The sequence below is a fragment of the Boeremia exigua genome, assembly GCF_020726555.1.
Source record: "Boeremia exigua strain MPI-SDFR-AT-0100 chromosome Unknown C7974scaffold_9, whole genome shotgun sequence".
In the NCBI taxonomy this organism is placed as follows: domain Eukaryota; kingdom Fungi; phylum Ascomycota; class Dothideomycetes; order Pleosporales; family Didymellaceae; genus Boeremia; species Boeremia exigua.
Window position 1 is genome coordinate 885166 of NW_025763526.1, and position 977478 is coordinate 1862643.

Genomic DNA, 977478 nt, shown 5'->3' on the forward strand with positions numbered 1-977478 from the left:
CGTTGAAAGTGCAGTGGGGATCCTTCCTCTTTCGTCACGATCTCCGAGAGGCTGAAGGCGCGGACGCACCCGAATCTCTGGTTGATCAAATTCACCACATAACTCTACTCGTTGTATTTGTCTCTCTTCGCGTCCTCTCTCATCGCGCGGTGGTCACGATGTAAACGACGCCGCGGTCGGTCGGAGATGACAAGGTAACAAACGCGATAGGCTGCCGGGCCAGTCTTCGGCCCCTCAATTGACGATCCTTAGCAGCGCCAATCTCGAACAGAACAACAGGCATAGATACAGCGCACAGACGTGATCATCCCGTCAGGGTTGCGTCGCCGACCAACAGGCCAATAACCTCAGTTCTGAGATGCAATAACACGGGACAGCATGCATTGCATCTCACTTCAGTGTTTTCACCCCTCACTGGGCATCAAAGCACTTGACTGTCTACACGCAAACGGGCAAGTCATGTCGTCTTTTGGCTCGACCAGGCCCACGGGACTGGGGTTGGCGAAGAGTGGTCTCGATCCAGTAGAACGCCCGCCCCCTCACGCACAGCACATGCCAAGCAATCCAACATGGCAGCCAAACTTGTCCAGTAATGACATCTCGCGTGAAGCTTGAATCGCCTGGCTGTCACAGGGCTTACAAGATCTTTCGGCACGGTCCCGATTGCTAGTTGCTTTTCCTGACAGGGTTTTTGCGAACACAAAACTGTCGGTCCTTATGGACCACCGGAAGTTACCGCTGCATTCTTTTGCACATGTTCCATGGCCCTGACACAAGGAAACCGAAAGACCAAGATTGCGCTCATGATTCGCTTTGTGTGCAGTCGGCGCGATTGGCGGTCCGCTTGCGTGTGAGGCACCTCTACGGCTCGGGAGAGGTCAAGTCTACCAGTAAGTACCCATGTTCTCCCTACGGACTTCACAACAACTGGAATGATTGGCAGAACACTGACACCACATGCAAGCATTCGAACAAACTTTGATTGCTTATTCTACGAGTTCAACCCAACGGAAACAGATCAGGTACGCCAGCCATGCTGGCCCTACCGATGGCGCTTGACCGCTCGAGTGCAGGAGGCATGAGGCTCTGCTTGCGGAGATCAGTCCATTCGTCGTCTGAGGTATGCATTGGACGAACGGCATCCTGGTCAACAAGTCAGGACTTATTGCGTTCTTTGGCGGCACACTCAAGATTCGGCCCGCTAATTCCCGTCCGAACACGGGAAAGTGTTGTTTGGGAATTCGCGGGAAGGATTTCTCTGGGAACGCTAAATCCACTGGGTCGGTGTACGCACGACCCATGGCGCCGGCTTGTGGGGGGGCCTTTGCACAGGCGAGGCCGAGGCGTCGACGCCATAGTGCAGACTAGCACACCATCTCGTATTCCCACGCGGTTAACCCGAAATCAACGGTAAGATAGTCTTCTTCAGGGCGCACGTTGACTCAAAACGGCCACGGAGCTAGATTTGAGCAGTCCTGTCGTGAGTCCGTAGGATTGGGCAGGAAGCCCAGCACTGCGACCTTCGGAGGCTCAAAATGCTCGCACAAGATAGGTAGGCCGTGCACCGGGAGCACAGCACTATTGGTTTCGTTACGAACAGCGAACAGCGAACAGCGACAGGTAATACAGCTCTACCGACTCACTGGCATAAGCGACAGATACTTGCGTTCCGTGATTACCTAGGTGCTGCAACATGAGAGATGGGGGTTCCAGAGCATCGGGGCATCATAGGGAAGCCTTATGTGCTGATCACCCGTCAACGTGGCTTTCATCGTCCCTGCACTCTGCACCCGACGTGACGTTGCGCTCTGATTCGTGCAGCCTTCCAGAAGTGAAAACAACTCCGTGATCATACACTGTTGTCAATTGCCCCACGCGTAAGCGCACTGTAGCCAACCTCATTCAAGGTCTAGCGAACTGATCCAATATAGATGCCAGCAAAACACTTGAGCTTGGGCCTGTGAAATGCAGGAGATGTGCGTAGTCGAAATGACACCATGTGATGACTGACCGTGGACATGTCTCAGATGCGGCATCAATTACACATTCGAACATCGCAAGTCAGAGGCTCCGTGTCGCTTAATCTGTCGTCAGGATACTGCACCAACGGTCAGACCACTTTGATGTTCGCATCTCATACGATGTCAGATAGGTACCCAAAGTCAATAATCCTCCTCACCCCGTGCGCGGAGAACCAACATCTCTTTTCGCGTCCCTCAACACCCACTCCCGGGTTGGTTCAGATACTGTTACACATTGATTTGATGGCCCCCATTACACAGTGCAGCAAACATGGATGTTCGCGAAACATGGGCGTTTTGGGCTAGCGCGCTCATGCCGGCCCCCTACGTGATGGTTTCCCGCGAGCGACAGGGTCATGCCAGTGACCAAGACGTCCAGACTCACCCTCATTGACCATGACGCATTGTCGAGCGATCTAACTCCATACGTCGACTACAAAGACAAGCACGTTCATGAGTAAGCCTCTATGGCTCCACGATTCGTTGAGATACAATACGTACCCAGGCATGCATGGCGCTTGGACAACACAACACATGTGGCGGTGCTACGCTGTGGGAGATGTATTATGAGGTCTTCCTGTTGTAAATGCTATTTTGGAGTTTCGGTTCCTGTATGTCAAGGAAAGTGGGCACGCTGTAGCTGTCCATCCATTGTGTGTCGATAAAGTTCTCGCGTCAAGGACTTTAGATGACTACAAGACACCGGACGGGTTTACATTGTCACATTTCTACCATCAGTTAGAATAGCAACAAAGAGATGTGCTAGATCAAAACCGGCCAAGGTTTCGATTTTGGCATGAGGATGGCAAGGCTCGCATTCGCGACCGTCCGAAGTATGGGACCGAGAACAGCGTTGTCGACCTCTGCACCTAATATAGTTCACCTGAGGAGATAGACGAACCAGCTGTTGGAGGGAAGCCCCCGCAAGTGCCAAAGCGATGAACCCTTCACCACGTGAACGGATGACCGTTACGTTTATGGGTCGCACACGGCGGCAGACCAAGGAACCTGATCAGACGGCGTCAATCCATCCCGAACCACGATTAGGAGACTGTTACATTCCTTCAGAGAATTGTGACACAGTCAATATCGATGCGGGCGGCCACTGATGCTGCACTGCAGGTCTATCTGCTCAATGGGGATTAGGGATGGGACCACGAGACCCAGCACAGCGACTTCCATCTGCAGTTCACGCCAGTCCCACAACTTTATCCATATTATCGGGCCACACAGATCCAGGGACCATAGGGAGTGCACAGAGCTTTCTGGGGATGACAGCAACACGGACACGGGGTGCCAATTCCGGATCTCCATCGACGAGCCATCGATCACACATCTCAAAGACGGCAAGTACATGCAGTGCCTCTCCTATTCATGGCTTCCGAGGAGGACGGTTGTACAGTAGGCAATCGTTTCGATAGTAGAGGGTCGAAAGCTTGCGGGTGCAGCCAAAGGGTGCGGCTTGAAGCGATTGGCACGATGAAGCGATACGCTTAAAGGATGGCGCAGCCATTTCCACAATCGTAGTGCATGCAGTAGGCATATGCTTCATCTAGCAGCCTTGGAGCTTTGCGGTACACCCAGAGGCCGGCGATGGTCGAGAGAATATGACCTCATTTACCTACGAAGAATGTTCTGCGATATGACGCTGCATAGTAAAACCGATGATGAGATTCACGGCGGTGAGGCTCCTCGCTGAGCAGCAGTGACTGCGCCTTGATGACCCAAAGCCTAAGAGGGGCTTTCGCTTAGCAGCTGCACCAAGCTGTATCCGGGAAATGGTCTTAATTTTAGACCCGTCTAATGTCCAATAAGACGTCATTTTGTGCTGCACAGCCGCTCACCAGCCACGAGGTCCCGCAGGGCGGTCCGGCCAAAGCGAACCCTCGCGAATCAAATGGCTGGCGGACCCATGTCCATGGTGCGAGCATGGGTATGTTGATGACTTCCCGACAAAAGCGGTGGTCTAGCGTGCATATCGTCTGAAAGCACTCCCTAAACCGCTTACCCTCGCCAGAACGAGCATGGGCACTTCGTACTGCTGCGCCCTCACTCGTTGGCGTGCGCTTGTGGTGCTCGCATTGGGCATAGAGTGGCCCTTGGTGGGCTGCAGGGGTGTCTTTGACCACCCGGCTTCACCGCAATCCACGCAGGCTTGTCGTCCCACGAAGCGGTCGGGGCGCGCGATCGAGGGCGGGGACGTGGACGATGGCGGACGGTATGCTTCGACCTTTTCTTATTTCTCCTAGCGTGACTTACCGTTCCCAATCTGCCACCTCATGCCATGGGCCCGCTTCTGTAGGGCAGAGGGCAGGGGTTCACGGTGGCTTTGTGCACTGTCCGCCAGCAGTGATTGTGTCTGCGGCCTTATGTATAAACCTCACTTCGCCCCCCAGGCACCGTCTTCAGTTCCAGGCCTCCCGATCAGCACAAAGACCACCGCTTCTGGCCTCTCTTACATCCTGGCTTTACCATCCAGCATCTCGCTCTTCTCGCTTGTGGCTTGTCTTCCACACTCTAGACGCTCAAGAGGACTGAATCTCGGAACCGCAACGCGCCGTCGCCCATCACCCCGATCTAGCAACTGATCTACAGTAACTGGCGGAATTCGATTGTCGTCCACCCGAAGTAGGTTTTCGTGGCTGCCTGCGGTCCCTCATCTCAGAGCTGGTAAGCTTCCCCTGCCACGCTTGCCTCAAGACACGCTAGTGGGCCAAACACTGCTTATCCATCGATCGGCCCCGGCCCGCTCACGTCTGCTTAACATATACTGACTCGAAGCCTAGAAAAGCATATGAGCAGCGTGTGCAACTTTGTCTTCTCTCTCTGTAGCTATCTCACCAATATCAGCCATCATGGTTGATTACGCATATCCCCCAACAATGCATCACGACTTTGAGCTCTACTCTCAGGAACAAGAGCAGCAATTACAGTACCTTCCAACCACACAGCCTTTCCTCTCCTCGTCAACATACGGTATGGAGCCATCGTTTAGTGCACCATACGAGCACATGCTGCCCTTGGTCGAAGCACCACGACCACAATATTCCTATGACCAAATGGCGCAGGAACACAAGTTTGCCCAACAGTACAACTATCACACTCCCTCTGCCTCACCGCACTCAACCTTCAACTCGTTCCAAGATCACCCTCCGGTCCTCTCAGCCTCCTCCGAATCCGGAGCCTCGGCATCATCCTCTGCTCTAGGCTCTCCTTCGGTCACTCCTCAGTTTGAGATGGATTCTTGGAATCCCATGGCTATGATGACCTCTACTTTCGAGTACCCAACCATTGTTGCAAATGAGAAGACCTTCGTTGGTGAGTCAATGGTTTCTTCTGCAGCAACTACATCTATCACATCCTCTTCTTCCAATGTCTCGTGCATCACTTTCAAGACGCCGACCACTCCTGCCTCAGCAAGTTTGTCTTCTTCCAAACTTGGCATGCGCAAATGTTCCACTTTCTCCAATGGAGGTTATCTTCGCGATGTTCCCGCCATGTCCCCTACTTCTCCAGCTGCTTCCTCTCCACTTTTCTCAAAGGCTTTCAGTCGTCTACCATTTTCAGAGTTTTCTAGTTCGTTTCCCAGTAGTTCTCTCCATAAGTGCAAAAGCTAACACGGTATTCACAGACCCAAACGTAATCCAGCCTTTTGCATTCGCTCCCCATAGCCCATACCCTGAGATTCGAACATCACACTCAGAGTACTTCCCCATCGTTGAGCAGCCTGCTTCGCCAGCATTGTCGCAACATTCAGTACAAGGCCCTCGCCCACGTATCAAACAAGGCAGCGCGTCACCCTTCCTCCAAACACATTTCCACCCTTACCAAAGGCGCGGCTCTGTCGCATCGCACCACTCTCACCATTCAAACACAAGCCGGCGCAGTGGCAGTGGAAGCAGCTTTGAGCTTGACGACGAGACAAGGGAGAAGGGCATGTGTCCACTACCGGAGTGCGGACGCGTCTTCAAAGACCTGAAGGCCCATATGCTCACACATCAGAATGAGCGCCCTGAGAAGTGCCCTATCACCACTTGCGAGTACCACGTCAAGGGCTTTGCAAGGAAGTACGACAAGAACAGGCACACACTCACCCACTATAAAGGCACCATGGTGTGCGGCTTCTGTCCTGGCAGTGGATCAGCAGCGGAGAAAAGCTTTAACCGCGCTGATGTCTTCAAGAGGCATCTAACTTCAGTTCATGGTGTCGAGCAAAACCCTCCCAACAGCCGAAAGAAGAGCCCCAGCGGTGCACGCAAGGCTTACTGCCCACAAGTCGCTGGTACCTGCTCAACCTGCTCGGTCACTTTTGCCAACGCGCAAGAATTCTACGAGCACTTGGACGACTGCGTGCTGCGCGTTGTACAACAGGCTGACCCCTGCGAAGCCATCAACCAGCGCCTCCTGACTTCTGTTGCCGAGGACAAGGATGTCACCGACACTTTGGATCGCAACGGACTCTCGAAGAGCATCGAGTACACAGTCCCCAACTACAACGATGACGACGACGATGATGAGCTAGAGGATGAGTTTGACAACGATGACCAGGACGATGCTACATACGGCAGCCGCAAGTCGCGCTCCGGTAAGGGCAGCATCAAGAAGTCCAACTCAAATTGACAATCAACACATCCCCGAGGTGTCGGCGCGTCGCAGCACGTCGGGGGTGGCAACCCCTCCAAAGTCACGAAGCTTGCCCGTGGTCCGCGAGCAGGTCTTACCTTCTCCAAGGGCGGTGTCGCAGTCACCTCCTCTGGCCGCAAGAAGCGCAAGAACTACCCTCTTGCATGGGGCTGCCCCACGGAGAAGATGAAGATGAAGAAGCGTGTCATGTGTGTTTACGACGGCCCAAGGCGGCTGTGGAAGGACGACATGATGCTCGACTCAGAGTTCGAGGTCCGTATGAAGCTGCCTAACGGCAAAGACTACGTGACCGACCTCGATGTGCAAACCATGAAGCGCGCTGATGCGCTGCACGGCGCAACACAAGAAGAGAGGGGACCTTGGGTGCCCGACAACATGAGGAACTTGGGCGAGTACGTCTTCTGATCTTATCCATCAGTTTTACGAATTTCCTTTGTTAATCATGGACATGATAGCGGGAGGACACAAAAATCGTGGTCGCTGGCCGGCGGCCGTATATTGACACGACGATGACATTGTACAAGTTGTACTACTACTTCTTGTTGGAAATATGGGCTCTTCTTCTTCTGCGCTTGCTTGTTGGATCGATACCACTACCTATGGTCCGGGTTTGATGGCGCTTGAGCGTGCTCGCACTTGGTTTCAATGTCGATGGATTGGTAATAGTGCTGTGCACCTACATACAACAATCTGAGCTGAATTATATAACCTCATTACAATTCTTTGGCTTGTCCATAATTATGTTACACAATGTGTCAATCACTCCATGTTTGACTCGTAAGATGCAGCGCAGGCAATTTGTATTCCGCCTGTGTTGTACCTGCGCAGTGGGTCTCCCGGCGCCACGGCAATGGCTTTGCAACCCGCTCTCCGGCTGACGCTGGCCTGCAAGGCACGCGCTTTCGTGATGTCTGACTGTGTGTGATGGCGAAGGCAAGCCAAGTCGTGAAGTCGCCGAGGATCATCTTTGCACCCCGGAGAAGTGACATCAGAGTCGCTGATCGCCTCCACAATACGTGGAACTTCAATACGACAGGGGACCCTATAGCCTGGAAATAGACAGCCAGCATTCCGTGTGCGATCATCAACTCATTTGCGCAGGGTTGCCTAGTACGACATGAAAATCCTAGTGCTGATCCGAGAAAACACACGGAAGAGCTAATATTAGCTGTCAATCCGTACGCAGGATTCATTGTATTGGAAACCAGGATATGTATGGTACATGCAGTCCCTGCAGCGCACTGTGGCAGTTTAGCCTTGCATCTCCTGCGAGCCGTACTCGTTAGAGGTAGCTCTGATGCGTGACTGCCTTCTCTGATGGGTGCTTGCCTGCAGTCCTCACTGCTCTGGCCACAAACGAAGCAATTGGAGGTCAAAGGCGCCCGACGTCAGAGGGCTGTGTACTGGGGACATGCACGACGATAACAGCAATTGCTCAGCGCGTGCGAGCGCCGCCATGCGCACGCATCAGCCAGCCGTGAGAGTCCGCTTTGGTTCTCGTCTGTCGTGTTTGACCCGCAACGCTGGTGGTGACAGGCGGGGGACTGTGGGGCTTCGGAGCATTACATAATGCTTAACTCCAAGTTCAAGGCCGCAAAACCCAGGTATCATTACAGCTACTACCTCATCCTCTCTAATACAGCTGGGATCGTGGTCCGTCCCCACTTGCGATGGACTCCAGTGACGCTCACGCGCAGACCACAAGTGTGAGCGCCTACGGACCCAGCAGCGACCCCGGGCAGGCCTTCAGCAATGCGGCCAGCGACGACAGTGCTGCCCTCTGGCCGGCCACGCCTGTGCAGCTCGCCCGCGGGCGCCAACCACGCGACGCGCAGGCCAAGGTTATCACGCACCATGTCTCGTCCATGGACGAGTTCAAGACGGCCCTGCGCGAGTACCTGAGTACCCCGCCCGAGCAACCCGAGCACACCGAAGCGCAGCTGTCGTTCTGGATTGGCACCAGCTTCATGGTGTTGGCGCAGTCGCCGCTCCCGCCGCCGCCGCCGCAGCAGCAGCAACCACACCTCGCCGCGCACGCGCACGCGCCCCCGCCCCCAGGCTACCAGCCTGCGAATGGCTTCCAAGCCCAGTATGGCGGGACTTCGCACTCGTACCAGGCGGTGGCAGGCCCCGCGGTTGCTATGCCACTTCCTGAGTTCCAGCAGCCAGCCGTCCCCACGGACAATGGCGCTGCCACCAAGAGGCCTGAGCACAAGGTCAGTCTGAGCATTATGGAGGCGCTGCAGCCGACCGGAGACCCGAAGGACAAGATGCGCAAGCAGCGCGCCATCGCCAAGTGCTGCGTCGACGCCGTGCAGCGGATAGACGGCTATCGGTATAGCTTCCACAATTGCTGGAACAGCAGAGAGGACGACAGCTTCCGCTTCTCGTACTACTGCAACGACTCGCTGCTCAACAAGGACCGCGCTGCGAATGGCAAGGGCGCGAAGTTGGGCAAGCGTGCAACGAAGCCCGTCTACGACTGCAAGGGTGTCTTGTCCATCAAGTTCTCGGCGACAAAGGAGACGCTGGACGTCTTCTACAAGCACTTGCCTGTGCACAAGACCTACGAAGAGCGCGCGCCCCCGCCGCGCAAGGACTCGAAGCGGCGGAAGTTTCTGGAGGAGCACGATCCTGACGCCCTGGCGAGGTTGGTCAATCGACCGAAGGAGGAAAGCGTTGAGCCCATGCCTAGACCGAAGAAGAAGAAAGCGATGAAGTCAGACCCCCCCAGGGCGTCGAACACGTCGCTTGAAAGCGATTTGAGGGCACAAAGTCTGCAGTCGCTGTTGCTGCTGATCCGAGACGACCCTTCTCTGCCACCGAAACCACCCGCCCTTGAGTCTGAGCCGGCTCAGCAACCCATTCCCGTGCTACAATCGCCCAGCCAGCCGCCTCGGAGCCAGCCGACTCCGCAGCAACAGCAGCGCAAACGGCCCAGAGTCAGTTGTGACGTCTGCAAGACCAAGAAGACAAAGGTATGCATACTGTTGACGTCTTCCAAGACTGTTCTGGCAACTGACAAGCCACCAGTGCGATGGCGTCCGCCCGATTTGCCAGACTTGTTTCGACAAGAAGCGAGAGTGTTTCTACTCAGACCCTCTTTCCAGCGAGGGTCGACCATACTCAATGGCCGCGAGTGAACCCGTGCACCAGGCACCCGCCCCTAGTAATGAGCTGTCCGAATTGGAGAAGATGAAGAGGGAACTTGAAGACGCAAAAGCACGTATACAGCAGTTAGAACATGAAAAACGAGCATCTACGACGCCTGTACCAACTCCGCAAACAGCCATACGTCCACAATCACAACAGCAATCGCAGCAGCAACCGCAACCTCAACCACACACTCAAGTTCAGCAGCGCCCCTCAATAACCCAAGCACATTTACAAACGTTTGTACAGCAATCGCAGCAGCAGCAGCAGCAGCAGCAACAACAACAGCAAAAACAAAGCAAACAGCACCAACATCAGCACCAACATCAGCAGCGTCAGCAGGTGGCCCAAAACCATCGTCAACAGCTCCAACAGCTTAATCAAAACCCTCAGCGTCGCAACAGCCCCCAACAGATAGCTTACAATTTGGATGGCCAGCCAGTACAGCAGCAGCAGCAGCAGCAGCGACTGCAAAGCCCACAGCAACTCTCGCAGACAGCACAACAGCAGCTCCAAGCTGCACAGCTGCCTATCCACGCCCAACAGAGCTTCTTCACAGCTGCAAACCATCAACCCTACAGCGCGCTGAATCGCTCCATGACACAGGGCCCCATGACCTCACAGTCTGCACAGAATGCGTTATCTAATCAAAATGCATTATCGTCGTCTACTGGACTTGGGCAAACACAACAGCAAGGTCAAATGCACAGCGGCGCAAACCTTGCCAGCGGCGGGTCTGTTGATACTAGCGGGTTGTATGGGAGCGTCGGTCGAAACGATCTCAATTGGCCGCCAACGTATTATGGATACCAGAGCGCGCAACAACAACAACAACAACAACAACAACAACAACAACAACAACAACAACAACAACAACAACAACAACAACAACAACAACAACAACAACAACAACAACAACAACAGCAGCAGCAGCAGCAAGATCAATGGGGTGCGGCGCGCGGATCTAATGTTTTCCGATAAGACTAACCAAGGTCATGTTCGGCGTTAAACAGCATCGCATTATACCCATCAGTTTGCTTTCTTGTATAACCTGTATAGCTAGGCCTGTATTGCGCCCTTGGGAGGATGGGGGCCGAGTAACTCTAAGGAAGGAGAGATTTTATGGAGTGATGCACTGCATAGAGTCCATCCGATGAGATTTTGGAGACCTTCCAGTAGCTGATGACTGCGTTCGTTCACTGCACGGTCGTCTCTTCTGCTAAAATGCAGTTTGTTGTTACCAGGTATGGCGAGCGTAGCACCAAATGTCTTACTGATCGGAGGAGCCACAAGTCCTTAAACGTACGTTAGCCAGTGATGTGTTCGTTCAGTCGTTACGCGGAAGCTTGGAGGTGGGTGTGACTTGTGTGTAAGAAAGCCGAACCAGCAGGCATGACGTGCGCGCCACATTAATCCTTCACTTCTGCTCCTTCCCTTGGTTGTCACCGCTGCCCCAAGGCAACATTACGCACCGACTCTTGACTCGATCCTCCACCACCGCAAAGTCGCTCGGAGAGTTGCCTACTGAACTCAACTATTGCATCCTCACGTTTTACAATCACGACGTGCTGAACGCGATGTCTGAGATCCCAAAGAGGTATCGCATAGTTACTGAACGTATCTTCGCTACATCGAATTCGCTACCAGTCACGCTGCATATGACACGTGCATCAGAATAACCACATTTCTCGAGATAAACTAGTCAAATCAGAATCATATTTCCAAATACCTGGAGACTGAATCTTCCTCTGTACTCCTTTACTTAGTGGTTAGCAACCTTCTTATACAGATGTTAGACACGGTTTAGTACGGTCCGGCCGTAGCAGAACCTCATACCACCTTCTCCTGTACGGGAGCGATCTTGGGAGATGTTCTTGGAGAAAGGCGCCCTGCTCTTTTCAGCAAATTGACAGCACCATTGTCGACGATTAAGTATGTCCAGGATCTGCCACCTTTCACTACGGAAGGCTTCTGAGTTCGATCTTATGCGATGCCCTCAGCCACACTCATTCAGGGCCAGGTGGTTGCCTCAGCGTCTTCACATACTGGGAATCATTGAGAACTTGAATTTGTTAACATGATACCCAAGATACTTCGCAGAGGAGGCATTGTCCTCCGAAAATCCGGCGCCAATCTCGATAGTTCCCACTGAACCTGTTGTATATATATTGTTCGGGGAATGTCGCCAAATTGAGCATTGTGAGCTTGGTCTGCTTGAGATTGCCGGACTGGAAGAGTCACTGGGAAGATTGGCTAGGTCACGCCTCGAAACGCTGAGGATCGTCGTGGATCATCTTGATAGTCGTGGCACTTTGACACTCGTTCCTTCTTGTGACCGGAAAAGCTACTGCCTACAATACTTAGACGTAAGCTAAGTATCTGTCAGCTTGCAATTCCCAACTAGTTCAGAGGGATTGTTGTTACGTCATGTTTCAGTAGGTATGTGGGATGGTTGCAGTTTTATGATATCCATTCTTTATAGTCTTCTCAGTCGATAGAAATAAAGAGGCTCTGCTCCGAACACGTCGACTAGCGCAAGAGATTAGAACAGGACCTATTCAACCTATCGACCGTGAGGCCCTCACGTATCACATCCATAGGAGGTGATTTGATGGTAATAGTGTGACCCTGTCGTGCTGACCCTCTTCGCACTTCAATGCGCCGAATTTAAAAGCCCATATAGTCACGTTGTGGAAGCGGACACCGAAAGTATCATCAGACATGCAGACATATCCATCTTGTCCTCTTCCAAGCGTCTACTCATAATCATTCCATACCTCACAGCCTTATTGCAGCGCAGCAGAGAGCAAGACATACATGCGACCCAGGCAGTATCACTCTTGTACCTAAGGACCAGCTCTCACTTGATGAGGGCATCGGGGTGGATTCTTTGAGCCTATGTTGCTTACTGCGATTCTGAATCAACGATACAGTACTGCTAGGACCTTAGTTGGACTCGCGCGTTGCGTCCGAGTACTTGGCCACGGGTAGGCCTATCCTCTGGAAAGATAGAAAAGGGGGCGGAGAAACTGCATTCCTATGAATCTAGGAGTCATCACTTGGTGTATTCTCAGCAGCGCGGTAGACATAGTACTACCTCGACATGGCTCTGTGCTACCGTAATCACCAAATGCGGACCAGATGCTGATTAAGGTAAACTGGATAGCGAGCTTGTTGGTAATGCGTCTCGGATATGGGCAATTGTAACATGTTCAAGTCATCGCCCCGGTCGTACCTCGTCTCTCGTTGTCATGTAATCATTCCTCATGCTCGCAATTTCCGTTGCTAATCTTCGCCTTCTACACCTTACCATGGAACGCCTAACGCCTGGAATGCTCGTTGATCATCGAGATGCTCAATGGATGAAATGGAGGTTATTTTCCGTCGATCATGGCCTTCAACTGATGCGACATCCGAATTCGCCAGATGCTTTCTTAGGCTCCGAAGGTGGGCCTTCCTCCTATGAATAGCCCAACTTTGAGCCCAAGCCCCTTAAACCTTCATTCATACGTTCGCCCATACCAGCATTCATCTTTTCGTTCGCGCCTTTATCTGCCTTGATCTCCATGCCCGCAGCTTGCATGTTCAAGCGTGTCAGGCGCAGCCTGAGTGTGAGGTCGTACATCTCTGCCATCTTCAGAGCATCGGCGTGGACATCGTGGCGAGGGTTTGTCGGTGGTGAGATCAGGAGCCGGTCGACGAGGTCTATTCGTGCCTCGAGTGTCTTATCATTGATCATTCGCTCTAATTCTTCTTCGATCGTAACGCTCTCTGCAACAGGGAACTTTGAAGACATCTCGTCAAGGGTGACGCAACTGAAGGGTATGAAGTACTGGACGATGCTCTTGGTTCGGATACGGCTGTAGATGGTATTGAGCACCTTAGACAGGTACAGATCGAGATAGTAGTCGCTGCGATAGCCTTCGAGGACGTCGAGACACGCGCTGTACTTGGAATTGCAGAAGAGGTTGATGGCTTGGCGGATGTGAGGTTCGAGCTCGAGGAAATTCCTGAACTCGCTGTTGCCGAGCACCTTCGCCTGCAACTCGCTACGATCCATTGATGCGAGCGCGCAAAGACCACCATAGACTGCCACATCGTTGCCCGAGAGTACCTCCTTCTGCCATGTGATACCAGCAGCAGGGTCGGTCGTCAGGAAAGCAGGTGATGTCCCCAGAAAGTTTGTTGCAGCTTCCTTGAAATTGCCAGTGCACATATGTGCTAGGCCTGTGCAAGCTGACACAATAGGTTCAAGCTTGGTCTTATCCTCGCCCTTCAGTTGTGCTGCATCCACCTTTGCAAGGTTGGACTGTACTGTCAACCAAGATTTTTGGGCAACGCTGACGTATACGAGACGAAGCGTCATATCGGCGAGGTGCTTGTTCGAGGTGCAGCTTTCGCGCATCTTCATGTAAGACTTGTGCGAATTGCTGTTGTCACCGACAGCGTAGAAGAAGTGGCCGAGGTCTTCGTTGCCCATCTGTAGCCTTGTTAGTGTGCAAGCCACATACGAGCGATCATCGCGTGTTCATACCCTAATAGACTCCTTGATTAGGTTGTTCTTGTACGATTTTAGCTCGTGTTCCAATCTGTCCTGCTCCCGCTGGTTCTCTTGTGTCTTCTTCTCTGCCCATGATGTGTCCGTCAAAGCCGCGGGGTCTTGAGGCGCAATCCCGCTAACGTCCCCTACCAGCTGTAGGTAAAGATTGACGTTCTTGCCCTGCTTTGCCTCTGTGATCGCTAGGCGATACGCATCGAGAGCGAGGTAGGGCGAATGAGAGCCGATGTGATGGAGTCGGTCGATTCGCGTGTGACCTGAGTCAACGTTAGAGAATTGTTGTAGAGAAACTTAGAAGAGCAATAGTTCGTACCAGCATAATTGGCAATGTATGATTCAAGATCGAACTTGGGAGGATCTACCGAAATCAGCAAACGCGATCACTAGGGTGTACAATACAGACCCTTCACTATCAGTTCTTCCTTAGCTCTCCGTTGCTGGAAGAATTGTGACTGCTCAATATTCGACGCCATGGTTGTGGTGGTGAGTTGTCGGCGTTGCGGAGTTGATTGGAGCTGGAGCTCTAGGCAGCGGGGGGTGGGGCGGCGTCATGCCAAGCCAAGCGGCTTCGTTGCGACTCCTCAACCTCACCATTGAGCATGTGTTGATGATTCGAAAAGCACACGCCACCGTTAAGCCAACTAAATCCTACGAGGAACAAAGTATTCTCTGTTGCCCAATAATAGCGGATGACTCGCTCTCTGGGATCTGTACTGAAATACTCGCCAACGGCGGATAAAGTTGACGATATGTAGGTCCCCAGGCAGGATTCACCCACCAACTTGGTTTTAAAGACCTGCATATGCATGATGATATGTGCATGCTCATATGAGAATATGTACAGGTATGCGAAAAAGCCCCAATTAAAGTCAAGGACGAGTTCGTTTGTGGTGCGCGTTAGCAGCTCTTTCTTTCCAACCTGCACCAGACAGCAAGAGCGGCAGGGCTGACAGAGTTACTGCATATGTATGGAAAGCTTGCGCTTCTATATCTACTAAGGGCACAATCAGCACCTGAGCTGATACCCCTAACCAATAAGTCAACTTTAGCTACGTCAGCTTCTATACTCATACGCTCAGAGTCGAACCTGCCCTTGGTTGCCCAGCAACTCATTGAGCTCCAAGCTCGCAGCCAAACCTGAGCTCCATAAATCTCCTACAGAACGTTGCTAGGTTGTAAGCAAGTAGAGTATGTTAGATGTTGCGAAAGGTTCTTAGAGGCTAAAGGAACAGAGTGCCCAGTGTGTTTGAGCTGGCTTCTGATTCAACATCCAGTCGCGCGTACCTGGAGCTTACTGTCGCCTATCAGGTCTATAAACCAGTGAAGATCCTTATTAGTAACAACTAGAGCGCCACAGATTGTGACAATCTCAAGATTATCTCCTCCGACGATGGACTAGCATGAATATAGATCATAGCTGTATGGACTTCATGCAAGAATGTGCGCAACACTCACAACTGTGAAGATGATTATCGTATAGCAGCCGCCTAGAGAATCGAACATAGATCTACTAATGGTAAAGAGAGAGTTTTAGGCAGAAGGCGTAGAGTATTGAGTCGTCGCCTGGTTTAGCGTGCATCTCTGGTGGAAGACTCATTATCGCTCGCCACACATGTTAACAGTGATTTAGTGTTACTCAAACAGCACGTCAGGTCGATGATGCTCAGTCTGTTTCTCATGGGGAAGTGTGCGTGCCATCTAAGTACGCCCTTTGCTTGATCGCATCAACTAATAGAATTGTATAGAGCGCTTTACAGTGCATGCTCCAATGTATGTCCTGACGTGGAAAATCTGCCTATGTGTGCTCTTTGACGTGCAACAACCGTGTATGTGGATATATGGTGCACGAAGGTTGCGCGGTTGTTGTGCAGAGTCGCTGTTTGGTGTAAAAGAGTATGGGGAATGCGCATGTGCGATACTTAAGCGCGCGCGGGTATGGCGGTAAAATTGACCACGGTAATTTGTCGAAGATTCTGATGCCTTGCCGGTCTCTCTCGATATAGAGTAAGAGCACTGAAAGTACGAAAGGTCTACGCATGACATGTTAAGCGCTTGAGAACCTCACATAATCTCATCATGGTGTGCGCGTGTTTGACGTGTGGTCGCCTGTCAAATTGCACAAACGCACGTCTGCTCCTCCTGTCAACCATGCCCGTGCGCGATGAACGAGGGGTAGATCCAAAGTCGCCCCATTGTCGGTGTTATTGGTAGCGTTCACGGGTGGAAAGAACAGGTGTCTTGGGGGTGAAGCCCTAAGGTCCGACTCTGTGCCGGAGTGACTTCACACCGAAACGCAAATCTTTGATGCCCAACGGAGGTATGGCACCGATCCCGCCCCAGGCTGGCGGTCAATGGCGATGCCAGTATCGGCATATATGTGCAGAGTCGGTTGGTGTCGAGTCAACCGTGCGGCATAGCAATCGGTCCAACTCCCATTCCTGAAGATCCGAGTGGTGAGCGGCGATCCATCGGCGCAATATGATTGGTGTCTTGCAGGGCTTAACATGTCGGTAAGATGGACCACAAAGGCTTTTGTAAAATTGCGCAACCGAAGAGGTCGAGATCTAAACTAGGGCTTCAGATGGATCGTCAGCCCAGTTTCAAGTCAAGACCCATCATTGCGGTTGCCTCTATACTGAGGTTATTATACAAAGGGAGCTGACAATGCATTGTGTCTGTGTCTTGCTGCAGAACGAGGTCGGGGCCGCGCCGGTGCTATTGAGACTGTGCTTGCCATAAGCACCTTGAACAGGGTGCTCTCGAAACTCAATTCTCAGATGACCTAACCCACCGCGGTTCCCTCAGACCGATACTGTTATATGTTTGAGTGCCCTTAGGCAGTGCCAAAAGGTTCAATCGCGGTGATTACTGAGTTGCAGTGTGCTGGCATGGCTTTGATTACTCTTATCCAGGCTTGGGCATTGGCTCGATGTTCTTTTCGTCCGGCTTGAGTATGGCACGGAGCAAATCAGCCTGACCCGAGAATTTGTGTCTGCCAGTGTGATCAGTTCACTCCACTAAAACTTACGACAATGGCAAGTGACTCTGCTTATTGAGGGCTCATCGTACGGCTCGGCTAGAAGCATCCTATCGGTCCTGGGTGTGGCCTGACATGCGTGGGTTGCTATTGGATCTCTTACCACGAGGGTACGCGACGATTGCTGTTCGAGAGCGCTGGTGACAAGAATGCCAAGCGTATAACGTTCACCACACGACCTTCGCGATCAGGATCAGGCTCGACGTTTCCCACCAAGAAGCTAGATGATCAGGCTGACCGCAAAAGGAGATCGGATCTTCAATAGACCGCGATGAGCAGCTAGGTGTTACCTAGGTATACCGTTGCATGCACGTGATATGTACACACGTACCCGACCCGACCTCGGGAGTTGTAACTCGATAGAACATTGAAGAGGAAGCATGTTTTGGTGATACCTACCTACCCAGGTAGCCGTACCTACCTAGGTAGGTAACGGCCGAATTATTGCATTTGCACCCATTGCAATGGCAGGTTCTGTTGTGCTCCGTCGCTTCATTTTTTGCACAGCGCAATGCCGACAACTTCACACGAGTCTGGCCGACATGGAGGTGGGGCGAGTAGCAGGGGGCCCTGTTGCAGTTGGACCGTTGTCACGCTCTGGCAACAATGCCAATACTCACCAGCTGTCACACACTTCTGCAATGTCCCGTTACCGCCATGCGAGACCCAAATAGGACAAAAAAGAAATAAAGCACCGACCAAGAATCCAACCTGAATTGTGTAGTCGGACGAGGCGAGTCAGGCCGCGATGAATTCTTTGAAACCGCTTGCTGTTTTGAGATTAGATGCCATCCCGGGCCATCGGGACAGGGTCGTGCCTCTTTAGGTGACCAGCGTCATCATCCTAGTCCACGTGAAGTGACCTCACGTCCGACAGCGTGGAGACGGGAAGTGTTGGTCCACTGTTGAAGGATGCCAACCACTGATCAGCTCAGATCAATCCAACCGCGGCGTTGGACGCACATTATGACGCCCCGGGATCCTGCCCCTGGCGACCTCAGACGGCGATGCTCTGCTTCGACTAAATAATTGCTTGGCACGAAGTGACGTCTGTTCCAAGGAGGTAAGGTTGCCCGATTGCTGCTTTCAGAAAACAACTCGGAACGCAGAAAAGCAAACTTACCAGACGGGAAGACGTGGATGGCTCTGCAGCGCCTCCTCTGCCGAGATCCATCCTCGACAAATATGTCGATGCGCTACATAGGTACCAAGGGGTATCGCGCACGTGCTACTGTGTTTGTAGGCACGAGGTCCGGATCAGTCATTCATAATGCTTGACAGGAGCTCATCGTTCTTCCTACATGCATCACAGTGGTTACTACGATATGCTCCATTCCTATATAGAGAATACGACGAAGATAAGTCTTGTCCCTTACTTTGTTTTAGGTTGCAATGGAAGTTACCTAGCTACTATTAATAGAGCCTATTTTCTCATCTACTCAAAGACAAAGATAATTGGTTGCTGTTGGGTTATAAAGTGATAAAGTTTCTACGACTTTCATTGACAATCGGAAGCTCTTCTGTGCCTGCGCCGTCCTGAGAGTATACGTGCAACGAGTATACCTATGACAGCCGCTAAGGTAAACTGCACTATACGTTAGACTGAAGCATTTGTTGCAGATGCATGCAATTTTGAATTCAGCCAAGACTCTGCGTTAAGGCCCAAGGCGCCCAATTGCAGTACGTAGATTGGACGGGTTGTGATGGGTCGGCTCTCGCCATCCTGCAGATCTACGGGAGGTGTCAGAAGGTTAAGACCTCGTACCTTCGGCCCGTACTCGACCGTGACTTGCAGCCGAAAAACCGACTCTGCGACCGGCATTACCGTGCTCATGCGTGGTGCGCGAGACATCACATACATCGCCAGAACAAGCTTTCTCGATAAAAATGGCGGTCACCCAGCAAACCCAACTTCTCCTTGTTACAGAGCAATAAGTTCCGTCACAGCAAGGGTGTTGCAGAATCACGGCGGCGCTTACTGCTTCTCGGCAACACGCTGGTACCAAGCACAACACTACTTTACTGGTATTAACAAAATGGGCTACCTACCGGAACGCACATTCGTGACCATGTGCATTCCCTGCCTTCTTGACTACACTCTGATACACATGCTTTGCGGTCGATGCTGTAAGTAATCAAGAAGCCCCGGAGAGCGCATCCGGCCAATGGCGCTGCTTAACGCAACAATCGGCAGCGAGTCCCATTCTCTACCACCAGTAGGCGAAACTGTACTCTCTCACACAAGACATTCTCATGCACATCACACACAGGCCCCGTCGACCGCCAGGGCTGACGGGCTCGGTACGATACAGTACATGAGCAGCAGACTCGTGGAGCGAACCGCGGCGCGGCAAGATGCAGAAATGACAGCCTGACTTCCGCTGGTCTGTGCAGCAGCCGCAGGGGTTATCAGCCACGGTCGATGCGCCTGCGTCGGTTTGGGCGGGCTTGTCGTGTCTTAGCCGGCGCGCTGCTTCGGTGGGCACTTGGATTCCGGTTCCGCGCGTGGTCAGAGCCCAGCGTGCAGTAGCGCCCTTAATCCGCGTACTGCATGCCAGCGTATCCTTGCGAGCACAGAAACACCGCCTAGCGCTGTCGTCAAAGGCGCCGGACATCGACAGGGCCCTGTGCACTTGTCCTACATTGAGCTAGAAGGACAGGGGTGGCTGTTGCTTTAATGATTTCGTGCCCAGCCAGCGATCCTCCATCGTGGAGACTACACCGCACATTCTTACTCTTATACCATACTACCTGGCGCCTTCTGCTGGTGACGTCCTGGCGTACACCTCGACGACTTTCCTCCACCACCCGCATTCCGCAGCCTCGCCTTGCGACATCACCCTGTTGCATGTTTATCCTTCTACCACCCGCACACCACATCAAAGCATTTTGACCCAAGACGTCTTCGACCCAGGCCTGGAATCCCGCAGTCACACTGCAGATGTTCATTCTAGCTTCCTAGTGCCTATTGCTTTACATCCTGTAATACACCTTTGAAACAGTTAGGGTTGTCTTTCAGACGGCCCATTTAACACCTTCATCCTGGCTACCCAAGCGCTTCCGGCGATTCAAGCCACCCATACTCAGTACTCCAATCGCCTAACTCCGCCTTACTACAACGATTCTAAACCTGATCGCTCATGGATGGCTGCTCGCTCCCAGCGGGGTCTTGACGACTCCTTCCTGATCTCACATCGGACCATAGGCGAAACGCGTCCAGAGCATCCAACCCCTCAATTGTCACCCACCCAACCCCAGTCAGCTATGCATCCGCCTCTTCGCAGTAGTCCTGGGCGGACTTCAGGTCATCTGACACTGTCACTTCCGCCTCTTCGCCAGCTTTCCAGTACACCGCCAACCCCATCAAGCCGAAGACATGACAACCCACTGGGTGTTCAGTCCATATTGAACCCTCAAGCTGAACTGTTCGAACAGCAGCGAAACTTGCGACGCGACGGACTTCAGATGGAAACCCCGTCTCCTGTGGATACACAGCACTCACATAGCCTTCCCCCAATAAGCCGACCAGCCAGTGTCGATTCCTCGCAGGGTGACCAAAAGTCTCGACGTCTTTTCCAACCTCCAGATCGGCCCTCTGCAAGGAACGTACTGACGCCAAAATCGCCCAGTCTGCACAGACCACAGAGACTCGGTGGTCTCAATCGTCCCACAGGTACAATTGACGCTCATCAATCACCTTTCCTAACTGCAAGCGTACGTCCCTTCGAATCAGCAGGATCTCAACCAGCCCTACCCACTCCTCCTGCCGGCAGCAGAACAGGTTACTTCCCGCCACTGTCTACGACGGCTCCAATGCCAAACACATTGCGTAGTGAGGTACGCCGATCTAGTGCACAGTTCTTGCCGTCTGGTAGTGCGAGTCCGATGACACAATACTCTCCCTACAGTCAATCTGCGTCAATTGCCTCAGGATACGAGAGTCACGGCTCACAAGCGCACTTTACCTTCGCTTCACATGACGCCCGCCACCCTGGTCCACCACTAGAAATGGAGCGCAATATGATCCCTGTCGCACCAAGCGGTCAAAGTAGCATACAGATCATGACCATCAAGAGCCAACAAGGACACAATGTGCAGATTCCAGTGGACGTTCAAGCTGCCTCAAAAGTTGCCGACGAGAAAAGGAAACGGAACGCAGGTGCCTCTGCTCGATTCCGTGCTCGCCGCAAGGAGAAGGAGCGCGAGGCTTCCATGTGTATATCAAGACTGGAGCAGCAGGTGCGCGAGGCCATGGACAGGGCTGAGTTTTACCGCAGCGAAAGGGACTTTTTCAGGTCTATCGTGTACCGACAATCAGGCGCCGACCGACACTATCCGCGACCGCAGTCTCCAATTGTACGACGTATATCGCCCGCGCCATCACGAGCGCCTTCGATGCACGATGGCGCATCTGATGGGTCGTACGGAGACTACGAGGAGGACGGCCGTGAGATGGATCGCAACGTACGACGGCGTACTGGTAGCTACCAGCCAAGTCCACTGCCACTCACAGACGCCAATGTGTCGTCCTTCGCTTCTCACGGATACACACCGTCACCTGGCCCCTCTTCCCACGGCCACCAATATGCCTCTAGTAACCAAGGACATCTGCCGGGTATGCAGCATACACTGGAGCGGCCACTATGCCGTGAATCCTTCGCTTAAAAATTTACCACATGCGAGCCCGAAATTTGCACCATAACTGGTGTTGCGTCACACAACTTTCCTGTGTCGTTTTGACATTACTGGCGCGTAATTACGCATACTCTATGGGGCCATGACACTGTCATCCTGTCTCTTAAGAGAATCTTGCCAGCATTCAAGAAATATTCTGTTATATACCCTTGTTAAGCGCTCGTCGCTCCTTTCTTGCGGGTCGCTCTTATAGCAAACATAGACATCGCATTCTAGAAATTCATGTCCTTACCGACGCAATAATTATTAATTGATCGACCTGTACATCACGACGTCTGTCTCCTTGCCATTTCATTTCCGACATCTACAGTTCATACGGCTGAGAAGATGTATCAGCTTCGGTCTTATTACCAAGACCTGAAAAGCGCCGACCAGGCCTTGATCACAACTCGCCCATGGCTGACTGCGTCAAATTTGCATGGTTACATCTGCCGTTCGCGGTGAGCTTACCGTTTACTGTAGCTGTGGGGTGGAAGCTAACACAGTGGCTATCTAAGGATCGCTGTAGGATGGACGGGAAGGATCTGCTCGTGCTCACGGCAAGCATGTTCACACGCAATGCGATCTTGAGGGCTACGGGTCACACTGTCACATTGCCTGAGAACGATAAATATTGTGAGCCGAGAAATGACTAGGCTGGTCAGTCGATCTATGGTTCCATTCTGGATCCAGGCCACACAGCACGGACATCTCGCGGTCAAGACTGTACGTGAGTACCTGATCATCCATGTCTGTCTGTAAAGGGGATCCTGCGCGACTTGCCGCAGACTCTGACGGTTGCTTCTGATTTACAGCCCAATCAGGGCTTTTCTTATTCTCCGTTGGCGAATCACGGCCTCGGTGCTGCGCGGAAGTGGAAAGCGAGTCTAAGGGGAGCTATTTGGGCCTGCGAACTTTAAAAGTTAGAACACTCCACAATTGAATTGGGGGCTAACTCCTGACCAGGGATTAGCTGTCATGTGCATCCTTGTGTGCATGTTCGCGGACAATGCCTTCAACATGTGCACGTCTTTTAGCCTGTCAACGTTGACCACGGCACACCCCGAATGTTCGCTATCAGCTCCGGCCCCGGGACGGACAACGGCGTCAAGGTTGTTGTGCTGACCTCATGTCTTCAACAACCCCTCAGTTTCGAAATGGCCTGATTACTTACCTTGAACCTAGATGTTCAAACTCAGGTACCAACAGGCGCCGGACCTTGCGTTGCTCCAAGTACGTTGCGATCCTTCATAAGTCTGCATCTGATTTATTCTACGTGCGATGTGGACCGCACCGTAACCGTCTGCTGCGTGCACTGGCACTACACAGATGGCATTGCGTCTGAGATGCGTCCACGCAGGCAGTCTAACGCACACGCTCGACCTCGTGGACACGCCCATAACGCTTAGCATGACGCACACCTCAACCGAGACCCGTTCCCAACAGCAGGGTCACTAGTGGTGGATCGGGGCTGTCTGAATCACCGAGCCCCTGTACTGGGACACTTAGAAGCGTGTTGTGCATCTTATGAATCCGGAGCTATCTCCGGTGCGGACCGCTGGCATGAGATACCATGAGCTGGCCGAACCTAAAATGTCATTTTTCAAGCTTAAACTATAAACTCCGTAGGCCAGCCCCCATCTCGATGACCGCTTCAGCATGTTCTCCACCAGTAAAGTATTGTTGTCGCAACTGGCTTTCCACATATCCAGCGGTCACAAACTCAAACTGGCTGTTCTTCGTATGCATGGCTCGACTTGATAACATCCAAACTAGAAGTGTACATCGCTATCACATACGGGCCAGAGGCGGTCCGAATATTAACGCCGTACGAGTCTGCGTCAGCTAGACCCCTGCTGATATGGCCCAACTTACTATGATTGTAGTTCGAGTTCGGCGCGCGCTTCCCCGTGCCGTCGTCTGTCTTGCTTCCAAAATTTACCGCGATACCCCAGACAGGGCGTGGTCGTTGTTTCACCAGAATTGTCAGGAAGCTTTGCTCAAGATGCCTAATTCTGCCAGCGACTTGCGCAATTCCGGCCTCTCCTGTTTCTCAGTGAAGCGACCGATTTTTCTAGTAGATTCTAAGGTTTGTCAACGCAAGTTACAAGTCCCGTGACCGATACCTGTGTCGCAATTCAGAGACATCATATTACACCGTGCGCCACTGGCCCTAGGTACCAACAAGAAACATCACACCAGAATCGCGCGTCGCGAAGTCGATTCCATACCTAGTGCAAACCAATCTCGTGGCTGTCTCGAATTCAGACAAGCCGTGTCGCATCGTAGCGAAGACCGAACAGCAGCCCTTAGAGGAAGTTTATGATGCGTGACTTCCAGTTCAATGTGGGTACGAGAGCAGCCCTTGTCCGATCGTAAATACTGCCGCAGCCCCGAAGTAGGCCTTCACCGCTCTTTGCGGACCTACTCTTGCACCGCACTCACTTGTCGTAAAAGCCATACCCGACCTGGTCTCTCCTCGTATTCAGCAAACTGGCAAGGTCTGTCTTTGCTTCATGGTGGGCTACCTGATTCTCATGTCAAGATGCCTTGAACACACAGGTCTATGGACTTGGATGATGAGGGCTTCGAATAGGACTCCTGCTGCACTGTAGGCGGCGTAGGATCTCACCATTTTCCACACGGTCGGGATTTGGCATATAGGTACTGCGTCCTGCGTCCGATGGACTCACATATGGGAGGCCTAACTCAGCCCTGTGGGTCAATGCAGCAACATCTCAACAACCACCTGACTGTGGATCGTTCTTTCAAGGCGCACGAGGTCAGATTGCCGCTTCCTCGGATTCTGTTCGTCTTGGTTTGGTCAGCAGGGCAGCGCTGCTCAGGGAAACTCCATTCAGAATTGCCCAAACATTGGCCTCTTGATAGCTGCGCCTAGGGTACTCTTTCCGCCCTTGCGCGTCAGATGTCGACCAGAATGATTCTCGCATCATACCCGTGTCGCCTCGACGTGTCCACAGGTGCTCTCAGCTCACCGCATATTCGTTTTAATCACTAGATGTAAGTCCATGTCCATAACTGGCTTAACGTTCTCTGCAGACCATGCAACGTCATGCACCCGCGCCTTCCTCCGCCTGCACGAAATGGTTCGTTGGCGCCCTGACATCCACACACAACCCTCCCTAATCCGTGGATGCGATCTAGCCTGGCACACTGTTAGCCTCAACGACCTGCCCCGGTGCCACGGCCCTAATTCAGCACGAACGCCGCTCTGCAAGTTGCCTGGACCCTGCCGCGAAACCCCCACCTGATGCGAGCATCAAAATAGGAATCCTGCATACTACGGAGCAAAATTCGAGTCCTTAGGTAACAGATCCCGATGCAGCAGTCAAGGATCCAAGATGGATCTGAATACCCGACTGGGCAACTATCCCGGACAGCGCTTATGCGCGTGATGATGGGGTACGGGCTTGCGCCATATGAGCCTACCGAGCCCCACGCATCCGTCATGCGGGAGAACCGAACAGCCTCACAGCCGAGTGTTACACGGCAGTTCGGGGGCTGAGGCATGTCATGAGCGTTCTGTGTACCTGACGCAAGCACATCTGCAGCCCGCGGTACATCACAGGTGTTGAAAACGGCACATGCGTAGCTTGCTCGAGCGATTGTACACAAGCATTATCTGGGCTGTTATCGACAAAGATCAAGGTTCTTCAGATCGTCTGCCTCCGCCCCCGGTAGATCTGAACTCATCCCCAGCCAAAGCACCTAGACTCTAAAACTGTACTCGCTTGACTGGAGAGAGTTTCCAAGCACACCAGACAAGTAGCTTTGCCGATGAGACTCTGCTATGATTAGCCCTACGATACAGGTCAAAACTTGGATATACGTGGCCAATATCTGCAAGGTGACGCAGAGCAAGACCGGCAGTTGCACGGTTGATCTGAACATGAAATTAGCTCCCCAAGGTCAACAGATCGCAAGTGAACGCAATCAAAATTCCTTGTCGCCCCAAGCACATCCTTCTCCATTCTTGGTCGCCGAAAGTATTTCTCCGCTGACGCTGCTCTATGCAGAAGTGGTACTTGGATTCGTCGTAGCGCCATGCTGCCTACTGTTACAGGTGCTTCCACGGACGGGACCCACCCATCCCATTCAGCCCACCCAGTCCACCGGTCCCGTAGTCCCGCAGATAACAGCATAGGCGACACATGACATTGCTTATGCATGTCAGCAGAAGTAGGTAGCAATTTTCGGTTGCCAAAGCAAAGGAGCAATATGCATCGAGACCGCAGGTGGAGTAAAGTCATGTGAGTGGCCACAAGGTAACGTGGAACAGTAGGTAGTGCATGCTACTGGAAAGTACGTCACAGATCAGAACGGACATGAGCCGCCCATAAATTACAGATTCAGTGACAGACCCTCTAGTGCGAGAAGAACCAGGCTCGAGCTGGGTAAGGCTTCCAACAATTCAGCCGTTAAACTCTTCTCTAGTTCTTTCTAGGCAACTGACGAAAACACAATTATAAAGCCTCGAGTCGTGCAACGGGGAAGAAGAAGAAGAAGCATTGGCATCGACGCAACACGTGCGACGCGCGGACGTCACTTGTCAACATCAGGTCATCTTGCATGCAACGACTCTGCCAGAATGTGCTTGATCGGGCAGTGTCACGGAAGTTTGTTCGAAGCAGGCGGTTGCCATTCGTAGCAGGAGGCGCTACGGATGCAATACGATCCTTCCCAATCCCTCTGGTCGTAAAAAACAGGAGGAATCGTACCACGACGGGCGAATCGGAGGGATAACTTTCGATGTGATATCGCGTGCATGTCCACTCATGACGACCATTCGCTCGATGAATGCCATTCCAACTTGTTTCATAGTATTAGGCGGCCACTGACACCGACAAACTGGCTCAGCCGCATATGTCAATTGGACAGCCGTCGCAGAGTCAACGCCTTACTTGACGCCCTGTAACGTGCCAAGGCTGTTGCAGCAAAGGTAACAAACAGGGCAGCACAGTGAAATATGACCAACGGAAGATTTTGCGCCCTTCTCCGTCCTTTGTTGCCTTCATTCAACAGCGGCTAGTGACACGCAGCTGTGGAAATTGTCAGCGTACACGACATCGTTGTGCTGCACACCTGTGGCAGTATATAACGCCACTTAATGTGCACCTCAGTCTGTTTGCGGACATACATTTATGTACCTTCGGTGCGGATTCTCCACTTGGTAATATCCTACTCCACGTTGGCATCATCTCAACGGAATGGCACATGCTGGTAAGCAGGCAGTGCAACATGTGCATCCCGATTCCCGACACCCACCCGGATACGAGAGGAGCGGGCGCATCGCATTCCTTCACAATCCTTCTCGTCTTATTGTACTACAAGGCCGTGTGTAATGCGCCTCACCCCTTTGTAGCAGACGCCTCGTGCAGATGTGGCGACATCCCGTATGTCGCCTATGCACGCGTTGCAGAATAGGAACAAGTGCATCGGTGGCAGCAAGGGAGTGCCCTATCACACCTGATCCAGGCTATCGAAGCGGCATCTCAAGATTAGATCTATGCTGCCACAAACGGTCACCCACGGGCTGGAAGCAAGGAGGCTTGACACAGGTATCTACGTACTAGACGACTCAGGCTGTTATCCGCGCCAGCCGTCTGTGGAAGATTAGATATGAGATAGGCCTGGGGTAGACACACAATCGCCTTTCTCTGTAACGCGGGTGCATTTCCGCGGGCATCTGACCAACGAGCGTGATTCGTGATTGGTGGTATGCACACACGGCAATAGTGTGCAGCCACCGGGTCGTGGAGCGGTAGCGAGCGGACCGTGGCGGTCTAAGGCCAAATCGCTCGAGCCGTCTGTCGGTATCGCGGTACCGACCGGCACACACAGCCACCCTCTCACCTTCAGCAACTGTCGCCAGGTCCGCATGCAAGGTGTCGACAAGCATGAGCGACGCAGACCAGGGCCCTTGCTATGCAGCAGAGTTGATGTGGACACTGTGGACATGGGTGTGGGATGTGCGTTGTGAATGCGGGAAGACGTAAGGATGGTTTCCTTGTTCTCATGAAGGGGGTTGACGACATCCTCGCAGGCACGGGAAGGGACGGCATGCCGTTGTGCAAGTTTACGTCGGTGCGGACGGTGCGTCCCAGCCCGCCTGCGCCGTCATCATCGGTGTGACTTGCTCATGCCTCGTCATGTCAGCCCGATCAACTCAATCTGCTGGCGTTGCTCGACTTGGTTGTAATACGGTTTTAGGTGCACACGAATCATCTGATCAATGCCCCCTTGCGGGATCGGTTCCGGGCAAGCTGCCGGTACCGTCAATCCCACGCGATCGCACGTGGCCAATCTTCCACTCGATGTGGGGGTGATCAGCCTGCCTGCCGGCCGGACCTATCTCGGCAGTTTCATAGGCAAAGGGGCTTTGGACCCTGAAGGGCGTCACAGCGCGATCACATGTATCGTGTGCTTGCAGGAGTGGAGACGATCAGATTAATCTCAAGGATCGACTGGCTCTTCCTTATCCCCCACCAACTCCAAAGCGAGCGCGCAGAGTATTTAAGCGGCGTAGTGTCTCTGGCATGTCACCGCTGAGGCTACCCTCGGTGCGCGTATGGCGGAACACTCGGTAATTCTCGTTTTCGCGCAACATTGTACCAACAACGCCAGCAGACAAGATGACGCACTGTCCCGATGTAAGAACGTCCAGCGCATCAACGTGACCGGTCTCCTGCGTGGACCGCAGCAGTGGATCCTCCTCTTCGGGATCGGCGCCCAGGTCTGACAAGGAGTCGGTCCGGCGTAGGACACCGCGCTCCTCATCGTCGGCGTCCTGCCTTCGGGCCGCGTTTTCACTTGTTGTTGCTGGTGTTGTACTGTCGCTTACAGCGTCTGACGTGGCTGCGTCGACGCTGCTGCCTGACGGGGCCTCGCCAGCGGTTATTTGCACCAGCTGTTTCTTCAGATCGCGGCGCTTAACGTGCGCCGACACCATGATCATCTGTAGGAGCAAAATGCACACATCCAGCCCTCCGAGCTTCCATTTGCTGGTTGGTCCCTGCTGCCCAATGAAATCTATCATCAAGCCGCCGTGCAGGTAGCCTCTTGTATCTTCGCCGGCCATCGGCGCAGGATATAGCATGTGTAGCAGGAAGCTCACGGTGAACAGTCCTGCTACTACCGGCAGGAACGGTCGGGGCTCGTCAGGTGGGCGTTGCATCGTTGGGTCCGAGACAGGCGTGAGCAAGCTGCCATGCGCCAGCGCGCGTACTGCGAACCAGAAGAAGGAGCAGCTGTACAAATTAGCCCCGAAGTCACATGAGAGCGTGAGGGTAAGGCGTACTCGAGGTTGTAGAGAGCGAGCAACTCCATGTACACAATCAGATCCAACTCGCGCAGAAGGTCGCCCAACATGCGGATGCGCTTCCTTTTGGCATCTAATCGTCGTTCTCTGGCGTCTTTCGCGCGCTCACGCTCAACCTCTTCCGGGTCGACATATGCTATGTCGTCGATGTGATCAGGGGAGCCATCATCACGTCGCAATGCAGCTCGAGACGACTCGGCCTCATCGTTCATGGCGCCGCAGGAATTTGTCAACTGTCGATGTATCACTCATGGAGGCGATGCTGGGGTGCGGCAGCGCTTTCTTCGTTGCTGCGCCTTCAGGCTGCTGTCCGTTGTAGGTCAGATCTTGGTGGCATAGCTTTGAGGGACGAGGTACGTGACGCCAAGGCTGCTGGAGCTGAAACGGGCCGATGATGGAAGTGGTGAGATAATCGATGAGCTCCGCAGTGCAGCTCGTAGCAACACCTTGTGACAGCTCTACAACGGATATTCAAGGTTCCGAATAGCTTCAAATCAGAGTCCGGTAATAACACGCCCTCAATTGCGCACTCGTACGAACACACGATCTCGATTGACTGCACGCGACACCTCCGCCACCTCCGCATACAGCCGTCATCATGGCGGGCCCACGCAACACCGCACCGCTACCTTCCTCTTTCGATGAGAATGCGTATGTCCTCCCTGATTGAAATCATGTTGCGAACAGCAACATGTGCATATCATGGTGCATTGTGACTAAAAGCGGCCAGCGACTTTTACAATGAGAATACTCTCGACAAGATGTGGCGCCGCCTCCGCGAAGAGCCCCTCATTCCCCTCGGCTGTGGCCTCACAGTCTGGGCTATTGTCGGTGCGACACGGTCGATGCGCAAAGGCGACCACAAGATGACCAACCTGTACTTCCGCCGCCGTTTATACGCCCAAGGTTTCACCATTGCAGTGCTCGTCGCGGGTAACATGTACTGGCAAAAGGACCGCCTGAAGAGGAAGGACTACGAGAAGCAGGTAGCTGAGAAGGAGAGGATGGATAAGAGGGAGCGATGGCTGAGGGAGCTGGAGGCGCGTGATGAGGAGGAGAAAGACTGGAAGGACAGGATGGCAAAGAGGGCGAGAGGAGCGCAGGAGGAGGTCAAGGGTGTCACACAACAGGTCGCGGATAAAACAAAGGAGCTGAAAGATCAGGTTGTTGGAAAGTGAACCTCTATTGTAGGAGACCAAGCAGACTCCGAGGAAGAAAATGTGCTAGAGAGACTGAGCACGCCTATGACGCGGACTGAAATCTATGCCGGCGTTCTGAGGATATCACGCATGTTTGTTGTACGTATTTGACACTGTAAGAGTACCATTGGATATTGGGCTTAGGCCACCGTAGGGGGATTTCACCACTTTCCGTACAGATCTGGCCCACAATAGCTTGACTGTAGCATATGCTGCAACGTCTATACCATGAAACACTGATCTTGAAGTGCATGCAGCATCCTGGCGAGACCGCCGACTTTCAAGTCAGGATCCTGACATTTTCGCTCAATATCGTACAAATCGAAAGTTGACAGCAAGCACGTAGCGGTCGATCCTACTGACGGGGAGCTTGATTATCTCCCAATGAAGCCTATCGTTGTCGAGGCAATTTCACAACCGGCGCGGTGGCCAGTCCCACCTTCCTGGCTTACACGCAATTGCACGCTGGCAGTCAGTTGCGCGACTGAGCCTGAGTTGAGAAGCGACGAAGAGCCGCAACACCAGCACGAGTCTACTGGATTGGGGTGTTTGAAGAGACCTTCAGCAGGCAATCTGGTCGCATTGGAAAGTCGCAGCTCAATAGCGCTGATTGAGACGCCCATTCTTGACGATGATAGTTGAGCAAGGGCGACGACTCCCTCAGTGATATGTGCCATCCTAGAAGGTGTTCATGGCCTCATGTGTGTCAGGCTTGATCCAACGTTGGGCGCCTTTCTGATTTGGCTCCCAAAGCCTACCTTCCACCTAATCACCGCGATTGTTCTTGTCCTGAAAAGTCACAAAGTCACGATCGTGGAAGCCACACTACTGCGCTAGCACAGCCATTTATAGGCCGCTCAAATACTGGTCTCGAGCCTGCGACTACATGTTCAGCCCAGTGTTGAACCAGTCATGCATTACGCGCAATACACGCATGCGTGCGTTTCAACAGCCACTCACACGTCTGCTATGTAGCCCAGTCTGGGGCAATTGGAAGTACCCACAGGCTGCTGTAGACCAGAGACGGATTTCTAGTACTACTGAGTCGAGTTCTGATGTAGGAGTGAGGGTGCTGGCATCTCCTGCTGTCTTTGTGCTTCGGTGAGTATCAATTCATGCTTGTAGCTTTTTGCCATACATGAAGCGTTGCAAGACGGAATGTGCCTGCCTTGGTCAGAGCAGCTGCGGTGCAATTCTGCTGAGATAACACAAATGGAACAGATACATTCACAGCTCTATGACTACATTACAAAGCGCTCACCACAAGACACGCCTAATCGACCAGCAAGCTCTGCAGTCTCGCTTCTGTAGCAATGACATCCAGTGCTTGCCTGACCTCCAACACTCTCCTGCATTCGCCCAACCAGTCCTTGCTCAGCACCTTGGCCCACCCTTGCAGGCCGTTCATCTCGCGTGCTGCGCCGTCCAGGTCGCCCTCCTCGAGTAGAACCTCGGTGCGCGCAAGCACAGCCTCGACGTCGCCGCCGACTGCTAGCCCGGACTTCTTGAACAAGACCTTGGACATGGCGAGGGAGGCGAGGTGGGATGCGACACCAGCGTCCTCGGGGAGAAGCGCGGCTTTCCTGACCTCGGATGCAACACGGCGGAAGCGATCGATCAGAAGAGCGGAACTGGGGATACCGCGCTGGTAGGCGGTGGGGTTGATGCTGGAGATGGCAGCGCTGACCACTGGGTCGTCAGCAGCAATCTCCTTAAGGGCAGCCAGCTCGGTGACGAAAGGCTTGGGGACGATTTGTGTCTCGAGAGCAGACTTGACGGCCTCGACGGCAACAACGAGGTGCTGAGTCTTCAGGTTGGCGTCGACAACGGAGTTCCACTCAGCTGTGAGCTTCTCAAGCTCGTGAACAGAGTTGGAAAGGTCGTTCAGCTTGCCGAGACGGCCATCGCGCTCAGCCTCGACACGGTCGCGGACGTTCTTGGTGAAGCTCTTCTGGAGGTTGATGCTCTGCTCAAGAAGCTCATTCTTGAGCTTTGCCTCGTAGACCTTGTGGGCGGCCTCGAGCTCAGACTTGACCTTGCTCCTGTAGGTCTGCTGAAGGCGCTCGCGCTCGTTCTCGTACTCCTCTTTCCAGTGGGCCTCCTGCTCTTGCATCTGGTGGTCGAGGCGCCTGACAAGCTCCTTGGCGGCCTCTTCGAACTCAGCGTGGGCAGCCTTGACCTTGTCCTCAGACTCCTTCTGCAGGTTGGCCTTCAGTAGGGAGATGTCGGAGACGACCTTGGAGAGCTCTGACTTGGCCTTATCCAGAGCAGAGTTGTACTTTCCATCGTGTGTCTTGTCGGCGTTGACTACTGTGATGAGGTCGTTGACGATCTTGACGACGTCCTGGACGACAGGCTCGCTCGCAGAGGCTACGTTGAGGTGGTCGATCTGAGAAATGGGGGTCGAGGGGGCGTCGAGGATGACGGTCTTGGGCTCAGCCTTGGAGGTCGCCGCGGCAGGCTTCTCCCTCTGCTCCTGCACCTTCTTCGACTCCTGAACGTTCGAGCCAACGCGGGGCTGCTCGGCCGTCTTGGGCTTGGGGTTGTTCTCGCTGACGGCGCTTATGTGGGGGTCTTCAGCGACACGGGCGGTCAGGCCGCTCTTGCCGGGGATGGTGACCTTGTTCTCGCCCGAGATCTGCTGGTGGAGGCGCGGCTGGTCGGGGCGGGCTGGGAAGCGGCGCTTGAACTCGCGCTCCTCGAAGTAGGCGACGGCATCCTCGCCGAAGGGGACGAACTCGGTGAAGAAGTCGTGGAAGTTGTCCGAGACCAGCGAGTAGTAGACGCCGCCGGCGTAGCTGAGGCCGGACAGGATGGTCAGCCACAGCAAGAAGCGGCGGAACCTGCGCTTCTTGGGCTTCGGGGTGATTGGGTCGGGGGCGACGCTCGCAGTGCCAGGGCCGGTCGGCGGCGTGGTCGCGGGCTGGATGACGGGGGCGGAGCGCGAGGCAGCGAGGGCGGCGTCGTTCACAATGCTCGTCGCGGGCGCGGGCGGGGCGCGAGGGACCTCAGACGGCGGGATGGTCGCCTGCGCGATGGTCGGCGGGCTCGCAGGGTCGGTGGGCTCGACGAGCGGCGCCGGGTTGGGGACGGCCGTCTGGTCCAGCTTTTTGTCGTCGGCGTACCAGCGCTGGGCAGCGCGCCATTGCGGGCGGGCGGCGCGTGCCAATGGCCGGGCTGCAGGGCGGGCCGCAAGAATCGAGGCGCGCAGCATGCTGGTCGGCCTCCGGATGGCGGGATGGAGGGCGATGGGGGCGGCGGAGGTGTTGGGAGCTCGTCACGCATCAGAGCTTGAACTCGAACGTCAACGGGGGCCCGTGCGGGCGTGCTCGCTGGCGGAGTCGGGGGCTGCTCTCCCGCAGCAACACCACGCGAGCGCCGTCGCAGCTTCACATGCTGCGCCTGACACGGCTGCATCCAGCCACGCCCAGCTTCTGCAGTGTGTGCCATTCTGGCCATCTGACTAACACCTGTGCTACGCCTGCCCGCCCTCCATACGCTCCACGTCGTCTCAGGTCTCGGAATGCCGTCCGGATGCGGAGTCAGCAGCTTCGCCCGCCGTGAGCATCGCGGCCCCTACATTCCCAGCTCGAGCCGTTGTCTTCTTATAGTCACCCCATAACCAGTTTCCCTCTTCTCTGCCACCTCTGTCATTCGTCTGACGTCTCGCCACTCGCCTTCAGTGCGACGTCATAACGTGACTCTGTTACTACCCGAATAGGCAGCCACGTTTGTACCCTGGCCACACCTTCCTTCACCCTCACAGTTTGCTGGCTCCAGATGCGCGAACAGCTCGCACCTGCTTCTCCTTTCATGACTTCTTTCTGCAGACACATTTTCTTCGCTGCACAACTCTACCCGTCACCCACGTTTTCCCAAAGTCTTGCTTCCACAATCTTGAACTGGACTTCAAGCATTCCACGCTCGCACATCCAACCTTCTCCAACTTTGTCACCATGGACGACAGTCACCACACCGACGGCCCCGCCTATAAGAAGCTGCGCCGCGACAGTTTCGGTTCCAAGCACGCAAAGTTCTCGACGTCGATGATGCAGTCTCAAATACTCACACCACCAATCACTCCACCTCGTTCACCCCATCCGCCCCGCTCATCCATGCCAACCACGCCGAGCCACAAAACAGCACGTAACGAACGATTGACCTCTAGGGTGCACTTCGACCTGCACATGTCCATCCACCGCAGTACCAGCACCACCATGAACTCCTCCATGAGCGAGTCTGCCCTTTGGACTCTCCCCGGCTTCGACGACGCCGACGACGCGCCACAGACCACTCGTCCCCAAGACGTCACCAAGACGGAGAATCGCTGGTCGCGCCTCCTCCAAAGCGCCGCTTCATCGAACCGCGACCGCCACCGCGCCCGCCTCGAGGGCGATGGCTGGGCCTTCATCGGCGGCCGATATAGTGATGAACTACAGGAGCTGAGTAGCGAGAGCGCAGAGAGCGTCGACGAGGAGTTCGACGTCGTTGTTCTGGCGAGAGAGAGCGTAGGGTGTTGATGCCTCGCCTCCATAATATCTATACGCTTCATATGTGTATATCACTTCGAAGGTTATTCCAGTGCGCTTGCAGAAGACATGATACCCCGCGCAAAAGGAGGGAAGGACTTACGATATAATGAATAGTACAAGTAATCTTGAGTATGTAACAACGAGTGTTCTGTGTTCTTGGATGAGCTGTAGGAACCATGCATTGGTGCATCTATCCATGTTACCCTACACTGCGAAGCCGTATTCCAGGTGAACTGATATATGTGCACTAAATGCCGTCTCTGTGAAGTCTTTCGCTGTAGACAGACGACATTGTGCGCTGGTCGTAGACTTGTGTTGACACGCTCCTCTCCCAAGCAAACCTCAGATCAGATTGAACATCCGTTCCTCCACCCCTCCTTCGCCTAACATCTTGTAGGCCCCCTCGTCCTCCAGTTTCTCCATGTAGCATTCTCCCATGAGATAGTAACAATGTGGTCTATCTTCGACCGGCCGAAGCACGAACGGCGAGGTCCCTCCATGGAAGACCACAACGACATCGCCGGGCCGCATGCACGCGGGACCAAGACCAAACCACGCTTTGCTTGTATGAAATAACTTTCTCTTTATTACACTCAGCAGGACTTTCCCCTTGTAAGCAGCTGCATCACCGTTAGGTTGGTTACTTCTGAAGGCTGCTTGCACCTGTGCAGGGAGGAGAGAGCCTAAGAGCGCTACGATTTGGGAGATGGTCCATTCTTCTTGTTCTGTTTCCGAAAGAGCGTTAAATTTCATCGGGTATAAGCAGGACCCGTGATTCAAGGTCCTTGCGAATGAGAGAAGAGTTGGTAAGATTGGAGCATCCAGCCAAAGCTTCAGTAGTATATCCTGAAGGCGAGAGATTGTCGATTTTCCATGAGGGTCGTCTAGGTGCAGAGCTTCAGTAGTAGTGGTGATTATGTCACACAGTATACCTTTCAGCTGCAGAATCCCTGCGTTGGCTAAGACCAGGTCACACTCAGGTACTGGTCGTTGACTGGCCCACTCACTCTTATATTGGAGGCCGTACATGGGTCTTGGTCCTTGAAATGCCTCCCAATCCGGAGTCCATGATGGAACGTCTTCCATACGAGAATATACGGGCCCGTGATATACATACGATAGCACATGGAGTTTATCGGTGACTGTCTGAACCACACTGTCCCTGTAAACTTCGAACACCGACTTGTTATAATCAACCTCGACTAGGACTTCTCCAAAGAGTCCTAGAAGGCCATAGAATCTGTCTCTCGGGTCTTTGCACGCGAGTGCCGGAGAACTGTACAAGAATGTTGCTGGGCTGATATTGTTTGGCATCCGAAGTCTGAAACTTCCGAACGTGGTGAGCGCATTCACCGCCACCCGCTCAGACTTGGCTGAGTCACTCTCTAAGAATTCGTAAAATCGATATGCTATTCACGTGCAGAATTTTGTCATTTCTTCGCCCTCTAACTCTGCGTTTCTGTATAGCAGGGTCGACTCACAAGGCAGAAGAGCTTCTTGGGTACACCACACACGAGTGTACCACTGACTCGAGAACGCTGCAGACACTATGAGCCACATGAATGACCAGCTCAGGTTGCCCAGAATAGTCTTAACATCTGAGATTGACAATGAATCAGATATACTCCTGTCAAACTCTGGCGTAGAGAACCTTGAAGCAACCAGTCTGACGGAGGCAGCAAGCCCCGACATCACTCTGATATTAGACTTCGTATCCCCCAGCCAGATAATAACTCTTTTGGTTCTGGAGTATATCTCACGCATGAGCTGAACTTGATGGTTTCTTTCCGCTTCATTTGCCTGGTCGATGCATATCGCATCTATCCACAACAGCCTGGGGCGGTAGCGCTCTGACTTGGAGCCAACGACTGGAGAGCTTCCATCATTACTCTTAGACCACGGCTGGTTTTCGGACGTATGGCATTCGGCGTCATGGCCTGCGTTCTCGCTCTTGCATTTAGGTGGGGAGATGCCCAGTCGTATCCTCCGCATCGCCCTTGCTGCATTGATCGTGACATGGTGTATCTGATCATCGCAAAAAATCTCTTCTGTCTGTGTCGTGTCGCCCCACACATAAGACAGTGCTTCGTAATCGGGTAGGTCGTCCAGCGAAGCTTCGACGAGGTGGCATCGAATGGGTGCCCGGTATGTATCCAGCTCGAGACGTACAAGGCGAATAGTGCGGCCTTGGAGCTGGCTAGAATATTGCATTGCGTACGTGATACTGCCAGCGTTGTTTCCTGTGTGCAGCAAATTGATCTTAGGTAGGCAATCGCGCAAGGCTGGACTACTCTAGGTAGAGTTAACTCCGAACGAAGACAAATATAGGGCAGATGCAGTGAAGACGTTGAAGTCAGAGTTTTATGCGGTTCTACAAAGCAACATGTGCAGCTGTGCTGGGTTATCAGATGGAAGGTGTTGATGGCACATGCAAGTACGCCTCCGCACTAGCTGCTTCTGTCATGGGGCACTCCAGGTACGCCTGAAGCACCACGAGGAAAGGACGAGCTCGACGCTCTAAGGCTCTAACAACCCCTTCCTGATCACGGAACTTTCATCCACGAGTACTGGCTCAACATACGCAATCCGATCCCTTGTCTGCTCAAAATGCACACTTCCGTACCGCAACAACTCGCCAAAGGTACCTGGCTCCTGATCTCTACCCTCGTTCTCAGGCCGGTCAAGCAGGATACCGCAAGCATCCGAACTCGTCAGTCCCTTTCCATGCGTAATCTTTTGCATCGTGCTTTGCGTCAGCAACCTCCACACGACCTGGTCTGCCACCTTGTACTCCTCAGACTGCGGGTCTGCGTCGAGTTTCGTGGTAAATACTTTGAACAGATCCTCACCCTTGAACCCTACAATCTGCTCTGCAGCCCAGTCCTCGGGCAAAACATCGAAGAGCAGGACCTTGTTCTTGAAGTACTGGCGCCCGTTGAAACCGTTGGGTTCTTCGAGCCAGGTGAGCCGGATCCAGGCCACACACTGCCCAATGTAACCTAACACGGTCTGCTCGTCGACCTTGAAATCCCAGTTGAAACCGCGCGCGTCGCCTTCCGAGAACTTGAAGTCCTTCATGAATGTGATGAGGGGATTTTGGATCACGCCTGTAAAGTCGGTGCGGTCCTTCCAGAGGTGGACGAAGAGGTCGTGCCTGCCAGTGTTACCCTGTGAGTGAGTCTGATAGGAGGTGAGAAACGTACCAGCGCTTGATAAACGGATCGCCTTTGCGACCTGCCACAAAGTGATTCGCAATGTTCTGCTCGATCATCCATGGCACACAGATGGTGTACGGCGAAGCCTCGTCCGCGAGTTGATTCCAGCACACGCGGTCTAGGTCGCGGAACATCATGTTTCCAACGTCCATCCACACACCGCCGTACGCATGCAGTGCCGCACCACGAAGAAAGTCGGCGCTGTGCGGTCCGACGTATGGACCTACCATTGTGCCTTCCACAAACGCTTTGGGCAAGACGGCACGGTTGATCCAAGTCAAAGCGTGGTTTGGCGAGTCGGGAACGGTGTCGAGAACGCGGATGGTCCAGGACGAGTCGTGCAGACGGACCCAGTTGATGATGTTACGTTGGCACCATGAGGGCATAGCTAAGATGCCAGAGTGCCAGTAGGTCCATATGTTCTTTTCTGAAGTGACGGGTTGGTGGGAGGTCAGAGCATTGAGGATCTCGGCGTCAGTCCTTAGGTCCTTGGACTCCACATAGCGAAGCTGAGACGTATACTTGGATGGAATCTGGAATTTTGTCGAGCTCATGGTGGTATATGGTTTTCAAGGTCGTTCTGAGGATGTTGGATCTAGTGTACGGACGATGCAAGGTCTGGAAGACACATATTGAGCTCTTTGCTGGTATATCACGACATACACAAGACGTATAGCCGATACGATATCTGACGTTGGACTAGCCTTAAGTGAACGTGATATGCTAACGGACGGTCTTAGTGGATGATATGTAAGACCTAGTGCGTGTCGGCGCCTTGGTGTCAGGCCGCCTGTCAGACCCAAGGTTTCCCATCTTGAGCAGTTTGCTGCGAGAAGGCTCGAATAACAACGTGAATCAAACAGTATAACCATAAAAGAGAGAGAGGAGAGGTAGTTCGAGTCTTGGAAGGGTGGTACTGCAGGTTGCAAGTTCCACCTACAAATGGGCATGAGGGTGGTAAGGATGTTGTGACGCAAAATGAGACATGGACCAACGCCGCTTGAACCGTTACTTTGCTAACGTCCTGCCTGGACTCATGGTAAACCGGACCGTAGATACCCCGGTACGCCTGCCCCTCGGTGCCCACCCAGCGGATATAATCCCTTTGCTGAAATTTCGTAAAGTGTCGTAAAAAATTCAAAACAAATGGCGAGGAAAACAAGTTCGTAACATTCTTGTGCAAGATCGCTAAGAGCGATCCATCGCTGCGACTCGATGATGCTCAATGATCATTAGCAGGCGGAGATCTGGGGGCGTTAGATATGATCGTGGTGGAAGTCGATAAGAAACTTACTCGTCTTCTCCGCCCGCGACTGCCGCCTTCTGGACGCTGTGCAAGCACGTCGCGCAACTGCGGGTCGTCCTTGTCCTTATCGACATGATGCACACGGACGTGTCTAAAAATCACCAATCAGCAAATGTTGATTTCCAGCGGCCTTGAACAGCATACCTTTGCAGATTATCAGGTCTCGGGTACTTGTGCTCTCGATCGGGACAAAATGGACACACATAGCCCGGCGACTGATGTACAAGACCATGTCTGATCATCTCGTTTTTGCGCTTGAAGCCCTTTCCACCCTCGCTTCGAGGGCACCCTTTGACTGGACAGAAATGTGGTCGTGTCTGGGAGTGGACATTGGCGTGCGAGCTGGTCAATGAATCAGCGAAATGTTCTAGTGATCTCGTGGGCGATGACCTACTTGAGAAGATACTGTGTCTGGAAAGCAGCAGCTGTGCACCCTGGTTCTTCACATTTGTAGATGCCCGAAATATTTTGTGGCACGTTTGTAAGGCCAGATCCAATAGGAGGCGGCAAAAGTCGCGATGTCAACGCGCCATCTATGCTGAGCACGCGTTGCCGACCGCCCTCAATTGGCGTATGCAGCATTTCCGCAGCATGCCCGACCGGGCCGTTATAACTCTCGACTGAGATGGAGGCTGAACGAGGGAATACTCCGTCGGCTATTTGTGATGGTCTTCTTGCCCCTCCAGGCCCAAAAAGGGTGAGATGCTCTTTTGACCGGAGGAAGACATCTCCCGCACGATCACTCCCAGCACTGACTGGCGACGAAGCGTTGAACGGCGGAAGTGGTGAGGCTGGTGAGTGGTGTGAGCTGATGGATAGTGAGCGGATGATGGCGGATGGCGATTGCCCTGAAGAGGATATTGATTGTCGATGCGCGAATATGCTGGACGCGTCCGAGTCGTTGGTCGCAGAGCGGACAAGGTCGTCAAATTGTGCGATCGATGGTAGGTTCTGGTTTGGCGAGGCTGCTGACTCCGGTGACCCTGCTGATGGCGGCGGCTGGAGGGTTTGAATGGATGGCAGCTTTTCACCAGGCAGTGCCCTCGACGGAGACAGCCTGAGACCACGGAGATGTGGCGATATTGCTGATGAGTCTGCAAGTCGATCGCCATTTGTGAAAGTGTGGGGTGAGGTATGAGCCTGCGCTGAGCCGTTCACGGACCCGTTGGTACTTGTGTTGGATGTCACGCTTTGCAAGACTGATCCAGTCGATGATACGTGCGATGCATGCGATTCTCGTCTTTCTGCGGACATTGCGTCAGGGTCAAAGTTTACATTCGCATCCGCCAACGAATCGGACCGAACATTGATAGCGGGTGCGCCCATTTCTTTCGTTGTTGTGACGGCCATCCGGTCACTCGGGGGGTCTGGCATCTCTTCGTCGGATGACTCGGTCTCAGAGCCGGAGTTGAGGGCTTCCTGTCCAACTGCGTGTGCAATATCAGGTCGGTTTGGGTCCATCTCCCGAATAAGCACCCAATCACCTTGCGTAGGCCGATGCTTTCGAAGTTTAGATTTTTTGCGATTTCGGGAGGTAGGGGAACTGACGAAAATCTGGGTGACAATAGGCGGTGGCTCTTCTTCCGGTTTGGGGTTGACAATGATTGCTTCGAGTCCGGGCGACCGTGAACCTAGGGCGTCTTCCTCCGTGTAGTAGTCTTCAGGCATTGGCAGGTGCGGGCGAACTTGGGGTTGGCAGGGTCTAGGCGCAATTACAGGAAACCAAGGGCTATGTGCTGTTTGGGAGAAGGCGGTGTCTACCCCAAGCAGACCTCCTCGAAGGCCCCTAGGAACAAACCGGGGCCGCGGCGGAGCGACGAAACGTGAGGGAGAGAGCAGTGATTGATGTGGTTCTGAACGTCGGTCAGCATGACCGAGAGTCGCATCCTCTGGTGAACAAAGGCCACAGTCTCAGACGGCGAAAAGCGCAAAGGGGTTCGGAGAAACCCCGCGGTGGTTAAGAGAAGAAAATGACGGATGGAGGCTCAAAATGCCGACAGAAGCGTGCAGGGCTGCCGCTCGTGACGGTCGCGGGTCATGCAACCTGGGCGACAAGGATGTGGGCAGACGAAGGGTTGCAACGCCGCGTGTGTTGAGGCGGCTCCAAAAAAGAGCGGAGAAAATGACAACATAAGATTTGGGCTGTGGAGAAAGTGCGTGGAGAAACTTGGAAGTGGGCTCAGAGCCGCGGACAAGAGGCGGCTCTGCGCGGTGGAAACGTACCCGAGTGCCAGTGCGACGACTACTTTTCAGCCTCAAGGCGGTGGAGAAAACGCGCCGATCAACCCTCATTCACGCGCGGGCATGCAGCGACGTTGGTGTTTCGTTTGATCGTGGGTCGCGAGGCTGTGTGCTACTTGAAGAGTGGGCGCTGTTTACCCTCTGAGCGTTTGAGACGAAAGGAGCTTCCCGGACTGGCGCGGTGAGAGGCTGATGCGGGGATCTGGTCGCGCGTGGTCTTCGCCCAAGGTTGTTCCGGAGGCGGCAAGCCAGTACGTAAAATTGCGAGGTTGCGGAGGCACTCAGTGGGGAGAGTAAGAGTGAGAGTAACGTGCCGTCGCCATTTTCGACGACTGGAAGAACGGAATTCCTCTACACGAGCTCCGCGTCCGCTTCCTGGGGGCGCAGCCTGACAGGCTGCGGCTGACAATCCAATTATGAGGCTCAGTTTCCCCTCTCCAAAGACCAGACCTGGAGCGCAGGGTGCGTCCCAAGGCTAGACCACGTTGGTCCACCCCCGCCCAAGTCCCCAGAAGAGCCTAACAACCGTCCATGTGGGGAATCGTGGGAAAATAATCGGGGCCACGAGCTTTTCTCGGTACCCTCGTGAACACAGCGGAGATGACCTCGGCCTGCAACGTGCATCATGTTGGGTAACATTCTAGAGGATGAATTTTCAGCCACTGACCGACTGTTCGAGCGTTTGCAGTAATTTATCCGCCGGTGACTGGCGGTGATCATGCTGTAGTTTAATGCTGTCGCCCCGGGACATGTTTGTACCGGACGGCCGGGGCGCACGGCAGGCACATCCCTTGAAAAACGATGTGGAATCCTCATGCAATATCTCATAAAACATGTCAGTGTCGCCTTCTGAATATGCTTGATATTGTTACTGTCGACTCTCGCCAGTACGGAACAGTAATACCTTCGCACGCATATCGTCCCGTCCCCTTGTCCACGCCAGCTACGATCTGTTAAAAGGCCTCCACTGTGTATGCTTACGTCTATCGCTACTCAGAAGATGCTTCAAACTGCGATGCACAAGACCTCCACGCTCGCTAGCGCGCGCCATCTGTATGCCACCACTGAAAGGACGACGAAACCGTCGTTTTGGACAAACCAACGCCAATAAGCAGGAAACATGGAGCTAGAGCAATGTTGCATCAGGACAGGTATTCCACATTACGGATCGGCCAATGTCATCCCATAACTCGCGTCGTTATCAGCCACATACTCATTATGTTCACGCCTGCTTGCTACCGAAGCCAGGGATGCCACGGAACGCTTGCCCTGCTGGTAGTCTCGGACGACCAAAGTTCTCGTCGAGGTCAAGGATAACCTTTAGCGCGTTACGACTTCGTAGGTAGGGAAGGGGAGCTGTGGCCTCCTCAAGACCGACCGAGGGCTCGAGACTAGCGTCTGCTCCAGATCCAGGCATGGGCAGAGCTGTAGACATGTCAGTGACAAGACAAACGATAACAAACACGCAAACACATACATCGTTGCAAGACCTCGTAACCAGCCAGAGTGAAACCGAACTGAGGCGATGATCGCATGATACGTGCCGGTCCACCCTTGAAGAAGGCCTTGAAGCCTTCCTGCTGCCAGATCATCTTTGCGCAATGACGGAGGCCATTGTATGTAGCCTCGCCCTTTCGTGCTTCGACTTGCAGACGGGTCTTGATAACATCGCATGGTGTGGTGAGGTATGCCGCAGGCATACCGGCGATGGCACCGGCAGTCAACATCTGGAGCACACCCAGTCTCTTCTGTGGGCTCTCACCGAAGAAGTCCTTCTTCAGATGGCTGTATGATGGGAAATAGATGGCAGAGAAGGGGACTTCTTCATGTCAGTAATGCGTGTGTGTGGGGACGCGCCTACTAACCGTCACGGAGAAGACAAGCAGTTGCTCCCTTGTATAGACCAACGAGACCCAAGTTCTTGATGATCCACATGGCTGATCGCCTGGGTACACCATCAACGTTCTTTGCAAGTTCACCCTGAATTTGCAGGCGGATCTTGACAATCTCTAAAGGGTTGGTAAAGACCTAGCCATCTCGTTAGCGCAAGATCTCTAATGCTTCGTTCTGCATTAGACATACCACTTGACATCCACCAGCCATACCACCAGCCAAAATCTCGGCAGGCAACTTGATGTTGCCAGTGTCTTTGTCTGTAAGCTTTCCTCGCACCAGGTCGTTGACAGTCAGCTTGATAGCCTTCTCGGGAGCTACACCAACAAGCTGTGGCAATACACCAGAGTACAGGCCCCTGAAACCCTCATTCTTGATGACTTTCTGGGCGCAGTCAAGCGAGTTCTTGTATAGGACATTTCCGACGCCTGTGCTTCTCTGATTCTGCATTCGTGTCTTGACCAGATCGATGGGGTAAACCATGAAGGCTCCGAATGCACCAGCCAATGATCCAAGCGCAAAATGGTGGACGGACTCGAGAACGTCGTGCCAGATAGATTTGGTGGTGGCAAAGACCTTCTGGCCGGCATCGCCGATTGCAGTAGCTCCAAGGTCGGTGATGGTGTGCCACGAGGGATCAAGTACGCGGGAAAAGTCCTTCAGACTGAGCCTTCCCGATGGGTCATCGAGTCCAGCGAAGTGGAAAAGAATGTCTGCCTCCATGGGGGTGTATAGGTTAAACCTGCTTATCCGCGCGGCCTCGTTCAAGAAGTCTGTGCGAGTGATTTTGCCGTCGCTGCTCTTCTGAGTAGCGTTGCGAACGATCAACTCGACCATGTCCATTTGCTGGATCATGTTCTGGAAAGCGCGGACGTTTGCATAGGAGATCTTGCTTCCTACAGAAATGTTGCAGAGGGTTGTAAGATTCTCGAGGAGGTAGTCGGAGAGCTTGTGACTAGCAGTCTCCCGAATAATGCGCTGGAAGTGCGAGGGCTCGATATACCCGTCCTTGTTGGCATCGAAGTGCAAAAAGGCTTGTCTGACACGCTCGCCCTGCAGTCCCCGCAGCATCTGCGCAAACTGGGGGTATGTCATGGCATGCCTGTGCTTCTTGGAGCCAATGTACAGAGTTGCCCATTCCGCCTCCCAGTTGAAGGGCAGGCTGTCCTCTGTCTTGTGTGCCTTCCATGTGTCGTAAAATTCGTCGAAATTGATGTAGCCAGTACCCTTCTTGTCGAAGAAGCGGAAGATGACTTCGTACTCGGCGTCTGGTTTCGCAAGCAAGTTTTGGAAAACACCCCAATCGTGGATGCTGACCTTGCCCTTTCTTTCGCGGTCAGCAACCTGGAACAGGATGCCGTACTGGTAGCGCTTGATCTTGTGCTGGTGGCAGACGCGCCGTTAGCTTCGCCCTGTCTTCGACCGTGACGCATTGCAGGCGCAATTGCTTACGTAGTCCTCGCTCTCAGGCGCAACAGCTTCGATGAAAGATTCCTCGTTGAGAAAGAATTCACCGGTTGCTTCGTCCTTTTGGGCGTGCTTCATGAACGCAGCGCGTGTGAGCTGGGACAGCTGTGGCTCCTCGCTCGTGCCCAGCAACGCCTCGCGCACTTCCTCTTTGAGGGCGGCCATGGCGAGTGACGGGAGAGCTGCACCGCGTTAAGAGCGTGCAATTGGCTTCGATGGGAGTCGTCGACAAAGGTGTAGGAATAACAGGTAGAAAGAGGGCGGAGGAAGTGAATCGGCTAACACGCCGTCTTGGATGGAGCTCTCAGCGAGCTAGGGATTTTATTTGAGCTCGGCCGATGGCGGAAACGTGGGGAAAGCGCGGCGGAAGAAGAGCGACACCGGGCGATTTGCTGTCAATTTGACACCACTTGACGAGAGCTGTTTTGAAGTCTCCGTACTCATGAAATTGCTTTTGCAATGCAGCTGCTAGCAAAAGAGTCACACAGAGTCTGTTGTCGTCCAGCGCCAACACGGCGACACACGGTGACTTGACCGCCTCGACTCTGACCACTATCGAATGATCGGAAAGGGACCCGGTCGCAGCATATTGCCTGCTATAACGACTGTGCGTGTTCAACTTTAGAACCTGGAGTATAAACTCGGTCCGATGCTTCTACTGCTTATGTCCATGAGGCTCTGTGAAGAACGGACCAAAGAAGGTTTCCAGTAGCGCCATCTGCCCGGGAACAGGGACTGTTTTACTGGTACCTGATGTGCACCCGACACCTGTCACTGTCGCATGACGATCTCAACATTCTGACAGTACGCGACGAAAATCACGGCAAAACGGAAGTCGTCATGTGGGTTCATGACACACCGACTGTGGGGCTTGCATTGCGAACTCGCGGGCGCGATCGGAGCAGGACGGCTAGCGCAATGGTAATAATTACCCGAAGGGGACGCGCAATGCAGTTGCTAAGAAAGGATACATGAATACATTTCAAGGCGTGTCTATGTCGACTCTTGCCAGTCTAAATGGTAGTGAGATGCAGTATGATACAACGCGGTGTATTCGAGTGTAAAATCAGACAACCAGCCTGCCAGGTTCAGCCTCCAAAACAGCCTTCACACGCTCCAAAAAAACGCGCCCTCGCTTCTCGTCGCCCTTGGGCACGCTGACGCTGAACACATTCAGGGGTCCAATGGTATTCTCCGCCCCAACGACTGGCTTCACACGACGAGTTGTTGGCTGCTTGCTTGTGAGGAAGTCGAAGACATCGGGCTTCTTGACGCTTGACGGTCGCGTGCTTACGGCTGTGGGAGGCAGCGAAACCATCTGAGGAACAAAATTACCACGCGAGAAAGCCCTTCCTGAGACCTTGTCAAGACCAAGGACAGCGTTGAACAGCTCGTCCGCGGTAGGCTTGGCGGTCTTTGACCTGGGCAGGTCCTCGTTTGCAAGCTCCGCGGCGCGGGCGATGAAAGTAGTCAGAGGCAGGAACACGCCAATAGAGTCCTTGACGCGCTTCTGGCACTGAGTGACAGCTGTGAGGGAGATGGGAAGGGCGATCTCAACAGGAAGGTCTTGCACGACCTTGGGTGTTTCAGTCGCTGCTGCGGGCTTCTTTGCGGGCGCCTCCTTCTTGGGCATGACCTTGATGTTTGACAGGTCAAGATGAGAGCGCTGTTTAAAGATCTCTGCCAGCTCTGAGGGATACGATTCCTGAATCTTGCCAACGTACGCCAACACGTCACCCTTCAGCAGCCTTCCACCAGGTCCAGTTGCTGGGATCTTGTCCGCATCTGCCTTAGATAGCCCATTTATCTTCAACTGATGCTCAACTGAAGGGTAGAGAGGGTACGTTTGCTTGGTGGCCTTGCCGCTGGAGACCTTGCCAGACTTCTGAGGCGGTGTTGACGTTCGCTCTTCTTTGGGAACTGGCTTAGACTCTTCTTTAGGCTGCTTCGGGGCAGTCTCTGCCTTCTTGGGGGCGGCGTTCTCTTGAGGGATCTCGAGCGAACTGAGGTCGTCACCAGGCTCCGCGGTCACAGCAATCCTACGGCCAACCTGAACCGCCTTGGAGTTGTCGCCCAAGATGATCTTCGCGAGAATACCGTCGTCCTGTGCTTCAACGTCCATTTGAGCCTTATCCGTTTCGATTTCGAGTAGGACATCGCCGGCGGAGAACGAGTCACCTGGGTTTATCAGCACTCGTGTCGCTACAGTCATGTGTGCTCGAAATCTTCTAGGTCGTGTCTCCGTTATATTGCAGTCCGTTCTATGCTGCCGTGCCCGTCTCTTGAGATGTGGTCTGGGTCGGTCCTACCTTCCTTGATCTTCCAGTTCGCGATGTTGCCCTCGGTCATCGTCGGAGAAAGCGCGGGCATGTTGAAGTTCTGAGCAGCCAGCGAGGGCTGACCAGCGTGCAGTGCTTTGCCAGAGTTGTCAGCGCCATTTCATGTCCGGTCGGCGAAATGCTCACCTCGCCTCGCGCCATGGTTGCGCAGCTGCTGCGACGCAGCGCGTGCCGACACCCTACATGCCGCGGCAAGAGAAGCCATGGGAGACCAATTGGCAAGGGGGGGCGGAATCGGCGGCTGAGGTTGGCGGGGTGTGAGGGAGTGGGCCGTCGAGATGTTGAATGTTGGGAGCTCGCAAGCTTCGGTGGTGAGCACGGACGTTGACATTTCTGGGATCGGACTATCGACGAGCAAGCCTCCACCGATCGTCCGCAGCACCATTGCCCTGCATGTGAGCTGCTTCAAGCCTCACAAGTCTTGTTTGCTAATTAGCTGCGCAGCATGGCCGCTTCTTCATGGGGCTTCGCTGCCTTCAAGCAGCAATCGTCGTTCCGCCTGTCCTCGTCCCTCCGCGCCGCTCTCTTTGGCCCTCGAGAGCAACTTCTCCGGCCAAATGCCACCCACAATTCGCGAGGCTTTTCCTCATCGACACTGCGCGGTTACCAGTATCCAAAGTCGCCGCTGAGTAGACCATCTACATTCGTCAGCAACGACCCGGTCTTGCGACAGGTAGTGCAGACACGGCAACCTGTTGTTTTATATGAAGCGCCAAAGAGCAAGTGGTACTACTGGAAAGTTTATGGGCTCGCGGCGATGTGGATGGGCACAGGAGCATACTCCATCAAGTTTCAGGAAGACGTGAAGGATATACCAGATCTGCCCTTCTTCGTCCGGCCGACGTACGTGGTGGTTGGATTGAGTTTCATCGCCATCGGCTGCTACGTTTGCAGTGCACCCACAAACCGTATGCGCTCGCTGGAAGTAGTACCTAGCATGCTGGGTGGCCCGTTGCAGTTGCGCATGGCAGTCAGACCATCGCCATGGGCAAAAGAGCGCATTATCTACTCAAGTCTAGGAAACGTAACAATAAGTGAAAAGTGCCAGCCTATGGTTTTGGAACTGCAGGAGGCTGAGCGGGCAAGGCGACAGAGTGTGTGGCAGGATCTAGGCCACATGAACATAGTCTCAAGAGCATGGGAAGGTTCTGCACGTTGGGTACACCAAAAGTGGACAAACTTCTTTCTGAAATTCAAGTTTGCCGTGCTGCGATTTGGTATTGCGAAAGTTGAGGTGCAGGGAGAGAAGTGGAAGATCGACTGCTCAGGATACCTGCTAGAGGACGGGAAAGGTATGTCATTTCGCATCGTACGAGGAGTGAAGACTGAGACTGACCTGACTTAGCTGTCGACCGTATCCTACCCGAAGAATAGGGTTTTAACGAAACACGTTGACGCTTCCTTCATGGACTTTGCTACCGCAGCAGGCTGCAGTGCCATATACTGTATAATCAAAATGTACAAAGCAACTGTAGAATATACTGAGAGATAGACACTCAGAGTAAGGCTTCTATTAGCTCGGCCGTGTCGCGTATGAATTGATGACGACCCTTGCGATCTCTCTGTGAGATGCCAAGATATCCTAATCGTTCTGTAATACTTGTATCTCGCCAGACCACAAACAGATTGAGGTGTCCAACAAATACAGCGTTATGTAAATACTACTACATATCAAGTGCGATGTCAAAGTCGTGGTCATAATTCGTCGCCACAGTGCGTTGTTGGTGTGGGCTGGGCACCCGCCTCAAGGACGCATTCAACACCAAAGCCCCGCTTAGTCAGATACACAAAAAGGTCCACACCACATACAAAATCCATGAGATGCAAATTCACCAGACCAAAGGATTTTGACGTTTTGGGATATGTTTTCAAGAATGGTGTTTGCCGTCGCCCATTGGCCACCGCGGCGTTTGCGGGTTACGACAAAGTTGAAAGCGGCCACATAGCATGGACACCGTCTAGATGGTATTCACTGTGAACGACAGATCCGAGGCAGACGGTGTCAGTAGGATTGTTCCCAAGCTTCGCCCTTGTGTGCGCTGTTCATCTGATGGGAACCCACGTGGCGCACGTGCATCGCTCGACCTGGCTTCCCCACAATCAACCATGACATGAACTTGTCAAACGCAGTTAAGCTTTTTGAGCCGCACCTGTTCCTGCAGCTGATCGCCGGCAGCGATGAGAAGTACGACAAGAAAGAGAGCTCCAACAAGTGCCTTCGGAGTGCCAGGAGACTCCCGAAAATTTCAGGAAAGTTGTCGCCGACTATGTATACAGCTGTCTGTAATTTTCAAATGCTTCTGAGGGTGCAGACAACTCGAGTTCTTGAGCATGTCGCTGTGGTCGTGTATTGAAGTTGTGATGGCTTTCCCTGGCTCTGAACGTGTCAGGTTGCATATCATTCGCCGAGCTTTTGGCGCTTGGACAAGATTCGCTCAGACAAGAACAACAACAGGACCTTCCCCTCACCCAGAGTCATCTGTAATCTTTCCTGCTCAGTCGCTCGCTGCATTTATCAGGCATCCAGTGCATCTCGCAGTCGCTTTTCGCCCTCTGCTAGCGCGTTCCCAGGCGTGCATCGTCATCGCAGGACACGATTTCTGAGCTGCATCGACGCGACATCACGACAAGCACGGACGAACAGTGCGCGCACGCCTCTTTTTGCCATCGCGAATGCAGGAGCATTTGTTTGCGCTTCTGATGTCAATCTGAGGTTGGACGCATCGTCGCAGCGGTGTCAGCGCATTCACCGTGACCGCATCGCGCGCTCGTTCACCCACGCAGCTGCCTAGGAACGCCTCACCGCACCCACTCCATGTCTAACCGTACGAAGCGCAAGTTCGACATTGACCCTACAGCTTCCGACCCGGAGGACGACGACTACGACGACGTCGACCGCGCGCCACCACAACGTCGCCGCGCAAATCGAACACCGGGCACGAAGAAGCAGGGCAACAAGCGCCAGCGTCGTATTTACAACGGCTCTGACATCGACGACGACGACGACGACGTCATCGAAGACGACTCCTTCACCGAACGGTCTGAGTCCGTCGAGCCTGAGGTCAACCCTGCAACAGGCCGCAGCGTGCGCCACGCGACGAAGAAGAAAGTCACGTACGAAGAGAGCGACGAAGACGAGATAGAAAATACGCCTTCTGATAGCGAAGACGACAAGCCTCGAGGTACTGGACGAGGAAGGGCTAAACCATCAATTGAGGAGGTTGAGAAGCCGTCACTTATTGTTAAACTGAAGATGCCCGAGCATGCCTTTGGCCGTGCGCTACGCACCCGTACAGGCAGCAAGTCTGCTGCTCCTCCGCGAGGGAGAACACCGGAAGTCGGTATTACGCGGCGTAGTAGCCGCCTCTCACACGACGTTGAGGCGCCCATGGTGGCGCTTTCAGACTCTGGTAAACATGCAAATGTTGTTCGAGAAGGCACGCGAACACCTGAGCCGTCGACCGCTCGAGCTACTAGAGGTGGCAAGGGTCCTAGAGTGCAGGCTCCAAGCACTATCGAAGAAGCCTCCCAGGAAGTCTCAATGATCCGCGAAGAGGACAGTCCTGGTCCAATCGACATGTTGCTTGCAGGCGCTCAAATGCAAGTTGAATCTAGCGCACGAGAGTCACCTGAGCAGGAGGCTCATGGAACTAAGGAAGAAGACCATGACGAAGCGGGTATGGAGGGCGTCATACAAGAGTCGCAGCAGGACCGCGTTGCAGATGATTCTGACGACGACGAGGAAGGCCCTGTTACCCGCGGCGGCCGTAACCTACGGTCTCGAGCGACATCACAGAAGCGCAAACGTGGTGCCGACGAAAGCAGTGATTTCGAGCCAGTTGATGTCGATGCTGAAGGCGAGGAAGAGGAAATGTCAGACTCGGACACTGGCAAGGGTAAGGCCACGGCTTCCGACAGCGGCTCAGGCTCCGCACGCAAGACTAGAGGTCGGACTCGACAGTCGCAAAGAAGCCGACGCAATTCTTCTGACGAGGAGTCCGCGCTAGACCCCGACGAGTTGCAAGACGAACTGCAGGAGCTGAGTTCGAACAAAAGGCGCCGCCTGGGTAGACGTGTACCTGACAAGGACGTATCGTATGAAACAGGACCGAGGCGACGAGAGCGTAGAACGGTTGACTACAGGGTGGTTCGCCCTGAGCTCAACGCGGTCTTCGACAACGATGACGATGATGGCCCAGCACCTTTGGCGAGCAAGTCTCGTTCTAAGGCAGGTGGTGGAGCGTTTGGTACACTATTCAGTAATCAGGGACCCTTCGGTGGAGGCCAGGTTGGCTTCGGACAAAATGACGATTCTGATAGCAGTGATGAGGAAGTTCAGAAGATGCCCCGGCACTTTGGCAGTATTGTCGGCATGACGCCCACAGCAGCAACAGCACCTGGCTTTGGCGCATTTCCACAGTCGCACAACAACGCAGCACAAGAAAAGGGTTCTGGTGGCGGGCCAGCCAACTTCGGCAGGATCAAGGATAAGAAAGCTTTGGCTGACGCTGATCCACTTGGCGTCGACCCTAACGTCAATTTCGACGGTGTCGGTGGCTTGGACGACCATATCAACAAACTCAAGGAGATGATCATGCTGCCGTTACTGTACCCAGAGGTGTTCCAACGCTTCAAGATTACTCCGCCTCGAGGTGTGCTCTTCCATGGACCTCCGGGAACCGGTAAGACATTGCTGGCTCGTGCTTTGGCCTCCAGCGTCAGTACCCATGGCCAGAAGGTCACGTTCTATATGCGCAAAGGTGCCGACGCACTCAGCAAATGGGTCGGTGAAGCAGAGAAGCAGCTGAGAACTCTCTTCGAGGAGGCACGGAAGACACAGCCTAGTATCATCTTCTTCGACGAGATTGACGGTCTGGCACCCGTGCGATCCAGTAAGCAGGAGCAGATCCATGCTTCCATTGTCGCAACCTTACTTGCGCTCATGGACGGCATGGATGGCCGTGGACAGGTTGTCGTCATTGGCGCGACAAACAGACCTGACTCTGTTGACAACGCGCTACGACGTCCTGGTCGATTCGACCGCGAGTTTTACTTCCCTCTACCCAATGTAATTGGACGTCGCGCTATTCTTGACATCCACACTAAGAACTGGGACCCACCTCTTGATCCCAAGATGAAGGATCAGCTTGCGGAACTGACAAAGGGGTATGGAGGTGCAGATCTTCGTGCTTTGTGTACAGAAGCTGCTTTGAACGCCGTTCAAGGCACTTACCCGCAGATCTACCAGTCCGAGAAGAAACTACTCATTGATCCTAGTGAGATCAAGGTCCTTGCCAAGGATTTCATGGTGTCAGTAAACAAGATGGTACCTTCGTCACAAAGAACCGCCACCGCTGCTGCCAATCCGCTACCTAAGAGTATTGAGCCTCTCCTGCGGAGACCACTCGCGGATATAATCAAGCGCATAAATGAGCTTATTCCCCGGAGGAAGCCACTCACTGCACTCGAGGAAGCAGAGTACGACGATCGTGAGGACGAGAAGGGCTTCGAGCGTGAAACGACTATGCGCACTTTTGAAAGCAGTCGAATTTTTAGACCTCGCCTCCTCATCACCGGATTGCAGGGAATGGGTCAACAGTATTTGGGAGCAGCCCTGCTCAGCAAAATTGAAGGTCTCCACGTGCAATCATTTGACCTGCCAACCATTCTGGAAGACTCCACACGATCTCCCGAGGCTGCTATCACACAACTATTCACCGAAGTCCGACGTCACAAGCCTAGTGTGATTTACATACCGGCTGTGGACGTGTGGTACAATACGCTACCTCCAGCAGCTACGAAAACTTTCAAGCTACTGTTGCGCAGTATTGGTGCCAACGAAGCAATCATGCTGCTGGGTGTCATGGAGCTCGAAGACCTTGAAACCAGACCTGACCGGCAATTGCTGGTTGACCTCTTCGGTTTTTCCCTCAACAACCAATTTGAGCTGAATCGCCCAGATCACGAGGGACGCGCCGAGTTCTTCACTTCCATCAGCCATTACATCCGCATGTCTCCCGCCGACTTTCCGGACCTTGATAACCGGAAGAAGCGAGTCCTTCCTGTTCTTGAGCCAGCACCGATTATTGAGCCGGTTTTGGATCCCAAGGAAATCGCTGCTCGAGAAAAGGCACAGAGAAAACAAGACCAATTGACACTCAACAAGCTGAAGGGTGTGATTCAACCGATCATGGACAACCTCAAGAAAAAGCACAGAAGGTTCTTTAAGCCGGTCTTAGATCCTGCTTGGTACGCATACCTTATCGATGAGCAGAATCCGAATCGTGTCACCAGTGATCTCGATCGTGAACAGCAGGAGGCAGAAGGCATGACTCGGCCTTGGGAGACATCAAAGGACAACAAAGGCGTGGATGTCCTGCTACACGTCGAGAGCGGGAACAAATACTACAACCTTGATCTATCGCAGATCGAGCAGCGCCTTTCGAACGGATACTACAAACGCCCAAAAGACTTCCTGTTCGATGTTAAGACCCTAGCAAAGGACTCCAGAACGTTCCAGGATGTGGAGCGAACGCTAAAGGCCAACGAGATGGTCGCGAACGTTGAGGTCGACATAGATTCTTGGTTCACCGGCAGCGACGCTCAATATCCGTGGTTAACGAAAGAGTGCGATGCTTTGTACGAGCGTGAGCTCCAGCGTTCGAAAAAGGCACAAGAGAAGCGAAGGAAGGCAATCGCAGAAGGCGAGGAAGTGCCACCTGATGTCGCACCGGTGCCGCCTGAGCAGTCGCATACAACAGCTGAGACTTCTGGGCCTATCGTACTGGGTGAGCCCATCCCTCGTTACCCTCCGCTCACACCTTTGCGGGCACATCATAACGGATCACTATCCAACGGCACGAGCGCAGGGTATAGTGGGGAGCACCAAAACGGATCAACAGTGCCATCGCGTGTGGCAGATGACGACTCCGTTATGCCCGATAGTCAGCTTGACGTCACTGCTAGTACGCAGGCCGACTTACAGTATCAAACGCCTAGTAGGCCCAACACGCAGCTGACGCAGAGGTCGCAATTATCAGCACGGACATTCGTCAACCCAAACATGCTTCCTCACGACTACCACAACAGCGCCAGTACTACAACATCCGGCAACCAAACCTCCAAGCGCTCTTCAGACAACAAGTTCCCCACTCAAAGCAGTAATGGTGTAAGCCATGTTGGGCTACCCGAATTCATTGCTCCTGCTGGCGGATCGCAGCTGCCAGACACACAAGGTATGGCAGACTCCTTCTACCGTCGATTCGAGCTCGATCCACCCTTCTTCCCCGGGTACTCAGCTAACTCGAGTTTCGACACAGAACAGCAATTCCATAGTCAACACTCCGGATCGCCACCATCTCAAGCCTCTCAACCTTCTCAACCGTCTCAAATGCCTGCGCCTGCACCGCCAGCCCACAAATCGAACATCGTCGACATCCTTGCCGAGCCACAACCAGAGCCCCAGCTTATCTTGGATGATTCATCTCTGATCCAGCTTCATAGCAAACTGGTTACCTCTTCGTCGGGCTGCTCGCTCGAACAACTCGAGCAGATCAACGCCGCGCTCATGGACACCATCTGGCAGAATCGCAGAGAGTACAACCGTAACAAGGTTATTACCGCTGTAGCTGACGCATTCAATGTCATCATTGAAGATATCGAAGCTATCCAAAAAATCCTCAAGCAAAGCCAGGACGAGGAAGGCGATCAGCATCAGATGCAGTATGGCTTTGACCCTAGCCAAGCAGCTCCTTATACGCAGGCGGCCAGGAGCGATTACTACACGCAGCCTTGAGTGGATGTAGGATGTTGGAGCTATTAGAGCTTGCAGACGGCATAGACTGTACTCAGGGTGTTGAGCTTGAAGACCACGTTGTATGGTTATTTTTCTTTTCAGCATGCTTGCACGGTTGGCGTTTGGTTACGCTTGCAACTTGGTTGACACATACCCCCGCCTTGTTCCCACTGGAGTGGTGTTCTGTCTTATACATAGATAGCGAATACAATCGACGCTGACCCAGCCCTTTGGTCTCTCCACACTTCGGGTACCACCCAGAAAAGATCCTTGACCTTACATTCTGCAACTCCGGTTACACTCCCGGCCACAGGAACGGTCCGCTCCTGTGTATACCTATATCCTGCTCAGTTAAGGTTCATGGCGCTCAACCCCTGTCATTGGAGCGCAATGAGGTACCTGTAAGGGATGTTCTTTCGCGTGCCAGAAATACCGTTGTTAAGCAAGGGATATCCATTCGTGGGGTGTGCAGTATCCAGATATGGCATCAAAGTACGAGTGAACACATGCCCTGGTGTTACAAGCGAGCATTTCGTAGAATTTGTCACGTAATCTCACGATGGCGTGCGTTGAATGAAAGGCGGTGTTTATTCGGCACGTTCTCACCAGTTTCGGTCGTGTGGCTTGCAGCAAATCACACTGAAGGGCCGTCGGTCGGTGCGACCGAAAATATTCATACCGATCGTCGAGGCTTCAGCACGGTTCTTCCGTCTCCTCAAAATTGCAACAAGGCTCCTTCCTGATTGCGCATCCCCCAGGAAAAGGGGGTCCCGTTAGCGCTAGCGCCGGCCCCTCCACCGGGGTTTATCGATCCTATCACGAGCCAACGTCCTTGGACGCCCTGTTCGCAGCCTCTTGAAATGAGCAGTGAGAGCTTATTCGAGTGAGCACTAGCATGGCCTCTGGGGAAGTCAAAGGTGATACCCGCAATGTCGCCTTTCTTTGTGATGTCAAAGGACTGAACAACACCCAGCGGCGTGCTAACAATGGACGACGTGCAGCTGGCAAAAGTGGCGGAAGAAGACGTTTGAGAACGTTCCATTCGAACGGCCGGCTAAAGCCCGACCCCTGCTGCATGAGCGACTCGAGGCACAATGACCATGACGAAGCCCGACGCCCAGTTCAGCTTAGATGCGCTGGGAAGTCTAGGAATACTTGCGGAATTCCATCTGGTGCAGCTGTAGCATGTCGCCCAAATCCCTAGCCATGTGTCCCATCTCGCGTGTCTGTTCCCTAGTGATCGCTGAAGCATCCAGCCATGCGATCCTCGCAAGGAGGTCTAAAAACGCCACGAACCCTCCTCCACGGTGCATCCACGCTGTCTAATAACGGGGTGTAGGTGTTATATGGTCTGTAAGCGCGTGCTAACAAGGGCACGTCAGATGACGCTCTGTGCCACCCAATCATGAGAAGTATGACACGCAGGATGCATGCAAACGCGATGTAGCCAAGTCAAACACCTTGGGTTCCGTTTTTTCCGTCGGCCTTGTGCGGATCCTTTGAGACGCCGGATGGCGGGACAGCTGCTTGCTTTGTGCTAGGCGCTGCTTTGTTCGGGCAAGGCCACACGTTGCCTGTCGTCGATGCCACGCGAGCAAGAGTCCAACGACCGGGGTTCCCGTCTAGTCCGGGGCTACACGCCGGTTTATGGAACTCCCGTGGCCTACAGATTACAGTTTGCATGGTGTTGTCAGCCGCTCGGACCCTGCTGCGGCCGCTGACATTCACCTGTATATTATCACTCTGAGCCCAGCGTTTCCTCTGCTCCGATCTTTGTGCTCTCGGTGCCCATTGCTGTGTGTTTTCCCCGACATTTGGCCTTCGATTCGATATGCTATCACTGCCCATACTGTCGACAGCGTGATCAAGATTCAAGCTTGGTGGCAACCTACCTCCAGTGTGAGAGGGCTCAAGAGATGGTCAACTTTGAAACCCTGGATGAAGTTTCGCGCAGCTTCGAGCTCCCAGCACATATCCACCCGTGGTTACGCGCAGTCGTAGCACTAGGCTTTATCTCCTTCGCCGCTTCAGTAGCGCTCCTTTTCATTCTTTCCTACAAGCTCGTTTCCTGGCACTTGAAATCGAAACGCAGCAGTCAATTCGTCATCCTCATCTTCAACCTCCTCTGGGCAGATATACAGCAAGCGCTAGCGTTTTTGCTGAACGTCGAATGGCTACGCCTGGGTTCCGTGCAGGTCGAGAATCCGATATGCTTTGCTCAAGGATGGCTGGTCTCAACCGGTGACCTGGGCAGCGGAGTCTGGTGCTTTGCAATTGGACTGCATACTTTCGCATCCGTCATCATCGACTTCCGGCTGGGGCCGAAAGCCTTCTACGCGACAATCGCCGCCGCTTGGATCTTCATCATTGGGGTCTCGTCAATTGGCGTCGGGATGCACGGGACGGACCTGTACGTGCGATCCGGCGTCTGGTGCTGGATTCACCATGACCTAAAGGGCCTCCGATTGTGGACCCACTACATTTGGATTTTCATTTTGTAAGTCCACGGTCACATGTATGGCTCACACGTGCCGCGTCTGACAACAGCAGCGAGTTCGGCAACGTCCTCATCTACGCCATCATCTACACGATCCTGCTCCACCGGATCCGCACCGGCTACTACACCCCCGAGGAATCGAAACGCGTGCGATCGGTAGCGAACCTGATGGTCGCCTACCCAGCCGTCTACGTAGTATGCACGCTGCCCCTCGCCTCGGCCCGCATGGCCGCCATGACCGGCGAGCCGCCATCGCTCGCGCGCCTCTGCCTGTCGGGTGCAATGATCACGTCGAACGGCTGGCTGGACGTGCTGTTGTACACGTGCACGCGGCGCATCATGATCTTCAGCGACGAGCCGCCGTCCGACGCCAGCGGCTTCGACACCTTTGCGTTCTTCTGGCAGGACCAAAGTACGCGGTTCGGAGGCGAGACCACCATCGAGGCCCTGCATTCGAAGAGGAGCAGACGCAATGCCAGCGGGAGCGCGATAGCCTCCGGACGAGGGAGTTTGGACGACTTGTTTCCGGTGGGCAGCAAGGATATCAAGATGGTTATGACAACGCAGGTAGTCAGTGAACCTGCGAATCACGAGGACGTGGAGGAGATGGAGGCAGGTGCTCGACGAGCACGACCGAGGTCTCCGCTCAGCCAGTGGAGTGAGGAGACAAAAAGCTTGAAGAATGTATCTCCCATTTGAGAGAAGCCTGCATATTGTAGCGCATTATAGATACCCAGCCGTAAGGCAATACCATCATGAATTAGCTCACAAAGTCTTTGTCTGACGTTCAGCTTGTCCAATGATACGATCATATAGTCCCAAGTTTGGTTCTCCAACAATCCACACACGCATTCAGTCTCTTCTTGGGCCAAAGTCAAATGGTATTCTGCGCAGTAGAACCAGCACTGTGCTTATCGCAGACATGTTAAACCGTAGTAGCCTGGGAAGTTCCACCGCGAAGTACCTCACCATACACTTCAACAGCAATAGGAATCTTCTTGTAGATCGGCAGATCATCTGGCTCTTATACAGAGTTCAGATAGAATAGGGTATAGAGTATAATGGAAACAGTTGATCAGCATTGACGAGGAAAAGAATGAAATAAGTACAGAGATCTAAAAGGCCTCTCTTATGAGGGAGAAATAAAGTGCCAGCAGAGACATAGAGATAGTAAACATGAGGCTCTTGCAGCGAAACAATAAACACTCAAGATAAACAGCCACGGACGCCTAGCAAGTCTAGAATGGAGCTCCTGCTCGTGCCATTCTGGGCTTGAGACCTGGCGTCCGCGCAGACTTTCGTCAATATACACACACCATGTGAGCGCCTGACAGAGAAGTGAAGACGGGATAAATATATCCAGAAAGAGAAAAGGAGTGAGAGAGAAGGAAAGAAAAGCGAGATGAAAGCTAAGATCGGCGAAATGCCGAGCGGGGAAAACGCCGAATTGAGTCGTGCAATGCGATGCTGAGTAGTCGTAACGATCGTGGGGTGCCGTGGTCCGAAACGGGTAATTCGTGAGGAGCGGAAGCGGATGCTCACTGCTGTTGTACATGCGTGTGGGGGTGGGGGTGCTGCACTAGCTGGTGAGGAGCGTACTGCATTGGGTGCTGGTGCAGCATGGACTGTATGCTTGGTACGCGTTGCTGCTGAGACGGATAAGCACCCGGGTACTGGAGTTGTGCGGTTTGGTAGTGAGATGTCGTGGCAACTGGCATTGCCATCTCTGCGTGATGGTCGTCTGATTCTTCATCGAAGTCAGAAACGCCTATTGCGCTGTCCTCGTGGTCGGCGTAAGTACCGGAGTGATAGCCCTGCTTCTTCATTGCTGACCTAGCAGCCTGTGACAGGTTCTTGAAGCCCTTTTCCATGCACTGTGAAGACAAATTAGCGGCTTAAACCCGTTATTCGGAGACGGTCATACCTTGGTCTCGACTAGCTGCCACTTCTCACCAACTTGAGCAGCGAGTAGACTCCACATCTCTCGTCGAACCTCCATGTATGCTTGCGCCAGAACGTCCAGCTTGACACCGTCCCACTGCTCGGCATTCACCCTCTCCATCAACCGCTCGTGCCGTTTCCGGCAGGCATTCGGCGACTTGGTGGGAAAGTGCTTTGGAGCGATCTGGTTCCAGTTGAGGCCCTGCGTTCTTGCCTGGATCAGGGTCTCATCGTCTGAGGCCGACCATGATGAGCTTCGTGTGCCGCCACCTGCTGCGGATGCTACGGAGATGGAGCTGCGGTGCGTGATCGGAGCCTTCTCGTTCTTAGGCATGTTGATTAAGAGTATGAGATAGTAAGAGAGATAACAGCTGGTACGTTGACCGAGAGGATACAAGAACTGGTAGACAGAAGCGACCGAGAGATGTATTATGATTACGGTAGAGCAGGGATCGGCCAACGAGAGTGATGGATTGGAACGACAGGTAGGAAATATCCTGACAATATGAAAAGCGAAGGAACTTGTATTCGTACCTTGACTTGGGGATTCTGGGGTCCGACCAAGGTCAAGGTCATGCATGTCCTTTATACATAGCCTGACTTTGAGCCGCAAAGGGTACCTACATTGACCTGCAGACCAATGGGCCGGTCGGAGAATTGTTTGAAACCAGGTTGTGTTTCTGTAATCGCCGGATCAATCCCCTCTTTACTCGAAAAGGTGTGTACAGCTAAGCGTTGACCACTGGGCCGCATCTCCAAGCGCTGTCAGAAAGGGCAAGGAGGTCACCAAGCAGGCCGGTCAACGTTGTGACAAGGATGTGCTGCTTGTAACGGAAGCGCCTGTTCGAGAGTCGTTCCTGAGGCTCTTGATGCGGTTGTGCCTAAGAATAACCGTCCACCGACAAGAAGGGTGTGGTGTGTGGGTAGGGCGGCGGCTCCCTTGTGAGTAAGCGCGCAGCTCTCGACGCTGATACGACAGACACAGGGGGCCAAAATAGAGAGCTTGGCGAACCACACCAAATGCCATCACTACTACAGCGTGCAGGTGATGTAGTAATCAATATTTCGCAGGGCTGAGCCTCGCCGGACCTGCATCTGCGTAGCGGGCCGCGAAAGTGGGAACACCACGAGGACGATGCTGGGCAACTCCAAACAAGTCAGACGTGCACGACAGTCTGGGAAGAAGCAAAGGCAGGCGCACCCCGAGCAACTGTGACGGCGACGGCACGACGCGCTGCTAAGCGCTCGACATGATGCTGGGCAGCGATTCGAGTGTTTGTTTCGAAACAAGCGGCAGCGGCTGTCAATCAGACAGTTCGGCCGCAAGCGCCAGGCCCATCGTTGCACGTGCGTATCCCCACCACACGCACAAAACTGCGGTTCGGCCTCTTTCTGTCAAACCGTAACTGTGCCTCCAACATACAGTACAGAACGCAGCTACTACCTCACCAGTACTTCGCGAGGCGCTGCCGTGGACAGAGACAGCAATGATACACGCCGTGTAACCGCCAGCGATCGAGACCCGCACTTGCTTCACCACTCCAGCCTTGCCCCAAACTCAGAGCCACACCTGACGAGACACTGTCATGTCGAATGCAGAACAGGTCCACGTCGTCGGTGTTGCACGGGGCTGTAATTGAGCGTTTCTGCGGCTATTCTTTCTTGCACAGCCGCAACAACGGCTACCGAGCATCTCTACGAGGAAGGAGGTCAGACCATGCATGCTAATTGCGCTCTGCACGAGGGGAGGCTTACACGTGCATGCGAGCTAACCGCAGCAAGGTCGAACTGGAGTCCACATTATATTGAAGTGTTCAAACATATCTTTAGTCATGTTGCAGCAGCCTTGCTCTCCGCTACCCCGCGATCCGGCCTGCGGATGCTAAATTTGAACTTTTTCAGAAACAACACTGTACAAACAAGACGTGGATAACTTTGCCTCAGTCAGCGGTAAGCAGTGGTCCTCTCTTCCGGTATGTTTGCCAATTTGTCGAGGTCTCAATAGCCGCAGCGGCCGCGGAGGAGCTCCGCAGCGATCAAAGGCCGAACGTTGAAGACGCCCACTTCGGCCAGTCACGCTGTAGGTAAACAGATTAGTCGGGGACCACCCCGACGCCCGCATCGAGGTCGGTCATCTCGCCGTTTGAGACAGCATACGCCGAAGATGACGCTAGTCGGGGCCTCGGAATTCGGGTCATGAGGGGGCATTGGAGGGTGGGTTACATCACACTTCAACAGCCGCTGCAAGCTTGCATTCACGAATTTACCCGTCCTCTTTGCATTTCCTGCTCTCCAACCCACCGCTTCTCTCGCACAATTCATCTGTAGCCATGCCTTCCAACGGTGTCCCTGATCTTTCACAAAACAAGGCCGTCAAGCTGGTCAAACATGCCGCCGACAACAACTACGCCATCTGCGCAACCTGCTGCTACAATGTCGAGGGAATCTTGGCCTCGGTACGCGCCGCAGAGGCAAAGCGCTCGCCGCTGATCATACAACTCTTCCCCTGGGCGGTGCAATACGCCGACGGCATCCTCGTCCACGCCGCGCGCGAAGCCGCCGACAGTGCCACGGTCCCCGTCGCGCTGCACATGGACCACGCGCAGACACCCGAGATGGTGAAGCGCGCGGCGGATCTCGAGCGGGGCTTCGACGGCATCATGGTCGACATGTCGCACTACGACGACAACCTCGAGAAGACGGCCGAGCTCGTCAAGTACTGCAACGACCGCGGCATCATCACCGAGGCGGAGCCCGGGCGCATCGACGGCGGCGAGGACGGCGTGGGCGACCTGTCCGATCTCGGGCTCGAGGCGATCCTGACCACACCGGAGCAGGCCGAGGAGTTTGTCGCGACGGGGATAAACTGGCTCGCGCCTGCGTTTGGCAACGTGCACGGAAACTACGGCCCGAAGGGCCCGCAGCTGGACTACGAGCGGCTGAAGCGCGTGCACAAGCAGGTCGGCGACCGCGTGAGTCTGGTGCTGCACGGGGCCGGGGCCGAGTGGTTCCAGGAGAAGCTGCTGCGCGAGTGCATTGACTGCGGCGTGGCCAAGATGAACATCAACGACGCGTTCAACAACGACTTCACGCGCATCATGCAGGAGCAGGCCGGCAAGACGCCCATCACGGGGCTGATTGAGCAGGCGACGGACGCCATGCAGAAGAGTATCGAGCAGTACATGGAGTGGATGGGTTCAGCAGGCATGGCGGACAAGATCCAATAGAGGAAGAAATAGAAGGATTCGTTTCGTATATACATCATTTACATTTCCGTCCAGCGAAGGGTATTAGAAGTTCTCTGTCGGCCAGAAGTCGAGATCTGTCGAGGCCACTTGGCCCAGGAAAGCCTCGTCCATCCCAAATCCATACGACCCAATCAAATCATACATGTTATATGTGTTTGCCATGTCTCCATGGCCAAAGTCTACTGCTGCAACACCGTGCTGCCGATTGGGATCGAAGTGCCCGTTGATGTGTTGACTCTGCGGCACGTTGTACGCAGGGAATGCATGGTCGATTGTGCTCGAAGGCGTGCCCATCATATCCAGCTGCTTGAGGAGGAGGTTGATGCCATGCACAATGTGCCTGGTCAAGTGCTTCTCGCTCAAGTTCTCAGCGACCTTGGCGAGGAAGGTCGCCGACCGCCTGGCCAGGGACACAACCTGAGCTGTGTTGAAGTTGAGGCCGAGCCCGATCGGTTCGCCCGCCGATTCTGGTGACCGTACCTGGGCAGCGGTTCCCCAGGTCTTTGCCATCTTGAGCAAGAACGTGGCGCAGAACGCAACCATGGTGTGGGTGAAAATGGGGACCGCAGACATGGCTCTCCGCAGGTCCGGTTCCTCGAAAATGAGTGTGAGTGTGCTGGTTGCCGCTGTGATGGCTATATTTGCGGCTTCGCGGCGGTCGTAAGAGAGTGTTTCCGAGGTGACGGCGCTCGGTGGCGGCAATCCACGTAACGCCAGGGAATTCAACTGGAAACGGGCAAAATGGTAGTAAAGAACAACGCCCTTGGACGGGTACGATCCAATGGTAGGACTGTCGCACGACCTCGCCTGCCACGCAAGCCTCCACTGCTCAATAGCGAAATTGAACATGCGCAGTCTCTGGAAGTCCGGTTCTGTCAAAGGCTGTTCCGGATCGCTTCCATACGCAATGTATGCTTCTGTGAGAATCTTGAACAGAGTGACTTGTGCACTGAGTCTGATATCGCCCGGCTTGGTCTCCGGACTATCCAGGAACTGCTCAATATTCTTGATCGCGATGTCTTCCTGGATGATGGGCGGTCGTCCGTACGCAATGCTCAGCTGATGCTCGCAGACGTACAGCACATACCACAGCCGAACCTTGTCTCTGTGGTCTTCTTGGCCTCTCATTAGCTTGTTGAACGATTGGTGCAGATTCATCTCGGTCGCGTTTCGCACGGCCGCACCCGAGAGCTTCCAGCTCAGATTCGAGAGATAAAACGATGCAAGCAGCAAGGCGCGGATGTCGTCGACGCTCTGAACTCTCGAAAGGCAAGCACTGTACGCGCCAGAAACGAAGACGCCGTAGCATTTCTCCAGTGCATCGTCGCGACCCCGGGTGTGCAACGCGGCTATTGTAAGCACAACAGCCGTGAGCAATGAGGAGCGTCGGCGGACAGCATCCAGCGAGTCGTAAGGACACAGTACACCGCCCCACAGATAGAGTCGGAGGCCCTGGAAATAGTGCCTAAAGAGGTCCTCGGCTTCGGGTAACGAGACAACGCCCTGGGCGATAAAGTCTTCGAGTTCCGGATTCTGGCCAGGCCTGAGTTTGACGTTGCTTCGAAGGTTGCGAATCCGTGTTAGGTCGTACAGACTGCGCATTGGCGCTGTCACGAGGTCGGCTTCCTCAACCGAGTCGCGTTCTACGGAATTCTCTCTTGTCATGTCCATGGCAATCGGCGGCACAACCATAGCAGTGCCATTCTCGTTACCGGAATGTCCGGGACTGAATTTGACGGTGATATCCGACTGCCTTCGAGAGTCTGGTGAATCTGCTGGGAGCTCCTTGATGGCCTCGAGATCTGGAAGTCCATTTTGTCGTAGAAGAGTCTTGACTGCAGTGCGCAGTTGTGCTATCTCGGCAGCGGCGTTGGATTTCCATCTGTGATGATCAGAAAGTCTGCAGTGAGATTTCACAGCACGTGGGACTCACGCGGCATCCTCGTCGAGAAGACGCTGGTTCATATTGTATGGCACGCATTCCGTGCCACTGCGCAGACATTTGGCGCATTTGGCCTCCCCGTCTACCGGATCGCATTTGATCTTGTGTCTCTTGCATTCAGCGCCTGTTGAGCGGTCAGCGTGATGCCGGCAGTCGTGCCAGACAACCCTTACAGGCTCGGATCCGCGGCGTGCGCTGCTGGGGGTTGGGACGCTTCCCGTCCTCATGATCGACATCCTCGTTCGGTCTCTTCTGTTGCGACATCTCTAAGCCATCAGGCATTGATAAATGCAGACGGTATTGATCGCCAGGGGACTGGAAGACACCGCAGGTACAGGTGGAGTCGTGAGCAAGGTGCCATGTGACTGTCAAAGAGAGCGCCACCAATCGGAGATTGCAGCAGCAGGGGCTTCTCCGCAGTTGCAAAGGACCTGATTTCGGATGCGGGGCCTTGTTAAAGTTGGGGTGCGGACTAGCCCGTAATTGCGTGAGAGCCGCGCCATCCAACTGTCCCGACACTCTTCGCCTGGCCACGACCAACAATCCAAATCATCACATTTGCCTTGCAAATTCCGGTCGACGGTCTCATGTCTTGTCGGCAGTTAGATGTGTTCCAAAAATATAAACGAGCGATGCAACAGTCCCGCACGCACAACCCACTCTGCGACCGCACTGGAGCCCTGGATCGACCTTGGAGGACAGCTAACTTAAGCCTTGAATACGAAGCCTGACGATTGGTGACGCGCTCTTTATATATTGATTCTTGGGCAGCCCTCGGCCGTCCAGCCCATCCCTCCCGCCGTCAGGCGACCATGCCGCGTTCCTTTCTTTTGCCCGGCAGTAGTCCTACTGCACCCTCACGATTCCCTCGCACAGGGGGCGGCCAAGAAACTAAACGGCGCAGATGCATAGCCTAAGCGGGTAGGCCATCAAGCTTTCCACCAACCTCACGCGAGCCAGCGTGGAGCCTACCAATCCTCGTGGCCTCGCTCTCCGCACACGCCAATGCCGCCTTCGCAAATTAATCCAAGGCATCCAGCGGACGCTGCGCATCCTTGCCGCTGCCGGCAGCTGCATGTAACCCCCCGCATTTCGTCTGCCACCGGAGCGTTGGTGCAGCCCTGCTAAAAGCCAAAAAGCTTAATTTAGTTGGGCCGTCGCAGGCGGGTGCGCTGCATTTCCTCCACTCAACGGCGCGCGTGCATATTATGGGTCTGGGGCGTACCTGCGTGCGACCGGCATGATATACACTCTAATTTACTGTCAATCTAGGGCTGGGTGGTTGCTAGATCTGCCTTGCTTGTATACTGCTTGGCTATTGACATGCTTGGTTAGGATTCGAGGTATAGATGGAGGAGTGCATAATAGCACCATGATTTGTGGAGCCGTCATCATGTATCCAATCACAAATACATACCAATCCATAGACGAGTCAATCACTAACCAAACTGTGATATCGCTTGGTTCTGTGCTCTATTATCACTATGTTGACATACGCATTAGTTATGCGGCTGGTCAAAAGCAGTCTGGCATCAACAAGCTCAACTTCTCAAGCGTGTTCGTGGCACTGGTTACATGGACCAAGATTTGTGCTCCGAGTTCTTCGTAACCAAACCACATGAACGTCTTCGGAAGAGGACTGCTGCAAATCTGCTGGTATATCAAGGATTTCACAGTCTAGCGGTACATCCAGTAAACCAGCTTTCCAGAGATTCGACGAGCATAATTACGAGGTCAGGGATGAAACAACCCATCAAGTCTCAGCAGCATCCTCCGCCGATCCAAGCAGCTCCTTGCCCTTGCTCAGAATCTCTTCAGTGGTGGCAGTCTCGTCAACACCCGCGACCATTGCCGCCTTGCGATACGCGAGGTCCTGCACATCGTTCTTTTTGAACAGTTTCGTGGTATTGCCGTACTTTGGATTCGGCTTGGGGAAGTGCGGGAGGCAGGCCAGATCCGCAGGCAGGAGCTGGAACTGAGTCTTGCTGTCTGTCTGGTTGATGCTGTCCTCTGGTTCTTCGGAGAGCTTCTCGTCGCCGATACTGTGTTCTTCGACATACGCTGCCCACTTCTGCTTGGGCGTTTTGGGCTTAGGTGCTGCCTCCTTTGGCTCCTTAGGTGGAGATTTAGCGCCGTTGCTATGCCTGCGCTCGTGTCAGTCTGCAGCCTACGAGCCACCGTGGGATTAGACATACTCGTTTTTCCACAGCTCTTCACCTTTCTCCAATACCGACGGCTCGTCACCGAAGCCTGCCAAGATGCCAGTCTTCCGGAATGCCACCTTTGCCACGTCCGCGAGTAGAAACAGCTTGGTCTGACCGCCATACTGATTCGGCTTCTCAAAGTGCTCGACGGTGACCAGCTCGGTTGCTTTCAGGCCATACTGTTTCTGGGCGTCGGTCTGCGTGATACAGTCCTCGCGCTCTGGTTCAGTCTCGAGCAGCTTGCCAGACACATCGTTCTTCGAAAGCCAGTCCTCCCATTTCTGCTTTGCTTTTTGTTTCGCGGCTTTCTCTTCTTGCTGCTTGCTTTTTTCTGCGTGTTCAGCTGCGAGAGTCTCTGGGGACTTCCTACGGCGCTTGGGTGTTTGTTCAGTCTCGCCGTTGGCCGGCTGGGACCGTTTTGTGCCTTTCTTAGGAGTGGACTGGGCGGCCTTCTTGTTTGATTTCTTGGTCCTCTTCTCGCCGAAATCTGATCCGTCTGAGTCTGACGTGTACTTGACAGGTGCCTTTGTCGCGGCGCGGGCGGAACGTCGTCCGGTCATTATGAAGCTCGGCGTATTCGATAAATTGTGAGGTGGCAGAACAGAAGTAACTACCGTGCAAGATGATACGCTTTTCTATATCGTGTTTGCTCTTCCAGTAACAAAGACGGTTTCAAGCGTCAGACGGTTGTGGAGAGGTCAAAGAGGGTCCAGTGAGGTCTAAGCGCACAGCAACTCCTTGCAACCCTGCAACGCTCGCAAAGCAGGAACAATGGAATGGCGACGTCATTTTGCGGATCAGGATCAGGGGAAAGACTCCAGAGCGACCCGTACCTTCGGCGGCTGTTCCATCTTCAGGCAGGAGCCATGCTCTGAAGACATGTCTTTTTCCAGCTCTGTCAGCTGCTTTGACAGCCAGTCACTGGGTGAGGCTAGGCCAGCCATTGAGGCGCCAGTCGCGTAGTAGCATCACGCAGCCGCTTGCATTTTCGTGGACAGGCGACAAGACGCATCAGTGAGAAAAGCGGTTGGATTTGCTGCAGCACTGGACCCAGATGTTGATTCCAGTGCAACGTCGAAGTGGGTGTTCTTGTACACGAGCAAAAGGCGGTATTGCGCTGCGGGCCGAGCGCTAAAGACACGATCGTCATCACTTGCGGGGATATGCCAGCTCAACACCTCAGATCCATCGCGACTGACGAGGCAGTAGCAGAGCCAATTGCAAATCCGGTTTTATTCTCCGCTCAGACTGCGTTGTCGATGGCCATGTCTCACCAATATGTGCCCGCTGTGACGAACACCCCTGCCAGCCACCTGTGGGCTCCCAGCCACCCACGAGCGCAGGCTGGCCATGTGTATTAACCCACGCGATTGCCCTCCCGTGCCTCCCACGATAATGCCAACATTCCTCTCGACTCCACTTGTTTTAGCGTTCCAAAGATCATGAGTGTGGATCCCGAATACCATCTCAAGCATACAAACGGTACGGCACGCGCCCCACGGCACCGGCGGCGACTAACGCAATGAGCAGTGTCACTCCCCCAGCTCTCGCATTCGAGCTCGCAGAAAAGCATTGCCGCATCAGAAGGCTACTACAGCGCGTCCGAGCACAACTCGAGCGACAGCGACGACCGCAAGCGCTTCTACCAGACACCGACGACCCGCACGCCCACACGGAGCCATGAGCAGTTGCACACACAGAACCCAGCTCCGGTAACATCGCTACGAGGCGTAGGCATCCCGCGCGGACAGCTTCAGCAGCCGCACCCCGCACATCTACAGAACCGGCCCATCTCGACCATCGCTGAAGAGCGGAGATCGATGGACACCCGGCGGCGGTCCAATGTGGACTCGGATTCACAGCCAACGACACCCGGCCAGGACACAACGCCGTACATCCGGTTTGCAATTGACCAGCTCACGCGCGATGAGGAAGTCCGCGGGTCACGGGTGTACCCCGAGGTGCGGCAGTACGATGAAGACTACCCCGTGGAGCGGATAGTGCCCGACAGCGGTCTGGGCTACATGGCGCAGGAGCAGCAGACACAGCAGCGGATGGCCGAGCACATGTCGCCAAACTCGAACAGGCACTCGCGGCGGCATTCGATCCCCCGCAAGCCGCTTTCGCCCCAGAGCGTGCAGTTCTTGTCGCCGGCCCCGGCATACGAGTCGCCTGCGCGCACGAGACAGCCCCAGTACTACAACCACCTCACACCCGCCCAGGCGCAGTCAGAGCCGCTGCTGCACGATGACCCGCGCCTGCAGTACCCACAAGCCTCGGCCTTCAGCGTAGACAAGGACGTCTTCGTTGCACACGACCTCGAGCACCTGCCGCTGCGCTTCGTCCCGGCCATTCTTCGCCCCGTCTGGCTGGGCCTCTACGTCTTCCTCTGCCTGCTTATGCTGGCTGCGCTCATCGCCTCTGCAGTGCTGTCGCTTCGAAGCGGAGGCAGCGGACTGTGGGACTACACAAGATTCGGCGACGGACGCTACTTCGTCTTCGAGTACCTCCCGACGCTGCTCGGCATGATCCTCTTCCTCTGGCTCATCCAGATCCAGGTTGCTCTGCAGCGCATTATTCCGTTCCTGGCAATGGCATCAGATTCGTTCCACCGTCGCTCCGAGGCTGTCTTCCTCGAGCTCCATCCGATGCAGTTCCTGCTGCCCAGGCTCGAACACTTCCGCGCGGGCCACCCAGCTGTGGGCACTTGCTACGTCATCTTTTGGCTGTTCGCATGGACAATTCCGCTTCTTGCGGCGTCCTTCAACGTTCGCTACGATCCGACCAGCTCCGCTTGGCGATGGGTTGCCGTGCAGGGCGTCATTTGGACCGTCGTCGCGCTGTACATACTTCTGGTCATTGCCCTGGTCGTCGTGCTCGTCGTTCTGCGCCAAAGCACCGGTCTCCGGTGGGACCCGAGATCTATCGCCGACGTAGTTGCGCTTCTTGAGCGTTCCAACGTCATGGCTGAGTACGAAGGCTCTGAGATCTTTACCAAGGGCGAATGGGACCAGCTGCGCAACCGCGCCGACCGCATCGGATACTGGAGCACCTCGAACCGCACCAACGACATATTCTACGGCATCGGCGAGGAGAACGGCGAGACGCGCCGCTTTTCCGTTGAAGAAGGGCGCATTCGAGAGAAGTTTTCGGATCGAACACAGCCCGAGCACGCCCACAACGACCGCACAGGCGACTTCCACATCCGAACCGATCTCCGCAGTCCTGCAATCCGCCTGCGCTTCCTGCCCTGGTACTTGAAGGACGGCGCGGTCATTGGCTACATCGTGGTCGGCATTGTTCTACTCATTGCTTTCTACGCCGTCTCGTTCGTGAACTCTAATGTGCGCCTGGGGTTTCTTCCGTCCGTCACAGCACGCACGAACGACGCAGGATTCTCGACCTCGAACTTCGTCTACTCGTTTGTTCCTGCCCTCATAGGACACTTCCTCTTCCTCACGATCCTCTCCCTGGACTACTCGCGTCGCATCCTCCAGCCCTACATGGCTCTGGCTTCCAAGGGCGGCGCCACAGCGGAGACATCCCTCCTGCTGGACTACCCGTGCCGCCTCCCCATCTCCGCCACGCTTTCTGCGCTCATGAACCGACACTTCGCCACTGCGCTGCTCTCCTTCGTCTCGCTCGCCAGCATCAGCATCCCCGTTCTCGCCGGCGGCTGTTTCTGGACACAATACTACACCACCGACGACGCCGTCCGCGTCTCCGCCGACCTCCCCGGCTACTACGCGCTCTGCTTCTTCCTGGCCCTCTACACCATCGGTTTGCTCGCCCTGCTCCCGGGCCGCAAGCGCGCCGCGCTGCCCCACCGCTCCAACACGCTCGCCGAGACCATCAGCTGGGTCTACGCATCCCCGCTGCTCGGCGACCGGGCCTTCAACCGCCCACAGACAAAACCCGAGCTCGTGACCCGCCTCATGGGCACCGCCTACGCAGACCGCAGCTTCGCGCAGTCAGTGCTCTCGCTCGTGCGCAGCGACGCCGCCAACCCCGCGCTGCTCGAGAAAGAGTCGCGCCGCGTCGGCGTCCCGCACCGCGACAGCATCGGCGAACCCGGCGCAATACGATACGGGTTCGGCATCTTCGTGGGCCGCGACGGGCTGGAGCACCTCGGCATCGACCGCATTCACCGCCGCGAGCGGCCCACGGGGCTGGTCATCTGGGAGGAGCAGCAGGCGCGGTCGAAGAAGCGCGGGCGGAAGAGCAAGAGCAAAGGCAGGAGCAAAAGTAACAAGGGGAGTAAGCACGACAGAAAACACGGCGATGAAACGGAGCACATGGTGTGAGCGAGGAGCGAGGAGCGAATGAGACGAGTATTTAAACTTTCCACGCATATAACGCATTTACGGCATTTACAACGGCGCGGCCACGTAGTCTGTCTGCATTCCCGGACCGTGGCCGCACCGACGACTGGCACGATTTAGACAACGGCATGGTGCGATACCAGATTTTTGAAAAAGCTTGATAGTAACGACGTAATAACACTTACTTGCCTATTCTGTTTACTGGGAGCTTACGATACACCAACCAACTTCCATAGAACATAAAAATTAGTATAATAGAGGATAGCAGAGTTGTTTATAGTATTCTACTCAGAAGTGCAATTAATTGTCAGGCCTCGGCTCCCGCTGATGGAGTTTGTGCACACTTTCCCAGAGTGGAGTGATTTGGTGACGACGAGACGCGGAAGCGTTGGCAGGCATTCAGAGATCCGACCCGGGGTCGCGAGCTCATCATCGACCAAAACGTGATCATGGACAAAATGATACCCCACGGCGCGAAACGTGGTCTTTCGGAAGCAGAGCTGGTCCACTATCGTCAGCCTTTCCTGGATGCTTGTGCGCGCGAACCGATATGGATGTGGACAACGCAGATACCAATCGCTGGACAACCGTCCGACGTCTTTGATATTGCTACGCGGTATGAGGCATGGCTCGTTGCGACTAAGTTACCGAAACGCTTCTTCTGGTACGAGGACGGACCCCTGGTAAGTGGCGACAAGATGCGCTGGTATCTCCAGCGCATGACAAACGTGGCCAGTGTGGACTTGGGAGAGGCGGGCCACTTTGTGCAAGAGGATCATCCAAGACGCATATCTGAGGAGATCAGTATTTGGTTGGAAAGATACTTCGGACAGTCATCCTAGGTAATACGAACAATTCACCAGGTAGCAGAGTTACTGACCGCATCTCGAGCTGTATTTGCTTCGTGTTTGATCGGAGGCGACATACCGCCACATCTGTGAATACAAATTTGCCGCCAAGTATGTCATAGCGGACGATACAGACCTCAATACTCTCTGCGTGGAGCCGCTGAACATTAACAGCTTGCTACAGCAATGGAGTTGCGAAAGATGCTGATTGAATCACTTCCTACAGCCGTTTAGGCTTTGACAAGGTGAAGGCGAAATGCTGTAGCAATTGCGGGTACAGACAACGAAGAACCTTGCCTAAGCTAAGTCTCTCTAATTACAAACGTACTTACAATAGCGTCTGTAAGATCGCTCCTTAATATTACGCCACCGAACCTATTGTCATCGTCAATGATTCGTTCACACCTGCGAGCTCGGAAACGTACCCGTGGCACTTGACTCTATGCAGCAGTCTCGTTTTTAGATCCTCTAGGTGTTCGATTGACAGTGTGCAGAATAAATCGTGATCTCGAACGATTGCCCATGCCTGAACAGGCGTGACTTCATCATTGTCAAGGGCGATTTGTCGAGACAGATCCAATAATCGCTCTAGACCTAACTTGGGAATCCGCCACGCTTCGACTGGCTCGATTTGCGAGCTTGATACAGGCGGGCAAAAACTCAACAAGCCTGACGTCAACGTAAGTGCATGGCCATTTGAGCTCTGATCTGAGAAGCTAGGCGTGACACCACTGTGTGGTAAGCAAGGTCTTTCCAGACTGCCAACTCATTAGTTAACGTCTAGTTCCAAAATGTTCAGCAGAGACTTGCAACAAGACAAACTCAGATCCAAGAATTGTTGGGTCAAGATCACAAAGGCGTTTTGTTGATCTTGAAGAATTTGAGATGGGTGGTCCATCCGCCCTAGAGACTTCTGTAAATTAGCAAGTGTGATATTTGAGAGTTCTGCATACGTGCGAGGCCGTTCTTCCTATCGAACACAAGTTGTACTGACCAGCTAAGCGCGATGATTGATCGAGAACGTCTTGAATGACGACCTGTCCCTCTCCCACCCTGACCTCCATCTCTTGGATGCTATAGTCTGGGCTTCCCGTCTTCGCAAGGGGGTTGAATTGTGCCAAAAGCGGATCAGATGAGCTTGCCTGCACATCATCGTATCGAGAAGATATCAAGTTACGATCGGTACAGACTGATATTTTCAGCGCATCGAGTTCCGCGCGCAGTTCCTTCACCTTTTCGAGTGCTTTCGCCTCATTCACGCGTAAATGGGCGACTTCAGCTTCAAGAGACTTGACGTATGCTTCTTTGCGTTCACGATGGGTTCTGGGTCTGTCAACTAAAGAACACTTCTCACTTGGGAACTTGCACTAGAGTCACTTTACTTTTGTGCTCTGCGGATCTGTTCTCTACGTTTTTGGCCTGGTTTCAGTGTTTCGGAAGGTAAGTCATCTGGATGCAGTCAGCCGCCTGTGATTTCGTGTTGGACGATCGACTCCACCTGTAGCAGTGTGTTGGCCGCCCTTGTATGCCCTAAAAGGAAACTTCGTCGCAAGACGACCAAGCATATTACCTGAGCGCAGGGTTCCTCTAGCTCCTGTGATGTGGAAATAACCACTACTTCGGTGACCGAAACAACTATAGCGATGTAGAGCAAATCAAAGCGCTGGCAGCTGTGTTGATCGGTACATGACTGAAAGATTCGAAGAGGGGTTGGCGCGGCTGCCGAGCCTAAGCTTCGTGCGGTGTCAGCAGTGATAGCGATCAGTTGAGGAGTTGTTCGCGTAATCCAGATTCCCTCTTTAGTGATAGCGGCGAAGTAGCGACGTGCTACATTAGAACGAAGCACGGACACCCGGTCTCAAGCCATGCCTCTTAGGGAAGTATTGATCGAGTAATCCACAGCATGTCACGTCCTGCAAGTCTACAGGTATACGTATAAAGAATGGTACTTCAGCGCCATCGAAGAAAAGACGCACACCCATCTGATCCTTTAACTCTCCAGTTACACTTAGCATTGACAAGATCTTCCTGCAAACGCAGCAAGCTTGTTCCAGCAGTTCGCCATGCGCACCAAGATCCAACTTCTGACCTTGCTCTTTTCTACGGTCCTGGCGAGACCGCAGCAGCTCGATGGTCGACAGTTGAAGGACCCTGTAGCTACAAACTACCATGATCAACCTTCTAGCGCGTCTGGAAGAGCTGTATATTTCATGACCAACGATGCTGAAAATGCGGTAGTCGCCTTACCCATTGGCCGGGATGGACTGCTTTCGAGAGGAACTGTCACGAAGACAGACGGTGCAGGCTCAAACTTCATCAACAGCGCCACGGGTCTCAGAGCTGCACCGGATGCATTATCTGCGCAATCCTCCTTAGTTGTTGCTGGGGATTACGTCTTCGCCGTCAATGCTGGCTCAAACACTGTCACGATGATGGCTATTTCGAGAAGGAATCCTACAAACCTTGTCACAGTTGGGCAAGCAACTTTGCCCGGCGAGTTCCCCACCACGATTGCTGCTTCGGTGAAGAACCAGCTTGTCTGCGTTGGAACGACGGGCGCCTTGGCAGGCATCTCGTGCGCCACTTTTAATAGCAGTGGCATGAGCAAGATGGACGCTCTCCGACCATTCCGATTGAATCAGACAACTCCTCCACATGGGCCATTGAACAGCGTTGCTGAGACGTTCTTCTCCCTGGACGAATCTACACTGTTTACGACAGTCAAAGGCGACCCGACCAAAAACGATACAGGGTTTTTGTCTGCGTTTGCAGTGCGGCCTCAAGAAAATGGCAAGGCCGGTCTTGCGTCCGAGGATACGCGCAGCTCACCTACAGGAACTGCGGTATTGTTCGGCTCGGCTCTTGTCCCCAATCGCCCGCAGTCTTTGTTCGTCACAGACGCGTCCTTCGGCGCTGTCGTCTTGGCTCTGGATGCGAAGAATGTAGCAACAATCGCAGGCAAGCAGTCTATTCCTGGTCAGAAAGCAACATGCTGGGCCACCATCTCCACAACAACCGATAGTGCGTTCGTTGCGGATGCCGGTTTTGCTCGAATTGTAGAGATGAGCACTAGCGATGCAACCATCATTAGTGAGCTTGACTTGTCCGCAGATGGCGACCCTGGTTTTACAGACCTAAAGGCGTCGGGAAATTTCGTGTATGTCTTATCGCCAGGCAATGGCACGACCGTCGCATCTGTGAAGGTGCTAGATATCTCAGGGGGCCAAGGATCGATGAAGTTAGTGCAGTGCTTCAGCCTCGATGGCGTCGCCGGTCAAAATTCTCAGGGAATGGCGGTACTCGACTAAAAGCTCGGCCGATACAGTGCTGATCAGGGGGTTCTTTCAGCGCCAGCACGAATGGCAGACTTACATACTGTAGCAAAGTACAATTCAACCGAGTTTCTAGCCTATCTCATACCTCGAGCTGACGCCTCCTACTCATAACAGCTCCTCACGCTCTTTTCTCTCATACTGACAATGCATCTTCGCGGCTGCTTCAGCAGAGGATTCCGTAAACCATTACCCTACTTTTCGACCTGAAATTTTCACCCCTCTATTTTCTATCAACGCCTTCTTTGCTGTTGCCACCGGCCACGCCAACTGCCGCATGCCCATATTCGACCATGGCGTGAGGTTCTTGCGACGAGACGATGGCTTCACGATGGGCGATGCATTGTTCCTCGCTATCATGATTGTGAGCGTGACGTTTGCGCACGAGCTTGCATATCGCGAGGACAGCAGTCTGTTATTGGTGCACATCAGTGTTCATCAGGCTGCTGCAACGTAGTTCAGGAATACTGTCGATGGAGAAAAGCCCGGTGCCCGCTTCGTCACCTCTGCTCTTCACAGTCTCATCGCAATCGAGGTTGTGGAGCCACAGTGCCACAGCCAAAGAACCCTGATTACCATTGTGAGGGCTAACTGGAGGCTCGGCTTCGTCTTCCGAATCAGATTCAGACATGTCGAGCCATGGGTGTTGAAATATCGCTTTCTCGTCGCAAGTTCGTCCGTCAGGGCGTAGCCAGCCGAAAATACTGCGTGTCGTGTTTTCAGAAATAACCTCTTTCCCCCGGTCAAGTATCTCACAGCAATTGATGAATTCTGCGTTCCTGGCGCGCAATATGGATAGGTGTGCCGACGGCTTTACGGCATCCGTAGTTGACATGATGACAGTATCTTCGCCAGACCAACGGAGCCCATGGTATTGGAGCTTATGTGCTTGACATTCGGTGTGGACTCTCACTTCTGCATCAAGATCCTCCACAGAAGTTGCGCCAAACGGTCTCCACTGACAGATCGGGGCTCGAGCGTGACAGTCGGATCTTGCCAGGAAGAGCAGGCGACACTCATCCGCCCGTTTGACCCGCCCGTTTGAAACCAGTGGGCACGATGTAGGCTGTTGTATGAACGACTGCAACGTTCCTGACCGAGCTGCGCTATGCAGGTCAAATGGGATCTGCCCACGGCCTACATCCTGTAGGTATCGCTGCTGCAGCCCAAGAATTGCGACACCCAGCCAAAGGTAGGCGACCTGAGACGATCTTTCCATGCAAGCACGCGCCACAATGCGCGGCTTGTTTCCGGCGAGGCAATCTATAGCAGCCAGCGTCCCCTGAAGCCAAGGGGCAAAGACATTGCACTCGATGTGCGACTCGTAGAAAACACTCAGTAGCATAGGCCGAATCCCCCGTACGTTGCAACTCAAGGCGATAAATCTGTCTGGGCAGCTTGTCAGATGCGCAGGAACACAGGGCGCCCTCTCTTCTCGATCGCTCTGCGAAGTCCCTGACCTACCGAGCTTGGGGGCGGGAAGCTGTAGCGTGCGGCCGTCGTTCAGAGACGGGAGGAGGAGAGCAGCCGCCAATGCAGCGTGGCTCTGATCCACTACGTTGTGACGTATGCAGAATCTGCTGAGATACTCGCATGCCTTCGAGGAGGTCGGCGGCGGAGCCGGGGTCTCCACTTCACTCTGAGGTAGAGGTGAAAGCAGTTGGAGAGTCGACTGTAGGTACACTGACCAAGGAGATATGAAAGTAGCGTCCGTCAAACGCATCGTAGCCTGCCACCCTTGACCCGGCGACAAGACAGCAGCCCACCACTGCGCTTCTTCTGGGCCCGCATACTCGATGTCAACATGGACTGCTCCTTGATCCTTAGGCACTGATCTTGTACCCTCCGTTGCGCTGCTGTCTGTGCCATGAGCTTGATTGTACTCGAGGGAGCAAGTCGTTGGCATGAGCTCAGCCCAGCGAGCTGATAGAATATATGTCCAGGCTAAAACGAGGATGGGAGTGTAGTCATCGCTACAGACGAACCACCATGAATGATCAACATCGTCTCGGCCATCTTCTAAGATCGACAATGGTATTGGTTTCTGAGCTGTCACGCCAATGCGTACCTGCTGCTCGAACGAGGGCAACCCACAACCAGTGGAAGCACACGAACCCCAGAGTGATGATGCAGTGATCGAGGCCTGGTGCTCGTCGTGTTCCAGGAGCTCGGTTCGCGGGAACACTGGATACGCGGGAAAAACTCCCTCCGGAGAGAGGCAATGAGCAGGAAGCGTGCGCTTCTTGTCTGCAAAGGCGCATAGGGTCGCCCAAGTCCTGAACCCCGATCCGTAGACAGAGCGAAACCGTTCCTCGCTTGGTTGTATCTGGTTGTCCGGATCTGGATATATCGGGCTGTCAGACCGCAACGACCCAACCATTGAAACCTTCTTGGCCCAACAGCAATGTCGTTGAGAGGAGAGGGCGCTGAGTGGAGACGCGCGAGCGGAAGGCGGGTGAAGTGGGGCGCCTAGCCACGCTAATACCTACCTTGACACGGTTCATGGAATGTGTTGTTTCCTTGCTAGCAATACAGCAATGCTCATTCTCTAGCAATACATCAATAGTCACTCTCTAACAATACAGCAATAATTACTCTCCAGGAATACAAACTGGCTTCCGCACCACCAATGCCAGGCCCCAGCTCTGGCCACTGCGGTAAGCAAACCAATTAGTCTCACGACTCAGGTTGATATGATAGTGAGTCCTTGGCCGGAACTGCAAGGTCCTAGTTATATTACAGACAATAGCACTTGCTTCACACTAGATATGATAGCGGAAAGATGGCAGGGCGTATATTGATGATTGAACATGAGTGGCGTTGTGAGCGTACAGGCAGGCTTTCCCTGGTGGCGAGGTGCGTGAGCTGCGTGCATGACAAGCTGGTTCGGGGGCGCGCTTCTGGGCGTCTGGTTTCCGTGGGCCGCTTGGTCTGTTTGGAGAGAGTGTTCGCGGCACGGCGCTGGGAGTGCGGCAGCCGTGGTTGCGGCCTGGACGTGTCGTGACGGTGGGCGTTCCCACACAGCCCCCCCCCTCCCCCCCCTATCTCTTTGCCGGACTCTGCGCTGAACCCGTCCTCCGCTCCAACGGCTACCACACAGCCGTCTGACGTGCCAGTCACGGCTACGGCTACAGTCGCCCGCCGCTGCAAAGGCCGGGGCTGCTTTTCCGGCAGCCACTGTGGCGCTGCGATGTGCGTGGGCCGCGTGAGAGGGCGGGAGATGTCGGCGGTGTTTTGGGCCTTGTGGACGTCTCGATCCTTTTGGACCTCTAGGTCTTTTTGGACCTCCTGATGCTCTCGCTGCTTCTGGAGGCTCGGTTCTTGGAGCGGCACGGCCATGTTCGCTGCCCGGGCTTGTCTGCGCGGCCGATAGCGGAGAGTGCTTCGACGCCGTGTTGGATCCAGCGCGGGTATAAGACTGCGGGGTGCGCTTGCGGGGAAGCGTGACATCATTGCGACCAGCGGGACATCATCGCTAGCCACCGGACGCGAAACCCAATGTCTGGCGCCGCCGTCGTCACGCTGCGATGTGATGCGATGTAGCCACCGTGCTGTACGCACCCCTCAGCCAAACAACCGCGGATCATCCGCGCCCCTGCACGCCACCAGCAGCAGCTTGTGGAACGGATCCAGCACGCCGACCTCACACACCGAGCTCCACTCGTCCGCGAAATCCTCGTACGCCGTCAGCCCATCCGCGGCCAGCAGCTCCGGCAGCACCCTGGCGTCCCACTCGGCAGGCGCGTCGCGCCACGCGCGCAGGTCGCGCGTGAACGTGATGCGCGACATGACGGGGACCTGGTCGGCGAGCCCGTCGCGCGTGTAGATGCTCCACGCGCAGCGCACAAACACGCTCATCATGACGGTGCGCCGGAGGGACTCGGCCAGCACCCAGGTGTCGTGGCAGGAGCCCAGCAGCGGGGGGTCGGTGAACGAGCGCTTCCACAGCAGCGCGGCCCAGGTTTCGAGCAGGATCGAGTGTTTCTGCGCGGATACTTGGTCCTGTAGTGATGCGTCGAAGAGCCGCATGATCTGGTAGATGATCAGGGTCTGCACGGCGGCGAGGTGCTCCAGCAGGTCCCAGGAGCCGGCGCGGGCCTTCATGCAGGCGATCTTGCGGTTGATGCTGGCGGTGATGAGGGATGTGTTGGCGCTGGTTTTGCACAGGTAGAGGGCCGAGATGGCGACGCAGTCCTGGTACGACGCGGGCTGGTACTGCTTCCAGAGGGCCTGGTGCAGGAACGGCGTGGACCCGGTGTATGCCATGGACGGGATGAAGGAGCGCATCGTGCGCAGGATGTACGCGGTTTGGTCGCTGGTCATGTAGCATGGCGCCTTGATCTCCGGCCACAGCATGCGGCCCAGCTGGGGCTGCGCATATTCCTCCAAGGGCACGTCGTCTATCAGCGTTGCGGCCGACGCGAGCTCATCCTGCCAGCTGACCGGGCTGTCGCTGCTCGAGCTGCCCGACGAGTATGAAAACGGTAGCGCGTCCTGCGCAAGCGGATCGGTGGTTGCGCCGTTGAAGGACAGGAACTCGGCTGAGCTATCGACAACGGCTACCGGGACGCTAGCCCCTCGCGGCGACAAGTCCGGCGAGAGGTGAACTGTCTCGCGGACACTCGCCAACCTCCTGCTACGGGACGGAGAAGTCGTTGGATAGGCGCATTCGAGGCCTTTGGCGCTGCAGCGCTTGCAGACCGGGTACTCGAGATCGCAGCGGCGCTTGCTCTTGACGCAGGCGGTGCAGCTCTTTCGGCGTGTGGGGGAGATGTAGTGCATGGTGGTCATTGGAGAATTCTCCGTAGAAATTCATCGCACATCGCGCGCCAGGAAAGCGAGCATCTTAAGCTGTTGTTGTTTGCTGATCGCTGTCGTCTTACTCAGCCCAAGTGCGGAACTCCGCAAGCTGGCCATGGCATTCATGGCGCTGCTAAGCGACGTCGCTGCTGACATGCGAATGGAATCTCTATTCTGATGCAAATCTCGCGTTATTACTGATGCAGATCGTCGTTATTACTGATGCGGTCGGACCAGTTCCGCGATGGCCATCAACAGTCACGACAGCCACAGCAAGGGACAAGAGGCGGTGCCAGAGGCTGGTGAAGATGTTATGCAGGTGTGGATCACGCACCTTGCATCACGAACTCAATCTAGAAACGGGACTGATCTCACACTGATCTCACACTGACCCTCTGTACGCGTCCGCCGTGCATGCCACGGTCCACAGGCCCGCCGCCCCTCTCCTGACACAAGCAACCGCTGCGGCGCCGACCACAACAAGCACCCACGTGCCCGCTCAAGCAATACGGTCCGCACCTTGGATCACGAAACCAGAGCCAGCGTGCACCATGTTTGCGGTGCGCCAAACCAGGCCCAAACCGACGCGCCGAATGTCTGGTTTGGGGCGCTGCGCCGCCCGATTGGCCGAGCGGTAACGTCATGGCGGGCGGTCCGTGACTTTCACATGCTTGGATGGCGTCGTGTCTGAGAACGGACGACGGCCCCACAGCCGCCTCACCTGCTCATCTCAGCGTGGATCGAAAGACTTCTCCCTTCCAGCGCCGACGGACTCGCAAACCACCAACCCACGGGCTTTCAGAAACAGAAGAATTGGACGCGAATTGCTGCGGCGCTTTGTTGGGGTTGCTAGCTGTTTTTCCGGCGACTAAGACTATCTCACCTGACGACTCCGCATTGTCTCACGGTCACCAACTTCGGCCAGACACTATCACCACCGCACATCGACATGGCTGCCCAGGACTCGGCGGGCGCGAAGCGCGCCATGTATTTGCTCATGGGCATCCCGGACCGGTTCAACGAGTTCTGCCACATGGACCAAATCAGCTTCGTGCAGCTCTCCGATTGGATCCTGAAGAACGTCGAGTCGCAGCTCTCGGTCAACATCAGCATTGAAGAGAGCCTGTTTGTGTTCCTCGACATTGTCGCGCAGGGGAACAGCTTCAGCGGCGCGGCGTACGGCTGGGACCACGACGTCGAGCTGACACAAGGGTATGCCAAGCCAGCCTCGTATGCTAGTCCAGTGCTGACTGACGCAGTATATTCATGAATGTGCTCAACGCGCTCACAGTCCTCCGCGAGAGCAAGGAGCTCTCGCCGTCGTGTCCGAGCATCAACTCGACCAAGAGCCGCTGGCGCATCGCAAAGGCGTGGCGCCCGGGAAGGTCGCGCATGGACGGCCTGGTCAAGGTCGGCACGGACAGCATGTCCGGCAACGGGATCGAGGTGAACCAGGAGGCGCTGAAGGAGGCGTTGCTGGCGGTCAACAACTTCATGCACGAGCGTGAAGAGTACGAGGACTTTGAGTGAGCAAAGCATTTGCATTTTCGGCGTTTGGTCTGGCGCAATGGTAACGACAGGTAACGACGGACAGGCATTGCGACGGACTGGGTTTGATTTGGATGTCGGCAAGACCGATTGGGTATTCGCTTCGTTTCGTTGTTGTATGTATGTCGCTCGTGTTCGCTGCGACGGTGTTTCAATGGACACCCCTTCTTCATTCTCCCTTCTGGCCCAGTCTTGATAGACACCCTCTTCATGATCCTCCCTTCTTGATCCCAGTCCAATCTTGAGACACCCTTCTCCATGCGTCGTCCGATGGAATTTCCTCAGCTGCCCATCGCCACCGCGCCCACCTTCCCTGCGCCGAGCACACTCAACCTCCCCTTCTTGATCCCCAGCGCATTCTCAATGCGCTCCGCCGGCTCGCCCCGCGCCTGCCGCATCAAAGCCAACTGAATAACGCCAGCGTCCACATACTTCCGCCCCTCGAACCCCCTCCGGCCGACGTTGCTGATCTCATCCTCGGCCTCGTCGGCAATCGTCCGCCGGGCTTCCAGCACGCGCAGCACGGGGTTGTTGCGCGGGTCCGGGAACGCCGACTGCGGCGGCGCCTGCATCATGTCGCCCAGGACGTCGCCCCGCTGCGACCGCGGCTGCGGGTCGAACTGCGACCGCGACGTCGGCGAGTAGTGCGGGTTGGGCTGCACGGCGCCGAGGCTGCTGAGGCGCGATGCGAAGGCCGGGTCGCGCGCGTCCATGTCGACCACGCCGCCTGTGGGTGTCAGTCGTGTCCGAATCTCGCGGGGTGGTGTGCATACCCTCTGGCTTGCTCTCGCTGAACTGCGGTGGCGGCTTCACCGCGGGCCCGGGCGTTGGTGCCTGCGGTGCGGGAGCGCGGGCGGTGACATTGCTGGGGGGCGCGCGGGTGGGATACTTGCGGGCGGCGGCACCGGCGGCGCCTGCGGCTTTTGAGGAGGACGAGCCCATGATGTGGGGTTTGGGTCGTTGGGCTGTTGAGACGCAGAGCATCGATAACGTCAGATAGCGATGCACGCTTTGGGATTTTGGACCCTGGTCATGTGTATGTCATCATCGCTTGGGAGTGCACATAACCACAACGAACTCGACAGCACAACACAACAAACACATCACAACATAACACCAGTCGCAGACCTGGACATAGCTAGTCATCAGCATGAATCAAGTCTATGAAATACGCGCGTGCACCATCCCACCTGATCGCCTTACCAACCCCTCCCTCCACCCCCTCACGCGGCCCTCCTCTGCTGCCCCGACGCCAAATACACATTCGCCCTAACCTCCAGCAGCGGATCATCACTAACCTCGACACCCTCGACCCTCGGAATCGGATCGAAAATGACCTGCTTCTGCGCGGCCCTGCTCTCCGCATCGCCCAGCACACCTTCCACCCGCAGCGTGCCCAGCTGCACGACCGCCCGGTCCTCGGGCCACAGCACCGTCGCGTCGTCCGTTGTGTCCCCGTCCGCCGCTATCTGAGCCAAGAGGCGGAACTCGACGGGCCCGGCGGCTACCCGCGCGTTCAGCTCGTCGAATAGCCAGTCTGGAGCCCGGCCCGCCAGCGCGGAGGCGTCGAGGTGCGCGGCCCCTGCTACGGGCTCGATGCGGTACCGTAGTGTTGTCGTCGTGCCGTCGCGGAGGAACCGGAATGCGTTGACGCCGAAGAAGCGCTCCGTGGCGACTGCGCTTGTTAGCACCTCACGCCCTGGCTAACCCGTCCAGCCAGTAAGAAAGAAAGACAGAAAGCAAGAAAGAAGGAAAGAAGAAGACTCACAAGACACCGGACTCGGCTTCCCCGCCTCCAAAAACCGCCTCGTCTCCGGATGCCTCCCCAAAAACTCAGGCACGGCAGTACTTGCATCAGCCCCGCCCGCCGCCCTCAGAAACTCCAGAAACTCCCCGCCCGTGCGCACGGGAAACAACGGCGTCGAGTGCGCAATCATATCCGTGTGCCGCCGCCGCCCGCCCGCCTCGGGCAGGTGGAACCGGATCGCGATGCCGTGCGGGTTGCCGGCGGGGTCGGTGTCGGGGAGCTGCGGCAGCCCCGTGGACGAGGAGAAGCGGATTGTGGTGGGCACGGAGGGGAGGTTGAAGTGTGGCGCGGTGGTGAGGGAGGAGGCGGCGGGGGTGGGGGTGAAGGTGCCGGTGAGTAGGTGGCCTTTTGCGTGGGCTGGGGGGGTTAGAAGTTAGAAGAGGGGGGGGGGGGGGGGGGGGGTTGCTCTGGGGGACGGCGTACCGGGTCGGAATTCTTGGGTTGGCTGGGCGGCGGCGGCGCGCAGGGTGCTGACGAGGCCGGTGCTGGTCTCGCGGATCTGGGGGTCGGCGGAGAAGGGCATCTTGGGGGTGGGTGCTTGGGGTGAATGTCTGGACAGCTTTCAAGATCAACAGGCTGTTGAGAGCGTCGATTGCGCTTCTATACCACCAACGCCATTCCAAATCACACAATACCCGCTGCTCATGGCGTTGCCGTATCGTACCTCCCGCTATCAGGCCCTCGCCTGCTAGACTAATCTCTCTGCGGTGATTCGCCCGCCCGTCTTTGTCGCGAATGACAGCAGCTTACTCACGGCGCGCACGCACGCGCTCCCCCAGCGCGCTCGATTACGAAGCGGCGCCTGCGCCTCGAAACCGCTGAATAACCCTCCCTGCTTACTCCCGCCCGCAGCTGACTCGCCCACCCCTCACGACTTGCAAAACGCCTCGACGCCGCCCGCGCCGCGCCCGACAAGCCCGTCCACGTACCCCAGAAACACCTGCACGTCGACCATATCCAGCACCCCCAGCACGGGGCTCGAACTGCGCAGCACCTGCCCGCCCCACAGCACCCGCAGCACGTGGCCCCCGCCCGCCGTGCGCTCGTACACCTCGAACACGACCTCTGCGCCCATGCCGACCCACACCATCGTCTCGACCTGCAGGATGCTGAGGAGCCGCGCCACGGACCCGTCGTGCGCGACGTTGTGGCGGTACAGCGCGGGACTCGCTCCGGCGACGGCGGCGCGGATATGTGCGGCCAGTTCGGCGAGGAACACACCGTAGGCGCCTGCCGCGGCGCGGAGGGACTGCGGCGCGTCGCGGTGCAGGAAGGAGTACTCGTACTGGCCGAGGCGGTAGACGGCGTCGGCCTGCGCTTGAGTCACGCAGAGCGATGCGTTGCCGGGGCTGCACGGCAGCGGCTTGGCGTGGCACTGGCGCGCGGACAGGTTGTCGTAGTAGTGGTCGAGCGACTTGTGCCAGTCGGGCGCGGACGGGGGGACGCCGGACACGGCGTCGAGGGCGGCGAGGAGCGGGGCGGCGCGGGAGAGGTGCGCGGTCCAGTTTGCGGCGGAGCTGCCGACGCCGTAGGAGCCCGCGAGGCGCGCGGCCGCGGGGCACGGGTACTGGGGTTCCAGGGAATCGATGCCGGGGGGTTGGACGAGCAGCGGGACGGGCGCGGGCGCGGCGTACATGCCGCTGACGAGCATGCCGGCGACCTGGGACGTGATCTGGTTGTTTGTGACGCGGAAGGATATTCTATCGGTGAGGTCGTCCGGCAGGAAGCCGAGGAGGTCGTGGTACACGCCCCACAGGTCGCGGCCGTGCTGCCACGAGTCGTCGAGCCCGCCGCGCGTGATCTGCGGGAACTGGCAGCTGCCCTTGAAGCCGGTCTGCGCGAAGGGGTTCGCGGCGTCCGTGTACACGCTCCAGTACGTTTGGCTTGATGCGTTCCCCGCCGGATCCAGAGGCTGGCCATAGTAAAACAAGCCCTGGTCGTCACACTCCCACCCGTACGCCTCCTCGGGGAACGTATTCGACGCATACGGCGTCCTCTTGTGATGGCGGTGAATTCTATTCCATCAGCCGTAGCCAAAAACCCTACTTGCAACGCACTCACACCTCGACGTATTTCAACTCAAACCCCTCCCCCACCCGCGGATACTCCTGCACTCTAACATGCGGCATATTGCACCAATTGTACGCGCCATACGCCGTCCCATCAGGCAGTTGCGAGCTGTTAAACACAAGCCCATGCGTCCCGGTTCCATTCAACACTTGGTCGAGGTCATTGATCCAGCTCTTCCGCGGCGCATGCCAGCCCACGTCCACACTCGCGTTCTGCGCCGCGGCCGCGCCAAAGAGGAGTGAGGTCACGGTTTTCGGGGAGGGCATGGTGGGCCAGGCGTGGAAGAGAACTATGGCGGTGCAGGTGAGGGTGATGGCGCACAGGGCGGCGAGGCGCGCGGAAGGCATGTTTATGTATGCGGCCCCGGGAGGTGCGGTGGGTCGGCCATTGCGGATGGAGAAGGTCGTTGTGGTGAGAGACGGGGGAGATGGGAGAGCGCGGGTGCGAGGTGCGAACGAAGGCACGGGATGGGGTCCGTGGTCGTGGTTGGCTGCGCGGGGGTCCACTTTGCGATTCACGGTGTTCCTGCGACGGCGGCGGCACGCATCCGGGATGTGCTGCGAGTGTTGGAGATGGAAGTGCACGGAAAGTTCAGCCGAGCAGCGCCCCACTGCGCCGTGCAGTTCACTACGCACCCGAGGTTCAGTCTGCAGTGCGTGGTTGTGGTGGGTGAGTATGGGCAACTGTCGGCGACTCGGGCGCTGGAATTCGTGAGAGTATTTGGGCAGCGATTGGGAAGTGAGAGTGGGTTGGGTGGGAGTAGATGTATGTTGTATGCTTTTGTGAGCTACAGTGCCGTTCAGGCCAACCTATCAATCATCTCCAAGGCAATTGATAAAGTCAGTGTATAGCAACTTCTCTTACGCTTTCGATCGTTGACGCAACCGTAGATTCATGCAGATTAATCACGTAGTAATTTAAGTACTTGATGTAGACAACTTGCTGGACTACTGTGTATGTACCAACACGTGCGTGCAGGGATTATTCGGCGCTAGCACGACTGTTTGTTTACCTTACCGGCTCCGTCGCGCGGAGCACCAGACACCCCACACCTCGCCTTCACGACCATGGCGCAAGACAACGCGCGGGACAACATCGCCGACGGGCTCGTCGCGAGCGCGTCGTTCACGGCGCCGTCGCTGTCGCCGAAGAAGGCCGCGCCCAAGAAGAAGCGCGCGAAGAGCATCGGCCCCGGCGGCCTCGAGAAGGGAGAGGAGGCGCCGCTGAAGGCGAGCAGCGGGAACAGGCGCAAGGTGTGTGGAACAATTGCAGCGTCGAGGCGAGGCTAACCGGCAGTCTGCGTTTGTGCCCGCCGTCAAGTCGATCCTGTCGTCCAACGCCGAAGACGAGAAGAAGCGCAAGGAGGCGCGCCGCAAATCGCTGGCTAAGAGACGCGTGTCGTTCGCGCCCGAAGCCACCCTGCACACATGGGACGTCGTCGAGTACATGCGCGACGCCACCTCGTCGTCGGCCGCCTCGGACGCGACCCGCCGCGCCTCGCTGGCCTCGCAGGCCCAGCCCGAATCCGACCCCGCTGAGCCGCCGTCCACGCCGCCCGAGCAGCTCGCAGAGGCCGCCCCCGACGCCGACTCGTCGCCCGCGAACCAGCGCGAGAGCCACCAGAAGAAGAACCGCCGCAGCTCCGGCATCCCGCCCATGAACTTCAACAACCCCGACGATGTCTACTCGTCGAGCCCCCTCAGCGCCGACAACGCCGCCGAGAGCGAGTCCGAAGACGACGACGCCACGACAGACCTGCGGCCCATGCCCGACATCGAGGACAGCTCGCAGAGCAGCGCGCGCCTGGATGCGGCCCTGCGACAGGCGTTCGAGCAGGCCGGCACCCAGAAGCTGGACCTCGACGAGTACGGCGAGATGACCATGGAGATGGCCGACGACGAGATCACAGCCTCCTTCAAGCCGTGGGCGCGCAAAGCCGCCGAAGCGCAGGACTCCTCCTCGCCCGCACCGTCAGACGCCGACGACGACATGAGCATGGACGTGACGCGCGCGATTGGGCGCATCGTGAACCAGCCAGACGCGAGCTCGGACATGGAGGACGACACCGGCATGAGCATGGAGCTGACGATGCCGCTCGGCAGCATCCAGGCCATGGCCAAGGGGCCTGCGAACAGGAGGAAGAGCCTCAAGCGAAGCGTGTCCGCCGTCGAGCCGTCACAGGGCAGTCCGGCGAAGAAGCCTGCCAGCCGACGCACCAGCCTCCGCAACCGCCGCAAGTCGGAAGAGCCCGCCGACGACGCGACCATGGACCTCACAATGGCTATTGGGGGTATTAAGAAAAACACGCCCGTTCAGGACGACGACGACAGGCGGAGCAGCATGGGTAGCGTCGCCATGGACGAGACTATGGATCTCACCATGGCAGTCGGAAGCATCAAGACGGCCCCAGCGGCCGAGGATGAGAGCGATGGAGACGACGGCTTCACTATGGAATTCACCAAGGTCGTCGGACCGGGCATTAAGCGTGTTGAGAAGCCGACAGAAGCCCCTGCGACAGTCGACTATCCTGTTCTGCCCGAGCTCGCAAAGTCACCCACACCAGAGGTTGCACCTCCTGTGGTAAAAGCACAAACACCGCAGAAGTCTCCCAAGGAGTCTCGCAGTGTCGCGGAGACTGCCCCTGAAACACAGCTGGACCCACTGCCAGTGCCAGTCGAGCGCACACCCACCAAGGCCAAGCTAAATCTCGACCCTGGCACTCCAGAGTTTGTACGACAGCTGCCAGCGGGCGATGTCGAGCCCTCGCCGTTCGTGAGGCGGACCCCGTTGAGCTCTCTCATGAAGGAAGTCATCACAACTCCTGTCAGCTCTGCGAAGGCTATCACAACTCCCAGCTCTGCGAAGGCGGCTATCACTACCCCTGCGAGCCACAGGAAGAGAGAGTCGTTCATCATCCCGGCTGATCCCGTCGACGCTCCCATCCTAAACAGACGCCGTTCGTCGCTGTCTGGCGTGCAGTTCAGCCCCATTAGCGCACCACGCGACGAGCCGACACTGCGAAGCACAGCACTGCTGTCGAACAGCATCAAGCTGCTGTCGACACCCCGCAAAGCGTCCTTGGCTTCTCCCGCGAAGCGCAGCATGACGCCGAAGAAGTCGCAGACGCCTCAAAAGCAGGCCACTCCCAAGCAGAAGACCCCGACGCCCAAGAAGACTCCGAGGAGGTCGTTGAGCCCTAAGAAGCGTGTCGTATTTGGTGCTGAGCCTGAGGAGGAGGCTGAGGATATTGATGAGGCATCAGACGTTGAGCGCATCTCGCTGTCGGAATTCTTGAGCCTGACAAAAATCACCTTCATGGACGTGAGTGCGAGCAAGCGACGCGCCACTGTGGCTCCAGCCGCCTTCCTCGACATGGACGTCGACGAGACTCCGGAGACGCTGGACCGCTATGTTGTTGCTGGTGCTTGCACGGTGCCTCAGTACGAGCTGTACTCGCACGCATGCCACGAGATGAAGCGATACATCTCATCCGGCCGCGAGGCTGTCCGCCAGATCGAGGCGGATGTCGGAGAAGACAACCCGCTGCTGTTCAGCGAGTACCTGACCGCGCCGCCCGACCAGCGTGTGGTCATGGACACGCAGTTCAAGAACATGAAGGTGGGTGCGCGTCTTGAGGCTCGGGGCGAGTGGTACTCGTGGCGGAGCACGTTACTGGGGACACTCAAAGCCGGCCTGTTGTCTACTGTAGAAGCCTTCAAGCATGATGAGACGTCGCTGTCCAACCAGGAGCGTCTTCTTGATGTTGTTCTGCCGCCGCTGGTTGAGAGGCAGCAGCAGCTGGCCCAACAGCAGAAGCAGCTGCAACAGCGCCACGACGAGCTCAACAGCTGCGACCGCGAGGAGCTTGAGCAGGCGCGCGAGAACCTCATCGCGGCGGATGCCGATCTGCAAGCGAAGCGCGAGCTCCTCGTGCAGCTCCAGCAGGAATACGCCGAGAAGGAGGCAAGCATCGAGGCCGTCAAGGAGCGCAAGGTTGAGTGTCTCGCCGAGATCAAGGCAGCCGAGCGCGTCCGTGAAGAGTGTCGCGGCTGGTCCACGACGGAAGTGAGGGATCTGAAGGGTACGTTTCGTTCTCGCAGTATCATGATTTCAACTAACACTCTCAGCCAAGGTCTCCGCCCTCGAGCTCGCCCACGGCTGGAGCATCACCTCCGCCTCCGCCACGACCATCACCATGACGCTCCTCTCCGACCTCGAGCTCTACTTCCACCCGCACTGCTTCGCCACCACCTCGCCCACCCCGACCCCCAACGGCCCCATCTCGCTCGCCTACATCGGCGACACCGCCCGCCCGCACCCCCGCCCGCTCACCACCAGCAAGCGCTTCTTCCTGCAGCTGCTGCGCGCCCACCTGCACGCCCTCCCGCAAGCCACAACCCCCGTCGCCGCCCTCCTCGCCCTCGTCCGCGCCACCTGGGACGCCGCGCTCTCCGTCGCCGCCGGCGTCGCGGCCCTCGAGTCCTCGTTCGTGACTGAAGAGTGCATACTCGGCGACGAGCGCATGGGCGTGCGCGCCGCACTCCTCCTCCCCCAACTGCAGACCAAGGTCCGCGTCGACTTCGGGGTCGCCGTGGTGCTTGGCAGCGAGGTCGAGACGCAGGTTGGCGTGCGTGCCGAGGTGGTGTATGGCGAGAAGTATGGCGAGGAGAAGATGGGCGCTTTTTTGCGCGAGTTTGTGGGGCCTGTGGTGAGGGAGGGGGGGATGGGGGTTTGGGCTGAGGGGGTGAGGGATTTGGGGGAAAGGTTGAGAAGGACGGGGCGGAAGGGGGAGAGGAAGTAGATGGTTTTGGCGTTGCTGATGGGTTATGTGGCGTTTGGGTGGTCCTGGTTTGGAGTCGTTTATACCTCGGTGCGCGTGATGCCATACATTTCACGCTATGTTTACTCGTCTGTACGTTGCGCATGCCGTGACCGCCGTCCCGTGCAGAGCGCCCTAGATACGCACCCTCTCCCCCCTGTCCGCAAAACCCACCGCTCTCTAATCGACTGACTGGTGTTAACACGTCTCCATGGATCCGTGGCCCCGCGTCTCCCTAGCAGCGTCGCGAGACAGACGAAGCAGCGAACGTGAAGCTCCAGGCACGCTCCCGCCATTTAATCTCAAACACCGAACACCGTCTCAGTATCTCGCTGGGATGTACACCGCGTCGCGTAGATCTCGTGAAGCATCCTCCGCTAGTCGAGGACTGCCTCGTGTTTCGCTGTTTTGCGGTGTGGTGGTGCTCGAGAGAGAGAGAGGGTTTAGGGTGGGGCTGGGAGGCACGAATGCCGCTCTCTGGGCAGAGGGGGAGGGGATGTGTTTGGTGTTGCCGAGGGCTTTGTGGGGGTTGGGTTTTGCATGGCGTCGGTTGCTCGTACTCGACCTTACCGTAGCAGATATATACACTCTCGTCTCCCTCACCGTATCTACACTCTCACCTTCCATCTCTATACCGCAGCCACCACAGCCGCCCGTGCCTTACAAGTCGCCTTGAATAGGCACGCTCTTTCTTACATCTGCCTAGAACCTGCATTGCTCCCTAAGCATAGGAGAAGTAGACATCTTTAGTATTAATAGTGGCTTATGTGGTATTTGCGTGCTATAGTTTAGATGTATTCACATTCTCCTCGTTCGGTATATACACTCTCGTCTTCCCCACCGCATTCACGTTCTCACCCCCCTTCTCCACTCCACATCTGCCATAACTACTAACACCCTGCAAACCACCTAGATAGGCACCCTCTTCCCCACCTCCAACCAAAACCCACACCGCTCCCTCAACATGCTTATCCCGCCCTGCCTTACCCCGGTACTGCTCACCACGAACTGGCCCTCCCCAACTCCCGGCACGCCCGCCACATCGCTGCCCGTCACTTTGTGCGCGTTCGGGTCGCCTGTTTGGATGAAGCTCGCCATGGCGCCGGCGTAGGCGGTGTAGGTTAGTGGGTCGGAGGTCTGGACGGGGTTGAGCTGGTTCCACTGGTTTCGTTAGCACGATGCACACATGCACACGACGTCCGGGGCGTTTGCGGGTCGAGGGCGGGTAGGGGATAGAGGGATAGAGGGATCAAGGGGGGCAAGCAAAGGGGAGGTAAACAACGTACGTAGATAGTATCACTAGCATGCTTGGCCGGCGAAATCGTATACTCCACCACCCACCCCCGGTCCGCCGCGTCCGCGAGCCACAGCGCCGGACACGCGAGCACCAGATCGCGATACACCAGCCCCGCGCGCACGTACGTCGTGTTGTACACCAACTCCTCGACCGCGCCCGCGGGCGGATACAGGGTCTTCAGCTGCCTGACATCCGAGGGCCGCAGATCCGGTAAGAAGCCAGCCAACCAGCCGTCGAACGACGCAGTAGATGAGTTGAAGCCGTCGGACGCGGTGTTCGCGCCGTTGAACCCAGGCGGGATGAAGTTCTCGCCCTCGTGCAGGTTGTAGCTGGTCAGCACCGCGGGCGCGTTGAGCTTGCGGTCGCGGATGACGGCGGACAGCGGGCGGCTGAGGAAGGACGTGTCGAGCACGGGGCCGAAGGTGAAGGACGAGGTCGTGTACTGGCGGGAGGTGCTGAGGCGCAGGGCGGACGCGCGCAGCGTCTGCAGGTCCGCGGACTGGAGACACGCGATCTCGTCTGTAGCGCCAGCGCACCCGGCGTCGCTCACGACTTCCTGGTACAGCGCCTCGGAGTCGGCGCTGTCGTAGCGCGGGGTCTTGGGCCAGAAGGGCGAGGACGCGAGCGCGCGCGTGAACAGCTTCTTGCCCCTGTTGCCCGTGGCGATGGCCTGCGCGACGACGCTGCCGCCGCCCGCGCTCTGGCCCCAGATGGTCACGTCGGCGCTGTCGCCGCCGAACGCGGCGATGTAGCGCTGGATCCAGCGCAGCGCGGCCTGCTGGTCCAGCAGCCCCGGGTTGAGATCCACGGCCTTGCTGTGCGCGACCTTGGCGCCCGGCAGGAACCCGAACACGTTGGTGCGGTAGTTGGCGTACACCACCACGTAGTCGTTGGCGGCGCTGGCGTTGAGCACGGGGTACCCCGACGGCGGGATGCTGAACTCGGCGCTGCCGCGGATGAAGCCGCCGCCGTAGAAGGTCAGCAGGACGGGCCGCAGTTTTTGCTTCGGTGCCCACGGCCGCGAGTACACGCCCAGGAACAGGCAGTCCTCGGAGCCGTTGACGGTGCGCTGCGGACACATGTCGAAGCCGCGGTCGGTGTCGTAGGTGCCATTTGTGATGGGCACGGGGGGCTGGGGCGCGCGGAAGCGGTTCTTGCCTGCGGTCGATGCGCCGAACGGGATGCGGCGGTAGTACGTGAGGTTGTACTGCGCCGACGACGCGCCCTGGAGCGTGACGTAGTCGAGCTTGACGACGGGCTTCGTCGAGTTGCCCGCGAGTGGAGAAGCGACGGCGCCCACCGCGGCGAGCACAGCCAGCAGAGTCGTAGGGAACAGCATCGCAACTACAGTGCCCCCTTTCGCCCTGGGGCCGCGCGCAATATATCCTACCTCCACGCGCTAAACCCGCGCACCGCCGCTTTCTCCATGTGTCCGGGGCCCCGGATTGCGGAGGCACGTTGACCAGGATGCACGGAAATTCTGGAGATGAGCGGCCATCTCGGTAGAACACGCGCCGAGCCCAGTCAGGAACGGGCGAGGAAAAAGCGGGGCGGCGCGGCTCAAAGCTCGCAGCCGCATCCATGCTCTTCATTCGTCGACGCACGTGAGCAACGCCATCTCTACATCTACATCTACAATTACCGCCCCAGCAATGCTCGCCCGCTTGCGCACCACGCCGGCGCGCGCGGTGCCTCGCAACGCTCTGCAGTCTTTGCGTGCCGTGCCCACGCGCCCTTGCCGTACCGCCGCTGCGCGAGCTTTCCACCCTGCGACCGCCGAGTCTTCCACGCGACGCGGCACTTTGCGCTTGGTAATTGCGAGCAGAGGGACGTGTCTGGTTACTCACTACTGACATCCGAGCGCTAGACGCGGCGCCGGAGTGTCCGCGCCTCGTCGTCCCGCAGCAGCTTCCCCGGCAGTCGGACGCGGAGACCAGACCAGCGACGTTGTACCTCTATGGCTTGATGCATACGATCGCCCTGGACGGAACTCCAGACGGTGCTTCTCCTGTTTACGATCCTACACTGTTGATTCACGCGTGCTAACCGACGACAGCTGAGTTCGCGGAGCTCGCCAGTGACCAAGTAACGCGACTCGGAAGAGCTCTTGACAGGTTGAAGGACATGTGATGATGGCGAGATGGCCCACTATCAAAAGTTTCGGGTTTAGATGTGTTTGAGACCTTGACTCCTGAGATCCGGGCTTGCAGAAACGAAGTTACGGAGCATTGAGGTGTGAAGGTGAGAGGCAGTCTTTCAAATTATCACAACGTCCTTTCGGAAACACCAATCATTATAGCCATCTGCTTACCTTAGCCGTCCGATCACCGTAGCCGTCCACTCACCGTAGCCGTCCGCTCATAGAATCGCCCCAATTCTTCAGCTGTCCACGCGTTCGTGCAAACTGCGACATGCGCATTCTCCAGCTCCTGGCCCCCACCCTCGGGCTGCAGGGACGACCCTTTCAATTCGTAGCCATTCATCTTCAGAAACATGTCTGCCGCCAGCAGTGCAGTGCGCTTGTTCCCGTCCTGGAACGCATGGTTCTTCATAATCTTCTCCGCGAGCGCCGCTGCAAGCTGGAACAGGTTTTGCTGGCTGGTGTAGTACTTGATGTTCATGGGCGACTGGACTGCGGACTCTAGCAAGGCCGGCTGCGTGGGCTGCGCGGGCGCGATCGTCAACCTGTGAAGACGCATGACCTGGGCTGCGGTGAGGAAGCGCATCTTGGAGACGGTGGACGCCATGGGAGCGAGAAGCGGGGCAGGCTGCAGTTGCAGAGTGGCCCTACACGCCCGTCGGCACGTTCGTGGAGGCGCTGCTGTTCAAGTACTTACTAGCAAATAAGCAATAGGGTTAAAATGCTTAGTATTAATTAGCGTGCTTTGAGCAGTTCTTACACGCAGTGCTTATGCCTAATACTGTACAGGGGAGTTATTCCTCTAGTTAATAGTTACGGGTAACTACTAAGAGTTTAGCTAATCCAGAACAGCTTTGAACTTGCTACTGCATATAAGAACCGCCAACGGTACTGCTGCTATCGGCTTACCGTCGGCGGTTCTCACACACAGTAGATGCATGCCGCGCCGGCACACTGTACCAGCCCGAGGTGTCCCCCCCTGTAGTAAGAAAAGATTAATAATCAAACACGTACAAGTTCCGGGTTCCGGACAATAAGAAGAATCTCCATTTGGCTGAGCCGGATGTGCAGATTCGGGAGCGGTGTTAGCGTAAATCCGAACCCAAAACATATTGCATCTGACGTGGAAGGCAAATACTGTAAACTCAGACTTGGTACACCGTACACTCCCTTTTCTACTACACGCCCCCGCGTAGTACACTCCCCCCCTAACTAAGTTTTAAAGTTACTTCTTTAATTCTTGTTTATTACACCCTCTTATAACTTATTATATACTAGATTATACATCTGCGAGCAAGTTACCTAAAGAAGTATACTAGAAGAGAGAATCTATAAGTAAGAAGACACAGTTACCTCTAAAATAGTAGAAGAGAGAGAAAGAAGACATAGAAGAATAAAAAGAGTAGGTAATAGATATAGAACTACTTCTTAGATAATAATATAGTTAAACTTCTTCTCTCTCTTACCCTTATTTCTTCTCTCTTACGTGCTCTTGTGTAGTCTCTTTTTCAATCTTACACTCTTATTCAGTACACCCCCCTAGACTAAGCCTCGAGCAGGTTTTGACTTAGTACACCCAGGTTTACTAAGTCCGAGTTTACGTTACAAACAATCATCCTGTGCAAATATTGGGAGAGAAGGAGGGTCGGATGGTGCAGTCTTAATCCCGAAGAGGGTCTGCCAACATGTGCTGCATTACTAGCTACCAAGCATTGGCAGAAAGGCATGTAGGGCCGAACAGAGAGTGTTATAATGTTCAGATTGTCCTTCTGCAGCCATTTGTGACCAAGAACCTTTTATCGATTGAGTATCATTATCTCAATCCCTAGCTTTTGTTCCCATACTCGTCGCTGTGAAGTTCCAAGATGACTACCAAGTTCGAGACGCGACTTTTCATCAATGGCAAGGTCAGCTAAGATGGCTTCACTTCGCCTTGAGACGTTGTACGTACTAATCAATATGAATGCTACAGTTCGTGGATGCTAGCACGCCTGAGCGTTTCTCGTGCTGGAATCCGAAGGATAACTCACTCATCTCTGACCAACTCCACGTGGCAACTGTAGACGATGTGAATGCTGCTGTCGCTGCAGCGCGAGCAGCCTTTCCCCTCTGGGCGGCCACTCCGCCTAGTCGACGCCGTGACATACTTCTGAAGTTCGCAGACCTCATCGACGCTCATAGGGAGGAGATTTCCGGGCTGGAGGTAGCCACGGGTAAGCCTGTGACCATGGCACGCGGTTTTGAGATAGATTTTGGTCTACGGATCCTCAGATGTGGGTTTGCTTGTTCTAAAGTGGCTTCCCCGCATCACTATTGACGAGCACAGATAGCGCCGGCTGGGCCGACAAGCTTCTTGGAGAGACAGCACCGGCCGACAGCGACGATGGAATGCTTCGCATCATTACCAACGAACCACTTGGTGTGTGTGCTGGCATCTGTCCGTTCAACGTTCCAATTGCCATGGCACTCGCAAAAATCGCTCCTGCACTCACTGCTGGAAACTCCATCATCATCAAGCCTTCCGAAAAAACACCCCTGGGTACGCTTGTCCTTGGCCGCCTTGCTAATGAGGCCGGAATTCCTCCCGGTGTGCTGAACATCGTGCTGGGCGGCGGACAGACCGGTGCCCTCCTTGCGTCGCACATGGGCGTTGACAAAGTATCCTTTACGGGCAGCAATGCCACTGGCAAGAAGATAGCTGTGGCCGCAGTGAACAGCAATCTGAAACGCGTCTCGCTGGAACTTGGTGGCAAGTCCGCTGCCATCATTTTCCCAGACGCAGACCTTGACAAGGCTGTCCGTTGGTGTACTATTGGTATCACGACCAATTCAGGCCAAGGCTGCATCTGCACGTCTCGAATCTATGTCCACAAGTCCATCAGGGAGCGCTTCCTTTCGCTGTTCAAGCAAGCCTTTATAGCCGTTGAAGCGTCCGCCGGTGACCCAACGTCGCCAGCTACGGGACTTGGACCAGTAGTTGACAGACTCCAGTTCGAGCGGATAATGGGCTATGTCGCTTCTGGGAAAGAACAAGCAACTCTGTTCCAGGGTGGAGAACGAATTGGTGATCAGGTATGCCATCTATTCACCAGCCACGTCTCTTTGAGACTAGTGATAGGTACTCTGTCCAACGACTGTGAGCTGACGCCTGCCAGGGTTGCTTTATCCAACCCACCATCTTTGTCGACCCGTCTCCAGACGCGAAGATACTCCACGAAGAGATCTTTGGCCCCGTGGTTGTCGTCAGCGACTTCGAAGACGAGGCGGATGTTATTGCACGAGTAAACGACACGCCGTACGGTCTTAGCGGAGCCGTATACTCTCAAGACATCAACCGAGCACTGCGTGTATCGTCCCGAATTCACAGCGGCACAGTGTGCATCAACTCTAGTCTGCAGGTTAATGCAGAAGTCCCATTTGGAGGCGTGAAGCAGAGTGGATGGGAAAGAGAATACGGCAAGGCAAGTACATGGAGGCTAAAGCGACTTTGTGCAGTTGTACAAGTCACATGCTAACTTTGGTAGGACGGTGTGCTCGCTTATACAGAGAAGAAAACAACCTTTATCAAGTAAGTTCTATGCTTAGACTCTTCTGTAGAATTAACCAGCTGATGATGGATTAGTTTAAATTAGGGGTTACATGTTTTCTGCATCTTATATGTTACAAGCTTTCCCTTATTGCAGTCAAGTCCAGCTTAACATCAGTTCCATCTGTTGATAGGGCCCGCTCTCATGCTGCAGTGGAAGTGGGCTACAAGCCCAGGCCACTGACGCTATTAACATGCGCGGCATAGAACAACCAGTTAATATATACAAGACTGACGACGAGAAGCCCTCTTTGTGCAATCAGAGTCTTTGACAGGGCCCGAACAGCTCGTCCACGCAGACGCACCACCACCACCTCTTGAGCACGCGGGTACATGGTCGTTCTTCCCATCTCTACTTTGGCTTGTCGGGTCTCTTGAAACCATGGGGCCATTTTTACGAATGCACAGACACTGTCTAGGACGTTGGAAACGGGCAGGTCGCCGTGGCGGCGAGGTTTTTGTCAGACTCACGGTGTTACTGGGGAGGCAGCCACCGCGGTGGGGGGGGGGCTATTAGGATTTATTATATAGGACGCTGAAATGAGCCCGCTGATGAGGGGTATCCGTGCTAAACGCCGCCGAAATGCTGGGAACGCTGGATGGAGTATGTACAATACAAAGCAAAGACGGAGAAATCCATAGAGTTTGGCATAACGCCGACCAAACACCACCAAACACCCAGTTCACTGATCAGGAAAAGTCCACAATCAAACCCCGACCCAGCCATTCTACAGCCACAGCAGCCACCTTACAACCGCCCACACAACACCCACCCCGCTCTTCAGCAGCCCATACACGGCAAACACGACCGACGCGACCCTGAGCGCGACCACAATCGCCCACTCGACCAGCGACCACGCCCAGCTCATGACCCAGCGCGAGTGGCGCCGCCGCTGGCGCAGCATGCGCTCGACCTCGTCCGCGAGCTGCTTGACGAGCAGCGCGCCGGGCCCGGACGCCTGCGTGGTGGTGCGCACGGCGGCGTCGCCGGCCTCGAAGATGCGCGGGAGCACGTCTGTGTCGAGATCGTCGCGCAGCGCTTCGATGCGGGCGCGCGTGTCGGCGGCGGCGCCGGCGCGGAACGCGGCGCACGCGGTGTGCAGTGCGGTCGCGGAGTGCTCGAGGTCGTGGACTAGGATGCGGGCGGCGAGGACGTGTTCCTCCTTGCGGGGCACGGGGAAGAGGGACTGTTTTGCGGTGTGGGCGGCGCGGACGAGGAAGGCGGGGGTGTGGGGGTTGGGGGCGTGGGCGCGGCGGGCGATTTCCTTGGCCTTGACGCCGGAGCACAGGAAGAGGGCGCGCACGCGGGCGATGTCGGCGGCGGTCACGGTGCTGTGGGGGCGGCGCGGGAGGGCGTGTTCGTCGTCCGAGTCGGCGATGCTCCAGTGGCGTTTGCCTTCGAGCGTGGGGCGGGAGGCGCTGCGGTCTTTGAGGCCCGTTGGCGGGAGCGCGCTGGCGAAGACGCCGCCGGAGCGCGCGAGCTGCTGGCTGATGCGGTCTTCGTTTGTTTGCGCCGGGGCCAGCGTGGCTGTTGACGAGGCCGACGAGACGCGCTGCAGGTCCATACGCGGCGGCAGCAGTCGGTCGATGCGCGCTGATCGATCGTCGCGTCGTTCGCGAGCCTGGCGCGAGATGTGGTGTTCGGAGTCTGACACATCGTCGTCGTCGTTCAGTGTTTCGTGAATAGGACGGAAGGATGGAAGCTTGAACTGATTTCGCCCGTCATCCTCTGAAGTAACACTGCCCGCGGTGGTCGACGTGACTGTTCTCGAAAGCGTAGGCTTGTTGCGTGAATCGTCGTCCAGCTCCAACGAGTTGCGGTCGGATATGGTACTCGCATCTGTGTCGTCTGCCCTGTCCCTCCTGAAGATGATGTCGCCCACCTTGGTACCCTCGTGCTTGACGCCCTTGAAGAACCTCGTGACCGCCGAATGGCCGTCCTTCGGGTCCTGCGTCTCTTTGCGACGCGACTTCTCGGGGCTCGGCAAGCTACTGACGCTATCGTTCTTGCGGTGGCCGAGCAGATTCTTGACGGCGCCTGGTGCAGCAAAGATGGCGTTCCCGATCCCGCTCGGCTCGTCCTCGCTGGGCTGGCGCGAGTGCTGCTTCTTGTCCAGGCTCGACCGTGCTTCTTGCTTCAGATCATGGTCCAAGTCGTGGGTGGAGTGGAAGGGATTCAGCTTGCTCCGCTTGGACTTGCCAAAGTCAGAGCCTGCTCTGCTGGGCGGCGGCGACAGATCGCTCCAAGTATGCAACAACTGCCGTACGTGCGGCGGTGTGCTGGGCGCAGTACTGTCATCTTCATAAGAGGAGCGCGGCTCGGCCGACTTGATCGGAGACAGGGGGTTGGTGCGGGTGCGTGGCGGCATCTTGAGCGTGGCATTCTCGTCCGGTCGTGCAACACCATTCGCGAAACGCGGCACCTCCAAAGAGTTGCGCGAGATCTTCCCGTCGGGGATATCGTCCATTAATCTGCCCCACTTATCAGGCGTATCCGGGGTGAAGGCCGGGGACGCGTTATTAATCCCCCTTGTCTGCAGCTCCAGCTGCCGCTTCATCTGCAGTGCGAGCGGGCCGGTATTCTCGACATCGAAAGACTTGCGGACCTTGCGCGCGTCGTCGTCGGTGTCGGACGAGTCGCTGTGGCCGATCGAGTGCTTGCGCGGACTGCCCCTCCCTTTGCGCAGCCGCGACTCGGCGCGGATGTGTGGGAGCAGCCTCCTCTTGCGACCGCGCTCACTGCCTTGCTCGCTCTCGTCGCCCGTGGTAGGGTCGGTGCCGGGCGTGCCGTCGACCCAGCTCCGCCTCCGCTTGTCAGAGTACTCCTTGCTGGACCGCGGCTGGAGGAAGTCGCTCTTCTGCTTCGGGGGCTCGCGCGGCGGGAAGATCTTGCGGCCGTTGCGGTCCTCAATCACGGCCTTGTTGTCCCCCTGCTCGAGCCAGTAGGCGTCGGCAAGCAGCTCCTCGGGGGTGAAGCTCCAGCCCTGCTGCGTCTTGGTTGGCTTGGTCTGCACATCTTGCATGTCGAGGTCGTGGTGCAGTCTGGGCAGCGAGACGCGGTCCTCCAGACGGTAGCCGGGCGTGCGGGCCTGCTCCTCGATCTGCTCGACCCATTCAAGAACCTGCTCGCACTGCGAAAACTCGACGGGCTCCTGCGGCAGGGCGAGGCGCTCACGGGCGCGGCTGCGGCGGTTGCGCAGGGCCTGGAGCGGGTTGTACGGGCGGCCGAGCTCGTTCTTCTTGTTGGCGTACGACGGCGTGCGGGTGAGGTGGGCGTGCGGGCTGCCGGGCACGGCCGAGTACGAGTAGATGAAGTTGCCCGGGGCGTTCGCGTCGGCCTTCAGCGGCGGCAGAATGTCCAGCAGGCGCATGTATGCCGCGCGCAGCTCAATGTACGCGCGCGCCTTGTCGCGGCGCAGCAGCGTCGCCGGCGAGGGGCTCCAGGGCATGGCGGCCATGGAGCCGCCCGACTGCATGCTGGCGGACATGTGGCGGCGCGGCGAGGCGCTGGTGCCCAGGGGCGACATGTTGCGCGACACTCTGCGCTGCTCGTTGAGGTACTGGCGCAGGCTGCTGCCCACGCCGGCGTTGGAGAAGCTGCCGTCGCGCTGGGCGGCCGAGGCCACGCGCGACGGCGAGCGCAGCAGCTGCGAGGCGCTGATGTTGCGGCGGCGGCTCTCGCTGAGGTTCAGGGCCATGTGCACGAGCTGGTTGGGGTCGACGGCGGGCGGGGCGGGCGCCTCTCTGGGCTTGGGCACGCGCAGACGCGCCCTCTCCTGGGTGTCGTGGCCCGGCGAGGCTCTCCGTCTGCGGGCGGGCTGCTCGTCGGCGTCGCTGGGCCGCGCGCGGCTCTTCCCCTTCGCATCAGAGGCACGGCGGCGCGGGGCGCGGGGCAAGGCCGACTCCAGCAGAAACCCACCCCCCGCGCGGGCGCGGTGGCGGCGGTGGGCAAAGTCGTGCTCGTCAATGGCCTCGGGGCCCAGGGGGCTGCTGCCCGCGCCCTGCGAGGCGCTGTGGGGACTGCGGTCGGCGATGCGCGGGCCCGGCGGCGTCGAGTGCAGCGTGTGCGACGAGCCCGACGGCCCCGACGAGAGCGAGCGGCGGCCGTCGCTGGAGGGCGTCGACATGACGGTGCGGTGCGATGGCGTGGTTAGCTGGTCCGCCGGGGGGCGCGCATGGCGAGCTGCTCTGCGCGGCGCAGACGGGGCGGCAGGGACGGGGTCGCAGAAGAGCCAGGGCACGGGACGTGCGGGCGAAGCAGTGCAGTTGCCGTCTAGTTATATGTACAGTAGTGCGAATAGCCACCCGTCACCCGTGCTGCACCCCAGACCTCCACCACCGCACGTCTCCGCCCGCGCACCCGCCGCGCTCCACCGGCCCGCGTCTGCTCTGCCACCACCTCACGCTCTGCAGCTCTGCAGCCTCGAGCAGCCGCCGAGACGTCCCAGCGCTGTGGCTCGCCCGTCATGTACCTAGGTACTTCCCGCACGCTACTCTAGCTCATGCATGTCGAGCTCGCGGATTGAGTTAATTTCAACTTGCATTGTGACTACGGAAATCAGAATATATCAAATGGTATAGAGCGCCATAATGCACCATCCAGTTCTTCACCACCCTGCGCCCGGACTGTCGACACCCATTCTCGGTACCGCCCCGGCAGCGTGACCCCGACCATCCTACGCCTTGCCGAATAAGTCCCCGAAGGACTTGAACGTATCGCGCATCGTGTCGAAGAACCTGTCCTTCCAGTCTCCGAGCGTGGCGCCCAAACTGTCCTTGACGACTCGCGCCTTGTCCTCGACCTCGCTGACGCCCTCCTCCCAGCCCCTGGCCTTGACCTGCGTCTCGCTGAGCCCGCCGAACCCGTCCTTCCAGACCCTGGCCTCGTCCTGCATCTCGCTGACGCCGTCCGCCTCGCCCCGGGCCTTGACCTGCGTCTCGCTGAGCCCGCCAAAGCTATCCTTCCACGCGTTGGCCTCCTTCCACGCATCCACCTCCTTCCACTCATTACTCGCGCCGACGCCGCCAAACCCCTCCTTCCACGCACCCCGCACCGCCTTGACAATGCGCTCCTGCTGCTTCGCCGGCAGCACCCGCGTCAGGTCCTTGAGCTCGCGGTCCGTGATCTTGTTGGCCACCATCTCGAAGCGGTACGCCCACACGCGGCCCGGCGCCAGGTCGCACGCCGCCGCGCGGCCGTACAGCTCGCTGAACCACGGCGCCAGGTCGCCGCCCGCCGCCAGCTGCTCCTCGAATGCGCGCACCCAGTTCACGAGGTACATGTCCAGCGTGGTGCCGACGGGCGGCAGCGCCGCCACGTGCACGTCCGCCATGTTGACGATGCCGTCCAGGTGCTGGTACACCTGCCCGTAGGCCGCGACGCGGTCGACCATGGCCGCCGCCTGGGCGTCTGCGAGCGACGATGCGCTGGCCGGCACCGTCGCGTTGCGCTTGCACCACCCCAGGCACGGGATGTCGTGGCGCTCGTCGCCCGACGAGTCCGAGTGGTCGCGGATCGGGTCGACGTACTGCCACTCGGAGAGCTCCGAGTGGATGACCAGGAGATCGGTCGACGAGGGTGAGTCCGAGTCGGACTCGTGCAGCGTGTAGCACTTGCTGATGCACGCGAGCCGGCAGTCCCGCGGTGCGCCGCCGCTGATGCACATCTGGTCGTAGTTGCGGTACTTCTCGCAGAGCGGCTCGCAGTCGCCTTTCCAGCGCGCGGCGAGCGGGGCGACGAAGGCGAGCGAGGTCGTGTTGCCCTCGAGGTGGGACGGGAGCTCGAAGCCCGCGGCCAACGAAGCCGCAACGGCGACGGCGGTGAAGACGGTCGACTTCATCTTGCTTGTGAGTTGGGGGAGGTCGTGTAAGTGTGTGGGTTGGAAAGAGTTGTAAAGTTTGTGAAGACTTGTGATGAAATATTTCAAGACTTGTGGTGAAATATTCAAAGACTCGAAATACTTAGCTGTGGAACTGAAGGAGAAGCTCCTGCCTGAGCAGAATAGTCTCCAATATATACTCTTCCAGCGCACTACCAGCAGCCCTGAACCCAACCAGAACACTTTTCACACCCAATACCCACGGTTCCGCTAGCTGTGCGCGAACCAGCTCTGGCTCTCAACCCCCCTCCACCGCCACCCTACCACGTCTCTCGTAAAGCCAGTGCTCCACCTCTCCGTCTGCAACCCTAACCCTAACCCTAACCAGCCAGTCTCGGACCCTGGAGCCAGCGAAGCTTCGGCCCGGGTTTCGCTACCAGACAGCGCTGTTCTGTACCAGACAACGCGCTTCTGGGCGAGAGCCGGTGGGTGGCTCGAGTAGTGGAGATGGGTGGAGATGGGTGCTGGCGCTGCGTCATGCGTGGTCGGTGGTAAGGCGCTGGACCGTTGAGCGCAGGACCCTTGGGGGGCGGTGCCGTTGCGCAGTAGGACTGTTGAGTGGGAGCAGGCAGCAGCCGTGTTTGATGGTGAGGGGTGCAAGATGGGCTCCGTGAGGGCCTCTGCAGAGCTTGTACCGGCCCGTTCGAACAGAAATATTCATGTGTTGCCGCTCGGGCAGTACCCTTGGTAGCAGTACTGCTGAGATGGGAGCAGGCAGCAGCCACGTTCGATAACGAGCGGTGCAAGATGGGCCCCGTGAGGGCCTCCAGAGGCCTTGTACCGGCCTGTTCGTTTTGGAGTATTTATGTGTAGCCGCTCTGGAACGTGGGAGCAGTACTCTTAGTAGTAACACTGTCAAGATTAGAGTAGACAACAACTATGTTCAACAACAAGCAGTCCAAGCCGGGCTCCGCGAGAGCCTCTGCAGACCTCGTACCGCTTGAAATATTCATGTGTAGCCACTTTAGACGTGAGAGCAGTACCTTCGGTAGCAGTACCGTCGAACCGTGTTCCATCAGCAAGAACTACCTGAGCACGAGGTACCCACCAGAGCAGACGAGCCCACAGTACAGACACCCACCCCAGCGCACAGCGTGCGGGGAAAAGGTGCGTGCCGATGCCGGACGTACCTACTCTGGCCGCTCCAACCACGCGACACGGCGGCGAGGCACATGCGCCTGGGACCCAATGTCCGCAGACGGTTAGATTCGCAACCCGATGCACACCGTATCCACGGCCCATCTCGCTTTCCTGGGAGACGTGCCTGGGTCGCGCTCGACGCATAATCGCGGCGTGCGAGGCGAGCGCGTGGCCTGGGTGGGCGGTGTGCTGAGGTCACCGGTCAGCCCCAGGTAGGGCTGGGGACGGCTGGCTGGCTGGCTGGCGGTCTATCTGCCCATTAGCCCAGAACGTTGTGCGGCACGACGCTGACGGGCAGGGAAGAGCTGATGCCGCGCTGAGACAGCGTTGTTAGGGCTGTATGTGGGTTGGTATGGTGGTGGGGACCGTGCTGTGCTACCAAATAGCTTCTCAGCGTGCATCATGAACATGAGCCTCGGGGTGCTTGACGACTGCTTGACGACTGCTCGAGGACTACTCCCATGACAGCCTCGATGGAGGAGGCCAGAGGCAACGGCTATCATGACGCTGACCGTGTATGGGTCTGTGGGCCTGCTCTGCTCGCGGTAAGCTGACGTTTCAACTGTGCATCTTGACGGCAAGGCCCACTTCACTACAGCCAGTGTGAGGTTGGAGGTCCATTTGACTCGACGCGTGTATGAGACTTAGCCAGCGACTGCTTTTCTCACATGCTGTCCATACCAATCACCCAAGCACGCTGATGGGGAGAGTCAGGGCGACAGTTGCCTGTGTGCAGTCTGATGCTAGTAGAATGTTGTCGCTATTCTGAGGATGCTCAGTCTTGTCGACATGGCTTTGGGTTGCTGATATCTCTGCAGGCCTCCCAAAGCCGCTACTATACCTAATTATAGGGCCGTATTGCGAACCCGATAGCTGCTGTTTGGCATCAGCCTTGGTCAACAATGCTTCCAAAAATGAAAATCCCTCAAGCTCGCCAAAGGCACTAGGTATTCAGTCAAGATAATCAGTATCAGGATTCTCGTCAGAATGACATTTCGCGGGCATGCATCGAGTAGGCCTATGTGTTTCGGCACACTGCGGAGAGTCCGAACTCCTGCACGTGCTCACCAGGAGGTACCCGAACAGTCCACACTCGATCAGCATATTACCCGATTCTGTACAGAGCTGCTGTGCACTATCATCGCACTGCACTAAAGTTGTAGCGTAGTTGACCGGAAAGTCAGTGTAACCTATCGTGGGGTCCGTGTCACGCGCTGCCTCGTAGTGTTGCTTTCTCATGCTATGCTCAAAACCTCAGCTGTATCTGGTGGCTACAGGTGTGCTCACAGTATTCGTGGGCTTGTTTGGACGCAGTGATGCTCCGCAACACTGTCAACACGTGAGCAATAGCAAGGCTCAACGTCAGGGAGATATTGGTGCCCACCCATCCCAACTTGGTGTGTGGTAGCGAGGTTAGTGATGCAGAGTGAGAAAACCTGAAACGCTGAGTCTTCCCTTGCCAGGCTAGGGGCTTACGAATCAGCAAGCGTGTCTTCGCATGCTGCCGTCTGCCTCCGACGTCAGAATGGTCTTTGCGATCTTACGGCAAGCCCATGACCACTTATCACAGGTTACGAGGCCGCAGCGAGAGGCGTCATCTGGCATGTTGCGCACATTAGTCGACAAGTCTGGCGTCCGACGGAACGACGTAGGCGGACCTGGATCCGGTCAAGAGCTCTGAAGGTCGCATGAAGCCCAAGAGTCTCGAAGGGGTCGATGAAGATGGTCCCACGACAATGGCGGACAAAGTTTCTGTGGCAGCTGCTGGTCCTCAGCCTCGGGACTGTGGAAACCGGTCTTTACGCCCTATGCCCCATGCCCATATACCGTATATCGGAATCGGCAGGCCAAGAGTCGATACCGGAGGGCATACGTGTCTGTTAGTAGCTCAACAGTGCTCGTGTAATCGTGTTGTGCCCCGCCACGCGTGAGCGTTCGTAATTTGGTAGTTTGGTAGCGACGCCAACGGCTGCCAGCAAGGCTGCGATCGAGGACTCCTGAGAAACTCAAGATCCAGACACAAGCCATCGGCTCGAACTTATCTTGCCAGCACCGGAGGCACCAATTGGCCTGTGGTCGGCGACTCTTCGTGAAATAAACAAGCCTTCCGGCCGCTGATTCGCGGCTGACTCGGCTCCGCTTGCAACGAGGCGGACGATCCGGTAATCTGGCCGCGAGGCTGGACAGGGAAGAGGTGTCGAGAGACATTCCAAGCCAAGCCTGCTCCGCTGATCTTGAAGAGCGTGAATGGAGCGCATGCGTGCGATGTTATGATGCTGCACCGGAATGCATTGTGATTTCCGGACCCTGGCTGCAGACCTCGTTAGCGACGCACCTCGAAATAGGATAGCCTGACCAAGCAGTCATCACCACCGCTCGCTATCCCCAGCCAGCCATGAAGCCTTGCGCTTTGGGTTTCGCAATGCTGCGAGGCGGCGTGATCCGACGCAAGGTTCTGACGGGTCCTATGTTTCTTTTTGATTAGCTGGTCAAATCGGCAACGCAGCCTTCTCCCAGCTGTACGCGTCTTCTTGCTTGATTCGTGGTAGGCTCGATGAGCATCGTTCAGGCTGGAGCTGAGCACCCAATAGGCGTTCAGCTCGCCTCTTCAGGTGGTGGCTGCAGCAAAGCCGCCCACTCATATGGCGAGTGCGAGGCTGACGCCGGCTGAAAAACACAGCCTTGTCGCACTCCACCTCCCCCCGAAAATCGTTCTGTCAGGCAACTGCATAAGTGTACTTGGGATGCCCAGCCCCCGCTCATAGATCGACACAGAAACACATCCGAAGTTTCTGACACTTCGACATCCCACTCTCTACCCCCATCAGCCTTAGTCGCCGTTTGAAGGACCGGCCCCACCCACGGCCCTCGACTACTACCGTCCACCACTCTGTGCCCAGGCTCGAACTTCTTGCAGCTTTCTTGACACTGAGTGCTTCGTCAGGCGTACATGCCTGCGACAAGAACAAGAGCCAGGATGAAAGAGGTACCCACTTCCAATACCATTTCAACAGCGACCCAGACTAGTGATCCGGTCGAACCGCAACCGGCTTCGAGGGAAACTGTCGTCACGGCTCCCATAAAAAATGATACGCCAAACACGTCTCCCACCTTTTCAAATTCAGCCAAGACGCCGACGCGTCGAGTGCTGCGATTGAGGTGTCCGACGTGCAATGACTATCCCGATGGCTTCCGGAGTGAACATGAGTTGCGACGTCATACCAATCGCGTCCACAAGAAGGCGCGCAAGGTCTGGGTAACCATCGACACGTCCCCGGACAAGTCGTTTCTCGCAAACTGCAAAGCCTGCCAGACCGGTAAGAGGTATAACGAATGCTACAATGCTGCTTCACACCTGCGCAGGATGCACTTCCACCCTCACAAGCGCGGCGAGAGAAAGATGACGGCCGCCGAGGCGCGCAAGGGCGGGAAAGCCACAGATCTGGATCCTCCCATGGACATCTTGAAGACGAATTGGTTGCGAGAGGTGGATGAGATGGGCGATGAGGACGATTTACGTATGGACGATGGGAGGAACGACTCCCTGACCCAACCGCCAACACTGCCTCGACAACAGCCCCAGCAGCAGTCTACTAGTGTGAAAGCTGACGCGAAAGCGCCGCCGACACCGACGACGCCATCGACTCGCTCCATGGCCATCGACAGCATCGTGGACAAGGTCGATGCCGCTTGAGCCAGCTTGCATGGCGGGTATGTGGGCACAGGACGAAGGACTCGACAAGCATTCGAGCTCTTGAAGCATTTCTCCAGCACCCAGACTTGACAAGTGAGGATCAAGACGCCGGATATGTGCCAGAATGACCTTGCAACGTCGAAGAAGCGATGACATCCGACGCGTGATGCAGGATCACAGGGCTGCAGACGTACCGAACGCCTCAACAAGAGGTTCGCCGGGCTCCTCAGCCTGCGCCTTCCCCGCATAGCCACTTCAGGAGTCGCACAACTAAGCACGCAGCCTTCAAATCGACGCTTTTTGCATCTGACACGGTGGGCTACTTGCTCCACCGCACTCGAGCAACATCCATTGCAAAAGCAGTTTGGCGTTTGGGCCTTGAGGAAGGCTGAGTTCGGGGGACGTTGCCACCGGTGAGCAGTCAGCCTTGTCGTGTTGGGAAACAGCGCATAAAATGTAGTCAGCAACTGCAGGATTCGATGGTGGCAAGGCGTCTCGTGAAAGATCCACTTCTTCCGTGCTCTTTCTTCGATAGTATTCCGACTCAATCCAGATATAGGTCATTGTGCGGCTTATATAACGCTGGACACGACGCGTCGTCGCGGGCCTGAGCAATGCCCCTGAATCATGCATGCGATATGTGCTTGTGACTTCCAGTTCTTGGCTTCCAAATATCGAGCTGAAATGAAAGCAAACGAGATGTTAGAAGATTGTAGATAGCATGCGCGCAAAGGAATGAAGTGGTTTTAAGAGCACTGCAAATGTAGATCTTCCTGGTCCCTGTCGGCTGTGTGGATCCGTATTGGTGACGTGTGACGTCCGCGCGCGCGAAGATTTTGGGCAGTTGCGTCGCAAATCCTTCCACCAACGCAAACACACAGCAAGGTACACCCGTGCTCGCGCATCGCCAGGAAATTGGCCTATCGTGATTTTAGGGCAGAAGTCTTCGCGCGTCAATCCTGCCACCCCGATCGACCATGATGCCGTCCTAATCGCCAGTTCAACGATGGCTGCAGCATTACTGTTGTCTACTTAGGTCTGGAGCTCAGGCTTGCGACAACGAGACACAACACATACACCACTCACGCCCATCGCGGACTGCAACGATGGATTGGAGTAGATTTAGAAACCCGGTGTACAACTTTGTCAACCTGGGCTCGCTTTATAGTCAGACACAACAGATCTGGAGTCGACCTGGGGAGCTCAGACCACCCCCAGTGGGCAGGCTCTACGCCGGTCTGAACTTGGGCAATCTGTACAGACCAACTAACCCTAATGAATACGATGAGCCTCTCGGCTGGGCATACTTTGAAGATGGCTCTGTGTTCTTCCAGCATCATCCCTATAATCACCACGACCTCCAGCAAGTTATGAGGATAGCCTCATGTTTTGTGCGGAACCCTTCGGATGGAAAGCTTGCTCTTAAGAGAAAAGATGGCCAGACACAGATGACACTTGTGGAGTAAGAGTTTTACAGGCATGATCGAGCTATTGAATAACCCCTGTGTTAGGAGATCGATGTTGAGCCCTGTGTGGAGTCCTCACCATCTTCACCTGTACGCACGGTACTCTAACACCGGAGATAACATAGTGGCTCCCCCAACAAGGTACAAAAAAGTAACCCTGGGATTAGATCCTACCTGTACCTCACCCATCTCCACCCTTTTTTTCGACCGCCGCCTCGATAAGAAGCGCTCTGCAGAACGCTTCTTCTTGGGTCTTAGAACCGGGTTGAACGAGTCGTTACCATTCCGCGGCACACTTATCAATGGAGTTTTACAGCCCAACGTTCGTCTGGGCAATGGGTTAAAATTCTCGGTCGACTACTCGGGTCACGAGACTGAGCCACAGCAAAAACAGCAGCCGAGAGAATCTTCAACAATTGCTAAGGGAATTCCAAGACGGACCAAGGGCGAACACTCAAGCGTTATTAGATCTACACCGGCAGCCGAACTGACGAGTGCGAAGATACCACATGAGTCAAAGCAGCGGCACGAGACACCGAGCTTTCACCGCCATGCTACCATACACCCTGAGAGTGAAGCTCTACAGCTGGAAGGGCAAGAGAAGCAGCAGAGTGAGCACTTTAGGGAGCAGCAGACTATCAACCTTCCGCCAGATCTAGCTCAAGCCTTGAGCCGCTTCGTGCAGCAACAGGGTGAAAGCTTTCAGGAACGAAAGGCTGATCAACTTCAGAAACAGTTGAATAAAACCGCACTCCACCTGGAAGAGAAGGTTTGGAAGCTTGAGCAGAAGCTGGCGGAAGCAAGCCGCTCCGTGCAGCAACAGGGTGAAAGCTTTTGGGAGCGAAAGGCTGGTCAACTTCAGAAACAGTTGAATGAAACCACACGCCATCTCGAGGAGAAGGTTCGGAAGCTTGAGCAGAAGCTGGCGGAAGTAAGGGAAAGAGATGTGAAGGAAAGAAAGGACAAAGAGAGAGATGCCCAAGCACAGGATGATGAAATCCACGATTTCCTTAAGGAGAACGACACCATGCCTACCACTGCCCTCAAGTTGCTCCGGGCGGCAAATCAAAAGCGCTAGATCCTGGGCAGCAAACATCGCAGCCAACACAGAAGAATGAGGTATCTTGTCTACGGCTTTATCATACAAAGACAAGCCGACTTACTCCTCTTCACGGATCCTTTGCGTCTATAGGGAGAAGACGAACGGAGGTCGCCTACATTCTGATGCCCCTGCCAGAATGCAATGATAGATTTTTCAAGGACATATCCAAGGAAAGCGAAGAACTTATGCATTAATTAATGCGAGCGCCTGGGCCCCCATGCTATATTCCTTGGGGCTTCGGTCGTCGTTCCGTCCTAGACGCGCAAGATGCCGACTGCATAGGCTGTAAAGTACAACTCAACTCAATAGACAAGATCGAAACAAACTATCATACAGCCACACGCTTCGAGCATGTGGACGCTGTCCTGGAGTCGCCAGTTCTTTGCGATCGACTTGTGAGTCTACGCAGCTGATCAACGGACATCATCTCAGAATCGGCGTTGCGTGTGGAAGCCAAGTGCTGACACTGACTTCAAGAACAAAGCCATGGTCGATCGGTATACCGCCAGCGTCCGGCCCCTCCAACAACACAACGATCACATGGCACACGTGCGCGTAGACTCACGCAGGGCTCAGAGTGTAACAGTGTAATTGAATTTAGGGTATCAGGTACAAAACGTCCTCCCGCATCAGCCGTGAACACATAAAATGAGACGCCCACTCTCAACGACAAAGGACCAATGCCTCGGGCTCCATGCAACGCCGCGCTTGTTATACAATAGAGAAACATGCCGCATCGACTCGCCACTCCGGGAGTAGCGCTCCCGTCGATTACGCCCCGTGGAGAAGGGATGTCCACGTCGGGCAGGCGTCAAGGGCTCGGCAGCGCCTCCCCGCGACCATCCGCGGGAGCCGCTCCTTTGTCCCCACAATCGATGCTCTGCCCGCGTCCACGATCTACCGACTCAGCCCCACCCCCGCCCCGGCTCACCGTGCATGCGGCTGCAGAGCACTGTGGCTTTGCTCGCGCATCGGCGATACCGCGTCGTCGTCTGCGCTCGAAACGTGGATGTTGGTTTCGACTTGCACGGTGATGCCGTCGCCCAGCGGGCTCCCTTTGATGATCGAGTCCTGGCTGCCTGTCGGGCTGTCCTCGCGTACCGAATCCATGTGGGATTTGCGGGTCTGGGTGCGGCCGAGGCGGCCGTCCACCATGCGCGACAGCCTATTGCTGCCGCCGACGATGGTGACGGAGCGCGCGGGTATGTCCTTATCCATAGACGTGAGTCCGTAGTGTTCGAGATCGCCGGGTCGGGCGCCAGTGTTATTGGTGTTGATCATTGTGACGACGGTGCGGTTGTACTGGGCGGTGGAGATTTCGTTGGTGACGAGAATGCGCCGGGTCAGTGTGTACAGGAGCGCGTCGATCCAGCCACAGGATGTGAGTAGCGAGCCGGCGATGCAGAAGAAGACATCGGGCATGGCAGTTCCGGTCATGGCGACCATGCGGCCGACTGCGATAGGGAGCGTGAGGATAACATAGACGGCTGGGTACATGACCATGAACTTCGTTGCGCGGGTCAGCTTCGTGGTGTTGTTGTTCATAATGGTTTGGATGCGGCCACGGAGGTGGATGAAGATGTGGCCGTAGATGCCTATCGTGCCGAATTCGACAATGAAGATCCAGAGGTAGTGAAGCCACAGGCGTTCGCTCTGGTAGTCAGTGGATACCCAGCACTAGTATGCGGTCAGCAGTCGTCAAGAGCAACAGTTATATTCGCAACTCACCCATCCACCCGCTCGTCCAAAGTATCGATCCCGGTACATGAGCGGGCCCAGAACAGTTAACAGCAAGGCGAACCCCCACAGGCACAGGATCGAAACGACGAACCACTTGTATGGCATCTTGTAGCCTTTGACGACACCCAGCCACGTGTGAACCGCAATAGCGAGGACGAAGAAGCCGCTCGATACATCCCCAATCTGCAAGAACCATGCTTGGATAAAACAAGGCGCAGTTGGAGCCAATATCTTGTTGATGCGAAGCCAGTGGAACGACATGACGAATGCGATCGCCTGCTGGAGATCCGCCAGCAGGAGATTGTAGATAAGAATGACATATTGGTTGTACCCGACATACTCTCTGTAGTGCTTTCGCCAGCTCACCAATCGATGTGTGATGAAGACTAGAAGAGTCGTGACACTGAGCAGCGACATGGTGGCGAAGAGGGTGACAGGAATGAGACCAGTACGATAGAGTGGCGTGAGCGGATCCAGGCTGTTTGGGTACGGGTAGTATCGCTTCTCCAGGCTATGCCCGGACGCCTGATCGAAGTTCTCCATGTCGAAAGTTGGCTGCGCTTGGATCGTTCGAGGAAACCACTGTAGAGATTGGACGGGGCGTGGCCTGACTCGTTGTTTTCAAGACATTGTGCAGAACAAAGCAGTACGTTCGATTCCAAGACGTTTTGTCTCGTGCCCTCTTAAGAAAACGTGGGGTAAGGTTGGCGTGGCTGATGGACACCGAATGAGAGGAAGGGATGACTGAGCCTTTGTCGCGGGGACGGCGTGGCTTGCAGCTGTATACAAAGGGACGCAGGCTTTAGCTTGACGTTCGCAACGGTGGACCCTTGGACGTTGGGCAATATTGAGAGTAGAAAAGAAAACAAGAGAGTGCTAAGGCGAACCAGAGGAGACTACTTCGGTGGAGAACAATGTAATGATAAAGGGACGGATCTTCAGTGTGCCCGCTGGCTCGGGGAGAATCGATACTGACGAGCATGCAGGCGCGGCCTGGTTGACGGCTGCTAGCTCGAGCTGGGCAGGGTTCAAGGTAAGGTTTGACTGGGGAACTTCCGCTCCCTGTCACCCGGTAAATAGCCAGCCAAGAGGATGCCTCACTGCGACACGACGAGGCGCGGGACGACTCGAGGGCAGTCGATCAACGGGAACGTCGAAGACGCTGGTGCCCATCCTAACGGTTCGCGCTGTTCCAACATCCGAGATCCAGGCAAACGAAGCGAATGCTCAAATGAGATTGGAGAGGCTTTCTACTAATGTCGTGTGATGAATCTCAAGGGCTGAAAGCATTGGACGGCGCGCATGGTAGGGAGTAAGTCCGCAGCCACAACACGTGTAGAAGCCCCCTAGCTTGGGCGAGCACGTCTGTGCAATTCCCAAAGTGACAATGAGCAGCGCTGCCAGCGGTGCCATCCGCGCGATCATTTTACTTTTTGCGCACGTTCGGCAGATTGCGCGACATGCCGTAGATGTCTGCTGCGCTACACGCACCACAACAGAACACCAAAGTTGCGATGGGAAGACGGTGATTTCAGGATGCTCCTTGTGCAGCATTGTGATGCGGGGGAGCGCGTCCGAGCTGCTTGGCTCTGGGGTTGCTGTCGCTAGCTGATCCTGGGGGATTGCCCGCCAGTACCCTTGGCCTGGGGCATTTCAGCATGACTGGGCAGAGAGCTAGGATAAGTAGACTGCCTGCACGACTCAAGTCAATACCGCCACATGACCTAACCTCTAATACGCACAACATAGCTGTCAGAGTTAGGCAAGCATGGTTGCCGCTTCCGTGCGTGCTGTGCGATTGCCGCCCCTGCACATCTGCAGGGGAGCAGATCAAGGCGTCCACGGTCGAAGGGGACTACCCTGATTTACCACGGACGACGCACAACACGCTCAGGAGGGATCAAAACGAGGTCGATGCTCTACTATTACGAAAACTTCGTATTGTGAAGGATACGGATTTTCGAGTCTCCACATTGGCTCATCAGGCGTCCAACGCAGCTGGTAAGCCAGCCGTTTGGATAAAGGCTGACACATTACTGGCAGGCTTGACGTTCCAGAAGTGCCAGATTAAAAGTTGGCACTTTCGTTGGTACTGCGCCGTGTAGAACCAAAAATCCAGGGTTCTACGCGTGGAACGGAGCACAGTCGCGGCAGAAAACGCCACAGCGGCGGCATGTGGACGCACAAACATCGTGGATAGCAGGCCTCTTCGTCGTTTCGACGGCCTGATGTCGGCCACAACCGCTGCGCCTCTTACAGAGCCCAGAAGCCCATCCTTCTATCCATTGCCGTCTCGAGTGCCGTCTTGTCGTACCACTTTCAGAGCATCACCTCGTAAGAAATCTGGTTCACTCAACCCCAAGGGGTCTTGATATTACCGGCCGCGTGCTGGCCTCAAATATGACGCTCAGAAGATGCTTCTGTTTTTCCATTTTGAACCACCTGTATATGGACAGGATACTCCTGTTAACCACGCCGCGGACTTGCGTGCTGGTAATCTATCGTTCCGCTCGAGACTCACGCCCCTAACACAAACAAAACACCAGCACCCAAACCAAGACATCCGCGGTGCATGGATACCTTTCCCGTTCTCCGGTATCGATTCTACCCCGCCAAATTCCAGCGTTCGGGCCTCGTTCACGAGCTGCCGATTGGAGCACATGCGCCTCGGCGCGTTAATCCAGTTCCTGGGGTAAATTGCACTTACCGGGCACGCTGGCTCTTAACACTGGGTCTGCTTCATACGTCGGCCACGCCGAGAAGTGCCAGAGTCGCTACCACATTCGCGGAGAATCTCAGGTACGACCTGTCAGCCTTAACTTATCCTAGCGAGACGCCTCAGGGGCGAAAGCAGGTACAATGGCTGGCTGGATACACAAGATCTGTCCAGTCCAGATCTCGTATATGCATATGCAGCGATTCCGTACAATTACACCGATTTGTGGGCTTGGGGTGAGACGGGTACAACTCGAAACCCCATTCTGTACGCTGTACGCGGTGCGCGGGACCACGGCCTGGGTAAAGTAGTCACCAACTCGCGCAATTGTACCACCGGCCGCCGAGACCGACTATTACCGCCGTTAATATGACGTTTGGTGGCCTCACGTAGAGTGAATCCACTGTTATGGTAGCGACGACAGCCCGCCTCGAGTTTTTTCTGACTTCACCCGTTGAACAAGGGATGTTTTGCGCCCAATCGGGCGACGCACTGCTTGTGATGCACTCCTGGTTTGACGGCCAGTGGCTTCCCGGCAATTTTACACATCATTCAGGACTGTGATTCCTGCGACACTTCCACTTCGGGCTGTGTTGAGATGACGGTTCAATGCGACATTCCACGAGCAAATCATGGGTAGGGCGAGTGCTGCTGATTATTTGTGAATGCTTGTGCACAACAGAAATGAGAAGGATTTCCGTTGGAGAAGGTTCAAACTGCCTAGCGATACGTGAGCGTTCTTCTGAATCCCATAGAGAGTTATGATGTCTAATCGTGAACAAGTCTCGCTCGTCTGTGAAGATTTTGCTCATAAGTCGATGTGCTGATCATATCACACTACTGTGGACGACTGCACATCAGACGTAGCTGCTGGACACGAGCTGATGACTAGCCGTGGTAGCCACATACGAAACAATTGAAGTCTAAGACATACCAGAGGGTATAGCATGAGATTGATATACCCGGGCGTGCGTCGGCCGTTCTCTACAAGCAAAGGGCAGGACTCTCCAAATCAGTGCAATTAATGATCAGATCTAAGCTGTCTATGTCGAAATAGTCTCCTGCCACTCACACCACCTCGCTCACGCTTCGAATCAGTAGCCAGTAGCGACCGAATCATCAGTGTACAGCCTCGTCGCCCCCGGCCTGTCCTCGCTCTTTCCACCGTTTGCCTGCTCGATCTTCTCCCGCGCCTGCTGCATAATCCACAGCCCACTGCTCGTCCCCAGTCTCGTCGCACCCGACTCCAGCATCTTGACCGCGTCGTCGAGACTGCGGACTCCGCCCGACGCCTTGACCTCCATCTGGCGCTTGCTGACGCCCGTCTTGTGCAGGTACTCGGCCGCGCCGACCATGAGCTGCACGTTGGGCAGCGAGGCGCCGGGGCCGTTGAAGCCGGTGGAGGTCTTGATGAAGTCGAGGTTGGCAGCACCGGCGAGGTGCGAGGCCGCGAGGATCTGCTCCGGGTTGAGTTGCGAGGTTTCGAGGATGAGTTTGATGACAACAGGGGAGGGGCAGAGGGAGCGGATGGACGCGAGTTCGCGGTAGATGGTGCTGTAGTCTGGGATCTCGTCTTCGTCGTTGCTGGTGGTGGAGCCGGAGTTGGCGGCTGTGTTGGCGGCGGTGACGCTGTCGATTGCTGAGTCGTGGCTGCGGATGGCGCGGGCAGAGGCTGGCTTGTTGTGCTTGGTGAGGAGAGAGTGGTTGAGGACGAGGTCCAGTTCTGAGGCGCCGGCGGCAACGCAGGCGCGTGCTTCGCGCAGCTTGGAGTAGGTGTCCTGAGTGCCCTCGTGGAATCCGACGACGGCTGCTACGACAACAGAAGAGCCTTTGAGGTTGGTGGCACAGCGTTGTACCCAGTTCAACCGAACGCAGACAGACTAATCGATGTTAGTTTTTGGCGACAGGTGAATCTCTAAGGCCTGTTCCTCCGCTCGTCAAGGCATCTTACCTTGAAGTCCTCTGTTCGGGCCTCACTGCACAAGGTATCGATCTGGGCACTTGTCGCATCCAATTTCAGAACTGTGTGGTCAACTGTCTTAGCCAGCTCTTTCAGCGCCTCATTCCCATTTCTCATCTTCGGCCCCTCGTATACTTTTTGAGCCCTCTCGCCACTCTCCACCTCTTTCAAGACCACCTTCCTCGTTTCCGCAATTTGCGCCGCCCACTCTTCATTCGTGTAGCGGTCCGTCATGACTTCGATCGGACCCAGTTCAGCGTCAAGCGCGGGGTTCGCAGCCAGGAATCCACGGATCAAGACCTCCGATTCAGTCAGAGGTATGGGATGGGGGTTCTCGGCAGGTGCAGACATGGTGGATATTGTCAATGCTTAGCAGAGTGAGCCTAAATGGGAATTTTTCGATAGAAAGGCAGGCCGCGGAGAGCAGACGGACAAGACGGGCGCAAATCCTGGTGATTGGTGGTATGACGTTATGGGGACGGCTGGTACGACTCAAGTCCTTCCTCACGAGACTCTGTAAGCGTCACGTTCGATTTCAGTAATGGCGTTATGGGAAATGTGTTTGTTTATATTCAAGATTTGGGGCTGTCGGAGTTCGGCGAAACCTCGTCTTTTGCTCATCATGTGTGCCATTGAATGAACGTGGGGTCTGGGCCACGCTGCTCCACTCAAGGGCAGGAAGGCGCGGCCAAGACCAACGTCCTTCTTCTATGGGAATGGTCAGGCAAATTCGTCCCAGTGTTCCTTTCACAGGTTGAGGTTAGGGCGGTGAGATTGTTTCGAGAAGGGTAATAATAGCCCCGGGCTTTGGAGTGTGGGGCAATTGCAATGGGGTCTGTATAGGGATGATCTCTACGTGATCTGGTGGAATTGGTGCAGGAAAGGGCCAAATCACTTCAGCAGGGAGCGAGTGTTGAAATTGACTTTCGATTTACAAAGGACCGCGTGCTGCGGAGGTATCCTCGATTGCAAACCGGTCCTTGCCCTCAGATCACGTATCCAGAGCTCAGATATGCCATCTCCCCTTCCACATGCATGTACATAAAAAGCTGTGAAAGAGATGCCAAACAGAAGGGAATAGATCGAAGGAGAAAGGGTCGTCCTGTGATCAACGCTGAATATCCGGAACTCCCATTTTGACTTTTGCATTGACTCGAGTCGAAAGATCCCTCTTCTATCCCGCAGTCGGATCGATCGGTACCAATGAGATCTACACCCTTATTCCATGATAGTCGTCATCGTAACCCGTCAAATCCCACCGTAATCGCTCCGGGAGAGTCGCTTACTTCCTGCGGAAAGAGCAGCCCTCAGTCAGGCGAGCCTTACCACCGGTAGGCTGGCACCTGTTCCATCATTAGTCCATGTTCCATCCGTATCCTAAAGACCCTTGACTTACAGGACCTGCGAGCAGCCCTGGCAGACGACGACTGTGTTGGCGTGCGAGAAGACGGTGGTGATGGTGAAGCATCCCGGGCACTTGACGTCCATGAAGAACGAGCGGGGGGCGGGGACAAGGGTCTTAAGCTTGTGCTTGCGGGCCTCACTGGGAGCTTGTTAGTCGGCGGTCGGAGGGGCAAATCGAGAGGTGGAAGCGTACGCGGCGGGCGTGGGGTTGAGAAGGTCAACAGCGAGAACCTGGGCTTGCGTTAGCATGCGAAGTCCATTGAGTTCGTGTTTGCGCGCAGGGCGGCCGCAGAGGGTTGCGATGTGAAGATTCTGTGGCAAACTCCGAGGCAGTCGTGTGCAGGCCACGCAGAATCTCCCTGTACGCTCTCTGCGGCGTCGCGGCGGTGGTCACTCACCATATTGTCGGTTTATGGAGAGTTTTCGGTTTGAAAAATTGTCGGCAACGGGTTGAGTTGATGGTTGGCGCGAGGACGGAGACGCTGGCTTCGAGGCGGCGGAGGGTGAAATTGCTGTGGGCAATTGACGGTTTCCTTCTTGGCGTCTCACAACGCTAATTCGCCAACGAGTCTAGCGCCTTCGCTAACACATCAAGCCTGCAACTTCAAACTCCATTTCACTGCTGTGTGACTGGGTGAGTCTTCAAGATTGCTCCAGGCTGCAAAGGGGTGCCTTGATTGCATTGTTACGCTTGCTGGAGTGCGATTGCGGCTGCTGATTGTGCTGTTGCGGTTTGTTGCGCAAAATCAATGACGGCAAGTGCTGCCCACGCGGAAGTTTGCCTTCGCCCCCTCACGGCCCACCTGCACCTTACTGCGCCATTGTCGAAGCTAGGCAACTCTTCTTAACACCCCTCATCCTTCAGTCCATTTTGGCGACTGCGTAGATCTTCCACATGACTCCGTAAACTTCTGCTAGAACCCAGTCCTCTTGCCTGGAAAGGATGAGCAGAACGGCATCACGTGCTCACAGCAGTGGAAGTACCACATAGGTGTCGCGGTTATAGGCAGGTCGCGTGACCAGCGATCATCACATCATTGGGTCTGACTCGGATGACTCTCTCTCTTTTGCTTTGTATCTTCTGCATCATAAAGTATGGCACGTGTTGATCGAAGGCACTGTCGCCAACCTCACCGATGAAAGAAATCTTGGTGCATTGCACAGCTTCGAAGTCGAATGTGTGCAGTCGGTCTGACCAACCTCAGGCACGGAATTGAGAGTTTGTTGAGCTGGATTTGCTTTCGAGCATTGCAACGCAGCCTCAGGGTCGTTTGCAATGGCGTGTAAGTATTTCCCTGGGTGAGTCGTACGGGGTAACCCAAATAGACTCGCAGGTAGCCATATCGGTTGCTCTTTACTCAGCCAACTGAAAATCGGTGCCAGTCTGCCTGTCGGGGTGCTCTGTCACATCTCGCTTCAATGCAACTGAACTCCTGCACAGGCTGCAGCAAAGAAACTTGTTGTGTCACGCAAGTTATTCCATGGTAACTGTGGTCCAGAGCGACATTCAAACATGATGGTCGTACATAAAGCGCTGTTGCAGCCAATGACAGGTTAAGGTACGGTTGGGCACCGACAATCGAAAAGCTGACCATATATTTGATAGAAAAGAGTGATTCGTAGCTGTATCGATAAGTTCTTATTCATATAGCTCCTCAGAGGTAATTATGGGACGAGCGCAATCGATTTGGTGCAATGAAGTTGAGCAAATCTCTGCAACAACCAGCTCAAGGTCTCGTTGCTTATCCAAGAAGAAACAACGGCGTAGCTATCAGCGAGCTCCAACCTCCAGAAATCTGCATGTATCGCCTCAGATTCCACCCATAATCCTCCCCTGGTGCAGATGCTTAGCTGTAGAGCTTTGAGATACGTGCAGGAGACTAGCAGTCTTGATCCACAAGCCTCAATGCGTTGTGCTTAGAGGTCATCGCGCTATGCCAAATCCCAGACAACCGTCATTCTTCACACACATTCACGTCCTTTACTGCGATCCCTCAATGTTGTGGGTCGTGTTGATGGGTGTGAGCTAGGATAACTTTGCGCATTTGGCGCTAACCCCGACGCGGAACACTAGTGAAGCGAAGCGCACCTTTCGAATTTGGCTGAGCCTTTGCGACACTTCAACCCCAAAACTAACCTCAACAGCGTCACGAGGTAGGTCGCCGCCCAATCTGCAAGCACTGCGCAAACATACTGACAATCACTGTGACAGCCCCCATCCAAAATGAGTACGCCATATATCCGCCTCGAGGGCACCGCCGAGACCGAACTTCGAGACTGACAATAGTGCAGCCAAGGGTACCTCCAGTTTCGGAAAGCGTCACAACAAGACGCACACGCTTTGCAGGCGTTGCGGTATGTCCTACCCGTGGTACCTTGACTGAGATACAGTGGAAGGGTTCTGCAAACGAGCAAAAGACGGACAGAGAACTCGGCTAATGGAACTGCAGGTCGTCGCTCCCTCCACATCCAGAAGCACACCTGCTCCTCATGCGGCTACCCTGCTGCTAAGACCAGGAAGTGTATGTGATTCCGCGCTGCTCGAACAGCACACGAAGGACCCGCGACTAACGCAGCACAGTCAACTGGGGCGAGAAGGCCAAGCGCAGGAAGACCACCGGTTCCGGCCGCATGCGCTACCTCAAGACCGTCAACCGCAAGTTCTCCAACGGTTTCCGCGTCGGCACCCCTGCCGGAGCCAAGGGCCCCAAGTCCTCGTAAATTTTCGCACGGCGACGGAGGGAATGAGGCATTGACGGCGTGATGAAGTCCATCCGGACAGGCGCACGATAAAGTAGGGGTTCAGCAAAATGGTATTGCACGGCATGGGGCGTTCTGTCATCCCTCCCGGCTGCCTGATACCCGAATGAAATGAATGAGGGTTATACCAGGCATTACGGAAAATTTCATCATGTTCAGTCACGAATGGAAACATCGACCAAGCAGCCACTGTGCCATGGTTCTCTCAAGAATCTTCTCACCACGTTGAATTGATGGAGGCCCTATTGATGTACGGAGATTCACACTACTCACCCTGACAAACGCCGCTGCTATGTACTCATGGTACTCAAATGCAATCACAATAATACTCAACCGAGCGTAGCCCTACGATGAACGAAACGCTCCAATCCCCGGCCTTAACTTTTCCTCCACGCTCAGATCTACCGTTGCGCTGAGCCACACCATCGACCGTCCCGGAGCCCGCCTGCATGGGAATAGCCATCGTGTGAACTTGTTCAATTCTGCTAGGTTTGTTCTTCAATAACTAGAGACACTGTTTCTCGCCAACACCAACCTCTCCTGCATTCTCCGACCGTGTCGCCCAAACTTCACGCCTACAGTCCCTTCACACATGTCTCCGCCTTGCCCACTGACTCAAAAACTCCCTGCCCTCCAACCTCCACGTATCTTCCTCCACAAAACTTCCATTCTGCCCCCTTCCAGTGGCCTGTATAACCAGATTCGCTCCTCGGTCACTCTCACTATACTTGGGCCACCTGGGCAAGCCCTCGCCGTTAGGGTCACCACATGCAATGAAGTTGACCCACTGCGCACTCATCACATCGCTCAGGGCCTTGTACTCAGGCCACGGACCGTAGAATGCCGGGTTGGCGAACAGGAACTGTGTCTCGCTGAAATGCTGCACGCCCTTGTACGGCGGCGCCAATCCGCCTTCGGACGTGTTGGTTGCAGCCACCCATGGGCGGGTATTGAAGCGGTAGATGTATGTCGGGGCATGCTTGGAGTACTGCCTCGCATCGTCGAGTCGTGGTGCGTGGTAGAATACGTCGCCCATGATCGCTGCTATGCGCTTGTACTGAAACCCTTGCTCTGCGAATCGTTCGTCTCCGGTGTTGAGCGGGATGCCTTGAGCCGGGTCATCCGGATACAGGTTAAGCAACTCGGTAACAACGGCGTCGGGAAAGCCGAAGCCCGTGCTGCCTTTGACGAAGTCGTAGAGCTGCTGTGTGGTGTTTATCACGCCGCCAGCGGGTGCGTTGTCTGTTCCTTCATCTGTGTTGGAGCCATAGAGATGTGGGATGTGTGCGAACTGTCCGGAATGAAGAAGCTCCGTTGGAAACTTAGGCATGATGTCGCCGTCGACTGTTGGATACCAGCCTGGTCCTTGGATAGGCTCTGCCATCAAAGGCAGGATTGTCTCATAAGGTACTGTGCGGAGGCATGCGAGTGTGTCCGGGAGGTCAGAACAGTTTGTCTTATCGACAATATTATCGTAGATGGGCTGATACCAGTCTGAGCCGTTGTACCATGCTGTTGCAGCAGAGCCAGACTCTTGAATGCTACGATGGAAGAGCCCGTCGGTCTGACCGCCGTAGCTCATGAGTAGTTGACCAACAGCAAAGGAGCCGGCTGATTCACCCCAGATCGTCACGCTATCCTTGTCTCCGCCAAACGCACCGATGTTCTCTGAGATCCAAGCAAGACCTTTGCGCATGTCCCGCAGTGCGAGATTTGTGTTGCCTGTTCCTTGGATCTCACGAGAGTACATCATGCCCCAACCTCCTTTCCGGTAGTTGATGCTTGTAGCAATGATCGGATTGCCGATCTCCACGCTCCTCTGGACAATGTATGTAAGGTTGTAGTTAGGGAGTCCGCTTGTGCCTACTTGGTATGAGCCGCCATGAATCCAGACAGCCACCGGCAGTTTGTCAGACTCGTTTTCCGATAGTCCAGCTGGGCGCACAACGTTGATGCTGAGACAGTCTTCGCTCATACCAAACTCCGCATCTCTTTCGGGTTGCGGATCGGGACAGGCATGTCCGTACTGCTTAGCCGTACGAGTGCCATTCCAGGTCGAGTTTAGCGATTGTGGAATGAGAAAGCGATTCTGACCTCCGGTGTCTTGTGCGTAAGGAACACCCAGGAAGAGCTCTTGATCAAAGCCAGGCAGGTAGAGGCCTTCGTATGTGCCGTTGAGCACCTTTACGGTTGGTTCGGTAGCCGAGGCAATCGTCGTGAGCAAGCATGACAACGTACTCCACTTCCAGGATCTTACAAAGGCTCCCATAATGATAGATTGGTCGACTCCGAATAGATTCAGCGATGAGGAAGTAGTGTTGGGCCCGAGATATGCCATTTACTCTGCATGCATGTTGGTCTTGGCTAGCGGCGATGACATCCATGAATTTCGGGACCGAAATGCTCCTACGCAATTGCAATTCGTGCTTACCGGCCGTGCTACGGAGTTTTCACTTATTTCCTTGTCGATCGTTGCAGTTCCAGGGAACTAGACGAATAAGAGGCTGTCTATTGGAACGGGAAGGTGGCTGGTAGGCAAGCGGCATCGGCTTTTAGTCCCAACATGGTCAATATCAGAACACCAACAGCTTATCATTGTCAAAAGTGGGATGATGCAACATCAATATCGCATAGAACAACAAAATACATCGTTTTGTTCTTGGCGATCAAAAACTATAGAACAAATGGCGTCTCCCGCGTCTTGAAACATCTTTCCCGGGCTTTTCGATGCACATAGAGAACTGCAAGTTAAGTTCTTGGACGCTTAAAGCGCAAAATAGCAAATGGGTATCGTCACTAAAGCAACTAGAACGGCGGACCTTCCCCACAGCTTAAAACAGCCTGGACAGGAACCTTTTCTTCTTCTATGTCACATTAGCCTACAGCGCGAACGTCAGTGGTGCCAGCCGACTTACTTCTGTAGAGATAGAGCGAGTGGGCACAGGCGCTGGTGCAGCCAGACAGGCGTTGTCTGGTAGTTCGACAGCTCCCTGCGGCGGTAGGTGGTACAGATAAGGAATATTTGGCGCAGTTTGTGGTAGTGCTGGACTTGGGTAACCGGATAGCGGTGTATTTGGCGTTAACGGCGGTGATGCAAGGGAAATCTGGGCTGGGACAGATGGCAGATCTGCAACAAAGTTGTTGTAAACATACGCAGACTGTTGCAAAGGCCGATGCAGATGCGCCTGGGGTGCATTCGGAGACGGCAGTTGTTGCTGTGGCTTCTGCAAGCGATCAGCTATCCAGGAATCGAAAACCTCTGTCATAAGTTTCATCCACTCGGGTGGAGCACCTGTGAAATCGTATTTGATGGATTGATCCTTGAATGCAACGAAGTAATGGTGCTTGCTGTACGGTGAAATGGCGACATACTACGATCATCATCAGTATCGTGTTTTCTGGATTTATGACTGTTACTGACTGAAATTGATTGAGGTGTAGCTTCGGTCAGGATCTTGTCCAACGCGTTATAGTTACCGTAGAAGTTCCACGAACAATTGCCATCAGGCCAAGAAACAAACCACGCGCTGTGCACGCCTAAGGAGACGCAGCACGGAGTATCAAATGATTTGCGCACTTTGTCTTCGAGTTCTGAAGGTATTCCTGCCCATATCGAACCACTTCCGGGGGCACAGGCGAAATAGCTTAGATTCAACCCAAAGGTAACAAAACAATTCCTGGACGCGTTGGGCAACGTTTTCGTCCAGTGGCACAAATCCGTATAGTTGGTTTCGAAGTACGTTTGTGAATAGACTTTGATCAGTCAGCCTGGCCTTTCCTATGCTTGTATACTATCTCTCGTGTGCGTTTCACCTATCCTTCCACAATGTTAAGACCGAACCGGGCAACTCACAAAGCTTATCCTCTCCAGTCATCACTTTACATCCGATATACCATAGCGGCTCAGGAGAATTGAACGGAGGCGCAAGCGCAACGCAATATGGCTGTGCTATCCTCCATGCTGGGGACATGGACGAGTTGAAGAGCTGACGCAGGGTTCCCGGGATTCGATCGCTACGCGCATATCAGCCTCGTTCAGCGGTTAAGTCGGTCTGCTTACAATTTCCATGCCTTTGGACAGTCAAAGAAAAAACTGCCGTTTGGCCCGAAGACGAATGTTATCTCAGGCATCGCATGGTCTTCCAAATAGTGGTTGAGCTGCAAAAGAGACGACAGAGATCGAGGGTCGCACCTGACTGTCAGCACGGTCTAACAGCGTGATGGGCGGGGGCTGTGAACACGCGACGAATGAGCGACGCGGCGAAGTGCAGGCGCAAGCGAGCTAGGAAGCCTCACCGGAGTGAGGCTCTCCTGCCATCGTCCTGCAGCTACACAAGAGCTTCGACAACAGCCAAGTGCAATTCATGTAAACATACTTCACTAAGCGATCAAGTCCAAATGGTTTTCGAGGGACGTCTTAACGTCTTCGTTGGTTATGTGTCAGCAGCGACGGCACATGGCGTGACACATTCTCGTCCTCATCAACCTTGAGAACCAAGCTATTATCTACCGCGATGTATTATATCGTACCATTTGACCTGTTTGTCTTGCAGGCATCGACACACCCGACGGTTCCAATTTTGAAGACTCTCGGATCAGACTCGTCGAAGTGCGGCACAGTTCCGCGTCTCACTTTTACACTTTAGTCAGGTATGCTTGCAAAGCACCTTCTATACAAATATGCAATTGTGAATATAACTGCACCACAACCTACTTCAAGATACTATCATTGATGTAAACCATTGTTCGGTGCCGCCATGTCTCTGCTCCAGCGTACTGTTCTCATCCTCATCCGCGAATCTGGAATCAAGCAAGCTCGTCAAATTGAACAACACTTAACTCACTACGAGTCCTGGGAACAATTACATCTTCTAAAGCAGCTCTTATGTATTCGTTCGCCACAGCCGCCGCTACTACCGGCCTTACTCGAGGATGTCGACAACGTTTTGCTACAATCTCGAAAACAACGAATCTTGACTAGAGGAGCATCGATACCCACCAACGCAACGTTGGCGAGACCTGGAAAGCCCGACGTACGATTGAAGCTTTGGCAAGGAGACATCACAACATTAGCCGATGATGTGACCGCAATAACAAACGCAGCCAACTCCCGAATGTTAGGTTGCTTTCAGCCTACGCACAAGTGTATCGACAATGTCATACACTCGTTCGCAGGTCCTCGGCTAAGACAAGAGTGTTTCAGCATAATTGAGACCATGGGTACTGATCTACCCGTGGGAGATGCTATTTCGACAAAGGGATATTGTTTGCCCTCGCCATACATAATACATACTGTGGGACCGCAACTTGATCGAGGCGCACACCCGACGGACGAGGAAATCCAGCAACTCCGACAAAGTTATGTTTCTGTGTTGGAGCAAGCAGATGGTTTACCGACGAACGCAGATGGTTCAAAACGAATCGCACTATGTGGGGTATCCACTGGCCTTTTTGCTTTCCCTACGAGTCTTGCAGCACAAATCGCCGTAGGTACCGTGGTCGCTTGGTTCGCGCACAATGAGGATACTTCTATTACAGATGTAATTTTTGTTACCTTCGCTGAGGGTGACTTCGAGATTTACACCGAAAAGCTCTTAGAAGTGCAGGAGCCTTGGCGGTTATCAACTCCGCAGTCGCCAGCAGCAGAGACCCTAAAAGTAGAAGGTAGTACTCTAGCAATCGCGCAGAAATGGCTCGAATCATCAGATGCTATCGTCATCTCAGCAGGGGCCGGATTCTCAGCCGCTGACGGCCTGGACTATACATCTAAATCACTCTTCAAGAAGCATTTTCCTTCTTTCGCTGGCATGGGTTTAGATACCCTGTACAGCGCTATCGGGTTCAGGTTCCCATCTGAAGAAGAAAAGTGGGCGTACTTCTTCACAAACATACAAATGGTACGCTCGTGGGGGCCCTGGGACCTGTACCAGTGCCTAATTCCATGGTTGAAGGCATCAGGCAAGGACGTTCATATACGGACAAGTAACGCCGATGGACTATTTCTTGCCAATGGTTGGAAAGAGGAACAACAATCGACGCCGCAGGGCAGGTATTCTGTACTGCAATGTTTGGCCAAGTGTCGTCCCGACTCGACGTTTGACACCTTGCCATTCTACGAAGCAGCAGAGCCGTTCCTAGATCCAAAAACGCAAAGACTTTCAGATCCCTCGATGGTGCCACGGTGCAAGAACTGTGGAGGTGAGATGATGCTCTGTGTGAGAGGTGGAAATTGGTTTAATGATCGTCCATTCCAAAATGGCGAGGCGAGGTGGCGAAAGTTCCAACAAGACATACTTCAGCACGAGAAAGAGACCGTCATACTCGAATTAGGTGTAGGTATGAACACACCCAGCGTTTTGAGATGGCCCAACGAAGAGCTTGTTAGGGAAGGCGGTGGCAGAGTGAAACTGATTCGAGTCGGGTTGGGGCCGTCTGCGGCAGTACCTACTGACTTAGAGGATGATGACCTTGCCATTAGTGTGGAAGGCGACATCAAGCTGATCGTACCTTGTATGTTAAAACCTGCTCAAGAATGAATAGTAGTTTTTTGCAGCCACCCTTATGTATTCAGATGATGTAGACGCGCAGGCTTAAGAATGTATGTAGATCACCATATCCATTGCTTCAATCCAACACGTGCCATACCGAGACCTCCACGATTAGCCCTGTAGTAATAAGGCACGTAATTGAGCTTCTCGACCTTTGTTGCCGCCTTGATTGTTCTGTTCAGCTCTTCTTTGTCAATAAAGGGATCTGCATCTAGCTCATCGAAATCTACCACATAGGCAGCGTTGTGAACAGTAATACCCACATATCTCTCGTCGGGCATACTGGGATCGGTCATGTCTTGTTCGGTCACAACATTGTTGGAAAGGCACCGAGGGTCGAGATATGTGGAGCGGAAGTGATCAGTGACCCAATTGTTGTCGACATCTTCGACACAGTATATTATAGGGCCACGAGCGACGGTGATGACGTTTTGGTTCGTAAGAGGGTGGGCGGTTATCAAGCGTGGCTTGAGATCGAAGGTAAGGATAAATTCCGGGTTAGTCGCCAAGTACTCGGGTGGGACAAGAAGGTACCCATTCTCGACATTGAGATCAGATAGGCTTGGAGAGATCTGGTATTCATTAACATCCAGAATCAGGAATGGGGGCCGTCAATACTCACCTCCCATGTTGTGGCCCAACGAGGAATTCGTAACCTCAGCTGTATTTTCTTGCCTGTGCCAGTTAATGAAAACATGACTTTTCCGTCCCTAGGCCAATCACACTGTTGCTTCAGAGTTGCAGAACCAGCATCTATTTCGAATGCAAGGGTTGCTGCGGTGTAGAGGTGGACGTCGATCTGAGTAATATCGCCTCGCACCGTCTCGGAGACGTTCCAAACGTATCCTGCAATCGACCCCAACAGTCTTAGAATATTGGGTGGACAGCAGAAACAAGTGAATTGCGCAGACCTCTCAGAAAGGTTCTTGTCGCTTGAAGCAAGTTGATTTACGTATGTGAACTGTTTGCAGTCCACTGACATCGCAGTGAATACCGCGTTGTATAGGCACAGCTCCATGACGTCCCCGTATCCGTTGTTCAGGTCGTACTACAATCGTTAGTCATTGATATGACAGTTTCTCCAAATATTTGTTTTACCTGGAGTATTCGCTGTGCTAACATCATGACGCCGATGGCAGCACATGTTTCCGCGTAACACCCACCTTCGTCGGTGCCTTGAGGAAGAAAATAGTTCTGGCCAAATCCTTCCCATTGTTTCACTGCACCTATACCGCCAGTCACGTACATCTTCTTCTGTACCATATTGTTCCACAATCTGTAAACTGCCTCTTTCAATTCGGCTGAGGCCGAGTTGACTCGAACTAGATCGGCCACCGCAGTGAGCAGATACATTGCTCGCACGCTGTGGCCTTCAATGGTCTCTTGTTTGACAATGGGGGCGTGCGCTTGGTGGTACCAGTGAGATCTTGGAGCGGGATACCACATCGGTTGCCAGTCTTTTCTCTCGTTCCGCTTCTCAGCCTCAACCGTGTAGAAGTCTCTTCCGTCGACTCCACTGGGGTTCCCTCTCTCGTTGATAAAATACTCGGCTAGCTCAAAGCTCTTTCGGTCTTGTGTGCGATGGAATAGGCGCATTAATGCCAGCTCGAGCTCAGGGTGTCCAGGGTAGCCATGTAATTGCCCCTCGCTTGGCCCGATAACACTATGGACCAGTGCAACATACTTCAACATGGGTTCAAGAAGGAGGCCGTTGTGGTAATATTGGTTGTGCGCCAATGCACCCTCAATGAGATGGCCCAAGTTGTAGAGCTCATGCATGTCTCGCAAGTTCGTAAAACGCCGCCCCGGCTCAACAACCTGGTAATGTATGTTGATGTAACCATCTGGTTGTTGCGCACTTCTGATCAACTCGACAAGGTCCTTGACAGCATCATCAATGACTGAGTCTGGGTCTATCTGTCCTTCGAGGAAGTAGCATGCGCCTTCAATCCATTTACCAATATCGGAATCCCAGAAGAGATGATCTGTGATAGGCCAATACTCCGAAACTTTATCGTATATCGGCTGCCGTTTCAGGTTGAAAGCATCGAAGCGACCAGTACTTCTGAGCGTGTGGAGTTGATGCATGATCATGTTCATAGAGGCCGCCTTGCGACGCCGGCCAAGCAGCGACGTAGCCTCGACTTTGGTCGACCTGAAAACTTCCTGAGGATACGCCATGATGGGAAGTTGGCGAACAAAGGATCGATGGAGAGGATGGTGGTTGCACAAATTATGATATCAGTAATGCTTGTGCGGGGGATTGTCCACAATGCGCCCCAGGATACGATATTGGTTGTCACTGATGTTCGAACACATCCGCTGTTCTAGTTCCCGCTTTCCTTGAGGGGTATATCCACGCATTTATAGCTCTGCACACCACTCAAATTCGTTGTGAAAGTTCTGGGCGAATGATGGATGCGTTGCGGATAGATAGCCAATGAAATGTGATGGTGACCTCAATGGCGACCGCCCTTATTGTAGGTCCAAAGGTAAGGATAGTGCTGCCACAATGATGACTGCGTTCGCATCCGAATGTCGAGTTATGCGGCTGCAAGGTAATCGAGTAAAGCGCACAGTGATGAGCTGAATGTCTCGGATCTGAGAACTTGCAGGCCGTTTTCGGCATCGTGCCCCCTTCATTGGTGGCGCATCTAGCGTGCCCTTAGTCATGATCCGTGCCCACAAAAGCCCCAGTCGTTCCCGCACCCATCAGCTCTGGACTCCAAGCATACTCCTTCGCTCTCCCCACAAGACCAAGCCAGTTTAATCTCTTACAGGTAGTCTGACAAGATACTGTCCCTCCGGCAAATGTTGTTCACACGCCGTCATTAATGCTGGTATTAGGCTTGCTCCTCCACGTAGCCTTCGTTTTGCTTAGAGAAGCAAGGACCGAAGACCGCCTGTGAAGGAATCAAACCCTGTAATCTTAAGGTTTCGAAATTGCTGACCAGCGCGTGGGCCTCACTATCCAATCCAGCATCTTGATCGACATCGTATTCCTAGTTATTCTCACTCACAGTTGTTCTGTTCCGTTCCCATCACCATATATGACGAAAGCCTTCAAACAGCTGTACTACGATGTCGGAAGTCGAACAAGCCCCCATGGACGTCGATAAGGATGCCGCGACACTCAAAGCGCTTGCTCAAGCGAACACGGAAGCCGAGCATTCGATGAGCCTTCGAGATGCACTTCGATTATACCCCAAGTCTGTTCTGTATTGTGTGGTCCTGAGTATGGCTATTATCATGGAAGGCTATCAAATCGGACTGGTACCATCCCTCTTCGCCCAGCCAGCATTCCAACGGAAATACGGGCGCCCTCGCTCCGACGGCTCATACCAACTCGACAACAGGTATCAATCAGCCCTAACTGCTGCTCTTCAAGCAGGTTCAATCTGTGGCTATTGGCTCAGCGGTCTGCTCATTGAAAAGATTGGTTACAAGAGAACGATGCAAGGCGCCCTACTGTCAATCACCTGCTTCATCTTCATCGTCTTCTTCGCGCCATCGATCGTTCTCCTTGTCGTTGGCGAAGGTCTTCTCGGCATCCCATGGGGCATCATCCAAACACTGACAACTACCTATGCCGCTGAAGTGAGCCCAGTTGCTCTCAGGGCGTATCTGACTTCGTATGTAAATCTATGCTGGGTAATTGGAGGATTCATCTCTACAGGCGTCTTGCGTGGAACTGTCAACATGGCAGATCAATGGGCGTACCGCATTCCGTTCGCTTTACAGTGGATTTGGCCTGTTCCCATCATTATTGGCGTCAATTTTGCACCCGAAAGGTATGGTATCACGATCCACACGAGAACAGCATGCACTGATGAAATGACAGTCCGTGGTGGCTCGTTCGCAAGAATAGAATCAAGGACGCGCGAAAGGCTCTCGTTGATCTCTCCTCGGCAAGGAATCTGGAACACGATGTCGACAGTGTTCTAGCTATGATCCGTCATACCGTCAGCCAGGAAGAGCATGTTGAGCAGGGGGCTAGATACCGCGACTGTCTGCGAGGATCTGCTCTGCGTCGAACAGAGATCACCTGTGTCGCCGGCGCTGTTCCGTTCCTTGCAGGCACTGGTTTCACAGGTCAGGCAGTTTATTTTCTATCTGTCGCAGGCTTGAGCTCTGATAATGCCTACAACCTTGGTCTAGGCCAGAATGCACTTGCGTTCATTGGTGTCCTCACATCATGGGCGCTGATGCATCGCTTTGGGCGTCGCACTCTCTATCTTTGGGGTCTCACATTTACCTGCATCATCCTGCTACTTGTAGGCATTCTTGGCAGCGTTCCGAGCGGCAGCAACAAGGGCCCGGTCTGGGCAACAGGGGCACTGATGATGGTATACATGTTCGTGTACACTGCATGTCTAGGTCCGGTCGCGTACACTATCGTGGGTGAGACACCATCCTCGCAACACCGCAACAAGACGGTTGCAATCGCTCGAATCTTCTTAAACCTCTTAAATTTTGGCGGCTCCTGGTTGAATCCGGCCATTATCAATCCCACTGCATGGAGTCTTGGGGGAAAAGGTGGATTCATCTGGTTCGGAATTGCTCTTGCCACACTTGTCTGGACGTTCTTCAGATTCCCTGAGATGAGGGGTCGCACCTACGGCGAAATAGTAGGTTGGCTGCTGCATCGCGTTCTCATTCGCTAACATCATCCCGTAGGACAACCTCTTCCAACGCGAGATTCCGGCGAGACAATTCGCAGACACGTCTGCACATGTAGCAGCTGTAGACTAGTGGAGGCATAGCGCTACGCACCACTATGTGCAATCGGGCCGGGCATGTATATTCGATATATTCAAGACGAATGAATGGGCAACAGGTACTCATGCTTGATGGATCCTGCAAGAATGGCGTGATTGAGTCGCGATGTCCTGTCGTGCAATGTTTCATTGAATTCATCGTTTGCAAAGTGCCGACTCCTATGCTCCTAAGTGAATGCCCTCGTTCTGTCCGTATTTCGTCTTTGTTGTCTACCTTGCCGGAAAGCACTCGTCATTTCGTGGTTCAAAACGACGCTACGCCAGTCGAGGCTTTGATACGGGCGCGACCCCGCACGGTCAGCGCAGGGGGGCTGGTTCGAGGCTGATTCGAACTGTAATGACACCAAGGCCATCTCACCTCCCCTATTTTGTCCCCCATCCTAAATGTTAAGCGCGCGGATGACGGCTCTTGACTAGCAGACAGCCTACTGGGCACTTCACCACTGTTTGAGATTCAGTTTGAGCAGGATGCGGATTGTCACCTCGTGTGCTTTCTGCCGGTATGTAACCCTGCGGCATTCCTCACATACCGCTTACTAAGTCGCGCTAGTTCTCGCAAAAGACGATGCACGTATATTCCGGCACTCAAGTCTTGTAAAGAATGCCTATCCAAGGATGCCAGATGTAGCTTGAGCAGGCTGAGTAGCAACACGACGGAGACGCAGAGCGGTGGTCGTCGACTTTTGCTGCCTCTGCAACAAAATTCGCGTAGTCTGCCTGACAGATCCGCAAGTTCGCCGATTTCAATTTATGATACACCAAACTACGAAGTCTGTACTGAGCTTGTTACGCTGTACTTTGACATTATACATGACAAGCAGCATATCCTATTCCATCCTCCAACTTTCCTAACCAGGTACCATGCTGGACAGGTTCCAGATTTCCTTGTATGGGGAATGGCCGCTCTAAGCTCTCGGTGAGTGTGATCCAATGTGATGTCATGTTATTGAAACACACTGACTCATAGATGATATCAGCTTCTCTGATCATGTATGCTTTGCGTCAGTTCCACGAAAAGAGCGAAGTCGTCGTTGGCTAGACAAGGCTTTGCACGCTTTCTACAGCCGAACTGATGACATATGCATTTCAGCCTTGCAAGGAACCGTTCTACTGGGAATGGCATGCTTTGTCGAGGCCGAATATGAAAAAGAGGACTTGCTTTCTGCACAGGCAATCCGAATGGTACAAGTGATGCACTTGCCAGATAAGACTTGTACAGATGCTATCTTGTTTGAGATCCAAGTTCGTTGTAGGTGGTGCATAAATCTTCACACTCCTTTGACTAATCAGAAGCAGTATACTGGCAGGTCTACTTGATGGATGCCTGGCAGGCCTCGCGAGCACAGTATCCCCGCCAAATTCGCAGTGACCCTGGAATTCCGAGAATCATGGAAGAGAAAGCGTTCTATCAGCTCCAAGACTATGTGGCTACCAGCGATGCTCAGCTCGATACCGCACACAATAAGGACGCAAATCGCAGAGGTCTTTGGAGTACAATGCTACCACTCTCGGAGATCCACAGTCGAATCCAGCATCTGAACTACGTTTTATGCGGTTCGAATGAAGAACCCTACGAAGAACCTGTTCGAGTAGAAGAAATCGCAGAAGAACTCCAAAAATGGCACCACGCCCTGCCAACAGAACTGGAGTATCGATCCATGAACATCATACGCGTCAAGGAAGACGGTTTGTTTCGTGAGTTTAATGTGTTACACATCCTGTATCACTATCAGTTCCAGCTGCTCTACTACCAGTATTTGCAAAAAGACCCTAACGTGGACCCAAAGTCTGCGATAGCCATCGAGCGTGAAACTTACGCAGCAGACTGCAAGTATCATGCTAAAAGGATGAGCGAAATCTTCTGGGCAGCAAACAACCAGAAGGGTACAGAATGCTTCTGGTCGCCAGTGAACGCCCACCTGCTCGTTGTGGCTTCTACAGTCCACCTCCACACGCTACTTTTCGACACGAGTGAAGAACATATGGCACAAACAAAGAAACTCCTCGAACAGAACTTCAGTATGCTCTTACAGCTGCAAGAATACTGGCCTAGCGTGGAGTTGGCCATGATGCGACTCAGAGCCTTCCACAGGACATGTTTGCTTAACACGGAGCCGTCTGAGTCTTTCAACATGGACGATTGGAAGGCACAGTTCTTAAATCGATACCACATGCCAGTCGACGATAGAGAGAGCACGACGACACCTGAAGAGGAGTTTAGTGGATGGAACAGAAATACACTACAATCCCTGGGCTAGTAGTGAAGTCGCATGTTGACATCAGATGTTGGTAAAGTCATTGGCAGCCTGTGGTCTCAAGATTGACACGCAGGTCACTGATCAGCTTGGACTTCGAGCACATCAATTGCGGCGTCTACCGCAGGTCATTCTGTACGGCGTTACCGTCCCCAAGAACGATGAGGAAATAATGGTAGCATACCTGGGTAGAAACCGAGTCGCCCGCACTGCAGAGAGCGCCGGCATATTGGACGAACATCTCGGTATTGAGAGTTTGATCCTGATGGCAGTAAGATACTCAAAGCTTACCTACCTGGGTAGCCATGACGATCCTCAAATCACCCAACAAACTGGCGCTGCAATCCCGACCAATTCGCTCTGTCCCTTTCTCGTCGATCTCATTCAATGCTTTCAACTTCTTTCGAACGCCTTGCCTCTTAAGGCATAGACCAATGGTCTTGGTGGCTTGAGCAAAAGCTACAAGAGCGCTGCGAACGACATGGATTTGCACAAAGCAGGCTCCAGATCATACAAAGAACATGCAAGGTAGCAGCAGCTTAGATATGTTCCATCACGTGTCCAATGACGGGCGCAGGTGATACAAATGGAGGAGAGCCGCAACCACTGAGATGGCTGGAGGGTGCCCGTACTTAAAGATATTGAACATGATAGGATAGAAGAGAAGCATTTCTGGATCTATGCGCATACAGTATCAACTTGTTTCACAAAACGATCGCACAGTTGCGTACTTCCTCCTGCGTCTACGTGTCGAGAACACGTCTCGCGGCTATGAACTCGGGACTGTTTGCGCGCTCAACACGGCCATTCGTGCTGGCGCTCTCACCCACTAGCACACCTGTGCGAGCGTTAGTCGATTCGCATCGCTCCTGGACTCGAGAACGCATCGGAAAACACCGAGTAAATCCTACAGCACTTGTTCTGGCCTCTCTGTACCACGCAGTTCACCTCCACGCAGTTCACCTTGCTGACGTCAGGCTTTGCCAGCAGCTTTGCTACGCAGAGTCATGGTGCGTCCTCATGCTCCACGAGAAACTTGGCAACGAAGAAAGTTTACGCGCTGCTCGACATTACGGTGGGTCTTGCTGGAAGGTCACGATTGCGACGGTTCCCATAGATATCGAAAGCGTGCCACGCACACGACGAAGTCACCTCAAATCCACCATACCTGGAGTCTGGCTGTCGCTTTCTGGGTTGTTCGCTCATGAAAAGGCCTGAGTCACGAGGAACATTCAAGCATTTGCTGCCGGGAGAAGTAATAGACAATATCAAATTCAATTTACCCCATCGCCCGTAATAGCTATGAGTGTGCACGGCATTTGCTCTTGGCTGAATTGCCTGTCAGTGACGATCCTGCGCAGACTTGCATGTTGTTATAGCTGCAACCTCACTTGCCATGTCGAGCCTCACTCCTCCCGTCGACCGACACAAACGTCAGCAATCCTCGCGTCGTCACTGATGCTTCCTGAATTGACTGGCTCTCCCATACATTGCAGGATCATACATTCGCTACCCGAAAATCTTGTCTCGATTTTGGTGAGGCCGCTCGGGCCACTTTGCTTGCGCTCTATGCTCGTGGTGTTGCGCTCACCTTCACTTCACCGCTGCCCACGCCCGCCACCTGCAAACGCATACCCGCCATCACCGCGCCCAACCACCTTCACATGACCTCACTGCCACCGGAAGAACCTCGCATCGGAGCTCCACGGCCCGAGACTGCGCATGGACCAACAGTTCCCCAATACTTAAGGGTCGCCGCCCCCCGTCTCCAGGACTTTTCTCCATCGCTCCTCCACTCCACTTTCCAACTCCGAGTGCTTTGGTCATCTGACCTTGGACATACTTTCGTTCATGCCTACCATGACTCTTCATCACTTCAAGTCTTCATGACATCCTTCCTCAACATGAGCACAGCCTTACACAACCAACACTCCTTCACCATGGCTGCTCAACACCTTTGGCCTTCAACATGGTCGACCACACTTGATCACCTTGATCACACATCCGAACATGTCGTTCAATGAGCTGGTCAGTACACCCTTGTTGCTCATCATGTCTGCTAACCCTGTCAGCTCTGCCCGTCTCTTCTCCAATAGAGCAGCACCCTCATTCGCGTTTCAAACACGACCTTCACTTCACCATCAATGCCTCTTCAGGCCATCACCTCACTCAATCCCAAACACCTCCACCTCTTCTTCAACTGTCGCTCGCGCAAACACACACACACAAGGTATGCTGGCTGGATGTCACATGGTTCAGAAAGATGAGGAACGCTTGGGGACTTGAGGGTCACAACCCAACAGAGTCTGGCATCAAGGTCTGGTAAACAACATCGTGTGGTGCTGGAGGACAGAAGCTCTTCGTAGCTGGCCTACCACTCGATGTTCAGAGCGTCTGTGTTGCTGATGGATGGATCCTCGCACCGGCTCTGACCAGATCGCCTGCAGTCATTGACTGTAGCAGCATTGGGTGGGAGAGACTTGTTCGGGCAGGATGGGAGGAGTAATAGTGACATCCAGCCAGGTGGTGGGAGTCAGCATAGGTGCGGCTTCTGTGGTGGATCATGGTTTGAACTTGGGCAATCTGGGTCGGATATGGACTTCAATGGTTTCAATCAAACAATAATCAAATCACTTCATCATCACTACATTTCTTCTCTGCTCTTACAAGCTGTGATCGTCATTGCTTCCTTTCTTATCCGCAGCCTGTGCTTGATCGTGATATCATCTGTACATTCCCGCGTGCTCTCGAGACTTGACACCGCCCTTGCCTGCAATCGTAAGCACTGCTTGCTGATGTGCTGTTGCCTGGAGTCGGTGTACGCTACGCTTGCAGCTGGACTATAGTGCGTGCGCCTGAACTGCTGCCTTGTCGCAACGTCCCTCTTGCACGCTGCCGCTGCTGGGGACTCGGTGCCTTGTACGTGACGCTCGCGCTTGCCAAAGAACCCAACTGCTGTCGCGCAGTTGAGGAAAGGGCGTTGTGACCTGCAAGCTCACCTAGTGTCACCCATAGCAATTGCGTAGAGCTTGAACGCTCGAACGCTCGAAGATTTGAATTTTGCTGCCGTTGTCACTCACATGCCTGGACCACGGTTGAAGAGGATGAATCTGTCCATTGAAGGGAGTACGCCTACGCCAAAAGAATGCAGAGAGGGAGCGCAAGCACTCGACCAGCACTGTGAAGTGCACACGCATCTACTGTCCCAAACGCCAGTCCCCAACCCCCCAATTCCCAATGTTCCAAGAAACGCCGGACCGCAACGAAACAGTTTTGCCAAAAGCCAAATACAAGTGAACTAGCTACTGCCGTGACTTCGCAGCTTCCTCCCTGCAGTCTGCCCTGGCCCAATCGAGCTCGCGAAATTAGTAATACTCAGGTTTTCTCTCTCCTCCTTCCCGATACCACCGCCAACAGTCTTCCGCATCATCTTTTTCATCGGCAGCTTACTCCCCTCGTCGCTACCCTTGAGCTTCTTGTTTGGTGGTCCGGCCAGGATGGCTGAATCGCTGGATCTCGAGCCAAGCGGTAGAGGTTGTGTGTGCGCAGACTCCTGCGCGACGATGTTAACGTCCAATTCGCGGAGGGAGATAGGAGCTGTGTGGTTCTGGGCGTTCGCACTGACAGAGCGCGTGAAGTCAGGTTTTGTGGGTAGGAACAGCTCGGCAGTGGACTCGGCGGAAGCGGTGGCATCAATGAATACGGGCTGCTTAGTTGGGCTGCGGGTGACGTCGTCTGAGGAGGTCGGTCGGTCGCGAAGACGCGAGAGGATCGACTCGTGATCTTCGGTTCGAGGGAGCGTGGAGGGGATGTGGTAGTTGACGCGCTGAGGTGTTTGACCAGTGGGGTCGTACTCGACGAGGTTCTGTGCACCGACGACCTCGCGAAGCTCGTGGAGAGGTGCGCGGATCGTGGCATCAGCAGACAAGGATGACAGAGTCTCCCTAAGGGTGCTCTGTTGCGCAGACACGTCGGCTTCGAGAGATTGAACGCGCTCAAAGGAAGTCGAAAGGTGTTCGCCAATACTGGAGTACGAAGACTGTACAGTAGACGACAGTGTAGCGAGCGAAGCAGTATGCGCGGTGTGATGAACGTTGTTTTGCTCGCGAACTCGTAAGACGATGTCGTCGAGTGAGTGGAGTTGTGTGTCGAGATGTGACATCTGGGCTTCTACCGTCTTTACTGTACTTGCGTGCACAGAAGTGGTAGTATCCTTCAGCAGATCTGAATGCTGTGTCGCCATCTCGTAATCGCTCCGAAGCCTTGACTTCATGGCATCTCTTGATGATGCGACGCCGGCCACGATGCTCCTGGACTGGTCGTTCCAAGCTTCCACACCTGAAGTATATGCGGCCTGCTGTGTCTCGTAGGCAGTGTTCGCGGCTCCTAACTCGGCGCCGACGCTGGCAAGTTTCTCGTTCATGCGCTGGTCCTGAGCATCGGCATTAGCTCCAATGAGAGCGGTGATTTGCTGTAGCAGTTGCTGGCGCTCCTCAGCAGACTTCTGCTTCTCCTCATCAACCACGTGCGCCAGTCGGGTTTGAGTGTGGGTATTCGCTGTGAGTAGAGCGGAGTTTGCCTCGAGGACCTGCGCATGCAAGACTTCGTTCTCTGCCTGTTGTGCGTTGAGGCTCTTGACAAGGCTGTCGAATGTGGCCTTGAACTCACGCCCCAAGTTTGCATATGATTGATGCAGCTCATCTCTGAAGCCATCAAGCTCGGTGATGATGTTAGCTGAGATCTGCTCCGCTGCAGATGAGAGCTCGTCAAGTCCAGAGCCGATCTTGGTCTTTACGTTCTCCCGCAGGGTCTTGATCTCCTCGAGCACGTCGTTCATGTCATCGCGAGTCTTCGCGGTCTGCTGGTTTACTTCCTGCTCTGAGGCCTGGTATGTTTGCATCTTCTCCTGCAGAAACGACTGCGATGCACCAAGCTTTTCAAGCTCATCACGAACGAAGTCCTGCATACGCGCCGATAGGAGTTCCATGATTTGTCCCTGCTGTTGCTGAAATTCCTCGATCCGGTCTTCAACAAGGCGAGTAGTGTCACGAACGTTGTTCTGTGATGTCGCCCAGTTGCGACGGTTCTGCGATTGCAGTTCTGACTTTCGACGAATCTTCGATCGTAGTCCATCCAGATCTGAGGTGGTTTTGCCAAGCGTTGAAATCATACCGTACCCAATCTCCGCAAGCTCGCCCTCGGTTTTGGCGTGTGCTTTTCGCAGCTCCTCTTCTTCGGCCAGGTTCTGCCGTGTGTGGTCCAAAACGATCTCGGTCTTCTCCAATATGCCTTTTGTGCCTTCCAAAGCCAACTGAGTCTGCTCGTTGTCCTTCTTAAGTGTTTGAAAGCTCGTTGTGATCTTGAACAACTCCTCTACCCTATTGCGGAGGTTTACTTCCATGGTTTCGAGCCGCTCGCGTTGTTCCTCGCTGAGAATGCGTCGCGACTCGCTGATAGTTGTCATCTCTTCGTAGCTGTCTTGGGTCAGGTAGACACCATTGCGCTGCCGTGTGGCGATGAGTTCGCCCTTCAACTTTTCAATCTCAGCTGTGAATTCCCTAAGGAGAGTCTTCTTATTGATAGCCTGGTTGACTTGAGGCTTGTTTCGAATGTTCTTCGCGCGGAAAGCATAGTCGAGTGTGGAAATTGTCTCCTCGAGATTACTCTTTGCTGGCGAAAGAGTTGCGATAATGCATGTTTTTGTTCGTCCACCGAGCGAGTCTTGTAGGAGTCGCGTGAGTTTCGATTCGCGGTAAGGAATGTGAGAGCTGCGTTCGACAAGCGCGTTAATAACGCGGCCTAGAGTAAGCAGACTCTTGTTGATCAGACCAGCTTCAGCGGCGCGCTTGTTCTCTGCACCACTGCGCTGAATGTTCTCACTACCAGCAAGGTCAACAAGGTTGAGCTTTCCCGCGCTCAGGTACTCTTGTCCATCTTCTGCTGTGCGCTTGATGTACACTGTGATGGTGAAGACTGTGTGCGATCGAGAACTGAGGTCGTTGCACTTCGTGGATGCCACCTGGCGCTTGTGGGAGCCGGCGCGCAGGAGTTGAATTCCCTCTCGGGCTGTCTTCAGATGGCATTCTTCCATACCCTGGACCATTGTTGTTGTTTGCCCCTTCTTGCTGTTGTCATCAAAGATCTTCAGCTTCACAGCGTCGTCTCCAGCGCAAAGATCACGCAGCTCTTCGTTGTACAGTTCGATGAATGAGCACTTCACCGAGTTTTCTGTCTCCTCTTGGCTGAGTTTGTCGAACAGCGCGTAGAGTACACGAGGAACGATACCGGCGGCGTCGGGAGGGGGGAGAACGTCGGAGATGTCACCAGTCATTGTGTATGTCTTTCCAGTACCGGTCTGACCGTATGCGAAGATTGTGCAATTAAATCCATCGAGAACCTAGAATGTGTCAAAAGGGTTCTAGTTTGTTATCGGTATGGGGCGTACCTCGTCGATGATGGGTGCGACGACGTCGTCGAAAATCATACCCTGGTCCGCAGCAGGCGAGAAGACCTTGTCGAATTGGTACGTCTTATTGCTTAGAGCACTCGGACCCATGGAGAGATCGATTGTGTTGCCTTTGATGCCGTTGGTTGTGACAACAACGCCGCTATTCTCGCGCACCTCGCGATCGTTGCGCCCGCGACACCGAACGACAACATTGATGTTTGTCTCATAACCAGCATCTTCGAAATCGACTGCTTTCCTCTTGAGTGGCGACGAGCGTGGTGTGCCTCTTGTCCTAGTCGACGCGACTGATTCTGCTCGAGAAGTGCGTCCGTCCAGCATGGGGGTGGCAGATCGGCCGCGCATGAGGGGGTTTGCGGCTGCCTGGCGCGATGCTGGCGGGCGCATAGAGGAGGTCGTCCGCTTCACCGCCGCCGGTGCGCCTGGTCTTGGAAGGCCAGACATGTCGAATTACGCTGTTGTGGTGAATAGCGAGGTGATGTTGGGTGATGTTGATGCACGTAAACATCAAAACACAAAGCGCTGCAGGGGTCCGGGTGGGGCCCCGACCGCGCCATCCGTCATGCCTAACAGGTGCACAGCTGCACCAGCGCTCTGCAGCTACCTGAGCTACCTGAGCTTTCTGATCTGACTATAATCTTGATCAGCTTCGCGTAGATGATCAGGTCTCTTCGCGCATGTCGAGCGATGTCTCAGCATGTCTCAGAGGCTATGGGGAACACAGGAAGCTCAACACCGCCGTGCACCCCACCTCTCCGCTCAACATAGCATCTTGCCACTGTTGCGCCTCACTTCCTTTGCATGAGCACCTTATAATATCTGCACACTCGAGGCCAGCGTTCAGCCCGTCATCTCAAGTATCAGGATCGGCGTTATATCAGCGACTCCGCCGCGTCCACGTGAAAGGGCATAAGATCACCTGCACCTTCAGCGCGCACGCATGCACATAGGCTAGTGGCTTCGACTGCAGCGCGCAGTATCTCCTTACACGCTCGCTTGAAGATGGAAGACGGCAGTATGCAGCTGCAGCCAGGGCGCAGTGTGGGCTTTATGAGTGAGTCTCTATCAGCACCGTCTTCGACCTGACTGACCATGCCGCAGCGCTTGGCTGCTCTTTGCATGACATCCTCACCACGATCAAAGCTGAAGTCAAGGCCTTCCCGCGATTTCAGCTCTACCACGATGACCTTCGTCCCATCTCGTCGCCCGTCCAACTCGCGCTACCTGATAACGGCCTGCGACTACAATTCGACGGCCCTGACCAGCGGTTACGGTTGATTGAGGTACTGGACTTCACCAAAGCAAGACTCGTCTACAAGGATATCGAGGTGTTCAAACCCACAGACATGTATGGCGGCGTGAGGGGACCTAGGTTTAGGCACATCTACGATAAGCTGTTGGGGCCTACATACGGCGGAGAATACCTTCCACCAAAGTCTGAAGATCCAGACGCGAGAGGAACATACAACCTATCGTATCCTGGCATCGCGTTCAATTTTCCGGTACAACACTCTGCGTACTCGCCGAAGAAAGATTTTATTTCTCTGTTATCATCCTCTGCTACAGGTCCTGCGACCTCTATGGCTGTCTTCAGCGGCGAGTCCTGGCAGAAGGCTCGAACGACCTTATTTACGGCCACGCCTTCGAATCCTAGATCTTCGGCACTCGTAGGTATCAAAGGTACAGGGGGTGGCCCTGATGAGATCGAGCTTGTCAAGGTGCATGGTGAGGGAAGAATTGAACTTGTCAGAAGATCTAGTCCTCCACTCTGGATTGTTCTCAGCGAAACAACGCCTCAGGATCTCATCATGGAGCTTGGTGCACCCGATTCTATTTACCGCAAGAATGACCATCGGCTATCAATACACAAGGATCGAACGACGAGCGATGCCAGTGATCACTCGCCGGGTGGGCTGACACCTGAGGACATACTCGACTCAGACCGAGGCTCAGCGATTGGCACGGACAATGAAGAAGATTGGGAAGAAGACGACGATGCGGCGCTCGAAGCTCAAGAGCGCGAGATAGCTGCAGCGGAACACTTCTACAATTACTACCACCACGGCTTTGACATGCTGATATCACAACCGTCCCCGATATCTCCTCCGTCACCTACAGCAGAACGCAAAGAGTCAGAACTTCACGAAGAAGGTGAAATGAGCGCGCAGCCACTCAATCACCTGACTGTGACCAAGATGATCTTTCACGGCAACATACCAGGATCATATCAATTCAACAGACATAGGAGAAGCAGATGGACCCTCGAGCATGTCCCATCAGCGCAGTATCGAGAACCTCTAAGCTCTGAGATGCGATTCAGTGACATTTCCGGGCGATTGAAGGATGTGTTCAAGACATACTATGAGAACGATGAACAAGAGCGGTTGCAACAGCGCGGTATGGCATTGAACAGAGGCTGGGGCGACAGTCCAGGGAGCAGTGTTGAGCTTCTAGGAGGTTGGGAGGATGCGTCTACTAGGCGAAGCCAGTTTGCAAATGCTGGGAGCATTACCGTGGACGGCACCACCGATGTTGGGAACGTGGAGCTCTTTGGATTTCCGGGTATGGTGTTCGAGGTGCTGAAGAATGGCGCAGTGAGCTCTCTGACTGTATATTGAGCTACATGTGTATGTCAAAGGATGTACAGTGCTAAAACTCAGGACACTCTCGCGTTGTCTTTGCAAGTGAGAGTTTACTCATGACTGCTGCATTTGCTATGGCCGATCAATCTCCATCTTTAGCCGAGGTATCACCGAATGCGGACCTCCGAAGCTCGAATGTCCAAAAAACGCCCCAAGCTTCAACAGTTCCTCACGATGCCATGCTAACCCCGACGCGCATTCTCCGCGCATCCTACTCCTCGACTCTCCGCCTCCCCAAATCGCCGTTCCCACCCCGTCCGCTTCCCGAGAAGACATCTCTCTACCTGCAACGATGCGCCGATGATCTTTACGCCTGGCAGCGCACGCGCGACGGCAAGCCGTTTACGCTCCACGATGGCCCACCATACGCCAATGGGCCCCTTCATATCGGCCATGCTTTGAATAAGATCACGAAAGACATAATATGTCGATTCCATGTCACGCAAGGCAACAAAGTCTCATATATTCCCGGATGGGACTGCCACGGCCTTCCGATTGAGATCAAAGCGCTCCAAGCAGCGAAAAAGTCTCTTGGTGATACCGATGCAGTCTCAATTCGTGCTGCTGCGCGTGACCTAGCCACCACCACAGTCGAGACTCAGAAACGCGGGTTCAAGGAATGGGGTGTCATGGGCGAGTGGGACAATGCATACCAGACTATGGAGAAAGGATTCGAGTTGAGGCAACTCGACATCTTCAAGGAAATGTGGGAGAAGGGCCTGGTGTATAGGCAGTTCAAACCTGTGTATTGGAGCCCGAGCTCTAGGACGGCGCTCGCAGAGGCCGAGCTAGAGTACGATGAAGGGCATAAGAGTCTTGCGGCGTTTGTGAGATTCCCGGCACAAGTCACAGAGGAATTGAGGAGTAAGCTGGCGGGAAAGAATGTGCGAGGAGAGGTCAATGTGGTGATCTGGACAACAACACCCTGGACGCTCCCCGCGAACAAGGCCATCGCAGTGCACAGGGACATGGAATACTGCGTTGTGAAGGACGCAGAGAAAGATGGCGAGCTGACATTAGTCGCTGCGACAAGGGTGTCCGAGTACGAGAAGGTGCTCGAGCGCAAGCTTGAGGTCGTTGCGTCTGGAATAAGGGGATCTGATCTCGCTGGGAACCTCCGGTATGAGAACCCGTTCCAAAGAGCGAACGGATTGCAACCTATCATGCACGCGGATTTCGTAACCGACTCGTCTGGTACTGGGCTGGTCCATTTTGCACCTGGTCATGGTATGGATGATTATAACGTCTGTCAGGCAGTGGGCATCCCAGCGTTTGCACCGGTCGACGATGCAGGTGCTTTTACCGAAGACGCCTTTCCCGAGCAGCCGGAGCTTCTCGAAGGGCTTCCTGTGGCTGACGAGAAAAGGACTGGCGCACGAGCTGTCTGCGACTACCTCGAAAAGCAAGGTTTGTTACGCGCAAAGCAGAACTACCGACATAAGTACCCCATCGATTGGAGGACGAAACAACCGGTCATTGTAAGAGCGACCGAGCAGTGGTTCGCCGACGTTGGTGATCTAAAAAATGCGTCCATGAGAGCCATCGCTGATGTCAAATTCCTTCCTGAGACCGGACGTCCACGCCTGGAAAGCTTTATCCAAGGTCGAAGCCAATGGTGCATCTCTCGTCAGCGTGCATGGGGCGTGCCTATTCCTGCTTTGTACAAGGTCCAGGGTGATACGCTTGAGGCCACCATAGACTCCAAGACTATCGACCATCTGATCAAAACAATAAAAGAGCGTGGCATCGATGCATGGTGGACAGATGCACCATCTGACCCAGCCTGGACACCGCCTCACCTTGTTGGCACAGGGACTTACGTCCGTGGACGTGACACAATGGACGTTTGGTTTGATAGCGGCACATCCTGGACGCTTTTGCCACCATCTAAGGACGCTCCCATCGCGGACGTCTACCTCGAAGGCACCGATCAGCATCGTGGGTGGTTCCAGTCTTCGCTCCTCACTCACGTCGCCTCACAAAACTACTCTTCTGGCACTGCACGCGCGCCGTACAAGACGCTCATCACTCACGGATTCACACTCGACTCTGACGGACGCAAGATGAGTAAGTCTCTCGGCAACGTAATCTCTCCCTATCAAATTATGAGCGGAGAACTGCTCCCACCCATCAAACGCAAGAAACAAAAGGGGCAACCGGCACCACTACCCGGCGCCAGTCCGACGTACGATGGGATGGGTGCCGATGCACTTCGTCTATGGGCTGCTAGTAGCGACTATATGCGCGACGTGACCATCGGCCAGCCCGTCCTGCAATCCGTAAACCAGTCTCTTCACAAATACCGCGTGACATTCAAATGGCTCCTCGGCGTGCTTTCTTTGCCGTCTTGCCCGCCAACGTTCTCGTCTTTCAACGCTCTGCGCGATGAAGTCCCAACTTCGCCCCTCCTCACCGATACACTGGCATTGCACAGACTGAGTCAAGTGTCGACGGACGCACACACTTACTACGCACGCTATGAGTTCTTCAAGTCTTTGAACACGCTGAACCGATACATCGCGACCGATCTCAGCGCATTCTACTTCGAGACGCTCAAGGACCGCATCTACACTGGCCACACATCTGACTGCACCACTCTCCAGTCACACTTGGGTCTAATCTTCTACGAGCTTCTGCAGATCCTCGCGCCTGTCACGCCACTGCTTGTCGAAGAAGTGTGGGACCACGTCCCTGCGTCTCTGCGCGAGAATAGCGTGCACCCAAGTCAGGCGATATGGAGTGCTCTCCCTGCAGCAAGCGCGGCAAAAGGAAAAGCGCTGGACACCGCTCTCGAGCGTCTGACCGAGATCGGCAATGCAGTCAAGGTCGCGCAGGAGCGACTGCGCGCTGGAAAGAAGATTGGCTCGGGCCTCGAGACGGCGGTCACACTCGTCCTTTCCCCCGACGCAATCTACGAACTCAATGCGCTGCTGCAGAGCTGTGTACCGCACGCGGACCTCGACGTGCAGAGCCAGCTAGCAGGCTTGCTAGTCATCAGCGACTTCCAGATGAGCGCAGGCGCGCCCGACTCAGCGGAGGCATGGGCGTGGTCTGAATCTGAGGCCATTGCGCCGACGAATGAGAACAGCTTCTTGAAGGATGCGACGGTCCTTGTGCATCCTCCTTCGCTGCAGAAGTGTCCGAGATGCTGGCGCTTTGCGAAGGCGGTGGAAGAGGAGTTGTGTCATAGGTGCGACGAGGTCGTTAGGGAGGTTGTGTAAACTTCTGTATTGTTCCTATGTGCCATATTGTATCGTAGTGGAGAAAAGGTTGCCGGCGCACGCTTGACTTGACAGGCTTCCATGTACATTACTCGATGTAAGATAAGAGCAGGTGCGTTTCCAAGGTTGAGCCCAGACGTATGCCATGTCATACATCGCAGCTACCTATCGCGTGTTTCTCACTCGATCCATCCTTGTTCCCGCAGGGTTACCGATATCGCATCTCCGCAGAGTCATTATATTCAATTGACGCAGACTGTGCGCGAAAGTCATGTTTCTATTCGTGCCATTCTCTTGTCTAGGTAGCATTGTAACGTTGACTTTGCTCCACGGGTGGTGCACGTCCGCGTCACTGGACCCACCGGCCAGGATACGGGGCTGGTCTTTTTAACGGTCGCCCTGTGGAGATGATGCTCGTACTACAATGTGGAGTCCGGTCATGTTCCGAACAGGTATGTTTACTTGAGCATCATGACCTTCATCACGATTGCCGCGGTGATTCTCATTTTCAAAATGCAGGGCATTACTCATGCTGGAGAGATGATCATAGAAAGTCAGATCGAGAGTGAATCTCAACGCTATTGGGACTAGGGCAAGGTCGTGTATGTTGGTGTGTCGTGCGTTGGATCGACCACAGAACGGCAGCCTTGCTTAGTTGAGTTGCTGGCCTTGAGCTTGGGTTCCTAGGATCAATGCCAACGTGGACGAATATTGACGATCGTTGCATAGCGCGGGTTACTGCATTCAACGGTCCACGGTGGCTTCGCAGGATTCTGCATTGTCAGTACAGCGGTCTGTCCTCGCTTATTGAAAGGCCGCTCTTCGGACTTATCGTGAGGCAGACGATGCAGAAATGCCACATAGTCCGACAACGTGCAACACCGTGTATGGTCTATTGAGCGTGCGCGTGTAAGCGAGCATGCATGCACGCTGTATAGGATGTATGTCGGATGTGTGGCTTGAGCGGACGCTATGGGGCTTCACCGCCTCTGAATCTCTGACAAGCAGCCGCAGCAACGTTGCACATGATCTCAGGCATGCACGAGCCCAAATGCTCGCGTCGAGGTTCTGCATTCAATATGGATCGCTGTTTTACTTGTATGCAGCCCTTAGCGCCGTCTCAGCCTCGAATCCAGCCACAAGAAGTCACAGCACACCGGAATCAAGTGCTGCCGCTACAGGCGCTTAGCTCAGGCTGTGGCACCGTCGCGCTGAGCATGCTAATGCACGTTCGGTCGGTTTGGGGACTCTTATACTGCATTGGCTTGGTGGGCGTCATGAGTTGGCTTTAGGCACTCCACTTCGCTCGTGTTTCGGATCGTGCTCACTGGTGTAGGGCGTAGCGCGGTTACGGATGAGGTCCGGAACCTCCAAGGGAATCGAAGTTTGGTTGCCCTTAGTGTCCGCCTTTCACTAATGAGGCGTCAAACGCCGATAAGAAAGAAGGCTTGCAGAACAAGATTTACGTCAAATAGGTAGAATAAACGATGAATGTAGCTTTGACGGTTGTTGCCGTCAACTTCGAATGGCTGGACCATGTAAGTCTTTGGGGAACTCGGAACAACAAGACTGGAGTAATGGCTGGACCATGCAAGTCTTTGGGGAAGTCGGAAAGACAAGTAATTCGGCATTACAAGAACATTCGGCACGAAATGTGCATCTGGCATCTCCCAGGGTTTGACCTCAGGTGGAACGCTTTGGACACGTTGGATCTTGTTCCAGTCGTAAAATGAGGCAGTAACGTAGTGCTTGGTGGTTACAGCCTCGAGGATAGTTCAGGGGCCGCTTGGATCGATGACAGATCCAACAACATGCGGGTTCAATAGTTGATTCTGCGCCTGAAGATTGCCCGGCGGTACTCCGTAGTCAAGGCTTGTCCTTCGGACAGCAGACTTGGACCCCCATCTTTGGCAGCGTTCAGATCTCCCAGCGGCCCTGACCAGTATTCCGACGTCGATGGGACTTCCTGTACAAGCTCGTATTGATGATTTTGAGGAATTCTTTTCCGCCCAGTCAAGGGGAAACCAGCGGGAGCAGCCAGAAATCGGACCGTGAAAAGGGCCGGTGGTTGTCACATGGGTAGTACGTGTCCCTTCGTGTTAACAGTAAGCGCTCATCGGCTGAGACCATTGCAGTGACTACTGCACGCGGAGCCGCTTCTTATTCGGACCCAACGTCGGACGGATTAATGAACCAGAGGGGCTCCCCGATGTGCGGTAGCTCAATTAAGTAATTCGAAACCCATCGATCATTTTACCGCACAAGGAAAGCCCTCGGTTTCGGCTGTTATCATAAAGACAGGGAAAGTCCTCGGTTCCTTCGGCTTTCATTAAACAGGTCTGTGTCCTGCTCTATAGTGGGCGGTATTTGTACGCAAGACGATCTCGACGGCAGAACCAATTTGGAAAAGCGAACAATTCTTATGACATACCATGCTGGGTCCGTGTGGAGCAGAGCGTACGCACACCGTCCGGGGCATTGTATCCACATCTGTAGTCTAGGAGTGCTCCACAGCCGGCCGTACACCTACCGTAGGTAAGTCGATTCTGTATGTCCAGGTATACAAGATATGTTGGCAAGTGCAGAATGATCGGGAAACCACTTTTTCGTTCCATAGAGATCATCGTTCTCCATCAAGCGTTGACAGAAGAATGATACAAGCACCGGGGAGTGACGGGTCACTCTTGAGAACATTTCATCAGATGCATTGACCGCTAATAAAAGGTCAAGGGTCAAGGGTCTGGGGAAACGTCGCTTGCGCTGTTTGGGGTCCAATCGGAGCGGGAGTGTTGCAAACAATGACTTCAATTTTATCAAAATATGGTACACAGTGCGTCGGCAAGGTCGGTAGGGATGATCGGCGATGTCATTTGCATGCACAGTGTCGTCGTTCAAGCCCAGGAAGTGGAGGGGCTCTGCTTCACATCCCGGTGCCTCCGAGTCAGTCGGCAGGATTACGGTATGCTCGGCCTTATTCACAGTCCCATTCACGTAGCCTGGTCAGTTTTGAACAATGGTTTGGCAATTTGATAACGATTGCAGATCAACCCAGGGCGACAGGGGATGTGCAAGCACTTCAAAGAAGCTATCGGACGTAGCATCATCGTCTACTTTGATCAGCCCATGTGCCATGAGCAATCACTCACCGAGACAAACTTCCCTATCTTATGCCTATGACGTTTTTTGTAGATGTCAGAACGCATAAGACTTTGCCAAGTTTAATACGTCGAATGCCAATGCAATAGGCTCCAAACAGGTACCAGGCGACGTATTATGATGCTTCACTATAATTACTGAGAAGGAGAATGCAATCGACGAACTAAGCATATTCCGATTGAGATTTGTTGACGGAGACGTCGATAGAAGAGCTCAACTGTATATATCTCTTTCTGTCGACTAGTTCATGAATATCATGAGTGAAGGTAATTGCAGCAGTGGTGGGGTACGCGACGCGCTAAAACGCGTGTCGCTGCTTAGTCAGGATTTCGTTTCGCGCTTAGACGAGCTTCAATAGCAACGACGACGGTTGTTGCGCCTTACAGCCACCATCGTCGTCAACCCTCCACTGCCATTAACGATCCTTGGGGGACGTCGCAAACATGTAAGGAGCGCATTAACATCGTCATAGGACATCCTCTTGGTCTCAGAGGCTGACACTGCGCAGGGAGGCCTTCAACGACATCTACCTCAATCTTTCCCGCAAGCCAGGCGCCACTCGATTTTCCGATTCTGGTTTTGGTTGGAAACCCGTAAACGGCGAGACGTACACCTGCGACCAGTCACAAATTATCCAGGCACAATGGAGTCGAGCGGCACGCGGCTACGAAATCAAGATTCTTTCGCGCAATGACGGCGTGATACAACTTGATGGTTTCAAGCAAGAGGTAAGAGAGAGCACTGGCAGTCCATTCAGGTGATTTAATGGAGACCCTAGGATTTCGATCGCGCAGCAAAGCTCTTCAAGGTCTGGTACGGTATCAATCTGGACAACCGAGAGCATGCGCTGCGTGGCTGGAACTGGGGCAAAGCCGAGTTCGGCAAGGCGGAGCTTACCTTTAATGTCGCGAACCGCCCCGCTTTCGAAGTTCCCTATACCGAGGTATCGAATACCAATCTGGCTGGCAAGAACGAGGTTGCAGTCGACTTCTCATTGCCCGCCGACGGCGATGCTGGCGCGAATGGGAGCCTTGGGGGCGCTCGGTTCAGAGGCAAGAAGTCGGCTGGTGCTCGTGACCAACTCGTGGAGATGCGCTTCTACATCCCAGGCGTTGCGTCAAAGAAGGAGAAGAACGAGGATGGTGAAGACATTTCCGGAGCAGAAGACGGCGAGGAACAAAACGCCGCAAATCTGTTCTACGAGACCCTCATGGACAAGGCTGAGATTGGTGAAGTCGCTGGAGACACGTTCGCGACCTTCCTCGATATTCTCCATTTGACACCCAGAGGTCGTTTCGACATCGACATGTATGAGACCTCGTTCAGATTGCGCGGAAAGACGTACGACTACAAGATCCAGTTCGACTCCGTCAAGAAGTTCATGGTGCTACCAAAGCCCGACGACATGCACACGTTGATCACAATAGGATTGGATCCACCTCTGAGGCAAGGTCAGACACGCTACCCATTCCTAGTCATGCAATTCAAGCGTGATGAAGAAGTCAATCTTGACCTCAACATGAAGGAAGATTTGCTAGAAGCAAAGTACAAAGACAAGCTGCAATCACATTACGAGGCACCTATTGCTGTCGTCGTCTCGGATATTTTCCGAGGTCTCAGTGGAAAACGTATTACCAGGCCGTCTCGCGATTTCATCAGTCATCATGAGCAGTCTGGCGTCAAGTGCTCGATCAAAGCCAACGAGGGTCACCTTTACTGCCTGGATAAGGCTTTCATGTTCATTCCCAAGCCAGCCACCTACATCGCCATGGACAACATCGCATCAGTCACCATGTCGCGTGTCGGTGGTGCCATGGCAGCGAGCCGGACATTCGATATTACCTTTACAATGAAAGGTGGCATGGCAGAGCACCAGTTCTCGAACATCAACCGGTAAGTACTAGTTACAGTATATTTCCTGAGAAGGCGCAACTAAGACTTGTATACAGTGAGGAGCAACAGCCACTCGAGAACTTTTTCCGGGCTAAAGGCATCAAGACGAAGAACGAGATGGCAGATGACGTAAGAACTTCACATCAATATCAATTTCATGACGCTAATGCATTCAATAGTCAGGAGCAATTCTTGCAGCCGCACTGCAAGATGACGACCTTGCCTCTAGTGACGATGGAGGTGTCGCGAATCGCGGTAGTGCCGACGAGGACGACGAGAGCGTCGATGAGGACTTCCACACTGAATCTGAATCCGAAGTTGGAGAGGAATTCGATTCAGATCATGACAGTGGCTCCGGAGACAGCGATGCTGAGATGGAGGATGCAGATAGCGAGGCAGGGCCAGATGAGCAGCGGCCAAAGAAGAAACTGAAAACGTCGGACTGAGCGACATCGCCAGCCACCACTAAAAAAGTGGCTAGGGCTTCCCGTAGGGCTCGAAGGCGGTGAGAGAGCCGAACATTCTCCGGTGCTTCTACACTTGTTCTTGTTCCGTCTTTCCGTCTTTGGAGGCGCTGCATGCACGTTTATTTCTTCCCGCTGATAACGCCATCAGTGCTTCGGTGGTGAACTGCTGAAGGGACATGGAGTTACGTCCGACGGCCACGAAAGGCCCTTTAGTATTGACTGAAACATGGCGGGATGGACCGGAGGTCAGCATGTATCGTTCCGGATCTGAGCTAGGATAAGGGAGGGGCCCTAAATGCAGTAGTGTCTTGCCAAGACGGTCCGATGGCGGTATCACGCGAAAGTCTAGCAGCCAGGAGAAAACTTTAAAAAAGTGGCGACGTGCGGCCACATTCCGACTAGGTCGAATGTGTGGTATCTTGAAGTGATGTACGTTCTGCGGCTCGGTCAGGGCTCGGCGAGAAGCACATCATTATGGCGCTTGACGCGACTCGCCGAACGGGACCATCGTGGCTACTCTTCCATGCTCAACTTTAGCTCAATGCTCAGACTACCCCAGATCGAGCGACGCGAGAGCGATTCATGCTGACGCACCTAGAGCAAGGAAAAGCCTTTCGCCATTTCCTACAGGCCCTGTTTAGATTGTGAAGGTGGACTGGCGCTGGCGCGAACCATGCTAGACCCCGCATCTAACCTTCAGCAAGTCCGCTGTATCGCCCTCGAGCGTGTTGTTATATCTATACCCAGCGCTCGCCGACTCATGCAGACCTTCCTTCATACCCACTACGCTCGACTCGAGTACCCGTGACCACTTCATTCTCACCGAACCCCCACGGACCACTACTGAGATGCGTTCACGAACCGGATGGTAAGTGGTACGATGCTACTTCTCTTCTACCCTAACACTTACGCAGCCTCACTTGCCGGCAACGAAAGCTCAAGTGTGATGAGAAGAAGCCCGTGTGTGGACAGTGCATTAAGGCGTCGAGAGAATGTATCCCCAGTTCTGGGATAGTGTTCCGTCACCAACACAATGCCTCCATGAACGGCGACGACTCTGGTGATGAGAACTCCCTAAAAGGATTCTACTCATACAAGAACACATTTGAAGATGATGCCATCTGGTTGGATATTCCCAAGAATGGTAGGTAGCTTCGGTCATCATCAGATGATGCTTGCACCCTAACACCCTTGACAGTCACCTTCATCAACACAACAAATCCCTATCTCGATCCCGCAACACCAGATTTTGAGACCATGTCTGTTGGCTCAATGGACTCACCCGCACCCTTTCAACCTCGATCAATCAGCTCATGGCCAACATCCGGGAGCCTTCATTCTGTGACTAGCACACCCAGCATGGGCCCTGACATGGGACCCACCAGCATTCCTATGTGCTATACTCCAGAGCTTGATGCGTTACCGCCTTTGATGCAGTCGCCTGCAACATCAACAGTCAACACTCCCATCTCACCACCAGCGTCGTTATGTAATCGTCGCATCCACCCAATCATGGACTGGTCTGGTGCCATGACACCCCCACCCATTGATCCTCGCCTTACATCATCATTCGATTCCATGACAGAGTATATGCCGCGATCTTGTTCAATGTCAAGCTCGCGTCAGTCACCTCCACGGTCTAACAGTGAAACAATGATGTCGAAAGATCACGAGGTCTCCTTTTTGTTGCGGTACTTTTCCGAGGGTCCGGGACGCTGGATGGACCTTTACGACAGAGATACCTACTTCACCTCCTATGTACCAATACTGGCGCGGGAGAACGCTTTGCTCAAGAATGCCGCTGTCGCATGCGCCGCAAAAGCCCTTGCCCAGGTACAAGGTTGTAAGTACGGCGGATCCAGGTGCCAAGGCAAAGTAGAGGTCTACCCTGGGTCCTCATTGGTAGACTGGAAGCACAAGGCAGTGGTCCACTACGACAACGCCGTCTCACTTCTACTCCGAGCTCTGAAATCCGATACGACCATCACACCTGACGACTCAGACTGCGAGTTCCGCCATAAGCGACGCCGGACATCAAGCAGTGCTTCTTGCGCGTCTAGCACCGATGAAATCTTGGCGGCAGCGGCTATCCTCTGTGTCTATGAGTTCCTAGACACATCAACGGTAGAATGGGCCAAACACTTAAGCGGAGCCAAGTCTCTTCTTGTTCACTCACAGGAGCGCATGATGCCAATGCAGATGCAGTCACCAGGCTCGCCACTCTCAACATCCAGCCTTAACTTCACTTCCAAGGCTCGACGATCTATTTTCTGGAACATTGCCCGACAAGACATGTATGCTGCTTGTAAGTGACTATCATTGTTGCATGAGGACTTCACTGATTTGTTTGTAGTCATCAATAAGAGCCACACACACCTCGATACTGAAGACTTCACTCTCTGGAGGGAAGCTGGCTTACTCATCGATGATCAGGGATTATTAGTGCCCAACAACTTCATCGAGAACGACTACTTCGATGATGCCGCCATCTGTAACGCCTTGATTTGGCTGATGTCGAAACTAATCAACTTCATGGCAGCTGGAGACGAGGTTCCGACAGAAGTGGGAATGGGCTGGACCGGTATTCCCCAATCGACACTACTGGACTACTGGTACCACCTACGCAAGCAGTTTCAGGCATGGTACGACAGCCTCCCAGTAACTTTCAAACCTTCCAGCCGCATGGAACCCACCCTTGCACCTGGTCGACTTCTACGAGGAGAGAACGAGGCTTTGTTCCCCGAAGTTTGGTACAACATCCCAATGTGCGCCTCGACGATGCAGGTCTACCACATGAGCCAAATTTTGTTGTTCATGAACAAGCCGCATGAGTCTACCCAAGGTCGTAGCACTGTATGTGCTCGACTTAATTCCTACCAGGAGGTCCTTGCAGCTTGCCAGAAGCACAGCCGCGAGATTGTCGGTATCTCCCTTGCACAGTCGGACGATGTCGTACGTGTCTATTCCGTGCAAGCTTTGTTCACCGCCGGACAATGTCTTGGGGACGCTCGAGAACGCCAAGTCGTCCTTGATCTCATCCGCGATGTCGAGACCGATACTGGTTACGCAACTGAGTACCGAACTCGTCAGCTTACAGAACAATGGCAATGGGAAGCCCAGCAAACCGCATTTGCCTCTTGAACCATGTCATACATGGGCCTCTCCGAGAGAACTTCAGATTATTCAGCAATCATTTCAGCCACATGATACCCATTGCGTTCAGAGACGCACTATTACACCGTAGCCTTTTGGCGCGGCATTCCATATCAGCATATACCAGGGGATGTAACATAGGACAGGGGGAGGATACACATGTCAGTCAGTTAGCGTGAGCGAGCTAGGGACAGACAGAGACTGCAACGATATTGTTAGCTTAGATGCTTTCAGGCTCACGTACAATGCAGCAGACACTCAATAACGATACCACGAATCAAGAACATTAGACATTTAGACACGTAAAAACATAATAGACACCATCATCGAACAAGACTCTTCTGCTCGCCACCCCTCTTCTCAGGCCCGAGACTTTGGCTCAACCTACGTTTCCATTGCACCATGTGAACATATGACGTTTCTGTCCTCAGAAGATCAACAATGCGCGACGCGCAGCTACTGTAATTTCTCACGTGTAGCATCACCGATCAGAATGCGGATCCGGCATGCAGCACGTGGTTATGCTGATCATTTTCCCTGCGAATACGTGGTTCCGGGAAGCTGCATCAGAAGCTGCTGCTGTATCGCTTACAAGGATGCGAAGCTCAAGCCACAAGATCCCTTGATAAGGTTTAGTGCTGTTCGCTGTCCATTAGTGGTCAGGCGAGTATTACCGTGGCAAACCCTGCATCTCTCGCGTGCGGTATCGACGCCTATGCAGCCGGTTATAGGGTATCATGCAACGCAGTGATGAATATTGGTGTAAGTGGATTTTCCTGCGTCATGGGTGGAGCTGGCAGCTTGTCTTGGCTGTTGGCCTCGCGAGCAGGGTTGTGAGACAGTGCACGTGAGATTATGTCTAAATGGACAGCTAGTGCCTCGATGCGAGTTCGTAGCAGCCTCAGCCGAAAAACTTACATCACTGATGTCCCGCGTTTCGGCAAAGGTGGGGGTAGGTTCACCAATAGCAATTGCATCTTGTAGTGTGGCCGATTCACGCAGCTACGGGACGGCGCCTACTATGGCGGTGTAGCGTTGTCAGATAACCACCATCTTATGTCGAGCAATGCAGCGAGTAGTCTGCCTAACGGCACACTGTCTTAGCGGCAGTGTGTGGACCAGGTAATTTGTAGACCCAAGTCCTGCCTACGCCTAGCTTAGAGAACTCAGTAATCTTTGGGCGTTCGAAGGCCTTAGCGGAAACCATATCCTCAAATCATGAGGCTATGACCATCGTTATCTCCCCTCGGGCTTGATGCTTTAGCATGCTACCTGTCAGAGCTGACATGGTATTATCTTGTATTTAGCCCTGCACCGCAAGTCTGTGAGTTGGGGCTTGCTGCACGTCCACCCCAAGAGCTTCACGGTTGCCGGGGCTTTATGCACACTAATATGACCAGTTTACGCTAACGGCATACCAAATGCGGGAGAGCCTGCGCGGGGCCCTTCAGCGGTCTGCGCTGTCATGGCGTGCCGTCTCGTGTGGTAACCTAGTCGTGCGCGTCTGGGGCGTATACTTGCATGTAGTTTCTGTGGTTGTTTGGCCAATTTGCGCTGGTCTGGCCTCAACAATTGGTTAGGTACACACCTTCTACATATTCAATAACATGCCGAATCTTCGAGAAGGAAGTGGGCCCGAGTACGTCCGGTGAGGTATGCAAGTGGTCCTCGCTAACGCATCCGCCAGCCGCAATTGTGTTAATGACGATCTGAAAGTGAGGATGAAGATCTGTAATATGCCCATTGGCTCCAAGTAGCGAGATTCTGGCGAATGAATCCCCGCATCGGCAAACCAGAGTAAGCTAAGCGAAACTGCAGTCCTTCAGTTCCGCCCTCTGTTGGTGATGTTTGCCTGGTCCTGTATTAGACTTTGCCACCAGAGCGTCAACCATTTAGGATCTTTGGGCCTTATGGCAGCGTGTGCGATAGCTCAGAAGCGCTGCAGCTCCCCCACCAATACCCTGGCCCTCTAAGCGCCAACCATCCCGCATTCAAAGCTTCCACGTTTGTTCCATGCAGGGAGATGCACAATCTAAAACACGCCTCTTACAAGGCACAGATCACCTCAGGCTGCTTTCGACCTCCCGTACTGCCTCACTAATGCGGCTCCAAAACAGTTCCAACGTGCATGCCTCGTGGCTAATTATCAGCTTGGCGGCAGAATAAGCAGCGATGATGCCCGCCGACATGCAACCGGCGCCAGACCAACTAGAGGCTTATGGGTACCCACTTATAGACACCGACACAGTCGTATCTCAATTTGAGAGGCTTTGCAGTGGTGTACTATATGCAGATCATATGCAGATGTCACGAGATTGTAGCGCCGATGCTACACGTGTTGAAAGATTGTTTGGGGTTTCAGGGTTGGGGAACGATTCCCTGACTCATAGCAAAAAGATACATTCCCGCCAACGGGTCTGTCCTCCCGCCAGACTCTCCAGGTCAAACGAGTCCCCACCTCTCGCCCGACCGTTGCGTCTACCTGAGGGGCCCTCAAAGGCGCATTCGAGATCCGGACGCCATTCCAGCCACTTATAAGCCACCCCTGCCACTACAGCAGCCTCACGATTCAGGGATGTGTCAGGCGTTGCCGAACTTCCGTTGGGAGTACCTGAGAGCCAGACACACGACGGCATCAATATGCACCAAGTCCAGTCTCTTCACATCTGGAACACTAGGTTGCTATGCACGGTTAGTATCGGCGACGCACGATTTCCATCTGCAAATGCGGAAATATTCGAGAATTCAACATCTCGATGCATTCACGAATGAGAGTCTGTTGTGGAGGCTGAGTGGACGGGAAGGATTCCGCGGCGGCGATCCCTGGATCAGGAACGACAGGAACGATAGAACCAGTGGTCCGTCCGTGCGGCCATGTGCGCAGCGTAGTTACATCGGTGTATGCGCATTATCGGAGCCCACGAAGTCTCGATGTTATAGCCTCATCTTAATCTGCATGTTGCCTCCAAGGCCTCGTGTCGTCAGGGTTCTCCACCTGGTCCATGAATGTTGTTGGGGAGCCACGTGCGCACAGGGTGGCGCGCTGGTGTGCTACACGATCTTGCCGCTCTTGCATCAGGCTGTAAGTGTACGGTAGCCAGACGACAGCCCAAATGCAAGAATGTGTCAACTCTAACACAGACCCTGCATCTGTTACATTTGGACGTGAACCCCCCCGGTATGTATCTTGCCCGAGTGTTTTGCGAAATAATTTGCGCCAGGCTGGCAGACGTAAATTTGCAGCGAAGTTTTGCCTCCTGATGGTTCTGTAGCAGGCTCCGCTCGCCGCTGCATTAGCAGAATTCGTATTTCGAGAAACAGTCATTTTTCTTTGCTTGGCCTGTCAGCAATCTACATACGCGTCGCCCGATGAGCCCCAGGAGGGAATAGAACCCTGCACAGCATGAAGGCTCGTCCGCACCCCTGCCATATTGTGGGTACGCATGAGGTCAGTGTCTTTGTGATCGTGACACTCTGATTTAGCGAAACGATTATGAGCTGGCGAAAAATCATACCACTCTAAGAGCTATGGGGTGAGTTTACTTGCGAGACTGTATCAGGATGCACAAGGTATCTGACTCTTCACCCTGAAGCCATGTTGTAATGACGAGAATATTACAACGAACAGGCTGCACACACAAACTCGGTTCAGCAACCACTGCGTCATGTCTAGCAGCTCCTTCCACTTCTGCTTTCCTCCGGTAAGAAGCAATCATGCCATCTCGTATGACCTTGAAGTCATCGCCATCAGCTTCATGCAGGTTCAAGACGCACGATGCTCGAAACCCGCGGTCTTGTATTCGCACAGTCCTCAGTGTAAACCCTCTCACCTACCGTCGTGCTGCACAACATCAACGCTTGATCCTTCCACACGTGGGTGCTGCATGTTGACTGACCTGACACGGCAAGCCACCCAGGACCCGATCCTTTGGCGGAACGATCAATCCACTGCAATCGACCGTAATAATGCGCTCCTACTGTAACGGGCAACATTGCACATCACTCGCCGCGCAGATCTGTGTCCCGTCACCATACACTTACACTACCAGACTGCAGTGCCGATACCCGGGCTGGCACCGACACCTCCGAAGAAAATCGGACAAAGGGCAGCCTGCGGAAGGACCCTGAAATCATGGGAGTTATGTGAGTGGCGGCTAGAAATGTTGGCATTTGCTTGTTAGCGACCGGATGCTTGATTGGTCTTGATGTGTTTCAGGCCTGCGGTTGCGTTAGCACAAGTCTGTTCATCGGTGAAACACGACTCGATAGTATCGCCAGAATCGCCTCATTTGTAGTCGCAAGTTACGAGTGAACGAAGGGGTAAAGTTTCGGTCACATAACGCCTACATGAGCAAAGTCTGCACAGTGCCCAATTGTTTTAGACCCTTAATCTGAACACCTCTATTCACCGGGGTCGACCTCCGGCGTGCATCGAAGCGTACGAAGCAGGCTCCACAGCGAACAGTGGTGAGTGGGTCCAAACTATCCCAGCCTTTCAAGCGGATGATTGGGGTCACATGAGCGTTGTCATGACTCAACGCTACCCCAGCTTTGATGATCCACAACCTGTGCGTGTCGACGGCAGGTTGACGGCAGGTGGCATTCCAGGGTCCTGCAGCTACAGGCCGGCTGATCATGCGTCGTTGGTGGCTTTCCGCCAGAATTATGTGGTGCATGTGGCGGCTACTGGTCTAAGTAGCTCTGACTGCAGCTGTCGGCTTTTGTGACACCTATACGCTCTCTGCCAAAGTATTATCGGGTTCTGTAGGCAACGCTGATCCTTGTTCTGGTCTGGAGCATAGAGCCCCACGTGGAATACTTTATTTGCAACGGGGTACCTTACTATTCTGTTTGCGTAATTTATCTCGTTGCTAGCAACACTGACCCCATCTAAGGGACAATTCTGGCCCCCATGGGTTGTAAATATGCACTAGTCTTGAGGAGCCTCGATAGTCACTGCGTTGATCTGTGTCTCATTGCTACCTGCGAATAGTCCTGATCGGTGTACACAAAACCACGCAACGGCAGGGTCAAGGTCTTCCTCGAGCGGTTCCACAATGGTTCCGTCTCTGCGGTCCGCAGGAAGGTCTCGAATTCCACGTATACCCGCCTGAGCCGAACCATAAGTGGTGTCAGGATCTACTTGAGCCTCCTTTCCAGCCCCACCGCCGATCCGTGTCCGCCAGACGCATCTCGAACTGTTTATTGGCGGCCTCGCCCGACCCTACATGTGGAACACTGAGACTCTAATTGGTACTGCCATTTTGTGGATCATTGAATGAAGAGTCGTTTGTGCGTTGTACATGGGAGGCCTGTTGTTCGTCTCGGCCGTTAAAAAACTCAGCCACCTTCTGGCACCAGCTGGCGATGGAAGGCACCTGAATAGGTGAGGCCGGAGGCCTCACCTTGACATGGTCAACTTGCCCTAAATCATTGTCGTATAAGCATGGGGCATAAAACCAGGCGCATCTGGAGCACTGTGTGTAGGTGGTGTCTCACAAGATGTCGGAAGAGTAGTTGCGGTTTTAGCCAGAAGGTCCTGGGTGGAATTGAAGTTGTTGTGCCCTGATTCCCAGACATCTTTGAATGTCCGCCCAGTATTGTCTTGTAGATGAATATGCTTTCCCTCTGTCTGCCCAAAGGTTGAAACCGGAGGCAACGTAGCTATAGGTGATAGAAGTGCTCTGTCGACGATCGGAGTTGTTGTTGAGCTCGTCCTTTCTGGACATCCTTTTGACTCAAACGCGACCTCAGACACGCGTGGTCGGTCTGAGGAACGTCTATAGACATCGATGTTGTCTCTACTAAGCACACCCTTAAAGATATTGACGTCTAGCGTGGGGCCAATATCGGCCTTGTACATTCCCCCCCTGCCGATGGTTGCTTGAGCCTGCTCGATCACAATATTGCCTCGTTGTGCAGTTTCAGCCATTTGCGGCAAATTGGGTGAGATACTGTGGTCAATCGCGTCAAGAGCTTTGGACTCGAGAGTTTCCTCTTCTTGAGTCCCCTCGGCGTCTTTAGCACAATCTGTTCTGGTATCGTTTAATGCGATCAAAGGGGTCGATATGTCGGTAAAGCCGCGCACAGCTGCCGTGACTGAGTCTCTATGTCTTGGAGAGGAAGCAACCTTCTGTAGATCGTCCGGCTCACGTTGTATGTTTATTAGGACCTCCTTGATGTTTGTTGCTTCTGCTGCTTCGTTCCCTGCTTCGTTCCCTGCTTCATTCGTTGCTTCGTTCGCTACTTCACTGGAGTCTTTTGAAAAAGGTGACCAACAATGGTCGTTCATGGGGTTTGACGTTCGAATGGATCCTTCCTCGTTTGTAGACGCACCACTTCTGATAAGCGAAGGGATTTTCAAAAAAACAACCAAAGAGGGTTTGCTCAACGAGTGTTTCGAAAAGTTACGATGGTCCCCATCATGCCGTTTGATGTTTCGTCGTAGCCTTGTTATCTCTGATGGAGTCGAAGGCCAGGACCGTTGTAAAGCCCGGAGCTCTCGGCTGATCGTCTGGTTCCCGCCGTGCTCTGGCTCATGTTGAGGCTCTTCAGGTCCGCACAGTATCTCCTTGCCTTCGCGCTCTTCCTTCTTCGGCGCTACGAGAGACTCGCTTCTGTCTCTTTCCACACTGGATCGTGGTTCGACATCAACGAAGATTGAGCCCATCTTCTTCTGACCTGTGAATTTGGTAAAGGATACGGTGGACCCACTGGTATCCAAGAACTCGGATCCTTCAGTTGCGCCATATCGGCCAGGACGGTATTCCTTTGCACCACGGTAGAACTCAAGAGTGCATCTGTACTGCGAGCGCTCTTCGGCAGATTCGGTGAACTTGATCCGTTTGCGCTCTAGATTCGAGGTAATAGGGTTGCGTGTGACTTTGCGCTTCGTCGTAGGCGAGACTTCCGTAGGTGAGTCGTGTCCGGTTGGCGCGGGATCTCCGTTGAAAGCATGATGCCTATCGCCATGCTCATGCGCTACACCCGCGTCATCTGTGCACTGGATTTGTGCAGGACCTCCTCGATTCGCCAAATCAGCCTGAGCCACCTCAGAACTCGTTTCCTTGGACGCTTCGGTAGCGATCACGAAATTCTCGAGTTTGACCCTTGCATTACGGTACTTATCGTGCGCCAACGCGCGACCGTGGTGCTTTGGTCCTCTGTCAAGCAACGCTGTATATTCTGATGCTCTGGACTCCAAAGTTTCGTATAAACCACGGAACGGCTCGCATGATGTGCAGACCGGCTCCTGGTGAGGAAGTGGAACACATCTACCGTCTATAGAGATAGTCGCGAAGCCATGATTGCAATCTTTACATCTGATCGGGTTCGTTGCGCCCGAAATCTTCGCGTCTGGTGCTGTGACTCTTTGTGCGGCTCTTGCTGTAGCTCTTGTTCTGGGCTGTGCGACGTGATCTTCCCTCTCGGAACTCATCGTCTAGACCTCTCGTTTAGCTCCAGCGCATAGGTCTCGACAGGATCCAGTCAAGCCCTGTATGTATGCGGTTGGTGGCTTTATGTGTGCGCTGGTGTCAGGTACATCGGCATTAATGGAGTGAAAGAAGGTCATCCTCGTGGAAAAACAAACGCGTGGCGTTCTGCGAGCGCCTTGACAGGGCGCGTTCGAACGGCAATAACGGGTCTTGTACTAGCCCATTTTATCATGGGTAACAGCAGGGCAACGAAAATGCAATCAGTCGTGCATGGTTGTGGTCTTATTGAGACGCGTTGTGTGGAGGAATACGCGCCGGAGAGCGCCGAGGCACGTACGACCCCAGTATTCTGGTTTTCGATCTTATACATGTCTCTGCATATGGCAAACCGCGACCTGGCGCTTTTTTTGATACGAGGAGAGCGAGAGGAATACAGAGACGATGTGAATGCAATTGCACGTGCTCAGGCCAACTCTAAATCGACTAATCACAGTTGCCCTCCGGATAATCTTTGTCCAGACACCCCATATCAAACAACTTCCAAATCATACGCACAATGGGTCATCTTACTCCTCCATCCTGTCCCCGGGCCCCCCGTTGACTATCCCAGCATTCCCTTCACCCAAATGCTTCAGCAACCAACTTCTCTTGAAGTACGTGTTAGGATGAACAATAGTGTCCAAATCTGTTGCACTCCAGCTCCCATCGTCCTTCACCTTCTTGATCTCCCTCTTATGGCTCCACTCAAACACCCTATTGCACGCAACATGATACCTCTGCTTGCCAACATCCTCCCTGACCGTTTTAAGTAGATCCCTCTCGTTCACACCAACCCGCTGTAAGATTGAGACGAGGTTGTCAGGTGTGAATGTACGATATGGACAACCATGTGTCTGGCCTGGGCCAGGAAGCGGTTCCGTCAAGAGCTTTTGGCAAGAGTAGGGTGTATATCCCCTGCCTCTTCGATTGCTGTCTCCACCTACGTCACCGTATGCGTGCCGGATGTTGTAGCGATATTCTTTTGTGAACTTGTCGTCGGTCATGAGCTTGAAGCTCCTTCGCCAGAATATGATACACTCGTCGAGACTCAAGCCGATACCCTTCAAGAACAGTGTGTACTGTAATCGCCCAAAATGCTTCAAGTGTGAGTTCTCACGCAATGTATTATGGAGATTGCGCATGCAGAGAGGGAAGTTCTGTGAGAGGGCGTCGATCGAATTGGCGTTTATCGTGGAGAGACCGTCAATATTCGCATCGGAACTGGAATAGGCAGCATCGGGTGCTGTGAACGACTGTGATAGATGGGCGAGGATGGGTGCGAGGCGGTCGTCTTCGTCAAGACGGGGGAGGGCGCGAGATGTGAGCTGACGTTTTTATTAGTTTTAGACTCGTGCATTGTAGGAGGTCGCTGCATACCTCTAGTGCTTCGTCTAGCTTCTTTGTGAATTCGGCGACTACCAAGCTCATCTGCTCTCGCTGCGGAACGTACGCTTTGCCCCGCTTGACGAATAACCTGCGCTGCTCCACCAGCACTGGAACTCTCTCCCAGTCGACCTTGAACCACTCTTGTTCTTCGCGACTCTTCATGCCACCGCCAGCGGCAGCCAGCAACTGTTCCTTCAGCTCCCTCTTCTCAGTCTCTTGCACCTCCTCCCACTCCAGGTTCAGGATCCGAACAAACTTTTGTCTCTCGATATGGTCGTCGTCCTTGAAGCGCAACTGAAATAGCATTGTCTCGAGCCTCGAAAATCGCCGTCGCAGATCTTCTGTTGCAGAGAAGGCAAGTCGCAGAATGAAATGCGAATAGTGGTCCTTCTTCCTTTCCTCTTGTAAGTGCTGGCTTTTCGACGTGCCAGCTCGCATAGGCATGTACTTGTCGAGTATGCTCTTCATGTATTCGGCGGTCTCTTCTGGACCTTTGTTGCGAAAAGTGCATGCTTCGAGTTCGGACAGCACTGTTGGTGGTAGATCAGCATAGAAACTCGCTGGGCACTGAACATGTTCACGTACCTTTCAAACGATCGATAGCCCATTGCTCGAACTCCTCAAGCGTGATCTCAGCCGTCGGTGGTAGTACATAGAAGTTGAGACGGTGCTCGTATGTCTGGTCGTGAAATTCTGCTTTGGCAAATTGCTTCTTTTTGTGACTGAGGTTGGCACGTCGCTTGGGGTCGACTCGAGAGTAATCGTGGCGGATCATCGTCCTATGTGTGTGTGGGTGTGTGTTGCTGGGTGCTAGGTGCTATGCGATGATGGAGTGGGTCGAAGCAGCGCGTCAGCGCGTCCAGTCACGCCCGTGAACGCGTTGGCGCTTACCAAAGTCGGCACACGCGTAAAGATGTCAACCCTCATCTCTGTTGTGAGCCGTGTCTGCGCCCTGGCAAAGACGCATGAGTATTTAACCAAACACAGCATTACGGATGCTTATACCAGATTCAGCTATGCTAGATGCACATACCTGGCTGGTGCTACGACATTGCCATGCAGTCAGGTCTTCAAGGACGGACTATACGATGACGTCGCTATGCGACCTGTGTGCAATTGCCTACTGCGTATCTCTACTATGATCTATACGTGTATATCTATACGTGTTTATCTAACCCATCAAGTCGCCGAGAGCGTTGACATAGGCGGTAGGCACGGTGGATGCACCTTCCGCCAGAAAGTCTTCTTTCTTACTCACACCGGTCAGAACAGCGAGCGTGCCACCCAGCTTGCCATCAATGCCGAACTGAATGTCGGTATTCAGTCTGTCACCAATCATACATGTTCTGCTACGATCGAACTGAAACTTGCCTTCGACAGCATCCATCATAGCTTGACTCGGCTTGCCCAGAGATAATGGCTCACGCCCAATGGCCTTCGCCAGACCAGCGCCCGATGATCCGGCTCCAGGGAACAGCGTGTGCGCCATAGGTAATGAGCTATCAATGTTCGTAGCAAGATACTTTGCGCCGCGCTGCAAGTACTGGAATGCAATTGCGGTCTTAAGGTAGTTCGAGTGGAAGTCGAGACCGCTCAGCACAATGCCGACATCTGGATCAAGCATACTGCCATTGGCGATGTTTGTGAAGTCTTCCGGCTCGATGTCTCGGCGGAATGCTGGGTCTGTCCCGCCAATGTAGGGAACGCCCTCAGCTTCCAATTCCTGCTCAACACCAGATTCGCCGAGAACGAATACCTTATTCTTCGGGCCTGGTAGTTTGAGAATGCGGTTGATGTAGACGGCGGCGCTGTAGGAGGATCCAAAGACTTCGTTCTAGTATATAGTTAGCTAGCAAGTTGGTATACCGAGGGTACGGCACATTACCACTTCGGCGGGGATACCCAGCTTATCGAATTTCTTCTTGTAGTCTGCGCGCGATTTTGTGCTGTTGTTAGTCACGAACACTAGTTGTTTGCCTATAACCCAATCAGTAGATGTGGCTGAACGGAACATGCGTGCACCATGCCTTTGCTTCGCAGCATCTGAATCGTCTCGGGGACCTTTTCGAAGAGGTGATCGCCAGACCAAAGGACGCCTATCCTTCTTCACAATCAGTCTCCGTTGCAGTATCGCTGAAAGAACGTCTAGATGAGTCGCCAGGTATGCGTACCGTCACAATCAAACAAGAACACCTGCACAGTCATTGTCAGCGAAGCTCAGGCGGGCCAGGATAATACCGTACATCGAACCTGGATAAGAACTCCTCAATTGCGGCACTATCGCCAGAAAGATACTGGGGCGCCATATCACTCGGCACTAACTGCGTGTGTAGGGTAACAGTGTGATGTTGTTGACCTGAAAGACGGGTAGCTGAACGATGACACTTATGGTGTGGTGGTTGGTGGGGCCCTGAATCAACGGTTGACGTGTCACGGTGTTCCGAGGCGTTCCGAATCTCATCAATCATGGTGCTCAAGCGCTTCGTATTTGTTTATGTGCTACATAGGTCTCCTTCACAACTTGGCATCTAGTCAGTCGACAACGATGTTCTTCTCCAATTCCTCGAAATTCTCAAAGAAACTGTCAAAAAGGTTGATGGCGTGCTCGACGTCGTGTGCGCCGCCAGTTTCTCGAATGCTATGCATGCTGAGCTGAGGGTTGCCTAGGTCAAGAGTGCGCGCACCCATGGCCGCCGACAGCATAGGTCCGATAGTACTACCGCAAGACGAGTCGTTACGGACAACAAAGAGCTGGAGCGGCACACCTTCCTTGCTCAGGCCTGATGATGCTGGCTTTGCGCGGCGAGCGGCCTCTTGCAGTAGGACGATGCCTGGCGAGTTTGTGGCATAACGAGCATTCGCGTTAACCTTGATGACGGTACCCTTGTTCATCTCGGGCCTATGCTGTGACTCGTATTTGGATGGATAATTCGGATGTACAGAGTGAGCCATGTCCGCAGAAATTAGGAAAGAGGTGGACAGCGTCTGCTCGTAAGCAGTGGCTGTGTCAGCCTCAATCTTGTCGTAGGACTTGTCTGAATTGCTCGACTCAGATCCAGGCAAGACTGAAAGACGACGGATGACCGCAGGCAGCAGATTCGAGTCCGCACCCTGCGCCGTTTGCGAGCCAATCTCCTCGTGATCGAAAAGTGCAATGAGGCGGATGGTTGAAGCCTTTTCAAGCTGCGAGGAAGCGGACAGACTCTTAATCAATCCCTCAACACTACAGTATGACATCATGAGATTGTCCAGTCGTGGCGAGAAGATGAGTTCGTTGTTGAGACCACCGATCGCCGACTTCTGGGTATCGTAGAGCACAATCTCGAAATCCAGAACGTCGTTTGGGGCGGCTCCAGCCTCCTCAGCAATGATCTCGACGATGTATGGATGGTGTCTTTGGTATGGTGTCGCAAGCGGCTCAAACGGCTTTTCCTTCTTCTCATCGTCCTTGCTCTCCTCTGTCTTTCCTTGTCTGTTGAGTTCAGCCTGCACTAGTCCAGCAATGGGGAACAACTGCGTCTCTTTGTTAAACTGGAATGTTTCCTGACGATCGAGATGGATAGCGAGAGTAGGAATTCGGAGGATCGGACGGTCGACCTTCACAAGACGCTGCTCGATCTTGCCTTCCTTGGTTCGGACCATGACCCTTCCAGCGATACTGAGATCACGGTCGAACCAAGTGTGCCACAGACCACCACCGTATGTTTCGCACGCGACTTGGAGGAACCCGTCGCTCTGTCGCTTCGACACCGGCTTAATGCGTAGACATGGTGAGTCTGTGTGCGCACCGATCATGCTTATCGGGTTACCGGCCTTCCATAGCTTGCCCACTGCAAAGGCGACGATAGATGAACCGTTTCGTGTGAGGTAGTATTTGCCGCCAGGCTGGATGGTCGGTGCCCAAGAGTCTCGTTCCTGATAGTTGTCAGTTCCAAGGCTCGACAAAGATAGTGCAAAATGGAGCATGAAGGAAGCTGTCTACACAATATGCGCCCTGATAGAAGCATGCATGCACAAGAAGTATTGACCTCTTCGGTTCCGAGCAAGATAGATGAGCAGCAGACGTACCTTGATCTGCTTGAAACCAGCCTTCTCCAAGCGTTCTTTAGCTGACTTCACAGCATGGAATGCTAACATAAACGTCAATGGAGTGTGACATCAGCCATGCGAGCGACGACATACGAGTGGGAGAGGCGTTCACGAATGAGAGGAAGTCCTCGGCAGCTTGAAGAGAGGGTCTGGCAGCCATGGTTTGGAGAGCGATATAACGCAACAGGGGGGCAGAAGCAAGGGCGCAGGTGCGTATGGGCGTCAGATGTAGTAGAGTGGCTCGCAGCGGCTGAAGCTTGGTGAACATAGGATTGGCTCGGGAGGTTCTGTCAAACGGCCCCCGCGGTGTGGGGGACACGATTGATGCGACGAGCGCGCTAGAAGCGTCATTGGTTGGCTGCGAGGACGGCAACGCGTGGGAAGGAGCGACCAAAACAGCGACAAGCCAAACAAAGCACCCCCCCTCGAATAGGTACCCTCGCAACAACAACAAGGCGCGCTGCATCTGGACACATGCAGCAGCCATATCGTGAGCCTTCGCCGCATCGCCTAGCTCGAGCTTGCCCTGCGTTGGACGGTCGTGATCAGCGTCTCCTTGCCTGCGCGCTCACTGTTGACGTTCGAGCGCTCGTTGTGTTGCTCCCCTGGTCCCTGGGCGCTGCGGCCATCCTGAATCAAAGCTCCGGCCTCACAACAAGTCATCCCGGCCACCCCGCCCATCGCGATCTCCCACCAAACAGTCCACTGTTCACGACCCTGCGATGCGCCACATCTCTCGCTGAGGATTGAAACCACTGTTTGGCCCGTTGCGCATCGACGCCTGCCGCCGCGCAGCCAGAGTTGGACCAGTACCCTGACCAACCGCCCGTTACAATTACACTCTCATTCGAATTCACCGTCGCATTCACCTCACACACTGCCGCTTCTGCGCTTTCACCGGGCCTGGACCTACTATCCTTATCGCGTGATTTCAGGCACCTAGCACCCGACCTCGACGCCTTCTCGACCTTGAGCGCGCTCTCCACTTCCACCAACCGGCGCATCAGGAACAACTACGATCCGGCGCATTCAGCACATCCAGCACAATGGCGCGACGCGGAGCAGTAGAAAAGCCAACTGAGGCAGCGCACGAAGACGGGGATGCGACACCAACACTCATTTCACCACCTGAATCGAAGACGCCACCGACTGCCTCACACAAGCGCAATCAGAGCCTCAACCGCAGTTCAGAGCCTGTAGACCCATCAGCATTGTCAAAAGCCCTAAAGGACTTCGAGCAGGCCGGCAAAGCACGAGAGCGGACACCAATAGCTAGCCCCAGCCGCAAGAGACCGCGGATACAAGGCGATAGGTGAGTGCCTAATGATGCGGATGAGCTGCGGCAGCGAGCTAATGTATAGCTCAGATTCATTCCTAATCGCGCAGGCCAGGACTTGCAGGCTAGTTTCAATCTGCTGCATGACGATGCTTCCCCAGCGACTCCTTCCAAGCCTAGACGCACGCCTCACAATGAGCTGCACTTTCAGAAGAGTAAGCATTGGCGCCAACGTACCCTGAAGACAGTGAGACTGACCTTTTGTTTCTAGCCGAAGAAGCAAACCGGACTTACTCAGCAGTACTGCGCCAGGAGATGTTTGAGGACTCTGTACCCCAGGCTCTATCACAGCGCTTGTCTCCCACAGATAGCGGCAATATGCGGTCTGGAGGACGGTCGCATACTCCGCCGACAAGGACTACGAGCTCTTTACCACCGCCAAGCGGGACTCCGTCTACTCCTCACAAGAACCTCTTTTCCTATTCAGGCCAGCCAACACCGTCGAGAACACCATCGAGCCGGCATGGCGTACTTAATCTCAACGCGCGTGCAGACATCTACAGTTTATCACCCATCAAATACAGCAGTCAACGTATGCTACTCAGCCCCCAAAGAGCTCCACGGGCTGTCTCCAAGGTTCCATACAAGGTTCTTGATGCGCCAGATCTAGCAGACGACTTCTATCTCAATCTCGTCGATTGGGGTAGTCAAAACACTCTCGGTGTCGGATTGGGGTCATGTGTTTACATGTGGAACTCAAGTAGTGGCCGCGTTACTAAGCTTTGTGAACTGCAGGACGATTCCGTAACGAGCGTCAACTGGATACAACGGGGCTCGCATATTGCCATTGGCACAAATAAAGGTCAAGTGCAAATTTGGGATGCGCATACTCAGCGCCGCCTACGAACGATGATGGGTCATACCGCTCGAGTCGGTGCCCTTGCCTGGAATGAACACATCCTTACGTCTGGCTCGAGAGATCGTATCATCTACCATCGCGACGTACGACAACCTGATCAGTGGCTTAGGAAGCTGGTAGGTCACAAGCAGGAGATCTGTGGCCTAAAGTGGAACCATGAAGACCAACAGCTTGCCTCCGGGGGCAATGACAACAAGTTGATGGTTTGGGACAAACTGAACGCCGAGCCTACATTTAAGTTCAGCGAACACCAAGCCGCTGTTAAAGCCATCGCCTGGAGTCCTCATCAACGTGGCCTCTTGGCTAGTGGCGGTGGTACTGCGGATCGAACCATCAAATTCTGGAACACTCTGATCTCGACAAGTGGCCCCTCTGCTTCATCCCTTGCTGCGGCTTCGGCAGCCGCATCAGCTTCCAGTGCTGCCAATATTCCTACCTCACCTACAGCGCCAGCGAATCTACTTCAGAGCCTCGATACGGGCAGTCAGGTCTGTAATCTTGCGTGGTCAAAAAATAGCAACGAAATTGTCTCGACCCATGGCTACAGTCAGAACCAGATTATTGTTTGGAAATATCCTAGTATGCAACAGGTGGTCTCGTTAACAGGGCACACATATCGTGTGCTCTACCTTGCAATGAGTCCAGATGGCCAAGTCATAGTCACGGGTGCCGGCGACGAGACGCTTCGATTCTGGAATGCTTTCAAAAAGAAGGAGCGTACTGGAGGACTCAGCAGCATGGACAATTGGGGGGTCATTCGATGAGGATCTGCTCACCATCGTCGAAGCCGATACATTTATTCTCTTACAAGCATTTGGGAGGCGTTTTGGTGCTGAAGGACGCCGATACCATCACATCTTCTTTCTCTTGCATTTGCAATTGAGATCATCTGGGTCTCGTCAAAATATGGGCGTTACGGGTTGCACTCCACACTGAGCATTTACACGTTTGACGAATCTTTGCGCTATCTAGGAACGTCGAGGAGTTCTATCATGATGGGCGTTTTTGCTGTTCATTTCCACATTTTCGGTGGCACTGCGCTGGACATCAGCTTTCTGGGTCGCTTAGTGTCGACGAGCATGTCTGTAACATATTAACGAGAACAAGAGATTTCGTATCAAACTGACCACTCCTCCCCATAATTTCACCACCACGATCTAGTCTCTAGCTGGCCCTTTACTGCAGAGGTTAATGTACGCTACACCGGGTCGTGCGTAACGATCTGTCTCGATGCAACACCAATGAGACTATACCTTGATTGAATCTGGGCACAACTTTCAGTACGTTACATGTAGGACTGGCAATACTGTCGCAGCTATCCCTTCTCTTCTCGACACCAGGGTGCCACTGAGGTACAATGACATATTTATCAGCCACCATTTCTCCGGTTCCTTCATATACGTACCACTGTCTCAAGCTTTGGCACCTCAATACGAAGGTCAGATCTTGTGGTCACGCTTGCCGACCTTGAAGGTTCACTTCTGGGATTCGCCAAACTTGCATCTCACCTTTCGTACACCTCCTTAAAGCTCCGAAGCAGAAAAGTTCCTAAGATAAAGACTCCAAATCACGAGCGAAACGTCCAGTCATGGCTCACACGATCAAAGCTACAAACGGTATCGCCACACAAGCGAAAGGAGCCTTGATCACTTGCGACTCAGGAAGCGACGGTTTTGAACTCTCATACAGCTGTCAAGGTCCAGCTTGTTCGAGTCTAAATGGCAATTTCCTTGACATTACATGTCACGCGGATGGAAGCAGCCGTCTCATATGCTCGAACGACTTTAAATGTCAATCTGGAACACCTTCGTACCAGTCAAACTTCACATTCAATCAAATCGAAGTGGACCCCTGGAGCCCAGCGATGAAGAACGAGCCAGATACTTGGGTCATTCAAGACCAAGATGTTCTAGTTGGAGGTTGCGCTAAGTTCTCTTTGACAAGTGACGGCACCAAGCACGGAACACTAGTGGATGACGATAGCCAAACAAACCTATGTCCGAACGTCAAGGGTCTGTCCAGAGTGAGCACACACAATGAACCCAAATCGACATCATTCCATCGTCCTCATGCAAGCGCGACACAAAGGCCTCTCGTCTTTGGAGGCACAGGCGCACGATGTGCCATATCGAAGATGTCTCTACTCCTCATGTTCACCCTCGTCTTCCTCACCCTTACTTCCGGAGTATATACCTCAGCTACCCATTCTCGACATGAACGTCTTATACGAGCGACGTCAGACAAAGCCAGAGCTTTCGCTGAAGGGTTTGGGGCCGAACTTGCGCAGAAGGCAAGCGATCAGGGGATAAATGGAGAAGCATTTGCGAGCAAAATTGTGGCTGATGTTATCTCATCAATTTGCCAAAGCTACTTCGAAGGTTCTGTCCCCGGTCAATTTACGCCTGAGGTGCTCAAGAACTGCGTATCATCGATATATAGCAATCATCCGTTACCTCGCCCTGGAGTTCAATTTTTTGCTATCTTCGGAGCGAGTTTGTTATGCGATTATATCGTCAGTGAGGCGTATCCAGGAGGCCAGAATTTCTTGCCAGACGGATGTAAAGGGCTGCAAGATTTAACAACCGAGGTTGCCATAACTGGGCCAGTGTCGACACAGTCTGCATCAGCTACACCTTTTTTACTCAATACCCATGTTGAGGTCCTTCATACCATACCCTTTGTTCCATCATTCTCAACCACTCGAGCCTCGGAACGAGCGTTCTCTACAAAGCCACAAGCAGATACTTCGTCCTCGCAACAAGCATCGGTTTCATACACGTCGACTATTAGTCTACCGCTTTTACAAGCAACTTCGTTACGCCAAGATTCTCCAGACCCCGAGGCAAAGATTTCATCGATACATGATATGACCGAGAGCACTTTCAATCAAAGTACGATGCTGCCAGTGGATAAATCTTCAGCAACATTGTTAACCTTCACGGAATCTGCTTCAGCTATTTCGCTACTGGAATTGCCGCTCAACCCAATTCTTCCCAAAGTCTCGTCACCAACTCTTACATACGTAGACACCCGTATAGAAAGAACGGGAACTCTCAAACCTACTATGGTGCGAAGCATAAGCATGGTATCTACCGTGAGCGTTATGCCTTCGCCAACTCCTTCACCCGCTCAATCCAAGTTGACGCAATCAACGTTAGGCCTGTCCGAGTCTTTGGTCACCACCAAAAAGGAGACATCGAGCTTAACAGACACCTCACGCGGGGGATATCCTGTGACGCTCTTGTCAAACATCGTTGTACTTACAACGTCTTCGAAAGTTTCAAGTGCTAAAATTGCTGCTGCGACTACAGAGATTGACCAAGTGCCTGCTACTACTGTTCAAACAAATCTCAGATTGGAAACCTCACGACCGCCGAACTACATCAGCCCGGATGGTTTCGCAGCCAACGAGGTACTCTCGAAGACCCAAATGATGGATGCTCTAAGTTCGACATTCTCGTCTGTGATTGGTCGACCTTGGAGCGCAAACTCAGCAAGCCCGTCAGGGTTGACAGCGAATTTATGGTCGTTGCCCAGCTCAGCTGCTCTTTCTACCGCTGTACTCCACACCATGATGCAGGGTGATTCAGAATCCAGGGCTAAGAATGCGCTAGGGATCATGCTCGAGTCAGTCAATCCTTCGCGCGACTCATTGTCGTTCGATTCTGCTGAGACTCCCATCAACATGCAAATAGTGACTGACTCGAGCTCTGCTTGGAAGCCGGAGACGTCAGCTTCAGCCGCAATGATCCATTTGGATCTCTCCACAGCACCATTGCAAACTTCGGCTCAGTCCTCTTTGGTCACGCAGGATTTGAGCTTTGTGGATCTCGTCAATACAAGTACGAGTCGATATGCAGATTTGCGTACTAGCCTTTTACAGTCCACTTTGTTATCAGGGACTTCGCAATCAGACTCAGCATCACCCAAACTTGGAGCCTCGCAATACAAGTTGGGTGGCAATAGTGACTTACAAATGTCATATGTCTCAGATGACCGATTGACTTTCTTCCCTTCTCCCAACCTTGCGGAAACGAGCTTCCTTGGCAGCTTCATTACGCATCTGGATGGACCAGTAACAAGTTCCTCCACACCACCCTTGTTCAACCTGACATCTGCTCCAACAGGAACCACTACCGGACCCTTTCTGGTGACGTCAAACCTGACATCTCCCTCGTCGCATAAAAGAAAGCATTCCATGAGCTTCATGACTGGCAACTCTGTCTCAAACTCAATACCGCCGATGACGCCTCTCACTTTATATGCCGCATCAGTACTAGGCTCGATGTCTCCACCAACGTCGCGTAAGACCATCGAGCCAATGATCACCCCGTTTCCAACTGCTGAGGGAAGTGCGCTAATCAAAATCCCCGCAAGCACCATTTATCTAGTCTCGATTCTGACTTATCCCTTCGCACATTCTGGTGACAAGACGTCGTTCTTTTCATGCTCTCGCTACCCGGAGATGCTCGCCTTCTGCCCAGGCAGCGGGTGTGTTAGTCTCACAACAGACAAGGCACACTGTGGCGCATGCAATGAGATCTGTGAACATGAATGTCACAACGGTGTCTGTATTTGTCCCGATTTGACAAAGCTCCATGGTAATAACGAATGTGCGAACGAGCCGGGTTCCGTGGTTTGCTCAACCGGTTACACGCGGAACATGTTCAAAGTTTGTATCCCATTTAGGGCGACGATATCCCCAAGACTCTCCTCGCCAAAATGGACCCACCCTGCAACTATCACGGAAACGGTGGCACCATTTGCAACGCTGGTGTCCACGAAACCGATACCGGTATTAGTGATGACTGTCTCGACTGAATACCCGGTTCTTGGGTCCATACATTGCCCGCCTGGCCGACCAGACATATGCATTGGTGGCTGCTTCAACACCAAAACCGAGCACAATCATTGTGGAGGCTGCGGCAACTTTTGCAGTGGAACATGTGTCGACGAACGGTGTCTAGCCTCGCCTACGCGACCACGTCCACAACTAGCCTCTCCCGAGCGGATGGGGTCCACCACTGATATTCTGACAGAAACGCCAATGGGTCCACTGCCAACGTCGACAGGCCAGCCAGTCGCATCGTACATTTGGAAAGGCCTGGCTGGATCTCAATAGACCTCCTTCTACATGAACATGCAGTGGATTTCGCGCTATTCGTTGTTCGCCACGCAAATGTTACCCTCGAGCATGCTCGCTGTCGGAACCTAGCGTGAAAGCTGCAAACTTACGGACAACACATGGTATATTACATCGTAGCGACTGTCTATGGGTATTGCGTAAGGGCGCAATTGTCTAGTGTCTTGAGTGGTCGACATGGTGATTGGGGTATTGGGGTACACGTGAAACAAGACATATTTATAAAGAAACGAACTTATACACTGGGTAACATAATCAACTACAAGTTTCGGAAGACTGTAGCCGACTTCAAACAGATACTGCTGCTCAACTTCAATTCCCAACCCGGCACTTGATGGACGAAGTGTTGCACCAAATTGCGCATAGCCAAGATGATGATCGACTTAGATCAGCCCGATCACGACTAGTAACAGCAAGTTATTGGACCTCGCCTCAATACGTATCCATGGGAAGTTGAATCATACTCGAGCGACATAATTCGTCGATGCGGTGAATACGGATGGCCTTTCAACGCATGCGTCCCGAAGTCAGCTTGCGCGCGGTTCTGGACGCCGCTTTGGCGCAGGCCGTGCCATTAAATACCCCCCCAACCCCCCTCAGGTTGCATATCTTGCACGCAATAGTATTACATGCCGCAAACATAAGAGGGGACTTGCAGGTAAACGCGCAGATCTACAGCTGCAGGCGCTCTTGTGTGGTTGTGAACTTCCGAGGTTTGCAACTGCTTTTCATCACAGTTAGAACTATGTGGTGCTTTGAGGCTTTGCCTGGGCTTCACTCAGCTTTCGAAGGTGGTTAAATCCGAGACGTTAGTTGTCCCCCGTTCAGGGCATCACCGACCGGGCCGGGTGGCCCGCAGAAAGGCAGGGTCTGTGTTTCAAGGACGATATCATGAGAGGCTGTGTAGAGTTTAAGCTCAGGTGCATTGCATTATCGGGACCATTAGTCTACCGTCGGTAGGTGTAGAACCGAAATGCCCCGTCCATTTGGAATCGAAGGAACCCGCCATTAGACTTCCCTAGTGCGAACTACCGTTACCCTAGCGATAATGGGAGCCAAATGAAGACGTTTGAGAGTTTGACAGCTGCCACGATCTTCATCAGCAGTGGAGGAAATATCGCATTCGGATTCTAGCACATGCAAGCAAGTTGCTCACAGGCTGTGCTCGCTTCTGCGACTGACATGGCATTGATCCACACGGCGCCCAAACTCACCCTGGCCCCAATCACGGAGGACAGTCCGATAGGTACTTGAGCACCATGACGCTGTGGAGTCTCCCGCTCACAGGACAATTCGGCTTCACAGCTCCGAAGCCTAATTTTGAAAGATGAGGACTGGAACGATGAGCTGTCTCTGACAACAACCGGAAGTATTCATCCCTATTTACAAATGCCCATGAGTCGTGAAACAACATGTCCGAACGAAGCCGCGACAAGGCCGATCCAGCACCACGAAAGCGAGCGCTCGTCAGTTGCGACCGATGCAAAGTCCGGAGAGCACGATGTATTCGAGACAACCCAGACGAACCATGTGCGGACTGCAAGATGAGTGGGGTGTTGTGCGAGTCCAAGCTTCCCCGGAAGCAACGTGTTTATGGGAGCGTGGAGACTCTGAGCCTTCGATACCGAGCATTGGAGTCCCTAGTTAAAGGACTTTTCCCTCACGACAATGTCCAGGACGTCAACGTATTGTTCAAGCTGGCGGCAGAGCGGAACATTCCAATGCCAGCAAGCGACGATTACAGACCGGCAAATATCTTTAGCAGTCCTACTCAACCAGGACCTTCGCAGGAGACACAGCGACCCCTTTCGACACCACACTCCGGGCAGTCGATAATCTCGCCACATGCTACGGAGTCCACTTCCACAACCTCTCCTATCTCTACAACAAGAGAGATACGCCACAATCCCTTTTCAGAAGTACAGCAAGCAGGGCGCATCCATGAAGAACTGATCCCAACGCGGCATGGAGTGCCGCACTACTTCGGCCCGTCCAGCAGCTTCCGTCTTGCCACGACCATTCGAGTGTTGGTAGCACGGTGGAGGGCTGCCGGCGGGAACGTACCAACACTCCGGGGATCTGCGTCTGATGCCACCAGCAGAGAATCAGACCCTTCTTTACAGCGAGCCAGCACATACCCCTCGGACGAAGAGTACACGATTGGCGGGTCTGGAGGCACGGAATCGCCGCTCCTTAGTCGTAAAAGTCGCAAGCGATCGAGAACGCAGATGGAAATGACAGATGACGTACAGAAAACACTCAGCGAACCTACTGTAGACACCATTGGGGACTTACTGCCATCCAGGTCACTTGCAGACGCGCTCGTGTCGGCCTACTTCGACCACGTTCACATCTATCTCCCGTTGTTTCACAGGAGCATGTTCCAATTCCATTTAGAAGCCACGTACTCAAAGAGATCAGAGCTGATCAAAGACTCTACAGAAATATGTTGGCTCGTATGTCTGTGCCTGGTCTTTTCGTTTGGCTGTCAGCAACTGCAGGAGCACGACCCGGAGCGGTCACAGGAACTACGCGTGAAATACCTCAACTTTGTCAAGTCCTACTTTCGACACCTGCTCATAACAACTTCGATCGTCAACGTCCAGGCTTTAGTACTGCTCAATGTTCATCACCACACTATTGGCCAAGTTAGCAGCTCTTGGCTACTAATCGGGCTGGCTACACGCATGGTAAGTTTCTTGTTCCTCCATGGTAATCCAATGCTTACGAATCTGAACAGGCGATAACAATGGGTCTGCATCGTGATGCTACAAACGTGGGATTTGATCCGATCGAGCGAAACACGCGCAGGCAGGTGTGGTGGTCCATCTACGCCTTTGAGCGAATACTCTGCAGCATCCTCGGTCGACCCACCGCCATTGATGACCGAGAGATGGCAATGAGGATACCAGACGCTCCTATGATCGAGCAAAAGAGCATGTCTGCAAACTTTCTGGACTATTCTTACAAATTAATACGAATGTCGTATACGATTCGTCAACGAGCATATTTTGACTCCAGTACTTCCGAAGAAAGATCCCCTTCACTGGCCCTGGCCGAGTCCTTGATGCGGGAATGCAACACCATTATACAAGCAATCCCGCCGGAGCTATCGTTGAGCTACGTGCCGACGTTGCCACCAGAACAGAAGGCCAGAGTCCTTCTTTGCCACGTGTATTATTACTACACCCGGTGCATAGTATCGCGAGACTTCTTAGTCAAAAAAGCCGAGAGAAACATAGCCTATCTTCAAGATAAGCAGATACACTACTCGGAAGAGTATTCAAGAACACTCGCGTTGAGCGAAGACTGTGTGGAGTCAGCTCATCAAAGCCTAAGGTGCATCATGGAAGGCGCTGGCTTGAAAATGATCGGCTACTCCTGGCTTGATCTGTTCTTCGTCTTTCACTCGGTCCTAATCGTATGCGCCGACTTCGTCGCTCGTCCAAAGAATCAACAGGATACCGCGAAGGACATTGAGCGGAAGGAAATGGTGCGTGCCATGCTGAGATATATCCGCGGAATGAAGCTTGCTGCCACATACAAGATTCTTGGCAGGATCGCGACACAGTTTGCGACTTTAACAGGCATAGCCGAGGAACACGATTCATCGGTGGACGCATTCTCAGCGGGATTTGAAGTCGTTGAAGACCAGACAATGCTTGGTTCCGTTGAGACAGCGCCTGAAATATCGGATGTGCAGGAAGACTGGTTCTCAAATGCGGCATCTAATCTAGGCCTAGATTTTTTCGACTTGCAGGAGACGCAACCGCTGCAAGCAGAACACTCAGCATACCCTGAGATGTACGGAGCACAGCCAAGCACCAGCGAAGTGGATGATTGGACAGCTCGAACACTGAGAGGGATGCATGCGCTCTAAACGAGTGATATGCGTCAAACGAAACGAACAACTCACATTATGTGGCTACACGTTGTGCTCCTTGTTGTGACGCTGTGATGGTGGTAATTGAGCTTGAGATGACGTCATACAAACTGTATAGTTTAGTGCTGTTAAAGTCGCACTTACTGTCTGTTAGGATTAGCGCGATCGTGGCTCCAAGATCGCCGCTTGCCATATACAGACGCTCATGACGCCAGGATTGATTCGACGTGTGTGTCGGTGCTGCAAAGAGAACAAATACAGGACATGTGCGACCCAGGCCTTGTCTTCGAAAGCGACTGATTCCAATGCCACCACCACGCGACACAGACCCAATACTGCCAGTTGCAAACATGGCGGCCAGACCTGGAGATAAGAAAAGAGTGCTGGTTGTGGGAGCCGGTGCTGCTGGTAAGTTTGGGATCACACTACTGGAAGATGCAGGGTCTAATTCGTCCTTCAGGCATGTCATGTGCCCATCACCTTGCTGAGCACCCAGACAAGTTTGATGTTACTCTCATCGATGCAGTGGATTACTGTGGAGGACAGGCCTTCTCGATTCCGCTCGACAAAGAACGCCATGGAGCCAGCTGGTTGAACCAGGGTGTCCAAGGAGGAAGTTACATCTTCCACCACACCATGACTATGTTCGCACGACAAGGGCATCGCGCTGATCCAGTCAACCTCCACGTTTCGTTCGGCAAAGATGACATTTTTTGGACCAATGTGTTCCCTACCGACTTACTTGCACGACACCAAGCAGAGATCAAGAGGTTCAAGCGTATGTTGACCTTTTCGCGCTGGTTCGAAGTCATTTTTGCCCTGATACCCATCAAGTATATGTTTAAGCTGTGGATGTTTTCTGAGGAGTTCACCAACACTGTTGCCATGCCTATGATCGCCTTGTTTCTTGGAACTGGAAACGAGACACCAAATGTCCCGTTCATCGTTCTTGAGCGTCTTGTCACAAGTCCAACGTACGGCCTCTGGTATCCTCCGGACAAACTTAGCATCGCAAGCAATCTGCCGCCTATGGTCGTATTTCCCAAGTTCACAGAATTCTACGGGAAGTGGAAAGACGACCTCATTTCGAAGGGGGTAAACATCAGGCTCTCAACGGAAGTTACAAGAGTAGTCAAACGAGATAAGGATGGCGTGATCGTCAAGATAATCAAACGCACACCAGTCCCGGACCAGCACAACCCTAATAGCGCTTGGGTTCCTAACGACCCTGTCAACGCCGACCAGGACGCGCGCGAAGAGACTGAACACTACGACGAGATTGTTCTCTGCGTTCTGTATGTACCACACCCCCCTTCCAAAGCCAATGCTAACACATGTAGCGCCGATACTGCTAAGCGCATTCTCACGCCATGTGCGTCTCTCCGCGAGAAAAAGGTACTTGGATCCGCGAAATTCTCTGACGACATCACGATCACCCACTGGGACAGCGACTACATGAAGAAGCATTATGAGAACTTTTATGACGACAAGAAGGCTGCTTCGAGTCTTTCTGGCGTCGACCAATCTCACAGACTCAAATACGCAAAGGAGTCATTCAAACCCATGTATTACATCAAGATGTATGACCAAGATCGCACGAAACTGGAGATGTGCTTCGACTGCACCAACTACCAGAGTCAGTTCCCACCAGACATGCCTTTTGACAGACACGTTTTCCAAACCATATATCTAAACAAGCACCGCGATGGCCACCTCTGGAGCAGCGAGGAGATCAACAAGGACAAGATCATCCGACAGGACTGGTGGCACCAGCTTTGCCACTCGTGGACTCACTACCTGTTTGTCGTTCCCTGGATGTGGTTGCTGCAAGGCCGCAAGCATACTCGTTTCGCCGCTGCCTGGACACTCATCAACGCCCACGAAGTCGCTGTCATGTCTGGTATCGCTGCTGCTGTGGATCTTGGAGCTCAGTATCCCGAGGACCTCGAGCGCGACAAGTTCGCTCTGCTGAGCTTCCGTCTCTACTACCTACTCACCTACGGCAAGTGGTATAAGAGGCACGCGACTAAGCAGACTAAAGAGGGTCCTGGCAAGGACTGGGCCAGCGGCTGGTACGGCAGCGTCTACAGAGGGCCTGGTGTGGGTACTACAGATAGGAAGCAGTGGAGAGAAGAGAACAACATTGAAGGCGATGGTCCTGCATATGACTGGCCAGTTGATGCAGGCGCGCGTCACAGATCAGGGGGAAAGCCTGGTACTGGTGAGGGCGGCAAGGCGACCCAGGAGGGGCTGACTGCTTAAGCGATTGAACACTTGACAAGACCAATGTTGTACAACATGCATCGAGATGGAGTTGCATATGAGGCTCGATAGTATAATTTTAATTCAGGTCGCACGCGACTGCTCAGTAATGTTTCCGGCATCATCGCAACGTGCCGCCGGTACTTGTCAATGACCTTTTGGGAAACGTCAAGGTCAAATGTTTCAATATCCGGTCTTGTTCTCCAATGAGCACCTGCATCTGGACTCGTCTCCATATAATTCGTGCACGGTATCGGCGGATTGATTGCGTGTTTCATCCTAAAGGCTCGGCAGAACCTGGCGTTTTCATCTATGCTCAGTTTTACCGCCGGTTGAGCGGGTCCGGTCGCGAACGCCATAGTGTTTACTCTTGGGGTGTTGCATCAGGTGAAGCACCTGGAAATCATGAAGGGCGCACTGGGGATCTAGTGGCGTATAAGTACAGCCTCGAAAGGCCTCAAACCTTCTCAGCAGCAAGATACATCTTCGCCTCGTCTTCACCATGAAGTCTGTCCTTCTTTCTCTTCTTGCCCTGACTGGCACCTCCGTCGCTCACTACACCTTCCCCGAGCTCGTCGTCAACGGCAAAGGCACCGGCAACTGGCAGTATGTCCGCCAGACCGCCAACTACCAGTCCAATGGCACGTAGTCCCTATACATTCCCCAATCAAGATGATTCTCCATCTAATACCCTTCAGGTCCCGTGACCGATGTCACCTCCAACGCCATCCGTTGCTACCCCCTCGCGCCCGGCACATCCGCCAAGACGCAGACAGTCAACGCCGGCGACACCGTCGCCTTCAACGCCGGTTCCTCCGTCAGTCACCCAGGCCCCATGCAGTTCTACATGGCCAAGGTGCCCACGGGCCAGACAGCCGAGGCGTGGGACGGCAGCGGCAACGTGTGGTTCAAGATCTACCAGGAAGAAGCGATAGTCAAGAGCGACTCGATTTCGTGGGCCAGCATGAACAAGAACCAGATCCCCGTGACGCTGCCCAAGGCGCTGCCGTCGGGCGAGTACCTACTGCGCGCCGAGCACATTGCGCTGCACAGCGCCGGCACCTCCGGCGGCGCCCAGTTCTACATCTCCTGCGCGCAGATCAAGGTCCAGAACGGCGGCAGCGGCAACCCTAGCCCGCTCGTTAGCTTCCCGGGTGCTTACAAGGCCTCGGACGCTGGTATTCTGGTTGGCATCTACTACCCGATTCCCACTAACTACAAGCCCCCGGGTCCGGCTGTGTGGAGTGGTTAAATTGGGAGGAGCGATGGTGGTCGGTTCTGCGACGGTGCGGGGAGCGGTGGCTTTGATAGGACTATCTTCTTGTATATTGATACTGGTGATCAGCTGGCTTTGAATAGAGCTTGGATTCTTTAATTTGGTGCCGTGCGTGCAAATGATGCGTGAGTTGAACCGACTGTCCACACCCCACGGTAAGGGACCAATGACAAGCTGTCAAATCAATCTCGACAAAAGGAATAAGAGAGGACCCCTGCTCATATTAGTGTTGGCGATGCGTGACCTAAGCAGATGGAGTTGCTCATGAAGACACCACTAACTTACAGAACACCCAGGAACGGAGAAGCGACGTCTCGAGGGTATCAAGAATATACATTCATTACGAAATAGCTCATTAGTCGCAGAGGAATCCAGGTATGATCTTAGGAAAGTCTGCTGCGTCTCGCTCTGTCCAACGTGCCAACACTGTGCGATGCCTGGGCGCCATTTCTAGTAGGTCCCTGCCCACGCGGCCCTTCAACAACAAATAAAACCAAGCTGCAAGTTCACCTTCCAGCCTGCAGCTCCTTAAACATGGAACGACTCTTGCGTCGCGCGCTGACAACAACCAAAATGCATTATGCAAATGCTAAGCTTCGCAGCTTTCGAAGAGAACTAGCCCCATTAGAAGACCCAAGAACGCCCGTCTTTGGAGGGTGGGGGGACGCTTTATCCGCGCCTAGATGATCTGTTAAGATACCCGAAGGTCAACAATGATTGCGTAAAACAAAGTAAAAAGTACAGTAAGCGGAGCTTTTCGTACGCCCGTCATGTCATGCGTCGGAGGTATCGTGACTCAAGAAAAGCAGTAACGAGAGGAGCCTTGTTGCTCAGGGGAATTGTAGTTACGGACTCTGGTGGTCGCCTTTCAGTGAAGCATGATCTCTGTTGACCGATGCGTTGCCGAATATCTGGATCTGACTGGCTGTATCAATGGCCTCAGTCGTCACTATTGAGAGATCGGCCTTGGTCGCTAGTAGGCGGTGTTGTTCGAAGTTGTGAGGAGCTGCCGAAGCTCGAAAGCTGTTTTCCTTGTTCCTCATGCCCTCTGGGCTTCCTTTTGAAGAAGTTCTTGAAGCGTCCAGATGTGTTCTTCCTGCCAGGGCTCAATCCGGTCGACGTGTGCGCATGCGGTTCGGGATGCGACGTAGGAGGGCTCAACATCGACTCTCTAGGGGCATATGGCGTGTCATGATCACCGTTCCTGGCGTCTCGTGGGCCGCGTCGTTTCGAGCTCATTTGTCGCCACCAGCTGGAATCGCGTGATAGATCGGATCGTGTCGCGCCACTCTCACCACTCATTTTGTTGCTGTCCCATTGCTGCAGTTTGGAGTCTTCAAGATTGCCGTTAGCGCCCTGCGAGAGATCTATCTCTGAGTGGCTCTGGGGCGACGACTGTTGTTCGGGAAAGAGTTCGATCACTGCGTAGATCAGTATTGGAACTGTCAGCTGAATGCATGTACTGCGAGGCTTACCTTGACTGCGCCTGGCTGGAGCTGGAGCCGTCACTGGCCTGCCATTGTCTCGATCCTTTTTCTTGGAGGATGATTGTGTCAACGTGTCCTTGCGATCTGATTTGGTACGATCGTCCATGCCAGTATCCGAGCCCCTGGGCGTTCCATCACCCGCATTGGGAGTATGTGTAACGAGTATCGCTGTAAGATTGGCATCGCCGCTACCTCGCCGGGAAGAGCTCTGGTTTTCACGCGACGCAAGGGCTAGCGCAGCAGAAGACCTGTGAGAATATTGAGTGCCACCATGAACCGATCCACTTGAGCCACGGCGATGAACCTCTTCTTGAGTTTGCGGCGGTGCTGAAGTGAGAGCGTTGTGGTGTCCAGGGCCAGGGCCGTCAGAGAATGGACTTGGAGTGGGGTCTGATGCATATGATGCTTGCATCAGGCTAAAGTGCAGAGGGCCCTTTGTCTTCCTCCTCTGCTTCTCTTGCTCAATCTTAGTTTCCCACGTCGATTTGTTGGTCAATATCTCGTCGACAGCGAAACGCATTGCGGGAAGGATGTCGGTCACAGCTTCGAAGAGAGGCCTTACGAAAATATTGATGAAGCCAATCTGTGACTCGCCAAGCTTGATCAGATCATCCTGCACAGGTGGTCCTCCAAATAGACAGGATGGCATCTGCAGCTCTTCTTCCATGAATCCTTGGTTGCTGAACTCGTCGGTGAGAATATTGGCCCATTTGATAGCTGTCTCGAACTTGCGCGCCTGGTGCTTGAATCAGTACGTGATGCAATATTCATATCTTGCAGGATTAGACTTACAACGTTGCAAATATCGGCGCACTTGATAAGAAGCCCACAAGTCAAGTCTTTGTGTTCCTCGCGAACCTTGACACTCCAGCTATCAGTCACTCCTTTGTCGTGTGCTATCTTCTCCTGCAAACCACCTAGATCACTCATGTATTTGAAGTGCAGACCCATGTCCGTAGCAAGAATGTTGTTGATCATGAGTTTGCGCATAGCAATGTCAGAGAAGACTTTCGGCCAATAGCGCCGGAGAATCTGGGAATATGCAGCGCAGTGGAAGGATTCGAGTACGGATCGGTCGTTGTAGAGTTGTGCCAGGGGTGCATTAAGCGCGACCAAGAACGCGTTGTTGACTCCGGGGTGACCGACATCATGGCCAATCGCAGAAATCAACAGAGTGAGCGCATCGAAAGGCTTCAGGAGATGTGCAATGGGCGATTTCTCGTTGGCCGGGTCTTTGTCGGTCGGAGGGTATGCAGGCAAGGTGCCTATTCGCACCATGAAGTGGAATAGCGCTTGAAGAACATCAACAACGTGACGCCAATTATGATACTTGACGAATTCGTTGTACGCTGTACGGCTGGCCAAAAGAAACAGGATGAGTTCATCCTCAGTCATTTGCCACTGAGCAAGCTCTGGTGACGAAAGCGCATGTTGCAGCATGACTAGCGCGGCGTATATGAGTTCATCATCAGTGAAATCGTGCGCTGAAAATGCCCAGGTGGAGACTTTGTCCTCGACAATTTTCCGTCTTTCTGGCTCAAGTTCAAAATCCCTATGCGTATAAGTCTCGGGCTAGACGAAGATCAGTTGCACAACTTACGAGGCTTCCATCGAATCACCCACTGTCTCTGGATTGCAGATACCAGTCATGAGATTGGAGACCATAGCCTCGCGCAAGTATGCATATGGCTTGGCGTCGTCCACGCCGACCCATGAGAGCTTTCTGTTCCTCTTAGTCGTCAGAAAGCTGGCTTCTTCGCGTGCCGCCTCTTTTTGTAACCGGTAGGCATGGACAGCCAGCCCCTGCATGCGATCTATTGACAGTGGGCTCGAAAGCACGTCCACTGCGCCGGAATCGAAATACTTGGACAAACGGACGGAATCGGTAAGGACGTGGGTTTTATTGAGGCTTGATGGAGGGGCGGCGGCAGAGGCGGATTCACTCGACAGGCCAGTCAACATGACAACAGGAACCACCAGCTTGGAAAAGTTCCGAGAGGATATCTCGGAAGACACGTGTGTGAGCAGATGCGAACCGTACGTGTCATCCGGCTCGCTGGTGTCTGCTCGCATCACGCGCGTGGAGGTAGGGGACGGCGTGCGTGGTTCGCGCGAGAGGCGTTTCAGACGCAGCTCTTCGTCGTAGGGCACATCAAGGATAACGAAGGTCGGGATGTTGGAGCCATGGGCGAGTTGGGCGACCTTGGCCAGGCACGATCGGCCGGAACCGCAAATGTGGACTGGGTGCGTGTGAGCAATGGCAGCAGACGGCGCTGCACGGGCTGCTTACCTTCATTGAAGACGGAGAGAATGGCCTCCACGTTGGCGTGGACCTCGACGGGCGGCGACTTGCCCAGCGCAAAGTAGCTCTGGCCCACGTTGCCGGTGCTGGTGCGTGCGATGAGCGAGCTGGACAGCGTCTCCCGCCGGACGTGCTCGTCGTTGGCGCGACGGTCGACGTAGATGACATTGCACGCGCCATGCTCCATGATGTCCGCTTGTGCAGCGGCGGCCAGCCTGCACGGAGTCCGGGTCCGGGTGCCTGCCGCGCAAAGGGACGGTCGTGGACGGGGTCGGGGGTCGAGATGGGTGCAGGAGGGTGTTGCAGGTCAGTGTCGCAATGGGCCGGCGAGGTCGCGGGTCGGTGCACAGGCGCGCGGGAAGGGCGGCTTAATCGAGACGGGGCGCGGCGCAAGTGTGTCGGTTGATCTGAGATGCAATCTGAAACGACGACGTCGAGCGCGGCACCGGGGAGCCCAGTGGCACGGGGCGGCGAGGGCTCGCTCGCGTGCAGCAGGTGCAGCAGCGGCGCACGGCAGCACTGGCGCAGCGAGGCTGAGGAAGGTGCGAAGCGCGGAGGCAACGCTGGGGGCAGGCGCGGTCGCTGGCCGTCGCAATGCGGCAGGGACGTTCGGCGGGCGTGTGCGCGGCGCGGCGCAGGAGCAGGAGGACTGCGCGGGCAGCGGCGTCGGGGCAGCGTGTGGGTGCAGCGTCAGTGTCGCAAGCAGCGCCCTCGCAAGTGGCCTCTGAGCAGCATCGGGCGCACGACAGGACCGCAGAGCGTGCAGAAGGAGAGCGCAGCAGCGGGCGGGGCTCACGGCGTTGCGATGTGGAGGGAGGCCAGCGGTCGCGGTGTGGGTACAGCGAACGACTCGCCGCACCAATGCAGTTTGGGGCGCTCCTTGCTCCCCGCCCGCCGCTCAGCACGTCGAAGCTGCATCGAAGCGCCAACGACTTCCAGAACGTTGGAAGCTTTTCTCCGGCGCCCTGCGCCGCACCGCCATGTCGCGCACGCCAGCGCCGCCCTTTGTGCCTGGCGCTGCTGCTGCTGCTGCTGCCCGGCGCGCAGACGTCGCTGCCCGTGAGCCTGCCTGCCGTGGGTGCCTGCTGCCGTGGTGCCTGCCCTGCCCGCTGCCCGCTGCGCTCGAAGAGCCGCCTGGGCCGGCCTGAAACAGCGAAACGACGGTACCATGCTGACAGACGTTAGAATACGCGGCGACTGCCCTGTTCGGCGCGCCTGCGCAGTGCGCACCACCTCAGCTGGCAGCACGCACCCGCGTGCACGTCGTGCATCTCACTGCGTGCAGCTGACACCGCACACAGATCTCAGCAACACGCAACAGCAGCAGCCATCCGGCCCCGCCCGTCGTCGCCACTGCATCGTCATCCTGCGACTCCACCGCAGAAGCATTCTGGAAGTGGCAAACGGGCGCCCTGAGACAGCGACATGCCCGTTCACCACCTCACTGGCTCGCGCTGCAGATCGCGCCTGCTCCAACGCTGCAGGCAGACGTCGGCCCGCTTGCGGATTTGCACAGCGTGTAGATCGCGGGCGTGGATCTCGCGTCGCGTGTCATTGCAGGATGCGCTCCTTGCTTGCACGCCGCCTCGCCCTTGCCTCAGGCATGCGTCTCCTTATCACCGTGTCACCACGTCGAGCTTGCAGAACCGTGCGAGCTGATGACATGATTGTGTTCTGAAAGCCGCCGTGCTTTTTCTTACGTGTGCGTTAATGCTAGAAGGGCAGGTGCAGGCCGCCCATCCACGTCTTCGGGTCGCGCTATACGTAAGCAGACGTGCCCGCGACCACTCACCTGCTGCTGCCCGGCTTCCTCTCCGCACCAGCTGCACCGACCGCCAAGATCAGCATGTGTCTCGAGACGGAGAGCTCAACATGTCTCAGCCTTGCTCTCTGCTTTCGTGTGTCTTCACCTCAACACCACGTTCTCACCAGCTGTCACCGGCGGCCATGTCGGCTTCTAGAGCTAGCGTATGCCACCATTCGCAAGGCTGCCGATCAACGCCCGAACATCAGCTGAACTCCGGCGCTTCGCTGCCTGTTCGGAAATGATGCGCCCTCACTTCCACAACATGGACACAAACACGATCGCGATGTCGGCCATACCGCGTAACTGCCGGCACGCTTTCGGCTAGAGGCCTCGGCAGACAACTTCGGCCGCCATGTAGCGTTCGCAATTGGAAGTTGGCTTCGCTGTTCGTTGAAACAAGCATGCTTGCCCCGCTGCTGGCTGCAATAGGGACCCATGATAAGACCGGATGACGACATGTGAACTATAATCCACGCGCCTGAATGGTCGAGTACCACTCCCTACAGTCGCGTGGCGGAGGCTCTGGAGTGCATTGCGATGCACTGGCATGTCGCAACTCCGTATAAGTATCGACAGGGGCGACAAGATCGTGACGACGGCCTTATCGCCCTGATCGCGTGCTTCTACTCCTACCAGACATTGTGTTGTCTGCGGCGCCCAACCCGTGCCTTGGTCTCTGACTCAATTTGTTTGAACCCAGCCTGGGGTTGCATGCCATCTGGGATCTCAACAACCTTAGTGTAGGCCAACGGGTTTACCAGCTTGCCCCACATCTGCGCAACAGCGGGCGAAATCGTCCTCCCCGCGTACTCTGCTCGATTGTTGTGTAGTCTCCTGCCAAGGCACCAATGTGTCCTTGTCGAGAACCATCTTAGGGATAGGAACTGGCCACTCCACTTTCGCAATGACTCGCAAGTCTTGTCGGCGACAAATCTCTACGTTGGCGCCAACGTCGCATCGTGCCATGTTGTGAAGACTCCCGCTGGCTTGCACGCGTGAGAACTCGATGTACTGGTCGTTGCAGATATGCTTCGTGGTGTCAACAAGCTTCTTCGGCATAGCGCTGCCAAGCTGTCAACAATGATATTCTGCTAGGCGTAAGGCTACTTTCCCATCAAACTGACTACAACACGTAAGATGCATAAACTGCTCTTGTGAGCTTGATATTGTTGAGGACCTCTGCCTTTCTCACATTGAAGTTAGTTTCTGTTGGGCAGCGGCTCGAGGAAGTTGCGACTCCACGTGCCAGCAACTGTGACGGTGGTGCTGTGCCCGTCACCAGTCATATTCGGAGAGATGAATTCCACTGGAGGATTCAATTGTTCTTGATAATCCAACAACAGTAGGTGCCATGCTTGCTCTCTTGACATTTCGCTCGAGGACACCTTCGCCCCGGCCGGCCAACCACGATTGAGACATTAGAAGAACCATTTATCATGATATCGTAATTGAGTGTAAGTATACGTCAGAAACCGCCGTATATTCCAGCAAAAGGGGATTCATCGTAGCGAGCACGTTAGTCAGACTGGTTCTTTTTTCCGCCAGCGCAGCCTGAATGGGGTCGCCAATGTCGAGATCATAGTCACTGTCCTTGAACTATATGATTACGATGCGATCATCAGCCCTACCTGACTGCATCCTTCTCTACAACCCCTGCGTAGTGAGCAGCTACGGTGTGAAGAATACCTTCGGATCACTTGGTACTGTAGAATCATTGCACTGAGTGGCGTTTCATTCCTACAGATACTATGCAACGACAAAAATACTCAGCAACAACAGCGGTAGCAGTCACAGGCAAGCCAACCCCACAACACACAACCCCAGTGCACAAACACAAGTCTCCGCGGTATTACTAAAAACGTACTCACCCATGCGATAATCCCCACACCACTGCACAACACTACCCTACCCCACACCTCCCCTCACGCCCATCCATACAAAACCACCATGAAATGCCATACCACCCACCACCGACCAGTGTCAAGCGGCTCTGCAACAAACGTACGACTTAAGCTTTTGCGACGCTAGTTAAGCTTTGGTGACAGCTTGATTGGCGCTTGGTTCGGGGCCTTGCGGTGCGGGGCACCGGCGCCGCGGTGCTATCGGACGGCACGGGTGGGTGCGTGCAGATGTGCAGCGGTTCGCCGGGCTTTGGGGGGAGGGGAGTGTGGTGAGTGTCTCAGCTATTCGGGTGTTTGTTGGGACTCGGCGACTACGCGGGTGTTTGCATTGACAGGGTATGAGGGGCTATTCAGTTGTTGCTTTGAGAAGTGCAACAGAGGGCTGGTTAACTGGAAGAGGCTTCTGGGTCTGCAGAAGTGTGAGGAGATGATCGATAGGTTGGGTTGCATGGAGAAGGTGATAAAGACCTCGAGCAGAGTATCGACTCAAAGACATTCGACTCGACCTGGTAGTAACACATCAAACTCACGAACTCCGCTGGTCGGAAGATTGCACTGTTCTACTCCTGTCAACCTGCATGCGGACCAGTGCTTGGGACTACGAAGACGAACGGCCCCTTTCCCGTCACAGACACGGCTACCACCCAAGACGACTACGGCATGAATCTGAGGGTATTCCTACGCTATAAGTACGACGTGACTACGACAGTTGAATGCATCCCGGAGTGCTAAACGCTTGCGCAACGTCCACGTTGTGCGTTCGCAACGTTTTTATTGCAAATCGGTGGGCTTGAGGTCAGTGTCGCGAAGTAGACTGCACATTGCTTCCACAAGCTCTACACAGACTCGACATTAGTATCGTAAATCAGCACAGCATCATTCTTTCTCTGCGAGGAGCACTGAGGAAGGAGCGGTGCATAGTGAGCGCGAGGATGGCAATGCACTATTTTATGAAGATCCGCGCATCCCCCTGAAGTTACAGAAGTACCACTAACCCAACATTGTCGAAATTGTGTCGAGGGCATGTAGGAGTGCTGTCGAAAACCGGGGTGCACAATGCAGGTCATACAATGAGATACGGTTTCGAGCGTCCTGTCGACGGTCGTTCGAGGGTTCTCTTTGTCCCGGACCGGTTCCTGCGTTTGCCGCGAGTCCTTGCTGCACTGTGGGAAGTCTGGTCTTCGTTGTATCGTTCAGCAGCGTTTTCTCGCATCGTCTTGATGAACGTGCTTGCTTTAGCTGCTTCGCTCAGTGTGCTCGGCCCGGCCAAATGACAAGCACGTTGTTTCCGGATTCATCAAACTGTGCCTTCCCCCTTCCTGCACGCTATATTTCGTGATCGCCCTGGCTGTCCACTCCAACATTCACTCTCACACAGCGCCGTATCGACAGCCTCATGAATGCACTAATGCAATGCTCGACCGTACTCGCAGAAAGCCGTTGGTTCACTGGCGGTGCAATGGCTGTCCTAGAATATGCGTTCAACCTCACAAACAGACCGTTCACAGTTACAGATGAGCTTCACCGCGACATCCATTTGGCAGATTCACACGCCCTCCTTCACAGCCAACTCCGAGCCAGCAATGAAAAGGACTTCCCAGTCATGTCCCCAGGACCAGGTACTCGCGAGGACAGCACAGCACCACGAACAGTGCTGGCCAGCGCAGCAACAGTGAAGGACACCCTTCCCTTTTGTGAGCTTTCACTGCGAGTACCCTCTGCTGATATCTACCCTGCTGGGTAAAATCCCAAGGCTCACAACTACACACTCCGGCCCACTACTCTTGCATGTCATCGAGCATGGATCAAGCTCCGCTTCCGCCGTCGTCGCTCAAGCCCCTGGGTAGACTGACGTCCGCCTTCTCCAGGATCAAATGGTTCGTACCGCTGGCCACGGCCTACGCGTGCCTTGCCCTCTTCTGCACCACCGCGATTCTTCACCCCACAGAGGCCGCGGTCTCCATCGTCGCGATGATGCTGTGCTGGACGGGCTTCCTCGTCTTTGATTATCGTCGCAAGGTCAAGTACCCTACCCTACTGACATCTCTGGGCATGCTCTGCCATGTCATCCCCGCACTGACTCTCTACACCACCTGCCGTCTCGCCGAGCAGGCCCCCAACGGCGCTGACGTCTGGTTCGTATTCCTCCTCGTCTTCCGCTACTGGCGCACCGCCGTCCAGATCTTCTTCTGGTTCCATTACGCGCCCGTCCGCCCCTCGCGCGCCGACGCCATGAAGCCGCGAGACTGCACCGTCGTGCTGCCCACCGTTGGCCCGGCCGGCAACCCCGTCTTCGAGGACCTGGTTGCGTCGATCCTGGCCAACGCGCCCGCCCGCGTCGTCTTCTCGACGAACACCCGCGCCGCGGCCACGGGCGTCGAGCGCTTCCTGCGCGCCTTCCGCCCGCGCTACGAGGCGGGCCTGACGGCGTACCAGCGCCGCAACGGCCTCCCAGCAACGCCCGTCTCCTCTGCAATTGAAGTCATCGACGTGGGCCGGTCCAGCAAGCGCCGCCAGGTGGTCGCGGGCCTCACGCACGCGCACACGGCTATCGTGGTCTCCGCCGACGACACCGCCGAGTGGACGCCGGCCTGGCTCGTCGAGGCGCTCGCCGCCTTCAACGACCCCGCTGTCGGCCTCGTCGGGACCCGCAAGTGGGTGAAGGACCTGGCGGCGCCCGCTGTCGACCCCGTGGACGGCGTGCTCTACAACGCCTGGCTGCGCTGGTACGCGCGCTTCTGGAACGTGATGGGCGGCGTGTACCTGATCCGGCACAACTTCGAGATCCGTTCGTGCAACGCGGCCGACGGCGGCGTGTTCTGCGTGTCGGGCCGCTCGAGCCTGATCCGCCGGGCGATTCTGACTCCAGAGTTCCAGCACGCGTTTACGCACGAGTACGTGCTCGGGTGCGGCCCCGTGCAGGCCGACGACGACAACTTCATCACGCGCTGGGTGCTGCGGCACGGCTGGGCGGTGAAGATGCAGTGCCAGCGCGAGGCGACCATGAGCACCGCGCTGGGCGCGTACCCGCGCGAGTTCAAGTTCCCGGCGCAGTGCCGGCGCTGGTCGCGCTCGACGTTCCGGCAGAACCCCATTGCGCTGCTCGTCGACCGCGATATCTGGTGGGTGTGGCCGCTGAGCGTGTGGACGACGTACATTCCGTGGCTGTACAACACGGCGCTGGTGTGGGACGCACTGGCTCTGTTCACGTTCACGCGCAGCACCTGGTTTGCCGAGGCCGCGCACCCGTGGATGGTGCTGCTGGCGCTCGCGTACGCCATCCAGCTCACCAAGCTAGTCAAGACGGCTCCGTGGTGGTGGGCGCACCCGTGGGATTTCCTGCTGTTCTTCGTGGTGCCTGCGTATCCGCTGTTCGCGTACTGGCATTCGCTGCTGAAGATCTACACGGCATTTACGTGCCTGGACATGGAGTGGTCGGGCCGTACGCTGCCGCAGACGGAGGAGAAGAAGGCAAAGGCTGAGTAGGTGGATTTCCTTTTCTCTGGCTGCTGCATTGAGACTTGTCTCTGCATAGCATGCACTGTCTTTTCCACTGTCTCTTTCCTACCTCAGCGCGCTTGCACTCAGCATTCGCCCCCTCAGTCTGATTTCATCTTGTTTCTACCACGCACAGATACCCTTCCTCAGCGTTTGCATGGTCCGGCGTTCCGACTCGGCTGCTAGATGGATTGGGCAGTATTACATAGCGGTAAAGAACGGCTTGGTCAATACACATGTGCTTACACACTAGAGATGTCATTAATGTGATATCGTGCCTGCAACCTATGCAATGCTGACATACCTGACACGCTTTAAGAACACCCACAGATTCCTTAGCCAGTACACCCAGACGCCTCGAACCTGTAACCAGACGCCTCAAAATCTGTAAAGAGACGCCTCAAAACCACTGCCGCCCCTCCATCTTGGCCCACCACCGCCCCTTCTCACCCTCCTCCCGCGGCCCCACAAACTCCAACACCTGATCATCGGCGCCAACCCTAATATCCAAATCAAAAATATCGTTTGCAACCCTCCGCTCCTCCCTGGCGCCGAGACAGAAACTCGCGCGGATCCGCACACCCCCCTCCCTCGCCTTAGCCGTAGGACTCAGAAACGGCGCAATGTCGCTCGCAACGCGGTACGCGAGCGCCGAGGGCGTGAACTTAGTCTTGAGCGCGACGGCCCAGCGATTGAACTCCGGGCGCGGGGCTGTGGGGACAGGGGCCGGCATCACAGTGCCCTCGACCTGGGCGTCGCGGTCGGGGCTGCGGGGCGGAGTGACGACGACGAGCGCTGTGGACGACGGCGAGCGCGTGTCCATCCAGCTCTGCACTATCTCCAGGTCGCGATAGGCGTCCTCGAAGAAGGTCAGCAGCCAGAAACTCACAACCAGGTGGCGCAGGTTGGTGTACTGCATCAGGGGCGCCAGCAGCGGGGTAGTTGCGGGGGTGAGGTGCGAGAGGACGGGGCAGCCGTTGTAGCCGCAGATCTTGAGCTCCTGTACGGTCGACGCATGGTGCAGAGCCAGAGTGCGGAGGAGCGGGGCTTCTGCAGTCCAGCCGAATTCGGGGACGAAGGTGAAGGGTTCTGCCACGGCGGTGCGGCGTCTGTACGCGCCGAAGAGGCCGGCGGGGCTCTCTTCTTCCAGGTCCCAGGCAAAGTCGGAGGCGTGGCCGGCGTCGAGGGCCTTGAGGAGGGCGCCGCCGGTGCCCCAGGTGTTGCCGACGGGAAACGAGACGCCGATGAAGACGATTTTCTGAAGCGGACAGTAGTGCAGAGCGCGCAGGATTTCGCGCTTCTCGTCGCGGGGGATGCCGCCTTCGAGCTTGATCTGCTTGATTTTACGCATGTGAGGGGCGAACTCGGTGATGAATCTTCTCCGGCGGATGCGCTGACAGGTGGATTCAACGGAGGTGCTTTCGTCAGTCATGGGCTCTCCGTTGCCGGCGTAGTAGGTGTCGAGGCGCAGATCGGTCAGGACCATAGCCATATGTCCGATCAGGATTCGACACCTGCTTTGCAGCTCTACTGACGGCCTGGTATGGTTGTAGAACTTGTCGAGCGGCCAGGCAAGACACTTAATCCTGGGATGCGCCTCCAAGAACGATAAGAATGTGTCTTCGAGGAGGAATACCTCGTCGGGAAGCTTGGTCAGCGGCAGCACCGCGTTGCGCATCTGGAAGGCAACCAGGTACGGGAACCGCATAGCAGCGAGATCTTTCAAGAATACAGCAGATCCGTCGTGGATGTCGTCGAGCTCTCGCTGACGCCACAAAATCCAGTCGAGGTCGAGTCGCGTGAGCGTGGACTGCGAGGCCTCGAACAGCCACTGCATCGGTCCCCGTGGTAGCGTAGGCGTCCAAGGGACTTCGACCGGCAGACTGTCGACAAATTCGTCTATTTCCGGGAGGTCGGCCCAGAGCAGGTTGTCGAAGGCTCGTGCCGTGGCGGTCATGGCGTCCGGCGTGGGCGCCAGCAGCTGGACGGGCAGGTCCTTCTGGGCGAACTCGACCGTGGTGCCGACCCAGGCGCCCGCGCCGTTGTGCATCTGGTAGTAGTGGCCGCCGCGGGCCAGCTTCATGTCCAGCCAGGCCATGTCGTACTTGCTAGGCACGCTCGCTGTCTCGGCGCGCAGACGGCGCAGGCGGATCGACTCGAGCCCCGTGTGACTGAGCAGCCCAAGGAAGCCAGCGTCCCGGATATCAAAGGCGCAGCTCTCCAGCCACAGCTTGCGCAGCGGGACCTCGCGCGGGCGAGCATGGTGCAGGAAGCCGGCGACCAGGGCGGTGGTCAGGCGCCAGTGGCCGTAGACGATACGCAGGGTGTGCACGTTGACCAGGTTGCGGATGGCGGCGCGCAGCAGGGCGTGCAGGCGGGCGTCGGCGGACAGGTTGGCGGCGTCGAAGTACAGGCGCGGCAGCTCGGTGAAGATGTTGGGGGTGGGCAGGTGGCAGCGGTGGGTGAGCGTCTGCACCTTGGCGGCAATGGCGGGGTTCGTGGCGAGGATGTGCAGCTTCTCGATCAGCGGCGTGTCGTCGTGCTCGTCCATCTGCTCGCCGTCGCTGAGCAGTTCGTCGGCAGCGCCCGCGCGCAGCGTCCGCGTGTCGGCCAGGCAGACCGTCTGCCACAGGAGGTCCGTCGCATGGCGGTGGAAGGTGCGCGAGACGAGGGCGGCGGCGCGGCGGTCGGCGGTCGTGAGGTGGGCGACAATCAGCTGCAGCAGCTCGTCGGGGAGGTTTTCGAGCTGGCACGTTAGCGCTGCGTGTTGACGCCGCCCAAGGGAGACGCGGGCGGGTGACGCGCCGGGCACATACCAAGCTCCCTGCCCACAGCGGGCCAGTGCCGCCCGGAGCTGGTGCGGTCATGGCGTGCGGGCTGCGCGAGTCGAGGGGGGCATCCTGCGGCCGCGCTGGCAGTGGGTGTGGTCCTTGCATGGCCGGCTATCAGCTGCTTGGAGGTGAGTGCAGGGCTGACTGATGTCATGGCCGCGACTTCCCCGCGTCTTCAGCCCTACCGAAGAACACCTTCACGCCCGCCACCAGACATGCCAACCACTTTTCATAAGTACACGCATTTGATTGTTCGCTACACTGCGCTACACGTGGTATCCCTGGCTGCCGACATATCACGTCCTGGCAGCATGGCCTTCGCGGCTCTCCGTCGTTGGCCGAGTCCATGTCTGATCTCTGTCTGATACGCCTGCCTGATGTGCCTGTCTGTCATACCCGTTTGACATACCAGCAACATCTCACATGCATTGACGTGCATTGACGCCCATCTACAATGTGTTTGCCTTCGAGCTTCCACCTCCTCCTCCCAACCCTCCGTCCCGCCCACCATCCCCCTTGTCGTCACTGCCTTCACGCTCTTTTCCTTTACCCTTCTGAGACTTCTTACTTGTAGCAAACGGATTGGTCACCTTGGGTTTATTGTTCTCCAGCCAGTCGAACAGCCCATGACCCATTCCGCGTCCGCGCCCCCGTCCTCCACCACCCGACGGAGCTGGTGGACCACCACTTGGCCCTGCACCGACCGACTGTCCTCGACCAAGATAGCTGTAAAAGCTCTGTTCTCCGTCACCTGGTGTTCCCATCGGAGCCATGAGACGTTCGACCTCGGCCCTGTCGACCACTCCATCAATGCCCTCAATCTCATCGACGCCATTATCGAAGCTCGGTCCTATGTACGATGGAGGTAACCCTGGCTCGGACGGCGGACCATGTGCGGCCTCTAGAAACTCCTCAAAGTCCTTGGTCAGTAGGCGCTGTATGCGAGCTACCTTAGATTCCGCCTCGACCTCTTCAGGGAACTCCGGCAGCCCGACAGTCGCACCGTAGCCCTGCAGGTACTTGTGAAGCTTGGGTAGTACCATACGATAGCCCATCTCTTTATCAGGATGGTACAGATGAAAGAGCTCCGGCATTCCCGCACCCTTGAAAGGCCTAGACTGTCCGCTCCACTCGGTAACAGTGCGCAGAATCTTGTCCGCGTTTGAACGAAAGTGTCTCTTGACAACATCTTCCCAGATCGCAGGAATCTTCTCAAGCCAGTTGATCATCGCAATTTCAACAGTCAGCTCGCGTATCCTGCGGTTGTACGCTTCCGACGCAACTTCGGCCTCTTCGTATCCAAACGCGTGCTCCCTGCCCGGTTCGTTGTACCATGGCTGCTCGCACAACACCATTGCCTGGATAGAGACTAGAACTTGGAGAAGAGTTGATTGTACCGGGTCCCACGGCTGTCCAGGCCAGGTGCCTAGCAAAGAAAGGCATACCTTGCCGTCAGGGTAGAGGTTGGGATTGATTCCGTGCTTGCCCCCATCAGTTCCCTTGAAAGACACTTGCGGAGGATTCTTTGGGTACTCCGCCGGGCAGTACATGTCGAATTCGAAGATTCCGTTCTCGTACGGAGTATCTTCTGCGCCAATGATTACGCACTTCATGACATCCAAGCGCGATTCCCCATGCCGAACAAAGATTGTCCGAGGGAGACTGCTCTTCAGTATGTTGATCTCGGAGACCAAGCGTTTGAACCGGCCAGGGGCTGAGCGGTTCTGTTCCCGTGCTTCTCCCGCAAACGCATGTGAGGCACAGATCTGATCGTCATCGACATCACTGATGTTCACGAATGGCTCAGCAGTGTTCGAGCCTTCCGCTTCTGCCGTTGATTCGCGCACGTGGAGGCCAAGGGACTTCCAAGTCTCAGAGATCTTGCGACAGTGCGAGAGGATCTCTTGGTCGCTTTCCGTATCGTAAAACGCCTTGTATTGTTCGGCATTCTTCAGCTGCAGATCACCGAGTATCATTCGTTCGCGCAGACAGTCGGCAATCGATGGGACCACTTCCTGCGTTGGAACTTCAGTGCGGCGGTATGTTCGTGTGAGCAAGTTGCAAAGCTCAGGTCGCTGTTGTCTTCTAGAGAACACTGTCGAGTTGGCTGTGATTTCGTGCCTGCTGAGGACTTTCACAAAGTCTAGAACAGCACTATACGTTGCACTCCGTGAAGAAACTTCGTCAAGAGAGTCGTGGAGCAACAAGTCTACGAAATAATCCAGGACTCTACTCTTCAAGAGCATGTCTGTGATCATCGCTGGTGGACCCATATCGAAAGCATGACCGCGGTCCAAGGACGGTAGCAGGTTCTCAAGAAGGCTGAGGACTGTCGTTGCTAGCCTGTCAATGGCTTGTTGGACTTCAAGCATTTGTGCCTTCTTTTCCGACGTGGGGTCCGATTGAGTCTTGTTCTTCTTCTTTCTGAGTAGATGTGAGAGAGATCTTTGTTAACGGCTTCGTCAAAGCCATCCGACGATACGTACTGGGAATAGACACTGCTGCCACCGTAACCAACGCCACTTCGACCCGGCCGGCTACTCTCAGCTTTTCCTTTTCCCTTGGATCTCTCACTCCCTTCGTCTTGCTCTGTTGGCTGAGATTGGAGCTCTGCTTTGATTTCCGCATTCTTCACCTTCATCTCGCAGTAGGGAACGTCGAAGCCACAAAGCAAGATCCAGATCACAAGGAGACGGCCATCGGTGCAACACCACGACACGGACCTGTTATCGAAGATGACCAACGATCGCTTAGAGAAAGGCGTAGCTGAACACGTGATGCAGGAAAACACTCCGCATGTCTCGCATCTGAGCAGCGAAGACAACGCAGCCTTGTATTCGTACCATTCTTGAAAGATATGAGTCGCGTCTGATTCGTGTTTGAGGAAACGACCGCCGCAGTCAGCGCACTGACTTGCCTTAAGATATTCTAGAAAGTCAGAAAGCGGCCTGGTGGCCTGCTCAACAGTGGTTTCGGTATCGTTGATCGAGGCTACAGTGTTGGCTTTAGCTTTATGTGGCGCTGCGGGAGAAGCGCTGCTCGCGCTTGAGGAAGCTCCGCTGCTCTTAGAGCCGATCTTGTCATTGCAAAGCTTCTGCACGGCAGAGTCAACGTCGTTATCACATTCACCGTGCCGCTTCGCCGCCGCGGCAGCTGCTTCGGCGTGTCCGCCGAGATCCCCGTTGAGCTCGGCGGACAGCTTCAGCGCGTACTGAAAGTCCAAGTCTTCATTCTCCGTCGAACTGAGAGAGTTCGATCGGCGGCGATCCCCCGGCGATCCGGCGCTCATGATGTGGTGTCGAGGTGCGGTTCCGCAAGGCCGTGCTGGCTGTGTGTAGAACAGGGTGTGGAGGGTTGTTTTCGCCGTTTGCCAGGTGCAGACGCGTTTGACGGTAAGCGAAGGTTGGCGACGCTGCTTTCACTTCACCGTGCGCTCGGTTGTGGTGTGTCAAGCGTGCGAGGCTGGGTTCCACGGCACATGCTATAGCTAGCGATAAGGCTCCACATAAGTGCTAAGAGAGTGAAAAGAAATAAGGTCTGTTAAGTGGAAGCGAACAACGGAGACGGAGATTGTAGGTATTTCTTATTGGAAGGCAGCAGCCAAGATTGAGGCTGAACGTGGAGGCAGGTGCATCGCAGCGCACGTGTTCAACGTAGTGATTGGCTGGCAGGTTACACTGTGCTACCGACATAAACATTTACATGTACAAGGGTATTGTTAGTCGCACAAGCGATCTGACGGCTTTGGGAGGCATACACGCTTTCTACAGGTTAGACTAGTGTCACTTGCAAATCTCATCATGACTAAACCACTTGATTAAGAGCAATGGAGGTACTGGGAAAAAATAGGATTGCAAGCTTAAAAAACCTAAAGATCGAATAACGTAAGCCACGCTTAACATTCCACCGCTAAAACAAATCAGCATCAGATTGAAAACCCGCACCCCGAACCCAGCAACGCCAGCCAAACCGCTCTCCCCACTCCCCCTTCACTGCGGATCCGGAACCCCATACAACACCTTCTGCAGCACCCCCACGGACCCCTGTCCCTCTCCCCCATCCCCATGCACCTGCGCATACGTAGTCCCCTTCCTAGGCCTGAGCCACTTGGGCAGCGAATACGGCCAGGGCCGGACCCTCTCCATCTCCTTCTCCTTCTCCTTCTCTTGCTTCTCCACGGGTGCACGCAGCGCGGCGGATACACCGCTTTGCAGCAGAGCGCGGCTGGTGGTGCGTGGCGTGGTGTTGGCTTCGCTGTTGTGGGGGCTGCAGGAGGTGGGGTTGCTGAGGGCGAGCGCAGGCTCCCAGGTGGTGGTGCGGTGCTTGAGGGTGGTGATGTGGGGTGCGCTGGTGGCTGCGATGTGGCGCCGGGGTGGGAGGGGGAGGGCTTTGGTGTGGGCCCGGAGGCACTTGTGGAGGGTGGTGATGGTGGTGTGCATTGTGAGTTGGTTGTTGGAGGTTGTTGGAGGTGTTGGGAGGTGTGTGTGTGGTAAGATGGTTTTGTGATGGGATTTGTGTTTGAGGGGAATGGGAATGGAGAGGGTGGGTTTTATAGTGCTCGGGCAGACGGTGTGTGATTTCACTGGAACTGTGCCTGCTCTCGACCATGGATCGATACAGGCAATCGTGATCCAAAACCCAGCGCGGTTGTACCCATTCTATCTCTTGAATTATACTGTGTAACATGAGTCACTCCCGGAACTCTTTATAAACTGCGGTTGGCAGCCTGACGCGAACCACGGTTGAGCATAACAAGGGAAGACGTCGGTGTTACGAACCAAATATCAACAAAACAACGACCGAGGAAACCAAACAAGTCAGAACTATTCCATTAATGATGAGCCTCGACTCAAGGCAGCATCGTTTGAACAGCGCTCTATGTACATAATAATGAATACTAATATGCTGCACAGGTGTATGCGGAAAGGAGGGGTATCCAATCAAATGCCAAAACGCACGAAGCGTCGCTCAGACCTCGAAGAAAAAGAACATGGTATGCATCGTTCTGTACAAATTTTGCGAAAAGGGTGAGTGGACCACACGGACCCAAGCAACGGCCAAAGTCGCTTAGTCGTCGACATACATGGGCGGCACCCACTCCTGCCCCGGAAACGACGTCGCGCGCATGACCGGCTCCTCGTCCTCGAGCGCTGGCAGCTCGAACACGGGGCGGTTCGTGCTTCCCTGTAGTCCACGGCGCTCCCAGCCGCCTGCGCCGCCGTTGTGGCTGCCGCTGACACTGCGCAGACTGCCGACGCGCCCGCCGCCTGAGACGCTGCGCTCGAGCTCGAGGGCGCGCGCGCGGGCCGCGTCGCGTTCCTGCTGTTCGCGCTGGCGCTGGGCGGCTTGAAGTTGCGAGCGCTGGATGCGCTCCATGCGGGCGTGCTCTTCTTGTTGGAGAAGTTGGCGGCGAAGAGACTCGGCGCCCATGTGGGGGGCTGTGCGTTGGGGGGAGGCGGCCATGGAGGCGGGTTGAGGGTGTTGCATGAGGCCGAGGGAGGCCTGACGAGGTCGTCCTTCGTGTTGGCGACCGTCATTGGGGGGCGCTGTTATGATGTTCGGCGGACGAGGGCGGTCGGGGTTGCTCTTCTCCATGCCAACAGTAGGTGCGGCGGGACCATCGTATGACGGAGGTGCATCATCAATTTCATCATCGTCGTGTCCGGGCTGTTGGAGAGGTAGTACTCTCTGCATGTCTGCTGGTGGCGTCGGTTCGTATCGTTGATCGCCATAGGCAGCATGTTGTGGCTCGTGGACGTGTGACGGGTGACGTTCAACCTCACCAGTGTATACTGGTGTACGCAGTCCCTGCGAAGCTAGTGGCGGACCTGCCACCGTCTGTGCAGATTCGATCTGATTAGGTGTTGCGTGGAGGGGCCACCCCCCACCCCCTTGTGAATGAGATGGGGTATGCTGTGGACTACGGCGATCAAGGGGTGCAGAATGAGGTGCAGCGAATGGTTGCGGGGACATCCTCGGCAACACTTCTCTGAAGCCTCCACCGTGTGCTTGAGGTTGCTCGAGAGGCGCAGAATATGGGGGTGTCTGCTTGTCGGGCGAGCTACGCGGAGAAGGCGAAGCTGCATGTCTTTCTGCTTGCGCCTGCTTCTGTGAGGCAAATTGCTGCTTCATGAACTGCTTCTGGCGGGCCCGAACAATGTCTTGTTCTGTGGTGCCAGCTGGGAAGTTCATGTGCCACGGTCGTTCTTGGGGTGGTGCCCGTTCTTGAGGTGGTGCTCGTTCCTGCAGTGGCGCTCGCTCTTGGACTGGCGCTCGCTCTTGAAGTGGGCGCTCTTGAAATGGGCGCTCTTGAAGTGGTCGCTCTTGAAGTGGTCGCTCTTGAAATGGTGCACGCTCTTGAACTGGTGCACGCTCTTGAACTGGTACACGCTCTTGAACTGGTGCACGCTCTTGAGCTAGTGCACGCTCTTGAGGTGGTGCACGTTCCTGAGGTGGCGCTCGCTCCTGAGGTGGCACCTGCTGATGCACCTCCGAGATACTAGGCATCCTAGACTTCTGCTGGAGCAGAGCCACTGCCGGCCCAGCCGCAGCAGGCTCGGGACTAGGCCCGGATATCGGCGACACCACGGAAACGCTGCTGGCATCGGAGTGATGGCGGGCATTGGGTGGCATCTGGGACTGCCCTGACACTTGGGGCGAGATGGGTGTCATTTGAGCATCTGAGACCTGTCGGTCGTGCTGGGTGGGCGGGCTTGAATACGCATGGGGTTGGTCGAAGGGCGAGACGAAGACACCCTGTACATGGCCGTATGCCCCGGGGATTGGAGGCGTCTCGTATTGGGGTTCAGGTGAGCTCACATGCCGTTGCGCGACTGGCGACGCGGGCGGCGAAGCCTGGCTCAGGAGAGGACCGGAAACAGCTCGGCTGGCAGCTCGTTGTTGCGCAAGCTGAGTCTGTTGCTGCTCGTGGAACTGTCGGAGCTGCATTTGTTGCTGCTGCCAGCGGTGCCGTGCCAGGTCTTGTTCAGCATGCCTCATCTGTTCCTCTCTTGTCATGTCTGGCTGGTGCTGGTTCTGTGCCGGTTGCTGGCGGTCCTGTGGTGGCGAGACAACTGTACGCTGCGGCGGTGTGTGATGCTGTATTTGATCGTAATGGATCTGGGAGCGTCCAAGGGCCTCTGGTCGGGGAAGAGGGAATTGCTCGTGTTGCAACCGCTGTCTCTCTTCTGGACTGGGTCCATAAGGTTCTTGTTGGAAGACAGGAGCCCGTTGTTGCTCCTGTTGCTGCTGTTGTAATGCCTGCTGATGAGCGATAGAAGCAGCACCGTATGCACCGTGTTCCTGAGAATACAATCGTTGAGGTTGCTGCATCTGCTGACGAGAGCTGGTAGTTGCGTTGTACGCTCCTTGCTCGCCTGGTGAGCGCGGCAACCCTGCATTGTGTCGCCGCTCAGCCTCCAGCTGTTGCTGCTGTCTCAACTGCAAAGCGCGTTTTTGCTCCTCCTGAGACGACGTGTAAGCGCCTTGCTCTGGGGGAGGTTTGTCGGGGTAATAGTATCCGTTGGACGGCGGCTGCTTCGGGAAAGGCTGCTGAGATTGTTCCATTGATTGCCGGGGCGCAGAGCCTACCGAGGCAGGATCTTCGTATACGGGTCGTGGTGGCTGGCCAGTGCCTTGTCTTGCTCGGTATTCGTCAGCCATTTGCTTCGTTCTCAGGTACGCAGAGCCTTCTTCCGACGGCCTCTGTTGTGGTGGAAAGCCTTGTTGTGGATGTGGCTGCACCTGGGACTGTGGATACGGTTGGTGTACGCCTTGCGCAGATTGCATGACCTGAGCGCCATGTGCATGCGTCTGTGGTGCTCCCTGATAGGACATGAAGCGCGGATCAGCAGGGTGTTCAGGGAACTGTCCTTGCCCGTGCACGTTCGGCTGCGGATGAGTGACAAATTGTGTGTTCGGTGGAGGCCACTGCTGATTTGCCGGAGGCTGTACAGCTGGTTGACTGTTGTGTCTCTGAGCCTTCTGAGCCTTCTTCTCTTCTCTTGACAGTTTGAACTTTCCCTGCAATTCTGCAGCTGGGTTGCTTTTGCCAAATAGACCAGTGATCGCTGAAAACCTCTTTTTCTTGCCCACGTCAGGTATAGCACTAGTAGAAGCGCGATAGCCATGTGACGGTCCGTTCTGCTGCGGTGGCGCTAGTTGCGATTGCTGTGGCGGCCGTTGGTGTGGATGTTGGTTATGATATTGAGTAGCAATTGGGGCCGTTGTAAGATCCTGTCTAGACTGCGCTGGCTGCGCTTGCATGGAGCCATGACTGACGTGGCTGTATTGCGAATCTGCACCAAAACTGGGTGGTCGTTGTGGGCCTATAGCGACACCAGGTTGTGCTCCCGGGGTTGATGTGTTGCGCTCACGTGACAAGTTGCTGACCACCGAGACAAATGATTCAGCTTTGTTGGTGTCGGGGGGCGGGATGTTGAGACCTTGGCTTGGCGGAGGTGGCGGCGCGTTAGATGTAAGGGGTACATTTGGCGACGTTCTGCCAACGATGCCTTTGATCGCTGCTGCTAATCTTGGCTTCGATGACGGCTTCTCGTGAGCCTGGGGAGCTGGTTGGGCAGGGCCTGGTTGTTGAGCGAAAGCCTGACTCTCCGATCCACGGAAACGCGGGTACTTGGCCTGAAGCTGCATCATTTGCTGCTGGTATTCAAATTCGTTCCTCGGTCCTGATGCAGGTCCTGATGCGGGTCCTGTAGGAGGCGGAGCAAGCGGTTGACTGACGACGCGATGATCGTGAGTAGGCATTAGCATCTGCTGCAAAGGAGCAGACACACTCCGAGGCTGAACCTGGGCATTCTGCATTACGCGGAGTTCAGATGAGTGATCTCCATCACGACCATTGGGTGAAGGCTGCCCGTTAGTAATGGGTCTCTCCGGGGGAATTGACGGCGGTGTCCGCTGTGGGGGAAGGCTTGGAGCTTGCCGCGTCGGTGGCTCATTGTCATCATCGTCGACCTCCTGAGAGTGAGGCACAAAACGTGTTGGTTGACGGACAACCTTTGCAGGTACGTGTTCATGTACCGGTGGCTGTACGGGCTGGACTGGCGGTTGTGAAGTCATTTCACCAGGGGGCCAATGCATGTCTTGTACTGGTTCGAAATTTGAGTAAATAGCGCCGGATGGCGCCCGAGGATACTGCTGTGACCTCCGCTTCGGACGAGGGGGGGCTGCACTCATCGAGCCTGTCAAGGGCTGGTTGATCTGATCTTGAGGCCTCCCATCGTCATCCTGGGGCCCAGAGATGAAGCTCATTGGGCGCTCGAAGCTGTATCTTCGACCCGGTGAGTCTTGAATATCCGGAACAGTTCCAATGGAAGATGCACCAGTTGTTGTGCGTGCCAACTGTGCTGGAGCAACGCTCGGGGTACTAACAATGCGTAGTGGTTGGCCTTTGTCATCGCGTACGTCTTTTACTACCCCATTGTGATCGGCATACAGATCATAGTCCTCGTTTTTGGCTGTTGGCGTTTGATCGTCTTTGGCTGACGTGGGCTCCTCTGGAATCTGCATGTCCGTGAGATTGGTCTTCCTAGCATCAGAGAAGTCGCGCTGCATCCTATGAATTGTCGAAGGAGTTGATCTGCCAGCATTGCTTGATGCAGGCGATATCGGTTGACTTGAAACAGCTGATGATATGATTGATAACAGCGATTTTGAGCGCTCAGGCACCGTCATGTTAGACACAGAGGTCGGGTTCTGCTGTGTTTGAGCGGACCCGTCCGTCGACTGTGTGTTGAAATATCCATTGGATCCTGCGGAAGATGAAATGTTGTCGGAGTTCCCAGCCTGGCCAGCGTGCTCGTAAGCAGTTTTCCTTGGCGCCTGCGCCACAGGAGTGATGAGGTCGCTCTCGTCTTTCATCTCGACGGCTGCGCCCGGCTCGGAAATCGCATCAGCGGCGTTACTGTCCTGGTCCCATGATGAAAGAGACGAATTGGATGCGGCATACTCTTCGACGGCGTGGACGACTTGCAGCTGCGAAGCGGAGACTCGACGCGTCGCGGTTGGCATGCCGTCAGCCCGTCCAGGTGCAAGCTCAGCTCGCTGCGGGGTCAGAGCGCCGCTCGATGCCTGAGGTTTCATCACCTCGAGCAAATTCTCGTTCGAACTTGATGAGCTTCCGGTGTATTCATGGTACGACACAACAGGCTCTGCAGCCATAACAGTCGCATACCGACTTGCTGGTTGCCTAATCGCTGGGATTGTCAGCTCGCTTGGCCCCTGCACGCCTTCATGCGCTGTCTCGAATCTCTCAATACGAGGCCGTTGGTCCAAGGCTGAGCCTTCTTCTGGCTGCAGCATCTCGTCTTTTGCAGGCTCGACATCAAAACCTATTCCAGCTGTATAGAACCTTTCGACGCCAGGTCTCGCGAGTTCTTTGGCAGATTTGTCATCACTAACAGCGTGCTGGCCCCCTTTTGATCGCGATGCAATGGATAAGGACGATCGTGTTGACACCGGAGACACATCGCCAGCTCCGACTACTTTGCTTTCAAGTGCAGACTGTATGTCAAGTGCGTGGGTGGGGATAGATGCATGGTTACTGGTTGGGGAGACGTCGCCAATGCCGATAGTTCGAGTTTCGTAGCTCGCTTGTTCTCCTGGCAGAGTTGGCGACACACAAATATCTGATGGCGAGCGGACCAGGCTGAGCTCCGTGACAGCCTCCACGGGCCTTTGGCCGGTCCGTTCACTATCGCCTGGTTCTTCGTGGTTAATTCTACTCTCAGATTCAGCCTCACGAGACGATTGCTCAGTCTTCTTCTCTGTAACATGCGAGTGCAAATCACGAGAGTCCGATGAACGTCCCACGTCCTCTTCGTCAGACACGTCGCCCGCACCAACGATTTCCGTCTCCCATTTGAGTCGTTGCTGTTGTTCGTCTTCAGCAACGCCTGCTCCAACAGGACTCAGCATGCCGTCTTCGTCATCAGAGACTTCTTGTAACGAGGCTTTCGATGAGTGGAGCAGAGGGCTGATCTCGCCTGAAAGCTGCATCACAAAGTGGTGTGGTAGTGGCGCTTCGTCTTTTTCTTCCCATCGATCTTCAAGAGCTTCGTTGCTCATTGTGAGGCTAAGCAGCGTGCCTGGCCATGGATCCTGTGACTCCGTTGTCGAACGGCTTGGTGACGTTGTATGCGATTCACTCGCCACGTTGGATGAATCTTTGACATGCAGCTTTGTGTCTGGGTTTTCTGTATGATCAGTCACAGAGGTGTCATGAGGCTTGGAGAGCTGGACTAAGTCTGCTGGTGCTAGTGTTCCGTCAGTGTCCTTAGGCAGCACAAGCTGTTGATTCTCATCATCTTCAGTCTCGTGAGCTTGCGTTGGCGTCCGCTTCGAAAGAACTGGGGAAGTATCACCCATCCATAAACCTCTTGTGAGTGGTGAGCTATGTCTAGTTCGTGGTGAATCGTTCATGCCCGGCTCGTCGTCATTCCAGGGAACTCGTGGGTACAGCTCAACGGCGTCTGCGTTTGGCACAAAGTCTCTTGGCTTACCACGGTCGTCGAACTGAGTGATGATTGGACTGGCCCCAACACTTCTCGAGCTTTTGGCTGGTGTCGTTATGTGCTGTTTTGCAGACTTCAGCATCAGACTTGCGTTCCCCCAACTCCGACTGCGCCGACCTCGCCTCTCATCATGTATGCCAGCTGGAATAGGGGGGACTGGTGGCACAGTGTCGTCTTGCACCTCTGTCTCCGTTACAAAGTTCGACCTCATTGGCGCATGCTGTGTCCACATGCGACTCTGCTCGTACGACGGAGGAGTGCGACTCAATTGGTCGGCCGAACCTCGGTATGCAGGGTGCATACCTAAATCAGGCGCATGGTACGAGTGAGGGCGACCTTGAAAGGCTTTTGGTATCTCAGGTATATCTGCTGAGGTTGCAGTCAACGATAAACTGGAAGGTAGTGACGTGGTACTAGGGAAAGCAGCACCAGCTGATCTTGCTCGAGATCTTGGGCGACGGAATGGCGATGAAAAGCGGCGCCGTCTTTTCGGCTCCTCGGGGCTGTCGGCGGTGGTACAAGAACGTGTCAAAGGGGCGGCGTTCGCGTTCGCGGTGGGGATCGACACCAACGGAAGCTCTGTGGAAGCTTCGCGAGAGTGCGCCGAGTCCTACATCACATAGCAATCAGTACTTGGACTGTGGGTGTAAGAGCACTGACGGTTAACATTTCGATCATTATGACTACCCGAGAAAGGAAGTGGCACACCATACAAACAGGACCGGACCGGACATGTACGCTTAAACAAGATCATGATATCGAAAACGCCCACTGAGATCGCATCAATCAAAATCGAAGACTCTCCATCGAACCTCATCCAGCTACATGCTGCGATCCTTTTGGCGGGCGACAAAGAGAGTTCATCTATGCAGGATCGATTCGTCGCCTCTGAAGAGAAGGTGACAAGAAGGAGATTATTTTTCTACCTTATCGCGGTTGAAACGACTCTTGCCCTTGGCAAACAAGCCTTTAGCGCTCGTCATGCCCTTTCCACTGAGAACACCAGCAGTGTGCAATAGGTCTTTGCCCTTAGCTTGCATCTGTTGGGTCTGGATTGAATGGCTTCCAGTCCGACTCAAGAAGCTTGTAGAAGGCTTGGACGGCCCTGCACCTGGAGAGTTCGATGAGGCGGGAACTGGAGCGCCTGCCGAGCCGTGTTGATCGTGGAACGCGCCACCTGAAGGCTGATTGTTACTTGATCCTGTGAACTTCCCGAGCATGGCGAGGGATCCTGTGTGCTTGTGACGGAAGACCCCTGATTGAGGCCTGGGTTGAGGAAGAGGCTGAGTGTTCTGCGTTGCGAGACCTGGGTCCGCCTCAAAAGTGGCTGCTATCCAGCTACTAAGTCCATGATCAGTATTAGCCCATTGCTCGCGAGTCTTGTTATAAGTAGCAATGCGATCTGCAGTGGAGCCCATTGTCGCGATCTCACGAGCCCCCAAAGGCTTGTCCATTGTTGGAGAGCTGGGCGAGGTGGGTGACCTGGCTTCAGCATCGTGAATTGCGGACGATACTGGTGCTTCGATAGAGCCAGTCAAAGCTATATCAGCAGATACTGCCGGGTTCGTCTCTTGATGTTCTTCAAGCTGCCGTAGCGGGGGAGACTGCGTTGCCGCCGCTTGCGGTGGCTGGGGAGAGTGTTCTGCGCTCCAGCGAGGAGGCAGATCGACAGCTTCAGGATTGAGTGCAGAGTTGACAATGTGAAGTCCGGGTGATCTGGTTTGCTCACGTGTGGGGGGACTGGACAGTGTTGACCCAGGGTCTGATGGCGGTGTAGTCTCCCGCGTTGCAAGTTCCGCCTCCGTAATGGGCTCTGGCTTCGTCACTGTAAAAGTATGACTGGGTCCAAAGTAAGGATTGTCAGAGATACCAGTGTTCCAATTTTGCTTTTCCTCTCCCTCATCTCGTTGATACAGTGGGGATGAGGTTGCTTCTGTCCCCACGCTCTTTGCGAGCACTGGGACTCCGGCAGGCTGAGGCTCTTTCTCGGCTGTCGTGAGATGGGAGTTATCAGCCTCCCAACTGTAACGTTTGGCCACGGGAGACTTCTGGGGTGTTGCAGTGTGTGCTGATGATGTCGCTTTCAATGGCGCCAGCTCAGGAATGTCTCCGTTGAGATCATCTGAAGTCCTGGGCGAATCCTTTCCCAGCTCTGCATAGTAGCTGTCGAGAATCGAGCTGGCATCAGCACCTTTGCTATCTGGGCGAAGTGAAGTGCGATCCGGTTCAGCCGCTGGGACAATAGACATCCGTAGCGGACTCAGGCTAGCGACAATCTCTTTACGGAGTCGATCACTCTCTTGGTCATCAGCCGAGGGATCGGTACTGAGCTTTGTAGTCATAGGTGGCCGCTCAGGTGGAGAGAGAGCCCCAGAGGAATACTGCTTTAGAGGCGGTGTCGGGGGGAACTCAGATTCAGGCGTATCTTTAGCCGGTGGTGTTGGTGGGCCGCTCGACATTCCAGATTCCGTACGATCCATGAGCAACGGTCGAGGGTTATACACATCACCGTAAGACCGGCGACCCGGCTCCGGATCAGCCACAGTCGGTTCGCCCGGTCCGATAGTTGTGCGGAGCGACTCAGACATAGCAGCCCCAGCATCTTTCAGCGCTGAGATCGGGTCATCAGCGGGCTGTTTGACCTCCGTGTCCAGTTGTTTCTTTGCTGTAGGTGTAAGATCAACCTGTAACGGATCGTCTTCTCTCTCGCGGCTTGTCAGCAGCCTCCCAGGTTCCGCAAAGCGAACCTGGGGAGCTGCTGACAAGCCTTGAGCTTCTCCGATAGCCAGCCCCTTCTCTGATTCTCTGCGATCGAGGGGTGCTGGTGTCGTGATGGCATATGACTCCCATCCACCAGGCAAGTGTGGCCTAAATTCCTTCGTTGGGCTTCCTTTCGAAGGCGAGGGCGCACGTGAATTCTCACGGCTTTGCTCCCAAGACTGCACACTATTTCGCGACCCGTTGGACTGAGTCGAACCGCGCCTCGAGTTCGAGACGTCCCCAAACTTGCCAGCTAACGCCTGGACGCGGCCTTTGCTGGGCGACTCGGAGCGATCTCGTGGCAGTGCGTCACTGATGGGTGACTGTGCCTTGTGCGACTCAAGGAAATCGTCTTGCGACTGCTTCTCTGCGGCACCGAGCTCGGGAGCTGTGCGCAATGGATTGCTCGACATAGCGTTTGCGATATCTGCTTCACGTGTAGCGTAAGCAGACTGCGGGCCGTCGAGACCACCCTTCATAGCATCTGGCGAGTTGGGACTGTCCGTAGCAATTTGTGCCGTCTCTGGCTCGGGATAAGTCTTCTGTGGGCCAAAGGTGGGTGAGCGTGCAGGACTTTCGCCTCGAGTCGGTGTTGCCAAACCACTGCGCGGGAGGGAGTTGCTAGAGACGTTGCGGGTATGTCCTTGGAGAGGACGCGGCGTCTGGGCAGAGTCACCAGAGGTTGGCCCGGGGACTGGAGACCCTGCGTCGTGTGGCTCCTCCACAATGACAGGTGTGCTACCATCGCCAAGACCGCGACTTTTCAAGGCTGCAGTCGCAGAACTGGGTACACGACTCATGATGGGGCTAATTCCAGATGTACTGCCTGTGTTGGACCGGTCCAGATCGGAGTCGGAGTCTTTTGATATCGGTGTTGGCGGTACTGAGCGCTGATCGTCACTGCGGGTGAAAGCCTGGTCGACTACCGAACGCAGACCCTGGTCCTGGGTAGGTGACACGACAGGCGCGTGGCTGGCAGGTGACTGCAGGTCCGGGCCACTGGACCAAAACGAATTGTCAAAGGCTGGGATGCCCTCGAGCACACGGTCGTTTTGTGCTGTGACGTCCAGGTCGGGCAGATGTTCACTTTTGCGCTCAGCAACCGTCGCGAGGGGCTGCAAGTTCCTCCGTTCGGCGGTCGGCGATGTTGGCTCGTCTTTCGGGCGAGACGAGAGCGAGTCTAAGCTGGGACGCGACTGCGAGTCCATTGACTCTCGTCTGCGCTCCTCTTCCACTCGCTTGTAGATGTCTGCAGGCCGGATGAAGGGCAAGGGCTTGTCCTGGCTACCGGTGCGCTCTCGCGGCGACGTAGGGATCGGCGTGAAGTCGATCGTCCCTGGTGGCGCGCTGCCTTGCCCTATGCTGCTCTTGCGCGGAGGGAACTGAGACTGGGTGGTGTTCACCGGGGAGCTATAGACATCGGCGGGCGCAGTCGAGATGCGTGTCTGTAGCGGCGGCGGCACGGTCGACGGGCTAAAGTCGCGGTCCTGGGGCGAGGTCTCGGTGACGTCGCGCCCCAAGCTGCTTGTCTGGAGCGGCGACGGCTGCGTGTGGTGTGGCTGCGGTGCATAGCCGGGCTGCTGTGGGTGCGGCACCGAGGCCGAAAACGACCGCTGCTCTTCGCCCGTGTCGAACGAGTTCCTCCGTGCGCGGGAGGGCGGGGGTTGCTGCGCGGGGTCTGTGAAGCTGCGCGACGGCGTGTCCAACGGCGGGCGCTGGCCGTAGTATCGCTGGCTGGGGGCTGGTGCAGGCTCTGGCGACGGGGTCCTGTCTACCCCATATTCGTCGTACTCGTCGTAGTCGCCCCAGTCATCGCCGTCGTAGGCGTTCTTCTTTGCCTCGACCCACTTCTTCGTTTTGGAGCGATTGACGTTGGTCTTGTACGAGACGGGCTGCGCGCCGGCGGAGAAGGGCGAGGCGACTCGCTCCCTGCGTCACTGTCAGCGGTGGGCGCGAAGCATGCGGGCCGGCGACGTACAGCGGCGACTGGGCCGGCGGCTGGTTGAAACGGAATGGGCCGGACATGGCGGCGTGCAGCAGCCGGAGTGTGCTGTCGGTGTCGGGCGGGGGCCCTATTGCTGCTGGATGGTGCAGCGCATGCGAATGGCCGTACGCCGTCGAGTCACGGCCGCCAGGGAGCTTGCAGTGCCCGCGTCGTGCACGGAGGGGCGTGGAGACGGGTGGGCGTGGGTGCAGCGGAGGTGGATCAGGTCAGGCTTCGCGATGCAGGGCGGGTAGCTCCACGGTACTTCGTACGTCAGCACGCACGTCAGGCTCAAACAGGAATTGCGGCGCATACAAACAGGACGTTGGAGTTGAGGGGAGGAATCAATTAACAGTGACCGCCTGACCAGTCCAGCGCCGTCGAGTGCATGTCATGGCGTCTCTGGCTGCCCTGTTCACTGTTCGCCGCGTGGGCCCAGCCACACGCGTTGACCATGATGGATCTGCACCATCTCTCCACTGGAGGTGGCGGGCACCGCGCCAGCGGCCATGTTGCCGGCGACGTCTGAGCAGGCTGCGAAGCTGGAATTGGCCGTCGCGCTGCAACAGGCGACGCTGCCCTGAACGCGCTGACACTGCAGCTGTCCGGGCGACGTTGCCATGCTTGGCCGTTGAAAGGGCGAGTTTGGTTTGGTAGGTAATCTGCGCCACCCCGGCATGGCCCACGGTGAACACGACGGCCTCAGCCCTTAATCGAAGGCTCCACCAGCCGTCACAGCCTCCCCACGCCACGACCTTCCTCCACGTCAACCGCTCCGCAGTGTTGCCAACCAGTGCCGAAAGCCCCGAAGCGCTGCCCACCACTGCCCCTTTACGTGTCCGGAACCGGCATCCTCCCCACCCGTTCCAGCGCAATCTACGTATCCTCCAGGACAGCGCTTCACGTCCACTCACCACACCGCAGCCATGGCCGTGTCGATCCAGGACCGCACCGATGAGTTCCGCTCGATCCTCGCCCAGGCCCAGCGGCGACAGGCGCAGTCCAAGACCGGAGCGCAGCGCCAGTCGCTCCTCACAGCCCAGGAAAAGGCCCAGGCCAACCCCTCGCCGCAACGGCAGCGCTCAGAGTTCGCGCGCAATGCCGCCGAAGTCGCGCGAGGAGTCGCGAGCACCATGCAGAAGCTGGAGCGCCTGTCGCAGCTCGCCCGGCGCAAGACACTGTTCGACGACCGGCCCGTAGAGTTCGACGAGCTGACCTTCGTCATCAAGCAAGACATGACGGCGCTCTCTGGGCAGGTCCAGAAGCTGCAACAGATGAACGCGAAACTGCACCCCAAGGTCAAGCCAGGCGCGGACCAGGAGGGGGAGCACAACAGCAACGTGGTTCTGCTGCTGAAGGACAAGCTGCAGAACGTGGGCACAAACTTCAAGGACGTGCTGGAGGTGCGGACAAAGAACATGCAGGCATCGCGCTCGCGAACAGAGCAATTCCTCTCGACTGCGCAGTCTTCGTCCTCTCTCGACCCGAGCCGGACCGACTCGCCATTGTACCAGACTCCACAACGAGGCCGCTCCCCAGGCGGCTTCAAGAACACAAATGCCGCACAACAGGATCTGCTCTCTCTGGAGCCATCAGGATCATCAGCTCTCACGCGTGGTGGATCTCAGTCAGATGCACAGCTCATGCTCATGGAGGAAGCACAGCCCCAGAACGCTTACATCCAAGAGCGAGGACGAGCGATAGAGTCGATCGAGTCCACAATTCAAGAACTCGGCGGAATCTTCAGCCAGCTGGCACAGATGGTATCTGAGCAGGGCGAGCAGATCCAGCGTATCGATGCGAACACCGAGGATGTGGTCGACAACGTCGAGGGTGCCCAGCGCGAGCTGATGAAGTACTGGAGTCGCGTCCAGGGCAACAGGTGGTTGGTTGCAAAGATGTTCGGTGTCCTCATGATATGTGAGTTTTCTTTGATCGTCCAGCTCGATCCCTTGACTAATCCGTCGCAGTCTTCCTTCTGTGGGTACTTATCTCGGGATAGACATTTTTCACGTTGTTTGATGTACTCTTTGCATATCTCCGGCGTTCAGGAAGACAGGCACTACCCACACCAGCATCGCCCTGGCTGGCCTTTGTGTGCTGCAATGACTCGCGCACGTTGCATACGGCCTTGCATCTTGCACATACATGTTACGTTGTATTTCTATGTCCCTTCACCGTTTAGGATCTGCACAAACTTTTCGTCAAGACCGGAACGACATATCCCAGCTATTAGTCTTTGTAATACATCTTCATTGCCATCTCATCGCATGTTTTGCACATCTGAATGTCGAGGTGAAGTCACCGCACATATGTAAGCTCTCGTATCACCACAGCTGGCCGCCCGGTGGACCAGCGACGCAACCCTGCAGACGGACTTCGAGTCTTGGCTGCATAATGTACAACATCCGGAGCACTAGGACGGTACCGACGCGATACGATATGGGTGAGACGTCGTACAAAAAGCTTGTAAGTAGGCTTGCCTGAGAGGAGCAGTGGGTGTATGTAACTCACGGGCTCCAAGATTCCGCACCTAAAACATGGTCCAAATCTCAACGTTTACGCCTTCAATCTTTCTAGCTCACCGTCTACTCAACATACCTTACTGTAGCGTATTGTTGTCTCGAAGCACAGGTCGCCGAAGTTCCATAGGAACGGGTAGCTCGCTACACAAACAGCGGTTCCTGTACCATCTGATAACCGGTACCGTACCACACTTCACCCCCTTGCACCGCGGATTCAATGAACACAAACGGTTCGTTGCAGCGGCGATGCTCGATCTAGACATTCCCCAAGGCCAGCGACAGCCCAAGACACTGCAATACGAGCGTCGTCACCTGGAGACAGACGAGCAGACCAAGGGCGGCGTTCCTCCGTTCTCGTTCAGCCAGCAACTATGCCCTTGGCAGCCAACTTTTCACAATCGGCCAACATTGTTGCTTCCCTGCGCGCCCATTGGCTGTGAGCATTGCGATTCAATGGGCGAACAGGAGGTCCGTTCCTTGGATGGATCGTCACGCGTTGCCGCATGACGGACATGACAGGACTCCGGCGTGGATCCAACGACGTAGCGTCGTGGAGCTCTGATTACACTAGCAGGCGGTGAAGCCTAAACATGCCCAGCGATTGGCGACTAGCGAAACGTCAAATATATCGAAACCGTGGTTGGCCGGCGTACATGTCACGAGACGAGCACCGGTGTGTTTGCTGGCAACGTCGTGATCTGGGTTTTCAGGAAGATGCTCCGCAGAGTCTGCATATGCAGGGTTGTGAGGTGGGGGCAAGGGTGGGAGGAAGGAGCCAGCTGCAGCGGTAAGGCTGGAGTTTCTCAGTGAGGCAGGTCCGGTCTCCGGATGAAGATCGCCGTTGTGCGTCGCAATGATGAAGGGCCACAGGTCTTTATCAACCGAGGCGTAATCTCGGCAGAGGTATGCCGCTATGTGCAGCCACAGCACCAAGTGCGTAGAGAGCTGACGGAAGGGTGGCGTGGACAAGCTTCGGTTTCAATTCCGTTGGCGCTTCAAATGCTCGTTTCCGGGCCAGAAGGGCGGCCTTTGCCGCAACGTGAGGAATGCAACAGGTCGGCGCACACGTCCGTATCCTACATGGGCCCAATGCATAGTCCACTACACGTACATGTACGTGTGCGTCTGCCGAAGCGCGCTTAGCAGGCCTCCGTTCACACCGCCGCTTGCCCTCTTCCCACTCGCGCCTGCCGCCCACATCCTGACTGCCTGCTGCCGATCTTTCTCACTCTCTTTTATGCGCGGCGTCCCGAACCTTACAGCTGGAAACTAAGCTCACCTCCAAACCTTAACGACGCCCGCCTTTCCGCATGTTCCTCGAGTCCATCCTGACATCATTCCCATAACTACATGCGCGCTCCGGCGCAATGCCTCCACTGCGCAGGGACGGTTCCCTCCCCCCCACGCAGATACTGGACGACGCTGTGTACCTGAGAGACGTGCTTGGCCTGCCCGCCGACACCAGCGAAGACGACGTCGACGCGCAACTTGCACTTCTGGCGCGCAAGTCCGGCATCGAGGATCCCTACCGCTTCCTGTGCCCTGTGCAAGCCATGTCGAGTGCCCTGTCCACCACGACGATAGGCAGCGCCCGCAGTAGCTCACTTTCGGTGCACTCGCACCACACTCAGTCCACCGGCTTCACAGACCCTTCAAGGACCTCCAGGGAGCAGCCTTATGTCAAGCGCCTGCCGCCACAGCAGCCTACGCCACCTGCGACCCTCCCCAGAGCCTCCGTTGCCCTCGACACCGCCGCGGAGTACTTCCCAACCGACTTCAAGCATCGCCACTCAACCACGTCGACCTTCTCGGCTGCACCCTCCATGGCTTCCAGCGCGTCTTCGTTGCAAAGTACCGGCATCAGAAGAAAGCGCACCTCATTTCTTTCCATGTTTAGAAGAGACTCGAGGTAGGATGAATCAACGCACACGCAAGACACCTTGCTGACTAAACATACAGCTCATGCACTTCTCCCTCTCATCACCGCCACCATGGGAAAGCTCGAGGGCCAAAACTTGAATGCGGGCATTCGCTCTCCACCTCCGCCATCCGAGCTCACATCAAAGAGGCGCTGCTGACGAAAGCGACACCAAGCTGCTGCGGAATTCCACTAACACGAGCTACCCTGGAAATTGTTCTGACAAGACAAGAGGCGGATCGTGTTCTGGAAGGCGCGGTGCAGTCTCCGGAGCTGAGCTCGTTACGAGATTCTGGCTACAGCGAGAACGGCATGTCGTCCATGGATCTACCACGACCAGCCCGCAAGGCATCCATTCCACCGGTTTCGAAATCGCTACCGAGTACACCACCTCGTCGATTGTCGCTACAGCTACCAGCAGGCAGCCCTTCCCTTGCGAACGAAGCACTGAAGAGCCTTAAAATGCAGCAGAAAGAGCAGCTCGAACAGGTTGCAGCATTTGAAGCCAATCAGCGCAAATCACTTCAAGTGCACCATCAATGCTCGCTAAACCAACTTGCAGCTCAACATAAAAACAACCAAGAGGAGCGAAAGGAGCATGTAAGCGAGGTCACACCACCTAATCTGGTTCATTCTGCTTACGCTGCACAGCATATTCTTGAGGTCGACGATCTCGAAGACGCACAAATCACGGCAGAGGACAATCTGCGCAACGCTCAAAACATCGAAACCCAGAATGTGGCAACCGCGCTGAAACACATGGAAGCGTATTGCCTTTCCTCGAACTTAGAGTTTGGCCTTGCGCATCTGGTCACCCAAGAAGACTTTAAGAAACTTGATCGTCAGCGCTTGATCAAGCAAAGCTTGCCACGAAAACATGAGAGTGCCATCAACGTCCTACGGTCACGACAAGAGCGCGCGATGAAGCTAAAGATGCAAAAGCAAGAAGCAGAACTCGCAGAGATGGATCTCCAATATGAGAAAGAGAAGGCGGCTGAAGAGTGGCAGTACGCGCAAGAGTTGGAGCGCCTGAATGCAGTAATAGAAGCGCGGCGAAAGAGGCTCCAGCAGAGATGGGATCTCAAATACGAGATGTTGCGGAAGGACTGGGAGAACCAACACACCGCGCAATTCGAGAACCTCGACTGGCCGCTCAAGACACAGTACGGCAGTCCGATCTGTGGAATACCCGAATCGAGCGAGACAACAGCGCCCATCCACGCTGCGGCGTAGTCCGGACCGGTCCCCGGATCCCTCACTGATACCCCTCAATTGACGACCTGATAACGACATCCCTGCCGACGTACCACATCATCGAATTCGTGGCTCACGTCGGTTTTACGCACCGTTACGAATACATTTGTCTTACTCCGAATAAGACCTTCATGGGGCGGCTTCATTCGTGCATAGCGCCGCGTCTCGCACCCTGCGTTACTTTTCCGCATTTCCTTAAGTTTAAGATGATTTTCTGCTGCATGCTCGAACTGCTTGCAAAGCATAGCGCGCATTTGTTTCTTTACATGGCCTGCTACGGCAGGTTTCCCTTTTCGTATAATATACCCCTTTGCGTTATATCGCGCGCATTTCGAGTACATATAGCAAGAGCATGAGTGGCTATCTGAGTTAAATCACCCACGGAGGCATGTTGGGTTGATTTGGAGCGTAGATTCGTGCGTGCAAGCGAACGAGCAATGAGTAACTATGTATGATCTCGAATGAACTACAATCAACGACAGTTGTGTGGCACATCCATGGATGCAACCTGTGATGCTCACACGCTGACACGACTAGTGCGCTGTGGATATGTAGTCATTCATCGAATGCTGCTCTAGGTAGTATGCTCCGACAAGCATGCTGCGTGCGTTAAGGGCCTAGTGTATAGCATGCATGTTGCATGCGTTGCAACGCCAAGTAAAGACATTGACACGAACTCTACTGCATCGAGTGTGAAGACATTACTAAACAGGGAGGCATAAGCTACTTGGCACACATTAAGCCGAATGTATTCTTTTCGAGGTCTCGTGAATAGAGCGAGTGCCTCTTGGCCTTCATACTCGGTCCGAGGTTTCAATGAACAACCCTAGGATCGTAGATCCCTCTGATACTTTACTGTAAGAAGGTTGTTCTCTATATGAGTGAAAGTTACTATACGTTGCACTGCCAGCCTTACAATGATGAACGGACACCCTTGCTAACATCGTAGGGAGGCTGATGTCGGTGAAATCGGCGTCTAAGCTCCGGGTGGTCCAAGCCGCGCGACCGCCGCCATGAACATCATCGAGCCGCAACTCCAGTGTCCCAAACATTGTCGCCGCATCACCATCACCACTACCCCTCAACAGTACCTTCCACTTTACCTGCCGCCAACCTCGAGACCTCTAGCAGGACCAATAACACCACCCGCAGCTACCACACGCCGACCCCGCCACTATGTCTAGCGGAGAGGTGCTCAAGGCGGAGAAGGACTTCACGAAGGAGGCCGACACTCAGATTCCGGAGGCGGAGAAGCTCGGAAAGGTACATATGGAGTGAGGCAAAGCTGTGACCAAGCTGACGTGGTAATACAGAGCAACCCACAAGCTGCTATCGACCAGCTGCTTCCGCTCGAGAAGAAGACACGCCAGGTATGGACCATCAGGACACAGGCATGCGAGCACGTACTCACAAATCCTAGGCTTCAGATCTTCAATCCACCTCGCGAATCATCATCGCCATCGTCACAATAGCCAAGAATGCAAATGACTGGAACCTCATGAACGAGCAGGTGCTCCTGCTCTCGAAGAAGCATGGTCAGCTCAAGCAGGCCACCACCAAGATGGTGCAGAGCGTCATGGGCTTCTTGGACGAAACGCCCAACCTCGAGACAAAGCTCTCCGTCATCGAGACACTGCGGACAGTGACTGAGGGCAAGGTGAGCGACTAGCAAATGCGGCATCGCGAGTGCGAACTAACACCGGCGGCAGATCTTCGTCGAAGTCGAGCGCGCCCGCGTAACCAGGATATTGTCCGACATCAAGAAGGAGCAGGGCGACATCAACGCGGCTACAGACATCCTCTGCGAGCTCCAGGTGGAGACATTCGGCTCCATGACCCGACGAGAGAAGACCGAGTTCATCCTGCAACAAGTCGCGCTCTGCATACAGAAGGGCGACTGGACACAAGCTGGCATTCTGAGCAGGAAGATGAGCACAAAGTACTTCCAGCGCAGGCCCAAGAAGTCGGCAGAGCAGCTGGAGAAGGAGCAGAAGGAGCGCGAGGAGAAGGAGAAGACCCGTAGCGCAGACGACCCACCGATCGAGCCTGAGGATGATGTCACAGACCTCAAGTTGAGGTACTACGAGCAACAGATCACCCTGGCGAAGCACGACGACAAGTACCTCGAGGTCTGCAAGCATTACCGACAGGTACTGGATACAGAGGCCGTCGAGGAGGACCCCAAGAAGCTGCGAGCGGTATGTTCTCATCGTTTACGAGCGTTTGGCTGTTCTAACGACTATGTAGATCCTCCAGCGCGTCATTTACTTCATCATTCTCGCACCCTACGATAATGAGCAGTCCGATCTCATCCACCGCATCCAGCGCGACACACGCAACTCGCAGATCGCACAAGACGCGCAACTCGTCAAGCTCTTTACCATCCCCGAGCTGATGAGGTGGCCCATGGTCTCGAAGCAGTTCGGGCCCCACCTGACCGATAGCGACGTTTTCGATGCAGAGAAGGACGACTCGGACGATGAGAAGGCACACAAGAGGTGGCAGGATCTGCGAAAGCGCGTCATTGAGCACAATGTCCGCGTTGTTGCCAAGTACTACACTCGCATCCAGATCCCCCGTCTGACCGAGCTGCTGGATCTGACAGAGGACGAGACGGAGAAGTACATCAGCGAGCTGGTGACCGCGAAGACCATCTACGCCAAGATCGATCGACCGGCGCGCATTGTCACCTTCTCCAAGCCGCGCGGCTCAGATGATATCCTGAACGAGTGGAGCGGTAACATGAAGAGCTTGCTCGGTCTTTTGGAGCGTGTTGACCACCTCATCACCAAGGAGGAGATGATGGCGCGTATTCAGCCGACGAAGATCGACAAGAAGGCGGCTAAGGGCAAGGCGAAATGAGTCGGGAGATGATGTGACGAAGAATCATGATTAGTCTAGAATTGGAAGGCCGTCTCTAGTAGCCTCCGCGCATGCATTGCGCATGTAATATAGACATCCAAAAGATGACAGTCTAGTCTTGCCGATCTACAGGTGAACTCCATGAGGTGCAATGCTGGACGCTTCAGATGCCAGGCTCAGAACGGCATATCCATGTCCTCTACACTTTCCTCCTCCTTCTTCGGCCCCTCAGCCTTGTGCAATACGTCCTTGATGAACCCGATCAACGCGTTGACGCTGGCCTTCTGCGTGCTCGGCAAGAAGTGACCACCAGGATGATACACGACCCGACCCTCACTCTCCTCGCACGCTTCCACCAACGCCAGACTCCTGCTCTCCTCAACCACCGTATCCAACGAGCCCAAAAAGTGCAACATGGGCGTCTTAATCTTCGGCTCGTAAAATGCATGATATGGATTCAGCCCCCTGGCCGCAAACCCGCTGTAGCTCACCGCAAACTTCAGCGGCGGATGCACACACCCCTCCTCCCCGCTCACAAACGACGCCGGATACCGCATCCCGCCCTCACCCTCCAGCTTCTCAAACGACTGCCGCCGCCCGGGCTCCAGCAGCGCCGCCACCATCGCCGCGGCCGCCCCGCCCTGCGAAAACCCCACCACCCCGTCAAACGGACCCTTGGCCTGCAGCACCTCCGCCACGCGCGCCAGCCCCTCCTCCAGCCCCGCGTACACGTACGGCTCCGCGTCGCCCTTGCGCCGCCACCACGCCCACGCATCGATCTCCTCGTCGTCGGCCTCTTTCGCCTCCCCGCTGTGCAGGAACGACACGTCTGTGGGCGCGAGGCGCAGCGGCGCCGTCGGGAACGAGACCGTGATGCCGGCTGGGAACGCTTTTTGGAGCGTTTTGCGCAGGGCGCCGCATTTGGCGCTGAAGAGCGGGCCGGATTGCGTGAAGCCGTGCAGGAAGAGGATTTTGATGGGGCGCGAGGGCGGCGGGGCGGCCATGGTGCGGAGGCGGTGGAGGGCGAGGAGGTTGCTGGGCGTGGTGTGGAGTGGGATGAGTGGGAGGCGGAAGCGCATGTAGTGTGGGAGGTAGGTGGGTGGTGGTGGTGTCTGCGTCTGGAGTCAGCGTGGTGGTGGTGGTGTTCGGAATGGAAAGGAACGGGTCGGAATGAGGTCATCTTGATATCGGAGCTGATACAGCCAACAGAGCACAACATCGTTGTCTCTTCCTCCACAGCTTCTATACATACTTCCCGTGTGATAAGAGAAACGCCCATATACTGCTTTTTGCCAATACGAGTTCGACTAGCTGATCGAATGAGCTTCGTGACCCAGATACGCCACGGACATCTTCCACCACACTCGTCGCCCCTCTAAGCGCGCTGACATGCATTCATCAAGCCCACGTTCAGCCACAGACTAACCACACATCTCTCACACACGGTACAAATCCCTCACAATGCCCACCCTCACCACTCAGCTCACCATCCCAATCCACACCCCATAACCCAACCGCCCCACCACCACCATGTGCACCCCCACCCCCACCCCCTCCCCCGCGCGCCAAACCGCCAACAAACTCGCCGCCGCCTACAACACAATGGACATCCCCACCATAATGTCCCTACGCACACCAACATGCCTCCGCACCATCCTCCCCGCGAGCCTGAACATGCCCCCACAAACCCCCGCCGCCTTCGCCGCCAGCCTCACCGCGCTCGCCACGGTCTTCACGTCCTTCCGGCTCGACGTCGACGACGTGGTCGAGGGCGTGGGCGCCGACGGCGCGGTGAGGATCGTCATGTATGTGTCTGCGGCGGGCGAGACGCGGGTGGGGCCGTACCGGAATCAGTATGTGTGGAGCATGGGGTTTGAGGAGGGCGGGGAGCGGGTGAGCGAGTGGAGTGAGTTTGTGGATGTGGGGGTTGCGAGGGACTTTGGGCCGGTTTTGAGGGGGGAGCTGGAGAGGTTGGCGCGGGAAGGGGCGAAGGGGAAGGAGGAGGGTGTGTAGGCGGTGTGGATGGGCAGGTGGAGAGCGTGAAGGAGAGTAATATCGTGGAATCAATGGATTGTGGTACCCAGGCTTGGAAGTGTTGTAGCTGCCAGCTCAACCAACCAGCTCAATCCACAAGCTCAATCCACCAGCTCAATCAATCAGCTCAAATTCACCAGCTCAGATCCACCAACTCAAATCCGTTGCCCTGCTCCGCACCAACTCAGTCTGTCCTCCAAGCACCGCCGCTCGTCCCTCTTCACTTGTCACTCGGACCATCCTTCTTGCTCCTGTCCGTCTGTTTAACAGAACTCAACAAGCCAACACTCATCCGCTTGGCCGACTTTACCTTCTCCCTCAGCGCTTGCAGCAGCGTGATCTTCTCCTCCTTGGGCTCATCGTTGCCGTCGGTGGAGGACGCGTCGGAGGAGTCGTCGGGCGTCTCGTTCTTGAACACATCTTCGCGGATTGTGGACGCGCCTGCTGTTCGGGCAACTGGCTTCTTGATCTTCTTGGGCGTCTTAGAGGGCTCTGGAGTGGTGGGGACATCGTTCTTAGGAAGGTCTGACATGTTGGAAGTGGGTGGAGGAAAGTTGTGGGAGAGTTGCAGGTTCAGGGTTCTGCAGAGAGGTTGGTTTTGCAGTCGGCGTTTGCACAAGGCAACTGGCTAGTGAATACAAACGGCACGCGTGACAGCGGCTTTACAGCTTACTATTACTCGGTGAAGGCGAGCAGGCCCTCTGCGTTTTCCTTCCCAACAATCCCTTCCTCTATCATCTGCCCAAGCACAGCCGCCACGTCTGCACTCCGCCCTCTCCAATGCATTGGCCTTTCGTCGAACGTACTCGGCATCCCCTTCATAATCTCCGCTACAATCGCCTTAGCGTCTGCTACAGCGCGTGTCTGCGCGTTACCCGCATTCTGCGCATAACTTCTAGCTCCGCGGTAATAAACGCCTGCGTTGGCAACAACAACGCCCTGACTGTTTGTCCACGCCGGCTTTACGTCTGGTGTGACTGCAATACGAAAACGGAACAGGTCGATGTCGCCGCGGGCTAGGAAGATGTCTGCCAGACGAGACGCAGAAAGCATGGAAACCAGCGGTGGTGATGTAAGCTCAGTGAGCGTCTTCTGAGCTTGCGAGAGCGCGGTCCACTGGATCTCGAGATCTGGCATAGTAGAAGACGATGCGATGGTGTGCTGCAGCCTGTCTGCTATCGAGGATGCAAGGTCGATGAGCGCGTCTGCGTACGATGACGCGACGTTGACGTACGCAACGCCTAGGTTTGGTAGGGCTTTTGCGATCAAGATCGAGAATGTCTGCTCAATCCTCTGTGCATACTGCATTGGTGTGCTCTTACCGCTTCGATACATAGCCTCAGCGATACTGGCTTGGAAGTTCGCTGCAGCAAGCAAAGCATCTTCCTTGGGTGATGTCGAGGCTTCGTCTGTCGCTGTGGACTGGCCAATAGATAATGTGGGACCCGCTTCTTGCTCGTCTTCGGATTCTGGGTCTGGTGATGCATCGATGATACTGATGAGAGCTGGAATGATCTCTGTGGCGGTCAAGAGGCCGTCCTGGGCTTTCTTCTCGATACTCGGTAGATCTTCCGGCGTGTACAATCCGAGCAACGTTATCAGAGCACCTAGTTGAGCCGTACAGGTTTCAAGGATCGTTGTGGGTGTGACAGGCTCCTCGACCGTGGCCCAATCTCCGGGTCCTTCTGATGCCGAGTCAGACTCCGTTTCCTCTCGTTCTTTCGCCTCAGTGGGCTGGGCTCGATCACCCTCCCATGCTTCCTGATACTCTCCTGAAGCCTGGGCCTTTGCTATTTCGGCTTGCATTTGATCATACTCTTGCTGCTGCTTTTGTAAACACCCAGTGAAGATATCAACAGCTTCTTCGAGCAACGACATGGCAGGAAGATTTGCAACCTCTTGCGTTCCGTCCTCTAGCCCGACCTCTGCTAGGGATGTCAAGACTTGCGCTGTGTTGAATAAAATGTCGGTGTTAGTAGAGTTAAGGGAGATGGCATGCCGATGCGAGTTGAGTGTCTCTTCTAGCAATGCTACCTTGCTGCCCAGATGTGGTAAAATCCTATCATCTTCTGTGAGGCTGTACTCCAGGTTTGCTCTGGGACAGGTTAGTACAACGATAATAGATTGTAGTCGCGGTCACTGACTTGTTGTACGCAAGGTCGAAAGACTGTGGATGCTTCTTCAGGCCCTCATTGTACGTATCGATGGCGCGGTTGAAGAACCGCGTTGCTTTTGCTGCATCACCAGCTCTCCACTTGCCCGCAGCCTGTTCATGTTCATCTGCAGCTTCGAGGAAATCATTTTCGGTCTGAGGCTCCGGCGCCTTGAGTTTCCCTTTTGGCTTGCCTGGCTTCAGCAATTCTTTCCTCTTTGGACCCATGATGAATGTGAAACTAGTTGTAACAAGGCACTGCAGAGGTTATGCAAGTCCTCGAAAAGAGAAATATCGATTTAGGAATATGTCTCAGAACCTTTGCTGTGGAATGTTACATGCCTGCCGCGGTCTGTCTAGAACTTTTTGACGTAGCGCCACTTCCTTGCCCCACCCTGCCTTCCCCTCGCACGCTTACCTCACCTTCTCCACATCGAACTCATCCCAAAGCACCTTCTTGTCAATCAAGAATCCATTCGCGTCAAACAACACACCCTCGTCCTCCAGCAACTTCCGTTTCGACACCTGATTCTGCCCGCTGGGCACCTTCTCCCAGTCGCCCTTGAAGCCACCAATGAACTACTCACGAAGCGTCAGCAAACCATTCACGCGTCACAGCAGTAGGGGTCTGAACGAGTCGCAACTCACACCTGTACTTGCAATGCATCTGTGACACGGTATCTCAGGCGCGAATGGATTGTTTCTCAGCGCGCCGCCGACTGCACGTGGCGAGCTGTTTAGCGCCTTCGACATGGCTGCATATGTCGTGATGCGACCCTGGGGAATCTGTTGCAGGAGCGCATAAACGCGCTCTTGGTATTCTGTGACTTTTTGTGCCTTCGACATTGTTTAGTAGGTATGCTGTGGGGAAGCTGAGAGGGAGAGACGCGCTTTAATGTGGAGTTGACGCGCAATCACGGGGTATGCTTTCAAAGTGACCTGTCCGGGACAAGTCTAACGACAACAATGAGTCACGGGCGTGGACGGGCTGAAAAAGCTCCGAGCTCACAAGGCAAAATCACTCGATGCTGGATATACACCGAGCTTTTCGCAATACGAGCAAACATTCGATTTGAAGACATTGCGGATTCCTCGAAAGTAGGACAGAGCGCGAACCCCGTATGCTCTCATACCATCTAAAAGATCGTCCTCAGATCCAGAGGCCAAACACACACGCCACCACAATCTGCACCCCCTCTCTTAGGATCACAACTATCAGGAATGTCCACACATTGCTGCCTGCTGTCTGGACACTTGAATCCAGCAAAGCCTCCACACAGTTGGTCCTTCACACAGATCCCTAATCCATCGCATTCAGGTCCGCATCCTGTTTTAAACGGGTCGTTCATACAAATCTCACCGGCAGGGCATGCGAGTGTGTTTGGGCGACCACCGCCGCAGATCTGGTGTTTGCGGGATTCAGGGACGGGTACGTACGGGATTGGAATAGGCTTTGTCGGGAGTTGAAAAGGCTTCCATGGGAAAAGAAGAGACAGAAGAGGATTTACTGGGATGGGGACTGGCTTGACAGGAGCTGGCTTTGCGATGACGGGAACTGGCTTTACGAAGGGAGCTGGCTTGACGGGAGCTGGCTCTACGACGGGAGCTGGCTTGATGGGAGCTGGCTTGATGGGAACTGGCTTGACGGGAGCTGGCTTGACGGGAGCTGGCTTGATGGGAACTGGCTTGACGGGAGCTGGCTTGATGGGAACTGGCTTGACGGGAGCTGGCTTTACTGGAGGTGGTTTCACTTGGACTGGAGCTGGCTCCGCAGGAATGGCGGAACGCCTTTGTGCTCGTGAAGCAGCAGCACGTTTCACAGGGCCGTCCGAAAAGCTGATGCCAAGTGGACTGACGGGCGGACATGTGTTGAGCCCCGGAGACTCGCCACCACATTTGGTGTAGCAGCTCACCTTGATGCCGTACTGGCAGTGGCACGATTGAGGATAGCTTTGGATGCACATCATCTCCTCGCACTCACAGCCGGGGGTAAGAGGTAGGTCAGGAAGCGCCACTTCAGGTGCGGCTGGCTCGGGCTCGAATGTATCAGGTGCGGGTGGCTCCGGTGCATCGAGAGCTGGACATGTGTTGAGTCCTGGCCACTCGCCGCCACATTTCTGGTAGCACTTCTGCGCATTGTTGTGCTGACAGTGGCATGATTGGGGGAAACTTTGGATGCAAAACGTGTCGTCGCACTCGCAATCTGGATCCAGAGGTAGATCAGGCTGCGGTAGGTCTGGCTCAGGTACATCGAGCTCAGGTTCGGTTGGCTCGGCCACGACTGGCACAGTCAGGATTGGATCCGGAATCCCCAGAATAGGTAGAGTCGGCAAAGGCAGTATCGAAGTGGGAGTAGCTTCAAGTGCAGTCGAGGTCTGTCTCGGCCGACGGCACACCTGCAATGTTGTCAGTATTTGTTGCCGTGCGTTGAGTTTAAACCCCTACCCTTGCCCTCGTCGGTTCGTAGAGTGGACATTTTTGCTTGCACCTCAGCTCCGCAAGGTTGATACACCTGCAGCCAGCCTTCGACTCATGTCAGTCAACATCATCTCAGAGATACATAGGGTACTTGCGAGAGTATCGGTGGCAGGGCACTTGACCTGAGGGCATTCACAGTCATTCACGAGAGACTGCGCCACCGCCAGCGAGCCCAACAAGGAAAGTGCGAGGAAAGATAGCTTCATAGTGTAAACTTGAAAAGTAAAGTCGTCAGGAAGCGGTTGTTATGCCGCACGAAGACTGTTAGACTTGGTCCACGCAGTCCACCTATGTCACAGTGCTGCAAAGCGCTCTCTTTATGCTCAGCTCTGCACAAGCCACGCGTTGCCTTGACATCACACAAAGTTCTCCACACGTTCTTGTGCACCGCCAAGATGCTCGATCGTGGCTTGTACCAAGTCCTGCAAGCCATGAATCGGGTCTGCAGACCAGTTTACAACCAACAGCAGCGCGCATGAAAGTTCGACTTTCCGCAACCAGGAGCTCGCATTCCGCCATTCACGAGAACATGAGTGGCAGATGACTTGGACGTGGTACAGAAAGGGGAAGAAATGCTTAGTATGGGTTGTCAAGGGAGCCGATGCCTGTTGGTAAGCTAAGAATAGCTGAAGACAAGCTTTCTCCAGGCCCACAGCTACAACTCTTTAGTGGGGTATAGACGTCCAAGTTTGTTCCTCGTTACTGAGACTAAATCGCGAGTCTGCAACTTAATGCATTTGAACACAAGAAGCAGAACTGCTAAAGAGGAGTGAGGACGTCATTCCTGCCCATCCACCTTACTGCTGGACTGATGCACCGGTCAATGGGCACAAAGGACCGATTGAGCAAGAAGAGAGCATTCGTAAATGCGCTGACATGTCCTTGCAGCGATGAACAGGCGTGGTGATTAGTCGCAGGGTCAAGGGAGGGCGTGCTGAAGTCTCACCCGAGGCGACCTTGCCGAGGAATGCCAATCGTGAGTATAATCCGACCTCTATTGGTTAGCAAGTTCCATATATGGCTGTCAGTCTCGCAATACAAAGATACATGACTAAAGTAGAGTCTTGCAGGTAAAGATTGAGTTGATTTGGGTCATAAAACGCCGTATGTATGCCGCTTAACAGATGCGACGCCGTATATTCCTAGCCGGGGGTATGTCCCATTCCAATGCGATTCAAGTGTCATCCAAACGTAAGCAACGTAGTATCGATTACCGATCTCGGTCGACGTCTTCTGGCGGAGGACGTCGCTGAAGACCAGCAGTAGTCCTGACTGCATCAAAGCCTCGCCAAATGACAGTGGAAACGGTAGAACTCAAGTCGCGTACTGAAGTACTCAGCTCCGTTGCTCGACTCCCGGGAATGTCTCGAGCGTTTGGCTGAGGCTCCTCACCAGACCAATTAGCTTCCACATCGTCGTCCGACTCTGTGCGATGGCTACCGGGCGCAGACATAGTCTCCGACAAAGGCTGTGAAGCCGAAGGGGAGTCATTCCGAGTCTCAGCAGCTTGGATCTGTAATGCGTCCACAACATGGCCATCATCGGCTAGCAAAGGCGTATGAGACGAGGGGCTTGCATTGTCAAGGTACGCCTGTGATAGTGTTCGCACGACATCGCCTTTGCAGATGGGGCACGTTCGTCTGCGTGTGACTAGCCAAGGTGTTCTGCAAGTTGTCAGCATCAAGTCAGACTGATAGGGGATATCACTTACATGCAGTCAACGTGGAATTCGTGGCCGCACGGAAGGCTCATCACTTGGCTCACACCGTCCACATACTCCTCAAGACAGACGACGCATTCTTTCTGTCGACCACCATAGCGACGTCTCCATTCAGCGAGCCCAGTTTCGCGTTTTTCCTCCTCTCGATCACGAGTTGTACGTTGAACAGAAGAAGATGTAGCTGGTGTCTCGGGCTCGTCTCGTGAAGTCGAATGGGATGGCGAAGACGCAGGACGGGAGGGAGCACGTTGAAGTAGCGGGGTGGTAGGAGTTGCTGCTTCGGATGCAGCCGAGGGCGTCGACGACGAGTCGCTGATAGTGTGATAGGTTCGAACAGGAAGACGTTCGACAACCGACTTTGGAGCTCTCCATCGCCGGCGTCTTATGCGGGACCGAAGGAGCAATAGAGCGTAGACGACGGAAAGTGTTACAAGCGGACTGACAACGAGGACAAGAAGTGTGTCAAAAAATGGACTGGACGACACATTCGTCGGTGTGAGCGTCACCCAGAGACCTTCGTGCGGTTGCGTGTCACCAGAAAGAGTATCAATCTCGTGACTGTCAGCGCTAGTAATGGACGTGACGCTTCTTCGACTTGAGCTCAGCCACGAGCGCCAGTGCGCTTTCTTTTGGCTGTTGGGCGCTGCATACTTCGTCCCCACCTTGTGACCATTATTGCTTGCCGCGAAAGAGGACGGCGTTGGAAGAGATGTAGAAGGAGCGGGTAGAGTCGTCGTAGGCAGATTGCGGAATTTGGGGTCCCGCCAATCGTCTTTGCCTATTTCAAAGTTGTCTGTTGGCTGCTCTTTGGCACTGGCTAAGCCCAGAGCGGTCAGCAGCGAGTGTAACCAATCATCCTCATGAGGGGTTGCCTCGACAGACGTAAGAGCGCCTGGAGATGGTGTGGTGGTTGGCTGCGTGGTTCCTGTCGGTCCAAGCTTGTTCTTCTGCTGAGAGGGTAGAATGCCTGGAAAGGTCTTTCCGGACGGCAGGAGCGACGAGAGTAGGTGTGCAGTCGTATGCGAAGTGAATAAGGATGGGATGGTAACGTTGGAAGTATCGCCCCTAGCGTACATCCGAATCAGACCTCCTCCACGTACGTCGTCGCCCACGATGACAGCGACACCGCCGCGTCTCTGAGCCCACTCTACTTTGGCTAAGAAGCCACAACCTCCCCGTTTCAGTAGTACCACTTTGCCTGCGATCTCGGCGCTTTCTTGGAGCGACTGGATATCGGCGTGGTCTGAGGAGCGTGGGGTGTCCTGTCCAAGAGGCTGATGGAGGTGGTCGTCGGTGCCATCGTCTATAGGATGTCGCACGACGTCTTCGTCCAGGGCAGCTCGCCTTGGCTTGTCCTTCTTCTCGGCCAGAGGACCAGTCCGCCGGCTCTTCGTAGCAGAGGCTGGCTTCAGAGCATATCCAAGTGCCTCGCTCCCATCCCAGCCAGGTATGTCGCTGCAGCCAAGCTCGCCTCTGCTCAAGGCGTCGTCGCCGAAGCCACTGCCAATCCACAGCGGGCCGCTCAGCCCATCGCTTGGAAGGTCGGGCCCAAACGCTGCAGGTCGGGCGAGGAAGAAGGTTGAGTTGTCGTCGGTGAGGCTGATGATGGCGGACGGAGGGAAGAGCGAGCCGGGCGAGGTGAAGGAGAAGAGGGCGTTGACGCTGGACTGCTTCTGCGCATGTGACGCTCCCTGGAGCTCTTGGTCGTGTTGCGCGCCCAGGGTGACATACAGGAGCAGCGCAACGGCGAACAGGCTCGTGGTCAGCGAGACGAGGAGCCGCAGAGGGCGGGGCATGTTGGCGGGCGGCGTGTGGCAAGATACGGTGATAGGAGGGTCGGGTGAGGCGAAGAGCAGCAAGGTATGCTGGACTCTGTGCGAGTTCACGGCATCCGGTGGTGTTGCTGAGGCGCCGTGGGTGGTTCCAGCGGCTCGTGACAGCGGTCGATGACGATGACGAGCTTGCGGCGCGGGGGCAGGCGCGGATTTGCAGGTGCAGATGGGATGAGGTGACAACAACGCGACAGGAAACACGAGAATGCGCACAGGTCCCCGGGCGGCGAGCAGGAGAGTGTCGCTATGTATGCAAGGACGTGCGTGAAGGGACTAATAGCAGCCAAGCAAACAACGGCCTGTCGTGCACTCGTTCCTAGCCGCGGGCTCTCGTGATGTTCCGCGTTATCCAGCGCACTGGCGGGCAACGGGCGACGGGCCGCCACTAGAACCAAAGCACGCTGCCCACTTCAGCCCTGCGTGCATACATGCATGTTTCGGCTCACTCTCAGCCATCTTGGCGGGGCGCACCAATACACGCGTGAATCATGGTTCCTGTTCGAGTTAACGTCGATGCTGAAAGCGGTCTTCTAGCACAAAGCCATCGATGTCTACAGATCAATACGCTGTCCGTGCTGTACAACTTCGCGGGCGAGGCCAGCACGAGCCCTATGATGACGTCGCCAGGCTCAGTCGAAGGACGGTAGGAGTCTAGAAGACCTACTACACCAGGCTCGAGAACAGAGATGCATACTTCCTAGAAGCGTCAGTGTAGGTAGGGCGATCCTGCCGTTGCACAGTTCTCTACTGAGCGACCCGCCATTACAGCTTCCCGATCGACTCGAGCTTGAGGGCAGCGCAGCTTATCTTCGCGACTTCCACACACATCAACGCACTTGCATCAGTGATGTCCACGGCCTAACTCATGTTTCTTTCCGTCTCTCCCCATCACTCTTCACATCACACCCTATCTTCTGCAATTCCTCAGTACCCTGATATTTCTACTACTTCCTAATTTTGTCCTATTTTGAACCTCGCATTGTTCCCCGGCCTGCTGCGCGTCACCTGTCTGACCTCCAGAGCGGTTGCTGTTCCATACGTTTTCGGCGACATACTCCCATCATCTATTAGGATCCTCCTAGAAAGCGGCAGTTATGAACGGCACACGATCACACCCTCCGGCCAGCAGACAGCACCACAATCTTGCTCGGAATGAAGCCAACATATACCGCAAACCCAGACCGTCCTGGTGAGGTGCGGGCACTGGCATGGCTTCCAAACAGAACACGCCATCTACTCATTGCCTTTCTAGGCGAATTGATCGGTACTTTCCTGTTCCTCTTCTTCGCCTTTGCAGCGACGCAAACTGCCAACAATCTTCTCGGCACCCGAGTCATGGACATTCAGTCTCTCATGTACATCTCGCTGGCCTTCGGTTCTTCTCTGGCAGTCAATGTCTGGGTGTTCTTCCGTGTCAGTGGAGGACTTTTCAACCCTGCGGTACGTTAGATTTCTGGACAGTCGTTCATACAAATGCCGTTACCCCTCTTCATAAGACTAACGTGTGCAAAGGTTACCGTCGCGATGGCTCTCATTGGTGCTGTGCCCTGTGTCAAGGCCGTGCTCCTCATACTCGCACAGCTCGTAGGCGCCATCGCCGCTGCTGGCGCTGTTTCGGCAACTTTCCCAGGTCCACTCGCTGTTCGCACACGACTTGGGGCTGGTACCTCTGTCACTCGTGGAGTCTTCATTGAGATGTTTTTGACTGCCTTGCTCATTTTCTGTATCTTCATGCTGGCCGCGGAAAAGCATCGCTCAACCTTCATTGCCCCAATCGGTATCGGGATTGCTCTTTTTGTCGCTGAGTTGGCTGGTGAGTGACTTACCATCTACAATCCGTGCCCACGCTAACTAAGTAAGGTGTCCTCTACACTGGCGGGTCTCTCAATCCAGCGCGTTCATTCGGTCCTGATGTCGCCACCAGGCTCTTCGACGACTACCATTGGATCTACTGGGTGGGGCCACTTCTTGGTGCTCTGCTCGCCGTACTGCTCTACCGTCTCCTCAAACTACTGGAGTACGAAACTGCCAACCCTGATGCCGATGGCGATGGTCGTCAAGAGGTCTACTACAGGAATGGGGGCTCTGGAGCGAGCACGACTGAAACCAGTAAGTTGGACTGCCACAGCTCTTATATATCAGCACACTGACAGCGTAGCTCGTGTTCATGGCGCAACCGACGGAGCCTCCGATGATGCGGACTTCGCATCTCGCATCCGCACCGCGAAACACGGACCGCAGCACAATGCGGCTCTCACGAACGATCAGGCCAACTGTGCTTCCATGTCACAACCCATGCCTATCTTCAATCCCGGCCATGACGGCCATCGTTCTCAAGCCGCGTCCAATTGCAGCTATCGTAGTGGCCCCAGCGTTGAATCTGGCTCATCGTAGTCTGGCAGTACCAACTCTTTTCGTTCCTCAGTCACATCCAGCTCGACTGCATCGTCGAGTACACAGGCCGAAGATTACTATAGGCACGAGAAGCCAAGGAAGCGAGGCACTTTCGATGGCCATATGTATTACCCGTGCTGCTGGCTCCCTGGGTTTGTGTTGAGCGCAATTTTTTGTCCAGGTTAAAGGTGTTGTTAGAACGGACAGGTTTGCGGAAGATGCATAGCGAATGTATGGAGCTGGTCGTGTATTTAGTGCTTTCAGATCGTACTGTCTGTACTATGATGAACGTATATCAAGAATTATTCTTCCCATCTCACCTGCGCCTCCTTTCCATGGTGTCTCGTTTCAATGGCGGGTTAATCCAAGTCACACAGCCTTTGCCCTTCCTTAGATTTATGCCAATCGAAGATCAGCTTCGCTCGGTACATAAGTGCGATCTCCATCGTACTCTGAGCCCAATCGCAACCGCGTCCATAAGCCGTTAGCCCGCGACCTGCGGAAGGAGTTCTGACGGCTAGGGCGGGGTGTCGGATCAATAGAGATGCTGTAGTCAGAACTCGCGGCTGTTTGAAAGGCATCAGCGGCTGGAGCAGTGCCCGCGACATCGATGACGCTGCGATTCGACCCCGCCACGTTCTCGTAGTATGACGGAACCTTGTAGCTGTTCTGCGAAGCCGATCGCGAAGCAGCAGCGCTTCTAAGCGATTCTTCATGAACGCTGTCTCTAAGATAAGAGTGATATTCCTGCACGGGCGTGTCCTGCGAAGGCGGGTCGCTGCTAGAAGTGTTGCTTGCAGTTGTGGCTTCGGACTTGGTAGGCTTGTTGACAGAATTAGCGACAATATGTGGAAGCGGGTGAACCGACGGAATGTATGGTTTCGTGCGAGATGCGTGCGTAGGTTTGGGGTATTGGACGTGGGTGTTGTGCCGTGGTGTGGCAGGCGAGACGTTCAAGCGTAGTGGTTTGGGCGTCTTTGGCTTCTTGTTGTACAATACGATGAGAGTGACGATTATGAGGGTTGCGAGGGTTGCGCTTATGGCTATGGGGAGGGGTTGGGTTGCGATGGGGTGAGCTGAGGGGGAGAGGGCGGCTGGGGGAGCGAGCCATATCACTGGCAGCTCTTTGTTGTTGTGTGGTGGTGATGACATGGTCGCTCATGGTACTGATTGGGAGGCATGATTCTCACAACTTAGAAGGCTTGTTATATGGTAGTTGTCTGTTTTCTCGCAGTTGATGTGAATCCAGTGCGTTTGTTTACTTCACGGATCAACACCCTTGCGTCCTCGCCTTCGGGCCTCCGCAGGATCAAACGTTCTGCTCGATGACTCGCCACTACTGCCGTTCGCCCCCGCGTCTTTCTCGACATGCTTGAGTTCGTCCATCGATATCGGCGGTGGGGCTTTCCTCTTCTTGGGATCCGGGGAGCTCATTTTTCGCATCTCCATCTCGAGTCTAGCGGAGAGCCTTCGCAACAGCCACTGTGCCTCGCTCGAATTGCCCATGAGCGGACTACGAATGCCCAACCAACTCCATGTTTGATCGTCACCGTCGTCTGCTGTTCCAAGGTCGGGTGACGAGTGGTTGCCGTGCTTGTGGTGAACGCGAGCTCGGCGATGGCCTGAGGCGTCGCGCTCGTCTTGACCAAGCAAGCGAAGGTAGTATGACCACTCAGAGTAACTGTACTGCCTTGGAGGAGACGCATCGACATCCTTCATCAGCTGTCGAAGTTCTTTCGAGAGAACGTAATGGTAGAAGTGAATGTCCCGCGTCAGCTTGTCGCCTCGTTCACCTGCCTCTTCCGCCATTCCAAGCTCCTCCTCCTCCATGTGACCCTTCAGCCTATCCATCATGTGCCTTAACGAGGCGCCTGGATCAGCCTCTTGAGACTCCTCCTTGTAAATCTTTCTCATCCTCTTTGCGCCGATCTTGAGTGTGGACGCGAGACCTTCTTCATCTGGCAGGAGCGTCAGAGACCCAAGCCATATGGTGAAGTCTTTGAACTCCTTGATAATGGTATCACCCATGTTGCTGATGAGGATGGTCAGTGTTGGTACGGCCAAGAGACTCCAGAAAACGAAAAACGCTTTCCCTGCGTTTGACTGTGGAACAAGATCGCCATAGCCGATTGTCAGCAGCGAAGTGTAGGCAAAGTACATGGCCGAGAAGTAGGTCCAGCCTTGTGGCTTCTCGGCGAACATAAAGACCAAAGCACCAAGGAACCACAAAAGGAGGGCTGCTGTGGTTGAGATAGCAAGCGAAGTGTATCGTCGATTTCGTTCGGAGATCTCCTGGATTCTTCGCATGACACGGAACTCCTGTTCCCTCTTTTGAGATTCAGGCAGCTCCTTCTTGAAGTACTCCATCTTCGAGAACCAGCCCAATTTGATCGTTCCCGTCTTTTCGTTGTATGAAGCTAGGACCTTCTCCCTCTTGATCTCAGTGAAACGAGCTGCCATCTTCTGCTTTCCATGCTCAAGGATCAACGATCGTATAGATCCGATAACCAGACCGACAGTGACGAGTCCACCGATGGCGTAAGGGAACAGTAACGAGCGGGCCGTGTGGGTCGTAGGGACAAACTCACCGCCGATGCCGACGGTCAATAGCGTAAAGTCTGCGTAGAAGACTCCATCTAAGAAGTTCCATCCTTCAACTTCTGCAAACATCAAAGCTCCAAGGAGCAGGTAGAACATAAATCCTATGGTCTGCAACATCAATGTCCTCTGACTTGGAGACAGTCTGAAGTCCTTTGGATAGCGGCCTTTGTATGCACCACATATCGTAAGCAGCATCAGCGAGGCGATGATGAAGTACAGCCCAGATGCTATCATTCCGTAGTAGTAGGCCTGGCTCAGAGCATGCTCTTCTCTAGGCTCAACACGAAAAACCGAGGAAGATGCCACCCCAACGAGGGCCATTAGAAGGAAAGATGCCGTGTAGAACCCGACCAGGGTGATCGGCTGTGCAATGGCAAACGACACCCTTCTTGCCATATTGAGCAGCAAAAACATGTTCGCGATAAGGGCGAAGACCAGTGAGACGGAGTTGATGGCGATCAACCATTTCGGATCTTCGACTGTGAAACCGTGCCCTTCGTCGCTTCCTGGTGGAATGTAGACTCTCCACTTTTCAGGAAGTGCGCAGATGCTAAACGCATTTGCCATAGGCCCAAAGGTACCGGCTATGAGTGGACATGCTGTAGATGCGAACCACCAGCGACTGCAAAGATCAGTAAAGTTTCAAGACACAAGGCTTGATGGGTTGCATACCCTGGTTTCAGAAACTCTTGTTCCTCTTCCTCAGCCTGCTCCCTGTCCTGGTCATATTGCGTGTTGTTTGCTTCAACATCTTCCGCCGCTTGAGACGCAGATTTGTCGAGGCCTGGGTCGTTCATGCTGTCACAATATAATCAAAGCGAAGAGCGGTGGAAGCATGTCTTATGGGAAAGCATGTAACACAGCAGTACCCGAGAAGATCGCCATGGTCAAGTGCAAACATCCAAGTTGTGGTGTGCCGCGTTGACAACATGACCAATGACGTAGATGCGCCAACGGCGGCAGTCTGAATCCTCCGCGGCCATCTCAAAGGACTCGATCTCCGCAGGGTCCGTTGCTGCTGGCCTGCACGTCGCTCAGTCCTTGTTTTTCTGTATTCTGGGTCCGGGGATAAGAATAGTGGAGCCAAAGCTTGTCAAGGCAACGATCTGGCACGTGCTTTCGCGTTTTAGTGAATACCCCACATCAAACTTTCGCGTCAACTTGACCCTCACTAAACCATGGACGAGCGAAATCACACGACAACCACGAGACGAGCTTCAACTGTGTTTGACATCTACAGCAACCTAGATGTCGTTGTTTGGTGGTGACAGCAGCGCGCCGCCGACCGAATCTGAGTATGAATCTGGAAGCGACAACTCGGCGTCTCCTATCGCGCGGTCGCCGCCCAGCACAGGCCTGGGAAGTCCCCCAAGCGCACAACAATCACAAAGTCTGCCTGGTATCCCCGAAGTTGGAGCTGAAGGTGCAGCTGAAGACTTAGCCGGCAACGACGCAGACAGCGAAGAGTCTGACGACGAAGAGCCAGAACGACCCAACAAATTCAAAGGGCCGTCGCGTACATGGAACGGATACACTGCAGCAGATCGACAAATCGTAGAATCGCTCCAGCAGATTGAAGACAACGATCTGGCTGCCCATCTATACAATGCACATGCTCTGAAGCGTCGCGCGCGGAGACCTACGACGGACTTGTCGACGACACACGGCTGGCAGAATAAGGATGTTTGGCTGAAAGAAGTGAAGGACCTGCAATACGAAGATGCTGCAGGGCAGTTGCAGACGGAGCTGGTCCCTGCAAAAGACTGGACGGCGTGGCCGCTGCCTCCTCCTTCGCTCCACAGCCTCAGAAACGGATTCAGATGGACCACAGCGGCCGCCGAAGAGGATGAGTGGGCCATTGGTGGTAGCGGCGTACATAATCCAGGAGAGGAGCTGAAAGACGAGATGCTGGGTCTATTTCTACGGCTGGCGAAAGACAACTGGACTGCGAAAGAATGGCAAGACGATGGTCAGCGAAGCTCGAAGAACAGCGCTCGACTGGTAAAAAATCTACAACCGCAAATTGTGCATTCGGACGTTGAAATGAAGGATGACATGGCGTTCGAGTCTCCCAATGATGAAGGAGAAGAAGCTCAGAAAGACGGAGTGAAGCGTGGCAGAAAATCTCAAGTGGAGCTGGACATCAAGCCAGCCATTCTTGCAGATGACGATAAAGCACAAAAATTGCTACGGCCGACAATTGCTTCGATACTCAACCAAATCGACGATGTTGCGCTAGCACTGCAGCGAACGCGACACAATCACTTTGGTCATGGAGGTTTTGATGACTGGTCCTCGCAAAGTGAGTTTACAACAGATGCAGAAACAACAGAACGAGAGTCAATATCCAGGTCGCAGTCTCGAGCGACGCATGCACCCCGGAGCAAGCCAATGACATTACAGGCATTACGTCTATCTTCTAGTCGTGCCAGCCGTGCTCCGAAGTCTCCCAAGAAGCCTCTGAAACCCACAGCGGATCTTGAAGACAGTGACTCAACCTCGGATTACGGCGCACAATTTGCAAAGGACGACGCGCTCGACTCTGCAGCGTCTCGTAGCCCGACAGTACATCGAAAGCGGTCCAGATCAGAAAGCACGGCGGACGAAAATGACATGTCGAATACACGCGACTGGACACGGGCAGGTCTCATGGATTGGAGCGAAGTTCTCGGGGTTGCAGCAGTAAAAGGCTGGGACCAAAAGGTCCTTGCGCGGACTGCAGAGCGTTGTGCAGCACTCTTCGGAGAGAGCATGTCATTCATGCCCTTTCACGAAGATCTTGCAACCGAGTCTAAGACAGAACTTGTACAATACACCCCAGCTACTCATCCAGCACCAGACACGTCAATCGCCGGTGCGACCCGTCCCACGAAGAGACCATACTGGCAAGCAGGTACATTGCGCTGTCCCCATGCCGATTGCGATGGGTATCACAAGGATTTCCGGTGGTCGCATCGTGTCATCGAGCACTGTTTGAGAGTCCATGGTTATGATCCTCGGACTAACAACTCTGACAATGAAGAGCGGGAATATGGAGGTGTTCACATAGATGGTTTTTTGCAGCCTATCGCAGCAAAGCAAGGATGGCTGGGACGTGGAAGGTCAAAGGCGGGAGGCAAGAAGAGAAAGACAGGGAAGTCCGATGCTGCAGATGCCATGAAGGTTGAAGGATTCGAGGAAGAAGCGATTTGATTATATACCCAGTGTAGCACAGGAATCTGCCAATGATCATACTAGCATGGTCTGTCACTGGAGCCCGCCGTTAATCCCTGGCCCCACAGCAGAGCTGCGGGAGCTAAAATAGCGTGCCTCCCACGCGTCCGACGCGACGGGGCATTCCTCCGTTCCAGGCGCACATGCTCCTCTTGCGGTAGCCATCTGCCGTCATTGTTGGTTAAAATATATTTTTTACAGCACCCATATTTCACATCTATAGCTGCACATCGTTGTTCTGTGCAAAGCTATATACGCCTTGGCAGCTAGCTGCTATGTCCTCATACAGTAACGAGTATCGTCAGATGCATTGTAGGCTTTCCGCACCACAACTGCAAAGACATATTCACTCATACTAAAACAGATGCTCGGGAAGACACAAACCAGTTATATCCATCGCTTCCGTCCAGCTCTCCTCCTCCATACCATTCGCAACCCTCGGCCGCCGTGCGCTACCGTCAGGACCTGAATACATCCCCGAGTCGCGACTCTCCTACGATTAGGCATCAAGCCAATTCCTTTGAACCCCAAGCATATATTGCAGAACGTCACGAGCCTCCAGCTCCTCGAATACAAACGGTTCACGACGACCCGGCACCGGCAGCAGATCGGACACTATGGAATCCTTATGAGCCAGTGAAGCGCAGGCACGACGAACTGCATCATAGCGGGGATACATACACCAGTCATGGTCTGACACATACTGCCGGGCGAGAACAAGGACCGGCAGGTCATTATTACCCTAGGTACCATACGATACAATCTGAATATGAACCTTCTGGGCTTCCTCGTCTTCCGGGCGTGGAACAGTATCTACAGCGTCGCAACAACCAAGACGGACGAGTTCCGGACACAAATCGAGTCCACTCAGATGATCGAAACAATACCATGTATGATCAAGCATTTGGATCCGGCTATCATTCCCTAAGTCGATCGCAGCAAGCTTCTGGACCTCCATACGGCTCGCAACATGCGCCGCTTGAGGTTTTGTCCAGCCCTGAGCCCGAGACCAAACGCAGGAGGACGGCAAACCATTCACAGACTGCGCAGCCATACCCACACGAAGCTTCCAGACCAACTGAACACACGACCTACGACGGCTCCTCGAGACAGGAACGCACAAAGGCGCTCGCCGAGTCCACCAATGTCAAACCGAGCAAGATGCGATACTATGCTGTGGCTATCGGGCGCGAACCAGGAGTGTATTTCGACTGGCCCTCTGCTGAGAAACAGGTACATGGCTACTTCGGCGCAAAACACAAAAAATTCAAGGACCAAGAGGATGCTATCATTTATGTTGAAAGACACAGGCTGATAGAACATGATTATGGCGCGTCATCTATCCAAGTATCTCGATCGAAGGGAGAGGAATCCTTCGACTCTGCGTATTACTCCAACAGCACTAGTCATAAGCCGATTCAACCTTCCTGGCAGCACACGAAATCGCTGAATCCTGGACAAGATTTTGTCCATCTGGACGAGGAGCCCATGCTGGCTCCGGATGATGGGCCCAAGCTTGTTCCTGAGCAACAGCACGTAGTTGATCTCATCATGCAGGGTCGCAACGTTTTCTACACCGGTTCTGCAGGGTGCGGAAAGAGTACAATCCTGAAGGTTTTTGTTAAGCAGTTACAAGCACAAGGGAAGAAGGTGAAGATCGTTGCCCCGACGAACCTGGCTGCGCTCAATGTTGGTGGTCAGACAACCTGGAACTTCGCGGGGTGGACACCAGACAGTATGAAGATCCACATTGATAAATTGATGAGCAACTCGCTGGGTAAAGAGAGCTGGAAAAAATTTGATGAGACGGATGTCCTGGTCATCGATGAGATCAGTATGATCGAAAATCTACAGTTCGAGCGGCTCAACATGATTCTAAAGGCTTCAAGGGGAAAGAAGTACGGTGGAGGCGCTTTTGGCGGTATACAATTGATTGTCACAGGAGATGTAAGTTCTGGAAACGCACATTCGTTTCTTATAGCTGACTAGTGTAGTTCTACCAACTTGCTCCCGTCAAGCCGTTCGGTCGCTGCATGTGCGGCTGGGAATTGGAAAGAGATAATCAGCAAAACCCCAAAGAATACAAATGCACGAACAAGGGTTGTCGCGAACACACTTTTTACGACATCGATAAATGGGCTTTTCGAAGTCGAGCTTGGGAGGTATGTAGCTGGATACACTCACATTTTAGGCCCATGCTGATCACATCAGGAATGCAACTTCAAGCACGTCAACTTGACGCAAATTCACAGACAATCCGACATGATGTTCAAGAGCATTCTTAACAAAATAAGAACAGCCGGTACTATCTTGAAACCGCACGCTAAGGTGCTTTTGAATCACACCTCTGAAACTGAAGGTGCAATCGAACTTTACGCTCGTCGCGTTGATGTTGATCGAGTAAACAATGAGAACATAAACCGAATACAGTCGGCAGCCATTGCATACAAATGTCTCGACCATTTCGACTGGCCAGAGGAGCACAGAGAAGATACAAGCCTGGAGAGAAATACGTATCGAATGCCCGGTGGTAGCTTGTCATCACTTGTAGGCTATTTTTGTAGCAAGTATATAGATCACGAAGCTAACAGTCTATGCAGAAAGAGCACCGCTTCGAGACCCAAGTCCAACTCAAACTTAGTCAGCGCGTTGTGCTACAAGCTAACCTTGAACCTAGCGCTGGCCTCGTGAATGGGGCTCAGGGTACAGTTATCGAATTCAAAGAGTTTGACGAAAACGCCCTACCGAAAGCACCAACGAAGAAGGGTGAGGATGGAGAATTGCGTGGCGATCACGCAGTTTATCGCCAGCACCAGATCGGGCAATTTGCAGACGTGAATGGGCGCCAGCCCTGGCCTGTGGTCCGCTTCACCAACGGTGTCACTAGAACCATTTTTGCGGATTGCACAGTGAACTTGCTTGGCAACGATGAGCCGTACTGTAGACTCTCAAGGACGCAGATACCACTTGCTGCTGGCTACGCCATTACCGTGCACAAATCTCAGGTAAGCATTTAGGCTTGGTCACTGCTACAGACATGCTGACACCCGTAGGGCATGACGCTCGATCGCGTTATCGTCGATCTTGCACGCGCATTTGAAACAAGTCAGATATATGTTGCTCGTAAGTCGCTTCCCTAGGGCTTTTACGAATCATGCTGATCGTCACCACAACAGTAAGCAGAGCACGGTCTTTGAAGGGTCTCACCGTCAGTGCTCTCCCACGCAACGACTTAGGCGGCGCAAACGCACAGGTTACAGAGTTCATGGAGAACATTGCGATGAGACAACGGGCCGAAGCAGAGAGAGCTCCCTGAGTGACGCTCAGCGCGTCGCAGACCGTTTTGGGTATGCTTGAGCTCCACTTGGTCCAACTCAAGCTGTTGTGTATACCGCCTTATGATACCCGGGTAACCTACTGTATCCATTCGCCTTGGCCAGGCAAGACCGCATCTCATCTCAGGTGATGCCGGAACTCTAAACACATTCTGTTTGGTAGTGCATCGCTTAAATCATCTACCTAGGTAGGTAATCCGTAGGAGCACGTTGTTCGAAGTAAAGTCTACCGTCTCCAGAACAGTCCGGACTCGGTCACTCGGCTTCTCGGTGCATTAAGTAGCCGGTGAGGCTGCAGGTGGAAACCTATCTTTTAACGGGGACGCAGAACATGGGTTGCGGCAGTGGTCGCGAGCGCGGGCCAGCGCCCTGCATCCTCCACGTCGACCGTGCCACGGTGCTGGCATGCAGCGCCATGCACCTCCCCCGGTCACTCCGCTAGTCCATTCCGAAATATCTACCGCCATTCTGCAAAGGTCCACACACACTCGCCGTTTGTAGCCATCCATCGGTACAAGCTTCGGCCATATAGCATGCCCATCACCGGACTGAAAACAGGCCTTGAACTTGATATGACCCCTGAGAACTGCACGCCGGCCCACGTACGGTGGTGTGTAGATTGATAGGCTGCGTACAGCCCATAACGTAGACGTCGTCATCTGGTGCACTTAGACGCCGAAATACCGCGGATTTATCGGGTTGCTGGTTGTAACTTTCGGTGTGGATCATTGCCCAAGAACACTATCTGTGAGTGGGTCTGTGGACACACGACGGCAGTGGCATGCCGAGCGCGTTCGGTCATTACGTTCAATAGCAGAAGTCCTCCGCAATACGAACGGACATGGTGGAATGCTTTCAGCCCTGTTCCTTGTTGTGGGTGACGGACCATTTTGTGGAGGAATCCATCGGGCCCAAAGTCACAGCTTGAAAGCGTAGGAGCGAGCTAGCTTGAGATACGCGCTAAAGCTCGATCAGCAATTGAGACTGTTGATCTGGCCGCCTGCATCCGTTCACCAGAAGGCTTCCGTCGGCAGGGTACCTATAGTTCATCGTAGAACCTGCACGATAGCCTCTACAGATTTGAGTTGAATACGTGTGCGAATACGAACTCGCTCTTTTCCAGCGTAATCACATCTTCATTTGTAAAGTAGCAACTCGGTCGACCACCAAACTCTTAATTAGCAACCGAAAAACAGGACCTGTCTTAGCCTGCCGAGTGCTGATTTCGTAAAAGCGAAAACTTCGTGTATATCGTAGGGTACTCGATAGATATTTGCTCGCGCACCATAATGCTTAGGTTTTGTCTTGTTGCAATTCGATATGCACAAAGAGCCCTCCTCTTTCTCTTTACAGTTAGACTCTGCTGACACAGTAAGCGCTGCTTACCACGACAGTGCGTTACTCGTCGTTCACAGATGATAATTAACAAATGGACCGCTGAAGGCAAGTTCGACTCTGCTAACCTTTGCCTATCTCTTCTAGGAAATGACGTCTCGAGATCGCGCTGTCGAGCTGACGAAACTCAATATCCACACAATATTCGGCGAAAGAGATGTCACAAAGCGACTGCAGGCAATGTCAGATACTTGGGCTGCAAGCGGCGAAATATCCTTCGTAGACACGATGGGGGTGTTCAAGACGCATGAATCGATCAGTGAGATGGTAGAGAAGATACAGGGCTTTGGTGGTCCGGAGGACGTATTCGTGGAGCTAGGTAGGCTTGAAACGACGGAATTCACCTTGAAAAGAGGGCTAACTCGAGCAATGCAGGCGATGTCGAGTGCCTAAAGTATGGCGAGGAGGAAGACATGTGGGTAACCAGAGTCAAATGGGGCGTTGGACCAAAGGACGCAAAACCAGGCATGACTGGATGGGATGTGTTGACGATCACTGGGGGAAGGATCAAGGCTTGCTACACATTTATTGACGCCTGATAGCTATACCATCGTCTGCTTGTCGACTTGCAGCACTCAGTACGCACCTTGCGCTTTCTCTGGATCTTCGCTCTTTCCCCAGCCCTCAATGTTGTGGACGATAGGGCTCCTTCCGCCGCGTGTGATGATCCATTTAAGTGGTTCGTCGCCGTCGTTGACCTCTTGATGCTCAGCCTGTTCTCGTGAGTGTGCACCTAGTCCAAGTTCATTCGATTGAGGCATACATATGCTGGAATTAGTGCAAAGTCGCCAGGGGCCAACTCTTGTCTCTTCTTGCCGTTCTCGCTGACAATAGCCCCTCGACCGCTGACAGCGTAGACGATCGTGTCTGTGGCGTATCAGATCATCATTGCTCAACATACCCAAGTTATATTACAGGTGATGATTGAACGCAGCTATACCTTCTTCACCGTGGTGGTGAATAGCACTCGCACTATGTGGCTTTGCAAGCATTACTTGGTATGTTAACAAATGTCGGTCTTTGCAAAACTCACGTGTCAAATACGTACCCGTACCACAGATCTGGTCGGACATGTCGACGATGGCGGGGATGCGCTCCATGCTATCGCTCTGAGGACCGCTCGGGGACGTAATTTCCGAAGACTTCTTAACTTGCACCTGTCCCGTCATATTGGGCTGATGTCCAAGGTCTGATGTGTCGTGTTTAGGGTTGGCAGACCGAGCTGCTCTCAGCCGCTGGCCGCTGGAGATCACGGCGCGCCGGACAATGTTCGCGTCACCAGCGCAATTATCTCTGATGACCCCAAGCCTCACGAACCATGGAATCTGCATAGAAGGACGACATCAACATCGGCCCCGTGAATCCGACGCTTCTCACAGCACCTGATTGTCAGCATTTGGCTCGTGAACGCCGCGGTGATGGCCCGTGTGTGACTTGATCACAGAGCCTCGGCATGTCTTTGGCCTTGACGTCAACCACGTCTCACCTGGAAACAGTAGGTCAGCCGCTCACCCCGTACCGCAACCAATAGCAGCGCTCCCATTGCACTCACAAGATCACGGGTCTACCCCGGAAAGCTCCAGATGCGGCTACTATCATGTGCGTCCCCGGACTTCTTGGCGTGGAGCTGGCGTTGCATGTGAAAGACGCTGAACGCTGGTCGTTTATAGATCCACTCTTTCGTGCGGCTTTCTTTGTCTTGTGACTGTCTCCTTCTTGTACCATAGCATTACAATCTGAGCGTTCAGATCTCATCTCTCCGTCAAGATGTCAAAGTCATTTTCTACCGCCGACGTTGCGGCACACAAAACAGCAGACGATCTCTACATCATCGTCGACGAAGATGTATACGATCTCACCAAGTTTGCGGATGAGCATCCTGGAGGCAAGAAGAGTATGTACACCCGACAAGTACCGCTGAGAGTGCGTCAATTAACAATAACTAGTTCTCACACGCGTCGCTGGCAAGGATGCATCGAAGCAGTTTTGGAAGTACCACAACGACAGCATTCTCAAGAAGTACCAGAAACAACTGCAAGTTGGTTCTCTGAACACAAAGGCTGCGCCTCCCACACCACCGGCAACACCACCGCCGCAGAAGAAGGAGATTGTCAAGCCTGAGGCTGTTTCAGGTGCCGTTGCGCCACAGCCAACCGAGGCCGCCGCCGAAGAGATCGAGCCTTTCGACTCTTACGGTGATCTCATCCCATACGCCGACCCTAGTTGGTACCAGACATACCACTCGCCATACTATAATGAGACTCACGTAGCTCTTCGTGAGGAAGTGCGAGCATGGGTCGAGGAGAAGATCATGCCCAACGTGACCGAGTGGGATGAGGCAAAGAAGGTACCCGATGAGATATTCAGGGAGATGGGTGAACGTGGATACCTCGCTGGTCTGCTGGGAATTCACTACCCAACACAATATACCGACAAGCGAGTCGCAAGCGTGCCACCGGAGAAGTGGGACCACTTCCACGAGATGATTCTCACAGATGAGCTGTCTCGAACTGGCAGTGGAGGTCTAGTCTGGAACCTCATCGGTGGCTACGGCATCGGAGGGCCTCCAGTCTTCAAGTTCGCAAAGCCGGAGTTGATCAAGCGCATCGGCCCGGGGCTCCTCAGTGGTGAGAAGCGTATCTGCCTTGCCATCACCGAGCCCGATGCCGGCTCCGATGTTGCAGGTCTGACCTGTGAAGCCAAGCTCTCTGAAGACGGAAAGCACTACATTGTCAACGGTGAGAAGAAGTGGATCACCAACGGTATCTGGTCGGACTACTTCACGACCGCCGTCCGTACCTCCGATAAGGGCATGAACGGTGTCTCAGTCCTCCTCATCGAGCGCGCCGCAGGTGGCGTCTCAACCCGCAGGATGGACTGCCAGGGTGTGTGGTCGTCAGGAACAACGTACATCACGTTCGAAGATGTCAAGGTTCCCGTCGAGAACCTTATCGGCAAGGAGAACCAGGGCTTCAAGGTCGTCATGACAAACTTCAACCACGAGCGCATTGGCATTGTCATCCAGTCCATCCGCTTCGCGCGCGTTTGCTACGAGGAGAGCGTCAAGTTCGCCCACAAGCGCAAGACTTTCGGCAAGAAGCTCATCGACCACCCGGTCATCCGTCTCAAGCTCGCTCACATGGCGCGCCAGATCGAGGCCAGCTACAACTGGCTTGAGAACTTGGTGTACCAGTGCCAGCTTATGGGCGAGACAGAGGCCATGCTGAAGCTTGGTGGAGCTATCGCAAGTTTGAAGGCACAAAGTACTACCACCTTCGAGTTCTGTGCCAGGGAAGCCAGTCAGATCTTTGGTGGGTTAAGTTACAGCCGTGGCGGTCAGGGTGCAAAGGTCGAGAGACTGTACAGAGACGTCAGGGCATACGCTATCCCGGGTGGTAGCGAGGAGATCATGCTGGACCTGAGTATTCGACAAGCGCTGAGGGTGCATAAGGTCTTGGGCATGAAGTTGTAGATATGCAATCTGTTACAATATACATCGCCATGGCGAGTTCTTACTTCAATCTTCCCCACTCAGCTCTGAGCTCTACGTCGCCGTCTTCATCGACGACTTTGCCTCTATCCCACTCCCTATCCTGCCCGCGTTTGGTCCAAACAACGTCTTCTTCCATCGGATCGCCACCTTTCTCCCATTTCTTCACTTGTTCATCCTTGAAACCTGCTGCACGCAGTCTGTCCGCGCCCTGTTGCTTCCACCGTTCTCGATCTCGCATTGCGTCGAGTGCTTCATCCCAGTCATCCCCAGCATCGGAGCCCGGCCTCATGTCCATGGTAGGATCATAACTTGCAGAGAAGCGAGACTCAATGCCGAGGGCGTTGGCTTTGAGAGCGCCTCGCCCGCGCGAGCGGACAGCGGGTTCAGACGGAGGCGGTAGTGGGCCGACTAGGGCCTCGAGAGGGTCCGAGTCAGACGCTGGAGTATTTGACCGTCGCGTGCGCTTTCGAGACTTGATTGGGCTGCGCGATGAGCGTCGGGGCGAGCGTGGCCGATGTCGCTCCCTGTTGCTTTCACGACGAGGTGATCTTGACCGTGATCGAGACAGCGATCTGGAGTAAGACCTGCGCTCTCTGCGGCTTCGATGCCGAGTCTTTTCTCCGAGTTTCTCTTCCCTATCGTGGCGATCTCGGCGGCCGCTCTCTCTCGTTCGCCTTGATCTGTGCGATGCGCGGTCTTCGTCACTGTCCCCATATCGTCTTTTATGGCTATGTCTCGCTCTACTATCTTCTCCATGGTTCCTGGAATGACTACCCGATTTGTGTTCTCCGTGTCGTCTTTTGCGATCTCCTTTGTGGCCGTCTTGGTCCTCGTCCACCCCTCTTCGCCGTGAGCGTCGCTGTCGTGGATCTTCGTCATGGTGCGGAGGACTCAAGCGCCCTTCTATCCTCCTCTTTGCCCTGTCTACTGCTTCTGTGCGACCTCTGTCTCTCTCGCGATTCATCTGCCTGAGCCGCAAGCTCGAGTCCTCGGCTTCCTTTGCTAGCAGTGCAGCATTGTGACTGTCGGTCTGGCGGATAATGTGCCGCAAGAAGTTTGTATTAGGCTTGGGAGCGCCAGGTCCTGATCTGATGGTGGGTAAGTCATAGTCCGGTGACACAGAGTGAGAGAATCTCATGTACATTGCTCGCCGCTTGAAAAAATAGCATACATCAGAGGCTTCCTACGCACCTCTTGGGATTGAAAGCGTCGAGACCAACCAGATCGTACGTCTTGCTCGCCTTCTTAGCATCTTGCGTGAGAAGTTTCGCGACATACTGGTCGTCGTCGATATCAAACGGCATGATTGGGGTGTAAGAGAGGGGAATGACGAAGGATGACTTGATGGGAGAGGGTTTGATCTAGGCCCAAACAGGTAATAGCCGCGGTGTTCAGCCCTACGAATTGTGCATCCAGCCAAAACAAACACCCCTCCCTCTACGTAGGTTGTTGCTTGCAACGGTCCCGACACGCCATATCACGACACGAGGCATTCAACATGGTTGCTACGCGCAAGTCTACAACTGCCGCGCCTACGGTAGCCTCTGCTCTTGCTCAATTACAGCAAGAACACGAGCTGAAGATCATCGCTATCACTGAACCTCTCAAGCCCAGGGATCTTCCTCAATCCTCGAAAAAGCGCAACTCAGCTGCGTCTGTCGACAGTGATCAGAATGTCGACACGCACCCTGCAGCACTGGAGGCGGACTTAAAACACTACAAAGTTTGTATCAACTACGCCGAGAAGATGCGCGGCTAATCCATAACACAGGAGCTCTTCAGTAAGCTGCGCTTCTCCTACGTAGAGCAAGTCACAAAAGAGAAATTTCTGCGCAACCTGACCGACGATCCGCCGCGACTCGTCGAAGCCGCAGAGAACGTCGAAAAGGAAACCGAAATCCTTGCAGTGAAAGCAAGCCTGAAGGAGCACAAAGCCGAAGTCGCTGAGATACTGAAGCAGCTGGAGACGAAGGGAGAAGAGCTCGCTTTGCGCTACGACGCTGTGCAGCTGAGGCGGCAACAGTTGGAGACACTACCAACCGAGATCGAGGGCCTAGAAGCCAGCATTGCGCAGTTGAAGAAAGACCAGATACCCACATCAAGCAATCCAGAACTCGATCTGCCATTGCCAGAAACTTTGCGGCTACTCAACGAACGAGAAGCGGAGCTGGCTGCATTGAATGCACAAATCGCGCAGTTGCAGTCTTCCTTGCCGAACCGAGCAAAAGAGCTGGAGAAGGTAGAACGAGAGCTCAAGCCATTGGAGATACAGAAGCAAGGCACAGTCGCTGCAGCCAAGGAAGCCAGACGGAGGAAAGAAGAGGGCGGCGGCATCGGAGACGAACTTGAGGCGAGGGGACGATGGCTCACAGCGTCAGAAAAGGCGCTGAGGGACATGTTAGAAGTAGAGGATTGATCGTGGGTCTGCCGATCATTGATGGTCGTTAGGAGTTGGTCTTTGTATGGCGTTCTAGGCGCTTGAAGCTTTTCTCGCGAGATACCAGTGGGTTTCCCAACAGCCGTTAATTGTACAACTCATTCAGACCCACGGTCGGTCTCATCCGAGCCAGCAAACCATCTCATGTTCTGGAATCTGAAGGTGGTGATAATTGGGGTTGTGACGACGAAAGCGGTCTGACGTAGATCTGGAGTCGCCAGCGCAGCACTGTCTAAAACTCGAAACCTGGAAGACGCGCTGCAGGGACCAGCGTAGCTGAATGTATAGATGGATGGGTTGTGATTGGGTGAGACCAGCCACCCCTCGGGCGGTGCGTTGTCCAAAGCGAATCAATCGACGGGTTGCTGGGCCAAGTGGGCTGTTTACCGGTGGATCCTGCCTCACCAAGCTAGTAAGGTAGTGCAGCTACCCGCTGTCCAGCCTCTCCAATTCTGAGGTAACACGACCACGATTGCACGCGCAGGAGAACACCGCAGAACCTTCATCCGTTCACGAGCACCAAGAGGAAAGCCGAACTACTGACGTTCTCTACAGAGCTGTCCGCAACGCCGGACGAGCTCGTTCACGCACGTTAGCGCCCAACATCGGCATCAAGCCAAGGGCGACAAACACCGCCTTCTTACCTTCACGGCTTTTACGACATTACGAAAATCTGGTTCACTGGTTATTGTTAGCCTCGGCGCGCTTTGTTTGGTCTCGGTCCCTGCATCAAACACCACTTGGACTTTCGTAGTCTGGTACATCTATAACTGCGTCATCACTTCTAAAAACTTCGAGAAGAACTCATCACCATGTCGGACCAGGGGCTGTCGGCTCCTGGGAGCAGCGCCTATTCATCCGATTCTTTGTACGTCGGTGATGGAACATGGGATTCACAGCGCAACACCTTCCTGTTGCCCAACCTGATGGGTATCAACTTCGACACAATGCGCTACAATGGTGAGTGGTGCCAGCTTGAAGTCAGAGTGTTTGGCTAACTCCTTAGGCATGGGTAATCGCTTTCGCAACATGGTAGGCTACAAGCCACTCATTCTTGCTCACGGTATCCTCGCCGCTATCACCTTCCTCTTCGTCGTGCCAGGTGCCATCTTCATGGCCCGGTTCTACCACCGCAATCCACGACTGGCGCTGCGCGTTCACATCTGGCTTCAGGTCATGACATTACTCCTCGCAACTGCCCTTATTGTGTTGGGCTTTCAGGCTGTCGGGCCGGAGAGGTCACTGACGAACCCGCACCACGGCATCGGCGTAGCGCTGTACGCTCTGGTTGTTCTCCAGGTCTTGGGAGGGTCTATCATACATCGCCTGGAGAAAGGCAAGGAGCGCTTCAAGGTGCCGCTTAAGCTCATTGTACGTCTGCCAGATCTTGCCACTTTACACCGACTAATTGATTTAGCTACATCAATGGGTCGGCCGTGTTGTCTTGCTTTTGGGGATAGCACAAATCCCGCTCGGATTGACGCTTTGGGGCTCACCATTGGTATTGTTCATTCTGTTTGCAGTATGGGCATTCCTTCTTTTGATTGTTTACTTTGTGCTTTCATACAGGAACCAACCGGAGATGGGTTTCGATGACAACACTACCTACATCACTGATCGTTCTGCGAGTACCAGAAGCCGGAGAAGTCGTGGCGGTGGACGTGGAATTGGAGCTTTAGCAACAGCCGGTGCAGCTGGTGCTGGGCTTGCTGCATTAGCATCCAGGAACAGCTACAGTCGCAGTCGCAGCAGACGCCGTGGGGATGAAACGACTGTCTTGAGCTCGCGTCCTGATTCTCGCTCTCGGGTCACGGATTCACGATTTAACGAGTCTTATATGAGCGACGAAAAGTACAACGACACACGCAAAGGCTCTACGTGGAAGGATCGTCTGATGGGTGCCGGTGCGGCAGCAGGAGGAATTTTCGCCATCAAATCTTTGTTTGGAAAAAAGAAAGACAGGCGCGCTTACACTGAAACATCGACTGGTAGCGATATCAGCTATGGCCGCCCTCTGGGTCAGTCTGAGGTCACTCAAACAGATATCAGCCGCCTTGAGGAAGGTATGGCTCCTGACTCACCTAAGAGGAACCAGGACTGGCGTCGCGTTGAAGAGAGAGAAGCTGCGCAAGCGGCTGCCATGGGTGCAAGCCCAGTGCGACCTGGCCATCGATCAACAAGAAGCGGTGGGTCCATAGACTCTTTCGACAGCCGAACAAGCTTCAACACTCACCACGATTCTCGCCCGCTGAGAGAGGAGTCTGGTTATGGAGTCAAAGATGGGATTATGACACTTGGAGTTCTTGGATTCATCAAGCACACCTTCAACAAGCGCAAGAACGCGAAAGAAGACGCACGAATTGAGGAGATGAGACAGCATGACATGGAAGAAGAGAAAATGGCCCGAGCGAACAGCAACCGCCGAAGATTCACTGGTGACGGTGCCGCACCGCGCAGACATGGGCCACCGTCAACTATCTATTCCGAAACCGAAATTTCGGGCATGACACCTTCGGTGGCAAGGCCAAACGCTCCTCCAGTTATGACCTCGTCTGCTGGTCCCTCCGTCCTACGCCCAACCGACAACACTGTCCTCTCTGATTCTGGATCTGAGGCCTATGTGTCTCCTGGTGGGCGCTCTCACCGTCGCCATCGCAATTCCGCAGGCGCCGCAGCTCTGGCTGGTGGGGCAGCAGCAGGAGCTCCATCTGGATCTCCCTCGAGACGGAGGAACAGTCGAGATGAGAGTATCGTATCTCCTCCAGTGTCTGTAAAAGTCAAGATGCACAACGATGGCCGACACGTCACGCTTCGACGTCTGAATGAGGAGGAGGCGGCAGCAGAACGAGATGCTAGGAGACGAGAGCGACAACGCAGAACCCGCACTGGCAGCATGTCTTCATTGAGCCAGCTTGATGGAGACCGTTGGCGGAGAACAGAGGCCCTTGAGGCACAGCAGGCGCAAGAGATGGCGCAAGCAGGCCTGTCACCTGCATCGCCAGCTGGAGCGCCATTACAGATGCCAGAACCATACGTCCCTCCTCCTCCTCCAGGGCCACCTTCAAATTTCGCTTCTCCAGTACAGAGGCCGTCACCGCAGACAGGCTTCCTCCCTCCTCCGCCAGATCCTGCTGGTGACCCCAGTATCCTAAGCAGCCCTCAAGGAACTCAGGTATATGGCACAGAGACCGACGTCAGCAACTACGACACGAATCGTAGAAGGAGAAGGGCCGAGAGAGCGCAAGCGAAACAAGCTAGATCGGGTGGTAGTCGAGTGGAGTTCTCGTGAAGATAGTGTCAGTGCTAATGGTTGAGCGCAAGTGCTGCACGATGGTTGCAACTGCATTTTCAGGCGTCATTTATTTTTTGTGTAGTTCACAAACGAGTGGGCAAATACCGTTGTAGAGCCTTGCCGCATGGTATATAAATACATCCCGTGTTCACCGATGACAAGTCCGCGGAGCAGATCCCTGTGATGTGCGATTTCCAGTTAGACGAAAGGATGTGGCACGCACTATGAGCAGATCATACATTAAGACCAATACCCATAGGAGATGTTTCTCCCAGTCGCAACACCAAAAGTGCATTGCCGTCTGCAGGCGGCGTGCATTACCGCCCGCCCGTACATCACTGGCGAAAGAAGCTGTGTATGCTTCCCGCTGTGTAACGTGTGGCGCTCAAGGCCCACACATCGTGTGGCACTTCACTCTGGAATACTGTCCGGGCCACGCTCATTCGACTGCTCCATACCACGTCGCCATCATGTTCATCGTCAGTCGGCAGCATCTCGGGGCCCTTGGTTGCTCCCAGTCCGCACATGAGTCCGCAGAAGGGCCTTTAAGTAGACGTCGAAACGATATAAGCAGTCTGTCGCTGCGCTGATGGCGTGGAGCCGCGCCTCTGAGATCGAAAAATCCCAAAAACCTCCAGCAAAGCAGCAGCAACGACAGGTCGACACCCCGTGACAGCTAACGCAACCGATGATGCAACCTTCACCTCGCACCGGCGCTCCAGGTCACATCCCGACCCCTCGTGTGTAGCCATTGGCCGGCTGCGCCATGCTACTTTGCCGTCCTGGTGAAGGATAGATGCGAATTCTCGCAGCGCGCTGCGTCCTGCTCGAGTGCACCGCATAGAAGTCAGGGAACACGCGCAGTCGTATGACGACATGCGAGCCACCAGGCCCCCGGGTCTTACCGCGAGGAGGGCGTTGCTTCCCAGTTTGGGGTAGTGATGACAATGGGCGAAAAAGGGAAGCGAGAGGTGCGCGGGCGGCAGGCTTGTTTGGAGTACCCGCAAGGTGGAGCGTTCAGCGCTGAATGAGAGCGCGAGTCGCTGTAACACCACACGGAGCCAAAAAAAAATCTGCTGCCCGGGCAGTTGAGCCGGTGCGAGAGGGTGGACGAAAATCGCGAGGGGCGGTCAGTCAGGCTTCGCCAGTTCATAGCGGTCTACCTGCCGAAAAGCGAGCGCGTCCCCTGCTGCTGCGGGAGATTGTCGGCCATTGGCACCACCTGAACACGCCGTATACTCGCCCTAGCAAAAAGCTCCCGCCGCACTGGAAGGACCCGTGCCATCCCCGACGATTACTCACGCCAAGTGGGCAACCTGGAAGTCGTCGTCAGGCCTGTTCCAGCCCAGCAGACCGCCCAAGCTTGCTGGCTGGCATCCGGATGGTAAGCGTTTGACCTTCCCTGCAGTGGAATCCTTTCCCCAGTGCTGGTACCAGGGGTGTCGGACAAGCCCCCATGCCCTGTGATTGGATCCGCGTTTACAGGCCCTGTCCCTGCAACGCAGCGGCAGTCACTAGTCCAAGGTCTAATATGCGGCTTTGACGCTTGGTCGTTCTGTCGTCCTGGTTCAATCAGGTGCGAATGGCGTTCTCTGCATCTCCAGCATAATGACACAAGGACCATGCGAGAGCTTCTCTCGGACCTCAGAGTAACATACTGACATACATAGTCGTTTGGGTCCGCTCGGCTTGAAATCCACACGCACGCGGAGGACGCCTCTCACGTCCACTAGCTTGCCTGCCTTTACACCATGTCCTCCACCACTACCATTGCTCCCGTCAAGCGCGCCTGCGACAGGTGAGTACGTCGTCGCCGCCCAACAACCGGCCGCTGACCCTGCTGTAGCTGCCACCGAAGGAAAGTCAAGTGCATAGGTGAAGGCACCAACCCATGCAAGAACTGTGTCTCTGCTGGCCTGGCATGCACATACAACGCCATCCCCCAGAAGAAAGGCCCCAAGGGCAGTCGCGCCAAAGTCCTGTCTGAGCTTCGTGAGAACCAACGAAATGCACAATTGGCCTCTGGTTTCCCCCAAGAGCTGGGCCACGATGGCCGGCCATTGTCTTCGCAGAATGTCCGGACTCCAGGCCTGGTCCCACGGCCCCTCGTTGAGAGTTGCATGGAGTTCTTCTTCTCCTACATCTACCCTTCACAGCCGGTACTTCATCGACAACGGGCGCAAGAAGCCATCGTCAACATGGACCGCTCCATCGAAGCCTACTGCATGATCGTGTCCTTGTGTGCGTACGTCATGATCCAGGCCAATATGAAGCCCCGATCCGACCTTCTGGAGCGACATGAGATGGCTCAGATGTCGAACGCTCAATTCGGCCACATCCTCCTGGAGGAATCCATCCGTGTACGGAGAGGATATGACTACCGCGAGAACCCCACAGCTTCCACGGTCCTGACATCGTATCTGTATAGCGGGTGCTACTTTGGATTGGCGAAAGAGAACACAGCGTGGACCTACCTCCGAGAGGCCACTACCCAAGCACAGCTTCTGGGAATGCACGATGAAGAGACATATAAGCACGACCCACTCGACACATCACGCAAACGCGTGCTTTACTGGCTGCTATTCATGGCCGAAAGGTACCATAGTTCCAGTTTCACATCCGCGCCATAGCTGACCCTGAATCCAGAACATATGCCCTTCATCACCATCGGCCAATCTCACTCTACCCGACCATACATCCACCTTCTCTGGACGAAGTACCTGCTGACCGCCCAGTCGCCATCGGCCTGGAGCTTATGATTAATCTGTACAAAACCATTGACGACACATTTGTCAACCTCTGGAACCGCGTACACAGCCACATTAACCCCACCTGGATTGCACAATTGCAAACGCAGCTCTCCGAAGCAGTCCCGGCATATCTTGAGTGCACCGAGGCACAAGCCGTCGAGATCCGCGTAACTCAGCAATGGCTGCGAGCAATGGTCTGGCAACTGTGCGTCTGCCAAGGTCTTGTGAGCAGTGTTAGCCAGGATACGTCCATGACTTTCAAATTCCCGATCCATATCTCAAGAGACCTCTTGACGATGACACACCAATTTTCACAGCAGGCCATGGAGGTACACGGCGTTGGTCTGGTGAGTGCTACTGCGGATTCCATCTCCACCCTTTGCTCCATTCCATTCCTTCTGCACATTCAGACCCCTGTCCGTTCCGATCGTGCAATCCCTGTCGCATGCTGCAGTGGCACGGGCCAACCGCTAGCTACGTCAATCTCTGACGTCCGCTCCTTGATCCACTAGTCTACGCCTTCCTGGAGCGTCCATGCACACACACTTGGCCGCTCTTTACCCTTTCGAGTTCGACAACGCTTTAGATACGAGTCTTGGGCTAACATTGTTGCAGATCGAGAAGCTGTTCGATATCGCCTGCTGCCTGACTGACGTGGTCGCTTGCACGTCTTTCTCGCCAGATGCTTTTGCTTTGGGTCCTCGAGACTATGTGTCTCGTTTCCTTACCCTCATTCAAACGCTGCGCGGCGGGCAAACCCGCTTCCTGCCGATGCTTCTCGCCAAGCTGCAGGAGGTCCTGCCCAACCTCCCCTTGCCACGTTCCCTGAACCTGACACAACCGCTCCCTGGCTCGTCGATCGGCCTTGGTGGCGCTGGCGGCATGGTTCCTTCAAACGCAGGCGACGAGTTTTCAGCGCTTCCCTCTGTCATTTCACCATCGTACCCATCAACCGATTTGATTCGAAGGCTTGCGGCACAGACTGGTGCTCAGTTACCGTTCAGCACGACCCAACAACCCATGATACCGGCACCGACATCTCACATCGATGACATGACAATCTATGATTCTACTCACACTAACTCACATTCCTCGGGGTCAGCTCCTCGAAGCAACTCCGCAACTCCGGGTCCCTACGAACCTCCCATGTCACAATCGCGCGCACAGCTTGTTGGCCATCCCTCTGCTCAACTTTCTTCGACCGTTGCTCAGCAAGCCCACCTACAGTCGCACAATCTCGGTGTCAATTCCACCACTTACGATCCACGATTCAATGTACAGGGGTTTCCGGTGGATCCTGCGATGATGTTCAAGCAATAGAAGGTTGCTCTTAACATCCGGGCGTCGTTCGCGTCGTTGCACAAAGAGAATGTCGTGATACAACCTCCGGGGACTTCTTCCACCCCATCACAGCCAATCAAAGCCGAACATCAGAACGTTCGAAGGAGCCAGAACACGAAAGACCGCACCTCGCATTCGCCATATGCCATAGTGACCATTTTGGGTCAATTAGGCGGGTAGTCATCAGGATTTTCCATGATCTCATCTGTAGCTCCTCGAGGATAGGTGAAACCATGCGGGTGTACGGCATGCAGTGTGGACTGCCTCAAAGTTCGCATTCGTAGCATTTCAGCACGCACAGCGTTATCAGACGCGGATATGCGGCAAGGTTCGTTTCTGCCAATGCAGTTACACAATTAGCGCGTTTTTCAGGTCAGGACGAATCTGCAATTAGCAGTTCGTAGGTTTTTACAGCATCACTATAGTCATCCCGCGCAAAGCGCGCACACGCTTAGACAAATTCACATCATTGTTCAAATGTAACACATTCAAATCTCAACATGGGTCCGGTTCTAATTTGGCACATTGGCAACGCTCAAAACAACGGTCGCACGGTGCAAGTTCTGCCCATGAGTCAATAGGGCGACGGCACTTTCCAGTTCACGTGGGGTAGGAACCAGCAGTCGAACCACTTGGTGATGAGATCGCCAGAGGGGCTCTGCCTGCCCACGGACCTGCATGTCGCAAGGCTGGTGCTCATTCCGGGTTACCAGTCCAAGCAAACCCCCCCAGGGGGGTCCATGTTTGGGATTCTGCTGCAGCGATCGCACAGACTAGGTAGTGACTTTACAGCTTAGAACCATGTCTGTGGTGAGCGTAGTGTAACCGTTGGGCTACTAACGCTCGCAAATACGAGAGCGCCTCGAGTGAGGCTGCAGCTCTCCCCTCTTGGGCCTCTACTCCAGCCAAGGCCCACGATGCACTTTCTACATCGATCACATACCCTGGTCTTCCGCGCGCCCCGGTCTCGACATCGAGCGGCTGACGGTCATCGTACCGTAGTTCAACGCCATGTTCAACGTTTAGAGTGAGGCGCACAGGCACTTGCTGTGTGATGATTACTTTGTGGAGAACGCTGCGCCTTGCAAAGGATGAAGCTTGCTCATTGAGCTGTAGTTGGCATCCATGGCTTGGCATTTGCATTACGCGTTGCTCTGGGCATCTTCATTTGCGAAGTCTATCACGCTTAGCCACGAGCGCCTCAACACGCTGCCATCATCGATGAAACATGGATGCGCCATTCTCAGTATCACACAGATCTTTTGAGAGGAGCTACCTTAGCTTGCTGGAAATGTCCTGACATCTGTCACGCAACCGTTTACAAACCTGCTCACTCGCCCAGAGTTTATTTCTCCGTCCCAGATTCAGCACTATAAGCGTCCTGTAAGGGTCCTAACACCAAACACCCCAATGAACGTTTGATCATTTAGGCTTTGTCTGGAATGGTTGCTGGACGCTTCGTCTTTTCAGAAGTTGGGTCGGCCCGCTATTGCTAAGACGTCAGAGCATTTTAAGGTTCTCAGCGGTGCGGCGGCGCCGTTCGTTCGCGTTACTTGCCACCAGGCTTGGAAGGAGGCAGGAGCGAAGGACCACTGCAAACGGGGATCATCAAGGACATTCGTGTCGCATTCGGGTTCGTTCCGGGTAGGGTATGGCATGCAAGAAATGCTGGGGCTGGACCCAGCCTTGTTGTACTATGTAGTGGAATAAAGTGGGTTTGATTGGCTTTTAGTGCGCTGACGTCCAGTGGCGGAAGCTTTCCCACGTCTCACAGGATCAACCTCAGAAGCGAAGCTTCGCAGTGGGAGAGCAAACCTACCGTTCACTCGGGCCCTGCACCATCATCTTCGCGACCATACTCTGTCCCTTGCCGTCGCTACACTTCACACACTCGCTTCATCGACCAGCCCTAACGCAGATTCATGCACTTGCGTGAAATTCAAGGAACTTACCCGTTGCAAGCACGATCCCCACCCTTTACCTCTTTTGGAGGTCCAACATCTCGTAAAGGGCTGCAAAGGCTGGGCTAGCGCTGGCTCTATCACGTGCGACGCTCGTCGATCCTCAGCGGTGTGGCGACTATCGCGCCGCTGATAATGGAGTGTGTTTCCCGCAAGCGTACCCCTCCTGGTGTGTTTCCCGCAAAGCTTAAGCCTGTGAAAAGGTGCGCACACCGGACCGACTCTAAGTGCCATCAAACAGTCTTGCCCCAGAGTTCCGACGCCGTCGCTTTTGGTCTCCGACTCTCGCGGCTGCTAGAGCCCCCAAGGAATTTCGTGGCGTTGAATGGCGCATCAAGTGGTACCATTCGGCTGGGATCGCACTCCTTTGCTCAGAACTAATGATTACCTTTTCAGCAACTCTAGCAAGTACTACTTGGCATTGTGGATTGAAGAGCATGGACGACGTCGCAAGAGCCAAGCGCAGGGTTTCAAGCCCTGCGCGGGAGCAGCGTCAGGGCTGTCACTACCGGATCAAGTGAGTGAAGAATAGGCCACGGGTCATTCCGAATCATGTACCCCTTGTCCCGTCGTACCTATTGTTACGGTGGCTGAGCAGCACGCACGGATATGTTTTCAGGTTGAGAACGCTGATGACGATAGTTCGAGGGCTTAGACCAGATCCAACTCCGATCCAAACGGCCTGGGTGACTACGGTACCGACTACCGGCGGCATCTGCTTTCGCGTGACGTTTGCGGAGACGCCATGTGGAATCCTTTTGGATTAGCAGGACCAGTCTACCCACCAGACCCTGAACACTTGCGATTCTGACAGCTCACCACGTGCAAATGCCTACCGTCGTGCATGTGCCGGCCGCGTAGGCTTGCAGCCTTTTCTTGGATCCTCCTTCGTCGCAGAATTTCTTGTCGACAATCCAATCAAAACTTGGTAGGGTTGCCGATGCAAACCAATGTTCCATGCACCTACACACGATTCAGCTTGCCATGCCACGAAGAGACGATCATGCAATAAGTCATGCAATAGATCATGCAACAAATCGTGCAATGTCGAGCATATGGCCCGCTTTCAGCGGCAGGAGGCTCGTGGCGCTTCGGGCATGCCGCGTGTGCCCTTTGGAACAGTGCCGCTATGTTTTTGCACTCAATTTGTCTCGGGGCACGTTCTCGTTGGCTTCACGTGTTTGACTTGTTCGCGGGTGGAAAGGCTCCGAGTTGAGGATGTCATCCAATCAGGAGTGAGCGCAAGTTTTCTCCGGTATCGCAAAACACACCTTAGTGGCGTGAAGCCATAGGTTGCAAGGGCACGCTTCGCGTCGAGGACGTTGGGCACCTCTGCCACTACGATCCTTTCCTCTTTGCGCGCGGTTGCTCGTGCGGTTCCCGTTTGATAGATTAGACCGGCCCTCCTTCGGAAGACTAAGCTTTTGGGCTCTGCCGCTCCTGAAGATCTGTGCGAACGTAACGGTCTTGCGCGAATAGTTTTTGTGATTGGCTGCTGCCCGCCTTTCCATGGGTAGAGGGGTTGACATCCGCAACATGATGAGCCCAAGCTGGCAGTGAGGCAGTGCTAAACTATCGTTGCAATAGATGGAAACTCCGCATGGCAAGGCTTGTCATAGACAGAGGTAGATCACCCGATCCTGGTCCATTGAACATGCAAGACACTGAATCGCTAACGTTGTTCGTGGAGGCGTTGCTGGAGCTTGAGTCAGTCCATTGCGACTGAGCATCGCTGTCCGCATGCTACCATAGCTGATGGTCTCCAGCCTAGTTCCAATAAAACCCCGCGGAAATATGCTCGGCAGGATTTTGTGCACGTATCGGTTTGATTGCACGAAGAGGGAGGAACTGAGACATTGCCAACTTTGTCAGTGGTGGAGACTCGAGTCTTGACTGCCGGTGTGTGCCAGCCTTGTCGGGTCTGCGGGTTCCCTGTTGCTGCCACTAGAACTTCCGCTCCTCCCCGCCGCCGCAAGTATCACCGCCGGCTGACTTCGCATTCCATCCCACAAGGAGTTGTGTCTTGGCCAGCGCCCGCTGCGCTTAATCTTGCCGGGCACGGGTCCTTTTCGGCTCCGCCCAGGTGTGCTCAGGTAGCGCGGCCTCCTGGCGGCCCCAGGTTTTGGCAGCCGCAGGGTCTTGGACCTGAGCATAACCTTAGGATTACCAATCGCGCGGGCTTTCCGCCTCGCCCTCGGCGTTCAATGTTGGTGTGCTCGCCGACAAGGCATCGTCTGTGCTTGGATTCCTTGTCGTTGCACGTACAGCATCTACACCCTGTTCTGGCAGTACGGCAGTTGAGACTCCCCGGGGAGCGACGCGGCACGCATCGAGGATCATCAGCCCGCAGCCTGTCGATGCGATGATCCTGTCACCAGCAGATGAAGAATACGAACACGTTGAGTCTATCGCAGTCTTCGTAAGCGACTACCTCAAAACCTGGGCATGTTCGATCTGGACCTGAGGTAATGTCATCACAACATGCTCATGGATCGCTTGCGTCGCTCGCCGCCTTGGTGGTTTCCTTCGACTTGAATTTGGGTTCGCTGGATCCAGATGCCAATGGTCCACAGGTCCGTTCACACATTGTCCCCAGGCATGCTCTCTTGGCCCACTGTCTGGAATGCCGAACGCTCACGCCATGGATGGGTCATGGCTGATAACCACCATTTTCAGGTTGAAACTGTGATGCACAGCCGCCAAGCATGTGCAAGCAGAATCGGGCGTACACAATCTGCGGTGTTCATCTAGGCTTGCTGGGTTGGACCGCGGTTTGGACGCAGAGGCAGAGTACCTAGATGATCTGCCATGTGAGAATCGCCCATGTTCTGGTGTTGGTTGGCAGATTTCTCTCCCCTCGCAACTCACAGCGATGCTCCAGTTCTGTCCATTCTCTCGAACGGCAACGTCATCAGCCATGCGCGCGAGCCTGAGATTGCCATAACATCTGTGTCGCGCTCTGAGGCTAGGATACCAATGGTACGATCATCTCCTGTGTCTCAATCCAGTACAGCCGTGCTTGCGCAAAAATAATGAGAGAGGCGACGATACATGTTGTGGTGTTGCAAGAGTTGGAAAAGTAAATCGAGTGACGACCCACTGTTGCCAGGGCGCGTGCGCACCTGCTTACCTACAGTCATCTGTACCACGACGACGACTCCTCCATGTCTCGAGTTCCCACGCGTCTTGTGCATGTTCGCGCATCTCGTTTCTTTTCATGACATCGCTCTGTCTCAGCCATCTTTCAAATATACGCTGGCTGCTAGGACGAGCCTGCAGACAGATCGCTATCGTGGCGTGTTTCGAGGGACCAAGACTGCGGTGTTTCGCCCATCGATCCAAACTGGCAAGGGCGATTTGAAAAGACATACGCCAGGCGTCGGCCACGAGATGAGTGCGCATGCTGAGGTTGCGATGGTGTTAGCACACGACATTGTGATACACCTGTCAGCCGTCGTGCAGACGCCAATCAACGCTACGGTCGACAACAGGGTGTTCACGCCGGTCCACACCCATAGACAGCCCAAACAAAACATGTTTTGGCCTCGAAAAGATGTTATCAGAAAATGAAGGGAACTCGAGAGGATCTTCGTCCAGTGTTGGCAGCGATGCCTACTTCTGTACGCCCCTTGCGTAAGATTATGTCGCTTACCTGCACGCCCTTCCGCCATAATGTATGCGACTCCATCGTGCAACTTCTGGTAGAAAAGCATTGCGCTATCTATCGAGCCCCGGCGCCATGTATACCTTTTCCTGGGGCTGTCTCATGTCTTAGAGCCTTGGGCGACAGCGGGTATGTCCGGCACGTCACACGCATTGGTGGCAGTCCTGGACAAGCAGAGCCACGCCGCTGAAGGATCACTGTGCATCACCCTCCACTAGGACAAGTACATATGAGAGGCTATATCTTTGAAAGCTCTGTGAGCCCCTCCTTACGTTCTACTCACTATATGTGATCAACAAGCAGGCTGCACCAACACGCATTATCTCCACAAGTCTTTCTTCACATCCTCAGCCTCGACTCAATCATCAAGATGGCGCTTCCCCTTCTCAAACTCCCGCCTGAGATTCTTCTCCAAATACTCTCTAACCTATCCATCAAGCCCCTCCTACGATTCGCGCAGACCTCACATTACGCCCGCATTCTAGCTCACACAAACTTCCGAGCACTCTCTCTCACAGTGTGCCCGTCCCACCGGACCTCGTGGCACTCCAAACTCTTCTTCGCCCCGCACAAGCCAGCGCACAGTCTGCACGCGGCGATACAAATTCCACACGCCTGGGACTTCGACTACCCCACGCTCCTCACCTTCCACAACAAGATCACCGCCAGCATTGTGAGCCGCTACGCCTCCACACTGCGTACCCTCGAGCTCACGCTATGGACCCTCTCTCCAACCATCGCCCAAGCCCTCACCACGCTCCCCGCCCTCAGAGACCTGAGCATCCGCCTAGAGACCACGCACGCCATGTCCCGAATCTATACCAGCCTGCAGCGCAGAGACGAGTGTGCGGCGTGGACACTCCTCGCGTCTAACCCCTCTTGGACGCACGTACTGCGCACTTTGCGGATCGAGGGCGCTGAAATCGGCGCGGCGCAGCTGGGAGGGCTTATTGAGGGCGCCATGCGGCTGCGCGACTTGAGTCTGAGCAGCTGCGGGATGCTGACTGGATCGATCTGGGGCTGCGCGGGGCTGCGACGGCTACAGCAGCTGCGTGTAACGGATTGTGCGAATGTCCATGTCGATGCGACGGCGGTGGGGGGTAATAAGCAAATTACACAGACTGCAGGTACGTCGACTTATCACTCCATGCTGGTGCGAGCTGCCGAGAGCGATCTTCGGTGCAGCGTTGCACAGCGATGTGTGGACTGCGCTAATCTGGGTTGTGCTACGCAGGCGCTGGATCTGCACGGGTGTAATGGCTTGGATGGCGAGGTTTTGGAACAGTGGAACAGGGATGTGTGGCGTGTGCCAGTGTTTGTGGCACCGCGGCCGCGTGGCTTGATGAAGGAGAACTTGCTTATTGAAGTCGATCCCGACTACATGAACGAGACTGTTTGATCTACCTAACTACTAATCATTTTTTTGTATGTCGTATTTGAAAGTCGTTCACATGCCCTTGGTACAGCCAAGGTACCTCACATAATGCTGACGCGCCCAAAGGTCGTGTATTTCGTGTTCGCAAGTTGTCCATCCATCCTTCGTACGGAGAAGGTTTCACAAGTCCCTCACAAGTAACCGCCCATCATCTCCACATCCTCGTTACCCATGTGCTGGACTGGGCCACCAAAACCGTTCATGCGCATAGCCTGGTTGTTGACGGTGCTCTCCACGATGTGTCGGACGTCGCGACTAGCAATGCTCCTCAGGTAGCGAGTGTACTCGGAGACACGCTGAGCTTTGACCTGCCACTCACGAGCGTACTGCATCTGTTGCTGCTGCTGAATCTGCTCCCTCCTCAACTGCTCCTGTGATCGCTGGTAGACCGTCTCGGCCATCATGACCCTGCCGCCGGCCATGTGTGTGTCTTCGATGGTCTTCTTGACTTCCTTCTTGGGCTTCATCTCATACTTGGGCTCGGGGATCATCTTCTCTGTCTTCGCAAGCTCGCTATCCTCCCGGTTCTTCTCTGCGTCTTCCTTCTCGACCTTCAACATGATGCGATACTTCTCCTCCAGCCATGCAGCGACCATGCATGGCGCCCATCCGCTGACCCAGGCCAAGCCCTGGATGTTATCGTACTCAGCCGGGTCGTGAAGATCGTTGAGAAGCTCCTCGGCGTCAGTGCGTGTGATCTCGTCTTTGCGAACTTGGGTAATGATCTCCTGGTGCAGATATCCGACGCGCAGGCGACGGACAGCACAGTCGATGGCCTTGACGAATGCAGCCTCGTTGAGTGCGTCCCAGTACTGCGCAAGGCTGACGTACAGGTCGGCGATGCTTGGGCCATCCAGGTGGATGTGGTCAGTGAAGGTGCTGAAGGCGCTGCCGAGACGGGCGTTCAAGATCTGGTGGATATCTTGCATGCGTGCGAGGACGGCATAGTACAGATCTTCGAAATCTTCCAGTGGGCGGTGGGTGGCATCGACGGTGGTGCGTTGGCCGAGAGTAGCCTTGATGCGTGCATCTTCGTTGGCGTGGGACTGCATGGGGCTTGGGGTAAGGTGGCCGTCATGAAGGCGAGAGTAAAGCGTGTCCAGACTGGGACTGTAGGGGTCATTGTTGGCACGACCGAAGAGAGTGGTCTGCTCATCGAGGGACACCAAGTATCCGCTGATCTCGAGAAGAACGTTGATGATGTAGTCAGATGGGTAGAGGTTGGTTGAAGCTTCAACGGCAGCCTGGGTGGCAGCTGCACTGAACGGAGGCAGCAGAGCCAGCTTCTCGGAGCTGGGCATCTTGCAGAATGTAGGAGTTTGGGTGCTTGATGGTAAAGATTGCTCAAAGCGAAGCTGCAATTGTGCTCGGGTTAAGCCAAACGAGAAGGTGGGAGGAAGGTAGAGAGCAAGCTGGTGTAACGAGGCGGGGCGAGCGAGGCTTTATCTTCAGGCAGTCGCAATCGAGGAGGCTGGAAGACAGTGAGTGTTCAAGTGAAGAGAAGTAGGTGAAAGCGATATCAGGCAAACGATAGGCTGGAGGCTGGTTCTTTGATCCCAAAAGGGTCCGAGCAACATGGGTGCGTCACACCTGAGGATGATGATGTGTTCGTACTATTGTCTTAGCCAATGCGTATTGTCCATTGCTAGCGTACGCTTGGAGTGATGTTGGTGGTGATGTAAAAGGTGGTTGTGACATCTGACCTCAACAAATGCCCAGCCTCCACGCTTCACCTCACCACATTCTGGCCGCTCAAGGCAGCTGTTGAAAACTTTTATGAACGATGAATTGAGAGATTATTATCTGCCCCTCTATTACAGCATGTGGTTGCGTCTATGGCCCTCAAGCACGACCGGCCGTCAAGCTTCTAATCGCTGCCTTTCCGTCGAATTCCCTCAACCGGCGCGGCAGCTCATCACGCAGCCAGTCCTTTCCCACGAAGACGCCCACGAACGCACCGGCTGTCAGTAATCTGAGCAACCATTTCCTCGTCCTCCCGGGCTCCACGACCTTCGACGCCCCATCTCTGAACACAAAGTCTTGCTTTCTCCAGAACACACTGCGGAACCAGTACATGAACTGCCAATCAGGGTACATCATGTTGTTGAGTCCAGTTTTGGGATCGATAGCCCAATTTGTGCATCCGCTCGACCATACGAGCTTCTTGGCTTCGCGCTGCGTCCACTCAAAGTCTTGCATCGCGGCCTCGGGGCGGACTTCGATAGTGGCAGGAGCTGGTCCGGGGAGGATGGAGGGGATGAGAGACTGGGATTGATATGAGGGTAGCGACTTCAGGATAGGCTCTAGTAGGCGCAGAGTGAAGTTGATCTGGCACTCGACGGTGTAGATGACGCTGAGGTGGCCAGTGACAGTGTTAGGCCCCATGAGGACGAAGAAGTTGGGGAAGTTGGGGACCACAGTGCCGAAGTAGGCTTGCGCAACACCTTGGGTTTTAGATTCCCACTGTGTATGCGGTTAGGATGTTTGCTAGCTACCAATGGAACTTGCTCACTCACATAGTCGTTTAGCTGCAGTCCGTCTCTTCCAGCGATCTCCATCGGGCAAAGCATTTGCTGTGTCGCAAACCCAGTCGCCAGTACAATCGCATCAGCATGAATCTCGCGCCCCGATTTAGTGAGAACTCCATCTTCTGTAATTCTTTGGACTGGGTCATCTGGGATCAGGTCGATGTTGTCCCTCCACAAACACTTCAGGTACTCTGTGTCCAGTACCTTCCTCTTGCATCCAATTTCGCTCTTGGGGATGAGCGCATCCCAATACTTCTTTGGCGCAGTGCGCTTCACATACGCTTCGTTCTCCTTCGCCAATCCTGAGCGAATTGCAGCTCCGCTATCGATCGGAAAACCAGACCAATCGGCTTCCATGTCGTAGTAGTGCTTAGCACGGTACAGGCGCATCGCCAACGGGACGTAGCGCATGACAGCTCTGAAAGTGGGTGAGTAGTAGGGGTTCTCACGTTCGGAGAGGTACTGTGCTTGTCGGGCGAATTGTGTAAGCTTGCGGACAGGAGACTTGTCACCAACTTCGCCGGCCATAATGGGGACGAATTGAGTAGCTGAGCAGCCATTACCTAGATGTGTCAGTTCGCTAAGTCCTCCAACGAATCCTGTCTCGCCGCAAGGGAAGACATAGAGGACATACCCAAGACAACAACATCTTTTCCACTCCAATCGAAGCTGTGATCCCACTTGGCTGAGTGGAACATCTTCCCTTTGAATGTCTCTTTACCCTCAAGATCACACTCCTTCGGTACGCTCAAGCTCCCCACGCCACTGACTAAGACCTTTGCCCGCCTGACACTTCTCTCCTTAGTCTTAAGATCCAGCACATTGACCACCCAAACCTTCTCCTGCTCATCCCACGCCGCCTTCTCCACAATCGAATGGAACCTCACTCTTTCCGTGACACGATACTGATCGCTTACGTCTCTGAAGTACCGCTGAATCTCCTCGCGCATCGAATACTTGCGGCTCCAGTCCGGGTTCAGCGCGAAACTATACGAGTAGAAGTGGCTCGCAACGTCGCAGCCACAGCCAGGGTACGTGTTCTGCAACCACGTGCCGCCCACATCGTCACTCTTCTCGATGAGTTCGAAGTCGCGGACGCCGTATTGCCGGATCATTTGCACGGCGAGCCCGAGCCCGGACATGCCGGCGCCGATGATGAGGACTTCGGTGTCGAACGACATGTTGATTTCTGTTTGTTTGGGATATGCGAGATGTGCAGCAGATCCTCGGGCAGAAATCAGAAGCGATGGCGAGTAACCGTGGGGGAAGATGGGGCAGGCGCGAAGTCGAGATGCAAGGGAGTCTCGATACTTGTACTCTACCTGGTTCTGGAGCTATGCACAAGCAGTGGATCCCCGTTCGATGCGACCAAGACCCGTCTAGTCACGCAGGAGACGTGTTGGTGCGGGCAAGCTCAATTGATGTCGTAGAGCTATGGGAAAGGACCAATGAACGACTCACGGACGTCTGTCACCCGGGAGCTCATGTGGGGTCCCCACACAATTACACGCGTGTAGCTCGTCTCGATCCGGGTCTGCATTGGGTAACCCGATGCATTGACAAGGTCGTGGTCGTCAAACCCCATTCCCAGAAGGCAGGTTGCCAAACTTTGTACCTAAGCCCGGAGCAAAGGAAATATGTAGACAAGGAGCTTGATCGAGGTTCGGCTTCCAGCACTGTGAACACGTGACTCAAGGATTGGGTATATTGCAGATTTAACCAAGCACACCCTATGTACAGTACAAAATAGTGCAGACATTACCTTCGTGATATCCATTCGCGTTCCATATGTACGTCCAGATCTACTGCCCGAGACCTTGCTTAATGGCTACAAATACACCCACGGTGAGCAGCATTGCATTGAATGCCGCCATCATGTAGAACGGGCTTCCTGGCCCCGCACTGTCAAATAATGCACCTCCCGCTTTTGTGAGCAGCAAAATACCAAATCCGCCAAGCAAGCTGTATGTGCCAGCTATCGTGCCCTTCATGTCGTTGTATGACGTGGACTCTGGGGGCGAGACGGGCCTGCGGATACTGTAGCTCTGCTCCTGTGGCAGCAAAGGCTCTTCTTCGTGGACGGGTGTAATGGGCTCGCTCGTAGGCGGTGTCGCGCCTGCGGAAGGATGATAGCTTGCATTGGAGTCCAATTCTGACTCATTCATGCTGGGCTCGTCATTGTTGATACCACGACCGAGCAGGGCCAGAGAACAAACGATAGCACCAATCTGACTAATGCCGAGAAGTGCGACAATAATGAAGACAGCGCCTGTTCCATCCTCGCTCTTGTAGTCGGGACTGACGAGAGATCCAAACATGACGTAGCCTGCAATGCCCGATGCAGCTGCGAGAAGCAGAGGGATGTTGTATTTTGGGTATTTACCTGAAAGATAGCCGAAGACCGGGGCGCACATGAGAGCGATAAGTTGGCTTATGCCGGTCAACATAGCGGCCAGCTTGTAGGCCTGTGGGCAGGCATGCTTGATGTCGGAAGGATTCGAGGGGTCGACTACGCATTCGCCGGTCTGGAGGAAGTAGTGGTTTGTGAAGAGTGGAATGAAGAGCGAGATGGCGACCGACGACGCACGTGCAACAAAACCGCCCACGTAGCCCAGGCCTATCAGAGGGGACTTGTATCCCAGGCGAATGCTCTCGAGGAAGGTGAACGGGTACGAAAGGATCAGGTTGCGCGCACGCTCCGTGCTCTTCTGCCCATCATTGGTAGTGAGTCGTCGCCACCCCTTCTCGTCCTCACCAGGCAATTGACGCAGGCCGAAGAAGCAGCCAATGGCTACAAGGATTGCAATTGTGCCCACAATGTAAAAGGCGGCCGCGACGGCAGCAGCGGGGCTCTCTCCAGCCTGCTGGAAGCGCGTAGGCAGGGGCAGGAAGACGAGCAGAGCTACCAGCGCGCCACAGCCTGTGAACATGCCGACCAATCCTGCGAGCTGAGACGTAGTCGCGCCTGTACCCTTTGTCGCGGCACCACCGCCTGGTTCTTGTGAGCTCGAGCGGAAGCGGTCGGGTGTGATAGTAAGTTCGGAGGAAATGGATGCGGCGACAGCATGGCGGCTGCCGTTGACGACGCGCCTCAGCGTTGGGCTCCTCGGGTCCGGCTTGACCTCTTTGACAACCGTCATGGTCGGCAGTATCGCAGTGACCATAGTCGCACTGACATTGTCAGCTCATGCTCCCGCCGTGCGCCGCAGGAAGACTCACGTCGCGCTGCCTCCCAGACTAAACAGCACCCGCGCCAAAAGCAATTCTGGATAGACGTTCCTGGCCTGGACCAGCACCCACAGGCTCACGCCCACAACCACGTATCCCGTAACAGCAACAGCTCGCACGCCAATTCTGTCGCTCAGCAGGCCCCAAACTGGACACGCGACCAGCGCGACCAGCTCATCCACGAATCCCAGCGTGCCGACCGCGCCGCCGACATTCTTGCTCTGCCCGATGCGCTGCGTGATAACGAAGCTGATGCTGCTGTTCAGGAACACGAGAAAGGCGATGCTAAAGAGCGCGACGCCGAAGAGGTACGACGCAATTTGCGTGCGCGTGGCCGTGAAGGCTAGGCCGAGCATGGTTGCGAAAAGCTCGGTGGAGCTGGACCGTTATCGAGGGAGCATTGAGCTGTGCAGTGAAACAGCGCGCTGGCGTGAGATGGGTTGGATCGGGCTGCCCTTGATCACCATGGACGTCATTTAGGCACGCGCTAGCCACATTGCAACCACGCCCTAAACGAGCATGCAGGAAATTAATTCGCCCGTGGCAGATTCTGTGCTACCTTTGCTTGCTTGTTTATGTCGATCACCAGGTTTGCAAGTTCACAAATGGAGTGGAGTTCATGTTGACGATAATTTCATTGATAAAGTCCATACATTCAAGTGCTGCCAGCAGCCCATAACAATCAAAATCAAGGGCGGTTCGACTTTCGCGAAAAGGAACCCGGCCATGAGCCACCCTTGCCAATGCTGATCAAACGCCTGGTAATATCCTAGAGCCGGGCACTACAGCCCATGATTTCCTCCCAAGTAGGCTGTGAAGCCTGTGTGCGTTTCAATCTAATAAAGACAACCATAACACCATCCTACGCTATGCTAAAGTAAACGACGAGTCGACGGAGCCAACGTCTAGTTGTATCCGTCTCTCCCTGCTAAGACCATGGTCGTCGTTACAGGGAGTCTTGACAGGCCGCTAAGGGTAGTAGCCAGCGTTTGTAGCCGAGGACGACGTGTTTGTGTCGTACGTCTGGCCCGTGGGCTTGTGGACGATGACAACCGTCTGGGGTCGACCTCCGTAGCTACGGGAAGTGTGGGCAGACTGCGCGTAGTTGCTAGGCGCCATTGCTGCTCTATGTTAGACTCACATCATGGCGCGGGAAGGTAGACTGGTGACATACTGATGGACTGTCTTGGGGCTGCCTTGGCCTGGGATCCGCGAGAAGACATGGTTGATTGGTATTGAGAGGTTCGAAGGCGCTCAGAAACAGGGTTGGTTTGTTGGGCTGGTGTCGGTTGAGACAGAATCGTAGACTTATTAAGGTCTGTGATGGTGATGAGTGGTCTTGGAGTAGTGATAAGATGCTGTTGGTGAATAGTAGCTACGAGTAACGGTCCATAAGAATTTATAACTACAGGCAGACACCTGACTAGTGAGGCCGTTCGTTGCTGGGAACGTATGTGATCGTTCGTCACCGGCTCTGCCCGAGTCCTCCATGTCTGCCTGAATGCGCAGTCAAATCAACAATTGCTTTCGAAGCTTGCGAACCACGTCGCGTGGCAGTGTATGGCTGCCAAGTGGGTATTCCTCAGGGGAAAAAAGGGCGGAGCGAGCGCTAGGCACATTCGCAAGCCTGTAGCAGGTGAATATCCGGAGAATTGTGGGAAGACTCATCGCTATCGTTCGATGCACTCGAAGCGTCTACAGCGAAGGTGTGAATCAGTCAGAGCAGACGCTATCATGACTGAATTGCTGCAAGGTACGCAGGCTAGAAGTGACTCATCCTGGCTTGTGCAACCAGTGGCAAAGAGTGTCCCATTGAGTGGTGCCGAGGCCAGGCTGAAGCGTGCAAGCCCAGCAGTTGATAATGAAGGTGTCGAATCTAGTGACCGGCTAGCGTGGCGGTGCCTAATTTCAGGTGAACATTGAGGATCATTTCTCGCCGAATCGCACAAACAAGGAGACCGCGTGAAAAAGCAGGAGGACGGAAGGAGGACTGGGGCGAATTCAGAAATCGGCGGATGGAGAGGCGGTGTTGTAGACGGCAGACGGTGAAGAGAGGATGGCAGTGCGGGGTCAGGGATTAGCTGCGCCTTGTTAGGCGCTCTCGAGGCATTCCTTCGACTTGTACACACATGCTGGCGCCGTAATAGCACTCGTAATCTGTGTCAATGAGATTGAATTGCGCAAATCCTGAGTTTGTTGATGCATACGTGATTGTGGCTCAAAGCTCCGCACCTGCCCAGCTGTCAAACGTGCCCCCGCGTTTTCCCTGCCCAAGCTTCCCCGCTTGTCGACACCTTCGCAGATAGGATCTCTACACAACAGACAACCTCGCTTTGACAGCGTTGCAAAGACACGCACACAGTAGCTTCAGACTACCCCGTTGGATAGTGATCCTCCGTTGACGGCTTCTCCCTCAATCTTTCGTTCTCTCCGCATCCTGTACATTCCAATGCTGGGGTCCACGCCCTTGAATCCGTACTGAGGGTACAGCTTCTGCGCTGCTGGCTCTGCCACCAAGCTCACGTATGCTTGAGGGGCATGCGCATCTACATAGTCGACCAGTGCTTGCATGATGCGTTTCCCCAGTCCGCGCCGTTGGTGGTCTGGATGCACCGCAACATCGCAAAGTATGAGGAAGAGCGACTTGTCTCCCACCAAGCGACCCATGGCGACAGGAACCTGACTGGGACTGGGTGTTGATTCGTCTAGCAAGTCCTTGGTCTCATATGCCAGGATGCAAACGAAGGAATTCTCCAGCGCTTTTGGTACAGCTTCCAGGGGCGGAGGTGTCATGCCGGCCAGTTTCCGCAGGTCGTGATATACTTGAGGCGTCGGCAGCCCTTCGATCACGGTATATTCGTTGCTTGGCACCATTCTGAGAGCCTGCTTGATAATGTGAAATGTTTTTAGGACCGTTGGTGATTGATGTGGTGTTGTACGACCTCAATGCTCACGATACAGTGTCAGCAGCCTCGGACTGCACGCGGAATCATCGCATGTACTCGGAATACTCCACGAGCCGCGCTTGACACAGGACATTGCCGCATAACCAGATTGACATCGACAGAATATTTCGAATTCCGCAGCCAGAGCATAGTGCGATATAAGGGATGCTGTAAGATACCATCCATCTTGTCCTTCTAAATGCCTTTGTTGATGTTGTCGTCGCTACTCTGCCTCTTTTGTGCAGTCCCGCTACGAACCTGCACATGACTTGTGTGTCACAAACTGCCTGGCTTGCAACTGACCTATGTTTCAGTAGCCTGACCGCAACAGCCTGACCGGAAACATTGTCACTAACAAACTACACGGGAGCAGGTCCAGCATTGTACGCCATCATGCCAGCCACCGCCTACCCTTTCCGCCTTCAGCCCCCAATACACATCGACCGCCGCTGCCCAGAGTTGCCAACTTACCACATCTGGCTTCTTTACGAAGTCGCAAGCAAAAGCCATGGAATCACGTGGCAGAGCAAGAGGCTGTGCCCAAGTGGACGAGAGTCTCGAGGACGCCAGAAACACCAAAAGCCGCTGTCTATGCAGACTGTGTCTTGTTGTGATCCTGGCAATAGTCACTGCGCCCTACCGCCGAACCTTCAAACTATACACATGGAGACCACTGCAGGAGATGCGTGCAGCACGAGGCGATCGCAGCGTTCTTGTCCCTTTGATACGACAATGGAAAGTAGAGAAGTATGAGGAGCTGCGATCAGTACAGGTATCTGTAAGTCAGTCCATCGTAAGTCTAGAAACTTGCTGATTATCGAAGGCCAGTTTCTGCGCAGGAGCTGCCTTGGCCGGCATGCCATGGTCCAAAACCTCAGACGCTCTCTGGATCGCGAACTCCCTTTTCGTCAGCTGTCTTCTCTGCTCTATCTGGGCCATCATCTCTTCGATCCAGACAAAGTCTATCCTGGACGACTTGCCCGCCAAAGAGGATCTGGATTCTAACCTCGCAGATCCTGAAGTGGTTCGCATGCAACACACCATCTTACGGTACAGACGCACTCCTGCTTTCCAGCACTGGGTGATGTTGTTCATCTGGCAATTCCCATCGATGACCATGGCTTACTCATGGGTCACTTTTCTCTCAGCTCTAACTGTCCACGTGTGCGATCCTTTCATCAGGCGCTCACCTTGGTCGGGTAAAAACAAGGTACGTAGAGAATCAATTACATTTGGATTCAACAATAACAAGATGTAGACAGCTATAGTATATTTGGTAGTTGGTCTTCTCGGCCTGGCCACGTACGTCTTTACGGCCATCTTCGTGTACATCAGCGAGAAGGACCTTGAGCATTACGTTTCAGACACTAAAAAGAAAGATACGGGCGCCATATCACTTCCGGATTCTTCTTGCATCGTTAGAACGCCTGGTAGCAGAGAAGATGGCGTTTCGTTCGAGACGTTTCGCAAGGATGGCTTCAACGAAGTCGATCTCGAACGCCAGGCCACAACAGGGAATACAACGATACCGGAAAGGCTCGACCACAAAGACAGAAAGAAACCTAGGTTAACCCTATTTAACTGAGACATCTCAGGTGAGGATGTTCATCATCTGTCTCGCACTGCAGGGCTAGGAATCTTCAAGCTGCACTCTCATCCCGTTTAGTGCGGCCAGTCTTGGAGATGCATGTAATCCTAGCAAATATCCCCCGTCAGCACAACTGACCAGTCCACTAAGGACGACACTACTAAAATATTCAGTTCCTACCAAGAGTAATGATACATCGATTTATTGTCAGTACGGACGCTGCCGAGCGACGTACTGTACCCCTTATCCTGGTGTCGACCCTCGGTGATTCCGAAGCGCACGTATGAACAACCCTGTATAAAACGAATATCAACCTGATGTCTGAACACCAACCAAGAATTTGCTGTGGCTGCGATCTACGGTGCATCACTAGCGTTCACCTATCATGTTCGCAATGGATCCCTGTCACACACCCGCCAAGACCCACGAGCTCCAAACACGAATAAGCATTGGTGCCACCCCCTCTGTGGAACACCTGCTCGACCAATATGCTACCTGTCACTTATGCGGGACGAACCTGGACTGCATGTGAGCTCGCGCTTCCATATCACAAGCCAGTGCAGAGCTTGACAGCACACGGACTTCAGACCTCACAGGATCTTGTAAGGAGGAAGGGGCAATCTACCATGTCCGATAGACCACACACTAATTTCCACGTACAAGCAAATAAGACTGCACACTGGTTGATCAGTAGGGATGCCAACGTGCTTTCCTGTCAGACATGGTGTGGATGCGAAAGGGAAGGAGCGTAATGACTGAACTAGCACGCTGTCTATAAAACCGCATGGGTTCTGCGAAACGCCCGCTGCTGGGTAAACTAGGTCTTCGGTATCAAGCACAATGGAATTATTTCACCTTTGCTCGGCCTTGTTCTGCCTCGTGACTGTGTCTGTCGCGGCTCCAGCCCAACCGCGGCTACGACAGACTTCAGATGTCCCCGAGTTCGTGCTGAAATATGGTATGTGATCAACCATCATAAATATGTTGACAGTCGCTCACTTTCACAGCGCCCGTGCTCTACATGCATAGCGAGGAATCGCATTTCCCCACCGATCTCAACACATTCCTTGGCCACACCACCCCACGAATCAACTACAACCCCGTGCCCAACACCCCAAACCCACTCACACTCACCACCCTCCCCCAGCTCGGCGCAGACGTGTACCTGACCTCCAACGACGACGTCACCAGCACCCCCGACTGGCTCCGCGGCACACCGCCAGCCAGCGACAGCACCACAACGGGCACCAACAGCGCCATCGTCATCAACACGAAGAGCGACAACAGCGTCGACGTGTTCTACTTCTACTTCTACGCCTTCAACCCGGGCACCGCCGTGCTGTCCGTCCCGTTCCTGACCTTCGGCGCGCACGTCGGCGACTGGGAGCACACGATGTTGCGGTTCCCGTCGCCTGCGGGGCCGCCCGACGCCGTTTGGTTCTCGCAGCACGCAAACGGGCAGGCGTTTCGGTACGCGGCGGTCGAGAAGGATGCTGATGGTATTAGACCTGTGGTGTATGTCGCCAAGGGGAGTCATGCGAATTATGCGATTCCGGGGATCCACTCGCATGTCATTCCGAATCTGAATTTGCCGTTTGGCGCGCTGCAGGACTATACGAACAAGGGGAAGAGATGGGACTCGCTGGGGAGTAGTCATGTGTATAGGTATGATGCGAGCAATGGTGCGTTCACTGCGTATGATGATGCGCCGGTGGAGTGGCTGGGGTGGAAGGGGAGGTGGGGAGATGAAGCGTATCCGGACAGTGACAAGAGGCAGGTGACCATTTTTGGGCAGAAGAAGTACGTGGGTGGACCGACAGGGCCGGTGGACAAACAGCTGGACAGGAAGGAGGTTTGTCCAGATAACGGGATTCGCTGCATACTCAGGAGTGTGCTGGTTCCAAGAGATCTTGGAGATGGAGAGGCTTTTGATTGATGGTGAGTTCTGAGGTGAGATGGTCATACAAAGAAGCAGAAATGAAGATGCTTTTGCGATCCCGGTCTGGGTACTAGAGTACCTCCCTGCTGATGATGTTCCAAAAGTCGCCTGCGAGTTCTCCTTCACCATCCATCAAACTCCTGAGCTCGGTGTCTGCACTCATTGATTTCATGTGACAGACGATGTATTCTAGGACCATTTCTCGCATCGCGTCGATCTTACCGTCTTCAGACCTGTCTTCGCCATGCTCATAGGCATACCTGGCTAGCTCCACGACATCTCCAAGACGGTCAACATGCGGCTCAAACCCGACCAAAGCCTTGTGCAGCTTGTGCAATGCAAGCTTCTTTAGCGGATAGACCATGCGCATATCAGCGAATGTGTAAAGCCGGGCGTGTGCGAGAAACGCCGGGGCGAAGCCCAGCGAGGGCGACATCGGATCGTCATCAACCGTTGTGGAAGGGGAGGCTGAGACATCGTAAATCGGACATGGGTAGTCGCGCTTGCTAAACGAAGAACGCGTGTGCGCTCGGGCTTTGCTGTGCTTAATGGGCGTCTTCGTGGAAGGGACCGCTCCGTAATCAGAGGGAGCTGATCTCGAATTGCCCCAGCCAGAGTCCAATCCGGATGACCCGAACCCGAACGAAGGTCGCGTTGGATGTTGGGCTGGGTTGAAATCAGAAGCCCCAAACCCCGATGTCTGGGAAGGTGACACAAAGGCGGCTGAGCTTTTCGCTCCGTTTTCATGAGGAGATGTTGCTTCTGGGCACGATGGGCTTGCGTAGTCGTGGCGATATGCATACTCCAGGAAGCGGGTGAAGGTTTCTGGGTCTACGTCTTTGAGTTCAGCAGAACGGGTTTGGGCTTCGCTCATGCCACCATTCACGAGCGTATCGAAGACTTGTGAAGTAGCCGCGACGGCTTCTGAGTGTGCAACGAACGGTTTCCTTTCTTCACCGACGTAGAAAGTAAACATATCGGATTGGACAATGCTACGCTACGTTAGTCTCTATACTTCTGAGGAGGGTGATGTGTATACTCCTCGAACGGGGTTTTCGTAAGCAACTCGGTCATGTTGGAATGTCTGTAGTAGTGTGAGTGAGCAAACTGAGCCTCCGCTCAAGTGCTCATATGCTTCAGCCTGGCGGCTGTGCTGTGCCGACCAAGAGGCGGGGTGCAGTAGATGCATAAACCCAATCAGGCCACCTGCCGAATGCGACGACAGTCGTCCATACATTGCCTGGGAAGTAGTGACATCTGCACGCTGCCGCACCCCACAGCGTGGCGGGGACAGTGGAGCGAGCACATGTGGTTCGCGCGCAACAAGACTGTGTTGACAGCGGCGCTTTGACATGTGAACCCCGACGAATAACAAGATACACACTACCATCAATACAGGTACAACATGGCCATCGAGAGTGGAGGTAGCGTCGAGATCGACGAGCGGGTGCCGTTGATGGCCTTGCGCCAATGACAACAGGCGGCAGCTGCAACCGGACGCGATCGAAAACCAGGTTTCCCCCCTCACGCGTCATGACAGCCGCCACAGTTCCGTCCAAGATCCCAGCAGCGATGATGATCCTACGGGAGAAAATGCAAGGGCTCCCATGCACACTGGCAGTTCGTTGGCCCACGAACCTGCTGGATGGTCTGGAACCGCGAACGACAGAGCCCTGTACGTCACTCTTGAGCAAGCCGTAATGTAGCTTGCGTTCCCTCTCTGAGGCCTCGTCAAATCTATATCTTTGTCCGCAAGCTGTCCTATAAAGAATCTGTCAAAACGGCGCCTCAAATTCCATCTCGTCGTGCTCTTGCAGGTCTCGCTGTCGTGACTGTGCTGTCGACAATCGAAAAGCGGCGCAAGGAAAAAGAGCTACGCAAAGAACAAGAGCAGCCACCGATCGAAGTTGAAGACATGTCGGGCGAACTGCAGACCATTCCTGCGCGCCATGGCGTTGCGACATTCGTGCCGCGCGGCCGCACGATCAAGGTTATCAATACCTACGGCAAGCAGGTTGTCAGCATGTGGGCGTTCACGCTAGGCGCACCGCCTGAGGATGGTGATGAGGATGTTCCAGATGATGAGGAGATTGAGGAGGAGGCGAAGAAGCTACAAGAAGCTGCTGAGCAAGAAGAAAGCCAGGGTAAGGAGCAGGAGTCCAAGCCAGCTGGTGAGAAGGAGGTCTCAGAAAAAGAGTCAGGCAAAGAGCCAAGCGAAGAGAAAGAGCCGGCTGCTGAAAGTAATAGCGAAGAAACGAAGGAAGATAAAGATTCGCCTGAGACGCCTGACAATGAGAAACCGACTGAGGCACCTGAGAATGAGAAACCGACTGAGACGCCTGACAATGAGAAAACGACGGAGAAGACAGACGAGATTCGTGACAAGACCGCGAAGCAGCCCTCCAAACGCACATGGGCGTCTTACCTACCCTCGATTCCCTACCGCTCCAAGGGCAAGGACGGCAAGGCAGACAAGAGCGAGGCTGAACAAGAGCCCAGTCCCGAGGAGCAAAAAGCGCAGAACGAAGCCAACACGAAGAAGTGGTCTTCGTACATACCGACTGGCAAGGGCTTCTCGAACTACATCCCGAACGTAGAGGTGCCCAGCAAGGAAGGCGTCGTCAGCGCCTTCAAGTCGAGCCACTTGCGCGACCCCAACAAGAGCTACGCTGAGCAGCTTTACGACTTTTCCAAGACGCCTGTAGGCGCTGGAACCATTGCCGGTAGGCCACATACACTCTCTCTGATTACACATCACTGATCCACCACAGCGGCCACAGGCTCCGGTTACGCCTCCTCCGTCTACGCCGCGTACAGCGCCTACGCGCAAGCCAACCCGTCCAAAGACTCGCGCCCGCCGATGGAATACCTCTCGCTCCCGCACACCCGCGCAGCCTCCTCCAAGCTCGTCCCCGAGGTCGACGACACGCTGCTCACCAACCTGCGCAACCCCATCATCACCTTTATCGAGGACACGACGCCCGGCGCGCACGACACGCTGACCGCAGCCTGCGACGCGAACCTGTACGCGGCGCTCGGCGTCGACCGGCCCGCCGAGCACGGCTCCTGCGCCGAGAACCTCGTGCTCGCGCTCAAGGAACTCAACGACGGCGCGGGGCTCAAGGGCGCAAAGTCCGTGGGCGCGGATATCAGCGTCAACATTGCGCCGACGCCGCTGCACCTGTTCATGGCGGCGCCGATCGCGCTGCCGGGCGACGACTCGGTCGCTGGAGCAGGCGCCAAGGGCGCACGCCTCGCGGTCGAGGAGCCGAAGGGGAAGAAGCGCGGGTTCGTCCGGTTCCGGGCCGAGCGCGACGTCGTGCTGGTGTTCAGCGCGTGTCCGATGGACGTCGGGCCGCAGAACGGCGGGCGCTGCATGGCGGCGAACTTCATGGTCGAGGAGGCCGAGGCCGACGACGCGGCGGGGAAGAGCGCGAAGCCGAAGAAGCTCGCTGCGGCGGGTGGGAAGGAGGAGAAGAGTGGGGAGAAGGCGGAGGAGAAGCAGCAGCAGCCCACCGATCAGAAAGAAGACGCGCAGCCAGAGTCGGAGCAGGGAGACGCGCAGCCAGAGCCGGAGCAGGGAGACGCGCAGCCAGAGTCCGAGCAGGAAGTCTCAAAGCCAGAGCCGACGGAGACGGAGACGGAGACGGAGAAGTCCCCGCCCGCGGCAGAGAAGGATAATGAGCCTGAGCCGCCCAAGACGGAGGACAAGACGGAGGACAAGACGGAGGACAAGGCGGAGGACAAGACGGAGGACAAGGCGGAGGACAAGGCGGAGGACAAGACGGAGGACAAGGCGGAGGACAAGAGTGATGACAAGGGCAGCGAGAAGAGCAGCGAGAAGAGCAGCGACGCAGCCTCAACGGCGGCGCCGAAGAAGAAGCCCAAGAAGCTGGAGGTGCGCAGCAAGCAGTAATGTTAGTTATGGAATAGCAAGATGTACATGGTATGAACGATGGATATGAGATGAACGAGCGATGAATTAGAATTAATGGAATGGATATATACAATACGCAATGCACTCGCACGACTATGCAACCGACGCCTCTCTGCGCCCAACACGCGCCCATGCAAACAACCCCCTTCTGGAGTCTACAATGCTCCCCAACCACACCCACCACCCTACGTCTCGACTGCCTCATCCCCGCTCTCAACATCCCCCCAATCCCCCTCCCCCAACGCGCCGCCAAACACCGCCTCCCCACCATCTCTCCGCCTCCCCGCCTCCCGCCTCAACTGCTCAATATCGCCGTCCCCGAAATCCCCCTCACTATCTTCACTAGCGCTAGCACCAACCCCCCCAGCACCAAGCTCGAACATCGACCGCGGCCGGCCCAGCTCATCGACGCCCGCTGCAGCTCTCACACGCGGCCCGCGACGCAGCCGCGCTCCGCGCTCGGGCGACCGCGCGGGCGGGCTCATCGTGGACCACCAGCCAGACAGGCGCTGGGACAAGGAGGGCGAGTCTGGCGCGTGCGGGGCGGGGGAGAGGCGCGGATCTGTGTCCAGCGGGCGCGGGCGCGGGCGGGCGAACGGGAAGGGCAGGGCGGAGCGATCCGGGTCGGAGTCAGAGTCGGAGTCGGAGGGGTCGGGGTCGGGGTACGTTGCGTGTGGGTCCGGGTTATCCGCGGACGTGGCGGCGGCCAGGAGGCCGGTGAGGTCGTCGTCGGAGAGCGAGGGGCGCAGGTCCGCGCCGGGGCCCGGGCGCGGGCGGTACATGCGGCGGCCGTTGTGGATGTGGGCCTCGAGCTTGGCGCGGTTGGCGATGAACTGCAGCTTGGGGAAGCAGGACTGCTGGCCGACGTGGATCATGCGGGCGAGGCGCTGCGGGGTCGGGTCGGAGAGGATGTAGATGAAGTCGCTGGGGATGGATTTCGGCCAGATGGTGATGGTGCCGCTGAAGCGCTGCAGCCAGATTTCGCTCCAGTCCTGGCCGAGTGGGCGCGGGAGGAGCTCGAGATGGCGCAGGACTTTGAGCCATTTGTTGAGGTCGAGCTTGAGGTACTGCTCGATTGCGGAGCCGATGAAGCCGCCGCGCCAGCCGCGGCCGCGGCGGTGCGTTACGGGGGTGCCGACGGAGCCGCGGGACGAGAAGAAGAAGATGTTGATGTGCGGGTTGACCTGCGAGACGATGGAGTAGCGGACGTTGAAGTGGAGGTTCAGTGCCTTGAGGGGGATGTCGGTTCTCAGCGACCCGTCCTTCCATTTGTGGCCGAACGAATAAGGGGAGAGGCTGCCGTCCTTGTCTTTCTTCATGAGCACGACTGGATTGAGAATGCCGGGCACGGCGGCAGATGCTAAGACTGCCGACCAGATGACGCAGTCGGGCGCGGTGATGTAGTTGGCGAGAATGGTGGGCGAGTGTGGATCGGACGGCACGCAGGACACGTTCAGGATGCGACCAGTCCGCAGGTAGGCTTCTTTGAAAGTCATGCTGCCTCTGGTCATCCAGCAGCACCCCTTGCCCCACTGAACGGCATCAAAACGGGCGCCGGTCTTGTACCACCGCTTCATCCAGGTCAGCATACTGTCCTGAGATGCTTTGATGCGGTGGGCGAGTGCTGGAACGAGGAGTTTCTTGAGCTCTTCATCCGTGCGTGTGCCCAGCAGCGCTGCAACCAAAGCTCCTCCAGATGTACCGGTGATGACCTCCGGGAGCAGGTTGGCGTCCAGCAGTGCCTTTGCGACACCGTAATGGTAGTAGGCGAAGGTGGCGCCTCCACTCAAGCACAGCGCGGTCCGGCCGAAGTTGCTGCCCAGGTGCTTGAACAGCGCGCGCTTGTTCTCGGCGTCGAGCTGCTTGGTCTGCAGGAGGAACTCCATGGAAGTGGCAGCCTCGTCGACAAAGGCCTGCACGAGGTTCTTGGTGCCGTAGTAGGTCTCGCTGTACAGGCGCGGGTTCTCAAAGCCGACAAAGTTGTTCTTCATGCAGGCCTCGACCAGAGCCCGCAGGTCTTCAACGGCGCGGCTCTTGCCCTCGATGGTCTTCGCGTCTGTGTTGCCGTTCTCGTCGGACTCGGCGCGCTGGCGCAGCTTCGCCATCTGGTCGTGCACGCGCTTGACCGTCTTGCTGTCGTAGTAGGCATATTCGGGCGTCTCCTTCCACAGGTCGCTGCCCAGGTAGGCGTCGAGCTCCTTGGCGCTGCGCACCCAGGCCTCGTAGGTGGTGGCGGTCTGCAGCTGCTGGCGCAGGCGGTTGCGGGTGCCGCGCCAGGTGACCCAGTGCTCGTACAGGTAGATGTACAGGCGGGTCAGCACGTAGGCGACGCTCAGGAACAGCAGCCAGCCCAGCACGAAGACCAGCAGCGGCCACTTGAGCAGCACGTAGACGAAGCCCTCGCGGGTCTCGTCCTTGCCGCGGCGCGGGGCGGCCTTGCTCTTCTTGCGCCGGCGCACGCGCTGGTGGACGGGCCGCCAGTCATTCTGGGCGGTGAAGTGGTGCGGGGTGTCGGGCGGGGCGGTCAGGTCCTCGGTGGAGGGCGACGTCTCGGGGGCGGCGAGGGCGCGGGCGAACTGTATAAAGTCGTCCTCGTTGACGAAGTCGTTGTCGTGGTCGGGCAGCTGGGCCAGGTCGAACGCCGACGGCGAGAACGGGTCCGGCCCGTCGGTATCTTTCTTCACGTCGGCCATGGTGCGCTTCACTGCATCGTCTGCAATTGCCTGCGGGGCCGGCGATTGGGGTGCGGTGCATGTGAAGGCGACGCTCAGGGGATGATGTCATGGCACGAGCCACCACCACGCAGGGTCTCGTCTCGTGTTGGAGGGCGACGCGCCGACCACGACAACCGCGAGCGATGCTTCGCAGTGCGCGCCACACTGCGCTCCGCCCACGGCCGCGTCGGGGCGCGCGCCGCCTGATGACGCTGGCGGTCGAGACGTCCTGCGACGACACGTCGGTCGCGGTGGTGGAGAAGGGCGTGCGCGGCGGCAGCACCGTTGCGCGGCTGCATTTCCACAAGAAGGTCACGTCCAACAACACCGAGTTCCGCGGCGTGCACCCGCTGCTGACGCTCAAGTCGCACCAGGAGAACCTGGCGACCCTGGTGGGCGAGGCCATTGCGCATCTGCCGGCGCATGGCGGCGCCCGTCGCCTGCCCGACTTCGTGTCGGTGACGCGGGGCCCTGGCATGCGCGCGAACCTCATGTGCGGCCTGGACACGGCCAAAGGCCTGGCCGCAGCCTGGCAGGTACGGCTGCCATCGTGTAGCGAGACGGCGTGCTGACTGTGCAGATCCCGCTCGTCGGCGTCCACCACATGCAGGCCCACGCCCTGACTCCCCGTCTCGTTGCCGCCCTCGACGCCTACGATACCGCCCCCGACCCAGCACACCCCGCGCAGCCTCTCGCCGACGGCCATGGCGACTTGACACCGACCTTCCCGCTCCTCTCCGTCCTGGCCTCGGGCGGCCACACCATTCTCATCAGCTCGACCGCCCTCACCGAGCATGCCATCCTCGGCAGCACCGACGACATCGCCGTGGGAGAGTGCCTGGACAAGGTCGCTCGTGTTGTGCTCCCCGCCGACGAGCTCCAGCACGCGACAAGCACCATGTACGGCGCCATCCTCGAGACCTTTGCCTTCGGCCCCACGCACGACTCGACCCCGACCCGCGACCTGTCAGGCTTCACTGCGCAGACCTACCTCGCCCACCACACCGCCCATGCCTGGTACACGCCGCCCGCCACCAACGAGATCGCCCTCGCGCGCAGCAAGTCCAGCTGGGGCTGGACCATCGCCCCGCCCCTGACCACCACCGGCGGCGGCTCCAAGATCCACACCCTGGACATGAGCTTTTCGGGCCTGATGACCGCCGTGCAGCGCCTGGTGCGCTTCGCCACCGACCCGGCCACGGGCAAGCTGTCCACGCAGCCGCGCGACCCCGAGGACGTCACTCGCGACGAGCGCCGCGATCTGGCACGTGGCGTCATGCGCGCCGCCTTCGAGCACATATCCTCGCGCGTCGTGCGTGCGCTGCAGACCACCTCCCGCGATGCAGAGACCCCCGCCGTCGTCGTCGCCGGCGGCGTCGCTTCGAACGCGTTCCTGCGCCACGTGCTAGCAAGCACGCTGTGTCTGCACGGCTTCGCCGACGTGCGGCTGTTCTTCCCGCCGCCCGCGTACTGCACCGACAACGCCGCCATGATTGGCTGGACGGGCATCGAGATGTTCGAGGCCGGGCATGTGGATTCGCTGGCTGTGCGCGCGATACGCAAGTGGCCGCTCGACGAGCTGATGGCGCCCGTGGTCGACGGGAAGATGTGAAGCTGCGGAGATGTTAGTGTTGGGAAGAGCTGGAAGAGTGTCTTGCTGTCATGTGTGCCATTTGTAAGAGTATCTACGTGCGCTTTGTGTAAGTCTGTCTGCAGCTGGCTTCCCAATTTCCTTCTGACAGACCCAGAGCCCAATCGTAAGCTATAAGTATCCCCGGGGCCTCCGTTGTTGAGTTCCAGGCCAGTAGAAACGAATCGTCGACGAGACCCAACCATGTGCCATAACCCGGATCCTTTGTCGTGGCCAGCGAAGTCAATCAAGAGAAGAATCGTCGAAAAGAACCTAGCCGTGTGCCTCGAGTATCATCCGGGACTGTTGTCGTAGACAGCGAAGCAAAGCAAGAAAAGAACGCCGTCGACAAGAACCAAAAATGTGTCATGACCCGCGCCTTTCGTCGTGGCCAGCGAAGCAAAGCAAGGAAGAAATGCCGTGGATAAAAACCCAATCGCGTGCTGTAATCAGGACCCTTTGTCGTGGCCAGCGAGGTTAATTAAGAGAAGAATCATCGACGAGACCCAACCATGTGTGATAATCTGGATCCTATGTTGTAGCCAGCGAAGCAAGAAAGAAAAGTCGTGGACAGAGGCCTAATCGTGTGGTTCAAGTAAAATCCGAAACTGTCGTCGTAGACATCGAAGCAAAGCAAGAAAGAAAGGTCGTGGACAGAGGCCTAGTCGTGTGCTTCAAGTAAAATCCGGAACTGTCGTCATGGCCAGCAAAGCAAAGCAAAAACCGTGTCGTCGTGGACAGCGAAGCAAAGCAAGGAAGAAGTGTCGTCGACAAGAAACCAAAGGTGTGCCATAAGAATCATCCGGGATCTTCGCCGTGGACAGCCCGGCAAAGTAATACATGAATGTTGTAGAGAAGATGTTTGTTGAGGTCGAGTGTGATGCGTCGAGGCCGAGAGTGATCCAGTGAGGTCGAGAACAATCGGCCGAGGTCAAGAGTGATATGTTGAGGTCAGAAGTAATCCGTTAAGCTTATGGACAATCCATTGAGGTCAAGAATGATCCGTCGAGGTCGAGAATGATGTGTTGAGGTCGAGAGTAAGCCTTAGTGGTCAAGAGTAATCGGTGGAGGTCAAGAGTAATCCGTCGAGAGAGGTCAGTAACGTGTCGAGGTACACAACCGATGGCCAGGCGTGCATGCTCACACACTCAGCACAGAGTCAACACTAGCGCGCTCTTGCCTGAAAAACTCCGCGAGCTCAATGGCCTCGCTACCACCACTCTCACTCTCCCTCTCCCTCTCCTCCCTCTTACGCGCCTGCCTAGCCACCGGCCGAATCGGCTGCGCCGCCCACACGGGGCGCTCAGGCTGCACCACCGGCGTCCTGAACACCACGCGGCCGACCCACAGCATCGCGCGGGCGTACACCTTCTTGACCTCGCCCCACGTCGCCTGCGCGTAGATCAGCGCGTTCCACAGGCCCTGCATCGGCAGCACGAGCGCGGAAGCTAGGTTGAGCCCGTACACGGTGCGGTGCGGCGGGATGATCGAGACGAGGCGGTTGATGCTCGAGGGGCCCCAGACGACGATGAGCGCGATGAAGAGGAGGAAGGAGACCTTGAAGTACGCGTATGTGTCTGCGGTGTCGCTGCGGTGCTGGGAGAAGGCCGCGTGCTCGCCGGGGCTGAGGATAGCCTGCGAGGGGGGTGAAGAGAAGGTGCTGGGGACCAGGGGCGTGGCGTAGGCGGTGGCGCGGCAGCGGGTGGTGGGAAGGCGGGTTGCATGGCGGCGCGCGCTGCGTGGGTGCAGGGCAGCCAGTGGGCGGAGGCGGCTGGGCGGCCGGGAAGCTGGGGTGGGGGCATCAGAGGTCTGCGTGCTGGGGAACAAGGGGGTTAGCGAGTTCGTGCTCGTGGACGGGGTGGCCGCGGTGGGAGCGTACGCGATGTCGCTGGTGGCTGTGATGTGCCGTCCGGAGGGGCGCACGTCGGGCCACACTGATCCCGGGGTGGCCTCGAGGTTGGCCCGCGACTTCTGCAGCACCTGGCGCAGCTCCATCTTGACCTTGTAGATCTTGATGCCGACGCGGACGTGGATCGTCGTCGTCGCCACCGCCAGGATCCTACCACCGTCAGCAGGGTCAGTCAAGACGAGGAGACTATACATACCACATCGGCGCGTAGAAGAACGCGATGCGCATCCAGTCGTACTCTGGACGCACCCAGCACCAGATCTAGCCGCGTTAGCACTGACTCTTCACCCACAGCTCGAGCAGACTTACGATGGCGTCGCCGATGATGTCCTCCCCAGCACGGCACGTGTCGTGCACCAAGTACGCCACCGCCGGCAGCGCAGGCAGCCCGTACGAGCCCAGCGCATACCACTTGTCGAGGCGGCGCAGGTCGCGCCCGCTGTCCCGCCTGCGCATGAAGATGAACCAGACGTTCAGCGCCATGCAGAACACCTGGCGTATGATTAGCCTAGACTCCGAAGTCGACGCACTGGAAGCACTGGAAGCACTGGAAGCACTGGAAGCACTGGAAGCACTGGAAGCACTTGAAGCACTTGAAGCACTCGAAGCACTCCACACGACACCAGAACGAACAAGAAAAGACGACTCACCCAGCAAAAGTCCGCACACAGCCCCCACTGCACCACCGCCGCCTGCGCGCGACACCACCCGCCTGCCTCCCTCCCCTGCTCCGGCAGCGCCGCCACGCTCACGATCGTCGCGGCGTTGGTCAGCACGTTGCCCGCCGTCGCGTAGAAAATGAGCCGCGTCTTGGGCGTGCGGAACGCCGCGCTGCACATGTACGTGGCGGCGATGAAGACGCTGCCGAGCAGGGAGAGGAGCGAGGTGAGGCGGGAGGCCACGGTGAGGCCGAGGAGTTGGGCGGGCGTGAGGGGTGCCATGGTGGAGTGGGCGGGTGTGGGGGGTGTTGTGGGTGGGTGTGGAGGGAGGCGAGGTGCTGCGGTGGTGAGGGTGGTGGAGGGCGAGGAGAGCGTGGGGGGAGCAGGTTGGCGGGTTTTGAGGACTCTGGCGCTGCGGACTCGGGGTGAAGCAGACTCGCAGACGGCGGGACGCGAGGTAACGCGCGGTGAAGCGCGGAAGGCATACGCGTGCTGTGTTGTTGTGCTGGGAAAAGTGAAGGCAAGGTCAAACGGCACGCGCTGGACTCCAGCGCCAGCACAGGGACGTGTATCAACGGCCTGAGAACGAACTGGAGGTCGAATCGGTGGGCGACGAACGGGAAAACGAGCTGGGAGACAACCGTGAAGACAACCAGGAAGACGTGCATAAAACCCCCAAAACACTCACAGAACTTTTGTATCTACCCACCCCCTCCACCCCCCACCCCCTCCCTCTCCACTACAACCCGCCATCCTCCCGATAATGCCCCGCAACCAAGAACGCCAGCTCCAGCGCCTGCTTCTCATTCAGCCTGGGATCGCAAAACGTCGTGTAGTTCAGACTCAGATCGCCATCGTCTAGGCCCTGGCTGCCGCCCGTGCACTCCGTGACCGCGTCGCCCGTGAGCTCGAGATGCATGCCGCCCAGGCGCGAGCCGAGGGCCTTGTGGATGCGCAGCGCCGCGGAGAGCTCGGCGAAGATGTTGCTGAAGGAGCGTGTTTTGATGCCCGAGGTGGTGCTGCGGGTGTTGCTGGGGGTGTGTTAGCTGGGGGAATATTCATAGATACGGATATAGATATGAATGTGACTGCGGTCATAGGAGAGAGGGAATACGCACCCGTGCATGGGATCGCACTGCCACACGACCGTGTGCCCGCTGCGCTTGACAGCCTCGATGTGGCCGCCGAGCATGGCGTCGACCTTGTCCGCGCCGTAGCGGGTAATCAGCGTGATCTTGCCGACGTGTTTGTCCGGGTTGACAATATCCAGAAGTTCAATCAACTCGTCGTTCTGCATCGACGGCCCGACCTTGATGCCGATGGGGTTCTCAATGCCGCGGAAGTACTCGACGTGGCCGCCGTCGATCTGGCGCGTGCGGTCGCCGATCCAGAGGAAGTGCGCGGACGTGTTGTACCAGCCCTTGCCGTCGGGGGAGGTCTGCGCGCCGGGGTGGGTGGCCGGGTGCTTGAGGCGGCGCGTCAGGCTCTGCTCGTACTCGAGGACCAGGCCCTCGTGGCTGCTGTACAGGTCGACGGTCTGCAGCTGTCCGGAGGTGTCGGCGCCGATTGTGCGCATGAAGCGGAGCGAGTCGGAGATGCTGTTGACGATGGCGGTGTACTTGGTCTGCAGCTCCTTGTCGCCCACGTGTCCGAGGCCCCAGTCCATGGGGTTGTGCAGGTCGGCGATGCCGCTTGCTAGCTGGGCACGGATGTAGTTCATGGTCGTGGCCGAGTGGAAGTACGCGCTGACAAGCCTCTCCGGGTCTACCTTGCGGTGCTCCGGTTCGTAGCCGTTCAGGATGTCGCCGCGGAAGCTGGGCATCTCCTTGCCGTCCACAATCTCAGTGGGACTCGATCTCGGCTTTGCGTACTGGCCAGCAATTCTACCAATGCGGATCACGGGCTTGTTCGAGCCCCAAATCAGCACAAGAGACATCTGCAAGAGGAGTTTGAGCTTGGCATCAATCGGGTCCTCCGCGCAGTAGGAGAAGAGCTCGGCGCAGTCGCCTCCCTGCAGTAGGAACGATTTCCCCAGAGCGGCATCGCGGAGGCTTTCTCTCAACCTCCAGATCTCTGTTGGTGTGACGATTGGCGGAAGTTTGCTGAGTTGGTTCACCGCCGCATCGGCGGCTGCTTGGTCCTCGTACTTGACCACCTGCTTGATGGGCTTTGCTTGCCAAGCTTGGAAGGTCAGAGAGGAAGCGGAAATGCTGAAGAAACTAACATGTCGGTGACCAGGTGTCGGACTGGCCGTTGGTGGGTTGCTGTGTTGCCTCCGTCATATCTGTTTGGTGTAGTTGTTGTCACTAATTGCGATGGCAACTGCTCAGAGACCTTCTAAGATGTTAGTCAATGCAAAGAAAGAATTGTTGTGAGATTGTAAAGACAGAGGACAGATTGAGTCACGTTTCAATTTCGTCTATCTGACAGCTTCGGCAGGGCGTTGCTGCAAAGTGACCTCAATAAAGCCAATGCGCGCATGACTCAATTTAAACAATGCGACGGGTAGCACAGCGGCGCTCCGGAGAGGTGCCCCGGAGGTGGGGCATGGAAGTGAGACACGACAAAATACTAACCTGGGCTTTACGATTCCAAGGTGTTGACAGCGAGGAAAGCACGTGGTGCGCGCGACGTAGTTGTGTAGGATTCTCGTTCTCCAGCGTGCGGAACTTCGACCCTTCCAATTGCGAAAAGCCGCATCAAAGCGCACCACTCCCGCAGCGAATAGCGGCCTCTGATTTATCTCATTGGCTCACAGCAAGACATTACCGAGCGCTTAGCTTACCCCAGCGCTCCCCACTCCTACATCATAGCTAAGCCGCGCTCTGCCTCCCACTCCCCAATTATCCAACTCTGGCAAGGTAAAACACAATGGCCGAACCGCAGCCTTCCGCCGTCCAGGAAGGCGCCGCCGACCCTCACGCCCCGACCGGCACGGCCGATGACCGCAAAGCCGCTGCCGCGCTGTCGACGCTCGACGCGCAGGACGACAGCGGCGTGAAGAAGGAAGTAGACGGCAAGGCGCTGGATAAGGCTATGAAGGCGCTGAGCGTCAAGGATACTAAGAGCGAGGAGAAGAAGAATGTCAAAGTCGAGATTGCTGATGTTAATTTGCTGGTCCGCCTCCCGTGGTGAGAGAGCGATGGTGATATGGCTAATGACGGGCAGATCAAGGAGCTCGATCTGAGCAAGCAAAGGGCTACGGATCTGTTGAAGACGTATGATGGCAGCGCCGTGAAGGCCATGTCTGCTTTCGTCTTGGGGAAGGCCTAGCTTGTGACGGTCTTCAAATAGTGAGCCCAGCCCACTACGCAAGTCCACTAGAATCATCAATTGCAACACATGAGAGGGAAGCGATACTCTGACATGATTACAATACTTCGTTGATCTCGTATATACGTGTATCTACCCACTCAGCTCTTTCGGTCCGGGATTCCTCCTTGCCCTCTCCTCGAACTTGGTGTTGATCTGGGTCTTCCATCTTCCGTACAGCTCGTAGCCCACCACGAGGATGATGGGTATCCCCACGATGATGCTTGTCACTTGCCTTGCTGCCTTCTTGTACTTTGGTGGCAGCTTCGTGTCTGGCGTGGGCTCTATGAGTCGGATCGGATATTTCGGCGTTCGCGGCGCTCTAGGTGCGGGTTCTGCGAATGCGATGCGCGGCCTGGGCGGTTCTGAGATTGGCGAGGGTGCTGTGAGCGGGCTACGTGGGAGTGGGATGGTAGTGGCGCGCGGTTTTGGCGGGATGATGTTTGCGCGCTCGCTCGGGGCTGACGTCGTAGGAGGAATGACAGGTCTGGAGTGGGCTTCGTCGACAGGCTGTTGAATTGGTGAAGACGATGGACCAGATGGTGCTGCCGATGACGAAGTCGCAGCGTCTACGTTCGCCACAGGAGCTTCCGTGGCAGCAGGTAGGATGGGAGCAACTGGCGCAGGGCCAGGCACAGGTGGGATGGAAGGCTGCTCGGGCTCTATCGACGATGATGCAGGCTTTGGGCTGGCATATGTTGCTGTCGACAACGAGGCAACAGGAGCTTCTGTGGCAGCAGGTAGGATGGGAGCAACTGGCGCAGGGCCAGGCACAGGCGGAATGAACGGCTGCTCGGGCTCTGTCGGTGATGGTCCTGACGACTTGCTGAACGCTCCTGCCGCCTTGACCTCGTCTAGAATCTTGCTGCTTGTCGGCGTGACAGGTGTGGCCTGCGCTGCGCTGTTTGCCTGGGCTGGCGCAGCCTTTGGCGCAGACGGTGCTTTCTTCGTTTGGTAGTCGGACACGCGTGTCAAAGTCTTCTTCTTCTCCTTCATGGCATTTATTGTCTTGGTCTTCGGGGCAGCCTTTGCCTTCGTCGATGCTTGTCGAGCTGCAGTCGTCTCCGAAGCTGCAGCACCCTCGTCGACGACCTTCCTGGGTCTCCCACGCTTTTTCACTGCTGGCGGATCGACCGTCACCGTTGCAGACGTTGCGGCAGCCATTGCGATTCAAGTGTGGTAGAGGTTGCGATTGAGGTTACGATTGAGTGTATAGCGATAGGGGGTGTTGATGTTGCGTCGCGTCAGGGATGTGGACGCGTCGAAGGCTGCCGGTTAATGTGCTCTGCAAGATTCAGTTGAGCAGGGATCTCGCGATAAAAATGAGGTCATCCGAGGCATCTTCATCTCTCCAGAACGCGCAACCTTGCACACAACAAACAACCTGTCCATTTTCATAAACAGAGCATTATCGTTGAATCCTGACAGCAAACACATCATGAAAGTTGCTACTGATGTATTGAATTGATCAAACTTGATATTTATGGTTGATATCGAACTGGTGCACTATTCTGACTGCCAGTTCATACCGAATATTGATAGGGTAATTCGTCTGCCGTCTCATCTGCTAAAGATACTCTAAACTCCAGTGTATGCAGTGCTGATCTAAAACCGTTGACTCCACGCTAAACCTGCCATCTTGAACTAGGCTTCTATACGACAAGGGATGGTGACAGTCGATTCTCACTTCAAGTCACTCTTTTGGATACTTTCATGGAAGCTCACCACGCTCTTCTTGCGCCTGAGCATTCCTCTTGCACCAGAAACGTCGAGTATGAGCCCCACGGCACTCCCACGCCTGCTGTGTGCAGGGCTTGCACTCGGCGTTGATGGCGTAACAGAGCAAAGGGACTCGACGTGATTTGGTGAAGGAAGTGTGACACTCACTTCCGGTACTACCGGTCCAGGGGGGTGAAACATGCGCTTATAACGAAGCTCTGGTGAGCTGGGGCCCGGTATGGCAGTTGTAGCTGGAGTCATGGCAAGGTTGAGTAATGTGCCAATGTGTCGATCAGACGATGTCGATATCGCAGGGGTCGTAGGTGCAGATACGGACAGTAGGGACGTGTGCCGCGTAGGCGGCCACGATGTAGGGCCATGAGAGGATGGTGATGTGACGGGCGATGGAGATGATAGTACTTCAGAGGTGTCTGAGTCTATCTCGGCGTAGTACTCCCTATCTGACGAATCCTCGGGATTGGTAGAAGAGGAGATGTTGTCTGCGGTACGGGAGCCTGATTTTTTCGGGTTCTGATTATCGTATGCAGGCAGCCGGGGTGTCGAGCGTGAGAGAAGTGGGCTGATCAGTGCTGATCTGGATAGTACTGGGCTGGAAGGTTGTGTTCTTGTCTCAAATCGCAATGTCTTACTGTTCGGTCGCGTCCGAGACACCGTCGAAGACTCATAGCCCTGCGAGCTCGGTCGGGATAATGTGCATGATTGTGTCAGAGCCGAGCTGAAGACGGTGCTCGCTTTGACCTTTTGAATCAGATGGTCCAAGGCAAGCTCGATGGCAACGTGGTTTTGTATCCGAGAGAGTTTCGGCCAGGTGGCTCTCTGCCCTGTGAGTAGACACCCGAGCATGTATTCCGTTGTTGGATTACTGAGAACCCGAGGGAAGTCGGCATACGATATGGCTGGAAAGATGTTGATGTCGCCCGAGTAGCGCTGGCTTAGCAACCCCTTCAACTTCGTTACGTAGGTGGGAAAGACGCCTATGTCTGCAAGTACTTGAAGGCGGTGCAGTACTTCGCCCTTGGCAAGACTCGCCATACTACTCATCCAATAGGAGCCAGCTGAAAATGCAGTCTCCTGCGCTTCGGCGGCGAGCATCTCCTCTTCTTTCTCCAGGAATGGAACCACATGCGGATTGACTTGGCACACGATGAAGTGGTTTACGTTGAACATCTCCGCAAGACGCGTCATAGGAAGGTCGTTGTCCACAGAACCGTCGATCCATTTTGCGTCAGGATCAGCATCCCATGGCACTTCCTTGCCTGTCTTCAGATCCTTCGCAATCAGCTCGGATTGTGCGTACACAAGAGGTACGGAACATGAGGTGCATCTAGAGTAGTCAGTAAAATGACGTTACATAGCCTAGCTTGTGGTCACCTACACTGCGGACCAGATCATCACGTTTGGCGCCGTGACATAGTTCAAAAGCCGAGGCAGCTCATAGATCGACGAGGTTGATACGGGGATGTTGAGAATGCGCCTTGTACGGTTGTACGATTCCTGAAAGGTCATGTCGCCGAGCATCTGCCGCATGACCCTTTTCAGGTGTGTCATGTCGAAGAGGGTGCCCGTCTGGCAGAGGCGCACGACCTTTTGCAGAATACTCTCCGGCTCGCCAGCCTTCTCAAACACATCCAGATCTCCATAGCAGAACTCATGCAGAACTTGCGGGATTTCGGCGTCAGTTCTGCTGCACAGCACGGCGCAGACAATGCTTCCAGCAGATGCTCCGGATATGATGCGTGGAAGGAGACCGTTATCCCAAAGACTTTTAACCACTCCAATGTGATTCATGCCGAAGGTCCCGCCTCCAGACAAAAGCAGTGCACTGCGACCAAATGATTGGCGTGCTTGGAGAAGTTGTTGCACGATCATCTGTGGTTCGACAGGGCACTGGTCGCCCTGCTTGGCTGAGACATCGAGCAGAGCCGCCATGGTCTGCTGTGCCGAGTCGATGTATCGCTCAATCAACCTCTTCGTACCGATATGTGAGTGTTTGTACAGTCGCAAACTGCCCATGTCGCCGAGATCTCGTGTGAGTTTTGTCCGCATCAGGAACAGCATCTTCTCCACGTCGCAGCTGAGCCGAGCCTCGTCCAGCTCTCGCAGTCGTGCCTCGATCAGCGCTGCATTGTACTCTGGCGACTCATCCTTATCTTTCCAGGCGTTGTTTCCTTCTAGAATGTCGAGGTCCGTCGCCGCGGCTTTCCACTCGTGGTATGTTTCGGCCTGGAACGCGCTATTAGCATGTGATAGGCAGAACACCGAGCGCGGATACCCACGTTTTTCATGCGCAGGTACAATATCTGCTTGCGACCTGCATCTTCGTCGGATGTGTCCCGGATAGGCGCGGAGTAGTGACTAGCAACGGCACCGCCTATTGTCTGCACTGGATTGCGCACAAGCTTCGTGAGAGGAGACAGGAATCCGCCATGGCTTTTGCTCTTTCGGATGACCCTGTCGCCGGTCTTCTGGTTCCCTGCTACGTGCAGCCGCGTGCTGCCTCCCGATAGTACTGTGTCGGACAGGAAGGACATCGAAATGTGTACGCCATACGCAAGTGCTGTGAAGTTGGGTGTAGCGACAGTGCCGGTAGGTGGGATTGCGCGGAGAGGGTTGACGATATAGCCTAAGAGGTTGATTTCCGCGGGTGCTCAATGGCTTGGGACCGTTGCTCAGTATAGTATAGTGTGTAGGTATTGCGGTGAGAGTCCGTCATCCGTCAACTGGTCACGCGTCGTTGCGACGGTCCGGCGCGAGTCGCGGCAGGCGCACAACGGGTCAGGTTCCGGTGGAGGTAAGGGCGGAAATGAACTACACGGAAGTCCGAGCGAGCTAGGAAAACATGTGCAAAGGGAGCGAGGCATCGAGATCTGGATTACCTGGCCATTGCCAGCAGTTACGCTTGGATGGCTGTAGACTTTGGGCACATGAACGTGGTTCGCCGTCATCCCCATCCGTGGTATGCAGCTAGACGAAGGCGGCGAGACGTCATATCGATAACCCTCCTCTCCTCCCAATTCGCGCGTCCACGCGACCTGCGTCTCTGCTTTGCATGCGAAACCGGATGTTCGACGTGTTCCTGCAGCTGACCCGGTAGCTCTCTGCAATTCCCGACAAGTCCTAGCCGGGACGTACCAAGCGTCGCTGGACAGATTGCTGTCGAGATTCGCGAATTTCCTGTTCGCTGTCACAGCGATCTTCCCTGTTTAAAACAACGCGTCAAATCCAACCCTCGAGGTTGACGCGCATCCTGCCTATTCTGCTCGGAGCTGAAACAGGTGCTGCGCCGTGGAGTCATATTTCCTGATGTGGCAGCCATGTTCAGCTTTCCTCAGTCCACGAGGCCCTCTGCAGGCATCACCAGGCCGAGCTGTGCACTTAGTTGTCACCCGGACGCATCTCTGACATGACTGTCTTCACATGTCAGATTCATGATTTATGCACAGCACTGCGACGAAAGTCTGCATTCCCCTTTCCTTTTGTCAGACTTCATGTGATGCCAGAACAGGATTTGTTTGCGATGCATCCAATAAGACAGCCGAATGTATGTTCTTCTTCACGCGGTATTGCATAGCACAGCATAACAGCAGTTCTCGTTGAGCTCTTGGCACAAGTCAAATATGCCTCTTTGAGCCCAGCATCGATGTGAATATCCTTTGATGATTACTCCTGGCAGCGATCTCCGTGAACATGTGCAACCCCGTCTCTACTTGCCGATCTAGACCTAACATACTTCAGTGCCGTTGTTGTTGTCGAACCGAGTGAGCTTGCAGCTCCAACTTCTTTTTTTCATGTCTGTCTCGGGCTTCGTTTTCAATCTCGACACGATGATTGATGTTCACACAAGGCCACGAATATTGAGCGAAGCAACATCATTGACGTTTAGACAATGAGTCATATCAACATTCTGAAAGCGTGTAGTCTTTTGGCAAGACGCGACCTGCAATGCCATCTGAACATTGGACGCTGTAAGATCGGAGGTGAGCGAGTGCACAGGGTGACTGTGAAGTTGCACGCAGATTCAGGCGTTCAGACGGACCTGATGTCCGAACAATGAATAAACGCAACCGCTAGACGAAACAGTGGCCGTTGGAGGCCTCAGGGTCAACTTCCGCGGGGTGCACGGCCACATCGACGTCACTGCACAACGCGTAGGCAGCTGCGAACCAGAAAGTCATCCTGTTCATCACACTAAGCTCCTATTATCCCTACGCACATCATCAGATTACATTCCGAGTGAATCTGTGACACGGTTCAATCTTTACGTCCTGTCGCATCTGCACCGTTCTCTCTTTGCTCGTATGGGTATGACGTAACTTGGTATCCCATCAATCTCTGGTCGTTCAAGTGCCTGCATCGGGATGGATTTCCAAACCATCATAACCGCCAGTAATGGCACAGACGACGGTGGAAAATCGGTACGTACAGCTCTTGCTTTCACATTTTGTTGTTGAACATTAGTGAACAGCCCGCGTTCTATGTCGCTCCAAATTGTCCTAACCCTCGACCATAGCCTAGCGGTCCATCCTCATTCAAAGCAGTGGCTGCTGCCTTCATACCAACTTTCGTTCTCGCCAGTCTGTTTGTCTCAGCATTTGTGATAGTCAGGCCCAAATTTCCAAAAATCTACTTCCCCAGGACGTACCTGGGCACAATACCGAGAAAGGACCACACGCCATGTCAGAGTCGCTCGTATTGGGATTGGGTACATACCATGAGAGTGGTGCCTGACAAATTCACCCTTTACCACCAGTCCATCGACTCATACCTCTTCTTGCGATTCCTCCGAACCATGATCTTCATCTGCGTTGTGGGCTGTGTCTTGACATGGCCAATCCTGATGCCAATCAATTCCGCTGGTGGAGGTACAGGCAGCGAACTAGATCGTGTCACGATCGGCAATGTTGCAGAGACGAAGTACCTGTACGCTCATGCTGTCATTGCTTGGGTTTTCTTTAGCTTTGTCATGTTCACGGTGGCCAGAGAGCGACTGTGGCTCATCGGACTGCGTCAAGCGTGGAACTTGTCAAAGCCCAACGCCAATAGACTATCATCACGCACAGTATTGTTCTTATCGGCACCGACAGCTGCTTTGGATGAAAGCAACATGACACGATTCTTTGGACATGATGCTGTCAAGGTCTGGCCAGTGACCAAAGCGCAAAAACTGCAGAGCCTCGTCTCATCCAGGGATACAAAAGTCGATGAACTTGAGACTGCAGAGATTTCGTTGATTCAAAAAGCAAATGAAGAAGGGAGAAGAAGCCAGGCTAGGCATAATGGACAGAGGATCACTTATGGCAGCCTCTCCGACAGCGTCAAACAGTCGCTTAGACCGACCCAAAGGCTGAAAACTACAAAGCCTGTGGGCAAGCAGGTGGATAGCATTGACTACTCCCGCAACCAGCTTTTGGAAACAGAAGAGGAGATTAACAAGGCGCGAGAATCTAACGCGAGTGCACAGAACCATCATGGCGCAGCTGCAGTCTTTGTACAGTTTCGCACGCAGTCTGCGGCGCAGAAGGCGTACCAACAGGTCGCATCGTCGGATATATTGTCTCTCACTCCACGCTTTACTGGTGTTCAACCGAGCGAGATCACCTGGGAAAACCTCACGATCGAGCCCTCTAGGCGCATATCGCAAAGCATACTGGCACATGGCCTGGTCATCGCTTTGATCATCTTCTGGTCCATTCCCGTTGCATTCGTTGGTGCGGTGTCGAACGTCTCGTACCTGGCGGAGAATTTCAAGTTCCTCAGCTTCCTCAATCGACTACCGGACAGTATTATCAACCTCCTGACTGGATTGCTTCCGCCTCTACTTTTGAGCGCGCTCAGCAAATATGTGCCGAAGATTTTCAGATGTACGTCTATAGACGAGCTGTCCAACGGCGACCTTACTGACTGATCCAGATATCTTCACCACGTTTGGAGAACCTACCAAGACATCTACTGAGTTGAAGGTACTGAAGTGGTATTACGTATTCCAGGTCTTACAGGTCTTCCTGGTAACCTCGCTCTCTTCCGGCGCTGCGACCGTAGTCTCCCAGATCGCGAAGAATCCCAACAAGGTACCTGAGCTGCTCGCCGAGCGCCTGCCTCGTGCATCAAACTCCTATCTTACGTATTTCGTCGTTCAAGGTTTAACCAGCGCCTCCGACAACCTCCTCAACTACTCAGATGTTCTGTCGTATTTGTTCTATGACAGGTTCTTCGATAAGACACCACGCCAGAAGTACAACAGCTACATTACGCTGAAAGGCATGCAATGGGGCAAATTGTTCCCCAAGTATGTCAACTTCGTCATCATCGGTTAGTTCTTGTTCTGCTATTGTATTCGACTCTGCTGATTTTGCCTAGCGATTGTATACTCTTGCATCGCACCCTTGGTTCTGGGCTTTGCTGCCGCAGGTCTAGTCCTCTTCTATCTCAGCTACCGTTACATGCTTCTCTTCACCGCACAGCCAAAGGTCGACACAAAGGGACACTGCTACACACTTGCGCTGCAGCAAATGCTCACCGGCGTGTACATCGCCGAGCTCTGCCTAATCGGACTGTTCAGCCTTAGAGGTGCTTTCGGGCCAACAGTGATGCTCGGCATCTTGCTTCTCGTCACAATCGTCTTCAATATCCTTACCAACCGCCACTTCACCCCTCTCGAGCAGTACCTGCCCGCAGACCTAGCCCTCGACGGCAGCAGCGACGAAGACGACGAAGAAGCGCCCCTCCTCTCGTCCGTAGAAGAAGGCCAGTCCGACGCAATCAGCCGCGAGAACGCCCGCATCAACCGAATTAGCAGCGCGATCCGAATCTCGCCCCGAGTCACAGGCCCGCTGGCCCGGTTCTTCGAGCCGCATATCTTTGCGAGCCACAAGGCAATGCAGCAATGGCTTCGCGACGGCGACTTCGACGAGGACCATATCCCCGAGTACAGTGATGATGATGTGCGCAAGGCGTATCTTCATCCGGCGTACTCGAGCCAGACGCCGGTTATTTGGCTGGCGAAGGACGATATGGGTGTTAGCAAGAAGGAGATGCAGGAGAACGAGAAGAAGGAGCTTAAGACCAGTGATGAAGGTGCGTGGATAGATAAGGAAGGTAAGTTGAGGTGGAGTGTGGATGACTTTGATAAGATTCCGATCTTCAAGAAGAGTAGGCAGTGGTAAACGTGGATGTATGGCATGGCTATACGACAACCATGCGGTGAGAAAAGAGCAAGTATATAGACAGCATCATGTGCAGTTGTCGTATGTTCGACAAATTAATAATTAGCACCTACGTCCTTCTATAAGCATCGAAAAACAGTATTTCAAGGTCTTCTATGATTCAACCATGCCTCGGCGGCAAAGCGTTGGAAATGTAGAGTATCGAGTATGTGAATTCGATTGTACGTGGTTTATGAACAAGCAATGTATAAACACCAGCCCCGCTCCCATATACAACGCCGGGCCCCTTAGTCCATAGGACAAGTGAGTGTGGGACAGAAATGTATGAACAAAACACAGTGCGAGTCGAAGCCTTGGGACACGACGATGTTGACGCCCTCTCCGCTCTCTCCACCCGGCTGTCTTGAGTCGTCCACGGGAGCACCGTAAGATGCTACAACGCAATGAGCGACTCTCAAGCCCTGATGAAAATCACGAAGAGGGACGACAATGCTGCCCTGCTCAAGCCGTCGCTGCAGAAACGCCAGTCCGACGCCATCCATGCTTTCCCTATGCAAACGCCATAATCAAAATATCTACATGCCGCTCAGAGCAGCCTCAGCTTCTTGGGGGGCGCCATCGAGATGCCCGAGAAGGCCTCAGCGCTCCTCTTCTTGGTGGTCGAGAACGGCCTCATGGGTGTCGCCGTCATCATCCTCTGCTTGCTTGGTGTCTTGATGGGGCTACGGCTCAGGAGGAAGTTGGACTTCTTCTGGGGTAGGGTGCGGACCGCCATCTTGCCGTCGGGCTCGAAGTAGATGCCGAGCTCGCTATTCTCCTTATCATCGAGGTTGATGGAGCGGTCGAATTCGGATGAGGTGGGAGTCGCGGGCTGGCTGCGCTCGCCCGACGATGGTGGAAGTGCGTATCTGGAGGGAGTTTTCGCAGGCGTGCATGGAACTGCGGAAGCCTTCGGGCTTGATGGGAGGGCAGAAGAGAGGTTGACGAGGTACTTGGTTTCGTCGACGCGCTTCTTATTCGCCTCGCACTCAAGGGCCCAGCTAACGTTCACAGCTTTGATAGACCCCTTGCTCTCGACAACCTTCTTGAGCGTGTCAGCCTTGCCATCCTTGTACAGCACGTGCGTGATGTCGGTGTTGCTCCATTGCTTGGAAACCTTCGCGCCGAGATCTGTGAGAAGAGTCTCGAAGAGGAAGGATTGGTCCTTGCCGCTGTCGGAGACAACATCGACGTAGAACATCAGGCCCTGCAGGGGACCGTCGAAGAGAATAGACGGCTCCTCGAAGTCACCCCAAGTGACAGCCTTCTTTGGACTGTCGTTACTCCTCCTCTTCTCAGGTGATCGCAAGGACGACTTGACGGGAGAGCGAAGGGATGACTTCATGGGCGACGCAAAGGTGGAAGCTGAGAAGTTCGTGCCTGGTGCGAATGTAGCAGCCTTCGCCGGCGACTTTTGCGCAGGAGCCGAGAACAGTGAGCCAGTCGCTCGGGGCGTAAAGACCGATGGTGTGAACGTTGGTGGTGCAAAGAAGGGTATCTTGCTCGTCGGAGGTGCCAACGTCAAGGGCTTCAACTGCAGTGGTGCAAACTGAGCTTGCGGCTTCTCGGCGGGAGTGTTCTCGTTCTCGAGGTCCGAGATACTGAGGTCGGTGACTTCACTGGCTTCGTCGAACGACATATCGTTGGTCGAGAAGTGAGATGGCGAAGGAGTCTGCTTCTTGGCAGATGCTCTGATCTCCTCCTGGATCGCTGCCTCCATGGCCAGGGCTGGTGTTGTGGGATAGTCAGGAAGTTCACCTAAAGCCTTTCTGTTCGCGCTCGTGGCACGAACAGGAGTCACCGGAGCTGCCGAGTGAGGCGTGAAGTTTTCCTTGTTCGCAATGTGCTCAGGCGAGGTTTGCGCTGGAGGTGTGCAAGGCGCCTTGAGCTCGACCGCTGGGAGCGCAAATGCGGGTGTGAAGGTCTCCTTGGGAGCAATGTGTTCTGGTGAGCACTGTGCAGGTGGGGTAGAGGGAGCCATGAATCGAACGGCTGGTGTTCTTTGCACAATCTCAGGTGTGTTGCTTCGGACAGGTGTGACTACCTGGACTGGGGTGGTAGCTGCCGCAACCTCCTCAACTTGGGCGTCCTCAGTCGCTGAGACGGCGGGAGTGAAGACCTCCTTGACTGCGACGTGCTCCGGGGAGGATTGCGCTCGCGGCGTGCATGGCGCGTGGAACACAACCGCAGAGGTTGCACCTTGGGGAGTGAATATCTCCTTCTTAGCAATATGTACTGGTGAACATTGCGCCGCTGGTGTGCGAGGCACAGCGAACAAGCCAACAGGGGGCAGGATAAGCGATTCGGAAGTGGCAGATGTCTCCATGGACACTTCCTCAATGACACTCAAGCGTGATTGAACGACGATATGCGCAGGGGTCTTGGGATAGTCAGGCAGCTCAGCGAGTGTTTGTCTCGTGCTCAAAGGTGCCTTGATATGTGCAGGAGTCTTCGGGTATCCAGGCAGCTCATTCAGAGCTTCCTTAGCAGACAATGGCGCCTTGATGTGGGCAGGTGTTTTCGGGTAGTCTGGAAGCTCCTTCATTGCATCCTTGTGGCTGATCGGTGCTTTGATGTGGACGGGTGTCTTGGGGTACTCTTCAGGCATCTCGGTCATCAAAACGTCGGTGTCCGGAGATGCGGCAACCGGCGCCTGAATGTGTGCTGGAGTATTGGGGTAACCAGGCATCTCGGCCAGCGCAGCCTTGTTGGAGATGGGAGCTTTGATATGCGCGGGCGTCTTGGGGTACTGAGGCAGCTCAAACAAGGCTCGCTTATTGGTCAGAGGCTGGATGCTATGTGCAGGTGTGGAGGGAACCGCAGGGTATTCTGTGAAGGGCTCTTCGTTCGACTCAGGTGCAGGCGCAGCGTCCTCACTCACAACGATCTCAGCTGTAGGCTCCTCGACGACAGCCTTTGCAGCCTTGGCTGGAGTGGCCTTCTTTGTTGGCTTGCGCGCAGGTGCTTTTAGCGGCGAAGCTGGAGGAAGTTCGACATTGCGAGTTGTGCGTCCTGCTCTGCTGGGAGGTGCAAGGACGGGCGCAGTGTCGAGAGGCGTGGCTGCTTTGCGCGCGCGAGATGATGGCTTGATGGGCTCAGCGCTGATTGTGTTGTCAACTACAGGGGTCTCCTCGGCCTTTGCAGCTGGTGCCTTCCTGATGGGTGCCTTTCGTGCGCGCGACGCAGGCTTGGGCGCCTCTTCTGCAACGGGCTCCTCGATCGTGACGGTCTTGCGAGTCCGTGTCGCCGTTCTTGGGACCTCTTCTTCCTCTGCTGCAGGCTCCTCTTGAATGACAGGCTCAGCCTTCTTAGCCGGTGTCTTCTTCACGGGTGCTTTGCGCGCGCGTGTTGCGACCTGAATTTTTACATGTTGTTGTGGCATGGTGGCCTCCTCCTCTTCGGTTGGCTCTTCAACGACAGGCTCTTCGACGATCGGTGTTGAGGCTTTACGACCGCGCGTGGCTCTCTTCGGCGCTACAGGTGCATGTTCTCCTGATGTCTCGACCTTGGCTGCACGTGTTGCGCGTGTCCTCTTCTGTGTAGGCACTTCTTCGACTGTGGGCTCAGGCTCAGGCGTTGGTTCTGTCTTGGCCTTGCGCTTTGTGGTTGTTGTTTTGGCGGCTCTTGTCGCAGTGGGCGCGGGTTCTGTGGCTTCTTCGACGACGGCCTTCTTCCTGCCGCGCTTGGGCGGCGCGGAGAGTGTCGACGCGGCAGGCGCCGCCTCCGGGGCCTTTGCTCCGCGGCGTGTTGCGACCATGATATTGCTGGACAATGGTTGCGGGTTAGTAGTGCGAGATGTGTCGCTCTCGTGGGTTGGGATGGTTCGAGGTAATAGCGGTGGAGCGTGCTTTGTTGACCGTGTGTTGCTGACAACACATGTTGCTGTGCCAACAGTCCCAGACGGGCTTAGATCGGCACTGCATGCGGGTCTACCCGGTCCTGTAGCATCACCACCACGGCTCTGATCAGAACGACGTCATGCTTGTTCTCCTTGATTGATTGAGGACGAGGGCAGGCACTTTGCTGTTTCCGGTGTTGGTATTAAGAAGCCTTCAATGCTACACGCGTGGATCATGCCGCAGAGAATCATTGCTTCGAGCATGGTGAATACTAAAATCTGTCTCTGCACTCATCTTCGTTCTATCGCTCCAGACGAATGATCTCCATGCCGACACCACAGATCAGCACTCTCGATGCATCGCCATGATCGTCCACAACCGCCATACTGGAGACATCGGCAACACTAGTCTTGACCTTTGAGATCCTCTTCACGATCAATCCGTCAGGGCTGCCCTTGCTTGCATCACCATCCTCAGCGTCACCAATGACTATTTCCCAAAGGCGGATCCATTCGTCGTTGCCTGATGTGAGAACATACACCTGCAACCCGATGTTGACAATCGCAACCGCAGTCACGGCAGAGCTATGTGCGGACTTGACAAGCACTGGGGGGATTGTGTAGCATGCTTGTGCTGCTCGGGAGTGGTCCAGCTTCGTAGGGTGGACGAGCAGAAAGGCCAGGGCACCGTCGTCGCCACCAGATACAATCAGCATCGTACCGACGCTGTTCGTGTGCGATGCCATTGCTTTGGATGCATTTTGGTGGATTCGTGCGGGACCCTGCCACGTCAAAGCTTGGCCCGATGCATTGACAGGCAGCGGCCAAAAGACTGCGTGGCCATCTGTGCCAGCTGTCAGCAGGGTGGTGGGCGAGATGAAGATACACTGCGTGAGGCAAGAGGTGAAGTAGATGCCCTTGGACAAAGACTGCCACTTTGTAGCAAGCGTTGGGTTGTAGATATATGTCTTTGTACTGTTAGCAACGCTCACATGATCTAGGGACTACACTGACCTTGATGCTTGAGTCCGAGAATACCATCGCAATCGTGAAAGCATTGCCACTCCGAGCTACGTCGAAAGACATGATACGTAGGTCCGAGAACTCGCTCTCTGGCGTATAGACGTATTCGCAGACAACTCCTATATCAACAACAGTCTCCAGAGCTCGCACTCGCCAAATGTAGAATTCTTCAGATCCAGCACTGCTGAAAAGATATTCACCGTCATCAGACCACTGCAGATGCTGAATACCTGTGGTGTGCTTGCGCAACGTTATCCGGCATACCAACTCCCCTCCGATATACTGGAATATTCTGATATCTGTGTCTTCTGCGCCAGTGGCGACTAAACGTTTCTCAGGGCCTTGCAAACATCGTATTGGCAAGGACACTGCTACAGCCTTGAGCTCACGCCCATGGCCGCCAGAGCGCAGCACGTCATGATTCGGTCTTTGCTGACTACAAATATGCAGACTCGATGTTCTTGTCCATACCAGCACTCCACCTTGCAGACAGGATGGATCCGAGTTTGGTTGAAATGCCCAGCTGCGGTGCGCACCGCCAGTCTCAATACCCATTATCTCTTCCTCGGTAGACACATCGTATAGGATCCACTTTTTGCTTGAGAACCCGTGCACTAATAGATGGTTTTGATGAAAGTAAAGGTCTTCAATATTCGGTCCAATGGGCAGGACCAGCTTGTGGACAAGTTCGGTGATATTCCCAGTGAGATCGATCCAGTGCACGGCAAGACAACCGTCTCGCCCCACCGAGTATAGATAGCCGGCCGATGACCTCTCAGGTGATACTTGGAACATCATTGCAGTAACAGTGTCATCGCCATGAACTTTTTCCAGGATCCTGAGGAGGGTAGCTTCCGGACTCGTGGTATCATGCGACAAGGTATTTAAACTTATTGATCCACGGCGGAATCCCAGGAACAAGAAGTCCTGCTCCGAACTCGTTCTGACTACGAGCATGCTTGTAATTGTTGGGCCAGTCGAGATATCCGAGATGGGTGTGGATAGAACTCTCAATTTCAGAGGCGATGAGCTTGTTGCAAGGTCGATATAGAGCAGCTGGGCTTGTCTCTGTCCCATTAGTGTAATCAGGAGCACGAGTTGATTTCGGCCATCGATCGAGGTTTCACCTGTTACGAACAGAGCGCCGACCTTACCGGCGATTGTGTGAATGATTTGCAGAGTCTTGTCGACCGCAGAGTACATATATATGCTGCCTCGGGTGCCTGCGAGAAAAGCCACCCCGTGGGTAGGCGCGCCGATGCAGGTTGAGTAGCCAGATAGTTCTTCCAGCTGATCTACCATTACCGACGTTGCCAAGTTACTCGGTAGAGTAGGGCTTTTTTCTGTGCCAAACGACTTGACTAAAATCTTACCGGAGTTGGTGATGAGGAGAAAGGTGCTGTTGAGGACAAAGCAATAACTCCTGATCGAATCTTCCTTCTTTGACACTTTCTTAAGCTGGTGAGTTTCCTCGACGATACCTGAAGGCTGTGCCATGTGTAGCAATTCTTGTACACTATACTCGGAGGATGTGATGTGCTGGCCTTGCGTGTGTCGATCTGCACCGATTAACGGGTGAGTAGTAAGTTTGCTGTCAGCAGTTCCGCATGCAACGCGTACTGAACCAGCAGCTTCACGATATGTGGTTATTGACCACATATTTCTACCGTTATGGTAAGCGGCACAGTCAGTCTGCTCTAGTGTACACGGTAAGGCATCCGCTTTTCCCGTACTGGCTGCAAGCTTCCATGTGCGTGAAGTAGCGTCTTCGCCGGCTGATAGAAGACCCAACGATCCGTCCCCGGATGGAGAGTCCAGAAATCTCACTTTCCAGACTCTTGAGGTGTGCCCCCATCCAATCGCAAGGCAATGCGAATTGTCAGACTGCGTGCCAGTGGCTGCGACGCTAAATCCTGTGTGGCGTGTCCGTTGGACCTCTGTAGTCTCGCTCACAGCATCCGTTTCGGCGATATTGACGTTCACATCTGAGACGTCCCAGAGACGAATGGTGCGGTCGTCACTGCAAGAAGCAATGACTCGCGTCAGGTTACCGCAGCAACCGGGTCGGAGCTCTTTTGAGATGCGAACGTCGAAGATTGAGCCTTCGTGGCCAAGGAAGACTTGATGAATGGAGGAATCGGCTTTGGCAGGGGCCACTTTGGTCCATGACCAATACATGATCTCGCCGAATGCTGTACCAGCAGCGACAAGTATGCGGTCAGGCGATTCCCAGAGGAGATGCGCAGAGTACAAAATAGATCGCGAGCTTGTTGTAAGTTCGCAGATCTCAAGGCTTAAGGAGCTGTTACTAATCATCAGTAAGCCAGAGACGTCCAATTTTAACCTTGGTTGATAATTTGGAGAAGTTGTGGCCTACCTTGGGGAGTTTGCCGTTTCATTTGGACAATGCATAGTCAGCTTGAGAAGCGCGTTGTGTGCAGTTACTGCAGCACAGATGCCCTGGCTGGACACATTGTCGTCATGTAGGCTACTCATCCGAGGCGCAAGGTCGAGAATCCAGTCAGGAGCTCTCACAACATTTGAAAGACTCAGAGACAGCGGCTCAGGTTTTGAGGCGTCTGGTACGGCGTTGATCTGGAGGGCACGAACAAGACGTCCGCCCCAAACCACAAGATTTGTCACATTTCCGACTCGTTCGGCAGTCACACATATACCATGAACAGCTTGAGCTTTGAAGACGCGTTTCGATGTGATATATCGTGAAGTCTTGGCGTGATAGAATCGAAGGAATGGTCCTTCAGCAGCGATCAACAGCGCGCCGCTCGATGCCAACGCGGTCACTGGTACACGAGTGCTTTCATGCTGGGCGAATCAGCGCCGATTTGCAGGCAATCTCACGTATACTCACGTGAAGTGTGGGTGACATTGGCAGGCAATGCTACTGCTATCAGATCGAAAGCCACAGCTTGTCGTGGAAGTTTTGGTGTTCAGTCATGCCCCTCACCAGCCCTGTGTGGGCTGTGGCGGCGGGGTCTCAATGACGAAGCCGTCACTTTTGGAACAAAATTAAGACCGCTTTGCGCCCGACCGTTTCAATACACCACACGACATCATACGACTCAAAGCTCTGCTTGAATATCTCCATATCTCGCATATCAACAGCAAATAGCCTGCATACTCCAATATGTCTCTCGGCGCACCCGGCGTTCCGCTCGATGCAGAGCATGCCGACAACTTCGAGGATATCGAGAAGCAGTTCGCAGTGAAGGGTGCGCAAACATGCAATGTCATGATGTGACTCCGCTGACAGTTTGCGCAGTCGTCCAGCACATGGAGACGTACTGGAACATCCTCGAAAAGGTCAAGGGCTCGACTCTACGCCTCACCAAGCTCGACGACGAGATCTATGAGCACTTCCAGAAGGAGTTCCCCGACTTCGATGCAGCAGCCACAATAGACGAGGACGAGATGAAGAGCAAGGCTGGAAAGGAGCGATGGCGCAACTTCATTAACGTGTACGAGACAAAGGTGGACGACTACAACTTCGGTGCCATGCTGCGTGCTAGCCACAAGACAGACTACACACAGGAGGGGACGATCTTTGCCGTGCGCATGCAGTTTTACGCTGTCGAGATCGCTCGGTAAGTGTGATCTCTGACCGCGTACTTGCAGAGCTGACGAGTGCAGTAACCGCAAGGGCCTGAACGACTGGGTCTACGAGCAGGCTCACCAGGGCAAATAGACAGGTTCAAAGCAGCATGACCTGACTCTTAGCCATACGAAGGGTGGAAAGCGTCCTGCATTGTCGTTTTACGGGTCGGGACTTGTCCGTGATGACCTACCGGTCCCGTGCGCTTCGAGTCGCCGCCATGTACGAACGATTGTACTACAATCTCTCTCGCCGTCTTGCTCGGAACTATTTGCCTTTGTCCGGCCCGTTAAATCTATGAGCTACAATAGATAATTGGTTCGGAGGGGTAGGAGGCGGAACCCTCCCACAAGCATGGGAGTGGGTCTTCTGCAGGTCGCCATGCTTGCGCTGCATACATCTAACAAATCAACGCAAACTTTGGTATATTTTCTCGACTCCCTGATCATCTTCTGTCTCGGTTCAGTTCCCGATAATCTCTTGCAGTGTGGCGTTGCCAAAAAAACGGGTGCGGCTGCTGGACGACCCTACGTCGGAAGTCCTGGAGCAAGAACAATAGCAAGACCAGACAAAGTGACCTATGCACCCAGTCCCTCCAGAACAGCTGCGCGCCGCTTGGAGAGCACCCACTAAGCCAGAAATGGAAATTCCTTGTCTTTCACTTACTATCGTATTTGCATCGCTCCGCCCTCGTCGTCCACCCTAGAATTGATCATTTACATTCCATTCGCTTCGAGTCCACCAACCCACATGGCGGCCAATTCAGACTCGCGACAATCCGAGGAGGTCGAGAAAATTGCTACGCAAGCCGACGAGGAACAGCGATATGCTGAGCAAATTGGATGGAAAGCGCTCTTCGCCTTCACCACCAATAGTCACCTTGTGGTCCTGATTAGCGCGCTCGCAAGTGCAGCTGTCGCCGCCACCACACTGCCTATATTTTCCGTTCTCTACGGTCTCGTTTTTGGTGCATATTCGGACTATGGCGCTGGCAAATTCGACGGCGACAAGCTGCTGAGTGAGGTATCGAGGCTGTGCCTGATCCTGACTGGCATTGCTGCAGCCAACTGGGTACTGAACAGCATCTTCTTCTTCCTCTTCCTATTTTTTGGAGAGCTGCAGGCGAAAAGCGCAAGGACTAGGATCTTCAAGGTGCTTCTCCAGAAGGATATGTCATGGTTTGACATGAGAGACAGCGGGATTGCTGCATTCTTGCCCACCATCCAAATGTGAGCAGTTGCTTTATCAGCCCTGGTCATGTGTACTAAGCATCATTAGGCACATCCGCGATCTCCAGCTGTCAGTCTCTGCACCACTTGGAGAAGGACTGCAGTGCGTGACCGCTGCAATCGCCGCTATGGGAGTGGCGTTCTACTACTCTTGGAACCTAACTCTTGTTATCATTTCCACGGTACCTTTGATCTACCTCGTGGAAGCATACCTATCAAAGAGACTGAATGCACGAACGCACGAGCAAGCCAACCAACTCCAAATGGCGCTGAAGTACATCACCAACGCAATTCAAAGCATCGAAACGGTAAAGTGTTACAATGGCGAGAGCTACGAGTTACAATCGTTTACAACAACTACCTCTCTTGCGGCGAAATTGTACAAGCGCGTAGCTAACCTTCGATCTATGCAAATTGGCCTGATAAAGTTCTTCACTTTTACGGTCTTTGTCCAAGGATTCGCTTATGGCTCCTATCTGATCAGATCTGGAAGCATCGATGTCAAAAGCGTCATCACTACCTTTTGGGCAGCGTTGCTGGCAATTGGGGGCATCACTGGGTTCTTGCCACAATTCATTGTTATGCAGAAAGGTAAGGTGTCTGGTGCTAGACTTCGGTCGGTGATAGAGCAGATGTCTAGGGAAGATGAACCCTACGAGATGCAAGGAGAGTTCAAGCCCTCGGCATGTCCAGGTGACATTGAATTCAGCAAAGTCAGTAAACCTACACTGATCATTCAGTTCTTGTGCTTTGCTGATCAGTTAGGTTACTTTCTCCTATCCCACGAGAGCGGACCAGATCGCTCTCCAAGATGCGACTCTCTTCTTCCCAGCAGGAGAAACGACCTTTGTCGTAGGCAAAAGTGGGTCTGGCAAGAGTACACTAGGCCAACTACTTGTCCGATTCTACCAGCCACATTCCGGTCAAGTGTTGCTCGATCATGTGCCAATCAATAAACTTGATGTTCAATGGTTACGACAAAATGTTACGCTGGTGGAGCAGCACAGTGTGTTGTTCAACGACAACATCCATAACAACATCCTCTTGGGCGATCGCAGTGGTTCTATAACCATGGATGATATCAAGAATGCTGTTAGCTTTGCGATGTTAGATCCGGTTGTGGAAGCTCTTCCAGCAGGCCTCGAGACTGATCTTGGTGCAAAGGGTAGCTCTCTCAGTGGTGGGCAGAAGCAACGGATGGCGTTGGCGCGTGCTCGGATTCGCGACTCGCCCGTCTTGATTCTGGACGAATCTACCAGCGCTCTCGACTATGTCACACGGGCTATGATCCTCGACGCCATCCGTAAATGGCGTGACGGCAAAACAACCATCGTCATAACGCATGACATCTCTCAAATCCAGCCTGATGATTTCCTCTACCTTCTCGATAAAGCTCACGTGCTCCAAGAAGGCTACCGCAAGGATCTGGAGGCGCAGCCTGGAGCGTTTCAACTTTTCCTCGACTCGCATGAAGAGAAGGAAGATCCGCAAAGCGACTTGTCAGAAGGCGAGGATGACGACGCTCAATCAGATGAGATTGTGTCGCTGTATCGTGAGTTTTGGACCATGCCTACTCCAACACGACGTCCACTTTCCGCTGTGTTGTTTGGGCAATCTGTGTTGTCATCTTTCCAGGCGGAAGGTGCACTGGGTCGGTCCGATACTGTGAGCAGCAGAGCAGACATCGTGCTGTCAAGGATCGGCGACGAAGAGAACAACACCCAGAAAGAAAGAAACTACTTTCATCAAGCCAGTTCCGTGCCACGGAAAATTCAACCAGAGCCATTGTCGGCCATATCAGACATTTCTGGGCTAGATCAGTTCGACACCGCACGCACTTCCAGAACCCTTCTGGATGAGCGCATGTCCAGACGGTACTTGTTTCAGGAAAGGGACTCCGGATCAAGGCCAGTCTCACAAGTACTCCCACGACCGATCTCAAGCCACTCTACATACCCGAGGCGATTGTCTGTCGCTGCCCCGCGCACATCGCATCTCCCCCAGCCCGGCCAGTACTCAGTTCCGAGAGAATTTCGATCTAAGCCGAGCACCGAAAACATTCCTGATGAGTCAAAGGTACCTTCTGATTCGTTGCCTATTACGCAAATCTTGAGGTCGGTGTGGCCGAACATCAATTGGCGATCCCGAATCGCTCTCTTTGCTGCCATCTTAGCAACAATTGTGCACGCAGTCGCAACCCCTGTCTTTGCCTGGGTGTTCTCACAGTTGCTGGCCACATTCTACGCTCTCGACGACACTAAAGCCGAGGCAATCCGTTATATCATGATCATATTGAGCATTGCTATCATAGATGGCTTTGCTGAATATTTCATGTTCTTTCTCTATGACAGCGTGGCACAAGCATGGGTACAGAGACTAAAAACTGAGGCTATGCGGCGTGTACTTTCACAGCCCCGCGAGTTCTTTGACAAAGATGAAAACAGCATGGTGCGCTTGGCCGAAACTCTAGATCATTTTGCTGAAGAAGCTCGAAATCTGCCTGGACGTTTTGCCGGCATCTTCTTTTCCATGTTTCTTGTACTGGTAGTTTCGGTCATTTGGAGCCTGGCCATCTCCTGGAAAGTGACCCTGGTAGCTCTTGCGTCAGGGCCCGTCCTGTTTGTCATTACCCAGGCATACAACATGATTAGCAGTCACTGGGAAAACCTCGCGAACGAGGCTGCTGACAACGTGAGTCAAGTGCTCCACGAAACATTTGTCAACATTCGTACCGTGCGTTGCCTCACTCTGGAAGACCACTTCCGCAAGAAGTACGAACAAGCGACCAATAATGCCATCCATGTTGGTGTCAAACGCGCTATCTACTCTGGATCGATCTTTGGTCTACTCAATACCTCTGCTCAATTCGTAATCATCACCCTGTTCTGGTTCGGCGCGTGGCTCATCTCTCGTAACGTACACAGTGTTCTCAGTATTACAGAGACATTCATGATCCTTATGTTGTCTATCAACGATATCAGTCAGATGTCACAGTACATGACACAAGTCAACATCTCCCGAGAAGCCGGTGCCCGCCTTCTTCATCTTGCTCGCCTCCCAGAAAACTCCCACGAAGGCCGTGGAACCCAAAAGATCGAAATCGCTGGTGACATATCGTTCAACAACGTTTCTTTTACCTATCCTACCCGACGAGATCATCAAGTTCTGCATAACATCTCCTTCTCGATCCCACGCGGCTCTTGTACAGCTATCGTCGGTTCGTCTGGGAGTGGAAAGTCTACCGTCGCTGCTCTGCTGCTAAAACTGTATCCCACAAACCAGAACATAGGCACTTTCCTCGCCTCCGAAGGAAAAGATCTCACCGTCTCCGGCCAAAACATCAAAACACTCCACACCAGCTCACTCCGCTCCCACATGGCCATCGTCAGCCAAACCCCCGTTATCTTTCCCGGCACCATCGCCCAGAACATCGCCTACGCCGTATCCCCCTCAAGCCCAGAGTCAAGCCTGGAGAGCATCCGCGCAGCAGCCGACGCAGCCGGCGTGAGCGAATTCATCGACAGCCTGCCCAACGGCTACCAAACCCTGATCGGCGACGGCGGAACCGTTCTATCGGGCGGCCAGAGCCAGAGAATCGCCATCGCGCGCGCGCTGGTCCGCAACCCAGATATCCTCATTCTGGACGAGGCGACGAGCGCACTTGACGCCATCGCCGCGGCCACGATTCGCGAGACAATTTTAAGGCTTGTTGCCTCGCCTACTGAGCACGACGACACGGTGGATCGGCCGCTGAGCCCGAGGAGTAGAGCCGGTGGATTCTGGGATGGGAAAGATTGGGAGCCGAGCGATGGGGTTGTTGGCTCGCCTGGGTGGCTTCGGGCGAGGGGTAAGAGGGCTAAGGGGAAGGGGAAGAAGAAGCAGATGACGGTCATTATCATCACGCATGCGAGGGAGATGATGAGTATCGCTGAGCATATCATTATGCTGGACAAGGGGAGGGTGATCGAAGAGGGTGGCTATGCGGAACTGAAGAGGAAGAGAAGTGGAGCTTTTGCGAAGCTGTTGAGAGGAGAAGCCGAGTAAGGTCGGTCCGGCTATTTTGCTAACCGCAGTTTTGTATTCATCTGTAAATGAGTTTATGGGTGCTGTCTTTCTAGATCTACACTTCCGTCGTGAGTCTGGGTATACTGTATAAGATGTTGCTAGGAAATTGTAAAACCGTACGCTGCATCGACCATTGGTCATACATCGTGCGTATTGAGCAGTCGGGTATACCCCTCATCATCAGCCTTGAATCACCCGCTGTGCGCCTTGGGCAGCCAGACATATGCCTCGCAACAGTCCCATCTTTGCCTTTTGCAATCCTCCGCTACCGGCAAACAAGAGAGTGGACCCAAATACTGTGGCTAGTCCAAGCCCGACAGCGACGTTCAGTATCCTTGCTTGCTTCTGCGATGCCTCGTAGACCTCCGAGTATCTCATATTGCTGAACGTGACTCGCGAATACTGGGTGGCCCAGCCCAAGGCAGGTAGATGGACATATAGCGTCTCTTCAACCCACTTGCGGAGTAGGTACAGAGGTTTTGTGACATCTGATGCCATCTCGCGGTAGTTGCCAAGCGCAAGATCATTGATGGTTTGCGCATCTGGTGTGCGCTCTTTTGTGTACTCCTCTAGCGCTTTTGTGCGGTCGTTGGGGTGTTTATCGAGGATTTCGAAGAGTACACGGACGTCTTCGAGGCCAGCATTCATTCCTTGTCCGTAGAAGGGTACCATGGCATGTGCAGCGTCCCCGACAATGACACCGGAGTCCTGATAGTGGTATGGAGTACATTTGATGGAGATCAAAGGCAGGTGCTCATTGTCTTTGAATTGCTTTTTCAAATCATCCTCTGTGATGAGGTCGGGTACCACGGCGGGGAAATTTTTGCTGAAGTACTCAATGACCTTTCCTGATTCTCCCAAATCATCGAAGCGTTCTTTGGTCATGAAAAGTGTTGAGGTAAAGGTCTTGTCGGTGTTTGGAATGGCAATGAACATGGACTCGTCCGCAGGCCAAATGTGGAGGTAGTTTGGCGGTATACGGAAGTCTCCATCGGATGTTGCTGGGACACCGAATTGACACCAAAGCTTGTCGATGTACTCTTGCTGGTAGGCCATGGGAACAAACTTCATAAGATGGTTCCGTACCGCAGAATGAGCACCATCAGCACCGATAAGGAGGTCAAAGGTCAGCTTGAATTCCGGTCCTTGTGTGAGTAGGTCCTTCTTCTCCGAGCGGTTCTCGAACCAAGCTGACTTCTTTTTGAAGTCCACGCCAATCAGCTTGTGCTTGAAGAAGAACTTGACATTAGGCATTGCGTCCAAGTGAGCGATCAGAGCTCTGTTCAACTCTGTCCGATCCATAGCTAAAAGGTCCTGCTTATTCTTAGCTAGACACACGATCGGCTACATCGTAAAACTCACACGACCATGCGCATCATACTGCTGTGCCTCACGCACGTACTTTCCATGTTTCTTAACATGAATCATACGACCGTGCATGGGCACCGTGTTTGCGAGCACAGCATCTGCAAGATCTGACAGACCAGTCTGCCGCAGTGAGTTGATGCCACGCTCAGACAGAGCCAGATTGATAGATTTGGTGTTCAGTGGAGTTGTTGAGGCGTCTCGAATGTCTTTACAGTCAAGTCAGCCTCGCTAGTTCTCAACGAGAGCTTTGTGACAACCACAACTGACCTGGTCGCAGTTCGTAAATTTCCACGTCATGTCCTCGAACGGCAGCGTAAACGGCAGCGAGGGCCCCGACTGGGCCAGCCCCGACAACTACAGTCTTCATGGTCATTGTGGGTGTTGGTGCAAAGGAAATTGAAGAGATCGTGTGAGTCTTATTGACCGGATGGACGGGAGTGCGAATAGTGTATCGGCGTAATGGAATTTGTAAGAGATCTAGATCTCACACGCAGACATTTCGTGTGTACGCTACCAGAAGCCCTTAATGGCGCAATTATGTACAGCGAAAGTCAAGGAAACAAATGAGAAATCCTGGCGGAGCCTGCCGCATGGTAAAAGAGATGATACAACACGTGCCGCAAGAGGTAAGAGCATTTCTCAACGTCCGTGTTAGTCAGCATCGAACGATCGCCGCCGTCGGCGTTCTCTGACGCGGCTGGACCCTTCCCGCCGTGGATTCCGATCAAAAGTTCGGCGTTCAAGTCGCGGTGCCTATCAAAACACCCAAACCCTCTTTTTTGCGCGGAGTAGCGGCATTCATTATATACGCATTTGGAAGTGTGATATAAGTATCCTCCATCTGTAGCTACCGCCACAAATTCGCGAACTCATTCAAATCTTTCTACAATCCAAATCCTTGCACAAAATGGCCGGAGACGCCCCGCGCAAGTGCAGCGGCAACGACTGCGAGAACGACGCAGGCTCGCTGCAGTGCCCGAACTGCCAAAAGTTGGGCAAGGAAAGCTTCTTCTGCTCGCAAGACTGCTTCAAGCGCAACTGGGTATGTAGTCACGTCCTCTGGGGACTGCGCTCAGAATCTGACATCGCACAGGCCGAGCATAAGAAAGCGCACAAGTCGCAGAACGGTATTCTCTCCAACATCTTCACGCCAAAAGTAGTTTCTAAACCGGATCCAGCGACGGGCCATTTCAACCCATTCCCTACGTTTCCCTACACCGGTACCCTACGACCCGTATACCCGCTGTCGGCGAAGCGTGAAGTAAAGAAAGGCGTCAAGCTTCCAGACTACTCGAAGGATGGCATACCGCGCTCAGAGCAGGTGTTCGTAAACAGGAACAAGATCGCAATTCTCACAAAGGAGGAGCAAGATGGTATGCGCAAGGTCTGTCGACTGGCGCGTGAGGTCTTAGATATTGCGGCTGCGGCGGCGAAGCCTGGTGTAACGACCGATTACATTGACGAGATCGTCCACAATGCTTGTATGGAGCGCGACGTAAGGAATCGACTTCCAGAGTACGCGACAAGAGCTGACATGAGCAGTCATATCCTTCACCCCTCAACTACTGCCACTTCCCCAAGTCTGTATGCACCTCGGTCAATGAGGTCATCTGCCACGGCATTCCCGACCAGCGAGTCCTCAAGGATGGTGACATTCTGAACATCGACGTCACACTATACCACGGCGGCTTCCACGGAGATCTGAACGAGACCTACTACATCGGCGACAAGGCGCTGGCAAACCCGGATGCGGTGCGCGTGACTGAGACAGCTCGCGAGTGCTTGGACCAGGCTATTGAGCTTGTCAAGCCAGGAACACTATTCCGCGAATACGGCAACGTTATTGAGAAGCACGCGAAGAGCCAGAAATGCGGCGTCATCAGGACATACTGTGGCCACGGCATTAACCAGCTTTTCCACTGCGCTCCCAACGTCCCCCATTATGCAAAGAACAAGGCTATTGGACAGGCAAAGCCTGGCATGTGCTTCACCATTGAGCCTATGATTAGTATTGGATCCTACAGGGACAAGACATGGCCGGATGACTGGACCAGCACAACCCTGGACGGTTCCCTTACCGCTCAATTTGGTATATTTGCCGTAAGCTTCTCAAAGTATTCCGCTAACCAACGAACAGAACACACTCTGCTGGTTACCGAAGATGGTGTCGAAATCCTGACCGCCAGGCTCCCCAACTCTCCTGGTGGCGCGGTCCCAAGGGTAGCTCCAGTGAACGGTGAGGCGACTGCAGCGGCATAATGTTTACGAGCAATCTGCACGACAGATCAACAAGCCTTAAGCCAACCCAAGCACCAACCGTCAGACGCTGGTGCTAGGACACCGTGGCCTCAGGGTAGCCAATGGAGGAGGGACTAAGCAGACCTACTGTCAGTAACGGCCGACCGCAGACAGAAAGAGATGGAGGCGCTTGAACTCGCCAGCTTAGCGACTCTGTGAGGAGTGGGAGGAGTAAACTGGACACATCAACGGCGGTGGGAGTCTCTGAGATATTGGTTGAGGATCATGCAGACTTGTTGACACAATCCATTTGAGCTGCACTGATAGGGTACCATATGGAGCAGTATGCCTTCAGCAGTCTGCTGCGAGATCTGAGCCGAAGTCCCTTTCAGCAGGTGCCTATTCCTGCGAGCCATGTGGGCATATTATCGAAGATGACCATCACACAGCTTTGTGACTCCCATATGCATCGTGACATGAATATGAGCGCCGCCTTGATTGGGGTTGGCTTCGCCGCTAGAGACGCACATCAGGTAAGCGAGCACGCCTTGACCTCAACCAGGGCATGGCAGCATCTGTCTCTGTAAACGTCATCCAGAAGTTATCGCTGCCTGCTTGCTGACAGCTTGAGCACGTCCACAAGAGCTCTCTGCGACTCGTTACATCCGAACCCTATAGTCACTGTAGTTGTTGGGTGCTACGTCATCACAACCTACCTCCAGTTCTACGCCCCGCCGCGCACGAGCTAGCTTACCGCGTCTAGCCCGCAGCCTGCAAACACACGACCGCATCCGCTCCACAACTGCACACCTCACACGCAATCGCATCGATACGTAGTCTCAGGCTGTACCGCCAGCTTCCGTCACACCTCACCCTACCAATCCTCGTACTGCGCTGCACAAGAACTCCTCAAAATGACTGGCGAAGCATGGTTGTACCTTCTGGCGGTGTTGATAAACGCCGTCAACCTGTTCTTGCAGGTCTTCTTCACCATTATGTACAGCGATCTCGAATGGTGAGTTTCCCAACCTCGAGGAGCAAGCGCTTCGCGTAGCCCAGTCTGCCCGCGTCGCGCCCGGCTGCAAGCACATGCTAATTTTGCGCCAGTGATTACATCAACCCCATCGACCTCTGCAACCGCCTCAACACCTACATCATCCCCGAAGCCGCCGTTCACGCTTTCCTGACCTTCCTCTTCCTCATTAATGGATACTGGGTCGCGCTCATTCTCAATCTGCCTCTCCTGGCATGGAATGGCAAGAAGTACGTGCACTTGGCAAGAAGATAAGGACTCTGCGCTGACGAAAGATAGGATCTTCGAGAAGAACCACTTGCTCGATGCAACAGAAATCTTCAGGAAGCTGAATGTTCATAAGAAGGTACGCGTCGCCGAACATGTTCAGACTACGGTGTATTAACAAGACCAGGAATCCTTCATCAAGCTTGGTTTCCACCTGCTGATGTTCTTCTTCTACCTGTACAGCATGATCGTTGCTCTCATCCGCGACGAGACCCACTAAGCGCGCACGCCGCGGTTCCGGCAATACTGATCTAGGATGGAAGCCTTCACCACGGTTGGGCTGGTTTCCTCCATGACTAAACGTGAGAGCGTGGCCAAGTTGGCAGACGTGGGCGCGCGTTGCCTGTGGGGACTGGATACAGACGGCTCATCTGAGGGTGCTTGAGCAGATGGGCGAGGGATTAGATATGATGGATACCAACAAGAGGGCTGGGGGGAGGTGCTCAAACGATCGTTGCATCGAACGACTTTATGTTCTTATGGGCTATGTTAGCGTTGTCTTGTAAGCCTTTCTGTATATGAATGATGTATGTACGCTCGTTGGGCGACATTGCAAAAGTCACTTTTGACCATTGCTTCAACCGTATTGTTTGTTGTGTTGGCCAGCCATGGGAGGCCTAATAGCTCTCTACCTCCGCCCGTCTATCGCTGCTCATATCTGGCATCCACCCCTTCGGCCTCTCCGAGCCGCGCACTGTGAGTCCGTACAACGCCTTCTCTACTTTGTCGACACATTCGCGCAAAACTGGCATCTTCTTCGTCTCCAGCTCGCTCACCCACTTCGGCCCGTACGGAGCCTCGAACATCTCCAGCTGCAACCTGATCGAGCGCAGATCATCCAAGACAGTTCGTGGCTTCTGATCCTCGGTGGACGCGGCTGCTTGTGAGTCTATTTCCATCTTATCTGCGTCATCTGTCGCAGCAGGTGACTTCGATGTTGGAACCGCCTTGGCCCTGCCCGCCGGGAGCTTGCCATTCGTGGCCATAGAGGTGACGCTGAAGCGCATCAACTCGCCCGTCATGTCGCAGATGCCCAGAATGTAGTCTTCGGGACTGAGCGGCACGACATTGTGTTCTTGTTGCAAATCTCCTTCTTTCGGCTCGCCCTTGCTCAGAGCCGCAATCTTGGCTTTGGCCTCGTCATACGAGATTAGGGATTGCGTTTCCAGGTAGTGCTGGAAAGACAGCGCCTCGATAAATTCCTGGTTGCCGCCTGTGATGTTGTGCGCATAACGGTGCGCGTTAAGGGATTGCAGGTCCGAGGCTATGCTGGAGAATTGCTTTTGTATCGTTTCCCAGTACTGAGCATTGGACTTGTGGGCAAATGGTGGGACTGGTTGGCCTACGTTGCGAACTCTGTTTGATCTTGTCAATGCGTGATGAAGGTAATGTTTTCGATGATGCCAACCTTTGTAATGTGAAAATGCTAAAGCATGTTAGCCTTGTAAACAGAGTGGGTGAGCCAACGGATATTTACATCTTCTTGCTTGACGCAGTAATGTCCCTCGACGCTTTGATGATCCTCTCGCGGCGATCGTGATGCTCGTCCAACTCTTTCCGGAACCCTTCAAACATGGCAATGAACGGGCCGGTTGGCTGCTCGGGCTTGCCTGCATCCGCCATCTTTTCGTCTCTCTTACGTTTGTTTTGGTTCATGAGTTTCGACAAAGCAATCTCGTTGACGCGGTCGAGGGGCCTGACTATGACGAAGTGCAAACGGTGCAGGCGCGCTGGCACGTGGGAGCTAGCTCAATCAGGACTCGGGGCCTCGGCTGCGATTGCTCGTGCTGTGACGGCCAGAGTTGCAGATGAGACTTGACATCTCGAATCAAGTTCAGGCTCCGATCTTCTCATCGGGCCTTGTGTGTGCTTTCAATTGCATTTTTGTTGATATTACGATGGTGTTGTCGACCTTTTTCCGCAGTCCTGCGTTGGTGTTCACAGCAGCTACACTCCTTCGTGTAGTGTTTCTCCTTTACGGACTATGGCAGGACGCGAATTCGCCCATGAAATATACGGATATCGACTATTTCGTTTTTACTGACGCAGCTCGGTTCATATCCCGTGGTCAATCTCCCTATGCACGAGACACATACAGGTACACGCCCCTGCTCGCCTGGTTGATATACCCAACGACATGGCCCGGGACCTTCTGGTTTTCGTTCGGAAAAGCACTCTTTGCTGTTGGCGACGTTGTTGCAGGTTGGATGATGTACCGCATATTGAGAGAGTACAGAGGATTGGACAAAGAAAGAGCTCTGAGATTTGCGAGTATCTGGCTGATGAACCCCATGGTCGCGACGATCAGTACTAGAGGTAGCTCAGAGGGGCTGCTAGGTGTTTTCGTGACTGCGCTTCTTTGGGCGGTATTAGCGAATAGGACGATATTGGCGGGGCTGTTGCTTGGGTTCGCTGTCCATTTTAAGATCTATCCCTTCATCTACGCAGCTTCAATTGTCTGGTGGCTTGATGAGACAAAGGATGGAACATCAAAACACGGATCTCAGAGCAGCATGCCAGGGTCGAAGTTGAACAAGCTCGTAGCGTTTGTCAACCCACAGCGGATCAAGCTCGCTGTAAGTAGCTTCATCGCGTTCGCAGCCTTGAATGTTGTCATGTACGAAATGTACGCCTGGCCATTCCTGGAGCACAGCTACTTCTACCACCTTACTCGCATCGACCACCGCCACAACTTCTCGCCGTACAACACTCTTCTCTATCTCAAGTCGTCCCCAGGAGGCAGCCAATCGACCCTCGAACTTGAACGCCTCGCGTTCGTACCTCAGCTCCTTCTCAGCGCTGTCATGATCCCTCTGGCACTAGCTAAGAAAGACCTTGCCGCGACGATGCTGGCGCAGACGTTTGCTTTTGTAACATTCAACAAGGTCTGCACAAGCCAGGTAAGTCGACTGCACGCTCGAATAGATGACGTCCAGTTACTGATTGTCCAATAGTACTTCCTCTGGTACATGATGTTCTTGCCATACTATCTTCCGGACTCGATCCTTCTGAGCTCTCGCTCAGCCGGGTGCACTGCGCTTGCAGCCTGGGTGGTGGGACAAGTGGCGTGGTTACAGCAGGGATTTCAGCTGGAGTTCAACGGGTATTCTACGTTTGTGCCTGGTCTCTGGCTTTCGAGCGTAGCTTTCTTCGCAGTGAATGCTGGGATATTAGGCGTCATCATTTACGATATCAGAGCAGGAGCGGAGAGAGCAGCAGCGAGGAAAAAAAAAGCTATGATTGCATTGTTGGAATGAGCATACGTCAGATGTATATATCAACCCCACCTCCACAGTATATCTGATGGTATCGCTCTTTGTAGAAGCGGAAAACATGTGCGCCATCCCCTTGCTTATAGACCGCGCTGCATTTATCGTAGATTCGTGATGTCTGGTATATATTCATGCCGAAGGCAATGGCCCATAACGCCGATCCAAATGCATGTTAAGACAAGAAAGTGTGAACTCTAACCTCCCCAGACGTGTCGTGTATTCAGTAGCTTGGGTATCTTGCCCTTGACGCGGGTGACCTTGTATGTACCCTTCGGGTTGCCTGGCAGATCATCGACCAGTACGATCTTCTGCAGGTTACGCAAGTAGATGAGCAGATTCGACATCGGTAGTGCATCTTGTAGCGTGATTGATGTAATTGCGTCGCGCTGCTCGCAGGATAGTCGCTGCTCCAGAAAGAGGAAGTTGAACAAGGTGTTGTGCGAAGAGAACGCGAGAGTGTTCAGAGTATATGGTAGCTTTGCTGTTTCGTAATACAGCTGCCGGCAAATATTGTTAAGTAAGGTAAAGCCGAATGTGACGTTGATATATGGTAGTTGCTTCTTGAACGGGTCGACATTAGGCTGGCTGTAGACGGCACAGCAATACCTGAAGGTTGGAACGACCCTGGCGGGCTCAGAGGCCGTTTCTACACGCCGATAGGTTTCGTATCCGATGGTGATGGTTTTACCACCAAGGACGTATCTGTAGATGCGTGCACGTACCTCTCCTGGAAGGCGCAGGAGAGGCGACTTGGACTGGTTGGTAGACCACCTAAAGAGGTTAGCCGTATCTCTTAACGAGGACGAGTAAGCTTACAACTGGACCTCCCTTGATCGCTTCGGCAGCTGGTCGCCAAAGAGATCTACGCCTGAATGCTTCGTATTCTGGGCTGCATTGGATTTTGGAACGTAGGTCTGCTTCTGGACTTTGCCTTTGCTACGTTTCCGGCAGAGGTCTGTTACCTCGGAAGAGCCGTCATAGTGTCCAGACGTCGAACCAGGCTTCAATCTTGCGCCTGGCCCACTCGAGTTACTACTGCCTGTGCCACTGCTGCGAAGCCTTTGCACTTCTGATGGCGGGGTTGGGAGATAGCTGCCGTTCGGTTGAGTTGCGTGTGGTTCTTTCTTCCTGACTTCTATCGTCCGCACAAATTCATCACGACTACCGTGGATGTTTGGCTGCTTTGGAATTGGAGATTGCGTGGATCGGGGCTGTAAGGCCTTGTCAAACAATCCTGCTAGAGATTTCCGTGGCTTCGGCGTGACTTCGAGATCTGCATCGTCCTGCGGAATCGAGACAGGCCCACCGAAAAGTTGCGATGTTCTTTTAAATATGGCAGAGCCTCTTGCGCGAATACTAGAGGCTGTTGAGGAAATTGTGGGTACAGACACAAAGCTGCTGGTTTCGCTGGGGCTGTCGGTTTTCCGTCGCTTGCGACTGCCGTCCTCGTCATCTGGTGTCGAATCCCCATTGTTGCGTGGCCGCGTCTTATCCTTCCTCGAATACGTGAACTTTTGCTTCATGGTTTCCGAGCAATCCCGAGCTCTTGCTGCAAAGGTCAAAGGCGGAAGTGAGAAGACTCGGGAGAGGCGCACAAAACAGAGAGTTGCGGCATTCGGCGGAAGATGCAGGGGTGTAAGAGTGCAGCAAATAAAGGCGAAGACTGCGCTTGCCTGACTGGACGGCAGGACACGGAAGTAAAAGACTGCTTGCAGCACCTTAGATCGAGGAGTGAAGTGAAAGACCGAGTACCACTCATTCAACTCTGGTGGAAATGGCTGAGAGCTGGAGATCAACACCAGTGGCTTGCAGCGGGCTGGAGCTACTCAGCCTCAATGACCGTCGATAATGATTGCTGCCCGCAGACAATGCAGAATCCGGGTTGCGATTGAGTCGTCGGAGGTTCTGGCGAGGTGATACAACGCGAATCGTAAGCGAGATGCCAAATGGAGTGAGGTGGTGTGGAGGATCGACAAGCAGAATGACACGCTGCCACGTGAGGATAATCAACTACCGGTAGAGCCGTCTAGCGCATTGGCCGTTCACCTCTGCTCTGTCAGTCTGCACAGGGCATTGATTGACACAGTAGAAGCGGTAAGTATTCAAGTCACGGACCGCGCAAGGCGAATTCAGAGCTGCGGTCGTCAAAGTGGCAGTCTCGTAGGGTGAAGGGCCCCCGGCTTGGTGACGCGGGACGCTACGAGTGAGCTAGTACACGCCAAAAGCGCCAGCCGACAACGCTCGTATCATCACGATTCCGATTGCGTCTACGCATCAGTTGTCCATCATGTAGCACTTTACTCAGTGTTGCACGGTACAGCACCTTACTCGTGGCTGTGGTTGTTGAAGACCCTGCCCTACACAATGGCATGACTCTCGTTTCGTTACGGCAAGTCGACTACGCGCCTGCATCATGGAAATACTGTACATCTATACATCAGGCAATTCATCCTGTGACCTTCACCTGCGTGGTCATTATCGCAGAAGTATCCGTCATGTCGTGTTCTGGCCCGCTGTTGCCAGCGACGGTCACCCAGCAACGTCAGAGGCAGCTGCTTTCACCCCGATTTCTTAGACGGTTTATTGCTCCGCCGCCGTTTCCACCTCGAGCTCGGCAACACCACAACACCTCAACACACGACACGCGACTTGTGAGCCACGACGACAAGTATCATGCCGTACATGAGGGAGTCAAGTACGTAACTACTTAATTTCGCACGCAAAGGCTATCAGCTAATCAAATCAAGCCGTGAAAGCGGCGGGGCTCTCTTGGGATAGTTTCCCAGCGCCCACGCCCGAGGCTGCAACCTGGCAGCCCGATCCAGAGAGCGTGCCCGGGACGGGCAGGCTGCCAGACCCGCGGTTTGACAGATACCTCCCTACTGACCGACAGAGGCAGGCGCTCAAGCGTGAGAGGCTTCTTACCGATGGGCTTACTGGAAGCGTCAGTAATGGCTCGCTCACAACGGCTAACTCCACACGTGTGGGTAACTGGCCGGCACCTATGCCGCGCGCGCACTACTTGCCTCGTGCTTCTGCACCAGGTCCCAGTATTGAACAGTCTACATCTACGACGCCCAGTACGCCTCCTCCAGCCAACGAATCACTCCAGACTTCCCGAGTGGTATCGAAAATAGCAGCAATGCCAGATCTTAAGGTCGGCTCAAGTATCCAGCGTGCTAATCAAATCACTGAGACCACCCCTCCAGTCAACAAACCACTCCAGACGTCCCAAATGGTATCGGAAACAGCAGCAATGCCAGATCTCAAGACCGGATCAAGTGTTAAGCTTGCTAATCAGATCAATGAGAAGATATCACGGTTCCAGGCTCCCCTTGACCGGCCCGTATCGCGCCCAGCAACCTCGACGTCGCGAGATTCTGAGTCCACAGGAACGACGTCTGTTCCTTCCTGGGCTCTCCCGCTAGCACATCTTCTAGAAGACTCACCTCCAAAGGTTTCTTTACCAAGCCACCGTCGAGATAAACCTGTTACGTTGACCTCGATGTCGACACCGCCTCATCTTCGCGACCAAGTGCATGCGGTGAATATCATAGCAGCAAAGACTATGGAAGACTCAGACCAAGAGCATTCCATTGGCATAGCTCATGACAGCTCATCAAGCCCTGAGGATGGCACTCGGCCCACCCAGATGGCGAAGGTAAGTACAGTGACTTGTGTGCTCTTCATGTACTGATCTGTCTTAGGACGTCAAGACACACCTGACCTTGCTCGAGAGCTTGATCCCAGAAAAGCCTATTCGCACGTCACAGAGTCACCAACGCTTCCTCCACACCAAACTCATAAACTTCATGGAAGACGAGATGGACATGCACAAGCGCACAACGCGCCGCGAGCTGCAAAAACTGAGCGATGAGGAGTTTGCAAGCTTCTTTAACGAGATCGTGTCCAAGCATGAGTCTGTTTGGGCTCTTCAGCAGAAGCATGGGCAGGATTGAAAAGATGCTTCCAGAGACACCTCGAGCCATCTTTCAGCAGAGAGGAGTAGTACTTCATACAGATGACTGGCTCAACTACAGCTAGCGTCTAACCCCAGTAAGATTTGCCCATGCACCGTCATGACAAAGGTGAAGCTAATAAGATCGTCAGCCCTTCCATTTGAGTTGTCCAATCTCAATCTGCGCTCGTCTACACTCTGGAAGCATGTTCACTGAAGCGTGGACTACATCCAGATGAAAGTGTGTCGGTGCGGTCCAGCTTTGTTACGCTGCCTGTGCGCTACAAGCGTTTCAAAGGCACAAATTGCTGACTGGCTGGAATTGATTTGATTTTAAAAATTTGATTCTTTGGGGCAAAAGCAGCGCTGGATACTTCACAGAACAGAACAAAGATATGGTTTCACGCGCTCTTTGTTCCCATTTCGTCTAGCTTTGAGAACTTATAAACGCCAATGCGAAACAACCATTCATGCTTTATGTTTTATCTGACATTGTGCGTTCCACTCAAGCTAATCTCGAACGACCTTTGCTGTCTATTTAGCTGCTTCCGCATAACACTTCAATCAACCGTACTCCGCTTACGTTCGCCAACACAGCAAGCTTATCGAGAAAATCCACACGCTCTTTCGACAAGAACACTTAGATTGCGGCGGTTCCCATCAAGTCATCAAGAGTTAAATGTGTTGGAGATAACGGAACTTCTTAATTTACAATATTACCAGTGCACATCCGAAAGCCATGCTGAAAGCGAATTATGGAGAGAAAGCAGTACCTCTAGGCTCAACAAGGATCTTACACGAGGGACAAGCTGGAAAGCCTGCTATAACCCTCACCACATTCAAGTTCGAACAGAGCAAAACCCCTGACTTGGGATCCAGCGAGCTTAGGTATCTTTCAGACTGTGTCAAGACTCAGACGGCAAGCCCGAATACGAAGCCAGTACATCCGAGTCAAGAGCAGCGGTTACATGACAAGCGGGATGTTGCTATACAGTCCTGCGAGGCCACTATAGCACTGGAGAAGCTCAGGCTCGATTTGGAGACACGATGCGGTCGCCAGCGGTGCGAATAAAGAGACAACCATAAACTGTACTGAACGCCGTGAATATCCTGGATCAGAGAAGGACGCGAGTGGGACAGTGACGTGAGCGTACCGTATGTTCGCGCGTTGGGTGGTTACTAGTCGCGGGGGAAGCTGTGTGTGTTCGCAGTGGAGTCAAGGATATACATGCAATGCATACATCATGTGCATTTGGCTCGTGGGTAGCGCGTTACCGGATAGGGGAAGTTTGCTGAATCCAATCAGTTCCAATCTGGGTCTGATCCGGCATACGTTGCAGGCACAGGCTGTCTTTATGTAGGGTACATTCTATAGACATGAACTTGCGGGGTATGGGGCCTGGGTTGTTTGGTTGTCGTGTGCACTCCTCTGAAAATTGTTGAGGGAGCGATCGCTACCAATTTCTACGGTTGTGAGGTCGAGGGTGGACTTGCGCAAACTTTCCCCAGCACAACCATCGTGATTCGGGGGACTCGCAAGAATTGAGGTTCATCAAGTCAGGTGAGCATCGAAGCTTGCAATTCAAGGGAAACTGCACAATCAGGGACCTCAAGGCTGGACCCAGGGTCTTCAATTTGGACTCGCGATCAACTGGCCGAAAGTATGGATCCTTCGCTATTGGTTGGAGTGCACAATGTTGGTTCGGTCATTTTGTCCCAGGTCACGCCTAGTACCAATGTTTCACGAATACAACAGTTCTCTTTATAATGTGCATCCCTCCACGCTTCTTCAGACCCACTGCCACAGTGTAGGAGCCCTACACACCAAGATCTTTGATTATTTTGGAGACCTCGTACCTGAGAAACGGTGAGTGCCCAACCGTTCCGACCCTTTAAGGACCTCATCGTCTGTACGTTGACTGACCTTAGCAGACTTCTTTACAATTATGGATACCACACAAGAAAAGGGGGTCCATGCCGGACATGCAAGACATGAGAGTAACAGCAGCTCCCTTGGGCCAGCGGTTGAGCGAACGCAAGGTCTCGTTGATGCCAACGGTGTCACCAGACTGAGCGAAGGCGCAGACATCAAGGACACTGCGTATGCGTTCTCGTACAAGTATAAGTGGTGGATTCTCACAGTCGTTGCTTTGTGCCAAACAAGCATGAGTAAGCCATCTCTTTCCTCTAGCCAGCGAGTATCGTAATCGATGCATTTTGCTAACGCAATCCTTAATCAGACTACAACGCAGCCGTGTACTCAAATGCCATTGCCCCACTGAACGAGCACTACAACCTGGGCAATAACCACTTCACCAATGCAAGAGCGGGTCTGGCTTGGTTCCTGATCCCTTACGGATTTGGTTGCGAGTTGTGGGCGCCATGGTCAGAAGACTTCGGGCGCTGGATCGTCATGCAGCTTTCGCTTGGCTCTGTCAATATTTGGCAGATCCTGGCAGGAGCAAGCACATCTTGGAACATGGTTCTCGCAGCCCGCGTTTTGGGTGGTGTTTGCTCAGCCGGTGGTTCGGTCACGCTCGGCATGGTCGCCGACATGTTCCATCCTGATGAGCAACAGTATGCTGTACTTTGGGCTTCGCTTTGGTCTTGCCTTGGTTCCGGTAAGTGATCTCCACGATCCTGCAAACCAACTCACTAACTGCGACACAGTTATCGGCGGCATGGCTGGTGGCTCAATCGAGCAGTTTCTCCATTGGAGGTGGAACTTCTGGATCCAGCTCATTCTCGGCATAACGGTTCAGGCTATTCACTTCTTCTTCGTCCCAGAAACACGCTCCACGGTCATGCTCGACCGAAAGGCCAAGAAAATGCGCAAAACAGATGGTGAATGCACCATTCGCGGCCCCACTGAAGACAAGAAGTTCGATTGGAAACACGCCGCAGCGCTCATGGGTCGTCCCTACAAGATGCTGGCGACTGAGCCCATTGTTCTTTTCCTGTCGCTTCTCTCCGGATTTGCTGATGCTCTCATCTTCAGCTTTCTTGAGTCTTATGGATACGTCTTTGGTCCAGGAGGCTGGGATTTCACCCCGAGCCAACTCGGCTTTGCCTTGTCGGCTCTCTTCATTGGATATTGGGCCGCAGGATTATCGTACGTTCCGATCATCCGCAGAGACAACCAGAAGCGCAAGGCTGGTAAGGACTTGAGTCCGGAGACTCGTTTGTGGGGCTTATTGTTCATTGCCCCCCTCCTTTCCATTGGACTCCTCGGCTCGGCTTTCACAGTCACCGGTCCTCCACTTCCGTGGATTGCGCCACTTATCTTCGCAGTCCTTATCGGATGGGCTAATATGGCGATCTATTTTGCTACCATCGACTACATGGTCGCTGCGTACGGTGGCAAGTATTCAGCATCTGCTACCGGAGGCAACGGCTTCTCCCGCGACGTTCTGGCTGGCATCTGCTCTTTCTACACTGGACCCATGTACCACAAGCTCGGCAATCAGAATGCGACGTGGCTTCTGTTCGGGCTTTCTGTTTTAGTTATCATCCCTGTCTTCTGGATCTATCGGGCTGGACCAAAGATCCGCGCCAAGAGCAAGTACGCAGCAGAGGTCGAGGTAGAGCGTCAGCAGAATGTGGCAATCAAGACGGGACAGCAACACGGACACGCCAGCATAGTCCGCACTGAATCTCCTGAGACTGCACAGGTCCAGGCTCAGCCTTATACTCCAATCTGAGCTGTTGCTGTTGAACTTCTCGACAATTATGTACGCAGTTTAACATTGGTGAGGGTTACAGTACCCACAGGTGTTGGTATCGGAGACAGAAGGATTCCGAGTACTTATGAGGATAATGCGTAATACTCGTTTCGTCTTTCTGTAGTAATCAATCTCACGTTGTTCATCCTGGCATTGTGCTCTCCTTTTCTAATCACCACACCGTCTTGCTGCTCAAAGCTTTGTAAGTATCTATTACATAGACATGAATCCATAGATTTTCTCACGAAACCAATTTACGCAGCGAGTGTTGCGGGCTGTTGACAAGGGCGATGTCGTGCTGTGATGTTGGTGATGCGGAGAGTTGGAGGACCTGACGCCTCAGTGGCTGGTGGGCACGGGTGACGCTAACAGCTCCGCTAGCGCGGCTTCCAATGCGCTCTCACATCGCCCACACCTCAGACAAAGCCCCCGACACTGTCCCTTGGACACCACCTCCCTTACTATTTTATTCGTTTCGCTACTGCAAGGCCACCGGTTGTGCAGGCAGACGCCAAGAAGTACATCGTCCAGGCGGTCGGCAACTTCTATTAGAAGCCTCCATCGCCAGCTTTATTCGACTCGAGCGCGTCGCTCTCACCCTTAGCATCGACGGCACTATGTCTGGCTACGACGACCGCGATTCTGGCTCCGATGATGAGCCATTCAACCCCCAAGCCGAGATTGACGAAGATGACGTACCTGCGACCGGCGCACCTGCTCGCCGGCCAGCTGTCGCAGACGACGATGATGAGGATGATGCACCTCAGAGAGGCAACAACGACGATGAAGATGACGAGGAAGGCGGAGAGGAAAACGATGATGACGAAGACGACGACGACGACGACGAAGAGGATGAGGACGACGTTGTGGTATGCTTGGCTGGTATCAAAGCGGTTGAGAGCACTCACTGACCCAGACAGGCACGACCTGCAAAAAGGAGAAAGAAGGCCAAGCGCAATATGTTTATTGATGTCGAAGCCGAAGTCGACGAGGAGGAAGAAGAGGAAGACGAGGGCGACGACGATATCCAGGACGAAGTGCATCCCGATGATCTTCTCGAGACCACAAATGCCGACCTCGACGACCGCCACCACCGTGAGCTCGATATGCGCCGCGAAGTAAACGCACAGATGGACGTTGAAGAGATGGCAAAGAACTTCGACGAGAAGTGGCGTCGCAGGGCGATGCAGACCGCTCGTCGAGGCGCAACCGGAGCCGTGCCCTTGGCCCTTCCAACCGTCAACGACCCTTCGATCTGGAGTGTCAAGTGTCGACCTACAAAAGAGCGCGAAATCATTATGGCTATTCAAAGACGCATCGACGAGAAAATGCGCGCAAAACAGCCCGTTAAGGTTTATTCGGCTTTTGAACGTGGCCCCAACGGACCACAGTCTGGATATCTGTATGTGGAAGCCGATGCAAAGCAGGATATGCTGGAAATAATCGAGGGCATTTCGAACGTCTTCATGAGCGGCGAGATGCTTTCGATCGACGTCAAAGAGCGCCCAGATCTGCTCCGCAAGAAGAGGAGGCCTCCGCTTGAGGAAGGCAAATTCGTGCGCATGATTCGGCCACCGACCTACAAGGGCGATCTGGCCAAGGTTGTCGAGGTCTCTGTTAACGGCTTAGATTGTATTGTGCAGCTCGTTCCTCGCCTTGATTACGGACTGAACGAAGACACCAACGCGGCCGCCGACAACAAGCGGAAACGCGGGTTTTTTGGACCAAAGGTTGAACGCCCTCCGCAGAAGCTATTCAGTGAAGCCGACGCGAAGAAGAGACACATGAAGCACCTCACAATGGCGGGCTCCGGCGCACAAAGGCAATACACATACAAAGGTGAAGACTACGTTGGCGGCTTTTTAGTCAAGGAAGTCAAGGTCAATTGGGTCTCCGCTGAACGAGTCAACCCTAAGATGGAGGAGTTGCAGTACTTTTCGACACAGAATGCAGACGGTACGGAAACGCTTGACCTCATCGCTGTGCAGGCTGCACAAAAGGCTGCGGAGACCGGTGCTTCTTTTGCTTCAGGAGACAACGTCGAGATCTACACTGGCGAACAGAGGGGTATCCGCGGTATCACTGTCACAGTTACTGGCGAAATCGTCACACTACAAGTCACTGAGGGAGATCTTAGGGGTCGTCAGATCCAGGCACCTGTCCAGCAGCTGCGCAAGCTATTCCGCGAAGGAGATCATGTTAAGGTCATCGGCGGTAGCAAATACGTCGATGAGGTCGGTCTTGTCACCAAAATCAGAGATGAGAAGGTCACCTTGCTTTGCGACTCGACCCAGCAAGAAATCACAGTCTTTAGCAAAGACTTGAAACGCGCTGCCGATTCTGCGACCGTTGGCGCAGATTCCAACTTCGACCTCTACGATCTCGTACAAATTGAGTAAGTCCAGATTGCCGTGCACAACGGCATTTCGCTAAAATATCTTGACAGTGCCTCAACCATCGGTTGTGTAGTCCGAGTTGACCGCGAAGTTTTGAGGGTCTTAGATCAACAGGGCGATGTGCGCACACTCCTACATACACAAGTCTCTCAGATTGCTGGCAGGAACCGAAACGCCGTTGCTACCGACCGTGACGGATCCGAAATTCGACACGACGATAACGTCAAGGAGTACGGTGGCGAGAACCGACAAGGCAAGGTTCTTTACATCCACAGGGGCATACTCTTCGTGCAGAATCGAGAGTTGGTTGAGAATCAGGGCATCTTCGTCGTCCGCAGCACAAGTGTCCTTACCATGGCCGCTAAAAGCGGACGAGCCCAGGCAACAGATCTCAGCGGCATAAATCCAGCCCTAAATGCTGGTGCAAATGGCAACTCCGGGCCCATGCCTCCTCCCCGAAGCTTCGGCCGCGACAAGCTCATTGGAAAGACTGTCATTATTCGTAAGGGTGCCTACAAGGGATTGCTCGGCATCGTGAAAGACACTATGAATGACGAAGCGCGGATCGAGTTACACACCAAGAACAAGCAAGTGTCTGTCAAGAAAGAGCTTTTGTCTATCAAGGATCCGATCACTGGGGCCAGTATGCCAGTCGGTGGTGGTAAATTCCCGGATCGCTCGCGCGGAGGGTTCTCGGGCTCCACGCCCAGCCACAACAGCGGACGCACACCAGCGTGGGGCAATAGTGGTGGTCGAACGCCTGGCTGGGGCGGAGGCGCGGGTGGCCGCACACCAGGCTGGGGAGGTGGAGGTGGAGGTGCAGGCGGTCGCACTCCTGGCTGGGGTGGAGATGGTGGACGCACAGCGTACGGCGGCGGTGATGGAGGCCGTACAGCTTATGGCGGTGCAACAGCATATGGCGGCGCAACCTCATACGGAGGTGCGACATCATACGGTGGAGGTACAGCATATGGTGGGAATGATGGCAATCGCACCGCATACGGAGGCTTCAACTCTGGAGGCCGTACACCGGGCTGGGGCGGCTCTGGCGCTGGCAACGCAGCTTCCAAGTCCAATCTGTCTGCGCCTACGCCTGGCGCTTACAACGCTCCTACACCAGGTGCATATGCGGCACCAACGCCCGGCGGGTACGGCGCCTACTCTGCGCCCACTCCTGGCGGGCCTATGGACGCTCCTACTCCTGGAAATTACTCTGCGCCCACCCCGGGAGACTCACGATATGGTATTACCCCCGCAGCCGCGCCGACACCGGGTGCATGGGATATATCAACCCCAGCGCCTAGTGGCGAAGACCCAGGTTACCACTGATCGTTTTGAAATTGTATAATAGAAGTTGCATACTCAAGGCTGTCGAGTAGCAAAGGCCGAAAGCTGGGTCGGATACCACTGTGAACTAGTTAGGGCCCTCCCTGGTGTTTGCATTACTGGAGTTTCAAAAATGAGGTTTCAATCGAATATCATTATCGCTGTTCTTAAATTTCATTTACAGGAAGCGCTTGCCCTTTGCAGCGAGTGCATGCAGAAGCGACTGTCTGCAGCTCGTTAGCGCGGGTAACCTTGCCAGCGATGACTTGTCAGTCAGCCTGCGCGACGCCTTGCCCCTCATCTTCGATCACTCGTGCGATAAGAGAAATCCGGCTTGTTCCTTGCGTTCTCAAATGCAACTACCGGTCTCTCGCCATGAGTCGCTTCTTTCCCCAAGGAAGGGAGACGGCTCGGCGAAATGCAACCCACAGAAGGCCGCCCACCTCTCCTGACCCCGGTGCGGAACGCAGCGAACAAACATCTTCTGATTCTCGTACGGAGGTTCAGACTCGGGTATCGACTCCTACTATGACGGCTTCGCTTCGATCGCCGGGCAGCATCAACTTGTCTGCCGATGCCCTTGGCAGTTCGGATGCGTGGACATCGTGCTATTTGGGGGAACACTACGAGCCCAAAAGCCTTGCTGATATTATCGATGAGGTTTCCGTGATTTTCAATAGAATTGTGGACGCGAAAAGCTATCTCGACTCGGCAGAAAGCACTTGGGACGAACTTTGCATCGCAAGTGGGCAACTCCAGATATCAATCGACTACGCTACGTATATGTCACCGGATGAACAGTTACATTTTAAGGCAGTCAGTACACTCGGTCATGTTTACAAACATCTTGGGGACAACGATAAGGCGCAAACCACGTTCCTATCGGTCTGCCCTCCCCTCCCCTTGACTCGGGCAGCTTTCAGGGGACTGCACACATGGCATAAGATCGACGCTCTGCTGGACTACATACGGTTCTTAGTAACATCTACACGTGATCTTGACCAGGTTGAGCGCGTTGCGAAAGCCCTTCCGTGGGCGTCTCCAGAGATTCTTCGTTCAGGGGATCGCAAGTCCTATGCGTTGTTGACTTTGATCGAAGCACTCAACGATCAAGGTCGCCACGAAGAAGCTTCCGAGACTCTGGTAACTTTTGATCTGGTTTCTGCGACAAAATCCATGGTGGACCCGAGTTACAATCTCCAGAGAGCGGTAGCTGCCGCCGGTCAAGGCTTACGAAAGGAAGCAGAACATCTCTTCGTCAACTCCTTTGTCCTGACCTCACTAATAGTCGGAGCATGGCATACCCAAACACTGTACTCGCTATTCCAATTCGGAAGAGCGTTGAAAGCCTGGTGTGAACACGGATCAGCTGTCAAGATTCTTTTGATGTGCTGCGAAGGGTACTACTATACGCTAGGTCCTTCTCACCCCTATTCAATACGAGCCCATAAAGAACTGAAGGCTTGCAAGAGTGCTGGCGCTGCGATACTAAAGTTGCGCCAGTTGGGTCATACTCATTGCAGCCGTAAGAGGAAATGGTCGTTAGCATACGAGCGCAGCCACCTTACCACACCGATGGAGTTATTGAAACCAGAGATTCCTATCGACTATGCCCGGCTAGCAGATACATTAGACAAGCTCTTGTCGCTGAACTCGCAGAATCTGTCAGGTTGTGTCGCCTTCAATGTCAAGCGAAGTCTCGCGTGGTGTAACCTTGAACAAAATGAGCTCAACGTAGCTTCCACTTCACTTTACGCCCTGCACCGCTCGATAACCAATATCAAGAGCAACGTAGTTAGTGCTCAGGCGTATCGTGCAACGTTGGCATCAGATGAGGCGATTTGTTCTGCCAAAAGCGCTGAGTTAGGGACAGAGTTTATGCATCAACGAAGCAAGATGGTATATCTCGGGTTCAAAGACTTTCCCAAGGACCGAAGTCATCAAGTCAAGGCAATTGTTCGACGCTTGACGACATACAAGCTCACGCACTTTACGCGAGACATGATCTTTAGCGATCCACCCTTAATCGTTGAGACAGACCGCGAGAACCTCGGGAGTGGATCATCTGCAGTCGTCGACACCATTCAAATGGGTCGAGACTTTTATGCTCGTAAAACAGTCGATCTACCGCGCCAGACTCAGCGTCAGCTCCGTCTACGAGAAGGCCTTCGAAATGAGATCGCGATCATACATGCTTTAGATCATCCTCACATCATCCGAGTGCTGCTTACTTACGAGGGGGTGAAGCATTTCAGCATTATCATGCATCCTCTTGCCGATTGTGATCTAGAGACATACCTTCTCAACCGAACATGCGATAGCACTCGAGAGCGAGATCTGATCCAAAAATGGATGATATGCCTTGCCAATACACTAGCCTTCATCCACTCGAAAGATGTACGCCACAAAGATATCAAGCCGCGAAACCTGCTCGTCAAGGGAGAAAAGATATTTTTCACGGACTTCGGGTCGGGTCATATATTCGATGACAGCGGTAATAGTACCACAGATGGTCCATCTTTCGGGCACACAAAAGCATACTGCGCCCCAGAAGTTATCAAGAATGCAAACCGGAACCGATCTTCGGATGTCTTCTCACTTGGCTGTGTAATGATTGAGATGGTAGCCTGGAGTAGTGGAATACCCATCGCTGATTATCTCATCGGCGTCAGAGCTGTCGGCAGCCGTACAGACGTTATTCTGTACCACGAATCGATAGCCCGTATAAAAACATGGTTTCAAAACGAGCAGCGACTGACACAACAATCAAAAGAGATATTCTCTGAAGTCTTGGAACGCATGATCTGTAAAAACCCTCAGCAACGATGGAAGGCTGCAAAGGTTAGCCAAGTCATTGAAAAGGTTCTCAAGCATGTGGGATGTATTAAGTGTGGCATTGATCTCTGGGTCTCAGATAGTACAGCCGAATAGGAATGCCAAGATCCTTCCTTGTGAGCCTGTCCAAGTGTGCAGCTAACCGTGCTAGTCTCTCCTCAATAACGTTGGAGAGTTAGCGCAAGGCTTGTCGCAATGACACAACGGAGGGAAGAAATCATCCTGAAGCTCTCCCGAATAACCAGACTCCACATGTCCTTTCTTGACATTCTCTTGCAATTGCATTCCCAGCTCCATCCCCTCCGGCAGCTCGACACCCCCGTTATCTTCGGCGTACAGCTCGTCAAGCTCAATCCTGGTGATCTTGATAGCCTTAACTGCCTCCGCCCTCCTTGACAAGAAGTGGTTTTCCTCGCTGCCATCAATGAAGTACCCGACCTTCACGTTGTTGTAGGAGGCCAGTACCTCAGCAATACGCTCATATATGACCCTGTGTAGAACCCTAGGGCAAGGCCTGTCGTGGTGAAAGAGTTGCGGGCCTCCAGTATACGGATTGTTCCGCCAACCCTTAAGCGGGCGCGCAGGTAGGCGGACAGCGATCTCGTTGAGACATGGCAAGCCTTCGAAAATGTGGTACGTCGTGCCTCGGGCGTTATGGTATTGTACGAAGCCTCCAACCTCCACTTCAAAAAAGCGCATGAACGAGAGAAAGTCCATAGCCAGTGCGATTTTCTGTATGCCGTGGCGGAAGGTAGCGTACTGTCGCAGCTGTGGGTAGAGACGAGGAAACTGGTCGTAGCACTTCGACAGAGCTTCCTCTCCGGGGGTAGTTGGCGTACCGTTGTTGTCGACCATCTGGTAGTACTTCCTAAGTCGGCGGAGGCTGTCGGATAGTTCCTTGATCGTGTATACTGGGATGCATAAACCTTTCGTGCCCACGGCGCTTCCACCAGTGATACAGAGCTGCAACGTGATAGCTCTCACCTGATGTGACACATACAGCAGTGAATACCAGTCTCGGAGTTGGTTGACGATCTCGTACGGACCAGGCATCGGTGACTTGCGACCTATCCTATGGTTCTGGTCGAAACGCACCCGCTTCTCTCTGTAGATGCCGTAAGTGGGCGGCTGCTGAATGCAGAATGCGATGATACGCGTTTTCAACTCGGTGGGGAGTATGGACCACTCAAAGGTCTTGCCGTTGATCAGCCACCAGTGCCACAGCGATTCTTGTCCCAATGGAGGATCGAATGGAGGAAAGGTAGAGTTGAGGAACTTCTCTAGATCCATTGTGCCTCCATTGGGAGCAGTGACACCACTGCACCATGGCTTGCCTACCATTGGATAAGTTCGCCAGGTCACGCTGCAGTCGAGGGGGAGGGCGCGGCGACCTTGATAGACGGTGTTGCCTTCGATCATGACCTGGATCTGTACAGTCAAGTGCCTTGCATCCACTTTCTTCGCCTTGTTCGGCGACGCGCTCTGGACCTGTTGCACTTCAATCGCTAGCTCAAAGTGCACAGGCGACTGGTGCTGATACTCGTTCACCTCTTCGCGAATACACGTCATCGCAAGACGCACGGTTAGGTTTGACAAAGCGTGAGGAGATTGGCTGGAGAGTTCCATCATGTCAGGCTGCAGGCGGCGTGCGCGCGACATGTTGTAGGGTGAGTGTGAGAGAAGGTGTGTAAGGTGTAGGGGTGTACGGATCGTGAGGCCGCACTGCTTGTATAAAACTTGGCAGCCTTTTTCCACATGCTAGTGAGTGAGAGAAACTGATAGGCAGCCTCAAGAGAACCCCTGCACGAGCTAAGTGAAGTCGCCAGCACACTGACACAGCAAAGCCACTGACTCAAAAATCGAAAAGAGTCAGAGCCATCGCAGTGAGCTGCGAGCATGCGAGGTTAGTTATCTTCCAATCTAACTAACAGACTACTCACAAGATTTTGGCGTTGTTGTTCTGCATAATGTTTGGCAGAGCACGAAACATGGTTTTCACATGCATCATGCAGGTACTAGCTTCGCAGACACCAGGCAGATGGAGCAATCTGTGCGCTCGAAGACTGTGCATCCTCTAGTCAAGGCCATTTGTTCACCTTGCTCTTGGAGCGGCTTTTCGTGTGTGCCAGGCATGATGATCTTGGACCGCTACGACTGAACCCGAGTTGCACCAGGTAGTGGGTGAATGTTGAATGTCAACTATAAGTCCTACGAATCGTAGTCTTTACCGTATTTCCATGGTGTATGTAGAGGGATCCACACACTCTGGCAGGTTCCGGTATACCTAAGTACCCTTCGATTCCAAGCTACGTTGCTCATCAACAATGCTGGGCTCTCAAGTTCCAGAAAAAGCGGCGGATAAGCGACCTTCGAGCTGACCAACTTTGATACAGAACTTATAGCTATCACAACACTCAAAGCTTGAGTTTTACTTACGTTTTAGGCAAAAAGGTGTTCTATAGAGTTTTTGTGCATTTCCCCTACGTTACTGTCGCGAAGCAGAATATCCAGCTCACGAGCTTGGTCCGCCGGTTAGCCTGCAACGTGAGAGCTGAGATGCTCGATTCGTTCCTCTAGAGCACGCTATAAAGGGAGGTAGCACGTCGGACTGATATAGTGTGCTGGTGCGGCATGCATCTAGGAAGTCAGGAGCTCTAGGAGAGTGTCGTAGCTGTTGTGTATTGGCCAAACTCTCGACGAATACCCGCGAGCTATCAGCCGGAGGACCTCCCCCCTGTATGTGACATGTACTCCTAATCCTTTCGTTGGCTGATAGTCTTGGAAATTCGATTGCAGCATTCTCTCGACTCGACTGTGTCAACGTAGATTCGACGGTCATGCAGTGAGGTGACGCGCCAAGCACGCCTTTCCTAGTCGAGAGTGGCCTTTTACACCATCCGTCCACCCCTTCACAACAGAACAGTCCCTCCTCCTCTTACCGATACTTCTGAAAAGCTGGCAGATTACTGGACTTCTGAATCTCAACAAATCATAGAAAGAGCAGGATGAACCAAAATTTTGTCGGACAACCTAATGCAGAAGACATAAGAGCGCTGGAAGGGCTGCGACGTGGGCTAGTACCCATGATCGCAGCTATGGACAAGCTGAGGCGTGATATGGACATGGCAGCATCACGAGGAGTTGCTGTTGACTGGTAAGTTGTGATTTTGATGCATGGACCACGTCGAACAGCCTTTCCCTCAACCTTGTGTTCATTATCACCAACTGTGTCATGGCCTCGCATTCGAGGCTTCTCTCCGGACTTGGAGGTCATCCTCTTGAATCTCGATATTAGTGACCTGGTTCTAATCGTCAACAGGCCTCAAATTCAACGCACAACAACCTCAGTCAACTCTTACATCACCACGCTCAACACTTTCATCAATGGCGGTCGCAAACACACTGCCGAAAGCAGGAAGACAGACGCCGGTAAGGTTCTGAAAAACAAGCAAGGAAACGAAGAAGTGAGATACAGCGACATTACTATTCCGCCACAAGCAGACACCCTCCGGAATCTACATGCCTTCCCAATAGCGCCCTTCCCTGGAACCAACGAGCACCTCTCAGGCCTGACCCAGACCCTGCTCCGGAAGCGTCTTGAGCCTACAGAAGAGAAATGGGCTGAAGATCGGCTAGCCAAAGCTTTGGAGTTTGCAAAGGTGCCGCCGGAATGGGGCATCGAACCTCGCAAGCCCGCCGAGAAGGATGACAAAGACGTCGACTCTGAGGTCAGCGCTGATCAGCCCAGCACAGCTGTCGGCAGGTTCAGCAAACGCGCGAAAGGCACGTTGTCCGAAGAGCAGCTCGTACAGCGCTGGAATAGCGCGCACACGTGGTTCTTCAATCCGCCGCAGACCTCGTTCGACGAAGGCGATGATTACGCCTCGGGCGAGGAGGGAGAGGACGATGAAGAGGAAGAGGATTTCGAGGATGCGATGGACATACCTGCTGCAGATGTTCCGGCGCAAGCTACACAGGGAGAGGAGGCTAGGCCGGCTGCACCACCATCACAGATTGTCATGATCCAGGAAGCGCAGCCGCCTGTGCATAAGCCCGTACCTGGAATGCCAGTGCTGGATCTGGGTGTCATTCAGAAGTTCATGGCGACAGGGCACTTGTAGGCGTCCGGCTAACTTGTTCCTAAGGAATGGGCATTGCGCTGAAGACGGTGTTAGCTTCTTCGATCGTGCACAGGGCGTTGCAATGATTGAGGGGATCCATAGAACTCAAGCGATGCATAGAAACTATATTGTCATACATTGCATTCATTGGGTATATAACTTTTTACCTGTCATTGTTCGTGCATTGTTCATGTGCTTACTCGGGCTTCAAAGCGTAGATGCGTACAGGGTACAACTCCTTCGGCATCCCTCTTTGCAGCTCTGTGGCCACAAGCTTCAGCCTTGCGTCTTTGAACAGCTTTCTGAACTTCTCGTCACTCCGCGTAACACTCGAATCCTCCTCGTCGTAGATGTCTCTGTGTCTGATGTCCGTAGACAGGTTCTCCTTGACCACTATCCATGAATCGGCCTTCACGTCGCCATCGCCAGGCTTGACGAGCCCTGCTTTACACCGTTCCAGGTATGTCACCAATTGCTCGTCCGTTAAGTGGCCCACGCACCACTGGTTCCATATCAGGTTGTACGCGCCAGATTCAGGTACCCAGTCTTGCAGACCAAGGTTGAACACTTCGCCAACCTGTCCCTTCCCGGTGGCCTCTCCTGCAGCCTCTGCCTGTGTGTTCTCCAGTTCCTTGACGAGCTCATCGGTAAATTTCTTCACCGGCTCCACGATATCGACTCGCCTGCCCACGCCCAACAAGAAGCCCTTCGTTATCCGCCCAATGCCTGCCCCGCAGTCTGCTACGCGATCTAGAAGCGGCAACGCTTGTTTTGTTGCTGCAGCCTGGCCTGTCTGTGCGCGGCGCAGCTTTGTGAAGAAGTTGGAGGAGCCTTGCAGGTCGATGCGCGAGGTTTGTGGAAAGCCGCCAAGCATGCCATTGTTGTCTGATGTCACGCTTTCCCAGTACGCAAGCGACGCGGTGACGTTGATCGATGCATCAGGGTTCTCGGGGTCGTGCGAGAGGATAGGAGGATCGGACTCCATGCCTAGAGCCATGGTCGCGGAAGGTGTGGGAGAGAGTCTTGTGGGAAAGAGGGCGAGGGCGTTGAGTGGGGCTGTGTTGATCGTGGCGAGCTCGGAAAATCTGACTGACGCTGTGTTGCATGAGTGATGCTCTATTGCGCTGTTGGTAAGGAGCACATCGTTAGCGCGTTAATCAATGCAGTTGCAGACGCGTCGAGCTCGAGGCGGGGTAGCTCCCAGGAGCTGCATGCCTTCGGTAGAAGTCCGTCCGCGCGTCCCGAAGACGTGGGCTGCGATCATGGAGTGTGTCAGAAAAGGGTTAAGGCATGTGCAGTAGGCAATCGTTGATTGATGATACACAGATCTCGGGGAGCGCTTTTGGCGTGTAGAGGTGTGGAGTATAGATCCAAAAGGGCAGTTGCATGCGGAAGTCCGTCATATCGCGGGGCTCACATCCAAGCTACGACCGCTGCAGTCCATTGGCACTGTGTAGATAGTCAGCCGTCTCCTCCGCTGACCAAGGCAATGCTTTATACTTCTTTGTTTAGAGCCGCACCGCGCAGAGTAACATCGGCTTTCTCCCACGCTTCAACCCTGAGACCCGTTCGATCATACCGAGTCACTCTTCCAAGATATTACACAGCTGCCAGCAACATGTCTGACCTCTTTGTCGAGCTCACGGCGCCAAACGGCCACAAGTACAAACAGCCACGAGGATTGTTCATCAACAATGAGTTTGTCAAGTCCAAGTCTGGCGAGACCATCACTTCGATAAACCCAAGGTATATTCGTGCACACAAAGCACAGTGACACAAGCCTAACAATGCATACAGTAATGAGAGTGAGATTGTTTCGGTCTATGCGGCGGGCGAGGAGGATGTCAATGATGCAGTAGCAGCAGCACGCAAGGCATTCAAGAGCCCGGAATGGCGAGATATGGACACGAATGCCCGTGCAGACATACTATTCAAGTTTGCACAATTAATTGAAGAGCACCGAGAAACCTTGGCTACGATTGAGACGTGGGACAACGGCAAGCCATACCAAGTGGCTTTCAACGACGACCTAGGCGAGGTCATTGGCACCATCAAGTACTATGCAGGATATGCGAACAAGATCCATGGCCAGGTCATCGACACCTCACCTGCAAAGTTGGCTTACACATTGCGGGAACCCCTTGGTGTGTGTGGGCAGATCATCCCGTAGGTGTGTCTTATCTCGGAACTGATCTGTGTTGACTCCTAGTAGATGGAACTTTCCTCTCGCCATGGCTGCCTGGAAGCTCGGCCCTGCTCTTTGCACTGGCAACACGGTCGTTATGAAGGCCGCTGAGCAGACGCCACTCTCCCTTTTGTATCTTGGAACTCTCATTAAGGAGGCTGGCTTCCCGCCAGGTGTGGTCAACTTCATCAACGGAGAAGGCAGGAAAGCTGGTGCAGCTCTCGCTCAGCACCCTGATGTTGCCAAGATTGCCTTCACTGGGTCGACGGCTACAGGCAAAGAGATCATGAAAATGGCTGCAGGTACCATGAAGAATATCACACTGGAGACTGGCGGAAAGTCACCTTTGCTCATCTTTGACGACGCGGACCTCGAACAGGCGGTCAAGTGGTCACACGTCGGCATTATGTACGCAGTATCCCTACTCTTATGATCATTCTGCTTACCATGTCTAGGTACAATCAGGGTCAGGTTTGCACAGCAACGTCAAGGATTTTGGTTCAGGATGGTATCTATGATAAGTTTGTCTCTGCTTTCAAGGATCATGTCGTAAACACATCTGTTGTGGGCGACCCGTTCAAGGACGACACTTTCCAGGGCCCCCAAGTCACCAAGGCACAGTACGAGCGCGTTTTGTCGTACATCGAGGCAGGCAAGTCAGAAGGTGCAACCCTCGTGTCTGGAGGCAAGGCCTTCAAGGACGTTGGCGGCAAAGGTTTCTTCATTGAGCCAACCATCTTCTCGGACGTCAAGGACAACCACACAATCTTCCGTGAAGAGGTGTTTGGACCTTTCGTCGCGATCAGCTCTTTCACGACTGAGGAGGAGGCCGTTGAACGCGCCAACGACAGCACCTACGGTCTGGGAGCTGCTCTGTTCACCCAGAACATCACCAAGGCACACCGTGTCGCCAGGGCGATTGAAGCGGGTATGGTCTGGATTAATTCTAGGTAGGTATGGATTCACTCGAGCATAATATGTGCTAACTCTACTCCTAGCAACGACAGCGACATCCGAATCCCATTTGGAGGTGTTAAGCAATCTGGTATTGGGAGAGAGTTGGGCGAGGCTGGACTCGAAGCTTACACAAACAAGAAGGCGATTCACGTCAACTTGGGCACGAAACTGTAGAGTTTGGCGTACGAAAAGATACATGTCATAACCACGTCCCAAGATGAGGGTTTGCTTGGCGCCACGGCTTGGAATGGGTTGGACGACTGCAAAGGCGGGCTTGGGATGAGAAATGCGGAATTTGTTCGCAGCAGATTTTTTGCTCTCCAGTGCACTGATTTGGTGGTGCTGAGACAGACATTCTAATCTCCGCAAATCATACGTCGACCCAGCAACGAGGCTGAGGTATTTTGCCTGCGTGAATTAATCACGCCCACTGATGTTCTCCAACGAGTGCGCTGAGTCGGTGCGACTTGCTAAACCCTTCCCGTGTCGTGTGGCTTGTGGAGACGCAAGGTCATGAGTGGGCCCATATGATGTCGTTGCTCGGAGGCTGGTGCAGCCCCAAAATGCAGAGGCGTGAGGCTGTACCTGGATGCTTGTCCGCTGTTGTAAGCCTCCGCGTCAAATGCAGAACGAGTGAGGCTCTGCTGACCAGGATGAGGACGCGTCCACGTCCCTCGGCCAGGCTGCACACGTCGCAGTCCGCAGCCCGCAGCAACGACGTGTTCAGACGATGCTTTGTGCTCGAGTGGCAGGCTAAGCAACTTATCTTGGCGCACGTCTCTCGTCACCCAAAGCGAACAAATCACCAACGCCCTCGTCACTCGCTGCTCTCCCACTGCCCGCGGAGCCCCTCGCTGAACTGTGCTGGCTATCACCACGTTCCCTCTGACAGCCGCACTGCCCTCGTGACTGACACCGTTCTCCGGTTGCGCACCACTAAACATCTGGACCACTGCTAGCTTCTGGTCTAGGATCGCTTGTGAAGGCTATTTCACCGGTCCGCTCAGTCCGGAGCGCCCACTCGCCTTCGGCCACCACTGCTGGGTCCTTGCGTCTTACTAAGACACGCGGCTAGCAGCGTAGCTCTATCCCCGCCCTGTCGACCGGAGAGCTTGAGATCATCGCTATCAAACACCAACGCCCGAAAACCCCACCACATGTGCACTGCCCGTGCCGCGTGAGCAACTCTTTCCTGTGCACTCCACCCTCAGGCCATCGCTCTGGATCGCCAACGAGACTCCGAATCGCCCCCCGTCGACTCTCCCAACCCGACCTGGCACGCCCAGTGTCCTGCAAAGCTGATAACGACCGCGCCGACGGAGGCCCGCTTCAAGGCATTCCTCTCTCGCCTATTCAGGCCACCCTAACGCGTCTACGTTGCGTAGCTTGATCGACAAGCAAACAAACGCTGCAGTCGCAAGCTGCTTCACCACGCCCGCATCCGAAGCTGAGAAAGAGCAACCATCTACCACTTGGCCCTGCATACATAAATCCAGCGCCACTTCCCGTGCGCACCAAAAGACCAACACGGTCCCTGGATCGTCGAATCCTCACGTCCCGCGCCTCGGCATATCTCACCTGAGATCAAACTCGCCATCATGGGCAACCAGCCATCCAGCGAAAAGGGCAAGAAGGGGGAGAAGGGCGCCGATGGCGTTCCTCTGGGTCGTGAATACTACCGCTCGTTCGAGCGATCAGACACGCAAGGCTCCACACGCTCGATACGCAATTCTATTCGCAACAAGATCCCCGGCACCGGTAAGACCGATAGTCCACGCAACTCAGTATCAAATCTCAGCGAGGCCACCAACGGGAAGAACGACAAGACAGATGCGGTCTCTCTGAAGTCAGAGAAGAGCAAGGGAGGACGAGGCTCGAGACGAGGCTCAACGGCTTCGGAGGGTACAGGTCTCGTGGAGACAGCTGCACAGGTTGAGAAGCTGCCAGATGAACCCCTGCCGCCACCCTCACCCGTTCAGGGTGCTGCTGCAGGTACAGGCCACGAGGGCGTAGAGAAGGCTCAGCAGACAGGCGAGGTCGATCGTGTCTCGGAGGTGCCTCCATCCGGTGTACCACCACCATCAGCTTCGGCCCAGCCAGGGGAATCGATCTTGCAGAAGAAGGGACAGCCGATTCCGAGGCTGCCAGAGCCCCCAGCAGCAAACGACGGTGCTGGCTCGCCCATGGAGATCAGCGCGTTGAAGGCTATTGACCTCGACGACATGATCCAGCGACTATTGGACGCCGCCTACGCAGGCAAGGTCACCAAGACCGTGTGCTTGAAGAATGCAGAGATCTTTGCCATCTGTTCGGCTGCACGAGAAGTCTTCTTGAGCCAGCCTGCACTGCTGGAGCTTGCACCGCCGGTCAAGATTGTTGGTGACATTCACGGACAATATACCGATCTCATCCGCATGTTCGAAATGTGCGGGTTTCCTCCCAACTCTAACTACTTGTTCTTGGGCGATTATGTCGACCGCGGCAAGCAGAGCTTAGAGACAATCCTTCTGCTCATGTGCTACAAGCTAAAGTTTCCTGAGAACTTCTTCCTCCTCCGTGGCAATCACGAATGTGCTAATGTCACCCGCGTCTACGGCTTCTATGACGAATGCAAGCGGAGGTGTAACATCAAGGTGTGGAAGGCGTTCGTAGACACGTTCAACTGTCTGCCCATCGCAGCCATCGTTGCACAGAAGATCTTTTGTGTCCATGGTGGGCTGTCCCCAAGCTTGTCGCACATGGACGACATTCGCCAGATCGCACGGCCTACAGATGTCCCGGATTACGGTCTGCTGAATGACTTGCTGTGGAGTGATCCGGCGGATATGGAGAACGATTGGGAGTCGAACGAACGTGGTGTTAGTTATTGCTTTGGCAAGAAGGTCATCATGGAATTCCTGCAACGGCACGACTTCGATCTCGTCTGTCGAGCACATATGGTAGTAGAGGACGGCTACGAATTCTTCACTGATAGAGTCCTTGTGACGGTGTTCTCAGCACCAAACGTAAGTCACCCCTGGGCGTAGGTTCATCACACATCTGACATGATACAGTATTGCGGCGAGTTCGACAACTGGGGCGCGGTCATGTCCGTCTCTGGGGAATTACTGTGCAGCTTCGAATTGCTTAAGCCGCTTGATTCAAGCGCATTGAAGAGTCATATCAAGAAGAGCAGGAACAAGCGTCAGAGCATGCTCAATTCACCAGTGAGTAACTTGTGGCCTTGGCCTATGGATTTGAAGCGATCTGTAGTGCCACATATTGTATATTTTTTACGTACTGACTCCGCCACAGCCTGCACACTATGCACCTCAAAGTTACTAATCGTTTCCCTTTTGTGTAGGGTAGTGAGAGCGATGGTTCACCAAGATCCATGTTATCACAGACCAGGTCCTTGCGGGATCCAGGATGTGATGGACTTGTGGAGAAGTACAAAAATGCAGACAAACAAAGATATCCTCCTGGCCTACGACGGAAACCTGGATTGGATCAGCTCGGCACTGGGGAGGACATTATGGATGCACTTGGAACTCAATTCTCTGACGCATCAATACCGCCGAGTCCGTCATCGCCTGGAATCGCTGCCGTCAAATCATTACTGGCACCATTGAAGACTCTTGGCCTGAACCGCGAAGATGAACATGAACGACTGAAGGATCAGCGCGCAATGTGGGAGTCATCGTTGCCAAACAATTTTGAGCGCCACTCGAATCACGTCACCCCTGGGCACACCCTCGAATACATCACGCAAGGTGTACCTGCTCCAAGGAAGAAATTGGAAGACTTCAACGTGTCGACCAAGCACAAAAGACGAACTTCTTCATAAAAGTACGCGTGCCAAGGCTACATCGATCAGGAAGCGCTCGTGGCTTTCCTGGTCACATCGCGATCGTCTATCACCAATAATCTTACGGAGTGTTTCCCTTGTGTTTGTTAGGTATGATACTGCACATCACTTTTCAAATGGCGCACAGGTTAATGGGGCCGTCAATCCCTGGCTGGAGTTCTTCGACAAGCCGAGGTGTACAGTATAGCAAATCCACGAGGCATTGTCTTTTGTACTTGGGTAATGTTGTATCAGGGTTGAGATGGGTCTACTTCCCTTCGTGCATCTTTTCAGGCTGATTTTTCTCTTAGAAAGCTGTAATATCATCTCTATTCATTCAGATTGCTGACTCGATTCCCAAAGTTATGTCGCCGACTATTGAATTTCTCTTTTCAGGTCGAATGCTATTAGTACTAACAGTCTTGGCAGCCTGTATTAACAATACTGTCGTACTATAGAAGACAGCAACGGTATGCAAGCTGTAAAGGTTTGCCATAATGCACCGTGGATAGCAGAGAAGAGGTTGTATTGTCAAACGATGTATGCGCCGTACTTCCACAGTCCTTCTCTCATACAAATGCACCAAGTATGATGTCAAAGAAAGCATGTGTACTAAATGGCCGAGCACCCTTTCGCCGCCCAAGTGAATGGCCAGACTTCACCTTCACCGCTGTCCCGTTTTTGACAAGCGCGGCAAAAACCTGTAATGCCAACAGCTTTGACTAACCTGCCTCCTGCTCGTCTGCGGACAATCCAACCGTACACCACAACCATGCCTTTTGCAACCAGGTAAGCACCCTTGAGGGTGTTCATATAATGACTGACTCACGCGGACGTAGCGTATTGCATTCAAGGCAGTTCACCTTCCTGATCGGCGTCGACCAAACCCCGATCATTGTCCACTCGGGTGCTATTGCGGCACTGTCAGAGCCTCTAGACCGCCTATTGAACGGTCCCTTCCAGGAAGCTCAGAGCAACCAGGCATGTTTCGAGTATATCGAGGTTGAGGATTTCGAGAAGATCTGCGCCGTCGCGTATGGCGCCGCCCTACCCGTTCCAGAAATCCGTACGCTCCCGCCAAATGCAGTCAACATCAGGGAAGACTACTGGGTGTTGAGCCCACGCATCGTAGGGCCCGACAGCCTGACTGCTCGCAACAATAAGCTGACCGCTCATGTTTTGTGCGCAACTCTAGGTGATCTCAACAACCTGCCAGGCATCCCGGATAGGAAGGATTCACAGGCCCTGTACGAGAACACGGTCGACGACTTTCACCGCTGCGGCCTCCTCAACATCGACGACGACGAAACGCAACGACTGCCAGCCGTGGGCGGCACAGCCGGCGGCACAGTCCCCCCGCGCAACCCTACGTGGAACCAGGACGTGTCCAGCGCACTCCTAGGCTACGCGCGCATCTACCTCTTCTCCGACGAGCACCTCATCACGCAGCTGCAGAAAGACGCCGAAGCCGGCCTCCGTGGCTTCCTGGCGCGTCTGGACATCTACCCGCCCACGCGCGCCGCCATCGTGGAGCTCATCCAGTACGTCTACGACGGCGAGATTGTGCCGGATCGCGCGGATGGCGAGGCCATGCATCCGCTGCGCGAGATGGTGGTGAAGTTCATGGCGCTGCATTTGTCTGCGTTTGGCGGTTTCGCTCCGCACACGGAGTTGGTCAGGCGCGGCGGGGACTATGCTGTTGATCTGCATGAAGTCACCGTGGAGTGGCTGCTATGAGTCTGGATGCTGGGCAGTGCAAGAGACGTAGCCTGCAACGGGCAGATGACTCGTGGCGACTACGCGTTGCTGAGTGCACTGGGGCTATTATTGGGCTTACGCATCTGGAAGTAGGCGAGGGATTGGAGATACAAAGCATCGATTCCCATTCTAAGTGACGTATATAGGGTATTACCATTTCCCTGACCACATGCATCCCCGTCCCTATGCCGCTCTTAACGTACGACAATGATTCCACTCCAACGCCCCAGACATCAAAACCGGCCATGCAGGTTACAAAGAATGACAAAGAAGAATGGCTATAATGTGCCGGACTGTGATAAAAGAAAGGAAGTATATGTGCTGAAATAGCTATCGAGATAAGAAGCTTTAGATTCATGCCAGTTCGTCGTCTGAGAACCGGAATGTCGAGTCTGATGAGGCCTTGTACTGCTTTTCCGATTGTTTGCGGGTGTGCCGTGGCGAAACGGGGGACACGCTCTCGACCCACGAGCGGTTCGAGAAGCGCGAGGACGACGAGGAAGGGCGCGAGAAGTTGCGTACGCCCGGTGGTGCCGGCGAGGGTGCAAACTCTCTGAGAGCTTGCTCGGCCGGCTGTTTAGCGGGAGCCGGGTTGTCCTTTGGCCAGGTGGTATGCGAGTCAAGAGGGAGATCGCCTGCGCCTTGTTAGCTCGCGTTCTCCTGCATCAGCCCGTCGAACGCAACATGTCGAACGCGAAGAAATCAGGGAAGGAGAGCGCACAGGAAAGGACTACGCACTGGCCACGCCCAGTCCCTCGCACAACCGCTTCCGCCACAGTCCACAGGCTTCTTCGAAGCCCTCCATTACTTCGCCGCAAGCTCGCTTTGCCTCTCGCTCGCGCAGACGCCTGTCCCAGTCGCCACGCTCGATGAATTCTCGTCCTTCGACTGTACGTTCAGACTCGCGCTTCCACTCGTGCAATTGCTCTTTGCTTGTTCGCAAGCGACGTGATGCGTTCGTAGTTGTCTGGCGCGACATGTGCAATGTGTCGCTAACGTTGGAGAGGTGCTGCAGGAGTTCGCGGGTCGAGAGTGTGAGGTGCGAGAGTTGGACCAAAGGTTCGGTAGAGCTATGTGGGAGGGACTGAAGCGTTTGTTCAACGAGCGGCAGGAGCTCTTCGATCGCCTCTGGTGAGGGTATTATGGCGCGGGGGCCAGTGAATGATGCAGTGAGGGAGGTAAGGACGCGCGATTGGTGGGTGAGGTGGGTCGTTAGAGAGTCGTGGGCGGTTTTAAGGCTGGGCTGTGTTAGCTGGTGCATGTGGTTAAAGTTATTGGAACGGCATACCGTGTTGCACCGTTCTCGACCGCAAGTTGGCTCCCCAAATCTCGTAGACGTTCGGTGACGCGCTTGACTACTTCGTCAGAAGCACTGCCATTCTCCTCCATGCCTCTTCGTGCCATGCTCTCGATCGCGGCCATGCGCGCTTCAAGGGCCGGCGTGACACCTTCGTTGTCCAAATCCGAATCGTCCCCGTAATCCGACCCATCGTACAGCGACCGCTGCCTGCTGTGTTTCTTCGTCTTGATCGCTGCACCCGGGCTCAGTGTTGCCCTAGATTGTGTCGATGGCGAGCTTTGCAACGCAACCCCGCTATCCCGCACTCCATCCGGATTTATAGCACCTTGACCACCTGTTGAGCCGTCGTGCTCGACAGCTGTGCCAATATCTACTGGCCCTTCCTGTGTATGATCCAGCTCCTCTCCAAATTCGCTGTCCATCTCCTCGTCGTCGCTGCCCCATTCGCCGAGTTCGTCTGCAAGATTGCCCAGCCCCCCACCATTGCCCCTACCCCCGCCGAATCGTTGCGCCGGACTACCATTATCGAAATCGCGCGACGAACGCGGTGTGACGGGCGAATAGCCGGATGTGGAGGAGGGGCGGTTAAATGACTGTCGTCTGGACTGAGACATGTCTAGGCTGGAGGGCGGCCGGCGGTGAGATGAGGACCCCCTGTGGGTAGGCGTCCGTGGCGGAGACGACATGCTCGAGAAGGTTATTGTAGTGTCGGAATACGGGGTGCAAATGTTTGGCGCATCGGAGCTCGGCAAGATGTAATTGTGGAAGTGGCCCTGGTTGATCGCAATGTGCGCTGTGTGCCCTGTAATTGCGTTCTCCTATTGCGTTTGCGTTTCGAGATCTACAGTTGGTAGCAGGCGCCGATGGAAAGCAGGAGCGCTGCGTCAGAAGGTCGTGGCGGGGTAAGACGCGTTCAAGAGTGGAGTGCTTGTAAAGTCAATGGATTGTGAGGGTTGGGGCTAGTTCGGCTTGGCCGCGGACATAGATGAATGCGGTGAAGGGGTCTCGGCGTGAGAACACGACCGTCAAGCAAGTAGCCGTGAGCGACAGTGGATGCACGAGCAGCGACGGGCAGGTGCTCGATTTTTGGAGCCCCTGGAAACCGTCGATACAATGTTTGTTGTCACGATGGTGTAGCAGGGTTCACCCTGGGAAACCGCCAGATCATCCTAGTGGTTCAGATAAGTCGGGGAATCTTAGAGAGCCAAGGACAATTCCTTGAACGAATCCTATTTATATGGACAGTATATATGAGCTTGCGCCTATTCTTTGATCGCACGCAGTGTCCCACAACAGCTTTTGTACATAAAGAGCATCATGCACGGTCTCACCCGCGCGCTCTGCTCCATTGGAGGCCGTGCCGTACCATGGATGCTCGAATTGCAAATGGGTATCACCTTAACCATAGCCACAGGCCCAGTGTGAGTGATGTCCACAACGCCATGGTCGGGGACAGCCCCGGCTTCTGCATGTTACCGCGAAGAAGCCAACCACAAACAGACAGACCGTGTACCGCCGAACGCCCGCAATGCCCTTGTATGCCGCTGAATCAAAACGTGTATATGCGTGGACGGCGCGTGATCATTTGTTTTGGTCAATGTTGGCGAGCTGCTTCTTGAGCACGTCGAAGAAGTTCTGTCCGTTCGGCATCTTGTGGGATGTGCCGCCGCCTAGAGACTGTCAGAATCAAGCCGTGACTGAAGTGGTAGCTGTAGATACCTCTGGCTCCCCATACTCCGCTGTTTCTCTTGGGCACGGAATCGCCCTCAACCTTGTGGTAGACCGCTGGGTGTTCTTGCACGACGATGTCAGCTCTTTGGGTCGCGTGTGCTGTTTGGAGATACATACCAGCGACAGTCTCACGGTACTCTGCGAAATGTCAGCACTGCTCTAGAATCTACAGCTGCAGATCTAGCAAACAGCACACAGCTGTTTGCTCGAGCGGATACTACTTACTCTTCTTCAGATAATCCCTGACCTCGACTGCGTTGAAGTCGCGGACAGAGACATGCTCTTCCTTGGAGGCAGGAACTGGCGCAGTCTGTCCTGGACCAGCAGGCTTGTTGCTCTGAGCAGCCTTGTTGCCCCACGGGTTGCTTGTCGAAGGGGAGGCTTGCTGTCGTCCGTCCTTGGAATTGCCTTGTCCTTGCCTCCGCCAGCTGCAGCGTGTTAGCTTTGTCGCACCGGCGCAGGATGGAGCGCGTACCGATTCTCGCCCGCGCCGCTCATTGTCGCAATTCTGAGGATCGGTGGGGGAGGCGGGGGAACGATGCCTTGGTGGATATTAATGATGGATGTAGCTCTCTAACCGCGCTGCATGACGAGTCAATCTAGGGTCCATGCAACAGCCAATGGAAGCGCGTAAACGCCATGTTTACACAAGAGTGCGTGAACAGCTCACCATGCTAGTCTTATTACAGCTAAAACTTACAGTCGTTCACCAACATATGCGGTCCACTGGAGGGGAATTTTTGCATTTACTCGCTCGGTGCCGTGCGTTGTTCATCACGTGTGAGACAAGCTACATGCCGATACACTGGAAGTTCGGTCATGTCAAATGTCGGTGTACCTGATAAACAGGCGCATTGAGGTTTCAATTGGTCTAACTCGACTCATCATCACTCTGTTCCTTGCTCTTTGGGCGTTCCATGCGTTCCATGCGTCTCCACAGCGCCAGAAACCCACCACCTACAACCATCTGGCCCGCTTTTGGGCGGCAAACCATGGCCCATTTCTCGTCTTCTTTGGCTAGTGTCTCTGCCAACTCATCGTCTCTTGCCTCTTGGCCCTTGACCGGATCGACAGACTCTACGTCGGAAGCGTCTGGCAACTCCTTGGTGTCCGGCTTCTTTAGTGTCGATCTTGGTCTGACGGCGCGGACGTCCCATTCACGAATCGTACCTGCGCCGAGTTCTACGACTCGGTCGAGCAGATACGGCATTTTCTCCTCACGAATCAACTCTACGCATTGCGCGATCTGTGTGATGCTTGGGTTGAACACAGCCAGTAGCCCATCCACACGCAGCGCCGGTGCCACATTCGCCAGGTGCGTCTCGGCATTGGGCAGATCCAAAAAGACGTGATTCAAGAAAGGTTCTTCAGTCTTCCTAGTCACTCTTTGCGAAGCAATCCAAGCCGACACGTCTCCCACGTGGAAATCGACATTGCCAGCGTATAGGCCGTGTCGAAAGCCTTGGACAATCTTCTTCGCATGCTTCGCATGCTTACTTGAGATGTCCAGAGTGTGCACGATAGCGCGTCTGCAGGGTTTCCACGAATCTAGAGCCATATCTTGAAGGTCTGACATAGACTCACCCAAGTACACAGCATCCTCTGGTTCTTCTACATTTGTGGCGTAATCGGGGGTCTTCGCTAGCGGCGGGTTTGCAGCATGGATGGCTCGAGCAAGGTGCAGTGTCAACGCTCCGTGACCTGTACCGGCCTCGAGAATCTCGAAGGGTGGCTCATTGTTCAGGGCACTTGATGGTGTGTCGACGTGGATATCAAGAAGAGAGACGATCAAATTGGTATCAGAGGGGTACAACTAGGGTCCACTTAGCTAAGGTTCCACACGATACAGCTACAACGCGGATTCGGGTGATAGTAGACGCACAGGTGTGACGAGACGTGGGGTGAGCCGAACGTATTCTGCCAAAGTAGGTTCGTGGACGCGGAACTCGAAGCCTTTCGAAGACCGCACTACCTGGCGCGTTTCCTTCCCAATTATACTGGCATGGTCGATAACCCCGCGGTGGGTATGTGCGGTCTTCGCAGCCTGTAGTTTCAGAAGAGTGCCGTCTACTATATCTTTCTTGCTCCGTAGAAGAACGACGTCTCCTTCCCTGAAAGCGCGGTAGAGGCCTGCGCTGGTGCTGAAGGGTCTAGCAGGCTTTGGTGTCGCTGCGCATCGAAGCTGTCGTAGGCATTGGTTTCGCATAGCTCGGCTTGCGGGTTGTGTGTGTATGCTTGCCTCGGTGGTGGAGGCAAAGAAGTTGCCGAGCGCAGAATGAAGGACGCAGGGTTCACGCTAGACCGGCTCGAAGTGGACCCCCGCGACCTCCGCAGTGGGCGAACGTCGATCAAGGATGCCAGAAGCCAAGCAATCGCACGCGCAAGGACACATCCATCAACGGAAGCCTCTTGCGCCCGGATCAACTCCTATTCATACGAGGAGCGCATGTCATGGCGGCTGTATTGCGCAACTCACTCACGATATTTCTCTTCTTCTAAGACACATGCGGCTGAGCCACTAACTTCATCATGACCCGCCGGATAGTATGTTGAATAGAATGGCCCGGAGCTCCCTAATCTGGCTGACCCGTGTCGCAGGTCCGAACAGGCATTCAACTCATATGCTTCGCTATCCTCGCCTGCTTCGTAGTATTCTTCGTCGATAACCGATACCGCGTCCTGCCGCAGTCCGTTCATAATCACCTGCCCCTGCACCATGAGGGTTTCGTCATCACCGACATCACGGTACAGACATGTTCGAGCCTGAACCCGCTCTCGAAATGTATGCTGGACCAGAAGAAGTGGCACCGCGTCGAGAAGGATCTCTACCTGGGGTCTGGATGGGTGTCCAAGGCATACGTACACATCAGGCGTAGGAGGGAGGAAGAGCTTACAAGCGACGACAAGGTCATTGTCGATGTCCGCACTGGCAAGCTCGACCCAGCGATGGGCGAGAAATCTCAGGCTTCAGAGAGGTGGGAGTCTCGCCCGGCGGGCGTTTGGATTAAGAGGTCGCTCAAGCGTCACGCGAGCGACTCGAAACAGGCCGTGACGGCTGTCGACATCTTGTTTGGATCTGACGCAGTAGAGCCACGTCCTGGGTGGGAGCTCGTCAAGAACGGCGCATTGCATCTCGACACAGCTCGAGACAGCAAGGACCCGCGACTGAGCATACGTCGTGGAGCACCACACAAGAGCGAGAAGCCAGTTCCAAAAATCCGCAAAGACGGCAAGTTCAAGATCATGCAGATCTCTGACCTTCATCTCAGCACTGGCTTGGGTGCATGCAGAGATCCGGAACCGAAAGGTGCCAATGGCGGCCATTGTGATGCTGATCCAAGGACGCTGGAATTCGTCGAACGTGTTCTGGACGAGGAGAAGCCTGATATGGTTGTGCTTTCTGGTGATCAGGTCAACGGTGATACTGCACCAGACATCCAAAGCGTAGGTGCCTTGTAACGGTCAAGACTTGCAGTCTGCTGACATCCTCTAGGCCCTCTTTAAGATCATCGAGCCCCTCGCCGAGCGCAAAATCCCCTATGCAGCCATCTTTGGAAACCACGACGACGAAGGCACGCTATCTCGCCAAGTGCAAATGTCGCTCTACGAATCCTTGCCGTACTCGCTGTCCGAGGCTGGCCCAAATACGATCGATGGTGTCGGCAACTACTATGTCGAAGTGCAAGCACACAATAGCAAGCATTCTGCGCTGACACTTTACATGCTTGACACACACGCGTACTCTCCGGATGAAGCTCACTATCGAGGTTACGACTGGATCAAGCCGAATCAGATCAGCTGGTTCAAGAACACTGCTGAAGGTCTGAAGGAGGCTCACGGCAAGTACACTCACAAGCACCTGGATATGGCATTCATACACATTCCTCTGCCTGAATACGCAGACCGAAACAACGAGTTCGTCGGCAATTGGACGGAAGGCGTGACAGCTCCGGCGTTCAACACCCACTTCAAGGACGAGCTGGTCAAGCAGGGCGTCAAGTTCGTTTCCTGTGGTCATGACCACGTGAACGACTACTGCATGCTCTCGAAAGAGCACGCAACTCAGGAACCTGAGCTGTGGATGTGCTATGCCGGCGGCAGCGGCTTCGGTGGCTACGGCGGGTACAACAATTTCCATCGCCGGCTGCGGGTGTTCGAGATCGACACAAATACTGCGCGCATCTCTACTTGGAAAAGGCTGGAGTACGGGGATATCGGAAAGAGGTTGGATGAGCAGATGATAGTCGATGCTGGACGGGTCCTGCCAGTGCAACGAGATAACCAGGAATAGATGTCTTCGCGTGGATTTGCAACAAGCAAGGCGTTCTTGGTGTTGTAGGGTATTATGGAGAAGGTTTTATCGGATCAAAATGGTTGATCCGCAGGCTGGCTGCGTACGTGTACTATACATCATATCATGCAAGGTCGCAAATGAACACTACTCTCAATCTCATCTACCACATCTACTTTGCCTACATGCTGTGTCTCGTGTACGCGCGAGAGTTACGTTGCTAAGTGCCGCATTTCGTTGTTGTTACCCAGCTGCTTGCGACGCTGCAGCAATATCCAGCACCGCAACCACCACCATCTGGCAAGCCATAACAACGAAGAACAAGGAACCACACCACAAGGAGCAAAAAAGTGCAAAAAGAACAGACAGCCTCGGAACTTTTGTTTCCATTCTAAACTGATCTGCTGAAAACTCTTCAGACGCCATGCCTGGAACCTACTGCTGGGGTGTGCTACCACACTTAACCAGAGGATCTTCGAGTTTTATCACGATTTCCGGTGCGACACTCGAGATTCGAACCCGGGTGCTCTTTCGAGCTTGCCACTGTTGGGTCGTTCTCGAGTGTGCCTCTCGGTTACCGCGAGACGGACATTTCAGAAGGTCTCGATTGATGAAAATACAACGAATTTCTGGGGATATATAGGCGATACAATTGGAACTGTATATAGTGAGGATTTGGAGGTGACGGGGACGTATTGTGCGCGATACGCGTTGTTGACGGCGTGAGCGCGTTTGCGTACTTCCCTTTCACCTTGGTGGGGCGTGGGCGGCGGCGACGTGAGTGACGTTGTGCGGGGACACAGCTGATGATCATACTGTCTAAAGCACGACACTATACAAACGGAGGCTTTCTCGCTTCTGATGTGAACACGGATTATAAGACTCAAGTCTTGCACCTCAGTGTTGGGGTAGATATCTCCCTGGGCGATGCGAAGCTTCACTGGGTGCTCGTCAGAGTTTTGTATCCTCATCTTGTCGTATCGTACGGTAATTTCATCGTGCTCATTTATCAGTAGTCAGCGAACTCAGTACCTAAGTAACACAGCTTTCTTGCTGACCTTTTCAGAAGCCTTGCTGCACTTCATTGTGCACGGTACGTCCAAAATCAGCAGCGGAATCAGAGGTATCACGGCACCTGCTTACACAAGTCGCACGGCGCAATCACGTCCCTACAGAATCGAAGTCTGATCTCGCAATCTCAGCATGGTCAGCGTTCTCTCATATTGCCCGGTTCATGACATCGACAACGTAGCGAACATGATGCTCTGTAACCGAGCAACCTCAAACAGAGCTAGACTCGATGACGAGCAGCTGCTCTACGTTGAATATCCATGCATTCCACGAATTGCCTCTCAGCTCACGATTGCACCTCTGAAACCAAGCACGAGCAGGTACATATCCGTTCGGTATCCACACGAGTACTCGTGATCTAGCATCACAATAGTAGTAAGCGTAAGTATTACAGATGACATGTCAGAGACAATACTGTAAGTTCGGAGTCGTGACATGGAATTGCGATGCTGATGAGAGCAAAAGCAAGCTGTAGGAGGCGAGTACCAATTCTCATCTACCAGTTTTGGTCAAGGCTCATGCTAGAATATATGCATATGATGACTTTCTAAAGAGAAAGCATACCTCAAAGCGTACTCTACGTGCTATTGTTTGCAATGATGCATCTAATACCATGACGATCCATGGATTGTCATCGTTCGCAACTTTGCTCAATCCAGTCAACGTCATCGTAGCGTCCCTTCCATCTCAAGCTCCGACAGAGTCTCTTGAACGCGTCACATCCGTCTTGTAGAAAATATGGCTCAATCGAGCCAGGTACCGGTGCACATGACTTCAGAAGCTTGCTGAGACGCAGTCTTGCTCTGCCTGCAAGTGTTGAAGTCCATATTCTTACGCATCGCAGCTCACTGCCGTTTCCGCCACAACTTGGATTCTGCACAATTCACGGTGAACCACAGTCAGTCAGCATAACTCCTAAGAAAGTACATTGAGTTTGTAAAAATATGTCTCGAAACTTGCCCTTCAGGCAGTCTGGAAACACTCGACAGTCTGGTCATATTGACAGCAACTTTGTACCTGCATAATGCGCGCAGGCCTAGATGCTTTGAGGATTCTGTAGGTAATGCATTGCCAGCGAGAGTTTGTCAGCGAGCGTAGCCGAGTACGCGGTGGCTACCCGGTCGAATATCCTCGTCATTCGGCAGGAGATATCGTGACCGGGATCCTTGAGGTTCGCCGCGACTGTATGTTGTGGGGCGATACTCTTGGCTCCTTCCCCATCTAGCTAGATCAACGGCTCGATATGAATGCTTGCGAAAGCTTCCGCACCTTCACCAAACCTCAAGATTGGACTCGCAGAGCAAATCGTTCGCATTCGAGCGGCGTGGGCTGTTGCGCATAGCATTACGCTGCTGGGGTCCAATGCTGCCTTATCGCTCGTGCTTTCTCTTTGCATCGACAATATGAGCCCGTCACTACCGAGCTTGTTTTGGATACGATCTTCAAGCGGCCACTATCGCAACTGCCTTTTTGGGTAACGTTGAGAGCATAGACTCTTTGACAACGGTTGATCACAGAGACTCCTCCCATTCGCTGCAATGTACCGGTTTGCCTTACGAGACATGGATCTTTGTCAAGAATTGCCCATTACTGCAGCCATGATGCCTATCCATGATGGGTCGAGCATGGAATCCACAGCCCGCGGCGATGACAACATAGAGTACCCTGCTTTCATCTTTAGTATAAATGTGGCAGGAGCCTCCGGCGGAGACGAGTTCTGACATCTGTTCTTCGCAAGTGATTCGACTCTACAATTGCTGCGAACATGGTCCGGTTTACTAAAGCCGCCACAGGCTTGTCCCTCGCCTCTGTAGCCCTGTCTTCGCCTCTCCAGAGTCAATTGTACGCTCGTCAGAATGCGTCCACTCCCTGTGCGCAGGTGAGCGCATCTGTCGCAGCGCAAGAATCCGTTGCGACCCCAACTGTCGCTGCCGCACTCGCCTACGAATGTATCACCTCCGTACCGTTCAACCAGACTGCTGCTCTAGCTTTGGTCGATGGTGTCGTGCCGTACTTCAAGTGGCAGAGCAATACCGCATTCTTGAAGGATCCTCCCGAGGAGTATGCCGAGAAGGTCCAGCCGGCCGTTGACATATGGGGCGAACTCGCGCGGATCCGCACAAAGGTTGTAGGTGGACAGTACGAGAACGAGTTCGAGGTATGAGACGCATCCAAGATCCTGAGCTAAGATACTGATTCTGGATAGTTCGGGTTTGAACTCTACATTCTCCTGCAGAGCACACATGACGGTCATTTCGTGTATGTTCCCGACGTCGTTGGCACAGTCTTCAACTTCGCTCGTCCTGTGCCTCTTGTCTCTGTCTCTGCCGATGGACATGAACTTCCCAAAGCATACGTATATGCAGACGTACTTGCTGAGTCATTTGGAAATTCCACCTTTACCTCCTCCCCAATTAGCAAGATCAACGGCGAGGATGCTCAAGCTTTCCTAGAGAATTGGGCTCAGTACGGCTCACTCCAAGATCGTGATGCATTGTACAACAATGTATTCTACGAGCTCGCAACAGTCTCTCTTGGTCCTTCCGGATCTGGTATCGGAACATTTGCTGGCAGTGGACGTGGGCGATGGGTCTACCCTGGCGCAACGACTGAGCTCGAGTTCGAGAACGGCACCAGTGTGACTTACAACAACTACGCCAAGGTCCTCATTCCTTTTGACGGGATCACCGATGGCGAATCTCTTTACAAGACTTGGTTCACGGGCAACCAGCCGACGGCAGCGACACCCACACCCACACCCTCATCGAACGCTACCTCATCTGCTGTCTCATCTGCGACAGCTTCTGCTACAGTCAAACCGATTCCCGCTCCGGGCTACCCTCCACCGGTCGTCCGTGAGGCACACAACCTCATTGGAGGCTATTTTCTCGAGGATGACTACGCGGACGTTGCTGTCCTCTCTGTACCATCCTTCGTTGGAATCAGTGCTCAAGAGGAGTTCCAGAACACAGCTGTCAAGTTCCTTGCTGCAGCGAAGGCTGCCGGCAAGAAGAAGCTCGTCGTGGATGTTTCGGCGAACGGCGGCGGTACTATTCTTCTCGGATACGATCTCTACAAGCTGCTATTCCCCAACGACATTGACCACGCCGCATCCGACCGCTTCCGCGCCTTTGAGAGCACCGATCTGCTTGGTCAGAAGTTTTCTGAGGCAGCCGAAGGACTCCCTCGTGTACTCGTTACGGAGGAGCAAAATGAGACCTTGTATGAGTTGAACGACGCTATTGTCTCATCAGTCTTCAACTACCAAAGTGACGTGGCTGAGGATGGCACAAACTTCGTCAACTGGGCAGATAAGTACGGACCTCTTGTTCAGCAGAAAGGCGACAACTTCACCGACCTCTTCCGCTGGAACCTGTCTGATGTTCTGACACCTCTGAATTCGGGAGGCGTCTACGTGCACGGATATGGTCCCTTGAGCAATTACACACAGCAACCGTTCGCCGCCGAGGATATCGTAGTTGTTACGGATGGTTACTGCGCGTCAACTTGCACAATCTTCTCTGAGCTTATGCGCCAGCGTGCTGGTGTCAAATACATCTCCCTTGGTGGCCGCCCCCGTGAGGGCATAACTCAGGCCGTCGGTGGTGTCAAGGGAACGAACAACTTCCCATGGACCTACATCCAGGCGTTGGTTCAGTACACCTTGACCGACTTGTCTACCAGCGAAGAGGCGGCAAAGCTCAACGGCACCGAGCTTGGCGAGTACTGGAGCAATGTTGTTTTCGATCGTCTCGCCATTGGCAGCTCGATCAACGTCAACTTCCGCGATGGTATCCGCGATGGAGACGATACACAAACTCCTCTCCAGTTTGTCTACGAAGCCAGCGACTGCAGAATTCTGTATACAAAGCGGATGACAGTTGATGCCACGGCTATTTGGAAGGCTGTAGCTGATTCGGCCTGGGGTGGCAAGAGCCACTGCATTGCCGGAGACCTCGGAGGCTACCGTACTGGCTCCAAACTGTCAAGAAGGGAATTGACTGTTCAGGACAAAGTGCTTAGCAGGAGAATGCACCAATGGAGGCGGGAGCTCAGAGAGCAGGATTACCCGCTTGACGTGTTCACTAATCTGCGGGAGGCCAAGCTTGGTGGTGATGGTATAATGTGGCCGTAAAGAGGCAGCGAGTCCGTTAGCTGTAAATAGTTTCACGTTACCAACTCAAATTGTATCGAAACTTAATTTTCCAGAGAGTGATTCGACGGTTGTTGCCTTGGTCCCTGGCGATCGCAACGCTGCCAGTGAGTGCGCACCCCGCATGCCGACGCTGTCGTTTAGCTCGTTCGTGACAGCGGACATCGTCGTGCGAGCCTCCGTGTGGCTGTTGTATGCTCACTAGCTCTTATCAATGATTTCCGGAAGTCGGGTTAAGTGGCTCATCCTCCGCCGTCGCCGCCTCCGTACAAGCGCAGCCCATTTCCAAGTGTCCTGTGACGTGTTACGAACAATCTCGATACGCTAGCATCCGGGCCGCAAACGTCTCCTGTTGCTAGAGCATCGTTGTTTCCAAGCGCATCGACGCAAGTAAAGTATTCGGATTTGGGTCTGTTCATAGGGAGCAGGGGAGGAAGAGTTTCCGGTCGTCGCAGGCTTCGGGTCTTATTAGGCCCAGGTCTATGGGGCATCATAGCTGCAATGCGACTGTATACCTAGTACAGAGTCAGTGCATCGATGCAACCGATCTGACCGGCACCCCGAATATGGCAGGTGCGGTGGCGAACATCTCGAGGGTCGTTGCTCAAAAGTAAGGCTGAGACGGCCTTGCAGAACGAAGGAAATGGGCTCAACACCACGCGAAGACCCGCGCGCAACGGAAAGGTATCCTGGCCAGTTAGAGTATCACGAATACCTCCGAATAGCCGCTAGGCTCTGCACACCACGAGCCCGGGAAGCCGTAACAGCCCCAGCATCAAGATGAGAAAAAGCATCGCGATTGAATGCATCGCGATGTGAGTGCGCATCGAGATGAGAGCATTTGCTAGCGCATTAAGTACGCACACCCATGTTTGATAGCCTCTGGCATCTCATTCGACGCGACCAACGTTTCTGCATCACAAGTGCATGGCGCGTGCATCGTTCCAGCCAGGTGGCTTTTCGATGCAGGCTTGCTATTTGCGATCCAGCACGCGTGCAAGCGGAGTGCTTTAGTGGATCGCGCAATGTCAGAACTCCGCAAGGCGGGAGATCTTCGATCAGGGAACATCGTCGATGGGCAGCAAGCCGAACGTGGATCGAATCAGGGCTAAGAGAGGGAAGGGCTGACTCGTTTGTCATTTGCCGGGCGTTTGACTGAGTGAGGGGCGAAGGTTCGACTTCGCTTGCAAGAACGGAATCAGGTTCTGCATGCGTCTCAGCTGAGATCTCGACGAAAGCATGATGGTATACCGTAACTTTTGCATCAGTTGCATCATTCATCGGTAATACTGAGACACGCGATAATGGGATGACTGGAGCACCACTGGCCCACAATGCCATCGATAAGGCCTGTCTTGGCCCGAAAGCATCTTCCCGCCACACTTTACACTCCTGTGTCAGATCCAACCTCTCTCCGTCAAGTCCGTGACTGTTTCACCGGATAAGCAGGGCTATACCAAGAGTCGAGTCTTAGCCATGGCTCTCAATTTTGTTTGTTAATCCACTCTCGGGTTTCTGTGCATGCGCATTGCAGAAAATTTGACTTCACCCGCGCATCACGTAAACTGCACCTGCATCGACTTTTGATACATGTCCAAGCCGCTTGGACCCTGCCGACATCGACCGTTGACCACGCTGCCAGGTTTCCCAGTGCATGGCAGAAGATCTCCAGGGTTTGCCTGAGTCAAGTTAGGGCGCTGTCTGTTTTCGGGCTAGCCGAGCAGATCTTGCCGGTTTTCAGAAGTAAAAGTGGATATCGGCTTTTGAAAATGCATCGCGATTGATGACCCTACTCAAACACCAGATATCGCTATGGCTTTTAGAACATTTCTCCATGTGATACTGCGACTCTAGTGGCTAGCGGCTAATCATACGCGGCTAAGGTCTTCAACTGAGCGATGCATTGATGCCTGAGGACAGCATGTTTCATGCTGGAAATAAGGATTTGCTCGGCGAAAATGAGACTGCAGGCAGCGAGCTAACAACGAGGAACATGAGTCAATTTTGCAGCTGCAGTTACCAATAACTCTCGGAGTTAGCGCTGATAACTCAACCTGTCTAAGTCACTGGGGCAATGATGTGTGATTGTGAGCAAAGCTTATTGATTTTTTGAAGAAGCAAAGCATGTAGAGACGCTAACGCGACGGGTATCATATCTTCAAGCTGACGAGAAAGCCCAGCTAGTTCAACAGCAGGCGCAAAAGACCTGCTTTCTTCTACCTCAAGAGCCACCTGATAGTGACTGTCCTGTCATGCCTCCTGTGCATGTGAATTTCCACAATACCCGCAGCGCGGTGTTCTTGCTGGTCATTACGTGTTTGATTGAGTAGTAATGGAGTCTCAATCCTATCCCGCAGTCCGGCATCGTTGGACTTTAAAAATGCGGTGGTAATACGCCGGTCGTAGCAATAATGCTATGTGTACTGGTGGACATCGAAGCGATGTCCAGACCGGAGTTAAATGGTGTAGGTGATAGGCCGGGTGACCGAGGTCTTGTTGTGGTGGTACTGTCCATATGTTTGATTGATGAAGGAGGAACCAAAAGTTTTTTGTTCTTCAACCAGCGCTGTAGCCAACCATTTTGGCGCAATGGCTGCAATAGTAGAGGTTGGTGCCGAATTGGAACATGCCGGAGTGGCCGTGAGACTCACGGCGGCAGCGACAGCAGCAGAGCGGGTGAGACATGGAGATACTACTGCGCTGAGACGACAAGCTGGATTCGGAACTGCTAGGCGAAGGGCTGCCAACAGGCTGGAGTGGTTGTGTCGAAGGTCGATGAGCAGCTTGAGTTTGCGTTTGCATAAGGCGTGAGGCGTTCGGACCGGGGCTCGCCATAGGAAGGTATCGGTGGGCTAAAAGTGGATTTGTAGAGCTTGCCCATGTGTCGAGGGAGTGATCTTGGGAAGGTGATGACTGAGGTGTCTCGTCGGAATAGTGCGAGGTGGACACAGGTAAGGTAAAGTAGCAGGTGTGGGTATGTCCAAAGGAGTGCAGATCGGTCATGATGTCTGCGCGGCTGTTGGTGGTATGACGGGCTTGGAGATCAGGGCGATCGTGAACACTAAGAGCACGACCAGCACTTGATATACATACGAGCGAACCGGGCGCAGCGATCGAGCGATGCGGGCACGCGGACCATTCACGGGTGGTGGACAGGGGGTGCTCGCGGAGCTGACCTGATTGGCTTGCGGTACTCTTGGGCTCCTCGGCGCAGACGGGTTTTGAACTGAGTGCACCCGGCGCGATTCTCAGACCCAAGGCCGATCCAGACGAGTAGTCCCCACTGTTCTGGGAATTAGCAGTTGTCCGGCGGGCCAACCTTGCTGCCAGCCATGCTGTGGCTCCGATGCAGCGCTAAGAGCTTACGCAAGCTATGTGCGCGCCTCAGACACCGGCTCGTACATCTTACAGTGCAGCCTGGATGAAGCCCAGCACAGCCATCGCTCGGGCTGCGGGCCAGCCACACAGCCTGCGAATAACGCGGCCCCGCCCAAATGGGCGTGTTTGCTGGCCTGTATCACCTAGTACTAACAGGCCCTTAAACGCTTGGGCTGCCTCTGATCGGGCGTTCTTTGCGATACCCAAGCCTGCCAACGCGTCCTCACATACCTGCGTCTTCCGGTCACCGAATGCACCTTTCGCGTCTCCTCAGCAACCACAACGCCCCCCTTACACTAGGGAGCCACGATGCAGCCAACATGCCAGACGACCCCGCGACAGTTTGATGGTCTATCTGTGGGCCCGTGACCCGCGCCATTTCACTGCAGTCCTAACGGACCGAGCCGTTGGGATGGAGAGCGACCAGTCTAGAACGCGAGACACAGACCCAACGTTCACCGTGAGACCAACGCTGAACCAGAGCCGGAGAAGGAAGTGAGTTCTGGGTTGTTGAAACCTCAGCTCGAAACGACGGTGTCGAAATCCGGTATCTGCTTTTCGAAATTGCCATTGCGTCGGAAGAGAGACAATATGCTTTCAGAAATCAAGACCTCCATCTACGACAACACTGGCACAAATGCTTGCCATCTCCGAACATCAACCTCACCGTCGGCCCCATACTGTTCGGGCCTCCTTCGGTGCTGGTTCGAAACGCGCTCGAACTTAGACGAAAGACGGACAAAAGTGCGCAGAACGCAGTGGGCGACCGGCAGACCGTACGATACGTGGCGGCTCCGGACCGCCGCCTCCGGGCCTGGAACCGGTGATGTTGGCTTCGTTGGCAGCTGACCTCCACGATGGTCACCATACATTCATAGACGTCGCAGCATGCGGTGCAAGGAATGGCGGGTTACCAGGCCGACATCTTGCTTGACTGTCTAGGTACACTCTAGAAGGTACAGGGAGCTTCGGCCAGAAGCGGCCATGGCAAGGGCTGCAGACCTTTACCCCCCTCGTATGATCTATCTTGCATAGCGAGCGCACTATTGAGGAAGGCGGCTCTAAGAAAGCGGAAAAAGCATATGCCGTGAGATTGCATGATTTGCGCTATCATGGCCACCAGCGTCCAGCCTCCTTAATTCCCGTGTCCAGAGTTTCCATTTCAATATCTGCTCAACAGGCTCTCGGGTATGTTGCTCCTGGTGAAAATGCCTCTACTCCTCAGTTTTTCCTTTCGCAAGCAAATCTGTGCAGAGAGGTCGGTAAGCGTACCAAGATCCACCAAATGTTGAAGTATATCCTTTGTTGAGGGGACCCACCGACAGCCCTGGAATCGACTAACCGAGGCCTACATACATTGCAATAGTATACATGGACAACCAAAGGATACGTGCGTAAGTACATGCGGCAATGTTACCTGTCTGTGCAACGGTGGCGAAAACACGGCGGATCCGAGGACCTCGATCTTGGTTCAAAGTTATCATCAACGTACGTTGGTTGTCAGAGGTCTAGGCTGGATGTCACATCTAGACAACACGATTGACCATGATGGGTCACAGCCAAGGGCTGGCGACCATCACTTCCATTTTCCAGTGGTTCGACTGCATTTTAGCATCAGCTGCCACGTAGATTATGCAGGTCTGCCTCCTTTTCCATGAAACAGAGGTCCACGTATACAATCGCTGCGATCAGCAGAAGATGTCTGGTTTCTACTATACTACGTCTTTCCATGTTTGCAAACGGTCGTCTGTCCGTCTTCGACTCTTGCTTGGTACACTAGCAGTGGCAAAGACTACGTATCTAGACTGCTTTTGTCCTAGTTTTCTCAATGCCACAGCAGCCTTTTCGGTGACTCTCAGGTCGATATGGTATGCAATTGAGCCCAACTGCAGATGTATTCAGGCGTGCCCAAAAACACCAACCTCCTATATTACTGCAGCAGATTTAGCACCTGTATCTTCATTCAGTCAATTATCTCTGTAGTCAATCCAGCTGTGTGGCTGCGGACTCGATGGTCATGTTCCATCCAAACACGACTAGCGCCAGGTACTTTGGACTCGAATGCGATCATGTGCACGGTGCAGACGCACTCAACCGTTGGGTACTTGAACTAGACCTGAGCCTCTCCTGTCGCCGCTCTCTATCTCCTCGAGCCGCTGTGTGATTGTTGAGCAGCCCAACTTGGGACCAGGGGACCGGCGATGCGCGGATGCAGATTGGGCAGCATGTCGCGCATGTGCAACTGCTCACGTTCGGGCCTTCGTCCCGGTGAATCAGTGAGAAGACGGCCGTGAGCCTCAAATCAGCTATTGTACTGCCTGATTAAGGGCGTGCATAGGCCTGCCCGAACGATATCCGTCCTATCTTGGATTTGAGGTTTGCACGATACGTCACTTATCGTAGGTTCTCAAAGCCGACCCTAGGTCCGCCCCGCCGCCGCTTGTCTGCCACAACCCCTCCACTCCGTCCTCCAAAAATCACACCACACCATCTTTCGCGCGCCAACATGGGAAAGCCACCGAACCTATACGCCTTCAAGAACGCCGACGAGCTCGCGCCCAGCCTGCGCGCATACGTGCTCGATGCGCAGAACACCGCGATCGAGCGGCATAACGTTTTCCGCGTCGCCGTCTCGGGAGGCTCTCTACCGAAGACCCTGGGACAGGCGCTGCTGAAGGAGACAAACGGGGAGGGAAAGCCTCAGTTCGACAAGTGGGAAATCTTCTACGCCGATGAGCGCGCCGTGCCCCTCGATCACGAAGACAGCAACCACAGGCTTGTGAAGGCCGAGCTTCTGGACAAAATTCCGGCTGCGCTGGGTACACCCAAGGTCTACCCCATCGACACCAAGTACCTTGACGACGTCCAGGAGCTAGCAGACCAATACGAGAAGACACTTGTCAGCGTCTTTGCTGCACGGGACAGTGTCAAGCTGCCCCTCTTCGATCTGCTTCTGCTCGGGTGCGGGCCCGACGGCCACACTTGCAGCTTGTTCCCTGGCTCCGACCTGCTGCGGCAAGAAGACGCTTGGGTTCTCCCCATTTCCGACTCTCCGAAGCCACCGCCGAAACGCATCACAATCTCTCTTCCCGTCGCCCAAGCTGGACTCAAGATCGCTTTCGTCGCGACAGGTGGTGGCAAGAAGGACATCATGAAGCAAATATTCGACTCTGACGAAGGACACCAGCTGCCCTGCGGATTGATCAATCACAAGGGTGAAGGTCGAGTCAGCTGGTTTGTTGATTACCCCGCCATCGAGGGCGTAGCTTTCCCAGCTCGCCGTGGCAGCCTCTAAACGGCAAGATATACTAGCCGTCGTATCATTCGCTGGTTCCTTGGATCGAGATTGGAAAGTCATTCACTCTACATGCTCTGAGCCTGACATTAGGCACTTGAAGAGCTTTCGTTTGTGCTTTCGCGATGGAGACCGACCACGCTGTGGAAGTCACCTCTCGAAGTAGGCATTGGGCCACTCGCTCACAAGTTAGACATGAATAGATCACGAAATCTTCTGCCCAGCATTCCTTCCATTTCATTCGCGAACGATGTCCGTGCTACTAGTGCGTTTCCTGTGCTTACTAACCACGCCTAGCAACGGGCGCGCTATGTTTATTTCACGTGCATGTACCCGTGAAGCCGCTCAGCCAACAGCCACTACGCGTAACGATCGATGCCTGATTCAGCGACCCCTTGATCTTTATAGCCGCCATGGATCAACACAACAGCGACGCTGTTAATGACACCTCTCTGGGTTCGAATCAAACTAACGCCAAACTGAAGCAACGCAGTCTACTGCCGCAACCTGGAACTCCCAAGCCTACTGTCCGTTCAACGACCCTCTCAGAAGCACCTATGGAGCCCGATAAAAGTAGTCAGCCCAATTCAACTCTATCTGGAGCACCGGTTCCAGCTGCCTCGATACCTTTGACTCGAGGCACCTCTGTTGCAGGTTCGAGGCTTGGGCGGCCCCGACCACGCTCAATGTACCAGACAGGTTCAGTTCCCACAGAAAAAGTCACAGAGATTGAGAAAACAACAACATCACGGTCGATGCGCCCGCCAAGTCTACTGAAAAAGCCCTCTGCAACACCTTTACTTGGAATTGGAAGAACTCAATCCTTGCGCAGGCCAGCTGTGACAACGCAAATAGGTCAACCAGCATCCTCAGAAGCTCATCAATCTCGAACTCAACCTACTGGTGCAGTGTCGATCGCTCGAAGCAACACAACAAGACCGAGGACTACTGCGGAACGACCAAAATCACTGCACGTTGCTTCCGGTAATGCACCGCATGTCTCAAACGACTTCAAACAGCCTGAACCTGCAACGACTAGAAGTTCTGGACGCCTTGCTGGCTTGATCCGGTCAGCGAGCGTGAAGATAAGACCGGATGCACCGGGTAGTGGTGCGCGCTCTAGGGTGGCATTGAAACCCGAAGAATCTGTCCATACACAAACAAAACCCAAGGAGCTAGCACATCAAGAAGCCGTGAAGGCTACACGACCAGCATTCAGCACATTGCAACAGCATTTTACACCACGCAAAGCTGCCAAAGCGCCAACCGCTGCATTTTTGCACCCTGCCCCAGTCACGACCGGTAACACTTTACCGCCAGAGTTGGTCAGCATGCAGATGGATTTGCTTCAGCTCCATCTCCTACATGAGAACGCAGAAGAAGTGAGTAGGCATTGGGAAATGAGTGCCAAGCGTGCTCTGCGTTCTAAGTTCGACGAGGTCTCTAGCATGTACCAAATCATGTTGGAGCATGAGCGTTCCGGCCAAGAGCAGAAAAATATCCAAGCGCTTCTGGAATGGACTGGAAATAAGACATCTGCGAGCTTGGTCGAATATATCCAGGTCCTCTCAGGACCGCTGCACGAGCTTCCGGCTCTGGTCCAGACAGGAGGCCGATTCCAGCGTCATGTTAGTGCTTTCGAACAGTGGGTGTGCTGGATAGGTGAAGTTAGAACAGCTCGTCAGAATCGGACAGAAGCTAGTCTAGGGTCCATTGAGGGTCTTGGGGATACATGGAAAGCAGAGAACGTTGCCCTCATGCGCAAACTGGCTTCTTTCTCGCGCGACCTGAGCGGTCTGTCACAGCCTTCTGCCGGGTCAAGCATTGCATCCATTGTTGCCTGTTGCGATGCTTTGCTGAGTGGGCTGTTGGAGGAGCTTCAAATCATGCAAGCTGTTGAGGCAGATGTGGTGGAGAAGGAGAAGGAATGGGTCGAGACACGCCTGCAAGGCATTGCAGCGAATATTGGCTCCTTTCTTGTTGACGAAGCCCCAGCTTGGCGAACGTAAATTGCCGGGTGCTCGAGTGCGATGAATAAACGATGTTCTCACTTTCGTTACTTTGCACTTCACTGTCTTGTCTGATTGCAAGGGAACACATTGACTGAGTTGTCCATTCTGAGCAATGCCCCGATAGCGTTACGTGATAATCTAAGATACCCATTCAACCGTTACTGCGATGCAAACGCTAGTAGCCTCTGAGACGATCCTGTCCTCGATCACTTCCACTCAGGCCAATAGCTCAACGACAGCTATCTTATCTATTTCGTTCTCTTTCAAGCTTGATTGAGTATTCACGGTGTAAGTGTGTGTGTGTACGTCACTCCTGCCGTTGCTACACATGCAGCCAGACAGCAAACGCGCTTGCTCTCACCTAACATCCCCAGGGTCGACACAACCCAAGACATTACCACTGACACCAGGTCTCAACCAGCACACTCGTTACACTTCGTACAGCACCCGGCTTTTGACAAAACACAACAAAGCAATCAACAAGCATCATTACTTAGTCACCATGTGGAAGCCTGAAGACGAGCTGCGACCCTTCGACCTCATGGCTGTGTGTGCAGCTGACCGTGCTGCTGGCAATGGCTTCGTCCTTCTCGATGTCGGCCGCGACTCCAAGGGGCGTAAGGTCCCTTCTCTTGAGCGAGTCCAGCGGAAGGTCCAAAAGCATCTGCTCGCGGACAAGAAGAGGTTGTCCGTTGTAAAGAAGCTTTACATCAAAGGCGACTGGAACACCGCAAAGCCAACGAAGAAACAGGACGAGGCGAGTCAAGATCGCCTTGAAGATGTCTATATTTTGTGCTGATGTGAAATGTAGAGACAGAAGACACTTGCTGACGCGCAAGAGTGGAAAGATGGTGTCCGCGCTGTCCGCAAGCTGATTCGTGCCATGGGCAAGCTGAAGGAGCTGGTGTAAGTGCTCATGTGCAAGATATCTTTGAACAGGATCAAACACTGACATGACTTCCAGTTGGATCTCCGGCCTGCCATTCTCGGCATCTGTCTTCATCGACCTTCCGACGAAGCTTACAAAGTTGGTCCTGGATCTTGGAAACCATGTCCACGTCGTTGATAACAGCGTCCACTTGACGATCTTGCACATAGCGCCAGACGACATGAAACCACTGTTGAGAATGACAAGGCTGCAGGAGCTTCGACTACTACGGCTCCAAGACTCCATGCAATCCATCGCATGGAAGACTGTCTATTCGAATCAGCTTCCTGGAGGTATGCGCATTCTCGAACTGCAGATGGACTCCGAGCCTATCCTACGCAACAATAACAACAAATGGCACAAGGCTGTAGATGTGCACGGCTTGACGGTGGCATTGCCAAAATTACTCGAGACACCATATAAGTAAGCTATGAATTTCCACGGCCAATATTACAACGCTAAAACGTCTACAGAGGCCGCGATGGCAAAGGAAGCCTTCATTGGAGCTTCGGCTATGGTGAGTATCTTGACGGCGACTGCATCCGGAAGGCGAGGATTGCGTCTGGTGTGGAGGAACCGCTACCCCTTCCGCTGCGGTAAGTCTTTCAGCGTCACTGTACATGTTGCGATCGCTGACAACAAGCTCGCAGAAGCCTCAAGCTCGACGGGTTCGTCATCGACCATCTTCCGTTCGAAAACGAGCTCAGGGATCTCACTCTGCTTACTTGTGGCGAGAAGTGCATCGACGCTGGTATGCGAGCACCGAAGACACAGGCCGAACCATACCACCCTTGGTGCAAGACGGTCAACAATGCCGCCTGTGGCTTCCTCTTGCAGTGGCCAAGCTGGACCGGAATCTTTGACATTGAAGGCGATCAGCGCGACACTCACGGCAATGTCGTCGCTCAGGAAGTTGGCCTATCGACTCCATATACAGAGTATCCACCTTCTTCGTCGCTTCCAGTACCGCTTACGGAAGAGGCCTTGAACATGAAAGGCATCAGTGACGCACTGAACGACGTACCAAAGCCTGCTTACTTTAGTTTTGCGCCAACGGTGTCTTCCCTGTCGGTCCCCGATACACCTCTCGGCGGTGCATCCAACCTTTCTGAGCGTGGCTCCGAAGTCCCGACACCAGCAAGACTCTCTATTACTACGACCGACGAGGTACCTGTAGACGGCTCAATCACGTCCGGCGCAAGCTCTTTAGCCAGCTCTGAAATTATATACGACAACGGTGCGGACGATTCTATGCCAGAAGATTCACCCACTTCAACAACCTGCAACAACAGTTTCGGAAGCGACGACCGAGCTCAGGGGCATAGGGTGAGAAAGTCTTTGTCTGACAGCTACTGGGTCCTTGGTCCTTCTTGATTGCGAGGTACTCGGCTATCGACATTGGGCTGACACCAGGAGTTGGGCTGTGTGAGTGCAAATCGAAAGCCAGGTAGTCTCACACGTGAGAATCTCCCTTCAGGTTCTAGGGCCACGGTGCTGTTGCTGATTGTGGGCGTCTAAAAGGTAAGCATGTCGTCACCAACGACATCCTCGATGAGATACGACGTGCAGTCAGTAAGTCGTTCAAGCGAACTAGACGCGGGATTTGTATGTATCGGAATCCTTCGGTATGCCCACGGCATTAAGTATGGATTCAAGCTTGCCTCTCTGCGAGCGCAATACATCCCACTCTTCTTGGTGCTTGACCATCATTGTCCCTCCGAGAGTAGTGCCGTTGAGAGCAACAAAACCAATCTCGCTACCATCAGGGCGCTTGAGCATTGTGCCCTCAGACCGTCTAGGCAAGATCACCATGCCTGCTGTAGTCATTGCCATGTTGTAACTTATGGGCGAGTCACCGCCTTCGGTTGGGTGCAGAGCGAATGCGCTCGGATTTTTCGCTATGAAGTCGTTGACGGCGTCCTTCGCCAGACCATACAACTCGTCGTAGATGCCGAGGAGCTGTTGTCCGGTGGGTTCACCATCGAACCTTCGCCCAAAATGCGCAAACGGGATGCTAGTGCTTTGCAAGAGCCGAGAAGATGCGTCTATCCTTTACGTTAGCAGAGGCCTTTGCTGATCTCATCTGCCCGCTGCATGCCAAACGTACCTGTGCTGCTCTCGCCCGACAAGATCAAATCGATCAGCAGATTCCACCCGTTCGCCGCCTCGCTGTCGCGCATGTGCTCCACAGGCAGAAACTGCAGATGCCTGTGCGGCTGGCTCGCGCCGCTGTGATCGCCCGAGTTGAAGAAGGCAAACAAACGCTTCTGCTTGCTGTCCGCGCCCCATGCCTTCAAGCAAGCGTGCGTCGCCTCCAAATCATCTTGTTCCAGGATGTGTGTTTGCTGCTTGTTCGCCTTAGTTGCGAGGATGAAGTGTTCGGCGATGATGGGGAATTTGTTGAGCACGAGGAGGTGCGTTGGCGCTGTCGTGGGGATGTCGACGATGTGCAGGTCCGGCGACGGCGTCTCGAAAGGGTCAAAGTGCTTTTTTGGGGTGGGCGTCGGCGCTTCGAGTTTGGGGAGCGGTTTCTTTGCGAGAGACGGGCAGAAGCGGAGCTGGAACTGTGGATGTGTTAGCTGAAGTAGGGCTGGTGGTGGGTCGCACAGGTACTTGCTGGAATGCCAGTGGATGTGCGGATGATCGAGAGCTCTGTAGGTGAGAAAAGCAGGCTGGACGATGCCTTTGCTGATCTGAATTTGGCTTCTACCAAACTCGGCAGTGTCTCTGTGAGGCCTAGTAACATCTTCTTGGACATGTGAAGGCGCAATGGGTGAGAGGCAGATGAGACGCAGGGACAGCCTCGAACTGTGGGGGAGGGAGCATGGGCCATGCATCCTTCGAGGACGTCACTCTTTGATTCACATCTCACCACAACCACAAGAACAAGCAGGATTATCATACACCTCTCAATCAATCTCACTACATTGGAAAACCGACGCCTGATAACCATATGCACCTCAAATGAGTCCTAGAGCTACGAAATGGAGTCGCCAATGCCTTGCGGCCATGCCTATCTAATGCCCTGCAGTAGGCAAGATGTGGGTGAACAAGGGAAAGAGCAGAACAGATACCAGAACAGGAACCGCAAGACAAGATGTATGGTGTTACAGACGTGAAGGAACGTAGATTCGAGAAGGAGCCCCAGCACCAGCGCCAGAGAAGGAGTGGTGACCGGAACATCCAAAACCGACAACGCCATTAACAACATATGATTAGAAATATCCCGAATCTCCCAACACACATATCGTGCATGCGTCTGCCTGTTAAATCCAACAAGCAAAAGCCAACGGAGAGGGCACCAAGGTCTTCAGCGCAGGCTGACGGAATCCCAACATGGAGCGATCACGCCCGGCTGCGTCGACGCAATGACCGACCTGAAGCAGGGCGTGTGACTTCATACCACTTCTTCTTAGCTGTAGCTGCGCCGAATTTGTAAGAGCCACCGGTCGTTGCGATCAATTCGACGATTCTCATCCACGGAACCTTGTTTGGCTTTTGCTTGGTCTCGAGGGAAGGCTGCGTCACGTCCAGCTTGTCGAACTCCTCCTGCACGTAGCGTTTAAGCAAAGCAATCTGGATCTCGGTCAGTAAGAATATCTTCAAAGGAGCGCGTTCAACGTACATCTGTTTCGGTCCACTTTGGTGCTCGAAGACGGTCCTTCCTCGGCTTGGTCAAGGAACGGTAACGACCTCGAAGAGTAGACTCGGCTACTTTGCGACCGAGGGCCTTCCGAATATCCTTGTATGTGTACCCGTCTTGCTTCATTTGAAGCAATGTCTCGTCGTCCTTCGCGCGCTTCGCCTTCTCAACATCCGTAAGAGGCGTCATGAACCGTGTCTGAAGATGATCCTGCGCTGGGACATTGCCGGTGTTACTCCACTGGAGCTGTAATTGTCCTGGGTTGCAATCGAGCGAAGTCAGGAAAGAGTTGGGACGATGGTCAAATGGCAGTGTGCTTGATTGCTGACGCTGGGACCCTTGAGCAGCTGCAGTCTGCCGGACCATGTAGCCAGGAGGGAGCCATGGCAACAAACCTGGGCTGCTGCCCTGCGAATATACGTACGACTGTTCTGAGGCGTACATTGTTACGTCCTGGTTCTGCTTGATGGCGTTGCCCATGTGGAGTGGTCCTGCAGATGCCATTGGAATCCCATAGCTGCTTTGTATAGCGGGGCTTCCCCGCTGTTGTCGGACTACTGGTCGTGACGTGGGTGTTATGAGGCCGGCTGCTGAGGGATCACTCGTGGCGCCTGGCGACATCGTGTATCCCGCGCTGTCGCTAGGGGTAGCTGGACTGTATTCTGACCCGGAGCTGAATGTGTTCTTCGAGTCGCTAAAAGGGCTGACTGGCGAGAGCAACATGTCTGCACTGGGACAGGTCGCTATATTGCTCATGCCGCTCGAGTTCCAACACGACGGTCTCCCGAAATCCAAGGGTTTGCCCGACGTGAGTAGTCTTGCATCGTGGCTGTATAGCAAGCCACTATTCGCAAGCATAGATCGATCCGTTAGCGGCTCGTTAGGCAGTCCTGTCCAAGCCATGCAGTCAGTGGATACCGAATGCTGCTCCCACAGCGCGTTGTTTGCAAGGATCGTGTTGCTCGACATGGAACCTTGTGGTAACGGCCACTGCGACTGTGACATGCGGTTCTCCGGTCGGAATGGGCTCTGCTGCTCTACGGTCAGTGCTTTCACTTCGCATGGTGTCTAGAATGCCTACAAGAAGAGGTTGCGCCATTGGCATCGCAGGGCAGACAGCTGCAGAGCTGCTAATGTCGTATAGGAACCGCGATTGAGGCAGTGGTGGAGAAGTATAAAGCGCGCTGGGCTCAAAGTACTCTTGTACCTGAGCCATGATCGCACGTGCAGCAGATGCGCCCTATAGTATACTTGGGAGCCAAGAACCAAACAACGGATCAAGAGCCACGCTTGAATGTCACGGACGAAGTGACAGATGCGCAAGTTGGGCGTGAATGTGGGTGGGGCGGGGTGGAGGACCGGGCGCAGGTACGTCAGTCGTTAACAGCGGGAAATGGTGCTATTTGTCGATTGAATGAGATCGCTTCACAGAGGAGCGGTCAGATCACGGCTGCCTGCTAGCGGGCCTGCACGTCCAATACCACGCGACTCGACTATCGTGGACTACCGTGAGTGATTGTGGCTGCGGGCAAGATGGGGAGTTACTGCGACCAGTCTCGGTATCTATATGGTGCAGAGGTCAAGTCGCACAGGAAGCTGGGTCGATGGATGTCAGTGCGCTAATCTGGCGAGGATTGGGAAGACGCCCTACCATCAATGCCACGAGAGCGCGGAACGACTAGAACCAGGTCTGGCGGTCATGACCGCTAGGACAGGAACAAACAAACCGAATAGGACCACGGACTATTCTGTGGGACGGGCCGTTGGACAACAACTGGAAACGCAGAAGCAAGTCGCAAAGTCAGAGATCCAGGCTTGAAGAGTACAGGAACTATGGAAGGTGAACTTGGTCACCTCTGCTACCACTCAGCAAGGCAAGCCCCATTTAAGTACAAGACAGCGCGTTACTCGATAGGATGTCGAGCTCGTTTGGTTATCCCATGTCTTTTGCACAGCGGTCTGAGCGTCTTCGGAGGTACGAGGTACGCTTCCATACATATGCTCGACTCAAGCACCTCTGGTACTGCCACGGAACTGTTCTGGATTGACCACGCCCTGGGCTTCTCTATTGGGATTGTGCAACTCGGCGCAGTAAGTCTGACGTCCCAAGAGCATTGCTTCTGCCAGCATACCCTATAGCAGTGACAGCAGTCCCGAGCTATCAACTTGGTTTGCTTGCAGTATGAGATCCGCGTGCTCAGCCTCGCGAACAGCACCGCACCTGTCGACGTATCATCCACCACCTGGGCCTGAGCCGAGCTTGCTACTATTGTACTAGCTGAGCTGTCAAAGCGAACGGGTGGTCACATTAGTGCCTTGGCGCTTGCCCCAATGTCATATGCGAACGAGGAGTTGAGAAAGCGTGGCTTGCAGCTCCTGTAAGCTGTCATCCCGGAACTCTCCCCACGGGCTGGCCCGCAATCAATATGCGCTGTAGATCATTTTGGAGACCGTGCGCCGTGGCAACGAACGTCCCTCATTGCGTCCACTCTCAATTTCGCTGAAATTGTCTTTTGAAATGACGTGATCAGTTTTGTGGTCAGTTTTGCTATCAGCCATACGTGAGCTCGAGAAAAAGCCCTCCCACTGATTTCGGTCAGTACCGACTAGCTGATATGTATCAGACGGATATGTACAGTTGGTGGTGTCGACACCGACCAATGATTCGCAAACGTTCGTGGTGCTACTCCCCGGGCCCTATGCGGTAATGTGCGGCCAAAGCGAGGCCTCGTGGCACAGCATGCGAGACACAGCCGCAGCCCGGTCAGCTATCTAGTTCCTGATTGGTAGCCAGAGGCAGGAGGCGACAGCTCGCGTAGTATCTCGTGCGCTAAGAACCTGGGGAAGCTGGCACCCGTGCGGTGGCATCATGCTTCACGCAGGGTGCATACGCCTGTCGTCGCTCGTAGTACGAAACGGCATTCACACAGCAGCATGCATATGTAGCACGCACAGATTGTTCGAGTACTCTGCTAAGGACAGATTTGACAGTAACGTACGATCGTCAGCACATCCCAGCGAGATGCTACTGCAGATGACCAAAATAATGCAGACCTCAGGGTGTAAGTGATCCTTGAGCCCTAACGAGACTACCGGTATACGTAGTACGAGACTTAACGCTGCGGCTTTTCGCGAGTCTAACCGCCAATCCAACAAGCTCCAGTATCTGTGACTCTCCACCCTTTCGCCCGCTCAAATCTTCGCTTTCGGCGTGGTGTGTGGCTCCAGCTCCACATCCTTCCAAGGTAACCCAAGATACTCCCACATGTAGTGAAATCTAATGTGCTTCGTTAGCGCCCGTCCCGTACCGAACTTTGGAATCCCCTTTGACAGCTCTGACATCTCCAATGCGAACTAGGTTCGCACTGTGGCACCCGCTTTCCCCGCCCGCTGGCGCCGACATTCTACCTGGCACAGATTGAACTGCAATCAAAAAGAAACGAGACGGCGTTGTGGCGTACCTGTCACTTCCAAAGAATGGCTCTTCGGCTCCTTTTGCGTTACGCACCCAGAACCACGGGCATCCGAACGCACCCTTGTCGAGGGCCTCCTTTGTGTTGTCGTTCAGTCGCTGTTTGAACGGCGCGCTGTTGGCCGAGGACAGTATGATCTTGATTTGCTCAGGGGTGAAGCGCGACTGGAGTGTCTCGGCAAGCGTCTCAGGGACACTGACGTCTTTGCCGTTCTTCCACATTGCGTCAAATATGTCAATGAAGGTTGGAATGAAGAGGTCCGGGTGAGTCTCTTTGACGAAACCCAAGGCACGCTGCGGGAGAAGTGATAAGATTGGGAAGAAGTCCGGGGTCTTCACGTCTTCTGCGCCAAAGTATCGCTTTGCTCGCGCGCTGTCAAAACCACTGTACGCGGCCTTTGCGGGGAGCGTCCACGGTGGCTTGTTGCCTGTCCATGTTAGTCGGAGGATTTATATCAGCACACCCTAGCTGTGATCGTACTGGGCTCACGGGAGGGGAGATCATACCGCTGCCGACATTGATGCCGCCAAGGAAGACAGGGATGATGCTTTTCCTGGTCAGCTTAACTGCACGTACGACGATACCTAGTTCGATGGATTCTCAACAACAGCGTTGAGAAACTTTACACGGCATTCGCAAGGCTTTCAGGAAGCTTACTCGATGTCTACATTGTGCGATGCAAGTGCTTGTCTGTTCTTCTCCAAATAAAGCAGGGCAAAGTAGGAGTAAGGTGACACTGTGATGTTACGGGGTTAGCTTGACGCTCCCTGTATTCGCGATGATTTGACATACCACAGTCCAGGTAGCACGTAATCTTGCCAGACATATTCGCAAGTTCAATCCAATGTAAAACAGTTGTTTTTTGATTACTTATGTCGGTCTTCTGTCTTTGTAGTCCTTGGGCTGCACAGACGTTGATCGTGCGGAGCCGAGGTATGAACGTTGCTCCAACTTCGGTTCCCAATCAGTAATCATTGACGACTGCTGCACCTGTTCGCATATGCGCGCACGCTTAGCATCCATGTCCTACCAGACAAGACACATGAGACCGCGGGTTATGTCTGGTTCAGACTGATATCACTAATCTGGGTCTTTTGCTTCCCCGCTCCGGATCCAAGTATAGGTATTCCGCGTCTGCTCGACATAGAGAACTACGCCTCCAGACTCTTGCTCATTGAGCAGAGTGACCGACTCCTGTAACAAGAAGTGCGTGCGCTCAAACGGGCTGCAGAGGAATCAGTTGCCATGAAGGAAGAAGTGAAGCAGGTCGCTCTCGTCGTCGGCGCGTCGCGAGGGATAGGCCGGCAGATAGCCATTGATCTCGCAAAGGCGGGTTATGCAGGTACGACTTCCTGGTTTCTGGATGCACAGGCATTGCTGATATACCTCCAGTCGTTGTAGCAGCCAAAAGCACCTCAGATGCATCCGCCGTATCGCCATTTCCCCCAGACCCCAACTCCCCCGCTTCCACCATCAACACCGTCGCGCGCGAGATCAACGAGGCCGGCGGCACCGCAACCGCATTCCCCGTCGATACGCGCGACGCGACCTCAGTCAACAAACTCGTCGCCGACACTGTCGCTCGCTACGGCCATATCGACGTCCTCGTCTACAACAGCGGCGCAATATGGTGGTCCAGCGTCGCCAAGACGCCCTTCAAACGCTTCCAGCTCATGCAGCAAGTCAACATCGAGGGCCTGTACGCCGCGGTGCAAGCCGTGCTGCCAGAATTCGAGAAGCAGGGGTGGAAAGGGCGCATCATCATCGTCAGCCCGCCGATCTACTCGCGGTTCTTCCGCGGCAAGACAGCGTACGCCATGGGCAAGGTCGGCATGTCCGTGCTGACCAAGGGGCTAGCGATGGACTGGGAGCGCGAGGGCAAGAAAGACATGGCTGTCACGAGTATCTGGCCTGCTGTTGCGATTGAGTCGGCTGCCACGCAGAACGTTGAGGCCGATAGTCTGCATGATTTGAGGAAGCCTACGATCTTCTCGGACGCCATCCTCGAGATGCTGAGAAGCGACCCTTCCGAGGTGAACGGCGCGTTGGAGCTTGACGAGGACTTTCTGAGGAAGAAGGGGTACAAGGATGATGACTTTGAGAAGTACAATCTGGTGCCGGGTGCGAAGCCGAGGAGAATCATGCCGAATAGTTTGCCTGATCTAAGGGTGGCGGAGCAGGATGACGAAGGGAACAGAGTGGATAGCACGCAGTTGAGGGCGGCGAAACTCTAGCAGATATGAAGGTCATTCAGAACTGGGGAAGACTCCAGCTTGAAAACCAGATTAAATGAAAGGAGCGGGTGCAAGGAGGATCCGGCACTGTCCAAAGCCTGCATGCTGATTACGTTCGTTGTGTCCGGGTGTGTGATTGAGCTTCGCAGATATATACAACCTAGATCTGAAGACACTTGTAAGTTCAATCTCATTCCTCAAAGCTAGCAACGGCCCTTAAACCATTTTCACATTTTTTAAAACGGGCTGTCTAGGCTACAACTCTATTGATACAGAAGCATGGATAACAGGGGTATATAGTGAAGAATGTCTCGAATTAGGCCAAGGCTCTCGACCTATGAAAGAAAAGTTATCACCTATCTTAGCCGTAAGGTCACGCTAAGTACGACCCGTCATGTCATTCATTGGCCAGCCTGGATGCTTCTTCGAGTCACGACGCTTATTGCACTTCTTGAAAGGGTGCTGGATTCTGTCCGGAATTGGCGGGTCTCCCGGCCTGCGCGCGGCATTGAGCTTCTTGCGGAGATCAACAGTCTCGTCGACCTCACACTTATTCTTACTCCTGCACCAATACTCTGTGTCTTCTGAGAACATGAATCCAGAGGAAGTGAGGAATGTTATTCTTTCGTCTAGCCCCTCGGTATAACCACCCGTCCAGGCGAAGTTGCCGCACAAACAAGGGTAGTTTTGGCCCCTTTTGTCCAGTACTCCTGAGATGGACTCGCCGCCTGGATTGAAGCAAACGGGGACTGTGAACACACCCAACATACGATCCTCTACCTTCGCTCTTCGAATTTGCTGGTCAACGCTCAGAGGGTCAAAGTCGATCTTATCGCCCTTCATCTTGACTAGTTTGTTCTTATAAGCCCAGTAGGAGGATCGCGCAACGCCCTGGAGAGTAATTTCGAAGTACTCTTCCCGACCACTAAGTTTATAAAACCCCGTAGGACCACGGACCTGGGCTGCATCATCCCCCCAAGAGTCGTTTTCTTCAGCGCGATCGAGCGAGTACAGCCAGAAACCTAGCCCGGGGTGCTCTGGTAGGCAAACGAGATATTGGAATGGTCCACGAACATAAGTCGTTTTGTCGGCCTCACAGCCTCCAGGGTTTTCGACAACGTTGAAGTAAGCCCGGTCAAATTCCCACAGCTTATTGATAGCTGTGCCTAGGACAATCCGGTCGATATGGGCACCCAGCTCGGGCATGAAGTCGGGATCTGGCTCCAAGAAGTCACTGTCAGTCATGAGATCGACGATAGTTCGGTTCTTGTGGTCCGGAGCTCCAACCCAAAGGTCGTGCAAATCCATTTGGATACTTTTCTTGGTCATTTCAAGTACTGTGCCGAGATCCATGCGAAAGTCGTCCTTCAGATCGTCAACAAAGTCGTCTGATGGACGGAACTCGTTTACTAGTGTCGTGACACTGATGTAGGTGTTGACCTAAAGGCCGCTGATTAGTAGTCGGATCGTGAATTCGGTGAGAGCTTTTCTTACCACTAAGCCAACAGAAGCTGATACCATTTTAGGTGCGAAGCCGAACCCGCCGGAGATAGCAAGACCTAGCGACTGTACAATTGCCAAGGCTATCTTTTCCTTTTTGGCTTCATCCTTCAAGGCTTTTTCGATCCGTGGCGCGCTGCTGAATTCATCAACGACGCTGTCAGAATTGTGCATGGCGGTATTCATCGAGTCAGTGAATTGTTTCCCTGTCGCTTGCAGGAGGTGGACGGCGTTGGCCGCCTGTTCGAAAACATAAAGAGCCATTTGCCGGTCATGGCCATTGGTACCGTTGTCATCAACAAGATTTCTGCAGGTCCCGATACTGCATGCTCCAACTCCGTCACACAGAAGACTACTGCCGACAAGATTGGGTGCCCAACGATCTCTGAGGAAGCGCATCACATTGGCGTAATTCGGATCCATGATGTAATCGTCGTGTTGTTTCAAATACCATTCGCAGATAGCTTCCCGATTTGCGTCCCAAGATTCTGCCGTGGGAGTGTCAAGCCCACACATTTTCCCAGTCACCGGTACTTTGGGGCCTTGAGAAACGCTAGATGCAGAACCAGGCTTCTGCCCGGGGCGACGACCTCTTCGAGCGATATTGATATTGACAGCAGTGGAAGTTGAAATGTTACCGTGAGCGTTTGGCTTGAGACCTGGAATGCGTATGCGTCGACCATCCGGTAGAGATCTTGTCAGGAAGGCCGAGGTGAAGGAGAGCAACGAGAACAATACCAAGAGGAACACCAACGAGGTGAACCCTCTCTTTGAGTTGGCCATGTGGGATGGAAGGATGTATTTGAAGGGAAGTAAGTGTTGAAGGTTGAGATGATGTGTCCAATATGTGTTGAGGAACGTTGACTTCTCAACTGTTGGAAGGTCTTGATCGAAATACAAGTAAGAGCGCTGCACCTTCTTCCTTTATACTTCGAGCTGCAACTCACCAGGCAAGATCGAACATGGGACTGCGATCAGGAGCTACTTCGAGGGACAGTGCACTTGTGGTACAGGGTTCGACACATTTCTGGGATTGTACCCTTGAAGGGTCTTCCCCAGTTAGCAATCGCAATTTGCTTTGCAAAGAGTACGTAATCTTGGCAACGTTTACTATTTGATTGGCCTAGTCAGCCTCCCATTGACACGAAAATGAGATGGTAACATGGTCGGTGATGAAAAGATCTTGAGGGGAAAACTGAAAGAAAACCCTGCCTGAGAGACAACACCGGATAAACGACCATCGATCGTTGCGCATCCACAGCGACCTCATCCTTCTTCCACGGTATGCAAAGATTAGGGAAGGGTAACGCTAGTTGAAATCTCCTCACGTACAAGCTAATATCGAACACGGTGGCACAGCAATATTTCGTGACAGAGATTTTGGTTGTGATTACTCTGGCTCGCTACTGAACTGGACAAATACAACATGTGCATGAAAGTATGACAAAGAAAAAAATTGTGTATGTGTCGATTGGACTTCAAGATGCACTGTCTACTTCAACGCAGACCAGTGGTCAAGCAGCCTCGCCAGATTTATTCACAAGTACAACGCAGATGCTTGATCCTTGGAGATAGCAAATATCGAAGAGAAAGCTGCTATTCTACAATGCTCATCCAACATCATTCTAGCGGAATACAAACGTGATATGCACTATAGATATGGATACTTGGTGTCATGCGTTGCCGATTGTAGTGGCTGCACTGAATATTGCAGATACAAACGATGTGTGATTCTGCAGGGGCACCCAGAGAAAGAAAGGGAGGGTTCCATTACAACTTTCAGCCTTGATGTGAAATAGTATCTGAATCAGGAAGGATAGAATGATAAGCAACATTGGTGTCGTTGACTTCACTGACATCAAATCCTGGATTCAAGGGTATAGGACCCAGACCGGAAGATATATCAGTCTGGAGTTGTGATGAAGACATCAACCAGAGACGGGAGGTACTTGCGTTGAGTGTGGAGACACATGATGAGTTGGAAAGGCGACTTGCTGACTCCAAGGGTCTTGCGCCAGCGGCAGAGAGGTCACTGATCCTGGACTCGGTGGTCGACTCCCAGAATTTATCAGCACCATAAATTTCGTTTGCAGAGATGCTCTGAAGCTTCTTCCGGACCAGAGAACAGGGTGTGAATTCTGAAAGGGACTGCTGGTCCGAGAAAATACGACAGTCTACGTCGAATATATCGGTCTCAAACAAAAATGAATGTCGAACTTCGTTGGCTACATATAGTCTAGAGAGTCGATTGAGTCTGGAACCAACATACGTCCCAATGTCAGAGGTCCCAATTTTAGAGGACTTGCCTATGGTCTGGTTGATTGAGAGCTCTTGAAATCATGCCACGAGAGAGAGCACGTAGATAGATGCAACTTGAAGTGTGAGCCCATGATATCGGCAAATGGGGTGCAAAGACTGGGTCGATATCAGATTTTGATATTGAATATACCTGAGTCCAGAAAGTACATGACTTAGCGGAAATAAGTCGGCGCTGTCGCCTTCGCCACAAGCCACGCCTCGTCCAACGACTGGACAACATCTTCCGGCAGTGGACCCTTCTCGAGATCCGCCAGATTCCCCTCCAACTGACTGAAGCTGCTCACACCAATAATGACACCATCATTGCCCCCCTTGACCCTCGTCTTGAGCTCCGAGTGGTGGACCGTCCAACGCAGCGCGATCTCCAGCAGAGTCAGGTTGTGCTTCTGCGCCGCCGCCTCCACAATCTTCAACGCATCGAAAGTACCCTTCTTGAAGTACCGTTCGCGGTACATGGTTCCGACCCGGTCGGCCTCCTTACCGAAGCGGCCATCTTCCGGGACAATGTCGGCTGACTTGATCTTGCCCGAGAACAGACCGCCAGCGAGGGGGTTGTAGACGACGATATCGATCTTGTACTTGCGGCACAGCGGGATGAGCTCTGGTTCGATGGCACGAGCTGGAAGCGTTAGTCATTCTGTGTACCCCCGGCCGTGGTATAGAGCTTACTGATGGCGTTGTACATGGCCTGGTAGATGGTTGGCTTCACCCAGCCCCGCTCGTTCGCGATGTTCCACACCTCTGCAACCTCCCACGCGGCGAAGTTGCTGAGGCCAAGCTGGACGAACTTGCCCGCCTTGTGCAGCTCGTTGACCGCCTCCAGCGTCTTCTCGAAAGGCACCGATCGGTCGGGTGCATGCAGGTAGAAAATATCGACGACCTCTGAGCCCAGCTCTTTCAAGGAGGTGCTGAAGTGCTCTTTCAGGGACTCGGGCTCGTGAACTCCGGCCTGGTAAGGGTACACCTTGGTTGCAAGAGTGAAGCCTCGGTCTTTCCACTTCGCGTCGCGGGTCCAGGCCTCCTGCTTGCCTCCAACATACATGCGAGCTGTATCAATTTCATCGTAGCCTTTCGACTGGAAGTAGTCGAGGTGCTTCGTAAACTCGTCAAAGTTTGTGATGCGAGCTCCAGAGGATGCATCAGGACCTGTGGAAGCTTAGCTGTAGCTCTGGTGGGGTAAGTGGGGAATGACTACCAAAGGTCATCAATCCCAGGATGATGCGGTCATTTACGTTCTGTGCGATGAGAGGCATCGTGGACAGTGGTTTTTGGGTTCTTTGAAGCTGCCTTGAGATTTGTGTAACTCGGTGAAGAGAAGGAACACTCCGAGACATTGCGAATCAACTACGAGGATGACGACAGGCTGGACAGTGGGGTACTGGTGGGGTAGTTGCTCCGTCCGGTTATAAAGCCATTATGTCCGAGCCGTTCAGAAGCAACTGCAATGTTGGTGCATGCACAATGGGATCAATGTTTAAGTTTTTTGCTGTATTTGTATTTCTGTACAGACACATCTTTCTTGGTACATCCCCAGAGCTCTCAACGCCGTCGTCCGCGCTCGGTCTGTATGTACATATATCCTCCAATCTTGGTGGATGGCAAGAAGACCGCCCATGAGTCGCTACGTAAGGAGATATATGTTCGTGACATGAAAAAGAATGATTGGCCGACCCTCTGAATGAAAACGTCTAGAATGCAGGGCCAGTATGTGTGCGTATGAAAAGATAGCTCACCGCAATGCGGAGGAGCTTGAGTTGACGTAAAAGTCATAAGAAAGGGAGGATAAGGAGAACAGGCGCCACTCCAAAAAAAAGATAATGTCGGCGCGCTGAACAAGACATTAAGGTATCTCGAAATGTTGAAAGGCCAGACAATGCAAATGCTTTTGCTGGGCGTGAGAAAACCTTTTGTACAAAGTCGAAGTAGAACTTGATCCAGGAAGAAGTCGAAGCGGACGAGCAAAAAGGTGAAAGGACAGGGGTATATCCAGAAGGAAATCGCGGCACGGTAGAACATGCAGATGAATCAAGGAGCAACACTCCATTCATCTTCTGCAAATCTCAAGCTGTGCCATCCCTACATGGCGTTGGCTCCCGGGTATCGCCCCGGTGCCTGTAGTCCATTCTGTGGCCCCATCATCGTGGCTGGGGGTTGCATACCTCTGCCTCTTCCGCCTCTGAAACCGCCTCTCCCTCGTCCTCGGCCCATACCGACGCCCGGAATAGCGAAATCGGGATTTGCCGCGTTCGCATCGAGAATTACGTCCTCGGGTCTCATAGGCCTGCCGCCGCCACGGCCGTTGTAGGGTCCGAAGTTGCCGGCTGGAGCGCCCATTTCCGGACGCCATGCGGGGTTTACGGGGCGTTGCGAAACAGATGTGAAGTGTGAAGCTTCACTAGCAGCAGGGCTGCGCGATCCGTCAGGCAAGTCTTCGTAGCTTGATGTCCTTGGGAGGTTGGGGTCGCTGAGCTGTGCAGGCGGATTTAGTAGATTCGGGTTCGAGTTGTATGCGCCGGGCATGCCGCCGGGCATCAAGGAAGAAGGAATCGGTGGAGGCATTGGGCGTGCGGGTTCGGCGAATTTCGGGTCAACGTCCTCGTAATAATCAGAGCTGCGATCGAGGCTGTTGGTGTGGTGGTGCCTTGGAGGTGGGAATCCGCCGACTTGTGCTAGTTGAGCGGGCATTTCAACGGGAGAGTCCATGATCGGGGAGAGACCACGACTGTGGGCGCTGTTCTTGGAGTTGTCTGAAGGTTGCCGCTCCTGGTTCCAGTTAGAGCGAACGGGCTGGTATTGCTGCTGTTGCTGTTGTTGTGGAAGAAGCTCCCTATAAAGAGTCAGTTGCGTGTCAAAGTCGGTCCAGTGTACAACTTACTCTTGAGAGTATGAGCTGGTCGGGCTCATCAAGTCGGACGGCCTGCGTTGAGGCGAGCTTGCTGGGAAGCCTCCTTGCTGAAGCGCCAGCATGCCCTGTACATCTCCATCACTTTCCCTTAGACCAAAGTTCTGACCCTGATCCTGGTTTTGGTTGACTGGTGGTGTACCAGTACGTGAATCCATCTCAATAGCTTGTCCTATCGCCAGGGGAGGCTGGGGAGATACACCCCTGTTCCCTTGACCGTATGGCGACTGTTCGCGTGGCGGAGGACCTTGACCATATGGCCCTTGACTGTAATTATTGCTATTGTTGTTGTAGCCTGGTGGAGGAGCACCTCGTCCCATTGGACCGGGACCCATGCCACCGGGTCCACCACGCATAGGTCCGCCGCGTCCACCTTGCCAGCCTGGTGGAGGAGGACCGCGCATACCTCCTCGTGGACCACCGAATCCTCCTCTTCCAGGGACGCCATAGGGAGCTCCTCGCGGTGGGTATCCACCTCGACCTCTCATTGGACCTCCCCTACCGCGTCCTGGGCCGCCTGGGCCGGCGTTCATCATGTACTGATCCTGGGGCATTGGCGGGATGGGGTTTCCGTACTGGTCTACAGGCTGTCGTCCACGGCCCGAGGGGCCACGCATTGGTGCAACCATAGCGTCAGAGCCATCTCTACCGGCACTGCTGTTTGTCTTCAGGGAAGGGTTTCTTTGGTTGAGTGGTGTCATGTCCTCGGGCGAATGCTGCTTTTGAAGGTCGAACGATGCATACTCGTTTTCTTTTGCCCCGGATGACATGGTATCGTTCGACATTGGTGGCGGGGATTCGGCCTTGGGAAACTCTGAGGTCACTCTGGCGTCGCTGGGGCGGTTTCCGTAGTACGCCTGACCGTTCATGTCATCGTTCTCTGCAATGCGCCTCTTCCGCGCCTTGCGACTGACCAAGGTCCTGCGCATGGCACATGTTACAATGCCACTGGCAACAATAATGACGGTGGCTGCCAACACAATCCATCCTCCCCAAGCCACGTGTGGCACGAAGAGCAGAATGTCGACCAGGAAAGCCAGCAGCGAGACCAGAAGCGTAGGAAAGGTGAAGATGAGCAGCGCAAGCAGGTAGCGTGGCGAGTGGGCGGGCGAGTGGAAGTGCGCCGCGACGGCGAGGCCGAAGCATATCAGCGTCATGAGGGCCGCAATGGGATGCACGATGAGAATAGAGGAGAGGGCATGGCGCGATTTACCGGGTAGGGAGAAATCCGTGTCTGGTTGGTCCTGGAACAGCGTCTCTGTACGTCACGGTCAGTCGTATATATTGCACGTTTGATTCGGACAGCATACCAGTATCATAGCCAATCATGGGCCCTTTGCAGCTGCCGCCATTGGGACAGTAACCCAGCACGCCAAAGTTGATGTTGCGGTAGGTCGCGATAGGAATCGCCGGAATGATGGGCGTGGAAATGGTCGACAGCAGCAGCAGACAGAAGGCGACGAAGAACAATATGGATAAGGGCGTCGCCGGGCGAAGCATGGTGGGCTACAGATGTGCGGTTGCGCTGGAGTCCAATCCGGCGCGCACGAGACCGGCTCGGTGGTGGTGGTGAGCGAGTGGCGGGAGCGCTGCGCTCGTCGTTGGCGGCAGGCCGGGAAGTGCTACGCAGACGGGGCGGTGCTGCGCGCTGGTGTTGAGGACGGCCCGCGCGCGGTGCGGCAGCGTGAAACGAGTGACGACTGGAGTGGGACAGGGCGATGCTTGTGTTCTTTGGCTCTACCACATCGACGCTGACAGGGGCGTGGAGCGCAACAACGTGGGCGGCGACGTCTGGCAGCGCGCACACGCTTTGGATCCGCAGGATGGCGCGGTGGAGGTTGGCAATCGCGCGGGGAAAGTGGGCGCAGTGGATGCAGCGCAGTGGTCCAGCAGCAGGAATAGCGTCGTGAAGCACCTCTGCAGCTACGGCACGGACAACGGCGAGCCGACCAATTAAGACTAGATGCGCAGCGAGCGTTGAGCGACGCCGTCTGGAAAGGCTACCGAGGGGAATAGAGTTTACGACAGACAGGCGCGTGGGAGGGTTCCAACCGCGACCTCAACGTCCACTGCAGGACCGTTCGGCAATCCACCAATACATGCGACCAAGCTCGATATGGCCGCCGTTCCCACCAGATCCTCACTGTTTGCCCGCGTCTCATTTCGCGCGCGTTGCACGGCCGTCAGGAGAGGCACGGCCCCTGCCAATGGCATGCTCGCCAAATTCAAGTCTTTGCCCTGCCGTCTCTAGCCCCTTGGTACCTTTCCTGCTGCTGCGGCCAGGCTCAGAAAATCGGCTTTCAAGGCTGAAGCAAGCGCATGCTTTTTGCCTCCGACTCTCTGCCTCGTGCTACAGCACTGCCATTGGCAGCGGTCTCCGATTTTCTGAAACGTTATGCGCCCTGGTTAAGAGCCTCAAGTCCCGTCGCGTGCACCCGCCGGCGGACATCTCAATCTCTTCGTGTCAGGAACAGATAGCGTATCCGTCGGCATCCCCTGCCCATACATCCGACTCGTCAGGCATCAGGCGCGTCGCACCGAGTCTAGCAGATAAAGCGCCACAGACACACATATAGCTCGAGTCTTATCGATGAGGTAAGCAGGGCAATTGAAGTGTTCATTTGTTTCTCATTTGGTATTCGTATGATATGCAGAATGACCCCAGCCCCGTGACTTCCCACGAGCAACCAAACGCCTGGCTTTTGGTATCCCAGCCCCGCAAGGCTTCTCATACGGTCATGTCTGAGCTTCGTATGCTAACCTGCTGCTTCTTCTATCTTTTCACACTTACTGGCCGCCAATAGCGTACGCCCTGCGGCGGTCACGCTCCTCAGCGATGGAGAGCTTGACACCCTTGCCCTTGGGGAGGGAGATCCAGGGCTTCTCCTGGCCAATGACGATAACGTTGGACTCACGAGTAGTGAACTCGTTGTCAACGGCATCCTTCAGGTGGACAATGTTGAAACCACCATCGTGACGCTCACGGTGGGTGATGACACCAACACGACCCATGTTGCGACCACCGGTGACCATGACGATGACACCAGTGTCGAACTTGATGAAGTCCTCGATCTTGCCAGTGGCAAGGTCAACCTTGACAGTGTCGTTGACCTTGATGGCGGGGTCGGGGTAACGGATGCTACACAGTTTGTTAGCATGATATCACAAGACATCGCCAGATCCTGGTCGGATGCCGGGTGCGAGAGGTTTCCCTGCTCAGCACCTAGCCCAAACTTGGTCCAACGGCTGATAGAGCGGGAACTTACGTTCGCGCATCGTGCGTAACCAAGTAGGGAATGCCGCCCTTGCCAAGCTGGACACGCTTGACCTTGCCGAGCTTGTATTGTGCCTCCTCAGCGGTGATGCGGTGGACGGTGAAACGGCCCTTGGTATCGTAGATCAGGCGGAAGTTCTCGCCAGTCTTCTCGATGGAGATGACATCCATGAGGCCGGTGGGGAAGGTGGCATCGGTGCGGACCTTGCCATCGACCTTGATCAGGCGCTGCTTAACGATGGCCTTGACCTCGTTACCGTTAAGCGCGTACTTTAGGCGGTTACGGAGGAAGATGATGAGGGGCAGCGAGTCGCGGGTCTTGTGAGGACCAGCGGAGGCCTTGGGAGCGTAGGCGCCTGGTACATGTCAGAACTGTCGCGCTGAAGGCTGCGCATCCGAGCGATGCAACGGCGGGCGACGGGCATACCGGACAGTTTGTCCAAAAGCCAGTGCTTGGGCGCGCTGAGGCGCTTCTGGTGCTTCTTGGGTCCACGGGCCATTTTGACTGTTCTGTGAGGTTAGTCGTCGACGATGAGGGATCCTATCGAAGAGAAGTCCGCTGCACTGCGAGGCACTTTCAATTTCGACGGTCGCTTAGCCCTAGCGTGAAAATCGTGGATGGCCGATGGTTGTTCCGTCCCGGTCCGCCGAGGTGGGTCGCTCGTGGCTCGCGCGTCACTTGCGAGCATTGACTCGAGTGCTGGAATCGAACTTCAATTCGGTCAAATGTTCAGCTTTGATGGAAGTTGGTTGTTGCGCATTAGGGGCCAGGCACATCCACGCTCCGAATTGGGACGTAAGTCGAAGACCGTTCAGCAATTGGTATCTTGTTATCATTTCGGTCGTACTGCTCCTGCAACTCTAGTCTAAGCAAAGCCCTTCAGAACTGCAGCCTCTGCATTCAAGATCGACGAGCCAGCGGCGCCGATTACAGTGTTGTGACTGAGTGCAACGAACTTGATGTCGAAGATACCCGACTCATCCTCGCGCACACGACCGACACTGACGGCGTATCCCCGATCTGTCTCCCTGTCCAACCTAGGCTGAGGCCTGTCTGGCTGTTCCATGACCACAATAGCCTTCTCAGGCGCTGAGGGAGCACCCAGCTTTTGCACCTCGGACACATACTCGCGCATCGCCTGCTTGACTTCCTCCGCGCTCGGCGCTGGGCGGCGCTGGAAGCGCAGCGAGACGCATGCTGTGTGTCCATCGAGTACAGGCACGCGATTGCACGCCGCAGAGATCTTCATGGGCCTGTCGACAAACCCAGTGACTTCGTCGTTGACGCTACCCAGAATCTTGGATGCCTCGGACTCAAGCTTGTCCTCCTCGCCCGAAATGAAAGGCACGACGTTGTCGATAATGTCCATACTGCTCACACCCGGGTATCCTGCACCAGACACAGCCTGCATTGTGACGACGGAGACTTGGTCAATAGGACCGAATCTCTCGAGCGCTGCGAAGGGAATAACAATTCCGATGACGGCACAGTTCGAGTTGCAGACAAGGAAGCCCTTCTGCAGCTTGTGGTGTTCTCTCTGATGCTTGATCACGTCAAGATGTGCGAGGTTGACGGTGGGGACGACGAGGGGAACAAGAGGGTCGCGGCGGTAGTTCTTTGCGTTGGAGAAGACGGCGAGGTTGGCCTTCAGGAAGGACATCTCTGCATGCTGTTAGGCTCGGATAAATATATGCGCTGAAAGTACGTACCGACTTCGCCCGCGACATCACTGTCGAGCCCAGAGAAGACCAAGTCGCAATCTGCAAACTCCTCTGCTGTGCACTTCTTTACGATCAAGTCGCCAATGCGGTCCGAGAAAGGCAGCGCCTGCTTCCACTTGACGGCATCCCTGTACTTCTTGCCGGCTGAGCGCTCAGAAGCACCAACAGCGTGCAGGACGAAGTGTGGGTGAAGCTGCAACAGCAGCATGAAGCGCTGGCCGACGGAGCCCGTGGCGCCGAGCACACCTGCAGCTGTCAGTAAAGCATGATTGCAATTGAGCAATTGACATACCGCACTTCTTCTTAGGGAACTCGCTGTTCTTTGACGTAAAACTGACTGCGTCCATAATTGCTGGTAGAGATATGGTGGGATTGAGTCGACCAGAGAGTTGCTAACTTTAATGCTAGGTATGACGCGGGGGTTTGTGAATCACCGATCGCGGAGGTGCTTAGCAAATTTCACCAACACTGCTATTGGAGCATCGGCATTGCACACATGTTTGGAAAACCACAGGATGCTGCCGCAAATGTGTGCATAGCAACGTACCTATTGCACAAATGCCGTAAATTCAGACATCCTCCCATGCGATTTTGCAATACGCCGAAGGAATGCTGCACTTCATACCCCTGCTCATGCCTTTGCATCCATGATCTTCCCGGGGTTCATAAGCCAATACGGATCCAGCGCGCCCTTGATGCTTCTCATGACATTGATCGTGTCAAATCCGAGTTCCTTTTGCAGCGAGGCTTTCTTGCCCAAACCGATGCCGTGCTCGCCGGTGCAGGTACCTTCCATCTCCAGTGCGCGCTCAACCATATCGTGAACACATTTCTCGACAGCTGCGCGCTCTTTCGGGTCCTTGCTGTTGTACATAATGCTCTCGTGAAAATTGCCGTCTCCAATGTGGCCCAAGATACTGGCAAACAAACCAAGATCATCCATCTCCTTCTTTGAGATCTCTGTACTCAGTCAGTATACGACTCTATGTCTAGTGTTATTTCGTTTCATATACCTATGATGTCCGGTAATCTTGAAATTGGAACAGCAACGTCGGTTGACCAGACTTCGTCGCCTTCTCTGCGTATCGCCATCATGCTCCATAGAGACTCTTTACGCGCCGACCAAAGCTGCTTGCCTTCTTCAGCGTTTTTTGCGAATTCAAAATCGCCGCTCTTGTGCTTTCTGGATATGTCCTTTACTAGTTGGATGTTTTCTCGCACCTGCGCTGGTCAGCCTCCACGCGTTACCACACAATCATGCAACTCACTCCTGCTTTGGTGCCTGAGAATCTGGATGCAACAGTCAGTGCCCGCTACAACAATGTCTAGAGGCTTTCAATACTTACTTGAAAAACATGGTCGGAACCTCTTTCCACTTCCTGTTCGTTGAACCAGCTTTGTTGATCACACCCATCTGCACATCGTCCATTATCTCCATTGCAGCAACGGGTATACCTGCTCTGAGAACTCTGGAAGCCGCTGCGGCAGCATCACGGATCGTGGGAAACGTAACAACAGCAACGCTGGTTTCCTGTGGAATGACCGCCAGTTTCAATGTGATCTCAGTCACGATACCTAACGTGCCTTCAGATCCAACAAAGAGATTTGTGAGGTTGTAGCCGGCTGAGGACTTCCTGTATGATGTTAGATCTATCTAGTTTGGGGACGCGATTTATACTTGCCTTGGCCGCTTCCTCGTCTTGATTACTGTGCCATCAGCGAGAACAACCGTCAGGTTGATGACCCATTCCTTCATTGTGCCATATCGGACTGCATTGGTCCCACTATCTGCGAATCAGTCAAAGCATCATCTAAGTTTCCTGAAGTTGTTACCTGCAGCTTGTGCCAACCATGCCACCAATCCTGGCCTGTTTTGGAGATTAGCGAAATGCGGATTACCGATTCCGGTGGTGCCGGGCACAATCCGACACCCTCAAGACGTGACACTTACAGATGGGCCCGGGTCCACGGGAAAAAACAATCCAGAGTCTTTGATTTGGTCGTTCAGGCTCATCCAAGGGACGGAAGGTTGCACGACGACGTCCATGCTGCGGGTCTCACATCAGCCTCATAACGACTTCAATATTTTAAGACTGCGAGCTTACTCATCGGCGTGGAGTGTTAGAACCTGATCCATGAACGTGAAGTCAATGCTCATCCCACCGAAAGGTGCAGCGAAGTTGGCCTCAAGACTTGATCCACCAGAGTATGGAACTGTAGCATGTCAGTTTTGGGTGCGGACTCCGCAGGCCTGTACATACTCATAGGAATTCTGTACTTGTGGCATACTTTCGCAAGCTGCGACACCTCTTCTGTAGATTTGGGATACGCGACTGCGACCGGAAGTTGATCGATGTTGACGGAAGACCATTCCGAGTAGCCATGTCTGTGGAGATCTTCGTCATCGGTGCTGATTGCATCTTCACCGAAAGCTACTCGCAGTTCCTCAATAGCCTTAATGCTGTTAGTAAGAACGCAGTTTACAGTGACGCCTAGTTGACCTGCCTTCTCCATCACTTTCTTTGAAGCATACTGTGGGCCTATAGATTTCATCCAGGGAAGCTGTAGTTTGGAGGCATCATTGATGCCATACAGATATGTCGCTGTGCCGGTGAAAGCCGAGAATAATAATACTCTTCCTGTTGTCCAGAACGCTTTTTGCACGTGTTCGGGTCCTGGTCTAACAATTTTACGGGGTCCAGATGTCTTTGCCCGAAACCTACCACCGTTGAACAAAGGCAAGACAGACCGTCTTAGTCTCACGATTGGTTGACGAAACATGACGCCGTTAGTGAAGAGCAACGAGTGAGGTTTGGGTAAGCTATGCGGCAGCTGGTGAGACTTAAAGGTAATGTCCACTTGCAACGCCCAGAGGGTCACGCGGCAAGCTCGTAGCTACGGGAATAGAGGCATGAAGTCAGGCACTACTCTGGGACTCGGCAGCACTTCAAGGGTAGGAGAGCCTCCAAGAAGCGGGTCGTAGGCGGGGGTAGCCTCGGACTAGACGCTGTTGGCGCTACTCATCCTGCGGGCAGCATCTCGAGCAGCGGCGCACAGGCATAGCCTTAAAGGCTTCTAGGCGTGGAGGCTGACGGTAAGTTGATCATTCTTCACAAATTTTCGGCCCATGCAGCAACGTGAGATGGATGTGCTGCATGGTCATCTGCAAGGGCCTGTCATAAGCAAGGTAATTGCGGGGAAGATGACACAACCTAACAGAAGACCAGGGCGGCAACAGTTGTATGCATAGTGAACGAGAAGCCGGGTAGCGTTCCGACGTATCGACGTCGCGTGACGAGGCACCTTGAATCCTCAACGGTTGTATACGAGCTCCAACATCTTCCAGTTTGGAGATATTGCGCACCTCACAAGTGCTGGTCTTGAGCTGAGAGATGACCAGACGGGCGGAGTTGCCCGCTAGCTTGAGCCGTCGATGATCCTCAAGAGCTTGAGGCTCTGGACATTCCTGCAAATGCAACGAAGCATTACTCGGGATGCATGGAATACAGTCGTCAACGATCATTGGACGCTAGTGATACAATTACTCATAGCAGGACGGAACCCTTGTGTGCGACGCAGGAGGGGCTGAGAAGATGCGTGGGGGTCGTTGAGTGCTTCGCATCCTTCGGTTCAATCATCCCACCCTGCTACCTTGATATGATCTTAGGGCTTTCGTGATCGATGACAAGGGCGTCGAGCTTAGTTCAAATGCCGCAGTGACGACACGCGATTGCACTAGAATCAGACGTCTTCCGGAGTTGTTGCGGCCTGATCAAGCGTTGTGCTGTGAAGGTGCACGCCTCCACATAAGCAGCTGCCTGAAGTAACGAAGCGCCCGAGCAAGACCCATGGGCCAAGGACGAATGAACGAACGAAGCGACAAAACCTTTCGGGTTGCTGGAAAATTTAGACACCTCCGTAATCTTCTACTATTAGAGGTTATTTAATATAACAGACTTAGGAGGTCTTCTCTTACTGAGAGTAAAATATGCCGCAACCGTCAAAGATACCTCGTCTATCACAAATTCTGACAATATCTGCTCTGGAGGAGCAGAGAGGCACGAGAGGCCTGTAGCCCCCTTTCGTAGCAAAGGCCTCTGTGTGACCTTTCGTCACCAAATAATGGAGCTGAGTGGGTCGGCAGGGTCTGGTCTGGGGTTGCAGGTGGGGTTGAAGGGCACGTGAGAGCGCATCCGGTTGGCGTTTCTTCGGCGGTCCGGTTGCCAGAGCAGCCACGCGTTCCCAAACAAATTCAACCCACGCTCCACCACGAGCATCCGGCCCTACTCCACACCACTTGGCTCAACCGAACATGAAATAGAGATGGACGTCAGATCACATTTATCGTCAGAACTGACTAGAATAATTGAATGTCCATACCCAGCCTCTTTGTCTGTGAGTACTAGCCCCCATTGCCCTAGTGTTGTACGTCGAGCGAGACGGACAACGGCTTGGTGCATAGGTGGTGATTCTGTGGAGGCTGACGTGCAGACGACATAGAAATTGGAGGATCTTCTTACCCGTGCCGATGAAGTCACTATACGGTCCTGCATCCATGATCTGCCACCATGCGCAGTGTTACGACTTGCCACGCTCATGTGCGATGCGCTACCACTGTGGGCCCACACTTCGCACATCTTGCAACTTCTCTGTGCGTGCATTCCTACGTTGTATGGTCCAAAAAGCAGTAGCTGACGATACCCACAGGTTGTTCACCCGAATTCACTGAGAAACTCTTCTTACACAGTCCAGGACTTCTCAACGCTCTACTAACAAAAGCAAATTCTTCGCAACATGACTTTGACGATGTGAGTCTGATGCTTCATTCTGTTGGCCCGCACTAATTGGTCTAGTACCTTGATTTATGTGTGCAACTTCTGTCAAGACCCCTCCCCGAATCTATATCTTTGCCTGCAGCTGCGCAATCATTTTTCCTACGCGCCTTTGAGCGAGCGACGCAAGATCCAGACGTCAAAACGCTTCAGCCGGTATACAGAATGCTCAATGGAGCCTGCCGAAAGCTCCTCGGCTTGTTACCAGCCGATGTACGGCAGCAGTTTGACCGCGAACTGTGCCATATCCTGTCTTCGAACAGCACCGGGCAAAATTCTATGCTTCTGCTATGGTGCTTCGGGATTGTCATTCTCACGGAACATCCTGAAGAACTCGGTGATTCACAACACGTTGGGTCACACCAGCTCAAGCAGGCCGCAGTCCTCGAGAAGCAGTGGAAGACAGCATCAGGACGCAAACTATTCGGATCTTCCAACGGACTATACAAAACCATCAACTTGACTTACCTTAGTGTGATATGGGCAACCAAGGGCGACGTTGGTGTCTCAGACGCCGTGGCCATCGAAGGCATCCGAATCGCGGTGAGAACATTACATTTTGTGGACGTCGAAGCACGAGCAGGGTGGCCAAACTCTAGCGCATTGGCAAGAAACATATTCCCGAAGCTACCAGCCAAAATACTGCGTGAAGGTATTCATCCGGCCGTACAGCTTGAGGCACTCTGCTTCTATGCATTAATCGCAGGTGCAAACAACCTTCCCTCTGAGATTGTAACCCAGTACCAAAGCTGCTTGAGTCGACTCGGAGAACTTGCAAATGCAGAATGTTTGCGTGAAACCCTGATGGTATCTCTTCCCAATTTCGCTGTAGGTAGGCCACATGACCGTAACACCGACTGGACTGACTCATATAGCCTCAAATGCAAGACAGCTTTTTCCGTACGTTGCTCACAGATACGCTCGACGCTTGTGCATCAGGATCGACTTCTAGTCACTTTAAAAGCCTCGTCACTTTAGTCGACATGTTGTCTACGGTCTCACCAAGCTGCGCAGCTCTCAGCACGAAGTTATTACTGGCTCTCTCATCCTCAACGTTGCAAGACAAGATTTGGGCAATGGTACGGACTGAAATAGCGATGTCAGATGCTGGGTGTCGTACGTACGCTACAGCATTGCATCGGGAGGCATTTGCCGCCACCATATCATTGATACTGAGCCTGGCCTTCTTGGTGCGATCTGGCGAAATATCCTTTCCACACCCACTTGCTACTGCTCTGATCATGAAGCAACGTAAGCTTCCTCACATTCCGAAGCAATGCTCGCATGCGACAAGTATACCGAGCGGTCCATCAATTTCATTTTTCCAGCAAGAGTCAACGCCCTTCACAGGACAGCACTTGGAAGACTGGAGAGACCGCCTCAAGTCCGAGCTTGAAGGCCAAAACTCTTATCAACGCGACTCCATCGTCCGCTCGGTAGCACAAATTTGCCAAGATCTTGAAACACGTTGCAATACTGTTGAGGAACCTCTTCGTCGGGAGAAGTCAAGATCGCAAGAGCTTGAGCGGCATGTCGAGAAGCTCTGCGCTCAAGTATCTTCGCTCGAATCTCAGGCTACAGATGACCGTTTCCACTTGGATGGCTTAGAAGATGAGAAACTAGGTCTTGCAGATGAGAGAGATCGGATCTCTAACAAGCTCGATGAGCTCCGAGAACAATTTGATCAGGCCAATCGAGACGCCGAAGAGACTCTTCGCAGCGCTCAGGAGGAATACAACACAAAAGAACTCGAGCTGCAGTCACTGATTGTAAGCCAAGGGGAGCAGCTCCGTCTGCATGAAGATGAAGTGTCGGAGCTGAGTGGTACTGTGAGCTTGGTGAGAAGTTCTTTGGAGCATGCTGAAGAAGAACTCCGTGCTCTTAGCGGGCGATATGAAGATCTGCAGGCTCATCATGGGAATACCAGTCGCCAGTTAGATGACGAACGGGAGGTGAGATCCAGGCAGTCCGAAGAAATTGCCAAGCTACAAGAACGTGCTGTCAGTCTGGAACACCAACTACAAAGCACGGAGTCTGAGCTGGAGGCTATCGGTGTGAAACTCAGTGATCTTGAGGTCAGCCACGAAGAACTCAAGCATTCATCTAAAGATGCATTGAGGGAAATGGAGATCAAGCACACCACTGACATAGAAGCTGTTGCTTCAGAAGCAGAAGAAGAGCGCAACAAGCTGAACACCAAGCTCACAGACACCATCCACACCAGCCGACAGTTGAAAGATGTTTATGACAAAACCCGCAAGGAACTGCACGACTTGCAAAGCTCTTTTTCAACACTCGAAACAAGAACAGAAGAACTCGATGTACTCTGTGGGGAACAAGAGGAAGAGCTTGAAGAGCTGAGGACGTTACGCAGAAATGTATTGGCTTCGATGGGCCTTGCGACACAAAATCCTCTCATGCCTCGATCGGCAACCCACTTACAGAAAGAGGGCACTGTACCAGAGACGCCGCGAGAACCACGTGAGCACAAGCGACGAAAGCCAGCAATCCAGACTCAGGATCTTGCACCAAAATCCACGAAACCAGCCCAATGCTTAAATGACACAGCGATAGAAAATGATGCTGATGCATCCTTTGATACTTCAAGATACGGTTCCCAAGATGGCCCAACACCTAAACGTCAGAAGCCTCGTCCTTCGCTGAGAGCCTCTGCGACGCAGACACCGTTCAATCAGAAGCTAAGTCTTGGATCCCGCTCTGCTTCAAGGAAGCTCTCACCTGTCAAACGCTCTGCTTTGCGACAAATGTCGCCTAATCGCCGCCACACAACAGTTGGGTTCGCATTGTCTGAGACCCACAACCAGGCGGAAGAGGCTGGCTCAGCGATGAAAATGCATGGAAGTCTCTATGAGCAGACCCAAGAGGACTTTGACGTGGATGATTTTCTCGCAGGGACGCCATTTACACCGGGCGCGTTCATGTCAGGAACAGGGAGGCTCCCAGAGGAGGATGACGCAACGACAACGGAACTATGAGGGTGATGCTTAACCGTTCTTTTTGACGCTGTGATATGGTCGGCGGTAGCCCTGCAGGGACTCGCACGGTGGTGTACATGGACAGCCTCTGTATGTACCCTCAAGCTCTCATTGTCATCTCTGAATAGTTTCACGTGGCCTCCTCGTCTACAATCAAGATTCTCATTCGTTTCTCTATCCTAGATCATGTGGCCTGAAACCTACGTCAGGTCTATAGATTTGAGCCTATTCGACGTGTCTTCGCGGTTTTGTTTGCCTCATTCGCTTGTCCGGTGACACCATTACTACAAGCAACACTGCACCTTCCAAAGACCTTGACAGACAGAATCATATATTTCCGCTCTAATTCGAACATCCCTAGCTTTTCCATGAGACTCGCAACCAGACTTACTATTCCAAGTGTGTCTGCGACCTGGTCAGCATCCACACCTTCCTCACACGACCCCTCAACAAACAGCTAACAAACACCCCCACGCCGACAGAGCTACATATAAGAAGAAAAATGGAAAGCTAGGATCACCGTAGCTTTTCGAGACGCTATTTGTGCTAAAGCAGACGTGTGCGAGCTTCACCTGAGCGAGCGCCGGTCCCCCACCGCTCTTGGTGTCACTAAAACGGCAGCCGCAACAAACGCACTTCTCGCCATCACAACGTACTTACTCCTGACACCAAGCGCACCCACAACAAGCAGCATCAATCCCCCACTTCACTTTACTCACCTCATTTACGCCGGTCTCGCCAACACCACAACTTCTCCATCTTACGCACCTGACTCCAACTCCTACCTGACATCCTGTTCGCAGCCTGCGGCATGCGCCGTCAACCTGACAGCCGCCTACAAAGCGGCCACACGGGTGACGGTGACTATGGTGATACTAGCAGCTCCGACGGCATTGCACGTTCGACCGGTTCCGGTGACTCCGACAGACAAGCTGCCACTCGCCCCGTCATTAGAGCTCCATCAAGCTTTATTAGCCGAGTGAGTACTCCCGATCAACCGTATGCAAGTTCCAGGCAAGTCAGCTCGCCCTTTTCGCCAAGGACACCAGTCAGCGAACGCACAATCTACGACGCGAACGGACAGTCCATTCATGAAACGTATAAGTGGAGACCAAGCACGAACACCAGCCCAGCAAGATCGCCTCCTCCTGTGTCTCCTGCAATCCGCACCGGCAGCCCTCGTCCGCGTTCAAATGCCCAAAATGTCTCGAACAGACCTCAGACGCGCAGCATTCCAGGACACTGGGCCATGGGCCAGGAGTCTAAGGTAAAGATACTGGGAATCCCAAAGCAATGCTGGACCAAGGATGTCTATTTCTCGATGTCCAGATTTGGCACTGTCGTCAGAGTCGACATGGAGGTCTGTAGCCGGGATAACAATGCATGGGTTGTGTACCAGTAAGTCACATCATTACCTTGAACCTTCACTCAATTGACGCAAAACTCGTAGGCCTCCTTCCGATAGTCTCCCATCTCAGCTTCAAGTTGGCGGAAAGCTCGTACGGTGCGAATTTCACCAACCTGCCATATACACTGTCCCTAGCCCGGTCGATCCGGCAATTCAGTACCAGGAGCTCAACATACTCTTTGCCGACTCGATCAGCTTCGGTGTGCAGAATGGAGAGAAGAGCTTGGTGAACATGCACGAAATTCACGCCATTGGTAAAGTGCAGATAAAGCTAAAACTGAGACGAAAAGAGCTTGAAGTGCAGTTCCCATTGAGAGTCGACGGACGAAACCATAACTTTTCCTTTCTATTGCCAATCTCCCAGCTCTCACGCATGTACAAAACAGACGATGGCAAGTCAATCTCATCACTGATCATCCCCTTCGATCGTCCACCTCGATTTTTCGATCAGAAGCAGCCGAAGATGAACGATGACAGCCTATTTCCAACGAAAGAGCGTTCTTGGAATATCTGGAGTACGGTATTCCGCGAAACCGACGTGGTCGGTGACCGCACAAGAGTAGAGTTGCAGAAGACAGCATTGACGACCCACAAAGAGTTCTCCATCATTGACATAGGTATAGTTTCAATTCATCGTTGAGTGATTGAGCTAACAGTGATAGGCCGCTGGACAGCATATCGTCTGTCCTTCAAAAACACTGCACTCTCTGGTCCGAAGTTCGCAGAGTTTCGTAAAGCGCTCAGCGACTTCGGAGTCACAGTGGAGGACTGCGAGCAATTCAACATCATTTCGAAGTGCCCAAACAAACTGACTGAGATACTTGGAGATGAACACAAAGGCTCGTACTCTCACCTCATTCCTTCGCAGAAGCCTTCGTCTACACTCGACGATCTTGCTCTCGATCAGATCTACCTGACGTTCCCCGTACGATATCAGCTCGAAGCCTGCCTGTCGAACAGTCTTCTCAAGGAGAGCGGCGTGACGCGCGAATTCCTCCGGAAGCTCGAATCAATGAATCCATTTCAGGCCGCTCACATCCTGGAGAAGGTGGTCGACAAGCAGAAAGTCTACTACGACCCGATGGGAATCTTTGAGATACGTTCAAAGGTCACACGTCAGCGGCCAATACCCAAACACTGTGTAATGCAGCGATCCGTCAACATTACACCTACAATGATGCATGTCGCATCGCCCATCATGGAGATCTCCAACAGAATTACGCGACAATACATCGCTGATACTGATCGTTTCATTCGTGTCAAGTTCTCCGACGAGAAGGGCGAAGGTGTTTTGAGGAATATGCCAGGCGGTAGAGCTGATGCGCTTTTTGCTCGAGTGAATCATGCCATGAAGAATGGGATCGTTGTCGCTGGCCGTTACTACGAGTTCCTTGCTTTCGGGAACTCCCAATTTCGCGAACATGGCGCATACTTCTACGCCCCGACGTCTACTAAATCGGCGCACGACATCCGCTTGACTTTAGGAAGGTTCGAACATATCAAGACTATCGCCAAATACGGCGCTCGATTGGGTCAATGCTTTTCTACCACTCGCGCTATGCAGAATACCGTACACCTCGTCACCATTCCTGACATCGAGCGAAACGGCTATACTTTCACCGATGGCGTTGGCAAGCTGTCTCTCTTCCTGGCTAAGATGGCTGCACAGGATCTAGGCTTGCACAATGCTTTCGACAATCCGCCGTCCTTGTATCAGTTTCGTTTAGGTGGCTGCAAAGGTGTGCTTGCATTAGATCCAACTATCACCAGGAATGAGGTTCGCATTCGTCCAAGTCAAGACAAGTTTGAGGCTCCTTTTACGGGCATGGAGATCATTCGTTGCTCATCACTTGCCACGCCATTCTTCAACCGACAGATCATTATCGTTCTATCAAATCTTGGCGTGCCCGATCATGTCTTCATCCGCAAGCAGCAACAGATGGTCAAAGCATACGAGCTGGCTATGACAGACAAAACGGAAGCATTAAACTGCCTTCTAAAACACATCGACATGAATCAGACAACTCTGGCGATGGCCAGCATGGTCCTGGATGGGTTCTTGGACAGCCGGGAACCCTTCATGATATCCCTCCTTCACCTTTGGAGAGCCAAGACCATCAAGGAGCTGAAAAAGAAGGCTCGCATTGCCATCGCTGAAGGTGCTTTCGTGCTTGGCTGTGTCGACGAATCTGGTACGCTACATGGTCACTACAACGAGCCTCAGTCCCGACCTGGTGCATCCAGGAACGAGAAGCTGAAGACACTGCCACAGATCTTCATACAAATTGATGACACCAGCAAGAAGGGACACTACAAAGTGGTCGAGGGTATATGTATCCTTGCTCGTAACCCGTCGCTACACCCTGGAGATATTCGCGTCGTTCGTGCCGTCAATGTTCCGGCTTTACACCACCACAAAAACGTTGTGGTACTTCCCCAGACTGGCGATCGAGATCTCGCAAACATGTGTTCAGGGGGAGACCTTGATGGTGATGATTACATGGTACTGTGGGATCAAGAGCTTATCCCCACGACCATTAATGTTCCTCCAATGGACTATACTCCAGAGAAGCCGCTCGAGAAGATTGGACCAATCGACATTTCAGATGTCAGTGACTTCTTCGTCTCGTACATGCAGAACGATTCACTAGGCCAAATCGCTCACGCACACTTGGCACAAGCCGATCAGCAACCTGGGGGAGTGTCCAGCCATACTTGCATAGAGCTTGCGAAGCTACATTCTCAGGCAGTTGATTACCCCAAGAGCGGCATTCCAGCTGTCATGGATAGTGTTTTGAGACCCAAGAAATGGCCACACTTTATGGAGAAGCGGTACAAAGCCCCAAAACAAATTTACCATTCCGAGAACATCTTGGGGATGCTCTATGACGAAGTACAACTTGTCGATTTCAAACCCGTTTGGGAGCCTGGTTTTGATCAGCGAATCCTGGGTAACTTACAGATCGAAGAGCCTTTGCTGCAAAAGGCTACGGAGATCAAGGCAGAATACGATGATGATTTGAGGAGACTGATGGCGAAGCACGGTGTTCAAACAGAGTTTGAAGCCTTCTCAGTGTTTGTGCTGTCTCACAACGACGAGTCTCGCGATTACAAATTCGCTGAAGAGTTTGGTCGGACCGTTGAGGTGCTAAAAGCAAAGTACCGAGAGGCTTGTCTCAAGGCATCGGGAGCAACAGCCGTTACAGATTGGGAATGCTTAGGACCATTCATCGCCGCCATGTACTCAGTGACTGCGGAAGAGACGGGCAAAGCAGTGAGAGAATGCAACGAAACGAAGATTGTTGGAGGCCAGCGAGTGCCTGTGCGAGAGATGGCAGCAGAGACTATGCCCTTCATGTCATTTCCGTGGCTGTTTCATGCGCAACTCGGCAAGCTTGCAACAGGCAAATCACAGCTAAACCTTGAGGGTATCCCAGGAAACCGACCGCAGAAAAGTCGCACGAACTACATCAAGGAGACGGAGGAGCTAGGTATGGTGGAGACTGATGGAAATATCACACGCTTTGGAGAGATGCTGAACTTAGACTTCGGTAAGTTCCGGGCCAACAAGCAGCAGGAGGAAGATGAAGGCGAGGCACAGGGCGAACGGAATGGGCGCGGGATATCACATGGCGGGTCGCCGCCTGCCGCACCGCTGCCAGCATCGAGACTTTGAATCGTGCTTCAAGCTGAGTGAAGGATGTATGGCAGGCGGTGGCCCAAGGTGTGCATGGCATTACCAGGTCGACCGTGAGGACAAGATTGATCTGAATGTGTACGGAAAGCAGGGCTTATGGAGGATTCAGGTCATTGAGCTCCATCGGCGACTCGTGACGGTGGCTCGAAACATGTACGATAGGTAGAACCTTGACTAGAAAGCGAAAAAAAATCGAAAAGAATTGAAAACCCATATGCTCAGGGTTGGTGTTGATGGAATGCCTTCGTCGTGACTTATCGATACCTATCTAGCCTGTGGGCCTTCCAAGAATCAGCCTCAATAATTTCTCCCCGCATCTGCTCACCATGAACTCGTCATCTCGCATACCGCCACTTCTACAACCCTACGTCCAGCTCCCTCACGAAGATTCGCTACTCCTTCTCACGAGCACACTCGGCGCCAGCGCGAATTGGCTGCTTGTACGATTTCTCTGCGATGCGTTGAGCAGCAACACGCAAGATGGTGGGGCAGACGAGAGCCGAAACGTGGTGCTGGTGTCGTGGATGAGAGACTATGAATTCTGGAAGCAAGAAGCTAGGAAAGGTGCTGGATTGGATCTGGAGAGATTGAAGCGGGAGAAGAGATTCGCGTTCGTAGATGGACTGAGTGGGTTGGTCATGGGCGATGCGCAAGTACAGCAATCGCAGGCGCAACCGATGCCACCTCGGCCACAGCAGTCTCAGGGATCAATGAGAGAGTCCGTTTCAACACAAAGGTCAGGGCAGATGTTGCCGGCCAGAGGACCTCCAGGACGCATCGTCCCTGCCAGAGGCCCACCAGCACCCACCGCGCAGCCCGCCCGTCCAGCACCCAGCACAACCGCGCCCGCACCAGCGACACCGCAAACCTCCACCGCCAGCCAAAACGCAGGGCATTTCACCCTCACCTCCCTCGACCTAGCGCACCTCAAAACCACTCTCACGAGCGCTATAACCTCGCTCACGAGCCCGCCGCACCGCAAAACCCTCCTCATCCTCGACACCCCCGACCTCCCTCTCGCCCTTACCTCCACATCCCCCAGCGCCTTCACAGCCCTGATCCTACAACTACACGCCACCCCGTCTGTGTCCCATGTCCTGACGCACTTGCACGCCGACACGCCGCTGGTGAGCGCATCCGCGCCTGCGCAGCCGCTCGAGATCAGCCAGTACAACTTCGTTGCCAAGGTGGCGCACATGAGCGCCCGCGTGCTGGGGACGCGCGTCCTGGATACGGGGGTTGCGCGCGATGTGTCGGGTGTTGTGCGCGTTACGGAGCAGGTGCTTGGGTGGGATAATTTGGGGCTGGAGGAGGAGAAGAGGGATGGAGGGGATGGAGGGAAGGGGCGGGAGTTTTTGTATCGTGTTAAGGGGGATGGGAGTGTGAAGGTGTTTGAGAGGGGGGCTGGTGGGGAGGGCTGAGGTTAGTTGTGTATTCTTGTGCTTGGTTGGAGATACAAAAGCAAGTTACAAGCAAGACATTGATTTAGCGCGCATATGACTTTGGTTGTACCGTATGAATTGTGCGAAGTGAGTATGTATTTTTGTAATGTTTGATGTCTTTCCTTCCAGCTACGAAAGCGAACTGGTGCTATATGGGGTTATCTCGAAAACATGCCAATGCCGTCCAATGCGCGCCGGAGGATGCCGCCGTCACCATAGATGCCTAGGAAATTTGAATTAGTCTCTTTTTCCTTCTGTATTTCATGTCCTGCCTGACATTGCGCGCTCCACGAACTGCGCAAAGAAGCTCCTCCACTCTTTCTCCTTCTTGGAGCCCTCGAAGGCGCCGGCAAGTGTGCGTAGATACTGATCTACAACATCCCCGCCGACACCCATGCCGCTCAGATCACTGCGTAGACGTTCCACGTATGGTTCTCCAACCTTTTTAATGATCTCAGTCTGCAGATTGGCGGTCTCGTGGAGGACTTGCTTGGCTTGTGCATCTTTGGAGTTAAAGCCGGGAGCAGCAGGGATTGACCACACAAGAGGCGAGAAGCGCTCAAGTACATAGTTGTCGAACCCGGGTAGCGGCTCGGTGCCAGGAGTTGTCGGCGTTGAGTTTGCGCCAGGGCCGACCTTGTCTGGACCGCTCCATACATCGATCATGCGGATGACGACGCAGATGGCGAGGCGTGCTGTCTGATAGTCCCGTGTATCGCGAGCAAAAGTCTCGATCGATGTGATCACGGGCTCGAATGTTGCTTGGTTGGCGCTACTGACAAGGACAGACCCAAGATTCTGGTTGAGAACAACGGTAATGAAGTTGAGATACTCGCGACGGAGCTCAGCCAGCTGGATCTCGTCATCTGTCCCAGATGGTGTCACTGCAAGCGCTGTGAATATGCGCTGCAAAACTGGAGTCATGACTGTGTCCAAGATGCTTGCAATCTCCGACTTGAACGTGAAGATGACCTGTGCAAGGACTTTGAGGAAAGTACTGATCTCATCCATGGAAGAGCTGAGCGAGAGCAGCCCTTCGATCCAAGAAGGTAACTGCTGTAATAGTCGAGAACCGAGGACAGAGATCAATCTTGAAAATGCGAAGCGCGCGGCGTGACGAATCGATCCTGAAGTGTTGAGGGACTGAAGGGCGACGAGCATAGCCTCAGAAGCCTTGGTAAACTCGTCAGCGACTTCGGTAAGAGGAGCGGTAGTATTGTTAGCCGAAGGCACCCAGTCGGAGTAACCACGCGCTAGGGTACCGAGTGCCATAATGATATGGTGGATCTGGAGGATCGCTCGTTCATCTCCATTGCGAGCCTGAGGAAGCGTCTGTTCCATATCGGCAAAGAGAGGGCTCATAATCGTTCGTGCATACAGCTGCTTGTTCTCAACAGAGACCGTGTTTGCAGAAGCTATGCATCCGATAGCCTCAAAGAGAAACAATTGGGAATTGAATAAGGCGTCCGCAGACTGGTCGTCTTCGTCTGAGGACATGTCGTCTTCTGAAGTGTCTGGGACTTCCGCCTTGATCGCAAGTAGATCGCCAACAGCTTGGATGATGTCGTAAGAAACATTACCAAGCTGGGCTCGGAGGTGCTTCACTAGTCTCTGAAATAGGTACCACGACCGCGAGCGAACCTTCACATGGTTGCTGTGAGTTAAGGTGACGAAGTTTTCGAGAACCTTAGGAATAAGCTGCGGGTTCTGCTCGAAGAATTGGTAGTATCGGACGCATATCTCCATATACTGGAGCTGTACAGCAGGGTGTGAGTAGTTTGCAAGACCTGATAAATGTCAGTCGCATAGTCAAGCGGTAGAAAGAATTCACAAAGACTTACCTGAATCGATCATGCTGTGCATCATACCCACAAGCTGCTGAGCAGCGACAGATGAAGGCTCGCGCTTGGCGTACAGTCCTTGGTTCCTGACCGCGAGTTCTCCGAAAAGGTACATCTCGTAAAGAGCCAGCTCGAGGTCGCGCCAATTCAGACTTCCGTCACCTTGCGAGAGGCGGCCGAAGGTGCCGTTAACCACACGACTGAGGGTCTCGATGTAGTATGGCTCATCAATAGCGGTGACTGTCTGTTGTAATACGTGAAGCCGACGTCGCAGATCCTGAAATTCGGCTTCATCTGTTTGTTCATCCTCTTCACCCCAAGACGCCGTCTCGTCGTATTTCATTTTCGCAATAATGGCGTCCAAGACGGGTGGCAGTACGGCTGAATACTGAGCCGGAACTGCTCCTGTCTTTTTCTGAAGCTTGCGCAAGAACGTAAGGAGGTCGGTCAAGGCGGGTATGACAGTCGAGCAGACTTCATCGTATTGATCGGCGAAGAAGCGCAACAGGTATGGGGTGAAGATTCGAACCAGGCTATCGGCGCGCTGGCGGGTCTCGTCGCTGACGGATTCGCTTTCCAGGATCTTGACAACGTCGAAGACGATGTTGTTGACAAGCTTCGCTACGGTCTCTGCGAGATCGTTGTCGTAGTTCGGACTGTTGTACTCTGCCAACGCTGGGCTTCCGAGGAGCTGGCCCACGATCTCTGAAAGGTTCAAGAACAGTATAAGCTCAATTTTGTCTGCTGGGCTCATCTTCTTGCCAACGATCTCGGAGAACGTATCGATAGCTGCGTCGCGAACCCTCCCAGCTGGGCTGTCTGGGTCGTTGATGCCTTGCTGTCCAGCCATTTCCAGGAACGTGCCAATCATGGACTGGTTGACAATTAGATTGATATCTGTCCAGCTGACCCAGCGTCCAATAGTACGCAGACACATCTCAACGAGGCCGAGGTCGATTTCCCTCCACTTTCCCAGGATTTCCTGCCACGATACCGCAATTTTCTGAGCATCTCGTTGTCGGATCATATCCTTCAGATCAGTGTTGCGCTTCTTGTCCTCTTCTGGCCTCGACACAAGCTGATCGGCGATCTCGTCGTGTACTTGACCAAGTACGCGCAAGTACAAGAAAGTCGTGGCGGTGTTTGTGCTGCCGATAGCTGCCTGATCGCCGGCTAGCGCACGGAAATCGTCGAAGAAAGACTGCCATGAGGAAGGGTATAATGCGACAAAGAGATAAGTCATAGTCTGCATGAGCTTATTCTGAATGTGGGTCGAGTCGGTCGAGCTGCTGCCAGGCGCATACGACTGGCGAATGTGACTCATGAGCGTGTCCTTGATGTATGCCAGGCTCTGCTCGTCGAGCCGGTGCTCCTGGACGGCATTGTTGACGAGGTCAAGGGAGGTATGACGAATGATATCGGAGGCGCGAGGGTCGCGGGTGAATAGAGCCAAAGAGGCCTGCCATGCTGTGCCCTCTGCCCTCAGCTGATTGAGGTATTCAATAGCCTGGCCGCGCAGCTGCTGGTTGGAGGTCGGGTCCGAGGCGATTTGGATGGCATTTTCGACCTGCAGTGGCGATGGAAGTCAGTCGAGATATCTAGAGGCAGGCACGCGACAACATACCTGGGCCTCCATTTCCTCCGCCGTCTCGATGCGGAACAGTCTGTGTGTAGTCTAGGCGATCGGGGAGGGCTCAACCATACAAGGATGTGTACAATATGGTTGAGAGTGGTCTTGGAGTGATGTGATGTGCTACCGAGTGCTTGGGCGGGGCGAGGACTTCATTGTGGGAATGTTGCGGGCGGTGAAAGTAGACTTCAGCGGGGCACCATCAAGTGACGTGCAGGCGATTTGCAAGGATGCTAGTGAACGAGCCGAAAATGAAAACCGGGGCTGGCAAAGCACAGGGCTACAGGACTGGCGCAAGCAGAGCAGGTGATGTTGGTCCTTTGTTGACGTGCAGTCAGATTGTTGTGCTGCTTGCCAAATGTGCCGATGCTGAGGTGGGCTGTCACTGCTGCCCGAGTCTGTGGCACAGACCACCAACCACCAGAAAGTCTTCCGGATGTCACTCTAATATTGCGCGCCCATTCATACATAGTGACGAAGAAGATTTTCAGCAATTTCATTAGTGCTGAATATATACAGTATATTTAAGCATGCATTTCCTTCTTTTTATCCGAGTGTGCGTCCTACAACTTGTGTCTACCGCTCGAATCGCTTCTACGGCGATCAGCATATGAAACTCGGTCATATAGTTCGATTCACATACTACGCGTTCAGGTGCTTAGCCGCCCAATCGACATGGTCATCCGCAAAAGAGGCCATGAAGAAGTAGCTGTGGTCGTAGTCGGGCTGGAGGCGGAGCTGGATGCCCTTGTCGTTACCCGCCTGCTTGGCTGCCTCGATAAAGTTCTCTGGTAGCAGCTGCTTCTGCTTGTAGAAGTTGTCGCCGGTGCCCTATGATTAATTAGCTTTACTTAAAGCAACATTGTGGGAGTACGCACAACATCAATGAGGATCTCAAGTGGCCCCTTCCATTGCTTAACAAGCTCTGTAGCATCGTGCTTTTTCCACTCTTCCTGGTCGTCGCCAATGTACCCCTTGAAGGCCTTCTGCCCCCAAGGTGCGTTGATGGGGTTGGCGATGGGTGCGAATGCGGAGACAGACTTGTACATTCCAGGGTTCTTGAGGAACAAAGTCAAGGCACCGTGTCCGCCCATACTGTGACCAGTGATGCTGACCTTGCTCGAATCGAGCTCCTTGAATTGTGAGAAGAGAGCCTCAGGAAGCTCCTTTGTGATGTATGAGTACATGTTGTAGCCCTTGGTCCATGGCTCCTTGGTTGCGTCGATGTAGAATCCGGCACCAGACCCGAAGTCGTAGGACTCGTCCTCGCCTTCGATGTTCAGACCCCCTGATTGAGACGTTAGTCAGGTGCACACCAATCAATGACAGATAGCGCACTTGGTGATGTATCTGGGTATACGATGGCGATGCCGTGCTTGCTGGCACCGTGCTGGAAGAAGCCCTTCTCCGAGCAGTTGGCCGCTGTGCAAGTGAGACCAGACAAATAGAACAACACTGGGACCTTTGCGCCGGACTTCAGTGCCTGAGGCGGCAGGTAGACATTCAGAGCCATGTCTGTGTTGGTGCTCGACGACTTGTGCTTGAGCTGGAGCAGCTTGCCCCCGAAGGAGGCAATGGTGCCTGTGGTTTCGAAAGACATGATGGTTCGTCGGGTATGGTAGGAGAGGAAGCTGTGGTGGTGGAAGCGTGGTGGTGCTGTATACTGCGTCAATGGACGGCGCAACGGGAGTTTTGAAGCTGCCCTCATTAGTGACGTTGGCGGGGTAGCTTTAGGGCGGAATTGCCAAATTAAGATGTCGGATCCGCGCCGGTGCACGTAGACATGCGGACAAGACTTGGGACTTGCGTGAAACTCGGTTCTGATTCGGGGAGGTATAGAAGCGCAGCTCTCAACGCCGAAGATACCCCGTCATACTTTCAGTTTTCCTACCCAAAACTCCAAACCCAATGCAGCCAAGACGAACACCCAAGTACCTTATATCAGCAGCTCCTCGCAGGTCCAGTCCTCGTAGAAGCCGTCGGGCAGGTATCTCCGTACGACAAGGGGGATCTTCTTCTCGCGCAGCTCCTTGGCCGCAATTTGAAGGGGATCTGTCATGCCCTCGACATCGATCAGGACAGGAGCGTTTCCACTGCATGCATGTCAGCCATAATCACCCTCTATATCCTATACCAGCACATGTCATACCTAATCTGCAATGCCCTTGTGCCGAGTACACGCGCCTTCTCATACTTTGTCATGTAGGGCGTTGTTGTACGGTTCTCGTTGGCGACCTTCTTCGCCTTCTCAGCATCGACTGAGTTCTTGGCCTTGTCCTTCGCCGCAGCTGCAGCGTTTGCATCTCCAGACACCACGATATTGTCGTCGACGTCGGGATCCTCGCCGCCCTCAGCGTCGTCAATGTCGTCCATAATTTCTGGTTCTGCCTCCTCGTCGAAGTCGATAACGCCGCCACTGCCTCAAGTCAGCCTCTGTCTTCTGCGCCCTGCTGCGATAATGCGCCATAGCTGCGCGTGTGAAGAAGCCTGGACATACTCGTAGCCATCGTCGCCAAAGCCACCGTCGTCGCCGCCGTAATCAGACATGGTCGCGAGCGGAGTTTATGTGTGGGCGTGTGGTTTGGGTAGCGTGTGAGGTACGCGGCGTGACGTTGCGAGCTGGTGCTGGGTCGTAGGGTGTCTAAGAGTAGCCGCAACAAAAAGGCTCCTTCAATCGCGCGCCAATCAACTGCACACGCCAAGAGTTCGAAAACAGGCTCCACAATAATTTGCCAGCGCCATCTGCGGACTTCGCTTCCGATGCATTCGCAGACATCGCAGACATCGCAATGGCTGTGAAACGCAAGACAGATGGCAGCGGTGCCCCCGTGTCACAGAAAAAGTCCCGCACCGGTAATTACATATCCTCCATAGCCATGACGTCGCGTCCTTGCTGACAACACCCAGCCTCTCAGCCGGCTTCCCCAGACTTGGACTGGGCTTCAGACGATTCGGCGGATCTGAAGGTGAACTTCACCGATAGCGGTGCCCGTCGAGCACACAGCGAGGCTCGCCGAACATGGAACTTCGTCTGCGACGTCGAAGGCTGTGGCCAGCGCTTCAACCGACCATGCCGTCTCGAATCCCATATGCGTAGCCACAAGAAGGAGCGACCCTTCGCCTGCACCGAGCCTGGCTGCGACAAGACTTTCCCTCGGAAGGATCACTTACAACGACATCTGAGAAACGGTCACAGTGGTCCCGGCGAGCAGGCAGCACACGCGTGTGAGTGGGAGGGCTGCGGAAAGGCATTCACATCCGCTGGCCGACTCCAGCGCCACAAGGATGTCCACGATTCGAAGCTATACTGCACAGGTTACCCACCTTGCCGCGAAGCGTTCAGAAAGCAGACAGCACTTGAGGCGCATATCAAGGGTCAGCATTTGGACGTCAAGCCGTATCCTTGCACTTTCATCGATCCCGAGACAAATGAGCGGTGTACAAAAGGATATCAGACTGGGAATGCGCTGAAAAAGCACATATCCAACTCGCATGTAGAGAAAAAGGAGGAAGCAGTGTACTGCATGCTGTGCATTACTCCTGGCACAGAGGCAGAAACACTCAAAACCGACTCTGGCATTGTCATGATACCGAAGAACCCGCTTGCGTTCACCACATCTGAAGACCTGCGTCTGCACTCTCTCGAATGTCACCCCCCGGTGTGCCCTGAGTGCGGTCAAAGGTTCAAGAACGAAGCGAACCTCAAGTCCCACACCGAAACTGTCCATAGCGACACTGCCGCGCGCTACCCCTGCCCGGAAACACACTGTGATGCTATCTTCACACGCAAACACAACCTCACCGTACACGTTCAAAGTGTACATGAGGACCAGTTTAGATACCAATGCGTTCCCACCGCAGTTTCCAACTCGAAACACACCGATCTCGCAGGCTGGAACGGCGAGAACGCATGCGGTCACTCATTCAAGGCGAAGTCCTCCCTCGATAACCACATTCGCACGCATCATCTCGGCCAGGGCAACCGTAAAGAGCGCCGACTCGCAGCGAAGAGCAGGAAGAAGGAGGATCCCTCCATGCTTACACTGCTGACCGGCGTGGGATACGACAACGAGCGTGATATCTCTTGCATCAACATGGACTGCGAGTTCCGCTTCCACCGCGATGTTGACCTGCGACGCCATCTGAGAGCAACGCACGACATGACCGAAGACGAGGCGAGCGCAGCAATTCTAGAGCGCGACGCCGCAGCCGGTGGACAGTTCTGGATCGGTGGACTCAATCCTGGCGAGGAGCTGGGTCTGTTCGAGAGCGCGACGCCCAGCATGCCGCACACGCCTATGCCGTATTTTGCTGAGGGCGCAGCATTGGGCGCTGACGGGAAGATGATGGATGGGTTGTTTGACCAGCGCTTTGATCAGCTGAGTCTGTTCAACGAGGAGGCGGATATGGATGCCATTATGGGTATGGGCGATTTGGCACCCGCTGTTGATGCGGGTGAAGGGCTGCAGTGGGACATGCTTGCACCCGTGGAACACTACAACAGCACAGGCTAGAGGCACACGACGAGATATTGCATTGTGATAGTATTCCCAGCGAGCGACACAGATACCCAAACATGCGCAACATCAGCGACGTTACTTTACACACTTGACTCATCCACACGAAAGTTATATCTTGAACAAATCAATTGCACTATATATGAGATCATTCTATGTAGTATGTAGTATGCGCGCGATATCGCATCGACCTGGTATCTTCTTCGTATGGACATAGGAAATCAATAAACCCCACCAGCAACCCACAAAACGCCGTTCATGCAGATCCAGCCTGTCTAGCCAGTACCGTAACCACGCGCGGCCCAGCGCACTCCCATCAGCCACCCTGCTACCTTGGTGTCAGCGCCTCGGCGCGCTCCCGCGAATCCACCTTGGCCATCGAGCGCCCCCTGCCCGCCCGCTCGGACTCCTCATATTCCTCAAGATCCACATCCTCAACGAGCACCTTCGGCCCAGCGTCCACAGTCTCATTCTCCCTCGCGCGCAGCAGCGCGCCCAGATCCCGCCCAGGCACCATCATCAGCTCTTCGCTGCAGCCGCGGCAGATGCGCAGCTGGCACCAGGTGCAGCTAAACTTGCGGTCTGTCTCGTTGCTGTGGCACACCATGCAGCCCATGGGCTGGAAGACGTTGTTGGACCAGACGTTTGTGCGGTGGGAGGTGTAGCAGTGGAGTTGCGAGGGAGTGATGCGGGGGATGAGGTTGACTTTGAGCGGGATGGGGCGCTTAGTGAGAGGGGTGAAGGGTGGTGCTTCGATCTCGGTCTGTGTGTCGGCTTCTTCGGCAAGCGTGGTGCTGGAAAGCGAGGGGTGGGTTGTGATGAAGGTCGATTGGGGCGCTGGGGCGGTCGAGGGACGGACAGAGGGACTGGGCTCTGGAGGGTCGAGGGACGTTGTGCGCATAGGAAACGCGGGCTGAGCCGAGAGTGTTGATGCTGGAGCAGCTGGGGAGGGCAGCGAGGGCACTTCTTCGGTCTGTTGCTCGGCCATCTCCTCGGTTGACCCAGCATCTTGCTCTTCGATCTGCTTTTGCATAGGCGGGACCTGCTGCTGTTCACCGGGCCCTTCGTAGCTGAATGGTCTGTTGCCCTCGGATGGTGGCGGAAGCGGCTTCATGGGGGAAATCTCGTTGTCTAGTCGGATCTCCGGCTTTAACGTCGGCGACGGTGTCATCTCAGGCGTGGTGACCTCCTTCTTCATCATCGTTGGGACAGGAGGGGCGGGCCTTTGAGCCTGTAATAACTCGTCAGTCACAGTGTCCGATTCGTGGGAATAGCTGAGTTCTGACCTCGTAATATCAAGGCTACCGTAGGAACACTGGCGATGGGAAGGGGAGGTCAATAAGTACCTTCAAGATGTTGAAGCCTGTGCTGCTTTTGCCACGTGCGTGAAGAGGCGACATCGGCTGCTTGGTACGAGGATTTGATGGAAGTCCGATGCCCATGAGAGCTTTGCGAGGCGGCGACGGGACAGCCTTCTCGTCCGGTGGTGTGGGCGGCAGCTGGCTGTTGGTAGGAATTTCGATCTGAATTGGAATACTGCTCTGTACGGCGTCTACGACACCACCAGCACTCGTCTCTCGTGGCGCAGAAGTGGGTGCAGATGTGGGCTTTCCACCACGAGGGCCGTTTTTCAGCTCGAGCAAACTGACAAACTTTCTGACACCTGATTCAGGAACAGCCTTCCGCTTGACTGATGGTGCTGCAGCGATAGCCTCCTCGTTCGAAGACTTGCCATCTTTTTGAGAGTGGAAAGAGTCATTCCGCTCAAGCTCACTCTTGGACGGTTTGTGACCCATGGTCGCGGGCTGTAGCTCCTTTCGTCTGATGGATCGTTCCGGTGGTGTAGGCGGTAGCTCCTTGCTGTCAGGAATAACTGAGGACGGAAGCGGCTGCACTTGTGGGAAGACAATAGGTGTAGGTGGGATATGAGCGGTGGCTCCGTTGCTCACGTATAGGTTAAGAGAAGGTGGTGTTCCGCTGCGGGAAAGGCTGCGTGATGTGATACGCGTTCTGGGAGTCTGATCTAGCGAGCCATTGCGCGAACCTTTCGAAGAGATAGACGACGTGTCGTCTTCTGTTAAATGTTAGCAAATATGACCTACGTGAGTGGTTACGTCGTGCAATGCTGCGCTGCTTCCCAGTGTCACCCGAACAGAAAGCAAAAGAAAACATGGCTCGATGATCATCACAATCATGAGTGTCTGCTAAACCATAGACTCACGGTGAATGCTGACGCGTCAAGTGATGCCAAGCCAGCGACCGGAGTAGTGTCATGCATCGGCACCCCTCAGGTAATCATTGGAACCAAATTACAGGGAACACTGCTTACCTCTCAATTGGAATTTTGTGTTCATTCGCTCAATAGCTTCCGCTTTTGGGTCTCTCAGGCTGTCCGTACGTGGAGGAGGTGGTGGCAGTTCTTTGAATGCGGGTGCGAGGCTCGGCTTTGGTGACGCTTCCTCCACGTCGTAGGAGTCTTCGTAGATGTAGTCGTCCAAGAGCTCGCTGACCACATCTTGTCGCGAGGACGGAGCAGCAAGTGTGGCACCATGTTGGGCCATGACTTCAGTCATGATATCGTAGTGAGTATCGTGCGTCTAAGTGATGAGGAGGTCGATGCAATGATATCGAATTGCGGCTATGTATGGAACGTGGTGGCCGCTGACCGCAAAGAGCAAGTGATAAAAGAGTGTAATGAATGAGCGAATGTAAAAGAAAGTGGTTCCCGAACCAATTAATATCAGAGAAAAGTGAGTAATGACTGAATTAGAGGAGAGCAGGAGAGAACGCGCAAGATGTTGGCGGCGAAGATGGCCGTCTCAGGTAAGGAAAGAACATGGATCATAAGGGACAGGCGAGCGGCGGGCCCATCAAACATTCATGCGTTTGTTGCCCTGTCAGGCTTCTTCCTGACCTGTCGCAAGATCGAACTCCGTTGAGGGCGGGTTTACCCTGCAAGGATTGAATGCATTGGAGATTTGAGGATCACCCCGAAGCCCCTCCGGCACGGGATCGGTTACCGCAGTCACTTGAGCGGGAAGTGCGAATGAACATCAAAGTTGGCTACTCAACGTGCCCGAGGCATGTTATACTCGTCATGTTGCAGATTCGAAAAGGCCCAAAGAGTTGCACCTCTGCTGCATTTAGGGGTCGACTGAAGGAAGCTGAGGCTTACAACGCCGCAGGGTCTCGGTTGCACTGAACCCCGCGGCACGTGACGATGTCTACCGTGTTTCAGGATGCGCATCCCAGTCTTTTAGCCCTATGAAGAGATGTCAGACCGTGCTAGACCCACAGTGAACGCGTTGACGTGTGACGTTTATACTATGACAGTACACTGGCTCTCTTCTCGGTCTTGACCATGATGTGGCCCAGCTTAGCCCTGCTACTTTACACTGATCGCCTGAAACGTCGCCCAGGGAGTGGGGCGAAATGACGATGTACACGGGTTGCTCGATATCGGCTGTGGAAGTGCAACGTTGTACACGATTGCGGCAGATAAATTGTGTGAAATTTGGGATATAATTCCCAGGGTCATGGTGCAATGGCCCTGGCCATCTCAGAATTGGTGATCCAATCGGAAGATGCAAATATCTATTGCGGTTTCCAAATTAATTCTTGTTTGGGTTCTGCGTCCAATCTCATTCTATGTGCGTGCGAACGTTTCCGCACATTCCTCCTCATGCTCACCAAGTACCCAAACGCCGGTACCTTTCCAGGACAGGGGCTGAGGGTTCTCAACCGCTTCCACAACAATCGATCCGTTCCAATGGGTATTCGTTGCCAGTCATGCGCCGGTCAAAAAACAAAACCAAAACCAAAAATACCCAATGCGCCGTCGCTAATGAGTGAAGGCCGTAGCCTCCGATAAGGGCTGTGATATAATAGAGACAAGAAACAGAGGCAGGCATGCCTCCTTCACTGAAAAATGCAAAGAACAAACATTAAAATTAAGGCGAGTGTTGGTGTGAGAGACGCACTCGAAGATGGAGCGGCAGCTCCCTTCAGTGGGGCAGCAGTGATGTTGACGAATCTCGACCCACAGGAAATGGAGAGCTGTTGAGCAGCTGAGGTGTAGGTTTTGCTGAGCGGTTGCGTGGCGTTGTTGGCGAAGTTTGCGAAGATCGCCATGGAATCTTGCAGACACGAGTTGCAGGTGGGCCGGGATCCTCCTGGAAGTTCCTGGCCGATAGGTAGATAGAATGCGTAACTATCGGTAGGCGAGGATGAGTTGCTCACTGCGTTGGCGAAACCTTCGACAGTTAGTCAGACATACGTTCCGCGAAGTTCCGGACAACTCACAGTAATTCCCGTCATCGTCACGCAAACAGCTCGCTTGGTACGACGGTTTATATGCCACGAGCCCATTGTAGGCTTGAAGCACGATAGGATTGTCGTTGTTGTAGTCGGTTTGACATGCTGTTTCGGCCAGTAGCTCTCTCGCAAAGCCATTTAGTATTGATGTACACTGAGTCTCATTGACAGCGCATGTTGCCTCAAGAGTCTGAGTGATGCGGAAGAAGGACTTGGAAGCATCAAAGAAGCTACTTGATGTCTGTGCTGGATCAGTACGGGGACTCTTGCGGAATTGCCGCGAATGTACGCACCTGCAGCAGCAATGAGAATGGGTGACATTTGTTAAGAGCTTCGCTTGTAACCAGCTTGCTCATGTAAGTCGCACAAGAGTTCGTAAAATTATTCGAGAGGCCCGTGTCAAAAGGCTTGGGCACTTGGAAGTCCGGGGCAGAGCTGCTCGAAGCCGTTGCGAGGGACCGTTTCGATGGGGGTGCGGATAGCGTCGTCGTGGCATCCTCGTTGGTAAGTGTTGGAGGCATCAACAGCGGAATTATCGGAGGCGGCCGGGTATCAAGATACAATGACGATCCTTTCCACAGGTCGTCAACGACAGCAAGTCGATCACCATGTGGTTCTGTAGCGGAGACGGCGCCGAGCAGGGAACTCCAGGACAGTAATACGACGAGCACTGAGAGCAACACGGACGGCGATGACCTGCTTGTATATAAGGAGAACGTGCCGCGGCGCAATCTATTCTCGTGCTTCCTCTTCCGTACTGGATGGTGCGACAATGGGGCACGGTGCATGATTGGTGACTCGCGTTTCGCGAATGGCGGGAACTCCATAACTTATGTTTTTTCAACCGTCAGGCACGGCTGTTATGTTTTACGGCGCTGCCTCAGGTTCACAGGGCATGTCCGCCTGGTGCGAGATTCGAGCAGCAGTCGTGGCGTTCAGGGTGGCTTCGCTGTGTTGATTGTCACTGTGGACGCCTGGAATCCTCCGGGCAATGGTTTGCGGCCCAGGAACGTGGGCGATGACAGCCAGGTGGATTAAGGAAGCAGCCGCGAATCTGGCAATGTCGATCGTCGCCCGAAAGAATAAATAAGGACTGTTCTCCCGGTGTTCTTCGTTTGATTATCAAGGTCGAAAATTTGTACCACAATGGGAGCAGCCGTCCTTATGTTGAATATTGCCATGGAGCTTGCAGGCAGCCTCCAAGCCACCAATGCTAGCCAGCAGACATGTTAATAAAGCCACGCGCCGCCTCCTTGCGATCAGATTCCCACTGCTCGGCTCACGACTGGCATTGCAATTCGGCTGTTCGCCCTAAGGTGTCGAGCGAGCCGCCGCTGATAGGCGGCCTAGTGATTCGTTTAAGCAAAGTCAATATGCCCTTGCCTGATCTAGTCGCCAAGCGGCTCTGGTAGCCCCTGGCCGCGCTCCATGAGGCCAGAACCCTCGTAAGCCTGTCAAAACCTGCAGCCCTGCACGGCGGCGCTGCTCGATCTGTTGTCGTGCAGAGGGTCTTCGATAGTCTAGCGGCCCGTTGAAAGGTACGCAATGCATCTTCATGGCCAGTTTGAGTTCGGGCAGAGACCGGCACAGAGGTCGCCAACCCAAGCACTTGCTACACAAGCATGATGAGCATGAGCATTCTGCTGCTGTTGAGCGACGGGAGTAACTCGGGAAGAGAGGCGGTGCTGAGACGGTTGGGTTAAGTGACACTCGACACGGCTTCACAGGAATGCTGCTGGCCGTGCAGTCGTTCCCTCCGTTTTGCCAAGCTAAATTTCGATAAACACCAGCGCCATCCTTCACCCCTCGATTGCATCGCCAGCTGACAACGTCAGCACGACCGGTGTCAGGCTGTAGTCTTTCCGGTTCACTTCTCGACGATTCGATGCGTATGCAAACGCCAGCGGTCTGTCACTCTGCTCGACCACGTTTTGGTGGGGTTCTGGACTGTGGTCCTTTCCTCAGCTCTCGCGTCTCTTCTTAACAGCTCACCTATAGTTTATAGTGCGCAGCACCTCATCTCCCAACACCTGCCAATTGCGCTCGTCATACACACTTTCTGCGTTCGTCGAATATTCTTATCAACAAACAGCGGCCTTGCATGCAAGACAGTGCCCTTGTGCATAAACAAAGGCTAGGGGCACGTTTGCCTGCTACCAAGAGTTGCAACATGCTACATACAGCCTTTGCGAGACGTCAATGCCCCAGCTTTTCGCTTCAGCTTGCCAGAATTCGGCTCAAGCTTACCACAATTTGCGCACCTCGACTGCGGGGAATCACGTCTGAAGGTACACCTTCCTCAGCTGACAGTCGCTGACCGAGATGCCGCCCGCAACACCTTTGGGTATCGCGAGACCTAATCAAAACCGGACGAATCACCATTCGCAATACGGCCGTATATGTTGGGCGGTATCCTTTGCATAGACGAGAGCCCATCAGGTCTTACACCCATGTTCTTCTGGAGTTGCCTTCGTCAACCAGCACAAGCCTCTTCTTGCTCTCAACTAAGGCAGATGTCTCTCTTAGTCTGGGGTTCTTGAGACCAGAACATCAGACCGTTGCATCCTGAACCTGCAATCAAACCTAACGGTTGCATTAGGTAGATCGGAAAGTTCTCCGAGATGCCACTGCAGCTAATGGGATGCTGGCGGAACAACGACCATCGGGTTGAGTTCGACGTACCTGAAGATACACCGAGACTTAGCAAATTTCGATTGACCTTTGGATCTGTAGCGCTGAGTTCCTGTCAGGGGAGACTTTCAGTACAACCTTGAGCAAGATCTTATCGTTTATTCTAAAGCTGCATCTCGCTGAAGTCGGGCCGTTACTCACTGATACATCGGCAGAAACGACGTTCTTCACGGCATGATGCACTTGTCTGCTGCTTACTTTCGAAGAATGTTGTGTATATCTGCGTATAAGTTGAGCCTGATGTCAAAAACGAGCCGGACATCCTGCAGTGTACTCAACGTCCCGCCAAATTGGGGCATCGCCATCGGCTGACGTCTATCGTCATGATATGGTTTCGATCCGGCTACTACACGGTGTTGCACAGATGTAGGTACAAATATTTCGATTCAAACGTCCCGTCGAGGATTTTCCTCTAGATGAGTGAATGATTGCGCCCTTTGTGCGCATCATACAGCCTTTCTTCCTTCGTTACATCAGATTTCGACAAGAGCTGCTAAAAACCCTGCGATGGCATCAGTGCCCGTTACTCAGACTTCCCTATAGTTTCCAAACATGTACTGAGGTCAGAGCTCTGACTCCTATCATCTTCTAAAGAGGTGATGATGACGTTGACGAGCACACGCCAACCAAAAAGTAAGTTAGTAAGCGATCAGACATAATCGGATACACAAAAAGACTACCTTCCGGTCATGACGGTGTGTTGTTTGTTAGTTTGCTGCTCGCGTGCCTTTGACTTGAATCGAAAATCTAGCAAAGGAACACAAATAGACTGCAGTAGGACTTGAAATGCACGACTCAACACGATGATTAATTATATGTGGCCATCCCACCACCCATCGTTCACGACCTATTGTCGGACCTCCTCCAGCGGCGTCTAAAGCGCGAGACGCCAGCATTCGACTCGCCGGATACATTGCTAATTATCCCACTGCGCAGCGACGCGAGCTCCACCAATGAGTCGTGCGAAGACAATGATGCCGTAGGAGACATAGAAACGGAGCGTAAGTAGTGATTGAAAGATGGCGGTATACTGGTCTCTTGACCAGGCAGTTCGACACGTCGATCAAGATGGAGATTCTCTAGCTCAACAGGATTGGTCTGCGGGGATGTGTGATTGCTGGGTCTAGCGGACGTCTGTGTCGCAGATGATGAAGGGGGCGCATATAACTCTGAATTGGTGCCAGGTCTGGAATCTGCTTGTACACTCGTGATCTGTATTCCATGTTGGGCTGATAAGGGCTCTCGCAAGAAGTGGAGCACTTCCATGCACTGCACAGAACTCAAATGTGGCAGTGCGGTCCTGATCAGCTGGATGATGGCATCTGTCACAAGATCTTCGTTTCCGCGGATAGAGGTGAGCTGCACAAGATAGTTTGGACTTGATTGACGGTTCACTGAGCCGAAGGTTCTTATAGAGTGTTCAGCCATCGTCTCATTGAACTGTTGGCCTTCTTCCGGGATAGACTGTTCCTGTGCACGTCTCCGATATTGTAGACCAAGCTCCCTTTGCATTTGTTCGCGAACTTGCTTCTCCCACCGAGCACGCAACTTGCGCATCTGCAACATCAGTATGAATGATATACACGCAATGGCTACGTTCGCAAAGAGGATGAGAACCATCAGAAAGTTCTTTGCAGTCGGTTGGGGTTTCATAATTGCGAGCTTCGGTAGTCAAGCCCAGCAAAGGGTTTCGAGGACTGGTTCAATAAAGTGTTCGTCAAGGTATGTGAAGCCGGGCATGTCACACTTCTCCAACTGTCAGCGGGTCCGTTTCCGATCAATGTCACAACCAAAAAAGTAAACATCTGTTCGTTGAAGGCAGCAGCCCCAAGTCTGATGCTGATTTATTGAATTACACTATCCATAAGCCTATAATAGGACTTTTCATAATGATCGCTAAGTTCAAAGTATGTACAAGAAGCGTTTGAATTAGGACTGTCCGGGGTAGTTCGGTCAAACGATGACGAAGGTGAGGAAGTCGACGGCCTGGGCGCAGACGAAGTCGTCAGGGCCGTTACCACCAGCGTGGCAGTAGGTGGGAGCATCACCAATCAGGTATTTGCCTGAGAAGGGGGCAGTCTGGTGGTAGATAGCGAGGCCGAACTCGGACTCCTCGCCCTTGGTCAGGCCGAAGCGGTAGTCACTGTCGCCGCAGGTGACGACCTCAGAAGGCAGCTCAGCAACGGCACCGATTTCGCAAACGAGGTCGGTGGCATTGTCGCCGGTGAGCTTGAAAGAGGCGTTCTGGATGCCGTTGTTCTTGCGGATGTAGAGCTCGCTGATGTCAACGTTCTCGTATGTGGATGGGTCGATGGGACCGCCTCCACAGTGTGCCGGGTTGGGGCAGTCAGATGTCTGAGGAGCGGGCGCCGCGAGGGCAGCGCCGAAGAGAGCAAGTGCGGTGAAGAACTGCATTTTGATTTTGTGTGGATTGATGGTTTGAAGAGGGTTCTGGAGTGTTGAAGAGAGGATGTGATAGTGAGAACTTGTTGGATGATGGGATCAAAGTAGAGCAGAGAACCTATACTTATATCTTCTCTATCGCCTCCTGATCGACGTCACAGTCAACAATTCGCGTAGAATTCCACTTCATCGCCTCCTTCCCCATCTTTCTTGGCCCGAGCAGGGATGCAGCCGCATGTTTCGTGTGGAACTTCGTATTTCAACAGCTCTAGTCTCATTCGGTCATGGTCGTCCTACCCTGCAGAACAATTCAGCGGCAGAATGTAACCGCACGTAAAACAAAAAGCTTGTGGCAATTGTTCTCGAGAAATAAAATGCCCTTCGCACCTCGAAATAACAAACACCCGACACAAAACTACCGACATTTGAAAAAACAGGCCATTGAGAGCCACGTCGGACTGCAGGACGATGCAGAGATTTGTTCATTTGCTGTTGTTCATGCCTGTATGTTGCTAAATCGGGCGACAGCAAGGCTGCACTTCCTTTAGCAGGCAGGGATCGTCCCGCAGCCACTTCCGCTCGCCGTCAAATGACGCCGAGGGTCACATCACATAAATTGGCGTTAACTTGTTCAACGCTTGATCGTGAAGATCAGTGTGCGTGAATTACCTGTGAGCGGAGGCAGTGTGGAGCAGTACTAGATAAGGCCATGTTGCGAACTGCATGATGAGCTCGAAGATCTAAAAGTCTAAACCGACGACGACGTCTCCAGGGTTGGTTACTCAGCGAGGCGTGCGCTTTGCGTCCGAATTACCCTGTAGCTGTAAGTGACAGCCTCGTTCTGAAAGAAAGTGATAGCGGCGACTTCATATCGATGATGTCACAGCTCCGCTGCGCAACGACCATCCATGGATGGTACGGCAAGTGACCTCGTATTCACGAGGCTTGGGCTTCGGCCTTTCCACCCGATCCGAAGGATGTGCACTGACTGTGGTCGTCGACATGGCAGTGTCCAACGCATGAATTGGAGTTCTGTAAAGATCAAAGCTTCCTATTTAGGTACTCAACTGACCAGCAAGCATCACGTGCCCGATGTTTAGCAACCTTCCTATTTAGTACATGGCCTCGGTACGTCGGGCGGACACAGGTCACGAATGCGTCGTGCATCGTTGCTGAACAGAGCTTGAGGGCGAGCACTCTGCCCTCTTGGATGGGACGAACCTTGAACAAACACCGGGGACTCATTCAATCATTGTTGGGACCTGTAAATGCCCGTCAATGATTAGGTACGACAACAGTGCAGGCTTCGTTTGAGGATTCAGCCACATGGGAGACTGCACATTCAATGTCCCCCAATTGCAAAGCAGTATCTCCAAGGTCGCAAAGGTCTGGATTATTCAATACATCATCAGATCGAAAGAAGAAAAGAGAACGCGCTTCTTCCGCCGCCCTACCCACGATGGGAACGATGCTCCGCTGTAGCCAAATTGTCGGATTCACGGGTGTAACACACTTCGTTTCTTGCGGACCCCAGACCTATCCACCAAACCTTCAATTGCCAATACAAACTAGATCCCACATATCTGCGCATTCTACTTCACGGGCCCTCCTTAGGTCATGCAACGGCCCCAGAGTCGGCATGAACAACTTGAGCATGTCATGCGATCACCACGTCAGATGAACATAGACAGTCGCTCTGCGAGTAAACTATGTTTTCTAGGCCGTATACTTCCTTCGAGGTCTAGTGGCGATGGTTTCAATGTAAACGACCAACCCGGCGAATCAAAGGAAAACTCACTCAACGTGACAATCCTCAGACTGCCCACATAAACCCCATCGAGAAGCAAACTACTAACACCTCGTCCGATAAATATCCACAAAATCTTCGTCTTGCACAGACCGCATGCAGAGTGCCCCAACAAGCACAGACAGAGACCGACAAGTTCCGACGGGCCGTGTGGAGATATCAGCCCACTTGGAACCAGGGAAGGCGTGAGCAATGCACAAGAAGCGATCCTAGGCTTCGCAGAGCGCGTAGAGATGGGCCTGTTGCTGGCGTGTGTCGATGGGTATGTCGGACATCATTGTGTTGAGCACGAGCCCTGGATGGCGGTGAAGAAGAGTGGGTTGGGAGGGTTCGCGGAGTGGTGTCTTGGTGGACAGTTATTGAAGCCGTGTCACTGCTCCCTCGTTGTAGTGGACGAGTCGATGCTAGTGGTTGCTATTTCGATTGAGAACAACGGAGTCTGCGAGCCAGAGGCTACTGGGGAAGATGCAGGGTTAGTGGCGGTTGCAGATACTGTGAGACGTCAACCAGAAGGGCCAAGAGCAGAACACACGTCCGCAATAGTACGCTATAGCTCTGAGCTGTCGAATGGGATATGGTTTTGAAAGTATCGGTTGTTCGGGTATCATCATGCTCGTCGGCATCTCTCTATGCTAATCCACGTGCTGGTTTGCACTTTCTCCGACGCTCTAATCCCAGTACTTCAGCACACCGTTCAAGTCACCAGTGACGACCTTGGAGGTCTCGCGAGGATGCCATTGCACCGCCAGAACAGGCGCGTCACTGGCCTGGATCTTATGCCACATCTTGCACGTCTTCCAGTCCCAGAAGCATACATAACCGCCGCTGTCTCCTGAACTGACAAATTGACCGTCAGGACTGATTGCCACGTCCGGAGCATAACCAGCCACGTTGTGACCGCGGTAGCTCTTCTTGCGGTTCTGGCGGAATTTGTCGGTTGTGGAGTAGACGGTGATTTGGTTGTCTGACGATTGGAACGCAGCATATTTGCCAGAGGGGTGAGGCGCCGCGCGGACCATGGAGAACATATAGGGCTCTGCGATGAACTTGATAGGCACCGGAATGCCGTACTCCCATGCTCGGAGCGACTTGTCGTCTGATGTCGTAACAAAGCGGCGGTTCTCGTCGCAGAAGGTGATCGTGTTGACAGGGCCAAGGTGGTGGTCGTACTCCTGCACCATCTCGCCGCTTCTTGTGTCGTACTGCATGATCTTCTTGTCGCTCATACCGGCAAGGAACTCGTGCGGGGTGCTGGGGTTGATGCGCACGACGTGAGGCGTCTTCCCGGTAGTGAATTTGTTCAAACACTTTCCAGTCTCCGTGTCCCACAGCTTCATAAAGCGATCATAACTTGCAGAGATGAACTGCGATCCATCAGGGTTGAAGTCAATATCATTGACAGACTTCGTGTGGCCGGAGTAGGTTCGTAGGAGCTCTCGCTTATGGTACGTGTCCCAGAGGGCAATCTTAGAGTCTGCCGAAGCAGACAGAAGAAGATGGCCACTGTCTGGGAAGAACCGTACTTGTGTTATAGATTTGGTATGGTACTTGTATGTGTGCACAAGCTTCTTCGGTATGAAGTTCTTGGGTTCGTACTCTCCGGTAAGCTTGATAACCAGGTCATTCGGAATGTGCATATAAGATCGGCCCTGATAGTCGTATTGCTGACTGCCCTTGAACTCTGTCGTTTCACCCTCGGCCTCGGTGTCGTGATAGTCGGTGCCAGCCAGCTTCTTCGGCGCCGCCGTTGGATTTTCTTCGATATCGTCCTCCTCGTATATGATTTCCACCTCTTCATCGCTGCCGAACTCATCATCAGAGGCCGCATCAGGCCTTTCTTCCTCGTACCGCGCCCACGGGCCCTTATATGCGCCTGCGCCAACTACCACACTCGTGTCGCCCTTGCCTTCCCGCTTTCTCTTCTTGGAGTTCTGCCCCCCTTCTGTTGCTCGGTGCCCTTGGCGAAATGTGTGGTCGCTGATGAACGTTTCGGCAGCAAATCCAGTAGGCACGCGCCCAGCGCCTTTTCCTGGTGCAGCCATGATCGGTGTCCAGGGACGAAGGGGGAGAATGTAGTAGATGGATGTAGCGAGAGGATCCGGATGCCGGTGCGCTCACGGATAGTTCACGGTGTTGCCTGGTAGAGAGGACTGGTGGGCGACGAATAGCTTGAGCTTTGGGAAAATTATGGATGACTAAGCCGCCAGAAAGACTGACGCCGACAAGGTCAGACACCGGTCGCGCAAGCAAAATACGTATAATCCTTCGCGTTCTGCTATTTTGCCGTCTACTGCTTTGCAAAAATCACAGTGTAAGTCGGGCACGGAGTGTGGCTGGTGAAGTCGGCGATCTCGCGTCATCCCACTTCGTCCTGGCCTCAGCCCAAATGATGTGTCGGCCTGCGACATTCACTTGTCGCCCACCCACTCACGTCCCCGAACATGAGCGCCTGCGCCCTGCCTTCGACTGACTCACTCGCTGCGCTGCGACAAACCCGCGCGCACACGATGCACGCGCCGTAAATCTTTGTGCCAACACAAATGCTGGTTCAGCCGCCCTCGAAACCCGTGCTTTCCTCCCGCAGCCCTGCCAACCAAGGTTCCCAATAACCCTGCAAACCTCAACCCCGACGGGACATAAATTCCGCACCACGTCCGCGCCACAAACATTCACTCGGGCACCGTCCACCCTCACCACCATGCGCGGCAGCCCGTATCCGCCCCGGGCCAGCGCCACGGCCAGCGCCAACCCCGCCGCCGTGCGCGCACTCGAACCGCCCAAGCGCAAGGTATTCAATTGTATAGTCGATGAAACCGCCTTGATCGCCGGCGTAAAGAAGAGCACTCGTGACGGGATCCGCAAGTGGATCTCGCAGGGCGCCATTTGCCTCTTTGTCCCGCTGCACAGTATGATCAAAGGGCGCTTCTGCTGTGACTCTCACTGATATGTTTGTAGCCCTCACTGCACTCCACCGCCTCAAGACTGGCAACGAACGTATCAACGCCGACGCCCGTGAAGCCGTCAAGTGGTTGGATGAGATTACCTCCCTGTCTTCCGGCGACGCGGCCGACCGCGTCCTCCTCGAAGGTGCCGATGAATCATACCGCACTTGGGAAGAGGTGCAGAGGTTCATGTTGCCCGAAACACTGCTCTCGATGGACGACAGTGAGTCCGAGGACGACGACTACCACGAAGATTTGGAGAGCTCCTTCAACGCACTCGACGTGTCCGACGAGACCTCCATGAGCTCCACGCAGAGTCTTGAGGACATGGCACCTCGAACGCCAGAGTCGCCGCGATCAGCCCTGGGAAAGAACAAGATTCATGATCATGAAGAGCCTTCATTCAAGGAGAACTCAAATGCTCTCCCCTCAGATTCCCCCAACCGCACCGCGCGCAACAGTGCCGAGCTAGCTCAAGGAGCGAGGTCGTCCAAGCGCGTTGTGCCCGAGTATTTGAAGCCGTTGTTCAGCCACATTCTCTGGCGCATCAACAAAGAGTCGAACCCGGATGCGGCCCTCGCTTCCTACATTCTTCTTACGAATGACTCCACGAAGCAGCTGATTGCTTCCAAGTTCAGTGTCCGTGCTAAACGTCTGGAGCAGCTCCGCGATACTGTTGCCCGCGAAGACCGAGAGTACAAGAACCATATGACTCTCCACAAGCTTGAGTCCGAGACCAATCTCTCAAAGAAGAGCACGCCAACGACTCCCAAGGCAACCGAGCGGCCAAAATCCAGCCATTCTAATCAGGACAAGCCGGAGGAGGGTTCAGACGACGAGGACGTGGTTCTGTTCCAACGTGCGCCCCGTGGCCCAGCGGTGACTTCGAACAATCAGCGTGTGTGGGACCCCAACGACTTCGGCCGTACCAAACAGCAGCAATCGCCACGAGGAGGTCGAGGAGGACATGCTGCACCAAGAGGTCGTGGCATGCCATCTTCGCGAGGCCGCGGTGCCTTCGTGCCTCGCGGAGCCTACGTCCCACCAGGTCCCCCTGTCCGCGCGCCACCTGCCCCACGCCACGATCCCAACGCTCCAATCGACCCAAATTCCTTCGCTCGCCCTGTCCCTCGAGTAAGCCCAGCGCGTGGTGGAAGCGGACGTAAACTTTGGGAGCCCAACTAGTCGTCTCTGCAAGGCGTCGAGAATGACGGCCAAATCCACACAATTCTCAATACTCCAACGGTCACACCCGAGCGATTGCACACATTCGACCTTATAAGAGGCCTGAAATGGGCAGTGGTCTTCACAGCTTTGCGCACGTCAATCCTTCAGGATGGTGCTACGTGGGATGTTTACCGAAGCTTCGAGAGGAAACCGCAAGCGTCAGCCATTCGCTGATCTCTGCAATCAGTCGTTTGTCTACGAAGTACTTTGAAGACACAGCGTATATCTGCAGACTCTCACCTGCTCGCTACGTCGAGACTCAGCGTCTGCTACACTGCTCAAGAGTGTAGTTGTCTTCGCGGTAAGAGTCTTCCTGCACTTGATCATTTCTTTGCCTTGTCTTTTTTCACCATCAATCACTCAAATTGCAGGACCCACAAAGTATAATAGCTATAGCTAAAATTCCAAATTAACATTCCTTGTAGACCGAAGCTTTTATGTGACGTACAGATCGCATTCGCCTGTACTGGCAAAAACACTCACTTAACCAACTGCTATGCCTATCATTCCGGACGCCTTTCAGCAATAACCACTCAAGTCTGTAGCTTGACTTACTGAGCATTAACATGATCAACTAATCAAATATAGATGTAGCAGAACGGCCCGGCTGCAGTACTCATTATATCTTTCATCGACAGAACACCATCCCGAGCATACCCAATGTCAAGCGGCGTATCCAGCGTTGTGTTTGCGCTTGGCGGCTCATTCAGAAACGTCCCTGTACCAGAGATGCCCTGCTCGCCAATTGCCGTCTCAGCATTCAAGTTCTGCCAGATCCACCACACTCGATCGACCTGCGCGTGGTGCAGGTAGAACACCGGGTCTCCAGGGGAAATATAAAAGTCACTGCCCGGGTCGCCGCACAGGGAATAGTGGCCGCCGCCGTGGATGCCGACGCTGCCTGTGCCCGGCACGCCCTGCATTGTCAGTTGGAAGCCTCCGATGTTGTCGTGCGCCAGGATGTTGGAAGCGATTGCTGAGACGTTGGAGTATTGCTGGTTTATGGCTTCAGTGAGGTCGCGCTTGCGACAGCATGGGTTGTACGCGTAGCCATCGCCATTGGAGATGATACTGCCGTCGACCGGGGGCAGGAGCACGGGGCCAAGATTGACGCTCACTGTTGCGGTCAGTCTTCACGCCAGGTCAACGATGGCGTTTAGCGTACTGTTCTGAAAAGGCCCTGATGTAACGCAGCCACCTCCGCGCCCAGCAGGCAACACCAGAGGCGGCATATCTGTGCCTGGCGCAGCCGGGATAGATATCTGGCCGAGTTCGTTCCCTGAACTATAGGCTTCATTCCCGGACATGGATGTGTCACTGCCGTCAAGTGCTGATCTAATTTTCAAGGTTCTTTGCGATATTGCGATTTATACAAATAAAACCACCCACGCGAATATGATCAAGGATGCTTCTCGTAAGGTAAGCAGTGCATACTGCATGGCAATGTTGACCTGTATGTACAACGCGATCTAGGCTAAATCCAAGGCGGATGCACACTGCCAGCCTTACATGGCCTGTATAAGACCTTAGGCTCGATCTCGACAGAGAGGACGCCTGACTACCGACTATACACTCATGCCGCTTACGGAGGATCCTTGATACAACCCGGAGAAAGACTAGTCACATCATCTGCTCGACTTTACAGATACATCATTGGTGGCGTGGATTCCCTCCGGAGGAGTCGCAGCGAGGCAGTGATTCCGAGATCCGGCTCGTGGCTTTGGACGTGTTCGAGGACACGGCTTCCTACAGAGACATCACGAGCTGCTTTGTGTAGCACTTCGGCGTTGTAAAGACTTGAGGCTGGACGCTTCAACAATGGTCATTGACAAAGATGAGAAGTGACAGAGGCAACGGGTGGGGAACGCTCCGGGCCACAGTGGCAAGCGCGCTACTGCTGCCGAACGATCATTCTACACTGACATCGCCAGACCTTACATTCCCATAAACGAAAGTTTAGGCTCTCCGTTGAACGACACCGGAACTTGTCGATCTTCCAGACTCGCTGTTGTACGATTGGCGATTCACTGCGTCCAGATCCCAATGTGCATTCTCCATCAATGCGTGGTAAACGCGGTGCTCGTTGTAGTCCCAGGTGTTTCTAGCCGAGATTGGCTCAATCGGATAATCTGCTTGATTTGGAAATTGAGATGTGACTATTGTCTAAGTATCGTTGACCTTGACTGGTCCGATGTCATACGCAAGAATCCCAGGAATTGCAATGTGGATAACGACAAATCAATTTTGTTTAACAGTGCTCACCCATCGACCTTGTACGGAGGTATCGCCAGTCTTAGGATCAATGAGAAGTCCCTTAGATCAGTTGGTATACTTACCGGGGTGCCCCATGCTCACAATTGAATGAGGCACGCTTCCATTGAACAATCGTCGAGTTTCATAGCGCCATCCAGTGCTTTGACGCTACTATCATTCTGGTTCGAGATGAGCAGTAGAACGACATCAGTTCAAGAAGGTGCCACGGAGGTATTAGGGTACGAGTTGTTCACATGGAGGATGGAAGACATCTCTTTGGCCAAACCCCCGAAAGATCTGTGTAACGAAGTTACACATGTTCCGATTCGCCTCACTTTAGACCGTTAACAATATGCCGCTGGACGTCCTTGTGATCGGCAAGATACCTGCTAAACCTACACATCTTTCCACATATGGTGAGTCCGAGATGTGAGACTTTTCAGCTCTAAAAATCTGTTCGTCAAACCTATCTCGGCTCTTTCGTGGAAAATTGATCGGTTATGAAGATGGGTTGGATTCTACAAAGGTCTCGCGAAGTCTGGTTGGATGTGCCTGGGTGCAGTAGTCTTATTCGAAGTTCTTCATCGTCACCGTTTGGGAGGGATTTCTGCAATGCCAAAGCAGACTTCCGAGCCCTATGACCAACGAAATGTTGTGCACGAGAGGTAGTCGATGACGAATGTTGTTGGGCACGAGGCTGTCCTCTAATGCCGACGCACGGGCCAATCAACGGCAGTGCTCCACAAAAAAGTTCGGCTCCTAGAAAAGTGCCTCACAGCTCGAAAGCTCACGATAACCACAAGTTACGGTACCAGCCATGCTTACCGAACAATTTGTGGCCGCCATAGCCGGCAGCACGAAACCCAACACCGGAGTCACAAAAGACCAGGGGATCTTCATTCACGAGTATCAGCCTTTGGCGGCACAGCGACATGTTTTCAAGAAGAGCGCGACTGCCCAGAACGGCATTGCTCTGAGCAGCACTCACATCTTCGCCGCGCAAACCGAAAAAGCGATCGTTCATGTGTACAGCCGGGAAAAGGGCAACCAAGAAGCTGTTGTGGCGTTTCCCGAGAGGATTCACAGCATTGCGCTCGCGGCGCATGATACAGTACTGCTGCTGGGCGCAGAAAGTGGAAGAGTGCTGGCTTGGGAGGTCAGTTATGCCTCACGATGCGTATATAGGCTCGTAGTGCTAATATATGGCATAGATATGTTCCGGTCGTTTCGTCTCTACATCCACATCGCACCTGCAGCCTGTGACATCTCTCGTTGTCGATCCTTCCTCGAATTTCTTCCTTTCTGGCTCTTCAGACGCCATGATTCACGTATGGGCGCTGCCTTCGATCCTATCCTTCTCACCAGATACCTCGCGTTCGCCTGTACATACTCTGTCAACGCACCGGGGACCCATATCATCTATAGCATGCGGGCACAGCTCCAGCACCGCCAACATTGCAGTATCAATATCAGGCGACAAGACGGCTATTGTGTGGGACTACCAGAACGGACAGGCGCTTCGTACATACCTTCTACCAGAAACACCCACAGCAGTAGCCCTGGATCCAGCCGATCGAGCTTGTTTTATTGCATACGCCGATGGCAGTCTACAGACAGTAGACTTCTACGATGACATCCAGAAAACGGCATCAGTCGATATCTTAAGAGACACTTCAGCCTCACATCGACCGGTGCAACCTCCACCAAAGACCAGGTTCGGTGCGGATTCGCAGAAGCTCGGTGGGACACTCAGTCTCAGTCTGAGCTGGGATGGCACAACTCTTCTTTCTGGTCACAGCAGCGGTAAAATTGCTGCGTGGGACATTGCGAAGAGCAACTATCTTTCTACCTTGCTCAACTTGCCTGGGCCCGTGGCAAACCTGCAGTTCTTGCGTCCCACCGGGTTCTCGCATACTATCGAATCTCGCTTCAAAGTTCAGACAATCGTTAAGCCGAAACAAGATGCAGGCCTGACAGGTAGCAGCAGTGGCTTGGTCCCTTCGAATTACAACCTGAGCATGCAATTTACCGGTAGAGTGAACACTCCGGCTGTAACAGCTACAGAAAGACGATCCGCCAAGACGAGTTCATCTATGGAGGCCCTTACCCATCCTAGCTTCCCCGCTAGCATGCTGGAAGAGAGTCTTGCAGAGTTGGAGTCATGGGTTCCTGCGTCTAAGAGTGCTAGTGCTCCAGCAGCTAAGGTCGCGGCCTCAAGTCAGGATGGCGAGGAGGAGGCAGAGCGACCGACCGCCGTTGACGCGTCGGAAGATGAAGTCAAAGAGCTGAAGAAACAGCTTGCCAGCCTGCAGCGCATTCAGAAGGTCACATTTGCTCAGCTGGCGGAATTGCGTGAAGGGAAAGAAAACATCGTAAAGAAGGACACGGGTCGCGCCAGTCGTTCAAAATCGAAAAAGAAATCTGGATCCACCAGCGCTGACGTGGAGATGGACGACGGCGACGACAATGTCGAGTCATAAACCCCACGGCAGACGGAGTTAGTCGCATGAACTACTCATCGACTGCGCATCGATACGATGGAATAAGAAAAGTGAGGCAGATGGTGAGCGCTTCGGTTCCCTCGGCCGATCGCCTTTGAGCGCCTGAGCTGCAAGATTTGTACCACGCCTATTTGTGGAACCACATATGGTCAGGGCCCTTGCGTGACTGAAGGACGATATCGGTGCTCCAGACCATGTTGTAATTGCATGTATCTCTCACCGGTCATCCCACACCTCTCCGCGGAGCCTCGTCAGAATGAATCCACGGCGCCTGAGCTGCACGCTAGCACAGACAGCCTCCTCAAAACACCATCGAAGCTGGCACGATATCAAACAGCCCACAAAGTGGGGTAATGGCGCTGTACGACTGTGTACAAGACACGCCACGTCCAACGTCACGTTCGGGTTCGCAACTGCTGCACTGCGGGACAAACAAGGTATCAGATGCTGCGGCCTTCTCAACGGCAAGTCCGTCCAACGACGTGCTCGACGATGCAGCGCTGCCGTGCGACGGCCCGCGGTAGAGCAAAAGCCCTCGTGCAATCGCTCTGAGTGGTTGGCGGGAGGAAGTGAGGAGGTTCGATGCTGTACGACGCTGCGGCGGCGATCGCTTCCACATCCAGCGAGTGCAACACAGCGGTGTGAGAACTGGTGCAGGACGCACTCTAGCTGCGTCGAAGGCCGACAGACCAGACAGTCAGATAGCATACTCGTCGCCATCAACTTGCATGAGCGCGCAGCGTCCAGGACAGGGCGTTCAAATCCAAACCCCACCACTTGCCGATCATGAATCCTCTTCTCCATTGCCCCTCTCTCTCTCACAGCGCCTGACCAGAAACTCGGTGCACGTCTAACGTCTCATCCGAGTCGGCCTCTCCACACTCATCGCGCACGTCAACCGATCGTACCTGCGTTGCTGCTCCGTTGGTACCTCGCCAGATTTGCTTTTTCCCACCGGCGCGCCCGCTAGCACGCGGAGCTGATCATGCGGCTGCCGCTTCGATCCTGCAGCAGGAGTGGCAGAGGTGGCAGCAACAGTGGCAGCGGCGGGAACGGCGGGAGCTAAAGTCGTCATGACGGCGGGAAAACGCTCGGGGACGGGAGAGGGGCATCTTATCAAGAGTTCTATAGGTTTACGGGTGGTTTTGTGGGAACGCGAGGGATGCTGGGAAACGCCGCGGTAAGCGTTTGCGTCAAAGCGGGCGGGCGAATTATGAGATTGTGAGGACCAGGTATGGAGCCTTGCGATGCAATTGTAGATGTGGAGCATACAGGGTTCAGCGAAATAAAGTCTTCAGCATCTGACGAACTCACGACTCGCGGAACATAAGGTTGAGAGCACGACAGGGGATGGATAAATCACATGGGATCACGTAGAGAACTGGGAATCGTGAGATACCTCATTTTGTTTGTTTTTATACAGTTCCTTCTTCTACCTAATGTTTGCTTGTGCTCGTGATATCGACGCCCAGTCTGTGTGCCGGGAGTGCCGCATTTGCTCACGAGCATGTGTGCCCTGTGGTGCTCCGATCGCTCGGCACGAAGCGCCTGATCATGGCACGGTGTCAATCTGTTGGTGGACTTCGCGCTAAATGAGCCCAGATTGTCTCCGCACCAGGGAGGGAGTTTCGAGGAGCAGGGTTCGATTGGAGAGAACTGTGGATACCGAATAGTGTTTGTGTGCTCTTGCGTGTGTGCTGCAAGGGCAGAGTAGATATGTCCAATTGGGATGACGAGAACAGGCGGGTGATAAACTCCAAGGAACGCAAATCATAACGATGATCAACGCTAACGTCGGTACCCTGAGGTTGATAGTCTTCGGTATTCGTCACGGTCGTAGGTCCTCACAGCTTGCGATGTAACCTGGAGACGAGAACAGTATTAGAGGATTCCGCCCAAAAGTTTGATTTGTAGATAATGCCAGGAAGAGATGATGTATGCCGCCGTATGGTCAAAAGTTCTGGTACCCAATAGTACCACCGCTTTTGCATATGCAAGAGTAGAGTAAGCAGAGTAATGTTCCGAGAAGTGATTAACAATGGTATCGTTGATCGTGCGTCGTCGTGAGTGTTGAAGCAATGCGGATGATAATGCAGGTCGCAAACGAAAGCAATCGCAAGCTCGATGAACGCCGACGCTAGTAGTCGCTAAGATATCGGAATGAACCTCCAGGAGAGCAGAAGTGTGTACAAAGTGTTGCAAGGGAAAGATCACTAGGACGGATGCTTGTGACGGCCTTTGTTGCCTGTCGCATACTCTCCATCCGGACACCATTCCTCGGGTTGGAAGTCAGGATTCAAAAAGTGCGCCGTATTGAAATGTGAGCTGTTGACTGTTAGGCCAGCAATACCACGCATGCTTGGATATACGTACTTGCGGAATATGGAAGTCTGGAATGGCTGCGCTTGATTTGAGAATCCAAATCCTGGCTCCAGCTGATACATCGACGGCCGGAAGGGCCCGCCACTTTCAACAGCCAAAGGCACAGTCCTCTCCACGCTGACAGGTGGTGGAGGCGGTGGTGCGGGATGCATCGGAAGCGTGATCGGAGGCTGGTCAAGCTGTATGCTGTGATGGCGTGGCGCGCTGTACTGAGGCGCTTGAGTACTGTGGATGGATGTGACGAAGTCTAGCGAGCTCGTGATTGGAGGCGCAGACATTGATGCGCTTGGGAAAGGCGAGATAGGCGTAGCCTGAGACTGCGATGCAGGGCTCGGATTGCAGTCGTATGAGAGTGATGCCCATCCTCCCAGGCCTTGACGGCCCATGCCAGGGATCATACTCATAACGTCGCCAAAATTGGAGGCTTGGGGCAGATAGTCATCTGCGTAGTTGGTGAAGTTGACCTGAAGTGGTGCTTGAGGGGCGACAGCCTGGTGATGAATAGGCGAGGGGACATCTTCGGCTTTGTAGAGGATGTCGTAGTGGCCACTTAGCGCAAGAGGTCAGCGAATGAATCTTCCTATGATGGAAGGCACACTTACGGCCTGTAAAGCAACCTCAGCATGGGGGAGCCTGGCAGCGTAGGCTCTGCGTAGTAGCTGCGGTTGATCTCCTCGCCTGGGGAGCGGTCAAGGTACCAGACCTCAAGGCCGAAGCCAGCGGGCTTGACAAGTGCATCGGCGAGAGCAGCGATACCGATGTTGTCAGCCTCACACTGTGCTGGCTCGATGTTGTTGGCGCAGTATGCCTTGACATCGCCCATCGGGACAAAGTGTCTGTAGTCCTCTGCATGGTTCTGGACCCAGGCGCTGGCAAGGAGCTGCCTATGTTAGCGACATTACGCGGTGGAGGGCGATGCAGACTTGCCTTGAAGTAAGTGATGATGGCCAGGGAGACATTCATGTCGTTGAAAGCTTGGAGCAAGATGTCGGCGGCAGCGCCATCCATGGCGTCGACCGAGTGGCCGAGCTTGCGCAGCAGCTCAAAGGCCTCATCAGCAAAGTCAATCCAGATGTCGCGTGAGTAGCCAATGTTGTCGAGCAGGTTGCCCATGGAGATGAGGCGGCCTTCTTCATCTGTGAACCTTTGGCCGTCGCCGACGCGCACCAGGGCTTCAAAGTACGTAAAGGCAATAGCTGGGCATGTTAGCCGAAAGCAGCGACCAAGAAGACACGCGAAACTCACCTCGCCATCCGCAGTGGCCGTCGCCGCGGCAGGTGCGGAAGTAGGCGTACTTGCCGGGCAGGGCGGCCGTCTTGATTCTATAGACTTCATCGGCGTTGGCATACTGGGTGGTGATGGCAGCGCTGCTCTGGCGCTCGCCGACGAGCGGACCCTGGCAGCGGTCAGTTTGCCGGATTCAGCCAGCAGCGCAGCTGCAGACGCGGACTTACGGTGGCCTCGGGCTCATATTCGCTGGCCAGCTTCTGCATGTAGGCATGCTCCTCTTCTGTGGTCATGAATGCGGGGTCCGCCATGCTGAAGGTGGCGGGGCGGCCGTGCTGGTGTTGGTGTTGGTGCTGGTGCTGGCCAGTGTGTTGGTGGTTAAAGGCGGGAGGGAGGACCGGGGCGCGGATTGGTAGCGGCCGACCAAACGGCAAGCCTGGGTGGGTCGCGCTGCCGTAGGCGCTCTGTGCGTGAACCCCGTAGTGGCCGCCATGATGGGCGTGGTGACCATGACCATGACCATGACCAACACCGTGCGGGTGGAAGCCCCCCGTCATCACCGACGGGCGACTCATGGTGAGTATGAGGCGGCGACGAGGATGAGTGTGTGTGTGTGTGCTGGCGATGTTATCTGCTCCCCCTCTGTGGTGCGAGATTGCGACGGGTGGCGGCGTGACTGGCGGCGAGGGCGGGCAATTGGATGCAGGAGGGCACGACAGACTCGGCGGCACGCAAAGGCGAGTTGGGTTCAGCGTTCAGCGCTCAGCAGCAGTCGTCCACGAGCTCCTTGGAGCAGCGGGCGGCAGCGTCTTTTAGTAGGTGCAGTGATCCGCGGCGGCGGGCTGGATGCTGGTCGTTGCTGTGATACCTACCGGCGTCCAGGGGCACGCAGCTATTTGGGAGAGACAGGAGCGCTCTTGGCCGCGTGCTGGCGGAATTCGCTCGGCCAGGTACAAGAGCCCTCTGCAACACACGGGCTCCTGGCCGACTGAAACGGCGGCTCTCTGTTGCACCAGGAGCCTGGCAGACGGGCAGCAGCACAATATCGATCTCGTCAGTGCGAGGGACGCCTCATGCACATCGAGCGATGGGGCTGCCTCAAGTGAAACCGGAGGGAGGAGAGGGCGAGCGTGACGGCGTACAAGAGGGAGGGAATTCCTACCCTCAAGGGCGGCACCACCAGCGCCTGGCAACCTCGAGCAAAAGAAAAGCAGACATGGCTGCCTTCGACGAGGCACTGCCGACAGCACGCAGAGGATTCACACAGCCGGCAATTGGACATTGCACATTGCACATAACCCTCCAGCGGGGCCGTGATACCGCCTCAAGCTTCGTCTCGTTTAGTAGTTCTCACGGAGCGACACGGGCTTGCCAAATGACTCTCCATCTCTATACTTGGTCGCCATCCACAGCCGATCCACAGTCTCACCGAACGGGCCTCCTCACGAGATTGAAGAGTAGCATTCTGCCAGCGCCGCTCGCCGGATCAATTGCGGAGCGTGAGGCTGGTAGTGCATGCAGTAGAGGGGAAGAGATCACGCTGTGTTACGTCGTGGAATGCAGTCGTAGAGCATCATGGAGAGCCCGCACCCCTGTTGCTCGAGGAAAAAGTGAATTCTCACATCGTCTCACACACGCCCAGACCGATGACCGCGCGTTTGGCTGCCCCTGTCGCCGTCGACTCCTGCATAGCATCATTCGCTCGCAGCAATGTGGCGCCGATGCTGCAGGAAAAAGAACTGTCCGACTCGCGAAAGCCTGTCGTTGCCGTGGCCCCCACGCGCAAGCGAGCCAGGGCAGAACGCAAACCGACGCAGCTTTGGCCGCCTTCTGACCATCGAGCCCGCGGTTCGTCGCCTGCTGCTCGCTTGACGCTTGTAAGCCGGCTTGCCGCCGACAGGGAAGCCGCAGCAGGGTTGGTTCGGTGCTTGTTCAGCAGCTGGCGACGGTCAAAGTCACTGCGTCACGGGTGCTCACTGCCATTCGCGCATCACGAAACAGAGTGGGGCGCTGGCTGCGGGCGGCTGCTATGACCGCACACTCGGTTCCTTGGCTGGTTACTTGAGAAAACGAGGCCAACGTTACATACAGAAGCTGGCTGCTGACCGAACGGGGTGGAGGCGCGCAGGAGCACCCGAACATGTCCGCCTTCACTGAGAGGCCAGCTTGTGAATCGCTGCTCAGGTGCTGGGTACCTTCGCCTGGTGCTACCAGCTGGTCCAACCCTGACCTGTGCTTATGGGGAACCAAGCCGCATGTCTCAGTTGTTCAGGTAGTGAAGCCCTCAGTGACGGTAATGTGTAACTGACCACATCCCGTGGTCTTCCCGAATACCCAGACACAGGTCGTCTTGTGAACCGCTCACAGACTGGTGCCTGCAGCTCATCCTTTGCTCGAGACTCCCAAGCGTCCCGCAGGGCCCTTGCCTTTCGGCCGCCCTGATTTAGATCCCAAGCCATTCATATTCCAGGACCCACGCTGGCCACCGACCTCACCTTGGGTAGGGGCAAACTGTGAGCCGCTCTCGTCCGACTTGAAGCCTTCGCCATCGTTGAGAACCGCCTGCCACAATGAGCCAATGGCGTCGCTCCACTCCTTCATCGCCTGTACCCGGCCCATGTCGGTACCACTCTCGACCTCCACCGTTCCGTTCTGCTGGTTGATCTTCCCGTGCAACCGCTTGTCAACGATCAAGAACCCCACAATTTCCTGGACTTCGGGAAGGGATATCTTGAGTTGTTTTGAGATGAACGCCAAAGTGAAGCGTGTGTAGGGCGCAACAAGCTTAATGACGGCTTTCGTGCGTACATTGCGCGTGACCTCATCAATGTTCTCGGCGATGAATGGGTCTTGTAGCAGGTCCTGGTTGTTCTGCAAGATCCTCTCGTACTCATGAATGTCCTCGCGCTGGTACGCATTGACAAGGTCAGTCATGGTCGAGATGCGGGGATCATTTTGGTAAGGTTTAGTCTCTTGCGAGTCAAACGGGTTGATGTCGGAACCCGACAGCATGGTTGCAAGCACCAGATACTTCAGGACCTGGATCCGCTGCAGCGAACCAGCCTCGTCATAGTTTTTGAAACTCTCGAAGAAGTCACTCTGCGCCCCTTTCCAGTTTTCTATGCGGCATTAGCGCCGAGCCCGTGTCTCGGAAAAATGGTACTTGCCTTCGCTCATGTGCATCTTGCCACCACATTCTCGGATGATACCCATGATCTTGGGATGTGGAACGGCAGATTTGACTTTAAGCGCTCGCTGGTACAGTGCCTGCAGATGGTGAGCTGACCATGCGCCTCTGATCGATTAAGGCGGCGATACGAACCTTCAAGCGCTTGTTGTTCCTAGTCTCCGCATACATAAGGATCTCCAGCGAATAGACTTCCAGTGAGTATGTGCCTTTGCTTGGGTCGTCTGTACCGTCCTCCTTTTGACATGTCCTGTGCAACTCGCGGAGCTTCTCCGTCAACTGACGATAATCCTTTCTGTCCAACCACAGCCTTGCGAGCTTGATATTCGTCTTGAGCCATAGTCGTTCGTTGTTGGTGCTTTGGAAGATGTCCAGGGTCAAGGCATAGAACTTCTCCATGCAACGGTACGCTTCGGCGTCCTCAGCGGCCTTTTCGATAAAATCGAGCATGTTGTTGATCGACTTTTCGGAATAGTTGCGTGTGACAGCCGACTTGACGTATGTAAGGAGCTCTTTGTAGTGTTCTACAGCCTATACTGACGTTAGGTGAGCCCAAAATCGCAACTGCACACGCCGTACCTGGTCATATCGCGCCAGCTTGAACTCGAGCTTAATGGCCTGCTTCAGGCCTTTGAATCCCCTACATCCACATCAGCGCCGGTCGCAAAGGCGGGTTGTTCTATGACCGCCTTACCAATCTGATTTCTCCTCCTCCAGCGCGGGCATCCCCAGGAATTCGTCTATCGCCGACTCCGGGTCGTCGACCTTGAGCTGCTTTGCATTGTAGTACTTGTTCTCAATGTCGACATCGCCACTCTCCTCATCATCGTCGTCCTCGTACTCGAAGTCGTACCTGCGTCGCCATCAGCCTGGGTAGCGAGGTGGAGGTTCATGTGGTTTACTCCTCCTCCCCAGAGTCCTGCATGAAATCATCATCGTCAGACATGGTGTAGCGCGACAGTTATTAAGGTTGGCGAAGTCGTTGGGCGTCGGAGGGCGTGATTTCGCGTGTGTGAAGCTGTACCTATAATGCCAGCACGGTACTAGTTGATTTACGATCGATTCTGTGGTTGCTGTGGAGGTAGAGGTGGGTTTACTTGTCTAGCACGCGGTGTTGCCTGCGGTAGACTGTGGACAGTCCCCGCGGTGGTGGGGCGCGCTAGCTCGGAGCTTCGCGCCGCATCGAAGCCATACCCTTGCCTGCATTCAAGTGCATGTCAACAACGTTTTCACAGTGGCTCTCACAGGCAATGGTATCATGAAATGGACTGCATGCTGCGCGGCTTGCTGTTCCGTACCCGCCACCGCTGCACTGCAATCCTCAGGCTGCAATGCTGACAGGACGTGGCATTGCGACGAGTGCAGTCCAAACGCAGCCCTGTCTGCGCCCGACTTATCTGACGCTGCATGTGAATAGCGAGCCACCCAACTGTTACATACAGTAACGTGCCTTGTGGAGTCCCCAGCCTTCTCGGTTGTTCGCCGGCACAGCATCACAAAGTGTATTGACGCTCCTGCCAGCATTGGTTAGCAGCACCTGCCGCTGGCTGCTGGCTGCGATGATCCAGGCACCGTTCACTGCTGGCTGATTGTCCTCATTAAACATCGTCTCCCTTCAGCTCCTCTCCTCCGTGCCCCATTTGTGCATGCAACATCGCTAATTCTTCGAACCATTGTTTGTACAGACCGTCGTAAGTCTTCACCCAAGCATTTGTCCATTTGGCGCCGTGCTAGCAAATGCACTGCGCCTCGCTCCGGCCGAGACGTGGTGGAGAGCGGCCAGGCTGGCGGAGGCGTCGCTGACTCGGCCCTCAATTAGGTTTAACGCTGGTTCTCGATCGCCGGTTCCCCATCGCTACCAAAGACATTGCGTTGGAACGCCTCCGACCTCACTCTGCACTCCTCATCACCCCGCTGGCTTCTGCTTGGTGTACGACATTCCAGCCTCCGCACCTCTTACGATCAACGTTGACGCTCGTGTCACCACTGCGCGCGCGCACGCCTCCCAGAACCGACAACGAACCGAATTGCACCCCGAGCCTCCCTCCTAGTCTTGACCATGCCTATGTGCGGTGGAACAAAATCGGTGCAGCGCAAGCTGGTACTTCTGTACGTTTCTGCCCTGTGCACGGGGGGAAGCTGGGCTGGGCGGGCAGTCGGACCCATTGAAGCGGGCTAACGGACATTTAACAGCGGCGACGGCGCATGCGGCAAGACCTCGTTACTGAACGTCTTTACAAGAGGGTATGTTATTCTGAAAAGCAGCTTGGTCATGGCAAATGGTCGCTAACCGGCATCGTAGATATTTCCCAACAGTATAGTGAGTGATGCGCCCCTGATATGCGCGCCAGACTAACCGCGGTCGACCTCAGCGAGCCTACAGTATTTGGTAAGCCTGACTAAGATATGTCAATGCACAACTTCACTAACACGTGTCTAGAAAACTACGTCCATGGTTCGTTCTCCTGTGTGTGGGCTTTGCAGGATTGCTCGACTGACCAACTTGACAGATATCTACATCGACAACACCCATGTCGAATTGAGTTTGTGGGACACCGCCGGGCAAGAGGAATTCGATAGGCTACGGTCTCTCAGCTACGATGACACCCATGCTATCATGCTGTGTTTTTCCGTAGACTCGCCAGACTCTCTCGAGAACGTCGAAACCAAGTGGGTCGGCGAAATCGCCGAGAACTGCCCCAATGTTAAGCTCGTTCTGGTCGCATTGAAGTGCGATCTGAGGAAGCGCGAAGACGATGACGCCGAGGATGCGGAGCCAGAGAAGCCATGCATTGACTACGAGGAGGGTCTCCGTGTGGCTGAGAAGATCAAGGCCCTGCGATATCTCGGTATGAAGAGACGCTCTGGTGAATGAATGCACGACTAATCATGTGACAGAATGTTCCGCCATGAAGAACCGCGGCGTCAACGAAGCTTTCACAGAAGCCGCCCGTGTTGCACTGCAGGTTAAGACAAGCAAGGACAAGAGCGGCGGCTGCACGATATTGTGATTTAACACAACTCAGTTCCCTTCCGACCTGCGACACTACTAGGACCCCATACACCGACCGACCCATTTATATTTTCCTGCACAAGCCGACACGACCTCCGTCTCGATATGTCACTCCAAGTCGCACCGTTCATACCCTTCTTTATTGTTTCATTTGTCACTCACGTTTGGATCTAGCATATGCGGGCAGATCTCATATAACTCTCGCCTGAGCGTCGAGAAGACGGAAAAGCGCACGGGATACGGACTTCCAAGACGGTCTCCTTGGATTCTCCTTTTCTCAGGGTACTTGCCTTTTGCTGTTTTTTTGCGTAGATGTTTCACCCTTTATACCGCTTTATTGTACATGCTTACCTTTGTCTGTCTTATTTTTTAATCTACTTGTTGTGTATGGCAGGAGGGGGATGTGTGTAGTTACGGCTTTGAATAGAATACCTATCTCATCCTGACTACTTGTGTCGAACATGGAATGAAGTCGCTGCAGACTATGAACGAGACATTGGTTGTGTATGTTAGTGGACAGTATGCTAGCCTGCAAGACGTTGCAATTGCCTCTTGTATAACAAATCACGTATCGTCATGATACATATCACACTGCAAGTTCGGACATCACAAAAACACGCCAGCTTTGATGTTCATGGGTATTTGGTATGGAGTGGGACTGGAGGATGATATTTCATTGGCGTGAGGGGTAACTCATAGCCATGTTGGCACACCATGTCTGCACCGTAATTCGCCGCTTCCATGCTGGTGAAGGTGCAGAAGAAAAAAGTTTGAGATCCGAGAAACCACGCCGTTGCCCATCCGTTCCCATTTTGCCTGTGCTGACACCTGACTAGCCACTGTCTCCGCTTAGATCGTTGTCTCGTAGGCCACCGGTGTGATGTTCTCCGGCTTGTTGTCCTTCAGGCTGATGGTCCTGGCCTCGCGGGGCTGCGCGGGCAGGCGCTTCATCTGCTGCTTCTCGCCGGTCTCCTTGGCCTTCTGCTGCTTGGCGAAGTTGAGCTTGACGCGCTTGAGGAAGTCCTCGCGCGAGCGGGAGTGGCGGACGTGTTCGACGCGGACGTTGATGCGCTTCTCCATGTATCGGTTGCCGACCTGCTTGTGGAGGATGACGCCGACGGACGACTTGGTGACGTTGTAGACAATGCCAGTCTTGCCGTGGTAGACCTTGTAGGGCATACCCTTCTGGACAGCACCTGCGTTGCATAAGTTTCGAGCCGCGACTAGGGCAGTTCCGGGGGCGTACCGTTGGCAACAACATCGACGATGTCACCGACCTTGTACTGCTTGAGGTAGGTCGAGAGAGGGATCATTCCCTTCTTCTTGAAATCCCTGGAGAAGCTGCGGACTGTCAGCGGCCGCCATCTGCACTGTGCTGCTCAACGTACGCATAGCGCGTACCCGCGCGGAGACCGGCTGCGTGACCCATTGTGACTGTGTGTTTTGGCGGTTAGTCTTGGTGTTGGAGGTTCTCGAGATGTCGGGAGGAATTTCGAGACTCGTGGGTTGCGCGTTCGCTTAGCGGTCCACCCGCGCCGCGCCTGCCATTGGCCCAGACGAGGACGTGCGTCCGTGCACGCACAGTGCTCTTCTAATTCTCAGAACACCAGCGAACTTTCTCCTCCGATCAACGACAACAACAATGGCGCCCCGTTCCTACTCGAAGACGTACAGCGTCCCCCGTCGTCCTTTCGAGTCCGCTCGTCTGTACGTATTCACATCCCACGGCCACTGAGCGCGAGCTTGCTCCGCTTACGTCTGGGACTCGTCGTTAATGGAGGAACAGGGACACTGAGCTCAAGCTCGTCGGCGAGTTTGGACTTCGCAACAAGCGCGAAGTGTGGCGCGTCCAGCTCACTCTCTCCAAGATCCGTCGTGCTGCCCGGTAAGTCTTCGCGGTGGTTGTGCTGGTGCGCACGAAATGCTGACACCCGCAGTTCGCTCCTCACTCTCGATGAGAAGGACCCCAAGCGCCTCTTCGAGGGTAACGCCCTCATCCGCCGTCTCGTCCGTGTCGGTGTCCTCGACGAGTCGCGCATGAAGCTCGATTACGTCCTGGCCCTGAAGATCGAGGACTTCTTGGAGCGCCGTCTCCAGACCTGCGTGTACAAGCTCGGCCTCGCCAAGTCCATCCACCACGCCCGTGTCCTGATCCGCCAGCGCCACATCCGGTATGCAGCCCTGCGTTGTTGTGAAGACGCACGCTAACAGTCACAGCGTCGGCAAGCAGATCGTCAACGTCCCCTCGTTCATGGTCCGCCTCGACTCCCAGAAGCACATTGACTTCGCGCTCACCTCGCCCTTCGGCGGCGGCCGCCCCGGTCGCGTGAGGAGGAAGAAGGCCGCCGCTGCCAACAAGGGTGGTGACGACGCCGCCGAGGAGGACGAGGAGTAAATCCCCTCAGGCATGATTATGGGTGACCGGCGTTGGGCATGACGGGATGACATTTCGGGCACGTGTGCTGTCTACGACTTTAGTATATCCCGCACGGTTTCGGCTGGCGGAAGGCCTGCAAGCAGCATGTAGCCTATCTGCCCAAAAATTTCAAGCTGCCATCATCCGTTCTTCGTACTGGTGACCGTGGATGAATTGTTGCTGTGAGGGGACGCCGTCAATTGATCGGCACGAGCCCTGTTAGTGTATTCACGCTGTGGTATGTTTTAAGTACCCACAGATTGCAGATCTATAAGCATCACCAGTCTGCAGTTCGACTTAGTCACTCTCATCTACTTCCTTCAAGCACTAGCCCACTCTACCACCGGCACCTCCTGCACCACAACACTGCGTGACTGGTGAGACTCTCCACCCATGCCACTATTCAATTGCTCAACACAGGAACCCTTTCGGTTTGATGTTCACATTGCTGGGATGTGTGAGTACCCATGGCATGTAGTCTACACCATAACTCTACTGTCCTATCACCACACAGCACTGCGTGACTAGGTACGACTCGGCGCCCATGCTGCCATGAATTGCTCCGCACACTCACCCTGTTCAATTGACGTCCACGTCGATCAACAGGTATATGCAGCTCCAAGCACTGCTTCCACAACCCGCCTCCACTCATCCACCCATCCATCTCCCTCCAACAACCACAACCCCCCATCCCACCACCCTACCCACTCTCCTCCAAAAACTCCACAGGAACCTCCTCCACGCGCTTCACCACCCTCGCCGGCTGCCCCATGACGACGCAAAAATCCTCCACATCCCGCGTAACCACACTGCCCGCGCCCACCGTACACCCCCTCCCGATCGTCACGCCCGGCAATATCACCGCACCGCCGCCAACCCAGCAATCATCCCCGACCACCACGGGCCGCCCGTACTCGACATCCGCGCGCCGACTCGCAACACCCGTTTCGTGCGTCGCCGCGAAGATGCTCACGTTGGGGCCGAACATGCAGCGGGCCCCGATAGTAACTAAACTGCAGTCGAGGATGGTCAGGTTGAAATTTGCGTAGAAGCGCGCGCCGAGGGTGATGTTGCAGCCGTAGTCGATGTTGAAGGGCGGCTCGATGAAGACGTGCTCGCCGAGGCGGCCGATGATGCCCTGCAGCATTTCCTGGCGCGTGGCGGCGAGCACGTCGAAGCCCGTGCTGGGGTCCTGGGTGGCTGGCGGGAAGTACGTGTTGTACGCGTGGGCGAAGGCGCGGGCGCGGTAGCGCGCGGCGGTCAGGTCTGGGGCGGAGGCGGCGTAGCTGGGGGGATTAGTATGTATGGGTAGAGGGGGTTAGGGGGGCCAGTACAGCATGCCTGAGATCATTTTCTCATATTCCTCGCACCAGGGCACGTGGGCCAGGGCTCTGGCTTTCTCGAGCTCGGCGGGGTTTTTCTGGGTAGCTGCCATTGCGACGTGCGGATTGAGAGGTTTGGTAAAAGGAGAATGACGGGCTTGACGGGGCTTTTTCAAGGGGTTTGAATTTGCTGCTACTCAACGGCTGTATGGATCTCTGTTGCGCTGTCGTGCCTAAGTATGCACTTCGCAGGCACCGCTACCGACCATCTCGGGCGCCCAAAGTGGGGCGCTGCTGGAAGAGGAAGTATCTCGCATTTTAGTGTTGGTACTAGCGTACATTTACGGGATCCGCAATCCGGCACAACGAGCACTGCGTGTTTTTGGTGGAGAACACGCGCCGATGGAGTATCGGCACGACTTCTGACCAATGAGAAGATAGAGTGAGTTGCAGTGCTATGTCTTCGTAGCCAGAGACTGTGGCGAGGAGATTGTGGCTGTCGGTTGATCACCGGCATGCAGAGCAGTAGGCATGACTGCTGGCTTTTCATCGGTGCTTGCGGGCATGTACAGACTCTTGTCTTGTAGGATTTGCTATGCGGAGGTTTGTGACGGGATGTACACGTCTGGTCTGATAGATGGCAGTCTAGACACATCCTGCAAGGCACCAACGCGAATTCGACGAACTACAGCACATGCCTTGTCGTTCCACAGCAAGGAATCTGCACAGCAAGAAAATCTGCACGTCGAGCAAGCGCCACACTTCCAGACACGCAGAACCAACTCAAATGCATTCACTCTATCCCCCCCTCCCCCCGCACAAGCACCTCCCCCTGAACACCCCCCTAAACAGTAACACTAAACTCCACCACATTCCCCGCCTCCCTGGGAAAAAACTCCACCGTAAACTTAACCGTCTGCGCCGCAGCCCTAATCGCATCCACCGCACTCGCCCGCAATATCACGTTATTCGCATCCCAGTCAAACACCCCGTACGTCATCCTGCCCTGCTGCAGCGGCCCGAGCACCGTCGTCCAGGAATCGAACAGGAAGGTGCCGTCGGCGCGCACCGCTTTTATCGTCGCGGGGCGGTTCTGGCCTTGCCAGGTTATCGGGATCAGGAGGTCGGAGGAGGATGCGGGGAGGGGGAAGGTGGTGCGTGTGAGTACGGGCGTGGCGTATTGCAGGATATCCACGGTCAGGGCGGCGCCGCGGTTGAATTCGAGGGTGAGGTTTGCGAGCGAGCCTGTAGGGCTGGTGGGGGTGAGGATCGTAGATAAGAAGGTGGATTTAAATGTGATGTTTGCGCCCGCGACGGTGTAGTGCTGGCCCTTGGTCAGGATCTTGTTGGTGGCCGCGACGGAGATTTTCTGCAGCGTGTTGCCGTTGAACAAAAACGGCAGGGTTTTGTCGCCCAGCGTCGTGTTCTTCTTGTGGTAGATGTACGCGGAGCTGAACTGCGACGTCGCAGCGCCGTCAGTCGTGCTATCGGGTAGTGCATTAACAACGCCCTTTTGCGCGTTGAGGTAGATGGCCAGGGCGACGGGGTCGCGCCACTGCTTGGTCGCGCGGTTGAGGAAGTCGGCGCCGTTGTCCCACAGCACCGTCGAGGTGTTGTACTTCGCCGCCGTGCGCACGAAGAAGTCGAAGTAGCGCCAGCGGGCTGCGGTTTCGGTGGCCACAGGCGACGCCGCCCATTCGCCGATGATGAGGGGAACGCCGGGGAACTTGTTGCGCACGCGCGCGATGTCGGTCTCGAGCGTGGCCTTGTCGGCGTCGGAGCCCCAGGTCGACTTGCCCCAGGCGTTGAAGATGTAGTCGTAGGGCGAGTAGTAGTGGTACTGGATGCCCCAGGGGTTCTTGTACTTTGTGGTGTCGGGCGGCTGGAAGTAGAGCGCCGTCTGCTCGCCGTCCTGGCGGCTGCCGACGAGGTTGACGACGCGCTTCGGGTTGAAGCCGCCGGACTGGTTGATGGCCTCGAGGAAGATGGTGTTCAGCCGGTTGGCCTGCTGGCCGTGCGCCTCGGTCGTGCCGGGGATCTCATTAATCGACTCGAACGCCTGCACGTGTCAGCCCTGTAGTCCAGGCCAGAAGATCAGTAAACTTACAACTTTCTCCCCCTTACACGCCAGCTTCTGCCCAATCTGCACCCACGTCTTGTAGAACCTCTCCTCAATCGCCGTGACGTTGGCGTTCGCCTGCGTGTAGTCCGCCCACGTCCAGCTATCGTGGTGCACATTCGTAATCACATACAAGTCCCGCGACGTAATCTGATCCAGCACATCCGACACGCGCTGCAGCCACACGGGATCCAGCGTCCAGTCCGGCGACTGCGTCTTGTAGTGATACGCCCAGGTGACAGGCAGCCTGACGCCCTTGAAGCCGGACTTCTTGATATCGTCAAACGTCGACGCCACCACCGGCGGGTTGTTCCACGACCCCTCCTGCGACGCATCAGCCGCGCATGGGTGGTTGTATGAGTGTACGTACCGTCTCAACCGCGTCCAGCGTGTTGCCCAGATTCCACCCGGGGTTCATGCCCGCGAAGTGCGTGTTCGCCGAGATGGCGGAGAACTTTGCGCTCGAGGGGCACGTCACGGGCGTCACGTTGCCCGACGGCAGTGCTGGGCGCGTCAGCAACTACACTCTCCCACCAGACCATCCCATGGGTACGTACCTTGCCCGGCGACAAACCCGCCCTGGAGCAAAGCCCCCGCAAGCACCAAGCCAGAAGAATAGCGCGTCATGATCAGGACTCTGTGGTGTGTACAGCCCAAGCCCAACGGCTATAGCAGCACACTATATAGTATACCTCGTCTTGCCACGCGCACGCAACTCCCCTCCCCTCTGTCGCGGGCGGGCGTCATCTCGGCGAAATATCGACGCAGCACAAAGCGTATTCAACACGCCCCTTGATAGCACCGAATAGATGAAGTGCCCTGCCGTTCGCACTTGGCGATAGAGTGCAAGGCTGCGTGCGGGGTCGCCAGTTACGGCCGTGTGTGTCTCCCGTGCACTGTGGCATGAGGTGTGGAGAAGCGGCGAGCGGTGGGGGCGTTGTGGGTGGCCGTCTGATCGTCCCGCGACCCCGGTCGCACTTCATATGCAGGTCCCGAGGCTGCCGGCGGGCCTTTAGCCATATTAGCCAGTGCGGTTTTTCCACCAAGTGTGATTTTACTGCCGTGATGCTTGCAGTCCGGAGTACTGGGATGCGCGCTTTCGAGTGTATTTCGGCGATGCTGTACCATGTACTTGTTAGATTGGTGAATGGCGACACATACTCCGCGCCTCCGTGTCTGTCAGGGTTAGCCCTTGTTCAAGCGCTCTATGTGTGCTCAAGAACTATCCGAGCGGAAATGAGAAACATCAAGAAATGCTAAGGCTGGAAGTGATTACAAGTATGTACTACTGCCAACAACACCGCCGCCGTGACAAAGCTTTACGTTATACATGGTCCAGAACAACAAGAATTCTGGACGGCAACAATATAAATGGAGAGAGAGTCGTTTTCTAACAATGTTCGCATTCGCCAGACGCCTTATACCAAAATAAAGGTGACAGCCAAGGAAGTCATCCGCCAGGCCAGTCATCGGTCTTCGTGGCTTGTGACATCGAGTCCGTTTTTTTGGTGTTGGTTTCCGAGCCGGCTCGAAGCTTGAGTCGGGCGTGGGCTCTGCGTTTTTTAAACCCAAGACGCTCACCTATCCGAGATTGCCATGGGTTTGGACGCTGTTGAGGTGTTGCCCGAAGATAATATATGGGCCATGTTGCTTTTGCGCTTACATGACTTCTAGACCTGACAGTCTGCGGGGCGACGTGGGTGAATCCTACTCTGGCCGTGGCCGTTTCGCGCCGTGAGGATTGAAGTGCTCGTTGCCGCCCTGCTGCTGATTGGGGAAGAAACCGGGGTTGAACTGGGGTTGGCCGCCGAAGCCTGCGCCTCCTGTGATGGTCAGTATTTGCGCAAACGTGATTGAAAAAACGCGATGCTTGACGTACCCATGCCGTTCATCATCGGCATGTTCATACCGCCGCCCATCATCCCTCCTCCCATCATCATGTTCCCGCCCATGGGCATCTGCATGCCGCCGCCCATGTTGTTCATCCCCATTCCGCCACGGCCGCCGCGGTTGTTCATGCCTCCCCGCATGCCACCGCCCATCATGTTGCCGCCGCGGTTGAAGCCGCCTCCAAAATTGCCGCCGCCCATCATGGGGTTGCCGCCAAAGTTCTGCATGCCGCCTTGGCCGGCGTAACCGCCCATCTGCCCGCCCATGTTGCCGGTGGGGTTCTGGTAGCCCATGCCGCCGCGGTTGTTGAAGTTGCCCCTGTTGTTAAAGTTGCCTCTGTTGTTGAAGCGATTGAAGTTGCCGCCGCCGCGGTTGAAACCTCCCGGCTGCTGGTCGTTGCGGTTCTTATCACGCGCAGGGACGTCCTTGGGCAGTGTCTTGAAGGGGTTGTGGTGTGGAGGGTTGAATATCGCGGCGGGCTTCTTCGTATGCGCCTGGTCTTTGAACAGCTGCTCGATCTGGTGCTTCAAGGCAGTGGCAGCCTGCGGTGACTGTAACATGATGTAAACTTGGCTGTGATACAGTTAGTCCAGATTTCGAAGCTGCGCTTGATACTGCTTACCCTTTACTCTTACCATTAACTTTGTGTTCGTTGAATGTAATCTCATTCAGCTCGTCCTCGCAGCCGCTCTGGTTGGCCCATCCGCGGATGTCTTCCTCGCTGATCCACCAGTTCAGGTCGTTGATCATCAGGGCTGCGGTGGCGCCTGGGTCGGTTGGGCGGTCGTCGTCCTCGCCCTGCTTTCGCTTCGTGCCCTGCTGCTGCGGTGCCTGCCTATGGACATCGTGGCCGGAGCCGCCGGTGCTCGCAATCTGCTGGACTGTGCCGTCCTGCGCGGCGGTGCTCGCACTTTGCTGGACTGTGCCGTCCTGCGCGGCGGCTGCTGGGGCAGGCGCGTTCTCCTGTGTGGGGGCATTGTAGTCGGCGGTGTTTGCGGGCGGGTTGGCGTCGGGAAGGGCGGTGTCTTGGGCGGTGTCTTGGGCGGTGTCTTGGGCCGGGTCCTGGTACGAGTCGTCGCCGTAGATGTCGATGTCGAAGCTATCGTCGTCGGCCATGTTTGCTGCGTGAGTCAAGTAAGATGTTCAGTGAGTGCAGAGTAGATTCCAGGAGTTCTTTTGATTCGCTTGTAGGTACTGGAAGTGCCAATCAAGGGCTTAGTACATGCAGTCTGTGGGCGGCGGTCGAATCAGCGAGCTATAGGGCGCAGACAGGATGGATTCGAGGCCGAGTAAAAGCATGCAAGACGACGGCGCGTGAGCGAGGAATACGTACAGTGCCGGTGCAGCAAAGAGAGCCGAAAGATGCCCAAAGCAAGAGGAGTGGAAAGATACAAGAATGGTGAGAGGTGAAAGACGGGGCGTGCAGCCTGACTACGCTTGCTCCTGCTGTCTCGCGTGCCAATGCGCCGTGTTTGCTGCTACAGGTCCTCCAGCGAATCGCGCCGACGCGCTCCCAGCGATGAACGACGAACGATGAACGGTGAACGATGAACAGAAGGAGAGGGCTGCGACGCGCAACGCGCTGCTGGGGGTGTTGGTAGATGCGGTGGCGCGCGGGCGCGGGCGGCGCGGTGGTGCGCGACACGGGTGCAGACACAGACGGGCGGGCTGCGGTTAGTGCAAGCAGACAAACCTGGCGGGCACAGTGCGGGATGTGTGGGATCGTGTTGGATCGGGGGGGTCGGCGCAGTGAGGTCGCAGTCGGCGGTGGAGTCTCAGCTTCCAGCCAGGGCTGCGGCGCATCTGGGCTTGCCGCGCGCCGGCCGTGCGCACTCCGCAAGACACCACCTGGCCTCGGTCGCCTCCGTGCTCGACACCCAGCGCGACTTTCCACGGCCACCTTCTCGACACTCTTCTCGACACCTTCCCACCCGCCCAATTCCACCACCGCCGCCATGGAGAACGTCAAGGAGTTTGCCGAGTACGCGCCCGCCCTGCCCTGCGCTGCCCGCGCTGCACCCACCGCCCGCTAACAGCCCGCAGCATGCCCGCCGAGTTCCTCAAGGAGGGCACGCTGTTCATCAACCGCTGCACGAGTACGCGCGCCGCCCGCCCGCGCCCGCCTGCCCGCTAACCCGCCCCAGAGCCCGACAAGAAGGAGTTCATCCGCATCTCGCAGGCCGTCGGCATCGGCTTCCTGATCATGGGTGCGTGCCGTCTCCCCTCCCATCGCACCTGAACAGCGCACCTACTAACGCCCCCAGGCGTCATCGGCTACATCGTCAAGCTGGTGCACATCCCCGTCAACAACATCCTGGTCGGCGGCTCGTAGACGCCTGCACGCCTCACACACGCATTCGCAGCCCGCTTGGGGCTTTCCACCACCGCCGCCGGACCCGAGGGGCGGCCGGCAGTACTTTGGCGCAGCGGTGCCGGCAGATAGAGCATGTGCCCGCCGCGGGCGAGGAATCTGTACAACACGGACACTGGGTCGGCAGGAGTTTGATATACCAATTCGATACCCGCACTTGTGATGCGTGGCCAGCCTTTTGCGTTGAGACTGCACGTGTGATTGTTGATAGTGCTGGTTGACATGATTCGATATATCTAGGCTCCCGGCTATAACATCCCTCGTAGTAGACACGCATGCCAATCGACTAGGACACACCCTTCTTATACACGCATGCCAATCGACCCAGGACTCCGTCTAGATTCGATATATACCCAGCTACCAACACCCCTCTTATACACATGCCAATCAACTAGGACCAGAACAATAGCGTCTAATTCGATATGTACCCAGCTATAAACACCCCTCCCAGACCGTGCCCCTATATACCCATCTCCCCATCTGCGTCTGCGTCTACGCGCGCGAGCGATCATGTCAATCGTCGTCCTCCCACTCGTCGAACCACGCGGGCTGCCGCCGCGACCGCCCCGCCTCGGCGCTCCGGTACAGCCGCTCGTCATGCTGCAGCTGCGCGTTGACCCGGCGCCCGACCCGCGGCTCCGCCTCGTCCGCCTGCACCCCGTCGTTCCAGCTGTGCACCGTGCACGTGCCCTGCGACGTGCCCCAGCCGTTCCACGACGTAGCTGGCGCGCGTTAGCACAAGACGCGGACTCTGACTTGACCTCGGACTCACCGGCGATCAGCGGCGCGTTGGGGTGCCAGCTCGCGTCGCGCACGCACGTCATCCAGTTCCCGCCGTTGCGGCCCCAGTAGTCGTACGTCTCGGCCAGCAGCTCCGGGTCGCGCGGCCGGCTGTTCTTGGTCGCCGCCAGCACATTCACCTTGCCCGCCAGCGTCGCGTCCAGGTTCCAGATGTACACGCTGCCGTCGTAGCTGCCGCTGTACACATACCTGCTATCCGAGCTGCCGGGCGGGCTGAAGTGGCAGCGGATCAGCGTCTTGAGGACCTTGTGGCCGCGGAACGTGACGAGCGAGCAGTCGTGCGGGTGCGGGCGGAAGTCGGCCGGGTCGTACGCGTTGGAGCGGTACTCGAAGCGCGTCGTGTACGCGTTGGGGTCGATGCGGTCGGCCTTGTCCTTGCTCATCATCTTGCGCAGGTCCCACAGCTTGGCCGTCTGGTCCTTGCCGTTGCTGAGCACGTAGCGCCCGTCGCCCTTGCTGTCGACGTACGTCAGGCCCTCGGTGTGCCCGAGGAACACGCCCGCCTCGCGCCCGTCCGCCATCGACCGCCGGTCCCACACCTTGAGCGTCGTGTCGTCCGAGCCCGAGTAGAGGATGTGCGGCGACTGCGAGTCGCCGAAGCAGACGGCATTCACGTCGTCTTCGTGCCCGGGGATGCGCAGCACCGACTGGCGCCGCTCGATGTCATACACGTAGACGCTGTTGTCGCCTGTGCCGGCCACAATCTCACGCCCGTCGCCGGAGAAGCGGATCGACCAGATGCCAAAGTACGTGTGGAAGCCGCGCGGGGCGCCGTTGTTTCCGAGATGCGAAAAGTCGAGCAGGTTTGGCTCCGACTCGTCGGCGGGATCGGTGCCGGCCAGACACACTACACTGCGAATAGAGCTGTACGCAAGGAACCGGTTGTCCGGGCTAAGTGAGGCATCTGTGATTGTCCACTGCCCGTACGGGTAGATGACGGACTGTGTTACGTCAGCGTTGAGTGTGGTGAGTGAAGTTCGCCACCCACCTTGTAGTACTTCCAGTCGTACGGGTTCGACGTGTCGTACATCCTGACGCGGAAGTCCTGCGCGCACGAGAAGAAGAAGTTACCATCGTCCGAGAACTGGCCAGAGTAGCACCGCGCGTTGTAGTGGATGATGGTGTCGGCCACAGACTCGGGGATGAGGTCCTGCTTCATCAAGTGGGTGGCGTTCTTCTGGCGTCCGTCACCGCCCAGGCCCAGCTCCCTCCGCATGATGTTGTAGGCCAGCCTCTTCTTCCTCTTCAGCGTGTCCTCCGTCCGAGCACTCGATCCAAACAGCCCGCCGTTCATCACCTCCTGGCCGCGTTCGCTCGGCACCTTCTCGTACAGAGCCTCGCCCCGCGCACGGCGTGCACGTCGGCTGCTCCGGGGCCCAACCGCATCATACCCCGTGCCCGGATCACTGTCCTCCTCGTCGTCATCGTCTATCCTCACGCGTCGCGCCGCCGCCCGCGTCGTGAAGTCCGACGCAAAGATCCGGCCCAGGCCCGCGTGGCCGAGCAGCTGCATGATCTGGTCGCGGGTGATGTACACCGGGCGACGAGCCCCCTCCTCCTCCTCTTCCTCTTCGCCCTCGCCGTCCTCATCTTCCTCGTCGTCATCGTCGTCGTCCTCATCATTGGTCGATTCAAACACCAACTCCACCCCGCTCAGACTACTGAGGTGTTCGGCAGCATCTACACACCGTCAGCGGCCACACTCCCCCGCATTCCAATCCCCTCACCATGGAAACTGATATCCACGTCGTCATCACCCTCGTCCTCGCCGTCCTCCGCCGGGATAAACTCCATGTCGTCATCATCGTCCTCCTCGGTCTCGGTCTCGCGCCAGAACGGGTCGTTAGGGTCGTACGCGACAGGCGTGGGCTCGTCGGCGTCGGTCGGCGGGCTGGTGGGCGCGCGTGCAGAAGTCATTTCAGGGTGCCGTCCGAGGCAGGGCGAGAGAGGCGGGGAGATGGGTGCAAGACGCCATCGATGGCGCGGGAGCTCTGGGAGCTTAATCGATAGGCGGGTCGGTAGCGGCCGGCGTTGCGGAGTCGGGGCGTATCTCCGGCGCTATTTCCGCGGCTGTTTTGACGTCGGTGGTTTTGTTGGTAGCACAACGCTGGGAGCTGGGTGAAGCGATTGTAGCGGGTTGGTGAGACTATGTATATCAACGCAGTGTGTGTTTGCTAAGGTGTATGCTTGATTGAATATTGACGCAGAACATCCCCATGCGCTTCAGCCAGTCGAGCAGCGATCTGGCCTGATTCAACTTTACAATGTCTCCATCGAGCATGCTACACTCCGGAATCAGACCAAAGGAAGTTGAATGACCGTCGCGATAGCCCCCAGATCGGCTCGCCCAAGATATCGAACCCAATGGCACAATGCCGCCACCCAGACATCCAACTCTTCGACGGTCTCCGCTGCTGCCTCTCATGCGGCGAGGCCGTCTTCGAGACCGCTGACGCCGCAATCGACCATCCCGCCTCGCCAAACTACCACTACACCCCCCTTAAACACACCCTCGGCTCCGAAATCCGCCTGCTGATCCTCTACGCCGGCCCGCCCTCCAGCGACCTCCTGTGCGACCTCACCGTCGCCAACCTCGCCGACCGCCCCGCCTACGAAGCCGTGTCGTACACATGGGCCGACGGCGACGGCGACCGCTGCATGGCCTCCTCCATCTCGTGCCGCGGCAAGTGCATCCCCATCACGCGCAACTGCGACGCCGCGCTCAGGCGCCTGCGGCTGCCCAGCCGCAGCCGCCGCCTGTGGGTCGATGCCATCTGCATCAACCAGCAGGACACGGCGGAGAAGAACTACCAGGTGCGGCTGATGGCGAGCATCTACACCAAGGCGTCGCAGGTGCTGGCGTATCTGGGCGTGGGCGAGCGCCAGGTCAGCAGCGGGCTGGCGCGCGTCGTGCGGTATCTGCAGGACGAGCAGGCGGTGGCGGACGAGGCGGGGGTGAAGGCCGGGCTGGCGCAGCTGTTTGGGCTCGCCTACTTTGACCGCGTGTGGGTGCTGCAGGAGGTCGGGCTCAGCCAGCTGGTGACGCTGATCATCGGGGCCGCCGAGATACGGTGGACCGGGGCGGCGATCGCGAAGACGCTGAATCTGAGCGCGGCGTTTGGGATCCAGGCGCCGAGTATTCTGAGCTGGAATCCAGCGAGTCGCCCGGAGGAGGAGGGCGACGTGCTCGCGGTGTTGAGTAAGAGCCGGAACTGCTCTGCTACGGACCCGCGCGATAAGGTGTATGCACTGCTGGGGCTGATGCATCCGGATTTCTCAGCGCAGTTTGGCATTGACTACTCGCTCTCGTACCCGGAGGTCTTCATCAAAGTGGCCGTGTACTGCATAGAAATGGGGCGGTTTGATATCCTGCAGCACGCGCACTTCGACCCCGATTCCGACCTATCGTCCACGCCGTCGTGGGTGCCGCAGTGGGACTCCAAAGAAGTCTTTAACCCTCCGCCAGTGCAGTTCTCACATGCGGACAAAGAGCTGTTTGCGTTATTGTGGCATACACCCGACGACCAACCGACTTCGTGGCTCCGTGATCCGTTGCCCAGACGACTTCTGGTCGAGCGAATACTCGCCGACGCTGAGACAGATTCGAACACTCACACCGACAACATCAGTCTCTCCACAGCGGCCTGGCGCCAGCGAATTCAGCACACCGAGCTCCCTCCAACGCGCGAGCCACTCTCACCCGCAGACACCGAGTATCTCACGCACCTAATCTCAGCCCAACAGAACCAGAACCTCACGCACAAGATCCTCTCGCGCAGCACCTCGCCCCCAGCTGCGTCACCAAACCTCCCCTATCTGCAGCTCCGCGCCCACCGCCTCGGCACCATCACCCGCGCGCTGGGCGAGATCTCCGACGCCCGCCGCTTCTACGTCCCACACAGAGATTGGCCCGCGCTGGGCTCGCGGCTGTGCGCGCGCTGCCACGACGCAGCGCTCGGGAGCTTCGGCGACGGTGGGCTGAAGGCGGAGCGCACAGCGCTGAACTACGCGATTGAGATCTACGGCGCGGGCAAGGTGGCGTTTACGACGAGCCACTCGGTCGGGTTTGCCAGGGCGCCGGTGCAGGCCGGGGATGAGGTGTGGGTGCTGTATGGCGCCGATGTGCCGTTTATTCTGAGGGAGGTGGACGGGCACTACGGGCTGATGGGGGATTGCTACTTGCATAGGGCGGGTCAGCCGTTTCCGTGTAAGAATTGCGGGGCGGATAGGGCGCCGTGGCCGATGCAGACTGAGGTCATTGATCTTTGGTGATGCTGCAGGAAGCGAAGATCTATTCACGCCTCTTCCCAGTCCATGCCCGAGTCGCTCACTTGGTCAATCTCCGGCGACGAGAAGAGGATAGCTGTCAGATCAATGGGCGTGCCTGCCGCCAGAGCATCAGCCCATCGCTTCACACTCTTATTCCGCCACCCGTTCCCGCACTCCTCCACCGCCCGCTCAAAGTCATCCTTCAGCTTGTTCTGCTTCGCCAACGCAGTCCAGCCCGGCTGCCGCTCCTCCATCTCCTGGACAAACACCTCGCGCAGCTGAGTAATCTCCCACTCCAGCAGATGCTCCCAGTACAAATCCGTCACGCCCTCGTTATCAAGCCCGTCATCATCCCTCTCATCCTCCTCCTCAGAATCCTCCGCATACTCCCCCCGCACCGGCTTCTCCTCCCGTACCCGCTCCTCAAACAACACCGGCAGCCGCCCCGCCCGCCACACCGGCACAACAGGCACACCCTCCCAGTCCACGACCCCCGTCAACCGCCCCTCCCCATCCACCCAAACCCCATGCATCGACAGATGCCCACACGACAACGCCGTCGTCTCCCCCGCCCCCGACCCCGCCAAGAACACCGTCCCCAGCAGCCCCTCCAGCTGCACCGCCAACGCACACGCAAACACCGCATCGTCAATCTCGTCCTCGTCGCACGACGCCTCCACAACCCGCCGCTGCTCCTGCATCACGCCCTCCAGCCGCGCCTTCAGCCACGCATGGCTCGACGCAAACGGCCCGCGCACGCTGCTGCCCCCGACCCGGTCCCCCTGGTACTGCGTCGCGGCCACCAACTCCCCAACCACCACCTCGCCCTCGCCCGCGCCCGCGTACAGCCCGCCGATGCGCTGGAACGTGTGCGCAGACAAATCCGCCTGCAGCCCCGCGAGCCGCTTCACGAGCGCCGTCTTCGCATCCCACGACATGCGGCGCCACGCGCGGTACAGCGGCGCGCCGCCCACGTGCGACGTGAGCGTCCACTCGTACCCGATCGCATTCGCAGCCTCGGCCTCGAACGCCAGCACGCGGGGCACCGGGACCTCCGCGTTTTGACTTACAAAGCCCAGCGTGGCAGCTGCACTGGCGGTTCGCAGCCCCGGGTCTGCGGGCAGCGAGACGCGCAGCACGTACGCCGCGTCTGGGGCGGTGAGGGCGTAGAGTCTGCTGAAGGGCGCGGGGGGGAGGGGGACCGCGGACAGGGGGGCCGAGGCGGGGAGGTCGAGATGCGGGCGTGCGGTTTTGATGAGCGTTGGGAGGTCGGGGTCGTGTGGCCAGGTTGGCTCGAGGCCGAAGGTGCCTTGGGTCCATTCGAGGGTGGTGGGGTGGGACATGGTGGGTGTGGATGTGGACGTGAATGGGGAGTCTGTACACTGGGTTCTCAAACTCTGGTCATTGCGGGTTTCTGAGTGGCAGGTTTGGGTGGCGCGGTCATGTGCTTTATTTATACTTGCTGATGGGTGGAGGATTGGGATGGGGGATGGGATTAGAGCTAAAATTTTAGCGTGGGATGGACACGCCACGTCGAGTGTGTGGATCCAGAGCGCTTACAGGGTATATCTGGACGAGTGCTCATGTTGTGTAGTGAGAACTCGAAAAGATGAGTAGTGTTTCCTTCCGCGTTTGACATGTGGAAGAATAAGTGTCAACACCAGTCTCAACACCATCGGTCAATGATTCAGATATGACGCAAGCCTTCAGTTGCAAATTAGGACAATTACCTATCTCAATACTATTGTTACTCGTAAATCATCAAGCACAAACTTCACCTAACCAAGCCTGCGTTGCTCCAATGATTCAAACTATCCGCAGAAACACCGACCGCTCCGTCAGGGGTATACATCGCCTACTGTCACAAGTACAGAGGCGCACTATTAGAAGACGAAGAGCGGTACGCTACTAAGCAGACGGTCAGCAGGCGCTTATGCCACAATCCTCTCATCCTCACGACCGCGGTGTTCGCTGGCAACAGTAGAGCCGGCCTCGTCGACCTCGTCATCATCGTAGCCGTTGCCGCGGTGCTCGGAAGCAGGGATCCACAGGCCAGACTCGCGGCTGTCGAGGGGCTGGTCCTGGCCGGACAGGTCTACAGGCTCGCCGGCATGCTGGCTGCGGTTGCGGCGGCGCTGGGAGAGAGTGCGGGATCGCTGGGAAAGCTTGGACGAGACGGACGCGTTCTGCTCGACCCAGTTGGTAAGCGAGTCTTCGCAGTCCTGAATGATACTGTGAAAGGTCAGTCTGATGTGCATTGTAGTAGTTACTCATCTTACGCCTTCGACGTCTCGTAACCGTCATACGCCTGGCGGGTTTCGCCCGGGGTCACGGGAGTGTCGTCAATGAGCTCGAGAAGGTGCTTTCCGTAGCCGGCGATGATGGCAAGCTTCTCGCAGTGCTCGCGCATGGCATCGAACTGGTAGGTGAAAGCAGCCTTGAGCTTCTCGCGGGTGATGTTGGACAGCTGAGCCTCCGCGACGAGGGATTCGGCCTCAGCGCGAACAAGCTCCTGCTCGAGAACAACAATCTTGGGAGAGTTGGGCTCCTTGTACTTCAGCTGAGCAATCTGGTCGGTAATCTTCTGCTTGCCTGAACGATGTGAGCAGTGTTGGTATCAAGAGGTAATTAGTCTTACGGTCGCGGCTGGGCTGGACGGAAGCCTCAATGTTGCGGATGCTCTTGATGGTAACACGGTACTGATCGTAGCGATCGACATACTGGTCCTCGAGCTCACCAATCTCGTAGATCAAAACACCAAGTTTGTCGGTAACATCGGAAACGTCATCGTCGCATGCCTCTCCCCAGATGGAGAGTTGTTGCTATGATCAGTTAGTGTCGGCTCGGAGGTTCGTCCGGGACAGCCAAGCTTACAGCGACCTCCATGCGCTCCCTGGATACGAGCTCCATGCTGCGCATGACGTTCTTCTCCATCTTCACCAGCTGCGAGAGCTTCTTCGCAAGGTCGGGTCCAAATGCGCCAGCAGACTTGTGGCGGAAGGTATGGCCTGCATGTCTGGTCAGTGTCCAGGTCGGCGGCCTCATGTTCACATCAACACACCAATGTTAGCCTTGCCAAAGAAACGTCCGCTCTTCGTCGACGACGAAGGGGGAGGGGGGTTCTGGATTTGCGACGCCTGTGCCAAAGTCAATATTGCGGTCTACACGCATGTTGTGAGAGGATGCCTACCGTGGGCGCGCGAGACTGGCGCATACTGTATGTGCGATGCATGTTGGGCGGATGTGACGGCTTATGTCAAGGGAGTTGGACTTTGCGACTTGAGGTCTGTGAGACTTGTAGCTTTGCAGGACGATGTGAGTGGTAGGATTTCTCGTGATAGGGAGAGGGCGACGATCTGAGGGCGCCGCTGTTTTTGAGTGTTCGCGGTGCCTAGCGCCGAGGTCGATGACGTACCGTAGGGATCCTGGCAGATCGCCGCCCGCAGTCGGTTCTAGCCGGTACATCATTCTGTCGCACAGGCAACCTGGTCTACGATCATCGCTGGACGCAGCGTAGTTCGCCCAATGGACTATTTGCATTTGTTCACAGGACGATGCCCCTGTCGAGGCTTGACCCCGGTGTCTTCGCGCGGCTCCAATCGAACTAGCTGTCAACCGCGATCGTTGTTTGGTCCCTGTGACGTCGTTGTGAGTAGTGTGCCACCGAATTGCGTGTCTCACATCACAGTGGTTACGAGTCGTAGATCCCGTCCAATCAATTTCACTTCGTCAATGTGGCTGTGCCAATGTCTGGCAGTCGCGCGATTGATGGTCATACAGTTTATGGTACATGATGGGTATCTAAAGGTTGCGCCATGCAAACGAACTGTAACTCAGAACTGCGAGAGTGACCCACTGGGTAATTGGCCCAAGACATTGAATATGTTGCCTGCTTCTCCGAGCCCAAGGGTTGGGCGCAGCGCCCAGAAGATGAGATCACCTTCCCGAGGGGACCGGCGATGCTGAAAAGCAAGAGAGGCAAACCCTACTACGACTGCAGCTGTAAAGCCGAGCAAGGCATTGCCGAACATGGGGGATGGGAGTTCGGAATTGATGCGACTAGAAGATGGAATCGTTTCTGAAGGCGGGACGGTCTCTCGTTGCAGGAGTGACGATACTACTGGGATGTTCCCGACGACTTCGCAGAGGCCAGTCAATGTGCCACGTGCAAAGCTCTGTGACTTGCTTGTCCACGGCAAGAGCCTGCTTTGTGGTTCTTCTACTGCTGGGGATGCCGACCCAATGGTGATTGCCCACACCTGAGCCGGACTTATATTTTCTTCTGTGAGGATGTTCTTGCGGAATTCTTGGACATAGGTCGCGAGTCCGGGAAATTTCGTAGATATGATCTCCTTGAGCCACGCTTGCGGTACAGCGGGGATCAGCATCAACGACAAGTAGCCAAAAGCCAGGCAATCAAGACTAGAAGGCTGCGACGTTCCTAGCAGATAGTTATGGTTCCCCAGAAGATCTGACAAAGGTTCTAGCAGCTCATTCGATGCCGCATCAAGCCTGAATCGTGCAGCGTACTGCTGAGTACCGAGAAACCCTCCAAGACCTTTGGCCCGTCCCATGCTCATTGCAGTCGGCTTGCTGTCGGTAGGCAGCCCAGCTGCTCGCTTCGCAGCCTCAAATTCTGCTGATGCGGTGCCCCGACCGGGGGCCATGCCTTGCTCTGCTCTTGTATCCACGTCCAGACTATCCAGTCCCATGTGCGCTGTTCGTGTCCTCGCAAGATCTCGTCGCTTGGGCGGGACGGTATAGTTGGCGTACCATGGTAAGATGGCAGTGTACGCGGAAGATGTCGTCGTGTTGTAGTTCTCTGCTGAGACGAAGAGTGACAGGTCGATAAGAGGTGTAGCCGTCGACCGAAGTAACGTCGAGTATGCAGTACGATCGTTCTGTTGTTGACTGCTCAAGTTCGCGTCAAGGTCCTCACTGACTGTGGGATGGTTGCGCAGATAGGAAATGATATCCTCGAATCCAGTCGCCGTCGCGATACCACCATCGAAAAGTATCGGAAGGCTCTCTACCACAGTAAGTCACAGCTTGTCCTTGACCTATTCCTGTTACATACCTGTCAGACCAACCGACTTGTCGTAGCTTGCGACGAGGCTCCATTGTCCTTCGGGTATGACCCGCTGACAGAAGGCGACGGTCGCGATACATTCGGGATCAATTGAGGGCAGGCCGAAAGCCGGTCCCCACACATGAAGCTCCAGTGCCATGTATATTGCGCAATGCGAGCTTTTTTTGTTTCGTGGATATTCCGTCAAAGCAATTCGTCGGAACGTTTGCAACCAATTAATCAATCACAGCCTTGGCATGACGCAAGCACGTGAACACGCATCAACCCGCGCACGCTTTCGGTAGAGCCTCTTCCGTCCGCGTACATCTATTCCACACGCAGACAGCTGTCGAAACAACAAACACGGCAGCACACAAGCCGTTGAAACATGGCTCCGCTCAGGCGATATTTGCGCATAACGAAGCATTCCGTCCTAGAAGTGCGAATTTACTTGGACCGCCCTGCAGATGCTGAGGCATGGCTGCTGAAACGCGATGACCCAGCTCTTCCACGCGTCATTCAAGCAATTCGGCCCCTTGTCCTTCCCAAACTTCGAGAAGAAAATGAGCGAGGGAAGGGTCGCTCTGGGGCCAAAGTAAAGAAGAAGGGAGTCAAGGATGTTGTAGTCGAAGGTAGTGAATGCCTGCCAATACAATGGTCTCGATGCATGTCAGATATGACAGTCAATGTAGAGCATTCCCTGTCGTTCACAAAGCTAACCTCAGACCAGATGATTTTGAAGTGTCCATTTTCCTGACCGAGCTGTCATCTCGCCATTCTGTCATGACCAAGCAAAAGATTTTCAAGGACAAGCCTCGCATACAAAGCAATTCAGGAAAGCTCACAAGCTGGCTTGCCGCTGGAACAAGCGATCAGCCGGCGCTCATCAACGAGATTGCTGCAGATCCAATCATCATCGACGAAGAAGATGGCGATGCTGTCAACCTTGCTGACATTCCCGAAGCTCCCAAGCGGTCGACACGTTCAAAGCGAAGTCGCAACGAACTTCAAGAGGATGCAGAAGACCATGTCGGCGATAGTGATGATGGTGACTTGTTCGTTCCAGAGGCTACCAACAAGCGAAAGAAGGCAAATACTGCGCCACCAGACGTTGAGGTCATCGAGGATGAAGATGACTTGCAAGAAGACAAGAAGAGAATGGGCCTGAACACTTCGTACGAAGGCTTTAGCATCTACGGTCGCATACTCTGTCTCGTTGTCAAGCGGCAGGGAGTAAGACCTGCTGCAGGAGGAGCTACTGTAGTATCGAGCCAGCAGATGCTAGAGAACTGGGTATCGACTCAGGCTGCTGGACAGGCGGGCGATGATGATGAAGACAACGGCTGAAATTTCGCATCAAGAGGTTAGAAAACGACATGAGAAATACACTCGGCCTGCGAGTGCAAAGCTTAGCAGCAAGAATTGACTCCGGTCACATACGCAGACGTCTGTTAGGTTGGCCTTTTCAACCTGAGCCTGGCTATGTCCTAGCATTCGGGCGTCCCACAGAGTGGCTTTTGTGGCAGCGCAGTATTGTTGGGGTGGGCTGATCACGGCCTCTCGTGTCAAGGACTATATGCACGACCGTGCATGACCGTCTTCGCGGTCGGCGATGCGAAGAGATGACCATCGGCGACTCTAGAATGAGATCACCAAAGCTATTGGCGGCTGATGTGACTGCAAGTCATCAATGAAGATGCGCTCCAAGCTGTAACCATCACGATAACGGATCGCCAAACCGACGAGATGGGAGGACGGGTGTAGCCGCAATCTACTTTGCTTTTTTGGGTGTTCGATGAAGACGTATGTATTAACGTACCATTCAAGCACTAGTCGAGTTGTGCGCGAACGCCCTTTCCCTCTTGTCGTTGATGAGCTAAAGCAACGATCGCGATGCTCGGGATCGCCGGGCTCAGCACTATCGTGGCGCACATTTTCTTTGGCGTGCAAGCCACAGCTACTACCAGCAGAAGGACCGCGTGGTAGCACCGATAGGCGTTCGCGTACCTGCAGCAGCGTCAAACTTGCTCAGCCATGATGAACATTTACGCTGGATTTAGAGACATTGATGACGCCTTAGTGCTCAACATGCCCACAGATTGACACGTGTTGTGTCTGCCAGGTGACGTGTTGTACAAAGGACAACATGCCCGCGGCCAAACTCGTAGATCAGGGTTCGTCCCCAGCTCTGCCGACCTCGTGCTTGCTTTTCAAAATCGCCGACCAAGTGCGGAAATTCGGCCTTCTGGTCTGAGCTGTGCAAGCTACTACCAAGACTCCAGCTGGCGGGCGCCACAAAAGCAGCCAGTCATGCTGCGTAATATGGGCAGTCGTCTGGCTACCTGTCATAAACGGCAGTTGGACACTCGGTCTTTCTTCGCTTCTCTCCGCATGGTCCAGTCTGCTGGGACGTAGTCAGCTTCACGCCCTTCAGAATCACGCTGTCGGGTCACAGATCGGGTATGAATCGCTACCAATTTGATCTGTAACAACACCCAACGTCTTCTCCACAGCTCTGAAACAGCACATCTGTGGCAAATTCGAGACCTATTGCGGTGGCGATGGTGTGGCAGATAATTTGCTCCATCAGCGTTGACCAGACAGGCCGTGCCCCTGCAGATCTGTTCTATTCGCATTCTCAAACGGGCAGAACTGACGAAGGGTCTCACATTCCTCCGGCGAAGGAAGAATTTTTGTTCTACCGAGACGTCCGATACATGGATGAAGCAAGCAGCAAACTGCATCAGTCATTTGGCGAGCAGCAGGGGTAGGGGGAGACAAATTGCTAATGAAAAGCAATCGAACGTAAACGAACGCTCATCCGAGTAGCTTCAGTCCTGATCCCTGCTCCACGTGGAATCCAGCCTCAGCTGCACCAAAGGCAAGCTGCGGTGCTTTCTCCGATCCTCCGGCCGACGTTGTTACGCCGTCGCACTGCCTCGTCGGCTGCATATCCGCAACTCTCTCCTTTCGGAGCCTCCGGGAGGCTTTGGAGGAGAGCCACGCGTTAAAGTTTGCTTGCGAGCCATTCTTGGGCAGCGGAGGGTTGCCAAAGACAGAGCAGAGACGCCGATTCTACTTTTGCGTGACACGCCAGGATTAGGCATACGAGTCGGGCAGACAAGGCACGCATCATGACCAAATCGAGCGTGACAGGACCCTTTGACTGCTCCCTTGCGTATCCGCAGCCTACTCGCCTGGGGCCGACAGGTTGCTGGACGAATGACACGCGAAACTCACCGCCGACAGACGCGACCAGAGTCGAGAGTGGAGCAAGAAAATTCCAGGGGGGGACACTGGAAATTAGATGGAAGGCTGGCAGAAGCACGGGAGAAGGGCGCTGTGGGCGCCGTATGCGCTAGATCTTCCAGCTGCGATGGGAACTGTGGGTGCTGGGCATGAGCAACGTTGCAAAATGACAAAATTCGTCAAGTCTGTGGGTGGCCCGTGGCTGTCGCCGTGTCAGAAATTTAACCCTGACACAGGACGGAAGCTAGCCTTGCCTGTTCCTGAATGCCTCGCAAGCAAAACCCTCTTTCACACAAAGTGTGTAGCGGCGTTTCGGCGCTGGTCGTGGCAACCATGTCCTTGAATAGGAGGACTGCGTTTCAATCACTACAACCGTTCACACTAGCGAACCAAGTAAGCACAGAGAATAAGCTGCAACAGCGCGTCAGTGATGTCAGAGTTAGGCGCGCAGATTGTGCCGAAGAGTCATCGTCTGACCGTGCAGGAAGTGATGTGCTTCACCCCAGCACGGCGACAATATTGCGACAGGATTGGATCACCACGATCTTCAGCACTGTCACGAGGGCGCTGAAACGACAACCAGCGCAGCACGTCTTCGTGTTTCTTCCCACCCCTGCTCATTAACGACCAGGATGGGCGATGTTTCGGCGTGCTTTAGCTCATGCACAAGCCAGGAGCCACCCCTTTCCTGGACAGCCCAACGCCATGCTTCACCGCTTGGGCCGTGCCATGCGCTGCCTAGAATAATTACACACATCATCAAAAGTACGTAGCTGACCGACATTTTGGGCCTGCAGCAATCTAAGCACGCACATAAATACCATTGACCCCCACTACTCGTATCCTTCGTTTCATACAACAGCCAGCCGGACACCACTCGAATACATAACTACATCAGCCCTGCACTACCTCTACGCAGCTACCAGTCACTGTCCCGCCTGCTCAACTACTACCTCGTCCACGCTCAGTCCATACTACCAACTACCAAGCCAACCACCACCGACTACTACCAACCACCAAGGTTTAGCATCAACTCCATACAATGGCCGCTACCACCTACGACGAGTCCAACATGGCAAACAACAACCTCCCTCCTTGCCCAGGACCACCACCAACACGCCCTCTGCCCCCGGTTCCTTCCAAATAAACCACCGGTCTCTCGGCACGGCTGTTCTTTCAACTCGCAATTGGCTACGAGGCTCGATATCCTCTCATGCCCTCCAACTATGATCCAACGTCATCTCACCACATGGCCCACTCGACTTGAAACGCACACTGCCATCCACAGGCGTGCCACCCTCATGCAACGCAGCTGCAGGATCGACACTATCTGATGTTCGACACACGTCGTGCATCACACCCCGGTCAACCACCAACACGCCACACTCCTCAGCGTGTTCACCGAGTGTCAACCTCGCTGCCTTGCAGAAGAGCCTTGTGTCCTGCATGCCATCTTGCGGCACAAGGCTCCTACGATTTCACTTATCGTCTGCATCACTTAGCGCATCATCTCCATGACTCCACGTCTCAACGTCAGGTCATGACCTCTTATGCTTTCCACACACGCTGGCTCGGGTGAATTGGACTTAGCGCCCTTGTTCTTTTTCTCTTTAGACGCGTGCCCTCGCTTAAAAGCTCAGCACAGCACTTGTAATACCGAGCATCTCGCTTCCTTTTTCACACACTGCATCACTTGGCGCTTTTGGGAGCCACACGATTGTGCGCTATTGCATTGTTATAGACGGACCGACTGGGAGTTAATGTTTTTGGCGGCTTCATTGCCAGGAGGACGGATACCTATACCCACTTGTTCTTACAGCATAATACACTCGATCAAAGATCACATCACATCACGCTCAGTCCTCCTTGCTCCAATTGTGCTCAATGCGAAATCTGCTCACGATCGACGCCACTGCCACTTCAATGACCGCGATTGCGCTTGATGTGATTAGTTCGGACAAGCGCCTTGGATGATTGCTGTGCCTGCATCTTTACCCGGTCCTCAGCCGAGGCCACGTTTACTGCCGCGTCGCTACACCCTCTCTGCTGCAGACCCCAGACGTGGTGGCTGTCACGGTGGTGTGCTCAGCCCTAATGACATTGGCCTGGCGTGATACCATAACTGAGAGTGCGCCCTCTGAGCCGTTCGCAAGGCTGTTGTGACGTGATGCTTACAGCTCTTACAGGAACCAACACGATAGCGTATCAGGAATCAGGATCCCTACAGCCTAGCTCCACCTTTCAATCTCGCGTATGGATGCGGTTTTGCAGAGGTGTGGCCGAAAAATCCGCGTGACTGCCCGTTCCAGAGACAAGAGCGCGATGGATGGTTCTTGCCCCACTCGCCGGGCCGCTCTGCAGCAACGACCATGGCCTCATTCCCGGGCATGCTCCAAAAAATATTCCGCGCATGGATTTCAGCTTAGTTGCTACTGGAATGGCTTCAATAGTCTACAGCCTTATTGGCAGTACACTGACGCCCTTCAGCGTGGGATATTGGGAGGTATTTCCTGGTGCACAGCGCGGTCCTGGTACTCCACAATAGTACATTGCGCCAACAAACTTGACATTGACCGCTCCAAGCCATCCACTGTTCCACGCCGTCAGAACTGCAGTGCGGGGTGGTACAGCGTGTACCGCTGAGTGGCTGAAGGGCCATGCTAGCAAGCGGTCTATCGAAAGCATGTCTCGAGTAATTATAGTCGATATACCTCATGGCGCGTTTGGCGCTTGCTGGCCATGCTTACGACCGACCCCTCACTCCTCCGCAGTCCCGGAATGGATCACGATTGCAGAACTGCCGACGATGAGAGTCTATGTGACAAAGTTCAGTATTGGAAGTAAACGCCGAACGGTCGTCGCACTCTTCTCTTGGCAGCATCACGACCAGAAGGTTTGCAATGCGAACGCTGCCTGATTAGCGGAGAAACGAGTGCCATTCACCGGTGCTTGCCGAAATACAGAACTGATGCATTGGCGATGCAGGTGCGCGCTTTTCACTCGTGACACAGCATTCAACGGCTGGCGATTACACGAGGCTGCACAATTTATAGACAATCATCTCGGCACATGCAAGGGTATATTTGCAGGATTGGCTTACTCAGTGCTCTTGGATCCCTGTCGCCTCGCTATAGAAGGAGCGCGGCGCAGTACCTGGTGTCAGACGTCTAATAATCCTTCAGGCAGACAGGATTGCAACATGGCGTGGTGCGCTGCTCGCGCGATTGTAGCTTAAACTGCATACGAATCTGCAGCTATCCACCAGGTACAGCATTGATCACATGCGCATGCACCCGTCCTGCAGCGTCCTGCAGCGTCCTGCAAGGCTGCCAGCTTGCCCCTGTCAGCAGATCCGCATGGTATATTGCCCTTTGCAAATCAAGTTCGCAGGCCGGTTACACCGGGAGGGGGCAAGCTTTGCTCTTTTGAACGTCATTGCTTCAATCGTTGATCGTTGACCAAGTTTTCCCCAACAGTCGATCAGACATTTCGTTGCATCTTGTGCCTCGCTGTGGAACGAGTCATCCCCAATATGTTACTGACACAGAAAACGTTGCGACATGCCGATCGCCTCTGCCGCCAATGTACCAGGTTCTCGGATCCCGCTTACTTGCTTACTTGACAACAGATTGCCGGGATGCGAAACAGGTGCCGCATGCTGACTGATTGGCGCAACACAGTCACCATAGGTTGAAGCATCCAGAACAGTCTTGTCAAGCATTGCAATTGCGTTGCCAGTTGCATCATGCAGTTGAGTCCAAACCTGGCTGGTTTGCTGACTACCTCAGGACGTCTCCTGTCGATCACCATACGCCTTGTATCACAACGTCAATGTGGCGCACCACCAATTCTTTTGTCACCTGGTCGCTACCAGAGATCTCTGTGTAGGAAGCTCGCGGAATGCCGCTCGCAATTTGAGCATATTGCGACGACCACCTTACCTTCCTTGCGCATCATCATTTGCTCTTCCCCACAAATCCGTTTCATCTGACATCTGTCTGTGTGATCACCCACTCGAGACTCGTTAACGTGACAGCCTCGCTTCCAAAAAGCGGCTGCCGTACACATACAGGGATGGGAGCAAGCGGTCCAAGAAGATGAAAGGATTATTGAGTACCAACGCAGACCGGTACTGCCGATATCATGAGATACTGCCAGGAGTCGCAAATCCCAGGCCTTAGAGATGCAGGGCGATAATGCCGGCGATTGCGTGTTATCGCCACCAGATATCGTATCTTGGCACGCATCGGGAGAGCCGGCAGTTGGGCGTATGCAGCTCGTTCGCACCCTGTGTTGACCTATTGTTTCGAGCACCTGTCGTCAGCTGTGCTGCCACCGGCTGAGCCGCTTTCGCACTCGGTTTCATATGGCAAGTCTGATCACACGTCCCTTTATCCGGATAAGAGCATGACGGCCCGGTTCAAGGCTTTGCTGGCGACCAAAGCATTCAATGCCCGAAGTATATTGTATATTTGGCTATGCAGTCCATCAATTATGACATACAAACCCCAGTAACGACCGAATGTTAGCTTGCGGCTATCCTATAGGAATCTGGCCAATCCAAAGCAGCTGCAACGTTCTCCTATAAGTTCTGACTTGCTGTATGCATGCCGCGTCGGTATTATGTATCAGCCCGGCGCCGACCCATCCTCTACACAGAGGATGAATATGCCGCAACTTAAAGACTCATCCTCTTCAAGGGGAAATGATCTACGAGCGCCGGACGAATGTCTTGTCTGTAGGCGAAGCACTCCGTAGGCAACAGCTTGATCATGCAACAACAACATAACTGGCCGAAACTAATGCGGTGTATACGACTTAGGCCGTCGAGGATTATTAAACGTTTAGGCGACGAATGCATTAGATCAGCATTGACTAACATATGCACGTTACTGGAATCTAGGCCCTTCAGACGCTGTAAAACTTCAGCAGTGACGCCAGATCACTGCTCTGTCCTGTCTGCAGTAGCAACCCTAGAGCACCGTTACCCAAATACGTTGGGCACTTGATGGCCTGTGCCTCGTCCAAAGCTTCCTGCAACCCCGCAATAAAGCCACCGAGAACCTTGCCGTTCCCATCGGCCTGGCCTTCGAGAATGGGAAGCATCTTGGACCCAAGGTTCTCAAACTGCTTGCTGCCTCCTGCAGCATCCTTGGCCAGCTCGTAGATCTGCGGCAGGGGAATGCTGACGTGGTGTGCGAGAGACAGCGCTTCTGCAGCTGCAACGAGGTGGATACCCCTCAGTAGGTTTTTTACGAGGGTAAGCTTCTTTTCCTTGTCTTCTGCAGACAGGGAGCTTTGGATGTTCGAGACCGGCTCGGAAGTCCAGAGGCGCACGATGCCAGCATCATCGTTGGCGCCCCAGCCGCGGTCAAGTGCTGCGAAGTACACCTGCTCCGCAATGGAGCAGAGAGGAGTGGGAAAGTTGAGTTGACGTGCTCTGAGGGTGATGATACTCTGTTCTCGTCGTCAGTATCATGCTGTGATCGATAAGGCGTCGACTTACTGTGTCCTTGAGAATGATAGTGACTGCGCTCGCACCGGGGAAGTAGTCCTCCTTCAGCGTCCTCTGTGACCGGTTTTCAAACATCCAGCTCCAGGCATCGCTGCTTATCACAGCCTCACTCACATCTTTCCCGTTCAGCCCCAGTCTTGCACCGAACCCATACGCCTCGCTCACAGCCAGAATTTGGATTGCCGCGAGTACTTGATGCACCATCTTCATATTGCTGCCCTGGCCGATGCCTCCATCCACAATGAAGAGTTTAGAAGGTGCACTCATCTCAGCAAGCAGCCACTTTCCCTTCTCGAGAGCAGCTTCCGACGCCCCCGCCATGATCGTCAGCGTGCCATCTGCGGCCCTTCCAGCACCCCCGGAAACCGGTGCGTCGATGAAGAAAATATCGTCACGGCCAATGTCCTTCAGCTCCTTCTCCACACTCTGAGCATAGCTGCTTGGCACCGTCGATGTCAGGATCAGGGTTGCGCCTTTGGGGAGCGCCTGGACAATGCCGTCATCGGCAAATAGAGCGGGTTGCGCCTGCACCGCTGCGGCAACCATGACGATGTAGAACGGCTTGTCCTTTGCGGACTCCGCGAGCGACGTAGACGGGGTGCCGCCTGCCTTTTGAAACTTCTCGAGCGATGGAGGGTACAGATCGAAGCCGGTGACGGAGTAGCCCTCCTTGACCAGATTGCAGGCCATTCCCAAGCCCATGGCTCCGAGACCACAGAAGCCAATTTCTGGTTTAGACATGATGGTCTTTTGGGTGTCGTTTCCTGGTATCAGGTGGGATGGTGTCTTTGGTGTTGGAACTGCAGCTGAACGTGAATAGCGTGGTTGAGCGATTGCTAGTAGGCCTTCCTGTCTTCCTGCTCTTTTGAATCGAATTCGACTATAGAGGATGATCTTGTGATGAGTCTAAAGACGTCGAGGGCTTGCCATTGTAAATACGATACAGCTTCAACCAGGTCGTTCTCCACACAACTCCCGGCCCGACGATGACAAGGATGCTTTACCAACAAATGTGGTTCTCTTGGTGGTGGCTGCGCGATGCGATTCGTCCATGGCACCCCGCACTACGTTGGAAGTGGATGGCGGGGTATTCTCGCCGGCAAATGTCACGCATCGGCCTTTGACCGAACAGGATCTCGTTGAGAAAGCCGGGGTCTTCGGCATGTTGACCGAGAGAGCAGTTCGAAACCACTGCCTGGGGATTGAATGCTACAAAGTTCATTATTGGCAAGGATGAATACCTACCTACTCATACTGGCCTGCTTTCTCCCGCCTAAAGATTCCTGGTTCAACAACAGCACTTCTTCATCATCCGAGGTGAACATGCAAGCGTCACACTATCAACACTGCTTGAACGATTCCAATGCGGAAGGATATATACTATCTTGAGGTCTAGTTTCCATCTCCTTTGGGGCAAGAGGTACCCATTCGGGAAATTGGCATACTGTACCATGACCGTGACTCCCAAGATAGTCCCAGCCAGCCTGTGAAAACTCACCAGCAATAAATCAGCGTGAGCCCTGGATATCAAACATTATATTCACGAATAGTCGGAGCTTAAAGTATGCCAGGCGCGGGAGCCGAGCTACCAAATTCTCGCCAAAGACGTTCTTCACAAGTGCCGGAGCAAGCTCTACAACTGGAAATACGGAACATATTCATGAGCAGAAATGAGCAGTAGTGTCCTGATGTAAGTGAAACAGCTCCTTCTCAGCGTCTCAGCCTCCTGTCCCTTACACTTTCCAGAAAGTGAAAGAACTCAGGCAGCAATCCTACTTCATATTAGCAGCTACAGCAGAGTAGCAATCTACCACGCACACAGGTCCCAGTGAAAGACCCTTATGCGCATAGCAAGTGCAGGCACCCCTAAGAAGCACAGCCCATCATCAGCACAGCCACACTGAGCGCATTCACTCGCACCACCGCCAAGCACCGTGCGCTGCCTACAATCTTACACAGCAAGGTGTCCCGCCCCCCAGCGAACGGTGCGCAGAGCACGCAATCCCCACACTCCCCGGTCTGGATCCTGCGCTCGGAGCGCTGGGCGCAAGGCTCGCTACGCACGGCTGCAGGTGTTGCTGTGGAGACCCGTTCGTGAGCACTGAGCGCGCTTGACTCGGCTATGCAGGTCTCTTAGGGGCTGCTCTGCGGGCTATGTTCACTTGTTGTTCTGCGTTCACTTGCTGTTCTGGCTGGGACGTGTTTGTGAACGCCTGTGGTGCGGCTATGTCGTTGCTCTATTGTGGGTGCTGCCACTTGCCACACATGTTAAGCTCTTAGGCTAAGGCTTGTGCACATGGCGATTCATACTCTGTTGTGGCATCTAGCACTATCGGAGTCTCCGATCATCCGATGTACGTGCCTTGACCACGACCGTGCTGCTCGTGCATATTGCCGTCTTGGGCATCCCCAGCTTCGCTTCACTTTTAATGGCTGTAGGGAAGCACAAGCATTCATGTAGTACAAGTGAATGTCGGCATGAGAGGTTTGTTGGATGCATGTTCACGCGCTTGTGCCTACTAAGTTGTTGTTGAAAGATCACCCAACGTGAGCATGCGTTCACCCATCACTTCGCATCAAGCATCAAAATGGTCTCGGCCTGAGGAAGATATCATCATGTGATATTATGCACACTATATTGAAGCTTGACGAGCATCATGAATCTAAGTACTTTTTACTCAAACATCTCGACAAACTCCCGCAAATGCTCACTCTCAAACAGTCAAACCCCCTTCTAACAAGTAAGGTCAAAGTAAGGAGTGTTGTTCTCGAGCGGTGTCACCGCGAAGCTCAAGTCTGTCTGCGCCGTGTTGGCGTCCTTGAGCGTGTACCAGAACGTGTTGCGGCGCCCGAACAGACTGCAGCCAACCTCCTTCCAGTAGCGCTGCGAGTTCTCGGTGCTGGCGACTGCGTCGCGGGACACGGGGCCCATGCGAGGCCAGCCGGTCTCGGTGATCCAGACCTCCTTGCCGCCGGCAACGGCTTCGGTCTTAGCTACTGCTGAGCGGAAGTTCTCAGCAGCCTGATTGATATTGTTCGGGATTGTGGATTCGAAGTAAGGGAAAGAGTTATGTCCTAACCAGTTCGCACTGGAGATGACTCCCTGGTTCTCGGGGAGTACCCAGGCAGTCCAGGTGTCGACGTGGCCGATGGGCTTGCTCTCAAGCGCGGTGCCACGAATCCAATCGCGCATCCATCCCATATAGCCCTCGATTTCAGCACCAGTGGCGCCAACACCGGCGTTGTTAGCAACACCCTGGGGCGAGCTGCGGTACAAGTCCTCGGAACCGACGCTGATACCGATGATGCGGTCTGTGAACGCGGGGCCAAGGTCGCGGGCGGCAGCGAGAAGAGCGTTCAGCTCATTCTCGTACACGGCGCGGCCGGCGGAGGCCCACAGGCCGACGAGGATCTTGGTGTCGGTGTCGATGGCGGCGCGGAAGGCTTCGATGGGGGACGCGGCGGTGCCGCACTGGATGGAAGTGTAGAGGCGGGCGGCCTGGAAGCCCTCGGTGCCGGGGAGCGACTTGGCGTCGTTGAAGTAACGGATGAAGTCGCTGTAGCCGCGGCAAGAGCCGTCGTTGTTTGTAGCGCCGTAGTTGAAGCCCTTGACTTGGGCTGAGGCGGCGGTGGCGAGCGCCACGAGGGATGCGATTGAGGCCTTCATTATGAATATAAATACGATTACTGATTACAATTGAAGATAGACGCAATACTGGAGAGACTGGGAAGCCTCATCGTTTTGTATGCTACCATATTTTGCCCCTAGTTTGTACCGATCATCATCGCCAAGTTCAACATGACGTTAAGAGGCTCGTGTCTGACGTGTCGGAAGCATTTGGCCCGCTTTACGAGCTTTAACGAGGTGACCAGCCGAGCGCCACGCAGCTCGATAGACTTGGCGTGCCAATCCTTAGAACTCTTGTTGGGGTGAGATGCAGGGACTAAACAAATTTTTACCAGAAGTAGACTGGTACGGGTATAATTAGACCTCCGGGTATTGAATATGCAACGTCAGAGCGTGCCCCATGAGGATGTCAACAACGTGGAGTGAGGAACATTAAGAACGTTGCTGCTGTGTGGTGCAGAAGCCTCGCCCTAGTGGAAAGTTTGTCGTGATTGTGACGATCTGACAGTCGTATCCTCTGCATGATCCTCCATGATCTCGACGATGACGACAAGCGCGTGCGTTAGAACATAGCTTATGGCACACCCGCAAGTTCGAGATTATTCACAAACCATGTGCCACAGTCGAGATCCAATACGCGCGTCCAGTCTCCAGAGTGGTTTGCGTTGGAATTGGCACCCCTTACCAAGAACACATTGAATAGGCATGGCTAATTGCGAGTCTTCTAGACGCGCATGGCACTGTGCAGTCAGTGGCCCCGAGAGTGTCTTTTGCAGTGGAATCAAGATCGGGCCCCTGTAGACGAGTGTTAACGAAACGCATTGTCTCTGGCCCATGGTCACTCCAGTGGCTCCATCTCTGAGCATTTGCATCGCGAGAGCATAGCGGTGTGCGAATTGTTCTCGCCTGCTACCTTGGTCACAGAGGAGCCTGCACCGTAATCGATCATGCAGCGTATCAGCGTGTGTCTTCCGAGAGATCAGCGCCATATACAGGACTATGTCAAGGCTGTGCTCGGGTAAGCGGAGAACAAAGGGGCTGTCCTCGCGTGTTTGTTGCGTGTTTTCCTGCACCATGCATGATCAGGGCCATATAGAGGTCTGCATTGCGAGATAGATAGCTGTGTAACAGCAGAGAAGTCGACATTGGGAAATGAATCATTATGTTGGTATAGAAAGAGCTGGAGAGAGATCAAATGACTAAAGGTGACACGAGCTTTGAGGAAATTGATGCTTGAGAGCGAGCATAGCGCAAGCCTTGGCGGCAGGTCGAGAGCCTCACAAGCCAGGCTATCTTCAATCCCTTAGAAACATCTTATAGCTAGCGCTTTCTGTGACCTCCTTGTATGGGTACCCTATCTCTCCCAGGAAGTCAGTCAATTTCGCGCTCTCTTCTTGCTTGCACTGGATGCCAGCAAGAATCTTGGCGACATCACCACCGTAATTTCGGTAGTGGAAGAGACTGATGTTCATGCCGGGCTGCATTGTGTTCAAGAACTTGTTGAGCGCGCCGCCCCGTTCAGGAAATTCGAACATGAACATGTGCTCGTCGGCGGCGGCGCTGCGACCGCCTACCAAGTACCGGATATGCGATTTGGCGAGCTCGTCCTGAGACAGATCGGTTGCTTTCATGCCTTCGGCGGCAAGGCGAGTGATAAGGTCAGGAAGGTCGCGAGACCGTGTGGCAGCCTTGAGCTCAACACCGACCAAGATGTTGGCTTCCTCTGGCCCAGAATAGCGGTAGCTGAACTCTGTAATGCCCATGGGGTGGATGGTAGAAACCAGCTTTGCGAAAGCTCCTGGTGTCTCGGGTATGGTAACGGACAGCAGAGCCTCTTTGTTCTCACCAAGTGCGGCGCGCTCGGCGACGAAACGCAGGCGGTCGAAGTTCATGTTTGCACCACTTGCGATTGCGACAAGGCCTCGCTCACGGTCAGGAGAGGGGTTGCGGCTGACCCACTTCTTCAAGCCGGCAAGGGCCAGGGCACCAGCGGGCTCGACAATGGATCGAGTGTCCTCGAACATGTCCTTGATGGCGGCGCACGTCTCGTCTGTCGTGACCTGGACGACCTCGTCGACAACCTCGCGGCAGATGCGGAACGTCTCCTCGCCCACCGTCTTGACCGCTGCTCCGTCGGCGAACAGACCAACCTCCTTCAGCAGCACGCGGCGGCCGGCCTTCAGCGACTCGACCATGGCGTTTGCATCGTACTGCTCGACACCGATGATCTTGACGTGGGGGGCAATGCGTTTGATGTACACGCCGATGCCGGCGATCAGGCCACCGCCGCCGACACAGCAGAAGATGGCATGCAGCTTCTGCAAATTGGTCTGACGCAGGAGCTCCAGGCCGACGGTGCCCTGACCAGCAATGACGTATGGATCGTCGAAGGGCGGTATCGAAACGAGACTGTGCAGCTTCTCGAGGCGCGCGGCTTCGGCCTTTGCCTCGTCGAAGTCGGCGCCGTGCAATATGACAGAGCCGCCGAGGCGTGAGACGTTCTTGTGCTTGATGTCAGGGGTGCCCGACGGCATGACGATGGTCGCGGGGATCTTCAGGTGACGGGCCGAGTAGGCGACACCTTGGGCGTGGTTGCCAGCGCTGCAGGCCACGACGCCGCGCCAGCGGTCCTTCGGGTCGAGGTGGGCCATCTTGTTGTAGGCGCCGCGCAGCTTGAAGCTGAAGACGGGCTGCAGGTCCTCGCGCTTGAGCAGCACATTGCATTCGAGGCGGTTGCTGAGGTTGGTGGCGTGGGTAAGCGGCGTCTCGTCGACGACCTCGTAGACGCGGGACGTGAGGATCAGGCGCAGGTACTGCCGGGGCTGTCAGGGTGCTGCTGCGGGCTCGGCGGCTCAATGGCGCCGTCACGTACGTCTGGGTGCCCGTTGGGCAGCAGGAAGGCCTCAGGGACCACATTGCGCTCCTCCGACCGCTCGCGGGGCGGACTGGGGTTCGCCGTGTACTCGGTGAGGGAGAGGCCCGTCGGCCGGGGTGTGCGCGGCGATGTGAGGCCGTTGGTGCCGTTGGGGCCATGAGCGCCGCTGGCGTTGTCTGGCGTCGTCGGCCGCGAGTAGTCTTCTATGGCTGCCATTGTGTGTCAGTCGTGTCGTGGAGAGCGGCGGTTCGAAATTTTGGCTGTGACGGTGAGTCGCGCCTGCATCGGAGGCAGGCATCGCCGGGGCCACCCCGACGTGGGGCTTGCTGCGGGGGACGTTTGCATGTCCACAGCGATGCACCCGTACAGATTGCAGCGTCGAGCATCGAGGAATGTCGCCGAGTGCGTGTCTGTCATGCAGACGTCTACGGTGGCTGCTTGGATGTGCAACCCGCCGCAAGCCCGTCAGGTGACAACATTCCAGTGTTCAGCGAGCTCGACGAATGCAGCAGGTGCGGAGTTAACACGGAGCAAGCTTGTACTTTGTAGGCGGTTGACAAGAAAGAGCCGACACCCCAAAGTCCGCTTTGCTCGCAGCTTTTGTAATAAAGTAACAACAATAGGAAATATGGAATCTGAATTATCAATCTTGTAGAGGGCCCTTTTCTCTATAATATTGTCTCTTTAGATCCTAATTTTAGATTGTCGTTATAAGGTAATATCGTTATAAAAGGGTCGTCGTTATTGATGTTCCTTCAATTTTCGTGCCCTGGTTTCGGCTCGTTTTTATCAATATCAACTGCGTCACGAGCACCACAGTTGACGCTGGTACGAACACCGCAAAACGTGGTGGTATTACTCCGACAAGAAGCTGAGAACCATTTCGTTGAACTTCTCAGGCTTCTCCCAGTAGCACCAGTGCCCACCCCACTCCACCGCGACGCCCTTTGCCAGTCCCGCGCCTGTGCCTCCGTTCGCCAGCTCCACCACCTTCAGCGGCCCAGCAGCCGGGAAACACCCACTTCTCGTGCTCGCAACAACCAGAGTCTTCGTCGTGCTGCCACTCTCGGGCCCAAAGCTGTGTTGGATCGCATCCCGCCAGTCCAGTGCTGTGTGGTCAGCCATGAGCTTGCCGTACCACCAGCCGTCGCCTTTCAGGGCCTCGGCCAGGAAGAACGCTTCGTCGTCCTGCCACTCTTTCGAGTCTGACGTAGGATCACCAGGCTGAGGATATGCTCTGTAGCCTAGACAAGCCGCGATCGTGCCTAGGTGAGCAGCCTTTGGGTCGCTGCCTAGCATGTCTTGCAGCCCTTCGAGGGCCTGTGGGTTGTTGAGTCCTCGATTGCCATACTCTGCCCCCCAGTCTGACACGTAGTTTTGCAAAGGCGCTTGGTCGACATATACGACACGTGAGAACGTCCGTGAGCTAAATAGTTCACAGTAGGACCTATATCTTCATCAGTTGGATATCTTCCTTGCGTGACTATGTTGTTGTACCAGATGATGGCTGCTCCCAAACTTGTGCCAATAGCTGATATTTGACCCTCGGGTAGTTGTAAATGCTCGATCAAGTTTCTCAAGTCTACTGCCAGTCGTGCAACGTGGTACCCGCCGCGTGGCTTCTCAGACTCGCCGTGCCCACGCAGGTCAGGAACGATAACATGGTGTTTCTCTGCAAGGGCAGACACGTTTTTTTGGAACACCTGCCCAGAGCCTGTGAAGCCGTGGAGCTTGATATTGTCAACACATGTCGTCGCTAAGATCTTGGATCATGGCCCTACCAGAATCAACGGGGGACTGCCACTAGAGCCATGTGTGGCGTAATGGAGTTCCACTCTGTCATTTGCTTTGAAAGTGGGCATACTTCAACTGATGGTGATAGTGTAGGACTGGTGATTAGATAGTCTCAGATTAGCGACTGAGATCGATTCGCAGCTAGTCTGACAGTGGTAAAGCGCAGACCTTTGCACGGGCCTTCCATTTCTCTACCCCATCCCTACCACAGTCTGTACTTCATGGAACTTGGTGCGTGTCTACTTTACACGACGATAGAGGCATGTTGTCTAGAGTCGCTCTGCATCTCGGCTCCATGCGAGCAGGACTAGCTCATTCAGTCTGAGAACGTTCTCTCAAGCTCCGACCCAAGAAGAGACACAATCGCTTCGTACGCGCTTCGGTACTGCAGTGGCCGAAGTTGGGTAGAACCCAGGACTATGACTGTACCAGAGTTCTCACCAAACCGAGACTGTTGTGCGACGTTGTTCGCAGATTGTACCCCGGCTGTACATCTAGCTCCGAATGTAGCATCACGGCCAATCAGACGTCCCAAAAACCTCCCGCTTGCTCTTTCCGTGCGTTCGCGGGGCTAGGATGTGCTTGCCGACAGCGGCAACGTTGTCCGGCAGAACGTATACCCAATTGACTACTACGTGGGTTTATATAATATATCACGCAAAGCTCCCTCGTAGGACCACATCTTCACACCACAATTAACACACAATGGCACCAAACTGGGACAGACTCATCCGCTTCATTGCCACAGATGGCCGTGAACTGCGGGGTCAACCGATTCTGCCCTCCCCCGACTTTGACGTCGGCACAACAACAGAAGCCACAGGCCTCAAAGCCAAGGTAATCAGCGTAGCAAACGGCGACATCTTCGACGCCGCCACCAAAGTCACAGACGAAGAAGCCACAGTCAAGACCCTCCTCGGCCCCGTGACCGTCGACGAAGTCCCCATCATCCGCTGCATCGGGCTCAACTTCATCAAGCACAGTGAGTCCCTTTCAAAAACCACGATACCGCAGACTAAGCATCTAACCCGCGCAGTCCAAGAAGGCGGCCGCACCCTGCCCCCGCACCCCAGCACCTTCATCAAAGCCAACACCTGCCTGCAAGACCACAACGGCCCCATCGTGATCCCCAAGATCGCGCAGGACAACCAAGCCGACTACGAAGGCGAACTGTGCTTCATCATCTCGCGCGACTGCAAGGACGTCGCCGCCGCAGACGCGTACTCGTACATTGGCGGCTACGCAGCCGGCAACGACGTGTCGAGCCGCAAGTGGCAGCGCGACCCGGCACTCGCGGGCACGGTCCCGCAGTGGAACTTCTCAAAGGGCTTCGACACGTATGCGCCCGTGGGGCCGCAGCTGGTCAGCACGCGCGTGGTGCCCGAGCCCAGCGTGTTGCAGCTGCAGACGCGCGTCAACGGGGAGCTGAGGCAGGACAGCGGGATCGACGATTTGTGCTTTAAGATCCCGGAGTTGGTGGCGTTTTGTAGCCAGGGGACGACGCTGAAGAGGGGCACGCTGGTTATGACGGGGACGTGTGCGGGGGTGGGGTATGCGATGAAGAACCCGCAGTTCTTGAAGCCGGGGGATGTGGTCGAGGTTAGTGTGACGCCGGAGATCGGGACGGTGAGGAACACGGTGGAGTTTGCGTAGGGTATTTGCACCGGAAGGCAAGGAAAATGTGCATGTTTGAATGTAGAAGACTCTCAGCATTGAGTTGGACGTTGGAAATTTCAGTCCCTCATCATATGCATGAAATGTTCACTGTCTATACCACTCCATCCATATATAACACAAGCACGTCTCCAGTTCAAATCAAGAGAAAATGTCTGCCGCGTGCTACAGATCAAGCCTGATGATGCATTCAGGAGCGGGCAACGGGGCAACAGCAAGGGCAGGTCTTGACTGTGTAAGAAAGAGTCAAAGTTGGTGCAGACAAGACATCACAGTGACCAAAAAACATTTCATGAGAGGAGCCGCTTGGCTCGAGGAAGGGGTATCATTCAATCATCAAAGTAACTCCTAATTTTTCCGTTGCCGTTTTTTCGCCTTCGATAATGCAGCAGATATTGCCGCAATATCTGCCTCGACGTCTTCGTCATCTTCGCTGTCATCATCGACGTCGGGAGTCTCGAGGGACACGCCGCCAGCGAGATCAGCTTCCGCGGACTCGTCCTCATCCTCGTCGACCTCGTCGTCTTCGTCGCTGAAGCCGTCGAACTCGCCGTCAGTCTTTTCTGCCTCGTCTTGAGGCGCGCCAGTGGTGTCGGTGGTGGCAGCAACGCTTGTGGCGGCGTTGCTCTCAGTGCCGCGCTTCCTCTTCTTGCTCATCTCGCCGAGGGCACCGTCGCGGCCCTCAACACCGATAGCAGGGCCTTGTCCGCCCTCCTTGTACGGTGGCGGTGTGAACCAGGGGAGCTTTCCACGAATCCAGTCGTTCAAGACCAGCTTGGCAGCACCGTCAATGTCAGCCTCACCGCCCTTGAGGAGACGCCCGCTCTTTCTGCAGAGGATCTCGAGGAATGTGACAGCATCGGTGGCAGGCTCCTTCAGATCGTATGTGCGCTGCAAGTACTTGGGCTGGACCCGTCTGAGAACGGCAGGGATGTACTGTGCAGGATACTCGACGTTCTCAACTCGAACACTGCCTCTCAACAGCAGGTCCTCGTCTGTGTCGTTCTGGTTTGGCGGTACAATACCCGGGCAATCGATCATGTAGATTCTCTTCATGAGTGTGATGTACTGCCAGACCTTTGTCTCGCCAGCAATAGGCGCGACAACGCACACCTTCTTCTTCCTCAAGGTGTTGATGATGGAAGACTTTCCGGTGTTGGGGTAGCCGACCATACCGACGGAGATCTGCTTACGGTCGCTGTGGAGGGAAGAGAATTGGCGGAGGAGGGCGATGAGAGAGCCCTTTCCGAAGGAGTTGTTGATGTTGGCGTGGAAAGCTGCGGCCTGTTAGATGTGTTTTGATAAAGTGAACGAGATACATACCGAGAGTGGGGAACTCTTGGCTGAGATGTCTGACCCAGGCAGCCTATGATAATGTTAGCCATTGTCTGCAATCCACTGCAAAAGCATGACGAAGACGAAGGCATGTGTGAAGCGTTACTAAGAGGGCCGCCACAAGGATCCGCCAGGCGGAGTCGGCCCTCAACTCAAACAATCACTCTGAACTCTAGCGACAGCGACCAAAACGGAAGCCGTCAACCCGCAGCCAAGACGGCGTAAGGAAGGCGAGTCGTTCTCAATTTTCCCAGTTTGTAACAGGACCAGTTCATGGAAGGTATTTCGCGAGGAAATGAATAGGTACTTGACTTAAAATGGGATTGGAGGAGGGGAGGGAGGGGGTGGGAGGGGGTGCACTTACTGCTACCTTGGAGGGCACGAGATCGACCTTGTTGAGCACAAAGACCAGATGCTTGTGAGGCGCCTCGGTACGGATGTACTTCTCTACACTGCGACAGCGTGTGCCGTCGGGGTCACGGGCGTCGAGGACGTGCAGGATCACATCACTGGAGTCGATGACCTTGTACAGCTCGTTCCAGATGCGCTTGGAGGTACCCTTCATGAAGATGAACTCGCGAGCAGTAGCCAGGTCGCCATCCTTGTTCTCCTCGTCGGCCTCGCCTGACGTGCCAGACAGGAGCTTGGCCTGCTCGAGGCGCTCGGTGTAGCTCTCGTGCATGGTGTCTGTGCGGGCGGCCAGGTCCTCGATGGAGCTGAACTCCAGCTTGGGCTTCTTGCGCTGCGCCTTGGTGCCGAAGGTCTCAGAGAAGGGCTGCGAGGAGACGGCGATCTTGGCGGCGTGCTGCTTCAGGCCGTTGATGTTGCCCTTTTCCTCAATTAGGCTCATGGGCAGCTTGTTGCGCTTCATGAGGAAGGTGGTGGGGTTGGAGGCCTGGGACTGCACGGCAGAGCGGAAGGAGTCGAGGGCATCCTGGGAGATGACACGGGTGTTGTTGAACCACTTGCGGTTGGGCTCGACACGGGCGACGGGAGCCTCGCGGGACTGGTACGAGGCGGCCTGGGTGATGTCTCCGGAGGCGTTGCGGGTGGCCTTGCCGTCGGTGAGGCGCTTGAGAACCTTGACCTTCTTTGCAGAGCTGAGGGGGGTGAGCCGTGTGCATTTTACTGCACCCTGCACTGCACCACACCAACCAGTGCAGTTCAGTGCAGGACAGCGAATTGGCACTTACCGGTAGAAGTTCTCGCCCTTGACCTTCACGTTGCCCATGCCATCGCCGGTCTTGCCCTGGCGCTCCTTGCGCGCGGCCTCTTTCTTTCCAGATCCCATGGCTGCTGTGTTGCGGTGGTGGTGAGGACTGCGTCTGCCCGGCAAAAAAAGTTGCGAAAAGACGCTGCGGACTTCCTTTGGGCCTAGCGCGGCTTGGCGGCATTTTCGCAGCGCAGCCAGCGACGACGACGTCTCGCAGCCGCCATCGCCATCGCAATGCCGCCCAGGATCCCCGCCCGCGCCCCGAGGCCTGCAGCGCCGCGCTGCCTGCACGCCCGCCCGTTCAGCGCGTCGCCGGCCGCGCTGGCCCTGGGCCCGCAGTCGCCCAACTACATCGAAGTGCCCCAGCCGCTGCAGCCGACCTTCCCTCGCGCCCCCGACGTCAAGGGCCACCTGCCCGTCGCCCGCGATGTCTTCGACACGCGCACTGCACATCCCAAGGAGTCGCCCGAGTTCCTCAGCAAGACGGCCCGCGACCCCAAGGCCCGCAAGGTGCCCGGGCCCTACAGCCGCGACGCCGACGTGCGCCTGTACAAGCAGCGCCTGGCCGACGCGAGGCGCGGGGCGCTGAAGGACGGTGTGCAGGAGCTGCACGCGCGTAAGACTAAGGCGGACGCCCAGCACCTCGCCCGCATCCAGGCCAGCGGCGCCCTGCGCACCCGCCTGGCCATGGCGCCCCGCCGCAAGGTCGACGTGCTGACCGAGACCTCGGTGTCCCCGGGTGTGCGCGACTTCCTCGCCGACGCTCTGCCCACCGCCGATAAGAACATCGACGCCCGCCGCCGCGCATACAACCGCCGGCAGGACGCCCAGCGCGCCGTGCGCGACTCGCGCCTGCACGACCTGTACACCAACGCCCGCACCTTCATCGTCACCGAAGCCCAGCTGGACCAGGCCATTGAAGACGCCTTTGGCACCGAGGAGGCCCCAATTGGGTGGGATACCCGCGGCAACGTCGGTCCGCGCGCCAGTGGCAACGAGGGTCTGTCGCCCTGGAACGGCCCCATGCCCGAGGGCGTGGGCGACATGATGAGCAAGCTGCGCGGCGGCGAGGGTGTTGGTCTGGCCAAGGAGCGCATGAGGAAGCTGGCCGAGGAGCTCACGGGAGGAAAGATGTAGGCGGTCCTGGGGACGCGGCTGTAAGATCTGTATACTATGGATGCGGCCGTGTGACAACATCACCGCCGTATACCAATTGCATATTGTTGTACATGACGCCTCACTCGTCTACTCTTACAAGCGCTGGTGAATCTTCGTGAACGACGGTGACACTGCCGTTTTGCAGACACGTGACGCGTAGTGACGGCAGAATCGCGATGTTGTCGCCATCCTCATGCAGCCGTACTGGCGCGTTGCCCTTGCGTGAAGTTGGAATCGTCTGAGACCAGTTCACGCATGACTGTCTCTGACTGCAGACCGCGCATGTCGAGGCAGATTGGCGTGTCCTGGATCAGGGTAGGTGCACTGTGCAACTTGAACACTTCACAACCAGTCCTGGCCTCTCCTCTCTCTCGTCTCACCAGAGCTCGCGTACGCCCCCCTCTTCGCCGTCTTCGACCCCATCCTGCACAGCCCAATAAGGTGGTGCACGCCCGCCACAACCCCGTCGATAACCTGCACATCCTCCCCGACCGCCTCCTCAACCGCCGCCTTCAAATCCGCCATCCCCGCAAACCCCAGGAGCACCACGTCCGCCCCGTCCGCCACAAGCTCCTTGCCCACCTGCCCCACAACCCGCATCACCTCGTCGCGCGGCCGCTCCTGCAGCCCCAGCACCCCTATCTCACAGCTCCTCACGCCGACACAAAACCCCGCGAACCCGGAGCTCCTCACACTGTCCTCGAGCGTGTACCGCGCACGCGCGCCGCTGCACAGCACCCCGAAGCGGCTGCCCAGCGTCTGCGCCGCGAACAGCGACGCCTCGAAGATACCGACCACGGGCTGCGTCAGCTCCTCGCGCAGCATCGCGATCAGCGCGTGGTCGCTGTAGCTCGCCACCAGGAACGCGTCGAACTGCCCCGCGTGCTGCAGGATGCCTTGCACCGCGACCGCCGCGGACATGACGTCGTCGAATTTGCCCTCGATGGCGGACGGCGCGGGGGGGAGTGCCGTGCAGCCGACGAGTACCACGTTGGAGGACAGCGTCGGGAGCACCATGTCCACGCATGCCCGTGTCATGGCGGCCGTGGAGTTGGGGTTGCAGAGTAAGATGCGGATGGGTTTTGGGGCGGCTTGGGCGCCGCGCGAGGCGGCGGTTCTGACGATGGAGTTTGAGCGGGGGAGGATGGGGCCGGGGGGTTGCGAGGGTTTGGTGGGCATGTCGAAGGGGATTCCTGATTGGGACATGGTGGCGTGGGGGAGTGGTTGAGGTGCGGGTGGCACGGGAGCTGGTGCTGCTGCGGTGGTGGTGAGGGAGCGGCGATGTCCCCGCGCGGGTTTTGTGGGGAAGGGCGATGATCTTTGCCACGAGGGTTGACGCGCGAGTGTTGGGTGGGTGCTTAAGTTGACGTTCGGGTTGCCCCTGATTTCCATCCAATGCACGGGAATAACATGCAAGACGCAGCGTTGAGGCTCCCGTGGGGTTTGTAGTCTAGCATGATAGCGAATGATGAAAAGCACATGAATATGGATACACCTCTCCACCCCCAACAAACCGTCTAGATTTTGATCGTCTAGATCTTCGCCCTCGCTGCCCTCTTCTCCTCCAACTCCTTCCTCTTCGCCTCAAACCGCTTCTTCGGCGCATCCTCCACAAACCGCTCACTCAGCGCATCCACCGACCTGACCACCGCCAGCAACCTCGCATCCCGGATCGGCTCATTCTGCAACCTCTTCATCTCACACATACTCTTCCCATCGCCGACCGCCAACTGCTCCTCCAAGAACCCGACCACCTTTGCATGAAACGCGTCCCCCGTCTCCTCCCACACGTAGTTGTACAGCCCCGCATCCAGCATCTCGCGCGCGCTCATCTTGCGCCCGAACATCAGGAAGTCGTTGGCGCGGTGCACGCCGATGGACTGCGTGAACGACAGCGCCGAGCCGTTTTCCGGCACCAGGCCGAGCGCGCTGAACGGGCATTGCAGCCACGCGGTTGACGAGGCGAGCACGATGTCCGCGATGCCGGGGAACCAGGCGGCGCCGCCGCCGACGGCGGGGCCGTTGAGCGCGAGGATGAGGACTTTCTTGTGGTCGATCATCGAGCGGAGGAGTTCTTGTGCTGGGCCGGGTGAGTGCGTGCTCGGACATATATGTTTTATGTATATATGTAGAGAGAAAGGGGGAGCATACCATATCCAAATCGCTGCAAGAACTTCATCTTCTTGACTGCCAAGTCGGTGATGGGTGTGTCCTGCATTTTCGCTCAGCGGGTGCGTCTCACTTCAACATATTGCATACATACATCGTCCGAGGCGATACCGCTGACGTCTGCGCCGGCGCTGAAGAAGCGGCCCTCGCCTGTGAGGACGGTGAAGACGGTTTCTGGGTGCTCGTTCAGGACGCGGAGCGCTGAAATGGTGTTCTGGATCAGATCGCCGCCGAACGAGTTCAGCGTCTTGGGCCGGTTGAACTGGTGCGCGTGAGACGTGTTCAGGTGGACAGAAATAGTTTTCTGGAGCCGGTTGACATGTGTGTACCTTGATGATCCCGATCTGGCCCTTGATCTCGAACTTGATATCTGTGTACTGGGCGGCCATGATGGCGGTTGCTCGTTGCTGGGTCCTGTGGCTAGCTCTTTCTGACCAAGTTGTGGTCTTGTGGGAATTGGGTCGTGGGACTTGACTCCAAGTGCTTTCCTCCACGGGTTTGGCGTCGTGGGGAGAATGTTGCAGCGCGTCTCCAGATATGAGGTTGTGATGATCGGCGTCCGAGTCGCAACCGCGGCCCCGCAAAACGGTGTTCCACAGCCTCGGCTCGTCGACATGTGGGGAGAGTCATGCACTTGCTCGTTCAGTAATCTGTCAACGTACATCTCAAGATTCTCAATATCAGTAATTACACGATCGGCGTGTGAAATGCTCAAACATCTGAATTGCAATGAAGGCTAACTTGCGAAACTAAAGCAGACAAAGCACAAAGTAAACTCTGTCTAAAAACTACACGACGATCTATGCAAATGCTTCACGCAAAGAACTCCACGCAAAACTCCACGCAAATGCAATACTCCCCCCTCCGTTCAACGTCTCCTACCACGTCCACCCCTCCAAGGCCCCTGCTTCGACCCTGGGGCCTTACCTCCACGCGATCCCTCCTTTCCCTTGCCCTCCTTCGCCCCGTCCTTGGCCTCATCTTCTCCCCCGTACTCCTCACCCCTAGCCGCTGCCGCGATTAAATCTTGCAAGCTAGCTGGCTTCGCACTCGGCGTCACAGGCGTAGGAATGCTCGAAGCATAGCGACTACCACCCAGGCCGCCCTTGGTCGCGCTCTTGCCTGTCGCGGCCGGGGTTTTGGGGCCGGGGGTCGTCGGCGCGTCGCCCAATGCCTCACGCACTGGGGTTTTCACCTGATCACCCAATAGCTCACGCACTGGGGTCTCCAACAGATCGCCAATCTTTACACTACTCTTGGTCCCGAGGGCCGGGCTTGCGCTAGCCTCCTCGACCTCGTCGCTCCAGGAGGTTTTCTGGGGCGCTGGCCTGGTGGCAGGGGCTTTGCTTGCTGCAGCGGTGGCGGCAGTGGGCTGGTTGGCCGTGTCGATCTTCGCCGCTGGTGTGGGCGTGGAGGTCTTCGGCTCTGCTGGTGCTGAAGACTGTGTCGCTGGGGTGGGAGCTGGCGCCTTCGACTCTGTCGATGTCGATACCTGCTCCTCGCTGTGCGATTGAGTAGGCGCCTTATGCTCCTCGACCGCCTTGCGAGCCGTGACCAGCCAAGCTGGATCCGCATCGGGTCGTACAGACAGCTCGTTATGCCAGTGAGGAGGGTACTTGATCTCGGCCCCGTCCGCCTTGACGTCTACAAAGTTTTTCGCCGCCCATTCCTGGTCCCAAGCCCTGCATTTGGGGTAATGGTCCTTCGTGAACGTGAAAGTGGGGGTGTCGTTAATTGTCACGTCACATCTGGTGCATTGCTGCGTGGTAGCGAACTCTGCGTCGAAAATAGGCAGCACTTCATACGGCTCATTCTTACCCCGTGGTCCGCTGGACTGTCTGTTGGCCAGCGAATCGTACAGCTGCTGACTACTCGGGCGTCGACTGGTCGGCGATGCGGCACTCTGATTATCACTCGGGCGTCTGCCGGACGGCGCAACATACCGCTGATAATCACTCGCCCGTCTATCAGTGCCTTGCGCCGGCCCAGTGAAGTTAGCATAAGCCGGTTCAGTACTCTTAGGCGGAGGTGCGGTCGCGACCGCGCCAGCGTCAGCGTAGCGGCTACCCTTCATCCCGTGGTATGTCTTCGTGGTGTTTTCGGTCATCTCCGGTATAACAAGGCCAGGCATGATTGGTGATGTACCTCGAGTCGCTGCTCTAAGGTGAAGTTCAGGGTTGATCAGTGATGCAAGATCTATAGCTTTTCCCTTTCGGTCCGGAGTCAAACCAGTAGGTGTACGGCCGGTAAGAGGGGTGGTAGGTGAATCAGTGGCGGCTTTCTGGATAGAAGGTGCAGAAGTAGTATTAACAGCAGCGGGCTTTTTTATAGACGTAGGTGCTGCTTTGCTTGGTTGGGTCGGTACCGACTTTCCGCTGTCAACACTTGGTGTGGACTTTGGTTCACTTCCGGGCTTTGGAGGCTCGACCACATTATCATTCTGCCCATCAGTTACCGGCTGTGTCTGCTCGACGATCTCGCTTGTGGGCACAACCTGCGGGACGGGTGTGGTGCCATCTGACTTAGCGAATTTGAAAATCCCTGGCATGAACACCGGTGCATCGGCTTTCAGCAGTGCACTTACTCCCAATCTGGTGGAAACGGGCTTCGTGGGTACCTTCGACTGTACTATGGATGCTGCGTCTCCACTCGTTCCCAACTCCCCTGTCTTCTTAGGAGGTGAGGACGGTGTAGGATTTGAAAGGACTGTCTCAGCCTTCGGAGGCGTGCTGTTGCTTTGCGTATTTGCCTCACTTGGTTTTACGTTTTGTGAGTTGGATACAGGAGGCATATGATCAGACTTAGGCTTCTGCTGCGTCTTCGGGGTCTCAGCTGTAGTCTGTGCAGCGTTGTCTGTCGGCTCTTCGGTGCTTTTGACTGCGTCCGGCGTCTTTGCAACAGATGAATCCTGCTCTGAGGTATTTTCTGTGCTTGTCGACGCGGCCGAAACCGACTTGGCTAGAGGAGCATCGAGCTTTTGTCTTAAAGCTTGCTCGGCGGTGCTGGCACGAGATTGTGCGTTCGCCAGCTGCTTCTTAAGCTCGTCAATCTCCGTTCTATGCAGTTCAAGTGACTTCGTGTTGATCTCGATATTCTGATCAACTTGATGTTGTAATACCTGCGATCGTTCCTCAGCGGTGTTGAAACGAGATTGTGCGTCTACCAGCTGCTTCTCAAGTTCGACAATCTTTGTTCTCTGTTGTTCAAGTGACCTTTTGTTGATCTCGATATTCTGATTAACTTGCTTTTGCAATCTCTGTGATTGTTCCTCGGTAGCGTGGGAATGAGACTGTGCGCCTACTAGTTCCTCTTGAAGCTTTGCCAACTTGGCTTGGAGTTGATCAACCGTCTGCTTGCTGAGATCGAGCTGTTGTTGCAACTGCTTTGCTTTTTCCTTGGCCTCCTCGATAAAAAAGTCAGAAATATTGCTGTTGTCCTGCATGTCTCCAATTTGTTGCTCATACGCGCTGTTTTGCTGCAAAGTCTTCTTTTTAAATGCATCATTCTCTTGCTGAAGCGTATGGTAGACTTTTTGAAGCGCATTATAGTCCTGCTCAAGCTTACGGTTCTCCTTCTTAACCGAGTCTAAAGAAGACAGATCCTTGTTCTCCAACTCTTCAATCTGCTTATGATGTGCGGCGGCTTGCTGCGAGATTCGCTCTTCAAGATTGCTCTTCTCTTGCTGAGCTGATTCTGAAAGTGTTTGTAACTTTTTCTCCAATTCCGTAACTCGCTGATGAAGCTCTGCCTCACGCCCGACTTTCTCCTCCAGGCTCTGTATCACCGACGCAGTAGTCTGGTTACTGTTCTCCAGGGCCTGAACCTGCTTCTTGAGAGTCTCGTTCTCTTGCTTGGCTAAGTCTAAAGAATGCTGGTCCGTGTTCTCCGATTGCAAGCTCTTGATTTCTTCACGAAGCCTCTTCTCAAGCTCGTCTTTCTCTTTCAGCAACTCTTCAGCTCGGGCAGAAGACTTCTCGTTATCGTTCTCTAGGGTCTTGATTTTACGCGAAAGATGCTTCCTGGTATCGTCCAGCCTGTTCTCGGCCGCGTCCAAATCAGCCTGATACTCGTGCTCCTTTTCCTTCATCTGACGACGAAGCTTCGTCTCAAGCGCGTCTCTTTCGTCAAGTCTCCGGTCAGCCATTTCCACAGCGGCCATTCTTCTCTTCTCCAGATGCTCATATTGCCGAGATTGCTTCTCCAGCAAATCTCGATATTGCTTCTCCACCACATCATCCTTTATCTGCAATAGTTTACCCAGCTCGAGATTAGCCTGGTCCTTATTCTCTGGGTCCTTGTTCTTCTGATGATCCGCGGTGCTCTGATTCGAAGGCTTCTGAGTCTGGGCCGACGGGGAGCTCTGCGCTTGCGCAACAGACGGGACATGTTTGTTAGTAGCAGGCGGGACATCTTCGTTGGTAGCAGGCGGGACATCTTCGACATGTACAGGCGGAGGGCCCTTCGAATTCGCAGCGGGCGGAACCTGTTGGTCGGCTGCAGGCGGAGGGGCGGATGTTGTGAATGCAGGTCCGCTGGGCGTGGGTGTAACATAGGTTTGAGGGACATTGCGGGTCCTACGGCAACAATTGTACAGGAGCCAGCTCAGAATACTGAAGACTAGCATGACATTCAGAGTGACCAGAGCGGCGTATAATGGCTGGGCTTGAGCGTGGCCGCGCAGTGCAATAGCTTGGTTATACGGTTGGGTAGGCGTGTAGGAGATGGTGTTTGGATGGCCCCAGATAGCAGGGACCGGAACGTTGGGAGCTGGTGGGGAGAAGATGGTGACATCTTCTAGATGCTCTTCTTCGAATGTTTCGACGTTGGGTGGCTCTTCGAGTGGCTCTTCGAATGGCTCTTCGAGTGGCTCTTCGGGTGACTCTTCGGGTGACTCTTCGGGTAGAGGCTGGTCAATCGTGGGGCTATGCCCTGCATGGCCGATTGCATGTTGGAGTACGATTACTGTACCAACGCTAGCTAGCGAATAAAGAATACTCTCGCGGAGTGGGTTTGCCAGTATCGCATTAAGCTGATCTCCCAGCCAGGCCATAATGCCTGGAATGTGGATATTATTTTAGAAAGTTGACGTGAATATAGTGAAGAAGATAATTTGGAGTAAAGGGACGCGGGATATTTAACAGCGGTGGGAAAGTTTGGCTTGACACTTTGTGGCTGAGATTCACTTCAAAGCACGTCCATTGTTTGTAGTGAAAGCTCTTTGTAGCATGTTTCCCTTCAAAGGTAGTAGCGAACGAACAAATCAGCATACTAATCTTAGAGAAGCGATATCAGTGACAAAGGGAAGCGCCACATCCTCTATCGAATGACAACCTCAATGGCCACTTCGTTGCTCCAAGACGCCTTTGAGTTGCTTTCTTTCCATGCTCTAGTCGTGTCAATCTCAAGCACATTCTCGCAGATGTCGCTGATCTTGACACAATGGCTCGCAATGGGTCTTCCAAAGATCAACGCCATGATATCGTCGTCCAGGTTACGATGCTTGAGGTCGGAAATGTAGACACCTTCATAATCGTTAGCTCCTTACGCAACAAAATGTCGACACACAATTCTCCTTACCATATGTACCCAGCACCTTCAGAGACGTCCAGATCCGCAGCCGACCTGATGAGCGATCAACGTAGCTGTCTGTATTTACGATTGCAGCAGCTCCAGTCATCTTGCCTAAGATACCCAAGTTGGCTACATCCACGTTATCTGGGCCTTTCACCTCATGGCTGCGCTTCAATTTGAAGGAGTGCAATGGAAAGGCAGAAAGTATCTCCCATCCGCGGGTCAACAACTCCAAGTGAACGAATGCGTCGTTACTCTCACTTGTGGTGGGCTTGGTGACGTGACCGCTGGTATGATTACGGATGATATATGTGCCCTTCTCCGCACCAGGGAACGAGTCTAGTCCGACCAGCTCGGAGAGCGGTCGATGTGTGCAGTTGAAAACACCTAGTATGCTGACCCCACTATGAGCTCTTCCGACATAGGTTGCAACCTTGAGCAGAACAGGGTCGTCATAGGAGTTATATGCCGATGTACTCTTACCCACGGTGTGAGGGCGAAGAATTACCGTATTATCGCGAGGAGTATTACCTGCCATCTGACCGATCAGGTCAAGATCGTGTTGTCCAGGCACATCTGTGATGTATATCGGCCCACCTGACACACAACGGCCAGCAGCATGGAATGATGCATAATCGTGCGAGGTTTGGAACATGTCCCAGTCAGGAAGGATATTGAGGTACTGATTGAGGATAGCGTTGTGCGCGTTGCAGAAGATGTGCCAAGGGTGAGATGCAGGAACCTCTGGGAAGAAGTCGTCAGAGTTTCGTAAGAGTATCCGCGGTTTGTTCGAGGGGAGCTGTGAATGGAAGATCATCTGAGGCGATTGCGACATGCAAGATATTGCCCTTGCTGAAAAATAGCGTAGCTGTGCGATGTTCCATGCATCCTGGTACGATCTGATCAATTCGCGGCGATCCGTAGCGTCGTCCAGCTCATCCAGAAAGAACTGGGCGTCGGTCTTCACCGAATCGATACCGGCGGAGCTTAGAAATTGATAGAAGTCTTTGTAGAAGCGGCCTACATCCTCTTGAGCAACTACAGTGAATTTGCCCCCCGACACCCCATCTTTTTTCTGAACGATTTTGGTTTTGTATTCTTTTGCAATCTTGCCCTCAGGTGCAATACCACCCCAGTAACCGAAAAGAGCATGCCATACTGCAATATGCTTGATGTTCTTGTACTTGCTGCGAACGTCGCCGATTGTCGCTTTGAGGCCGCGCGGGAACCCATTCTTAGTTGCTTCGAACTCAACCCACGCATTCTTGAATTGATCACCACCCTCATGGTTCTGGGCTGCGTAAGTGCTTGTCCTCTACTATGCGACATACTTACTAGAGACTGCCAATTGTCATCGATGATGAGATTGCTAATGTTGATGTTGTTCTTGGCCAGCGATCCCAGAGCATCGAAAAGCTTCTCTTCGGTAAGATGTTGCCCGATGCCGTTCCACGTGCAATACGAAAGCCCATCGTCTGGAGAGTAGATCACAATCTTAGTAAACCGAAGGCATGCATGAAATGCTGCGTGTCAAATCACTTACACCAGTTTTCCAGCCACTCTGGTTTGAAATCGTCTGTCAGCGCCTTGAATTCGGCTTCGGCCTCTTTGGACCCCACGCTGTATTTCATGACCAGCTTTCTTGCGTAGTACATGACCGCTGCTATTGCATGATTCAAGTCTTTGCCAACGGCAGCAACAATGTGTGAGATGCCGTCTTCTTCACTGTCATTGCGGGAGTGAATCACGATCCGTCCTTCGCCGTCATGACCCAGAGTCGTCAATACATCATCTACACCACTGACCCCCAGAATTACTAAGTGGGAGCCGTCTTCACGTTCGAACGTTGCGAGAACAGCTTCTTTGTCGGGCTGGAAGTTGTCCTTGCCCTGTCTTGGGGCCAGCCATGGGCTCCACAGACGGACTAGTGCAAACCAACGTGTAAAATTCAACGGCTTCCCCAACGCGTTGTTTGAGTATCCTGAGGTGGACCCAGACGCGGCGTTCACAGGACTGGTGATGGACCACAACAACGTCTCCGGTGAATCACTCTGTTCTTTTCCGATCTGCAGATACGGAGGCAGCCCTTGTATATAGTGCGTCAGATCATCGTTGAGTGAGTCCTGCGATTGGTAGATCAGGCGCCCGTCTGAGGTGGAGAATTGCTCGTTAGCCCACTTCCAGGGCTCCTCTTCACCAGCGCGGAAAGTGATGGTATACGACAACGATCCGCCATGTTTTGGGCGCCCAGGAAGCTCCAGCGTGAAGATCTGTCGGCGGACACTTGCCAGAGAGGATTTGACGATTGTCAGGGATGGTTCAGGTGCTGGCGCGAGATTTAGACTGGTCCATTTCTCTTTGTCCTCGAAGTTGTGCCATAATGCAGCCTCCCATGTCCTATCTGACCCGACCGAACTCTCAATTAAGACGGTGAACTTGACGGCTGTTGTGTCTGAGGGTACCGTCGTGGTCTGTCCCAGTGGGGGATGGCAGGTGAGTGCGGCATACATGTCAGCGGTAATGATACAAACAACAGTGGAAGAGGGTATGCAAGAAGCAGGTGTACGGTTGAGTAGTAGGACAGTCAATTGAGGGGTATATATGAGCAATCACGCAAGGAGACTCGACGTCGAGGCGTGGCAGTCTGGGCAGGTGACGTGCATGGTGCAGGTGCGGAGGTGTCGGCGATGCCGCGCACGGCCCGCTGGATCGTCACCTTCGAATTGTAGGTCGCGTTTTGCGCCAGAGCCATTGACAGCAATGTTGACGCTCAGACGCTTGTCGCAAGAGCGGCAGCATGTCAGTCGACAGCGCTTTTGTAGGCAGTATAGCCTCGCCCGAAGCGAAAAGCCGAATCAGCGATGGGCCAGCGAGCACGAATCCAGAGCTGCACGACTCGCCGAGTGGAAGGAACAGGCGGGCAGAATCAAGGCGGGCGCGCAGCAGAGCATGCTGAGTCTGCTGGAAGAGCGAGGATTCGTCAAAGACGTTGCTGGGTGAGTCTTCGCCCACCGTCCGCCCTGGCTGCCAGGTCGCTAACTGCCTGCAGCGGTCGCGACACACTCGACTGGGTCCTCACTGAGAAGCGTATCGGAGTCTATGTAGGCGTCGACCCTACCGCGCCATCCCTTCACGTCGGACACCTGCTGCCTCTCATGGCGCTGTACTGGATGTATCTCCACGGCTACTACACCGTCAGCTTGGTGAGCAACTTGCGCCGGACGGGGCGACCGCAGGTTAATGTGGGATAGCTAGGTGGAGGCACAGTGCAAATTGGAGACCCTTCCGGAAGAACGACTGCTCGTGCGCGTCAGGCTGCAGATGTGCGGACCATGCAAGTCGAGAGCATAAATCGCCAGCTCACCCAGCTCTGGACCAACGTCAGGTGCTTGGGCATCAAGCACCAGTACGCGCCAGAGACAAGCAGGAAGCGACAGTTGCTCAACAACTCGAAATGGCTGGAGAACCTCAGCGCTGTGGAGCTCATGCGGGACCTGGGGTCAGGCATGCGCCTGGGTACTATGCTCAGCCGGGACTCGTGAGTAGCCTCTGTTCTTTCGCAGGCACTCCTAACCCTACCGCAGAGTCAAGATGCGCATGGAGAGCGGCGAAGGCATGTCCATATCTGAGTTCTCCTACCCGCTCTTCCAGGCCTACGACTGGTGGCACATGTACGACAACAACGGCGTACAACTCCAGATCGGCGGCTCAGATCAGTACGGCAACATCTGCGCAGGCATGAATGCTGTGTCGCACATGCGCAATATCCACCATCCCAACGCGTTGCAGCAAGCAGAACCGGAGCCACTTCGTGCAGCATACGGCCTCACTACGCCCCTCCTCACCACCGCCTCGGGCGAAAAGTTTGGCAAGAGCGCAGGCAATGCCGTATGGCTTGACAAGACCATGATGAACTCTTTCGACTTGTATCAATATTTTATGCGCACCGCAGATGCCGACATTGAGCGCTATCTGAAGCTGTTCACATTCCTTCCCCTTGACGAAATCTCCCTCCTCGTGGAGCAGCAACGTAAAGACGCTTCGAAACGCATTGCGCAGCACGTTCTTGCAAAAGAGGTCGTCGAGCTTGCCCACGGCGCCCAGGACGCAAAAGTGGCAGAGACAGCGCACAGAGAAGCTTTCAGTCACGGTACAAACACCTTCGCTCTCGGCGCACTACGTAAGATCTTAGGAACAGCTAATCCCAACGGTGGGCTGGGTGCGCAAAAACAGCGGCTGACCGCATTCGATGCTAAGCTGTTGAAGTTTAAGCAAGAGTATGCCGCCTCTTCAACAGTTCAGCCAACGTCTAGCACATCTACCCCCATCTCTTCGCAGACGAAGAACGATTCTGTGGTCCACCTGCCGCTGTCTATTCTAAAACCTGGAGCATTTCCCCGTGTGCTTCACGCCGCTGGTCTCGCTTCCACGAAGAGCGAGGCGCATCGTTTGATCGCGAGCAAAGGCGCTTACGTTGTGGTTCCTAACTCCAGCAGTCAAACGTCTTCCACAAGTCTGAAATGGGCGCCCATCGAAGCGTCTTCTGAAGCAAACCCAGAGCACTACCTGATCGACTTCGAAGCATTGGTGTTGAGGAGCGGCAAGAGCAAGATCCAGGTGGTGAAGGTCGTGAGCGATGCGGAATTCGAGAAGTATGCTGTCGAGGCGAAAGCCAAGAAGGCGCAGGAAAAGTCAGAGCCGGAAGCGAAAGAAAAGTCAGAGCAGCAAGTAAAAGACAAGCTAGAGCAGGAAGCCAAAGACGACGCTGAGGAAGAGCAGAGCAAGAGTGCCGAGACGGCCGAGGCCGTTGTGAAGACACCGACTGGCGAAGCCGTGCCTTCCCAGCCGTCGTGAACGCGTGTATACCAGTGTAAGATAGCGGACCCTCTCCGCGCCTGTATAGCATCAGCATATAGACTCCAAAGTTCAAACCCGTGACACCATTCCCCCGTCCGTGCACCACCCTGACTAAGCAATATTTTCCAACCCTCCATCCAAACCATCAAGGTCCGCGCAACACGCCAGCACCCAATCCACGCCCTCCCAAATCGCTCTCCCCCACCGGTCCCGCCAAAATGCTCGCCCGTGCCCTCCTCCTGCCCATCCGGCGCACCCTCTTCGCGCGCCCCGCCCGCCCCTTCCACACATTCACCTGCGCCTCACGGCCCACGGCGTGCCACTCGCCCACACACAGCCTGCTCACACGGTTCAGTGGCCTGCGGATCGGCGCACAGAGCGAATCGCGGACCGGCGCGCTGGTGCAGCAGACGCGGGGCATGAAGGTGCGCAGCTCGGTCAAGAAGCTGTGCGACGGGTGCAAGAGCGTGCGCAGGAAGAAGGGGCGCTATGTGTATATCATTTGCTCCAAGAACCCGAAGCATAAGCAGAGGTGAGTTTGTGCGGGTGTGCGGGTGTGCGGGAGGTGTGTGGGGAGTGGGCTGACGGCGTGCAGGCAAGGATAGTTTATGGGTGGATGAGATTGTGCGCAAAGGGATGGCGGACGCCGGCGAACAGGATGAGATGGATGGACGAAGAAGCGGGATGGATCGGGCAGCTTGGAGATGGGCATGACGGGCAGCGGTTGTAACATAAGTGTACATATCGGCACGAAATGGCGTTAGACGATTATATGTACAAGTACTGACACACGCATTAATGAAGTGAGTTTAATTGCAGCTGTGCAGGTGTAGCTACAGAGCCCCTTCTAGGTACGAAATCAAGGCGCAAGCCTGTCCCACGGAGCTTCAATGTCCCATTCAGCCCATACTTCCACCACTCCTGCTCTCGTTCCCGACCAGTCCCGCCATCTTCAACAGCTCGTAATCCATCTCTTTGTCCCCAGTCCCCAGATTAATCCGTCGCCTCGCCTCTGCCTCTCGCTCCTCGAACGCCCACTCCTTCCTCTGCGCCTCAGCCACATCATCCCCCCCACATCCCCAGACCTCCAAACTATCGATCTCGAACCGATCTTGCCAGTCCTTGCCCTTCCTGCCCGGCAACTTACTCGGACGGAAACTCCCACCACCCTCGGAGAGATGCGTGAATACCCCAAACTCCAGCGCGTCGTCAAGATGCAGTGACACAGGCGCGGGGCGGAAGACGCCGTAAGAGTGGCTGCTTGCCTGGGACTGTGTGGGGACTGGGGTGCCGAACCCGACGCCGGCTGGGTGGGTAGGTGATTTGTTGAAGTAGACATAATCAGTGCTGAAGCTTGATGCGGAGAAGACGTCGTGCGTAGGCGACAGCTGGAAGAGCTGTGTGGACGCATCTCCGAAGCAGGTCTTGCCGGTGTGTTTCCATTGCGCAGGAATGTAGGCGCCGTAGGTGATGGTTTGATTTTGGGATGACTCAGTTATGCTGTTGGGGTAGCGTTTGGGTGGGAGCATGTCTTGCAGAGCACGTTCACGAGTACTAGTCGCTTTGGATGGAAGGAGCCGCCCTGATACTAACAAGATCGTGGGTGCTCGCCAATTAAATGCCTGTTTCTCAAACGAGCCCATGGAGAATCCATGTGTATTACCGCTGTAAAGGGGCCGTAGACGTCTGAAGAGGTTACTGCCTTTGATGAAGAATGATAGCTGGCTGAGCGTGGTAAGGGTCAGGATCTCGCCTGGGCTGCGCAAGATCGGCTCTGGATCAATCACGGTTTTTGGTGGTGGTATTACAGGATGCGTTTCTTGTGTTGGAGACGTCGAGTCTGACCTGCGTTTGGAGAGATCAAAGTCTTTCGCAAAGAGGAAGTGCTCGAACAAGGGATTCAGGCCGTCAAATAGGAACGGTAGACTAGATGACAAAACAGCATCGAACGTACGATATGTGACGCCGGGTTGCTTGTCGGTGACGAACGATGACAGCACCACTTTTGCAGTCCGTCGAAGCATCTGGATGCGCTCCTGGGACAGCTCGGGTGCCAGTGATGAAAGGTTTTGCTGCGGATTTATTGGCGCGATGAGCAGTAAGAGCTCAACTAGTTTCAGAAAATTGTCGGTAGGGATGATGGAATGGTGCACATTGGTCTGCTCGCCGTGTTTGAAAACCTCCAGAGAGTCCATCGAGTCGAGTGCTGCCAGGACCAGCTCATCATCTTCGTCAGCCTCGTCTTCTCCCTCATCGTCTTCAGGCGCATCGACTGCAAACCCCATCTTCTGAGTTACTTGATCACTCTCTTGCTTTTTCTCTTCAGCCTCCGCTCGTATGCCATTGTCATACACAGCCAAGCTTCTGTATATCTCCCTGAGCCATATCTCTCGCCCTCTCTTCTTTAGTACTGCTCCATACCTCTCCGTCAAGATTGTGACAACCTTCAACAGCGCCTCGTTGGTAAGAATGGCCGGTGCCTGACTTGCAAAAGGGAACGCGCCGAGGTAGCTAGCCATCTGGAAGATGACCGATCCCACGCCCAGCGCGTCTGGCAGCTCTAAGAATCGACATAGCGTTGCCTCGCTCCAGTATTGTACGCCAGATTGTGTATCTGCTAGCGAACGAAATACGGTCTTGAAGCAGTATAGTTCGAGGGGAGTGTAGCTCTTCTTTGCGAACGTTTGTGCGAGATTGTGACTGAGTTGTTCTGCTTGGTGTTAGTCAAAAGACTCTTCGTAGACTATGATGGTTTCTTCATACCCTATACAGCTTAGTAGTTCACGTACCTAGCGTCAGATGCTGAGTCTCATGGGAAGTTCCCTGACCCATGTTGGCGAGTTCGTGGTAATCTCCACGAGTTGTGGAGGCACCAGTACCTAGAGGTCTAGAAAGCAATGACGGCATGTGGGGTCAATCTCACCCCACATCCGGCGCGCCATTGCTCCATCATACGAAATCAAAATCGAAAGGAACGAGAACAAGTCAAACCCCAGCCAAATACCGGTCAAACCATCGAGTCATGTCTTACTTAATTGGGAGAGATACCAGATGCTAGCATAGATTGATCACAGCTTCACAACAGAAATCTCAAGGAAAGCAGAACAATGCAAGCAGAGCAATGGAGCTCCATCTTTGCCATTTTTTTTACCGTGGGGCTATTTAACCGTGGTCCTGGAAGCTGCTAAGTTGGTGGTAATGCCAGTCAAGAGGTAGACTGTCAAACCACCGTGAACGCAATGCTATCCAGTCGAAGGCTGTGAACCGTGAATCATCATGTCGCGGTTGAACCTGCTACGACTCGAAGTGAGACGTCTCTACAAGGCTCGGTCGCTACACGTCGCGCGGTCCGGCTACAGAAGCGTTTTTGAGGTTCTGAGGTCAGGCACACACGCAGGTAACCTACCAGGAGGCGACCTTGTCTTCAGCTCCGCCAGAGAAGCCGCCATCACCTCCGCCAAAGCCGCCAGCATCAGCATCGCCTCCGAAACCGCCAGCATCAGCATTGAAGCCACCAGCGTCACCTCCGAAGCCACCAGCATCTCCACCGCCAAAGCCAGCACCAGCATCGAAACCACCGCCGAACCCATCGTCGGACTCGTCATCAGAGCCGTCGTGCCAGTCGATCATGTCAGGGTTCTCGGGCTTGAACTGCTCAAGGAAGTCAGGTACCTCCTGCTTGGATTCAAGAAGAATCTTCACAAGATCTTCGCCGATGTCCTCGTTGCGGTCGTTGTAGAAGGATGTGGCCTTGCCCTCGTTTCCGATACGAGCGGTACGACCGATGCGATGAACATATTCGGTGATGCCATCATACTGGGTGGAAGGTAGGTCATAGTTGATGACATGCTTGACGTTTGCGACGTCGAGACCACGAGCGGTGACTCCAGTAGCGACGAGGATGGGGCAACGAGCAGTGCGGAACGAACGCCTGAGTCATTATCAGTTTAACATCGATCGTATCTATGTGCTAGGACTTACATAGCATCCTCACGCTCACGCTGTGTACGATCGGAATGAATAGACGTGCAAGGCAGACCCTTGTTGTAGAGGAAGTCGTCAACCATGTCGCACTTGGGCTTGGTATTCACGAAGATGAGCGTACGAGCTGGCTCACCAGAGAAGATCAAGTCGAACAGCGCCTGATTCTTCTCGCGTTCATCAACGTAAACGATGTTCTGCGTGATGTTCGTGTGCGTGCTGCCGACACGTCCAACCTTGATGCGCAGATAATCCGCCTCCATGTACTCTTTGGCAAGACGACGAGCTGACTTGGGGAAGGTAGCCGAGAACATGAGATAAGTGTGATCAGCGTCATTGTTGACGTCTGCGAAGTGATTAGCAAGCTACCATAGACTGTAGTAGGGCAAACATACCAGAGCCGGAGAAAAGCGTCTCCATGGTCTCCTCCCAGCCAGAAGAAAGGAGCTCATCGGCCTCATCAATGACCGTGAACTTCAGGCGACGGAAGGATAGCAGCTTGAGGTTCTGCATGAAGTCCATCAGGCGACCGGGAGTGGCGATGAGGATGTCGCACCCCATTTCAAGCTGCTCGCGCTGGTTGCGAGAGGGAGCGCCACCATAGATAACACATGGGCGCAACATCGTGCGGTAGCACAGACGGCGAGCCTCGTCGAAGATCTGGCAGGCCAGCTCCCGAGTAGGGCACACGACAAGCACAAGAGGCTCGGCGGTGACACGGTCTGTAAGCGCATTGTAACGCGTCGGGTTTGGGCGAGGAGCTGCGAGCTGACGAGCCTTGCCCATGAGCTTGGATAAGATGGGAACAAGGAAAGCGGCAGTCTTACCAGATCCTGTACGCAGTTAGCACAAATCATTCGGAGGCAGAGAGGAACATACCGGTCTGGGCGATGGCGACAACATCATGACCAGTCAAGACTGCAGGAATGCAGTATGACTGGATGGGAGTAGGCGCGTTGTATTGGCAGAGCTTGACGTTCTCGAGCATGACTGGGTGGAGTCCAGCATCCTCAAACTGTGATGTAGTGAGCAGGCAACTTCAGTGGGCTCAACATCTAAAGCACTTACCTCGCGGACAGGTTGAATCTTCTCGGGGCCCTCTACGTTCACTTCATACGAAAGGGCCTTGATGGCACCACCAGCACGCTGGAGGTGGTCATCCTCGAACAAGACCTTCTCCAATTCAGGGTTGGGCTCACCGACGTCGCCGAAATCATCATCCCACTGGTAGATGGCGGCATCGGACAGCCACTCAGCAGTGGCGCGAGTGTCATCCTTCTCGGCTTCACCACCCTGGACTGTCTCGTAGTTGAACGGAATGGGGTTGTTCCTGGGTTTGTCAGAGGTCGCTCCGTTCGTTATCAGTATGTAACACTTACCAGCCGGCGTCCTTTGCACGGGCAAGATCGTGGACAAGCTGCTCCTTGCGCGCGGCTGCAGCTTCCTCAGTCATAGGCGGAGGAGCGGGACGAGCGTGCGGGGTTTCGCCTGCTTCAGACATGGCGAAGACTTGTCAGCAAGGAAAGGGTGGTGCTGTTGTGATCGATGCAGAGAGTGGGCAAGCTCGATGCAGGACCTTGCAGGAAGGGCGTGGTGACGAGCGGGGAAGTGGCAGTGTTGTGCTTTATGTGCAGCGGTGCGAAGAGCTATGACCGGTCTTGGCAGCCGCGACAATGCTGTCAAATAGGCAGGGTGAAATAGCGCTTCCCGCAAAGTGATGATGAGAGTGAATGAGAGAAACTGTATGCGGCTCCGGGCTATCGCCAGAGGCAGTAACGAACTGAGCTGGAAGTGAGATACCTGGTGACGGGAAGACACTGTGACTGCGCTTCTGAAGCTTGACCGCTCGTGAAAGAGGCCAGTTTGAGCAAACACACCAAGCTGCGACGCCCCACAGTTGACCTCGCCACATACAAACCCTTTGCAACAGGCTTTAAAGCTGCCAAACGAGTGGGGTGGACGCGCACTCTCCAGGACGAGTGAGTACAAGACAGTGTTGATGCTAGAAACGCATAATCAGATGGGGAATGGCAGCCAAACGATCGTGCTTCGTGGCGTTCCAGTCTAGCAGCATGTAAATGGCTACCAGAGAATCTCGGGAGTAGTATGGCGTCGAACGATCTCATTTATGCCCAAACCAGTTGCCTAGGTCGCGAAGCAGACCACAACAACGAAGGATTCTTAGCAGCTCGAAGGTGCGGCTTTGAGGAAGCGAGAAGGTACTGTTGAGAGACGCGATTCAGATATAGAAACAACGCATACACATGGAATACGGCCTACCACGACGATGGTATAGATATGAGTATGACACTTGCCTGTACGATACTTAGGTCTCCGGTATACCTCCATCCTAGAGTAGGTCCAGACACCTCTCGAAGGTGATACGATCCCGACACGTCGCAAGGTATGGTCCAGACAGGACATCCCCAGTAAGGCGACTTTTGCGTGGATACGACTTCGGTGAAGCGATTGCAGTACCGATACTAACAGAGAAGCCCCGCTGAGAGAGCGATGTCGCGGAGCTTCAGCTGGGAGGGCACATACAAGCTGGGCGAGTGTGAACTCGAGACATGGTTTGAAAAGCTGGCTTGGTTTCTATCCGTCCTTGGGAATCACCTATGCCCGCACCATTATTGTCGGCCTATACTTCAGCAACGTTTGCCCGCGCGATTCAAGTCATGATGTGTATTGCAAGAAGGTGCCGTGGGGATGAAATCAGTGACAAACATGCTGATCGTCCCTGAAGAATGAGCTCTTGTGAGGGTCCCGCCGGCTGGCACGGATTACTCCTAGAGTCCCTTGCAATAGTGTGGTTCATTACAGTAGGATATTAACAAATACACAAGGCTAATGTCAGGCGTTACAACTTTGCAAGTCAACTCATCGATGATTGCGGTTCTCCGCCTCGTCAGGAGAGCATCAAGCTAGACTGAAGACAGACTAGCCTCGAGTCAGGATTGAGATGAACTGCTTCGCTTGGCGGTGTGACGGACTACCGATTGGCCAGAAAGTCTATGATGCCAGCCATAGCAACTAAAATTTCGGAACGCAGCGAAAAGTAAACACTACGACTCCTCTTCCATTTCGAGTAGTTAGGGTCGTGATATCTGTGCGACTAAAGCGCGAGGCTCAATTCACTTTGCTGTCTCCTTGTCGCTCCCTTGAACGCTTTGTTGCGGTCTTTCGAGCCTTGTTGTCTTTTACATTTTACCCCTGAACTCAGGACGCGTCGCCACAACCGCAGTCATGTCGCAACGCGTTACGCGGTCGCAAGCAGGTTATACGCCAAGGTAAGCTCAGACAGCCCACTCGGCGGTGCGAACGGCAATGGCGTCTGACATGCATGAGCAGAAAACCAGAAAACCCCGGTTTCGTCGAGACTCCTGGTCGCAGAAGGTCGCAGCGTCGCAAGTCATTTTCTACAGACGATGGCGAGCCTAATGGCTTTGTCAAGCGCAGCGATCTCAGCTTGACTCCCGAGAAGTCACTAAGCAACGGACACGCCAATGGCAATGGACACGCGACTGGTTACGCCAACGGTCATGCGAACGGCAACGGGCACGCAAATGGCTCTGCAAACGGTCACGCAAAAGAAGAGGCAACATCGAATGGTGTAGAGGTAGAGGCTGCCAAGAACTTTCCTCCCAAGGACAAGGGTGGACTCCACGAGTTCGGCGGTGCTCTTGGTATGAGCGCCATGATGGTCGGATTCCCTGCGTTGATGTACTACATGTGGATTGGAGCGACCTTCTATGATGGCAAATTCCCTAAGCCAGTCGAAGGTCAGAGCTACTCCGATTTCTTTGGACACATGTGGGACTTGGTCAAGACTGAGGCGTACCCGACCAACAAGGCCTGGCAGATTTACTGGTTCTTTGGCCTCGTGCAGATGGCCTTTTACATGCTCATGCCTGGTGTCTACCGTAAGGGCAAGGCTCTTCCTCACCTTGGAGGAAAGCAGCTCGACTATTACTGCTCTGCAATGTGGTCATTCTACTCTAGCATCGCCATCATGCTAACTCTTCACTTTACTGGAGTCTTCAAACTCTACACGTTGATTGACGACTTTGGTCACATCATGACTGTTGCAATCCTCTCGGGCTTCCTGTGCTCTACAATTGCATACGTCTCAGCTCGTGTTCGCGGAGCCACTGTTCGGATGACCGACAGTGTTGTTGTGGACTTCTTCCTTGGATCTGAGCTCAACCCTAGGCTCTTCGGGATCTTGGACTTCAAGATGTTCCTGGAAGTCCGCATTCCCTGGTTTATCCTGTTTTTCCTTTCTCTCGGCACCTGCCTGAAGCAGTTCGAGCAATATGGCTTTGTCTCAGGCGAAGCTATCTTCCTTCTCTTCGCTCACTGGCTTTATGCTAATGCTTGCGCCAAGGGCGAGCATTTGATCATCACAACATGGTAAGTCGTTCAATATGATTCGGCTCCATGATCAAAGGCTAACACATGAAAAGGGACATGTACTACGAGAAGCTCGGCTTCATGCTCATCTTCTGGAACATGGCGGGCGTACCCCTCTCCTACTGCCACTGCACTCTCTACGTCGCCAACCATCACCCTTCTGAGTACACCTGGCCGACGTGGTTCGTTGCTGTCTTAATGCTTGCCTATTCCGGCATGTACTACATCTGGGACACCACCAACAGCCAGAAGAATCAGTTCCGACAAGAAGAGCGTGGTGTAGTCGACGAGCGGACCACCTTTCCCTACTTCAAGTATGGCCGCATCGCCAATCCCAAAACCATCACCACCAAGCACGGAAACAAGATTCTGGCTGACGGCTGGTATGGCAAGGCCCGTAAAATCCACTACACCTGTGATCTCTTTTTCGCCATCTCCTGGGGTCTAATCACCGGCTTTAACTCGCCTTTCCCATGGTTCTACTCGGTTTTCTTTGCCGGTATGATTATTCACCGCGCAATGCGTGATATTGCAAGGTGCCGCGAGCTGTACGGCGAGGCTTGGGTCGAGTACGAGAAGCAGGTACCTTACCTCTTCATTCCCGGGATCTTCTAAAGGGTTAGAAGTATGATCCTCCTTTCGAACCTTTCAGTAGGCTTCGATTTTCCTCCTTTTGGCGCTTTTGGTCGCATTACAAGTTCCATTCGCCTTCCACAGTACCCTTGTTGCATACTATGTACTATAATACTCTTTTCCTTCTTGCCCGATGTAATTAAAGGGGGATCTACGAAAATAATGGCAGTAGTAATGCATGATGCATGAGACGATCTACGAAACAAACAATTCTGTCAAACAGTTCCATTGTGTTCGTTGACATTCTGATATGTGGATCATGAGGGCCATGCAGCCGAATTCACGCTAGCAACAGAATAATGCCAGGTTGCGTCAGACTCCCTGCCAAACATTTCCTTCCCTCATCACGACACCCCGCAACCACCCAACGCCAAACGCCAAACACCACAATCATGGATGCTCTCGGCTCCGCGATTCGCCCGGTCCTTTCACCCATCACTCAAAATCTTCCCAAGCCCATTGCAGACTTGGGTGAATCTCTACTCGGTCCCATCTGCTACCAGACCCTCTTGCACGACATCGATCTCACTAAGACCGAATGCGTGAAGCTTGCCATTTCCAAGGGTCTAGGGATTGGCATAATCGGCGCGTCATCGATCGTCAAGATTCCACAGCTGCTCAAGCTGCTGAACTCGCAGTCCGCTGAAGGCCTGTCCTTCCTTTCCTATGTCCTCGAATCCGGTGCCTACCTCATCTCGTTGAGCTACAACGTCCGTCATGGATTCCCGTTCAGCACATACGGCGAGACGGCACTCATATTGATTCAAAACATTGCTATCGCGTCGCTGGTCTTGAACTACAGCGGGAGGCAGCCTGCTATTGCAGCGTGGATTGCAGGATTAGCTGGCGTTGGATGGCTCATGTTCAACGAGAACCAGGTCAACGAGGCAAACCTCAGCCTGGCTATGAGCGCCGCAGGGATACTGGGCGTCGCAGCCAAGATTCCTCAGATCTTGACCATCTGGACTGAGGGTGGTACTGGCCAGTTGAGCGCATTCGCTGTAAGTCGTGTCCCAGCAACGTATACGAAAAGTGCGATCGCTAACCAAATACACAGGTCATCAACTACCTCCTCGGCTCTGCCTCGCGCATTTTCACCACATTCCAAGAAGTCGACGACCCGCTTATTCTGTACGGGTTCGTCGCAGGTTTCGCATTCAACCTCGTCCTGTTCCTACAGGTCATATACTACTGGAATGCGCCCGCTTCGAAGAACACAGAGAGCAAGAAGCTCAACAGGCCTGTCGCACCCGCTGTCGCGGCGAAGAAGGAGGAGGCGAAGCGCGCAGTGTCGAGCGGTGCAGGGAAAAGCCCCAGCACGAGGCGCAGGGGATAAATATAGTCACAACTAGCACATTCGCAAGTTTTGGGTAGCTCAATGCATGATTGCTTTCAATTCTCATTCCACACTCTGTCTCATACCCGCCTCTCACTGTGGACATGCGCATCTTCCGGTCTTGCTAACACATACACATACGGTGGCGGCGCATCAACCCGCTCTTCATACTGCGGTAACTGTACCCCTACGTCTCCTTCATATCTATCCTCCCGCCGCCAAGTTGCCCTTGCCTCCCTTCTCTGCAGCTTATGTGGATGTACCAGACCTGGTCTAAACCGACTTGGCCCTGGATTTACTGCAGTCCGCTTCCGTAGATAATAGAAGAGCAAAATCGAGCACGTGATGAAGCCGATTGCGAGTAGTATTGAGAGTATTGCAGTTCGGTGTGGTGTACAGGGGTTGTCGTAGGAGCCGCATGAGGAGCGTCTCAGTATGGTGTGAATGTTGTGAAGGGTATTGATGGGCGCCATTGTCGTACACCAACTCTATGCGAGTTTGGATGGCTTGGACTATCCTCGAACAGCTGTGCTAGAACTGTATGCGGTACGGTGTATGAATGTGCTGTTCAATGGGAAATATTGTGGTGATAGTATGAATTGTAGATGTATGAATGCACGGGAGCAAAGACATGCGCTCAAGCTTTTTACATATGCGCGAATAACAGCCTTCGTTCAGCCCCTCTAACAAAGCCTTACAGTCATCCTGTGATCGCTGAGCCCTCGTGTGCCCTCCCTCAGGCGTTATTCCCACCACGCTTCCTGGCTGTCGACCAATCAGCATGGCCGTACAGCGTTAGGCGCGCTGGAAGTGAGCCTGCGGCTCGCAAGCGCCTCGTGCGAGGCATTTTGCGAGGCAGTGCTGGGGCATAAGTGCCTCACGCCGGTGCACAGAAATGGTTGGAACGCGTTTTGCAAGGCTATGACGGTCATATAGAGTGCGGCGAAGAAGGCGCAGATGTTGCGCCGGTCAATGTTGGCGAATTCGAAGATGGAAAGGTGCTGGCCTGGAGGTGCCTCAACGGTGAGAGTGAGTGCATGCTGAAGGCTGACAGCATGCAGAATATGCACCGGACAACCAACATTACATGGTGAGAACGATGCAGCGCTTGAGCATGCACTGTTGTGCTTATGCTGTAAGATACTGCATCTGGACGTTTCTGACGGGCGTTTAGGCAAACTCGAAGGATTCAGAGCGGCAAAATGGACTGTCTGCAATTCGCTCGCCTGCAAAGGACGTTAACAAGCAACAACGATGATCAGCATTTGCTGAACTTCCCCGGATGTGTTTGACTACTTACGTGTTTTGTAATAAAGCTTCCAAGGTGATCGGTTTTAGGCAACACTTATCGGTGACGCTTACTGTACTCGACGTAGCAGCAGCTATGCATCAATTAAATGCCGACCCGACGAAAGAGGCAGTTCTTCATCGACCTCGGACTTTCGATTTTCATAGGCAAGACGCTTTGCAGATCTGTTCTCGATTTCACATATGCGACTGATGCGTAGATCTGCTCCCTAGAAGCCTTGACTGCCCTTGATTCGTTTGAACTCTACGCCTTTCAAATCTCGTACGCAACACCATGCCAGACTTCATCTTCAATTGAAGCTACCTTTTTTAATTGTCAATGGCTCCACTTGTATGCTGATTGTTACTTTATGAAAGAATCATGATGATCTCTATTAAAGTCCAATGCCACAAAACGGTGGCAGCCTTGCTCAATTGAGTTATACGCCAGTGCCACGCCTAGATGCTGTGTCCGGTCTGTGCTTCAGGCCCCCATTGCTCGTTCCGGTGAGTGCCGTCAGTGCTCTGGATTGCCGATTTGGACACAACTTAGCTCGTGGCTTGGGGGTTCGGTCTGTACCGAGCCTGCTCTACCGCCATCACGATTGTTACGCCTTGCCCTGCTCATGCAGGGACCTTCTTCCAGCTGAGAATGGCTAGTTCGATGCTCAGGGCGCTCGGATTCAATGTTAGACACTGCATCGTCCTCTTTAGCTCTGCAGTGCTGCACCATCTTGACGCCTCATGCTCATCGTTCATATGCTTCCCTGTTAGTATCTTCTGTCTCCTCTGTGTCATCGAACCTTTCTAGAGTGCGTTCTTTGTGCTGTCTTACTTTGAAAAAGGTTGACTCGAGCACAGCGAAGCCTGCCGCTCTCGAGGTTCATGCCTGTTGTTTAATACATGCCTCACTCCTCCCGACTGGAGAGGACATCCTACGAGCTCGGCGGCGCGGATCCTTCAGTCGATATAGCGCTTGTGTTCTAACCACCGTGCTCACAACGTTTACGGCACAAAAACGCTCGTTGACAATGTGCGTTTCACGTCTGGGTCACTAAACAGTCGACACTGATAGTAGACATTTGGCATCCGACACTCAACGTTCCCTGCGCAGATCAAGTGAAAACTTTGTACGCATTCGCCAAAATACCCTTGAACGACATGTGCTGTCATCACAACCTCTTCGCTGTCTAGCCTTGATTGCACATTTTCAGGATCGTTGTTGAGAAAGCTTGCCGAGTTGGCATAGGATTGCATGCAGCTACCATGTAAAGATTTTCGTGGAAATGAGATACTGACATGAGAGGGCCGCTTTAGACCACAGGCCAGATTCGCTACAGGTTGGTGTTCGGAAACAAGGCGTGGTGAATCAGATGCCCGCTCTTCAGCTCGTCGTCCCCGGTTTATGACTACTAACGAGTGGTTCAAGTTGTGTAGCTTACCCGCCTCAGCATATAAGTGCTTGCGACGTAAATGCGTACGAGGCTGACGTGAAGCCTTGCAGGCGCACACGGAGTAGGGAGTGTGGTCCGGGCAGAAACTCTTGAATGAAGATGTTCCTGCATTTCGAGGCTGCCGGGGCCTTGACGTGATGGACTGCTTGGTCTGATTGGCTTGATCGGTTTGGTCTGGAATGGTACCTTTGCTGCTGATGAACGAGCGGATCACAGACGGAGATTTCAAAAGGACATCGGGTGAAGACAGCCGAATGACGCCTAACGTTGGGAGGAGCGCTGATAGATGCCGCAGGGCGATGACAATGGTCCTCCCCGCCAATGGACTTCTAAATCGCGAATAATGGGCGCTGAAAAAGCGCCGCGAATCGGGGCACTAGCTTTAGCTTGGTGCTAAGTCTGATCTACGATGCCACCATGATCCCTGGTCACGCTTTGACCAGACGGTGGCTGTCCTCCACCACACATGTCATAGCGCTTCTCGTCATGTTGTGACCGGCGTCGCAGCTGTCGTATAACACCAGCCACGTCCATTCTATGCAAGATGCGGAGGAACTGGCCATTCAGGGGAGTACGTACCTATGGACGCCGCAGCCTGCACGAATTGTCGGGGACATCAATATTTGGGCAGGTGGCCATCAGCAAGGGACTACCAGTGGATCAGTATACACCTTTGGTCGAGCAGTCCAATTTCAGCCCGATGACGGATAGTTGTTATCCGCTGACCGAGCTTCTGACCAGCATGTCAAGTCCTGACAGCTGCGGGACTCACCGTTAATTGTCATTGCATCAAAACCGAGATGCTGACGGAAAACACTTCCTTTCTTGTTGAGGGAGATACAGGAAGATGGGTTGGTACTAACATTCACTACTGCAGCGTCACCTCACGTGGCATTGCATAGAGTTGTCGGGTCTGCTGCGTCCCTCTCCAGAACGGCCGGGATCACCTTCTTGCTAAATATCTTGTGTTCTTAGCACTAGCATTCGATCCAGTGATGTGCTACCAGGAAACCAATGTGGCACTAATTTGTAACGCCTGCCGGAAACTTTATTGGACGAGCGCAAGAAGGGCCACAACCTGTGGACGCCCCGCAGACACGAAACCTATCAAGGAGCTTGTGATCTAGCGCCGAAGGCTTACCCGTAGATTCCCCCATCTTGCGTGCGTCTCTCCGAACCTGGAGCTATCAGGTCTTTACTCCTGCATGTCTTTCCTTCGAATCTGGGCAAGGTGTTTACCATTGACGCCAGGATGAAATTACCTCCTATCGATGTAAGTAAACGTCGTCTCAAAGTGCTTATATTTGGCTTACCATCAGCAAGGTGATTCTCACATGGCCTAAGCCAAATTATGCCAATCCTGTGACCCGGGGCGATGCGCTCCTCATTGTCAACTCCATTTTCATCGCGCTGGTAGTGATAGTCGTTGGGTTGCGCATGTACACGCGTTTGGTTATCAAGAGATGGTTTGGGCTCGATGATGTGTTTATCCTACTTGCCTTGGTATTTCAGTGCTGTGCTCTCTACGCCGCTGTCCTGACATTTAATAGTTATTCACTGTCGGATTGACTGCTGTTGTGCTGTTGGCAAACCAACGATTTGGTTGGGACAGACATCTCTGGGATATACCTCTCAACAAGCTCACGCCAACCTTGAAAATCGCAATGGCAGCCAAGGTAGTGTTTACATGCGCAGCAACCTTCACGAGATTGTCCCTCCATTGCTTTTACTACCGCTTGGTCGCCGACACAGGGAAGAGATGGTTCAAATGGTGCATCCATCTCAACGTTATCTATACCATCGGTATCTTCATATCGTTCATGTGCGTCTACGTCTGAGTAATTCCTTTCGAACTCAAGAACGATGCGCTGACTCGTGATAGTTTCATTGCGATCTTCTTGTGCACTCCTGTCTCGGATTACTGGTTGGTCGGCTCACCAGCTGACAGCTGTATGGACGAAGGCATTGTGACTCTCGTTTGCGGGATCATCAACTGTGTTGCCGACCTTGCGACCACGGTGACACCGATTCCACTCATCCTGGGTGTAAGTACTGGTGTCATCCTCTCATGTACGGCGCTAACACATCAAAGCTGCACATGCCGCGCCGCCAACGCTACGCTGTTGCCTGTCTCTTCGCTATGGGTATTGTCGTGACGGTGGCAGGTATCGTTCGCACATGGTTCATCTATAAGTCCCTGGTCACAACTTATGACAACACTTGGTATGTTCAAGATGCATCCCAGTCCTTCAGTCGCCTTTGGCTCATCGTAATGCAGGTACGCCTACCCTCTATGGATCGCGGCTGCGGTGGAAATCGACCTCGGTGTCATCTGCGCTTCGGCTCCAGTGCTGAGACCACTCATATCGAAGTTACCGTTCAGTTTGTCCGAAACCTTTTCCGGAGGTATCTCATTGAAGAAGATGACTGCGGGATCTGGCTACAACTCGAAGGCATCCAAGATGTCGACCACAGCTGCCGAAGGCACACGAACCCAGTTGAGCACGACAAACCTGTCATCAAAGCGGAAATCGGATGCAATCCTAGCTGCACCCGACCTCGTCCACGATCAAGGACGAAGCTACGAACTGAACAACTGGGACGAAGAACTCGCGACTACGAGCCCCGATGCCCTCAAAAACCCACGAAGAAGCCATAGTCAGGACGCCATACTCGGAGCGGAAAGCGAAGAGAGAAAAGGTGGAGGTTTCCAGAAAATGTGGCAGAAGATACGGACGCGGGGATCAGAGTCGTCAGGCTCAAACGAAGACATGACAATCACGATGACGTCGGAGATCGAACTCTCGAACGAGCCTGCAAGCGCATACAACTCGAAACGCAATTCTCGACGCCAGGAAGCTTTCAAGCAGCACCGAGCAGTCAAAGAGCACAAGTCAGTCTCGCCTCAACAACCGGATCGGAAAGACTACTTTTAAAGTCATCCGCTTCAACGTCTCCGCAGACACCTAACAGTCGTGTCCGTTCATTGTACACCACCCATGATTATTTACGATTTGCATTTCCTGGCGTAGGATCAGGATTTTTGTCAGGGCCGCACTTTCACCGCACCCGATTGCACGATACCATTTCTTTATTGTTTATTTCAGCGGATACAGATGCCGGACTCTGCTAGACGCTACACCACAATTGATGTTTTTTAGCTGGACCGAGGCTTAGAAGGCTGATAGACTACTTGTGGTTATTTGAATTGCACACTTGAGCATGGACTACTGTCGCAGTATTGCGAAGTGTGGGGTAGTGTTAGGTGTTACATGTATGACAGCCATGGCTGTTTCATTGCACCGATTAAGTCCGCCTTAATTCACGTAGCTCAAATCAAGCTTTCGGATATTCATGCGGGAGATACCGTTTACATGTGGCCGAGACGTGTGCAATAGAACCGTGAAGTCAGGGTACCCAACTATGGACACAAGATAGTAGGCCATCAGTGTACGAAAACGTAGCCTTTGCTGCACAATGACTGGCTTGTAGATACCATTGCCGATTCATCGGATTCATTGACCAAGATGAGCGAGTGAGCATGGCAGGTGCGTGCGGTCTAGCAAAATGCAACCGTAGTTCAGAAATATAGAAACGCAGACACAATCTAGCGCAAATACCGTGAACGATGAATACGTTCGTTTGATGTGTCGCCCGTAGCTCGATGGGACGGTCCATGAAGCCGTCGTTTGATTCAAGTCTCGTTGTGTTAAGCTAAAGACAACTCCCTAGGCATTATTGGTGCACGGCAATGTGTGCGGACCACCATTCCCTCCACGGTACTCCACCATACCAAACAAATCGGGGCCCATAAAAGATGTGGAGGTGAGCCGGGTCCCTATATACGGGTAAGTAAAGAGTGGAAAGGAACAGCGAGACCTCTGTGTACCATGGTACTGTCCGAGACTAGACTATAGCAGCCACTCATAGATGCCACGCTTGTCAGTCTCAACGTTATCAGAATTATGGACTCGAAACTACCTAGACATGTCTGGTTCGTTCCCTAGTTGATACATAAATGCCTCTACTAACGCTTCCACGTGGGAAGACCGGTACCCATGCGTGGCGTACCAGATATGAACCAGTCCGCACAATGAGCGAGCCACTGCATCTGATGAGAATAATAGATACATACAATTAGGCAAGAACCAGTCCTAAAGGATGTGGAAGAAAGATGGAAGCTGGTGCAAATGCGGCAAAGAAACGAAGCAAAGCTAAGCCAGCGCCTGCTCACGCAATTGGATCAAGTCAACAGATGGACGTATAGACACAGTTCAGTCAGTCAGAAGAAACGGCGTATTTGGTGTAAGGAGCAGGTACTACTAGATTGTATGACTGAGTGGGGTTAGTTGCATTTTCGTCTTTTGCCCGAATCCGCAGCATGAATTGATCGTTTCCGTCATGTTTCCTCACCCAGATGATTATCGATTAGCAGACATAAGGTGATCGTTTGTTAGCAAACGTGATCACAACTTAGAGCTTCCGAATCGAGAAATGGCCAGTCCTGTGACCACTGCCCCAAAAGTAGCGTACATCAGCCACATGGAGCTTGAGGCCTCGTCTTGCGTCTTTGCCAGCAGCCATCCGGGAGCACTCTCGTCGATCGTTTGCACTGGCGCATAGTTCAACTTCGGCGCCTTAGCCCATGCTGTGGCAAGTTTCGTCACCTGCGTCTCGTACATCCAGCCAGAAATGTATGTGGCGAACAATCTACCGATGAGTGAGTCGTAAGAGTTTGCTCTTGTGGCTTTTCCAGAGAGGTCTGTGAATGCCTTTGCCCGGTCGTATCGCTCTTTCTGGTATTCAACAAACATAGAGTTTAGTTCTTGTTTAGTGGGATGACGATTGCGGTCATCCTTTAGCTCGCGATGGAGGATGTTGCAAAGTACAACGGCATCTTCGATAGCGATGTTGGCGCCAACTCCCAGGTCTGCTGTCATCTAGTAAAGATCAGTCAGTTGGCGAACGGTGATGGCAGTGTCTTATCAACATCTGGCAGAGACTTGTGCTTAGACTTACCTTATGCGCTGAGTCTCCTACCAAGACGATTCGTCCCGCATGCCATTGAGAGAGCACCCCTTCTTCGATCGTCAGTAGCCCAGCTCGCTTTCTTTTCTCCCAAAGTTCCTTGAACTTGAGCTTCTCGTTCAATGCCACCTCGGAGAATCGCTTTGCGACGTTCTCCATATCTTCTTCTGTAGCTCTGAATCTCTTTGGTGGTTGGTTGTACTTATCCTTGAAGATGATTGCCCATGCTTGTTCACCTTGCTGTTGGAAGAGGAGTTTGGTCACACCCTGTCCAAAGACAACATTTGTTTCGGCGGCCTCCATACCGTAGTCTTCGGGTTTTCCTTCCAGATCACTGACCCCAAACAGAGCATCGTACTCGCTGAAAAGTGCCGACTTATCCGATTCCGGGATTACACCTGGTTCGAAATTGCTCGCATAATCCCACATTTGAGGTCTGACGACGCTGTGGACTCCATCTGCACCAATTACCATGTCGCCCTCCTCGATAGTGCCGTCCGTGAGAATGACGCGAGCACCAGTTTCTGTGTGTTCGATTGTTTCCACCTGTTTGTTCAATTTCACCACTGACTGGTCTGGTAGGTTGTCGTAAAGATGAGCTACGCAAGTCTGTCGCTCGAACAAGATCGGCGGCACTTTGAAGCTGTCAATCAGTCAGCGACAGCCTCCATGCGCGATGTGCTCTTGACGGCGTCATCTCACAACAATTGACATACATCTGTTGAAATCTGACCATAGTATTACGACTCGACTGGACTGATCCATCTGGCCAGCGCCTATGCTCCGTCGTTACAGGCGTGGTAGTTGCCAGGATTTTAGACAAGAAGCCGAACTGATCAAAAACGCGTTCGATGCTTGGCCAGATAATCAATGCTGCACCTTTGACAGACTTCACCCTATCGTATTTCTCCAGGATGACATGGTCAATCTTGGCCAGTTGAAGAGCGTGCGACAAGGACAGTCCTACAATGCCAGCACCGACAATGATCACCCGGAATGGCTTTGGTGATGATGTATCAGTTTGCATCATGTTACTGTTCGGAGGTCTTCTTGTGTGGAGACTGCTTGATTGTTGACCGGCAGAGTGGGCTAACAGACTCTAGGCCACGAGGAAGGTACGAGGGAAGGCGTACAGTGTGACAACACAACAACGCGACATAAGCGCGGGTTATAACCTGAAGTGCTTTCTGTGGGCCCCTGGGGCACGATTGCTGATATCACATGATACTTATCAATGCGAACCGGGATTACTTCCTGACGTAAGGTCTGACTTCGTGGCGTACTAGTGCTTATGACCAGTAACTCACATAAGTCGACAGTACGGCGGACGATACCGAATACTACGCAGGCTGCTCTATGTCCACGTGGTGGCTTTCAAGCTGTGCCTGTCTTCGCTACGGCGCAGAGGCCGACTTGGGAGTATTTTGCGATTGGTGCAGGGATCAGATCAGAAGGAGCGCAACCAAGCTGAGCCTGAACGAGTGCTTTTCGAGAACACACGGTACTTCACTGTCAGGTATCTTATCAAGGTTGCGGCCGGGAAGATGCCAAGTAGAACATACTGTCACGATCAGTATAGTAGAGGGTTAGCTCTGCGTGGGAAGCTTATCTGCGAAGTCACCATAAACATTCTTGTGATATCTTGTTGTGAGAAGTCTGCCCAGCAGGGCGTTCACTATACAATAAAATAAGTACGCAGACGTTCGAACAGAGCTGGCAACAACCAAATATTTGAGGGCGAGCAGACCAAACCGAACTCTGTGATAGCCCTCTTGCCAGTCTGTTCGCCCTCAGTTATTTGTTTGTAGCCAGCTCTTCGCTGGACACAGGACTGCATGATCACAAGCCTGCGAGTCGAGGTCTGTCCCCACCGGTGCCGCACGGCGACACTGTCCAGCGAGATCTTCGCTAGGCGAGAGAGCATCGGAGTCGCAAGCGGCCCCGTTGCAGACGGTGCCCGACTGCCGGGCAGGCAACCAAGCTCGCCGTGAACGCTCGGCTAAGGGTGGAGCGCGGGACCAGAGGCGCATCCAAGCCAGGGCGCTAGGCCGAGTCGGGCCATGTTGCGTTCCACCTGCCAAAGGGTGCAACCTCACCTGGAGCAGAAGGAGGCGCTTTCGACACCGCGCACGCTCTGACGCCCGCGCATTCCTTGCGACCCCGCCTGCTGCATTGCTATCGATGCTCATCCCACTCTCAGCTTGCCTGGTGGACTTGCGCTCGCGGTAGCCCCACCGGCAGATACACCAGTGCCGGCGGCGCGTCCTCGCGACTCATCCTAGCTGGCCTGCTCAACATTCCTCCGCCCTCTACATGGCGCCTGTTCCTGAGACCCCCACTACGCGCATTCGAAGCTCCGACCGGCCACGCAGACGCCATATCTCCGACTCGGTGCCTGTCAGCAAGAAGCGCAAGTACGTGCCCGGCGGACCTGGAGGCGGAGGCCGCTACGTAGATGACGAGGGCATCGAGACGCCTGTTGGAGGAACAGGACCCGGTGGCTACGCGTACGTAGGTCCCCGTGGCCGCATCGGACGCCTCAACGCCGAGCGCCAGGGCATCGCCCTCCCCGATCTCGCGCCCTCGCCCCCATATTCACGACCGCGACGCGAAAGGCCGCCTGCTGGACCTCGCTCCAGCTCGGCTGCTGCAGTCGCCGCCGCCGTGGCGCAGAACGATGGATACAAGCCGCGGGAGGAGCGGAGCTGGGACGAGTTCCACCCGGACCTCGACATCGATGTCGAGTTTCCCGTCTACACCGCAGACCAGATCGACGGCCTCAGCCCTTCAGACTCGGCACCAGGCACACCTGGCCAGCCGCCGTCGACTGGCCAGTATGCTGTGGACAACGGAATTTCCGCCATGCTCGACAGTTTGCGCGCACAGCAGACGCAAGACGAAGAGACGGATGGTGGCTACGGTGGCTCGACCAGCCTATTAGCCACTCCCAAAAGGCGCCCGGGGCGACCTCCCCGCAATAGAGACTCCATGCTTGCTGGGCTTGGTTCTCCTCCTCGTCCGCGCATCAACCCGCTTCCGACTATGAATCCGAAGGAGAAGCTAAATCTGCCCAAGCCGAACGTGCGACAGGTCGATACTTTCAAGGCTCACGAAGAGAGTGAAGGAGTCAAAGTCAACTATGTTGACAGGACTATGGCGAACATTGGCTATCAAGAAAGCGAGGTTTTTGCCAGGGCTGAAAACAACCTGATACGCCTTCCAGAGGGTTCGATCGAAGAGGACCTGGACCTCACGCTACAAAATGAAGCAGAAGGATCCACAACGGCTGTCGCACTTGGACGTGTCGAGTACGATATGGACGAACAAGACGACGTGTGGCTTGAAGCACTGAATGTCCAGCGGAAAGCTGAAGATGTTGAGCCCATTAAGCCGGCGATATTCGAAGTCACTATAACTCAGATCGAGAAGGAGTGGCATGCATTGGAGAAACGTGAGTGGCTTCGATCGTTCCAGCCTCTGGCTATACACTGACAGCATGTAGGCATTCCCAAGCCAAACCCCAAACCACCCCAAACACACCGGCCGCGGTCTAGTAGTGCGGCTGCTGTGAACGGCGAGCCTGCAGGACAAGGAGAGGAGCAAGACACGAAGTGCGCAATCTGTGATGATGGCGACTGCGAGAACACCAACGCCATAGTGTTCTGCGATGGTTGTGACTTGGCGGTCCATCAAGAATGTTACGGTGTGCCGTTCATCCCAGAAGGACAATGGCTTTGCAGACGTTGTCAACTGGTAGGCCGAGGCACCCCTGCGAGTGAGCTTCCAGTAAGTGCTTACCTCTTGACCCCGAAAGCCTCTGCTGATCGTGCCCAGGGTTGCATATTCTGTCCAAATGGTGACGGCGCCTTCAAACAAACAACAGCTATGAAATGGGCACACCTTCTCTGTGCTATGTGGATCCCCGAGGTATCACTTGGCAATGTGACTTTCCAGGAGCCAGTACAAGATGTTGAAAAGGTCCCCAAGACGCGTTGGAAGCTGGTAAGTTGACAACTGAACGCAGTGCTTTATTACAGCTGACACAACCTGTAGTCCTGCTATATCTGCAAGCAAAGGATGGGAGCGTGCATTCAGTGCGGCCACAAGTCGTGCTTCGAAGCCTTCCACGTCACTTGCGCACGCAAGGCACGGTTGTGTTTGCGAATGAAATCCTCTCAATCCTCCAATCCTCTTGACTCTACAGTACTCAAGGCGTACTGCGATCGGCATACACCCAACGATTGGAGACGCGAGAACGACGTCGAGGGCGCAATTGCAGATGCAAAAGCATTCTACCGACACACCATGCGTCACATCCGCTGGCCAGACAGTCAAGCCTATGCTCTATCTATCGGCTCAACCCACGCAGCTCACACTATCGATGACGAGGATGACGGCATCCCTGGCAGCAACAAGCGCAAGCGCGGACAACCGGCTAAGTCCTGGAGGCTACCGTCTGGAGCACCAGTTGTGCCTCAAGCTGTCTACCACAATGTTGAGAACGCCCTGATCAAGTTCAATGTTCGCAGACGCAAAGAATTCGTGCAAGAAGCTTGCAAGTACTGGACTTTGAAGCGCGAGGCACGCCGTGGCGCGGCCTTGCTCAAGCGTCTCCAACTACAGATGGAAGCATTCTCGTCTATGGAGATCACCCGTCGCAATTTTGCGGGGATGGGTGCTGCTGGTCGTCCTCGTCTGCAGCGTCGTATCGAGTTTGCTGAGCGTCTAGAGGATGACATGGAACAGATCCGAGTTCTCTGTGAGAATGTCAAGGAACGCGAGGCTCAGAAGCTTAAAGATGTCATGATCCTCAAGGATATCCTAGACTGCGTCTATTTCCCTATCCCACATCTCCTTAGCCCCATCCTGGATCGGGCGACAAAGTAAGTACTTGGCTCCCACCATTTCCTGGTCCGCTGACTAATTCCCTCTGTAGCCACGACAATAAAGGCACTTTTGCTGAAGGCTTCAGTGAGCTCAAAACCAAGCTTGACGAGAAGGTCTATACATCTGTACAAGCCTTCATCGATGATTTGCTTGCGGTACTGAGCGCCCATGCTACCTCTGCACCAGTCACCAATGTAGGAGATGCTGAAATTGAGTCGAACAGACTTACTCATGGCGCTTTAACATCCGAACAGAGAGAGACGAAGAAGCTGGTCAAGCGCATAATCAAAAGTGTGCAACCCCACATTGAGGATGCTCTGCGCAAAGAGGCCGATATGACCAGGTCCCCATTCATGAAGCTTGTCGATCTCGAGACCCTTCTCGACAAAAAGCTGCACGGATCATCAATTGAAGATGCCCCTCACGATATGGTGGATGCAGAACAAACATATCACGACGATATCACTAAGCCGTTGGTCAATGGCGCAGGACCTGAAGATACCTTGCAAAAGAAAGACGACATTCAGCTCGCACCGACACCCGATGACAACACTGCTGACAATCACCACTCATTGCACGATGAGGCAGCAGACGAGGCCGCCATTGCGGCTCAGCTAGGGCAGGACACCTTACATGCTTCTAGAGGGGAGCCTCGAGACGACGCAATGGATCTTGATGCTAGGGAGACTGATGGGCGTACAGAACCTCTCACGCCACCAAGATCTGAGAAGAACCTGCTCAATCCACTCCACAATGGAGGCGTTCCGTGGTACCTTGAGCCTTTCGACGTTCATGGAACGACGGTGTACGAGCCAATTTGGGCTGGTCGTGAAGTACTCAAAGCCATGAGCGAAGACCTTAGCGAGCTTGACGACGATGAGCTTGATGGACTCGCAGATTCAGACCCAGTCCAGCCGGACGAGGAAGCGGCTGACGCGCAGGCCATTGAGTTGCGCAAAGCGGCTGCGCGCAAGAGACAAAAAAGGTCGCGAGCCTTTAGATGATATGATTCCTTTTTTCTTCCACATTGTTTCACTCTGGCACGTACATTCGAACATGCCTGTATTACCCTTGTCTTTGTATCATATTCCCCGGCTTGGTAGACGAGGCGCAATGCGGTGTTTGGCTCTACTTGTGGCGAGACGCCACGCAAGTACCCTTGTGATATCTTGGAGTTGATCTTTCGTGTGGCATTTCAGCAGGGAGTAATGGTACGATGGTTGCTGCAGACCAAGACTGGCAGTTCTAGTAATTCAGCTACGATCATACAACAATGTTCCGGTCCTATTCTTCTGCTCGCGTCCCCGACCCCAAATCATACAGGCGGAACATGACAGCATCTCAATGGGTGAGGTAGTGACGCCATGAAGCTACTTGAAATTTGCCGCGACAGGTCGCGCGAACAGGGCGTTGGAAGCGGGCCCCTGACCGCAGTTGCCTCACTCTCACTCTGGACGCCAAGAGCCGCGCCTGCCTTTGTTCGATCTCACCGCGACGCACGTCTCGCCCATAAAGATGCGCCCGGCTGTCCATTCCACATCCACCAGAGACATCCGTCTGTTGTCTATCATTTATCGTTGTCCCCACTCACTTGCAAGGTTGCAACGTCTCTTGCGGCAGGCGCACTAGCGTGAACGCTTACTAAATAAAGGCGCGGCTCCGTCGATCAGCCCTGCCATAGCTGCCAAAAAATCCAGACCTTCTTGTCGACAAACAACACCTCACCTCCGTCATCGCCATCACTTCTGCAACCCACACCGCAGCACAAGATGGAATACGAGAACGACCAACGCGGCTACGACGGTTTGTCTTCCCCCCTTGTGCCACTGCACCATTCGCTAACACGCACGCGTAGACCAGCCTCGCGGCTATGAGCGCGACCGCAGCAGGTCACCACGCCGTGAGGGCCGTGACAGCCGTGACAACGACAATGCGCGTGCCCGCAGTGCCTCTCCTAACGGCCGTGATAGCCGGTATGTATTGTGCAGCTACATGTCGATGGCCAACAAGCTGACACCTGCTTAGTGGCCCACCGCCGCAGGCCCGCGACCGCGAGCAGGACGAGAGCCGCAACGAGGGCTCCAACCTCTTCGTCACCGGCATTCACCCCAGCCTAACTGAGGATGAGGTGACGCGTCTTTTCGAGAAGTACGGTGAGGTCGAGCAGTGCAACATCATGCGCGACCCTCACACCAAGGAGTCTCGTGGCTTCGGCTTCGTCAACATGGTCACCCCCGAGCAGGCAGATGCCGCCAAGGAGGGTCTACAGGGCGAGGTTCACCAGGGCAGGACTCTGAGCATCGAGAAGGCTCGTCGTGCGCGTCCTCGTACGCCAACGCCGGGCAAGTACTACGGTCCTCCCAAGCGTGGTAAGCATGCCTGTCTCCACATGTTACCTAAACACTGACACCAGCCCAGAATTCGGTGGCAGCAGCAGCGGTGGCGGCGGCAGGGGCCGCGGAGGCCCTCGCTATGGCGACCGCTACTCTGACGACCGTCGGGGTGGAGGTGGCTACGGACGTCGGGATGACTATGGCTCTCGCCGCTACGACGACCGCGGCTATGGTGGAAGCAGCCGACGAGATGACTACGGCTCTCGCGGCGTAGACCGCTACGCTTCTGACCGTGGCTACAGCGGCCGTGACGACCGTCGTGGTGGTGGCGGCGGTGGCGGTGGCTACTACGACCGACCTCCTCCCCCAGCCAGTGGCTCTGGTGGTTACGATGCTGCTCCTCCTCGCGAGTCGTATGGCGGAGGCCGCTCATACGACGGTGATTATGATCGCTCTCACAATTAGTTCATCCGCTGATAAAGGCAGAACCCCAGCGCTACTAAGCTAGGATTCGCAGGGCTACCTTTGATCAAGGCAAGCTACTCTTTCAGCACTTCGCGCATGTAATCCCATGGTTGCGCCAATGGGTTCGCTTCATAATACGGCTTTACATCACAGGGAATGGTCGGCAAAAGTACTTCGATATCATTCGCAGCAGCGCACGGTAGCACACTTCGATAGTTTGCCATCTTGCCGCTCGACAATTCCCCCACATCTTCGGCTCGGTAGTTTTCCTTGGAGATTCGGTTATCAGCACTCGGTAAAGGCCTCTGGGGTATCATTCACAACCCTTGGGAGCATCAGTCGTCTTGGTCATCTACGTCGACACCAAATTGTACTTCTATAACTTCCCTTTCGATGCAACCTGGACGTCAAATAATTCATCCGCACCACCTGCCGCGCCACCAACACTGTCTGCATGTTGTCAATATCACCTATCATAATCGCGCCCATGTCAACAGCTCGCGACAGAGTCAGTCGAAGCGGCTAGCAGTCATCGCCAACCGAACACTGCAGCAAACACCGCCAGGTGATTGCGCATACCTTGTCTCGCCTAAGACGCGTCGGTTAGAGACAGATCCACCTTGTACTACACCGTGTAAAACAGTCTGCATTGCGCTGCAAGCAAGCGGAGTCCAGGCTCAGATATTCAACCCCGTTTCGTATCAGTGTCCGTGACAACAGCATGCAAACAGGTGTTGATGTTTGCGTCATCGCAAACCGTCATTGCGATGTCTTGTGGGTCGCGAGCTCTGGTCAACTGGTGGCATATGAAGGTGCGTGTGCCAGCTCCTATTTGCGTACTTTCCCTTTTAGTCTCGCAACGTCCCTTCCTAGCTTTCGTGTTGTAACTGAAGTTCACGCCTTTGAGATCAAGAGCTTCGAGAAAGCACAGAATTGCGCTCTGTCATAGTTCACGGACGCATGGCTGGCCTGGCTACACCGCAGCATCTGCACTACATTACAACCACAGGGGACATTTGATCAGGTACGCGATACGTTCTCTGCAGCCTCTGTCACCAATGTAGGCCAAGCCATTGTTTGTTGAGCAAAGTCACTGTCATTTGCGTGGCGCACATTACCTCTACGACTGCTCGCTCTTCGGTTGTTCAATTGACATCCCTTATGCATGCGCGAAAGGGTCGTTGTGGTACCTGCATGGCTTTGTTGTATGTTTGGCAGGCTTGGCGCTGATGGAGGCTTACGCAGCTGGTGGAGAAATCGTATACGTAGATCCCGTAGCCTAATTAAACGATCCACCCTTGAAGCTGATCTAATTATGGTCCGCCTGTCCAAGCTTTGATCCTGTAAATACCATGATCTCTCGACAGCACAGAAACATCAGGAATGCTGCGGGAGAAACAGCGCAACCATAGCTGATGCCTGGGTGCAGTTCGTCTTGGATTGGCGTTGCACCAATTCGAGCACTAACCCCTGAATTTGGGTTCTGGGCAATGGCTAGGTTGATCGCATTAGGCAAGACTGAAGTGAGCTGACGTTCCTTTGGCTTGCATATGATGAGCGCAAATACGGGTCGCCATTGGGGCCTGAAGCAAGTCTCTGTCCTTTGTGCAGCCGCGTGTGCTCCCTTTCGACACCTGCATCGCTGGTTGTTGTGTTCGTAGCCTCATGTTAGGGAGGCCTCCATTGTTCACTTGCTGCGACTTGATGCGACAGCACGCCGCGCGGCTACTCCACTGTAAGCGCATGCGAGCCGACGCGCATGTACTCTGCTGACGACGTGGTACAGAAAGGAATCGCGGTGGTTCTCTACTTTGTGAGGGCTGCCATTCGCTCCTTCGCTGCGCATACCCCACGCTTTCCTCCCTTGGACGCAATACAATGACGAAGAAGAAAGTCGTTCCATTCCTCGCCTTCGCCGCGACTGTGTCCATCCTCCTCTTTTTCTTCTCCGGTGAAGCAGTGCAGAGGACATGGGAGGGGCTACCTCAGCACATTGGGCTTGGAGAGCACATAGGTGACAGCCATGCGCACGATGCACCCAGCGCAGGCCAAAAGGAACCAGACTATGCGAACTGGAATCCCAGGCCAGACTTCAAGGCCGGCTCTGCGCTCCCGGCGGGCCATAACTACACGTCTACTCTCGTGATTGCGAGGACCAAAGAAGAGGATATGGAGTGGTTACAGCGCGAGCTTCCGGACCAGCAGACCGCGATCTATGTTGCTGACGATCCGTCCGCGCCTCTCCACCCACCCAAGAATAAAGGGCATGAGGTCATGGTGTACCTCACCTATATCATCGACCACTACAACGAGCTTGCCGACGTAACGATGTTCATGCATGCGCATCAACTTGTAGGCATATTTCTCTCATACTAAACAAGCTATGACTTACATTTACTTGTTGTAGGCCTGGCACAACGACGAAATTCTTGGCAACGACGCCGCGAAAATGATTTCCCGTCTCTCGCGCCCACATGTCTGGCGAGAAGGCTTCGTCAACATGCGGTGCAGTTGGTACCCAGGCTGTCCGGATTGGATGCATCCGGGCGAAACGGAACAAAACGATTTCAAGCAAGAAGAGGTTCTACTTGCGAAATCTTGGTCGGAACTATTCCCACTAGACGCAATCCCAAGCATGCTAGCCCAGCCCTGCTGCGCGCAGTTTGCGCTGAGCAGGGAGCGTATACAAGCTAAAAGCCACGCGCAGTATGTGTGGTATCGCGAGTGGTTGTTCCAGACAAAAATCCCAGATCACCTGTCCGGTCGGATCTGGGAATATGTGTGGCAGTTTGTGTTTACAGGCGAGGCTGTCTTTTGCCCGAAAGAACATGTTTGTTTCTGCGATCAGTATGGGTCATGTTTTGGTGGAGATGAGGAGTTCAAGGGCTTCATGAGCTTGAAGAATGAGCTGTCGGATCGCGAGAGGGACATGAGGGATTGGGAAGACAAGGGGAAAAAGATCAAGGAAGCAAAAGAGGAGGGTGATGAGGCAAAGCTGAAGGAACTGGAGGAACCAGAACCTGGAAAAGACCGCGAGTTGCAGAGGGAGATTGATCGCTTGAGACCGATAGTGGATCGGTTGAGGCATGAGGCAGAGGCGAGGGGAAATGACCCCAAAAACAGAGCAAAAGAGTCCGGGAGAGAGTGGCAAGAAGGAGACGGCTTTTAGATGAAATGTTCTATGGTTCGGCGTTCTGGTATAGGAGGACTCTACTTTTGGCGTCATATGGAGGATACCCTTTCACGGTCACAAGATCTCTATCAATTTGAGAGATCTTGCACGACCAGATTCACGGAGATGATCTATCCGATTGCATCAATGAACATAGTGTGTCTATTTCCTGTGCAACGTAATGCTCCACCGTGATCTGTTCTCTGAAGCTTTTGTCATGTCAAGCATGTACGTTCGCCGGATTTGGCGATGTAGAATGCCAGAGTATTTGCACAACCACATCTGATATTGCAGAAGCTAAAAATATCAAAACAGTCATAACTACTATGCTAAAAATCCCTCTAACCACATCTCAATTCACAAAAGATTTCAGATTGACTCTGCGCAGCTCCTGCGCGACGAACGTTTCTGTCGTTGGGTTTACATAAGCAAGCTGTGCAAACTTGACCAACAAATCTCGTGCAAACAACACAAACGCCATCCCTTCGCACCCACGAACGAGTCGCCGCTGGTCGGCCGCTGCTTCTTGCTTGTCAATCATACATGATAGCGACAAGTATGACACAGCAAGCAACCAGCACCACGAAAGGTGCGCAAACCGTTGCTGCAACGTCATCGTCAGGCTTTGATCGAAGCAAACTTCGTTACATGTATCGAATGTTACACTACCATCGGTCAAACAGCATATCTCTGCCTTTTCGCATGTCCCTTCTGCCGTCAAACCATCTCGTCGCGTGTCAAACTTTCTGTTGTTTCGCACAAACTGTAGTCATGTATCTGCACCTGACCCAACCGCGACTGTTAGGATGTCGCATTCAAAAGAGCAGTGTTTCTCGAGATTGCGGCTTGCATCGAGTCCTTTCTCTCTTCCCTGCATTGATTACTTGAGGTCTTCTGTACAAGTACTTACGTTCAGATTTCGATAGCTCCGATTCCAAACCACTTCCTTCCGGTTCGATTTGTTTGACAGACCCATCCCCCTGATCAGTTGATTAGCACCGATGGCATCAAACGCACCATACTATCAGATGCGTGCCGGCCAGCTTCCAGCGAGAACCAACAGCTCAAACGCTGCCTTGCAAGCCGATGCACCTCAAGACGGAGATCTTGACCACGTACCCATCCTGCCTGAACAATCAACGAAGACCGTTCGTCGGCCCGGGGCAGACAGTCAGTCAAACGACTTTGAGGAGTCGCATAACCTGGTGGAGCTTCTGGAAGCTGCAGCGACAGCTGCAGACCAAGGATCTGTTGCTATGTATAGCGAAAAGTCAACACCAGCGGTATTGGATACACAGAGCACGAGAAAGCGACTCTCCACTCCGACAGGCGCAGCTACCCCGAACGAAATGGATGAAGAGAGCTCAGTCGCGAAACGCCGCCGCATTGACCCATCGTCGACTGATCCTAATCTCGAATCTAACATCATCATGCATTCCCCCACTCCGAAGGCGAGTCCTTCACCATCTCGTGATAGCCTTCTTGTGAATGCTCGCGCAGTTGGCGTCCACTCGGCCGTTGCCCTCTTTCGACGCACCAGCTCCAACGCAACACGCAAGTACACACGTCCACCCATGTCCAAGCTCTTCATGTCGCTGAACATTACGCCTGAGAACTTCATCGCCCTGCAAGCCCTTGCGAAGGCATACATGCTCTCGCCGGCACACCCCGACCGACAGTCTTGTGTCGGCAACCGTGGAAAGGGCGACACCGACATGGTCAAGCTCCGGCTGTTCAACTGTGTGAGAGACTTTTTGACTGATGGTGGAGTAGGCGAGCAGTTCTTTGGAGAGCATGTCGAAAAGCCCGGCGAGAGGGAGAGCAGTGAAGCTGCTGCAGCGCTAGGAGAGGAGAGTGGCGGTGTAGAAAAGCTGGTATGGCCGCGCGATGGGAACAAGATTGTCAGCCTTGTCACGCCTCTGATGAGAAGAATGGTCACCAACGAGCGACAGAGACTGTACGCCATCGACACCAGGAAGGGTGGGAAGAAGACGGAGAATGAGGACAGCGTAGACGGTCACATTCATCACAGCTCGCCAACGCCTGATGTTGAACAGCAGTTCCAAGCAGTACTCGATCCCACACTCCAAAGGCCTACGGCGATGCAGCGATCCCCGCCTTCTACACCTTCCACGACAGTCGTACGAACGGATGCTCCCAGCGCAACTGCTCTTTCAACTAACAGTCCTGCCCTTGCTGCATCACCAAAGTCCCCCCTTGCACCACTCTCTGCTGACGCAGCCGAACCCCACCTTACGAACATCAACATCTTCCTGACTTATGCTCCCAACGCATCCAAAAGCATCAAGCTAGACGAGAAACGCATCTCAACGACCCGCCCTGCGCACTTAACCTTCTACAACTACACCGCCTTCCTCGAACAAGTCACTTCGATGGTGAACCGAGCCGAGCTCCTCCACCCCTCCATAAAGCCTCCCAGTAGCAGTGTCGACACCGCTCCAGCAGGTACACGCGAGACTGAGAACCTGCGTGGCCTTGCCGCCGCCGCGAATGCCCTGCAGCCCGATAGAGACGACCAGCAGTCTCAGCCTGCCTTGTCTGCGTCAACATCAGCACGGTACACTGTCAAGACTGTTGGTCCGACGGGCTGGCAGGTTATCGATAGTGCGGAGGGCTGGTACCACGTCCTCACCGAGCGCGCGTTCGCGACATGGGCGGATGGCGTTTGTAACATTATCGTCGAGCTTGGTGCTGGCGGGTCGTTGATGAGCGTAGGGAAGGTGGGTAGTTCACTTGATGGGGAGGTGCAAATGGAAGACGTGTGAGTTATGGAAGTGTATGTATATCGGTTGATGGTGGCGTTATGGTGGTTCGTGTTTACATCGCACTAGTATTGCTCGGTCGCATGCGGTGGCAATCTGTAGGATAGATCAAGTTCGTCTGTGCAAAGTCACTACGCGAGTCTCTTCACTGTGCGAAGCGGATCTATGGTATGTATCCATGGCGTTGAAAAGGGTATATTGCTTTTGTTTGTCTACGTCTAGGTCTAAAAATCCCACCACCTGTTATCTTCATGTGTTCATAATCTCACTGGCAAACTTGCTCCTTGCCCTGATTCTTGGGCCATAGAAGACAAGGATCCACGGCACGACTGTCAACAGCGTGCCGATACCACCCAGCAAGCTACTCGCCGGCCCAAAGCCAAGGTTGGTGTACATCTGCGTCGTTACGAGAGGGAAAATACCGCCTGAAAAGCACTGTATTAGCATGGTCATACGAGGAGATGGGAACGTTGACGAACCAAGGATGTTTCTGCAGAACGATTGGGCCGCAAGTGCAGAGCTGGCATATCGGTGGTATGTGTCCGCAAGATAATTGAACACGCTGAGATAGATGGTGAAGATACCGATCGTCGCGATCGACACGGCGATCGTAGGCACGATCCAATGGATGTTGCTACCGCTCGTCCAGCCGAACATGAACATGCCAATCGGCATACAAGCACTCTCTACACAGGCAAAGTACAGGCGTCCCTCCGGCGTGTTGATCAGCTTGCCGTGCTTACGGGCAATCTTCTCTTGGTAGATGGCCAGCACGCTTGAGATCAACGCGCCGACGCACATTGCGGCAAAAACCGCGTTGGATTGTTGCAGGGAGAAGCCATGGTTGTTCTGGAACACGAGCGGGATCGCGGCGAGAGTAAGGTATAACACGGCCCAGGAGAAAGCGACCCAGAGCGAGAACCAGAATACGACAGGTTCGGTGAAGAGCAGGTGGAATGGTCGGTAGAGCGAGACGGCTATCATAACCTTGAGCGAGGCACGTTCCTCGTCGGACTTAACTTTCCAGCGTATTCTTTGCGAGATTGTGGAGCCGGGCTTTTCTGAGTTCGGCACGTTGAATCCGTAATAGCCAGCTGCTTCACGCTCGTCATACCACTTGTTCAGTGCTTTTGCCTTTCTGGAGAGGAGCACGGAGCCCCGTGTCTCCTTGAAGATGATGCAAATGAAAGCAACCATAACCGCGGCCATGATGGTTTGGAGGTAGAAGATCCATCTCCACGACAGATTCTGCGCAATGAATCCTGACATCAACGGGCCCCAGCCTGTACCGAAAAGCGCAGCTCCGGAGAAGAGAGCCATTGGCGTATTGCGGTCCTCCGTATGGTAGATATCAGACACAATGCCTCCAACCATCGTCGAGAACGTCGAGCCGCCGACTCCGACCATGAAGCGAACTACGAGCATGCCCGCATATGATTGCGTAAAGCCAGTACATAGCTGACAAATAACGAACAGAAGGCCTGACGCGATGAACACTGGACGGCGTCCGTTGATCTCAGAGAACGGAGCAAGCACCATGGGCGCCACGCCGAAACCTAAACGTCTCGTCAGAATTACGTCTCACGGTTTACTCCCCGTCTGCCTCGGATTACATACCAGTTGTGAAAGTGGTGATGCCCACTAAAACTGCAACAGGGCTAACTCCCCATTCGGCTGACATTTGAGCAACACCGGGAGTATAAGACCCTGCGGCATACGCCGTGAGGGCCGTAATGGCGCATGCGACCCATATTGTAAAGTTCTTCCTCTTTTCAGTCCAATCGAATGGGTTCGTATATTTCGCAAGGTTTGGTGGTTCTGGAGGTGGTCCGTGGTCCGTGCCGGTTGTCGGATGTATTGACGGAAGCAGACTCGTCGGATGTGGAAGGTCGGTCTCAAATGTGAGATACCTCCAAACAATTTCTTCACTGCTGGAATTGGCAGGAAGGTCGTTGTCAATCATCTCCTCCTCTTGCTCTTCATACTTCTCCTTTTCCATGTCTTTGCTGCTGCCGGAAGCGGGGTCAAAGCTTCTTCGGGAGTCATCCACAGGAAAGTTCTTTATTCCCGGGCTGTGAATTGGTTGTTCAACTCCCAGTTCTGAGCTGCTTGGTAAATCGATCTCCGGACTGGCTGACATAGTACCATCTGCGTACTCAAAGCCGGGCGTCTTGTAATTCCAAATCTAGTCGAGAGTTGTGAGAGTTGAGAAAAGTTAATACAATGACAGTAACTGGGGATGATGATGATATTAGATCTAGAGCTTCATAGTCTTAAACGGGCCGGAAACGATCACACGTGTATGTGGACTGGGCTACCACTAGCCGATTGAACCAGCCGAGCGAATAGACACTAAGCTTTGCCCGGGTTTACTGCTATTTCCAACAAAATCTGGGGCACTTTACGATTCCTTGGTTATTACCGGGAATAATATTGGTTGGTTGCATTGTCAATCTTGCAAGGTGGAGGAGCAGCAATCCGATATCGACTCAATGAGATCGTATTGGAGCCGTGCTGACGATAGCCGAGCTGCAGTGTCATCGCCAAAAGAGCGGTGGGCTCTCAAAGTCTGCACCACGAGATACGAAGAGTGGGATTTGCTGCACGCACCTGGAGATGACTCGGCCTTAGATTTGGAGACTCATTATCACCGTCCTGCTCGTGCATTATCTCAATTCGTAAGCGTGGACCAATTTCCACACCCTCCAAGATGAGGGTCGAGACGAGATGAATCCACGGTCAACAGGTTATGCTTTTGCTTCAGCTGACGTGTTGACAAAGTCACATTGTGAGCGACACTGAAGCCAGTCTGAAGGAAGGCACAGCGCTCAGTCAGACTGTCACATGAAAGAAAATTCAGCATTATGGTGTGGAGCAAGCAACTTGTTGTACCACTAGGTAAAGCCGGTACCAGCTCTCGAACCTGGTCATCGTTGACCGCATTGTTTATGACCGAGTACAAGTCATAGCTAAGAGATGCACAAGAAAGGATCGTCCTCCGCCGACTGCGGATACTGCCGCTTACCCTACCCCGGGGCTGCATGCAAACGGTCCTACGATAGGACGTTGACGCTGGCGCCATCAATTAGCCCCGTGGTTCTGCTTTGCTTGTATGCATTGGATGACGAAACCCAGCTGACCGAGACGCACAAGATGCTAGATAAGTCCGTAAGTGTGTTCAAGCAACCAAGACGTTGAATGGATGCTTTGAGGTTCTGCCGTTCCTTTTCGCAAACTACCGGTAATGAGCTCTCCCAGCAGTTTGGTTGGACAAGCCACCATATCGGATTGGTAATAAAGTGTGCCTTATAGGATCGTGTCTTGATCATTTCACAGACGGCAATCCTCTGTCAGAAATCACACCGACACTGCCCACAAGAGTCCCCTGGTTGCACTTTGCGGATACGACTTGAATCTCTCATCAGATTCACATGTTTACGGTACCCAGTCACGTCCAATCAGCCACTTGTCAGAACGCAGTGTCAGGCAAGAACGATCAACACTCTTCTCACGACTCTTTTCTGCATGCGTATAAAATGAGTTACTTAGGTATAGCTATGCAGCATGTCGGCTTTGATAAGATGAGTTGGATCTTGCAAAAGTGCCAAGTGGCATATCGGACGTGTTTGGGTGCAGTAAGTAGAGTTGCATAGAGAGTGTGATGTTCTCCCAAGGCAAGCTCCTGAAGTCGCATACAGCAACCTCGCGTTGGCTCCACGGGTGTATGTACGAGCATTGTGTATACGGAAAGAGGCAGACGCCTGCCCGTCTACAGCGAACAAATGACAAACAGAAGACGACGATGTGAGTTCACCCCTCCTCTTCTTGCGCTCAAAGTATAAGACACCATGTTGGCGTCAGATTGCGCAAGTAAGCTTGCCGTTCCAACGTGTCCTTATCCTGCGCAGCTCTGGGCATGAGGGGCACCTCCATTGGCACTCCGATACCGCCCGCCGTGTGGAGTACGCCATTGGACTAAACTGACTTGACGTGGGATGTATGATGGGCAGAAATCTTTTTGTATGGCCAACACGTGAGAATTGCGCAATGCCCGCTAGCTGCGTTCGGTCTATGAGCTCGCTGTCGAGGGACTTGGAAAAGCATGAAAGCGCCTCGCTGCCCCTCCAACCTCTGCTTGTTGATTTCATCACATCAATTGTACTTCAGATACCCGTCTTTAAGACAAACCCAGATTTCCTGTAAGAATTTGTCCCTTGCACGCCCGAGTTCGAGGTCGAACATTACCCCGCGCTACCCCGCCACCCCTCGTGTTTGCGATGTTTGAACGACTCTGACGAGGCTGCACAGAAAACACAATGTCTAACGCGACTCTCCGTCTGGGCAGCACCGCCCCCAACTTCAAGGCCGAGACTACTCAGGGTCCTATCGACTTCCACGAGTTCATCGGCGACAACTGGGTCATCCTCTTCTCCCACCCCGAGGACTACACACCCGTCTGCACCACCGAGCTCGGTGCTTTCGCCAAGCTCGAGCCTGAGTTCACCAAGCGTGGCGCAAAGCTCATTGGCCTCTCTGCCAACACCATTGACAGCCATGAGGGCTGGATCAAGGACATCGATGAGATCTCCGGCTCCCAGCTGAAGTTCCCCATCATTGGCGACAAGGAGCGCAAGGTTGCTCTTGCATACGACATGATCGACCACCAGGATGCGACCAACGTTGACTCCAAGGGCGTTGCGTTCACCATCCGTTCCGTCTTCATCATCGACCCCAAGAAGACCATCCGTCTGATCCTGTCTTACCCCGCGTCCACTGGCCGCAACACTGCTGAGGTCCTCCGTGTCCTTGACAGCCTGCAGACTGGCGATAAGCACAGGATCACCACTCCCATCAACTGGGTTCCTGGTGATGATGTGATTGTCCACCCCGGTGTCAAGAACGAGGAGGCTAAGACACTTTTCCCCGACTTCAGGATCGTCAAGCCCTACCTGCGATTCACCCCTCTCCCTAAGGAGAAGACCACTGCCGCATAGACGCCTTAGTCAACTGCTAGGCACGGTCAGAGCTGCATGAAGTACCTGGAGTAGACATTGTGGATACAAGCGTTGGGCATCACAGACGGTGAGCTGCAATCTTAGGATCCGAACCTCAAAGGTTGGTCCTAACAAGCTGGACCTCATGCTTCTCGAATGAAGTGGGATGCTCTGGCGCATCCGATTCGGTAGATGTTTGTAGACTCAGTCTACCTCATAGGGCTGAAACGCTCTGCATAATGAAAGATTGACGACCCCTGTTCTTCCCAATGCATGTCTGTTGAAACCCCTGTAAATAATTCTCCGAGAGTGACTTTTGACGACGCGGCATTGACGCGTAGTATCCGACGTTCGGTGGTTTATTCCACAGGGGTGCTGCTCATGGCCTGGCGGTAGTCCGGAGCGGTCAGACTCGCCGATAGGCCCTGGAAGGCGTTTTGCTATGTGTTGATTCGTTAGGTTCATTGCGGAAGGTACCTGCAGGGCAGCAGCTAGTTGGCTGACTTCAAGGCAGGTACAGAGGCAGATTGGGCACGTCGGCCTGCAATCACGTCGTTGACTCGTGTGGCGTCTTGCGCCGCCAAGGAAACAGGCACGACTCAGACTGTGGTGGAGAGGTCAAAACACGTTTGGTTCATGTCTTCTGCTGTAACAAACCAATAGCGACGTGCGTGCGCCATCCTCTACAGCCATCGATCTTGGGAAGTGACTGTCGCAGTACGATTACTGGACACCTGGAGCCCGGCAAGCTGACCTTAGTGCAGGCCAGACCACGCGACGGCGCACACCAGTCGACGGACCCTAACCCAAGACCCGCATTGAGATTGCTCCGCTTAACAGTACTGTCAAATCGCTCAGCCGTTGCCGTTATACCTTTGGTGTCTCCGGAGCACGTTTTGTCGATATCTCAGCCTCCTCTGCTCAGCTGGACTTTGGTGCAAGGAGTGACAAGCCTGAAGGACAGCAGCTCACGGCGTCCTTGCCGCATCTGGATTGGCTCCAAAGCCTCTGCGCTCACCTCACCCTCGCTGCCCAGGAGTGCTGCCTCCACTGCGCCAGTACGCAACACGTCTTCTTTTCTGCCCGCGTCGACCGTTCGGCTGTCGCTTTTTCCCCGCTCGCTACTCGTGCAGGGCAAGGTTCTTGAGGTAAGGCCTGCGATTCCGTTCTGAACCCCTCGATTCCCCCCACCACCCTTCTTTCCTTCCCAAGGCCTACCGCACGTGCCTTTCCTTTGTCCAGTTCCGTTCCCCGAACTCGGTCCTTCAGCTGAGGCCTGTTCTGCTCGGGCAACTTGAACCTGCAAGACTCAATTTCTGCCCACCACCAGCCTTTGTGATACCTGAGGGCGCTTGGTGCTGCAAGCTGCATCCCGGTACACCATCGAAAGAGTTGCACAACAGACGTGTGTCATTTCCGAATCTGCAAACATGGCTTCGAAGCCTGCCGCGGGTCGCTTTGCTAGTGGTCAACCGCCTTGCCGCAAGGCCTGCAATAGACATTTGCTGCAGCTGGCAACGTCTGAGGTACTTGAAGACCAGGGCGCTCTCCTCTTTCTGTGTTTCTTTGCATCCTTCATGTCATTCATCGAATTTTAGTTACTCCTATAGTCCTAACACTGACAATGGCCGTCCCACTAGGCGTTTTCGCATTCTCCGCCGCCGCTAGCACCGAACCTCTAGAAGACCTTCCATCTTTCTGGAAAAAGCCCAAAGCGTTAAACCTCAAACGGGCTTTGTCGACTCAGAGACGAAGTTCCCACGAGTCTGCTGCAGGTTCCCTCATCCGTTCCTACCGCTGGACCCATTCGGCCAGAAGGCCCAGCCGACCTGACTCATTGTCTTCTATTGAGCTTTGCGCTTCGTCGCATCAATCGCGGCTTAAGCACGTTCCCATTATCGTGCCAGATTATGATCTCTCCTCTGTAGCACCTGAAAGCCCTTGTACTTCTGTTGGACTCAGCTCTTCGCGTTCTTCGACTATCGAATCAAGTCGCCACCCCAGCCTCTCCAGTTTTCCATCACCAAACCGAGGTTCAATTGGCGACTCCTCCAGTTTGAGGTCTCGGCATGTCGAGATTGTAATACCAGATTGGGTTCAACCTACGCACCGATACTCGACGTCACCTGTCAAGCGTTCCTTTAGCTCTTACCAGGCCAAGACCCCTGTTCTTACTTATCGGCCTAAGAGTCCGAATAGGATGGCTCGACAGACGCCCAACACAAGTCGAACCAGCACCATTGACTCGCAGACGTCGGCGCCATCACCATCGCAATTATACCCAGGTGGAATGCGAAGCGGTAGTGGCAACTACTTTGCCAGTGTGAACAGCAGTCAAACCAGCTTACATCAGCAAGATGGTCAAGATGGTGGGCTTGAACGGCCACCGCCTTCTTCTACACGAACACCAGGACTGGGTATGACGCCGTCACCGGCGATGCAGCAAACAGCTGGGCTCGCAACACCCTCAAGTTCAACTCAAGGACTATCTGGACTGGTCTGTAATGTACACCGGACTACTGGTCGCGAACCACATCCTTTAGTAGGTGCAACCACCACAATTCTTGGCGACAAGCTCTATGTGTTTGGTGGTCGGAGACTGTCGCGGACACGACCACAGCTCACCTCGGACTTGTACGAGTTGGATCTCGTCCAACGTCACTGGACAAAGATCGAGACAAAAGGAGACATACCGCCTCCACGATACTTTCACAGTGTTTGTGCGCTGGGTGAGACAAAGCTCGTCTGCTATGGTGGTATGTCGCCGGCAACATCACCAGCAAACCAGTCAACACAAGTGTTGCAAGGTACTCCGGCAGACGCGCAGCCAGAGGTAGTTGTCATGTCTGATGTGCACATCTACGACGCAGCTACTCGGACATGGATGCACGTCGGATCCAACGATGCGCCTCAAGGCCGGTACGCTCATTGCGCAACAATATTACCATCCTCCGCGGTTTTCAGCTCCACTGGCGCGGCCATGACAGCAATACGGCATAACCCACCATCAAGCAACCCCAATCAAGGGTCAATAGGAATAAATCTTGAAGGCGATGGTGGCGCTGAGATGGTGGTGGTTGGCGGCCAAGATAGCGCAAACCACTACATCGAGCAGATCAGTGTCTTCAATCTGAGGAGCTTGAAGTGGACCACAACCAGTACGCTAGGGAGAAGTTGTGGCGCATACCGTAGCGTTGTGGCACCCTTAACGAGCATGCCTGCCAACGAGATAGGTGCAGGATCACGTGGCGAGCCAGGATCGCCAGACGAATCAACATCGAATTCCTCCGGCGAATCATCGATGCTCATCTACTCAAATTACAACTTCCTTGACGTCAAACTCGAACTTCAGATCAGACACCCTGACGGATCGTTATCTGAAAAGCCGATGAATGGCAACTTTTCACCACCTGGTCTCCGCTTTCCCAACGGCGGAGTGATCAACAACCATTTTGTTGTCAGCGGGACCTTCCTCACATCATCAAAACAAGAATACGCATTGTGGGCATTAGATCTACGGACGCTAAGTTGGGGACGGATAGAAGCTGGTGGCAACATCTTCAGTCAGGGCAGTTGGAATAGAGGCGTGCTGTGGACACGACGAAACAGCTTTGTCATCCTGGGCAACCGCAAGCGAAGTCTTGTCGAAGATTACAATCACCGGCGGATAAACTTTTCAAACATGTGCGTTGTGGAACTAGAGGCATTTGGGCTGTACGACAATCCTCGCAAAGTCACGCCAAGCTCAGCGTTTGGATCTGTCAGTGCTCCGCCACAGAATGATGGCCTTGATGTATTGGCCGGCGGTAGGGAACTCTCGCCGTCAGCCATCGAACTCGGACAGATCGCACTTGGGATGCGCGAGCTCGCCGACATGGAGTTCCTCGCTATCCACGGTGAACGGATACCCGTCAACTCGCGCCTTATCGCTCGACGGTGGGGTCCTTACTTCAACCAACTGATGCGGGAAAGCACTCAGAATGCTGAGAAAGATAGCGCGGATGCTGCAACTCTGCGCCCAGCGACTGGTGGGCACCCCTCGCGTATGTCCAGCATAACCATCACACCCTCCATCCGCACTACCTACTCGGCCGCCACCACCCTCACAGCCAACACTATTACTCCCTCGGAAACAACAGCCGTCTCAAGTACATTGTACAACTCCCTCTCACCACCAGACCCAACAATGCAGCCTCCCTTGCATCGCCCGAGAACACTCTACCTGCCCCACACACACCTCACCCTTCAAGCGCTGATCCACTATCTCTACACGTCCTCCCTTCCGCCTCAGAGCAGCCAACTCTGCACCCCGCAGATCCTGTGCTCGCTGCTACAACTCGCGCGTCCGTACCACATTGATGGGCTCCTTGAAGCCATCATCGAGCGCCTACACATCCTACTTGACAACCGCAATACAGCGGCCGTATTCAATGCTGCAGCTATGGCGGCGGGCGGCGGCAGTGGCGTGGCGTTCATGGGTGTAAATAATTTATCCAGCACAAATCTCAACGGCACGAACGGATCGTCACTCAACACTGAAAGCGAGAGCAGTATGTCGGCAGGATTGAGGGCGCTGAAGATTGATACATCCGTCCCGCCTTCGGACGATGAGGTTAGCTCCGCGGTGTCGGAGGGGACCAGCGCAAGTGCAAGCGATTCGGGAGAATACGGAAGTAGCGGGCTTGATGAGCGGGAGGTGTGGAATGGAGTTGTGAGTGCAGTCGTCGGGCTACAGAAGAGGGGTCTTAGAGGGTTGATGGAAGGCAGGCGAATTCGGGAGATGGGAAGAGGCGGACGGGAGAGGAGAGATACCAGTCAGAGAAGAGATGTCAGCGAGAGTGGGATGAACGGGGAGGGCGTAGGCTTAGGCTTGACATAAGCTTTGAGGCCGCATGATGCCCAAGAAACGAAAAGAAAGCCTGAACATCAAGAGACTGTTATGAGATGTACTGAGCATGTGTGGGAGTAGACTGGGTGGCGAGCGTTTGAGATAGATTCCTTTTATGTATATAGTTCAAAGCGAAGTTGTGCAAAAGAATCGATGCACATACAGTTGTTTGTCTCGTGTAAATGCCCGGAGAGTTTGATATCATCATCTGTAAGTGCCTCCAGACCGTCATAGAGACCCAAAGAAGGCCCTGCTGTGCCCTTTCGCATGTCAAATACGCCCAGTCATGACTGCATACTCAAATCGTCAGACGACTCCAGCCTCCCAAGATACCCCAAACACCAGTCCCTCATCATCGGACCCTTAGATCTCCTCCTCGACTTCCTCGCGTTCCTTTACCACCTCTCCACCACCGTCCTCTCCGTCAAAACTCGCACTGCCCGCCTTCTCCTTCTTCGCCTTCTTGACCCTCTTCACCGGCTTCCCAGCCGCCTCGTCCTCAGCAGCAGCGCCGCGCTTCTTCCCACCCGCAGTCTTCTCCGACAGTGGGGCCAGACCAGCTTCGACATTCGCGGCGTGAGCTTTCATGCGTGCCTTGAGTTTGCTGAGGGTGGTTGTTGCGGAGGAGATCGTATACTGCGGTCGTTAGCTGAGGGCGTGGGAGTGGCGCGCGGGTGGAGACGTACTGCGTGGTGTTAGCTGAGCTCACGGCTGAAGAGAATGGGGAAGGGAATAGAAACGTACCTCCGGTTAGGGTTGCGAGCTTTTTGTTGTCGATCTGGGGTCGTCAGTGAGTGGGGAGGGCGGGTGGAGGGGTGGGCATGCCTTGGGCTCGCTGGTGAAGCAGTGCCAGGCGAGTGCGAGGACTTCATACTCGCGGGCTGTGAAGTTAAGTTTGCTGTCCGTCATGGTGGGCGAGTTTGTTGGTGGACGGTGTGGTGGTGTCAGATGATGATTGAGGATGGGGGTGTGGTAAGAAGAAGATCGGGAAGATAGGTGCGGTGTAGGCTTTACACAAGGCTGTGGTCTACAGGGCATGATTGAGGCACGTTCTTACTTTCCATCTAGGCAGAACGATCACGGTGAGAGTTAGCAACGACGACGAAAGTGAAGTTAAAGGACTTTGTCCCTTGGGATGGGAGAATTCTGACTCGATGATCCGTTGATGAATCTATGTAGTGCCCGGTTTCTGACTTCAATGCGTCAAAGAAATCAATGTGCTACATCAACGTTCCCAACCTTGCTGTCTTGACGCCTTACGCTGGGAGTGACCCATTAGAGCTGCTGGTCATCACCGAAGGCGGCATAAGCAGTGGCCTCTTTGAAGAAGCCATCCGCGATGGCGTTGACCTCAGCCACCTCCTCCTTCTTGATGGGAAGGTTGTCAAACTCATCTTCCTCCTCATCGTTGACTGCCTTGCTGGCCTTCTTCCCCTTCTTGCTGGGCGTACCAGTAGCAGCGTCCTCGGTTGCACCACGTTTGCCAGACTTGGGAGTCTTAGGAGTCTTGGGGATACCTCCGGCGGCCTTCTTGGGAGTTACTGACACAGCAGAGGAACCGGCGGCCTTGGCCTTTAGTTTTCGCTTTATCTTGCCGAAGGTAACGCTGGCGGAACCGGGAGTGTACTGCAAGATGTCAGCATTGCCAGACTAATAGCTGTATGGTTCAAAGCCTACCCCAGTGAGCTGAGCGAGCTTGGTGTAGTCGATCTAATTTGCGATGTCAGCGTGTGAAAACGTGGAGAGGTTGCTGTAGCGAAAGAGCAATCCCATACCTTGGGATCGCTGTCCATGCATTGCCAGGCCAAGCCCAGAACCTCCATCTCCCTCGCGGTAAGATCATTCGAATCTGGCATGGTGGTAGAAGATAGAGTCGATGGCGTGTTGAGCGGGGGTATCTTGATTTGGGTTTGACCAACGAGAACGAGATGTGGTGAACGGTATGACGAAAGAGACGGCGATAGAGGGGCAGATGCGCTCTTTAAATGCTGTTATGAGAGTGTTCAAAGCGGGGTAAGAACTTGCGGTGAAGTGGCAGTTGTTGGAGCCTTGTGATCACGGTGAGAGACCGTAGGGTAGAGTGAAGGCAGGTTAAATAGACGCTTCTGCTTAGCTTGTACTGACTTGCAAACGGTACTGCTAGGCCAGGTAGCTACCAGCGTTATTACCCTTAGAACTGTCATGTTACACATCCTGAGCTTTTCGCGGAAGTTTGTATCGATGAACATGTATTTGTGACTTTGCGCAATATGTAGCTTCTATATTCTTCGAACATCCTTCCCCTTCAGCTCAGGCCGCTCCACATCCAGCTCATCTCGCAAAGCAGCGAACAGGGAATCTCCAATGATGATTGAAAGACCCAGACTCCATACCAAGGTAATCGCGTAGAAGAAGTTGGCGTTTCCAGAGCCAGCGTAGATCCAGAGGTGGTAGAAGGCTGGCCCAAGGAACGATGCGTATAGTACAGCCGCTGATGCTACGAAAGTGTAGCGCATCACTAGAAATGTTAGTCGGACTCTTTTGTGTATCGCTGACAGACTTACGAGGGAACAGATGGCGGAACAACGGTACCAGCGACAAATACAACGCGGCATCTGCGATACTGGGATAGGGTGTGAAGACGGCAAAGATGCCAGTCAGAGTACAGGCAACAAACAGTGGCTGTTTGTGCAGTCGAATGGTGAGACCAGGCATGTATGATGCTGCGTGCAACCAGAAAACGCCAAGAAAGAACTCGCGGAAGGAGTCAAACATCTCAATGAAGAAGTACCACCACAGCCCAACGTTTGGTGTGAGGTCTGGCAAAAGAAGACGCACACCATATGTGGCCGCCAAGAAGTCCCAGGATCCTGTCAAAGAGGCGGATGCTGCAAGCAGTGTACCGCTCACGAAAGCCAAGCCCAGTGTGTGTGAGACTGTGAACGACCAGACATTGGGTGTCGACTTGGTCTTTGCCGCGCGAGCATCGTATAAGAGTACGAGGAGCGGCGGGAATAGCAGAATAGGGTGCATGCCGAGGTATGCAGCGAACGACAGAGCGAGTGTGAAGGTGATGCTCGCTCCTTGGGACGCCTTAGCCATAGCTGTCAGGATGAACATGTTTGTGAGAGCCGATGTCGAGCGGGCAAGACATGTCAGGACAGTGAATGGATTGAAGAGGAAACTGGGATATATCAGTGTAGTTCTAGCGCATCATAGTGCTGGACCTACCCTGCGGCAACCGCTGTGCTGCTCCACCGGAGCTCCTTCCTCGAAGAAGAGAACAGCCTAGAGACAGCAGCTCTCCCACTTTCAGCGACCTGCGCCAAGGCATATGCGCTCAAAAGATCCACGACGGTGAAGACAATGTCTGTAGCAATTGGGTGGTACGAGGGATTCGGCAGCAGCGAGAAGAGTGGCAGGAGGAGGGGTGCCTGGTGGTAAAGGCCGCCGTCGTATGGCGAGACATTGTGGGTATAAAGGAAGAGACCTTCTTGTACTGCGAGTCGAGTCAGATTGCCGATATCTCTTTCGTCTCAGTAGGCCAGAGATGGAACATACACCTCTTGAAACTTGTCACTGGAGTGGACACCTCGACACGGCCAGCAAGGAGACTGGGGAGACCGGGAAAGACCGTGGACAGCAAGAGCCGCAGCGCAGCAGCACCTCCATACAGGAGTGCTTCCTGCTGGTCGACAGGCATCTTCGTAGTGTTACGGAGGGTGACGCGCCATGACGGCCAGGGCACGCTCGCGGAGCTTTGGTGGCTCTGGCGTCTCGGTGGACCCCTGTCGTTTTAGCGCGACGGGCGGGTCGTCCTCGGTGAACTCTCAAAAAAAGTAGGAACGACTTAGTCCCGCCTTCCAAAAGTTCGCGGCCTCGACACACCAGCAAAGTACACCAGAACTCACAATGGCTGGTCGCTCCAAGAAGAAGGGTATGTCTGCATGTGCGATTCACGTTTTCCTCTGTACTGATATTTGCAGGCACCTCCGGTGCGGCGAAAAACTACATCACCCGTACTCGCGCCGTGAAGAAGCTGCAGATTTCGCTGCCAGACTTCAGAAGATTATGCATCTTCAAGGGAATCTACCCCCGCGAGCCGCGCAACAAGAAGAAGGTCTCCAAGGGCTCCACCGCTGCCACCACCTTCTACTACACCAAGGACATTCAGTACCTGCTCCATGAGCCGCTGCTGGCCAAGTTCCGCGAGCACAAGGCCGTCGCAAAGAAGATTGGCCGCGCCCTCGGTCGCGGCGAGTCTGGCGATGCCGCGCGCCTGGAGAAGAACCTGATGCCCAAGGTCAAGCTCGACCACATCATCAAGGAGCGCTACCCGACCTTCGTCGACGCCCTCCGCGACCTCGACGACGCCCTCTCCATGCTCTTCCTGTTCGCCAACCTGCCTTCCAGCGAGCACATCCCCGCCAAGACCATCGCCCTCTGCCAGCGCCTCACCCGCGAGTTCGAGCACTACGTGATCACCTCCCACGCCCTGCGCAAGTCCTTCCTGTCGATCAAGGGTATCTACTACCAGGCCACAATCCAGGGCCAGGACATCCTGTGGCTCGTCCCATACCGGTTCGTGCAGCGCACTGGTGGAGACATTGATTTCAGGATCATGGGCACATTCGTCGAGTTCTACACCACACTGCTCGGCTTTGTCAACTACCGCCTCTACACCTCCGTCGGCCTCGTATACCCTCCCAAGTTCAACGCCAAGAGCGACGAACAGGGTGGTGAGCTTGCGGCCTTCCAACTGGAGGGCAAGGGCATCAACGCGAACGGTGCCACCAACGGCGAGGACGAGGACGCCGAGATCAACCCAGAGGCACAGGCTATCGCAGACAGGATTGCGGCTGAAGGTGATGTCGACGAGGAGATTGTCGACGCAATTGTTGCTGCTGCCGACGACGACGAAGAGCAGGCCACCGAGGGCATTGATACGTTCGTGCCCACTGCACAGGACGGCGATGTCCTGCCCCAGCCCCAAGCCAGCCGCGCCGAAGCTGGTGCCCTCTTCTCACCCTTCACATTCTACCTCTCGCGCGAGACTCCTCGTGCATCCCTTGAGTTCATCCTCCGAGCCTTTGGCTGCAAGCGCGTAGGCTGGGACTCGATCCTCGGCGATGGCGCCTTCACAACCAACGAGTCTGACCCCTCCATCACCCACCAGATCATCGATCGTCCGACCCTTGCTAACGGCGCCGCCGCCCCTGTTTCTAACGATTCGGAAGATGGCGCACCGAAGGCTCAATGGCCGCGCTCCATGATGCCCGGCCGCACATACGTCCAGCCCCAATGGGTATGGGACTCGATCAACCAGGGCAAGCTGCTCCGCCCTGATCTCTACAGCCCCGGTGCCGAGCTCCCTCCCCATCTGAGCCCCTGGGTCAAGCCCAAGAAGGGCGAGTACGACCCCAACCTGCCGCTGGCAGCGCAGCAGCCCGAGGGCGAAGCCGAGGCGTTCGAAGACGAGGGCGACGAGGAGACATTCGACCCCAAGGAAGACGATGAGGACATGGACGCCATTGTCGACCGCGACGGCTCCGTCGAGGTTGGCGAAGGCATGGACGTCGACGGCGATGATGACGACGATGACTCTGACGCATCCTCTTCTGACGACGCTGCACCGGCCGACGACGACGACGAGTCCGACGCCGAGTCCGACATCTCCGACGGCGAAGCCGCCCGCCTCCAGCACCAGGCCGAGCTCGAAGCCGAAGCCACAGGCAAACCGCTCAAGAAGGTGGCCCCGACCAAGAAGGAGCAGAACGCCGCCATCAGGAAGAAGGCAGACAAGGCGCGCAAGGCCGAGGACGAGGAGCGCGAGCGCCAGAAGATGATGCTCAGCAACAAGAAGAGGAAGCTGCTCAAGCGCATCGAGTACGGCGCGAACAAGCGCGACACAGAGGCCGAGGGCCTGAGGCGGAAGAGGGCGAAGCTCGAGAAGGCTAAGGCGGCCGCTGAGGCTATCTAGACCGGTTCATACCACTAAAAGGAAGGCGTTTGGGAGTTGCTGGTCCTGCAGACCATGGGTACTGGAGATAGTCTGTTGAATCTATATGCATTCTTGAGTCTTGATGTTTACTTTCTTATGAGACATGCCGGCGTGTGCTTGGAGTGAGACATGCGGTAGTCCTCGCTATCCATGCCTTGCGATACCGAGACAGTTGCTCTGCTTGACGGATGTCACATTTGTAGAATTCGCCAACGTGCACGTGTCACGCAAACTGAACAGGATCACGATATCTGCAATAGTATTGAAAGACTCGATGTGGAGAGTGTACACGCGCCTCGCCCGCCCATTCCTAACCCACGCGCCCACGGCCCATGCCAACGCTAAAATATCATACACACAAAAGAGAGACAGCACCAGCGAGTGTAGTGCGCCGTAAATCTATCGTCATTTTCAAAAGAAATCCGCTACTACATAAGAAACCTACACCGTCTCCTGTGTAGCCGCCTGCTGCTCACTAGCAGGCTTGGCCTCGCCGGCCTCGCGCTCGACACTCTGCTCCTTCTTCTGGTCCTCGACGACCTCGACGGTAGGTGGCACGTCGCTGGCCTCAGCCGGGGCAGCCTCCTCGGTCTCGGGGTTGCGGCCCTCAACGTCGGGGTGGGGTGGGGCGACGCCGTGCTCCTCGGCAGGCTCGTGGGACTCGACGAGACCCTCGTAGATCTCGTTGCCCTCGGCGTCGACGACACGTGTCCGTGTCTCGTAGCGCGTCTTGAAGCTGACCTTGTCGGCGAGGGCTGCGACCTCCTCTTCGTTGAGAATGCGGCCGTTCTCGTCGCGGTACTCTACGCGTTCCTCTTTGGAAACGACAGGGAGATCCTTGGGGACAGGTACGCCCTCGGGTGGGGGTGAAACAGCAGCCTCGCCCTCGGCCTTCTTCTCCTGCTCGATTGGCTGTTGCTGGTTTGGCACAGCGGCAGGGGGTGCGGGTGCCGCAGATGAAGGCACAGCAGCGACTGAGGAGACAGCAGGCATCTTGTCGTACTGCTCATACTACAGTAAATTAGCAAGAGTCGAATGTGAGGCAGTTTGTGGCTTACCGTATCAAAGAAGTTATTGCAGTCCCAGTCCCAGGTCTTGAAAACCTTGACACTGTTGCATTGGCTCTTGGTCCATGCGTTACCATACGCAAGGGGGGCGTAGATGGTGAAGACCGTGATAGCAATGGCCAGAATACCAACAGCTGCTGCTTGGCCAATGGCGGGGGTCCTCTTGATGCGGAAAACGTCGAAACGGAAGCTCACAAAGTCGAAGATCTGGCAGAAAGCCATGATGGCGAAGTAGAGCGCTGGTAGGTAGTGATGCAAGAAAAGCTGACGCGCCATGAGGTAAAAGGGGAAGTAGTGGAAGGCCCATCCCAGGATAGACATACCCACTTCGTAGTCGAAGCGCTTGAAGGTGACATTGTTGTAGTCACGGAAACCACGCTGCCAGCGGAGAACAGCAAGACCCTTGATGGCGACGTAAAGGAGAATCAGAGCGGACGAGGTCCACCAAATGAAAACATTGCCCACAAGGTAAATCTGGCGCTGTTCATAATTAGCCTAGAGTCATCGACGTGGTGCTTGTTCGGATATGCTAGAACCTAGAGGTACTTAGGTATCTTCGGAAGTGACTCACATTGTTTTTTCCCCAGACTAAAGGATGTTAGCGTAAGCAAAATGATAGGAAGACATACTTACAATTGATTCCACGCTGAAGGGTAGGCCATGAAGGTGGGCGGGAGTCCCAGGCATGCGACTCGGTAAGCCCAGCGTTGGTCTTCCACATCACCTTCTGCAGCTCCCAAAACTTGCCGAAGAATCCGGGGTTGCGATAATTGACACGTTCGGTGTCGTCTAAATGTATGAATCGTTAGCTGGTGTTCGTTAATATATGTTGTCCTGGGCTGGACGGCGTCCAAAAAAGAGTCCACTGGAAGATGGCTAGGTCGAGCTAGCGCTCGACTCAGCCAAAGCTGCGACATTTTCATTATGCGTTGGAGTCGCTAAGTGCTTGGTGAGCTTCTGTTGGCAGCCGAAGAGGAAGCCGCAAGGGAAGCAGGGAAACCTCTTCGAGGCTATGTTCTTCTGCTCCCACTCAGTCACCTTCGTGGGCTTGTAGACGCCATTGGCCTTTTGCTTGTGCTTCTTGGAACTATAGTGCCTATCAAGCTGGTTCTGGTCTTTGCTGGCTGTGTTGCATACATTGCACCAGAACCTGCGAGTTTCGATAGATTGGCGCCGACAGTTCTTTACAGCGAGTTGTGCTTTAGCTTTTACCCACTCGCGGCACGTCATGAGCTCCTCTGCTGCTATCTGCTCAGGCGTCTTGCCATCCACATCTCCGATGATGCGTTCCATGAGCGGGACGTGACCACAACAGCCATCGTAGGTGAGTGACTCAAGTGGCCAGGGGCAGAGAGGAAGAACCCCATAGGACACCGTCCGAGAATGCATTGCCCAGAGCGCAAGAGAGAGTGTAGCCTCCAAGGCAAGGAATAGTACGCGAGACAGGAAGATGTGGCCGTCTTTGGGAAGAGGCGCCCAGCAGAGCAGGGCCTTGTGGGTGATATCGTATCCATCATCAAGGGCAGCTTTGACGTACTTGGGCAGCATAACTTTCTTGTCGTAGGCGTTGAAGCGATGGGAGACGCCTATTGTCCTATTCGTACCGCTGCCGACGTAAATCTTTGGACGCTGTCCGTCCTTCTCGAGGGTGAGAAGGTAAACAGCCCACACTTTGCTCAAGACTGTCGGTATCGCCTTAAAGTGAGCCAATGTTGGCGGCGTGGCTGACTGTAGGATGTCCAAGAGTGAGGGAGCGAAGACAACGCTTGAGTCACTCATCAGCTCCATCACCAGCTCCTGGGTCGCTAGGACGATGTCATAAGCTGTATGCTTCAGGGACTTCGAAGTGGAGCTGACCAGGCTCCAGGTGAATGAGGCCACGAGAGTAACCACCTCCAAAGCAGCCGGCATTGCAAGCGAGGTCACGGACATCGTCCAATGCTGAAGACAGGTGAGGTATGCCGATGCGTGTGGTGAATTGTGCCGTAGGCGAAGACGCAAGATGTTGTAAGGAGGTGAACAGGGTGCAGGTTTGTCACCTGTGGTGAGGCTCCAGGTCCGAATGTTTACCAGGGAAGGTGCGCAGGAAGGAGCTCACCTTGGGCAGGTGCGCACCTCCCCTGGTACGAAGGAAAGAACAACAAAAGGAACATGACAGTAAGAAAATGAAATACGTACCGCCCATTTTTGGATGCACGTTGCCTTCAATATACCAGATGCTGTTCGGCAGGGTGCCTCCGCGCGCACATGAAACTTCCTGCTGCTCGAAGCCCCATTCAGGAAGCTTTACTTTATGCGAGAACAAGACGCAGCCGGTCATCACGTGGACAAGTCTGAACTTGGACTGAATGGTTCGGAGACGCTTCTTCGCAACTTCTCCGTCTGACTGCTTCTTGACGATCTCAACGCGGAACAAATCGTTCGCGTCTCCCTCAAATCCCTCGTAACCGTAGGCGGAGACTTCGTTTTGCCAATCAGCCTCGGTGACAGGGGCTCGGACATCGTGAGAGTGGAGACGGCGATCGGTGGTGATGTGGTAGAGCCTGATCACAGCACCATCCTCAATGTTGATGGGACCAAAATCATCCCACGCCTTCGGGCTTGTCAGGTTAGGGCCATTGTAGTCTTCCGGCATGATCGGCAGGGTCTGGTTCTCCATGATCCAGACGTTGTTCTCATCCTTGTGGGGGTAAAGAGTGATCTGTTGCTGCTTGCTTCCAGTGGGATACATGTGGCTGTGAGAATGGAGGTAACCACCCTGTGTGTTCCAGTGACGGAGCGAGACTCGGCTTCCGAAGGCGACGTCAGCCGGCACATCTTGCATACCCTTGGAGTTAAGAGTAGCCTGGAACTCTGACGACATGAAGCCATCACCGTCACCAGGGTTGACCAGGCAGACAAAGTGGATCGCAAACATGGCCATGTAGAACGAGATGGGGATGACGACCAGACAGAACAGACGGGCAAAGAAGTGCTTGAACCACAGGCGAGGTGTGACTGTCCTTGTGTCTCCGAGCAGAACCCAGAGCTGCAGAAGCGTCAAGCTGCCAACCCAAGCAATTGTGAAGAGTCCAACCCATTTTACACTGGCTGTAGCTCCGAGACCGAGACCAGTGGCTGCCAACCAGAACCACCATGTGGGCTGGAAGGCCTTCTTTGGGCCCTGTTCGTGCTGGTTTGTGAAGGCTGTCCAGGCGAGTGCGGTGAACGCAGTGAAGATGATGAGAGGCGAATCGAGGAGAATCAGACGAGACTGGGTGGTAAGGGCATTGTCTGTGTCTTGTTAGTACATGTCCAGTTGCAGGGTATCATTCAAGTTTACCAAAGATGACGAGGCCTGCTCCCAGGGCGGCCGTGGTGGTACGGCAGCCAGCAGCCTTGAGAGTCAGGAACATGGTGGGAATAGTCAAGACACCGCAAATAGCCGGGAACAGACGCATCGTAACGTATGGTACACCGGGCTCCAGGTAGTCCTTGCCAATGTCCTTGAAGTCGAAGTCGCCGTTGAATCCACCCAACCAGCCCGTAAGAGCAATGAGCATCTTCGCAAGAGGCGGGTGAACGTCCATGAAGAATTTGCCTTTGATGTACTTGGTCGCAAATCCACCAAAGCTGGAGGCGCAATGTTAGTTGGCGTTCACGCGCGAATCTGGTGAACATACTGGACTTCATCGAAGACAACGCTGCTAGGCTGGGCGATCCTGAACAGACGCACCACACCCGCAACGACAGTCAGGAGAGTCAGGAGCTGCCAATCGGAGCCCGGCAGATTGAAGATGTCATGGTCCTTCACACCCTCAGACTGGTAGCCCAGGACTGCCTGCGTCTTCTGCTGTTGCTTCTGTCCATTTGACGTGGGCGATCGTGCGGGAGAGCGTGCTGGAGAGCGCGACGGAGATTTGCCTGAGCGGCGCGATTGCGGCTTCTCGCCCAGGTACTGATTTGAGGCCGTGCGATTCGCCATGGCGGCGGGCGGCTCCCAGGAATAGCGGTTTCGACTAGGTGGTGGGCTGAAGCTACCGTGGAGAGCTTCGGTGAAATGGTATAAGAACACCTGTCAGCTCCCAACAAGAACAACGAGTCTTAATGAGAGTATGAAGGGAGGGCAAGCCAATGCCGAAAGGTGGGCAGCGCAATGGTTATGAGCAGCGCCAGGGGGGCCACGGGAGATCAAGTACCCTGTCCTTACTTTAACTGGGGCTTGGGGAGAAAGTACAGCTGGCTCTCGCGAAGCGCTATCTCTCGAAAGGGAAACGAGAACTATTTCGAGGTGTAGCCGCGTATTCAGCATCACCACAGTCAGCGAATGCAAAAGTCCACTATGGCGCTTGTATTCACTAGAGCTACTGTTGAAGTATTCAAAATGTAGTATTTACACTTGCAACTGATAAATGATCCTAACACTGTTCTGTAACGACAGTCGCGGCGATGTGAGATGTTCACGGGTGAAAGTGACGAACGTGACCGTGCACGCCTGCCTGCAGATCCGCCAAGGTCGAACGCGCTCAGAAGTAACTTCTGTCGCTCAAGCTCCACCGCCATCTCCGCCGCACTATCGCGACATACCTTCCACCATGGCGGTCGCAAACGGAGAGAGCGCACCTGTAGCTATAGACCTCGACGTCAAGCCCCCCGAAAATATCGTCATTCCCCCAGCGGGCGTCCGCGCCGGTATCGCCAAAACCGCCGACTTCGTTTTTCGAAGAGGTGATGTACTGCTTGGAAGCCTGAAGCAGCGCACCGCCAACGACCCAAAAAGCCAGGTCACGTTCGTCCAAGACGATGACCCATACAACCCGTACTTCCTATGGTACCTCGAGCAATTGAAGGCTGGTCATGGCCCCGCTGCGAAGAGCACCGCCCAGGCTGTGCCAGAAAAGCCCAAAGGACCTCCAGAACCAGCCAAGTTTCGCTTCTCTGGGCGCATGCCAAACATCAGCGCTAAAGATCTTGAGGTGCTAAAGCTGACAGCTCTGTATACAGCGCGCGTCGGCGAGAATTGGTTGAAGGAGTTACGCAACCGCGAAGCCAACAACTTCCAATTCGACTTCCTACGACCGCAACACAGTTTCTTCCAGTTCTTCAGAGCGCTTGTTGAACAGTATAAGGTACTGTTAGAAGAGGATCAGACTGTCGAGGCACGGATCGCAGAACTGCAGGAGAACATCAAGAACCGTTTCTATATTCTAGAGCGTGCAAAGGGACGCGCTGAGTATATCAAATATGTCTCAGCGCAGAAGGAGAAAGAGGAAAAGAAAGCTGAAGACGAGAAGAAAGAGTATGCCTCAATCGACTGGCATGATTTTACTGTTATCGCGACAGTGCTTTTCGATGAGGCCGATGATGCTGCAGACCTCCCTCCGCCTGCACTTCTTAACGACCTGCAGTCGCAGTCGCTTGAACAGAAGGCTGCCGTTTCACTATCAGCAAGACGCCTAGAGGAAGCGCTGCCTGACGACTCAACCTACTACAACGTGTCGCAACACAATACCGCCTACTCGGTGCCACCGCCCAACCCCGCAGCTCCTGTCGCCTATCCTCAGTACGCACCGCCGCCGCCGCCACCGCAGCAGCAGCAGGACTATGCATACACGGCTGCTCAGAGGCAGCGCGAGGAGGAGCAGGCGCGTGCACAGGCAGAAGCCGATACGAGAGCGCGTCAGCAGGCTGCGACCAGAGGGGCACCGGGTCGCATTGTCGCAGACTATGTTCCCCGCGCGGCGAAGAAAGCTAATGTTGCAATGGTCGTGTGCCCTAACTGCAAGCAGCAGTTTTCTGCCAGCGAGATCGATGAACATATTCGGAGTAAGTCAACCTATCTTCTTGATGCCCAGAATTTTTACTTAACGGTGTTACAGTCGAGTTGCTCGACCCCAGGTGGAAAGAACAGCGAGACAAAGCCGAACAACGCTACTCAACTACAATCAACACAGCAGATGTTGCAAGCAATCTCAAGCGCTTCGCCAGCCAAAGAGACGATATATACGACGGTGCTACTGGTCAGCCCATTTCCGCCGAAGAGGAAGCCCGCAGAAAGAGAGCAGCTATTTCGTATGATGGACAGCCGGACCCTGCTAAAGACGCTGCGCGCATCCAGCAGATGCAGTCGATGAACGTTCAAGAGCAAGTGCGAAGGATCCAGGAAAAGCATCGTCATTGAGAAATTGTAGCAAGGTACGTTGCCTTCATTACTGCTTCATTACTGCATGGGATGGAGTTTGGGCGTTTCGACGCATGCACGGAGTATACCCAGGGCGGGGGACGAAGATCTTGTATAGCATCTTCTGGTAGCTTATCTTCCCACCAAATTAGCGCAAGTGAATCTGTTCATAAGGATGTTGCACACGTTTGACTGCATGAAATTCATAGAATCGTGTTTGAGCCTGGAAGCATCTCCGCGATCGCCGACCGGGCCAAGCTTTCGCCGCAACCCCAGCCCAGAACTATGACCTAATCAGCAACATTATTTCCGTGCACATGCTGTCGCGACTTCAACACCTTAGTCTGCACAAGTCAATATGTCTTTAGCACAAGCTACAAAGGGCGATATGCCCTACCAAGTGCGCTCACTTGTACGTTTCCGAGCGTGCCCCAATTGCCGCCGCGTCTGCATCGCCACCCCTCCGCAATGCGACTCGACTATGAGCACTCGCCTCATACTCCGTCCAGATAGAGAGGAGCATGTTTGACACGCGATTGCGACATCACAATAGTCTTCCATCAGACAGCTAACATTTATCGTGCAGTATCGCTCACTGCTGCGGCAAAGCAGCCAATTTGCCGCTTACAACTTCCGCGAGTACGCCAAACGAAGAACACGCGACGCCTTCCGGGAACATCAGAAAGAGTCAGAGGAGAGGAGCATACAAGAGCTGATGCAGAAGGGGCTGAAGGAGTTGCAGATGCTGAAGGTACGTTTAGCCAGCCGAAACAACACCTGTAGCAGCACTGAGGGTGTCTGGACTGGAAGGAGAGCACGCAGATGCTTGGAAGCATCCATGCATATGGGCATTACCACGAGAGCCGTGAGTACTGGCTAACTTTCCACAGAGGCAAACAGTCATTAGTCAGTTCTACCAGATCGATCGCTTAGTTGTCGAAGGCGGCAAGGAGGGCAGGCAGACAGGCAACAGGAACGATATTGTCAGGCAGAAAGACCAAGGGTAAGCGTTGCGACATCCATTCCCTACACATGGTACGATACTGATGCAGACATAGGTGGGATTAAGCATTCATTTGCTTGCATTTCGGATGAGAATCAGTTGGATCATGTAACAATAATATAAATTCCCCTTTGCGCGAGCAGATGGGTCATAATGTGACAGTCTCGAGCAAATGATGGCAATATTTATTGTCAGAAGTACACCGTAGGGCGGTCGCTGTGGGTCGAACAGCGCTGTTGTTAAATGCAAATGGACATTATCTACAACGAGAAAGTCTTGACCGAAGCCTGATCAGCAACGATCTATCGATAGGAACGCGGAGCCTAGGAAAGGGTATCAAGGCAAATGGAGCCTGCTGTTGTATGATCTCTGATTTTCTTACATGGCGACCAGATCTGCCTATGCTATCATGTTCGGCTTGTGGGTGCGAAGAACTTCGACCCATGGAACGATTGGTGCTAGTCGCGTGCACGGTTGCAGTGGCAGCAGTCGCAGGTTGCAACGCGACTTCGCGGTCAGAACGCGCCTGCCTTACCCTTCACCGCCCCATCGCACCCGCCGCGCACACGCGCAAACACCTGACGACTGCGCGACCCACTGCTGAGGCAGCTGCCTTCCAGAATGTCTCGAGTACGTCAATGAATCCCATTCTCACCCGTGCCCTGCATTCAACGCTTCAGTCCACGTTTTGCGCATCCATTTCTACCACGTATCATTTCATCAATTATAAGAGTACTAGCAGCCGATAAGCAGGGATGGCTAAAGTATAGTAAAACCCGCGCACATCTCAAAAGGGCTCGTGAAGTTTGACATCTAAGCCTGGGGCCATATTGATTTCATGCGCCATCATCTACCTACTGTCACCTGACGCAGACGCAAATTGTCTGGTATTTAGCTAACATTTTTTATCAGTTTCGGAACCGAGACAGGTCCAACAGACCTGGTCGCGGTCAGATTGAGCATAATGTACTCGAAGGGCTTCCTATCAACCAATACAGGGAGATTGAAGTGACTATTGGTCCAAACACAACCGACAATAAACCTGTGGATGTCAACGCATGGCCTGAATTACCCATGCCACGAGATTCTCATATGCTGCCAGAGCATTCACAGCAGCTACTTCGTGCTGCGCGCTCTGGACGTACGATCAAGCCACAGGCCCCGCCTGAGGATGATGACAATGAAATGAAAGACGAAGAGCCAGAACACAAAGAAGTATCAGCCGGGTTTATCGTCAAGAAGTATGCCAAGGTTGCGCGACATAATGAAGCGCCAGAGCCCGAATATCTTGCAAAGAGACGGAAAGGTCTGCCTTCACAGTATATCAGCGGTCAGGTGCATGCCCCGCTTAGGGAAACTAAAGTCAAGAAACTCGACGCTGAAGGCAATGTTGCGATTTACAAAGTCCTAGCACCAGAAGGGCAGGCTGTTGAAGGCGAGGTCGCGCCTACAGACGCAGCAATTGAGGTTGTGCCTGTAATTGCAGCGCCTGGCACAGTCGTTGAAGGAGTTGGCGTCGTAAATGCAGAAGGCATAGTGGTATCAAACGACGTTCTTCAACAGACACCACCGCGGAGAAGGCCGCCACCTCCCAAGAAGAAGAAGACGAAGCACATTCCTCGACCAGGTCCAGGGAGAGGTAGGAAAAGGGTTGATTTTGTTGAAGGTGCAGAGGGGCAGGGAACTCCAGCACCCGCCATCAGTGGTGACGTGCCTATGATTCGCGATTTGAAGTCGAGAGAGGGGAATTCTGTGGAGCCGTCTGACCGTGACACACCAATGGGCGAGGCTGGAGAGGAAGACGAGTCTGGTGAGGAGGGTTCGGAAGATGATGAGCAAGATCAAGAGGATGGAACTCCCGCAACGCCTTCGAAAGCGCTACCAATCAGCGCTCCAGTAGTGGAGATGACAGATGCACCTGACGTTGCTACACCGGAGATTGTTCTACCTGCGATCGCTACGCCTGAGGTCGCTGCACCTGAGGTCATCGCGCCTACAGAATCAGCACCCGTCGTAGAAACATCAACAGATGTCCCGTCTAAGAGTCCACAGCCCCTACCAGAGGCAGATCCAGAGACAGAGCAACCCGTACCAGCATCCGTAACCGAGCCTGTAGTGTCGACTGCCATTCGAGAACGATCCAGCTCACCAGGCCTTCCGCTATCTACGGCCAACCACAGCAGGCAAAACTCGACAAGTGAGCTGGCCACCTCAGCAACGACGATGGAGCCAATTATACCAGAGTTAGCGGCTTCAGAGCCTGTCCCAGCTCCTGTCCCTTCTACAGAGACAGAATCTGTACATGCGAGCGTAGATGTACCCACCGGTGAACCTGCGGAAGCGTCTGTATCTGTGCCCGAGCAAGAAACTTCAGAGATACCATCTCAGAAAGAGCCCTCTGCCCCGCCATCGGAGAACACTCCAGATCTGCTCGGCAGCTTGGAAGCAGAGCTGAATAAAGAATGAAGTTTGGCCAAAGTGACAGTGGGTGCATACTTACGTGGACATGCAGTGCCAGATCAAACTTGGATAAAGAATTAATTGGGAGCGTGAGGACACGTTCTTGTGTAGCAAGCAAATGGTGTTCTGGAATTCGAGGTGGCGTGCAACCACCCATTGTAAACCCAGGAGCCCGAATGCGGACACGACCCATCTAGAAGCTATCATCCGCGCATGAGCCCTAGACGAGATCTACCGCTTTGAAGTGGAACCCTTGAGAATTGGATACATCGGATTGTGTTTCTTGTAGACATGTGTATGAATACTATATGGATCTATCAATTCTCCGCGGCGTGACTCGATGTGAATCATGGTTCAGGGTGAAAACCCGCTCTCCAATTGACACTCACACATCAACCAGACGCCATCAGATCGGATTACCCCTGCCGAGTAGCCTGGTAGAGGCAGGAAGTACCACAATAAAGGTAGACAGCTGCTGAATTTTTCTGAACCTATATTTCTTCACTGCTCCATCTCTCTTAACCTTTCCTCACCATTGGATTCGTCAAAAGCACGCATTCACACCATTTGTTGCATCTTTGTCCAATCGGTTACTGCAGCAGTTTTCCCGAACATGTCTTCCTCATCAGGAGCACAGTCCGCGCCACCGTCTCCATACGACACCATCGAACAAGATTGTCCACCACTTCGCCCGGAAGAATATGCGGTCTGGCTCACGTTGAATGCGGAGCAACGCGATGCATGCATTCGACTATATAACATCGACGTCGAAGCGCAACTCCAAAACGCCGATGATGAGAACCGTCGAGCATCTAAACTTGCCAAGGTCGCGATGCAGATTTTACTGTTAATAACCGCCCTGCTGACCGGAGCGTTGCAATGTACTGTGTTTGCGAATTCTGTGCTGCCTCTCATCCCCTTCTACCTCTTGATACTTTGTATCTTGTTCACTCAGACAAAATCGCAGTGAGCATTATAACTACACTGCTACAAGCAGCCAGGATGCTATCGACTAGCTTCAACGGTGCGAATGGCCAGTCGACGGTCTGCAGGCGGGGCACGACCAGGAACGAATTCGCGGATTGGCCTCCGTCTGCGCGATTTGGAGTTCACCTAAAAGATCAGGGTCCAGAATCCCCAACGACCCTGCAAACGGCGCTCAGAGGCGATCAACCGTGTCGTAAAACAAGATTCCCCACAGCCTCGCGAGTTGCACGACAGGGATGCAACCGAAGAATGACGTATGGGTTATGATGTCTTGAACTCCACCGCGTGTAACTTCAGAACGCGAACCACATATTACTGTTGATCTTCCCAGAGACCATTGTTAACAATCCTCGTTTTTGTCTAATCTCTGCATTGTATACCCAAACTCCAAAATGACGGACATCGTTGGTGATCTCAAGAAGCAGACTGGCGCGCTGCAATGTATGTAACAGGGCAAAAGCATCTTTATGACGACTAACATGGCTCTCTAGCAAGCGTCAACAGTGTGGCTAAGACTGCAGGTAGTACACCCGTAGCAGCAAAGAAGACCGTATCGACCCCAGCTAAAGCTACACCATCCGCCGCATCGAAGACGACACCCATTCCCCCTGTTAAGAAGGCCGCCGCAAGCACAACTACACCAGTAGTTAAGCCGAGGACACCGCTAGGTACACAGAAGAAACTGCCTGTTCGCAAGGCTCCTGCTGCTACCACCACAACATCCACGCCCTTGAAGAAGACCGCAGCTACCACTACCTCCACAGGAAAGACTGTGGTTAGCAACGCCTCGAAGCCTTCAACTACAACTGGAACAACCGTCACTAAGAAGGTGACAGCCACAGACTCTACCACGACACCAGTTAAGAGGGTCCCAAGAAAGCTGAATGCGGCTGGATCAAAGCCAGCCACAACAACAACTGGGGCGTCCAAGCCCGCCAGCACATTACCGGTGGGCACAGGACCTACACCTACCAAAACTACAGCCAATCCACCCAAATCCGCGGCCAACTCTGCCACTAAGTCTGCCACGACCCCAGTGAAGGCTACCCCGGTGAAGAAGAATGTCGATGGTACGTGGCCAACCCCCTCCTCCGTTATACGTGCTCACCCGGCTCCAGGCCAAGCTGCTCCATTACCCAAGAAGAACATCGTCTCTCGCGGCGCTGGCGCTGCTTCGAGCGGCGTGAACACCACCGTAGGCGCCACCACCGGCATTGTGAACACAGTCACCGACTCCGCAACTGCCGGCGTCAACACTGGTATCAATGGGGCCACAGGTATGGTAGGCAATGGGCTTGATCGGCTTCCCGGCGGCGTAGGCAAGCCCGTGAAGCATGTGACTGATGGCGTGGGCAAGACGGCCACCGGCGCAGCCGATAATCTGTACTACACTGCTGGCGCGGCCACAAAGGGCGTACAGGGCACAGTGTCTAAGACTACTGGTGCATTAAGCAGAGGTGATGTCCGTGGCACCGTTGCTGGCGCCACTTCAGGCGTCGGCAACACAGTCAAGGGCACTGGGAAAGGATTGGGAACTACGGTTGGTGATGGTCTTGGAGGCGTAGGCAAGACTGTCGGAGGACCTGTAGGAGGCATCGTCGGAAATGTCGGTAAAGGTGCCTCGAACGCCGTGAGCGGTATCACTGGCGGACTCGGCGACGGTGTGGGCAAGCTTGGAAAAGGCGATGTCATTGGCGGCGTCGGCAGCACGCTTGGTGGTGTTGGGAAGGGCGTTGGTGGCCTTCTCTCTGGAGTCACTGGCTACGGTCAGAATGAAGGCGAGAAGATCAATGCGCCGGAGGGCAAAAAGGAAGGGATGTTCTTCTGATGGTTGGGGCATGGGGAGTGGGAGAACATGGACGAGAGGACGAAAAGAAGAATGAGAAAGTCAAAGGCTTGGGTGCAGGACTTGCAGTCGGAGTGTGGGACAGAGGATCAGGAGTATATTGATGCTTGGGTACGTGAGCTGGAAACAGTGCCGGAGTGAGATACATCAGTACAGTTAATGACAATGTTACGAGTTTGGCCTTCCGACACACAAGCTTGAGAATGAGGGTTCGAGAGAACAGCCACTGTAAGACGTTCCGTCCTCCTGACTGTGTAACGAGCGATATATACCAGGTTCGACCGTCATCGATGAACTCGATCCGTCACTGTACTGACTAGCGCAGATGCAGGCACGTTTGCTTTGAGAAGCGACGCGTCGCTGTCAGCACCTGTGGTCGTCATTTGTCACGGATCACAGTAGCACGAGCGTGTTACACCAGCACCGCTAAGCAGAGGTTGAGGTTTCACAGGCAAGAGAATGCCGAAATAGCACCCCGAAGCAGCCGAACCTTCTTCCAACGACTGAATCAGATCTACGAGCCATTTCTGCATTGCAGATCCTCCAAGTACTATCACACCGAGGCTGAGATGCAAGGTACAGTTACAGATACGTGCCACGCCGTCGTATATCTCATTAAGCCGAGCATGTAGGCTCCAAGTCATCGATGCTCAGCTCTAGCGTAGGATTTAAGGACATCTTGAGCATACGTAGGTTCGTGAGTTGATCAACAGGAGGCAGTCCGCATGCAGACTCGGTGTCTTTGGCAGCTCGGCGTTGTGTTGACTATTCACTAAACAGATTGTGCACACTAGCTATCGTGAGGACGGAAAGGAAACGATCAATGAGCGAAGAGATTTGGAATCATCTCACTCGAGACCGGCACTTTGCTCAGTAGGCAGAATACCCAGCCTGAGAGAAACTGGAGACCTCCTGGCTGTGCAAACACAGGATCCCTGGTGTTGATACCTAGGTATCCCGTATTCTCCGATGCAGGGGAGAGGTACCGGACCAAAGGCTCTATGCCACGAGGCTGTGTCCCGCACGTGTCGATAGCCGCTACAAGTACGCTTAGTACGGTGGTCGACGTCGTTTTGGTAAGCTCAGTACCCAGATCTGCTCAAGTACGGATCAATGATTTGCTGCTTCGGAGCAGCTGTTGTTGATCTCCCGCGTTCTTTGAGGAGAAGATAGGGCCTTCCTGAATACAACAAGACCGAACCGTGATAGGAAAAAATATCGACCACGTGTGATGAATGGACCGTAATTTGGTACTTCCAAGCAACGGACTTCGTGCGTTTCGATCAGAGTCGAGACAAGACAGCGCGGACTTTTGCGGCCCTTTTGCAGCAATTCTTGTCGACGGTGAAGCCACATAACTTGGCCGGCGTTGGAGGCTTGTGTAGAACAAACCGGCAGTCCAGAATGTCAGATAATCACCAACTCAATGCAGAAGACAACCTTCCTGAAACGGTCGTAAGGTGTTCTTGACATCTTCTGGGCGCGACGCGTACCGTGGACCTGGCGCTCTCAGGGCATTCTGCTGGGGCATCCTCACACAAGTAAAGGACCGAGCCGGCAGGCGAATGACGTTTCGACAATACGGCGGAAAGCGACAGGTATATAAGCCCGAATGCCAAGTGCACAGCTTCGTGACCATTCACGTGTTTCATTCAGAAGACCTCAGAATACTTGGCGTGGTGTTGAGCAGATTGCGCGCCAATTCCTTGCAGCTTGGGTGCCGGCAAAGCATCAAAATTGGGACAGCGATCCCGGGTTCGATCGCGCATGCGATCGCGCCATGATTACCAGCACAGCCCTGACAAGCAATCTATCGTGAGAGTGTCGTGGTGTTGGACAGATTCCCAAGCTTTGGTCCGCCGTTGCACTTACTCTCGATGCAGCTAAAGCACGTTTCTTCTTGGAAGTGCATAATCGAACGGGGCTAGATCTTGACAGTTGGTCAATGTGCGGTGAACTGCGATCGTCAGTCCCCTTCCCCTTTCGAAAGTTGTCGCCAACGGCTTTCTACGATGATGCATGCGCAGTTGCGCTTGCGGGAAATTATCGTCGCCATACTTACGTCTACTCACCGAGCCGGGCGCGTGCGAGGCCGGCTGCTGCACAGCGGCTTTCAAGCCGCAAGCCTCACCCGCGCTGCACTTGGCACTGCCTGGTCCAGCTCGTCTTCACCGCTTGGCGCTCATAGGATTCTCCGTCGCCTTTGCCACAATGCTTCTGTCGAAGGCACAGATTGCAGTGTCGAGACACCCCAGCGCAACGAGAGACGCAGGCAAGGCTTAGCTTCGAAGCCTCGCTTGAAGGCTTGTCCTGCAGTTCATCTCTTCGCCTGTCATGTTTCACATGTGGGCTGATTTCAAGGAGCCTTCTGTCTGAACAGGTGGAGGTAAATAACGCCCCAGGCAGCAACCGTCTGGGGAAACACAATCGAGTGCTGTATTGGCGGGCAAGAAAAGGACTCGGCATCGTTGGCACGACAAGGATTCGTATGCTTGTCGTGTTGTCGTAATCCCTCAAGAACTTCACTGGAAGGGGCGTAAGCTCAGGGCTCGCCAAGCAACTCTGAGGAGGTCCAAGTGGAGTTTCAGAACCGGGGAGGCTGCTGTTGGACGTATAGGCGCCAACATTGCACAGCTTGTGCCCACTCAGCATCATCATACAGATTACTAACTGGCTGGCAAGTAAACGTCCATAATTAGGTTGGCTTGGCCCTCTTACTATCGTGAGCGATCGTGAGCAGTATCAGCGAGTCCGATGATGCTCTGTGGCATTGTGCTTTGGCGCCAGTCCGAAGCTACGCCTGTCAGCGATCTGTCAAATTCGCTTACACAAACCTACCACTTGTCGGAGACGCAGGGGCACCCAAGCAACTGTCAGAAGTCTTGACATGGAGTTCGCTACCTAGCTGTGGGAGGATCTTCTCTGGATGAAGTTCTCGACACCAAGTTGACCTTGGCAGCATCCTTCCTCTGGGGGATCGTACGACTTCCTTAGGATCCTCACCCACCCTCCTATACCGCCTTCTCAAAGCGTCCTTTGTTGGCTCCTCGGGACTTTGGGTGTATGACTTGGCTCTGTCGGTCCTTCTTGGCTAGCGCCTCCGGACTCGAAGGCTGGTCAGCATGGGTGAGATGGTGAGCATCGGCCTCCAAGGTAGGGCTATGTCTTGCGTATATCTTGTGGCTTGGTCTCTTACTCAGATGGCATACCAATTCAATCTATTCAGTCAATCTTTTTCTTGCGATCTTTCTTAGCAACATTCTAGCCCAAGTCTAACCGGCCTTATTATTACCACAACACTTACTTCTGTACTGTCTTAGCATTTCTTGTCTAATTCCACGGCCGTACTCCTGGGCAAGCTAGTCTCTGCACCTACTCTATTTCCTTGTCGGATCATCTGTAGGCGTTGATCGTCGGCACTTCTTCCCCACAACTACATCTTCCTGTGGGTCTTCCTGCCACCTACATAAGGTACCCGGACTTCCTTGGATTCCGGATCATCATCAGCTTCAGCATCTTTTCGCAACTACCACACTCTTTTCTGGTTCTCGGCAACTTATCGCAACAAGTCTCTTCAACATGCTTTTCAAGTCCCTCCTCTTCGCCTCCACGGCCTCCGCCACATGCCTTCACGGCCTCTCGATGTTCAAGCGCGCCGCTGGCAGCGAGAATGGTACTGTCGAGGTCAACACCTTCGGTTACGGCCCTGAAAATGGTCCGTTCAACTGGGCCTCGCTTGCTCCTGAGAACGAAGCCTGCAGGACCGGCACCAACCAGTCTCCCATCAACATCGGTACGGATGTCCTTCCAGGCAACTTGACAAGACGGAACAACGTGATCATCCACAAGCGGGCTTGTGTTAACGAATCATCTTCAGATGCCAGCATTGGCGCAGCTTCCGCCCGCCCAGTTGTGGACATTCCCGACCAGTCGGTGGAGTTTGAGAACCTTGGAACGACCATCGAGGTCATTGTCAACGGCACGACCTCCTTCGCTGGAACAGACTTCCGTCTCGTTCAGTTCCACATGCACACTCCCTCTGAGCACCACATCAACGACGAGTTCTACCCGCTCGAAGTCCACATGGTCCACCAGGGCGTCCGTAAGTATCACCACACACCACTCTCATGTCCCAGCTAACCCCACACAGTCGACAACACCAAGCTTGCCGTCATCGCACTGATGTTCCAAGTCTCCGCCTCTGACAGCGACCCGCTCATTGCTGGCCTCAGCTCCAGCCTCGAGGCCATTGCTACCCCCCGGAACCAAGACCACCATCGGTGACGGTCTTGACTTCAGCAGCGTCATCAACAAGGTCGCCACCTCCGACATCCTCCAGTACTCTGGATCGCTGACCACACCTCCCTGCGCCGAGGGTGTCACTTTCCTCATCGTCAAGGACCCCCTCGACATCGGCGTCGCTGACTTCAACGCCATCAAGAGCATTGTCAAGTTCAACTCCCGCTTCATCCAGAACACAATCGGTGGCGAGAACATCTTGGAGATTGGTGCCAACAGCGGCTCCGTCCTGAACGCTACCAAATAAGTGCGAGGTGCGAGGTCGTGAACCAGTTGTTGTGTGGCATAGCGAGGAGTGAGGCGTGTTGGCGAGAAGAGACCGCAGTCGTTTCTGATTTTAGATTACCGTTATATCAATTCACTTTACTTCAACATTTGAACAGAGATCGCATTCATTGTGCCGACGTTGAAAGTTCTTTTGTGACGTTCACCGCTGATACAGGAGTGGTTTGATCCGCCCGGATCGGCGGGGTAACAGCACCACTTTCATCGGAGGCAATGACAGTTCGGGTTCCCGGGGTCGAAGAGGTTAGACCTGCAGTTCTTTTCGCGTGTGTCTCAGGTTGGGGTGTTCGATCCTGCGACTCTGAGTCGTGCTTTCATTGGTGACTGGGCAGTATCTGTAGCCCCACTTTGCCTTCCACATGAGACTGATCTTCGCCCTGGGTTGGTAGAGGGTACTGACTCTGCAAGCTCACGCGCTTAAGCTTACGCCCTTTGACTTGCTTCTTGTCACATGCATGAAAATCATGTCAAGCACTTGTTGGAGGAGGATGGTCTGCAAGTCTACCATGTCCACCTTTTGTGGACACCTTCGATGTGTATTTATGTGAGCTTGATCAAATAAGACGTACTTGAAAGACTACAGTATTGTGCAGTTCATAGAGGTTGTGGCACGATACCATCTAGGAACTTCCCAATTACTTTTTCTCAGACCAAATACTGGTACCGACTTCGCGTCACATCTTGTGTCCAGTGTATCCATCATCATGAGAGGGGAATGACGATTGTATTTCGCCGACATCTATTTTGTCTATATTTTTGTACAACACTGTGGCACGTATATACCCTGCGTATCGGTTTTTAAACCTTCGCAGCGATCTTCCATTTCGCAATGTACATTCTTGTGAATGCAAACATACTCGCACCCGCCAAGAGCAGTACGCCAGAAAAGACGTTCAAGCCCCAGTATTTGCCTTTGTTTTTCGTCACGATCGCACCTGCAATTGGGTTTCCGACGAGACCCGCGAACGATACACAAGCCTAGCAATCGTTAGCAAGCCGAAAAAGAGACGGAGTAGAGTGAACTTACAAACGTGACACCAAGTCTGACACCAAGCTGATGTACTTCAGAGATACGTGCCAACTGCGAGGGGAGGAGTGATACATATGCGCCAGATGCGAATCCGTAGAGCGCCGCGAAGGTGATGTACGCTGCGTTGCCCGACGCAGGCAGGCCCAACGCAAGAACGATGATGCCTGCACACAGACAGCAGACTGATTGCATATTGAACGCTCCAAACTTGTCGGCCACTAGACCCGGGATGATACGGCCGAAGATACTCGCCGCGTTGAGCACAGCGAGAAGATAACCGGCGAGCCTATCGCTCATGCCATCGGCGATGGCTTGGGTTTCGATGAAATTGATCGGGATGAACAGCCCCATGAAGAACAGGAACGAAGATGCTGTGAGTAGTACGAAACGCATGTCGGCGAAGGGTTCCATGAAGACATTGAAGCGCAGCGGGCGTGGGCGTGGTGGGAGACGCGATGTGATGGTCAGAATGGCGATGATGAGCAGACCTAGCAGCATGAAGGCAATTGAGCGCATCGTCCACCCAAAGCCAATACGCGGGATCAGGTGCGAGGCCATGATGGGAATGATGATGCCCCCGAGTCCGCTGCCGGCGGCCATGATGCCGTAGGCTGTGCCGCGCTTCTTGAGGAACCATGTAGGGATTGTACTTGTTGCGGCGTTGAAGATGCAGTTTAAACCCAGTGGGCTACAGATGGCCTGGGCGAGGATGATCTGGTAGTATTCTGTGCAGAGCGATGTCATCATCAGGCCAAAGACGTGGAAGAAGGTACCGAAGATGAGAAGGTATTTGGGGCCGTAGTTGTCGAATGCCCAGCCAACAATAGGACCAGGGAAGAACATCATGAAGATCTCAAGACTGGCGATCCAGGCGATGGAGGAGGGCGTAGAGTCTCGTAGCTGGTGGGTCGAATAGTAGTTTTGGAAGACTCCAAGGCAGTTGATCCAGCCGAAGGAGCAGAAGAGGCAGCAGAATCCTCCAAGAAGACACAGCCACGCATCTTTGCCGCCGTCGGGAAATTGACTTGGGTGGAATGGGCTGACTGTGGGAGGACCTGATGGTGGTGTGTCTGTCGTCTTTTCGTCCAGTTCGACAGGTGGTCGCTCAATATCGGGCTGTGGCTGGGCTTGCTTCTGTAGGTCATCGACCGAGTTTACTAGACTCGTGCCTTGCGACATCTCGGCTACCTTTGGGTGTTATTTAGGCTGGAGTTGCAGTAAGTGTGTCGCCTTTACCGCTCTCACTGGTGACCGTCAGTCCTGATGGAACGAACTTTCCGTAATGGATCGTTATATAGGTTGTTTCACAGAATAGGCAGCACGGGATTAGGGCTGATCAATGCGGTAAATCCATTTTGTGGCGTTCTTCGTTGCCATGTTGGGCAACAATGCTCGAGATGCTCGGTCTTTCATGAGGGCGAGCGAGCCGCCAAACCAAAGCACAGTTCGTACAACGTCACTGCACGTCAGCCTTGTTGCAGTTTCCGCTGGTTCTCAAACACAATTGGGTTAGAGAAATTAGCTTGTAAAAGCTTTTCGGCAATAAGGTGCTGGACCCAAGAACGGAGAAGTCGGACTTGAGACGGTCACCGTCGATGTCCGAGCGCTCTATCGGAGATCGCAACTTCGCGACTCGTCACGTCTCGCGATCTGTTGCACCCTACGACTAGTCACAGAGAGGATCGAGCTAAGAATATTTTGTTCAGTTTGATGTACCACCTTGACGAGAGGCTCGTCCTGGAAGATGTACCAGCACCCAGCAAACAACCGAACCAGAGCAGCCAGAGGGTCCTCATCACTGCGTGGGCATATCCAGTGGTGTCTGCTGTTTAGATCGAACCTCTTTGTAGCAGTGCATATAAGAACCGTGTGGTAAACAGGCAAGTGCTTGAGTACATACATCTGTCGTGCTGTCGTATTCTCCAGGCCTGCTCTGAGCAACGGAAATGGTGACGATATCGACATACAGCTGTACCAGCAAAGTGCTTTGCTAACTCCCAGCTTGCAGTCGTCACAGTGGCCAGTGACAGCATCAGGACAGGGCGTGTAAGCACTGGAAGTCGTGTACCTACGTTTCCCAGCTCATGTCTCTGGCACGAGTGAGGCAGGTGGGGGCACCATTGAGGCAAGTGGGGGCACATTGGCGACACATTCGCAGCCTGAGGCTCTGAGCTTGCGCTTACCATGGAGCTCGTCAGTGCGTCAAATACATGGAGACTGGCCGCTCGACCACGCACGTAGATTGCAGACGCTCACACATGTGATCACGAGAGAATGATGTTCAGAGTGCAGGTGGAGAATTCGCGCTCACTGTGGAATATTGAAGGCAGTGACTGGCACGCGCTGCAGCGAAGCGGTTGGGTCGTTGCTTGGCCACCGAGGCGAAAGCGAATTGAGCGCTCGAGCCTCAGTCCCGCTCTGGGCTTTTTCCACCCTCACGCGCACAACAGCTCCGCACCACCGTCCATCAGTCCGCAGGAGCTACCGCATCACTGCATCGACTTGCGCAGCCGCTGATTTCACAGCTCGCCTCAGACTGCAACTTTTACGCACCCCGATTTTCCTTCCGTCATCTTCACCTGGCCAGGTAGGTGCAAGCAGCCGCACATCACTTTCACGGCAGCCTCTGACTTTGCTCTCCAAGCTCGAACAAGCACACAGCTTCCTGCGCCTCCAATTCGAACATCCGCCACCAACACTAGTCTTAGCTCTGAGCACACACTATCAACATGGCAGCAACCGAGTCATCCGCGCCTACTAATGGCGACTATGTGCAAAACAGCGAAGGCCAGCCCGCACAACAGGCCGCTGCTTCGGAAATCCCCAAGGACGAGGTCGGCTGGTACTTTGTCGAGCAGTACTACACCACTCTGAGCAAGAGCCCAGACCGTCTCTTCGTACGTGCATGCGTTCCCGGAGACCTGCAGCATTAGTTAACACGCCCACAGCTCTTCTACAACAAGCGCTCGCAGTTTGTCTCTGGTGTTGAAGAGGAGAAGGTCAATGTCTGCGTTGGCCAGAAGGTGCGTTTGGACTGTCCGCGCAGTGTTCGCGATTGGCGCAAAGCTAACAGCTAACCAGCCCATCATCGAGCGCATCAAGGAGCTCGACTTTAAGGACACCAAAGTCCGCGTCACCAATGTCGACTCCCAGGGCTCTGACGCCAACATCGTTATCCAGGTTGTTGGCGAGATCTCCAACAAGGGCCAGCCCCACAAGCGCTTCGTCCAGACCTTCGTCCTCGCCGAGCAGACCAACGGTTACTTTGTCCTGAACGACATCTTCCGCTACCTCGCTGAGGAGCCGGAGGAGGAGGAGGAGGCTCAGGAGCCTGCTGCGAACGGCGTTGAGGAGCCTGCTTCCACTGCCACCGCTTCTGTGGAGCCCGAGGCCCCCCAGGGCGAGGTTGCCAGCAGCGAGGAAGACTTGACCAAGGTCGATGAGAAGCTCGAGGAGGTCGCACAGGAGGAAGCTCCTGCAGAGGAGACTACTGCTACCGGCCCTACTGAGGTGGCTGCCGAGGCCGAGAAGGCCCCAGAGGTCGAGGAAGTCGCGGCGGCCGCCCCCGAGGAGGCTCCCAAGGAGGCTGAAGCTCCCGCTGAGCAGATTGTTGAGGAGGAGAAGCCCAAGGAACCCGCCCCTACACCCGCCCCCGCTGCTAAGTCCGCTGCTCCTGTTGCCATGCCCGCTGGTCCCCCGAAGCTCGCTGCTCCTCGCACTTGGGCCAGCCTCGCTGCCTCTGCCCACAAGGTCGCTACTCCTGTACTCACCGCACCCGCTGCCCAGCAGGCTCCTAAGGAGGCCAAGGCTGCAGCCCCCGCGCAATCCGCCAGCGGCGCTTCGGCCCAGACTCCTGCTGCCGCTCGCGAGCAGTCCCCCACCACAAGCCAGGGCGAGACGGCTGGATGGCAGTCAGTCACTGGTCACAAGAAGGAGCAGTCCCGCGCACAGAACCAGGCACCCGCTGCCGAGGCCGATCAGAAGCGTGCATACATTAAGAACGTGTACAGCCAGGTCCAGGAGGGCTCCCTGAGGGCCGCTCTTACCAAGTTTGGCGAGATTGAGTTCCTCGATCTCAGCCGTGGCAAGGTCAGTGAACACGACGCTGTAACGGCAAGCCCAAGCTAACATTCTCCACAGAACGCCGCCTTTGTTGACTTCAAGACTCCCGCTGGCTACCAGGCAGCCGTTGCTGCTAACCCCCACACTGTCGACGGTGTCGAGCTCAAGGTCGAGGAGCGCCGCACGCGCCCTCAGCAGTACTCTGGCTCCTTCCCCCGTGGCGGTGGTTCTCAGCGCGGTCGAGGTGGCCCAGGTGGCCCTCGCGGCGGATTCGTTCCCCGTGGCCGCGGTGGTGCCGCTCGTGGCCGTGGCGCGCCTCAGGAGTCCTGAGCGTAGCAGCTTGACACACTGCGCTTCGTTTCCACTTTGTGTCCCTCTCATTTTTCGAGTCTTTAGCGACCTTTACCGTTCCATAACGATTCACGGCTTCTGTTATGTGTACTGTATCCGACCTCGTTCAGCTCTTGTATAAAAGTCACCATCTTATGCGGAAAAGTCGGGCGTCCGCATCTCTCCGTGGGATATTTGAGCCCTTGCATAGCGCGTCGGTTCATGGTTGCATTTCCCTTTCGGTACCGCTGCGCACGCGTTTCTTCGACTTCTTTGCCCATTTCTTCAGTTACCTAATGTATGTGGACGGGGCATGGGTTAGGGAGGCGGAAAAGGATCTGGAGTAATGGTGGGTATATTCCGGGCTCGGCCGTACATTTTGTCTTTGCTTCTGCACAGCATCATTCCAAAACAGACGACAGGTGGAAGAGCGCGATGGGTACAAAAGCATGTAGCACGAGTATGACACAAGGAGAATACTGTACCCGCTTGATCCATGTCTGCCGACGCGCGATGCACTTGTAACTGATAACGTCACGCTGTACGGTGGTATGCTGGCGCGTGATTGGCTAGTACGGCTGACGACGCTGTAGCTCGGCGCAGCAGCAAGTCACAAGTCGCAAGTCACAAGTCACAGGTCAAGTCACGCCGGGAGTTGCGGCAGTGCCTACCTCTGCAGCCTCCAAAATACTTTGACACGTGTTGGACTTGTGATTGTCTGGCGCCTTTATCCTCTATCTCGAAGCCCAAGGGTCCTACTGTACCCTAGTCAGCGGGGTCTCAGCGGGCGGGGTGCACACGGTGCGACCACGGCGATCACACTACCTGGCTGCTCCCGCTTCCGCAAGCTTTCGGAGACTTGGGCAAGCACGCCTTCTGCTTACGAGAGTTCTGTTCGCCCACGGCAGACTCCCAACGTCCTGGCACCATGCGACCGCACCCCGGCGGCAGCGACGCGCTGCCTGCGCCCATCAAGCCTCGGTCCCGCAAGTCGAGCATGGATCACGCCGCTGCCCCGTCGAGCAACGGCCCCACTACGTTCTTTATGCGGAGCGAGCAGGAGATGGAGCAGTCGCTTGCTGCATCGCAGAGTACGCAGTCGATAAGGAGGCCGCGGGACAGCACCTATGGCGTGCAGAGCCTGGCCGACACTCTGGAGGCTGCGTTTGGCGCGGAGAGCACCCTCGCCAGCAACAAGCCGGAACGACGCAGCAGTGCAGGCAGCCATGGCCGCCACGCTGCGCGCTCTGCCTCGCACGGCTCTTCTGCAGACTCGGCCAAGTCGCCAGAGAGCCCCATGGCCTCACCGCTGCGGACGCTGAAGAGGAAGCTCTCCAGTCGCACCGCCTCCATGCCGCTCACGCCCGTCAACGACATGCTGTCGCCACTGCCCACCTCAGCCACACCCAGCACTCCAACCTCAGTGTCGCTGCACTCACTGAAGCTCTCGGACGAAGGCTCGCTTCTCGATGACACCGGAAGCCAGGTCATTACATCGAGCGGCGAGGAGGATGATGACGTCGACACCCAGCAGGGTGCGTCGAGCAGCTTTCCACAGCTGGTGATGCCGAGCATACAGATGCCGACACGGCGCCCGTTCACTACCAAAGGGAAGAATATGGGCAAGCTGAAGGTCATGGTTGCAGGCCAAGCTGGTACGTAGACCCTCTTTTGATCGCCGCGTCACTGTAGTGAGCTAGGGACACTGACTTGTTACTTGAAAGGCATCGGCAAGACTTCGCTCATTCGATCTATCGTACAGAGCTGCGAAGACATCGTTCATGTAGATGCCCTCTCGCCCTCGCAGTCGCTCTCGCAACCGTCTCCACGGAGACCGAAGCCTCGACGACGGCAGACAGGTCAAGGAGCGACACTGAGGCTGACGGAGCTACATGCTAGCACCAAGCCCTATCCACATTGGTGGACCGATGTTGAAGAAACTAGAGTACTGCGGAGAAGGAAGAGCAGCAGCGACACCGTTCTAGAAAGGAACATTTGTTTCGTGGACACGCCGGGCTACCTCGAGGGCAATTCAGATGAGGAGGACATGAACGTTGTGATTGAATACCTAGAGTCCCTGCTTCAGCAAACAGCCTCCGTAACCAGCATGGAAGATGGAGAGATAATTGGAGTTGTCAGTGGCAATGGCGGTATCCTGGTGGACGTCATCCTCTACCTGCTGCCACCAAGTAAGTTCGTCGACGAGAGGCACATTATCATCGCTGACAAGATTCAAGGCAAAGAGATCACTAAGGACGTTGAGTTCATGCAGCGGCTATCCGCCTTGACCAATGTCATACCTGTCATCGCAAAGTCAGAAACGCTGTCCGGCCAAGAATTGATATCACTCAAGGCATCCATCCTGGCTCGTCTTCAGGCTACATCTGTCAGACCGTTCTTATTTGGCAAGCCATTGGACGATGCATTACTTGCAGTCCAGGGTCTGGACATCGTCTATCCACTGGCAACCCCGACTACAGCCCTTCGTACGGTTGAGCCGAAGGAGCCCAACCAATTCCCTTTCCCTACTCCGACGCATCCATATGCGATATCATCAAACCATGGTACTGATAACGACGTCATGGATGCATCTTTACTCATGTCTCCCGACTACGTTCAACCACTCGTACCCTCCGAACTCTCCAGTCTCATCGAGCAAGTCTTCGACCCAGAGTCGATCGCATGGCTAAGGCATGCAGCGGCAAAGAAGTTTCTTGCATGGAGGAGGAGGACGCCCCTATTAGGAGACTCGTTCATCAGACACGGTCTGCCGCAGCCACGCAGCCCCGCCACAGCATCGGTGGGATTGGCTGGCACTATGATGAATCGTAAGCCGTACTCACCAAAGCAAGTAGCATCCAAGCTGACACACCCCAGCCTCCACAGCATCCTCCGTCTTCTCCGCCGCCTCCCCCTCCGGCGTCCTCGTCCCCCGCACCACCTCGCCCTTCTACTCCAACCTGCAATCCCCCCTCCTCTCCTCCATCGCCGGCTCCCCCACCGACCCCACCGCCTTCTCCCTCACCCCCTACATCAACACCAACCCGCAAGCAAGCGACATCCGCGTCGCCAAATGGGCCACCGACCTGCACAAGAGCCTGCGCAACGAACGCGACCGCTTCGAGGAACTCCAGCGCAACGAGCGCGCAAAATGGCTGCTCGACCGCGTCGGCGAGGAGGTCAAGGCCGGGACCATCACCGCCGCCGACGGCGCGCCCCGGGCCGAGTGGGCAGTCGTGCGCCACGCGAACGACCCGCCGCGCGGCCAGCGGTACCGCGGCGCCGGGCTCGACGCAAAGGATCCGCTGGGTCTGTGCGGGTTCGGCGACGAGGTGAGGCGGCGCGGCGTCGTGCTGGTGCAGATTCTGGGCGGGATGAGTGTGCTGGGCGCCGTGGGGCTGGCGGTTGTGCGGGTGTGCGGGGTGGAGATGCCCGAGGGCGGGGTGTGGGGGTGGTTGGTTGGCGGCGCTGGCGAGTGATACCCGTGGACTGTGGTGTGTGTAGACGGTAGATAGATGAAGATCTCACCTCAGTACAGTGCTCGTGGATCATGCGTGACTGGTTGATGTGTGCTTGCAGATGAAGATAGCAGACGCTCAAGGGGCACAGCGTGACACCCATCATCCACAATTGCGAGAGTAGAGCTACAGTTACACCGCAGATACACCAGATCAGGCGGATCGGTAGCAACCATCGGTACACGGTTCACAGAAGAGCAGTGTATATACTCTGTATTGGTCTTGCCGTGCACTTCTAGCCAGCGGCAATATAGGTAATTCAGTGACTGCAATGTGCGAGAAAGACTGCTCGCGGCAAGACACAGCTTGAGATGTTCCATGTGCTCGCGAGCTACTATATCTCACACACACACGCCAGCAAACAAGTAAATACCAGACTCAGTCGATAGGAAATTCTGCATGTAGCACTTCGTCATATACTTGTTTACGACACCAGCAGCTTGAGATATTACTTATGATTTAATACATCGTACTATCTTCTCTTGCGCCGCGTCCACGGTGCGACGTTGCTACGTGCTACGTGCCAGCCGCGTGCCAGCCACGCCCATATTCAATTTACAAGAACGCCGTGCTCCTCTGCCTGTCATGGAGCAGCCCAGTGCCAAGTCGTTACAGCCGTCATGTCCCGTTGCCGCTTCCCTGGAAGCAGACGGTGCACCCGGGGTATAATCAAGTCAAGGATGAATGCATATCCTCCGCTCTTCCTGCTGTCTCATATCTGTTGGGGCGTTGTGCCAACAGCGTGCGGGGGTGGGGGCGGTCCTACGTCCCTTCCGTCACTCAGGTCTCCGGTTGGTGACATTGTAGTCATATGGGGCGGCGCAAAGGTGTTTACGGGCGGGGGTGGTGTAGGGTTCGGCGAGATTCCTTGCGGGGGGTGGTAGCCCGTGTCCGTCAAGCGTCCCGAGACTGGGTTGTAGGCGCCACCTGTTGGCTGGAGCTCATACGGCTCATCTTCCTCGGAGGACGAGTAGTCATATGACTCCATACGGCGTTGACGCGCGGCATTCGCTGCGAACGGATTCGCAGTCGGCATCTCATTTTGGTATCTGTTGACCTTGGTCGATAACGAAGAGTCTAACGTGTTGGATCTGTAGTTCGAGCCCAACGTGTCTGAGCGGTAATTGCTCGATGCTTGTGTGTCGCTGCGATCTACTCCAAATGGTCCTTCCGCCTGGCGTCTGCGCTGCGAGTTCGAGATCTGTTGGCGGAAGACGTTTACGCCTTGCTCACCGTCAGTTGTCACTGCGATGCCAGTTGCTTCTCCGCGCTCTTCGTCAACCGGACCCATTGGCTTCCCCATTGGTCGGAGCGGTTGCACGTCTTCATCGATCGTGATATGAGGGGCGGGTGGGAGAGCTGGGCCACGGCCCCATGCGCGAATCGGGTAGGCACGTCCCTTCTTCCAGGTCTCCGAAATTGGGGGGAAGTATTGCCGGTACGCAGCCCACGCCACGAGTATGCCGAGCAGGGCGCCAGAGAGGACATCGAAAGGATGGTGACGAGCGTCCATAATGCGCGTACCGGTGATGAGAGCTGCGCCGAGTGTCGGGACAAGAACGATGAACGACCTCCAAACCTCGCCCTTGGCGTCCATGACGTGCAGCTTTGCGGCGAGGTAGAGGGAAAGGTAGAACAGCCCAGCGAACGATACTACCACACATTAGCTCAGCAGACCAGCCAGTGCGACCCAAACATACCACTGCTGTGCCCCGAGGGGAAGCTCTTGAACCCGTCTTGCAAGATGTAGTTATCGGTCTGGGTGCAGATATCGATAGTTACGAGCGTCAGACTCAAAGGGTCAACTTTCACACCATCTCTAACCATGCAACTGTGTGGCGTCAGCTCAAGCTCCCTGCCGCCGTGTGTCCAGCATACCGATCAATAAGGTCCGGGCGCGGCTTTCCAATTGCATTCTTGAGCGCGCCCGTGATAGTAAAGGCCGCGCCGACACTCAGCCCAAGGCCGAGGATGCCACAATTCAGCTCCCACAGACGGTCTTTGAAGCGGTATCGGCCGCTCAGCCGCTTGACGCCGACCCTGCCAGCCGGCATGGGGGTCTGGTGGGAGAACAGCCCATCAATGACGAGTGTGTAGAAGCCGATGATAACGATGGGGCCGCCGACGACAAGCACACATAGCAGCGGGACGGGTACGCGCTCTTTGTGGGCGAAGGGGTAGTGCAGGGTGTAGTTCTGCAGCGAGAAGGGCTGGTGGAAGGGCGGGACCTTGTCGATGATGGTGAAGACGCCGATGAGGACGCTGCGGAGCGGTTAGCTGGGTGCTGCGGCTGAGCGGCTTGCCTGGCCGTCTGGGAAGGCGGTCGTGTGCGGACGGAGGAAGGAGCGCCGGAGCCCTTACATGATAATCAGGTAGTCGATGATGTACCTGCACTTGTCAGCCCTCGCCCATGGCGGTTTCCGCATTCGACGCACGAGAAGATGACGCGCTTCGGCAGCCGCTTCTTGGAGAAGGGCAGCCGCTCCGGCAGCTGTTTCGATGTCCACTCGTCCATGGCGTTCTACAGCATCCGACCAAACGCGCCGCCAAAAATCTCCGGCGCTTCCGGCGCGGGCGCTGCTGGGAATAGGACGTCGTGCGGGCGACGAAGTGCGGCGGGTGACGACGTGCGGCAGCAGTCAATGGTAGTCAAGTCACGCCCTCGCCCGGAGAGACGCAGTGCAGCAAAGAGAGCAGAGCAGCACCAGCGGGCGTGTGCGAGTTAAGGGCCGGCGGGATGCTCAGGGCGCAGCGTGCTCAGCATGGGCGGTGGGCAGTGAGCATGGCTGAGGCGCAGGCAGGCGCTGATGGCCCCAAGCGCAGCCCAGCGAACCCTGTGCAGTGCGTTGATCGTCCAAGCCCGCAGTCCTTGGCTCTCCCGCGAATCCCGCCCTCGCTGCGGTAGCGCCCCAAGTCGTGCGCGTCTGCAATTTGACTCGCCGCACGCTCGCCGGCCAAATGTCGCACTGAGGGCGGGCCCGCGTACGCGCTCGCCCATGCGCTGCGCCGTGTTGGGGCTGCCAGTGCTGCATCGCCCGAGTGCTGCTAGCGCCGCGATCAGCACATCTCACAACAGCGCCCGGAGAGCACAGTCTTTATTTTTGTCCCGCACAACCCGTCTATTGGTCAGCCCGCGACCTGGGGGAACCTCACGTCCCTCTGCTGTGATCAGGAGACGACTCCCAGATATGACGTCTGCATTGGGACGTTTCAGACTGCCTGCCCCACCGCTGTTTCTGGGTGCAGGGGCTCTAGGCGCGCTGCTGCTGCTGCGACATGTGTCCAGCTCGTTGCGGACGGACAAGTTTGGATCCCCATCCCCGCAGGACTCTTCCTTGCCGGGGCTCGCGGCACACGAGCTAGACACGCTGCCGTACCCACCAGATGCTCTACCTGGAGCGCGAGATGTGGACTCTCCTTATGGCAGCGTGCGTGTCTACGAGTGGGGACCTGAGGACGGAGACAGGATATTGCTGATCCATGGCATATCGACGCCAAGTGTTGCGTTGACTGATCTGGCGCACAAACTGGTTGGAAAGGGCTGTCGTGTGATGCTGTTTGGTAGGAACACTTCTCTTAGTAACAATGTTGCGGTTGCGTGCGGTCGAGACTGCTCTTGAAGTTGACGTGTTGAGCCTCTCCTTCATCAAGGCTTCATGCACATGGTAGACAACCAGTAAGACCCCAACTAACCACCAACCACCAGACCTCTTCTGCCGCGGCTACTCCTCCGGCCCATCCCCCCACACCCACCGCTACGACTCCGCGCTCTACACCTCCCAAATCCACATCTGCCTCCTCTCCTCGCCCCTCCACTGGTCCACCTTCACCATCATCGGCTACTCCCTAGGCGGCGCCCTGGCCGCAGACTTCACCTCGTACTTCCCGCGCCTGGTGCACGGGCTCGTGCTCGTCGCCCCCGGCGGCTTAATCCGGCGGAGCCACACGACCTGGAAGAGCCGCGTGCTGTACAGCACCTCTGGCGTGCTGCCGGAGCGCTGGATCGAGAGCCTTGTGGCGGCGCGGTTGTGGACTGGTCCAGAGGTCGCGAGGAGTATTGAGCCCGAGGCTGATGCTGTGGAGAATGCTGAGACGAAGACGACGAAGACGAAGACGAGCAGGGGCGATGCTGTGTATGCTTCCTCGCACCATGCTCTGCTTCCGGGCAATCCGTATAGTACTGTAGGCGCGGTGGTTGACTGGCAGATCGAGCAGAATCGGGGATTTGTACCTGCTTTTATCTCGTCTATCCGCTATGCTCCAGTGCATGGGGAGCATGAGAGGTGGAGGGTTCTGGGAAGGAACATCAGTGGAGGTATTGGACGCCTTGAGAAGGTACACATCGTGTTGGGAGAGACAGATCCCATCATTGTGAAGGACGAAGTCATAGAAGATGTGACCGATTGCTTGGGTAAGGCGAATGTGGAATTTGAAGTCGTCGAGGGTGCAGGGCACGAAGTGGCAATTGAGAGAGCGGACGATATCATGCGTGTAGTTGGAAGAGCTCTAACGAGGTGGTGATTGTTGGAGTAGACTGTATAGGAAACATTGTAGATTAAAGACGTCCCACAACAATCTGGCCCTGTCATTCTCTGCCCGCCCACGCTACACATCATCTCGCTCTCTAAATCTCTCCTTCTTCATGCGCCGATTTTTTTCTTGAAGAAGCCTGAGGGTGGAGCACCGTAACGAAGCTACCTACGCCTCGCGAAAGCGCTTTCTTCGGCCTCCGCTGCGGCTGTGACTCCAGTGGGCTATGCAACGTGCACCCTGATCCACGCCTCCAATGAACCCTCCCATGACATCTTGGAGAGTGTAGCCGCCAGCATGGGTACCTAGGGTTGTTGCAAAGACAGCCGCGAGCGAACTCATTGTGTGCATATCAATTGCAGCGGGTCGCTCTATCGTCCACCCGTCTAAGAGGCGTGCGATAAAATCCTCAAGATGATGAAGATTCATGTTGTCCTTTGCCATGCCGAATAGTTTAGCAATTCTACCCAAGGCCCGTGCTGTTGTCGTGTTCAGTGTTAGATTTCTTTCACGGAGCGATGCCGCAATTGTGCTCGTCTTTGCTCCTGGCTCAAACACGTCGAAGTTGAACAGCTCACGACAACCTTCATCTGCGTTGAGATTATCGATCAGCTGGTCAAGCTCGAAAGTCTGCAGTACAGCGTCATGTGCTATGTCGCTCCACGCAAAGTACTCGCCATAGCCTAGCTGTTGTTAGTGTGTAGTTTGGAAATGCTGCATCCAAGACTTACCCTTGTAGCGGGCCCATTGCGCAAGTCCATGGGACTTAAGCCAACGAAATATATCAGCTGCGTGATGCAACTTGTGATCTTCCTGGAGGCTGGCAGCGTCGAGGTCAATAAGGGCAATACGCGGGTGCTGCATGCTTGTCGCATACGATAGTGCCTGCAGGAGCGACTGTAAAGCATTAGTATAACGGGTAGTGAGGTAGTGTATCGTTTCGGGACCTACGCTAGCAGTTGAGATATAAACTGGAGTGGCGCCTTGTTTGCTCAAATGTAGCAAGGTCAAGATTTTGCCAGCCTCTGAGGAATCGTCCAAGGCGATAGGTGCCGGCAATGGACTTGGCCAATTTACAAAGCATTGTGCGACGAATCTTCCGTTAATGAACTTTGTCCTATTTGCAGCGTCCCAGACTCGAAATGCCAGATGCGGTCTCGCAGTCACTGATACCGGTGTTGGCGTCGTGATTTCCTGGACGTATTCAGTAATGGGTTCTGGGCTGGTTGACGCATGCGAGATAATTTCCCACTCTTCATCCGTAGGCGCTCGAATAGCCCTGCCTATCGTCGCAAAGGACTGAGAATCGGTCGAAGCATGGCCCCTGCCGGACGTTTGGTGTGCTCCTACCTTTTCCTCTTGTCTCGCTTTCTTAACTAGGGACTTGTAGATTCTCCTAGTCACAGGAGACTTTGCGTACTTAGCTTTACCAGAAGCAACAAATTCTTCGGTCTTCCGCCTGCGTAGATCGAGTCCGGATGATTTGATCTCTTCTTCAAGAACGTTGCGTATCTCTGTGTAACGACCCTCGGGGTCGTCAAACGGTACTCCATATACGCGACCGTACTCCCGGAAGCAAAGTCCTCCGTACTAAATCAAAAGTTAGGAGTTATCCCAAAGAAAGGAATGGACGACTATACCAAGAGGAGATGACATTCGTACTGGTTGCGTATAATGTGTGGTCGAAGCCCAAGGCCCGTGATAGAATTGAAAAGTTTTGCGAACATTTCCAGTTCTGTCGTACGATCTGGCGCGCAATACCAGCGGTTCAGAATACAAAGTAACTCTCTTTCATCCTGATCCCAACTATGCGAGGGCGCTCGTTCGAGAACTCGAAGGTCTTCGAGTGCTTGCATGTTTGCGCTTCTCGAGGTAGACTTTGTAGGTCGTTTCTTGTTTCTTGCACCGAAGTCTAGTGATCGGACGACACCTTGGTATTTTCTCTGTGATTTCTGTCTTTGAAAATGCTGGCTTGTCCTTCTAGTAACAGTTGCACGTTTGTGTGCAATCTTACGTACAGACGGACAGGGGGTAACTTCCTGAAAATCAGTCCGGTCAGATTCATATCCGACATGGACGTAGTCTTCAGTAGAAACTTCTGAGATCCGACTTGAAGATGATACGGGATCTGGTGTACTAGATTCGAGCAGATCGCTTCCAGCCGCAGCTATAAGTTGGGATAAAAAGCTTCCGGGTGAGTACACAACTGGTACGGCGTCCTCGAAGATCTCGCCACGATCGGTATCCACTAGGGTCTCAGGCGAGGCGAATCTTGTGGATTCAAAGCTGCCTGGCTCTTCTTTTACTTGGACATCCGACCCAATCTCGAGTGAGGGTAAGATGGTATCGCTGACTTGCGACTGTTGAGAATGTAGAGCTGTCTTCAGTTAGTATACAGTTAGAGGATTGCGGTTAGCTACTGCAATAACTGACCTGAGCTTGAATCGAAATCACCCGTGACACTCAGCCGCGACAGCGAGTCCCTTGTCTCATCAACACTGACGCGAGGTGCTGGCATATACACCATAACGCCCGGCTGCGCAGACTGCCATCTCGCCCTTGACCTCATCGTGGAAATATCGAGTAGATAACTTTGTACAATAAGTCAAAGAAGAAACGACCATCGAAAAGCACAGCAGTAGTGCAGACAAATGTTGCAAAATTGCGCGGTGCTGGGGGATGGTTGAGAATGGGTGGTCTTGACTTGCACACGAAAACAGTGCAACGCGTTCGAGCAGACACGCGACGGACTTCAAAGCGCGCGACCGTGCCATCTTGGCGACAGGAGCGCGCACGCGTGGTGAGAGTGAGGATGAAGTGCACCATCCGAGGCACCGTGCTCGAGGTCCATACTGGACGCCATGTCACTGAACAGCGCGAGGGTCTTGTAGAGTCCGAGTCTGGTTTCCACGACTATGAGAGTGTCCTTGGGGGATGCGTTATGTGGCGAGTTACTTGTGGATGCTGGGAATCGTTAGCTGTGGTGTTGGAGCGCTGTGGTGTGCGTACGATACACTCAGATGCGTGGCTTTGTAGCGACATGGCGGTGATATGCTGTGATGCATACTGACGACTGGTCTTGGTTGTTGATGGCTTGTCGAAGCGAGAGTGAGGTGTGAGAGGCATGCAGTGTGGTGGAGGAAAGACATGCAGCGAGTCCATATACACGTGCCAGTCAGGCTACAGCGACGTGTGAATATGCAAACGCCGTGAGCGAATGAGGCGTGAGCGAATGAGGCGTGAGTGAGAAGCACGACAGGAAAAGACGGTGAGAGAGGAACAATGCTTCAAGGTACTGCAGAGTTGTTATGCTAGGTAAGATTGAACGCAAAAAGAGCTCTGCGTTATCGCCAACAGGCAAGTGCATTGCCGTTGCGAAGCAGAGTGTCTATGGTAAAACAAGCAATAGTTCTTCCTCCCACGCTACGTTACATTCGTGATTTTCGTGATTGAACCCTAGTAGGGTAAGGAAATGAAAGCATGCTACGCAGTTGCGACCCCTTTGCGCCTTGTGTGCTGTCGGACTGCGGTCGTGGAATATGTAATGTTTGATGATATATTGCCCTGAGACATGCTTCGAAAAGACGATTTTTTGTGGGGAGGTGCTGGCGGGTAAAGACGCAGCGGTCCTAGAGCAGAGGGAGTGCGATGCTCAGGCCCAGACCGCACCTCGTAGCACATGTGAACGACACGCGGACCTAAAGATGTTGGTGACAGTTCGAATACGATGGGGGTGGTGTGAAAGTGTCGGTGACTGCGCATAAGCGCCGGGCACAAAGGAAGGTCGGGACGCACTTCTGCAGGGGTGGGATGCGAGGCATCGCACTATAAGCCGCATACGCTTCTCAGAGCGTGACTTCTTGTGCAGCGTCGGGGCACGCTCCGCATCTTTTGAACCGAAAAAGCAAAATGCAGCCACACCTCTCCTTTCAGAAGTTTTGCCGGCCCTATTGTCATTTGTGGTCATGTTGTTCGGTGCACTTTTTTCTGACAACCCACTTCTCCCAGAACTTCCGCTGCAGGTTTGTCACTAGTATGCCATCGTCTTCCAGTACTTCTACACTATCCATGTGACCGTTGCAGTTGCACCATGGTACCGAGGCGGGTGTGTCCGGAGACAGCGGCGGGAAATGCAGGTTACCACCCTGTTCAGGTTCGTCCGTACCTGCGTCCGAATCGGAGTCGTCTACCGAGCCGTCACTGACGTATGTTTGGTCTTGGTCGTCCTCGTCGTGGTCGAGTTCGTCCTCGTACGGGTCCCAGTCATCGCTCTCATCGCTGCTGTCGCTTCCAAGCGGGTCATCTGGTACCTCGGCGCCCATGATCCAAGCGTCGTCAAAGTGTTTCGCATAGTCTATCCTCCGAAGACTGACCCATTCCAATCTTGTCATGCTCTCTTGAAGGAACGATAGCACATCCTTCCACCGCTTGCCTTCCTTCAACAGCACATCTCGCAATCTGAAGCCCCGCAAAATGTCTTTGTGTCTTCTGGCAAGACCGATAATCTCATCAGCATCGAGACGCCATGCTTGGATACCAAAAGCTTGCAGCTTCTCCCATTTTACGTTGTGGAAAATTTCTTCCAATGGCAAAGTGAGCGGTCGGTGCGAGGGAAACCCAATATGTACAGCCTCTAAGTTTATCGCAGCTGTGAAAACAGCTTTTGACAGTGATGAGAGATCTCTCATCCGTTGGTCCAGATCTATGCCGTCGTCAAAGTGAAGTTCAAGACACGTAAGTCGTTGCGCGAGCAGCCTCATAGCGGTAGGCGGGTTATCTGCAGCGCCCAAAACGCTTACCGGGCTAAGCATAGGCGATGAAAACCTGGAGCACTGTGATTTTGACGCAATCAGCGCCTCACCTATGGTTTTTGTAGAATGTAGACAAGCTGGCGGCCACTTCAGCTCCACCATCTGGCTGACTTCATCATGTGTCCGGATATATTGCATGAGCATGCCGTCCGCTCGATCCTGAAGTCTCAGTATCTGAACATGTTGAAGGGATGTGAAGGCTGATATGGCCAGTGTCAAAACGCGGGCGTCTTCCCGCGTGCGCACTATATCCTTTTGCTCTTTAACTTTTTGCACAAAATGACTAGCGTCCAGGAGTCCGAGATCGCCTGTCAACGTTGGAAGGAGGTCTTGCACACGTTCTCGCCCTGTAGCAAAGTCAGTGTTGAAACCGGAAGTTGAACAACGGCACAACCTTCTACATAAAAGAATGGCACCATGTAGCTGAACTTCTTCACTCGCGCTGCCAGATGTCGCTGACTTGCGATGTTCTCTAAGCGCTTCAGGCCTCTTCTTGAGAACCTTGTCGTCACTCTAGAGAACTGGTGGATGGCTCCCAAATCAGCGAACTTCCTGCACGTGAGCCTCAAGTCTGCGATAGTCTGAGCTTGATCTGGTTCGACTGGCGGGGGTGGTTTAAAGCTCTCCTGTGATAGATATGCGCGACGGTCCAAGCTGATGAGTTTTTCTGGCTCCGAGGCAACATGCTCGAGGATGATGCGCAGAAGTTCGTCGGCAAGATCGAGGATACCCATGACGACGTGGAGAGACCATCCAGATGTTGGAATGTGAGGTAAGAGCTCCTTGAGGGCACGGGCGCGGGAACTGAAACTAGCAGCGGATATATACCAAAACGAACGTGAACAAAAGGCTCGGGCCGGCACGGCGTGAGATGCAGACGTGGCGGAAAGTAGTGTAAGGATGCAGCGGCAGAGTCCGAGGTCGTTTCAGCAGACTACGTGTTGTGGTGATGTCCGAGGACGCTGCTCTGTCAATCTGTGGGCGCAGGCCAGCCGGAGGGGCACACTCGGGAAAATAAAGGAAGCATGACCTCTCCAGGCTCTCCAGCGGTCAGCTAAGCGTTGCTGAAGGTCGCAGAGGACGACTGGACACAAAACCTGCACCCACACGCATCTAAGCGTGCCCTAACGATGCAGGCAGAATGATTGCCCAATAACGGAGTGCGACTCATACTCAACACAGCTTAAGGCGTCACGTGCCCGACAAGTGATGCGGGCGTCCTGGAAGAAAGGCGGATCCAAGGGAGGACCCGCGAGCGAAAACACGTCGATTCGTCGCTGGACACGGTTGCACGCCGTCCAGGGGTGGATCAGGCTGCGGCAACATGATTCGAGGCGTTTTCGATCCCCACCATATGCGACCATGGCCTTCGAATCAGAGTCTAATGCGTTGCCAACAAAGCGTGCAGCAACAGCGCTTGCGGATGCCAATGACGGCCTCATGTGGCTTGAATTGGGTCATACCACTGCCGTGCACTTGGAAGTCGATCAAACGCATCGTTCAACGAGGTGACGACACTGATGGTCAAATAGCCACGAATAGCGACTACAGCCTTGGAAGGCTGAAGCGTGGAGCACGGCGTGTCTCTGTGAGATTTTCGGCGCTACTAAACGCGGCTCCACGCAGCACCCTCCGTCTCCGTGCACGCGAGATGGGGAGATGACTGCGTTGTCACCGATTGCTTGCATATAATAATCCATGTCGTCGCCCGATGACCGGTCCCGCAACCCATGTCCCGCCCGGATGACATTTGTCGCAGAAGCAAAAGTTTGCAGCGCCGCTCGCAAGTTGAATTACATACGACGAGCGTTCTGACGCAAAACCGAAGCCGGCATGCTGCTTGTCGCCAGTTCAGGAGACGCCACATGCTTGGTACCATCGTACCTTGACACGAAACTTACAGCAGCTGCATATGCCAGTCCACGCTGTCGTGTGGTCCTGAGGTACATGAGGCTGTGTAGCGTTGCACAGGATATGTACCTAGTTCACTGCGCATCCGGTGAGCTATCGAATCTACCACACGCCGAACAACCACACTCCTTGCCTCGACCTGCCTCTCTGACGGACAGGACAAACATCAACGTGGCATATGCGTCATTTGTTTGCACATGCCTGGTCTGCAATCACGCCTTCGCTCTCGGCTTGATGAGCTCACTTCGTTTCCGACGAATCTCTGTGCTGCTCAACTTGCTCTGAAACGTCTCGTCCACGCTGCCTTCTTCGCTGGCGTCGAGGACTGCCACTTCATAGACCTCAAGTGGATCCCATCCTTGCTCCTTGCGCTTCTCGTTGACGGCAGCGCCTCCGCCTCGGGTTTCGAGAGAGAGTGCCAGCGCTGTGATGTCCTTGTCGGTGATGGTAGGCCCGAAGGGATCCGAGATCTCAACATATTTGATGGTCAGGCCAAATGGATAGCTGACATGTACGGCGTGACCGTTGGGCCCTGGCTCGTTGACCTCCTGCATCTGAATACGGCCATCGTCGGGCTGACCAAAATAGACGATGGAGTGTACGAAGTCGTGTGTAGACTCCTGGCGAGCTTTCCAGCTCTCGAGCTGGTCAGCGAACTTCTTGTTCACGAGGAGAGCGTCGCCAGTAATTCCAACCGTAAGAACGCTGGGACTCTCTGTTCGCTGCCGGCGGCCCAGCACAAAGGCGAACATGGTGAGCAGTAGCTTGTGGCCAATGTGAAGATGATCGAACGTGCCTCCTACAGCAACGGAGAGATGCTTCATCGAGTCTGCGAACTGAGTGGTTGCGGCCTCGACAGAGGTGCTGGCATTGAGCACCACGCCGCCCCGGACCTTGGACACTTTGTGGTTTTTGGCCAAAGTCAGGAAACTCTTCAATAACCGCTCGCCCTCCTCACTCTCCACCGAGTATACACAGTTCCAGTCTCTGGCGCTCTTGGCGAGTGTTTGAAGGTCGATCGCCGGGCCCTGCAGCTCTTGCTCGGGCGTAGAGTCTCGCGGCGCGTTTGGGAGCTTGCTGTCCCGGGGGTGCGCCACCAGTAGGACGCGTGCGTCGATGCCCTCAGCGTCCTCTGTGTCAATTGCATCCTTGGCTGCGACGATGCATATCAGCTTGTAGAGATCAGCGACCAGCTGCTGTGTGACGTCGTAGAGCGGTCCGCGTGCTTCCTCGAGACGGCCGTACAGATGCGGACAGGCCAGGGCAATCTCGAGCAGGGCCGGCTCGCGGGCCCGTCGCAGCTCGCGCAGCACGGTGGCGAGGGGCGCGCTGTATGCAGCCTTCAGCGACGCATAGGTGGCGGGCGTCGGGGCAGGCGGCAGCAGCAGCAGGGCGCGGTGCGGGCGTTGGTACAGAGGCGGCATGGCGGCCAGACGTCGCGCCAGGAGCACGCGGGGCACGACAGGCGAAGCAGCAGCAGGGCGGCGGCAGTGTGCTGCAGACAGGCGCATGCGATGGTCACGGCGGCGGCGAGCAGCTGATGACTGGAGCTGGGACTGGAGCTGTGCTGCTGCGGGCTGCGCGGGCGGGAGCTACCATGTCTCTCACGTTGCAGAATAAACGGCGAGCTGAGAACATAAGCCGAGTACCTACACCACACAACAGTAAAGTAGGGGAAATACTAAAGAACTCTATATAAGACTTTTTTTACCTACAATATAGGTAACTCTTAACTGAATTCTAGCTTTAGGTATTATGATAGCTTCAAGTTAAGTATTCTGTAGAGTTGGTAAGCTTAGGGTGTTATCCGCCGTTTCTTCTGAAACTTGAGAGCATGTCATGGGTCCGGGGAGGCTGTGGTGGGGTTTCACGCACGGGTGGACCGAGAGCGCCTGAACCGCGCAGCCCTCTGGCAGGTGCGAGTCCGACGACCACTCTCCCCAGCAGCCCAGTGCTGTTCTCTCGCGGCGCGATGCCGTTCCACCACAGCAACCAGCAGCAGCAGCAGTTCACGCTCGCGGCCGGCCTGGGCCAGGCGGCGCAATTGGGCTCGATCGGGTCGCCCCACGGCAATCTCAGGTACGCGCGCGACGACCAGCGCAGCGCCGGCGCCCGCTGACACAGGCAGAGTGGCCACCGCAGGCACGACGAGCGCCGGTACTGACGCATTTGCTGCCCCCGGCTCGGCCGCGCCCGACGAGCAGCACGCCGCACCGCCCGCCGCCCAGCAGCAGCAGCAGCAGCAGCAGCCGCCGCCGTCGCAGTCGCAGTCGCAGTCGCAGATGTACGGCGGCCCGGCGCCCAACGTCGGCCTCCAGCAGGCCACGCCCCAGGGCGCCCACTACAGCACGCCCGCATCTCTGCCGTCCCTGCCGGGCAGCCTCCAGCCCGCGCAGCGCCCCGGCCCAGCGTCCGCGAACACGGCGCCCTCGGTGCCGACGCAGAACATCGCCAGCAACGCCAACTCGTACACGCTGCCCACGCGCTCCAACACCATCCAGTCGCAGCCCGCCTCCGCCCACACCTACTCGCGCTCGAGCCCCGCCGGCATGGGCCCCGACCAGAAGTACATCCCGTTCTCGAACACCCCTGAGCAGTCCAAGTACGCCGCGACCACGCCCTCGCAGAAGTACTATCCCGCGACCCCCGCCGCCGGTGCCGCGCAGGCGCCGCTGGGCCTGGCTGACATCCGCCCGCGCGCAAACTCGAGCATGGATCCCGAGGGCGGCCTGGGCGCGTCCAACGCCTTCGTCGCCGAGCAGAACAAGACGGCCACCAACAGCAGCTACCTGGCCCCGTGGAGCATCTACGCCTACGACTGGTGCAAGTGGAACGTCCCCGGCGGCAACAGCGCCGGCAAGATGGCCGTCGGCAGCTACATCGAAGACAACCACAACTTCATCCGCATCCTCGACACCCACATCACCCCGCAGCACGACGCCGCCCCGGGCGCTGCGCCCTTTGGCCTCGAGTACAGTGCCATCGCCGAGGCAACCTGCTCCTTCCCCGTCACCCGCATCCTGTGGGAGCCTCCGTCGTCGCAAAAGCAGTCGACTGACCTTCTGGCGACCTCGGGCGACCACTTGCGCCTGTGGTCGCTTCCCCAGCCATCCGGCAACAACCTCAGCAACACCATCTCACGGACGTCATCGGTGAACACCAGAGAGCCTCAGCTGCCTAAGCTCACGCCGCTTGCTCTGCTGTCCAACTCGAAGACACCCGAGCACACCGCACCCCTGACGTCTCTCGACTGGAACACCATGTCGCCCAAGCTCATCATCACCTCCAGCATAGACACGACCTGCACGATATGGGACATCCCAACCCTTACTGCGAAGACGCAGCTGATTGCACACGACAAAGAGGTGTTCGATGTCCGTTTCTGCGCAGGAAGCGTAGACGTGTTTGTGAGCTGTGGCGCTGACGGCAGTGTCCGCATGTTTGACCTTCGAAGTCTGGAGCACAGTACCATCATCTATGAGCCGTCCGATAAGAACAACGACAAAGACAAAGGTCGGCCAAGATCTTGTGAGACCCGAACAACTTACTGACTGATGCAGCAGGCTCCCCAACCGGCCGCATGTCCCCAACAAAAGCTCAGCAGACCATGTCCTATGCGCCTCCCCTTCTCCGCCTCGCTGCTTCACCACACGACTCGCACCTCCTCGCCACCTTTGCTCAAGACTCGAACGTTGTCCGCATTCTCGATGTACGCCAACCGGGGCAGGCGCTCCTTGAGCTGCGCGGCCACTCTGCGGCGTTGAACAGCATTGAGTGGAACCCATCAAGGAGAGGCATGCTCGCTTCTGGTGGCGACGACTCTCTCGTGCTTGTGTGGGACCTCTTGCACGCGAACACCGGCGCTGCAATCAGCAGCGAGCACGCTGCTCCCCCGCAACCCGTTGTTGCGCCACAACCGGCCAATGGTACAGGGGCCCAAAATGTCCCCGTGGGACAAAAGGGTCCATACGCCAGCTGGCGATGTGACTACGAGGTTGGCAACATCAGCTGGGCACCTCAAAGTGCCCTGACTGGGCAGGGTGGCGATTGGGTGGGTGTCGCTGGAGGAAGAGGTGTCTGGGGCGTCAAATTATGATGACGGACAAGGCTTGGTGGCCCTTCACAGCAGATGCCGTTACGATGAGCGATGCAGTGTATGAATGACGAGAACGATCTGTGCTTCGAGCACACTTCTGACGGGTCCAAGGTTACCATCGTCAATGTGCAAAACTGGCGTCTTGGGATTACTCAACCTACATATCGATATGTCTGCAATTAGCGACATGAAAACGCGTATCGCATTTCAGTACTTGGAAATGTCCATACATAACGGCCCTGCGTGAAATTATCAAGTCATGATGATGCCCATCAAATCGTCCAGCCCCACGAACAGTAAGCCAGACCGCGCTGCACACGCGACACTCCGCAGGACGATCTGCGCGTCGAGCCCATCCCCAGTTTTCCATGCAAGACTCCACACTCGATTGTACTTGGCGCATCGAGATGCGTGACGTCAGCTTCGGTCCTGGATTGGCTGCTACGTCCCTGTTGATTTGCTCCCCTTGCATCGATTGATCCAGTCCTGTTCAACTGCAGAAGAAAGAGTAAATGTACGAACAGGCTCGTGCGGTGATTGGTGGCATGATCGAGAAAAGGCCGCGTCCAGCAGACCCTGATCCAACGTTTATGACAAGCTTTTTCGCGATTCGGTCAGAACTCTATATTTGGCTGCCGTTAGCTGCGAACTTCATCTCTAGTCCTCCACATGGTCAAGCGCTACCACACAAGCCCTTTATCGATTGCTAGGGACTGCTGCCTCTCGCACCAAACCCACAGGTGACGTAGCTAGCGGCGATCGTCGGGTCGTGTTCGAGAACGGATTCAACAAAGCACCCTGGAGATGTCATCCCGGCGGTATTGCGCGTACCTTAGAGGGGCTCGCGATCTCGGATCCTTGTGGCACTTTGAACCTCTCGTTTTCCTCTCATGCATTCTGTCGTTCTAGCAAAACTACCCGTAATCTAAGCATCGTGCATAATTTTTTCTTTGCCTGTCGTTCACTCCTGTACAGCGGTTTCACCGCACCCTCACACAACCATGGACCTATCCACACGGCAGAACCAGCCCAGCTCTGGAGACGAGTTTCTGGATCTGATTGCGGATCCATTCTCGACCTCAGTGCGTTGATAGCAGCTTCCTCAATGCCTTGTACGAGTACTAACCCCGTGCGCATAGATCCAGCAGAGCTCCATATACGCCGCTATTGTCTACTCTTTCGTTGTTACGGGTCTCCTCTTCCTCGTCTTCTGCTTCCTGCGCCCACGAAACAACCGCGTCTACGCACCACGAGCGAAACATGCCGATGAGAAGCACCGACCGCTTCCGCTGGACAATGGTCCATTCGATTGGATCAAGGCTGTCACAAAGGCGAAGGAGCAAGACCTCGTGGACAAGATCGGCTTGGACGCCGTTCTTTTCCTTAGGTTTCTGCGCATGATTCGAAACATTTTTGTCGTACTCAGCGTCATTGCTTGCAGCATTCTGATACCCATCAACTTCATCGGGGGGTCGAAATATAGCGACGTTGCGACGCTCACAAAATTTACGCCACAGTACATCTACGGTGGTAACAAGTTCTGGGCGTTCGTCTTCGTAGCGTACCTTTTCCAAGCGACCGTCTGCGGCTTCATTTGGTGGAATTACCGGGCGGTGTTTAGGCTCAGACGTGCATACTTCGAGAGCAAGGAGTACCAGGCCAGTCTGCACTCACGGACATTATTGGTGAGTCGCGTTGCCCATCAAGATGAACACATGTCTAATTGTCTTCAAGCTCACCCACATTCCTCCATCTTCGCGGACTGACGCCGGAATCGTTGAACTGGTCGAATCGGGCAAACAGACAGACGGAGTTCCTAGAGCAGTGGTTGGCCGCAATGTCAAGGATCTGCCTGAGCTCATCGAACAACACGACGAGGCCGTACGCGAACTCGAACAACACCTCGCGAAGTACCTCAGCAATCCAAACCAGCTCCCTGCGAAACGACCCACTTGCAAAGCCAAGAAGGACGACGCATCAACCCATGGAAAGGGGAAAGTTGACGCGATCGACTACCTCACAGACCGCATTACAAGACTCGAGGCTTCCATCAAGGACGTCCGAGAAAGTGTGGACATGCGGAATCCCATGTCCTACGGTTTCGCATCATATGCTCGTATCGAGGATGCGCATGCCGTTGCATACGCCACAAAGAAGAAGGGACCCAAAGGTTGTGACGTCTACCTCGCACCCAAGCCGCACGATCTACTTTGGCAAAATCTCTCAATGAGTCGGAGGATGCGCCGCGCAAGAGCTTTTTGGGACGGTCTGTGGATGGTACTCCTGACAGTCGCTTTCATTGTTCCTAATATCTTGACTTCGGCATTCCTCTCCAACTTCGCGAATCTTGGTCTTGTCTGGAAGGACTTCCAAACCAATCTGAATGCTCACCCAACTGGATGGGCTATTGCACAGGGTATTCTAGCTCCTCTGGTGCAGACTCTGATGTACATGGGCATCCCAGTCATCTTCCGTCGATTGTTCACTCACTCAGGCGATGTTTCGAAGACGTCTCGAGAGCGTCACGTTGCATCGCGTCTCTATGCGTTCTACGTGTTCAACAACCTTGTTGTCTTCTCGGTCTTTGGCTCTGTATGGCGCTTCGTGGCAGCTGTCATTGGGGCCCAGAATCAAGGCGTCTGGGAAGCCATGAAGAGCGGGCAGCCATTCACACAGCTCGTGACTGGATTGTGCAACGTCTCCACTTTCTGGCTTACATGGCAGATGCAAAGGAACTTGGGTGCTGCAATCGATCTGTCGCAAGCCTGGACGTTTGCTTGGTCCTGGATTCAGCGCACCTTCTTTTCTCCCACACCGCGCGAACTGATCGAACTCAGTGCTCCCCAGCCATTCCCCTATGCAGAGTACTACAACAACTATCTGTTCGTTACCACGGTCGGTCTCTGCATGGGATCACTACAGCCTATCATCTTCCCGGTTACTGCTTTCTACGTCGGCATGGACTGCATCTTCAAGAAATACCTCCTACAGTACGTCTTCATCACCAAGACCGAATCCGGGGGCCGCTTCTGGCGCCTTCTCGTCAACCGCCTGCTCTTCGCCATCTTCTTCGGCAACGCCGTCATCGCCCTGGTCGTCGGCGCCAAAGGCGTCGGCAATCAAAACGTCTTCGTCATGGGCAAATTTCTCTACGCCATGGTACCCCTCCCGTTCTTCCTCTTCGGCTTCAAATGGTACTGCAAAAAGTCCTTTGACGACAAGCTGATCTACTACTCGACCCTCCCCGTCTCCGACATGGAACCCGCCAACAACGCCAACCACCCAAAGGCCCGCAAGAGCGACAAAGTCGCCGTCCGCTTCGGCAACCCGGCTATCTACAAAAAACTAATCACCCCAATGGTCCACGCCAAATCCCAACACCTCCTCAAGGAAATCTACAGCGCCCGCGACTCCCCCCTCTTCAACGCGCCCCACCGCCATTCCACCGACCGCGCAAACCCCTCCTCCCTCGCCTATGGCGACGTATACATGGCGGATCTGGGCCCCGACGCCCCCGCCCTGCCCGCCGTAGAAGTCATCGACGAAGCCGACCTAGACTTCGCGCACTTCAAGCGACGCGCTGAGTTCCGCGAGGCCTTTGGCGGCGACGGCGAACTGTACGGCCGGCCCGACGACCTGATCTCGCGGCCGGGCACGCCCAGCACGCTCTCGACCTTCGTGGGCGGCGGCGCGTTCGCGAGTCCCGCGGGCAAGGCGGGGTCGCTGGCGGGCAGCCGCGCGAGCAGTCGCACGCGGCTGGATGAGGAGAGCGATGGGGGGCATAGCTATGCGAAGGGGTATCGGCGGCCGATGGAGGGGGAAGCGGAGGGGGAGCGCGATATGGTCGATGTGTCGATTCCGGGGACGCCGTTGGATGTGGAGGATATGCTGCGGGCGAGTGATAGTCGACAGCCGCTTGTGGAGCGGGGGAGGGACGGGTCGCCCGCGGGAGGGTATTTCAATAGAGGTAGAGGGGGGAGAGAGGATGCGGGGTATCAGCGGGTTCGAGAAGGGTAGGAGAGACGAGCATTAGAGTAGAATATCAGCGCGAGCTGAGTGTTGATTAGCTGTATACGAAGAACAACTGCATCAGTGTCTACTACGCCTTCAATCTGGTCGCTGTGAAGTCAAGTATGCAAGATCCTCTTGCAAAGAACCCAGCTGGTTCGAGACCCGTACGATTCGCAGATGTGGGTTGCTGAGGAGAGGCTAGAGACATGGTGTTGGTGGCAGCCAACTCCTAGCTTGGGTCAAGTACTTTGGTCCACCCGACACGAACGTATATGCGCGCAGTCACATTTCACACCATCAGCATGCAGACTTCACACACATGGCTCAGAAGGCAGTTATATCGACATTTTCTTCTACTTTTGCCCTCTCTCCGGACACTACACATGCGCCCACGCGCCAAAAGTGGCGGCACTCCGCTCATGCCGGTGCAATAAAGAGCGCCAAAGAGCGCCCGGAAACAAACAAACGAGACAAACTGGTGGTAATCCAACGTTCCGTCGCAGAAATGAAGTTAAGGAAATCTGACAAAGATACAAGAGAGTATGACATATCCACCGGGAATCGAGGTATTATACAACGTATCTTGGCCGGCCTTCTGAAATACTAAGAGGGATACGAGGGCGTGCGGTGTGGTGGGTGGTGGATACGGCAACGGCACGATTCGAGCTGGGAGACGCTCGAGTCGAACGTAGGAGCTGCAAAGACGATGATCAGGGTGCGAGCATTTAGGTGCCGGTGGCAGCCTTGTTGACCTGTGTGACAACAACGGCAATAACGACAACAACGATGATGATGAGCAGAACGACGAGCAGGCACCACCACTTCTTGCGGTTCCTGCTGCGGGCCTTCACAATTGCGCCACCGATCTCGTTGTTGGCCTGAACGACGTTGTCGTGGATCTCCTCGCCCTTCTGCTCGATGTTGGCGACGAGAGGCTCCTGCTGCTGCACGATCTGATCAAGGTCCTGGAACAGCTGGGCGAGCTCGACCATCTGGCGCTCGATGTTCTGGATGGCTTCGTGACGCTCCTTGACGTTGCGGAGGGTGGACGAAGCTTGGCCGCGACGGTCGGAGTTAAGCAGCTGCATGGGATGTCAGAAAGGTAGCTAAAAAACAGGTGATTCGGAACTTACAGCTTGCTGGAAGATGGGCGCATCGGGGTCTGCAACAGCTTCCCTGACCTCCTCCTCGGTCGCATCGGGGCGCACAATGCGGTACTGGCGCTCAGCAGCGGCCTGCGAGTCTCGCCTGAAGTCGGCCTCGAGGGTCTGGTACTTGTTGATGGTGGCCTTCAGCCTGCGGTCGACCTTTCCAACCTGTGGCGCGTTCCTGGGGCTGCCAGACTCGGGCTTGCTCTTGATATTCTTGACGCGCGAAACGAGCCCGCGGTAGCCTGTCATAATCTGTGTGCTGAGGTTGTTGATCTCGCCAGAGGGCATGTCTGGGCGAGCCAGCACCTGTCTGAACACGCGCTCCAGGTTGGCGAGCTGGCCGTCGAGGTCGTCGAGGGCGCGGTCGACTTCGCGGCACTCGTTGAGGATAGCATTGGGGTCTGCGCTGCGGGCAGGCTGGTCACCGTAGTTCTGCATCTCTAGCCCAGCTAGGGGTAGTCAGCAGCCTGGTCACGGCGAAAAGGATGCAATTGATACATACGGTCATCGTATTGGCCCTGGGAGTAGTTGTTGTAGCGACCACCTTGAGCGCCATCGTTGCGCTGATCGTACGGGTTCGCGCCGTGGTCGATCTGGTTGTAACCGCTGTTGCCGTACTGCTCGTTCATTTCTGTCAGCTTCGACATGGTAGGAGATCGACAAGCGGGCGGTGCAGAAGCAAGGGTGAGAGGAGAGGGGAAGGCGCATCTGCTCGTGGCAGCGGGGAATGATACTTACACTCATGATGAAACGGGCGCCGTGTGGTGTGTGGATGTGTGTAAGGACCCCTTGAGACAGCCGCACCCAAACAATTTAGAGATTCGACGTGCGAGACAGGGAATGCCGACTGCAGCGAGCAGTGAGGAGTTATGGGCAGGGGCTGAAGGTGTAGAGCAGCGCAATCGCGATGTAAGAGGCAGCGGTCAGCGAAGATATGTTTGAAGTTTCAGTGTCCCCGAGCCGTTTGGATCGTATGGGGCTGAGAGGCCCGTTGCTCACTCCGTCCGCGCCCCAGCCCACAGCTAACCACAACAGGGCTGGCGTGGGCGCGAGTGGACCTGGCCGCAGCTCTCATCAAGCTCACCACAGCACTCTAAAATTGGATCACCCTTTGAAGATGCAGATTGTGCCGACCTTGTGGTGGCGAGATTGCGCACTCGAGCTTTTACTACGCCTCGCTCTATTCCTGCGACTGTGCCTCGTCAGCATTCCTGCACATGTCGACCGCTCGACACGGAGTCGGACTTGACCCCAAACTCACCGCTGCCGCGTTTGCGACCAGGGTCCGCTAGCCCTGCAAGGCTGAGAGCTGCTACAGTCGCTTGATGTTCAGCTCCCCATCTCTGACGCTGCTGGTTGGGCCAGCAAACACTTGCCGCAGATGCGTGCTTCTACACGTGATGCTTTCTGCCCTCCTCTGCACCTTTTTGTAACGAGGCTGGCTGGATTCTGCACTCCTTCTCCACATTCCTACTAGCCTGCTCATGGCTGTGCAGCTAAGCTGTCTTCGATTCTGCTTATGTTTCTGTATGGCATGCGCGTCAGCAGATGATCTGTGATGCTTGACGCGTGTGCTGTTGGCGATCGTTGACGCTCTGCAGAGGGAGAGGGCAGCCGTGTACAAGAGCAACAAGACTGTTGCCTGACCCTCCGCCATTTGCTCTTTCCACAAGTTACGAAGTATTCGTACTGCGTAATCGCGCAGCCCCACTAATGTCAGCCTGGCGAGTGGAGCCGCCCTCGACCATAAGCTTAGAGGCTTTCAACAATAGCAAGTACGAGGTCTGAAAAGTACTCGTGGCTTCATGGAGCTTCGTCGGACCGTCTACTTCAATTAACTACCGTACACCCTTACCTGTGCTGACAAAGAATATCTACCCAAAACTCCTACTCCTCGCCGCAATCCATATGCCTACCATACTAGCTACTGCAACGATGTATGCGCTCACGCCGGACGCACCTTGAATGTCGTTTTCGAGCACTGTCCAAACAACCAGGAACACTAGACTGGCTAGGAAGAGCACAACGAAGAGTACACCAATGACTGTACTGATATCAACTTCCTCCTGAAAATACAGACCCCAGCCCTCAGGTGGAGTTCCGTTTGCCTCATCCAGCCTGCAATGCATCTTCTTTGGTAATTGCTCTAGTATAGAAAAGTCATCCTTGGCTATGCAGTCTGGAGAGTGGAGCATGTGCATCATAAACTCAGGACACACAGGCGGCCAGGTATCGGGTGGACCTGGAGGATTGCAGTCATACTCTCCTGAGCCCATAGGCGGTTTCATCACCTTAAGCCGGGGCGGTATGCACTCGCAGCTGTGGTTGTTGCAGCACGTGTTGTGATGGCGGACCTCTGCCACTCCTCCTTTGCGGAGGCGAAACTGTGTAGCGTCAATGGAGCTGCTGCTGAATTGAACATGATTCCCCACGAACCTTGACAAAGAAGATATTCTGGACGCGCTTCATTGATAGCAGAGCTCTTAATCCGCTATGTTGCCGCTTCAATTGATTTCTGAGAAAGCAGAAAAGTTCCCGATCGGTAATGACTTCTTTCAGGAGGTCTTGGACAACGTTGACATGGTGCTGTGTGCGGTGCATACAGGCCATGAGATACCGTTCTTGTTGCTAAGTAGACAAGCTTGGTCTTGGAGCTGTGGCTGAGTTGGACTTGCTCGAAGCATGGTGTTGGGGCAGACACATTGTTTCCTTCGAAGTCACTGACAATATGGATGACAGACTTCTGCAAGCCGATCGGAGCCAAGCTGGGCATCGGACTGTGTATCTGGTCTCGGTCGAATCTTGGCTATAATCACTGAAAGTGACGTTCAGACATCCAGAACGCTGCATTCGTCTTTGGAGTCTACCAATGCCTTCAGGACGATACTCCTGCACGCGGCTGGAGAAGTGATCGCCACATCTCTGAAGGGTCGTTAGTATACGTTGCCAGCTAAGATGCTTGTAGCCAACATATGGAGTACATATAGTAACTTACACACTGCCATCTAACTCGGATGAGGTTTGATTGTAGGGGCAGTTCTACCAAACCTGCTACTCTGATCAAGGCTTGGTACATCCGATAGATTGAATTCCAAGCAGCTTGGGATTTCTCTCCAGGCTTCTTGATGTCAGAGTCTTTTGATTGAGTCTCGGTGTTGAGTGATCGCGTTTCTTTTGGTATAACGAATAAGGTCAGCCGGTCTCGGAAGGACTGGAAAGCAGCACTTTGGACCAAGAAGTTCCGAAAGACAGCAAGATCCTCAAAGTGGTCTTCGTCAATAGGCTCGATGTGATCCAAATCTTCACCTCCGGGCTGTTCGCGGACCTCAACCTCGTCCGCGCTGTCGTCTTGCCCGTTTACAACCCGCTGCGACACAGTGATAGGCTTACAGTGGCAGTCTTCCACAATGCAATGTGCTACGTATTCGGCTTTCATAGACACAAAGCGGGAAGTAAGCTTCTCTAACTCCTTGTCTGCCTCCAACCTCAGATCTCGTGCCATCCTCCTGAGCAATCTCTCGAGGTTTCGCTGCAGCCTTTGGGGACCAATTAGCTTATCCCCAACAGCCTTCTGATAAAGTTTGATGAGGCCCGTATCTTGTTGAAAGACTTTTTGGAGCTCGATGGTGGCACCTTCCATCTCCACTGCGGTATAACCGCTGAGTGTGGAGAGAAGTGTTGTTGACGAATTGGCGGATTGTATGGACTGACGATCATCTTCATCTTCATCTTCTGTATCATTCATGGTATCATAAACGACAGGTAGAAACGGCGCATAGTCCAATACCTGTTGGCTAACCTCCTCGCCCAAGACCTTGGTTCCAATATACCCTTCTCCTGAACCATCGTGGTGTGCCTGACTCATCTCTATGGACTCTACATCTGTAAAGAATGAGTCCACCTTGTCGGCGCTCTCTAGCTCTGTATCCACTGGTGTTCCATATTTCTCAAGTGCGTTTTCTCCCTGGAATTTGTATCCACGCCAATCGCGGCTATGATTCTGCTCTAAGATCCGTGAGGTGTGACTCGAATGGATGCTACCGAGAAGTGGGTCGCGTTCTTGATCTAAGGAAGAACGATTCATGCTTGCATCATCAGGGTGTAGAATATGCTTGCTGGTGTCTACTACCTGATGGCCAAGCTCGATTTCATTCTTATTCAAACGCCGTGGAGGTTCTTCGCTAGGCCTAGGCTGCATCCGCGAAGGTTGCGGTCGAGCTTGTCTTTCCGACATATGCACAAACGCATCATCGAGAGACCCCGGAGCTTCTGTATCTGAGGAGGATTGAGTCGGTGATCGTGTGTGCGTTTGCTTGAGATTTTTTGAATCTTGAGCAATTTGCTCGTCCTGGAAGCCGATACCATTGTTGGCTCGATCGCTGGTTAGTGTTAACCCTAAATAACCTCCACCACTGTGGCAATACGTATGGCCACACGAACACACATTATTCCAAACCCCGATCGGTCCGTCGCCACACGAGCAGCAATACCAAACAGCGTCGCCGCGATCAACATCTTCCACCGAGCAACCCATGTTGGGCTGACAATTGTGTTATGCAAATCTCGCGGGCTCCCAATCTGCTTACGACTTTGCCGTTAAGAGTCTGCTTAATTTCCTTCGTGTTCAGCTAAACCGATGTCCAGTTACAATCTCAATAGAACAACATGTGACGGAAGGGAGCTGACACACAAAGTTCAGCTAACAAGTACCGAATCCTTGAAAGCATTGAGAAAAACCGAGGAGAGAAGTATGATGGATAGAGCAAGACCGATGAAAGTGTTGTTGTGGGGTCGGCGTAACCAGGCTGAGATGCACAGCCTACATGAGTCCTTCAGAGCGCCAACGCATCAGCAAAATGCGCAAGGGTGGCGCTAGGCTGCCGCTTCACACTAAGGCCGGGTTGTGTGCTGATATTGCTCATAGTGGGCGTCAATTGGCTGTCAAGCGGAAGACGTGACTCTGATGTCGCGGTGGGGTCTCCTTGACGGATGCCATCCACAACTCAGTAGAAGGCACCTTGGTATTCATTGTGGGAGATTTTGCATTCATGCTCTTAGTTTCATCTTCTCTAGAATCTTCACGACCTGCGGCAGCACCTTCTCCACGTTCTCCGAGACTCTTACTGCCTCTCGCCCTGTGTTGCTATCCTCCACGTTGGTGAAGAACGCCTCCTCGCCTCTAGCTCCACCCATGTTCAGTATTCCAATTGGAAGCTCCTGTTCTTTCGCCTTCTTGACCAGCCTCCAGGCGGAGTACGTTGCAAGACTGCTGCCAATAACCAGTAACCTCCCGGCCTCGTCTACAGCCTGCTCAGCAGCAACTTTTGTTAATGCCGGTATGCTCTCTCCGAACATGATTACTGCCGGCTTCAAGACGCCGCCCTCACTACCGTGTTTCCATGCGCCGTCCTGGTCTATCTCGACCTTGAGCGTGCCGCCAGTGGCCTTTTGCGGCGGCGATTGTAGACATGTCGGACATGGTGGGTATCTGAACGTCGTGTACGGCGCGTCTGGCACATCTGCATCTCCGTCTGGGTTGGTCTTCATCCCCTTCTTCCGTCGCTCGTCGGGATTCTCGGAATCAAGTGCGCCAGAAGTCAGCATCTCTTCGAGGAACGTTGCCCATGCTGGATTCAGCTTTGCGAGCTGATCTTGGAACAATCGGCGGTCGTATTCGTTTCGGCATGTTATGCATACGAGATTGCGCAGATAGCCATGGAGCTCCGTGGTGGGGAGATCGGGATGCGCTTTGGGATGGAACGAGTCGACATCTTCCAACCTGTCAGCTCAAGTCATTTGTACGGAGATAGCAGTGCACCTACTTTGTGTGATGACCCTCCCAACAACGCCTAACCGTCCCAAATCTCCACAAGCTGCATGCGCTTTGTTGGGCCTGGCTTTATTCAGGTTTGTCCAACCTAAGAAGCTTCGAGCCCAGTATCTCTTCCTCGCCTCGTGGTTCTCGCAAAACTCGTTATAGTAGATCGGTTTATACGTCTTGTTCTGCGTGTATGTCCCGTTCGGACCTCTGTAATCTGCCAGTCCTGACGCAACACTAATCCCCGCACCAGTCAACAACAACGTCTTTCCATTTTTGATTGGCGAAGTGCCGCGTAGGTATGGCCTGGAGTTGGACAACGAGGGTGATAGAAAGTCAACGAGCGCTGCAATTGCGCCAGATGTCGAGCTTGCGCTTGCAGGTATTATCCTGGGAAGCGGCAGGGGGTCGGTGTAGGGAACGCGGAGAATGGCCATTGCTCGCGCGCGCAAGGGTGGTGTGTGTTGTCACCCATCGTGAGAGTTGTGGATGGCAGTACGTCGTTGAGGCGCGCTCTCAGTGGTGATGTCAGCGGAGGATCTGGAGTCCGTGCGAGATCTGAGATGTCGCGTGGGGATCGAGCCGCAACGGGTACGTGGGCATTAAGTTTGACGTCTTACGTGGGCTGTGGGGGATGTGTGCTGCACGATCTGCCCTTGCTTGTATTATGTAGATCGGAAGTCGTGGCAATTCATGATGGGTGCTCAAACATGAACACTCACTATTCCAGGTTGATTACAGCAGAACTACAGTTGAGGTCTGTGTACAGATTTCTCATATCATACAAATCACCAGTGTCTACCCCTCAAACACACCATGATTCAGTTCGACACCGAAGTCTTTCGCCATGGTCTTCATCTGCTCCTCGAGGATATCCTCTAGCCCCCTCTCAGCCCCAAACGCCTGCTTGATCTTAGACCACCAGAAAACACCGTCGCTCAAAAGCAAAACAATGCGGAACCTCAGATGTTTGACCCAGTTCTTCCACCGCTCGCCTGAGCTCAGCTCCTTGCTCTCGGCTAGCGCGCGACTCGCCCATAGCCCTGTGATCTTCACCCTGTTGACCGGGGAGCCGAGAAACTGATTGTTGCCCTGCACAATGCGCAGGTTGCGGCCGATGAAAATGAGCTCTTGAGGCCACTTCTTGTCGTCTCCGAGAATGGACTTGATCGCATCGCGGCCCTTAACTTGCATATCATACGCGCGCTCTGCTGCGTCCCTGCCTCGAACCCCCTTCTTGATCTCCTCAATGACCCTCTTGTCACCTCCCTGGTACGGGCGCATCAGCGTCGCGCTGGCGAAGATATCGGGATTGTTCGCGCCCCACGACACTGCGATCTCAGAGATGGTGGCGTTGTCGAATGCGAGGAGAGATTTCCAGAACAGAGCGTACTGGTGCCGGAACTCAGGGTTCATGCGGATGTACAGCCCGTGGTCGATGAGGACGACTTCAGGCTGACCCGAGGGTAGGCGCCGGATGAAGATGTTGCCAGGGTGCGGATCGCAGTGTACGAGACCCCAGAGGAACATCTGCGCACTGAAAAGGTCGACGATGGTATTCATCGTAGTTTTTAGACTCACGCCCAGCCCACCCTTGCCGTCTTTGCCCTTCCAAGATTTACGGCTGGGCTTGATGATCTCGTTCTTGGGCGCGTCGGCGGGCACGTCGGGGTCGTATTTCGTGCCTGCAGGAATGGGTGGAAGTTGAACACCTCCTGCACCAGGAGACCCGCGTCGCCAACCGCCGCGCCATTTGTTGGTGATGCCTTCTTTGTCCCACAGACGGACACCTTCAATCCATTCAGCGGTCATGACGCGCTTACTCGAAAGCTCGCGGTAGACTTGAGGAATGTATACCCTACCGTTCAATCGTGGTTCGCCAGCAACAAGACGACGCATTTCCTCGCCGTTGTCTGCCTCGTTTTCAAAATCGGTCTCGAGCATCAGGCGCTCGGAGATGTAGGGTACGAGTGTGTAGACAGGAATGTCAAACCACCAGGTGTATGCCTTGGCAACAACCTTGAACGCCCAAAGATCCCAACCGACTTGCGATGCGATCTCACGCTTCTGTACCTTGATTGCAACCTCCCTGCCGTCTGCGAGACGCGCCCAATGTACCTGCGCAACACTTGCGCTCGCTCGTGCGGTTTTCTCCATGACACCCTTGCCCGGTGTCTGATCGTGCGAAAAGCTTACACCAAACACCTCCTCGACGCTCTTTCCAAAGTCTTCTCGAACCACCTTCTCAACCTCCCACCACTCATTCTGCGGCGCATCATCGAACATTTTCGCAAACATCTTCTGGAACGAAGGCGGCAGAATGGCACTCTGCATAGCGATCGCTTGGCCAATCTTCAGATAAAGACCGCCATTGTAGCGCAGCAGATTGAAGATGCGCTCCGCGTTGCGGTTGTGTACATCTTCGACGCTGTCTGCGAACGGAGGGTGGGGGCGAAAGTTGATTTTGTAGTCGAGGCCGATCACGAGGCCAGTCTTGAAGGTGCGGAGGGATCTGGTCAAAGACGAAGCGTAGACCTGTCTGTCTATGGCGTATCCAACACCAATAAGGGCAGTAGCAGCGGCGAGACGGCGCACCCATTTCCGCTTCGTAAATGGCGGCTTAACTTTGCGAATCCTCGGCTTGGGGAGATCGGCAGGGTTTGGGGGGCGGAGAGGCTCCCATGCTTGCGATTGTATGCGGCGCACGAGGGCCTGTGATGATGGCACCGGGGTGCGATATGGGCGTGCTAGCTGCGAGGCGACATTGCATGCATGTGCTCGTCGCAGAGCGAGCAGGCCATGTATCATGGCTGACGCGACGAGAGGGTCAGCGAGTGAGGCGAGAGCGGAATGTGGGACAGGAGCATGTCGAAGTTTGTAGGTAGCCGTCTTTCTTTCGATATCGGATCGCAAGTCATGACGGCATCTTGAGCAGCGGCCCTTGTCCGTGCGTTTTTGGCCGACTGCCGACGCGACCAGACCAGGCCAACACTCCGTCAATATCAAGTATATACATGCTGACATCCAGTACTCAAATCTGGAGACTAGGATTCGTTTGCACGCACTGCCAGTAGTGGTGTGGGTGTTTTCCACATGTTGGCAGCACCACCGCCCTCATGTACCCGCCGTTCACAGATGATCTGTGTTATTCCAGCGCCGAGTATAGAGCATTAAGGCACGGTGCAACAGGTGCAGGCGTAGCTCTGAAGGCGCTCGATTCCCTTCGTTCGTGTCATGGAGCACTCAAGCCACTACGAGTGCGCCGAAATGGTCGTCGTAGCCAAGAGCGTTCTGGACTCGATACGCGACAACCCATGCGACTGACGGTCTCAACATGAGCTGCAGATGCCTTCTTGTTAGGTTTTCTGGTGTGATCTGCAAGCTCATCATGCCTGCTCCTCCTCCTTACTACTCATCGTTTCCACAGCCTTCAGATTGACGTCCCAGCGTGCCGCCAGCTCCTCCACTTTGATGTCCCACTTCTGTACGACAGGATGCTGCGCAGCTACCTCCCTAAATGTAGCCTCACCGTCTGCACCGTGGACCTCCCACTTCCAGATGCCTTCTTCGTCGACCCAGGTTCGCCCTAGTAGCTGCTCGATGGCAAGCTCCTTCTGTGCCTCCTCGTGCAGCTTGAGGACCTCGGAATATGTGTCCTGATCACGCCCCTTCCATGCGCCCACGAAGCCTCGAAGTACACCCAACACATAGCCAATTCGTAGTCCGATGTCAGCGCCCACCGCGTACCCTTCGTCGAAGCCTTCTTGCACGTATTGTCCCTTTGCTGAAGCTAAGCCTTCGCGGTAGGCATCAGCATCGAGTGTGCGCTGGCGTGAAGGTAGGTCTGAGAGCATTTCATGAGCGCGGTCGGAAGCTTGCGCATCAAGGAAGGGCGAAGTAGGCGCAGATCCATAAATGTCATCGAGAGCGGATTCGTGAGGTGGCGTTGGAGGCGCGTGGCCTGCTGCTAACTGAGTCGGACCCAGAGGTGGAGAGACGTCGCTGGCAGTGTTCATTTTGGTGGCTGTAGGCTGGACAAATTCTTAACATTATGCTTCTGCGACTGAATTCACATCTGGTACCGGTGGTGGGGCTAAGTGGGGCATCAGCGAGCTCAAAGTTCGAACGGCAAACATCTCGGGTCTGCTTCAACATGTAGTGCTCAAGCGAGAGCACTATAGTCGGAATTACACCCCATTGCTCCTGGGTACTTAGACAGTTTCGAGTAGAATTTGGCTGATCATATTGTTTTCTGAGGCCATTGCTTGCATGGATTGATGTCAGAATCTGGTCGTAATGGCGACAGGAAGAGTAGCCCGACCGTTCTATAGCTCTCATGTCTACCTTACTTGTGGCCTTGGGTGTTTGCCCAAATCCAAAGAGCGAAAGGTATATAGAGATGCCGTGGGGTACAACAACTAGACCACTGACGTCTGACTCGTGTAAGCTCTCGTAGAACTGAACTTCAAGAAGTACGCATGCAGGAAGCAGGCCCGATATCTCTCGCAACAATGCGACTTCGCACCACGTGTCCGTCTCGAGCTTCTTAAGTACTAGATCTGCTTCATAATGACGCCGCAACGGTTCTGTTAAGACGAAGGAAGCATTCCGGCGGTAGACATTACGCGTGCGGCATTTCCCAATTGGGTCATTCCGTCGACAGGAGCTTTCCCCGCCCTCGAGTTCTCAGTATCCTACCACACAATTGTGGCGCGAATTGGAGGTAATGGCATGGTCTGGCCTCTCAGATCAGTCGTCTGGTGACCTTGCGATTGCGTCCGGCGTCTATAATGTGGTTTAAAAAGTCGCAGGCCCCTTGCGTCAAATATTCAGTGACCTCATTCGTACTTTTCCCTCAACACGGTGTTCTGGTGCATTTTCAGCTTTCACGTCTTGACCATTAGCTTCTGGCAATCAGCAACATTACTTCTCAAGATGACTTCACCAAGTCTCACTCCTGGTCTGCCTGAGTTCAGCCTGAAGAACAAAGTCGTGCTCGTTTCTGGTGCAGCTCGTGGACTTGGTTTAACGCAAGCAGAAGCATTATTGGAGGCCGGCGCAATTGGTACGTTGCATAGCTGCTGTAGAGGGTTCAACCATTGATGCAACAAACAGTGTATGCTCTCGACAGATTGCCTGAGCCCCACCCGGACTTCCATGTCGTTGCAGAGAAGGCGAAGAAAGAACTGAACTCGAAATTGGAATACCGACAGATTGATGTGAGGGATTCTGAAAGCCTCCACAAAGTGGTAGAGGAGATTGCAAACGCTGAGGGAAGGATGGACGGTCTGATTGCCGCCGCCGGTATCCAGCAGGAGACGACAGCACTTGAGTACACCGCCGCGGATGCCAACCGCATGTTTGAAGTCAATATTACCGGTGTCTTCATGACTGCCCAAGCAGCTGCCAAGCAGATGATCAGGTTTGGTAAGGGTGGTAGTATAGTGCTCATCGCCAGCATGTCTGGGACCATCGCCAACAAGGTACGTCTCTGTTCAGCGTTGCGTATGAGAGTTTCTGACGAAAACAACAGGGCCTGATTTGCTCCGCATACAACGCATCTAAGGCGGGCGTGATCCAACTCGGTCGAAATCTGGCAGCCGAATGGGGCCAGCACAACATCCGCGTCAACACCATCTCACCTGGATATATCGTGACGCAGATGGTGGAGGAGCTGTTCGTTAAGTTTCCGGATCGGAAGGAATCATGGCCAACACAGAACATGCTGGGGCGGCTGTCAGCACCAAGAGAGTACCGTGGTGCTGCAGTTTTCCTGATCAGCGAGGCTAGCTCGTTCATGACTGGGTCAGACTTGAGGATAGATGGCGGACATTCTGCGTGGTAAACACTTGAACAACTATCTACATCAAAAGAACTGTCTCTCACGCGCATCTCGGCATCTCGAGTTCTGTGATGCAGAAGTAAAGGACAAGCCTTTGCGCCAATGAGGGCCCGTGGAGATCCGTTTGGCACGTGCGGCCAAACGGCCACTTCTTGGAACAGCAGCCATTCGCATGCTCGCCTGAATGCTAAGGCACGACTACCCAAGTTGAACATGTCAAACAGGTAGCTGCGGTGCTGGAGCTCTTGCGCTCACCTCTTAGCACCGCTGTTGCTGCATTTGTTTGTCGCCCTGCTGACGCGGCACCAATGCTCACTGGCTCACTGAAAGCCGAATAGCTCTCGAGCTCCACCACCTCCAATGTCGAGCTCAGCGCCGACCGCCGTCACCCGTTATCGCCCTGCCATACTCGTGCTGACCGGAGTGGCGGCCGCCTACAGCGCATACCTCCTATATGGTAGCCTCCAGACTGCGCCCAGCGATGGGCTGCACCGCAGTAACGCGGTCCGGCGAGCCAACGCACAACGGCGCCCATCACGAACGACACGCATAATCTCTCGCCTCGAAAGCGAAGTGAACACCTTAGGCGAATACAATGTTCTCGGGCTCGTGGTTCCGCTCGATCCTCAGAACCTCATCACCCCAGATGAGCTTCGAGAGCTGCTCGTGACTACGGCACCAGATGCCAGTGAAGACACCATCGAGATTGAGACGGCGCGATTATACGATGTGTTCCTCGATCGACTGCTAGACTCGGGCTTTTCGAGCCGCCCGCTCGCTCCTGCAGAAGTCGACGCAGTCTCTCGGTGGATTAGTGACAGACTGCCGACCCCTGCTACTGTTACTCGTGCTGTGGAGAGGCGCACGCAGCGATTGAACGATACACGCCCTGCTGATACAGACGGTGTCGAAAGTGTTGCAGCGACAGACATATCTTGGAACAGCGACGACGATAGCGACGGTGAGGATATCGACCCCGAAGGACAGACATTGCAGCGTACCTTGTACCACATTGCTGAAGATCGCGCACGGCAAGAGGGCGTCATACACCGAGGCATCACTTGCAACTCATGCGATGAGAAGCCCATTCGCGGTACCAGGTGGCATTGTGCTAATTGCGTCGACTTTGACCTTTGTTCTACGTGCGAAGCTACAAATGCTCATGCCAAAACTCATGTTTTCTACAAAATACGGGTACCAGCACCTTACCTGTCCCTGGCGAAACAAGAACCGCTTTACCCAGGCAAGCCGCACATGATGCATCACTCGGTCAACTCGGCATTGAAAAGACGACTAGCAATGGAAACGAAAATGGAAATAGAAGAGATCGAGGCGCTGTGGGATCAATTCACCTGCCTTGCAAGTACCGAATGGTCGAATGATCCTAACAAAGTTTGTTGGGCACTGGATCGACGCGCTTTTAACCACGCCTTTGTGCCTCGATATAATGGCTTTATCGCTGCACCCAATCTTATTTATGACCGCATCTTTCAGTATTATGATAGCGATAAGAACGGTCTCATTGGGTTCGAAGAATGGATCAAGGGTATCGACGGTATGCATACCACCGATCTGAAGGTCAAGGCCAGGATCGTCTTCAATGGCTACGACATCGATGGCGATGGTTATATCTCGCGCCGAGATGTTCTCCGAGTCTTCCGAGCTTACTACGCGATTGAGAAGGAAGCTACTCGGAACTTTGTTGCTGAATTGACAGAAGAGCTTTCAGTGCGCAATAGCATGGAAACCGTCCGATCTGGTCAGCCCCTAGGCTCTGTGTTCCCTCCCAATAGCCTCCCCACCTCAAATGCCCCTCATGTCAGCTTCGTACAGAAACAAAATGGTACTTTCGACGAAACCTCCCCTGTCGTTCTAGACACTCCGTTCGAGAGCGCCACTCGCAAGTCCGTCATCGAAGCCAATGAGATCCATCAGCTACTTGATGGATCGTCAAGGCCGAATGCCGGAGAGCGTTTAGTACAGAAGGCATGGGCTAGGCGTGAATTTACTCTGGATGAGGAGGAAGGCCTTACAAGGCCCGCCGGTGCGGATATAACAGACGATGAAGACGAAACCACAAACGGCTGCGCAGGCCCTTCAGCCTCAGAGCCTACAATCGACCAATCTGCGTGTCGCCGATCTTCAAAAGTGCATTTCCAGGACGAAGTGAACCATAAAGAATGGTCCAGCAAGTCCGTCTCGAAAACGCCGGCCAGCGAGCAATGGAACGGATATGAAATCCCTGAGCTCGAAAGAGACCTTGGGAAAGAAGTTTTGTATCAAATTACGCAGCAAGCTTTCAACGAATTACTCGATCCTTTATTCCGGGCCAGAGAAGATATGGCACTGGATGCCCGTAGTCTGCGCAGTGAGCGCCGGACCCACGCCGAGGTCATCGATACATTGCTGGAGAAAGACAAAGGGTGGGGAAAACACAACGCAGAGATATTCCGCATAGGCATCTTTCGATTTGCCAAGGGCATGGTTGATGTATTCTGCCAGCATATGAACATGGGTGCACTCGAAGCTATAAGACGCCAGAGTTACAACAGGAACACGAAAGAGTACCTGTCTCTGATTCGTACGGCAATATTAGCTGCCGAACGGGTTGCCTTGAACGACCTCAAGATCCACAAGGAAGATACTCTGGGTGGTACGGCTGAATGGAACGCCGAACTGCTCAAGGAGCAGCTCTATGGAGAATTGACGTCAGCTACTGTGCAATTGCTGAACCGATCAGATCGCACGGCGTTTGAAGCAGGGAGTGTTGGCGCAGAACCACGCAGTGCATCTCCTGTGCTGGTTCGCGATCCTACGATGCCGCAATTCCGCCCCAACTCAACAGCCGACCTTGAAGTGAGCAGAGTAACAGAAGGTGTAGAAACCTCACATCAATCAACCCCATCGTCAGATTTTGATCGAGATATGGAAGACTTTGCAAACGACAACATACGGATTCGCATCGGCCCAGAGGGCCCCTTTTTCGTCGATACCCGTCACCCTACTGACGAGGATCCGGTTACCCAAGAGGGAGAAGCTGAAAAACTCACGCCACCTGTTGTGACGCCGGGTTCAGGTGTAGAACTCCGGGACAGCGAAAGTCACCTTGTGATGCACACCTCTGACTCACTGAGCCACACCCCAATAACCCCGAGACCGAGCCGTGACTTCTCTCAGGCAGGAGATGAGGTAGAAACAGCCGCCTCTCCAGCACCCTCGCAGGAGCCCGTTCCCTCTAAAATCAAAGTTCCTCATGTGACGGACACACCTTGGCTACAAACTCTTTCTATTTCCACATCGCCTAACGGCAAGCAAACGATGTCCTACACGCGCCGCCACATTGCGCATACTCAAAATTTCTACTCGATCGCGCCCGAGCCGGACCAAACGGCAGCTCTGATTGCGAATCTGCGGCGCAGCGCTAAGAACCCCGAATCTCCGCTGTACATCAGCTTGCTGGCGAGTTGCGAAGCCGTGGAGCAGGAGAACAGGAAGCGATTAGGAGACGGCTTGTTGAGCTTCGAGGAGTTTGAGGAGGTGCTTAGAGACGGGCGGTTGAGATTCCTGGAGAGCTGGATGGATTGGGTGAGTTTGTGAGACCGGCTGGTGCCGCGCCAAGCAGACTAAGAACGACGAGAATTGGTGTCGGTGTACACACAGCATGCGGATGCCATCGCTCTCATGCCTTGAATTTGAGTCTGCAGGATCTTGCTGACATCGTCATCTAGATGGTGGGCGGCTTTGTGGAGTATCATGTTTATTTCCGTATGCCATAAGTCGCGGCCGAGACGATAGTTGCACAGAGACCGAAAGTGTGGCTACTCCGTGACCGAACTAGATCCTAGGATACCTGATACGATATTAAGAGACCCATGAAATTCGTTGACAGGCTCAAATATCAGTCACATTACTCGTCAAGTAGAATAGTCAACAGGCTTATTAAGGAATTGTACAATTTGAATATTATAAATGCCATTGCAAATCATGCTCGTCAGTACATAAACGTATTGTTTCATCAGGGTATCTTGAGTGTTGCAGACCCATTAGTTGTCCATTACCAGCATGTCCAAATCCAACGTGACGGTCAAAGGGAAGATTACATAAGTTGTCGTGATGTCAGAGATCGTGAGGCCAGGCTCGCGCCGTTGAGCTGTAGTAATGCTGTACAATGCCATGCGATCCCTTTGCAACGAGGGTATAAGGAAAACAAAAACGCAACGCTTGAACGCAGTAAGGCTCCCATTGTATAAAACAAAGCCCATTAAAAATTCGTGTAGCCAAAGTCTGTCTCCTGGACAATTAGAGCACAGCTCGGTTGGATCGAAAGAAGATTGGAGGGGGGTTAGACGCTGACGTGACGCCTGAGGCCAACCTCAGGTTTTTGTGCATAGCCGATGAGCATGCGGAAACTCGTGCCAAGCTCCTCGCATTCGTTGATGAGGTTGTTGTCGCGCCAGATGCTGTTTTTAAGGATGTCGCTTGGCAAAGGTCCATCTGGTCCTTCCCAGTCAGGCAGCACGATACTCTCATAACAGCGAGAGTACCACCAGCGACCAACGCGTGCGACTTTATCGGCAATGCCTCTGTCGGTTGATGCAGATGGTGTTGAGGTTTTGAGAAGGTCGGAGAAAGATGGCTCTGACTTCGGTATCGAAGGTTGGAGATTGCTGTCGGCTCGTCTGCGAGAACTTGCTGTGCTGTTCTTCCGCATGGGATGATTGACGTCGTTTGGAGCCGGTAGGTTTCCAGCTACAGGTACGCCTACGACGCAGGATTTGCATTCAACGAAGCGCTTGCGGCCCAGACCCGCGATGATCTCATCACTCATATTCCGGAGGGAAATGCTATCATCAACACGGTGGATGTCCATCTTCAGCTGACGCACCGCACGTCGCGCACGGTTACCCATGTTGACAAGATCCAGATCTAACACACTAAACTCCAGGTAACCACCTGGGCGAAGCACCCGTTTGGCCTCAGCTAGAAGGAAGTGATGAGTAGTCGATCTTTGTGCCGAAGGAAAGCGAAGAACAACGCAAGCGAAGAAATTTTGCGGGTAGGGCAAAGCGTTGGTGAGAGAAGAGTGGCGGATATGACGATGGTTTGGCGGCGCGGACGTCCTGTCAGTCGAAGATGAAGATGATGGAGCAGGACCGAGGTCGTATACGGCCGCGTCGGAGTAGGTGAGAGCGCAGTAGAAGGACCAATCCTTGCCAGTGCCGTCAATCACGAGGATACGATCTTCGTTAACATCTTTGAGTTGGTGGTGCACAGGGCTAAATAGCACGCGACCAAATGAGAGCCATTTACTTGTCATCAAAGCACCAAATCGGAGATCGGCCATCGAGGCATGACCAAATGTTTGGGCCTCGGCAATGTCCATGAGGTGTGCGTCCCTGTAACGAGTGGCCGTAGTGCTACTGCGATCCTTATCAGACCGCGAGACCATTGACAACTTTGATTGCCTGTCCGACAGTGGCAGAGACACAGGCAAGCTTGTCCGTGTCGAGCACCTCTGGGCCGAGACCGTAGACAGACTGGGACTGAGAGGGAGGCTCAATCTACCAGTACTCGAGTCGATCACACTAAGCTTGCGATCGCTGTAATCGTTGATGACGTCGGACAGAGCCATTGAGGAAGTCGGGGATTGGTGCGCATACAGAGCTGCAAGCAATCGAGACCGACGAATGTGCACCGAGGGTACCGAAGCCTCCTTGCCCGAGGTGCCAGAAAGGATTGATACACATGAAGTTTTCGTCTTGAGGGGTCGCTGCTCGGTTGAAAGACGCTCGTTGCGTGCTGGAGCCTTCCTGACTGTGCCTCCGGGCGAGACGACCTGGTCAAGCAGATCGTCGTACTCATTCCAAAGCTCGTCATCTGATAATGGTGCTTCTGGAGGAGGAATAACGGCTGTACCGGCGACAGGAGCGAAACTCCAGACACCCGAGCTGCTCGAATAAGACACTTCTGAGTCTTTGCGCGGCGGAAACTTGAAAAACTCGCTTTGACGGGATTCTTCAGAGAGAGGGCTGATAGTCGCAATGGCTGAGCCATGGGAAAGAGCACCAAGTCCTTGTAGTATCGGGAAAGGCTCAACGGGGCCAGCAGTAGCGACTATCGACCCAATCGACTCGAAAGATGTGCGTGGGAGGGCAATCGGACGAGGCTGATCAGTGACGAATGGTCTGGAAAATGACCGAGATGAGGGCCGACAGAGTTTGCTGCGGGTCGACACTACTTGAGGAATCCGCCCGACTTGTGGCAATCGACTCGGACGAGGGAGATTCCGGGGTGCTGTATCCTGAGGAGTTGGATTCTCTATAGGGAGATCTACATGCTGAGAAAGACGCAAGGCAACAGGAGCCGGTGCGCTCGATGGCGCAGCCTCGTTGTTGGCGTCTAGTTGCTGAGTGACCGGCGACGAAGGTGGTGAGAGGTCGAAAATCGTGCCGGCCTGTGAGTGCCTTGGAGATGGCTCAGACACAGGCTGCACATCGGTATTGACCCTTAGGTTGACATACCGCTGCGGCGACTGATCTGACCGCAGAACAACTTTAGGTGATGCAGGACGTGAAGGCGAGGCGAAAGCTGGCAGAATGGGCTTGGGTGGCAGGAGCATCGATTGCATGCGCTCTCTCCGCATGGAATCATTGTCAGAAAGCAAGCTCTCTGTGTCGGTGTTGCCTGCGGCTTCCTTCATAAGCTGTTCGATATCCTGCATGTTAAGACTGGACGGCGCATCCATCAGCGCATAGTGCGCAACAGATCTCGACCCAGGCCCTGGGCTTGTAGTGTTATCTTCATGCGTCGCGGGTGTTTCGACTCGAGGAGCTGCGTGGGCACGCGAGAAAAAGTTCCACTTTGACGGCTTAGGTCGCTCCTTCTCTTTCTCGGCTTTGGTCTTCTTTGACGGGCGAAGCCAGCTGCTTTCGTCGCTCGCAGAGTCTTTGCGAGACTTGGAAATACTACGACTTCTTGGCAGACTTGAACCGCCTTCTGCAGGCTTGACTGCGCGCGAAGTCCGTCTTGATGCGAGTGTGGGTAGGAACGACTTCTTTGTGTCATCATCACTTTCCGACGGCCTTCTCAACGGTTTCTTTGCTGGCGACTGACTGCGCGTAGTGTTCGGCATTGCTGAGGGTAATAGTCTAGGTCGGATTTTGACGCTTACAGGCTCAGCTGTGACATTACTTGTATTGCCCATTGGCAGCTTTGCACGGCTCGATACATCCAGACTGCTGCTGCTGTTCATCGGTTCTGGACTGCGTGTCAGTTCCGAACTGCTACCGGCTCCCCGCAGGATTACGGGAGCCAGTCTGTTGAGGAAAAAGTCGTCCATCTCGCCGCTAGTTGTGCTAGTCATGCTACTCTTGCGAGTCGATGGAGTCTGAGCCAAGCTCTCAGATGTCGTGCCTGCACTGGTCGATCGTCCAATGCTTGCGCCTACCGAATTGCTACTCCTACCCCTAGCTGCATGTCTTCCATACCCTTCATGTCCAGTTCCTGCTGTCGGTCCTTTACGCACGAGCTTACTTTCCGATTTGCTGGAATGCGGTGCTGGATCAGTCTTCGTACGTCGAGAGAAGAACCCAAATCTTTTGCCAGGGCTGGGAGCTGGAGCTGGATGAGTGCTGGATCGGTGCGCATCACGCTCGTTCTGATCATCTGGTGTTGTCCCACGTTTAAGTGCACTGGGCGTAGCAGGAATGCTTGACGTAGGGATCGGCGAAGGATTACGTGAAGAAGCTTTGATCGGTACGGCCATACGAGACCTCGCGCTGGAGAGGGACCCGAACTTTGAGTCTGATGAACTTGTTCGCCTGTGATGGTTTGGAAAGCTCGCCATGTTACTCTGGATGACTGGAGAAGGATCTCGGAGTCCATATATCTCGGGCGTTCCATCTCTACTCGGCCGCGATGGTCGTCTTGAGCTCGGCGGTGATACGGGAGAAGACTCAGCTAAGTGAGCAAGCTCTGGCACAGGTTGAGTCCGAGGCTTCGTCTGCACTGTTGGGGCTGCCTTGGATACTGGTGGGCTTTGTGGAACAGTGGGTAGTTGTTTTTTCACCAGATCCACCCTGCCTGCATCAGCTACAACAGTGGATGCTGAAGAGGATGATGTAGACGACTCGCGAACAGTCGACAGTCCATGTGTTATACGGATGCTGGGCTCTTCCGAAGCCCGGTGTCGGCTTACAGGTGGTCGACTCTCCAATGGGCTTACTTGTCTAGCTCTATGAGAAGATTTCGATAGAGCTGTGGCTGGCGAGTAAGAAGTCGCCGAAGTCGCAGCCGATGAGATGCTGAAAGCTCCGGGAGAGTCTGCGTAACGTGTGGAGGGGGTCGCTGAAACTGCATAGTGGGGTGTTGGAATAGGATATATATCCAAAGGGCCGATGTTGTCGTACAAGCCGTTCTGGGGAGACTCAAGGTCGAGTTCGGAGCGGACCAAAATACTGGAGGATGGCGGTAGAGTGATGCCGAACACAGATTCGATGAAAGGATCTTTGAAGTCACCTGAAATGCTCTCAGCTTGCCGGGCGCCTTCTTGAGAGGACATGGAGCCGTCTCGAGCTCGTGTCGTGTGTCGGTTACTTGTAACTCCTACGCCAGGCTGGTTTCTCCTCAAAACATTCGAGCGAGGGCTTTCGATGGTAGATGCGGAAGATCCTGAGATAAGAGAAGGTGTTCGAGTGCTCGTGGGTACTTCAAGCTTTGGCAGTCGAGTTGAGGAGCTAGTCGACCTCGCTTTGTAAGATGTAAAACCTGAAGCTTGGAGGGTTGAAGATGCGGCTGTACTAGACGCTTGGTGCGAGCTGACTCTTGGTGTGGGCTCTTTCTGATTCGGCAGTCCGCGTTCTGACCGCGCTGGCTCATCGCGCGAGGGCCTCCTCTTCTGCAACTTGGACTGGCTGCTACTAGTCGGTAGCTGGGATGTGATAGTAGGAGGCGTGATGTATCGTTTTGGTAACCGTGTGATGGGCGTATTATCGTCTATTCTCCTTGGGGGACCATACTGTGACTTATAGGAAGCCATGTCGGGTAGCTTCGTGTGACCCGACTATGTGTGTTGCGGAACGTTGTGTGCTGTGGGTACCTCATGGAGGCATGTGCTTGTCTAGCTGTGTAACTCTTGGAAGAAGGGTCCAACGACGCAGGGGACCTGATGTTTCGAGTTGCTGGGACGATCGAATGCTCGGGACCGTCAGCAGTACTCAGCTCGGGTATATCCTGTCAGACGGATCGGTAGAGTGGGCGACAGCGGGTAGTCTATGCTGCCGAGGCGAAGTGGCAAATTCGATATGGCCCGGGGTGGTCAAATCGGCAGTCAAACAATATAAGTCATCCAGCAAGAATGTACAACGCAGCGGCCACTTGACCCAGGCAAGTTTTGGTCGATGCCTGGTGCTCTTCGGCGCCACCGAAGGTGTGGCGCTGCTTCGGCAAAGCCCGATCAAGACGGGGCTGTGCAAGGGTATCGTGGGTTGGAGCGAAAATCGACAGCGAAGCGTGTGTACGAGCAGCGACGCGGACAAGGAAAGACGTTATATCAGTATCCCGGCACGGGCTCACGCGTCCCGTCACGTCCCTCAGGGCCTGCCGTCTAACTGTGGGGGGTTCAATTCACCGTCGCCGCAGTGGGGCGGGCTTGCGAGTCGCCGTTTTGGAACGTTCAAGGCCAGCCTGGCTGCTTATCCAAGGGATCTCTAGTTTATACGAAGAGCGATTCAGTGTATAGTAAGCCCGGCTGTCGTGATCTGTTGGGTCTGAGCCTTTTCGAGGATTCTGCGGGGTGAGCAGGGCGTCGATAAGTATCCTGTCGCGACAAGCGCACGCGCAAGACACCCCCAACGACAGTATGGCAGCCCATGGCCTTGCGCACTTGGGCTGACCCCGGCACGGAAAGCATTCTTGGTTCAGTTACGGGCGCTTGCGCTTGAGAAAGCGGGTGGAGGCTCGAGGACAAAGCGCAGCCAGTCGACCGTCCGGAACCTGATGGTGGGCGACGATTCGTAGTGAGTCCCTGCGCGGCGGCTGTAAGTGCAGAGCCCAATTGGCTGATCGGCTGCCCCTGCCCTTCGTTTACTCAACCCATCAATGCCGTCGCGAAGCCAGTGACAAGGCGGTTGAAGCCTCCCGCTCTATGAGCTCATCTCTGAAGCTGCTTCACGCAGAGGCTGTTCTAGTGATGAGCTGAGATAAGAAACCTGGCGAGAGGCATCCCTGAGTGGGGTCGACGACCATAGCAGACCCCGATTTCCCCTCCAAACCACAACATCTCCTCAGCTCACACTGTACTTCTGATTCATTGGACCATGTGCGACGATCAGGCCGCTTGCCTAAATGCATCGGCAGGAGCAATATACACTATAGACAGATCGATGCAGCCCACTCGAACGGTCAACCACCGGATCCGTTGAGAACCCTCCACCATCCCCTACTCGAGGCCTTGTAGTAGGGCAAGTCTAACGGGTCAATCAGGCCGCGAGGTGTGAATGGCGGCTTGGGTTTCTCGAGCGGAGGAGTCATACTCATTAGGCATTGTATGGACCCAGTGGAGCGAAAATGACGCCTTTGCATAATGCCGGCTGCTATTCTTGTAACCGTTGCAACGGATCACCACAACCTGCAGGACAGCATGTAGTCGCCATGTTGTTCATGGTCGAGTCGGAGTGACCGTCCATGCAAGCTGAAGTGTGGCTAAGTGCAGTTATCAAAACGTACTAGCTGCAGCAAATTGAGGCTGTGCCGTGATCTACGCTCGCCACAATTGACAACACATCAAAGGCGCCGCAAGCCCGCGAGCAATCCTGCTGTGAACACTTGCCTCTGCCAAATATTCGAAGAGAAGGTCCCTTCGCCTTTCCTCAACAGTTTCGGTAGTCCACCGGGGAGGAGACGGCGATTCTTACCAGTGTGTCCCACCATCCAGGTTGCCGACAAGCCACCGAGTCTCTTTGCCAGTCTTTCCACGATCATTCGTCCTTACCAGTGTGCCGAATCCACTGCCTCCCGCATGCCATCTCAGTCACGGGATCACACCTTACCACATGCAGGCAGTCTGAATCTGAGACTCTGCCAATAGACATGCGCAATCAACATAGACTGCGATCACTGGCCAGGATAAGGCATGCGGGCTGAGGAGTTTGCATAGCGAAAAATTCTCCTTCGCCAGGCAAGTAGACACTCTTGTCACTAAAGCATCTTGTGTCTGCGAGCTCTTGATAGCGCGACAGGTGTCATGGGACATGAGCACAGAAATGCTGTGTCGATTTGTTGTGTACACACTCATATGTGTGCTTAACCAAAGCAACGATCGTGTGATGTGGGTGTACCAGTAACCGCTTACCCCATGGTGCAAACCGCAGGCTTTGCCTTAGTAAAGTGCCGCAAGCCTGTGTTGCACTTCACTGCATCGGTGTCAGATGTTCCACTGCGCACGATGCTCGTGCTTCCCATCTGACCAAGCAGGTCTTTCGAGTAGCCGCGAAGCGGTGAAGATAAGATGAGCATAGGTATGTGTAGTTCCACTTCTCTAGCGTAGGCGCTCACAGCGAAGTTTGGTCGCGACCGTTCGGCACGAGAGGGAGGACGGCACGGCGCGTGGGAGATATCTGCGAATCAGTTGTGTGTGGTACTAGTGAATCGTTGTGTCCACTGTGGATCTGGTCGCAGATCATCCAACCCTTGGACAATTCATGTCGATGTGAAGTTGTCCGCTTGCTCGCAGACCATCCTCAACTTTGCGGTGCCTCAACATAAAGATCGACCTCTGATTGACCCTGCGAACAGCTGAGTTCGGAGCCTATTTGGCGGCACCTCTTAGGTAGATATATGCCATATGCCTCAGCCGTGGGCCAGCAGACAGCGATGCGACAACATCGTGGTGACAAATTGCTGTTGGTCACAATCCGGGTGATTCCTCGACTGTTGGCATGGGTGCTCATTGTTGAAATACGGTCAGCACTACAATAACTTCAGACATTGTTCTATCAAATTGGGACACCGAAATGGCACGATTAGCTCATAAACTACCGATTGATAGTAAGGGAATTCGAGCTCGGAAGGTCTGTCACTGCAATAGTACGGAGATGCCTCAATCTTCTGGAGTGCGCGAGCTGTCGCATTGATAGGTTACAAACTACTAAATGAGCCTTACGCTTCGTGGTACTCGCCTTGCACCGCTCGTCGATGATCAAATCCATGCTTCGGCGTGGCCTGATCTTGATGTAGACATGGAATAGTATAATTAAGCCCCAACTACGGTTCAGAAACTTGAAAACCTTGTCACCAATCCGTTGCGAAAAACATAAGTATGTATAAAGGATCAGTCCGCTGCCATCTTAGATGTGAAGGTTGAGCGTGGCAAGGTAGGTAGGCTGGACAGAGTAGACAAGGAGTCGTAGAGGCGTAGACCTTGCTCCTGAACAGGCCAATGATAAATCTCCTACCATACATTGAAAAATCTTTTCGTCGGTATCATGCTTATCATTATTCATTGATGAATTGTGTGTGTCGAAGGCCACACTCCAAGCAAAGCAGAGCTTTGTCCGTAAAGAGTAAGTGCGCCTTGGCAAGGCAGGAGCTCACAGTAGCTCCAGCCTCCAGCCTCACCCTTTCAACAGCATCACTTGTCGCCGTCGCGCCTTTCCTATCCTTTGTTCAGCCTACACAAATCTCTGGGCTTTTCTTCTCCCCGTTCTTCTTTTCAAACACAGCGACTGTCACATACCGAACCTGCCGCTTCACCGTCCAGCTTTGCGCGCGCCGTTCCGATTGCGCGTCAAGACAGATCGCGTCGCATCGCACTTTTATCGCGCACTATCACCGTTGAAACGCGCCCAAGATGCCCGAATACGCAAAGATGAAAAATGCCGAGCTTGAGGCGCTCCTCAAAGAGCGCGGTCTCCCACATGCTGGCAAGAAGGCCGACATGGTCGACCGTCTCACTAAAAATGACGAGGACCAGAGCTCTGCCGGCGTTTCTGCTGATCCGAAGCCTGCAGTCAACGCCGAGGACGAAATTGACTGGGATGACGATGAGCCTGCGAAGGCTGCGCCTGCCGTAGTCGAAGAAGTCACAACAAATGAAAAGACAATCGAGAAGGCTGGCGGAGAGGGTCAACCGCCGAATCCTCAAGCTGTTCCCAACCAGGTAGCTGACATCGATCCCGCGAAGACCGATGATCTCTCCGTGCAGCCGCCTACAGAAGGCGCTGACATCGCAACCGAAGAGAAAAAGGAGCCCGCTCCTAACTATGCGCAAGGCCTTGCAGCCACTAGCATTGACGACGAGATTGAGCGTCGCAAGAAGCGCGCCTTAAAGTTTGGCACCAAGATCGAGGACGACGAAGGACTGAAGAAGTTGGAGCGCATGAAGAAATTTGGAGAAAAGGGCGAGGTCAAAGGGCTGGATGAAGCCCTGCCTGAGCGCGAGAGGAAACGTGGGCGGGAAGATAAGGACGACGCAGGTGCGAACAAGCGTCGTGATGGAGGCAAGCCTGGGCGTGCTGGCCGTGGAGGTGGCAGACGCGATGACAGGAACGACCGCAGTCGCCGGGACAGCCGAAGTCCCCGCCGGGAACGCGCCGCACCAACCTCGACGCGCTACAGCGATTCTGACAGAAAGGCCGCAGAGGCAAGGAAGGCTAGATTCGCGAAGCCTGCAGCTTAAGCAACGACTCAAAACACTTTCTACTTCCCACTTCTCCTGGAGCGATGGGCAGTACCGAGACCGAATGATCTTGGTCCGGCTCGGCAAGACAGCATGAGGCAGGACCATCGAACTCTTAGTAACATTGCTTCGGCGTCTTTCGATGATATTGGCTGGTTACCGCTCCTTCGAAACTCTACCAATACATTCATTAAGTCCAAGCCTTTTGCGCGCGCGGATCCGGTGATATCTTCCCGGTTTCCCTTCTGCTCACCCCCAAGATCTTCTATTCACGCGCTACGAGCTCTCTTCTGCTCTATGTCCAGGGGCGATTCGACCCTCACCACCCCAGCACGTGTCACAGAGAAGGTCAAAGAAGTGACCGGACATATGCTTTGCTGCACGTCGCCGGCGCGAGCATTGTAGCTTCAACACCAAACTTCAGGGTCTTTGCTACGCTCATCGACGTTGGAAGATACCAATCCAACGATCGTTAGAGTTACTAACGATGGCACTAAATAACAGCCAAGCGTCGCTGTACCTTGACAGCACATCGTGCAATGGCCTAGTCAAGGCAAACGTTCCAAAAACAATGAGGCATTTGACAATGCATCGCAGACACAGGTTCGTTCTAGTATCTTCTTACATTCTGAGAATTTAGAAGTATGGAGCGTCCCGGCTGTATTTGAAAGGCGTGACAACGCCTAGTCTTGAGAAATTCACACGAACCGATAATTCATAGACGCCTAAACCTCCCACTTTTTTCCTGAGCATTATTCTACGTAAACTTTCAAATGATCCAATCGCTGCAGCCGAACGTAGAGAACTAGCGCACGACTCCACGATGCCTGACCTCGGCCCACGATTTATCCCCGCATTAACGGTAATAACGCTTAGAAATCGTCATGATGTACGACTTTGTTCCTGTGGGCTGCAATCGACCGGGACCCTTGTTAACAAAACAGACTGTCTCGTGTGAATGTCCAATTCGCTCCATAGTCCAATTACCTCAAGCAGTCTCTCCTCTGATGTAATTGCCATCGCTTTACGGAAGATCAACCCTTTGGAGTCAGTGGTATTCCAAGCTGGAGCCAGAGTCGCTGACGATTGTCTACCTAAAGTATAGAACGAACGTCAGCAGCTACAACCCACCCGGCAATCGCACAAAGAAGATGACACGGTTTGCACATATTCAGATGCCATCATCAGTATGCTCGAAGGACAAGCAGCCATTTCGGAGCGGTCTAGTTGAGTCACAACGAACTTCTCGACCGTCGTCAGCCGAGGAAGTTGAACATTCGCAGGAAGTTGAACATTCGCAGCATCACGACGAAGAGAAGGGCATTCAACATGTCGATAAGACATTCGACACACGCTCGACTAAAACGACCGAGTCCGTCATCCCTCCGCCACCCGATGGGGGCCTCCATGCGTGGCTGAAAGTCTTTGGTGGCTTCATGATATATGTGTGCAGCCTATCGAGGTTTCTGTATATTCCCACTAATACCTCACCAGATCAATATTTGGGGATTCACGCTGAGCTATGGTGCTTTCCAAGCATACTATAAGTCCGATCTGCTATCCTCCGCCTCGCCCTCAGCCATATCATGGATCGGTACGGTTCAAGCCTGGCTGTTGATATTTTTCGGAGTTTTGTCCGGTCCACTCTTCGATCTGGGCTACTTTCGTGTTATGCTCTTCACCGGCAACTTTCTAGTCGTCTTCGGTATTATGATGCTCAGCCTGAGCACGCAGTATTGGCAGGTCTTTCTGAGCCAGGGGATTTGCATGGGCCTTGGAGCAGGGCTTTTGTATATCCCGAGTCTGGCATTGGTGGGAATTTGGTTTGATAAGAAAAGGGCAATCGCGTTAGGTATCGTTATGAGTGGGATTGCTGTTGGTAGGTGCGATATGGAAGAGAGTAGGAAGATGTCACTAACATACAGTAGGCGGAGTTGTTTACATTATGATGTTTGACCGGATATTGAAGTCGTCTGGCTTCCCATGGGCTATGCGTGCCATAGGATTTGTTGCGCTCGCCGCCGCATTGCTCTCTATCCCGGCCCTCCTTAGTGGATCGAGCGTTCTGGCGACGAAACGCAAGGCGCGATCTCTATTCGACAAGACCGCGTACAAAGACAAACTGTTTCTCATATTCACCTGTTGCTCATTTTCGACATTTCTGGGATATATCGTACCCTACTTCTACATTCCCACGTATGCACGGGATCGTCTGGGTTTGAGTCAGAGTATGGGTCTTTACACGTTGGTCATGGCGATCGCCGCAAGCTTCTTTGGGCGATTGGTGACTGGAGGTCTCGCCCAATGGCTTGGACCCATCGTAACGTGGGCTCTAAGTACTTTCGCCAGCGCCATCTTATCATTGTGCTGGATCAGTATCGATCAGGAGGCACATTTCATTGCTTTCAGTATCCTGTGGGGTCAGTTTGGCTTTGGGCGAAATTTGGAAATGGGTCTGCTAACCTCCTTCAGGATTCTTCTCCGCTGCTCTAGTTACCCTACCGTCTGCCGCGTTCGCAAACATCACCCCAGATCTTTCTCGACTAGGCACACGCCTTGGAATGTCGTGGAGTGTGTCGAGCATAGGTATGTCAAGCCCAGGGTAGGTGGTCCATCGTGTTGACTAAGGTGCAAATTAGCTACTCTCATCGGTGCGCCCATCGCTGGTGCGCTGCTGAAGACGAATCCTGATGGTCACTTGAATTTCATTGGTGTCCAGATTTGGAGTGGAGTTTGCCTAATGGTGGGAACGGCATTTCTGTGCGTGCTGTGGTTTGTGACGATGAAAACACAGAACAAAGGATGGCGTATATAGGGGATGTAAATTTTGATATCGTTCAAACTGAGTTCAGACACTGAGTGTGACAGTATAGATACGCTGACTTGTTCACGAAGTCTTGGAATTCTCTGAAAAGAATTCACCTCAAAGGGTCCAGCCTTTCACTGACTAGAACCTACATTATTGGTCGTAGCCTATCCCATGAAATCGACGGCATGTCGATTGTTCCCGAGTCAAGAGGGGCAGCGCTTACTTTCGGTCCTTTTGTAGGTCAAAGCCTACGAGTGGGAGTCGAACGTCTACAAGAGGAATCACTAACTTCCCGACAGTGGCTTCCGCAACCTGCAGAATCGCTAGAGGTAGAACAAGGAACGGGTAATAAACTTTGTTTCCAATCACTGGTGACTTAGCGCTGTGACGAGCTGCGCGAGGTTCTTATTGTGGACACGCCGACAAGCATAACTTTCCTTCTTGACGATAGAGTCTATGGAGTCAGCCCCGAAATATTCGCCGATGTACAGCCTGCAGATGTGCATGAACAGACATGTACAGGGGGGGTATTCCCCCGGCTGATAGCTTACGGGTAATCATTGAAAATTTGGCAAATCTAGAACAGCTACACCACTCTCATAGAGCCTTTGACTTGCTGGGTGCATGCCGCGCCGGCACACTGTATCAGTCCAACGTGTAACCCCTCTGTAGATCATTGCGAAAGATCCAAGCGTATAGCAGGACTCAGACATTAGATATCACCTTATCCTCCTGAAGCTACCACATGTAGAGCGTGGAAGCCCGAAAGCCCGAAAGCCCAATGCGTTAGAGTCGGTACCTATGCGTGGTCAACAGCTCAGTCAAGTCTTAGTATGTAGTCAAGTCTTAGCTTTTGAAAAGTCCTTGGATCGAGTTCATTCACTAATACGAATCGGCCTGCGTCAATCCTAGCGATAGGCCATGCGATCTTGCCATTGAACGTGCCAGAGAGGCCATGCCGGAGTGACTCCGCAATCATGTGCTCTTTGATCAGGGTTATCGGTACATACTGCATGACTGCACCCTACAATCACGCTAATGGGATACAGTTTATTGACTGATTATACGTGTGAAGTTAGATACCGGAGGACCTAGAACTCTTTACAGTACCTACATGAAACTGTTCGACGGTGATAAGATATGTCCAAGTAGTGCCTTCTTCAGATGCAACATCTCGCAGCGTAATCAGTACACCATGCCTCGAATCTCGGCCGTGTTCGTCTCAGCCTAAAGTACACTGCTTGTGGCCAAGTCGGCTTGATACATGCATACAGCAAGTCACAAACACTAGGAGAACGTTACGATGTTCTGGATTGGCTGTCTGTGCCGTTGTAGGCATGCCGCGCCGGCACAATCTATCAAGCCAGCGTGCCACGCTCCCATCCTGTCACGCGAGAGACCAGCGGGACGTGTGGAAGAAAGCCGCATCTCCGATGTCACTTATTGAAATCGCAGCCAAAGCAGTCCTCGTAGTCCTTGTCTATACTATGAACAATGTTCGCTAAGGTATCGGAACACTGTGCTCGTTCTTGTCTTGCAGATTTGCCGTCCATGCAGAGTTCTTAAATATAAGGAACTGTAGCCTTCGGCGGCCCGCCTCGCTACCAGTATTCTACAGCGCTATGTTCCACACCCATTGGAGGGAACGACTGACAGCGATTGGGTAACCACAGCGCGGCCTAAGTAATCCGGCCTCCGTGATTCGATCATGTCGTCTGGAGTATTGACCAACGGGACCGATATAAAGTGTACCGGAACACACACCGGTGACGCGTCACTTGTGCAAAGCAAGACATCCCCGCGCCTACAGTGATCTGGAATCAAGCACCAACTGCTCTCCCTGCTCGATGACGAAATGAGAGGTTCAGCTGGAAGCCGACAGTCCCATAATCGGCCCTTCTCAAATACCACCGGCTCATGGCTCCTTCCACAAGTGTTCGACTAAGCTTCTCGTCCCGTCCCGTTCCTCCACCGTCTTGTGCCTCACTGCGCATGACATGCATCGTTCGCTAGCTCGCCTGTGCTGTCGCGGCTTGTGGAGGGATCTCATGCGTAACTAGCAACAAGAACAAGCGTGAAATGCAAGACAAGTAGACGTGTACGGGTACCGACCAGCCTACGGTCTTGTTTCCCCGTTTCCCACATACAGCGTTACTACAAGTGAACAATCATAGTCAATCAGATTGTAGGTTCTTGGAAGCGAATATGGCATAAATGAACAGACTGCAAGTGGTGTGTGAATGACTTACATAGTACATTCTGCCAGAAAAGCTGACACCAGAATTACGTGATGAACCATTGAAAGTCGGACCTTTTGTTATTGGCCCATGTGCAGCATCCACTCATTGCCGATATCATGGTCACCCCGTTGATTTGTAGATGATGTAAAAGCACACTGCTAAGAATCATCGACTGTTCACAGTTATCCCCACCCGAGAAGATGTAAGAATCCATCCGTGGGGTTATCATGCAGTGGCTGCTACATTCAAAATCGACAACATGGGTTAGTGGCTTTCGAGGATATACTGGCAGTATGCAACAGCCCAGCCATGGGTGCTTATTGGGTGAGCCTTCGCATTTGATTTGACTCAAGCCCCTGTCATGTCGGTTTCATGTCGCCGAAGTCCATCGCCCCGTGCTTTGGCGTCGTGCAACAACGGGCGGGTGGTTCGAACGAGGCCGACCTGCGCAAATGGGGTGGGGAACAAATTTAGTTTCGCGAGGTTGATTTGATCACGTTGGGTGGGCCGGAGCGTACCGCAGACTGATGAGACCTCTTGCGGGTTGCCGATTCGAAAAATGAAGTCACTAATTGATGCAGATACGCGAATTGCGGATCTCACCTGGGGTGTGCCGTTGCCGACGGATGGACATGGTTTTGCGTACACTTGGCTCATATTTACCTCGTGTTGTCCCGAGGACACGGGTCGGATCCTTCAAGATCTTGACAGACCGAGCATCCTTCGAGGTTTCATCTAAGATTTCGTTAACAAATTCCTAAACGAGCAATCGCCCTCGAGGTGTCCGAAGAAATCCGTAACGTCTAGGAAAACTCGATGCTCAACGGCTTCCGAGTAGTATGCCCCTTGGCTTTGGATCGCCCAAGAGTGTGGTAACAAGCTAAGCGTGTGCCGGTTGGGGGCGGATGCAGGCGTCATTTGGTGCCGTAGCCAGGCGTTCCTATGATTCTGGTCGGAAACGGCCGCGTGCGCCAACAAACGCCATGAGTGAGACAATTTGGGCTTGTGTGGATGCAATGCGAAGGATGAGCGGTACGTCAGGGCTGATGTGAAGTTCATCGAGTTAAAAGCAAGCACGAGATCTAAACAGCGCTAATGGCTAGCTCCGGATCGTACGCTTGGGGAAGGAAGCACCTGCATATCAAAAGCAAATACGCTAGCGTGTATCTGTACGACCAGACGCTCGAGGGAACAGCAGCAACAAGGTTGGATACGGTTAATTGTCTGGATAAGAATGCCGAAAGAATCGATCGCGCCCCCTCCCCAACTTAAACGCCAGCCCTCTTGCTTTGAGTATGTACACTGAGCGACGCCTTCGGAGATGTGTCCGGATCGAGTGACCGAGAAAGCTGTTCCAGATGACTAGGTTGGGTCCCAACCACCTGGATCGGCAAGACGCCACATTACGTGCCTCATAGCAGATCGCTTTGACAGCAACGTTTCCCGGCTGATAGGTATTACAGAAGCATCACGCTCGAGGATCCCGCAAGTTCTATTTGCCGGCGCTATTTGGAGTTAGTGCTGACCAACGCATCGATTGTTGCACTTACCTGTATGCACCAACAGATCCATTGACGACTAGAGGAGGCCCGACCTGGCCAACAACCGTTGTAGCTTGATCGAGGCGAACTTTCAATGTCATCCCCCTGTGTGATTTGCGGTTTAGGTGGGTCACTGCTAATTGTGCTTCGTGTGTTGACGCAAACTTGGCGGTAGCCACCCCCTTGGAAACCCCGGAACGATCTCGGTGCACTTTGCAATCTACAGGCCGCCCCACTGAGTACAGCAGGCTTTTGAGCTCGTCTGAGCCAACCTTGTAACTTAGATTCTGTATGAAGATGCCACGAGCCTCGGTCAGCATGGCACCGTCTCGGATGTTGACCGGCATGCCGTTGTTGCTTGCTGAGTAGACTGGAGGTTGGGCTACTATCTGGGGCATCATTGGCGCCTGTGTTGCATATACAGGGGGAACGGGGTAGGAGGTAGTCGAACTGTAAGTTGAGTATGGGTATCCTGGCTGAACCGGCATATACTGTGTTGGAGGGACGGCATACGGCTGACCGCCTAACTGATTGACCCTTCCGATGTCAATTCCGCAGAGTCCGGGAGAATGATCGCCTTCAGGTAGGTCCAGAAAATGCACAGAGCAGTTGCACTCCATCAGTCGGAATCCTTCATTGCTACGGCGCGTCTGCCAAACGTGCACCAGCATGCCTTTAGATCTGTAGAATGTTTCTAGTATGAATCAGTGCTGTCATATGAACCAGAGATAATGTGCCACCCACTGTACGCAGCATCTGCATCTTGCTTGTCTTTGAGTCTACACCAACCTTGCATTTCGCCCCTTCGTTGACTTTGGCTTGCATAAACGTCAACCCAGCCAGGCTGCTCTTTGACAACCTTTCGGATATGGTCTTTGAACTCTTGCCAGCCCGTGAGATAAGGTGCATATCGTGTCAAACCAGCAACGACCAGCAAGAAATCGCCGTCAGATTCTTTCCACTGTGTCGCATAAGACATAGTTGTTTGTGGATAGGTAGTGTCACAGCGCTGATGGCTATCGAAAACGATTGAATCGAAGACTAAGAAACCAAAGGAGAAAGCAGACAAGTAAGATTCTACTGTCGGAAGAAGTGGTTGTTGACTGGGATGCAGTTTGTCCAAGAGAGAAGAGATGCAATGTTACTCTTGATATATCGCTTGATTGAATCGCACTACTGTCATATATATATTTGTTCGGCGAGGAGACCAGCACGAGCGCACTCTTGGTCATGGAACGCGGAGCATCCACAAATGCAAAGTCTCAAAATAGGTGTAGACGAGGAAAGTACCGGCCAAGAGAGCCATTTCGCGAACGAGTGGATACGCCCGTCGCCTAAGGTGGACGCTATGCTGTCTGTGACGTCTCGTGGACTTGGTGTTTCTCCTTGAAGAGACAAGTGCACGTAGCCGTCTTCCCCGGTGGTGCTCCAATTCTAGACCCATCAAAAACACAGTGAGATCTTCGCACACAAAGCCGTACGTTGGGTCCGTAATCGGTGAATGGCGGAACAGGTGGGTTGTTAGGACACTAATTACAAGTCCCTTACCTGGCGCACATGTTTGATGCGTGCTTGCCACGTGTGTCATAGGTAGGTTGCTAAGCGAGTTTCCCCTGTAGGATCTGTCGTTGCCAGATCGCGGGGACAAGATCGTGGCGGTACTTCAGGTCGCCGACCAAAAAAGAAAACTCTTGGCTAAGCGCAATCTCGACTTGTTTGACCTGCTCTCCCTGCGCGTATGTGATTAGTGAACTACAATCTTTCGCCTCTTGGCATCTCAAATGCCCGAAGAATGTCGGTATCAAATGTGGGTTTGTGGCTTAGTCGGACTGAGCGCACCCAGGCTGCCCACTGCGATGAGTCCTGGTCATATAGGTAATAGAGATGAGCGATGAGAGGTACGTAAGGCTTCGAGCACTTGCAGTTGAAGCCCAGGATGCAATCCAAAGATAGGCTTTATTTTCGCCATAACAAGCAAAGTAAAAGGTGCGTGACAACCCTGGGGATCAACGGTTCCAGAGTATCAATCTCTGGTCGAACCCACCACTTATCAAAACTTCGGAATCATGCTTTGAATCGACCGCTCCACCAGAGTTTGTATCAAGTGTCCCGGTCCAGAGGCAACGCAATTTGCTCCCAGGTTCATGCCCTTCCAAAGAGGCAACAAGCTTTCCACTTTTCGCCTCAATTCCACGGACAACGCCGTCATCTGAGCTGACATAAAGACCCGATCCGTCAGGTCGCCATGTCAACCGTGGAGTAGAATATGCAGTTTGAGGTGCCATGGTAGACACGTTTACCATGATAGCTGCCTCCTCCCTATCTGCAATCAGAAGTTCAGCACGTGCCTGTGAGGCCTGTGTGATTGCAGCAGTGTTGGACGTTTCCGAGATGGTAGCACCTTCAGACCTCGATGGTTGCGTTGGTGGCAATAGAAGCTTTACTATAAGTAATTTCATGTGTGGCGTTGAGGAAGTTGCGACTGCCACCACAGACGGGTCCGTGGGACAAATTTGAGCATCTGCTGGCGTGAAGGCCACCCATGCGTTAGAGTGTGGAGCCAAATTCTGCTTCCCAAGGAGGAGGATCTGTGCATGATCCGCACTAGGAACGGAATAATAGTACAGGAAGGTTGAGTCTCGACGGGCAACTAAAAGGATGGGCGAGCCGTCGTCTGGAGATGCGACGAAAAGAACGGTTTCAGGAATGCTTGGTAGCGTGAGAGTAGTCAAAGGCTCCTCAATGCCTGGGGGACCGTCTCCAATGTTGATACGATAAATGCAAACTTTTGAGTCCCATCCCGCGGTTGCTAGTAACACGAAATCACCAAACGACCAGGTGGCTATCTTGACGATGTATTTTGCGTGATCCTTCCTTTCGGCCAAGATGTTGTCGCTTGCGGTGTCGTATAAAAATAGCTTTCCAGACATCATGGCAACTAACATATATCGCGAAGATATAGTAATGATGTCCAGTATTGGAGACTCTTGGAAGCTATCATATGAACGAATAAGCTCGAGGCTCGGTGAGGACGGATTCAAGAGGTACAGGCGTCGGTCGGCTGTAGTGACAGCGATATACTGTCGAGCAGTTGGAGCAGAAGGGAGCAGGATGTGGAGAACAGTCACACTCAGTATGTTCGAGCGGCTAGGTAGTGATTCCAAGACAGTAGGTTTTGATGGCGCAGGGACGGCCCACTTACGACCTGCATCGTCAACACCTAATTTCTCAAAGCTAAGGCTGAGATCAAATTTCCTCTTCTCGTCAAGTATTGAATCTATCGTCACTGAGCTGTCGGGTCTAATACCGGCATCGGACGGCAAGTCCGCTTCTTTGATGAAAGTCTTCAAAGTCTACTTAATGTGAGCGAGTCTAGCCCAAGGTGGGGGCAATGACGTACCTCTGTGTAGCCATTCGCCCTGAGATATCGCGCAACGAGCGCACTCGCCAGAGGCAGCATGATGGATGAGAGGTGGTAGTTCACAAGCAATGAGGGCGTTGTATTTGCGCTCACAGCTGAAGTCGTGTCACTGCAACGTACCGGTAGTGGTGGGTTGCACCAAGAGCGAAGCGAGTTAGTGCCGCTACCTAGCCCACCACCAAAAAGTCTGTCTCACGTGCTCCACGACCTCGCACACTAGATATGTCAGGTCGAACGGAGATGGAGGTACAGATACTACTAGCCAGATCGAAACCATCTACTGACCTTTGCAGAGACGCTCCAAACTCACCAACGAGCTTATAGCTTTGCAGCAACAGACACCCGAGCAGCCGTACAGCATAATACATCGTACAAACCTCGCTGCAGCGTACAAAAGCCTTGGATATCCTGACCTTGCTATTGGAGATGCATACAAGGCGCTTTTGCTTATTGATGAAGTGACCGAGGAAGGGGAATACCATGATGAGGCTTTAGAAGCCGCAAATGCCGACTACATCTCAGAGGGTGCTGCCAACCTGACAATCGAGCCCAACAACACTGCCCAATCTGAGGAGGAAGACAAAGTTGTCGCCTGGGCGCGATTTCATCTCTCGAGAAATGCGTATGTAAGAGAAGGCTATAGTCACAGTCGAGCTCACGTGCTGACGGATATAGGCATGACATCCTGATAGAAGCCCTTTTGGCTTGCGGCTGTTTCCGTAGCGCCTTCGACTATATCGCTCGCGCAACGAAAGCTTTCCCGGATGACGATGTCTTTGTCAAGTATGACGAAACCCTGACCTCAAAACTTCGGGCCTACTATGAGGAAAACGGCGAAGACGTCGATGCTATTGAGGTTGACGATTATCCCGACAAAGGGCTCGTTCGTCGCGAAAACTACGCCTGGAACGAGTACGAGCCAGACCGTCATTCAAAAGAAAGCTTACAATTCCTCAATAATGAATTGGCGAGCATAGCCCCAAAGCTCGAGGTTCGGATATCTGAGCTTCCTCTCCTCTCAACAGATCCGCTAAGCCAGGAGTCGAATGTCGAGGTTCAATTTGTGAAACAATTAGGCATATTCGCGAAAGAAGATATCGCGCCCGGAGAAGAAGTGCTTAATGAAAGGTCTCTCATGACAGCTATATCCAGGCTTCACGATGTTTATTGCGATGCTTGTAGTACTACATTGCCAAGCTCGCCAGAAAACACAAACACCATCCTCTCCTGCGAAGAATGCGACGAGGTGTTTTTCTGTAGCGAAGATTGCCACGACTTAGCGCAGGATACCTACCACCCTGCAATCTGTGGAGTAAGCGTAGAGCAAAGTAAAGTCCCTGCTCGCGAAGCCGCAGACTCTCTGTACTCCAGTCTCCTTGTCCGAGCGCTTGCACTTGCCGAAACACAAGATCTTCATCCCTTGGAGCTGAAAGAGCTACGTTACATATGGGGCGATTATCATGGCAAGGATCTTGATACTGCATGGCGAGTCAATCATGAGGGCCAGCTGGTCAACGCTTTTGCTGGTGTCCCGCAAACGTTGCCATTCTCGTTCAACAACAATATCATCAAACCTCTACACTTGTTGGAGAAGATGGACGTCAACATCTTCACTCAAAGCTACCGATATGATACCTGGGTCTTCAACACCATCTATGCCAAACTAAGAGGCACGGCCTCTGCCCAACAAGGCCTAGACGGACGACCGGAGATAGGCGCTGTCCACCCGATGTGGTGTCTCGCCAATCATAGCTGCGATCCGAACGTGGCTTGGGAATGGCAAGGGTCTATGAAATTCTGGACTCGTCAGAAGCTTGTCGATTGGAAAGGTAGAGATTCCAGTAAGAGTCCTGGGCTGAAGAAGGGCGAAGAGGTCTTTGGACATTACTGCGATGTGCGATTGCCCGTACAAGAACGCAGAGAATGGGCGGCCGGCGCGCTGGGTGGAGACTGCATGTGCCAGAGATGTGTTTGGGAGGAGGCTGAGCAATGACGCCTTAAAAACGCAGCAAAAACGACCCAATGCCACTGAGCACATTTCTGTAATCCTACTACGGAGATCACTCCCGCACCAACCACCTGTTGGCCTTTACAGCTCAGAAGAACTTATAGATATCGACGCTAGGCGTGTAAAGATCGTGTACAACGCTAGCATACCGGGGAAGTATGATGCACATGCCGGGGCATCATGTCCCAACCCTGTTCCCAACTGCCTTGCAGAAGACTCGCTAAACGTCCGACAAAATCGTTCTCATGCAGGAGATCGGCAGGACGGTTTCCACGTATAGGCAGCGACATGTCCTTCCAGAATCAGCCCAGTTTCATGGATGTGACACCGACGCCTTGGTGCAGATAGATCTCGGGGCAGGACCCGTATCACATTGTATTGGCTGTCGCCCAGCAGCCCTTCACTACGTTGAGACACTGGCGCACCGATAGACGGAATTTGTCTAGTGCGTCGGCGCGTTTGACGCGTTTGTAGGATCGTGTTCTCAGCGATCAGATGAATGGGTATCATGGCGGATCATTGTGTAATACCCGCCACTTCAAGCATATGTTCTCTTGGATCTTCTTGTGCATGTACCCCCAATTTTTCTCAGCCACTGCAGCTATTCCCAGAGCTCATCATTCCTATCGGAGGATACGTGGTGCAGTGAAGGATGCAAGACACAGGGTGTCGTGGGCTTTTCATTGCAGCCTTGCTGGCCTCATATCGCTCAGGGAAGCGACAACTGTATCGAGACTCTGTGCTGACATTACTTGCAGCAGTGGGCGCCGTGGCGCTCATTTTGACGGGGCGAGATCAGAAGGAACCCCGGGCGTGATTTGTTCAGTTTCGTGGTGCCGGTAGCGCTTCTAAATCTTTTGCTTTTTACGCACCCTGCATAACCTCTTTGATCGGGCGCTAATGGCTGTCTGAGCCACATTACAAGGAGTATCCACTGCCAAGAATGCGCGCTGATAGTGACAAATGTCTATCGTGGCGGCGCGGCCGGTGATGCGGAAGTACGGCATGTGTGGCACGCATGGTATGCGTGGCAAAGTAGTCGGCGAGGTGAATGCCTTGCATGGAGGTAGCTACCACTGGAAATAACAGGATGCATACAGCTAAGGATCATATACTATCTCTAAGAGTAATCATACGTAGCACTCTATATCACCTCTAGGTTCTAGAAGGACCTTACGGGAGGATCACATGGAAGGTCGGGTGGAAGATCTCGCGGGAAGATCGTGCGGGAAGATCGAACGGGAAGCTACTCCCTGTCGTTTTCTTCATGGAAGATCTGGACTCCTTCTGATTGGTACTCCGTACTTCGGATTGAAGACCGAGATAACTGACGTACATGCAGAAACCCCTAATCCGGTATGTATACATGAGTCTCCCAACGTGAAGGTTGTGACAGCTGCAGGGTATTTCCGTACGAACTGCCGGGAATTCTCGCAATGTACGCATCGGCCAATTGATCCAAACTGGGCTGTACGTTGTTGCAAATACCAAGGCATGATAGCCCCAACACTAGCTGAGCTCCCTACGTTGGTTTCTAGCACCTGAATATATGGATTGCAATGATTCGAGGTTCGGTACTGATCAACTCATCTCACCAGTCACAGTCAAGTGGGTTTGATAGCGAAAGAATCGCCTTTCAACAAGTTGTGGTCATTTTGGTACCACTTGAATATATTTATGATGTGTTGTGCTGCACGAAAGACTTATAGAAAAGGATCGAGTTTGTTAACACCTTAGTCAGACTGTAAGGGTTGTTAGGGATCATCAAGGCTTTACTGACGAGGATAGCGTAAGTGACATACACAATCGTATTTCCCTGCAAGGGTTAGACTAGTTGTGAATTACCCATTCTGTTCAGCTCTTGGCCGACAGGACCTTTAACCAAGGAATCTATTTACTATCTTCCCCTAAAGACAGAAAGCAGACAGTGCAACAAAGACGAGGAAGAGGATACAAAAGCGATGGTTCTATTCGGGCCCATACTAGGTCGACTGGTCTGAAATTCGTGAAACGTCCCAAAATGATACAGTGAGCTAGATTACCTGCAAAGGCATGAACCACACTGTGCAAGATCCTTACTACAACTCATCTACCTTCCCAATCTTTTTTCCTTGATACCCCATGCACAGATCGCACTTCCTGCGACAAGCACCACACTCACGCATAGAGCAGCTCGAGTAGCCTGACCGTAGCAATCGCGCACAATTCCTTGCAGATGGGGCTCTAGACTTCGATAGTAAGCAAGCCCCGCCCGAACACGTTCGGCAATCTCATCAGCATTTTTATCACCACGGAGTGCGGTTTTGAGACTCGAGCGTAATGTCTGGTTGAAGGCTGTTGCGCACATCGACACGCCGAAGACTGAGCCAAGCGAGCGGAAGAGGTAGCTGCATGCTGTTGCGACGGCTTGATCGGAGTGAGAGGCATTTGCGACTGTGAAAAGTTAGTAAGCGGCGCTACCTATGAGAAAATGCTGAAGTTTACTTAGTCCAATGAGGGTGGTCGTTACTCCAATGCCGTTCGAAAACCCACATATGCATGTTCCCACGATCGTGACGGGCAGACTTTGCATGAGCGTGCCGGCAAAAAGGAGGATGATGGAAAGGCCGATGGTCAAGTTCGAGTAGGCGATGACTGTGATCCAGTAATACTTCGCTGTGCGCTTCATGTATATACCACCAAACAGCGAGCCACTGACGCCGGAGATGATAGACGGTACAAGCAGAAGTCCAGCTTGAGACGCGCCGTAGCCGTACGTGACTTGCCAGTACAGCGGGATGAAGAATATGGCGGCTAACCATCCCCCGAATGCAAAGAAATTGCATAGGTAGCATGTGACCAGAGACTTGTCCAGAATGATATGACCAGGTGCGAAGGGATGCTTTGCGACATATTTCTCGACGAGGACGAAAATGATGAACAGCGGAGTAGTGCAAAGCCCAGCGATGGTGAATGGATTGCTCCAGCCGACATTTGAGCCACGGTCCAGTCCAACAAGTAGACCGAATATAGCAACAATCAGAATCAGAGCGCCGAGGAAGTCAATCCTGGCCAACTTCTCTTTCCAGTGCGAGTCTTCTTGCTTCGGAAGCCGAAGTACAATGGCGACAGCAAGTAAAGCGACGAGGCATAGAGGACCCTGTGCAATGAAGGACCACCTCCAGCCGATGTTTTCAGCCAGAAGACCGCCCAGAGGCGCACCAGCTGCAGCGCCACCCGCGTACACCAGGTTAATGTACCCCTGCCACGTTCCCCTGTCTCTTAGACTTACAATGTCAGATAGCATGATACTCACGCAGACAGTCATGCCGCCGCCTCCAATACCTGCAAATGCTCTTGCTGCAATAAGCTCTTCGATGGTGCGCGCAAAGCCACAAGCCATAGAGCCGATGCCAAAGATAAGATATCCAAAGAGGAGACACTCCTTGCGACCAAAAACATCGCTCAGCTTGCCATAGAGCGGCTGGAATGCAGTCAAAGTGAGAAAGTAGCCAGTTGCTATCCAGGAAGTCGAGGAGAGAGCTTTGAGGTCCGTGCCGATGATTCCGTATGTAGAGACGATGAGCGTCTGGTCTGCAGCAGAAAGGAAGACCTAAACAGTCAGCTCGCTATCCAAACATTTAGACAGAGCTATGATAAGACACTTACACCAATGGCGATGGCGGGAAAGATGTACTTTAGCCGTTTCTTGACTTCGGGTAGGCCTTGTTGCTTGAAATGGTCACCATTGCTGGGCTGACGCTCAAGATCTCGCTCGTTATCGTTGTCTTCATCGTCCGTCTCATCGTGGTATTCAGATCCAGCAGGTGCGATCCCGCTACCAGGATCTTTAAGCTGGCTTGGCTGACTCGGTTCTTCGAGTAGTGGTGAGGTCTCAGTTGGCTCTGGTCGCGTGCTGCTTGGCGCCATGGCAAGATGCCTCGTAGGGTGATGGCTATGAAAAGGAACAAGCTACCAGATGTCCCTGGCAGATAAATATTCTAGGGTCGTGTATGACTCCACAATATCCGGACGACTGCCTACCAAGTTGATAGTAACCGTGATAGGCAGGTGCATTCGACTCACAGCGACCTTGTCAACCAGAATGTTGTGAAAGGGGCCACGATCCTCACAACATCTCCTGATTCCCCGAAAAGATTTTGAACACCGAAATCGCTCAAAAGGTCCACCCGGAACTCTTGTTCGAACTCCGAGGTTGATGCGATTACAAGGGTCTTTCCCGCTAAATTTCGTCATTCGCTAAGTTATTTCCTATCCCCGCACTGGCGCACTACGGTACTTGGATACCGATGATAAGGATCCATTGTACGATACAGCCAACGGTCACGGGATCTCGTGAATACGCGCACGCGTCTGTGTTGTTTTGTGCAAGTTCAGGCAAAGGCGCCGAGTAGAAGTCAGTGGAATATCAAAGCCCTTGCCTCACCTGGATTTTTGAAAGTGCAGGCAGTCACTATCTTAAAACTCCATCACCAGTAAGCATCCATCAAACCTGTACGAAGCTTGGATTGGTGCTTGACACTCGTCTGAGCATCTGAGCATCTTGCTGACACCCCACCCCGCACATGAGCTAAGCGAGTTCGTCGCCTACCATCTTCGCCCAGGTCGTTCTCAGGACTTTTACACACTGTAAGTCATTCAGTCACAATTTCCAGATTCTAACAGCGACCATCCTCACCTCCGAACACATCTCGCACATTTCAACTTGAACCATTCAGAGATAATCCGCTATTCACAATGTCTTCAACTGCTTCGTCCGACTTCGCCCCCCTCACTGGTCACTGCATCTGCAAAACATTGACCTACACTGTCACCGTCGCTCCTCTGATAACGCACTGCTGCCACTGCACTTACTGCCAGCAAGAAACCGGCTCAGCATTTGCCCTCAACACCGTCATTGAAACTTACAACTTCACCCTGACCTCCTCAACATCGCCCCTGATCGCCCAGCGCCCGTCTCCCAGCGCTCCAGATGGTTCCCAACACTGGGTAGCGTACTGCCCAAACCCCAACTGTAACACCGACGTCTTCGCGTACTACGGCGCAAACAAAGCAACGATCTATCTAAAAGTTGGCACGCTGGATGCGCAGAGTCGGAGCAGGGTTCGGCCTGACGTCCACATTTTCACGAGCACGAAGGTGGAGTGGGTGGACCTGACACGCGAGGTAGAGCGAGGCGCGAAGGTCTTTGAGGGTTTCTACGACAATAGGACTGTGTGGAGTGCGGAGAGTCTGAGACGGCTGGAGGCGCTGCGGGCGTGGAAAGTGCGACAGGAGGAAGCGGGCGGATCGGCGTAGGGGTCTAGGCGATGGTTGGGAGCGTGATGAGTGGCTTTCCAATCCATGGATAGACGTTGGGTCAGTTATATTGGTTGTGTTGAGGGCGGCACAACGGGACGAAAGTGACTATAAGGGTCGCGAGGAGTCTGGTTCATACTAGGAATAACCATTAAAAGCCACAAAGATGCGTGTATAAAGACCGCCTCGCACCCCATATATAACATGAACAACTCCAAGCAACTCCCACAGTACTGTTGACCGTATTGTATCCAAATCAAATCACCGAAACCAATCACATCATCAAACCATCTCACACTGTCTCCCCCAAGTATAACCACCACAACTACAACATCGTCAAGCCACTTCACAATGTCTTCTTTAAACACCACAACTACCAAATCATCAAAGCAGCCCACAATGTCTCCCTCAAAGACGACTACCACACCCAGCACAGCTGTCAACGATCCTTTTGCTGCCTTCAAGGAACAGATGCGCATGGCCCATGAAGCTCGCGTAACCAGCACGTCTGCGTACATTCAGGCGCAATATGGGCTCGGTGCGGCGCTGCGCTATGAGATGGGCGAGGGGTTATACCGGTTTGCAGAGATAGAGCGGTGTGCAATTGAGGATGGTGCTGTCGACCAGAGTGTTGCTGAGCAGAGTATCTCCGAGCAGGATAAGATATGAGGGGCTCCTCGGTGGCGCTCTGGATTATGTTCGAGCGTACGAGGATGAGCAAGGCACTCCGAGTGTGTTAGTGAGGATATCCCTGAATTATGCGAGGGCGAGCGGAGGACTCTGCACATGTCAGTGACGGTGTGGAGACACGTGATTATGTGGCGGGTTCCAACTTGTAGAAGTAAGATTGAATGCGAGCGTGTATTAGCGCTAGATGGGGACATATGCCAAACGAAGGAAAAGGGTATATCTAGCGGGCCGTGAAGATGCTCAAACATAGCAGAGAGACACAGGATTGAACACAAAGTAGATACCGCGATGGGAGAAGCGCAAGAAAACAACGCATATTCTTCACCCACAATTGACTACTTCCTTTTCTCAACTTCTCCATTGACAGGCTTGATGGCAGTGCTGCCATCCAGGGGAGGGATGTGTCCGAGCTGCTTCTCTGACCCTCCCTCATGTGGCGTGAACGGGGTGTAACCGCCCTCAGGGGATGCTTGCCACTTGGCGATATCTGCCTTTAGTGCGTCCAGTTCCTTCTTGAATTGGTTGCCGAACACATCGATGTAGAAGGTTGCACCATTGTACACACTCCAAATAAAGACGACGATCAGAAAGCCGCCACTTGCCCAGCGGTACCAGAACCAGAGTGGCGCTGGCAACATGGTAAGGACAGCATACGAATATTGAATGCCCATGAAGGCCGGTTCCTGGAGGAAGTCTGGCAGAGAAAGGACAAATTTGCCGATCCAGGTCTTGGCATAGGACTTGCGTAGCCACGTGAAGCTTGTAGGGCGTCCAGCAGCAATCTTATCGCGACGGCGGACTGTGATTAGAAAATGGTACGCGAGCTGCCAAACGGCATAGGGAATTGTAGCCCACATCATCATTTGTAACAGACTGTAATGGTGTGGGGAGGAGGGGTCAGAGTGGCGGATGTTGTAGATGGCGGGATACTGCTCCTTTTGGTACTCGGGCGTGAGCAGATGTACAATGCAGTGAAGCGTTACGCACGGCATGATGTGGATGAATAGACTGGGTAGGTTAGCTCAGGTACAGGCATTTCCAGGGGCATACAGACCTGACGACCTTGTCCATGGAGTGGAACACGAGCGAGTTACGCCACATGATGATGGCAATAGCGTTGTTGCCCATGATCAGGCAGTAGGTGGAGATGAACAGGCGCTTCGACTGCGGGAACACCCAGATGCTCAGGACGGCGAGAATGTTGACAAAGTAGCACAAGTCGGCCAGGAAGTAGTGGTAGCCCTTCTTGTGGTAGGTGTAGTAGCGGACAGGCATGAAGTATAGCAGCTGGGCGGTGTACCAGTGGGGGAAGTAGTAAGGGTGCAGGCCGACCAGGTAGCCCGAAACGAAGATGTTCATGGTGGCAGCGATGAAGGAGGCCTTCTCGCGCGCGGTGACGGTCAGCGACTCGTTGAAGCGTGAGTTGAGGCGGTCGACAGACTTGCGCATGCGCTTCCTGTACCGCTCGAGCTGCTCGCCCTCGGTGGGCACTCTCCGTCGCCACTCGTCGACGACGCGGTCGCGGGTGATGCCCCTGTTCTTGGCCTGGTTCTTCAGCTTCTCCGTCTGCGAGGTGATGGAGGCCTGCAGCTTGTCGAAGCGCTGGGCAAGGGCCATGTTCTCGATGAAGTCGAACATGGTCAGGCGCTCGACCGGGGGGAAGAAGGCGGCCTCATCTTCCGAGTCATCGTGGTAAGAGCTGTTGGAGATGGAGTTGGAGCGCGAAAGGCCCGGCGTGGAGGTCGGTGCGGGGTGGGAGTGCGTCGAGTCGCCGGGCGTCGGGTCGGTGGACAGGGCGGAGACGCCCAGCTGGGGCTCTGACTGCGACTTGGGGTCCGGGGCGGACATGGCGGGCGGGTGCTCAGGCACGATCTCGAGGCTCGACGGCGTGCGGCGGTGCGACGGGCGCTGGAGGGGGCGCGGGGGGGAGTCTGCAGCCATAGCGTCAGTCGCGGTCTGGCGCCCATGGCGGCAGGAGGGCCGCTTTCATAGCGAGAGCACGTACGGCGGTGCTGGTCAGACTATCAAGAGAGACGCGGCGTCTGCTCGCATGACACGGCGGTGCGGGGCAGAGCTGGACGCTGGGGCGGTCGGGGTGGTGGTCGTGGGAGAACGGCCGCTGGTGATTGGCACTCTCACCGACTCGGCGCAACAGGCGGGCGGTGCGCGACGGCGACGGGCACGGTCACGGGCTCGGATCGGGGCGACCGCCGTCTGCAGAAACAGCGCCGCGCGCGGGGACAGCGCGGAGGGAGGCGAGGGAGGCGAGGGCGGCGAGGGCGGCGAGGGCGGCGAGGGCGGGCGATGCGTGGAGTTGGGGCTGGCAGGCTTCCTCAGCCAACCTCATCGCAATTAGCTTTAAAGACCCAGGACAAATAGTAGCTGTAAAAACTTACTTCTTGACCAAAATCTCGAACTTAGCACCAATTGTTACTAGCTCATTGATCGAAGTTACCTTCGCTAAATCTGCTAAGCATTGTTAGTAATAACACATTCCCTAATTTAGGATACTTACTTTCATTCATGTCGTGCTGTTCAGCTTTTTCTCTTGGTTCTGCATTAGCCAACTGCTTCCTCCTTTGCACGCTTTTTCTGTGGTGTATATATTGTATAAGACGTGATTGCTCTTCTGTATTCAGCTCCTTTGCAAGACTCCGGGCTTTATCATAATTTGCGCTTCCATTCATGTCGTGCTGTTCAGCTTTTTCTCTTGGTTCTGCCCTTTGCGCGCTTTTTCTGTGTTGTATATATTTTATAAGACGTGATTGCTCTTTTGTATCCAGCGTCTTTGCAAGATTCCGGGCTTTATCATAATTTGCGCTTCTCTTAACCGGTGTTCTACGTACCCGTGTTTCTGGTTCCGATGTATCACCAGACTGGATCTGGGGTGGAGGACAGGTGGGACACCGAACAGCACCAAGAGTTGAGCTGCCGCGAATCCAGAACTCTGGTGAGGTTCCTCCGCATGTTTCGCATGACTTCTCTAGAGCAGGTAAGCTGCTCAGCATCTGATTCCTTTTGACAATAATGCGGCATAGTAATAGAGACTGCTCTTTGCGGACAAAATCCTTAGTACGAAGATCCTCTTTGTGACTATACAAGGTGTCCATCCAGTAGAGCCACCTTGACTCTTTAGGATTCTCAACGAGAGTCTTAGCGCTGTCTGAAGAGCGTTTAACCTGGATGCACTGTAGAGAATAGATGTCTAAGTGGGCCCAAGCAAAGCCCGATCGAGAGGAGAAAACTGACGGGTAGAAATTTGCCATGCCCGCTTGGCAGATACTGGTCATCTGGAACTTAGCAAAGGGCCAAGTGTTGCTTATTGTTTTCCAGAAGTGGTTGTTAGTCGTTAGACTGTCAACTCCAGGAAATAAAAACAGGACATTTATCTCTGTATTTAGTTTCTCATGGACCAGGGTTAAGACAGTCTCCAGCTTCTGATATGCTCCCGATGCAGTATCCCACTGGTCGATATTGAGGTTTGACCTCTGAAATCCTAGTATCAGCGGCGTCCAGGTTGCTGAGAGGTCGTCATCATCGCTTAGCTCCATGGGATCATTGAAGAATCGGTGTGGGCGAGAATTTCTGTTAAACACAGCGTCCCAGCAAGCATACAGCTTCTTTAAGAAATCTTCGGCCCTAACAATATCGTTCGAAGCAGCGCCATGTCGTCGTCTTCCGCTGCTTCGAAATACTGGTATTACGAGGTGGAACTTTGTTTCGATATTGTCTGTGTCGTCCCGAAGATGCTTGGTTGTGCCCCAGATCGCATGTACAGACTGTGGTACCTTGTGGTCCTCTTGCGGTGTCAGACGAAGTAGCACATCATTATTATCGACCAGTTCTTGCCCCGGTATTGGCTCAGCGATGGGCAGCCGTACGGAGCGACTGGACTTGGCCATGAAAAGCGCATGCTGGTATTCTGCGAATATGTCCTTGAAGTCATGACGTGATAGCCTGTTGTGATGCTGCTGAAATATCGCTCGTGTTTGATCATGATAGGTTGTCAGTCTAGCAATCTTGTGCAGAGTTTCATCTTGCTCGTCCATTCCCCCCTTTGGCTGGCTGGCCTTGTCCTCACCATCAGAGCTTTCAGACTCGACATCTCGCAGTAATGCCTGGTATCTTGTCTGTGTTACGGAGTCCCAGTCTGATAGCGTTGAACACTCAATTGCGTTCCGGATCTCGCCAACAAATAAGGTGCGCAGAACTTCGCCAAGTGCTAACGCGTCTGAGATCTTAGGAACAGGTCGGTCTGCCAGTATGCATCGCCCTGCCCATACTGTCAACGGGCCACAATCGTCTCGCTGCTGGCGCACTGTATTTCCATTGGTAATGTCTCCAGCATCCCAGAAGGCGTCCAGAAATGGGACATGATACTTAGAAAGAAGATTGAGAAATAGGCATAAAACGTCGGTGTGAGCCCATGTAGGAGCATGTCGCTTTTGCTTGTTGTTGTAAGAATCAAAAATGGAAAGATTCTGCGAATGTTCTCTTCTGCATGCGGCCACTAGTACCCAGTGTGTCCCAGTCGGGTTCCAGGAGAAGATGATTGTAGTAGCTGCTGGGTTCAAGTTGAATTTCTTTTCAACCGAACTTTCGGGTGCCTTGTTAATCATGTCAGTAATATAGTCAAGCTTGGCCTGCTTATTACGGTGTAGTGCAGAGCCGCTAACAGTTCTAGTGTAGAGTTCAGAGTGTGTGGATAGAAAATCCACACTTGGGTGAACCTCTGGACTCATAAGAAGCAGCCAGTCCATGACTGATGCGTCAATCCATGCGCCGTTAGTACCAAGATGCTCAATAGCTTCCCAGTAAAGAGGCACTGGCTGATTTGCTAAGCCCATCAATGATAGAGGGAGGTCTTTGCTGCTGTCAGCGTACTGCCTTTCAATTTTTTCTCGGATGACAGATAAGTGTGCCGCGTTTGTATCATGCGGAGCCTTTTCTCGGAGCTCTTTCAGTCGTCGAGAGACAGCAGGTGCAGACTTCGGATCTTCTTGAGTCAAGCAGTCTGCCGTAATCATGATCTGGTAAGACGACAGTCTCTGATTAATTCGTGCGAATATGGCGTTAATAAGCTGGCTGTCTTCTGGAGAAGAGACAAGATCGTCAAGCCCTAGCTTGATCTCTTCTAAAGCTGAACCATCGTCAAATGCATCAGAAATACCCATTTCGGGACCAAAAGCGTCACCGTCTGAGCCAGGGGATGCGTTGATCGGGGAACCAGAAGTGTTTGATATGGCCTTCAAGGGCGAGTTATCTCCTGGGCTTGGAAGCCCCTTTAGCGCTTCAGATTGCACAGGTCGTGCCACTGAAGATTTGACTCCAAGAATTTCACCAGCGCTCCCTTTTGAATCAACGAGAGGTTGACCTACAAAAGGAGAAGGAGGGAAAGCCTGACTTGACTCTTTTGCAACGTATCTGGCGGCCTGATCTGTTTGGGCAGCCAAACTATCACTTGGTGGCAGAGCGAATTGAGAAGAGCGGCTAGACAGCAATCGAGAGGGCGCAAGGTGATCTGGAAGTATGCCATGAAGTTGTGATGGGGAGTGGCGCCGTTGCCCAGAAACGGACCCATTATCCTTGTGGAACGACTGATGCGACGGATATCTACTCATGTCTCTCTGTTCCCTTCTCTCAGGGGATGGTGATACATACCTTCGGCCATCTGCGCTACTCTGACGATACGATGAGCCGTATGCCTCCAATTTGAATGGAGCTCTGGCTCGAGACCTAGATCTTCTCCTCGAGCCAAAGTGCGGAGGCGAGGGACGCGTGTGCCGAGGTCGCTGATATGAAGATGCATATCTGTCTTCTCTTTCGACCGATTCCCTTCTAGAGCGAGATGGTGAGGGAGAATTGCGACCGTGACGAAGTTGCTGATACCTGTCATCCTGTCTGGATGATCTTCTTGGTGAGCGAGATCGCCCTCTGTATTGTGAAAGCGGGGGCGTCCTCCGGGGTGATCGTTCTACGAGCCGACGCGGAGGTGAATGATCTCTCCGCCGTGATGGAGACCTCGAACGCTGATGAGAGGGTCGGTACGAGGACCTCAATCCAGTGAGGCTCGAAACGTACGCCCTCTCTTTCTCGTTGCAGGGTGGCCGGTCCGCATTCTTCAGGGCTTGCCGCTCTTTCTTCCCAGGCTGGCTGAGCCGAGACGGACGAGACGCCCGAGAAATATCTTGAGAAGACATTAAAAAGAAAATGACAACACGGGAGCTAGTCCACGAGTTGACGACAACGCTTCAGCGAAGCTCTCCGTGTCACTAGGACGACGAAGAACCACGAAGAAGGATTGTAAGGACAAGCAGCAAATTAATGCGCGTAAGTCCTGGACAAGCAGCAAGTTAATGCGCTTAAGTCCTTGGGCTAGCAGCAAGTGAATGCGCTTGACCCAGCTTGCCGAAGCGAAGCAAGAAGAAAGTCCTGTGCAGGTTAGCTGTCAATGGTGAGTGTATACGCACCTAGCAGCATCCAATATCACCATTGGATGCTTTGTATAACGAGAAAATTCGTGTGAATCAGTGAGTCTGTGTCCCTCAACGGCGCTAGCTCGCGTGTCGCGCGTCATGGTGGCTTTTTGGGAAGGAGCACTCGAAGAGGGAGCATCACTTCAATGCGATCACCCATTCAATCAGATCAATGGAGTAAAGACGGCAAGCAGCGTCCCAGTTCTCGTACCAGAATCCACTTAATTCTTGTGTTTCATTAATTCATTAGCCTCAGCGAGAGATAAAAAGTTGCAAGATAAGACCCAACACCTGCAACAGTGACTGCGATTTCCCTCCTCCAAATTTGTACCTAGTGACGGCGAGGGCATGCGGAGGCAATGGTGAAGTACCGTGCTGACAGTACATATTATGCCCAACCTGGAACAGTACTGGAACGCGCTTGACATTGAGACGGCAACACGTCCGTGCTATCAAAACGCAGCGACTAGAATTCGCAGTGGATGATTAGATGCCTGGGTGAGAAGCTTAAGGAGAGCAACAATAGGGGTATTGTCCTGATTTTATGTGAAGATCCCTCGCTACACGTAGATAATTCAGTTCTAGTATAGCGATTTCAATAATTAGACATGACTTTAACAGACCCACTCCGCTGTCTTCTCTGTTGTATCGACACACCAGACTTGTTCGCTCAGAGATCAGATCAGCTCTCTGATCATCCACACATTTCTCCAATGCCTTTTGCTCGACTTGATACCACATATGGCTCGAAGTTGGTCGATCTGGTGAAAGAACTGAACGGGAGATGACGAACTCAGCGACGAAGTCACGATACACTGTGCTGTCCTCGTGACAAAACATGGGTTTCGACAATGCCAATCAGTGATGGAAGCCGCTCAGATGGCGAAAGTGGAACATCGTGACATTGTAAAGATCGGGTGACGCTAAAGTGTGGATTTAGCGCAATTTGTGTGAATAAGGAGACCTTGTACTTACAGCTATACGTCGACGCGAAGCATCGCTCGGTCGTACCGGGCCGACAGCGCATGAATTGGCAAACGAGAATGGTATGCTGAAGGCGAGAACGAGGCCGAAAGACGGGCTCTAGTTGCAAGCAAGTGCGAACGCCGCCAGCTGTTGAAACGACTGTGAATAGATGAGGAGCAAGCACGCACGATGGCGATCGACAGAACGCATCGATGTGGCCCTCTTCTTGAACTCCTCTCACTTGTCGGAAGATTGACATGCAACAGGTCTGAGACCTCTCGTTGGACGAGAAGAGCTGGAAGACGATGTGTTGGTAGGCCGTATCTCAAATTGTAGGTCAGGCGGTTATAGGAAACCGAGCGAGGAGAATTTGCAACATGTACCGTCGAGACGCAGAAGTACAGTTGGTTCCATCCACATCATCTGATTGGTGTGCAACCCCTGCCCGCTTGGACGAATGTCATTGCCGGCTTGACGTGATGTCAAATCCTAGCTGCTTGAAGCAACAGTACTGAGCTGTTCTGGTGGATAGAAACAAGCGCTTCAGGTAAAAGGGGTCCGCAGTTGGATCATGACAACGAATCTGTGAGATGTTCAGAGCAGCCATGTTGAGTTTGCTGGTCTCCTCAAAACGCAAGACGTGGCTTCCTCGTCAGGTTCGGCAGCGCCCACCCTGTCGTGAGATCAGGACTTCGGGCCGCTTAGACTCTTGCTTTCATATATTTTCGGGATCTGAGCTTGACTGCTGAAGATGTTGATGATCATTCAACGACTCCTTGTGGTCTTACGAAGGACGAGCTCATCGTACCAGTGAGTGACGTACTGACAGATCAGCTCCCGACAATCTGATAGGCCAACCAAAGTTGTCAGTTACTTGATTCTTGATTAGCAATCTGCTCTCGTTTTTCGGAGTCGGGCTCATACATGTCTTGTGGCCCGATCGTGCCATCTAGAATCGCGATGTTGAAGAAGTTCCTGACTACAAAGCCAACCAGCTAGTCTTTGAGTACAGTCTTATGACGTGCAAGCGAAGTTCCTCGAACAGGCAGAGAAGGCGATTTTGTCCAGAGCGTTAGTTTTGGCGACAGCCTGAGAAACGAATCGGCTAGGCTCAGCAGAGGCACAAAACGAATGGGCCAGGCTCAGGCTGACATGCGCAAAGTGTAAGTACCCGCGTCGGTTGCTAGATTGCCGCAAATGTGCTGAGTCTGATTGTTCTGGAAGAATGATAGTCGCAATTCACTCGCACAGCTACGCGGCCAGGAGGGATCCTGGAAGCTAGCGAGTGCGATATGTGGTGTCGAGCTGTCTCATATTAGCAAACCGTATACCCGTCAATGAGAGTTGTCCATACCATGATGCACAAAGCAAACTTTTAGTGGTGGTCAACGGCCCCACACGCGGTCAAAAAACCAGCGTGCTCCATACGGTGATGGATCCCCTCCGTTGACGGTCCCGAAAAACCGATGTCTTGACCCACCCTACCACCCAAAAAAACTACATCCTAGTCATCGTACTCAAGTAGCAGCAGCAGCACCAGCAGCTCCATCGTTGCCGCCAGGATCGCGCTTGTCATCCTTGAACTTCTTGCCACCTCGCTTGCCACGGCTCTTTTGAATCTTGTTCTGATCAAGTAGATTGCCATTTTTGTCGCGCTTACCGCCAAATTTGGTGGTTGCAGGTGCCTTCTGGTGCTGGACATTACTGTTGCCCGTGGTGGTTGGACGCGAGTCAGCATTGTGCATGCCAGATAAGTTCTTATGCGCTGGCTTTGGCACGGGTTCCTCCTTGTAGGTGGCTTTGGCTTTCAGTAAATTGGAGAAGCCCTGACCAGAGCCAATCTTCTGACGCTTGTCCATCCACTCATGTATCTCGGCCAGCGACAAGATGAAGCCACTCGTCTCCATGTGATTGACATAGCCGAAAAACTCGCCATACCTATGGATGACCTTGCGGCGGTCACGGATGGCCTGAACGAACAGCATAAAAGCCCCGAAGTTGTAGCGGGCTACTCGCTGACGAGTCATGCTCACATTGAAGCTCTTCACGTTCGCGACGAACCCAATTGGCAAGTCTTCGCCCTCGGCAAGGCGAGAGTGACCGACAGCAATCACAGTGCAGTAGAAAGAGATGGATCTCTCTTTGCCCTGAATCGTACCAGTGGTTTCCAGCATGAGCAGCACATCCTTGACTTGCTGCACGATGTGCGGAGGCTTACCCTCCGACCGCTTGTACAGGTGTCGCCTAATCTGTGAGACCTGATCGATGAAGTTGGAGCTGACACAGATGTCGGATCCTTGGACGCGAGCGCACTGCTTTTCAGCAGTGTTATTTGGTGGCACGTACTCGAGAAGTTCGAGTATCCAGTATGCCATGAGATCGGCCTCGCCGACGTTGTAGCGACTAGTGCTACCCTTGTCCTGTTTGGATGCAATGTCGATACCAGTTACATCAAAGCAGATCTGCTCGTAAGAGCCTCTGAACCCATCAGGAAGGCGCTCTGCCCAGAATGCCCTAAGTGTGTTGCGAAGGGGCTCGTTCCACTGCTTGGCCAAGGGAGAAGCGTGAACCTGCCCACCGTAGCAGTGATCTGATGACCACTTGATCAGCGGTCCACTCATGCGGTGGCAAGTCTGGAGAGTGAAGGCGCCGGTGGGAGCTGGATTGTCGGGCGTCTTGGTGAGAACCTTTACGAGCTGCTCAAAGACATTGCGGACCAGGATGTTGTAGCCAGTGTTCGCATTCGCGCCACTGACGACACCACCTCCTTGCATATGGTCGCCGGACCAAGTGATGTGGTTGTATCGGCCATGAAATGCTGCTAAGAAAACAGCGATGCCTGCACGGGTCTCACGTGCAGCTTCGTCGACAATGATCTCGTCCCATCTGCCGCTCTCGAGCATCATGTCATGAGCGGAAGAGGAGAGAGTGCAGAAGACAAACCTCACACGCCGGAGGAACTCGTAGGCAAGCGTTTCCTCTCGGTTGAGCTGATCTTTGCGGGCTTTCTTTGCCTCTTCCTTTCCAATGTATGGAAGATTCTCCTCTACTTCGACGTATTTCTTGGACATCTGGTAGAGATTCACTTGATCCTTGGTTTCGATGTTCAACGACGGATCCGTTGCCCACTTTCTGATCTTGAGACCAAGCTTATAACCCATTGTTTGTTGGTAGCGTGGGTGGTTACGTCGATCCTCAGCATCACGAAGATACTCGGCGTACAGGTTGTTGACTCGCTCAAGCTCCTGATCTTCAGTGGTCTGCCTCTTGCGCAGGTTTCCGGCTTTGCCGACTCTGCAATGAGCACCGGTGAACAGAACCCAATCATCATCCGCAATGCCGTTGCTGCCGAGCCGGGCATTATGCTCAACAAACTTATCAACCAGAGTGTGGACAGATGCGTTGGTTGGTCCCATGCATAAGACACGATACATAAGGCTCGCCATGGCAAATGCAATTCGCGTAAGGGTCAACGTCTTCCCAGTGCCGGGTGGACCAACAATTACCGTCATGCCAGTTTCCGACTCGAATGTGTCAAGACATGGACGGAGTTGCGACTTGTCTGGCGGGAAGGGGAAACCAAGGGTAAGTGCTTGCTCGAAAGCAGCCCGACGAGTAGGCAGTGGTGTGGTATCCATGACATCTGCTTCCTTGGGCTCTTGGTAATCGAAGAGCAGCGATTTCACATCCGGTCCTTGGCCTGCGTACGAAACGCGTTGAAGCGTAGACACAGCATTCATTTGCCTCTGAAACGGGAGTTCATCGATGATGTATTCGATCAATGTCGCAAAATCGCCCCTCCCATTGGCGCATGCCAGATTCGGGCCCTGAACGTCGCAGACACACGTGAAGACGTCATTGGCATCATCTTCCGTGTAGATAACCATACCAGTCAACGTAGCCGTGGTTTCCGGTTGAGGCGGGTCGTTCAGTTTGCGATCGACTTTGATTTGGATCCGCACACCCGGGCTAGGGAGCCGGACGTCAACATTACTCAGCTTTTCACTGCCAAGGTAAATAGTGACAAGGTAGGTCTTCCCAACCATGTGGGTATAACTTCCTCGAAAGAATTGGCCGCCGCTGCTGTGTACGAGAGCGTTGATAGCGTGGTGCTGGTAAGCTCGTTCTTCCTCGATAGCCAGCTTCAAGAGGAAAGCAGCAATGTTGGCATCCGGAAACTGGGTAGGGAACTCGAGGGGCGCCCAAGCGTGCGGCTTGATATCGGAGTAGCTAATCTCTCCGAGACTGTTCGTGGTCTCCGTCACAGACCATTCCTTCACCAGAAAACGAGGCACGATAAAGTCCACCTTTGGCATGGCAGGCTTTTCGATAGCTTTGTCCGCATCCACATCGTTCATGGCATCTGGGTCTGAGGTTCCAAGGGCAATTTCAGTCTGGCGTCGGTAGAACCAGAACGTTCCATAGCACTTGGTGATTGCAACGAGGCGGGAGAAGTAGCTGCTGAACTTTTCAATCCATGCTTTCTTCATGCCAGCAGTTGCCTTGACAGAAAAGCACATGCTGAACACCGCCGTCTCATCGAATCGTGTGACGAGTTGATCTCGTACGGAATTGGTCGGCTTTGCGCGGATCGAGGCGAGTGCCGTCTTCGAGATGCCCTGCCACTGACGGTCTTTTGATGGCTGGCGTAAAACCACCGAGACCATCAGCACGCAATGTTTGGTCATCTTTTCCATCTCGAGAACAACATTCCAAGATCCATTAAGTCCTTTGGTAAGGTCCTTGCCCATGCCTGAGATGTACTCCCTTGAATAAGGCCTGACATAGAACTCCACAGGAGAGTCGGACGAGAAGTGTTCGAAGTTCCACTCGATCTCATCTGCGAATATCCGTGTGGAGATCACGCTCTCAGTCGATGGATCGAACGTACTGATCTCGATGTGCGGAGCTTGTGTGTCGAGATGAAATTTTGCCTTGACGCACTCGTCACGCGGAGGTTCGATCTTGGGGGGCTCTTTGTCGTCTTCGATGGCCTGGGCTTGTTCAGTGGAAAGTTCAAGATGCGCGCCGATGAGATCTTCTGGAGCGTTGTCCGCAAACCAAATAGCCGTTCGAAGTTTCTGGCCCCCATCAAGGCCTTGTGGGAGTTTCGACTTGTTCACGTCTCGACCACGAAGATCGAAGATACCTGCAGTCGACACTTGCAGCCTTGGGTCTTTCTCCAGGTCACCAACAGCGAGCTTGTCGGTATACTGCTCAGGATGCATGTTGAGGATCTCGTGATTCAACTCTCGTGGAAGCGTTTTGCCGTATGCATAGACCTTGGTCACGCTCTGGTCAGCGTCCATGCAGACGTCCTCATTCTGGCTCTCCGCCGGCTGTTGGGCAGGCACTGTGTCAGCGACAGTGCTCTGATCACTCTGGCCCTGGGAGGGCGCCGGGGGAGGGTTTCCTGCTGCAGAAGGGCCCGCAGAGGACGAAGGGTTAGCAATGTTAGACATAGCTAAAAAAAAAAAGAAGTGAAGCGGGACAGGCCCAACTACACAACAACGACGCCTAAACGAAGTTCGATAGTGCCACTAGGACACTAAAGAACCAAGAATAGGGATCGTGGGTGCCGCAGCAAATGAATGCGCTGGCGTGCCGGCAGCAAGTGAATGCGCTGGCAGAGTTGGAAGCAAGCTTCCAGAGGAGAGGTACCTGCCTCCTAACAGAGCTACTTAAACGGGTAGCACCTAGACACACACACGCGCAGAGACTCGAGCGGTTGAAAAGCGCGTGAGCGCGGCCGAGGTTGCAGTGTGTGGTGGAGAGCTAGTATTGTGGGCGAGGCGGCCATAAACATGAGCGCAGGCGCTCGGGCCGCGCTGACTAACTGGCGGCGGCGGCGACGGCGATGACAAGATGGCTACCGGTGAATGTGAGGATGAACTCCATCGTATGCATGAATGCGCAATGCCTGGCGCGTGCAGGCACTCGGATCTCGTTATTGCGACATGCATAGTCTTCCTCTTCACTCGTTCCCCAGTGGCATCAATGTGCCTACACTATCCCCCGTGTTCAGGCAAGATGAAAGCTGTTGTACACTTCGACTCCGAGCGATGCACTCTTGAATGTCTGCACACCAGCTTTTCAGCTGTCTTGTTAGCCATCTCGAGTCTTGTGAGTATTCGACCTGGACACGCCGCTGAACAGACGAGCAACAAAGGGAAAAGGTTTAGGAAATCTGCTGCATGTCATGTATGACAGCATGAACGTTGTCCTTGCCGAGCTCCGGTCGATTTATGCTGACAAGCGTTTACTTATTCCATACTGACCGCGCGATCAATGCAGCAAGGCTCCAAGCGAAGGAACAGATCTTACCTCTGAGGCGACCATGCAGCAACACATACAACCCTATAGTTGAGATCGAACTCAATTTCGCCGTTCTCGTCATTGAAAAAGAGTTCTACACTCAAGGATTTTGTTTCAACTTGGATGGGAGTTCTACACTCGGTCGTCTCGGGCCGGCTCGGCTTGCTGAACAGGAGTTTTACACTCAAAAGATCTCGAAGAGTTCTACACTCAAAAGGGTCTTAAAGAGTTCTACACTCAGAAGGTTCTCAACTCGGCTCGGCTTGCTGGATGGGAGTTCTACACTCAGAAGGGACTCGAAGAGTTCTACACTCGGTCGTCTCGACTCGGCTCGGCTTGCTAGACGGGAGTTCTACACTCGGTCGTCGTCTCGACTCGGCTCAGCTTGCTGGACGGGAGTTCTACACTCAGAAGGGACTCGAAGAGTTCTACACTCGGTCGTCTCGACTCGGCTCGGCTTGCTGGACGGGAGTTCTACACTCAGAAGGGACTCAAAGAGTTCTACAATCAGTCGTCTCGACTCGGCTCGGCTGGATGGGAGTTCTACACTCAGAAGGGTTTTGAAGAAGAGTTCTACACTTATAAGGGTCTCGGAGAGTTCTACACTCGGTCGTCTCGACTCGGCTCAGCTTGCTGGAGGGAGTTCTACACTCAGAAGGGTTTTGAAGAAGAGTTCTACACTCAGAGGGGTCTCGGAGAGTTCTACACTCGGTCGTCTCGACTCGGCTCGGCTTGCTGGACAGGAGTTCTGCACTCAATCGTCTCGACTGGGTTTGCTGGGCATGAGTTCTGCACTCGGCTTGCTGGACAGGAGTTCTGCACTCAATCGTCTCGACTGGGTTTGCTGGGCATGAGTTCTGCACTCGGTTTGCTGGGCATGAGTTCTGCACTCGGCTTGCTGGACAGGAGTTCCGCACTCAGTTTGCTGGACAGGAGTTCTACACGCCCTTTGCTCGCTTAGAAAGTATTGTTATTGATTACAGGAGTTGTTTGTCCGTTCAGGTTAACAGGATCGTTCCTTCTTTAATTCTTAGAGTGACGTCTGACAGGAGATGGGATGAGATGGTCTGTGCAGAGCGCACAGACGTCGTGCTTGCAGCCACACCAGCCACACCAGCCACGCGCGCTAGCTACGACGCGTCGCGAACACCACGCGCACGAGCTGTACAGCCGTGCCCCCCATCGCCATTATGGGCAAGCTGGTGCGCCTCGAGATCTACAGTAGCCCGCCCGCCGCGCATTGGCACGCCCCCGCTGACCAACGCAGACTTCAAGTCCTACCGTGGGCGCCACACGCTGCTCTTCGGCGACTCGTACTTCACCTCCATTATCGGCCCCAATGGCTCCGGCAAGTCGAACAGCATGGACGCCATTTCCTTTGTGCTGGGCGTCCGCTCGTCCCAGCTGCGCTCCGACAAGCTGCAGGACATGGTCTACCGCGGTCGCATCATTCGCGAGGCCCGCATCAACGCCGACGGCACTGCCACCGAGGGCGACGCCGCGTCCAACGGCGCCACGCAGGAGAACGGCGACACCCAGTCCAGCACCCAGACCGAGAACCCCCAGAACGCCTGGGTCAAGGCCGTCTACGAGGACGACGCCGAGCAGGAGCACGAGTGGCAGCGCACCATCACCGCTGCCGGCGCGAGCGAGTACCGCATCAACCGCCGCCAGGTCACCGCCAAGGAGTACAACGAGGCCCTCGAGGAGCACAGCATTCTGGTCAAGGCCCGCAACTTCCTCGTCTTCCAGGGCGACGTGGAGAAGATCGCGACCATGGCCTCCGACAAGCTCACCGAGCAGGTCGAGCGCATTTCGGGCTCGCTCGAGCAAAAGGCCGACTACGATAGGCTTAAGGCCGAGTCTGAAGCTGCCACCGAGGACAACGCGAAGCACCTGCACGAGCGCCGTGGTATCAACGGCGAGCTGAAGACATACCAGGAGCAAAAGGCCGAAGCCGACGAGTACGAGCGCAAGCTTGCCGAGCGCGACGAGGCCGTCGTCACCAAGACCTTGTGGAAGCTGTTCCTGTACCGGCAGACCATGGAGCAGGCGCGCGACAAAATCGCCTCGCACCAGGAGGAGCTGAAGGAGCACAAGCGCAGCGTCGAAAAGTACCACACCAAGCACGAGCAGGAAAGGCAGGCCGAAGCCAAGGTCAAGCGCGACGTGAGCAAGACAGACCGCAGCATCAAGGACAAGGAGAAGCAGATCGAGGACACCACCAACGAGCTTGCTCCCATTGAGATGAAGATTCGCCTGCTCAACGACCAGCGCCAGAAGAACGACTCGGTGCTTGCAGACCTTCGAAGGAAGCGTGACACTGGCGCACAGCAGGTCCAGAAGGTCCAGAAGGACTTGGATCTGGTCCAGAGAGCCGAGCAGAAGTGGGAGGACGACTTCAGAGCCGCCTCTCAGCGACAGGGCCGGGAGCTATCGCAGCAGGATCTGCAGGAATACAACCAGCTGCGCGGCGAGGTCGTGAAGCGCACTCACGCAGACCAGATTCAGATTGACCGCCTGAAGCGCGAGGTCGACACAGACCGCGATCACGTGCGGAACCTGCAGCAAAGCGTTGATACCCACGAGAAGGCCGCCGAGAGGCTGAGTGCAGAGGTTGGCCGACTGGAAGAGCGCCAGAAAGAGCAGCGTTCGCAGCTCAAAGAACTCGAGTCGGCACGGAACTCGAAGCAAAAGGAGCTCGATAAACTGCGTTCTGATCGCCGACAGCTGGAATTGACCTACAGAGAGAAGAACCAGATGCTGCAGGAGTCTGCAACACAGCTCAGCATAATCGAGGGTAGCCGACGTGAATCGCGAAAGCAGCAAGAAGCGCGCAAAGCGATTGAGCGACTTCGCGTGAGACTAGGACCTGAGAAGGTGCACGGCCGGTACCGGGATCTGTTCACTGCAAAGCAGGCCAAGTATCGCAAGGCTATGGGTCGAGTATTCGGACCCCAGATGGAGACTGTGATCGTTGATACCGAAGCCACTGCCAAGGAGTGCATTGCCTACCTGAAGCAGGAACGCATCGGCATCATGTCGTTTGACCCGCTCGACTCGATCCAGATCAAGGCTGTCGACTCGCAGCTGAAGGGTATGCACAAGGGCATGCGTCTCGCCATAGACTGCATCAACTACGAGCCCAAGCACGAGCGAGCCATGACTGCTGCATGTGGCAACACCATGGTTTGTGATACCGAAAAGATTGCCAAGGAACTGAGATACGAGCGGCGCGTGCAAGCCAAAGCAGTCACCCTAGACGGACGTGTCATCAGCAAGGGTGGTACCCAGACTGGTGGTGAGCTTGATCGTGATGATGACGGAGGCGAACAGTCTTGGGACGAGAAATCCTACCAGACACTGCGCGACCGTGTCGACTCGCTGCAGAAAGAGCTTGCCAACCTCCCGAAGCTCGAAAGCTCGCGACAACAGGAGCAGGCGATCGAGGCTGAATTGTTAGACCTCACTGATCAAGTCAGGCGTGCACAAGACGAGACCAAAGCTCTCACCCGCAACATCGACAGCCTGAAGAAGGAGCTCACACATCACAAGAGCGAACTGAGGGGTGTACGGCCAAATTTTGAGCAGCAGACACAACGACTGCGCAACAGGGAGGCAGAGCTGCAAGGCTTCCAAGACTCGGTGAATCAAGTCTCCGACAGCGTTTTCGCAGCTTTCTGCCAGAGGCTTGGCTACGCATCGATACGCGACTACGAAGACCAGCAGGGCACAGTGCAGCAAGAGGCTGCGGAGAAGCGTCTCGAATTCACGCGACAACGCAGCAAGCTCTCGTTTTTGCTGAAGCAACTTGAGTCCTCGCTCCAAGGTATCGAGGATCGCCTTTCGGGAGCCGAAGCCGCGATCAAGCGTGTCGACGTAGATCTTGCCGAGCAGCAAGAAAAACAGGAAGAGCTGCAGAACTCGAGAGACGTGCTTCAGGCTGAGCTGGAGGAACTGCAAGAGAAGTATGAGGCTCTGGAAGAGAAGCTGACAGAACGTGCTCTTGCAGTCAGAGAAGCTCGTCGTGCGCTCGACCATCGTAACGAGAAGGTCAAGCATGTGCTGAGGGCTGTGGATAGCGAAGAGGCCAAGATCAAGACGAGTGCGACGAGCCGATACAACACGCTAAAGGAGTGCAGAGTCAACGAGATCAAGATTCCGCTGAAGCCAGACTCGAAGACACTCACCTCGCTGCCCATGACGGACTTGCCGCGTCCAGACGCTGACGCCATGGATGTAGACGAGGATGTCGACAACACACAAATCCAACAACCAGAAATCGACGACTACGGCATCGACGTCGACTTCGATGAGCTCGATGAGGACCTCCAAACCGAGCTCCTGTCGCTTCTCGCCACCGACACCGAGTCCACCGCCCCCTCCACCCTCCACACCTCCCTCGCCACCATTGAATCGCGTCTCGCCGACACCATCACGCGCCTTGACACCGATATCAGCAAAGCAACCCCCAACATGCGCGCAGGCGAGCGCCTCGCCTCAACCACCGCCAGGCTCGCCGCCATCGATGCCTCCTTTGCGCAGACCCGCACGCGCGCCGCTGCCGCCAAACGCGCCTTCGATGCCACAAAACAGCGCCGGCACACACTTTTCATGAAGGCTTTTACACACATCTCTTCCACCATCGGCGCCACCTACAAGGCCCTGACTAAGTCGCCACAGTTTCCTCTCGGCGGCACCGCGTATCTTGACATGGAGGACAGTTCTGAGCCGTACCTGGCTGGACTGAAGTACCACGCGATGCCGCCGCTCAAGCGGTTCCGCGACATGGAGCACCTGTCTGGTGGCGAGAAGACAATCGCGGCGCTCGCGCTGCTGTTTGCTATTCATAGTTACCAACCGAGTCCGTTCTTCGTGCTGGACGAGGTGGATGCGGCGCTGGATAACGTGAATGTCGCGCGCGTGGCGGCATATGTCAGGGAGCACGCGGGGCCTGGGATGCAGTTTGTGGTCATTTCGCTCAAGGCGGGCTTCTTCCAGGAGAGCGAGGCGTTGGTGGGGGTCTTGAGGGATCAGAGCGCGATGAGTAGTCGCTATTTGAGTCTAGATGTAAGTTGTTCGCCGGGTTGCGGGGGTGCTGAGGGTGGCGCTAATGAACGTGTAGTTACGAAAGTATGCTGCGTAAAGGATGGCAGGGACAGATGGGGAAGGAAGAGTGGATGCGGGTGGTCGATAGCAGGGACGGCGTTGCGGCGTGTTGAGACACTGCTGCTAGGGCGCGAGATATGCGTGTATGATACGATGCACTCGAATCAATTTCCCAAAAAGCAAAATGCGATTTTGCTTCTGCTCAAAGGACATGTTATACACGCTGATGCGATATGGTACAGGAAGGTATCACGACACAAGAAACACATCAACTCACAACCCGACTGCGCTGATACTTTTCCTCCTCTTCCTCCAGCTCGCCTGCCTCGTAGTACAGCTCGTCCTCGTCAATGTCCTCATAGCCTACAACGCTCCTGTATAGGCGCTCGCCTAGCCCCTTCTTCTGCGCCATGGCGAGCACCATGACGATGGGGAGGTGCCACACACTGGCCCAGAACAGACTGCGGGCGGTCCCTTTGTGGCCCTGGTGCTTCCAGAAGGCCCAGGCCTTCCAGGCCATCCAGCCGTTGACGACGCTACTGGTGGCGATGTAGCTCATGTCGGTCACGCCGACAAGGCTGAGCCCGATGCACACGGGGAACATGAGCAGGGCATAGCGCAGGGCGACGCGGCCGTTGCGGGCCGGATGGACCCAGGCCAGCATGCGGTAGCCGGCGTTCTTGTACTCCTCGCGGATGCTCCACGACAGGGCATTGAAGTGCGGGAACTGCCAGGCGAACAGCAGCGCGGCACATAGCCAGCCGCCGGCGCTGCCCTCGCCGAACAGCAGCTCCTGCCAGGTGCCGTCGTGGGCATACTGGCTCGCGGCGGCGGTCCAGCCCATCAGCGGCGGCAGGCCGCCGACGACGGCACCGATCCAGGTATTGATGACGCTGAGGCGCTTCAGCGGGGTGTAGACGGCGGCGTAGAGCACAATGTTGGCGGCGCCGAGGCCGGCAGTGGTGGGGTTGACGCCGAAGTAGAGGCCCGCGGAGCCGAGCAGGCCGCAGGCGACGGCAAAGACGGCGGCGGCGCGCGGGGTGACGAGCTTGCGCACGAGCGGGCGGTTGCGGGTGCGGCTCATCTGGGCGTCGTACTTGGGCTCCATGAGCATGTTGAAGGCATTGGCGCTGGCGGAGCAGAGCGCGGTGCCCGTGGTCAGGAAGAGCAGCGTGAGCGCCGACAGGCTCGGCGTGGCGGTTGCGGCGGTGCTGAGCAGCTGCGGCACGGGATACAGGCTGTAGGTGGCGGTGGCGGTCAGGACGACGAGGAAGGAGAGGCGCGGCTTCGAGAGCGAGAGGTACGTGAAGAAGAGGCGCTTGAGCGACGTCTGCGCCGTGGCCAGGTCGGCGAGGCGCGCCGACGCATCCAGCGGGATGGGGTATGCTTCTGCGGCGGGCGCGGCGGGCGCGGCGGCGGCGTCTCTCGCGCGCTTCCGCTGGCGGTGGGGGAGCACGTCGTCGGGGGCCGTGGATGTCGTCGCGGCCGGGGCTGGCGTCTTGCCCGCGGCAATGGCGCTCTGCACGTCGCGCCGCGGCTGCCAGAACGTCTCCTTCAGCAGCGCGTTCTTGCCAAAGAAGTCCCTGCTGAACGCGTTGCGCTTCCGGCCCACGGCCACCGCGCTGGATCGATGGGGGGGCACCGTCGAGAAGGCCTGGCGCAGCGGCCCCGGCGGCCGGCGCAGCGTCCGCCAGCACTGCAGACAGACGGAGGTTGCATCGCGGCCGGCGATTGAGCGTGACAGCCCCGGTCGGAGGCTCATGGCGGCATGTGGAGAGATGCGCAGCGGCGAGGTCATGCCGTACTTTTCCATGCTCCACGCCAAGCCCGGACCGCCGAGGACCACGCATCCAGTGAGCACTGGTCCGTATCAAACACCACCCAGCGAATCAGAACCTGAACAACTATGCTTGTAATTCTAGTAGACCGCATGGGTTATTATACATCTAGGCAGGCTGGGAAAGCGGCCTCCTCTGACCTCCCAAAGCCTGAGATCAATGCAGGCAACCGCCCGGCGCTGAGAAGGATACCGGCACCTCGTCTACTGCCACACTACTCGCTATCATTGGGGTTCGTGTCCGACTCGTACTCAAAGTCCCCGGGGACCGATGCTTCATCGTCGCCCTCTTCCACCAGGTTGTCTGTTGCCGACTCCGGCGAGTCGGCCTCTGCAACCCCTTCAGGCGCCTGTTCACCCGACCCTGTTGCTCCAGGAGCTGGTGCTGGTGCCGCCTTCTTGACCTTCAGCTCGAGCAGCTCTTTGGGCTCTGACGGCGTTGTGTCTGTGAGAAGGATCACTCCCAAGGTGGGCTGCACATGAGTTAGTAGCTGACGCATGGCGTACAATACTGGAAACTGACCTTCTTGACTGGGATGAAGCGCTCTCCAGGGAATGAGATGTGCTTCACCTGCCCCGGCAGAACACGCGACATGTTCTCTAGCTCATATCCAACCTTCTCCTTCTCCGCCTTCTTCTTTGGCGAGTCCGCTGCCACACCCTCCGCCTTCTCGTCATCCTTCTTCTCCTCATCCACTTCCATCTTGTCGTCATCGGCGGGCTTGGGCGTGGTAGGCGTCTGGTCGACGTCCATGCTTTCCCGACGGCGCTGGCGCTCCTTGACCATCCTTCGGCGCTTGTCTTGCGCTGTTGTTGACAGGACAGCAGTCTTGATCTTTTCAGGCGCCTCCTCAGTCTTGACCTCAGTCTCCGGCGGGTATTCGAACATGCTTGGCCGGGTGTTGCTGTGGAACTTGAATGACGGAATCTGCAGGTCCTGGTCCACGCCAATGATCGCGGTCGGTGTGAAGCTGAGCGACAGAAAGTGTGTCAACGGGAACCAGTACCAGTACTGTGTGAAGACGGCCATACCGACAATGGCAGCCATATTAAGGTTACCAGTGGGTGTCTGCAGACCGATTGTGCAGTTGCGGCCTCCAGCATCGATGATGCCGAGGGCAAGCGCACAACCCATCTTGGCCATGGCGTCCTCGTGACGGTCACCGATGATCTTGGTAAGCTGCTTCCTGATGGATACAACCTTGGGGTTCATGGCCTCGTTCTGCTGTACCATGATCATGGCAAGCGAGATCAAAGCACCCTGTCGGACAAAGTCAGTGGAATCCTTCATCATAGGCTCCAACAAGTCGACTGCCTCAGGAAGGCCGGTACCAGCACACGCGATACCCAGAGCCATTGTGGCTCCGTATCGGACGTGGGGGTTGTACGACTCGGAGAGGAGCTCAACCATGCGAGGAACGCTGCCTGGCTTTCTGAACAAGACAAAGCCCAAGCTCATGACCGCCACACGGCGGACATCATCGCTGACATCGCTGACAGCCACGTGGAGTAACCTGCGGACGGCCTTGTTGCTACCTGTGCCACAGTACGCCAGAGCGATGGTCATGATACCTCCGTAGCGCAGGGTCGGGTCTGGATCGTCAAGCAGGCCGTTGATGAGCTCGTCGGCGGCCTCTTGACGAGCGTACATGATGAGCGCCATGCCCATTGCGAGACCACGGACAATCTTCTCGTGCTGTGTGTCGTGTGCGTACTGGATCATGTCCTCGAGAGCCTTGATGCTGCCAGTGCCAAGCATGACAAGACCCATCGAAAGACCCACAGCCTCACCATTGATGGCAGAGTCTGTGTACAGAACGCTCTTGAAGGCATCGAAGATCTCCTCAGATCCTGTTGCCATACCAGCGACACCAACACCGAGAGCGCCACCATGCTGAATGACCTCCTCGGTGGTGTTCTGAAACTGTTTGACAAGATAGTCCAAAACGTTGCTGCCATGGTTGGCGTAAATTAGGCCAAGAGCGTACAAAGAACCACCCTGCTCGTAATGAGAGCCGGAGGAAACGCTGTCCTTTGGCAGGTACGGGTCCAGCAGTTTTTGCCCTTGTGTGATATTGCCGCGGTGGATGACACCAAGAGCTGCAGTCGCCGAGAACTTGGACCAGTTCACCGCCTTGCCTAGCCAGTCCAGGTTTTCGCGGAAGAATGTGTCGTTTGTTGTACCGGCGTTCATGAACGCGTTCGCAAATGTCACGCTGCTGTGGAAGATGGAGCTTCGTGCCTCAAGACTATCGCGGATCTTGTTCAAGACAGACTTGTCTGTGTGGTTGTTCCTGTACAAGAACTCGAGGTTCAGCTCGATGCTCTTGGTTCCGCGCAAGATGTGGCGGACGGAGTTGAATGCCTTGTTCTCTGCGCTGCCAGACTTGGCAGTGTCCGCAACGTTGCTGGTATCCGCACCTGCGAGCAGGGAATCAGACTCCTTTGCCTCAGGTGCATCGCCGCTCGCGAGCTTTGACTCGTCGTCCTCCTCGTCCGACTCGGGCAGATCCGCCATGACCTTTGCAAGGAACTCTTGAGTGCCGTTCTCGTACAGGTCGAAGGAAATTTGGTAAGCAGTTGCAAGAGACTTGTCGTCGCCTTGCTCCACCAACTGTCGGATAAGCTTCGAAGCTAGCGAGTGCTGGTCGAGATAGGTGACGCACTTGGCGATGGAGAAGTAGTCGGGGTTGGGGATCTCGTTGTCGTTGAGTAGGTCGAGAATGAGACGGAGAATCTATGACAAGTTAGCTGAGTGCCGCAATCATGTCGTGATGGAACTTGAACATACCTCGTTCCTCAGTCCACGCTCCTGCACGACGTTCATGCAGATGTCGAGAACGTAGTCCATGAGCTCCTCGCTCTGAGTCGGGGCGTCTGCCGCAGGCTTCTTGCCTGCTGTCTTTTTCTCGTCCTGACTTGCGCGGAGGATCGACTGACGCAGAACATCCAGATTCCGTGCCTCGATCGCAATGCCCACAACCTGCTTGTAGTTGGCAGTCTCGTAACAGCTCTCGAATATGCGTCGTATCGTCGTCTGCAGGTTCTTCTGGACGTTCCTCTGCAGGATCATGGGCGAGGGGTGCGAGCCAGCGACGCCGGCATTGCCACCGCCTGGGGTTGTGGGGTCGAACGCGTTCGAGTCCTCGCGGGAAAGCAGCGACTTGGAGGGCAGGGCGGACTGCGAGAAGGGTGTGATTGGCGACGTCAGGCTGGCCGCGGCGCTGGCAGCACCTGTCGAGGCTCCGAACGATGTGCTGAGCTGGGGCGGGGCCTGGTTTGCCTTGCTGACCGGGATCGGGGGGTTGTGCAGGGCGGACATGGCGATGTATGTGTCGATGCATTTTGCTGTGCGTGCGAGTTAGCCCGTTGGTCGTCTGTGGCGCACCGAGTGCGCTGTGCGGGTGCGAGCTGCAGGCGGTCGCGCTGAGCGCGGTCCCGAGCTGTTGAGCTGCTTACCCAGTATTGTCTCTTCGAACTCGCCGGCCTTGTGGATGTCAAGGAGCTTGCCGGCACCCAGCGCAAAGACCATGCTCTCGTTGTACTCCTGCAGCTGGTAGTAGACCTTTGCAGCAACCAGCGCGGCGAGCTCGCGTTCCGGGAACGACTCGTCTTCGTAGAGCGCCTCACTGTGACGCACATGTTAGCAGCCGCTCGTGCAGGAGATGCCGGGGGCAGCAGGGGGGGATGGGGACGCGTACATCTGGCTGACCGAGCCCGCGACCTCGGGCCACAGCAGGTCGATCTGGTCATTCAACTGGTGCAGGGCGAACGACCGCAGAGCTGGGTCTGGCTCCGACAGGAACCCGACAACGCCGGCAGCTGAAGTGAGGCCGACCATGGTGACAGACGCAGACGGATGGCGGTCGTGATGCAGCGGCTGGGATCGTGCCCGCGGTGGTGGTGCGGTGGTGGCTGCGGAACCAAGTGGAAGGCGATGGAGCTGGTGGCGGCGTCTGCGAGCCTGCGGCGATGGACAGCGACGGGGCGGGGTGCGGTGCGGCGCGGACGGGGTCGTGTGCGGCGCAGAGAAGGAAGGACAGCAAAGGGAAGTGGCGTGGGTGATGGGTTGGCGTGAGCCGTCGCCGCGTTGTATGCACCGTCGACGGATGCGCGAAGCTCGGACAGAGGCAAACGAGGCGCCGATGACCTAATCCCCTTCTCACATGCACCTTGCACATTGCACGCGATAAGCCACGGCTGTCCAGCAAAGTGACACAGGCCCTTGTCGCATGTACGACGCCTCTGTGACTTCGCCGTCTGCATGTCTGTATCCATTGTGGCCTCGTCGTCGCCTCTGCAGCTCTGCAGCTGTGCAGCACTTGGCTTGGCACTCGTTATGTACTGCCACTCCAGGGCTACAGACATAGCTGCTGGCCAGCTGAGCTCCACGTTTCACGTTTCACGTTCCACAGCACAAAGCAGACGGGAGGCGAGCACAGCTGAGGTGTAGACTGCGGCTGAATGCTGCAATCAAAATGGGTATCATGTTCAACGCGTCGACTCCGCCCTTTCGCTATAGTAGTACATCATGTCCGTCGCTGTCATGTCGGGCCCTGCGGAGTAATCTCTCGCGACAGCACGCGGAGATTGTTGAGCATGCCGTTGATCAGAGACTCAAAGCCGCTCCCCTCCCTCCTGCGCACCTTATCGGCTTCACTCATCAGCACCTGCGAGTCGAGTTCCAGCTCGAGCTCGTGGTTCTTGGCCGGCCCTTGCACAACCTGTGTCAGATCGATCTGATATGCACCAAGCCACGAGTATGACATGCGGTCCTTCTGGCGCTGCATGTCCCGCAGCGTCTTTCCTTTCTCGATACTTGGTTCCAGTTCCTCGACAGCTCCGGGGTAGTTGATTTCGAGATTGATGCCAATACGGTAGTCCCACTCGGTCTGGGGGGAGCTGATTTCGAGGTTGGCAATGCGGAGCTTGATCATCTTGCGGATGACATGGCCCGTCTTTGCATCGACCGACACGCGGACCCTCTCCGCCTTGCCTGATTGCGCAATCATTACTCGCACCGTGGGAGGCAGTTTGTCGAACCCTGTCTGTCCCAGATCGTAGAACTGATCAATCTCTTTGGTGTGGTGGTACTTGACCTCCGGGCGCTGATTTCCAGAGGCAGGCACCGAGCTCTGAACCTGCCCATTCAGATACTTGTTCATGCGCTTGTGCTGCTCCATTGTCATGGTGCTCTCAAACTTGATGTCCAGGACGTCCGTCTTGCGGACCACGCATTCCGTGTCGTGAACGCCGCGCAGGCGTTCCCCAGCAGACCCGCGGTGCTTGTCGATTATCTGGCCCCAGCGCGCCTCCACTTCGAGCTGTGTATGTGGGGACTCCTGAATCGCCTTGCGCACGAGATCGTTGTTGACGGCCGTGGTCCAGATGAAGTCGCACACCTTGCGCGTGACGTCGTCGTAGACCTGCGCGTCGTCCGAGACAGGCCTCTCGTACCCGCTGAGCTCGTGAGCACTGTTCGCTGCGGCAGCGGCGCCTGCGGGCGGTGGCCCGGGGCGATGCGCGGGAGCCTGGCGTTGCGCCGGAGGCTGTACAGGCGGCGGAGGTGGTCGAGCCTGCTGGCGCTGTTGCTCCTGCAACCGCTGGAGTTCCTCTGAAAGCTCCTCCTTCTCTCGGTACGCCCATATCGGCTTGGGCTCGTGTCGCTTGCGCTTCAGTGCCATGGCTCTCGGCGTGGGCGTAGCCATCTTCGACGATGCGGAGACGGGACTCGGCTGCGTGATGGCGTGTGCAATGGAGCTGGAGCGGCGCGGTAGCACCAGCCCCTCGTCTTGGTTCACGATTGCGGATAAATCCATGGTTGGTGGTGGGAGAGTGTTACGATCCATGGCCGTGTCTGGCTGATTGGAGGCACGACGCTAAGGCCTCTTAGTCACCCACGATTAGGACCCTGGTGTGAATAGTCTGCTTGAGGAGTCGTTCGCTTAGAGGACTTTGGACATGATAGGATCAGGTCGGTTACGGTATTGTAACTGAAGTTTGCTTGCATATACTAGCGCGTGCACCGAGCATCACACCACGCCAAACCGCAATTACTCCGACGAGTCATGAAAGGTATCTCTTGTTCATTGCAGCGTCATCTCTAATCTCATTATGGACACGGCTCTTTACATTAAAGCCGACTGTGTCGTCTCCTCAAGCCGACTGTGTCGTTTGCTCTAAGCCTCGTGCTCTAAGCCTCGTGCTCTAAGCCTCGTGCTCTAAGCCTCCTGGTCCAGACCAAGATCCTCCGTCGCTGGGACGATGCGGAGAGTGTTGGTGTGGCCCATGCCTCCCCTCCAGCCCTGCACACAGATAACGGGGTCGCCCTTGCTCAGAACACCGAGCTTGATGGCGTTCATGATACCCCACGTCAGACGACGGTCGACATCCTCCTGCCATGGGGAGGTCTTGAAGTCAGGCTTCTCCTCGGGGAAGAAGAAGGGGTACACGCCACGGTACAGGTGAGAGTACTGTCTCAATTAGCAAAGTTCATGCGATAGCGGATAGTGAAACTTACCCTGCAGGCTGTGGCGTTGCGGGAAACCATGATGATGGGGCAGACGGGGCGGTACTTGGAGACCAGGCGAGCGGTGGTACCGCTTGTTGTCAGGACGAGGATAGCACCTGCATTCTGCTCGAGGGAGGCGCTGACAGCTGCCATGGCGCAGGTCTCGGTGGTAGGGCAGGGAATAGGAGCAAGCTTCCTCAGCTCGTCAAAAGCGTTGACGTATGGGATGGCGACCTCGGCGAGCAGGCAGGTCTCGTGCATCATGGTAACAGCCTCGACGGGGTAATCGCCCTTGGCGGTCTCTCCAGACAACATGACGCAGTCGGAGCCGTCAAGAACGGCGTTGCCGACATCGCTGACCTCGGCACGAGTAGGACGAGGGTTGTATGTCATGGACTCGAGCATCTGTGTGGCGGTGATGACGGGCTTTCCTGCGATGTTGCACTTGGTAATCATCATCTTCTGGGCAATGAAGACCTGGCTGGGAGGGATCTCGATACCAAGATCACCACGGGCAACCATGACACCGTCAGTCTCCTTAAGAATCTCGTCAAAGTTGTTGACTCCCTGCTGGTTCTCGACCTTGGCAATGATCTGGATGTCCTTGCCCTCCTCGCCGAGGACCTCACGGATGGCGGCGATGTCGCTGCCGCGGCGGATGAACGAGGCAAAGACCATGTCGACGCCGTTCTTGACACCGAACTTGAGATCAGCCTTGTCCTTCTCGGACAGAGGAGGCAGGTCAATGTCAGTCTTGGGCAGGTTGACGCCCTTCTTGGAGGAGATCCTGCCGTTGTTGACGCACTTGCACTTGAGGGTCTGCTCGTCGACAACCTCGAGGACCTCGAACGACAGAACACCGTCGTCGACGTAGATTGTGCGGCCAACCTCGATGACCTTGGTGATGTTCTTGTAGTCGACATACATGTTCTTGTCGTCGGAGGCGGTGGCGTACTGGTCATCGGTGGTGATGTTCAGGATGGTGCCGGCCTTGATGGGGATGTCGGCATCGCCAACAGTGTTACCTGTGCGGATCTCAGGGCCCTTGGTGTCGAGCGCAATGGCAAGCGGGCGGCCGGCCTGTGTGCGCTCGGCCTCGCGCGCGTTGTCGATGACCGACTGGTGGTACTCGTACGAGCCGTGGGAGAAGTTCATGCGGACCACGTTCAGGCCCACCTTGCGCAGGGCGTTGATCTTCTCGGCCGAGTTGGTCTTGGGGCCGATGGTGCCGATGATGGAGGTGCGGCGGTACTGCTTGGCGGGGTGGTACTCGGTGTTGAGCTGGCTGAGCCATTCGATGCGAGTCCTGCCAGCGTTGAGGTGGTCCAAACTGCAGCGTGTTAGCCGGCACCGCTGATAAGGGCGGGACGGGGGACGGGGCCGTCGGGCAGGGCTGGCGGCTCAGGGCTTCTCGTAGAAGACTTCTTGCAGAAGACTACCTTGAATTGCGCCGCAGCCAGGCTCCTCGGGGGCCCGCGTCGTCGTGCACGTACGCGTTCGCCATTGCTGCGGTATGTGGGGGTGGTGGTGCGGAGATGGGGCGGAGAAGAGCTGTGCAGGAAGGGCTGCGGTCTGGAGACTGCAATTGCTCGCGGGCGGCGTGAGAGAGAAGAGGGAGGGAGGATGCAGGCGGGCAGTGTGTTGCTGGAGGAATGCACCACGGCCGGTTTTGATCTCTCTGCAAAAAGCCGTTGGCGCGGGCGTGTTGAGCTTGGAGGGGTACGCTAGTGAATAAAGCTAGAAGTAGAAGGGCTGCGTGGGGCAGGTGTTGAGAGCTCGACGGCCGTGACCGGTGTGGATGACGGGCAGCGTGGGCGAAGACAGACTAGGGCTCTTATAAGCTGCAGAGGGCGTGAACAGCGTGGACAGCTTGAACAGCGTGAATAGAGGGCTGGCGATGCGCCGGGCTGCAGCTTATAAGGTTATAAGGGCAGCTGCCGCCGCCGCGTGCAGCTGGCACTGGCGCCGTGAGACGCTCGCACGTAACGCCCAAGCATGCCGCCCAGATAAGCCCCGTGTTTTTCATTTTCCTGGCCGTAGAAACTTTCTGCCTCGCCCTGGTGCGTGGTGCGCGGCCGGATGCTGAGGAGCTCCACCACCGGCGTCGAGTCTTGGTCGTTTCATGGGGGTCCAAGGCTACGGCGTGGGAACGAGAACCGCCAGAGCACGCAGCGAGGCCCGGCCATTTATATGGACCACGCGCCTGAAGGCTTCGTTCCTACATGACCCGAGCTGCTGCTCCGCATCGCCGTGCCTGATGCTGCTTCCGAGGATGTGCTCGGGCAGACGCGCACATGCGTGCGAGCAGCGCGCCGTGGCCGCGAGCCTGTGTCGCAGCGTTGCAGTGGCCGCACGCTCGCAGCGGGGGCTGTGGCATGGACCGACACATGCAGGTGGGAAGAGCCGACCGTGTCGCGCCGAGGGCACACCTTGAAGCCGTCGCGCCTGCCCGCGACGTTTCAACGGGCTCCACTGCCTGGTGCCACTGGTGCTGCCAGCACAGAGCCGCGCTTCACATGCCTGCACGCTGCGCGAGCCTCTGCCACCAGCCACAGCGCCCGCTCGTGCCGTGCACCACATCAACACCACCCACCACCCTCCGCCTCGCACCCACACGTGAAGACCTCCACCTCTCCCAGTCCGCCCAGTCGCCCTGTCCACCCTGTCCACACACACCCGCCCTCCGCCAACATGGTTGTACGTCGGCCCCACGACTCGCAAGCTCCCCTACTGATACATTCCAGCTCGGCAAGGTTGCGCACTACGCCTTCGACGCCGTACTAGGTTCGTCCAAACATTCAACAAGTCTGTAACTCTTGGCCAACCCTCAACCCTCGCAGTCTCCGCCTTTCTCGCCGGCGTGCGCCGCTCCACTGGCCTCACGTACGTTGCCTCCTCCACGCTGCACACCCTCAACGCCCTTGCCACCCCTCGTGCGCCGACCTCCCCACCGCCGCAGATCCATGCCCAACCCCCGCCGCACGACCACAGCTAACCGGCTGACGCTAGTCCCAGTGTAAAGCCCGACCAGTTCAGCGACACCCCGAGCGTGCAGAAGTGGCTGGACAACTATCTGTGGGTCGGCGAGACTGTCATGGACCAGAGCGTTGCCTTCTTCGCCGCTTCGTCGTACTTTGAGCGCAAGCGATGAGGTCCTCGTGTCGAGGAAAAGAGAGCGCCAAGGAGAGATGGTAGTGCTGCGCAAAGAGACTGTACTGCTGCGTAAAGAGACTGTACTGCTGCGTGGGGACATGACGGATTGGAGCAGCCTTCCTGGCGAGATGGCCGGCGTGTAGAACTGGCGTGAGCTGCCTGGGAAGAAAGGAACCGCCTTATAGGCCAGGGACTCTATGGTGCGGCGTTTGGGTATTGCTATGGTTATAGCTATGATTGTGTACATGCAATAGTGTCAGCTTTACGCAGGCCTTGGTCCCTTTATCATGTGTCTCGCACGCTCGATGCAATGGAATATACTCATATACTATGTATGCTAGGGTATCGCTCGCTATGCTACAACATGCCTATGCTGGAGGTGTTGCAGAAAACCCGCCTACCTCCGCTTGAGTCTGAACCCAGTCTCCTCATCATCACTGTCGTCATCTCTACTTACGACCCTGCTTCGCTTCGCAGCCGGCGGCCCGCTTGCCGCACTGCCAGCTCTCTTTCTGCCCGCAGGCTCAGACGCCTGTGTCTCGACAACGCGCTGCGTCCTGCCACTACTCTTCTGCGTCCGGACCTCGATGACCTCCTCATCATCCGGCCCACTATCTTCCACGTCGATGACTTCACGTGTCGATTGCGTCTGGCGTTGTGACTGCGCCCTACTCTTCCGCCCCCTGAAGCCCGTCTCCGGCTCTGACTCGGACTCGTTCACTGCATCCCTGCGCTGTCTCCTCGCCAGGCCGATGGGGCGCGGCTCGATGACGTCAAGGAAGAATGCTGAGTCGCTGAAGCCTTGCTGCGGAGGTGCTGCTTCGAGCGGGACAATGACTTTGTGTGAAACGAGGCCCTTTTCTGCGCCGCGCCGGCGAAACTTTTTGAAGTTCTTGCGCCCATTCCAGGCCGGATTCCATCTATCGCTCCTTGCTTGGGCGCGAGCTTCAGCTGGTGTGCGCAGATTATCGCCATTGCGTTGCGCGCGGGGCAGGACTTCGATTTCTTCAATCACAGCGAGGTTCTTCATCGCTTCGATATCAATACCTTCTAGTTGCTCCCGCAGACTCTCTTCGTCAGCCTGGCGCCGTTTCTCCTCCTCTTGCATGCGGAGCCGCGTATGCTCGCGGACATTGATGTCTTTGTCTGCCTTCTGTCTGACCCGTTGTAGATTCTCAAGAGCTTCTACACCGCGCTTTCTTGGCTGAGTGACCGGTGTGCTGGTTTCAGGCTCGACGGACGCTGAAGGCGCGCGTGTGGCTGCTCGACGGCGCTTGATCTCTGCTGCAGCAGGAAACAGACTATCCATCTGCTCCTCTTTTTCAACAGTTTCGTGTGGGGGTGACGGCGGTGCGAACCGACCTTGTGTGCGGTTCTGGGTCTGAGTCTGAGTTGTAGGGGTGGTGGCAGTCCCTGACGCCTGTGTCGCCATTCGGGCAGATTGTGGCAGTGATTGTTTGACATCCTCCATCTGGGTGTCTTCAATCTTGCGAACTTTTGGCGGCGGCTCGTAGTCGTCGAAACCGGTAAACCGACTTGTAGTCTTCGGACGATGTATGCGTTTGCGCGGATTCGACTTGAGGGGCTCGTTGGTGGGGAGAGAGGTTTCAGATGCTTCGGGAAGAGCGTTAACTGCTGATGTATACTGAAAAGACTGTCGAGTCGCTGCTTGTGGTGCGCCTGGTGCAACTTCAGGAACGTTGTCTGGCGACTGTTGTAGTGTAGCTCTGTCCTTGGTGATGACGATATCGAGAAACTCATTTTGGAAGATTGAACGCTGATTTAGTGCTCTGTCGACGCCGTTCAAGAAATTTGCAGCCCATTCCTCCGAGCTGTCTGCTGCAATTGGCAGGCGGACCGTAATCACAGGAAGCTTGTCGTTGTTTGCGCGACTACCTTTCTTCTTACCGGCTACGCTTCGGACGTAATCGACATACTGTTGAACAGATGTTTCGCCATGCTTCAGATCGTAGAGCAACGCTTTCCCACCACCACCAGCAATGGGATCTTGCAAGCTACTGTGCTGCTTCTCGTCCAGGAAGACGAATGTGAGATTGGAGAAAACTTCTGATCGCGAGACATCAGGCCTGAGCATCTCCTGTGGCCGCGGAACAGGTTCCGTAGCTGTTGGCGGAGTGTACTCTTCCTCTTTTGGCCACTGGTCGTCGTACGATTCTTCTAGCGGCGAAGGTACATAGCCAAATTCGCTGTCTTGCGTGGAAGTGGCTCGTTCAATTACAGCTTCAAGAAATTCTTCCGTCACGATGTGCTTGCCAGCCACGAGCCCTGAAAGCACGCGAGGCAGGTTGCGCTTCTGGGACACAACGTGGGTCGTCTTCCCAAAGATAAAGTCTGTTGTGGTCTTGAAGTCGAGTGCATGCAGCCTCGCGCTACGGGCCTTTGATTCCTTGCTCTCTTTTGAGGCGTATGTGAAAACGAGCGGCTTCCAGGTGACCTTGAACGGCTCATAGCTCTGGGCCAGTCGAATCTCGTGCTGGGTGCCGTCCAGTATGACTCTTGCGTACTCCATCGACCCGTCATCATTTTTCCTGCTCTTCAAGTTCTGCCGCCCATCGATGACGGTGCCCTGCCTGCAACTGAGATCTGTAATCTCAACCTGCGATCGAGTGTGCAGCTTGGTGCCGACGTCTGGAGCCACGTCAAGGACTTTGATAATAACGTGCTGTCGCGAGACAGCCTTGTTATCGATCTTCCAGGTCTTTCCTTCTCCGCTGGCCTTTGTGCGACCAAAGAGCTGCTGCGTTCCGGGTCGCAGCCAGATACGCTTGCCGCCAAAGAGCGACTCATGCTCCAGGAACCACATGACAGCGGCGAGTGTATGCGACCGTTATCGCATTACGGTCGAGACGAATCGTTCAGGGGATGAAAGTGAGCATTCTCCCGCGCGCGTGCTGCGGCGTTTGCAGGCTGCGATGTGTGAGTGGGGCAGCACGTCGGACCACAGGCAGTCGCCAGCAGTCGCGCTTCTGCACGCGCAGTCACCTGAGCCGCTAGCTCACTACTCTTGTACAGTATGACAGGGGTAAGTAGTCAATGTGTTACAAGACTTCGCAGCAGCTAGCTGTCAACAAAATATAACCTATAGATGTATACAAAGTATTTTAGCTTTAGTGTTAGCACTTTATTGTTTAGTCTAGTGTGCTTTACTATTACTTGTGCAGAGGTGCTGCTAGAAGAAGAATATTGAAGGATCTACATTGATTACTTACCCCTGCTATACTGTAAGCCGCGAGTATCACCCCTGTACTCCACCCAAACTCCATCACTCCAGAGATTTCTGAACAGGTGTGGACAGTCTCGAGTCACCAGATCCAACTTTGTAAACTTCGATCTTGGACAACGTGTCAGAATGCAAATCCTCTAAACCGCACGAGTAGCTAGAGACTGGACTTCGGCAGCGTCTTGTCACCTGAAATAACGTTGAAAGCAGACCAGACATTATACTTCAGCCTGACAGATGGTCAGAGAATGCCGACTACAGATGGGAGTTCAACGAGATCTAACGAGTAATTGATCCTCCTCATCTGATAGTTCACAGCATTGGGTGCAGTACACCAAAAGGCTCAAGCAGCTGTATACCTAGGTAGTACAGGCAGCAATCTGCACATGAAGTGACATAGCCAAATACGCTCACCAAATCACACGGAAACGGAACGCGGCGCTTTCGTCGCTTATGATCGCCAGTTTGCGACACAGCGTACATGGCTGCAGGTCGCCGATCGCCAACATAATTTGCTTCATGGCGTCTCTGTCCATACCCTAACTCTCTCTACGAGCATTTCTGATCATCCCCATTATACTGTAACTGGTAGTTGTGGGCCAACTTTGCACACGCCTCTTATGGGAGTGATAACTAGGTAAGTGTACCGTCTGTGGTTGTATAAGATCTACTATTGCTTCTGGAAAAGCAAACGATTGAGGAAGGAGGGGTAGCTTTGACTGTTCCTGGAGTGTAAACCCTCGAGCGAAAGCAGACTGGTTGATACGCCTGCTGTCACCTACCAGCCCGATATGCGGGCACGTAGCATGCAGTATGAGAATCACCAATATCAGGGGAGTAAAAGCGCCACTCAGTACATACAATTGACTGTCTAGTCTGAATCACAGGTCGGCCGTCAACTTCGAGTATTTATCTATTGTGCTGCCACACTTCCAGATGACATACTAAGGTAAGAGTCCCAGCGAACCAACAACTCTCGCCATGCAACTACTACCGATGATTGCCCACCTTTTGGCACTCTTGTTTTCTCCTTACCGTCTCGTTGCTGCCCATACCCCATCACAGAACCAGCACAGATACACCTTCAATAAATTAAAGCCGCGGCACCGTCCGCGTGGCTCCTTCCGCCAGCCATACTTCTGCTTTAGTATCTTCCTACGCAAGAATAGCGACGTGACAGAGGAGTTCTTTCACCGTCACTGGAAAATAATTCATTCCGACCTGACAAAATCAGAGCGTGAAACTGGCGCGCGATTGCTGCGATACACTCAGGTACGGCAAGTCTTGAAAATTTCGTATAGATGTTGATAAGATATGTTAGCAAGTGATGAAGCTTCACCAGCACCATACCAACCGGCAGTGGATTCAGCCCCTGATCAATGCAATGGGTGTGCTGCTGGCGATGGCACTGTATCATGGGATCGCGGAGTTTCTGACCAAAGACTGCGATACATTCATGACGTTCATCAAGCAGATCTTTCATAATCCAGTCTCGGTAGCTGATCAACAGAGCTTCGTCGACGCACGCGCCGCGATGCACATCACGGCCGGCTACGACAACCTGATCTTTGGCGGCGCGGGAGGTGCAGCGACCAGTCGTCTGTGTAGCGACACGCGGTTGGCGCACACTAGTTGTATAATTAGAGAAACGTGTTCGTATGAACACGGCGTAGCGGGAAAGCCACGAGTAGCGGGTGAATGGTATCAATTGTCCTACAAGTCCAAGCACATCTTATTCGCAGCCTTGACCCACAGCACAAACAGACTTAGAGCCCCCGCAATCCACACCATCGAGCGCGCTCTCGAATTCTTCAGTGTTGTCGTTTTGATGTAAAGCAAGTTATACACCACTCTTAGCCCTATATATAATCCCGTATACGCATTCATCGTAGCTACAGACGTCAGTCGCACCCAACCTTGGAAAGCAGCGTTTTCTCGTCGGTACAAGACTTACACGCACTCAACCCCACGAAATTTCCCGCCAACACCGCCCCTACGAAAAAGGGCGCATTCTCCATCCCATTCGCGTGCGCGGCCTCAGCGCGCTCATACCGCTCTAGCGCATGCTTGGGCACGTTCTTCTCCAGATAGGCAGTGTTACGCGGGTTGGTGTTGTCCCAGACGCCGTTGTTGGCGCTCTTTGCCACGCTGATCTATGGAGGTTCAGTTCAGTATGGTAGTGCGAGAAATGGAGTTGTAGGGCGTACAGCGTAGGCGTGGGGGGCAAGGGAGAAAAACCAGTATACAGGGATGCTGTAGAGAGAGTAGTTGGTTGGCATGATGAGAGGATATGAAGAAGAGTGTGATGGAAGCACTGTGATGGAAGCACTGAATACCTGGGTAATCGGGGCTTTTGTAGACGGGCTCTCTAGGCAGAAGTACACGGGTTTAAAGGTGATGCGCAAGTGTCTTCTAGCTTCACGTTACAATTGGGCGCGTGGAGTCGTATTTCAGGTGGAGTAGCGCAAACCTTGGACGACGGGTTCCTACATGAGCGCGCTAGATTGCTTCGGGCTGGCTCGATGAAGTGACGTGTAGATAGTCAAGTTTGACGGCTCTCAAGGTTGTGTTGAACTGCACGATTAGACATTATATTCATGCACATCATAGCAAAATCAACGACAGGAAAGATAGTGGTGAACGTCTTTCTCAGCAACCGCAATGTCGCTTGATGTAGTCCTCGCAAAGCTAACCGCCATGAGATGTAGCTGATTAGTGAACAAGCGGTCGTGCGTGAGAAAGACGGAACATCGCGATAAGTCGTCCGGAGCGTCGGGCTGATACATAGTGCCCATGCGACGTGTGTTGCTGTAGAATGGGATTCGGGGGCAAATTCCTAAGTACCTAGTCTATCTTTGTGAATTAGACAAGCATTGGAGCAATACCCGTAGATACGGTGATATTCGATCGGCACTGTAATTAAGGTGTACACGACAGCGCTATACCACAGTCAAACCCCTACCAACTGAAAGTCTCAAGCCGGTCTCACAAGTCCTTAAGCAGGTTCAAAGGTTGGCACATCCAATGTGACGCCCACCAACCCGCACCAACCATCCTACCACACACTCATCTCTCCGCATTCCATCCCCTCAATCTTAATGTCAACGGCTGACAGTCTTCCTCCATATCGCTAGTCCATGGCACACAGCTCCACCTATACCCCCTACTTAGGCCCACCCTGTCTTTCTCCTCCTCCTTGACTACCACTCTCAACCTCCCGCCCGCGTCAACAACGACCCTTTCACCTTCCACTAGTTTCCGGAATTTGCGCGGTAAAAGGGTCTCACACGCTGCGGAGGCGAGCATGTAGCTGCCTCGTACCGGCGGTTCGGGATAAAGTACTCCTTCAGCTTCATGCATCCTCCTCAACTCTGACCTTGAAGACTCCTCTGCGGCCACTTGCAAAAGCTCCATATGTGCCGCACCCAAAAAACCTACAGGTATCCCGCTCTTTCCACAATAAGTCTCCCACGCTTTCCAGTCCTTGATGAATAGTGGCGCGGGATCGTCGGGACGCCGTGGACGGCGCGTGAACCTCTCGCGGCCGTGAAGGTACGGAAGCCGTGTTGTTACGACGTTGGGAGGGTTGTGGAGGGTCCATACGCCTAGAGGGGATGTATTTGGTGGAAACCAAGAAGGGCGCCAGTGCAGAGTTGTGTTGTCGGGAAAGAGAGCCAAGAGATGGAGATCTTGCTGGAGGCGTGCCGGGCCTGGGGTGAGTTCGGGGTGCGTGAGTGAGCATGTTTGGAGTGTGGGATTCGTCGTTGCGAGATGGGTAACGATTAACGGGCCTGCTGTGGTGACATGTGGCGTTGGAGAGGTGGGTGTTACGGGACTGGTGTGTGGGGGCGTGAGGTAGCTGCTACTCATGGACGCCATGTTGTGCGGCGCTTTGACGGGACTCCGATACCTAAAGTATCTGTGGACCTGCAAAACAAAGATTGGCTTGCGAAGAACTCAAGCTGACTTGCAAGGCCGACGAATAACTTTCAAAGAGGTCAAGTTCCAGAGCTGGCGGCGACCTACCGAAGCTCACTTGACCAACCTAGTCCCAGGAGTGATAGTAAAAAGTGACGACCGGCCCGCCGATCTGACGATTGAATAACAGAGTTGGTGACTGTCCTGGAAAGATGATGGCTGACCGGCGGGGAGAACTGACCAGTTCAATACCACAGGTGACAGTGAAAGGTGAAGCCGGTATCAGTTTACTTCAGCGTGAACTCTCACTAAGCTCGACAAGCACTCACAGTTTGCTACCCCAGGACGAGTACGTGCAAGCGAAGCGTTGGCGCCTTGTTAACGCCACCTTTCGTACCCTGCTTTTACGGTAGTGGGCATTGACAATGGCATCGCATTTCATTTTGACGAACAAGAAGTCGAAGTGATTGGAACACACATTATTCGGGCTATCAATACCACCTATCCTATTCTCTCCAATGCTCTGATGCTAAATGGGTATATCGTCGCCTCGGCACCAAATACTCTTCACCCTAAACTATAAACCTCAAATCTGGTCCCTCCTTGACCACAAGACAGTCTGTGCCTGACTTCAGACCAACTACAGCTCGTCAGACCACGTCAAGACATCAACCTTCCTTCGCGGCAGATCTCGCACATCGGGTCTGTCGTCCAAGTTCTCAGGCCACGGCTTGCTCGGGTCGACCTGTGAGTCTTAGCGCTTGTGCTGCGCCGTCTCTGTTCCGGGCGCCGGGGTGGAGCTTACTTGTCTGCTGCCCGTGACGCTCGTCAATTTCTTGCTTGCGCGCAGATAGTCGCGAATCTGGTTACCGGTACTACTCTCTGTGGAGGACAGAGGGATGTCAGCGACGTAGGCTCGTAGCTTATCGCCAAAGTCAGATGGGGCTTTGGGGCGCGCAGATGCGGGCCGGGCGGAGGCTGTGAGGGTAGAGCGGGACGAAGTTGCGGGAAGTGAGTGGCGGATGTGTGATGGATTGCTGGCGCTGGAAGTCGCATTAATAGGGACTGGGAAAGGGAGAGATTTCCGCGATGACTTGTTCTTTGCTGGTGTGATAGTTGACTGAGCAGGTGGCGGCATTGGGGATCCAGATTGTCGAGGTGATGGCTGAATGGGATGCCGAGAATGTAGCTGCGCGGATGGGCGACGTGACTGGCGAGCACGTTCGAGGTGTCGCTCCAGGGATCGAGGGGCCTCGTGATCCTGTTGATCAACTTCTTGCTTCACGGGCAGCTGGACCGGCGGAATTTCCTTTGCCCGAGGCTGGACGTTGAGCTGCTGTAGTGCATCCATCAGTGTAGCTCTTGTCCCGACAACACCTTTTTTGTAGACTGCATCGCGAATGTTGTCCTTGTAGAAGCGAATGTACGGCATTGACTCTTCTCCTGCGTCGATGCAGTCGCTCACGTAGGCTTTAAAGTCGGTCTGGTTCCGGATGATGAAGTCATCCCACATCCACTTAGGCACCATCTTGTCCTGCTGATCCAGCTCTTCTATGCATATACACTGACTCGTGAAGTGCTTGACGGTACCCTTATACTCGGGATACGCCGCCTTGAATTTCTCGAAGACTGTCGCTGGGGCCGGACTAGCAATCGTTGTAACTGGCGATGCTTGCTCTGTACGAAGTGGGGCCAATACACTGGGCCGGGCTACGGAGGCAGGCTGGGAGGCAGATACAGGCGCCCGTACTGGTACTGGCGCAGGTGTAGACGGATGTTCTGGAGGGCTTTCCGCCAAGGGCTGCTGTTGCATCTTGACCATGTTCTCAACGACAATGTGATTCTCAACAGTCTTCTCAGATGTTCCCTTTGCGGCCTCAGCATTGCCGACGCTTTCAGGCATTGACGTAGCAGGAGGTGCCGCTGCTGGGCACAGCACCGGGCTTGGTGGAGCGTACAGACTCTGGTGACGAGGAGACATTTCAGGCTCTAAGGTTGCACTTGCTTCCGCAGGTTTGCTCGATTCATGAACATCCGAGTCTTCCACCTTGGTGCCTGCCACCTTCACATCTGTAACCTTCGTATCCGCAGCCTGCTGTACCGATAGACTGCTGACCGAGCCCTGCCTGCTTTCGGCGCTGGTAGTAGAGTTCCGTCTCTCACCCTCGGACTTTCCAAGTCTACCACTGCCGAACTTCACACGCCTCAAGCTCCTGTGTTTTGAACGCCTGCGCTCTGGAGGGGGAGATGTCTCAAGCTTACGCTTAGCGAGAGTTGGTGTAGCGGACAGTTGTCTTGTCGGATCCATTACTGGTAGAGGCATTGTGAGGGTGCTCTTATCAGGTACACCGGAGCTTGAGTCTTTGGGTGAAAGCTGCGCCGACATTGGTGTTGGTTCTGGGTGTACTGACCCGATTGCTTGTGCTTCCAAGTAGTTTGTTTGCCTTTCGCCGACCTGCTGGGTTTGGTGTGACACAGGGTCGTCGCTCCCAAAAATGTCAAACACAGCCGTATCCTGGACGTTGCGCTCCTGCAAGGCCTGGAATATGGTGCTCGTTGGACGCTGTTCGTTTTCGCCGTTGCGATTTTGAAGCGCATCTAGTCTGGTCTCTTCGACTACGGAGGAACTATGATCTTGGTAGGTACCTCGTATCATAGAAGCAGATGACGAATGTGAATCCCCGTTCGATCGTTGGGTTGGCGGTGATATGGTGACGACAGGTTGTTGACGGATTTTGCCTTTTAAGTCAGGTGTCTCTTTTACCTGTACGACGGAGCTTGACTGTAGCCCGGGGCGAGGGAATTGATTTGGACGAGGAGGTGGCGAGCATGGTGCCTGTGAGTCGTCTCCCAGGGCTTGAGGAACGAAAGTCTCCAGTTCCATATCGTCATCACTGTCAGCAGCTGCGTGATGGGTGGGAGGCGACGATGGTGGAAGGTCCACAAGGTCCTCGTGAGACGAAGCAGGAAAGATGGGATGCGGGGATTGGGTGCGTCTCCCGGCCGACTGCGACACGACAGGCTCTGCAACATGCTCTGGCATCTCAGTGCTCGAGTCGGGCGGGAGACCTTGGCGAGAAGACATCGGGGGTTGTGGAGGTTTAGGAGAGGGCGACATGTCCCAGGAGACTGGACTAGTTGGAGCCTCCTGCTCTGGCTCGCTGCTTTGCTCCTCCATGGGCTGAAGAGCGGAGTTGGAAGGATACGAGCCAGATGACGGATCCATGTCGTGGTACGAGCCGGAACTCGTTGCGCCTTCTAGGGCGGCGGCTTCGTCAGTCATTCTGCTGAGGAGCGTGAGTATTTGGACAGGTATCTCGTTGACGGAGCGCTGGCCAGGCTCCGGTTTGTACCAGCTTTCAGGTTTCCGCAGGATGAGAGCCTGGTCGTCAGGGACGGTCGAAGAGGCGCGGTTGAGCGCGAGCCCTTTCATCCACGAGCATTCAGCGGCAAACCTGTCCATGGCGCTGGCTCGGCTTTGCTTGGGCTCGGGCTCATCCTCGGAAAACGACGTCTTCTTTGCAGGTGGATTAGTCGACGGTGAGGCGTGCTCGGACTCGCGCTTCCGCTTCTTGCGATTGTCTGACACACTTTGACTTGGCTCTGCAGCCACCGCGGATACGCTCGCTTGACGTGCTTGTTCGGGTGCAGGTTTTCGGGGGGTGGTTGCGGGATGTTCTGGGAGGGTCCTAGGCTCTGCAGGGCTCGTGTGGACACGATCTGCAGGCTGTGGAGGCACCGGCTGGTGGGCTGGTCGCAGGAGGCTGAGCAGCTGTGCCGTGCGCTGGCGCTCTGCTGCCGAGCTGGCCGAGCGAGGCTTCAGCTCGGCGCGCTGTGTGTTGCCCGCCAGCACGGGCTCCATGCTGTTGCTGCCGACAAAGGCGGGGCCGTCATGGGGACGCGACCGGATTGGGTGGTGCACCTGCGTGCTGAAGGGCAGCTGGGTGTGCATGGACGGGTCGCGGTCGGGCGACTGCTCGGGGCCGGCCATGGTGTGGTGCGCGCGCAAGCATCGATCGTCGTCGGCCAGGCGCGTGGCGCGGAGCTGCTGCAGGGCGGCGGCGATATCGTCGTCGTCGCGGAGCAGCGCGGATGTAGTGTCGGCGCGGGCGGTGCCGGCGGGTAGACGACCGGCCCAGGTGAGCGCGTCGAGGAGCAGGCGCAGATGGCGGCGCGGCGGCCCGTACGAGGTGCAGTATATGGTGTAGCAGTCGACAGCCCACACAGTGCCAGCTTCGAGGGCGCGGGTCGGGTGCTGCGCGCGCAGGGCGGCACGACAGGCGCTCGTCAGCGCCGTCTCGGTGTGATGGCGGCCGTCAGTGACGGTCAGCGGATCCGTCTGCGGGCATTAGATCGGGGCATCACGGCGTCGCGGCGGCTGCTGGGGCGGCGCATCTCACCTGGAGCACCAGCACGACGTGCGGCTGCTCTGCGCTCCAACGGCCGGGGCCTGCGATGGCGATGCTGGAGCCGTTGTCGTGGTAGAGCCCGAGCCACTTGTCCGCGGGGAAGTCGCGCTGGCTGTAGAGAAGTCGGTGCTTTGCGTGCGTCTTGTCAGCGAGCCAGCGGTGGCCGAGTGCGAGCTGGACGGAAAGCTCGTCGTGCAGCCAGGCCCGCAGGTCCACGGCCATCGGACGCGCCTCGCACGCGCCGCTCTAGCGCAGAGCCTCCGCCTCGCAGAGCCTCGCAGAGCCTCGCAGAGCCTCGCAGAACCGCGGCGCAGGAAGCTGGTCGCGGTGGGGGCGGGCAAAGCGGGGTCGGTCAGCAAGCCGCGGCCAGCGACTGCAGGCGCTCTTGCTCTCGTCGCAAGAGGCCCGGGAGGCGCGCCTGCCAGCTGCACGCGCCTCGCCTCCGCGCGCCTCACCTCACGGCGCAGTGGCTGGAGCCGCCAGCGACGCGGGGCAGCTCCACCGCCGCCATGACGCCCGTCCGTGCGCATCAGCTGCCTGGGCCTTTCACCGCGGCGTCTGGCCTGGCTCCCGCGCAGCATGCAGCTGCTCCGCTAGGCTGCTCGAGCTGTCCGTCCTGATTGCACTGCCCGCGCTGTCCGTTCTGCCTGTCCTTCTGCCTGTCCTTCTGCCTGTCCTTCTGCCTGTCCCATCGACACGGCCGCTGCCCCCCCGGCTGTCCGCCAGCTCGCCCGCTCCCCGCCAGCGCCCCCCCATGCTGTCGTCCTGCGCCCGCAGGAGCAGCAGGAGCAGCAGGCCCCCGCCCGCGCGCCCCTCTCGCTCCGTCCGTCGCCGCCATGGCCAGCGCCTCGCGCGACTCGCTGCCCGACGCCCTGCACCAGCTGCACCTCACCGCCTCGCACTCGCACTCGCTCACCACCTTCGATGATCTGACGCCGCCGCCCGCCCTGCCCGCTGCCGGCGAGCCCAAGGGCATCGAGCTGGTGCAGGGCGGCCTCAGTGGCCTATACAGCCGCATCCGCGCCTCGGTCGCCGCCGCAAAGGACCCCGCCTACGACGGCCCCGACCGCCTCGCCGCCTCCAAGCAGCGCGCCGGCTCGCGCTCCAGCCTCGTTGCACGCAGCCCGGCCGCTGCCTCGGCCTCCTCGCCCGTCGCCGTCTCGGCGCCCTCGCCCCGCCTGCAGTCGCCCTCGTCGGCCGCCTTCCCCGACCTCCCGCCGCCGCCGTCGCGCGACTCGACCGTGTCCAGCGCCACCCTCCCGAGCAGGCTCTCGCTCAACGGCTCCAAGACCTCCCTGCACACCACGCGCTCACGCCCTTCCATCGCCACCGGCATCGAGCCCGCCCGTCCGCTCCGGGACGACGACTCCTTCGCCCACAGCCCCGTGAGCACCCACTCGCGCGTGCAGAGTGTCTCGGCCTTTGACCTGCCCAAGAATGGCTCCGTCAAAGACTTTGCCCCGCCCGCTCCAAGCTCGCGCTCGCCGCGCTTCGCCCCGGTCCGCGACCCCAGCCTGCACCGCAAGCGGAGCAACATGGAGTATGGCGCCCACGACAGCGACGACACGGAAGACGACATGGTCGTTGTGGATGGCGACAAGCCTGTCGACACGACCGGCTACAAATACCCCTCGGATGCCGTCCGTGACAGCCCCAACTTCCGATCCGACGACCAGTTCCAGTCACCTCGCCTGCCGCCCGCCAACCCCCACCACCAATCTGACAACGGCTCCGAAGATACCGAGAAGCCCCACGTCACTGCCAGCGCTCGAACGCCCGTCATTGCCCCGGAGCCACAGCGTCCGCCACTGCTCAAGGTCGGCCCTTCACATTTGCCCGGCTTCCAGACCTCGCGGACGTCTTCCTCCGATGGCATCAGCTCCGTCATCACCACCTCAACCATGCGCGCCCCAACCGTCCCTCCCATCCGAGAGATCCAGCGCCAGGCCCATGCAAGTCCTGCGGTCAATAGCATGCCACGCAGCGCCTTTACGCAAATGCGCAGGAAGATACTGGACCGCGAGTTCTGGATGAGAGACGAGAACGCAAAGGACTGCTTCAACTGCGGAGATGCCTTTACCACTTTCCGACGAAAGCACCACTGTCGCACCTGTGGCCAAATCTTCGATTCCAAGTGCACCTCCATCGTCTCGGGCAAGCTGTTCGGCCAGCCAGGCAATCTGCGAGTGTGCAAGCCTTGCGAGAATATCATTTACGGCCACGACGACGACTCCTCTGACTATACAGACGAAGGAGACCAAGCCTCCGTTTACGACAACAGCAACCAGGTCGAGGATTTTGATCACGACGATGACGACGCGAGTCACCAGCAACACGATCACACAAAGATCGGCACTCCGACCATCAGCATACCCATGTCACGGAAGAGCGGGAGTGAGAAGAAGCGCCGATCACACATCATCGAAGTCGGCACTCAGACCCTTGCCAGGCCAAGCTCGTCACGGTCGTTGCGATCGCTTAGTGGCAGGCCGCGCTCGTCAAGCCATAAACGCCATCACTCCAAACACCAACACATGCGTCACGTCAAACACGATGATCGAGCGCCATTTCACCAGTACCTTCATGAGACCACTAGAAGCCACACAAGCTTGCCTGCATTCCATCATGACAACATTATCGACCCCGACCTTGCGCCCTTCATGTCAGACGACAACTCCAGCGAGGAGGAGCATCCAAGCATTTTTGCAGCCTTGGATACAGATACGTCTGCAGGCACTGGTCTCGAGGGCGATAAAAGTGGATTTGGTAGTCTTTTCGCAGCAATGAAAAAGGGCAAGTCGCGTTCAGGAGAAAAGGGCGGTCCTGCGCGTGATAGTGATAATGTGAGCATCGCAAGCCGACACGGTGCACGACCACCAAGGCGGCGGAACATGAGCGTCAGTAGCATTACACACCGGCCCTCACCACGACGAGCCAAGAGCCAAAACCTGCTGCGTCCCTTCACCGCAGGCCTTGGTGCAGTCGGGTTGGGTTCCCAGTCCGGCACTCCACAGCTCCGGCCATCTCCTTCCCCAACCCCACCAGGCACAAAGATAACGCGCAGTGCTTCCATGCAGGGCGGTATATTCCCCAAGGTCGAGCTCAACAAAGCCAGCCTTGACCATGCCCGGAAACTCCTCACGCAAATGCTGCGCGACGCAGGCGTTGCGCATGTGTCTAGCTGGGAGAAGGCTCTTATTCCAATCCTGCGGCAATGCACCGATGATGTCAACCCAGATGTGGATAGGGGCGATGACATTGATGTGCGGAATTACATAAAGCTGAAAAAAATCCCAGGCGGCAGACCTCGCGACACAGCATACGTGTCAGGTGTGGTTTTCTCAAAAAATGTTGCCCTCCGCAGTATGCCACGTACCATATCCAGCCCAAGGATCATAATCATAACCTTTGCGATTGAATATGCTCGACATCAGGCGCACTTCATGAGCTTGGAGCCTGTCATCGCACAAGAGCGAGAGTATTTGCGCAATCTGGTCAGCCGTATCGCAGCTCTTCGCCCGCACGTCCTACTGGTGCAGCGCAATGTCTCTGGCCTTGCGCTCGAGTTTCTTGATCAGGAGGGTATCGCTGTGGTTTACAACGTTAAGCCCACCGTGCTGAATGCTGTTGCAAGATGTACGCAATCGCGAATGATCTCATCCGTGGATAAGCTTGCGATAGACCCATCGCACTTGGGACGTTGCGGTAGCTTCGATGTGCGCACATATGTTCATGGACACACAAAGAAGACATATATATATCTGTCTGGGTGCCAGAAAGATCTGGGCTGTACCATCATCTTGCGAGGTGCAGAGAACGACGACCTGGTCAAGTTGAAGCGCGTCACCGAGTTTATGAGTTATGTCGTGTATAACCTTCGCCTCGAAACCTGTCTCATGCGAGATGAATTTGTTGATACGCCGACGGAATCGGTCGTGGACCCAAATGCTCTAGACAATGAGGAGCGCAAAGAAAACATGACCACCGCAATCGCTCTTGCAGCCGGAATCGAAGCACCATCCGACGGTGTAACAGCGACGGGAGATGCCGCCCCATCGTACTACAGCGATCTGGTAGAGAACCACCGCACAAAAGTGCTTTCCTCGTCGCCATTTGTAAAGTTCATGCAGCCGTATCTTCTGGAACAGGCTCGTCAATACGAGAGAAAGCTGCATCATCTCCGAGGGAAGAAGGATCAGTATAACGCTGGATCGGACGAAGAGGAAGGGGCTCCAGACCAGAAGTTTGAGCTTGTCCAGCCGGAGATGGTCCATGGCGTTGTCGAGAAGGCCTCGAAACCAGTCCGTGAATTCCTGTCTGCTGTCCACGCATCCGAGTATGACAAAGCTCTCCACAACTATGAGACGCAGAAACGGCAATGGGAAGCATATCTATCCGGAAACACGGATCTATATGATCCTTTCAGCCATCAAAAGATCGCAGTTCTGTACAGCGTGGTCAACACCACCACCTCGACGCCTTGCATTGGCCCCGAGATCATCGCCCTAGGGTTCTACCAGGAGCACGACTATGACGACGGGTTCACCCCTGACTGCACTCTTGGCCAGTACGTTGAGGATCTCTGCACATCCGCAGGCATCGTTTGCGAAGTTGACGGGTGCAACCGTAGAATGGTAGATCACTCGCGTCAGTATGTGCATGGCGAGGGCCAAATGACCGTCGTTGTCCAGAAACATCCTCCCAAGTTGAAGGGTCTGTACCAGGCGATATTGATGTGGAGCGCTTGCAGGATATGCAGCCAGGAAACGCAACCTATTCCCATGTCTGAGTGGACCTGGAAGTATTCCTTTGCCAAGTACCTAGAACTGACTTTCTGGAGCACCCAACTGCATCCCCGCTCGGGCGTTTGTTCTCACGATATTCACAAGGATCACGTACGTTACTTTGGCTACAACAACGTTGCGCTCCGCATTCAGTATGATCCGGTACCAATGTACGAGGTCATCGTTCCAAGGCCAAACATCACCTGGAAAGTGGACAAAGACCTGAAGCTCAAAAACGAACAATACCTGAAAATTGAAGAGCGCTTGGACTGTTTCATGGCCTCGGTGCGTTCTCGCATAAGGAGCATCCACGTGGAGAGTGTCATCCCCGAAAAGGTCGAAGCGTGTACAGCCGAGGTTGAACGCTTGATCAAGCGCGTAAACGACGAGCACGAATTCCTTCGGCACAAATTACAGGACAAGTATATGAATTCCAAGTACTACGAGATCATCCCACTCAACCGCGCCATTCGTGCGATACAAGAAAGAGCCATCGCCTGGGATGAGGCTTTTGTCGATTTTGAACAAATGTTCTTTCCATCGGAGAAAGACATTCGAAGACTCGCCACCCTACAGCTGAAGAAGCTGTTCCTTGAGCGCGACGAGTCTAGCACATCGTTGACTTCAGTAGACGAAGGCGTAGAGTCCGGTGATGACGAGCCTGGGTACGACGACAAAGACGAATCACTAGCGCTGACTCCGATGCCATCAAACATGTCCCCCGAAAAGGCGACCGACATGCTGACCTCCGTGGTGAAAGAAGATGGCGATCAACCCTTGGACGCAGACGCCACTCCTCTAGCAGAACGACCGTCGACACCCGTCAAAGTCATCCCTGACCAGCCGATACAAGCACCGCGCGAGGCTGTAGAGCGAGAAGATGTGCGACACCTCGACCTCGCCGTATCGTCAGATTTCCCTAGTGGTGCAGCAAATGTTGACCAGCCTCCTCAAACGCCAACACTGTCTCCAGATGGCACGCAAATCGATCCTGGGTCCCCTACACCGACAAGCCATCCAAAGATAAACCCAATCGACAAGTCATTAGCGGATGCCATTGAAAACATGCAAGGTTCACCGTCGCCATCACCATCTCCTCACATGACACTGGAGAGTAAGATTCCACGACTCGTAGAGACCATCCGGCGTGAGACGCCGGCGAGGCCAGCCACGTTGGCACGTACTCAATCGCAACCTGGTAACATTCCGAAACATCAGTCGACAGCTCCACCTATCGTGCCTTGCAAACCAGAGGCCCTCCGCCCAACGTTCAACGATTCGCAAAAAGCACTAGAACGCATGACTGAGCGCTTACGGCTCGGCATCTCGAAACAAAGATCCGCGTCAAGGATTCCTCGCTCCGTACCTTTCAAGACTCAAGCGTCCAAGGTGTCGAAGCTCGCTGAGCATTTTGAGCAATTGTCACGCGAATTCCAGAAAGAGCGCACGCGCGAACGTTTCCGTGCAAGAGACAGACAAGTCCGCGCGTATCCGCTTGCATCATCCAAGCCCATCGTTGAGGTTTATAAGGATGTCCACGATGCAGTTCAGGAGAACACAGCGTCCGATGAGGACGTACAGACTGAATCTCTCCCGCGTACAAGCGTTGACAACAGCACGCTTAACGATAGTGCGATCACAGAGACGATAGACAATATTGCAACCCCCGAATCGCCGGTTGATGAACACCATGGTGGGGACATGGTGGACATTCAAGCCGACAGCGAAGACTCGCCAAAGCCGGACAGTCACCCCGCTTCTGATGCTGAGAACGACACAAGCGATGTCGAGATGGCTCCAGAGGATGTTCCCTTGCCAGACAGCATTTCCAGTTCGCAGCTACTCAACATGAGCGACTCCCAGCTCGATGCGTCGTTGGAACTCCCCAGGCATGAAAAGACGACGCTACTGAAGATGCTGACCAACTTTTGGTCAGAGCGCTCGGCAAGCGGGTGGGCGCCTCTGGATTATCCATTTGCACAGATCGAACACGTCTGGGAGGACTCAGACATCATTGTCCGTGAAGACGAGCCCAGCTCAATCATCGCACTAGCTCTTTCCAGCCCTGATTACCTAGCCAAGCTGCAGTCTTTCCGCGACGATCCAAATGGCCTCGACATGGAGTCCATGGAAGGCTCAATTGAGCGCAACCTACTCCACGACAAAAATACCAATATTCGATATGGCTTCGCCAACCGCGGTGTCAAGGCGCAGTGCAAGATCTTCTACGCTCAGTCTTTTGATGCGCTTCGCCGGAAATGTGGTGTCGCAGACCGCTTTGTCGAGTCTCTTTCGCGTTGCTCCAAGTTCGAGTCAAAAGGTGGGAAATCCAAGTCGATCTTCCTCAAAACTCTTGACGATCGCTTCATCCTCAAATCTCTGTCGCCGATCGAAGTCCAGGCATTCTTCCGCTTCGCGCCCAATTATTTTGCCTTCACGCATCAAAACCTGTTCAGGCAATTACCATCTGTCATAGCAAAGATGTTCGGCCTGTTCCAAGTTCAGATAAAGACACCTACAGGCCGTGATTTCGACTGGTTTATGTTGGTCATGGAGAACTTGTTTTACGACCGTGAACCCAACCGCCGCTACGACCTCAAAGGTAGCATGCGAAACCGTAAGATCCAGTCGACAGGCGAGCGCGACGAAGTCCTTCTTGACGAAAACCTCGTGGATCTAATCTACTCCGAAACCCCAATCTTCGTGCGCGAGCACACCAAGAAGCTACTAAAAGCTAGTGTCTGGAACGATACGCTTTTCCTGTCTCAGAACAACGTCATGGACTACTCGCTCATGGCTGGATTCGACGATGATGAGCACGAAATTATCGTTGGTATCATCGATTGCATCCGCACATATACCTGGGACAAGAAGCTTGAGTCTTGGATCAAAGACCGTGGCAAGAACAAACCCACCATCACATCACCCAAAGATTATCGCAACAGGTTCAGGATTGCGATGGAGAAGTATATCCTCCAGGCACCGAATTGCTGGCATCAATTCGCCGGCAGACTGGCCGCTGGAGGAGATCGAAGAAGACTGGTGCTTGAAAGCTCAAGTGCAGCCGGTCAAGGGCATCAGAGGAATGTCAGTGGAAGCACCATTGGCGGCGGGGGGAGTGTTGGACACAGTAGAGGTGGCAGTCTAACGCAAAAGGGCGTAATGGAGAGTATGAACAACATGGCAGATGAGATTGCTAGGGCGGAGGCGAGGAAGATTAAGTAGTGAGCATGAACTAGATTCGAACAAGCAGTGTTAAGCATAGCGGCGGCGCAATAGCCTTCTCTATCTTTTCTTTTAGCTATTATTTATAGTTAAAGTATAATAAGTATATAGTTAGATAGTCTAATTGATTAACTAAGGTACTATCTATTAAACTTTAATTAAAGATTAAATTATACTAAGAAAGTTAATTTTTTTAAATAAAGTATAAAAATAGAGGTATATTATAAAATTCTTATAGTATAGGCTAAAGCCCTCTATTTATAGTATAGAAATATAATAAATATAGAATACTAGAGGCTTAAGCTAGTCTAAAAGTAGGCTAAAGTATTATAGAGTAGTCTTAGAGTATTACTATACTAAGTATTAATAGGTTGTTAAGGTTATACTTTAAGTAAAGCTTATAAGCACTATTTAATTAGTTCTTAGGAATAAAAACTATTAGGGAAACTAAAGGGGTCTTGCACTAAGGAGTATAGATATAATCTATCTATCTTAAGGGCAAGGGGTAATAATAAGTAGTATAGAGTAGACTGTCTAGCTTAAAGGTTAGGTTAAGATCTAATATTATAGATTAATACTTAGGTTAAATATAAACTATAAGGGTTGTGTTCCTACTTACTATATACTATAGAGAGTATAGTAGCTTACTAGGCTTAATGTAAGCTGCATAAGCTAGGCTTACTAAGCTTAATATAAGCTGCACAAGCTCTATATAAGACCTACTTTAGCTTAACTACTAAGGAGTAAGCTTATTATATAACTTATAATAAAACTACGCTATATAGGATAGCCTATATAATATTATGCCAAGCATGTTAGCATTTGCTAGGTATTAGCATCTAGTTAGTTATAAAAGGGCAATTATAACAACTAGCGATACTAGTATACTTAGCTTAAGCTATATGCTTAAGATAAGGTAATATAGAATTAGATTAATCTAGATAGTAAAACTATACCCCCTATTAATTAATAGGAGCTAATCTACCTAGATGTTAAAAAATCTGCAGCTACTCTATTAGGTAGCTTAGCCTTAGAAACTATAATCTTAACTACTATAATAGGTACGATTAATTATACTAAGTAAGTTAATTAATATAAGGTTTAGACTAGCTAGTAGTCTAGAAAAGCTACTAAGCTAAGCAATCTCTAAGACTAGATTAATAAGACTATCTTAGCTAATCTTATAGCGCTAGCTTCTATTAAGATAATTAATTAAGATAAGTTAATACCTTAAGCCCTTATTTAAATCCTTAAAAATTATCTAGCTTCTACTAATACTAATAATATAGCTCTAGTTAGGTAGTAATACTAATTATATCTTAATAAGGCTAGAATAGGATAGATAAACACTAATAAGTAGTTTAATAAGTAGTAAGTAATCTATAGTAAGGCTTAAGTGTTTAGAATTACTAATATTAAAAGATAGCTTATAATTATAAATTTCTTAGATACTCTAGCTCCTAGGATTGCTCTAGAATAGTCCTAATTAATAAAGTACTATATTAATATATAAGCTACTCTAGAAGAAAAGCTACTTATAATTAATAAGCTTGCTTAAGTGTTTACCCTAGAACTATAGGAGTAAGTCCTCTCTCTAAAAAATAAGGGATTAGGTATTTACTTAATATTTAAATTAATCTTTAATTAGAATAAGAATAATGAACAAGATAAATAATTATTTAAATACCTCTATAAGCTAAATAAGAACTACTTCTAGAAGCTAGTTAACTACTAATATCTTAAGACTACTCTAATTAGACTAGGACTAGCTAAGAGTATACTAGTTAATCTAAGTAATAAAAATAAAACTAAGATTAAGGAAAAGGCTAATAAATTAGAATAGACTATAATTAAGAAATAAGTAATCTAGTCTAAATAAAACTCTATTCTTTATACTAATAAAGGAACTTCCTTAGTTAAATATCTAGGTTCTATAGTTATAGCCCTATTTAATCTAAGTACCTTTCTAGCTAATCCTAAACTAGTGTTTAGCACTACTTATTAAGGCTATCTACTCTCTAAGAGCACTATCTATAATAGAGGATTAGTAGTCTACCTTATTAATAATTAGAGCCTCCTTATTCTAGGTACCTTTAAGGTATTAACTACTCTAGAAATAGTTAATATAGGCACTTAATTATTACCTATATTAGGTACTAGTAATAGGCTAATTAAGAACTTTATAAATAGATAAAATAGACCTTAAATAAAAGATCTTCTGCTTAAAAATATTAAAGTAGTTAACTACTTCTATAAAAATATTATAGGTAGTAATATACTTAATTAAGCAGGTATATAGTACCTAGAATTAGATAGGATACTTTAAACAAGATTACTAGATAATAATATTATACTAGTAACTCTTAAGAAGAAGTTTAAGCTACTATTCATTAAATATAAGAAGTTTAGCTCTTATACTACTCTACCTATACTTATTAAAGTAATCTAATTAGCTTATCCTATTTAAAAGACTAATAGCAAAGATCTCTAGTATAAATAATTAGGCTATCTAAGCTAATACTTAATCTAGTTACTTACTAAATTAGCTAGAAATATCTTAATTAATAGTATAAAGAGAATTAACTATAAGTACTATTTAGTTACTTACTTAATATAAGTTATCTTAAGAAGGCTAAAGAAATAATTACCTAGACTATTCTATAGAATATTATAGAATCTATTTAATATACTAACTAGAAGGCTTTATAAAGAATAGGCTCTAATTATTAAGGATAACTTCTTAAGTAAGCTATTTAACTTTAATATTTAGAGTAAGACACTTAATAAGATTATAAGGGTAATTACTACTTTTAAGAGTAAGATTATAAGAAAATACTAGTAGTAAATTGTTAAAATCTACTAGAATAATAATAACGTGAGTGCATAGCGAGTGACGCAGTCAAGCGAGTGACGCACCCCAACAAACCATTGGGCCTTCCTACCTTCAAACCTCAATGGACCAACCACCTGACCTGGAATCGCTCCTAAAAGAAGACAGAATCAAGCTTGCACTTCAAGCAATTAAGAAACCTCAAGAGCTAAGCGTGCGACGCGCTGCTACAGTGTACAGGGTCTCTGAGGCAACCCTCCGCCGCCGACGCGCTGGGACGCAGTCAACACGCGATACCCACCCTAAATCAGCGAATCTTCAGAGGACAGAGCAGAGGACACTTGTGCAGTATATTAGGAAGCTGGATTCCCAAGGATTTGCCCCAACGCTCTATTGTGTTGAAGATATGGCTAATCAACTGCGCGCTGCACGCGGCGCAAAGCCTGTTGGCCCACGATGGGCTTCAAACTTCGTCAAACGCGAACCTGGACTAAAATCGCATATGACTCGACAGAGAGATCGCCAGAGAGTCTTGTGCAGCGATCCAGGGGTCATTGGGCCCTGGTTTGACCTGGTTCAGAATGTTAAGGCCAAGTACAGCATCCTGGATGAAGATACCTACAACTTTGATGAGACTGGCTTTACTATAGGCATTGGAAACTGCGTCAAAGTAGTCACTGCATCAGAGAGACGTACTGAGCCCATTGGGTTGCAACAGGGAGACCGTGAGTGGGTAACTTTCATTGCTGCGATCAACGCGATAGGCTGGGCAATCGCGCCCTACCTTATCTTCAAAGCAAAGAACCATGACGCGTCCTGGTACCCTGATTTAAGGCCCCAATGGCGCATTGGGGTCAGCGACAACGGCTGGACTACAAACGATATTGGTGTAGCCTGGTTAAGGCACTTCATTGAGCAGATTAAGGGCCGGAGGGTGGGTAGCCATGTGCTGCTGATAATTGACGGCCACGAAAGCCACAAGTCGCTTGCATTCCAGGATCTTTGCAAGGAGAACAAGATAATTACTCTGTGTATGCCTCCACACTCGTCGCACATCCTGCAGCCGCTTGATGTGGGCTGTTTTGCCCCCTTAAAGCGGGAGTATAGTAAAGAGATCAGAGTCTTGGCAACAGACCACATTGGCCGAATTGACAAGAAGGCCTTCATTGCAACGTTTGCAAAGGTTTTTGAGAAGGCGTTCTCAAAGGCAAACATCACATCAAGCTTTAAGGCAACTGGCTTAGTGCCTAATGACCCATTGGTGGTGCTATCAAAGCTTGATGTCAAGCTTCGGGCGCCAACACCACCTCTACCAGGGGGGGCCCAATGGAACCCCAAGACACCCACCAACGCCAACGAGATAGAGTCTCAATCAACGCTGCTTCGCGATCGTATTCAAAAGCACCAAGGATCATCACCAACTCCAATGGTGGAGATTGTTAATCAGCTGCAGAGAGGCACTGCAATGCTACTACATGGGCAGACGTTATTGGCAGCCCGAGTGCTGCAGCTTGAAGCATCGAACAAGGCTGCTTCTGAGCGCAAATCACGTAAAAGAAAGCGGATTCAGAAGGGTGGAGACCTCTCAAAGGAACAGGCAGAGGATTTGATAGCCCAACGCGACGTTGAGGCGCAGGTAGAGGGGGAAACGCGTGAGGGTAGGGCCCGAACAGGTGCAGGCAAGCAGGGCAAAAGGCACTGCAAGCGCTGCGGTGAGACAGGGCACAACTTGCGCACGTGTAAAAAAGATGTAGTAGACGTTAGCGATTAAGGATATATCTTGTTAGCTACATTATAATGTTGTGGTGTTGAGTAATTGCACGTAGAAGGCCCAATGGTTTGTTGGGGTGCGTCACTCGCTTGACTGCGTCACTCGCTATACACTCACGTTACTACTATAAGACTATAGAGAGGTTAATTAAAATATAAAGAATAGGTAAAAGAAAGAAGAATCAAGATTATTACTCTACTATTATATACTTATAAGCTAAATAGATTAGTAGAAAGAGTAGGATAGGAGCTTATTACTAAATCTATAAAAATAAGGATTAAAGCAAACCTTCCTACTTACCTCTAGCTAGAGGTTATAGATGCTATAGCTTACCTTTATACTCTAAGCCCTATAGCTATTTATAGGTATTAATTGCCTAATAAAGTTCTAGACTCCTAGTTTAGGTAGTACTTCTACTAGTATAAGCCTTTAGAGATTAGGATTAGAACTACTAATCTTTACCCTAATTAGAGTAGAATATGTACCTATAGCTATTAAGTATATCCTTTAGATAGAGAGTAATTAGTAAGTAGAGATAAGCAAGGATTTAAGGTTAATTCTTATACTTATATTAGGTACTTAGTTAGCTATTAAGCCTTTAATATCTATTTAATCTAGGTACCTACCCTTAATTAAGTAATTATTATAAAGAATATTATATTTAATAAGGATCTATTCTATATAAATAATAAGGATAAAGAAATATTAAAGAATTAAGTAATTAAAGTAGTAGACGTGCTCTATATTAGAGAATTAAATAATCTAGGATAAGATATTAAGATACTAGTTCTAGAGGAAGAGTACTAGGCAACCTAACTAGAATAATTAACTACTAAGCAAGATCTTAGAGGTAAGTAGATTAGGATATTAACTAGTATAGAGGGCCTACCTACTAATTAGGAAACTAAAGTTATAGAGGCTACTTAAGATATATATAAGGCTAGTAAGTATCTAGAGAATTAAGTAGATTAATTAGAAAGTATAGGTTTAGCTACTCCTAAGTAAATACCTAAACTAATTAATTAAGGTTTAGGCATATAAGAGGATTTAGAAGCAGGTAATTAATAGGGAGTTAACTCTCCTATAAGAGCTAATCTACTTATCTTTAGTAACTAGATAGAGTCTAGGGGTTTAATATAGGAGTGCTTAACTAATATTACCTCTTAATTTAGTTAAGCTATATTTATAATACTAGTTAAAGCATGTCTAAATAATCTACTAATATAATTAAGTTATTACTAATAAGGCTTAAGACCTAAGATTAATTAACCTATAAGTAAATACCTTCTAGTAAGAAGGAATAAGTTAGATTATAACAATTAGATAAAGGGTAGATTATTATAAGGAAGTATAAATATATTAATTATAGATCTAAGTAAAGAAAATAATCTATAGTTAGACTTATATAATACCTTCTTCTCTAGTCTAAATAGAGACTCGGATAATTAGCTAAGTTATAAAACTATTAACTTGATTATTATAGTAGTAACACTAAGCAATTAAAATACTAAGACTTTAAAGTTGAAAGTAGAATAACCTTATTAAGATTAGCTCCTACTACTACTAAAGACCTAGAAATAGTTACTATAATATCTACTTAAAGATTAGTTTCTCTAAGCCTATAGTAAAGAGATTAATTAGCTTATATAGAAAGGTGTATAGACTAAGATCCCTATATTAAAAGATAATTAACTACTTCTACTTAAGTAGGTATAGACTTATAAGTTTAATTAAAATAGCTACTTTATTAAGTATAAAGCTTAGATTATTATTAGAGGTAATCTTTAAGAAAATAATATATTAAGAAGTATATATATAGCTACTCTAGCTACTTAATCCTTTTAAATAGTAATAGTAATTATAGCTTAGTTTAATCTAGAAGTATACTAATATAATATAGTTAGAGTGTTCTTAAATACTCTAATTACTCTAGATAATCTAGTAATCTATAAACTACTAATAGGGTTTAAGAAAGCAGGTTATAATATTTAACTAAAGTAAGTATTATATAGATTAAGAGAATCTCTACTCCTTTAGTATAAGGAGTTCTCTAGAAAACTACTTAAGCTTAGACTTATAGCTTTAAAAGAAGAGCTCTACCTATTCTTTAATAAAGAGTAATTAATACTAATCCTATTCTATATTAATAATATTCTACTCCTATTCTATAAATTCTATAAGTAGAAAGCTAAAGCTATCTAGAATAAAGTATTTAGTAAGTATAAGATTTAGGATCTAGGACTAGTAGAATAGTTCTTAGAGATTAGAGTAATAAGAGATTAAGTAAAGAGAATAATTACTCTAGTTTATAATATATATATTAATAAGATTATAAAGAAGTTTAGATTAGAGAATAGAATATTTCTACTTACTCTACTCCCCTTAGAAGAGCTAATCCTAAATTAGGGAGAAGTAACTAAGTAGGAGGTTAAGTTATTTTAGGAAAAGATTAGATTAGTACTATATACTATAATTATAATTAGGCTTAATATTGCCTTTATAGTATTAAAACTATTACACTACCTTATAAATCTAAGTAGAGAGCACTATGCTATAGCTAATTAAGTAATTACCTACCTATACTAAATAAGGTAACGTACCTTACAGGCGAGTCGGACACCAGGCGAGTCGGATACTTTTGCCAAGCCCCTACTAAACTTCACCCTCTATACCAATGCCTCCTTAACAACACTAGTTAAACGCGTTAAAGGAAGCTTAGATATAGCTTGCACTCTAGGCTCTTAAACAAGACGCGACTCTGTTACTGCAACGCGCTGCTACTCTCTATAGCGTTCCTTAAAGCACACTAAGTAACTAACGCACTAGACAGCCTTTATAAGTAGTTTCTATACCTAATATGCAGAACCTAGATAATAATAAGAAGAAAGTAATTATTAAGCATGTCCTTAAGCTTATTGCGCGTAGTTTTCCCCCTTAGCTTATAGATGTGGCTACTATAGCTAATTCTTTATGTGCTAAGCGCAATCTAGGCCCTATTAGCACAAACTAGCCTAGTATGTTTATTAAGCAGTAGCTAGAGCTTATAGTTAAGTTTAATTATAAGTATAACTATAAGAGAGCCCTCTATAAGGACCCTAAGGTCCTGCAGGGCTAGTATAGCCTAGTAGCTAATATTAAAGCTAAGTATAGCATCTAGGATAAAGACATATATAACTTCAATAAGATAGGCTTTATAATAGGCTAGATCTCCTAAGGAGTAGTTATTATAGCTTTAGAACAATAAGGTTAGCTAAAGGCAGTCTAGCTAGGCAACTAGGAGTAGGCTACAGCTATAGTAGGCATTAATGCTAAAGGATAGGCTATTCTAGCCTTCCTTATCTTTAAGGCCTACTACTACCTCTCTACCTAGTATAAGGAGGAAGAACTACCTTAAGACTAGGTTATTAGGGTCTCTAATAACAGCTAGACTACTAATAAGCTTAGTCTAGACTAGATAGAGCACTTTAATAGGCATACAAAGCAGTATACTATTAGCAGCTACTATTTGCTTATTATTAATAGTTATAAGAGCTATAACTCTCTTAAATTCTAGCAATACTATAAGGATAATAAGATAATTACTCTCTATTTACCTGCTTACTTATTACACCTCACGCAGCCTCTTAATATAGGTTGTTTTGCTGCTTTAAAGAAGGCATATAGGCGCTAAGCTAAAATACTTATGCGCAATTAGATTAACTATATTATAAAGTCTAAGTTCCTACTATGCTTTATACGCGCCTATAACACTATAATTACTCCTAGTAATATCTAGGGAGGGTTCTAAGGCACTAGACTAGTCCTATTTAACCTAGAATAGGTTATATTAGCCCTTAATATAAAGCTGCGCACTCTATTACTACTACTCCCTATTAATAGGGAGCCCTAGCAGTTGCAAACCCTAAGCAATACTCTAGAACTTAGGTTATAATTAACGCTTATAAAGACAAGGATTTAGAGGCATATAAATAGCTTACTAACATCTCTAGTTAAAGCGTTTAAGAAGGTCTTAAAGGGGGTAGCTATTATTGCGCACAAGCTAGTGTTAGTGCAACAGGAAATTACTAAGCTTTAAGCAGCTAATAAGGCTGCTACGCAATATAAATTGCATAAAAGAAAGCAAGTTAAGGCAGAAGGGACCCTAATAGTTAAGGATAGGAAGCAATTAACTACTCTAAAGGAGTTTAGGGCGTGCAGTAACAGGAAGAAGGTAAAGAAGCAAAGGCGCGCTAATAGGGCTAAGCTAACCTAAAGGCGCTATAGACAGTGCAACTAGACAGAACATAACGCGCAAACGTGCAAGACTAAGGTAGAAGAGGTATCTAAGTAATATTACAGCTTGTTTTGCCTTATATAGCGCTAGTTTATAGTGTTTTAGGCTATAATAGGGGGAGGTTTAGTAGGGGCTTAGCAAAAGTGTCTAACTCGCCCGGTGTCCAACTCGCCCGTGAGGTACGTTATAATAGAATTAAGTATAGTAATTATAATAGCTCTAATCTTATAATCTATAGTAATATATTATTTACTAATAATCTAGTTACTTAAAGATTGTCTTATAGCTATATATTAATTATATTTAGAAGACTAATCTTTTAAAAAGCTACTAGGTAACTAATAATTATAACTTTAACTATAGAGGCTAAGCTAATTGCCCTAGAATATATAGCTAAGGAGATAATAGTAATTAAGAGATTTTTTAGTTAGCTTATACTTAACCTAGGGTAAGTCTAGAATATCTAGTGCAATAACTAGCAAATAATTAGGCTTATAATAGAGAAGAATAAGTAGATTATAACTAAGCTATATTATATAGATATATATAACCTATAGCTTAGGCAGGAACACTTAAAGAGATTATTTAAGGTTAAGTACCTTAATACTAAGAGTATGCTTATAGATAGATTAACTAAGAAGCTTACTAAGTAATAGTTTAACTTATTTAAAGTACTAATTACTATTTAAGATACTTAGATTATAGAAGGAAATATTAATTATTAGGGTTAACTATAGGTAGAGTAGATTACTAAATAAGGGAAAGAAAAGTAAATATTAATTAAGTAATTAGCTAAATAAGAAACTACTTATTTAAATAAGAGACTATAAAGACCTAATTAATAGTTGCTATAAATATAATAAACTTACTAATAATTAAATAGTAAGTATTAATATATATATTATACTACTCTATAGTCTAACTAAACTACTTAAGATTATTTAGATTAAGGGTAGATATAAACGCCTCTTAGAGAATAGCAAAGGCCTTATTAGCTATAACTAGAATATAAATAAAGCCTAGAAAGAGTAGAGTAGAAGCCTTAGTAAATTAGGACTTAGTAAGGGATAACTAAGTAGTAGACTTAGTATTCTATATACCCTTCTAATATAACTACTTATATAGATTATTAAGATCTTTCTAATTATAAGCCTTATACTTATCCTTAGCCTTATAGCACCTAAGTAATTCTAAGTGTTCCTTCTAATAAGTAATCTTATTATCTATAGATTATAATTAGGGAGTATAAAATAAGTAAGTATAAATAGTAATTAAAGTATATAGACCTTAAGTAGTAGGAGGCTAAGATAAAAAACTTAATTAGTAAAAGAAGTAAAGAGATTAAGGTTAACTTATGTTTTAAGTAGCTTCCTAGAGCTAACTAATAGCACTTTAATACTAAGTAGGAGAAGTTATAGTCTAGTTAAAGTTAAGCACTATCTAATTACTTAAGCCTTAACTAAAACCTATATTCTAGTAGTAGATAATAAGAGTGCTCTTCTTAGATAGATTAAAGAAGCTATAAAAAGTAGTAGGCTAAAAGAAAGAAGGCTTAATTACTCTAGATTAGATATAAGCAAGGTGCTTACTAAGAAGTAGAGAAGCTAAGCTAGTTATTATTAATCTATAGGAGTAAGAGGGCTTACTATAACTATAAATAGGTAATAGAGACCTATAAGTGTCTATATAGCCTAATAAAAAGTTAGCTAATAATCTTATTATACTAGTGTTTCTAGAGTACCTACTTAAGAAAGCTAATTATAGAGTAGTAATACTAGTAGAAGTATAGTATAAATAATTATTATAAGTAATATAGCTAGCGCTCTAATCTATATAAGCTAGAGGGGGAGAAAAGTAATTAGTATTCTTATTCTTAACCTTATAAGTAAAGTTAGTAATTATATACTAATATCTAGATTAGTAACTTACCTTTAGCTTAGTATTCTTCTTCTACTTCTTAGATAAACCTTAATTAGATTAAGTACTAGTATACTTACTAAGAATAAAGATCTCTATAGAATAATTAGTAATCTAACTATCTTATTTAGTAATTATTAAAGTAAGCAAGGTAGCTATTAACTTAAGAGTGCAAGCACTAAGTGCTTTAATCTTCTTTATATGCTAATTAATATAGTATTTAAACTAGTCCTAATAGATCTACTACTCTTTTACCTATTTAGAGGTTAGTAGCAAAACTAGAGTAAAGGGACTAATTAGCTTATAGAAGCACTATCTTTAAAGTACTTAATATAAAAATTATAATACTATACTATATACTTATTAGACTTATAGTAGATATAAGTAGTATACTTATAGTAGTAACTACTATTTCTATTAGTATAGTTATAGTACTAATTAGGGACTAGCTTACCTAAGTTATATACTTTCTTTAAGCACTTAAAGTAATACTCCTTCCTAACTATTCTAATCTCTTAGAATAGAATAGGTTTATCTTCTTCTAAGAGCTTAAGAAGCTTAATTAGCTAATTAGGTATACTACTTGTAGTAGTAAGTATAGATTATATAGGAGTAGGAATAATAATAGTAGGTTGCTTAGCCTTAGAGATATACTACTACTTCTTAGGAGTAAGTATTTATACTTCTTAAGTAGAACCTTAGGATTAAGTTTTATAAGTAGTAGAGGGAGTTACTAGATTAGTAGGCTTCTTAGAATAACCTATAGTAGGTAATACTTAAGGGCTAGAATAAAGAAAATAATTCTATTATATAAGAAGTAATTAAAAGAGTTAAAGTTTAAAGTAAGTAAGCTTACTATATGATATTATTTATTTACTATATAGCTTAGTATAATTATTTACTTACTTAATTAAGTAAAGCGCTAAGAATAGTTATAATAGCAAACAAGTAATAATAATAAAATTTTAAAGATTACTAATTAAAGAAAGGAAGCATAATTGCTATAGTAAGTATAGTAATTAATAGACTAATATACCTAGAGGGTATATTATAGCAAGTTACTAATTAGTAGCCCTCTAGGATTACTAAGAAGGTTTAGATTATATAACTTTAATTACTATAACTATATAATAAGTCTAGGCTATAGTAATCTCTAATTAGATAAGTATTTTAGCATAATTAAGCTCTAAACAAGGTATATATTTAAGTAGTTGCATTACCTTAGAGATAATAGAGAACCTAATTGATTTACTTAATTACTTATTCTATTCTACTAATTAATTTAGTTGCTTATAATCTATAATTAATAAAACTATACTATATAGGAGAGCCTATATAATATTATGCTAAGTATAATAGTACTTATTAAGTATTAGTAGCTAGTTAGTTATAAAAGAAAGATTTTAATATCTAGTTAGAGTAGGTATATAGGCCTATACTACCTTCTAGCTAAACTTTACTAGACTAAGTAACTTATTTAATATTAAAGTATCTATCTTCTATTTAGTAGCCTAAAAAAGATATATAATACTAACGTAAGTGCATAGCGAGTAGACCGGCTAGGCGAGTGGACCGCCCTAACAAGCCATTGGGCACTCTGCAAGCAATTGCGCAACACTACAATGCTTTACTATAGCTAACAGTAGCAAATATTAATTGCTAACTTCTACTGCATCTTTCTCACACGTGCGCAAGTTATGCCCTGCCTCACTGCAGCGCCTGCAGTGCCTTTTGTGCTGCTTGCCTGCACCTGTTTGAGCCCTACCCTCACGAGTTTCCCCCTTAAGCTGCGCCCCAACGTCGCGTTAGGCTATCAAATCCTCTGCCTGTTCCTTTGAGAGGTCTCTACCCTTCTAAATCCGCTTTCTTTTGCGCGATTTGCGCTCAGAAGCAGCCCTGTTTAACGCTTCAAGCTGTAGCACTCGGGCGGCTAGTAACGTCTGTAAATGCAGTATCATTGCAGTGCCTTTTTGCAGCTGATCTATTATCTCAACTATAGGAGAAGGTGACAATCCTTGGTGCCTCTGAATACGATCGCGAAGCAACGTTGATTGAGCCTCTATCTCATTAGCGTTGGTGGGTGTCTTAGGGTTCCATTAGGGCTCCCCTGTAAGAGGCGGTGTTAGCGTGCAACGCTTCACATCAAGCTTTAATAGCACTACCAATAGATCATTAGGCACTAAGCCAGTTGCTTTGAAGCTTGATACAATGTTTGCCTTTAAAAACGCCTTATTAAACACCTTCCTAAGGGTCGCGATGAAGGCTTTTTTGTTAATCCGGCCAATATAGTCCAGCGCCAAGACTCTAATCTCTTTGCTGTACGCCCGCTTTAGGGGGGCAAAACAACCCACATCAAGTGGTTGTAGGATGTAAGATGAGTATAGAGGCATACACAGGGTAATAATCTTGCTCTCTGTGCAAAGATTTTAGAAAGTAAGCAACTTGTGGCTCTCATAGCCGTTGATTATTAGCAGCACGTGGCTACCCACCCTCTGGCCCCGAATCTGCTCAACAAAGTGCCTTAACCAGGCTACTCCAATATTGTTAGTAGTCCAGCCGTTGTTACTGACCCCAATGCGCCATTAGGGCTTCAAATCAGGGTACCAGGACGCGTCGTGGTTCTTTGCTTTGAAGATAAGGTAGGGCGCAATTGCCCAGCCCATCGCGTTGACTGCAGCAATCAAAGTCACCCACTCACAGTCTCCCTGCTGGACCCTAATAGGTTAAGTACGTCTCTCAGATGCAGTAACTACTCTGACGCAATTTCCAACGCCCATAGTAAAGCCAGTCTTGTCAAAGTTGTAGGTATCTTCGTCCTAGATGCCGTACTTAGCCTTAACATTCCGTACTAGGTCAAACCAGGGCCTAATGACCCCTAGGTCGCTGCAGAGAACTCTCTGGCGATCCCTCTGTCGAGTTAATCGTGATTGGAGTCCAGGCTCGCGTTTGACAAAGTTTGAAGCCCATTAGGGGCCAACAGGCTCTGCATTGCGTGCAGCGCGCAATTAATTAGCCATATCTTCAACGCAATGGAGCGTTAGGGCAAGTCCTTGCTTGTTAAGCCTCCTTATATACTGCATAAGCGCCTTCTCTTCTATCTTATTAAGGGCTGATGATTTAGGCTGGGTATCGCGTGTTGACTGCCTCCCAGCGCGTCGCCGAAGGAGGGTTGTTTTTGACACCTGGTAGACAACAGCAGCGCGTCGCACGCTTAGTTCTTGGGGTTTCTTGATTGCTTGGAGTGCAAGCTTAATCCTGTCTTCTTTTAAGAGCGATTTGAGGTTATGTGGCTGATCTATTAAGGTTTGAAGGTTAGAGGGCCCAATGGCTTGTTAGGGCGGTCCACTCGCCTAGCCGGTCCACTCGCTATGCACTCACGTTATATATTATTTATAAGAATAGTTTATTAACATATTCTAGTATAGCTAATACTACTTTAATTAAAAGTATATAGTCTTAAAGTTAGTATATAAATAGTAGTAGTACTAGATTAATTTTTATTAGTAGTATAGTAAAGAAAAAAATATAATAGCTATTAGGTTTAGTCTAGAAAGACATATATATATGTATTAACTTAGGTTAAATATCTAGTAATAGTAGTAATAAAGATAATTAGAATAATAAGAATAATAAGACTATAGCTATAAATTATAGTAGCTCTTATTATAAAAAGTATAGAATACTAACTAGTTTATAGTATACTTCTACTATAAGAAGTCTAGGCTTAAAGTTATAGCTTTTCTATAGTTTTATAGGTTAAATATAGTTTAAAGACTTAAAAAAATTTTAAACTTCTATAGAGCTACCTAGTTAATATATTAAATCTATAGCTATAGGTAGCTATACTTATAATTATTAAGTTAAGGTAACTTTATAATTTTATTAAAAGTATATAAAAAAATAGAGGTATATTATAGGAAATCTTATAAAATAGGCTAAGGTCCTCTACCTATAGTATAAAAGGTATTATATACTTATTATAGTAAAGTATATTCTAAGAATATATTATAAATTATATATAATAATTTCTAAGAGCTTTAGAGATATAACCTTATTTTAATATAAGTTAACTTAATAATTATAAGTATAGCTATCTATAAATATAGATATAATATATTAGGTATGTAAAGTTATTAAGATAACTTAGGATACTCTTTACTCTAGTAAATTCCTAGTTAGGTATAGCGCTTAGATAATTACGCTATGGAGTCTCCTAACCCTAAGGAGTATTTTCCTGTGCTTACTAAGCCTATAGCTCTACTAGTTCTAGAGATATTAATTGCTCTATTCTTAGTAGTATAGAGAAGCTTCTAGAATAAGCTTACAAATATATACTACTATTATTAGTAGGGATTGCGTGTATAGACGCGTAATCTACTTATAAATCCTGTTAGTATATTATTAATAAGAATAGTCTAGTATTATCTAGAATATTCTGCTTAGTAATATAGTAGGGAGGAAGAAAGTATAAGTACTTCTATTCTACCCTATATTATTCTATACCTAGCAACTAAGAATTTAAGTTATATATACTATTATAACTTACTCTTTTTTATATCTTTATTACCTCTTTAGGCTATACGCTTCTCTATTAGGAAATTACTAGTCTAGTAAGTCTAGGTCTACTAGACTAGGGAGAAAGTAGACTAGTCCTCCCCCTACTTTCTTTATAAGGTAAGTATTAAGATTATACTTTAAGTAAAGCTTATAAGCACTATTTAATTAGTTCTTAGGGATAAATACTATTAAAGAAACTAAAGAGGTTTTATACTAAGAAGTATAGATAACATACCCTACAGGCGAGCAGATTAATGGACGAGCGAATTACTTTTACTAAGCTCCAACTAAAACTTAACCTATTATAGCCTAAAACACTACACTTTAGTCCTGCATAGTATAGTATAGGCTAGAATATTATTTAGAGACCTCTTCTATATTAATCTTACACATTTGCGCGTTATATCCTGTCTAATTGCACCTTCTATAGCGCTGTTAGGTTAGCTTGCCCTCTTAAGTACGCACCTGCTTCTTTGCCCTCTTCCTATTACTACGCGCCCTAAACTCCTTTAGAGCTGCTAGCTACTACCTATCTTTAACTATTAGGGTTCTTTCCTTCTAAACTTGCTTTCTTTTATATAATTTTTATTGCATAGCAGCCTTATTAGCTGCTTAAAGCTTCTTAATTTCCTATTAAGCTAAAACTAGCTTATAGGATAAGATTGCTCCCCCCTTTATATAGTGCTTAAGCGCGCTTAGAATAGAATTTAGTAAGCTGCCCTGCTACCTCTTATACTTCTCTTAAATTAGAGTTAATTGCAACCTAAATTCTAGAGTATTGCTAGGGGTTTATAACTGCTAGGGTATATTATTAGTAGGGAGTAGTAGTAATAGAGTTTAAAGCTTTATACTAAGGGCTAATATAACCTATTCTAGGTTAAAGGGGACTAATCTAGCACCTTAAAACCCTCCTTAGATATTACTAGAGGTAAATACTGCATTATAGGCTGCTTTAAAGCATAGCAGGAACTTAGTCTTTATAATATAGCTAATTTAGTTGCGTATAAGCAATTTAGCTTAGCGCCTATATGCTATCTTTAAAGGGGCAAAACAGCCTATATTAAGTAGCTATAGAAGGTGCAATAAGTGCAGAGGCATATATAGAGTAATAATCTTATTATCCTTGCAGTATTTCTAGAATTAGAGCAATTTATAGCTCTTATAGCTGTTAATAACTAGCAGTTAGTAGGTACTAGTAGTATGCTCCTTTATATGCGCATTAAAGTGCTTTAACTACTTAAAACTAAGCTTATTAGTAGTCTAGCTGTTACTAGAGACTATAATAACCTAATCCTAGAGTAGGTCTTCCTCCTTATACTAGCTAGAGAGGTAGTAGCGCGCCTTAAAGATAATAAAGGGTAGGATAGCCTATCCTTTAGCATTAATACCCTATATAACTATTATCTACTCCTAGTTGCCTAGCTAGACTGCCTTTAGCCTTCCTTATCTCTCTAAAGCTATAATAACTGCTCCCTAGGAGATCTAGCCTATTATAAAGCCTATCTTATTAAAGTTATATATATTATTATCTAGAATACTATACTTAGCTTTTATATTTTGCACTAAGGAAAACTAGCCCTATATAACTCTAGAATCCTTGCAAAGAGCTTGCTTATAGTTATACCTATAATTGAACTTTACTTTAAGCTCTAGTTAATACTTTATAAATATACTAGGCTAGTTTATGCTAATAGGGCCTAGATTGCGCTCTGCGCGCAGAGAATTAGCTATTGCAGCCACATCTACTAGCTAAGGGCCAAATCCTTGCTTGTCTAGCTTAAGTATATAATTAATAATTACCTACTCCTCTAGATTATCTAGCCCTAATAAGTTAGGCATAGTATTACCTTATAAAGGTTATCTAGTAAGTTAATAGCTTAGTATAGCTTAAGAAATGTTATAGATAGCTGCAGCGCGTTGCTATAAGAGTTTTGCGTCTTGTTTAAGAGCTTAAAGCGCAAGCTATATTTAAGCTTCCTTTAACGTGTTAAGATTAGGTTATTATTAAGGCATTAGTATATAGAGGATACTTTAGTAGGGGCTTAGTAAAAGTAATTCGCTTACCTGTTAATCCGCTTGCCTGTGGGGTATATTATAACATAACTTATAATAATATCTTGTTAGTACTATGTAAAGTATAGCCTTAAGTATTATATATTATTATTAAAGAAGAAGTATAAGAATTACTATAGTATAGGTAGCTAGAAGTATATTCTAATAGAGGTTCTAATTCTAAACTTTACTTATATTAATTAAGAGTTAGAGTATTTAGAGTAAATAGAAGCTAAGGCTAATAAAGCTAAGTCTATAGTGCTATAAGCAATACTAGCTATATATATAAAGAAAGATTATATCTATAAATAAAGGAGGATATTAAAGTGCTATAAATAGTAGTAGGTAGATAAGGCTAAAAAGTATTTAGAGGATATTAAGTCCCTTAAGGTAGTAGAAAGTATTAATTAGGATATTACTTAGCTAAAGGAGAGCCTGATACCTAGTTCTCTAGCTCTTAACTAGAGTATATTTATACAATCTATCCTAAAGAGTAATTCTAATTATCTATTATTTATTAATAATAAGATAGAAGTTATTAGTAGTTTATAAGGTATATAACTAGTTTCTATATATTTTCTAAGTCTAGGTATCTTAACTATTTAACTAGGTATTCTTTATCTAGTCTATTTTCTTAATATTTTATTATTTCCTTAACTTTCTATTTATTATTACTATTATTCTAGTAAAAGAAGTCTTTCTAGGTTAGTAATGTAACGACGCAGGTAATAAGACCCTCTAATATAGTTCTAATTCCACTATAAGGTGTATAGGAGCACTAGGAAAGTTAATAACTAGGGAGAATCTTATTCCTATAGGTCTTGTACGAAGAATACTTAAAAACTATCTATCCTAAGACTGCTACAAGCCTGCCTTTTATACCTATAAGTCTTAGTTAGCTATAGATAGATAAGAAATGTTAACAGGGGTGAGTTAGGACTAAGTTAGAGGGGTGTTAGTTCTGGATGGCTATAGATATGTCTAAGACTTGATTCGGGATCAAGCTGGAGCTAAGTTAGAGGTTGTTTAAGTTAGGTAGTATCTTGTTTGTAAGATTCGAGATGTTAATAGTCGATTCTTACAAGTATATTAGTATTTGCTAGTTCTAATAAAGAGATATAGAATATAAGGTTTATTTTATATCTTTAGATAGCTTAAGTTAATAGTTAACTAGGCTAATTTTCTCTAAAATAAAAAATAGTTTAACTTTAACTTTATCTAGTTTTTTTATTAGTCTTCTTATATATAGGTCTTTTATAAGAAGATATACTTTATCCCTCTTCTTTAGTAGAAGTGCTATTTTTCTTTTCTTATTAATATAAGAGATTACTTATATCTAAGCTTTAGTAATATTCTTAAGTAATTTCTAATATACTTTCTTTAGTTTCTCTACTAAGGCTATTACTAATTCTTTTTAGATATTACTATTAAGACTTTATATAAAGAGATTTAGAAATCTTCTATAGTTTATAAAAAATAGTACTATACCTATTACTTCTAATAGTTTATTATTACATATAATTTATACTATATATAAGAGTAAAACCTAATTATTCTACTACTAGTTATAGTAGATATAGAGATATATCTCTATTATCTAGTTTACTCATTCTATTTATCTATCTATCTATAGATAATAGGCTATAGAGAGCTTCTTCTTTATTCCTATTACTACTAGAAATATTATCTAGAAATCCAAAGTAAAGAGCTTATCTCTATTACTAATAATTAATTTAGAAATGCTATAGTATTAAATAATCTTATCTAGAAATACTTAAGTAAGTTACTTTATAGTATAGCTATATTAGAAAGGTAAAAACTTAGTAGCTTTTATAAATCTATCTATAACTATAAATATTAAGTTATAATTATAGTCTATTATAGAGTCTTTAGAGATTAGTAGTTATATAATAAAATCTATTATAATATTTATCTTTAGTATAGTTAGTAGTTCTACTACCTATTGTAAGAATCGACTACTAAAATCTTGAATCTTATAAACAAGATACTACCTAACTTAAACGACCTCTAACTCCCCTCTAACTTGGTCCTAACTTACCTCTGTTGCTATTTCTTATCTATCTATAGCTAACTAAGACTTATAGGTATAAAAGGCAAGCCTGTAGTAGTTCTAGGATAGATAGTTTTTAAGTATTCTTTGTATAAGACTTATAGGAATAAGATTCTCTCTAGTTATTGACTTTCCTAGTGCTCCTATATACCTTATAGTAGAATTGGAACTATATTAGAGGATCTTATTACCTATGTTGCTATATTATACTTAAAAACTTATCCTAGCTAGTAATAGCCTCTAAATAATATTGTATTAGTGTTTAGTTGTAAGCAAGCAGTTTAATATGTATCTAACTATACTACTCTTAGGATTGCTTACTCTTAGTTAAGATACTAGAGACCTCTTAATAACTAAAGCTTTTAGGTTTAGATTATTACTTTAGAAAAGTTGTATTAGATTGTGCTATAGTAGAGATATAGAGACTACTAATAACCTACCTAAATTAGACTTAATATAATATTAGGTATAATAGCTAGTTCCTTAACTAGATCTTAAGCTAAGTCTAGAAAGGGTAGGTCCTATAAACCTCCTTCTAGTTTAGTCTAAGAACGACCCCTACCTTTAGAGGAAAGTAGGTTAGAATTAGACTACTTATGTGCAGCATTAGCCTATAAGATTAGTTAGTTGTGTTAGGAGCTAGCTAAACTTTATGCTAGTCTTTATCCTATAGACCTTCCTTATCCCTCTACTAAGACCCCTAGACTGCAAAGGGTCTAATAAGCATCTAAAGCAAATACTATCTTTATAACTAGGGAAAAGCTAAGTAAAAGAACTTTTAATATTAAAGCACTTACTAATAGGAAGAGCCCTACCTTTTGGTAATAGTAAGTATTAATATAAGATTAATTAGAGATTAACTTAGATTACTATTAGTCTACCTAAGCTTGTATAGCCCTTGTTTAGGGTTATACCTCTAAGTTAGCTAAAGAGTACCTAGAACCTTAGTACATATTAGATAACAATAGTAACTATTTCTATATTATAGAAGAGATAATATTACTTCTATAAATATACTTTGTTACTAGAAATAAGTAGGTAGAGAGTTAAGCAATTTTTAATAAACTTTAAATAGAAAGGAACAAAACTTTCCTAGCCTTTAAAAGTTGTTTCCTTAGCTTGGCTGTTAAGGGATAAGTACCCTAATTAGAGTAGTTTTATTACCTATAGACTAAACTTACTCTAGCCCTTTAAGTACCTAACCTAGGTTTTAAATAGTAATAGGTAAACTCCTTCCTATATATAGTAGAACACCTTACTACCTACAATATAGAATAAAGGAACAATCTAATAGTAATACCTCTAGCTATTAACTAGCCCCTGCCCTTTAGGCCCTAACTCTAATTAGACCTAAAGTAGCCTGCTATACTATTATACTAATAAGAATATTCTAACCTATCTTGTTTAACTATGTTTATACGCAGTACTCTAAACCTGTAAGTAATACTAAGTATACTAATGCTTATAAGGGATCTAATGCCTAGTACTTGCTATAACTATAGTAAACCTAGATATTTTATAAAAGAATGTATAATGCCTTAGGTGCGCAAAATTAAAGTTAAACAAGAGGAGTTTATAGATGCTAAAGAAGATATAGACAAGGACCTAATACCTATAAGAAATAGAGTTGCCTAAGAGAATTACTTTACTTAGGCCTAAACTAATATAACCTCTTAAATCTTTCCTTATCTTATTTGTTTAGTAGACCTTATTTCCTTTTAGAAACTATGCTATGTTATAAGGGTTATAGTGTATAATTCTACTCCTTAATTAACACTAGTGCCTAAGGTTTCTTATTCTTAAATTTGTTAATTACAAACTCTATTTTAATAGCCCTCTAAACCCCTATTTAGAAGCTACCTTTCTTAGTATAAGTAAAGGGTTTTTAGGACTAGATTATATCCCTTGTGTTTTATTATATCTAACTCTATATAATTATAGATAGATTGAAGATATATAACTACTTATTTATTATTGTTAATTTAGGTTCTTAAGATTATATTATTAGGATTAAATAGTTACGTAGGTTTAAACTTAGACTTAATATAGAGTAGTCTTGGTTAGTTTAGCCTACTAAGTATTTAAAATCCTATAACCCTGCTCCCCCTATTTTAACAACATTATATTAACCTATAGTCTCCCCTAATATATAACTAGATATTAAGTAATAAGATAACCTATAAGACATAGATAATTATTAATAGGCGTTAAGCCTGTTAGTAAACGTATATTATATATAAGGCATAACCCTTATGCTAAAATTTAATCTTAGCCTTTAGCTATAGTAAATAAAACTCTAATAACTATACTTTAACTCCCTTCTATACTATATCTGTCTAAGGTTACTACTATTGCATCCTTATTTGTAAATGCCTTTTATTTTGCTATATAATAACCCTAAAATAAATTCTTTATTACTAACTTATATAAAATCTAGTAATTGCTAGATAACTACTAAGATAACCCTAAAAATGCTTATCTCCTATGCAATAAGCTGCTAGCTAGATATTGCTAATATACTAATGTGTTTAATAAGATAGAAGCTAAGACACTACTACCTTATTAACTATATAATTATAAGATTATGTTAGAAGAACCCTTACCTAACTTATACTCCCTATTATATAAGTAGAACCTTAAAGAACTTAAAGCTATAAAGAAGTTTGTGCAAGAATAACTTAAGTAAGGATAGATTAAGTATAATTAGAGCCCTTTTGCTTCCCTAGTCTTATATATATGCAAACTAAATAGTAGTCTACAGATCTGCATAGATTACTAGAAGCTTAATAACCTTACCTATAAGGACTTGTATCTAATACCTTACATAGATAAATTATTAGCACGCCTATTAAAAGCTAAGATATTTAGCAAATTTAATATCTATATAGTATTTAATTAAATCTAAATAGATCCTACCTTTAAAGAGTATACTATGTTTTATACTTAATATAGCACCTATAAGTATAAGGTATTGCTATTTAGCCTTTATAATAGTCTAGCTACCTACTAATAGTATATAAATAACGTGCTTATTAATTATTTAGATAACTTCTACATTGCGTACCTTAATAATATCCTAATCTACCTTAAGGACAAAGCAACTTATAAGAAGCATGTTAAGTGTAACGACGCAGGTAATAAGATCCTCCGATACGGTTCCGATTCCACTACGAGGTGTATGGGAGCACTGGGAAAGTCGATAACTAGGGAGAATCTTATTCCTATAGGTCTTGTACGAAGAATACTTAAAAACTATCTATCCTAAGACTGCTGCAAGCCTGCCTTTTATACCTACAAGTCTCAGTTAGCTACGGATAGATAAGAAATGTCAACAGGGGTGAGTCGGGACCGAGTCGGAGGGGTGTCGGTTCTGGATGGCTACAGATATGTCTAAGACTTGATTCGGGATCGAGCCGGAGCTGAGTCGGAGGTCGTTCAAGTTAGGTAGTATCTTGTTTGTAAGATTCGAGATGTTGATGGTCGATTCTTACATTAAGCTTGTTCTTAAATAGCTTAGATCTACTAGTCTCTAAATTAATATTAAGAAATGTAAGTTCTATGTTACTAGAACTAAATACCTAGGCTATGTTCTTACTAATATAGGTATTAAAGTAGACCCTAAGAAGGTGTAAGTCCTATATAATTAAAAGCCCCCTATAATAATTACTAGAGTTAAGTTATACCTTAGTTTTACTAGTTTCTATTAATAATTTGTGCTTAAGTTTTCTTAAGTTACTAAACCTTTAATTGTGCTCTAAAGCCTAAGTAATAAGTTTAAGTAGATAGAGGCGTGTTAGACTAGTTTTAAGTCTCTTAAATAGAGTCTTTTAGCTATACTAACCTTGTGTTACTTTAACCCTATATACTTTATAAGAATTAAGACTAATGTATTAGATAGTGTTGTTGCAGGTGTTTTATCTCAAGAATACCTAGATAAGTAATAGTATCCTGTTGCATTCTATAGCTACGTCCTAGTAGGAGTAGAACTTAACTAGGAGATCTATAATAAGGAACTATTTACTATCCTCTAAGCTTTTAAAAAATAGTAGGCAGAATTAACTTTAATTATAACTTAGATCTAAGTGTGCTCTAACTACTAGTTACTAGAATATTTTATAATTACTAAGGTTCTTAATGCATGTTAAGCCTGTTAGGTAGAAGTATTAAGCCTATTTAATTTCTAGATTAAGTATACACTTAGCAAGCAGAATAAACGCACTAATATCCTAAGCTAACGTGAATAAGACTTAAGTAACCTTAAGGTAGCCTAGCTAGATAATTAATCTTAAGTGTTGCTAGGTCCTTACTAACTATACCTTAGTATTAACTCTAACTTAGCTAAGCAATACCTAGAAATAGTAGTAGTAATAACCCTTACCTCTATAGAAAAGAAGATAGAACTTAACTTGCTAGAAATAGTTAAAGCTATTCTTTAAGTAAACTATAATAGTTTCCTCTAGGAATGTTAAGCCCTACTAGAAGGGTATTAGATTTACTATAGCTTATTACTATATAAAGACTGCTTATACATGCCTATAGATCCCTTGCTCTGCACCTGCTTTATTTGCAAAGTTTATAACTAAGTGTCTACTGCTTACCTTAGTACTAAGAAAATATATTAATTGTTGTCCTAATAATACTACTAGAAAGGCATAAGTGCTACTTATAATTGCTATATATAAAACTATTTATCTTGTTACTATAACTATCTAAGACAGACCTAACTTTGTAGGTACTTATATTTGTTACTAATCTCTAACTAACCTATGCAGTATTTATATATAGATTTTAAGTTATTTCTAAAAGATAAAGCTAGATATAATTAAATCCTGATAATTATTAATTGTCTCTCTAAGTAAGCTATCTTAATACTATACTATAAGATAACTACTGCCTAAGGTATAGCTAAACTCTTTATTTAGTAGGTATATTTTTTTAGATATACCTCTAAGTTAATTGTTTCTAACTAAGGTCCTTAGTTTATATTAAGCTTCTAGTTAGAATTCTACTATATTATTAGTATAAAGGTTAAGCTGTCTACTATATATTATAAGGAAATAGATAGTAAAACTAAAATTATAAATAAATATATTAACTAATGTTTATGCCCTTTTATATTATACTACTAGGATAACTAGTCTAAATTGCTTTTAATAATAGACTAAGTTTAGATAACACTACTATATTCCTCTCTAGGAATAATACTGTACTAGTTGCTATATAGGAGTAAACCTTACTAAAGCTAGTAGTAGTCCCTCTTAGAACTAAGGGTGGATTCTATAATAATCCTTAACTAGAAGGAAGCTATAGTATTAGTGACTTAGATGTATAATACTTAGAAAGTGGCTAAAGACAACCTAGAAGTGGCCTAGACCTAGATGCGAATTATAAAAGATATTTACTAGCTCCTAGTAAACTAGAAAGTTAGAGATAAAGTCTTCCTGTTAATGTGGAACCTGGCTAATAACTAGCCTAGCTATAAGCTAGCTGCCCTTTAGCAAGGTCCCTTTAAAGTTATTAAAGAAGTTAGTTACTTATACTGCTTAAGGTTACCTACTAGCTTAAAGATATATAATATCTTTGCACTAGACGTCTTATATAAAGACTTGTATAATTTACTACCTAGTTAACCTGCACTAAAGCCTCTAGGTACTCTTATAAATAGGGTAGAGGAGTAGGAAGTATAAGAGATCTTAGGTAGCTAGATAAAGCGTTGCTATTTAGAATACTATACTAGCTAGGTTAAATATAACCTAGACCTAACTTAGTATCCTACTACTAATTTTAAGCATGCGCCTTATAAGTTATAAGTATATTATTAGAAGTACTTATAATAGCTAGGCTCTCTGCCTAAACTCTTATAGTAGTTATTAACCTAGTAAGGAGAGTAGTAGGTATAGGGAAAATAGTAAGGTTAATTATAACAAAGGAAATCTATAGTATTAGGCACTTTTAGTTTAAACCTATCTTATAAACACCTAAAACAAAGAAAACGTTAATATATATTAGAGCTATAATATAGCTAGGTTAGGTAAGTTTTCTAACTAGAGTTCTTTGTTAGATAGGTTAGAAGGGATATTAGAGAGCTTGCTCTCTTTGTCCCCTTTATCTAGTATCTTAAGGTTATCTTGTTATGCTGCTCTACCTTGCGCATAATAACTACCTCTACTATGTTATAAACTGCAACCCTAACTCCTACTAGTAGTAGAACTACTTCCTTAAGTAGATGCCCTAGCCTTATATGTCTACTAAAGGTCTGCTACTACCTTCCTTAATGCCTAGACCTCCTCTATTAGGATATTTACCTCCTTAGTAAGCCTCTTTAACGTCTCTTAAGCCTATGTGTTATAGGTAGGTTATATATAGAAGTAGTATAGAAGAATACTAGTTGCTAATACCTTCTTAAGTTATATAGTTGCTACTTATATAATACTAGAAAGCTTAAGCACTACCTAATAAACGTTGTGCTATATATCTACGCGCACCTTCTCTATAGTAGCAGCTTCTCTAGCTAAAATCCCCTCTTTATCCTCTACTAATGCTTTAACCTATATATTAAGTGCCTTCTTAAGAGTAGTATACTTAGGACTAATATAAATTAGAACCTTTCTAGGTTAGCATATAGTTATAAGTAGGATAAGGATATTATAATATTACTAGTTAATACTTCTTATTCTGCTATATATAGTATGCACACTAGGATAAGGTTCTTAAATTAAACTTCTATTTAATTTAATTGCTCTTTGCTAGGGCACATATAGAATAAAGGTAGATAACCTAATAGGCTACTACAAGAGTGCTAGGAGGGACTGGTATTAGTATAGTAACTAAGAAATAAGCCTAGGGAAGGATTAGCAGGGGCCTAAGTTAAAAGTAAGGATATTAACTTATAGTAGAAAGTAGTGTCTATTAGAGAATGTTAGTATATAGGTATAACTATTTATACCTTACTACTAGCTTAGGTGCTAAGCCTAGTTAGTTATACTAGGGACGCGAAATTGCTATATAAATAGTATTATAGACATGTAAGCCCTCTAACTTAGCTAGGTATAGCCTTATTAGCTGCTGCTAAGTGCGTGCTATATATAAATATAGGGTTTTTTATTAATAATTATATAATAAATAAATAATAATAAGGTATAAACAAAGAGATAGTAAGGTAGAGTAGAGCTAGCTTAGAACTAAGTTAGTGCAGGGACAAGCGCAAGGCTAATTAACTATATTAGGGACAATATAACTATAAAGGAGGGGGGTAATATAAGAATTAACTACTAAAATCTTAAATCTTATAAACAAGATACTACCTAACTTAAATAACCTTTAACTCCCCTCTAACTTAGTCCTAACTTACCTCTATTGCTATTTCTTATCTATCTGTAGCTAACTAAGACTTATAGGTATAAAAGGTAAGCCTGTAGTAGTTCTAGGATAGATAGTTTTTAAGTATTCTTTGTACAAGACCTATAGGAATAAGATTCTCCCTAGTTATCGACTTTCCTAGTGCTCCTATACACCTTATAGTAGAATCGGAACCGTATCAGAGAATCTTATTACCTGCGTCGCTATACCTATATTTCTTTATACTTAGCATATATACTATATTTATTCTATTAACAGTTAATATATTGTTTAAGATATTTAGTAACTTTATCTTTTATATTTAGAAGCTTATAGTATTATCTAATAAGTTCTATAGTTCTTATAATTCTAGAATAACTATATAGTAGATTATTATAATAATTATATATTATTTCTTTTTAAAGGTTATCTAGTACTTAACTAGGTATATAGCATTTCTATAATACACGTATAATATTATTAAGCTATTATTATAGTCTAAGAGATCTATCTTAGTTAATCCTAAGTATAGTAGCTTTATTAATTATCTTTTTACCTACTAGGTTATATTCTTAGCTAAGAGCATCTACTCTACTATTATCTTTACCTAGGGTGTATAGAATCTTAAATTTATACTAGCTTAGTATTTCTAACTATCTAACTTATCTTTAGTTTAGAGTCTTAGTAGTAATAAAGTATACTAAGTTCTTATAATCTATATAGATTATAAGGTTTAAATAGCTTTCTATATATATTTACTAATATTCTAGGGATTATATAATTACTAATAGTTTCTTATTATATATGTTATAGCATTCTTTTAGTTCTAAGAACTTATGTTAGTAGTAAGTAATTAGGTGCTATTATCTATCTTTTTCTTGCATAATACATGCTCCTAATACTAAATCTAAGGTATCTATTTCTATTTAAAGTAGCTTATTACTCTTAAATATAATTAGTATTAGAGGGTTAATATATACTTATTATAATAACTTAAATATATTATCTTATTCTTTTCTCTATAAGAAGGGTATATCCTTCTATATAAGCTTTATAAGTAGTAAAGCCTTCTTTAAGTAATCTTTAATAAATTATCTATTAAAGTTAATAAACCTAAGGAATTCTTAAATCCCTTTAACTATTATTAGGGTAGGCTAATTCTTTACTATATTAATCTTAGTATTACTTATTTTAACTCTATATTATCCTATAATAAACCCTAAGAATTTAACTTCCTCCTTATACTATTTATACTTCTTAGGTTTTAGTTAGAGGTCTACTTACTTTAAGTATTCTAGCACTTCTATAATATATTATATATACTCTTCTAATATCTTAGAGTATACTAAGATATTATCTTAATATACTACTACTATTTTATTAAGGTATACTCTAAGAAAATTATTAATTAATTCCTAGTATATAGCTAGTATATTTATTAGACTAAATAGTATAACTAGGTACTTATAGAGTCTATATCTTATTCTAAGTACTATCTTTTATTCTTTATCTTCCTTTATATAGATTTGGTTATGTACTTCTCTTAAATCTAATATGTTAAAGTACTAAGCTTCTTATAATTAATTCTATAACTCTAATATATAAGGTAATAAATATTAATTCTTAATAGTAATATTATTATGCTTTTTAAAGTTAATATAAGGTTATAGCTTGCTATCTTTCTTTAGTATAAAGAGAATAGGGTACCCTGTAGGTAATTCTAATCTTCTAATAAATCCCTTTTAAAGGTTCTCCTTAATATACTTATATAGTATACTAAGTTCCTTTTCTAATGACTAGTATAGTAGCCTAAAAGTTAGTTACTTCCCTTCCTAGAGCTTAATCTTATAATTCTAGGGTTTATGCTTAGGTAGAGCTTTTACTATAAGCTCTTCTTTAAATATCTATATATATTGTTAATATATATCTAGGATGCTAGGAGTTGTATATTTCTTCTTAACTACTACTTTATAAGGCTAGGGCTAGTTACTCTCTATATAGTTAACTACTCTATCTTAGCATGTCTTAGTTAAAGTAATATTACTAATTGTCTTCTTATCTACTAACGTACCCTATAGGCGAGCAGATTAATGGGCGAGCGAATTACTTTTGCCAAGCCCCTACTAAAGTATCCTCTATATACTAATACCTTAACAACAACCTAATCTTAACGCGTTAAAGGAAGCTTAAATATAGCTTGCGCTTTAAGCTCTTAAACAAGACACAAAACTCTTATAGCAATGCGCTGCAGCTATCTATAATATTCCTTAAGCTATACTAAGCTATTAACTTACTAGATAACCTTTATAAGGCAATACTATGCCTAACTTATAAGAGCTAGATAATCTAGAGGAGTAGGTAATTATTAATTATATACTTAAGCTAGATAAGTAAGGATTTAGCCCTTAGCTAGCAGATATAGCTGCAATAGCTAATTCTCTGCGCGCAGAGTATAATCTAGGCCCTATTAGCATAAACTAGCCTAGTATGTTTATAAAGCGTTAACTAGAGCTTAAAGTAAAGTTTAATTATAGGTATAACTATAAGCAAGCCCTCTATAAGGATTCTAGGGTTATATAGGGCTAGTTTTCCCTAGTATAAAATATAAAAGCTAAGTATAGTATCCTAGATAATAATATATATAACTTTAACAAGATAGGCTTTATAATAGGCTAGATCTCCTAGGGAGCAGTTATTATAGCTTTAGAGAGATAAGAAAGGCTAAAGGCAGTCTAGCTAGGTAACTAGGAGTAGACAATAGTTATATAGGGTATTAATGCTAAAGGATAGGCTATTCTACTCTTTATTATCTTTAAGGTGCGCTACTACCTCTCTAGCTAGTATAAGGAGGAAGACCTACTCTAGGATTAGGTTATTATAGTCTCTAGTAACAGCTAGACTACTAATAAGCTTAGTTTTAAGTAGTTAAAGCACTTTAACACGCATATAAAGGAGCGTACTGCTAGTACCTACTAACTACTAGTTATTAATAGCTATAAGAGCTATAAATTGCTCTAATTCTAGAAATACTATAAGGATAATAAGATTATTACTCTATATATACCTCTATACTTATCGCACCTTCTATAGCTACTTAATATAGGCTATTTTGCCCCTTTAAAGATAGCATATAGGCGCTAAGCTAAATTGCTTATATATAACTAAATTAGCTATATTATAAAGACTAAGTTCCTGCTATACTTTAAAGCAGCCTATAATACAGTATTTACCTCTAGCAATATCTAAGAAGAGTTTTAAGGTGCTAGATTAGTCCCCTTTAACCTAGAATAGGTTATATTAGCCCTTAATATAAAGCTTTAGACTCTATTACTACTACTCCCTACTAATAACATACCCTAGCAGTTATAAACCCCTAGCAACACCCTAGAATTTAGGTTGCAATTAACTCTAATTTAAGAGAAGTATAAGAGGTAGCAGGGCAGCTTACTAAATTCTATTCTAAGCGCGCTTAAGCACTATATAAAGGGGGGAGCAATCTTATTCTATAAGCTAGTTTTAGCTTAATAGGAAATTAAGAAGCTTTAAGCAGCTAATAAGGCTGCTATATAACAAAAATTATATAAAAGAAAGCAAGTTTAGAAGGAAGGGACCCTAATAGTTAAAGATAGGCAGTAGCTAGCAGCTCTAAAGGAGTTTAGGGCGTGTAGTAATAGAAAGAGGGTAAAGAAGCAGGTGCGCACTTAAGAGGGCAAGCTAACCTAACAGCACTATAGAAGGTGCAATTAGATAGAATATAACGCGCAAACGTGCAAGATTAATATAGAAGAGGTCTCTAAATAATATTCTAGCCTATACTATACAATGCAGGACTAAAGTATAGTATTTTAGGCTATAATAGGTTAAGTTTTAGTAGGGGCTTAGTAAAAGTAATTCGCTTACCTGTTAATCTACTTGCCTATAGGGTATATTATTTCTTTTAATTATTAGTTAATATTATTTCTTTCTAGGTTATTTAGAGTTAATATAACTTAGACTATTCTACTTAGTAGTAATATTAGTTACTAAAGTAAAGTATTATCTATACTCTCTTTAGTATTAGACTTATCTACTAAAGTATAAAATAGGATAGTATATTCTTTAAGTACTTTAGATAAAGTATATTCTAGAAAGTCTAGAGTTAACTTTTATCTATATAAACTATATATCTACTTATAATAGTTAAGTTAACTTTACCTTTCTTACTATAGAAGTAATTAGAATATTAAACCTTTAAGTTAGAAGTATTAAGTAAGAAGATATATTAAAAAAGTATTAGAGTATATTCTATCTTAAGGTAAGACTAATTACTACCTTATAGTAATAGATAGATAGTCTAGTTATATACTATTCTACTCTACCCTATATAGGCTAACTCTAGCCTAGTATAGTACTCTTAGTTCTATTTAGGGCTTTAGTCCTAGCAGCTACTAGTAGTATACTTAGCAAACTTTAATTTAAAATCTAGAAAGAGAAGAGTTTATAAAATTATAATACAAAATTCAACCTAGGGTAGATTAGGCTCTAGGCTAGCACTATTGCCTACATAAAGAACTGTATTAGGTATAGAGTAATAATTTATATGTAGATGCTACAGTTATTGCTACCACAGTGCCTTGTCCTACATTGCTACACCTGAGATGTCGGTATCAATATAGAGTCCAATCCAGTAACAATCTTTAGGCATCTTTTCGGGCAGACCAAAGTACAACAGACCGCTGACAGATTGCTTACGACCAGGACAAACACCCGCATATTGAAATCCCACCTTGGAAGTACACACGATCAAGTTGTCGCCAGAACACTTGATGTAGTCCTTGTTCTGACCAACAGCACGGTACTGGAGGAAGTCCCATTTGCCGCTCTGGTTGGGGGCTACACCAGCCATGCCTGTCTTAGGCGCAATCTGGACCAAGGAGCCGTCCTGGCCAAATTGAAAAATGGAAGTCTGAGCTTTATACTCAACTGGGTTGAGGGCAACAGCAGCACCCTCGCCAGGGGAGACGGCGAGCCAACGCTTATCCATAACGGTACCACTGCCATCAGTCTTGATGCGGAAGCCACGCTGAGTTGGTGTGCCCACATAACCGTTGCTACCAGCGATAACGACATGAAAGTTGCCGCGATATTGGCCATCATTGACATTAACTTCGGGAGAGATCTTGCTGCTCCACCACACGCACTTGATGTTCGAGACACTAGGAGGGTCCAAGCATGAGGGATCGTTGGGGTCTACCGACGGATCACGCTCGAAGTAGATATTGAAAGAGGTACATCCAGAGATGGCATTGCACTTGTCAGCACAAGTTTGCACATCATAGGTATCCATCAAGGTGAAGCCTTGGTAGCCAGGTGCATTTGGGGAGGCCTTGGTGTCAGTGAAGACAGCGTTGAACCCAAGTGGAGTTTTGGCAGAGGTAGCTTGTTGAGAGTAGTAGTTATCGGCAAGAAAAGCTTCGGCAGTGTCAACGGCTACTTGACGGGCGATACCGGCAGGCTGAGGGTAGCAAATATTGGAGGTGCGCTTGAGCCTTTGAGCTCCAGCTGTTGCTGTAGCAGGCGCAGCCAGAGTAGTTGCAGTGACAAGAGGGTCGCTTGGAGCCGTCTGATAGACAACAGGAGGCCCTGGATAGGTGAGCGTAGGGGCGGCGGCAACGATGGTGGCCATGATGGCAGCAGCCGTAAAGGTGTTGATGAGCATGATGATTGATGATAAGATTGTACACTGATTACTTGAGGTGTTCGATGTTCTTGTTGTTTCCTTCTACAGCACGGCAAGAGCAGCTTTTTATACACACTGTTCAAAGACATTGTCTAGCGATCCGTTCTAAATTTACACAATGAGTGCTCAAGAAGGAGACGAACCTGTGGTACGCAAACGCACAGACTCGGAGATGAATTCGCGAGGCCTTTCTCGTATAGATCGTGCATTCTCGGCTTCTGGTGATTGTGGAGTGACTTTCGTCAAAGACACGTTCCACCAGTCTACACTCAACCGCAACAACACGATTGGCTGCTCTACCGTACAGATTATATTGTTGATAACTGTTACCTTGTGGTCTATGTGCGCTTGAGGAATCTAGATGCTTAGTTGGAGTCGAAATGTTAGAGCCTAAGCGTCATCTCGACATCCAAGTAGGGTAATCCAGAGTGGTCAAGAGTTAAGCGAAACAATTGTCAGCAAGGTACCGATAGTTGCGAAGTACTGACAATACGACAGACATTATCGATTGGCGTCAATACGAATGAGACTAACATGGCGCCGCTGTCTTCGAGGTCGTAGTGTGAAATAGTTGGTTCGGTGTTTGTTCCGACAGGTTCATGGCGTTAAAAGCTTTGCAAACCAACCATGCAACCTTGGATCGCTGTGCCTGACTAGGTGTAACAATCGGGCCGAGATTCTGTGAAAGAGGGTAGGAAGGTGTTTGCGGACACAGAACGCCCTTGTACATCTGGCAGTACGTGAGGTACACAAGGTGAGCTCGGTGCAGTCTACAATGACCGTCCAAGGTCTCCAAACTTCGTTCCTGTGCGGGCGGCAGTCTATGCAGATGACTCCCTCTGACACTCGGGCTCTACCTTAGGTAAGTGAGTAAAGACACGAGATAATAGCATGCGGCGGTCGATTCCCCGGATCTTGGATCAGGGCCAGTACGGTACCTAACCATGGCTGAGCCTCGCAAACTCGGCCCGAGTGGCTCAGCTGTGGCTGTGGGATGCAATCGTACGACAAATATGGCCTGTTTCGGGCCCAAACGTTTGCCGAAAGAAGGACTAGACCACCCAGGTGAGCTGAGATACGGGTTTGTTCACCACACTTGTGCACGTGCGAACACATGGTAACGGAGCGATGCCGGAGCCCGATCCGGGAAATTGTATGATTTGAAGTGCACAGGGCTAAGGGAGCACATCCGGGGGAAATCGTTAATATTCATCGCTGAAATGTGGATAATCTGAACACAAGATGCAATACCAGAACCTTAACCTTTCATGTACCTATGCGAAATTGTTCTCATGACGTCATGGCTGACGCATGCAGGACCAACAGGAGATGCAATGTGCGCATTCACATCTACAACTTCAATGCTCACTGAATGCAAGCCAGGAATTTGTCAATTAGCAGTTCCACTGCCGTCTACCTCAGCTCCATTCCATGGGTAGGCAAAGATGCGGCAATTGCTCTCACCGTTAGCGTCACATACGGTATTCGCACTTTAATTCACCAGACGATGTTCCAGACGTTGGAGATCTTGGAAGGAAACAACAGCATCGTAGCCCACAGAGCAATGCACTTACAGGCAACCTTGAAATATGGCGTTTGGTCAAGTCACCAGATCGAAGCTTCCATATTGTGAGCAAATCTGCTCCCGAGATTCCTAGCGCAACAATCTACTCTGGGCCTGGCTATTGGACTCGCTTAGCCGGCAGAGGTCTCCTCTAGATTGTATTATATAGCAATGAGGCGAACAACACCATGCGGCTCACAGGATCCGGAATGCTTGGGGATAAGCTTGCCTCAAATACCCAATCATGCGTCACTATTTGTTGATTGGCGAGATTAAAGTAAGGATCTAACTTGTGCAAAACCCCTTGGGCTGAATCTTGCTTATTGCGAGCGGGTGATTGAGTGCCTTGACGGCCCTGATTTTGAGTCTGAAGGCCAACAAGTACAGACGGTAAGATGTAGGTATATAAGCTGGTAGGAATCTGCTCAAACTTGCTCATTGGCAAAGAGAGAAACATCAAACAAGCATCAGACAAGCACTATACTAGCTCCACATCATGAAGCTTTCTACACCCCTCATTGTTGCCGCCGCAGCATCCTCGGCCACGGCGCACACTATCTTTGTTTCTCTGAACAACGGCGCTGTTGGCGATGGCGTCCGCGTTCCCTCATACGATGGCGTACGTCCAATAACACAGTCTGATGCCAAACCCCAATGTCCTTACTGACACACATCTAGCCCATCACTGATGTGACATCCAACGACATTGTTTGCAACGGCGGTCCTAACCCAACGACCAAGACCAACACCGTCATCACTGTTCAAGCTGGGTCTCAGGCGACTCTCACATGGCGCCATACCTTAACCTCTGGACCTAGCGATGTTATCGATTCGAGCCACAAGGGTCCCGTCATGGCGTACTTGAAGAAAGTCTCAGACGCGAAAACTGACTCTGGTGTCGGCAATGGATGGTTCAAGGTACCCTGCATTCTCACGCAGGTCGTCCATGTTCAACTAACAGCATACCAGATTGCAGAAGACTCCTTCGACGGTACGAACTGGGGTGTCGACAGACTCATCGCCAATCAAGGCAAGCAGACCATCACAATTCCAGCGTGTATTGCGCCAGGTCAATATCTGCTGCGCGGCGAGTTGATCGCGTTGCATTCGGCAAGTAGCTACCCTGGCGCCCAGTTTTATATGGAGTGCGCGCAGATCAACGTCATTGCTGGCAGTGCAAGTAAGACGCCTTCGACCGTGAGCTTGCCTGGTGCATACAAGGGATCGGATCCGGGAATCACGTACAACCTGTACACCGGATCAAAGACTTACACTGTGCCTGGGCCGGCGGTATTCAAGTGCTGAGTATAGGTAACCTTGAAGGTTCCTGGAGAGGCGGCCGCGAGAGTGTGCATACAGCGGTACTGCACAGCTCGAGCAGAAGACGGATGCATTTCGAACAGGCTTCCCACTGTTCTCCGAGATTGACCAAGGAAGTGCTAGTTGATAGAGTAGAGCATACGGTATATTACACCATTTTACACTTACACTCGACGATATTGACTTCTTATATCAACATTTTGCCTCACCAGCTGGTGCGGCGTCACCCCTTTCAGCCTCTTCTCTCTCCTCTTCACTTCTGATCCAACGCCGAAACGCTATTGTCATCAGCCCTCCCATGCCAACCTGAAACGCCTGAAAGATGATTGCGGGGATCTGCATCTTGCTCTGTTCCAATGGGCTGATGTTAATGTACATGACACTCGTGAGTGGGACAACCATGGCCAGCGCCTTCGCCGGGCAGCAGTAGCAACACGCAATAACATCCTTCTTAGGAAGCCATACAATGCTAGCAGTGAAACATAACGCCGTCCAGAGAAAGTAAAGAGTCGCGCAGATGAAGACAATGAAAATGATGTTGCTCTTTTTGACGCTTTCGAAGGCTTTATTTTGGAAAGCCTGGTCGAATGTTTGCCACACCAACGTCAGCAAGGCCAGGCTCGAGAGCTTCGTGAGTTTCCAGTCAACGAAGACTTTCTTGCACGTCCGGCCGAAGAAGTACTGAACTGCCTGTCCAACGGCCATGGGTAGAAACAGTGACAGCCCCAGCTGCATGAACACGCGCCGGTAGATCTCACCGTACCCACTTCCCTTTTCAAGGACTTGAGAGTACCACGCACCGGAGCTGAGATACATCTGCACGATGACTGGGCTTAGGAAGGGGCACAAGAACTGCCCTATTACGCTTTGGACGACAGTCAGCGCGGTGTTACCATGCGCCTGGCGCGTCATGACGACGTTCGAAGACATGGTGGTTGGCGCAGAACCGACAAATAGAAATCCGATCAGCAGCCAGGGATCCATGAATTTAGGGTTCGTGGCGCATAGCGAAACCATGGCAAAAGTAGCTGCTGAGCAGACGAGGTAGCATTGTAATTGCACGAAGAAATGCAGCTTCCACCGCATGTAGTTCTCGATCAACAGCCTTGTTGGCAATGTGCAGCCGTTGATAAAGAATATGACAGATACGGAGAGGTAGGTTATGACGGTTCGCTTGATCTTTTGCTGAGAGGCGGGGACTTGGACCTGTGAGGAGACAAGTATGATGGCGCACATGGCAAGAAGAAACCATTGGTCTTTGAGAAACCACAGTATCCATTGGGTGATGGTCTTGCATGTTGACATGCTGGGGGCGGTCTTGCCTGGGTGTTGCTGTAGGTCCGATGCGACCTCGCATGACGAGGGGGATTGGTATTCCTGCTGTCCGTTCTGGAAGTCTTGCAGGTTCTCGGTTTCCTTTGTCGTAGTTTCGGCTTCTGGGTCGATATGGCGGATGCCATCCTGGGGCGGGCTCTCGGACTGGGCCGTCATTGCTGCTGCTACAAGTGAAGTCCGAACAGGCTGGCTGTGTGCTGGAGTCGGCGTGCTACAGCAGCTTCAGGAATCAGCATCATGAAGCAGTAGCACAGACGGCAATCAATTAGGTGCGGGTATATGACGGCTATAACGAAGAGTCACGATGCAGACCAGTCTGGCCGATCACGGGCCACGTCTGGACGGATAAGGGCAGTAATGACGCGGGCGGCTTCCGTGGGAGTGACGGTAGCGACGGATAAGCAGACAAGGCGGCAGGGCCTCCCGGCAAGCTTGCATGGGAGCGGGCCTACATGCTGACGATACAGTACTGTGGATCAAACAGCTCCAGTGAGATGGTGAGATGGATGGCTGTTGGAGACCAGAGAGTGTGCAACGCTGCAGGCTAGCAGCTCGTATTCTCCGCAGCGGGGCGCGTCTGCACAATGCCCACCTGCACACGACCAGCTCTCGTGATGCCCTCGACCACGTCCCTTCCCTTGCATAAGGCGCCCACTCGAGTCTGGCGCTGCCCGCTGCCCACGCCGTCTGCAAACACACTGCCGCCATGACCGTGCCCGCATCCTCCGAGTCGCCGCGCAAGCTGCTTTGGGCAGGCGTGTACCAGCAGCTGCTGCGCCACGCGCTGCCGGACTCGCGCTTCAACTGCGACTTCCTCAAGGTCACGCCCGACTTCCGCGGCTCGTCGGACGCGGTCGCGCGCGTCGCCCGCCTGCCGTGCTACCGGGACGCCGACACGATCCTCGTCACGAGCGATAGCAGCCTGGAGGGGCTCCGACACCGCGCGCTGAAGGACGGCAAGAAGCTTCTGGTTGGCACGTACCGCCTGCGACGGGGCTTTGTGCTGCTGGACCCCAAGCACATAGCCGACAGCAGGCTCGAGCTTGCAGCGTGTCTCGACGGCATGGAGAAGCCTGGGCTGGGTCGGCGACTGGACCTGGCACAGCTGAAAGAGGACGGGCACCGCATTTCCATGTGCGCGCTGGGCGGCCTGGTTTTCAACGAGCAGGGCGTCGTCGTGTGGGAGGGCGCTGCCTTGTTCGAGGTCCAGTGGGCACTGCTGCAGGATCTGAAAGTGCTCGACGCCGCGGCCCCGGTCGTTGCTGTTGCCCACGAGTGCCAGGTCGTCGACGAGGCACAGCACGGACTGCCTGCGATCAAAGCAGACAAGAACGGCGAGGTCCAGTGCGACTTCGTCGTTACGCCGGAGCGCACACTGGAGATCAAAGGCGCTACAAAGCCATCGCGTGGAGTCGACTTCACCAAAGTGGACCCAGAGGCGCTGGACAACATCCCACCGCTGCAGGAGCTCAAAGGAATCCGCATGATGGAACAGATCATGGCCAGTTCCGGCTTTGGCACCACAAATGATAAGGAAGAAGAACTCAAGACGCCGTCTGCAGAGGAGCAGATGGGCATTGATATCGTTGAGCGACTAATGAAAGGTCTAAAGAGCTAAGGTGCAAACAATGGTGCAAATGATATCCCAACGCCGACGCTATGCAGCAAACATATCCCACGTAAAATGCTCGCCATACAAAAGGAAAGCGCCGCATCACCTGACCGCCTCTCCGTTCACAGAGCAACTCAACCGCGTAACTTTTACTAGCCTCCCCCCAGCCAGGAGCACGCCCTTGTCTGTTATGTCGAAAGTGACGACATCTTCCATCCCCTCGACACGCGCCGAGCATGCAACCCTCCAATCGTCCTTCTCAACACTCCCTGGCAGCATCGACAGCGATTCGCCTGCCTTGACAGCTGAAATCTGCACGCCTTGGATGTGAAGTGGGTCGCGCTCTAGCGCCAGCATTTGGCCAACGATGACTGTGAGGTGTTGGCTTTGGTCGCTTGTAGGTGCCTGGAGTGTTGTTGTATAGTGTGTGTTTTGTGGGCCGACGATGCGGAGGTCTACGGATGCAAGGCCTGGCAATGAAGCGGCTGGTGTTGGTGCTGATGCTGCCAGAGCGAGGATGCTCGTGAGGGCCGCGAGATAGTATGAAAGCATCGTGTTGCAGCTGAAGATCTTAATCGCAGTTTTGGGAGTAATGAGAGCGTTGGTTCGGAGGACGTTTTGGATGCAATGCATAACCGTTCGAGATACTGGCCATCTTTATTTCTCGCTCTTCTGTCTGCGCCGCAAGATCCAGCATGAGGCATAGCAAGCTAGTGCTGCAGGTGGGTCTAGGTGCTATGTATATCAGCCTCATGTTGGCGCTCGGCTGGTTTCCTGATGGAGCGCTGCCGGGCGCCTCGAGCCGCCAATCACAACGGTGCCGCATCGAACTTCACCATTTCGACCTCCTTTCCGGCCGTGCGATGCGCGACTGAGCGCGGCAATGGACCCGCACAGTCGGCCATTGAGAGATCAACATGTTGATAGCAATAGAGAATGGAGCTATTCCTGGTCATCAAGCGCAAGCAGAAACAACCTCTGGCCCACTTAGCCGGAGAAGGCAGTGCAGCCGTCCAATTAAAGGTAGGTAGACGTCGCATAGTAGATCCATTGGGTGAAACGCATAGGTAGGAATGCAGCGGTCATGACTACAAGCAGTTGCGAAGCAACAACACAACATTATGAGATGCACAAGGAACTATCGCAACAATGCTTGCATAAACACCTTCCTCCTTGTCACCAATTCTAGTTGAAGGGTTATGAAGAATGAAAGTTGAATGGAAACACATGCGACGAAACTATTCTAGCATCCCATAAGGAAAGTGTGCGCCCTTCAACTTTTGTGTTCTGATTCGTCTTTAACAGGTTGTACTCCCCATCAGATCATGGCCAAAGATTCGCAACGTCCAACTGGGCAAAGTGCACCCTAATCATCATGTGCACTGTTCCAACTTCTGGTCGCCATACATATGTGCAGTATGTTGTAAGTAGTGTTGGCACTGCAGTGAGTGTGTAGTCCTACGAATCGTGCCTTCGTCTTCGGCTTAGAATATGAACGGCCTTGTCTCACTCGCTGTGCTCCGCAGACCCTTTGCTAAGCCTTGCGTACCTATGTTCTTATCGTGCTTAATGACGAGGTTCAGATTCGTGTATCAAGTCGGTGCTCATAGTATTGTCAATTTACGATTGTGAAACAACAAATTTCGACAAGATCCAAAAATCTAGTTAGCCCTTCCAAGATCCTCATGTTCCCTGCGATCCCGACATCTGCATCGCCAGCCTTGTCACAACCACATGACAGGCGATGCAATCTTTCCATCCATCTCCCATCAGTACATGTTGAGTCTGCAAAGGACACCATCTGCCAGCCACGTCTCCTGGAGTTGTGTTCACCGCCTCACCCTCAGCTGGGGCTTCAAGCCCCACGGCTTCGTATACGGTGGGTAAATCCAGAGATTGTTTCACTGTATCATCCGGCAGCTGCTCGATTGGATTCGACCATAGAGGTTCTGGACAACGGTCATGTATTACGACTGGCTCCAGCTCTTGCGCTGGGTCCGATCGTGGCTCTGGCTCTGGATCTGGCTTTGGATCTGGCACAGATTCTACGACCGCCTCGCTCATATCAGAGCCAGGGTCTCGCATTACACTCTCCTCAGCAATACTGTCATACGAGCTCATCTCGGAAACGTACGCTATAGGTTCAGAAGAAGGCGGACCGCTGACCGTGCTTAAGTCATCGTCGAGTACTAAACTCTTTACATCCAGCCCACTGCTCTCTTCAACGATCGACTCTTTGGTGGCAGGCTGCTCAGATTTAAGTTCCCCTCGCTCCAGAATACGATCACGCGCGCTTTGGTTCAGAGCATTGAGCTCATGGCGCAGCTCCTTCTCTGTGGCGATCATATGTGAAAGTCTAGTGTTGTAGAGATTCACGGTACATCGTGTTATAAACTTGACTAGTGCTGCGTCGGCAAGGTCGTGGAGAAAGGCGTCTTTCGTGAACACTGTGTGGTCGTTTTCAAACGCTTTCTTGGACTGCTGGTTTAGAAAGTCGTGAACCCAGCTATCTGAATGAAGGCGCGAGAAGTCGTCGTCGATGACATCGAGCAACTCGAAAATGTCCAGGTAGGAACCATACGATTGGATCTGGCCAATAGCGAGGCGTTGCAAGCCGGGCATGTTATGGTCGCTTGTCGCGATAAACACTAGAATTGCAGCTTTGAGTTTGATGCGCGCTCGACCTGTCCAGCACTCGTCATCGGGAACAGGCGTCTCGTACACCCCTTTGTACAGGTAGTGGACTAGAGTATGACCAGTCTGTACATCTACGTCTGGGAAACAAAATCGCTCTCTCGTACCAGAGTCCGTCCATGTAGGGGGTAAGAAATGTGGGAGCACAAGGTAAGCGGTTTCACTTGGACCAAAGTGTAGTGTTACAGGGGCTTCAGCGTAGGGACTGTAGGGGCGCATTAGACCTGTCCAGTATCCTGAACTATTTCTGAGATACTCACGAAGTCCACGGCTTTTGTGGCGATTCTTCTGGGCCGAGATCCGTTTCTACAGTCGTTTCTCTCTCGCCCTCCAGCTCACTGTGGAATACGGGTGGCGGCAATGGCGGCTCTGAAATCGGCGCAGTATTGTCGTTCAGTCCCGCAACTGTTCTCCTGTAGATCCACTGCTCACTTTCGAGAACACTAGGTGAGGGTGGAAGTGGAGATGGCGGTGGCTCTGAGGGAGGCCCTACCGCAGAGGCGCGCTTCTTCGCTAGCCTCTCCTCCTTTGTCAGTTTCTTCATGGTGGATACCAATCGCAAGAAACGATTGTTCTAGTAAAGAGATAATAGAAGCGTTCCACCGCCAACAAGATGAAAAGTATATGGAACCCCCGGTCTGCGACACGACAACACATTTATATGCACCCACCACCGAATGACTTACCCCGCCATCCCAAGCCAGTCAGCATCAAGCACGTTGCATGCATAATGCCAGCAAACTGGTACATATCTAAAATGCATGTATCTAGTAACAAGACCTGTAACAGAATTCTATACTGCTTTAGAGAAGAACATGTTGGGGATGGTAGTGGTTCCTGGAGGAACCTACCTAGCCGCGCGGCTATCTATTCCTGCGCACTGTCAGCATGGTCATGTACAGCCCAATGGAAGATACTCAAGAGAAGCTCTTGGATTTGGATGATTATGTACCTAGAACTGATTGAGAGCTGAGGGGAGGACATTCCGCTGTCATGACGTGGCCAGGCGTGGGAGGCTACAGCCTTGCCGTTTTGTTATCAGATGGTATACAATCTGCATGAAATAGCCGAAGACATATCAGAATTGAGATTAATGCTTGAACATAAAGTATCTGACTTACTTACCGGCTTATCATACATAAGCACCCCGTTCCTTTACGCCTAGACGCAATCTCGCTGACAGGGAAGCAGCAAGTATGGAATACGTAGCGGTAACGTGTGGGCGGAAGTACAGGAAGTCAGTGATACCTTGAGAAGTAATCTTTGATTGAGACTGAGCTCGTCGAACTTGTGTCTTCGGGTGTCCGTTCGCCGCGTTGCGTGCAAGACTGTCGGAGCTTGCAGGCCCAGTCCGTGTATTCCCTGTGAAATGCACAACATCTTCGTGTCCTAAGTCCAAATGACCAAGCAAATTTTGATCTTGCGGGGAAAAAATACAGTGAAACATGGGAGCACTTCACAAGAACATGTCGCCGGTGGACAAAGTCGTCGGATTGTGGAGAGTAACGGAGGAGGTGCCTATTATTTCCGTTCGGGAACTAGCTTGTTTTCCCCAGCTTCTCCACATTTTGTTGGTCCCCGCACAATTCCTGCGAGAACCAACTGCCGTCATGATCATACCGCTGTCACTAGTGCCAGTTGCCTGTAAAGGGCTCCGCATCATCCCATCATGGTAATTTATCCACCACGCAGATTTTTAGTGGTGCAGATCAACAATGTTAGAAAAGCCGATAACAGGTCGTACATAGTGACCACATTTCTTGCTGTGAAAGACCATGGTCCTCGCAGTAACCAACTAAAATCAAATTAGATCATTGCTAGAAAGATATATATCCTTCAACGATGTATCTGCGCCAGGTTCTGCTGAATGGACTGCTGACCAGCAGTCTGCCCGGCGTGCTGAGCCATGCTGTCGGCAAGATTCGCACCGTCGTCACTACGGACATGGAGTCTGATGATCTGGCCTCGTTGGTGCGATACATATTGTATGCCAACGATCTCGAGAACCAGGGTCTTATCTACACGTCTAGTAAATTCCACTGGGAGGGCGATGGCGAAAACACACCCTTCTTCCTCCCGGATCGCGAGTACAACACCTCGCAGACATCCTGGCGCCCCACCGGTACGACCACAATCGAGGACTATTTGCTAAAGGCATACGCGGAGGTGTACCCAAATCTGCGTGTCCACGATCCGACGTATCCGACACCAGAGCATCTCCTTTCGATCACGGCGATTGGCAACGTCGACTTTGATGGCGAAATGGCCAAGAACACAGCCGGCTCGGATCTCATCAAGAGTCTCATCCTGGACAAGGATCCACGCACCCTGTACCTGCAGGCCTGGGGCGGCACCAACACGATCGCGCGCGCGCTGAAGTCGCTGGAAGATACACACTCGGCCTCGTTGCAGTGGAACACCACAAAGGCTGCCATCTCGCGTAAAGTCGTCATCCTCGCTAGTGGCTTTCAGGACAACACGTACATGGAGTATATTGCCCCACGCTGGCCCGTGCTGCGCGTCGAAGAGCTGTCCGCCGCGTACGACACCTGGGGGTTCAACTGCAACCGCGGCAGCGGCAATGTTCGCGGGCTTCCCGATAACAACATTTTCTACCAGGGTTCCTGGATCAAGCCCAATATTCAAACCGGACCGCTGGGGTCACTGTACCGCTCGTGGCTTGACGGACAAAGCACTATTGGCGGCGGCGACCAGCTCGACGTCTTTGGCGACCCAGAAAAGGCGCCAGAGGGTTGGTGCAAGCCAATGTCCAAATACGACTTCCTTTCTGAGGGCGACAACGTGGTGTTCAACCCTCTCCTTTCCACGGGCTTACAGGCTCCGAGCGACGCGAACCTTGGCAGCTGGGGCGGGCGACGGAAACAGAATAGCACAGTACCAAACCTGTGGGTGCTGATCGACAAGGAGACTGGGAGAAACGGAAGCCTGACCAAAGGTTGGACCACAGATCGCTGGGTAGAGGCGGCGCAAAACGACTTCGCGGCGCGTATACAGTGGACACTGGCGCCAGCGTACAAGGATGGAAATCACGCGCCTACCATTAAGATCGTGGGAAAGAAGATGATGAATGCGCGTGCGGGGTCGGATGTTAAGCTGTCTGCGAGAGTCAGCGATCCGGATGGCGACCGGGTAGCTGTGTCATGGTGGCAGTACCGCGAGGAGGGTACATATCCAGGAATCGTGAGTGTCATAGGATGCAACAGTGGTGCGATCGTTAAAGTGCCGCGGGATGCGGAAAAGGGGCAAACGATATCGATTATCGCGCAGGCAACGGACGATGACAAGTTCCCGTTGACAAGGTATGCTCGTGTCTCTGTTGTGGTGGTATAGATATGTGAACCTTGATATTCACAACAGTAAGCTAGTAGCTTGTTCTGCAGGAATCTGTTAGCTCACAAGTAATGCTGAAAGATCGCACATCTGACTACAACAATGTCATATCATTCGTCGGTGTACGACGTGACAAAGACCGATAGAGACGGTGGCAGGCGTCGATGAGAAATAGCAAGGGGCGCTCGTGATGAAATAAACCAACAAGATCGAAAACAACCTGTGCAAGCCAGATCAACGTCAAAGTACGAGCATGACTTAATCGTCTTAGGGCCAAGAGTCTGATCTAGAATGGCGGCCCTGCCAAATGTACATTACATTATATATTAGACTAAAACGTGTCTTCAAAGACAGCACGAGCAATCGTTACAGCTCGAATCGCGGATTGTGGGTGGCGCAGTGCACGTTGCCTGCGAGTTCCAAGGCACAGTGGTAGTGGCCGGCGCGTCGCCAGTGGGCGTCGTCTGTTTGACCAAAACTGGGATAGCAGCACCAGTCGCAAGCCTGAAGACGCGGTGGCCAAGTACTGTCATTGTGTCAGTGATGAATGTTTTCGCGGCTCCAGGATACACACCTCGCAGCAAACTGCCGATAGCGCCAGAGTGCGCGGTAATGGAGATGTATGTGGCGTCATCACTGCTAAAGATATCGTCCAAGACAGCCTTGGAGCGAATATCCTGCGCGGCCGAAGGCTCGGCTGTGAGTTCCTTCCAGTAGGGGTCGTGCTCGGCAAAACCCTGTTCGAACTCGAAGCTGGGGAAGTTTTGGTGGATGTACGACTTGCTGCTGCGGCGGTCGCAGGTATGCGCACTAATACCTTCGCGCAGAAACTCCTTTACAACAGGCACAAATGGCGACTTCTTAGGCAGCGCCAGGTCAGTGAAAGTAATTTTGGCGGTGTCTAGACAGCGATAGAGTGGGCTGGTGTAGTACGAGTCCGGAGGAGTGATTTTTTCATCGTTGATCAGGTGCTGCCAAAAGGCATTGACATCCTGAGCCTGCTTGATGCCGCTCTGAGTGAGCTTTGCATCCGCCCAGGTGACGGTACCATTGCCGTCAAGCTCGGACCAGTAGCAGTTCCAGGCTGGAGTGCCAAAGAAGGACTCAGCGGCGTTGTGGAAGCCTTCACCGTGACGACCGAGGAACAGCAGTGAGTAGCGGGTCTTTTTCTCCTTATTCAGGTACTTGATGTACTTGTTCAGACGCTGCCATTGTGTAGCATACTTGCTGTCGGGGGTCTTGGGGTCGCTGGGGTATGTGCGGTTGATGAGGCCGAAGTTGGACTTGATGAAGTCGAAAGTGCTGGGATCGGTGCTAGTTTCGTCTTGCTGGAAGATGCCCGTGACAACTTCGTACTTGATCTGCTTCTTGGGCGAGGCAGCGTCGACCCAGGAAGCGGCGACCAACAGACCGTAGAGGAGCGATGACGCGAGCATGTCGATGAGTGTGGTGTTGTACAAGGGGAATGACGAGGTCAACAGCTGGAGTTCCATGGCTGCTCTTATGGTTCTTATGGTCATGCGCGATTCCAAGACTGTTCCTTCGTCTGTCCAGGCGTCGGCGAATAGTTGGAGTGCGAGGTTGCAGGCGAGGCTGACAGCCAATCACTGGAGAACGTGATCCGGGCGAACTGCCCTTCGGAGCAACGTCGCACCCACATGGCGGCGGTCTTGCAGGAACATCGCTGGTCAAGATATGGGTGATGATGGCGGAGGAGATTTGGCGAAGACGGGCAGGAGCGTGGGCGAGGGGGGGGGGATGTGATTGGGAGGGCGTGTTTCGATTCGATGTATGCACGTGACCAATCAAGTGCGCAAATAGTGGTCGATGTCAACCGCTAGTACGTGGTAGATGGGGAACACAACCTCCTGACGAAGGAACAGGCAGGACAAGCAGCATAAGCAGCACAAGACTCGCGCGCTGCATTGGCAGGGCGTGTTTCGATTCGATGCGTGCACGTGACTGGTGGAGGCTGGCCCGGCTAGACCTGCCGTGGGCGAGCGGTCCACACAAAAGTTCCCTCGCTCGTCTACCTGGGCACTGCACCACCGCCGCCATGTTTGAGAACGTGTGCGCCATCCCGCTCGACTACGACGTCTTCGCGCAGGCGATCCACCCGCGCGAGCCGATTGTCGCGGTCGGGCTTGCGTCGGGCCATGTGCAGACGTTCCGGCTGCCCGGCGGCGACGACAGCGACAGCGGCGCGTTGGAGAGCGGCTTCGGGCACATTGACACGGTGTGGAAGACGCGGCGGCACAAGGGCAGCTGCCGCACGCTGGGCTTCAGCGTCGACGGGCTGCAGCTGTACTCGGCCGGCACCGACGCCATCGTCAAGGCGGCCGACGCGACGACGGGCCAGGTCGCCGCCAAAATCGCCGTCCCCCTCGACGCGTACGCCCCCGCCCGCCCGCCTCCCCTCTGCGCGTGCTGACCCCCGCAGCGCCGCCGGCGGCATCGACGCGCCCACGCTGGTGCACGCCCTCTCGCCGCAGACCCTGATCCTCGCCACCGACTCGTCCGCGCTGCACCTCTACGACCTGCGCGCCCTCGGCCCTGGCCCCGCGCCGCGCCCGCAGGCGACGCACCGCCCGCACGACGACTACATCTCATCGCTGACCCCGCTGCCGCCGTCCGAGGCCAGCACCAGCGGCTTCAGCAAGCAGTGGGTCACCACGGGCGGCAGCACCCTGGCCGTGACCGACCTGCGCCGCGGCGTCATGGTGCGCTCCGAGGACCAGGAGGAGGAGCTGCTGAGCTCCGTCATCGTGTCCGGCCTGTCCAAGAAGGGCTCCAACGTCGGCGAGAAGGTGCTGGTCGGCAGTGGCAACGGCGTGCTCACCCTGTGGGAGCGCGGCGTGTGGGACGACCAGGACGAGCGCATCACCGTCGACCGCTCCAAGGGCGGCGGCGAGAGCCTCGACGCCCTGGCCCTGCTGCCCGCCGGCGTGGGGCCGGGCGGCAAGATTGTCGCCGTGGGCCTGGGCAACGGCGACTTGCGCTTCGTCAAGATCGGCCAGAACAGAGTCGTCGCCGAGCTGAAGCACGACGAGCTGGCCCAGGAGGGCGTGATTGGCCTGGGCTTCGACGTCACGGGCCGCATGATCAGCGGCGGAGGGCGCACTGTCAAGGTCTGGGGTGAGAAGGGCGCCATGGGCCGTGCAGACGAGCAGGACGATGACGACGAAGACGAAGACGCAGACGAAGACGAGCCTCTCGCCGAGGCAGCCGCAAAGCGAGACCACGAGACCGATTCGGATGCCGGCAGCGACGACGCCGACTCCAGCAGCGACGAGGAGCAGCAGAGCAGGCGCAAGAAGCGCAAGCGCAACAAAGGCAGGCAGCAGAAGGGTCACGGCATCCTGAAGTTCACGGGTCTGGATTGAGATGAAACGCTGCACGATCCATAGACCTCGGCAGCGTTTTGCAGACTTTGAAAGCGTATGTATTGCAGAGTATTGGCGTCCACACGCAGTATAGGCGCAATCTCGCACACCTAAAACATAGATAACGATACCCACTCCCTACCATGATTTCTCTCGAATTCCGTCGATCGCTGCCCTTGCCACTGCTTGCCGAACCCGTACATGGCGCGCTGATGCGGGGACCATGTCACCGTTGCCTGTCACCGTTGCCATCGGTAGCAGGAGATCACGGCTGCCGTTTTCTGTTTGTTCACCGTGGCTGCGCCATCACGCAAGCCAGCGGGGGCCCCGCGGCACCCTCTGCGCGGAGTAACGGACATGGTTAGGGGTGGCGGTAGAACGGAGAAACACTCACGCATAAGATCGTCAACTCTGCCTTCGCTGCTCGCACACGGCAACGAACGGCTAGCAGCCGGTTTATGAAAGTCAGGTTCCGAAGATGCAACACATGTCCATGTCAGGTCGCCTCTCGGCAGTTGGCGCTGGATACTGACAACGGTCGGCGTGATGGAGCCGATGCTCGGCTCGTGCAGCACGGTGTGAGAACAGCCTGTAAAAACGTGTATAACAGGTGGGATATGAATGGCAGGTGGGATGCGATTGGCAGGTGGAATGTGATTGACAGGCGGGATATGTATAGCGGAGGGTTTGGACAGCAGGGAGATACAAATGGCAGGCTAGAGGGCTGCATGTGATACGCACAAGGATTCGGCAGCTTGCGGAGACCAGGTGCGCATGAGCCTTTTTCAATATGTAATCCTGTCAATCATTGATGGGCTCCTCAAGCAACATACACCTATTTGGGCGATGTCACGCTCGAGAGGGGAACCTTCGTGTTGAGTACTGTACCATCAACGATTGTCCCGACGGAACGGTCACTTGACGGACGGGACACAATATCCTGTATCGAGAAACACTTAGCTGACAAGGAACGTTCTGCAGGTGGTTGAGTATGAGGTTGAAAGCAGCAGCAGACATATCCTCTCTCTCTCGACTGTACTGTATACACAGGTATGAGTAATTGCTGGCTATACCATATCATGGGGAACTCATCCTATTGGCTGCGTGTATTGTTACAGGGCTTGAGGCGGATGTCGTCGATTTGTGTGGAGGCCTCCAGACGCCGCGGCCTCAAGACTTTCCTGCCAAGCAGGAAACCTGCATCATCGAAACAGTATCCATCGTGTATAGCTAATACGCGAATGTGTGATGGGAAACGGCAAGTACTCGACGTGGCTTGATCTCACCTCGTATACTGAAACACGCAACGGTCGGAAACATATCATCGTGCATAGCAGCGTTCGGGACCGCCACAGTGCCGAGCATCTGGCGTTCAAAGTGAGGGGTAGATCCAGCTTGCTTGGGTCATCACCATAGCAGTGATGAGTCGTGATGCATCCAAGTCCCAGAACATCAGATGCGCTCATCCTTGCATGGATCTGTACATGCGTTCTGCTGATGAGAACAAAGCTAATGAGCGTTTTGCTACAAGAAGCCAAAGTTTACGAAGAGCATGTCCGCGCTTGCTGCAGACTTGTCCTCCCCTGGCGGAGAGAGCTCCGATTCCCAGCATTTTGTTGGTGGCGGGACGGCATCAACCGCAGGATCGCTCTGCATGCATGCAACATCAACTCTGCTGCGTGAGCCAAGTACTAGAACAAGGTAGGTGTCGGGATATGAGCGCATATGCACGTCTGTGGCACCGAGGCGCGATGGCGAGAAGCAGGGTGCAGGACGCGTTTGAAGCGCATGCCTACCTGATGTACCGTGGTCAACCACCATGGCCCAAGTGGCCGGTCGATCTTGGGTGCGCATCGATTTCGACAGAACTGGCTGCACGGTACGAAATCTCACTCAGAGCACTGATTGCGTTTTGCTCCGCCAAAATGATCGAGTCCATCGTCATTCATACTGCAAGGTTTTGCAAGCACTTGGCCGAGAGGACAGAGCTCTACCCTTCTGGTCGTGGTCATCTGGAGGAGCTTCAAGATTCAGCTTCGCACTCTGATGGACCGAGCATGACGTTCCGCGGTTCGGTCTGCAAGGCTATGACGTTGAGCAAGTACCTACGAAACTGCCGTAGGGTGAAACACGAGCCACGAAACATGGCCTAGCTTACACAAACTTCGGAGGACCAAGGTGTAGCGTCCCGCGCACTGGGCCAGCCTTAAGAAAAGCCATGTTATGGAAGCAGGACCAGTGCCTCATGAGGTGGGGAAATGCCAGTGGTTCACAAATCGCAGGCCTTCTGAGCTCGCGATCAGGCTGGGCACGTTGGCCTAATCAAGATTCGTATACCAAGTGCATTTTGGCTGCGATAATCGAATTGAAGGTGCAGGTGTTGTGGTCCAGCGTTTTATGCGCTGTGTCCCTCAATGTCAATGTTTGGTCGCTGCCTTGACGGTAAAGGCGCGCTGAATGCGAGCAGCTATCAAGAACTGAGCAGTCTGCAAGATGGAAAATTGATCGCTGCAGGGATCGATATTCAAAGTCGAAGCTGACACTAAACGGCTGGAGAACTAACCTCAGACCCAGTAGATACTGGTAGTAAAGCCTGAGAGGTGACATTCTCTCGCTTGCATCGCATCTCTTCAAGCACATCTAGCGGATTTCAAGCGAGGAAGCATGGATGAGCTAGCGTAGCTGTTCCACACTTTAGCCGCGATTGTATCAGGTTAGTATGAGTCTCCGCGGCCACTACTTCCTTGCCTTGCTGGTAGCGTACTTCTACTTTGGGATGGCCCGACCGTCCCTTCCACTGGGGGTCAGATTCGAGTTGCTGCGAATCGGCTTGCGTCTGTACATGCGCTTTGCCGTGTGCCCTGCAGCTAGAATACTTGTTGGAGGTACCTGCGTCGGCCAACCAGTGTCACCGCTGTCAGCTCCGCGAGGAATTGTTGGTAGCCAACGAGCCACGAATGTCAAAGACGGAACATGCTCTCTTCGTGCAGTACCACAGTGTCATAGCGTATATCATCCCGGCAATAGACATGTCACCAAGAGTGCTTCTCAAATCCCTCGGTAAGGATGGGCGGAAGAGACCCTTTTTTGGGTAGATCCCACTCCCTGAAACGGCCGGGTCTTTGCGCGTTCAGGAACCATTGATAGACCCACTTCACGTGGCGAGCCCCGGTCGAGGTCCAGGTTCGGTGCACTATAGAATTGACCATATCCCTTTGGTGAGTGCGTCTGGGCTCTGAGGTTTCCAGCTTCTTCAAGGTCCATGCGACAAGAAACCTCCACCGGAAATCATCATCATGGCAATCCCCAATCGTGGGCCTGAACTCATCGGAGTCAACATTGCTTTCCTGGCTACCGCCATCATTGCGAACGCGTTGCGATGTATCGTTCGAGTGAAGATGGTTAAAGCGTTTGGCGTCGATGACTGGGTTATGGTCGCTTCAACAGTGGGTCATCTTGGGCTGACAGTACCGGTGTAGTCACTGACCAGTTGCAGATTTTCTTCATTGGATACGGTGCTTCCTCGACAATAGGCGCACACTACGGTACAGGCCGTCATCATATTGATCTCGAAGACTGGCAGATCGAGAAGGCACGAAAGTGCTGGTTCTACTGCTACCTCTTCTACTGTTGTTCTATGATCTTGTCCAAAATCTCCATCGGTTGCTTCTTGCTACGCATCTCCGTCAAGCGCATTCATACCTGGATCATCTACTCTGCTATGTTCGTGTCAACGTTTGCCTGCACGGCCTTCTTTTTCGTCACCCTCTTTCAATGTAAGCCCGTCAACTACTTCTGGGCAAAAAGTATGGAAGACGGAACTTGCATCAACAACACCATCATCATTGCTCTCGGGTTTGTCTACAGCATCTTCAGCATCATTGCGGATTTCACCTTCGCCTTACTCCCGGCTTTCCTGGTCTGGAATCTGCAACTAAAGAGGCGTACAAAGATTGCCTTAATACCACTCCTTACTATGGGCTGCGTTGCCAGCGCGGCCGTTATTGCGCGTCTGCCTTTCCTTCCTAAGCTCAACTCTGCTGATTTCCTCTGTAAGTCGTTGACGAAAGTAAGTAGGTACCAGCTGGTGCTTGTGCTAATACACTTCAGGGGACACACTTGACGTTGCTATTTGGTCCACCGTCGAACAGGGTCTCGCCATTACTGCTGGTAGTCTCGCGACTCTTCGTCCCCTCTTCGCTCTGGTCATGCATCAAATGGGAATCTCAACGCGCCCAACACAACCTCGACCTTCCAATTACGGACTGCAGACTCCCCCCGCTAGCCAGATGCTCAACAGTCGTCGTAAAGGGAGCAAAAACGACCTCGACATGTACAGAGGAACGACTGTCGAGGAGACACGAACATCAGATGAATCTATGGTCAAGCACGCGTCATTCCCCAGATCGCCAAACTGGTTCAATGGCAATGGGCCGCAACCAAGCATGACGAAGAGCCAAGTGCGGTCGGATAACGAGAGCGAAAGGAGCCTTAGGGTCAAGAGCTCGCGGAACAGCAGCGAAGATCAGATGCACATTATGGTATCAAAAACATTCTGGGTCGACGAGGAGAGGGCTTCAATGGCATCTCGAGGGCAAGGAGGGTTTATCTAATGAGTACAGCAATGTTCCGCGATTATGACATAATACTATACCCCATTTCTAATGTTATAACATCAATTGAGCATATCCTCTGCACGTGAGCAAGCGTGTTCACACTCCCAAGCTTCTCTTCTGTACCTAGGTACCCATCACCTTCCTGGGTCGCACGCGCTGATCATGATTCCTCCCTTCGGGTCTTCAACCCCTGGCCAAGACAAATCGACCTTGGTTATAACCAAGAACCTGGTGTATATCAAGCACGCCGCCAGCACAATTGTCCCGATGCAGAAGTGCGTTAAAGTAGTAGATTGTGTTGATCAATTCACCTCCCTAATGTGGCCTGATCACAGTGGATGACCCGTCTTCGCCCATAATATCAGGTGTGCTGACGCGGGTCAAATAGGCAACGAACGGCAATGACAAGATCTGCCGGAAACAATGATTCGTCCTCACTGTGACACCCTGGCTTTGCTAAGCAAGCGAGAGCCAGGCACAGATTGTGGGTACAGTGTCACAATGGACGGTACGTATCTAGGTACCAACACAAGCCTCAGGCTTTTGCGCTGCAATGCGAACCTTGATAGGTTGCCAAAAGCACGCGCCGTATCAACACGAAACACATTTCTTCATAAACGCTGGTGGACGGTCCCACGCGGCCTCCACGTGCGGGCTCCACGCCGTGTTCCACGATGCCCTGTCTGAATCCTAGAGCCTGGATAGCCGTTTCGCGAGCCTGCACGTGTGCGAATCGGGGGTGAGATGACAACCCGTTCCGCAGAGTGGACATGGCGGCGTTCTGCAGTCGGTGCGCAGGTGGAGAACCGCAGCAACAAGCCAAGAACACAACTTCCCTTATGCAAGCACACGTACAATCTTGAAGGAATGGGATGGACCTCGGGAGCACCGGAGCTCAATGCCGTGATCCTGCTGTGGAGGACCGCCGCGATCCTGCGTCCCGCACCCCAATCTCCCTGCCGGCTGGGCACGGCCGAACGCGCGCGCCGCCGCCTGGTACCTGCCGGCCCAGATTTAAATGCGACGGTACATGCGCGTTGGCCAACGTGGATGTGGACACCGGCATGGTCGTGCGCTAACTTGTGGTCGGGTCGGTGTTCATGGCCCCATCTTCGAGTGCAAAATTGCGTGGTGGGGACGCTGACACGAAGCCCAGTCACGAAGCACACGACGCTGCAAGAAGGGACTGTACTGTTAGTGTGCACAAGGAATGCACCCGTAATGTCTCAGCAGCCGAGCAGCATCTGGTAGAAACACAAGGAGACGATACTTACGAGCACGAAGGACTGAGCAACTGTTCTTCCACACGTTTTGACCCGCCAACATCCACGTCCTAGAACCTACCGCTTCATGCTCCGGGCCCAGTCCAGTCCACCGTCTCTGCAGTGATCTGGAAGCGCCACACATCACTCTCCACCCGACACTAGCGTACCACGATCGAGGACACGGTGCCGTACCAGAATTGCAGCATCTACAAAGTGGGCCTTCGATCCGCGTCCAACGTGCTGGTTAGCAGACTAGGGCAGGATGATGATGGGTAGATGAGCAGCCGCGTCTATACGACTATCCCCTCAGCTGTTGTCGGAGCTGAACACAGAGCCAGGCGTCACAGCTTGCTGCATGATCGACCATACAAGTGGGCCTCGAGAGTCACCTCAAGTATGGACGATACATCCCACACTTGGCTGCAGGTGCCAGCCAGATCAACAGGAATCTCCGAGTGCAGCCCGGTCGCTGCAAAACGTGCGCATGCCTCGGCGCAAGTCTAGAGTGCTATGCCGTCTAGGCTGTCTCATCAAGCAGATATGTGATCTCAGGGATGGATTTTGTTCAACACATGGAGTTCCGCAGCGCTCTTTTGTAAGCCTCCGTCTCGTCATTGGCGCCATTTACTTTGCGGCAAGAGTGTAAACTTCCTGCCGCAGAGAGGCGCTACGGCGTGCTAGTAGTATACCGAGAACTGGAGGCGGCTCGAAGCAGTGGATTTTCACGTCTGTGAGCATTGAAGTAGTGCTCAAAGGCGGAGCGGGCATCATAATACAGCTAACGTAAAGCTCACATTCATACTGCGATCACTTTGTACGTCTTAGCTACACAGTCTTTTCCAGGAAGCATATCAGGCCTTTAGGGGATTCGCTCTATCCTCTCTGGACTGTCCAATCCAAGCAAAAAAGATGTGAGCAGTGATCTACTTCCACATCAAGATTCAACGCCCCGCCATGCAGCAAGCCTTCCTCGGCTACCGCCTCTTCTGTCCCTCACCTCTTTACCGCTCATCATCGCCATACCACTCAATACTTTCCTCGATTCCACAACTTCCCCAATTCATGCTATCTCTCCTTTCTGACACTCTTACTCACCTCCTCACCCACAGCGTAGAGAGACTCCCCGATGTGCCCGAATTTGCTCGTCCATCGACTAGCTGCGCGGCAGATTCCACCCGCAGCATCTTCCGCTCCTTCCTAGAATTACTGTTATAACTCAGGAGCGTGCGCACACTGAGAAGACTGTGTCTACGCTTCACGCCAATTCCAATGGCATCGATCCTCGATGCTGCTGTGGAAGTGCAGAAGGTAGATATGGATGAATGCGAGAGCATGTGCGATGCTCTCATGGCAGAGGAAGTCTTTGTCCAGGAGGTGCTGCAGAAGGGGCATGTGTAGGAGGTGGGCGTATGATTGGACTCCGAGGACGATATGGGCGAGAGGGGAGGGGAGGTGTGTGGACTTTGGGTAGAAGCGATAGGCGCGGCAAGGTTAGTACTGATAGTTTGGAGCCAGGCCCATATGTGGAAGTCTTTAGGTCGCGGTGGGATGTCTCTGCTGTGACGTCGGTGGAGAGCTTGCGCAGTATCAGTGAATTGGTTCTCATGTTCAGTGCATGCAGATGGAGGGGAACAATGACGAAAGTCCGTGCTGCTCCCAGTAATTGAAATGGCTTCTTCACCATGCCAAAAGGAATCGTCGCGTGTCCAGCTCTCATACCCACTGAACACCAAACCCTCGCACCCAGAGAGAAGCTCAACTATCTTCTCTGCAACGCACATTTCTTTCGAGCCGTTAAGCGGCGGCGCCTGGGGCAGCTTACCGCTCGGATACAGTGCGGGCAGCCTGTGTGCGAAGACGTACCATGCGTCTTCTTTGCCGATGAGAATAGCAAGCGACCTACTTTTAGAAAGAGTCACAGACAACCCATGTACGGCGAGTTCATTCTCCAGAGATGGAAGTGTGAGCTCAAACTCCCCCGCTTCAAAAGACTCGTTGGGATACACTGGTGGCGAGGTGAATACTTCCACCCGGGAGCTGGAAGATGCATCCATTGCCGTGACAACAATATGCTTCTGGTCAGATGATTCTGCATTCCACGTTGGATCTAGGCTTGTCGGATCGTTCCAATGGCTTTTCCTTGCCCAAAAGTAGTAATGCGGCAGATCGCACCCAGGGAAGCAGATGTAATACAGATTCTCAAGCTTTCGCTCGACATCCGGGACAGCTGCGTAGTTCATGTCTTGCTCCCAGTCTAGGTAGGCTGGCATGTAGCCCATAGCTAGTGGTTGCCATGCGCTCGCCTCATAAACTTCGGCCACCATCCTTCGCTTGTTGGCAAGGCGTAGCGCACATCTCCGCTTGCGGTCGGCTTTGAGGTCTGTGACCCCCGGTGTCGGTTGTAGCAGCTTGGAGCTCAAGATGTTCCGCTTGTAGTATACAGTGTCTAACCGGGCATTCTTCGTACCAGTCTGAGGGAGAGAGAAGTACATACAACCATTCCAGCCAGCCACAATTGTACGCTCAGCCCAAGAAGTCGCACGCTCGATGGTTGCACGAGCGAGAACGCCAATCTTATGCCCATGGCGAACAGCAGTCCGAGTAAGGGGGCTCAGGATGGGTGCGAAGTCTGGGTCGATGCCTACGGGGTATTTCAAGCCTGGCAGCGTCACCTTCTCTCGAGTACGCAAAGTAACAAGTTTGAGTGGCGTGTAGGCGATTGGAGAAGGAAAGCATTCAGAATGGATGTCTTCTGGTGGCTGATATGATGGCATGGTTGTGTAGGGCCATTCGAACAATTGCACCCTGCAACTAGGTGCAACGGGAGAGTTCCGGGAACGAACACTCGTCTCTGAGGATGTGTCTTCCCATGACTCGTCGCTAAGCACCTCACCACCTGTCACTGTAAGCTTGTGCGTATCGTTCCGGGTACGCTCGTGGTCTTCCGTATCATCAGAGTCGGAGCTGACATCTTCTTCATGTTCTCGTCGTCTAATTCTGTCCTCATTGCGCTGTGCTTTTGCTCTGAGGCGAATTTGTTTCAATTTTGCCGTATTCTTTATCTCTCGCTGTTGCTCCTCTTTTTTCTCTTTCCGCTCACGCAAAACCCTGTTTTCCTCACGATGCAGGTCTCGATCGTGATCCGCCATCTTTCTCGCCATGACACTCTTCTTGTCATCCTTGACATAGCAGCCGGCTTCCTTCACCGCTGCAAGTAACTGTTCACGGCTGTAGTCATCGTATTTGGTCTGGGTAAGATCTTTGTCTTTGACGGTATGCTTGCCGCCTCGTCGATGCGGCGGTGCCATCTCGAGTCGATGACAATGCTCAATAGTTTTTTTCAGGAACCTGGTGTATATCTCAACGAGCTTGGACTATGTCGATATGTGGTAAGTGAGAAACATTCAACTGCAGTTGCACGACTGCTGAAGCCTTGATGATCTTTGAGGGCATCACTGCCAAAGATAAGGTCAGATTTGCCGCCCTTTGTCTTAGCCTAGTCATTCATCATACTCGACAACTTACAAAGGGTTGTGCCTCATTAGTGAACGTAGGGTTGAACTTCTTTATTGACACTGTTCGTCTCTTGAAAGGGAATTGAAACCTTAAAGTCTCCACAAGCGCAACTTCGTCATTGGCATAGGTGAGACAAGCGTCATTTCAACCACATCTTCGAATTTCTCGCTGGTAGCGTTGACTGAAACGCAGTTCGGTATTAGAAGCTACTTACAATTCCGACTTGTCCAGAGCCGACTTCTCCACTACCGAGTCCCGTCGCAACTTTAGTGTCCAATCGAAAAAGCCTTCCAACTCCATCCATTCTGCAGCGAACGCGGTAATTATCTTTGCCCAATCTTCGACTGTGTCCATGTCTAAGTGCGCTGCATCGTCCGTAATCTCGTGCCACACAGTTGGGAATGGAGATGGGATGACATGGAGGATCTCGACCCCACGATCCATAAAGGGAACATGGTCGTCCAGCACGAAACCTCCCAAGAAGGAGTTCTCAGCTTTGTTCTTCTCGTGTAAGAAGCGCGGCTCGGCACGCGGCTTCTTGTTCTGCCGTTTCGCCATGCGATCAGGGTGGTTGGGCGAAGATCTCAACAGCTTGAGCTTGCGCAGGCGATCCTCGATACTTGCCATGTGTTTGTATGCCCAATGTGTAGTCTTGAAGTATGATGGTACGCGAGGGCCAGCCGAGCCCAAAAGGTCGAGCAGAACAAAGAGCTCCATGGACTCGAGGGGTGTGCGATACGTCGAAGCGGCAGTGTGGAAGGATGCTTCCCAATCTTCGGCCAGAGCACTAGACGAACCTTAGCAATCGTACATTAGCGCATAGTGGCGGAGCGATCTGACCGTGCACCGTACAGACTGTCTGTGTCAGTCCAGCTGTGGAAAGCCTCCTCGCCGTCCAAGAGCAGTATCTGCACACCCTTGTGCTCCACGTCCAGGAGATCGTCTGTCCTGGTTGCCCACTTCTTCGTCAGAGCTGCATCGAGAGTACGCGCAGCATGCAGGAGCATCGCACAAGGCGCTGCGCTATCCGTTGCACCGATGAAGCCCTTCGGCGTGAGCTTGCTGTCGTAGTGCGCAACTAATGCCAGGCGCGAGACATCGCCTTCGCTGGCGCCAGGCGGGTCGCGCGTCGCAATGAAATTGACGAAGGGGACCTGTTCTCCATTGCTCAGGGGCGTGGCCGAGGTCGAGTTGTGCAGCTCGATGCGCCATTCCGGCAAGTTCGTGTGGAAGAAGTCGATAAAGTGTTGTCGCACAACCGCATTGCCTTCGGTTCCTGATACTCGGGTTCGTAAAATTGGCGCCAACAGTGCACCATTCTTGATATCAAAGTCATTGCCTGGGCCGGGAAGCCTCATCAGAGTGTCGTCGCTCAGGTCATGGTAGGCACTGCCAACGGATAGAAACAGAAGGAACGACAGCAGCGCAAAGGCAAACAACATTGTGGCAATCGCCTCACATCAAACCCCGCACGCCCAGTGAATACCGCACGATAGTGTCGACTCGAGCAATGAGCATGTTGATCCAGAATATATGCATTGATTGGAGCTGAATCGTGGTCACATCTCGGGCCAATTCCAGGGTCCAAAGCCATCATGTGACAGCGTGCTCCGGAGCAAGTATAGCCGAGTAACATCCTTTAACGCGTTGCTCACTCAATTGTCCATCAAACATCGATTGAGATGCAACCGCGGATCTCCACATTGTCAGCTGCTTTCAGAGGCCCATCACTATGGGCGCGCGACGCACAACAAGTCGCAAAGCCGAAGATAGCGCAATTCATCTGCAGGACTTGTCAACGGAAATTTTCCACGTCACCTGCGCTACGCGCAGCAGCGAAGAATTTTGAGAAGCCGCGCAGTGAGTACATCCAATAGGTATATGGACTGCCTGTCTAAGTTCTAATATCGTGTAGTGTACAAGTCGAGATTGTTGATCTACGATGCTGGCGACACACGCACAACCTGGGTATCCTTCTGGAAAGCCATGGCCCTACTGCAATTTGGAACAACTCTTGTTTTCGCTGTTCCGCCACTATGGAATAATGAAAACCAGCCTGATCCCAATTTGAGAAAAGCTCAGGCTATCTTAGGTAAGCCATATCCCGTCGTACATTTCTTGATACCACCCTCACGCGCTTTTGACATCCATCTCGTTGAGTATTCCTCAAATTTCTTCTTGAGCTTTACTCCAGTGCTCTAAATCTCGCCTGGGCACTTTGTACGAACGATATCTGCATCGCTTACAAACTCGTTCCTTTCACATCCATGCGGTCAGGCCGAGAATCTGACCTATCAATTTGCGCTCCATCACTTTCATTCTAGCAGGAACTGACGCGTTCCAGTTGGGGTTCTCGGCACAATACCTACACTGACTATGGCATACGTGACCGCACCCTTTGTGCACCAAGTCTTCCTCCAGATACCCGAGCACGCTCGCCGCTCGCGCCACAACCTGATGAACTTTGCTCGTAGCCTAAACAACCCAGCCAACGCGAGCACTACAGCAAACACCAAGCTCGAGTTCGTAACACTCCGCATCTTTCCCTTCCGCAAGAATACCACGGCTTTCTTGCATGAGTTGCACGCCTTGCCGCCCATGAAGTTTCGCCTGGCCAACATCGAGATCCCTAAAACAAATGAGTGGGCAACGAGACAGCGCGAGAAGGGCATCTGGAAACGCATGCTGGAGGTAATTGCAGAGCCGCGCTATAAATTCTTCGTCAAGGAGGGGAAGATGTTCACTGCGAAAACTGGCGTGCCAGGCGTGTGGGAGGAGGTCGCTATAAGGATCAAGGGACAGACGAATAAGGCAATCGTGCAGGAGAACTGTGCTGTCACTGTTCCAAGGCGTGCGATCAGAAGACCTGTAGTAAAGGGGCCGGTTGTACTGAGGCGACCAGCGAGGCCGGCCGTGGAGGAGACGATAGTCAAGAGGCAGACCGCGAGGAGCTCCAGGTAGAAGGTCGCCTGGAACAGGGAACCAGTGAGTTGTAATAGTAGAGATATAGCAGAATCACCGAGTCAGCTGGTACTCTTTGATTCTTGCTTAGCCCTCGTGAGTTGAACAGAACCTGTTTATCCCCCAAAGAGTTGACACTTATTCCAGCCATATTCGATGCGTCAGTGATGAAAATTCCGGCACAGTGATCGTAAGTATTGATGCTGCAGTGTCGTGGTCCCGTCGAACGAGGCACATACCTAATTCGTGTCACGTTGCCTCTCGCGTGCCGCACCAGCCGTGCGCGGCTCCTTGCGTATGTACGAACACTCCGTACCCACATACCTCACCATCTCGACCACAGCCTAGGAAGTAAACGCTGCAAACATATTGTTAGTCACCCTCTCGTTCGATATAGAAGTCAAGCTTAGCAGCTTTACAAAGTCCCTTCAGCCAGCTTGGCTGATCTAGAAGTCCTGCTAGATCGACGATTTGTCAGCTGAACGGCTGTGGGCGCGAACGCTTGCCATTCGAATAGGTACTCATAATCTCAGAACTTCTGTCCACTTCCGTCAACTCACTGTTGCTCATCTTTAGGGGTTTAATTGTGTTTGCAGCTCAATTGCGCATTTGCGTACGATCGCGCGGGATTGAGGCAGTTTCCCCACACCATACCGTATTCGGACGCCACCCCCTCGAGCACCTTGTTGGAGTCCACGTCTGACCGTCGGTGAAGCACGTCAGATACGTAGCAAAGATGCGGGGCGCATCTGGTCTTTCGGTCTTGCTGGCCTCTCTGTTTTTTGCACCTTACATTCTTGCCTCAGAACAGCAGCCATTCGAGTTCGGAGAGATGTCTGCACCACAGTATACACTACCTCCTCTCCCATACGCATACGATGTAAGTATTGGAACTACCCAGAACGCTCCAAATGTCCAGACTGATTCTCCACAGGCATTGGAACCCCACATATCCGCCCAGATCATGGAGCTGCACCATGGCAAGCACCACCAAACGTACATCACGAATTTGAATGCTGCTCTCAAAGCACAAGCTGAAGCCGTACACACTTCCGACATCACATCTCAGGTGTCCCTTCAGCAGGGCATCAAATTCAACGCTGGTGGACATATCAACCACTCGCTTTTTTGGCAGAACCTTGCCCCCGCAAGCTCGCCTGAGGCAAAGAGCTCTGCTGCACCAGAACTTGTGAAGCAGATCAAGACTGTCTGGGGTGACGAGGAAAAGTTCAGGGAGGCTTTCAGTGCTGCGTTGCTTACCATCCAGGGCAGTGGTTGGGGCTGGCTCATCAAAGTCGAGACTGGTAGCGAGCAGAGGCTCGCCATTGTCTTGACCAAGGACCAAGACCCAGTTGTTGGTAAAGGCGAGGTCCCAATATTTGGTGTTGACATGTGGGAACATGCATATTACCTACAAGTAAGTCTTGAACGTGCCAAACGACCAATTGATCTGACCAATAATAGTACCTGAATGGCAAAGCCGCCTATGTGCAGAACATTTGGAGTGTCATCAATTGGAAGACCGCTGAAGATCGATTCCTTGGCTCGCGTGCAGATGCCTTCAAGGTTCTCAAGGCGTCAATCTAGGAGTCTCGTATACACTCAAATGACAGAATCTCGGCCACTGAGTAAATAGGTTTCGTCACGTCGTGACATCCGCAGTACCGAGGTGGCTCTAGCGTGGACAGACTGACCAATTAGGTACTCTCTTGGAACTTGCTCAAAGGCACGCATTCACACTCAGCCTTGAAACGTGCAACAGAGGTCCGTGATCTGTTCCAGTCTCTCAAGAACACAAACAGCGCCTCCGTAGTTATTTACCAATCGTCAAACCAAGTTCTCTTCCGCGCCCCAACCTTTCTTCAAAGCTCATCTACTCTGGCCTTCTCGTCCACGCCGCGATCCCCAAGCATTCTACCTCTAGCTACCATGTGCAACGGCCACTCAAGTCGCGTCAGCCAGGGAGGCTCTATCGCTGTTCTCCGACCGACACAGCACCTACGGCGATCAACCACTGACCAGATGATGCTCTTCTTCCACAATCAATTCTCGGCGCCAGGCACAAGTGTTGAACTGCAGGGCTGGAACGATAACGCAAAAGAAAGACACTGGGTCGTTATACAGTAAGTGACGGATGTTACACGATGGCGGTTGTTGACGTCTCTTCTAGCCGAGATGGCGATCTCTCAGGTTCCGCGTCACCGATTCAGACACCGCCATTTTACTCGTTCTCGTTAGAATCAGGTGAAACTGCGACACTGGATCTACCACAAAGACTAGATCTTGGTGTTGGCGATGCAGGCATCATCGGGCGTCGGGTTTCAGTCATGGCGGGATCGACGAAGGGGCCTTTAATAGTAGCAGAGGGCATCATTGGGTGGAATTGAAACTTGATGCAGTGATCATAGACTCATAGCGTTGGTGTTCGGTGTTGGTTGTTTCCAAGATTGATCGTGGCTCCACCTCTAACGATGAGCGTCCGTTCACGCTGCGCAGTCACATTTGCGCCATTTTTTAGTCAATTATCATGGCAGCATCTACCATATCTACTGTTGCATGTTTCCTTTGAAACATTTATAGAGACTTACACATTTTGTTTGACTCTGAAGTACAGCAAAAATCTCTTTTTGTTTCATTAGATGTCAGCGCAACATGAAATCAATCCTAAACACCTTGTCGCAATTCTGCGCTCCCAGCGAAACCCACGGTTCTCATGAGCTTGACAGGTAATTGCATGACTCCCCGAACGGAACCGACATCGACTCTACATATTCCAAAGAAGCCAACGGCAATGTATTGCAGGCATCGATGGAGCATTCTTCAATGTGTGGTGCGTCAGACGCCACGATCTTGCATCGAGTGCACGCTCTCTAACAGGCTCTTCTGCAGCAACCTGCATCCTTCTTCCCAGGCAACCCAAGCCTCTGTCTCCATGATACTCGCATAACCGTCCATCAAGAATCTATGCATTTTGACAGAAACCAAAATGCGAAATAGTAGCAACCCGTCAGTCGTATTCCACATCAGCCACTTTGCCTTCGGCCGACCCATCAGCCTGATGTCTTCAAACAGTTCATTAAAACACTGCACCAAGTCTGGGGAACCGTCAGACAAGGTGTTTAACCGCGTCAACTGGCTCAGAAAGTGCTGATTGATCAAGTCATCGATGAACAAGGATTCTTGCTCGTACTCTATCCTGTCAGATGTGACTGAGGAACGGTACCCGGTACCAGGGTGTACAATGGTGGTTTGTTCGTTGTCCATCGGCATGCTCGTGCGCGTAGCGAGTGTGAGCGCGTTGATGCCATCCCATTCGAAAAGCTGTGTCTTGCACATAGGGCACTTGTCTCTTAACGAATTGTTGCGCGTAGCAAGCGAGATGAGGCACCGGTAGTGCACCCAGTGGTTGCATGGTGATAGCGGCAGGAAAGTGGACAAAGTGCTGGCGTTGTCCCATTGTACATTGCAGCTTACGCATGTCTGACTCGCGGGAGGCGGATGATCATGACGGTATTTGTTACGCATGAGGATGTTGTCAACGTATCGGAGCAGCGACGGTAGGACAATTGATGGTGTTTCGGATCTCACGCTGAGCTGTGGCTCCCTGCTGACTGTTGCTTCCGAGACGCCATATGCATACTAACCGGATTGTTTAGTCTTTGGCGCGGCTGCGATGTGCAAAATACTCACACATTGCGCGTGGGTGTTGGAGAAGGGCAGTGAAGCAGTGTCGGATTGTTGTGAAGCCGGCGACCTGTAGGTGTCGGCACGCACTTCAGGCGACGGATTCGTGTCGCATGCGTTGCTTGACTGACTCATCGCGATTATGAGAGAGTGGTTTGGTGAATTCCATGCAGCTTGCTGTTACAAGGTACGTAGAACGGGAAAACCGATCGATTGGCCATAGCTTCGCTAATTTTACAGGTGAAAGGCGAAGTGAAGGCGGCTTTCACGCCTCTAAAGCAGCAGAACCGTCTTGTACGTCGTTCGCGCGACTCTACCAGGAGATATGAGTTTCATTACAGGCTTGTTTCTCATAAAACTTTAGGCAACGTAGCGAAGAGCTAGGGATTGATACTCCTTCTAGGTGACGGGTGAACTTTGTGCTCAATATGGTGAATCTGCGCCCAAAATCGCTGAAGTAAAGAAAAGATGTCAATCTATCCAACCTGTGCCCATGAAATAGTCAAGGCACCACAGAAGTGCTTTCTGGGCAGTTCTCGAGCCGATGTGATGTCGAGTACAACTAGATTGCGCTTTCCCAGTTTAACTTAGTGTTCAGACCCACCAGGCTCGCACATCATTTGCCTGACAATTGACGACACGATGCTTTGTCAACAGCTTGCAAACTCTCTGCATAACCATTTTACCTTCTGCTATGGATACCTCTCTATCCAAGCTTGACTCAAGCTACTTGACCTATAATGACAGTTGACATCGAACCTGCGCCATTGAAGGTAGCTATTGTCGGAGGTGGCCCCGGTGGGTTGGGAACAGCGATCGCGTTATCCAAGATTCCAAATATCGAGGTCACAATCTTCGAGCAAGCAAGCCTACTGCGAGAAGTCGGCGCTGGAATAAGCATTGGGTCGAACACTTGGAAGGTCTTGGAATTGCTTGGTGTTGCAGACGCGCTGAACAGCGGACATCCGACTTGGACCACTCTAAATCTGTGGGTCGTATCTTTCGTACTTGTTGAAAGCAGCTAAATTCTTGAATCAGTAACGGTCGGTCCGGTGAAGAGCTTCATCGCCGTGAGAAACCGAGAACAGGTCTAGAGCGCGCCCCAATCCGAACGCAGAGGACCAAGCTACAGTCTGCTTTGCTATCTCAAATACAACCCGGCACTATCAAGCTATCAAAAAGGCTATTGAGAATTGAAGATCGGGGTACAGCAGGTGTCGAATTACATTTCAGAGATGGCTCAACAGCCATCGCTGATCTCGTAGTTGGTGCCGATGGTATTCGCTCAGTATGTGACGTCGAACAATACAAGGAATTCGTCTAACACCTCATAGGTAGTTCGTGATACAGCCTGGTCAGATTATCAGATTAAGTTCACAGGTACCACGATCTGGCGTGCATTATTGCCTTGGGAAGAGGTGAAGGACTTAGACGCACGATTCGAGACTACAGGATGGTGGCACACGCCTACGACGCACGTGTATTTTTCGCCTGTAGGCGAGGGATTGTGGGAGATAGCTGCAAGAGCGTGGCATGACCCCGCAGTGCACAGTGCCAGCAAGGTCAGCTGGGGTATACCAGTCGATAATGTGCACGTTGAGTCGCACTTCAAGGTAATTCCGTTGGCGACTGAAGTTAGTAGATACTGATCTTAACCTAGGAGTACCTCCCTCAGATCCGAGAGGCGCTCGCACGTGTACCCCAAGGTAGCTGGCGAGAGTTCGCTGCGTTCGCAGGCCCCGAGCTTGACACGTTGACTGCATGGAACAACAAGGTTGTCCTCGTTGGAGACTCATCACATGCCTTGTCCGGTGCTTTGGGATCGGGTGCTGGATTCGCCATGGAGGACGGCTGGATCCTTGCTCAATCGCTGGCACACCATGCCAACGATCTCAGTAGGGCTTTACCGCTCTTTGATCAAATCCGTTTGTCCTACTATGCGCGCATGTATACTCACATCGCTTCTGAAGCAAACAGGCGCGCAAAGAACCTGCAAGATATTGGCAATCCATCATTTGACGAACGAGTGGCCAACAAAATCATCTCCGACGGGGGCGCAGACATGTCTTGGATCTACAACAACGATATCCAGGCAGTCTGGAAGCTTGCGACTGAGGGTCTTGGTAACCAGCCGTGATGATCATCTCAGACTGATCATGACGTATCTTGGTGGTGAATCGCGTCTTTCGCTTGCGAAGTTGTGTCGGCCAAGTCGTTTGGCGAAGCACGCACTTCAACTCCTGGGTGTTTCTTGATGAGACGCGGTGTGCAGCATCAGCGGAGATGCGATCTATGACTGTCAGTAACGTCGGTTGTATAGTGTCATGGTCACATACTGCGATCACTGTTGGTCATCCAACATGTACTTGCTCTACACCTGATCTTACTGCAATATGCAAGGCGCACTATGTGTGACGCCTCTGCCCATACCCTTACGCCAGATGATACAGAGTGTAGCACCTGACTCAAGGCGTACGTTGAGGTCTCACGATGTGCGTCTAACCGAGAACGCTAAGAAGGAGGATGAGCAGCGGGAGTAGAGTTGGTGGCGGAGGTCTCCACGTTCAGGCGATGTTGTGGCCATGCCGTCGGGTCTCGAGATGGATCTGCAATTTTTAGGCCCTTGAAAGAGACAGTGTCGTTTCTGTCGTGAGGACTCATCCGAGAAGGCAAGCATCCTGCTGATCAGGCTCCTGGACCACACGAACTACCAGAAGCTAATTGAGTGGGCGCTCACAGATCCCTTTTTCGAACAACGCGAGTCACGACATGTCTAGAAATCCTCTGAAAACCAGCATACCTAATGAAAGCTTCTCTCAAAAGATAAGGCTGGCTTCACCAAAAAGTTCCAAAAATATTCCGAGATCGACACCGAGAGCGATGAGCTAGGCATGACTAGAGAATGAACGGGCTCTGAGGGATTCTCATGGCCGATCGAATATCTTCGGCAGGTAACTGTTGTGCCATGCTTGATTTCAAGGCTATGTCGTCACTTAAGATAGGTCTAGCGCTTCAGCCTTTTGGCTGGTCTCTCCTCAGCCTCGTGTTCGGTTCGTGCCTCCAGGAAAGCGAGAGCTTCTTCCAATAGCCTTTTCTCACCCAATCGAACCTCAATTGCCATACGACGTCTGTTTGCCAGACCAGGCTTTTCCAACATCGCCTGATCTTCTCGCACCGATGTTGGATATTCTGCAAGCTTCTCATTTAAAATGTGCGTTAACACAGAAGTTACGATCATGTCGCGCTTTCGTTTGTCAGCAATGATATCTGGCTTATGCTTTCTGATAGTTTTCAGTGCATCTTTAAGCTCTTCTTCGAGCTCCGGAAATTCGCTTATTTGTGCTTCTTCGACAAGACGGCCCTCTTCGTTCGGCGCACCTGAATCACGCTCGATGATGAAAGGATCGCTGTCCTCTTCCGCATCAATCTCGACTTTCTGAAAGTCTGTTAGTAAGAGGCTCCATAATGAACTCCAAACAGCTGCGCTTACCATGTCGATTAGGTCGGACGGTGACAAGCCTGTTACGAGGCCCAGTACTTTCGCAACAACGCTACGGGGAATTTCAACCTCATCATATCTACTATATTCAGGTGTGACATATCCATAGCGTCTGAGCACCTCAGATGACGGCATAGCGCCATAGTAATTCAAGATTTCAGCCCCAGCTTTGATGTCAGAACGAAGACTCGTGACTTCGAGACTATCGCCGTGATTGACATGAGCCTTGGTAGATTCATTAGTGCACATACTCAGCTCAGAAAAGACGAACTCACGTTGAAGTCGGCGTTTGCGTTTAGAATGTCGGCCATGGGCACCATGCCTAGCATCCTTTGCGCGTCTTTGTCGACCATCCAACCGTCTTCCTCCCCTTCAGCTTCGTCCTCTTCGTCCTCTTCGTTATCCAAGTCGAACGCATAGGCCATGATGGTACTGCCCATTTGGTGTGCCAGGATGAGCAGATCATCCTCGCTAACAGGATCCCGGCCAGCAGGAAAGAAGGTTGTTGGATTCTGCAAAATGATAGGAACGATACGAGTGCGGAGCTTATAGTCACTTGACTGCTTTCCGATTTTCTCCTGCGTCAAGACAGTACCTCTCAGCTCGCTGAGCTCCGAGTCGGTCCAGAACATCGGTGTATCGAATGTTGTCGGCAGTACATCTAAATAAGGCTTCCAGCGCGACGCATCACCTTGCAAATACTCGTATAAAAGAACCAGGATGAGAGATTCCCAGGGGTCCAGCGGTTCGGTGTCCTCTTCCTCTTCCTCGAATGCAGCCTCAAACACCTTGGGTAGCTTCTTGGGAAGCTCCGAAGTCTCGACATTGATGATGGCGGATCGGGGAATAGTAAACAATGTACAGTCCTCACAAATGTCCCTCTTGGCGACTGTTCCGGTCAATGAAAAAGCCTTCGTAGTAGTTGCATAGCGTACCGATGCCACGGCCCGCGCCCTGAGATCTTAGATCCCGAATCTCGAGAAGGTCTTCCTTGAAGTCGCCGCCCATTGACTTGAACCAGTCTAAGAAGCGGCTGGTCACTGCTTGGAAGTCTGCCATCTTTGCAAATGTACTTGGAAGCTTTGAAAATTGCGACAGAGTTTTTCTCTGCGAATTGTGGACTCGATGTTCACACAACGATGAAGCCAGAGGTGGCACGGTTACGTAGAAGTGCTAACTTTGTAGACACACTCAATGAAAAGTCACAAGTAAAGACGGCACTGCCTGGGCCGCCTGGTGTGGGAGGACTACTTACTTCGGGGTGCGTCGTACCAGAAGGACATAGCTTCATGCACTAGTTCCGGAAGAGGATTAGCGGTCGTTACCAACAAGATCACAACCACCACCATCTTGACTCTCTGATGATATACACAGTACAGATACGATCAACGAGTTGTCCCATCAGGTCTGTAACGTGATGATAGCACATCCAGAAAGCATACTGCGTCAGCACTAATACATTTATGCGAACCCTCAAATCCACCGCGACTCATATAGCACTTCCCTAATCCTTTCCAGGGCTACTTCCGCCTGAAACAACTCCTGCATTGCTTGCTCATCAGCCAGATCCAGCCTCGTAAGCATTATCAATACACGCTCGATGTTGATGAGAATCTCCCGCCTACTATTATTTGGCGCTGGGAACCACTCTGTTCGACAAAGGGGACAGGTGTGACTCCACGGATTGCCGCCACGTATGTGGTGCTCCAAGCACCGGCGACCCAAAATATGTTTGCATAACCCGCGATTACGGACCTGCACGGCATACTCTTCTTCGCCTGGAGGAAAATCTGGATGCACATAATCCTGAGGGGGGTCAGCACACGGGCCGTGACATATCGGACACTGGGTGTTCGCGTCTTCTTCGAGAGACAATTCGGTAATTTTAAGAGTCTTCGTGTTGGTTGCAAGAAAGTTTGCGATCTGGAACTCTGGTATGTTGTTGGGCATCCTTGTGATGCATGCGCAGGTTGTAACTAATTAAGTTGGTATTGTAGGCAGAACGAATGTCGTTGAAGCAAGTTTTTGATTTCGTTACGACTGGAGTTGTGCTATTTCAACATATTCTGGAAAATTTTGATGAAGTTTAGTGGTTCTGTGAATTTATCAAGACAGCCTATGGACAGTGATGTTCGCGAAGAAATTGACGCACGTCACTACCTAAGTTACAGCGGATAACGCATCGTCATAGGGATCACCAACATCGTGCCAATGCAGTTGCCAAGTCAGTACCGTCATCTCCGGCTTCTTCCTCTTCTTCTTTCTTGAGATCGACGCATGGGACTGCACATTTCCAGCGGATCTGATCGGGTGTACTCCAACAGTAGCGAGTGGGACTACAATGACACGTGGGCTGCCGAATCTGTAAGCAGGAAACTTGCTGCAATCCGCTCACTACGCATTTGATGATTGTATTCGCTTATGTCTATTTATCTGATGCAGTGAAATACTTTCTGCCTGTCCAGTGTGCAATTTGGGGATGCTTATGCCAGGAGGCGAACGCCTCCTAGATTAATCACTGGAAGGAACGCGATAGCAACAATGCTGAGGTAAATACGTAGAGTTATTTTGGTGATCATATTCGGCAAAGCTCCTTCTATACTGTTCAATCTACCCATGGTCCAAGTTACAAAAGAAAACGCCTTAAGAGCTGTCTCACGCCTGGCTCCCAAGGGATCTGAATGTCTCTCTTGCGCTATCTCTCCAACTCATCTCCAAGCCATCTTCCTTGACCATCTTAATCGCTGTCCTGACCAGTCTTCCAGGGTGTACGATATGCAGTAGACCGGCAAAGGCGAAACTGGCTGCGAAGACGTGTGCTGTTGTCAGAGAAGGATTCTAGTGGTATATCGGTCTGTCAGTGTAGCCATTTTCTCGTCCGTCAAGTCGGTGTAGCATGGTAATTACTCGTCCCGATAGTTCGTTGCGCGTGCCTGCCGAGGTACCTAGGTAATGATGCCTGAAGGTGGAATAATTGAAAGCAAAGAGAAGCCGCACAAGGGACTTATATCTTATCATCTCACGAATTCAGTGCTACAAATTCGATCGACAGCTCCTTCAGACATGCTTCTCTTCACAATACCAATACGCTAGTTCCGTATCGTCGTGTCCCAAGTGCGCCAACCAATCATGACACCCGAAACCCAGGTCCCACGTCTTCTCCTCACATCATTGCAGCACAGATTTCGACGAGGATCTGTCGGGCTGGGAAGGCTTGCGAGATTTGCGTCACTTTATGAGGCAGGGTCAAGCACTGATGCAAATCTGGATGAGTTCAGGAGAGACCAATGACATGCTCACAGTACTTGTAGGTGAATGAAGATTATGATTATTGACTACTTAATCGCCTGTTTATCCTTTTCGACCCCAGTTTTCTTCCAGAAAGAGTTTTGAATCTTTTTTCTGATACCATCTGCCTTCACCAGTATTGGCCACGTCATGAATAAGTACTATTGCGCCGAGATTGAATAGCCCCTATGTCATGATCTGATGAGGTAATGCTCCAACCAATCCGTTCAAATGAGAACAGTGCCGTTCTGACCGGTAATTAAACCGGCCTCGCCAGGAATGACTGTACCGTTCTCGATGGCTGCAGCGTGACCCCTAGCGAGCATACCGTACACGGGCAGGTACTTATCAAGGAAGGGAAGGACCCTCGCCAGCACCAGGGGTGGCGCGCCAGTCACGCATCAGATCGCAGACAATCGAGAACAGGCTAACAAGCTGGACACCAGCCTTCTCCATGCGAGAGTTGGCGGTGTCGCGGATGAGCTGCGTGGTGGTACCTGAACCCTCAACGTTTGCAAACACAGAGTAGCCCTCGGCGCGCAGAGACAAGGCGAGAAAAGCGGTGCAGACATCAGTGACGATACCTGCAACAATGATCTGCTTCTTGCCACTGGCTTTGACGGCGGCGCGAAATTCGGGGTTGTCCCATGCACTGGAACATTTGTCAATTACATGTAGGAGAAAAGGTTGGAGACTGTCTTACTTGACCTCACCCTGACGGCGGATAAGAGGGGCGTTGGGGTACATCTCAAGCATCTCCTTAGGAAGAGGACCATTTGGACCGGTATCCGCAGATGTAGTCATGATGACTGGCAGATCAAATAGTTTGCCAAGCTCGGCATGGGCCATGATATTCTCCTTGTACAGAGTGGGGTCCCAGTCACGAGCAAGCTGGTAAAGACCGACCTGGAGATCGAGGATGAGCAAAAGCTGTGGCACATGTTAGAACTTGGTAGATGATGATGATCGCAATCGAGACGAACCGAGTCGTTCTTGTCGATACGCTCCCATGGTACGGCTATATGTTGTTAACCTTGAGATAATCTTGGTATCTACTGCTGTGGTAACATACCATCACCACGGACGGCACTGAAGAGGCTGACAGCCAAGAATGCAACACTAGCTCCGAACTTCATCTTGTCAAGTGATAGGTTGATGTTTGATGATGTAGATGCTCTCAGATCGAGGTGGTGTGAGGGTGGTGTGATGTCTCGATGGCAGCTGTACGAAGCCCTCTTTATATAAAATCATCTCCCCTCAGCTTCTATCATTTACCTGCGTCCGAGCTGCCAATCGATCTCGTAGCAGCAACAACTAGTCTGCTCGCCCAATGGAGCACAACCGTGCAATACCACTACTGCTGCCCGTTGGTCTGACCGGAGCCGTGACAGTCACCCCGAGATTGATTTCGAAGACCTGACTAACTTCCCGGAGAACATGGTTTCGGAAGTCCAGCGTTCAATTGGTAGATGAGTGTGGATACATGCCATGTAACGGTCGGTTATCACACTCGTCATCCTAGTACCCGTGCCGTTAAATCTTGACGCAAAGGCTGAGTACGGTGAGGATCCTTGAGCGTGCTGAGCGAGGCGTGATTCGAGAGATTTTTTCCAGATGCAGTCATTAATAATTCCTTAGTGTACGCGAATACTTGCACGCTCTAGGATTCTCGCAGAGAGCCTCCCCCACGGTGGTATTCGACATGCTAGCGTGGCTCTTCTCATGCACGTAAGCAGATCACTTTTCTTAATAAGCATGAGCCCATCAGCCCCTAATCGCAGGACGGTTATACTCACGTTAGTGCTAATGCATCTCAAGGCATCGAAAGCAGAGCAATGTCTACGACATGTTTAGTCAGAGATGATTAATGCCATCTGCCCGCAGCACGTCCCGAGCAAGTACGCTGCCACAGCCCGCGCTTCTCTGTATACGGGATCTGATAATTCTGACGTCAACTGGCATAGCAGAAATAGATGGAATTAACCGTGCAATCTCCGAATTGAAGTCAAGGCTGCTGGGGTCATGCTTGGGTAAGGCTGTTGTAAAGATTCTGGGAGGGGCAAGAGTGGGGCGCGCAGCCTCGCACAAGCTGACTGACGATCAGTCATCAGGGCTAGAATCACGTCACGCCTGCGATCATCGACATAGCATACACAGTAAATTCCCAAATCGCATCGGCAGAGGAGCCATGCAGCTGAAGTGAGATCAAGTGATTGATTCGGTCGTCTATATAAGGTGTGTCATCATACAATTACTTCGACCCGATCGCAGTTCACAGTCCCACTCTATGCGGACAGGCCATTGCGGATCAAGAAGTCCTGGATTACCTGGTAGCCAGCAGTCGCGTTGTAATTAAAATTAAGACCGTGGCCTGTTTTTGGCTGAATGTATGCTTCAAAAGCAGATGCAGCAGGAAATACAGCGACGACAGCGGCGGGAATGTTAGGGGCAGGGATATCCGGGCCCTTGCCATAGCAGTTGCCACCGCAGAAAGGAATGTCATGCTCGCCAGTAATCACAAAAGCCGGACCCGTGAATGGGGAAGCCTGGGGCGCATTGCCGATGGTCAGGAGTTCACCAACTGTGACAGGCTGCTTAGTCTTCTCTGCCTCCACAGCAAGGCCGACGTCGAATTGGCCGGGATATAGGAATGCGTAGTGAAGCGCAGTGAGATCTGAGTGGGCGAAGTATCCGGAGGGATAATCGTACTGGAACACAGTCTCGTTGTAACCGTTGATGAGGTCGTTCACCTCAGTGGTGCCGATGTAATTCCACACCTCATCGGTGTCAACGTCGACACCGACCTTGTTCAGAATATCAGTGAGACCAGGAACTAGGTCGTCCTGGACGTTGTACTTTTGGGCAAGCGTCTTGATGGTAGTGGCAGAGGCATTACCAAAGCGGAAAGGCTGGTTCAAGCGCGCGCTGTGGAGATTCCAGCCAGCGACAATGTATGGGAGAAATCCACCAGCGATCGAAAATCCAGTAAGGACAACACCATCAGTATTGTTGGGATACAAAGCAGACAGCCAGTAAGTCTGCACCGAGCCGAAAGAATGACCAACGTGAATCACTTTCTCGTAGCTGCAGCTGATCTCGGTAATCAAGCCGGCGCGAAGCTTCTTGGTGACTTCATTGAGGGCTTCAACTTCGGCATTGGCCTGGATCTCATTGAGGGGATCGCCGTGGGTGGAGTTGCCGATACCGTAGCGATCGATGGCGAGTGTGCTGTAGCCGGCTGCAGTGGCCACATTGACATATGAGTAGTTGTAGTTGTCATAAGCTATATCCCAATAACTGGTAGTGTGAGTCAAGTTCAGAGGTAGCTATCGCAATTGTACGTACGTCTTGTCGAAGCCAATCCCATGCGACAGAACCTGAACAATGCCGTTGCTGCCAGCATCAGGTGTGCAATACTGGGCGGAGATCTTGATGCTCTTTCGGAGAGTCTGGAAACCGGTGAAGAGTTCAGCGGAGTAGTTGAATTGGTATTGGGTGAAGCGAGTCGCAAATGCGCCAACGTCCAGATTGCCCTCAACGGGAACTTCCTTAAAAACACCTTGGCGAGATGAGATGTCGACTGGAATGCTCAGTAGCTGGCATTGCTTTGCGGCAGCGCAACCAGCAAAGAGTGACACAGCAAGTGTTATCAGGCTAGGTGCCATTATGTGTAGCGGGTGTAGGAAAGCTGAGGTACTGGGTAACGGTGGATAACACAACGTTATCAACAGTTTGGTTGAACGGTGCTGGCGTCAGCAGCGTGTCATTATATGCGAAAGTGAGATGTTCGTAGTAAAGGCAGCTGCAGCTAGTCGTACTCACCCCAACCGGACCCGAAGACGACTAGCCCGTGAGGTCAAGGCGCATCCATTATGATCCGCTGCTCATAAGGTTGGCATTCGGAATCTTCAAATGGAATTATAATTATAGCGGTTTGGGGCGTAATACCGTTCACTCGGACCAATACACAGCAGTGTTGCTGTCCAAACGGATGCTGTGCAACCAATAGTGGCCAAGTACCGAGCGTTGCCGAGAGCTACTTGCTGACCTCACATTGGCCTGCATCTCAAATACCTACCCGTGTGGCTCACTCATGTTTGTCAAGATGCCTGCACTTGCACCCACAGTGCTTCTGAACCTTGGTTCCGCCTGGTGAAGCTAAATAGATGGCATCATCGCCCTTCCAGGATAGCTTTGGAAGCCGTTGGTGATGCAGCTAGTCCAATATTTGTGCTTATAGCGCAGACTAGCATTGCCTCCGGCACGAGTAGTTACCGACCTAGCACCAGGAACAGCGAGATGTGGTGTTTTGGCGTACAGTGAGCCGATTTGGGGATGATCAGGAGTTGTCGTGGCCAAGGCTTCGTCACCACCACAGAGAACAAATGCTGCGCCATGCTGACCGTGCAGTTTATTGGTGCCCAAGCATACCTTGCAGAGTGATTATCGTGATGTTGCCTCTGAGGAGCATTGAGAGTGGACCAGTGTTGCTGTCATTGCAGGGCGCACAACTTCGCTGCATGGCGGGATAGAGTACCCTGTCGAGGTCGACGCTGTGCCACTACTTGGTACCGCAATTGCTAGCAGCATCTTTGATCTTCGGCAAAGTATAACGGAGTGCGCACACTCGGGATCCTGCTATTCTTTTCGATAAACCAGGCTTCATCATAGTCTGAGCCCTGGAGTGATTATGATGGTGATCGTTGCCCGCCATTTGGAATTGTCCGAAGGATGCGGACAACATCATTTCAACAGACAGGGACAACACGTGGCGGACATGTTTTAAACGCGTGTACAGTAACAACCAGGTCTTTGAACATGTGCGCAGTGAGCCTTTGAAGTTGCTGAAGATTTGCTGGAGTGACGGGGGCCGAGACTGAGGGGATCATTAGATCATCTCGGGTGGCTTGACAAAGGCAGCTAACCCCACGCTGGAAAAAGCACCACCCATTGATAGGCTCGGATAGTTGAAACCCCGAGGCTGTCGCAGTCCCACCGGGTAGCGAGACCGCGTTTATGAAGTACTTATGCTCTTACATACCTTGCTTGCAGTTTGTTGCTGAGCTCGATCTACCTGCTTGAGCATCTCGCATTACCTACACACGAACTGGAATTCGCGCTCTTGCTGCGTACGCTAACAGTAGATTGCACACGATTTCCAGCACGCCGTTTCGCACTTAGACGGTCTTCATCAAACTCTCCAAACTCTACATACCGTTCCCGGCAGCTGGTCTGTGAGTCTCCCTGCTGTTGCACGCGTGCCGTGCCACAAAGGTGACACAAACACGCGTATGATCCTGTGTGCGCGTGGTTGACTCTTGTTTGTACCACCGCACGGAGATCGCCCATTTCCATGATTACGCGTTCGTACAAGCTATCTAGGTACCGGGATACCTGCAGCATCCAGGCTTAGAATTACAGACTTGATTTGGAAGGATGGCAGCCGCGGGTCCGTTTGCAGCTGCTCGCCCATGCTGCAATGGAACCACTACTAAGAGAACTCAGCCAGGCATCATCTATCTGCATTACTACGCGAATTGCCAGGGCCTTTGCAACAGCAGCAGCCAACACGAACGCACGCTCAATCCCACCAGACGCCCTTAACTGGTCTTTTCCTTCAGCATGTAGTCACCGCCCCGCACCGCTTTGTAGATTCCATAGAAGCCACTAAGTAGTGCACTGCTCCTGACCAATCTCTTGAGCAATCCCTTTACATCATTTCCATATGCTTCTTTTTCGGTGCCTCGATCTCTGACCTTCTCCCAGATCGATGGCAATCCAGTCGCGCCGAATTTTGCCCTCAAGGTTTCGTACTCTTCCTTGTCGTACAGCTTCCACCATTCGTCTTCTGTGTAGAAAACTCTAGAGTACAGCCACTTGAGGCCTCCGAGCTCGCTAGTCTTTTGTTCCATCTCTCTGTTTGCACTAAAGTACTCGGCGCCGGAAGATGGGTAGGGCCCCCAGACACCGATGTTGATGTACTCGCCTTCGTACGCCTGTCCATCTGCTCGCCCCTGCCCACATACCATGCCCTCGAACTCCCTTGGATGGCCCATCGAAACGCGGCCGTCCTTACGCAACGGGCATAGCCACAGCGGGTATATGCCAAATTTGCTGTCCACATAGTCCACGAAAGCCCCCGCATTGGCTGCTGGGAATGCAATGTCCTGGATTATGTATCGATCCGTATAGCCGGAAGCATGCAGCGCATGGTACATAATCCGGGTATGCATGAAATAGTCCAAAAGAACGCGGAAGATATACCAGAAAGGCACAAAGAAGTGATGGTATGCGTACATGCCCATCCAGAACGCACCACGATCATATCGGAAAAGGTAGTCCTCGATGGGAATAAGCTCAGTGGTCAGTGTTCCTGCCAAAGTGAGGCTGCGAGCGTGTATCCAAAACCATTCATCCCAAGGCCGCGAGAAGCGGCGAACAGGTATGCGCGGCGATGAGGGTTCTGATACCAAGCGACCGGACACGACAACCCCGGAGCGTTTCGAAAAGAGCACGCCATCTACGTAGTCGTTATCTTCTTTTCTGGTCTCCTGCTGTAGCACCTCCATTGCCTGCCTGCTCGATGTGATTGGACGGTACGTGACCTCCACCCAACTCCTCAAAGGCACAAGCATGACTTCTACCAGAGTCAACACGCCCAAGGTTCCAAAACTGCCCCTCAGGCCGTCGAATAGTTCGGCATTCTCAGTCGACGAGCAGTGCATAAGCGTTCCATTGGCAAGCACAACCTCCGCTCTTACAACCGTCCGATCGAAAAATCCATATTTGAAGCTACTACTCTCGCCTGCAGTCCCAACGAACCCTCCACCAACGGTTATGCCAGGAAACTCCATCACCACAGGAGGCAAGAACCCCTCAGCTGTGGTTGCCGCAACGAGAGCGTCCATTGGAACATTTGGCTCGACGAGTGCGGTCTGGGTCGAGGCATTGATGCAAATAATCTTGTTGAAGGCTGAGACATCGATGATGGCGGAAGGATCGAAGGAGGCATGTCGTGTGCTGTTTGTGCTGCCGTGGTAAATGCGGAACGGTGTTGAAATGCTGTGAAAATGGGCTATCCGGGACTGCAGGCTTGACACGCGCTGGTCGTGCAGTGCACGTTCAGAAGGGTGTATGTCTCCACTATCCATGTTCACTGCTCTCTCTCACTGAGGTCGGGAACGTGAGACTTTTTGGTTGTTGCTGGACTTCAGTTGTTTACTAGGTACCTTCCGCTTCTTGGCTTAGCAGTGGCAGGTGGTGCCACTTGTTCAAGTGGCTGAGGTATCCGCGCGCTAGCAAGTCCTTTCTTACTACTTTGTGTGCGTAGGGAAGATGCGCATGTCGTCCCAAAAGTTCTCTAAATATACTCCCTAAGGTTGAAATGCACCCGGCATTTTGTGATGAGTTCACTTGGTTGTCTTCTTGACGTGCGGCGGCGTGGAATCGAGGCTGTGAAGTCTCATCGGCATTCGTCACCGATTTTAGTGGGGCTTCTGCTCCGGATCTCCCGGCAAGGACAGATGGTTGTCGAAAGCACGGAGACGCGTCGAGACGCGTTCAACGAGGCTGAGTGTTGTATCCAACGACACTCAGGCCGTGGCCAGGCGGAACGAGAGGAGTCGGGTACGATACAGCGCAAGTTGCACAGGCTTCCTGTCGCCGCAATGTGTTCTGACAGGTACCTAGGTATGCTTTGACACGCATCCGAACTTCCGCAGTCAGACGGAAGATGGTTCAATAGCCTGGGGTGTGGAGTAGGCTCAGCCCTGCGCGCCCATTCGAGACATCAGCGACGTTAGGTCGACATCTCTTCGTCAACGAACTTCGCATCCCTTGCAGTCCTAATTCGTCCGTCCCATTACCACCGTCGCCAAGGACACAGTGAAAAGATGGAAGCGCATACAGCAACAGTTGCAGCGCTTGCGTCACAAGTGAAGCAGTTCAGTGCTTCGAAGGTACCCTTCAGGATTTATCATGGTTCCACATTGTCAACACGGCACTCGCCTCGTCAACGCAATCAGATCATCGACGTCAGCTCTCTAAACCACGTCCTCAAGTTCAACAAATCGGAGAGGACAGTGCTTGTCGAGCCCAACGTCCCTATGGACCAGCTTATAGATGCCACTCTTATTCAAGGACTATTGCCAAAGGTTGTCATGGAACTGCCGAACATCACGGTAGGCGGTGGGTACGTCAAATTGGACACATGCCCACTTCTCTCAATAGAGCAATACGTCATACATCTATCGCGAACACAGTCTGCAGTGAGAGTAAAGCTGACGTGAAGTTTCCTCACAGTTTTGCAGGAACAAGTGGAGAGAGCAGCTCGTTCAGATATGGGCTCTTCGACAGTACTATCAAAGGAATAGAAATTATCCTGGGAAACGGGGATATCGTCTGGGCATCTGCTGAAGAGCACCGAGACTTGTTTTTCTCCGCAGCCGGCAGCTGTGGTAGTCTTGGGGTTATCACACTGCTTGAGATGGAACTCATTGACGCCAAAAGTCACGTTGAGTTGGAGTATATCCCAGTCGACAGTACAGATGAAGCTGTATCCCAACTCAGACACTACCAACACGAACCGGACGTGGCGTATATGGACGGCATTCTCTACTCCCAAACCTACGGCGTAATCATGATCGGTCGCCTTACGAACCAAACCATCCCCAGCCGGATCCAACGTTTTGACCGGGCATCAGATCCTTGGTTTTACATTCATGCAGAATCTGTTTTGAAGTCTCTTACCAAAGTACCACAAGCATTGTCCAGACCGACCACCCATAAAGAGTACGTTCCTATCAAGACCTATCTCTTCCGCTACGACCGCGGCGTCTTCTGGTCTGGCCTTCGCGCTTTCAAATACTTCGTCACACCCTTTAACGCCTTGACCCGGTATCTCCTCGATCCTTTCATGAACAGCCGTACGATGGTGCACGCTTTACACCGATCAGGCATCGCTGCGCAGACCATCATTCAAGACTTCGCTGTGCCCTACACCTCTGCCTCGGAGTTCATCGAGTGGACTGATGAGAGGACTGGGATCTGGCCACTCTGGCTCTGCCCTGTCAAGTCTGCATCGCAAGATGAGAAGTCGTTCTCGCAAGGTAACAACATCAAGGATGAGATCCTGCTCGACGTGGGCATATGGGACATGGGACCCAAAGACTCACATGCGTTTATCAGACTTAACCGCGACTTTGAACAGAAAGTCACGGAGCTTGGAGGTATGAAGTGTCTATATGCGCATGCATACTACACCGAGCAAGAATTCTGGGACATCTACGACAAAGAAAAGTACATGGGCCTGAGGACGAAATATCATGCTGAGAATTTGCCGTCAGTGTACGATAAGGTCAAAGTGGATCTACAAGGTGTTGCCGGTGAAGTATCTGAGAAGAGGGATGTCGGATGGGCCGAGTGGGCGTATCAGAGTTTCTGGAATACATGGCCGTTGGGCGGGCTGTACGGGGTCGCGAGTGCGACAAAGGGATTCTTGGTGAAGAGCGACTTCTTGTTGAAGAAGTAGCCAACTGACATTCCTACAATCCCTTGCGTATTGAGTGCTCCACTCCACTGCACCCAAGCACGTCCGAAATGCTTCTTGGCAGTTTTGTAGGATCGAAATATCCTTTAGCACAGCCAATACAGCAGGCTTCCAAACCACAACTGAATGCCCCCACCTAAGCGCGACTTCACCAACGAGAAAGCTGCCTATCAATGTTATTAATCTTCTGCAGCTACGTCGGTGGCAACTCGGACGTGCCTGAGTGCAGTATGGTACAAAACTCCAATGGAGAGCCTGGTTGCGCAATATTGAGGACACGGCATGAATATGCAATGAGAATCTGAACCATTGAAAACGCCATGGCTAAAAGCAGCGACGTGACCAGATGAAGTCGCGAACGGCACGAATGGGCCCCTGGTAGGCACAGTAGGTATAGTAAAGAGGATAGCAGTTGCATGTGACAGATCCATCGAACATAGCCATGCTTTGCTGACACCTCCAATCTTGCGAAACTCTGGAGGACTGTCTCCAGTTGCACATGGCTGGCATCTACAAGCATCAGGGCCCTGCCACCTACGCATGTGCTGTAGGACAACAACAGCTTTTCTGGCACAGAACTAGATCTGTGCCGCCCTGAAATGAGTGATCGCCGCTCCAGCAAGATCATCTCCGCTGTCGCAGGACATCCCCTGCAAGGCCTAGGCAGGTGCCTGGATTGAGACGGCGCGTTTCTGATTGGTTGAAGCTCACAGCTGTCAGAAAATCTCCAGGCGCCGTGGTGCGCGTCGTCATGACGTCGCAAACAACAACAAGGACAGGGCCACGCTGCAAGCCTTCAGCACGTCTGTAGGACGCTCTGGCGGAGGTCGTGACGGAAGCTGCAAATTGTCGAAACAAGATCGTCGCGTTTCCAGACACGAAAACGCGTGAGCGAAAGACGCGTCTCGACCCCTGCTCGCGACCGCACACATCCTGGTTCTTGGTGCAGGTTGACGTAGCGAAAACCTCTCCACGCCCAGCCACCACATTTCACCAGCAGCCCGCGCCCAGTGACCACGCTGTGACATCGCTAGGTAGCCCCTCTTTGCTCCTTGCCACAAATCCCATACAAAACCTTTTGGATCAGCTGCCCTGCGAGTGCTCTTGCTGGTCTCCACTCGACCTCAGCACCCAGCTCAACTACGGAAACGCTTGGGCCAGCACGCCAACAAACACAGGGCGCTAGGCGGCCACCGTGCAACCGCATCATCTTTGTTTCTGGGATAGGTAAGCACTTTCAGACGCGTCGGGAGCCCGGAGCTGCTAGGACTGACCATAGCGAAGACGACACGACAGATATCGCTGCCATGGCTCGCCTTAGCGGCCTCCCGAGCGAGCATCACCACGAAGGGCCCGGCGATGCGCCGCGACGCCGGCGGGGTCGACCATCGAAGGGCTCGCAGAGCTCGCAGAGCTTGCAAAGTTCGCAGAGCTTCGAGGAGGAGACGACAGTCACAACAGGCAAGCGCGCCGCCTCGCCGCTTGCCTCGCAGTCCCAGTCAAAGCGCACCAAGCGCGTGCAGACGATTGTCGAGGAGGACGAGGACGACGACGACGGCTCCTCGCAGCTTGAGGCCGAGGCTAGGCTGTCCGTCACGCGCATCCAGCACGCTGCTGTCGATTCTATCCCTACCGAAGTCCAGTCGTCGCCCATCGTGCGCCGCAACCGCCGCTATTCAGAGCCCGTGGTGACCGCCCAGGGCCATGAGGATGACGACGACATACTCGTCGGACCCTCCACACAGCCTGCCCCAGGTCTGACGCCACATCTAGACCGCATCGGTGCCGCCCGCGGCAAGTTCGCCAGCCGCCGCCGCGAGCGCATGTCCATGCCCGCCCAGCTACACGTCGAGCGTATTGACCATGCCGACATAAACGGCCACCGCTTTCAGTACGCGCCTCTCACGGCTGTGCTCGATGGCCGCACTCGTCGCCGCCTTCGGCGCAGTCACCTTAGCCAGGAGGTCAACGAGATTGAAGACGACCGGAAACGAGGCAAGAAGCAGCTGTTGGAGCTGCGCCGCGAGCTGAAGAAGCGCGATGACAAGATTCAAGACCTCGAGTTCCGCCTCGAGGCCAGCCGCATGGGTAACATCCAAATGAGCGATGCTGATCATGACGATCTTGCCCAGCAGCTGGACGACGCTCGCAAAGAGCTCGATGACTTACGCAATAGTGCACAATACATCGGCGGCGGCAGCAGCGACCGCGACCTCAGCCGGGAGCTCGACGGTTCCGCTGAACCATTCGACCACGACGACGAGGACGATTTTATGCTCGTCGATCCTGACGAGCTCCACGTCTCTCAAGATCTGGAAATGGAATACCTTCCCAATGGCCCTTATGCCTCACGCGTTTTAGAGTTGTCCCAGGAAGTCACTCTTGAGCATCTTCCATCCATTAGTCAACTGCGTGTAGACACATTGGACGAGGATGACGATGTTGAAGTTCACCAATCTATCTCTGATCAAGCCGTCGAGCGATATGAGCGCGAGATACAAAAGCTGATGCAGGAGATGGCCGAGTCCAATGGCGCTCTTCGTGTTATTTCACTTGAGATCCAAAATCTTAGGTTCCTGAAAGCTGGTGCCAACAGCGCCGATATTCTCACTGCCCTTCGCAGCGGCTTTGCTGACCTGCGCGGCGACGTTGAGAAATACTTTCCCAACGAGACTCGTGGGATCACCAACGAGCAGCTCCTTCAGAAGATCCCTAAGCTCTTCAGCGGCGTCCTGTACGAGCTGAAGGAGAAGACTGACATCGCCGACGACGCGCGACAGACTGCGATCGTCCTGCGCCGCCAGTATGAGGGCGTCTTGGATCTGCTTGGTGAGGCCGAAGAGCGCAAGACCGAGCTTGACAAGAAGGTCTACACACTTGACAAGAGCAACGAGGAGAAGCAAAGAACAGTCGTCGACCTCGAGGAGCGCGTTCAAACCTTGACAGAATTGACGGAGGATCAGGAGGTAGAGCTGAGACAGAAGGACCTTCAGAATGATACCCTGGTGGAGCAGGTTGACGAGAAGGACACCGACCTCGACCGCCTCCGCGAAGATCTGGAAGTATACCGAACCGACATCGACAAGCTCACGAGCTCGACCGCCGAACTTGAGACAGAATATCAGGAGCGTATCGCACGCATGGAAGAGGAGCATGCAGATATCGTTGCTGACCTCCAGGCTCAGCTCGGTGTCGAGCAGGAGGGCCGTGAAAATGCCGAGGATGAAGCGGCCCAGAAGACGGGTTTCATCGAGGAACTGCAAGGTCGCGTCGACCAGATGGAGGCAGATTTTGGGTCTATTGACACCGTTCTGGCAGACCTTCGCGAAAAGCTTGAGTCGGAGACAGCAGCTCGTACGACCGCGGAGACCGAGCGTGACGAGCAAGTCGAGCAGGTATATGACCGGACCAACACCATCGAAAATCTTACCGAGACCATCAACGATCTTACTGAGCAGCTGGAGGCGGCTAAGGCCAACATCATTGCTGAGCGCGAGCAACGTGAGACCACAGAAACTGCTCTCGATGAGGCCAACGACAGAATCGAGGAGCTTAACGACAAAGTCCACCAGCTCGGCATCCAGACAAATGAACTTCGTTCCAAACTCTTCCAGGTTCAGCAGGAGAAGGAGCTAGAAATCACCGATCTCACAGCCGCGCATCAGGAGCGTGAGGATGAGCTTACCGAGCAGCTGACTGCTGAGCAAGAGGTGCGTGAAGGTGCTCAACAGGCTATCGCCGACATGGAGAAACAGCTTGCCGCCCTACGAGAGACGCTTGCTGTGTCCGAGGCCGATCTCACAAAGATGACCGAAGCCCGCCAGCAGCTCGAGGAGGATCGTGAGTTTCAAATCAGCAATGTGAGCACTGAGCTTGCAGAGTCCGAGGCCAAACGGGCCGCGCTGGAGAGCTCGACTGAGTCGGAGATCACCTCACTGCAAGCTCAGATTACTGATCTCACCAATGATCATGCCCGAAAACATGCTGAAATCCAGCGTCTTGCCGAACGTCTTGTTGAGGCCGAGCAGGCACACGAGGAGGAGAAAGCCATCCTTGATAACAAGCTGGAGATATTCGAGCGTGACCTTGCTGAAGCGCAAGCGGATAACGAAGCCTATCGTAGGGAGAACGAGTCGTTGTCTGATCGTGTTGGTCGGGAAGCAGTGGAGCTTCTTAACATCACCGACTCTCATGCGGATGAAATGGTTGCCCTCAAATCGGTAATTGCGACTCAACAGGATACCATCTCCGAGCTCCAGAACCAGAATGCCAACTTAACCAACGAGCACGAAAATATTCTTACCGACAAAGACGCCCAAATCGAAGAGCTGCAGCTCCTTGTCGACGACCGCGTGGAGAAGCTGGTTCACGTCGAAGCCGCCCGTTTAGACGTTGTCAAGGAGTTTGCCAAGTATGAGCAAGATACTCGTGAGACTATCGACCGCATGACCCTGCAACAGCGTGTCTTGCAAGAGCAGAACGAGGCGCTTGCAGAGGATTTGAAGAAGCGTGGTGCAGATGCCGTTGCTGCCGTACGCGCTATGAAAATCCAGGGTCTGGAGGTCAAGACTAAAGGCTTAAGCCTGCATCGAGTTGCGACTGGCAAGGTGGGCAAGATTAGTGAGAAGGTCAAAATTGGCAAAAAAAGCAAGAGCGGCCGAAAGGTCGCAAAGAGGCAGTGGGACAGCGGTTTTGGAGTTGACGAAGATGTTGAGGATGAGATTGATGGTGCAGAGGTTGGAGAGGCTGCTTAGACATGATGTCTGAGAGCGGGTCATGTCCCTTCGGGCTGTGACAACATCTATTTTGGATCAATTTGTTCGCGTCGTCCACATGGACTGTTGGATACCACGCATTTTTCCACGACTTGATGAAAGCTTTTCTTGGCTGAGAGTTGTCCGCTATTTTATAGCTACACATAGGGTAGGTTTCTTTGCATAGCGCGGCGTGTTCAGGATATGACAAAGGAAAATGTTTATTTAGTAGTGTAAATGATTATCTCCGACCCGCCCACTCCTTCCTCAGACCTTCCACACCGCGCCTGCCATCGTCATTCAACCCTGAAGTCATGCAGCGAGTCTTAAGTCGCCTGTCGCCCTCTTATCTGCTTTCATCATCGTTACTCACCCCAGTCATGTCCGTAGAGCCCAGTCTACCGTTCCACCAAAACCTGCTCGTCACCACACCCAGCGCCATCCACCTGCATTCACAGACCGGCGATAACATTGTATTCCAATGCGACAGCGCTGATGGAATCGTACATGCTTCCGCCGCCCCCAACGACAGCAGCTTGTTAGCTATTGCAGATAGCCATGTGGTCGTTCTATTCGATAAGACGCGGCCCCTCGTGAGGAAACACAGGCTCAAGGGCGGGAGTGTAAAGGCTGTCAAGTAACCCTCCACAGAGCCTCTCTCTAATGATGGATAGAGTTTACCACGCCTGCTTCTTTTCTCGCCAGACTCGCGCACGTTGTTTTTCAACACCTCGCTCGATTACTCGATCCATGCCTACTCACTGCCGACCGACAACTTATTACTCCTGTTTCACTCGCATCCTTCTACGCCAAATGTCGTTGCAATCTCAGAATTTGAAGAGGTTTTGCTATCGGCTTCGTCGCTGCCGCCCACTACTTTGATACAGGACCGTAGGGTGGCTGGCTTGGCCGCAATAAAGATTAGGCACACAGAGACTACTACAGCAGTCACTTGTGCAGCTTTCGTCACCTTGGACGGCATATCGCGATCTTCATGTACACAATTTGTGGTGGGGTTCAGGGACGGCACTTTGGCGATGTACAGAGTATACCTACCTTCGCTCTCCAACGCGGCATACTCCCCTCTCCAGCCTATCAGAGTGGGAACTATGCCTAAGCTGCACAAAGCAGCCATGGGTGGCGTGACTGCAGCTGCCTTCATACCGGGCCACAAGTCAAGAGTGGTTAGCATTGGCCATAATGGGCGGTGCAGATTGGTAGACTTCGAAGGTGGCGGTCAGGCTCTCAGGACCTGGAATGTCGCCGGCCCAGCAACCTCGCTGTCTGTCAACAGAATTAAATCATCAGTCCCGCAGAATGATGGAACCAGGAGTCAGGATCAGACTCGCGGCCCTCTTGAGATACTGATTGCAATTGGGACTTATGCTGGCAAAGTCTTGGTATTCAATGCTGTGGGCATTCTGATACGTGAAATTATCATGAATGTTCCGGTTTTATCGACGCAGTGGGTGGGAGATATGTCTGCGCCCTCACTACTCCCTCTTCGAACCTCTACGCTGTCCTCGGGGCCTGATCCCGTCGTTATGTCGCTGACGGAAGAGATTGGTGAAATTGTGGACGAGTCTCTTCCATGCTCTGGCACACAAACGACTCCATCTGAACATGGGAAAGACATGCGCAGACGAGCTTTCATTGATAAACCGACATCTTCTTTCACCAATCAGCTAGGGCCTATGCTTCCCATCACGCGAACCACCATCAGTAATGATTCAGGAGTAGATGCCAGCAAAGGCAATATGCCAATACGTGGTATTTGTTGTGTTCGTCGAGTCGAATGTGCTTCAGCAACGACATCACGTCGCGCATATCGAGTTCGTCATTCCACTTGCTGCTCATCACGGCGAACTTGCTCATCAGAACAAGACTTCTTTACGGCACCTTCGACTCGCTACCCGTCCACTCGCCAAGATCGCCAAGATAAAGGCAAGAGCAATGTTGTCAAAAGCGTTCATGCCGTCGAACCATTGAATGGAGATGAACACGGGCACATCAAATGGTATAAGTCGATTGGCATAAGGTCTACATCACCCGAACACGAAGAGCAACAAGGGAGAGATACACCAGTTACGCGCTCAGCAAGAAGACTCGAACCCGTCTCAGTCGGGAGGTCTCAACCTGCGGCAACTGCGATAGGTTATCAACAGCGCGCCATGCCTGTAAAGAAAAGAGAAGGCATCATTTCGCCCGGTACATATCGCAGTGTAGACATAACTTCAACGTCTGGTACGGTGTCGGGTCGACTCGCATCTCAAGACAACGTTGCGAAGAAGTCTTCGAAGCACGGCCGGAAAGAACAATTGCGAAGCATACCTCCGGTCCCAATAGCAGAAGTGTCGGCGTCGTCGTGGGACATTTCGAGCAGGCTAAGCTCTCGATCCAGGTCGTGCGTGTTCTCTGACCATATAAAGGCGGTTGACGGGGGAGGAGATGATGTGACCCCACCTTCCCGTCGCTCAATCGGTGGCTCGAGAAAGAGCCACAGCTTTGACGCTGGATTGCATGGCGTTGAAGCTTTTGGTGGGCAACGATATGTTGCCGCCAGAAGGTCCAAGATGTGGACGGATAGCAAGTGCGAGGATATCAGTCGTCTGCGCACCGACAACAAGGCGCTGAGAAAGCAGATTGCTGATCTGCGAAACGAATTTAGAGCGCTGAAGGATGTGTTGCTGCATGCAGAATCGCAACGGCGGTGGCAAGACTGCGTATCCTGACCTCTCATCCTATACATAGACACATCCTTAAGTGAATCTTCACATCCACCTCTTCAAACTCCAAAAAGGCTTTTTCTCACCTCCAACCTTCATTGTCATCCGATCCAGCACCGCACTACTCCCCCTGGCTCCACTCATCCCAACCTCCTCATCTCTTACACCCCCAAAACCCCAGCTTCCCCTCCCACTCCCCCTCTTCTCCAGCGCTTCAAGCGCCCTCTTCCTCTCGCGCCTCACGCGATCCCAGCGCCGAAAACCCCTGTCCTTCCCTCCTCCTACTCCCTCGTCGTCGCCGTCGACAAGTACGCCGGCGATCCGCCATGACAGGTAGGTCTGGAAGCCCAGTAGGAGGAGGATCAGGATGAGCACGATCAGGATGCCGAAGGCGAGGAAGAGGAAGAGGACAGTTTCTTCGGAGTGAATTGGATTGAAGTTGGGGGCGTTGTTGCCCATTGCAATTGTTGGCCGGTCGTGCAGGCGATGCTGAGTCGAGAGGGCTTGCGAAGACAAACGACGGGGGCTGCGAGGCTGTCGTGGTGCTGACGTTTCGTGAGGTCGTGTGCGGTGCGAGATTGTCAGCGTGGATTTACTGAAGAGCGCGCCGTTGCTCATACATGCTGATCAGCATAACGGCGCACCGCCGCGCGTCGTTGTCAGCTCCTGTGGCACCTGTCGGGCGTGTGTAACGCGTTTCGGCCTTGTTTCGGTTTGAGGCTTGCACGCGGGCGGGTTCCGGGAGGCGTGTTGGGGACAGGGATCCCGGCGCAGAAACGGGATCTAGAACGTAGGGTGTGGAGGAGACGGAGCTTCGATACTGGGTTGGGGATGCGCGGATTGAGATCGGCGGATTGGGCAGGGGGTAAGGGGTGTGATCTTCGTGACATACAGATTGGGCTTCTGAATGTGATGCCTTGTTTGGAGTATGTACTGTGGATGCAGATGCACGTCTAGAAACTACCTCTATGTAAACTCTTGTATGCGCGGCCTACTCGTGCAACTGCCTGCCTACTTCAGCTTCGCATACTGTTTCCCCCACTTCTGCGCAATTTCCTCCTCGGTGAACCGCCTCGTCTTGCGCCGCAGCATGTCTTCGCGCTGCGCCATGGTCATATCGCACTGCGCTCCCATCGGCACCAGGCAGCGCGCCAGGTGCGCATAATTTTTGCTCAGCAGCGTGACAGTCAGCATGAAATAGTCGATGTTGTAAAAGACCAGCGCGTGCTCATCGGCATACTGCTGCTTTTGCGACAGGAAAGCAACAGGGTGGTCGCGCCAGTGCCGCAGAGGATTGAGATGGTGCGAGGTATGGTAACCGTCGTTGTAACAATAGCGATTGCTCTGTTGCGGGTTAGCAATTGCCACCTTACAGCAAGACATGATGAATTAAAAGTGTTAAGAAACGTACGGGTGCGTCGATCAGCGTGATGCTCGAGCGGAAGTCAGAGTCCGGCTCTTCCTCGTCGACGAACGCGTGCTGACCCCAGTTGCCCGTCATGAGTGCGACGCGCATCAGTGCCAGCGGGATCAGGAAGACGAAAATAGCAGCCTTGGAGTTAACGTAGGCGTACAAAGTGTACAAGAATATGTAGTTCGCGATTTCGCACCCGCCGGTCTTCAGCGCGAGACTAGTCTTATTGTTACGCAGGAAGTAGCACGGCAAGTCGAACCAGACAAGCAGGTAGAAACGGCCAACGTAGTGCATGAAGTGAAGCAAGCTATCACGCTGATAGCGAACTGTTGACGATAGATCGTTGGGTCCATTGCCTTCGACATGGTGGTGCTTGACGTGATGAAAGAAGTACGAGTTCCATGTGTGTCCCATCAACGGGTCGAAGATGTACGGGAAGATAGTGTCGATGATAGCGTATTTTTTGTTCAAGACGCCGCGCATGTGGATATGCTGGTGCATGAGCAGCGTATAGGGACCCATGTAGTAGACTTGTACGGCTGAGTGAATAACGCCGTGCCACCAGTGGAAGTTGTAGAATAGGTACAGTGCTGATGGAACGCTGGTGCACAGGTAAATGATTAGATGTGTGATCATGATCACATCAGTTTCAGCCCGAACGACGCCTTTGGCCCAACGGATATATGGATCGATGATCCATTTTCGCAAAGCAGGGTTTTTAATATCAGCAATGTCCCAAGTGCTAAAGACTGAGGTTTCGAAGAGATCTGACTTTGGATTGTTGACACTCTTCAGGTAGGCGATAGTCTGCTGCTCGCTTTCTTGAGTATCTGTTGCATGTTAAACCAAGTCCAGGTTCGCATCAATCTGTGTACTCTTACCCTCTGGGGAAGGTGATACAAAATCCGTGCGTTTGGTAACAGAATCGTCAGACTCCTCTGCAGCATCGATAGGTACAGCCGGAGGCGTGGACTCAATTTGCTCATAATCTTTCTGCAAATGACCCAATACTAGCTTGTCCGCGACCGTGAGGTCAGCAGGTGGTTGGAAGTGCAGTTTGCCCATGATTCGATCTGATCAGATAAAATGTTGCTCGGACACTACTAAAAATTGTGAAGCGGCAATCGCAGGACCACACACAATTCAATGGCTGGTCGCTGGAGAAAAGAGAACGCAGACAACAAAAGTCCGCTCAGAGAAGCAGCGCGTCAGGTCAGACAAGAGGTTGCGGACCGTGGTGTTGAAGAGACCTCTGCTTGAAACATCGGTGTGAGGGTCCAGGGAGGTGGCGAGACCAGGTCCATGCGCCGCACAACGCGCGGAAGCTAGCGTGCTCGAGAGACCCACAACAGCAACGAAATGGCTAGAACCTCAACATCGATGTGCACGCACCTTGTGGGCCTGAGCATTGCTGAAGAGCGGTTCTGCAACATGCACAGATAACTAGGATAGCGCAGCAATAATCGTTCTTTAGTGCTGCCTCTACTTCGTGAATCCCTTGCAGGTGTGTGAAGTGAGCGATTTAGCAGACAGTCCTCTCTGCCCAATTGGCAAATCTGTTGTGGCGATGCGCTGGCTGCAATTCCTCCTCGGTTCTGTCGCACCCAAGCCTAACGCTGCTTTTTCCCCTCGGACTGCGGGCAATTGCACTGTGCAATCGAGTGGACAGGTCTCTTCAAAAGCACACAGGCCAAGAAGAAAATGCTGAGGCCTGTTACGAGCAAGGCAAACGCAAAGAAGTAGATGCACCACTGCACTTCGCGAGGCAGGACAACGCGTTGGTCGAAGGATACCATCGTAGCTTCTCTTCAAAAGGGTTAGCATAGGCAATTTCGTACGTCTGAACCGAATGTACCGTACATTTTGGGTCTTGAGTTCGATAGCTGAATGTCGTGAAAGCGGCAAAGCAAGGGAACTAAGGGAAGAAGTGTAATAGCGTCAAGGGTTACTTGAGAGTGGCGGTGAGAGAAAGAGAGATGTACAGCGCATTCACCATAGGTTGCAGAATAGGTTTCTATCGAATCCCACAACTATACTGCTGACTCTATGACATCGTCTGGCTCTTCAGATGAACCAGCCTCAGCTCAGATATTCGTACTCATATTATAAAGGTTGATAACGTGTGCTATCCCGCAAAAGTTCGTACAAGGTCTCAGCGACGTCGTCAAGCTTCTTGCTCATCGTAGGTTCTGCTCTTGGTCGGAAATGACCGATGCGAGCCTATCGAGCGTCGATTCGATCAAATCCATGCGAACGCGATCTCTCAATCGCTAAACTAGCAGGGCAATCAATGCAATAGCATATAGGAAGGCCTGAGGCTAGGTAGACGTGAACATAATAGGGTAGTGGGCCGCTCTTTGCTATGTTTTGCTTGCCTGTAGGGTGGATGCCAGCTACTGGGCGATTTCTGGAATGCGCAAATGCTCAGGTCCTTGTGTTTTGGTTCATATCCGGTGCGAAGTCAGTCAACCTATCTCGGCGCACATACTTCCAAAGCCTACCCTTGCGATAGTAGGTGAGTCGGCGAAGGCTTGTTTTTGCCGATAGTGCAAATGATTACATGGTCACATTATGTCTTGACTGCGGTTACGATACCCTCTCACACCAAGAATCTATCACCATCGTCTTCGACCAGCCCTCCTGTCTCAGCGGCGTCAACTTTGGCCTGGAGTGCAGCCACCACGCTCTCGTAGTCCCCATCATCTTGATACGCCAGGATAAAGTCTCTCTTCCAGCGAAGCAGCATCCAGCACATGAACAAGATGACGAAGGACTGTGTCAGCACCAATGTGATCTTGCCCTTCCATGTCTTCAGATTCGGTCTTGCCAAAACGCCAACAATGTCGTCCACCAGCGCAATGTACGCTGCTCGCCAAAGCGCCCTATCTACCAGATATAACCAGTAAGTCAGGAAAGAAGGTGCTAGTTGTATCGAGACGGCACTTGCCGCGACCCATAGCAAATGCACCCCGAACTCGCTGCGCCGCTGCTTTGTGCCCGTGGGTCGTTCGCCTACGAGAGACCCAATGCCGTAGCTCATCGCGAAGTCGGCAATGAAGAACTGAAGATCGAATGGCCGGCCGAACAGCCAGCGGTATGTGAAGAGAATCGCGGCACGATTGATGTCCCATTTGCGAGAGAATCGAACGGCTTGCTTGGGAGTTGGTTCGGGCCGATCTGTGGGGTAGAAGAAGGATCCTAGCCAATTCGTTGGGATTGCGGAAAGGATAACACAAACGATGTTCGCCTGCACAGTTTCAAAAGGTCCCCCAAGAATCACGAATAGGGCGACGGTGATGAAGGGAAGGTAGAGATGAGCGGCGGTACGCCATGCTGAGTATGATGCCGAAAGAGCTCTGGGGATAGCATCAGTAACGCTTGGTGGAACTTCAGCTTGTCGGTCATCCGCCATTGCAGTGTGCTCTTATGTTGTCGTGCAGAAGTGAAGATATCAACTAGCTCTGCCAAGAGAAACGCGTCATCACGTTGTCACGTGGCTAACAATGTCATCCGTAATCTCAAGCTCTTGTGTCTCTTTGTCCTCATACAACGAACATGAATCTTGTTCTACATTAGGCTGCTCGCCCTCTGATACAGATATTCTCTATGCTAACATGCAGATGTCTGATTCAGTGGGTTCAAACAACCTGGGTAATCGCCATTATTCCAACAGCCAAACGGTGTCTTCATGGCCATATCTTGTATGTCTCCTCTCTGCTTGCCTTAACGTCCATCAAGTAGCCCAGAAATTATCTGATATCCGTGAGGCCATGATTTGGAGCTCCATCCAAGAAAGCGGTGAATCACTAACAAGATTAGATACTACGTCGCTAATCAGAGAGTAAGCTACTGATTTTTTATAAGCTTAGCATGAGACATAGCTATGAGACTTGCACGACTAGATCTCAGAACACTTGTTGTTGATCTAGAATATGATTTAGGAACAGCTACCGATTGAACTCTTGGTCAGGTCCGTTGTCAAAACACTCCGGTAATGTCACAGACTTCTATGACATCTATCAGACTCCGAGTTTGATACCTATATACTCACCTTTGAGTTATTAAACATCGGCTTCCCGAGAGATTTTGTTTGTTTCGCGGCACCATTCTTACTGCTCGTGTAGTACTCCTTCCTCTTCTCCGCGCCCCAGATCTTCAGTTGTTCTTCATGCTGCGAGCACCACAGTACCAATTCTCTAGCCGCAAGCGCATCTTCTACCGCGTCGTGGCCATGATAACCATTGTCTTGCACAGTGATTTCAAGGAGCTCTTTGCACAGCGCCTTAAGGCCCCAGAGCTTCCTGATGCATGCTCCCACGGCTACACTGGCTAGCGTTGAGGAGTCGAATGTTTGGTTATGGTGGATGCGTAATGCGTGGAGGTCGTTGTGGAGCGCGTGTCCGACCAGGATCGTTTCAGAGTCCATGTGTTTGAACAGTTCTGTCCGTGCTGCGGTCGCGTTGGTGAGGATGGTTCCAGATGAGATGGCTGTTTGCACCATCTCTGCGGTGATTCCGCTCCATTTTGTGCGCCAGTCTGTTACTTCATGCTGCGGATGGACAAGCGTATCGATCAACAATTCGCCTGTGAGGAAATCGACAGCGGAGAGACGAGCCAGCTCCGAGATCTTGCCTTTGGGGCCGGTACCAATCATCTCACAGTCGAGTACTATGATGTCTTTCTTTTGGATGAAAGCGTTGTGTCCAGGTGCACTTTCGCGGTTTCGTGTCTGGAACTTTTTGACTCCATGGATTGAAGAAGATATCTTTGGCGTTACTACAAGGGCCCTCAAAGCTACCACCGTAGTCCCATACGCTGTATTACGGATGACTGACCACCTGGTATCCCGTTGGAGCAATGTCCCGCGTTCCGGAAGGTCGCTTTGAGAAAGTGAAGGTACTGAACGTCGTGCAGATGTTGATCCTTCCGCAGCTTTGCCGTAGCGAGTAACATGGCCTTGTTCAGTGACATTCGTCCTCGTTCCGCCTTTCTTGCCGGACGTGGTCCCTTCTCTGATGGCAGTCGTAAGCTGCACAGTCATTGGCGGATTTGCTAATATCGCATCTTCAAAGGGTAGCACAGTTTCCACGCTCTTCTGATATATAGTCGCCTCAAGCTTTCTTCTATGAGAAGCCGATGCTAGATGCTGCGAGCGTGCCTCCACAGTCGCGAACGTCTTCAGGCATCCTGTTACCGTACATAGAAACACCAAGCCGGAAGGTTTTGCCTGAGTCGACTGTCTGTTGGTCAGTGTTGCACGACCAGTCGCGTCTGGGGTAGGAACCTTTCCCGCTCTAGTGCCTTTGGTGACACGGGCAGGTGAAGTCGCAGCTGGAAGGAGGATGTGACCAGTGGCGCGACCATGGGCAGTCAGGGCTGCACGCGACTTGAAAGAGCGCGGGCACTTGTTGCATTGGTGTGGATGCGACGGAGGATTTGGTGGCCGCATAGGAGCCATTCTGACGCGTGCAAAATGTGGGAGGATACGCAAGTCAAGATCGTTAAGGCGCGAATCGTAATAGGCGAAGAGTTGAGCAGCACTAAGGGCAAGATTATATGGCACCGGCGGGCCGTGCCGCAGTCGTGGCGTAAGGTCTTTCACTTGACTACGAAGATGTACCTACGCTGTTCCCAGCACCAAAATAGCGGCTACCATATCGCACCTGGAACAACATCAGCGTCATTGGGGATCTAAGTGTTTGCGAGAACGAAAACATCATTATCAAGCGGTACTGCTGTCCACTGAACGTTGAATAGTTCAAAGAACAAGACCTATGACCTAATGACTCTCGAGCAATGATCAGTGAGCCATGTCAGCTTCCAGCTTGTTTGCCACAACCTCAACCTCAATCTTCCCAGCCTTGCTCTCCACATGTCCCTGCTCTTTCTCACCAACGGCTTCTACAACTCGTGGTCCTCTCCTCACGTAGTTCTTCTCTCCTTGCTGCACAAAACCAACGTGTACATACACGGCTTTCGACATAGCCGAAGCCTCCAGATAAATGGGCGTAGGCGGCTGCTCAGCATCAGCCTGCAGTGTCGCCCAATCCAATAACCTTTTGGCGACACCTCTGCCTTGCCACTCAGGCCACGTGAAGAGCGAGGCAAGATACCAGTGCGGCTCGCTGTTCATAACACTATTCCGCAGTTCATCGTTCCGAGCGTGGCCTCCGCTCCATGCCTCGTCGTCGACATGGGCATACATCTCATCAATATCGGCGTCGGACCATCCCAATTTCTCTTGCCAGCCATAGAACTTGATAGCTGAGCGGCGGAAGATGTTGTGCACGGGGAGGTCAGGACCTGCCCAAGCTGCAGCGCCGATGATGGTATTGGTTGAGACATGTACGGCCTTGATCCAGTGCATACCAGGCTGGGAGATCGTAGGCTGGACTCTCTTTGCAAGGCGTTGGACCTGGATGTCTTTTGATGGGCGCAGATGTGGTGGATCCATCTTATCGATGGAAGATTGAAGGAAGCAGGCGTAGACACCTTCAGCCTAGAAGAGTTGTTAGTTCAGAAATCTGGGATTGCGTGGTGAGTTGACTTACGAAACGGTAGGCGTCTTCCTCTTTAGCGACCTCGAGTCTGATCTCGGCCGCCGCAAGCCGTTTCGCTTCGTCAACTGGAATCGTAACTGGTGTCCCCTCCATGACAGAAACCTCGATGGAGTCTTAGAGTAGGAAGTATCAGGTAGGGCACGCGGTGTCTTAAGGAATGAATCTCAGATATACAGGTTTGTGTATTGCAAAGGTTTTGTGCAACGATGAAGTGTTACCTTGTCAGCAGACAATAGGCAGAAGCTCGAAGTACATTTGGTCCTAGATAGTAAGCGCTTGGCGCACGGAAACTACGCCACAAGAAGCAGCCGCTTGCTGAGTTCTTCAAGCCTATTGGTGCGTGAAGGCTAGATTCGGAGTTCCGCGTGAGAATGGATTCGGAGTGAAGCCATCGGCATAGAGCAACGTAGTGTTGTATTAGGATATGTAGGGGACATGCCCGCGAGACGCGAGAAGTAAACTGCATACATACGAAGGCATCCCTTGTAGGCAAATACCAATCTGTAGCTAAACCGCCGAAGCCCTGGGTGATGATAACCGCCGAGCAATGCAAGTAAACGCGAGTAACAGGAAACGAGTCGCCAATGAGCACACAATGCAGCGTCAACCGTGACGCCTTGGGTATCAAACGCCTCTAATGCAGCAATTCATGCATCGTCAAACAATAGTCATGGCTTAATCATGATCATGAAAAATGGCCACTCAGGGATTCGAGTGAACGAAATGTGCACCTTGACATGGCGACCGGGCTTTTTTGAAGTCCTTGATCCGATCCAGCATCCATCCTGACACGTACTTTTCGTCTTCGCGGGGCAGACGCTGCTCACCGAGCCTTATGCTATGCGACAGTCTGCACACGGTGCCAGTGTGCTCGAATTGCAAGCACTTTTGGTCCTTCGCACAGGCTTGTTCGCAATTGACGAATGAATTGGCAGGCGTGCCCTTGGTGTAAATCTGGTCGTCCGACATGTTCGTCCAGTCATCTGTCTTCGCTTGAAGCCGGGGCTCTATGAAGGTGAACAACTCTTCAAACATCAGAGCCCTCTCAGGGTGCTTTCGAGCCTGTGTCCATTGGGAGAGATCGGTAAAGTCGTCTTCTTGTAGATGGTGCATCGTTGCTATAGCCTCGCACCACTGTTCAGGTCCAAAGCGCAATGTCGAGGGTTTGTCGCCGTTGAACATTGGCCAGTATCCGCGAAGAGACACTCCGCTCTTCTTCAGCACCTGCGCTAGCATCGCGTCACCGCAGCACGACTTGGCTACGTTCTCGCCGAAAAAGTGTGTACCGGGAAAGTGGTGGTTCTCGGCGAACATCCTACCACGTGCCATGAGCTTGTCCAGCGCACCACGCGACAGCACGAAGCCGCTGCCTCCGTGTGCATACGGCGCCTTCTTCTTGGGCCAGACAGGCGATCCAAAGTAGTGCGCCGACTTGGGATTGAAGTGCGTCAAGAAGCGGTAGAGGTTGTCGTAGTTGACATATGTATCGGTCTCAATGAAGAGGTACCACTGAGAGTCTGGGCGCAAGTACGAGGTCCATTCCATCATAGGCAGGAACTTGTATTTATCCAGCTTCCAGCCATTCGACGCCCTGTCCGCTGTCTCATTCGCGGCTTGTATGCTGTCGTACACGTCGAAGTCGGTGTTCTCCCACTTGTACTCGGGGCGCACGTGCGAGAGGGCGTCTACAATGTCGAATCCTTGGAAGGTGGCCTTCTGGTCAGAGAAGATAAGCAGGTCCTGTTTACAGCGGCCCAGACGGTTCAGATATGCCGGGCAGCTTAGTTGTAGCCTCGCCAGCGCCAATCTTCAAGACTATGGTGATGTCTTCCATGACCCCGCTCGTGAAGGGCGAGCATTCTTCTCCGAAGCGGATCTTGGTCTGGGCTGGGCGCGCGGGCGTGGGCCGATCTTGGAGGATGTCATAGCCACGCTCGACATACGGGACCAGGTCCCGCAGCGACGAAGACAGGTAGAAGACGCACAATATCACGGCTGCGCACAGCAGGCGCAGCGGCGTGAATCGCACCATGATGGTGGAGGAGCGAAACCCCATGGCATGGTGGTGGGAGGATTGCAGATGGTGGGCTGAGGCAGGCAGCGCTGCACGCGAGATGAAGCTTACTGGGACCGAGCTAGCCGGCCCTCATTTCGTCACTGCCCGTAGCGTGAACGGCCGCGGCAGTCGCGTCCAGCCTCTCAATTACCGTTTCACCAACACACGTGCTATGAGGAAGTCGATCTGCTGCCTCGAAAGTTGATCCGGGCTTCTGAAACTGCTGTCGTTGCCAGCCATCCATTGGGTATGTCGTGGTTGTGTCACCACCCGGCACCGGGTCAGGCCAGTTCCAAGCCACACTTGTCCAGCCTCGCGGCAGTCATTAAAGATCTCACGGGAGCCCTGAAATTTCCCCGTGACAGAACCTATACATAGATGCACAGCAGTACACCCTGGAAGATGCGTCTATCCTCAACTTCGGCTACTTCCTGTTTCTAATGCTAATTTTGCTTATACCAGGAGGGTTGGTGCCGTTGAACAGCAGCAACTTGACATTGACTTTCCTAGGACAATCCTAGTTCTGGACTTCACTTGTCGGGCTGGGCAGTTGCTTGGTGGCAACTTCTTCTATTGGCACTACGAGCTTGCTGGCTTGATCGCCTCCACGAACTTTGCCTTGACTCCCTTGAACAGTTTATCTTGGATCAACTTCCGGATGATCGGCTGTGCATTGTGCTCCTCGAATGCAAGGCGGCCAGTGTAGCGCTCGAAAAAGTGGAACATTGTAGGATCATCGCAGTCCCGAGATATGCAGTAGTAGATGATGCCGGGCTCTGAAGCAGCAAGACGTGTTGTTTCCGCATAGACTGCTTCAAGAGCATCTGCATGCTCGGGGTGCGCGTGTACCTGTATTGATCAGAGACGTTGCGTAAGGGCTTTCGTGCAAGCGTACTATGCCGAAAACACAGAACTCGCCCTCTGGCACTGGCGGCATGCCCGCCGTAAACTCCTCCTTCTGATACTCTGCTTTACTGAAGGCCATTGCTACTGTCGCTTTCGATTCGATCCGAAGTGATTGGAGGTCCGGGTTTATGGAAACGAACTTGGGACGAGCCATTCTTATAGATCGCTCGCCTGGTTACATACATGCCCCGCCCGCTTATCGTATTGCAACACTTCGACTCATTTTGAGTAAATGTACATCGCACGATAGCTTATGCAAATCCAATGGCCTCACATCCACACTCAACGTTAGCCAGGAACGACATGTACTCGCGTTGCCAGCTTGGAGACCGATCTTTTCCCTCAAAAGTACAACAAAGTACTATACATGTCTCAATTGCATGTCCTGCGCGCATCTCTCAAATAACATTTAGTAGTTCCTTCCCCTCCAGGAGCCTCTCCAAGTTCTCTGCAGTCTCCTCATACCATATGGTCAGTGTGCCTTCTTCCACGTAGCCCATATGTGGTGTCAACACAACCCGGCTTTTGCCCTGCATGTCCCAGTCTTCACTGCGCCACGGGCTATCTGCTGGTAATGGCTCAATATCAAAGACATCGATTGCGGCTCCTCCAATGCGTCCATGGCGTAATGTGTCGAGCAGTGCTGATTCGTCCACTAACGGCCCTCGCGATGTATTCACCAACAGTCCAGACGGCTTCATCCACTCCAGCTCCTGGGAACTCACGATGCCCTTGGATCGCTCACTGAGCACATAATGCAATGAGACCACATCCGCGCTCGCGAATACCTCCTGCTTGCTGACCACTTTGAATGTCTTCTCGTCGTCAGGGATCATGCCACCTCCAGTGACCGGCAGACCAGCCTCATCGGCAAGCTGATCCGCCTTTTCTTGGGTCAAATTGGCACTCCAACATACGATCTTCATCCCAAAAGCAAGCACGCCTACTCTTGCTACGTGCGATCCAATTCTTCCCAGCCCAACAAGACCTAGCGTCTTTCCCTGCAAACCGATGGCTAGACCAGTCTGCCACGCCTTCGGTCCGCGCTTGCCCTTCACCACAGCATCATCTGCCGCCACGTTCCGAGCTAGCGCCAGGATCAACGCCCACACATGCTGCGTAGTTGGATGGCCACCGCCCTGCTTTACCGGCAGTGAACGTGGGGACTGCCCGCTCCCTTTGCCATCTGTGCGGCCTTTGCCTGGCGCTGTGCAAACAGTAATACCGAGCTCTTTCATTGTTGCAAGATCCCAGCTTTCGAACTTTCCGCCTGTCGCGAAGATCACCTTGAGATTCGGGAGCTGACGAAGAAGCTCTCCAGGGAAGGGAGTGCGCTCGCGTATTGTGCTAAGCACGGCGAACGGGCGCAGGCGCTCAACCAAACTTTGTCGCTCGGCATCTGTAGTCCTGGGATGGGTGTATGATGGCAGCGTATCATTGAACACTGTGATCTCCACCTGTGAATCGGGAAGATGAGAGAAGTGCTTCAACGAGATGCCATGGTAGTCGTCCAAGATTGCAAGCTTGAGAGGCTGAGCGGATGCCATATTGCTATACTCAGTCGATGTTACGGACTTCAGAGGTGAAGAGTTTGTGAAGTTCGTTGGCAGAAGATACTGGCAGAACATATACCCATCTCGGATGACTAACGCGGCACTTCAGTTCAACCTACAACAGCTCTTACACATCAGTCTCAAAGATACTGGTTCATACCATCGATCGCGCCATACTTCCTAGAGATGACAACTTCGATGTCGCAAGTGCTGTGCTTGAGCCGCAAGGTACAAAGGTGGATATTGTGATGCAGGGCTTGTGACGTTCGTACGCGGGGAAAGGTGGGGCCCAACCTCAAGACTTCCTTCCCTCGCATGGTCATCTCAATGCACAAAACACAAATGTCCTTGAATTTACGTCCTTTAGTAAGAGGATTCCACTCAGGATTGCTACTGTAGTAAAGCCCGAAGATGCCGAAATCCCACATCACTGACACCATGTCTTGATTTCATGTTCTCCCAGTCCAGCACCAGGTCTTATAGCAGTACCCCATCGCAGTTACGCCGCACAGCGAACACAAGATGATCAGCCATTCATTCGATCGGTTTCAAAATATGATTGGGTTATAGGATTCATGCGAGGTCTCGAATGTCACCTGGAAGCCACGCCTCCTCAGGTAAGGGGGGTGTACCACATGCTTTAGCATTCCATTCAAAACTCCGCCAACTGGCCCTCCTCAGCCGATCAGCCTTCAAAACCATCTTTCCTTAACTCTCTGCTTCAATTCACACTCATTCCTCACTATTCAAATCGAGATGCGTTCCGCGACCCTGCTTCTCGGCTTCACTTCAGTCATTACCCACCTCCCACGTTCTTTTGCAGTTGGCCAGCAGCTTCCACATGAAATATACAATGTCACCGCTGTCGAGCCTCCGTCTCTCATGCTCACAACCGTGAGCTTTACGATCACTGAAACAGCAACAGCCACGGCCACTTCCACTGAGACGACAACGCTGTCGCCTCCTCCACCACCAGTCAGCACCTTGACAGTCATATACCCATCACCAGATGCTGCTCCAGTAGAAGTCACATCTATCAGTCAAGTTGTCACGTCATACATTCCAGAAGCCACCTTCTGCGTAGGGCCCGCTCTGTACTTCTCCTCCATCTCCGGCGGGCCTTTCTTCAACGGCTCAGCAAACGTCACCCAGTATATCTCTGGAACAACCAGCTGCAGCACAGAATACCTCACCACAACCAAAACCATCTGCGCAACAACCCTAACCGGCATAGCCTCAAAGATCACCGTCTCAGAATGCGACCAAGAAATCACTTTCTCCAGCGAATGCGGCTACAGCCTCGAAACCCCCCCTCCAACCCCGGCAACCCCCAGCAACTGCCCCCTCATCACCCCCGCCCCCACCATCTACAGCCTCACAACCTACTGGCTCGCGCCCTGGCAGTCCCTCACGTCCGGCGCCGCCCCCTCCGACGTCGCGGTGAAAGTCTGCACGCAGCTCGCCGACGGCACCGCGCAATGCCAGCGCTACCAGGAGGTCTGGGAGGTGTTCCCCGTGACCTCGACGCTCACCACGGCGCTCCCGATCACGTTCTCGCGCACGCTCGCCGGCCCCGGCGCCCTCATCATCGACGCGAGCACCTCATTCATCAACAGTACCGCCGAGGTCGTCGATCTGTCCAAGACCCTGCGTCTCGAGACCGAGGTCACGCTCGAGGGCACCAGCACCGTGCGGCCCTCGACCACGGTGCGGCTGACGACGCAGACCACGTCGACGCGCACGGTGACCCGGCACCTGCAGCATGCCGCTAGGTACGTTTCCCCCGCCTCCACCCCTGTCCCCGTCCCCCTGTCCTGCGAGGAATGCTCCTGCTAACACGCCCCAGTACGCCGATGAGCACCTCCGTCTCGGATCTCACGAGCGAGAGCTCGTCCGCGGAACCCACGACTACGGTGCTGGTGACGTCGTTTGTGACGGAGCGGCGCACGCACACGATCACGCGGCCGCGCTCCAGGACGCTGTCGAGGGGCGAGGGGGACGCGTAGGCGCGTTACATATCTCGCCGGTCTTGTTGGAGGGATGGTTGCCGATAGCTGGGGGTTGGTTTCTGCTTATCTTGTTTCATGCCGATAGATTCGCTGGCGAGGAATCGGCCGAGTTCTGGGTTGGTTCTGTGCGCGGTATAGAGTAGCGTGTAGCGAATTCATGGATTTCACGGGACGGTGAGCGTTGGGAGTGTGCGTAACGAGTCGTAGATCGAAGATGATGGCGAAGTTGTATCGAGCCGTCCTACAGACACAGCGTAGTACAGTGTGAGCAGGGAGTGCAAGCTGAAGTGAAGATTTCGTGTTTTCGTCTATATGCTATGCCTGACGCTTCTTATGTAATGCTGGGTATGCAACAAAGCCGCCTTCCAGATACCCTCCTCTACCGCAACAAAATCTTCTCGTTCGCCCGATCAATAGTAACCTCCCCCTCGTTCTCAACCGAATACTTCCGCCGCACCAACTCAAACACAATCAACCCCGCACTCGTACTCGGCACCTGCCTGACCGTCGTCCCCCAAAAGTCCTTGTAGAGATACTTTCTCCAGCCGCCGGCGCGCCGCGCCAGCGTGCGGCACTGCCGCCACGTCTCCTGGTAGGCGTGGTAGTAGCGGCGCATGATGTGGGCAGGGCTGCGCTCCTCGCGCGCCTGGAAGTCGAGGGCTTCGAGGCGGCGGAAGTGGGCGTCTTGGAGCGCGGTGAGGGGGTGTTGGATTGTCTGGCTGGTGAGGCCGGCGGAGATGCCGGCGAGGAGGAGGAAGGTGGGTTCGAGGGCGAAGTGGGGGTTGATTACGGGGCGGGAGTCGTGGTCGGAGGAGGTGTCGGAGGCCGTGGACAGCGGACGGGTGTTGAGCAGGCTGTCGCGGGTGCGCGTGCCGTAGTGCCAGGTCACGAAGCTGTAGTAGCCCTGGCTCTTGACGGTTTCGAAGGCGCTGAAGAAGACGGCGGCGCCCAGGGCGTCTTTGCACAGCGACAGCGACCAGCCGGCGAAGATGCCCTGCAGGCCGATGGAGCGCAGCTTGTGGCCGGCGTAGTGCCAGACGGTCTTGTATTTGCCGTCGAGGATGTCGGCGGTGCGGAAGCGCGTCTGCAGGGCGTCGAAGGGCGCGGCGACGATGGACTGGAAGGCGCCTGCGATCAGGCCGGCGGTGAAGGTGGTCGAGGGCGGCGGCGGCGGGTAGACACGCTTGGTCTGGTAGGACGACGGCTCGTGCAGGCTCGACAGGCTGTGCAGGTAGACGGTGTACAGCACGGCGCCGATGCACGTGTTGGCGAGCAGCGGCGGCAGGACCTGGTTTGGGATGAACGACCAGCCCTCGGTGCGCACGGCGTGGGCCAGGATGGCGGGCGTCGTCATGCGCCAGCTCCAGCCCGTCTGGGCGGCGATGTGTGGGTTGATGGCGCGCGCATAGCCCATGTAGTCGATGCGCCCGCGGAAGAAGGCCTTGACAGGCGCGCGGAAGTAGAATGCGACCATACGGGCTGCTACGGCGCGCATGCCGGCCGCCTGCACGCCCGTCGCGGGCGCCTTGTTCGGCTTCTGGGGCTCCAGCTCATCGTTGCTGTCGCCGCGCAGGGTGACGGGCAGGACTCCAGTGCGTCCATGGGCACTGGGACTGGCTGTCATCGCATAGTGGAGGTGAGGAGGTGAGGCGGTGCTGGCGCGGCGGGGTGGACGTGAAGGGGGAGGTGAGAGCGGTGCTGGCGGCGGGGCGGAGGTGAAGGTGGAGGTAAGTCTGGCGGGCAAGTCTCGCGGGCAGTCTAGCAGGTGGTTGGGCAGGTGACAGGTGAAGGTGACAGGTGAGTGCGTCACGTGGATATATCGCAAACGATGCTGCACGGGAGAGCTGCCAGCGTCTTGCAGTCGTCCAGGCCAAGTTCGCAGACGTGCACTCAAGACTGGCGCCGGTGGGTCTGCGTGCGTGGGGGAGCTCGGACTCGTTGCTAACTAGCGCGGAACGCGTTCGCGTTTGTCCATTAAGCACGTCGGCCATCGACCAGGCACTTCTTCACCGTCGCCCGCCCGTCCCCCCTCCACTCCCCACCCGCTGTCCAAGGCCCCGCGCGCGCCCTCGCAACCATGGCCGACGACATCGTCATCGACAAGCAGCTCTTCCACGACCGCCTCGGCGGCTTCGTCGCCAAGTGGAAGGCCGACAAGCGCGCTGGCGACGCCGTGTTCCAGGGCGCCAGCTCCATCGCCACCGTCGTGGGCAAGGCGAGCGAGCCCGGTAGCTACCTGAAGCCCGCCGCCTTCCAGGTAAGCCTCGCGACGCCGCCCGCCGCAGCACAGCTAACGGCGCATCGCAGCTATGGCTGCTAGGCTACGAGTTCCCAGCGACGCTGTTCATCCTCACGCCCGACCTGCTCCAGATCGTGACTACGAAGAAGAAGGGTGCGTTACCCGAACACACTCCCGCGGCAGCAGCTAACAGCGGCAGCCTCGTATCTGGAGCCGCTCAAGGGCGGCAAGGTGCCCATTGAGATCCTCGTGCGCGGCAAGGACGCCGAGGAGAACAAGAAGCAGTTCCAGACGTGCATCGACACCCTCAAGAACGCCGGCAAGAAAGTTGCCGTGCTCAAGAAGGACAGCTCGACCGGCGGCTTTGCCGACGAGTGGAAGGCTGCGTTTGCCGACGCAGGCATCAAGGACGAGGACCAGGTCGACCTGGCGCCAATTCTGTCGCAGGCCGCCTTGTCCATCAAGGACGAGAAGGAGCTGGTAGGCAGCCGCCGCGCCACAGCCCAGAACACTGCTAACTCGTCCAGCGCACCATCCGCGATGCCTCCCGCGCCTCGAGCGCCCTCATGACCAGCTACTTTGTCGAGGAAATGTCCGATATCCTCGATTCCGAAAAGAAAATCACCCACCGCGCCCTCGCCGACAAGGTTGCGAACAAGATCGACGATGCCAAGTTCTTCGAGAAGCAAAAGGTCTCCAAGAACTTCGATGCCATGCAGCTCGACTGGTGCCTGCAGCCGACCATTCAGAGTGGCGGCGGCTACGATCTCAAATTTGCTGCCGAGCCCGACGAGAACAACCTGCACGCCGGCGTCATCGTCTCGGTGCTCGGATTGCGCTACCAGACCTACGGCGCCATGGTCGGACGAACATACATGGTCGGACCCAACAAGGAGCAGGAGACGGCCTACAAGATGCTGTTGGCTATCCACGATCTGGTCATCAAGTCGATCAAGGACGGCGTCATCGCCAAGGACGTCTACAACAAGGCGCTGTCGCACCTGAAGTCGAAGAAGCCCGAGTGGGAGAAGCACTTCCCCAAGAACGTTGGCTACGGCATTGGCACCGAGAACAAAGACAACTCCCTGCTTCTGAGCGGCAAGAACGTACGCGTGCTAAAGGACGGCATGACCATCGTTGTACAGACCGGTCTGCACGACCTGGAGAACAGCAAGCCGCAGGACAAGAAGAGCAAGACCTACTCCCTCGTCTTGGTGGATACCGTCCGTGTAGGACAGGGAGACGCTTCCGTTTTCACCAGGGACACGACCTCTGATCTGGACGCTGTTTCGTTCTTCTTCGACGATGAGGAAGAGGAGGCCAAGCCCAAGGTCAAGAAGGAGCGCGCGCCGGCTATTGCGCAGACAAACATCACCAAGACCCGCACACGACACGAGCGAACGACGAATCAGGACGCAGAGAAGGAAGAGCAGAGGCGGCAGCATCAGCGCGAACTCCACCAGAAGAAACAGCAGGAAGGTCTGGAGCAGTACAGCGAGGGCGCCAAATCTCTCAACGGCACCGAGGAGAAGAAGTTCAAGCGCTTCGAATCCTACAAGCGTGACAACCAGATCCCCAAGAACGTGGCAAATTTGGAAATTGTCGTGGACAAGAAGGCACAGACGGTCATTCTGCCTATCATGGGTCGCCCAGTTCCGTTCCACATCCACACCATCAAGAACGCCTCTCACACACCGGAAGCTGATGTGACATCACTCCGTATCAACTTCCTCTCTCCGGGTCAGGGTGTTGGCCGAAAAGATGACCAGCCTTTCGAAGACCCCAACGCTCACTTCATCCGTAGCTTGACCTTCCGCTCCCATGACATCGACCGCATTGATCAGATCACCAAGGACATCACCGAGCTGAAGAAGGAAGTCGTGCGACGGGACCAGGAGAAGAAGCAGTTGGAGGATGTTGTCGAGCAGGACAAGCTCATTCCTGTCAAGACTCGCAAGCCATTCTCTCTCGACCTTATCTTCATCCGACCCGCACTCGACGGCAAGCGCATTCCCGGAAGCATAGAGATTCACCAAAATGGTCTGCGATATGTCCACGGCGGCGGAAGCGCTAAGATCGATGTTCTCTTCAGCAACATGAAGCATCTATTCTTCCAGCCCTCGCAACACGAACTCATTGTCATCATCCACGTTCATCTGAAGAACCCAATCATGTTGGGCAAGAAGAAGACCAAGGATGTGCAATTCGTCCGTGAAGCCACAGAAATGCAGTTCGACGACACAGGCAACCGCAAGCGCCGCCACAAGTTTGGTGACGAGGAGGAGTTCGAGCAGGAGCAGGAAGAGCGCAGGCGACGAGCAGCACTTGACAAGGAGTTCAAGAACTTCGCTGAGAAGATCGCGGATGCCGCTCGCAACGAGAACGTCAGCGTCGACATCCCGTACCGCGAACTTGGTTTCAACGGTGTTCCCGCTCGCTCGTCAGTCCTGATCCAGCCGACAACAGACTGCTTGGTCCAGCTCACTGAACCGCCCTTCACATGTCTTACCCTTTCTGAGATCGAGATCGTCCACCTTGAACGTGTGCAGTTCGGTCTACGAAACTTCGACATGGTTGTCGTCTTCAAGGACTACAACCGCCCGCCTGTCCACATCAACACCATCCCTGTTGAGTCCCTGGACCCCGTCAAGGACTGGCTTGACTCGGTCGACATTCCCTTCAGTGAGGGTCCCCTCAACCTGAACTGGGCCACCATCATGAAGACTGTCACCTCCGACCCGCATCAGTTCTTTGCCGATGGCGGTTGGTCGTTCCTGTCGACCGAGTCGGACGACGAGGATGGTGAGGAAGAGGAGGAGGAGTCCGCCTTCGAAGTCTCCGAGTCCGAGCTCGCCATCTCAGACGAGTCATCTGAGGAGAGCGACTTTGACGAAAACGCGTCTGACGAGATGAGTGATGAGGGCTCCGAAGACGAGTTCTCAGAAGGTGAAGACTGGGACGTGCTCGAGAAGAAGGCGGCGAAGAAGGACAAAGAGAGCACGCTGGAAGAGGAGGAAGAGAAGCCAAAGAAGAGGAAGCGTTGAGCTGTATTCACTTGCATTGCGCTTCGGCACTTGAGCCTCTTCCTTTTCCATTCTTGTAAGATTGACTACCATGGGCTGACGATGAATGAGCGTTTGGAGTTTCATATCTAGGTACTGTCCCAGGATAAAACAAAGTATCTGCACATTGAAATCAAATTCACTTTTCTCTGGATGCACATAAGCTCTCAAGTTTTAGAAAAAACGACGGATAAGACCCCAAGCTTACTAACTTTATAGAATACATAACTTAGAGCTATTATAATACCTAAAGCTTAAACTTAGTTTAGAATTGCCTATATTGTAGGTAAAAGGCATTCTATAGAGTTTTTTGTATTTTCCCTGCTTTGCTATCGTGTAGTGTACTTAGCTCACATTCTCAGTCCGCCGTTTATTCTGCAACGTGAGAGATGAGGTCTCAGTACATCATCTCCAGGCAGCGAGAAGTCTTGGCATTTGCGGACGCGTTGATTGGCGCCTGCCTATGCCGCTTCTCGGTGTGGAAATTGACCCAAGGCTGCCGTCCCCACCCTCTAGCTGAAAGCGTCCATACTTCCAAACATCATACAGGCTGCCTATGAGATCTGTGGCATTGAGTTGACATAAGTACAGCTGGAAGCATTTCGCTTTTTCCAGTTCATCCTTCACACATCTCAGCAGCACTCCCATACCCTTCTCATCATTCTCACAACTGCTGTTTCACATATCCCCCCCGAAAGATGTCGACACCAACAAAGATCGCGGAGCCAATTGCTCTTCCTGACCTCCCCGTCGAGCATGCAGAGTGGATCTCGCACGTCTCGAGCCACTCCAGCACACCTCTGAGAGAATTGCTCGCTCCATACAAAGAGTACGATGCCCGGCTTCGAGAGGTCTTTGCACAACAACCATCTCATCCTGCAATTGGAAAGCCCAATGTCGTTCCACTCTTCACTGGCAACGAGCAGGATGTTAAGATCCGCGCTCGGAATATTGATAGCGAGATGGATGAGGAGCGAGAGCGCTATCTCATGCCTCTCGACGATGCCAATCGCAAGCCCGATGGCGCACCGGCAATTGTGCAATCACTCAAGGAGTTCCAGACGAACTTTCAGCTGTTCTCCGAGTCTGCGCTGGTAGACATGGACTGGTCCAACGTGGTTGTTGCCGGCAGTGCTGTTGTTACGTCGCTCCTTCCAGTTCCGGCTGAGCATAACACATCGAAACGTGCTCTGCGAGAGTACTACCATCAGAAGCTTGCTCCTGCCTCTGATGTTGATCTCTTCCTTTATGACTTGACTGAGGAGCAGGCCATAGAGAAGATCAAGCAGATTGAGCAGCGCATTCGAGACTCAATCCTGACGGAGACAACAACGATTCGCACAAAGAACGCAATCACAATTGCCTCACAGTACCCAACACGACACGTTCAAATTGTGCTCCGTATCTACCGATCAGTCTCCGAAATTCTTACTGGATTCGACGTCGACTGCTCTTGCGCGGCCTACGATGGTAATCAGGTTTACGCGAGCCCACGCGCAATCGCTGCATATTGGTGCATTGAATGCACCTCGTCTCTCACCTGGTCTCGTCTCTCACCTGGTCTCGTCTCTCACCTGGTCTCGTCTCTCACCTTCTAGTAGGGAAGACTGCATTTATAAACATACGTTATCCCAATCTCCTCCACCTCCTCATCCCTTCCACACCAATACCACCACCAGACCCGCTCCACAAAGATGGATTCCGACAATGACTACTACAACGACTACGACTTCGATTTCGGTGACTCTATCAACGAAGGCATTCCCTTCGATTCACTTGCCAGTTTCGCAAGCTCCAGTTCCAGGCCGGAGCCTCGGTTGCACCGCAGTCTGCCAGTAGATGACAAGAAGTCTGAGTCCGGCATCGACCACAACGGTGATCAACTGTTCCAGTTCGACCACAACGGTGATCAACTGTCCCAGTCCAACGACAACGATGATCGACTGTCCCAGTCCGACGGTTTCTCCGCATCATCTGACCCCGACAAACCGAACTTCACAGTGGAAACACATCCGATGATCTTCGAACTGGCATCAGAAACATCATATCGTGAGCTCCAACAAAGCATTGGTCATCTATCGTCATCAGTTGACAACCTCTCCCAGCCCTCTGGCGCTGAGATCGAGAATGGAGTCTGCGCGTACAACCTGTCCGTGGTCCAGGTTAACATCAACAACATTGAACGACTGATTAAGAAATACAACGCTAGCCGGGCTGAGGAAGAAGCGTTTGAAGCCAGTGAGAAATTTGAAGCTGATGCTGTTACACTCCCAATGCCTAAGTCAGCAGAATCACAATGGCGCATTGTGTCTGCGTACAGAGATGCAAGGTTCGTTCTCGTTGTCCCAGCCTGGAAGATAGGCGCAAAGAGAACTCAGGGATCCCAGACTGTCCGTGCTGGACACATGGTACCTACTGGATCAATCGTAAAGGGAAGTGGTAACGATGCCTGGAACGCAGGTCTTGTCGCCTGGCTCTGCAAGACTGAACATCTCTTCGGCTACGGCGCTGGCTTTGACGTCTACATCTCTTCTGCCAAGTCCAGTTGCCCGTATTGCCTTACATCGCGCAAGGACAGCAACGGTATTGATCAAGATTTCATTCTACCTGACGGCGTCAATTTCCTCCTCCAGCTTTCCAGTCACGTTGAGCTCAACACCAACTGGGACATTGTCTGGAACGACAGGACCAAGACGAGCAGGGCGAGGGTAGACGGACAGCCTGTCGTGTTCACGAAGGGCAGTCTGGTTCACAATCGCATCCGCGAGATCCCCGACAAGTTTATCATTGGCCCCAAAGCCTCCAGTGGATAGACTGGTCTACTGGGAAGGATACTTCCGCGATTGAAGAGGGCCTGGGAAGCACTGGATGGAATCATTTTGATCTTTGGTGGGAGTTTGGTTGGAATTGGAAAAGTATTGATTTTGGCATGGTCTGGCTGGTTCGACTTTGGAGTTCACAGTAACGGAAGGCGCGGTCTGGTGGGAACCTCCTCCCCCCTTCGCTTTCCAGCACGACTGCCTGGCGCGACTTCCCCGATTTAGGCGACCTCAAATAAACAATCTTGCTTTCATTCTTTCATTCTCTTGTTCCAGTTCCACACCAGTCCACCAGTATGAGCCAGCCCAACCAGCAACCACGCCGAGATGGTTATCCGCAGCGGCGGCACGATCGATCACATCGATCACCGTACCTGGATGCTCACCCACGTCAGTCACGTCACTACGAGCACACAGACCGGGACGGCACATACCAGTCGTACAGACCAAGCTACAACAATCAACGCCCTGTCAATGGACGACCGGTAAGTAAGAATTGTTCTTTACTGCTGCACTTGGATACCCGGGCTGGCGAATTGCTGCTCTCATTCAACCTTCAGGCTGGCGAATTGCTGCTCTCATTCAACCTTCAGGCTGGCGAATTGCTGCTCTCATTCAACCTTCAGGCTGGCGAATTGCTGCTCTCATTCAACCTTCAGGCTGGCGAATTGCTGCTCTCATTCAACCTTCAGGCTGGCGAATTGCTGCTCTCATTCAACCTTCAGGCTGGCGAATTGCTGCTTCCATTCACCACCAGGCTGGCGAATTGCTGCTCTCATTCAACCTTCAGGCTGGCAAATTGCTGCCACATTACTTTGCGAGGGGTCTTGCTAAGGCAAATGCTAATCCGTTCTTCTAGTCCTTCATTAGAAATGCAACCCCTGCGAGACAAGCCAGGAGTCAGAACCGCTGGGCTGAGCACATAGCACGTTTACAGTCTGCCGCCCAGCGCCCAACACCACCCACAGCATCAACACCAGTCAATCCGGCTTCAACACCACCCGTTCAGTCCGCCGCCCAGATTCCAGCACCACCCGCTCCAGCATCAACACCAGTCAATCCGGCTTCAGGACAGATCGTACAGTCTGCGGTCCAGAGTCCAACACCACCCGTTCAGACTTCTACGCCAGTCATTCCAGCTTCAACACCACCCGTTCAGTCTGCTGCCCAGATTCCAGCACCACCCGTTCCAGCCCTCGACGCAACAATCCCAGTGGCAGACGGCAGCGGGCAGACCATATGGCATTTGTGGCAGCCGTCTTTGCCCACACCACCAGTTAACCCAGCATACGTCCCTCTACCAGGATTAACCAGGGACTCACGCCAAGACGTGTACAGTGCCATAGAGCACTTGTTCAAGTTCCTCTTTCCCAGCGGTGCCGGAGTTCCCTGTAAGGAAGTTGCCGAGCAGTTGCAAAAGTACTATCCACAACTGCATAGGCAAGACTCGTCTGCCGCATATTCAGCATGGACGAGCAAGGCGATTAGAGACACACCTCACATTGGAAAGGTGCTTGGCAGAACAGAAAAACCTATACATTATATCCACAACCCTCCCAGCCGGTCCCCAGTCCAACTTGCGCCCCGGCCCCCAGTCCAACTTGCGCCCCGGCCCCCAGTCCAACTTGCGCCCCGGCTCCCAGTCCAACTCGCGCCCCTTGCTCCAGCCCAGGACCGAGCCCATGATGGTAGTCTTATTGATTTCAGTTATCTGGTCCCGATACGACCTTCTGAGGTTTCTCTTCGTCACTTTGCCGGTTCAGATGCACCAGGGCTGACTACGGTGGAGCCTACCGCCATTTATCTGTACTACTCACGCTCAACGAATTATAGGTACGCCACTTTTGCAGAAGCAGTAAGGGAGAACCACGCTGCCAGTGCTCAATTTGCACATGCCTGGGAGAACCATCTCAACACTATCAATGTTCTCTTTGCAGCTCCAGGCCGACCACCACCAGAGAACATTTTTGCGCTTCATGTCCAAGCCGACGCATCAAATTCCTGGCCTGCTCGAGGAACATCATCTAACGGATTCCAGGCAGCCCATGACTTGTTCAGTAGCCTCCCAGCCGGCTCACATGTGCACATCATGGCAAGGGGTGCCGACTGCCTGCCTTTGGAGCGCTATGGGCTTCGCGATCTTTTTCTGTGTTATCCCTCCATCACTTTCCATGTCCGAATATACCAGTCAAATACCGGGCTTTTGAAATATACGGCCGCAATCCTACTTGAAGACAACCTAACAATAGACGCAATGCGCGACATGTTTCTCGTACAGCTGAGGCTTGCCCTATCGCGCTACAGCACTATTGGGCAGATACCATCTACTACTCTTACGTTTGAATTTACTTCACATGAATACCTTGCTGAAGTACGCCAGCCACAACATCGAGCAGGTAGTTTCATAGCAGACTGGTTACACGCACAAGCTGGGATGTCGAGTCTGAGGAAAAGCAGACCCCAGCGCCGGGTTAACAACAACCGCAATCAGGTTCCAGACAGTGTTCGGGCGCTCTTTCAAGTTCAAGGTTAGAGTTTTTTTACAGTGGTTATTTGAATAGTATCCTTTGTGCTACATCAGGTACATAGAGCATCAATTAATCACCCTACGCTCGAAGCTCATGATCCATCTTGTGATACTCAGCAAGACGGACGATGAGTCCCTGAAGCTTCTTCGCCATCTTTGTGAGACGCAACCGGATTGTATCAACTATAAATCCGCAAACGGTCTGACGCCCCTGCTGGTGGCCTTCGGATTGCAACGGGTGGAGATGGCAAAGATTCTGATTGAAGCCGGCGCAGATCAAACTGTCCGGAACCACAACAATGACAACTTGGTTCATTTCGCACTCCGAACCTCGAAGACCGATGAGACTGGGCGAGCAAACCTACGCCAGCTACTCGAGCTTGTTGATAAACGCCTCATCGCCGGCATGTTCACCGAACGGGCCACCGCCGCCCCAGGCGCGGCTACGCCCCTTGCTCACTGGATCCTCGTCCGTCTTCAGGCTAACATCGGTCGATTCCCCTATAACTTTCAACAGAATGAGGTTAACCCCACAGTCGTCGAACAGGAGCACGTCATGCGTATGATTCTCGAGTTCAGCAAGGGCGAAGACCTTGGTCTCGTGAATGGCGAAGGCGACACGCCACTCCACGCCGTGGTTCGCTATGGAGCCTACCACCTGCTTCGCATCATGCTAGAATGCAGACCAGACCTGCTCTTCCGCGAGAACGCGTCGGGCCGGACGCCCTACGAGATGGCCGAGGATGCGCAGCTCGCAAACAACGTCTTCAACAACCCGCCCTCCCTTGCCGTGCAGACGTATGGGCATAGGTACTACGGCCAGCCCGCAAGCAGCGCGATTATACACAAGAGCCCCGAGAGATTCATCAAGAAGGACTCGCAAACGAATGTCAAGCAGCAGACGTGGAATGTGTGTCTTGAGTTCAAGGAGAGGATGGGCGCGGGCAAGAAGAGGAAGCTGGTCAGTTTGCTGGAGGCGAACGAGGTCGCGAAGAGGCTGGCCGGGAAGAAGCAGAAAGTGCGCAGGCATAGTGATGAGGAGGACGCGCAGGACGAGAACTCGAAGCGCGACGAGGTGGATATCTGGTTCAACATGGGGTTGAGCGCTTAAAACAGGTACTGAGTCTACAACTAGACACTGCCGCGTGACAATGTAGTTACTGCCGGGCTCAAATTAGCTTGATAAAAATTCGTCTTTCTATGTCCTTGACGCTATCTATTTCCGTGCCATCTCCCAGCAGTGCATCCAGCACCGTCCTTGTCACATCCTACAACCACCCCTCAAACAGCAAGAGTAGACATGTCATATAACATATCCAATACCAAAGAGCAGTATTTGTGAGGCGTGAGGCGTGACTAGGTTCTGGACAGCTCATGTCATAGCTAGACTGGTCATGCTCAGGTTGGGTTGAGTGCTGTCATGACGCGACCCTACCCCTACCCAACCCCGACCCAACCCTTGGTCTGCGTGACCCTACCCTTACCCCTACCCCGACCATGACCCAACCTCGACCATGACCCAACCTCGACCATGACCCAACCTCGACCATGACCCAACCTCAACCCCGACCATGACCTAACCTCAACCCAACCCCAGCCCAACCCCAGCCCAACCCCATCCAGCCCGACACCAGCACCACCCCACCCCCCAGCCATCAGCTATCAGCTATCAGCTATCAGAGAAACACGTATCCCACCCGCGCAGACCACGCCATCCGTCCAGCGCGAGACCATGCTGAGCAGTACACTGCCCTGCGCTGTTTTACAGAGAAGGAATTAATGGGGACGTGTGTTGTATACGCAGAACTAAGAGGGTGAGAGGATACGAGGACGAAGTAACATGCAGCCTCCATGGCTATGGTCTAAGACCAGCGTCCCGGTTCGGACGGGAATAGATGGCTTCCACCGCTGGCTCGGAGGCGGGGAGAAACCGCCTGGGTCTTTGGACTTCTGTGCTAGGGAACGGTGGGGGGGGGGGGGGGGGGGTGCGGCGCGTTGTGGTGCGAGACGAGAGGATGGTGCAGATTGTGGCGTATCATGGATGTAAGAAGATCTATGGCAGGTGTGTGTGCGTTGGTCTGCATGTTGTGGACGGTTGCGGACTGATTAGATGTAGATACGGAGTTGCCAGCACCGCAGGATAGTCGGTGTAGTGCAGATATGCGCCGACTCAAGTCATCCTGCACATTCTGCTAGTAACGCAATACAAGCACCGTGACGGGATGACAGAGCATGTGTCTCGCGCCTGTGAGTGGGAGTGGGTGTTGAGATGGGAAGCATGGATGTGGCGAGCGAGGGAGGCACAAGGGAGGTTGATGTTGATGTGAGATATTAGTTATAAGTAATTCTATCTTCTTCGACTCGAATGAAAAGCGGAAAATCTGTATTAATTCACAGACCACTTTTCAACCCGGGATGCTCCGCAGCTCAACCTCCCCGTGCTGCACCCCATGCTTAGCCAACGCTCTATATCGTCCCCCGCCATCGCCGTACCCAGGCTCATACGATGTACCACCCCCCAGCCCCCCATCTCCAACTAGTCTGAACCTACGCCCCCTCTCCACCAGCCTAGGCACCTCACCGTCTCTGCCCTCCCACGGTCCCACCCCCCTTCCCTCGGCCGCTAACCGCTGCAGTTGCAGCGCCGACGAGCAGTCCCACTCGCGGCTCTTGTACACACCGTGTCCGGACCGGCGCTGCACGCAGCCGAACAGCTTATGCGCGACGAGATCGGAGAGTATGCACGCCGCGCCTGCCACGAGCACGGCGGCCATGGCCACGAGGGAGAAGGACGTGTGCGCTGCGCTGTGGACGCGGACCTTCGTGCACAGGGACTGCAGAGCCGCGTCGGCGGGGGCGGTGATGCGGGCGAGTGCGTCAGGGCTGCCGAGGTCGTGGGGCGAGTGGCGGGCGTAGGCGGGGATGCCGCGCTGGATGGTGGCGAGGGACGTGTTCATCCAGTTCATGACCTCGGTGTGCCACTGGTTCGGGGGCAGGGTGGCGGACATGTCGAAGCCGAAGCCACCGTCCCAGAGAAAGTCTTGCGCGATGAGGTTCTCGTGACCGATGAAGACGAGCTGCCAGTGCAGTTGGCTGCTGGCGAGCGTCTTGCCGAGGAGGTAGTGGACCGCGGTTTGCGCGGGTGTGAGGTTGGGGAGCGAGGTGCCGTTCCAGAGGGCGCCTTGGTTCAGGAAGAGGTCGGGGAAGAGTTTGAACAGGCCTGTGAGGGGTGTGCATGATTCAGGTTCGGGTGGTGTAGGCCCTGGTTTGCAGAATTGGTATTGCTCCTGGCAGCCGAGGAACGATGCAGGGTTCGACGCCGTACAAAGAACTGGAGGCAGTTGCCCCGGGGTTTCGGTGCAGTTGTCGGCGCGGAACCAAGGGTCTTCAAGAGCGACAGCGTAGTCCATCCTGTTTGTGAGTTCGACGACAGTGAAATCTGCGGATGTGTTCAAGATATCTGGGATTGGCGTGAACTGTACATAGACAGGGTTGTATGGCAGATCGAGAATGGAGTTTGCCAACCTGTTATACTTCAGCATCTTTAAGGACGTATTGACATGCATGTCCATGTAGTATTGTGGTTGACTGCTGTTCGCCGGTTGAGGCAGACGGGGGACAACTTACCCAATACCATACGGCTGCTTGCCTCTCTTCCAATCCAATTCATCCACCACAAACGTCGAGTTCGTACCACTTGTATCTTTCAGGTAAGAGCCAAACTCATAGCTCTTAACCTGTGTTCCACCTGGAAGATCCATATTGGCCGCTATTTCTGGTGGCAGCGGCTGCCACCCAACCGTGTAGTTCTCTCCGGCCAGCGGCGCACACGTCAGCACCTTTCTAATGGATAAAGCATCTTCTGGGCGCGTATTCAGCCCCAGATCAGTGTCGGAACGCAGTAGCCCCGTGTCGAGGGAGAAACCGGCGCCGTTGCAAGCCCGCTGCTCGAATGGACACGCCACATCGCGAGTTATCGTGTAGGGTAACGTCGGTCGCACGAGGTTGCCACACACCGTTGAGTTGTCGCCAGAGCGCTCGTAGCAAGAGCGCGAATAGGCTGCGTTTTTGCGCAGGACGGTGCGCATCATGACCGTGGCGGCGTTGACATACTCGTGGAATTCGATGCCGGAGACCGAGAAGTAGTCGAGAAAATTGATGGCTGAGCTGTTCTTGACGGTGAGTTCCTCGAACCAGCCGCAGTGCGAACTCACGCTCAGAACGGATGTGTCTGGGGCTGCGACGATGCGAGTTGAGAACACCCCGGCGATTGAGAGCCCGAGTTGGAAAACGGCCGCGAATAGGATCAGGATGATGCTCTTGGTGTATGACTTGGTCCTACTGTCTCTGTGTACCCATACAAGCCGGCTCAGCTGGTTCATGAAACTGCCTTGGGATTCGGTGTTGCGGAGGATGACCTGCAGCTGGTGATACGAATCATCTTGAGGACTGCTCGAAGCGTTGAGTTGGTGAATGGTGAAGGATATAGTGCCCCACAGGTAGCTACTTGCGACCGCAATGAAGAAAGTGAAGAAACTACCAAGGATAAGGCCCCACTGGTTGGGCAGCGTCAGGGTTCCTCGATGGACGAAACTATTACCTGGAGTTGAGTCAGCAAACGCTCTTTCACATGTTGACCACTGACCTTCATTATTCCAGAAGCCGCAGTATACTGCGTCGCACTCCCACCACATAACCATGATTAGTTCAGGAGCAGTTCAGGTTCAGTGGTTAGTGCAAACGAAAGAGCAGTGCTTCTCCATATATCTGGCCATCTCCTGGCGGTGGTATGTGCACGGCCGAGCATTATGCTCGCTTGCCGGGCTTGGCCTTAGAGTGTGTTCCTTCGATTGGCAGGGAAAGACGTGAGATGCGAGTACAGCTGAACGCAAGCGTCTTGTCCGTGACCCTATTCCAGCACCATTCTCGCTTGTGTGCGGCGTGTCATTCGCAGAGACCTCGGGAGTAACTGAGCCACAGCGCAGCATGTCTCGAGAAGGCGTGGCTAAGTTATGGTCAGTACCCTTGTCGGATGATCTGCTAGCCGTGGCCTACACCGATCATAGGTCTCAGTGTGGGGATATTGGATGCGGCTGAGTGCTTGGCCTCGCTTCTTGATGGCTGAAAGGGGCTGAAGATGCATTCGGGGAAATTGTAGGAATGACGGACCGATGCTCGTGATCACGATGAGAGCTCTCTTCAAACTTACCATCGCTGAGAGATAACTCAACCCAATGCACGAACGAGTAGCGAGGTGCAGCAGTAATTGTTTGGTATCGCTTCAATATCTCTAGCATTTTGGTGAAGCAAGCGAATCGTAAACATGTTTCTTACCATACTTGATTCTTCCAAGTCCTATGGACACTTGTTGGTGAACATCAAGCGCAGTGTATCTAGACAGAGAAACATTAGCACGGTGGTGGTGTGGGGAAGGAGTCCCCGTGGAGTGGCCCGTCTCGACTTGCCGTGTCAAAGCTCCGGTCTCGGCAGCGCGACTTCCCAAAACTTCTGACAGCGTCACAGCTTCACCAACAACAGCTCAAAATGGCCGCCCGCACTCTGAGAATTGGTGCGTACGAGTCTAATCGCCTGGTCCTACATATCAGAAGCTAATTGACGCGCAGGCCTCATCCCCGGTGACGGCATTGGCCGCGAAGTCATCCCCGCCGGCCGCCGCATCCTCGAGGCGCTCCCGTCCTCGTTCGGCCTGAAGTTCAGCTTCTCGCACCACGAAGCCGGCTGGGACACGTTCCAGAAGCAGGGTGTCGCTCTGCCCGAAGATACCGTCGCCGCGCTCAAGTCCGACTGCGACGGTGCGCTCTTCGGCGCCGTGTCGTCCCCCAGCGTCGCGACCAAGGGCTACTCGTCCCCCATTGTCGCGCTGCGCAAGCGCCTGCAGCTCTACGCTAATGTGCGCCCCGTCAAGTCCATCGCCGGCGCCAAGATCCCCGTCGACCTCGTCATCGTGCGTGAGAACACCGAGGACCTCTACGTCAAGGAGGAGAAGACGTACAAAGCGGCCGACGGCTCCCGCATCGCGGAGGCCATCAAGCGTATCTCGGAGACTGCCTCGTACAACATCTCCGCCATGGCGGGCGACATCGCACTGCGCCGCCAACGCGTGCGCGACGCAGGAGCCTCCTCGATCCACTCCCGCCCGCTGGTCACCGTGACGCACAAGTCCAACGTGCTGTCCCAAACCGACGGACTCTTCCGCGAGACCGCGCGCCGCGCGCTGGCCGAGCAGAAGTACGGGCTGGTCAGCGTCGAGGAGCAGATTGTCGACTCGATGGTGTACAAGCTGTTCCGCCAGCCGCAGGACTACGACGTGATCGTGGCGCCCAACCTGTACGGAGACATTCTGTCCGACGGCGCGGCGGCGCTGGTCGGCTCGCTGGGCCTCGTGCCGTCGGCGAACGTCGGCCGCGACTTTGCGATTGGCGAGCCGTGCCACGGATCCGCGCCGGACATCGAGGGCCAGGGCATTGCGAACCCGATTGCGACCATCAGGTCGACGGCGCTGATGCTCGAGTTCATGGGCGAGGAGAAGGCGGCTGCGGCGATTTACGCGGCCGTTGATGCAAATCTCGAGGAGGGCCAGCTGCTGTCGCCCGACCTGGGCGGCAAGGGCAAGACGAACGATATCATCGATGATATCTGCAAGCGCTTGTAGATCTTGGCTAGATGCCATAAATGTAGATCGTAGATACCAAAACGTGACATTGTTGGATACCCTCACATAGCTTGTAGTCCGCTGCACATTGAAAGTAATCTGCGTCGACCTCGTACTATGACCCCCCAGTCTAAACCCTCGCGCCTGACCCAACCTCTACAAACGCCACTATGCACTATCGTACAGCCTCCCACCCCTCTAATCCAAATCGTCATTCGCAGCCCCCTCAGCCTTAGCCCCCTCTTTACCTCCCTCCTTTGCCCCCTCCGCAGCCTTCCCACCATGCACCTCAGCAAACTCCTCCTCGGCGCTCTTGGCGCCCTCGGCCACCGCCTGCGCGGTCGGGCACAGCTGGATCACGACGACGAACAGCTCGGTGTTGGTTTCCTTGTTCTTGAGCGTGTATCTGAGCGAGTGCGGGCTGGTTAGTCGGGCGTCAGCGGGGCGCGCAAAGAAAATGAGTTCTCCTCTTTCTCTTTGTCGTCCTTTTCTTCAACCTTTTCCTCGTCCGCGTCCGTACTGCGCGTTCTTGCTTCGCCCTCCTCCGACCGCCGTGGCACGGGACAACAAGCACGACAAGGAAAGGAGGGAGTGGAGAGAAGAAAGAGATACTAGAAATGGAGATGCTCGAGAGAGGGCACACGTACCGGAGAGGCTGCCCATCCCAGTGCCCAATGATGCTAATATTCGGCAGCCCGTACCCGATCTTCAGCGCAAACTCGTTGAAGTCGAGATACGGATTGAAGAAGTCGCACTGGTACTCGCGGCCCGCCTCGAACGTAAACGCCGCGCGGTTCGCTGGCGTCAGGAAATACTTTTGTCGCTGTGCAGAGCCCGCGGGGATGCTGTGCGCTTTGCGGATCGATTCGCCGGAGCCCGAGGCGCCTTCGGTGTACACTGTTGCGTCTGCGGCATCGGCAGCGTCGGCGGTGTCGGCGTCGGCGTCGGCGGGCGCAGGGTCAGCACTAGATTTCTTATCGCCGATGCGCAGCACATTGATGCTGGACAGCAGGGGGCCGTACAGATACGGCTCGTCGCTGTACACGTCGCCGTCGAGACCCGGGTCGATCCACCACTTGACGACCGCAAAGGCCTTGTCGAACAGCGGCGGCAGGCGGTCGCGGATCGGGTGTTCGAAGTCGTTGCCGAACACGAGCTTGTCGCCGGCGATGTCGTGCTTGGGCACGAACGAGAAGGATATCGAGTAGCGGTCGTAGGGGTGCTGGGGCGTGGAGAAGTAGGGCGAGGTCGCGGGCGAGCCTTTGGGGAGGCCTGGCGGGGGTCAGAGGGGCGTGTGCGGAGGGATTGAGGCAGATATACCCCGGTAGTCTTTGATGCGCATGTAGATCTGCGCATCGATCAGGTCCGACGAGATGTGGAGGGGCTTCTCCGAGTTGACGAGCACGTCCTGGTGCTTTGTTCGGTCGTAGGTTGCGCCGGCGGTTACCCGCAGCTCGTAGCTCTCGTGCAGAGGGGCCATGATGAAATCTAGGGTATCACAGAAGATGGTGTATAGGAATATAAAGACGAGGCGCTACAGCGAGAGGGTTCGACGTCAACAGAGGCGCATTGTTCGCAGACGCCACTAGTTGTAGGGATGACGTTGGTCGCGTTTTTTTCGACCGGGGTCTCGATTTTGGCGGGGAAACGCGATCGACGCCTGCATTGTGAGCTTATCTTGCCCCTCCAACATGGTCGCGTGCTTGATCTTCCTGATCACACGGGAGTCAAAGCGCTCGTCTTGGCTGTAGTTGAAAAGGGTCCACGCGTAAAATGGTTGTGGAATTAATGCAGTAGTCAATTATATGTGTGCAAATGATAGACATCTCGTCGAATTCTACCACACCCCGTCCGAACAAGTCTTGTTCTCCCTCCGCTGCCTCATCCAGTAATAAATCACTGTGCTGTAGCAACGATATTAACATTTACCCTATCTCATGTTCCACGGCCATCGTGTCTGGGACTGGCGCACAGTCAGTAAAAACGCCGGTACACCAAAACGCCGGACCGAATAATAATATGCCAGAGCTCGGATACTCGGACGCGGAAAGGGTCCTCCACTGGAAGGGTGCTGAAGCTGTCCACAGCACCAATCGTTTTCCTCAAAGTCCCTTTGCATTTCCCCTTCGCAGTTGGGTGTGAATGAACGCCAAAACTATGAAGGCATTGACTTCGCGTCAACCATCTGCTTCGAGAGTCGTCATTTGTGTATGATGCTGGATATGTTTTGTTGGCTTTTTGTGGTATGCTCGGTCCAAACATAAAGTCAACTTTTCAAGTCACCTTTTGGTTGGTATGGCTCCCGTGGCGAACATTTGGATTATGCTCGATTTGGTACGTTCGGTTTGAGACGCTCAACAGTGCACCTGATGTGAATCCCAACATCAGACCTTCGTAAAGTCGTCGACGTTGACGCGCTGGTAGAACGACACGTGCCCGAACGTCTCCCAGTACTGAGCAAGTCGGTCGTGGGAGATCAGCAGGAGTTGCGAGGTCATGTAGTTATCTGTGACTGTCAGCATTGCGTCATTTATGCACCCATACTACACGTACCATCTCTGAACCCCCTTGCGGCGATGTGCCCCACGCTCTTCACCACCCTCGCACCCTTGAACATATCTTCGGTCGCCACGCGGATCAGTCCGTTCGGCCCAATATCAGGTGCAATGAACGTGTACTCGCCGCGTGGGATATTCGGGTCGCCAGTGAGCTTGATCGCCTCGATGCGGCCCTGATACACCCTGTCTTCATCGTCCATTGTCTCGTCCTCGGCGTCCAGCACGTCGTATTCGGCGCGAATGTCTGCGCCTTGTAGTGTCGCGACACTATCTTCGAGGTCGTCTGCGGATTCGAACAATGCCTCATCGTCATCATCTGACGAGGGGGGCGACGACACGGGCGCGCCATCAGCGTCTGTCGGCGCCGTGCTCCAGCTCCCCGCGCTACTCACGCTGCCCTCACGCTCGCGCGCGCGCATGGCCCACTCGGCGCGCTCCGGCAGAGGCCGTGGTGAGTCGGGCTGCGTGACGAGCAGGAACTCGCAGCCGTGGCCGGCGTAGTCGCCGACCCAGAGGCCCTGCCACGGCTTCTGCGGCGTCGGCGTGTAGCTCTCCTCCGGCAGTGTGGCAAAGGTCGTGATGTCCTCGCCGATGCGCATAGAGACGCCGTTGGCGCGCGACGCGAATTCCATCCACTTGCGGATCCGGAATGTTAAGCTGCTGAGCTCGTGCATGCGCGACGGCTTGCTGGCGGTGTGGCGGAAGTTGGAAGGCGAGGCGTCGTTGCGGGTTCGTTCGGCGCAGGGCAGAATCAGGGGTGGCCAGACGGGGGTTGCGTTGGTGGTTATATCTTTGGGCCACGGACGGGTGAGCATGAGTCTGGAGTGGATGCCGGCTGATGCCAGCGGTGCTTCGTGGTGAACGTCCATGTGAATCTCGTGCTGCAGGCGGTCGCCGTACACGCGATCGTAGGAGGCCCCGTTGAGACGGATGACGGGCGAGACCATGTCGAGTTGCACGCGTGGCTGGAACGTGTGAATGATGGCTTCCGGGTTCCATGCCCATGTCTGCATGATGGGCTGCTGGCGCTCGGCCACGAGAGCATATGCTTCGATTGCATTAATCCGGTGGTCGTAGCGGGCGACGAGGAGCTTGCCAGTGTGTGCGGTGTCGGCGAACCAGAGCTTGTTCTTAGCGAGGAACCAGTATGGGTGGTGTTGTCGATACAGTTCTTTCCATGATAGGTCCTTGGGCTTGGGTACTTGATATCCCGGGACTTGTTCCTGCACGAAAGGCTGCCATAGAGTATCCTGCTGTGCGTGCTCGTTTAGTGCACGGTTGACCAGACTGACAGTGAGCAGATCGGAAAGCTGCAGATGACTAAAAATATGCTGGATAAGTTCGGCAGGCAGATCCAAGAGTGGCGTTGAAGTAGACGGAGGATCCATGTCGGCTTCCAAACTATACCTGCTGCTGTGGAAGCTGCGCATATGGGAGGTAGATCCGTTGATCCAACTCAACCAGGAGGCAAAGTCGTCTTCACTATAAAAGCAGCTTCCCCACACGGGCGCGCCTAAAATCTTCCGTGTCAGTGCGGTCCACGATCCTATTCGTACAGCCCCGATTACAAGACCAGAGCATATGCCTTGGTATGTCGCACTGTAGGGTTTCGGCAGCACCGCGGGTTGTCTTGGTTGCTGTTCTGGGCAGCTGCTCCCAGTGGCACCTTCCAACCTGCGCCTAGCTCCCGAGCAGATTGGATTTACAACGCGGTGATAGGCTGCTACGCGCGAGCGAATCGTCGTCGACTATCTCACAGGTACCGGAGACCTTCTCTTTTAGGTGCGCGCAAAGTACAGCGCCGACAATAGCGAAGCGATATCGGGCTGACGCGCTCCGGGTAGCTGAACGGGTGCGGTCTGTATGGGGCGGGCGAAGGGATGCGCGATAGATAGGGGGATGTCGCAATACTGCACCGCTCTATCTAAAGCCTGTGCAGCATCAATCAGCGTGAGGAGTCAAGATGCAGGTGACAAGGTAGAGTCAAGATGCAGGTGACAAGGTAGGGACGTGATGCAGGATGACGGATGGAGCATCGCACGGCATTGCGCATGGGCCCCTCGCTAGGGAACGCCATGTGGGGAGGATCGGGGGCTTTCTATCAACGACACCTCACTTCATTGCTATAGCTACGACTTTTCGAACTATTGTTTCGGATGAGATCAAAGCGTGATCTTCTCTTGACCCAGTCCTGGGGCAATACTCGCGACAATGTCGGTCGAATGCCACATCACATCTGGGCACTTTCCGGTATCGGCGGCAATTCACTGCTGATTCTGATGACGCGGACGGCAGGCGTGAAACCTGCTTGCAAAAAACGTGGAAAACGCTGCCTATTGATCCTTCGCAGCGCCACGTTCAGCGGCAATGTCGTTCATCGGGTCTGGACTGCCAAGTCTCAGATGTATTTACAGCGTGACAGTGCAATGCTGCGGGCCGCGGACAGCGCGGAAAGCCCCACTTTGTCACACGCAGGTGCTCGTTGGATACACTCACATACCAAAGCAAGTTTATTCTAGTTTTCTTGGCCCAATAATGAGGTCTCAATGTTCATTGTTGCTCTACTTTCTTTTATGTTAACATACCACCGCCTGTGTGGTGGTCTTTCAGCATTCGGGATCTTTGTTTACGGAACTGACACTGATACCTCTGCTGTACACGTAAAGTCTTTGTTGAACAAAGACTTCTTTTCCCTGGAGCGCCTACATGCTTCATCGGGATTAAGCCAAGTTCTCGGCATGTGCTGTAGCAAGTCTAGCATTCTGTTGCGCAAATCATTGTTGTCCGATTGGATCATCAGAATATGGCACTGCCAGTTTCTCCTCGGCAGGAGGCTCCGAAGTCGGATTCGTCAACCTTAGCCTCAGTAGTAAGAGCTGGCCAGGTATGTACAGTTCTAGGTCTGCTCCTCTTCGTCGACTTCATTCGCAAAGAAGTCACAGTATCGCTGCCAGTCTGCTTGTGACCCTTCGATCGTCTGTTGCAGAAGCGCTTCATCCTCCGGAGAGTGCTGCCATGCAGACACACTAGGCTGGTAGACCTGCTCCAGAATATTTTGCATCTCACCGTTGACAGCTGAATTATCCGTAGCGAATGTCTCAGACAGCGAGGCTAAGTAGAAATTCTCAGAGCGTAGCGATAGTGACCCTTGGGAAGCTGGACTATGAGGTACCGGACTTTGGGGTGCCGGACTTTGGGGTGCCGAACTTTGTGTTGGTGGTGCTGACCCTGACGATTGTAGAGGGAATGTAGACAGCAGGCGCTCCAACCCACTATCTACGCGCTCATGGTCCCAGATCTCGGAAGGTACGTTTGGGGTAGATTGCTCACCGACACGCGCTCCTTCGATGGTTTCTGTTTCCTCAAGAAAGCTATCAGGACGTGTCTCTTCCGGGATGTCTACCTGTTGAGCAGTGTCCGTGTTTTCGGCAGGGCTGTTGCAAACCCCCGTATCCGTGTCTCCAAAAAGGCTGTCAAGGGAGTCTCCATCAGACGGTTGATTGTCTTGCTCACGAGACGGCAGTTCAGATGTGGTAGTGTTCTGATGGGGTGTTGGAGCCTGGATTTCGAGATTATGGTCTGGTGAGGGTGGTTCTGGCGTCGCGACGCGCGTGGGCTGTGGCTCTTGTTTAGCTCGCGAGGCTTGAGCTGGGCTTCGAACCCGTATCGGTGCGATGGGACGTGATACATGCCCAACACTGGGTTCTTTTTGAACCTGGGTTGTCGGAGAAGGCGGAGGGCGTTGCTGTTGCTTAGAGGGCTTCTGCACGCGCCGAGCTGCTTCCTGCGCTGCAATATTGGCCTCTGCGTCGGCTTTCGCCTGAAGGAACTTTCGTTGTCCTTCCCTTTCCTGCTCCAGTTTCTCGGCTTTCTTCGCCTTTAAATCTCGGTACAGTTCTGGTTGGTACTTCTCCCGTAATTTTTGCACAGCCCAATTTTCCCAGGTCTTGTGCTTGTAGTTCAGTTTGCCCTGATCGATGAGTTTCTCGACTCGTGCTTTCCAGATATCCAGACCTTTACGGATGGAGTGCTTTTTTGCGCTTCTTGTCAGGCCATTGAGGCAGCAGTCAAGCGGCGGGTTGCGGTTAGAGTGGTAGCACACATAGCGTCCGTTTGCCATTGGCACAAAATCGGCCAACTTGTCGAACGGGTATTCTGGGACTGGCACGGTGTCCTCTGGATACTTTGTGCGATCAGGTCGCTTGCGACGGTCAACCTCCTCTTCATCGATCATTGGCTTTTTGTTATCCAGTTTGCGCTTCTTTGGGGATTGCACTATACCTTTGTGCTCCATCCACGCATCAACCTTCACAAACCACTTATCTTTGCTATGCATACGCTTCTGGTCGTCCGGTATGCCTAGTCTCCGCGAGTACTGTAAATCGTACCATTCGTCTATCTCCGCCTTATCGGCGTTGTAGACTGCGTGGGCATCAATTGCTTGTTTTGCGTCTTTCGTCTTACCATCTTTCAAGTCAGTGGACTTTCGCTTTGCTCCACGTGATGGAAATGGAGTCTCCGTGGATGAGTGGTCTGATGTAGACGACTTGTTATGTTGTACACGAGGGCGCTTCCGCCGCTCAGACTGTTCCTCGTCTGGGTTGGAACGCTTTCGGGACTGCGATACCATGTTTGGTATCATCAGTTTTTCTATAGCTAGAACAAAAGGTACAGTTGGGATTAATACATTGCATATATGTCTAGTCTTGCATTGTGAGCAACTTTCCATCCCTGTGTTGTGTGGGCTAAAATTCTCATAATGTACGACAAACTTTCGACACAACTTATTGCGCACACACAGTGTCATTTGTTCACTACATGTTGCTTGTGTAGATACTGTTTTCCTCTACGCTATGCCGAGATGTGCTCCATCAACAGCCTGTTCCTTCCTGTAAAGATACACGCAGCTAAATTAGGCAGTGTTACCTACTTCAGAGTCTATGTTCAATAAGAGAAGAATGTAAGTGTAATATACAGGTAAAAGCTACATTTCTGAAAGGGTTTGGGGTACGCAGCCACTACCCACAATGCCTCCATTTGTTGGCCACCGTTCATGGATGTCTCTGTAGTAACAAGTGGAGACACTCGAAACTTCTCGTTGTATCTTCTACCAACTCTGGAAGGGTAAAGGTGAATACAGGTGGGCTAAAGATAGCTACGTGCTATCGACTCCATCCTATCTCTGTTTCCTTTGGCCTGCTTCGCCTCTCGCTTCGCTGCTCGTCTGAATGACGCTCGCTTCGCTGCGGCAGTCAAGCCGTCCCTGCAGCAGACATGTGCTGCGTTGCACTTACCTTCTATACAATCGAAGGATCTGTGAGTGCAACGGTAGCGGCCTGGTTTGTTAGGCAGTTGTGCCCAGGTTGAAGGATCGCTGGCGTCCTCAACGTCCTGGACCTGCTCAATAGCATGGCTGTCTACTGATGGTCTGGGTCGCTTCGTAGTCGACGCTATACTTTTTAAGCTGTGGTCGGAAGAATCCATCGGACATGGGTTTGTAGTACCGCGAGATTTCTTCAGCGGACGAATGGGCTCATCCAGAGATACCACATCTTCGATAGAACGCTTTCGTGCCATTTCTGCCACCGTCTCATACTGTGATGAGCAGACTGATGTATCTTTTGAAGAGCCTGGAGTGCCCATCTCTGACAGACTGTCGCAGTCATTGCCTTTCTCACTCGGACTTGTAGGATGTACTATTGGCACCACAGGAGGGACTGGTGAATAGCCCACAATTCGAACTTTGCCACCCTCATCGATGCGTGTATCGAAAGATTGAAACCGGAGAATATTCCCCCACGATCTATCGTGGTCCTTTTTATTGTACTCTCCAAACTTGAACAGCCGTCTGCAGAAGATACGATAGAATTCTCTTTCTCTGTGGTACAACAATGAAGACAGTGACTTTATGTTGTCGAGAATGCTCCAGAATCTATAGGAATTGGTTTCCTGGTCCAGTAGCTCTTTACAGAGAGATCTAAAGCTGAGATACACTCGCTGTCGCTGTGTCGGTTTCAAATGACGTAGTGTCCAGATTTGATCTGGTGTATACATCTCAACCAACTTGTGGAAAGGGTGTTTATAAGATTGTGAGATGCCCGGAATGGTTTTGCGCGGCTCTTTGGAAAGCTGAAGTGTGGCTAATGTGCAGTACTTCGTGGAAGCTAACTTTTCGAGCTCAGAGCGGGTATCGAGTGTCCGCGTTGACCCTGAGCGCTCCGATCTGAGGAGAGGCACCAGGTCTTCGATACTGGTCTCGAGCGCACCGATGGGGAGACCGGAGACTGATGTAATATATCCTCCTACCTCTGGTCTCGGTGGTGGGTTGTAAGGCATGTATGGGCTTGAGAAGTCTTCGGCCTAACTTCTGTTAATGATTTCCTACGTCGAAATCCAAGGATGGCCTTACCGTGACAGCTGTCTGGGCTATTATATCCAAGCACTGGAATTCGATGGTAGATACTGTAGTAAATCCACCACTCAAAGTTCCGGCCGGCCTTGCGGCCTTGTGCTGCTGCTCGCTGGGAACTTTCTGGAATGCTGTCTGCCGCTTTCCGTATCTAATAAGACGTCTTCGCATTGCGTGAGGCATACATTCATCGTCTGTTCCATCACTTTCTCGGTGGCGCTTGGCATGCTTTGTGAAAACGGGTGAAGCCATGCTGCCGACGTCTAATCGCGCTGTACGGCAGGATCCAGAGACAAAACAGATATAAGATGTCACTGAGGGTACGGAAGTAGCGATTGGCTCTGTATGATGTGGGATTTGGTGATGATATGTGTGGTGGTGGAAGACAGAAAGAGAAGGCGCGAGGTGACTGAGGAAGTAATGACCACAATAGAGAGCTCGCTAGTGTAAAGTGAATATAAAGTGACTACGGAAGTAACACAATAAAAGAATTCTTGGCGCGAGAGTGAAAGTAGGACGATGAGCATGTTCGCTCCGTGGTGGAGCTAGAACTATAGGTGAAAGCGAGCATTGCGCATAGAAGTGAAGCGGCACTTGCGTGGGATGGAGGCAGCATTGGAAAGAAGGCAGTCAGCTATCAGTACCGGCAGCTATAGACGAAGCATTGAAGTGAATCGAATATTATATAGTTAAGACTACAGTAGGCTACTTAGTTATTTGACACAACGATCCTCAAAACTCGAGGCGACAGGTACAGTAGTAATACTCAGGCGAAGAGTCAGACAGAAACATCAAACTTTTGGGAATTTACACAGGTGAAAATAGCAAATAAAACTCGACGCGAAGTGCAGAGAGGGAATCAGGGGACGCGATGAATCTCGCCAAACTGCTTGTCTGTCTCCTACTTAGGCTTTCTGTTGCCTATTTTGCCAGCGAATAGCCGCCCTGTGACGAGCCGACGCGGTCTTAGCAAGCGCCTTGTAATCAGGGTCGCAAATCCCCTTCTTGAAGGACCGAATTCGCAGAACCCCGTACACTCCAGCCTCCATGTCTACCTCAACCTGAGGATACAAGTGCAGCGTGGCGATGATGGTGCTCAAGTCGGTCAACACGTGTGGGAAGGTTGGTATCTTTGTAGTGTACTTCCCGAGATGAACGATCTTGACTTGGCTGTCATGAGGATCGATCTCCGTGCGTGCTTGAGCACTTGCATCAGTTGCTTCTACGCGACTTTGATGAAATTCTTGGACCTCGGAACGCGTCTTCTTGCCGGTGCATGTACGGCTGACGTCGACTGTTGGCGGTGATGCAGCGATAAGCTTACGTTCTCTCAACATAAGTCTTTGATCTTTTTCGGACTCCTTGAGGATCGGAGTCCTGAGGAAAAATTGGTGCTTCTTGAAGACTTTGGCGAGTTTGCTGACGCCCTGTGCTTTACTCGACCGGAGATGCTCAGCTTTCTGAGCACGATCGAGAGATGGCGTAGCAATGCCCTTGCGGCCCGCTGCTTGATTGGATGACTTCATTGTGTCAGAAGTGGGTGTGAATTTGAGAACTTGATATTGGATATTGTCTGTGATGGGAGTGACTTTGTGCGTGAATGGAAAGGTATTGTGTGCTCTGGAAGAGAAGTTTATATGAAGATCAGAAACTGTTAGGACGTATACGCTGGTTCACGGTCAGTCGAACTAGCAGTGGGGATAGGCTTTGATGTGATGGAACCAGAGTTGGGGCTCGATCTCGTTACGAGAAAAGTGCACAGCGGCTGATGATCACGCTTCCAAATGTAAAATACGCGCATGTGAAGACATATTTGTTGTGTTGTGTTGAAACTGTAGGTTGGTCTGCGGGTGATTTTTACAAATTTTACAAGGTTTGGTTCGGGATAGTTTTCGGACACCTACCATTATTTCTAGGGCTCGTCGGACAGGTATATATCCTCTCGCAGTCGCTCTACTGATCAGAATCATTCTCACAATTACAGTTGCCTACGCTCCCATATCAGCCACCACGCCTGCACAGATTGCCGCGAAAGCCAAAGAAATTTCTCGCTGAACTTCCAGCTACCCACCACCACCCACCAACCACCACTCCCGTACACACCTTCACAAAAGCCAAAATGGCTAGCAACTTTCTGAGCTCACAATGCTGCGCCGTCCTCGCCAGCGCAGATGACGAGTGCCCCATTTGCCGACTTAATTTCGTCGGTGACGACGAGAAGGCTGTCTCAACCCCTTGCAGCCACGTCTTTCACCCAGAGTGTCTTCAAAAATGGTTTGAATCTCAGACAGGGCAAGCGACGTGCCCTATGTGCCGCGCGGTATTGTTCAATATCACAGAAGTCGGTGCCGTGGAGGAGATAGAGCAAGAAGACCCTCTGGGCTGGGAAGGACTGGCTTCGGCCTACGACGAGATGACCCTCGATAGGATGTACGAGGCCATTGACTTCCATCTCCCTTTCCTCACGCGACTCACGCCCAATTGGGAGCGCTATGTGGAGACGGCTTTGCGAACCACCTTGCACCTCAGAGGCTGTTCGCCGCGCACTGCAGCCGGGTTCGTGATGGTAGTGGCCACCCTCCAAGCCATGGCTGAGCTTGCAGAATACCAGAATGAGGGTATTGGGGAGTACCAGAGGGTCATCGACATCCTCAATGAGCATGAAGCCGAGGGCACGATCGACGACGCCTACGAGGAAGCCGGGCTTAGTACCGTGATCTCTCGGATCTTGGTTTAAAGGACTGTAGCGCACAAGCGGGGATTAAAGATGCGGTGATGACGGATCGCATATTCTGTATGGTCTATTTTCATAGTTTGTAGCCTGTATTCTCGATTAATGTTCAAATTGTTTTCACAACCAAATCAGCGACAACGTCAAATCAAATTCTGCACTCTGGAATACACCCAATCGCTCACCTAAAGGATCTCAATGTTGAAATCTGGTTGTCTTAAGAGATGGGGCAACAGTGTTTCTTACATATTGTAGCACTGAGTGTGTCTATAGATCAGAAAACCCCATGGCAAGTAAGGAACGGGAAACCTGGATACGAGCATGTCAGGTCTGTTCTGTCCACCCCCCAATACAACTAGCAATTCTTCACGGTTGACTACGGGAGCGCTGAACGCCTCCGCGGATTTGTTGCAGCATAACTGGTTCGACGCTCGTATGAACGTCGTAGGCCGGAAGAACTCGCTGTCGCTGAGCAGATAACATGTCGGAGACGCTTGGACCTTTGACGAAACGAAATGACTGAATTGCGATGTTCCGGTGGAGCTACCCCAAGTCGCGCCTTGGATATCCGCCCGGCAGTACATCGGATCTCGCGGAGTACTGTTCCGATGTCGGCCCGGCCTGTCATAGAGTGGACGAGGTCAGTACCCCGTGGGTGCCCATTGGTCCTTCTCCCCACAGCGATCGTTGATAACAACGTGGAGAAGGACCGACGTTCTATCATCTTGGCTGTGCGCGTTACAGCTCTATCTCCGTTATCTTTCATCGCGACAGTTTTTTTCTCTACTTGCGCCGTTTGTTGGGGTGTTGAGTGTAGTATGTAGAATTCAAAAAGCGGCGGGTGCTCGCCCAAAATATCATGTACACGCCTTTGTCGAATATACCATTCGTACACCAATCCGGAGTGTGCCCATCATGACCACCACGGACGTCAAACATGCCGATCAAGGCAATGTTGAAATGAATCTGGCTGCCGGGTCAACATACATCCCGGATCTTAATGACAAGGCCATGGAGAGGCGCATTGTGCGCAAAATTGACATGCGCATCTTGCCATTCATTTGTATCTCGTACCTGATCAACTTTCTGGACAGAGTGAGTGGTGGACACCTGAAGTTGAAGCCGTATTACTGACACCCTGAAAGGTCAATTTGGGAAATGCACGCACCCTTAACAATGACATTCCTGCCAGCAATATCGTCCACGAGCTTAGCCTTACCGGAAACCGTTACAACATCGCTGTCGCCGTCTTCTTTGTGCCGTACGTCATCTTTGAAGCGCCCAGCAACTTTGCCATGAAGTACTTTACGCCGTCGGTCTGGATCGGGCGAATTATGATTAGCTGGGGCATTATCACCATCTGTACATGCGCTGTGAAGAGCTTCGGCGGCCTCCTTGCGATCCGATTCTTCCTCGGTGTTGCAGAGGCCGGATTCTTCCCAGGTGTCGTCATGTACCTTTGCTACTGGTACAAGCCGTCGGAACGAGCAACGCGACTTGCTATCTTCGCCGGTTCCGTTGCGGTTGCTGGAGCCTTCAGCGGACTTCTGGCGACCGGTATCTCTTTCCTGAACGGCAAAGCAGGCCTCGCTGGCTGGCAGTGGCTATTCGTGCTTACTGGTATCCCGGCTGTTGTTTTCGGTGCCATTGTATGGATCTTCATGCCCAACTACCCCCAAGACGCCAAGTTCCTCACCGAAGAGGAGCGTGCTTTTGCAGTTGCTCGAATGGGTCCTTTCGCACCGAACAAGGAAGACAAGACATTCAACGCGAAGATTGCCAAGCAGACAATTCTTGATCCACTCTTCTGGGTATACGCGGTCAGCTATTTCCTCATGGTCAACAGCCTGAACGCATTCTCCTACTTTTCGCCTACCATTATTGCCAACCTGGGATTCAAGGGTTACACTGCGCAGCTGCTCACTGTACCACCGAATGTGTTCGCCCTGCTCATCATCCTTGGAAACTGTATACACTCCGACTACTCGAAGGAGCGCATTCGTCACGCTCTTGCTGGTGTAACTCTTGTCGCGACTGGGTACCTGCTTCTGGCTGTGGTGAAGAACTGGATCGGACGTTACGTTGCCGTCTTCTTAATCGCGTGTACGAACTCGGCGGTCATGCCCTTCCTGGCTCACCGCACGGCTACCGTTTCTGGCTCCACAGCAACAGCTCTCGCAACTGGTGTGACTATCGCAATTTCCAACTGTGGTGGCATCAGTGCTCCGTTCCTGTTCCCCAGCACAAACGGTCCAAATTACCCCATGGGCAACTGGACCGTTTTCGGAATGCTTTGTGCTGTGTTCCTCATGACCGTCTACCTTGGCTTCAGGCTTGGAACAAGCGCCGAGTATCGTGATTTCGCGCCTGGAGCTGCTGAGCAGTTGGCTGCGAGGACAAGTATCGAGGGCAAGGTGCCGGATGATGCCAGAGACTCTCGCGAATTCCCACCTGCCGTAGCGCAGGGTGACGACAAGGACGCTGTGAAAAATTGAGTAGCTTGGCCAAGTACCTTATTATAGACAGTGTGATTTGATGAACGAGTTAATTCATTGTATTCTCCAACAACTCCTGTGCCCGTGCCTTCAGCGTTGTCAGGCTGTGAGTTCAGGAGAGCAAGAACACCGAATGTGCAGCCGAGAGCGTTCGCCCCACTTTTCCGAACTGACGTCCCGCCAGAGCCTGATTGGTTTGAACTACCCGCCCGTTTCACACACTGCCACTATCCTGAGGTTTAGCGTTGTACATGAAAGAAGGGACAACCTTCGAGGCTCTCAGTATTAAATTCAGCACATGCAGATGCCTCCGTGCAACTGCAACGATGCTCGGACCACGGACGTGCTGAGGGATACGGTTTCGCGCTAGAAGCACGAGCCGAAAAATCGGTGAGGCGATGCAGTTCGGCGTTGAGGACGATCACGCTGCATCTGCTATTATTGTGGCTGTTAGTTCGACATCACTGGACCGAACTCACTCGTTTCCTGCGATTTGATTTCCTGTCAATCGTTGTCCATCTTGCTAGCAGCAGCAGCTTGACAATGCCCTACGTGCCTCGTAGCGTGATAGAATGGGCATTCCTTGTAGTAGCAGCTACTCAAGCCATCAGCACAAGCGCCCTTGATATGTGAGCTGAAGCTTATCCTATCGAGAATTGAAACCACTAATACCCTGACAGAGTGATACTCTTACGGTTCCTCTCCTGGGTCAAACCCGAGGTCTACCAAGTGCCAGGCGCATACGTCGTCCCGGTAAATTTCGCTGTATTCGTCCTCGGCAATGTCTACTTTGCAATTCTGGCCTTCGACGCACTTCAAGCACGGAACAACCTACAGTTGTTCGGCATTTGTGCATTCAATGTCGGCATCTTCTTTTTCTCCCTCCTGCGTTACGATCAGACCCGTTACAATGCGACCTTGCTTTCAACATCCACCACAATTGGCGGGGCATCGCTCGTCAAAGCGGACGTACCATTCTTATCATACATTCAGCCGGTACTCATAGTTTCTACTATCGTTCTAGGTGTATGTATGCTATGTTCCTGGATACTCGTGTTCAGATTGAATCACGAGTTTGCATGGGCGATATACAGACATGTCAGCGGGAGTCTCGCGACGCGACGCAAATATCTCACCTATCAGGTAAGCCTGCATGCTCGCTGCGTACTGGCTTGTAGATTAATCATTGACAGATACTTCTGGTCTTTATGAAGCTGGACATATACTTCATCATCGCTTTCATCATCGTATACGGCACGATCAATGTCCACTGGCAAATCCCAGAGTTTCCGTTGACTGTCGCCATCATTCCCCTACTAATAGTTCAAATTGGCATGACGACCCACTTCACAAAACGAGAGAACAGATTAGGAGCTATCGCTGCAATTGTATGCTCTTTTCCTGCGGTTTATGTCTTCCTGCGGTTTATGTCTTCCTGGTCCATTAGGCTGACTATTTTGCACAGGTTATCCGACTTGGCGAGATAGCGTATCTGCTCAGCCGCATCCTCGTCTTGCACGGCGTGCAAAAGAGCTCGAGATCACAAACGTTAATGAAGAACGAAATGCTTTTCTTCGCAGGGTGCTCCTTGTTACTGTCGACTATCGCTTGCGGAAATGCCACTCTATGCCTGCTCAATTTTGGCCACGGACTCAAGCCATTACTAATGGATTCGGGCTGGAAGCAGGGACGATACGAGTTCCAACCCATTCATGACCGAGGGCGCCCAGCGGCAAGGCTTGAACTGGACTGATTGCTCTGGGAGCTCACCCACATCGCAAAAAAGGTTCAACGTCGACTTGGTGTTCTTTCTTAAGGCTTTGGCACCCATCTTCCCAGAGTATGATTGCAAAGACGGATAAGACATACTATCTGTCAGGAAGGGATCATTGCACCATCCGGCCACTACAATCAGTCGCAGCAATAACACCACCAGTCATGAAGCAGGTGGAGTGTCCAGACCAGCATCGTCCTGCAACACCAATGCATCATCCCAACCGAAGTCCAGTTCATCACCATCCATCCACCTCCCTCCTCTCATATAAGACAGGAAATCCGGCGGCTCCCCTTCCGTCATCCTACTCAGCACACCTAACAGCGTTCGGCTGGTCAAATGACGGCCTCCAGGCACAAGCTCAGACATAGTGAGGTGAGCAATGCGCCTTCCGAGCCCTTTCCATCTCGAAACCTCGGTTCGACCCTCAATCTCAGCCGATACCGACCGAACCCTTGCCTTAGCATCGACCCTGGCCCGGACAAACAAACTCCCACCGCGCCCAACGAAATAGCAATTCGTCATCCACAGCCCCTTCTCGCGAAACTCGCCATACAGTACGCGAAACTCCTCTTCGGTGTACCCGTCAATCAGCCGATCCAGCCAACCCACCAGTCTCCCAAACGCAGGCCACTCCGTCGCGCCCTCGTGTCGCGTAACCGAAACGACCACCACCGCCGCCACCACCGCCATAACGAACGTGTCCCGGTGCGGCTGGAACACCGCCCGCAGCTCCCCTTGCACGTGCATCGTCGCGTCGCGCACGCTCGCGCACAGCGCCACCCACGCGTGCCCTGCGCCGCGCCGCCAGACACGCGACCCCTGCACCTTCGCGATTTCCTGGTCGACGGCCGCGTCGGCGTGCAGACCCAGGACGAAGAGATCGAACGGGACCAGGATGTCGTTCGGGGCCAAGTACACCAGGGTCTCTTGCTCGAGGCTGCTGTGTAGTTCGGCGATTTGGGCGTTTGTGAGCGGCGCGGCGGTGAAGAGGGGGGTGCGGCAGTTGGGGCACGTGGCGCGCTCGGGACGGTGGCTGGTGTGCCAGCGCATGATGCAGGTGTAGTGGAAGAAGTGCTTGCAGGGCTTCAAGGCGACGGTGTCTTTGTGTTCGGGTGGGTCGTCTGTTGGGCCTGAGGTGCTTTCTGTGAAGGGGTCCAGGCAGATTCCGCAGGTGATTTCTGTATCTGGCAAGGCGACCGGCTCGGATTTTAGCAGGCTGAGATCTCGGAGGTAGTCTTCTTGCGATGGCACTTGATCTGAGTGGCCGTCAGGTGAGGCGGTCTTGCCTGCTGTTCGAGCTGTCATTGTGGCTATCCTTGATGTTCTGCCGTATCGAAGTTTGAGCTCAGAAGTTGGGGAGTGTAGAGTTTTTGTTTCTGTGTGTGAGTGGCGAGAAGTTTTGTTGGCCAGAAGTGAGAGTGAAGTGAAGAATGGCCGCGCGGAGCAAACAAGCATGTGGATATTGGTATAATCGTTGAAAATATGTGCAGAACCTTACGACCGTGGACAGGCTGCATGATAATGGTACTATAGTATAAATTGACAAATCACTCTATTGTTCGTTGATACCCACGTTGTTGCCCTGCAGGACAAACCAGAATCATATAGCCAGTCGAAGGCCTTTGCTACTCATATGTACACCTCTGTTTCATAATAAGGGGTCCTGCAGATTCTGAGAAGTACCGATACATTTAGTGTCTAATTATTCATGTGTGGAGCTTCTTAGACCCGCTTTCGAGGTGAGTGCTCACAGCCATGCTAAACGCGTCCTGCGCGATCTTCTCGCACTCCAAGACGCCCGAGCGATTTGTCTGCCACGTCTTCTTCTCAGTCTCATATCGGTCTTTCGCCAACATGAACTTCCGATGCAACTCATTAAGCTGCGGGAACGCCACAACCTCACCTTGCAAGCGCTTCGCCCTGTCACGAATCGTGTTCATCAGACGGACCAGCTCGGCCCACACGACCAGCTTGTAAAACGCGTCGCGATCGGCGAAGTACCTACACTTCCGCGCTGGCACGTTCCAGCCCTTGAACAGCTGCACCACAGGTATCACGACTGCACCGTGCCAGTCCGGCTCGACGCCAGTTTCCAGCCACTGGCGGTGCAGTTCGTCGGCATGGCTGTCGACGTAATCCTTAAGCAAGCGTAGTTGAGTCGCAGCGACTTCCTCTTCTGACCAGCAGACGACGGTCTCACCGCGCTGCGCCAAGTCGATGCGCTCTTCAGCCCGCAGATTGGTGAACGACTGCCCGAAGATGGCTTCTCGGTCGGTGTCGATGCGATCGTGCAGTGTGCGCTCGCACAGCGCCATTCCACAAGAAGGGCAGTTGCCGAACTCCAGGTCAGACACGCGGAATTCAGACACCAGACACTCTTGGTGCACGTAGTGGGCGCAAGGAAGACGGATCGTGTGTTTGTTTGCTACGTCGAGGGAGTTGTGGCAGAGAGAGCAGTTGCCGAGGGGTGCTGGGCGGTTGCGGGAGCAGAATTCTACCCGCTTGAGGAAGAAGTCTTCCTGGCAAGGCAAGCATTCTGATGACGGTAGCTTGACGAGGCGTGAGAGTCGACGAGACGAGGTTTTCACCTTTGACGTCTTTGGTAGCACCTTGGAGCTCCGACCAGTCAGCTCGGCAACATGCTCGAAAGCGCCACCTTCTAGCTCGGGAAAATCTGGTGAAAAGGGTGGCACACATGGAGAGTGAAAAAAGACTGCATCTAGCTCAGCGGCTCGTTCGAGAGAAGGGAGTTCTGCCACATGCGGGGGAAAGTCTGTCGAGCTTGCTGGTGAAGATTGTTCAGTTTGGTTAGGGCTGACTTCCAGGCCTCCAACACCAGATTCCGCATTCCCAGAGTAGATACTGGAGCTGGCATACGCGATGGGACCATCAAACTCTGCAGTGCCTCGTCCGTGAGCAGCATACTGACTTAGTCCTGGCGCCTCTGCACCAAGCTCCAAAGTAGATGGTCGGCGTCGTCGTGGCGTACGCTCCTGGTGACTATCATGTCGTGCTGTAGTAGCCGAGGAGCCAATGGGGGTACTCACATTGGACTCGAATTCGTGTTGTCCGAAGTACACAGATGGGCGACTTACCCGCCAAACATCCTCTGGTACATCAGCCTCACCGTTCGGTCCATTGCTTAGGTGCTCCATGTTCTCTTGGTCAGATGAGGACGGTCTAGATTTCGGGTCCGAACGTAGTCGTGAACGATGTTTGCGGGATTCGGGAGATCGAGTCGCTCGTTTTTTCAATAAGTCGGCCATTGAGGGAGAATCGTACCCAAAGGCGTTGCTTCCCGATGCTGGAGGTCTACTACTAGGCTGGATGTTGGCCGCTAGCGACGCCAACGGCTGTATTGGAAGTGTTGGAGTCGACCCTGTCATCTCTCGCCATTGTTCTTGTTTGCATGTAGTCTGCGTCGATTCAAGAAGAAAGAACTCAGCGCACAGCTCCTGGATTTCTGCATTGCGGACCCGCCGATAAGACAGATGGTCGGGCTCGTTGCATCGACACACGACGTCTTTGTCTTTGCCCAGGTAGTGGAAACGCTCAGCGTGGACACTTCGAAGAGCCCATTGAATCTTCTGTTGCTGCTGAAAGCTGTAGAAGTCTTGTTGCAAACACGACTCGAGATCGAACTTGTCCATGTATCGAATGATGGCAATAGCTAGATGTTTGTCGACATCGCCTATTGACTGTGGCTTCTTGTGATCCTGCACTTGAAGACATCGGCACGCTTGCAAACGACTACTGTCTATATAGTGAAGATATGGACCTCGCTGTGCTGAAAGATGAGAAGTTCGAACAGGATACTTCTCGCCCGTTCGCTTGCTGCGTGCTACCACGACTTCGCTTGTTCGTCGGCTGTGTGAATACATCGCTGCTATTGATTTAGTGTGAGTTGAGGGGTGTTTTTTCCATCAATTGGCGGAATCATAAATTCAGAAGAGACTCTTGAGGTTAGCAGCCGCAATGAACAATGCTTTGCTCGTGCCAAAGAACGCCTGTTTACTCCCAATGAACAGGACGCAATGGGCGAACAAAGAATTCTGCAACCGTATATGAACATCGTGAACATGTTCTTTGTTAGCCTACAGTACCATAGTGAACGGATTGAGCCGCATTGTCGAGTCTCCGAAAACGGCTGAATCAGTGTCACTTGAAAGCGCAGCTGCCCGGAGGATGTTCTTTGAGGATGACGAAGCGCACTCGAGTGGCAACACAAAGGAACACCAAACGCAGAGACTCCGGCAACTTGGGTATTGAAGAAAGTCTCTGATGGGTCACAAGGTGTGGCCCGTCTACACGCGGATCGCTTGTCTAGTGATTGCGTTGTCCCATCTGCGCAGCCAGAAGTTCCAGATCCGGCACAAGGATCTCAAACCTTTAAACATTCTCTTGTCACGAGGTAACATCTACATGAGCGATTTTGACTGCGCAGTCGACTTTTCTTCGCACTCAAAAGTGCAACTGATGGAGGCAGTGGGATCCGGTGGCTGAGTCTAGAGCATCCCGCGGCACCCCATCTGCAGGATAAAGCTTATTGTCCACTGGCGGAGGTCAAAAAATGCAGTTTCGAGGGGTCCATGGTCCCGAAGAGTAATATGACTCTGAAGGGCACTATCAAGCCCACTCCCTTTCCGATAACAATTGGGGGGAAACTTGTGCACGCACAACCGCAACTCCAAGGCCCTCTGTATGTATCTCCTAGCACAGATCTACAACGAGTCTCGACTAATCCTTCGTAGGATTCTCGGGCCAACGGGGCAATTGTGCGTGGAAAAGTCAACTACTACTCAGAAACGCCGTCCCGACTTGAAGCAACCGAACCTCTCTATTATGCCCCAGTCTTTTGCCGCTGGTTTCGTATGGTGGCTGAAATAGCTAGAGGGCTATATTGGGTACGGTACAGCAGTTTGCTATTCATAGAATCAACACTAAGCTTTTTATTAAATGCTTTCTGCTACTCTCGAGCTGCGACCGAAGTGCGACGAGGTTGATACTTACTTCTACTCCCAACAGCGCATGGAGAGACTCGTCTTTCTTGTGAAACTTGTCATCGTCTCCGTGATTCTAGCTCTAACGGTTGTGGTATTGTATCTGTTAACCTGAATCAGGCGGTACGTATCGAGGACCAATTGCAAGCCATTCGACGTATCTGTCTTCTGCATTTTACTGTTCTTGACAGTTACGTTACACCTGACTAATCCTCGATGGCTTGAAATTGCATCATATCTTTGGCATGCTGCTCTGTTCTGATCGTTCATGTCTCTACTGAGTTAGAGGCACATACGTATCAACAGCATGTTTGGCAGCCTGATCACCCGCAGAACCATATTCTACGCTATCTAAAGGTCATGAAACGAATACTTCACTTCCACTTCTGCTCCAGGATACCAGTGCAATACAGTAATGGCGCACAAGCGACAGACAGCCTACGATCTTCAAACTCGACCTTGAATTATTGGGCTTGCAGCCCGTCACACTTGCCTCGCCGGCTTTACAACACCAACACACGCCCCGAACCCGATACCTGCGCTCCCATCGCCGATAATAGCTTCGTAAGTTACCTCGTCACCATCGGCGAGATACCTCAACTCACTCCCATCACTCAGCTTGCTAGCTTGTTTCCCATTCTTCGTCAGCTCAAGCAAGCAGCCATGCTCGTGCTCTTGTTCTCCGCTCACGGTCCCGCTCGCGATCAGATCACCAGTCCGCAGCCCGCACCCTCCAACAACATGATGCGCCAACATATGCCTAAACGTCCAATACATCGTCTCGAACCCCACCTCACAAGTTGTCGTCTTCTTACCGCCTCGTGTGATTGCCCCCGTAAGCCGAATATCATAATTCACTGCGCCCTCGTCATCCATGAACGGTGCTACGGGCTTCATCCGCTCCGGCGCGGCCACCTCGTGGGCCTTCAGTGCGTCGAGCGTGACCACCCACGGCCCCACCGACGTGCCGAAGTTCTTCCCGTTGAACGGACCCAGGGGGTTCATCTCCAGCCCTTGTATATCCCGCGCGGACCAGTCGTTCACAAGGACGAGTCCAAAGATGTGCTTATCCGCGTCTTTGGCATGCAGAAACGTCCCCGGCGCCACAGGCTGCCCAATGATAGCCCCAACCTCGAACTCGTAGTCCAGAGCCCGACTCGCGCCAAACACGATTTTCTTCTCCGCCGCCCGCGGGTCTTCGAGATATTGCCCCAGGGGTCGCGTGATCGGCGTTCCGCTTACAACGATGCTGGAACAGCGCCCTGCGTAGCCGACGGGGTATGCATGGAATGCGGGCGGGAATTGTCGGACCCCAAGAATGGCCTCGCCGGCGTTGAGGACGTGGTTCGCGCTCGCGGAGTAGTCTGTGAAGTCGCCGATGGCGAGGGGGAGGTGCAATGTCACATTTTCGAGGGGCTCGGCGGCCGCCTCAGGGTTTTCGGTGTGGGTTTTGCGGATGGCGGCGCGGATCTCGGATTGTAGATTGTGCGGGAGGGCGGCAAGGGCATTCAGGGTCGGGTGGGAGAAGATGGTGGGTAGTTGGGCGTGGATGGAGGAGAAAGCGAGATGTGTGGACAGCTCAGCGAGGAAGATTATGGAATCATTGATTCGGGTTACGGCTTGCGGAGAGGGTCGCTGGGTGGAGCTGCCGATGCCATAGGGGATGTTGTTAAGGCTGAAGTGCGAGGTGTATGGGTCGGCCATTGCGAGGTTGCGACGCGGTGCGTTTGCGTATGAATGTTGGGTTTAGGCTCACGATTAGAGACTCTTTTCTGAATGACCTATGCAGAGACAATAGACGTCTTTGTCTCGTTAGCATGTGCAGCTTTCGTGCCGGACGCTCTACCGTTGCTCTCCACATCGGGAGGTATACCGATGCGGGACGGCACGGTATCGGTAAGAGGGAACGTATTAAAGCCCGCAGATCCTAGAAGAAGAGCTCATGACGGGCTTTCAGAGCACCGGCGCGCGAGAGCTCGGTCTATGACCCCGCAGTTGCTGCTGCAGGTACTTGTCGGCAGTTGGTGGGGAGGATGGACCCTGAATCTCCCCCCACATCGGGAAGTGTCATCAAAATGACTTCCGCGTTGAATACCTACACCATTCCAGTAGTTCTTTTCCTGCAGGCTCTCAAACAAATTATTTCAATCTATTCGATCTATTCAATCAATCCAACTTCAAACTTTAAACCGCTGCAGTCATCTTCACAGCAATCATGTCCGCCCGACCTGAGCTAGAGAACGCCCTCCCCAGCCTAAACCGCTTCATCACAACCCACGACTCCACCACCAAAAAGGCCATTTTCTCAGACGCCGTCAATGAAACTTTAGGCTGGACGTCCCTCCCCGGCGCGACCTTCGCGCTCCCCTACCTGACTAAAACCCACCCGGTCAACCTCACCGACTCGACCGACATAAAGACTTACACGCCTTTTCTCACCTCGCCCCCGGGCCTCGTCGCCTCGGGCGGCTCTGTACTGCGCTTCGTGGACATGCAGCCTGGCACCTTGTCGCCAATGCACCGCACGGTGTCACTGGACTACGGGGTTGTTATCGAAGGGGAAGTTGAGTTGGTGCTGGATTCGGGGGAGACGAGGGTGCTGAGACGAGGCGATGTCGCAATACAGAGGGCGACTATGCATGCGTGGAGGAATACGAGTGCGGATAAGTGGGCACGTATGGTGTTTGTGCTACTGGAGAGCCAGCCGATCGAGATTAACGGTGAGAAATTAGGGGAGGAGTTGGGTACTATGGAGGGCGTGCCTGCGTCGCATTAGAATGGAGGAGTTGGGTAAATGAGGTCGTGCATGAGGGTATGAGTAAATGCATTTTGTGTTGTGCTTATGGATTGATCGCTGTATCTGGATGTGTTAACGCCAAGTTGCGTCACTTAGCTTCAAATAGATGCATTGCAGTGTCCACTCTTGTGAGGTCTGCTTCCGATTCAAAAGACAGTAGATTCTTATTTACACATGTCCGAGTGCGATTTGGCATCACCAGGCGTATTGGTTTTGTATCCAGAGTAAAGGGCCCAATACTTTGTTGAAAAGCATGCACTGTATACCTAGGTATCGACGTAACCAAAATCAATTTGAAACCACGCAAAATGCTGTGCGATTGCGACCGAAACACATTTGTGACAAGTGATATGTGGATACCTAGGGTTTAATCAAATGTTTCGGTACTTCGGACGATGTTCATGTGCGACCTCGGGCGTTCGTCCCCCACATCGGAAGTCAACCCCGACCTCGTCATCCACAGACGCGTCGGCGCAATCGGAGCCCACACGCGTCGCGATGGCCAATATATACCAAATACGCCAGCAAATATCTCGATCACACCTATTACCACTGACAAAATGGCCGAACAGCTGGAAGTGAAGAAAGCGCACAAGGTTGACGACACGTCATTCCCGTACATCTTTGAGGAGAATGCCGAAGTCCCGCTGAAGACCAGCTCGCAAGGTATTGTGCGGGTCAATGTCTACCGCCCAAAATCCACGAGTGAAGGCACCAAGCTCCCCGTACTGGTGACTTATGGCCCGTACGGGAAAGACATTCACTACAAGGAGTAAGCTCCGCATACTTCCCTGTTGCGCCGAGTGCTAACATCCCAGCTTCCACCCCAAGTCCTACGGCGAAGTGAATCCCGAACATCACTCCGATCACTCAGCATGGGAAACACCTGATCCAGGATACTGGACTAAACAGGACTATGTCGTCGTGCGCGCCGACGAGCGCGGACTCGGACAGTCCCCAGGCTTCCTGGACACCATGTCGCGCGGCACAAGCGAGTGTTTCTTCGACGTGGTGGAGTGGGCTGCCGAACAACCATGGTCATCTGGCAAGGTGGGCTTGTTGGGAATCAGCTACTACGCTGGGTCGCAGTGGCGGGTTGCTGCGCGCAGGCCAAAGGGGCTGGCGGCAGTCATTCCCTGGGAGGGCATGAGTGACTACTACCGTGATCGCTGCAGGCATGGCGGGATTTTGAGTAACAAGTTTATTGACTTCTGGTGGTGAGTTTGGCAGCGAGTGTGGCATATGATTTATCACTGACTGGTCTAGGAATCGCCAGGTTATCACGAACCAGTATGGTCGACCTGGTCGTGCGGCTCGTAACTGGGGGCCTGATACTGTAGATGGGGATCTCTCTGATGAGGTGCGAGCGAAGAACCGTCAAGATCAGACCATTGACACAAACGCGTCCAAGTACCGTGACGATATGTACTACGCGAGCAAAGAGTACGATATGAGTGATATCGAAGTCCCGTTGCTTTCCGTGGGGAACTGGGGTGGAATCTTACTTCACCTTCGCGGTAACATCGAAGGCTATATCCACGCAGGGTCGGAGTTCAAGTACCTGCGGTTGATCACTGGCCGACACGACCTGCCCTTTTTCTACAAAGAGGAAGTCGAGATCCAGCGTAGCTTCCTCGACGCATTCCTCAAAGGCGATGATCGACTCGGCTGGTCTGTCAAGGGTAAGCTCCCGCCCGTTGACCTAGTCCTCAGAAAAGGCGACGTCGGCTTCGACAACTCCGAAGCGGAAAAGGTCTACGAAAGACGCACAGAGAACGAGTGGCCCATTGCCCGCACACGCTACACCAAGTTCTATCTCACGCCATCCAATTCCCTAACCCCCGTGGAACCAATAACAAACCGCCCTCAGAAGCTCTCATACGAGGCACTAGGCACGCTCGATAAGCCCAAAGTAATCCAGTTCACCACTGCGCCCTTCGAAGAAGAGACAGAAATCACAGGCCACATCACCGCGCACCTCAACGTCTCCCTCTCGCCCCATGCCACCGGTCCCACTCCCTCGGACATCGATCTCTTCCTCACACTCCGCTATATCTCTCCTGCCGGTACCGAAGTCCACTACACCGGCACAGCCGGCGACCCTATCCCGCTCGCGAAGGGCTGGCTGCGCGTCAGCCTGCGCAAAACAAACCCCTCGCACCCCAAGCACCGCCCTTACCTTCCCTGGCGCGACTACTTCCGCAGCGACGTGCAGCCCGTGATACCGGGAGACGTGTACGCGGTGGATGTGGAGGTGTGGCCGACGAACGTGGTGGTGGAGAAGGGTGGAAAGGTGGTGTTTGAGGTCAGCAGTGGGGATACGCAGGGCAGTGGGATTTTCCAGCATAACCATCCTGAGGATCGGAGTGAAGAGGTGTTTGGAGGGTGGAACCACTTGCATTTCAGCGCGTCGTCTCAAAACTATGTTACGCTGCCGATTGTGCCGCCGAAGTAGAAAGTGGCGGTTATTGCCCCTCGCCGTAATTCAGTCAATTTGAGTTTCAAGAAACAAAGAAGGATTGATCAGGGGAATAATTGCATCGTCCTTGACCACTGTTTTCAGATCGGACCTCGAGATCCCAGGGTCACATTTAGTTCAAACATATATTATCTGCTCTTTGACACAAACGCTGAAAGGTGATCTTGTCAACTCGATTACCACTACTGACTTGAATTGCACTCAATAATGCCAAGATTATGTGTCACTCTCGGTACAACTCGTACGGGGAGAAATATAACAGACGAAGACGCAGTTACGTTGAGCTCAGCCGTACTTTTGACTACTTCCAACAAGTGCAATATGTACTAAATCTCGGACATGGTATAACTAACAAAACGTGAACACTAGTCAAGCAAGAATTAAACCTTCTGCGCCCACTTCCCAACCGTAAACTGGCTGTTGCACATATTCACCAACTCCCAGTCCTCAGCACCCAGCACACACCCCTCCTCCAGACGCGGACTCGCATCCACTACCCCCGCCACAAAACACGCCGCCATATAGTGATCATCCGTCGCATGCGCATCCCGGAACATCGGATGCTTCATCAGCCGCGTCACGCCTCTGGTCAGCGACCCCCGCGGCGCCCCCACCCCACAGCACCGCACAAACACATCCTCGAAGCTCTGTCGGAACTCGAGCATCGGCGCCTCGGGTGGGTAGGGTTGTGCGAGGTTGTCTGAGTACCGCAGCATCTGCCCCCAGTGGTTACGGTACAGGTTGTGCACTGCGCCGCCCGTGCCGATGAGCAGATATCCTTCTTCGCGGAAAGGTGCGAGGGCCGCGCCGACGCGCGCGTGCAGATGTGGGTCGAAGCGTGCGTTCATACTTATGATGGTGGTCGGCGGGCAGCCGGCGGGGAACATGCGGATCAGGATTAGGTAGGTGTCGTGGATCCAGTCGAATTTGTCGTTGGGGCGGGCGTCGAAGCCAGAGTCGGTGAGAGCTCTGATGCAGCGCGAGGCCGTTGGGAGGTCAGGCTTGAGTTCGTACGAGACGTATTTTGAGGGATGAACGTAGGCGACGGGGGACTTTGCCGGGTGAGGATTGGTCGCGACGTCGATGCGGTTTGTGCCACGTGCATCCCAGTGTGCGCCCATCATTATAATGCCTTTGATCCCCTGGCGGAGAGCGGCGTCGCCGCATGCTTTCCAGTAGTCGGCTGAGCGAGACTCTTCGCCGAGCATCATAGTGGAGCCATGCGAGAAGAAGTGGACTGGAGGAACTGCCATAGTGGCTTTGTGTGGTTTAGAGATACTCAGTGCCGCTAGAGGATGATATTATATCAAGACCCGGATGTCAAAATGCTTTTGATCCACAGCCGAGTCGATGGCGACGAAGGAGAATTGATAGCAAAGTCGAGGCTCGAAAAGGGAATTAACGCTATCAACGCAACTGCCGCGAGAGATATATTGGCTTGCCGAGCCAAGTCAAGGAGAGCGAGCCAAGTAGTCGTACAAGCCCGGCGTGCGGCCACATATCCACCTCAACGTCGATGATCGTCGCTCACCTGCTCGTGAAGTGGAGGGAACCGGGCCGACAGCCTCGGCAACCCGCGCGGTGCCGCACCATTTGGCGTCCACCCTCCCCACACTCCAGCGTTCCCCAGTTTCTCCTCCACCTCGCTGCCCCGAGCCAGTGTCGCTCGACGTATTTTCAATGCAGGAAGATGCGCCTACGTTACAGGCGCCCGCTATTCCGGAATCGGAATCGCAGAGGCTTTTCCAGTGTAGCTCGTGTAAGAGATCGTTCACCAGGGCGGATCATCTTACGAGGCATGTTCGTGCGCGTACGTATAATCCCTAATTATTTGGGCCGTGTCGCGTGGGTGTTGACTGCAATGGCGTGAGAAACACTTCATCTTCGGCAGGCGCAGCTCTCTCGTCCACGAGGCAGGAGGCTTATTCAGCAGCCAAATGCGCTTACGCTTCGCTGGCTCCCTCATGCTTGACACTGACATTTCCACACAGATACGAAGCAAAAGCCCTACATTTGCCCCGTATGCTCGAAGGGCTTTGCTAGAATGTATGCGCGCCCCACTGTGTCGTATTCGATGTCTGACTATGTGTAGTGACCTGCTCAAAAGGCATGTGACTAACCACAGTTCTGAATCCGCTGCAAAAAGGCAAAAGCGGGAGATCACCCGCGACACTCGAGTGGTGCAAGCTTGCGAAGCCTGCTCTCTAAGCCATCTACGTTGTGAGGACGAAAAGCCATGCAGCCGTTGTAAGAAGAAGAATATCGCCTGCAAAGTGCCAGAAACCTCACCAGTGGACGATGCAGAAGTGAACGAGCTCGATGCTGTTCATGCTGCACAGGACTTGCTTGACCTATCTAACGGATTCGACTACGCCTCACCAATGGCTCCACTTGATACCAACCAGACTTCAACACCGCAAGTCAGTGATGTAGACAGAGACGATGTGGGATTCCTTCCGCCACATGTACCAGTAGCACAGATGGAGTCTTCGAACGAGTCTTATCCAGTTGAGCATGGATCTTCGTTCAATGTCCCTAACACCACAAAACAAAACGCAGATACATTAGGAATGGCTCAGCTGTACACAGGGACTGATGGCACGGATCTTTCTTTCTTCGACAACACGATGTCAAACTTCGATGATACCCCGAGCATGGACCCTTTCTTGCCAGATTATTTCAGAAACATGCCTCCATTTGACTCCTTTTTGTCTGGCCATGCGACGCCAAGAGGAATCATGGATCTCAACTTCGACATGGATGTCGGTCTCACAGACCTTGATCTCGGGTTGCTGGACCAGTACAATTTCCAAGTGCCATTTATTGCAGGTACGCCGTCCACTGACGCGCAAGGGCTTGAACAGCAGCCTCTGGACGGCGACAGCGCACCAGTACGAACAGAGGCTTTCAAGCAGAGTATATGGCGCTACATGCCGCGTCGAGATAAAGACCACAGTGCAATGGAGCAGACCAACCTCGCTTTTCCGGACTCGGACAAAGAGAGCAGTCGCCGCGCGCACTTGCCACAACGTCGCGCACTCAACGAGAGACTTGGGCGTGTGAGCCGTGATAGAGTCATGGCGCTGGTGCTTGGGACCTGCAGCGCGGAGAACGTCAAGCGTATTGCATCCGCGTTTCCAAGTGTCGAGTTGCTTGATGGGCTCATCCAGTTCTTCTTGACGTCCCCGATTCTCGATGTGCAGTCGTGGTTTCATCTTCCCACTTTGTCGCTCGCGAAGCTGAGTCCAGAATTACTCGCGTGCATCATCTCAGCCGGTGCTGCTTCGACACCCGATATACCGCTGCGCAAGCTTGGTTTTGCTCTCCACGAGGCTGCTCGCATGGGTCAAGGCAAGTCTTTTGAGGAGGACAACACGGCAATCAGAGACCTGCAGCATATCCGTACGTTCTTTTTAATGCTCGTCGTAGGTATGTGGTCTGGCGTCAGTCGCAAGATGGAGATCTCGGAGAGCTTTTTGCAGCCTCTCGTTACGATGATCCGGCGCGGGGGCCGGCTACGGCGATGGACGTGGAAGGACATCGCCCCGTCTGCGGAAGAAGATGGATCAGCACTGGACTTGAAGTGGCGAGAGTGGATCCACCAAGAGTCGTATCTACGTCTCATCTATCGCGTGTTCGAGCTTGACAGACAATCATCGATGGCCTTGCTCAAGCCGCCGTTGATAACGTATTCCGAGATGCAACTGCCATTACCCAGCTCGAATAGTAGGTGTTCTCCACCGACTTTGTTCTGTTCAGTCTAGCACAAAGACGCTAAAAGCCTGTGGAGTGCTTGGCTGACATGAGACAGATCTTTGGCTAGCAAAATCGGCGACTGCCTGGAAGGCGGCCTACCTGAGCGCTTGGGATGCAAAGAAGCGTCCGTCGGCCGTCGACTGCGTCCTGGATCTCGAATATCTCGCTCAACACGACAACGCTAGCACCACGTATTTGTACATGATGTGGGGCCTGGTCTGGGAGTTTCGCCAGATGAGTTCGCTCGGTTCACGATCGCCCGTCAAAACACACAACAGTCTCATCCTGTCATCGCGCTACCAAGAACTCACGAAACAGATTGAGGACTTCCATCTCAGCAGTCCGCCGATGACTAAAAGTGCTGAAATCACCATGGAGCTTATGCTGGTACATCTCAACGCTTCTTTGGACGACATCCAGCTCTTTGCCGGCATTGAGGGTCAGGAGGAGGCTCGCTCCGCTTATCCGTCGCTACGCGACTGGACCAAGACTGTTCCAGCTCGCCAGGCAGTGTGGCATGCTGGCCAAATCCTCCGCGCTGCCGAGGGCCTGCCAAAAGGACTTCTCTGCAACTTCAATGCAATCGCAGTGTACCATGCAGGTCTAATATTATGGGGCTATGGATTTCTGAAGCGTTCGGTCACAGACAAGTCGACGCCTAGTGCCACCTCGCAGGCCGTAGTGATACTTAACGGAGACGACGCTTTGAGTGCGCGCAGGTTTGTCACACTGGATCGGGGGTGTCCGTCCATAAGGTTGGTGAAATCGAACGACACGGTTCCCCTTAGTAATGTTGGTGCTGTTATGGATGGGCTGGTTCAGCTCCTGTTGGCTCCCTATGATGCCGTTGAAGGGTCATGCCCGCCGCTAGTAGGCAACTTGGTGCAGTTGTTGGAGGGTCTTCGGCCAGACACGAGATGACGGGGTGTGCAGATTTCTGGAATGCGCGAAGAGGCATCGGGCTCGCTCTTATCCTTTGACAGGAAGAATGACCGGTTGATACAGTTCTAGATGGCTATTCCATGTCTCTCGGAAACAAATCTAGAGACCGTGGTCGAGGGTTACACGAATGTCGCGACCGGGAGCGTACAACGACTCGCCCTGACGCGGGGTCCACGTGCAAAACTTGGCTCGGGTTCCCTCTCAGTCTGGAGCTCACACTCCGACGGATTACGAATCCTCAGCAGCTCTTTACTTTGATTGGCTACATTGCGGTAGCGGCAAGTTCTAGGGGCACCCCCGCCTATCTTGCGCGTGTTGGCCCTAGCTTGTCGGCGGACAACGTCCTCCACATCGGACAACCCCAGCTGTCCCCACAAAACGGCACTTCAAACTGGGGTAATCTGGGCCAATGCACTAGCAGTCGCGAGTGATTATTGCTGCCGAAACGCACGCTCATTCGCTGGAAAGTCGCCGAGTGTAGGATCTCCCTTTGCGTCGACTTGTCTATATAGCTGGGGACACATCAACACCAGGAAATGCCCATCTTGTTGCTGCACCACTAAGATCTCGAAGTCCATCTTCAACATGACATCTTTCAGGAAGGCATTTGCCCTGTCCAAGGACGAGGTCAACAACGCCACACCGCCAGGCACGACGACGCTCGTTGGTGAGATCCTTCCATCACATGCACGCGTTCATCGCTGACAACTACAAGAACACCTCGAATGGGCTGCATCGCAACAAGGCCACGATGAGATCCGTCTAGTACCCCAGCCTTCCGCGGATCCCGCAGACCCCTTGAACCTCCCAACGTGGCGCAAACTGGCCATGCTGTTCTGCATGTCCGTGCATCCGTTCGTCGTCAACTTCACGAGTTCGTCCCTCTCCAGTGCGCTGCCAATCTACGCCGGGTCACCCATCTTTGGCCTGCCGCCGAAGCCGTTCTCGGAACTGACCTACCTGGTCGCCGTCAACATCCTGATGATGGGGTTTTCGAACCTGTGGTGGGTGCCGCTGTCGAACACATTCGGACGCAGGCCCGTTGTCCTCGGCAGTCTTTTGTTGCTTATCTTTTCGAGCATGTGGGCTGGCCTGACGACGAACTTCAATAGTCTGCTGGCCGCTCGTCTGTTCATGGGTATTGGAAGTGGTCCTGCTGATGCTGTCTCACCCGAGGTTGTTGGCGAGATCTTCTTCGTGCACCAGCGTGGGCGCGCCATGGTGAGTCATCCCAGATAGAACGCCTCTGATCAATACTAACAACACACAAGGCTATCTACACGGTGTTTTTGACCTTTGGCTCCCTCGTCGGAGGCATTGCTGGCGGCTACATTGTGGCATCAATGGGCCTCGTCTGGATCCACTGGATGAACGTCATGCTGTCGGCAATCACCTTCGTCCTGTGCCTCGTCTTCCAAGCCGAGACCCTCTTCGACCGACCCCAATGGCTCAACGACCTCGAAGTCGAAGACGGCAAAGACCACGTCGAGCACAAAGAAGCCCTCTCCAATGTCCAACCACCCCCGTCCACCTACCCGCCATACACCTACCTCAAGTCCCTGCGCCTCATCACCTACCGCCCGGGCATCGCGCAAAAGTTCCTCGCGCCCTACAAGACCATGCGCCTCCCCGGCGTCTGGCTCATCTCCGCCTGGTACGCCGGCCTCGTCGGCCTCATCGTAACAATCAGCACCATCGGGCCACAGCTCGTCGCCGCACCACCCTACCTCTGGGGCGCTGACGTCGGCCTGATCAATGTCGGCGGCCTGATCGGCGCGCTGCTGGGCTGCATCTACACCTACCTCATCGCCGACTGGACCACGAAACGCACCGCGACGCGCAACGCGCACGGCTACGCCGAGCCCGAAGCCCGCCTCGCCACCGCACTACCTGCGCTCTTCATCGCCACCGCCGGCGCCCTCGTCTTCGGCTTCACAGCCCAGAACCCCTCGCCGCTTGGCTGGGTCGGCCTGCAGTTCGGGCTCGGCATGGTCGCCTTCGGGCTCATGCAGGCGCCGTCCGTGGGCTTCAACTACCTGATCGAAGCGTACACGAGCGTCGCGGGCGACTGTTTCGTGGCGGTGACCAGTGCGCGCGCAGTGGTGAGTTTTGCCTGGACGTTTTTCGTCGGCGAGTGGGTGCATCACGATGGGCCGGCGGAGGCGTTTGGGATTTTCGGGATGCTGATGGGGGTTTTCGCGCTCATGACGGTGCCGGTGCTGATCTGGGGGAAGAGGCTCAGGATCTGGACGGCCAAGTGGGTGCCCGAGGGGCATGCGCAGTGATTGCAACAACTGTGGTGGAGTTGTGTTCGGCTCGGGTTAGGGTTATTATAATGCACGCCATGAAATATTCACACACGAATCTCATTCATCTTAATCCGTCAGTGTGTTGCTTGTCCCGTTTCAGTGCACCCAGCTCGTCGCATCTCCCTGTCCATCGCGTTCCCGCATCTGGCAGTCTGCAGCCACACCACAGACCCCTGACGTTCCCAGGACCCAAATCCGCGGACATCCAGATCCGGGTTTCCCTGGAGAGCTTTCACACACCACTATCGAGCATGGTTTGCCGCAGCACGACGAACAACTACACATTGTACAGCGTCAGCGAACATGGACAGATGCCCATTCCGCGAAACAGCAAGGCGCGTACCACGGGATGCGGAGCGTGGGCTCTGTAATCGATCGGAACCCGCATCGTGCAAACGGTCACAAGCACACAGCCATCCACGTCCGACCAGGCCCAGGCCTGTGAAACGACGGGCCAGTGCAAGCCTTGGGCACTAATACCCACCGACCATCACCACCACGACACAGCGAACCAAGGCAGAAACCGCACTGTACTGTATACACATTGCATTGCATTGCATCACATCACACCCCCAACACCACCCCCTCTATCTCAGCCCCCGATGCTATATTGATAAAATCAACCAACCCTCACCAACCCCCCCACATCCCCCACCCCCTCCCCCTCCTCCACCACCGCGCTCACAACCCCGTACACAGGCACCTCCTGCAGCCGCGCAACGACGTGGTGCAGCGTGGGCAGCGCATCCCAATCTAGTGCATCGAACGCGAGGGTCGCGTCTTGGGCTACTAGTGTCGTGGTCACGTTGCGCGCGGGTGAGGACGCGGTGGGGGAAGAGGGGGGGAGGTGCAGGGTGTACTCTGCGTCGGCTTGGCCGCGGTGGGAGGCCGCGGAGGCGGGGATGTGTTTGTGGACCAGCAGACCGCCGTCATCTGCACCTGCACTTGGGTTCTGGGTGGCGTCCTGCGCCGCGAGCCCGGACACCGAGACAGTGGCGAACTCGGACCCCATCCAGCTCGCACTCAGTGCCCACGTGCCCTTTTCCTCGTCGTGGGAGACCGCGAGATCCGCGAACAGCTTCGGGAACCCGAGTTCCTCGCGGCCGCTGACGATGGGATCGGCCAGGTTCTCGAACAATACGGGGAGATACGTGCCCGTTGTGACCGTGCCGTCGGCGGCTGTGTAAGTCACGCCGTGGATGTACAGCCCGAAGTGCGTGTAGCCCCTTCCGCCCAGCCAGGCGAGGTTGCCCAGCTGGGTGGTGGCGAGGGTGGCGTGGGCGATGGTGTCGGGGGACGCGAAGGAGAAGGCGGGCGAGGGCAGGAGGGTTTGCAGCACCGTGCGGCTGGTTTTGAAGCGGATGCTGGTCGTTTTGAAGGACGCTTTTGTACCGTCGCGGGCGCGGCCGTGGTGGTCTTGTCGCGGGCCGGGCATGGGGCCGAAGGCGGTGGGCATGCGCCAGAGGAGGGATTTGGTGGCGGTCCACTGGTGTTGGCGTAGCATGTGGCTGGAGTGGTCCCATTCGTCGTGGCCGAAGTTGTAGGCTGTGAAGCGGGAGGAGTCGAGGGGCGGGCCGGATCCAAGGTCCATGCCGGCGATGCGGGAGATCTCCTGGATGTAGGAGGCGCGTTCGAAGCGGCACTTTTGGTAGAGCTTCAGGCGGTCTGGGATGGCACTCAGGGGTGTACCTCTCTGCAGCATAACAGCGAGTGAGGCAGCATCCTCGATGGCTTGTCCAGCGCCCTGGCCTTGGTCTGTTTTGTATTAGTACTTTTGTTGACAAAACTTCAGGCATGACTTACGAGGCGTGAAGGGGTGTGCGGCGTCACCGATGAGAACCAACTTCTCATGTGTCCAGGTCGGCAGCTGCTCCATATCGAGCAACTCCCACACCTTCAACGTGTCTTCGTCCGCCATACTAAGCAGCTTCAGCACCGCAGGCTCAAAGTCCTTATACACCTCCAGCATCTTGTCAATATTACCCTGATTCTGCCAGTCACCACTGCCCGGCTCGTCAGGGTTGATCTGCGACTCCGCCGTGGGATGGATATTGACGAAATTCAGCAGCGTGTTGTCCGACGTGGGATACACGACGACGCGGCGGTCGCGGCCAAAGATCATGATCAGATGGCCCTCGTGCTCGGCGAACTTCCGCGTCTCGGGATCCGCCAGCGCCCGCTCCCGCGGCATCAGGAAGCGGAACGCGCTCTTGCCCGAGCCAAAAGTCTTGATGTTCTCTGCGCCGGGAATCCGCGGCCGCGTCTGCGAGTGCACGCCGTCGGCGCCAATCACGACGTCGCCGTGCACCACCTCGCCGCTCGCGAGCGTGACCGTGCCCGCCGCCGTGTCTACATCAACAACCCGCGACCGCGTGTGCAGAACCGCCGGCCGGCCCGCGCCGTCTTCGGTGGTCGCCAGCCGCTTCAGCTCCGAGTGCAGCCCGACGCGGTGCGCCAGCTGCCACGGGTGCTGCCAGCGGTGGGCCTCGCGCTCGAGGGGGATGCTGAACAGCTCCTTGCCGGAGGGCAGCCACTGGCTCAGTTTCCTGGCGGCCACGGCGCCGAGCTTCTCCGGGAACAGGCCCATGCGGCGGAGCAGTCCGTTGGCGTTGGGGGCGAGGTGCACGGCGGCGCCCAGCTCGTTGGCGAAGCGGGACTGCTCGAGGAGCGTCACGGCGTGGCCTTGCTGGCGCAGGAAGATGGCTGCGGAGAGGCCGCCGATGCCTGCGCCGACTATTGTGATGTTGAGCGGGCGGGTCTCATCTTGGGGCAGGTTGGCGCTGTCGCCGTTGACGCCGTTGGTGTGGGTGAAGTCCATGGCGAGATGTGGAAGAGGGAGGAACCTGACGACTGAGGAGTCTTCCAAAAGTACAGAATCCAGCCAGGCCGTGAGATATTACTTTGCTCGTTTCCCCGTTCGCTGCATCAGATGCCAGTCCGGAATGTGGGGGACGGGCCGGCAAGCTGGGGACTGTAGCCACGCCGGGGACTGTAGCCTCGCCGCGAGCTCCACGGCATCCGAGGGCTCCATGAGCCGCGGCTGTCTTGCACCTGTCAACTGAGCCCTGAGCAGCGTGGTGAATCATGATGTTGCGTTGACGTACACGGTACAACCACGGTCCGTACCTGAGAGGGGGGTGGAGATTATGTCAGGCGTTTGATTGGTTGATAGCAACCGTGCCCCACTTCTCACACGTCGCACAACGACAGCGCGGTCGTAGAGGTATCGTTGTAGACGTCGATGCAGCAGTAGTAGAAACTGAAATAAATTGCGCCTGCGAGTAAATCCGCAATCCAACTTGGCCCATCTACCCCTCGACGTCAGGAAAGCACAAGCACTCATCCAAACAACCTGAACAGCAATCTGATCCACGCCCATCTCAGTTACACTCCCGCGTCCTTCGCCAGGAGAGTCCTCTCCCAGTGTCATCACTCCCGATTTCCATCTCCTCCAAAGCCAGCACCCTCACCACTCCCCCCCAAGCTTATACCCAACCCCCCAGACCCCTCCGAGCGAATTCCTCCACACCTTACTCGCAGTCTGCACACCGTTAGCCTGAATCACTATTCCCTTCCCCTTATCACCCTTCTATCCCCATCTCCGTTCTCTCCACCCCCCACCCCTTCCCTCCCCACACCCCCCGTAAATGTCATGACTTCGGAAGTATGAAAATGAAAAGAAGGAGAACATACACTCTGCAAAAACACCCCCGTAAACATAACCCCAATAAACGCCCGCTCAATCCCGTTCTGATACACCCGCCGCGCGCCCTGGTCGAGCTGCGTGTTCACCGGCCGGTGGGGCGGGACGCGGCGGTGCTGTGTTGGCCAGCCGAGGGGAGCGTCGGGGGCTGCGGGCGCGGCGTGCGCGTTTAGAGAGGCGTCGAGCGGCGTGGTCAGGGTAGCAGGTGTCTCGGGCGAGTGCGTGAGCTCGTAGTCTCGTAGTACGGCGTGGGCGGCGGTTGTCCTCGTGGTGGACATGTTTGCGGTGCGAGGTGCGTTGTCTCAGGGGCGCGGAAAGCAGCGGCGGGGGAAGCAGCGGCGGTTAAGTCGGACGGTAGGGTCGGGCGTTCGGCGGACGGGAGGGAGTCAGGCGAGAGCAGCGGCGCGTGCGGTTGTACGATTATGAGCCGCGGCGGTTGGTGCGAGAGCTGGGGAACGGGGGGCCCCGATGTGGGGGCGTGGCCCGATGCGCGTCGGCGGCGGCGGAGAGAGTGGGCGCACCGCACCACGGCGCAGCGCTTTAACATCTAACGGGGCCGTTTGCTGTGTGCAACTCCCAGATCCCCAATTGCACCATCAGTCAGTCAGGGTATCAACATGGCCGACGCAGCACTCGCCCGCCTCCACGCCGCCGCGCTCACCGCGCGCTGCCACAACGCTTTCTTCCGCCAGAAGCAGCTCAAGGCGCTGCACGACGCCCTGCGCCAGGACAGCAACACGCTCAAAGACGCGATTAGGGCGGATACGCGCGTCCCCGAGCAAGAGGCGGCGCGCGAGGTCGCGCTGGCGCTGGACCTGGTCCGGGAGCACTATGCCGCCATCGACCCGGCGACGGAGCTGGAGCGCGAGTACCGCGTTGCGAAGGGCAGGGACGCGGAAGACCAGACGACTCCGTGGGGGGTGGTTTATATTGAGCCGCTGCAAACACATACGCCGTTGTTCTCGGCCGTTTCTGCGCTGAGCGCGGCGCTGAGCGCGGGGAACTGTGTGGCGCTGAGGGTGCGTATGTGCTGTGTCTCTCCATCCCACGTCTGACGATATGACAGCTGGACAACAGTCTCCGCGCGCTGCCGACGCTGCTGCGCGCGCTGCTCACCGCGGCGCTCGAGCCAGACACGTTCGCCGCCGTGGCCGCCGCGCCGTCCGCAGACGCGCTGGCAGGCTGTTTGCAGGTGCTGCAGGACACCCACGTCGAGCAGCCGACGCACTTCCAGCTCGTGTCGCAGCAGCGCCGCGTCATCGCCATCGTCGACCGCACCGCGGACCTGGCATCCGCGGCGCAGAGCCTGGTGGCCGCGCGCTTCGGCTTCGGCGGGCGCTCGCCGTACGCGCCCGATCTGGTGCTCGTGAACGAGTTTGTGCACGAGGACTTCGTGGGCCATGTGCTGCGCGCCGCGATCCCGTATGTCGCGGGCGCGGGCGTCACGGGACCGAAAAGCCCCAGCAGCAGCCCGCAAACTCTCAACGCACACGCCGCCATCACCCCGCTGCCGTCGCTGACCAGCCTCTCCGCCCTCCCTGCACCCACCGCCCACCCCTCCCTCCCCGTCTCCCCCATCACCTCGCTCGAGCACGCGCTCAGCCTGCTCGACGCCGACGGTGCCGCCGCGCCCCTGCGCGCAGCCTACTTCTTCGGCAGCCCCGCGACAGGGAAGTACCTCGCGCAATACACCGCCGCCGCCCTCGCGCTCGTGAACCACATCCCCCCTGCGCTACTCCTCGGCCCCGCAGCCCCCGCGCACCACGCCCCCTCGCTCGACTTGCGGTACACGCGCACGCACTTCTCGCGCCCGGCACCCGTGTACGTAGCACCGCGCGGGACCACAGGGGAGCCGTGGAAAGTGGACGCGAGCGAGGCGCTGCGCACAGCGGGGCGGGAGATCGGGCAGAAGAAGAGGGCTGAGTGGATCGCGATTGGGTATTTTGAGCAGGGGATTTTGCTCGGGTTGGGGGTGTATGGGGTGCCGCTGCTGGCGTGTGTGGGGACGGGGGTGTTTTATGGGATGCGTGCTGGGTTAAGGCGGTTTGCGATTGTGTGAGGGGTGTGGAGTACATAGTTCGGTATTGTTAGGCTTTGGTTGTTGAGGGTATGTGGATGAATTGTCCGTGGATTGGTCGGAATAGGCTGGCCCGTCGAGGTGCATAATCGGTATCCTGTCTCTCCTCTTGAAATCCTCTGGTCATGTGATTTCCGGCGCGGTACTGTCGGGATATTGATAAACTGCTGCATTCGATCCGGCACTATGTTGAGCGCCGGGCTGAAGTGTGAACGTGTCATATTTCTACACATGCCGGTACTGTTGACCACCACATACACCGCTATACATCCGCCACCGTCATATTGATACAAGATGTGATACACCCCAAACCCCGCTGTCTCGTCGTCTGGGTCATGCCATCCCCCCAACTGCCTCTCATTGATATCCCTCGAACCATATCGAAGCCTACCACACCCGACACAGCGCCATCCCCCCCAACTGCCTCTCCACACACTCCCTGGCCTCCAGAATCCCCCGATCGGTCGTCAGGAACATGCACTCGCCCGGGTGCGTCAGCCCCTTGACATAGCTCGACTCGCGCGTGCGCGTGATCTTATTCAGGTCCGCGGCGGTCAGCCAGATGCGCCGCGTGGGCTTGGAAATCAGCTGCATGTGCGTGAGCACCGGCGCGTTGTTCCAGTACTTGAGCCCGAGCCAGAGGCGGCGGCGCGCGGGGTTCGACGGCACGCCGGCGGGTGCGGGTGCAAGGGCGCCGGCGGAGGGTCCTAGCGCGATCCGTGTTGCGGCGGGCGAGTGCACGGCGTACGCGGCTGATGGGTCGGCGGCGAGGGTCTGCGCCAGCGCCTCGTTGGCTTCCGGCGTGGGGAGCGTTTCTAGGTGGAAGGGCCGTGGGGGCGTGACGCCGCCCAGTGTTACGGAGGATAGGAAGCCTTCGCGCTGCAGCCCCAGGACGAGGTTTACGTGCATTTTCGACACGGGGATGGAGGTCAGCCCCAGGCGCGCTTTGGAGGCGTTTTGCAGGTGCGAGCACACGTGGGCGAGGTTGACGAGCGACATGGTGCGGTGGCGGTGCCCTCGCGGGCTGCGTGGGATAGCGGGGTATTGGACGGGGTGCTCGGGTGCGCGGCGGCGGGTGTGCGGCTGGGTCGATGCGCGGGGGTGTGCAATTGCGCGGTGATGTCGTCGCAGTCGTCGCAGTCGTAAATTTCTCGGAGTCGCGTCTGCGGCCGGAGGTCAGGGGTCCGAGCTCCAACTCCGCTGCTGGCTGCTGGCGCTTGGATTGGGGCTAGCCGGGCGGGCGCTTCGAGGACCAATGTCAGCCTCCAAACGGCGACGGCTCCCTGATCCTAGCGTGCGCATGCTCGGAGGGTTCTATATATTGCTTTGGTCTCTTGTCGTGATTTCTGCGTGTCCATAATCTTTGTTCTCAGCTTGTTGCGTGATTTCTGGATTGATTGCTGAGCTGGAGTACGAGAGCAGACCGCTTACACCCCGCACGATGCCTCCACAGCAGGGCGAGGTCTCGTTGACGACGCTGTAGGCTGCCTGATTGTTGTGGGTGACGAGCACTAACACTGTGACAGCTTCGCAGACATCCACTACTACTTCTCCCCGCCGACCCAGCAGCCCCCGCACCACCGCTTCGATAAGAGCTCCTATGTCTATCTCTACCACAACCCCATGCGCCAGACTGGGCGCGTGGAGATTGCAAACCACCCCGGAACCCCAAACCAGGATGCCTTTGCTGGCCGTGAGTCTTACGCAGCCACGTGAGACCAAGCTAATCATGACTAGTCCTGGACATTGTGAAGGTCGAGCAGAGCTACAAGCACCCATGCCTGTTCACTCTGACTGTCGACGCATTCCGCGACCAGCATGGCAGTCCAGCTTCTACGCCCCAGCAAGACATGTCCCAGTGGCATCTCCCCGTGCCCGACCCGCACAACCAGGGCAAGTACATGTACAGGATCCACACAATCGACGTCTATCTGTGGACGCCGAACGATGCGAGCATGTTCCTGGACTCGCTGCGGCGGGTGATGCAGCCGCACCAGCTGCAGATTATCGCAGACCCGCACGCCGTCACACCAACATCAGCACACGACTACAAGACCGACACGATGAGCCCCGTGATTGCGAACCTCGAACGCGCCGCCATCTCACACCAGAGCCGCACGCCCAGCATAAGCAGCACGCAGGCTTTCCCCGGGCCTCCACAGGCCGCGTTCCCTGGCCCACCAGCTGCTCGTACATCAACAGCCAGCCCGGCCTTCGCGCCCATGGCCTACAATCCTGCTGCGCCCGCGGCACCAGAGCCCATCGCCCACCGCGAGAAGACGCCGCCGCCGCCAGACGCCGCAGACGGCACGGGGCTCATGGGCGGGCCCGTCCACAGCTCGCAGCCGCAGTACAGCAACCCGCTGCAGGCCTCGTTCACGCCCCAGCAAACGACCGGCCCCTACACGCCCGGCCTGCCCGCGCCCGGCCAGGGCTTCAGCGGTCCCCCCAGCGCCCACCGCCAAAGCACATCCGGGTCGCTGCCGCCGCCGCCGCAGAGCCCTCCCTCGTTCGCAGGCCCGCCCCAGTCCGCGCCCCCCGCAGAGTCCTACAACCCCACCAGCCCGCCCGGCATCCAGCGCCAGTCGTCGCTCCCCGTGCAGCAGTACGCCGGCTACGGCGCGCCCGGCTACAGCAGCGGCCCCCAGTCCCCCGGCCTGCCGTCGCCGGGCCTGCACCAGCCGCAGCACTACCTGGGCTACGCGCAGCACCAGTACGGCAGCACCGGGCCCGCGCCCGCGCCCAGCGACCCCGCCGATCTGCACAAGCAGTTCTACCGGCCGACCGAGCAGGAGGCCAGTGTCACCGACCACGCGACGCCGGGCGCGGCGCCCAACTCCAACATGGGCAAGCGCGTGGTCAAGGTCGAGAAGGGCGTGGGCCGGTTCCTGAAGAAGCTGGATAGCAAGTGGTGAGAGGGTGTTGTTTTAGCCAGCGTTGCGTGATGTTCTGAATATACCCACTCGTTAGATTTACTATGTACTTTGTATGAGCTGGCCCACGTGTAAGATGCGATCCGCGTGAGTGTGATTCGCTGGCCCGGCTGTCAGATGCGGTCACAGCGCCAATCAAGGACCACGCTAAGCCGCGGGAGCTGGCGCTAGCGCGGGCCCAGAATAGCAGCCGGTTTTCGAGGCCTGCTGAGGTGAGGGCTGCGTGGTGCGAGATGCGCGATGCGAGTTGTGAGATGCGAGACGAGACGCAGGATGGGGGGATTGCGCGAGCTTGGTGACATCCCTGTGCGGTACGCAGCACGTCACGGTGACCGAGGTCGGGTCCAGGCGTAGCGGGCCAGCCAGCACAGCACTGCACAGCACAGCACAGCGCCGCCCCAGCCACAGCTCCACCTCAGCCCTGCACTCCTACGCAGCGCCAAGCCGAGTCCAGCCAGAGCTGCCTGCTGCATCCATCTCCCCTCCCTGTCCGTGTCTTCACAGCGGCGTGCAATTGCTTTACCCTTTGACGTTCCCTGCCGTTGACGTTTCCTGCCGTTGACGTCGCTAGCGCGTGTCAAGTCCGCGGCCCCGGGCCTGCTCCACTTCCCTGGCGGTGATCTCATTTCCAACAATTTCCGGCGAGCTGAAGAGCGTGCCAGCTGCCCGACGGCTGCCCTGAACGCTCCTGCAATGCGGCTGCCCACGTTGGACGCGCGCGCGCCCGCCCTCGAGCGGCGGCTGGACCAGCAGAACCGCAGCTTCGTCATTGTAGGTGCAGTGGGATGAGACGAGACGAGAGACACTACTGACCGCCCCGCAGATCTCCATCATCGTCGTCGCCGTCTTCGCCATCCTGCTCACCACCTACCTCGTCACCCTGCGCTTCCGCCGGCCCTTCTCGTCCCTCCGCAGCAACGACAAGCCCCGCGACATGCTCCCCTCCCTCTTCTCCTGGTCCCGCCTGCGCGGCACCCGCCATGCCTACTCCAACTCGCTCCAAGACTCCACCCGCGGCCCCAGCGTCAGCGACAGCACCCGCGACCGGGCCCCGAGCAACGCCTCCGCCGAGCCCGCCGGCGTCGACCGCAACACCTCGATCCGCAGCATCATGACGCTCCCCTCGTACTCGCGCTCCGTGCGCGCCAACGAGCGCCTGCTCGGCCGCGCCGGCGACCGCGACGGCATGGACAACGTACTCGAGCTGCCCGAGTCCGCGACCGAGGAGGAAGCCACCCGCAACGCCGAAATGGAGTCGCTGTACCAGATCCGGCTGGCGCGGCGCGCGGAGGCGGCGGACCGCGAGGCCCGTCGGCAGGCCCGCCGCGACGCGCGCGCCCGCGGCGACACCATCGCGCTCGCGGATATCCGGCGTGCGGCCGATGCGGCCGCGGACGCGCAGGTCAGCGCGCTGCTGATTGCGGAGCACCAGGGGCGCGGGCGCGAGCGGCGCGTGTCGGCGGTTAAGTACGCGGATGTCGGGGTTGCGCGGCACGACGGGACGCGGGTGCGCGCCGGCGAGGACGAGAGCGATACGCGGGGGTTGCTGGACGGCGCGGCGTCGTTCGGCGGCCGCGAGCGGGGTCTCACGACGACATCCACAAACTCGTTTAACACGCTGGGCACGGGGCACGAGCGCGGGGGCTCCGTGTCGTCGGCCGCGCGCTCGTCGGTGGACAGCCGCGCCGACGGGAGTGCCGGAGGCGGGAGCCGTAACGCCTCGCGCGCGGCTTCGCTGGACGCAGGCACCGCGCTCGCACACACGAACACGCACTCGAACGCGCACTCCCCCGCCGCCAGCAGAGACGCGAGCCCCCACCCGCTCCCCGCCGAGGACGCGCCGGCCTACGAGGACCCGCCTGATTACTCGAGTCCCGTGGACCGCCGCGCACCGCTGCTGCCGCGGGTCCCGGATGCGTCGCACGCGCGGCAGGCGAGCTTTGAGCGGCAGGCGAGTTTTGGCGGGATGGCGGGGGAGGGCAGGCGGGCTAGTATCGCGCGGTCCGTGGATGCGAATGTGACGCAGCCGCTGAGTCCCTCGCGGCAGTCGAGTTTTGGAGCGCAGTCGAGTGTCGGAGCGCAGTCTAGCAGAGACAGGCCCTCGGGTGCTGAACGCCCCTCCGGACCCCCCCGGGTGCCCAGTCTGCAGCGCCTGCCCAGTCTCGAGCGAATGCCTAGTCTGCGAGTCGTGATGACGGCGCCGACGCCTGTGGATGGCGATATGGCTGCGTTTCGGTAGTGCGCCGCCACCCGCAGACGGCGGATCTGAGGCCGGGGACGGGCGTGCGGTAGCGGTAGCGGTGGACGACAGAACGTAACCCTCGGTGACCGCGCTGGGGGTGTTGTGCCGGATGCGGAGATGGGGGTGTCGACTCGCACCGCACCGCACGCTCCCGCCGCACGCTCACCGGATCCTCGCTTCTCGCTACCCAGCCCCGACTCTCGAATCCAGGGTCCCGGAGGGGGAGACTCGTGCTCGATGATCGCATGTCGACGGTCGTTTCGGCGCGTGCTTCGGGACACTTCACCTCGGGTACCCCATGCCCGATTATCAAGCTCCTCGGCCCTGGGTCTCGGCTTCTGAGATCGCAACACCCATACACACTCGAACCCGGCCCATCACATCTCCCTTTCAGATCCTGACACATCGGACACCAGATCTAGACTTTGCCATGTACTGTATTGGATTGCGGCTCACAGATTCTGGTCTTGAGCCTCGAACACCTAATAGTTTTTTCGCGTTTCTTTTAGCGGTACTGGACTTCACAGCGCTTTGTATTGCGCTGTCTTGCGCGACGGACGCATGGACGGGACGGCGGACGGTGGGTTTGTATACACGCGGACGCACAGATGTACAGGCGGATGCACATACCCAAAGGCAGATGGACACACACACGGACGGAGGTGGACATACAGAGATATACACACACACGGAGGCGAAGACACAAACACACGGACAAGGACAGACACGGAAATGTATACTCGAAGGTGGAGAGCCGCAAATCCACACACATACACAGAAACGGACGCACGCACGCACGAGACACGACTGCATAGACATCCTGCTTGGTACAGCACGGCACTGGGATGCGTTGGCTTATCACGATACACCAGCCCTTGAACAGACAGCAGAGCAGACGCACTACCCACGTACTGCACGCCTGCTTTCCGCACTGCACGGACAAGTCAGGAGAATCAACACCATTCCACCATCGCCAATCCACACACACACATACACACGCACGCAGACTAGCAGGCGGACGACACACACACAGAGAGAAAGAGTAGCGCACAGACAACAGAATCACGGACACGAACACACGCGACCGGCACCGCGCACGAGATACGATAGCATAGGCGTGGGCGTTGGGATTGCTCTACAACGGCGCTTGGATGGGAAGGAGGCGCTTGGCTGGGACGGGACGCGCGTGTACAGACTTGGGGTGTTTAATACCATTGTTGCATGACTTGCGTGCTTTCATTCGGTGCAGGTTCGTGCTTTCACTCGGTTCAGCTTCGTGCTTTGCATTCCGTTCTGTCTGAATCTGTGGGCTGCGCGTCGTCGAAAGAGATGCTGAGTGCCGACAGGCTAGATGCTGGATCTGCCCTAGGATCCCTGGGTTTGGATCGAAACGCAGCCAAGCTCGAAGCCCACGATGGAGTCCCACGATGGAGTCCCACGATGGAGTCCCTCGCCCAGATCCCTCACCCAGACCCTTCACCACGTCCCCCACCACACCCCGCCACACCCACCCCACCCGCCTACGCATGAAACGCATAATACTGCCCAATATTACTCAAACTCGCCCCCCCATTATCCACCAACCGCCCATCCCCCGTACTCGCCATGAAATACGCGTACCGATGCACATCCGCCGACACGTCCAGCCACGGCAGCACCTCGTCCAGAAACGCCTTGACCTGGTCGTCGGACCCGGCGGCCTGGAACTCGGTGATCCACAGCGGGCGGCCGGCGGCCAGGGTGCGGGCAAGGTTGATGTGGGATTTGAAGTAGGCGGCGTTGAGGGCGTGGTCGTACCTGGGGTCTGTGAGCGGGTGTGTGGTGCGGGACGCGGGACGTGTGCTGTCAGCCGCGGAGTGCGGAGTGTGGGACGAACCAGTGGATCGCGATGAAGTCAACCGTGCAGCCTGTGCAAGCGGCCAGGAACGAGGAGAGGTATGCGAGTCCGCCCGCGCCGTTCGTCACCGCCGGCGAGCCCAGGTACATTTTCTCCTTCAGCGCGTGCTGCGGCTCCATGTACTCTTTCCACGTGGCCACGGCGGTGTTGACGTCCATGCACGAGCCGCCCATGCCGGGCCTGGGGTATCGTATTAGCACGCTCCCTCATCATCTCGCTTTGGAAGGCGAAGTCCTACTGGCACGTGTCCGGCTCATTGAAGCCGAGGAGGTGCGTCGGCGCATCCGGGTTCGCGAGCGCGGCGGCCCGCACGTCCGCAGCCCATTTGCCCGTGTGGTCGCCGCGGTTCGAGTGCAGCATGGGGACGAACTCGTAGGCAGTGTTGAGGGGGGGCGTGCGGCTGTCCCAGTTGTACGCCCTGGGTGGTCAATTTTGGCGTGTGGGGTGAAGGGGGGGAATGTACCAGGTCACGTGCGAGCCGTACTGGTTGAACATGGCGACGTATTTGGCGTCGTTGTAGGACACGCCGCGGCGCGAGGGGCCGCCGGTCTCCGGGGGAGCGCGGGCGGAGAGCTGCGAGAGGGGAGTTGCGGAGACGCAGATGAGGAGCGCCAGGACCGCGAGGAGGGTCTGGAAGGGGGACATCGTGCTCGATGTGCGTGGAGTCGACGATGGAAGGGTAGACGTGATAAGGTGGAGTTTGTAAAAGAACAAAGGTGGTTGAGAAAATTGGGGTGCCTTGGGTGGCTTATATACAGTGGGGATCACGGTGAAGGCGAGTGGGTCCGTCGCGCTTTTCGCAAGCGACTGCAAGTGAAGCGCACAGGCAGATCGCGGATAATCTGAAAAGGCGTAGATTGCAGACTATGATGAACTGCTCAATCAACTTTCGAGACTTGACCACGACTACTCGATGCGCAAGGCATACTCGCGTCGACCATGCAACCCACATCAGCTGCAGCACGTCCAGCACCTCGAAGCCGCACAAACATCCGCATGCATCTGTAAACAAAGCCCAGAACCGCCGCAGTCTGCCGTCGTACAAGCACAATCCACGCTCACCCCATGGCAGTGCCAGCTCAAAGACGGACGAGCACAGTCAGCGTGACTTGTCTTTCAACACGACCATGGATCGAGTGCAGCAGCAGTGTTGATGAAAGAAAGCGGTGTCGTGCTGTCTTTCAGGTGTGCTAGCGTTCCGGGCGCGCGTTGTCTCGCTTTGTTCTGCTTTGTCGTGGGAACGTTGGCTGCTTGCCTCGAGTATCACCATGACCAGGGTAGGTGTGCCTTTGAGTCTATGTGGAGACGGGGCTCTCGATGAGAGGGCAGCGTTGTGTCGAGTCTCCTGCAGCATCGAGCCGGATACATGGCAATAGCGGGTTCAAGACACCGCCAGAATGTTAGGAAGGCGTCAGATCCATGGAGTGTGGATACTGCTTCTTTCGCCGGTGCAGTGGAAGTCGACAACGGACTATCTGGTGAGCTCGGCATAGCGAACGACTGTAATGCCAGGCCGTGCTATGAGGCATTCCTCTGCTTGAATAGAGTGGTTACTACCACCAGATGGCGGCGAAACGAGATACCGAACAGTTCTGCTTGCACAATCTTGCGGTCTCAATCGTTTCCTTTTCCCGAAACCTTTATTTTTACCTTTTTTTTGAACTGCCAGCAAAAAGAGCAAGGTACCCAGCCTCGTAGTTACCACAGTATCGTGCACTGACGACTCATCTCCCGACATGAATCGATGTAATCTGGTCCAACACGGCTAGATGAAGACTTAAGTAACCTTCTTATAGCTGGAGGTGTCTTGCCGATGCATCAAGTGACCAAACGAGTCTCCTCGCAATCACTCCGAGTCTTGCTCAATTTTCGACAACCTATCAGCGGCTTCAAAGTTGGACTACAGTCTTCTTAGCAAAAGCACGTAACGGGACACACTTGACAGCTTGGCTGCATGCTGAACCACTCACTATTTGCAAGGGGAGTAATCAATCCACCTGTTTCTTTATTCTATGTTCAGGTCACACGTTGCCACCGGCTCCAGCAGCATGCTGAGCCACCCGACATGAGTGTACGCGCCAACGAGCCGTATTAGGTGCCGATGGCTTATCTTCTTCACGCACTTGAAATCCTTTCTGAGGACTGTGTCTCGGGTTGTCTCTTCAACCAAGGACGTATAGCGAGATGATAGTACATATACATAGAATAGATGGGCGAACATCTGTTATCAGTGCTTGTAAGAATGTGCAGATCCCCCCAACTATGGAACAGAGATGTACCTGTAGGTAGTAAAGGCCTCTAACTGGCTATAAGAGTCTATTCAGACGTCCTGCAGGGCAATAACGAGGGGTTAAACTAATGATAGGATGATGTGTTAATTTCTATCGTACGTAGCTACACCGCGTAATCTGTTCCACAGTTGTTGGGGCTTACATAAGTGGCTAACGGTTGTAGTGAACTAATTGTATGAAAACATTGCGATGTGGCGCATGAAGCAAGTGAAGTAGGATTTAGTCTCTATCTACTAAATAAACTAAGCTTAGTAAGTATAGATCTGTTCTGTAGCGCTCTCTTCTACGCTCGGTAACACAAGATCTTGTCCAAGTTCAATCTGCTGATCTACAAGTTCCCTTACAGAGTCCTCCACAGCTGTCCACTGAATCTTCAACAGCTCTTCTGTTCTTTCTGAACGCGGCTTGATTGGGTCAGGAAGGGGTCCCTTGACTCTCACCCCGAGACCGGGATACTCTCTCTTGATGAAATCCAACACCACCTCCCACGACCATTCCGGCGAGCCGAGAAGAAACTCGTTCACACCAGCCTGCAGCGCCGCGTCCAGAACGCGCAAGTGCGCAAGCGCAACGTCCCGCACGTCGACCCCGAGAATCGGGAACGACACTTTTTGCGTGAACAGAGACATCCACAGCACGCCATTGCTGGAGCCAGACGAGGCAGGTACTTGCAACAGATGCTTGCCGATCGACAGCGCTGGATGCGTGGTGACGATGTCGAAGTGCAGGGAGGCGTACGCGTTGGCCCAGTCGAGGCACGCCCTGTGCGCTAGGACCTTGGACGCGTGGTACATGATCATAGGGTGCATAGGCGGAGCCATGGACTCCAAGTTGAGATCAATGTCGTGGGAAGTACCCGCTGAGCTGTGGTTAGCGTGTATCTTGGCGGGGTAGTGGTGATGAAGGAAGTGTTTGATGAAGACGGGGGACCAAAACGGGGCCGATTGACAAATGTGTGGCTGATTGGGCGAGGAATCTGCTAGACTGATGCGGAGCAGACAACTTACGCGTGACCTCTGGGAGTTGCTGTGCTACCCAGTCCAACGGCATGAATACATTGGCGGAAGATGTAATCACAACACGCTTCACTGACGGCGCTTGTTGTGCTGCTTCGAGGATTGCGACCGTGCCTCTGACGGCAGGCTCTTCGTAGTCACGTTTGAAGTCGGAGTTAGCGCCAGGAATCGGGGATGCCAGGTGCAAAATATAACGGACGCCGTTTAGTGCACTGTGGAAGGAATCGCTTTTCGTGATATCAGAAATGACGATGAACTCGAGCTGGTCAACGTGTTTTGGAAAGAGGTCCTTCATGTCTTGGATGGCTGACTCCCTCCGCACACTCAGGCGAGCACGATGACCAGCTTCAAGAACCTCCTTGATGACATGGCAACCGATGAAACCCGTACCACCGGTGATGAAAACGAGGTCCGCTGGCATGGTGAGAGCTGATGGGTTCTTAATGGGACACAAATCCTGTAGAATGGAAGTCTTTGCAGTGTGAGATATGCTGAAGAGGAAGCTATGATAGTAACTGCCAGCGGCCTGTAGGTATATAATGTGTAGTCTCAACCTTACTTTTCATTCAATATTGTGGATGTGTGAATATCAGACATGATAGCACTAATAGTCGTGACGACATCAAACGCCGATTGATCGTTCATTATTCATCGTTTAACAAGCCCGCGTCCTAGAAACGGAGATAACGGCGAACCGATCGGTGGAAAATGCGTTGTGCTGAGGCAACTTGGTGCAAGGACGAAGACACCACCTGACGTAACTGGAGCCCTGTTAATTCCCATCCCTGTAATCGCACGGTTGTTTGTAGTAATAGGCCCATATTTCTTCTAGCCTTCGGCACTCGGACACGTATGAGGCCCCACTCGCTCGCAACACATTAAAGGCCGAGTACTATAACCTCGGAGTTAGTACACCCTGTGTTACACAACACCCTCTCTTGTAGTTTTTAGACCTGCTCCGCCTCTCTATACCTCTTCCACAACACCTCTGTATCTCCACACTTACACCACGACTTGAGGGTCTAGAGTCTAGAGCCCGAGATCCAGACCCGGAGCCCGCGCGTTTGGACATTGAATCGTGCGTTTGAGGATGGAACTGTGACTTGAAAGTGTGCGTTGGTTAGGTGGGGTTAACTTTGCGGGTTTTGGGTCTTGCTTCTTTCTTCTTTCTTCTTTCTTCTTGCTTCTTGCGTCTTGCTTCTTGCGTCTTGCTTCTTGCGTCTTGCTTCTTGCTTCTTGCTTCTTACTTTTTGATTCTTGCTTCTTATTTTTTGATTCTTGCTTCTGGATCCCTGATTCCCGATTCCTGATTTCCGAGTCGTTGATTCTCGGGGCGCTGCTGTGACACTGCGAGACTGCAAGACTACAACACTAAAACACTGCGCAACTAAACGACTGCAAGATAAAGTGTCCAAATCTACAAGACCGTTACTGTGCAAGCCTATACGTGTGAGCCCACAAGCCTATGAGCCAGCAAGCCCACACGCTCGCGCACCCAAATGCTTGCAAAACCATACGACCACGCAAAACTATGCGCCTGTGCAAGACCCTATATACAAGTCTATGTACAAGACCGTTTAAAAGCCTATGTACCAGCCTATACAAGACGCTGTGTAGGAGCCTATGTACAAGCCTGTGTAAGACTCTATATAAGACCCCGTGTACGTACACCCACCCACAGCCACGAGAGTGCGGATCCAGTGTGGTATAACCTATAAGTTCTGTAGGTAAATCCGCTATAACAGGGATACCTATTAGAGAACACACAATAGTCCCATGATTGAATTATACTAAATCCTACCTAGTATCACATGCATTATAACACAGCTCTATACTTGCCTGTATCCCGACATAATCATTACGATAAATCCTTAACCTGCTCTCTCTCTCTCTATCTTTGACTGTTAATACTTTCTACCTATAGTTAGTAATCATTGCCGGCACCACTCCTATAAGTGTAAGAAGTTTCAACCCAGATGGCAGTGTCGCTTCATACACTCAATACTCAGGGACTGGTCTGCTCGAAGAGACAGCTAGTCAGGGTATCTTCAACTAGTTTGTCACATAGCTCTGCGTTTTCAGGGCCGTGTGACTTGCGGGACGTGTCATCTATGTCACTATAGAGCCACCAGCTGTCTCGATCATCATCTTGGTTGGCCAGAGGACCTTACTTCCAAACGCAAGTGAAGGGATAAAGCTTTACTTTGCAAGGTGGTGCACTTCAGCTCTGCAAGGCCCTAGGATCCGGCAGGATGCCGTTGGCCAGGTCTTCTGTTCAATCAGTGTCGGCTTCGGATACTTCACGTCGTGGGCGGCCTATTGCTCGCAGTACCCAAACGCCGGGCAAGATGCCATGATGATCGGCCTCAGATTCACAGGCTGTATGATCAATTGAATCATCGAGTGTCAAAGATTGATTAGATCGCTGCTTTGTCGGGTTCAAGACCTCAAATTCGACTTCTCAGAGGGCAGGTCATCCTGCAAAGGTAGACATGGTGCCCCTTGTGTTATAGCACAGTGCCTCGCAGCGGTTCCATACACAAAACGTTGGAACTGGGACATTAGCCATTGGATGTAGGCACAACGTCTACCAGAGCAAATCCCCCGCTTTGGCCAAAGAAAGACCCCTCAACCGACGCAAACGCCGAGAGCCCTGCCAACTCGCCGTCTCTGAAGGGTTCTTGATCATCGCGAACGGAGGTGATGTTCAGAACGTCTCCGTTGCTGAATTCGAGCATCCATCGCTTTGAGTAGGTGTTGTTGGAGCGTGGGGATGTCCACACCTCCAATGGATAGGTGGTCATGGTAAAGCGGATGATTTCGAGACCATGTTTAGTCCGCACCGTTGCGAAGCGCAAGTGCTGATCCTTGGGAACCGTGCTGTCAGAGAACCAAACACTGGCTTTGACTTCAGAGTTCGGGAACTGTATTCCAAACCATGTGAAGCCCACGCTTGGTCCACCAATGCCGTGCTGGCGATCATACCAGGTAAGTGACCGTGTTTCGTCGACATCGTACGCTTTGCCTTCAACCAGCAAGGTGCCCGAAGTTGCGCAGCTTGGGAGTGACCATTGGGTCGTGTTACCGGTGCCCCAGTCGAAGTGCCCGGTGCCCGCATTGAGTATGACACGGCTAGTTGCTCGGATAGTCAGATTGTAAGCAAAGTCGGAAGTCGACCCACGGGTCAGCATTTCGGAGATGCTGTCTTTAGAAACTCCTTCGACGGCAAAGTCGCCCGCGTCGAATATAAGTCTTCCATCTACAGATGGAGAGGCAGTGAGCAAAGGGCGAGACTCGATATACGACCAGTACTTCTCTGGATGATCGATGTCTAGGATGGAAGCGCGGAAGGTGGCAACACCGTCTGGTAGAGCGAAAGCCTGTGATAACACGACGTACTGACGGTCGTCCAAGGTGGTCAGGTAGGAAGCGAACCAAAAAGAGCTTGTCAAAGAGGCAGCCGGAGGTGTCAGCTGGGACGCCTGCAAAGAGTACTGCGCTGGCAACTCTGGCTACGACGGAGGTGTCCCTGGTTAGTCGTGTCTTTGCGTTCGTGTGCCCTGCAGCAAATCTCAGACAGGTAGACAGAAAGCACTTACGTCCTCAAACTCGGTATCCTGTTCCGGCGAGAAGAAGTAACGTTGAGCAGAGCACCTCTGCAACAACAGCAAGCCAAGAATCAGACGCATGCTTATAGGTAGGGGGAAAAGATGCTAGAAAGATGCGAACGTTTTTCGGGCTGTACCAGACACTAGGTAGTGTCTGGCTTTATGTATACCACATCAACTTCACAACCGGCCTGACCGGGTACAAGGCGTAACTAAGTAGAGGGCTTGGTCAAAGCGGCAGCACAGATCACGACTCGCACAGTCACCAATCGGACAACGTGCCTTTTGCCCGAGCACGGGCCAATGCCCTCTACTTATGCCTTGTACAGTACCCACGTCAATTTCATCTTTTGAATCCGCAGATGCGCCGAGCGGATCACAAAAACTCCGAGCCGTGCTTGGCGTTGCCGTCACTGTCTAACGACCTGTTCAAGACACTCACAACTGTGTTCCCCACATTCAAGACGATTGGGAGTAAAAAATCGCTGTTCCGCAAAGGCAGTGACACGAACCTTGGGTAGGGATCTTGGGACTGTTCTGGAGATGATGATAGGACCTTGTTCCGTCCACGTTCCGCGTCCAGAGGAAATTTGTGCGAGTGGCCAGATTTTGTCCAGCGTTGCAGAAGTCATAAGTCCCGTTCACTTGGTCTGGAGAAAACAAATTTTTTGTTCTCATGCTAGGTATTCACGATATCTCCAGTGCGCTGCCTAAACTCTATTTTTCCTGGGAAATCCTCGGGCGCACCAATGCGCCGTACGCGTGCATTATTTGTTGCACGATTGATCCTCTGTGAACCACGACTATGATTCATGCATTCATGCGACGGAAAGAGAACAGTGTGACTTACACTTATAGCGGCTGGCCAGAGTAGAAGGCTCTTCGAGTCGAGTCATCGTTGCCTCAACCCGAACTTATAAGATAATAAATGACGAACATGCTGCTCAAGCCAATGATGGCGCCTATGGCGACGGACATCAGAATGATGTAGAGCCAGCGCTCGACGAGCCACTGCTCAAGAGCTTTTGGAATACCACCTCCAAGCCGTCCCACCTTCGCAGAACTATCATAGCATCCAGCAATGTAGGATGCTCCTAGGAAGCTAAAGTTACATCTAAAGCAAAAAGAAGTTTTGTCTAATGCCGTCATCGAGTTTTGACTATGAGTAGAGAGTGTGACCTAAAGCATAAGAAAATAAAGCCACAGCAGTGGATTAGAATTTTCAGGTGTCCTAGCAAGATTCTTCTAACGTGCAGTAACTGAAGTGCGCGCTGAGGATGTGCACATACGCAATTGCATGCTATTTTCTACTATCTCATTATTCAATACTATCTATCTTCTTACTATTAGGTACGACAACGATCGACACAGCAACGAGCCAGAGCTCTATCTTTAGAGTTCACACCTTCCTTAATCGGAATTCACAACGCAGATTACCCTTGGGCAGACTCAGCAGTTCAAAAGCGCATCAACTTCGAACTAATGGGTCTTCTTTTTGTAAAGTCTTACATGTGTAATGATGACACATACACACAGCACAAGACAGATGGTCGGGATCATCCACGCACTGCCCAACCATACAATCATTTGGCCATCGTTGTACCGAATCGCTGATAAGCAGCAAAGTGCGACCCCAAAGGCGGCGCAGATAGCCGATCGTATGTAGATCGAGAGGCGGCGTTCGTGTTTAGGAAGGGAGAGGACGCCAAGAGCTGTGATGAGAATGAGTGCGAGACCGCCCTGGTTTATGTCAGTATGAGTAGAACAGCTGAGGAGGGTGAACCTACAGCGATGAAAGTATAAGTCATGACCAGGTCGAAGATGGCGTAGTACTGGTTGCTCACTGTCTCAAAGTCTGGCAACGATTTGCTGCTCGTCTTGCTTTTGCTCTTGGCCACAGTGACACTGAAACTATCAAACAAAGTCTTGAGAGTCGAAATGGTTATGTTGTTAAATCCGTAGGCAGATCGTAGGCTGTGATATTGTTGGGATCATCAAGCACGTTGTTAATACCCTCCCAAAGATCGTAGGTAGCCGTCGCCACAGCCTCGATTTCCTTGGACGCATCAACACCTTTCGGAACATATAGATAAACATGGTTGTAGGAGGTTTCATTAGCAAAGGATGCGAAGATCCATCCGACCGTTTTGTTCTCGCCGTAGGCTGCTGCCCACGATCCGAAATATGTGCCTTCCGGGAAAGTTGAAGCATTTTCCACGTTTTCGACAACGGCTGCGAGCCATTGAATCGCTGGTGCAAAGTCTGTGACCCAGGCGTTCATTGCTTCCACCGCCTGTCGCCAGATGATGAGTAGCGATACTCCTTGCAAGACAAGTACCAAGACAAGGTGGAGCGGGAAATGCAAGATCGACCACATCTGTTGCTTGATACTCCCAAAATGTTCTTCCTGCATACGGTCGAAGTACAACTGGTAGTACCAGTAGATAATAAGTACCGCCGCGATGATCTGGCCCACGACAGCTGCCGACCAGAGGAACTCGTTTTTCACGATCTTCGAGATTGACTTGCAGACAACGATGATGCCTTCTCCAAGAATTATCAGGGACAGGAGGGACATCCGCTGTACCATATGTGTGCCGACAAACGAGATAACATCCCAGTAGCAGGAAACTGCAACAGTAAGGATGGTTTCCGAGATGGCGATGATGTACCACGCAATGTAAGCATTAGAGTACGTCTCTTCGATCGTCTCATTGGGGAAGATAGGGGTTAGGGCGCCGTACAAAATAGCGGCGACTAGTGTTGAAGCCATGACTAACAAGATGGGAAGCACAGTCGTCTTGAATTTCTTTGTGTAGCACAGAGTGACACCATACTGAGTAAACAAGGTCAGACGTGAGACCATCAAAATCAACCCAAAAGCCTTGTAAATCTTGTAGTCTGATTGTGCTTGACCAGGTTTCCACTGAGGACCGATGACAGCGAAACCAACCATGACGCCGAAGTGGATGGCTTTCGCAGTGCGCTCGAAGACGGAGTCGGCGCTGAAGCGCACGTCGTAAAGTGACACTTGGTACCAGGTGAGCCACAGTAGACTGAAGAAGCCGATGTATGCAGTCAACGAATGACGATCGTTGATCTCGAGCATGGATGTGAAGGTGGTCAGATTTGCCACAAAGAACAAATCGTAGAACAGTTCTGCAGTGGTGGCCTCAGCATGGCGATGGAACGCCGGACTCTCGTGTAGTGAGCAGTCCATGTTCTCAAAGTTGGGTTGAGAGGCATCGAGTGCATGTGCATGTGCAGTAGTCTTGTGTTGTTGTTCGACGTCGGTATCAGAGTTTCCTCCATTGCTGTAATGATGAGCTGGGGAGGGAATCTCATGGAGAGGAGTGGCGAAGAAACTGAGAGGGCTTCTTTCCTCATGGTGATGAGCTTCGTGGCTCATATTGGTGAACCCAAGAAAGCGCGAGAAGTCTGACGGGAAAGTGGGCGAGGCAGAATCTGTCAAGACTGCAAGCCTTGCAGCTTAGATAGAGAGTACTGTTGAACGGTTTATTGTGGGTGCGTTGCTTCAGCTTTATGTCCCGGGTTGAGGGTGCTCAATCTCTGGCAAAGTTGGATGGCTTATGTGGCTGGCATGCCTTTGGCTTGATGCATGCAGCCACAAAGGCAGTCACAGCACGCGATAACCTCAAAATACCAACACTGTTATCGCTAAGAGACTCAAAGATCGCATGAATAGGGACCAACACATCTACAGGGCGTCGAATCCAAAGGCGTGCACGAGAGTCGGTCCACTAAAAGGAATGTGGATTACACTGCATTACAGGGTTGAGATATGGCCCCCAAGGCGTCAGCTAGCAGCTGAACGTCAATACAGAAGCTTGATTTCAATCAGTGCCAACTGTGCGTCTCATCACAACCTTTCTAGACAATGGGCAGGCGCAAACTGCATGCCAAGTCGAAACGCAAGACCTGGAATAGAAGCTTGCTGGTGCTAAGCTTATGCTAAGAAAATGATTCGGTAAACGAAACTGAAAGAATTCAAGAATCTTATCTGCAGTATGCCGACGAGATTACGTGAGGCTGTTTTGGCCCCCAAATCGGCGAATAAGGTTGACACAGGGCTTGGCGGCTGAAACGCGATATGCGGTGTCTGCACTCAATCAAATACATAAGGTGTTATCTCGGCTGTAATCAGGGCTCTAAATTCATCCGATAACAGCAAGTCCAGGTTGTGGTCTAACCGATCGAAGCAGGATAGGAGAAAGTAATTAGATCTCTTCCGATACAATATGGCCTAGCCAGGGCATGATAGCTTCGTCATATTTATACATGTATATGATTGTAAGGCAATGTACTAGATAAAAAAGGCAGCGTACTTGGATCATGAAGAAAATCCGCGATGATACAGCCTCCAAGCAATATTTTCATAGCCATCAAGGCAAGTTTAGAGATGAATTATAGCAACCAGTGGGATATTAAGAGTCAAATCCCGCAAGCTGCAATGTAGTTCCCATTCAATCACTGCGTCTCAGGGATGATAGGATGAGTCAGTATCGCTCTATCCAATCTTCCCCAAACGAACACGACCAATGTCAGCTAACCAATGTTGGAACAGAACAGAGAAATCGGAGCATGCGCAGTGACATCTACGTCATTCATTGATCTATCCTGAACAACACGTTTGTCATCTTGAGAGTGTGAGTTTGAATGCCTAGTAACCTTACCTACACAGGAATTAGATCTAGAGACGATGTCTAAGTGACAATCGAACGTCGTAAAAGGGTTACAAATACTAGCTACAAGCGTTGGTAGTGCTTTGAAGCCGCCAGGTCATCAGATAACATCCTAGCCGACTCTCTGCTGGATCACAGGTGTTAACACTGGAAGGCGAACCGCTCGATGCCGCATTCTGAAGAAACTAGCCCTCTATCGCAGGCGATTATCAAAGCAATGAGACATTTCTATATTTTATACTAATATTAAGTATACTTGACTAGTTCAAAAACTTGATTTGCTCACGTCTGGAGCGTTCTAAATAGGTGTTGGCGTAGGCTTTGGTCTGATAGGAACAACGAAGGTTGGCGGCTTTGAAGGTGTGTCGTCCGGTACTCCGTCTGAGCTGTCCTCGTCATCGCTTATGTCTGGGGTTCCAGGGACTGGGGTACTAGGTGTCGAAGTCGAGTCGATCCTCAATTTTTTGATGTCGACCTTGTCTTGGATATGCTTTGCCAGTACTGCCATTCTGGTTCCAAGTTTAGAACCTTCATCTTTCGGAAGATCTACGTATGTCTTTGCGTCTTGCCACTCTGTTTCAAGCTCCCAGTGAAGCTTCACTAGCAGACTTTGCATCCGTGTAGTACGGTCATCAACAAAGTTGTTGATGAATAGCACCCATTTCTTGGCTAGTCCAACAGGCTCGTACCTCTCATTGGTGCCATCTTTCAAGGTACTGTCTGCCTTTTGCTTAAACCAATAGTCGTCAGTTTTTCGCATGTATCCGTTACTTCCACTAGCTTCGATCTCTTCTAGCCGATCCCGAAGTCGTAAGGCAACGGCTTTCCAATGCTTTCTGAATTCTGGTTCATTCAAGTACTTAAAGTCATGAGCTTCAGCGTATATAAGCATCTTAAGTACACTTACAGCAATCAGCAGTACAACTTCTCTAAGCTCATCAATCTTCTGATGAAGAGGCATGCTGGTGAACTTTCTCAACGCAATCACATTGTGACCCTTGATGCCAAATAGTTGGCTCTTTTTGTTATTAAGCCGGCCTGGTAGGAGCAGCATTTCCTTCAAATATTTGGTTTCGCCAGGGAATTCAGAGAGTAGGTATTTCACTGCTTGTGTTAGCACGTGCCGCTTGATGCTGGAATATGATAAGCAAAAAAGTACACAACGCCTATGAGTAGATATTTGCGCGCATGCTGAATTGAAATGTCATCTCCATACTGAGAAAATTAACCAGCGTGGATCGGACTTACTAGCGTTGCCTCTAGGATCCGGATTGCCTATTCCACCCCACCTCTTATTCCAGAACTGCTCGAGATAATCGCATTGGTCCTGCTTTGCGGCTTTTCCTTTGATGCTTGATATCCACTCTTTTGGTATCTCGGACCTGTCAATCTTCGCTTTCTCTACTTTCGGCTTGTCAACACCTTCGAACTGCTCCTGGAAGAATCTCTTCAGAATCTGAGCATCCATAACGTGTTCTGTTTGCCAAATATCTTTGCTATACTCTTTTCTATTCTTGGAGTCTTTGATTGGAGTGTATACGCCATCAACCTTTGTGCTAGGAAATGGTAGTTTCTTGAAGTCGTAATCGTTGTCGCAAGGATCCTCTAGTGCAACGTTGTACGCATTGAGCAAACCTTTCCATTTGTCGACCTTCTCTATAACATCGCCGCTGCTAGGGTATGTGGGGAATGGCAAATCGACTACGTTCGGTTAGCATTTTTGTACTGCATGATACTCAGAAGCAAGGGAAGAAGGATCGTACCCTTATTTTTACACATCTGCATCTTTTTCGTCCCCGATGCCCGATCCAATGGGGCCTTATCCAATCCGTCGCCATCTTCACCGTCGTCATAGGACTTTGGTGGCTTGGGTGTTGTTGGCTGTTTGGGCGTCTTTATTTTCCTTGCGGGCGTGTTGCCAGACTTGTCTACGTTCTTTATCAGTGTCCCTTCCACCTCTTTTCCGCACTCCCCTAGTTTGTAAATAGTGTCAATTTTCCCTTTGCCTTTGGGGCTTGCTGGTGTCTGGGGATCCGCTTTGCCTTTGCCCTTGTCCTGTTTGGGAGAATCTTGAGTAGGACTATTCCGGCCGCTACCCGTGTCTTTCTTCGGTGGAGTCCGTTCTAGAATGTTGCTAAGATGCTGAATGATATTTTCTCTTCGGTTGATATGGTCAATAGTGGTCCCGAGGCCAGCGGAGTCAATGTTGTGCTTAGTAAGTGATACCGCAGCTGGGAGTGCAGTCACCCCATCGCGCAGGATGATCATCCAAGACCAGATGAAGATTTGGAATAAAAGCATGGTACTTTGCTACTAAGCTTGGAGAGTGGAAGAGAGTAATATCGAAATTCGTTTTGTGGCCCGTACCAGCAGGTCGCAATGGATTGGTAAAATATATAAACGATTGAGTAGTGATACTGCAAAAATGAATGTATGGGAGCGTTGATATTGAAGATATAGCGATACAGCCGGATACTTAAGGGAGTCTCCCAGACAGATGCTCGTTCTGGGGTGCGCCTTGTGCAGTCCGATGTCACGGGTAGCGTACATGCAACCACCGCCGAGCATCGTGGACGAAAGTAATGCTCAGTAGCATGTTCTCGTTTCTACGATCCTTTATTGGAGTTTCCTACCGGAGAAATTAAATGCTTCATCCTTCAGGGCTGTAGTCCAACTCCGTTTAAGAAGTGCTAGCAGGCAGGTGCGCGGCGGCGCAGCAGCAGAATGTCCGGCCCCTGTCCAAGATATCCACCGCATCGTGCCCCGCTTTCGCTTACTGACCAGTGGGGCTGCCCTCTCAAGCGCTTGACGTGTCCTACTCTCCATGAGGCCCGCTGCTTGCTGTACTTAAACGTCAGTTTTTCAATCGTCGGAAATTGTCAATCATTATGGTCAACTTACCCAACGAAATAATACACGCGATCATCGCTGAATACGAAGTAGAGCCCCCATGGAAACTTGCTCCATTAGCTGCGATCAATCGCAACTGGCAAGTTGTGGTGGAAAGTCACATATGGAAATGTGTCGATCTGAGGCCATCAGACCTTGAGCTCTTTCACTCAGCTTTCCGTGCGAGTTCAGGTCGTAGGAGACTACTTAATTCTCTCGAAATCATCTTTGAGGGGTACTTCGCCTGTCCTTCTGCGATGGACGAGAAGACAGAGACGAATCGAAAACACGAAGCCAAAGGTGAAGAGAGCGAAACGGAAGAGGGACAAGAAAGGGAAGATGATGAAAAGCAAAATCAAGAACAAGACACGATGGATCAAACATTTGCAGGCGCCAGTGATGGACACCCCAATGATCTAGAGCTTACAATCTGCCCTGGCACCACTCAAACCCACGAGGTTGACGAAGACATCTTCTTGAAGTCTGGTGTAGACCTTCAGGAGAGCGAAGATGAGGGTCAACCGCTTCATTTACGGTTTGTTGCTTTCCAAGAAGAGCATGGGCGGTTCTTTCAGGAGGTCAAGGCAATTTGGGATCACCTGAAAGAATGGGGAGACGACTTACGTGCTACCAAGATCCAATTTCATGTGAACGGCAACTCTCTTTACGAATTCCTCGGGCCAGAGTTCTGCGAAGCAGGGGCAGAATGCTTTAGAGACAGCTCATCGCTTTGGTTAGCGAATTTGCCTGCTTTACCATCATTACCGTCTGTAAGAGCTCTGCGGGTTCGGGAAACCATCAACGAGCAGATGGACTTGTGGCCAGCGATTGTGTCGAGCCACATTGCGAACACCTTGCCTGCACTCGAATTGCTGGACTTCGATAGTTTTGATTGGGAACAGAAGTGGCCGTTACTCAGGAAATACCTTCGTGCTGGTAGGTTCCCTGCATCGGCTTTCAACGATCCACAAGTTTGCTGACTACTTCAGCTCTCGCTTGTCAAATATCGACATTGCCTGCACCACTTAAGACTATGCATCTGAGTCTTGAATATGCCACGATTGAAAACCACGAGGTCCAGCCACAAAACTTCCTCATCAGAAACACAGACACACTGTCGAGATCTTTACACTTTTTGTCGACCGGCTTAACGACATTGACTCTACGTGTCAGCTATATCACTGTGTCTCTTTTTTGGGATATGAATACTCCGACCAATAATACGTGCATATCAAGGTGGCCGAACCTCAAAGTATTCGATATCACTACAGGTTTCGAAATGGCCACAGGCGAATACTGGTTTCGCAGCGACGAGGACTATCCGAGCCTCGATGGAAACTTTTATGGCGCACGAGGGAATTGGGACCCTGAGGAGCAAACCGCCGAAGATCTACTATACACGCGTGCGGGTTTGATGCCAATGCGATGCTTCCGAACGCGGCCCAAGCCGAAGCTATTCGACGAACTCGCACTCAGTGTTTCTCATGCTGCAGCGCAAATGCCAAAGCTTGAGTATTTCGACTTGGAGTTTAACGCAATGCATCAGAAGAAGTCTTCCCGCGGTACCTTTAACAAAGAGTTCGAGGAATATGAAGGCTGGGGTTTCTACTTCCGAGCGTCAGATCAAGCAAAGTTTGCTTCGACATTTGTCAAGCCTTACTGGTTCAAACACAAGCCCGGCATTGACCTGACGAACATTGATCGTGCGCGGACCGAGTGGGTATTCCAATGTCCGTACGAGCAGGTGCAATGGGAGGAACCCGAGGAGGCGAAGTTACTCTGGCAAGAAAGAAGCGCTCACGTTGACTTTGATGTGGTAACCTTCGACTACAACAACCAGCGGTGGGAGAGGCGGAGGAATGGAGCGTTGATACTTAGCTCTCAAAAGGACTGAAGGTCAAACCAAGAAAACTCAGTTTACATTGACAGTCGTTTCATCACTTGATCAGGAAAAGCTTCACAAGCAAGTCGCTGGAGAATTCTGACCCCAATGCCAAGGACCGAGATACCTGGTGTGATTGCGAAGTCGTGAAACCAGCGATCGGTGTCCGCATTGCGTGGCGAAATAACGCGTGTAATTTGAGCTCTACATACCTCCATATGTGCAACATAGCCCATCATATACTGCTCAAGCGACACAAGCGAGAATATGCTTGAAGTCATCTACTCAAACGTCGTGTCGGCATCATCCGCCTTGTCGTTGAAGCAGCGCTTGCGCAGCTCCTCTTCTTTGCGCGGCGCGGTACTTTATTGGAGCGCTTCACAATGTTTGTTATTGACCGTATCCGCATGTAACAAGTTCAGGAGGACTGTCTGTATGTCCTTTGAGGATTGGCAGAGAAGCTGCTACTACCTGTTGCATCTTCCTATGGTTCTTTGCGACGCGAACTTGGGGGCGGGGATGCGCGGCGGAGGGAGATTCTTGACAATTATTGTGGACGTGCGCTGCACTGAGCGCTGCTGGGGAAGGGACGTGAGGTCGGAAACCGTGTGTTTAAGAAAGGAGCTATTCGAGGCGGCGCAGCCCTAAGGCGCGTGGAGCATGGATCGTTCGTTCACCTGCGCGATTGCACTTTTTGTTGATGGACCGCTGACAAGACGTCACCGTTTTTAAGGGCAGGTTGGTGCAGCCGAAGATCCACCCGCACCGCCCCGACCATGGCCTTGCACCTGAAGACGCGCGCAGCAACTACTAGAATTCGCATTGAGCAAACTCTGGCATCATAGTTAAACATCAGCATGTGTAACAACAGACTTCAGCATAAATGAGGGGGCTGTGCGTTGGCGCACCTGTAGGTATCAGGCGGATCAGGCTGACCTGCAAATCACTTCACGACTCAGCCACCCAGTCCTTCCATGCTAAGATCTGTTATGGAAAGCATAAGACCAACACAGGCCACCAAATTGGTAAGTCAAAATGGCTTCCTCCTTCGGCTCTTTGCTAACTCAAAAAGGCACGGCTCATCAATCCACATCGTGCGATCACATGCGCTACGTTCTCCAAAGATGTTCCACTGGACCTCAACAAACGATCTGTACGCTTTATCGAAGTACTACCTGACCTCTCGGAAGACGGCCTCATACAGTGCACACTTTCGCACGGTACCGTTGGAGATGATGAATACATGTGTCTTTCCTACGTTTGGGGTTCCGCGAAAGACATACAGCAGATTATGATCAACGGCGAACAGTTTCCCGCCCAGAAGAATATCTGGACCTTCCTCAACGCCGCCCGCCATGCCCATCAGTATCCCGCTACTGCCCGTCGACTGTACTGGATTGACGCCCTTTGCATTGATCAAGGTAACATCAAGGAGAGAAATCACCAAGTTGGCCATATGGGCGCTATTTATGCAGCTGCTAGACACGTTGTGATCTGGATGGGTGTCAACGAAGCCATCAGTCGCTTGCTAGATGCATCGGCTAGATTCAGCGAGTTTATTGCTCCAGGTAGCAGCGACGAGGAAGAGGCCCAGTTTGCAGAGATCTGGCGACAGAAGAGGCTGAGGACGCTACGTTTGTTGAGGACTGGCAGACCTTTGCAAGCCATTCGTATTGGTCAAGGGCCTGGATTACACAAGAAGTTATCTTTGCTCGAAGTGCTTCGATTATGACCGACAAAATCCGCGCCAGAAGCGACCAACTCAAACCATTATTTTTCCTCAGATCGATTCTTCCACTCGACTTTTGAACGTTGAACCTGGCGAAGATGTCAACCAGTTGACAATAAGATCCTTCAAGTATCTTGAGAGCATCATCTGGCCTATGGCTCGAACCAAACGACGCAAAATGATCAATCTCTTCAACGGGTACCCTGGAAGAGACAGCCAGCTTGTCCGAGATCGCCTGTATTCCCTGACATCCCTATCTTCAGACGCGGAATCTATCCCAGTGGACTATGCAATATCGGATCACACATTTTTCGCAAAGGTAGTAGTGGCACTGCACGATACCATGAGTTGCATGTGCTCGGTGGCTCTCGCCGCCAATACACTCCACTACGCAGCTACAGGAGGCATTGTCAAGGCAGGTGAGGAAGAGCATCTATTCAAACTTACGGCATATCATTCAGGCAGCGATGATGTCTGGATGTTGCCCGAGACGCGACGCATCTGTTCGATCTACAGAGAGAGCATATCGGCGGAAAGCTACCCCACGTTCTGTCTTAAGAATATCTGCGCCAAGATGATAGGCCACCTTGTACTAGAGACTGGAATAACACCAGGGAGGCCAGAGAATATGAAATCTCTTCGACTCGAAATTAGAGGCCGCCGTCACAATGTTGAAATCAGTAGCACGGTGCCATGGCTGCGACGCGATATCCGTAAGTTTGACATTTGGTTTGGTGTTAGTGAGCTTCTCTACCTCGTCCGCACGGCATCCGTTGGCACCACACATGCAGGCGAAAATCTCTGTTCTCAAGGGCTACAAGGAAAAGGCTATTTGGGCTTGTGTAACGAGCGCAGGCAACTCAGCGTGTCTGCTTTTGGAGTCAGAGAGCAGAATACTGACTTCATCTCAATCACAACAGCTGCAGGTGAATCGACAGAAACGTTAAGAGTATTTGCATAGACTTGTGTAGACTGTTTTAGTAAAGCGCTCGAAGTTCCTCCATGTTCCAAAACCGGTGCCGAGGAGCGAGCCACGCAATGCATAGCACGTCCTCCTTGACGTGTCTACTACCACTGCTGCTTCTACTACTGATCATAACAACAACAACAACTATCATTTATCACATTAGATAGAGCAAGATGTGGTAGCCAAGATATCAAATCTTTACCGTCTACAGTTCAAACAGATCTTGCGCGTATCCCATGTCGCTCGAGCCAATCATAGCGTAAAGTGGCGCCAGCCCGGTGCAGATCCGGATGTTCGGCATCCTGGCTTACAGCATACATACCTAGAAACACACGACTGATTGTGCAATTCCATTCCTAGATCTAGCGGGATTCGGTCAGTAAAGCGTGGGAGTTACTAACGGGCCACCGTTCTACGCCGAAAGGTGGCTGGGTGCATGTCCCACCGACGTCGACGACAATGTAACAGATTACTATACACGGCACATGGCTCTAAAATGTGGAGCTGAATGGTTTTAGCGCATTGTACGCACAAACCTGGTACCTTGTACAGTACCTAGGTAGTTGATAGGCTCCGGTACCGTCTTTACAATACGCGGTTCCCGTGCCGTCCGAACGCCGGCACCCCACCTTGCACACGTCGAACATCAACGGGCCGTTTTCGCGGGCCTGCCCGCCAATGCCAAGATGCGGCTCAATACCTATGCACACGGTACAATACCAAGCATGGATCGGCCCTGGGACCCTAGTGACGATAATGAACCCTGAGACATCACCAGTGCGGGCTATACCGGGAAACACAAGCGCAGGACTCATTGCCATTGTTATGCCGGAGAGAGGTTACTGACAGTTCATGGAAGTGCTTAGGTATGTAGCTTTTGTTCGAGCGGCACATCACATGCCAACTTGCGACGTCCAGGCGATCGTACCCCACTTAGCAACCAAACGGAAGCAAACCTTTCTATGCATGCGTTCGGAATGCTCTGCTCTTGCATAGCGGCCAAATTTTCTGCTCTCTAGCAAGGACTGTTGCTTGGTCGCGACATTGTGTCAGGGCATCCAATATGAAAGAGCTGGTAATCCTAGTTGCATGTCACTGTTCAGATAACAGTCCTGCAATGGCGTGAGCGTTGAAGGTAGGTAAATGCTCATGCATGATCAGACGGTTCGAGGTATGCAGCGTGACGTCGAAATGACTAGGTAGCACAGCAGCTCGTGCACGATCATTTCTCGAGCCTTCATTTATTTCTTCAGTTACCGACATGCATCACTTTGCGCCATGTGTCATCGCTATTGGCTTGAGAGATGCCCCATATCTCTCAATGGAGCGGCCTCATTACCTTCTTCTTCTTATTTGGTTCTATAGCCGCGGATCTAAGGGATACAACAACGAACATTTAGCTTGTGTTGTCGGCGCTTTCAATTGCGATAATCAAGCTACCTAGGTGGCAAAAAGTGGTCATGAATGAGTGGCATGGTACCTACCCTGAAACAAGGGTATGCTTCCGAGATCGTGATGGACACAGCGCTGTGCTTTAAATGTATAAGTCTCGTGTGAAGCTAGAAACCCTAGCCTATGGATGAGCGAGACAACGTTTGTTAAGCGGATTGCGTCCAAGGTGGGCCGGTATATGGGTTGAGACCCCAGTCTACCTACGTACAATACAGATCTGGAGGAACTACTTGAAGAAAAGCTATGCGAGGGCTGTAGAAGACGTACCTATCCGTTAGGTATAATGATCACTTACTTTGCACCTCAAGTGTTGTATCTTACACTTGCACACATTTGTTTTTCATGTTCCCGTCGTAAAGCCGTGCCAAGCCAGTACATGCACCCGTCTGATCCCGACTGAAATATACGCCTAGCATTGATACCGGAGTTCTCATGGATACACTCATTCTACGATAGGTTTCAGAACACTGTGCAATCCGAGGAAACTGCGCTAGATATACCAGCTGGGAGGAAGGCACGTGCGGGTACCTTAGCACCTAAACTATAGCTCATGACAAGGGTCAAACACAGTGTCGAGTGAAGATCTCAGAGAGAGCGGGCCGACCACCGGGACGACATGATCTTTCCTTCCGTTTGTTTTATCAATCCCAACATTTTGAACGGGATGTTCAACTTCCGTTTCCGAGTAGAGGAGGGTATCGCAAACGAGAGCTCCATCTACCTGTTACGTGGTCAACGGGTGCACATATATAAATGATGATAAGACACCCTATCTTCAATTCATAAGCTTTAAAAGAACTCTACATTACTACAACCCACACTAACACATTCATAATTTGGCTACCACTTTAGCGATGGATACAACACGACTTCCCAAAGACCGCATCGAAGCACTACTTAAGAAGTACGATCAGGAACGAGACAAACGCCTCAAAAAAGAGGGTGCCAGCCAGTATATTGATATTCGATCAGAGGATGTCGAAGCTCTTGGCAAAGATCCTTGGATAGACTACAATGACCCTCGAGTCAAAAATCCTCCTCTTAAAGATGGCGATCACGTCAAAGTCCTCATCACTGGCGCCGGAATCAATGGTCTCGTCTTCGCAGGACGACTGATTGAGGCAGGTATCAGTAACAAGGAGGTTGTATGTGTTGATGCTGCAGGAGGCTTCGGTGGCACTTGGTGTGTAGAATCTGATTACATTCTGTCGTAGGCAGACGCTAACCAATACGAAAGGTACTACAACCGTTATCCAGGAGTCATGTGCGACGTTGAAGGGTACTGCTACGTTCCGTTCCTCGAGGAAACAGGCTACCGACCTCGACATAAATACTCGTACGGCCACGAGATACGCGGCCAGATGGAACGCAGTGCCGACCATTTCGGAATTCAAGGACAATTCTGTACAAAAACTGACTCGAAGATCTGGGATGAAGACAAAAAACTCTGGATTGTCACCATGACACGAACAGTCGGCGAGCCGTCCATATCAGAGACTTTTACTGTAACCTCGGAGTTCGTCGTCATTGCGGGTGGCCCCTTCAGCTTCCCTAAGATCCCTCAACTCCCTGGATGGAACGACTTTAGAAAGAAAAATCATGCATTCCATTCAGCCCGCTGGGACTACAGCTACACCGGCGGTACTCAAGAGAAGCCCGATCTAGTCAAACTTCGAGGAAAGCGTGTCGCTATTATAGGCACTGGCGCAACTGCTATCCAAATAGTGCCTGAACTAGCCAAATGGGCTGAACACGTATATGTTGTTCAGCGAACACCAACATATATTGGGGAACGTAATCAAACTGAGACCGATCCGGAGAATTGGGCCAATATTACGAGGGAGAAAGGATGGCAAGAGAAGCGTAGAACCGCCTTTGACGCATACGTTAGCAACAGCGAAGGATATGGTCCTGATGTGATTAATGATGGCTGGACACATACACCGGCCGGTTCTGGCTTCCTCGGGTCCAAGTCAAAGATTGTCGCTCGCGATGAGATCGAGCAACATATCAGAGAACTTTATGAGCTCGACTTCCCACGCACTGAGCTCCTGCGTAAGCGCGTTGATGGAATAGTCAAGGACGAAGGCACTGCCGAAAAGCTGAAACCATGGTATGGCAGCTGGTGCAAGCGCCCTTCGTTCCACGACCACTTCCTCCAGGCATTCAACAAGCCGAACGTCACTCTAATCGACACCGACGGCAAGGGTCTCGATGGTTTCACTGAGAATGGAATCCTGTTTCAAGGCGCCGAATACGAAATCGATGCTCTCGTCCTCGCTACTGGTTTCACGTTTGGCATGAGCTTAGACCCTTCGGAGAAACTTGGCGCAACTATCACGGGACGGAACGGCCTCAGCATGAAGGAATACTGGAACAGCGCTGATTCTGGGAGTCTCCTCGGCTTGGCTTTGCCTGGATTTCCAAATGTTTTCAGCTACTTCGGTCGTGGCTCGGGCGCCACATGGAATCTAACGTCTGTCATTGAAACGAAGGCTGCCCTCCTTGCAAGCATTATAACGCAAGCACAAAAGCAGGCGGGCCCGGGTCAGAGAGTGGTCATTGAGGTTTCAAAGGAGGGCGAGAGCCAATTTGGCCAAGAAGTTGCAAAAAGGGCGAATTGGTTTAGCGTTATGCCTGTATGCACACCCGGCTACTTCAACGGCGAGGGCGCCGCTACTTTCCAGGAGCCCAAGACGGAGGAGCAGGTTTTCAATGAAAGTAAGAGGATGGCTTGGGGTGCTGGACCCTTGGATTACAAGGAAATGACGAAGGACTATGCAGCAAGAGGTGACCTCAAGGGATTTACGGTTGAAGTGGTAGCTTAGGCTCGTACGAGCTAGGTCACCTTAACTGATTAATCATCATGCAAATACCTACATCTGAATGGTCACGAGGAACGTCAAAATCGATTTTGCGATTCTATCGAAGTCGGGGGTTCAGTCGTTATGATCATAGAGTTGCTTCGTATAATCAAAATGGATACACGTTCCAGAGTCAAATCCTCAAGATGTTGCAGTGAGACACTTACGCTGAAGCTGTGGTACCTGCTTGCGATTGCCAAGCTGTGACGGGCGGGGTCACTGTGCGGAACTAGGATCAAGGCATGAATCATGTTTATGTAGATCCACCGAGCTACAATACAAGTATCGAGGTGTGGGGTTTTCCCGAAGTACTCGGAAAATCCCCCACCAATGCACGTGACAGTCACGCTTGGACCTTTGGCGCTCACGTCATCGGTAACGTTACATGCGGCCGTGTGTGGCCTCTCAGAACTTCGAACTAGTTTTTATGTCTGAGCTCTAAGTGTGGGTATCCAGAGTGTCTTATACCCTGTCCCGGCACCGGATGCGCGCAATTGCCGTGAGGTATACACATTGCGATGTACACTCATTCTTCCAATCGGCAACATCAGTACCCAGGGATTATCATTGTTGTGACGTGATGACGCGTCCGAACCTGATATGATGCTGACTGCATGCATGCATGCTTGTGGAAACATATAAGGAACTCCTCGATTCTTGCCTCAACTACTCAGCTCACACAAGCGCAAACCCATCAGTTTCAAATCACGTCCCATCGCACAGACATGTCTTACTCTCCACCAGACTCCGCTAAGCCCTTTGTGCTCGCTGTCTCCGATCAAGACTTCGCGGAGTGGCGACAGCTCCTGCAACTTTCCAAGCTTGCTCCTAAGACGTGGGAGGGGCAACAAGAAGACCGTCGTTATGGCGTAACCAACAAATGGCTCTCCGAGACCAAGGACTACTGGCTAAACAAGTACGATTGGCGTGCGGCAGAAAAGCATATTAACTCTTTTGCAAACTACAAGATGCAGATCGAAAACGTTGATATGCACTTTGCTGCTCTCTTTTCCAAAAAGAAAGATGCCATTCCCATTATGTTCATGCATGGATGGCCTGGGAGTTTCCTGGAATTCTTGCCCATGCTGAAACTGATCAGAGAGAAGTATTCCGCCGAAGATTTGCCTTACCACATCGTCGTGCCTTCTCAGCCAGGATACACTCTCAGCACCATAAAGTCGATTGAGAAGAATTGGACCATGCAAGATTCTAGTTCTATCATGCACCAACTGATGCTGAACCTGGGCTTCGACAAATACCTCGTGCAGGGAGGAGATGTGGGCAGTTTCACAGCGCACACCATGGCTGCAAAATACGATGCTTGCGTCGGAGTTCATTGTAAGCCAGCCCTAGAACACTGACTACGAGAATAAAATATTCACAACGACAGTGAACCTCGTAAGCAATACCTCCAGGCCAGATGAGAACACTATCATGAGCACGTTGGAGAAGGAGGCGCTTGGCCGTGGACAGGCGTGGCAAATCACTGGATCAGCCTACGCGCAAGAGCACTGTACGAGGCCGAGTACGATCGGAAACGTGATATCCTCGAGCCCACTCGCGATCTTGGCGTGGTGAGTACCTGTGAGTAGCCTTATAGGACGCCTACTAAGACCGCACAGGATCGGCGAGAAGTTCCTGGAATGGTCAGACGAAGACCCTCCTCTCGACGACATCCTCACAAACATCTCCCTCTACTGGTTTACTCAGTGCTTTGCTACCACTCTCTACCCTTACCGCCAAATCTTCAGCCCAAACACTACTCAGATGCCTTTGACGAAGAAGCCATTGGGCTTCTCGTTCTTCCCATACGAGATAATGCCAGGTATCAAAAGCATTTTGGAGAAGGAGGCCAACCTAGTTTTCTACAATCAGCATGAACACGGGGGGCACTTTGCGGCTTTGGAGAGGCCAGTGGATTTATGGGCGGATGTCGTGGAATTTGCCGAGAAGGCATGGCCACGGTCGTGAAACATCAAGTCGTCAGAATAGCCATCAAATTCAACGCAGTATGACTCATTTTTCACAGGAGTAGTTTAGCACGCGCTTGCAGTGACCGAGTCGCTAGAATCAGGCAAATTCTCTTGTCGTGGAAGAGCGCTGACACCCATGGTGTGAGCAGATCTACACTTTGCCGAAGAATGGGCAGATGATTGACAAAAGCCCAACTCATAACAAGAGCAGCTGCATGTACCACAACACATTGCACCAGTCATCCGGCCACCCTCTCAAAATCGAAGGGCCTGTTACACGACAAACCTTCAACAAGCCCAAAGAAATGGAATACAACTCCGCTTCGAGATGGGTAGTGTCGTAGGATCACCTCCACATAAGCTAAGCTGATGCACCAAAACCCCCGAACCCACACTCTCCCTTCCAGCGAACCTGTCTATCTCCCATGAACTCCCGCACCACAATGCGACTATGATCAACGAACTCTCTTATTGCAGCTGTTGCACATATCCATGCCTACGTGGCTCCATAGGTAGTATTAGCCCTCAGCGCATTCATCCCATCGCTGCACCGCCTACCGCAAACGTTTGAATCCTCCAGCAAGCCATGTGACAGGGTCACAGCGCCGGGAGTCATCAGCACCCGGCCGTTGAGCGGCACCGGCCCGCTCCTTAGCACCGGAGCTTGGATTCCGGGGCACTCGGTTGGAACTGCTGATGTGGGGCCTCATGTCAGCAGCGTGTCTTCCGACGCGACCGCCCCCGATTCCGCTGAGTCAGACTGAATCGACAAGCGCCTTGTCCCCGAACGGAGTTGCTCGTGGGCAATTACCCGCGTTTGGCGACAGACGTAGCAGTCTGGCCATCTGGCCGGCTTTGTTACGAACACGCTGACTTCGATCCTGCCGGCATCTTAGTGCTGGAACCGGCGCCGGGAGCTGCTGTAGTAGAATGCAGGGTCTGTGCTGTACACTTCCTCGTCCGCACTGGCCACGAGCACCGGGTACTGGTGCGCTATCGCGAGGGGCTGGAGAGCGTGGTTGTGGAAGGGCAAGAAGTTGTTGGGTGTTGAATGAGCGGGGTACTGTGGAGCTACGGTGCGGGTTAGTAATCAGACAGAGGGTTGTCAAGATGTCGGACTTGCCGGAGGGGGGATTCGGCCTGACTACTGTTGCGGTGGTGCGGGTGTACCGGTCTGGGGCGTTGGTCGTGATGGATAGGGATGAGGCGTGGATGTGTGGAGCTGCAATATAGGTCAGTATTCGGGTAGGGCATGGTCTTTGGGTCGCACTTACTAGCGTAGGTCTGGCTAAATATCTCTGTAGTAGGTGTGGCGGATTGGTATGGGGAGTAAATGTCCGGAACTATAGTACAGGTCAATAATCAGGCAGACGATCATCAAGTTGTCAGACTTACCAGAATACGGGCTCTGCATGAACATCCCCGTAGGTACGACGGGCTGATATGGAGAGTAACTGCTCGGAGCTATGGCACAGGTTAGCAATCAGGCAGTGTATTGTCTTCATCTCTGACTTACCATCTCTAGTGGCTCTCACTGCCAAGCTCGCTTCCCAGGGCAGGTCACTTCGGTCCTGTAGAGTCGGGGGCTGAGACCTGTAAGGCACTATTTCAACAGGGGCTGCGGTGAAGTTCGTTGGCCTAGAAGGACTACTATAGCTTCCTCGTTGCTGTTCGCCAACCGCAGCGGGACGGTGTAGCTGTAATTGGCTATTGCCAGGCTCAGAGGATGTCTTAATCTGAGTGGGCCGGTCTTCGACACTACTTTGGGGCTTTTGAGTGTTAGTTTCCTGTACAATACACTTGGCGACATCTGGAGATCTTGTAGGTGTATGCTCTGCCCCCACATCTCTTGGTCTTTGCTGAGGGGTGTTAGAGACAGCGCTGTGTCACCTTTTCACTACTCTCAGGCTCGGACCTACCTCGGATTTCCCAGCTTCGAGGCTGACCTTCTTCTGCTCAAGCGGTTGCTCTCGAACGTCAGCACATTGTTCCCACTGCGTACCTAGGTAATTATGATTCACCTTTGCCTTCTCTGACGCTCCGATTCGAATTGGTAGTGCGGCCGTTGACCTCGGCTTCTCTATAGTTTTCCCCAGATCCTCGCTGAGTGACTGCGCAGCTTCTTCACGGGGCGCCTTCGAGAAGGAGGTTGTTGGATCGTGGGATTCCCGACAACAAACACCTAAGACGGAGATCGACGGATTCTCCACCATACTGCAGAGTCTGATACCGGAAAGCAGTCGATCTGCCGAGGGACGCACCTCTGGCGCCTTGGAAAGTAACGATCTGATTACCTTGACTAGATGCTTGTCAAGCACTGACATGTCGTCTATGCCACGGAACGAAAGCCAGGCATCTATGTTCTCCAGATTGGCGTGAAACGCAGAGTCCTTCGGCGAAGCGTTGACTCTCAACCGCTCAAGACTGCCCTCATGCTGCAAGACTAAGATCTCGAGCATGATGCAACCCAAGGAAAACATGTCAGCGGCGCGGCCGCTCGGCTCCCGTGCCGCAACCTATGTAGCGGCGTTGTTAGTGCCGATACAGCGTTCGTCTTTGTTACGTACCTCTGGTGCAAAGTAGTGAGGAGTGCCATGGTCGCTATTCGTGGCGGTCCGCGACGCACGCGAAAAGTCTTTCGCGCTGCCAAAGTCGCTCAAATAGAGCTTTTCACGTGACAAAAGGATGTTCGACGGCTTGAGGTCTTGGTGGCGTATCTTTTGAGCATGCAGGTAGGCTATCGCGGAGACCAGACATCCAAGCTGGGAGTACGCGGGCAGCGCCTGCTGCGAAGGGGGATGCTTTTTGAGGTACCCTAGAGCGCTAAGTCGAGCTGTCTGCAACTCGTCAGCGCCGTCTCCACTGCAATCTTCTACATCCCCAAAAAACGTCTGAAGATCGCACACGGCCACAGGGTACAGCAATGCACCGAACTGTTGTCGGTGCGTGTAGGTGCCAATCACTTGTATCAAGTGGATATGACTGAGCTTCTTCAGGATCTCAATCCCTTTCTTGTCCTCCGATGTGATCTTGCGTTTGGAATGCACTCTTTTCCACGCCACTGAACAGCCGCAGATCTTCGTCTCGTACACATCTCCCGTAGCACCTCCTCCGAGGTATTCGCCTGCTTGAGGTTTAGAAGTTGTGTGAGTCTCTCATGAATTTGAAATTACCTGGCTCTAGTGGTACAGTTTCATTGTAGTCAAACTCGATATGTGAACCTCTTCCAGTTCCAGACCAGTCACTCAAGACTTCGGGTGGGAGCTTCTGCTCTCCGCTCTCAGCCACGGACGGTGTTGCCGGGGCCATTAGAGATGTCGTGGAATGATTATAGTAATAAAATGCTGCTGGTCGTATACAGTGACTTTACTGACTGCCCTGTTGTTCAGGACGCAATGAGACGTTGCCTAGATATCACGTGAGAGGTCTCCCTTTCCAGCGATACCTGACCAAAGATGATGTTTCAGGACCTATGTTGGTGCAGCAGAAATGATGACTGGGAGTGAAGGCTGGGTGTAGGAATGGCGAGCAAAGAGCAACAAGGAGCGAGACAGCACGCCTCACGCACCCCAAGCCTCAGCCTCGCCTGCTTACACCCTCAACGACGATACGAGCGACACGACACGCCGCCAAGCAGCAAGACTGAACAACTGCCCAATGACCCGCACAACACACCTCACAGCCATGCAAGCTGACACCCGCATCAGAGATCCCGTCGCTGCGCGTCAGCCCACGCTGCCTCACTCGCAGCCTCATTAGGTACGCTTCTGCCGCCCTTGCATAGGCAGCTCATTTCCCTTCTCCAGCACTGTTTTCACAAGCCGCACATACCCCGCTATTTCGAAAGGCCCCGTGGGGTGCACTTCAACGCTTCTCGCCCCCCCCCCCCCCCCCCCCCCCCCCCCGAGCGAGCCCCAACGTTTTCCCTCCTGATCCCTCGGATGGTCAACTGCGCCAATCACCTCAATTTTATGGACATAATACGACAGGTACATGTGTGCATACTTCCCTGCACAGCGGGTACCCTGCGTCAGCGATATGTGAGCCCCGTCTTATTCTAGACCAACTGTTCGTGGCTCTAAGGACAGGTTATAATCGTGCAAACTTGGTCCCGTGTTTCCTACTTCTGGTCGTGCGTGGTGCTTGTGATACGACATAGTCATCCGCCAGGTTAAATTAGAAAACAACACGACGGTAGGGTGCACGATCAGTCCATCGATCGATCGCGACGCAAACACGCCCTGGCACCATGCGCCAGCTCTAATGCATCTCTACGATTGTGCAACATTGTATGGTTATAGCATTTGGAGGACACTTGAGCGTTATTCTGGCATTCCAAATTCTACCTCAAAGAATTTCTCCTTGATCTCGACGAGTTTTCACTGACCCAGTTCACAGCCCTCTCAAACCCATTCTGGCCTGTCCGGAAATCGACAACAGCCTGCAGCACCTCCTCCCTGCTCGTCGCCACGAAGGGCCCGTACTGCACCACCGGCTGGTCCAGCGGCATCCCCGCGACGACCAAAAACCTTGCGTCCTGCTCTGCGTCCCCCGCCACGGCAATACTAACGCTGTCGCCCTCTTTTTCAAAAACCGTGTTGCTGAACCGCGGACACGACCGCGCCGTATCTCCGTCAGCAACCTCGATCGCGCCCTCCAGCACATAGCAGAACGCGTTCCAGCCCCGCGGCACGGGGAGTCGGAACCCACCCCCCGGCTTCACCGCGAAGTCCAGGTACCACACCGGCGTATAACTCAGGTCCCTGGGGCTCTGCACGCCAAACGCCTGGCCGCTAATCACTTTAACACGCACCTTCCCGCCATCTGCCGTAGTCTGCGGGACCTCGCCGGCCCGCAGGTCGCGGTACCGCGGCTCGCAGTACTTAAGTTCACGCGGCAGATCAACCCACAGCTGCACCCCGACATTCGGCGTTCCGAGAAGCTCCTCGCGCGGCATCTCCGAGTGCATAATCCCCCGCCCGGCGGTCATGAACTGCAGATCCCCCGCGTCCAGCGTGCCGCGGTTGCCCGCGAAGTCCTCGTGGTCCACGCCGCCGGCCAGGATGTACGTGATGGTCTCCTGGCCGCGGTGCGGATGGTCCGGTGCGCCGGCATCGTCAGGACCGCCGAATTCGCTCGAGAAGTGGTCGAGCATGAGGAAGGGGGTTAGGTTGGGGAGGGACGGGGTGCCGATGGAGCGGCGGACGCGCAGGCCGACGCCCTCGGGTACTTCGAGGGCGTGGATGACTTGGGCGATCGCGCGAGGGGAGGTGGTGGTGTATGGTTCGTCGGGGATGACGGGGAGGCCGTGGAATGTCGTTGGAGGTGGCATGGCGTGCAGTTTGGAGACGCGTTCTCTGAGTCGAGACAGGAGGCGCATTCAAGCAGAAAGTGATCTAACAGACTTTCCTTGGGGCTTTTCATTCGATGGCACGAGTATCGTGCTTTACTTACAGATAAGTGTGAGCTTCTCCACCGCTGGGGAAAGCGCATTTATACTCATCTTGGTCGTATCGTGATTCTGCTTCGCCCTAGTTGGCTTGATAGGGACCTCTGCAGCCATTGTTCCATTCTATGCGGAACACATTCAGGTGAGTCAGCAATGTTCGTTGAATGGCTGTTGAGCACTCGGTGGTTGCTAAGAGCTTAGGAAGCGTTCTTGTCGAGAAACGAGGAAGTTGGTTGAGCTGACCAAGCTGGGCCTCCTGATTGGGTCTAGCTCCACCACCGGCAAGTGTTACTCCCCGAGCCGGTGCTGAATAATCATCCTTTTTATGATCCAGGAACGAATATCTTAGACATCTTGGTTTAGCATGCATGAAATAGGCTGGTATATGCATTGACTCGAGGGAGGTTGAAAATGATTCGCCTTGATATTCTCGTGGCCTTAGATTTAGGGTCGTATTATTTGCAACTTGTAAAGAAGTGCTTTAAACTCGTTGCAGTAAACGCTTGGTTCAATGCAATAGTTACTTGGGTTTTGATTCTTGATAGTTAGAACAATGCTGTTGTTAGAGATCTACGATGCTCCTGCACTGTTAGCATTTTTAAAAGCACTACACCTAATAGCAGTACCTTCTTGCTTCTGTCGTAGCATCAATTATTACGACACTCCTCTATAGTCTCTATGCGACGTATTTTTCCTACCCTGTTCAATACGCAGTCTCCTAAGGTCCCGTTTGTAGGTAATATATGCTGTAAGAATGAGACTAGCTACCTATGCCTGTGCAGGGGCTGGAAGAGGCAAGCTTTTAGCTAATAGCTGTGCGGAATTTAAAATCTAAATAGAGATAAAGTGTGCTAGGACTTATATCCGCCAAGAAAATGTAAAGGGGTTAACGTGTGGAGTTCTATCTTCTCTTAAGAAGGCGAAGATACGTGTTAGTTTATAGGATGAGCTGCTACATGTCCACTATCAGGTCCTATCTCACATAACTTAGGATAGAACAACAGTTTATTTCTTGTACCGAGCGAGGACTCACTATCAGAGTGCGGCGTGATACCTTCCCGAAGCTTTCCTGGCTCGGTGGCTCTGGTACCAAGGCCTAGCATTCCCCACGTTTGTGCGTAGTCTCCTACATAAGTCTCCAGTATCCCGTTGACCAAAGCCAAGGCATTCAAGTCCTCCCCCACGTCCCACCGAACTGTCCACGCATCTACCACCATCTATCCAATCAAGGGCGCATGAGTATCGAACCCCGTGACAAGACAGCGTCCTGTAATCATGTAGGAGGTAGTCCGTACACATCAACACGCACGAGTAGCGAAGATAGCAGACAGCATTGCACGTGCATTCAACACCCACCAACAACCATTCGTCCAGGTATTCCATGGGTAGCGCGGGGCGTACCGAACTATACAACAGCCTTTACCACGCATCAATAGAGCACGGGAGACAGACAGTAGTACCAGTGTATTAGAAACGATTTCCTATTGTGGGAGATGCTTACAGGATGCTCACGAACCGCACACAGCCGGCAGGGCCAGCGCTGTTCCCCCTCCCACGAGCCCGCCGGGCCACTGCACATGCGCAGTACCCCGCTGTGGCACCACTACGCACGGGGTGTAGAGAGGAGAGGATAAATGCATGCACAGGTAAGAAATGAATCTTGCGCTGTGTAACTAGCATGAGGTGACATTCTCTACACTCGGTAGTACCCAGTACAGTACAGCGCTCGCGCATTGCGGGCACGAGGCGGCGCGGCGCGCGATCTACCTACACAGCCGCGTGAACGATGGGACGCACGGCGCCTGGCGTTGTTATTCTTGTTCATATTCCAATTCCCATCCCCATTCCCCATCCGCACCGCACATCTCTCCCTCTCCCTCCCCCTCTTCCTCTCTACTTACAGCCCGCCCACGCCCTCCTCCCGCTTAACCCTAAAAAACGCCAACTTCGCGAACCTTCCCAAGCCCGCCCAGAAATACCGGCCCGCAGGGTGATCCATAATCCTCTCCAACAGCTTCACAACCGCGACTCTAACATCCTGTCTGGGGTGGAACAGCCCGAGACTGAGATAGAAAAGCCCCGTGCCGGACTCCGGGAGCACGCTGAGGAGTTGCAGGGTAGTCGCGTACTGGTGGCGGCGCGCGGCGGCGGCGCTGACAGCCGGGGTCGTGGCGGGTGCCGGTGCGGGCGTTGAGGCGGTGGGCGTCGCAGCGGGAGACAGTGCGGGCGGCCCGGGGTCCTCGACGCAGCGGGCGAGGGCGAGGTAAATCGCCGCGGCCTGATCGGGCGCGAGGCGCAAGCACCGTAGTTTATCGTGCTGGTGGTGCAGATCGATGCCCCTAACGGGCCGCCGCTTCCACGAGCGCGCCAGGTCCTGCACGCAGGAATAGTAGCTGCGGGTGCTGCGCCAGCCCTCGATGCGGTGCGTGTTGGCGGCGAGTTCGCGCAGGCGCGAGTGCTCGTCGGGCCAGACGTAGCCGTGGCCTGAGACCCCGTAGGCGCCGGCGTCGGCGTCGGTTTCGTGCGAGCCGATGTAGAGGGCTGACGCGCCGTAGACGGACTCCTCGAAGGCGGCGGCGATGCGGGTGAATTTCAGGACCCAGGCGCGCCATTTCGCGCGGATGGCGGTTTCGCCGGCGCGGTGGGCGATGGCGAGGAGCATCGAGTCCATGAAGGGGTTGTCTTGGGTGGCGTCGACGGCGTTTGGCTTCTCGCTCGCCATGGGGGCGGCGGCGCCCGCGACGGGAATGCCATGCGCGTGGAAGTAGTGGGCGCCCTCGGTCGGCGCGGCGGGCTCGATGCGGTTGCTGATCTTCATGCGGCCCGTCGGCAGGTCGCACAGCACGTCCCACCACTCGGGCTTGAAGGAGAAGGTCGGGTTGGTGACGCCAGCAATAAAGCCAGGGACCTTGAGCAGGTCATCCACCTTGGTGAGATCGGTGTAGGGGAAGGCATGGCGCACGAAGCCGCGCAGGATGCCGCCGGAGGCGAGGGCGCAGGCAGCGAGGACGGCCTCGGCGACTTCACTAGATGGCCGGTTGTGGCCGATGAAGATGATGCGCTTCTGGGTGAGGAGGGCGTTGACCAGCACGATGATGGGGTGGGTGTAGGCGCCGCTGGTGGTGAGGTGGGGGTGCAGGGCGAAGGGCTGGGGCTGGGTGGCGTGGGGGGTGGAGAAGGTCTGGATGAGCTTGATGAGGGAGAAGTCGCCCACTGTCTCGGGACTCAGCGCAGAAGGCACTTTCACTGGAACGGGGATGCCGTTGTAGTTGACCTTGGACTCGAATTCGTGCGTGTCGCGGGGGAGAATATAAGCTATGCGCTTGGGCTGCGAGTCGACGGACGACAGCGACGTGCGCTCGGCGTCGGCGGCCTTTTGCTTGCGGATCATCTGCTCGAACTTCTCGACGAACATGTCCTTGGCGTCGGTCGCGTGCAGCACGAAGCTCTCCAGCGACGACAGGCGCGGCAGCAGCGACAGGTCCATGGCGTTGAGCGAGTTGTAGAGCGAGGCCAGGGTCTCGATGACGGGGTGGCGGAAGTACTCCTCGAGGGCTAGTACGAGTAGCGGCTTGTAGATGTGCAGGAACGAGTGGCGGGTGCAGATGGCCATGGCCTTGACGACGGCGCCGCGCTTGACCGTGTTGTCCTGCTTGGTGTTGACGAGGTTGAGCACGTAGACGAGCGGGGGGCCGTCGGGGTCCTGCTCTTCGTCCGAGGGCTCGGTGTCGTCGTCGCCGTCGTCGTCGGCGGCGGCGTCGGGCTCAAGGTCGCCGTCGGGCTCACCCTCGCCGTCGCGGTCCTTGCGGCGCCTGCGCTGGCGGCGGCGCTCGCGGCGGGCCTCCTTCTCCTCCTCCTCGGTGGTGGTGTCCTTGTGCAGGAAGAAGATGGTCCAGTCCTGGGCGCGCGAGTGCACCTGGTCCGGCAGCATCAGCTCGGCCAGCGTGGTCTCGTCGCCGCTGATGGCGGCGGGGTACTGGTTCTCCATGACCGACCCGCGGTCGATGTCGAACGAGGCCACCAGGATGTACTCGACGTGGCGCTCGACGGCGTCGGCGGGGTACTGCGAGCGCAGGCTGGCCATGCCGGCGACGTGCGACTGCGACGCGGTGCGCGACGCGGGCTCGCCGTCGTCGGCCTCGGGCACCATGGGCGGCTGCGGCGAGCGGGCCTTGCGGGCGTCGGCGCGCGTCGACACGGACGGCGAGCGGGCGTGCGGGAACGACGAGAACGACGGCTGGCGCTGCAGGCCGCCCGCCGCCGACGAGGGCGCGCCGCGCGGTGCGATCACGTCTGCCATGGGTGTTTCCATCTCCGCGCCCGCTCCGTTGCCCGCATGTCGTGGATCGTCGTCGTCCTCCGCGCGCTAGGGGCCCCACACAGGGGTAGCGTTCCAGAGACGTCGGACGCGGCCTCCGGCTCAGCTGGCGGTAGACTGTAGACTGCGGGAATGCGTGCAGCGGCCGGCACACTCGCACTCCAGGCGCTGGGGGACGTCGGACTGTGGCGGCTGTCGGCTGTGTGGGCAGTGGTGGGGTCTGGCGGCCTCGATCGCCGCCGGGATAGGCGCCTGGCTTGGCGGTGGTCGTTGCTGGGGTAAACACGGACCAAACACGCCAACACTGCCATCCGAATCGAGCGCAGTGCGACCGTCAGAGACACAACATCATGGTATGCATGCCGCCCCGCCGCCCTGCAACACTAACATGCCGCAGTCGGCGCCCACCGAGAAGCCGTCGCCGCTCTTCTTCAACAGCGCCCGCGGGTCGCGCCAGTCGCCGTTTGGCCGCCCGGGCTCCATCCGCCAGGGCTCGCCCGCCGCCGCCCGCCCGTCGACGCCCACGAGCTCGCCGCTGAAGCCCAAGGAGACGCCCGGCCCCGCGTCGCCCGTCCTGCTGCGCCCCAACAGCGCCGCCCCGCAGAGCGCTCCGTCATGGCTGAAGACAGGCGGTGGTGACCCGCCGAGCTCGCCGGCGCTGCGCTCGCCGCGAGAGCTGAAGTCGCCGTCGCGCGAACTGCGCTCGCCGTCGAAAGAGCCAGCATCTCCCGGGCCACAACTGCTGTCGCGCGATCTGCGCTCGCCGTCCAAAGAACCGCTGTCGCCCGGCCCGCAGCTGCTGTCGCCCGCCCGCGACCGCCCCGAGTACGCCCGCAACACGTCCAGCGCCAGTGCCCCGCGTCCACTCAGCACAGCGTCGCTCGCCGCCATGTTCGACGGCGGCCGCGAGCGCTCCAGCACGCCTCCACTGGCCGCCCGCGCAAGCACCCCCCCCTTCACCGCCCGAGCCAGCACACCGCCGCTGTTCCTCCGCGACAGCACGCCCCCCGTCGCCTCGCCCCTCGCCTCGCCCGCCGTCTCGCCTGTCATCTCGCGCGCCGTCTCGCCTGTCATCTCGCGCGTCGTCTCGCCCGCCGCCGACCCCATCCCAGCGCCCTCCTTCAAACCCACCCCGAAACCCATCGACCCGCCCTCGCCCTCCAAACCCGCCCGCGCCCCGCCCCGCCCCCAGCTCATCCGCCAATCCACCAACGACGCCCTCTCCAAGCTCCCCCCGCCCCTCCTCCACAGCATGCGCGAGTCCTTCTCGGTCATGGACCGCGACGACGACGGCCACGTCACGCCCCCGGACGTCGCAGACATGCTCTCCCAGCTCGGCCTGAGCGCCACCCCGTCCACCCTCTCCGCCTACTTCAACGGCGCGCCCTCGCTCAACCTCGCCACCTACCTCAACACCCTCGCCGACCTGCTCTCGCACCTCTCGCGCCCCGCCGAGCTCAGCGCCGCCTTCGCCGCCTTCGACGATGGGGATGATGGCCAGATCGACCTCGCCGAGCTGAAAGACGCGCTGCTGCACACCCCGCCCGAGGAGGGCGGCGGGCGTCTCACCGAGCGCGAGATTGAAGGGGTGGTCGAGGGCTTCAGCGGGCGCAGGGCGTTTGGCAAGGCCGGGAAGGGGTTGGGGAGGGGGGAGGTGTTTAGGTATCAGGAGTTTATGGCGAGTCTGGTGGGGGGGCCGGGGGAGGCGGAGACCCAGGATTGAAGGGGTTTGTCATGTGGGTTATGAAGGGTACGGAATGGGTGGCGTTTGGCGCGGGTATATACCGAATGCATTTCTTGTTTGTGTTGGAGAGAGTATATAGTGCGTTGCTGTTCTATGGTGCGTGTAGGGGTGAGACGACAAGGCTGGATCTAGCCGCCTTGGTTGTGAATCACTTGAGAGTCTGAGATGGCTACAATGGATGATGACCACGTTCTCGACTACACCTCTAAAATGTATGTTAGGTCAAACATGTCGTACAATTACTCTTATGGTGTGTTGAAGCTGCTGGTGGAGATTCAATAGCACTCCATTCGCCTGCTATTTACCTATAAATAACATCATCATTACTGTCTTGATTGTTGTCAACGTCGTAGCCGACGGTCGACGTCGTCTGAGCTCCACATCGGGCTAGCGTGCTGACGCAGCGCCGAACTCCAAAGTAGACACGAATCACCTCGACTCCAGAGCTCCGCGTTCACTCATTCTCACGCCAATCATGAAGGTCTCTCTCGGCTTCGTATCGTCGCTCCTGCTCTCAGGTGCATCAATTGCCTCTGCCGCCGGCTGGAGCTTCGAAGATGCCACCGTTTCCGTTGCGAGCAAAGGCGCTGGCGTCGGCGGAGCTTCCAAGAACAAGTGAGCGCACCGCAGCTCGATCACGACGCGACTGACAGTCCCAGGCTCAGTGCTACGGCGCCCCTCAAGAAGACCGTGGCCCTCGGCGCAACCGACCTGCTGAAGCTCGACCTCACCACGGTCGATGGAAAGACGGCCAAGCGCCCGCACCAGGCGTTCCTGACCCTCACCGACCCCGTCAGCGGCCTCGAGGAGTCGTTCGTGCTCACCATCAAGGACAGCGGCAAGGCCAAAGTCTCGCTCGTAAGCCCAGCACCGCGGAACAAAGCACTCCGCACCGTCCTCTTCCCACCCGCTAACGCCCCCAGACCCAAAAAGACCTCCCGCACCAATTCCTCACCGCCGCCGCCCCAATCCCCGCCTCCCTCGTCCTCGGCGCCTTCGGCTCCTCCACCCCCTACAAACAGCACCTCTTCGACCTAAATGTCACCCGCGACCCCGCGACCCCACTCGCCGTCCCCGCGCCCCCGCTGCGCTACGCCCCGGAGCCCGAAATCCACCACATCTTCCGCGCGGACCCCTCCTCGCCGCCAAAACTCATAACCGTGGTCTTCGCCGCCGCCGTTGCCAGCGCCCTGCCGTTGCTGCTGGCCGCCTGGGCCGCGCTGGGCGCCAACGCGGGACATCTGGGGAAGGCGCTGGGGAGGGCGCCGGTCGCGCATGCGCTGTTCTTTGGGTCTGTGGTCGCAATGGAAGGGGTGTTTTTCGCGTACTACACGGCGTGGAATTTGTTTCAGACGCTGCCTGCGGCGGGCGTGGTGGGTGTGGTGGCGTTTTTGAGCGGGAGTAGGGCGTTGAGTGAGGTCCAGGAGCGGCGGTTGGCGGGGCTGAGGTAGAGGGAGTCCGGGAGGGGAAGTCTGTAGCGCAAGGCGCATTAAAGGCCTGCGTGTGTGTGTGTGGTCTGAGGCAAGGCCGGGTCCAGACGCCTGGAATCGAAGCGCAGCGTCGGTCGCTCAGAAGTAGTGGAGAGAAGACTTGGAGAGAGATGGCGAGCAGAGACACGAGCGCGCTGCTCAGCGCGGCTTGAGCGCTTGTTGTACACCATACCGTACCATACCATACCATACCATGCCATGTCGTGTCATGTCATATCCAAATACAAGAAAAGTCTCGTCAGTCTATCGTTCCCCTGAAGTCCTGCGTTCTGACTAGCACCGACACCGACAGCGGCCGTCCGGTGCGTGGTTACTGTGCTATATATAGTATAGTATTTGTGCTGCAATTGCAACCCCAGCCCAGCACAAGACTCGCATCGACCCGGTGGCTAGGCTGTGTTGCGGGGTTTCTTGTGGACGTTGGAATTTCTTGACGCGCAGAGTGCTACTGTGAGAGCTTGCAATGGCTAAGGCAGAGAGATGCTGGTCTCAGCTCCAGATTTGACACATCGCAGGCATAGGGGATGAGAAGCTGCAGTGTCTCGGCAGATGGTGTAGCAGAGCTGACCGCGGAGATTCTGATACGGCTGTTGAGGATGTTTGGCAGTGGGATTTTGGGGTGCAAGCTGCTGGACTCGGGGAGGGAGGTGGGCGGAGTACCTATTCTGGACATGTTGTCTTCTATAGCATTTCACCACTGAGTCAATTTGTTGACGCTAGCCATCTTGGTAAGTTGCGTGTTTGGATCTGCTCAGTTGTAACTATATAATTCTTTGCCTCAGTCTTTACAGGATAGGGGGAACATACATATATACAAGGAGGATTCGCAAACTAGTCGTGATAATTGCAAGACTACGAGGTTTCCTTGTGCTTCTGCTTCGTAGTTGCGCGTAGCTGATACGTCTCTAGAAATTGGCAACTGTGAGTTTGAGGTGAAAATAGTAATCATCACCCGCGGTAGCTCAGCGAAGTTAGGCGCCGATTCCTGTTTAGTATTTTGGCTACTCTTAGCACAGGTGTGCAGCTTGCTTGCTACTTGTGTTATAATGTATCTAGTATTTAATAATACTATTGCCTGTATTCATAATTACTAGTGCTGTTACTATTCTTGCACTTTACATAGCTAATTAAGCATTCGATCGCTATTAGTAAAGTGCTATGCGTTCGCCTAAGTTGCTATATTGCGCAGGATAATAGCCGCACTCGGATGTATGCGGAAGTAGCAGCTACCATCTGTTCCTCCTTCATCTACATCCTTGTTGTGCGGCACGCCCGGAAGTGAACATCAGTGGAGCCGGAAGCACGTAGGTATGTGCTTCCGGCTGGACTAGGTAGCCTACAAAGCATGCACTTGTGTCATAGCGCAGCAGTATAGAAGGCAAAGAAACCAACGGATTCCTCGTTACATCTATCTTAGCCCTATTCCACACATTCTAGTCCTTTCACAACATCTCGTGTTGGAGCTCGATCAAAGAAGCATGCCTTTCGGCCAGCTCGCCGTCACCAACGCCCCTATCCCGCAGGACAACCCTCCGTACTTGGCAGGAGACCCCGTATTCTCCGACATCCCATCCTAACGGTCCGCTACCGCACATCCTTCGCCAGCATCCGCGGCCTGGTGCCGGACGTGCTCGAGGTCGACGACGAACCCCTCGTAACAGCTACCTTACTCCGCTACGGCACCGGCCCCAGCGGCCCCTTCAACGAGCTGATCCACACAGTCGAAGCCCGCTACCGCGGCACCACCTACGCCTCCTGCCTGTCGCTGCTTCTGGACCTCGAGGCGGGCGTGCTGGCCGGCAGAGAGCCCTTCGGCTTCCCAAAGCGCCTGGGCGCCGTCTCGCTCACGCCCAGCGCGCCACACGCAGCGACGGGCCGCGTGGAGCGCCCCGCGGGCCACCCGCTCGCCGAGTTCCGCTTCCAAGGCACGGCGCAGCAGAGCCCGCCACGAGCGCTCGACAAGCCGTTTCTGAACCTCCGGGTTATCCCGTCGCCGGTTGCGGGCGCGCCGGCGTCGGTCAAGGAGCTGGTGCCGTGTGCTTTTGAGATCCGGCCGGCGGAGGTCTGGGACGGGGTTGGGGAGCTGGTGTTTCCGGATGGGTGTCCGCAGGCGGAATCGCTGAATAGGGTGGAGGTGCTAAGGTACGAGGGCTCGACGTTGGCGTATGGGGCGCGTTGTGTGCTGCGTGCCGCGGAGGAGGTGTTTCAGTTGTAAGATGGGGATTAAAATGAGGGGAGCTGAATCGAGTCTGCGATAGTAAATCAGTATAGAAGCAAAGCAGTATAGAACAAATCATTGCCTTCTTGCTGGTATGTACTTGGTACAGCAACATCTTTGACTGCAGGAGCAGAACGCTAGAGGGGAAGTCACAACAGCAGTAATGTACAGAGTAGTTGGGCAGGCACTTAGACACTAGTATAGGCTTATATTGTGACGAACCCTTAAGGCGCTATCAATCCTCTTAGAGAGATGATGTGTGTACGCTACGTGACCGTAGCAAGTGCAGGCCGACAGTGCCCCAAAGCGTTTCCCGTAGTTCGCTAGTCTGTGGCTAGAATCTATAGTTAAAGAACATTGTAACAAGCAAGCATTGTGCACAACTACCGTGATGTTATAGGTAACATACAGGATTCTCTCCTCAGCAAGCAACAACGGGCGAGAACAAACTCGTTTCTCGACTGTCGATGCATGTTAGAAGCAGTGTACCGAGCGGTAAACAGCTCGAAGCAGGCCATGTTCAACGAGTGCCTAGTCTAGGGTACTACTGATAGGCAACACTGCCACCACAATCCGTTTCTTGTGACTGTATAGGAGAATCCCGCATCAAGTGACTCTTGTCGTCATTCCAATTTAAGAAGCTTGACGTGTGTGCGACGGATTCGACGTGTGTGCGACGCCAGGCTATATTTCAGTGCTTCGTTTGGCATTGTGCGGTCATGCATTGCTCAACAGGAGGATCCAATGTCGTCTATTATGACACTGCCTTTGCATGTGATACATGATGCGTATTCAACTACTCTATATACTTAGCAACATATTTCAAAGCACTGATAGCTGTTTTAGGTTGGTTCAGAACGCGTCTTGAAGAGTGGGGCTTCCTCGCTTACATTCGTCACTAGGCGCCTTCATTGTTATGTGTGGGTTCACCTCGGTGAAGATAAAGCAGGTGTAGAATTTAGGGGAAGCATGCACATCTACCGAATCGCGAAGACGTGTTGTAAGAACCGTCACGGATACATTCAAAAGTACCAGCAGTGATCCTGGGGATTGCTCTCGGACCGTTAGCAGCCAAGTTTCTTGACGCAGAGGGCCAGCAGGATGCCGTCACTCTTGTAGGCCGTATCCAGTTGGACCAGGCGATGATACAGACTCCTTCAAGGTATGTACCGGATCGTGATTGGGATATAGCTGGTAGTTGCGGGGTTCCAGCTACCTGCGAAAGATCAACAGGCCAACTGGAAAGGAATAGCAATTTGCCTGCTGCCGGTCATGACAGTTATGTGAATCTTCACCAGTACGTGTATCTACATCACTATTCCTCCCCTCCTGTCCTCGATGGTGATTGGGTCGTGCGTCACATGCACCGATCCCATCCTGTCGCAGGGGGTGGCGAAGGGACCTTTCTCTGACAAATTCGTCCCACGGGCTTTACGCGAGATCATATCCTCTGAAGCTGTAGCAAACGATGGTTTTGGTTTTTTAGTCCTTCTGTGAGTTGATTAATCCTCGCCTGAGCGTGCCGTGGCACAGCACCTTCGCAGGCTGACGTATCGCGCAGCCTCGCAGCTCACCTCATCCGTCATGCAGGCCTGGACGATGTAAAATGTAATGAGGATGCCTTCGAGACTGGTGAGACTTTGGTTCACCTTCTCAAGCGATATGTGTGCCGCAGTGGAAGAGACAGGAAGCAGGCGATGAAAGGGTGATTGTCCATATAGACTTGCGAGCGTCTTTCCCTCAACCACTCGACAAGTTTTTGTGATTTGCCCCGTTCATCTCCCACGGGTGATTCAATCACTCTTCCTTCGTAACTAATCTCTCCTACTGGAGTGATAAAGAAGGTTGTGCCACAGACAAAGCATTCCATCAATCTACCATGCGTCCTGTGCCGAAACTGGACTAGAGAATTGCTTGAATCGACCTACGAAACAAAACAACAGTTCATCTTAGGCATCCCCCCGTAAGCAGTCGTAGGACCATCAGTGTTCTCAGTATACGATGCTTCGTATCGGTCTTAGCCCTAGGGCCTGATTAGGAAAACCACAGCTGATTTGTAGGGCCGATTCGTAAGCAAGTTGAAGAAAGTTGGTGATTACTTGTGTTGAAGTGGTGATTGTAAATCAGATTACTATACGATGTGACAAGAAGCCTACAATTTCTAATTGGCGATCTTCGTATGAACATATGCTTGGCTTAGGGACCTCTACACGCATTAGCGTCATCATCATAATTATAAATCATACGAAGATTGGTGTATTCCCGTGCCTTTATAAGAAGGAGCAATGTCGCGCCTGTGGTTGATGTGTATGCGAACATGTCGAACCTCAAATCCATTGCCGTCGTTGGTGTAAAGTCTCCCTAATTTCCGTCCGATACTTGTACGCTGACAAGAAGACAAAGGCTAGCGGTAACCTAGGCCAAGCTGTGATACCCTTCCTCAAACGAGCGAATTTCGATGTAACTGCTATTTGCAGGTCAGACTCGACGGCTTCAATCGCGGAAAGCATCAATGTCATCAAGACGGAGTACACGTTGGGACCTTTGACCGAAGCTTTGAAGGGACACGACGTCGTGCTATGCGTCCTCGATCCACAAGCCCTAGCTGCTGAAGCGGTCGTCATCGACGCTGCTTCTAACGCTGGTGTGAAATGGTTCATTCCCAGCGAATTTGGCCACAACACGGCGGACGAGCGCGTCTTATCCTCCTTACCATTCCTAAAGGGTAAATCTGAGGTGGTCGCTAAACTAGAGAGCAAGACCGTCAGCGGTATGAATTGGGTGGGAATCATTACCGGCTTCTTCTTCGATTGGGTATGTCGTTTTCCTCCACGCACAATGCTGATCCATGCTGACCTGACTAAGTGCTTGAGTCGAAATTTCCTCGAGTTCGACATCAAGGAGAGGTCCGCTACGATCTGGGATGACGGCAACACAAAATTCCACGCCACAAACATTGGAGACATTGGCGCGGCGATAGTCAACCTCCTTTCTGAACCAAACACCCTCGAGAAAGTCAAGAACACGTATGTGTACATCTCTTCGTTCGAGCTCACGCAGAACAAGATTCTTCTCGAGCTGGAGCGGGCAACGGGGACAGACTTTCAGGTGAAGCGGGTGAAGAGTGAGGACATCCAACGCAGTGCCATGGAAAGTTTGGCCAAGGGCGATGTCAACGCTGTTTTACCGCTACTACAGTATATTGCTTGGGGAAACAAGGGGCTGGGACACTTCAACACGCTGTCTGAAGATGGAAATGCTCTGTTGCTGCCGTCTCCTCAAGAGACCTTCGAAGAAACGATTGAAAGGGTGGTAGGGGCTGCGAAGCACGGATAGAAGGTAGCTTTGTAGAGCTAATATTCCAGCAATTATCTTGGTAGTTGAGTCTAAAGAATTGTTCCTGCGGCTTTCTCGTCAATTGCGCATTTGGTAATCTACTGATAAACTAAGGTCGTAGGTGGAAAGGAATGCATACATCGATCACACAAGAAAGCACTATCTACTAGAGACTGCTGCCGACGATTGAGACCATGGACGACGATTCACATACTTATTCAACGATAGTAGCTCGAGTCGATTCACTAATTGAAAGCATATCATCGATGAATTCGGCTTTTTTGATGTTGGGTCTCATAATATGGATTCTCGTATTTCGGTAAGCGACAAGTATCTCGTATTTCGGTAAGCGACAAGTAGATTGCTGAAACTTCGTCGGACGAATTGAGGCTGACCCCGATTAACACGTGTTCAGAAGTGTCTAATTGCCTCAGACCCGAGTTATCTGTTGAAGCCTACTCTGCATCAAGTAGCATCTTCAGCTCATGCCCCCAAGTGGTTAATTGATTTATTCGCTCGAATTTGCCAAACACATTGATGGTACGCTCAATATGGGCCGTAGTCCGCTGTGTAAGGCCAAAGCGCGTCTTGTGTATGAGCTGGTTGAGCCTTGGCTCGATCAGTGAGGCCATCATTGGCCAAGTCATCGCGTCATCCGAGCTAGCGATTTTCTGAATAGTGATCATTAGTTCTCTACAACACTGTCGTGTAAGGAAGCCGAGGCAATACTCGAGGAGCGTTCGTAATTTAGCTAATGCCCAGCTGTAGCTTGCTTAGAATGGTCTAGAGCCTGTGCGGTTCAGGGCTTTTACTTCACCTTTCACTGTTTGCGATAGCCGAAATCTGACTTCCGACTCGCGGTGACTGGTATAAGTACTGGAGGTAGGGAACTCGTCTTTCAGTAATGACATTCGTTTGCAAGATATATATCCTTCCAAAGAGTTCACGCCATACCCCGCAAAGATGTCAAGAGAGCAGATGCCAATTGCAGAGCAATTCGAATTGACAACTATTAGCAATGGCGAATACGAAACGGTGAACCCCCCTCAAAGGATGGCCAATACACTCAACATCGCGTATGGAGGCTATGCGCTAGCCACTGCATGCAAAGCAGCAACTCTCAGCGTGGACGGCCCGTACCATATCTACACTGTGCTGGGCAATTATCTTGGTCCAGCATCCACGGATCGGCCCCTGCGAGCGCGTGTCCGTACAGTCCGGCAGACACGAAGTTTCGCAACACGACAAGTGGAGATCAGCCAGAGTGCAGGAGAACAGGGTGAACGGATATGTCTGATAGCTCTTGTCGACTTTCAGATTAGAGAGAAGGAGACGTTGGTTGCATACTCTCGAAGTCCCAGTAAAACCTACACATCGTGGGAGAACTGCTCTACAGAAGCCGATGTGCATCAGAAACTCCTAGCCGAAGGCAAGGTGAGCCAAGATGTGCTCGACGAAGACTCCAGGACCTTCGGATTGGTTAAGAACATTTTTGAGTATCGGCCTTGCCCTGAAGGCATTTTCGCTCAGAACGTGCACGGTATAGCAAAGAACCTAGCATTGACACAAGACGAGCTGCCACTCACACAACGATCATCAGCGGACTGGATCCGTTGCGTTGAAGATCTCCCAAAAGCTATGGATCATGTCGCGCTCATGGCATTCACTTTAGACGCCTTTATCGCGTCTCTCCCCCTGACCTTGAATCACAGGTTCCTAGACGATGCGTCTGCATGCTCCAGTTTGGACTTCGCGCTTCGAATCTTCAACACCGATATCGACATGGCACGATGGCACTTGCGAGAAGTTACCACCAACGTGGGTAGTGAAGGTAGAAGCTATGGCGAAAGTTGGCTATGGGATGAGGACGGTAATGCCGTAGCCTGTATGACTCAGCAGTGCATCTTAAGGCCAAAGCCTAAGAATAAGGGTCGATTATAGGATATTTGATAATATAGAGGTTATAGACATAGATAGTCAGCCTAACATGCCTTACAGTATACTATAGCACTAGAAATAGGAAAGTAGATTTAACCAACTTTAAACTCTGCTTTGTTTCAACAGCCCTGATGTTGTTCTTTTGAGGGCTTGGTAACTGTTAAGCTGTACGATTTGCTGAAGGTTTAAGCTCAAGCGTAGCTACCGAAATTTCCTACAATGAGCAAGACTTCTTTACATGCAACGTGTGCCAGTTGATTAGTTCTATTTGGTCTAGGAGCTAGATACCACAGAAGCTAGTATTGCATGACGTACTATCTCCAATGTTCTATCCAATATGCAACAACACCGGTGCATTAATTAGAACTAGTTTCCTTGCACAACAGCACTGTACATGTATTGCTGCGTCTTATGCGTCGCTATGTGATGTGCGTTGCCAAATGGTGGAACGCATGAGACAACTGCACGGATTTATGTGAAATGAAGTGGCGAGCAAGAGGAAGTAGGAAAAGCGTGGCGAGTAACATCAGCGTGCGCTACACGATCAGTAATCCAGATTTGTTGCTAGTGGTACCCAAAGATACGCGATACGAAGTACGGTCACTAGCGGCTCTGGTCATGCAACCTGCTTAGGTAAACATGAGAACAGTCAAAACTCCTTGGTCCCGTACATCGACTTCGGTCCTTATACTTGTCCTACAAATTATCAACAATGTCAAATCGGCACAACCTAAGCGGCGGTGGTTTCACGACTGGGCGACATTCTACGACATACGACTATATATCCCCGTTGAAACTGGACTTGACTGGTAGTCATGTCCTGATTACTGGCGCAGCATGGGAGGACGGAGTTGGGTATGCAACAGCCATGGCTTTTGCGCGTGCAGGAGCGTCTGCGATCGCAATAGTCGATCTACACGGCGTATCGGATGAGCTTGTTGCAAAGTTGAAGCTGGCCGCCACGCAAGCTGGACGTGCCGAGCCCATAGTGATAAGCTGCAAGGTCGACATTGCAGACTCAAACAGTGTCCACGCCATGCATGCCACTGTAGCACAGGCCTTTGATGGCCGTCTGGACATTGTTATAAACAACGCAGCCCACATGGAACCATATGAGCCCCTCCTCGATGCGGACCCAGATATATACTGGCGGACCTATGAGGTCAACGTCCATGGACTTTTCAACATGGCGCGCGCCTTCCTCCCCATGCTGCTCTCAGCTAATGCTAGCGACAATGGTCTATGTACAATGATCAACGTAGCCTCTTCGGGCGCATTGACTGCTCGACCCGGAAGCGGGAGCTATCGCAGTTCTAAGCTTGCGATATTGAGGTGGACCGAGACCTTACAGCTAGAGTACGGTGACCAGAGACTTCTTGCCTTCTGTGTAAACCCGGGTGCTATCAAGACCAAGATCACAGAAACTGCGCCCGAGGCAGTGAGGAATATGTTCCCAGATCGACCAGACGTTGCGGGTGATACAATCGCATGGTTAGCTGCTGAGCCAAGGGAGTGGTTGGCTGGAAGATACGTAAGCTGTCCGTGGGATATGGAGGAGCTAGTCGAAAAGAAGGACGAAATCGTTGAGAAAGACCTGCTCAAGATGAGAATGGTGTTCTGAAAGTCATCGATGGGTCGGGCCTCCACGATGCTCTATTAGGAACATAGTGGTGCTCGGTGCTTAGAAGCAACTTTCGGTTTCTTAAGCACGATACAATTCGACATCGTTCGTTACATACACCACACTGCATGACTGCGTGAGTGGTAAAAGCTTAGGCAGCAGGAGCGTACACGAGCGTACGGAGCAGCACAAGATCATCCAAGCTCATTTCAGGGCAACAAACACGTATAGTGAGGATTTAGAGTACATGGCTATCTAGTCACTGTACTTCCATTATAGGAATCTTAGCTGGGACATCTGGAGTTTCTAATGCTCTGTTGCGGCTCGATGTTCCTAATCTTTAGGTCGTACTCCCTACTTACAATCTAGATGCTACAGGATAGCCACGGAAGCTACTCGGCCGATCTGATGGTACGTTTGCTATTACGGATAATGGTGCAAAACAAAGGCTTAGCATATACGATGTCCTCTAGGGATTGAAGACGAATCAAATCCCTCTTCTGACTTCAAACGTCACATCACGATACAATTAGGTAGCATCTAGCAACATAACACTTTAGACGAGAGCCAGCAACCGCGTCTGTTGTCCTCTTTAAAACCGTACACAAGTCGTATGATTGTATCCGGAAGAACTTCCGTTCGCTCTACATCTCGCCCTAGCTGGAATGGTAAGCAATGCACGCATTCCATGGTACCAGGCTGCCCCGCACACGATCTAGATGTAAACAAGCACGAGTCGAAATAAGATCTCAAGACCTATCTGGTCAGATCCTCGGAAACCTTCAACCCACTTTCTTTGCAGGGTCATCTTACCTCCCGATCGTATCACTCATCATTCGGTCTTTCATCTCGATTTCACACGCCATGTCTAGCTGCAACAAACAGGCCATACATACATCCGGCTTTGACGCTGATATTACTGCGCTCACGATACAACTAGACGAGATCAGACTGTTTATTGAAGGTGACAAAGGCAAATACGCTGCCAATCAACCCCCGGATCGTAACATCGTGTGCGCCGCCTTCGAGGAGGAATTGAGAAGATATGAAGTTTTTATTACAGATCAGAGGCTCGCTCATAGTATGGGAGCTGCAGTACATGTTGATGGCGAAATCATTCTGGAGTCAACAATCGAAGAAACCCAATGCCAAGAAGACCGACTGCTTGCACTTCAAATCAGCAACGACGAGCCCGGATATGAGGATCCGCCAGCATCGGGGTCCATAATAGACAGTAGTCAGGTTCAAAACTGGCTGAAAACTGCCACTCACAGCCAGCACGCCGGCTCTGTGGTCGACTTTGCTATCGACGACAGTGACGATGGAACTGAGGCTGGCCCCTCCAAAACGTTTGCTGAGCGACAAGCGGACGTGCTCGAAAAACTTTCTCAGCGGCTTCAGTGTGTCGTTTGCCGCGAGAAGGTCTTCTCCAATCTTACGGTGTCATTGCCTTGTGGCGATCGCTATTGTATCGAGTGCCTGAAAGGGTACTTCATTCGGGCGACGAAAGATGAGATGTTATTTCCTGTGAGGTGCCACAAGAAGCCCATTCCACTAAATCTCATCGCTGCACATTTGTCTGTTGACGAATTGGCAGCGTTCGAACGAGCTAGTATTGAGTTCTCCACCGTCGATCGAACGTACTGTAGCAATCGCGCTTGCGGAGAATTTATTCCACCAGAACAGATCCAATCAGCAACCCACAGAGCCTCTTGCACGTTCTGCAGTACCTCCACTTGCGGACTGTGTAATCGCAGTTATCACGGTGGCTTGGATTGTCCGGATGATCCTGAGCTACGCCAGACTCGCGATTTAGCGGGTGAGCTTGGGTGGCAGACATGCTTCTCTTGTGGAAGCATAGTCGTTTTGAGGAGCGGTTGTAATCATATGACGTGAGTATCCAAGCAATGTGACTCATACGTCGATAAGAGCTAACTATCGAACAACGTAGATGTTGTTGTAAAGCTGAATTCTGTTACGAATGTGGCACTCAATGGAAACAATGTCGTTGCGAACATGCGGATGCAGGCAGGATTCTCGAGAGAGCTGAAGAGATTGTGGAGCGCGATGCTCCAATTGGAATTCCACAGAGAGAACGACGGGAGCGAGTGCAACAAGTCCGCGCCGAACTCGAGCTGAATCATGAGTGCGAACACCCAGGCAAGTTTCAACGCATATACGAGTGTGGGAGACGCGGCTTTCGTTGCGAGATGTGTGATGTCAGGCACTGGAAGTACATGCTACAATGTCGTCATTGTTTCATTAATGTATGCGAAGATTGCCGTCGATGGCGAGTGTAATCGTTTCTCTACAAACAGGATGCATGCAGGAGAGTACATTGTCCCGACGCCTTAGCTGAGTCAGCCTGGCTCCTCACTAAGTTCTTTAGCATAGTATGTTCAGTCACGATCTTCATTGTGACATTCAAATTACTTCTATCTTCTCCCAGATGCAGTTTGACTCAGCAAATCTGAGGGCTAAACATCCTGGTCCTTGATGTAGAAAAAGATCAGAGTCTAGCCATTGTCACGCATTCTAGACCGATGAGAACCCACTTAGAACGACAGCTTACGAGTGATACATAAATTCAAGGTTTCTATTAATCTAGAGCATGCGAGAGTGGTATTGAACATCAAAACATCAAATCAAAGTCCTAAGCCTCCTGAACACGAACCACAACCTTGCCACGAGACCTCCCAGTCTTCAGCCTGGAAAACGCCTCAGGCGCAGCGCTAAACTTGTACTCCGAATCAATCACCGCCCGAATCTTCCCTGTCTCGAACCACGACCCCAAAAGCTCGAAGTCGGCTTTGTTAGGCTTTGTGATCGCGAACACGTACTTCCCTCTGCCACCGCCAAGGAAGCCGGGCAGGAACTTGTTGCCCATGAACTGGCGCAGCGCAGCGAGGTCCATGCCCAGGCCGACCTGCACGAAGGTACCCTTGGGCTGTAGGTAGCGGCCGCCGGCGCGGTAGAGGTTGGAGGGGTTGCCAACGTTGTCGATGATGGCCTCGAAGCGGGTCTCGCGCGCGTTCAGCTGCTCGACGATATCAGCTTTTTTGTAGTCGAGGACCTCGTCTGCGCCAAGGCTCTTGCACAGCTCGACGTTTGCGGTCGAGCAGGATGTTGTGACGTGGCAGCCGAGCTGTTTGGCGATCTGGATGGCCAGGGTGCCTGTGCCGCCCGAGCCTCCGTTGATGAAGACCTTGTCGCTGGCTTTGACGTAGGGCCTGATGGCTTGGAGGGTGGTCATGCCGACGGTGGCGACTGCTGCTAGGTCTTCATGCCTCGCGCCTTGGGGGGCAAGGGCGATCATATCCTGCGACGCCTGGACGTATTGCGCCATCGCGCCATGTTCGAAGACGCCGTTGCAAGCGCCATAAACAATGTCTCCAGTCTTGAAGGTGTTGACTTTACTCCCAACTTCAACAACGCGGCCACTAATGTCTAGTCCTGGCGTGACAGGAGCTTTCAGGGCTAGTCTCGGGATCAGACCGAGCTCTAGGATCTTGTAATCGATGGGGTTGACGGAAGTGCTGAAGACTTCTACGATGACCTCTGTGTCGGTAGGAATTGGCTTTGGGACGGATGTTGCTAGATACAAATTCTTCTCGACTGCGCCTGAGAACGTCTTGCATTGCCAGGCCTCCATGGTCGTCATGATGGCCAAAAAAGGGTTATTAAATTTCGGTGGGTGTGTAGTGTAGGTTTGGTGATTTGTGATTCACATCTTCCAGCGTCGCCGTGTCCTTTTTGACTCTTTTGCAAACATCTATCCATACTCAGGATCGGACGTCGGACGATGCTTAACTGAGGTTTGTAAGAGTCGGCATGTCGGAGAGCGAGCTGTGATCTCGCTCTTTGACGTCTAATTTCTCCGAAAAAGGCCCTTGCGGCTGACTAGCACTAATCGGTATTTAGAGATAGTCAAATCCCTCTCTATTGTCTGTTGGCCACGCTTCACCTCATTGGTAGACTAGCAGCCGGAAGTAAGTCCGCTCGGGCTTTTTTCACTGCACAGTCCGAACCGCTTTGTTGCTAAGTCATCAGCAGAATATCTTCGACAAGGAAACCCGACAAGCGTCGATGAACAAGCATGTCAACTTAAAGCACTTTGACAATCGCCGTAGTACTAGATCAAAAGACGTCCTAGACGCACCAGCCTAGCCCGTGAAATGGTGTCAGGGCTCTTCTCATCCACTGCCTTCATTAGGCTCCGCGAGGCTTTCTCGCCCTGAGGCGCGCGGTTGAACCACTGAACTGCTCGTCCGCGCGAAACATGCCTTTTAGTCCGTGACTTATCAACAAAGCTGCGCGACAAACTTGCTCAGGCACCACACGACTCAGACTTTTCAGATGAGGAAAATCGTGCTCTTCTTCCTTCCAAACGGGCACGCCTTGCCTTCATCAAAATTATAGTTCGACGTATTAGTGTACCATCCCACTCTCCTCCAGAACCCTGGTCGTCCCTCTACAGCGACAACAACGATTCCGAAAGAATCGTATGTGCCGCTCGCCTTATATGATTCATGGCCTCCGAGGATCTGAATAGCCCAGAGGGGGCCTTCGCAGACGGGTAAGGTATCAGGGCACCACAAGCCGTGCGAAAAGCGATCAGACGACTCAGAATGGTAGGAAGAGTTCGACACGGTCAGGCTGCAACTTACGTGGAGTTCGCTTCCGACAAAGCCAGATTTGAACTCGGCCATGCAGGCTGTGACCCGGAGGATGGTGGTTGGCCCATCCGTTGATGTCGATGATGTTGACGAGTCTTCCACGGTAACGTCGGCGTCACAGTGTTTGAACGCGGCCCAAAAGAGCTCAATCCCACCTTTAATGTTCAGCCAGCTCCAAGATGGCTCCCTGCAGTCTATAGTCCCTGGCCCTCGCGATGTGACTTTCCAGAGCAATTCTGTTGATCCAAGCAGGTGGTGGCGCAGACCGTGGACAATCTGCCAATCTTGCGCCGTTGAAACTTGGCTGGCGAGACCCTGAAAGGCGGGCCACCTGTCTTTCCAGAACGTCACCTTGCAACTTGAGTAGGACTGCACGATAGCTTCCCATGCATCGGAAGCGCTATTCTCGTCCACTCTGTCATCCAGTAATTTGGAGAAAGCATTATGACCTAGCTTCATGTGGTGAGCATTGGGTCCTTCGCAGCACTCGCCATATCTGCAGGTCCAAGAAACTTTATCAGTGCCAAAACTGAGAGTTCTTGGGGATAGATAGCGTTCTTGTACCGCCCATGCTCTTTTGTTCAAAGGTTCGGGCCAACTGCGACGAGGACTAGCGTAGAGGGGCATTTCGTCTTGCCGTCTGAAGAGAGGGCAGGGTGTAATGGCCAAAGCAGACCTCTCAAAAAACAGCCCTCCACTACCGTCCTCGGCACCGGTTGCAGCTAAAGTGCATGTAGATTGCCGATAAACGTCACCCATCGTCGCTGCTTCTTTTGCCCAGTCCCAGTCAGAGTCTTGCTGTATACACAGAGAATCGATCCAGATATATTTATATCCAAGCGAGGCCGTAACTTGGAGGGCATCTCGGAAGGTTTTGGACAGAATCGACAGTGGAATATCCGAGCGGAAGGCTTGATAGGTACTCCGTAATAGAACTGCCACCTGAACTTTACCCCAGCAGTGCGAGAGTGTCAGGTACTGCGTGGGTCTGGGCAGTTCATCTTGGAGAACTAGACGAGCTGATTGTACCATGCCCCCTGCAGTGGTGATTTGAACGAGCCTGGAAGGCAGAAACTCGGATGACGTTGGGCAGGTATCCTTGTCTTTTTCAAGGCAGCGCGCCAGCCAGCACTGAGCCAATGCCATTATCTCTGGTGAGGCTGTACTCGAGCAGTGGAGTGTCGACGGTCCTACTTCAGGTTGTTCCAATTCACAGTCCATTTCGATCAACTTCTGGCCCGCTGTGTGTACTTGAAATGAGAATGAAACATCGTAAAAACATTTAATGACTAAGGAATAGGTCGCATTGCAGCCATCTGTGTTCAAGACTCCCACAAGATGAGCGTCAAGCAGTGAGCATAGATGGCAACCTGCGCTCGCAGATGCGTGCAAGGCGCCCAAAGTCTTGTGATGACCAAATACATCCCATGTTAGTTTCCGTTTCGAGCGAATTACACAGATTCTTTTTGCGAAACCGCTCACGTAGCATACCATGGAATTCGTGAGTACTTGTTCGCACCTTGAACATAGTTGTGCATATCCGGGTATATCGCTGACACTGCCATGTCGGTCTTGTAGCTTTCTGTGTAGCCACTGCTGATAGCCGTATGGTGCAATAACCCCGTTTTCTGGAACCAGCCTGTCGATGATCTCTGCAGCGCGGTGCAAGTCAAGTTTTGGCTCTTGCCCGGATTCGCGCAAAAGATCATCAGAATCCGATATGCTATTGCTGCTGGTCTCGGCTGTTCTTCCAGAAGGCTCGATCTCAACGTAATACATCGTGCTGCCTTGAGCATCGTATACTCTTGCAAATTCGCCTGGATACCAAGATTGGTCGTTACAACCTGACTTGACGTCTTGCCAGTCTTCATCGTCAGGCTCTCCTAGTGCAGCCTTGGTATCTGGCTGGTATTGGGGGTTCCGAAGTAATTGCCGGGTTTCAGCTCTCGAAGCGCCCTGCAATCCATTCAGACCTTTGGTCAGTGTGTCGAGGACTTCACCAGCGGCTGGATCGAGGCGTCTCATGTCAGGAAGGATGGTCAAGTGTGTGGATAAAGACAACAATGAAGTCAAGAAAGTTCGAGTGCGGAAAGAGCCAGGCTTACCTACGGGCTAGGCAGTCGTTTTAAGTGCTGCTTCAACACAGCCTTGCGCCACAACTGAATGCCACAAATAAATTTCCTCGTATCTCCACGCAGGTCATCTTTCCGGTACAGTCAGTTGCATTCGGCAGTTGATTACCAGCAGTCAAGTGCGCAGAGAACAAACAAGATCTTGGTTGCTGGTGATCGAATTTGCCTACACGGATTACCCCTCCTCGCCTTCGCATTGGGGACCGCACCTACCTCACATGCGCACAAGGCCAGCAGGCTTAAACAGCATCATGCGTTCGTCATTACTTCATAGTCATCCATCTACGCTCCTTGCAGCGACTCCCCATTCCCACCCAGCGTAACTGTCTTCGTCGTAATATACTCCTCAATACCCAAGAAGCTGCCCTCGCGACCAAAGCCCGACTCCTTCACGCCGCCAAACGGCGCGGCTGGATCGGAAATCAACCCAGTGTTCACGCCAACCATGCCGACCTCCAGCGCCTCGGCCACTCTGTACACGCGCTGGATGTTCTTGCTGAAGAAGTATCCCGCAAGGCCCACATCCGCTGCGTTCGCGAGCTCGACAACGTCAGCCTCGGTGTCGAACTTGAAAAGGCCGGCGACGGGGCCGAAGGTCTCTTCTTGCGCGAGCTGCATGTCGGCGGTCATGTCGCGGATGACAGTGGGCTGGTAGAAGGAGCTGCCCAGGTCGGGCAACTTCTGGCCACCGACCAGGACCTTGGCACCGTGCTTGATGGCGTCTTGAACGTGATCGTCGACCTTCTTTGCAGCGCGTTCGTGGATAACGGGGCCGTGGGTGACGCCCTCGCCGAAGCCTGCACCGACCTTGAAGCCCTTAACCTTCTCGGTGAACTTCTCGGCGAACTGATCGTAGATACCAGACTGGACGTAGATCCTGTTGGCGCACACGCATGTCTGTCCCGATGAGCGGAATTTGGAGGTGATAGCGCCAGCTACGGCGCTGTCGAGGTCGGCATCGTCGAACACGATGAAAGGCGCGTTGCCACCAAGTTCGAAAGACAGCTTCTTGAGGGTCGAAGACGACTGCTTCATCAAGAGCTTACCGACGCCTGTGGAACCTGTGAAGGACACCTTCTTGACCGTCTTGCTGGTGGTCATGGTCTCGCCAACCTCGGGTGTGTTCTTCATGGCTGTGACAAAGTTGACCACACCCTTGGGGATACCTGCACGATGGGCAAGCTCAGCCAGGGCTGCTGCTGTGAAGGGGGTCTCGCCAGGCGACTTTGCAACAACGGTGCAGCCAGCTGCCAGAGCAGGACCGATCTTGCGAGTGACCATAGCAGCTGGGAAGTTCCACGGCGTAATCAGACCGCAGACACCGACCGGCTCCTTGACTGTGAAAACCCTGTTGGCAGCCACGCTCGAGGGGATTGTGTTACCGTACACCCTCGGCGCCTCCTCAGAGAACCACTCAAAGAAGCTTGCCGCGTACGCGACCTCGCCCTTTGCGTCTGCGAAGGGCTTGCCATTCTCCCATGTGATAAGTGTCGCGAGATCCTCGGCGTTGTCGGTCATCAGCTGGAACCACTTTCGGAGTAGCCGTGATCGCTCGCGGCCGGTCAACTTGCGGAACGAAGGCAGAGCGGCTGCGGCGGCTGCGATTGCGGCTTCGGTATCGGCTCGGTCCATCTCAGGCTGGGTTCCGATGAGCTTGCCGGTCGCGGGGTCGTGGACCTCGAAGGTCTTGCCGGATTTCGCATCGATCCATTCGCCATTGACGTAGCTCTGACTCTTGAGGAGCGAGGGATCTTTGAGCTGCGGCTGTCAGCGCTGGTACTCGTTTGCCGGCTGTTGGCGTATGCGACGCAGGATTTCAAACATACGGCTGGCACGCTGTGACTCATTTTGCTCGAGTATGCTCTCGACACAATAACTGGCAATGTTTGTCGCTGGAAGCTGTTTCGGCAGGTAATCTGCTGGCGTGCGATGGATCGTGTTGCGGCAGCAAAAGAGCGCATTGTATGTCGGTGGCAGATTCAATTACTCGACGAGACGTCAGAAGGCGAAACTGAAATTCGGCCCGCTTGGTAATCGCAAGCCAATCTGTCAACTAGTTGATCAGCTTGGAGTGCGGATAGTGCTGGAGCTGCTGCAGGGCGGTGACGTAGGGCCGAAGCTATGACCAATAGTCGAGGAGGGGAGGTTGTTCAGCGCTCGACGCTGCGAATACAACAACACACAAGAGCGAGATGCAGGCGCGAGAAGTGAGGGCACGCAGCAGCTTTGAGTATCTCGCACCGAGTGTTTTGCGCCGGCGAACGGAGCTCACAGTGGATGTCTGCGCGTCTGCAGCGCGTCTGGAGCGTTAGCAGCGTCTATCGCAGAGCATCGTGAGTCGCAAACATCTCGAGAAACATAGGTATCATATCGCATTTCGTTCGTAAAGGTATTATGATCGTGAGACAAGGAGATCTAGCGTGAGAAAAGACATGTGCAGTAGATATCAGGTAGGCATCCCGCCGACCCACCACGCCCACCCCCCCTTCGCCTTATAGAACGACGTGTAAAACCCCGCCGTCGAGCTGTGATCGTATTAGTACTCCTCGACCCCACGTTCGTGATGCACATCGCCTACCCAGCTTTCCTCTCGGCGTTTTTCGCCTTGTGCCACTCCTTCCACCGCTCCTTCTCGCTCAGAGACGCGTCGCGCCACTTCTCCTTGCCGGCGACTGGGGGCTCACGGCGCGCGCGCAGCTTCTCTCGCCACGATGCTTTTTGCACTGTGGTATTTGAGGGTTCGGGCTGTGAGAAGCTGCGGGTCAGTTTTGGCGGCGAGGGATTGTTCACAAGGGTCTCGGTGGATGTGGTGGCTTTTGGGACAGTGGACATGATATGGAAGATATGGTATGTGGATTTGTTGTTTATGAATTCAGTATATGCATTTATTTTGTTGTTATATGTGATGCTGCCAGACACAGCCCTGTGGCTGGTAGGGCGTCCACCGGAGGTTACTCATGCACAGCCATGCCGATCTCAAGGCGCGAGGCTTGGCTTAAGGCGGCCACAGCGTCATGCGCTCATTGGTGTCTTGGTGAAGTGAAACAACATGGCAGTGCAAGACTTCATTTTGCTGTCTTGGGCGTGCTACTCTGCTAGGTCTACTTCGTCGAGGTTCTTCCTGACGAACTTGGTCACCTCGTCGAGCCCCTTTTGCACAGTTTCTGTGTCGTTCACGAAGCCGATTCGCACGTAGCCCTTGAATTCCTCGCCAAAGCTCTGCGAGCCGGGGACGAAGAGGACACCGGTCTTCTCGAGCAGCTTCTTGCAGAAGTCCACGGAGTCTACGGGCTTGCCTTCTCTGTGGAACTTGAGGAAGGCCGTTGTGCCTGCTACGGGCTTCACCCACTCGCACTCGTCTTCGTTCTTGATCACGAATCGGTCAAGAAGCGCGAGGTTCGTCTTTGCGAGCTGGATGTTGCGGGCTAGCAGACCGTGGACGGTTCCCGGGCTGAGCGCGTATGCTGCGACTTGTTCATCCAGACCCGAGACAGAGATAGTCGTGTAGTGACGGGCTGAGGCAATCGTCTCAATGATTTCGGTATTGCGAGACGCAATCCACCCCACGCGGATACCAGCCAGAGAGTATGCTTTGGACATGGAGCCGGTGACGACGACGTTGCTGTAGCCCATGGACAGCAGTGACGGAGGGAACTCCTTGTCAATTGGAATGATTGAGTGGAAGATAGGTCGGTAGACTTCATCGCTGTGGATTGTGATGTTCTTCTCCTTAGCAATCTCGATGAGTTGTTCGAGGAAGGTCTTGCCCAAGACTGCTCCGGTGGGGTTATTGGGATTGTTGACGACGATGACCTTCGTGTTGGGCTTGATGAGTGCCTTTAGTTCTTCCAGATCCGGCACCCATTTGTTCTCTGGCTTGCCCTTCCACAGATCGACTTCTGCGCCTAGCGATTTGGGAACATCATACAAGGACTGATAGGTGGGATACTGGCAAATAACATGATCGCCTTCACCCACCAAAGAGTATGCAGTGAGGTAGTTTGCCTGGATAGCACCGGGGGTAGTGAGGATGTTGTCCGCGCTGAGGGGTGTCGTGACCTTGGCTGAGTACAGTCGAGCCAAGTTGTTCCTCAAATCTTCTGCACCTCTGATGGCACCATAAGTGAGCACTCGGTCTGTCTTTAGCACCTCCGCCGTCTTGTTCTCAGACAAGTCGCGGAGTTGGTCGATCGAGATGGAGGCGCAGCATGTTTCTGCAAGGTTGTACTTGCAGTGATGCTCATTGGCGTCCATCCACTATGCACGAACGTTAGCCTGTCTTGTCACCAAGGCTAAATGTGGGGGAGAAACATACGGCCTCGACGGCAAACTCTGTAATCTTGACCATGGCGAATTCTGTGGTTTGGGGAGGTGATGAAAAAGCAATGTTTGCAGCTCTGGTAGGTAGACGTGCTGTTTTATCCTTTCGTCCAGTCGGCCATACTAAAGATGGCCTCGACTGACATAGGGCGCAGTGTCTGGTGGGGCGGAAGTACCTTACGCTAAAGAGGGCAGGGCAAGCTAGGCCCGCGGAGCATGTTTACGATCGCGTGCTCTATGAAGCTCAATTCACGTTGACATCGCTGGGTCTCTTATACTGAAATTACGCGATCGCAGTGTATGTACTGAGCAGCCGTGCGCCTTTCGCGGGCCTTGCGACACTCGATCGATGACGGAGGGCGCGTGCGCCCCCGGCTGCGCTTGCCTCGGTTGTCCCGTGCGCCCAGCCAAGCGTCATTCGAGCGCGATAGCATACTTGGTAGCCTTCACCTGCATCTGGCCACCTTGACTGCACCTCCACTCTTTGTTCCTGCACATCAGCGAGCTTTCAGGCTCTTGCGCTGTTTCCGTCGCTCGCTCTGCCAGTTTATCCAACACGGCTCGAGGCTGTCAGTGAATACAGAGCTCGGCACGAGCTCCAGTGGAGCTATCAGGCCGCTGCGCCACCTCGTTCGCGATGCGATCAACACCATGGACGGCGTCGCTAATGGCTCTACTGAGTGTCGCAGGGTCATCTGCGGCCTACAAGACATACGCGAATTACTCCGTCGCTGAAACGCCCGATTCGCTCTTCTCCATCTATGGCGACCGCCCAGAGGGCTGCCCACCATGCTTCAACTGCAACCTCGAGGACTTCAAGTGCCAGCAGTTCGCCGAATGCAGCAAGGCCAACGGGCGTTGTAGCTGTACACCGGGCTTTGGTGGCGAGGACTGTTCGGAGCCACTGTGTGGCTCTCTGCCTAAGGGCAAGGACAGGTCGCCGCGAGGAAGCGAGAAGGAGTGCCAATGCGACGATGGTTGGGCTGGTATCAACTGCAACGTCTGCGAAACAAACGATGCTTGTAACGCGATGATGCCCGAGGGCGAAGACGGCGTCTGCTACAAGGACGGGCAACTGGTGAAGGAGAACTTCCAAATCTGCGACATTACCAACAAGAAGATCCTCGACCAGCTGAAGGACAAGAAACCACAAGCGACCTTCTCGTGCAATGCCCAGACTGAGGAATGCAACTTTCAATGTAAGCCGCTACTATGCTCCCACCGCCCTTAAGCTAATAACTGCAGTCTGGGTCGATCAGCGAGAGTCGTTCTACTGCTCTCTGGACACATGTACCTCCGACTGGACCGCCGAGTCTGACCGCAACACCACTCTGTACCGATGCGAGAACATCGAGTGCGCCTGCGTACCGGACAGAATGCTGTGTGGAGAAGCTGGCTCGATCGATATTGGAGAGTTTTTGAAGGAGTCTATCCAGGGTCCTGCCGAGTTCAAGTCCATCGCCTCTGAGCGCAGCGGCGATTCTGGCAGCACCTTTTCAGAGCCCGCCATGAACGACCTCATCTCCAGCATCTTCGGTGATGAGAGCATCACGCTGCGCTGCAACACCGGCGAGTGCTTGTACCAAAACCAGGTGCCAGGGTACGAGCGGCCCATTAAGAAGATCAACACGCCTCTGATCGCAGGTGTAATTGCTGCCGTTGCTCTGTTCATTGTTGCTGCCATCCTTGCCACCTGGTATCTCACACATCGCGCGGACAGGAACAAGTACGGTGCCATCCACCTCTCGGACGATGAAGAAGACGACAACGCAAGGTTGTTGGCGGACCACAAGCCGGCTGCTCTGATGTTTGAAAACGTCGCCTATAACCTCAAGGGCAAGCAGATCCTGTCTGGCATCTCTGGTGCGGTCCATCCCGGTGAATTGCTGGCTATCATGGGAGCATCAGGTGCTGGTAAGACGACGTTCCTGGATATCCTCGCACGCAAGAACAAGATCGGTTCAGTCAACGGTGACTTCTATCTAAACGGCGAAAAGATCCGCGACGACGAGTTCAGAAGCGTCACTGGCTTTGTCGACCAGGAAGATACTCTACTGCCTACACTCACTGTCCACGAGACCATCCTCGATTCTGCCCTCCTCCGCCTCCCTAAAGACATGAGCCGTGCATACAAGGAACAGAAGGTGGATGAAGTCGAACGTCAGCTCGGAATCCACCACATTCGCCACCAGCCCATTGGCTCTGAGGAGACCGGACGTGGCATTTCTGGTGGAGAGAAACGCCGGGTTGGAATCGCTTGCGAACTTGTGACCTCCCCCAGCATTCTATTCCTGGATGAGCCTACCAGTGGGTTGGATGCCTACAATGCATTCAACGTCATCGAGAGCCTTGCCTCCTTGGTCAAGAACTACAACAGAACCGTCGTCTTTACCATCCACCAGCCGAGATCGAACATCGTTGCGCTTTTCGATCAACTGGTTCTTCTCGCCAAGGGCAGGGCTGTGTACTCAGGGCCATTCGACAGCTGCCAGGGTTACTTCGATAACATCGGTTACACCTGCCCGCCCGGCTTCAACATCGCCGACTATCTAGTTGATCTTACCATGCACGCTAGTGCTGTCCACCGTCCAATTGACGAGGACAGCTCTCTGTTCACTAGGGATGGTGTTTACACCAGCGCGAGCAGCGCCATCGCAGTCAAGTCTATTCCAAGCGTCACCAACATGAGCGCAAGTGATCTAGCCACGAGCCCAGCGAACTCCAGCATACGGCCCAAGGCCAAGCGGAGGACGTCGATCAAGCAGCAGCAAGAGCGAGAGCTCTTCACAAGAAAGAAGAGCTCCGCGCCCGTAGACGGTACGCAGTCCCCCAAGACCGACGATGAAGGTCCATACGATCGTCAAGAAGCTGCCAAGGCGCAATGGCTAAAACTTTCGCGTCAATCAGGTGCACCGCCGGCACAGATCCTCGACGATCTCGACGAGCTTCCTCCGCCTGCGGATGGTGGCACCGGAACGAACCTGGATGCTCTCATCATGGCATACGCAACGTCAGAGATTGCAGCTGGAATTCACGAAGATCTCACCAAGTCCATCGCCAGCGCAAGTGAGGCCAACGGTACGAACGGCCATGCCGAGACGAACGGCTTCGTTGCCGCCGGTAAGCTCAAGGGTTACCGCAAGGTCGGCCTGGTTGGACAGTTCAGGATCTTGTCGAGGCGTACGTGGCGCAACCTGTATCGCAACCCGATGTTGATGCTCACCCACTACGCCATCGCCATCGTGTTGGCCGTGTTCCTGGGCTTCCTCTTCTACGGTCTTACCGACGACATCAGCGGCTTCCAGAACCGTCTTGGTCTGTTCTTCTTCGTGCTCGCGCTGTTTGCGTTCAGCAGTCTGACTATCCTGACTGTGTTCGCACCGGAGAAGCTGCTCTTCACGCGTGAACGGGCCAAGGGCTACTACTCTCCTCCGTCATACTTCGCGGCCAAGGTGCTGTTCGACATCATTCCTCTGCGTCTGCTGCCACCGATCATCCTCGGTATCATTGTGTACCCAATGACGGGACTGATTCCAGCCTGGCCGAACTTCCTGAAGTTCATCCTCTTCCTGGTGCTGTTCAACTTGTCGGCGGCTGCCATCTTCTTGTTCATTGGGACTGTGTTCCGCAATGCTGGTGTTGCAAACTTGGTCGGTGTGCTTGTGATGCTGTTCAGCCTGCTCTTCTCTGGATTCTTCCTGAACAAGGGCAGCATCCCGCCGCTCGCGAGCTGGCTGCAACCGGTAAGTCTAATCGTATCGTGAAGCACGACATGCAGCTAACATTGACAGCTGTCAATCTTCCACTACGCGTTCGAGGGCCTGATTGTCAACGAGGTCAAGTACCTGTCGCTCGTGGACCACAAATATGGCATCGACATTGAGGTACCTGGATCGGCGATTCTGAGCTCGTTCGGGTTTGATGTGATGGCGCTGTGGACGGACGCGATTGGGCTGGGGGTGTTTGCGGGAGTGTTCGTGGTGCTGGCGTACCTGGCGATGCACTTTTTGCTGGTGGAGAAGCGGTAGGTGGGTGGAATGTTTTGTGCATGCGGCGTTGTGTGCATGCGTGTTGTGTGCATAGGCGGCGTTGGGCGAGGGCCATTATACATACGCAATTTCATACTCGGCAATTATACTAAGCAGTGAGTTATATAAGGCGTGTTAGTCATCGTGGATGTGGTTGTGACTATGGTTGTGGCTGTGGTTGTGGTGTGGGTGTAGGTGTGGATGTGGTTCTGGCTGTCTGCGTGGCGTGGCTGTCATTGGCTGAGTGGCTGTCAGTCCTACGGCCGCCGTTTGTATGGGCGTGCCTGTATGGTGTCGAATCGCTGGCCAACCCTGCCGCCCCACCACGCCCACGGCGACTCGTGCTCACAGTGCTCCACCACACCGCTGGCCGCAGATCCTGTGCCCCTCCGCACAGCTCGCTCCCGACTTCACGACGGCGTCACCTGCCCCCGCCCGCGACCGCTCCCCCTCGCCGCCGCTCCTCCGCATCGCCAGCCAGATCACCACCGCGGGCGCCGAGCTCTGGAAATACAGCGACCGCCCCCCGCGCGGCAGCCTTAAGCCGGCCCTTGCTGGCTCGTTCGCAGTCCCCTTCCGCACGGAGTCGTCCATCTCGGTGCGCAATCTCGGCGACGGCGAGGCGCTCCGGCCCAGCATGGACTCGCGCCGCAACCCCAGCAGCTTCCAGCAGCTCGAGAAGCTCGGCGAGGGCACGTATGCGACGGTAGGCGCCCCGCCCGCGCCGCGACCGCGCGCTGACGACCCCAGGTGTTCAAGGGCCGCAACCGCCAGACGGGCGAGCTGGTGGCCCTGAAAGAGATCCACCTCGACTCGGAGGAGGGCACGCCCTCGACCGCCATCCGCGAGATCTCGCTGATGAAGGAGCTGCGCCACGAGAACATTGTGCTGCTGCACGACGTCATCCACACCGAGAACAAGCTGATGCTGGTCTTCGAGTTCATGGACAAGGACCTCAAGCGCTACATGGACTCGCGCGGCGACCGCGGCGCCCTCGACCCGCCGACTATCAAGTCTTTCATGTACCAGCTGCAGCGCGGCATCGCCTTCTGCCACGACAACCGCGTGTTGCACCGCGACCTCAAGCCGCAGAACCTGCTCATCAACAACCGCGGCCAGCTCAAGCTCGCCGACTTCGGCCTCGCCCGCGCCTTTGGCATCCCCGTCAACACCTTCTCCAACGAGGTCGTCACCCTGTGGTACCGCGCCCCCGACGTCCTGCTCGGCTCGCGCACCTACAACACCAGCATCGACATCTGGAGCGCCGGCTGCATCATGGCCGAGATGTACACAGGCCGCCCCTTGTTCCCGGGCACCACCAACGAGGACCAGCTGCAGAAGATCTTCCGCCTGATGGGCACGCCGTCCGAGCGCTCGTGGCCCGGCATCTCGCAGTTCCCGGAGTACAAGAGCAACTTCCCGGTCTACGCCACCCAGGACCTGCGGCTGATTCTGCCGCAGGTCGACCAGGTGGGGCTGAACCTGCTCAACACCATGCTGCAGCTGCGACCCGAGATGCGCGTCTCGGCCACCGCGTCGCTGCAGCACCCCTGGTTCAACGATCTGCCGCAGCGCCAGCAGGAACACGCGAATGCGATGGCTGCGGCGCAGCAGGCGCAGATGGGCTACCAGCCGTCGCAGTACTAAGCCTCGGCACACTGCCCGGTGCAATCAGAAGCACGGCAGCAGACACTCGCCGAGCCTCCAGCGACAGGGCATCACAGCCATGACCTGCGTACACACTACCTGCCGTCCGTAGATGGCACTGCATCGCGTCGGTCGGGAGTTCTCATAGACTGTTCGTCTTGGAATTCACAGCACCAATATTAGACCAGGGAGAGGTGCGGTTTTAGTAGTCTGGTGTGGGACTGCTGGTGGGAGAGGAGTGTGTAGTGTACGTAGACTCTGAACGAAAAATAACGATCATGTCCCCTTACCATCAATCCTCCATTAACATTTCGGCTTTCCCCGTGCTTCGTACCTGGTGCTGTGGTATCTCAGCCTGGCCATCTCGGATTGACCCGCGAGATACCTGACCGAGCGTGGCAGCTGTGCTCAGGTCGCTCCTGCCTATCCGGGTAAGCGCGTAAACACGAGCCCTAATCGACATGACGTGATATTCATACACTCAACTCGGTGACTTGATGGACAGGCTCAGACAAAGCAAGACTGAACAAGCATTCAACGCAGAAAAACGCTCGTGATTCGTTAAACGTAAACTATGTACAACGCAAACATGTGGTATATCCCCGCTGCCCGTGTCCCGTGCCGGCCTGCAACGGCCTGTATACAATTTGCGTAGACCTCATCAGTCCCTCACCGTCGCCGTTGATAGCGCCTCGTAATCGTAGTCGTCGTATTATATCGTAACCCCCCTCTTAAAACCATTGAAATCCTCCCTTCGAAACGCCCCCGTAACGCCCTCCACAGGCACCATCCATCCATCCATACATACATACACGCCCCCGCATCACGACCTCACACATAGCTCCTCCGGCTATAGCTGTTCCGCGAGTGCGACGTGCGCGGGCTGCGCGAGTGGTGGTGCCGCGAGCGGTGGACTTCGCGCTTCACGACCACGCGGTCGCGGCTGTTGTGGTGGTTGCGCGCGACGAGGAGGGCGAGCAGGCAGGTGATGAAGAAGAAGATGCAGTTCCTGGGGGTGTGTTAGCCGATTGTCTGGTATGTCACATGACGCAACTTACATGATGCCAAACGCAAACGACGCCTTGAGCATCGCGCACTGCCGGTCGATGTTCAGACTGTACGTGTTGCCGGAGATGTTGAACAGGCCCAGATCCGCACTGTACGAGCCGTTGGCGGACCAGTTGGAGCAGTCGGCGTCCGCGATACCGCGCAGGCAGTACACGCCGCCGATGAAGGCGCCGACGAACAGCAGGTCGACAAAGGCCACAAACTTGGCCGAGTGGCGCGCCCGCGAGTACAGGAACAGCGTGCCCATGGCCCACGCGGCGCCGAGCACCGACACGATGAACAGCACCAGGATCGAGCGCGGCGTCAGCAGGTTGCGGTCGTCGTACCACGCCACGAACCAGGCGAGCATGCCCAGCGCCGGGATCAGCGTGACGATCTGGAAGATGCGCCAGAAGACGAAGGACAGACCGGATATCGACATGGCGGCGGTGTCTGGCTGGAGTGGAGGGCCTTGTGTGGTTGGTCGGTCAGTCGGAGTGCTGGGTTGCCCAAAGCAGCAGCGTGGTGAGGTGCAAGACAGAAGACGGCTGCGCGCAGGAAAACGTGGACGGGGCAAGTTTTTAAGGCTTTTCAAGGCGCCGACCGGGATGCAGCTTGCTCGAGCTCGTTCGCAAGTACAACGCAGCGGTGCAGGAACGACTCGTGGTGGGCAGCAGCATGACGTGTGGGCCGGGCGCGCGTATATGGCCAGCGAATTGCGGGGAGGCTGGTGTGGCTAACACCCAGCCTCTCAACTTTGCAACACCTTGATTTTGCGCGCCGCGCGCGAATCATCGACATGGGCCAAGGCGTTGTCGCTCGCGCATTGGATGGTAATGCCGCCGTTCAATCTCGACGGTGGTGTGGCCATGGGTTCCTCTCCCAGGACCCTTGCTGCAGTCTGCCGTGGTCCGATTAGCCTTCTAGATCGCTTCCATCTGCTATGACAACAGAGGGCGCACGTCAACATCGGCGCGTTACCCAATTCCTTCGTGCGATGCCAGCCCAAGCGAGGCAGATTGTGAGCTTCGGTAATGAGCCCCGTTGGAGCTCGCGCGCCTTCGGCACGGGCCCGTTGGCCGTTGACTGGAGTGTTTAAGGCAAACCCTGAGTGCCTTTGCGGACTCACGGCGGTGTCTTTGCCCAAACACGTGCGGCGCAGGCACGAGCAGCACCCGTTGTTCCGTCAATGGGACCGCACAAGTCATCTCGTTCTGCAGGGTGACAGGAGTGCTGACGCCCAGAATCACACGATTCGGCCATCCCTTATCACCGCTTGGACGGCTCCGCATCCTCCCCTGGCGGCCATGCTGCTTCTCCAGATTCGCGAGCTCGCTGTCGCGTTTCAGTGTTGCACTGCATCGTGCCCAGCCGCAAGATCTCCAAGCGGAGCCTGATCTGCCCTTGCTCGGTCAAACAGCACTCGAATGTCAGAAACCGGTGGGACGAGCATGGTTGCTTATCAGTCCAACGCCGTGGAGACGGTCCACCATGGCCCGTTTGGGACGTTTGATCTCCACACAACCCGACGGGCGGGACTTCCGGACCAGGGTGCTCGAGGACGAGGACTTATATGGGCTCGAAGAGGACGATTTTGGATTATAGGGTGCTCTGGCCTTTCCCCATATCTTCTGTCTGAGGTCTGCGTATCGGTGATTCTTTCTTCGTCTGTCTTTCCGACCTGCCGTTCTAGATCGTAATTTCACGGTAACACTCGCTTGCTAGGCCTCGAATTGTAATAAAATATCGCATCGCAAAAGTTGTGGAAAAGGGTTGCTCTCTCTCCAACTTGACACCGGTCTTCCGCGCCCTCACATTTCCTTTCATTGACCACATTTTCATAACACAACCCCAATCGGAGGATCAGCGTGTACAAAACTACTTGGCCTTTCGCCAAGCGTATTTGTGCAAGATGTCAGCAAGAGGAGCCCGAAGCCGAAAGGTCCAGCAGAAGGACATTGAGAAGAAGGACAAAAAGGTAGCAGTGAAAGGGAAAGCCCCAGAGAACCCCGACGCGTTCGCAGACTGGCGGGCGACACCGAGTAGCAATGGGTCACGCAACACTGGACTCACCCGGTCCATGAGTAATCGCAGCCACGGGACATCGCACAGTAGCGGCAGCGCGACCAGATCGCGTCTGAATACCGTATACTCGAACGAGTCGTCAGGCTATGGAAGGCCGCCGAAGAGTTCGGCAAGCGGCGGAGCCTCGATCTCAGACCACTCGGCCAAAGGCAAAGAAACCGCAAAGTTCCAGACGAACGGGAAAGAAACAAAAGCGCCCCGAGGACGAGGCGGTGGCGTCCCTATCAAAACCACAGCTGCGCCGCCGCCTATGCCTCCACAGTTTCGCAGCGAGTCACCTGCCCCGCGGCTCCCAAGCCACAAGAAAACGTGGCTTGACTTCAGGATTTGGGAAGGCCCCAAGGAAGACATGCGTCCCTACGGCGGGTTCGCCTTCGTGAGTTTGTTTGGGATAGGTGTGGGTGTAGTCTGACTTGTTGCAGGACGAAGACATGCACAGTGGGAGCGTGCTGATCTATTTCAAAGAAGAGCAGCTGGACGAAGACCATCCAATGACTTCCATCCGCGCCGAGTTGGAAGTTCTTCAAAGCTCAGGGTCGAGCTGGCTGAATAATGCACTCATGATGGGCCGTGTGGACGATGATGACGACGACTGGGCTCTGACAGCTGCAGACGAATTCGTGGCGCCGCCATCACAATATGGACAGGACAGAAGGATGCTCGGCCCAACACATGGTAGCATGTCACCACCGCCATTGAATATCGACCATGGCTCCTTACGAGCTCCGTCACGAAACGTTCACCGGAGTCCACAGTCTATTGCGATTGACCGGACGCGTTCGCCCTCCTCTGCGCTTCTTCGACAAAACAACCAGCGCAATCCCACACACGAGATATGGTTCACTGCACCTACAGAGTTGCGAACCTCGCAGGCACAGAGACTCCATCATGTCGCCATTCGCAACTTCCTGGCATTGTTGCACGGCAAGCCGATCGTGGGAGCAGATGTGTTCGACATGCTCACCACGCTCCAAGCGCAGATTCAGGTCATGTACGATCTCGACGGCGACAATCAATTTACATCGGCAGAGCGCAGCGTACAGATGATCACAGATTATCTGTCACAGAACGGAGTTGATGATGCCCGCAATGACATCAAGCATGCCCTATCACTGCTTGCGTGGGCTGAGCAGGACGGTGTGAAGTGGCGACAAGGATATCTGGAGTGTTTCACGCATCTCGCGGGAGCAATGACACCACAGACCGAAGAGCTCTCGGAGTTCAAAAGACTATCAATCGTTACGAGACGGAACCTTGGTATTGCCGCGAAGACCCTCCAACTCAGGGTGATGGAGGCGGAGGAGAGACTAGCGAGCTTCGACTTTGCCGATCTATGGAAAAGCAGCCCAAAGCTGACGAACGGACCTGTCTACCAGAGCTACCAGGCGTTCAGGCAGTTCTTGATCGACCATTACGGGCGAATCTACGGCACATGGCCGCCGCCCTCGGGTACCTGGCTAAACCGCAAGACCGTCCTTGCAATGCAGAACGACTTCGGATCTCTCTACGACTATCTCGTGAACAGAGACGTTTACTGGAACCCCCGGGAAGAGCGCGCGAGCCGAAAGTGGGAGATGCAGCACCGCAAGTCCGATGACTTTGAGGCGGACCTACCGGAGCTTGGCATCACAGACATGCTTGTGGTGTTTGATGCGCAGGCGGGGTATACACACATTCCGCATCCGTACCCGCTGTTGCCGAGAGAGGTTTCGGGTTCGTCGAAGGAGAAGGAGAAAAAGGGGTTCTTTTCGTCACTGAAGAAGGACAAGACAAAGAATGTCACCAAGGACGCCAAAGCACATCTGCAGCTATCTATTGTGTTTAGTGATGCGACGAATATTGAGAAGATGGATATCAACTTCAATGGTAGGACGACATTCGCAGCTGCATGCTCAAGACTGACCAGTCCAGGATCTACGTTGATAGACAAATTCGAGCAGTTCGAACTTGCGGCTGACCTCAAGAATGTCACTCCACGCGAAGCCCGCTTGGGTCGCTGGGTGCTTCTCTACGGCATCTTACAGGTCCTTTCTACTCTATCCGTCGACGTCCATAGCCTCCGACACACCGACGGTGTGCGCTACTTCCTCTGCACCGACCTCAAGAGGTGCCCCGAATGGGTCACCAACGGCCAAACCGCCATTCTCGAGCCCACCCAGGAGCGCTCCTGGTGCTGGCAACGCGCCTGGGATCCAACCCCCATCCGTGCCGCGCCCGTAGAGCTCGACGCCACCTCGCCCGACCGACACACCTTCCACCCACCCCGCTCGAACTCAGTCGCCCAGTCCCGCCCCGCCGACTATCCCCAAGCCTCCAGTCCGCCACCACAGCGCCCCCTCCCTCCGGCCCCACTCGACTTCGACGGCGCCACTCTCATGCAGAACGACATAACCCGCATCAGCGAGAAAATCGACTCCCTCTCTATGAACGCCAACGCCTCGCGCCTACTACGCACCGAATACGAGCGCCGCCGCGAGAACGAGAAAGTCATGGCCGGCGAGTTCAAATCCCCGCGCATCAACGACGTCGGCATCGCCCTACGCCACCTGCGCGCCGAAGAAGCCCAGCGCGGCATCGACACCGACTACGCCCAGCGCCCGCTGCCCGCCCCGCGCGACCGCGACCACTCGCGAGAAGCACACATGTACGCGCACCGCCCGCTGCCGCCGCCACGCAGTCCCCTCCGCAGCCCCGGGCTCAGCGACGCAGGCACCGATCTCGGCAGCTACCCGTTCAGCGCGGCCGACTCGTTCGCCGCCGACCTGCGCGAGGCTCGGAACCTCGACCTCCGCGCCGACTCGCGCACCGCCGATATGCGCGCGGATCTAAGGCCCCTCGATACTCATTCCGTCGCTGAACTCGGATTCCCCAGTCCGCCCTCGTATCCCGCGAGTCCGCGTGAGCGCAGCGCGAGTCGGCCCCCTGGGTACGCGCCGGGGTATCCCGCGGGGTATGGGAGTGAGGCGCTGGGGGCCGGCAGGGGCAGGGAGCGCAGCGCGAGTAAACCGCCCGGATACGAGGAGCGCGTTGGGCGGCGGGAGAGGGGTGCGGGCGTTGGGGTTGGTGCTGGTGCTGGGGGAGAGTTTCAGGGGGGTTGGTAGAGTTGTTTCGCGCTTGTCGGGTTCTGTGCTGTTTCGTTCTGTGGTTTTGTGGGCGAGGTGGTGTACAACAATAAAATAGATGATACGGGGAGCGGGGTGGTTAAGACAAGAGAAGGGCGTTAGGACAGGGGAGGCGAGTCGAGAATGCCACTGCACCCGAACACAGCTTTAATTTCGTACTGTAAACTCGCACTTAGTGTTCCTAGGTACTATGACTGAAAGGTTGCTGAGGTTGTATTTTAAGGGGGTACTATAAGTACGAGTTTACGGTATATCATCCTCTAATCGGTGTTCCACAGCTTTAATTCACATGTATCACCGCCATCACCATTACTGCTGCCCCCCCTTCCAGCTCGTACCCTTGTATGGTATGTCCATTTCGGATCCCTACATAACCGTATTACCAGCACGGCTCCAGCGCATAGTTCCTCTCATATCTTGCTCCCTTCTCACATCCGCTTTCCTTTAGTCACACCCAGAACCAGTAGATTTAGAAAATCGATGTCGTGGGAGTGTGTGAGGTGCGGGTGTATATCTACTATGAGCGAATAGTATCTAAATTACTAGCTACAAGAATTTAATCACTACATCGCCCTGTCTCTTGAAATTCCCAGCGGCCACTTTCAAGACAGATTTCTAACTGTCCTCCCCTATCGGGAGGATGAGCATAAGATCTAGGGAGATATTCTTCACTAAATATAGGTGACCAGAGAGCTATACGTACCACGTGTATGTTTAAGCTCCGCTGTATAGCAATACCATCTCTACTTATATGGGTCTTTCCTGTATGCTCTAACTCTTCTAAAACCTTGTAAAGCTTTGCAAAATTCAAATGGAGACCGTTTTGCCCGCACTTCCGGTCTTGAAGCTTCTTTTGCTCAGTGTCCAGGATAAACTCAGCAAATGGACCCAGGCTATAACACATGGCTAGACAAGATGCGCATGACTTGTCGCGTCCAAGTTGGTCAATATCCTTCAGGTGATTAGCTGGATGCTCGGTAATTGAAAATCTATGATCTCCAGTTGACATACAGTTTGCGAAGATCCTTCTGTGGTACTTTCCCATTCCGCATCGAGTAAATTGTGTTGCGTCTCATGGGAGGCTGAGCATTGGCGAACTGGAAGGAGATATAATAATAGCCTTAATGAACACCAACACAGTTGCTCAGGAAAAGCGGTGAATAATTGATGAATGACTTTTGCATTCGAAGTGTCATAGTCAATAGAGATCGCACTGTACTCGTCCCCTAAAGACCTGATCGAGTAGATGTGATCGCGTGCAAGCTTGCAACTGTGTCCCGAGAGGAGACCCAGTATAGATGTCAAGGGCCAGGTACCGCCGTCCATGATCACAAGTTTTATCATACTAACGTAGCTAACGATCTTTAGATCGCCATTGCTGTCTCCCATGTCATATATTTCGTCATACGGTAGCGCGCAATCTCCCATTAGAATGACAGGCTCTCGGGCTAGCGCGACTTCTTGAACGATCCAGGCCCGATTCCAGTATGTTTGAGCATCCACAGTCCTCAAGAGTTTTACTCTGTTATTCTTGTGTTCCGCTTCCCAATTGTGTCCAGGTTCGCCCATATGACCGAGCCAGATCACCGTTTTGGAAGCTTGGGCATAGATTTTCCCCATTTTCGCGACTTCACGATTCTTCACCTCTGTATCGTCTTGATCGATAGACAAAGCATCGATCCAAAATTCTGAGTGGAAATCGATGAGATTCGCCGCTTTGCTCCCGCTCAATTCGTTCTGCGCAACTTCGAGGAAACTGTACAAATTTGGACCGATAGCGCCAGGGCTGGAAGTCCCTTGTGATTCATTGATGATCAAGATGTTTCGTAGCAGGTCCTCATCTTGGGGGCCGCATTCGTATGACAAGCAACAATATTTGCCTATGTCTTCTGGTGTCGCGTTGCGAATCGAAACTCCGATGTCACCAGGCGCTCTGCCTGGAAGGATTTTGACGAGGCAAACTTCTCGAATCTCTTTTTCTGTCAACTCTAGACGTTTGTATAGAGCTGTTTTTATCGCGGCGTCTTCTTCATCCTCTGTATCCGATGACATCCTCGCTAGCTATACATGTCCTATACGGAGCGCAATCATATCAAGTGATCGGTGAACGAGGATCGGATGATGATAAAAGAATAGTTTCAGAGAATGGGGTGTTTGGAGGTTTCGTGATACTTTGAGAGACGACGGGATAAATGAAGTTGCCGACTTTTTACGCGGGCGTACATCATCACGCGACATTGACACAGGGATGTCAAAGATATCAACACGCACATCCCCTAGGCACACATGACGGTGCAGTCTAGATCATTGTTATTGTGTCACATACATGCCTACACAGTAGACTCGTCTACTGGCACTGCATACTCTCGGATCGTATTGCATGACGCGCCAGTCAAGAGCTGCCACGTTCGAATGGCGAAGCCGAGCGCTGATGCACTGCATGTAACACTGAGACGTACCGTCACCAATAAGGGATCTGTATGGATGAATTGCCGCTTAAGTTACCCGCTTTTATTTGTTGATTCGAATCCTACTCGCTTCCAGCGGCGTTCGCCTCACTCGCGCAGCTGCAATGCATGCACGGAGCCCCAACAGCGCATGGAAAACTTCTGTTCCTTCTCCACTATTTCGGGGGTGAGATGCAAAAGATGAAGATGGGATTGTGCTCCTGCATCCGGGGAAGTACCATCATCCCAAAATAAGTCCATCACAGCAGCATCCCCTCCCCGACTGGTTGGCAACCCGGTTGCTCTGGGCCTTATTCCGGATATGGGGGTTATCCAATACTTTCTTTTTTCGGTTATTCTGCAAGGTCTTTTCGTCATCTTACGGGTGTCGTACTGTCACCACCTCATGGCCACGATGGCAGGCCATTCTATTTCTGCCTTCGAGAGTCACTGGTCGCTTTCCCCAACGGAAAGCTAAGCCTCTGAGTAGATGAACGAGATCTGGACGGATCATTGCTCTGTCACGTGAGCGCTTCAGTCTAGACAAGGAACCTTTCGTCTGCTCCATACTGGATTCGTGTCAAAGTGGACCATCGAGTCACTGACAAGGGCCATCGGTTTTTCAAGATTGGTAGGCAGTAAAGCCCGCTAGCGCTTTCTGCGGTGCATGGGCTGCACGGTATGCGGGTCACGAAACAATCTGATGGGTTGGTGTACGGTCCGGCCCGCTCTAATAAGCGTGGTCAAGTTGTGATTACAGGAGCCTCCGTTACAACCGTCTTGTACAGCTTCCTTGAGCATCCTTTCTCTAACCACGATTTTTCTTTGTCTTCTGTTACGATTTCTCCGTTCGACCATGTATCCCTGGAAAGACGCCGTCGCAACGTGGGCGGGTGCAACACAGCTTCGCATCGACGCGCTTGGCATCGTCACGATGCTAGGGGCTGAAGAAATCAATGCAAGTGTCGGCCGCCTACTGCCCAGCCGCTACGTCGAGTTCCTCCCTTATCTCGGCGCATTCATACTAGCAGGCGACCGCTTTCGGACCAAGCCGCCCGGCTTCACAGTCTACGAAATGAGTGGGGGTGTCAAATCTACCGAGCTCTCTGGCTGGTTCGCTCGATGGCTCAAAGCACAAGACTTCCATCAAGTTCATCATCGGGTGGACTGGGAAGTCCTCGACGCTTCTGCTCAACGTGCCATCGGACAGAAACTGAGACGCTCTAAGGTCATGTCTCTCTGCATTGGTTTCATTTTCAACGGTATTCTCGTTGCAGCATCTATCCTCGCAGGAGACTGGTGGGGGTTCGCCAATGTTTTATCCATGGTTTTTTCGGTCGCGGTGAGAGTGTTTCTCCTGCACCAGAACCGCTGCAGCATCGACAATGCAGTCATAGATGTGACAAGAACCAGTGGTAATCCTCGCAAGATCCAGGATGAAAGTTCACCGGAATCTTCAAATGGCTCGAAACCTGGTCTCAACGTGAGTGGGACTATCAGTCCGGCTACGCAACGTTGCGATTCTCTCCAAAACAATACAAAATCGTCCTCTGAACTGGCGAGAGCTATCATCGTCTTGGATGACTCCAAATGCGTCTACATGGAAGCACCAAAGCGCTTGATGGCAACGGTCTTCGCTAAGCCCCTGGAGGTTCCGAATACGTGGGCGTATCGGGCTGTGCGCTACATCGGATGGATTGCTTTTGCGGTGCAAGTCATCTCACTCGGTATGTCAACCCTGCTGATCCAAGTTGGCACGGTGATTTTACTGCTCAGTTCCAGTATGCTTGTAGTAACCAAATTCGGTTGCGAGGACTCGAATTTCTGGAAGACCGTGCATAGTTATGTTAAGTCGTCAAGCTTAATGCGGTGCTATCCCAAGGCGGCCCCAACAACGGCAAGCTTTGATCCACTTGATGACATGACCTGCGTGATTGGATCTTTATTGCAAGCTAAATGCTCGCAAATTTCCAGAAAGTGCGTCTGTGGGGAGGATCCTCATCAACAAAACTGCACTAAAAGCACCAAAGATGCAGAGGAACAAGATGTTGTGACATGCAACTCATTACGTCGCCAGGACCTGTTTGTGTGGCTCAGGCTCGAAGAGTCGGAAGAAACCCTATTAGAGAAATGGGCGTTGCTACCGTCCAAAGAATGGGATGAGTCTTGGTGGGCAGTGTATAACAAAAAGAAAATATCATATGGAAGAGATGAGACTGCAAGTTGTACAAAAGCGAGAGAGCGATAAAGTCGGTTGGAAATTGCATTTGTTATATCTCATGCCCTCGCAATTTCTGCCTTTGGTATACCAGCTCCAAGTAGAATGTCGGGTCGAGCAATGAAGTCTGGGTCCGATGGTACTGCTTTCACAACAAAAAGCAGGTTTCGCTCTAAGACGCTTACAGAGGGTGAACCTCCAGGCATCTCCAAGACGCGCGCAAGATACTGAAACATGATGTGAAGCACTTCTTTTTGCTTGTCGCTGTCCTGTGACGCGGCAGCTGCGAGTCCTCGGGTAAGGAGCGCCGGCATGTACGTTGGCTGCATGGCCGGCTCCACGGTTGAACCTTCAGCGTTTAGCGAGGTCACCAAGAAAGCCCTCACTGGCTCTTCAAGTTCAACCCAAGTGGTTTCGTAGAGTTGCGCAGTATGCGAATTTGCAACGCCGCCCATGCAAAGTAGTCGGCACAGCGCACGATCTTGCTGGTCTGTGATCGCGAGCAGGCGGAATCCGAGTTTGGACAATCGTTGTGCCCTTCGCTCTAGTACCAAATCGTAAGCTTGGGGCAGATTGCACTCGCTAGTGATAACTCTCTTTGATGCATCGTATACATCCCGATAAGCGATACAAATGGGCTCGATCATTTTTTTGGCACAGGTCCAGTCCATGTGGCCCGCTGCGCCCGCGATGTCCAGAAGCTGCTCTTGAAACCTAACATCAAAGGCCCTTTCGTGACTGGACATGCTGCGAAGTCTCTCCAAGCATACCGGTGGTGCCTCGGCTTGAGCCAGCTGTCCAAAATTGTACTCCGCGCCCAGCTCCATGCCTCTGATGATGTCTGCCTTATGTGCAGAAGGCAACCGATTGAGACATGGTACAAGACCTTCTCTGACAGCTAGCAGAAGAATCATATCGTGGTTGAGGTGGGAGACGTTCTTGCCTGTGCGCTTGCGGTAATCAGCCGCTAACTCTGGGTCTTTCCCTAGGTCATTCACGATGACAGACATGACAAGCGCGAACAGATCTTGAGGTGTCTGTATGCCTTGCAACACAATATTTCGAAGCCATTTGAACGAGTTCCGAGTTAACTTGACATCTTTGGGCTGATTTTGCACAAAGGTTTCGTAGTCGTCATTGTACAGCCAGCGGAGGGCGAACACGCTGGTAAGCGTACGGTTTACTTCGTCGTAGTTTTGCCCGAGGGCGATCTGAGAAGGGGATTCTGGAGCGTTTGGGTTGTCATCTTCTGGAGAGCGGATGGAATAGGCACGAGTAAGTCTCGCCAGTTCATTGCCATATTCTTTGAGAAGGTAGTCAACGAGCTGTTCGTCACTCCAGTGAAAGAAAACATCGACTTCAGGGTCTCTCTGCCTCGCGTTAAACATTTTCTCTTTAGGTCGGAAAGGTTGAAACTTGTAAATGGCGTATCTGATAGAGTTGAGATTATGTAGTTGTAGGGTAAGCACGATGCTGCTGAACAGAGCGAGACGATTCGTGCTACCGGCGGTACAGTGCCCGTGCACGAGATGCGCACATAGAAGGGCCCATTACGCTCTAAGAGGCTAAAGCTAAAATCAGAACATAAAACATATCCTAGAGGGATTAGGCCTTGGCTATCTATATCTTTATCTAGCTCTAGCATTAAATTAGAACATAAAAAAAAGATTTACTATGTTATTAAAATTTAGGAAAACCAAAAGAGAGGTTCTATGTCTCTTCTACATATGAGTATCAGTTTAAGCGTATTGAGCCAGGCTTTTGATGTTACGAGATTGGGTCCCGCGCAGTCACACTCCTTTTATTCAGACGTTTATCCTAGAAGACTATCACAATACCTACAAAACGCCAAATTACTGCCATAGGAGGCTGTGGCAGAACTAGGCACGAGTCGCAACCACTAACATCTAGCAGACATCATTTGAGCGATCACCTGTATCCTTCCTAGTTTCTCTCCACTTGATTTAGCTGCACCATCAGCGGAATCTTTTCCCAGACTGTGTAAGATCTCTGTACGTCTGGCCAGTGAGCACTCTCGGGCTGCAGCACGAAGTCGAAGTTCCAGAAGAACCGAGCAGCGATGAGTCGTAGCTCAGCATAGGCAAGATTCTTGCCGATGCAGTTTCTCGGACCAAAAGAGAATGGTTGAAAAGATGCTTTGTTGTCTGCGCTGAATTGCGGGTCGTACCGAGGGTGGTCGGGACTGAGCCATCGCTCGGGCCTGAACTCATTCGGCAGAGCGAAGTTCTTGGAGTAGCGGTGGACGGCCCATTGATGAACCGTAATGAATGTCTAGATGACCTTGTTAGTTTCTCATCACTTCAACTTCTACAAGCTTTACTTACACCTTTGGGAATATAGTGGCCGCCCACCAATGCACCGGGAGAAATACGAGGGGGCGTCTCTACAACGGGCGGATACATGCGCATAGCCTCCTCGATGCAAGCAAACAGATACTTAAGATGCGCAGTGGAAGCCATCGTGATCTCATCCTCGGTGCGGAAAGCCGCTCTGACCTCTTGCTGAACCGCCTCTAGCGCGTGCCGGTTCGTTGAGATGTAGTATGTCAAACCAGAAAGTGCTGTAGCTGTCGTCTCGCTACCGGCTACGATTAAAAGTTCGGAATTACTTATAATCTCTTGGCGACTCATGCCTTTCTCGTCATTGTGGCGGAGGATGTAGGTCATTATGTCTTTCCGGCCGTCGGGTGCTGGGCCCAGTGCTAGTCTTCTCTCCACCTTCTCTTTGCTCATCGCCTTGTGTTCAGCCAACATTCTAACGTTCTCTTTAGAGACTGTCAGTGATTGGGCCGCACCGAGAAGCGGCATTCTCTTGAATGCAAGCATCCCGGAGCCAGCTTTGATGCTACCGAAAATCATAGCGACCCACGAATGATAATTGCTGCTGGCGAGACATTCAAATGGTTCTCCGAAGACTAGATCCCCAATGATATCGAAAGTTGTGAAATTGTACCATTTGACCATGTCTGATGGCGTTTGCTGCGCGGCATGCTTTCGTAAGTGGTCAAAGAGCATGTCAACGTACTTCGTAACTAACGTCTCCTGCTCCTTGATAGCGGCATCCGAGAAAGCGTGGGCCATTAGACGGCGATGTCGCCGATGGTTCTCTCTATCGGCTACAAAGAGAGATTGGTGGTACTTGTCTCCACCTGTGTAGAAGTCCCTCCAGTGAGAGAATTCAGGTTGGCCGCTGCGACCATGCCCAAATACTTCAGGCCACGCAATGCTTCCATTCAAGGACAAGTGATTCGGCCCAGTACGAACAATGTCACCATACTTTTCGTGTAGCTGCAGCACGTCCTTGTTGAATAACCCTCGTATATAGAGTTCGATCGCCAGGGGAAACCCAGATACTGCGAAAAGCTTCGGTCCGGGGATGCTGCGGAGAGGGTGCACATAAAGCCTGTAGATTGCAAGGCCGAACGCATAGGCAATTGCCTTAGAGAATAATTAGAAAGGAGCTGTGTGCGCAAGACGGAAACACGTACAATTTCGAGAAGAAGCCACGTAGCAGCCAACGCCTGATGTAACGACATGGCAATCAAGATGATGGAGGGGGTACCAGATCTGGGATGAGCTGAATCGTTGATCTAGAGACAGTGTTGCTGCTTTTCAGACACAAGTCGCAATCGGTTGCGAATGTGTAGAATGGTGGCAACAAAACCATCCAACAGATGGCAACATATTATATACCATAGAGGAACCCCGTCTCAGATGCCAAGCCGCTGATCTCTCTCTGCTAATCTATATCGTACATAATGTAAGGATGCTGCATGTCGCGTCTTGCGTCTTGCTTTGGACCCTGTAAGTAACAATCATTTGCACTGTCCGAGTGGTTGAGGCTGCCTAGGTATAATGCTCGGAACATGAGCATACCCGAGCCGCTAACCGTGGACAACGGCATCTGTCAAAAATCTCCGAAAAAAACGCTTAGGTAGTGCCGGGCCGTTGCGGCTCCCGCTCCGTTCGCTCCACTACGAACAATTCAACTATTGGTTAGTCAGTACAATCTGCGTGTCGTCTACAGGACCGATGCGAAACCTATGGACCCATAACTACTTGGTAGTCACTCATGCCCTGCGGATCGCTCATATGCTCAACGGAGGCAGCGGCACAGCTATCCGGTTGCACCCACTTTTTAAAGGCAGAGCTTTACCCTGCACTTGGTCTGTTCATATCTTGGCACCTGTCGAAGTACCAGCCCTTCCCCCACCAATCTGAGGAACCGCATTGCAAACAAAATCACGCTTCACCACCCCAAGATGTAAAACCGTTCTGTCGCCGAACGCTGAATTACCAATCATGATTTTCCCTCCTTCTCATCCTTGGACAATAGAAACTACTTCACAGGCTTACCCTCGTGTTTCATCTCAGTGCTAGACAGAGTGTTGAAACTCGGTCTTCAACCAACTCATCCCCGAGCGCCACCTCGTCTCTAACCGGCACCATCCTAACCTTCTTTGCAATCGGAATGTATTCCTCCTGCACCTGTACTGCATCGTCTCTGTCCTCTCGATCACCAGTCTCCTTGTACTCCACCACTCATACCGTGTTTTCCGCCCGTGAACACGAGCTACCGAGCGTTCACCCAATTCCCATGCAGGCCTGCCCTAAGCCGGATCGGGAGATCTACGATTGCCTGGGGAGATTCGAAGTCCCTTGTGTCCACGATATGTAGTTCGCTGGACATTGTTGAGTAATTGTTCACTACCTAGGTAGTGCTAGAACCCTATCGTCTGCTTCAGAAGCATCTTCGCCTTGCCTCGCAATAAAAATTGGTTTTTGAACCAAATGTGTGCGACCCGGGAGATATTTCTCCAGCCTTAGGGACCGGTAGTCTAGACGAGCAAGACAATTGTAGGGAGGGAACCCGCCTCCCGTTCTTGGCAGAATATTCAGGAATTCTGTGCCAAGGCTTGGGTCCATCAGATCCATGAATGCGTGTTCGTGCTTGCGGCCGGAAAACTTGTCGTTGATCCGAGGAAATTTGCAGTCCTCTCTGTGAAGTATCTCAGGCTTAGGGAGTTCGAGATTGTCACTGTGAGGGTCGAACGTGAATCGGACGAGGTCTGCCGCTATCTCGGGCTTTGGCGCATTCCCATTGATGTCGGGCCACCAAAAGAACACGTTTTTGTCAACCAATGGTAGATCAAAGACCACATTGCCGGCTTCATCCTCGTATGCATTGACTGTGTGACCTGGAAAAGCGTTTGGAGCGCGGAACCATTTCACATCGCCTCCCGATGCGCCACGACGCGGGATGACGCCCAAATAGAAGGGGACGTCAGGATCCCACTGCCAGTGCTCACCTCCCTGCTTCATGCGCTCAACATCACAGGTCTGTGGTATGATGGGGAAGAGTACCTGCAACTGTATGCCCAACTCGATTTCAAAGTCTGGGACGAGCATACCCAATTCTCTGTGATTGCAAAGTCATGAATTTTAGCAACCAGAGGACAAACAAGCCACACTGTCTCGACAACTTTCTCTTCTTTGTTGACTGTGAAACAGCACACGTCTGGTGTGCCATCACCCTTGGCTCCAAAACCGAAGCAAACGAGCTCTCCCGTAGCATCGTCAAACTTTTGGTGGGCAGTAAAGGTCAGAGATGGTAGCTGTCCGTCAAAGTCCTCTAAACCAATCGTCTCGAGTGACTCGGGATCGAGCGAGTAGGGGGGAGCATCTTCCTTGCATGCAAGAAGGCGACCATCAAAGTAGAGCACATTGGTATTTGCAGTTGTGCGAATCTTCAGTTCCACAGCGTCCGTGTACTTTTTGCGATATTTACCTGCGTGTGTCAGTTCATCAGATGCGACAGTCGTGTCTGTGCCACGTACAAACAACCGCTTTTTCGGCCTTTCTTTCCGTTACGAACTTCTCCGTTCTGACGTAGCGCTGCTTGAAGTGGCAATGCCCGTCCCTGATCCGGAACGGAATGACAATTCCATCACCATTAAACCACTGATAGCAGAACGGCAGATTATGGTCAATAATGGCGGCTTGTTCTCAAGTGCTCTCCGGATCATTTTCGAAGTAGGGAGGGAATTGTGGGTCAGGCATCACACGATAGAACGTGCCGTCGATCTCTTGCGGGATCTCACCTCGAACCTCGAGATGTTGTATCTCTCCCTCGAAGCGACATGACTTCATGAAGCCCGAGAACTGCGGTCGCTTGGGAAAAGCACTTAGCCCTTTGGTTGATTTGAAATGGCCAGACATCGTGTGACAGTACTCAATACCTAGGTAACACGTTCAATGTGTAGTCGGTAGGAATACACATGTCCGTGGCACTTAAGTATGGCTGGGGCGCGTGGCCTGCTTTGGGATGGCGTGCGGCAGACGAGTAAGGCAGAACCAGATTAGCGCTGTGGTTCCTAACTCCCCGGTGGCGGGGTGGCCATCCGGTCAGTAGCGCCACGCCAATGCACCGAAATATTGCTCTTTTATGAAAACGAAAGATTCAGAAACAAGTCATCTGTATTACACATGGAATGTCCTGGTATGGATGGACGATGATGATCTTGGTCTGATTCCCAAACCAGAATCGGCCTCATCCGCTCTCCATCCGGCCCCCGTGTGTTAGCGTTGCGTCGTCGTAAATGGTGACTGAGTCTAAGTGAACAGCCCAGGTAGCATTTTTTCGCCATTCGCAGTCCGTTGAAGGTATTACGGCTGAATATCGCTGCTGACAATTAGCTGAACATTGACTGATTCGGCAGACTCACTATGTCATCTTCAACGACAACCACACGAGGTGGTGCAGTGATTGGCCCGTCATCAATCAGATCACCTCAGCAGACTTGGACATAAGGCAATCTAGTAGTATGTCTATCAAATGGCTATCCTTATTTAAGAAGCTGTTCACAAACAAGATGGATATATACCCAATATATCTCCTCTTGAAATTTAGAGCAAAATTAGCAATGTTATGCTAACGTTATTGCTCTGAACACATGCTCTAACCTTTATTCCAGGGCTGCTCGCCTCATCAAATTCATGGCGGATGGATTATTGCACACCCTGGTGACGATTGAGTCCAATAGTGCAAGACTCTCTACCCTCCAGGGGTTCACCTCTCGGTTACAACACCTTGGACAGAAGCTGAACAAAGTCATTGAGGGCCACTAAATTATATAGCTGCGCCTCTCTGTACGGCGTCACTGATAAGACCATCAATCCTCACTTCGCTATTGCCGTTTATAGGCCTCACAGCCTGTTTTGACACTTTTGTAAACTTCTAGTAAAGGATTATGGAATTTTTGTTCCGCTGGTCGTGGTACCAGAACGGCGTCTATTTTTATACAAGTTCATCCTGACTGTTTGCTGGAGTAACTCTGATACTCAAAGCTGACATTGACGACTTACGCTTAGGAATGTGCCAAGTAGGACTCTGTCTGGTGCCTTCTAGAAATCTGCATCTTTCAGCGTGATTGGGGAAAATTGACTGCCAAGTTCAAGGCTCACGAGATTCAGGTACTGTACCGAGGGTTACGCTATGTATCAGTGTAGACCCCGTGAAATTGCATTTTTGCACGGCCGGGTAAGGATTCATGGCTCCAAAACATGCAGAAGCAGGTCTCTGCACACGCGTTTTGAAGCTTAAACATCTGAAGGATGCCTGCCTCTTGATGTAGCTATGATGCTTTGAAGTGAATCCTGGGGCTTATCTCTAAGCTCTGAAGCGCAGACAGTGTTCGTCAATATCCTAGCCACATTGGATGCGGGCTTCTCCGCTTTCATGGTAGCTGTATTATCTGCTCCGAATGTTGCAGCAACGGCCCTAAAACTTAAGGTTGATGGCGCATTCTATTGTGTAGTGCCAAGGATGACTTTCGACGACTCTTTGACCACTATGTGGCGTACACATCTGCATCCTTTGCGGTCGGGATCACATCTGAAAGTACATATATTGTTAAACTTATAGCGCGCTATGAAATCAAGGAAGTTGTGTTCAAGATACTTAGTAAAAATTTGACAAGTACGAGTAATGGGAGGAGCAGCTTACTGTCTGGCCGACTTCTCCGCTTTTCGCGATAAAGCGAACTTCTCGACATGCATGCCACCAATAGGGTATGCGTGGTTGTACTCTCTGATTTCTTTCAGGAGCTGCGCTCTTTCGAGACTCGTTTTTCAGATGCTGGAAAACTCGGAAGGAGTCCTGGGGACTCTACGTTCCCAACCTGGTCTCACCACCCCCTCCTCGGGGCTGATCATAGATGTCAAAAAGTCACTATCGGTCTGTTGATTAGGGCAGAGTATTCCGAGGTCTTCGAAGTACTTCTTTGCGTTCTTGCTAGGACCAAAGTATATCTAGTGCCTGTTGTAAAGTAACGTGACTTTGTTAAACACGGTGTATGTAGCTTCAGGAGCCCGGTAGATTGGGACGCATGCGGTTGCGCCTATGAGATCTGTGGAATGCTTAAAGCATTTTACAGAACTTGATAGCGTTTGCTGAATCGAGACTGCGGGTACTGTTGTCCCGGCATTGAAGAGGTGCTCCACTAAGAGCTGCCTCATCAATACTGACTCGTTTTTGTTCTCCTCCACTCTCACCACGGTTGAAGTCGTCTCGAACTTGGGTATCGAGCGTTTGAAGAATGCCAAACATGGCCATCATCATGTCTCTCATGTATGTTGCATATATTCACCTGTAAACTCTGCCCGGAATCTTTTGAGGAGCTCCTGCGAGTGCGGCGAATGGTTGTGTCCCCAACATTGAACGTCGCGAAGTGAACATCCACTTCAGCTGTATAGATGGCTTCTCCTCGAAAATGAGACTGCATGTGTTCGAAACTGATACCTGTATAAAGTGAGCAATGAAGCATTGCGACGATCTATGGAGGGTTACCTCAATAGGGTCGAACAACCAGACCCTGACGGTCCGAGAATAACAAGCATCTCTCCACTCCTGACGAGGCCGTCAAAGTTCTTCAAGATCTCGATCGTCCGGAGATTATCGGTCCCCGTGAGTTTTCGCACCAGACCAGTGGTCTGTGACCACACATTACCGACGGTTTTTTGGTAACCGGTAGGTGCTCCAAATCCATGGACATTGAGGTTCTGAAACGAGATCACAACTGTTCGTTGTATGTAGCCACTCGGATCCTCAGATTTCAGACTGACAAGCGCTTTAGCCCAATCTCGAGAGCGAAAGGTTTCCGAGTGCGGGTCCAACGACGAGCCGATTTCTGCATTGAAGAATTGTGATGTGAGCCGGGGCCGAATACAGATCGTTCCGTTATCTCTCTGGCCAGTTCTGTTACATCTTCGTCGTGCCTGATGTTACCGTTGGAGATATCTGCGTCCGTACCATCAGTGGTCGGAGTTGCGGCTAATGTCACCGCATAGAAAGACATACTGGAGCGTGTTAAAGAGTTGTTTTTGACGCTGTATGATGAAATTTGTGGGATTCCCGTCTACTTTATGAATATTTTGTGAATGGCACTTACCATGGAAGAAGCTGCATTACTCAAGATACAGTGGCACAGTCTCCACAGAAGCATGAGTGATCTGGTACCCATGTCCTGCCGATATTTCTCAGTCAGAGCGTTTCATACGGACCAAATCTGAATATCTTGACATGATGTTTTGCGGCGACCTGCGACAGCACTAAGCGGACGAACCGAAGGGCTTGATTAATTAGTGATCAGTTTCCGAAATGAGAACGCAAAAAGAAAAGATTGATCTGGGGAGAGAAAGGGTCGTCAGCTGTACTTCCAGACTACTGCACTACTTGTGGGTCACTAACGCACAGTAAATCTTAGCCGGAGCAACTATTGCTCCGACTCCGCTAGGTGACCGGATCTGGAGTCCAGCATCTCCTATCAATAAGCTGGAATTCGGGAACTCCTTTTCTCATTCCTACAGTTTGGTCTACTTGATGGTAAATATATATAAGTAGACGCGTTTGTGTGGAATGACGGTAGCACTAAGCTATGACTTGTTATTAAGTTATAGGGACAAGTGCTAGTAAAGTATTTCTGTCGTTAACGCCTAAAAGGGCTCATGACTCCCTAGGTTAAGCAGCTAAGCCTCGTCTCGCGATGCTTGATGTATGTTAATTGTAGATCAAGCTTCGAACTTAATAACCGCTCTTCACGTAACTATATACGTTCGCCCAGCTCTGGGGATTCGAAGAAATCAAGAAGGTATATATGCTTGTCAACGTAGAGTCGAGAGCAGGAATGTGCACCATACATAGCAACGTCTTCGACATGCACACTGTAAGCGCATCCGAAGGTTACTGCAGAAGAATGGAGCCGGATAGAAATTGGAATTGAGAGGCGAGGTCGTGATGAGTGGAAGTCCGGAGTCGCTTCGTGTGACATCATCTTGCTTGCCAACCTTGGAAGTATTGTGTGAAAGTCATTAGGCTCTTTACAAGGTCAGATGATTGGAAAGAATGGCTGACGTCCGTAACTTAGTATACCTAGTGACTCGCTAACCAACAATCCGAAAGATGCCAATGACCTCGTTATGACCACCTTCTTGATAGCGAGGTGTGACTTTGCCGTGTTCAGGATCGCCATTGGCCTTTTGACGGCGGGTCCTACAATATCGGTTAAAGCGGGTCCTGGGAGAGGCGACGTAACGTGAAAGACATGGTAAACCCTGTGTCACGCGAGATAGAACTTTGGGCTAACAGTCTGTCAGTAATTGTCACGATTTGTATCTAAGACCGATCGTAGCTGGCAAAAGCGTCGCGATATGGCTGCTCCTGCGCTGCCTGGCGGACTGCTAGACGAACTTCGCAATCAGCGTTGGTCGAGTGCGCAGTGACCGACTCCAGCTTGAATGCGAAAAATAAATCGATCTTGGCGCACGTAGCGCCTGGAAAACAGACACGGGCAGCATGATGATCGCTCAAGACTTCAGTGCCCAGATGAGCAAGGTAATGCGCTACGTCTAAGATTCATCTGGTCGACCGACGGTTGGTCAGCAAATCTCGTAGCTCAAGCGCCGTCAGAGACCACAGGGGACACGACGGACACATGGCATATGTCAATTTGCGGCCTGCGATCGGGTTGCAAACGTGCGGTGTATGTACTTACTAAATCACTTGGTGAGCTTCATAGCAGTAATTGGTACACGAAGTTTCAATCACAGAGTCCGCGTAAGACCAGTCTAACGGAAAAAAGTCGATATAACAACTTCTTTGAACAATCTGCATCTATCCTCTACACCTTTAACTCTTGTAGGTGCTTGCGAACGTCGGTCAGACCAGACACGCCTATCGCCTCCGGCTTGATGAGTCCTAAGTCTCGTACTGCTTGTTCGCCGCCAAAATAGCCAGGGTCACTCATGTACTCAAGCATCTCGCCAATCTCCCTACCAACGCCTCCTGGGATGATCTTATCTATGGCTTCGACTGTACTCCGCTGGAAAACAATCTTCTGTCCAAGCTTCGCGCTCCAGATACTGGCGAGCTCGTTGAAGCTGATATGATCACCAAAACCCATAAGGTTTTTGCCCGGTGCAGACTCAACCAGCCCCTTGACCAACGCCCCGGAATCGTTGCGTGCGTGCACCATTGGAATTTGCTTGTCCCCGTCAATCGGATACGCGAAAACGTACTCGCCGCTGGGCAGCTACGCTTGTCAGATTTTGGAATTGAGGAATAGTAGAAAACATATGTACCTTCTTCGGCGCCATGGCAGTTTCCAGATTCGAAATAAAGAATCCAGCCTGATACAACGAAGTCTTTGCGCACAGTTCAGGGTACGCCGTCTGCAGGTACTTGACGAACTCCCACTTTCCGTCAAAATGATAGTTCCACGTGATGCGTCCTTCAGAGTACTTCTTGCTTTCTGAGAGTACACTGAGGATCAATGTTTCCAACGACGCACTGGTTGCCTGTGCAGCATCGACGATATTCTTTCCTTGCTGCACCTCGATGTCATATGCAACGACGTTGATGGTTTTGCCTGTCTCGTGGGCTTTCTGAAGATTGCTTGGGTTCTTGACGTGTTGCCAGAAATCGGTGACACCAAAAATAGCAGTCGAGCCACTGAAAGCCGCTTTCAGACTCTCAACGTCGTCAAGATCAGCTTGCACCATATCGACGCCTTTCTGGACCCAGTCAAGACTAGCGGTACTACTTTTGTCGCGACTGATGCCTCGCACGTCCCATCCTGGTTGGTTTAGGAAAGCATCGGCAACAGAGCCGCCCTGGGGTAGCGTCAGTTTCTTTGATTGCACAGCGCCAGCAATCATGTTCAGGTTCGCCACAACTGACCTGATTTCCAGTAATACCGACAACAGTTATACGCTTATTAACCATGTTTGAGAATGCTTAGAAGTGCTGCTTCGGTGTGTAAAGAGTGAACACGAAGTGCAAAGTTGCAAACTATATATAAGCTTAGGCAATTAGTCGCCTCGATTTACTCATCATACTCCCCCGTTAAAGGACAAAAACCGGTGATCTAGCAGTGCTTACAATAACAAATGGAACAACCGAGATGCAATTGGCATTGAATGCATATAGTTTCGTCCGAGATGTGGGCTGGCGTTTCCCACGATCACTAATCATTTCCTAATCTCAGTCGGAGTAAACTCTCCTCCGCGCCTGTTAGAGCGCTAATAATAAAAGCTGCTTGTACTGCGAGTGTTAGTAACGATAATTCGGCGAGGTTCCTTAAGTGAGCGGCTAATATAGTTAGTGAAGTTACTAGTGGTAAAACGGCTAGTAACAGCGACGGCATGGGTGTAGGTAGCGAACTTAAGGATAGCGCGCTGTTTACAGGGACGGCTAGAGATAACACAGACTACAAAGGTAATCGCAGCTTATCTGCTATTCGCGTATGTGTAGATTAAGTAAGGAGTATTATGTAAAAATGTTTTTAGCTAGAGATTAGAGGTATATTATATAGAGCTGTCTATGCGTATCTAGCCTTGGTCTAAGGTATTTCAAGTAGCAGGCTGAGGTAGGCTTTGTAGGAAACCCCTTGAATAGATACTCTCTATCTTAGTAACTACTTCTACTCTCTATATACCTACTCTGACCCTATAGAAGCCTCACCTGCAAACCGCACGCTCCTTTAGTCTTGATCTAATGCTTAGCAGTTGATGTAGTTGAACTCGACATTGTGACCCCAGAACTCTCTCCTACCTCCAGCAAATACAAGCCCAGTGCTGTCACTTCTCTTGAAACATTTGGCACGGATGATCTGGACGTCATTCGCGATGTCCTGGCAGTGAACACTGATCCTAGCGTGCTTGCCACACAACCACATTCCACAATCCCAGGAGCAGCTCACACGCGCACAGCTGTTAGCTTCGGCAACGCATGCACCCGTTCCGAGGCGACGAAGGTAATTGATACCTTCAGTGCAACCGGGGTAGGTGGCATATCGATCAGGATTCATACAGTTGATCTACCGGTTTGCGTTAGCACATTGCCCCTTTCTATGATTTATATTTTGTAATGGAGGTACTCACGCCATCCTGACGCTTCAGTACGTTTCGAACCTTGAGAGCGGCAGTAACAGAGACGGCAGGAGGAGCGGGGACGTCAGTTTCGCCAATGTTTTCCCTGGTAAAGCCTTGGGCCTCAAGCTTGGCGGCAGCGGATGGGAAGTCAAAGACGTCGTAGGCTGGGTTCAGTGCCATGATTTGTTCGTAGATGGCTTTGGACGTCCCAAAAAGATGAACGTCTGGTCCGCCGGGGGTAATAGGGCCAATAAATTCCATAGAGGAGATGGCACCAACTGCATTTTTGGAGAGAATGCTTTCTTCACCCGAGAGCATGGTGATATCTCGGGTCTTTATCTCGCCAAGAGAAGTCTCAAGAGGACTGGTGAAGGCCTACGACAACGTTCTGTTAGTGATGTGGCAAGATGGAGAGCTGAAAGGGGGAACGTACAGTAGACGCCAGAGCCAGAAGGATAAGAAGGGAGTTCTGCATTGCGAAGGATGGGAAGTTCAAATCGAAATGGAGAGCAAAGAGTCCGTTTGTATTGGCTTATAGGTGAAATCGAACACTGGAAAGCTGTTTCTGCTGTGGATGGTGGATGGAAATACTTTTGGTGCGTCCTCGACTACTTTATATACGATTTGAAGCAGACACAGGACCAAGACTGCGAGATTTTCTCTGTTCAGGCGCTCCATCATCTGCAACCGAGCAAAATATACCAAGCCAACGCAGCGGAGACCAAGACACGATGTTCTCAAGCGGCTTGGACGTGGGCGTCTGGTGGTTGTTCATGTTACATACGGAAAAGGTGGGGCCATTGCTCTGTCGGGAAGGTGAAGTGATAATAGGTAGGCCACAGACCAGAGGCGGAGATTTCCACGATGATTCCGTAGGACTGGATAGGCAAAGAGGTAGAAGTCCGGTCGAGGTCAGGTTAGATCACGTGGTAGCCCTAACTTGAACTGGCAAATGGGTAGGGGTTTTGTCGGGGCTACTCTGGCCTCACAATGGCCCTGACCTAAGCCTAACCTGACCTATGCTAAGAAATTACCAAGACATGCTCATACGCGATGGATTGTGCCGTCTCAGTAGCTCATAAGCAGCTGCAGGCTGCGCCTCAGTCTGAAGTCAATTTGTACGATGGAGCGGGTAAACACCATCTCGCGACACAAAACGGGCATAACGGCCACGCTTAACAACATGGTAAACATGCTTCTGTATTTTTGATACCCAAGCTAGCCACTAATAGTACATGTAGCTTACTACAGGTGCAAATCATACCTAACCGTGGTTGGTACAGAAACGGCGTGCCGTGCTAAGGGGGACAGTCATGCGCAAGCGCGTGAAAGAGGGTACCCTATGCAGAGCATCGCTTCTTGAACCGTGCTGAACCGTTCGATTGCTTTCTGGGGAATCTGGTGTTCAGTATTCTGCAGCTGTCAGAAGGGTCAGCGGCATATCGATCAGCGTTCAATTTATAGAAGTAGGATAAGTCGTTTAGGACATAATACATAGTTCGTGCGTAAGTGAGGTCTGGCGCATTGTATCAGTAGTCATCTGCTGGTTTGCCACGTCGCGGGTCGTGCCGCGCCCTGCGTCGTGAATTTTGCCGCGATGCATCGCGTCCCATCGTGTTGCCCCGCCGCCCCGCAATAGCGTCGCTTGGTACTGTACCCAACGGCAGCTCTTTGGGCCCAGGCTGTTTATGCACAATCTGCTTGCTCAGGCAATACCACTTGTTATGTTGTGATGACAATGGCCCAGAAGTTATGTATAGCAGTGATATGCGCATGCATTTCCTGCTGTTGCATTGGATTGGCAGCGCGGACACCGAGTTGCCAACCGGAGAACAATCCGGGAAGGATGATTACCTGTGGAAATGAGGCTAGGTATAGGAAAATGCCTCAGGACCATCATTGTAGTGGTGACTGGGATTATTTCTGGACGCACTCAATTGCGCGTGTTTGCTTGATGTGCGCTATCCTTGAAAAGCCTGGAGGCATTAAATAAAGAAAGTGATCGCCACATGGCAGTCGTAGAAAAACACAGACTGAGCTAGGTATGTAGAGCGTACATAGTTAAGCGATGGTGGCACGTTTGGGCACGGTCCAGGCAAGGGCGACACCTACCTAGCAGTAAGGACAGCATCTCCAAGTCGCAAGGCTTACTATTACGCGAACGTTGCTACTTAGTGTTGTTGAAAGAGCACCTACAAGCAACCATTGCAGCACTTCTTGAGCATGGTCGCGGAAAGCTCTCCCGGTCTTCGGGATGCCCGGACCGCCAGGGATCATTTCTGGCACCCAGCACCGTCCCAAGACGCAGATTGCTTTCACTTTTATAGTCATGATCCCTTCTGATTCCAGTCCCAATCAGTCCATTATCTGCATCACCATGAAACTTGCCTGGTCTAGATTGATCAGCTTTGTCGCAGTTGATGGTCGCGTCCTTTGTGGAGAACCCATCCTTCCGAGCCCTGACTTCGACCTTGGCAAAACGACTGAAAAAACGAAATTGAAAGCCAAGATCATCGTTGGTAATGACATTTCCGATGATACTGGAGCGACCAAAGTCTCTGATGAGATTGTCACTGTCAAGAAACTCCTCGGCCCACTTACCGCCGCGGACGTGGACATTTTGCGATGTGTGGGCTTGAATTACGGCACGCACAGTACGTTGGAAGAGTTGAATCAATAGAAGTCTCACTAACGTCTGACACTTAAGGAAGCTGGTCGAGTGCCACCACCATTTCCATTCATCTTTTTCAAGCCTACTACATGCATCCACGACCATAACCGCGCAGTGGAAATACCCAAGATTGCTCAGGATGATCAGGCTGACTACGAAGGGGGACTTGTGCTCGTCATTGGCAAGGACGCGAAGAACGTACCCCTCGAAGAAGCGGGAAGATATGTGGCTGCATACACAGCCGGGAATGACATCTCATCGCGCAAACTGCAACGCGACCCCAAGCTAGCTGGCGGTGTACCTCAGTGGGGATTTCTCGAAAGGCTTCGACACATTTGCGCCAATTGGTCCTGTTCTTGTTGCTTCTGACCTGGTCCAGAATCCGGCAGACTTGCTTCTCAGAACGATAGTCGATGGGGAAACCAGACAAGAAAAGCATGTGAGCGACCTTTTGTTCGATTGTGCTTACCTTGTATCGTATTTGTCTCAGGGCACAACGCTTCGCAAGGGATCAGTGATCATGACTGGAACACCAGGTGGTGTTGGGGCGGGTCTAAATCCGCTAAGATACCTTGTGCCTGGGACGGTGATGGAAGTCCAAATAGACAGGATTAGAAATCTCTGGAACGGTGTATATTTTTTGTAAATATCTTCATTACGAGGGACTGAAACGAATTCATATGCGCAATCTGCCGATCGTCTGGATGACCAGCAAGACCCAATCACAACTACAGGTATACTTCATTGTGAATGGAGAGGATTTGTCAAGCACTTCTAGTGGTACTTTAGAGTGATTCGATTCAGAAACTGCCAGACTCGATGTCAATGTGGGCTGGCTGCGCTCAAGAAAGCATGCGTGATTGTAACACCAAGCTGTAGAGGAAAATTTTCTAACATCCGAGACCCTCATTGTGGGTCAAAACACAATACCGACATGAAAAAAACTATGCAGAAGACTTCAATGCATTGATAGACCGGCAAAGTCGCCCACGTACAGTCCAGTGATTACAAGTCTAATAACTCATCTCAATATGCGAAAGTTCATTTTGACACCAGAGACTCAATGTCTTGACCAGAATAGCGGTAGAATCCAAGAGACCGCAACATAGGCTCATCATGCACTCGATACAGATACACCGTCTCCTTACTCTCAGCGTGATGATGAAATTCGTGCCAGGCAGGAACGCAAAACGTGTCATCCCTTTTCTATACGAATCGCACTCCATTAATGATAGAGTTTCCTCAGCCTTGAATAACATGAAATACGGAAGAGGCCGTTTCGCGGATAGCTGGAGTGAACTTTCTGGCTGAGATTTGAATGGCGGCAGCACCTAACGTGCAGCTTACTACAAGTTATTAGCATTGCGCGCGAAGGGAGGCAGCGCTGCATACTCTCTAAACTATTATTCCTTAGGTAACTCCTCTATACGCCGTCCGCAGTGCAGTCGTCAAGCAAGAATTTTATTTGTGACCATGGGAAAACAATAGGAGATGCAGAAGTGTCTACGTCCTTAGCTAGGTACCTCAGCTCTGCATATATAGTGCTCTACAAAGTGTACTAGGTATTAAACAAAGTTTAGTAGGTCTAGACTATCAAGCTAGATTATTAGACAGTTTCTATCCTTACTATAATTATGCTAATTCTAGGTAGGCGTAAGTATTACGTTGCTATAGGTTATCTAGATGCAACGCCTATGTATAGCAGTAAAACCTCCTTCTCCCTCTATAATAAAGTAACAAGTAGAAGCTGTATAGTAATAAGCTAGCGCAGTCTTATTTAGTATTACTAGTTAGAGCCTAGCATAGATTATATCTATAGTAAATAGTGCTTCTATATATATATAGGTTAGTAGTAGTTATAAATTAGTTAATATCTTTATATACCTTAATCTAGGTTTATAAGTATAAGTATATAACGTTTAGCTTACTTTTCTATAATAAGCTTACCTACTTCTAATAGGCTTAGCTATATTATATTATAGTTCTATATATATAGTCTATACTTTAGATTTTAGAGAGAAGAATTTAGTTAATTTATCTATACCTATAAGGGCTTTATATAGAGTTATTCTACTATTCTTAGAAGCTTAGTAGTAGTAGGCTCTATATTACTTAGTATATAAATAGCGTGCTAAACTATAGAGACACTTAAGGAATTTATAATAACAAGGTAGGTATAGTCTAGGTAATTTCTTTAACTTTACCTTTAAGTAAGTTATCTAGTCTATAGTTCTATTTATATAGATATAAGGTATTAGATATAGGTAAATAGCTAAAGAACTATAATTCTATACTACTTACTTCTAAGCAATACTTATATTTAAGGCCTAACTTATATTTTCTCTATAGTTTAGCCTATTCTTGCTTCTACTTTAGGCCTTAGCCTAGTTCCTGCCCCTTTTTACCCCTATTTAGGCTTAGCTTAACCCCCTTATAGTACTAATAGAGATATATAAAAACTCTACCTATAGTAGCTATATTACTTTATAATTATCCTTATATATATTTATAAGTTATTAAGTAGAAAGCTATACTTTTTTAAGCCTACCTATTTTACTATACTTAGATAATCTATATCTACTAATTCCTAATAGACTATCTATATAACTAATCTAGCTAAGAGTAAGCCTCCTAAAAGTGCACCTATATCTTTATCTTTAACTATTTATACTAGAGCTTTAGTAAAGAAATAGATAGATATATAGCCTTGCTAAACTAGAGCCTTTATCTATACCTTTACCTATTACTAATAATTTATAGCTAGCTAAGTAAGAGATCCTAGGTATTATCTTATACCTTATATAGTTTAAGTACCTACTATATAGCCCTTATAAGAGTATTATTCTTATAGCAATATAGGTAATAAAATCCTCTAATATAGTTCTAATTCTACTACAAGGTATATAGGAGCACTAAGAAAGTTAATAACTAGAGAGAATCTTATTCCTATAGGTCTTATATAAAGAATACTTAAAAACTATCTATCCTAGAACTACTATAGGCTTACCTTTTATACTTATAAGTCTTGGTTAGCTATAGATAGATAAGAAATAGTAATAGAGGTAAGTTAGGACTAAGTTAGAGGGGAGTTAGAGGTTATTTAAGTTAGGTAGTATCCTATTTATAAGATTTAAGATTTTAGTAGTTAATTCTTATATTACTTCCCTCCTTTATAGTTATATTATCTTTAATATAGTTAGTTAGCTTTGCACTTATTCCTATACTAACTTAGTTCTAAGCTAGCTCTACTCTACCTTACTATCTCTTTATTTATACCTTATTATTATTTATTTATTATATAATTATTAATAAAGGACTCTATATTTATCTATAGTGCGCACTTAGTAGTAGCTAATAAGGCTATACCTAGCTAAGTTAGAGGGCTTATAGGTCTATAATACTATTTATATAGTAATTTTATATCTCTAGTATAACTAACTAGGCTTAGTACCTAAGCTAGTAGTAAGGTATAAATAATTATACCTATATACTAACGTTCTCTAATAGATACTACTTTCTACTATAAGTTAATATCCTTACTTTTAACTTAGGCCTCTACTAATTCTTCCCTAGGCTTATTTTTTAGTTACTATACTAATACTAGTCCCTTCTAGCACTTTTATAGTAGCCTATTAGGTTATCTACCTTTATTCTATATATGCCCTAGTAAAGGGCAATTAAATTAAATAGAAGTTTAATTTAAGAACCTTATTCTAGTATATATACTATATATAGTAAAATAAAAAGTATTAACTAGTAATATTATAATATTCTTATTCTACTTATAACTATATACTAACCTAGGAAGGTTCTAATATATATTAGTCCTAAGTATACTACTCTTAAGAAGGCACTTAATATATAGGTTAAGGCGTTAGTAGAGGATAAAGAGAGAATTTTAGCTAGAGAAGCTACTACTATAAAGAAGGTATATATAGATATATAGTATAATATTTATTAGGTAGTACTTAAGCTTTCTAGTATTATATAAGTAGTAACTATATAACTTAAGAAGGTATTAGTAACTAGTATTCTTCTATACTACTTCTATATATAATCTACCTATAATATATAGGCTTAAGAGATATTAAAGAGGCTTACTAAGGAGGTAGCTATCCTAATAGAGGAGGTCTAGGTATTAAGAAAGGTAGTAGTAGACCTTTAGTAGATATATAAGGCTAGGGCATCTACTTAAAGAAGTAGTTCTACTACTAGTAGGAGTTAAAGTTATAGTTTATAATATAGTAGAGGTAGTTATTATATATAAGGCAAAGTAGCATAATAAGATAACCTTAAGATACTAGATAGAGGGGATAAAGAGAGTAAGCTCTCTAATATCCCTTCTAACCTATCTAATAAGAAACTCTAGTTAGAAGACTTACCTAACCTAGCTATATTATAGCTCTAATATATATTAATATTTCCTTTATTTTAGGTATTTATAGGATATATTTAAACTAGAAGTACTTAATACTATAGATTTCCTTTATTATAATTAACCTTACTATTTTCCCTATACCTACTACTTTCCTTACTAGGTTAATAACTACTATAAGAGTTTAGGTAGAAGGCCTAGCTATTATAGGTACTTCTATATTAAGAGTCCCTTTACTTAGCTTTTCTCTAGTTATAAAGATAGTATTTACTTTAGATGCTTATTAGACTCTTTATAGTCTAGGGGTCTTAGTAGAGAGATAGAGAAGGTCTATAGAATAAAGACTAGTATAAAGTTTAGCTAGCTTCTAATATAACTAACTAATCTTATAGGCTAATACTATATATAAGTAGTCTAATTCTAACCGACTTTTCTCTAAAGGTAGAGGTTATTCTTAGACTAAACTAGAAGAAGGTTTATAGGACCTACTCTTTCTAGACTTAGCTTAAGATCTAGTTAAGAAACTAGCTATTATGCCTAATATTATATTAAGTCTAATTTAAGTAGGTTATTAGTAGTCTCTATATCTCTACTATAGTATAATCTAACGCAACTTTTCTAAAGTAATAATCTAAACCTAAAGGCTTTAGTTATTAAAAGGTCTCTAGTATCTTAACTAGAAGTAAGTAATCCTAGAAGTAGTATAGTTAGATATATATTAGACTACTTACTTATAACTAAATACTAATATAATATTATTTAGAGGCTATTACTAGCTAGGATAAGTTTTTAAGTATAATATAGTAATATAGGTAATAAGATTCTTTAATATAGTTCTAATTCTACTATAAGGTATATAGGAGCACTAAGAAAGTTAATAACTAGAGAGAATCTTATTCCTATAGGTCTTATATAAAGAATACTTAAAAACTATCTATCCTAGAACTACTATAGGCTTACCTTTTATACCTATAAGTCTTAGTTAGCTATAGATAGATAAGAAATAGTAATAGAGGTAAGTTAGGACTAAGTTAGAGGGGAGTTAGAGGTTATTTAAGTTAGATAGTATCTTATTTATAAGATTTAAGATTTTAGTAGTTAATTCTTATATATATACTTAATTATATATACCTAGCTAAGCTATAACCTAAGCTTATAGAGTAGTATTTCTAGAGTAGCTATATATAGTACTAGTTTCTTACTATTACTAAAGAAGATCTAATTACTATAGATATAGACTTTAATATAGAATACTTGCCCTCTAAACCTACTCTTATTATACCTAGATATTATCTAGATAATACTAAGGTATTATTATAGAAGGTAATTAATAAAGTAGAAGTATCCTCTATAGATAATACTATTTAGTAGACTTTACCTATTAAAGAAGGTAGAAATTAATAGAAGTAATTATATAAGTAAGGAGAAATTATTAGTCTAACTTAAAGAAAGATTAATACCTTATATATAGACTTACTTAAGCTTAAGTAGAAGTATAAAAAGTAGAGGCTATATAAAAGGGCTTACTCTTATATTTAGTAAAGAGAGTATAATACTATATCTTTATCTATTTAGATATGCTACTCTAGCTATAAAAGAAGAGTTTAAGAAGCTACTTAATAAGTAAGAATAGTAGTATAGAGTAATAAAGCTATAAGTAATAATAGTAGTAGTAGCAATATTAATAAAGATACTAATAGGCTCTATATACTAACCTCTATCTCTAAATAGTAAAAACTATATATAATAAGGATCTTATACTACTTAAGGTTATATATATACTATATATAGAAATACTATAGAGTATAATTAACTATATATAGGAGAGTAGGTAAAGTAAGTAAGCTAGTAAAAAGGTAGATATAGTAGCACTAGTAGAGAAGGATAAGGTAGAGTAGGTAATAAAGTAGAAGAGTAGTAACTTAGATATATAGGCTATAGGGGTGTTCCTTATTAGTAGTAGGTATTAATAAGGGCTAATAAGTAGCTACCTAGATAGTAAGTAGGTAGAGTATAGTAATATTAAAGTAGCTAGATATAACTAGTATAGAGATAGAGCTTATATATAGCTAGATATATAGTAGGAAATAAGTAGAGAATAGTAGTAGGTATAGAATATATTTAATAAGGTCTATATAGGCTATATAGTATACTAGATAATTAGTAATAAGGAGATATAGCTATACTACTAGGTAATATAGTATACTATATTTCCTAGCATTAAGGGTATAGAGCTAGATTAATTCTAATAAGAGATTATTAACTAGGGTAGTAGCTATAGCTACTAGTAATACTAGGTAAGCTAGAAGTACTATACTATAGGTAAGAATATTAGTAAGATATACTAGTAGCTAAATATAGTAGTGCTACTAGCTTATATAGCTATAGTAGAAGATATAGGAGGTACCTTTCTAATCTAGTAGTATAGCTATTATAGTAAGCTAGGTAGTAACTAGACTAAGTATATATAGTAGCTTAGAAAGTAGTATCTATATTATATATAGGGGGAGTATTTTAGCAATATATTTATAGTTACTATCTATATTATACTCTTCTACTAGTAGTATAGGTAGTAGAGCTACTAGTATATATAGAGTAGTATACCTAGATAGCAAGGAAAGTACTAAGCTTACTATAGTAGATAAAGTAAGCTATATAAGAATATAGGTAGAAAGAGTAGATAGAATAGTTATTAATTATTATAGGAGCTATATATCTAGTATATAGCTAGTATAAGATATACTTTAACTACCTACTCTAGATTAGATACCTATATACTAGTAGGTAAGCTAGTTATATTTTACTCTAGATATACTCTAATATATTTACCTTCCTCTATTATATAAGCTATAAGAAGACTAGCATACCTAGCTATATAGTCTTAATAACCTATAGTATGCCTACTAGCTAATCTACTATAACCTATACTATCTTATTCTATATAAAGTACTAAAGACTAAGTACTAGCTTAAAGTTATATACTACTAGTAATAGGTTAGTAGGTATATTATACTAGATAACTATATTCTAGGTATATCTAGTATAGTAGTAGGTATTAAGTATAGCTATATTTCTACTAACTATAGTAATAATCTATATAGGGGGCAAGCTATTTAACTAGTTCTAAGGAGAAGAGTAGCTACTAAGAGAGAGGCTAAAGCTATTACCCTTACTAATATTATAAGAGGTAATTATAGAGAGGCCTACTTACTCTACTATATAAGTAGCCTACTACCTTATAACTACCTAGAGTTAATTAAAGCTAAGCTATATAGTTAAGATAGCTACCTTAGCTAGTTAAGGGCCTAGTATATAATACTTTAGTAAGCTAACCCCCTCTATATCTATATTAGAAAACTATATACTCTACTCTAAAATTATATAGATATAATATAAGCTAGGTACTAATTCTCTTCTACTATAGCCTAGTATAGTAGTACTTTTTAATTTATATTCTTTAGGTTTACTATGCTATACTAACTCTATATCTATAGTATATATAATAAAGGTATAACGTACCCCACGGGCGAGCGGATCAACGGGCGAGCGAATCACTTTTGCCAAGCCCCCACCAAAACTTGACCCATCATGGCCCAAAACACCACACTTTGGTCCTGCACGGTACAGTACAGGCTGGAATATCATTCAGAGACCTCTTCTACATCAATCTTGCACGTTCGCGCGTTGTGTCCTGTCTGATTGCACCTTCCACAGCGCCGTTGGGTTGGCTCGCCCTCTTGAGTGCGCACCTGCTTCTTCGCCCTCTTCCCATCACCACGCGCCCCAAACTCCTTTAGAGCTGCCAGCCGCTGCCCATCTTCAACTATTAGGGTCCCTTCCTTCTGAACTCGCTTTCTTTTATGTGATTTTCGTCGCATGGCGGCCTCGTTAGCCGCTCGAAGCTCCTTGATTTCCTGTTGAGCTAAAACCAGCTTGTGGGATAAGATTGCTCCCCCCTTTGCGTAGTGCTCAAGCGCGCTTAGAACAGAATTTGGTGAGCTGCCCTGCTGCCTCTTATACTTCTCTCGAATCAGAGTTGATTGCGACCCAAATTCCAGGGTGTTGCTGGGGGTTTGCGACTGCCAGGGTACGTTGTTGGTGGGGAGTGGTGGTGATGGAGTCCGAAGCTTCACATTAAGGGCTGATATGACCCGTTCTGGGTCAAAGGGGACCAATCCAGCACCTCGAAACCCTCCTTGGATATTGCTAGAGGTAAACACCGCATTATAGGCTGCTTTGAAGCATGGCAGGAACTCAGTCTTTGTGATGTGGCTGATTCGGTTGCGCATAAGCAATTCGGCTTGGCGCCCGTACGCTGTCTTCAAAGGGGCAAAACAGCCCACATCAAGTGGCTGCAGAAGGTGCGATGAGTGCGGAGGCATACATAGAGTAACAATCTTGTTATCCTTGCAGTATTTCTGGAATTGGAGCGATTCGTGGCTCTCGTGGCCGTCAATAACCAGCAGTCGGTGGGTACCAGCAGTACGCTCCTTTGTATGCGCGTCAAAGTGCTTCAACCACTCAAAACCAAGCTCATTAGTAGTCCAGCCGTTACCGGAGACTGCAATAACCCAATCCTGGGGCAGGTCTTCCTCCTTGTACCAGCCGGAGAGGTGGTGGCGCGCCTTGAAGATAACAAAGGGTGGAATGGCCCATCCTTTGGCATTGATACCCTGTATGACCGTTGTCCACTCCCGGTTGCCTGGCTGGACTGCCTTTGGCCTTCCTCGTCTCTCTGAAGCTGTAACAACTGCTCCCTGGGAGATCTGGCCCATCATGAAGCCTGTCTCGTCAAAGTTGTACGTGTCGTCATCTAGGATACCATACTTGGCTTTTGTGTTTCGCACCAGGGAAAACCAGCCCTGCACAACCCCAGAATCCTCGCAGAGGGCTCGCTTGTAGTCATACCTGCGATTAAACTTCACTTTGAGCTCTGGTTGACGCTTTACAAACGTACTGGGCCAGTTTGTGCCAATAGGGCCCAGATTGCGCTCTGCGCGCAGAGAATTGGCCATTGCAGCCACATCTGCCAGCCGAGGGCCAAATCCTCGCTCGTCCAGCTCAAGTATGTGATTAACAATCACCTGCTCCTCTAGATCATCCAGCCCTCGTGAGTTGGGCATAGTATCGCCTCGTGAAGGTCGTCCAGTGAGTCGATGGCTTAGTGTAGCTTGAGGAACGTTGTAGATAGCTGCAGCGCGTCGCTGTGAGAGTTTCGCGTCTTGTTTAAGAGCTTGAAGCGCAAGCTGTATTTGAGCTTCCTTTAACGCGTTAAGATTAGGTTGTTGTTGAGGCATTGGTATGTAGAGGATACTTTGGTGGGGGCTTGGCAAAAGTGATTCGCTCGCCCGTTGATCCGCTCGCCCGTGGGGTACGTTATATCTAGATCGACTTTTATTTTTATCTTCTAGATTTTATTTTATTTAAAGTATAGAGATAGTAGTAACTTAGATTCTATTAATACTAGAGTCTATTACTAAGTAAGATATATATAATATTAGCTACTAATCTACTAAGATTACTTTCTAAATAGTATAGAAATATAAACTAGTCTCTTTAGACTATATTATATTTATTACTAGTAAGAATATTATTATCTATATACCTTATTATACTATAGTACCTATAACTAGTCTAAATATATATTTATAGACTTATTATTATATACCTACTAAAGTATATTAAGTAATAATAGTATAATTTAATAGTATACCTACTATAAAGTCTTTTAATAATCTAGTACCCTATCTAGATAGATCTTTACTACTTTTATACCTTAGCCTACCTATACCTAGATTTTATTACCTATAACTACTATTTAGAGGGAAAGAGTATTAATTAGGATATAATGCAATAGTATATAAAGAAATACTATAATATTAGTATACTTTACTACCTTTAAGATTAATTATAATATAAGTATTATCTATAATATACCCTATAGGCGAGCAAATTACTTTTACTAAGCCCCTACTAAAGTATTCTCTATATACTAATGCCTTAATAATAACCTAATCTTAACACATTAAAGGAAGCTTAAATATAGCTTGCGCTTTAAGCTCTTAAACAAGACGCAAAACTTTTATAGTAACACGCTGCAGCTATCTATAACGTTCCTTAAGCTATACTAAGCTATTAACTTACTAGACAACCTTTATAAGGCGATACTATACCTAACTTATAAGGGCTAGATAATCTAGAGGAGTAGGTAATTATTAATTATATACTTAAGCTAGATAAGCAAGGATTTAGCCCTTAGCTAGCAGATATAGCTGCAATAGCTAATTCTCTATATATAGAGCGCAATCTAGGCCCTATTAGTATAAACTAGCCTAGTATACTTATAAAGTATTAACTAGAGCTTAAAGTAAAGTTTAATTATAGGTATAACTATAAGTAAGCCCTCTACAAGGATTCTAGAGTTATATAGGGCTAGTTTTCTCTAGTGCAAAATATAAAAGCTAAGTATAGTATCCTAGATAACAATATATATAACTTTAACAAGATAGGCTTTATAATAGGCTAGATCTTCTAGGGAGTAGTTATTATAGCTTTAGAGAGACAAGGAAGGCTAAAGGCAGTCTAGCTAGGCAACTAGGAGTAGATAACAGTTATATAGGGTATTAATGCTAAAGGATAGGCTATTCTACTCTTTATTATCTTTAAGGCGCGCTACTACCTCTCTAGCTAGTATAAGGAGGAAGACCTGCCCTAGAATTAGGTTATTGCAGTCTCTAGTAATAGCTAGACTACTAATAAGCTTAGTTTTAAGTAGTTAAAGCACTTTAATGCGCATATAAAGGAGCGTACTACTAGTACCTACTAACTACTAGTTATTAATAGCTATAAGAGCTATAAATTACTCTAATTCTAAAAATACTATAAGGATAACAAGATTATTACTTTATATATGCCTCTATACTTATTATACCTTCTATAGCTACTTAATATAGGCTATTTTGCCCTTTTAAAGATAGTATATAGGCACTAAGCTAAATTGCTTATATGCAACTAAATTAGCTATATTATAAAGACTAAGTTCCTACTATGCTTTAAAGCAGCCTATAATATAGTATTTACCTCTAGTAATATCTAAGGAGAGTTTTAAGGTGCTAGATTAGTCCCCTTTAACCTAGAACAGGTTATATTAGCTCTTAATATAAAGCTTTAGACTCTATTACTACTACTCCCTACTAATAACGTACCCTAGTAGTTATAAACCCCTAGTAACACCCTAGAATTTAGGTTGCAATTAACTCTAATTTAAGAGAAGTATAAGAGGTAGCAGGGTAGCTTACTAAATTCTATTCTAAGCGCGCTTAAGCACTATGTAAAGGGGGGAGTAATCTTATCCTATAAGCTAGTTTTAGCTTAATAGGAAATTAAGAAGCTTTAAGTAGCTAATAAGGCTACTATATAATAAAAATTATATAAAAAAAAGCAAGTTTAGAAGGAAGAGACTCTAAAAGTTAAAGATAGGTAGTAGCTAGCAGCTCTAAAGGAGTTTAGGGCGCGTAGTAATAGAAAGAGGGTAAAGAAGTAGGTGCGTACTTAAGAGGGTAAGCTAACCTAACAGCGCTATAGAAGGTGCAATTAGATAGAACATAACGCGTAAACGTATAAGATTAATATAGAAGAAGTCTCTAAATAATATTCTAGCCTATACTATACTATATAGGACTAAAGTATAGTGTCTTAGGCTATAATAGGTTAAGTTTTAGTAGGGGCTTAGCAAAAGTAATTTACTTACCTATTAATCTGCTTGCCTATAGGGTATATTAGAGCTAGATAAAGTACTTACCTAAATACTAAGTAGTAACTTAAGATAACTACTCTTACTAGTATTAGAGTAATAAAGAATTAGTTAGAACAAGCTATAGTAATTACTTAATATATATAGAGGATAAAGAGAAAGAAAAAGAAGAAGAAGAATACTTAGATAATAAGCTAAATAGCATAGTTCTTAATAGAAAGCTAGAATATAATAAGAATACTAAGTAGCTATAAGGCTATAAGTAGCTAGTATAGTTTACTTATAAGCCTATCTATATTATTATTATAGCTATAGCACTACCTTCTATAGTAATATTAGATAATCTTAAACTAGGCCTTTAGAATAGATTTAAATATATAAGCTTAGTATAGATAGAAAGAATAATCTAGAAGATTATAGAAGCTAGTAGAATTATTGTCTAATAATATAAAGTAATACTAAAGTAGATACTATAGGTTTTATATTGCTAGCTATAAAGCTAGATACCTTCTTTTCTTCTTTACTCTTTTAAGCTACTATAATATAAAAACACCTATTAAAGATACTATAGAATCTATAAGTAATTCTTATACTATATTTTCTATATCTTAGTACTATTATATAATATAAAAGAGCCTATAAATAATATCTTTATAGGCTCTAGCTAACTATAGCTTAGCTAGCTATAATAAACTATATTTAAGACTATATTACTACTATTAGCTAGTAGGTAGACCTTAGGATCCTACTCTAGTTATCTCTAGCTACCCTAAATAAAAATCTCTTTTAACTTTTTATTATATTCTAGATAAACTTATTATATAATAGAAATATTAGCTATAGTACTATTATAAACTTCTCTAGTATCTTAGGAATATATTCTATAGAGCTATATTTCTATAAACTCTATAACTATACTCCTCTTATATTAGCACTACTATAGGTAGGTTACCTAATTATACTTAAGTATACCCTACTACTTATATTATATAACTATCTTAAGAATTCTTAGCCTAAGTATATAGCCTACTCTAACTAAGTATAGTAATTATATAAGTATATTTAACTTAAGTACCTTTAGTAAGGTAGTTTTATACTAGCTAGTTACCTTATTAAGTAACTATAGTATAGAAGAGTAATTATAAGATATAAGGGTCCTAGAATAAATATCTCCTAGTCTTTAGATAGCTTAATACTCTATATTATAGAAATATAGATTTATATATAATAGTTTTATAAAATAATTTATACTATTATAGTAGAGTTATAAAGTTATATATAGAAACTTCTCTTTAGGTAGTAGCTAGATATTTAACTTAAGATTCTATAAGATAACCTTATAACCTATTAACCTAGATTCTTATTTCTAGTATACCTAGCTAATAGACTCTAGAGAGCTTTCTATACTATAAGCAAGCTAGTATTTTTAAAGAAAGGTAGCTTCTTATTAGAGATAAGTATAGAGAGAGCAAAGTAGAGGTAGTACCTAAAAAAAAGCAATAGCTTTGTTTATCTACTCTATATAGTAATTTACTTAATAAGTAGCATACTAGTATATAGTAAGAAGCTTAGAGTTCTATAGTAGGCTAATATAATCTCTATATAATAAAATATCTTTATTTATAAAAGAAAGGTAATACTTGTTTTTATATATAATAAGGTAAATACTAATACTAATAACTTATTTTATAATATATACTCTTTCTATCCTATAGTATAAAGAGTTCTTTACCTTTACCTTATATATATCTACCTATTCTATAGTCTTATTAGTTAAAAGTTAGGGGCATAATCTATAGGCTTAATAAACCCTTACTTATTTAGTACTTATAATAGTATAATAGCTTACTTTTCTTTAAATAAAGCCTACTTAAGTCTAAAAAGATTAATAGCTAAATACCTTACTTTAACTACTACTAGTCTATATAGATAAACTATAACTAGTATTATAAAGAAGAATCTCTCTATACTTGTTACTATATTTAACCCTAATATACCTAAGAATTAGAATAGATTTCTTTAACTTCTAGCTTTTTAAATAGGTTATAGACTAGTTATATATACTAGTATATATATACTAGAGTATAGATTTCCTACTAAATTATAGCCTAATCTAATTAATTACTACTTAGTAAATAGCTATATATAGTATAAATTTATATTAACCTAAGAGAAAGATACTCTAGACTATAGCTTAGTAACTATATATAAAACCTTAAGTAGTATAATATAAGTTAGTTACTACCTAGATACTATTTCTAAGGGAATACTAGAGTATACTATATAGAATAAGTAATATAGAGCCTCTAGACAAGGCTCTATATATATAGACACCTAAGTAGAGGCTATAAAGAGAGAAAAAGTAATATAGAGAGACTAAGAGTTATAGCCCTCTTATAAGAAAAATTCTTACTATATAAAAGTAACTAAATAATCTTATTTAAGAGTATATAATATTAAAAAAAAGGTAAGGAATAGGTTAAAATACTAGTTAAAGTAATATAGAATAAAATACTATATTAGAGCTAGATATAAGTAAGTAGGAGAAGAAAAGAATACTTAGAGTAAGGACTAGAATTTTAAAGAATAGAAGCTAGAAGGACTCTAGTTTAAAAGTATAAAGTAGTTAAACCTTAAGTACTATAAAGTAGAGGAGAGAATAGATATCTAGTTATAGGTTACTATTATAAATTTAACTCTTATATACTTTATATAGTAATGCTAAAATATAGTACTATTAAAGTAAGTAAGGTTAGAGCTTCTATATAATAAAGCTTATATAAAATAGCTAAGTAATAATACCTTAATAGGTAAATAATATAAGTAATAGTAAAAGTAATACTATAAACCTCTATAAGTAGCCCTAGTAGCTTATACTTAGTAACTATAATAATATATTCTACTTTCTTAAAGACTTTAGTATTATTATTTATAAGTAGCACTATATAGTAGTTATAAGTCTAGATATATATCTCTATAAATATTATACTATATCTACTATACTATAGCAAGAGATACTTAAGTACTTTAGTTAATTTAAGGCTATTACTCTAAGTATAATTAAGCTTCTAGGCAAACCTATATAGCTAATAGAAGAGCTAAGGAGCCTACTTACTAGTATATAGTATTAGATATATAGCTAGATTACTATTAATAAGAATAAGATATATAGGTACTATAAAAAAAATTACTAGTAGGCATAGATAAGAGAGAAAAGCTTGCTTTATAAGACTATAAAAGTATAGAGTTTCTTCTATACTAGGGGGTTATAAAAATATTTTATTATTAATTTAGTAGATATTTAGAATTGTAAAAATACTAGAGTTAAAAATACTATTTTAAGGTTGCTTACTAAGTATAAACTAATATAATAAGAAGTTAAGAAAAAGCTATAAATACTTAAAGAGGCTATAAAAATAGATAAGATAGGCTAGTTTAAGTAAACAAGCTAGTTAGAGTTCTTTAAGGATTAAAATCTTATTTATCTAGCCTATTAAGCCTAGGCTCCTAATTAGAGTAAGTATAAGCTTAAGCTAGCTACTTAGTTAGTAGAGGGACTAATTAAGAGAAGTATTAAGAGATTAGCTATACTTCTATAAGAACTTAGGCGCTAGTTATAGAGTATAAAGTAGAGTAAGATTAATATATAGCTATTAGGGCAACTATATAACCTAGAGAGTTAAGCTATATATATAAGCTATATAGTAAGGTTTATTTACTTCTATCTATATATACTAAGAGATAAAGAGTAGTAGATTATATATTTCTAATAGTAGTATAATATAGCTACTTAATCTAAAAGTAGTATAGTATTAAGTAGTAATAAAGATAGTAAAAATAAAGTAGAAGGTAGTAAGGCTAATAATAATAGCCTATCTAATATAAGGGCATATAGAGGATACTAAATTATAGTAAAAGAGGTTTAGTATTAGAGTTTTTACTTAATTAAGAAGTATATTTTAGTAGTCCTATATATAACTCTAATACCCCTAAATTATAATTAATTTTAACTTAGATTTAAAAATATTTTATATAAACTTAATTTCTATATACTTTGTATAGTAATACTAAGTATTTAGTCTATAACTTTAGTAAAATATAGTGCTATTTTAGTAAGTAGAGTTAAGGTTTCTATATAATAGAGCTTATATAGAATAGCTAAGTAATAGCACTCTAATAAGTAAATACTATAAGTAGTAATACTATAAACTCTTATAAGTAGCTATAGTAGCTTATACTTAGTAACTATAATAGTATATTCTACTTTCTTAAAGACTTTAGTATTATTATTTATAAGTAGCACTATATAGTAGTAGTAAGTCTAGATATATATCTCTATAAATACTATACTATATCTACTATACTATAGTAATAAATACTTAAGTACTTTAGTTAATTTAAGACTATTACTCTAAGTATAATTTAGCTCCTAAATAAGCTTATATAGCTACTAGAGGAGCTTAGAGATCTACTTAATAGTATATAGTATAAAATATATAGCTAGATTACTATTAATAAAGATAAGATATATAGGTATTATAAGAAAAAATACTAGTAAGTATAGGTAGGAGAGAAAAGCTTACTCTATAATACTATAAAAGTATAAAGCTTCTTTTATACTAGGAGGCTATAAAAATATTTTATTATTAATTTAGATATAGTAGAAGTTCTATAAAATAATAAGCTTAAAATACTAGTTTAGGCTTCTCTTACTAAGTATAAATTAATATAATAAGAAATTAAGGAAGAGCTATAAATACTTAAAGTAGCTATAAAGATTAATAAAATAGGTTAGTTTAAGTATATAAGCTAGCTAGAGTTCTTAAAGGACTAGAATCTTACTTATCTAGCTTATTAAGCCTATATACCTAAGTATAATAAGTATAAGCTTAAGCTAGCTACTTAGTTAACTAAGGGGCTAGTTAAAAGAAGTATAAAAGGGCTAGCTATGCTTATATAGTAGATAAGGCGCTAGCTATAGAGTATAAAGCAAGATAAACTAGATATATAGCTATTAGTATAACTATAGAACCTAGAGAGTTAGGTAGTATATATAAGCTATATAGTTAGGTTTATCTACTTCTATCTATAGGTACTAGCTAATAAAGAGTAGTAGATTATATACTTTAGAGAGTAGTAGTATGCTATTACTTATATAGATTACTATTTAATATTAGGTAGTAAGAAGAATAGCAAGAAAGATAGTAAGAAGGATAGTAAGAAGGATAATAATAGCAAGAGTAGTAAAGGTAATAGTAATAGCCTATAGCTATAATATATAATATATATAATATATATAATAGGTAATTAGCTATAATAGAATATAGTAAAGAATATATATAAGCTCTTTATATAGATAGATAAGTAGAAGTTATATAGAATTAAGCTATAGAATATACTAGTATTATAAACCTTAGGAGGGGCGTAGTAGAAGATAAGAGATAGAAGGATTAATAACACTTAGGGATAACCTAAAAGTCTTTAAGAAGGTTAGTATTTAAGGACTAATAATAATATAACCCCTTCTATTCTAAAGTCTTAGTAGAATACTACTATAGAATAAGTTATATAATATTCTAAGAAATCTTATAATATTCTAAGCTATTCTAGTTTAGTATAATAATAGAATAATAGAATAAGTATAGAATACTATACTTACTTAAGTATATAGTTAGTAGGAATATAACTTTTATAGTTTATATTTAACCTAAGTATTAATCTATAATATTAGATCTTAACCTAACCTTTAAGCTAGACAGTCTACTCTATACTACTTATTATTATCTCTTACTCTTAAGATAGATAGATTATATCTATACTTCTTAGTGCAAGACCCCTTTAGTTTCCCTAATAGTATTTATCCCTAAAAACTAATTAAATAGTACTTATAAGCTTTGCTTAAAGTATAACCTTAATAACTAGATACTTTCTAAATATTCTAACTAAAATAGAAGATAACTAGAAATTTCTAGATATTCTAATTTCTAGGTATTTTAATTTCTAGATATTTTAATTTTTAAATATCTTAATTCCTAGATATTCTACTAATTTTTGGTACTATAGAATAAAAACCTAGTAAGTAAAGAATAAGCTAGGAGTAGTAAAAAACTAATAAAAAAAAACTTCTAGACATTATAAATTTCTAGATATCGTGCTAGATAAGCTATTAGACGTCTATACTGCGTCCTTCTTATAATATATAGTTTATAGTTAATATATAGGCGTTAAATAAACACTTATCTATATATAAATTTAAGTATTACTCTATAGCCCTATTGCTTTCTTATATCTATGCCTTATCCTAAGGGAATCTAGCGCCTTCTTATTGCCTTACCTTATTAAGAAGCCGCATAACCTATATAGTTTCCTTCTATAGCATAATGCTATTCTAAACTCTACTAGCCGTAATATTAAGTGCGACTGCGTCTGCTTTAAAGTAGAATCTATGCCTAGGTTTTTTAAATTTATATATCTTTCTAGTATTAGTTGTCCCTGCGGACGATATGTTGTTTCCGCTTTTTAAATAAACTATAAAACGTTGTAGCGTAGATAAGCCTAGTTCTAATACTATAATATAGCCCTTAGTGCCCTTAATTCTATAAAAGTCCGAATCTGTCCTTAACTATAGGGACAATATAAGGATAGCTTAGGCGCTAGTAGGGTATAAAAGGATTATTAAGCTCGCGACGTTAATATTGTTAGACAATGTCTGTGCCGCAAGAATGCGCAGTTTCTAAGCTTCTTCTCTAATTACCTAGTCTAATGCTAGGAGACCCTAGGTAAGCGAGTAGATACTAATATTAAGTAACGAGCTAGCCTCTAGCGCTAGATTCTTAAGTTAAGAATTAAGTCCTAATGCTTCGATGTCTATATTAAGCAAGAAATTGCAAAACACTCTTTGCACCTTTCTAATTAACTTCTCTTTATAAATAACCAACTATAACGTTTATATAAGAGGGTATAAGCAAGTCTATATAGCTTCTATAATAAACACGCCTTATTTTACTATAGTAGAAAAGACTTCCTTAGCTTTAGAAGCTATAAGAGTAAATAGCTTTTTATATAAAACATGTTTACTAGCTGCAATAGCATCAAGGCAGTTGCGTGCGTAAAATGCGTGTGGCGTTCCTATATATATAATATTAATATCTAAGTCAGCATACACCTTAGAATAGCTAGAGTAGTTAGTTAGTAAGAGGCTTAGTATAAGTTCTTTAGCAAAACGTTGTCTCTTTTCTATTAAAGATAAACTAATAGCTTAGATTACGTGTTTTGCCTTAGCATCTAGGCAGGGCAGAGCTAGATCTAATATAAACTATAAGGAAATAAGGCTAGTTATAACGATTCCCTAATAGAGAGTCGGTAATTCTAGGTATAACATAATATAAAGATAGAGTAATTAATTAACTAATTAATTAATTAAACTACTACTTTTTCTTATTCTATAATAGAGCGAAATATATACCTTATAATAAAGGCACGTAGCAGCTACTTCTTACCTAGGTATGCAAAGATAGCTACTAACTACTCTTTAACATCTTATACTAATATTAAAGATAGAAGCAACACTTAGATACTAGGGCCTTATTAAGTATAGGCCCTAGGGATGTTTAGCACTTAATTAAAAAGAATAATTAAAATCTAGAAGTAGAGAGTTATAGCACGCAGAAATATACAATGCATAGGGAATTATAGACAAAGATATATATAGCCTAGGGATTAATAGCATATATAGAGGGTAGCTCTAATAGCCTATATACCTAGGTAGTATAAAATAAGTCTGCTACCTTAACTAGAGGCATGTCTATGCAACGACGACCTAGCTATACCCTAGGCTAAGGTATTACTACCTAACTTGCTAGCCTATCTCTATCTAGACATAGTAACTTGTCTTAATGTTATAAAGTAGTTTCTATAAGATATTAGCGGCCCTCCTAAGATCTAGTGCTTCTTTCTACTAGAACCTTAGACCTATAGTTATTTAGTATACTATCTCTCTCTAGCTAGCTAGCATATTTACTTATCTACCCCTTATAGTAGCAAGAAGTAGAAGAGACTTTATAAAGACTAAACAATTTTAATACTAAGTTCTATAGTATCGATAATACCTACTCTCTCTTATAGCGTGTTATAAATAAGCTTTAAGACACTTTTCTATATATAGCCTAATAAGCTGCTGCGCTAGACTGCTATCTAGTAGATAGATTGCAAGATATAGAAATAGTTAGTAAATTTATTTAAGAATATTAGGGAAGCAGGTATAGACTATATAGTAAAGTTCTTCTAATTGTTAAAGGCTTAAAAGTAGAAGCCCTAGGGTTATAATAGGTTCTAGAAGGTAATTATACCTATAGGGAGTTAAGTTTTGCTACCTTAGGAAACTAGAAGGAGAAGGGATAGATACTAACTACTAGATAAGCTGCGACTCTAGTTCCTAAGCTAACTAGATTATCTAGTAGATTAGTATTAATAGCTAAGAGCTCTTATTCTTTTAATAGAAGATGTTAATTACTCTGTTTATAATATGCCGAATAGCAATCTCTAATAGATAATAGCTCTAGCTATTCTCTAACTTAGGGGATAGTATTAAGGCTAGAGCATTAGTATTGCTAACTATTCTATCTGCTGCTAATTCTAAACATAGAACTAGACTTCTATATAGAGGTAATAGAAACGCATTAGGGTATATAACCTTAGTAAGACCCGATACTAGGAGGCAGATATCTATTTAAATTTTACTTAGTTATTAGTTTTATATTCCTTTAAAAGCACTAACTATACTTACTATTCTAATTTTAGGCATAACTAATATAGGCAGCACTCTAAGCTCTTGTTAACTCTAGCCTTAGTTCTATTCTTAGCTCTTAGGTAGATTTAAAATATAATACAAGCCTAGTTAAATAAATTATAAGCTTGTAACAGCTAGAGAGAGTATATCTTATAAATGCTATAAAGGAAATAATATTAAGTAGTTAAAATTAAGCATTTTAAGAGGCTAATATGCTTTAGAGTAGCAATATAGTAGCTCTCTGCAGTAGGATAATTATCTATATTATTAATACTATATTATAGGTTAGGGCCTTATACTAGATCTAATATAATAAAATCTAATCTATATAGCAATAATAGATAGCCTAACATATATACTAGTAGCTAGAGATATATATTAGTAATAAAGTCTTAAGTTAATATTAGAGGTCTTTATAGCATATACTATAAGATATAATAGTATGTTCTACTTAAATCTATACTCTATAGTATCTTTAGCTATTGATATTATCTTACTTATATTAAGAATAGGGTTTTTAATATAAATATTAAGAAAGAATTTTTTAACTAGAGCAAGTATCTCCTTATCTTAGATGCTATAGCTATATCTAGAGCTTCGATCTAATTTATAACTAATAGACTAGGTTAAGACTAACTAGTCTCTATAAGTTATATTAGGATTAAAGATTAATATCTTAGTCTCTAAGTAGTAAAATTTACTCTAGAACACCGGCTACTTAAGCATATCTTCGCATTTGCTAAGAGCTATCTTAGTAAAATTAAGTAATTTAGAGAGTAAGATAGCTTCTTATCGAGGTTTATAGCAATAAGGTCTATTATAGTGTTTCTAGCTTATAATTATAGATAATAGACTAGCACTATAATTATTAGTTAGGCTATTTAGTAGCAGCAATAGAGATATATAATCGACCTAATATAGGTTAGATACTATACCTAAAAGGTAAGTATTTTAGACTTTAAGGAGCCTTCTTATAGCCCTAAGCTAGTCTAGAATTTCTATACTAGCTAGGTTATATCTATAAGAAGTAGTGCAGTTAGTAGATAGATAAACCTACCCGATATAAGGGCGCGTGGAGGACACCAAATCGCAGCGAAACAGGTTTAGCGTTAGGGTTTTCGCTTAATCAAGAAGCACATTTTGGTGGTCCCTATCCACTATGAGGTGACGAGAGAGGCCCTATCCAATATGAGGTGACGAGAGAGGCCCTATCCAATATGAGGTGACGAGAGAGGCCCTATCCAATATGAGGTGACGAGAGAGGCCCTATCCAATATGAGGTGACGAGAGAGGCCCTTCTCGCAGCAAAATTAGCTTAATATCGCTTAGCGTTAGGGTTTCGCACTAAAATTAAGGAGGCGACTCGTCAAACTTCATGTACCCAACTCATCAGAAACAAAGCACTGCACAGCAATTTCGCTCATACAAAGTCGTCTTGTACGCGTCTGAATATTGCGCCGGTATTGTTGTTTTCAACAAATTACAGATCTACTGATACAGCAGGGTTAGGGTTAACTTGGGGTTAACTTAGGGCTCACGATGGAGCTAGTGTGGGACAGCCGTCTGTCAACACCGCAAGAGCGAGTTAACACAACAAGCAGCAGCGCACAACGCCGTAAAAGAGGCTTGCAAGTATCGCTTGACAATTGCGATAAGATTCTTTGCTTTTTGCAAGAGTTTGGTGTTTTAGTATGCAGGGAGCATTACACTGCTGTTGTTAATCTTAACACGCATCTCTTGCAGCATCACAGTGTGCCCGCTGCAACTCGAAAACAAGTTGTTGAACGCTTCAATCAATTCGCGCTAGTTGATGCAGCAGACGTTGAGCTTCCAGATGAGCCGGCGCGACCGATAGAAGAGCTTGGGAAACCGCTAGACGGGCTGCAGTGCAAGACATGCAGCTTCATCACTATCAACAAGGACACAATGCGCATGCACTGTAAGAAAGATCACCAGCAAGCTTGGCTAGGAGAAAGAGGCGCGCTCTATCACACTGTCAAAGTACAGAGCTTTTTCCGCACAGGGGGTTTACAGCGATACTTTGTTGTTGATTCAGCGGTAGCCGAAAATGCTCTAAACGACAACGTCGAGGTTGCAGTTCAGAGGCAGCTTGCTGAGTATAAACTGACACAACAAGAAGTCGAGGAAGAGCTGCAAACGCTAGAAGAGGCCGCGAAAACAGACAAGACAGGCTGGTTCAAGCGGACAGGCTGGTTGGCGTTCTTCAAGGATCGAAATCTTGTTCATCTGGCCCATCAAGCCCGGGCTCCCGATCGGAGCGAACACAAGCTCAAGCTAGCTGCTCAGCTGGCAGAGGGACTGATTGAGAGAAGCGTTAAGGGATTGGCTACGCTTCCGCAAGAACTCAGGCGCTGGCTGCGGAGCGCAAAGCAGAGCGAGATTGACGTGCGGCCATTAGGGCGACTGCAGAACCTATCCAATATGAGGTGACGAGAGAGGCCCTATCCAATATGAGGTGACGAGAGAGGCCCTTCTCGCAGCAAAATTAGCTTAATATCGCTTAGCGTTAGGGTTTCGCACTAAAATTAAGGAGGCGACTCGTCAAACTTCATGTACCCAACTCATCAGAAACAAAGCACTGCACAGCAATTTCGCTCATACAAAGTCGTCTTGTACGCGTCTGAATATTGCGCCGGTATTGTTGTTTTCAACAAATTACAGATCTACTGATACAGCAGGGTTAGGGTTAACTTGGGGTTAACTTAGGGCTCACGATGGAGCTAGTGTGGGACAGCCGTCTGTCAACACCGCAAGAGCGAGTTAACACAACAAGCAGCAGCGCACAACGCCGTAAAAGAGGCTTGCAAGTATCGCTTGACAATTGCGATAAGATTCTTTGCTTTTTGCAAGAGTTTGGTGTTTTAGTATGCAGGGAGCATTACACTGCTGTTGTTAATCTTAACACGCATCTCTTGCAGCATCACAGTGTGCCCGCTGCAACTCGAAAACAAGTTGTTGAACGCTTCAATCAATTCGCGCTAGTTGATGCAGCAGACGTTGAGCTTCCAGATGAGCCGGCGCGACCGATAGAAGAGCTTGGGAAACCGCTAGACGGGCTGCAGTGCAAGACATGCAGCTTTATCACTATCAACAAGGACACAATGCGCATGCACTGTAAGAAAGATCACCAGCAAGCTTGGCTAGGAGAAAGAGGCGCGCTCTATCACACTGTCAAAGTACAGAGCTTTTTCCGCACAGGGGGTTTACAGCGATACTTTGTTGTTGATTCAGCGGTAGCCGAAAATGCTCTAAACGACAACGTCGAGGTTGCAGTTCAGAGGCAGCTTGCTGAGTATAAACTGACACAACAAGGAGTCGAGGAAGAGCTGCAAACGCTAGAAGAGGCCGCGAAAACAGACAAGACAGGCTGGTTCAAGCGGACAGGCTGGTTGGCGTTCTTCAAGGATCGAAATCTTGTTCATCTGGCCCATCAAGCCCGGGCTCCCGATCGGAGCGAACACAAGCTCAAGCGAGCTGCTCAGCTGGCAGAGGGACTGATTGAGAGAAGCGTTAAGGGATTGGCTACGCTTCCGCAAGAACTCAGGCGCTGGCTGCGGAGCGCAAAGCAGAGCGAGATCGACGTGCGGCCGTTGGGGCGACTGCAGAACCCAGAGAGTCAGGCTGTGTACGCAAGCTATATAGTGAGGTTTGTCTGCTTCTATCTACGCGTGCTAGGAGATGAAGAGCAGCGGATTATGCGTTTCCGACAGCAGCGCGACACAGCTGCTCGATCCGAAAGCAGTGCGGCGTTGAGCAGCGACGAAGACAGCGAAGACGAAGCGGAAGGCAGTGAGGCTGACGACGACAGCCCGCGGCCCCGGCGCAGGACACGCAGTCAACAGGCACCAGACATGATGAAGGACACGCGCGAGCTCTTCACGTGGACAGCTGAGCAGAAGTTGTATGCGATCAGGCTGTGGGACGCGCTAGATGGCGACGACAGAGGCGCTCAGACGGAGGCGCTTCTTGCGTCTATCAGCTCGTTCATCTTCACGACGTATCATCCCGTGGCGTTGTCTACTGGTTTGATTCAGTTTCTCGCAGTGCTTGGGATTGATGTAGACACGGGCCGCTTGCGGACCGCAAAGAACTACTCGTACATGCTGGCGGGGATGGTGTACTGCGTGCGGGTGCTCGCTCTGGAGAAGCTGCTCCCAGGAGGGCAGCGCGACACGCAGACAGAAGAAGACCGCGACAGTTTTCTGGCAACGCGGCACAAGCAGCTAGCAGACGGCACGTTCAGCCCGATGAGCGAGATGATCAGCATGCTGGCGTACGGCAAACACATTGGACTCACGGCCGGCAACTCAGGCAACGCTTACTGGTCAGAGGACAAGCAGACGTTCTATCTGAACGGCCGACCGATCGTCATCCGCCGCTTCTGCAAGATGGCGCAGGACTTGTTGGCTGAAACAGAGCAGATGCTGTGGGAGCTTTGCTGGGTGGACGGCGAGGAAGAGCGGGTTACCGTTGATTTGAAGCAGGTAGTCGACGACGTCACGTTCACAAAACGACGCACGTCGTTTGTCGACGCTCCAGGCAACAAACTGCAAGGCGGGCTGGCTTGGATGCTTAGGAGAGCGATGACTACAGCGGGCGGGCTGCGATTAACGCGTGCGGACGGGCAGTGGAGCGTCAAGGCGGTGCGGCAGTACATGCGACAGATGGATCGCTTCTTGGAACTGCTGCTCTGCAGCGTGCACGTCACGTCAGGGCAGCCGGGGAGGGGATCGGAGATCACGACGATTCGGCACCGCAACGGCGTACTGCAGGACCGCAACATCTTCGTCGTGGACGGGCAGGTGATGACAGTGGTCCGCTATCACAAGTCGCAGTCGCAGTGGGACAAGCCGAAGATCGTGCCGCGCTTCTTGCCGCCGCAGCTGGGGCAGGTGATGGCGGTGTACTTGGTCTACGTACAGCCGTTCCGCGAGTATCTGACGCTGCAGGTGCTGGGCGGTAGCTACAGCGACTACGTGTGGCACGACGCGCAGGGCGCGTGGGACACCAGCCGGCTCACGAGGGTGCTGAAGCGCGAGACAGGGAAGAGGCTGGGCGTGGTGCTGCACACGCTCGACTACCGGCACACGGCAGTAGGTATCGGGCGAGTCAAGGTGGGAGAGTCGTTCAGCAGGGGCTATCAGGACGACGTTGGCGAGACAGAAGAGGCGGAAGTGGACGATGATGGCGAAGACGTTCTTGAGCTGCAGAACTCACGCACAACCGCAATGGGGGTAGGCAACTACAGCGTGCCGATGGATATCGTGAAGCATCTCAGCGTGCGGTCCGTTGATGCGTTCCGGCCGCTTAGCGCAGCATGGCACCGCTTCTTAGGGGTGGATGGGAGCGCAGCGAAGCCCGTAGAGCCGAGCAGGACGACAAAGCGACGGATGAGCAACAGCACGTCGTCGGCGCTTGTTGGGCTGCCGAAAGAGAAAGAAGTGCGGTTTGCAGACCCGCGAGCCGACGCGATACACAGGGGGCTGCAGCAGGTGCTAGGCAAGCAAGATGTTGGCTTTCGATCGGTGGAGCAGGAGCAGGCTTTGCACGCGGTGCTGGAGAAGCAGACGCCGCTCATCGTCGTGCTTCCGACGGGCGGAGGCAAGAGCTTGCTGTTCACGCTGCCGGCTTGCGTGGAGGAGCCGGGGGTAACGGTGGTCGTTGTGCCGTACCGGGCGCTGATTGAAGATCTAGTCAGGAGGATTCAGCAGTGCGGCGTCGAGTGCATGGAGTGGAAGCACGGCGAGAACAACCCGGCATCTGTGGTGGTGGTCAGTGCAGACGTAGCTGGCGACATAACAAGCACTGGCAACTTTCTTGGCTACGCGCGGATGCTGAAAGGAAAGGGGCTGCTGCATAGGGTGGTGATTGACGAGTGTCATCTGGTGTTCACGGCGAGGAATTGGCGAGAGAAGCTGCTGGCGATGAAGAACTTGCGGCTGCTGGGTAGTCCGATGGTGATGCTGACAGCAACGCTGCCGCCGCTGCAGGAGGGAGAGTTTGAGGCGAGCATGCTTGTGCGTCACGCAACGTACATAAGGGCAAGCACGGTGCGGCCGAACGCGCGGTACTTTGTGTCATGGTGTCAGCGCAACAAGCTTGAGGAGACAGCGCTGTTCATGTGCAAGCGGTGGGCAGAGAAGCTGCGGCGGAGTAGACAGAAGGGGGTGGTGTACTGCAAGAGCAAGGTGCAGTGCGAGCGACTCGCGACGGAGCTGGGCTGCGGACACTATCACGCAGGGGTGGTAGATCGCGCAGACCGGCTACAGGAGTGGGTGGAGGGGGGCGGAATGATGGTGGCGACGTCGGCGCTGGGGACGGGAGTGGACTTTGCTGGCATCGTGTACATCTTGCACGTAGGCACACCGTGGAGCATGAGCGACTTTGCTCAGGCAAGCGGACGCGGGGGACGAGGAGGAGAGCAATACGATGTGGTGGTGCTGGTGGGGCACGGGGAGGTGGAGCAGGTGATGGAGCGAGAGAGAGAGAAGATGGACGTGCTCGCGATGGGGCAGTTTCTGATCGGCAGCGGGTGTCGACGAGAGCTGATGAGCTCGTATCTGGACGAGCGGGGGCAGAGCTGCGGGCAGATTGGGGCAGCGGGGTGCGATCGATGCGGAGAGGGAGAGGAGGTATGGATAGAGGAGCAGGAAAAGTGGTCGCAGGAGTGGGGGGTGGTGGAGGAGGCGTTTGGGGAGCTGCGAGAGGGGTGCGCGATATGCTGGGTGGTAGGGCAGCAGTTCAAGACGGCGAGGGAAGAGCAGTGGAGAGATCACAAGGCGATGCAGTGCACGGCATGGAGTAGAGGAACAGGGATGCAGGCAGATCAGTTTCGGGTGAAGATGCGGGACCGCACGGTGAGGAACAACTGTCGACGGTGCTGGGTGAGTCAGAAGTACTGCGCGACGGGGGAAGGGATGGACAAGCGGTGTCAGTGGCCGAACGTGGTGGTGCCGCTGGCGTTTGCATCGCGGTTGACAAGGGGTGGGATCCGGGCGATGGGAGAGCTGGGGTTTGCAGAGACGGGAGACGAGGCGTACGCTGGGTGGCTGGGAAAGCCGCACAGGTCGGAGATTTGGGGACAGATGTTTAGCAACGCAATGGCGATGGCGATTAGGCTAGTGTTGGAGGGGTGGGGACGAGAGGGAGAGGAAGAGGAGGGTAGCAGAGTAGAGTAGCAAGCAGGGGAATGGATGAAGCAATGGGTGTATATGCGCAGCAAAGCCGTGATAAGGTATTGGCAAGAGAGTAACAGGGGGGTGGGTGGTGGGCCCGTCCGGGGCAGAAGAAGGGGGGGGTGGGTGGTGGGCCCGTCAGGTGTCACAAGCAGCGGAGCGGTTGGGGTGAGTGGGAGAAGAAGGGGGGGTGGGTGGTGGGCCGTTCAGGTGTCACAAGGAGTGGAGCAGCAAAGGGAAAGAGAGAAGAGCATAGCAAGGTGTAGCAAGGTGTAGCAAGGTATAGCAGGGTGTAGCAAGGTATAGCAGGGTGTAGTAAGGTATAGCAGAGTGTAGTAAGGTATAGCAGGGTGTAGCAGGGCGTGGTAAGGTATAGCAGGGTGTGGTAGAAGGCTAAGCTATAATAAAATATTACAAGTTAAGAGAAGAGGAGAGTAGGTAGTAGGTAGTAAGAAAAAAATAGGTAGTAGGTGTAAAGAAAAAAGTAGGTAGTAGAAAAAAAAGAATAGGTAGTAGGTAAAGAAAAAAAGATAGTTATTAAGTATAGAAAAAAATAGCTAGTAGGTATAATAAAAAAAGTAGGTAGTAAATATAAAAGAAAATTAGAAGAACTCAAGAGAGAGAAGAAGAGTACATGGAGTGGTAAACAAGTTAGTAGAGTATATAGACTAAGAAGTATAGTAAAGTAGTTTATTGGAATAAGTTAGAATAGATGAAGTTGATAGAAAAAAAGGGTGGTAGTAGAGGGCTAGAGAAGAGAAGAGGAAGGCGGTAGAGTAGGGTAGAGTAGGATAGGATAGGGTAAAGTAGGAAGCAAATAAAGTTGTGTAGAGAAGCAAGAGCAATAGAGGTGCAGGCAAGAAGGAGAACAGGAGCAGTAAGCAGCAGAAGAAGAGGAAAAGCAGGCACGTATAGGAGGAGAGAAGGAAGTATAGGAGAGAGAAGAAGTATATAGGAGAGAGAAGGAAGTAGATAGGAGAGAGAAGGAAGTATGATAGGAGAGAGGAAGAAGTATATAGGAGAGAGAAGGAAGATAAGAGAGTTAGAAGGAAGTATAGGAGAAAAGGAAGTATATAGGAGAGAGAAGGAAGTATATAGGAGAGAGAAGGAAGTATATAGGAGAGAAAAGGAAGTATATAGGAGAGAGAAGGAAGTATATAGGAGAGAAAAGGAAGTATATAGGAGAGAGAAGGAAGTATATAGGAGAGAGAAGGAAGTATATAGGAGAGAGAGAGAAGGAAGTATATAGGAGAGAGAAGAGAAGTATATAGGAGAGAAGTAGAAGGGTAGATAGTAGGCGCTTTAGGTGTTACAAGAAGTAGAGCAGCAAAGGGAAAGAGAGAAGAGCATAGCAGGTGTAGCAAGGTATAGCAGAGTATAGCAAGGTATAGCAAGATATAGTAGAGTGTAGTAGGTGTAGTAAGATATTGCAGAGCGTAGAAAAGTAGTATAGTATAGGGTTGTAGCAGGGTGGTATTAGTAGAGGTATAGTAGGTATAGTAAAGTATAGCAAGAGTTAGAGGTATAGAAGGGTGGTATAGCGGAGTTGTAGTAGGGTAGAGTAAGGTATAGTAAGGTATAGCAAAGCATAGTAAGAAGTAGAGTATAGTAGAGTGTAGCAGAGTATAGTAAAATATAGCAGGATATAGTAATGTATAGTAGAGTATAGTAAGGTATAGTAGAGTATAGTAAGGTATAGTAGAGTATAGTAAGGTATAGTAGAGTATAGTAAGGTATAGTAGAGTATAGTAAGGTATAGCATAGTAAAGTATAGTAAAGCATAGTAGAATATAGTAGAATATAGTAGAATATAGTAGAATATAGTAGAAGGCTAAGCTATAATAATATATTATAAGTGAGAAAAAAAGAAGAGTAGGTAGTAGTTATAAAAAAAAGTAGGTAGTAGGTATAAAGAAAAAAAAAGGTAATAAGTATTAAAAAAAGAAATAAGTAGTAAGTATAAAAAACAATACAAGAGAATAGAGAAGATAGAAGAAAGGTATATAAAATAGTAAATAGATTTGTAGAGTGTATAAATACAAAAGATATAGTAAAGTATTTTAATAGAATGAATAAGAATAAATAAAGTAGAGAAAAGAAAGGAGGAAAAGGAGAAAAAAGAAAGAAAAAAAAGAGAGAAAAGAGAGAAAAGAAAGAAGGGAAAAGAAAAGAGAGAAAAGAGAGAAAAGAGAGAAAGAGAAGAGAGAAAAAAAGAAAAAAAATAGAGTAGAGAAATAAAATAAAATTAGAAAAAAATAAAATAAAGTAAGGTAGAACAGAAAGTATAAACAGTAGAAATAGTAAGATTAAAATAGGATAGAGAGTTTTTAAAAAGAAGGGAAATAAAGGTAAAGTTATTAGAGTATAGGTTAGGAGTAAAAAAAAGATTAAGTAGTAGAAGAATTAAAGATTAAAAACAGAAGAAAAGAAAAAGCGCAGCAAAACTATAATAAGGTATTAACAGGAGGGTATTAAAAGGGGTGGGGGGTGGGCCCGTAAGAAGGAAAAGGAGGGTGCCCGAAGGGCAACCCGTCGATGGGTTTGGGTTAGGGTTAGGGTTAGGGTTAGGGTTAGGGTTAGGGTTAGGGTTAGGGTTAGGGTTAGGGTTAGGGTTAGGGTAGGGGTTAGGGTTAGGGTTAGGGTTAGGGTTAGG

The 977478-nt window shown here is 53.0% G+C and overlaps 355 protein-coding genes across 355 annotated transcripts; 160 read left to right on the forward strand and 195 right to left on the reverse strand.

The window, feature by feature from the left end:
- Positions 1 to 4639: 4639 nt before the first annotated feature.
- C7974DRAFT_229266 (uncharacterized protein) lies at positions 4640 to 6736 on the forward strand. The gene is made up of 3 exons (XM_046137335.1): positions 4640 to 4649; positions 4808 to 5339; positions 5653 to 6736. The coding sequence occupies exons 2-3, from the start codon at positions 4877 to 4879 to the stop codon at positions 6639 to 6641; spliced, it is 1452 nt and encodes a 483-aa protein (XP_045994720.1). The 5' UTR covers positions 4640 to 4649; positions 4808 to 4876; the 3' UTR covers positions 6642 to 6736.
- A 1493-nt stretch (positions 6737 to 8229) lies between these two features.
- C7974DRAFT_229295 (uncharacterized protein) lies at positions 8230 to 11088 on the forward strand. The gene is made up of 2 exons (XM_046137336.1): positions 8230 to 9643; positions 9699 to 11088. The coding sequence occupies exons 1-2, from the start codon at positions 8336 to 8338 to the stop codon at positions 10797 to 10799; spliced, it is 2409 nt and encodes an 802-aa protein (XP_045994721.1). The 5' UTR covers positions 8230 to 8335; the 3' UTR covers positions 10800 to 11088.
- A 1763-nt stretch (positions 11089 to 12851) lies between these two features.
- Positions 12852 to 14876, reverse strand: C7974DRAFT_229333 (26S proteasome subunit RPN7-domain-containing protein). The gene is made up of 4 exons (XM_046137337.1): positions 14780 to 14876; positions 14690 to 14734; positions 14353 to 14633; positions 12852 to 14298 (listed from the first exon to the last, which is right to left on the reverse strand). The coding sequence occupies exons 1-4, from the start codon at positions 14847 to 14849 to the stop codon at positions 13279 to 13281; spliced, it is 1416 nt and encodes a 471-aa protein (XP_045994722.1). The 5' UTR covers positions 14850 to 14876; the 3' UTR covers positions 12852 to 13278.
- Positions 14877 to 20677: 5801 nt separating this feature from the next.
- On the forward strand, positions 20678 to 22078 carry C7974DRAFT_316204 (uncharacterized protein; the record flags this gene model as incomplete). The annotated part of the gene is made up of 1 exon (XM_046138551.1): positions 20678 to 22078. One exon carries the CDS (start codon positions 20678 to 20680, stop codon positions 22076 to 22078), a length of 1401 nt encoding a protein of 466 aa, XP_045994723.1.
- Positions 22079 to 25801: 3723 nt separating this feature from the next.
- C7974DRAFT_229431 (uncharacterized protein) lies at positions 25802 to 26517 on the reverse strand. The gene has a single exon (XM_046137340.1). The coding sequence runs from the start codon at positions 26356 to 26358 to the stop codon at positions 25921 to 25923; it is 438 nt and encodes a 145-aa protein (XP_045994724.1). The 5' UTR covers positions 26359 to 26517; the 3' UTR covers positions 25802 to 25920.
- Positions 26518 to 27123: 606 nt separating this feature from the next.
- C7974DRAFT_378338 (uncharacterized protein) lies at positions 27124 to 27988 on the reverse strand (the record flags this gene model as incomplete). Its single annotated transcript, XM_046140404.1, has 4 exons — positions 27124 to 27147; positions 27256 to 27432; positions 27679 to 27711; positions 27800 to 27988. 4 exons carry the CDS (start codon positions 27986 to 27988, stop codon positions 27124 to 27126), a joined length of 423 nt encoding a protein of 140 aa, XP_045994725.1.
- Positions 27989 to 28571: 583 nt separating this feature from the next.
- Positions 28572 to 30081, reverse strand: C7974DRAFT_229426 (uncharacterized protein). The gene is made up of 2 exons (XM_046137339.1): positions 29406 to 30081; positions 28572 to 29355 (listed from the first exon to the last, which is right to left on the reverse strand). Exons 1-2 carry the CDS (start codon positions 29636 to 29638, stop codon positions 28584 to 28586), a joined length of 1005 nt encoding a protein of 334 aa, XP_045994726.1. The 5' UTR covers positions 29639 to 30081; the 3' UTR covers positions 28572 to 28583.
- On the forward strand, positions 29924 to 30802 carry C7974DRAFT_229418 (mitochondrial hypoxia responsive domain-containing protein). Its single transcript, XM_046137338.1, has 2 exons — positions 29924 to 30077; positions 30157 to 30802. Exons 1-2 carry the CDS (start codon positions 30025 to 30027, stop codon positions 30602 to 30604), a joined length of 501 nt encoding a protein of 166 aa, XP_045994727.1. The 5' UTR covers positions 29924 to 30024; the 3' UTR covers positions 30605 to 30802.
- Positions 30803 to 31834: 1032 nt separating this feature from the next.
- C7974DRAFT_399309 (mitochondrial inner membrane protein Mitofilin) lies at positions 31835 to 33884 on the reverse strand. The gene has a single exon (XM_046142399.1). The coding sequence runs from the start codon at positions 33837 to 33839 to the stop codon at positions 31899 to 31901; it is 1941 nt and encodes a 646-aa protein (XP_045994728.1). The 5' UTR covers positions 33840 to 33884; the 3' UTR covers positions 31835 to 31898.
- An 856-nt stretch (positions 33885 to 34740) lies between these two features.
- On the forward strand, positions 34741 to 35145 carry C7974DRAFT_378342 (uncharacterized protein; the record flags this gene model as incomplete). The annotated part of the gene is made up of 1 exon (XM_046140405.1): positions 34741 to 35145. One exon carries the CDS (start codon positions 34741 to 34743, stop codon positions 35143 to 35145), a length of 405 nt encoding a protein of 134 aa, XP_045994729.1.
- Positions 35146 to 35322: 177 nt separating this feature from the next.
- Positions 35323 to 36588, reverse strand: C7974DRAFT_229485 (uncharacterized protein). Its single transcript, XM_046137341.1, has one exon. The coding sequence runs from the start codon at positions 36469 to 36471 to the stop codon at positions 35500 to 35502; it is 972 nt and encodes a 323-aa protein (XP_045994730.1). The 5' UTR covers positions 36472 to 36588; the 3' UTR covers positions 35323 to 35499.
- Positions 36589 to 37453: 865 nt separating this feature from the next.
- Positions 37454 to 39314, reverse strand: C7974DRAFT_229511 (uncharacterized protein). The gene is made up of 2 exons (XM_046137342.1): positions 38361 to 39314; positions 37454 to 38311 (listed from the first exon to the last, which is right to left on the reverse strand). Exons 1-2 carry the CDS (start codon positions 38924 to 38926, stop codon positions 37675 to 37677), a joined length of 1203 nt encoding a protein of 400 aa, XP_045994731.1. The 5' UTR covers positions 38927 to 39314; the 3' UTR covers positions 37454 to 37674.
- Positions 39315 to 39604: 290 nt separating this feature from the next.
- Positions 39605 to 41346, reverse strand: C7974DRAFT_435671 (uncharacterized protein; the record flags this gene model as incomplete). Its single annotated transcript, XM_046145077.1, has 4 exons — positions 39605 to 39619; positions 39667 to 39769; positions 39823 to 40020; positions 40073 to 41346. The coding sequence occupies 4 exons, from the start codon at positions 41344 to 41346 to the stop codon at positions 39605 to 39607; spliced, it is 1590 nt and encodes a 529-aa protein (XP_045994732.1).
- Positions 41347 to 42944: 1598 nt separating this feature from the next.
- Positions 42945 to 45918, reverse strand: C7974DRAFT_229537 (mitochondrial carrier domain-containing protein). Its single transcript, XM_046137343.1, has 5 exons — positions 45265 to 45918; positions 44002 to 45195; positions 43785 to 43947; positions 43397 to 43738; positions 42945 to 43344 (listed from the first exon to the last, which is right to left on the reverse strand). Exons 1-5 carry the CDS (start codon positions 45442 to 45444, stop codon positions 43142 to 43144), a joined length of 2082 nt encoding a protein of 693 aa, XP_045994733.1. The 5' UTR covers positions 45445 to 45918; the 3' UTR covers positions 42945 to 43141.
- Positions 45919 to 46143: 225 nt separating this feature from the next.
- C7974DRAFT_399318 (uncharacterized protein) lies at positions 46144 to 47897 on the reverse strand. Its single transcript, XM_046142400.1, has 3 exons — positions 47745 to 47897; positions 47589 to 47693; positions 46144 to 47457 (listed from the first exon to the last, which is right to left on the reverse strand). Exons 1-3 carry the CDS (start codon positions 47821 to 47823, stop codon positions 46346 to 46348), a joined length of 1296 nt encoding a protein of 431 aa, XP_045994734.1. The 5' UTR covers positions 47824 to 47897; the 3' UTR covers positions 46144 to 46345.
- A 92-nt stretch (positions 47898 to 47989) lies between these two features.
- On the forward strand, positions 47990 to 49386 carry C7974DRAFT_340471 (uncharacterized protein). The gene is made up of 2 exons (XM_046139254.1): positions 47990 to 48910; positions 48964 to 49386. The coding sequence occupies exons 1-2, from the start codon at positions 48064 to 48066 to the stop codon at positions 48990 to 48992; spliced, it is 876 nt and encodes a 291-aa protein (XP_045994735.1). The 5' UTR covers positions 47990 to 48063; the 3' UTR covers positions 48993 to 49386.
- A 1047-nt stretch (positions 49387 to 50433) lies between these two features.
- C7974DRAFT_316109 (uncharacterized protein) lies at positions 50434 to 55413 on the forward strand (the record flags this gene model as incomplete). Its single annotated transcript, XM_046138546.1, has 1 exon — positions 50434 to 55413. The coding sequence occupies one exon, from the start codon at positions 50434 to 50436 to the stop codon at positions 55411 to 55413; it is 4980 nt and encodes a 1659-aa protein (XP_045994736.1).
- A 1781-nt stretch (positions 55414 to 57194) lies between these two features.
- Positions 57195 to 58679, forward strand: C7974DRAFT_363692 (integral membrane protein-like protein). The gene is made up of 2 exons (XM_046139766.1): positions 57195 to 57910; positions 57964 to 58679. Exons 1-2 carry the CDS (start codon positions 57330 to 57332, stop codon positions 58607 to 58609), a joined length of 1227 nt encoding a protein of 408 aa, XP_045994737.1. The 5' UTR covers positions 57195 to 57329; the 3' UTR covers positions 58610 to 58679.
- A 769-nt stretch (positions 58680 to 59448) lies between these two features.
- C7974DRAFT_415480 (uncharacterized protein) lies at positions 59449 to 60185 on the reverse strand (the record flags this gene model as incomplete). Its single annotated transcript, XM_046143896.1, has 2 exons — positions 59449 to 59784; positions 59835 to 60185. 2 exons carry the CDS (start codon positions 60183 to 60185, stop codon positions 59449 to 59451), a joined length of 687 nt encoding a protein of 228 aa, XP_045994738.1.
- A 1896-nt stretch (positions 60186 to 62081) lies between these two features.
- On the forward strand, positions 62082 to 63110 carry C7974DRAFT_229687 (fructose-bisphosphate aldolase-like protein class-II). The gene has a single exon (XM_046137347.1). It carries the CDS (start codon positions 62182 to 62184, stop codon positions 63076 to 63078), a length of 897 nt encoding a protein of 298 aa, XP_045994739.1. The 5' UTR covers positions 62082 to 62181; the 3' UTR covers positions 63079 to 63110.
- On the reverse strand, positions 63110 to 65802 carry C7974DRAFT_229675 (fungal-specific transcription factor-like protein). The gene is made up of 3 exons (XM_046137346.1): positions 65215 to 65802; positions 65033 to 65165; positions 63110 to 64981 (listed from the first exon to the last, which is right to left on the reverse strand). The coding sequence occupies exons 1-3, from the start codon at positions 65321 to 65323 to the stop codon at positions 63142 to 63144; spliced, it is 2082 nt and encodes a 693-aa protein (XP_045994740.1). The 5' UTR covers positions 65324 to 65802; the 3' UTR covers positions 63110 to 63141.
- A 920-nt stretch (positions 65803 to 66722) lies between these two features.
- Positions 66723 to 67990, reverse strand: C7974DRAFT_229673 (uncharacterized protein). The gene is made up of 2 exons (XM_046137345.1): positions 67237 to 67990; positions 66723 to 67185 (listed from the first exon to the last, which is right to left on the reverse strand). Exons 1-2 carry the CDS (start codon positions 67803 to 67805, stop codon positions 66795 to 66797), a joined length of 960 nt encoding a protein of 319 aa, XP_045994741.1. The 5' UTR covers positions 67806 to 67990; the 3' UTR covers positions 66723 to 66794.
- Positions 67991 to 68541: 551 nt separating this feature from the next.
- On the forward strand, positions 68542 to 71783 carry C7974DRAFT_229693 (uncharacterized protein). The gene is made up of 2 exons (XM_046137348.1): positions 68542 to 68727; positions 68776 to 71783. The coding sequence occupies exons 1-2, from the start codon at positions 68688 to 68690 to the stop codon at positions 71547 to 71549; spliced, it is 2814 nt and encodes a 937-aa protein (XP_045994742.1). The 5' UTR covers positions 68542 to 68687; the 3' UTR covers positions 71550 to 71783.
- Positions 71784 to 72598: 815 nt separating this feature from the next.
- On the reverse strand, positions 72599 to 73659 carry C7974DRAFT_229712 (uncharacterized protein). The gene is made up of 4 exons (XM_046137350.1): positions 73410 to 73659; positions 73226 to 73325; positions 72841 to 73173; positions 72599 to 72790 (listed from the first exon to the last, which is right to left on the reverse strand). The coding sequence occupies exons 1-4, from the start codon at positions 73477 to 73479 to the stop codon at positions 72718 to 72720; spliced, it is 576 nt and encodes a 191-aa protein (XP_045994743.1). The 5' UTR covers positions 73480 to 73659; the 3' UTR covers positions 72599 to 72717.
- A 668-nt stretch (positions 73660 to 74327) lies between these two features.
- C7974DRAFT_399339 (uncharacterized protein) lies at positions 74328 to 75755 on the forward strand. Its single transcript, XM_046142401.1, has one exon. The coding sequence runs from the start codon at positions 74479 to 74481 to the stop codon at positions 75721 to 75723; it is 1245 nt and encodes a 414-aa protein (XP_045994744.1). The 5' UTR covers positions 74328 to 74478; the 3' UTR covers positions 75724 to 75755.
- A 27-nt stretch (positions 75756 to 75782) lies between these two features.
- C7974DRAFT_229761 (uncharacterized protein) lies at positions 75783 to 78328 on the reverse strand. Its single transcript, XM_046137352.1, has one exon. It carries the CDS (start codon positions 78125 to 78127, stop codon positions 76163 to 76165), a length of 1965 nt encoding a protein of 654 aa, XP_045994745.1. The 5' UTR covers positions 78128 to 78328; the 3' UTR covers positions 75783 to 76162.
- Positions 78329 to 79253: 925 nt separating this feature from the next.
- C7974DRAFT_229764 (uncharacterized protein) lies at positions 79254 to 80728 on the reverse strand. The gene has a single exon (XM_046137353.1). The coding sequence runs from the start codon at positions 80536 to 80538 to the stop codon at positions 79312 to 79314; it is 1227 nt and encodes a 408-aa protein (XP_045994746.1). The 5' UTR covers positions 80539 to 80728; the 3' UTR covers positions 79254 to 79311.
- Positions 80729 to 81309: 581 nt separating this feature from the next.
- Positions 81310 to 82461, forward strand: C7974DRAFT_229766 (uncharacterized protein). The gene is made up of 2 exons (XM_046137354.1): positions 81310 to 81759; positions 81807 to 82461. Exons 1-2 carry the CDS (start codon positions 81497 to 81499, stop codon positions 82075 to 82077), a joined length of 534 nt encoding a protein of 177 aa, XP_045994747.1. The 5' UTR covers positions 81310 to 81496; the 3' UTR covers positions 82078 to 82461.
- On the reverse strand, positions 82377 to 83079 carry C7974DRAFT_415488 (uncharacterized protein; the record flags this gene model as incomplete). The annotated part of the gene is made up of 2 exons (XM_046143897.1): positions 82377 to 82822; positions 82869 to 83079. The coding sequence occupies 2 exons, from the start codon at positions 83077 to 83079 to the stop codon at positions 82377 to 82379; spliced, it is 657 nt and encodes a 218-aa protein (XP_045994748.1).
- A 211-nt stretch (positions 83080 to 83290) lies between these two features.
- Positions 83291 to 84597, reverse strand: C7974DRAFT_229796 (catalase-like domain-containing protein). Its single transcript, XM_046137355.1, has 3 exons — positions 84326 to 84597; positions 83864 to 84259; positions 83291 to 83770 (listed from the first exon to the last, which is right to left on the reverse strand). Exons 1-3 carry the CDS (start codon positions 84423 to 84425, stop codon positions 83319 to 83321), a joined length of 948 nt encoding a protein of 315 aa, XP_045994749.1. The 5' UTR covers positions 84426 to 84597; the 3' UTR covers positions 83291 to 83318.
- A 173-nt stretch (positions 84598 to 84770) lies between these two features.
- Positions 84771 to 86238, reverse strand: C7974DRAFT_435683 (histidine acid phosphatase-like protein; the record flags this gene model as incomplete). Its single annotated transcript, XM_046145078.1, has 2 exons — positions 84771 to 85917; positions 85964 to 86238. The coding sequence occupies 2 exons, from the start codon at positions 86236 to 86238 to the stop codon at positions 84771 to 84773; spliced, it is 1422 nt and encodes a 473-aa protein (XP_045994750.1).
- A 778-nt stretch (positions 86239 to 87016) lies between these two features.
- Positions 87017 to 91233, forward strand: C7974DRAFT_474046 (Spc7 kinetochore protein-domain-containing protein). Its single transcript, XM_046146586.1, has 3 exons — positions 87017 to 87225; positions 87269 to 90053; positions 90100 to 91233. Exons 1-3 carry the CDS (start codon positions 87040 to 87042, stop codon positions 90771 to 90773), a joined length of 3645 nt encoding a protein of 1214 aa, XP_045994751.1. The 5' UTR covers positions 87017 to 87039; the 3' UTR covers positions 90774 to 91233.
- C7974DRAFT_399348 (uncharacterized protein) lies at positions 90717 to 91233 on the reverse strand. The gene has a single exon (XM_046142402.1). The coding sequence runs from the start codon at positions 91085 to 91087 to the stop codon at positions 90875 to 90877; it is 213 nt and encodes a 70-aa protein (XP_045994752.1). The 5' UTR covers positions 91088 to 91233; the 3' UTR covers positions 90717 to 90874.
- Positions 91234 to 91521: 288 nt separating this feature from the next.
- C7974DRAFT_399350 (Alpha/Beta hydrolase protein) lies at positions 91522 to 93601 on the reverse strand. The gene is made up of 2 exons (XM_046142403.1): positions 92078 to 93601; positions 91522 to 91952 (listed from the first exon to the last, which is right to left on the reverse strand). The coding sequence occupies exons 1-2, from the start codon at positions 93425 to 93427 to the stop codon at positions 91701 to 91703; spliced, it is 1602 nt and encodes a 533-aa protein (XP_045994753.1). The 5' UTR covers positions 93428 to 93601; the 3' UTR covers positions 91522 to 91700.
- Positions 93602 to 94183: 582 nt separating this feature from the next.
- C7974DRAFT_229861 (uncharacterized protein) lies at positions 94184 to 94981 on the reverse strand. The gene is made up of 2 exons (XM_046137356.1): positions 94926 to 94981; positions 94184 to 94790 (listed from the first exon to the last, which is right to left on the reverse strand). The coding sequence occupies exon 2, from the start codon at positions 94785 to 94787 to the stop codon at positions 94413 to 94415; it is 375 nt and encodes a 124-aa protein (XP_045994754.1). The 5' UTR covers positions 94788 to 94790; positions 94926 to 94981; the 3' UTR covers positions 94184 to 94412.
- Positions 94982 to 96013: 1032 nt separating this feature from the next.
- Positions 96014 to 98313, forward strand: C7974DRAFT_340497 (Aldehyde/histidinol dehydrogenase). The gene is made up of 6 exons (XM_046139255.1): positions 96014 to 96135; positions 96201 to 96501; positions 96555 to 97300; positions 97384 to 97689; positions 97753 to 97796; positions 97851 to 98313. The coding sequence occupies exons 1-6, from the start codon at positions 96094 to 96096 to the stop codon at positions 97858 to 97860; spliced, it is 1449 nt and encodes a 482-aa protein (XP_045994755.1). The 5' UTR covers positions 96014 to 96093; the 3' UTR covers positions 97861 to 98313.
- C7974DRAFT_363715 (uncharacterized protein) lies at positions 98294 to 101941 on the reverse strand (the record flags this gene model as incomplete). Its single annotated transcript, XM_046139767.1, has 1 exon — positions 98294 to 101941. The coding sequence occupies one exon, from the start codon at positions 101939 to 101941 to the stop codon at positions 98543 to 98545; it is 3399 nt and encodes a 1132-aa protein (XP_045994756.1). The 3' UTR covers positions 98294 to 98542.
- A 549-nt stretch (positions 101942 to 102490) lies between these two features.
- Positions 102491 to 103654, reverse strand: C7974DRAFT_415496 (uncharacterized protein; the record flags this gene model as incomplete). Its single annotated transcript, XM_046143898.1, has 1 exon — positions 102491 to 103654. One exon carries the CDS (start codon positions 103652 to 103654, stop codon positions 102491 to 102493), a length of 1164 nt encoding a protein of 387 aa, XP_045994757.1.
- Positions 103655 to 107810: 4156 nt separating this feature from the next.
- Positions 107811 to 108527, forward strand: C7974DRAFT_316349 (uncharacterized protein; the record flags this gene model as incomplete). Its single annotated transcript, XM_046138555.1, has 1 exon — positions 107811 to 108527. One exon carries the CDS (start codon positions 107811 to 107813, stop codon positions 108525 to 108527), a length of 717 nt encoding a protein of 238 aa, XP_045994758.1.
- Positions 108528 to 109380: 853 nt separating this feature from the next.
- On the forward strand, positions 109381 to 111182 carry C7974DRAFT_229936 (uncharacterized protein). The gene is made up of 2 exons (XM_046137357.1): positions 109381 to 109989; positions 110039 to 111182. The coding sequence occupies exons 1-2, from the start codon at positions 109634 to 109636 to the stop codon at positions 111069 to 111071; spliced, it is 1389 nt and encodes a 462-aa protein (XP_045994759.1). The 5' UTR covers positions 109381 to 109633; the 3' UTR covers positions 111072 to 111182.
- Positions 111183 to 111923: 741 nt separating this feature from the next.
- On the reverse strand, positions 111924 to 113566 carry C7974DRAFT_229945 (G protein-coupled glucose receptor regulating Gpa2-domain-containing protein). The gene is made up of 2 exons (XM_046137358.1): positions 112824 to 113566; positions 111924 to 112772 (listed from the first exon to the last, which is right to left on the reverse strand). The coding sequence occupies exons 1-2, from the start codon at positions 113376 to 113378 to the stop codon at positions 112023 to 112025; spliced, it is 1305 nt and encodes a 434-aa protein (XP_045994760.1). The 5' UTR covers positions 113379 to 113566; the 3' UTR covers positions 111924 to 112022.
- A 2988-nt stretch (positions 113567 to 116554) lies between these two features.
- C7974DRAFT_399371 (uncharacterized protein) lies at positions 116555 to 118085 on the reverse strand. Its single transcript, XM_046142404.1, has 2 exons — positions 117503 to 118085; positions 116555 to 117431 (listed from the first exon to the last, which is right to left on the reverse strand). The coding sequence occupies exons 1-2, from the start codon at positions 117860 to 117862 to the stop codon at positions 116646 to 116648; spliced, it is 1146 nt and encodes a 381-aa protein (XP_045994761.1). The 5' UTR covers positions 117863 to 118085; the 3' UTR covers positions 116555 to 116645.
- Positions 118086 to 118793: 708 nt separating this feature from the next.
- On the reverse strand, positions 118794 to 119164 carry C7974DRAFT_316112 (ribosomal protein S27-domain-containing protein; the record flags this gene model as incomplete). The annotated part of the gene is made up of 3 exons (XM_046138547.1): positions 118794 to 118854; positions 118908 to 119054; positions 119109 to 119164. 3 exons carry the CDS (start codon positions 119162 to 119164, stop codon positions 118794 to 118796), a joined length of 264 nt encoding a protein of 87 aa, XP_045994762.1.
- A 1767-nt stretch (positions 119165 to 120931) lies between these two features.
- On the forward strand, positions 120932 to 121985 carry C7974DRAFT_230247 (ribosomal protein L37e-domain-containing protein). Its single transcript, XM_046137361.1, has 6 exons — positions 120932 to 121069; positions 121128 to 121143; positions 121208 to 121270; positions 121366 to 121437; positions 121497 to 121619; positions 121665 to 121985. The coding sequence occupies exons 2-6, from the start codon at positions 121140 to 121142 to the stop codon at positions 121706 to 121708; spliced, it is 306 nt and encodes a 101-aa protein (XP_045994763.1). The 5' UTR covers positions 120932 to 121069; positions 121128 to 121139; the 3' UTR covers positions 121709 to 121985.
- Positions 121986 to 122138: 153 nt separating this feature from the next.
- On the reverse strand, positions 122139 to 124081 carry C7974DRAFT_399378 (Alpha/Beta hydrolase protein). The gene has a single exon (XM_046142405.1). It carries the CDS (start codon positions 124011 to 124013, stop codon positions 122262 to 122264), a length of 1752 nt encoding a protein of 583 aa, XP_045994764.1. The 5' UTR covers positions 124014 to 124081; the 3' UTR covers positions 122139 to 122261.
- Positions 124082 to 124264: 183 nt separating this feature from the next.
- Positions 124265 to 126049, reverse strand: C7974DRAFT_399382 (uncharacterized protein). The gene is made up of 4 exons (XM_046142406.1): positions 125736 to 126049; positions 125529 to 125689; positions 125097 to 125428; positions 124265 to 125046 (listed from the first exon to the last, which is right to left on the reverse strand). Exons 1-4 carry the CDS (start codon positions 125804 to 125806, stop codon positions 124555 to 124557), a joined length of 1056 nt encoding a protein of 351 aa, XP_045994765.1. The 5' UTR covers positions 125807 to 126049; the 3' UTR covers positions 124265 to 124554.
- A 250-nt stretch (positions 126050 to 126299) lies between these two features.
- C7974DRAFT_230057 (uncharacterized protein) lies at positions 126300 to 128429 on the forward strand. The gene has a single exon (XM_046137359.1). It carries the CDS (start codon positions 126433 to 126435, stop codon positions 128209 to 128211), a length of 1779 nt encoding a protein of 592 aa, XP_045994766.1. The 5' UTR covers positions 126300 to 126432; the 3' UTR covers positions 128212 to 128429.
- Positions 128247 to 130505, reverse strand: C7974DRAFT_230345 (uncharacterized protein). The gene is made up of 3 exons (XM_046137362.1): positions 129322 to 130505; positions 128846 to 129271; positions 128247 to 128795 (listed from the first exon to the last, which is right to left on the reverse strand). Exons 1-3 carry the CDS (start codon positions 130402 to 130404, stop codon positions 128283 to 128285), a joined length of 2022 nt encoding a protein of 673 aa, XP_045994767.1. The 5' UTR covers positions 130405 to 130505; the 3' UTR covers positions 128247 to 128282.
- A 443-nt stretch (positions 130506 to 130948) lies between these two features.
- Positions 130949 to 133150, forward strand: C7974DRAFT_399389 (putative maltose permease). The gene is made up of 3 exons (XM_046142407.1): positions 130949 to 132014; positions 132065 to 132851; positions 132901 to 133150. Exons 1-3 carry the CDS (start codon positions 131305 to 131307, stop codon positions 132973 to 132975), a joined length of 1572 nt encoding a protein of 523 aa, XP_045994768.1. The 5' UTR covers positions 130949 to 131304; the 3' UTR covers positions 132976 to 133150.
- Positions 133151 to 133157: 7 nt separating this feature from the next.
- On the forward strand, positions 133158 to 135643 carry C7974DRAFT_230404 (uncharacterized protein). The gene is made up of 4 exons (XM_046137363.1): positions 133158 to 133501; positions 133552 to 133917; positions 133979 to 134250; positions 134298 to 135643. The coding sequence occupies exons 1-4, from the start codon at positions 133470 to 133472 to the stop codon at positions 135257 to 135259; spliced, it is 1632 nt and encodes a 543-aa protein (XP_045994769.1). The 5' UTR covers positions 133158 to 133469; the 3' UTR covers positions 135260 to 135643.
- Positions 135644 to 138061: 2418 nt separating this feature from the next.
- Positions 138062 to 142202, reverse strand: C7974DRAFT_363738 (P-loop containing nucleoside triphosphate hydrolase protein). The gene is made up of 2 exons (XM_046139768.1): positions 141702 to 142202; positions 138062 to 141653 (listed from the first exon to the last, which is right to left on the reverse strand). The coding sequence occupies exons 1-2, from the start codon at positions 142164 to 142166 to the stop codon at positions 138555 to 138557; spliced, it is 3564 nt and encodes a 1187-aa protein (XP_045994770.1). The 5' UTR covers positions 142167 to 142202; the 3' UTR covers positions 138062 to 138554.
- A 522-nt stretch (positions 142203 to 142724) lies between these two features.
- C7974DRAFT_378372 (tRNA synthetases class I-domain-containing protein) lies at positions 142725 to 147585 on the forward strand (the record flags this gene model as incomplete). The annotated part of the gene is made up of 3 exons (XM_046140406.1): positions 142725 to 142776; positions 142824 to 144284; positions 144383 to 147585. The coding sequence occupies 3 exons, from the start codon at positions 142725 to 142727 to the stop codon at positions 147583 to 147585; spliced, it is 4716 nt and encodes a 1571-aa protein (XP_045994771.1).
- A 3412-nt stretch (positions 147586 to 150997) lies between these two features.
- Positions 150998 to 153124, forward strand: C7974DRAFT_458355 (uncharacterized protein; the record flags this gene model as incomplete). The annotated part of the gene is made up of 6 exons (XM_046146079.1): positions 150998 to 151007; positions 151128 to 151186; positions 151233 to 151469; positions 151520 to 152634; positions 152691 to 152763; positions 152814 to 153124. 6 exons carry the CDS (start codon positions 150998 to 151000, stop codon positions 153078 to 153080), a joined length of 1761 nt encoding a protein of 586 aa, XP_045994772.1. The 3' UTR covers positions 153081 to 153124.
- A 458-nt stretch (positions 153125 to 153582) lies between these two features.
- On the forward strand, positions 153583 to 156454 carry C7974DRAFT_230477 (uncharacterized protein). The gene is made up of 4 exons (XM_046137364.1): positions 153583 to 153969; positions 154016 to 154245; positions 154300 to 155406; positions 155455 to 156454. Exons 1-4 carry the CDS (start codon positions 153950 to 153952, stop codon positions 156240 to 156242), a joined length of 2145 nt encoding a protein of 714 aa, XP_045994773.1. The 5' UTR covers positions 153583 to 153949; the 3' UTR covers positions 156243 to 156454.
- A 4595-nt stretch (positions 156455 to 161049) lies between these two features.
- C7974DRAFT_399418 (uncharacterized protein) lies at positions 161050 to 164099 on the reverse strand. Its single transcript, XM_046142408.1, has 2 exons — positions 161754 to 164099; positions 161050 to 161679 (listed from the first exon to the last, which is right to left on the reverse strand). The coding sequence occupies exons 1-2, from the start codon at positions 163690 to 163692 to the stop codon at positions 161501 to 161503; spliced, it is 2118 nt and encodes a 705-aa protein (XP_045994774.1). The 5' UTR covers positions 163693 to 164099; the 3' UTR covers positions 161050 to 161500.
- Positions 164100 to 164122: 23 nt separating this feature from the next.
- C7974DRAFT_340541 (DNA primase large subunit) lies at positions 164123 to 166049 on the reverse strand. Its single transcript, XM_046139256.1, has 3 exons — positions 165701 to 166049; positions 165107 to 165645; positions 164123 to 165054 (listed from the first exon to the last, which is right to left on the reverse strand). The coding sequence occupies exons 1-3, from the start codon at positions 165888 to 165890 to the stop codon at positions 164257 to 164259; spliced, it is 1527 nt and encodes a 508-aa protein (XP_045994775.1). The 5' UTR covers positions 165891 to 166049; the 3' UTR covers positions 164123 to 164256.
- Positions 166050 to 166108: 59 nt separating this feature from the next.
- C7974DRAFT_399424 (4-nitrophenylphosphatase-like protein) lies at positions 166109 to 167560 on the reverse strand. The gene is made up of 5 exons (XM_046142409.1): positions 167359 to 167560; positions 167287 to 167308; positions 167143 to 167211; positions 167001 to 167092; positions 166109 to 166949 (listed from the first exon to the last, which is right to left on the reverse strand). The coding sequence occupies exons 1-5, from the start codon at positions 167419 to 167421 to the stop codon at positions 166287 to 166289; spliced, it is 909 nt and encodes a 302-aa protein (XP_045994776.1). The 5' UTR covers positions 167422 to 167560; the 3' UTR covers positions 166109 to 166286.
- Positions 167561 to 167579: 19 nt separating this feature from the next.
- On the reverse strand, positions 167580 to 169479 carry C7974DRAFT_399427 (aspartyl aminopeptidase). The gene is made up of 3 exons (XM_046142410.1): positions 169298 to 169479; positions 169184 to 169245; positions 167580 to 169030 (listed from the first exon to the last, which is right to left on the reverse strand). The coding sequence occupies exons 1-3, from the start codon at positions 169470 to 169472 to the stop codon at positions 167648 to 167650; spliced, it is 1620 nt and encodes a 539-aa protein (XP_045994777.1). The 5' UTR covers positions 169473 to 169479; the 3' UTR covers positions 167580 to 167647.
- Positions 169480 to 170250: 771 nt separating this feature from the next.
- C7974DRAFT_415515 (WD40-repeat-containing domain protein) lies at positions 170251 to 172163 on the forward strand (the record flags this gene model as incomplete). The annotated part of the gene is made up of 3 exons (XM_046143899.1): positions 170251 to 170516; positions 170571 to 170695; positions 170752 to 172163. The coding sequence occupies 3 exons, from the start codon at positions 170251 to 170253 to the stop codon at positions 172161 to 172163; spliced, it is 1803 nt and encodes a 600-aa protein (XP_045994778.1).
- Positions 172164 to 172781: 618 nt separating this feature from the next.
- Positions 172782 to 176959, forward strand: C7974DRAFT_458375 (uncharacterized protein). Its single transcript, XM_046146080.1, has one exon. It carries the CDS (start codon positions 172988 to 172990, stop codon positions 176519 to 176521), a length of 3534 nt encoding a protein of 1177 aa, XP_045994779.1. The 5' UTR covers positions 172782 to 172987; the 3' UTR covers positions 176522 to 176959.
- Positions 176757 to 177400, forward strand: C7974DRAFT_230968 (uncharacterized protein). The gene is made up of 2 exons (XM_046137368.1): positions 176757 to 176788; positions 176839 to 177400. The coding sequence occupies exon 2, from the start codon at positions 177042 to 177044 to the stop codon at positions 177339 to 177341; it is 300 nt and encodes a 99-aa protein (XP_045994780.1). The 5' UTR covers positions 176757 to 176788; positions 176839 to 177041; the 3' UTR covers positions 177342 to 177400.
- Positions 177401 to 177575: 175 nt separating this feature from the next.
- Positions 177576 to 180576, forward strand: C7974DRAFT_230910 (fungal-specific transcription factor domain-containing protein). Its single transcript, XM_046137366.1, has 2 exons — positions 177576 to 179232; positions 179283 to 180576. The coding sequence occupies exons 1-2, from the start codon at positions 177955 to 177957 to the stop codon at positions 180420 to 180422; spliced, it is 2418 nt and encodes an 805-aa protein (XP_045994781.1). The 5' UTR covers positions 177576 to 177954; the 3' UTR covers positions 180423 to 180576.
- Positions 180577 to 180775: 199 nt separating this feature from the next.
- Positions 180776 to 182687, forward strand: C7974DRAFT_316162 (uncharacterized protein; the record flags this gene model as incomplete). Its single annotated transcript, XM_046138549.1, has 3 exons — positions 180776 to 180833; positions 180886 to 181720; positions 181766 to 182687. The coding sequence occupies 3 exons, from the start codon at positions 180776 to 180778 to the stop codon at positions 182685 to 182687; spliced, it is 1815 nt and encodes a 604-aa protein (XP_045994782.1).
- A 148-nt stretch (positions 182688 to 182835) lies between these two features.
- Positions 182836 to 184399, forward strand: C7974DRAFT_230912 (fungal cellulose binding domain-containing protein). The gene is made up of 2 exons (XM_046137367.1): positions 182836 to 183328; positions 183386 to 184399. The coding sequence occupies exons 1-2, from the start codon at positions 183190 to 183192 to the stop codon at positions 183937 to 183939; spliced, it is 693 nt and encodes a 230-aa protein (XP_045994783.1). The 5' UTR covers positions 182836 to 183189; the 3' UTR covers positions 183940 to 184399.
- Positions 184400 to 184902: 503 nt separating this feature from the next.
- On the reverse strand, positions 184903 to 187939 carry C7974DRAFT_415519 (uncharacterized protein; the record flags this gene model as incomplete). The annotated part of the gene is made up of 5 exons (XM_046143900.1): positions 184903 to 185384; positions 185439 to 186186; positions 186243 to 187002; positions 187051 to 187690; positions 187741 to 187939. 5 exons carry the CDS (start codon positions 187937 to 187939, stop codon positions 184903 to 184905), a joined length of 2829 nt encoding a protein of 942 aa, XP_045994784.1.
- A 795-nt stretch (positions 187940 to 188734) lies between these two features.
- On the forward strand, positions 188735 to 189504 carry C7974DRAFT_458396 (uncharacterized protein; the record flags this gene model as incomplete). The annotated part of the gene is made up of 3 exons (XM_046146081.1): positions 188735 to 188811; positions 188938 to 189008; positions 189054 to 189504. Coding segments are annotated over 3 exons (525 nt in total), but the record flags the coding sequence as incomplete, so codon positions are not given.
- Positions 189505 to 193431: 3927 nt separating this feature from the next.
- On the forward strand, positions 193432 to 194946 carry C7974DRAFT_435709 (uncharacterized protein; the record flags this gene model as incomplete). Its single annotated transcript, XM_046145079.1, has 1 exon — positions 193432 to 194946. One exon carries the CDS (start codon positions 193432 to 193434, stop codon positions 194944 to 194946), a length of 1515 nt encoding a protein of 504 aa, XP_045994786.1.
- Positions 194947 to 195122: 176 nt separating this feature from the next.
- Positions 195123 to 198088, reverse strand: C7974DRAFT_230993 (uncharacterized protein). The gene is made up of 4 exons (XM_046137369.1): positions 197975 to 198088; positions 197775 to 197929; positions 195263 to 197704; positions 195123 to 195207 (listed from the first exon to the last, which is right to left on the reverse strand). The coding sequence occupies exons 2-3, from the start codon at positions 197892 to 197894 to the stop codon at positions 195359 to 195361; spliced, it is 2466 nt and encodes an 821-aa protein (XP_045994787.1). The 5' UTR covers positions 197895 to 197929; positions 197975 to 198088; the 3' UTR covers positions 195123 to 195207; positions 195263 to 195358.
- An 825-nt stretch (positions 198089 to 198913) lies between these two features.
- Positions 198914 to 200733, reverse strand: C7974DRAFT_271050 (uncharacterized protein; the record flags this gene model as incomplete). The annotated part of the gene is made up of 2 exons (XM_046137545.1): positions 198914 to 200206; positions 200287 to 200733. Coding segments are annotated over 2 exons (1740 nt in total), but the record flags the coding sequence as incomplete, so codon positions are not given.
- An 833-nt stretch (positions 200734 to 201566) lies between these two features.
- On the reverse strand, positions 201567 to 202124 carry C7974DRAFT_399445 (uncharacterized protein). Its single transcript, XM_046142411.1, has one exon. It carries the CDS (start codon positions 201932 to 201934, stop codon positions 201779 to 201781), a length of 156 nt encoding a protein of 51 aa, XP_045994789.1. The 5' UTR covers positions 201935 to 202124; the 3' UTR covers positions 201567 to 201778.
- Positions 202125 to 202590: 466 nt separating this feature from the next.
- On the reverse strand, positions 202591 to 204138 carry C7974DRAFT_399446 (uncharacterized protein). Its single transcript, XM_046142412.1, has one exon. The coding sequence runs from the start codon at positions 203979 to 203981 to the stop codon at positions 202857 to 202859; it is 1125 nt and encodes a 374-aa protein (XP_045994790.1). The 5' UTR covers positions 203982 to 204138; the 3' UTR covers positions 202591 to 202856.
- Positions 204139 to 210147: 6009 nt separating this feature from the next.
- C7974DRAFT_231048 (uncharacterized protein) lies at positions 210148 to 214269 on the reverse strand. Its single transcript, XM_046137371.1, has 2 exons — positions 214062 to 214269; positions 210148 to 214012 (listed from the first exon to the last, which is right to left on the reverse strand). Exons 1-2 carry the CDS (start codon positions 214106 to 214108, stop codon positions 210238 to 210240), a joined length of 3822 nt encoding a protein of 1273 aa, XP_045994791.1. The 5' UTR covers positions 214109 to 214269; the 3' UTR covers positions 210148 to 210237.
- A 444-nt stretch (positions 214270 to 214713) lies between these two features.
- On the forward strand, positions 214714 to 216338 carry C7974DRAFT_231020 (syntaxin-5). The gene is made up of 2 exons (XM_046137370.1): positions 214714 to 215987; positions 216038 to 216338. The coding sequence occupies exons 1-2, from the start codon at positions 214994 to 214996 to the stop codon at positions 216067 to 216069; spliced, it is 1026 nt and encodes a 341-aa protein (XP_045994792.1). The 5' UTR covers positions 214714 to 214993; the 3' UTR covers positions 216070 to 216338.
- A 1621-nt stretch (positions 216339 to 217959) lies between these two features.
- Positions 217960 to 219743, forward strand: C7974DRAFT_415528 (uncharacterized protein; the record flags this gene model as incomplete). The annotated part of the gene is made up of 3 exons (XM_046143901.1): positions 217960 to 218501; positions 218552 to 219110; positions 219162 to 219743. 3 exons carry the CDS (start codon positions 217960 to 217962, stop codon positions 219741 to 219743), a joined length of 1683 nt encoding a protein of 560 aa, XP_045994793.1.
- Positions 219744 to 220514: 771 nt separating this feature from the next.
- Positions 220515 to 222710, forward strand: C7974DRAFT_231067 (26S proteasome non-ATPase-like protein regulatory subunit 12). Its single transcript, XM_046137372.1, has 5 exons — positions 220515 to 221027; positions 221078 to 221134; positions 221185 to 221421; positions 221474 to 221962; positions 222012 to 222710. The coding sequence occupies exons 1-5, from the start codon at positions 220941 to 220943 to the stop codon at positions 222624 to 222626; spliced, it is 1485 nt and encodes a 494-aa protein (XP_045994794.1). The 5' UTR covers positions 220515 to 220940; the 3' UTR covers positions 222627 to 222710.
- Positions 222711 to 222802: 92 nt separating this feature from the next.
- Positions 222803 to 223806, reverse strand: C7974DRAFT_415530 (serine hydrolase-domain-containing protein; the record flags this gene model as incomplete). The annotated part of the gene is made up of 2 exons (XM_046143902.1): positions 222803 to 223738; positions 223789 to 223806. The coding sequence occupies 2 exons, from the start codon at positions 223804 to 223806 to the stop codon at positions 222803 to 222805; spliced, it is 954 nt and encodes a 317-aa protein (XP_045994795.1).
- A 242-nt stretch (positions 223807 to 224048) lies between these two features.
- Positions 224049 to 224962, forward strand: C7974DRAFT_231132 (uncharacterized protein). Its single transcript, XM_046137375.1, has one exon. It carries the CDS (start codon positions 224157 to 224159, stop codon positions 224637 to 224639), a length of 483 nt encoding a protein of 160 aa, XP_045994796.1. The 5' UTR covers positions 224049 to 224156; the 3' UTR covers positions 224640 to 224962.
- Positions 224963 to 225313: 351 nt separating this feature from the next.
- Positions 225314 to 227166, reverse strand: C7974DRAFT_231148 (uncharacterized protein). Its single transcript, XM_046137376.1, has 2 exons — positions 226805 to 227166; positions 225314 to 226755 (listed from the first exon to the last, which is right to left on the reverse strand). The coding sequence occupies exons 1-2, from the start codon at positions 227038 to 227040 to the stop codon at positions 225336 to 225338; spliced, it is 1656 nt and encodes a 551-aa protein (XP_045994797.1). The 5' UTR covers positions 227041 to 227166; the 3' UTR covers positions 225314 to 225335.
- Positions 227134 to 227803, reverse strand: C7974DRAFT_231119 (6-O-methylguanine DNA methyltransferase). Its single transcript, XM_046137374.1, has 2 exons — positions 227461 to 227803; positions 227134 to 227391 (listed from the first exon to the last, which is right to left on the reverse strand). The coding sequence occupies exons 1-2, from the start codon at positions 227656 to 227658 to the stop codon at positions 227227 to 227229; spliced, it is 363 nt and encodes a 120-aa protein (XP_045994798.1). The 5' UTR covers positions 227659 to 227803; the 3' UTR covers positions 227134 to 227226.
- C7974DRAFT_231118 (uncharacterized protein) lies at positions 227804 to 229889 on the reverse strand. The gene is made up of 3 exons (XM_046137373.1): positions 229386 to 229889; positions 229258 to 229335; positions 227804 to 229208 (listed from the first exon to the last, which is right to left on the reverse strand). Exons 1-3 carry the CDS (start codon positions 229494 to 229496, stop codon positions 227949 to 227951), a joined length of 1449 nt encoding a protein of 482 aa, XP_045994799.1. The 5' UTR covers positions 229497 to 229889; the 3' UTR covers positions 227804 to 227948.
- A 465-nt stretch (positions 229890 to 230354) lies between these two features.
- Positions 230355 to 233177, reverse strand: C7974DRAFT_399460 (RING-9 protein). Its single transcript, XM_046142413.1, has 2 exons — positions 231002 to 233177; positions 230355 to 230954 (listed from the first exon to the last, which is right to left on the reverse strand). The coding sequence occupies exons 1-2, from the start codon at positions 232804 to 232806 to the stop codon at positions 230501 to 230503; spliced, it is 2259 nt and encodes a 752-aa protein (XP_045994800.1). The 5' UTR covers positions 232807 to 233177; the 3' UTR covers positions 230355 to 230500.
- A 567-nt stretch (positions 233178 to 233744) lies between these two features.
- C7974DRAFT_231229 (aquaporin) lies at positions 233745 to 235416 on the forward strand. Its single transcript, XM_046137379.1, has 4 exons — positions 233745 to 234282; positions 234355 to 234655; positions 234703 to 234951; positions 235001 to 235416. The coding sequence occupies exons 1-4, from the start codon at positions 233995 to 233997 to the stop codon at positions 235234 to 235236; spliced, it is 1074 nt and encodes a 357-aa protein (XP_045994801.1). The 5' UTR covers positions 233745 to 233994; the 3' UTR covers positions 235237 to 235416.
- A 216-nt stretch (positions 235417 to 235632) lies between these two features.
- On the reverse strand, positions 235633 to 236388 carry C7974DRAFT_378394 (uncharacterized protein; the record flags this gene model as incomplete). Its single annotated transcript, XM_046140407.1, has 1 exon — positions 235633 to 236388. The coding sequence occupies one exon, from the start codon at positions 236386 to 236388 to the stop codon at positions 235633 to 235635; it is 756 nt and encodes a 251-aa protein (XP_045994802.1).
- C7974DRAFT_231205 (potassium channel-like protein) lies at positions 236226 to 238859 on the reverse strand. Its single transcript, XM_046137378.1, has 2 exons — positions 238510 to 238859; positions 236226 to 238459 (listed from the first exon to the last, which is right to left on the reverse strand). Exons 1-2 carry the CDS (start codon positions 238632 to 238634, stop codon positions 236500 to 236502), a joined length of 2085 nt encoding a protein of 694 aa, XP_045994803.1. The 5' UTR covers positions 238635 to 238859; the 3' UTR covers positions 236226 to 236499.
- C7974DRAFT_231204 (uncharacterized protein) lies at positions 238860 to 241362 on the forward strand. Its single transcript, XM_046137377.1, has one exon. The coding sequence runs from the start codon at positions 239086 to 239088 to the stop codon at positions 241027 to 241029; it is 1944 nt and encodes a 647-aa protein (XP_045994804.1). The 5' UTR covers positions 238860 to 239085; the 3' UTR covers positions 241030 to 241362.
- A 4095-nt stretch (positions 241363 to 245457) lies between these two features.
- Positions 245458 to 246505, forward strand: C7974DRAFT_231302 (uncharacterized protein). Its single transcript, XM_046137381.1, has 2 exons — positions 245458 to 246099; positions 246156 to 246505. The coding sequence occupies exons 1-2, from the start codon at positions 245871 to 245873 to the stop codon at positions 246317 to 246319; spliced, it is 393 nt and encodes a 130-aa protein (XP_045994805.1). The 5' UTR covers positions 245458 to 245870; the 3' UTR covers positions 246320 to 246505.
- Positions 246356 to 246949, reverse strand: C7974DRAFT_415541 (uncharacterized protein; the record flags this gene model as incomplete). Its single annotated transcript, XM_046143903.1, has 3 exons — positions 246356 to 246493; positions 246544 to 246647; positions 246829 to 246949. The coding sequence occupies 3 exons, from the start codon at positions 246947 to 246949 to the stop codon at positions 246356 to 246358; spliced, it is 363 nt and encodes a 120-aa protein (XP_045994806.1).
- Positions 246950 to 247457: 508 nt separating this feature from the next.
- Positions 247458 to 249269, forward strand: C7974DRAFT_340590 (acyl-CoA dehydrogenase/oxidase). Its single transcript, XM_046139257.1, has 2 exons — positions 247458 to 247674; positions 247727 to 249269. The coding sequence occupies exons 1-2, from the start codon at positions 247548 to 247550 to the stop codon at positions 249250 to 249252; spliced, it is 1653 nt and encodes a 550-aa protein (XP_045994807.1). The 5' UTR covers positions 247458 to 247547; the 3' UTR covers positions 249253 to 249269.
- Positions 249270 to 250578, reverse strand: C7974DRAFT_474086 (uncharacterized protein; the record flags this gene model as incomplete). The annotated part of the gene is made up of 2 exons (XM_046146587.1): positions 249270 to 250361; positions 250465 to 250578. Coding segments are annotated over 2 exons (1183 nt in total), but the record flags the coding sequence as incomplete, so codon positions are not given.
- A 1-nt stretch (position 250579) lies between these two features.
- C7974DRAFT_399479 (uncharacterized protein) lies at positions 250580 to 252117 on the forward strand. Its single transcript, XM_046142414.1, has 2 exons — positions 250580 to 250996; positions 251045 to 252117. Exons 1-2 carry the CDS (start codon positions 250772 to 250774, stop codon positions 251687 to 251689), a joined length of 870 nt encoding a protein of 289 aa, XP_045994809.1. The 5' UTR covers positions 250580 to 250771; the 3' UTR covers positions 251690 to 252117.
- Positions 252118 to 252130: 13 nt separating this feature from the next.
- On the forward strand, positions 252131 to 255159 carry C7974DRAFT_363807 (uncharacterized protein). Its single transcript, XM_046139769.1, has 3 exons — positions 252131 to 252670; positions 252717 to 253081; positions 253128 to 255159. Exons 1-3 carry the CDS (start codon positions 252523 to 252525, stop codon positions 254997 to 254999), a joined length of 2385 nt encoding a protein of 794 aa, XP_045994810.1. The 5' UTR covers positions 252131 to 252522; the 3' UTR covers positions 255000 to 255159.
- Positions 255160 to 256753: 1594 nt separating this feature from the next.
- Positions 256754 to 259072, forward strand: C7974DRAFT_316195 (uncharacterized protein; the record flags this gene model as incomplete). The annotated part of the gene is made up of 4 exons (XM_046138550.1): positions 256754 to 256800; positions 256861 to 257598; positions 257649 to 258099; positions 258368 to 259072. The coding sequence occupies 4 exons, from the start codon at positions 256754 to 256756 to the stop codon at positions 259070 to 259072; spliced, it is 1941 nt and encodes a 646-aa protein (XP_045994811.1).
- A 5784-nt stretch (positions 259073 to 264856) lies between these two features.
- On the forward strand, positions 264857 to 266179 carry C7974DRAFT_231608 (uncharacterized protein). The gene has a single exon (XM_046137382.1). The coding sequence runs from the start codon at positions 265089 to 265091 to the stop codon at positions 266115 to 266117; it is 1029 nt and encodes a 342-aa protein (XP_045994812.1). The 5' UTR covers positions 264857 to 265088; the 3' UTR covers positions 266118 to 266179.
- A 40-nt stretch (positions 266180 to 266219) lies between these two features.
- Positions 266220 to 267505, reverse strand: C7974DRAFT_474091 (uncharacterized protein). Its single transcript, XM_046146588.1, has one exon. It carries the CDS (start codon positions 267452 to 267454, stop codon positions 266285 to 266287), a length of 1170 nt encoding a protein of 389 aa, XP_045994813.1. The 5' UTR covers positions 267455 to 267505; the 3' UTR covers positions 266220 to 266284.
- A 432-nt stretch (positions 267506 to 267937) lies between these two features.
- Positions 267938 to 272351, reverse strand: C7974DRAFT_340603 (uncharacterized protein). The gene is made up of 6 exons (XM_046139258.1): positions 271901 to 272351; positions 270498 to 271852; positions 270262 to 270411; positions 269316 to 269999; positions 268670 to 269244; positions 267938 to 268616 (listed from the first exon to the last, which is right to left on the reverse strand). Exons 1-6 carry the CDS (start codon positions 272263 to 272265, stop codon positions 267996 to 267998), a joined length of 3750 nt encoding a protein of 1249 aa, XP_045994814.1. The 5' UTR covers positions 272266 to 272351; the 3' UTR covers positions 267938 to 267995.
- A 1703-nt stretch (positions 272352 to 274054) lies between these two features.
- On the reverse strand, positions 274055 to 275144 carry C7974DRAFT_231824 (acyl-CoA N-acyltransferase). The gene has a single exon (XM_046137385.1). It carries the CDS (start codon positions 274781 to 274783, stop codon positions 274277 to 274279), a length of 507 nt encoding a protein of 168 aa, XP_045994815.1. The 5' UTR covers positions 274784 to 275144; the 3' UTR covers positions 274055 to 274276.
- A 218-nt stretch (positions 275145 to 275362) lies between these two features.
- On the forward strand, positions 275363 to 276439 carry C7974DRAFT_378407 (uncharacterized protein; the record flags this gene model as incomplete). Its single annotated transcript, XM_046140408.1, has 3 exons — positions 275363 to 275632; positions 275678 to 276064; positions 276113 to 276439. 3 exons carry the CDS (start codon positions 275363 to 275365, stop codon positions 276437 to 276439), a joined length of 984 nt encoding a protein of 327 aa, XP_045994816.1.
- An 843-nt stretch (positions 276440 to 277282) lies between these two features.
- C7974DRAFT_231796 (uncharacterized protein) lies at positions 277283 to 278620 on the forward strand (the record flags this gene model as incomplete). Its single annotated transcript, XM_046137384.1, has 2 exons — positions 277283 to 277400; positions 277450 to 278620. The coding sequence occupies 2 exons, from the start codon at positions 277283 to 277285 to the stop codon at positions 278376 to 278378; spliced, it is 1047 nt and encodes a 348-aa protein (XP_045994817.1). The 3' UTR covers positions 278379 to 278620.
- Positions 278240 to 279653, reverse strand: C7974DRAFT_231870 (uncharacterized protein). Its single transcript, XM_046137386.1, has 2 exons — positions 279421 to 279653; positions 278240 to 279373 (listed from the first exon to the last, which is right to left on the reverse strand). The coding sequence occupies exons 1-2, from the start codon at positions 279453 to 279455 to the stop codon at positions 278452 to 278454; spliced, it is 957 nt and encodes a 318-aa protein (XP_045994818.1). The 5' UTR covers positions 279456 to 279653; the 3' UTR covers positions 278240 to 278451.
- A 164-nt stretch (positions 279654 to 279817) lies between these two features.
- Positions 279818 to 282513, forward strand: C7974DRAFT_363821 (uncharacterized protein). Its single transcript, XM_046139770.1, has 3 exons — positions 279818 to 281104; positions 281153 to 281991; positions 282202 to 282513. The coding sequence occupies exons 1-3, from the start codon at positions 280297 to 280299 to the stop codon at positions 282295 to 282297; spliced, it is 1743 nt and encodes a 580-aa protein (XP_045994819.1). The 5' UTR covers positions 279818 to 280296; the 3' UTR covers positions 282298 to 282513.
- Positions 282504 to 285073, reverse strand: C7974DRAFT_363822 (acyl transferase/acyl hydrolase/lysophospholipase; the record flags this gene model as incomplete). The annotated part of the gene is made up of 1 exon (XM_046139771.1): positions 282504 to 285073. The coding sequence occupies exon 1, from the start codon at positions 285009 to 285011 to the stop codon at positions 282504 to 282506; it is 2508 nt and encodes an 835-aa protein (XP_045994820.1). The 5' UTR covers positions 285012 to 285073.
- Positions 285074 to 285238: 165 nt separating this feature from the next.
- C7974DRAFT_435731 (glycoprotease family-domain-containing protein) lies at positions 285239 to 286644 on the forward strand (the record flags this gene model as incomplete). The annotated part of the gene is made up of 2 exons (XM_046145080.1): positions 285239 to 285568; positions 285613 to 286644. The coding sequence occupies 2 exons, from the start codon at positions 285239 to 285241 to the stop codon at positions 286642 to 286644; spliced, it is 1362 nt and encodes a 453-aa protein (XP_045994821.1).
- A 1158-nt stretch (positions 286645 to 287802) lies between these two features.
- Positions 287803 to 289512, reverse strand: C7974DRAFT_415559 (uncharacterized protein; the record flags this gene model as incomplete). The annotated part of the gene is made up of 4 exons (XM_046143904.1): positions 287803 to 288721; positions 288768 to 288832; positions 288881 to 289063; positions 289222 to 289512. The coding sequence occupies 4 exons, from the start codon at positions 289510 to 289512 to the stop codon at positions 287803 to 287805; spliced, it is 1458 nt and encodes a 485-aa protein (XP_045994822.1).
- A 450-nt stretch (positions 289513 to 289962) lies between these two features.
- C7974DRAFT_399544 (phospho-2-dehydro-3-deoxyheptonate aldolase-like protein) lies at positions 289963 to 291882 on the reverse strand. Its single transcript, XM_046142415.1, has 4 exons — positions 291807 to 291882; positions 291455 to 291564; positions 290349 to 291411; positions 289963 to 290261 (listed from the first exon to the last, which is right to left on the reverse strand). The coding sequence occupies exons 2-4, from the start codon at positions 291510 to 291512 to the stop codon at positions 289970 to 289972; spliced, it is 1413 nt and encodes a 470-aa protein (XP_045994823.1). The 5' UTR covers positions 291513 to 291564; positions 291807 to 291882; the 3' UTR covers positions 289963 to 289969.
- A 219-nt stretch (positions 291883 to 292101) lies between these two features.
- C7974DRAFT_415561 (uncharacterized protein) lies at positions 292102 to 292503 on the forward strand (the record flags this gene model as incomplete). The annotated part of the gene is made up of 2 exons (XM_046143905.1): positions 292102 to 292347; positions 292399 to 292503. 2 exons carry the CDS (start codon positions 292102 to 292104, stop codon positions 292501 to 292503), a joined length of 351 nt encoding a protein of 116 aa, XP_045994824.1.
- Positions 292504 to 292555: 52 nt separating this feature from the next.
- C7974DRAFT_231952 (uncharacterized protein) lies at positions 292556 to 293971 on the reverse strand. The gene has a single exon (XM_046137387.1). It carries the CDS (start codon positions 293704 to 293706, stop codon positions 292636 to 292638), a length of 1071 nt encoding a protein of 356 aa, XP_045994825.1. The 5' UTR covers positions 293707 to 293971; the 3' UTR covers positions 292556 to 292635.
- C7974DRAFT_340621 (acyl transferase/acyl hydrolase/lysophospholipase) lies at positions 293953 to 297229 on the reverse strand. Its single transcript, XM_046139259.1, has 3 exons — positions 296559 to 297229; positions 295658 to 296505; positions 293953 to 295606 (listed from the first exon to the last, which is right to left on the reverse strand). The coding sequence occupies exons 1-3, from the start codon at positions 296811 to 296813 to the stop codon at positions 294226 to 294228; spliced, it is 2484 nt and encodes an 827-aa protein (XP_045994826.1). The 5' UTR covers positions 296814 to 297229; the 3' UTR covers positions 293953 to 294225.
- Positions 297230 to 298671: 1442 nt separating this feature from the next.
- Positions 298672 to 301445, forward strand: C7974DRAFT_435734 (uncharacterized protein; the record flags this gene model as incomplete). The annotated part of the gene is made up of 4 exons (XM_046145081.1): positions 298672 to 298697; positions 298798 to 300143; positions 300193 to 300591; positions 300640 to 301445. 4 exons carry the CDS (start codon positions 298672 to 298674, stop codon positions 301443 to 301445), a joined length of 2577 nt encoding a protein of 858 aa, XP_045994827.1.
- A 152-nt stretch (positions 301446 to 301597) lies between these two features.
- On the reverse strand, positions 301598 to 305241 carry C7974DRAFT_340627 (uncharacterized protein; the record flags this gene model as incomplete). Its single annotated transcript, XM_046139260.1, has 6 exons — positions 301598 to 302823; positions 302947 to 303638; positions 303831 to 304082; positions 304167 to 304356; positions 304393 to 304695; positions 304744 to 305241. 6 exons carry the CDS (start codon positions 305239 to 305241, stop codon positions 302032 to 302034), a joined length of 2727 nt encoding a protein of 908 aa, XP_045994828.1. The 3' UTR covers positions 301598 to 302031.
- A 265-nt stretch (positions 305242 to 305506) lies between these two features.
- C7974DRAFT_399553 (WD40-repeat-containing domain protein) lies at positions 305507 to 309279 on the reverse strand. The gene is made up of 4 exons (XM_046142416.1): positions 309215 to 309279; positions 308723 to 309168; positions 306337 to 308653; positions 305507 to 306290 (listed from the first exon to the last, which is right to left on the reverse strand). The coding sequence occupies exons 1-4, from the start codon at positions 309230 to 309232 to the stop codon at positions 305625 to 305627; spliced, it is 3447 nt and encodes a 1148-aa protein (XP_045994829.1). The 5' UTR covers positions 309233 to 309279; the 3' UTR covers positions 305507 to 305624.
- Positions 309215 to 310377, forward strand: C7974DRAFT_231995 (putative polysaccharide biosynthesis protein). The gene is made up of 3 exons (XM_046137388.1): positions 309215 to 309575; positions 309626 to 309947; positions 309994 to 310377. Exons 1-3 carry the CDS (start codon positions 309491 to 309493, stop codon positions 310046 to 310048), a joined length of 462 nt encoding a protein of 153 aa, XP_045994830.1. The 5' UTR covers positions 309215 to 309490; the 3' UTR covers positions 310049 to 310377.
- On the forward strand, positions 310352 to 315329 carry C7974DRAFT_232035 (P-loop containing nucleoside triphosphate hydrolase protein). The gene is made up of 3 exons (XM_046137389.1): positions 310352 to 311184; positions 311234 to 311897; positions 311950 to 315329. The coding sequence occupies exons 1-3, from the start codon at positions 310706 to 310708 to the stop codon at positions 315226 to 315228; spliced, it is 4422 nt and encodes a 1473-aa protein (XP_045994831.1). The 5' UTR covers positions 310352 to 310705; the 3' UTR covers positions 315229 to 315329.
- Positions 315330 to 315429: 100 nt separating this feature from the next.
- On the reverse strand, positions 315430 to 316990 carry C7974DRAFT_415569 (kynurenine 3-monooxygenase; the record flags this gene model as incomplete). Its single annotated transcript, XM_046143906.1, has 3 exons — positions 315430 to 316563; positions 316612 to 316823; positions 316885 to 316990. 3 exons carry the CDS (start codon positions 316988 to 316990, stop codon positions 315430 to 315432), a joined length of 1452 nt encoding a protein of 483 aa, XP_045994832.1.
- A 339-nt stretch (positions 316991 to 317329) lies between these two features.
- On the forward strand, positions 317330 to 319301 carry C7974DRAFT_399558 (methionine aminopeptidase-like protein 1). The gene is made up of 4 exons (XM_046142417.1): positions 317330 to 317659; positions 317711 to 318112; positions 318160 to 318706; positions 318755 to 319301. The coding sequence occupies exons 1-4, from the start codon at positions 317525 to 317527 to the stop codon at positions 318874 to 318876; spliced, it is 1206 nt and encodes a 401-aa protein (XP_045994833.1). The 5' UTR covers positions 317330 to 317524; the 3' UTR covers positions 318877 to 319301.
- Positions 319302 to 319443: 142 nt separating this feature from the next.
- Positions 319444 to 320721, forward strand: C7974DRAFT_399561 (ER-derived vesicles protein-like protein ERV14). Its single transcript, XM_046142418.1, has 4 exons — positions 319444 to 319870; positions 319963 to 320118; positions 320168 to 320234; positions 320283 to 320721. Exons 1-4 carry the CDS (start codon positions 319770 to 319772, stop codon positions 320373 to 320375), a joined length of 417 nt encoding a protein of 138 aa, XP_045994834.1. The 5' UTR covers positions 319444 to 319769; the 3' UTR covers positions 320376 to 320721.
- A 51-nt stretch (positions 320722 to 320772) lies between these two features.
- C7974DRAFT_316244 (Translin) lies at positions 320773 to 321778 on the reverse strand (the record flags this gene model as incomplete). The annotated part of the gene is made up of 3 exons (XM_046138553.1): positions 320773 to 321511; positions 321564 to 321581; positions 321633 to 321778. The coding sequence occupies 3 exons, from the start codon at positions 321776 to 321778 to the stop codon at positions 320773 to 320775; spliced, it is 903 nt and encodes a 300-aa protein (XP_045994835.1).
- A 199-nt stretch (positions 321779 to 321977) lies between these two features.
- On the forward strand, positions 321978 to 323412 carry C7974DRAFT_363857 (PIG-M-domain-containing protein; the record flags this gene model as incomplete). The annotated part of the gene is made up of 2 exons (XM_046139772.1): positions 321978 to 323055; positions 323110 to 323412. Exons 1-2 carry the CDS (start codon positions 322054 to 322056, stop codon positions 323410 to 323412), a joined length of 1305 nt encoding a protein of 434 aa, XP_045994836.1. The 5' UTR covers positions 321978 to 322053.
- Positions 323413 to 323621: 209 nt separating this feature from the next.
- C7974DRAFT_415574 (uncharacterized protein) lies at positions 323622 to 324950 on the reverse strand (the record flags this gene model as incomplete). Its single annotated transcript, XM_046143907.1, has 2 exons — positions 323622 to 324198; positions 324244 to 324950. The coding sequence occupies 2 exons, from the start codon at positions 324948 to 324950 to the stop codon at positions 323622 to 323624; spliced, it is 1284 nt and encodes a 427-aa protein (XP_045994837.1).
- Positions 324951 to 325949: 999 nt separating this feature from the next.
- On the forward strand, positions 325950 to 327859 carry C7974DRAFT_232111 (uncharacterized protein). The gene is made up of 4 exons (XM_046137390.1): positions 325950 to 326122; positions 326175 to 327088; positions 327135 to 327483; positions 327538 to 327859. The coding sequence occupies exons 1-3, from the start codon at positions 326101 to 326103 to the stop codon at positions 327384 to 327386; spliced, it is 1188 nt and encodes a 395-aa protein (XP_045994838.1). The 5' UTR covers positions 325950 to 326100; the 3' UTR covers positions 327387 to 327483; positions 327538 to 327859.
- Positions 327860 to 328762: 903 nt separating this feature from the next.
- Positions 328763 to 331410, forward strand: C7974DRAFT_465015 (major facilitator superfamily domain-containing protein; the record flags this gene model as incomplete). Its single annotated transcript, XM_046146281.1, has 4 exons — positions 328763 to 328791; positions 329376 to 329554; positions 329626 to 330006; positions 330056 to 331410. The coding sequence occupies 4 exons, from the start codon at positions 328763 to 328765 to the stop codon at positions 331084 to 331086; spliced, it is 1620 nt and encodes a 539-aa protein (XP_045994839.1). The 3' UTR covers positions 331087 to 331410.
- Positions 331411 to 331526: 116 nt separating this feature from the next.
- On the forward strand, positions 331527 to 335102 carry C7974DRAFT_399570 (transcription elongation factor spt5). The gene is made up of 3 exons (XM_046142419.1): positions 331527 to 331976; positions 332028 to 333502; positions 333554 to 335102. Exons 1-3 carry the CDS (start codon positions 331725 to 331727, stop codon positions 334830 to 334832), a joined length of 3006 nt encoding a protein of 1001 aa, XP_045994840.1. The 5' UTR covers positions 331527 to 331724; the 3' UTR covers positions 334833 to 335102.
- Position 335103: 1 nt separating this feature from the next.
- On the forward strand, positions 335104 to 337870 carry C7974DRAFT_399572 (kinase-like domain-containing protein). The gene has a single exon (XM_046142420.1). The coding sequence runs from the start codon at positions 335205 to 335207 to the stop codon at positions 337758 to 337760; it is 2556 nt and encodes an 851-aa protein (XP_045994841.1). The 5' UTR covers positions 335104 to 335204; the 3' UTR covers positions 337761 to 337870.
- Positions 337812 to 339323, reverse strand: C7974DRAFT_458480 (uncharacterized protein; the record flags this gene model as incomplete). Its single annotated transcript, XM_046146082.1, has 1 exon — positions 337812 to 339323. One exon carries the CDS (start codon positions 339321 to 339323, stop codon positions 337812 to 337814), a length of 1512 nt encoding a protein of 503 aa, XP_045994842.1.
- Positions 339324 to 340576: 1253 nt separating this feature from the next.
- C7974DRAFT_399573 (uncharacterized protein) lies at positions 340577 to 341911 on the forward strand. Its single transcript, XM_046142421.1, has 2 exons — positions 340577 to 340818; positions 340984 to 341911. The coding sequence occupies exons 1-2, from the start codon at positions 340670 to 340672 to the stop codon at positions 341783 to 341785; spliced, it is 951 nt and encodes a 316-aa protein (XP_045994843.1). The 5' UTR covers positions 340577 to 340669; the 3' UTR covers positions 341786 to 341911.
- A 70-nt stretch (positions 341912 to 341981) lies between these two features.
- C7974DRAFT_315935 (alpha-N-methyltransferase NTM1) lies at positions 341982 to 342782 on the reverse strand (the record flags this gene model as incomplete). The annotated part of the gene is made up of 1 exon (XM_046138536.1): positions 341982 to 342782. The coding sequence occupies one exon, from the start codon at positions 342780 to 342782 to the stop codon at positions 341982 to 341984; it is 801 nt and encodes a 266-aa protein (XP_045994844.1).
- A 621-nt stretch (positions 342783 to 343403) lies between these two features.
- C7974DRAFT_316229 (aldehyde dehydrogenase-like protein) lies at positions 343404 to 345101 on the forward strand (the record flags this gene model as incomplete). The annotated part of the gene is made up of 5 exons (XM_046138552.1): positions 343404 to 343531; positions 343583 to 343951; positions 343998 to 344378; positions 344426 to 344920; positions 344969 to 345101. 5 exons carry the CDS (start codon positions 343404 to 343406, stop codon positions 345099 to 345101), a joined length of 1506 nt encoding a protein of 501 aa, XP_045994845.1.
- Positions 345102 to 346525: 1424 nt separating this feature from the next.
- On the forward strand, positions 346526 to 348538 carry C7974DRAFT_316586 (serine/threonine-protein phosphatase PP-Z; the record flags this gene model as incomplete). The annotated part of the gene is made up of 2 exons (XM_046138567.1): positions 346526 to 347932; positions 347981 to 348538. The coding sequence occupies 2 exons, from the start codon at positions 346526 to 346528 to the stop codon at positions 348536 to 348538; spliced, it is 1965 nt and encodes a 654-aa protein (XP_045994846.1).
- A 987-nt stretch (positions 348539 to 349525) lies between these two features.
- Positions 349526 to 350490, forward strand: C7974DRAFT_415584 (uncharacterized protein; the record flags this gene model as incomplete). Its single annotated transcript, XM_046143908.1, has 2 exons — positions 349526 to 349542; positions 349593 to 350490. 2 exons carry the CDS (start codon positions 349526 to 349528, stop codon positions 350488 to 350490), a joined length of 915 nt encoding a protein of 304 aa, XP_045994847.1.
- A 751-nt stretch (positions 350491 to 351241) lies between these two features.
- Positions 351242 to 352497, reverse strand: C7974DRAFT_315930 (uncharacterized protein; the record flags this gene model as incomplete). Its single annotated transcript, XM_046138535.1, has 2 exons — positions 351242 to 351749; positions 351800 to 352497. The coding sequence occupies 2 exons, from the start codon at positions 352495 to 352497 to the stop codon at positions 351242 to 351244; spliced, it is 1206 nt and encodes a 401-aa protein (XP_045994848.1).
- Positions 352498 to 353007: 510 nt separating this feature from the next.
- Positions 353008 to 354361, reverse strand: C7974DRAFT_399583 (uncharacterized protein). Its single transcript, XM_046142422.1, has 6 exons — positions 354243 to 354361; positions 354018 to 354124; positions 353768 to 353970; positions 353660 to 353680; positions 353531 to 353605; positions 353008 to 353481 (listed from the first exon to the last, which is right to left on the reverse strand). Exons 2-6 carry the CDS (start codon positions 354038 to 354040, stop codon positions 353393 to 353395), a joined length of 411 nt encoding a protein of 136 aa, XP_045994849.1. The 5' UTR covers positions 354041 to 354124; positions 354243 to 354361; the 3' UTR covers positions 353008 to 353392.
- C7974DRAFT_399584 (S-adenosyl-L-methionine-dependent methyltransferase) lies at positions 354362 to 355807 on the reverse strand. Its single transcript, XM_046142423.1, has 2 exons — positions 355425 to 355807; positions 354362 to 355355 (listed from the first exon to the last, which is right to left on the reverse strand). Exons 1-2 carry the CDS (start codon positions 355746 to 355748, stop codon positions 354414 to 354416), a joined length of 1266 nt encoding a protein of 421 aa, XP_045994850.1. The 5' UTR covers positions 355749 to 355807; the 3' UTR covers positions 354362 to 354413.
- Positions 355808 to 355905: 98 nt separating this feature from the next.
- On the forward strand, positions 355906 to 357994 carry C7974DRAFT_340667 (phosphoesterase-like protein). The gene is made up of 3 exons (XM_046139261.1): positions 355906 to 356086; positions 356141 to 356986; positions 357036 to 357994. Exons 1-3 carry the CDS (start codon positions 356072 to 356074, stop codon positions 357831 to 357833), a joined length of 1659 nt encoding a protein of 552 aa, XP_045994851.1. The 5' UTR covers positions 355906 to 356071; the 3' UTR covers positions 357834 to 357994.
- Positions 357995 to 360526: 2532 nt separating this feature from the next.
- C7974DRAFT_232381 (uncharacterized protein) lies at positions 360527 to 363169 on the forward strand. The gene is made up of 2 exons (XM_046137393.1): positions 360527 to 361062; positions 361111 to 363169. Exons 1-2 carry the CDS (start codon positions 360670 to 360672, stop codon positions 363037 to 363039), a joined length of 2322 nt encoding a protein of 773 aa, XP_045994852.1. The 5' UTR covers positions 360527 to 360669; the 3' UTR covers positions 363040 to 363169.
- Positions 363170 to 365585: 2416 nt separating this feature from the next.
- On the reverse strand, positions 365586 to 366107 carry C7974DRAFT_399592 (uncharacterized protein). The gene has a single exon (XM_046142424.1). It carries the CDS (start codon positions 366058 to 366060, stop codon positions 365614 to 365616), a length of 447 nt encoding a protein of 148 aa, XP_045994853.1. The 5' UTR covers positions 366061 to 366107; the 3' UTR covers positions 365586 to 365613.
- Positions 366108 to 368680: 2573 nt separating this feature from the next.
- On the forward strand, positions 368681 to 369937 carry C7974DRAFT_232441 (6-phosphogluconolactonase). Its single transcript, XM_046137394.1, has one exon. The coding sequence runs from the start codon at positions 368942 to 368944 to the stop codon at positions 369728 to 369730; it is 789 nt and encodes a 262-aa protein (XP_045994854.1). The 5' UTR covers positions 368681 to 368941; the 3' UTR covers positions 369731 to 369937.
- C7974DRAFT_232442 (uncharacterized protein) lies at positions 369938 to 371905 on the forward strand. The gene has a single exon (XM_046137395.1). The coding sequence runs from the start codon at positions 370144 to 370146 to the stop codon at positions 371737 to 371739; it is 1596 nt and encodes a 531-aa protein (XP_045994855.1). The 5' UTR covers positions 369938 to 370143; the 3' UTR covers positions 371740 to 371905.
- Positions 371906 to 372265: 360 nt separating this feature from the next.
- C7974DRAFT_458501 (uncharacterized protein) lies at positions 372266 to 374152 on the forward strand. The gene is made up of 5 exons (XM_046146083.1): positions 372266 to 372534; positions 372556 to 372648; positions 372707 to 373093; positions 373144 to 373266; positions 373321 to 374152. The coding sequence occupies exons 1-5, from the start codon at positions 372284 to 372286 to the stop codon at positions 374042 to 374044; spliced, it is 1578 nt and encodes a 525-aa protein (XP_045994856.1). The 5' UTR covers positions 372266 to 372283; the 3' UTR covers positions 374045 to 374152.
- C7974DRAFT_232458 (Ap4A phosphorylase-like protein II) lies at positions 373987 to 375954 on the reverse strand. The gene is made up of 3 exons (XM_046137397.1): positions 375288 to 375954; positions 374778 to 375234; positions 373987 to 374715 (listed from the first exon to the last, which is right to left on the reverse strand). The coding sequence occupies exons 1-3, from the start codon at positions 375621 to 375623 to the stop codon at positions 374261 to 374263; spliced, it is 1248 nt and encodes a 415-aa protein (XP_045994857.1). The 5' UTR covers positions 375624 to 375954; the 3' UTR covers positions 373987 to 374260.
- C7974DRAFT_232457 (uncharacterized protein) lies at positions 375955 to 377680 on the reverse strand. The gene has a single exon (XM_046137396.1). It carries the CDS (start codon positions 377316 to 377318, stop codon positions 376287 to 376289), a length of 1032 nt encoding a protein of 343 aa, XP_045994858.1. The 5' UTR covers positions 377319 to 377680; the 3' UTR covers positions 375955 to 376286.
- Positions 377681 to 379444: 1764 nt separating this feature from the next.
- On the reverse strand, positions 379445 to 380753 carry C7974DRAFT_232463 (glutathione S-transferase kappa 1). Its single transcript, XM_046137398.1, has 5 exons — positions 380579 to 380753; positions 380444 to 380522; positions 380293 to 380333; positions 379775 to 380213; positions 379445 to 379590 (listed from the first exon to the last, which is right to left on the reverse strand). Exons 1-5 carry the CDS (start codon positions 380610 to 380612, stop codon positions 379506 to 379508), a joined length of 678 nt encoding a protein of 225 aa, XP_045994859.1. The 5' UTR covers positions 380613 to 380753; the 3' UTR covers positions 379445 to 379505.
- Position 380754: 1 nt separating this feature from the next.
- C7974DRAFT_232507 (uncharacterized protein) lies at positions 380755 to 382139 on the forward strand. The gene is made up of 2 exons (XM_046137399.1): positions 380755 to 381128; positions 381179 to 382139. Exons 1-2 carry the CDS (start codon positions 381032 to 381034, stop codon positions 382018 to 382020), a joined length of 939 nt encoding a protein of 312 aa, XP_045994860.1. The 5' UTR covers positions 380755 to 381031; the 3' UTR covers positions 382021 to 382139.
- Positions 382140 to 382398: 259 nt separating this feature from the next.
- C7974DRAFT_426554 (uncharacterized protein) lies at positions 382399 to 384550 on the reverse strand (the record flags this gene model as incomplete). The annotated part of the gene is made up of 2 exons (XM_046144521.1): positions 383515 to 384550; positions 382399 to 383460 (listed from the first exon to the last, which is right to left on the reverse strand). The coding sequence occupies exons 1-2, from the start codon at positions 384301 to 384303 to the stop codon at positions 382399 to 382401; spliced, it is 1851 nt and encodes a 616-aa protein (XP_045994861.1). The 5' UTR covers positions 384304 to 384550.
- A 1441-nt stretch (positions 384551 to 385991) lies between these two features.
- Positions 385992 to 387092, reverse strand: C7974DRAFT_435758 (aflatoxin B1 aldehyde reductase member 2; the record flags this gene model as incomplete). Its single annotated transcript, XM_046145082.1, has 3 exons — positions 385992 to 386458; positions 386509 to 386985; positions 387035 to 387092. 3 exons carry the CDS (start codon positions 387090 to 387092, stop codon positions 385992 to 385994), a joined length of 1002 nt encoding a protein of 333 aa, XP_045994862.1.
- Positions 387093 to 387685: 593 nt separating this feature from the next.
- Positions 387686 to 390350, reverse strand: C7974DRAFT_232681 (SUR7/PalI family-domain-containing protein). Its single transcript, XM_046137403.1, has 3 exons — positions 390052 to 390350; positions 388715 to 389999; positions 387686 to 388666 (listed from the first exon to the last, which is right to left on the reverse strand). The coding sequence occupies exons 1-3, from the start codon at positions 390239 to 390241 to the stop codon at positions 387916 to 387918; spliced, it is 2226 nt and encodes a 741-aa protein (XP_045994863.1). The 5' UTR covers positions 390242 to 390350; the 3' UTR covers positions 387686 to 387915.
- Positions 390351 to 390668: 318 nt separating this feature from the next.
- Positions 390669 to 391423, forward strand: C7974DRAFT_232635 (uncharacterized protein). The gene has a single exon (XM_046137402.1). It carries the CDS (start codon positions 390841 to 390843, stop codon positions 391315 to 391317), a length of 477 nt encoding a protein of 158 aa, XP_045994864.1. The 5' UTR covers positions 390669 to 390840; the 3' UTR covers positions 391318 to 391423.
- Positions 391242 to 392610, reverse strand: C7974DRAFT_232573 (ribosomal family S4e-domain-containing protein). Its single transcript, XM_046137401.1, has 3 exons — positions 392443 to 392610; positions 392008 to 392371; positions 391242 to 391880 (listed from the first exon to the last, which is right to left on the reverse strand). Exons 1-3 carry the CDS (start codon positions 392513 to 392515, stop codon positions 391529 to 391531), a joined length of 789 nt encoding a protein of 262 aa, XP_045994865.1. The 5' UTR covers positions 392516 to 392610; the 3' UTR covers positions 391242 to 391528.
- A 271-nt stretch (positions 392611 to 392881) lies between these two features.
- Positions 392882 to 394084, reverse strand: C7974DRAFT_316093 (uncharacterized protein; the record flags this gene model as incomplete). Its single annotated transcript, XM_046138545.1, has 3 exons — positions 392882 to 393678; positions 393726 to 393983; positions 394030 to 394084. 3 exons carry the CDS (start codon positions 394082 to 394084, stop codon positions 392882 to 392884), a joined length of 1110 nt encoding a protein of 369 aa, XP_045994866.1.
- Positions 394085 to 394141: 57 nt separating this feature from the next.
- On the reverse strand, positions 394142 to 396679 carry C7974DRAFT_232560 (D-lactate dehydrogenase mitochondrial precursor). Its single transcript, XM_046137400.1, has 10 exons — positions 396243 to 396679; positions 395999 to 396191; positions 395843 to 395951; positions 395689 to 395785; positions 395571 to 395605; positions 395420 to 395521; positions 395084 to 395371; positions 395006 to 395027; positions 394751 to 394958; positions 394142 to 394697 (listed from the first exon to the last, which is right to left on the reverse strand). The coding sequence occupies exons 1-10, from the start codon at positions 396516 to 396518 to the stop codon at positions 394369 to 394371; spliced, it is 1659 nt and encodes a 552-aa protein (XP_045994867.1). The 5' UTR covers positions 396519 to 396679; the 3' UTR covers positions 394142 to 394368.
- A 1381-nt stretch (positions 396680 to 398060) lies between these two features.
- Positions 398061 to 401565, forward strand: C7974DRAFT_435763 (uncharacterized protein; the record flags this gene model as incomplete). Its single annotated transcript, XM_046145083.1, has 10 exons — positions 398061 to 398132; positions 398238 to 398388; positions 398445 to 398545; positions 398591 to 399397; positions 399445 to 399902; positions 399942 to 400379; positions 400413 to 400521; positions 400555 to 400569; positions 400603 to 400621; positions 400658 to 401565. The coding sequence occupies 10 exons, from the start codon at positions 398061 to 398063 to the stop codon at positions 401563 to 401565; spliced, it is 3078 nt and encodes a 1025-aa protein (XP_045994868.1).
- Positions 401566 to 402376: 811 nt separating this feature from the next.
- C7974DRAFT_474131 (RNA dependent RNA polymerase-domain-containing protein) lies at positions 402377 to 406649 on the forward strand (the record flags this gene model as incomplete). The annotated part of the gene is made up of 3 exons (XM_046146589.1): positions 402377 to 402963; positions 403016 to 403590; positions 403636 to 406649. The coding sequence occupies 3 exons, from the start codon at positions 402377 to 402379 to the stop codon at positions 406647 to 406649; spliced, it is 4176 nt and encodes a 1391-aa protein (XP_045994869.1).
- Positions 406650 to 406964: 315 nt separating this feature from the next.
- C7974DRAFT_340703 (uncharacterized protein) lies at positions 406965 to 408091 on the forward strand (the record flags this gene model as incomplete). Its single annotated transcript, XM_046139262.1, has 1 exon — positions 406965 to 408091. The coding sequence occupies exon 1, from the start codon at positions 406997 to 406999 to the stop codon at positions 408089 to 408091; it is 1095 nt and encodes a 364-aa protein (XP_045994870.1). The 5' UTR covers positions 406965 to 406996.
- Positions 408092 to 408180: 89 nt separating this feature from the next.
- C7974DRAFT_363918 (Exportin-T) lies at positions 408181 to 411990 on the reverse strand. Its single transcript, XM_046139773.1, has 3 exons — positions 411578 to 411990; positions 409954 to 411520; positions 408181 to 409899 (listed from the first exon to the last, which is right to left on the reverse strand). Exons 1-3 carry the CDS (start codon positions 411587 to 411589, stop codon positions 408374 to 408376), a joined length of 3105 nt encoding a protein of 1034 aa, XP_045994871.1. The 5' UTR covers positions 411590 to 411990; the 3' UTR covers positions 408181 to 408373.
- Positions 411991 to 412015: 25 nt separating this feature from the next.
- Positions 412016 to 413391, reverse strand: C7974DRAFT_232965 (S-formylglutathione hydrolase-like protein). The gene is made up of 4 exons (XM_046137407.1): positions 412922 to 413391; positions 412462 to 412871; positions 412230 to 412414; positions 412016 to 412174 (listed from the first exon to the last, which is right to left on the reverse strand). The coding sequence occupies exons 1-4, from the start codon at positions 413289 to 413291 to the stop codon at positions 412147 to 412149; spliced, it is 993 nt and encodes a 330-aa protein (XP_045994872.1). The 5' UTR covers positions 413292 to 413391; the 3' UTR covers positions 412016 to 412146.
- Positions 413392 to 413519: 128 nt separating this feature from the next.
- On the reverse strand, positions 413520 to 414130 carry C7974DRAFT_435768 (RNA polymerase, subunit omega/K/RPB6; the record flags this gene model as incomplete). The annotated part of the gene is made up of 3 exons (XM_046145084.1): positions 413520 to 413676; positions 413733 to 413999; positions 414081 to 414130. 3 exons carry the CDS (start codon positions 414128 to 414130, stop codon positions 413520 to 413522), a joined length of 474 nt encoding a protein of 157 aa, XP_045994873.1.
- Positions 414131 to 414330: 200 nt separating this feature from the next.
- C7974DRAFT_232793 (uncharacterized protein) lies at positions 414331 to 416263 on the forward strand. The gene is made up of 2 exons (XM_046137406.1): positions 414331 to 414436; positions 414491 to 416263. Exons 1-2 carry the CDS (start codon positions 414373 to 414375, stop codon positions 416095 to 416097), a joined length of 1671 nt encoding a protein of 556 aa, XP_045994874.1. The 5' UTR covers positions 414331 to 414372; the 3' UTR covers positions 416098 to 416263.
- On the reverse strand, positions 416263 to 418920 carry C7974DRAFT_233138 (uncharacterized protein). The gene is made up of 3 exons (XM_046137409.1): positions 418430 to 418920; positions 417447 to 418174; positions 416263 to 417331 (listed from the first exon to the last, which is right to left on the reverse strand). Exons 1-3 carry the CDS (start codon positions 418671 to 418673, stop codon positions 416429 to 416431), a joined length of 1875 nt encoding a protein of 624 aa, XP_045994875.1. The 5' UTR covers positions 418674 to 418920; the 3' UTR covers positions 416263 to 416428.
- Positions 418921 to 419994: 1074 nt separating this feature from the next.
- C7974DRAFT_233135 (uncharacterized protein) lies at positions 419995 to 421511 on the reverse strand. Its single transcript, XM_046137408.1, has 3 exons — positions 420708 to 421511; positions 420403 to 420655; positions 419995 to 420353 (listed from the first exon to the last, which is right to left on the reverse strand). Exons 1-3 carry the CDS (start codon positions 421239 to 421241, stop codon positions 420019 to 420021), a joined length of 1122 nt encoding a protein of 373 aa, XP_045994876.1. The 5' UTR covers positions 421242 to 421511; the 3' UTR covers positions 419995 to 420018.
- A 2434-nt stretch (positions 421512 to 423945) lies between these two features.
- On the reverse strand, positions 423946 to 424758 carry C7974DRAFT_378454 (uncharacterized protein; the record flags this gene model as incomplete). Its single annotated transcript, XM_046140409.1, has 1 exon — positions 423946 to 424758. The coding sequence occupies one exon, from the start codon at positions 424756 to 424758 to the stop codon at positions 423946 to 423948; it is 813 nt and encodes a 270-aa protein (XP_045994877.1).
- Positions 424759 to 424908: 150 nt separating this feature from the next.
- On the reverse strand, positions 424909 to 425632 carry C7974DRAFT_232779 (uncharacterized protein). The gene has a single exon (XM_046137405.1). The coding sequence runs from the start codon at positions 425518 to 425520 to the stop codon at positions 425059 to 425061; it is 462 nt and encodes a 153-aa protein (XP_045994878.1). The 5' UTR covers positions 425521 to 425632; the 3' UTR covers positions 424909 to 425058.
- Positions 425633 to 427941: 2309 nt separating this feature from the next.
- On the reverse strand, positions 427942 to 429465 carry C7974DRAFT_232775 (WD40-repeat-containing domain protein). Its single transcript, XM_046137404.1, has one exon. It carries the CDS (start codon positions 429355 to 429357, stop codon positions 427984 to 427986), a length of 1374 nt encoding a protein of 457 aa, XP_045994879.1. The 5' UTR covers positions 429358 to 429465; the 3' UTR covers positions 427942 to 427983.
- A 115-nt stretch (positions 429466 to 429580) lies between these two features.
- C7974DRAFT_399648 (uncharacterized protein) lies at positions 429581 to 431908 on the forward strand. The gene is made up of 2 exons (XM_046142426.1): positions 429581 to 430221; positions 430271 to 431908. The coding sequence occupies exons 1-2, from the start codon at positions 430014 to 430016 to the stop codon at positions 431440 to 431442; spliced, it is 1380 nt and encodes a 459-aa protein (XP_045994880.1). The 5' UTR covers positions 429581 to 430013; the 3' UTR covers positions 431443 to 431908.
- Positions 431909 to 432062: 154 nt separating this feature from the next.
- Positions 432063 to 432791, reverse strand: C7974DRAFT_415613 (uncharacterized protein; the record flags this gene model as incomplete). Its single annotated transcript, XM_046143909.1, has 2 exons — positions 432063 to 432601; positions 432650 to 432791. The coding sequence occupies 2 exons, from the start codon at positions 432789 to 432791 to the stop codon at positions 432063 to 432065; spliced, it is 681 nt and encodes a 226-aa protein (XP_045994881.1).
- A 1763-nt stretch (positions 432792 to 434554) lies between these two features.
- C7974DRAFT_316417 (WD domain-containing protein) lies at positions 434555 to 436217 on the forward strand (the record flags this gene model as incomplete). Its single annotated transcript, XM_046138558.1, has 2 exons — positions 434555 to 434893; positions 434949 to 436217. The coding sequence occupies 2 exons, from the start codon at positions 434555 to 434557 to the stop codon at positions 436215 to 436217; spliced, it is 1608 nt and encodes a 535-aa protein (XP_045994882.1).
- A 479-nt stretch (positions 436218 to 436696) lies between these two features.
- Positions 436697 to 437313, reverse strand: C7974DRAFT_378460 (uncharacterized protein; the record flags this gene model as incomplete). The annotated part of the gene is made up of 2 exons (XM_046140410.1): positions 436697 to 436886; positions 437147 to 437313. The coding sequence occupies 2 exons, from the start codon at positions 437311 to 437313 to the stop codon at positions 436697 to 436699; spliced, it is 357 nt and encodes a 118-aa protein (XP_045994883.1).
- Positions 437314 to 438451: 1138 nt separating this feature from the next.
- C7974DRAFT_435775 (peptidase C65 Otubain-domain-containing protein) lies at positions 438452 to 440140 on the reverse strand (the record flags this gene model as incomplete). Its single annotated transcript, XM_046145085.1, has 6 exons — positions 438452 to 438563; positions 438612 to 439169; positions 439223 to 439500; positions 439548 to 439816; positions 439866 to 440016; positions 440075 to 440140. The coding sequence occupies 6 exons, from the start codon at positions 440138 to 440140 to the stop codon at positions 438452 to 438454; spliced, it is 1434 nt and encodes a 477-aa protein (XP_045994884.1).
- Positions 440141 to 442229: 2089 nt separating this feature from the next.
- Positions 442230 to 443980, reverse strand: C7974DRAFT_435776 (PCI domain-containing protein; the record flags this gene model as incomplete). The annotated part of the gene is made up of 6 exons (XM_046145086.1): positions 442230 to 442966; positions 443015 to 443114; positions 443170 to 443565; positions 443614 to 443674; positions 443729 to 443887; positions 443937 to 443980. 6 exons carry the CDS (start codon positions 443978 to 443980, stop codon positions 442230 to 442232), a joined length of 1497 nt encoding a protein of 498 aa, XP_045994885.1.
- A 910-nt stretch (positions 443981 to 444890) lies between these two features.
- C7974DRAFT_233539 (small GTPase superfamily) lies at positions 444891 to 446462 on the forward strand. Its single transcript, XM_046137411.1, has 7 exons — positions 444891 to 445143; positions 445228 to 445278; positions 445337 to 445354; positions 445407 to 445423; positions 445475 to 445489; positions 445545 to 445883; positions 445933 to 446462. The coding sequence occupies exons 1-7, from the start codon at positions 445094 to 445096 to the stop codon at positions 446043 to 446045; spliced, it is 603 nt and encodes a 200-aa protein (XP_045994886.1). The 5' UTR covers positions 444891 to 445093; the 3' UTR covers positions 446046 to 446462.
- Positions 446463 to 446668: 206 nt separating this feature from the next.
- On the reverse strand, positions 446669 to 447575 carry C7974DRAFT_399658 (ribosomal protein L21e-domain-containing protein). The gene is made up of 3 exons (XM_046142428.1): positions 447436 to 447575; positions 447294 to 447388; positions 446669 to 447243 (listed from the first exon to the last, which is right to left on the reverse strand). Exons 1-3 carry the CDS (start codon positions 447474 to 447476, stop codon positions 446897 to 446899), a joined length of 483 nt encoding a protein of 160 aa, XP_045994887.1. The 5' UTR covers positions 447477 to 447575; the 3' UTR covers positions 446669 to 446896.
- A 14-nt stretch (positions 447576 to 447589) lies between these two features.
- On the forward strand, positions 447590 to 448803 carry C7974DRAFT_399663 (40S ribosomal protein-like protein S9). The gene is made up of 4 exons (XM_046142429.1): positions 447590 to 447754; positions 447834 to 447932; positions 447985 to 448218; positions 448265 to 448803. Exons 1-4 carry the CDS (start codon positions 447690 to 447692, stop codon positions 448440 to 448442), a joined length of 576 nt encoding a protein of 191 aa, XP_045994888.1. The 5' UTR covers positions 447590 to 447689; the 3' UTR covers positions 448443 to 448803.
- Positions 448804 to 449163: 360 nt separating this feature from the next.
- On the reverse strand, positions 449164 to 450058 carry C7974DRAFT_465047 (galactoside O-acetyltransferase; the record flags this gene model as incomplete). The annotated part of the gene is made up of 2 exons (XM_046146282.1): positions 449798 to 450058; positions 449164 to 449749 (listed from the first exon to the last, which is right to left on the reverse strand). Exons 1-2 carry the CDS (start codon positions 449896 to 449898, stop codon positions 449164 to 449166), a joined length of 687 nt encoding a protein of 228 aa, XP_045994889.1. The 5' UTR covers positions 449899 to 450058.
- Positions 450059 to 450629: 571 nt separating this feature from the next.
- C7974DRAFT_340739 (endoglucanase D precursor) lies at positions 450630 to 452848 on the reverse strand (the record flags this gene model as incomplete). Its single annotated transcript, XM_046139263.1, has 4 exons — positions 452462 to 452848; positions 452275 to 452408; positions 451893 to 452228; positions 450630 to 451844 (listed from the first exon to the last, which is right to left on the reverse strand). Exons 1-4 carry the CDS (start codon positions 452529 to 452531, stop codon positions 450630 to 450632), a joined length of 1755 nt encoding a protein of 584 aa, XP_045994890.1. The 5' UTR covers positions 452532 to 452848.
- A 763-nt stretch (positions 452849 to 453611) lies between these two features.
- Positions 453612 to 454910, reverse strand: C7974DRAFT_415622 (uncharacterized protein; the record flags this gene model as incomplete). Its single annotated transcript, XM_046143910.1, has 3 exons — positions 453612 to 453727; positions 453784 to 454367; positions 454417 to 454910. The coding sequence occupies 3 exons, from the start codon at positions 454908 to 454910 to the stop codon at positions 453612 to 453614; spliced, it is 1194 nt and encodes a 397-aa protein (XP_045994891.1).
- An 839-nt stretch (positions 454911 to 455749) lies between these two features.
- On the forward strand, positions 455750 to 456126 carry C7974DRAFT_415623 (uncharacterized protein; the record flags this gene model as incomplete). Its single annotated transcript, XM_046143911.1, has 4 exons — positions 455750 to 455775; positions 455838 to 455890; positions 455939 to 456001; positions 456059 to 456126. 4 exons carry the CDS (start codon positions 455750 to 455752, stop codon positions 456124 to 456126), a joined length of 210 nt encoding a protein of 69 aa, XP_045994892.1.
- Positions 456127 to 456533: 407 nt separating this feature from the next.
- C7974DRAFT_233717 (WD40-repeat-containing domain protein) lies at positions 456534 to 458955 on the reverse strand. The gene is made up of 4 exons (XM_046137412.1): positions 458694 to 458955; positions 457955 to 458646; positions 456938 to 457907; positions 456534 to 456887 (listed from the first exon to the last, which is right to left on the reverse strand). Exons 1-4 carry the CDS (start codon positions 458881 to 458883, stop codon positions 456679 to 456681), a joined length of 2061 nt encoding a protein of 686 aa, XP_045994893.1. The 5' UTR covers positions 458884 to 458955; the 3' UTR covers positions 456534 to 456678.
- A 113-nt stretch (positions 458956 to 459068) lies between these two features.
- C7974DRAFT_363959 (heterokaryon incompatibility protein-domain-containing protein) lies at positions 459069 to 461238 on the forward strand (the record flags this gene model as incomplete). Its single annotated transcript, XM_046139774.1, has 2 exons — positions 459069 to 460302; positions 460543 to 461238. The coding sequence occupies exons 1-2, from the start codon at positions 459331 to 459333 to the stop codon at positions 461236 to 461238; spliced, it is 1668 nt and encodes a 555-aa protein (XP_045994894.1). The 5' UTR covers positions 459069 to 459330.
- An 11-nt stretch (positions 461239 to 461249) lies between these two features.
- Positions 461250 to 462937, reverse strand: C7974DRAFT_233763 (phosphotransferase enzyme family-domain-containing protein). The gene has a single exon (XM_046137413.1). It carries the CDS (start codon positions 462576 to 462578, stop codon positions 461262 to 461264), a length of 1317 nt encoding a protein of 438 aa, XP_045994895.1. The 5' UTR covers positions 462579 to 462937; the 3' UTR covers positions 461250 to 461261.
- On the reverse strand, positions 462937 to 466587 carry C7974DRAFT_363962 (Eisosome component PIL1-domain-containing protein). Its single transcript, XM_046139775.1, has 7 exons — positions 466313 to 466587; positions 465231 to 466264; positions 464297 to 464372; positions 464110 to 464243; positions 463874 to 464057; positions 463515 to 463827; positions 462937 to 463467 (listed from the first exon to the last, which is right to left on the reverse strand). The coding sequence occupies exons 1-7, from the start codon at positions 466461 to 466463 to the stop codon at positions 463167 to 463169; spliced, it is 2193 nt and encodes a 730-aa protein (XP_045994896.1). The 5' UTR covers positions 466464 to 466587; the 3' UTR covers positions 462937 to 463166.
- Positions 466588 to 466691: 104 nt separating this feature from the next.
- Positions 466692 to 467650, forward strand: C7974DRAFT_415629 (uncharacterized protein; the record flags this gene model as incomplete). Its single annotated transcript, XM_046143912.1, has 2 exons — positions 466692 to 466935; positions 467034 to 467650. The coding sequence occupies 2 exons, from the start codon at positions 466692 to 466694 to the stop codon at positions 467648 to 467650; spliced, it is 861 nt and encodes a 286-aa protein (XP_045994897.1).
- Positions 467651 to 469984: 2334 nt separating this feature from the next.
- On the reverse strand, positions 469985 to 470342 carry C7974DRAFT_399689 (uncharacterized protein). The gene has a single exon (XM_046142430.1). It carries the CDS (start codon positions 470334 to 470336, stop codon positions 470109 to 470111), a length of 228 nt encoding a protein of 75 aa, XP_045994898.1. The 5' UTR covers positions 470337 to 470342; the 3' UTR covers positions 469985 to 470108.
- A 3633-nt stretch (positions 470343 to 473975) lies between these two features.
- C7974DRAFT_363965 (oxidoreductase-like protein) lies at positions 473976 to 476245 on the reverse strand. Its single transcript, XM_046139776.1, has 2 exons — positions 475059 to 476245; positions 473976 to 475009 (listed from the first exon to the last, which is right to left on the reverse strand). Exons 1-2 carry the CDS (start codon positions 475806 to 475808, stop codon positions 474461 to 474463), a joined length of 1299 nt encoding a protein of 432 aa, XP_045994899.1. The 5' UTR covers positions 475809 to 476245; the 3' UTR covers positions 473976 to 474460.
- A 1411-nt stretch (positions 476246 to 477656) lies between these two features.
- C7974DRAFT_233942 (glycoside hydrolase superfamily) lies at positions 477657 to 479014 on the reverse strand. Its single transcript, XM_046137414.1, has one exon. It carries the CDS (start codon positions 478732 to 478734, stop codon positions 477802 to 477804), a length of 933 nt encoding a protein of 310 aa, XP_045994900.1. The 5' UTR covers positions 478735 to 479014; the 3' UTR covers positions 477657 to 477801.
- Positions 479015 to 479880: 866 nt separating this feature from the next.
- Positions 479881 to 481975, reverse strand: C7974DRAFT_233946 (threonine dehydratase-like protein). The gene is made up of 2 exons (XM_046137415.1): positions 481568 to 481975; positions 479881 to 481508 (listed from the first exon to the last, which is right to left on the reverse strand). Exons 1-2 carry the CDS (start codon positions 481784 to 481786, stop codon positions 479991 to 479993), a joined length of 1737 nt encoding a protein of 578 aa, XP_045994901.1. The 5' UTR covers positions 481787 to 481975; the 3' UTR covers positions 479881 to 479990.
- Positions 481976 to 482248: 273 nt separating this feature from the next.
- On the reverse strand, positions 482249 to 483525 carry C7974DRAFT_399699 (alpha/beta hydrolase-like protein). Its single transcript, XM_046142431.1, has 3 exons — positions 483352 to 483525; positions 483068 to 483300; positions 482249 to 483017 (listed from the first exon to the last, which is right to left on the reverse strand). The coding sequence occupies exons 1-3, from the start codon at positions 483430 to 483432 to the stop codon at positions 482426 to 482428; spliced, it is 906 nt and encodes a 301-aa protein (XP_045994902.1). The 5' UTR covers positions 483433 to 483525; the 3' UTR covers positions 482249 to 482425.
- Positions 483526 to 483962: 437 nt separating this feature from the next.
- Positions 483963 to 485199, forward strand: C7974DRAFT_363976 (fumarylacetoacetate hydrolase family protein-like protein). Its single transcript, XM_046139777.1, has 2 exons — positions 483963 to 484346; positions 484401 to 485199. Exons 1-2 carry the CDS (start codon positions 484070 to 484072, stop codon positions 485015 to 485017), a joined length of 894 nt encoding a protein of 297 aa, XP_045994903.1. The 5' UTR covers positions 483963 to 484069; the 3' UTR covers positions 485018 to 485199.
- Positions 485200 to 485331: 132 nt separating this feature from the next.
- Positions 485332 to 487684, reverse strand: C7974DRAFT_399703 (NUC091 domain-containing protein). Its single transcript, XM_046142432.1, has 4 exons — positions 487567 to 487684; positions 486738 to 487473; positions 486362 to 486404; positions 485332 to 486315 (listed from the first exon to the last, which is right to left on the reverse strand). Exons 1-4 carry the CDS (start codon positions 487662 to 487664, stop codon positions 485387 to 485389), a joined length of 1806 nt encoding a protein of 601 aa, XP_045994904.1. The 5' UTR covers positions 487665 to 487684; the 3' UTR covers positions 485332 to 485386.
- Positions 487685 to 487820: 136 nt separating this feature from the next.
- Positions 487821 to 488723, forward strand: C7974DRAFT_316826 (uncharacterized protein; the record flags this gene model as incomplete). Its single annotated transcript, XM_046138577.1, has 1 exon — positions 487821 to 488723. One exon carries the CDS (start codon positions 487821 to 487823, stop codon positions 488721 to 488723), a length of 903 nt encoding a protein of 300 aa, XP_045994905.1.
- A 363-nt stretch (positions 488724 to 489086) lies between these two features.
- On the reverse strand, positions 489087 to 489923 carry C7974DRAFT_316647 (Asp/Glu/Hydantoin racemase-domain-containing protein; the record flags this gene model as incomplete). The annotated part of the gene is made up of 1 exon (XM_046138571.1): positions 489087 to 489923. One exon carries the CDS (start codon positions 489921 to 489923, stop codon positions 489087 to 489089), a length of 837 nt encoding a protein of 278 aa, XP_045994906.1.
- A 233-nt stretch (positions 489924 to 490156) lies between these two features.
- C7974DRAFT_399706 (peroxisomal d3,d2-enoyl-CoA isomerase-like protein) lies at positions 490157 to 491461 on the reverse strand. Its single transcript, XM_046142433.1, has 4 exons — positions 491243 to 491461; positions 491008 to 491175; positions 490896 to 490956; positions 490157 to 490824 (listed from the first exon to the last, which is right to left on the reverse strand). Exons 1-4 carry the CDS (start codon positions 491300 to 491302, stop codon positions 490277 to 490279), a joined length of 837 nt encoding a protein of 278 aa, XP_045994907.1. The 5' UTR covers positions 491303 to 491461; the 3' UTR covers positions 490157 to 490276.
- Positions 491462 to 495934: 4473 nt separating this feature from the next.
- Positions 495935 to 499230, reverse strand: C7974DRAFT_465061 (raffinose synthase protein-like protein Sip1). Its single transcript, XM_046146283.1, has 4 exons — positions 498028 to 499230; positions 497820 to 497959; positions 496491 to 497775; positions 495935 to 496435 (listed from the first exon to the last, which is right to left on the reverse strand). Exons 1-4 carry the CDS (start codon positions 498992 to 498994, stop codon positions 496230 to 496232), a joined length of 2598 nt encoding a protein of 865 aa, XP_045994908.1. The 5' UTR covers positions 498995 to 499230; the 3' UTR covers positions 495935 to 496229.
- On the forward strand, positions 499213 to 501426 carry C7974DRAFT_399710 (tyrosyl-tRNA synthetase-like protein). The gene is made up of 4 exons (XM_046142434.1): positions 499213 to 499480; positions 499534 to 499687; positions 499736 to 500022; positions 500069 to 501426. The coding sequence occupies exons 1-4, from the start codon at positions 499245 to 499247 to the stop codon at positions 501336 to 501338; spliced, it is 1947 nt and encodes a 648-aa protein (XP_045994909.1). The 5' UTR covers positions 499213 to 499244; the 3' UTR covers positions 501339 to 501426.
- Positions 501423 to 502159, forward strand: C7974DRAFT_426597 (ribosomal protein L36-domain-containing protein). The gene is made up of 2 exons (XM_046144522.1): positions 501423 to 501873; positions 501937 to 502159. The coding sequence occupies exons 1-2, from the start codon at positions 501560 to 501562 to the stop codon at positions 501944 to 501946; spliced, it is 324 nt and encodes a 107-aa protein (XP_045994910.1). The 5' UTR covers positions 501423 to 501559; the 3' UTR covers positions 501947 to 502159.
- On the reverse strand, positions 502137 to 504195 carry C7974DRAFT_399714 (restriction of telomere capping protein 5). The gene is made up of 2 exons (XM_046142435.1): positions 504131 to 504195; positions 502137 to 504051 (listed from the first exon to the last, which is right to left on the reverse strand). Exons 1-2 carry the CDS (start codon positions 504171 to 504173, stop codon positions 502241 to 502243), a joined length of 1854 nt encoding a protein of 617 aa, XP_045994911.1. The 5' UTR covers positions 504174 to 504195; the 3' UTR covers positions 502137 to 502240.
- A 100-nt stretch (positions 504196 to 504295) lies between these two features.
- Positions 504296 to 506775, reverse strand: C7974DRAFT_363999 (P-loop containing nucleoside triphosphate hydrolase protein; the record flags this gene model as incomplete). Its single annotated transcript, XM_046139778.1, has 6 exons — positions 504296 to 505272; positions 505323 to 505668; positions 505718 to 506155; positions 506202 to 506337; positions 506391 to 506652; positions 506702 to 506775. The coding sequence occupies 6 exons, from the start codon at positions 506773 to 506775 to the stop codon at positions 504744 to 504746; spliced, it is 1785 nt and encodes a 594-aa protein (XP_045994912.1). The 3' UTR covers positions 504296 to 504743.
- Positions 506776 to 508358: 1583 nt separating this feature from the next.
- Positions 508359 to 510585, forward strand: C7974DRAFT_340790 (uncharacterized protein). Its single transcript, XM_046139264.1, has 3 exons — positions 508359 to 508612; positions 508674 to 509735; positions 509789 to 510585. Exons 1-3 carry the CDS (start codon positions 508569 to 508571, stop codon positions 510348 to 510350), a joined length of 1668 nt encoding a protein of 555 aa, XP_045994913.1. The 5' UTR covers positions 508359 to 508568; the 3' UTR covers positions 510351 to 510585.
- A 123-nt stretch (positions 510586 to 510708) lies between these two features.
- On the forward strand, positions 510709 to 511751 carry C7974DRAFT_399718 (mannose-P-dolichol utilization defect 1 protein-like protein). Its single transcript, XM_046142436.1, has 2 exons — positions 510709 to 511369; positions 511426 to 511751. The coding sequence occupies exons 1-2, from the start codon at positions 510761 to 510763 to the stop codon at positions 511702 to 511704; spliced, it is 888 nt and encodes a 295-aa protein (XP_045994914.1). The 5' UTR covers positions 510709 to 510760; the 3' UTR covers positions 511705 to 511751.
- Positions 511752 to 515697: 3946 nt separating this feature from the next.
- C7974DRAFT_316803 (uncharacterized protein) lies at positions 515698 to 517381 on the forward strand (the record flags this gene model as incomplete). Its single annotated transcript, XM_046138576.1, has 6 exons — positions 515698 to 515718; positions 515769 to 515870; positions 515996 to 516267; positions 516328 to 516490; positions 516538 to 516668; positions 516724 to 517381. The coding sequence occupies 6 exons, from the start codon at positions 515698 to 515700 to the stop codon at positions 517379 to 517381; spliced, it is 1347 nt and encodes a 448-aa protein (XP_045994915.1).
- Positions 517382 to 518852: 1471 nt separating this feature from the next.
- Positions 518853 to 520633, reverse strand: C7974DRAFT_234147 (uncharacterized protein). Its single transcript, XM_046137416.1, has 3 exons — positions 520190 to 520633; positions 519465 to 520116; positions 518853 to 519385 (listed from the first exon to the last, which is right to left on the reverse strand). Exons 1-3 carry the CDS (start codon positions 520501 to 520503, stop codon positions 518912 to 518914), a joined length of 1440 nt encoding a protein of 479 aa, XP_045994916.1. The 5' UTR covers positions 520504 to 520633; the 3' UTR covers positions 518853 to 518911.
- Positions 520634 to 520639: 6 nt separating this feature from the next.
- On the forward strand, positions 520640 to 521106 carry C7974DRAFT_234183 (uncharacterized protein). Its single transcript, XM_046137417.1, has 2 exons — positions 520640 to 520737; positions 520793 to 521106. The coding sequence occupies exon 2, from the start codon at positions 520830 to 520832 to the stop codon at positions 521061 to 521063; it is 234 nt and encodes a 77-aa protein (XP_045994917.1). The 5' UTR covers positions 520640 to 520737; positions 520793 to 520829; the 3' UTR covers positions 521064 to 521106.
- Positions 521107 to 521575: 469 nt separating this feature from the next.
- On the forward strand, positions 521576 to 525809 carry C7974DRAFT_340801 (PHD-zinc-finger like domain-containing protein). Its single transcript, XM_046139265.1, has 5 exons — positions 521576 to 522924; positions 522976 to 523259; positions 523308 to 523475; positions 523527 to 524356; positions 524410 to 525809. The coding sequence occupies exons 1-5, from the start codon at positions 521787 to 521789 to the stop codon at positions 525362 to 525364; spliced, it is 3375 nt and encodes a 1124-aa protein (XP_045994918.1). The 5' UTR covers positions 521576 to 521786; the 3' UTR covers positions 525365 to 525809.
- Positions 525810 to 526129: 320 nt separating this feature from the next.
- C7974DRAFT_378489 (alternative splicing regulator) lies at positions 526130 to 527158 on the forward strand (the record flags this gene model as incomplete). Its single annotated transcript, XM_046140411.1, has 4 exons — positions 526130 to 526163; positions 526216 to 526333; positions 526386 to 526729; positions 526779 to 527158. The coding sequence occupies 4 exons, from the start codon at positions 526130 to 526132 to the stop codon at positions 527156 to 527158; spliced, it is 876 nt and encodes a 291-aa protein (XP_045994919.1).
- A 1523-nt stretch (positions 527159 to 528681) lies between these two features.
- On the forward strand, positions 528682 to 530539 carry C7974DRAFT_399735 (uncharacterized protein). The gene is made up of 3 exons (XM_046142437.1): positions 528682 to 528893; positions 528945 to 529510; positions 529566 to 530539. The coding sequence occupies exons 2-3, from the start codon at positions 529037 to 529039 to the stop codon at positions 530325 to 530327; spliced, it is 1236 nt and encodes a 411-aa protein (XP_045994920.1). The 5' UTR covers positions 528682 to 528893; positions 528945 to 529036; the 3' UTR covers positions 530328 to 530539.
- A 606-nt stretch (positions 530540 to 531145) lies between these two features.
- On the forward strand, positions 531146 to 533239 carry C7974DRAFT_234301 (uncharacterized protein). The gene has a single exon (XM_046137418.1). It carries the CDS (start codon positions 531332 to 531334, stop codon positions 533114 to 533116), a length of 1785 nt encoding a protein of 594 aa, XP_045994921.1. The 5' UTR covers positions 531146 to 531331; the 3' UTR covers positions 533117 to 533239.
- Positions 533240 to 535429, reverse strand: C7974DRAFT_234311 (major facilitator superfamily domain-containing protein). The gene is made up of 2 exons (XM_046137419.1): positions 534731 to 535429; positions 533240 to 534669 (listed from the first exon to the last, which is right to left on the reverse strand). The coding sequence occupies exons 1-2, from the start codon at positions 535251 to 535253 to the stop codon at positions 533363 to 533365; spliced, it is 1830 nt and encodes a 609-aa protein (XP_045994922.1). The 5' UTR covers positions 535254 to 535429; the 3' UTR covers positions 533240 to 533362.
- A 1678-nt stretch (positions 535430 to 537107) lies between these two features.
- Positions 537108 to 538365, forward strand: C7974DRAFT_399745 (thioredoxin-like protein). The gene has a single exon (XM_046142438.1). It carries the CDS (start codon positions 537430 to 537432, stop codon positions 538105 to 538107), a length of 678 nt encoding a protein of 225 aa, XP_045994923.1. The 5' UTR covers positions 537108 to 537429; the 3' UTR covers positions 538108 to 538365.
- Positions 538366 to 540307: 1942 nt separating this feature from the next.
- Positions 540308 to 543575, forward strand: C7974DRAFT_435805 (uncharacterized protein; the record flags this gene model as incomplete). Its single annotated transcript, XM_046145087.1, has 3 exons — positions 540308 to 540440; positions 540474 to 542965; positions 543363 to 543575. 3 exons carry the CDS (start codon positions 540308 to 540310, stop codon positions 543573 to 543575), a joined length of 2838 nt encoding a protein of 945 aa, XP_045994924.1.
- A 601-nt stretch (positions 543576 to 544176) lies between these two features.
- Positions 544177 to 545078, reverse strand: C7974DRAFT_234414 (uncharacterized protein). Its single transcript, XM_046137420.1, has 3 exons — positions 544771 to 545078; positions 544673 to 544705; positions 544177 to 544621 (listed from the first exon to the last, which is right to left on the reverse strand). The coding sequence occupies exons 1-3, from the start codon at positions 544849 to 544851 to the stop codon at positions 544271 to 544273; spliced, it is 465 nt and encodes a 154-aa protein (XP_045994925.1). The 5' UTR covers positions 544852 to 545078; the 3' UTR covers positions 544177 to 544270.
- C7974DRAFT_234416 (GPI transamidase subunit PIG-U) lies at positions 545053 to 546762 on the reverse strand. Its single transcript, XM_046137421.1, has 4 exons — positions 546536 to 546762; positions 546206 to 546473; positions 545539 to 546158; positions 545053 to 545492 (listed from the first exon to the last, which is right to left on the reverse strand). Exons 1-4 carry the CDS (start codon positions 546675 to 546677, stop codon positions 545254 to 545256), a joined length of 1269 nt encoding a protein of 422 aa, XP_045994926.1. The 5' UTR covers positions 546678 to 546762; the 3' UTR covers positions 545053 to 545253.
- A 67-nt stretch (positions 546763 to 546829) lies between these two features.
- On the forward strand, positions 546830 to 549052 carry C7974DRAFT_340823 (Pescadillo N-terminus-domain-containing protein). Its single transcript, XM_046139266.1, has 2 exons — positions 546830 to 546911; positions 546961 to 549052. Exons 1-2 carry the CDS (start codon positions 546887 to 546889, stop codon positions 548952 to 548954), a joined length of 2019 nt encoding a protein of 672 aa, XP_045994927.1. The 5' UTR covers positions 546830 to 546886; the 3' UTR covers positions 548955 to 549052.
- A 126-nt stretch (positions 549053 to 549178) lies between these two features.
- C7974DRAFT_399757 (Dolichyl-phosphate-mannose-protein mannosyltransferase-domain-containing protein) lies at positions 549179 to 554301 on the reverse strand. The gene is made up of 7 exons (XM_046142439.1): positions 553705 to 554301; positions 553365 to 553654; positions 552221 to 553315; positions 550676 to 550831; positions 550614 to 550630; positions 550034 to 550522; positions 549179 to 549986 (listed from the first exon to the last, which is right to left on the reverse strand). The coding sequence occupies exons 1-7, from the start codon at positions 554004 to 554006 to the stop codon at positions 549417 to 549419; spliced, it is 2919 nt and encodes a 972-aa protein (XP_045994928.1). The 5' UTR covers positions 554007 to 554301; the 3' UTR covers positions 549179 to 549416.
- A 207-nt stretch (positions 554302 to 554508) lies between these two features.
- C7974DRAFT_399759 (Pre-mRNA splicing factor PRP21 like protein-domain-containing protein) lies at positions 554509 to 556429 on the forward strand. The gene is made up of 2 exons (XM_046142440.1): positions 554509 to 555847; positions 555901 to 556429. The coding sequence occupies exons 1-2, from the start codon at positions 554617 to 554619 to the stop codon at positions 556200 to 556202; spliced, it is 1533 nt and encodes a 510-aa protein (XP_045994929.1). The 5' UTR covers positions 554509 to 554616; the 3' UTR covers positions 556203 to 556429.
- Positions 556430 to 556560: 131 nt separating this feature from the next.
- On the forward strand, positions 556561 to 557270 carry C7974DRAFT_415662 (uncharacterized protein; the record flags this gene model as incomplete). Its single annotated transcript, XM_046143913.1, has 4 exons — positions 556561 to 556614; positions 556789 to 556953; positions 557093 to 557205; positions 557261 to 557270. 4 exons carry the CDS (start codon positions 556561 to 556563, stop codon positions 557268 to 557270), a joined length of 342 nt encoding a protein of 113 aa, XP_045994930.1.
- A 446-nt stretch (positions 557271 to 557716) lies between these two features.
- Positions 557717 to 559686, forward strand: C7974DRAFT_234547 (uncharacterized protein). The gene is made up of 2 exons (XM_046137422.1): positions 557717 to 557835; positions 558118 to 559686. Exons 1-2 carry the CDS (start codon positions 557827 to 557829, stop codon positions 559669 to 559671), a joined length of 1563 nt encoding a protein of 520 aa, XP_045994931.1. The 5' UTR covers positions 557717 to 557826; the 3' UTR covers positions 559672 to 559686.
- A 1358-nt stretch (positions 559687 to 561044) lies between these two features.
- On the forward strand, positions 561045 to 562480 carry C7974DRAFT_415664 (uncharacterized protein; the record flags this gene model as incomplete). The annotated part of the gene is made up of 3 exons (XM_046143914.1): positions 561045 to 561093; positions 561144 to 561722; positions 561771 to 562480. The coding sequence occupies 3 exons, from the start codon at positions 561045 to 561047 to the stop codon at positions 562478 to 562480; spliced, it is 1338 nt and encodes a 445-aa protein (XP_045994932.1).
- Positions 562481 to 565660: 3180 nt separating this feature from the next.
- Positions 565661 to 567474, forward strand: C7974DRAFT_399769 (alpha carbonic anhydrase). Its single transcript, XM_046142441.1, has 4 exons — positions 565661 to 566291; positions 566376 to 566600; positions 566649 to 566689; positions 566769 to 567474. The coding sequence occupies exons 1-4, from the start codon at positions 566078 to 566080 to the stop codon at positions 567042 to 567044; spliced, it is 756 nt and encodes a 251-aa protein (XP_045994933.1). The 5' UTR covers positions 565661 to 566077; the 3' UTR covers positions 567045 to 567474.
- A 406-nt stretch (positions 567475 to 567880) lies between these two features.
- C7974DRAFT_415666 (major facilitator superfamily domain-containing protein) lies at positions 567881 to 569291 on the reverse strand (the record flags this gene model as incomplete). Its single annotated transcript, XM_046143915.1, has 2 exons — positions 567881 to 568060; positions 568110 to 569291. The coding sequence occupies 2 exons, from the start codon at positions 569289 to 569291 to the stop codon at positions 567881 to 567883; spliced, it is 1362 nt and encodes a 453-aa protein (XP_045994934.1).
- A 1250-nt stretch (positions 569292 to 570541) lies between these two features.
- On the forward strand, positions 570542 to 572654 carry C7974DRAFT_234657 (NTF2 and RRM domain-containing protein). Its single transcript, XM_046137423.1, has 5 exons — positions 570542 to 570699; positions 570757 to 571009; positions 571061 to 571135; positions 571194 to 572201; positions 572253 to 572654. The coding sequence occupies exons 2-5, from the start codon at positions 570842 to 570844 to the stop codon at positions 572502 to 572504; spliced, it is 1503 nt and encodes a 500-aa protein (XP_045994935.1). The 5' UTR covers positions 570542 to 570699; positions 570757 to 570841; the 3' UTR covers positions 572505 to 572654.
- Positions 572655 to 573231: 577 nt separating this feature from the next.
- C7974DRAFT_458659 (Septin-domain-containing protein) lies at positions 573232 to 576444 on the forward strand. The gene is made up of 4 exons (XM_046146084.1): positions 573232 to 574159; positions 574229 to 574693; positions 574742 to 575332; positions 575382 to 576444. Exons 1-4 carry the CDS (start codon positions 573433 to 573435, stop codon positions 575981 to 575983), a joined length of 2385 nt encoding a protein of 794 aa, XP_045994936.1. The 5' UTR covers positions 573232 to 573432; the 3' UTR covers positions 575984 to 576444.
- C7974DRAFT_399777 (uncharacterized protein) lies at positions 575968 to 576512 on the reverse strand. Its single transcript, XM_046142442.1, has one exon. The coding sequence runs from the start codon at positions 576340 to 576342 to the stop codon at positions 576034 to 576036; it is 309 nt and encodes a 102-aa protein (XP_045994937.1). The 5' UTR covers positions 576343 to 576512; the 3' UTR covers positions 575968 to 576033.
- C7974DRAFT_399778 (lipid phosphate phosphatase-like protein 1) lies at positions 576463 to 578913 on the reverse strand. The gene is made up of 5 exons (XM_046142443.1): positions 578458 to 578913; positions 578384 to 578410; positions 577901 to 578284; positions 577723 to 577853; positions 576463 to 577675 (listed from the first exon to the last, which is right to left on the reverse strand). The coding sequence occupies exons 1-5, from the start codon at positions 578535 to 578537 to the stop codon at positions 576735 to 576737; spliced, it is 1563 nt and encodes a 520-aa protein (XP_045994938.1). The 5' UTR covers positions 578538 to 578913; the 3' UTR covers positions 576463 to 576734.
- A 186-nt stretch (positions 578914 to 579099) lies between these two features.
- On the forward strand, positions 579100 to 580591 carry C7974DRAFT_399782 (Alpha/Beta hydrolase protein). The gene is made up of 2 exons (XM_046142444.1): positions 579100 to 579583; positions 579729 to 580591. Exons 1-2 carry the CDS (start codon positions 579211 to 579213, stop codon positions 580541 to 580543), a joined length of 1188 nt encoding a protein of 395 aa, XP_045994939.1. The 5' UTR covers positions 579100 to 579210; the 3' UTR covers positions 580544 to 580591.
- On the reverse strand, positions 580511 to 583212 carry C7974DRAFT_234773 (uncharacterized protein). Its single transcript, XM_046137424.1, has 5 exons — positions 582986 to 583212; positions 582193 to 582929; positions 581504 to 582142; positions 581284 to 581449; positions 580511 to 581235 (listed from the first exon to the last, which is right to left on the reverse strand). Exons 1-5 carry the CDS (start codon positions 583119 to 583121, stop codon positions 580721 to 580723), a joined length of 2193 nt encoding a protein of 730 aa, XP_045994940.1. The 5' UTR covers positions 583122 to 583212; the 3' UTR covers positions 580511 to 580720.
- Positions 583213 to 584444: 1232 nt separating this feature from the next.
- Positions 584445 to 586292, reverse strand: C7974DRAFT_234787 (uncharacterized protein). The gene is made up of 2 exons (XM_046137425.1): positions 585758 to 586292; positions 584445 to 585710 (listed from the first exon to the last, which is right to left on the reverse strand). The coding sequence occupies exons 1-2, from the start codon at positions 586095 to 586097 to the stop codon at positions 584506 to 584508; spliced, it is 1545 nt and encodes a 514-aa protein (XP_045994941.1). The 5' UTR covers positions 586098 to 586292; the 3' UTR covers positions 584445 to 584505.
- A 1194-nt stretch (positions 586293 to 587486) lies between these two features.
- Positions 587487 to 588698, reverse strand: C7974DRAFT_316744 (uncharacterized protein; the record flags this gene model as incomplete). Its single annotated transcript, XM_046138574.1, has 1 exon — positions 587487 to 588698. The coding sequence occupies one exon, from the start codon at positions 588696 to 588698 to the stop codon at positions 587487 to 587489; it is 1212 nt and encodes a 403-aa protein (XP_045994942.1).
- A 548-nt stretch (positions 588699 to 589246) lies between these two features.
- C7974DRAFT_415674 (WD40-repeat-containing domain protein) lies at positions 589247 to 591370 on the forward strand (the record flags this gene model as incomplete). Its single annotated transcript, XM_046143916.1, has 3 exons — positions 589247 to 589353; positions 589403 to 590787; positions 590838 to 591370. 3 exons carry the CDS (start codon positions 589247 to 589249, stop codon positions 591368 to 591370), a joined length of 2025 nt encoding a protein of 674 aa, XP_045994943.1.
- A 1001-nt stretch (positions 591371 to 592371) lies between these two features.
- On the forward strand, positions 592372 to 595387 carry C7974DRAFT_315765 (uncharacterized protein; the record flags this gene model as incomplete). Its single annotated transcript, XM_046138527.1, has 3 exons — positions 592372 to 592452; positions 592510 to 593055; positions 593105 to 595387. 3 exons carry the CDS (start codon positions 592372 to 592374, stop codon positions 595385 to 595387), a joined length of 2910 nt encoding a protein of 969 aa, XP_045994944.1.
- Positions 595388 to 596006: 619 nt separating this feature from the next.
- On the reverse strand, positions 596007 to 597322 carry C7974DRAFT_234867 (t-SNARE). Its single transcript, XM_046137426.1, has 3 exons — positions 597035 to 597322; positions 596515 to 596981; positions 596007 to 596463 (listed from the first exon to the last, which is right to left on the reverse strand). Exons 1-3 carry the CDS (start codon positions 597177 to 597179, stop codon positions 596107 to 596109), a joined length of 969 nt encoding a protein of 322 aa, XP_045994945.1. The 5' UTR covers positions 597180 to 597322; the 3' UTR covers positions 596007 to 596106.
- A 328-nt stretch (positions 597323 to 597650) lies between these two features.
- Positions 597651 to 598334, reverse strand: C7974DRAFT_399792 (uncharacterized protein). The gene has a single exon (XM_046142445.1). It carries the CDS (start codon positions 598187 to 598189, stop codon positions 597845 to 597847), a length of 345 nt encoding a protein of 114 aa, XP_045994946.1. The 5' UTR covers positions 598190 to 598334; the 3' UTR covers positions 597651 to 597844.
- A 394-nt stretch (positions 598335 to 598728) lies between these two features.
- On the reverse strand, positions 598729 to 600997 carry C7974DRAFT_234926 (uncharacterized protein). Its single transcript, XM_046137429.1, has 4 exons — positions 600973 to 600997; positions 599528 to 600911; positions 598969 to 599454; positions 598729 to 598916 (listed from the first exon to the last, which is right to left on the reverse strand). The coding sequence occupies exons 2-3, from the start codon at positions 600764 to 600766 to the stop codon at positions 599161 to 599163; spliced, it is 1533 nt and encodes a 510-aa protein (XP_045994947.1). The 5' UTR covers positions 600767 to 600911; positions 600973 to 600997; the 3' UTR covers positions 598729 to 598916; positions 598969 to 599160.
- A 347-nt stretch (positions 600998 to 601344) lies between these two features.
- On the reverse strand, positions 601345 to 602885 carry C7974DRAFT_399795 (DHS-like NAD/FAD-binding domain-containing protein). Its single transcript, XM_046142446.1, has 2 exons — positions 602355 to 602885; positions 601345 to 602303 (listed from the first exon to the last, which is right to left on the reverse strand). Exons 1-2 carry the CDS (start codon positions 602785 to 602787, stop codon positions 601579 to 601581), a joined length of 1158 nt encoding a protein of 385 aa, XP_045994948.1. The 5' UTR covers positions 602788 to 602885; the 3' UTR covers positions 601345 to 601578.
- A 263-nt stretch (positions 602886 to 603148) lies between these two features.
- C7974DRAFT_415679 (ABC1 family-domain-containing protein) lies at positions 603149 to 605158 on the reverse strand (the record flags this gene model as incomplete). The annotated part of the gene is made up of 1 exon (XM_046143917.1): positions 603149 to 605158. One exon carries the CDS (start codon positions 605156 to 605158, stop codon positions 603149 to 603151), a length of 2010 nt encoding a protein of 669 aa, XP_045994949.1.
- A 578-nt stretch (positions 605159 to 605736) lies between these two features.
- On the reverse strand, positions 605737 to 606366 carry C7974DRAFT_316462 (uncharacterized protein; the record flags this gene model as incomplete). The annotated part of the gene is made up of 1 exon (XM_046138560.1): positions 605737 to 606366. One exon carries the CDS (start codon positions 606364 to 606366, stop codon positions 605737 to 605739), a length of 630 nt encoding a protein of 209 aa, XP_045994950.1.
- Positions 606367 to 607050: 684 nt separating this feature from the next.
- Positions 607051 to 612145, forward strand: C7974DRAFT_474197 (uncharacterized protein). Its single transcript, XM_046146590.1, has 5 exons — positions 607051 to 607415; positions 607466 to 607833; positions 607884 to 608191; positions 608531 to 611777; positions 611921 to 612145. Exons 1-5 carry the CDS (start codon positions 607286 to 607288, stop codon positions 611966 to 611968), a joined length of 4101 nt encoding a protein of 1366 aa, XP_045994951.1. The 5' UTR covers positions 607051 to 607285; the 3' UTR covers positions 611969 to 612145.
- A 343-nt stretch (positions 612146 to 612488) lies between these two features.
- Positions 612489 to 617410, reverse strand: C7974DRAFT_234906 (uncharacterized protein). Its single transcript, XM_046137428.1, has one exon. It carries the CDS (start codon positions 617227 to 617229, stop codon positions 612535 to 612537), a length of 4695 nt encoding a protein of 1564 aa, XP_045994952.1. The 5' UTR covers positions 617230 to 617410; the 3' UTR covers positions 612489 to 612534.
- A 3629-nt stretch (positions 617411 to 621039) lies between these two features.
- On the forward strand, positions 621040 to 621867 carry C7974DRAFT_378520 (uncharacterized protein; the record flags this gene model as incomplete). Its single annotated transcript, XM_046140412.1, has 1 exon — positions 621040 to 621867. One exon carries the CDS (start codon positions 621040 to 621042, stop codon positions 621865 to 621867), a length of 828 nt encoding a protein of 275 aa, XP_045994953.1.
- A 1175-nt stretch (positions 621868 to 623042) lies between these two features.
- Positions 623043 to 624682, forward strand: C7974DRAFT_435826 (major facilitator superfamily domain-containing protein; the record flags this gene model as incomplete). Its single annotated transcript, XM_046145088.1, has 5 exons — positions 623043 to 623312; positions 623362 to 623746; positions 623796 to 624287; positions 624340 to 624453; positions 624507 to 624682. 5 exons carry the CDS (start codon positions 623043 to 623045, stop codon positions 624680 to 624682), a joined length of 1437 nt encoding a protein of 478 aa, XP_045994954.1.
- A 3726-nt stretch (positions 624683 to 628408) lies between these two features.
- Positions 628409 to 629436, reverse strand: C7974DRAFT_415687 (uncharacterized protein; the record flags this gene model as incomplete). The annotated part of the gene is made up of 3 exons (XM_046143919.1): positions 628409 to 628421; positions 628467 to 629151; positions 629202 to 629436. 3 exons carry the CDS (start codon positions 629434 to 629436, stop codon positions 628409 to 628411), a joined length of 933 nt encoding a protein of 310 aa, XP_045994955.1.
- A 1027-nt stretch (positions 629437 to 630463) lies between these two features.
- Positions 630464 to 631917, reverse strand: C7974DRAFT_435828 (WD40-repeat-containing domain protein; the record flags this gene model as incomplete). Its single annotated transcript, XM_046145089.1, has 2 exons — positions 630464 to 631810; positions 631858 to 631917. The coding sequence occupies 2 exons, from the start codon at positions 631915 to 631917 to the stop codon at positions 630464 to 630466; spliced, it is 1407 nt and encodes a 468-aa protein (XP_045994956.1).
- A 99-nt stretch (positions 631918 to 632016) lies between these two features.
- On the forward strand, positions 632017 to 634126 carry C7974DRAFT_235136 (uncharacterized protein). The gene is made up of 3 exons (XM_046137431.1): positions 632017 to 632124; positions 632172 to 632500; positions 632554 to 634126. The coding sequence occupies exons 1-3, from the start codon at positions 632101 to 632103 to the stop codon at positions 633869 to 633871; spliced, it is 1671 nt and encodes a 556-aa protein (XP_045994957.1). The 5' UTR covers positions 632017 to 632100; the 3' UTR covers positions 633872 to 634126.
- A 1550-nt stretch (positions 634127 to 635676) lies between these two features.
- Positions 635677 to 638074, reverse strand: C7974DRAFT_399825 (major facilitator superfamily domain-containing protein). Its single transcript, XM_046142447.1, has 3 exons — positions 637535 to 638074; positions 636371 to 637478; positions 635677 to 636319 (listed from the first exon to the last, which is right to left on the reverse strand). The coding sequence occupies exons 1-3, from the start codon at positions 637793 to 637795 to the stop codon at positions 635976 to 635978; spliced, it is 1713 nt and encodes a 570-aa protein (XP_045994958.1). The 5' UTR covers positions 637796 to 638074; the 3' UTR covers positions 635677 to 635975.
- A 135-nt stretch (positions 638075 to 638209) lies between these two features.
- C7974DRAFT_235156 (Mss4-like protein) lies at positions 638210 to 639216 on the forward strand. Its single transcript, XM_046137434.1, has one exon. It carries the CDS (start codon positions 638624 to 638626, stop codon positions 639182 to 639184), a length of 561 nt encoding a protein of 186 aa, XP_045994959.1. The 5' UTR covers positions 638210 to 638623; the 3' UTR covers positions 639185 to 639216.
- C7974DRAFT_235180 (uncharacterized protein) lies at positions 639217 to 640012 on the reverse strand. The gene has a single exon (XM_046137435.1). The coding sequence runs from the start codon at positions 639700 to 639702 to the stop codon at positions 639250 to 639252; it is 453 nt and encodes a 150-aa protein (XP_045994960.1). The 5' UTR covers positions 639703 to 640012; the 3' UTR covers positions 639217 to 639249.
- On the reverse strand, positions 639956 to 642027 carry C7974DRAFT_235154 (uncharacterized protein). The gene is made up of 3 exons (XM_046137433.1): positions 641880 to 642027; positions 640929 to 641805; positions 639956 to 640882 (listed from the first exon to the last, which is right to left on the reverse strand). The coding sequence occupies exons 2-3, from the start codon at positions 641720 to 641722 to the stop codon at positions 640210 to 640212; spliced, it is 1467 nt and encodes a 488-aa protein (XP_045994961.1). The 5' UTR covers positions 641723 to 641805; positions 641880 to 642027; the 3' UTR covers positions 639956 to 640209.
- On the reverse strand, positions 642028 to 643419 carry C7974DRAFT_235153 (uncharacterized protein). The gene is made up of 2 exons (XM_046137432.1): positions 642271 to 643419; positions 642028 to 642216 (listed from the first exon to the last, which is right to left on the reverse strand). Exon 1 carries the CDS (start codon positions 643162 to 643164, stop codon positions 642313 to 642315), a length of 852 nt encoding a protein of 283 aa, XP_045994962.1. The 5' UTR covers positions 643165 to 643419; the 3' UTR covers positions 642028 to 642216; positions 642271 to 642312.
- A 5031-nt stretch (positions 643420 to 648450) lies between these two features.
- On the reverse strand, positions 648451 to 652979 carry C7974DRAFT_235226 (P-loop containing nucleoside triphosphate hydrolase protein). Its single transcript, XM_046137436.1, has 2 exons — positions 648671 to 652979; positions 648451 to 648621 (listed from the first exon to the last, which is right to left on the reverse strand). Exon 1 carries the CDS (start codon positions 652776 to 652778, stop codon positions 648834 to 648836), a length of 3945 nt encoding a protein of 1314 aa, XP_045994963.1. The 5' UTR covers positions 652779 to 652979; the 3' UTR covers positions 648451 to 648621; positions 648671 to 648833.
- Positions 652980 to 653420: 441 nt separating this feature from the next.
- C7974DRAFT_235238 (uncharacterized protein) lies at positions 653421 to 654644 on the forward strand. The gene has a single exon (XM_046137437.1). It carries the CDS (start codon positions 653562 to 653564, stop codon positions 654483 to 654485), a length of 924 nt encoding a protein of 307 aa, XP_045994964.1. The 5' UTR covers positions 653421 to 653561; the 3' UTR covers positions 654486 to 654644.
- A 177-nt stretch (positions 654645 to 654821) lies between these two features.
- Positions 654822 to 658777, forward strand: C7974DRAFT_435832 (RecF/RecN/SMC; the record flags this gene model as incomplete). The annotated part of the gene is made up of 13 exons (XM_046145090.1): positions 654822 to 654852; positions 654899 to 655020; positions 655051 to 655215; positions 655255 to 655305; positions 655339 to 655434; positions 655468 to 655737; positions 655768 to 655800; positions 655834 to 655923; positions 655966 to 656112; positions 656143 to 656184; positions 656224 to 656247; positions 656281 to 658701; positions 658757 to 658777. 13 exons carry the CDS (start codon positions 654822 to 654824, stop codon positions 658775 to 658777), a joined length of 3513 nt encoding a protein of 1170 aa, XP_045994965.1.
- On the reverse strand, positions 658679 to 660176 carry C7974DRAFT_399838 (UbiA prenyltransferase family-domain-containing protein; the record flags this gene model as incomplete). Its single annotated transcript, XM_046142448.1, has 1 exon — positions 658679 to 660176. A coding segment is annotated over exon 1 (841 nt), but the record flags the coding sequence as incomplete, so codon positions are not given.
- A 462-nt stretch (positions 660177 to 660638) lies between these two features.
- Positions 660639 to 664678, reverse strand: C7974DRAFT_340900 (armadillo-type protein). The gene is made up of 5 exons (XM_046139267.1): positions 664279 to 664678; positions 664037 to 664206; positions 663369 to 663925; positions 661101 to 663314; positions 660639 to 661050 (listed from the first exon to the last, which is right to left on the reverse strand). The coding sequence occupies exons 1-5, from the start codon at positions 664416 to 664418 to the stop codon at positions 660793 to 660795; spliced, it is 3339 nt and encodes a 1112-aa protein (XP_045994967.1). The 5' UTR covers positions 664419 to 664678; the 3' UTR covers positions 660639 to 660792.
- Positions 664679 to 664962: 284 nt separating this feature from the next.
- Positions 664963 to 666776, reverse strand: C7974DRAFT_399843 (CYTH-like domain-containing protein). The gene has a single exon (XM_046142449.1). The coding sequence runs from the start codon at positions 666424 to 666426 to the stop codon at positions 665122 to 665124; it is 1305 nt and encodes a 434-aa protein (XP_045994968.1). The 5' UTR covers positions 666427 to 666776; the 3' UTR covers positions 664963 to 665121.
- Positions 666777 to 666798: 22 nt separating this feature from the next.
- Positions 666799 to 668592, reverse strand: C7974DRAFT_415700 (pyruvate kinase; the record flags this gene model as incomplete). The annotated part of the gene is made up of 3 exons (XM_046143921.1): positions 666799 to 667050; positions 667098 to 668418; positions 668582 to 668592. The coding sequence occupies 3 exons, from the start codon at positions 668590 to 668592 to the stop codon at positions 666799 to 666801; spliced, it is 1584 nt and encodes a 527-aa protein (XP_045994969.1).
- An 884-nt stretch (positions 668593 to 669476) lies between these two features.
- On the forward strand, positions 669477 to 670567 carry C7974DRAFT_399851 (uncharacterized protein). Its single transcript, XM_046142450.1, has 4 exons — positions 669477 to 669785; positions 669833 to 669872; positions 669929 to 669971; positions 670098 to 670567. Exons 1-4 carry the CDS (start codon positions 669780 to 669782, stop codon positions 670237 to 670239), a joined length of 231 nt encoding a protein of 76 aa, XP_045994970.1. The 5' UTR covers positions 669477 to 669779; the 3' UTR covers positions 670240 to 670567.
- Positions 670568 to 673173, reverse strand: C7974DRAFT_399855 (DNA damage response protein RcaA). Its single transcript, XM_046142451.1, has one exon. It carries the CDS (start codon positions 673063 to 673065, stop codon positions 670639 to 670641), a length of 2427 nt encoding a protein of 808 aa, XP_045994971.1. The 5' UTR covers positions 673066 to 673173; the 3' UTR covers positions 670568 to 670638.
- A 1539-nt stretch (positions 673174 to 674712) lies between these two features.
- On the reverse strand, positions 674713 to 675761 carry C7974DRAFT_378536 (uncharacterized protein; the record flags this gene model as incomplete). Its single annotated transcript, XM_046140413.1, has 4 exons — positions 674713 to 674765; positions 674833 to 675195; positions 675443 to 675635; positions 675690 to 675761. 4 exons carry the CDS (start codon positions 675759 to 675761, stop codon positions 674713 to 674715), a joined length of 681 nt encoding a protein of 226 aa, XP_045994972.1.
- Positions 675762 to 676548: 787 nt separating this feature from the next.
- On the reverse strand, positions 676549 to 677361 carry C7974DRAFT_378537 (uncharacterized protein; the record flags this gene model as incomplete). Its single annotated transcript, XM_046140414.1, has 1 exon — positions 676549 to 677361. One exon carries the CDS (start codon positions 677359 to 677361, stop codon positions 676549 to 676551), a length of 813 nt encoding a protein of 270 aa, XP_045994973.1.
- A 504-nt stretch (positions 677362 to 677865) lies between these two features.
- C7974DRAFT_426656 (uncharacterized protein) lies at positions 677866 to 682037 on the reverse strand. The gene is made up of 3 exons (XM_046144523.1): positions 681801 to 682037; positions 678206 to 681739; positions 677866 to 678145 (listed from the first exon to the last, which is right to left on the reverse strand). The coding sequence occupies exons 1-3, from the start codon at positions 682029 to 682031 to the stop codon at positions 678041 to 678043; spliced, it is 3870 nt and encodes a 1289-aa protein (XP_045994974.1). The 5' UTR covers positions 682032 to 682037; the 3' UTR covers positions 677866 to 678040.
- Positions 682038 to 683069: 1032 nt separating this feature from the next.
- Positions 683070 to 689882, forward strand: C7974DRAFT_399858 (uncharacterized protein). Its single transcript, XM_046142452.1, has one exon. It carries the CDS (start codon positions 683345 to 683347, stop codon positions 689816 to 689818), a length of 6474 nt encoding a protein of 2157 aa, XP_045994975.1. The 5' UTR covers positions 683070 to 683344; the 3' UTR covers positions 689819 to 689882.
- A 31825-nt stretch (positions 689883 to 721707) lies between these two features.
- C7974DRAFT_272375 (uncharacterized protein) lies at positions 721708 to 722214 on the reverse strand (the record flags this gene model as incomplete). The annotated part of the gene is made up of 1 exon (XM_046137551.1): positions 721708 to 722214. A coding segment is annotated over one exon (507 nt), but the record flags the coding sequence as incomplete, so codon positions are not given.
- A 1979-nt stretch (positions 722215 to 724193) lies between these two features.
- Positions 724194 to 725319, forward strand: C7974DRAFT_235412 (glycoside hydrolase). The gene is made up of 3 exons (XM_046137439.1): positions 724194 to 724529; positions 724589 to 724828; positions 724880 to 725319. The coding sequence occupies exons 1-3, from the start codon at positions 724407 to 724409 to the stop codon at positions 725213 to 725215; spliced, it is 699 nt and encodes a 232-aa protein (XP_045994977.1). The 5' UTR covers positions 724194 to 724406; the 3' UTR covers positions 725216 to 725319.
- On the reverse strand, positions 725133 to 727078 carry C7974DRAFT_399866 (SBF-like CPA transporter family-domain-containing protein). Its single transcript, XM_046142453.1, has one exon. The coding sequence runs from the start codon at positions 726719 to 726721 to the stop codon at positions 725423 to 725425; it is 1299 nt and encodes a 432-aa protein (XP_045994978.1). The 5' UTR covers positions 726722 to 727078; the 3' UTR covers positions 725133 to 725422.
- Positions 727068 to 728183, forward strand: C7974DRAFT_435844 (uncharacterized protein; the record flags this gene model as incomplete). Its single annotated transcript, XM_046145091.1, has 2 exons — positions 727068 to 727094; positions 727296 to 728183. The coding sequence occupies 2 exons, from the start codon at positions 727068 to 727070 to the stop codon at positions 728181 to 728183; spliced, it is 915 nt and encodes a 304-aa protein (XP_045994979.1).
- A 48-nt stretch (positions 728184 to 728231) lies between these two features.
- Positions 728232 to 729120, reverse strand: C7974DRAFT_235419 (uncharacterized protein). The gene has a single exon (XM_046137440.1). The coding sequence runs from the start codon at positions 728808 to 728810 to the stop codon at positions 728280 to 728282; it is 531 nt and encodes a 176-aa protein (XP_045994980.1). The 5' UTR covers positions 728811 to 729120; the 3' UTR covers positions 728232 to 728279.
- Positions 729121 to 729740: 620 nt separating this feature from the next.
- On the reverse strand, positions 729741 to 731605 carry C7974DRAFT_235422 (uncharacterized protein). The gene is made up of 2 exons (XM_046137441.1): positions 731132 to 731605; positions 729741 to 731076 (listed from the first exon to the last, which is right to left on the reverse strand). Exons 1-2 carry the CDS (start codon positions 731413 to 731415, stop codon positions 729861 to 729863), a joined length of 1500 nt encoding a protein of 499 aa, XP_045994981.1. The 5' UTR covers positions 731416 to 731605; the 3' UTR covers positions 729741 to 729860.
- An 875-nt stretch (positions 731606 to 732480) lies between these two features.
- C7974DRAFT_458719 (uncharacterized protein) lies at positions 732481 to 734222 on the forward strand (the record flags this gene model as incomplete). Its single annotated transcript, XM_046146085.1, has 1 exon — positions 732481 to 734222. Exon 1 carries the CDS (start codon positions 732714 to 732716, stop codon positions 734220 to 734222), a length of 1509 nt encoding a protein of 502 aa, XP_045994982.1. The 5' UTR covers positions 732481 to 732713.
- A 344-nt stretch (positions 734223 to 734566) lies between these two features.
- Positions 734567 to 735658, reverse strand: C7974DRAFT_316051 (histidine phosphatase superfamily; the record flags this gene model as incomplete). Its single annotated transcript, XM_046138543.1, has 2 exons — positions 734567 to 734748; positions 734797 to 735658. 2 exons carry the CDS (start codon positions 735656 to 735658, stop codon positions 734567 to 734569), a joined length of 1044 nt encoding a protein of 347 aa, XP_045994983.1.
- A 528-nt stretch (positions 735659 to 736186) lies between these two features.
- C7974DRAFT_235437 (WD40-repeat-containing domain protein) lies at positions 736187 to 737834 on the forward strand. Its single transcript, XM_046137442.1, has 2 exons — positions 736187 to 736613; positions 736663 to 737834. The coding sequence occupies exons 1-2, from the start codon at positions 736279 to 736281 to the stop codon at positions 737603 to 737605; spliced, it is 1278 nt and encodes a 425-aa protein (XP_045994984.1). The 5' UTR covers positions 736187 to 736278; the 3' UTR covers positions 737606 to 737834.
- Positions 737835 to 740669: 2835 nt separating this feature from the next.
- C7974DRAFT_364145 (uncharacterized protein) lies at positions 740670 to 742536 on the forward strand. The gene is made up of 3 exons (XM_046139779.1): positions 740670 to 741051; positions 741102 to 741657; positions 741716 to 742536. The coding sequence occupies exons 1-3, from the start codon at positions 740902 to 740904 to the stop codon at positions 742216 to 742218; spliced, it is 1209 nt and encodes a 402-aa protein (XP_045994985.1). The 5' UTR covers positions 740670 to 740901; the 3' UTR covers positions 742219 to 742536.
- A 1818-nt stretch (positions 742537 to 744354) lies between these two features.
- On the reverse strand, positions 744355 to 746900 carry C7974DRAFT_458728 (uncharacterized protein). Its single transcript, XM_046146086.1, has 7 exons — positions 746000 to 746900; positions 745938 to 745957; positions 745659 to 745901; positions 745511 to 745625; positions 745390 to 745477; positions 745309 to 745359; positions 744355 to 745269 (listed from the first exon to the last, which is right to left on the reverse strand). Exons 1-7 carry the CDS (start codon positions 746792 to 746794, stop codon positions 744578 to 744580), a joined length of 2004 nt encoding a protein of 667 aa, XP_045994986.1. The 5' UTR covers positions 746795 to 746900; the 3' UTR covers positions 744355 to 744577.
- A 28-nt stretch (positions 746901 to 746928) lies between these two features.
- Positions 746929 to 748532, reverse strand: C7974DRAFT_399878 (uncharacterized protein). The gene is made up of 2 exons (XM_046142454.1): positions 747843 to 748532; positions 746929 to 747789 (listed from the first exon to the last, which is right to left on the reverse strand). The coding sequence occupies exons 1-2, from the start codon at positions 748442 to 748444 to the stop codon at positions 747213 to 747215; spliced, it is 1179 nt and encodes a 392-aa protein (XP_045994987.1). The 5' UTR covers positions 748445 to 748532; the 3' UTR covers positions 746929 to 747212.
- Positions 748533 to 748591: 59 nt separating this feature from the next.
- On the forward strand, positions 748592 to 750063 carry C7974DRAFT_235540 (uncharacterized protein). Its single transcript, XM_046137445.1, has 3 exons — positions 748592 to 748862; positions 748913 to 749094; positions 749347 to 750063. Exons 2-3 carry the CDS (start codon positions 748989 to 748991, stop codon positions 749961 to 749963), a joined length of 723 nt encoding a protein of 240 aa, XP_045994988.1. The 5' UTR covers positions 748592 to 748862; positions 748913 to 748988; the 3' UTR covers positions 749964 to 750063.
- A 303-nt stretch (positions 750064 to 750366) lies between these two features.
- On the forward strand, positions 750367 to 751721 carry C7974DRAFT_235493 (superoxide dismutase mitochondrial precursor). The gene is made up of 3 exons (XM_046137443.1): positions 750367 to 750843; positions 750898 to 751380; positions 751428 to 751721. Exons 1-3 carry the CDS (start codon positions 750700 to 750702, stop codon positions 751548 to 751550), a joined length of 750 nt encoding a protein of 249 aa, XP_045994989.1. The 5' UTR covers positions 750367 to 750699; the 3' UTR covers positions 751551 to 751721.
- C7974DRAFT_235510 (uncharacterized protein) lies at positions 751664 to 752660 on the forward strand. Its single transcript, XM_046137444.1, has 2 exons — positions 751664 to 752086; positions 752134 to 752660. Exons 1-2 carry the CDS (start codon positions 751893 to 751895, stop codon positions 752348 to 752350), a joined length of 411 nt encoding a protein of 136 aa, XP_045994990.1. The 5' UTR covers positions 751664 to 751892; the 3' UTR covers positions 752351 to 752660.
- A 138-nt stretch (positions 752661 to 752798) lies between these two features.
- On the reverse strand, positions 752799 to 753554 carry C7974DRAFT_315754 (uncharacterized protein; the record flags this gene model as incomplete). The annotated part of the gene is made up of 1 exon (XM_046138526.1): positions 752799 to 753554. A coding segment is annotated over one exon (756 nt), but the record flags the coding sequence as incomplete, so codon positions are not given.
- Positions 753555 to 754321: 767 nt separating this feature from the next.
- C7974DRAFT_235566 (putative FAD-binding monooxygenase) lies at positions 754322 to 755999 on the forward strand. Its single transcript, XM_046137446.1, has 4 exons — positions 754322 to 754635; positions 754686 to 754935; positions 754982 to 755260; positions 755308 to 755999. The coding sequence occupies exons 1-4, from the start codon at positions 754388 to 754390 to the stop codon at positions 755782 to 755784; spliced, it is 1254 nt and encodes a 417-aa protein (XP_045994992.1). The 5' UTR covers positions 754322 to 754387; the 3' UTR covers positions 755785 to 755999.
- Positions 756000 to 756651: 652 nt separating this feature from the next.
- On the reverse strand, positions 756652 to 758205 carry C7974DRAFT_435853 (SET domain-containing protein RMS1; the record flags this gene model as incomplete). The annotated part of the gene is made up of 4 exons (XM_046145092.1): positions 756652 to 757083; positions 757138 to 757371; positions 757422 to 758035; positions 758082 to 758205. 4 exons carry the CDS (start codon positions 758203 to 758205, stop codon positions 756652 to 756654), a joined length of 1404 nt encoding a protein of 467 aa, XP_045994993.1.
- Positions 758206 to 760661: 2456 nt separating this feature from the next.
- C7974DRAFT_435854 (Isochorismatase-like protein) lies at positions 760662 to 761570 on the reverse strand (the record flags this gene model as incomplete). Its single annotated transcript, XM_046145093.1, has 5 exons — positions 760662 to 760735; positions 760800 to 761086; positions 761138 to 761364; positions 761418 to 761452; positions 761507 to 761570. The coding sequence occupies 5 exons, from the start codon at positions 761568 to 761570 to the stop codon at positions 760662 to 760664; spliced, it is 687 nt and encodes a 228-aa protein (XP_045994994.1).
- Positions 761571 to 762678: 1108 nt separating this feature from the next.
- On the reverse strand, positions 762679 to 764385 carry C7974DRAFT_235574 (Alpha/Beta hydrolase protein). Its single transcript, XM_046137447.1, has 2 exons — positions 763780 to 764385; positions 762679 to 763731 (listed from the first exon to the last, which is right to left on the reverse strand). The coding sequence occupies exons 1-2, from the start codon at positions 764097 to 764099 to the stop codon at positions 762720 to 762722; spliced, it is 1332 nt and encodes a 443-aa protein (XP_045994995.1). The 5' UTR covers positions 764100 to 764385; the 3' UTR covers positions 762679 to 762719.
- A 1550-nt stretch (positions 764386 to 765935) lies between these two features.
- C7974DRAFT_235729 (uncharacterized protein) lies at positions 765936 to 767711 on the reverse strand. The gene has a single exon (XM_046137449.1). It carries the CDS (start codon positions 767583 to 767585, stop codon positions 766035 to 766037), a length of 1551 nt encoding a protein of 516 aa, XP_045994996.1. The 5' UTR covers positions 767586 to 767711; the 3' UTR covers positions 765936 to 766034.
- A 519-nt stretch (positions 767712 to 768230) lies between these two features.
- On the forward strand, positions 768231 to 770062 carry C7974DRAFT_235711 (24-dehydrocholesterol reductase-like protein precursor). Its single transcript, XM_046137448.1, has 2 exons — positions 768231 to 768625; positions 768736 to 770062. The coding sequence occupies exons 1-2, from the start codon at positions 768327 to 768329 to the stop codon at positions 769961 to 769963; spliced, it is 1527 nt and encodes a 508-aa protein (XP_045994997.1). The 5' UTR covers positions 768231 to 768326; the 3' UTR covers positions 769964 to 770062.
- A 905-nt stretch (positions 770063 to 770967) lies between these two features.
- Positions 770968 to 774992, forward strand: C7974DRAFT_364169 (uncharacterized protein). The gene is made up of 2 exons (XM_046139780.1): positions 770968 to 771208; positions 771266 to 774992. Exon 2 carries the CDS (start codon positions 771289 to 771291, stop codon positions 774733 to 774735), a length of 3447 nt encoding a protein of 1148 aa, XP_045994998.1. The 5' UTR covers positions 770968 to 771208; positions 771266 to 771288; the 3' UTR covers positions 774736 to 774992.
- Positions 774993 to 776301: 1309 nt separating this feature from the next.
- C7974DRAFT_399939 (uncharacterized protein) lies at positions 776302 to 777631 on the forward strand. Its single transcript, XM_046142455.1, has one exon. It carries the CDS (start codon positions 776370 to 776372, stop codon positions 777465 to 777467), a length of 1098 nt encoding a protein of 365 aa, XP_045994999.1. The 5' UTR covers positions 776302 to 776369; the 3' UTR covers positions 777468 to 777631.
- Positions 777632 to 778358: 727 nt separating this feature from the next.
- Positions 778359 to 780212, reverse strand: C7974DRAFT_235770 (uncharacterized protein). Its single transcript, XM_046137450.1, has 3 exons — positions 779757 to 780212; positions 778873 to 779705; positions 778359 to 778805 (listed from the first exon to the last, which is right to left on the reverse strand). Exons 1-3 carry the CDS (start codon positions 779938 to 779940, stop codon positions 778473 to 778475), a joined length of 1350 nt encoding a protein of 449 aa, XP_045995000.1. The 5' UTR covers positions 779941 to 780212; the 3' UTR covers positions 778359 to 778472.
- A 1225-nt stretch (positions 780213 to 781437) lies between these two features.
- On the reverse strand, positions 781438 to 782310 carry C7974DRAFT_399942 (uncharacterized protein). Its single transcript, XM_046142456.1, has one exon. The coding sequence runs from the start codon at positions 782285 to 782287 to the stop codon at positions 781475 to 781477; it is 813 nt and encodes a 270-aa protein (XP_045995001.1). The 5' UTR covers positions 782288 to 782310; the 3' UTR covers positions 781438 to 781474.
- A 754-nt stretch (positions 782311 to 783064) lies between these two features.
- On the reverse strand, positions 783065 to 783547 carry C7974DRAFT_279737 (exonuclease; the record flags this gene model as incomplete). The annotated part of the gene is made up of 1 exon (XM_046137580.1): positions 783065 to 783547. A coding segment is annotated over one exon (483 nt), but the record flags the coding sequence as incomplete, so codon positions are not given.
- Positions 783548 to 784418: 871 nt separating this feature from the next.
- C7974DRAFT_235789 (uncharacterized protein) lies at positions 784419 to 785832 on the reverse strand. The gene is made up of 2 exons (XM_046137451.1): positions 785427 to 785832; positions 784419 to 785374 (listed from the first exon to the last, which is right to left on the reverse strand). The coding sequence occupies exons 1-2, from the start codon at positions 785526 to 785528 to the stop codon at positions 784676 to 784678; spliced, it is 801 nt and encodes a 266-aa protein (XP_045995003.1). The 5' UTR covers positions 785529 to 785832; the 3' UTR covers positions 784419 to 784675.
- On the reverse strand, positions 785833 to 787467 carry C7974DRAFT_458769 (uncharacterized protein; the record flags this gene model as incomplete). Its single annotated transcript, XM_046146087.1, has 2 exons — positions 785833 to 787151; positions 787252 to 787467. 2 exons carry the CDS (start codon positions 787465 to 787467, stop codon positions 786138 to 786140), a joined length of 1230 nt encoding a protein of 409 aa, XP_045995004.1. The 3' UTR covers positions 785833 to 786137.
- A 382-nt stretch (positions 787468 to 787849) lies between these two features.
- C7974DRAFT_340969 (uncharacterized protein) lies at positions 787850 to 788540 on the reverse strand. Its single transcript, XM_046139268.1, has 2 exons — positions 788387 to 788540; positions 787850 to 788340 (listed from the first exon to the last, which is right to left on the reverse strand). Exons 1-2 carry the CDS (start codon positions 788474 to 788476, stop codon positions 788071 to 788073), a joined length of 360 nt encoding a protein of 119 aa, XP_045995005.1. The 5' UTR covers positions 788477 to 788540; the 3' UTR covers positions 787850 to 788070.
- On the reverse strand, positions 788541 to 790196 carry C7974DRAFT_399946 (D-isomer-specific 2-hydroxyacid dehydrogenase-like protein). The gene has a single exon (XM_046142457.1). The coding sequence runs from the start codon at positions 790023 to 790025 to the stop codon at positions 788796 to 788798; it is 1230 nt and encodes a 409-aa protein (XP_045995006.1). The 5' UTR covers positions 790026 to 790196; the 3' UTR covers positions 788541 to 788795.
- Positions 790197 to 790832: 636 nt separating this feature from the next.
- Positions 790833 to 791956, forward strand: C7974DRAFT_315963 (uncharacterized protein; the record flags this gene model as incomplete). The annotated part of the gene is made up of 2 exons (XM_046138537.1): positions 790833 to 791722; positions 791797 to 791956. 2 exons carry the CDS (start codon positions 790833 to 790835, stop codon positions 791954 to 791956), a joined length of 1050 nt encoding a protein of 349 aa, XP_045995007.1.
- Positions 791957 to 792242: 286 nt separating this feature from the next.
- On the reverse strand, positions 792243 to 793865 carry C7974DRAFT_399948 (mitochondrial carrier protein-like protein). The gene has a single exon (XM_046142458.1). It carries the CDS (start codon positions 793581 to 793583, stop codon positions 792339 to 792341), a length of 1245 nt encoding a protein of 414 aa, XP_045995008.1. The 5' UTR covers positions 793584 to 793865; the 3' UTR covers positions 792243 to 792338.
- Positions 793860 to 797555, forward strand: C7974DRAFT_364189 (FACT complex subunit-domain-containing protein). Its single transcript, XM_046139781.1, has 4 exons — positions 793860 to 794216; positions 794267 to 794351; positions 794398 to 794678; positions 794726 to 797555. Exons 1-4 carry the CDS (start codon positions 794037 to 794039, stop codon positions 797240 to 797242), a joined length of 3063 nt encoding a protein of 1020 aa, XP_045995009.1. The 5' UTR covers positions 793860 to 794036; the 3' UTR covers positions 797243 to 797555.
- A 335-nt stretch (positions 797556 to 797890) lies between these two features.
- C7974DRAFT_426687 (uncharacterized protein) lies at positions 797891 to 798858 on the forward strand (the record flags this gene model as incomplete). The annotated part of the gene is made up of 1 exon (XM_046144524.1): positions 797891 to 798858. The coding sequence occupies exon 1, from the start codon at positions 797959 to 797961 to the stop codon at positions 798856 to 798858; it is 900 nt and encodes a 299-aa protein (XP_045995010.1). The 5' UTR covers positions 797891 to 797958.
- Positions 798753 to 800073, forward strand: C7974DRAFT_458781 (uncharacterized protein; the record flags this gene model as incomplete). Its single annotated transcript, XM_046146088.1, has 1 exon — positions 798753 to 800073. The coding sequence occupies exon 1, from the start codon at positions 798955 to 798957 to the stop codon at positions 800071 to 800073; it is 1119 nt and encodes a 372-aa protein (XP_045995011.1). The 5' UTR covers positions 798753 to 798954.
- Positions 800074 to 800375: 302 nt separating this feature from the next.
- C7974DRAFT_458783 (uncharacterized protein) lies at positions 800376 to 803717 on the forward strand (the record flags this gene model as incomplete). Its single annotated transcript, XM_046146089.1, has 3 exons — positions 800376 to 800564; positions 800939 to 802607; positions 802669 to 803717. 3 exons carry the CDS (start codon positions 800376 to 800378, stop codon positions 803715 to 803717), a joined length of 2907 nt encoding a protein of 968 aa, XP_045995012.1.
- A 1294-nt stretch (positions 803718 to 805011) lies between these two features.
- On the reverse strand, positions 805012 to 807306 carry C7974DRAFT_378566 (uncharacterized protein; the record flags this gene model as incomplete). The annotated part of the gene is made up of 3 exons (XM_046140415.1): positions 805012 to 806131; positions 806234 to 807206; positions 807252 to 807306. The coding sequence occupies 3 exons, from the start codon at positions 807304 to 807306 to the stop codon at positions 805012 to 805014; spliced, it is 2148 nt and encodes a 715-aa protein (XP_045995013.1).
- An 820-nt stretch (positions 807307 to 808126) lies between these two features.
- On the forward strand, positions 808127 to 809346 carry C7974DRAFT_399955 (3-isopropylmalate dehydrogenase-like protein). The gene is made up of 2 exons (XM_046142459.1): positions 808127 to 808175; positions 808231 to 809346. The coding sequence occupies exons 1-2, from the start codon at positions 808151 to 808153 to the stop codon at positions 809277 to 809279; spliced, it is 1074 nt and encodes a 357-aa protein (XP_045995014.1). The 5' UTR covers positions 808127 to 808150; the 3' UTR covers positions 809280 to 809346.
- C7974DRAFT_399958 (uncharacterized protein) lies at positions 809347 to 811043 on the reverse strand. The gene is made up of 3 exons (XM_046142460.1): positions 810600 to 811043; positions 809927 to 810551; positions 809347 to 809685 (listed from the first exon to the last, which is right to left on the reverse strand). The coding sequence occupies exons 1-3, from the start codon at positions 810757 to 810759 to the stop codon at positions 809478 to 809480; spliced, it is 993 nt and encodes a 330-aa protein (XP_045995015.1). The 5' UTR covers positions 810760 to 811043; the 3' UTR covers positions 809347 to 809477.
- A 620-nt stretch (positions 811044 to 811663) lies between these two features.
- Positions 811664 to 813225, reverse strand: C7974DRAFT_415745 (uncharacterized protein; the record flags this gene model as incomplete). The annotated part of the gene is made up of 2 exons (XM_046143922.1): positions 811664 to 811785; positions 811833 to 813225. 2 exons carry the CDS (start codon positions 813223 to 813225, stop codon positions 811664 to 811666), a joined length of 1515 nt encoding a protein of 504 aa, XP_045995016.1.
- Positions 813226 to 814733: 1508 nt separating this feature from the next.
- C7974DRAFT_458805 (uncharacterized protein) lies at positions 814734 to 816467 on the reverse strand (the record flags this gene model as incomplete). Its single annotated transcript, XM_046146090.1, has 1 exon — positions 814734 to 816467. One exon carries the CDS (start codon positions 816465 to 816467, stop codon positions 814734 to 814736), a length of 1734 nt encoding a protein of 577 aa, XP_045995017.1.
- A 2684-nt stretch (positions 816468 to 819151) lies between these two features.
- On the reverse strand, positions 819152 to 819772 carry C7974DRAFT_378570 (uncharacterized protein; the record flags this gene model as incomplete). The annotated part of the gene is made up of 1 exon (XM_046140416.1): positions 819152 to 819772. One exon carries the CDS (start codon positions 819770 to 819772, stop codon positions 819152 to 819154), a length of 621 nt encoding a protein of 206 aa, XP_045995018.1.
- A 577-nt stretch (positions 819773 to 820349) lies between these two features.
- C7974DRAFT_458809 (uncharacterized protein) lies at positions 820350 to 821168 on the forward strand. The gene has a single exon (XM_046146091.1). It carries the CDS (start codon positions 820366 to 820368, stop codon positions 820981 to 820983), a length of 618 nt encoding a protein of 205 aa, XP_045995019.1. The 5' UTR covers positions 820350 to 820365; the 3' UTR covers positions 820984 to 821168.
- Positions 821169 to 821727: 559 nt separating this feature from the next.
- Positions 821728 to 823733, forward strand: C7974DRAFT_235925 (MFS transporter-like protein). The gene is made up of 2 exons (XM_046137452.1): positions 821728 to 822072; positions 822123 to 823733. The coding sequence occupies exons 1-2, from the start codon at positions 821893 to 821895 to the stop codon at positions 823470 to 823472; spliced, it is 1530 nt and encodes a 509-aa protein (XP_045995020.1). The 5' UTR covers positions 821728 to 821892; the 3' UTR covers positions 823473 to 823733.
- An 89-nt stretch (positions 823734 to 823822) lies between these two features.
- On the forward strand, positions 823823 to 825317 carry C7974DRAFT_235957 (uncharacterized protein). The gene is made up of 4 exons (XM_046137453.1): positions 823823 to 824101; positions 824153 to 824615; positions 824666 to 824860; positions 824938 to 825317. The coding sequence occupies exons 1-4, from the start codon at positions 824016 to 824018 to the stop codon at positions 825223 to 825225; spliced, it is 1032 nt and encodes a 343-aa protein (XP_045995021.1). The 5' UTR covers positions 823823 to 824015; the 3' UTR covers positions 825226 to 825317.
- On the reverse strand, positions 825185 to 826802 carry C7974DRAFT_235961 (uncharacterized protein). Its single transcript, XM_046137454.1, has one exon. The coding sequence runs from the start codon at positions 826702 to 826704 to the stop codon at positions 825409 to 825411; it is 1296 nt and encodes a 431-aa protein (XP_045995022.1). The 5' UTR covers positions 826705 to 826802; the 3' UTR covers positions 825185 to 825408.
- A 153-nt stretch (positions 826803 to 826955) lies between these two features.
- Positions 826956 to 829130, reverse strand: C7974DRAFT_315826 (uncharacterized protein; the record flags this gene model as incomplete). The annotated part of the gene is made up of 1 exon (XM_046138529.1): positions 826956 to 829130. One exon carries the CDS (start codon positions 829128 to 829130, stop codon positions 826956 to 826958), a length of 2175 nt encoding a protein of 724 aa, XP_045995023.1.
- A 1602-nt stretch (positions 829131 to 830732) lies between these two features.
- Positions 830733 to 831953, reverse strand: C7974DRAFT_364206 (uncharacterized protein; the record flags this gene model as incomplete). Its single annotated transcript, XM_046139783.1, has 1 exon — positions 830733 to 831953. The coding sequence occupies one exon, from the start codon at positions 831951 to 831953 to the stop codon at positions 830733 to 830735; it is 1221 nt and encodes a 406-aa protein (XP_045995024.1).
- A 511-nt stretch (positions 831954 to 832464) lies between these two features.
- On the forward strand, positions 832465 to 833025 carry C7974DRAFT_315916 (uncharacterized protein; the record flags this gene model as incomplete). The annotated part of the gene is made up of 1 exon (XM_046138533.1): positions 832465 to 833025. One exon carries the CDS (start codon positions 832465 to 832467, stop codon positions 833023 to 833025), a length of 561 nt encoding a protein of 186 aa, XP_045995025.1.
- Positions 833026 to 833571: 546 nt separating this feature from the next.
- On the forward strand, positions 833572 to 835501 carry C7974DRAFT_458816 (X-Pro dipeptidyl-peptidase protein; the record flags this gene model as incomplete). Its single annotated transcript, XM_046146092.1, has 3 exons — positions 833572 to 833818; positions 833865 to 834263; positions 834313 to 835501. Exons 1-3 carry the CDS (start codon positions 833607 to 833609, stop codon positions 835499 to 835501), a joined length of 1800 nt encoding a protein of 599 aa, XP_045995026.1. The 5' UTR covers positions 833572 to 833606.
- A 404-nt stretch (positions 835502 to 835905) lies between these two features.
- On the reverse strand, positions 835906 to 836976 carry C7974DRAFT_474246 (Extradiol ring-cleavage dioxygenase, class III enzyme, subunit B; the record flags this gene model as incomplete). Its single annotated transcript, XM_046146592.1, has 1 exon — positions 835906 to 836976. Exon 1 carries the CDS (start codon positions 836776 to 836778, stop codon positions 835906 to 835908), a length of 873 nt encoding a protein of 290 aa, XP_045995027.1. The 5' UTR covers positions 836779 to 836976.
- Positions 836977 to 837151: 175 nt separating this feature from the next.
- Positions 837152 to 840497, forward strand: C7974DRAFT_364213 (uncharacterized protein). The gene is made up of 4 exons (XM_046139784.1): positions 837152 to 837335; positions 837517 to 837571; positions 837618 to 839251; positions 839337 to 840497. The coding sequence occupies exons 1-4, from the start codon at positions 837206 to 837208 to the stop codon at positions 840200 to 840202; spliced, it is 2685 nt and encodes an 894-aa protein (XP_045995028.1). The 5' UTR covers positions 837152 to 837205; the 3' UTR covers positions 840203 to 840497.
- Positions 840498 to 840517: 20 nt separating this feature from the next.
- On the forward strand, positions 840518 to 842537 carry C7974DRAFT_364217 (major facilitator superfamily domain-containing protein). Its single transcript, XM_046139785.1, has 3 exons — positions 840518 to 840890; positions 840939 to 841444; positions 841495 to 842537. Exons 1-3 carry the CDS (start codon positions 840809 to 840811, stop codon positions 842506 to 842508), a joined length of 1602 nt encoding a protein of 533 aa, XP_045995029.1. The 5' UTR covers positions 840518 to 840808; the 3' UTR covers positions 842509 to 842537.
- A 614-nt stretch (positions 842538 to 843151) lies between these two features.
- C7974DRAFT_426699 (uncharacterized protein) lies at positions 843152 to 845620 on the reverse strand (the record flags this gene model as incomplete). The annotated part of the gene is made up of 2 exons (XM_046144525.1): positions 844336 to 845620; positions 843152 to 844287 (listed from the first exon to the last, which is right to left on the reverse strand). Exons 1-2 carry the CDS (start codon positions 845348 to 845350, stop codon positions 843152 to 843154), a joined length of 2151 nt encoding a protein of 716 aa, XP_045995030.1. The 5' UTR covers positions 845351 to 845620.
- A 162-nt stretch (positions 845621 to 845782) lies between these two features.
- On the reverse strand, positions 845783 to 846750 carry C7974DRAFT_236000 (uncharacterized protein). The gene is made up of 2 exons (XM_046137455.1): positions 846226 to 846750; positions 845783 to 846073 (listed from the first exon to the last, which is right to left on the reverse strand). Exons 1-2 carry the CDS (start codon positions 846511 to 846513, stop codon positions 845999 to 846001), a joined length of 363 nt encoding a protein of 120 aa, XP_045995031.1. The 5' UTR covers positions 846514 to 846750; the 3' UTR covers positions 845783 to 845998.
- A 102-nt stretch (positions 846751 to 846852) lies between these two features.
- On the forward strand, positions 846853 to 848471 carry C7974DRAFT_458827 (Aldehyde/histidinol dehydrogenase; the record flags this gene model as incomplete). Its single annotated transcript, XM_046146093.1, has 2 exons — positions 846853 to 847254; positions 847302 to 848471. 2 exons carry the CDS (start codon positions 846853 to 846855, stop codon positions 848292 to 848294), a joined length of 1395 nt encoding a protein of 464 aa, XP_045995032.1. The 3' UTR covers positions 848295 to 848471.
- Positions 848472 to 848508: 37 nt separating this feature from the next.
- C7974DRAFT_399978 (ribosomal protein S8) lies at positions 848509 to 849463 on the reverse strand. The gene has a single exon (XM_046142461.1). The coding sequence runs from the start codon at positions 849309 to 849311 to the stop codon at positions 848700 to 848702; it is 612 nt and encodes a 203-aa protein (XP_045995033.1). The 5' UTR covers positions 849312 to 849463; the 3' UTR covers positions 848509 to 848699.
- A 67-nt stretch (positions 849464 to 849530) lies between these two features.
- Positions 849531 to 851504, forward strand: C7974DRAFT_399980 (uncharacterized protein). Its single transcript, XM_046142462.1, has 3 exons — positions 849531 to 849791; positions 849839 to 850005; positions 850050 to 851504. Exons 1-3 carry the CDS (start codon positions 849754 to 849756, stop codon positions 851225 to 851227), a joined length of 1383 nt encoding a protein of 460 aa, XP_045995034.1. The 5' UTR covers positions 849531 to 849753; the 3' UTR covers positions 851228 to 851504.
- A 217-nt stretch (positions 851505 to 851721) lies between these two features.
- C7974DRAFT_458837 (uncharacterized protein) lies at positions 851722 to 853635 on the forward strand. Its single transcript, XM_046146094.1, has 2 exons — positions 851722 to 852016; positions 852069 to 853635. Exons 1-2 carry the CDS (start codon positions 851939 to 851941, stop codon positions 853482 to 853484), a joined length of 1494 nt encoding a protein of 497 aa, XP_045995035.1. The 5' UTR covers positions 851722 to 851938; the 3' UTR covers positions 853485 to 853635.
- On the forward strand, positions 853635 to 854806 carry C7974DRAFT_236038 (uncharacterized protein). Its single transcript, XM_046137456.1, has one exon. It carries the CDS (start codon positions 853786 to 853788, stop codon positions 854710 to 854712), a length of 927 nt encoding a protein of 308 aa, XP_045995036.1. The 5' UTR covers positions 853635 to 853785; the 3' UTR covers positions 854713 to 854806.
- Position 854807: 1 nt separating this feature from the next.
- C7974DRAFT_458839 (uncharacterized protein) lies at positions 854808 to 856029 on the reverse strand (the record flags this gene model as incomplete). The annotated part of the gene is made up of 4 exons (XM_046146095.1): positions 854808 to 855284; positions 855364 to 855564; positions 855623 to 855802; positions 855848 to 856029. The coding sequence occupies 4 exons, from the start codon at positions 856027 to 856029 to the stop codon at positions 855008 to 855010; spliced, it is 840 nt and encodes a 279-aa protein (XP_045995037.1). The 3' UTR covers positions 854808 to 855007.
- A 1765-nt stretch (positions 856030 to 857794) lies between these two features.
- On the reverse strand, positions 857795 to 859148 carry C7974DRAFT_465142 (NAD dependent epimerase/dehydratase). Its single transcript, XM_046146284.1, has 2 exons — positions 858683 to 859148; positions 857795 to 858534 (listed from the first exon to the last, which is right to left on the reverse strand). Exons 1-2 carry the CDS (start codon positions 859110 to 859112, stop codon positions 857924 to 857926), a joined length of 1041 nt encoding a protein of 346 aa, XP_045995038.1. The 5' UTR covers positions 859113 to 859148; the 3' UTR covers positions 857795 to 857923.
- Positions 859149 to 860994: 1846 nt separating this feature from the next.
- On the reverse strand, positions 860995 to 862549 carry C7974DRAFT_399987 (uncharacterized protein). The gene is made up of 2 exons (XM_046142463.1): positions 862291 to 862549; positions 860995 to 862203 (listed from the first exon to the last, which is right to left on the reverse strand). Exons 1-2 carry the CDS (start codon positions 862378 to 862380, stop codon positions 861253 to 861255), a joined length of 1041 nt encoding a protein of 346 aa, XP_045995039.1. The 5' UTR covers positions 862381 to 862549; the 3' UTR covers positions 860995 to 861252.
- A 1019-nt stretch (positions 862550 to 863568) lies between these two features.
- C7974DRAFT_465143 (uncharacterized protein) lies at positions 863569 to 865708 on the reverse strand (the record flags this gene model as incomplete). Its single annotated transcript, XM_046146285.1, has 3 exons — positions 863569 to 864039; positions 864087 to 864224; positions 864302 to 865708. The coding sequence occupies 3 exons, from the start codon at positions 865706 to 865708 to the stop codon at positions 863779 to 863781; spliced, it is 1806 nt and encodes a 601-aa protein (XP_045995040.1). The 3' UTR covers positions 863569 to 863778.
- A 1508-nt stretch (positions 865709 to 867216) lies between these two features.
- Positions 867217 to 869440, reverse strand: C7974DRAFT_474255 (uncharacterized protein). The gene is made up of 4 exons (XM_046146593.1): positions 868766 to 869440; positions 868251 to 868703; positions 867910 to 868106; positions 867217 to 867861 (listed from the first exon to the last, which is right to left on the reverse strand). The coding sequence occupies exons 1-4, from the start codon at positions 869301 to 869303 to the stop codon at positions 867301 to 867303; spliced, it is 1749 nt and encodes a 582-aa protein (XP_045995041.1). The 5' UTR covers positions 869304 to 869440; the 3' UTR covers positions 867217 to 867300.
- Positions 869441 to 870148: 708 nt separating this feature from the next.
- C7974DRAFT_415770 (uncharacterized protein) lies at positions 870149 to 871785 on the forward strand (the record flags this gene model as incomplete). The annotated part of the gene is made up of 2 exons (XM_046143923.1): positions 870149 to 870827; positions 870881 to 871785. 2 exons carry the CDS (start codon positions 870149 to 870151, stop codon positions 871783 to 871785), a joined length of 1584 nt encoding a protein of 527 aa, XP_045995042.1.
- Positions 871786 to 872538: 753 nt separating this feature from the next.
- C7974DRAFT_341031 (heterokaryon incompatibility protein-domain-containing protein) lies at positions 872539 to 873277 on the forward strand (the record flags this gene model as incomplete). The annotated part of the gene is made up of 2 exons (XM_046139269.1): positions 872539 to 872798; positions 872846 to 873277. Coding segments are annotated over exons 1-2 (483 nt in total), but the record flags the coding sequence as incomplete, so codon positions are not given.
- A 166-nt stretch (positions 873278 to 873443) lies between these two features.
- On the forward strand, positions 873444 to 874676 carry C7974DRAFT_236089 (uncharacterized protein). The gene has a single exon (XM_046137457.1). It carries the CDS (start codon positions 873657 to 873659, stop codon positions 874461 to 874463), a length of 807 nt encoding a protein of 268 aa, XP_045995044.1. The 5' UTR covers positions 873444 to 873656; the 3' UTR covers positions 874464 to 874676.
- Positions 874677 to 876344: 1668 nt separating this feature from the next.
- On the forward strand, positions 876345 to 878786 carry C7974DRAFT_236104 (cyclohexanone 1,2-monooxygenase). The gene is made up of 2 exons (XM_046137458.1): positions 876345 to 877104; positions 877159 to 878786. The coding sequence occupies exons 1-2, from the start codon at positions 876776 to 876778 to the stop codon at positions 878747 to 878749; spliced, it is 1920 nt and encodes a 639-aa protein (XP_045995045.1). The 5' UTR covers positions 876345 to 876775; the 3' UTR covers positions 878750 to 878786.
- Positions 878787 to 879438: 652 nt separating this feature from the next.
- On the forward strand, positions 879439 to 880809 carry C7974DRAFT_399998 (Alpha/Beta hydrolase protein). The gene is made up of 3 exons (XM_046142464.1): positions 879439 to 880123; positions 880176 to 880359; positions 880408 to 880809. The coding sequence occupies exons 1-3, from the start codon at positions 879511 to 879513 to the stop codon at positions 880754 to 880756; spliced, it is 1146 nt and encodes a 381-aa protein (XP_045995046.1). The 5' UTR covers positions 879439 to 879510; the 3' UTR covers positions 880757 to 880809.
- Positions 880810 to 882644: 1835 nt separating this feature from the next.
- Positions 882645 to 884067, reverse strand: C7974DRAFT_316509 (kinase-like domain-containing protein; the record flags this gene model as incomplete). The annotated part of the gene is made up of 4 exons (XM_046138562.1): positions 882645 to 883274; positions 883326 to 883520; positions 883722 to 883885; positions 883932 to 884067. 4 exons carry the CDS (start codon positions 884065 to 884067, stop codon positions 882645 to 882647), a joined length of 1125 nt encoding a protein of 374 aa, XP_045995047.1.
- Positions 884068 to 885100: 1033 nt separating this feature from the next.
- C7974DRAFT_415775 (RmlC-like cupin domain-containing protein) lies at positions 885101 to 886090 on the reverse strand (the record flags this gene model as incomplete). Its single annotated transcript, XM_046143924.1, has 1 exon — positions 885101 to 886090. One exon carries the CDS (start codon positions 886088 to 886090, stop codon positions 885101 to 885103), a length of 990 nt encoding a protein of 329 aa, XP_045995048.1.
- Positions 886091 to 888072: 1982 nt separating this feature from the next.
- C7974DRAFT_465147 (docking domain of Afi1 for Arf3 in vesicle trafficking-domain-containing protein) lies at positions 888073 to 890731 on the reverse strand. The gene has a single exon (XM_046146286.1). It carries the CDS (start codon positions 890517 to 890519, stop codon positions 888105 to 888107), a length of 2415 nt encoding a protein of 804 aa, XP_045995049.1. The 5' UTR covers positions 890520 to 890731; the 3' UTR covers positions 888073 to 888104.
- Positions 890732 to 890901: 170 nt separating this feature from the next.
- Positions 890902 to 892248, forward strand: C7974DRAFT_458886 (uncharacterized protein; the record flags this gene model as incomplete). The annotated part of the gene is made up of 3 exons (XM_046146096.1): positions 890902 to 891160; positions 891299 to 891594; positions 891718 to 892248. Exons 1-3 carry the CDS (start codon positions 890914 to 890916, stop codon positions 892246 to 892248), a joined length of 1074 nt encoding a protein of 357 aa, XP_045995050.1. The 5' UTR covers positions 890902 to 890913.
- A 699-nt stretch (positions 892249 to 892947) lies between these two features.
- On the forward strand, positions 892948 to 893720 carry C7974DRAFT_315694 (Dolichyl-diphosphooligosaccharide--protein glycosyltransferase subunit Swp1; the record flags this gene model as incomplete). Its single annotated transcript, XM_046138522.1, has 2 exons — positions 892948 to 893127; positions 893193 to 893720. Coding segments are annotated over 2 exons (708 nt in total), but the record flags the coding sequence as incomplete, so codon positions are not given.
- Positions 893721 to 895007: 1287 nt separating this feature from the next.
- C7974DRAFT_426719 (putative decarboxylase DEC1) lies at positions 895008 to 895974 on the forward strand (the record flags this gene model as incomplete). Its single annotated transcript, XM_046144526.1, has 2 exons — positions 895008 to 895293; positions 895365 to 895974. Exons 1-2 carry the CDS (start codon positions 895238 to 895240, stop codon positions 895972 to 895974), a joined length of 666 nt encoding a protein of 221 aa, XP_045995052.1. The 5' UTR covers positions 895008 to 895237.
- Positions 895975 to 898294: 2320 nt separating this feature from the next.
- C7974DRAFT_426720 (uncharacterized protein) lies at positions 898295 to 899313 on the forward strand (the record flags this gene model as incomplete). The annotated part of the gene is made up of 3 exons (XM_046144527.1): positions 898295 to 898327; positions 898381 to 898791; positions 898843 to 899313. 3 exons carry the CDS (start codon positions 898295 to 898297, stop codon positions 899311 to 899313), a joined length of 915 nt encoding a protein of 304 aa, XP_045995053.1.
- Positions 899314 to 900291: 978 nt separating this feature from the next.
- Positions 900292 to 901254, forward strand: C7974DRAFT_316360 (thioesterase-like superfamily-domain-containing protein; the record flags this gene model as incomplete). The annotated part of the gene is made up of 1 exon (XM_046138556.1): positions 900292 to 901254. The coding sequence occupies one exon, from the start codon at positions 900292 to 900294 to the stop codon at positions 901252 to 901254; it is 963 nt and encodes a 320-aa protein (XP_045995054.1).
- Positions 901255 to 901963: 709 nt separating this feature from the next.
- On the forward strand, positions 901964 to 902872 carry C7974DRAFT_316518 (uncharacterized protein; the record flags this gene model as incomplete). The annotated part of the gene is made up of 1 exon (XM_046138563.1): positions 901964 to 902872. The coding sequence occupies one exon, from the start codon at positions 901964 to 901966 to the stop codon at positions 902870 to 902872; it is 909 nt and encodes a 302-aa protein (XP_045995055.1).
- Positions 902873 to 903736: 864 nt separating this feature from the next.
- Positions 903737 to 905172, forward strand: C7974DRAFT_364271 (uncharacterized protein; the record flags this gene model as incomplete). The annotated part of the gene is made up of 2 exons (XM_046139786.1): positions 903737 to 904764; positions 904824 to 905172. 2 exons carry the CDS (start codon positions 903737 to 903739, stop codon positions 905170 to 905172), a joined length of 1377 nt encoding a protein of 458 aa, XP_045995056.1.
- A 225-nt stretch (positions 905173 to 905397) lies between these two features.
- Positions 905398 to 906785, reverse strand: C7974DRAFT_400017 (reticulon-4-interacting protein 1, mitochondrial precursor). The gene has a single exon (XM_046142465.1). The coding sequence runs from the start codon at positions 906531 to 906533 to the stop codon at positions 905526 to 905528; it is 1008 nt and encodes a 335-aa protein (XP_045995057.1). The 5' UTR covers positions 906534 to 906785; the 3' UTR covers positions 905398 to 905525.
- A 439-nt stretch (positions 906786 to 907224) lies between these two features.
- Positions 907225 to 908769, reverse strand: C7974DRAFT_315750 (heterokaryon incompatibility protein-domain-containing protein; the record flags this gene model as incomplete). Its single annotated transcript, XM_046138525.1, has 1 exon — positions 907225 to 908769. One exon carries the CDS (start codon positions 908767 to 908769, stop codon positions 907225 to 907227), a length of 1545 nt encoding a protein of 514 aa, XP_045995058.1.
- Positions 908770 to 909962: 1193 nt separating this feature from the next.
- On the reverse strand, positions 909963 to 911527 carry C7974DRAFT_415784 (Aldehyde/histidinol dehydrogenase; the record flags this gene model as incomplete). Its single annotated transcript, XM_046143925.1, has 2 exons — positions 909963 to 911438; positions 911507 to 911527. 2 exons carry the CDS (start codon positions 911525 to 911527, stop codon positions 909963 to 909965), a joined length of 1497 nt encoding a protein of 498 aa, XP_045995059.1.
- A 1030-nt stretch (positions 911528 to 912557) lies between these two features.
- On the reverse strand, positions 912558 to 914457 carry C7974DRAFT_364281 (pyridoxal phosphate-dependent transferase). The gene is made up of 2 exons (XM_046139787.1): positions 913996 to 914457; positions 912558 to 913937 (listed from the first exon to the last, which is right to left on the reverse strand). Exons 1-2 carry the CDS (start codon positions 914026 to 914028, stop codon positions 912768 to 912770), a joined length of 1203 nt encoding a protein of 400 aa, XP_045995060.1. The 5' UTR covers positions 914029 to 914457; the 3' UTR covers positions 912558 to 912767.
- On the forward strand, positions 914458 to 918161 carry C7974DRAFT_364285 (uncharacterized protein). Its single transcript, XM_046139788.1, has 3 exons — positions 914458 to 915199; positions 915246 to 917743; positions 917792 to 918161. The coding sequence occupies exons 1-3, from the start codon at positions 914638 to 914640 to the stop codon at positions 918026 to 918028; spliced, it is 3297 nt and encodes a 1098-aa protein (XP_045995061.1). The 5' UTR covers positions 914458 to 914637; the 3' UTR covers positions 918029 to 918161.
- A 182-nt stretch (positions 918162 to 918343) lies between these two features.
- C7974DRAFT_400026 (kinase-like domain-containing protein) lies at positions 918344 to 919964 on the forward strand. Its single transcript, XM_046142466.1, has 2 exons — positions 918344 to 918734; positions 918779 to 919964. The coding sequence occupies exons 1-2, from the start codon at positions 918666 to 918668 to the stop codon at positions 919673 to 919675; spliced, it is 966 nt and encodes a 321-aa protein (XP_045995062.1). The 5' UTR covers positions 918344 to 918665; the 3' UTR covers positions 919676 to 919964.
- Positions 919965 to 920506: 542 nt separating this feature from the next.
- C7974DRAFT_458912 (uncharacterized protein) lies at positions 920507 to 921609 on the reverse strand (the record flags this gene model as incomplete). Its single annotated transcript, XM_046146097.1, has 2 exons — positions 920734 to 921609; positions 920507 to 920684 (listed from the first exon to the last, which is right to left on the reverse strand). Exons 1-2 carry the CDS (start codon positions 921162 to 921164, stop codon positions 920507 to 920509), a joined length of 609 nt encoding a protein of 202 aa, XP_045995063.1. The 5' UTR covers positions 921165 to 921609.
- Positions 921610 to 922377: 768 nt separating this feature from the next.
- Positions 922378 to 926049, forward strand: C7974DRAFT_236380 (uncharacterized protein). Its single transcript, XM_046137459.1, has 3 exons — positions 922378 to 923183; positions 923230 to 924673; positions 924719 to 926049. The coding sequence occupies exons 1-3, from the start codon at positions 922635 to 922637 to the stop codon at positions 925906 to 925908; spliced, it is 3183 nt and encodes a 1060-aa protein (XP_045995064.1). The 5' UTR covers positions 922378 to 922634; the 3' UTR covers positions 925909 to 926049.
- Positions 926050 to 926883: 834 nt separating this feature from the next.
- Positions 926884 to 927981, reverse strand: C7974DRAFT_435899 (uncharacterized protein; the record flags this gene model as incomplete). Its single annotated transcript, XM_046145094.1, has 2 exons — positions 926884 to 927026; positions 927066 to 927981. The coding sequence occupies 2 exons, from the start codon at positions 927979 to 927981 to the stop codon at positions 926884 to 926886; spliced, it is 1059 nt and encodes a 352-aa protein (XP_045995065.1).
- Positions 927982 to 929232: 1251 nt separating this feature from the next.
- On the forward strand, positions 929233 to 930284 carry C7974DRAFT_435900 (uncharacterized protein; the record flags this gene model as incomplete). The annotated part of the gene is made up of 2 exons (XM_046145095.1): positions 929233 to 930103; positions 930229 to 930284. 2 exons carry the CDS (start codon positions 929233 to 929235, stop codon positions 930282 to 930284), a joined length of 927 nt encoding a protein of 308 aa, XP_045995066.1.
- A 355-nt stretch (positions 930285 to 930639) lies between these two features.
- Positions 930640 to 932022, reverse strand: C7974DRAFT_458918 (uncharacterized protein). Its single transcript, XM_046146098.1, has one exon. The coding sequence runs from the start codon at positions 931980 to 931982 to the stop codon at positions 930654 to 930656; it is 1329 nt and encodes a 442-aa protein (XP_045995067.1). The 5' UTR covers positions 931983 to 932022; the 3' UTR covers positions 930640 to 930653.
- Positions 932023 to 932322: 300 nt separating this feature from the next.
- On the reverse strand, positions 932323 to 934318 carry C7974DRAFT_364297 (cytochrome P450). Its single transcript, XM_046139789.1, has 3 exons — positions 934103 to 934318; positions 932940 to 934052; positions 932323 to 932886 (listed from the first exon to the last, which is right to left on the reverse strand). The coding sequence occupies exons 1-3, from the start codon at positions 934148 to 934150 to the stop codon at positions 932539 to 932541; spliced, it is 1509 nt and encodes a 502-aa protein (XP_045995068.1). The 5' UTR covers positions 934151 to 934318; the 3' UTR covers positions 932323 to 932538.
- A 393-nt stretch (positions 934319 to 934711) lies between these two features.
- C7974DRAFT_465162 (carotenoid oxygenase) lies at positions 934712 to 936833 on the reverse strand (the record flags this gene model as incomplete). Its single annotated transcript, XM_046146287.1, has 5 exons — positions 934712 to 935296; positions 935326 to 935954; positions 936026 to 936402; positions 936452 to 936575; positions 936678 to 936833. The coding sequence occupies 5 exons, from the start codon at positions 936831 to 936833 to the stop codon at positions 935188 to 935190; spliced, it is 1395 nt and encodes a 464-aa protein (XP_045995069.1). The 3' UTR covers positions 934712 to 935187.
- Positions 936834 to 938849: 2016 nt separating this feature from the next.
- C7974DRAFT_400037 (uncharacterized protein) lies at positions 938850 to 939305 on the reverse strand. The gene has a single exon (XM_046142467.1). It carries the CDS (start codon positions 939241 to 939243, stop codon positions 939034 to 939036), a length of 210 nt encoding a protein of 69 aa, XP_045995070.1. The 5' UTR covers positions 939244 to 939305; the 3' UTR covers positions 938850 to 939033.
- Positions 939306 to 941791: 2486 nt separating this feature from the next.
- Positions 941792 to 942894, reverse strand: C7974DRAFT_316877 (uncharacterized protein; the record flags this gene model as incomplete). Its single annotated transcript, XM_046138579.1, has 3 exons — positions 941792 to 942016; positions 942252 to 942782; positions 942850 to 942894. The coding sequence occupies 3 exons, from the start codon at positions 942892 to 942894 to the stop codon at positions 941792 to 941794; spliced, it is 801 nt and encodes a 266-aa protein (XP_045995071.1).
- A 775-nt stretch (positions 942895 to 943669) lies between these two features.
- Positions 943670 to 944615, reverse strand: C7974DRAFT_426732 (uncharacterized protein; the record flags this gene model as incomplete). The annotated part of the gene is made up of 3 exons (XM_046144528.1): positions 944476 to 944615; positions 944052 to 944417; positions 943670 to 943987 (listed from the first exon to the last, which is right to left on the reverse strand). Exons 1-3 carry the CDS (start codon positions 944515 to 944517, stop codon positions 943670 to 943672), a joined length of 726 nt encoding a protein of 241 aa, XP_045995072.1. The 5' UTR covers positions 944518 to 944615.
- A 1804-nt stretch (positions 944616 to 946419) lies between these two features.
- Positions 946420 to 947359, forward strand: C7974DRAFT_435905 (uncharacterized protein; the record flags this gene model as incomplete). Its single annotated transcript, XM_046145096.1, has 3 exons — positions 946420 to 946696; positions 946754 to 946938; positions 947003 to 947359. 3 exons carry the CDS (start codon positions 946420 to 946422, stop codon positions 947357 to 947359), a joined length of 819 nt encoding a protein of 272 aa, XP_045995073.1.
- Positions 947360 to 965859: 18500 nt separating this feature from the next.
- On the reverse strand, positions 965860 to 966024 carry C7974DRAFT_294321 (uncharacterized protein; the record flags this gene model as incomplete). Its single annotated transcript, XM_046137670.1, has 1 exon — positions 965860 to 966024. A coding segment is annotated over one exon (165 nt), but the record flags the coding sequence as incomplete, so codon positions are not given.
- Between the last annotated feature and the right edge of the window lie 11454 nt (positions 966025 to 977478).

What these genes read in the sequence shown, in the direction of transcription:
- C7974DRAFT_231205 (XM_046137378.1), bottom strand. Translation starts at nt 238,634, where the DNA reads ATGAACGACCCAGGCCTCGACAAATCTGCGTCTCAAGCGGCGGAAGAT. An exon ending in CAAGAGTTTCTGAAACCAGG is followed by an intron (nt 238,460 to 238,509) that starts GTATGCAACCCA and finishes TGATCTTTGCAG; the next exon opens with TCGCTGGTGGTTCGCATCTA.
- C7974DRAFT_232775 (XM_046137404.1), bottom strand. Translation starts at nt 429,357, where the DNA reads ATGGCTGCACCAGGAAAAGGCGCTGGGCGCGTGCCTACTGGATTTGCT.
- C7974DRAFT_232111 (XM_046137390.1), top strand. Translation starts at nt 326,101, where the DNA reads ATGCCGTACATGAGGGAGTCAA. An exon ending in GCCGTACATGAGGGAGTCAA is followed by an intron (nt 326,123 to 326,174) that starts GTACGTAACTAC and finishes AATCAAATCAAG; the next exon opens with CCGTGAAAGCGGCGGGGCTC. An exon ending in GGCCCACCCAGATGGCGAAG is followed by an intron (nt 327,089 to 327,134) that starts GTAAGTACAGTG and finishes GATCTGTCTTAG; the next exon opens with GACGTCAAGACACACCTGAC.
- C7974DRAFT_233138 (XM_046137409.1), bottom strand. Translation starts at nt 418,673, where the DNA reads ATGACTGAAGTCATGGCCCAACATGGTGCCACACTTGCTGCTCCGTCC. An exon ending in CACAAAATTCCAATTGAGAG is followed by an intron (nt 418,175 to 418,429) that starts GTAAGCAGTGTT and finishes AACATTTAACAG; the next exon opens with AAGACGACACGTCGTCTATC. An exon ending in CAGGCTTCAACATCTTGAAG is followed by an intron (nt 417,332 to 417,446) that starts GTACTTATTGAC and finishes GAGTTATTACAG; the next exon opens with GCTCAAAGGCCCGCCCCTCC.
- C7974DRAFT_234416 (XM_046137421.1), bottom strand. Translation starts at nt 546,677, where the DNA reads ATGCCTGTCGACCAGCAGGAAGCACTCCTGTATGGAGGTGCTGCTGCG. An exon ending in AGTGACAAGTTTCAAGAGGT is followed by an intron (nt 546,474 to 546,535) that starts GTATGTTCCATC and finishes CTCGACTCGCAG; the next exon opens with TACAAGAAGGTCTCTTCCTT. An exon ending in AGCACAGCGGTTGCCGCAGG is followed by an intron (nt 546,159 to 546,205) that starts GTAGGTCCAGCA and finishes GATATATCCCAG; the next exon opens with TTTCCTCTTCAATCCATTCA.
- C7974DRAFT_399714 (XM_046142435.1), bottom strand. Translation starts at nt 504,173, where the DNA reads ATGGGTCAGGGAACTTCCCATGAGACTCAGCATCTGACGCTAG. An exon ending in GACTCAGCATCTGACGCTAG is followed by an intron (nt 504,052 to 504,130) that starts GTACGTGAACTA and finishes AACACCAAGCAG; the next exon opens with AACAACTCAGTCACAATCTC.
- C7974DRAFT_232441 (XM_046137394.1), top strand. Translation starts at nt 368,942, where the DNA reads ATGGGAAAGCCACCGAACCTATACGCCTTCAAGAACGCCGACGAGCTC.
- C7974DRAFT_399946 (XM_046142457.1), bottom strand. Translation starts at nt 790,025, where the DNA reads ATGTTCTGCCAGTATCTTCTGCCAACGAACTTCACAAACTCTTCACCT.
- C7974DRAFT_231132 (XM_046137375.1), top strand. Translation starts at nt 224,157, where the DNA reads ATGTGCACCCCCACCCCCACCCCCTCCCCCGCGCGCCAAACCGCCAAC.
- C7974DRAFT_426597 (XM_046144522.1), top strand. Translation starts at nt 501,560, where the DNA reads ATGCTCGCCCGTGCCCTCCTCCTGCCCATCCGGCGCACCCTCTTCGCG.
- C7974DRAFT_230968 (XM_046137368.1), top strand. Translation starts at nt 177,042, where the DNA reads ATGGCCTTTCAACGCATGCGTCCCGAAGTCAGCTTGCGCGCGGTTCTG.
- C7974DRAFT_399445 (XM_046142411.1), bottom strand. Translation starts at nt 201,934, where the DNA reads ATGGAGAGGGTCCGGCCCTGGCCGTATTCGCTGCCCAAGTGGCTCAGG.
- C7974DRAFT_229418 (XM_046137338.1), top strand. Translation starts at nt 30,025, where the DNA reads ATGGCGGGCCCACGCAACACCGCACCGCTACCTTCCTCTTTCGATGAG. An exon ending in TCCTCTTTCGATGAGAATGC is followed by an intron (nt 30,078 to 30,156) that starts GTATGTCCTCCC and finishes AAAAGCGGCCAG; the next exon opens with CGACTTTTACAATGAGAATA.
- C7974DRAFT_234906 (XM_046137428.1), bottom strand. Translation starts at nt 617,229, where the DNA reads ATGGCTTCCTATAAGTCACAGTATGGTCCCCCAAGGAGAATAGACGAT.
- C7974DRAFT_229673 (XM_046137345.1), bottom strand. Translation starts at nt 67,805, where the DNA reads ATGACCGGACGACGTTCCGCCCGCGCCGCGACAAAGGCACCTGTCAAG. An exon ending in GAAGAGCTGTGGAAAAACGA is followed by an intron (nt 67,186 to 67,236) that starts GTATGTCTAATC and finishes ACACGAGCGCAG; the next exon opens with GCATAGCAACGGCGCTAAAT.
- C7974DRAFT_231995 (XM_046137388.1), top strand. Translation starts at nt 309,491, where the DNA reads ATGTCTCTCGGCGCACCCGGCGTTCCGCTCGATGCAGAGCATGCCGAC. An exon ending in GAAGCAGTTCGCAGTGAAGG is followed by an intron (nt 309,576 to 309,625) that starts GTGCGCAAACAT and finishes CAGTTTGCGCAG; the next exon opens with TCGTCCAGCACATGGAGACG. An exon ending in TACGCTGTCGAGATCGCTCG is followed by an intron (nt 309,948 to 309,993) that starts GTAAGTGTGATC and finishes TGACGAGTGCAG; the next exon opens with TAACCGCAAGGGCCTGAACG.
- C7974DRAFT_234926 (XM_046137429.1), bottom strand. Translation starts at nt 600,766, where the DNA reads ATGTCGGAAAGACAAGCTCGACCGCAACCTTCGCGGATGCAGCCTAGG. An exon ending in TCCGAGTTAGATGGCAGTGT is followed by an intron (nt 599,455 to 599,527) that starts GTAAGTTACTAT and finishes ACGACCCTTCAG; the next exon opens with AGATGTGGCGATCACTTCTC.
- C7974DRAFT_235180 (XM_046137435.1), bottom strand. Translation starts at nt 639,702, where the DNA reads ATGTACGCAGACGTGCTGGTTACGCGAGCTTCATGGGCCATGCGCATC.
- C7974DRAFT_399446 (XM_046142412.1), bottom strand. Translation starts at nt 203,981, where the DNA reads ATGAACTTCCCAGCTGGCACCACAGAACAAGACATTGTTCGGGCCCGC.
- C7974DRAFT_340497 (XM_046139255.1), top strand. Translation starts at nt 96,094, where the DNA reads ATGACTACCAAGTTCGAGACGCGACTTTTCATCAATGGCAAG. An exon ending in TGGTCTACGGATCCTCAGAT is followed by an intron (nt 96,502 to 96,554) that starts GTGGGTTTGCTT and finishes TGACGAGCACAG; the next exon opens with ATAGCGCCGGCTGGGCCGAC. An exon ending in GGGAAAGAGAATACGGCAAG is followed by an intron (nt 97,690 to 97,752) that starts GCAAGTACATGG and finishes TAACTTTGGTAG; the next exon opens with GACGGTGTGCTCGCTTATAC.
- C7974DRAFT_340790 (XM_046139264.1), top strand. Translation starts at nt 508,569, where the DNA reads ATGTCGCAACGCGTTACGCGGTCGCAAGCAGGTTATACGCCAAG. An exon ending in CAAGCAGGTTATACGCCAAG is followed by an intron (nt 508,613 to 508,673) that starts GTAAGCTCAGAC and finishes ATGCATGAGCAG; the next exon opens with AAAACCAGAAAACCCCGGTT. An exon ending in CATTTGATCATCACAACATG is followed by an intron (nt 509,736 to 509,788) that starts GTAAGTCGTTCA and finishes ACACATGAAAAG; the next exon opens with GGACATGTACTACGAGAAGC.
- C7974DRAFT_458837 (XM_046146094.1), top strand. Translation starts at nt 851,939, where the DNA reads ATGCGGCTGCCCACGTTGGACGCGCGCGCGCCCGCCCTCGAGCGGCGG. An exon ending in AGAACCGCAGCTTCGTCATT is followed by an intron (nt 852,017 to 852,068) that starts GTAGGTGCAGTG and finishes ACCGCCCCGCAG; the next exon opens with ATCTCCATCATCGTCGTCGC.
- C7974DRAFT_399389 (XM_046142407.1), top strand. Translation starts at nt 131,305, where the DNA reads ATGTCGGAAGTCGAACAAGCCCCCATGGACGTCGATAAGGATGCCGCG. An exon ending in GTCAATTTTGCACCCGAAAG is followed by an intron (nt 132,015 to 132,064) that starts GTATGGTATCAC and finishes ATGAAATGACAG; the next exon opens with TCCGTGGTGGCTCGTTCGCA. An exon ending in GTCGCACCTACGGCGAAATA is followed by an intron (nt 132,852 to 132,900) that starts GTAGGTTGGCTG and finishes ATCATCCCGTAG; the next exon opens with GACAACCTCTTCCAACGCGA.
- C7974DRAFT_229266 (XM_046137335.1), top strand. Translation starts at nt 4,877, where the DNA reads ATGGTTGATTACGCATATCCCCCAACAATGCATCACGACTTTGAGCTC. An exon ending in AAATGAGAAGACCTTCGTTG is followed by an intron (nt 5,340 to 5,652) that starts GTGAGTCAATGG and finishes CGGTATTCACAG; the next exon opens with ACCCAAACGTAATCCAGCCT.
- C7974DRAFT_340969 (XM_046139268.1), bottom strand. Translation starts at nt 788,476, where the DNA reads ATGGCCTTCAGTAAAGCAGAGTATCAGAAGGAGGAGTTTACGGCGGGC. An exon ending in AGTTCTGTGTTTTCGGCATA is followed by an intron (nt 788,341 to 788,386) that starts GTACGCTTGCAC and finishes TGATCAATACAG; the next exon opens with GTACACGCGCACCCCGAGCA.
- C7974DRAFT_233942 (XM_046137414.1), bottom strand. Translation starts at nt 478,734, where the DNA reads ATGAAGGCCTCAATCGCATCCCTCGTGGCGCTCGCCACCGCCGCCTCA.
- C7974DRAFT_236380 (XM_046137459.1), top strand. Translation starts at nt 922,635, where the DNA reads ATGTCAGCAAGAGGAGCCCGAAGCCGAAAGGTCCAGCAGAAGGACATT. An exon ending in CCTACGGCGGGTTCGCCTTC is followed by an intron (nt 923,184 to 923,229) that starts GTGAGTTTGTTT and finishes GACTTGTTGCAG; the next exon opens with GACGAAGACATGCACAGTGG. An exon ending in GATGGATATCAACTTCAATG is followed by an intron (nt 924,674 to 924,718) that starts GTAGGACGACAT and finishes TGACCAGTCCAG; the next exon opens with GATCTACGTTGATAGACAAA.
- C7974DRAFT_232035 (XM_046137389.1), top strand. Translation starts at nt 310,706, where the DNA reads ATGGCGGCCAATTCAGACTCGCGACAATCCGAGGAGGTCGAGAAAATT. An exon ending in TTCTTGCCCACCATCCAAAT is followed by an intron (nt 311,185 to 311,233) that starts GTGAGCAGTTGC and finishes AAGCATCATTAG; the next exon opens with GCACATCCGCGATCTCCAGC. An exon ending in GTGACATTGAATTCAGCAAA is followed by an intron (nt 311,898 to 311,949) that starts GTCAGTAAACCT and finishes CTGATCAGTTAG; the next exon opens with GTTACTTTCTCCTATCCCAC.
- C7974DRAFT_458918 (XM_046146098.1), bottom strand. Translation starts at nt 931,982, where the DNA reads ATGTTTAACGCGAGGCAGAGAGACCCTGAAGTCGATGTTTTCTTTCAC.
- C7974DRAFT_399592 (XM_046142424.1), bottom strand. Translation starts at nt 366,060, where the DNA reads ATGACCGATCTGCACTCCTTTGGACATACCCACACCTGCTACTTTACC.
- C7974DRAFT_399718 (XM_046142436.1), top strand. Translation starts at nt 510,761, where the DNA reads ATGGATGCTCTCGGCTCCGCGATTCGCCCGGTCCTTTCACCCATCACT. An exon ending in GCCAGTTGAGCGCATTCGCT is followed by an intron (nt 511,370 to 511,425) that starts GTAAGTCGTGTC and finishes CCAAATACACAG; the next exon opens with GTCATCAACTACCTCCTCGG.
- C7974DRAFT_399424 (XM_046142409.1), bottom strand. Translation starts at nt 167,421, where the DNA reads ATGGCGCCCCAGTATCTTTCTGGCGATAGTGCCGCAATTGAGGAGTTC. An exon ending in GTTCTTGTTTGATTGTGACG is followed by an intron (nt 167,212 to 167,286) that starts GTACGCATACCT and finishes GAAGAAGGATAG; the next exon opens with GCGTCCTTTGGTCTGGCGAT. An exon ending in TCAGATGCTGCGAAGCAAAG is followed by an intron (nt 167,093 to 167,142) that starts GCATGGTGCACG and finishes ATTGGGTTATAG; the next exon opens with GCAAACAACTAGTGTTCGTG.
- C7974DRAFT_236000 (XM_046137455.1), bottom strand. Translation starts at nt 846,513, where the DNA reads ATGTCCACCACGAGGACAACCGCCGCCCACGCCGTACTACGAGACTAC. An exon ending in CGGGGGTGTTTTTGCAGAGT is followed by an intron (nt 846,074 to 846,225) that starts GTATGTTCTCCT and finishes AACGGTGTGCAG; the next exon opens with ACTGCGAGTAAGGTGTGGAG.
- C7974DRAFT_399460 (XM_046142413.1), bottom strand. Translation starts at nt 232,806, where the DNA reads ATGCCCCGCCCTCTGCGGCTCCTCGTCTCGCTGACCACGAGCCTGTTC. An exon ending in GAATTCCACGTTGACTGCAT is followed by an intron (nt 230,955 to 231,001) that starts GTAAGTGATATC and finishes GACAACTTGCAG; the next exon opens with AACACCTTGGCTAGTCACAC.
- C7974DRAFT_399998 (XM_046142464.1), top strand. Translation starts at nt 879,511, where the DNA reads ATGTCTTACTCTCCACCAGACTCCGCTAAGCCCTTTGTGCTCGCTGTC. An exon ending in TGCTTGCGTCGGAGTTCATT is followed by an intron (nt 880,124 to 880,175) that starts GTAAGCCAGCCC and finishes TCACAACGACAG; the next exon opens with TGAACCTCGTAAGCAATACC. An exon ending in CCACTCGCGATCTTGGCGTG is followed by an intron (nt 880,360 to 880,407) that starts GTGAGTACCTGT and finishes AAGACCGCACAG; the next exon opens with GATCGGCGAGAAGTTCCTGG.
- C7974DRAFT_235493 (XM_046137443.1), top strand. Translation starts at nt 750,700, where the DNA reads ATGCGGGGCGCATCTGGTCTTTCGGTCTTGCTGGCCTCTCTGTTTTTT. An exon ending in CTCTCCCATACGCATACGAT is followed by an intron (nt 750,844 to 750,897) that starts GTAAGTATTGGA and finishes GATTCTCCACAG; the next exon opens with GCATTGGAACCCCACATATC. An exon ending in AACATGCATATTACCTACAA is followed by an intron (nt 751,381 to 751,427) that starts GTAAGTCTTGAA and finishes GACCAATAATAG; the next exon opens with TACCTGAATGGCAAAGCCGC.
- C7974DRAFT_230247 (XM_046137361.1), top strand. An exon ending in TGCTGCTAAGACCAGGAAGT is followed by an intron (nt 121,438 to 121,496) that starts GTATGTGATTCC and finishes AACGCAGCACAG; the next exon opens with TCAACTGGGGCGAGAAGGCC. An exon ending in CACCCCTGCCGGAGCCAAGG is followed by an intron (nt 121,620 to 121,664) that starts GCCCCAAGTCCT and finishes GGAGGGAATGAG; the next exon opens with GCATTGACGGCGTGATGAAG.
- C7974DRAFT_363692 (XM_046139766.1), top strand. Translation starts at nt 57,330, where the DNA reads ATGGTCAACTTTGAAACCCTGGATGAAGTTTCGCGCAGCTTCGAGCTC. An exon ending in TACATTTGGATTTTCATTTT is followed by an intron (nt 57,911 to 57,963) that starts GTAAGTCCACGG and finishes TGACAACAGCAG; the next exon opens with CGAGTTCGGCAACGTCCTCA.
- C7974DRAFT_363962 (XM_046139775.1), bottom strand. Translation starts at nt 466,463, where the DNA reads ATGGCACTGGAGCTTCATGTGTGGGGACCGGCTTTCGGCCTGCCCTCA. An exon ending in TGCTCGGCTTTACAGCTGCA is followed by an intron (nt 464,373 to 465,230) that starts GTCGTAGTAGGG and finishes ACTTTGGCACAG; the next exon opens with GCGTCGCAAATCCAGAACCC. An exon ending in CTTTGGCAAGGCTAACATTG is followed by an intron (nt 464,244 to 464,296) that starts GTGTGTTGATGT and finishes CCAGACATGCAG; the next exon opens with GCCATACCTTCCGCCACAAG.
- C7974DRAFT_363918 (XM_046139773.1), bottom strand. An exon ending in GCACAGCATGATCGATTCAG is followed by an intron (nt 409,900 to 409,953) that starts GTAAGTCTTTGT and finishes GACATTTATCAG; the next exon opens with GTCTTGCAAACTACTCACAC.
- C7974DRAFT_230404 (XM_046137363.1), top strand. Translation starts at nt 133,470, where the DNA reads ATGCGGATTGTCACCTCGTGTGCTTTCTGCCG. An exon ending in ACCTCGTGTGCTTTCTGCCG is followed by an intron (nt 133,502 to 133,551) that starts GTATGTAACCCT and finishes AAGTCGCGCTAG; the next exon opens with TTCTCGCAAAAGACGATGCA. An exon ending in GTTTGAGATCCAAGTTCGTT is followed by an intron (nt 134,251 to 134,297) that starts GTAGGTGGTGCA and finishes AATCAGAAGCAG; the next exon opens with TATACTGGCAGGTCTACTTG.
- C7974DRAFT_229537 (XM_046137343.1), bottom strand. Translation starts at nt 45,444, where the DNA reads ATGGCCGCCCTCAAAGAGGAAGTGCGCGAGGCGTTGCTGGGCACGAGC. An exon ending in TGGCTGGTGGATGTCAAGTG is followed by an intron (nt 43,948 to 44,001) that starts GTATGTCTAATG and finishes CGAGATGGCTAG; the next exon opens with GTCTTTACCAACCCTTTAGA. An exon ending in TGCTTGTCTTCTCCGTGACG is followed by an intron (nt 43,739 to 43,784) that starts GTTAGTAGGCGC and finishes GACATGAAGAAG; the next exon opens with TCCCCTTCTCTGCCATCTAT.
- C7974DRAFT_399942 (XM_046142456.1), bottom strand. Translation starts at nt 782,287, where the DNA reads ATGGCGGATGACCGACAAGCTGAAGTTCCACCAAGCGTTACTGATGCT.
- C7974DRAFT_399558 (XM_046142417.1), top strand. Translation starts at nt 317,525, where the DNA reads ATGGCCGGAGACGCCCCGCGCAAGTGCAGCGGCAACGACTGCGAGAAC. An exon ending in ATGCTTGTATGGAGCGCGAC is followed by an intron (nt 318,113 to 318,159) that starts GTAAGGAATCGA and finishes TGACATGAGCAG; the next exon opens with TCATATCCTTCACCCCTCAA. An exon ending in TTCCCTTACCGCTCAATTTG is followed by an intron (nt 318,707 to 318,754) that starts GTATATTTGCCG and finishes ACCAACGAACAG; the next exon opens with AACACACTCTGCTGGTTACC.
- C7974DRAFT_399309 (XM_046142399.1), bottom strand. Translation starts at nt 33,839, where the DNA reads ATGCTGCGCGCCTCGATTCTTGCGGCCCGCCCTGCAGCCCGGCCATTG.
- C7974DRAFT_399689 (XM_046142430.1), bottom strand. Translation starts at nt 470,336, where the DNA reads ATGTCGGTCAGCTACGTACTTTTGATGATGTGTGTAATTATTCTAGGC.
- C7974DRAFT_400017 (XM_046142465.1), bottom strand. Translation starts at nt 906,533, where the DNA reads ATGACGACCATGGAGGCCTGGCAATGCAAGACGTTCTCAGGCGCAGTC.
- C7974DRAFT_399795 (XM_046142446.1), bottom strand. Translation starts at nt 602,787, where the DNA reads ATGGCCATTCTCCGCGTTCCCTACACCGACCCCCTGCCGCTTCCCAGG. An exon ending in TGGGAGGGTCATCACACAAA is followed by an intron (nt 602,304 to 602,354) that starts GTAGGTGCACTG and finishes ACAGGTTGGAAG; the next exon opens with ATGTCGACTCGTTCCATCCC.
- C7974DRAFT_229936 (XM_046137357.1), top strand. Translation starts at nt 109,634, where the DNA reads ATGGATTGGAGTAGATTTAGAAACCCGGTGTACAACTTTGTCAACCTG. An exon ending in ACACAGATGACACTTGTGGA is followed by an intron (nt 109,990 to 110,038) that starts GTAAGAGTTTTA and finishes CCCCTGTGTTAG; the next exon opens with GAGATCGATGTTGAGCCCTG.
- C7974DRAFT_232457 (XM_046137396.1), bottom strand. Translation starts at nt 377,318, where the DNA reads ATGTCACAGTCGCAGTGGCCGTTACCACAAGGTTCCATGTCGAGCAAC.
- C7974DRAFT_399978 (XM_046142461.1), bottom strand. Translation starts at nt 849,311, where the DNA reads ATGTCGCTCGTCAACCTCGCCCACGTGTGCTCGCACCTGCAAAACGCC.
- C7974DRAFT_232458 (XM_046137397.1), bottom strand. Translation starts at nt 375,623, where the DNA reads ATGGTTATCAGGCGTCGGTTTTCCAATGTAGTGAGATTGATTGAGAGG. An exon ending in GCACATCCACTGGCATTCCA is followed by an intron (nt 375,235 to 375,287) that starts GCAAGTACCTGT and finishes ACACATCCACAG; the next exon opens with TTCCAGCTCCGCTTCTGCCC. An exon ending in GTCGGGCGAGAGCAGCACAG is followed by an intron (nt 374,716 to 374,777) that starts GTACGTTTGGCA and finishes CGTAAAGGATAG; the next exon opens with ACGCATCTTCTCGGCTCTTG.
- C7974DRAFT_235226 (XM_046137436.1), bottom strand. Translation starts at nt 652,778, where the DNA reads ATGTCTAACATTGCTAACCCTTCGTCCTCTGCGGGCCCTTCTGCAGCA.
- C7974DRAFT_235574 (XM_046137447.1), bottom strand. Translation starts at nt 764,099, where the DNA reads ATGGCACCTAGCCTGATAACACTTGCTGTGTCACTCTTTGCTGGTTGC. An exon ending in GGGATTGGCTTCGACAAGAC is followed by an intron (nt 763,732 to 763,779) that starts GTACGTACAATT and finishes TCACACTACCAG; the next exon opens with TTATTGGGATATAGCTTATG.
- C7974DRAFT_399658 (XM_046142428.1), bottom strand. Translation starts at nt 447,476, where the DNA reads ATGGGTCACGCAGCCGGTCTCCGCGCGGGTACGCGCTATGC. An exon ending in CGCGCGGGTACGCGCTATGC is followed by an intron (nt 447,389 to 447,435) that starts GTACGTTGAGCA and finishes GACAGTCCGCAG; the next exon opens with CTTCTCCAGGGATTTCAAGA. An exon ending in CGTCGATGTTGTTGCCAACG is followed by an intron (nt 447,244 to 447,293) that starts GTACGCCCCCGG and finishes TATGCAACGCAG; the next exon opens with GTGCTGTCCAGAAGGGTATG.
- C7974DRAFT_364281 (XM_046139787.1), bottom strand. Translation starts at nt 914,028, where the DNA reads ATGGTCAAGATTACAGAGTTTGCCGTCGAGGCC. An exon ending in CAGAGTTTGCCGTCGAGGCC is followed by an intron (nt 913,938 to 913,995) that starts GTATGTTTCTCC and finishes GTTCGTGCATAG; the next exon opens with TGGATGGACGCCAATGAGCA.
- C7974DRAFT_235412 (XM_046137439.1), top strand. Translation starts at nt 724,407, where the DNA reads ATGAAGCTTTCTACACCCCTCATTGTTGCCGCCGCAGCATCCTCGGCC. An exon ending in GCGTTCCCTCATACGATGGC is followed by an intron (nt 724,530 to 724,588) that starts GTACGTCCAATA and finishes ACACACATCTAG; the next exon opens with CCCATCACTGATGTGACATC. An exon ending in TCGGCAATGGATGGTTCAAG is followed by an intron (nt 724,829 to 724,879) that starts GTACCCTGCATT and finishes ACAGCATACCAG; the next exon opens with ATTGCAGAAGACTCCTTCGA.
- C7974DRAFT_458659 (XM_046146084.1), top strand. Translation starts at nt 573,433, where the DNA reads ATGCGACCGCACCCCGGCGGCAGCGACGCGCTGCCTGCGCCCATCAAG. An exon ending in CATGGTTGCAGGCCAAGCTG is followed by an intron (nt 574,160 to 574,228) that starts GTACGTAGACCC and finishes GTTACTTGAAAG; the next exon opens with GCATCGGCAAGACTTCGCTC. An exon ending in GGCTGGCACTATGATGAATC is followed by an intron (nt 575,333 to 575,381) that starts GTAAGCCGTACT and finishes GACACACCCCAG; the next exon opens with CCTCCACAGCATCCTCCGTC.
- C7974DRAFT_399855 (XM_046142451.1), bottom strand. Translation starts at nt 673,065, where the DNA reads ATGTGGTTCCTGGAGCATGAGTCGCTCTTTGGCGGCAAGCGTATCTGG.
- C7974DRAFT_229687 (XM_046137347.1), top strand. Translation starts at nt 62,182, where the DNA reads ATGCCTTCCAACGGTGTCCCTGATCTTTCACAAAACAAGGCCGTCAAG.
- C7974DRAFT_364145 (XM_046139779.1), top strand. Translation starts at nt 740,902, where the DNA reads ATGGCAATCCCCAATCGTGGGCCTGAACTCATCGGAGTCAACATTGCT. An exon ending in GGGTTATGGTCGCTTCAACA is followed by an intron (nt 741,052 to 741,101) that starts GTGGGTCATCTT and finishes GACCAGTTGCAG; the next exon opens with ATTTTCTTCATTGGATACGG. An exon ending in CAACTCTGCTGATTTCCTCT is followed by an intron (nt 741,658 to 741,715) that starts GTAAGTCGTTGA and finishes AATACACTTCAG; the next exon opens with GGGACACACTTGACGTTGCT.
- C7974DRAFT_234414 (XM_046137420.1), bottom strand. Translation starts at nt 544,851, where the DNA reads ATGCCAGATTCGAATGATCTTACCGCGAGGGAGATGGAGGTTCTGGGC. An exon ending in GCATGGACAGCGATCCCAAG is followed by an intron (nt 544,706 to 544,770) that starts GTATGGGATTGC and finishes ATCGCAAATTAG; the next exon opens with ATCGACTACACCAAGCTCGC. An exon ending in AGCTCGCTCAGCTCACTGGG is followed by an intron (nt 544,622 to 544,672) that starts GTAGGCTTTGAA and finishes GACATCTTGCAG; the next exon opens with TACACTCCCGGTTCCGCCAG.
- C7974DRAFT_231952 (XM_046137387.1), bottom strand. Translation starts at nt 293,706, where the DNA reads ATGGCTGCCGCAACGTCTGCAACGGTGACGGTCGATCCGCCAGCAGTG.
- C7974DRAFT_364169 (XM_046139780.1), top strand. Translation starts at nt 771,289, where the DNA reads ATGGCTCGCCTTAGCGGCCTCCCGAGCGAGCATCACCACGAAGGGCCC.
- C7974DRAFT_229761 (XM_046137352.1), bottom strand. Translation starts at nt 78,127, where the DNA reads ATGGTTGGGTCGTTGCGGTCTGACAGCCCGATATATCCAGATCCGGAC.
- C7974DRAFT_233717 (XM_046137412.1), bottom strand. Translation starts at nt 458,883, where the DNA reads ATGACTTCTGCACGCGCGCCCACCAGCCCGCCGACCGACGCCGACGAG. An exon ending in ACGACTGGAAGTACTACAAG is followed by an intron (nt 457,908 to 457,954) that starts GTGGGTGGCGAA and finishes GACGTAACACAG; the next exon opens with TCCGTCATCTACCCGTACGG. An exon ending in CAACGCGCCGCTGATCGCCG is followed by an intron (nt 456,888 to 456,937) that starts GTGAGTCCGAGG and finishes AACGCGCGCCAG; the next exon opens with CTACGTCGTGGAACGGCTGG.
- C7974DRAFT_231020 (XM_046137370.1), top strand. Translation starts at nt 214,994, where the DNA reads ATGGCCGTGTCGATCCAGGACCGCACCGATGAGTTCCGCTCGATCCTC. An exon ending in GTTCGGTGTCCTCATGATAT is followed by an intron (nt 215,988 to 216,037) that starts GTGAGTTTTCTT and finishes AATCCGTCGCAG; the next exon opens with TCTTCCTTCTGTGGGTACTT.
- C7974DRAFT_234867 (XM_046137426.1), bottom strand. Translation starts at nt 597,179, where the DNA reads ATGTCGAAGCTGACAGAAATGAACGAGCAGTACGGCAACAGCGGTTAC. An exon ending in CCAGGGCCAATACGATGACC is followed by an intron (nt 596,982 to 597,034) that starts GTATGTATCAAT and finishes GACTACCCCTAG; the next exon opens with CTGGGCTAGAGATGCAGAAC. An exon ending in CGCCCATCTTCCAGCAAGCT is followed by an intron (nt 596,464 to 596,514) that starts GTAAGTTCCGAA and finishes CATCCCATGCAG; the next exon opens with CTGCTTAACTCCGACCGTCG.
- C7974DRAFT_235422 (XM_046137441.1), bottom strand. Translation starts at nt 731,415, where the DNA reads ATGAAGAAACTGACAAAGGAGGAGAGGCTAGCGAAGAAGCGCGCCTCT. An exon ending in CCACAAAAGCCGTGGACTTC is followed by an intron (nt 731,077 to 731,131) that starts GTGAGTATCTCA and finishes GCGCCCCTACAG; the next exon opens with TCCCTACGCTGAAGCCCCTG.
- C7974DRAFT_229766 (XM_046137354.1), top strand. Translation starts at nt 81,497, where the DNA reads ATGGCTGCCCAGGACTCGGCGGGCGCGAAGCGCGCCATGTATTTGCTC. An exon ending in GACGTCGAGCTGACACAAGG is followed by an intron (nt 81,760 to 81,806) that starts GTATGCCAAGCC and finishes TGACTGACGCAG; the next exon opens with TATATTCATGAATGTGCTCA.
- C7974DRAFT_340667 (XM_046139261.1), top strand. An exon ending in CTGCACCAGACATCCAAAGC is followed by an intron (nt 356,987 to 357,035) that starts GTAGGTGCCTTG and finishes GACATCCTCTAG; the next exon opens with GCCCTCTTTAAGATCATCGA.
- C7974DRAFT_399663 (XM_046142429.1), top strand. Translation starts at nt 447,690, where the DNA reads ATGGCGCCCCGTTCCTACTCGAAGACGTACAGCGTCCCCCGTCGTCCT. An exon ending in CCTTTCGAGTCCGCTCGTCT is followed by an intron (nt 447,755 to 447,833) that starts GTACGTATTCAC and finishes ATGGAGGAACAG; the next exon opens with GGACACTGAGCTCAAGCTCG. An exon ending in AAGATCCGTCGTGCTGCCCG is followed by an intron (nt 447,933 to 447,984) that starts GTAAGTCTTCGC and finishes TGACACCCGCAG; the next exon opens with TTCGCTCCTCACTCTCGATG.
- C7974DRAFT_363738 (XM_046139768.1), bottom strand. Translation starts at nt 142,166, where the DNA reads ATGTCTGGCCTTCCAAGACCAGGCGCACCGGCGGCGGTGAAGCGGACG. An exon ending in TCGCACCCATCATCGACGAG is followed by an intron (nt 141,654 to 141,701) that starts GTACGCCCCATA and finishes GACACATTCTAG; the next exon opens with GTTCTCGATGGATTTAATTG.
- C7974DRAFT_399648 (XM_046142426.1), top strand. Translation starts at nt 430,014, where the DNA reads ATGCGCGGCAGCCCGTATCCGCCCCGGGCCAGCGCCACGGCCAGCGCC. An exon ending in CCTCTTTGTCCCGCTGCACA is followed by an intron (nt 430,222 to 430,270) that starts GTATGATCAAAG and finishes ATATGTTTGTAG; the next exon opens with CCCTCACTGCACTCCACCGC.
- C7974DRAFT_229861 (XM_046137356.1), bottom strand. Translation starts at nt 94,787, where the DNA reads ATGCGTCTTCACAGGTTGACGATCGCGCCCGCGCAGCCCACGCAGCCG.
- C7974DRAFT_230345 (XM_046137362.1), bottom strand. Translation starts at nt 130,404, where the DNA reads ATGGCGTATCCTCAGGAAGTTTTCAGGTCGACCAAAGTCGAGGCTACG. An exon ending in TAGCACAGCGAATACTCCAG is followed by an intron (nt 129,272 to 129,321) that starts GTAAAACAAATA and finishes TAACGATTGTAG; the next exon opens with TACGACCTGAACAACGGATA. An exon ending in GTTGGGCCACAACATGGGAG is followed by an intron (nt 128,796 to 128,845) that starts GTGAGTATTGAC and finishes AATGAATACCAG; the next exon opens with ATCTCTCCAAGCCTATCTGA.
- C7974DRAFT_234773 (XM_046137424.1), bottom strand. Translation starts at nt 583,121, where the DNA reads ATGAGGTCAAGGGCGAGATGGCAGTCTGCGCAGCCGGGCGTTATGGTG. An exon ending in TGATTTCGATTCAAGCTCAG is followed by an intron (nt 582,930 to 582,985) that starts GTCAGTTATTGC and finishes AACTGAAGACAG; the next exon opens with CTCTACATTCTCAACAGTCG. An exon ending in ACGAATGTCATCTCCTCTTG is followed by an intron (nt 582,143 to 582,192) that starts GTATAGTCGTCC and finishes CTTTTGATTTAG; the next exon opens with TACGGAGGACTTTGCTTCCG.
- C7974DRAFT_235789 (XM_046137451.1), bottom strand. Translation starts at nt 785,528, where the DNA reads ATGGAGGGGACACCAGTTACGATTCCAGTTGACGAAGCGAAACGGCTT. An exon ending in AGGAAGACGCCTACCGTTTC is followed by an intron (nt 785,375 to 785,426) that starts GTAAGTCAACTC and finishes CAACTCTTCTAG; the next exon opens with GCTGAAGGTGTCTACGCCTG.
- C7974DRAFT_364213 (XM_046139784.1), top strand. Translation starts at nt 837,206, where the DNA reads ATGCAGGAAGATGCGCCTACGTTACAGGCGCCCGCTATTCCGGAATCG. An exon ending in TACGAGGCATGTTCGTGCGC is followed by an intron (nt 837,336 to 837,516) that starts GTACGTATAATC and finishes ATTTCCACACAG; the next exon opens with ATACGAAGCAAAAGCCCTAC. An exon ending in GCCATTACCCAGCTCGAATA is followed by an intron (nt 839,252 to 839,336) that starts GTAGGTGTTCTC and finishes GACATGAGACAG; the next exon opens with ATCTTTGGCTAGCAAAATCG.
- C7974DRAFT_235153 (XM_046137432.1), bottom strand. Translation starts at nt 643,164, where the DNA reads ATGACCAGTATCTGCCAAGCGGGCATGGCAAATTTCTACCCGTCAGTT.
- C7974DRAFT_399843 (XM_046142449.1), bottom strand. Translation starts at nt 666,426, where the DNA reads ATGGATCGTAACACTCTCCCACCACCAACCATGGATTTATCCGCAATC.
- C7974DRAFT_399570 (XM_046142419.1), top strand. Translation starts at nt 331,725, where the DNA reads ATGTCTGGCTACGACGACCGCGATTCTGGCTCCGATGATGAGCCATTC. An exon ending in AGGATGAGGACGACGTTGTG is followed by an intron (nt 331,977 to 332,027) that starts GTATGCTTGGCT and finishes TGACCCAGACAG; the next exon opens with GCACGACCTGCAAAAAGGAG. An exon ending in TACGATCTCGTACAAATTGA is followed by an intron (nt 333,503 to 333,553) that starts GTAAGTCCAGAT and finishes ATATCTTGACAG; the next exon opens with TGCCTCAACCATCGGTTGTG.
- C7974DRAFT_231204 (XM_046137377.1), top strand. Translation starts at nt 239,086, where the DNA reads ATGTCGTTGTTTGGTGGTGACAGCAGCGCGCCGCCGACCGAATCTGAG.
- C7974DRAFT_235540 (XM_046137445.1), top strand. Translation starts at nt 748,989, where the DNA reads ATGGCCCTACTGCAATTTGGAACAACTCTTGTTTTCGCTGTTCCGCCA. An exon ending in AAAAGCTCAGGCTATCTTAG is followed by an intron (nt 749,095 to 749,346) that starts GTAAGCCATATC and finishes GACGCGTTCCAG; the next exon opens with TTGGGGTTCTCGGCACAATA.
- C7974DRAFT_474255 (XM_046146593.1), bottom strand. Translation starts at nt 869,303, where the DNA reads ATGCTTTTATTCCAAATCTTCATCTGGTCTTGGATGATCATCCTGCGC. An exon ending in GCAGATGTGTAAAAATAAGG is followed by an intron (nt 868,704 to 868,765) that starts GTACGATCCTTC and finishes AACCGAACGTAG; the next exon opens with TCGATTTGCCATTCCCCACA. An exon ending in AAGTTGTACTGCTGATTGCT is followed by an intron (nt 867,862 to 867,909) that starts GTAAGTGTACTT and finishes CATGACTTTAAG; the next exon opens with TACTTGAATGAACCAGAATT.
- C7974DRAFT_231608 (XM_046137382.1), top strand. Translation starts at nt 265,089, where the DNA reads ATGGCGCTTCCCCTTCTCAAACTCCCGCCTGAGATTCTTCTCCAAATA.
- C7974DRAFT_232635 (XM_046137402.1), top strand. Translation starts at nt 390,841, where the DNA reads ATGCGACCAAGCTCGATATGGCCGCCGTTCCCACCAGATCCTCACTGT.
- C7974DRAFT_458375 (XM_046146080.1), top strand. Translation starts at nt 172,988, where the DNA reads ATGGCTCACACGATCAAAGCTACAAACGGTATCGCCACACAAGCGAAA.
- C7974DRAFT_399706 (XM_046142433.1), bottom strand. Translation starts at nt 491,302, where the DNA reads ATGGCCGCCCAGTACACAGATATCAAGTTCGAGATCAAGGGCCAGATC. An exon ending in GCCAGATCGGGATCATCAAG is followed by an intron (nt 491,176 to 491,242) that starts GTACACACATGT and finishes CACGCGCACCAG; the next exon opens with TTCAACCGGCCCAAGACGCT. An exon ending in GCGGTATCGCCTCGGACGAT is followed by an intron (nt 490,957 to 491,007) that starts GTATGTATGCAA and finishes GCGAAAATGCAG; the next exon opens with GACACACCCATCACCGACTT.
- C7974DRAFT_234147 (XM_046137416.1), bottom strand. Translation starts at nt 520,503, where the DNA reads ATGATGCAAACTGATACATCATCACCAAAGCCATTCCGGGTGATCATT. An exon ending in ATGGTCAGATTTCAACAGAT is followed by an intron (nt 520,117 to 520,189) that starts GTATGTCAATTG and finishes ACTGATTGACAG; the next exon opens with CTTCAAAGTGCCGCCGATCT. An exon ending in TAGGAGACTCAGCGCATAAG is followed by an intron (nt 519,386 to 519,464) that starts GTAAGTCTAAGC and finishes GATCTTTACTAG; the next exon opens with ATGACAGCAGACCTGGGAGT.
- C7974DRAFT_229764 (XM_046137353.1), bottom strand. Translation starts at nt 80,538, where the DNA reads ATGACCACCATGCACTACATCTCCCCCACACGCCGAAAGAGCTGCACC.
- C7974DRAFT_400026 (XM_046142466.1), top strand. Translation starts at nt 918,666, where the DNA reads ATGGACTCGCGCCGCAACCCCAGCAGCTTCCAGCAGCTCGAGAAGCTC. An exon ending in GCGAGGGCACGTATGCGACG is followed by an intron (nt 918,735 to 918,778) that starts GTAGGCGCCCCG and finishes TGACGACCCCAG; the next exon opens with GTGTTCAAGGGCCGCAACCG.
- C7974DRAFT_399782 (XM_046142444.1), top strand. Translation starts at nt 579,211, where the DNA reads ATGACGTCTGCATTGGGACGTTTCAGACTGCCTGCCCCACCGCTGTTT. An exon ending in CTGTCGTGTGATGCTGTTTG is followed by an intron (nt 579,584 to 579,728) that starts GTAGGAACACTT and finishes ACCAACCACCAG; the next exon opens with ACCTCTTCTGCCGCGGCTAC.
- C7974DRAFT_235770 (XM_046137450.1), bottom strand. Translation starts at nt 779,940, where the DNA reads ATGGGCAAACTGCACTTCCAACCACCTGCTGACCTCACGGTCGCGGAC. An exon ending in TGTATCACCTTCCCCAGAGG is followed by an intron (nt 779,706 to 779,756) that starts GTAAGAGTACAC and finishes AACATGCAACAG; the next exon opens with ATACTCAAGAAAGCGAGCAG. An exon ending in TCACGCTGATCGACGCACCC is followed by an intron (nt 778,806 to 778,872) that starts GTACGTTTCTTA and finishes AACCCGCAACAG; the next exon opens with AGCAATCGCTATTGTTACAA.
- C7974DRAFT_399980 (XM_046142462.1), top strand. Translation starts at nt 849,754, where the DNA reads ATGCCTCCACAGCAGGGCGAGGTCTCGTTGACGACGCT. An exon ending in GAGGTCTCGTTGACGACGCT is followed by an intron (nt 849,792 to 849,838) that starts GTAGGCTGCCTG and finishes ACACTGTGACAG; the next exon opens with CTTCGCAGACATCCACTACT. An exon ending in CCAGGATGCCTTTGCTGGCC is followed by an intron (nt 850,006 to 850,049) that starts GTGAGTCTTACG and finishes AATCATGACTAG; the next exon opens with TCCTGGACATTGTGAAGGTC.
- C7974DRAFT_229511 (XM_046137342.1), bottom strand. Translation starts at nt 38,926, where the DNA reads ATGAGCTCGACAAAATTCCAGATTCCATCCAAGTATACGTCTCAGCTT. An exon ending in GATCCGTTTATCAAGCGCTG is followed by an intron (nt 38,312 to 38,360) that starts GTACGTTTCTCA and finishes TAACACTGGCAG; the next exon opens with GCACGACCTCTTCGTCCACC.
- C7974DRAFT_364297 (XM_046139789.1), bottom strand. Translation starts at nt 934,150, where the DNA reads ATGTCGTTACATCAGGCGTTGGCTGCTACGTGGCTTCTTCTCGAAATT. An exon ending in CGTGGCTTCTTCTCGAAATT is followed by an intron (nt 934,053 to 934,102) that starts GTACGTGTTTCC and finishes TTATTCTCTAAG; the next exon opens with GCAATTGCCTATGCGTTCGG. An exon ending in GCCACTATATTCCCAAAGGT is followed by an intron (nt 932,887 to 932,939) that starts GTAAGTAAAGCT and finishes AAGGTCATCTAG; the next exon opens with ACATTCATTACGGTTCATCA.
- C7974DRAFT_399350 (XM_046142403.1), bottom strand. Translation starts at nt 93,427, where the DNA reads ATGCTGTTCCCTACGACTCTGCTGGCTGTGCTCGCCGCGGTGGGCGCC. An exon ending in ATGCTAGTGATACTATCTAC is followed by an intron (nt 91,953 to 92,077) that starts GTACGTTGTTTA and finishes TAACGAAACCAG; the next exon opens with TGGAACCAGCTCAACCCCGT.
- C7974DRAFT_399479 (XM_046142414.1), top strand. Translation starts at nt 250,772, where the DNA reads ATGGTTGCTACGCGCAAGTCTACAACTGCCGCGCCTACGGTAGCCTCT. An exon ending in CGGACTTAAAACACTACAAA is followed by an intron (nt 250,997 to 251,044) that starts GTTTGTATCAAC and finishes TCCATAACACAG; the next exon opens with GAGCTCTTCAGTAAGCTGCG.
- C7974DRAFT_399371 (XM_046142404.1), bottom strand. Translation starts at nt 117,862, where the DNA reads ATGTCTGCACCTGCCGAGAACCCCCATCCCATACCTCTGACTGAATCG. An exon ending in CCCGAACAGAGGACTTCAAG is followed by an intron (nt 117,432 to 117,502) that starts GTAAGATGCCTT and finishes AACATCGATTAG; the next exon opens with TCTGTCTGCGTTCGGTTGAA.
- C7974DRAFT_235566 (XM_046137446.1), top strand. Translation starts at nt 754,388, where the DNA reads ATGACAGTTGACATCGAACCTGCGCCATTGAAGGTAGCTATTGTCGGA. An exon ending in GTGCCGATGGTATTCGCTCA is followed by an intron (nt 754,936 to 754,981) that starts GTATGTGACGTC and finishes AACACCTCATAG; the next exon opens with GTAGTTCGTGATACAGCCTG. An exon ending in ACGTTGAGTCGCACTTCAAG is followed by an intron (nt 755,261 to 755,307) that starts GTAATTCCGTTG and finishes ATCTTAACCTAG; the next exon opens with GAGTACCTCCCTCAGATCCG.
- C7974DRAFT_235437 (XM_046137442.1), top strand. Translation starts at nt 736,279, where the DNA reads ATGTTTGAGAACGTGTGCGCCATCCCGCTCGACTACGACGTCTTCGCG. An exon ending in ATCGCCGTCCCCCTCGACGC is followed by an intron (nt 736,614 to 736,662) that starts GTACGCCCCCGC and finishes TGACCCCCGCAG; the next exon opens with CGCCGCCGGCGGCATCGACG.
- C7974DRAFT_399878 (XM_046142454.1), bottom strand. Translation starts at nt 748,444, where the DNA reads ATGTTGTTTGCCTTTGCGCTGCTGTCGTTCCTTCTGTTTCTATCCGTT. An exon ending in GACAGTCTGTACGGTGCACG is followed by an intron (nt 747,790 to 747,842) that starts GTCAGATCGCTC and finishes AGGTTCGTCTAG; the next exon opens with TGCTCTGGCCGAAGATTGGG.
- C7974DRAFT_399735 (XM_046142437.1), top strand. Translation starts at nt 529,037, where the DNA reads ATGACGAAGAAGAAAGTCGTTCCATTCCTCGCCTTCGCCGCGACTGTG. An exon ending in TCATGCATGCGCATCAACTT is followed by an intron (nt 529,511 to 529,565) that starts GTAGGCATATTT and finishes TACTTGTTGTAG; the next exon opens with GCCTGGCACAACGACGAAAT.
- C7974DRAFT_399584 (XM_046142423.1), bottom strand. Translation starts at nt 355,748, where the DNA reads ATGCGAAACCAATGCCTACGACAGCTTCGATGCGCAGCGACACCAAAG. An exon ending in CCCCACGTCTCGTCACACCT is followed by an intron (nt 355,356 to 355,424) that starts GTGCGTCTACTA and finishes AGTGGACCCTAG; the next exon opens with TTGTACCCCTCTGATACCAA.
- C7974DRAFT_474046 (XM_046146586.1), top strand. Translation starts at nt 87,040, where the DNA reads ATGGCGCAAGACAACGCGCGGGACAACATCGCCGACGGGCTCGTCGCG. An exon ending in GCAGCGGGAACAGGCGCAAG is followed by an intron (nt 87,226 to 87,268) that starts GTGTGTGGAACA and finishes GCTAACCGGCAG; the next exon opens with TCTGCGTTTGTGCCCGCCGT. An exon ending in GGAAGTGAGGGATCTGAAGG is followed by an intron (nt 90,054 to 90,099) that starts GTACGTTTCGTT and finishes TAACACTCTCAG; the next exon opens with CCAAGGTCTCCGCCCTCGAG.
- C7974DRAFT_363821 (XM_046139770.1), top strand. Translation starts at nt 280,297, where the DNA reads ATGTCGGGCGAACTGCAGACCATTCCTGCGCGCCATGGCGTTGCGACA. An exon ending in AGGCGCTGGAACCATTGCCG is followed by an intron (nt 281,105 to 281,152) that starts GTAGGCCACATA and finishes GATCCACCACAG; the next exon opens with CGGCCACAGGCTCCGGTTAC. An exon ending in AGCCAGAGTCCGAGCAGGAA is followed by an intron (nt 281,992 to 282,201) that starts GTCTCAAAGCCA and finishes AGTGATGACAAG; the next exon opens with GGCAGCGAGAAGAGCAGCGA.
- C7974DRAFT_229693 (XM_046137348.1), top strand. Translation starts at nt 68,688, where the DNA reads ATGAGTGTGGATCCCGAATACCATCTCAAGCATACAAACG. An exon ending in CCATCTCAAGCATACAAACG is followed by an intron (nt 68,728 to 68,775) that starts GTACGGCACGCG and finishes CGCAATGAGCAG; the next exon opens with TGTCACTCCCCCAGCTCTCG.
- C7974DRAFT_235136 (XM_046137431.1), top strand. Translation starts at nt 632,101, where the DNA reads ATGTCAGGTCGAACGGAGATGGAG. An exon ending in CAGGTCGAACGGAGATGGAG is followed by an intron (nt 632,125 to 632,171) that starts GTACAGATACTA and finishes TGACCTTTGCAG; the next exon opens with AGACGCTCCAAACTCACCAA. An exon ending in TTTCATCTCTCGAGAAATGC is followed by an intron (nt 632,501 to 632,553) that starts GTATGTAAGAGA and finishes TGACGGATATAG; the next exon opens with GCATGACATCCTGATAGAAG.
- C7974DRAFT_340471 (XM_046139254.1), top strand. Translation starts at nt 48,064, where the DNA reads ATGGCCGCTTCTTCATGGGGCTTCGCTGCCTTCAAGCAGCAATCGTCG. An exon ending in CCTGCTAGAGGACGGGAAAG is followed by an intron (nt 48,911 to 48,963) that starts GTATGTCATTTC and finishes GACCTGACTTAG; the next exon opens with CTGTCGACCGTATCCTACCC.
- C7974DRAFT_229426 (XM_046137339.1), bottom strand. Translation starts at nt 29,638, where the DNA reads ATGAACGATGAGGCCGAGTCGTCTCGAGCTGCATTGCGACGTGATGAT. An exon ending in CTCGCTCTCTACAACCTCGA is followed by an intron (nt 29,356 to 29,405) that starts GTACGCCTTACC and finishes TAATTTGTACAG; the next exon opens with CTGCTCCTTCTTCTGGTTCG.
- C7974DRAFT_399778 (XM_046142443.1), bottom strand. Translation starts at nt 578,537, where the DNA reads ATGGACGAGTGGACATCGAAACAGCTGCCGGAGCGGCTGCCCTTCTCC. An exon ending in CCGAAGCGCGTCATCTTCTC is followed by an intron (nt 578,411 to 578,457) that starts GTGCGTCGAATG and finishes TGACAAGTGCAG; the next exon opens with GTACATCATCGACTACCTGA. An exon ending in CGCCCGGACCTTATTGATCG is followed by an intron (nt 577,854 to 577,900) that starts GTATGCTGGACA and finishes GACGCCACACAG; the next exon opens with TTGCATGGTTAGAGATGGTG.
- C7974DRAFT_399769 (XM_046142441.1), top strand. Translation starts at nt 566,078, where the DNA reads ATGCTTTTCAAGTCCCTCCTCTTCGCCTCCACGGCCTCCGCCACATGC. An exon ending in CATGGTCCACCAGGGCGTCC is followed by an intron (nt 566,601 to 566,648) that starts GTAAGTATCACC and finishes AACCCCACACAG; the next exon opens with TCGACAACACCAAGCTTGCC. An exon ending in TCATCGCACTGATGTTCCAA is followed by an intron (nt 566,690 to 566,768) that starts GTCTCCGCCTCT and finishes CCCGGAACCAAG; the next exon opens with ACCACCATCGGTGACGGTCT.
- C7974DRAFT_399427 (XM_046142410.1), bottom strand. Translation starts at nt 169,472, where the DNA reads ATGTTCACCAAGCTTCAGCCGCTGCGAGCCACTCTACTACATCTGACG. An exon ending in CGTGAACGCCTCTCCCACTC is followed by an intron (nt 169,246 to 169,297) that starts GTATGTCGTCGC and finishes CGTTTATGTTAG; the next exon opens with CATTCCATGCTGTGAAGTCA. An exon ending in CTGGTTTCAAGCAGATCAAG is followed by an intron (nt 169,031 to 169,183) that starts GTACGTCTGCTG and finishes GACAACTATCAG; the next exon opens with GAACGAGACTCTTGGGCACC.
- C7974DRAFT_229945 (XM_046137358.1), bottom strand. Translation starts at nt 113,378, where the DNA reads ATGGAGAACTTCGATCAGGCGTCCGGGCATAGCCTGGAGAAGCGATAC. An exon ending in TTGGACGAGCGGGTGGATGG is followed by an intron (nt 112,773 to 112,823) that starts GTGAGTTGCGAA and finishes ACCGCATACTAG; the next exon opens with TGCTGGGTATCCACTGACTA.
- C7974DRAFT_399939 (XM_046142455.1), top strand. Translation starts at nt 776,370, where the DNA reads ATGCGCAGACGAGCTTTCATTGATAAACCGACATCTTCTTTCACCAAT.
- C7974DRAFT_399703 (XM_046142432.1), bottom strand. Translation starts at nt 487,664, where the DNA reads ATGGGATCTGGAAAGAAAGAGGCCGCGCGCAAGGAGCGCCAGGGCAAG. An exon ending in AAGGGCGAGAACTTCTACCG is followed by an intron (nt 487,474 to 487,566) that starts GTAAGTGCCAAT and finishes CACCCCCCTCAG; the next exon opens with CTCTGCAAAGAAGGTCAAGG. An exon ending in CCAAGAGTTCCCCACTCTCG is followed by an intron (nt 486,316 to 486,361) that starts GTATGTATCTCG and finishes AACAGGCCGCAG; the next exon opens with CTTTCCACGCCAACATCAAC.
- C7974DRAFT_234311 (XM_046137419.1), bottom strand. Translation starts at nt 535,253, where the DNA reads ATGTCAGCCAGTCCGGAGATCGATTTACCAAGCAGCTCAGAACTGGGA. An exon ending in CATCACCACTTTCACAACTG is followed by an intron (nt 534,670 to 534,730) that starts GTATGTAATCCG and finishes CGAGACGTTTAG; the next exon opens with GTTTCGGCGTGGCGCCCATG.
- C7974DRAFT_229712 (XM_046137350.1), bottom strand. Translation starts at nt 73,479, where the DNA reads ATGGAGGTCAGGGTGGGAGAGGGACAGGTCGTCATTCAAGACGTTCTC. An exon ending in TCAATCATCGCGCTTAGCTG is followed by an intron (nt 73,326 to 73,409) that starts GTCAGTACAACT and finishes AATTTACAGAAG; the next exon opens with TCTCTAGGGCGGATGGACCA. An exon ending in GGATCTGAGTTTGTCTTGTT is followed by an intron (nt 73,174 to 73,225) that starts GCAAGTCTCTGC and finishes ATGAGTTGGCAG; the next exon opens with TCTGGAAAGACCTTGCTTAC.
- C7974DRAFT_340621 (XM_046139259.1), bottom strand. Translation starts at nt 296,813, where the DNA reads ATGTCCTTCCTGTCCGACACAGTACTATCGGGAGGCAGCACGCGGCTG. An exon ending in TGTACCTGCGCATGAAAAAC is followed by an intron (nt 296,506 to 296,558) that starts GTGGGTATCCGC and finishes AGCGCGTTCCAG; the next exon opens with GCCGAAACATACCACGAGTG. An exon ending in GTGATGATCTGGTCCGCAGT is followed by an intron (nt 295,607 to 295,657) that starts GTAGGTGACCAC and finishes TGACTACTCTAG; the next exon opens with ATGCACCTCATGTTCCGTAC.
- C7974DRAFT_232573 (XM_046137401.1), bottom strand. Translation starts at nt 392,515, where the DNA reads ATGGCCCGTGGACCCAAGAAGCACCAGAAGCGCCTCAGCGCGCCCAAG. An exon ending in GCTTTTGGACAAACTGTCCG is followed by an intron (nt 392,372 to 392,442) that starts GTATGCCCGTCG and finishes GACATGTACCAG; the next exon opens with GCGCCTACGCTCCCAAGGCC. An exon ending in GTTACGCACGATGCGCGAAC is followed by an intron (nt 391,881 to 392,007) that starts GTAAGTTCCCGC and finishes CAAACTGTGTAG; the next exon opens with CATCCGTTACCCCGACCCCG.
- C7974DRAFT_230993 (XM_046137369.1), bottom strand. Translation starts at nt 197,894, where the DNA reads ATGCAAGGACCACACCCACTGCCAGCGCGGCCGCAGGATGCCCCCCTC. An exon ending in CGCTGTGGGCAGGGAGCTTG is followed by an intron (nt 197,705 to 197,774) that starts GTATGTGCCCGG and finishes CTAACGTGCCAG; the next exon opens with CTCGAAAACCTCCCCGACGA.
- C7974DRAFT_465142 (XM_046146284.1), bottom strand. Translation starts at nt 859,112, where the DNA reads ATGCCAGCGGACCTCGTTTTCATCACCGGTGGTACGGGTTTCATCGGT. An exon ending in GCAACTCCCAGAGGTCACGC is followed by an intron (nt 858,535 to 858,682) that starts GTAAGTTGTCTG and finishes ACCACAGCTCAG; the next exon opens with CGGGTACTTCCCACGACATT.
- C7974DRAFT_399777 (XM_046142442.1), bottom strand. Translation starts at nt 576,342, where the DNA reads ATGGAACATCTCAAGCTGTGTCTTGCCGCGAGCAGTCTTTCTCGCACA.
- C7974DRAFT_399544 (XM_046142415.1), bottom strand. Translation starts at nt 291,512, where the DNA reads ATGACGGAGGCAACACAGCAACCCACCAACGGCCAGTCCGACACCTGG. An exon ending in CGACACCTGGTCACCGACAT is followed by an intron (nt 291,412 to 291,454) that starts GTTAGTTTCTTC and finishes TGACCTTCCAAG; the next exon opens with CTTGGCAAGCAAAGCCCATC. An exon ending in CAGTGCGATCCCATGCACGG is followed by an intron (nt 290,262 to 290,348) that starts GTGCGTATTCCC and finishes ACACACCCCCAG; the next exon opens with CAACACCCGCAGCACCACCT.
- C7974DRAFT_340541 (XM_046139256.1), bottom strand. Translation starts at nt 165,890, where the DNA reads ATGATCCGCCACGATTACTCTCGAGTCGACCCCAAGCGACGTGCCAAC. An exon ending in GGCTATCGATCGTTTGAAAG is followed by an intron (nt 165,646 to 165,700) that starts GTACGTGAACAT and finishes TACCACCAACAG; the next exon opens with TGCTGTCCGAACTCGAAGCA. An exon ending in AGCTAGACGAAGCACTAGAG is followed by an intron (nt 165,055 to 165,106) that starts GTATGCAGCGAC and finishes TAAAAACGTCAG; the next exon opens with CTCACATCTCGCGCCCTCCC.
- C7974DRAFT_233946 (XM_046137415.1), bottom strand. Translation starts at nt 481,786, where the DNA reads ATGGCAGCCATAGAAGACTACTCGCGGCCGACGACGCCAGACAACGCC. An exon ending in TGCCCAACGGGCACCCAGAC is followed by an intron (nt 481,509 to 481,567) that starts GTACGTGACGGC and finishes CAGCCCCGGCAG; the next exon opens with TACCTGCGCCTGATCCTCAC.
- C7974DRAFT_399987 (XM_046142463.1), bottom strand. Translation starts at nt 862,380, where the DNA reads ATGCGTCTGATTCTTGGCTTGCTGTTGTTGCAGAGGTGCTCTGCTCAA. An exon ending in AGGATACCGAGTTTGAGGAC is followed by an intron (nt 862,204 to 862,290) that starts GTAAGTGCTTTC and finishes CCTCCGTCGTAG; the next exon opens with CCAGAGTTGCCAGCGCAGTA.
- C7974DRAFT_399792 (XM_046142445.1), bottom strand. Translation starts at nt 598,189, where the DNA reads ATGGCGGAGGGTCAGGCAACAGTCTTGTTGCTCTTGTACACGGCTGCC.
- C7974DRAFT_340603 (XM_046139258.1), bottom strand. Translation starts at nt 272,265, where the DNA reads ATGCTCGGCCTAGCCTTCACGGCCACGCGCACGCAAATTGCGTCGTAC. An exon ending in ATTTGTAGCCATTAAGCAAG is followed by an intron (nt 270,412 to 270,497) that starts GTCTCGGGCAGT and finishes TACTGTACATAG; the next exon opens with GGTGTGCTTGGTTAAATCTG. An exon ending in GACTGCAGCTAAACGACTAT is followed by an intron (nt 268,617 to 268,669) that starts GTGAGTGAGCAA and finishes CCGCATACACAG; the next exon opens with TGGGAATCTAAAACCCAAGG.
- C7974DRAFT_229796 (XM_046137355.1), bottom strand. Translation starts at nt 84,425, where the DNA reads ATGCCCTTCTCCGCCGACCCCCAGATCCGCGAGACCAGCACCGGCCTC. An exon ending in AACCCAAGAATTCCGACCCG is followed by an intron (nt 84,260 to 84,325) that starts GTACGCCGTCCC and finishes TAACCCCCCCAG; the next exon opens with CCCACGCAAAAGGCCACCTA. An exon ending in GAAGCCGAGTCCGGTGTCTT is followed by an intron (nt 83,771 to 83,863) that starts GTGAGTCTTCTT and finishes TAACAAGCGCAG; the next exon opens with TCGCCACGGAGCGCTTCTTC.
- C7974DRAFT_235238 (XM_046137437.1), top strand. Translation starts at nt 653,562, where the DNA reads ATGCTGACAAGCGTTTACTTATTCCATACTGACCGCGCGATCAATGCA.
- C7974DRAFT_400037 (XM_046142467.1), bottom strand. Translation starts at nt 939,243, where the DNA reads ATGAGAGACATGATGATGGCCATGTTTGGCATTCTTCAAACGCTCGAT.
- C7974DRAFT_231118 (XM_046137373.1), bottom strand. Translation starts at nt 229,496, where the DNA reads ATGAAGCTATCTTTCCTCGCACTTTCCTTGTTGGGCTCGCTGGCGGTG. An exon ending in GCCCTGCCACCGATACTCTC is followed by an intron (nt 229,336 to 229,385) that starts GCAAGTACCCTA and finishes CATGAGTCGAAG; the next exon opens with GCTGGCTGCAGGTGTATCAA. An exon ending in ACGAACCGACGAGGGCAAGG is followed by an intron (nt 229,209 to 229,257) that starts GTAGGGGTTTAA and finishes ACAACATTGCAG; the next exon opens with GTGTGCCGTCGGCCGAGACA.
- C7974DRAFT_231870 (XM_046137386.1), bottom strand. Translation starts at nt 279,455, where the DNA reads ATGACCGAGTTGCTTACGAAAACCCCGTTCGAGGA. An exon ending in ACGAAAACCCCGTTCGAGGA is followed by an intron (nt 279,374 to 279,420) that starts GTATACACATCA and finishes AACGTAGCGTAG; the next exon opens with CATTGTCCAATCCGATATGT.
- C7974DRAFT_232507 (XM_046137399.1), top strand. Translation starts at nt 381,032, where the DNA reads ATGAAGGAAGAAGTGAAGCAGGTCGCTCTCGTCGTCGGCGCGTCGCGA. An exon ending in CGCAAAGGCGGGTTATGCAG is followed by an intron (nt 381,129 to 381,178) that starts GTACGACTTCCT and finishes ATATACCTCCAG; the next exon opens with TCGTTGTAGCAGCCAAAAGC.
- C7974DRAFT_229295 (XM_046137336.1), top strand. Translation starts at nt 8,336, where the DNA reads ATGGACTCCAGTGACGCTCACGCGCAGACCACAAGTGTGAGCGCCTAC. An exon ending in GCAAGACCAAGAAGACAAAG is followed by an intron (nt 9,644 to 9,698) that starts GTATGCATACTG and finishes ACAAGCCACCAG; the next exon opens with TGCGATGGCGTCCGCCCGAT.
- C7974DRAFT_399851 (XM_046142450.1), top strand. An exon ending in CGCCTTCGACGCCGTACTAG is followed by an intron (nt 669,873 to 669,928) that starts GTTCGTCCAAAC and finishes CAACCCTCGCAG; the next exon opens with TCTCCGCCTTTCTCGCCGGC. An exon ending in CGCCGCTCCACTGGCCTCAC is followed by an intron (nt 669,972 to 670,097) that starts GTACGTTGCCTC and finishes GGCTGACGCTAG; the next exon opens with TCCCAGTGTAAAGCCCGACC.
- C7974DRAFT_340823 (XM_046139266.1), top strand. Translation starts at nt 546,887, where the DNA reads ATGGCTGGTCGCTCCAAGAAGAAGG. An exon ending in TGGTCGCTCCAAGAAGAAGG is followed by an intron (nt 546,912 to 546,960) that starts GTATGTCTGCAT and finishes TGATATTTGCAG; the next exon opens with GCACCTCCGGTGCGGCGAAA.
- C7974DRAFT_399418 (XM_046142408.1), bottom strand. Translation starts at nt 163,692, where the DNA reads ATGAGTTCCGAGAGGGAAGATCACGTCGCACAGCCCAGAACAAGAGCT. An exon ending in AACTACTCTTCCGACATCTT is followed by an intron (nt 161,680 to 161,753) that starts GTGAGACACCAC and finishes ACAATGATTTAG; the next exon opens with GGCAAGTTGACCATGTCAAG.
- C7974DRAFT_399553 (XM_046142416.1), bottom strand. An exon ending in GAAACGGCAAACTCCCCAAG is followed by an intron (nt 308,654 to 308,722) that starts GTAGGCCACAAC and finishes ACTGATGATTAG; the next exon opens with TAACAGCTCCTTAAGCCTTG. An exon ending in TCTCGGACTCAAGCATCAAG is followed by an intron (nt 306,291 to 306,336) that starts GTCAGTGTAGTC and finishes AACAGTACAAAG; the next exon opens with ACATATATCTACAACCCAAC.
- C7974DRAFT_465061 (XM_046146283.1), bottom strand. Translation starts at nt 498,994, where the DNA reads ATGTATGCCGCACTCACCTGCCATCCCCCACTGGGACAGACCACGACG. An exon ending in AGAGTGGCTGGAAAACTGGT is followed by an intron (nt 497,960 to 498,027) that starts GTAAGTGATTTG and finishes TCTACTCTCCAG; the next exon opens with ACGATGGGCTTTCGTATTGC. An exon ending in GAAGGTGCTGGGTACATATG is followed by an intron (nt 496,436 to 496,490) that starts GTAAGGAGAATT and finishes ACGATTATGAAG; the next exon opens with GTGTCTACATTTCCGACCTC.
- C7974DRAFT_364217 (XM_046139785.1), top strand. Translation starts at nt 840,809, where the DNA reads ATGACATCTTTCAGGAAGGCATTTGCCCTGTCCAAGGACGAGGTCAAC. An exon ending in AGGCACGACGACGCTCGTTG is followed by an intron (nt 840,891 to 840,938) that starts GTGAGATCCTTC and finishes GACAACTACAAG; the next exon opens with AACACCTCGAATGGGCTGCA. An exon ending in ACCAGCGTGGGCGCGCCATG is followed by an intron (nt 841,445 to 841,494) that starts GTGAGTCATCCC and finishes ACAACACACAAG; the next exon opens with GCTATCTACACGGTGTTTTT.
- C7974DRAFT_399561 (XM_046142418.1), top strand. Translation starts at nt 319,770, where the DNA reads ATGACTGGCGAAGCATGGTTGTACCTTCTGGCGGTGTTGATAAACGCC. An exon ending in CTGGCATGGAATGGCAAGAA is followed by an intron (nt 320,119 to 320,167) that starts GTACGTGCACTT and finishes GACGAAAGATAG; the next exon opens with GATCTTCGAGAAGAACCACT. An exon ending in AGCTGAATGTTCATAAGAAG is followed by an intron (nt 320,235 to 320,282) that starts GTACGCGTCGCC and finishes TAACAAGACCAG; the next exon opens with GAATCCTTCATCAAGCTTGG.
- C7974DRAFT_232442 (XM_046137395.1), top strand. Translation starts at nt 370,144, where the DNA reads ATGGATCAACACAACAGCGACGCTGTTAATGACACCTCTCTGGGTTCG.
- C7974DRAFT_399858 (XM_046142452.1), top strand. Translation starts at nt 683,345, where the DNA reads ATGGAGTATGGCGCCCACGACAGCGACGACACGGAAGACGACATGGTC.
- C7974DRAFT_399339 (XM_046142401.1), top strand. Translation starts at nt 74,479, where the DNA reads ATGCGCACCAAGATCCAACTTCTGACCTTGCTCTTTTCTACGGTCCTG.
- C7974DRAFT_229333 (XM_046137337.1), bottom strand. Translation starts at nt 14,849, where the DNA reads ATGGCGTCGAATATTGAGCAGTCACAATTCTTCCAGCAACGGAGAGCT. An exon ending in GGAAGAACTGATAGTGAAGG is followed by an intron (nt 14,735 to 14,779) that starts GTCTGTATTGTA and finishes TGATTTCGGTAG; the next exon opens with ATCCTCCCAAGTTCGATCTT. An exon ending in TAATCAAGGAGTCTATTAGG is followed by an intron (nt 14,299 to 14,352) that starts GTATGAACACGC and finishes ACAAGGCTACAG; the next exon opens with ATGGGCAACGAAGACCTCGG.
- C7974DRAFT_234787 (XM_046137425.1), bottom strand. Translation starts at nt 586,097, where the DNA reads ATGGGTATCCTCGATCTTGCCGACGAACTTCTGCGCATCATCCTCGAG. An exon ending in GCCATTCTTTTATGTAGAAG is followed by an intron (nt 585,711 to 585,757) that starts GTTGTGCCGTTG and finishes ACTTTGCTACAG; the next exon opens with GGCGAGAACGTGTGCAAGAC.
- C7974DRAFT_234183 (XM_046137417.1), top strand. Translation starts at nt 520,830, where the DNA reads ATGTCCACGTGGTGGCTTTCAAGCTGTGCCTGTCTTCGCTACGGCGCA.
- C7974DRAFT_364285 (XM_046139788.1), top strand. Translation starts at nt 914,638, where the DNA reads ATGCGATCAACACCATGGACGGCGTCGCTAATGGCTCTACTGAGTGTC. An exon ending in TGAGGAATGCAACTTTCAAT is followed by an intron (nt 915,200 to 915,245) that starts GTAAGCCGCTAC and finishes TAATAACTGCAG; the next exon opens with TCTGGGTCGATCAGCGAGAG. An exon ending in TCGCGAGCTGGCTGCAACCG is followed by an intron (nt 917,744 to 917,791) that starts GTAAGTCTAATC and finishes TAACATTGACAG; the next exon opens with CTGTCAATCTTCCACTACGC.
- C7974DRAFT_235961 (XM_046137454.1), bottom strand. Translation starts at nt 826,704, where the DNA reads ATGCTTGTTTGCTCCGCGCGGCCATTCTTCACTTCACTCTCACTTCTG.
- C7974DRAFT_235510 (XM_046137444.1), top strand. Translation starts at nt 751,893, where the DNA reads ATGTGCAACGGCCACTCAAGTCGCGTCAGCCAGGGAGGCTCTATCGCT. An exon ending in AGACACTGGGTCGTTATACA is followed by an intron (nt 752,087 to 752,133) that starts GTAAGTGACGGA and finishes CGTCTCTTCTAG; the next exon opens with CCGAGATGGCGATCTCTCAG.
- C7974DRAFT_234657 (XM_046137423.1), top strand. Translation starts at nt 570,842, where the DNA reads ATGGCAGCAACCGAGTCATCCGCGCCTACTAATGGCGACTATGTGCAA. An exon ending in ATGTCTGCGTTGGCCAGAAG is followed by an intron (nt 571,136 to 571,193) that starts GTGCGTTTGGAC and finishes ACAGCTAACCAG; the next exon opens with CCCATCATCGAGCGCATCAA. An exon ending in TCGATCTCAGCCGTGGCAAG is followed by an intron (nt 572,202 to 572,252) that starts GTCAGTGAACAC and finishes CATTCTCCACAG; the next exon opens with AACGCCGCCTTTGTTGACTT.
- C7974DRAFT_232965 (XM_046137407.1), bottom strand. Translation starts at nt 413,291, where the DNA reads ATGAGGGCAGCTTCAAAACTCCCGTTGCGCCGTCCATTGACGCAGTAT. An exon ending in TTGAGATCCTCATTGATGTT is followed by an intron (nt 412,415 to 412,461) that starts GTGCGTACTCCC and finishes AATTAATCATAG; the next exon opens with GGCACCGGCGACAACTTCTA. An exon ending in GCGGCTAAGCACCTGAACGC is followed by an intron (nt 412,175 to 412,229) that starts GTAGTATGTGAA and finishes TCGCCGTAGAAG; the next exon opens with CGATTCGAGCGGTAGACACA.
- C7974DRAFT_231119 (XM_046137374.1), bottom strand. Translation starts at nt 227,658, where the DNA reads ATGTCGAAGGCACAAAAAGTCACAGAATACCAAGAGCGCGTTTATGCG. An exon ending in GATGCATTGCAAGTACAGGT is followed by an intron (nt 227,392 to 227,460) that starts GTGAGTTGCGAC and finishes CTTCGTGAGTAG; the next exon opens with TTCATTGGTGGCTTCAAGGG.
- C7974DRAFT_399948 (XM_046142458.1), bottom strand. Translation starts at nt 793,583, where the DNA reads ATGACAGCCAGTCCCAGTGCCCATGGACGCACTGGAGTCCTGCCCGTC.
- C7974DRAFT_458501 (XM_046146083.1), top strand. Translation starts at nt 372,284, where the DNA reads ATGGCTGTGTGTGCAGCTGACCGTGCTGCTGGCAATGGCTTCGTCCTT. An exon ending in GGCAAGCTGAAGGAGCTGGT is followed by an intron (nt 372,649 to 372,706) that starts GTAAGTGCTCAT and finishes CATGACTTCCAG; the next exon opens with TTGGATCTCCGGCCTGCCAT. An exon ending in TTACTCGAGACACCATATAA is followed by an intron (nt 373,094 to 373,143) that starts GTAAGCTATGAA and finishes AAACGTCTACAG; the next exon opens with AGGCCGCGATGGCAAAGGAA.
- C7974DRAFT_232779 (XM_046137405.1), bottom strand. Translation starts at nt 425,520, where the DNA reads ATGCAGTTCTTCACCGCACTTGCTCTCTTCGGCGCTGCCCTCGCGGCG.
- C7974DRAFT_235419 (XM_046137440.1), bottom strand. Translation starts at nt 728,810, where the DNA reads ATGCATTGCATCCAAAACGTCCTCCGAACCAACGCTCTCATTACTCCC.
- C7974DRAFT_399955 (XM_046142459.1), top strand. Translation starts at nt 808,151, where the DNA reads ATGGCCGCCCGCACTCTGAGAATTG. An exon ending in CGCCCGCACTCTGAGAATTG is followed by an intron (nt 808,176 to 808,230) that starts GTGCGTACGAGT and finishes ATTGACGCGCAG; the next exon opens with GCCTCATCCCCGGTGACGGC.
- C7974DRAFT_235925 (XM_046137452.1), top strand. Translation starts at nt 821,893, where the DNA reads ATGACCACCACGGACGTCAAACATGCCGATCAAGGCAATGTTGAAATG. An exon ending in TGATCAACTTTCTGGACAGA is followed by an intron (nt 822,073 to 822,122) that starts GTGAGTGGTGGA and finishes ACACCCTGAAAG; the next exon opens with GTCAATTTGGGAAATGCACG.
- C7974DRAFT_399572 (XM_046142420.1), top strand. Translation starts at nt 335,205, where the DNA reads ATGAGTCGCTTCTTTCCCCAAGGAAGGGAGACGGCTCGGCGAAATGCA.
- C7974DRAFT_234301 (XM_046137418.1), top strand. Translation starts at nt 531,332, where the DNA reads ATGGCATCAAACGCACCATACTATCAGATGCGTGCCGGCCAGCTTCCA.
- C7974DRAFT_364189 (XM_046139781.1), top strand. Translation starts at nt 794,037, where the DNA reads ATGGCCGACGACATCGTCATCGACAAGCAGCTCTTCCACGACCGCCTC. An exon ending in CGTGACTACGAAGAAGAAGG is followed by an intron (nt 794,352 to 794,397) that starts GTGCGTTACCCG and finishes TAACAGCGGCAG; the next exon opens with CCTCGTATCTGGAGCCGCTC. An exon ending in TCAAGGACGAGAAGGAGCTG is followed by an intron (nt 794,679 to 794,725) that starts GTAGGCAGCCGC and finishes TAACTCGTCCAG; the next exon opens with CGCACCATCCGCGATGCCTC.
- C7974DRAFT_399573 (XM_046142421.1), top strand. Translation starts at nt 340,670, where the DNA reads ATGAACCAAAATTTTGTCGGACAACCTAATGCAGAAGACATAAGAGCG. An exon ending in CGAGGAGTTGCTGTTGACTG is followed by an intron (nt 340,819 to 340,983) that starts GTAAGTTGTGAT and finishes AATCGTCAACAG; the next exon opens with GCCTCAAATTCAACGCACAA.
- C7974DRAFT_230057 (XM_046137359.1), top strand. Translation starts at nt 126,433, where the DNA reads ATGTCTCTGCTCCAGCGTACTGTTCTCATCCTCATCCGCGAATCTGGA.
- C7974DRAFT_474197 (XM_046146590.1), top strand. Translation starts at nt 607,286, where the DNA reads ATGACTTCACCAAGTCTCACTCCTGGTCTGCCTGAGTTCAGCCTGAAG. An exon ending in ATTGGAGGCCGGCGCAATTG is followed by an intron (nt 607,416 to 607,465) that starts GTACGTTGCATA and finishes TGCAACAAACAG; the next exon opens with TGTATGCTCTCGACAGATTG. An exon ending in GATGGCGGACATTCTGCGTG is followed by an intron (nt 608,192 to 608,530) that starts GTAAACACTTGA and finishes AAAGCCGAATAG; the next exon opens with CTCTCGAGCTCCACCACCTC.
- C7974DRAFT_399699 (XM_046142431.1), bottom strand. Translation starts at nt 483,432, where the DNA reads ATGCCCACTTTCAAAGCAAATGACAGAGTGGAACTCCATTACGCCACA. An exon ending in GCAGTCCCCCGTTGATTCTG is followed by an intron (nt 483,301 to 483,351) that starts GTAGGGCCATGA and finishes GACAATATCAAG; the next exon opens with CTCCACGGCTTCACAGGCTC. An exon ending in TTGGGAGCAGCCATCATCTG is followed by an intron (nt 483,018 to 483,067) that starts GTACAACAACAT and finishes ATGAAGATATAG; the next exon opens with GTCCTACTGTGAACTATTTA.
- C7974DRAFT_230910 (XM_046137366.1), top strand. Translation starts at nt 177,955, where the DNA reads ATGTCCGAACGAAGCCGCGACAAGGCCGATCCAGCACCACGAAAGCGA. An exon ending in TCGGGCTGGCTACACGCATG is followed by an intron (nt 179,233 to 179,282) that starts GTAAGTTTCTTG and finishes GAATCTGAACAG; the next exon opens with GCGATAACAATGGGTCTGCA.
- C7974DRAFT_426656 (XM_046144523.1), bottom strand. Translation starts at nt 682,031, where the DNA reads ATGGCCGTGGACCTGCGGGCCTGGCTGCACGACGAGCTTTCCGTCCAG. An exon ending in ACGTCGTGCTGGTGCTCCAG is followed by an intron (nt 681,740 to 681,800) that starts GTGAGATGCGCC and finishes TAATGCCCGCAG; the next exon opens with ACGGATCCGCTGACCGTCAC. An exon ending in GCGTCACGGGCAGCAGACAA is followed by an intron (nt 678,146 to 678,205) that starts GTAAGCTCCACC and finishes TAAGACTCACAG; the next exon opens with GTCGACCCGAGCAAGCCGTG.
- C7974DRAFT_363976 (XM_046139777.1), top strand. Translation starts at nt 484,070, where the DNA reads ATGGCACCAAACTGGGACAGACTCATCCGCTTCATTGCCACAGATGGC. An exon ending in GCTCAACTTCATCAAGCACA is followed by an intron (nt 484,347 to 484,400) that starts GTGAGTCCCTTT and finishes TAACCCGCGCAG; the next exon opens with TCCAAGAAGGCGGCCGCACC.
- C7974DRAFT_399759 (XM_046142440.1), top strand. Translation starts at nt 554,617, where the DNA reads ATGGCGGTCGCAAACGGAGAGAGCGCACCTGTAGCTATAGACCTCGAC. An exon ending in GATCGATGAACATATTCGGA is followed by an intron (nt 555,848 to 555,900) that starts GTAAGTCAACCT and finishes ACGGTGTTACAG; the next exon opens with TCGAGTTGCTCGACCCCAGG.
- C7974DRAFT_231048 (XM_046137371.1), bottom strand. Translation starts at nt 214,108, where the DNA reads ATGTCCGGCCCATTCCGTTTCAACCAGCCGCCGGCCCAGTCGCCGCT. An exon ending in CCGCCGGCCCAGTCGCCGCT is followed by an intron (nt 214,013 to 214,061) that starts GTACGTCGCCGG and finishes ACAGTGACGCAG; the next exon opens with GGAGCGAGTCGCCTCGCCCT.
- C7974DRAFT_399757 (XM_046142439.1), bottom strand. Translation starts at nt 554,006, where the DNA reads ATGGCGAATCGCACGGCCTCAAATCAGTACCTGGGCGAGAAGCCGCAA. An exon ending in GTTGTCTTCGATGAAGTCCA is followed by an intron (nt 553,655 to 553,704) that starts GTATGTTCACCA and finishes TTGCGCCTCCAG; the next exon opens with CTTTGGTGGATTTGCGACCA. An exon ending in GCAATAACTTCTTTGATACG is followed by an intron (nt 549,987 to 550,033) that starts GTAAGCCACAAA and finishes AATTTACTGTAG; the next exon opens with TATGAGCAGTACGACAAGAT.
- C7974DRAFT_232793 (XM_046137406.1), top strand. Translation starts at nt 414,373, where the DNA reads ATGGCTGTGAAACGCAAGACAGATGGCAGCGGTGCCCCCGTGTCACAG. An exon ending in ACAGAAAAAGTCCCGCACCG is followed by an intron (nt 414,437 to 414,490) that starts GTAATTACATAT and finishes GACAACACCCAG; the next exon opens with CCTCTCAGCCGGCTTCCCCA.
- C7974DRAFT_232463 (XM_046137398.1), bottom strand. Translation starts at nt 380,612, where the DNA reads ATGTCTGGCAAGATTACGTGCTACCTGGACTGTG. An exon ending in TACGTGCTACCTGGACTGTG is followed by an intron (nt 380,523 to 380,578) that starts GTATGTCAAATC and finishes GTAACATCACAG; the next exon opens with TGTCACCTTACTCCTACTTT. An exon ending in CCATTCTTTGGAAGTGACAG is followed by an intron (nt 379,591 to 379,774) that starts GTACGCCACAAC and finishes GAAGCACATTAG; the next exon opens with ATTTCACTACATGTGGGAGT.
- C7974DRAFT_233539 (XM_046137411.1), top strand. Translation starts at nt 445,094, where the DNA reads ATGCCTATGTGCGGTGGAACAAAATCGGTGCAGCGCAAGCTGGTACTT. An exon ending in CAGCGCAAGCTGGTACTTCT is followed by an intron (nt 445,144 to 445,227) that starts GTACGTTTCTGC and finishes GACATTTAACAG; the next exon opens with CGGCGACGGCGCATGCGGCA. An exon ending in CAAGGCCCTGCGATATCTCG is followed by an intron (nt 445,884 to 445,932) that starts GTATGAAGAGAC and finishes ATCATGTGACAG; the next exon opens with AATGTTCCGCCATGAAGAAC.
- C7974DRAFT_229675 (XM_046137346.1), bottom strand. Translation starts at nt 65,323, where the DNA reads ATGCCTGATGGCTTAGAGATGTCGCAACAGAAGAGACCGAACGAGGAT. An exon ending in CACGCCGCGGATCCGAGCCT is followed by an intron (nt 65,166 to 65,214) that starts GTAAGGGTTGTC and finishes ACCGCTCAACAG; the next exon opens with GCGCTGAATGCAAGAGACAC. An exon ending in CTTCTCGACGAGGATGCCGC is followed by an intron (nt 64,982 to 65,032) that starts GTGAGTCCCACG and finishes TGATCATCACAG; the next exon opens with ATGGAAATCCAACGCCGCTG.
- C7974DRAFT_399583 (XM_046142422.1), bottom strand. Translation starts at nt 354,040, where the DNA reads ATGAGCGGCGCGGGCGAGAATCG. An exon ending in AGCGGCGCGGGCGAGAATCG is followed by an intron (nt 353,971 to 354,017) that starts GTACGCGCTCCA and finishes AACACGCTGCAG; the next exon opens with CTGGCGGAGGCAAGGACAAG. An exon ending in CAGGGATTATCTGAAGAAGA is followed by an intron (nt 353,681 to 353,767) that starts GTAAGTAGTATC and finishes GACATTTCGCAG; the next exon opens with AGTACCGTGAGACTGTCGCT.
- C7974DRAFT_363807 (XM_046139769.1), top strand. Translation starts at nt 252,523, where the DNA reads ATGTCGGACCAGGGGCTGTCGGCTCCTGGGAGCAGCGCCTATTCATCC. An exon ending in CGACACAATGCGCTACAATG is followed by an intron (nt 252,671 to 252,716) that starts GTGAGTGGTGCC and finishes CTAACTCCTTAG; the next exon opens with GCATGGGTAATCGCTTTCGC. An exon ending in AGGTGCCGCTTAAGCTCATT is followed by an intron (nt 253,082 to 253,127) that starts GTACGTCTGCCA and finishes TAATTGATTTAG; the next exon opens with CTACATCAATGGGTCGGCCG.
- C7974DRAFT_399348 (XM_046142402.1), bottom strand. Translation starts at nt 91,087, where the DNA reads ATGGCGGGAGCGTGCCTGGAGCTTCACGTTCGCTGCTTCGTCTGTCTC.
- C7974DRAFT_399318 (XM_046142400.1), bottom strand. Translation starts at nt 47,823, where the DNA reads ATGGCTTCTCTTGCCGCGGCATGTAGGGTGTCGGCACGCGCTGCGTCG. An exon ending in CAACCATGGCGCGAGGCGAG is followed by an intron (nt 47,694 to 47,744) that starts GTGAGCATTTCG and finishes ACTCTGGCAAAG; the next exon opens with CACTGCACGCTGGTCAGCCC. An exon ending in GAACTGGAAGATCAAGGAAG is followed by an intron (nt 47,458 to 47,588) that starts GTAGGACCGACC and finishes TGATAAACCCAG; the next exon opens with GTGACTCGTTCTCCGCCGGC.
- C7974DRAFT_231067 (XM_046137372.1), top strand. Translation starts at nt 220,941, where the DNA reads ATGTCTAGCGGAGAGGTGCTCAAGGCGGAGAAGGACTTCACGAAGGAG. An exon ending in AGGCGGAGAAGCTCGGAAAG is followed by an intron (nt 221,028 to 221,077) that starts GTACATATGGAG and finishes GTGGTAATACAG; the next exon opens with AGCAACCCACAAGCTGCTAT. An exon ending in TCGAGAAGAAGACACGCCAG is followed by an intron (nt 221,135 to 221,184) that starts GTATGGACCATC and finishes CACAAATCCTAG; the next exon opens with GCTTCAGATCTTCAATCCAC.
- C7974DRAFT_231148 (XM_046137376.1), bottom strand. Translation starts at nt 227,040, where the DNA reads ATGGGTCCAAAGAGGAAAGAATTGCTGAAGCCAGGCAAGCCAAAAGGG. An exon ending in TTCGACCTTGCGTACAACAA is followed by an intron (nt 226,756 to 226,804) that starts GTCAGTGACCGC and finishes AACCTGTCCCAG; the next exon opens with AGCAAACCTGGAGTACAGCC.
- C7974DRAFT_235957 (XM_046137453.1), top strand. Translation starts at nt 824,016, where the DNA reads ATGCCCTACGTGCCTCGTAGCGTGATAGAATGGGCATTCCTTGTAGTA. An exon ending in AGCACAAGCGCCCTTGATAT is followed by an intron (nt 824,102 to 824,152) that starts GTGAGCTGAAGC and finishes ATACCCTGACAG; the next exon opens with AGTGATACTCTTACGGTTCC. An exon ending in GCAAATATCTCACCTATCAG is followed by an intron (nt 824,616 to 824,665) that starts GTAAGCCTGCAT and finishes AATCATTGACAG; the next exon opens with ATACTTCTGGTCTTTATGAA.
- C7974DRAFT_236104 (XM_046137458.1), top strand. Translation starts at nt 876,776, where the DNA reads ATGGATACAACACGACTTCCCAAAGACCGCATCGAAGCACTACTTAAG. An exon ending in GGAGGCTTCGGTGGCACTTG is followed by an intron (nt 877,105 to 877,158) that starts GTGTGTAGAATC and finishes CCAATACGAAAG; the next exon opens with GTACTACAACCGTTATCCAG.
- C7974DRAFT_340590 (XM_046139257.1), top strand. Translation starts at nt 247,548, where the DNA reads ATGTCAAAGTCATTTTCTACCGCCGACGTTGCGGCACACAAAACAGCA. An exon ending in GCATCCTGGAGGCAAGAAGA is followed by an intron (nt 247,675 to 247,726) that starts GTATGTACACCC and finishes AACAATAACTAG; the next exon opens with TTCTCACACGCGTCGCTGGC.
- C7974DRAFT_231229 (XM_046137379.1), top strand. Translation starts at nt 233,995, where the DNA reads ATGAAGCCAACATATACCGCAAACCCAGACCGTCCTGGTGAGGTGCGG. An exon ending in GAGGACTTTTCAACCCTGCG is followed by an intron (nt 234,283 to 234,354) that starts GTACGTTAGATT and finishes ACGTGTGCAAAG; the next exon opens with GTTACCGTCGCGATGGCTCT. An exon ending in TTTTGTCGCTGAGTTGGCTG is followed by an intron (nt 234,656 to 234,702) that starts GTGAGTGACTTA and finishes TAACTAAGTAAG; the next exon opens with GTGTCCTCTACACTGGCGGG.
- C7974DRAFT_233763 (XM_046137413.1), bottom strand. Translation starts at nt 462,578, where the DNA reads ATGTCCCACCCCACCACCCTCGAATGGACCCAAGGCACCTTCGGCCTC.
- C7974DRAFT_399382 (XM_046142406.1), bottom strand. Translation starts at nt 125,806, where the DNA reads ATGCCTGAGATAACATTCGTCTTCGGGCCAAACGGCAGTTTTTTCTTT. An exon ending in TGTCCAAAGGCATGGAAATT is followed by an intron (nt 125,690 to 125,735) that starts GTAAGCAGACCG and finishes ATATGCGCGTAG; the next exon opens with CGATCGAATCCCGGGAACCC. An exon ending in CTACACCTCAATCAATTTCA is followed by an intron (nt 125,047 to 125,096) that starts GTCAGTAACAGT and finishes TGATGATCGTAG; the next exon opens with TATGTCGCCATTTCACCGTA.
- C7974DRAFT_235729 (XM_046137449.1), bottom strand. Translation starts at nt 767,585, where the DNA reads ATGGATAGTGGAGACATACACCCTTCTGAACGTGCACTGCACGACCAG.
- C7974DRAFT_230912 (XM_046137367.1), top strand. Translation starts at nt 183,190, where the DNA reads ATGAAGTCTGTCCTTCTTTCTCTTCTTGCCCTGACTGGCACCTCCGTC. An exon ending in CGCCAACTACCAGTCCAATG is followed by an intron (nt 183,329 to 183,385) that starts GCACGTAGTCCC and finishes AATACCCTTCAG; the next exon opens with GTCCCGTGACCGATGTCACC.
- C7974DRAFT_399866 (XM_046142453.1), bottom strand. Translation starts at nt 726,721, where the DNA reads ATGACGGCCCAGTCCGAGAGCCCGCCCCAGGATGGCATCCGCCATATC.
- C7974DRAFT_399710 (XM_046142434.1), top strand. Translation starts at nt 499,245, where the DNA reads ATGTTGACGCTCAGACGCTTGTCGCAAGAGCGGCAGCATGTCAGTCGA. An exon ending in GCTACTACACCGTCAGCTTG is followed by an intron (nt 499,688 to 499,735) that starts GTGAGCAACTTG and finishes AATGTGGGATAG; the next exon opens with CTAGGTGGAGGCACAGTGCA. An exon ending in ACTATGCTCAGCCGGGACTC is followed by an intron (nt 500,023 to 500,068) that starts GTGAGTAGCCTC and finishes ACCCTACCGCAG; the next exon opens with AGTCAAGATGCGCATGGAGA.
- C7974DRAFT_232381 (XM_046137393.1), top strand. Translation starts at nt 360,670, where the DNA reads ATGGTCCGGTTTACTAAAGCCGCCACAGGCTTGTCCCTCGCCTCTGTA. An exon ending in AGTACGAGAACGAGTTCGAG is followed by an intron (nt 361,063 to 361,110) that starts GTATGAGACGCA and finishes GATTCTGGATAG; the next exon opens with TTCGGGTTTGAACTCTACAT.
- C7974DRAFT_399378 (XM_046142405.1), bottom strand. Translation starts at nt 124,013, where the DNA reads ATGGCATATCTCGGGCCCAACACTACTTCCTCATCGCTGAATCTATTC.
- C7974DRAFT_340900 (XM_046139267.1), bottom strand. Translation starts at nt 664,418, where the DNA reads ATGGTCGGCCTCACTTCAGCTGCCGGCGTTGTCGGGTTCCTGTCGGAG. An exon ending in GTTCGAAGAGACAATACTGG is followed by an intron (nt 663,926 to 664,036) that starts GTAAGCAGCTCA and finishes TCGCACGCACAG; the next exon opens with CAAAATGCATCGACACATAC. An exon ending in GCTTCATCCCAGTCAAGAAG is followed by an intron (nt 661,051 to 661,100) that starts GTCAGTTTCCAG and finishes ACTCATGTGCAG; the next exon opens with CCCACCTTGGGAGTGATCCT.
- C7974DRAFT_399825 (XM_046142447.1), bottom strand. Translation starts at nt 637,795, where the DNA reads ATGGCGCCAAGCAGCACGCGACCAGAGCCAACTGAGACCTCACCACTA. An exon ending in TTCCCGCCATCGCCATTGGT is followed by an intron (nt 637,479 to 637,534) that starts GTAAGTGTCTTA and finishes CTGACTGTTTAG; the next exon opens with GTCTTCCTTTCTGCTGCAGA. An exon ending in GACCACCCTCATTGGACTAA is followed by an intron (nt 636,320 to 636,370) that starts GTAAACTTCAGC and finishes AACTTTTCACAG; the next exon opens with TCGCAAATGCCTCTCACTCC.
- C7974DRAFT_363965 (XM_046139776.1), bottom strand. Translation starts at nt 475,808, where the DNA reads ATGTCTAAACCAGAAATTGGCTTCTGTGGTCTCGGAGCCATGGGCTTG. An exon ending in CTATCATTCTCAAGGACACA is followed by an intron (nt 475,010 to 475,058) that starts GTAAGTCGACGC and finishes CGACGAGAACAG; the next exon opens with AGTATCATCACCCTCAGAGC.
- C7974DRAFT_231302 (XM_046137381.1), top strand. Translation starts at nt 245,871, where the DNA reads ATGACGTCTCGAGATCGCGCTGTCGAGCTGACGAAACTCAATATCCAC. An exon ending in GGACGTATTCGTGGAGCTAG is followed by an intron (nt 246,100 to 246,155) that starts GTAGGCTTGAAA and finishes CGAGCAATGCAG; the next exon opens with GCGATGTCGAGTGCCTAAAG.
- C7974DRAFT_458809 (XM_046146091.1), top strand. Translation starts at nt 820,366, where the DNA reads ATGGCTAGCAACTTTCTGAGCTCACAATGCTGCGCCGTCCTCGCCAGC.
- C7974DRAFT_232560 (XM_046137400.1), bottom strand. Translation starts at nt 396,518, where the DNA reads ATGTTTCGTCAACCAATCGTGAGACTAAGACGGTCTGTCTTGCCTTTG. An exon ending in CAAGTACAGAATTCCTATGA is followed by an intron (nt 395,952 to 395,998) that starts GTATGTACAGGC and finishes GACATGCTACAG; the next exon opens with TTCCATACTCTGGTGGATCA. An exon ending in AAGATTACCGGACATCATAG is followed by an intron (nt 394,698 to 394,750) that starts GTATATGAAACG and finishes GACTGAGTACAG; the next exon opens with AGATCTCAAAGAAGGAGATG.
- C7974DRAFT_235711 (XM_046137448.1), top strand. Translation starts at nt 768,327, where the DNA reads ATGGAAGCGCATACAGCAACAGTTGCAGCGCTTGCGTCACAAGTGAAG. An exon ending in AACATCACGGTAGGCGGTGG is followed by an intron (nt 768,626 to 768,735) that starts GTACGTCAAATT and finishes GTTTCCTCACAG; the next exon opens with TTTTGCAGGAACAAGTGGAG.
- C7974DRAFT_235154 (XM_046137433.1), bottom strand. Translation starts at nt 641,722, where the DNA reads ATGTCCGCCCCGGACCCCAAGTCGCAGTCAGAGCCCCAGCTGGGCGTC. An exon ending in TCCATGGACAAGGTCGTCAG is followed by an intron (nt 640,883 to 640,928) that starts GTCTGTATGCCC and finishes TAACCTACCCAG; the next exon opens with TCTATTCATCCACATCATGC.
- C7974DRAFT_233135 (XM_046137408.1), bottom strand. Translation starts at nt 421,241, where the DNA reads ATGGAGTTCCCGCCATTCGCGAAACGCGAGTCACCAATCATGCACCGT. An exon ending in CATTCTCATTGCTGCTGCAG is followed by an intron (nt 420,656 to 420,707) that starts GTGCGTACATTC and finishes GATCCAGCACAG; the next exon opens with ACATCAAGTAGCTTCTTTGA. An exon ending in TGACGATGACGGGAATTACT is followed by an intron (nt 420,354 to 420,402) that starts GTGAGTTGTCCG and finishes TAACTGTCGAAG; the next exon opens with GTTTCGCCAACGCAGTGAGC.
- C7974DRAFT_474091 (XM_046146588.1), bottom strand. Translation starts at nt 267,454, where the DNA reads ATGCCCAGCTCCGAGAAGCTGGCTCTGCTGCCTCCGTTCAGTGCAGCT.
- C7974DRAFT_399745 (XM_046142438.1), top strand. Translation starts at nt 537,430, where the DNA reads ATGTCTAACGCGACTCTCCGTCTGGGCAGCACCGCCCCCAACTTCAAG.
- C7974DRAFT_458728 (XM_046146086.1), bottom strand. Translation starts at nt 746,794, where the DNA reads ATGGCACCGCCGCATCGACGAGGCGGCAAGCATACCGTCAAAGACAAA. An exon ending in TATTACATCTGCTTCCCTGG is followed by an intron (nt 745,626 to 745,658) that starts GTGCGATCTGCC and finishes CTTTTGGGCAAG; the next exon opens with GAAAAGCCATTGGAACGATC. An exon ending in GCCCGCACTGTATCCGAGCG is followed by an intron (nt 745,270 to 745,308) that starts GTAAGCTGCCCC and finishes ACGGCTCGAAAG; the next exon opens with AAATGTGCGTTGCAGAGAAG.
- C7974DRAFT_465147 (XM_046146286.1), bottom strand. Translation starts at nt 890,519, where the DNA reads ATGGAAACACCCATGGCAGACGTGATCGCACCGCGCGGCGCGCCCTCG.
- C7974DRAFT_229485 (XM_046137341.1), bottom strand. Translation starts at nt 36,471, where the DNA reads ATGCCAAACAATATCAGCCCAGCAACATTCTTGTACAGTTCTCCGGCA.
- C7974DRAFT_229431 (XM_046137340.1), bottom strand. Translation starts at nt 26,358, where the DNA reads ATGACTTTACTCCACCTGCGGTCTCGATGCATATTGCTCCTTTGCTTT.
- C7974DRAFT_236089 (XM_046137457.1), top strand. Translation starts at nt 873,657, where the DNA reads ATGGCTCGAACCAAACGACGCAAAATGATCAATCTCTTCAACGGGTAC.
- C7974DRAFT_399958 (XM_046142460.1), bottom strand. Translation starts at nt 810,759, where the DNA reads ATGGCCCCTCTGCACGAGAGCTACGAGCTGCGGGTAACCGCCGGCGCA. An exon ending in GCGCATCAAAGACTACCGGG is followed by an intron (nt 810,552 to 810,599) that starts GTATATCTGCCT and finishes GACCCCCGCCAG; the next exon opens with GCCTCCCCAAAGGCTCGCCC. An exon ending in TGGGATGGGCAGCCTCTCCG is followed by an intron (nt 809,686 to 809,926) that starts GTACGTGTGCCC and finishes GCACTCGCTCAG; the next exon opens with ATACACGCTCAAGAACAAGG.
- C7974DRAFT_230477 (XM_046137364.1), top strand. Translation starts at nt 153,950, where the DNA reads ATGCGTTCACGAACCGGATG. An exon ending in GTTGGATATTCCCAAGAATG is followed by an intron (nt 154,246 to 154,299) that starts GTAGGTAGCTTC and finishes CACCCTTGACAG; the next exon opens with TCACCTTCATCAACACAACA. An exon ending in ACAAGACATGTATGCTGCTT is followed by an intron (nt 155,407 to 155,454) that starts GTAAGTGACTAT and finishes ATTTGTTTGTAG; the next exon opens with TCATCAATAAGAGCCACACA.
- C7974DRAFT_235156 (XM_046137434.1), top strand. Translation starts at nt 638,624, where the DNA reads ATGTCTTCAACTGCTTCGTCCGACTTCGCCCCCCTCACTGGTCACTGC.
- C7974DRAFT_232681 (XM_046137403.1), bottom strand. Translation starts at nt 390,241, where the DNA reads ATGCTTCGCCCGGCGACGCCCTTATCCATATTGTTCTTCGTCGCCTTC. An exon ending in CATGATTGGCTATGATACTG is followed by an intron (nt 390,000 to 390,051) that starts GTATGCTGTCCG and finishes CGTGACGTACAG; the next exon opens with AGACGCTGTTCCAGGACCAA. An exon ending in ACCAGCTCATACTCTCAAGA is followed by an intron (nt 388,667 to 388,714) that starts GTAAGTTGTACA and finishes GACTCTTTATAG; the next exon opens with GGAGCTTCTTCCACAACAAC.
- C7974DRAFT_236038 (XM_046137456.1), top strand. Translation starts at nt 853,786, where the DNA reads ATGCCCGATTATCAAGCTCCTCGGCCCTGGGTCTCGGCTTCTGAGATC.
- C7974DRAFT_340801 (XM_046139265.1), top strand. Translation starts at nt 521,787, where the DNA reads ATGGCGCCTGTTCCTGAGACCCCCACTACGCGCATTCGAAGCTCCGAC. An exon ending in GTGGCATGCATTGGAGAAAC is followed by an intron (nt 522,925 to 522,975) that starts GTGAGTGGCTTC and finishes GACAGCATGTAG; the next exon opens with GCATTCCCAAGCCAAACCCC. An exon ending in CCCCTGCGAGTGAGCTTCCA is followed by an intron (nt 523,260 to 523,307) that starts GTAAGTGCTTAC and finishes GATCGTGCCCAG; the next exon opens with GGTTGCATATTCTGTCCAAA.
- C7974DRAFT_231824 (XM_046137385.1), bottom strand. Translation starts at nt 274,783, where the DNA reads ATGGTGCCAAGCAACGAATATACCGTGATCGAAGGGCTGCCGACGCCT.